The sequence below is a fragment of the Bactrocera dorsalis genome, chromosome 4, assembly GCF_023373825.1.
Source record: "Bactrocera dorsalis isolate Fly_Bdor chromosome 4, ASM2337382v1, whole genome shotgun sequence".
Classification (NCBI taxonomy): Eukaryota; Metazoa; Arthropoda; class Insecta; order Diptera; family Tephritidae; genus Bactrocera; species Bactrocera dorsalis.
In genome coordinates this window covers 33826611-34894650 of record NC_064306.1, presented here as the reverse complement: position 1 = coordinate 34894650, position 1068040 = coordinate 33826611, and the positions used below count along the sequence as shown (strand labels likewise).

General features: G+C 36.1%; 25 protein-coding genes and 1 pseudogene across 94 annotated transcripts in view; 14 read left to right on the top strand and 12 right to left on the bottom strand.

The window, feature by feature from the left end:
* Positions 1 to 249019: 249019 nt before the first annotated feature.
* Positions 249020 to 818824, bottom strand: LOC105223170 (neurobeachin). 15 transcript variants are annotated; one of them, XM_049455300.1, is made up of 33 exons: positions 818629 to 818824; positions 813294 to 814574; positions 394649 to 394753; positions 351394 to 351520; positions 340481 to 340677; positions 331441 to 331562; positions 330658 to 330784; positions 329174 to 329293; positions 328942 to 329088; positions 326455 to 326917; positions 326181 to 326275; positions 318181 to 318321; positions 315655 to 315794; positions 313755 to 313968; positions 313079 to 313111; positions 302537 to 302789; positions 301488 to 301630; positions 301202 to 301392; positions 299830 to 300020; positions 295041 to 297488; positions 293145 to 293500; positions 292683 to 292997; positions 291969 to 292076; positions 288851 to 288998; positions 285170 to 286423; positions 269366 to 269475; positions 265816 to 266058; positions 256065 to 258975; positions 255785 to 255955; positions 255417 to 255680; positions 255063 to 255259; positions 254761 to 254912; positions 249020 to 253081 (listed from the first exon to the last, which is right to left on the bottom strand). In XM_049455300.1, the coding sequence occupies exons 2-33, from the start codon at positions 813450 to 813452 to the stop codon at positions 252991 to 252993; spliced, it is 11736 nt and encodes a 3911-aa protein (XP_049311257.1). In that variant the 5' UTR covers positions 813453 to 814574; positions 818629 to 818824; the 3' UTR covers positions 249020 to 252990. The 15 variants fall into 15 exon arrangements, with proteins under 15 accessions (XP_049311257.1, XP_049311253.1, XP_049311252.1 ...); XM_049455296.1 differs by lacking the exons at positions 813294 to 814574; positions 818629 to 818824 and adding an exon at positions 452040 to 452496 and having other exon boundaries at positions 285170 to 286414; XM_049455295.1 differs by lacking the exons at positions 813294 to 814574; positions 818629 to 818824 and adding an exon at positions 452040 to 452495.
* LOC125778323 (uncharacterized) lies at positions 400629 to 402970 on the top strand. The gene is made up of 2 exons (XM_049455310.1): positions 400629 to 400866; positions 400927 to 402970. Exons 1-2 carry the CDS (start codon positions 400785 to 400787, stop codon positions 402015 to 402017), a joined length of 1173 nt encoding a protein of 390 aa, XP_049311267.1. The 5' UTR covers positions 400629 to 400784; the 3' UTR covers positions 402018 to 402970.
* On the bottom strand, positions 402488 to 403484 carry LOC125778324 (uncharacterized; annotated as a pseudogene).
* LOC105223168 (probable serine/threonine-protein kinase dyrk2) lies at positions 452843 to 465700 on the bottom strand. Its single transcript, XM_011200810.4, has 2 exons — positions 464188 to 465700; positions 452843 to 453032 (listed from the first exon to the last, which is right to left on the bottom strand). Exon 1 carries the CDS (start codon positions 465540 to 465542, stop codon positions 464271 to 464273), a length of 1272 nt encoding a protein of 423 aa, XP_011199112.2. The 5' UTR covers positions 465543 to 465700; the 3' UTR covers positions 452843 to 453032; positions 464188 to 464270.
* A 749-nt stretch (positions 818825 to 819573) lies between the features above and the next one.
* Positions 819574 to 831968, top strand: LOC105225814 (cytoplasmic dynein 1 intermediate chain). Of its 9 annotated transcripts, XM_029550879.2 has the most exons (11): positions 819574 to 819701; positions 820098 to 820318; positions 820389 to 820535; positions 820608 to 820735; positions 821549 to 821581; positions 821946 to 821966; positions 823155 to 823202; positions 828752 to 828907; positions 828972 to 829736; positions 830740 to 830900; positions 830964 to 831968. In XM_029550879.2, exons 2-11 carry the CDS (start codon positions 820164 to 820166, stop codon positions 831315 to 831317), a joined length of 1968 nt encoding a protein of 655 aa, XP_029406739.2. In that variant the 5' UTR covers positions 819574 to 819701; positions 820098 to 820163; the 3' UTR covers positions 831318 to 831968. The 9 variants fall into 9 exon arrangements, with proteins under 9 accessions (XP_029406739.2, XP_029406731.2, XP_029406729.2 ...); XM_029550871.2 differs by lacking the exon at positions 819574 to 819701 and having other exon boundaries at positions 828755 to 828907; XM_029550869.2 differs by lacking the exon at positions 819574 to 819701 and having other exon boundaries at positions 821519 to 821581; positions 828755 to 828907.
* A 9748-nt stretch (positions 831969 to 841716) lies between these two features.
* LOC105231925 (annexin B10) lies at positions 841717 to 846259 on the top strand. Its single transcript, XM_049456389.1, has 4 exons — positions 841717 to 841877; positions 841996 to 842704; positions 843071 to 843252; positions 846013 to 846259. Exons 1-4 carry the CDS (start codon positions 841866 to 841868, stop codon positions 846067 to 846069), a joined length of 960 nt encoding a protein of 319 aa, XP_049312346.1. The 5' UTR covers positions 841717 to 841865; the 3' UTR covers positions 846070 to 846259.
* A 697-nt stretch (positions 846260 to 846956) lies between these two features.
* LOC105231714 (annexin B10) lies at positions 846957 to 848574 on the top strand. The gene is made up of 4 exons (XM_011213145.4): positions 846957 to 847170; positions 847247 to 847955; positions 848065 to 848246; positions 848311 to 848574. The coding sequence occupies exons 1-4, from the start codon at positions 847159 to 847161 to the stop codon at positions 848365 to 848367; spliced, it is 960 nt and encodes a 319-aa protein (XP_011211447.1). The 5' UTR covers positions 846957 to 847158; the 3' UTR covers positions 848368 to 848574.
* On the bottom strand, positions 848565 to 849778 carry LOC105231706 (TIP41-like protein). The gene is made up of 4 exons (XM_011213132.4): positions 849621 to 849778; positions 849007 to 849564; positions 848791 to 848952; positions 848565 to 848728 (listed from the first exon to the last, which is right to left on the bottom strand). Exons 1-4 carry the CDS (start codon positions 849627 to 849629, stop codon positions 848639 to 848641), a joined length of 819 nt encoding a protein of 272 aa, XP_011211434.1. The 5' UTR covers positions 849630 to 849778; the 3' UTR covers positions 848565 to 848638.
* A 200-nt stretch (positions 849779 to 849978) lies between these two features.
* LOC105231730 (uncharacterized) lies at positions 849979 to 850986 on the top strand. The gene is made up of 2 exons (XM_011213171.4): positions 849979 to 850323; positions 850392 to 850986. Exons 1-2 carry the CDS (start codon positions 850134 to 850136, stop codon positions 850928 to 850930), a joined length of 729 nt encoding a protein of 242 aa, XP_011211473.3. The 5' UTR covers positions 849979 to 850133; the 3' UTR covers positions 850931 to 850986.
* On the bottom strand, positions 850915 to 852140 carry LOC105231723 (uncharacterized). Its single transcript, XM_011213158.4, has 3 exons — positions 851973 to 852140; positions 851815 to 851917; positions 850915 to 851762 (listed from the first exon to the last, which is right to left on the bottom strand). Exons 1-3 carry the CDS (start codon positions 852107 to 852109, stop codon positions 851013 to 851015), a joined length of 990 nt encoding a protein of 329 aa, XP_011211460.1. The 5' UTR covers positions 852110 to 852140; the 3' UTR covers positions 850915 to 851012.
* A 282-nt stretch (positions 852141 to 852422) lies between these two features.
* On the top strand, positions 852423 to 854313 carry LOC105231781 (RING finger protein 121). The gene is made up of 6 exons (XM_011213241.4): positions 852423 to 852621; positions 852674 to 852850; positions 852915 to 853069; positions 853130 to 853358; positions 853416 to 853651; positions 853709 to 854313. Exons 1-6 carry the CDS (start codon positions 852580 to 852582, stop codon positions 853827 to 853829), a joined length of 960 nt encoding a protein of 319 aa, XP_011211543.1. The 5' UTR covers positions 852423 to 852579; the 3' UTR covers positions 853830 to 854313.
* On the bottom strand, positions 854097 to 857614 carry LOC105231738 (mitochondrial uncoupling protein 4). 13 transcript variants are annotated; one of them, XR_852796.4, is made up of 7 exons: positions 857312 to 857556; positions 856205 to 856508; positions 855591 to 855694; positions 855026 to 855520; positions 854752 to 854909; positions 854587 to 854689; positions 854097 to 854464 (listed from the first exon to the last, which is right to left on the bottom strand). XR_852796.4 is itself a non-coding variant. In XM_029553181.2 (7 exons), the coding sequence occupies exons 3-7, from the start codon at positions 856469 to 856471 to the stop codon at positions 854646 to 854648; spliced, it is 1068 nt and encodes a 355-aa protein (XP_029409041.2). In that variant the 5' UTR covers positions 856472 to 856508; positions 857175 to 857245; positions 857312 to 857556; the 3' UTR covers positions 854097 to 854645. The 13 variants fall into 13 exon arrangements, 9 of the variants coding, with proteins under 9 accessions (XP_029409041.2, XP_011211495.2, XP_029409043.2 ...); XR_852797.4 differs by having other exon boundaries at positions 854097 to 854459; XM_029553181.2 differs by adding an exon at positions 857175 to 857245 and having other exon boundaries at positions 854097 to 854689.
* A 901-nt stretch (positions 857615 to 858515) lies between these two features.
* LOC105231791 (basic-leucine zipper transcription factor A) lies at positions 858516 to 860250 on the bottom strand. 4 transcript variants are annotated; one of them, XM_049456391.1, is made up of 5 exons: positions 860093 to 860188; positions 859981 to 860032; positions 859285 to 859804; positions 858923 to 859218; positions 858516 to 858824 (listed from the first exon to the last, which is right to left on the bottom strand). In XM_049456391.1, the coding sequence occupies exons 3-5, from the start codon at positions 859779 to 859781 to the stop codon at positions 858679 to 858681; spliced, it is 939 nt and encodes a 312-aa protein (XP_049312348.1). In that variant the 5' UTR covers positions 859782 to 859804; positions 859981 to 860032; positions 860093 to 860188; the 3' UTR covers positions 858516 to 858678. The 4 variants fall into 4 exon arrangements, with proteins under 4 accessions (XP_049312348.1, XP_011211555.2, XP_049312347.1 ...); XM_011213253.4 differs by lacking the exon at positions 859981 to 860032 and having other exon boundaries at positions 860093 to 860250; XM_049456390.1 differs by having other exon boundaries at positions 860025 to 860186.
* Positions 860251 to 860649: 399 nt separating this feature from the next.
* LOC105231817 (histone deacetylase 4) lies at positions 860650 to 904298 on the top strand. Of its 18 annotated transcripts, none has more exons than XM_049454262.1 (16): positions 860650 to 860747; positions 861757 to 862257; positions 862498 to 862541; positions 881317 to 881432; positions 890680 to 890787; positions 892487 to 892660; positions 892823 to 892893; positions 893011 to 893144; positions 896930 to 897070; positions 897754 to 898541; positions 899296 to 899601; positions 899680 to 900555; positions 900616 to 900735; positions 900797 to 901231; positions 902253 to 902386; positions 902446 to 904297. In XM_049454262.1, the coding sequence occupies exons 3-16, from the start codon at positions 862508 to 862510 to the stop codon at positions 902498 to 902500; spliced, it is 3492 nt and encodes a 1163-aa protein (XP_049310219.1). In that variant the 5' UTR covers positions 860650 to 860747; positions 861757 to 862257; positions 862498 to 862507; the 3' UTR covers positions 902501 to 904297. The 18 variants fall into 18 exon arrangements, with proteins under 18 accessions (XP_049310219.1, XP_049310230.1, XP_049310226.1 ...); XM_049454273.1 differs by having other exon boundaries at positions 860652 to 861019; positions 890689 to 890787; positions 892517 to 892660; positions 902446 to 904298; XM_049454269.1 differs by having other exon boundaries at positions 860653 to 861019; positions 890689 to 890787.
* LOC109579993 (uncharacterized) lies at positions 864642 to 870705 on the top strand. The gene is made up of 4 exons (XM_019992624.3): positions 864642 to 864816; positions 864888 to 865087; positions 865144 to 865270; positions 865351 to 870705. The coding sequence occupies exons 2-4, from the start codon at positions 864888 to 864890 to the stop codon at positions 865696 to 865698; spliced, it is 675 nt and encodes a 224-aa protein (XP_019848183.2). The 5' UTR covers positions 864642 to 864816; the 3' UTR covers positions 865699 to 870705.
* Positions 904299 to 909203: 4905 nt separating the features above from the next.
* Positions 909204 to 915583, bottom strand: LOC105231824 (exportin-6). The gene is made up of 13 exons (XM_011213303.4): positions 915323 to 915583; positions 914670 to 915184; positions 914319 to 914471; positions 913869 to 914251; positions 913598 to 913791; positions 912587 to 912999; positions 912362 to 912513; positions 912089 to 912300; positions 911796 to 911969; positions 910885 to 911054; positions 910610 to 910822; positions 910105 to 910528; positions 909204 to 910017 (listed from the first exon to the last, which is right to left on the bottom strand). The coding sequence occupies exons 1-13, from the start codon at positions 915323 to 915325 to the stop codon at positions 909943 to 909945; spliced, it is 3081 nt and encodes a 1026-aa protein (XP_011211605.3). The 5' UTR covers positions 915326 to 915583; the 3' UTR covers positions 909204 to 909942.
* A 274-nt stretch (positions 915584 to 915857) lies between these two features.
* Positions 915858 to 918553, top strand: LOC105231833 (ubiquitin carboxyl-terminal hydrolase 30 homolog). Of its 2 annotated transcripts, XM_011213327.4 has the most exons (7): positions 915858 to 916039; positions 916119 to 916879; positions 916937 to 917026; positions 917086 to 917409; positions 917474 to 917688; positions 917754 to 917876; positions 917941 to 918553. In XM_011213327.4, the coding sequence occupies exons 1-6, from the start codon at positions 915958 to 915960 to the stop codon at positions 917857 to 917859; spliced, it is 1578 nt and encodes a 525-aa protein (XP_011211629.2). In that variant the 5' UTR covers positions 915858 to 915957; the 3' UTR covers positions 917860 to 917876; positions 917941 to 918553. The 2 variants fall into 2 exon arrangements, with proteins under 2 accessions (XP_011211629.2, XP_011211617.2); XM_011213315.4 differs by having other exon boundaries at positions 917754 to 918553.
* Positions 918554 to 918644: 91 nt separating this feature from the next.
* On the bottom strand, positions 918645 to 920704 carry LOC105231848 (cell cycle checkpoint protein RAD17). 2 transcript variants are annotated; one of them, XM_011213338.4, is made up of 5 exons: positions 920557 to 920704; positions 919891 to 920492; positions 919510 to 919823; positions 919302 to 919445; positions 918645 to 919236 (listed from the first exon to the last, which is right to left on the bottom strand). In XM_011213338.4, the coding sequence occupies exons 1-5, from the start codon at positions 920575 to 920577 to the stop codon at positions 918833 to 918835; spliced, it is 1485 nt and encodes a 494-aa protein (XP_011211640.2). In that variant the 5' UTR covers positions 920578 to 920704; the 3' UTR covers positions 918645 to 918832. The 2 variants fall into 2 exon arrangements, with proteins under 2 accessions (XP_011211640.2, XP_049310159.1); XM_049454202.1 differs by having other exon boundaries at positions 920562 to 920664.
* A 593-nt stretch (positions 920705 to 921297) lies between these two features.
* LOC105231864 (mucin-5AC) lies at positions 921298 to 952081 on the top strand. Of its 9 annotated transcripts, none has more exons than XM_029553178.2 (15): positions 921298 to 921609; positions 922671 to 924283; positions 924349 to 925425; positions 925495 to 925680; positions 927846 to 927887; positions 927951 to 927971; positions 942738 to 943307; positions 943678 to 945464; positions 945527 to 945784; positions 945857 to 946356; positions 946500 to 946897; positions 947141 to 947236; positions 949433 to 949811; positions 949887 to 949968; positions 950045 to 952081. In XM_029553178.2, exons 2-15 carry the CDS (start codon positions 923360 to 923362, stop codon positions 951183 to 951185), a joined length of 7461 nt encoding a protein of 2486 aa, XP_029409038.2. In that variant the 5' UTR covers positions 921298 to 921609; positions 922671 to 923359; the 3' UTR covers positions 951186 to 952081. The 9 variants fall into 9 exon arrangements, with proteins under 9 accessions (XP_029409038.2, XP_019848146.2, XP_049311856.1 ...); XM_019992587.3 differs by having other exon boundaries at positions 921298 to 921792; XM_029553177.2 differs by having other exon boundaries at positions 921300 to 921456; positions 922375 to 924283.
* Positions 952082 to 953689: 1608 nt separating this feature from the next.
* On the top strand, positions 953690 to 955913 carry LOC105231899 (dynactin subunit 4). 2 transcript variants are annotated; one of them, XR_852806.3, is made up of 8 exons: positions 953690 to 953906; positions 953989 to 954134; positions 954190 to 954320; positions 954382 to 954536; positions 954601 to 954763; positions 954825 to 955425; positions 955488 to 955751; positions 955807 to 955913. XR_852806.3 is itself a non-coding variant. In XM_011213413.3 (7 exons), the coding sequence occupies exons 1-7, from the start codon at positions 953778 to 953780 to the stop codon at positions 955684 to 955686; spliced, it is 1524 nt and encodes a 507-aa protein (XP_011211715.2). In that variant the 5' UTR covers positions 953690 to 953777; the 3' UTR covers positions 955687 to 955913. The 2 variants fall into 2 exon arrangements, 1 of the variants encoding a protein (XP_011211715.2); XM_011213413.3 differs by having other exon boundaries at positions 955488 to 955913.
* A 70-nt stretch (positions 955914 to 955983) lies between these two features.
* LOC105231909 (IWS1-like protein) lies at positions 955984 to 959184 on the bottom strand. The gene is made up of 6 exons (XM_011213429.4): positions 959022 to 959184; positions 957595 to 958920; positions 957363 to 957534; positions 956927 to 957290; positions 956458 to 956868; positions 955984 to 956392 (listed from the first exon to the last, which is right to left on the bottom strand). The coding sequence occupies exons 1-6, from the start codon at positions 959038 to 959040 to the stop codon at positions 956270 to 956272; spliced, it is 2415 nt and encodes an 804-aa protein (XP_011211731.2). The 5' UTR covers positions 959041 to 959184; the 3' UTR covers positions 955984 to 956269.
* A 310-nt stretch (positions 959185 to 959494) lies between these two features.
* LOC105231916 (exonuclease mut-7 homolog) lies at positions 959495 to 963943 on the top strand. Its single transcript, XM_011213442.4, has 9 exons — positions 959495 to 959791; positions 959904 to 960041; positions 960104 to 960315; positions 960375 to 960580; positions 960653 to 961683; positions 961798 to 962023; positions 962112 to 962545; positions 962618 to 962733; positions 962795 to 963943. Exons 1-9 carry the CDS (start codon positions 959599 to 959601, stop codon positions 962897 to 962899), a joined length of 2661 nt encoding a protein of 886 aa, XP_011211744.2. The 5' UTR covers positions 959495 to 959598; the 3' UTR covers positions 962900 to 963943.
* A 6521-nt stretch (positions 963944 to 970464) lies between these two features.
* On the top strand, positions 970465 to 975846 carry LOC125778398 (serine-rich adhesin for platelets-like). The gene is made up of 3 exons (XM_049455753.1): positions 970465 to 970798; positions 970871 to 974198; positions 974352 to 975846. Exons 1-3 carry the CDS (start codon positions 970480 to 970482, stop codon positions 975580 to 975582), a joined length of 4878 nt encoding a protein of 1625 aa, XP_049311710.1. The 5' UTR covers positions 970465 to 970479; the 3' UTR covers positions 975583 to 975846.
* A 136-nt stretch (positions 975847 to 975982) lies between these two features.
* LOC105233037 (antigen 5 like allergen Cul n 1) lies at positions 975983 to 977288 on the bottom strand. The gene is made up of 3 exons (XM_011214978.4): positions 976883 to 977288; positions 976410 to 976813; positions 975983 to 976332 (listed from the first exon to the last, which is right to left on the bottom strand). The coding sequence occupies exons 1-3, from the start codon at positions 977027 to 977029 to the stop codon at positions 976077 to 976079; spliced, it is 807 nt and encodes a 268-aa protein (XP_011213280.2). The 5' UTR covers positions 977030 to 977288; the 3' UTR covers positions 975983 to 976076.
* Positions 977289 to 981532: 4244 nt separating this feature from the next.
* LOC105233036 (antigen 5 like allergen Cul n 1) lies at positions 981533 to 985107 on the bottom strand. Its single transcript, XM_011214977.3, has 2 exons — positions 984205 to 985107; positions 981533 to 982338 (listed from the first exon to the last, which is right to left on the bottom strand). The coding sequence occupies exons 1-2, from the start codon at positions 984996 to 984998 to the stop codon at positions 982029 to 982031; spliced, it is 1104 nt and encodes a 367-aa protein (XP_011213279.2). The 5' UTR covers positions 984999 to 985107; the 3' UTR covers positions 981533 to 982028.
* Positions 985108 to 1067891: 82784 nt separating this feature from the next.
* The window catches only part of LOC105227269 (zwei Ig domain protein zig-8), a 446139-nt gene continuing 445990 nt past the window's right edge, over positions 1067892 to 1068040 (top strand). For 4 of the 5 annotated variants that reach the window (XM_049456151.1, XM_049456149.1, XM_049456147.1 and 1 more), the window contains exon 1: positions 1067895 to 1068040. This exon is cut by the window's right edge and continues 3253 nt beyond it. The gene's annotated coding sequence lies outside the window, so the exon portion shown is untranslated. The other variant, XM_049456152.1, reaches the window with a different exon arrangement.

Below are 1068040 nucleotides of genomic sequence, written 5' to 3'. Positions count from 1 at the left end.
CCTTGGTAGGGCTCGAGGTCCATCTAAAACCTCTGCCGTACTTTGGGTCCGGCACCCGGTTGCAATGCAACTCCACATTTGAACTGTCGAAGTCAGTTCTACCCGCGATTTGGGTTTTAACCACAGCCACCACGAATCTCCACAAAGGGCCAAACCCAATGAGCAGATTGGAGTTTTACCTCCAAGGGCATTACTGCTCCCCGTGGTACCAGGTTTAAGTCTCTGGTAAGACCTCATAACCGAAGTTACTGCCAGTTGAGTCTCCACACAACTCTGGACTGGCGGCCAGGATCTTAGTCGCCTCTTACGACAGGCATGCCTTACCACGGGTATATTCGGTTCCCCCCCTGCACCAAGGTTACAAACATACAGTATGAACAAAGAAATTCCGAATTCTGACGGCGAAGGGCGCCGTCGCCCACGGCGCAACGTCTTGGGGGCGACAAAACGATCTTCGCTGGTTTTTAATACACAGAAAAATACTTCAAAAATTTTTTTTACAAAATTTATTATAAAAGGTAAAGAGTTGTACACTCACAGGGTAATAATATGAATAACAATGAAAAATATTAATTTTTACTCGAATACTCTTCTGTCTTTGAATTTGTCTTATATCTTTTGGCTTATATCTTTGTTAAAAATAGTGATAGAACTTAAAGATGCTCCTTTCTAGCTTTGATCGCTGCAAAATCACATATCATATCATTGTAATTTAAAGTTGAAGCAGTTTCACATTCTATTGAGAGAATCGCAAGATTGGACACTCTACTCTGACTCAAGGTCGATCTCAAATAAGATTTGATAAATGGGTTTTTTCTATGGCTTTTAATAAGATGTCATTAAATTTAAATTTACTATCAATTTCCTCAAAAACCATATTGTGAGAATTTTGGAACTTCAGAATTTGCGTGGCTTCTAGTTCCTAAAATGTATATACTTAATATCGAAGATATTTTGTAAAAATTCACTTTTGTTCGAACCACCTCATAAAACTTGTAGGTAGGTAGATAAAGGGGGGCGCCCGAAGCATCTTCCATTTCTACCTTAAATGTACTCACCAGTTGATTGCAAACTCTTCACAAACTTTACAATAAACTAAAGGTTGATTCTTTCTTGCCTTATGAGTTTACCTGACAATTATATACTAATATACTACTATTTAATCAAGAATTCTTTGAGTTGCAGGTAGCAATTATTGTAGTTCCAGCTTTCTATTTCCAGTGATTAACGCGCAAAAGCTTACTTTACTCTGAGCGTGGGACGTCGGGATGTGTATAGTATTGAGACGTTTGCTAAGCTAATTAGATTGAAGTTTGACTAAGCTTTCTTTATAAAAATCTCGAATAAGTATAACCACGGGCACTAAGAAGCCTACAGCATGTACTCTGAGCATATATATCAACTGATACTTTACTTAATCTTCTAATATTAGAATTATACCATATAACTAAACCCGTAAAGAAAATGCACGAAACAATTTACTATATAATGGGTTGTCAAAAAAGTCTTGCGGTATGTTTATTGAATTTTTTTTATTGAAATTGAAATGAATTTTTGATGACTCATGCCCACCTATTTACCGATGCTACGGCTGCTACTATGCCGGTCTCTTTCGACCAATTCAGCGATTTTATCGCAATTTTCGACGACAGGCTTCCGGAGCGTGGCGCATCTTCGACCACCTCTACACCAGAAGGAAAACGTTGGCGACTTGAGATGCATTTTTGCCTTTATCGTAGTAGTACTGTAAAATATGCCGTATTATCTCTTTATTTTGCTCCACTTTGCGACGCTATAACTCACGAACGACTTAAAAGAAACGACAATCAACACGTGTTAGCGCGTGAAATGAGCTTTCCAAAAACGTATAGCATGACCCGATGCGATGAATAAAACTAGAACTACGCGTTTTCAGCGCCAACTAGCGAAAATACCGCAAGACTTTTTTGACAACCAATATCTGTTCGCCAATTTTTGTTTCATAATACAATTTTAAGCGATAATATAAGTTTAGCTTCATTGTCAATGTAATATTAATAGACATAAATATGTCACTATTCAAGTGCGCATCACGCCTTGAGTCAACGCATGTCAGCTGTCAAATCACAGCTGATATGACATTTCAAAAGTCAAAGCAGACAATGCCAAAATGTCCACACATTTAACAGTTGGCAACAAACATACATACATAATTAAGCTAATTGGATATGTAACGAATCGGTGTATATATGTATATTGACGTATATTACGGTGGTTCATAAAAAGCAAATGCACTATTTTTATAGCTTCATAATCGAAATCACTTAAATTACAAAAAATTGTTTAATGGTATATAACAAATACTACTTTTTTCTGGATTTTGAGCCAAACCAATATTTTTAGAGTGATGTATGTATAGTTCACAGCATTCAAAAAATATTATTTTACCCTAAATATAATAATTAAGTTTGCCTCGCTCAGAAATTGTCGTAGAACCTTTGGTATAATATATATACATTGCACATACGGGGTTTTCCAATAGGGATGATATGATTTCTAAGTGTCGTTTCGGATTTTTTAAATATTTCTGTATATCTATATTATTTCTCATTGTATTCAGTAATGTTTACAATTTCATCATGGAAACTTAATCGGTAGAACAACTTTTATAATCGCTGTTCGTCGAATTCTTGAAAATTTCGATCGTACATTTTCCTGATATAGTGGTCAAATGTCAATAAAGCAAAGAACTGCTTGAAGTAATTAAAATATTGCTGCCGTTCTGGTAAATGTTGCTGAAGACCGCAATTTGTCGATTCAAAACGTTCTAGAATTAGAACTGCCTTAAACCACAACCTAGCGGATTTTAAGAAAGTTTTTGGCCTGGCAATTGTATAAAATGATTGCCAATCATGAACCGAAGCCAACAAACGTCGTGAATTTGCTGATTTTGGCTTGTAACAACTGGAAACTGATAACGATTTTTTTAAGAAAATCATCTTCTCTTATGAAGCTCACTTTCATATGAGTGGTGTGGTAACTAAACAAAACTGTCGATTCTGGTGCGAAAGAAATCTACAAGTTTTTTATGAGCAACCATTGCATTCATCTGAATAAACAGTTTGGTATGGTTTTTAGTCTGGTGGAATTCCTGTCAATTGTGAACTGTATAGATCGATGATAACCAACTTTTTATGACCACAATTGATATAAGTTGATCTTAACAACATCGGGTTCCAACAAGACGGCACTATGTCCCACACAGCACGTGCAACAACCAAATTATTGTAGGAAAAGTTGTGAGATTCAATTATTTCAAGAAATTGTGACATTGAATGGCAACCAAAAAGTTGTGATTTAATACCTTTAGACTACTTTTAGTGAGGTTATTTGAAGTTATTGCTCTTTAGAAATAAACCAGACTCTCCTCAAGCTTTAGCAGTTCTTATTGAACGTGCTATTCAAGACATATGACTCGATTTAGTGGAAAAAGTACACAAAACTGGGATTCATCGAATACTTTCCCGTAAAAGAAGTGGTGGAGGCCACTTGAATAATGTCTGAATTATCAATTACACTTCATATTAATAAAAAAAATACTTGAATTTTCGTAGCAATTCGTCTATTTTTTTTTCTGAAAGAAATCAATTCAACTAGCAATAACATTTTTGGCACATTTAAGTACCACCCGAATGCAAACACAATGGAATTTGCACGCTTACTTTGTTCTATGAAGACAATGCGTGCGGAAGAAAGCAAAAAGAAGAAAGAAGAACACGTTAAGTGACTGTTAATGAAGCCATGCGTGGTTACCCTTTGCCGGGTTAAACAGTTTTGTCATCCGCACTCAACGGTCCGTTATTGGTAGCATGCGTACGACAAGGCGATAAACCGAAGTGACAGCTCGCTGCGAAATGACAAATGTTGGCTGTGACGTTCCAATCATTTCTATTAGGCTCATTAAATGGCGACTGGGCCACATGCACACATACATAAATACAAGTGTGGGTTTGTTGCTAATTTCCGTTAATTTGAGTCGTGCCGCTGCCCAACGCCAGAACTGGCGGAACTCGACTCAGCTTGTTTTGGTTGACAATCGTGCTTCGTTGGTGATTTATTTGTGCTCGGAAGATAAGAATTTTAATTATTTGTAACAGACGGACGCGAGCGAGCAGCTGGTGGCCACTTATGTAGTTTGTATTTGTTTATGTTTTTGCTTTTGTTGCATAAGTGGATTAGGGTGCGCGCGTGCTTGTGACCCAAGCGCTTGTATAGATTTTGCAAATAAGCTTCGTGACCGGAGGATTAGCTAAAAGCTGATTAAATGCATAGGAAATAGAAGTGGTCCTCCAATTTGGAAATATTCCGTGGGCATATAGCCACATGTATGTATATGTGGGTACGTGTGAACTTGCGAAAGTACAAAAGTCCGTGCTTCTAAGGCCTTTTGCGTCAATTAGGGTCGTTGAACTAATATTTGTTTACATACATTTATGGTAAATCACAAATTATTTTTCAAGAAGGCACAAATTGCTCTAATTGTTATTGGGCTTATTGAGATTATGGTAATTAAAAAGGAGGCTCAAAAAGAGCTTATTGTTATGGCATTATATATTAGTTGCAACAAGTCCAAAGAATAAAAGTATTTCAGTAATAATTTTAAGTTTTTAAAAGATATTTGGTCATTAAGACGCACACCTCGTGTGAAAATCAAATAATTTTGAACTATTATTTTCATATTTCGATTTTTACCTTTAAAATTAATACAACATACTAAAATTTTTGATCAAAATCTCAGAATTTGAGCAATTACTCGGAGGTAAACGATCCGTCCAATATTACATTTCTGTATATTGTTGCATGTTCTGTTTGTATTCTATATAATGACCTATCAGTTTTTTGATTTGATCAAAATTTGAATTTTGGAAAGCCAAAAACGATAAAAGTTTTGTACAGAATTATACCTTTTATTGTAAACGCCGTCATTTAGTCAATTTTTAATTTTTTTTCACTGTGGTTCAATATACGGATAGTATTTTATGCGTCTTCTGCATCAGAGGAGGATCTCTTTTTTAGCACTGGCGGAAATCGCGTGTAATTCGAAATATAACTAATTTTTTTCTTCAAAAATCTTTTTTGTGATTTTTGTTTTTCAAAAATCTGATATGTGATGAACAATTAATTATTGTTTTTTTCTAAATACCGAAAATCCACTATAGGTGTGCTTTTGAAAAAGCCGAAAAATTTATATTACCAAGCAAAGACAACTTAATATAATGAAGGGGGTCTCGTAAAATTTAAACACAAACATAAAGTTTTCCATACAAGCACTTGATTCCGATCTTTCAGTTCATATGGCAGCTTTTGATAGTAGACCGAAATCGGCGGTTGTGACAAATGAGTTGAGGGTGAGGAGCATTATTGAGAGTTAAGCGTCATGTGATACAGATGTGTACTCTGTTTTTCTGGTTGTCGTTATGTACTATCAGCCTCTTCTACTTCATGTGGGGTTGATTTTAATCAAAAATTGTGAATATGTGGAAAAGAAGGTAGTCTCGTCCTACTTAAAGCATAGGAAGAGGGAAAATATAATGTCTACGATAATATAACATAGAGAAGAGATTAAGTCAATTCTGATGACCCACTGTTTGCCTCAATCTTCATTAGGTTTTGTAGTGCGATTTTAGAGAGAGGTTAATGCTATAGGATTTTTACAACTTTAGAAGATCTTGTATTTTGTTCTTTTATTTCATTGTAATATCTGTGTTTCAGTGGGAGCGCGGGTTGATCGAATACCGATGATAGGCAATGCCATTTTTATTAGTCAGACCTTTTGCCACAAAAGCCCTCTAAAGAATTGCAGGCTTCGGGAAACCACGAATATTTTTTATTTGTTCTAAGTATTTCAGTATCTTAAAAGCTTCATATGGTTTTATAAGGGGTTATAATTGTTTTCCTTTTCGACGCCACTATGTCCAACTTGGAACTGCTTATTATGCCGATAATTATCAATTAAGACATATGGTACTTCAGATCATCTTTTCTTATAAATCAAGGCCACATACCTTGGTTTGAAAATACTTAAACTCTGAGGTAATTAAAAAGCATTTCTCTACCTGTTTATTCTGCCGGTCGACGGGCTAATGTCTAAAACTTTTACGAACCAACCATGGAAGATACATATATATAATGATATACAGTTAATTATAAAAATAGAAAAAACTCTAAGTAAGATCGAAGTATGGAGTTGAGAACTTTTCGAAAAAAGGACGTGGCGCCACCTCCTAATAGGTTTCATATCTTACAAACCCTTTAATCTATTTCGACCAAACTTGCCAATAGTAAGTCTATCCAGTTCTTCCTCATTCGGCATCAAAATGGATAAGTATCAAAATCCGTGAGTTCCAAGAAGATCCTATGTTTTCAAGGCAAATTTTTTTCAGCGATGTGGTTCATTTCTGGCTCAATGGGTATGTATGTATGTATACAAGCAAAATTGGCGCAATTGGAATGAAGAGAAACCTGAAGAGATTCAGCAGCTGCCATTTCATACAGAAAAAAACAAACGGTTTGGTGTGGTTTGTACTATTTCTTCAAAAATGATACCAGTGAGAACGTAACCGTAAATGGCGACCGTTATCGTGCCATGATGACCGACTTTTGGTTTCAACAAGACAACGCCACTTCCCACACATCGCATCAATCAATGGATTTATTGAGAGAACACTTCGGTGAGCAGATAATTTCACGTTTTGGGCCGGTCGATTGACCATCAAGATCGTGTGGTATCACACCGTCAGACTTATTTTTGTGGTGATACATATGTATGTAAAGTCTAAAGTCTATGCGGACAATGCTGCTACGATTTTGGCCTTGGAGCACAACATCTCGCGTACCATTCGCCCGATAGCCGTCGAAACGTTCGGACGAGTCAGCAGATAGACCATTTGAGATAATAAATGGTAATATATATTCTCAATTAAATCTGAAGTTTTGTGGTCTCTTTAAAAAAGTAGGAAACCTCAAAATAGATCACCTTTTATTATTAAATTCGGAAGAGTTGCAAGAGTATGAAAGTTCGTTTTCAAAAAAAACTTAGCCCTTATCTTTATATATATAAATCTTCTGACCGTTTGTTTGCATTTGAACTGTTCCTAAACGGATGAACCGATTTTGAAGAAATTTTGTGTGTATGTTCAAGGAGATTCGAGAATGGTTTAGATTTACAATTTGGTCCACTGGAAAATGTTTTTTTACATTAATTTTTCATTAGTAATTAATTGCTAATTTGAAATGTTTGACCGATGGATGGCGCTCCATCGCAGTATTCAATATTAAAACCTTAAATTGGCGTCAACGTGCATTAAACAAAACGATGCCAAAGTAAAGGCGACATCTGTAGATCAAGTTTTCATATTGTGTACAGAGTTGTTCGTTCTTAAGTAATAAATTGGGTCATTCAATACATCTGTGGGTAGCTATAACATTTTCTTCATACCTGCTAACTATTGGAGGGGGTATCTTGACAGGCAATTTACAATTGCAAAAGGTCTGGCATAAAAAGATAGTGGCATAACTGAAGTGTTGATAAAAAGGTCTATTAAAATTTGAGATATACAGAAATCTTTTCGAAGCATTGCACAGAGCAATGCAATATTTAAACGGGAACGCTGAACACATATATGCGTACAATTTCAAACTGATCCTTCCAGAAAAATTATAAAACTGCTAAATATTAGGAATGGTAGAATATAACTGCAAACAAATACACAATGCAATGAATTAAAACTGGCTCATTTATCATTCGATGAATAATATACCACGGACATCCCAAAAGACTGATGCCATAACCTTGCCAGCCGATTTTTTTGTCTTTCCACGCTTGAGAACCGTTTCTTAATACATATGCAGTCCACTAGGCTGACAGTCGATTGGACTCGATTGATTTCACTGATGCACAGCCCAAATCCAATAGTATTTTTACCCCAAAAACCAATTCTTTCTTAACGAACGAAATGCTTTTTGATTAATTTTTGTTGCTTCACCAAAAATGCGATTATTTCTTAAATAATATTTATAATCTAACTAATAGAAACCATATAGATGGTATTAGTAGTACTACCTATGTAACAGCCACAGTAAAGCTTGGGCGGGTCCTGTAGTAGATTTATATTTTGATTGTCTAGAACAGTTGGTTTTTGTTTTACATTGTCTAAGTAACCTTTGACTTCAAATTCATTATCAGATAGGTAGAAATTTAAACATATTCTTCGATCTTCATATTCTATATATTTTCAGATACGTCCATTGTTAGTCCTCCCATACTCATTAATTCATGCGATATTAAACACAATACTTATTACTTGAATTTTACCACACACAGAATTATGCCCTTAAACCGTTATTATTATCATACAAAGATACATTTTAATAGCCAGCGAAAGTTATGACATCATTTAACTATTTAAGAGCACATTAACTGCTTTAATTACGGGCCGTTGACATTTAATTTCCCCCTTTGTTTGTGCAGAATGCCATAACCGACATTTGCCTTCAGTTTGCAAGCCGCGAAAAAAGAAACATAACAACACTCGCAACGCGAATTTACGCTTTTCCCAGCGATTTAATTGCAAATGTAGCAGAGCTGTAAGGGCGACAAGTGCAAATGCCTGAGTGTATGTGTTGGTGTTTGTGTAAGTGTGTGTGTGTGCTTGAGAGCGCATGCCAACATGCATCGGCAAGGATCATCAACGTCAACTTTGTGTGCGCGCTGCTGAAATGAATGACAACAGCGAATGAAAAATTGCAACAGAAATCGCATAAAGGATGACAAATGACGAAAGGAAGCGGAGCACACACACAGCGAAACAAAAACAAGAAAGGCAACGAGCGCAATCTCATCAAGCAGAGCAAATCGCACGGTTGGTGGTTAGCCAGATTTTGTTGCAGCAAGCAAGCATATCCGGTTGACATATATAGATGGGATGATGAGTATGTATGTATATGTGATTGGAAGGGTGTGAGTGTGTGCGACTGTCATAAAGCATTCGAAATTATTGCTGTTGCTACAAGCTCTGCGAATGATAATCAGCTTTGCCTGTCACACCAAACTGCACACGCTCCCACGCATCCACACATAGACGCTGGCACAAATGCACTCACACTAATGCAAATTTTCACCAGTGGCAGCGTTATGGCTGAATGAATTGGCGAAGTTGCATAATTTTAGGCGCTGTGGCAGCAGAGCAATTTTTGTGGGCGATCATATGCAACTTGCAAGTGGCAGCAACTTTCTGCAGCAACAATAACAACAACAAAAGTAGTCGGAATCACTGCGACGGGCATGATGATGACAACCGCAGCAGTGAAGGCGATTGTTCTGAACACGAGAGCACCGAAAGCACCAAATTGCACACAGTTGCCATTGTGGCAATAATATATCATTCGACTGTAGCGCATGCAACACGCCGGGTGGCACAATGCACTGGACATTAAACGAATTTCGCTGCGCGTCACTGCACAGTCATGCTGCCACGCACACTGCGGCACATGCAGATGTATAAATGTAAGCGCTGTTGTTGCTACTGTTGTTATATCTGTTATTTTTTTCGTCATCCTTCCGCCTTCCGCCTTCCTGAATTGCCACTATTCATGTCGCTATCGTTCTGTAATGCCACTAAAGCTGTAACTGTAACGCTGTTGTTGTTACATCACTGTTGCTTTGTTGTTGTTACTGCTGCTTTGTTGTCGCTGTTATTTGTGCTTCCTGCTTTGGCAGCTCAACCAGCGTCACAACGCCACCGTGGCCACATACAAATGAGCTTAGCTTTCACACTCGCCGCACTCGCGGAAGGATCTGCTTGAGTGGCGCGGGTGTGGCAAGCAAGTGTTGGCGGCCATGGCCTACTTATGAATAATAATTTTAGGTTAAATGTGCGGTGCTACATACATCCCCACCACACATGTAAATAGCCAACTCATAAGCACATAAATGAAATTCGTTTAGCGGTTGGGTTGGCGCATTTGCTTTCAATTGTGGCACTGTGTCACTGGTAAGCTCTGCGTTGTCTCTTGGTTGCAAGTTATTATGCGCCAACTTCCTTTCAAATATATGTATGTATATGTGTTGTATATTCATCAGACTTGTGATTGCATATGTGTTTGTATAAACGTCGCTAACTCGAGATTATATTTTCGTGGTTATGAAAGTTGTCATTTGAGGTGTTTAAGCAACTCGGAGTTTAATTTGTATTAAAAAGTGTGTTTTTATGTTAAACACCGAGTTTAACGAGGCGTTTACAAAATATCATACCAACTTGAGTTTAGTAATATACAATGGTATGTGCACATTGTATCACTCGAGAGTTGAAATGTGAAATTGGGAGATATGAATAATAAATAAAAAAAATAGATCTTCCCAAATTTCGCGATTCCTAATGAATTCTCGCTACGAGTTTAGTGAAATTTTTACAATGGCTTGGTTTTGAAGAGTTTATTTCGTCAAGAGCTCAAGTACGATCATGACGTATCTCTTATTTTCATTTTATTGCAAAAAATATGTACCGTTATTTATGGTATTCTTTATAACTACTTCGTCCTAATGTTATTTAGTATCCTTGTGCCGACGAAATAATCTTTGTACTAGGAGGTTAGAGGAGAGTACATCAATTTGAAAATGGAAGAGCAAATGGGTCTGGTGGTGAACGAGAGCAAAACGAAATATCTCCTATCAGCTAAAAAATAGTCGTCGAACTCACAACTAAACACCCACGTGACTATTGACAACGTCCGGTGTGTTTTACGTGGGTACCTGCTGACGACAGCCTTACTCCACGCCGCTCAAAAGTACAGCGGATCAAATCAATGCGTTGATCAGCGCCTTGAGAATGCTAAGCATTTTCAGTACCAATTGGCAGTGTGGAATGGATACACTAACCACCTTGGTCGTATTCGAGGCCTATCTAAAACCTCTGCCGTGCTTTGGGTCCGGCACCCGGTTGCAATGCAACTCCACATTCAACTGACAAAGTCAGTTCTTCCCGCATTTGGGTTTTAACCACAACCACCACGATACTCCCCGAGGGGCCAGTCCGCATGAGCAGGTTGGAGTTACCTCCAAGGGCTCCTGCTCCCCGTGGTACCAGAATTAAGTCTCCGGTCAGACCTCGTAGCCGAAACTACTACCAGTTGAGCTTCCATACGGCTCTGGACTGGTGGCCAGGGGTTGGACCCCATACATACATCACGTACACACACCAATCACACAAAAACTAACCCTAATTCCCAGCTAACCACCTTCGCCGCTTAAATAATTCACGCGCAAATGACCCTAACTGTTCGGTATTCCGACTAGTGGAGATCACACCACTAACATCTAATCGTCCATCAGTCCAGCTAATCCCCATACCACCCAGATCCCTAATGTCCGAGTACATCGGGCACTCCGCAATTAAATGCGACCAGTTTTCTGAAACCGTCCCACAAAAACACCCCGACGTATCCGATAGGTGCCTCTGATGCAAAAATGTATTCAGAAGCCCATGCCCCGTCAGCAGAAAACCCAGACTCAGACAAAATCTGAAGCCTGGGTTATCCTCAACGAACCCAACGCTCTTGCCACCTACACCTGACCCTATCATCTAGAAGCCTCTTGCTCCCTAGATATCCCTCCCTCTCCATATCATCGTCGGAAATCCAATCGTTCCGCAGCAATGACACACTCAAACCCCTTCTTAACCTGAATGGTGACTATTGACAGTCATAACTTTGAATTCGTAGATAATTTCGTCAATCTTGGAACCAGTATTAACACCAACAACAATGTCAGCTTCAAAATTCAACGCAGAATAACTCTTGCCAGAGGTGTTGCTTCGGACTGAATACGAAAGACAAAAAAAAGATCAAACTCAAGTCACTCCCGTCCCGTCCTACTATATGGTGCAGAGGGATGAAAAATGACAACATCTGATGAGTCAACGTTACGAGTTTTCGAAAGAAAGGTTCTGAAGCGGTGCATACGCCAATGAAAAAGAAGAAGATCTTCACATGATGTAAAAAAGTTAATGGATAAGGAGGAAATTTTTTTTATGAAATTGCATTAATAACTAGACGAAGTTATAGTAGAGGGAAAAAACTATTGATAATCAAAAAAAATTGGGTCAATTAGAAGATCAACCACGATTTTTACGAAAAGTGACATTATTCCACAAAAAAGTTCCATTAAATTTTTGTGTGGAATCAAAATTCTGGTGCTGAAACGTTCAGGATTGGAAAAGGCCTTCGGTGATAATTGTTTGTCGCGAGAAAGTGTTTTTAATCGGTACAAATTATTCAAAGAGGGTCGAAAATGCGTTTACGATGAACCACGGAAGCCATCAATATCATCAGATGATCAATACGTCAATAAAATAAAGGAATTGGTGCTTGAGAATCGACAGTTAACAGTCAGAGATCTTACTGGCATCGTTGGAATATCGGAAGGATCAGTGAAAACCATTATTTGGGCCTAAGACAAGTGAAAGCACGATTGCGTCCAAAATGAATAAGTTTTCTTGAGCCTCATGCTAACGTCTGCAGAAACAACGCTTTCCGATTACCAGGATGTCATGAAAAGTATTATTACTGGCGATAGTCTTGGGTCTATGCTGACGACTCGGAAACAGACGATCAATCGATCGAATATCGTGGCAAAGAGGAACCGAAGCCGAAACACCCACGCAAAAGCAGGTCAAATATTAAGGTTATGTTGACATTTTTCTTTGACTATCGAGGTGTGATGCACTCCGAACTCTTTCCGACCGACCAAACTGTTAACAAGGAATATTATTTCAGTGTTATGCATCGTTTGTGCAAAGTTATTCGAAAGAAAGAAAGGAATTATGGACCGATACCTTTTGATTTTTTCATAATTATGAACAAATTCTTAGTATATTTTGCTAATAGTTGTAAATGTACATAATATTCATTCATATTTTGTTTAAGGGTTCACAAATTTATATTAATAATCGAAATGAAATGAATGAAATATATTTTTATTGTATAACAACTGTGATCAATGGGCAGACAGCGGTATTGTTCATACTTCAGTATCATTAACATATAATGTAACATATTCCAATCTTCCGGCGAGAAATTCACACAGCATTATTGTTGCTTTCTTTGTTATTGTATTTATTGTTTTTGTTTCATAAATTAGTTATAAAAGAAAAAGAAATGAATAACAAATGTGAATGAACTTGTTGACTTTTAAATTTGATTGGCTTCTGCGTTGTTTACAACTGTGACTTGGCTAAGCGTGAACATCGCGGCTGAATGACACAACAAGCCAATAAGTGAACGAGTTCAAAAGAGGGTGCGCAAAAGCGTGCAAAGCAAATTATCTCTTCTACCGAAGCTAAATTAAATAATTTATTTATACACAAATACGTATTTACTTGTATGTATGTACCTGGGATATTTGCAAAAATTCTTCAATAAAATCGAAAGGAAAAAATAAAAAAATCTTTTTCAACAGCTTGCAGTGTGTTAAACAAATTAATTGTTTTCTCGTTTGATTTCGGTTATAATGCAGTTAATCATTAATCTTTTATTGCATTGTTATAAGCGCATTAAGGCGGCTGTTCAAACTCACAATTGTCGCCTCAACAAAGGAATTAATAATAATCATAAACGTAAACTGCTTCATTTTTCAAATATTACTGAGTTATGCGACATCAATGCAATTATTGCCATCAAATTTGATTGTTAAGCGATAATTGCGTGAACCGGCCACCGTGAATGTATGCATTGCTAGCTGATTAATATACGATTTAATTTTGATTAATGAACGCAGTTAAGCAGAATTAAGAAAACAGTAAACAATGTAAAGAAAATATAAGTGTCTGCGGCACTTCTTTCTTCTTTGTGTCCAAAAAATGTTTACATTTGGAAAACTTTCCATTTATTGGGGAAATTTGTTGGTACTGGAAAGCCCAGTTGTAATGTATTAATCAAGAAAACATTAGTCGACTACCTAATCCGGTGGTTCCGTGGCAAAGACATGAGTTGGGAGTAGGTTAGGCTTAGCGGATTAAAGTTCCGCATTTCGGCGTTTAATGCTTCTCTCTACTATAAAAAAAATCTGAGTCTGATAAACAAACTCTCCTGTAGGTATCTAAAACAGCTCAGCTACAGAAACAATTATCTGAAGAGCTACGATTTAAAGTTACATCTTAATGAGTTCTTGCTACTTTATTTATTAAGAGAACACAATATTGTCATGTCAATTTTAAAAAAGTGACATATGCTTCGAAACTGTTCCTTTAGTTTAAAATTTTATTCTAAGATTTTAATACTAAGAGTCTATTAGTTATTTCTGTCTGTTTTTGAAATTTTCAGAATGGGTGTGATCAATTAAAAGGTCTGCGTCCTGACACATAGATGGCGCTACTACAGTTAAATCCATATGATTTTTAGTTAGCTCTAACCTTCAAAAGGTGCTTGGATAAATTCGTCAGCTGTCGGATCATTAGTTTGTGAATTATACCATTTTGAGTGAAGCAACTTTTGTTAGGGTGAAAATAATCAAGCATTGGTATGTTAGGCTTAGACTTGGTGAAATCAGCACCGAAAACGGTGAACGCGCTAGACGTCTAAATGAAGTTGTTACCGACAAAAACATCAAAGAAATCCACAAAATAGTTTTCGATGAACGTAAATTGAAGCAGTTCGAGATAGCGACCACTTTAAAGATATCAACTAAACGTGTACATCATATTAATCACGAATGTTTGGATGTGAAAAACTCTGGGTAAAGTGGATTTCAGGCGAGCTGACTTTTGACCAAAAACCACGACGAGTTGATGATTTGGAACAGAGTTTTGGAAGATGTTCAAGCGTAAAAAACCCGAGTTTTTGCCTCGAAGTGTGTCAAAGAATGAAACATAGTTCCATTTCATTTTTCACAAGTTAGTGAAAACGATGGCACAAATCAATGAATTGGGCTTCGAATTGCCTTTGCATTCACCGCAAACTCTAGATTTGGCTTCCACCGAGTATTATCTGGTTTAAGTGCTCGCTGGGAAGAAATTTTTGTCGCATGAAGAGATGATCGCCGAAACTGATTCCTATTTTGAAGCAAAGAACATACCTGTATCATACTACAAAAATGGTATCGAAAAGTTGGAGGGTCTCCATAATCAGTGTATCACCCTTGAAGGGAACAATATTGAATAAAAAAATGAATTTTGCCAAAAAATGTGTTTTGTATGATAGCTCAGGGACTTTTGAATTGACTGTTGGAAGAAGAAAATATAAATGAAATCATACAATTTAACTGATCAGTCGTAAAAGCCTAAAAAGTTTAGGTATTTTAGCTATATTTGCTATTTCCCCATAATTTTAAAAGGATGACTGAGTTCAACTAGTGTAAGATTAGCCATAGGATGTGCATAAAAAATATTTCTCAATTATCTGTGGTTTGGTATCAAAATTGAATATTACATTAATTTCAGCAATTTGTTAAAATTCAAATTTTTAAACAGGTGGCAACCTTTAAAAAAATACCTTCGACAGAGACCTTTCCTACAAAAGTTTGTTGTAATATTTTATTAATTTACTTATTTAGTTAAATGAAAATTTTGATGCAGGTGGCAACTCTTTACAAAAATACTATAGAAAAAAGTGTTCTATTTACTTAATTCGATACCTTACTTTAATATTTCATATATTGTGAGAGATAATTGGCTCAAATTTCAAAACAGGTGGCAACTCCACTAAATTTTTTTAACATTAAATTAAATTTTTTAACATTTATCTTCTTGAAGTTAATTAGTTTTTTTTATCCATATTAATAACTCAAATATAAATGGGTACCGATTTTATTGAATAATAATTTTTAAATAAATGGCAACCTTTCTAAAAAATAAAATTTAACCAGGGCAGCTTATTTTTATAATTTTTTCTTTATGACTTTCAGTCACGCGGCAGCTCTTGTATACTACTATAATTATTACCGATCCAAACAGGGTTAGATGGTCTAAAAGCCAATATTGGTCGAGTTGGATTGAATGCTCTACAAATCATTATGGAGAACGATTCCTATCAAACAATTTTACTGTTGCGCCTAAAGAAGTTTAACTGCCAAAGGGGTTTCCTTTCAATCTGGCTATGTTAAAAAGTATCCAACGTAATGCCTTCATTTGGTCCATGAAATATATGGAAAACCTCTGCTAACTCTCTAATGGCAAAGTATCGTTTTTCGAGGTTTCGAAAAGTTTTACTAACTCTGAAAAAATTAAATATGCGATTCGATAATTTTTTCAGGAAAACACTGAAAAAGTTAATGCTACCTAAATCTACTGTCTAACCTTCGATTATTTATTTAAATTACATACATACGCAGCATGAAAAAGGCTTTCTTTATAAAATATCACTTAATTTACATTTAAACTCATCTGGCCATTACGATAATCTTCTGAAAGTAATATGAAAGTATTGTACACACATACATACCACACACACTCACACATTAAAACGCAATTCCTGCACGCGTAAAGTTTTCCTTTCGTGACCATATCAGTATAGCCGGTAGTCATAGTGCTTGGGGAAGTAAAAGATGTGCTGAACCTTCCTACAAAGTTTGCTGTGAAGGAAACGGAAAGTACCAGCGACTTTGCGGCAAGTAAGCAGAGTTTTCTGTAATATTTTTGCATATATTCCTTTGAAAGGAAAAGAAAGTTGCTCGCCATGTTGGCACTCTCGAAAATGCATATACATATACCCATATAAAAAGGTATATATGTACATATATGTATATGCATACATGTGACTTAAAAAAAGGTTGATCAATAAAAGGTTGAAGAACTGTAAATTGCATTCAATTTACATTTTGGGAAAATTTAGTTGCTAACAGGCAATCAAATTAAATTAAATCGTATAATCGTTAAGTGATTTTTAACCGAAATTTAAAATCTGCTCTTTCTAAATAAATTTTACTGGCAATTTGAACTGTTGGGTACATTTTTAGCATTGGAAGTAGATTCACCTGTCACTTGGTTTTTTACAGAAATTACAGAATATGAGTAATAATTTTGTGCGATAAAATTGTTTGAAGAAATAAATGGGTACAGGCGTTAGTCGAAATATTCAGGTTAAAGAGAGGAGATTGAATGAGATTAGTTTAAATTTTCCTTTATGCCCTCGTAATGAAGTTGTAAATTTCCATCCTTTGGTTAGTTTTATATCGGTATTCTGCTTGAGACGATTGTCTCATGTCTCTAATTGTCACAATCTTCATTAAGTGACTCTGTTAGTCAGGAGTCTCATTTTGGTATTCTAGCAGATACAGTAAAGTAGTATACAGAGTCACTAAATTACTATTGTGACAATTAGAGACATGAGACAATCGTCTCAAGCAGAATACCGATATTACTATAAAAACTACAAATAAAGCAAAATACGTGATTTCTACTGAAAATATGCGATGTATCCAGAATACATTGAGAAAAAAAGCACCCGGAAATTGTAAATAAAATCTTCCGCATAAATGATATGATATTTCAAAAAAATCTAGTTTTGCTAAGTTGGTAGGACTGTCCTTAATTACTATGCCAAATATGAGCGCGATCTGTCAAAACGTTTATTTACAGCAGCTGCTTAAGTCTGTGCACCTCATAATTGCTTTGCGATTTTTACGAGGGATAAAAATATCGAACAAAGAATTTGACTCAAGTTTTCTATTTGAAACCAAATTTTGTGTACGGAATTTTTGAAATACAAGCTGCGACGACGAGTGGTACAAAGCCTTCAAAAACGGTCGAGAGGTTGTTGAAGACCTGCCTCGATCTAGACGATCTTCGACCTCTTTAATTGATGAAAATATTAAAAAAGTAAAGGATATGGTGCTTGAAATACGACAGGCAAGTGTTACAGAGAATGCAAGAGAACTTGTCATCTCCGACGAGTCCGTTGGAATGATTTTGGCGGATATTTTGGGTAGGAAACGCGTTCTTGCTTGTTAAGTCATGATGAAGCTGATTTTTTTCGAAAAGAGTACCGTAAATAGGTCTTCTTGGAAATGCTTGATGTTGTGAATCCCAATCCCACATTCATGTAGCCACCGACAAGACATGGGTTTATAAGTTTGACATGCACACAAGTCAACAATCATCGGAATGGAGGGAAAACACGAGCCGAGACCAAAAAAACCACGACAAAGCCGCTCAAAAATCAATCTGATACTCATTGTTTTTTTTTCCAATTTTCGTATATGCATGATGAATTTGTTGTGGAGAGGCAGACGGTCTATAAGGAGTTCCATTTGGCCATTTTGAGGCGTTTGTGCAAGAACTCCCTAGAAAAATTCATGGCATCGAGTCACGATTGGTCCGGTCAACCACCGTATTCACTAGATTTGGCTTCGTGTACTCAACAAAGAAAGAGATAATTTTCAAAAACTAAAAGCCAGACTGAGATTGCCGGTCCGTGCAACCCGTTTTCAGTCGATCGATCAGGTAAAACAAAGATCGCTGAAGGAGCTAAAAGCCATCCCAAAAAGTGCTTATGAAAATTGATTTGAAGACAGCAAAAATCTTTGGCACAAGTGTATTAAATCTGGTCGAGATTACTTAGAAGGTGACAAAATAAATATTGATGAAAAACCAACAACGGAAAGCGAGAAAATTTGTTGACTAGCTTAGTAAAGAAAATTTCACTATAATTGATCCCTTTTATTAAATTATTAATTCTTTCAAACAAAATGCGCTCAGAAATTCAAATTTTTGGGTCGAAATTCAGAAGGTTTAAGGTATTTAATGTCTTGCAAACTCTGCTTATAATTCCTGAAGGTTCTAATTTGGGAGGATAGATTGTATTACATAACTCTGTCAATTTATTTTAACACGGTTGATAGTTGAACACATTTTTAAATATAATTGAAATCTGTTGCCTGCTTAATATTTAGTATTTTCAATCCAATTAAATATTTACAAAAAGTAATCGATAAAATTCAAGTTCCTAAAAGATTAGTGGCTAAAAATATAACCTGAGAGAACACGCATTGCACACATAATAGTTTCCTGGTCTTTCTTTTCATTTAATTAATTGTCACTTTCACTTTTATATGAGATATTCTATACACCAATAACGGTGAAAAGGTCAATCAAAGTAACATTTTTTGGAAGAATTTCTTTACACCTTTACGTGCGCTTTAAAAAAATGTTTGGAAAGCGAAAATTGTGATAAGTGTAAAACTACCTGACTTCAATATATTCGAATTTGAATTATTTGAATTGTACATTAAGCTTGAACAACTGCTATTGTGAACAGGTTTTTATTCTGTTTAAGCTTTTCTCTGAAAGTTTTGCTCTTACTTACCGAAATATGAAAAGCTTTTGAGAGCTTTTAGTTTGTTTGGAGATTTCGAAAAAGCAGATATGAGAGTGTATGCGTGAAACTTTTATAGTTAAGTTTGTAAATTCGAATTAAATATAAATTTTAAGCAGAGAACGTAAAAGCTCGATGATTTATAGTTGAGGTTTTATTTCATAAATGTCAATAATTATAATTAGATTAACTATAAAACGCTGTCAATTATGGACAAACATAATATGGTAAGGGATTTTATTAATTTCTAATTTCTAATATTTTATAATTATAATTTATACCATGAACAGGGGAGTATAATTTCGTATTTCTAATCAAACTTCAACGTATTATACTGTTCAGGGTACAGTTTGCCACGAAGTTTGTAACTCCCAGAATGAAGCGTCGGAAACCCTAGTATAAAGAATATCTTTAAATGATCAGTATGTTGAGCTGAGTCGATTTAGCGATGTCCGTCTGTCTGTATATATTCGAACTCGTCCCCCATTTTTAAGATATCGTTTTGACATTTTGCAAACGTCATTTTCTCTTCATGAAGCTGCTCCTTTGTCGGAACTGCCGATATCTACCCACCGCAACATATAACTGCCATACAAACTGAACGATCGGAATCAAGTCCTTGTATGGAAAACTTTAACAATGTATCTTCAAAAAAGTTGGTGTGGGTTATTGTCAAAGGCAGTGCTGGAATCTTCGAAGAAATTATTCAGATCGGATTGCTATGGCATATAGCTTCCATACAAACTGAACGATTTAAAAATAGATATCTAAAAACGTCTAAAAGATCCATTTTCTTTTTAAATATCCTTTATGTTTCTAGCAAACAACCTAGCTAAAAAGAATTAGTACAAAGTTTACTCTTGGGTGAAAATCACTGGCCGGTTACGTCTATAGATTTACTTAAACACATAGTTACTGAATGAAATGCACCTGTGAAGGGTATATTAGCTTTGGTGCAGCCGAAGTTAACGTTTCTTCATGTTTTTGTGCCATAAAACTTTCATCAGTGTAAATCGAAATTTAGAAATTTCCAGAACGGAAGCGAGCGAACCATTGTTGTGCTACACGAAATGATACAGCATTGTCTCCGTAAACTTCTCAAATTTCATTGGTGGCTTGCGTGGCATTCTTCCTGTTTTTATTCAAAAATTTCAAAATATAGCGAATTTCTTTATTATTTTCAATAGCTGTAACTTTTTTTCAACTTCCCCGAATTTAATTTTTTATTTATTAAATGAAGCTCAAGATCTCACCTTTCTAAAACGATATAGCATGGCACAATGTGATTGGTACTACTGCAGATATACGACGGCAATGACATCTTTTGACAAAATACGAAAAGACTTTTTCGACTACCTAATATATAATGTAGTTTATCAATGCTTCTTAAACAGCGATAACTCGCCCAAATTTACACTAGAAATAAAAGATGAGGGATGAGATAAGTATGATGTGTATGATAAATTTATCTTTGAGTGTGTACACATAAAAAAAATTGAAAAATGGCGAACCTCCTACATAGCAGTATTATTCCTCTTTAATGTACTCGTATATTCATATTTAATCTCATCAGCATTTTTAAATTAGCATGAAGATAATTGATGCATAAAAAAAGAGAAAACAGTCATTATATCATGTTTTAGATACAAAGATTTCATTAAAATCTCTATGCTATATATTTTTTTTATTAAATCGCTTACATATACAACATTGAAACAAAGCGTTGTACTGGCATGACCTTTTTGTCAGAATTTTAATTTTCTAAAACTTTTCCTTTGGAAGTTTTTCAATTAACTCATGTGTTCACTCAATTTTCTACGAAAATACTTGAAAACTGTGACAAATCAAGAAGGAGGTACTAAAAGGTGTAAGGGCTCAAATTTTCAAGATTTTTTTCATAAAAGACAAAATACAAGAAACAGAAAAGTTTCAAGTTATGGTATAACACACACATGGAATATTGTGGTTCAATAGATAACACGCAGAAAGCCAATAAAGTGTTCCACAAACATACGAGTATGCTAGCTATACTCAGACAAAAACGCCAGAAATTCCTGAAGGTAGATAGTAGGAGTGGCCTTGAAATATCTACATATTCTAAATAGTATACAAGAATATTTATGTATAATGCCGCATAAATAGCGGGTTTTTGTTTTGTGTATATTCAAAAGTCGCGTTTGCCGGAATTCTTTTGTATTTTTTGACCTATCTTTCAAATAAACTTTGCATCTACCTGCTCCCTTTGCACAAAAACCTGTGCAAATGCGGCGTTCGATGTCAGTCCTTCGACAAATGACAACAATGGAGAACTTGCTTTCTTATGAAAATTTATCATCTTCACAACATGTAAAATATATCAAGTTGTATCGCGAAGTTTATAAACAATAACGAGTCCAGCAATGCAAGGAAAACCTTCACACATTTTTAAACCCTCTTTCACTCGATCTCAACTAGGAAACCTTTGACAAGAACAATTCAATCTCAAAATGAACGGATGCGATACGACACAATACGACTGTAAAGGGTGGCAGCACACGATGTTCCGTTTACTCAGTAGTTTCTAAATTTAGCATAAGAACTCTGTACATAGATGGTGGTGTGAGCGCGCATCAATTCCGTAAAGATGTAAGGATGATAAATTGGTTGATTTTTAGCACCGGCACCACGAAGTGGAAATGGCTTCATTGTCTGAACAATAAGGCTGTTCCGGCTGCTTTCGCCCATTGCAAAGATATTTTAAATATCCCAAGCGAACTTAATCCAACAGTTGGGGCAGAGTTTCCTTGTTGCTAAGGCCTTGAAGTTTGGCCGGTGTTGGAAGCCAAGTAGATTATGCTATTTCTAAATTGTAAATTAAAATTTATGTTAGAAAAGCCTCACTCATAGCCTAAAAACAGCAAGTTAAGTAGCATATAGGATAATGTTCACTGAATGAATTACATTTTGTAATGAATTTATTTTTATAAATAATATTTTCTTGGAAATAAATGGTAAATATGCGCGAAGCGAACAAAAAATATATGTTATTGTTTTTGGAATAATATGAAGCTAAAATGTAATGTAAAAATTTAGGAAAATCTTGCAATCATAAATTTTTCAAATTGTTTGGAAGCTGAGTTTGGTGCCTTGGAAGACTTCATGTTTTTCGAACAATTATTGAAAACCAAATGGATGCATTACATAATTGAAAACATTTGATTGTGAAATTTTTAGCTAAGATATCATTATTGATTCGACCGAATAAACCGCGTCCGGCATATAGAGAAGAAAATATAGCAGCCGTAGCTGGGAAAGTCGATTCGGGCTGTCGTATGGAACTTGAGGCCCATTTCTGGCTCAAAGGATATATAAACAAACAAAATTATCAAACTCGAGACGAGGACCGCAACCAACAGAATAAATGACAATAAATGATAATAAACTTTCCACATTAAATTTGAAGTTTCAGTGTTTTTCTTTAAAAAAGGAGAGAACCTTGTAATGGGTAACGCTTTATAAAATTTATTGATCAGTACATTGAAGTACTGATATCAATAATTGAGCAATGACAAAAAAGTTCAACTTTCGATAATGTGCCTTGAAATATTGCCTTTGTCACTCAGCTTACTTGACCTATCTCGACCAAATATGATGACGTCAGGGCATTCTACTTACTATTCTGTAATACGAGTAAAGAATACAAATATCGGCTATACATACATAGTTCCTCCACATACATAAGGGTATTTTCCATCTCTGGCTATATTAAAATATTTGATGCAAACTATCGCACCAATTTTGTCTAAGTTTAGAAGGTACGAGTATATTTGTCCATATTTCCGGAAGAGCAGCCATAACCTCATTTTGCGCTTACGTAAGTTCGTCTACAGATATGTCCACAGGTGTTCAATAGGATCGAGGTATGGACGACAACGATTTCTTAACCACTAAAGCATAATGCTTCCAGTCGTCATCCTGAATAGAGCGGTAGCCACCATTTAAGTTGAGATTAGTTGCTGATGGAGCCGAATTATATTTTTGTATAATTTGTTTATCGACTCCACTTACACCCATTGTACTTTTTTTCTTTCCTTTGCACCACAAAATACAGTCACCTTCATGCTGACATTCTTTTTTAATTTCTTATAAAAATTAAGAATATAAGATTTTGTGTAATGTCTGGTTTGTCTGTGTTCGGTTAGTGGACCGCTATAGCTTAGACAACATAATGAAAATAAGTGTGTAAAGTACGTTGCCTTATCAAAAGATAAATTGATACCAAAACGGGGTACAGCCGAACAATTATACTATATAACTTTGTAACGAATACACAGCTGCGATACCAGCTTGCTGATTAAAAGGAACTGTTTATAAGTAACATTTTATACAAGACTTCCAAGGTTGTTTAATATTTCAGTGAAAAGCTTTTACCCAAAAATTAAAAGCTTAGATGATGATCCATCCCATAAATATAGTATATTTAAAGAATTAAAAGCAATATGAATAATTGTCGGTATAAACATCTGAAAAAGTCAGTACTACCTCGAGGAAGGCTCTAAAAGTTATTCCTAATAACTGATCCATAGATATTGAAGAAAATTATGAAGATACTGGGCTATTACGTCGAAAACTATCCTAAAGGATTTTTATTATACTTCAATTCTTAAAGATGAAATCTACCAATCGAAAGCTTTGTTGATTTTTATAAAGGGCAAACATTGTATTGAGATAATCTGATAACAAAACCTCGCAGTGTAAGATTATGCTAGATATCAACATCATTTAAGTCCCCCATATTAGTGGAGAGCATAAAAAATAATTTTCCTTATCAGACAATAGAGATGAGCTTTACAAGAAAGGCCCACAAGTCTCACCTCGCGATGGCATCACTGTTGTGGGTTAAGAGGTAGTACATTCCCGTAGGCGGCTACTGTCAAACCGAACCAGCCTTACAATTTTATTTTTACGGCTTTGAAAAGTGGGCGGAAAAAGGAAAAAATAAATAGAAAGAGAAGTGAAATCAAAAAAACGCTTAGATATTATAGACGATGGCTCTTTCCACGGTAACCGTCAAAAACTGGTTTAATTTGTGGGTGGGTCATAACCTTGTATGAAATATTGGACAAAACAAAGCTGTCAACCAGCGGCGACATATATTCAAATCTAACATTAAAAACAAAAATTCTAAACTTATAATTATGGTCAGGCAACCGCGGACTTCCCATTATAACCAAACATTCAATCACATATGTATTTTCATAAACAAATTGAAAAGTGGCATTATGTTGAAGAGCATAACTAGTAAATCATTAATATATAGACTATAACTTAAAAATATTGTTTCCAAGAATCAGAGCATCGCAAGTAAACATCAAAAGAGATTTAATCTGTATGCACTTTTGAAGATGTTCTAAGAACATATAAATAAAGGCTTACAATATAATATTCAAAACTTATTTCTCTGTCGTATACTTAAAATACATTTGAATCAACCAAATGTAGACAAAAACGTAAATAATATTTTAGTGAAATTGGCGGATTAGTACGAGTGGCCTTGAAGTTTATATGTCATATCTACATAAGTAGATAATGCCGTTGCAAATAACAGCCTTTTGTTTTCTTCAAAAAAGGTTTGGTTATCTCCGCGTAATTCGCGTTTCTTGGAATTATTTTGTCTTAATGTCTCAATCCTGTCCTTCAAATAACTGTTTCTGCTATTCATATCCGCATTGCATATACCTGATTTTTTCGCATATAAAGCTGCATAAATGCGGCGTTCGGCGTCAGTCTTTCGACAAATCACAACTATGGAGAACCTGTTCCTTTATCTTAAAATATACCTCGTAGAGTTTTATCATCTTCGTAAAGTAGTCCGCATATACATCAAATGTATCGACTACAGCCCAAATCGCATCGTGAAGTTTACAAATAAGAACGAGTACAACAACCCAATGAGAGCACTGGGCATATCTAAAGCTATATTCTGAACTCTTCAGTTTTCAACCACGATGTTTTTGGCAAGAATAAATTGACCTCGAAATGGACATCGCATACGACACAGCACAACGGCAAAGAGTGACAGCATACGATGTTCTGTTTACTCATTAGTTGGTAAATTTAGTATAAGGACAAATATGAAGCTGAAAGCACGCTCAATACCTCAAAGACGTGGATTCACAAAGTAGACCCACATTAGACATCGAGACCACGACGTGGAAATTTACTCATGGTTTGAACAAAAAGGCTGTTCCGACTGTTTCCGCCCATAGAAAAGGATATTCTAAATATCTCAAGCGAACTTTATCCAACGGTTTGGACACAGTTTTTTTTTGTTGCAAAGACCTGAATTCGATGTTCTGTTTATTCATTAGTGCGTAAACTTAGTATAAAGACTATCTGTATAGTAGATGGTGCTGTACGTGCACATCAATACCGTAAAGAAGTGAATTATCCGAAGTAAACTCATATTTAAGCACATGGAAATGGACTCATGGCTTGGACAACAAGATTGTTCCGTCTGTTTCGCTCATGCTAAAGTATATTTAAAATATCTAAAGCGAACTTAATCTAACAGTTTGGACACAGTTTCGTTGTTGCTAAGGCCTTGAAGTTGGCAGTTGTGGAAATGCATGCATTAAGTACTAAATATAAGTTATTTGTTTTAGTGTCTAGTTCTGAATTCATTTATTTCGTTAATATATTAGTTAAGAAGTTCTTTAATGTATGTGTGTATTGTAGAAGTTATTTTTTTTTATTTATACGTAATATTATTATTATTTTTGTTTAATAAATGGCACGAAAAGAATATATTTTATTTGATTTCTTGTATCTCATACACGTTTATAATCCTTTATAATTATATTAAAATTAAATTTTGCAAATTGTTTACTTGGTTCAAACGGCACCTGTATTACGAAGATTAGTTTGTGGGCAGTAAAAGTGATTGATTGAAATTCTTGGGTACCAATCCTGTTCAAAGTAGTAAGTTCTGTATTAGTACGCAGACTACCTTCAGCTTCGAAATCCAACGTAGAGTAACTCTTGCCGACAATTCAGAAGTAAAGCCTCTTAATGAACAAGGACCAAACACTATAAGTCACTCATTATTCCCGTCCTACCATGTGGTGCGGAGGCATTGTCGATGAGAAAATGTGAGGAGTCGGCCTTAAGAGTTTTCGAGAAAAAGGTTATGCGTTAGATTTATGGTGCTTTGCACATTGGCAACGGCGAATACCGCATTCGAGGGAATGATGAGCTGTAAGAGATATACGACGACATTGACATACATAATTCAGCGAATTAGGAAACAGAGGCTACGCTGGCTAGGCTATGTCCCGATGTTATGAAAGCACTTCAGTTCTGAGAGTATTCGACGCAGCACTCGCGGAGGGAAGCAGAGGAAAAGGGGAAGGTAAACTTGGCTATAACCCCGTAAGCGGTGTCAACGTCAATAATGAAGAAGAAAGATTGAATCAAGTTGTATTTATTCAAAATTGTCAAAATAGATGCTAAGAAAGAAAGAGCGAACATTATCTCTATTAATTTAATTATCAGTTAACAGATAAGTTATAGTTTCTTTAAGAAAAGAGTTTCACTAGAATTGATTTTTGAAGCTATCACAAAAAATGAAGTTTGCAGACAAGAATTTAATTTGATCGTTCAGCTTGTATGGCAGCTATATGTTATAGTCGTCCGATCTGAAAAATTTCCTCATATGTTTTAGCAAAGGAGCAGCTTCTGGGAGAGTAAAGAACGTGTGGAAAATTGCAGAGCGATATTATTTATATACAGATGAACGGACGGACGCACGGACAGACAAATGGACATGGCAAAATCACTCAGCTCGTCATGTCGATCATTTATATGTACATATATTTTATAAGGTGTTTAACATTTTCTTTTGGGTTTTACAAAACATAGTGACAAACTTAGTATTATCGAATTGTCGCTGGAATAAAATTATCGAAACTGATTGCTATTTTTACAACATAATGCTAAAAGATCACTATTATATTATACTACCATATAATTTTGCTTAATATCCGAAGTATTAAATTGAATTTAACTAAGTTAAATCACTGTATCTATAATACTATTGCTTGTATTGTGAGTGAATATAGGGTAACATGTCTTCTATTGAGATATATTTGACGCAGATTAATATTGTAAATATTAATAAAGTCAACCCGTTATTATAAAAGGGTTATGGGGTTAGACCTACCTAATTCATGATCAGCTTTAACAACTTACGGTCAAGAAAATATCTCCACTTAATTTTGTTAAAATACCGCACATGTTGATCAGTATAAGCAGTAATAAGTTAATCACAATGTCGGAAATCAATATAAAAAGGCTAGGAAAAGGTCTAAACTGATTAATTGACATTAAGTATGCTCGAGAAAATATTTCTAGAGAAGAGTATGATATTGGATCTGTTGAGTCAGCATTAAGTTTAATAACTGGCATCGAGAATAGGTATGAAATATTCACGAATATAGCTGGGATCCGACATTTTGAAGGAATATTTTTGTAAGAACTATCTATATGCATAGTTTAGAATTCATTTATTCTTACAATCAATACATAGATACAGTTTTCGAAAATTTTCATATAATTATTCCACATAAATATTCCTAAAAAATACAAAATTATATACAGTATTTGAATATAGTATAATAGCAAATAGAAAAGGGATCAAAGTAGTAAAATATTAGATATCTTCACTGTATTTAAGTTATATCGTAAAAAAATACCATCAAAACAAAGTTGAAAAAAATATCCTCCGCGGGTGTAGAATCTAGATTTTCCTGTATTAACTTAATAAGCCTTATATACGTGTGGACGGAAGCAGAAAATTAAGTCTACAACTTAGTACTTCAGATTAGTTTGTAGGCATATAACAGGGTTTTCAATAGGAACAAATGTAGACCGATAGGTACAGTAAACGACGTCAAATTTTTCTCCCGCTCTTTTGACATTTCTCTGCAGTAAGGTTTGCTATTTCATCATGGAAAGATATACGATTCAACAACGAGTCAAAATTATTGATTAAAATTTACTACCGAAATTCGTAGTTAATGGCCTCAACTTTAAGAGCGCTACGTCCAATTTATGATCTTCATAATCGTCCTGTCAGATTAACAATTAAGCGACTAGTGGAAAAATTGGAATCCACAGGCACAGTACAAAATGTTCATTTGTCAGTGATACAAAGAAGTGCCCGTAGTATCGAGAATATTGCTGCCGCTAGCGCATCAATTTATGAAGACCCCAGTCAGTTTCTCACATGTCGTTCTCAAGCGTTGGGTATCTCTGAAGCCGTTTGACCATCGGAATCGTCGCATGTTCGTGAATAGGACTGAGCAACAACTTGAAAATGATCCGGATTTTCATCGAAAAAATCATCTTCAGCACCAATCATCAACACTAGAAATCATAGCCAAAATACAGGATATGGTTTTGGAAGATCGTGCATTGACTGAGAGAGATTCAGTAGAGGCTCTACACATCTCATTAAGTAGTGTGAGCTATATTTTAGTGAAATTTTGGGTTTTAGAAAGCTGTGTGCACAATAGGTGCCGCATTCGCTAAGAATGGAACAAAAACACATTCGAATGCGACTTCCTCAGCAACATTTGGAACGTTTTAAAAAGAATCCACTCTGGATTTTATGCGTGGAGAAAAAATCGTTTTTCATCAGGACAATGCACCATGTCACAAGAGAATTTTGACATTAATTAAAGTTCGAATTGTTGGAGCATCCACCGTATTCAAAAAATTTAACGGCTGTTGAAGCGTATTTTGCAGACCTTCCGGATCCTCACTTCAGCGATGGAATCCACAAATTGAAGGAGGTTGAGGAGCAAGTGTACTAATGTTCAGGGAGATTATACTGAATAATAAAGTGTAGTTTGAATCATAAAAATATGTTTTTCTTATCAAATGACACACTTACTCGTATTGAACAACCTGGTACGTCAAGTTTATGGTCTATGCCAACAAGCCAGCGTCGATTGATGAACTTCGTACGAATATCGAACGTAAAATTGTAGCTGTATCGGTCGATTTATGTTTGAAAACCGTCGAAAATTGTGATGAAAAAAAAGTATTTTTGTATCACTTTTTCTGAATATTTCGAATTTTTTAAAAATAATAAAAATTTGGGGATGGGGCTAGTTCCAACCATAGACCAAGATTCTATAAAAATTTCAAGTAAATCGCTCCAGTAGAACCCGAGAAATCGTGGGTATCGCTCCAAAAAGTCAGTTTTGAGAAGCGTTTTAAGTAAGTTTCGCGTTCCGGCCGAACCAGTTTGGATCCCGGGTCAGAAAAATGCCTATATCTCCGAAAATAATTTGAATTTTGAAAAATCCTCTTGTACACATATTCATGAATAGTTAAACTTTGAAAATATAAAAAAAAAATTGATTTTTTTTTTTTAATTTCTAGACCAGAATACCCCCTTAATTTAAACCACTTTACTCGTTAGAGACCGGCTAACTTTCTAATGAACATTCAAGCGATGTCAAAGCATAAGTTTTGCATATGTATATTTAATGAACTCCATCATTTAAGTCTTCTGTTATATTTTTAAAATTATCTTGTTAATAAAATTTACATATACGAGTATGTATATATTAACTACTTATATATAATACATATACGATGCTTCAGTATTACTGTTTTGTATAATCAAAGTATTGTGAGGAAGCATGCACATATGGAGCTCATTAAAACAGATTTAGTCTGCATCTTCATTTGAAGGTCATGCGAAATTAAATAATATATAATAGGCGGATTATAATATATCCAGACAAAACATCTAGAATCTTCTGGAAGAATTCGCGGAATAGTACGAGTGGCCTTGATGCTCATATTTCATATCTACATAAGTAGATAATGCCGTTGCAAATAACAGCCTTTTGTTTTCTTCAAAAACAGTTTTGGTTATCTCCGCGTAATTCGCGTTTCTTGGAATTCATTGTCTTAATGTCTTAATCCTGTCCTTCAAATAACTGTTTCTGCTATTCATATCCGCATTGCATATACCTGCTTTTTCCGCATATAAATCTGCATAAATGTGGCATTCGGCGTCAGTCTTTTGACAAACCACAACTATGGAGAATCTGTTCCTTTATCTTAAAATATACCTCGTAGAGTTTTATCATCTTCGTAAAGTAGTCCGCATATATATCAAATGTATCGACTACAGCCCGAATCGGATCGTGAAGTTTACAAATAAGAACGATTACAACAACCCAATGAGGGCACTGGGCATATCTAAAGCTATATTCTGAATTCTTCAGTTTTCAACCACGACGTTTTTGGCAAGAACAACTTGATCTCGAAAAGGACATCGCATACGACACAACACAACGGCAGAGAGTGACAGCATACGTTGCTCTGTTTACTCATTAGTTGGTAAATTTAGCATAAGGACACATATGAAGCTGAAAGCACGCTCAATACCTCGAAGACGTGGATTCACCAAAGTAGGCCCAGCATCGGTACCACGACATGGATATGGACTCATAGTTCGAACGACAAGGCTGTTCCGACTGTTTCCGCCCATAGAAAATGATATTTTAAATATCTCAAGCGAACTTTATTCAACAGCTTGGGCACAGCTTCTTTGTTGCGAAGGACTTGAAGCAACATACGATTTGCTGTTTACTTCTTAGTTCGTAGACTCAGTATAAGGACCCTGTACATAGATGGTGCTTTGAGCACGCATCAATACCGCAAATAAGTAAATTCACCGAAGTAGACCACATTGAAGCACCGGTGCTACGAAGAGTAGACTCATCGTCTGAACAATAAGGCTGTTCCAGCTGTTTTCGCCTACAAATAGGATATTATAAATATCTCAGCGAAATTTCCCCCACAGTTTGGATGCAGTTCTTTTTTGCTAAGACATTGAAAGGTCGGTGTGGAAATCCATAAATTATATATTTAAGTTATTTATGTTAGAGTTTAATTAATTTATTTATTTATTTCGTTATTGTATAGTTTTGAAATTTAAGTTCTTTACATAAGTATTTCACAAAATTAAGATAACTCAGAACGAGAAGAACAACTTGATCACGAAATCGACAATGTCACTACGAAAAGGGTGACAGCATACGATGTTGTGTTTTCTCATTAGTTTCTATATTTAGCATAAGGACCCTGTACATAGATGGTGCTGTCAGCACGCATCAATACCGCAAAGATTGTTGAGACTGTTAATATGGTTAATTCTTAAGCGCCGATACCATGCCATGGAAATGGACTCTTGGCTTGAACAACAAGGCTGTTCCGGCTGTTTCGCCTGCGGGAACGATATTTTAAATATCTCAAGCGAACTTAATCCAACAGCTTGGACGAGTTTCCTTGTTGCTAAGGCCTTGCAGTTAGCAGGTGTGGAAAGCCGTTTAGTATATTCTAGATTTAAAACTGTATGTATATATTATATAAGGTATATTAATTTAAATAATTTGTAGTTAAAAGCATCACTGACAAAATTGTATACGTTTCCTTAAATAATAATAATGAATAAAAAGTAACTTTAAGTAGCGTAAAGCGCACAAAAAATATGCTTGTTTGGACTGATTTGGTAATTTGGCATTTGCAGTATAATTAGTGGAAGAAATTCGCGCTAATTAAGTCACCGAGTTTAGTGTACAGAAATACTTAATTCACTTTACTTGGTTGATAACGGCGATTGCTTTTTAAGAGAATTGTTGCTGGAAAGAAATTTAAATATAATAAAGAGGTATTCGTACTTAATGAAAATAATAAATTGAGTTTTCATTTTTTAACGCCACTAATTTTGCACACCGTTGGCCTGAACAGAGGCTAGAGAAAATTTCTGTGAGATTGATGGTGTTTTGGGGGATGGTACTCTATCACTTCGAACCGATACCGATCAAATCATGGAAAACATCGAGTTAGACCGGCATGTGGCACCTCGTGACAACGCCCAGAAGATGTGAGTTAGTCACCAAACCATTTTAAATCATCTGCAGAAGGCTGGATACACAAAAAAGCTGGATGTTTGGGTGCCGCATAATTTGACGCAAAAAAACCTTCTGGACCGAATCAACGCCTACGATATGCTGCTGAAACGAAACGAACTCGACCCATTTTTGAAGCGGATGGTGACTGGCGACGAAAAATGGATCGCATACGACAATATCAAGTGAAAACGGTCGTGGTCGAAAGCCGGTGAATCGTCTCAAACAGTGGCCAAGCCGGGATTGACGGCCAGGAAGGTTTTGCTGTGTGTTTGGTGGGATTGGAAGGGAATCATCCACTATAAGCTGCTCCCATATGGCCAGACGCTTAATTCTACCATCTACTGCGAACAACTGGACCGCTTGAAGCAGGCGATCGACCAGAAGCGTCCAGAATTGCCCAACAGGAAGGGTGTAGTGTTCCACCAGGACAACGCAAGACCACACACTTCGTTGATGACTCGTTAAAAGCTACGGGAGCTCGGATGGGAGTATTTATCGTATCCACCATCTAGCCCGGACATAGCACCAAGTGATTACTACTTGTTGAAAAGTGGATGTTCGAGTCCTTCGTATATAAGGAGGGGGCTTCTAAGAGGGGGGTATTCCGAAGTTGCCGTCTAAACAGGAAACAAATTAATGAACGAAACGGCGCATATTTGAACTAAGTCCGATCACTGTACCACTTTTTATAAAACATTGAATAAATAGCCAAAAAGCGGAAGGGAGATATTTGAAGCCCAATATATCAACGAGTATATATAAAGAGAGTTGTGTTAGTTACACCATTTATAACTCAAGAACGGCTGAACTGATTTGGCTGAAAATTTGGGTGGAGGTAGTTTAGAACCAGGGATGTCTTTTATCTCTTTATGTCAAAATTTAATACAAATCATAAATACAAAATTTGTATTTCGATCATAAGCGTTTGTTCAAAATTCATGTTTGTAGGAATCATTTGAATATATGCGTACAATTTTAATCAGATTCTCCCTCAAAAATAACACAATTGCTAATATTTGGAATAGTAGAAAAGAACTGCAACCAAATAGCTATGTTTCATTGTCACACACCGACGAAACAATTCGGTTTTATTACGGTTAAAGAGCACTCAAACACTTCTCAGAATCAGTTAAACTTTGCAGCTTTCGGCCCTTTAGAGCATCATTGTTCTCGGTGCTCATTTCGCCTGTTTCCAGTTTAGCAAATATCTTTTCGACGGTGGATTTCCCTGAGCCCAAATTCAATAGTATTTTCCCCCAAAAAGAAATGATTTACTAACACACGAAATGATTTTATGATCCATTTTTTTTTTTGTAAACTAACACAAGTTGCTTCACAGAAATGCTATATCTCATTAACTAATAGTTATAATCGCTGATAGATCTCATATAGATGGTAGTAGTAGTATTATCTATGTGTCAGCCACAGTGAAGCGTGGACGGGTCGTCTAGTTTTATATATATTTTTATTCTTAAGTAGCTAAATCACTGAAAGAAATATATTTTTGTAAAAAATGTGAAATTTTAGGCCAAAAAGGTAGAAAGCCTTGAAATTTATTAAATACAATTTTAAACGATCTAAGGTATACTATCATATTACAGAAATTGAAGTTTTAGTTATTAGAAGAGTTGAAAGAGAAGAGCTTCTTTCCGAATTTGTCAAGGCCTGGGAGGAAGGTTGGTGTAGGTGTTTACTGTCAGGCTCTTATCAAATCCTGACTATTGCAGTGATTTCCAAGCCGAGGTTGCGGCCATTAAAGTAGCAGCATGTTGACAGCTTCGGAGTGTAGCCTCCTTCAGAGAGTTGACCATCCACTCAGACACTTCGGCGATACTAGCCTTGAACTCATTAACAGTGCGGTCAGGGTTGATCAAGGAGTGCCTAGCCTCACTATCAATAGCATCGTTAAACTTCGTGATAAGACTGGTATGACAGGCCACAGCGGAATCGCAGGAAAATGTAAAGTTGATGAGGTAGCAAGGAAGGCACTTTAGAACCGCTATCAGTAGAATAGGAGGGGCTCGGTGCTCGCATATCCTCTTGATAGTTCGGCCTCGCGGAGGCTTGGCCAGCGCTGGGCCACTATCGGTATATGCGTTGTTGCAAAAGTCTTTTGGGTCAAGATCAATTGCAAGAGATCTAGTGATCTCTGTCCTCAGTAAGACAAGCCTTAAGTTGCTGTATGGAAGAAGATGAAGTGGAAACAACTTAATACTTCCTTCTTGACTGGGAGGTCAACCTTCCGGCATCCCACCGAACTGGCTTAGCTTCTAAGCCTTTTGCTAATTTATAAGTTCGACCACATGAGTTCTTCATTTCTATGATTTCTATGGAATCACAAAGGACTACATATAGCAATAGCGTGCGATTACTCTGGATCTGTCATCTTACCTAGCCTAACATACTAGAAATTTACAAATGTAAGTAAAAAATACTTTACAAATTCGTATATTAATAATACAGTAAATATATAGACAACTTGATAATGCGATCTCAGATATATGTAAGCACAGTTCACACATTCGAAATTGGTTTTCGCCAGTTTTAGTATAAATTAAATTAATAATTTCCATTAGAAAGCAATTTTTATGAGTATTTCAGAAATGTTTTCAACAAATTTGTTACCTTTTCATCATGTGATTTGACATGTTTCGGAAGTATAATAACCTCCATACCTTTTTCAACAAAACACCAGAGTTTCAATATTTTGAAGATGCTTGTGTTAATTGCTAAGAAAGGTGTTTCCATTGTTAGATCGATTCTACAAAGCAAACTATTACAGTTATTACCTGCTACACGAGTTTAGCGAAGATCTTGTAACGACCTTGAATACGCGAATCTTTAGTACATCTGTACAAAGAAACAAAACACACGGTGGATTTTACGCGCTTCGAAGAACTGCCTTCTTTCATTACAATAATACAATACAATACTTTAGTCGACCTTTAATGCTACCTTTTCCGCAAAATTTCCGTATGGATATAATCCGCTTAAATTTTTGTTTATCTTCGCGTATACTATTTGAATTCTTAGTGATGCCGTTTGACCTGTTTATCGGCCGATATATGAGAACATGTTGTATAAACACTTATTAGTTTGTTTGTGAAGTCGTGACTGTTAAGATGTTACTAACTCGTCTAGGTCTAACGTATTTTTGGCAGCTTCGCATGTTGATGCGAATGCTCAGTTTGTGTGCAAGTTCTTACACAAAGTGGCTGCAGAAGACGGAGGTGCTGAATCAAGAAATGTGTGACAACGGAGATGAACAACATGCATTCGAGACATTTGAACCGTCAGCTCTGCAGGCTTAGCAGCTTACAATTTACTCTTACTGCATAGTTATTAGAAAGACATTGTTGTATATTGTTTGAAGTCTGGTTTTTTCACTAATGGCAAGAAGAACGGTAAACGCTTACTCAAATATCCGAGGGGCTATGACCCCAGAGTTGCAGAATCTAATTGTGTTTACTCTTAGTTTATAGCATTAGCTTTAGTGGTATAGTTTAAGGTTTTGTACATGGATTATAATTCCATAATTTTAATGTATGTCTTATTCTTTTTTTAATTTAGTCTTTAAGTGATTTTAAGTTGTATATAGACTTGAAAGTTCTAGAAGGGACAGGTAACAAGTGACACCTGAATTATCAAGCATCGATTACTGATTAATACTTATATCCGTATAAAGATATAAGTATTATATTATTTGAATACGTAACAGCGTTTAGTAGATTGTAAGTAGATATAGTATTTGGTATGTATTAAATTATGTCTTCATACTTTATTATAATAAAAATGTACAAGGGACGGCGAATAATATTGTTTTCACTATTTTGAAACGAGAAATATTTACATATCGTTGATTTGGTTTGAAATTTAGGATTTCTTAGAGAGATACGAGTCAAAGTCACCTTGTGTGTTTGACAGTTAAGTAAAATGATACTTTAATCATTTACACTTAGTAACAGCTTTGAATGACCAGAAAGAGGCGAGTGTGCTGGAAAAAGTTAAAAACTTTATATCTTAAAAAACCACCCAAAGAATATATTGGATGTCAAAAAAAGCGGAGAAAGCTTCAAAGCAGACTGGAGATGACTGAATGTTTCATTAACAAGAAAAAATCTTAACATCGGTTGCACCGAGAAGAAGTTGAAGATGAGCTTAAGTGAGCAGGCGAAACATCTCTTCCGAGGATTGTCAGCTTGGTTGGGGAACCGCCACGTAAAAAAATACACCCTCAATGAAAAGAAGAAAACACCCTCGGATGAGAGGCCCCCTTTTTGCTGACAACCACTGTCAATGTATTAAGGATTATGCTCCTGGAATGTCCAGTTCCTTAACTGGAAAGGTGCCACTGCTCAGTTGGTTGATATCCCCGTAAGAGTAAAGACTGATGTCACCATCGAAGTGTGATGGATGGGACAAAGATTGAGACGAGTGAGTTTTGTGACTATACAGTTGACATATAAAGGAGCGCAAATTCGGTGTGGCAGGAGAGATACCACGTTGCCGAGTCCTGGAATTTACGTCTAGCCACAATCCGCATCAAAGCGAAGTTTTTAACATATGGAAGATGGAAGGGAATGACGACATATGTATGAGAGCTGGCTCCGCCAAATGGGTTGAAGCTGATCGACTTCGCCGGGCCCGAAATAGATTCCAGCATGGGAAAATTCATCAAGCTAACTGTCTGTCTCCCGATCGAAAAGCCACCAACTATATCGGTTATGTTGCGTACGCTCCAAGGTCTAAACATGGACTTGGACAACCATATGATGCAACCAATATACGCACCCGCCTTCGTACAGTAGGGAACGTGAATTGACTACAACACTTGTGGGATGGGATAGATACCGATAATTGAGGAGGGAACGATACGCATTAGCAAAAATGCTCGAAATTGTACGAAAGAATGCGGGGATTAACAGAAGCTCTCAAGACCGAAGCATACTTTTGTAGAACTCCCAGAGGTGATCTAATGAATGATGTTCACAGCATACTGAAATTATGAAGGGAACACTTCTCCAACCTGCTGAATGGCACCACCAGGAGATAAAGAAGCGATTCCCCAATCGATGACGATGGAGCGAACGTTCAATTGGCTGACTGTGAAGAAGGTCGAATAGCAATTACCCGTCTGAAAAACAATAAAGCTGAGGGGGCCGAAGGATTACCGGCCGACAATCCACAAAAAAGGGAGACCCCACAATCTGCACCAACTACCGTGAGATAAGCTTCCTCAATATCGCATATAAGGTTCTATCGAGTGTATTGTGTGAAAGATTAAAGCCCAACGTGAAAAAACTGATCGGATCTTATCAGTGTGCCTTTAAGCCTGGAAAATCAACAACCGGTCAGATAATCACCACGCGCCAAATCTTGGAAAAGCTTTGTGAAAAGAAAATCGACATACACCTTTTCGTCGATTTCAAAGCTGCTTTTGACAGTACGAGAAGGAAATTTGTCAGACTCTATGAGTCGTTTGATACCTAACTAGGTTTTAGGTAAGGCTGGGGGAAGCAGAGAAACAGGAAAACCTCCACTCCGTTGGAAAGGCCAGGTGGTGGCGCCAAAACAGCGAAAAGGAAGACCGACTGGAGCGCTGCTGTAAACTCGACTATAACCGCGAGGCAGTGTCTACGTCAATAAAGAAGAAGAATAACCTTTTTGAGCGAATACACCAGAGAACATTATTGGTTGGCTTATAGAGCCAAAACACTGGGTGGGGAGATTGCCCAGTTTTTAACTAAAGCTCCTCTACAACAATATAAGGCAATACCCGAAGGAACTGAGGCACCTTTCTTATCTTATGACCTCCTAAGCTAAAATAAAACTATTTCGGTTTTACATGGAATTCGGTAAATCTGCGACAGAGACGTTTGATATGATCAATCAGGCTTACTCAGATGTTGCTTTAGCAAGAAGTGGTGTGTTTCGGTGCCACCAGGCCTTTTTGGAGGGTCGGGAAGAGGTAGCTAATAAAGATCTTGCTTGGAGACCTGTGACTTCGACAAACACTGGCAATGTGACTCGTGTGGGCAAAGTTTTGAACTCTGACCGTTGACTAAGTATTCGTTTAACTGTCTAGATGTTAAACTAATCAAAATCTGTGGTTCATGACATTGTTGTGGAGCACTTGGACTAGCGCAAGGTGAGCGAGAAGATGGTCTCAAAAAAGTTCACTGACGACCAGAAATTGTGACGAATGGAAAAATGCCTAGAAAATTTGAATATGTATGAAAGTGAACCCCACTTTTTGAATAACGTAATCAATGGTGACGAGTCATGGATCTTTGAGTATGACCTCTGAAAAGGCCGATGAAAGGCAAGCATTTTGAGTCCACATAGGGAATCCAAGCAGCATGCACCTCGGCCTTCAAGGCTATTCCGGCGAATGCCTTCCATGACGCTTCAATGCCACGCTGGCAGCGCTGCATCGACGTAGAAGGAGCCTATTTTGGAAGTTTTTAAAGAAATGTAAAAATTGGTTCAATACATTTTTTTAAATCGACTCAGTCCTACTACTTTCCGTACAAACCCTGTATAATGGATTTGAGATTCTATTCCACTCCAAATTTTTCAGGGCTTTAGCCGTTGCCCCCGGCCGATGTAGAGAAAGGTGCATCATACAGAGAAAGTTAAACAAAAGCTCTAGTAATATTTTTAAATCAAGTTAACTTAGATATCTCTCAACAGCTATTCCATATCGTTTGCATTCAATATCCTTGCATTTATGTGACACTATTTTGCTTTAAAACCCATCAGTGATGGCTTTCCATTGCTTCAATAATAGCCTTAGCACATTTAAAGCCGCTGCAGCCTATTTGAGGGCAATAACGCGCTGCTACACTCCTTTTTCGCCGTTCAACTCAATAAATCCATGAGAAAGTACACAACTTGCGCCCCGGCCATGACCAATTGAGAAGGCCAAGAATGGAAATGGATTGAGCTCAATAGAGCATATAGATACACACACATACACACACTCACACCTATGTATAGCCTCTATTTCTGTAAGCGAGTGAGTGCGGCGCAAAGGTTTGTTTTCGGCACCGAGTGCCGCGCTGGCAATCGACACGTCTTGTTTCCTGTTTCTATTGACGTGATACAAAGCAATAAAGCGAAGCGCTGCCCGGGTCACCCGAACACAGGCGAAGGTAGAAGGAGAGAGGGTATAGGGGTAATAGCGGTGCCACTAAATGAAATAACAACCACTGCTGAGGACGGCGGCAACGCCGCTGTATCCACTGGTGGCCGGAAATGTAGGATATGCATACAGGATGTGTTGAAATACACACGCCAGATTGAGTGAATGAATGAGTGTGGTTTAGGCTCGGGCTCCCCAACTGCCACCACGCTTCGTTGCATGTGCATATGTGTGTGTGTTGGCAGTTGGTGCTGCCGCTGCCACATTCAATAGACCGTAGCATGGGTGCGGTTTTCAAAACAAATTTTCGCTCGCAAGGGTCAGTTAGTAGACTGGGGGGAAACAGCGAAGTGGGAGAAAAAATGATAGACAGCCACAAACACACACAAACTGGAGTGTGCGCGCATAAAAAAGCTGGCAAGCTTTCATTGGAGGCATTGGCGTATGGTCAGCGTTTTTGTGGCACGCTTTTAGGCGCATGCATGCTGCTTTGCATTAGCTAAAGGGATTACCGTTGTATATTCGTGAGTGTGTATTGGTGTTACATGCATAAATACGCACATATATCCACTTTTTGTTCGCTTAAAAGCTTTCCTGTGTCAAAAGCTTGTAAAAAAAACGTGTGATTTTTTTCGGTTTACACTTTTTTCCTTGTTACGCTTGGTCACCTTGGGCTTTTGGTTTGATAATTGGTTGCCTTTTGTACATTTTTATAGCTTGCAGGTACATTCGCATTCACCGAAATGTGTTTGTGGTTTACTGTTGTTGCTTGACACTCTAATTGGTTGCAAACATTGACAAAAATTGTCTAATGAATGGCATTCAGAGTTGTTGAAAAGCCTTGAATATAATAAAATACAAGCGAAACACGAAATTGGGATCCATTTCCCACGCGTAAAGAGGTTTGTTTTCATTGGTATCGCATGGAGAAAGAATGGAGTCCCCAACTCGGTTGCTCTAAGCTGCTAAGAAAGTTGAGACCGGCATAGTAGCAGCCGTAGAAAAAGACTGGGATGAGTCATCAAAATTTTCATTGCAAATAAAAAAAAAATTCAATAAAAATCATACTTTTTTTTGAAAACCCAATATTACACCTTCTAATATTATTCTTTCCAATATAAGCTATACAAGATCAGATCCGTCAGCCCAGCCTTTTCCAGCCTAGAAAAACGATCACGAATTCGGTTGGTTTTGTGGTGAACCTCAAAGTTCAAATGCAAAGATTCCTCGCGTCTTTTGTACTATGGCACTGTTGGTAGTTATGAATTTGAATAAGTTAAAGACTTTGTATATCACTAAACCGGCATAAATTTCATCAAAAATCGGAGCCTGGAATTCATGTGCAGAACAACTGTTGACAATAGTTCCATCTTTGCGATGGGTAGGAAATTGGGAGATCCCTCATTATTCCCGTATGGCACAGAAATATGAGCGTTGAGGAACCGAAATGAGAAAGCACATTAGAGTGAACTGTTTTCCGCAAGGTCTTTGGAGCCTTCCGCGTAAACGATGAATATCGAACAAAATGGCACCAAGAACTTTATGAGCTCTATACAGGTGTAGCGCATAAAAATCTAACGAATGCACTGGTTAGACTATGTCCTTGGCATGAAAGATGAAGCTGCAGCCAAAAACTCCTTTCTTTCGAATCGATGCGTATCCAAATGGAAGGACCGGAAGCGGATAGAGAAAACATGTAAGGTATTGTGTTCTCAACCCAGACTGAAATACGGTTGTCGTGCCAAAGAAAAAGAAGAATTTAAGTTACTCAAATAATAACGGTGATCCTCTTTTAAAGAACATTATTTGGCAGATCAAGCGTGAGTCGTATCTAGCTGTAATATTCTTTTCGTTTAACATTGTTTGGCATTTCATCATAGAAAGACTTACGCCTGAATAACGTTTACAAACCCTATAACTTTATTACGAAAATTCATTAAAGAATGTGTTTCGCGCACTTTGCTGAACTTATCGTCAACATAATCGGTCTATGAAGTATACTATTCGCAACACCATCATCAATACAGCAATCATTATTGGATAATATTCGACCGAATAGACCACGACCAGCACATAGTGATGAAAATATAGCAGCCGTAGCTGAGAGTGACACGAAGACCGTGGAGAATCGTTTCGGCGCCGTTCTCCGCCGTTGAGAACTTAAATTAAAAGCGACAAAATACAGCTTATCCAAGAACTGAAGCCGGTCGACCTTCCCAAGCGAAATCACTTCGCTCTTGAAAATTTCCAGAAGATCTGACTTTTTCAAACCAAATTTTCTTAAGCGATAATGCTCATTTCTGGCTCAATGAGTATGTAAACAAGCAAAATTGCACATGTGGGACGAAGCGCAAACTTAATGGATTCAGAGCTGCCATTTCATCCCGAAAAAGAACGGTTTGGTGTGGTTTGTTGTCCGGTGGAATCATCGGTCTATATATATTCAAAAATGATGACGGTGACAACGAAACCATCAATGGCGGCCATTATCGCAACATTATAACCGACTTTTTGATACCTAAAAGAGCCATACATCGCATCAATCAATCAATTGATAGAACACTTCGGTGAGCAGATAATTTCACGTTTTGGGACGGTTTTCCTATGGAGATATATGTATAAAGTCTAAAGTGTATGCGAACAATCCCGCTTTGCGTCAAAACATCACCCGAATAACACGGGCCAGTTACCACTCGAAATGCACGAACGAGTCATCGAAAATTGGAGTCAACGGATGGAACATTTGAGACGTAGACGCAGCCAACATTTGAAAGAGATAATCTTCAAAGCATAAATGCCAAAGAATGTTCTTTCGATTGATAATAAACATTCTTTATTAAATGTGAAGTGACTGTGTTTTTTCATAAAAACTAGGGAACCTCGAAGCTTGCTATTTTTGTAACAACGCCTAGTTGCCAAATCCGCTCAAAAATCATGGGGACACTCATTGTTTTTTTTCGATATTCGTGATTTGGTGTATCATGAATTTGTTTCGGAGGGATAAACGGTTAATAAGGAATTCTATTTGGCCGTATTCAGGCGTTTGCGTGAAAATATCCGTCGAAAACGGCCGGAATTGTGAATAACAATTCCAGGATTTTAAATTAAGATCGCACCGAGCTACGGTTGTGACCAAATTTAAAGCCAAAAACGCAATGAATACTATCGATCAACCACCGTATTCACCAGATTTTGCTCCGTGTGGCTTTTTCTTGTTCCCCAAACTGAAATTGCCGCTTCGTGGAACCCGTTTTTCAATCCACCGAAGAAATGAAACCAAATTCGCTGAAAGAGTGCTTATGAAAAGTGTTTCGAAGACTGGAAAAATCGGTGGCAAACGTGTATTACATCTTATGGCATTAGGCAAGTAGTCTGGCATGCAACTTGAAACTACATAACATATATCACAAATGATCGTTTTTCTTGGAATATGCTCTATATTTTCAGATGTTCTTAAATTCAAAACTTCACTTTTGTGTGTGACACAGATTTTAAAATAGCTCACTCGCTTGAATATGCTTTAAGACTTAGATACCCACAGTCATGTATTCCAAAAAACTTTTAGTAATATGCCTAGACAAGCTTTGCACTGAGTTGCTGGTAATGATTTCCCTGATTTAAATAAAAACTTAATTCTTAATATTCTCTTTTCAAAGTAACAGTTCTCAATGTACTTTCGTACACTGTTTCTCACATTCCGAATTTAATTTTCAGCATTTTCTTTCAAAGCATTGATTTTCGCTACAAAATTACCATCATTTAGGCCCTCATAATAAAGCTTTTAAATATTGGCTCATAAGCACATAGCCAATACCGCAATTCACACGCAACCTTTCCTAGCCTGACCCTTTCGCACACACCCTTCCCGCACCCAGTCACTCCATCAAACAAACATCCACACAAAGAAGAGCGCTGTGACCCTTTTCACTTTCAATGTGTATTGAGTTATTTTGAATTTGAAATGGACGACCACTATTTATCGAATGTACGGCTCAACACCTTCAACAATTTCTTTTCAACACACCCGCGGCGATTGTGCGAAGCTCAAACAATTCGATAAGTACAGCTATGCGTACTCACACTCGCACTCGTAAAAGACGTAAGGACAATGTGTACTGGAATTCGTGGGTCTGCTGAGTTGGCGTTGGGCAAATAGTAATGAATGGCAATAAATGACGATGCGAATGACGCGGCAACAGAAGCGCGAAAAAGGGTTAGGGTAAGGATGCGGGTGTTAGTTGGTAAAGTAAAGTAGTGCAGATGCTGTGAGTGGTAGGTGAAAGGCGTTGTTACTTAATAGGAAGTATGTTGGCATTAGCGAATGTCACGATGGTTCAATAAAATACACAAAGAAGAAAGAAATTAAAGCCTGGTAGGGCAGTTGTCCTATAAGTACACAATATAATACCAAGTAGTGCTTTTAAGTTAAGAGGCTCGTGAAACAAAACACAAACAACAACAAATTAAGTGAAATTTAGTTCATCCCTTCTACTATAAATATGTGGTTCCATAGGGAATACTTTCGGAGTTGAAAGATCTGTATCTATTTCGTCAAGAAGTTTGATCTTAAAATTGTACGAATTTCGAAAAATTTTTTTTACTGACCAATCCTGCTTATTTTTCTGCGAATACCAAATGATCCACCTCACACTTAATCGGATGTTATCATCATCCATTTTTCTGTTATGGATGACATGTGGTTGGTCGTTAGAGAAGAGGCGCAGTGAGATTTTTTGCGGATGTGTCGCAGCTTGGTTGGAAAGTTTTCTGTAAGAAGATCTTTGTCTACCTTAGCTTTAGGCTACCGGAACATAGTAAAGCTTACCCAATGCATTAAAGTATAGTCTCCTTCAGGAGCTGAGCATTCACCCCGACCCACCATCCGCTAGTATTGCCCGCGCTGAGTTCGCTAACTGTGCACTCAAAACTAGTTAAAGCGTGCCTGTCCTCGCCATCAATAGGTAGTTTATAAGTAGCTATTTCATCAGCAGACACGTTTGTGTGCTAGTTCACAGCGGAATTGTTAGCTGGAGCTAGCTAGACTCACACCGAAATGGGACCGAGTTGGATCTCGTCGTTGATCTTAATATTAGGTCCAGTAGGCATTCATGCGTTGAAGCTTAAAATATGTCGGACTCTAGTCGTATAAGTTGTATTGGGGATTGTGGAGTGGAAATATTCAGGTATTTTCTTTTCCTTTGTCCAACCTTTGCAAGACTGAAACATCACATTACCCGCCTCAACAAATTTGTGATAGGCTCCAAGCGATTGTCGATTTGTAAGAGTCTTAGGATCTAGTATGTAGGAGTTTTTAGGTACCACAACGGACCAGGGTCCTAAGCCGGTCAAGTGAGATCCCTGTTAGGCTCGATCTATTAACCAAGTCAAACCTGACCAATTTTTTGCGTCTTATATTTGGCACTATAAGGTCTTATCTATGGAGATGTGATTTAGTCTTGTAATTGCTATTCATCTAAATTTAAAGAAAGAAAAATCAACAAGTGGGTTGTCTAGATAAGCAGGAAATCTTATGAGGAATTAGATTGGCTGAATTTTAATGATAAAGTTGATTAGATCACCGGGTCTGAATCTGCAGGACTATCCTAATTTGTAGGACTATGCTCCCACTTTTCAGTCATCGGTTATTTAATCCCCGCTTGGATGCTGAGGTCCAAGTAGTTTGTTACGGTAGGAGTAAAAGTGCTGCTTCGATGAGGGGGGACCTTAGAGAGACGGTTGCCAGATGAGTGGGATTCATTTGGCATTTAAAGAGGTGGTTAGAGTATTGCGGGGACTCATTGAACACATGACATGTACAATATTTCGCGTGGTGGGGTCGATTCTGGTTAAGTAAGACTTCAAGTACCCCATACACTGGGATGGGCATCAATTTCGACCTGAACAAAGTTTTCTAGTTTGGTAATAAACTTTCTCCAAACTTATATTGATTGGGCAGCAAATTTGATATACAAATCGGTTTATAATTTCTGCTGTCGATGCAGTCCGAATTCATATTATTTGCCAATACTACGAACTTAATATCGTACCCTCGTATATAAGTATACCAACATTTAACTTTAAGATGGGCATGTCGGACTTTATAACGCTTTGTCTGCTTATTTATTTCAATTTTAATTTACGAGTACAATTGAATGGCTGCTTGCGCACCGGCCTTGCGGCACTCTTCACAGCAAATACCGATGCCCACCTTCGGACCGAGTGTGAAATGTAGGTCGCGCACACAATATAGCAATTCTGTTAAAGCGACTTGGCAATCGATGTCCACAATCCTTCGTATCCTTTCAATTGTAGCGCGAAAGGATGCGCAGGATAACGGTACACTTAAATATTTGAGCTATTAATAAAATGTTGTTTGCTTCGGGCGCGGGAGTTAAGGACTTCGCAGCATTCTTGGGAAATACAATAAACAAATAGACGAGTTCACAACGGCAAAGCCTCGGCGAAGTATTAAAATCGTGAATTGCTGATTAATTTTTAATCATAAATAATCACGCGCCGCTGCCAGCCTAAAGCATTTAAATAAATACGGATTTTTCTCGCGCTTGCTTTTCGGCGTGTTTCATGGCAAAATGGCGCGTACACAAATAATTCTCGCCCCAAACAAATTGATACAAATCTGCCTTTTGTTTTTCGCCGAATTTCGGTTGTCGTTCGGCACAAATGTTTGCATGTGATAAAAGGAAAAGAAGATATATTTCACTTGGATTCGAATGCGTATTTGCTTTTGTTGCTATTGTATTTGGTTTGTGCCGTTGGTGCTTTCACTTCCGCGGTTGTGGTGGGAGGCAACGCTTTCGGCGCCAATTTGATCGATGCGCTTTGTTAATTACATAATAATTTGGTGTGAATTCAATTGATGTTCGCCATTTATCACTGCATTATTGCCACATTGCCAAATTTTCAAGTGGAATTCGTGGGGGTGCTAGGATATTTCGGTGAAAATGTAGTTGGAGATATGCATATGTACGTAGTATGCGTACGATTGTAGTGTATCGAGGGGAATAATAAAATTTGTGTAACACAACTGTATTATGAATAGTGATGATTTCATACTAATAAGAAATTTTTTACTTTTTATATAAATTTGAGTTTAAATATTTAAGAAGTGATGTAGTAATACCGCTTCTGGCTAGTCACTTACTTAGTATGTGTTTTGGTGCCGCCTTGATGAACACAATTCCTATCCTATTAACCAAAGCTATCCGCTTCTCGAGTATTACGTACCAATAGTTGACAGTACATGACAGACACACAGCAAATTTCTCGTGAATGTCAGTCTTGGCTTGGCCACCTTTTCGCCGGCTCGCCGTGTTTAAACTAAGACCATTTGGAAGTTGACGTTGCCGTAGATGGCCCACCTTTTATCACCATTAATCCTCCGTTTCAGTAATGGATCGATCTTGCTTAGATTCAATAGCGATTCACATATTATTTTTTATTCAGTCTAATTTCAAAAGTAACGGGTGATTTTTTTGAGGTTAGGATTTTCATGCATTAGTATTTGACAGATCACGTGGGATTTCAGACATGGTGTCAAAGAGAAAGATGCTCAGTATGCTTTGACATTTCATCATGAATAGACTTACTAACGAGCAACGCTTGCAAATCATTGAATTTTATTACCAAAATCAGTGTTCGGTTCGAAATGTGTTTTATCGACAAATTTTGTTCAGCGATGAGGCTCATTTCTGGTTGAATGGCTACGTAAATAAGCAAAATTGCCGCATTTGGGGTGAAGAGCAACCAGAAGCCGTTCAAGAACTGCCCATGCATCCCGAAAAATGCACTGTTTGGTGTGGTTTGTACGCTGGTGGAATCATTGGACCGTATTTTTTCAAAGATGCTGTTGGACGCAACGTTACGGTGAATGGCGATCGCTATCGTTCGATGCTAACAAACTTTTTGTTGCCAAAAATGGAAGAACTGAACTTGGTTGACATGTGGTTTCAACAAGATGGCGCTACATGCCACACAGCTCGCGATTCTATGGCCATTTTGAGGGAAAACTTCGGACAACAATTCATCTCAAGAAATGGACCCGTAAGTTGGCCACCAAGATCATGCGATTTAACGCCTTTAGACTATTTTTTGTGGGGCTACGTCAAGTCTAAAGTCTACAGAAATAAGCCAGCAACTATTCCAGCTTTGGAAGACAACATTTCCGAAGAAATTCGGGCTATTCCGGCCGAAATGCTCGAAAAAGTTGCCCAAAATTGGACTTTCCGAATGGACCACCTAAGACGCAGCCGCGGTCAACATTTAAATGAAATTATCTTCAAAAAGTAAATGTCATGAACCAATCTAACGTTTCAAATAAAGAACCGATGAGATTTTGCAAATTTTATGCGTTTTTTTTTTTTTAAAAAAGTTATCAAGCTCTTAAAAAATCACCCTTTACAAACGTTGTTTTAGCGTCATCTTTAACTTTTGGGCAATCTTAACAGTGCACAGAACGTGGGGCCATAGTTACTATGGTTTTCCAACCGTTTGGCTTGTGTTTTCGTTTTAATATAAGATAAGGTATATTTTCTCTTGGTATTTCGGGTTTTCGCAATTGTTTAGAATTCAAATAAATTTGGTAGTTAATACAGCTTTCTCTTCCAGAGTGGGGTCAGATAGAGGTGAGGTGTACAAAGGCGTAGATATAAGTATTTATACGGATAGGTTTAAACTAGATAATCGAGTGGGACGTGGTCACTTTTCTGCAAAATTAGATACTAAAATCGTTTTCTGACTACCGAACAACTCCAGTATCTTTCAAGTAGATAGCGTAATAACTAAAGAAATCCCTCGTGTTTTGACAAAGCTTATAACAAGATAAATATAAATATTGATAGCCAAGCGGATTTGAAATCACTAAAGTCTTTTGCATTGAAGATAGTATCGTGGATCTAGCATACTATTTCACTATAAGCCTGGACCATGGACTGTCCTGGATAAACACAGTGATATTCCTGTTAATTGGGAATCAGATAAAATAGCTAAAGTATCTTACAATAAGATTCCGATGAAGAGGGAATATACAAGTATTTGCTTGTGGCTAATTTTAGATATATGACCCTGGACGGGGTTCGACGAATCGAATCGTCTAACAAAGGACGTCCAGAGTTAAAGGAATTTTACTATTATAGATACACCATAGTTATATATAGATATAGCTAAGTGTCGCTGAGGAAACTTGCACAATATGCAGCAAACGAGGCATGAAAGGATGGACAGCACTTGTGAACTTTCGAATGACTTAAGAACTCTGGTCTCTATTGCAGACGTGCCAACCAACTGGGATATCATACAACGAATATTATAGAAGAAGAGGTAGAAAAAGAAAATATTACAGTAAGTCTTCAATGTGACTGCAAGTCTTTGCATAGGAAAGTGTCGCAAATATCGCCCAAGAGTTTCTTGGCGATGTCTCGGAAGTAGCACATATAAATTTTTTGAATTGTTGAACTTCATTAAAAGAACAGGGTGGTTTAGAGAAGACATAATAGAGAGTGGGAGTTTTCGTCCCTATGGTTCACTGAGCCTCCTAAAAGCCTTGGTGCTTCAGCATAAATACACTTTACTTATCTACCTGCCTTCTTTTTGTTAGTGTCCATACTTAGATAATACTTATCAATGAATCAAAATTCTGTCTGAAAGAAGTTTTTAATATGAAATTTTACTTTGCCAATGGCATTTAGCGAAACTCGATCAATGTGAGATGCGGTATATTAAAACCATCTAATCGAAAATTAATATATTAATTTTTACTAAAATTTAGCATTCAGTTTTTGTTTCTATTTGAAGAAAAGTGCTACAGAGTCGCATCGAATGCTTGTCGAGGAATATGATGATCATGTTCCATCAGAAACAACATGCAAAAGATGGTTTCAACGGTTCAAATATAATGATTTTGATGTGAGAAATGAAGAACGTGGAAGACCGCCGAAAAAGTTTAAAGACGTTGAGTGAAAAGCAAATGAAAGCCATTTAAGACCGTTTGACAGCCATGGTAATGTTTCAAATTGAGGAAAATTGGTGCCACATGAATTGAATGAAAGACAAATAGAAAACTGAAAAAACACTTGTAGAATTTCGCTTCAAAAACAGGAGCCGAAGTTACTTTTGCATCGAAGTGTCACTGGCGATGAAAAATGGCTTTAATTCAAAATTTTAAACGGCGAAAATCATGGGTTAATCCGGCACAACCATCAACAGTGACTGGAAAAACATATCGTTTCGGTAGAAGGCAATGCTCTGTGTTGAAAGGGATCAGAAGAGTGTGGTATATCATGAGCTTCTAAAATCTGGTAAAACTGTTAATACTAATCGCTACAGACAACAAATGATCAATTTGAACGATCGAACGATTAATCGAAAAACGTCCAGAATGGGCCAGAAGATACGGAAAAATAATTTTGTTATATACCGTAAGCAAAATCGGTTCAGGATATAATCAAAGTACTTAACTTTGGACTTGGACGAAGGAAAAAAACTGAAAAATGGATATTTGGCAGACATTTTTACAAAAAAGCCAAAATTTCAGTGAAAATTTCGCTACATTTTTTTTTTCAAATAGAAATAAACCCTTCATCCAAGTCTTTAAGAATTATATCTCAAAGACCTGTGTAAAATGTCATGAAGATCGGTTGAGTAGTTCTGGAGAAATCTTATCAACCGACTTCAAAAACACCATTTCGACAAAAACGCGTTTAAAGACGACGCACTTAGTCTCGCTAGTTCTCTTGGCTGTATCTCCGAAACTATTATTCGGATCAACTTGAAATTTAAAACAATATTCTATAGGTGAATCGATGTTTGAAACCCGTTAACCCATATAACCCCTTACTTTCGAAAACTCTCATTTCTAACCTAAAAAAATTAATTGCAAATTTCATGAGTTCCTTGAAAACCCCTGTTTATTTTTCTCTGACTATAATATAATCTTGAAGAAAATTTCCATCTATGATCTCTATTAATATAAGCCATTCTAGGTTTGTTCTTCATATAATATATTACCGTTACCGTTATTGTAGGAATGTTATCAAAACATGACTCCTTTAAGTTGACATAACAGCATGTGAAACAAAATCTGCCTCTTAATTACTACTTTGCCAGTGGGACTTCAAAACTACAAGCGCTACGCTCTATTACCAACACATAGAGAAAGGACCAAACAAGAAGTGATCTACTAATTGCATTTAAATTAATCTGTAATTTATTTCACACTCCAAACGTGTATGATTAAATATAAAGACGAGAGAATGTGTACAGCTGTATCGGAGCACCGACGAGCTGGCAACACAATGGCGCCACGGAGACTGACATCAGCACCTCGATTTTATTTACAACTTCCGCGTGCACCTACTTATGAGCACCTGTGTATGCATGTGGGTGTGGGTGTGTATGTGTTTGACTGTGTTTATAACTTTTTCCGTGTTTGCCATTCTTCTCCGGCAGCTAAGTGGAAAAAAGTGTAAATATTTTAATTTTCTATGGAATATTTTTAATGAGTCCTCTCACGAGTATTCGCACTTACACCTGGGTGTGTGGTCGGAAAGGGAGTTGAGAGCTGATATGTGGCATGTAAGTCACAATGTGGCGACGGTGCAGCGTACGTGTGAGCACTTCAAAGTAATCTGCTTTGCCACCACAACAACAACAGCAATAACAACAACTCAACTGCAGTGAAGTGGAGTGAAAAGGCGATGCTGTGGCAAGCGCTCTTCCATTCTATTGGCATTACGAGTGCGGCAGGCGAAAACGTGACTAGGCAAAATGCACGAATATAAGCGCATATACTTATTTTTTGTTGTTTATGCACTTTAAGAAAGAAAGTTCGGCTGCACTGAAGTTGTAATATCCTTTACAAATAAAAAAAAGTTTTCAAACAGAAACTTGAATGTGATCCGCCAGTTTGTATGACAGCTATATGCTATAGTAGTCCGATCCAAAAAATTTCTTCGGAGCTTGTAAAGTTGTCTTAGATAACACTCGATGCCAAATTTCGTGACGATATCTTGTCAAATGAAAAAGTTTTCCATACAAGCACTTTATTCGGATCATTCAGCTTGTATGACGGCTGTATGCTATAGTTGTCCGATCTGAACAATTTGTTCGGTGATTGCAGCACTTCCTTACATAATAATCTATACCGAGTTTTGTGAAGATACCTCAAGAAATGGAAAAGTTTTCCATACAAGCAGTTGATTCTGATTGTTCAGTTTGTATGACAGCTATTAGCTATAGTAGTCCGATATCGGCCGTTTCGACAAATAATTGCCTTCTTGGACAGAAAATATTCTGTACAAAATTTCAAATCGATATTTCAAGAATTGAGGGACTATTTCGCGTATATACGTATAGACAGGCGATCATGACATCATCGTTTCAGCTCTCCACAGTGATTATTTATAAAGTCCCCGACGTTTTCTTCTGGTTCGCACAAACTTTCTTTCAAACTTAATAAACCCTGTTCAGGGTATAAAAATTTGAAGTTACAACAACACCAATAAATATGCGCGCACTGCGAAATCTTTGCCACCAGGAATTCCAGGTTACCTGCGGCAGGTGTGAAGCGAACCCCTACAACATACAAACACATTGTAGCGTGCATCGTTCCAAGCATGTGTGCTATGTTTATGTTAATCATACGCTGCTCACGAGTGTGTAAGTCTATGTGCGTGAGTTATTTAGTGCATTAGCAAAAGTTTGTTTGTGTGTGTGTTGTGTTTATGTTTATCGTTGTAAGTTTTGCCGGTTTCTGCTTCCAGCGCGCGCCATCTTACAGAGGCTTAAATGCATCGTTGTTGTTGTTGTTGTAGTTGTGTTTATTGTTGCAGCTACCGGTCTTTGAACGTTTCAGTGGCACTTGGCGGTTGGCGAGTGTGTGGCATGTTTGCATCGCGAGTGTTGCAAAGTTGCAAGCAACCGAATCTGCACAACATATCCAACAAGACAGCAAACATTCTGCGAGCCACGAGAAGAGGGACAAACACAACAGCAGCAACACTTAATATCAACAACACAGAGCGAACTCGTTACTCCACCCGTCCCCTGTTTGAAGCACGAAGTTCTCAAATACACAAACATACTTATTGAAATTAGTATTTACACAACGCACACACACGCTTCAAATAAACATATGTATATGTGGGATGATTGCTTTATTACCAGATCATTTTATAAAAATGAACTAAGAAAGAGTATGCTATATTTACATATATTATATAAATATGCTTAAATTCAAGAAAATGTAGGAATATATCATTCCTTGGCAGTATATAAAGAAATGGTACAACTTGAGTCCTCGGTAAACAAACACATTCAAAGAGCTTAGAACAGCCCGACCGATTACGACAAACATGCTATCCACAAATGGTAATAGATAGTGGCTATCCTTTCTACAATCGCAGTAAAACAAAAGTTCATTAATTAATCTCTGCCTATAGATCAATCAAAAACCAAATACTGTGATCTCAAAGTCAAGTCCGCCGTTTTGAGATATACTGCCCGGTAGTAGGAAAAACTAGTTTCAATGTCGAAATCGGACTGTCCGAAATGTTTCCAGCAAAATAATTAAGATCAGTTTCCCTAGCCTTTACTTTATGGCAAGGTTAGAGGTATAAGACGGGCTTGCATGATTATGGATATCTTATCAATCGTTTACTATATTTTTGAAAGATGTATGTATACGAAGCACCGATACTATAATACGCCTCATAGGTGGAGCGTGAAAGGCTGTAAAAAGGATGTTATCTGGATTTGGATCTGCCAGTTCACATGACATCTACATATATGCTATATGCTATACCAAAAGCGTTTTCAGAATCGGTAAGGACCTCGCTAAGCCGTTCGATACCAAACGAGGTTCAGGCAAAGCGACTCCCTTTTGTGCGACTTCTTCAACCTACTACTGGAGAAAATAAGGTGCAGAGCTTAATCGAGAAGATAAAATTTCCTATAATAGTGTACGTATACAGCTGCTGGCGTACGCCTTTATTACTGCTTACTCCAGACTGAATAAGGAATCTCTTGTCGAACAGTCGTCGCACTCGCGACTTGGGTTCCACGTCACTGTTGACAGTCAGTCGTCTATTTTGGAACTAGTATTAACACCAAAAACAATGCAGCTTCGGGATCCAACGCAGAATAACTTTTGCGAACAGGTAGTACTACGGACTGAGTAGGCAACTGAGAAGTAAAGTCCTCTCTTGACGAACAGAAACCAAACTCTAAAAGTCACTCATTACTACCGTCCTGCTATATGGGGCAGATGAGTTATGACAACATCTGATGAGTCAGATTTACGAGTTTTTGAGAGGAAGCTTCTGGGAAAGATGTATGGTCGTTTGCGCATTGGCAATGGCGAATACCGTCGATGGAATGATGAGCTATGCGAGATATACAACGCCTTTGATATAATTCAGCGAATTAAGGGACAGAGGTTACTCTGGCTAGATCATGTCGTCCGTATGGATGAAAATACTCCAGCTTTCAGAATGTTCGACGCTGTAGACGTCGCTGGAAGCTGCGGAACGGAAGACCTCTACTCCGTTGGAAAGAAGGTGAAGAAGGGTGCACTTCGAATCTACAATTGGCGCTTAACAGCGAAAAGGAAGAATGACGGTCGACTAGGCGCGCTGCATCCCTGCTAACGCCAAACGATGTTTGTGAGAACTCTTAACGGATCTTGAGCTCGGATTCGATGACTGATTGCGATATGAGAACTGATGCTATAATTTGGTTGAAATCTGGGGTGGTGGTCAAGGTACTCTCTCAACTGTGAGCATCTGGTAGTGACACCCTACCGCTTCCTCTTTCGTTCCGTTAAAACCTTGGAGGATGTTCCTCTCCCGTTATCATTAAGTTGATGAGGAGGATTAGGTGGAGAAGAAATCCTTTTTACGCTGGTCGGCTCTGAAGGCATTGACCCATAACGGCGTGAGTTAACCTTAACAGAGATAACCTAAGGAACCTTAGGACCTTTAAAATCAATTACCTCCCAGTAGTTGGATAGCGACTTTGAGTGTAGACACAATAAAAATGGATAGAAAAATTAAAAAAAACGACACAGGCAATGTTAAAAGCTGCCTTAGTAAGCAGGCGACGACAGCAAGAAGGTTGAAGTTGGACCGATTTGGCAGTAAAAATAGCTCACTATTGTGGTAGGCAGTCTTTTAAGGAATCTGAATTTGAACATTATGCCAACATACTTGAGTAGGCTAGAATGCTTAGCGGTGGCGAGGATAGCAGATCGTCGGGTTCGAATGGTTCCCAACATCGAAACGGTAGCAGTACCAACATTTAGCGAAATCGCTATACAGACTGACTCAAAAGAACTGAGGTTGTGTAGCCGCAACAGAGAAGAGGGTGGTTCTTTGGATCCTCGCTACCAATGCCAAGGCGGATGTCCAATAGCCTACAACAGAGACAGGCGAAAATTGAACTGAAGCCCAAACGGGCATGGAAGTGGAGCCGGCCCTTTCGGCCCTTCAATATCGGGCGATTATTCGGGGAGGATCATGTCAAGAATTTTGATAATGCGGAACACGTACTCTTCAGGGTATAAAAATCTTAATTTTACGTATAATGTCTTACTGATTTACGTACAACTATATACATATGTAACCATGTATAGGGTGATTTTTTAAGAGCTTGATAACTTTTTTTTTAAAAAAAACGCATAAAATTTGCAAAATCTCATCGGTTCTTTATTTGAAACGTTAGATTGGTTCATGACATTTACTTTTTGAAGATAATTTCATTTAAATGTTGACCGCGGCTGCGTCTTAGGTGGTCCATTCGGAAAGTCCAATTTTGGGCAACTTTTTCGAGCATTTCGGCCGGAATAGCCCGAATTTCTTCGGAAATGTTGTCTTCCAAAGCTGGAATAGTTGCTGGCTTATTTCTGTAGACTTTAGACTTGACGTAGCCCCACAAAAAATAGTCTAAAGGCGTTAAATCGCATGATCTTGGTGGCCAACTTACGGGTCCATTTCTTGAGATGAATTGTTGTCCGAAGTTTTCCCTCAAAATGGCCATAGAATCGCGAGCTGTGTGGCATGTAGCGCCATCTTGTTGAAACCACATGTCAACCAAGTTCAGTTCTTCCATTTTTGGCAACAAAAAGTTTGTTAGCATCGAACGATAGCGATCGCCATTCACCGTAACGTTGCGTCCAACAGCATCTTTGAAAAAATACGGTCCAATGATTCCACCAGCGTACAAACCACACCAAACAGTGCATTTTTCGGGATGCATGGGCAGTTCTTGAACGGCTTCTGGTTGCTCTTCACCCCAAATGCGGCAATTTTGCTTATTTACGTAGCCATTCAACCAGAAATGAGCCTCATCGCTGAACAAAATTTGTCGATAAACACATTTCGAACCGAACACTGATTTTGGTAATAAAATTCAATGATTTGCAAGCGTTGCTCGTTAGTAAGTCTATTCATGATGAAATGTCAAAGCATACTGAGCATCTTTCTCTTTGACACCATGTCTGAAATCCCACGTGATCTGTCAAATACTAATGCATGAAAATCCTAACCTCAAAAAAATCACCCGTTATAAGTAAATACATACACACACAGAAATATAAGAAAACACGCGTCTATAGCCGGTAATCATTTAAGCTTGGAGCATGCTTGCAATGTTGATGCTTGCTTTGAGGAAATGCATAATTTGCCAGGTGTCGTGCAGACATCAGCTGACGTGTCTCGCATTTCCATCATCCAACCTCTTACATTTCGCCTCTCGAAATCGCATTGTTGTACTTAACCACGCTAGACGCAAGAAAAACGAAAGCTCTGCTCAAATACATATGAACATATGTAAATAAACCGCAAGGGAAGTCTTTAAAGGCCTCGGGGCTCAAGCCATCAACATGCCTCACAATTATTGGGCGTTGTTGCACGTTTAATAATTATAATATAGCAGCATGGCGAAACGAGTATGATGTATTTGAAGGCGCGTTTCATTACCCACGAAGGGCATACTGGTATATAGTGGTGAAAAACCACCAAAGAAATGTGGAAGGTAACGAAGAGACCATTCCGCTGAATTCGGGAGCGTAGACATATTACGAACACGTTCGCAAGCTTCTTAGCTTTCGCTTTAATGCTTTTCGTGGCAGTTGAAGCAGCGGTTTGATACGAATGTGGCTGCCGTAATTTGTAATACCGGCGTCTGCGCCTCAAAGTATGCAAGCGTTGTTTTTAAATTTATGTTCGCGGCGTCTGAGTTATATTGGCTGCACATGCACATTTGCTTCCATTTACTTCTATTTGTATGAAAGTTTGTGAAAGCATGCACGTGGCTTCCATTATACATATGTATATAAATTTTGTCTGAGGAAACGGCGTTAAGAAGAAGAAAGATTATGTGTGCATATTTTTTATGAAATTCTAGGCACAACATGCTACATTTAAGATCATTTTCGGGAATAAATGCAATTAATTAAAAGGGGATTGATGATGGGTAGTCCGAAATTTGTTAGTATGAATTGTATTATTATATATTAACCCTTGACATTATTTTATGTCATACAAACTTATCGAACAAAATCAAGTTTTTGTATGGCAACTCTTTATATTTGATAAAAAGTCTTCAGAAAACTTAGAATATACATATATATAACAAAAATAAATATTAATCGTTAAAAGGCACTACTTTGTTTTTCCAATTATTTTCTATTAAGATCTTATCAATTGCATGCGATTGAACCAATTGTCGAAACATTTTTGCTACTCTATTTGAGGAAACTCTATCAACCGCCTCTTTAGATGTCAAGAAGTGTTGACTTTTAGTTTATTTTTTACGAACGGAAATAAAAGTAAGTCATTCGGTGCCAAGTCAGGACCATACGGTGGAAGACTCATCAAATCTATGGTTTGATTGTCCAAAAATGTAGTTATTTCAGTCTATGCGTGAGAGCTTGCATTGTCATAGTGAAGAGTGAGAACCACTAAGACTTTATTGCTCGGCTTAAAAGTGCTTTCAGTTCATGAAATATTGAATGTATGCTAGTCCAACCAATACCATTAGTTGTTTCAATCTCTCGATACATCACATGACGATCTTGTAATTTCAGTTTGCACACAGAATCCATAGTTTCCGGAACAGCAGGTGATTTATATTAGGTAAATCAACTATAAGTAGGGGGGTTTAAATATTCGGTACCCAGGGGCTTGAACATTTAATTTCTATCTCGATTAGGTTGAGGTGACATGTACAAAACAAATTATTTAAGTATAATTTTCAAAAAGAAACTATTATATCATATTAAACTGATATAACTGCTTACAATTATATCCGTATTGTATTATACCAGTCTATGTAGTTTATACCAGTTTATTATACCCTTCGCTACTCTGCGTATTCAAGCGAAGCGGATATAGGTAATATTAATTATAGTTTATGAGTAAATAAAAAGGTTACTAAATGTTAAAGTAACTGACTTACCCGAACATACTGAGATTCAAGTTTCTTTATTGGTACACAATAACCGTCAGTAACTCTGAAAATAAATGAATAAATAGCCTTAATATTTTTCTAATTATTCTTTTACAAGAAAATATTTTGCATTTAAATGATTTTTTTGGATGGTTATTTATGAAATGCTTTAAGCATAATGATGAAGCCAATAAGGAAAAAGGAGGGCGAATAAAGATAAACCACTGCCTCTATCGCAACATGTTGCGAGAGTATTAAAACAGAAGTAAATAGAACATTTGCCATTTGTCATCTATTACTATAAATAAAATATTCAGCAAAAGAAAAAATAAACATATCCGTAACGGGTTATTTGTGAATTACGTTATTCTAGCGTTGCTTGGGGGCACTAGTACTAGTCTTTCAGTTTTAGAAATATCGCGGGTGCACACTTTCTTTTCTCTCGAAAAAACTGCACGTTTGACGAAACCGTCGATATCAGACCACTACAGCATATAACTGCCATAAAAACTTCTTCTTTATTGGCGTAGACACCGTTTACTCGGTTATAGCCGAAAACTAAATGATCAAAATTCAGCCCTTGTATGGAAACCTTTGGTTTAAGTAAATAGTACAATCTTCGAGGAAAGAGTTTAGGTCGGATCCTTATACTGGTCGATCAAAATCCAATCTTTGTATAGAAAATTTAAAATACTACAATGACGGCCTCGCTGTTCTTTGTCTAGGGATGAATTTTAATCGCCTATCCCGTCGCATAGAGAGGGCAAAATTTTCATTCCCCAAGAGAGAACAATATGAGGTTTGACAATTAAGTAATGAGAATGATTTTATTGTCGCGCTTGTGGTAAACCTGTGACCTTGAAATTTCTTTCTGTTTCAACTTTCTGTTTTTCCGGCATCCCTCCCCTCTCCATTGATATATCTACCATCGCTCTAGCTTGTTTAGTTCGCCTGCTGCGTGAAGTTGAGTAGACGTGTGTTTGTAGTGCCCGTCACGAAAATGGAAAAAACGAAATCAAGAGCAACGCGTTGCGATAAAATTTTGCGCCAGATTGGGCATAACAGCTTCGGAAACGTACACTAAAATTGTAAGAGTGTATGGTGATAATGCTCTTCGTCATGCCCAGGTGTTTCGATGGCAAAAGAGTTTAAGGAGGCGCGTGAAAGCGTGGAAGCTCGCATGAGCAAGTCGAAGGTGAAAACGAGTCAACAGGGTGCGCCCAGACATCGCTCGTAACTGCATCCTTCATCACGACAACGCGCCGTGCCACACCGCCCTCAGCGTGTCCCAGTATTTGGCCTCTAAAGAGATCGCCGTGTTGCAACAGCCACCTTATTCGCCCGACATGTCACCCTGAGACTGTTTTTGTTTCATAAAACCAAATCTGTGGTCAAAGGAACCCATTTTGAGTCGATTACGGACATCCAGACGATCGTGACGTGGGTACTCGCGGACATCCCAGTCGAAGCGTTCCAGAAATGTTAAGAAGCATGGAAAACGCCCTGGAGTCGCTGTATAGCTGTCAAAGGGGAATTTGAAGAGGATGGCAGAGTTGTAGAATCATTTTCAAATATACGGTTTTTATGGAATCAGTCTCATCACATAATTGTCATACCTCGTAGACCAATAGTTCTATGATGAACAGTTCCAACTGCGAAGTTTACATATTCCCCAACGAATCAAGAGGTGAAATATGAACAGGTGCGGTCTTCTTCTGCTGTAATCTATACGCAGGAGTTAGCTTCTAACTAAATGACTATTCAGTCTTTCGCTTTGGCTAGACTGAAAGTATCAAATGGGCTTCTGCTCTAACCATCAAGTCAATAAACCCTTTTGGTGGATAGCCAAGCGGCAATATAAGCTAACCGTAGCGGTTTCACTAAGTCTCATTGCGTTAGGTTAAGCCAGAAGACCATAACAAGACTTGTTTCCGGAGGAACACATCAGGTCTTGGACCACTAGCAACACATGGCATTACTAATGGCATGTTAGCAGCACCATCTATATGTTAAGTTTTCCGTTGACCTGTTATTTAATTGCCAGAAATTATAATGCATCAATTTGAGCTAAGAGTAGTTGTTTTTGGGTTTGAAAAATATTTTAGTGGTGTTGGACTTTAACGCAAAGCCGTAATTATACCAAAAATTCAAAGAAATGAAAATATGCTGAGTTCAATTACCTTTATTTTGAAACTCGTGTGTGTCTGAGAATGTGACGTGTTATATCCGGTCTTAAATTATGAAAACCTGAATATTTCCCCAACTCTTTAGTACATATTTTTAAATAATTATGAAAAATTAAAGAATTTAAAATTTCAAATAAATTTAAAATCAGCGAAATTTATGTCGCAAATAGCAAAAAGGAATAATATTTTTTATCTCCAACAGATTGATTCGTATTTGCCAAAGTATCACTAGAACTGCATAAAAACTTCAGCCAAAAACTATTTTAGCGCGCCATTTGACTCGCAAATATATATATAAGTATATTTGAAAAACTGTGCGTGTGTACGTGTATGTTTGCATGTTAATTTGTACCGTTAAAAACAAGCATTTTTGTGCAAATTTACATTTTCGGGCTAAAATAATTACGCCAGCAATTCGACCAGCAAAATGTTGCAGCTAGCAGCGGAAGTAACTGCATTATGCAAAAAAAAATGCTGAAAAATGGAACAAAACGTTCTACAACAACATAATAGTTGTGTAAAATCCAAACGGAGCAGAAAATGTTTAACATATGCGAGCAAAGCGCAAAACGACAGCGCAAAAAAGCGACATGGACCAACAGTTGCAACGCAGATACAGCTACACAAAACAACAACAACAGAAGTTTGTGGCACTGGCAAAGCAACAGCAAACGCCTAAAATAATAACGAATGAAATGGCTGAAATAAGTGGAAAACGCGCTGCAGCCGTTTTTTTCCAAGCGCACTTTGTTGTTGTTGCTTTTGTTGCAGTATGCCAAATGCGTTGTTGTGTCTGCGCTGCCGCTGCGCGTATATTTTATTATTTTCCACATTGTTTTCCTCGCTGTTTGACCGAAATTGTTATTGTTGGCCGTTGGCGTTGAATGTTTGCCACACGCGCTTTTGCTGCTGCTGCTGCCGCTGCTGCTGCCATTTTATTTACATTTTGTTGTTGTTGTTTGTCTGTCTCTGTGTCTGTTTTCTGTTTTTCTGTGTTTTTGCGTTTTTATCTCCGCGCGACTGTTGGTTGCCGCCGCTTATTTTGTGTTTGTGGTTCATTTGTGTTGTTAAATCAACAGTGGCTAAAACAACAAAGCACCCACAAAAACAACAACATCAACAGAAAATTTTAGAATTGAACAGCGCACAAAAAACCAGCAAAGTACACATGTTTTTTGTGTGGCTAAAGCAACAAATTAACCAGCAACACAGCTTGTCCCTCCAACTGGTCAGAGCAGCTGCGGAGCGAGTGAGGCTTTCGTGCTCTCATTTACCAAACCACAAACAGAACTTTCTATTTTTCTAAGCGCATTCATAGTGTATAATGTTTTATCCCTTCACTGCAGGCGTTTCGGTCGCTCAGCCGCACATGTGCGCGCTGAAATTCATCATCATGAGTTTGGTCTGCGTGTCCGTTGTGTGCGATCAGCCGCAGACGCCACTGCGTATACGCAACTACTGACATGTGAATTGCTTCGCATACATTTGATGGTGATGCGAACAATTGGAGTGAATATATATGTATTTCAGACGTATATTAACAGATGGGCAGACATTGAATATATAGTAGATGTGTAGTATGATTATTTAAAATATATATTAATGTTAGACGAGGGATCATATATATATATATACTATATACTCTATGGCACTGAGAATATCACAACCCAAAGTAAGGCGCCCGATTTCAGCTTTATATGGTAAAGTTTTCCTTTACAAGAAAGAAACCCTGGCAGCACTTAGACCTCAGTGGATAAACAATTGGATTCTTCCAATCTCAGCCATCGAAGGCGTCTAGGTGCACACAATAGGCCTTGAGCCTTGAAGCATTTCTAACGTCGCTTAAATAAGAATTAACCATTTAAGCAGAATGAAAAAAATGAGAGGAAGAGACTCCAAGATTTCCGCTAATCCCCCAGTTTACCCTCGAAGAGCTGCAACAAGCCACTGGCAAACTCAAGGCCAAAAATTAACCCCGCCTGCATGAAATAGTGGTAGAAATCCTGAAAATAATCGCTCATCAGTGACCGGCAGTACAATTAAATTTGTACAAGGCCTTGTTTGAAGCCGGAATATTCCCTGAAAAAGCAACGGCTGGTGCTAAAGGGATAAAGGAGATTCCACCTTGCCGTCAGCTCTATGAAAGGCTACTTAAACCCAGACTCGAAACGGCTATTAACGAAGCTGGAGGACTCTCCCCTAGACAACACGGCTTTAGATCCGGCAGATCAACTCTAGAAGCTATACACTGAGTCACTGAAAGTGTAGAAGTCCCACAGCATAGATAGTATAAATACAATTGGCCACTTTAGATGTCTGAAACTCCTTCAACAGCGCTAGATGGATGTGATCGACGCTCTCAAAAAAAGCTTTAAAATCTTCGACTACCACAGAGCTACACAAACACAGTAAACTATCTAGGCGTAAAGCTGAACTAACCTTCGGAGTCCATATCCAGCACGCCGCAAGAAAGGGCGAAAATCACCTCCCAACTCAGCAAACTAATGGCCAACATAGAAGGCCTCAGCCAGGAAAAGAGAAAGCTCCAAATGTCGACGACGATCAGCGTCCCGTTATACGGAGATGAGATCTGGACAGATGTGCTAAAAAAGGAAAACTGACCTAAGGTAGTGGCCAAAGTGCAACGCACCAAAGCTCTCAGAGTTGCTTCAGCCTACCGAATAGTATTATAAGCGGTAATGCCACAATTGACTTTCTGGCACACGAAAGAATAAAGCGGTGGGGTCTAAAGAAAACATCCGAAAATAACAAGAGCGCCATAGAACAAATAAAGAAAGATGCAACAAAATCATGGCAATGAGAGTCGTCCAGCTGTTTCTGGTTACAAATACTGCAAAATGTACCTCCACAATATGAGAAAAATCGAGGAGCCATCATGCCTATCCAACGACGCGACAGAAGACGAGGCTGAACACACATTCTTTGAATTTGTGCAATGACAACAGCAACACACCGCCGTAAAAGACCTGGTAGTCCCAAAAAACGCGAACAATTTAATCAGCGTCATGCTGGAGAGTGAATCAAACCGAGTGATTATCCACAAATTCGCAGCATTCTGGCTACACGGCAAAAAGCGGGACCTGGACGCAGTGTACATCATGCTCAATGAGAAAAAAGTACTGGACAAATACCCAAAAACTTGGCTATGCATTTTTAACATAAAATTTGAGGTTATGTGAAAAATCCGAAAATCGAGATAAATCGTCGCATATCGAGTGTAACTCAAATATTCTTTAGTTTTTTTTCAAAATTATACTGTGTATCTAAAAATATCTATAAAAATAGTACCTTAAAAATTTTAACGTTGTTTGTTTGAATTCTCAAGGATTGCATTTTTTTGAGCTTTCACCATATAAATTGCTTGAAAATCGAGATTCATTAAGAAGCGAAACTGCTGGAACTTATTTCTGCGAATAAAGCTATCAAAATGACGAACTTTGCGACAAGGTTCGTAGCATCTCTGAACAGCGAAATGATTTTGGGTTGCGGCACTTTAAATCCGCATTCTGTAGGGTTAAAAACAATCGTTATTGGAAATCAGATTCTCATTGCGTATGGGTAACTTTCAGTGCATCTTGCAAGCCGAGACCTTAGTCATTGGTAGCAATGCGGAAATTTATTTCTCTATCATAAGGAACGCATCGCCTTTTTAGTTGAAAGTGAAGCAACACTTCTCGTAATACCATCGTACCAGATCTAAACATAACTACATAGTTCTGAAGTGTAAGTTGAAAGGTATTAAAGTAGTAGCTCTCAATTAGATGGTTATATCAAAGGAACATTTAGTAAAACGAGGTCGCGGACTAACTACTTAGCAAGCGGCAAACACTAAGTCAGTAAAACCGCCATATCTTTAACAACTTCATACAAGAGTTCGAAAACTAATTTTTGGAAACAAGTACCCAACCTTTGAAATTATTTTTAGATTTGCACACATTGAAGAGTAGCAAATAATTTAGCAACTCACCCATGCTTAAAGTAAGACATATTGGGCTTCATGCAGTTCAGGTTTTGGGTCGACAAAAACTGGCGGTTCCGCGAACCGGAGATATCAAAATATTGCTCATGAAATGTGGAGCATTTGTGAGAACTAGAGACAAATTCATGGGAAGGAAGTATCTGCAAACGAGAGCTCATTATTTACTTACGCTAAGAATGCTGTTATCCTTCCTTAATGCATTAGGGCGAATAAACTATTTTTGATGGAAAGAATACCTTGATATTGTATTTATGAGCTCCATTAAAAAATTTGAGTGTCCTCTGAGTCAAAAAAATGTTTACAAGTGGTGCCAGATCTTTAAAAAAGATCGAGCAGATATGAATGACTATCATCGGGATCACTATTAGCGAAGTTGCTGAAAGTGTCGGCATATCGTTTGGCTCATGTCATGCATTTTTTCGGAAATTTTGCGCATGAAGCGTGTGGCTGCGAAATTTGTTCCAAAAGTTCTGAATTTTCATCAAAAAAAAGCTTCGCATGAGCATCGCACTGGAATTGATGAATGACGTCAACGGCGCTCCAGATTTACTTGAAAGGTTATGACATCGAAGCCAAAGTGTAATCGTCCCAATGGAAGAGCCTAGGGGAGTCAAGACAAGAAAATAAATGTCACTTAGAGAGCTCATATCAAAATATACTTATCAGAACTGCTTCGAGGATTGGAAAAAAGTTCATTGTATTTGAAGGGTACAAAATAGAAATTGATCAAAACTAAATATTTTTTGAGTAAAATGAAAATTTACCATATGTTTTGAACAGACCTCGCATGTAGCTTAGCCTTTAACTATTGTCCTTAATAAGAAGAAGTCTCAGAAAGAAGAGAAAATATCATTTATTTTCAGACTGTTTTCATTTTGAATTATTTTTCTGACTTTAAGGTTAAGCTTTAATAATGTAAATGTATTTCGAAGCACAAAAACTATTATTTGGGTAATTTCCCGAAGTTTCAGTACCCAGATAAAAATAGGCAGAATTTTGAATAATAGAAAACTTTAATACACAAAATTTTTTGCAGTTTTGAGAACAAAAATAGTGAAGGCATGCAAAAATACTATAAAACTAATATGAAAATAAAGTTAGAAATATTTTGCAGAATAAATTTGCATACGTTAACAAATTTTATACGAAAATGTGTAGATAGGAAATATGAAAAAAAATCAAAGAAAATATTACAACATTTTTCTAACACAATTAAACTCTCGGTATGCAAAATTATCTGCACAAATATGTATGAATGTAAGTGTATGTGTGATGTAATGAAAGGGGACATGTGAAGCATGAAAAGGTCGTTTTAGTGAGATACAAGCTATGCAAGCTACAGAAGTAGTGGTTTGAACGCCTGAAAGTATGCAGCAATTCATGACAAGCAACGGAGTACTAGCAGCGCTAGCTCGCTGCTACTGCTGCCACTTGTGCCGGGACTGCCGGTTCGCCTGCTCCAGTCGACAGTGTCAACAACAGTTAAATAACAAAACTGTTCCACAATGTTTTAGCATGTGTATGTCTGCCTGTGTATGTATGTGTGTGCATATGCAGCATTGCTGTAGACGATTATTATTCTGTGCCACTGACCTATTTTCCCATATCGTCCTGTCGTCCTTTTTTCCATCCACTGTTATGTTTTTATTTAAGTTGAGCTATCCGTATGCAACTCAGCTGCCGCTTTTAAAAATATAAAACGTTTTTATTGTGTTGACATGTTTTTGTTTTTGCTCAAAACGCTTGAAGAGTAAATATATGGAGCATTATATTTTGATACAAGCACACCAAGCATGGAAATGGATATAAAGTGGGAGCATAATACATATACAAAGCGATTGAATATGAAATTAAACTATTTCATAAGTGGTTTTATGCGATTACAGTTATACAAATACATACGCACACACACAAACGGTAGGTAGTTAAAAATAAACCTTTTGATTTTCCACAATGCAAGTACTCGCACAGTATGAGTAATACAGTAACCATTACAAGAGCAGAGCGAGTATAAACTGAGCAGCACGAGCGTTTTCAACACAGCGTGCAATTCGGCGCTCTATGGTAACGCGAGTAGCAGCACACATTTAGGAGGCTGTGCCAGGTTAAGAGTGGAAATTTAATGCGTTGAGAGCGCACAACGAGAGAGAGAGAGAGAGAAATTTTATTGAGCTCTAATCACTCGTTCAGGTATAAGAGAAATCTATATGAGAAAGTGTAAATAAGTAAACTTTATTCACCATGATTTCAGTTCTTTAGCCTTTAGATGTCGCTTTAAGCAATTTCCTTCACATCAACTAACTATTTGTACTTGTGGATTTGGATATGCTTAACTAGAGTATTTCAAATTTGGTAAATATATCTTCTCAATCTCTCTGTTGGCGTGGCAGCTTTAAGTAAGCACGACCTACATTAAAACCCTATTATAAAATTTACTTCCACAAGTCTTCATTGATTTGAAAGTATTCTGAGAAATCATATTTATAGGTGACAAGATTCATATTCTTATAGAACCTCCAGAAGTGGTCTAGTGACTGCTGCCCAGAGTATACAAAAATTAAAAGGGGTACACCTCTTTAGTCTGCTGAATGGCAGTGAAAGCAGAACTCCAGGAGATGGGGAACCCGATTCCCCAGTCGGTGACGGTGGATCAGACTTTCCATGAAGAAGTTCGAATAGAAATTACCCATCTGAAGAACAACACAGTGGCAGGAGCCTACGGATTGCCGGTCGGACGAAAGCATGTCCACCGATTGGAATTTAAGTGTGCTCTGACCATTCCACAAAAAAGGAGACCCAACAATCTGTGCCAACTATCGTGGGATAAGTTTCCTAAATACAGCATATAAGGTTCTATCGACCATGTTGTGTGATACATTAAAGTCCACCGTTAACAAAATGATTGGAAATTACCAAAAAAAAAACCACCTCTTCGTCGATTTCAAAGCTGATTTTGACAGCACGAAAAGGCCTTTATACCGCTATAACTAAATTTGGTATCCCCGCAAAACTAATACGGCTGTGTAAACTAACGTTGAGCCGTTGAAGTCGTAGATAATTTCTTCTATCTTAGAATCAACTTTAACCCCGATAAGAACGTCAGTCTCGAAATCCAACGCAGAATAACTTTTACCAACAGGTGCTACTTTGGATTGAGTAGGCAATTGAGAAATAAAATTTTTATCTAGGAACAAAGACCAAATTCTACAAATCGCTCATCATCCTCGTCCTGCTATATGATGCAAAAGATTGGATGATGACAATAGCGGACGAGGCGGCGTTATGAGTCTTCGAGAAAAAGGTTCTTCGGAAGATTTATGATCCTTTGCGCATTGACAACGGCCAATACCGCAGTCGATGAAACGATGAACTGTTCGAGATACATATAAGACGATATTGACTTTAGTTCAGCGAATCAAGAAACAGCGGCTGCGCTGGCTAGGTCATGTCGTCCGAATGGAAGAAACCATTTCTAAGGATGTTAGACGCAGTACCCGTCGGGGGAAGCAGAGGAAGCGAAAGACCTTCACTCCTTTCGAAAGGCCTGGTAGAGACGGATAACCGCGTAAGCGTTGTCTACGCCAATAAAGAAAAAGACGAAGTAATGGTCTTCCAAAGTGAAGAGTGATAAAAACTGATATTTATTCTAATAAGGTGTGGATGGGAGAGTAAAATCAGATGCTCCAAATACTAAGAAGCCGAAGCATGGTTTCGAAGTAAGTCTTTGAGGTATTATACCTCAGTATAAGAGAGCAAATTAGTAAGGACATATTTAGTTAGAAGGTTGGAAGTCGTGTTTCATTTTACATTGCTGTTTATAAATCTCACTCCAATTACTCATAAATCTGGGCCTTAAATATTAAAGCTTATTGCAAAGAAGAGAGTAACCTTAAGGAACTGGAAGGGTTGTAGATTGGTTTTCTAACAAAGTTTCTCATATTATTATTATATTCGCATAATAATCTGAAACTAGTTTTTTATACATAAAATATATATAACTTCTATATTATAATCCTTTCTTTAGAAATATAAAGACTTTAATAGGTAAATTCATTTATCGTTTAATATAGTTAGAGGTTGCCGGACTTCACGCGTTGTATTTCTTTAAGTTGTATTCAGCATAGAAATCTCTCTTATACTTTTCTCTATAATGGAATACGGTTATAGGAAGAACTAAACTTTCTACTGTCTGTATATGATCTATGGACTGAACAAGAGGGCCTTCGTCTCGTTCGATGTTAAACTAAGTACATCGAAAAGTTTATAGGGAAAGCATTTAGAGAAAGTTAAGGCAGAAGTGATCTTACGAGCTTCTCAATTCAATTAATACAACATTTTCTAATCAGAATTTTAGTCGGATTTGACTTTTTAATCTAAAAATTAAACGATGCTTTCAGTAGAGTTTTCAAGAGGATACGAGTAAATGGCCACGTCTGACCCTTTTCTGTTTAGTTTGTTATGGCTTTCAAGCGCTTTCAAAAGATTTTCTTGGCCAGACAACTAAACATATGTATACCCAGCGCACCAAGGGTACCTCAGCGTGGAATCCAACTGGACGAAGTGGCTTAGTCGTCAATCCCAGACGTCCGTCTCACATTATTCGAAAGCCCACGTCTTTAATCAGTTGATAATGTAAAAATCCAGGAGCTTATCCTTTTTAGCAAGCTTTCATGCCAATAATGTTGTATAGTGTATTCGCTTGGTAGGGTGCGCTCTAAAAGGTTACACTCGCTAAGCAGTTTCAACTTGTTTCATCGGCATCTGCGAAGCGCTGAGGACCATTCTACACTTAGCACACCTGGCTGTTACCGACCGATACATTGTTGCGAAGATAGCTGTAAGGTTTTGTAGATGCATAGTACATGAAAGGTTTCAACATGATCACGCTGAAAATTGAAAACTTGCATCACTTCTTCGCTAAGGCTTTTCCTGGTGGCCGTTTCTCTTCTCACATACCGACTGGAGAAGAGACGAAGTGATCTTTTGCTTCAATCGATATGGAACACTAGGAGAAAAGGTAGTAGGGTTTGCAGGTCTTATGTAAGAACCTCTCCATGAAGCTTAACTAGCTACCGGAATAATGTAACCTTTCAGGAAGAAGTGATTGTCACCACTATTTCCTCTAAAAATGATTACAACCTAAAACTAAAAACTACTTGGCTTATTGATCACGTTACCGAAACCGATTTTTTAACAATTTAAGAGTCCTTGAAAGCCTCACCATAGTTAAACTGTTAAACCAATAGAAAAGAAAAGTGTTGCCGTTAGATAATGGTGAGACTAACCATGTTTCTATGAACTAATTACCTAAAGTAACATTTCACCTAGCTGTCAACACCTCAAGTAAGCAGAATATATGTATGTATATCTCGCTGATTACACAGCACTTACAATTATTACAAAAATGATATTTTGTCAAATATTTGCGCATATTAATTTCATTTCGCTTAAACAAATGGTGACACAGAGGCACAACCAGCTAACCTTTCGCGCAATTTGCTCACCCACACCACTTCTTTCCATTTCCATTCCGATGTTTTCATCTTTATTTGCAGGCCGACAGAGATAAACACACAAACACATGGCAGACACCTATACATATAGATATTTGTACAGCAACGCCACATTTGCCACTTCAATTATTGCGCGGGTTTGAGCCGTCTCTCTTATAGTCTAGGTGTGGGTGTGTGAGTGTTGATTTGTCGTCGGTGCGGCTGAGTGGGCGCGACTGGCTGTATTGTATTTCATTTAAATTTAAGCTAAAACTAAAGTCAACAACAACACCAACGACAACAATTGCTAACCCTTTGAGCGGAATAATGTGATAACCAAAGTCTGGCAAGGCGGGGAGTCAAAGTCGAGGTGGTGTAGTCTTTGAGCTGCAATGACGCGCGACATTTTGCCGCATCGCTGGCAATTGACTTTGGCAAATATTTGTAGCGCTTATTAAGCGCTCAATTTCGCTGGATTTGCGTTTCAATGCGCCGACTACGCCCAGCTGTCTAAATATTTGTATTGCATTTCAATATGGCACGCCAACCTTGAAAAATTGGTTTTCCCTCGGTGTTGTTGGGAAAGAAAGTCGTGATTTTTATGAAAGCAAATACGTTTTAGTGTAATATGAATATAAGTATGGACATGATTTTTAAGAAAAAGTAAAAAAGCGTTGCCAACTAACAGTGTTAAGCATTTCATTAACAAATCGACAAAAAAAGTCGGAAAATTTAATTTCTGTAGAGAATGTGTTTCTTGCCCTTTGCTTAACTTATGCTCAGCATAATCGGCCTACTAAGCGTACTATTCACAACATCATCACCCCTCATGATACCAAGCATTTCCTACTGGATCGAACGAATAGATCACTTTCAGCAAGCAGTGAAGAAAATACAACAGCCGTAGCTGAGAGTGCACACGAAGAACTTTGAAAGTCGATTCGGGTCCGTTCGCAGCAACTCGAACTAAAGTATGGAACGAGTTGGTGCAATTTAAGACGAGATCTTAAATTGAAATCATAGAGAATACAGCTTGTGCAAGAACTGAAGCCGCTCGACCTTTCCAGCGACATCACTTTGCTCTATGAGCTTTTGAAAAGATCCGAGAAAATCCGACTTTTTCGAGCCATTTCGGAGCTCTTTTTTGGCTCAATGCGTATGAAAACAAGCAAAATTGACGCATTTGAGATGAAGGCCAATCTAAAGAGATGCAAGAGCTGCCATTTCATCCGGAAAAATAATACTTCGATAGGGCTTGTAGGCCGATGGAATCATCGGTTCATATTTCTTGAAAAATTATGCCGGTGAGAATGCAAACGTCAATGGATATTACTAAATTTGAAGTTATTAGGGTTTTTGCTTCAAAAAAAGTAGGAAACCTCAAAATATATGTTCTTTTTTTCATACTTCAACCTATACATTCAATAAAGAATCAACCAAAAGGCCAGACGTCGGAGAGACCTGTATATAGTTTTCGAAAAAAGAATACAGAGTTTATTTCCATGGTCTTTATTAGTGTTTCAGATTAATCGGCTGGTTTGGAATATACGAAATCTTACAATAATAAACACTTTTTCAGGATGTTATCATAGCACGAATCGAACTCATTATAGCACTGTTCTGGTACAAATACTGGGAGAGAGGAAACATGTAAGGAAACGTTAGAGTCCATCACCTTTTTAATGTTTTGAGAAGCAGAAAACAATTCTTTTGATTCCACGTTAAATTAAGTTTCAACGAAGATTCAACATAAGAGAAAATTTAATGTATTAGAATAAAATGCTTCTCTTCGAAAAGGAATTCGGGTAGTTTTATGCTATAAAGAAAGAAGGGATCATAAAACCACAACTTAAAAATTTCAGTCAAATATTATAATCATAATTAATTTGTCCAAAAAAGCAAATTTACGGGTGACTGACTAGAAGAAGAGCGTCATCTGTTTAAATGCGTCTCGGACTGGTCCAATTAAACGATAAGCAATTTTTTTCTAGATAGAGAGATAGCAAGGAATCTTAAATCTTTTACAGCCCACTCAATACATTTAGTTAATGTTTTGTATAGAAAGTGTGAGTTAGATTCCTTCCAAAACATTTTAATTTAAAGCAAAAACGACATCGAGTAGAGAGAATCGAAAAAGCTACTTGACTATGTAGTTGAGGATACTGCATTCACCATGAAAAGAGAGCGGGACGTGGGTTTATAAATATGACGCCAAAACTGTCCAGCAATTCAGCGAATAACGCTTGAAAAATGTGTTGAAACCAATTTTATTGAATATCACTACAGCTGAGTCTTAAAAAGAGTGTAGAGAAAATTGAAGCTGAGATGTTTATTTTGAAGGCGATAATTAAAATTTGTATGGAAATACGTGAAAATATTGAATTTTTTTGTTAGTTCGGGTCTATTCGTTTACTCATAAAAAATGTATGAGTTATGAAATCCACAAATGCTCTTCAGGATCTGAAAAGAAACGGAATACTACGAAGTAGCGAAATCCGAAGAAACAGAGAAGAGTAGTCCAGAAAGATGCCCATGAAGAGCCAATCTTGGCTGAACTGGGTCCCGCGAAGAATGCTTAATGCTCTAAATGCACTCATCAAACTTCTCAAAATCATTTTATGTGAGGGTTCAAAGCCATACATATAAGCTAACGGACCATCCAAGAACCTGACCCGAGGCATCTGTTGCTTTAATTATTTGCTGGCATTTGCTTAGCGTAATTGTAGTACTTACTTATGCGTAACTGTAGGTTACCGCTATGTTATGGACGCATAAGCTTTACATTGTTACCGTGATTGTCAATTTGCCATTGGCGTTGTCAAGGCAAACCGAAACCGCTTAGGTTTCACATAGCAAACTATACCTTAGTTAAGTCAAACAACGAAGTGGTGACGCTATCGAACCGAAGTCAACACTTGTCATGTGTTCAACGCGATACTAATTTATCGCATCACAAGCAAACAGACAAACAACAACAAAGGTTAGCATAATTGTCATAGAACCCTTAATATGTCTGCATTGGTTTGCGGCGATGAGAGGCGAACTCGCTAACGCACTTGTCACAACCATGAAATATATGTGTATAAAATTTACTATATATTAGGGTGAGCCCAAAAAAAAATTAAATTTTTGATTTTACGAGAAAAACAATTTTAATTTTTCCTTGGATACCTTTAAATTATCGTCTGACATATACATGTGTATAAAATTTACTATACATTAGGGTAAGCCAAAACATTTTTTTTTAATTTTTAATTTTTCCTAAGATACAGTGAAAATATCGTCCGATATATACACATGTATAAAATTTAGTATACATTAGGGTGTGCCAAAAATTTTAATTTTTAATTTTACATATGTATATTAGAGTGAGCCAAAAAAAAATAATTTTTTTTTAATTTTTTCTAAGAAAAGCGAAAATATTGTGCGAATTGCGAATATTCTTAACAATAATTTTTCTGGACTTTTTCCTCGAATAACTTTTGGACCAGTCGACTTAGAAAAAAGGCACACTAAACATTTTTGACATTTCTTTTTCATTTGTAAATGTATCTTACTGAAATTTGGCGCGGCTTATTATCTTCAAAAGTGGTGCGATCTCCGAGGAAATTATTTATAATGGATCACTACAGCATATGGCTGCCATACAAACTGGTCGATCAAAGTTATATTTTTGTAACGAAATTTCTTTATTTGTGAATGGTATTTTGGCTTCGGTGCAGTCGAAGTTTTTTTACTTTTCGTCATTTTATACGATAATTCCATGGTATGGCTCATCCTAATATGCTTTTGCTTGTGTCAATGTTGTTGTTTTTCTTATTTTGCGTCAGTTCCGACTATATTTACATGGTATCTGAGGGAAATCATTAAACAAATTATTTTTGGCCTACCCTAATATGCTTTTTCTTGTGTCAATGTTGTTGATTTCCTTATTTTGCATAATTTCGGGCGATATTTACTAGCTATCATTAAAAAAAAGTTTTTTTTGTCCCACCCTAATACGCTTTTGCATAACAGTTGCTTGTGTCATTGTTGTTGTAATTATGATACATACCAGCGATTTGTCGCTAAGGTATACAGGCTTATATAAACTATAAACGCATGTAAGCAGTAAATCGCCGTTGTTTCACACACACACATACACACATAGAAGCACTAATATGATCCACACTCCACAACAGCCTATTAGTCGTTAAGTAAATACACTCTAATGCACGCAAACACACGCAACTACTTGCATATGCAGCAGGAGTACACTGTTCGCAACGAACCGTGGGTAAACACACACACATGCACACTCACGGACATACGCACTTTCCTGGCTTTGTTGCAAAGTGGTCGGCAAATTGTTAGACAGCCCAACAATTTTGCACAATTAATAGTATAACTTAATTAGTGATGGCGGCAGCCGCAAGCACACACTATGCACCTCCTCTACTCTTCTCTCCCACACTCTCTATCTCTTATTGGATTCCCGTTACCTTGCTTGTATTGGCAGCCGGTTTACCGTGAACGTTGGCCAGTCAAATACACACCTACGTTGCCAATTCGCAAATTTGTTGCTTTGTTGTCACAACAGCCACGCATACATCCACGCTTACATACAAATACGCACACACACATGCTTAGTGCACATATATTGAGCATTATGCACCGTTATAGATACAGCTTCATGTTGGCGCTGGCGGATAGTGTGTCTGTAGTTGGAGCGTATAAACACAAAGGACGAAAAGGAAACAACCCAAAATGGCTAAGCGGGTCAACAACTTGCCCAAAAACCAAGCCAAACCAAAGCAACGGCAAAAACAAGAAACTAACGGATTAAAAGGTCATCGGGACGTAAGCATTCGTGTGTCGTTTATTAAAATTTCAAATTACCCACTTAAAAGCTTAAGTAATTAATGAGTTGTCTGCGCAGCATTTGACTGACGTGTAGCAAACCAACTACACATACACATACATACAAACATGCCTCAGCCTCAGTTATGTTGCTAGGATGTAGATAGGTTTGTGTCGCTGTGTCTGGCAGACTTTAAAATGAGTTTTCAGTTTACTTTTAATTATCAACTGAGCCGGATTAACACACTTCGCTGGAAATGCCAGAAATATCACTAAATAATACTAAACACCTGGTGTTGGCGGAAAAGAAACGCTTCTTATTTCCCGACAGGTGGCTAAGCATATTTGTCTCCAAGGAATTGTTTTGAGTTTAATGGTCAAGTTAGCTGTTTTCTTAAGTTTAAATAAAACTGCGACAGACTGCCATTTAACATTTAGGACTACTACAACAACAGCGACCATGCTGACGTGGGATTTTGAAAGATTTAATTTAAGTGAGTGATAAAAAAGTTTCAGTTGCACCATGCAGCTTTAATATTTTTCGTAGTTTTGTTTATGAATATAAATTTTTAATTTTTCCAACCAGGTGGCAACGCCATAAAAAATATTTATTTGAATTACTTAAATTTTATTTCAAATTAAATTTCACAATGCTTTTTACAATATTATTTTTTCCAATCAGGTGGTAACGTTAACCATTTTTCTATGAATTACTCAGATTTTATTCCCAATAAAATTTTAATGTACTTAAAATGGGTACAATAAAAAGTTGTTAATTTGAAAAATATTAAAATTTTGTTTTCTCTTATCAGATGGCAACGTCACAAAACAAATAATTTCTCAAAAGCACCACTTTAATTCGACATACAATTTTTCAATACTTATTATAGGTACAATAGATTTTTGGCAATTTAAAAAAAAATAAAATTTTGTTTTCTCTAATCAGATGGCAACGACATAAAACAAAAATTTTTTCCAAAGCACACAATTCATTCTAACATTAAAGCTTTCAGTACATAAAATGGGAACAATAAATCTTGGGCAATTTATAAAAATATTTATGTAAATTTTGAAATTTCCAATCAGATGACAATGTTATGAGCCATAATTTCGTCAATTACATTGATTTATTCCAGCAATAAACTTTACATAATTCAATTTCGTTACAATATATTTTTGGTAATTTACAAACAAATTTAAAGTTTCATTTTATTTTTTTTTAATTAGGTGGCAACGTTAGAAAATCATTTTTTCATTCATAGCACACACTCCACTCCATTTAAACATTTTTGAGTTTTACGATATCTCCGCTGACGATAAAAAAGGTTCTACAGTTACGCCGATCTTCTCAGTGGATGAACCCTTAAAATGATTAAAGCCGAGTAAATTTTTTTTCGACAGGTTCACCGATATTTTCCGTCAGAAGCTCACAATAGACACTAGCATCTACATATTCAGTATCTGGCATGAAAGTTTTGGTCCCATAGACACAATTCATAAGTTTTTATCCGGAGCGTGGCAGATCAGATGGAATTTAATGTTCTATGGAAAGGAGTCGTGGTTGCTGTCCGATTTCGCCCATTTGCGCACTCTAACATGGGGAAGTCAAAATCGTACTATGAGCCAAATTCGGTCGAGTAGGTCCCAAGACTTAGGTTTTTACCTAAACGTAAGAGGTGTCACGCGCAGCGCTAAAATTTAACACTGTTTCTTATAAAGCTGTTTCTTTTGTATCATCTCGAGCGTAAAATCCGATTCTACCCATCTCAAGTACATACATCAAATTCCTCAAGATTTTGACTCAAGTTGTTGCTCGCATGGACGGAATCAACTAGTCTCATCATCATCTCAGAATTCAAATGGTTTCATCATCCTGAACATTTATAAAGGGCGATCCATTTCGAGGTCTTTAAAGAAAAAACACGGAAACTTCAAATTTAATGAGAAATGTTTATTATCATTCAAAAGAGTATTCTTTGACAATTAGTTTTTGAAGATTATCTTTTTCAATTTCCAATTTTCGACGACTCGTTCTATCATTTGGACTGGTAACTGACCAGACTTTAGACTTTACAAATCCCTCATTACTGAATAGAATTGTATTTTGTACGCTTTCAATTTAAAATATCGACGAAAATGCGCCAAGTCGTTCCATACGTTAGTCCGAGTTGCTGCGAACGGCGCCGTGTGCTGAGTGTGGTCTATTCGTTCGAATGTTAATGAATGCTGGATCTCAGGAAGCTTGAGCAAAGCGCGTGAAACACATTTTTTACAAGGAGTTGGAATAAAAGAAAAATAAAATATAAACAGAACAGACGGAAGGAAATTCCATGATGATCGGAAAGAAGAAAGAAATATTGTATTAACATTTATTTGGGTAAATTTCTCTATCCCATTCTTCATCGTTTTCTCTGCCAACAAATGCCACTCTTCAAAAAAAGAAAACTTGAAGATAAGGCATTGATATTTTTCAGCACACTTTGATAATTTCCCTTTCTCGACAGTTTGGTGAACATGTGGTAGCAAAAGTTTGGTAGCAGTATATCAACAGAAATCACTTTCATATTTCTCATACAAAGGAATAGCCGCCTAATGGGCAATTTGTCCACGGGAGATCGATTGTGAGTAACTGTATCAGCTTTGGGCGGGTCATGTTACACTTCACTTTTAATAGTCCCTCTTACAAAGGCAGAAGGTGAAGATGTCCATAATACCAAAGTCAATGCAAATGGTGAGTGACAAGTAAAATAGAAAAAGTGCAAAGTCAGATAGAAATAAAATGTCGCTGCATAACTGTAATGGTACAAAGACGAGTGAATAGAACACACATTGAAACAAGAACTGAATTGAGTTTTATAATAAGTGTCAGAAGCATTCGGCAGTACTACAGGGTATTTAAAGTTGACCCATTTGTTTCTAAAAAAAAGAACAAAAGAAAACAATGTTTTTTGTTCATTTCAAAAATAATTTATTTTGGTCCAAGAGGATTTGTTTCAGTTAATATTTAAAAATTAGATCGCGTAAATGGGCACCTTTAGCTTTGACAGCTAAATGCACTCTTTTTTCGACATTTTCCATGACTTTGGCCAATGTTTCGGATGATATGGCGGCTGTTTCACGTCGAATGTTGGCTTTCAGTTGAGCTAAGGTCTTTGGCTTATTAGCGTATACCTTGGATTTCAAATAACCCCACAAATAAAAGTCTGGTGGCGTCAAATCTGGTGATCTCGGTGGCCAGTCAACATCACCATTTTTCGATATCAATCGCCCGGGGAAAAATGGTCGCAATAAATTGATTGTTGGTCGAGCTGTATGGCATGTAGCCCCGTCCTGTTGAAACCAGAAGTTATCCATGTCATTTTCGCGAATAATGGGTATCACAAAATCCGTTATCATGGCTCGATAACGCTCACCATTGACTGTTGTCGTGGCTCCATCATCGTCTTCGAAAAAATACGGTCCAATGATCATATTCGCGCAAACACCGCACCAAACTGTTACTTTTTGGTCGTAAAGAGGCTGTTCTTCAATTAATTGAGGATTTTCGGTGGCATAATTTTGCTTGTTTACGCCTCCATTCAACGAGAAATGTGCCTCGTCTGACATGATGAGTTTTCGCCAAAAGTCAAGTTCGTTTTCAGCCATTTCGATGGCCCATTTGCCAAAATTAAGGCGTCGCGGATAATCAGCTGGGTTTAGTTTTTGTGCCATTTGAATTTTATATGGAAACATCTTCAAATCGTTATGAATTATGCGTCGGAGAGTGGTGCGAGAGATGTCTAATTCCTGAGAGCGGCGATAACTCGATGTCGATGGAGTCTCCTCAATACTGGCTCGTACAGCTTCGATATTTTCATCAGAACGTCTTGTGCGTTGTCTGGATGCATGACTGGCATTACTGAGATTACCGGTGTTCACAAATTTTGCGTATAAAGACTTAATTGTGTTCTTAACTGGAGCACTTTTCACTTTATTTTTTTTGCGAAACGCACGTTGAGTTAACACAATTGAAAAGTTATTTTGAATATAAAGCTGAACAATTTCAGCGCATTCTTTTGGAGTGTACTGTTCCATGGTATAAATTGTCTTCGAATGACGCTTCTAACGCGGTATGACATTAGCCGATTTGTCAGCGCTGTTAAAAGTTACAGCGTTGCCAGATGGGTCAACTTTAAATGGCCTACCTGTATTTATTTGGGGAATGATTTCTTTCGCAAATAAGCTCATCTCTGTACACAACGCAAAGATAATCTTTTTAATGTCTCGTCTATCTTACGTATTGGTCTTCAATATAAACAGAAAATAGTCGGATCAGAGTCTTTTTCTGTTTAAGTGAATATTTTTATAAAGTCATTAGTTAATCAACTCTTAGGACATTTATATGGTAACACAATGATTTTAGTCATTCGAAAGATCAATCACCTCGACCACCCTGGTAACGGGCAAAGATAAATATTAATAACAGAAGAAAGACTTCTTACATTTATATATCAGTTCACTCCGCTTATCTACTTCCGTGAAGAGACTATCCATTCTCACTCTCGCTCTGCGGCAGCGTCCAGGATGATAGAGCCAGAACAATGAATGCTGTGAGATCTCACATTATAAAGGAGATGCTTCGCATGTAGAAGAGATTGGGGCAACATGAGCATAATAAGCGCAAGGCCCTAGGTGTCATCAACGTGGACAGGGATCACACCACCTCAGTCGCGCCCAGCAGGTTCCTAGAATTGTTCAGAATGTTGGAGCTTTATGCCCATATGTGATATAGGGCTCACTAACAGTGCGCTTAAAGCTGGTTAAGGAAAGCCTAAATTTGTGATAAGGTTATTATGGGGAGCCGAAAGTAACTGCAATTTGACGAGCTGGCTAGAAACGGCTGTCAGTAGACTGGGAACGGGTCGATACTCTACTCTACTCTACTCATGTGTTCTACTACAGGCTGTCTGGGAGTCCGGGAAATTTGGTTAGCTCTGACGCTGTTGTAAGATCCTTTTGACCCAAGATCGATTGTGAGATACCCAGTAGGTAAGGCTAGTATCTCCGTAGCTGTGGGAGCTCTAACAGGGCATTGTCTTATTGGCATCCTCGCTGTAAGGTTGAGAATTCTACGGGCTGTCAGCCGCAGAAGCTTTACGGATGAAGACGACATGGAAACATATCAACACTTGCTTAATTATTGCCCCGAGCTTTGCGAGATCAAGGCTTAAACAGTTGCTTAAGCAAATTTGTATTGGCCACAAGGCAACGAGGCATAAGATTGAATACAAGAGTGATATTTTTATGACAAAAGGTCTACATATAGTAGTCCAAGTGCGATCTTCGCATCATCTATCGAACCTGACCCAACCAAATAGCAGAACATAACTGGTTTGGTAAATTGTGATTTTTAGTTTGAAAAAAATAGTCTTATTTTCACGACTATGTAATGTATAGTATTTCCAGTGTTTTCATTGTAATATTTGTCTGACTAAAGGTATGACTAAAGGTATGCAACATACCCATAAACCGATATATGAAATAGAAGTGGAGTAGATCGCCATGAGTCTAAGACACAATGGGTCACAAAACAGCATCGTAAATCATCAGAATGGAAAGCGGAGAGGCCCACTAGAGCCAGTGTCTATGTCTCATACTTATGAGGCCCTCCTAATTTGGAAAACAACCAATCATAAGTTCACAGAGTTTTAATTTCTATCCTAAGCTGACTATTAAACCACCAGCCGCGGTAACTACACCAGTCATCTGCTACTAGCCTGAAACTGGCTCATTTTTCAATCCAGCTTATTAAAAGCTACGATTTTAAAGAATTCGCCATATCCATTTTGTATAAAATAGTAATATCAACATCACTGTTATCTAAGACTCTGCAGGGAGCATAAAAATATGCAATTTTTTTGTGCCACAAAGACATGTGTCATTCCGTGTCAGTGCAGAAGAACAAAATGGTAGGGTCATTCCACCATTTGACGACATTTCACTCAAAGCCCGACAATGAAAATATGTTCATAATGGCAATAACAATAGCAAAGGCTACGCAGGAAAAATAGTACAAAGTGTACTCATGTCGCTGGTTACCTACGCATTGCAATGTCAACATCAGACAACCCTCACACACACACCCACGTACAGGCGAACACCAGTTTTACAACACAACATAAAGTAGCAACTGGAATAACAATGATTCACGGGCTGGATTTGCGGGGGAGCAACGCCTAGTATCGGAGTCATTGTTATGCGACATAAGCCATCGTGTCATCAATAGTGTTTGTGCCACCACCACCGCGCAACCACCGCTCATGCCACAGCACACAAAAGCCGGCGATGTCATGAGCACAATATAGTCAGCACATCAACCGCACCGTTGAAGAAATCACACAACAAATTTCACACTAACTTTGTCGAAGATGGGTTCGCTCGTTGGGGGTAAGGGCTAATTTCGGGTCGGCGGTTGGGTTCGGTGTGAAAGGGTGAGACCATATTTTAGTTGCTTATGCTTTATAGTCTGCATGAAAGTTTTCAACATTCATTCATTCATTCAGCACATCCGTTGTCAAACAGCTTTGCCACATTCTTCCTTTTTTATTGCTGCCTTCGGTTAGTTGGTGGCGCATCGCTCGTTTTCTTCGGTGTAGGCAACCTTTGACATTGTCTTATTTTCTCCCTTCCTTCCACTCTACATAATACGGCACAGCACTCTCCGGCACAACAATGTCAGGACAAAACATCTCTGTATACACACAATGGCGGCTCAAGTTCAGTGCGCTTTGTTTCTTCAGCCCCAAAGCCAGGCAGCCATTCATCAGGGCAACCAACCAGCCAGTCAGTCAGCCCTTTGCTTTGCCAACTGTGTACGTGTTACTGCAATTCAATGACTTCTGTGAATGCTTCAGTGGTAAGCTCAAAGATTGCAGTATTGACTAACTGACAGCTAGCTTTTTGCGCACACACATACACATCAAAATACCCAGATAGGTTTGTAGTCAAGTCTTGTGGCAGGTGATTGAAGTTGCGCGCAGTTGCCAACCCTTTTGTTGTTGAATGGAGCCAGTTAGTAGTAGAAGTGCACAAAATAAATCAACGAGGCAATCGTACTTCGGTCGCTAGTGAATATAGTGTAGCTCACTACTGTATTTTAGTACAGTACCGTTGAGGTAATGCGTCTTCAAGATTCTATTTGGATGATTTATTTCGTTTTGATGCTTGTGTTTTTTCTCATTTTGTAGTAAGGAGAACCTCTACCTAACTACATTGTATCAAACTGACGGAGTTGGAGAAATCTTGATATTGAAAAATTTGTGGAGTAGGGTTGCCACATGTTAATAAAAAATTTAAAAAAATTAGTATTAAAGAATAAGTACAGTATGGATACGAGGCTTAAGATTTTATACTTTATACAATTTTTTTAAAAGGGTTGCCACATGTTCAAAAATTTTCAACACCATCAAATTGAAAAGAAAAGCATATTTTTCAATAGTTATGCAATATAAATGTTTTGAATATGTAGGTAATTCGAGTTTATAAAGTTTACGTTTGAAAATACTTTTAATCAGAGCTGCCACCTTAAAAAATAATTGCAAAAAATTTTAAAATTAACTAATTAATACAAGGAAGATGGTTTAAGAGGTTCAAGGTTTTGTACTTGAAAATATTTTTAGGGGCGTTGCCACATGTTTAAAAAATTTCAGTTCAATTAAATTATAAAAGCATATTTCACAACATTTATATAATATATCGATGTTTTGAACATGTATGGTTTTATAAAGCTTACGTTTGAAGATATTTGTATCCAGAGTTGCCACCTTAATAAATAATAGAAACAAATTTTAAAATCAACAAATGTATATAATACCGACGACAAAATGAAGATGTTAAAGTTTAATAGTTGAAAATATTTTTAGGAGAGTTGCCACATGTTTAAAAATTGTCAGCTTAATCAAATTGGAAAGAAAATCATATTTGACAATATTTATATAATAGGTATGTTTTGAATATGTAGGAATTAGCTTTAATACTTTTGAAAATAGTTTCATCCATAGTTGCCACCTTAAGAAATAATTGAAACAAAAGCAAGGTAAATAATAATTAATAGTTGAAAATATTGTTAGGAGAGTTGCCACGTGTTTAAAAACTTTCAGCTTCAAAACTTTTTAATCTAGTTGAAAGAAGAATTAACGAATACCTCGAGGTCTGAAAATGACAGAGTATTTTAAAAACAGTAAAGGCCAGGGTACAACCCACATTAAGCAGACATTTTTCAAAGCCTTAGTGGAAGTAGAGTTTTCTAGTGAAAACATGAAATTTCAGGATAGTTGTATCATAATGCGCTCGCATTGAGAATGAAGATCTATTTGATATAATATATAATGGCCCTGAAGAGCCAGTAATACAATTTGCTTTGTCTTAACCTATTTATATCTGGACTTGGTAAACATTTAGTTAGATTTATGGGATTTATTAAACAGATTCAATAATATTGGTATTTTCAAGCGATGCTCTGGTCTTTGCCAACTAATCAGCTCTTTCATTACTATAAATGATTGTATAACCTGAAATCCTCGTAGTAGAGATACCGAGATATCCGGCCAGAGTCGGAGTACAAAATATTTCAATGTCTGACAGTTTAACTTGAAAAATGCTTGCTGGAGCTGAGAGAAAAAATATAGAAATGGAAGTGGAGTTAACGGAACTGGGGTTAGAACAATACCCAGTGTGTCGTTGGCATCCTTTTGAAGGCTATATTATATTAGGGTTAGCTTCATATAGGTTTTTTTAGACGTGCGATTTGCAGTAAGGCAACACTTTTTTCGGATTTTGGTCTTTTTGACAAATGTTACTTGATTTCTGCTCAGTTTGGTTTGTCATTTGATGAACGTGTCTCGGGTTGAAGGCTTATAGCGTGGCTTCGGAGATCGTGCGCTGGACTTTTTTTTGTGGGGTTATGTGAAGTCTAAGTGTTGTCTACGCAAATGTGAATAAACTCTCAATGTTTGGCATCAATGACGACAATTATGAACTATTTGATTATGTATGATCTTAAAGTGCCGGTATGTCATAGCTTTAAGCTTGCATAAGATCGGTACTCCGTATCTTATCAAATCGGAACTTGGTTCACATTTGGTTTAAATTATAGAGGACCACATGTTTATAGCTACTTTTAATTACTTCCTAACGATGCTCTGGTCTTGGCCAACTAAGAAGCTTTTTCGTATCCATAATTAATCACGTGAACTGAAACCTACGTTGTAGAGATGCCGAGTTCTTCGGCCAGAGACGGAATTCAGACCTCTTGGGAGAGAATTTTTGCTGGGTTTGAAAAAAATATAAAAGAGGGTGTTGAGTTCCTAGAAAAATAACTAGCAATCATGCCATTATATTTAATTATAGTTGAGGTTTATTTTCGAAGGTTCTTCTTTTATCCAACTTTATTTCTTTTTTGTAAAATTTCATAGGAAAATAGCACAAAATCTTTTAAGGAAATATTTCACAGAAAAATTTTGCAACAAAGCGGTAGTGACAATTAGAAATTGCAACCCTCCGCAGTATTATTATATTGTCTTAAATACCATTTAAATTATAATCGAACATTTTTCTCGAGCTTTATGCAGAAAATTAAACGTAATTACCCACTCACGTCACTTTGTCTGCCGGCATAAACAAAACATAAATCGAAATCAGCCAAGCTATTCTTCTAGCTGCCAGCGACACTTCATCTTCATTTGAGAATAGACGTCAGTGCAACCGACTACTTGTGGTCGCTCCAAGGTTGCAATGCGGAAGCGAATGCACCGACGCGCAGCGCACTGAGACGAAGCGGGGCGCCATGCTTGAAAAATGCTCGCAGCAATTTCGAACAAAGCCGCTGCAATGTGGTTGTGCGGCTACGCAAGATTAAAAAGGGAAATGAAGGCTGATAACCGTTGGTGGGTGGGGTTGGCCTGCATTTTGCATGTGAAGGAAGTCGAAAAATCGCTAAAAGTTGCCATGGTGAAAGCATGGTGGCACGGAGCATGCTGCAGGCGTTGCGGCTTTTGTTGTGGCAACCGTAGTTGGTGGCGACATCTTGCGGCTATGAATGGGATGGAAATTAATGATGGCAGAAAACAATTTATTGTCGCGCCTTTTAACCCCCAACCCCCGGGAGGTATCGTGTAACATGAGCTTGGGTGGCAGTTTACAAGTTTGAGCAACGCAAGCAGCAGTAGCGGCATACCTAGATGATGGATCAAGAGACTGCCGCTGAGAGGCCGTCTTAAGTACAACTATTATGTGGCATTGTGCGCAGTATAATTTGCGGCACAAATTTTGTGGCACTATGCTTGAGTTGAAAACGCGACACGATGTGAGGTGTGTGTGCGGTGTCGACCACAGCCACTGCAACGCGAGAGTGCGAAAGTGAATGACAGCCGATGGTGGTGTGAGCTTTCGCAGCTTCGGAAGTGTTGCTCGCTTAGCTGAGTTTCGCCAAGTCAGCATTTAATATGATTACTCATGATGACGAAAGAAAAAGTCTAGCGATAAATTGTAGTGCAACAAACACCGTTACTGGTCAATGCCATCAGTCAAATGTGCGGCAGTAGCCGGATGGGCTTCGCTGCTTGCTTATGGGCCACTTAACCGCAATTTATTGCGTAGCAATATGAGTGCTCGATGATATTAATTTCACTATTAAGTGTTAATAAAGTTAATATTAAGCAATGGATGTGACTTTGCTTTCGTTGCAATAAAAATTTATGATGTTTATGAGTCTCTTTATACAGTAGGCTGACATACAATACACTAGGGTGGTGAGGAAGATACGTTTCAGGCACAAAATACCAATCAGCAATATTGTGAATCTCACTTCCGGTATGTTCAAATGAAAAGTAAAGCTGAGCTAAAGTATGGTGAGTTCAAATGTGGTGAGTTTCATGTGGTGAATTTTGTGTGGTGAAATCATATTTTATAATTTCAAATTATGTGCACATGGTTGAAATAAAATAAAATTTTTGAGCTGAATTTAAATTTTGAATTGAAAAGTACACCAAATAATAATTGTAAATATCCATCGTACACCCGAGCTCTTGTAAGTTCAGATCAAGTGTAAAGAGAATTCTAGTATGGGAAGTTTCGTGTGGTGAGTTTTGTATGGTGAAATCATATTTCACAATTTCAGATTATGTGTGCAAAATAAAGTTTTTGAGCTGAGGTGAATTGAAACCAAGAAAAGGTTTGTTGATAGTAAGAAAATAAATTTAAACATCCAACTCCCGAACTCTTGTATGTTTCTAGCGTAAAGATAATTCTAGTTTGGTGAGTTTGGTGTGGGGAATTTTGTGTGGTGAAATCACATTTTATTTTCAGTGTGTGAACATGGTTAAAATAGAATAGTTTTTCTCAATGCAAGAAGAGAGTTTGGATGTGAATTGAAACATAGATGTGGTATGCTGACGCTAAGAAATACATATGAACCACATTACAAAGTCTTATGTACTCTGAACAAATTTACTTTTTCGAATAATTTACTTCCAATCAATACAAAATTATCTGTTTTTATAATATTAAATGCATTTTTAAACTTAAAAAATTCATTCATTTATTTGCTTCAATAAAACATATGGATTTACATGAAAAACATATTTACATTTACATACATACATATGTATTTACTATGAAGAGAAAAAATCTTGAATATTCTTTTGTTTTTTTTTCATTTGCAATATATTTTCTGACCATTTTTGTACGACAATTCAAAAAGTCTGACACCTGATTTGCATCGTTTTCATTTTTAAACCAGTGGATCAAGTTGTTTACGCTTTGAATTGCTTCCGCATATGTCACTTTGGGTTCCTGGCTGACTTCTTCTCCATCTGAAGTGTCTGACAAAATTTCTATTTCATCAGCAGTTTCTTTGTTTACTAAAAAGACGCGATAAACAAGAGAGTAAGTGTTTTTGCATCATCGTAAAAAACGCTGCTTGCTTCGTTTCGAATTTTTTATCACACTCTCTGAAAAGTAAATTAAAAAATTTACTTTTTCGAGGTGCATGTGTAATCTTAAAGGTGATTTACTTTTCCGCGATTATTTACTTATGAGAATTTACTTTTCGAGAGTATACTGTATGAACCACATTACAAAGTCTTATGTACTCTGAACAAAGTCAGTCTCTGCCTGGTTTTCTGCCGATCAATGACCAAGTGGGTAAACTGTCGTTATACTAAAGGGCTTTTCAAGATGTCAAGGTCAATATTTAAATTTTTGGCGAGACCAAGTCAAAATATTTTCGCCCTCACACCGTCTCTTAAACCTAACCGGCTGGGATGATACAATCATAGTTCATCTTCAGTGATTTTACTACAAAAAAAAATTTTTTTGGCTTCCCTTTATCACATATTATGAGTCCCTCTTCCAGTATGTTCAGATCAATGTAAAGTTGAAGTTGCTGTACGGGTAAATTATTAAATAAGATTTTCATTAGGTGTTGTTTTGTCACAAATAACTGGCAAGCATTTGTGAAGGCATACGACCAAAGAGTAAGAGCGGGTAGTAAGAGCATTCCATGATTGCTCACTATGTTGATTAACTCATTAATAAAAGTAATCAGTGTTAATGAATCGGTAATTGCCAATTAGGATGTAGTTTGTTGTAGGGTTACAAGGCTATTGTGGCTAGTACCCATATAAATATATTCGTCAACTTTGAGTAAAGAGTTTTATTAACATATATTTGAGTCTCATTTAAAAAAATAGTATTTAAATAATGTTTAGGTGGAAAATTTATAAAAAAAAAATTTAAATTTTATGGATTTGCACTCTTTGTGCTATCGCATATATGAGCTTAGACCTCTCATCTCACTTATTCTAAAAATTCTCAAATAAAATATTATTAATTATTAGTCCCAAGAAGCAAAAGTATTTAAAGATTTAGGTAGTACCAAATTAAGTGAAATCTCTAGACGGTAACAGATTAAAATTTTAAAACAAAAATATTGAAATAGTGGTTATTATAAAATAATATTTTTTCAACATAATTTTGTACGATTTTGGGCCAGGCTTCATACAAAACTATAATTTTTAGCAACTTCTGAACACCACGGATTTTTATTGGAAAGTCGCATAAGCAAAATATGAAGAAATTACACAACATAATTCAAAATAATTTATGTTAGGAAAAATTTCAAATTTATTTTAAGTAAACTTTTAAATTTTACTTTAATTTTTTCAGCAATTTTGAAATTAAAAATGAAACTATTGAAAATATGCAAATAATGAATTCTTAAAATACATTTAATTTACTTAGAAATATAAAAAGTAATTTGTATACAAACACCCTGTACTTACCTTAAAGTTTTAGAGCAAAAAATTTATTACTCTTCTGGACTGATATTATTTGTTTGTTTATACCAACGGCGTTGTTGGTTGTTGTTGTTGGTTAGACGAACAGCGAAAGAACGAACGCTTGGCTTCATATTTGACGAAAAATATTAAAAAAAGAAATTAATTCACTAATTTACAACAGCACTATTTATGAATGATACACAATATGCGATTTCCACTCACCATTAACAAACATAAACATATCATAGAAAACAACATTACCTTTGCACACTATTTTATTTCACTTTACACACATTTTTTGCTTTTACTAAAACACTTACAACACTTTTCACTTTTACTTTTAAGTTTGCACAACTCTGACTCAAGCTTTTAAAGGAAACAAAATAATTTAAAAAGCACTTTTACTAGAAATTTCTTACGCGTTTACTAATATTTTTCCCGCAACACGAACTGACGCGTAACTTGACCGTTGACCGATCGCGATTGAAAAATTCCATTCACTGACTCCGAGCCGATGTGTGTATTGTGAGTATGTAGAACTCCCCACGGCAGTGGTGAAGCTGTTGTTTGTGTTTGTTGTATGTGGGGGAGTCTGAGAGACCGAATGTGGAGAAGGTGTACGTTGTTTTTGTCTACCATCTTTTGCTATTGCACATCGCAGCATAGCGAAGGGGTAATGCACTCGCTACATGCCTACTACATTACGGTCGGTAGCTGTTGCTGCTCGCTTGAAATGTTGTTTGTGAATTAGAGCAGCAATTTGGCGATGGAGGTGTCGAATGAACAAAAGTCGCATGCAATTTTTTATATACTCTGAACATATTTTATAATGCTTATTAAATAAAAAAAGTAATAATATAATGAGGTTCTTCGAAAAAGGACTATATTAAACAATATTGATTGAATGAACATTTGGTTTTAAAAGTACTTTTACAAAGTAAGAAAAGAAAAATATTTATATTTTCACTTTCTACTTTTGTAAGTAATTTATCGATAACTTATTTCTTACTTATTTTGTATAAAATTAAAGTTAATATAAAAAAATTGTATTTTATAAATAACTACAACGATCATGTGAAGAAGTGTTTGCTGAGAACGAAGTCATATTATCTGCACCGAAAACTAACATATGGGACAAAAATCGCAGAAAGCAAATACTGTTAGTCGATCAAGGAAGATCATTTTTGAAAATCAAAAAATCAACTTCAAACTAAAAAGTGGAAAATAATTATTTATATAAACTGATAGCAGTACTGACCCAAAAAATATTTGTATTATTGTGGACCCGAAGCGGATAGTTCGATATGACAGTATTAGACCACTCAATATAGAGCATGTTTGTGGGGTTACATGGGTTAACGGTTTCAGAATCGATTTTTTTATTGCCCTACTAAATTCTACAACATCCCTTGAATATTGCCCTAAATTGTCAAGTTGATCCGAGAAATAGTCTCGGATATGCAGCCTTGAGAACTTGTATGCTCGAGCTAGCTAGGCTAAGTGCGCCGTCTTTAAATGCGTTTTTCTCGAAACTGTGTTTATTTTACCTCCGAGATGCTATGAAGGGCTTTATGCGAGACGTTGTGAAAATCGGACGATGGGCGTGGCTCCGCCCACTTTTTGATCTCATATCTCGAAAGCCGACCAACCGATTTCGACTAAATTTAGCATGTTGTTTGCTATGTTACAGTTCGAAAATCGTACAAGAACCTCCGTCTAAAAATTCACCTTTCAATTTGATCACACAATTTTCAATTCCACTTGATTCATTAACTTTCCAGTACACAAATCAAGAAGCAATTAATATAACGGAATACAACAACTAATGTCTTTAGTGTGTGCCACCTTATGATCAAAAATTGTTCAAATCCAACAAAAACTGTTCAAGCCCCTAGGTACCGAATATTTTGACCCCAGTAAAAAATATTAGTAATTCTTCAAATAAGGAAATATTGATTTAGGATACGCTTACTTAGACAGCGCACAACGCCGGCCCGTGTAGTACCTAGAACTCTTATGATATTGATCATAAAAACCCTTATGTATCGACGGAGCGCTTTAAGCCATTTACAAATTTCTTGAAGTGACACATGTCAGTTTCGGTAATGTCTCCTTTTACTGCCGAGACTATAAGAAAGAAACTTCCAGGATGATTTTACCTCACCCTCCTCCAACAGTTCGCGTCCGACTGAGTATTTACTCTTAAAGCAACAATGCTTATTGGATAATGTCCAGTCAGAACTGCTGCCATTGTGGAAAGATGAACTTTGCTAAGGACAAGCAGTTTAGGAGGTCTTTTCTACTCTAGGCCAGAATTATCTCGCAGTCGTGTCGAAGTTGATCGTCTACCAACACCTTCTAAACCCACGAGAGGTCGTCCAGTGCAAAATCGCAAGCTAATAAAGGAGATCCAAATCGGTCCCATTCCAAAGTGAGAAAGTCAAGAATGCCGCCTATGACTAGTTCGTCGGCTTTGCAGTTTCCAGCGATTTCTCTATGACTAGGCATCCAAACGAAGTCTGCTAATAAAGTAGCTTGATGTTATTTCTAGTGAGAATAGATATTCCTGAGTGCTCAGCGCACTGTTAGCAGGCTCAGCGCTGGTATTGCCACTCGGCTGTCGAAGTGAATACTCACTTCCTGAAAGGACTGCATTTTTTTGCAGTATTTACCTTGACACCAGCCATTTATGTCTGAAAAAACACTACAGTGTTCCGGTAGCCTACAGCTAAGATTGACGGAGAGCTCCCTTGCAGAAAAACTCCCGCCTCTTAACCTCGAACCACCCAGAAAAATCTACTTGTGGAGCACTCAGCTCAAACTAATACACTACTTTAGGTAGTAAACTTTTTCTAGTTGCTCTGATATGTACTTATCCTCTTCTCCCGATTGTGGCCTGACTCTTCAGGCTTCCGCGAAGCCCTCTTTCAGTCTCCACCCACCAGAGAGATAAATATTACCAATTCTAGGAAATGGATTCTGAATTCAAATAGCTCATGTGCATAAGGTATGTATATATTTTCTCCAAGTCTAAAGCCTCTACGCTAAATTTCTTGCACATTAGCGTAATGAGTCGTTTATTTTACCGATGAGTTGCTAACATTCGAATGATGTATGTGTGTGTACATAATTTATGAAATCTTAGATGAGAATTGGTGCAACACAACATAAATAATTCCATCAGTTGGTTAATTGCCAGAACATGTTCCACTTGGCGCTCGCTGAACGTGCAACACACGATGCAGATGGTGCGCACACATTGCCACAGCGACTAACTTGAGTGCTTACTTACAAGCACAAACATCTACTAATATAGTATGTACCTAGGATATACCACATAGGTATACATGCATGTGTCTGTGTGTGTGTGTGCTGCCATTTCGCAAGGTGCTACTCTCTAGTTTTATGGCGTGCTTGCGGCGAAATTTTATAACCTAACCGCAAAGCCGGCAGCCATTACTGTGTGCCGCACAAATGAGTGCTTACTAACACACACACACACTTGCAGAGGGGGGAAATAAATTTGCCACTGCGTTATATACTATATAGAGAGGCATTAATTACAACAAGAATAAATTAAAAGTCGCACACATGCCGACATGTTGATTTGCCAATTACAATGCGACACGTTTTTAATTTTGTTGCAAGGCAATTGTTATACCAACACCTTTGTGGTTGTTGTTGTTCTTGCTGTTGCTGCTTTGAGTTGTTGCAGCCGAGTGCTGGCAGTATAAATGAGTGATTTCTCCCCAAGTGCAGCCTGTAACAAATGAGTGGCACACACATAGACTAACAAACTGTTTGGGGTGCAAGGTGAATAGGCCGTGCAACGCCTTGAAGTATGCTGTAATTTTATTTTATTTGGCCATTAAAAGTGACAAACTACCTATACCATGCAAGTTAGTGCTGACTGCGGCACATGGAGTACATAAAATGTAGAAGAAAGTGGCGCTGGGGCACAAGCAACATATTGGTGTGAATGATGAAGCTGACGTAAGTGTACTTTTAACACCAAGTCTTGCTGCATGTGTTATTATTTTAGTTGTATTGACATTGTTATACCCTTAACAGGGGCAAGATCTCTAAGAAATAGAAGGAGATGCCAGAGACCCTATGAAGTGTATATGAAATATTAAAGTACGACGGGCTGAGTAACTATGCGTCTATCTGTCCGTTTGTTAGTCTGTATATACGCGAACTATTTCCTCATTTTTTGAGATATCGCTCTGAAGTTTTACTCAGGTTCTCTTCTCTCCAAAAGCCGCTTCATTTGTGGAAATCACCGATATTCGACTACTTTAACATGGGGCTAACATAAAAAGTTCACAATCAAAATTGAGTTCTTGTATGGAAAACTTTCTCATTTTACAAGATATTTTCACGGAATTTGGCAATCGCATTTGTTTCGAAGACACTACAGTGGCTGGATAACGGAACGTAGATACTACAGTATCCATCCCACTTTCCCTTCACAAAAAAAAAACAAGAACTACTAATAAACTTCTTTCCTGTGACCTAGGGACCACCCTCACCTAAATATGAGAAGGAATGCCCTCCGCATGCCGCTAAAATCCTTAAAGACGATAAAATCAATAGTATTCAAAATTTCCACGTATCAAAATTTTCTCAGAAATATCCGTTTCCTCTAACTTTGATAGTGATTCGACCAACCACATTTATCTCGGCAATAACACTATTAAGTTGGGATGTCCTAAAGTATCTGAACCTCCAATCTATGCATTTTTCTGCAAAACTTTAAAGCGGCAAGTTTAGTTATGGTTTCAGATGATCAGAATCTTGAAGCTTTCTATGACATAATCGGGATGCCGTTCAAGCTTTCCTTATTTTCTCCGCCGATTATTTGGTATTAGACAAGATTGAGATTTCACACAGGAGTAAGACCTAAATGGTGAACCTTTCAAAAGCTTTCAAAAACTCTAAGTATACGTACCGCGATTCTAAATTAAAATTCATTTTTCCCACGAATGTGCCGTCATAACTTCTTCAAATAAAGAAAGTTCTTACAAAAGCAAACTGTTTCATATAATATTTTTGCGGAGTAAACTTCCAATTTCAGGTTTGACGCCATCATAACATAGCATAAAACCCTTCAGAAATAAAAAGTGACGAAGACTGTAACATGAAGCTGCCATACAAACTGACCGCTGATATAATGATTCGATATCGCCGGTTCAAACAAATGAGCAACTTCTTGATGACAATTACTTGTTACACATTTCAGATATCTCAATCACTGAGGGGTTAGTTCACGTATATTTAGACAAACAGACGGTCACGGCTAAATCAACCCAGTTTCTCACGCTGATCTTATTTGTATATTTTTTAGAGTCACCGACGTTTCCTTCTAATTATATCAATACTCGTACGTGATGTTCAAGCGTAATAAATCCGTGTTTTTGCGTTGATAAGTGACAACGGATGAAATATGGCACCATCATTTTATTTCGAAGTCCATTCAGTCATGATCTCAAAGGAAAAGTAAAGAAATTACACTTACACTGACCGACATATTCGACATAAATCAAAACAAGAGACTAAAGAGTGGGTTGAACCTGGTTGTTCGGCTTCGAAATGAGTTCGTATCCGGAAATCAGCCAAGTAGGTTAAGGCCTTAGATTTTTGGGATGCGAGAGGAATTTTGTTTGTGAATTACTTGCAAATTGGTAAAGCCAATCATTCTGAATATTATTGCAAACTTTTGGACCTGTTGACGGAAAAACTTCGTGAAAAAAGACCCGGTGTGTAGAAGAAAAAAATCCTTTTGCATCAGGACAAGCACCGTGTCTATAAAAGCATTTTGACTATGGCTAAAATCTATGAATTAAAGTTCGAATTGTTGGAGCAATCAACGTATTCAGCAGATAAAGGTCATAATGGTTTGTTAAAGCGTATTTTGCAGACCTTCCGGATTCTCATTTCAGGGATGGGACCCACAGATTGAAGGATCGTTGGAGCAAGTGCATTAATGTTAAGGGAGATTATACTGAATAACAAAGTGTATTTTGAATCATAAAATTGTGTTTTTCTTACCAAACGACAAAGTTTATTGAACCACCTGGTATATCTCTCACATTGACCATAGTGGTTTGTGAGCCGATGGAATTATCGGTCCATCAAAACTGATGCCCGTGAGAACGTAACCAACAATGGCGACCATCATAGCGTCATGATAACCAACTACTTGATGCCAGAAATTGAAGCTTGTGATTTCGGCGACATTTGGTTTTAACAAGACGACGTCACTTTTCACACACATCGCATCAATCAATGGATTTATTGAGAGACTACTTCGGTGAGCATTTCACATTTTATGCCGGTCGATTGTCCATCAAAATCGTGTGATATCACACACACCGTTAGACTCTGTCCTGTGGGGATAAATAAATTCTAAAGTCTATGAGGGCAATCCCGCTGCGATTCAGACCTCGGAGGATAACATCTCTCATAATCTTCAATAAATAAATGCTAGAGAATGTTCTTTCGAATAATAGTAAGCATTCCCCATTAAATTTGAAATGTATGTGTATTTTTTTTTAAAAACTAGAGGGCCTCGAAATTAATCACACTTTATATAGTATATACATAGATATATAAAATTGCTTGGATTCCGATCCTCTGGTTGAAGTTTTACACACTATGATATTTCCCCGGCTTTGATTCCTGCAAGTTACAAGAGTGCACGGTTGCACCCGAACTTAGCCCTTCCTTTCTTGTTTCCTTAACGTTTATCTTAGAACTGACTTCCTCATATTGCTATTTTCTTAATTCCACAAGGCACAACCTATGAAGGATTACATAGCAAATATTTCTCTGTAAAGCAGTCTGCCTAGTGATGTCACATTTAATGACTGAGCTGTTGTGATAAAGTGCGACACCAGCAGAGTAACTGTGGTTCTTCATATGAAAGAGGCAATTAAGCATTCCATGCACAGACTCCACATATTAGAAAGTGAATGAAGCAGCTTCTGCGACAAAATAAAAGAAATATTTACCACACATAAATAGAAACAAGAAGTGGCATATATTAAATGGCGCGGCATATGTAACAAGCGCCTAAAAGTAGGCAACTTCACAACAACAAACTGAAAAAACAAAGAGACGCCAGCCCAAATTGGAGAAAGCGTGCACATTTTTACATTTGTATAAGCAATTACAAGCAATCCGCAAAGTAATGGAGGCATGTAAGTGCAGATGGTTGTTGTCACGCCTGTAAGTATGCTTCAAATATGTATGCATGCAAAGTAAGCGAATGAGTGCAGTGATTTTTTACAAGTGTCTATGTATTAGTACGGTTTTGCTGCGCACATTTTATCTCAGCACTTAGTGCTCGCCAACATTTTATATAACTTTTTCACTTTCTCCTTTGCCACCGCCAAGCTACGGCTACAGACTAATAAACGCCGCAATTTCGCAGGTGTACTTTGCATTGTTTATATAATATACATATATATTTAGACATGTGAGCAGACTTATCTACATACATACATACACATTTATTGCCATTTGCGCTGGCGTGTGTGTGTGTGCGTGTTTTTATGGCCATGTTTGCTAACGCGTGGTTTTCTGTGTTTCTTCGTTTTTGTTTTTTACTTTGTTTGTAGAGCTCTTTAAGTACTCGCACTGTAAAGTACTGCAGCTTAGCACATATGTTTTGTAGCATGCTGATGTGGCAGCTCAAGCGTGGCGTTGAAGCAAGCGCAGCAACACTTAAGTGCTTGGTGGCAACCATGCCCCATCATGTGGCATGCATATATTTAGCAGGTAGGTAGATGCTTGGTTATTTATATTTGTATGACTATATACGCTTGTGGCACCTTTGCACCGTTTTATTGCTCGGTGTGTGTGTTTAACTTTCTCAGCCGTTGAAGTTAAATAAACGTGAATTAATTTTAGTCAAAATACATGCGTAAATTTCGCTAATAGATAGATCGGAATAATGAAGCAAGTAACTGTAGAAAATGTGAAGCACATTCTATAAAAAGTTCTTAAGAATGGCACGTAGTTGATATTGCAAACGAGACTCGCTCTAGGTTCTTTACAGGTCGCTATTCTCAGTAACCAAAATAATATGGTGTGGTACTAATGAAGTGAAGTCTTAGAACTCTAAACAGTATACGAGTATGATCTAATATTAATGGTTACAAAACAAACTTCGAAACTCATAGATGATTTTCGATCCTTCTCATCTACAGTTTCATGAATACCAAGAAACTCATAGAATAACTTTAAGTCGAAATGCTCGAACGAGTCATCGTAAATTGGATTAAAGGGACTCCATCTGAGAGTATGAGATCGCATGAAAGTCGAAAAATTTAAAATTTTTTTCTTCAGAAATTTTGTTGTTCATCATAGTTCCTTTCATGGGTGATACACTGACTTACTTTAACTTTTCGTTACCATTTTCGTAAAACGATTTGTGCTTTGATTCAAAATAGGCCTCAGTCTCGGCGATGACCTCTTCATGCGACGAAAATTTGTTCTCAGCGAGCATTTTTTTCAGATCTGAGCACAGAAAATAGTCGCAATGTGGCCAGATCTACAAAATACGGTGGATGCAGAAGCATTTCAAAGCCCAATTCATAGATTTTTACCATCGTTTTCACTGACTTGTGACACGGTGCATTGCCTTGATGAAACTGCACTTTCTTTTTGTGCAAATGCGATAATTTTTCGGTTATTTCGTTCTTCAAGTGGTCTAATGAAGTTACGTAATAGTCACGTCCTTTTTCAAAGGAAAAAAATCTTCCATGTGCATCCCACAATACAGATGCCATAACCTTGCCCTTCGACGGTTAAACAGCTCCACGCTTTGGGGCGGGTTCAAAATGTGCAGTTCGCTCGGACAACTGTCGATTGGACTTCGAAGTGAAATAATGGAGCCATACTTCATCCATTGTTACATATCGATGCAAAAACACGAAGTTAATATGCTTGAACATCTTCAAACACTGCACCGACTGATCAAGTCCTCGTTGGTTGGAAGTGAGCTCGCGCGACATCCACTTTGCACAGACCTTTCTTATACCCAAATATTCGTGAATCATATGATGTACAGTTTATATCTTTAGAGTGCCGGCTAAATTCCCTTTTAACCATTTTTTTTTCACAATAACAAAAGTTGATTGACTCAAAATTTTAATTTTAATTTCAAAAATCTCCAGCCTTGGTCACAAAAGTTTTTATTAGGTTTATGTGACAATCATAGATCAGTTTTCATCTTTAGCCAAGTTCACAAGATATTTTTTGCTCTTGACATTTCCTGCACCCATCTCGATCAATCAGCCTCATTCTACAGGCGTGTGAATTTCAATCATATTCTTACAGGTTCTTCTATCAAAAGTGAGTAGGAACTGTGTGTATTTTTGATCTACTGATTTGCACATAACCTTTGCAGTTTTTCATTCTGATAGATCCCTCCATCGAATTTTAATCTTCCTTTTCATGCTCTGGTACTGATCATTGTAAAAATAATGCGCGTATTTATCCACGTCGCTCACGTTTTCAGATGACAGCCGTATACATCTCGGAATATCGTCCACTCCCTCATTTTCATCGAAGCCTTAGTGACCCCAGGCCGCCACCCGGTAGAAGTGAAGTCACTTGTTTCTGGCGATACTCTCCACTACTGACCTGATTTCCAATGTGAACCGAGGTTACTGCCTTGATTGCTATTTGATTATTTTAATGCGACATTTGGCGCAGTTATCACTGACAGTCATACCAATCTACAAAATAACGCCTGTCCCATTTTCTGTCCCCTATATAAACCAGACAATGGTTTTCGTATTTCCATTTGACACTTAGCGGTTAAAATTGGTCAAAATATGATATTTTAATGAAATTAAGTTGGCAAGCTTTCTAATTATGTGGTTTAGAATGGAATTGACCTTTACCTTAGTACAAGTATATCAGGTTTATATATACCATTTTACCCATTTGAAGATGTTCTTAATAAAATATTTGCTGACAAAAACTAAAATTCCTCGAACAATGAATTTTTTCGTAACGTTTTTTAATCTAAAATTTTTCTAGCAGCTGAAGAAATTTCACGGGTTTTGATTTTTGCAAGTTGCATGAGTACAAAATGTTCGGTTACGCCCTTAGCCCTTCCTTACTTGTTTACCTTCTTTCTTTATTATACGCTAGAGAAATCTTCACACAAATACACTGAAGTAATAGTACAAATATCAAGCAGTTTTAACCACAAATTCTCCCCATCAAAGACATTCCGATTAATTAGTGGAATTCAATGCCCACTCAGTGAACACTTTGAAATTAATCCGTGAAAGGAAATTTTGTGAAATGAAAATTTTTAGTCACCAAGAGGAGAGGGTAACTGTAACAGGTAGCACACGTTGCCCACTACCACAAATTATCTCTTTGCTACCAATCACTGTTGCATTTAATTTGCATTAGACTCTCTCCATGGTAGAACAATGAGTATATTAGAACTTCGACAACCTTGCAAGACTGCAACAACAACAATGTTTGTTAGCTTCCTTGGGCACTATTCTTTGACTTTCGACTCGTAGCCATGATAAGACTTCCATTTCATCAAACGAATGAGGAATGCAACTGATTCGAAATAGCCTTGTTGGCATTTCTCAATACCTGTCTCGGCATATACATACATATGTATGTGTGCATATTAACAAGCTATCAATTGCTCCACAAAATCAATTAAATTCTTGTATTCTGATTTTCTGAAATTTTCGTTGAAATTTCAATTTCGCATTTTTGCACTCAGCTGGCCTTCGGCTCATGTCTGTGGAAGGAGCTCTTGACTGTTGTAGCGCCTGCGGTTATAGTCTTGTTCTTATTCTACTCCTTACTCTTTATTTATTTGTAATTGGCTTAGTTGCTGGTATGAATTGCTACGGTTGTAAATATTTTCTAATAAATGACTGTAACTTTATCATACATAAAAGCGGTTAAAAGTGCTTAAGTTGACTTGAGACAATACAAATTATTTCTTCCTAGTAAAAGTCTGATCGTATAATTTTTTCCGCTTTTACTTAAATTTGTTGCTTCCGTTTCATGAATATTGTTTAATATAAAACACAATGTCGAGTTTGAAATATTTTAGTCAAAATCACTCGATTCGGTCCAATTAACTCAAATCGATTTGAAGTATTTTAATATATTTCCGCTGTTACAAAATATGTGCAAATGGACAAAACTTTTACCTCAAAGTATTCACAAATTGTCAAAAATATTTATACCTCTTCGAATATGTATACATATACAAACAAACAAAAGCGCAATTGTAAGAGATTACAAAAATATGGCCCTTGAAATAAGCGCGATTCTTAATGAAAAAGAGTCAAGGTAACACAAGGAGCGCTCCAAAGAATTATGTATTGAAGACAAAACATTTCAAAAGTTAAAATAAACCAGTAAGGAAGCACGAAGTTCGGGTGTAATCGAACATTTTATAGTCTTACAAAGCCGGCTACATGCATTCAAGTGTTGGTAATATGAAAAAGTTAAAGAAATTAAATGCTTTCTGGGTTCCAGTAAGCTCCTTACTATGGAACTTAATGTACGACAGGGTGTTAAGAATACATCAATCAAGACGTGAAAGGAATCGTATATACGGATGACCTCATAGTGGTAGCGGTGGCTAAACATCTGGATGACCTCTGGCACAAATGCAATGATAGCATAGAAGGTCTACGTCAATGTTTGCTACAATGAGTTTAGAGTTGGCTAAGCAGAAAACAGGGTCTTGCTAATAAGCACAGGAAAGTGGAAGAAAGTGTATCAACTGTCATGGGTGAATGCAACATTATTTCACAGTCACAGCTGAAGTATCTGGAAATAATATTGAATTCCAAATTAAAACATAAGGAACATGTGTCGTATACTTCGGGTAAAGCAAAAAACATATATAATGATCTATCAAGAATGATGACCAATAGGGGATGTGTGCGTTCCAGCCGGCGAGCTTTAACAGTAAAAACAATAAGTTCCGTAATATTGTATGCAGCACCAATATGGATACAAGCACTAGATAGAAAAACATATGCAAAACAAGTAAGCAATATGCATAGGTTCACTGCTATACGAGTAACAAGCGCTTTCCGAACGATATCAAGCGACGCTGCTAAAACTTTCAGCCGGTATGTCGACCAATGACATCCAGAGGGACGAATTCGCGCGAGCACCAAAAGTATCACAATGTGGCAGCAATGGTGGCAAACCTCAACTAACGGTGGACTCAGAGACTAATTCCGAACATCCATTCTTGGATAGAAAGACAACATGGGTCCTAGACTTCCACCAAACCCAAATACTGGGTAGACAGCTTTAGAAGCTGTATTTTCCGATCCCATCACGACCTTAATCCATAATGTTTGAAGTGTACAGAGGGCATAGAATACTCTGAGCACGTAGCTTTTCATTACCCACGTTTTTCAAATGTAAGGGAAAAGTTAAAACTTCACTTGGATCAGATTTTATCTATTTTTGCCAGTACCACAACTAGACATACATAACCACTTATTAAAAAAATTTTCCATGGGTTTCATAAAAGTATCTCACATATAACAACCAATCATATGGAGTATAGTCAGCCGGATGTTTGAAAATTCTGGCATTAGTTACATGGGGTATAGGTCAACATTTCACCCAATTTTATTTTCATTGCAATAATTTATATATTAACCACTATACACGGAAGCATACTATCAGCAAGGAATTTTCACCAAATTCCACTTAGATATTTCAGACACTGTCCGAAATTTTTCAGAAAAAAGTCTACTATAGGCACTGGCGTCCACATATTCGGTATCTAGGAGGTTTAATAGGTATCGGCTCGATTAGCATACTTCAAAGGGATTATTCATGCAAAGTTTTATTCCCTTATACCAATAAACCGGATGCTAACTCATCAAGTGATCCGGATCATTTATATACATATGTATATATAACCCTTTATCTATCTCTGACGTTTACGTCGTGAAGGAAGTCAACGCTTTTTGCGAAGTGGGATTGATATTTAAATGCTGATATTTCAGCCAGTCCCTTGAAATATGAACCCTCTAGATATCAAAGCCGAACTCAAGATCGGACCGGACACAAGCATACCAGGAGTTCAGCGTCTCTTTCATACTACTTCCCAGCACTTTTTTCTATGTTAACCCTGAATTAGTCTAAGTACGAAACACGTACGGGGTTAATATTGTCCATACGACTCGCATTTGATGCCAGTAAATTGTGACCTGTAACTAGCCAATAACCGTTCTGTAGTCTTTTCGCGACCGTATGAGTAAAAAAACTGCGAGTTTTTCTTTCGTTCCGCACAATATCCTAGCGATCCTGCACGCCTTTTAAGATATTTCATCTAACTCTGAATCGTCTTTAAGCCCTTGCGGAAATTTCGTTATGTCTCCTTTAGCATACTTCCTGAACTGGACAATTTCATCAGTTATTTCGATTGACAAAATACCTTTGTGACATAGAAACTAATATATATTATGACAAAAAGTATCCAGAAATTTTAATTTAAATTCCCCGGGTAAAGTTGGTATAGCAGCCTCGTTCTGGACGACTTTCGACCTCTTTAACTGATGAACATATAAAAAAGTGAAGGATATGGCGCTTGAAAATCTTTATGCAATTGTTAGAAAGAAAGCTCGACATCTCTCGCGAGTCCGTTCGAATGATTTTGGTAGATATTTGGGTAGGAAATCCGTCCTTCTTCGCCTCATCCCGATAAAGTTGAATTTTTGTTCAACAGGAGTACCGTGAACCTTTTTCATTGGACATGATTGATTGTGCGAACTCCAATTCTACATTCAAGGAGAGCATTATAGCTACCAATGAGACATGGGTTTATGATTTCGACATGCAAACAAGTCAGTATAGTCGAAATAGAAGGGAAAAAAAAAAAGCCGAAACCACGCCATGGCCTCTTAAAAAATCAAGGTGATGAAGGTGATGAGAAAAGAGTTTTTTCAATATTCATGGTTGGGTGCATCATAAATTTGTTCCCGAAGGACAAATTGTCAATGAAGAGTTCTATTTGGCCGTAATGAGACATTTGCGTGGAAACATCCTTCGAAAACTGACGGAATTATGGATGAACAATTCATGGATTTTACACGATGATAATGCACCATTGCATCGAGCCACAATTGTGACCGAATTTAATGGCAAAAAAACCAATTAGTAACATCGATCAACCATCGTATTCACCAGATTTTGGCAGTGTATGATTTTGTTTTGTGTGTCCCCAAACTGAAATTGCTGCTCGTTTTCAGTCGATTAAAATTCACTAAAGGAGCTCAAGGCCATTCCAAAAAGTTCTTATGAAAAGTATTTGGAGGACTGGAAAAATCGTTGGCATAAGTGTAAAACATCTGATGGGGATTACTTTGAAGACGAAAAAGTAAATATTGATAAATAATCAAATATCTTGCGTTTTATTTACAATATCTGGGTCCTTTTTTGTTGCTTCTGGCGGTACTTATTTATTGCTTTCCTTACTTGTTTTCATATATCGTAACATGCAGTTACCCTAGTCCTTCCTTCACAGTTAAAATACTTTCACATACTGTACATAGTTTTCAGCCGTTTCTCATACAATTCTTCCTGCTTTTTCAAATTTGAGGTTATATTGCTCTAACGGACTTGTTTACTTCTTTACGTTGTAATTAAGCCAACGGAGCACAGATGCTAGTGAATTCATAACGTTTGTTGTAAATAATGATGAGAAATTAAAAGCCACTGCCTGCCGCTACCCAGCGAGTATGCTTATTACATAACATTTTGAAATATACCACAATAACTGTACTCTAGTGTATAGTCAGCAGACATTACAATGAAAAATTCACACAATTTCTTGCAAATGCCTTGCGCTTTATTTCGCACACAGCGCGGGCCGTAAACTCGGCACGACCGCCACGCGAAAGCTTGTTGCGAAAGTGTGAGTGTAAGCGCGATTTGCCATTGCCGCTGGCAATTTCGCCAAACAAAAGCATGTAAAGCATAATGTTCAGCATTTCTTTGCTACTTATAATTGCATAAACATGTCGGCTCTTATTTGCCAGCGTGGCGGTAGCAGCTTAAACAACACTAACAAAACGCGATTAAATTAAGAAAGGAGTGGGAGAGGGGGGAGAGAGAGAGTGGGATGGTGAGAAAACAAACAAACAGCGTCGATGTGAAGGTGTTGCGGTGTGGAAACGGCTTAGCTAAGCTTAAATAATACAGAGAAAGAGAGAGAGAGAGTGGTAAGACAGCGGCCGCGAGCAACATGAAGGCTACAAATAAAGGCTTAGAAGGGGCCAAAAGGGGCAGCCTTCGTGTCGAGTGTTAATGAAAGTGTATTGTGTGAGGTAAAGGCGCTGAAACGCTGAAGGTCTAACAAAAAGAAAAGTGTATGTGATAATAACAGAGGAACCAAAACCAAAACAAGTCAAATGCCGCGTCACAAAGGAGCGCCATGTGGTCGAGTGCGCCAAAGGAGTGCAGCTCGGTATGAAGGCCCGGCTCAGCAAATAAGAAAGCCAAAGAGCTATAATTTTTCTGTTTACATCGGCCACAATAACCAACTAACGGCAACAGCAGCAGCGACCACCAGCTAAATAGCGAAAATACTCCTTTGTCGTCGTTGTTGTTGCGTGCATGTGCGCCGTGCAATACGCAGCTGGTACACTTCCATTTCTCTATAGCTGCCATTACCGTTAGAACAGGTTTTTGTGTGTTTCTTTTATCCTTTTTCGGGTTTCTGTTGTCCATTTGCGGTTATGACTGTTATTGTGGCATCGACTTTTGTATCTGGTAATGGTCGTAATGGCAAGCAGCTACAACACATAGCTAAATACAAATTCGGAGTAACGGTACATGACTGCAGTGCATTGTAGAAGTATGCGAACGTGGTTTGGTGCATCAAATCGGAGTGTTGGAAAGACACTGGCAAAAATAAGGACGTGATGTCGCTAGCTGCAAGTTCTGAACCGCCTTGGTCAGCTGATGGAGTTTTTTGAGGAGATTTTCATTACAAAATATATATTCAGGTTTGCAACCGTACTTTTTTGGAAGTATATGATCTTGAGTTAAAGTGGTCATTATATAAGTACAATACTTTATATAAATTTCAAAGAAAACAAAATTATATTGACTTTAATACTATCTGTGGGCTAAGAATTTAAAAAACGGTACGTGACCCGGTTCCCGGTTGGTCAATGTTCATATCTGCTAAACCGCATAAGCTACTTTGGGTATTGTAGCTTGAGACAAATCCTGGAAGCACTCCAACCGTGTCTATAAGAAAGAATGAAATAGAAAGATAGCCCCGCCCACTATAATGGTCCAATAAAAACTACTAAAAGTGCGAAAAATTAATGAGTAAATTATGCCAGAGACATGGATGGACCGCCCACTTTTAGGGAAAACCACAAAACTAGAGGCACGTCCGACTGATTTCAACGAAATTTGTTACAATGTGAAAATGAGCGAAATCGGGCTACAACCACGCCTATATAACACAGTTTTTCAATGACTGGATTCTTTCATATTCTGGTATACAAATAGAGAATCAATTAATATAACGAGTTGAAACTTCCTACAAAAAGTGCATTGGAATTATGTCACCTTATGATCAAAAGTTGTCCAAATTGACCAAAAACTTTTCAATCCTATAATTGATATTCTATCGAAAATACGGTAAATTTGTGTGATGTGTAATTGAAATTTGAGAGAGGTAGTAGTAGTATGTCTGTGTGTAAACAAATGGGTGAAACAGGTCAATACCATAGCCCCATACATTTAATATAAAGGTTTTTCTAACTTCCAGACTTATACTGCACATACCGGCCAAAATGTGAGTTATCTTGATAAAATTGAGAGAGCGCGTTTTTCTAATAAACGGTACATATATAGGCATGGAAGGAATAAAATCGGATGAAAACTTGCCCTAAACCCAAAATAACTAACAAGTCTTATGTACCTAAAGGTATTAGCCCGGTTTTATTTCTTGCAAGTTGCAAGAGTATGAAAGTTTGGGTATATCCCAACTTAGCCCTCCTAAACATATTAGGCACTGATAATATGGGAGCTATCGTCGTCAAACGTCATCTTATTGTTTATCAGGCTCGATTCGATGAAGGGTCCTTCCTTCTCCGTACTGAGCCCCTGCAAACTTTCATAATAAGAATTTGAACAGCAGAAGAAATTCACTAAACCCTCGAAATATAGACTTTTTGAGTGTCAGTTAATTCTCTGACTTTATAAATTTAGTAAGATCAGTAGCCAGCCATGACTTCACCAACTCTATGCTAAAATAAATTTTTATGAACTCATGCCAACTAAGAGAAATTTCAAATTGTGATATTAAGGTAAGGAAGATACAGGTGGATTCTTGGCACACTTCTAAAACTAACTTAATCCTTTTCACCTTCCACATTACTGTAATTTACCGTAATTTAAAAATATTAATATTAAGTATCAACAATTAAGATCTAATTTAGTTGCCGTTTCGTACGCAAATTCATGTTCAACAACCCTTCCTTGCTTGCTTCCTTAACCCTGCCTACAACTGCAGGTGAGTAAATTTAAATTACAAACTAAAGGCTGCGTTGGGAGAAATTAAAGTATTTAAAGAATTATTTTAATTACTGGCGAGAGAGTGGGATGAAATAGCGGAAGAAGGAAAATTAAAAGAGCGCTTGACTGTTGACTGCGCGGTCAGTTCGCCTGTTGCCTACAAATGTCGAAGGATATTACTTTCGACGCTCGCTGAAATAGGCGAAAGAGATTTGGACTTTCAAAACATTTTGTTGTTGTTTACAATGTGCATACAGAAGTTGCTTTATATTTATTGTTGTACTTCGGACAGGTCTCCACGGCTAGTTTATACACTAACACAAAGAGGCGGAAAACCGTTCGTCGTTTCTTTCTACAATTTGCTTCAGCAATCGTGTTTTTAACGGTACAATACCTTATTTCACTTTAATGTTGCGGCGTTGAAGCGAAGGCTTGTTCATTTGCGCCTCATATTTTGTGCAGCATAAATTAATAAGTGCAGACTTCATAATTTTCCGACTTGCTTTCTATGCTACGGCATTGAGTTTTACCTGGGATTTGCTGTGTTTTCATATTTGAAATTTTCAAGGGTATCTTTTTCTTTTTTGTTTTTATTTTAGAAAGGCGGTTTGGCTGCTTTGGTTGACTGTAAGCAGCTGCTAATGATTTGTGGCAAGGTGCGGAACTTGAAACTCTGGCGTCTAAGTGAACCTCATTTCACAGCTGACTTATGCTTGTTGTGGTTATAATTTGTTTTCCGTGGTCTTTGTTGTTGCAGATATTGATTTTAGCTGGCAGGCAGCAAAGTACGTTTTTCCTTGCTTGTTATATCTTATTCAATTGTTTTAAAATTTAGAAGTAATGGAGGGAAATCTTTTAAAATTTCCTAAATTGAGTTTGATAATAACTCTATAAGTGCGTATTCAGTGATTAAAAAACTCATTAGAGTAAACTTTTAAATTCAGACTAATTAAAACGACCATATTAGTAAAATAATCCTTCTCCAGTTACAACTGTCAAAAGCGAACGAGTTATTTTATGATCGTTATAATCGTCCACCTGTGCTCGCTTTGGTGGAATCGGAGAAAATTTCGAGCGCACATTTTTTTTACATAATAAGCAAGTGCCAATAAGACAAGGCACCATTCGAGGTAATGAAAATATTGCTGCCGTTCAGACAAGTGTTGCCGAAGGCCTCAATTTGGCGATTTCAAGGCGTTCTCAAGAATTGAGACTATCTCAAACCGCAACCTGATGGATTTTGAAAAAAGATTTGGGCTTAGATCCATATAAATTCTTCTCACTTAAGAAAATGAAGCCATTAGACAACCGTAAACTTCGTGAATTTGTTGACTTTGGCTCAGAACAACTTGAAAACGATAAAGAGCGTTTTAAGAAAATCATCTTCTCCGATGAGGCTGAATTTCTTCTGATTGGTGTGGTAAATAAACAAAACTGTCTATTTTTCGAAGAATATCTTAAATTATTCACCAACAACCATTACATTCACCTAAATTGATAGTTTGGTGGGGTGTTTGGCCTGGCGGTATAGGTCGATTACAATCAACTTTTTTACGCCTTCAATTAAAAGAAAGCATCCAACAACACGGGCTTACGTGCTACCACAGCACGTGTAGCTACCGAATTATCGCGAGAAAAGTTTGGAGATTCGATTATTTGAAGAATTTTATGACTTTGAATGGCTTCCAAGAAGTAGCGATTTAACATGATTAGAATACTTCTTGTGGGGTTATTTGAAGTCCTCGGTCTTAGCAATAAACCAGATTCTCTTCAAGCTTTAGAAGTCAATATTGAATGATGTGCGGAATGATGTTGTATTCAGAAATTTACTGTATCGATTATACTTCACAATAAATGAAAACAATTTAAATTTACTTAGCAATGAGTTTTTTTTTGTAAAAAGAAATCATAACACCTATAATATTATGGCTTAGTACTCAACAAACACTTCTTATTATGATCGTTATATTTATAAATACAATTGTTTCAATGTATCTTATTTTATTGGGTAGTCGAAAAAGTCTTTTCGTATTTTTAATCAAATTTCAACGTATTTTTTGTTATATTTATACTAATAAATAAATAAGCAAATATATATCATTTTGGTCGACCACTTTTTGCCATTTTTCCGCTAGAGACATTATTACATCAGTGTATATCGAAATTTCGAAATTTAGTGAGGAAGTGAGCGAACTATTGTTGTGCTATACGAACTAATACAGCGTCGGCTCCATAAATTTCACAAATTTCTTCCTTTTTTACAAAAAAAATTTCTAAATATACCGAATTTCTTCATTATTTTCACAAATTTTTGAACAGCTGTAACTTTTTTTCTACTACCTCGAATTTAATTTATTTTTGTTAAATGAAGCTTAAAACCTTCCTCCTCCAACACTATATGTTATGACAAAATGGGGTTGGTAGCACTGGAGATATTCGGCTGCAACGACATCTATTGACTTTTCCGACTACCCAATATACATATGTAAGTACTTGTACAAAAGTTGTAAGAAATGAGTTTTCGATAATATACTTACAAAAGTAGAAAGTGAAAATTAAAGGTCATCATAAAGATTTGTTCTCTTTTTACTTTGTAAAAGTACTTTTGAAACCAAATGCCCATTTAATCAATATAGTTTGATATACCCATTTTCAAAGCATATTATTATAATTGTTATATTTAATATTCAATAAGTATTTTAAATATTTTCAGAATACATAAAAAATTGCATGCGATTTCTTTCATTTGACACCTCAATCGCCAAATTTCTGCTCTTATACACAAACAATATTTCAAGGAGAAGCAACAGCTACCGTAATGTGGTAGGCATACAGCGAGTGCATTACCCCTTCGCTATGCTGCGATGTGCAAAGGCAAAGAAAGGTGGACAAAAACAACGAACACCTTCTTCACATTCAGACTCTCAGACTCCCCCACAACACTATACAACAAACACAACAGCATCACCGCTGTCGTGGCGAGCTCTACACACATTTGCTCAGCGACAGTCAACTGGAATTTTTCAATCGCGATCGGCCATCGGTCAAAGTGCGCGTCGGTTCGTGTGTGCGGGAAAAATAGTAATAAACGCGTAAGAAATTTCTAGTAAAAGTGCTTTTTAAATTGTTTTGTTTAATCTAAATGGTTGAGTCAAGTCAGTGTTGTGCAAATTGAATGAAAACTTAAAAGTAAAAGTGAAAAGTGTTGTAAGTGTTTTAGCAAAAGCAAAAAATGTGTGTAAAGTGAAATAAAATAGTGTGCAAAGGTAATTTTGTTTTCTATGATATGTTTATGCTTGTTAACGGTGCGAAGTGAGTGGAAATAGCATTTTGTATATCATTCATAAAAAATGCTGCAGTGGATAAATGAATTAATTTCTTTTTAAATATATTTCGTCAAATATGAAGTCAAGCGTTCGTTCGTTCGCTGTTCGTCTATCGTCGTTCGCTAATTAACAAACAACGTCGTTCGAATAAACAAACAAATAATACATATCAGTCCAAGGAGAGTAATAAATTGTTTTCTCTAAAACTTAAAGGTAAGTACAGGGTGTTTATATACAAATTACCTTGTATTTTTTAAGTCAATTAATTATTTGCATATTTTCAATAATTTCATTTTCGTGACATAGAAATATGAGAAGAATGCCCCGTACCAAATTTTGTTAAAATAGGTCGGTCGGGTCCTGAAATATGGGATTTCACTAAAAAGTGGGCGGTTCCACAAAAAAATAAAAGGAAATATTAGAAAAAAAAATTGTAAATAAAAAAAAAATGAAAATAAAGATAGAAAATAGAAAAAATTAAGATACAAATGTGATTTAAATACAAGTACGCGTCGCGGAAGCCAAGCCAGGGTTTAGAAACTTGAGTTAAGATAAGTTATTTGAGTTAAGAACCGCACATTGTTAGCCGCATTTGACAACTGAAATGGGAGACCAGCCAGCATGATATGCATTAATTGGACAAATATACATGCATACACAAATGCAAAGACGCAAATGTGCACATATATGCAAATATGTATACATATGTAGTACATATGTATGTAGACATTAAGCTTGACGCCATTTGAAATGAAAAAGTCTGGTAGGTTAGTTTTTTCAAAAAACCTAGTGACAAAAACTGAAAACTAACTACAAACTCCTTAAGTTTTTTTTTGCTGTTGTTGACAGCTTAGTGTGCATAAACATAATAGTAAGCAAGTTGGTGCTTATACACATGTCAATCGTATAGCCGCTGACTATGCGCATTCTGATAACAACAGCACAAATCGCGGCAATAAAACACCTAAGGATTAGAAAATCATGATTTCAATAAACTCTTTTAAATACATACATATGTATAAGCATATTCCAGAGTTCTGGCATCAAGGTCGCTAAAAATGACGGAAAATATTTAAAACAAGAAGAAACGTTAACTTATGCTGCACCAAACCTAAAATAATCAAACATACTTTTTTTCCATACAAAAAGTAAAATTAAATTAGCTAATTTCTATGGCGAATATATATATTAATATTATTATATTGGCTTTGTCTAGAATATATGCAGATTAAAGCGATAACGCATGCCAAATTTCATTAAAATATCTCATCAATTAGAAAAGTTTTCCATAAAAGCTCTTGCTTAAGATTATTCAGTTTGTATAGCAACTATTTGCCATAATAGTCTGATATCGGCAGTTCTCAGAATTGAGCAGCTTCTGGGATCAATTACTTAAAAACTGAGGGGCTAGTTCGTGTATATGCAGAAGAACAAGATTTCATTTCACACATTTATGAAAACATACTAATTATTAGGTTAATAAATCATACTTCAACAAATAAGTTCTCAAATTGGTATTAAAAAAGTAGAAATCAATTTTCAATCACTTAAAATTAATAAATTATGCAAAGGAATACTTACAAAAGCAATAAAATCTTAAATCGCTGCATATGCTCTCAAACTGTCAGTAACACAACGAAGTTTCACATTTCATTATGATCGCCTAAAATTATGCAGCAGCATCCAAACAGTATCGAATGTCATCAGTTTGGTTGGCACTGTACACTGGCTCCAGCTGTCTGCTAGTATGTGGAACATAATTACACAATAAGCAGGGATAATGAGAATGTGTTCCACAAAAGCACAACAGGTAACCTTAAAATTAAGAAGAATGCGCAGACAGCGTAATTAGAATCAAATAAAAGCTCCGGACGTCTTGATCATGTGTGAAGAAGAATATTCGTAATTTTCCATTTATTAGAAAGTCTCAAGTAAGTATTAAAATGATAATGCACTTACCAAATATTAGCATTTAATGACCTATCGCTTCTTTAAAATGCGTTTATTACAACAATATCTTAAGTTGTCTACATCTTCGGAAACATTAGCGAACTTGTGTTCGCAGGAAGTTCGCAGCAGCCACGCACTGCAGTTGAACACTTGGCAAGTAAGTTAATGCCTAACAGCAGATTCATATTTACTTCACTTATTTGCACATTAGCACAAGCATTATTTCAATGTTTTAACTAAAAATATACAATTTATCACTATTTTTATATTATTTACACTTCTCTTAAAATTCAACACTCGCGTCGCGGAAACGAATTCGAAACTAAGTAAATGGCGGTGGAGCTTTTCGAAGCGCACGGTTGCACTTTATTTGGTAAGTATTAATTTGGTCGCACTGTCACAGACAGATTAGTGCTTACCATCGACCTGATTGGTTAAAAAAGTGGTTAACAAACCAGTTATTTTTACCGTGAATATAACAAAATGACAAAAAAGTAGCTTACTTCGTAAGCACTAGTTTAGTTTATTTATAAATATATTAATGTAACTTCAAATTATAGATGGAAGAAAATTCAAAAATCGATATTATGCACATAATTCAGGTCAAGTTTTTTTTGGTTAAAAAAAAAATGGTGAGTAAAATTAATTGCGTAAAACATAAAAAAATGTTAATTAAAGAGTGCAAAAAGGATATATTATATTAGTTCAAAATAATTGAGCAATAAATCTTGCTAGTTCTACCTGGGGCTCTGGTCGTTAATAGTTTATGAGTTTTCGTCCTCAAACGCCAATTGACGATTTGCTCTTATTGCTGGCTAGGTCTGGTCGGACCAAGTCTATCAACGTTAGGCGTAACACGAAGCATCTGGCGGAAATTAAAATGATGACTTCCTTTTTTAGTACCGAATAGTTCATATGACTTTGTAAATACTGGTTGTTGCGAAATAACATTGAGGTCTTTATGTACCCAAAAATGAGTGGTATCGTTATTAAGAACTTATTTAAACTAATTATAGTTCAGTATGTTTTCAACAAAAACTGCCTTGCAAGCCACGTATCGGTTAAATTACGCGTTAACTACCCGATAGCAACCGGTGCTTTGGTTAAAGTTTCTGGGAGTTTATTAAGGTTCAATAAACAATTATAACAGAAACTCTTGTGCAAGTGTTATACTGTAGTCCATCCCTGGCAAAAGTCTAAGAGGTGCACTATTTTTTTCATTACATGGAGTTTCGGTAGCGGGGACTTACAGGGTAGTGTGATTATCATCACTGCGTAGTCCATAATATAGTGTATGTATAAGTAAAAAATCTTAATTATATTTATTATTGGCGCCATGTTTTTTATGTGAACTGTACAAAAGTTGTAATAAATTCCGACAATTAAAATATACATTTGGTTAACGGATGGTAGCATCACGCCATGTGATACATATATACATACATATGTATGTATGTCTATAGTTTACATATTGTAAATTTACATTTATATTCACTAAGCTAGAGTGAAACTACTAGTCTACGAATACGAGGCTAAGAGGAGAACACATTATATTGATCATTCAGCATTCGGCAATCAATTGACTGGTATTGGTTTGTGTCCTTGCTAATTATGCACAGGACTGCATGCATAAAGAACTTAAATGTTGAACTAAAATGAGTATTTTGGTTATTAATATTGAATAATTCATAAAATAAGGTATGCGTTATTTAACTTTAAGTAGTTATCATGAAAAGTTTGTTTTGAGTCAAGAGTATAATATTTATTTTTTTTTTATTTTCTTCCGTCGATCATTTTAAGTTACAATAATATATGCATAAATTAACTCAGCTGATGCCTTCGAAGTAAGTTACTTGTCTGTCATTTTCTTTCATACACAATAAAAATAACTGGTTTGTTAACCACTTTTTTAAACAATCAGGTCGATGGTAAGCACTAATCTGACCGTGACAGTGCGACCAAATTACTACTTACCAAAACAAAGTGCAACCGTGCGCTTCGAAAAGCTCCGCCGCCATTTACTTAGTTTCGAATTCGTTTCCTCGACGCGAGTGTTGAAATTGAAAAGAAGTGTAAATAATGTGAATAATAAGTGAAAATTTATCTGCTTTTAGTTAAAACATGAAAAGATGTTCGCGCTAATGTGCAATTAAGTGAAATAAACACGAATGTGTTGTTACTCGTAGGCATTAACTTACTTGCCAAATATCCAATTGTGGTGCGTAGTCCCTATGAGTTTCCTTTGTATACGGGTGCGCAAACATTTTCGAAGAAATGGACAACGTAAGATGTTGTTGTAATAAGCGCATTTTAAAGAAGCGATAAATCATTAAATACTAATATTTGGTAAGTGCATTATCATTTTAATATAATACTTATTTGAGGCTCTCTACTAATTGAAATCAGCAAGACGTCCGGAGCTTTTATTTGATTCTAGTTAAGCTTTCTGCGCATTCTTCTTACTTCTAAACTTACCTGTTGAGCTTTTGTGGAACGAATTCTCATTATCCCTGCTTATTGTATAATTATGTTCCACATACTAGCAGACAGCTGGAGTCATTGTACAGTGACAATCAAACTGATGACATTTGGTATTGTTTAGATGATGTTGCATAATTTTAGGCGATCATTATTCAATGAAAGTGAAATTTTCACGATGTTACTCTCAGTTTGAGAGCTTACGTAGGGATTTAAGATGTTATTGCTTGTTTTAAACCTACTTTGAATAATTTATTAATTTTAAGTGATTTAATAATTTTTATTCACTTTCTTAATACCAAATTGAGAACTTATTTGCTGAAGCATGATTTATTTGTCTAATAATTAGTATATTTTCATAAATGTGTGTAATGAAATCCTTTTGATCTTAATACAATTTTTACTCTATATGTCTTGAATTTAAATTCTATCAACCTGTAACTCCTTGAGTGTATCGTGAATTATTCATTATTTCTAATTTCTTTTATACCCTGAATAGGGTATATTCATTTACCGAGAGGATTGTAACACTCAGAAGGCGACGTCAGTGATCTGATCAGTATGACGAGCGGAGTCGGTTTACCAATGTCCGTCTGTCCTGTATATACGCGAACTAGTATCTCAGTTTTTGAGATATCGATCTAAAATTGTGCACACATAATTCTCTCCCGAAGAAGCTGCTCATTTGTGGAAACTGGCGATGTGGGACCATTATAGCAAATAGCTGTCACACAAACTGAATGATCTGAAGCAAACGCTTATAGGGAAAACTTTGTTGAGATATTTTAAAGAAATTCGGCATGCGTTATTTTCAAAAGCATCGCTATAATCTGCATTTTTTCTAGATCGAGCCAAAATATCATATAACTGCCATAGAAACTGGCTGATTTAACTTGACGTTTTTGTATGGTAACAATTAAGGTTGGATATTTTAGCTTTGATGCATCCAATGTTGAAGTTTCTTCTTGTTTTAAATGTTAAAATTTGTTGAAATGCTTGATGCTTCTAATATCATTTGAGTGTTTTTAGGCCTTAAATTACACATGCATTAAAAAAAAAAAACGTTGGTTCGAAAATGAGATTAAGAGCCGTCGGAGTCAATAAATTTTTCATCCATGTAGGGATCGCATCGCCTCACTAGCACCCGGTAGTCTATTGGACTTCACCAATGCGCTGGGGCTAAGTGAGTGTATGTAATTTAGGAGAGGCCACAATAGCCCTAAGGTCGCGGTGCATTCCTTATCTTTCAATCTAATCTAATCGAATGGCTTTTTATGACTATGGACACAATTTTCTTGAAAAACATTATCGAGAAAACCGGGGATCACAGTTAATGCAGATGATCTGTTTGTTTTAAAATTGCTAAAACTTTTACCGAAAAGTTTCAATTGATGAAACAAGTTTATGGTGATGTTTGGTTTCAACGTTTTCAAAGAGGTCGTGAGGACGTACAGTATCGGACAAAACATTTGCAACTAAACCGACGTTCTACATTTTTTTGTCTTACAATGCTACTTTTTCTTTCGAATTCCTTTTTGTTTCTTCTTTTTAAATTTACAGCATTATAGTGACATATTTGGCAACGTTTATCGCAATCTTTTTTTTTTATTTTGTCGGTTATATTTGAAAACAATTTCAAATGTACGCCAATCCACCGCGACAAACAATTGCAACTCTGTATTGTTCATTTCTTTTCTCCTTTGTTTGTTTCTTTTTCTAACGGTATTGAGTTTCAATTAATTAGAACATTTACTGAAAATACTTTCCGCTCTGAATTTTTGCGAAAATATGTTTTTATTTTAAATTTTTTTACAAAAAAAGTATTGGCTCTAAATAAATTCGGTGAAGCACTCCGATCACGTATTATTGGTGATTATAATAACGGAACTTCTCAAAAAGAAATTTCTGTAAAGTACACAATTCACAAGTCATAAATCTCACGAATAATTTCGAACTTTATTAGGAACAAAACTGTCGAAGTAGTGCATCGTGGTCGCCGACCAAGAAAAACTGATGAAAAAACTGACGGCTCAATTGTAAGGGAGATAAAAAAAAATCCATTTTAAAGCGCTCCGCAATTGGTGAAGGAGCTTGGGTTACCAATCTACTCAAGAACGGTCGCTCATCGCCTAAATAACGCTGATTTACACAGTTACCGACCAGTGAAGAAACCGCTTATTAGCAAACGTAACCAGCTAAAACGATAGTGTTCGCTAAATATCATCTAGAATGGCCAACAAGCAAGAGGAAAACTGTTCTTTTTAGTGATTAGTCCAAATTTAATTTGGTAGTAAGTGATGGTGTGAGTTTCGTTCGACGCCCACGAAATAAGCGTCTTAAAAATTTCTATTGCCTACAAACAGTCAAGCATAGTTGCTATGTTATGGTCTGGCAATGCTTTTCTGCTTCTGGTTTGGGGCCGCTTCATCGTATTAATGGTACCATGGATCGGTTCGTTTACAAAGACATTCTGGAAACCGTAATGTTGCCACATGGTGAATGGGAAATGCCACTTAAGTGAGTCTTCCTCCAGAACAACGACCCGAAGCATATGACATAGGCCCTAAAATCGTGATTACAGAGGAATAAAGTGGATGTAATGCAGTGGCCTCCACAGTCCCCAGGCCTTAATCTCAAAGAAAATTTAAGGAAAATTGTAAAAAAAAAAAATTGATCGCAGTAATGTGTCAAATACTGATCAGTTTTTCCAAAGGGCCCTGGAGGCATGGAGAAATATACCCCAAACCTTAGTGGATGACCTTACAGCTTCAATGCCGCTGCGATGCAAAGCAGTTATTGAGAGTAATGAGTTTGCTACAAAATACTAAGTTTTTCTTTTATTTCATTAAAAATAGTGAACCCTTTTCTTTGAGTTGCAATTGTTTTGTCTTATTGAATATAGATGTTATATCGTTTTTTTATATACATTAAACAAATGAACTGAAAAATATTATTAAACTTGCGTTGTTTACCTTAATTAAGATCCAATATTTCAAATAAAATTAAAAGAATAGGTTTCCGGCAATTATTTTCTGAGTAATCGACATTATTTTGAATACCATATTTCAGTTGCAAATGTTTTGTCCGATACTGTAAAATGACATGCGGGCCAATCAAAATCCGTGATCAACGGAAATTCCATCGAAACTGTACGTGAATTCATCAAAAATCAGTCGAAATCATCATTGAAATTCATGGAAATGGAAAGGAACGTCTCTAAACATCGATTTATCGCATTTTGACCGAACATCTGGGCTTACGAAAGGTTTGTGCACGGTTTGTTCCGCACAAATTGACTGACGACAAAAATTGCTTAAAATCCAACATTTGATGGACGATTATTTGACCAAAAATCGCATTTTAACCATTAACTACTCGCCGTATTCACCCGATATGGCATCGTGGGACTTCTCCCTTTGCATTTGCCCATGAAAGGAAAGCGTTATGCAGAACGCTTACTTTCCAATCGATTCCGAATTTCGTATGAAAACAACTCTGAACAAAGATTGCAGGAAATGTGTTGTAACACAAATCGACATGCATACATACATACATATGTATGTACTTACATTCATTGTGCATATGCTCATGTTACAAATTACGTATACGCAGTGTTGTCTCTTCTAATTAGCCATTCTAATGAACACTACATATGCAATTACCTAACAGGAGTAACATGTAAATTTAAGGAGTGTATACTATGAAGCAAAATTGCTACGCACATACACATACACACGCACAAACTCATTTCAGGGAGCATATGCTGTTCTGGGAGCGCAAAATAGCTCCTTATCAACTCCTTTGCAGAACTCAAATGGAGCCTTTGCATGCAATAAACATCTCTACACCATCTCAATGACACGAAATGTTTTAACAAAAACATATTTTTATCTACACACACATACGCACTCATGCGCTTATGCATATATTCACTTGTATGTATATATACATATATATATATATTTATATGTGTGCTGGTACAAAGGTACTAGCGCTCATTCAGACATCTGCTGCCGTGTCGGTAATAAAAATGTAAAATTAAGCTTTGTTCTTAGTCGCAGTCTTTGTTATACTTACTCCTCGTTTGCATTTGTATGTGTATTAACTGTACTTGTACTGTACTGTAATTCCAAATTTGCTTCACTTTTAACTCTCTACAATGTACAAATTACAAATTAGAACAAAGCAGCAGACTTTAAAATCCACAACTAAAATTTTAATGACTTGTATGAATGTTGCTAGAAGATAGCACAAACTGTATGTGGCAAGTGCCCTCTAGGACATCAAAGGTAGTTGTTGTACTCAACGCTAAGTTTCTCCCATTTCATTAAAGTTTCTCTGTAAGGTTTACGGACGAATAATTATTTACCGCAACAACAACTCTGAACTAGGCATATGAACACCTTTCTCTGGTGTACAAATGCGGCATTAAGTTTGCGAAAATGTTGGTTGGTAATGTTTGCTCTCTTCCATAGGGATTTAGTGTCCTCGAAATCATCCACATTTAAATCTTCATATTCACAAAAGCACATGTGTGTGCACACATCACAAAAAGCTAACAGCGAAATTAATGTTTCAAGGTGGTTAGGCTTAAAAAAATGACAAACTTGACGTGGAAAAGCTAGATTAAAGTGCTGCTGCTGTCACGACTCTCTAAGGACGAAGGAGCACTAAACTGAGTGTTTGTGGGTTCACTGGCTGTGCATTTGCATAACTGTACGACACAGGCATACTTATTTAATTTCATGTTTTTTATGTCTCCACTGTGCCACGATATGTTTATACGTACATATTTTAATGCTATGAATATGTGGTTGTCAGAAGTTGTTTTTGTAGATTTTTAACTGTTGCTTTTGTGTTGTCATGTTGGGCAAACATTGTTAAGCCTTGTCTCTGTTTATTTTTTTTCTTTTTTTTGACTTTTGCGGCTTTTATCTAAATGTTCCTTAATTTCTGTTCGTTGTTGTATGAAGGGATTACTCTGATTCCACCAGCGTGGTTAAGGTAGAAATCTACGAAACTGAAATTTGTTGAAGACGCAAGAATATGCTATTCATAAATAGTGTTTTTATGTTAAATAACATTATACAATTTGGTTTAGACCCGATCTTTTCTTTTTCATACTCAAGTCCCAGTAAAGAATTCTTTTTTTATTTCAGGAGATATCTTCACTACATTCGGCATAGAATATTTTTCAAAGAACTTATACAATCTATGAAGAAGTTCTGCAAATCTGAGCACTTTAGCTCTCATACAAACTGGTGGATCGAAAGCGAATTTTTATAAAGAAAACTTAATCCTTTTAAACAGGTTCGGTTAGATGGCTGATCTAGAAAGGTCGCATATACCAAGGGAGGCCCAGTAGTGGCCAAGCTTCCGCGATGCTCAGCTACCTAGTAGTACCTGCTTCTATTCCACTGATAGTGGTTCTAGGGTGCCTTTGCTTGATTGCTCTTCAGCTTTACAATTGCCTGCGATTCCCTTCACAAAGTGATTCGATGATATTGATAACGAGCTTAGGCTTTCCTTGACCAACCGTGAACCCACTTCTAATGAGTTCAATGCTAGTATCGCCGTCCTGCTATATGAATGGATGGTCATTTTTCTGAAGTAGGCTGCACTTCGGAACAGTAAATCAACTGCTACCTTAATGAAGGTAACCTCGGCTTGGAAAATACTGCAATAGTCAGGAAGTGTGAAACTGGAGTTGATAGAAAGCTCCTGACAGTGAACCCATTCACCAATCCTCCCCCCCAAGTTTTGACCCATCCGTAAAAACGCTCACTGTCCCTTTTCTCCAACGGCTTCTTCCCACCCATAACTCCCTCGTTGGTATATGGGCAGAGAATGATTCGCCAGAGTTCAGTTTGGCCAGACCATGATTCAAGTGATCCGGTATGAATTCGGAGTGTCTGAGGATTTCCGAGTGTTCCGAGTGTTTGTGCTGGAATCCAGCTTCTCTTGGTCCGAAAATAATGGCTACGATCCTGAAGTTTTGTTAAGCAGGTCGTTAACGACTAGGATCCTTAGAAGCGGAGAGAAAACTCCACCTTGTGGGACTCCCCTATTCTCATTTCGGCGAGGTTGTGCTTAGCCCCATTTCGTTTCATACACTCTGTCGCACAGAAGACTGAAAATGGGGTACTTGCGGTTTGATTCAACCCCAAGACCGTCCAGAATAGTTTCGACTGTTTCGATAGGACAATATTGAAAGCTTCATCAATATCAAGGTAGGTCCGAACAGCGAGTTCTTTAATACTAATGACTTCCTAAGGCCATGATCTGCCTTTACATTTAGCATGTTGCGATCCTGATAAGTGGTCCTTCGGGATGCCCTTTTTTATGCACCAGTCCATCATTCTTTTCAAGTCTTTGGCCGTAACGTGGGAGGCTTTACCAGCCTTCGGGGTGAACGTAAGTCTGACTCGTCTTCAGGTCATTGGGATGTATCACAGTCTTATGCAGTTCGCTTAGATAAGTGCCAACCAGTGTCATGACAGCATAATAGCCTGCTGCAGCTGTGCTGGTATGATGTCATCCGGTCCTAGGGACTTGAAAGGTTTAAATGAATTGATCGTACAAATCAAGTGTCGTTCATCCAGAAGGTCGACAAAGGCTACGCAATTCTCTTGCAGCACTCCGAGAGATATACCCCAAGAGGGTGTATTGCTTGGGAAGTGACCATTAAGTTAATCAATCATTTAAACAGGTCAACCAAACAAAATAATAAAAAAATACACATTTCTTCTATCCACTTTTATTTAACATTCTAATTAAAGTGAACTTTGCCATAAAAACTTAACTTGGATTATGCAAACATTGCAAAAATGATATGTAATTACTTGCAAATTTATTTGATTCCAATAAAACTAAAATGCTTTTTGTTGTTTTGCAAATTTAGTTGCTTAAAATATTTGCGGCGCACATTAAGCGGCTTATCTCGCTGTTGAATAATGGAATTTTTCATTTTGTTCATTTGTAGCAGCATACATATGTATGTATATCGTACATGCCACATATTCAAAATATTCAATTAAATGTAATCCTTTGCAAATTTAATCTGACTACATGATTTACTAAGCTCGACTGGTCGGCATGTTATTGAAAATTAAATTTAAATTAGAAACAAAGCGATCGACCACAACCAAATACCAGGGCATTGCGAGCAAAACAAATACCTAAACGAACTGCATTTAGGTGTGTGGGCAAATATATATAAATATTTGCTTCAAAGGGTAATATTTGATTTGTGGAATGAGCGCAGAAATGACATTATTAAAATTGATGCAATATATAGTATTGTGGCAAGTTAGTTTTCACTATTTTATTTAATCAATTTTTGGTTTTGGTAATCTAAACTCAAGTAACACTCTCAGTAGTTGTTTAAAACAAAATGATGAATAGACTTAAAAATTATTTAAATAAATGTAATTTGTTCAAAATTCTTAAAATTTAATATAAGTTTTCAAGCCGGTTTGGTAGAGTTGACTAAAAAAAATCAAAAAGATTTGTACTGTGAGTTTCCAAAATGTTTACAGAACAGAAATTTAGTTTGACATACAATTGTCAGTATTCAAGCGTATTTTAGGTAGTCTAAATCTCTGAAATCGCCAATGAAGTTCAATATTTTAAGGTGAATGTCTGATCAATTGTTGATTTTTCAGGCCTAAAGTCGCACCGATAAGGTCCTATCAGTTTGTTGACGGTGTGCTTTAATCTGTCACACAGTACGCTCGATAGAACTTTCTGTGCGATGTTGAGGAGGCTTATCCTATATAGAGTAGATTGTGTGGTTTCCCTTTTTGTGGATTGGGTAGTACACACTTAAACTCCAATCGTCGGAGTTGCTTTCGTGCGACTATATGAGGTATGAAAATTAAATAATGAGACTGATTCCATAAAAACCATATATTTGAAAATTATTCTACAACTCTGCCATCCCCTTCAAAGCATTCCCCTTGGGCAGCTATACAGCGATTCCAGGGCGTTTTCCATGCTTCGTAACATTTCTGGAACGCTTCGACTGGGATGTGCGCGAGTACCCTCGTCACGGCCGCCTGGATGTCCGTAATCGACTCAAAATGGGTTCCTTTGACCACCGATTTTGTTTTAGGAAACAAAAAAAGTCACAGCGTGACTTGTCGGGCGAATAAGGTGGCTGTTGCAACACGGCGATCGCTTTAGAGGCCAAATATTGAGACACGCTGAGTCGTGATGCAGTTGTCGTGATGAAGGATCCAGTTACGAGCGATGTCTAGGCGCAGCCTGTTGACTAGTTTTCGCAATCTTTCGAGTACTTGGCAATAGTAGACTTGATTCACAGTTTTCCCCGGTGGAACGAATTCTTTGTGGACGATTCCACGGCTATCAAAAAAGGCAATAATCATCGTTTTCACCTTCGACTTGCTCATGCGAGCTTTTTTTGGGCGGGGGGCGCGGGGAGACAACCATGTGCCATCGAAACACTTGGGTACGACTAAGAGCACTATTACCATACACTCCTACAATTTTAGCGCACGTTTCCGAAGTTGTTTCGCCCAATCTGGCGCAAAATTTTATCGCGACGCGTTGCTCTTGATTTCGTTTTTCCATTTTCGTGACGAGCACTACAAACACACGTCTACTCAACTTGACGCAGCAGGCGAACTAAATAAGCTAGAGCGATGGTACATATATCAATGGAGAGGGGAGGGATGCCGGAAAAAGAGAAAGGGAATTTCAAGGTCACAGGTTTACCACAAGCGCGGCAATAAAATCAGTCTCATTACTTAATTGTCAAACCTCGTATGTTACAAAGAAGCTGATCCAAGCTCTTCATCAGTTCATCGCCGCCGTATTTTATTAGCTCGGTCGGCAATCTATCGGTCCAAGCCGTTTTGTTGTTTCTCAGGCGGGTAATTGCTATTCGAACTTCTTCATAGTTTGTAAATGGGAAGTCTGATCCATCACCGTCGATTGGGGAATCGGGATCACCATCTCCTGGCTAATTTCATTGCTATTCTCTAGGCCGGAGAAGTGTTCCTTCCATAATTTTAGTATGTTCTGGGCATCAGTCCATACATCACCTCTGGGGGTTTTAAAAGAGTATGCTTTAGTCTTGAAACCTTCTGTTAGCCGCCGCATCGTTGCGAGCCTTACCCCTGTCGTCCATCTTGCAAATCTTTTCGTACTCTTCCATTTCGCCTCTCTCTTTTTTGTCTGCAAATACGTCGCGCTTCCCTCTTCAACCCTCGTTGTGTATTCCATCCCGCACGTGTTGTGGTCACTTTAAACGTTCCGATGTAGGTAGGCTGTTTTATTTTTGCGACACGAAAAGTCCGAATCGATGTTAGAATCTCGGAGTGTACGCACGTTCAAAATACTGGAGACGTGTCTTTCGTCTATCACAACATGATCGATCTGGTTGGTGGCTTTCTGATCCGGAGACAGCATATATGTATGTAGCTTGATGAGTTTTCCTATGATGGAATGTAATACTACAGGTAAGCATATTTCGGGCCGCGGATCAGTATCAACCCATTTGGGAATGCTTCATTATGTAGGCTGAATTTACCGACCATTGTGCCAAAGATTCCCACACTAGCGTTAAAGTCGCCAAGCACGATTTTTACAACATTGCGTGCATCTCCATGCGTTCACAGACGATATCTTTAGTTACATCGTCATTTTCTTCTGGATCTAAAAGGTTATTAAGTGCTCAGTTCAAAACCTTTTAGAAATCAGTCTATACACTCACTTGTTCCCGTATACAGATTTTAATTATTTTAGCAATTTTTGGACCCTTATGAACTGTATGCTACAGGTATGGCTATTGGTATGGCCTGCTAAGGGGTAAAGCATTCTAAAGTGTTTTCTCAAAGAAAGGATCAATTATCTAATCATTTACCCAATTAAAAAAAAACAAAAACAATTATAATTAAAGTTATTATTTATTATTATTTGCTAGACATAATTTTCCCAGCAGGATCCTTTAGCGTCAATGATATAATATATTTAATCCATTCTAAATCCACATGACTTTTATTAAAAACACAAATTCAAATGAATTTGAAAATGCAAAATTGTATAAATTCAGAGAAGAATTTCGCACACAACACAAAGGCAAATGCAAATGTCATTATATGTATGTGGTGGACACAATGCAGCGGCGGGAAAGCATTTTACAACAACCACACTGAAGTGAGAATGTGAGTGAAAGGAGAGGTCATTTGGCTGTGGGTTGTCAACGTTTCAAGCATTCCGTATGCGCATATGTTTGTATATCTGTGTATTTGTGTGTGTGTGTGTAATTGTTGACTTCATTAGATGGGGACATTTTATTGCTAATGCATTTGTACGTAAGTATAAATACCAAAGCGTGCAATTCTATTTACATGTGGATATATATGTATGTGTGCGTATATATATGCGTGTGTGCTTGCTGTTGAGGCTGATTACATTCTCGCTTGTTTATTTGCATTTCGATTTAATGTTGCAGCTGTGTAACGATTCAATGGCAAAAACCAGCAGGCAAATGCTATTTAATATAACTCTTATGTGTGTGTGTCACTTCAGAGTTGTAAATTTATAAGGATTGTTTGATAAGTCAAAGGTTTTCGAATTTATTGAACTAATTAACAAAAATTCACGACTTCAGATCACCAAGAACATAAGAAGAAAAGACGGATGATATGAGTTCAGAGAAACTCAATTCGGTAGATTTGTGTGAAGTTATTCGGCAAAAAAGTTACATTAAATTTTGTGCGCGGTATCAAATTTCTAGTGCCGAAACATTCAGAATGTTGTAAAAGGTCTTCAATGGTAATTGGATGTTGCAAGCAAGTCTGTTTGATTCGTGCAAATTATTTAAAGTGGGTCGAGAACACGTTGGCCGCGAATAACGCCCAGGCCGGCCATCAACATCAACTGATTATCAACACGTCAACAAAATAAAGAAACTGCTGCTTGAAAATTGATGATTAGCAGTCAGAGATCTTACTGGCATCATTGGCAAATCGGAACGATCAGAGAAAACCATTTTGAAAGATCATTTCGGCTTAAGAGAAGTGAAAGCATGATTGGTTCCAAAATCCATTAAATTTTTTCGAAATACAACGTAAAATAATGCTTTCCGACTACCAGGATATCACGAAACATGTTATTACTGGCGATGAAAAGGTGAGCCGAAGCCGAAAAACTACAAAAAAGTACGTCATGTTGACAGTTTTCTTCGATTATCGAGGTCTGGTGAATTCTGAATTCCTTTCGACCGGCCAAACCGGCCAAGGAGGAAACCGTTTTGAGTCAATCGAAGACGTCTTGTGCTACTCAGCATCCGCTTCAATCTTTGAGCTTTGAGGTTATGAATTGCATTTTACGGAACTAGTATTTCTCGGGCCTCTTCCGTCATGTATTCCTTATATATAGTATGCATATCGGTACAAAAAAGCAAAACAACAAATTTGTTTACATGCCTTATGTACGCGAGTATATATGTAGGTATGTATGCGTGTCCTGTGACCATAATTACGCCGCCATATGTTGGCGCATTCGTCGCATTCATGTCAACATGTACTATATAGTACATCTATATATGCATGTTTGTGTTGTGTGTACATTTCTTATGCGTTTGTAATTAGAGTCGGCATGTGGTAGCAATTACGCTGAGATTACATAACTGCTTTATTCATTATTTTTGCATTATATCGCATTGTAATGCAGGCGAATAAATGTTTTGTAATTTCATTCTTGTTGTGTTTGTTTAATTTTTCTGGTAAAAAATGGCAAATTTGTATTTAAATAGCGATTGTTTAATTAAATAGGTCGCACTACCTGGTTTCAATTCTTATCTTGATATGTGAGTAACAGTATTCGATAACAGATTGTGCCATGCTTTCTCCGTTCTCGGATATTACATACATATATGGAATTGAATTGACGGCACTTTCTTCCAAAATATTTCAAATTATTTTTAAGGTTCAATACTAAAGGATCATAAATCTTCCGCAGAACTATGCTCTCGAAAACTCGACTTCTTTAATGTTAATATCGACTTATACAATTTGATCTTTGTTCGTTGAGAGCGGACTTTACTTCTCAATTGCACACTCAATCCGAAGTAGCATCTGTTGGAAAGAGCTTTTCTGCGTTCGATTTCAAGGCTGATATGGTTGTTTGTGTTAATGCTGGTTCCACGATAAACGAAATTATATAGGACTTTGATGTTATGAATGTCAACAGTGACGTGGGAGCCAATTGCGAATGCGACCTCTGTTTGTTTGATGATAAGAGATATTTCGTCTTGTCCTCGTTCACCACCAGACCCATTTGCTTCGCTTCTTTTTCCAATCTGGGAAAAACAAAACTAACGGAACAGTTATTATGGCCAATGATATCAATATCGTCAGCATACTCCAGCAGTTGTAAACTCTTGTAGAACATATTACCTTTTCTGTTCAGCTCTGCAGCCCAAATTATTTTCTCCAGCAGTAAATTACAGGAGTCGCATTATAGGGAGTCACCTTGTTTGAAACCTCGCATGATATCAAATAGCTCGGAGAGATCCTTCCCGATATTGACGGAGCTTTTGGTAGTCAATGTCACTTTACGCAGCTGTATTAGTTTTTCGATGGTATCCAATTCAGACTTAGCGGCATAAAGGTAGCTCCTTTTCTTACTCTCAAAAGCAGCCTTGAAATCGGCGAAGAGGTGGTGTGTGTCGATCTTCCTTTCACGCGTTGTTTTCCAAGATTTGGCGCTTGGTGAAAATCTGGTCAGTTGTTGATTTTCTAGTTTTCAGTTTGTTGACGGTGGGCTTCAGTATTTCACAAAGTACGCTCAATAGAACCTAATATGCGACCGGCAATCCATCGGCTCCCATCGCTTTTTTGTTCTTCAAACGGGTAATTGGTACACGAAATTCTTCGGGCAATAGAACGTCAGCCCCATCGTCATCGATTAGGGAATCGGGTTTACCATATTCTGGTCTTATGCTTTTACTGCCATTCAGCAGGCTGGAAAAGTGTTCCCACCATAATTCCAGTATGTTCTGGGCATCTGCCACTAGATCACCTCTGGGGATTCTACGAGAGTATGCTCCGGTCTTGAAACCCTTTGTTAATCGCCGCACATTTCCGTAAAATTTTTTAGCGTTACTCCTGTAGGCCACTTTGCTCTTCGTACTCACGTATTTCTGGCCTTTCTCTTTTTTGTCTGCAAATGCGTCTCACTTCCCTCTTCAACTCTCGGTATATCTCCCATCCCGAACGCGTTGTGGTTGATTGTAACGTTGCGAATGAGGCAGTCGGTTTTCTCTCCACTACGACACGGCACTCCTCATCGTACCAGCTATTGTTTTGAGCTTGAAATGGGACGACAGTTCCCTTATGCCGAGTTGCTGATGAGTGCTCTCAGAGAGCAGGAGTGCTGGTCGCGCAGAAATTCGTTCGGCTATCTGTTGTGATAGCTGCTTCTCGACGCTGAACCTTCTTTGTGTTTTTTTACGACACAGAGGCGGATGTGTAATGTTAAGAACTCATAGCGTACGCAGGTCTAAAACACGGAGACGTGTCAGGTCAAATTTGTCACTCAAAAAAGGCAATGTTGCTAGGTGAGAAAATCTATAGCTGCATTACTTATAAGCAACTTCCGTGAAATATTGTATTTTGGAGGAATCTTAACAATCTATGTTCTACCCATGTGATGATTCAATGATATCGAATATGAAAAATGCATACACTTTGGAAAATATGTATATCTTTACGATTTTAATGGTGGCATGAGCTTATGTAGTTACTTGTGAAGCGAGCTCTGTTTTACATCATGTTTGCCCAACTTAGTACAAATCCAGTTTGGTTCGACTTCGTTTTTGGAACGAATTTAAAAGAACATAGTTTTTGATTTGCTTTAGCTCTACGAATCGTAATTGACCTCTTCCTATACATTTCTGTATATTGCATTTTATTGAGTACAACATTTTTCTGCTTCATCCATTCACTCACTCCAAAGGAATTTACTGACGTAAAATATTTTAAAAATATTTAAATAAAATAAATGTCAAAAATCACAGTAGGACTGTTCTGAATAAAATATTGATGTTGAAGTGCGAGTACTCAGCGGTTAATATTTTCCCCTCGCCTCATGTGTCTGTATGTATTTGTGTGCTTCTACTGAACTTGAAACCCCGTTGCTTTTCTCCCTTTATTATATTAGCTTTCAAAGGTTTTTTTGTAATTTTTTAATAGGTGCTTGCTAAAAATAAAAACAGGTCTATTGCTTTGTCATCTGACATTCCACATCAAGAATTCAACTGAAAGTATGTTAGGTATGTGTAAATAACATGTGTCCTTACAGCAAATTGCGATTGTGTTCCAGCTCTGTTTCAACAAAGGTATTGTACAGTAGGTAGACAGGAAAATAGAAATGGGTTAGGCATGTTGTTGTTCTAAAAAAATTGTTCAATTAAACAATTTTGAAATCATATTCTAGTATTATTTTTTATATATGTGTGTCTGCTGACCCGAGCTCCTTGTTTCACAAATGGGGTTTCGTTATGTGCTTCAGCAGCAGCGTAGATTAAGCGTAATAAACATCTATACTAAGAGTAGCCATTTAAAGCTCTTCATGTGAGTTATACGCATAAGGTCTAAGTCTTTTACCTCAGAGGATTACTTTTAGAGATCCCAGTTTGTGTTTCGTGGATTTTACATAACCTGTCTGACTTTTGCTTCAGATCTAGTGAAAAATGTACCTATGGCCAGAAAATGATGGTGTGCTTAGCACTTCCAGTTCTCTTTCAATGCATCTCTACTGGAATGGAACATTTTGTTTAGGGCTGTTTTGAAGATGGGTCCTAAATAGGTAGGCTCCTCACTTCAATTGCACACTACTAGACTTCTTTGTAAAATTACTAGAGACTGACTATTTTTATTGAAGTCGGAGCTACCCCCACAACCAACGTTTGCTTCTTTCTGCTGGATATAGCCGACATCCTTTGGAGCTCCGCCGTTAGTGCCTCTTTACTGCCACAACCGTCAAATCATCTGTGAAAAGACTAAGGTCACCACGGAAATATACATTTTTGTTCATCTTCGCCGCTCTTACCTTGTTAATCACGCTTGGCTTATATACAGCATAATTTAATGTCTTCAGCTACTCTATGCTTACCATGGTTCCTTGACTAAAGCCACGTCGTAGCCGCGCTTCTCTACGTTGAGAAGAAGTTCGGAGAATTCGTTCTTATTTTTGTGAAGGTTTACCAGAAGCACAATCAATCCCCGGTTTCGGATCCTCAGAATGCTGAGGTAATTTGTTAACCTTCTGTAGAGCAAGTGAAGGTGCCCTGATCTCTTTCTTACCGTGGTCATTTTTCATTTCACTCTTCTGCAGCGTGATTTTGTTGTCGTGAGGGGTGGCGTTCCTAGAGGTGAAGAAATAACATACGCTTCCATGCCATTTTCCCAAACCTTACGTAAAGAATGCCATCTGCCTCCTTTTTGATCTGAAGGATGTACATAGCTTTGCCATCCATCTTCATTTACAGATTTCGCCAGGCTCCAGTCACTAGCCGGCACGTCCGGATTCTGAAGTTGTAGTTCCCTTAGCGCATGCTCCGAGAGTTATAAAAACCTTTGTCTTAAGTGAAGATGAAATATTGGTTCGTTCCACCACCTCCAGTTTTGAGTTTTTCCTCAGGGTCTGACAGCTCCCTCATCAATATCAGCGACTGGTCAATTTTGCATTTAATTATTTTGACACCGCTAAACCATTCTGCTCCATCAAAAAACGGCATATGTTTTCATCTCCAGGTTCCTGCAGTTGATAAGTGTCACGATGAGATGCCGTTACATAATCCTACTGACTGCGTTCGTTCCTTTGGATATTGCCGGTTTGCCGTCCGATTGCTCGTCCTTTAGGATCTTCGCTACATTCCTGGACTTTCTCTCTTTTGAGCGTGCCCTTTGTTCGCTCTTTGTTGAACGCTGTATCGCCCTTTTGCCTTAAATCCTTCTTGCATGGTTCCTTAAGGGGTCCATTCTTGTTGCCAGAGTTGGTACCCACGGTCAGCTGCTCGGGTGAGCCCCCGTTCAGCTCTTCTTATTTTTCTTCGTCTAAGCCCACAGCGCTTTCTTGATCCGAGTCTTCATAAACAATGGTAACCGTGCACTGTAGAGATGGCTTGGCCTGCTCCTGTTGCAGTGGAGGTCTGGCCGCTGACGACACAGTTTTAGGAATTACTGTAACCGCCGGAGGCAACAGCTTCGTCTCCCGCCGGCGTTTGGGCTGATATCCCAGCCTGCTTCGTCTCTTCGTTAGTTTGTTTTTTCCCTCAGTCTCCTCCTGCAGTCCTCCGTAAAGGGACGGAGGGGGAAAAAGCTTCATTGATATCTTCGTCCGAATATTATATGCTTGTATGTAGTTGTGTAGAAGTTCACGCAAGTGAATAAAGTTCCATTCACTTAGGAGTGACCAAAAACGATTCTTCTACATATGGCTCCAGTAGCTCACGACCTCCGGACTTAGACCAAATACCCTTTGGGTAGCCTAAGAACATCCGTTTGAAGGCGAGCTAAATTGAGAAGGCGAAACATCCCCTACATAGGGTTGTGCGCTGGGTTTGGGAACAGCCACGTAAAAAAACACCCCCAATGAAAGGAAACAACAAGCCTTGGATGAGGGACCTCCCTTTTGATGACGCCCATGGTAAACAAATTAAGGACTTGAGGGCATGCACCTGGAATGTCCGGTCCCTTAATTGGGAAGGTGCCGCTGCCCAGCATGTTGATGTCCTCGTGAAAATAAAGGCTGACATCACCGCCGTACAAGAAATGCGATGGAATGGCAAGGACAGAGACAAGTAGGTCCTTGTGACAATTACTACAGTGGCCATATATAGGAGCGCAAGTTTGGTGTTGGATTCGTGGTGGGAGAGAGACTCCGTCGCCGAGTACTATCATTCACTCCGGTGAATGAACGTCTAGCCACAATCCGTATCAAAGCGAGGTTCTTCAACATATCGCTGATTTCGGCCCACGCCCCGACGGAAGAGAAGGACGATGTGACCAAAGATGCAATTTATGAATGCTTGCACCGCACTTATGAGAGATTCCCCCGCCACTATGTCAAAATCGTGCTTGGCCACTTTAACGCCAGGGTGGGAAAAGAAGTTATCTTTGGCACTACGGTCGGTAAATTCAGCCTCCATGAGGAAACATCCCTAAATGGGTTGAGGCTGATCGACTTCGCCGGGGCCCGAAATATGGTTATCTGTAGTACTAGATTCCAGCATAAGAAGATACATCAAGCCACCTTGCTCTCTCCGGATCGAAAGACCACCAACCAGATCGATAATGTTGTGTTAGACGGAAGACACGTCTCCAGTGTTTTAGATGTGCGTGCGCTCCGAGGTCCTAACATCGACTCGGACCACTATATTGTTGCAGCCAAAATTCGCACCCGCCTCTGTGCAGCAAAAACCCTCGTCAACAAACACAAGGAAGGTTCGACGTCGAGGAGCTGCCATCACAATAGATAGTCAAAAGATTTTCTGCTCGACTTGCACTCCTGCTTTCTGAGAGCACTCATCAGCAAATTGGTATAAGGGGACTGTGGGACGGAATTTCAAACTCCTTACGTACAGCTGCAAGTGAAACCATTGCTTTTTGGAAAAAGAAAAACAACAGCTGGTACGACGAGGAGTGCCGTGTCGCAGAGGAGAGAAAACAGGCTGCCTACCTCGCAACCTTACGACCGACCACAACACGTGAGGGATGGGATAGATACCGAGAGTTGAAGAGGGAAACGAGACGCATTTGCAGACAGAAGAAGAAAGAGGCCGAAATGCGTGAGTACGAACAGCTCGATAAGCTGGCCGACAGGGGTAATGCTCGAAAATTCTACGAAAAGATGCGGCGGCTGGCAGAAGGTTTCAAGACCGGAGCATACTCTTGTAGAACCCCCAAAGGTGATCTAGTTACCGATGCCCAGAGCATACTTAAATTATGGAGGGAACACTTCTCCAGCCTGCTGAATGGCAGTGAAAGCACAACACCGGGAGAAGGCGAACCCGATTCCCCAATCGATGACGATGGAGCAGACGTTCCATTACCCGACCATGAAGAAGTTCGAATAGCAATCACCCGCCTGAAGAACAACAAAGCGGCAGGGGCCGATGGATTGCCGGCCGAGCTATTCAAACACGGCGGCGAAGAACTGATAAGGAGCATGCATCAGCTTCTTTGTAAAATATGGTCGGACGAAAGCATGCCCAACGACTGGAATTTAAGAGTGCGATGCCAAATCCATAAAAATGGAGACCATACAATCTGCGTCTACTACCGTGGGACAAGCCTCCTCAACTTCGCATATAAGGTTCCATCGAGCGTATTGTGTGAAAGATTAAAGCCCATCTTCAACAAACTGTTTGGATGTTATCAGTGTGGCTTTAGGCCTGGAAAACCAACAACTGACCAGATATTCACCATGCGCCAAATCTTGGAAAAGACCCGTGAAAGGAGAATCGACACACACCACCTCTTCGTCGATTTCAAAGCTGCTTTCGACAGCACGAAAAGGAGCTGCCTTTATGCCGCGATGTCTGAATTTGGTATCCCCGCAAAACTGATACGGCTGTGTAAACTGACGTTGAGCGGCACCAAAAGCTCCGTCAGGATCGGGAAGAACCTTTCCGAGCCGTTCGATACCAAACGAGGTTTCAGACAAGGCGACTCTCTATCGTGCGACTTTTTCAATCTGCTGCTGGAGAAAATAGTTCGAGCTGCAGAACTTAATCGAGCAGGTACAATCTTCTATAAGAGTGTACAGCTTCTGGCGTATGCCGATGATATTGATATCTGAGTACTGAGGACTGAATAGGCAATTGAGAAGCAAAGTCCTCTCTCGACAGACAAAAACCAAACTCTATAAGTCTCTCATAATTCCCGTCCTGCTATATGGTGCAGAGGCTTGAACGATGTCAACAGCGGATGGGTCGACGTTGCGAGTTTTCGAGAGAAAAATTCTGCGAAAGATTTATGGTCCTTTGCGCGTTGGCCACGGCGAATATCGCATTCGATGGAACGATGAGCTGTACGAGATATACGACGACATTGACATAGTTCAGCGAATTAAAAGACAGCGGCTACGCTGGCTAGGTCATGTTGTCCGAATGGACGAAAACACTCCAGCTCTGAGAGTATTCAACGCAGTACCTGCCGAGGAAAGCAGAGGAAGAGGAAGACCTCCACTCCATTAGAAAGACCAGGTGGAGAAGGACCTGGCTTCGCTTGGAATATCCAATTGGCACCACGTCGCGAAAAGAAGAAACGACTGGCGCGCTGTTGTTAACTCGGCTATAATCGCGTAAGCGGTGTCTACGCCAGTAAAGAAGAAGATGTATAATATATGTACATTGTATATAATACTTTGTATTATTAAAAAATATAGATTTGAGTTCGTTCGTTCTCATTTATATGCCCGTTACTGTATATACATATAAAAATACTATAACATTTATCTTTCCTGACGACCATGTCAGTAGTAGTAATTTAACATTTGTTTGAGTACATTCAAGCGCTGGTACACACACAATAGAACGCCTGAGCCAACAACTTTTTAAGAGGTCAGAGATCGTCGCTGTTTCACCTTCGCTTCGCCGAATTCAAGCCGTGTACTCGCAACTACATATTTGTATGTGTGTTTGTTGCCTATATATGGCTAAAAGTGTGTCGCCCCAAAAGTGCATTGTAAAGATAAAAAGTAAGGAAGGCTAAGTTCGGCTATAACCGAACATTTCATACTCTTTGAACTTGCAAGGATTAAAGCTGGGGTAATGCTTTTAGGTTCATAAGGCTTAGTTAGTTATATGGGACCTAAGTTAATTCACATAGTTACCGATATATGTGTTATAAACTTACCTGGAAGTTCGAAAATCCTTATATTAGGTATATAGGGGCTTAGGGATGTACGAACCGGATTCAACCCATTTTTAATACTACACATACTACTATCAGGATGAGATTCTCTCTGAATTTCATTTAAATATCTCACGGATTGATCGATATTTTCGGTGAAAAATCAACTATGGGGTCTGGGGTTCACATATTCGGTACTCAGGGGCTTGAATAGGTTTGGTTTCATATATACGATTTTTGGGCTGCCAATAGTTTTTAATGTAATATCTTTATTATAGCAATTTTATATGGTTTCGATTAATGACGTTTTCAAGGCTTGGAAGTCCCATTACGCCCATCTGAGAACTAGTATTTTTTTGGTGCTAAGAAACCCGCGTGTCAAGTTATATCAAAATATCTATATTTTTACTCGAGTTACAGGATGGACGGACGAATGGACGGACAGACAATCATCCGGATTTCAACTCGTCTTGTATTTCGTTTAGTTTCAGGTGATACGTACAACCGTTAGGTGAACAAATCTATAATACTCTGTAGCAACATGTTGCATGCGTATAAAAATTACACTGTTTTTTTGGGCCAAAGTGTGTTTGTTCTCAAACTCACACACATACATACATACATACACACACTAATATACACTGGCATATGTCACATACACGCATTTCGCGCGCGTGAATTTAACTCAGTGTGTCAATGTGTCGAGTATCTCATTGTCAAAAGATAAATGCGGGACATGTCCAATTGCGAAATATAACTGTACATTGCGAATACAAATAGGTAAATGAAAGCGAAATGTACGTGTGAATTTTTAAAATGCCAAAATGGTGAAAGCGTGCTAGCGAAGGGTGCAAGTTGATTGCGGAAAAAAGAGGGGGAAAGGGCTACGCGTGTATGATAAAATATATAAAAAGAGAAAGATTATACCTAACCATGAGTAGTCGCCACGTTTGTAGTCACGTGAGCGCCGAAAAAAGGTGAACTTTCTGTTTTTGAGCGCAGAAGCTGTCAGTAACGGTAATGTGAGTGGATAAAATTTATAGTTCCATATGTATTTTAATTTTAATTTTCAACTTCCTTTTATCTATCATTTGAGATTATTAAGAAGTTTTTTGCCATTAAGGTATTAGGGTGGGTAACGCAAAAGTTCTATTGGTTGAAGCACAGATATCGATGCTATACTGATACAAAGTGACCGATCGAACCTTTTATGTAAAGCTTTTTTCCTTTACAAAATTTGGCATGGACTATTATCCAAAACATTGCTATAATCTCCAAATTATTAAAACGGAACCAATATACCACATAGCTCGTATATTAAATAACGGATCAGACTTAAGTGCTTGTACGGACACTTTTAGAAGCTGTTACCGATCAAAACGTCCAAAAAGTACACAAACTAATGTTCGATGACTATGAGTGAACTTGTTCGAGATAGCAGGCACTCCAAAGATATCAACTGGACATTTACATATGTCATATTATTCATGAGTGTTTGGGTAAGTGCAAAGTAGGTGCCGCGCGAGTTCACCTTTGACCGAAATCAACGAAGAGTTGATGATTCGAAGCAGTGTTAGGAGATTTTCAGGCATAATAAACCCGAGTTTTTGCATCGATATGTGACCATGAATGAAACTTGGCTCCATAATTTCACTTCGAGTTCGAAGTGGACTGACAATGAACCCGTTCCATATTGTGGAAAAACGCAATAGTCGGCTGGCAAGGTTGTCGCGTCTGTATTTTGGGATGCAGAAAGGAAGGACCATAAACTGCGACTATTGTATAGCGTTATTGGACCACTCGAAGGACGAAATAGCCGGAAAATAGAATTTGAAGAAAAAGAAATTGCTGTTTCAACAAGACAATGCACCACGTTACAAATCAGCGAAAACATTGAAAATATTAGGCTTTGAATTGCGACTGCATCCACCGTATTCTCCTGATCTAGCCCTCAGCGACTATTTTCTGTTTTCAGATATCAGAAGAATGCCTGCTGAGAAGAAATTTTCGTCGGATGAAGACTTGATTGCCAAAACTGAGGCCTATTTTGCAACAAAAGACAAATCGTACTACAAAAATGGTTTCGAAAAGGTCGCTGTAATCAGTGTATTGTATACCCTTGAAGAGAAAAATATTTAACAATAAATGAATTTTGCCAATAAAATTTTATTTTACTATGATAGGTCGGGTACTTTTCAATTGACCTGCTATTGTTTATATCGAACCACTACAAAATAAAGCTGCCATAAAAACTCACCGATCAAAATCAAAATAAAGATCCTTTTATACAATTTTATGCTACAAAAAATGCTGTGATGGGCATTATAACTTCAGTGCAGCTGAAGTTAGTGTTTTCTCTTGCTTAAGGGATTAAATGGATTTAGGGGTTTCAAAAAATCGATTTATTTATTGTCTTATTAAATTCACACCTCTAGAGTATTGTCCTACATTTTAGTAGTTTTGAAGTTACAGCCTTGAGAACTTGTGCGCTCGAGGCTAGCTAAGCTAAGTGCGCCGTCTTTAAACTCATTTTTCTCGAAATTGTGTTTTTGAAGTCGGTTGGCGAGATTTATTGAGAACTACTCAACTGATTTTCATGAAATTTTTCACATATCTTTGAGATACAATTCTTAAAGACTTGGGCGAAGGTTTTTTTTTTCATTACAACTATTTAAAAAAAAAATGTCGCGTAATTTTCACAGAATTTTTAATTTTTTTGTTAAAATGTCTGTTAAAAATCCAATTTTCAGTTTTTCCTTCGTCCAAGTTCTAAGCTAAGGTTTTAACTAAAACATGTATTTTTTTTCACTTTTGAAGATCTTCATGTTCTTTCCGATGGGTCACTGGAAATGTCGTCTCAAAGGCCGAGTTAAACTTTTTTTTTTCAAAACAATAAAAATGTCTAATAAATTTTTTCATTTTCTATATGAAATTGTTGAAAAAAGGCTGTTCTTTATCCGAGGAAACCCATGTGACCCCTTAATATACTCTTTAGACATCCGAAAAGTAGGAACATTTGCTATAAGAAAAAAGTTCAGCCTTTTTACTTTGAAATACAGTGGTGCTCCAGTATAACGAGCGCCGATATAGCGAATGTTCAATATAACGAACGCTGTTTTTCAATACATTGATGACTCTATATAACGAAAGCTGGAAAGTGGATGAACTCGATATTATGAATGTATGGCATTTGTATTTGGTTTTGGTTGTATTACAACAAAAAACAATGCAGGCAGTTGGGAGTTCAAAGTGGTAAAGTGAGGATATCGCATAAATTATTTAAAAATGCCTTTAATTCGGAAACGGCTTTGCTTGGGTGACAAATTAAAAATAATTGACGACAATAAAAAGGGGAAAACCCTGAAAGAAATCTCTTTGATATATGGTATTCTAAAATCGAGTGTTTGCACAATTTTAAAAAATTGCCGGAAAGTGAAGTGAAGTGTGAAAGGTACACATGCTGGCACATCGAGACGACAATCGTTAAATATATGCGAATATCAAACTTCAGCACAGATGATTTGGAAGCATGGAACAGTGTAGACAATGTACTTGTAGAAGAGAACCCGAGTGCTGAAAAAGAACTAAAAATAGAAATTTCGGAAGAGGAGGAAGGTGATACCGCTGCAGTTGTAGCTGTGCCGCCAATAAAGCATCCTGATGCCATCGACTGCTTTGAGAAGTGTATCAAATGGTCTGAAGAAAACAACGTGGAACAGGAAAAAATATTTGTATTGAAAAGCCTACATCAAAAGGCACAGGATCTCAAAATTTCTCGCCCACAAAAGCAAATGAGCATAACAAATTTCTTTTCAGTTGAATAATGCTCATATTTTTGTTATAAAATTCAACTTTTATTAATTTTATTGTATGCATTTTCCATTGTAAAGGGTGATTTTTTAAGAGCTTGATAACTTTTTAAAAAAAAAAAACGCATAAAATTTGCAAAATCTCATCGGTTCTTTATTTGAAACGTTAGATTGGTTCATGACATTTACTTTTTGAAGATAATTTCATTTAAATGTTGACCGCGGCTGCGTCTTAGGTGGTCCATTCGGAAAGTCCAATTTTGGGCAACTTTTTCGAGCATTTCGGCCGGAATAGCCCGAATTTCTTCGGAAATGTTGTCTTCCAAAGCTGGAATAGTTGCTGGCTTATTTCTGTAGACTTTAGACTTGACGTAGCCCCACAAAAAATAGTCTAAAGGCGTTAAATCGCATGATCTTGGTGGCCAACTTACGGGTCCATTTCTTGAGATGAATTGTTGTCCGAAGTTTTCCCTCAAAATGGCCATAGAATCGCGAGCTGTGTGGCATGTAGCGCCATCTTGTTGAAACCACATGTCAACCAAGTTCAGTTCTTCCATTTTTGGCAACAAAAAGTTTGTTAGCATCGAACGATAGCGATCGCCATTCACCGTAACGTTGCGTCCAACAGCATCTTTGAAAAAATACGGTCCAATGATTCCACCAGCGTACAAACCACACCAAACAGTGCATTTTTCGGGATGCATGGGCAGTTCTTGAACGGCTTCTGGTTGCTCTTCACCCCAAATGCGGCAATTTTGCTTATTTACGTAGCCATTCAACCAGAAATGAGCCTCATCGCTGAACAAAACACGCGCGCGAAACACATTTCGAACCGAACACTGATTTTGGTAATAAAATTCAATGATTTGCAAGCGTTGCTCGTTAGTAAGTCTATTCATGATGAAATGTCAAAGCATACTGAGCATCTTTCTCTTTGACACCATGTCTGAAATCCCACGTGATCTGTCAAATACTAATGCATGAAAATCCTAACCTCAAAAAAATCACCCGTTATATGTATTTATTTCAACCAATGCTAATGAATTCATGAATAAATAGTTATTTTTAAACATACATATATGGCATCAGGATGCTATTACTAATTTAGTTTTCGTTTCCGATATAACGAATATTTCAGTTTAACGAACGGTCCCAACATTATATCATTCGTTTTATTGGAGTACCACTGTAATAGTATTTTTCCTGAAGTCGGACATCAAAAAAATTTGCTGCAATATCTTTGATCAATTTGACTTCCTTATTACATATATCCAATAGCACGTAAACCTTAAATTTTGAGAAAATGGTATTCAAATTCAAAATTTTTTATTCTACAAAAAATCGTCTTAATTTATTCTATAGAAACATTCCTTCAACAGTTATACCTAGTTAAAGTTATTCATCGCACCTGAGCTTTCATATAAGTAAATTATGAATTATGTGTTGATCATACGTCATGGTGTACTGTATAAATACATTACATTTGACTGATATTTTAACTGTGTATAAATTACTTTGAAAGGAATTCTTAATGGAAAAAATAAATAATACCATTTTGAATTCCGTATTGCAAAATTCTGTTTCAAGGTTAACGGTGCTTATTTGCTTTGGAGATAAACAATTTTATTCAAAAGATAAAAAAATACCTTGTTAAATGCATGGGAAAAGTAAAAGTCGTTGGCACAGTGAATTGGAAATAAAGAGGCGTTATATTATTTTTATCGAGCGAAAACGGAAAGATTAAAGTCTGTTGTTATTGTTGCCCTTTAACAAAATTATTACTTTGTGGATTTGCGATATTGTTTTCAATATAATTTGTGGAATATGTTGAATGAATCTATAAATTAAAAAACACTTGACATAAAAAAATATATCGTCACCTAAAATGAAAAACAACGCATCACCAAAAAATCGAAATAGAGTTTCTTTGTCTTACGATTCTCTTCATAATGTTGTGATCAAATTAAAAGGTGAACTTTTTCCATTCCATTTCCTTCGAAGTAATCCCTTCCCACTGCAATACATTCATGCCAACATATTTTCCAGTCATCATAGCACTTGAAATATGTTATCATGTATATATAACTAATATATAACCTGTACATAACCATTGTATAACCAATATATAACCATTTCATAACCAAAACTCAAATTTTGTTTCAATATGAGTGTTTTCTTTTATATCGTTTTAATCGCCTGTAAACTTATGAAAAGTGGTCTTACGTTATTTTACATTTTAAATGACGGTATGTTATTGGTGACACATTTCTTCACAAAAATTTTAACTTCTCGCATTGTCAACTATTTTTTGCTTTTTTTTTAAACAATAATTTTCATGTAATTTCACATTTTCACGGCAAATTTCAAGCGTGTTGCTTTCGAATTACTCGCTCAAGAGCTATTTACACCAATCGGCACTGCTGGCAGCAATAATAAAAATATGTCATAAATTGCTCATAATAAAACTCGTGAAATTATTCGATTTTTTCCTTTGTGCTCCTATTATTTTTTACTTTCCTAGTTATAGTTACGTGTTTATGACGTGAATTTATGTGAAATATTTAAATAAAAATTTAATTCGCACGATTTTATTGTTATTGAAAAAGCGTGAACTGCTTTTATATGGCCGGTCCACGCAGCCACGCTGATAATGGCAGAGTTCATGCATTTATGTCCACACACTTATTTTATTATTTGCAAAGGAGCGCACTTGAAAGAGCGCGTGTGTCACACGCACGCACTCATACATACATACGCTAGCGTACGCACAATGATTTGTAGTATATTTTACTTACGATTAATTTCGATAATTTATGCTGTAGAGTTAAATTATTCGTAAAAAATGTGCATATTAAATAATGTGTTGGCAGAAGCACTTAAACGCGCACTCACTCACTGCCACCAACAAACATACAGTTATCTGCAAGTATGTAGAGTACACGTGCACTTTGATGAGCATTGGTATATATTTCGGTCTAGCGATATTTGCCCAGTAGGAATGAAAACTGGGTTAAAGCATGTGAGTGATTCCAGTGAAGATAATGCCCATGTTTCATGTTTTTCAAGGTTTGTTGATCCACACGAATTTCGTTAGGTCTATACATCGGTATTTGCTACTTAAAAGGTTACATGAGTTTCCTCGGTATTTTATCAACAATTTTTCTCTCTTAAAAAAAATTAAATATTCTAGTAGATTTTTTTTTTGTTTTAAACGTACACTATTAACAAAGAAATTTTTAAATTTTTAGAAAAAAAAATCTTAACCGCGGCCATTGCGACGCCATTTTCGGGGAATTGGATTTTTGGTAGACATTTTTACCAAAAAAAAATTTAAAAATTTTCAGGAAAAAACCTTCGATGATGTCCTTTATAATTGTATCTCAAAGATTTGTGAAAAATTTCATGAAGATCGGTTGAGTTGTTCTCGAGAAATCTTGAAGACTTCAAAAACACAGTTTCGAGGAAAACGCTTTTAAAGACGGCACACTTAGCCGAGCTAACCTCGAGCGTACAAGTTCTCAACGCTGTATCTCCGAAATTAATACTCGGTATAATTTAAAATTTAGGAGGATATTTTAGAGGTGTTATAGAATTTAACAAGATTAGCAAAAAATCGATTATTTGAAACCCGTAAGCCCATGAAACACTTTAAGTCAAACTAAAGTTCAAGTTAAGTTAGGTTGGATTAGATTAGATTAGATGGTTGATCCCTCAGAAAGGCAGGGGCTCACATTTAAATAGTTAAGAACAGGTTTTTTTGAAGCCATATATGGAAAAACTCATATAATTGGATATTAGCTCACTGCAGAAACGCCCTAAACCTATCACAACTCAGCTTGACCACTTACGATTTACCCTGATCCAGAAAGACCTTCCGACTGCACAGCTGCTGGTTGTGGACCACCACAGTTCAGTAGTGAACCACAAGAAGCCAGCGGAGCTCCTACCCGTCATCATTTCTCAATTATTGTGATTAAAGTAGTGGAACTGCAAGTTCATCAGGCTTGAATAAATAAATGAGGATTGCACCGTAACTGTCTATTATGGCCTCTCCTAAGTCACAATGACTCACCTAGCCCCAGCATATTGATAAATTCCAACATACATGATAAGAATGCGAGTGATCCCAAATTAGGAGACATGTCGACAACAGATTCGTATATGAGATAAAAAGTAATTGACTTCACAATAGGTGTTTGCAATCTCCGGCACATTCTTTTCGATTAAGTTTCTAGGTCTAACCAAAAATAATGTGGAGGCAAACAGGCGATAGTAAATCCCTCCGTATGGTATGTTCGTTGAAACGTTCAGCTTTACGAACTCTGCGGCTATTTAGATAAAATCCAGGGTATTGGAAAGCTTGCAGCTTCTTTGTCGCGATCATTTGACTAGATTATTATTTAGTTCGTAACCTCATACCTTTCAGTGTGGATTTCATACATTTTTGAGAAGGTTTTTGCGCTTTGAAAGAGTCAGATTTGGAACTTGACTTTTTCTTTCGGATTATCGTTCATTTTATAATTTGACTACCGCTGTTTTCAAAGACTCGACCTGAATCACATGTCTGCCGACATTTCCAGCAGTTTTAACCAGAAAAGCAATTTCTTCACACGAAATTTCTCTGCCGGACAGTTCCAAGTTGCATTTGACGTGTGCCGGCGCATAAATGGGCACTTGTGTCGGCTGTTGCATGCAGCTGCAGACGCACACTGAGCGGATCCACTTGAAAATGCCTTTGCATGTGGCAGCATTGCTGTTGAAGAAGAAGCGAGCGTTTGAGAGGCTTGCAACTATGATGAATGCATGCGTATGTATGCATATGTCAGTGTATGCGACGTGTATGTGTGTGCGTTTATATAAACCAACTCAACCGCAGGCATTGTCATACTCATAAGGACACACACATATACACACATCCATGTAAATGTGGCGCTTATGTGCGTTTGTAAACGTGTGCGTAGTGATCGCTTGCGACCGAATTGTGGCAGCGTTTTTTTTGCGTTCTTTTACCCCACTTAATTCGGAAGAATGGATGCAAGCGTGACGTGCGTGACATGACGCAACGAAGTGACGGGCTACCACAGTAACCACCGATGTCCTGATTGTGGTGAACTGGAGACTGCGCGTAAAACGTGTGGTTCAGCGCTGAAATGTAGGTGGATAGATTTGACAGAGCTTAAGTTTTACAATTTACCTTAAATTATGTTTTATAGCAAAATATGGCTTTAAGAATCATATCTAGTGTTAAAGTAAAAAAAAGTAGATTTTTTCACGGTAGCTACAAAGCACATTGTATTGAGCTTCTAAATTAGGTTAGGTCAATATGTAGATTTTATGTAGACCACCGATAATCCCACTTGTAGAGTTAGAGACTCTTATGAACTCCCAGGTTTGGATCAAAAATACTATCATATATCGATAAAGCGCCTAGAGCGAAACTGTTCTCCAGATTCGTAGAAAGTAGTGCAACCCAGATGCTTCAACCTTGGTCTGACGCAAGCTGAACAGTAAAGGAGAATGTGTCTGTATGTTTCCATCTCATTCCTGATACTGTGACAAGTTGTGTCATCCAAAATCTTTATCCTCACAGCGTCAAAGCCAATGGGACAGTGTCGCATTAAGCCACCCATCATTACAGCCATGAGAACCTTGCCAGTTTACACTCCGGGCTAGAAGCCTTCTGCAACCCCACAAGTGCTGGTTACTGACCAACGCTTATTGAGCTTGCGCGAGGCCCATAGATCCAGCGCCCGAGTGCTCGATGACAGGAGTACAACTGCTCATTCCCATCCTGATGAAATTTTAACAGTTTCCGCCGATTCCGCTGTGGCTAGGCATCCGGACAAGATTAATGTGGGAGTAGCTTGATACTAACGCTTGTGAAGTCATGCACTCGTTGACTAGCTCTCAGCGATCTCAAGGGTTGTGCAACAGCTTTGTTACTGGAGTGGAAGCATACCACCCTATAAGAAACTGCACTTCGGAAAAGAACGTCTGCTGCTGCCTTAATGGCTGCGACTTCTGCTTGAAAGACACTATAGAAAATAGAGTTGATTGAGAGCTACCGACACATGGCTCACCCCAACTAATTTTCCCCTTAAGCTTCGATCCAACAATTGTCCTGAAGCAGCCCACTATGGTCATGAGAGGAATTGTGTTCCATAAGGACAAGGCCAGGCCACGAACATCGATAGTGACTCACCAGCAACGCCAGGAGTTTTATAGTCTAGACTTGACAACATTTGATGATTTTGCTGGGTCGATTGTCCCAGACAAGGACAGGGCTTTCTAATCGGATCAGTCTAATCACGATAAATTCTCTTGATAGTTAATGATCAATCGTCCTCCTCTAAGTATATTAATGTCGACGTATATCTCGTACAGCCCATCGTTCCATCGATGGCGGTATTCGCCGTTGCCAATGAACTAAGGACTAAAAATCTTCCGCAGAACCTTTATTTCGAAAATTCATAACGTCGACTCATCAGATGCTGTGTTCGTCAATGCCTCTGCACCATATACAGGACTGGAATGATGAGTGACTTGTAGAAGGTGGTCTTCGTTTGTCGAGAGGGACTTTACTTCTCAATTGCTTACTCAGTCGCAGGAAGCATTTGTTGGCAAGGGTTATTCTGCGTTTGATTTCGAGGAAGACGTTGTTCTGTTAATGGTGGATCCAAAACACACGGAATTATCTACAACTTCGCATGGTGAATATCTTGTCAGTTGTTTATTTCCCAGGTCTTAGGCCACACTGCTAAGGTCTAATCAGTTGGTTGACGATGGGCTTTAATATTTCGCACAGTACACTCAATAGAGGATGTAGTTGGCGCAGTATGTGGTTTCTCTTTTTTGTGGATTGGACAGAGCCCAATTAATTTCCAATCGTTAGACTTGCTTTTGTCCGACCATATTCTACAAAGAGGCTGATGCAGTCTTTATCAGTTCTTCGCCGCCGTATTTGGATAGCTCGGCCGGCAATCCTTCGGCTCTCCCGTCGCTTTGTTGTTTTTCAGACGGGTAATTGCTATTCGAAGCTCTTCATGGTCGCACAATGGAACGTCCGCTCCATCGTCATCGATTGTAGAATTGGCTTCATCATCCCCTGGTGTTATGCTTGCTCTGGGCATTAGTCACTAGATCACTTCTGGGGGTTCAACAAGAGTATGCTCTGGTCTTGAAACCTTCTATTAGCAGCCGCATCTTTTCGTAGAGTTTTCGAGCATTACCTTGTCGGCAAACTTGCATTTTATGTACTAATGAATTATTGTACCTTGTGCCACATGTTGCAAAAGTATAAAAATGCTAAATCAAACTGTCAATACTTTATTTCTAATTAGCGGTTGTTTTGCTTAGCAATAGTTGTTGTTGCTACTTCTAATTGTCCGTTCAAAGTGACTTTTCAATATTCAAACAGCAAATGGCAACTAGCTATTTCCTCGTCTAATAGTCGTTTCCGCTAATATAAACACTCGCACACACAAACATACATACACGTAATTGCGGTAGTTAGAGTTGAAAATGTAATCGACAATCGTTGACCGAAAATTATTCGATCAGCAACCACACACAATTCAATTGCTGTGCAACATACCGAAGCGGCAACAAATGACTAGCAGCTGAAAGTGAAAAATATTGTTAAGTGACGGTGGACACACACACACACCCACACGCGCGCCGCATAACGGTAGTGCGGCAGTTGAGGCGCCGGCGAAGGGGTTGAGAGAAGAAATGAAAAATGACTGCAATCGTTTAGTTTGTAAGCGCTGATGGCAACGGAACGATTGAGTTAAATGCAATTACATCGTCATATCCTTACGTGTTGGCAATGACAACACGAACCCCAGCCGCACGAATGCAACGTTGAGTCAGCGAGTCAAACCGTCAGCAAAGCACAGCTAAATACACACAACAACAACTCAACCAGCAGCGGAATCTCTTCAACTCTCCTTTAGGTAGTGTGTGTGTGTAGGTGATGTTGTTGTTGTTGCAGCAATATTTGTTATGTCGGTGTGTGTATGTGTGGGGGCGATAGCTATGCTATAACATCATCAACGTCGTCATCAAGCACGCCATTCGTGGCGGTAATGGCAAATGGATCCGGATCCCTTGTAATGTCATTTTCATCATTATCAACGCCTTCAGCCATTGGAGAAAGAAGCAGAAGCAGCAGCGCCACTGTACTGTGATGTGGGTGTATGTACGTAGATGCAGCTGTATGTGTAGTAGATGGCAGGCATGTGTGGGTGGCAAAGTACATGTTGACAAAGCCAAAGCCAGTGACTTTCACTGCAATGGGTGGCCTAGAAAGCTAAAGCTGCTATGGAAACCTCGAATTCGAGGAAATCTATTTCAAGGAAAAAAAAAAGAAACAGTGTACGCGCAAAACTGTTAAGCGCTTTTTCAATTAAGGGTTACCAGATTACAAGAAAATATAAATAATTAACTTCTTTAAGCGTCTCTGGCTTGAAAAGTGCTCAGTAGGAGGGAATAGTTGGAAGTTATGTGCCGGAAAAATCTTTAGAGGGTATAGTTCGTCTAGAGTCAAAACCATCGAAGCCTAGGAAACCACGACTCAAACGAGTTTTATCCTTTTTCCCGGAAATTGCTAGTTTTCGTAGGCTTTTTATTAAATATTACAACTCGTATGGCATTAGAATTCTTATGTATTTGTTCCTGGAAACATCAGATATTCTTAGATTCTTACTAAAGCATTTAAGTTGGGAGTTTGTTCATAATTTCACCTGCGTTTAAATAGATCACCTGGGTTAGGTTACCTATACTATTCACGAAGACTTGGATCCACTAATTGCATGTGATTTCAGAAATCCTCATCTAAGTGATTATAATAGATTGCCCTCCATGTGGATAAAAATCTGAAATTTTAAGGAAAACTGCACTAATCGGTCTCTAAAGAAAAGCCTTCACTTCACACTTTATCACATGTGATATCCAATATTCTGAGTTCACAATATACAACAGAAGATTTCAGATCTGAAGCTTTCTCAATACAGTACAGCTGAAATATTGTGTCTATACTAATTATATACTCGTTCTCATGGTGATTTTGGCTTGTGAGACTAACAACGTCCTGCGCCCATTGAAGATGAGGAACTGGAAGCATTATTCGCTGAAGATTGTTGCCAGAAACAAGGAAAGCTCGCAGTGGTCCTGGAAGAACCTCCCAACAGCCATTGCAAAGCGTCTAAATGCAACCGGATACCTTCAAGGAGCCATATGAATTGTAGTTAAGAGACGCAGAAAGAGGATTTTGTAAATCGAAAATACCACTTGAATGCTACAAAAATAAGTCGTGACTGGGTTTAAGAAAATAGATCTCTAAATGTAAAAAAACATATGTGAAACCTGGCCAAATAGCCAAATCAACGGTAGAGCTGGATATCAATGATACTGTGTAATTGGTACATTGAAAGAGACTGCTGCATTATGAGCTTCTAAAATCGAGTGAAACAATACATGGAGTATGCTCCCGACAAAAATTCAACAAATTTGATTGATCGATTACCGAAAAACGCCCGAAATTGGCGACTGGACATGAGGTAACAATTTTCCATCATGACAACGCTCGGTCTTATGTTACAAGACTGGTTAAAAACTATTTGGAAAACAGCAACTAGGAAGTTTTGCTTCAGTCGAGACATACCCATCTACCATACCATTTGTTCGGGTCTTTACAGAGTGGCCAGAATGGAACACGGTTCCCATCAGAACAGGTTTTCAAAAATTGGCTTGATCCATTTTTGGTCTCTAAGCCGGCGAAGTTTTATGGGATGGAATCCACAAATTGCCAACTAGTTAGGAAAATGAAAAAAAATCGACGTTTTTGAGAAAAATTTTGTGCAGCGATGGGGCCATTTCTGACATAATGGGTATGTAAACAAGCAAAATTGCCACATTATAGACGAAGAGCAACCTGAATAGATTCAAGATCTGCCATTTCATCCAGTATCAACGGTTTGGTGTAGTTTATGGGCCAGTGGAATCATCGGTTCATATTTCTTCAGAAATGATATCGATAAGAACGTAATCGTCAATGGCGACCATTATAACGCAATAATAACCGATTATTCGAAGTCGGAAATTGATGCTCGTGATCTTGGCGACATTTTGTTTCAACAAGACGGCACTATTACCCACACATCGCATCAATCTATGGATTTATTGAGAGAAAATTTCGGTGAATAGATAATTTCACATTTTGGGCCGGTCGATTGGCCACCAAGATCGGTTGATATCACACCGTTAGACTTTTTTCTGTTGGGATATGTAAGATCTAAAGTCTATGCGGACAATCCCATTTCGATTCAGTGGAAATGATCGAGCGAGTTAACGAAAATTGGACCTACAGGTGGACCATTCGAAGGACGGCGCGTCCAACATTTGAAAGAGATAATCCTCGAAAAATAAAGCCAAAGAATGTACTTTTGAATGGTAATAAACATTCCCTATTAAATTTGAAATTTCTGTGTTCTTTCCTTAAGAAAGAACGGAATTTCGAAATGGATCACCTTTAACTAAGCAATAATTATTTTGAATTTTTGGATTATAGCTTCTATATTTCACCCGATATTTCGACTCTTTCGACCATATTTCTTCTATTAGATGTCTCAAAATAAATTTCAATACTGTTTCTTCTATAAAAATTGGGCTAATTTTGGCCAACTTCAACTTCTTATTTATCATAAGCTCACATAACCTCACTTAACCTTAATTTAACCTACCCTAACCTATCGAATTTTTTCGATTTCGACCCTTCATCTGCGCAATATTTCGTACCAACTATTGAAAAAGCTGTTCAAAAGTGAAAGAAAGAACTTATTTAAACTACAAAATATTCGAAACTACCGACTTTTACAAATACGAGCTAATCCGAGCTGAGCTGAGTTGCTCAAAACTTGCCATTTTCATTTACCGCACACTCGGGTTCGGTATAAAAGCGCGCAGTGTATTTGCCTCAGACACATAAAGCGCAATATACACAAACAACACGTGTAAATGCATCAATGTATGCGTGTGTGTTTGTTTGTCTGCACAAAGATATGGGCCAAATTTAGCCAAAGCCACACGTTCGTTTCGAAACGCTCGGAGCATAACTCGGGCCATGCAGAGTTGCTCAGCCCTTTACTTGCTCAGCCATTAATCCAATGGGATTGCATGAGGCAGTGGCTGTAAAGCGCATTGAACTGTGCAATGAATAATTTCCGCTTTAATAAATTTTATAGGAGATCATGTGATTTTATGCAGTTTTCAGTGAACAGGAAGCAGCCAGCAGCAATGGCAACCAGCAAGCACAAAGAGTAACACACGTCGTCAGATATATATTGGATGAGCGAGCGAGCACCACACGTTGGCTTTTGCATAACTTTGCAGTAAAAGTTTGCAATTTTCAAAAGCCGAAATTTTGGTACGTTTCGCCACTCACCTGGTTTGAGTTTTATACAAATTATTAGTTAACTATAGCGTTTTTGGTATTCTTCAGGGTTTTGTTTTGCTTTGAAATCTGGTATTATGTCTTACTCTGTGCTTAAACGTTGAATCGCCTCTCGAAAGACATATGTAAATAGGGCGGACCACTATTCGACACTTCAACTATCGTGCGTGGTTTTCGGTTTCGCGTTTGTTAAGTTCCAATTACACTACGAGTTTTGAACAAGCTGAGCTAGTTTTTTGAATCTTTGTAAAGTTTCTGCTTCTATGCGCTTTATTTTTGAATTAACCATACGAAAGAACTCAGACAATTGCCGTATTCGAATCGTTATTTCAATGCGAGCTAACTTGTTGAAGTTTCACACAATTCCTCTCCTCCTCCAAAGTTATCCGCTTCTGAGCGATTGCTTATTTTAAGCAGACACAGTACAGATCGGAGTTATTGGTTTGATCATAGAAGAGCAGCTCATAATAGATGATTGCCTGCCAATTGCACTAAACACATAGGAAAATCTTTCCGACCCGATACCGGCTTGGCTGTCATTTGCGTCGGCTCACAACGATTTGCCCATTTACGTTTTCACTTGGCATTGTTGCCCATTAGTGACCCAATAACCATCCGCTCGTTCGATTAAATAGCGCTTCGCGGATGGAAATTCGGTACAAGAATGCTGATGAAAAGGAAATTCTTAACGCAAAGCATGTGAACCCAAGGCCGAAATCGATCAAAAGGATTTTTTGTGTAATATTCAACTCGACAATTTCATTCTTACTTTGACAAATGGTTTCGCATTCATCTTTGACGTCAGAATTTTCTAAACGGAATCAACGTATCCACAATTGCGCACGATGGGCTATTACAGTATCGGGACTTCAAACACTACTCACTTTTTCAGCCACCTGTCTTGAGTTGCCATCTTTGTCGAAGTAAAACTGTAAAATCACTTCGGTCGGTTATTAAATGTTTTTTTTTTTTTCAGAAAGAGAATTTTTCTGTCAAAGAACGCAATACAAATAAGAGAAGATAACTTTACTTGTAGAGTTGAATTTCTCTGGTTAGATTTTGGTTAGAAAAGTTTTTTTTAGAAACCGTCAAAAATATTTAAGGATCCGGACCGGACTATCTACCTAAATTGTCTAAAACTTAATGGTTTATGTTTATTAACACTCGAAGGAACTTTCTTTAGCATTTATTTTTTGAGGATTATCTTTTTTAAATGTTGGCCGTGGCTACGTTTCAGATGGTCCATCCGTTGACTGCGATTTTCGATGACTCGTTCCAGCATTTCGACTAGTAAAAGGCGAATAACACGCGGGAGTGCTTGCGCCAAGGCGGGATTGTCCCCACAGACTTCAGACTTTGCATATCCCCTCAGGAAAAAATCTAACAATGTGATCACAATAGCTAGGGGCCAATCGCTCGCCCCAAGATGTGAAATTATCTGCTCACTGAAGTTTTTTCTCAATAAATCCATTGATTGATGCGATGTGTGGGTAATAGTGCCGTCTTGTTGAAACAAATGTCGCCGAGATCAAGAGTTCCAATTTCATGCATCACTTGGTTTTCATGGCGCGATGACAGTCGCCATTGAAGTTTCGTTTTCTCCGGCATATTTTTGAAGAAATCTGTACCGATGATTCCACCGGCCCACAAACCACACCAAACCGTGTTTTTTTCCGGATGAAATGGCAGTTTTTGGATATCTTCAGGTTGCTCTTAGTCTCAAATGTGACAATTTTGCTTGTTTACATACCCATTGAGACAGAAAAGGGCCTCATCGCTGAACAAAATTTGACTTAAAAACATCGAATCTTCTTGGAACTTTTGCAAAGCACATAGAGCGAAGCGACGTCGAATGGGAAGGTCGAGCGGCTTCAGTTCTTGCTCAAGTTGTATTATGTACGTTTTCAATTTAAGATCTGGACGTAAAATGCGTCAAGTCCTAGTTGCTGCAAACGGCGCCGATTTGACTTTCCATGGTCTTCGTGTACACACTCAGCTACGGGTACTATATTTTCTTCACTGCGTGCTGGACGTGGTATATTCTGTCAAATATTATCCAATAATGATTGCTGGGTCTCAAGATGGGTGATGGTGTTGCGAACAGTACACTCAATATGTCGATTATGTTGGCCATAAGTTGACCGAAACGAAACACATTCATTACAGAACGTGAATTTTTCTAATAAAGTTGAATGTTTTTTTAACGTTGCTCAGACGTAAGTCTTTCCACGAGGAAAAAAGGCTGTTGAAAAAAGTACCTTTACTTGCATCACGCATTTGTACTGAATATTTGAAGAACCCTCTCCTTCGGGTCGGTGCGATATGGTAGATTAAGAAACACTCCGTATTAGTAAACAGTTTGGTTTGGAATTACTTACCTAGCTTACGAAAATGGTATAAAAATTGCTCGGTTAGTTAAATGCGCTTCGAACATTGCTTTCGAAATCCAATTCCAGACTAAGACCGCAATGTATTATATACCTCCATAATTATAAAGTTATATATACGAAAGATATGCGCTTTCAGCTGTTGAACTAAGATTGTGGAACTGTTGAAGACTGTTGAACATAGATCTTTTCTCTTTGCCGAAAGCATATCCAGTCACTTCCTAGCTTCTACTGGGTGAAAATTCAATGCGTCCGTACGCATAGCTGAAAATTTTAACAGAAATAAAGCAAATTATGTTCTGCTGCATATCTGTTTACACACACATATGTATGTATGTATGTACATGAATTATAATGACATAAACCACCGATCTGTGTATTCGCACTTGTACATATGCGTGTGGGTATATGTCTCTGCTAGTGCACTCGCTTTCGCATGGGTTTGCGTCAAAGCTGCCCGTTGGCACTAACCAAATGAAATTGTTGCTTGCATCGCGTGGTCGTATGTGTGTGTGTGTGTGATTGCGGCGAAATGTCAAAGTATGCCTAGATACACGTAGTTAGAATTCAATTTCGTCAGGTGGTGGCCGTTAATATCAGCTAAATACTCGTCTATCATTCGGTTGAAACGTTTGTATGTTTGTGTTAATGTTCATGCCTGTTTGGCTGCGTAATTTTCGCAACGCTTCTGGGCCAATAAATAAAAATTCAATTTCAATGATCCCTTTCGATTTTTGGCTTACGCCTCATAGCGCCTAATGAGCTTTTATATACATACCAACGAGTGGATAAATAATTATTTTATAACGGTCTACTTTGCTGCATCAGTTAACCTGATGGCAGTGCACAATTTTGCTGCTTAGTTAAGTGGAAAACACTGATGACGAGTTTGTTGTTATATTTGAGCGAGAAATAAGAAAAAAATTGCTTTTCCCATTGAGCGGGTCTATATTAAGATAAGATATGTTTATATTTGAAATATCTTATTTGCATATGTATACAGTACTATATGAATAGTATATAAATACTGGTTGAATTTGTGGCTGGAGTACAGGGACCAACGGTTTAGTTGGCATGTAAAGTTAAAACAAGAAGATACGTTATCCAATGCTACAACAATCTTCATATGTAGATACAATATATTCTTTACAAGCGCTTTATTCTGTTCGTTCAGTTTGTTTGGCAGCTATATGCTAAAGTGGTCCAATATCGGTCGTTTTGACAAATGAGCAGCCTCTAGGTGAAGGAAGTACCGATCGTTATCTCAAAAACTGAGAGACTAGTTCGCGTATATCCAGACAGAGAGGCGGACTTTTTCTAAATTGACTTAGCTCGTCACGCTGATAATTTATACGTAGTACTTATATGGACTTTATAGGGTCTCTGACGTTTCCTTTTGAATGTTGAACATCGTGCCAAATCTATTCCGGGTGTAAATATTTATATCATATGGGATCTGAGGTAATTCGTGGTCCAATTTTATATTTTCAGTATTAAACTAAAGTACCATATATTATCATTTAATTATGCATTTATTACATATTGACCGATAACGAATACGAAGTAAGTTTGAAATTCGTTATTTAGGTATATCGGGGCAACCCGTCCCAATAATATTAATTTTTGGCATCACAACATATCATTTTTCCTGAGAAAATATTTTATGAGTTTAATTAAAATATCAATATTTTTCGGTAAAAAGGTACTGGTTAGTATTTCTCTCAGTTTATATAAATAATTAATATAATTATTGGTTTTCAAAAATGATCTACTTTGGTCTAGCATTTACTTTCTGCGATTTTTGTTCCATATTTTAGTTTTCAGTGCAAATAATATGGCTCAGTGCTCAACAAACACTTCCTCCTATGATCGTTGTGTTTATTTATAAAATAAAATTGTTTGTTATCTTTTATTTTATACAAAAGAAGTAAGAAATAAATTATTGAGAAAATACTTACAAAAGTAGAAAGTGAAAATTAAAGGTTATCACAAAGATTTTTGCTTTTCTTACTTTGTAAAAGTATTTATAAAACCAAATGTTCATTTAACCAATATTGTCTTATAAAGTCATCTTTCAAAACAACTTATTATAATTTTTACATTTGATATTCAGTAAGCATTTTAATATATTTTCAGGTTATATAAAAAATCGCATGCGAGTTCTTTCATTTGACACCTCAATCACCGAATTGCTGCTCTAATACACAAACAACATTTCAAGGAGAAGCAACAGCTACCGTAATGTAGTAGGCATGTAGCGAGTGCATTACCCCTTCGCTATGCTGCGATGTGCAAATGCAAAGGAAGGTGGACAAAAACAACGCACGGCTTCTCCACATTCAGACTCTCAGACTCCCCCACTACAACAAACACAACAGCATCACCGCTGTCGTGGCGAACTCTACACACGCACTACACATTATTGCGCAGATCCAGTCAATGGATTTTTTTAATCGCGATCGGTCATCGGTCAAACTGCGCGTCAGTTCGTGTGTGCGGGAAAAATAGTAATAAACGCGTAAGAAATTTCTAGTAAAAGTGCTTTTTAAATTGTTTTGTTTAATCTAAATGGTTGAGTCAAGTCAGTGTTGTGCAAATTGAATGAAAATTTAATTTAGTGAAAAGTGTTGTAAGTGTTTTAGTAAAAGCAAAAAATGTATGTAAAGTGAAATAAAATAGTGTGCAAATGTAATTTTGTTTGCTGTGATATGTTAATGTTTGTTAATGGTGTTTATGCTGTTAATAGCGAAGTGAGTGGAAATCGCATATAGTATATCATTCATAAAAAGTGCTGTAGTGAATAAGTGAATTAATTTCTTTTTAAATATATTTCGTCAAATATAAAGTCAAGCGTTCATTCTATCGATGTTCGTCTATCGTCGTTCGCTAATTCACCAACAAATAATACATATCAGTCCAGGAGAGTGGGAAATTGTTTGCTCTAGAACTTAAAGGTAAGTACAGGGTGTTTGTATAAAAATTTGTTTTTTATATTTTAAAGTGAATCAAATATATTATTAGAATAAATTATTTAAATATTTTCAATAGTTTTATTTTCAAATTCGAAATTGAAAATGAAATGAAAAAATTGTAATAAAATTTAAATGTTTGCTTAAAATAAATTTGAAATTTTTACTTTTACTTAAAATAAATTTGAAATTTTTCAGACTTAATTTACTTTAAATTTTCCTTTAAATAAATGATTTGGAAAATGTAGTAAAATTTTTTTTTTTCACTGAAAAAAAATTTACTTATGCTTTAGGGGTTAAATCCAATTGAAAGCAAACCAAGTATACTTTATACTATTTTCAGTGAATGGGCCCTAGAAAAGTTGGCAGAAAATCCGCTTTTTTATCGACAAATTTTGTTCAGCGATGAGGCTCATTTCTGGTTGAATGGCTACGTAAATAAGCAAAATTGCCGCATTTGGGGTGAAGAGCAACCAGAAGCCGTTCAAGAACTGCCCATGCATCCCGAAAAATGCACTGTTTGGTGTGGTTTGTACGCTGGTGGAATCATTGGACCGTATTTTTTCAAAGATGCTGTTGGACGCAACGTTACGGTGAATGGCGATCGCTATCGTTCGATGCTAACAAACTTTTTGTTGCCAAAAATGGAAGAACTGAACTTGGTTGACATGTGGTTTCAACAAGATGGCGCTACATGCCACACAGCTCGCGATTCTATGGCCATTTTGAGGGAAAACTTCGGACAACAATTCATCTCAAGAAATGGACCCGTAAGTTGGCCACCAAGATCATGCGATTTAACGCCTTTAGACTATTTTTTGTGGGGCTACGTCAAGTCTAAAGTCTACAGAAATAAGCCAGCAACTATTCCAGCTTTGGAAGACAACATTTCCGAAGAAATTCGGGCTATTCCGGCCGAAATGCTCGAAAAAGTTGCCCAAAATTGGACTTTCCGAATGGACCACCTAAGACGCAGCCGCGGTTAACATTTAAATGAAATTATCTTCAAAAAGTAAATGTCATGAACCAATCTAACGTTTCAAATAAAGAACCGATGAGATTTTGCAAATTTTATGCGTTTTTTTTAAAAAAAAGTTATCAAGCTCTTAAAAAATCACCCTTTATGAGGATAATAGTTTCTAACAAGAGCTTTTTATTTTCCTCTATTATATTTTATAGTTAGACTATCAACTTAAATTTTGACATTCTTTTTGTTTAACCTTGGTTGGTTTGATTGTGGCTAGAATTTGAGTAGGTCGCACCTGAAGTAAGTAGAGTAAAAAACGTTTTTATTCTTCTCGATTGATATTCTTGAGTTATGTAGTTCTAAATATTAAAATTTACTTTTTGACTATTTTCCATAAGATCACTTGGTATTATCTCTAAATTATTGTGTCATGCGATAATTTAAATATCATGTGACAATTTTGAGTATTTATTCAAGAAGAGGGGGGATTTATACCAATTTATGTTTTCTGAAATTTCATACAACCAACCTTCAAGTATATCCTGTCGCCCTTAAACTGTATTGACCTTTAAAGAATTCTTTATGCCTCCTTCTACATACGAGGCAGACTGTGAGTGCACATATTTCACCTTAACCAATTGCCGCCATTTACCAACTTTGAAAGTCTGATTACTTAAAAGCTACCTATCAATATTCATACCGCTCCCTGGGGCACCAGACGCAGCCCATTTCAATTAAACGAAAGCTGGCAGAAATGATGAGCGAAATGGTGAAATACTTTGCAGCAAGCAGATGGAAAGCTTTTAGCAGCATTTAAGCGGTCCGCATTCACGGCAAACGGCGACCGAGCAGGTGAAGGGTAGGGGGAAGTATATGTGGAGATGAAAGTGTTGGCAATTGCCTTGCATGCCAGTCATTTTACGCACTTTTTGGCTGCGTGTGTCAAGGTGTGTGTATATGTGAATATATGCGTAGGTGTGTTGATGTATTGGCATGCAAGGCAATCGATTGCGCCACTTGAACTGTCATTGAAAGATGCAAAAGAACTTTTAACTTTTGGAGCAACTTTTTTGAGAAGTCACTTAAGTATGTGTGTATATACGCAGACATGGCGAACTCGAAGAAAGTTATAGGCTTGCTTATAACTTAAAATAAAAGTTAAAGGTTTTCTTCTTAAATTTACTCCCGGGTGACTAAATTCAATAAATTTCTCCTTCTCCGTTTCTGAACTTTAAAAATATATACTTAAAGTGACACATTTCCCATAAATTTGTTAGCCCTTTAACCTTGTTTGGTTACTTTTGTGTGTCAGGTGGAAGAGAAGGTCACTTTTATGTCACAGAAATGTCGATTCGTGTAAACAGATAAGCTGGAAAGACATATTTCGTACGTATGAAAATTAGTGGGACCGTGTTTCTTAGAATGTTTACAGAACTTTGAAAGACTTGTCACAAATGGAAGTCTATTTTTAATCATTTCTAAGCGATTGATGAAGTTTGGTAGTAAGAAAGAAGGCAGAATCTGCTTTTTTAATATTCCATATTGTAGATTCCCAGAATTTGATGGTAGGAGCGATTTTAATTGGAGATCCAAATGGAGGTAGTTTTTACAGTAGACAGATCAAAAGTGAGTCGTGTCAAGCTTTCTTATTATTTTTGTTCAGTATTGTTTGGCATTTTATTATGGAAGGACTTACGCCTGAATAACTTTAACGAATCGTGAGTTAGGAGAAATTAGCATTAGATACGGATTTCAACTCGTTTCGTCATACTGATCACTTATTTATATATAACGCTATATCTTTCCCGATTAGTTTCAGGTGATACGTACAACCATTAGGTGAACAAAACCAATATACTCTGTAGCAACATGTTGACAGAGTATAATAACAAAGCAATCACTCTTTATTAGCATTAATGTTAACAAACTAATATTTATTTGGAATTGCTGTTATAATACCGAGCAAACAACTAAGCAATGTAATTTGTTCGTTTTATGCTACTACTGCAAGCCCACCGAGTGATCTCCTGTAATTTCATTACAGCATGCACAACAGTGTAGGAATGAACCATATTTGCGCATACAACAAAGCAGTTGTTGTCTCGACCGTACGAAGCAGGGGAGCAGCACTGCAATTATCAATGCAACTGAATGACCAAATGTTAATATAATCTCGTTCATGTTCGTTAACATTCTCTGTTTGATAGTCGTTTGTTGGTAAGTGCGCGTCGGTATGTGATCGCGATCAAAGTTGGGGAAAAAGTAATAAATTAATCATTTAGTGTAGGTTTTTGAGTATTATTTTAAAAATATTTGAAATTATGAATGTAAAATGTTAAGTGTGTGTCAATTAATTGAAGCGAAAGTTTGCAAATGCAAGTTAGCAGAGTAGTGCACAATGTGTTGGTTTGGCAAACATGTTTGAGCATGTTCGTGGGAATAATGTGCTTTTACTCGAAGATTACGAGATGCGATTTTTTAAAGAAATTTTAAGTTCTTTTGCCGTTTTAAAAGGATATTTTGCGACTTCCTTTACTATAGAATGCTCTTCTCGCACGGATAATATCTTGCCTTGACCTTCTCTGCTTCTATTAGCCAATCTGAACTCATGATGGAACCTCCTGATCACATCATGAACCGTGGATTTGCTTCTTCCTACCAATTCAGCTATTTCTCGAACGGTTTTACCTTCACCATCCAATTTCACTATTAGATAAACTTCTGTCCGATTATGCGATGTTTGTATAAGTGTATGAACAAATGCATATAATTAGGCATAAGTATATTATAAGGAAGGGCTAAGTGGTCCGATCCAACTCCTTTTTGACATCGAGACAACGTCAGGGAAGGATTATGCCTGAACTTCACTTATGCATATGTAAGTATATCGCGAACATTGACCGATATTTTCTATCAAAAGTCAACTATAGGTACCTGGGTCGAAATATTCGGAACTAAGGGGTTTAAACAATTTTTTTGGATTGATTCGTGCAAAGTCTTTAATATTTACGACTCTGTAGTAATACAGTTCCGGCAGAAAATATACTCGTATGTTTATATTTGGCCTAGCATAAACATGTTTTGCTTGTCTGTCCTCTCGGAACGCTTGTCATTGCCGGAAATATGTAAGCTTAAATTTCTAACTTCTTTACATTAACCTTAAATTGCTATATACACTGCAAAGATGCGAATGAATGGCAAGTGTTCGGCTTGCTGCGTGAAGAGTATCTCTTTCCATCGGCTTTTCTGTCCACCCCTCAACGTCGGTTGCTTGCCAACTGACGCAGTTCCGTTGGGAGCTGTTAAAAGCGGATATTTCATTGCGCAAAGCGTTGTGGCGATAGCTTGATGCTGGTATACGCCAATAACGGTATATGTATAGTGCACATATTGTTACATACTAGCACTAGCTTTTCTCTATATATGATATTTGTACATATACATATGTATATCAACTTGCTTATGTGGCAGCTTCATCAGAACATGCCACCTTTGGTTTTGCTTTGTTGGCCTTCTTCGACTTCTGTCGATATTTCACTTTTACTTTAACTTATTACAAATTGAAGGAAACATCAGAGATCCTATTTTATTTTTTAGCCATTTTCCTATGTCCGTCTAGCTGTATATACGCGAATTTGTCTTTCAGTTTTTGAAATATCGATTTAAAATTTTTCATATGTCCTTTTCTCTTCAAAAGGCTGCTCACTTATCGGAACCGCCCACATCGGATCACTATAACATACAACTGCCATATAAACTGAACATTTCAGAATCATGTGTTTGCATGAAAACCTTTTTCAATTGACGTGACATCTTCACCAAATTTAGCATCAGTTATTTTCCGAGTCAAAACTGCAATCTACGAATAAATTGTTCAGATCGGGTCTCTAAAGCATATAGCTGTCATACAAACTTTTTTATTTGAGGAGATAGTTTCATACTGACATATTAAAATCAAGTTATTTATGGAAATTTTTTATATTTGTGAAGGGTATTCTAGCTGCGCTACAACCGTGGTTGATGTTTTTGTTTTTTTGCTTTCACTTTTTCTTGTTTTTTTTTAGCTTTTTCTTTTTCGTCTTTAACATTTCTATCTCTCCGCAACTTGCTACTGCTTTGTAGTCTTTCGCAATTCTTCAAATTTCAATTGATTTTAGTTGTTCCTCAATTTAATATAACCATGGCATGCTTAAGCTCCACCACACACACACACACACACAAACACACACATTTGTTGTTGTTGTCATTTCATCTATTTACACCAACTTTGTGCACGGTCTTCGTATATTTTTTATGGCACGTAAAAGCCTGGGAAATTGATTTCGCAGTAATTTATAAATTCTCTTCGCTCTGTGAACTCGCCAATCTGTTCGTCATAGTGTGCTTTTAGGCGTATAATGTCATAAGTCGTAGCCGTCGTGTTCTTGTTCATGTCTTTGTCGTAAAATCTTACAAAGTGTCCTATTCCATGATGGTGACGTGTGTGTCATGACCGTGTGTGTTCACTTTATTGCCGCAAGCCTTCCGTACAATGTTTTAGTGTTGCCCCCCGCGACCACTCCGCTCGTTGCCCTTGACATTGTTGGCAACTTTAGCAACTGGACCATCTGTTTTATGTGTGTCTACTCGCTCTATGCACTGCTTTGTCTTTGTGACTGGTGTCACATTGTGCTATAATTCAATTCTTCGATTGTCGCTTTGTCATTTTGGCTTCTTAAGTGAACTGCCAAACAAAAACAACAACTGTACTTTTTTTTTTTATTCATTACGTCACTTTGCCAGGCAAACCTGCCTGTAAGCTTATTGTTTTTCTTGACTTTTCTTTGCCTTCACTTTGACTTATCCGCATGCCACAGTGTAACGGTGTATGCTCTTATCTCTCGACGTCTTTTGATTTATTATTGATATTAGCGTCGCAATATCCCCATATTTGTGGTGTCTTGTTGTTGTCTCTGGGCGCTGCGTTTATTGACGAAATTAATTTCATTGCCGTTTGATTGGCGCACGTAGCGCGTAATTGAAGCGATTCGATTGTGGCACATTTATTGCCTAGAAATTGCGGAGGCCAAAAGCGCAAATGGCAAAAAACTCACATTTACTCCTGCGTGTGCCCTCTCCCTTGCGTCTACATGTCACCGGGTAGATTCGATTATTTGCGTAGTTGTGTGTGTGTATGCCCTGCACCTGCAGCCATGAAATTGCATTACAAATTCAATTTGCCATTGAGGCGTTTAATTGAATCAACGTATTGGCTGATTCAGTGAAAATTTGAAATTATAATTTATGTTCATGTGAATTTAATTAAATTTAGCTGCACGAAATTAAATGACAACTTTGTTGCAAGTGTACGTGCTGGGAAATTGGCAAAACTCTTGAAGGCGTTGAGAATTGAAAAATGAAGGTTGGGGTTAATTTTACATTTTTCCACATTTTAAATATAATCCTATATTTTGCAATGTAGCATTCAAAGACTTAAGACTTAATCTAGAGACCTTACTTTGTCAATACTGAGGGAGGAATAATGAACCGAATATCACTCCTTCAAACCTCTTGAAATATGTATTTGCGCATATAAAAAGTTTTTTGGAAACATTTTTAGGATCCGAGGTATGCTGAGCACTGCAACCATACTATTTCCTCCAAAAGAAAAGCCAAATTCCGCTCGAAAATGTTTACTTGGATTTTATGCAAAAACTTGCTTAGTTTCAGACAAAACGAATATAAAGATCATGTATCCCTTTTTTAAGAAAAAAATACAGAAACTTTCATTTTAATAGGAAATGTTAATTATCAGTTGAAAGAAAGAAGATCAGTTGTTTGCTGAGATTATGAGCTTCAATTTCACGTACCAAATAGTCGGTTATCATTGACGATTACGTTCTTCTCGGCATCATTTTTGAAGAAATGTGGACCGATGATTCCACGGACTGTATGAAATGACAGCTCCTGAATCTTTTCATGTTGCTCTTCGTCCCAAATGCGACAATCTTGCTTGTTTACATACCCATTGAGACAGAAATGGGCCTCATCACTGAATAAAAATTGGCTTGAAAACGTCGAATGTTCTTGAAACTTTTCAAGAGCCCATAGAACAAAGCGATGTCGCTTGGGAAATTCGTCTGTCTATATATGGGCTAACAAGTCCTCTTTCCCAAAAAACTGCTCATTTGTCATAGAGTAGTAAGCACCACTGTAGCCGGTCTTTTCCTGAATCGAGTGAAATTAGCCTATAGAAAGTCACATATGTTGAATTATTGATTATTTTCGATTGACGTTAACGGTGAAAATGTATAATATAGCATAATATGAATTGATAACAAAAATATATTTTATACCTTCTTATAAATCCCAATATTTAGGATTTTGACTCTTTCAACCGAAATACGTAAGAATGTTTGGAAACCTGAAGAGACGCGACTATTGCAGAACATGCTTGTGTATATTATATACACATAAACATAATTTTAAATCATGAGTTTAATATATAGCTCTTTGCGTGTTAGTAGTGCACACAAAAATAAGGCTTATCTACCATAAATCAGTTAAGCATCCAAATCAAAAAGTAGCTAGGTCCCAGATTCTCCAGCCGCGTAGAATTCGAGCTAATAGAAGGAGGACCAAATAGCTTGGTGCTGGCTACAAAATTATAGGCATCTATTGATGCAGAAAGAATGTAAAAGGTCCATCTTGGAAACGTCAAGTAATGCAAGCGCGCTCCCTGGGCAAAAGTCCATAATACAAGGGGAGAGAGAGTTGTTTTTTTTTATTGGCAGTGGTACACCACTCATATAAGATGACGATCCTTATATGATGCGAAGGCTTTTTAAATCCTCATTACGTCCTAAAAAAGGATCCAAATAATTTAAGTCTAGGCGTTTTCAGTTTCCGGTAACACGTTTCAAGTCTAGACTTGTAGGGTTTTCCTCCAACCGAATTGTCAAATTATGTCAGATTTTCAAAATTGAAACTAAACTATCAAATGGGAATTTTCGTCAATCAAGTGCTTATTAACATAGCTCTTAGAATAAAAATGAGATTAATAAGAAGGGGTTTTACCTTTTTTTTCTTTTCAATTGTAGAAGGAAGCTTCGAAAGCCGGAGTGCGGGATTTTAAGCTACTAAATCGAACTTACTTCCATTTTATGTCTCTCCCACAGGGCCATTGGACTAATTATTACTTCATGGGAGCAGGCATTTAAGTATCCTCTATTTTATGGACTGATTGTCGCCAAATCTGTTGTAAATGTCTCAATCTTATCATATTTGGAGCATTCAAATTTTAAACTGTGAGACCACCTCCAAGTGTGGTTTTCAGATTTTCCCTTATACTTGAAAACCGAGGGCAATGATAGAGTACGTGTTCAGAGTCGTCTATACACTCTGTACACGTCGGACAATGTGGACCAAAGTCATGACGATGTTTGTATAGACAGCTTCTAAAGCATCCATGACCACTGAGTATTTGGTTCAGGTGGAACACTAAGTCCCTATGTTGTCTGTCCATCCACAAATGTATGTCCGGAATTAGTCTGTCTGTCCACTGTCCTTTGGATGAAGTTTTCCACCGTTGCTGCCACATTGTGATGTTTTTGATTCTCTCCTCTCTTTTTTATGATGTCGTCTCTGATAAGTTGTATATTTCCACGAAATTGTTTCCCTAGATATTATTTGGTGTATTACTAGCTAATGCATTAACAGGAGAAAGCCTATGCACTGCGTTAATTGGTCTAGCATATGATTTTATATCTGTATCCATATTGGAGCCGCATACAGTATAACTAATCTCATTACCTTAGCTACTAAAAATTGTCGGCTGGAACGCACACAGTCTTTATTTGCCATCATTCTAATAAACCATTATCTCTCCTTGAATTTGAGTCTTGAGTCCACTATTAAACCAAGGTAAATCAACTGTGGCTGTTCACATTCTCCTAAGGTGAGCGATATCTTTTCTTCAATTTTCCTGAAGCTTATGAGCAAGACTTCTGTTTTCTGCTCAGCCAGCTCGGAACTCATGGTAGCAAACATTATTATACAGTCATTGATTTGATCTGGAAATCATCCAGATGTTTAGCTATTTCTACTACTATGAAATCATTTGCATATGCGATTGTTTTTATAATTTTTTGTCTCGTCGTCTATCAGGTTCTACAATAGTGAGCCACTCCATTGGAGATAGTGTAGCTCTAAGTGCCCTCAATCGTGTCGAATAACAATCTCCTATTTTGAAAGAACGAGAACGTATTTCTTATAGAGCTTTTATTATATTTTCCCACCTTAATCTTCGCATTAATTTCCAATAGCGCAGATATTTAAGAACTTACAATTCACATGCTTTTCTTTTGATAAGCTATAATGGAAATTGCAATTTAACAGTCTTTGATCCTTTTGCAGAACTTTTGCTTCCAGCCGATTTCACCTAGTAGCGCATCTAAAGACACGTATGAGTGTGAGTATTTGTGTAGTTGAAATCTTAAGCCTACTTGTGCACAGCACTACATACTATACTATAGATATGTATGTATATAAAGACATAGAGATGCATCAACATATATGCTATTACATCTGTAGCGTTGCTTCTGAGAAAGTTTAATCAAGCTCACTGAGGTAGAAGCTGCGGCTCACTCGGCGCCACACGAGAAATAATTTTCAACCGGAAGTTGCAGTGCAGCGTAGTTGAAATACCTCAGTGGAATTTGCGAAAATTTGGCCAAAGTGAGGTTGTTTACATATGTATGTATTTATATGTGGTGTGAGTGTGTGTGCGTGTGGTGGTGCAAAATGCAATCAGCGCGTCAAGCACTCACAGGTAAACTTGCGCTGAGCCGTAAGCAGCAGCCGCCGCCGCCGCCTCCCAGTTCTTAGCGCAATTTCACTCATACGCCACGCTGCCACTAAAGACGGCTGCTGCAATACAGACGCACTCACACACCCACAATACATCACATTCTTAAGGTAAGTCGTCTATAGGCAATCTGATGAGCTTGCAGTTTGCACAAAGCACATATGCATGCATGTACACATACACTGGCAAATATCTACTTCTCTAAGTTTCCTATACCCTGTTTCCTCGCCGTGTTCGACACATGACGCTCGGAGGCGCTGCAAGTTGCTCTTATTCTTTGGCGTACTCTACTCTCCCGCTACAATATGCTCAGCCATAAGTAGGTATACACCGACGCGCCCAAACTTTTGTAAGACTTTCCCAACTTATAGTACATAAGCTAAAGATAGCGAGTGGAAAAGTTGATCGCGCGTATATTTCACTGTGTCTGTGCTCAAAGCCGAGTTTTATTGTCTTGTGGAAGTTATAATTGTTGTTGGTGTAGTTAGTTGTTTTTGCTGTTGTTATTATTGTTTCTAAATGTGAAGCCGCTTGTTATCTCACTCGAAAAGTATTGCAGGCGTGCCACCATAGATTACGAAGTGAATACAATAGACGTTGATAAGACGCTTGTGTGAGATACACCCATACATATGTGCAGACATATTACGTTACTAATATTTTCTACAAATCCACATCATACGTACAACTGTCCTTAAAACTTTAAGAAAAACTAAAATTTTAAGAAAATTTAATTTTACCACTTGATGATGTGAGGATTAGATAAACAACTCGTTGTTGTTCTTGTGGTGACAAAAACATTACCAAGTCATTAATATTATTATCTCCTAATTGACCCGAATATTTTTTCTTGTTTTCATGGGGAATATTTTCCACTTGACCGGTCTCAAATCCAGCGCAAAACTCTGGGGAGGGATGCTCCGCCTTCTCATTTCAGCTCGCTTTCAAATGGATGTTTTTTGAATAATCAGAGGATACTTAGTCAAAGACCGGAAGTCGAGAGTTGCTTGAGCAATGTGTAAAAGAGTCGTTTCTGGCCACTCCCAAGTGAATGGCGCACATACATAGAACTTTCCCCATTTGCGTTACTTCTACATATGGCTACATCCTTCTTATATAAATCCGGAATTGTAAAATTATGGTTAACTCTCTAAACAATGTTACCGGAAATTAGGTAATGAAAATATATTGGGAGTTCTTAATTCTGAAATAGTAATCATGATCAATATACCGCCAGTTTTTAGGGAGAATTAGACATCACATAACAGCCATATGATTTCTTTTCTTTTTGATCTATTAATGAAGGCTTCAAAAATGGGACTATCGGTTTATATCTTAACTGTCGTCCCATGTACAAGCCACTCAATATTTGGTGCCAGAAGGATACATCTCGAATCAAAAAAAAAAAAGGTAACTCTGGTTGTACCGAATCTGTAATACACTTTACAGATATAAAAGTTTCTATGCAAAATGTCATCAATCGTTCAGTTTTTATGACAGCTAAATATATACTATAGCGATCACGAATGTGACTAAAACCGCTTCGTCACTTTCACTATTCACTATTAGGTTAAGTTAGGTTAGGTTAGGTTAAAAAGCCGTACTCAACATATTATATATTCCACTTATAGCAGGTCTGTTGCGGTACTAAAAACTCTTATAAAATTGATCATAAAGATCAAAAATCTCATAAATTGACCAAGCGCTTTGAATCGATCACAAGTTTGTTAAGGCGGCTAATGTATGGTTTGCCGAACGTATAACTGTCAAGATGTTTCAACCTCAGACTTACAAAAGATTGAATATAAAGGAGAAAGTGCGTTGATGTTTTCATCTCACCTTCATCCATACAATTTTGACAGTTTTCGTCCATCTGAGCTTTTAGTTATACAACATGAAGTCCTTAAAAAAAATGTCTAAGAGCAAATGCTTTATTAACTCTCCTTCGCTTAAAATACATTCGAGGCCCATAATTTCATGATAAAACGCTAGATGACAGAGGGGATCCAAACTCGTTCCCATCCTGATGTGAACGGAGTAAGGATGTCCCCTCTTGCTAGCTCATCGCCTATGCAGAACACGTTAAGCTTGTTTGCAAGTGTAGCCTGTTCGAGCGCCATCCACCAGACGAATACACCATACAACATTTTTGGCTTGTCTATGGTTTTGTACCTAAAACACAAAAAACTTCTATACGCCACCTTTGGTGAGACTCCCCATCTCTTCCCTATACTTCCTCTGCAGCAGTGTAAGGAAACCAATGCATTCTTTACCCTTTCACCAACATGTGACTTCCTTTAAATTTTTATATACCACCAGAAAACGGAGATTTCAACGACTAAACATCCTTCCTGCAAAAGACCGTAAAATAGTTCAGTGAAAGAAAAATATTATATTCACCATATAATTTGTTCGATATCTCTCTAAAATTTTATTAATATATGTACAATATTTTCGGATTTCAAAAGTTATTAGCTACCTACCTCGCAGAAACAAAAAGTTAGCATGAGCACGTCAGTGAGTTGAAGATTTTAAACTATAAAGATAGTTTAGTCGTAAAAACTTATGTTGATGTTCATTATGGACGAGGAGGTCTCGATAATAGAAATGTTCTCTTATAAACATTGACGATATCCCTGTGGGTATGGATGCAACATTCTAACGGAGGAATAATTTTATCTCACTATTATTGTATTTCAAATATTTAGCCTAAGGACCTGTCCATGGATCGCTTTCTGAGCGCGCATCAACTGAAAAACTTGTTCATTTTGATCATGGTGTGGGCACGCCGGTGCCGCAAGAGTTCAGATTCACAGTTCGCTCCCATGGTATCCGTTTTATCGTTAATGCGATAAAAATATGTGGACAATACTTGAGTCGGCGTTTTTGGAGAAAATATGAATAAAGCTGTCGTGAAAACACAATAATAATATTTAAAATTGGATCAAGTTACTTCAATCAATTTCTGAAACAAAATTATTAAGAAAATACTCTCTCCGAATTGCAATAATATCTCGTGTCTCTTACAGCTACGCCGATATTTTCGATAGAAAGTTCGCAAATGGACCTTTGATCCACATATTCGGTATATGGGTACTTGAACAGTTTTGGGCCGATATGCACGAATTTCGGTCATGATGTGGTCCATTTTAGGCGTAATATTTAGGCAAACTTTTTTCGAATATGTGACACCTGTGGCTGGCTTTTTACTCAAAATATCGGTCTATATGTCAGATATATAATTGAAATTTGGAGAGAATTATATAGTGATAATAGTATGTTCGCATGTCAAAAATAGTCAAAAATAGGTAGAACTGGGTCAATACTTGCCTTAGCCCCCATATATCAATGTTATCCCGCCTACCATATATGAACATGACATAAGATTTTTAAATATCCAGTTGTCTTTTTTTTTGTATATATGGCACCAGGAATAAAATGAAGCATCTCTTCTGCACTTGTCCGCATTGCGTTTGGGGCTCCACAGTATGAAACACTGTAATAGTAATCTACAGTCAGGTCACAGAGGCTATTGAAATTCGCATCAAGCGCAGGCAACTTAAAAGATATAATGGTCCTCTTTACTGAACTTCATCTGGTATCGCAAATGGTAAATGCGTGACTCATTTGCCTACCAGACTAACCTAAGATATATCTACTTACTCATATACCATATATAATAATTTTCATTATGACGAATGAGTGTAAACATATTCTCAAGTATACCTGAGAAATATCAAAAGTTAATGCAATTAGTGCCTACTTTTCTCTGCACTTACTATACACTATCTAGGTATTTCCGATTTAACCTGACTTTAAACCATTTACCATTTCATAGGTCGGTCAAAATGTTTGATATTTTAATTAAACTATATGGCCAAGTTTTGATTCCTCTCTAGTTTGATTCCTCTCTAGATCCGAATTTACTTTCACCTTATAGTACTTTAGACTCTCTAGAAACGAAATTAATTTATTTCGAATAAAAAACATTAATTTTATAGGTTATTACATTCAAACTCAAATTGGAGAAACTGAAGTACAGAGATTTTGATCTAAATGTCCTCACATACTATGTAACAAATTATGTAATTTTAATCTAAAATTTTCGGACTTACAATAGAACAATTATATTCGAGTTATTTGCTAATTATATCTTATAGTAGAAACCTTTTAAAAAATTTAAAATAACTAATTTTATTGTTGGCATGAGAATTTAGAATTGTTTAATATATCAAACGGACTATGTTAACGTCATTAGACTGTCTGATTATAGAACATATGTTCAACTTCTTTGTATATTTATCTGTTCAAACATTATTCAGGCCATTTGCATAGCTGTATCGCTTCTTTACATGCAAAATGGTATAACAATAGAATATAAAATTATGGAAAAGCGCACACTAATACTTTAATATATTGATATTGTTAAAGAAGTTATAAAATGAATGGACTGCTCAGAAACAAATATATAAAATATACTGTTAGGTTGCTTTTGTAAACAGTTAATCATACAAATAGACTTGCTGCTGCATACAAGTTTCTAAATATTTCACATTTCGAGTTATGGCATTCTGCAAATAAATGTGAAATATGCATTTCCTTGTACACATGTGTGCAGTGAGTACACAAAAACCCATTAACGGTCATTAATATTAAATGCTATATCGCACTCTTTTGTGCGCCGTTTTCGTGCGCTATTTTCTTTTGTGCTCCGCTCGCGTTTATAATATAAATGCATAATGAAATTCATAAGTTTGGCAAATGAAACTAAAACGAAATGAAAATTTTATTGTGCAATAAAATTGTTGACTCTGTGCACACACACTTGTACAGCCATGTGCATGTGCTAATAGTGCAGTGCACTTTGCAATTTCTGTCGGATGTGCCGGTTGCCAATTTCACGTTGCACATCCGTTATGGCGCTGCCACGTGGAAGCGAGATAGCGGTGTTGCAACCACCCGAGTCCTTTGCCTGCTGCTACTTGAATAATGCACGAGTTTTCATGTGACTGTATGTGTGCATGCTTGTATATCTGTATATATATCTGTGTGTGTGTGTGTGTGTGTATGTAGGAGCGCTTTTATCATATCCCCTGGAATTTTCTGGCATTTCCAACCATCAAATCAGAGATTAAAAGAGGTTAAAAGCCCAATTTTCATTACAATTAGTATGACCAACTGACCGGACATGTTGCCATAGCCAAAATTACTGTTAACCGTTGTGCTTTATTTTCGAATATTTAAAGTTGCACGGACGGGCGGTTGAGTGTAGAGACTGTTGTTGGTCGCACGAGTGCTTATTAAAAAGTAGTGTATGTCATCGGGTGGATGAACAGTTACAATCCTACTTCCTTACATCTGCTTGTAATATGTATGAAAATATTCATCATTCATTGTTAATTAAAATTTGCTTTTTGAAATTATGAAGGAAATATTAATATGTGAATAAAACATTATGGTTGCATCACTTTCTTGATTTGTTAATTTTAAGAATCTTAAAGGAGTTAAATGGGTTTCCTCTGGTAAAAACAGCACTTTTTCAACAATTTTTTTTTTTTATGATATAAAAAATGAAATATTTAATTAGAATTTTTTATTGTTGCAAACATACACTATTTACAAAGAAATTCTGAATTTTTTGGAAAAAAATATTTTAAACTCGGCCATGGTGCGACGACATTTTCGGTGACCCCTCGGAAAAAAGATGCGCCCGTGTTGGCAAGATAACTTCTTATAGGATCATCAACTAAAGAAACCTTAACTTAGAAATTGGACTAAGGTAAAAGAAACCGAAAATTGAAGTTTAAGCAGAAATTTTTACAAAAAAAAATGAAATGAATAGTTCTAATCGAAAAAAGTCCTTCGTTCAAGTCTTTAGGAATTGTATCTCAAAGACCTGTGCAAAATTTAATGAAGATCAGCTGAGTAGTTCTCGAGTAATCTTGTCAACCGTTTTCGAAACACAGTTTCAAGAAAAACGGCGCACTTAGCCTACATAGCTGGCCTCAAGCGCGCAAGTTCTTAAGGCTGTATCTCCGAAACTATTACTTGGATCAACTTGAAAGGTTAGGTTAATATTATAGAGGTGTTTATTTAATAAGACAATAAAAAATAATATTTTTTTTGAAACCCGTAAACCCATGTCATTTTCTGTCAAGGGAGAATTTTTTTTTAAGTCTTAGGACAGGAACAAGTTGTTTCCATGTCCATTTCATTTAATTTTGTCACCGTCTTCATTGAAAAAAGATTTCATATATTCAGTATTATTCTTCAACAAAACAAGTAAGGAAGGGCTAAGTTCGGGTGTCAACGAACATTTTATACTCTCGCATGATAAAGTGATAATCGAGATTTCATTATCCGTCATTTACATATTTTTTTATTTTGCTGTAAAATTAATTAGAATTAAATTCTGAGAGATTTACCGATATTTTCGGTAAAAAATTAGGTTAGGTTAGGTTAGGCACTGAGTTCTTCGTGTTCGATATCAGGGACCTTGAAAAGTTATAGTCCGATCACGACAATTTTTCCACAAGGGATACCTCAGCTCAAATACCGTATTTGTGTAAAGTTTTATTCCGCTATCATCATTGGTTCCTAATGTACATACATATATATTATACAGAGAAGGCATCAGATGGAATTCAAAATAGCGTTATATTGGAAGAAGGCGTGGTTGTGAACCGATTTCATCCATATTTCGTACATGCCATCAGAGTGTTCAGAAAATATTATATACCGAATTTCATTGAAATCGGTAGAGTAGTTCCTGAGATATGGTTTTTGGTCCATAAGTGGGCGACGCCACCCCCTTTTTCAATTTAAAAAAAAGCTTGGGTGCAGCTTCCTTCTGCCATTTCTTCTGTAAAATTTAGTGATTCTGACGTTTTTTGTTAGTCGGTTAACGCACTTTTAGTGATTTTCAACATTACCTTTGTATGGGAGGTGGGCGTGGTTATTATTCGATTTCTTCCATTTTTGAACTGTATAAGGAAATGCCTGAAGGAAACGATTCTGTAGAGTTTGGTTGACATAGCTAAAGAAGTTTTTGAGATAGTTATGTACAAAAGCTTAGTAGGTGGCGGGGCCACGCCCACTTTTCCAAAAAAATTACGTCCAAATATGCCCCTGCCTAATGCGATCCTTTGTGGCAAATTCCACTTTAATATCTTTATTTATGGCTTAGTTATGACACTTTATAGGTTTTCGGTTTCCGCCATTTTGTGGGCGTGGCAGTGGGCCGATTTTGCCCATCTTCGAACTTAACTGATATCTCAATTTTTACTGAAGTTACAGCTTGCACGGACAGACGGACGGACGAACAGACAGACATCCGGATTTCAACTCTACTCATCACCCTGATCACTTTGGTATATATAACCCTATGTCTGACTCTTTTAGTTTTAGGACTTACAAACAACCGTTATATGAACAAAACTATAATACTCTCCTTAGCAACTTTGTTGCGAGAGTATAATAAGCATAACAAATCTAGTCTATCCAATGATTAATTTTCAACACTTTTGAGAACCACTTCTGAGATATTAAATTTTTAGGCTACACCATCTCAATTCCATAGCGGTAAGGGTTTAGTCATAACCAGTTATGTTAAATATATATAAAGACATTTAATCTTATAACCCTTGGCATCCTATTTACAGTGGTGTCGTCCCGAAATGATAATTTGTCGCCCTTCTCTGTAATCTGGTTCGATATATTTTGATTTGAACTGCGTTACTGCAGATTTCAGAGTTTTGCACAAATCTACTTGTATATGCCTTTTTATTTTTTTTTGGGTCGTAAGAAGGGTTTAAAATGTATTCGTATTACAAGTATATAGGGATCCTCATCCTGCGTCTGGTTTTGCATTGCTGCTTCAGAGGTATTTTCCAAGATAAACCTATTGCACGTCCTTTTCTTAGTGCCTGCCTCACATACGATGCTATTTGCTGTCAATATTTGTCACTGATTATAAAATTTTCAAATATATTTTTTTGCATTGAGCTGCCCAAGCTTGTTTTCTAATGTTCTCCATGCATCTCTCCATCGGTGACACTAAAAATGTTTAAAAAAGTTATGGTTTGCATCATCAAGTGGTTTGGTCTTTGTAAATACATGGAGTATTTTCGATGTTTCCCATGTTGTATAGGAATTTTCGACCGGAGAGCATTTGTTTTAAGTAGTAATTTAATTCACAGTGTCCTCAACAGTGCCGCATCTCAATATTTTTCATTAGTCAGGCGGTTCGCCTTTCTAGGTAGGGGCAGCAGTCGTCTGGCATTTCGACGTTCCAAATTTCATCATAGCTGGCTTTCCATAAGTCTGGTTCAAGTATGGATTCCTGCGATGCTCCAGAGATGATTTCCTTTCTTTGGTGGCCGTCACTTTTATCGTGCAGTAGTTCACTGTCTTTCAGATAGCTTCGTATCATTTCTAGTGTGCTATTGAATGCGTTTCTTATACCTATTGTTGTGAGGAGGACTATTGGCCTTGAGAAGTTATTTTTTTCGACGAGCTTCCAACACGCTACGCACGACGTCTTCAACGGCTTCGATGGTAGCTCTGTCTGTTTTGATACCATGTTGTAATCCTCCTGTGTTATTTATGGCGGCTATGATGCGAGGTTTCAATAATCTTTCTACCAGCTTTCTTGCCGTATCGAGCGTGCTCAGAGGTCTGTAAGCTTTTTGGGTCTCCTTTACCCTTGCTTATCAGTGTTAGATGCTGACTCTTCCACACTTCAAGGAATCTACAGAAGTCTATAGTAGGAATATTTTAAAGTGTAGTACAAAGCTCATTCGTTCGCTGTCTATAAGTCGCGAATACTTATTTAGACTCTCATTTACCCATTAGGGGGGGATTTATGGAGGTTTAAAATAAAGATAACGACATGAATGGCTAGAGCCTGCTGTTACTTTGCGTCTGTGGTTTTTTAATAGAAGTATTGTTATTGGACTTAGTGAAGAACTTGAGATCTTAATAGATAATCGTTTAACCCTAACTGTAGACGAACGAGTTGAGTGCGATAGATTGTGGTTTACAATCTCCTTCGAGTCGAATTATAAACTCGCGGGAATTATGCGCTATTTAAGAGAGAATTTTGTATTGCACTACTAGTTTCCATTAGCAACTCGGAGACGGTTTCTACCTCGTAGACTCTTACATTTGGCAGAAAAAAATATAAAAAAGATGCAGTAACGATACATTTATGTAACCAGCATTTTTTAAAGTAACATTTCCATGAGAGAAGACATATTTTAAACATGCACACACACTTATACCATATATCAACTAATAGAGTGCAGTACAATAAATTATTCAAATGGTGAAACATCTGGCAATGCTTAGCCTCACATGTAAGCATAAATATATCTCTATGTTAGCCCTGCTGCATCCTGCATCGTAATGAATATTTTGCTGTGACATTCGATGGACCAACCAAATTTGCAACAAATCCGCAAATAAAATATGCAGCGTACACTCCGTCCAATATGTGACAAGATGTAGAACAAGCATTTTTGGAAATTATTAAGCAACATTTTGCGGTTGGAATGAAGACAAAGTGCAAGGCAGAGACATGCCGCTGCAACAGGAGTTCACACTCCAGGCTTAATACTGGCGTATATGTATGTATGTATATATATATGGTATATGTATAAAGTTATATAGTGGAGCGGAGTGGCATGATGCAAGTTGTAAAACTGAAAGCTGCTGGGGCCTTGAGAAGAATGGCGTGAGGCAGTTGGGAAGTATGTGTGTTTGTATGATGGCAATGTTTTCCAAAACAGGTGTGAGGCTTGGACACAGCATACCATAGACCACAACTTTGACATAGTTAGTCACCTGCAGATAGTTTATGCTTTTGTGTTAACAGCCGAGCTCGGAATCACACAAAGGAAGCGAAAAGAAGATGCAAGAATGGAAGTATGCTAAAGTAAATTTTAATCTCCAATTAAAATGCTGTACATGACGTGCGGTTAAGCCTCCAAGCGTTCCTGTGTATGTGTGTGTATTTGAGAACAAAGTAAGAATGTTTGTTGTTTATTTCCACAGATAGGCAAAGCACAAGGTAAATCAGAATGTTGCTTGAATTATTAAAAATAACAAAATTATAAAATTAATCCTTAACCCTTAGTATACCAAAAAGAACTTTCTTTTCAACTTATGTAACTGTTGAAGAAGTTTTCAACTACAAAACTCTTAAAGCGTTCTTAGTGAGAATGAGTAAACAAACTCTTAGTTCGTGCGGTCCCTGACGGACCGCACTTTTTTGCAACTCTCTCCTCGAACACGAAGAACCTAAAGCTATTTGTGCGGCAAGTGTTTCTACTCTCTTAATGTTGTATGAAAAAATGTAGAAAAGAGAGCGTACCATTTCCCAACACTCAGGTATTCCTGCTGCCTGCTGCCTGCTGCCAGTGCCGCTCTTCCCACTCTCACCTCTCTGTGGTGCAACCCCTTTGTGACTAACGTACAAAGTACTACATAACACCGAGATTTCCTTGTTAAGGTATCAACTTTTGATGAGTGTTATGTGGGGGTAGAACGACTCCGAAATTTACAATGCTCTAAAGAAAAGACTGGGCTCTAAGGAATCAACTTTAATACACTTAGAAATTTTACAGATCTCGGTTGGGTCGACAAGTTTTCGCTAGTCCATATATAACTACATTTTGTTCTAGGAAAATCGCATAGAACAAAAGAAAACCTTTCAGTAGCGCGAAAAGGTTAATGTTATGGTCACATATTTGTACGATTCGAAGTGCTCTTTTTAGGAGACTATGGTTTTTATACATAACAGCTGTGCTTTCTTTTATCCTTGTCCTACATTCTGTATATTTTGCATGCTTTCCAGCAAAAAGCTCATTTAAAATGCCAACTGCTAGAGCAGCCTTGGCACTTACTAAGTGGTCATCAATAAAATTGGTTGCCTTTATCACTACTCACCGTTCATCGTTTATGCAAATTCACTTTATGACTTGTCACACCTGTCGCCGCTACAACAGCGAATTCGCCTAATCACAGTCAATAAGGAAGGAGCTTTGACTTTTACGACATTTTTGAAGCTTTACTGCAACAGATTTTATTACCTATTCTTGGCACTTCAACTTTATGGCACTCATTAGGGTTACATACTTACGTATTTACTTGATGGATAGTTAAGTTACAGGAGTGATGTCATGTTTGAAAACTACATAACGTAAGTGCTTAGTAAAGCTAATAATAGTAAAAGGGTGCTTCGATTGGATAATTACACCGATTCATGGTGCATAAATAGCGACGTAAAAAGGTAATTGTGATTAAACGGAAACAGCTAAAATATGATTTATTTGATGCTTATTGATAGTTTCTCCGATATGGCAACGTTGAAACATGAAACATGCTCTACCACTGCTCAGTTTGACTTTGGAAATAGTAAAATCGATTAGAAAATTGCCTTAATCTTTTATATAATGTGTTTGTGGAAAGCAAAACTTCGCTTTCCGAGCACAAGTAGCGATCGTTCTCTCTTTCTATTGAGTAACACCATTTTTTCTTCTTAGCCAGCTCTTAGCTCTCCAGCTCAACGGCAGCCAAGGAGATTCTCTAATTTTTTAAGAGAAACTGAAATTGTGTTGGCATCTTTTAAAGATGTTTCAAAAGCATTGCTCCATCTACCGGAGCCTTGTTTTGAAGCGGAGAAGCATTCACTCAATCAACATTTTTGTGGAGAACCAATAAGGGGTTTCTGCTAAAGCTGCTTAAAAAAAAATCGGGTTATGCAGAGGCTCTAAGATGTGACAGCTATTTATACCGGAAATTTTGATTGGTGGAAATGAGCCTTAGAACATCTTTCATCATTCGAATCTCTCAAACGTTGTTAAGATGTATTCTGTGAGCAAAATATTAAATACTTACTTATTGAAGCGCTCAACACTACCACTCCTCATGGACCTCATACTGAACTCCGTCTAGCATCGCAAATGATCAAAATTGGTCTATGAGACTAACCCAAAAACTATACTAACTTAGCTTAATCGATTAAAGCCGTAAAAACAATCACGTTTTAAATACCTACAGATTTGAGTTTATATTATTCGTTTCTAAAAATCTTTTGCTTTAAAATACTCATCTATCTCGTACATTCTATTTGAGATCTAAAAGCAGGAAAAGTGCCGCGGCTATATTGATTTAGGGAAACGGTCGATTGTGAGCTCGCTGCCGGCACTCTTCACTTCCCCAAATATTCAATAATGATATATGGTAACAATATGTATCATTGATATCTCCAGAGCACCAGCTTTATATAACTTAATTTTAGGGTCAACCAATGAGGTTTTATGGACTTTTTGTAAGTTTACGTCCAAATCGTTTTCGATGCTATTTGACCTCTTAGGTATTTATAACTCACTGAGAATATAATCGTATAATCGTTGCTTCGCCTAGCGTAAAGCGTGGTTAACACTCAGCAAGCCACATTGTGGTGTCAGTAGCATTTTTATACCCTGAACAACAAATATTAAGTTTATTACGAAGTTTTTAACACCCAGAAAGAAACGTAGGAAACCATATAAATAGTATACATATGGGTGATCCATTTCGAGGTTGCCTAATTTTTTAAAGAAAAGACATTGAAACTTCGAATTTGATGGAGTATGTTTGTTAAAATTCGGAAGAATATTCTTTTGCATTTATTTTGTGAAGATTATCTCCTTTAAATGCTGGACGTGGCTACCTCTCAGATGGTTCATCCGTTGAGTACAATTTTCGATGGTCCGTTCGATGATTTCGACTGGTAACTGGCGAATGACATGCGTGATGTTTTTCTCAAAGGCCTAAATCGAAGCGGCATTGTTCGAAAAGACTTTAGATTTTACATATTCTCACAAGAAAGAATCTAAGAGTGTGATATCACACGGTCACCGTCTTCTTGAAACCAGTCTCTCAGCTTTTAACATATTGATCGAGAATTTTGCATGCATCCTCTTTTCCTTAAGAAGCTGTTCAGTTGGTGTCTGAATTATCGTTATCGGATCACTACTGCATATAAGCTAGCAATCATACAAACAGAATGGTATGTATGGAATGCTTATAAGGAAGTCTTTTTATTTGAACTTTGGAGATATCTTCAAAAATTTGGACAGATTATTTCCCAAGGTATCCGTATAATCTCCGAAGAAATTCGAATAACTATAGTATATAGTGGCTATCATACAAACTGGTGGAACAAAATCAAGTTCTGTAAGAAATTCTTAGCATTTGTGAAAAGTTTTATAGCTTATGGGTAACCGAAGTTAACGTTTTTTCTACTTGTCATACAATATCTTCTCCATACCTAAAAAATTTGTGGATATAATTTTTTGCGCTCCCTCAAAGAACCCAGAAAATTATTTTTTTACTTTACTTCATTTTTCAAACACTCTTTACACATCTAATTAGATTTTAATAGAAATTTTATAAAAATAAACCAAGTCGCTAAATTAGTTGATCAAACATTTGTTACTTTTCAAATATTTAATTGTATTCTACACCACAGATACTAACAGTTTTGACATCACTTCAAAGGATGAACTAAAAAAAGCAAGAGCAACTTTTAATTCAGCACTTTTGTCGTCGCATTATTGAACATAAATTTTTCCTTTGACAATAACCATCTTTTATATATACACATAGTGCTGGAATATATCCATATTTCATAACCTCGTATCACGCGCTTTCGTCCGATCCCTTGCCACGTCACCAGCTCTTCATAACAGCATCAACTTCGTCCCAACGGCACTTTCGACTGCCGCAACATTCAGCCAACAACATTTAACCCCGTTTTGCAACTTCACCACACCGTTTCAATCAAACCAGCGCTTCCTCCTCTTTGCGGTTGAACTGTTAAGTGTTGACGGCATTTTATGCTGTCAGTCGCTCTCCAACGATTGCGATTTCATCGAGCCTTTGCGGAAGTACTGTAAACTCCACTAAACGTCAACGAGTGGCGCGCAGAAGTTGCAATCAAAGTGGAAGTTTTACGCAGCATTTCTTTGCACCATACATACATATATATGTACATATAATAAATATATATGTATGTATTTGCTCTTGACGTTTGCACTGTTGCATTCTTTACTTTTTTCGATTTGATTAATTTGTAATGCCGCCTGGGCTGAGGGATTATCTCGTGTTGCATGGAAATGGGCGTTGGTGAAGGCATTGCTGAGATTCTGTGTGTATGAGCGAAAATAACTGTTGTCGGGTGTGTGTTGTTGTATTGCGAAAGTTTGCAAGCATTCGTTTGAGTAACTCTTTGACATTGCGCTGCAATTTAACTTTTGTTGCGGCAAATACCGTAAATACTTTAAGGCTGTGTCTTGCTTTTGAGTAATTTTAAGTGAGGTTATTGATTTCTGGCATTGAAGCAACAATTCCATGGTGGTTCAATGATTAAAGGATCGCGTAGTTGTAGGAATATAACGATACACTGTTGTCCTGCATTACAAAACTATTGGGAAATTTAGTGAGTAATATAGTACAATACCAGGGTGGGCAAAAAGAAAGCATTTTTGGTACAATAGTTTGAAAATTCAGCCTCGATGGCGTAACCTTTTCAAATGTTTTGAGGCTGATCGACTTCGAAGGGTCCCGAAATCTGGTTATTTGTAGTACTAGAATCCAGCACGGCTTCTACTCTCTCAGAGCAGTCATCAGCAGACCGGTATAAGTGAACTGTGGGAAACCATTTCAAGTCTTTTATGAACAGCTGCACCGTTGGTTTTCGGAAGGATTGAAAGTACAGTTGGTACGATGAGCACTGTCGTGACGCAGTTGAGAGAAAGCCTACCTCGCAGTGTTGTGCTCGACCACAATACGAGCGGGATGAGATAGATACCGTGAGAAGAGGGAGGCGCATTTGCAGACAAAACACGAAAGATCCCGAAATGCGTTAATGTGAAGAGGTTCGAAAGTTAGCCGACAAGGGTAATGCTCGAAAATTCTAGCAAAGTTGCGGCGACTAAAGAAGGCCGGAGCATACTCTTGTACGACCCAAAGAGTTGATCTAGTAACTAATATTCAGAGCATACTAAAGATATGGAAGGAAAACTTGTACAGCTTGTTGAACGGCAGTGAAAGTGTAACATTTGGGAGATGGCGAACCCGGCTGTCCATTCGATGACGATGAAATCATCCAAGTCCTTCATCATTCCCGTCCTTCATGCGGAGGCATGGACAATGACAACATCTGATGAGTCGGCGTCAGGAGTATTCAAGAGAAAAGTTTTGTGGAACAGTTATGGTCGAATGTGACGATGAATACCGGATGGACCATTGACATAGTTTAGCGAATGAAGATACATCGGCTGCGCTGGCTAGGTTGTTTTTGATTCAATACCCGTCGGTGGAAGCAGACCAATAGCAACATCGAAGAAGACACGACTGAGTCCATGTGTTAGAGCTGTATCCATCCTTTTTATAGAATATGTGGTGAAAGAAGAATGTTTCTAAATCAATTTGGTGGTAAACTTTGCACCCGCTTCGAGACGTAAATGGATCATTTAGTTATATGGAGAGTGGAACCATATCGTTTGAGATATCTTAGGGCAAGCCTTTTAGTAGAAATCAGGAATGCATCGTCTTTTCTTTTGCTTAATAAGCAGTTCGAACCAAAAATAATAGCCTATCATCACCACTTGTAGTTTACTGGGTTTAAAGTTTGGAATTTATGTCCCACAACAGCATCCCTCCATGCCATTAAAGTCGTCAACGGTCTCTAAATTCCGGACAAAGCGGTCGATGCGCTGCTATAACTTCTCCTGTTTTTATTGTAATTTTCCATAAACACGCAAGTGTGCTTGTGCGTAAAGCGGTACCGCCGCTAATTGTTATTGTTGTTTCCATTGTGGCAACTGCAACTGTGGCAAATACAATTGCAGTCACATGCAATATAATTCATTGCAGCCGCCATTGCTCGCATTTGTTGCAAGATGGTGCTTGTTGTGGCATGCCAGCAAGGCACTAGTGGCATGACAGTGGCAGTGACTGCCAATTGCAAGTGCGGCAACAACTGCAGTAAACATTGCAAGCAATGCATGCAGCCATGATGCATATTTCATTGTATGCCCGTGCATGTTTATGCGGCAACTTGCAGCAAATGCACACATACACACATATGTACGTGTGTGAGTGTGTGTTTATGTGGCTGAGTGCCACTACGTTGCTCTTGAATGCCAAATAACGTATTTTGTGGGTTAATTGTTTGTCAGCACTGTCGCATCATTGCCCCCGAGCTAGAAAGAGAGGGTGCGCAGACACAGCTGGTAAAGAAGCAGCACTCGAAAGAAACCAGGTCAAGTTGCCTTGCCACATGCGACAGCCGCCCGAGTGCATAATCGCTTGAACATTTGATGAGGCAGTCAGTTGGTGCAATTTTTTTCTATTTTCCGCTTCTTTGTTCTGTGCAACAACACTGCGCTGTGCAACCGCCAACGCCATAGCGACAAAGAGTATGCCACAGAGCTGCACCCGCCGGCTCAAGTACAGCACGAAATCGTCAAAAATTAAATAAAACTCAGCCAGATAATATAGTCAAACGTTGCGACTTGTCATGGACAAACTAACAAACAGGCAGACAAAAGTTGGCATACATAAATTTTCCCTATGTACTTGTCCATATGAGGATGGGTTCAATAATATTATGGTGTGCCGTTTATACAAGAGTATATCGAACTTTTAAAGCATTCGAATGACTTTCGCTAAAAGTAACAGGTCTATATAAATATAAAGCTTACACAGTTCAAGATTCAATCAATGGCAGTAGTCACGGTTGTTAAAATATTCATAATGATCTCAAGATTCTAAGTCAAGTACTCTGTTTTCACTTTCAACAGACCAACCGAACATCTAGCCATTGTTAAGCTGAACCTCCACTTCTGAAAAAGCTATCTGTAGAACTTTCGTTCAAGACTGGTCGAAGGATCGTGTTATAAATTGCTCCACTGCTTTATCAACCAGCTAAAAATGAGGTATTGTATGGAGATTTGGGTGTTTCTTGATGAACTGGACTGGCTTATCGCATTTCGTTTAACAAACTTACTCTGTGCCTCATACTTGTATGGCAAAGAATTGATTGCTTATTAACGGGTCGTTGTAGAACTTGTTGGACTAAGGAAAAAAATATAATAAAATTAGGGAGAGTAAGTATGACCTTATTTTTGACTCATTGAGCAAGGTTGGAATCTTTCTTGATGAATCAAGAGCAGGACTATGACTATGGCTTCCGTTTTAATTAACAATTCCTTTTCCAAACTTTAAGAATCGCATTGTTACAAAGTAAGCAGGACTTAAAAAAAAGAACAAATGGTTTTTTCAGCAAAATCAATTTATTTTATTCGAAATAGTCTCCTTTTGTTTCAATACAGCTTTTTGCACGGTTCAAAAGCATGTCAAACGAGTGTTTCAGCTCGTTGGCCAGTATGCCGGTGCAAGCCTTTTGAATACAGGTAGTGGTTAATGGTTAAAATGCGATTTTAGGTCAAATAATCATCCTTTGAATGTTGGATTCTGAGAAATTTTTGGTCGTCAGTCAATTTGTGCAGAACAAACTGTGCACAAACCTATCGTAAGCCCAAATGTTCGGTCAAAATGCGATAAATCGAAGTTTTGGAAATGTTCAGTTCCATTTCCACAAATTTCAATGATGATTTCGGTTGATTTTTGATGAATTGTCGCACAGTTTCGATGGAATTTCCGTTGATCACGGATTTTGATTGGCCAATATGTTGATCGTCATTTATGTCCTCATGACCACTTTGAAAACGTTGAAACCACTCGCGCACCTGCTACGGAATAGACAATCATCGCCATAAACTTGTTTCGTCAATTGGAACGTTCCAGTAAAAGTTTTACCAATTTGAAAACAAAATTTAATGATGGCTCTTTGTTCGAAGCTCATTTTCGCACCGATAACACAAACATACTGACACTTAAAACGCAATAACTTCACTTTCAATCAATGAAATGTCATGAAATTCTCACTGGACAATCGATGAAGACAGCAGATTCTAACGCACTAGTCGACATAGAAATGGCGCCACCAGGGTTCGCTAGATTGAAGAAAGAAAAAGATTCCTGTTTTCTTTGGAACGCTCCTTGTACATATATTGTGTATAGATTTAGAGACTGATTAAATTAATCTAGTAAGAAATATGTTTGATATTGATATTAAAAATCATATTTATTGAGTTAACTTACTTTTGAATATTAAGCCAATTATTTTATATATCCTTAACAGAATTTTTAAAAGGAGCAACCCATCGACCAATAAAAAATTTAAGTTGATCATGTGACAGACTTAAATAACGTTGATTTTTGGGAATTAAAAAAAAATACTGTATTGTTTTGATACTTTCAAGGTATAGTTATATAAGTTTCAAGAATACACAATGAAATTTTTAAAATAAACAAAATACCTTTATTAATGAGACCCGCACGTCCACAAAGTTATAAATTTTCTACCAAACTTTTTGCTGAGTTGGGTTTTCGTTGACATGATCGAAAATTCGACTTTAAAAAAGCCTTTTAATCATCACTATTCGATCTTGGTCAACATTAATAAGTCTTGCAAAATAGTTTTATGTTTTTTATACCCAGAACAGGGTATATTGATCAAAATTTTTTTAAGAAATCTTTTGTATTCGCATATACTTAGTACAATACAATTGTATTGTTGTACTTGTCTTCTCCCCAATTTGTTTGACAACCATTTCGCCCTTCAAACGTTTGCCTCCGATGGAGCATCGCAAATGTTGCCATCTCTACTCGATAAACGTATGCGTGTGAATTTGTAAATATATTGTATATATACATATATACATGTACTTGTGCGCGCTGTCGAACGCCTGTTACGCGGTTTTATTCATGGTCGGCGTTATTTGTTGCCAATGGCAATGGTGTTGCAAGTGCAGTTACATGCAGAAGCGTATAAAAAACACCGCAGCAGCTCGTACGTTGTGCAACAAGAATGTGTGGAGCAACCAGTTACTCTTCACAACAACAAAAACAAAATCCAGGGAATGCCAATTTAATTACCAAATATGTTCACCAATTGCATTGCCATAAGTTTGCTCCTCCCAAATCCCCCTAACGCCGCGAAAAATCTATAATTGCCTTTGTTGCAATAGAATTTTGAAATTTGCAATTCACAAATTTGGCATTTGCTTTTGTTGTGCTGCGCGTTTTTAGCATTTGGCGGGCATTAAAACAAACACAATTTCGCAACAATTCACTTTTCATTGTTGTTGGCGGCTGTGCGGAGCGATGAGAGGGGATTAGCGCGAATTGGCAGTGAGGCAAACTGCTGCACGGAGGATTGGCGTAATATGCAAACGAAATGCTTGCGCTGAAAATCGATGAAATTCTAAATTGAAGCAAAACTGTCAATGGAAGAATGGAGAATTGAGTATGAAATTACGGGCGAATCTGCTGTCACAGGTGAAAGTAGAAGAATTGCAATGCCAGCGCCAGTAACCGCAATGTCATTTGTTGTCATGTCAATGTGATGTGATTGTTGTGGTGTTGCATGCAACAGACGGTGCTAAATTAATATTATGCACCTCGATTCGACATAAAAATTGACTTATGTCTGTGAATGTGTGGCACGGGTAGTAGATATATGTATGTACATGTATATGTTATGTATTTGATGGATTTATGTATACATGTGTATGTGTGTTCGAGCAGAAACAGAGGCATGCAAATGCATTTTAAATGACCACAAAAAATATAAGAGCTGGAAATTACAATAAAAACGATTAAAAGTAAGAGCAAAATTAAACAAATTTATTTGTTTTCAGTGATAACAAACACATATAACAAGAGAAAGCGTTGACTTCGACTGCTTTAAATCTATAATATCTTTCACAAATACAAAAGAATTCATACAAAATGTTAATTTCGATCGGTCAGATTGTATGGCACTTATTTGACATAGTCGTTCGATCTGAATAATGAATATAATGTAGCGTTTGGCTAATAATTCATGCCAAATTTCGTGAATATATCTTGTCAACTAAAAAATACACTTATGCCACCGATTTTTCCAATCCTCAAAACCACTTTTTATTAGCACTTTATGGGATGGTTTTCAGCCTCCTCATTGAATTTTGTTTTATCTCCTCGATCGACTTCGCTGTTGGGACCTTCCTTGATATCGAGGGAGCTTTCAACAATGTCCTGCCTGAGGCAGTAGTAACTGCTCTTGACGGTCTTGAGGTTGAATCTAACCTCAAGTGCCTCATTCTTAGTCTTCTGTGCGACAGAGTGATCGAAACAGAATTGGGCAGCGCGCGTGCGAGGCGAAGTGTGAGTTGGGGAACACCACAGGGTGGAGTTCTCTCTCCTCTTCTATGGATCCTAGTCGTTGACGAATTGCTCAAAGAACTAGAGGATCGCGGCTGTCGGGTGATTGCCTATCCAGACGATGTAGCTCTTGTGGTCAAAGGCAAGTTTTTGACTACCGTGTTCGAGTTGACGCAGGGAAATCTCAGCGTCGTAACAAATTGGGTAGTCGGAAGTGGTCTCGCCATTAATTCAAACAAAACAGAAATGGTTTTATTCAGCCGAAAATATAAAATCCCTGTGGCACCGTTGCCTCAGATAATAGGTATTCGCCTGCAACCGGCGGATACAGTGAAATATTTAGGGCTCATCCTGGATAAGAAGCTTTCATGGAAGCCGAATATCGAGGAGAGAGCAAAAAAGGCATATATTGCCTTATACTGCTGTAGAGGAGCCATTGGCAACCTCACTTTCTCACCGAAAGTGGTCCTCTGGCTCTATGACACCATAGTGTAGCCCATCTTGTTCTATGGTGTCTTCATGTGGTGGAGGGCTTTAGGAAAGACCACACTGGCCAAGAAACTCGAAAGCTTTCAACGGGCTGCGGTAATTGGCATATGTGGTGCATTAAGATCTACCCTAATCATGGCACTTAATGCAATTTTGAATATAACGCCGGTGGACATTGCCGGTAGATGCATAGCCGCGAAGGTGGCTATCAGACTCAGAGAATCTGGTTTCTTAAAGGAACGTGCATATGGTCATTCGGATATCCTTACAAACTTTGACTGCATACCGGATCATCTGGATCATGGAGTCGCCATACCGAACTCTGGCGGCTCCTTCTCTGCCCATATACCGACGAGGGAGATGTGGGTGGGAGGTAGCCGTTGGAGGAGGGGGGCAGCAAGCTTCTTCACGGACGGGTCAAAGCTTGGGGGGAAGGTTGGTGGGGGGTGTACTGTCTGGAGCTCTCCATAAACTCCTGTTTCAGACTTTCCGACTACTGTAGTGTATTCCAGGCTGAGGTCACAGACATCAAGGTAGCAGCTGGTTTGCTGCTACGGAGTGCATCCACCTTCAGAGAAGTGGCTATTCACTCAGATAGTAGAGCGGCTATATTAGCCTTGAACTCATTCGCAGTGCGTTCGGGTTGATTAAAGAATGTCTAACGTCGTTATCTCTAGCAGCTAGAGTTTTTGTGATTAGACTGGTGTGGGTACCGGGCCATAGCGGAATTGCAGGCAATTGCAAAGCTGATGAGTTAGCAAGGAAAGGTACCCTAGAATCATTATCGGTAGAATGGGAACGGATCGGTGCTCCTGTTTCTTCTTGTGGTCTACTACTAGATTTTTTATTTGCCATTTGGGTAATTTTCAAAAGGTGCTGTCGAAAACCCCTAACTTTGAAGATAGAAAACCATTACGATTTAGTTATAAATTTTTCTCAACGTTAGCCACGAATTTCGTTAATTCAGGAGAAACGATTTTGGTTTGCAATCAAAAATAGTTTTTCATTACAAATCAAATATGGCATCGTATTCGAATCGTTTGGCTTGGACGTGTGGTTCTACAAAATAATTTAGAACAAATACAGAAGAGACAGTTCACTGTTCAAATTCACCACGAACATTATATCATCAAAAAAAAAATATAATATGTATTCAAAGTGTCAAAATTAATCTACGATATTCACTTTGAAATGTGGGATGAAATCGACGTAATCATGTAAGATAAAGATTATATTACCAAAAGCTAAACTGAATCGTAAATTTCTGTACCTATTTTATCAGCGATTCTGTATTCTTTCATCATTTAGGAACAAATATGTATGTCGTGTAGTCAAAGTTTTTCAGATTGGACATAAATAATTAGTGAATTATTTGCGTTTGATCGATACCTCAAACTCCGGCAAAAGGTTTCGTGACGGAAATTTCAATTAAATTGATTATACCCAAGGTTTTTCGTCTACATTCATTATTATTCAGGAACATTATTTCAAATATTCTCTAAGATTATCTCTGTCTCTGTTTAGTTTTATTCAATTTGCTTATTGTTTCGAAACTTAAACTACTCAGATATAAATTAAATCAAATGCAACCAGTCTCAATGTCATTCATGTATGTATCTTTAAGCCGCTAGTTTTGACATTTGAATTGCTACGCAGATTATTTCTTTTATTTCACTTCTCCCTCTTTTATAATCCTACGGCATTTGACATCGATTTTTAGATATTTATATCAGATGTTAAGGGAATGAACCGGTTGATCTATAGTACTTGTTAAATGAGAAAATTAGGGTTGTTATCGCTTATTTTACTTCATAGTGTATGCGTACTTTATGGCGATCATTGTTAAGGATTTTTGTTCTTATAGGGGTTAAATCGGCAAACTAAGAGTATGTTCAGACAAGTATTCTTATTGTCAGCCAAACCGGTTTTTGTAGGTTAGAGGACCACGAGGAAAGATGAAACTCTGCTGCTCGTGCTCCGACGACACTCTTTGTGTTATTGTTCGTTCCTAAACAATTCGTAATTCCTTTACTTTTTGAAGGTTTTTTCATTGTTTCAATAGCGCTTCGCTTCAAATGAATATTTCCGCCATTGTCGGAAACTTTAATGTTGCCATGAGCGACATCAAGAGGGAATTTTCCGATTATGAGCGACAAAAAGAGTCCTCGTCTGAACGTAGTCTAGTTTCAGCTGTTTTAAGTATATCAATTGCTGGTAGAAGGTTTTTAAAAAGATGAAAGAATAATTGTAGACTTGCGTATTTGGAAATTGGAGCTCCGAAGGGCTCTAGTAATCATATGAATTTGATTAAATAAAATTTATTATATGTGCGGTATTCTGTTATATTCCAACTTCTACGAGGACTGCTATATATATTTCTGGCCTAACAATGAAAATAGGAATATTTATCAACGAAAATGGTTTTTATTTATTTTTTTTTTCGTTGGATTTGGCTCGTCTTGGAAGACCCACACGGTCGATTGCTGTTTTGTTTCGGGCTCATACGCATAGATCCATGATTCGTCACCTGTGACGATCTTATAAACGTCTTTTGAAGCACCGCGATCGTATTTTTTCAGCATTTCTTTACACCAATCCACACGAACCTTTTTTTGAGCGATTGTCAAATTGTGCGGGATCCAACGAGAACAAACCTTTTTTACGGCCAGGTGTTCATGCAATATCGAATGTATGCTGGTGGGAGAAATGCATAGGCATGCCTCTATCTGAAGGTATGTTACATGACGGTCTTGCATTATCAGTTCACGTACGGCATCGATGTTTTCTGGCACAACGGCTGTTTTTGGACGACCTTCACGGAATTCGTCTTTGAGCGAGCGTCGACCACGATTGAATTCGTTGTAACAGTTTTTCACAGTGCTATAAGACAGTGCTTCATAGCCATACAAAGATTTTAGTTCATCGATGCACTCTTGTCGTGATAATCCACGTCGAAAGTTGTGAAAAACGATCGCACGAAAATGTTCACGAGTTAATTCCATTTCTTGGCCGAGATGAATTTTTTAATTCCCTGTAAATAAAACAATTCACGATTAAATGACAAAACGTTCTGAGTGATGTTATGCTAAAAAATGTCAAACTTTCCAATGGAAATGTCAGATTGCACCTGGCAACACTTAGTGTTGCCTAGTCCAGAAATAAAGGGTGATTTTTTAAGAGCTTGATAACTTTTTTTTAAAAAAAAACGCATAAAATTTGCAAAATCTCATCGGTTCTTTATTTGAAACGTTAGATTGGTTCATGACATTTACTTTTTGAAGATAATTTCATTTAAATGTTGACCGCGGCTGCGTCTTAGGTGGTCCATTCGGAAAGTCCAATTTTGGGCAACTTTTTCGAGCATTTCGGCCGGAATAGCCCGAATTTCTTCGGAAATGTTGTCTTCCAAAGCTGGAATAGTTGCTGGCTTATTTCTGTAGACTTTAGACTTGACGTAGCCCCACAAAAAATAGTCTAAAGGCGTTAAATCGCATGATCTTGGTGGCCAACTTACGGGTCCATTTCTTGAGATGAATTGTTGTCCGAAGTTTTCCCTCAAAATGGCCATAGAATCGCGAGCTGTGTGGCATGTAGCGCCATCTTGTTGAAACCACATGTCAACCAAGTTCAGTTCTTCCATTTTTGGCAACAAAAAGTTTGTTAGCATCGAACGATAGCGATCGCCATTCACCGTAACGTTGCGTCCAACAGCATCTTTGAAAAAATACGGTCCAATGATTCCACCAGCGTACAAACCACACCAAACAGTGCATTTTTCGGGATGCATGGGCAGTTCTTGAACGGCTTCTGGTTGCTCTTCACCCCAAATGCGGCAATTTTGCTTATTTACGTAGCCATTCAACCAGAAATGAGCCTCATCGCTGAACAAAATTTGTCGATAAAACACATTTCGAACCGAACACTGATTTTGGTAATAAAATTCAATGATTTGCAAGCGTTGCTCGTTAGTAAGTCTATTCATGATGAAATGTCAAAGCATACTGAGCATCCTTCTCTTTGACACCATGTCTGAAATCCCACGTGATCTGTCAAATACTAATGCATGAAAATCCTAACCTCAAAAAAATCACCCGTTATATATAGCAGCCTATGTAAACTTAATTTTATTTTTTAATTTTTAATTTTTATTTTTGTATTTTTTATATTTTTACATTTTTGTATTTTTGTATTTTTGTATTTTTTTATTCTTATTTTTTACTTTTTTTCTTATTTTTTACTTTTTTTATATTTTCAACTAGCTGAAAATCTTTGAGTATAGCTGGTTCCTCCTTTATACTAGATGTAAAATAAATTAAAAAAACTTTTAAAAAAATTTTAAAACAAAATATCACACAATGGCGCCCAAATTATGTCGTACGTACTCTGCAGTTGCTGGTAAACATAGCAACATTTTGAGTACAAAAAATATATTTCAAATTCAAACTTTTTTCATTTTTCATTCCTGAAATTTCCTGCTCAGCAATTCACCGTAGCATTTTATCGGCACGAATAATATAAAGCGAGAGCTACAAAATGAGCTAATTGGCGATCCCAGCACTCCAAGTTGAAAGGGTTGCCTGCAACATCCCCCAATTGCAGTGAATTTACTATATATATGAAGTAAAATAATATTAAATGTTTAAGGTCTGCGTAATTAACGACAGCTCCGAAAAGGTGCGTCGCATTAATACCAGCATATATTTCGAAAATAAAATTTGTAAGGAGAGAAAATACTTATGTGTCCACCCACCACACATGGGTTAGGTTGGAATTTGGACACGCTTTTCTATTTCATTAAGAATTGTTGCGTATGCGCGTTGAGACAGCACACAACAATTCTCCAAAAATAGGTCACCTGTTACGAACCCGACAGGTTTGACGCTTCGGTGTTAGAAGAATTTAAATGGCAGGTTCATTGTGGAGTGCGATCGTGATCGCCATATTTTGCTGTAAGACGATAGAGAATTCAATTTCTTGCTCTCTGCATTGTAATACTGTGATATTTGTTGTTTTTAATTAACCAGTATTGCTACATTGACCTCTCCTTTATTGTGTATTTTTCCAGTAACTTCCGTTCGATATGTTTGGCTATTTGAAACCTTGCTTTCAAAAGCCGTAAACGTCTCGCAGGTAAATATCTCTCCCATGTTATTTCGATTTCTCTTAAGGACAGAAAGGCTATAAATACCAAAAAAGTAAGAAAGGGCTAAACGTGAATTATTCGAAGAAACTGAAACCAAATAAAATTGAACTGGTTTTATAATTAGACATCCCCTCGTCTTATTGAATGGCTCTCGACTTCACGTTGTCGAAAAAGTAAAGTACGTGGACTTCATGCTGATAACGGAAGAGAGGCTACGGGAGACATTGTTTGCTTTATATGGTTGTAAAGGAGCTATTGGACTTTATTTGACTTTACGAAACCGTGGTTAAGTCAATACTGTTCTGTGGTATATTAATCTGGTGGAGGGTGCTCGGTAAAGCCACACAAGCTCAAGGGGACCTATTATACTGGTCTTGAGCTCGCTGACAGTGAGCTTAAAGCCAATTAAGTAGTGCATCACCTCACTAGCAGTAGAAGCAAGCACTTCCATATTAAACTGACCTGGATGGAACGATCGATTCATCTGTCTTCATGCACGTCAGCACTTTTGGGGTGAAAACTTTATGGCCCAGAGTGGAACATAAAATGTTCATAGTACTACTTGCTCTTAGCAAAGTCCACATGGCCGCTATGATAGATGTCCTAACTGGCCACTGTTCAATTGGCACCCACGAGGTGAGGTTAAATATTTTGGAGCACTCAACTTGTCAAAGTTAAAAGGGAAGAATATGGGGTGGAAACATACATCAGTCCATCTCCTCCTATGTTTATCTCGGCCCCACTAAGATTAAAGCAATTCGGTTGCCATACTTTCTACGAACTCGCGAATAGACTAGAGTAAATATTAGCCGGATCAATAAATTTGTAGCCAGCTCTAGACGCTTTGTCGATATGCAAAGACCTCTTTGATCATTACTTAACATACGAATGTCAAAATAATATCGTTCACTTTTAACCTATTGAAATAATTAGTTTATTGATAATTTATTTTTCTTAAAAGTGTGGGAACTTTAGTTAAATTCTTTATTATCTATTAGTTCTTCAACATATTTCTCCAAAATCTCCAGAGTCATATGATTTTTTTAGTTCCCTCCCCTGTCTTGGCCAAAGCCTTCTTAAAAATTTCTCGCACAACGTCGACGAACCACGTCCAGGACGGCCATCAACATCAACTGATGATCCGCACGTTAATAAAATAGAAAAAAAAATTGTGCTTGAGAATCGGCGATTGACAGTAGGAGATATAACTGACATCGGTGGAATATTGAAAGGATCAATGAAAACTATTTTGAAAGATCCATTTGTCCGTAAGAAAAGTAAAATCACGATTGGTTACCAGGATGCCATAAAACGTATTATTACTTGTGATGAGTCTTGGATCTATGTTTACAACCCGAAAAGAGACGATCAGTTGGCCGAATATCGTGGCAAAGGTGGGTCGAGGACGAAAAAGCCACGTGAAAGCAGGTCCAAATCATTGTTATGTTTACCGTTTTTTTCGATTATCGAGGTATGGTGCACTCCGAATCCCTTCCGAATGGCTAAACTGTTAGCAAGGAAAGGTATTTGAATTTTATGCGCTTTTCAGCAAATTCATACCACTGCTCCGGGTAAACCGTTCTAATTCAATTGAAAATATTATATTAAACGTGAATCGCCACACTCATTGCAGGCTGTCTCGGAAAGTGACTTTAATAGCTGTTTCGGGGACTGGAAAAAACGTTGTAGCAAGTGCGTTAGAGCTAGAAGGATTACTTTGAGAGAAATATATAAATTTTGAATAATAAATTAAGAATTTTAAAATTATGAACAAAGTCTTACTATTTTTTGCTCAAAGTAGTCGTACACTTACTTCTGTATCTCCATTTTCATATAATATATGCATATACTTTTGTATATGGTTCTATTTGCTTCCACTATAGCGTATCTACTATATATGTATGCTTGTGTGTATTAAGGTGTTTCAAGCATTTAAAATGCTGTAAATCCTGTTGCCACTTGAACAGTTAAATGCTAAAAATACAAAATGTCGAAGAAGCTGAGAAGTAAATCTGCAAGTGAGCAGTTAAAGCCGAAAGCGAGCGATAAAACCGCGAAAGTAGCACGTATGCAGACGTGGTATTTATACATACAAATACTTACATATTTTGTATATGTTACAGATATAACACGTATACTTGCATCTGTAGTTGAGTATCGATGAGGCTTCTAGGTAAATACTTGTATGAAAGCATGCTTGAGCATACATTTATAGTATAAAGTGGAGTTGAAAATATATTTTTACAGCATTGTGAAAAACACATTGCTTCTTTAAGACAGTGATAATTCTTAGTTGTAAACAGAAAAGTAGTTTGAAGTTTCAATTCTTTAGTCAAGACTTTATTTCACGGTCGACCATACTACTTTTCAACACATTTATAGAATACCAATATTTTGGAGTGGAAATTCTTACTGGCATACATTCGTTTGCATGTAATCTACATTTCATATTTTATACATATTTACGAAAAGCAAGTATTTGTGGTTTACGCGGTGTAACTGTAAATTTGATTTGCAACTCTTAGACTTTTCGATAAGAGAAAATAAATGAAGCAGTTGGAAAAGTATGTATTGCCGAGGAGGGGGTAAAACGGAAAGTGCAACCTTAGGGCAAATAAAGCTATGTTTAATGTTAAAGTTTTTGTTGTAAAAATCTTAAAACACATTAACGAGGGTAAATTCAAAAGTTAAAGTTTATAAAATAATTCTTTTTGTTTGGCCTTGAGTAAAAATATTTATTTAAAATATATGTAAGTATTCGAATACAAAGCTTAAGTTTCATCGCCACTGTATCCTTCTGTTGGATGTTGTAATAATGGTTGCCAGCTTAATTTTTTATACTTTTGACTTGTTCAAAAGTTGATCTATCTAGCTTTGCGACTTGCCAATTTTACCAACAAACATACTTTGGTTCCGTTCGGTTCATCATTGATGATATTCACTTCTACAGTCTCCTATGAGTGAGAATTCAATAAGAGAACAAACTTTAAAAACTAATCTTGTTCGGAGTAAACTCGTCATGCCTAAGGGTGCTGTAATGTCATCCTTGGAATTTTTCTGTAAAAATCCATATGTTCCATGGATGGATATAACTGAGATTTTGTCATAAAATATATAGCTCTTCTTCTTTGTTTTTTTTTTAGCTAGATCTTTTATTTAATTTTCTTTATAGCTGATCTGAATATAGCCGAGTTAACAATAACGTGACAGTTGTTTCTTATTTTCAATACTTGGCCCCAGTGCGAGATAACAAGTGCCTGATCTTTATAATGGAGTGGAGGCCTTTCTCGTCCTCTGCTTTCACCAGCGTTTCACCTTCAAAGCTGGAGTTTTCTCTTCCATCCGTAGAGCATGACCTTGGCAGTGCAACCGCCGCAAATTTCGTACAGCTCATCGTTGCATCAGACTTCGGTACTTGCCGTTGTCAATAAATCTTCCGCAAAACTTTTCTCTTGAACACTCCTAAAGCCGACTCATCACACAAGGACATTGGCTATGCCCCCGCGCCTTATAACAGGACGCAAATGACGAGGGACTTGTAAGGTTTGGTCTTTGTTCTTCGAGAGAGGACTTTACTTTTCAATAGCTTACTCAGTCAGGCATACCTTCGCCCGAACATATTCTAAAAAGAAGCGTGAGCATGCTCCTTATCAGTTCTTTGCCGTCGTATTTAAATAGTTCCGGCAATCCAGCAGCCCCTGCCGCTTTGTTGTTCTTCAGACGGGTAATTGCTATTCGAACCTGATCATAGTCGGGCAGTGGGACGACTGCTCCATTGTCATCGAGTGAAGAATGTCATTCTGCAGGCTGAAGAAGTGTTTCCTGTGTGTTGTGGTCGATTGTCATGTTTTGAGGTAGTCAAATTGTTTTTAATTTGAATTTAGGTATCTGGTTTGCCATTTCCAGATGTTACACTGTCACTGCCGTTCTGCAGACTAGAGAAGTGTTCTCTCTTTGATTTTAGTATGCTCTGAACGAGCCACTAAACCACAACTTTAAGTTCTACAAGGGTATATTCTGGTCTTGAAATTTTCTGTTAGTCGCCGCATCTTTTTTGTGGACTTTCCGAGCATTGCCCCTATCGGCCAGCTTTTCAAGCTTTTAATACTCACGCATTTCGGCCTACATGCGTCTACATATACATACGTCTAGCTTCCATTTTGAATCCTCGGAACGCAACATTTCGAGGGAGGCTGTCTGCTTTCTCTTCGATGCGACACGATAATCCTCATCGTACCAACTGTTCTTTCGACCTTTACGATAAATAATGGTGTCGAATGAAGCTATATGTAAGGAACTTGAAATGCGGTCCTACAGTTCCCTTATGCCAAGTTGCTGATGTCTGCGGTCAAAAAGTGGTAGTGAAAGTCTAGAAGAAACCCGTTTCGCTGTTGGTTGTGATTTTATGGCGGCTTCGGCTTTTAAAAAGAAACAATTTAAGCATCAGAGTGGCTTAGAAAATCAAAATTATGGTTAAAGCATTATTCTTTCGATCTTCAATTGACACATATATCTATTAAAGTGAAATTTTCAGGCTGGTCGGTCCAGCTGTTTCATTGAAATTTTACTCATCGAGTTCAGAGACATCGTTTTATGAAAAATGCGTCTAAAGTTATGGAAGCTGAGTATACTAAGATCAAAAATTCTTCCAAACATACATATATATATTTTATGTATATGACAATAAACCGATTTTTTGAAATTAACAATTGGATATAACCCCTTAACTAGAAAAGGGAACAAAGTTCAGTTGAGCGAGAAGAGTTTTTCGGGTAAATTATAATATGTATTTAATTTCTGGAGATTATTTTTCACTAAAATGTATAAAAAATTAAGAGAAGTAAGTTTGTTTAGAACTAAGAATAATTTTGTCCCATAATGTCAACCTTTCTTATCATTTGGACATTTGCGATTATAGACCCATTATTATGAGAGTCAACATCATCAGGCGAGAAGACGAACGGTATACGTGCAGCATGCGGGGACTTTTAAAATCAATTCAATAAATTTCCATTTCTTAATTTGTTTTGCTGCATTTAACCAGCTCGAGTATCGCCTCCGCCTTATCACTTCCATTTGCCATGCGCTTTTGTGCCGATTGTGGTTGGCAACGCAGCTTTGTGGTTTTGCGGTTTATTTAACAAGTTGCATTTGTATGCAGATCAGCATTTAATTTGTACGCTCCGCACCCGCCCACGCGCTGTGGTGACACGCACACACACACCACCGCCAGCACTGGCAAATGAACGCACACCCACACACATACACTGACGCACACATGGAAGCATAGAGGCGAAATAGCAATTCGTGTTGCCAACATTGGCTTACTTACTTCATTTACTGGCTGCAGCAGCTGCTGGCGTATTTGTTTGCCTTGGCAACGGACCAAATCAAAATTCGAAAGGTCGAAATCGACGCAGGATTACGGAAGGATGATGGAGCAGCAGCAGCAGCAGCAGCAGCTAAGCAATTAATTTGCAATTTTCTCACAATGCAAACAAGAGCAATCAGTTACAGTTGCCGACAGCTGTGTTCAAATGCAAATTATAGCTAACATTGTTGTTGTTTTTTTATAATTTATGCATGCTCAAATACACACACACACACCCACAAACTTATTGTAGTGACTTATTTGCTTGCCCTAATAATCGATGACTCGACCTGCTTGGCCTGCATAAGCTATTGAAGGAGTCTAGAATGCAAGATTTGAGCGAATTTGATTTGTGTTGCATATCTGCAGGCGTTTTGTCCCTTGCAAATGCTTGTTATCGCTCGAACTGCTTTACGGCTGGCTGCGTGGAGTCAATAGCCGTTGCACAGCTCCCTGCTGCACACGCTCTCTCTCTCTCACCCCACAGCTTATAATGAAAATGTAATTGTTATTTTTCATTCGTATTTCTTCAACATTTTCACAATTACTCTTTATTGTCTGCGCGCTGAAAGGAAAACGGGAAAATGGCACACAACTGCATTAAAGTGCATGGGAATAAGAATTGTGCGAGAAAAGTGCGCAAACAAAGCGCATAATAAAATACATTTACTCTTTTTCTCTTGCTTCGCAAAGAAATAAGTCAAATACACACTCTTGCGTACACATACAAGCGCATTATGCCAACTGCTGCCAGTTGGAGCCAGTGACAATCAGTGCAGAGCGTTGCGCCATGGCGTATGAGTTATGTGCATTCACAGTTTGATGGGCAGCGAAGTCAGTCAAGTCAGCCATTTCGCACAAAGCGTTTAAAGTGAGTCATGCAAATAGGTAATGGGTTCGAACATTCGCATTATACCAGCTTTTAATGATTTTTGTGCTCATTTGCTTGCAGTGAATTATGGCGGGTATGAGGAGTGAGCAGCGTTAACGAGAAGAATCACTCAAGTAGATTTCACAGCCATTGCAAAAAGCTGATGTTTATATAAGTTTTATTCTTAAACAAATTCTACTTAAAATATAAACAGACGTTTTTACACTTATAAGAGAAACAAGCTTCTATGAGCTAACATATCAAAAGCATAGATCGTCTATATGAAGTTTAGATCCATGAAGACTGCACTTCACTCGCTAACCCCTAATATAGAAAGATCTAGAGTTTATATATCTTTCTTGTCATAAGTGAAGCATTCAAAAATGTCCTCAATAACATAATAGTCTGAAATAGACTGGATAGAGGCTGTCAGCATATCATGGATAAAAGCTCTACTGACCAGCAGGAGAATTAATCTGTAATGGAGTGAACCCAGATTGTTCAGAAGCAAGCAGGAACTCTTCAGGTGTACTGTCACCACTCCTATGGTCACTTGTAGCCTATTACCTTTTGGAAAAAGTCCATGAAAACGAGATAGCTATACTAGTGACGGGAAACAATAAATAAAATAATGGATTACGGTCTAGGAGTTATGCAACAATGGACGATATCAGCTAACTTATTAATAAATGCCGATAAGACGGATGTGATACTCTTTATGATACTCTGTAGAGGAGGCAGTGAAAAAGTCCAGTGGTGCTTAATACGCATGCAAGAAATCATGTGGACCGGTCTCAAGCATTGGTATTACATAGTGATAGTTGCAGCGACTCGTTGTTCTCTGCATAACGGGAGCGCTAAGAATCACTCCATCGCATAAACTAGTAAGGCTCCTCCAATTACTACCAATCGACATTGCAGTGAAAAAATCTGCAGCACTTACCATATAATTTTTTTTGAGAGAGACGGTTTCAAGTCACACTAAAAGAGCGTGGATGGCGCAGGTGCACGCGAGCCCTTAGTGGAACTATCTCTACGATGAAATTTCCGAAAGAGCTGTCAGACGGACCAACCTGTGATAGAATGCCTCAATGAAATGCAAGACTTCCGAAGTGTTTTCACGCAAGTGCTTTTCATTCATACTCGAAAGCACCGCAGAACGGTTGTTGGGCTAATCGGATATAAAAACTTACTGGCATCATATGCGAGCCGGATGCACATAAATAACGACGGTATATGAATGTATTAAGGAAGTGCAGAAACATGAAAGAACGGGGAAAAACACCTCTTATGCTTCTGTCCAGCCTTATCTGGAACTCGTATTATATGTACAAAAAGAATAAACTGTCAACTGGAAGAAAGAAAAGTAATTACCCTTGGCCCTAATACACTTGTGCCAACGATTCTCGCAATTTTCAAAACAGTTGTTAAAGCCAATTTCAATGGACTTAAAACGGTTTCCCGGAATGGTCGTATTCACCTAATTTAGCCCGCTGAAACTCAGCAAATTCAACTGAATACCACCACTCCGGGAAACCGCTTTGAGTCCATTGAAATTGACTTTAACGGTGGTTTCGGCGTGGTATTGGTCAAAGATTTGGCGAAAAACTCACGAAGAATCAATGCAGTATGCGACGGTGCATTATCGTGGTGCAAACTCCAAGAGTTGCCTCTCTTCAGCTCACCTTAGCCACGATATTCGGTCGATTGATTCCGGCATATATCCAAGACTCATCGCCAGTAATAATACGTTTCATGACATGTTGGTAATCAGAAAGCATTGTTTCATAGACGTTAACGCAACGCTGTTATTATCTTTTAAAATGGTTCTCATCGATTCTTACAATATTCCAACGATCCCAATAAGATTTCGAGGATTAACTGTCTATTCTCAATCACCGATTCCTTTGTTTTCTTGACGTGTTGATAAAGAGCCGGCCGTCCTCAACGCGTTTTCGGTCCTTTTCGTATAATTTGTTTCAATCAAAAACACTTGCTAGCGAGAAGCAATTACCATCGACGACCAAATATACATAAGTCCAGGATGTAACAAGTCCCGCATGACTCTCACCACCCCTTTCCATGCCCAGCTAACCTTACACATCTGATTTCCCTCTTTTTAAGGTCGACCTCGACGAAACTGCACGGTACAGGGCCTACCGTTGGATGAGCACGATGGCAACTTATCTGATCCTTACCACCCTAACGGGGACTAGATAACCGTTACAACAAGAACAGTCGAAATCATGCTTTTGTAAAAGGTACTACTAATTTCAACTTTCACTGCTCGGAGTGTCAGCCTTCAAAAAAGCAGTAGTAAAGTACCGTCAGTAGTTTTAAACTATTAAATTTTCTAACTCTAATATATTCGTATGGAATACTTATTTTTCCATGGGATTTAAATAAAATTGGAATTTTCAGGGTTTATTTATACATGTTTCAAGGATACAGAGTAAAATATTTTAAAAGAAATTTAAAATTTTTGAGTTATACTAGATCTCCGACGTTGCTAAAAAAAGGTCCTCCACGAATAAGATATTCCTCCTACAAATCAATCCTGATCAAAAACAAATCAAAAGTTGAAAAAATTGCGTCGTTTATAAAAAAAAGTTGACTTTCCTCCAAATTTTGGTAATTTTGGACTGCCAATATTCAACTTTTTATCCTACAAAAAACCGATAGGTCACTGGTTGTATAATTATATACAGAACCGGGAGATCATGGTGATATGATCTTTTGCCTCCGAGTTATTACTTCAGCAAATTCGAAAAAGCTGTTTGGAGAAGGTAAAAGGCAAACTTGTGAAGTTGTTTGCACTTAGAGACTAAAGGTATAAAAGTGTGTTTTTTTTTAATTTTGATAGGTCGGTTTGTATGTCAGCTATATGCACGGCACAAGCTTCTTATGATAAAAGGACGTGTGCGAATCGATGTCTGAAAAACTGAGATACTAGTCCACCTTTATATTCTGATCATTATTTATATTGTTTATAGAATCCCCCAACTTTTTTTCTTTGCTTTATAATCATCGTGGCAAACTTAATACACCCTGTTCAGGGTCTCAAAATACTAATCACCTAACAAATTAGTGAAACAATGCTATCAGCACTTGAGAATTCCACGAAATTTCGAAAACTTCGTAAATTGTTTCGAAACTTCAAATCAGAGACAGCGAATATCTGGAGAAATATTAGGTTCGTGGAATCGTTATTAGACACTGTGGACGTCTAATTATGTAGTGTTAGAACTAAACTTCAAAAAAAACTGATTGAACTAAATCCGTTATACGGTTTGCTGAAGATTCTTCAGTTCTTGTGTTAAATCTTAACTAAATCCTTAAAAAATATTTTTATTTTGGCTCAAATATCATTTTTATTATTTTTCTGTTCATAAATTCTCTTCATGCATTTTCTACATTAGAACTACTACTACACTCACATCTTTCATCCATTTAGTTCTTCTTATCTACACTACTAATTTCTTTGTTATGTTCTAAATGCTTTCTCCTAACCTCCAGTTGATGCTCATTTGCAACATAATATCATTGTTGGGAGGGATAAAAACTGAAAATTTACACAAATGCATGTGCGTATGTATTTGAGGCATAAGAAGCAGTAGGCAACAATTTTATTTACCTAGATATAGCTAAAGAGAGTTTTTATTATGCTGGACCTATTGACTATACCTAAATATACATACACTTATATGTATGTGTTTTCATACTTCTATATACCTTCATGATGCTATCTACGTACACATAAGACACACGAAAACCCCACACACACTTTCACAATGCTCATTTTACGCTTCTTTAGCATTGTCCTTTATACTGTATAGAGCGCAGGACAATGAAAGAAATTAATTTTAGGAAATGCGCACTCACACACACGGCTCAACTTCTCGCTTTCTCGCTTTGTCGCCACCCTACACCCCACCATCAACCACCCATTTGTGCTGTTTGAGGCAGGTTTCAACTCTAAAGCGCTCGGTTCTCAGTTTTAAGCCGGCGCTCAAGTCACGCGGCGTAAGGGCGGGGTTTAGTATGTCATGCTAATGGCTGGGATTTGTTTAACAATAGTCACAGTCGACATGTTTGCCTTTGTTGCTGAGGTTCGTTTAATGGATTTTAGAATTGTTTTTCTCGTAATGCATTCCTAGTTGGTGCAAAAGTGCGGGGGAGTGTAATGCTTATGAGCGATAACAGCTTAGCGTGCAACATGTGTACGAGTACATTAGGGCGGTTAATATCACAACAGGATATGCAGTTTTTTCTAGGATGCTCACCCACCCGCCCGCATTAGGACCCCATTATGTTCTGAATTTTCAATTTTAACTGCCTTTTGACTTAAATCGCAGCCACCACGAATTTCCCCAAAAGACTAAATCTAATGAGCAGATTCGAGCAAACCTCAAGGACTAACTGCTCCCCGTGGTACCAGATTTAAGTCTTCAGTTAGACCTTGTAGCTTTTGCTACTACCAGATGGGCACCCATCAAACTCAAGGACTGGTGACAATCTATAATATCAGTTTAAACCGCTAGGGGAGTCACTGTTGAGAGTCATAACTGTGAGGTCGTCCAAAACTTTATCTGCCTTGGAACCAGTATTAATAATAACATCAGTCTCAAAGCTCAACTCAAAATCACTCCTGCCAACAGGTGCTAGTTTGGACAGAGTAGTCAATTTAAAAGTAAAGTTCTTGCTTGACGAACAAAGACCTAATTCTAAAAGTCCCGCATTATTCCCGACGTGCTATATGCTACGGAGGCATGTACAATGGCAGCATATGATGAGTCCGCGTTAGAAGTGTACGAGAGAAAGGTTTTACGGAAGATTCATTGTCTTTACGTATTAGCAACGACCCGCAGTGAGTTGAGTTGAGTTGAATGAGACATGTGGCCACTTTGACTTGAGTTTGAGTTCAGCGAATCAAGAGACAGCGGCTGCGCAGGCCTGGTCATGTTGTCTGGATGGAAAAGAATACTCCAGCTTTGAAGGTTTTCGATTCAATACTCGCCGATAGAAGTCGAGGATGAGAAATACCTCCACTCCCTTGGAGAGATCAGGCCGAGAAGGACCTGGCTGCATTTGGTATCTCGAATTGGTGCTAATCCAAAAGAAGAGAAGAAACCACTGGATCGATAGTTAAAAGTATGTTTAGACTTGTTTGGTGAAATTGGCATGGAATCATTAGCTATGATCTCCTCCTCTACAGCCAAACTCTTAATTCGATTCGGTACTGTTAGCGAGTTGTATTCCATTACGATAACGCCAGACCATTCACAACGATAGAGATTCGCCCAAAGCTTTGGCTTGTTTGGGAGATCTTATGCATTCATCTTAAAATCCGAACCTAACACCAATTTACGATTACCTTTTTCTATCAATGACGAATGATTTTGCTGAAAAGTTCGCTTCAAGAGAAGTTTGTGAAAATTGATCGTCCTGGTTTTTTGACGGCAGGCTTTGAGATTAATCATATGTACTATAGGGAATAATTCGCATCCACAGAGATACCGTACAATGCGCAGCGAAGATGTCATTGCTGTTGTGGACAGGTTACCGAAGAAGACCCGAAGTAGTCCATCCGCCAGCGCGCATAACAATTGGATCTGTGCCGATTCATCTCATGGAAAATTTTGTGGAAGAATCTTGGTTTCCGGTCTTACAAAATTCAGTTCGTGCAAGAACTGAAGCCGAACGACCATTCAACGTATCGCACGTTCGGTGAAAGCAGTGAAAATGAGATGCGCCACCGATTTCGATTTTTACAAGAAAAGTTTGTACAGCGATAAAGCTCACTTTTGGTTGAATGGAGGATGCTAATGTGGACGACCTTTAGCTACAACAAAGTTATCTTTATAATAGACCTAAATTCTTGGCCTTAACATTTCTTCTTGAAAACCACATGTCTAAAAAACACCCTTTACATTATTATTTTTTGTGACACAGTAAATTGACCTTCAGTAATAGTGATTTTCTTAAGTTCTTACGATTTCTTCTAACTACACCAGTTTAGTCTGGGAGAATATTCCTAAGATTACTGCCACTTTACATAATACTCTTTTATTTTGAAATTATTTACACATATTCATCATCATGACTATCATTGCTTGCTTTTTGTTTATGTTTTAATATTTTAATTCTCTGCTTATAAAAGATTACTTAGTTCTTTGTTAAGATTACACTTCCACTTTCAGCAATTTCAACTGATTTTTATTTTATAGTGTTTGTTTTTGCTTTGTTTATAATCACTTACTAATACAACACATGCTTTTACACCTGTGTGCTTAACAGCACGTTTTCATGCATAATTTTTATTTCGAAAGACTTGAGTTTTATTCTCTAAGCAACTTTTCCATAGCCAGTGATCAAGAGGGTCAAACATTTGCATTTTGCTTTCAGATTTAATGCAGCAAACATTGTTTTAATTTATTGTTTTAAGTGCTTAGCTTTTTAATAAATTAATGTTGACTAAAAGCTTTCATTTTCTTCTTTTTTAGACTATCTGCATATGAATATGTGTGAAAAGTGCTTCAATGCGTGTGGAGGGAAATAAATTTGTTTTGGTAAGTTAGTAATAATATTTATATTTTCCTCTTAATCTAGTAGACAGACAGTAATCCGGATTTCATATCGTCTCGTCATTCTGATCATTTATATATATGTAAACCCCCTAGATTAGCTTTAGGTTAGACATACAGCCGTTAGGTGAATAAAACTAATATACTCTGTAGGAACGTGTTACAAGAGTATAAAAAATCAATTATATGCTTTACTTTCGGCGATGGAAGCCAAGTTTTTGTTTGAACCTTTCCCTTTAAATGGCAGTGTTTTATCAACAAGCGAAATTTATTTTTATTAATTTTTTTCACAATAACAAAATTTCCTTCATGCAAAATGATCATCAGATAATGATCTGAAAGCTGTCAAATTGATACACGCGCTTTTTGAAGGCTAGGACTAACTAAAAATCATACCGATCTAATTTTATGTCCCCTGATTCTTATTTGACCTTTTATGAACCTTCTTTTGTAATATCCAGATGTAGGTGTGGTTGGTGTGGCGAAATACAATAGAAATAAATTATCTTAGATGGCTAATTATGCTTATAGTTTTGTATATCAAAATCGATTAATTATACTCTGATAGTCAAAAAAAAAAGACAAGACCAAATTCGACGGTTTCCCCCTATTTCGGGTCCTACGAATCGAACTGCATCATTGCTTGCTGATTTGTGTTGGACATTGATAGATGAGTCTTATTAAATTAATTTTAAATATTGTGTACAAATTTATGATACTTATTGATAACACTTCTGAGATACAAAAAAAAATAAAACAGCACACAAACATAGTTAGTGTAGCTTTTTTAAAAAATACAAATTTTGTTAAGTTTTTTTTCTAATGGTGAGTTTGCTCAGAACGTTGTCTTTGCTTAAGTTTCTTACTATTACAAGATGTCACTTAATGTATAAGTATAAAAGGGTAAATTAAATTATTGACGAAACGTGAGGGAAAAAACATTAAAAAAAATGGATTAAATTTCAGTTTTTTCGACATATTGGCTATAAGGACACAAAAAACATTGATTTTGGGGTTTATAATCATCTAAGAACTTAAAGACGGACTTATTCTTTGCCAAAGAAAGTTTACCAAAAAAGTCAACATTAAAAAAGTTAGAGACCGAAGAAAAATGTGCCTTTCTCTTACAATGGGCCACTTTGATGAAAAACTTCAACAAAAATTTTTGTATGAAACCATGATTGTAACTCAAAAAAGCAATGATGCAGTTCGATTCGTAGGACCCGAAATAGGGGGAAACCGTCGAATTTGGTCTTGTCTTTTTTTTTTTTGAAAAAAGCTATCACAGTGTTATAGTCTAGTTTGAAGTCAAGTGTCAATTTTTATACCCTGAACAGGGTATATTAATTTTGCCATGAAGTTTGTGGCAAAACTATAAACCGTTTGAAAGCTCTTGAAATAACCTACAAAATAACGCTACGCATGCTAGTTTGGATATTGCGTCCAACATTTATAGACGTGTAAACATGGAGTTCACTAACGCCGAAATTCGCGCTATTTTAAAGTTTTCCTTCGTTAAAGGCAAATAAAAGAAAGGCTAAAGAAACGTTCCGCGAGATTAATGGTGATTTGGGGGATGGGTATTCTATCACTTCTCACTGTGGACGAATGGTTTCGACGATTTAGAGCGCGTAAAAACGACATCATGGATAAGCCAACCGGCGGAAGACCTGTGACGACGACCACCGATCAAATCATGGAAAACAACGTGTTAGACCGGCATGTGGCATCTCGTGACATCGCCCAGAAGATAGAAGTTAGTCACCAAACCATTTTAAACCATCCGCAGAAGGCTGGATACACAGAAAAGGTTTTGCTGTTTGGGTGCCGCATGATTTGACGCAAAAAAACCTTCTGGACCGAATCGACGCCTGCGATATGTTGCTGAAACGGAACAAACTCGGCCCATTTTTAAAGCGAATGGTGACTGGCGATGAAAAATTGATCACATACGATAATATCAAGCGAAAACGGTCATGGTCGAAGGCCGGTGGATCGTCCCAAACAGTAGGCAAGCCGATATTGACGGCCAGGAAGGTGTGTGTGTTTGGTGGGATTGGAAGGGAATCATCCACTATGAGCTGTACCCATTTGGCCAGATGCTTAATTCTGCCATCTACTGCGAACAACTGGACCGCTTAAAGCAAGCGATCGACCAGAAGCGTCCAGAATTAGCCAACTGGAAGGGTGTAGTGTTCCACCAAGACAACGCCAGACTACACACTTCGTTGATGGCTCGTCAGAAGTTGCGGGAGCTCGGATGGGAGGTTTTATCGCATCCACCATATAGCCCGGATATAGCGTCAAGTGACTACCACCTGTTCCTGTCCATAGCGAACGCCCTTGTTGGTGTAAAGTTGAATTCAAAGGAGGCTTGTGAAAAGTGGCTATCCCAAATAAGGAGGGGGCTTCTACGAGAGGGGTATTCTGAAGCTGCCGTCTGGATGTAAACAGATTATCGAACGAAACGGCGCACATTTGAACTAAATCCGATTACTGTAACATTTTTTATAAAACATTGAATAAAGAGCAAAAATATATAATATATGAACTTGTCCCTCAGTTTTTAAGATATCGTTTTGAAATTTTGCAAACGTGATTTTATCTTCAAGAAGCTGCTCATTTGTCGGAACTGCCGATATCGGACAACTATAACATATATCTGCTATACGAACTGAACGATCGAAATCTAGTGCTGCTATGGAAAACTTTTGCATTTGACAAGATATATTCACGAAATTTGGTATAGATTATTTTCTAAGGCAACAATGTCATCTCCGAAAAAATTTATCAAATCGAATTACTATAGAATATAGGTTCCATACACACTGAACTAAAAGAAATGCACCTGTGAATGGTATATTAGCTTCGGTGTAGCTGAAGTTAACGGTTTTTATATATTATAATTTCTCAATTCATTTAATTAAATTGTTAATATGGTAAAAGTTAATTAGACCCCAACGGACTAGCTCCGTCACAACTAGTTTCGAACTAGTTACCATGAGACTCATAGCAATTTCAAACTAAATTTTAATTCACTTTAATAAATTTCAAACTCATATTTAACTGAATTTGTACTTACCGATAATTTCCGCAAATTCAATTTATCCTACCGGGTGCTCAAATAAGCATCAATCACATTAACACCCAGCGCAACATGCTGCGGCGGCGCTTCGCCACATCACCAGCAGTTTGCACACCCGCAGTACCGTTGCGCTTACGCCTATGTTATTAAAGCTAGTTGCTTTAATGAAAAACTAACCAAATTAGATGGGAATAATTAATGGACTTGTCAACAGGACAGTAGCAAGGCGCCCTCAACATTAGCATTTCAGCAGAGGTATTATATACTCGTATTATATACTCGTATGTATGTGTGTGTACCTTTATAGCCATATATAACTCAATGCTCGCATGGTGAAGAGCAGTTGCAGCCGCTGCATAATGGCAACGACAAGTGCTGCAATGGTGACATCAGTGGCATCATTAAGTATGTATGCGACGCTGAGATATTTGCAACATATTCAGGCGTAAATGTGCCACTTGCACAGGCTCATATGTCAACCAAATTTGCACTTGTGGAAGCGCAGGTGCATTTAAATGCATTTGTATGTTTGTATGTATACGCTCAGGTTTGTTTGCCTCCTGCGTTCAGCTGGGCGAGCCTCACTGTATCAACTATCAACTGTCGCACATATATACACGCATGTGTGAAAGTAACCCTTTATTGTATACTTGTATATGTATGCATGTATGTACCAGATATATGCACCCTAGTATCGTGCGGCGTTTGCTCTGCGCAAATATTAGCTTGGCCGCTACCACTCGTTGGTTGACTACTGACCCGGTCGGCTGCATAGTTGATTGTGTGCGGCAAGTTAGCCCTAATTATAACTGCAGGTCAGAAATGTAACTGCCACTGACACACACGTTTTTGCTATTAAAGATATAAGCTCTGGTAACTCTGCTCAAATCAACTATTCATCAAGTCAGGCGTGTTGCAATTGAAACCGAACAAAAAACTTTTTTCTCAACTTTCGCCTGCAGCAGCGAAATTATATTACAAGGTAGATGTGGAAATGTTGTTGGAGTGTCTAATCCACGGTACTCTCCTATATTTATTTTTTTGCATATATATAGTTCTACTGGTATATCTCTAAAAGTTTCAAGACCTTCAAGTTCCGAAGCCACTGATGATACTTCGTATTTTTTCCAAAATGTTTCTGCAATGTATGCTCCAGCTGGAGCTAAGAATCTAACCAGAAGTTTGTACTGTTAAACGTAAGAAATCGATTGTAGAGTCAAAATCAGTAAACGAAGCTTTCTATATAGGTTAGGTTAGGTTGATCAAAGATCGCACGTGGATTGCTATTTTTAGTTTTTTGTGAAGCCATAAAAAAGAAGAACTCCTGTGTTCGAACTTTTAAATTAGTAAAACGCTCAGTAGTCAATACAAATTTCCATTCCCACCAGTGCGGTGGGATGTCTGAAGGTATGCGCTCCCAAGTGTTTAAATCTTGATCTCCCAAAAGTGGAAGAAGAAGGAAGGGTTGAGTTGTTTCCATATCATCTTCTTCCATAAACCTTCTGCCTATGGCGTCTGGGAGGATTCCCAGCCTTACTGCAAGGACTTCAATAGGACAATGGCCCGTTAAAAGTCCCACAATTAGGAAGAGGCCAGTCTTACTGAGGGCGAAAAGATCACTAGATCTCTTGCGATCGACATTGGACACCCTTTCCCTATGGTCCGACCCCGTCGAAACAGCACGTTTTATGGGCCTACCTTACCATCCTAACAGAGACTAGATCACCATTACAACAACAACATGGTAGTCTAGCGCCGGCCAAGCTTCCATGAGACCAGCTATCTAGCAGTAAAACACAAAAGAATATGGGAGCACCGACCCGTTCCGACTCTTCCGATATCGCTTCTAAGGTGTCTCTTCTTGCTAGCTCATTAGATTTACAATTTCCTGCTATTTCCTGGCTATCCTGGAACCCTACCAGTCTTATCACAAAGACACTCAATGCTATTGATAGCAAGGTTAGACACTCCTTGACCAATCCAGAATGCACTGTTAATGAGTTCAAGGCTAGTATCGCCGCGTCTATACACTGAGGACTGTGAGTGTTTTAAGGGGACAAGATTTGTTGCGACATTAGCCCGTCAATCATTTCTGGTGAGTGTCACCCCATCATACTCAGATGTCAGAATGTCGCTACCCCCAGCCCAGGCTTTTTCCAAAACCTTATAGAGCTAATCCTACTCACAAGAGTTGAAAGGCCGTAAGGGCCGCAGATCATTTAGTGCTACGCAGGATGCACCAATTTAGAAACGACTTTCACTACATTCCAATATAAAAATAATTATTTTTTTCGGGGATCATAGTCTAGTTTTGGATAATAATTGCAGTTCGAAATATCAAAAACTGAGGGACTAGTTCCCATACATTCATATTTTTTTACTATTATAATAATTTTATTTTTTTAACATTAAATTTATTAAAAAATCATTTTATTTTTTTTTCGAAACTCTAAACCCTCATATAAAGCTTCCGAATACTCGAACTCAAATTAAATTTCCTCGTCGCTAATATTCCACTCTAAAATCTACCTACCGAACTCATTTAGCTTGATCTCAATCGCAGTCACTGACGTCCTTTTATATCTTTCTCTCATTCTTCTTTGTTATAACTAGTGAAAAGTTGTAATGAACACCCCCTGGAGATACGTGCGAATACCAGGCGGTGAGTTTATTTCTGCTGAGTGATTACCTTTGTGGCAATCCCGTAATGCAACGCTGTGGTTGTGGGAGGTAGGCAACAAAGTTTCTCATTTCTCATATTTATTTCAAATGTAGTAATCGGTTTGCGGCAAATGGGAAAGTTTTTCAATTCCCCCTAGTATACAATGTTTTTCAATGAAGCCAGCTAAAATTTGAATGTAGTCACAGCTGGTTTTGAAAAATACGTACACGTCTAGTAGGTGTGTAGGGGTTGTAGTGGAAGATAAATGTTGGATTTTTCTGTAATTTTGAGCAGGAAGGCAATATATTTAGTTAACAATTAACAAAGTAACCACATTCTACCGTAAAACTGATAATTGGGATGATGTATTTTGACTCAATATATTTTAATGGGAAATTGGAAAACGGTGTACTTTTAAGTACATATGTAGTGGATTGACGATTCAAGGAAATTTTAAGACATATTATTCATTTGACTAATTTGCGAAGAACTCCTTATTTGCGAGGAACTCGGACAGCCACTTTTCACAAGCCTCTTTAGAGTTCAATTTTACACCAATAAGGGCGTTCGCCATGGACAAGAACAGGAGGTAATCACTTTGCGCTATGTACGGGCTATATGGTGAATGCGATAAAGCCTCCCATCCGAGCACCCGTAGCTTCTGACAAGTCATCAATGGAGTGTGTGATCCGGCGTTGTTTTGGTGGAACACTACACCCTTCCTGTTGGGCAATTCTGGACGCTTCTGGTCGATCGCCCGCTTCAAGCGGTCCAGTTGTATGGGAGCAGCTTATAGTGGATGATTCCCTTCCAATCCCACCAAACACACAGTAAAACATTCCTGGCCATCAATCCCGGCTTGGCCACTGTTTGAGACGATTCACCGGCCTTCGACCACAAAAGTTTTCTCTTAAAATTGTTGTATGTGATCTATTTTTAGTTGCCAGTCACAATCCGCTTAAAAAATGGGTCTATTACGTTCCGTTTCAGAAGCATATCGCAGGCGTTTATTTGATCCATAAAGTTTTTTTGCGTCAAATCATGCGGCACCCATGATTTGATCGGTATTCGTCGTCACAGGTCTTCCGCCGGCTGGCTTATCCATGGTGTCGTTTTCACCCGCTCTGAATCCTCGAAAGCGTTCCTCCGCAGTTCGAAGTGATAGAGTACCATCCATCAAAACAACATTAATCACACGGAACTCCATATTTATACGTCTATAACTGTTGAACGCAATATCCAAACTAGACATGCATAGCGTCGTTTTGTAGGTTATGTCAAGGTCTTTCAAAGATGTATAGTATTGCTAGATACGAGCCCTGCAACACTTTATACGTAGCCAAGAAATTCAAAAGGCAAAATGCGTAAGGGAGATATTTGACAACCTAATATTTCAAAATTTACAGTAAGCGCTTGTCGCCTCGCACTAGTCTATACGAGTATGCGACTATAATAAACGACTACTAGTGATGACAAGGGGAGCAGAGAGAAGGAATTGATAATAGTTTTAGTTAGGAATTGATGTCAGAGCTTGAATTACGTCAACGAGGAATATTTACGAAGGAACTTTTGTACTACAATACTAAACACGTATTAATGTATGTATGTATTATATACACAATGAGTGCACGCAGACCATTGCCACATACGGACCAACTTAGGTATGCATTTCAATTGTCCACTGAATTTCAAATCGCGAAACTTTTACGAATTGAGATAACTGCAGCAAAAACAAATACAGATATACATATGTACACATGTAGATTAGAGTAAATTATAGCGGGCAAAACCGTTATAACTCATTTGTGTAAGTTGGGTTAAATTGCGGTCGAACAACTTTAGACTATAGTCTGCGTGTGGTTTTCGGTATGACGCGTTTTGACTTATTAGCTGCAAATATAAACGTTAAGCTAACGAATTCGCTGCGAAAAGTTCAACCAATCTCCCACTCGCCCCCGCACGAAGGCAACGACTCAGACGAAAACTGAAAAGTTCACCACTGTGCGTCGCTGAAGTTGGTCTACCTCAGAGCGACAGAACTGGTAACACTATTATTAAAATCAGCAACATTTTGGAAAAGTTCTAACCCACAATTTATGTAGCGAATTATGTTGCAGTCTTGTTGTTGTCCACCAGTCCGTCAACGCAGTGAGGCGCAATGTCGTCAAGCTATATATTTATTATGAACATGTGGAACAGCGCAGAGTACTCGGCGGCTCATGAATGTTGAATAATGAATTTTGTAATCAAGGTATCTCATCAGCTTACAGACACGCGACAGCAGAACGCGAAGTTCATTTTGTCGTCAGTTGTCGGCAAAATTTGAGCTTTTCTTGCTGCGGCCTGAGTATAAAGTTTATTCCTCAATCTTCACCGCGTTATGACGGAGCTTAACAGCTAGAAGTATCAGCGATCATGTATTATTTATGACTCAATGTTTTCTTGTTAAGAGTTTAAATAACTTTGGCAAATCCACTTGCTGCAAATGGGATGCAATGGGGCATAGTCATGCTTCTGAATAAGCAGTTACAGTCATAGGGCTATATTCAATTCCTACAGTTACGTCCTTGCCGACCCTGGAAATATGAGTAACTCTTGTGTAATATGATGTAGCCAAATGGTGTAGAGCCTAGGATCGGTCACGGCTAAAAGTGAGGAGGCTTCAGCGGCGCCAGACAGATCAGAGAGAGAGAGAAAGCCACAAAGATATACAGGATCGCCAAGATCATTTACAAGGTAAAGGAAATTTACTGGCGCGGCCTCGAAATGACTGCAGAACGGTTGTTGGTCTAGTCACCAGTCACAAGTCACAACTTACTAGCATCACTCCACACAGCATCATATGCGATGACATGATCAAACGGCCTCATATAAGAGAAATTTTTGGAATCACATGCCTAGAGACATCTCCGAACGGTTCTTATAGTGTAGTTAGTTAATATGTTGGAAGACTATTTGTCGGAAATATCAAAAAATAAAGGAAATCGTGTAATCCGACCGTCTTCTAAGCACTGGTTGAATTTCCAAAAAGCTAGGCGCCTCAAAAAAAACTATGAAACCGTTTAAATATAATACATGATCCAAAAACTAATCTCGTTGTATGGCCACCCCATGATTTAACGCAAAGAGAACCACATGGATAAAATTTCCATCTGCGAATGGATAAATTTCTGAAATGGATCGTTACGGGTGTTGGAAAATGGATTAATTAACGGCAATGATAAATAAATAGGGACATGGTCGAATAGCAGTTAGCCCGCGCAAGCGGCTGTCGGGAAGGGTTTGCTGTGTGTTTGGTTGTTGGCACGGAATCGTCTACTATGAGCTCCTCCACTGTACTGCCAACAAATAGATCTCCTGGCCAGCCACCTAGTTAGCTTTGGCCATTAGCAGAGGAACTGTCTTCCATCAAGTTAATGTCACGTCACATACATAAGAGGTGAATCGCCAGAAGCTCAGGGAACTATATTGATGGGGAGTGATTGGTACCTGTTTCTGCTTATGGAAAATTCCTGCTGAAAAATTGCCTCAAGAGATGCTTATAAAAATCGACAGTCTTAGTTTTTTCGCAATAAGGACGAGGTTTTCTATGAGAATGGTATTCTGATAATATAGCCGTCGTAGCTGACAGTGTACACGAAGACCGTGGAGAGTGGATTCGGCGCCGCAACTTGGGCTTACGTACAGACATGGAATGGCTTGACACATTTTACGTCGATCTCTTAAATTGAAAGCACACAAAATACAGCTTGCGCTAAAACTGAAGCCACTCGACCTTCCTTCCTTCTATAGGTTGCCAAAGAATGTTCTTTCGAATGGTAAGGCGGTATAAATATACAATATTTTGAAATAGAATTGCAAGCTATAGAAGAAAATATTAGAAATGATGTGTAAAATATTAGTACTCCATTAGAAACACCTCTGCTAAGGTAGACGAAGCTTTGTGAAAGTTTCTTTAATGGCGACTGCTCTAAATATTAATATTTAATATCCATTCTCTGTCGAAGGAAATTAGCATTATTTACTATTTTTTTATTATTTTCCACAATAAACTAAGTGAGTTCACATGGTTGGCTTACAGTTATCAGAGCTTTAATTTAATCAGTCAAGCGCTAAAATACACTGTTGCACTAATTAAAAAAGTGTTGATTTGTAAAATAAGCGCTTAACCGAAGTTTTTACCCAACCAAACGGAATTCCTATAATCTACTTAATGCAATCAACAATTTTTTTTAACAAATTTTTTATTTCCACCATACTTGTATATTAGTACACAAATATGTATGTAGGCAACTATGTGCAAAAACATATGTACGGATTTATCAAACAAAGAAAAAACAAAAATGGCTTGTATACAGAATATAAATGAAAGTGTAAAATAATTGCTGGAAAAACGCAGAAAAGTTTAATTTTTTATGGAAAAAATCTGCTAAGGGAATTACATACCTATTACACATACATATGCTTATGTTAAGTGTAAATTAAAAAGAGTAGGTAATTACATAACCTCAAACAAATCGGTAGGGAAATGACTTACACTACACACAGAAATTATATGATTGTTTTTCTGTGGCAAAATATTGAATTACGAACGTTTTAAATACACCCAATATAGAATGAGAGCATTTATGATGTTATATTTATATATGTAAAACCTTTAAATTATAGGGATAGAAAATTCGTATATTTTTCAGAAGATTCTTTAATGTACGCTTTGTATGAAACAAACCTGTGCCGTTTTCCATTTTTGAAACCGAAATCCGCTTTAGACACCTTTTAAGCGGTTATATCCGAGTTAACAACAGCGCGTCGTTTCTTCTTTTAGCAATTTGGCGCCAATTCCAGATATCAAGTGCGTCATAAGTCCACTAACCTAATATACGTACTGAGTATACTCTTCCAAAGCGTCATTCGTAGTGGCCTCAACTGCATAAAAAATCGACTTCACATAACCCCACAGTAAATGATACAATAGTATTAAACCGCACGTCGGGACCCAGGCCCACGACAGATAATACTCCCACCGAAAATTTTCTTAAATAATTTGTTTTTTGCGGTGGTTGTATGTCATGTAGCATCGTCTTGATGAAATCAAAGGTCGTCCATATTAACATCCTTCAATCCAAGCATGAAAAAGTCAATAAGAGTCATGGCGCTTTAGCGTTCGCTGTTGACCGTAATATTATGGTCGTCTTAATTTGTATAGAAATATAGATCAGTGATTCTCACTGCTCATAGAACACATCCAGCGTTGACTATTTGAGGATATAACGGCGTTGAAACAATGGCTTGTGAATTATCATCACATATGTTTATTAACTTACCCATTCAACCAAAAGTGAGCTTCATCTGCTGAACCTCGTTTTGTACGACGCTCTTGATGGTCGTTCGGCTTCAACTCTGGCACAATATAAATTTTTTATGCGCTTAGATCAAGGTCCTTCACAAAATCATTCATATAGTGGATGGCTCCAGTTCCAATTGTTGCATACAATGGCGCATGGGCTTAATTGGTTTTTTTTCGATACTCTGCTCGACAGCAGCAATAGCGTATTCAGTGCGCACTCTACGGCGTCTGTGAACGCGGTTGCCCAAATTATCGACTCTTCTGGGCGATTATCTCGACCGAATATAGGACAAAGCGCGGGAAACGAACCAATATTTTGGTAAAAAATTTGCACGATTTGCAACCGTTGTTCCAGATTAAATCTGTTCATAATAAAATAGTAAACCAAACTGAGTAAAAATAATGTAACAGTTTTCAAAAAGACCAATTTTAAAAGAAGTATTGCCCCATTGAAAATCACATATCTAAAACAAACACCCATTATAAATAGAAAAACAAACTATTGACATCGTAAACAAACATGTTCCATGACCAAGTAATTGTCTTATGGAGATTAAAATTAATTCGATCAAAAAATATTGTTTTGTAATTTGGAGTGCAAAGAATTCTGTGGACAACACTCCAAGTTCCGTCACGTCCATATCGCTTTATACCCCGTTTAGATTGCCGCAACGTTTATTACTCTCAGAACAATACGTGATCAGCTATATGAACTGAGTCGGCTAAGCCATGTTTGTTTGAACCCTGCGGACTTCCAGAAGCCCTAGTCCCAATATAGGCATGGTCTCCTGTGCAACTGCGGTTTTGCGACATGGAATTCGCAAACTTCTGAGCACCTGATTATAAATTGCGCAACAATCTGTAGACACAAACTCAAAGTCCTTGGACTCCGCATTCACGAATATAAATATGTATTATTGTTCAGGCAGCTTTATATCGCTGAAGGAAGGAAGGAAGATCATATGAAAAATTGTAGCGACTAGCAAGACGTTTTCTCATTACAATAAGTTTTTCGCCAATATCGTTACCGCAACTACTGTATTTGCCTGATTTTGCTCTGTGTGATTTCTGGTGTTTCAGCAAACTCACACGAGGCTTTGGGAAAACCGTTTTGAGTCGATTGAAGACATTAAACGTGAATCGCTTTACGCATTGAAGGCAATTCCGGAAAATGACTTTAACAACTGTTTTCGAGGATTAGGAAACACGTTTGGCACAAGTGTATTGCGACAAAGGGGATTACTTTGAAGTAGACGACTAAGAATTTTAAGACTCAATATATAATTTTAAAATTATGAACAAAGAGTTTTTACCATATTTCGCTCATAGTAGTATGTCACCTACTTTTGGGAGCTGGAGTTGCGATAGACCGTTCAGGCGCTGAAAAAAACTACAAAGAGGCGGTAAAAATGTATACCAAGAGAGAGTCTCGGCGACATTTTACTGAATATAAAAAAATGTCTGAACTAATGTAGACATTTCCCTTTTCGGTAATTTTGTTTGTGCGTTTATTTATTGATTTCTTTTCTCATACTTCAAAGCTGGGTACTATATATGCACTTAACCAAACTGATGGAGAGAAGAAATTGTCATCTGGCTTTTCCACAACTATCGTATATACTGAAAGCAATTTGATTTAATTATGCTTATCAAAAAATAATTCTAAGCCACATCGATTACCGCCATTTGCATAATTAATGTTATCCAAATATCATTTCCTATTTGGTTATATCGCATGCGATTAATTTTATTTCTGCGTTCATTGGTTCAAAAAAGCTGAGGGTCAATTCCTGTTGACCACATCATTTTGTGGACGGCGCTCTATAAATTATTTAATTTTAATTATTCGCTCTGTTTGACTCATGTACGAGCATATGTGGTATTAAAACATACTAACTGTACATACACACACACACATACATTTGGGTACAAACAGCAGATTGCAACCGCAGTGTGTCAAGGTTTCAAAAACTGCATTCGAATTCGTTTATTTCATTTTGTTAGTTGCTGTTAAGTTTCGCGCCTGCGGGTGGGTGGGTGTAAAAATGCAAACATTTCAAATATTCACAAAGGTTTTTATTTGCCTTGCAATTCAAATAACGTAAAACTACTTTGCGGCGCTTGAAACAACATTTGCAATTTTTATTTAGTCCATATTGGGGTGATCACGTGAGTTAGAGTACTGAAAGGAGTGCACAAAATATACAATATTGGCTTAAAAATTTTACTTTTGTATATCAATTTATTGTATGTAATTATTTTTAGTATTTATGAGTGTCCATTGTTCCGTTAGGCTACTAAAAAATTGTTTTAGTTGTAGATCAAGTAAATGGTGGTTCAGGATCTTCCAAAATATTTCATTTTAAAAGCAATGCTCTCAGATTTTTGGCCTTAAAAGTCAAGCAATGAGTCGGCAGTAAAACTTATTGCACTATAGAAACGAGTAAACTGAAATACATGTTTTTATATCCAAATATTTGAAAAGGTACGCCTTTCGGAATGGTTTCCTTTTTCTATTCAAAACGCTTAAAGATAAAGAACTCGCTCGCTACAAAAATTTCAGGCTTTTAAAAGTAGACTATTAGTCCCCTCATTTCTGCCAATACTTCACATACCTGTGCAGTAGGCAATTTTTAATTCGCTGATGTTTCTATAAGAATCTAACAAAAGTTTATGTAGTAGACTCTATTAGATTTTTGGCACTGGCAAATTAATTTAGTACAATAAGATTATAATTGAGAAACCAGTTTTTGTGTTTCGATCAACCGGCTAGTCCATCAACGATGGGTTCAATTCACGATCAGCTGTTATACTTTTGTTCTTCATTATGTTCTTCATTATGTTCTTCATTATGTTAATAAACTAAAACTCGTCAGCTGATTGCAATTTTATCAATGCACACAAACCACATTTTTCATATAAAAGTGCTTTCGATGCTAGCTCTTGGTGAGAAAAGAACGATATCTTCAAACCTCTAGACAATTCCCATCGAATTTTTAATTTCTTAATATTTTTCAAAATTTTTGCACATTGTAATTTACTAAAGATCTATTAATATTTCCACATTTCATATATTTCAATTAAACATGAACAAAATTTTATATCGCATCTATTAAAAAAAAAACTAGTTCCACAAAAAATAGGATTTTTGTTTTATGTAATACATGACTACTCTAAAATTTTAACTTATTCACAGAATAAATGAAAACTTTGATTCTGCTTGTGGATTATTTTTATTTTTTTAAAAATTTTTTTACATTAAGTCGAGAATATGATAATGGAATGACCGCCGCCACAGTTGATTGTCATTTGAGCCCTTTTTATGGCATTTTCTATCACTTGGCCAGAACTTCCAGCGATTGGTCCTCACATTTTTGACGGATATTGTCTTTAAGAGCTGCAAGGGTCTGAGGCTTGTTGACATAAACCAGCTACTTCAAAAAGCCCACAAAAAGAAGTCAGGAGCGGTCAAATCAGGCGATCTTATGGCCAGTGCAAATCGCCAAAACGGGAGAGATGGGCGCCCGGGAAATGCATCCTTCAGCATAGCGGTTGTGGCACGTGCAGTGTGTGCCGTTGCACCGTCCTATTGGAACCACATGGTTTCCAATATCAATTAATCAAGTTGCGGCAAAAAGAACTGGTTGATCACAGTAACAGTTGGGCCCGCGTAGTCTTCGAAGAAAAAAGGTCCGATCTCCAGCGAAAACAGCACACCATACAGTGACTTTGAGCGGGTTGTAATGGCTCTTCGTGGGTTACGAGCGGATTTTCAGTGCGCCAAACGTAAATTTTGCACCTCTATGTGAAAACAAACCATACTCAGTGTTTCTTTTTGAGTAGCGGTCCTCTCAGTTTCAGTATTAACTGACAAATTCAGTTCGTCACGGATACTCTTGGCAGTGGATTTTTTGCGCTTTCGTCCACGATTTTCATTTTTATTTCTAATTTTTGCTACCATTTGGGAACAGTATTTTGTGATTTCTTGGATATCTTTAAAAGTTTTTCCTAGTTTTCTCATTTTTTTTATCGTTTCTCGCTTTTCCTCTACACACTGGAGAAAAAGCCCGTTAATTAATAAATAATAAAATAATAAACTAATTAAATTGCTCCCAGATTATGGAGGAACTACACTTATTTTTTGATTTTGTGAATATTTTTTATGTTAAAAATAATTTGAAAACGAAATATCTAACACCCCTATAATTTTGTGGAAAGCAATAAAAGTGTTTCCAAGAACTAGCAAAGCAAAAGTAGAATATAATAAAAATGTTTTCATATGTTAATGCTAGTATCGCGTTATGTGTACTATTATTGTACCGCGTCTTTGGCATTCCTATTATTTTGTAGTCATACTGCATATCTATACTTTTTTGGGTCTCCGACGTTTTTTTTCTGTGTTACAAAAGATCATGACAAGCGCCAATGTTGAATATTTATTGATTTTTGGCCCTACCGAAAACTGTACATATTATTAATGAAAACACTGCATTCTTTTATTTCCAACTTTGTGCATCCATCATATTTGAATACGTTTCCTGTTCTCAGAATCAATAGAATACTCGCTGAAACTTGGAATAGGGAGCTCTATATTTGAAAAGTATGAAACGAAAATTCTCTTGAAGACTTCGGAAAAAATGCTTTTAAACCTTACCGAGTATTGAGATTTACAAACTTTATAACACAATGAATAAATTCAGCTACCTACATATATAATATCGAATGATTGAATTGGTCCGACAGTCTGAAAAATGCAATATGGTAACTTTTAGTGGGGAGTGATAGGAAGAGCATCAACGGAACAGCACTCAAGATTAGCGTAAATCTTTATGAAATCTTAAATAAAATGAAAAACATTGCATTCCCAAAGTATTAACAGTTTAAATGTCATGCGGGGAGAATTTATAAGGAGAGATCAGAAGTTTTGATATTTTATTATATAGAGTCCACCAAGGAAAGCAAAATGATATTAAAATGAAATAAATGCATAAATTTGGTCAAAATATGTTCTACATTTTTCTTTTTTTTTCTTTTTGTTATGCCCGATAATTTTTATGCCATTTATAATTTGAAGAAAATTGTCTGCCAAATGTCCAACTCAATACTTGCTCCGCAAATCCAGCTCCGTTTGCAGATCCCTTTACGCCAATTTTTGATGACACAGTTGCGTGTTTCGGCTATATGATTGATTGGCGTTAACCCTTTGATTTAACATACGCCCAGACAAAATAATCTAGGACTCGTTAAATCGCATAATCCGGCGGCCATTTCTCGAAATTAATGAGCTGCCTAGCTTCGCACGCAATGGCTCCATGTTTAGACGTGAAACATGAGGCGGAGCACCATCTTATTGTAAATAGAGATCGTTTGCGTGATCTCATCGAATTTTGGGACAAAAAAAAAAAATAGTCAACATCGTGTTTTATGATGGATATTGATAATAATGAATTTTCTTCCTCACCTGGTAAGATATTAGGACCGTTGAAGCACCACCATGCCTCAATCCGCAGCTAACGGTCACTTTTTGTGGATGCAATTGCGTTTCCATTCGGCTAGGGGCCTCAGGGGAGTTTTAGCCAATCACCAAGAAAGGTATTACACATGTGTAGGTAAATATAGTTCGCAAAGTTAGAAAATTTTCGTGTAAAATTATACCCTCATTTAGCAACCATTTAGGGTACATTCGATAAACTTAATAAAAAATTGTATACTTCAATTTAAAAGTGCGACAATTCAAAAATATTCTAATCTAACTTAGGTTGTTTTTTTAAACAAAAAAGTCTGAAACTTTATCTCCTTACCTGCTTCATACTTCTTGTCCCAAATTAAATATTCATGATGAGCATCCGTGATGAAAAATATATATATACATGTACACGTAATATGCAAACCATTTAACTATTTCATCAGCACAAAATATGTGTGTAAGTGTGTGCGTGTGTATGTAAGCATAGCACACCAATTTTTATTATGTCATGAATATCTCAAAATATGATAAAATATTATGTAGCAAGGCATATGACAAGCAGGAAGGTTTCTACTTCTAGCCGTGTTGTTGCTGTTGTTTTTGTGTCATAAGTCAGCATTGATGCATAAGGTAAGAAAAATGTGCAGCGTCAGCGTTTTTGCGATATGCTCACTTTGGCTGCGGCAGCAAGCAGCCAAATCGCGACTTGGCAATTCGGCGGCGAATTTTCATCGAGAGGAGAGCGGCGCGGCGAGAAGGAGTCGAAATAAGTCGAGTGGAAAATATTTTATATTGCAAAGAATTCGCAGCTGGATGCGTGTCGTTGCTATGTAAGAAGAAGAGACGAGAAAAAGTACAGTGGAAGCATATTAGATTGCAGGCGGCAGCTAGATGCGGCAAAGATTGGATGCAGAGCTAGATGAATTGCATTTTTTGTAAGAGCGAATATGACTTACTAGCCGACAAATATACGCACAAGCAAAATATGGAGTGTAAAGCACATGTAAAATATTTTACAAATATGTGGCATGCAATTTGAGAGTGAGTGTTGCGTAATAGCTGATGGCGTGCATACATATACACATCAAATAATATAAATTTATACATATGTGCAGTAGAACGCAAAAAATGTCTGGCATAAACATATATAAATACATATGAATGTGTATTGTTACATCTTTCTTGGCAACGATTTCTATACCATTGCCTCCGGCTGAATTCATCGACTTCTAAAGCACACAGAGCCGAGTTTGCCAATTCGTATGCGTCCAGATTGAAATTAACTTCATTGGAAATTTCCGCATATTTTCTGAAATGAAATGGAAATGCCTATAAAGTATAATGAAAGTTGTATTTGACAAACTTTTCGAAAGCGCTGCAGCGCACAGTGGACAAGTGATGGTGAAAATATCAACATTTGTATGCAGTATAAATACTTTGGTTTCAAGGGCGCATTCTATGTAGATGCCTGAATATAGCATCTTAAATTCGGCTGTACCGAAGCTATAATACCCTTTACAGGTGTTATATTTATAGTAAAAAAGGGTATAATGATCTTTTTTGCAATTTCGATTCGCCAGTTTGTTTCCGATCTGAATAATTTCGTCGAATATTATAGCGTTGCCTTGGAAAATAATCTATGCCAAATTTCATGAAGATACCTTCTCAAAGAAAAAAGTTTTCCATACATGGCCGGTTCCGACAAATGTGTAAAGTATACATCGGAAATATTAAGCTTTCAACCAAATCGACTTGATATATTCGGAAACTAATTATCTAGTAGCCATGTCTCTAAAATGGCCATATCTTTGAAAATAATTCGAAATATCGTTTAAATGAATATATAAGCTATCGAAGTTTGAAAAAATATATAAATATTTTCTTCCATATTCTAGGCGACAATATTCATTAAATTAAAAAATAAAATATTATGAACATAATTCTCGTTATTCTAATATACTATATCTATATAGCACAATTTTTCGCAACATATAGTAATGTATACATACATACATACATACATACACACATACATACATACATACATACATACATACATACATACATACATACACACATACATACATACATACATACATACAAATTATGTATGATGCTACAACAACATTAAATATAAGAGTATTAAGAGAACTTATCGTAACAGCATAATATTGAGTAATAAGAGAAATTAGAATAAGCTCTATGTTATTTATGCTTAGTGATAATATAAGAAAATAAAGAAAATCAGTTCTGAATGTGACACTGAAGATTGTGTTTCACTAAAGAATATTAATGGCGACGAGGATTAAAACTTGAACAAAATTTAAGAAGATTTAAATATTGTTCACTCTGTGCACCTAAAAATTTAAAAATTGCTGAATTATACCAACTTCAAAGGCTTAAAAGTTATTAGGAAATACGGAACAATAAATGTGAAAAACGTCAAGTTAAATATAATATATAAATGTAATCAAATTATAAATTTGGTGAAATTTGTGAAAAGTGCGTTTGTAATAACGGCCTTTAATCAGGTCAATGAACTTGAATAAGGTGTTTAAAACTGTATAACAAATCAGTTAAAAATAACTGAGTTTGAACATGACCTCTATGAAGGTTAAATACTGTCTGCTTAAAACAGCAACATATTAGTGATTTTTCTTAGTGCAAATTCAATTGTGACCTCTACGAAGGTTAGAGACTTAGTTCTTACAAAAACAAAAACTCAGAAGTGCAAAAACGATTTCGACCTCTACGAAGGTTAGAGACTAGTTTAATATAAAAACAAAAAAATTCAGTGATTCCTCTGAAATACAATAACAATTGCGACCTCTACGAAGGTTAGAGAAAAACTTCTTGCAAAAACAAAAATTCTGTGATTACTCTGAAGTGCAAAAACAATCGGCAACTCTTCGAAAGTTAAAGCATACCGATTTATAAAACAAAAACTACTTACAAGTATTTGGAATACATATGTAAATACACAAGCAATTAAATAATACCAACAACAAATTACGGATTCTCTCAAATAAAAATGCAATTGTGACCTCCACAAAGGACATCGAATTCAACAACAAAGCACTTGTAACAACGCAACGAACGAGAGCGAGAAGTAAATTCAAAGAACATTAGAAGAAACAACAATTTCAATAATAACAATAAGTACACCGGCACAAATAGTAGAGTCGACAATCAAATTGCAACGGGAGCAACAAGCTTAGCAGTTACAACACAAAACAACAAGAAGAAACGTACATAGGTAATTGTACGCCAAAAAATTACATATGAACGTTTTGTGCTAACCTACTGAGTACATATGTATGTTATCACTGCGCTATTATATATTGTTTGACTAGCCATTTATCTACATACTTATATATATTTATTGCTTATTCTTACATTTACTTTTAATAATAGTACATAACCTTTTCTTTACGTTATTATTTTAAAACAAATACACTTTTAATAATGGACGCCTTAGAAGTGAGCAAATTTAACCTTATTTTAAGTTGTATTAAAAATATTGAAAGCTTTGATGGCAATGATCAGAATCAACTGCCAGATTTTATAAGTCAAGTTGAAAACATCATACCATCAATTTTGGAATTTGACAATACTAACCGATGTATACTTTTTGGATATGTTAAAAACAAATGCGTTGGCAAAACCAGAGAAGCAATTCATAGATACACTAACGTAACAACTTGGGACATTTTAAAAGACATACTTACAAAGAACTTCGGTGAAAAACTTAGTAGTAATGATTTAATGGACAATCTTAAAACCTGTAGACTACAAGGAACTATAGAAAATTATTATTTTCAAATTAACAAACTTGCAAATAGAATCCATAACAGAAATTTGACTCATGGCGATAACACTTACACAACAAGTGAGATAAACCGAATTTCACTTAAAACATTTAGGGACCATTTACCAGAACCCACTCGCACGATGATATTCGCTAGAAACCCTACGACCTTAGAAGATGCATTTCAAATAATATTAGATGCCAGACACCAAAGTTACACTCAATTTGGACCAGCAAAACAAGGCTATTTGAGTACAAATACTACAAGAACTGACTTTAGTAATAACTATAGAAATCCTAATAAACCTATAAAAATATTAGCTCCAAGCTATAACAGACAGTACGATAATAAATATGATGAAAGCCATAATACAGATAATGACAACAATTACAATAATCACAACTTTGTGAACAATTATACACCTTTACGCCAAAACCAACGATTTCCCACTGATAATTTGAATCAGTATTATGATAATAACCCTGGTAGCTCAAGATTCACAGGACAAACAAGGCGATCAAATTACTCACAAGCCCCAAATACAAACATACCAAAATATACTCCAAACAATAATCTGTATCAAACTAGACAGTCTAATTTAATAAATCATAATAAAAGTTTGAACAGTTCTAATCAACAAGTGGTACCAATGGAAATTGGAAATTCCAATGTAAATTTTCCTATCGTGGGCGAGGAAACCTTCCTTACATAATAATTAATAACCCCATAAAAAAACTAAAATTCATAATCGATACTGGCGCAGAGTTCAGTATAATTAACCCTGATATTTGCCATCCAAGATTGAAGCGAAATGTAAATGTAATAGCAAAAGCTTTAGGTACAAAAATATTGATAACAAAACTTTGTTCATTTCCGATATTTAAAGAATTCAATTTCAACAATTATTTCTGTGAGTTTTTAGAATACGCTTTTAACAAAAATTTCGATGGATTAATAGGAAATAATATTTTGAAAGACTTAAATTGCGTCATTGATTTGAATAACAGACAATTAATAACAAAAAATGCTGTTATGACTTTATATTTATCTGAAGAAGAAGAATCTTATAACGAAATGTCTTATAAGGAAAACTACTTTGAATTCTTTAATTCCGAAATCGAAAATTATAATATTACAAAAGTTATTAAATTAAACCATCTGGCAGATTATGAAAAAGAGAAGTTAGTGAAAATATTAAGAAAATATAAACATGTTTTTTATGACAAAAATACTAAATTAACATTTACAAATGAAATAAAGCATAGAATTATAACAAAACATGATATGCCAATATATTCGAAATTGTATAGATACCCTGAGATACATAAGGAAGAGATAAATAATCAAATTGAAAACATGTTAGAGCAAAATATTATTAGACATTCTCATAGTCCATATAATAGTCCTATATGGATCGTACCAAAAAAACTAGACTCGTCGAATAAACAAAAATGGCGCATTGTAATTGATTATAGGAAGTTAAATGATGTCACTGTCGAAGATAGATTCCCTATACCAAATATTGACGATATATTCGATAAGCTAGGTAAATGCCAATATTTCACGACTCTGGACTTGGCCAAGGGTTTTCACCAAATAGAATTGCATCCAGATGACATTCCAAAGACTGCATTTTCAACAACTACTGGGCATTACGAATTTTTACGTATGCCGTTTTGGGCTTCGTAATGCACCAGCTACGTTTCAACGACTGATTAACAATGTATTGAAAGAATACATTGGTTCAATCTGTTTAGTGTACTTAGACGACATTCTAATTTTTTCGACAAGTATTGAAGAGCATTTAGAAGCGATTAATAAAGTATTAAAGCGTTTGAGTGAAGCCAATCTAAAACTTCAAGTTGATAAATGCACATTCCTTGTAAAAGAAACTGAGTTTTTTAGGTCACGTTATCACTCCCAATGGCATCAAACCCAATCCGGAAAAGATAAAAGCTATTCAAAAGATTTTATTACCTAAAACTCAAAAAGAAATTAAATCATTTTTGGGCATAACAGGCTACTATAGGCGCTTTATTAATGATTATTCTAGAATAGCGCACCATTTGATTAAATATCTGAAAAAAGGCGCAAAAATTAACATACATGATAAAGACTATAAAGCGGCATTTGAAAAATTAAAGGTACTGATACAAAATGACCCTATACTGGTGCATCCAGATTTTAATAAAACGTTTACGCTTGTTACCGATGCAAGCAATTTTGCATTAGGAGCAGTACTGACGCAAGGAAATAAAGTTATTTCTTTTGCCAGTCGAACTCTAAATGGACACGAAAAAAACTACAGCACAATAGAAAAGGAGTTGCTGGCCATCGTGTGGGCCACGAAATATTTCCGACCATACATTTTTGGCCGTAGATTTATTATTAAGACAGATCATCGTCCCCTTGTTTGGCTCAACAGTATAAAAGAACCGAATGCGAAAATCCAAAGATGGAAAATTAAGCTAAACGAGTTCGATTTTGAAGTTAACTATATAAAAGGAAAAGAAAACGTAGTAGCTGATGGACTTAGTAGATTAAGTTATGAGCCAGCTGATAGTGAAATAGAGCTGAACCTAAATGAAATTTTTGAGGAAGATGCCAATACAGTACATAGCGCAGAAAGCGATGATACTGATTACATTAAAATAACTGAAAAACCAATTAATATGTTTAAAATTCAAATAGTCATCCAAAAGTCCAATGTCGATTCTGTAAAAACTCAAATATTATTCAAAAACAAAGTTCGTTATAACGTAAAGGTAGCAGATAAAAATAGTATTTTAAATTTCATGAGAGAGAAACTACCTGTAAAAGGACTTGCAGTAGTTTTTTGTCCAAATATTGAGTTATACCTCGAGTTTCAATCTAACTTCATTAAATATTTTGTGAAAAATAAAAATCTTAAAATATTAAAATCAAACATGCTTATACAGGATATAACCGACAGAGAACAGCTTTTGCAATTAATAGAGAAAATTCATTATAAAAATAATCACAGAGGGATAAATGAGGTTTTTGAGGAGTTAAAAAATGATTATTTTTACCCAAAATTACAAAAGGAGATACAAAATTACATTAACAATTGCAATATTTGCAAACTTGCAAAATTTGATAGAAATCCAATAAAACACAATATATCAATAACACCTACCCCAAATAAACACAATGAAATCGTTCATGTAGATATATGGTTTCCACAGCGTGGCATGATGTATCTGACAAGCATAGACAAGCTAACGAAATATGCAACTGCCCACTATCTGGAAGATAGGACGTGGGTATCGATACTCAAAGCTCTTAAGCAAAGGATTCAATATTTAGGAAAACCAAATCTGCTTATATTTGATAACGAAATTGACACTGCTACAATTAGAGAATTTTTAAAGAATCAAGACATACAATTTCACACAACAACAGCTTATTTAAAAACAGGAAATGCAGATGTGGAAAGACTGCATGGTACTCTCAACGAGCATATTAGACTCTTTAATGCTGATCCAGATAATAAAGACGATATTTCCGAAAAGGTTTATAAAGCTATAATATCATACAATAATACTATTCATTCTACTACTAAAACACGACCGATCGATCTTATAAATAACTTAGTTTCACACGAAGAATTAGCTAAACTTTCCCAAATAATACACACAAGAAAGTCTGAAAGAATACGTATGTTAAATCAGAAAACCAATAGAGTTGCAACGGAAGGTTTTGCCAATGACGTTGTAAAAAATAATAGAGTAAGTAAATCAATGCCTAAGTATAAAAAAATTACAAATTATACACAGAAGGGAAACTATTTATTGTCTAAGGATAATAAATTTAAAAAAATATATAAAACTCAAGTTAAAAGAAAGAATAATTGTTAACATAAAATTTTATTTACATTTTGAATTACCAGGTACTGTTAATTCTAGTGGTGGAGGAGTAATGTATACATACATACATACATACATACATACACACATACACACATACATACATACATACATACATACATACATACAAATTATGTATGATGCTACAACAACATTAAATATAAGAGTATTAAGAGAACTTATCGTAACAGCATAATATTGAGTAATAAGAGAAATTAGAATAAGCTCTATGTTATTTATGCTTAGTGATAATATAAGAAAATAAAGAAAATCAGTTCTGAATGTGACACTGAAGATTGTGTTTCACTAAAGAATATTAATATATACAGAAATAATCGACGCATATAAGATTTCCTGAATAAGTATTTGAGCTTCGCTAAAGGAGAATAGTTACGAAGTGTCAAATCTGTTAAATAAAATCGCGTAGTAATAGTTTTTTTGATTTGTATAAAGAGTCAGCATTTTATTTTCTACCCGTGTCTACTCACTATTTTTTTCCAAAAATTTCAGTAAGATCTCTAGAAGTCTGGCGTTGAACTGCTTCATAACTGATCCTGTGTGGTGCTATACACTATACATAGCTGCTAAAAATGGTTCAAATGGTTATTCGGTTCGCTTAGCTTTGAAATCCAAGGCAAAATCACTTTTGCCACAAGGTAAAGTCCTCTCCCGACGAACTAATACCAAACTAACGGTGTGATTTTTTTGAGGTTAGGATTTTCATGCATTAGTATTTGACAGATCACGTGGGATTTCAGACATGGTGTCAAAGAGAAAGATGCTCAGTATGCTTTGACATTTCATCATGAATAGACTTACTAACGAGCAACGCTTGCAAATCATTGAATTTTATTACCAAAATCAGTGTTCGGTTTTTTTTTTTTCGGACAAATTTTGTTCAGCGATGAGGCTCATTTCTGGTTGAATGGCTACGTAAATAAGCAAAATTGCCGCATTTGGGGTGAAGAGTAAACCAGAAGCCGTTCAAGAACTGCCCATGCATCCCGAAAAATGCACTGTTTGGTGTGGTTTGTACGCTGGTGGAATCATTGGACCGTATTTTTTCAAAGATGCTGTTGGACGCAACGTTACGGTGAATGGCGATCGCTATCGTTCGATGCTAAACAAACTTTTTGTTGCCAAAAAATGGAAAGAACTGAACTTGGTTGACATGTGGTTTCAACAAGATGGCGCTACCATGCCACACAGCTCGCGATTCTATGGCCATTTTGAGGGAAAACTTCGGACATACAATTCATCTCAAGAAATGGACCCGTAAGTTGGCCACCAAGATCATGCGATTTAACGCCTTTAGACTATTTTTTGTGGGGCTACGTCAAGTCTAAAGTCTACAGAAATAAGCCAGCAACTATTCCAGCTTTGGAAGACAACATTTCCGAAGAAATTCGGGCTATTCCGGCCGAAATGCTCGAAAAAGTTGACCCAAAATTGGACTTTCCGAATGGACCACCTAAGGACGCAGCCGCGGTCAACATTTAAATGAAAATTATCTTCAAAAAGTAAATGTCATGAACCAATCTAACGTTTCAAATAAAGAACCGATGAGATTTTGCAAATTTTATGCGTTTTTTTTTTAAAAAAGTTATCAAGCTCTTAAAAAAATCACCCTTTATATCAGTCCCTCATCGTTCTGCTATATGGTGCAGAGGCAATGACAAACATCTGATGAGCCAGTCTTAAGAGTGTTCGAGAGAAATATTTTGAGGAAGATTTATGGTCATTCGGATGAGCTGTACGAGTTATATGGCTACATTGTTCTGGCTAGATCATGTTTTCCGGATAGAAGAGAGACCTTTGAAGGTTTTCGTTTCAGGATCCGCCGATAGAAGCAGAAGAAGAATAAAACTTCCACTCCGTTGAAGAACATCAGGTGCAGAAGGACGATTCAAAAATGTCCTTAAATTTTTCTATCAATCAATCAGGCCAATGATAATTGAATAGAAATTATAATCTGTCATAGCCTTTTCGCAAAGCTAAATTTATTTGGTAGATTAATATTATAAATAGAAAATCAGTTCTGGCCTTTTGCACATCAGGCTACTCTATCAACGATAGACTCGATTAACGACCAGCTCCTGTGCGAAAAAGCTATTGGCTTGAAAGTGGTTATAAGAGTTATGACTGGACACTGCGCGATTAAGATACACGCAGTAAGATTGAATATCTTACGAGATGCCAACTACATCAGATTTTTCCTTCCCAAATGTCCCGCTGTTGCTAAATGAAAGGAAAAATTCCTCGAATCTAATACTTGGAGACAACCAGGTGAACTGGCGGAAATACAAATAAAACACCTAAGCAGATTTGTGATACGTTCAGAGCGCTTTCTAAGATAGCTGATAGTCAACTTAAGGAGTTTTTGTTTGATGTGATTCACAGTTACTGATCAAGTTACTGATGCTCAGAGCATACTAAAATTAGGAGGACCATGGCTTCGAAAGCATAACAACAAAAGATGGTGAGCCTCATTCCCCAGTCGATGACGATGGAGCAGACGTTCTATTGCCAGAGCAGTAAGCTAAGTTCAAAATAGCAATTACCCGTCTGAAGAACCACAAAGGGATCATCCTACCTTACCTAACCTAACTTAGCTTGCAGCAATTTGGCTGTCAGAAAATTCCATATACCGTATATTTGCTTGTCAACAACAAAATAAATAAGATCATTTATTTACTATCCCAAATATTTTATATAATGCTCCTTAGTACTCCGAAAAAGGCTTAGAAGCTTCGTCGTAGTCCTGCTTATTGAAAATATTTCTTAAATGAATAATAGAAAGGAAATCGCTTTAATATTATTTACAGTTATTTCGCCTGAAAATATGCAGCCCTGCAATTAATGAAATACAAAATGCAGCCTGCATTTCAGCTCGGAGATAAAGAGCCTTGATTGTTCTTTTTTAATTTGGTGGAATAATTTCTTACCGTAAAATATAATTTATCTTTTTACTGATATCAGAATTTCACAAAAAAGTTTATATGATTATATTCCTACAAAAAAATATTGAAGAACGTTAGCATATATATTTTTGATTTGTAAAAAGTAAAATTTTTAATTTCAAAAGTATATATTTTTGACTATAATTTTACTACTACCAACCCACTGTGCGCAAAATCACATTTAATTTCAAATCAATGTTGATCCAACAATTTTTCGAGGTTAGATGAATATAAACGTCAACTTACACATATACATACATATGTGTATGATGATGGTTTCACATGACTTTCTTACAATGGAATACATAGCTGGGAGCGCATTATTAGCAGAATTTTTCTCGGAAACAACTTTTTGCTTTACGAATTTCACTGGAAAATCGATGCATTTTAAATTTTTAATTTATGTTCCTTTGGTAGTGAAACCAAATAATAGATTTTGCATTCAGATATTTGCATTTTGTGGAAATTTGACCGGAATAAATGATAAAATTTTCTTTATTTTTTGTTTCAAAAAATTTCCTTTGGTTGGGAATTATGAAGCAGCCTTTTAGGAGATTAATTGGAAATAACTATAGATCGGGGTAAATAATTTTTGAAATGAAAAAATATTATAGTAGGATGAAACACATCGGCGACTAAACATAAAATAACTAACAGTAAAGAATAAAATGTACGGTGATTTGCGGTCGGCAAAAGGAAGAGCGGGAGCGTAGTTGAACTTGTAATAGTAAAAAAATGGTTTAATTCGCTTTTTGGCAAAACTACTAGTCCTCCCTTTCCCTTTCCCTCCGGATCCATTTGCTTCGCTTCTTTGTTCAACCTGGAGAAAACAAAACTAATGGCGCGGATGTTGAGGCCAATGATATCAAAAGTTTATCATCGGCCAGCAGCTGTACACTTTTATAAAAGATTGTACCTGCTCAAATAAGTTCTGCAGCTCGAATAATTTTCTCCAACGGTAGATTGAAGAAGTCGCACGATATCGAACGGCTCGGAAAGGTTTTTCCCGATCTTGACGGAGCTTTTGGTATTGCTCCATCTTTCCTTTTTGTGCTGTGAAAAGCAGTTTAAAAAAAAAACTAAAAAAGAGGTAAAGTATGTCGGTCCTCTTTCACGGGTATTTTTCAAGATTTGTCGCATGGTGAATATCTGGTCAGTTGTTGATTTTCCTGACCTAAATTTAAATTCATTATGAAAAAGAATTTTATTCAACTAAGCGGGGAGAAAATATTGACACTTTCAAGGCTTCAGAAATATCTCATTATATAATATTTACGGACTCTTTGAGTTGCTACAATAAATTCATCAACAACCCATGATATCGAGGCTTCACAGTGGTTGTTAGAATAGTTTGAAATATATAACTTCTTTTAGTGCTAATCTTTATTGCAATCATGAATGAAGATAAGATAAGTGAAATTCATAAGACAAGCTAAAAATAACTTATACATACATATAACGGGTGATTTTTTTGAGGTTAGGATTTTCATGCATTAGTATTTGACAGATCACGTGGGATTTCAGACATGGTGTCAAAGAGAAAGAAGCTCAGTATGCTTTGACATTTCATCATGAATAGACTTACTAACGAGCAACGCTTTGCAAATCATTGAAATTTTATTTACCAAAAATCAGTGTTCGGTTCGAAATGTGTTTATCGACAAATTTTGTTCAGCGATGAGGCTCATTTCTGGTTGAATGGCTACGTAAATAAGCAAAATTGCCGCATTTTGTGTGAAGAGCAACCAGAAGCCGTTCAAGAACTGCCCATGCATCCCGAAAAATGCACTGTTTGGTGTGGTTTGTACGCTGGTGGAATCATTGGACCGTATTTTTTCAAAGATGCTGTTGGACGCAACGTTACGGTGAATGGCGATCGCTATCGTTCGATGCTAACAAACTTTTTGTTGCCAAAAATGGAAGAACTGAACTTGGTTGACATGTGGTTTCAACAAGATGGCGCTACATGCCACACAGCTCGCGATTCTATGGCCATTTTGAGGGAAAAACTTCGGACAACAATTCATCTCAAGAAAATGGACCCGTAAGTTGGCCACCAAGATCATGCCGATTTAACGCCTTTAGACTATTTTTTGTGGGGCTACGTCAAGTCTAAAGTCTACAGAAATAAGCCAGCAACTATTCCAGCTTTGGAAGACAACATTTCCGAAGAAATTCGGGCTATTCCGGCCGAAATGCTCGAAAAAGTTGCCCAAAATTGGACTTCCGAATGGACCACCTAAGACGCAGCCGCGGTCAACATTTTAAATGAAATTATCTTCAAAAGTAAATGTCATGAACCAATCTAACGTTTCAAATAAAGAACCGATGAGATTTTGCAAATTTTATGCGTTTTTTTTTTTTTTAAAAAAGTTATCAAGCTCTAAAAAATCACCCTTTACATACATATGTATGTGTCTTTATTATATGCATTAACACCTTTGTTCTCATTCTGATAAGAAATGCTTTTATTTAATTTATTTTACAAAGTCTTCTTTGATTTCAAATACGCTTATCGCGCAGAAGGGTAAATATAGCGTCACTTATCTAACACCAGCACCTACAAACAACAACACAAATACGCATATACATTTAAACAGTACATTTCCCTTACCCCTGGCGGTCTGATTGCCCTTCACGCATAACCAAATATGATTTTTAAATATTTTGCAAATATTTTCTATGCAATTACATTTGTAAGAATGATGTAAGAGGGCTAAGCAAATATGTAACTTCAAAAAACTGGCAAGAAGTGCAAGCAAAGAGATAAAAGCGAACGAAAATTCTCAATGCTTATGCTTGTACATATGTATGTGTGTACCTCTCTACTTGTATTTACTTAGAAATTTGAATGTAGTATTTATTTTAGACTACAAAGAGCTGAAAAATGAGTGTGCGTATAGTATGTGGCGGAAGCTGGGTAAACACGAAAGTGAGAAATGCTAAATTGAGAACATGAGCGCAAAAGGAAGGCGCAAAAAGTGTGCACACATGCCGTTTAAGAAGCGCAAACACAGAAATTTTCAAAGGCGCCAACACGTCCATTCAAGAGAGATGTCACTTCCTCACGCGCCACTGACGACCTGCGAAGGGGCAGGCAGCAAGAGGTCGAGCAGATGCGCTTTGAAGTGGTAAAGATGTGAAAACAAAGTTCGCGGTTCTCTTTGAGCAGTTTTTTGCCTCTTCAAATTGAATGAATGGGCGAAGAAAGTGCCACAAAAGCCTGGACGCGCTGTTGCGGGGTATGAGTACATAGCGGTACTTGCACTTAGTTGGTACTTAGTGTTGTTAAGTAAATATGAGTACATGCTATTTAAGTTTTTGAGAGGGATTCATGTAGTTGATGATTCCAAAAGATAAAAAAGAGGTATAATTATATTAAGAATTTAATATATGGCACCCACAGGTGGATAGCTGGTAATTAGTGGGCGGTCCTTTTGTAGGTAGCAGCAAATGCAAGGTATTAAACGAATTGTTTCCACCTTTCCATCTTTTGTCTTTTGACAAACACAGTGTTCCATAGTAATTGGGATTGAAGCATAGATATTTTTATCTCCGAGAGTGAGATCAAGGGCTGGTGAGTTCTTTCTTCCGAGCACCTGGAGAGTCAGGACAAACATTTTCGAGTGAAGTGTTAAATTCTGCGACAGAGACGTTAAATGTGATCAAGAAGGCGTAAACATATGTTGCTTTGGCAAGAGGTGTTGTGTTTCGGTGGCACCAGGCCTGCTTGGGAGGGTCGGGAAGAGATCGCTGATGAATAAGCAAATCCGAAGTGAAAACGATGATCATTGTCTTTTTTTTGTCATTGTCATTTGTTCTTCCTGGGCAAACGGACAACGCCAAATTTTACGTGGAATCACTCAAGAGACTCAAACGAAAGGTCAGTTTGGGCCCGACATCGCAGCCGATTGGTGAAAGGCAAACATTTTGAGATGACAGGGAGATCCAAGCAGCATGCAACTTGGCTCTCAAGGCTATTCCTGGAAATGTCTTCCGAGACGTCTTCAATGCTTGGAAATCGCACTGGCAGCGGTACTTCGACGCAGAAGGAACATATTTTGAAAGTTTTAAAGGAATTGTAACGATTAGTGCAATAATATTTTTTATACTCTCGCAACAAAGTTGCTAAAGAGAGTATTATAGTTTTGTTCACATAACGGTTGTTTGTAAGTCCTAAAACTAAAAGAGTCAGATATAGGGTTATATATACCAAAGTGATCAGGGTGACGAGTAGAGTTGAAATCTGGATGTCTGTCTGTCCGTCCGTCCGTGCAAGCTGTAACTTGAGTAAAATTGAGATATCGTGATGAAACTTGGTACACGTATTTCTTGGCTCCATAAGAAGGTTAAGTTCGAAGATGGCCAAAATCGGCATACTGCCACACCCACAAAATGGCGGAAACCGAAAACCTGTAAAGTGTCATAACTAAGCCATAAATAAAGCTATTAAAGTAAAATTTGGCACAAAGGATCGCATTACGGAGGGGCATATTTGGACGTAATTTTTTTGGAAAGTGAGCGTGGCCCCGCTCCCTAAAAAGTTTTTTGTACATATCTCGGAAAATACTATAGTTATGTCAACCAAACTCTATATAGTCGTTTCCTTCAGGCATTTCCATATACAGTTCAAAAATGGAAGAAATCGGATAATAACCACGCCCACCTCCCATACAAAGGTTATGTTGAAAATCACTAAAAGTGCGTTAACCGACTAACAAAAAACGTCAGAAACACTAAATTTTACGTAAGAAATGGCAGAAGGAAGTTGCACCCAAGATTTTTTTAAAAATTGAAAATAGGCGTGGCGTCGCCCACTTATGGACCAAAAACCATATCTCAGGAACTACTCTACCGATTTCAATGAAATTCGGTATATAATTTTTTCTTAACACCCTGATGACTTGTACATGTACGGTGAAATCGGTTCACAACCACGCCTTCTTCCAATATAACGCTATTTTGAATTCCATCTGATGCCTTCTCTTTATAATATACACATTAGGAACAAATGATGATAGCGGAATAAAACTTTACTCAAATACGGTATGTGAGCTGAGGTATCCCTTGTGGAAAAATTGTTGTGATCGGACCATAACTTTTCAAGGTCCCTGATATCGAACACGAAGAACTCAGTGCCCAACCTAACCTAACCTAATTTTTCACCGAAATATTGGTAATTCTAATTAATTTTACAGCAAAATAAAAAAATATGTAAATGACGGATAATGAAATCTCGATTATCACTTTATCATGCGGGAGTATAAAATGTTCGGTGACACCCGAACTTAGCCCTTCCTTACCTGTTTTTAAATAACGAACAGATTCTTCAAATTTAGTAGGGAATGTTTATCATCATTCGAAAGGACATTCTGTGGCACATATTTTTGGAAGATTAGTTTTTTTGATTGCTGGCCGCGGCTCCGTCTCAGTTGGTTCATTCCTTCAGTACAATTTTCGATGACTTGTTCGAGTAGTTCGACTGGTAACTGGCGAATGACACGCGCTATGTTTCGCTCTAAGGCCTGAACCGAAGCGGGATTGTCCGCATAGACTCTACCCGAACATATCCCCACAGGAAAAAGTCTAACGGTGGCCAAATGAACGGCTTAAAACGTGAAATTATCTGCTCACTAATAGTGCCCTCAATAAATCCATTGACTGATGCGATGTGCGGAAATGTATTGATTTCCTTACTCTAGCAAGCCGGCTTGGATGCTTGGAAGTTGCAAGACTATGAAGTTTTCGGTTACACCCGAACTTTAGCTCTTGCCAACTTGTTTGAAATACTTCCTCTCCAAGGGTAACTGAAAGTAAACTTCTTAGAAGAGTATAAGCATTCTTCTTAGAGAGGTATTTTCCCAACGCTACAAATTGCCATGCTAAGAGTTCTATGTTATTAATTTCTATGATTTCCAAATAGTTTTTACATAAACTATGATATTTAATATTTTTCTATTTTCTAATGTTCCTTGAAAGTATTATTTTACACTTATGTATATACTAATCATGCACTGACCAAAGCACAAGCACTATGAATAACTGAAAATAAATACTCAAAATTCATTACACGTTACAAAAATGAAGACCTCTGTTTGTGAATATGTAAATATGTATATGTGTATATACATTTGAGTGTATTGCTGCTATCGCCTGAATTATTAAAACCACAAACTCAAAAATGATAGCATTTGAATTATGCAATTAACTTGTTGGCGAAGTGGTCACGGAAATTGCGGCCAACGAGAGGAAATGTACGAAATGATTGTAGAGACGAAACCCCAAAACGGATGAAATTGACATGAAAATCGAAAGGGCTGACGGTGATCACATTACAAATATGCTAGTCGATATGTTTGTATGGATGTGTGCGCTTAGTTATTTGCACGGGAGCATCAATATTAATGAGTTGTTCATAATGTGTGTGGGAACGGTAAATTTAACTGTGCAAATGTGGCATTGTATTATATGTAAATACAAATAACTAAGGGCTATTGTTAATGTAATATATATATGTGTCTGTGTTCATATATCTGTTTGTAGTGAATCATAGCTGCCGGCATGCCGTTATACATATATCCTTCGGAACAGTTGCACTTGAAATTGCTGACTATAAATAAATAAATTGGCAAATATTTGCAATGTTCACCCACACAAATGCTCGCATATATGTATGTGAGTGTGTGTGGGTGCTTGCATTGTGCCCTGGCATTATATTCATCAGATATTTTATTCATTATTTACCAACAACACAATTCGTTTTAATTGTCAGCCGCAAATATTGTAGGGAAATCAGGCAAATATGTTAGAGCGCGTGTATTGGTGTGTGGGTGTGTGTGTGCGCGTCATGGCAACACATGCATAATAAATAGCTCGCAAATATTGTGTTCTTGCAAATGTGCTTTGTTTGCATAATTCGAATAATATTTTGCTGCAAAACCTGCAAATTGCAGCGAATTAAAAACAATGACGCGTAAATTGTGCAAAGTAATTAATTTGATATCATCAATTTATTGTGTTTTTATTGACTTTTTATTTATTTACGAATTTTGTTAAAAAATTATAAAGTAGATTTATTATGCTTGGCATAAATTGCTTTTAGCATTATTTGCAATATCTAATTTAATTATTGTGTGCCCTGGAATGGAGTATTTGTAAGTAGAAAATTCGCAAAAAAATTGCAATCAGACAGAAAAGCAACAAACTTATACCATTTATAACGGGTGATTTTTTTGAGGTTAGGATTTTCATTAGTATTTGACAGATCACGTGGGATTTCAGACATGGTGTCAAAGAGAAAGATGCTCAGTATGCTTTGACATTTCATCATGAATAGACTTACTAACGAGCAACGCTTGCAAATCATTGAATTTTTATTACCAAAATCAGTGTTCGGTTCGAAATGTGAAAATCCGCTTTTTTATCGACAAATTTTGTTCAGCGATGAGGCTCATTTCTGGTTGAATGGCTACGTAAATAAGCAAAATTGCCGCATTTGGGGTGAAGAGCAACCAGAAGCCGTTCAAGAACTGCCCATGCATCCCGAAAAATGCACTGTTTGGTGTGGTTTGTACGCTGGTGGAATCATTGGACCGTATTTTTTCAAAGATGCTGTTGGACGCAACGTTACGGTGAATGGCGATCGCTATCGTTCGATGCTAACAAACTTTTTGTTGCCAAAAATGGAAGAACTGAACTTGGTTGACATGTGGTTTCAACAAGATGGCGCTACATGCCACACAGCTCGCGATTCTATGGCCATTTTGAGGGAAAACTTCGGACAACAATTCATCTCAAGAAATGGACCCGTAAGTTGGCCACCAAGATCGTGCGATTTAACGCCTTTAGACTATTTTTTGTGGGGCTACGTCAAGTCTAAAGTCTACAGAAATAAGCCAGCAACTATTCCAGCTTTGGAAGACAACATTTCCGAAGAAATTCGGGCTATTCCGGCCGAAATGCTCGAAAAAGTTGCCCAAAATTGGACTTTCCGAATGGACCACCTAAGACGCAGCCGCGGTCAACATTTAAATGAAATTATCTTCAAAAGTAAATGTCATGAACCAATCTAACGTTTCAAATAAAGAACCGATGAGATTTTGCAAATTTATCCGTTTTTTTTTTTAAAAAAGTTATCAAGCTCTTAAAAAATCACCCTTTAGAACGATTCACTTATGCGTTATTTTATTAAACCAGTTATTTTGCTATAAAGTCTAACTAGAAGCTTGGTTTTGTTATTCTTACCTTGAACAAAGTATTTTAAGTTTGCCGTAAAGTTTTCAAAATCAAGAAAACAACTTTTGGATACCCTATAAAGCACATATGGACATAGGTTGCCTTTTATATTTCGGAATGAGAAACAAAAAGAAATTTTAATAAACGAAAATATTTTTATTATTTTTCTAAATATTCTCAATCCAGACCTATCTACTTTTGCATGCGCTTAAACCAATTTTCGAAGCGTTTTTGTGACTCTGATTGATATATCTCCAAAACATGCCTTTTGAACGCATCAACCGCCTCTTCAAGTGTCGAAAACTGTTGACCTATGTAAGTATTAGTTATTTTATTGCGTAATAAAATAAAAAGAAGTCACTCGGTACTAAGTCACGACTTTACGGTGGACTACTCATCAAATTGATATTTTGAGCACTCAAATTTCAGTTGTTCCAGTCAATGTTTGAGAGCTCGCATTTTCGTGGTGAAGACTGATGCATTTTTGATGGTTAGTTTTCGTAATTTCTTCATAGACCACTGGCACACGTTGTTCTGGTGGTATGGTTGCGATATATTCAGTTTTTCCCAAAAAACAGACCATCATTTGCTTGAAAGTACTTCGCGAACAACTTTTGTTGGATTTGGCTCACATTGAAATATACCAAACAGTCTTTGTTTACTTCGGACTCAAATGTTTAAATCCACGATTCAATAACTGTCCTCTTTTCAGAGACATGTTTCGAAGCACTGTTATCGTATTTTTTATATTTTTCTTCCACCAATCGACACGAGTTATTTTTGAGCGATCGACGAATTGTGTGAGATCCCATGTGGAAAAAGTTCTATAAAATCAAATGTTCATAGCACAATATTTAATGTATGCAGATCCCACTAATGCCTACAGCTATCTCAATCTCACGATAGGCCACAAGACGACGCAACATTATTAGTTTGTGCACAACATCAATAGTTTCCGGAACAAAAACTAATTTGGATCACCAAATTCATTTGGGAGTGACCTCAATTGGATTCACCATATCATCGATAAACACTGGGCCTTGATGGCATTGCATCGCCAAAAATTTAATATTTTTTAACGAGATGAATATTTTAAGTAACTATAAATAACACAAATTGTGCTTGTATATGCAATAACGTTCTGAGTATATATAACATCAAAAATGCCAAAGTTCAGAATAAAGATGTGAGTTTCCAATTAGTAACACTATTGTTTTTCAAATCCCGAAATGTAAAAGGCAACCTGCGTATATAATCAGCGCGTGGACCATCTGCGGATCTTCCAATTACAAGTATAATTATGAGTTCACACTTGGAGAAGCTTTTTTAAAGGTCCACGAACCAACTTTCAGAGTGACAAGCGAGAATAAACTTTCGTTTTGCCTTACTCACCCTAATATACATATTTATATACATATGAAAGTATACATCAAAGGTGGAAGGGTGAATAAATGAATATTTGAAATGTGTATTATATTTATCGCATGCATAATATAATTAGCAATGTTTCATGTCAAATAAAAATAATGATTTCACGGAATTTTAGTCATTGTAAACAATGAATATGGTACAATTAGCTGTCTGTATACGATGCTGTAAGCAATTTTATGTTTTTATTTATGTACCAGAAAATTTATTTTAAATATTTTTTCCAATGAATAGAAATGCTTTGACTCCCGCACAATATTCACCATCGGTTCGCCATAACTTTTACGGTCCGAAGGCTTTTGAGTTTCTGGATGCTATTAAATATTTTATTTTTTATTTTTTCTGTGGTGTATTTGTCTGGTGGAAGGAGCTCAAAAAGGGCCAACATTTCTAAGAAGCTTCAACGTTTCCAAAGAGTGGCTTTCAGCTGCATCTCCGGTACACTGCGCAGGCTACACCAACAATTTTACTTAATGCCATTTTATCTATAGCACTCGTGAACATTAGTGAATTGCGCTCTAAGGCTCAAGTAAGCTGGCGACAATGACACGACGAAATCCTCTACACCTTCTGGTTACTGGTGGTAACTGTATCGCTGTTCACATACCTACGAGTGTTTTGAGGATGGGAAGAGTTCCTGGCGCATTGAGCTTTTTCACGGTTGGGTCAAAGCTAAGACGGAAGCCTGGAGGTCCAGGCAATTTTTCGTTCAATTTCCAGCCTTTATATAACTGAAGTTGAAATATCTTTATAGTCGTGCCTTTTGGCGAATTTGGTGACATAGCCGAAACTGACATTAGCCATCTCAACAAATTTGTGAGCGGGTCAAAGGTATATGTCGATATGTGAAGGTCTTATTTTCGTATATACTGACAAACGGACAGACGAACATAGCTAAATGCACTCAGCTAATAACGCTGACACTTTATATGTTATATAGTGTTAACGTAGTGAATCTAAAAGCGAGAAAATGTTTGTTCGAAGATTTTTTGAAAGCGTAAGAAATTGTTATCAAAAAGTTATGTATATATATCCGACGAAACGTTGTCACAATATTTTAAATCCTAACAGTATGCAAGACTGCGACACACCTTCCCTTTGTACAGTGGCTTCAAAAAATCATGTATGGTGGTAATGGTTATTTTTTCCTTAACCAATTGATAAATATAATATAAGGGCAAAATATATAAATTTTATGGAATATTTATAATTTATAAGGCATATATACATACATGTGTTTTCTCATACGAAAGTACGAGTTTAAATTGAAAAGCATGAAAGACTGTGAAGTCTTGATGAAATTCATTCATGTTTCTCTATTCAAATTTTATTAAGAGGGAAAAAACTATGGGATAAAGATTATTATTATTATTTTTAGTTTTAAAAAATTTTTAATTTTACCGAGGGCGTCGTAAAACACCCTAAAAAAATATTTTTTTTATTTTTTAATTTTTAAAATTTTATCGAGAACGCTGTGTAAGTTTGGAAAACTCATATGAAACTCCTTATAAAATTAAAACTGCTGATAAATCTGTGACAATACAGTAAAATTTTTTTGAAAGTTGCAGGAAAATTAAAAAAAAAATATCTCGAGAAAGCATAAAAAAAGTAAATTATTTTTAATTATTTAAAATAGGTTGTCATCGTGAATCACTGTCACCGTCAGTGTACATATGCTTATTTTAAATTCTGTTGCCTACTTTTAGGCAAATTTTCATTGGTGTTGAAATTAATGCTTTTTTTATGCGAAATGTCAGAGCTCAATGCCTATTATCATAAATTTTTCTTAAAATTTTTATTTTTTTAATGTATTTTTACTAAAAATTGTATTTTGATTAAAAAAAAATATTTTCGTTTATACTTTCAGGCTATACATCGAAGCTGCTAAAGTAAGACAACATTTTTTAAATTGGTGAGTACAAAAATAAAGCTTTTCATTAATAATCAAATGCCACACGCTGAAGATTAGAAAGATTTCCTACCCACCCAACCCGAAAAAATCGTTTTTCACGCTCTTGATGCAACCTTGAATTTCTTATTCAGTGCATGAAAAGGCAAAAGTTTGGTAATATAGCAAAAAGTTGCATGCAACATGATGCTAAAAATGTAAATTTCAATTTTTATCACGCAGATGTGGCAAATCAAATGGGCTTCATTGAATCTCTCTTAGCACATTCGTTGCATGTGCACCACTTTTGTTGTTACTTTTTGTTATTGTTGTTGGCTTATTGCATTGTTGGCGCAGCAGCAGCATAACAATGACAGTAATCGAGCGAAGGCTGCCACGACAGTGAACTTCGCAGCAGAAAAAGAAACGCAAATCTGCGCTTTTCAACACACACACACATGCCATGTATGGTACACACACACATACATACATGCATGCATGCCTTTGCGCGTATGCCTCAGTGACTACATTTGTAAGCCATCAAACAACAACTGCAACTGCAACTACAACAACGAGAATACAAAGAAGATTTTCGCTCGCTTCAAGGCTCTTGCTGCCTGTGCACCGCTCGCTCGGTGACAATCCAGCGGAAGGACGAACGGAAGGACACAACTGGCTGCCAATATTGTACACTTCGCTAAGCAACAACAATTACAACAGCAACAACGAAAAGTCCCTAGCACCCAGTGCCACGAATCTGTCACAATGCCAGCAGATTTAGTGGCATCACCCGCACAATTTCTGCTCTTGTTTGCTTGTAGTGGTGTATTTGTGTGTGTAAATGTCGCTTAGTATTTGCATTGTGCATAAATATAACAGTGTATTCATAACTTCGGTGATTACCAACATATGAAGGCGCTGTTTAACTCAACCTCCTTTACTACAGCACAACGCATTTATTTAAGCATGCTCGTCACACTATTTCTAAATACACATTTAGTAGAGTATTTGAGGGAGAGCGCAACTTAAAAATTTTTTCCGATTTAGCTCCTCCTTTGTTGATAGCAGCGGATTTGCTTCACGTAACCTGCGTAAAAAATAGTACGAGGGTTGCTTTTTATAATTATAATTTGGCGGTTCCTGATTCTGTCAGGCACTATCTGTGGGTTCTTTTCGAAAATTTGATATATGTTACATAAATAGTCATATTTTTGCCTTTTGACTGAGCTACCAAAAGTGAAGTTTTTAATAAGATGTATTACCGCCATTGTTAGTAATAACCTCTTCCTGGCGTCGTGGCATAGAATTAATTACAAACTTGATAAAGGTATGAACAAACGTTTCCAAAAGATTTCAGATCGATAGTAATTGAAGCCCGAACAGAATCTTTATATTCCGAGTCAACAAGAAATCAACTGTTTCCTTCGAACGTTGAATCGCTGCATTGTCTTGCTAGAAAATTATTCATTACTAATAAATTCCCTTCCGAAATCACGTCATGCAGTAATTGAATGTAACATTACGAGTCCAAAATTTCGTCGTTTACAGTTTTCGCTTTTAGTGACCGCTTTGTGCGTTCATTATTTTTTTGGAGGACCATCTGGACTATCCAAATTGATTTTCTTCCCCTTAAGGTTACAAACAACTTTTTTTCCACTCGTCATCCCTAAAGCGATATTTTTCGACGAAGCGAAGCCTAGCCGCGTTTGTTTCTGTCGGTTAATGATGGTTTATTATAAATACTATCTAATTTGCATCTAAGTATTTGTTGCTCTAGTGCATAATAATTCAGTACTGGGGTTTTGCCATTCGTTTACTTTTGGTTGCATACCACTTCTCTCATTTTTTTCATAATAGCTTCCTACTTGTAATAAATTGCTTTTTTTAATAGTTCTTGTTAAATGCCAATAATTTGAATGCCATGACGAATATTTAAAATACAGGAATTGTGGATGATTACACCATTTTTTTCAAGAAAAACATGAAATTAGACGGTGTCTTTATAAATATTTCGCTGGATGTATACGATAACTTTTCCGAACAAGACGTCTTGAAGAAAATGTTGTTGTAATAATACAGTTATATAAAGTTGTGTTACTTGAGAGTGTGTTTCATCCTACGTAAATATTTTGCTCATAAGTTTTATGATCTATTCGCATTGAATTGTGCTTTTTGTTTAAAAACTTTCTAAAGTTTTTCTCTCTGTTGAGAATCTTTATCATTTGAATTCTGCTTGCTCTTAATTATATCATACTAGGTTTTGCCTTAGTTCGTTCGGTTGTCGCTTATTTTCTCTCGATGTGCTTAAGGGGTTACATATGTCCAGAATTTTCAAAAAATAGATTTTTTATAAGTTATTATTCTTTATAGTTTTAGGCGTATTTCTGTGAAAGTCGATTGTAAAAATTCCCCATAGATACAAATTGTTATGGTAGAAAATCCGACCAGCACGACGAGAGTTTTTAATTGCACACAGGTGAGCTGTCGCTTCGTTTGAGGCACATGAAAGTTTTTAAACGCGTTGTTTTCTCGAATACTACTTTTCCCGGCGCGGTCTGCAAGATAACTCATACAGTTTTTAAACATTGTTTTGAGGCGATTTTTTTTTAAATTTTCAAAAATGTTTTTCTCTATTAGTCTGTCGAGCCGGATTTTCGATATTTTTATTACAAAATTGTATAAACATAATTAAAGTGTGACATTTATGACGTAAAACGTAAACTTTTTTCTAAATTCCGTAAATTGGAACATTTTTCGATATAGTGTTTCAGTGTTATCAAAAATACAAGCTTATGAATGGTACAAAGCCTTCAAAACCGGTCGCGAGATCGTTGAAGACATGCTCCGTTCTGGACGATCTTCGACCTCTTCAAATTATGAAAATATTAAAAAGTGAAGGATATGGTTCTTGGTCAGGCAAGTGTTAGAGATATAGCAAGAGAACTCGGCATTTCTCGTGCGTTCGTCTAAATCATTTTGGTGGATATTTTGGGTATGAAAATCGTTCTTCCTTTACACGTCACGATAAAGCTGAACTTGCTTCAAAAAGAATACCGTAAACAGATCTCTTTGGACATGCTTGATCGTGCGAATTCCGATCCCACATTCATAGAGAGTATTATAAACTTCCCCGAATTAGACATGAGTTTTCTAAGTTTGAGATGCAAAAAATTTAAACAGTCGCGTCAGAAATGGAGGAAAAAAACGAATTCCAAACGCAAAAATAATAACGATGCCAAAGCCACTCAAAAATAAAGGTGATCCACTGTTTTTCGATATCCGTGGTTTGGCGCATCATGAATCATGATGAAGGACAGATGGTCAATAAGGAGATCAATTTGACCGTATTGAAGCATATGCGTGAGAATATCCGTCGAAAACGGACAGAATTGTGGAAGAACAATTCAAAGATTTTACAGGATGATAATGTACCATCGCATCGAGCCACGAGTGTGACCGAATTAAAAGCCAAAAACGCAATGAATACCATGGATCAACCACCATATCACCAGATTTGGCTCCGTGTGATTTTTTCTTGTTCCCTAAACTGAAATTGCCCTCCGTGGAACCCGTCAGTCGATCGAAGAGATAAAAAAAATCCCCTGAAGAGCCTGCGACTGAATTGATTACTAATTACTTACTTTGAAGGCGACAAAATAAATATTAGTGAATAATTAAATATTTTGCGTTTTATTTACAATTTGCGGGTACTTTTTGACACAATGTATGTTGAGAGGGGTTTACTCTGAGATCGCTTGTGACAAGTTTTTTATGATCTCACTGAGATCTGACTAAATGCCACTAAAAACTGTTTTTTAAATTCGCCTGAAACTATGTCAATCTTTTTTTTCGTCGTATATCTCATGACAATCTCATCGTTCCATCGACTGCGATTATTCTACGCCTTGGGCCAACGCGCAAAAGGACCATAATTCTCTTTCGCAAGAGACCTTTCTCTCGAAAACTCGCTACGGCGAACGTCATCAGTTTGTTGTCATGCCCCATGCCTTCCTGCAGCATATAGCAGGACAGGAATAATGAGTGAACTATATAGAGTTTTTTTGTTCTTCGAGAGAGGACTTTACTTTTCAATTGCCTACTTAGTCCGAAGGTAAGTACTTATACTCGAATTTTAGTGAAGTAAGCTCTCCCTCAAAAGCAACCTTGTGTGCATTATCCATCGGTAAAAGAAAACGCTTCGTTAATATTTTTTAAATCAATTTATTTCTGTTTTCCTTTTATTGAACATAATAGCAATAATAATGATCATCGTCTTAATAATGATAATAATAATTTTAATAATAATGTGTTTTTTGTTTTTTTTTTTCTTTCTTTTTAATTTGAGTTTAATGATATAATTAATGCTAATTAATTATGTTCATCTTTCATTACGCATGTTAAATTGCATTTACTCACATTTCTCTTTATTAATTGTGTTTTTGTTATTTGCTGCGTATTTTTTTGTTGAATTTTCTGTTGCGTTCTGTTTGCTTGCAGGCATGTATGTGTGTGAGTGGGTGTGTGCTTAGGTATAAGTTTTTTCTTGCGGTTAAGTGTATGTTTGGTTGTGTGTGTTTAAGCCTAATGAAGCTGACGTTGACGTACTCGTTTATATGCTAAACTTTTTCTCATTAACTTTACGCAATAAATTTAATATATGCTTAGTTTTTTCAGCTGTCATGTATGTATGTATATTTATATATATATGTAGTTCTGCGTTTTATTTTATTTAAAATTTTTTATTTATTTTTCATGTATTTTTTTGTGAAAATCTCGGGGCTTCATGTGTGCTTGCTTAAACAATAAATGTTAGCAGAAATATGAATTTGTATAATTTTATATTTTTTTTAGAAATATTTTTTTTTGCAAATTTTTATGTTTTTCATTAATTATATACTAATGCATGGCTTTAATTTTATTTTAATTTATTTTATTTTTATATTTTTTTTTTAATTTTTTTGCTGAGGTTTTTCTCTATATAATATTTGCTCGAATCTCATATCTGTTGTTGCTGCTCTTTGCAAATGTGGCAAGCAGCGCGTTTCCATGCATTCGCTTTCAGCTATTGAATTACTGTAGCTTACAATATACATGTGTATGTGTTATAATTTTATTTTTTATATTTTTTTGTCAATAACTTTTGCTATTTCTACTGCTTTGCATTAATTAATTTGCAAATTAGCGTTTTGCAATTAGGCTGATCGGTGTCGCTCTGCTTGTGTGTATGTACCGTTGTGTTAAAAATAGCTTTTAGGCATGTCATATGTGTGGTTGTGTATGTGTGTGTGCATTTGTATAATTTGCGAAATATTTTACTCTAATTAACTTGATTAAGAAACTGGTTTATATTACATGCGCGATTCTTTTTTTAATTTAGCGCGTTTTATCTGCCTCATTGCATGCTGTTAAGCGTAGTATTTGATATTTGTTGATGATTTTATTGAAAAAATTAAAAAAAAAAAAATGGTTCAATATATGGCTTTGAAGTATTTGCAACTTTATGAAATTCTTTACTAATAAGCAGCAAAACAAAATTAGTTTTTGAAGAATTGCGGCACATTTTGTGAGGAGAATTTTTCTATTAATATTTTATTGAACTTCCGGAAAAAAGGTATTTAAAAATTAAAAACTTTCAAAACTTTTTGAATTTTTTTTAAATTTTGCAAATAAAAAAAATATTTTTTTTTTTAAATAAAATAAATTTATAAATTATTTGAAAATTATGAATTTTTAAATTTATAAACTTTTTGAAAATTTTGAACAAAATAATGACAATTTTATTTTATTAAATTTTGAATTTTTAATTTCTTTTCTTAAAATTTTTTTCAAAAAATTTGTAATTTTTTTTTTTTCAAAATTTGTTTGTTTCAAAAAACGTATAAATTATTTTTTAATTTTAAAATAATTTCAAAATTTTTTTTCAAAATTTTAAAAAAATTTCTAAATTTCTTTTTTTGAATTTTCAAAAAATTTTGTTTTTTTTAATTAAAAAAAATTTAAAATTGTTACTTTAAAAATAAAATGTTTGAAAAATATAAAATAAAATCATAATGTATCGAAAAAATCGCAAATTTAAATTTCATCAGCTGGCAATAAATTAATTATAAAACATTACATTTCTAACTGTATGCCAGTTACCCAAACCTTTGGCATCTAATATACCCTCTTCTATATTGAAATACCCTTAGAACGGTTATACCAAAATACTTTGAGTGTGTTGATACCTACTAGCTGCAACTACTGTCACTTCTTGCATGATTTAAAGTGTTAGGGTCAATTTCTGGTTAGAAAGCACTTGTCATTTAAGTTTTGATCAACTCAACCAAGACTTCTCCTTCCGGCAGTGTTAACTTTATCTTAACTGACAGATGCTTGTTAACCAGATCAGTTCCTAAGAAATGCTGTTTCGATGATCGAATTTTGAGTCAAAAAAGCACTTTTCGATTGGCTTCCTATTCGACGTCTGTCAAGCTTCTTATACATAAATTATTTTCTACTCTTGTAGCCACAAGAAATGACAGCTTAACTCAACTTTGAGAAGTTTCGATTTTTTTTTTATTTCTCTTTTCGCACCATATTGCAACTGCTTCGATGCGCTCATTTTACACGAATTAAGCACGAGTAATGCTGAATACTTTCAAGCTGTTTCGCTCAACTCCAAGCGATCTAATGTTGAGCGAAAATCATTTCCAATTTGAATTCTATTCATTTTGAGCTTAAAATAAAGTTTTGAGTTAAGTTCGGGATGAGAAAATTTTAATTTATTTAAAATTTTTAGAAATTTTTTTTATTAATATTTTTCAGAAAACGGTGTCCTTTAGTATTCATGAAATGTTAGCAGTTTCTACTCGAACTAGCTACATGAAGTTATTAAAATCTATTGTAACAATAGCTTATAAATTCAGCCTCTTTAGGTTGGTGATATGAAATGGAAGTTCAAGTGTTTCACAAAACATTTGCTGCTCTTCGAGAACATTGCTTTGTTGGCAGATTTCAGTTGGCTTTATATTAAGCATAGGTATTATATGGGACAGCTTGTCTATACACTTCTTCTACACAACTGGGTTGCATGTGCAAGATTATTCTTCGCAAATTAAAGGGTACTAGACACAGACAAGTCTATAAAGAAGTCTCTCTGGAAATTTCAATTATGTAAATCGGTCTGGTAGAACGTGAAAACAACGGGTTAAAAATTCGAATATCGTCTTTTGTTCCCCTAGTCTCGATAGAACCAGTTTGCATGCCGGGTCAGCAAAATACCTATATCTCCGAAAATAATTAATATTTAAAAATCCTCTTGTAAACATATTCTTGAAGAGTTAAACTTGAAAACAGTATTTTCTTTTCGAGACTAAAATTCCCCTTAAACGGCACAAAATTGTCTAAACGAGTTTTTAAACAGAAAACAAGTTTAGTAACAAAAAATTAATTATTAAAAGGATAAAAAAAATTTAAACAACAAAATTCTGGAAAAATTAAAAAAAATTAATTAAAAAAATAAAGTAATCTTTAATCAAGAATATTCTGGAAAAATTTCGCTGGATTATTATTATAAAATGAAAATACATACATACACTTCTAAAAAAATGTTTAAAGCCACTGCAATGAAGTTATGAGACAAATTTTTTTAATTATTCTACCATTATTTTGTTTATTAAGTCCATGAAAAACACAAATTTTGTAAAATTTTCGCAAACTTTTTTAACTTACTTACCAGTTTCCGTAATTATGCGCCTATATTATTTTCGAAATAAATTTTAGTTGGCAGAACAGTAGAACTAAACTGTTATTTAATGCATAATTTTAGGCATTACTAGTTTGATGCGTCTTTTTTGGGGTAAATGGAGGGAAGAATGTCAAAAAACCAACAAAATTTACTTTTTAAATATATTTCAATAGTTCTTGTGGATTTTAAATTTAATATTTTTCATATGCCTTCATTTCATTTAAATTTTTATTTATTTTGTTATTTTTTTTTTGCTTTAGCAACTATAATTTTTAATTATGCAAATATTTGTATATCTACTGTTGTGTATACATATATATATATTTATAATGTATTTTTTTGTTGCATTTTTTATTTTTTTTTTTTTTAGTTAGTTTACTCATTTAATATTCTGTCACGCTCTGCAAGTAGTTCATAATTTATGTATATTTGTATTGGCTTTTAAAATTTTAAGCTTTATTTACAAATCGCCATCAACAGAATGCTTAGCAAATATTTATCTGCTTCTCCGCGCTACTGAATGCTTATGTAACCATAATTTATTTTGTGTGTTTGTTGTGTTAAGATTAAAACCAATCCCGCCACCACCTAGCACTTAAGCTTAATATTAATTTACTGCAATTATCAATTATTTAACCTTAATTTAAGCACTTTGGCTTTAATATTAAAAAGAAACGCTTTACTTTTTTCTTGGTTTAGCACTATTTTTGTCTCAATAATTTTATGTATGTTTTTATGCATAATAATTTTTGTGTATAATTATTTTTATTTGTAACTAATTATTTATTTAAATTTTTTTTATTTATTTTTTATCATTATTTTTAATTTTCTTTTTTGTTCTTTTTTTATTACTATTATTTTTTTGTTCTTATATTTTTCTTTGAAAGCATTGAAGTAGTTTTATTTACAAAAAAGAAATGCCACAGTACGTTTGTGTGCTCTTGCAAATTCTTGTTGAGCCTTAAGCTAAATATGTATGTGCTTAAAACATACAACTACTTATAAATATATTTTTTGCATTAAATAAATAAAATTATGTAATTGAAACTGTTGGACAGATTCCATTGAATGGCGAATGCTTTTAAAATTTAATATTATTTTTAATAATAAAAAATAGTTTACTTACGACAGAAATTTTTTTTATGCAAAATTAATTATGTGAAAAAGAATTGATTAATTAAAAAAAAAATTGAAAATAATTAATTTGAAAAATAAAATTTAAAAAATAATTAATAAAAAAAATAAAATTAATTTGAAAAAATCAATTTCTCTTAGCATTCATGGCATTTAACCACTTCTGTAGACAACAGTAATTGCTATAACAGAAACAGCTACTATAGTGTTAACAGCTTTTCACACATAACATTTTCTTAGCAACCATAGTAAAAGTAGAAACACATATGTACTGTAAGGAAAACAGTAACTTTATGAATAATAGAATTCACCTTGCATCGCATTAAACCACTTCTGTGAACAACAGCAAGTGCTTTAACAGAAACTGCCACTGTAGTGTTAACAATAATTGATTAACCGCCACTTGCATGTATCCTTACACCCACATATATACCATATATATTACAGTTTCTTAGCATATTATGTACTGTAACAGAAACAGTAACTGTAGGACTAACATAATTTACCTTGCAATTGCTATAACCGAACAGCTAGTATTGTGTTTACACTAATGGCTTTTCCGCCATATTAACAGCAGAAACAGTAACTGTAGGAATAACAGAATTTACATTGCATGTGCCTTTCCAACCTATAGGCTGAGGCTGTTTGATTTCCATAGCAAGTATAATCTGTTTTTTGTTTCGGTTCGCAATCACTACAAATATTTAGTTATCTCAATACATACTTTAACAGAAATATTGAATTGTTGGAGCACAGTAAAGCTTATATTCTGTGAAACTTTCTGTTATAAGCAGTTTCTGCTGTATATTTACGCTGTATATTTACGTTTCTGTTTTCGTTGCTCAATATTACTCTCTTGCGGTTATTTACTGTTTCTGTTTCCATTGCTACATTTTTTAATGCTTCCTCATTTGGTAAGATTCCTAGTAACTGCTATTTTCTGTTTCTGTTAACAACATTCGCTCTCTTATATTCTGTTAGCAACAGCACTTCATCTTACAATGCTAGAATGCTAATATCTGAGCTCAATTTTTTATATTAATAAAAAATTATGGAAAAAAATTAAAAACTAAATTTTCTAAAATTCTTGAATTATTTTCCAAAAGTAAAATTTTTCTTTAAGCACAAAAATTATGGTAAAAATTAAAAACTAAATTTGATAAAATTATTCAATTATGTTTTAAAAGTCAAAATTTAATATTATATAATTTTTCTTTTACCACAAACTTGCTTTAGTACATTCTAAAAACTAGTTTAATTGGATGGATTCAGGAAACCTAGCAAACAGCCAATGTCAATTTAAGCGAAAAAATAAATTTAAAAAAAAAAATACTCTCACACGTCCTCGGGACCAACTGATTCGCTAAAATCAAACTTTTGCTACACAAAACATTTCCAACTAGTAAAATATGCCGTGTTGCATAGCGTAGTATTCAAATGAGCTTAGAGTTTTGGACGAAATTATTTTTGCTGCTGATATTTAATGCAAATATACTTGCTGCGGTTGTGTGTGTGTGTGTCTGTAATTTATGCAAATACAAACATTTTTATTCATACGTTTTTTTTTTGTTTTATTTTTTATATATATTTCTTTTAATTGGACGCAATAAAATTTTTAAACCACCTTTTGTTTAATTTCTTCCTTACACATACACATATACATAAATCTATACAGAGACAACATACACATAATACAACTGTACACAATGAGTTGGCTTTACATATACACATACACTTAGCTGCTGCGTATAAATAATAATAATCATAATTTACACATTTTCTTTTCACACACACATACATATACACAAATGTAATCATAATATGCGTAAGTACGTCAACTTAAGTGCCGTTTAACTTATGAATGGTGCGACTTATGCTCACATATATATTACATATACATATGTCAGTTATGCTATGTTACGTTATGTCATGTTATGTAAGTGAACTTAATGCTTTGTTGTTGCGAATGCGCTGCTTAAAGCACTTTTCTACTATTTTTGCGCGCTTTTTAGTGATTTTCATTTATTTTCGCTCTTCTTTAGTCTATGCGCTAACATTTACAACGCTCTCTTTTGGCTAAGCTTTTATTGTGTTTCGCTCTTTTAATTCAAACAAATACAAATTTTGCTTTAAAAATTAATGCCTGGCATGTTGCTTGTGCTTTAGCGGTCTTACCTACAAATGTTTGCTAAGTTTGCTTTAAGTAAAATTGTGTTTCTTCAGAAATATTTTTTTATTTTTAGTTTTTTTGCAATTTTTGTAACGCGCTACTAATGCTTCGTAATGCTTCTATGCGATGCTGCTATTCTATATCTGCTTTTTACGTTCAACTTTGCTAGTCGTACTGTTAAGTTTTGGAAATACCTTCGTTTGTGTTGGTTAAGTACAATGCTTTTGCTTTAAGAAAAAATTACTAATTTAAGTACGTTTCACTGGTTGTTTGGCCGCTTGGTTACGTCTTTGTTTGGTTTTTACGAAAGAACTGCTATTTCTATATTTTTTCTGTGTCACTAAAACTATTTAACTATTTAACTTTTTCTTTTAATTTTTATTATTTTTTTCAAAATTTTATTTATCGACTTTAATTTAAAAAAATCCACTTTAACCCTATTAAGTACTAAGTTAAGTTAAGAAATTTCAGCGCAACTTTAATTTTAATTTAATTTATTTTTATTTTTAAATTTTCCTTTAAACTATTCGTAGCAATGTATTGGTCTAACCCGTTATTACGCTATATGTATGTATGTGTTTATCGGCTGTGTAATCCTATGTAAAAAATTTGCACAACGAAAACTCATAATTTTCTCCTAGCCTATGAAAAATCTACTAAGAACCGAGAGTAGCCATCTACACGACGGCACGCTTGAAAACTCAAAGCAATTGCTACATTTGTTAAATTTATTTTTTATTCTTTTACTTGCATTTTGTCACTACAATTTTTGTATTAATTTTTAATTTTTATTTTGCTTTAACTAATTGTTTAACATTTTAAGTCCTGCTTATTTGCAATTTGGCCTTATTTTATCCACAATTGTTGTTGTTGTTGTTGTCGTAACTTCATTATCATGTTGTCTTTAGTAACAGCGAGATCTTGACGCTCCGCTGCCTTTTCTTATAATGTCAGTGTTGTATTTTTAAGTACGTAATAGCCGGGTTTAACTGTACTTTTACCGTTTTTTGGGCGCCTAGTACCGTTGTTGGTACTCGTGGTGCCAACGATTGAAGTCTATGTGAAAGACAATAATCGAACCGGTAGACAGACCAGCAAGGAGGTATCTGAAAAGAGAGAGAGAAAGAGAGGAAGAAAAAAGTATGGAATTAATATCAACGTTATATAGTAATGATAACCTCAACAGATTTGCGGATTTATATGCGGATTAAATACTATGCTGATCTTTTTAATCCTAATTTACAAAGCAAAAATGCTTTCAAAGGCGAAGAAATTAAGTAGAAGATTCTTACGCGTTGACTTTGATAGTTTATATGCCTTTTAGTGATCACTAAGTTTGTTCGATTTGCATCGATCCACAAATCCCTATAAATGGAGACAGATTCGATAGTGAACTGCTTAGGAAGCAGAAGAAGGCTTAGAACCATTGGGACGCGATTTGCATTTGCTATCTGAAAATACTCTTCAATTCCAATAACTCTAATGATAATGATTTTGCTTTGACTATACGTATTTACGAGTATTTCTTATGTTCGTTTCACGAGTAGTACATCCCTACTTGCGCTATGTTTGTAAAAAATTTAATCTTCATAAATCTTTTACTTTTAAAATTATCTTTATGGCTTCCTTGCTTATTATAGGGCCCCAAAGCATGATTCTGATATTTTTTTTTTTTCAAATCATAACTGGTCATATGAAAAATCCGCGGTCTACCACATTACATTTTTTTTGGCAAAATTCCTTCCATCAATTGTAATATTCTAATTGTAGCGCCTCTCCAACTTTTGGATACCATTTGTGTAGTACGATTTGTTCGTTTCAAAATAGGCATTGGCTTCGTAGGTCACCTCTTCATTTGACGAAAATTTCTTCTTAGCGAGCATTCTTTTGAGATCTGAGGACAGAAAATAGTCGGTGAGGCCAGATATGGGAATATGGTGGATTCGTAAGCAATTCAATATCCAATTCAAGAATTTTAGTTATTATTTTCCCTGACTTGGCACGGTGCGCTGTCTTGGTGAAACAATACTTTCTTTTGCTTCAAATGGTCTAATAACGCAAGTTAATCATCCGACAGCTGTGAAGTTTATATACGTGCCTTTTGAAGGTTAGGGCTAACAAAAAGCATATGCATTTAATTCAACTAGCGCCATCTAGCTATGCAGACCCGGGACTTATCAGTTGACTTGTTAAAGTATGACTCTTTAAGCATTGGAACTTGAACCAGCGTTTATGCACTTTGCAGCATGGTGGAAAAAGACAGTCTCTTCGAATATTATTTACTTCTAAAACTATGTGTAGAAGTAAGGGAAGAAGACGGTTCATTAGTGTGCTACTATTTTTAAAAAAATTCTAATTTATTTATGACATATCTAAAATATTGTCCTAAATTCTTAAGTCGAGCCGAGTAATAGTTTTGGATGTACAGTCTCGAAAACTTGCGCGATGGAAGTTAGATAGTATATAGAGCCTTAAAACACGTTTTTTCGCGAAACTGTGAACCGACTTTGAAAGTCGCTTGTCAAAATAACTCGGGAACTGCTCAACCGATCTTAATGAAATTTTACAAATGCCTTCGAGGTGTAATTCTTAAAATTTTGAACCCAGGATTCTTTGTTTAATTACAATTATTTAAAGAAACGCAGATAAGGGTTTTATATATATTTTTAAATCATTAAAGAATTGAAAATATCTTAACCATATCATAGTTACATATATGCGACATTTTGCAATGAAATGTTGTAATAGATAAACGATAAAATAATTAATTATTGTCAATACTTACTTTTGATCGTGCGTCAACGCCAACGAACGTATTGCAGCATTGCAAGCCGGGAAGGCATATAAGGGCGCCAAGTTGAAGGTTCGCCAGACCTCCACGATGCCGCGATCGCCGGCAGTCATCAGATATTCACCATCGCGTGAGAGCAACATGCACTGAAAACGCAGTTAAAAAAGAGAAAAAGAAATAATTTAAAAGAAGCGTTAGATAAATTTATGAACGAATTTTGAAAAATTTATATATGGATTTTGAAAAAAATCTTCAAAGTAATTGTGTCAAAATACCAAACTAATTCCTTTACTAACCTGCAAGTTGTCATTGTGCGTTTCGTGGCGCAATTTTTTGCCATTGATGGTGTAGGCGGCCACATTGCCCTTATCATAATTGACAACAATGAAACCCTCGCGAGACATGGCAATCAATTCGGGCGAATAGAAATCCATAGGCGGATCAAGCGAACGCAAGAGATCACCAAAGGTGGTATGTATCAGAACAGGACCGTCTACAAATAAAGGCAGATAAAGGCGCAACAAGCATTAATGTGTTGTAATGAGAATATTTTAATCTAGACTCGATAATGTACAGGACATAATTTTTTTTTTATATTTTTAAAAAAATTTTGTTGTTAACCCTATCAAATAAAGAAAGTTAACACTCACTTGTCGATCCTGAGACGACTAGACCCAGCTCAGCACTAATCACAACCGAAGTTACAGCTTGTTCATGTCCCGTTAGAGTGGCACGCGGCGTTGGTACATCACCCTCACCGACAATACTCTGCGTACGCGCATTCCAATGCCACAGCAGGACCGTACAGTCTGCTGAACCCGATGCGATGTAACAGTCCGATGTTATATTGCACTCTGAGCGTGCCAAACAGGTGACCACACCGAAATGGCCGAACACAATTTGCACAATTTTAGCTAGAAAGAGCGAAAAAGTGGGAAAGGAGCGCATAAGTAAAGATATTGAGACCATTTAAAAGCTGCGGAGAGCGACTGCAATGATATGGATTGGAGATACTTACCAGTTTCGGTGGCGAACACACGGAAACTGTTATCCCAGAAGCCGCAAGCGATGAGGAAACGGCTGTCCACAGTTGTGACAAAACAGTTGGAACGGATCTTCAGCATTTGACTGAAGTTGTCGCCCAGATGTCGACGATTCATGGGGTTATTGTGGCCTGTATTTTGTGCAGCTGAAGGTACGAAAGGGATTAAAAAAGAAAGATAAAAAAATTAGAGTTAAAATTTAAACAAATATTTAGTACGAGGAGGAAATAGAAGTTTCTTAAAACCGCAACTTACACAAGACAGGATCGATGGTCAGCGGCAGATTTGAGCCGGGCGATTGTGGCGACTCAGCGTAGCTGGGGCTCTGGACGGATGCGGTATAGTTGCAATTCCAGCGATTCACGGCGAACTGATGGCCTGCAGTCACGGTCACTACCGATGGCAACGACAATTGCGGATAGGTATTGGCAGAGATGTGTATAATTGGTGAGTTCTGATAGAATTTAAGCGACATACAGAGATCATCGGGCATGGCGCTGAACATCATCGGCGACAAATGCATGGCCGAACTGCGTGGTGGATGCGGTTCCATCAGCAGTTGGCTTGGTGTCTGGCCGAAATTACGGATTTGATTCTCCACTGCCTCACGCATAACCGGATCGCTAATAGCATCCAAATCTACGCTACCCTCATAGGTTAAGTAGTAAAAGACATTAGTGGCGCGTATAGCTTCGGGCCCACGTTGTTTGTAGCCAAAAATCAGATCGATCCATTGATGTAATTGGCATGAGACGAACTCCGACTCCAAAGCCATGCGGTTGATGCGCACGAATTCTTCGGGACTTTTAGACCATGGCGGCAGCTCCACATCGTTGACGAGTGTGCCATCTTCGCGATGGCCCAGACGATAACTGGACGAGTTGTAGAACATTTCTGGCAGGAAATACCATTCGGGTATGAGTTCTTTAACGTCGGATGTGTCACGTTGGCAGTTTTTCCACGAAAGCGATATGGAGGAGAACAAGCGGTCGGGATAATCGAATTTTCCACCTTGCAGCGCTAAGAACATGGTGGTGAAGGGCTCAACACGTACCAACCAATTTAGTGTGAAACTCGATGTCGAATAATGAGTGCCATAGTGGAATGGTGGTATCGTGTCGCTTTCCCAGCTCTCATAGCGCTCTTCGAAATAGGCGCGTCGTGACGGATTTAATGCACCTATCGGTTTCGAGAGATCGCGATAGTTCGAAGGCAGACTGAGGTCTAGTTCTTTTGTGTCATAATTGGTAAGCACCCATGGAAAGACTGGGTACTGATTGAGGTCATTGTAAGTGCGTCCTGCTATTGTATTGAGGAACATTAAGTACTCGAAATTTGAGATTTCGCGTCGTTGCCACTTCTGTGTCATATTAGAGTTGCGCATTAGCTGACGTGGCGACATCATCGAAGCGCGTCGTGTTTGTGGTATGCCATATTTGATGCCGACGCCAACACGCGGCAAAGCTTTAATGACCTTCTTCACAGTATGTTGATCGGGGAAAGCGAAAAGTATGGAGGTGCGACTAGCTAAGAAAATCTCTAGTGCGACATTTTGCAACAAGTAACGACGCGAGAAGATCGCGCGCACTTCTGAGAAGTACCACTTGCCATGCAGGTGATCGCAGTACTTGAGCACTTCGGGATCGATCTTCTGAAATTCTGGATGATCTTCATCCACTTCGAAGAACATTTCAGTGCTGGTGATAGACACTGTACCGGGTGCCACGACTCCGGGTGCAATTAGTTTCGCTTTAGTGCTTATATTGACCGGTCCTGTCAAATCCAAATCCAATTCACGGTCTTCAATCAACAGCTCGGCATCATCCAACAGGTCGGCTGTATGCTGGGATGACTGATGGCCGCGTGACACAGCAATCTGTGTATGGAATTCATCACGTGTCTGCAAGATGGCATCTTCAGGTGCACCATTTTCAATGGCCGCCTTGAGCGTGGCCTGTGGATGTGACGAGCCGCGTGGATTTTGTACCATACGCTTGCGACGGCGCGCATCATCCTCCCAGGCATCCAATTTCCAAAATATTTGCTTCTGCACAGTACCGCTGGCATCGCCCCAAGCACCATGCCTATTGCACATAATATTACGCACCTTTTCTAAGAGGCGACTAGCAATCACGTTGTCACGTCGCCGCGCCGCTGTGATGAGATGGTCACACATGCGCTCTTCCTCGCGCCGCTCCAACAGCGTTTGTGCGCATTGTGACTCGAAATCGGCATGCTTGAGCACATCATCGGCACGCATACGATTCAATATGAATTCAGCTTCATTAGCAACGCGCACAATGTGATCCTTCATGGCATGCGACAACAGGCGACCCTCATTAATCAATTCAATAAACGCCAGACCGGCATGCTTCTGCAGACTGTTCTGCCACTCTTGCGAACACAGCAACATCACTAACTCGACCACAGAGTGTGAATTCTTGAATGTCGTTAGACCTTTACCCTCCATCAGCAGCTCTTGACCGTGCGAGCCGACAAGCGTTTTTGACAGGAACGGCGCAAAGTCGACCATTATTTCACGTAACAGTGGACACACCGGGCCCAGCGCTACTTCCAGCTTCTGCGTAAGGCTCGCCTCACGCGAGGGCGTTGTCATCGGCAGCTGGCCAACGAGTGGTGGTTTCATTTGTAGCTCATCGGAGCGTGTGCCACGCTGACCCACATTGCCGGCAGCCGTGCCAACGCCCGCGCCTGACGCGCCAGATGCTGTTGTATAACTGTCCGGTACGCGCACAACCGATATTTCCGAATCGGGTTTGTCGCCGCGTTCGCCGCCAGCACCCACCAACTGATGTCCGTGGTGTACTTGCATTTGTTGAGCACCCTGCGGTTGGCCGTGTCCTGTCGTTGTTGACTGCTGTTGTTGCCGCTGCTGCTGCTGTTGTTGTTGTTGTTGGTGTGCATGATGTTGCAGGCCGTCGATGTCACGCATTTTCCCATCCACTGCCGACATGCCGCCCGACAATAAACCACTTGCGGTGGCCTGTACACCGGCATCCTCATTCAAATTGACATCTGTCCAGCTTTCGTCGTTCGAGTTGGTCGGTTTGTTGTCATCGGCCAGAATTTCACTCGACGATTCCACTTCAGGAACTTCGTTCTCCGTTGAATTCATGTTCAACGAACCGACATCCGAGTCGACACTCTGCGTTGGCCGGACGTGAGTTTTAATGATTCATGCGGTTGTTGTTGTTATTGTTGTTGTTGTTTTCGGTTATGTGGCGGTATGGTGGAATTAAAATGTTACGTTGTTGGCCATTAAGCGCCGTCGTTGTTGTTGGTTTTGCACGAAATTTGTCATTGCCGTGCGTTGCGTTGGCATTTTTGGTGTGGCAAGCGAAAATAAATCAGCGTGCGTGGACGTGAAATGCAGTAGTGGTTGGAGAAAGAACGAGAGAGAAATTAAAGTATAAATTAATTTCATCATGTTAACAGCTAGTTATGTGTGTGTGTGTGTGATTGTTTATGATTGATTACTTGCTGACGAGATTGGCAATTGCGCGGTGAACTTAGTGACACGAAAATGACAAATGAACAATGAGGTCACATCCGATTGGGTGCATTGCGAAAAGGACACATGTACGAGTAAGAAGCTTAGATTGAATTGTGTTGAAGGCATGTGATGTATTAAGAACAAATTAAAAAAACAATTTGGATTTTTTTTTTTGCGAAAACAAATGTATGGTATTATCGACTGGTAAGATACGAAAAAGTTGTGAATGAAAAAATTTTGTCATCTGAGTATGCTTTTAGAAAGTGCTTTTTCAAAATACAAAAATTGTGCATTAAAAGTTCTACAAAGTGGAAGAGCTTCCAGCAGGTGCATAGAAAGGGTTACACCGCGACCGAAGATAGATTGTGACCTCTCCGAAGTCACAGCGACTCGCCTGGCCCCAGCATGCTGATAAATTCCAATATACTGCTAGGTGCTAGCGAGGCGATGTGATCTCTATTTGGAAACATGGATCGAAGCGCCTTTGTTCTGCGTTTGCAAGCTTTTGTGTAGTCAATTAGCAGGTGTTCTGGAGTTTCAGGCTCCCTGCCGCAGAACCGGCAATTTACACAAGAAGCTAGGCCATATTATATATGTCCTTCTTGAGCTTACAGTGGCCAGTTAGAATTTGACAACTAGCCTGAGTTTATCTCTAGGGAGGCTAATTACATATTTAAACGTGCTGAGGTTGTGACCCAATGTTACCATTAGCAACTTGCCATGGCGTATGCCTGGAAGTTGTTGCCAATACCTCTCTCTGTCTACTCCCTCTTCCTTGCGGACTAGCTTAACTATGGTCTAAAGACCCAGCATGCTGAAGGGATTAGGTCCTACCATATCAGTTGATGCTGCGGAGCGGGCGAGCTCATCAGCAAGTTCATTCCAGATTCTAAAAAATTTCTTACTTAATAATTTCTGTGTTTTTGACAAAGAAATTTATGAACGGAAGTCTCTTGAGAGAAGAAAATTTCAAGAAAAAGTTCGAGCCGTCGCCACTATATAATTCATTAAGTCTATAAGGTTTTCGTATAACGCTTAAGGCTACTAGATCCTTCAAGTTAAACAGACAATTTAGACGATCGCCGTAAATTGATGTTTTTGTTGCAACAGATGTTCCGAAAATGATTCACAGAATGCCCAAAATGACCTCCAATTCATTCAAATTGAACAATGGATGGATGGATACATCAAATGGCTAGATACATTCAGTTAACTTCGTAAAGACGCAGTTCTACAACTAGCATCCTCAATCGACCGAGGCTACTGCACGCATTCCGATGGCCCAATATAAGAGAGTCTGAAGTTCACGTTGCACGTAAAAAGAGCAGACGTTATTGATATGAAAGAATATGCAATTTGTAGTTTTTGTTTCAAGGACTCACAATAGAAAAGTTCAAGCTGGTCTTATTTGCTTTAAGAGTGGAGTAAGTATTATATTATAGCTCCGAAAAGCACTAAACTTGGAAAGGAAGGGCGTCAAAATAAGTTATACTTCCAAGACGAAATTTTAAACTTTAAAGAAATAAAAGTTCTTTCATCGCGTTGAGAAGTCTAAAGGTATTTACAAACACAAAGGACTCAGCAGCCATCTGTTAGCGCCATCTAGCGAATCTATTTTTCACATAAAAGAGCCTTTATTCTTAAACAAGGCGGAAATGTACTCACTTTTCCAAAACTATATGGTATGACACAATGTAATTGGTAACACTGGAGATACATGTACGGCTACAATGACATCTATGGACTAAATACGAAAAGACTGTTTCGACTGCCCAATATATTAAGGTCGGATAAAAGAAAGTAAAAAGGTAAAAACGATGAGTTTTTCGATTCAATATTTCCTTTTCTGAAGGTTCTTTACTCAATATTGTATTTTTGTTCTTGCGCCTATGATGACAACTGTCCCAGAAGTCATTAATTATTTAGCAATCGAAAATCAGAAACCAAATCACAAATCAATGGCGGCAATTTGAATTTACTTAAAGCTGGATTTCCGTCGACGTTATTGTTGTTGTTGACTTTAGCCAAGTCAGTGCGTATTAGCCGACCGCAACTCAGATAAAACAGTCAACAAGATTGCTAAACATATAAACTAATACATACACATATTGACATTTACAGTTATGCGCATATATTACAGCGTTGGACAAATATGTATGCATATAATGGTTAGTGACTGTCACGCGCTGCATTTAACAAATGGCAGCCAGTACGAATATTTGACAAATGTGAACTGTCATACGCATGTCAGATGGCCAGCACTTGGGTATAAAGTACATGTGTCAATACCTATAAATATATATGTGTGTGTTATACTGTATATGGAATAGTTGTTTATGTATGTGTTGGTGTACTGGGTTGAAACAGCAATCTCGGCAGCAAGAATGTTTGTTATGTATATATAAATATGTAAATAAAAGTAATATATAAAGACAACCACATACTCGTATGTGTATGTTTAGGCATAAATTGTGGATATTTAACTACGGTGAATTGATACGTCAAAATCAGGTGAAATGTGGTGAAAAGGTGTAGTGTTTGTGTGTCTATATTGAAACTCGGTGATTGTGAGATTTAATCAAAGCGTATATGTTGCTCTGTTGTTGCTCTGTTACACTAAATGCTTACACATATTTACTTAAACCTAACTAAATACATATACATATACGTTTACAATAACAACTACATACAAATATCTTAGCTATAGTTGTGCAAATAACTTTAGATATGCACAAATAAACAGGTAAATAGTCAAACCACAGTGGTCGACAGTGCGTATGAGTTATGCGTTCAAAGTAATGCTTTTGTATTGGCAACAACAAATGTCGCACAGGCCACAGTCTAACGCAGTTATGTAACCGAAAATTAGCAGACATTTCAGCATGTAATTCCAGGAATGCGAGGTTGTGTGTGCGGCCCTGGATTTTTCATGGAACCAAGTATTTTTAGCCTATTGTGGTCGGTCGTGCTTTATGCGGAAGTGAATGAAGTGCGCAACGGCATGGAAACGAAGAATTTACATAATTACATACAGATTTAAATGTAGATGGGGGTATCTAGGTATTGTTGGTTGGCTTTAAGTTCGTGAGTTTTATTTTTGGTTGGGTTCTCTTTGGACATACCTTCTAGTGTTATTCAAATGTTCTTGGTCATTTGCATGTAAACGGACATAGTAGATATTTTTAGATACATACATATGTGCATAAGTAATATATATTGAGGTAGTTTTATAGAAAAGATGTTATACAATCGTTTCCTTTCCTTTGAGGTTTATAGAATATTGCTAAAATTGACTATTATTGGAAACTTGAAAAGGTATTCAGACTTGTGCACTTCAAAGTGAAATTTTATTTTATTTTCAACTATTCCTTTTCTATTTTGAGCTAAATAGAATCAACACTGTATTTTCGAATGATTTTAGTGCTTAGTCCTTTTTATTATAGATTTATTTATATTCCGATAACTCTGGGGAGAGATGTTTCGCCTTTTCGCCTCAGCTCACCTTCAAAGGTATATTTCTAGATAACCAGCAGATACTTGATTTAAGACCGGAAGTCGCGAGTTGCTTGAGCTACATGAAAAAGGAGCCAACTCCCAAGTAAATGGAGCTCAGACAACTTCCCTCACTCGCTTGAACTTCTACAAATGGCACCATCCTCAAATCATTACATTTTTTAATTTACACTACATATTACCCTGAGTGTTTCGAATCGCTTTCCATTTGTTTATTTTGTTTTAAATTTTTTTCCACCATTTTCGCATGAAAAGTTGAGTAATAAAGCTTGTAGCATTTTTAGCAGCAAAGTATAAACCTTCGAGTTTGTATGGTTCCTCAAAGTGAGCAGTGTATTGGTGATAAAAGAATTGCGCAAAATTTAGTATTGATATCTCAATATAATGATGGACTAGTTCAGTTTGTAAAAATGATTTAAATGTATTCACATGTGCTACTGAATATGATATTAATGAAAAGGGAGTAAATTATAGCCTTTTCTCATAGTCAAAGTAATTTAGTATATTATGATTACAATTAAGAAGCCAGTTTTTGCTTTTCGCACAGCCGTTTACTCGATCAATGATAAACTCAATTGCTTTAGTTCTTAATTTTGTATTTTTGCTGACGATTAAAATTCATCAACTGATTGCTACTTTATCTATACAAACAACCAAATTTACAGCTTGGACAACAACCCGCAGAGTTGCGTTCCAGTTGGAACTCGATTTTAATTCGATAAAGTTAAAGTAAATGGCCTTAAATTAGTGCTTTAATCGAGCAAAGGCCGATTAATTGATTTAACTAACTATCTGTAGTTATATTAATGAAAAGAGAGTACACTAAGTATTTTGTTAGGTAATAAATAACGAAAAAATTTACTTGAAATTCCATAGTCTCTAGACTAAACGGACCACTGTTTATTGCAATTACCCCCTTTTTAAGAACAAACAATAGTGAAATTCCTTCACATTTGGAAGGAAAATGATTTCTCTAAGATTATTAGTACTAATTTCAGACTTGATTATCAGAAAATGGCTACTAATAAACTTTGTGAGTATCATTTTCACAACAAAATTGTCATTTTATGTGACAGTTGGAACTAAACTTCATTGCGAAGAAACCTCGCTAAGAGCTCGTAAGCCCAAGCTGGCTAAAATACACATATTGCATAGTTATCGATTCGTCTCTGTTTTCTTCGCTATATTCGTTATATGTAAGTTAGGCATTTTTCCAAAAAAAAATTGCTTGTGAAAGCAAAAAAAGTTATCTTGTAGACTTCAACACTAATGAAAATGACTAATGAAAGCGCTTTAATATTCTAACTCTGCTTCTTTATGCTAGTGATTTGGACTTATACTAGTCGTTTGTTCTATTCGCCTATGTTTAGTGTTTAGTGCAATAACTTCTAAGCCAAACCAATTGAAAGATCTGAAGTATTTTTTTGCCTGTCGTGTTTTTTCTCGACATCCAGCAGTTTAAAATTTTTATTTTTGTGGACGACATCTATGGCAAATCCACGGAGAATGATAGTTAGGTTATAATAAATGATTAACCATAATTTTTGCTTATAGGAATAGTTTCGAAGTTGTTAATTGATCGAATCATAGAGTCTGCTACTATCATAAAGTCATATATTTCTTCTGTAAAACCCCACAGAAAGAAATTCTCAATCCGCCAATGGTTGAGAAAAACAGGGTAAGAAGTCTCTAGACAAATCTATCCCTGCAAGACTAAAATGTCTACTGTTTGCATGTTTATCTTCTTTTTGTTGTCTTGGAAAATTATTATTAAAATTATATCTACTTCTTGGTTGGTAAGGAATAGATCGGTTTACGTCCATGGTTTTGGGCCCCATATGATGGAAATTGTAGATTATTTAGAAGATTGTTGTGATCGTTATTATTTTGATGGTTTATATTACTTGTACTATTTTCTCTTCGATTCCTAGTGAATTGTAGAGCGAAATCAGAAGGGTGTTAGAGTCCATTTTTTAAGGCTTCGCTATTGCATTTCTCAAATCTGGTGGAGCCGGTGAAAAGATAATATTAGACAGAGATGCATTGAGACCAGTTATAAATACTCTCAATGCATTTTGTCTATTTTTGTTGTTTAGTTCCTTTGTAAGGGGGGTCTGGGAACCATAAGTTCCCAATTAACATATATAATAGGATTCCCTGTGAATTCTGGCAGACATTTCATTATCTCTAAAGACTTATAGCAATTAATTTCCAGATTTATAGTTCCGAGGTTCGTATTCAGTAACCCCATTCGTCTGTATTAAATTATTCAAAGTTTGTTTGAGAGTATTTATTTCTGCTCTCCAGTTAGCTGTATGGAGCTATAAGCTTAGTTATCAATTCTACACTATTTTGGTTTCTTACTGCCATTTATTCAATGGAATTGTTGTTTGTCAGCTAAAATGTGTATATTTTAAAGTCTTGCAGCGATATTTCCTTCATCAGATTATATATCAATTTTGAGTCATAAATTTGATATTGTTCTTTTGGCCCACTTTAATGTATATCTCAACACTGTAGGTATACCAAGGTGATTTGCTTGTGTGTGGTATGTGATTGTGATTTTACATTACAGAAAACTTCTTTGGTACTTCTGAGGTACAATAAACTGTAAATTAATATGTGGGTATACAAGTACAAAATATACATTTACACTGTTACACGTACGCACTCACATACATATGTATGAGTATAGTATATACTTTCACTAATATGTACATACATACAAATATATGTATGAGTAACTAATTCTTAGATATACTCGTAAAACAAAAAAATGAAGATTTTTACATAAAGAGTGACAAATTACATATGTACATTTTATAAATACGTGGGTGTTCGCTTAATGTGTGGACAACAACAACAATTATTGCTTAAACGTGACTATTCAAATATGACTTTCCATATTTTACTGCTATTTTCGAATTGTATTTGAAGTGAATTTTCTTTTCTAACGAAAAAAATGCGTAATTTTGTTACCTTTGGCAATTTTTTAGGCAACACAGGTTTCGGTGGTGACAATGGTTGTTGTTGCAATTTGCTTGTGTGTTTCAACACTTTGGCATTTGGCGACGTTAAACCTAGTGTTGTTGTTATAGTTGTTGCCAGATTTGTCACAGTGTTTGCTTTTACCCTCTGTTCCGTTTTAGTGTTGGACATATTTGGTGTTGTTGTTGTTGTTATTGTTGTAGTATTGGTATTGGTAGTGGTAGCCTTATTACTCTAATCATGTAAATTAGTAATTGATTTAATATACATATGAATACATAAGCGTACATACTTTGATTATATAAATATATATATATGTATATAAGTATGTATTTATATAGTATATTTATAGGTATACATACACAAAACTTTGTGTTTATAAAATAGTATACTAGTGATGGGTAAATTTTCCAGTTATGTTTTTTTTAAATTTTTCATAAATGTTCCATGACAGCAGTTAGCTACATAAGTATATACGCGTATATCGTGGACAATATAGTGATATTTATGTATAATATACCATCACAGCTAATAATACATACGAATATGTGAAACAAATTCACTGTATATACATATATATAAAATGCTTGATTTTATGGCAATGTTAGTAGTGAGTGTTAGTTGTTTTTAAAGTTTTTAAATTCACAAGTGGATTAGCATCTCAAGTAAAGCCTCTATTTATGGTAATACCACTATTTTGTTAGAGTATGGCATTAGTGAATTTGAAGGATATACTTATGACATTTTCCTTTCCTTTCCTTTGCTTTCCCTCCTACAAGTTTTCCTTCTTTTTTCCCTTTCTTACTTTTCCTTTCTTATTTTTCCTTTCTTATTTTTCCTTTCTTATCTTTTCCCTTCCCTTCCACTACCTTTCCTTTAATTTCCTCTTCTCTTCAATACTTTCCTTTTCTGTTCTTTATTTTCCTTTGGTTTTCTTTACTTTCATTTCCTCTCTTTTCCTTTTATTTCCTTTCATTTATTTCCTCTTTTTCTTCTTTTCCTGTATCTTTTTTTCCCCTAAATTTGTTTTCCTTTTCTTTTATTTCTTCATATTTCCTTTCCTTTTTCTTTGATATACGATCGTTTCGAAGAGCTAGGGTTTTCAATTCAATAACATCCCTACCTAAGAGCAAGGAATCCTGGGCTAAACACCCATCTATCTGAAAATACTTGATGACTGAAACTAATTTTTAGCACTTCGCTCTAAACATAGTTAAAGGAAGTTTATGTTAAACTGATAGGCCAATAAGCCACGCATAGACCAGAGAAGTAGTCATCCTTTAGGCTGCTTGCACTTGATGCGAATTTTAACTGACTCTGCGTCTCGATACATCAATGTATCATACCGTGGGGATCCAAGACGCTTACAGCATAGTCTTACCAATGCGGGACAAGTGCACAAGAGATGCTCCATTATTCCCCTGGTGCCCTGTTCTAAACATTTCGTACAGTATTCTCGATCTGACAGCCCTATTCTGCGGGCGTGTGTCACCACCATACAGTGACCAGTTATTAGTAATGGAAATAATATTTATATATACTATATACGTATATAATATATTTATATAGTACTATAGGAGCTCCAAATCAGTGAAATCATACGACACCCCAAACAGATAATATAATTCGATAATGTTTATAATAAGCTACCACCGAATTCCCAAGGATTTCGAAGGCATATTTAAAATGATTGAACGTGCTTTTGGAGCAAATTTTCTACTTACAAGGTGGGCTATCATTTCCTATATCAAATGTACGAAAAGTAAAGAAAGGATTTGTGTGTTGTCGGGAACGACTGTAAACAATAGCTATAAGGAATTTCACGCTAACAAGGTTCTAATATCCAAAAGGTTAGCAAGTGTTCAATTTCAATATAAATATCAAAGAATCTACCAAGAGATTTATTTTTATTTTTCTCCTCTTCAAACCATTTCAGTAAGACGGCAAATCATTGGGTCTATATTATATGTGTATGGTATAATATTAAAGCCATAAAAATTCTAGCAAGGATTCGTGAACATTAATGAAAAAGTATACCGAATAGTGAACCTTATGGCCTCATTTATTTATCTAATCTATATATACGGAGTATACATATCTAAAGTCTACATGGGAAGAAAAACAATATAATCATAGCTCTGTAGGGGTAACAAGCCGATATTTTAGTTCCTTATTTAATATTACTTTTAATTACAATATTTGTATGTCTATTTTTATCCGCTACTAAGTATATATATTTTAAAATTAACAGGTACCCATATTTATGTAAAAAAATGTGATGTATTTTTTCGATTTACTAAGGCTTAAATATACATTTCCACTATATAAGCTGCTTTGACACAAAAACTGGAAGTATTTTGCTTAAATTACATATTTTCTTTATCTATATGCTATTTTATCTTTACTTGCATTTCTTCTTGCCTTCCTTTATGCTTCTGGACAATGAAACTTGCAGTATTATACAATATTATGCTTTGTACGAGAATAGAATATATTGCAAAAAGGAATGCTTTCAGCAAGGTAACTGCAAAATATGTATGTATTTAATCAAATGCATACAAACAGTACAAAGGAAGGAAAAGGGAATTTATTAGAGCTAATATCAAAGCCTTACAATGAAATTCTCTGAAGCTTCAAAGTATTCAAGGCATTGAAAGGATTGCAGTTGATCAAATGCAAATATTTAACACATATAGTATACATATACATGTATATTACATATTCAATGTATATATATTATATATAAGAAATGGAAATATGTATATGAAATTTATCAAGTATAGAAATCCCATAGGACTAGTGATAGTTGAGCGATTCTGAAATTTTTTGAACGTATAAAAAAATGCACTGTGAATCTGAAAGCATTATAGGCTAGTGAAATGCATATTTAATCAAGAGCTTTTCATTTTCCTTGTTATTCAGATTTCCTAGAAAACGAGTGACATAAGATCTCTTAAAGTCATTATTTCGATGTTTATTGAAATAAGGCGCCTAAGTATATGCTACAATTTTTTTTGGGAAAGAAAATATGAAATTTTATATTAGGCTAAAAAAGATGTCGATAGTAGTATAATAGTTTAAAATTAAATAAAATTCTTTGTTCTTTAAGGACCACCCTAGCCCAGAAAATTTCTTCAATAATATTTTTTTTTTTCATAGAAGTTTTAAATAATTTTGCGTTAAATGTCAATCGATTTATATATAATATAATTCTTAGTATGTTATATATTTATAATGCCACATATATTGATATGAGTCAGGATTATATATATACATTTATATAAGTGTGTTTACTCGCTATGGAAACGTGTAATATACATGCTATATTTCATAGTTATAACGGGTGTAAAAATGTATACATATATGTTTATTATGTGTGTATAATTTTTTTCAATTAACTAAGGGAAACAGCACATTTCTGCGTGCTCACATACACCTATGCCGATTATGGTAGGTATGGAATATGAGTATTTATGTAACGCATATATTATATACATATATAGAAATAAATATGTATTATCACATGATTTTAGCCACTCACCTTAATCGAAGGCGGTCCACTAGAATGTGAGTCATTGTCCGCCAACACCGATGGATTATTCTCATCCACGACAATTATCTCATAGTCGCCATCTTGTATTGTGCGAGCGCCTGCGGTGCAGCGTAGTCATACGAAAATTATTTTTGTTGTTGCGCATTACAGCAAATGTAGAAATGTTTCATTGTCATTGCCGTTGAGAATTATGAATACCGTGAAACGATTACAAGTATGGTCGTGGTTGTCCGGGAGAGTAAGAAGAAATTGCAAATAAAATACATATTTATATGAGTTTATTTCGAGTTATATGTGTCTTACTACGTATTACGGTAGTTATTTAAAGTACAACAACAACAAGGAAAAACTTCAACAATAAAATAGAACAGAACAGAGTTAGAATTAGATAGTAAATTGATAGTTGGATAGATAGATTATAGATATGTATGGTAAATGTAGACAAGGAAACGCATATAAAGCAGCTTAAAATTAATTAGTTATTAATGTATATATAATTTATCTTTTTTTTAACAACTGAGTAAGATATACGTGCTTCTTTATGTGATTGCTCAGTGATTATAGCAAATCAAATATACACACTTGAGTGGGCTAAAGTAGTTTAATATTCGTGTCCATACACATTTTAATAGTAGAGAAGAGCAACAAATTACTAAGAGGTTGACTAGTACTCAAGTTTACAGTTAGCTTTAAGAGAATATGAGAGACAAGATATTCATTAAAATAGTTTACTACTTTAATATTACTATATATACACATATTGACTATTTAAATTTATTTTATCAATATTAAAAATTAAAATTATATTTTGTTTTAATTTATGAAATTTGTATCTAAATTTAAAAAATGTTTGTTTTATTTAAATATTTTTTTAACTTTTTTTTATTTATTTTTGTTCTCTTAATTTTTTTTTGTTAATATGTTTATTTTTTCTTTTATTTAAATTTCAAATGTAAATAATTTTTATTTAATTTTAAAATGCCAAATAAAAAATATAAATATATAAAAATTATAATGAAAAAATAAAAAATATATATATAAAAGCAAATAATTTGCTTTTTTATATTTTTTTTATTTTTTTATTACAATTTTTATATATTTATTTTTTTTTATTTAGCATTTTTTTTTTAATTACTTAAATTTAAAAGTAAAGTAATTTTATTTAAGTATTTTAATATATTTTTTTCAATTATTTAATATTTTTTTTAAGTTTTCTGGTCAAATTTTTTTATTAATTGAAAAAATGTAAAAATTCTCAATTAATTTCAATAACTGTTTTTTTTTTATTTCACTCGTGTTTATAAGTTTTAGTGCCATATGGTGTATATCAGATTGAAACATCAAGAACTTATAATTTTTTATAAAATGTTTTTTTTTTTATTATATTCAAATTTAAAATTTGAATAATTTTTCTGTTAATTCATGTAATTTTTGTTTAATTTTTTTCAATATTTTTTTTAATTACTATACTTCTGTTAAATAAGAATTAACATTTTTCTTTAAATTTTTTGCCTTTAAAGTTTTTGTTTTTAATTTTTCTTATTAATTTCTTTAATTAATTTTTTTTATCTAAATTTATTTCATTTAATTATTAATTTTTCTTTTAATTTTTTAAATTACATATTCTCTTTATTAAATTAATATTATAATTTTTGTTTTAATTATTTAAATTTTTCTTTTGATTTTTGCTTTTAAATTTTTTGTTTTTAATTTTATTTTTTTATTTTTTCTTTAATTATTTTATTTTAATAATTTTATATTTTATTTAAATTAATTTTTTTTTTATTATATGAAATTTTTATTTAATTTTTTAATAATTATTATTTTCTTTAATTATGATTATTTTTTTTTAATTAACGCGATTTTTGTCTTTTATTTTTTTAACTTTATATTAAAATTTATTTCATTAATTTTTTCGTTTATTTATTGTAATTTATAAATGTTATCTATTTTTTTAATTTTTTAGTGTTATTGCAATTAAAGTGTTTTTCACTTTAAATATTTGAATTTATGTAATTATATTTTTGCTAATTTTTTAATATTTGTTTATTTTGTTCAACCTAAAAACTGAATTAAGCTTTCCTTTTAATTTATGAGTTTTGATTTTAATTTTTTTATTTTTAATTAAGTTTTTTCGTTAAGTTTTTTTTATTGTAATTTGACATATTAATTTTATTTATATTTTTTTTAATTTTTTCGTATTATAAATTTTTATAAAAGTAATATTTGAAATGTGATTAGTTACTAATATTTAATCCATTTATTGTTATATTTTTATTCTAGTTATTAACTTCATAATTGAACACCTACATTTAAGTACCCAAAAACATATTTCTGAGCAGATATCTTAATGACAAAATTACTAGAAAAAATTTTATATTTTGATGCTATATAGAGAGTATGGAGCACAGTAGATATTTATTTATTGTTTTCTATTTTTTTTTCCACTACCAAAATATTGGTTTAAATTGTTTTTTAAACATATAAAAATATACGTAGTTGAAAGAGTAACGAACAGCAATGCCAAAAGATTAGAAAAAACATAAATATTATGAAAAAATCATTTCAAAAAACAATTTATTTTCTTTTCTACATTTTTCCAAAGTTTAAACATTTTTTTGAACTCAATATCTTATAATATATTAGATATTTTCAAAATATTTAGCTGCTTTCAATTTTTTTGGCTGCAAATATATTTTCTAAAATATAATATGTAAAAGAAACGAGTTAAGATGCTGGCAAATAACTTTTTAAAATAAGTACAAATTTAAAATATATAAATAAAAAAGAATATAGTAAATAAAATAATAGTAATAATAATAATAATTTGTGCACTGAAGCGTTTGGCAAATCATAATTAAGAATGCTATTTCGGCTACTATAAAGTCTCTAGCAAATACATTAATATCTACAACATTTTCTTACTATTTATAATTTATAATAAGGGTAAAATATAAAACCAATTTTATGCATGACTTAGCTTAGCGCTCGCGCCACCTTTCTTTCATATTAGCTTTCTCCCACAAATGGCAACTTTATTCTAAAATATGTCTAAATTTATGACTTTACGATAACTTTTCCAAAAACATGAACAGCTCTCCAAACATCTTTTTAAATATTAATTGAGAACCTTTTTTAAAATAATTCTAAATTGAAAAATTTCTTAAATGATTTTGGTTAATTTACAGTTTTTTTAAAAGGTGGCAGCTCTTATAAAAAATATATTGAAAATGTAAACTTTTGAAAAACTCTCATTTTAACGACCAGATGCATCGCTTTGAAGCAGTTATTAATATAAGTTCTTTTGGACAGGTGGTAACCCTTTCAGTAATATGTAGAACCGATTTTTTTCTTCTTCGACTGTCCGTATATATGCCTACATGGAACGCTTGCGGAATACTTTTCTAAGCAACTTTTCAATTTTCCTGCAATGATAAGTGGCAGCACTATTTTCAAATATATGCAAACTTTTAAGACTTTTTGAAAACTATTCTAAAATCTTTCTTCGAAGTTTTTAATTTCCCAGAAACAAATTTTCACTTTTCCTTTTTCGATATGTGGCAAAATTATTTCAAAATATGTTCAATTTAACGATTCTCAAAATATATTTTGAAATATGTTAATGTTTAAGTATTTTAGAAATCTTTGCTAAAAGCTTTTTCAAAATCTTTTATTTTCACAGCAAACATTTTCAGTTTTCCTTATTCGTTATGTGGCAACTCTATTCTAAAATATGTCCTATTTAACGATTTTCAAATATATTAAAATTTGAACTTTTTGAAAACTTTTCTAAAAGCTTTCTTAAAAACCTTTCATTTCTCAGTAGTTTCAGTTTTCAGTGTTTCTTTTTCGATTTGTGGCAACTTTATTGCAAAATATGTTCAAGTTAACGAGTTTAAGTGTCTACACTGTGCAATTGTTTTTTCGAAAATTATTATTTCATTTTTTCAGAAACCATTTTTGGGCATATGTAGGGTATATATTGTGAATATATTGCGGTTGAAGTGTTGCCGTATATTTTTCTTATTATTGAACTAAAGTGTACAGGTGATAGTAAGTAAGATCTAACTTATTCGGCACTGAGAGTTAGTTTTGGAATCAACGACAATTATTCTAACCTCAAAATTAAGTAGTACAATGTAGAAAAGCTTGAATCATTCAAAGCACATAAAAAAGTGCACTTTTAAATCCAGAATAATTCACTGTAGTTCCTAACGTGATCTCTAAGCATTTAGCCTATTTTCCATAATTTCTATTAAGTTTTCAAAAGCGATGGAATGAAACACACAAAAAAGCTTTCAAGAGCTTTTGGTGTGCTTCTAAGCTAAGATGGAAAAATTTAGCTTTTTTAATTAAGGTAGGTACTAATTGAATATTCTAGTTGCTTGAACATATTTTTACAAAGCGTTTCGGAGACTTTGTTGTAGTCTTATTTGAACAAAAAGCTCAATAGGGTTCATAGCTCTTATTAAGGCAACAGTGAGTCATAAAATGTTCTCAGTTTTCAAAAATGTAAAAAGGGTTTCATTTTCCGAAGTTAGACTTTTAAACAACTGCTTCCAGAGTTTCAACCTAAAAGCTTATTGAGGAGAGCAGGATTATGTCAAACGATATTTCACCCTTAACAGCGGAAACCCTCCACAAATCTACCTCCTATCACCGCATGAACCAGGTGTGAATTACAAACGTGTACACCTCACTCAAAATAATTCAAATTGCTGGATAAAAAATGCAACTCTGTGGCGCCTCGCTAACAATTTTGATGGCAATGCTCAAACTGTGGTAATTCAGGCACATTTGCACACCAACAAAATACGATTGTTTGAGTGTGTGTGTGTATGTGTCTAGTTGGAATTTATGTTTAATATTTTAACACCGTAAGCGAGGCGGCCAACCGTAGCAGCAACAATGTGCAGCGGTGCCAACAACATGACAGCGCTGACGAGGGTACATGCCAACGAGCCTGATGACGACAAAAACAATAGCAAAGTGACACTTGCAGGACAAGTGTATGTGCTTGCCGCTGACACTCGAACAAATTGCACACAACAACAACAAGACACACATACCTACACTTTTATATGTATATTTGTATATATAAATGATTGCTTGCAGTTTGGCGCTGCAGAACTTACACTTGCCGGGCTTGATGTCAGCGATGATTGCGAATGAGTGAGCGAATTATGGCAAGTGCAAAGAGAAATTGTTTTGTGTTGCACTCACCTCCCGCTTTTTAGGGGAGGAGGTGGCGTGCGGGCAGCGCATGCTTGTGGCAACCGCAGCGCCTACAACGGCAAACATACAGAAACAACAATGACTGAAGACAACAGCAGACAATGAAATTGCAGTTGACATTTTCGTGTCAATTTCAGGTCCATGCATATTCATAAATGGAAAATATGCTCATTGCGCCCAGGCGCACTCGCATTCCATGCTTGTATGTGTGTATGGGTGTGTGTGGTTATTTGCATGTTCGCCCGGCATATCCTTATTGTTTGCGCAAATTGTTTGTACAATATATTTATGAGGGGTGTAGCTTACAGATTCATATACAAACACATAAACATACATATGAACGCTTATTAAAAGCTCGTCTGAGCGCTGAATAAACACATTTGCCACTGCGACCGGCACAAACAAACATGTAAGCTCACACATACATACATACACAGTTGCAAGCGTGTGCATAATATATTTGCATGACAGCAGGGCACCAAATGTAATAAAACGGCCGAAAGTAATTTATATGTTTGCACTGTCGAGTAAAAGGAAATAATTTTTGGCATTAATTAAGCCGAAGAAGGGAAAACATTATCTCATTCGTTGGAGTAATTAATTTTACTTGACAGTTGTCAACGAAACGTGTCGCGCCTGCCAGCGTGCGACTTATGAGCGCTTCTTGCGCTCATCACTTCAGCGCATTCACCCATTCGTACACTCATATATACTTGCATGTATGTGAAAATGCATAATTTCGAGACGATAAACGCTTGAGTGGAGCTTATTATATTTTTAATGAGCCGTGCAATTTACTCAAATGCCATATATGATTTTCTGTTTAACGCGGCAACATTATCGGTTGCATGATGCCACGTTTAAAAAGGCGATAATTAATACGACGTTAGGCAGGTATGGTAATATAGCTTCCTTCAGCTGATGGTAAAGTTCGAGTGTTGAGTGAAAACCAACGGGGATTATCTTGCCTTTACGCAAGCCATCAATGCAATTTGTGTAATTTACGGAGACGATGTAATAATGGTTCGCTTGCTTCCGCTCTGGAAATTTCGATGTGAAAGATGTAACTCGCTCTGGTCGACCTAACGTTGAAAAAGTCGATGAAATTATGGAAAATATTTACCAGGACCGTCACATAAACAGCCATGATATCGCTAAGGAACTTAACACTCATCATCAAATGGTTTTGAACCATTGAAAAAAGGCTGGCTGCAAAAAGAATCTCGCTGTTTGGGTACCACATGAATTATCTGTGCAAAATTTAAAGGACCGAATTAACAACTGCGATTCTTTGCTGAAACAAAATGAAATCGAACCATTTCTGATGCGAATGGTAACAGGACACGAAAAGTGCACCAAATACGACAATAATGTGCGAAAAAGATCATAATCTAAGCGTGGTGTGAAGCTCAACAAATGGTCGTAAAACCAGGATTGACGCCCCAAAAGGTTGTGCTGAGTATTTGGTGGGATTGGAAAGCAAACATCCACTATAAGCTGATCTAGCCTGGTCTAACGATTGATTCTACATTTTGCTGTCAACAACTGATGAGATTGAAAGAAGCAATCGAAAAAAAAACGACCAGAACTGATCAACAGAAACGGCTTTGTCTTCCATCAGGACGCGTTAGACCTCGGCAAAAACTGGGAACCACCATATAGTTCTGACCTTGCACCATCAGACTAACATTTGTTTCGGTCAATGCGAACTTCCTTAACGGAGTAATGTTGGCTTTAAGAGGAGCCTGTGAAAATTACTTGTCGCCGTTTTTCGCCGATAAACCAGAAACATTTTACACTGGTGGAATAATATCTCTTGTGGTAAAATGTCAAAAAGTGGTCAACCAAAATTATACATATTTGGTTAATTACAAATATAGCTTCTTGGTTCAAAAAGAACGTAAAATTTCAGATCACCTGGTTTGAAATTAGCAAACATACATTTTTAAAATTATGAATTTTATAATTCGCATTTTATAATGTATTGTCGTCGAAACTACACATTGGCAACTCCAATACTATTGAGTACGCACAAAATGTCATTGAAACTAATCTTTGCAAACGTTTGTATCCTAGGCTATAGACAATTTATTAAAAAAAACTTAGCTGGCAACCCTATAATATACTTTAAGCAACATTTTCAAAAATATTTTCTATTTTTTTTTATAAAAAAAAATCATCTGGCAACATTCGTTTCTTCTAATTTTTTTTTCCAACTTAGTATCACTTAGGCTGCATAATAGCAACCTTTTTTCCATATATTCCAAGTTATTTAAAAAAATTAAAAAAAAAATTATATCGCCATCTCTCGAATCTTTAACATTTATTTTATTTCTACTACTGGAAAATTTGCATCAAGCATATGGTCAGAGTAAGCTTGTAATATCTTGGTGGATACATTTTTGGAGAAGCTAGCGAAGTAATTTGAATTTATATTAACCGTCTTAATGAATTTGTTGTGTGCTTCGGCGATTTATGACCGCAAGCAATATCCTGGCAGTAAGGATTTTCTAATTGTAATCGTAGCCTTCTGTAAAGTAGTCAAAAATAGTTTGAGGTTAATCGACTGGCAGAAAAACAGAAAAGTATAAGAGTGCCAAAAATAAATTATTGCAGAGATTTGGAAGTGTAAAAAGACAAACCATGACTCTGTCAAACTTTTGTTGGCGCTTGGTGGTTGGTTTTAAATGACAGCAACCAACGATGACGCTCTTTTTAACTAAATAAATGCCACGTTCTATCATCAGCTGCACCTATTCTACTTAAGTTAGCTATTCGCAGCACAAAAACTACTTTTCCTTTGTTGTTTATGAGGATTTTGATAGGAAAATAAATAGGTACCTAATTGAAGGCAACCAAATTTTCAATGAATCGGTAATAAATCCATCTCATATATGTATATATTTGTGGGTGATTTTCACTTCTTTTTTGTTGGCATGTATCGTAACAGAATACCAATCATTATTTTTAATTTGTAGCACAACAACCAAAAAAGAAAGTTATAAGTATGCTTGTAAATAATATATTTGATATACATAAGTACTAAATATATATCAGTTTTTGTTTTTGTTGCGTATTTCGTTTTTCTTTTTTCATTTTTTGGGGTATACAGAATATATAATTTATGCAAAGCTCTCCTTTATGAGCCCAAGCACTATTTTGTGGCTTGCTAATGACCACGAAAATCTTCAAAAATGCCATTTTTAACGACTTTCCGTTAGGCGTTGGCACCACCGCCGGTCGCACCGGCAACGACCACAAGTGGATATGAGTATATTACCATAGAATTTATTGTGGCTGTGCAAATTTGTCTGCGAAATTTATTTAACAAGCGCAATAAAAGCGAGTTTTTCGTTGTGTTTTTGTAATTTTTGTACTTTTGTGATTTATTCAAATGAGGACTTATTGTATTATTGCGCTTGTTGTTGTTGGCTAGCATTTTTATTCGGTTGCCAAGCAGTTGGGCGTGGGGGTTATGCTTGCGGGTGTACGACTATGTATAGTATATACCATAGCAATGTATCCAAAAGGCGAAAATTTTCATAAAATAAATTATGACACTTTTTTTTCGTTTTTTTCCTGTTCAAGAAAACAAAACAAGCAATAAAAGCACTCCAAGTTGGGGAGGGTGAAACTTTAAGCAGATTTGAGTTGGCGCCGAGAAAGTTTTGTTGCCATTATTTTATTTACTCTAGGCAAATATGTCATAAACAGATGTATTAAGCACCATAATACTAAACTAGGCACTAAATTATAGTTGCTGAACATGTGCTTGGACTAAATTTGTAATTGTTGTTGTTACAATACAGGGTTGCTAGACCAATTAATGAAGTTTGCCGTTGCCATTTCTTGCATTTGCAAGATGTGTTCAAAAGGTTGAGTTATAAAAAAGTGCTCACTGTTCGATTTGGTTCGTAATTAGTATAAGTTTGCCATAATAAATTGTTTTGGCAATCATTAAAAGTGATTTAGCTCAATAGTTTTCTATTTAGTAATTTTTTTGAAATTTTTAGTGAAAAGTACTATTAACTAAGCTCCTCCTGACTACCACTTTTGCATACTCTTTTTAATTTACTAAAATCTTATTCTTTAATTTTAAGGTGATGCCGAATACGTGTTATCGATGCTATCGTTATCGATATGCATTTATGTTGCTATATAAATTTAGTCACCTCTTCTGCGATTTCATAAGAAACATCATCATTTAAGCGTTTTCGCATAAGTGTTATCGATATAATTGATATCGATAAAAATATTATTTCTTTCAGAAGTTACTTTGCCATTTTCGTGATTTCAGAAAGAGCTCGCGTTTTCGTGTTTAAATGCACTCGAGTTCATGTTATCGATAATACTAATATCGATAAAAAAAATTTTATAGCGTAAATTAGGCTGGCTTTAGCGATTTCATAAGAACCATCTACTTAGGGTTAAGATGTTTCCGAATACGTGTTATCGATAATATTGATATCGATAAAAGATATAGTAATTATGTATAGTAGGCTGTCAGTTTAGTAGTTTTACAAAACAAAATTCTATTTTCATCTTTAGATACTCTCGAGTTTCTGTTATCGATAATATTAATATCGATAAAAAATACTTTTATAACGTTTTCTACGCCTACCACATTTGTAATTTTATAAAAACCTTACATTTTCGTATTCATGTTATCGATAATATTGATATCGATAAAAGAAATATTTATTACGTTAATTAAGTTGTCGCTTAACAATTTCAAATCAACCTTCCATTTTCATGTTGAGATGCCCTCGAGTTTGTGTTATCGATAATATTTTTTATCGATATAAATATTTTTTGTTATAAAACTACTTTTGCAATTTCTAAAATTCATTCCAGTTTATCGAGTATGTGTTATCGATAATTTCAATATCGATATACATTTTTGTATTTATTTAAATTGAACTTAAGTATTGTATTTTCGAAAATTTGTTAGTAAATTAGTAATTTTATTACAAGTAAAATGTTTTCTTACTTTTATTAGGAGGTCCATTTATATTGTATTCGCAAATTCTTAAGTAATCTGCATCTAATATTTTTGTATGTATATATTATAAATTTGACTCCTTGTCTTTGGTGTCCACCATACCATTTATGTATGAATGTACCCTAAAAGTTTCACTTGTCCGCTGCATACCTTCAGTAGTTGCAAAGAACGTGCAAACACCCGACCAATTTCAATTTCGAGTTTATGAGGTCTGCCACATGGCGTCCCAATGTGACATTACCAAACCATATACATGTATATACAAAAACACACAAACATATTTTTACATATGCGTTTGCAGCTTTCGGGTAGTAAATTAGAATTTGCATCTTTAATACTTGCAGCAACAAATATTGTTAAAATGCTTGCACATGTTGCATGCAGCACTCACTTACACTCACACACACACACTCGAGGTGCACCACAAACTCTTGTAAAGCGCTGCTGTCATCAGCACTTTCAAGTCAATGCGTTTATGTACTCAACTAAATTTCAACACTCAGCAAATTGCGCGCAGTGTTGCATTTGACACTTCAATGTGAAAGCACACACACACACGCGCACACATGCATTTGTAAATAATATCGCTGGGTGTTAGATATTTCATGGCTTATATAATAAAACTATACGCGTACGCACTCGTGTGGCACGCTCGCCAGCCGGTGGCTGTGTGCAACTCTTAAACGTTTGACCACCCAGGAGCTCCCTTTGAAAGACTGCTTAAGGGTAGAGCAAATATTGTTGTAAAATTATGAATATAATTGGGAGCGCAAGCTTACACAATGTAATTATTTCAGAAATTTATGGCTTTTAATTAAAATTTATATTCATTATTAATAATATTAATATTTTGTGGGACACAGCTGGGCAGCTGCTTGATCGAATTTTTTTGGACTAAAACAAAGTAGTTGATAATTTTCGAGCTTTATACGTCTTCCTTTGAGATCCATAAACTTTCTTTAGATTAAAAAAGAAAGATTGACTAGAGATGGTAAAAGGGAAAGCGATATATTGCCAATGCAATGAAACTAAGGTCATCATCAACGGCGCTTTGAACTTCTACAGATTTGGTCCCCTGTTCATCTGTCCCTGAAACCCAAAAATCTGCTTCGTGTAATACCCTTTTAGTTACAAATAATTACGTTACATATACAAAGCATCATTCCGGATGAATAAAAACAACTTAAAGCAAGCGTATGATTTGTTCTTGGTCCATTCGGTGCTGTTCCTCTAAACTAAGTTTATTTTAGAAGCCATAATAACCTCAATCTCAAATTACTCTCAACATATACATTATTTTTTAGAATAGAAGTCAAGCCACGACATCTTGGTGGAATTTTTACTTGAAAATGGTCTCAAAAAATCCCATCTGTTCCTCGGAGTAGGTTAAAACTTGTATGTCCCTCTATTTTTTGGCGCTCAACTATAAGCGGAAATTATATTTATCTTTATAACAGGGTTCGGGCCAGATTTCACCTTGAACTATCCACCAAAACCTCCTAAACCTCTTATTTGGTCAAATATCGATTCAAACTTTTTTTAAAAATACCGCTTTTCAAAGAAAAGAGGTTTATTATAATGTCGAAAAGGCAAAAAATCAACTAAAAGAATATGATCAGAACAGGTTCTCGAGCACATACTTCCTTCTATTTTTTTCTAGAAAGTCTATGGGTGATAAGTTAACTTTCATTATGCTTTTTAATTATTCACGCCTCTTAGATATGCGTTGATTTGTGAACAGCTACCTAACTAAGGCCATCATCTCAACGTTTCCGCAGCCGCCCTACATCCCAGATGTGATCCGCCTGGACTTTTTTGTTTCCTTGCCTGAAAAGGGCGATGAAAAGCAAGCATTTTGAGACGACAGAAGGGTTCAAAGCAGGTGCACCTCGACTCTCAAAGCTATTCCGGAGAATGCCTTCCGTGACATCTCAATGCTTGGAAATCGTCCTGGCAGCGCTGCATCGACGCAGAAGGAGCCTATTTTGAAAGTTTTTGAAGAATTATAACGATTGCTTCAATAATTTTTTTTCAATCGCCTCAGTCCTATTACTTTCCTGACAAACCCTGTATATGAGCTGTGTTTAGAAAATAACGGGAATTTTAAATTTTTGCAAGTTTGTCGTGAGTTCTTGGTAAAAAACCATTCCATATTCGCCAGACATTACTCTGTATTACTTTTTCCTATTTCCAAAAATTAAGAGAACTTTAAGGGGTCTTCACTTTACAAGAAAGATGAAAATCGCTGAAAGAGCTAAAGGCTATCCCAAACATCGAGTTGGAGAAATGTTTCGACGATTGCAAGAAGCGCTGGCATAAGTGTATAGTATCCAGTTTGGACTATTTCGAAGGCAACAACATTAATGTGGACGAATATTTTTTTTTCGAAAAAGAATATTCTCGCTATTTTTTAAACATATGTCTTATGAACGTGAATTATAGTAATTATCACCTTTTACGAAATTTTTTTCTTCATTTAAATTTATTATTATTACTTAGCAATAAAAGCAGGCGAATACGACCCACTAAAATAGTTTTCAATGCTTTGCTAGAAACTTTTTTCAATAAAATTAATTGTCGTTCACGATATCGCAACGAAAAATAAGAAGAACTCAAGTGAAATATAATTCGTAACGAAATTTAATGAACAGTCGTGCATAAAAGTAAATTGACATGCAATGCAATTAGTTTTTTATTTTTTTTATATTTTTGCTTTTGTTGCCCAAAAACGCAGCGTTGTTGTGCTCGAGCTTGTGGTTTGTGCGGAAAATAGAAAAATGCAATTGGCTAAAATGCAGTGACGTGACGGTGCCGATGATAATGGAGGCAAGAAGGTAGCTTTCTCGAAACGCAAAAGAGAAATCGAACTCAAATGCGAAAAGAAACGGAAAAACGAATTGAGAAACGTAGGCAAATAGTAACAAAAAAATATTGAGACGCAGAAAGTAGTGAAAACGAACAAGAAAACGAAATGAAACAAAACCGAAACTGACTGGATGGAAAATTAATGGCTTTCAACCACCAATTCTAACGGAAAACGGTCATTTCGTTAGCACCAAATGAAAAAAAGAACACAAGAAAAAACAGGGAAATAGCACGTTAAAACAAATTAATTTAGAGACTTCGGGCATTTTAAGTTGGCGTTGAAATAAATTGATTAAAATGCCACCACACACAAGCCGCAATCGACAACACGAAACAACATTTGATTGAGTGGCAAGTACAACGCTTAACAACGCTATCACGCAAACGAAGAGTATGAAATGAACAAACAACAAAAATACACTAAAGTAAAACACAAATTCGAAAACAAAGCGAATTTGAAAAACAAAACGAAAAAAACTATTACCAAACAGCGCACAAAACGAATGTATGAGTAACGGTAAACGACTTATTCAATGTAGTTACAAATCAATACAACATACACTTACATACACTAATACACACACATGTACATGTATATGTGTCTATAAAGTTTTATATGCTAGTTTTATATTATGTAGAAGGATTAAACGGCTAGAAAGTACTGTCATTCATGAGGAGATGACGCTACAGCTATTCGTTTCAATAAGTTACATACAGACAAATGTTTGTATATATTATAATATGCTATATGCGCTTGGAATCGGCTCAGTAACGGTTTGGTATTTGATTAATGGTTAACCGCTTGCTATTAGTTACATATAAATTTTTGGCTTCGAAATTTATTTATTAGTCGCAGATTTCCGAAAACAATTCTTTTTAATTTAATGAAATTTTATTGTTGATCCAATTTGTGGAACAATCCGCAGTTTCCAAGTTAACAAATTCTTCAATAGGTTAAATTCTGGTAGGCAATTGAGCCACGTATAGACCAGTTTTGATCCTTTGCGATACCAGATGGACTAGTTACTAGGCCTATGAGGAGTAGTCCTGCACTTGGCGCGAATTTTAACAGACTCTGTGGCTTCACTATTGATACCTCCTTCAGTGTAATATATCGTGGAGACCCCAGATGCTTACAGCGTAGGTTTGCGGGACAAGTGCACAAGAGATGCTCTTTTGTTGCCCTGGTGCCCTACTCTAGACATTTCTTGCGGTCTTCTCGATCTGTCAACGTCATTTTGTGGGGGTCTGTCGCCTTTAGACAGTGACCAATTTGTATTTCTATCTTCAATAACTTTTGGACTTGTTCAGTTACCTTTGAAATCAAGATTTAATTTTGTTGCATTACAAGAAGTTGAAGATACATTTCAAATGAATAATCTTTTTTAGATTATAGTTTGTTTACGGAAACAGAGCGAGGCTGGTCTAAAAATTCCAAGTTATTATTATAAGATGACTCGTAAGAACTGAAATTAAACGTTGTCTGAGCAGCACCTCTTTTGAGGGAGTTTCGCAAATAAAATTTCTGGAGATGAGTTTTCGGTACAAGTTGATTGCAGCTATAGGGAAAGAAATTTGGTATGAGTAGGTTTGAGTGAACACGCTGGCGTCAGCTCTCGACTTCATATACTCATTTTATGCTGCCCAAGACTAATGAATGCGAGGAATGTACGACAACTCGAAAGTCGGGTCCGGATTTTTTATCCGGTCAAGGTATTTCATCTCGGCAGAGTTCTTCAACAACAGGAATGTCCGAAAGAATACGGAAAGCGATAGTATTTCTCGTATTTAGGTCCTAGCCCATGATTCTATAGTACTTGGACTGCTAAGGGCCTTTCTGCAACAAAACAACTCTCTGTATTTGGAACTCATGTTTTGACAAAGCGTCTTCAAAGCATCAGCCTCTATTAACTTTAGTTCACATGGATATCTGAAGTTGTGAGGCACAAAATCTTTTTAGACTCTATCGCAAGAACAAAATGAGTTCATGGCAAGAAATTTTAATCTGTCTTGAGACAGTAAAAAAGTAGAATAGAAGCAAATGTTAAACGATGAATATCAAGAGAATATAAAAATGCACCGAGAAGATATTTTAGAAGTCCTGATGAAACAGCTAAGCAATACTCTATTCGATAGAGAGCATTGGATCATTCAGCAATAGTCTGCGTACACAAGGCAAAAACAGAGCAGCAGTGGTTTGAGAGCAATAATTCTATAAAAGCTGTAGATAATTGGCCGTCTGGAAGCCCAGATTTGTATGTTATCAGAATTGGACCACATGGACTATCCAATACCATACTGAAATGGGAAGAGTCTCAAAATATCTTTGATTCGAGTAGCTTCGGCAATACCAATAGTAGCTATGAATCTGAATTTGTAACAGAACTTATGGCCGGATTTAGCTTATACAAACGTAAGTTATGAGCTCCTATATACTAAATTGTAGACAAGAATTCCCTACAGAATCCAAAATGAATCCAACAATATTCAAAAAAATTATTTTTAAAAATTAATCAAGCCGGTTCATACCAATAAATATGAAAACCCGATACTGAGCCTTTCACAGCGTTCTAACACAAAAAAGAGACTAAAGAAAAAACTAAGGCTTCTAAACAACTTTGTGAGAACGAAATGCAAGTTATGTAGACACTGGCTCTTGGCTATTGAATTGTTTGGTTGTTAGGTAGTACCTGTTCCCATATTGGCGCGTCCATTGTAACGGTAATTGTTATTCAAACCATTATTCTTGTATGGCAATGTTGCCGCGCCGCCAACAACACCACTGCCTGCGCCAGTTGAAACACCCACACCACCAACTCCAACACTAACACCAATACCAACACCAGCGCCGCCCAACATATGGCCACCGCTGCCTGTGCTCGCATCGCGCAACGTATTGCCGCGCATGCCGTTGTTGTTGCAATTGTTGTTATTGCTTAGTAGAAGACTACCATTATTATTGGCGGCACCATTCACTGGCCCACCAACACCGGTGGCATGTGCATGTGTGTGATAATCGACGTTGATGCCGTTCGGATGCGGCACACCACTGCCACCACCGACGCCACCGCCATTCATCATGGCGCCACTTGGACGCATATATTGGTGGTAGGCACTGCCGTTCATATCGCCAGCATTGCCAACGTAATGCTGTTGCTGATGGCTGTTGGCCGGCATTGTGGCATTTTGTTGCGCTGTCTTGCTGCCACCAACGCCACCACCACCAACACCGTTTACCATTTGATTACCAATGCCATTCATCATGCCGTAATGTTGCTGAAATTGTTGCTGTGGCATTTGTTGTTGTTGCTGCTGTTGTTGTTGCTGTTGCTGCTGGTGGTGGTAGTGGTGTTTCGGTGCATGCCGCTGGTGCTGGTGTGCGACAGTGTGCACGTGATGTGCGGCATGCTGATGTTGTTGTTGTTGTTGCTGGTGATGACGCGTTACCGCCGCCGCACCCGGCTGCGAGGCCAAGCTCGACAATGACGACGAGGAGGCCGGCTGTGAGGTGGCCGACGATGAGGCCGAGGAACTTGTTGACTGTGTGGCCAACGGCGGTGATATATTGCCGGCGTAATTGCTGCTGCTGTTGCTGCTGCCGCCGCTCATTGCGTGATTGTGCAGCTGTTGTTGTTGCTGCTGCTGCTGCTGTTCGCTGTAGTATGCTGTGTGTTGGTGTTGTTGTTGTTGCTGTTGCAATGCGGCATAATGATGGCTGTAATTGTGCTGTTGCTGTTGTTGCGGCTGATGTGGTGGTGATGTCATTTGTTGTTGCTGATAGTAATGTTGATGCGATGTTTGTGCTTGTTGTTGCTGCTGCTGTTGCATATTATTCGATGTCGTCGATGTAGCCGTGGGCATATGATTTTGATGAGAATTGTTGGGCAGGAATTGTGGGTAGACATGGTGCGACCACTGAGGGAAGAGCGGGCGGCCTGAGGGTTCTAATTACCACGGCGCAAGGTGGGGACAGTAAAGGAGCGACGAGAGTGTGTAGATTAAATGTGCCGCCGAAAACAAGCGACCAAATGTCACACGAATATATATTTTTTTAATTTGAAAATATGGTAATTAAAAAATCGTGAAGATTTTTTGGTAACGGTAGTAATGCATTCGGCGGTTAACAATTTATTTGAGTTTTGACGCGTGTTGAACGAAGTAATTGACAATAGTAATTGTAATAGTAATGGAAATTGTAATGGGAATGGTAAAGATAATTTTAGATTTAATGATAATGTTGATAATAGTAATGGTAATGGTAATGAGAATTATAAATGTAATGGTAATGTTGGTAATTGTAATGTAATGGAAGTGGTAATGATAATTTTAAATTTAATGGTAATGTTAGTAATTGTAATGATAACGGAAATGGCAATAATAATTATAAATTTAATGGTAATGATTATCAACATAATAAGTAATGGTAATGATAATGAGAAAGAGAATTATAATTGAATTGTAATGTTGGCAATTGTAATAATAATGGTAGTGGTAATGATAGTTATAAATGTAATGGTAATTTTGGTAATAGTAATGGTATTGGTAATGGTGGTAATTTTATTGATAATGGTAATGGTAATGATAGTTATAAATTTAATGACAATGTTGGTAATTGTAATTATAATTGTATTGGTAATGATAATTACAAATTTTATGAAAATGTTGGTAATGGTAATGGGAATTGTAAATTTAATGGTAAATTTTATAATGTTCGTTATGTAATTGGTTGTAATCAAAATAATGGTAATGGTTTTAGTAATGCATGTGACAATTTTTGAGGTAATGTGAGTAAAATTTGGTAATGTAATGGTAGTGATTGTAGTATTCGTAGTGAGAGTGGCAATGAATATGGTTATGATATAAAATCGCGACATTAATTTAAAAATTTAACGGTAATGGTGAGGTTATAATAACAAATTGCAGTATTTGACATAAATGGTAGTTTGATTACACAAAATGCGTATTTTTTGTGAGCAAATAATTGAAGTATATTAAATACACATAAATTTGCGAGAATACAATTACAAACCGACACAATTGACAATATTTGTGAAATGGACAGACAAATGTGATACACAATGAAAATAATAACGACCACAGTACAATAAATATTTATCAGTAAATATACATATAATGTTTTCATACACATTTATTGAAAAAAAAGAGGATTTTACGAATAATTATTCATAAAATCGATTAAATGCTCATCGCATAATAAATTATTTTTATGTTTTTGGTATTAGTTGAGATGCGGTGGCACATTATTCAAATTAATTTCGAAAATCATCGCACCAAATATGACATTGTTATTATTTGAATGCATCGTTTGTTTTAAAATTACAAAAATCCGAACAAAGCAGCGTGAAATAAATTACAAAGAAAAAGAGAAAGAGAGAAAAAACATTTGGGATATAACGATTAGCAATACTGGCTGTCAAATATTGAAAACAATATGGAATGCTTGGAGGAAATAATAACAAAAATATAAAAAAATCAAGGAAAAATTATAATAATTAAAAAATTTTAAAATAAAAAATTATAAAAATTTAAAATAAAAAAATTAAAAAAAAAATTAAAAAAATTAAAATTATATTAAATTGATACAATTTAACTGAGCATAAAAATATACAATTTCTGGCACGAGCTTTGAGTAATGGAAACAACGATCAGCCTGGGTGGTTAAAAAAATAGGTTTCGGTCAATACAAATAGAAACTAAAATTGACGACCAATACATTAAAGAGGGTAACACTTTTTACAAAATTTTTAAAATGCTTACAATAAAAATTTAGTAAATTAAATAAAACCTAAAATAAATAACATAATAAAACTAACCTAAAAAATACCTAAAATATAACAAATAAATAATATGTTCAAATATATGCTTTTAAATAACGCTGTTTACTTATGTATGTACAGTAAATGAAATGTACTAACTCACAACTTAAAATACGTTCTATAGCTACCCCCTCGAAATAAAATCGTAAATAAGGTTTCGAAATCGTGTGTGTAGTTGTTGCTTTGGATTAGTAGAAAAAAATCACTACCAACAATTTTTAATTTTTTCACTTTTTTTTTCTTTTTTTTGTTTTGTTTGTTAGTTGTAGAACAATCGAGTTACGAAAACTTTCAATTCAGCACAATAAATAATTCATTTCGAGTAATTGAAAAAATATATACTAAGTATGTTTATAAAATGTGATTGAAATTTCGGTGCATTCGTATAAGAAAGTAAACGAACAAAACAAACTCAAACTCAAACTCAAACGAAACGAACTAACCGCAAAGTGAAAGTAAACGTAAATAATGAAATAACTGTAAAAATTAAAGTAGTACAAAGCAGTTATAAACAAATTAGCTGGCAACACTTACCGGCTGCAGTGCGTTGCATCACGGGCGATTGCCGTTGTATTTGCGGTTCCGCGGGCGGCTCGAGTATATCACGATACTTGGACACCATTAGCACGGAGATGAAATAGACGATGGCGAGCGAGAGGAACTGCGCTTGCTTCGTTTCCTCCTAGAAAAATTTGAGTTTTTGTTAGATTAAAAATCATAATAACATGATAATGGGGGCATTGATTGTTTTAAGTGTCATAGCAACATTGTAATAATAAACTTATTTTATTAAAAATTTTATTTCAATTTACTAGAGGTGGTAGCTCAACTTCAATATAGAACCGATCTAAATATTGTAAAACGGGTGTAGTTAAGCTCGAGCTCTTCGTTTGCAATGGGTGGTGGTTTGACTCCAAGTACGCCATTAAAGTGCCCTGGAGACGATCAAATAATTGCGTCAAACAGTGCATATGTGTTAGTGATGTTCAATCGTGTGTTGCCCGCAAACGTTCAAATTAACACGTCAAACATCAGTTTATTTTTGATCTTGTAGCGAACGGTCGTCATGTCATCGTCGGATGATGATTATCTTTTATTGGCATGTGCTGCAATTCTTATGAAAAAAAAAATGAAAAATTTTATTATTTTAATTTATTTGATTTGTTTTGATTTTATTTTATTTTAGTTTATTTATTTTATTTTATTTTATTTTATTTATTTTATTTTATTTATTTTATTTTATTTTATTTATTTTATTTTATTTGATTTTACTTTAATTATTTTATTATTTTAATTTATTTGATTTGATTTTATTTATTTTAAAATTTTACGCTTATTTCACTTAACTTTTTTCTTCTTCACTTCACTCTTTTTCGCTTCACTTCACTTTTCCGCAAGTATGTATGTCCTCTTCGCTTGAAGTCTTCACTGCAAATGAGTCATGCTTGTCAAACATGAGTGGAGACGATCAAATTATCGTCCGTCAAATAGAAATATCAAAAATTTTTGATTTTCATCAAACAGAGCCGACAACAAGTCGGTGTAGCGTACGTGTAGCCGACGAGAGCCGACGACACCAACACAATTAAAGTGTTTGACGCAATTATTTGATCGTCTCCAGGGCACTTTACAGAAAGGTAGTCGGTGAATGTGTTAATGGCGTCACTTTGAATGGCCGTCAGTCCATGTCTGAACTTAGTTACGTCCAAAGTCTGGTAGGCGTATTGTTCTATGTCGTCGACGTAGTTGAGGGAGGACCTCTTGATGTTTCTAGGAGGCGGTTTTGCTACAAACAGGGATGATTTCTGCGAAAGCAGCGCAGCAGAACTGCATAAAGAGAAGTTCATTATGCTCCTTAACTGGGAGCATATGGACCTCACTATGCAGGTGTTCAATGCGAGACATCAAGAGGCAATCTGCTGTAGTCTGGAGTACAGTATTCTGACATGTCTGTATCTTCCTTGTGTGAGTTTCATGAGACCATATTTGTGCGGCGTAGTTAAGGATTGACCGGAAATTGTACAAAACTGGAGACACATTTGAGCAATATCACCTCACATAACGTTTATGAGATTTTGAGTTCAAGTACAAAGTCAACCGGGTAACTTTGGAAAGTACTCCAAATGTCAAGATCTACATGTTTTTACTCGATTACCAAGACTGCAAAATGTAATCTGTCTTAATTAGATACATTTTTCAGGGATTTCAAAAATATTAATCTAACGAGAGTGGTAAATATATGTCATGTATAGCATCTAACGAAAAGTTAGAGAAATGGGGCTTCTAAACAGGTTGTTGGCTGAATAGATTGAGTTTAAACACATTTACTCCATATTTCAACTGCAGATACTCATTTACGCTGGCTAGGAATACTAACTGTGCATTGTGTGAAAGAACAGTTGATAATTTTGTTCGCAAAAAAAGATAGATAGTGTTCACGGCTAATCTATGGAACATTCCTTTGTGAAGCCAGAAAACTAATACAGTTGGATCTAATGGAAAAGCACCTGGAAGTCATTACAAATCTGGTGGTATTTTTATTTCTTTTTCGGCCAGTTCACCTGAATACCTGAAACAATAAGATACAAGGGCGTTTTAGGCTTGACCTTAAAGACAAAATAAGTTTTTCTGTAGCTATAGACTTCGAGTGAGCTTAGTAGGTCTTGTTTGATGGTCAGTTCCTGTGTGACTGTGAGATACTTCTGACCTAGGGTAGGCTAATAGAGATATACTAAACTACTCACTCTTAAGAAGGTTCATATTGCAGGGAGAGTTTGATTGGCTATCACGTAGGATGACTAAAATCTTATTGAATTCAAATTTTCAAATTTGTTTGGTGGGAATTGAGGTAGAACAGATATTTTCTGTTTCAGGACAAGAGTTTGAAACATCACGGCAGTCATACTTTCGACGAACTAGGAGAGGAAGCAGAAGCTGATATTAGCCGCCTCAACAAATTTGTGACAGGCTCAAAACGTTTTGTCGATTTATGAGGAATATATAGGAGTTTAAACTTAAACGGACCGGAGTTTTAAGCTCTTCAAGTGAGACCCCTACTGGTGATTATAACAAGAACCGGCATTCTAAGCACTCCAAGTGAGATCCCTGCTGGGGTTTGTAATGGGGACCAGCGTTCTAAGCTCTCCAAGTGAGATTCCTACTGGGGCTTGTAACAAGGGCGAGCGTTCTTGCTCTCCAAGTAAGATCCCTGCTGGAATTTGTAACAGAGAGCGGTGTTCACAGCTCTCCAAGTAAGATCCTTAATGGGGTTTGTAACATGGGCGCGCGTTCTGGCCTTCCAAGTGAGATTTTTGTTGTGATTTGTAACAAAGACCGGCGTTCTAAGCTCTCCTAGTGAGATTCCTACAGGGGCTTGTAACAGGTACTGGCGTTCTGAATCTCCAAGTGAGTTCCCTGATGGGGCTTGTAATAGGGACCGGCGTTCTAAGCTCTCAAACTGAGTTCCCTGCTTGGATTTGGGTAATCTAGTTGTTATTATATAATTTTTAAGACTAAATTTTAATTCTCTGGGATATTTTAAATATATAATATTTGCCTCAGTTTTCTAATTTACTGCGTTTAAACCATCAAGAAATCCATTGCATTTTATTAAAGTAAACCAAAAAAAAATTAAAAACCATCTCTTGCTTACCACATCACGATAGATAACGGCACGCAAGCGATTAACATCCATATCCTGCAGCAGCTTCTCAGGATCCTTGACTGGGGATAATTGACCTGTTATTGACTCAACAATATTCTGAAAATAAAAACAAAGCCATCAAATAAAGCGAGAATGACACAAGCGAACAAAGCAGGGGCAAAATGCCAAACGGCAAGTCATTGAGAAAAGGAAGGAACTGTGAAGAGCTTAACTGCAGCAACGGTAAAGGCAGCAGTGGCAGCTGCAATAGCATTTGACAGCAGTCATTGACAGGCATACGCTGCAACGAAGGCTAAGACATTGGGTACATACATATACATATATATGTAGTTATGGACTATGACTATAGGATATATATGGATACACATGGTATATATGTACGTGCGTGTATGTGTAGCAGCGTAGTGCCCATAGCAACGACTGTGAAAGTGAGTAAACCACAGCGAAGTGCACCATAAGTGTGCCACTTGAAGGCCATAAAGGCAAGACAAGGATTGCTGTGAGACCGAGTGCTGGCGTTGAGAGGACACACACTCATATATGACGACGCCAGCTGCTGCCAATAGTGCAGCTTATGAAGCTATTACTCTGCTTCTTGCTTTTATGACGCATCTGTAGCGCTGTCATATTTGTCATTTTACCGCTATTTATGGAATTTTCATTTATGTTTGAGAGCTAAGCGTTGAATTCCTTTTGACTCACCTTGGGCGACGCTTGTGCGCCACGTATGAGCGCCTGCAGGTGTGCTGCGCCGGGTACATCGCGCGCCATAGCGCCCATATTGTAGCGCGTACGCTCCTTACACTCCAGGCAATTGCGCACGGCACAGGTGCACACCAGACGCAAACATTGACGCAATATGCCGCCGCTGGACATGTTCTTCTCCGCCTCCAGTTCGCCGAAGTTCAATGAGGTGGCGAAGATTAGCACGTCCGCCATGTTGACGAGACGCTGCAGAAAGGAGACGGCCACCTCGAGCGGCATGCCCTGTGTGGGCTCCAGCACATCCAATTCGGACTGTGGGCGGGAAAAGAAAAGAAAATTTTGAGGTTATATTAAATTTAAATTCAAACGTAAGATTTCATGCAATCAACTATAAAAGCAAGCAACTAAAATATTGGCATCGCCATGCTTTAATGTTTCATTCTCAACCTCCACACTCACATTGGGCGATGTGGCACTTGCCAGTAGTGGCAGCAGACCGCCACAAGCGATGATCAAATTGTCCGCTAACTGCGATATCAAATGCACCGTATTCACCACGAATATGGCATTCTCGCTTGAATTTACAAAATCCAAAACACTTTTAGTTGAGTGGCTGCGCCACACTTGTATGTCCGTCTCGAGGGAGAAGAGCACGTCGGAGAGCAGGCGCTGATGTATGTACGACCATTTGAATTCCGGTATGCGAAAGGGTGGACGTGTCGGTCCGGGACTGAACATTGGACGTGTGGAGCCAGCTTTTGTACGTTGTTGCTGCTGCTGCTGCGCTTGCTGCTGCTGGTGTGGATGTTTGTTGTCTGTGGGAGGAAATAGGAGAGTAGTTAATGTAGAGAATAATTTGTTAGAAAGTGAAATATGCTTAAAAATAGGTTTATGGCGTTGAATTAAGTGACTGTCTATGGAAATCTTCAAAGAATTGGCTAATATTACTTTCTGAAGCCTAAGTAATGTCAACTGAAACTGTGGTTATAACTTTCCTCGAACAAAAATTTTAGATTAGGCTCTAAGGTTGGTCTATGGCTCTATGATTTTAGGACTGCTAAGATCCTTAACTTAGCATTCCTATTTAGAGTAGAGCGGACTTTCTAAAATGAGCCGGCTATTATGGCAAAGAAAGCGAAATTCAGTTCCTTGCTTGATTAACAAAGAATCCTTTCCAATACTGAGGGCCTTCGATGAAAAAAATTCAACTTCTGCGTGACTATAGATAAAAGTTATCACCTTCATTTCATCAGTTCAGTTAAGTCTGAACCCTTCATATCTACTCGAGAACGACTCTTGTTGCTCAGGGTTTCGTAAAAATTACGGGCTTAGATGAAACAGCGGCGACCAATATTCCGAAATGTCTTTCTCTTTTACACTTAAGGAGCCTCTCATGTGAGCTTTAGCCACAGACTGTCCAGAATTCCCTTCTCTCGAAGTGAAAAAGTTTGGGGATACCGTCCTTCTCAGAGTTTTCCAAAAATTTAGCGTTTTCGGGAATAAAGAAGTGATGATGAGGCCATACGCATTTTAATCGAGAACCTCTCTTTCGTCTTAGTCAGAAAAAAATTGGCGACCTGCGTAAGATAGTAGTGTTGATGAGACGCGGCAATCAATCTTTAGCTCTAACAAATCCCATTAAAGTTGAGTTTCCTACTCCAGCGCCAGCTTAATTCATTCAACAATTGCCAACACAAGACTTCCACAGACTACTTTTGGTTGCAAATCATTTCTCAATTTTAATATGGCAAACTAAGCTTTCGCCTAATCTCCCTCGTCTCTCCAATACAAACTCTACGCGACCCAATTGCCAAAACGCAATGACAGCTGTAATCAAAGCAGACACAGATGCTGTTGACCAAGTCATGGGAAATACGAAATTTCGTTGGAGATGAAGAAGCACCCAATGTCGTAATAAAAAAAGTAACATCGACAGCTGCTGCTGTCGTGCAACCCCTGACACTTATTTGTCTGCATGAGTGCCGTTAAATCCCAGCTAAGTTTATGTGCGTGCCATTTAATTTTGTGGAAATCATTTGCCGCCCCGAATGTCCGTTCGTGCGCTTCAGGCATGAGTGGAGCGCGTGCTAGTGACTCAGATTTTATTACATTGCAATTGGGGCGAGCGTCAAATTGACAGCTCGGATTTATCTAATTTCTCAGCAAGTTGCGAAAGATTTAGTAGCATTCACCCCAACTCCCAACACTGTACCATTTGATTATCGCTTAGACTTAAATACATTTCTTTTATACACATTTTTTGTGCATACCGGACCATTTACTTCATTTGACTTAACTCCTGTAAGAGAAGACTAACCTCACAAAGCACTAGGGGTGCTGGTGGTTGGTACTTACCGAAATGATTATTCTCTACTTGTGTGCTGGCAGTCGTGTGTTTTGTTTGCCGTTCATCCACTTGCGCCATATCGTCCTGCAATTCTTCATGTGCAGCGTGTGTCTCCTCTTCGGTCTGCTCGGCCAGCTCTTCCACTGTTTCGACATCCAAATGTCCAACAACACCATCATTGGGCTCGTTCTTTGGCGTGGTTTGTGTGGTGGAGTCGACTTCTTTCACCACTGCATGTGTTATGGGTGCTAATGGCTGCTCCGCTGGCACTTCCACTGCTGCCGGTAATGCAAGTGGCTCTGTCGTTTCCGCTTTTAGCTCAACTGTGGACTCTAAAGTTGCCACTGCAGGCTCAAGGGTTTCCTCTACTGCATTTACTGTTTGCTCCAACAAATCATTCACCACTGTTTGCACAATGTCTGTGACATTTTCCTTTGTGGCAGTCACTTGTGCTTCACTAGCTTCTTCAGTATGTGTGTCTACCTGTGCCGCCGTTATCACCATATCAGCTTTGTCTAAGGCGGTTGTGAGCACATCTTCTACGATTTCCTTGGCAGCCTCCGAGACCGCTGCTTCACTAACATCATTTTTCGCTTCTTCTACAATCTCATTGTTGTTGGTCTCTTTGCGCGCCTCATCTTCGGCAACACTCGCATCGACCACTTTGTCTATCAATTTATCGACTATGTCCTTCACCATTGCCTCGACAATGATGTTTTCATTGTCTACCGCAGATGGCTCGGTTAGTCCGAGCAAATTTTCTTCTGTCATGGATGCGCTGGACACCGTTGTTTCAGGGCTAAGCGATGAGATCTCCTCGGTGGTCTCTACTGTGGTCGAAAGCGATGAACTTACATCCATTAGTTCGTGTTCATGCTCTTTGGCTACAACGATTGCCAACTTCGAGGTTTTGTGCTCGTCGTTGCTGGGCTCGGCAGTATTTGTGTTGTTGTTATTTATGGTATTTTCATCGGTTTTGTTGTCTTCAGTCTTTTGTTGCGTCTCAATAACGTCAGACGCTTGAGTGAGTAAATCCGTTACAGCATTGTTGGCATTTTCGTTGGTCTCACTGTTCGCATTTGTTTCATTGATATCGGCCGTATTGTTATTGTTGCTGTTTGTTGTAGTTTTGAGCTCGTCAGCATTGTTGTTCAGCAAGTTCTTTGTGTTCAACAAAGACACATTGTCCTCATCGGTTGCAGTTTGCTCTGTGGACGGTTCTTTCGCCGCTTGTTTCTTCTCATTTTTGAGCACGCCTTGCACTACCTCATTGACTGCTAACTCAATTTCTTCATCTTTCAAAACGGAGGATGCTTCTTGCATTTCATCGGCAACTATTTTGCAGTTTTGCAGCGCCTTTTCAGAGTTTTGTAGCACTTGTTGTACAAGTTCATCATCGGCAGTAGTACCGGCCGCCAACTTGGCGGTGGCCAGCTCGATTTCTTCGAGATCCTCTGCCTTGAGGTTTAGGGTTTGTGACAATGCTTCTTGACCGCCGCTAGTGGTTGACTTCGCGGGTGTGCTACTTGCGCTTGCGCCCGTCGAAGAGCAGGAGGCGCTGCCATTGCAAGTCACTGCAACGGCCGGTGACTCAACGATGCTGGTGACTATCACTTCCGATTTAATGTGTTCATTGTAAACATCGGATATGTTGGAAATTTTCGATTTGGTCAAGTCTTCGCTTGGCACCGTCTCTTTCGTTAATTCTTCGTCGGCCGCTTTTTCGTCCGACGTGCAGACACAGTTCGCGGGCTCATTGACATCGGCAGTTGTGTTCAACTCTTGTGTGGTCGACTCAACATCTTCGCTCTCTTCTACTTCCTCCTCTACGGGTGGCACATCTTCGAGTGAACCCACCGATTCTTCATCCTTAACTGGCAGCTCTTGTATTGTAGCTGCTGGCAACGCCGCGTGTCTTTGCTGCTGATGATGCATATGTGTATGCTCCAACTGCTGTTGTTGTTGATGTTGGTGGTGCTGATGATGTTGCTGCTGCTGTTGTTCTTCACGCTCCCAACCACTGATCGTGCTGATCGGACGCGCTTGTCGCAATGCGGGATCGGTTATGTTGTCTGTGCGTTGTCGTTCATAGTGTTCGTACATTTGCGCGAACTGCAGTTTAAATTCTTCGTATGAGACCTTCGAGTGCACAATGGCCAGTGTGTCGACCCACACACGCCAACCGCCGTACTCATGCTTGATCGCATGATGCAACAACATACGGAAGAGTGAGTATACCATATCGGAGATTTTCTGCTCTTCGGTATTCTTCGGATGTATGTAGGCCATGGCTATCAGCCATTCTTGCCACACGGACATCTGAAGTACGGTGCGTCGGTTTTCGCGATTGCTATTGCAGAGCAGTGTCATGTCGGAGAGGAAGAGCTTCTTCACCTCGATCAGCGATTCGGTTTGTTTGGATTGACGTATGAGCGTAGCGACGACCTTGAGGATCACTGAAAGCAAGAAAATGAAGTCATGTATGAGTTGGAACAAAATAGTTAGGAATATATCATTATCAAAGCTTTCTAATATTAACTACTGCCTTAAAATATTTTTATTTAGAATAAAGATTATATTTGTGAATTTAAGTCGTCCTTAATAAAAACTGTTGCAAAGCAGTCTGTTATAAATAAAACAGCAAATGAGAACTAGTTTTGGTTCTTAGTAGGTAGGTTCAGATAAAGCCTTCAGAGTATCTAGAGCCTGGATCTGAATTTTTATGTATTAATATTTTTGAAGTGGAGCGGATCTAAAGTCCTTAGTTGGTGGGTTAAGATATAGGCTTCAGAGAATGTGGAGCCCATACCATCCAGGTCTCCAAGCTATTAAAATAATAATACCCCGTTTCCTGGGGTATCCGATATATAAGGGAGCTTGAACTAAGTTTGCCGATTGTTCTTTGTTAAAAAAAATATTTTCGTTATTTGAAGTTCCGACGTGTATCTTTTCTAATGTTTCTTATTAGCTTATAGGTAGCCAATTAGTTGGTCACAGTGCAGTTTTGCTTAAAAAGAAGACGATCTACTTAAGCTAGCATACTAAAGTGATTTTTGAACAAACAGTCTTTTTGACCTTGAAATTACTCGTCTCTTTCCGCTTCCTACTTTATTCCACATAACTATGAGAGTAAAGATTTCATCACCTAGTTTTAGAAAGTCCTATACACAGTTCTCTACTTCCATGTACGATATCTAAGTAGTATTTCCCTGATTTATATGTGTTCATTTCGAAACTGCTTTAGACTATCTATAATTTTATTCTCCACGAAGTTAAGTTATGTTGTTCTTGTAGCAGGTACCTATTCCAAGTTAGAATGGTAAGGATTAGATAAGTTGTTATCGACGTCATCCAACGATAGGCCCAGAAACATGATGTTTCGACGTGGTCGGACAAAAAGGAGAAGGTTGACAGAGTAGGGTTAGCTAGGGCTAGAGTCGGCGAAGGTTTTAAAATCTTTAATGTAAATGGCGGTCAGTATCAGTCGGATGTTAGTTGGTTCGATTGCAGCAACTGCAAGGATGATTTCTGTAAAAGCTCTCCAAGCAGTTACTGCTTAACTCCTTAACTCATTATGAGAAGTGTTCGATGGGACACATCAAAAGGTATCCTGTTGTAGTCTGGAATGCAGTGTTCTGACAAGTTTTCAGCTTCCTCGTCTGGGTTTCACCGGCCGGCCGATTGCCTTGTATGTGGCTGACAACGTTTCTTTGTCCTTTCCTCATGTGCTGCCGACAAGCAACTTGAAGATTTTATTGCGGCTCTGTATTTTGGCGCCCGGTCATATAAGAAGCGAAGAAGTCGATAGGTCATAGCAGATATCTGTGTAATTCTCAATCAACAGCATGCCATCAACGGTCTAGTTCATTTCTCCCTTTAAGGATCTTACACACTACGTCCCGCTTGGTTTCTTGCGAATTTTTTCAGCCAACCCATTTTTAATCTAGCTAAAATGTTCACCGATTTATTGCAGCTTAACTGTAATAATATCCCTCTTAATTTTCATTTATGCGCAGATACACTCGTATGCGCATAATTCTGCTCTACAATCTTTATATCATCATCACATAGTTTTTCTTGTCCTGCATGAAACATTCATTTCGCTAATCCTAAATAAAGGTTTTAGTGTACTATTTTTTACTTATGTAAGTTTAATATAGTGGTGTACATGTGTGGCAAAGTATCTTTATATATACGCCTTACATTCCATGTAAGAAATACTAGAATATATTATATTTCGATTGCTTAAGTGGGTTGGAAAGTCAGAACATAAACGTAGTATTAGGAGGTCCAGTCCATTTTCTTGAAGATTTTCAAACCACTGGTACCTCACTGTAAATCTCTACACGAAATTACAGCTTAGTATCTTAATTTGTAGATTATTTATAGTTTCATAACGTTTATCTGCAATACCTTTGCTCCAAAAATACGATGGAAGACTGATCCAATGCACTTTACATTTAAAGTTTTGGAAAAGATAAGAGGGTTTCTAAATTATAACATACAACTACAACTCTGAGTAATTTAGAAATTCTTAGCGTCAATATTGGAACACTTTTAGGTCCAAATATTGGCTATGTTTCTTAGAAAACCCTACACTAACTAACCAAAAATATATTCCAGATTATTTTTAATAAAGAGTTCGTAACAATAAGTCCAGAACCAGTTTAGAGCTTGATTACTACATCGAGCTACAAGCAAATTTTCCTACAGGACTTGCAACGCTTTCCATTCCCAATTATATACTAAATTTTATATACTTTAATAAATATGTATTACATTGTTTTATATACTCACTTGGATTCTCCAAACGATAGTGACTCTCCGGCTCTGGATGTCTGGTATATAGAATTTGTTGTGATATATGTTCGGTCATAATTTCGTAGAGGACATTATACGTTGGCAGGGAAAGCGACTCCTCGTAGAGTAATAAACGTTCCGCTAATAGTGTGTATAAGTTGTGCGGCGACATAACGTCATATTTTCGTCTATTAGTGGCAGCAACAGCAGATGGCAAACACGTTAGTGGCAGCAGTTGGTGAAATGAAGACAAAGTTTGTTGCCGCACAGCGATGCGAAATAGAAACGCAGTAAGAAAGAAAGAAGAAGAAAGAAAAGTTTAAGTTTGAGACGGTAAATAAGTCGTTTAATAAATTGCATTGCAAAGTAATGTTTTATATGCCACCAGCCAGATGGCTGGTTGAGAAAGCAGAGCACAGATATGTTATGTACTGGTGTATTTGTGAAGAAAGTGTATTGTGCGCATATTAGGGGTATGCTGTTAAATTTTTTTGTTAAATAAATTTATATTATTTTAATAAATGAACAAAAATAAATTATATATAATACAAAAGAGTTAATATTAAAAAAAAATATATACTTTTTAGAAATATTTTTTTTAATATTAATTTTTTTAAATAGTATTTATTTTTCAAAGCTTTTTTTTTAGAAAAACAATATTACTATTTTTTTCAAACCACTTTTTTCAAAAAAATATTTTTTAGACTTACAAATAAAATAATTTTGTTTTTAGATTTTTTATTTTCAAAAAATACAAAAGGCATAATTTAGGACACCGTTGTGTTTTATGTGCGGATATTTTTTTTTGCAATAAAAATAAATAATATTTTATAAAAAATAATTAATACTAAATACATAAAATTATTTTTTAGAAATAAAATATATTTTAGAAATAGAAACAAAATATTTTTTTATAAATTAAATATTTTTTTAATATTAATTATTTAAAAAAATACCTCCTTTTTTTAGAAAAAAGATATATTTTTTATTATTTTTATATACAAACTGCATAATTTATGACACCCCTTATATTCAATGTGTGATCTTTTCTTTTGCAATAAAAATAAATAATATTTTATAAAAAATAGTTATTTATTATTAAAAAAAAAAAATATTTTTTTTTTAATATTTTTTTTTAATAAAATATATTTTTCAAATAGAAACAAAATATTTTATTAAATTAATTTCTTTTTAATATTAGTAATTTTTTTTAAATAATATTTTTTTATCAAACCATTTTTTTTTAGAAAAAAATTTCGACTTAGAAATAAAATTTTTTTTCGAATTTCTTTTTTTTTAAATAAACAAAATGCATAATTTATAACACCCCTAACGTACCATACGCTGGTCATTTTGCGCATTTACTTACTTGTGTGTGCTGCGTGATAAAAAGAATCCAAGCAATTTCAATGCTTGTAAGCGTATCAATTGACTTTCAGCAGCCAATAATTTGAAAATGCTACGAACGCCATGTTTCACATCGAAAGCAGGTACCATGGAGCTGGGATGCTCGGACATAAGCGAAATTAACATTTGCAGAACGTCATGAAGATTCTCATCCTGCGAAGGAGGCGAAACAAAAATTTAATATGTGGCAAGAAATTCAAGTTTTTGTTTTAAATGTGTGGGTTTGAGATGTTTCGATGTCGACTTACCTCATGCATGGTCGTCAAATAATTCAATATGCTTTGCAATTCATCCTCTTTGACGCCATTGCCGATCATAATCAATTGTTTCAAAAACAATAGAATGTAAGCGCGTATCGCTAGTATATCTTTTTGTGCTGGACGTGGACCATCTGGTGAAAAATACAAAATATAAAATTTATTTAAATATTTGGATTAAATGTGAGAAATTCGTTTGGGGACTGAAACGCATGCTAAACTGGATTATTCAATATCTCAAGTTTTCCGAAGATACCAAAAAATATATGGAAAAATATTTGAAGAATGGCCCCAATACCCAAGAATCTACATATTAGGTGGAAATGATTATAGTACTACTTGAGAACTTTCCTGAATATTAAGTGATCTGAATACTAAAGTGGACTAGGAGAAATGACTCAGAAATCTCAAGTTTCTTAAGCGAACAATATAATTTATTGTAGAACGCCACTAGAAGTATGGATATCTGGGAATCGAATGAGGAATTCGAAATGATTATAGAACTAATTGAAGACTCCTCTAAGAACCAATATGGACGGATATCCAAATAATATGTAATATGAAATGATTTTGGAACTTGGAGACTCTTATGAATTCTTTTGAATTCTTATGTGGTCCTTGTGATACTTAAAAATAGCATATTTCAACCTTTTCGGCTATAAAAAATGAGTCTTTGAAGGGCAAAATTATAATTTTGTTGTCTTCAAACGAATTTCAATTTAATCAAAGTTAATATTCGTTACTAAATGTAACTACTGACGCGTGACAATTGACCAAAATTTTACGTAAACCATAAATATTTCTCGGACTGGTGACAAATGATAAGTTTCTAACTTAAAGTTGAAGTAGACACCTTAAGTTAACATTTCAAACATCTTAATATGAACTACGGACTTGTGACTCGAGATTAATGACAAATATATGACAAGACAATTCTAGACGCGTATTCCACATCTCTGTATGGAAAATTATTTTTTATCACATTCTTTTACAACCAACTCATATTTCTACTACTCTCCTCCATCACACTTCCCACTCACCCAATCCTTTTGGTATGATGCCACTCTTCGTACGCGGATTCACAACCCAATAGTAGTATTTCAGTGTGTGCACTGTCTGCAGTACGGTGCTAACACGTCGCACATTGCTGTAGATTTGCGTATCGCTGAGGAATTCCGTTGCCAAGTAAGAGTACAAGCGCGCCTGCACATTGGCTGGCGTGTAGATCCACAGCGCCGGATTAAAGAGCACATGATCGAGCAGCTGCCACGTCAGAAATGAGAAACAGAACAGCTGCAACACATCGAGAGAACGCAAATTATAATACTGTTAGACACAATTACAACTACTGAAACTGAAGCTCAGTAATAAGAACACTCAAACGGTGTATGCTCCAAACAATACAAATACAATTTTAAATATATATAATAGTAGTTGTATGATTATAAATTATTTATACAAAAATTGATTAGAAAATTGAGTTATACATACATGTAAAGGATGTTTTGTTTTTGGTTTGGTTGTTGTTTATTATTATTGGTTTGATGCACAAAACAACGTACGAACGCAACGACATTACGATTGAGTAGTATAGTTAAGTTTTTGTTATTGTTTTTACATATTGGTTGGGAAACGAAATATCACAAGGCAGGGTAACGTAACGCAAACGGCATTCCAGAATTTGTTTTTTTTTTTAGTTTTTTTAAGTTTTCAATTTAAATATAAATCGTTTTCAACGCATGCAGCAAACAGCATTCACAAATGAAAATTCATTTTAAAATATGAAAAAGAAAAATATAAAAAATATTTGTGTAAATATATCGTTTGATGTATGATTACTGTTACAATGTTCATTAAATTATGACTAATTAGGACGAAATCGTATATAATGAGGTTATGTTGAACATAATTATGAGACTTCTAATTTAATACGTTCTACTTATGTACATTTAGATATATTGATAATGCAATGATCCAACTATGTACATATATAGAAATAATATATTTCTAAACCTTTTTTGATAACTTTTACTAATGCTTAGCATCTACATTAAAATATCTATATAATCTATTTATTATAATTATTAAGAGTAAATGAACTAGAACGAGTTGAATTTGATCAGATGTACATATATACTACTGTGGGCAAAAACCATTCGATGAACTTTTTTGTTTTTATGTTGGTATGAATGTCATTGACATCGGTGTCAAATGTCACATCACCATAATCATTGGTGTTTATTATGCGTTTGTCTTTCTAAAGTACATATAGCGCATTCGCCAATTTTTACGATGAGTAAAATTACACTGGGCTACAAAATTTTTTTTTGGTTTGGTGCAGCTCTGTGCGCATCAGTAGTCGGTATAGTAGATAGGATGAACCACATTCCCGCTACTAGATGTTTTTTTCTTCTTTCTTATGAACAAGAGCTGATATGGAAAATGTGACTTGTTTTCTCGTATGAACTCACAAAATACATCCAAAATCAGGTATAAAATCTTAGGCACCAAAATGAGTGTAGGCCAGTGTTATTTAACAAAGAAGTTCCTTTATAGTTTGAGTGCAGAAACAAATTTCTGGTGCAGATACGTTCAGAATGTTGGAAAAGGCCTTCAATGATAATTGTTTGTAGTGAGCAAGTTTCTTTGATTGGCATAAATTATTTAAAAAAAAGTCGAGGAAGCGTTCACCGCGAACTACGTTCAGAACGGCCATCAACTTCAACTATTGCTCTACACGTCATTAAAAGAAAATGCTGTGAGGACTGTGGAAGAAGCTCTCAGAGCATGAAATGACTTTAGACGAGTTGACTATTTTCATCCTGAACGTACGGTGATGACCAGAGCACAAATGTGGCTTCACACGAAAGGCTTTAAACTTGCCACTGAAAAATTCGAGCTGGTATTGCTTACAAAAAAGCATTATCCGATTATAATAGATAGGAGGGCAAACACAGGGACTCTAAGGGAAGAAAAGGCTGATAACTAAGGTTAGATTGGCATCTAATGCTTATCTACTGAGAAGAAATTCAAGATGCGACGGAAAAGACGTCTAAAATAATTTTTCAACTTGGCAACTGAAGGACAACATTAGAGAAACCAACACAGTAGAAAAAGGTAGCTACTATTGTCGACGAAATTGAATGTCTTGCTCAACTGAATTGAATTATGGACGGGCTTATTAAGGAACAGTAGCAAAAGTACAGTCCTAGGAAAAGTGTATCACACAATTGCTAGCTTAGCTACTATAGTCGTTGGGATTTTATCAGATCGCAGATATTTTAGCAAATATTTATATACGAAGGGAAAAATCGAAAAGCCATTTTGTATAAACAACGGAGGGATCGAGGATGCTGAATACACATTTTTCATATGCACACGCTGGGAAAAACAGCTTCACTTTGGTTGGCCCCTGAACACGGGCAACATCATAATTTTCCTGCTTCAAAATTGGCAGAACGTGGGAAATTACATTGATAAAGTACTAGAGATAAAAACAAGGGATCTGGATGCAGGTTATGACAAGTAAGTCTTAGGACGAGGAATATGGAATGTCACCCTGAAGAAATGCCAAAGCGGTGGTTGGGTGCACGACGGTTCGTTAGAGGAGAGTTTTTTACTGACTACCTTAGCCAAAGTATCGGTAAAGACCAAGGTTTCTTTACATGACGGCGCAACTGTTTGGATTCGAAGACGAAAGTTATTTGTAAACACCAAATTGATCGTAAAAACGATTGAAGTAGAAGTGGCTAGTTGCAAGCTACTAGAAAGATATTTCATAAAAGTTAGAGGGGATCTTTAACCAGCAAATTTGTTGCTCAGCTGGAAAAAGGCCAAAGCAATTGGCGAGCAGAGAACTAGAAAATACGCGGTCAAAGAAGATTGCGTTAGTGAGTGAAATCACTTACAGAGACCCAGATATTCCAAATATTGTTTGTATGCATATTAGGGTGAGCCAGGTAAAAAGTAAAGAATTTATGTGTAGAATGTTTTCTACTGAAATTTTCTACAGGGATATTTTTTTCTCTGCATAAAAGAAACATTTAAACCATAAATTCGATATCATTTTTTTGGTCACCCTAATGTACATATATGTATGCACGAGTGTGTATATATGAAAGTATATTTAAAAATTACGAATTTTGAATTTTTCGCAACTATTTAAACATCAAAATATATATTTAGCATTGCACTTGCACCCACAATCGCGCGTCGCACAGCTGCAGGACATGCGAATGTCCTTCGCAAATCTGCCAATATAATGGTTTTGCTGCCAGTTATGAGAATATTGTGGAAAAGTGTAATTTTTGCGAGTACCATTGTTGTTGCTGTTGTATGCTTAATTGTGTCTGCTGGCAGTGATCGCTGTCGGTAGTCATTAAATATTTCTGTGTGTGTGTGTGCGAGCGGTTATGTTTTTTTATTTCCTTTTCGTGAAGGAAGCATAAATTTTGAGCAGTAAATGCATAAATCCGAAGAATTCATGAGCGAAATGCAGAGCATGCTATTTTCAAGTACAAGTGTATATGTGTGAGTGTTTGCATCAACATGAAATTGCAAATAAAGCTGTTTGTGTGTAAATTTGCGCTTGTGTGAGTGCATATAATGGCGGCAGCAGATAAAATTCGAATGAGCTGCAGTGGTCAATGGATTGCACGAGCGCACGAAGCGGGAAAAGTTTCGCAATTAAAAACGCGTTAAGCGTTACACAACCGAAATATATAATATTGATATACACACATACATATATATTTACACCAATACATCTAAAGGCAAGTAATAATAAAGCACTGAAAAGAGAATAAAATGAAAAGAAGCACACAAAAATATTAATATGCGCAAATCTGCAAGCGCGCAGCAACAGAAACAACAACAGCAGTAGCAACAATAACAAATTGCTACCAGTGCTGCCATAATTCAGCACTTTACGCGCCACTTTCCCGTTCAGCGCCGCCAAAAGCTGAGTTGTGTTGACACAAATGAAATTTATGAAACTTCGCCAGCGAGCAAAATGCGCCAACGACGCGTAACAACGCTGTAACAGTGCTCATGCTGGCGTGCTGCACTGATGTAGCAAGGCGTCGGAGCGCGCAAGCGGCGAAGTTTCAGCGCATATTGAGTTGTGCTTCCATAATTACTAACCGACATAATACTAAAGAAGGAGCAGTAGCAACAGCAGAAAATAAAGCGCGCCGAAAAACGGTGAACTTAATGCCGCAATGGGAATTGATAAAATAACAACAACTACAGCAAATGCGATCGTTTTTGCAATAACAACTGTGTACGATTGTATGCGCCGTCGGTGGACAGTGATGTGGCATGGCAGTTTCGCTTCTTGCAACATTGTCGATATTAACGTCAAAGTCGGCAGATAACTCATTAAACGACCGATAGTCGCCGTGATAAGTTGAAGGGTTGTGGAAGAAGTAGTGGCGGGTACGAAAGATACGCGGTTGCATTGAAAAATTATCACTATAATTGTAACGGACATTGGCCGCGCGCTTATAGGTGACAGCCGTGGCAAGAACTTCGTGATTACGCGCGCATGAATGAGGGATAAATGTGCGGCGAAAATAATTATTGGTTTGCATAATTTGTTGCGCGCTTGATTTGAGTGTATTTATCGATTAATGAAGGGGTTGGAAAGAAGAAGAAAAGTTCAGATTTCTCACTGGAAGAACAAAACGTTAGGAAATTTAAGTTTTGAGGTTTTTAAAGGTTTTAAAATTTTTCCAATTTTTTGTAGATTCTGAAAGACAGATTTAGTTATAGCCACAAACACTGAGAATGAAACACTTAAAGCCAGAGAATGGCACGTTTAATACCTTATAGCTACATTTGAGTTCCCCGATTGGATAAAAATACTGGCACTTTCCAGTTTTATTGTCTAAAAACTGACCTTACTACAGATCTGAAAACACTTGTTTAAACTAGTGAAAATCTGGGCCTAAAATGTTCTTGTGAGAAATTTGGCAACAGTGCAGACGTGTCTTATAGGAGATGGTTTTTAATATCACTTAGAAGTTTAGGTACCTGATAATGCTGTACTCTATTTCACCGTAAATTTCAATTTATTGCATATATGGTTCGAAGTTGAATGGGAAAGTGATTCGAATTGTGAACGATGAACTTTCCATAACTTCTACTGCAAGTTCATTACAAAGTACCTAATTTATACGCTAAGCCTGATTTGTGTTAAACTTCCGGGGAACAAATTATTTGATTTGACCTCTGTTTCGGCTTCTTCTTTTGACTTCTTTTTTCGATTTCTCCTTTGGACTTTTTTCTTTCGACTTCTCCTTTCGACTTCTTTCTTTCGACTTCTTCTTACGATTTCACGTTCCGACTTCTTCTTTCGACTTATCGTTTCGACTTCTCCTTCCGATTTCTCTTTTCGACTTCTCCTTCCGACTTCTCTTTTCGACTTCTTCTTTCGCCTCTTTGTTTCGACTTCTCCATTATAATTATTTTGGATATAACTATCAAACTCAGAACTCTAAGTTGCTGATTTTGCTTTGGATATGCAAACCGACGGTGTAGAACTTGGAGATCAGCTTTGTTCGGATTTTTTACTGGTGAGTTTGCCATGTTTTAGGCTCAGCAGTTCCTCTGATTCGCAAAACCACAACCGATTTTTGATTGCGATTCTAACTTAGTAAAGTCTGCTTAGTTCAAATACTGTTAGGGAGTATGTTATTTATGAATTTCATCATTTGAATTCCGATTATGAATATGAAGCAGATGAGAGAGTTCACCAGCAGACTTGTATGATTATTATTGCCTTCGGGCTTGCCTTACTCTTATTACCAAATCAGTGTTCTTCTTTTTTTTGAAACTGATGAACACTGCCTTCGACTTAACTTTTTTACCAAAAATGGAAGAAACCGGGGCTACGTCAAGTCTAAAGTCTACAGAAATAAGCCAGCATCTTAAAAAATCACCCTTTAGTTATAAGGGGTAATGTCCCAATTGACTTCTGACATACGGAAGGAAAAATTCGCCTGTTTACACCACTCAGCTGTTATCCGATCACGGATACTTCAAAAAGTACCTTCGCAGAATGGAAAAAAGTCGAAGAGCCGTCATGCCTATACAACGTTACTTTCCTGTGAGAAATTTGCCAAAAATCCATGCAAATTCATATTTCACTTAAAATTCTTTACCTCAAATAAAAGCTGAAATCTTCTACCTTGCACCACAACTAACCACTCCAACTCTTAACGACTTATGTATGAGTAAATATTTTTAAAGCAATGCACAGTAACAAGAGTAAAAGATTTTTGATTTAAAAAGCTTTCACATGTAAGCTCGTGCTTGCATTTATGTACTCGCATTATGTACTCAGCCATTAGCGGCGGCATTAACGTTGCCCAGCAGCAAAGGACAATTCGGGAAATGCACACGTGCCACACGCAGAGTTGCGCGCGAGTTTCGGCGGATTCACGTGCTGCTGCGCAAATATGCTGACGCACACATACACACACATAAATGTCCACTTACAATTGTAAGTGTATGAGTGTGTGAGCTTAAAGTGTAAACACATCACTGCTCGCCAGCCACTTTTGCTGGCAAATATTGACGCAACGAAGATATGATTAAGGGAAGATATTAACGCATTAAAAAATATGCATAAAATTACGCGCTTTTAAGACCATAAATGATACATACTATTTAATAAGTAATTTACAAGTTATATAAATATATATTGGTTAATTTTTGTATGAAAATACTTTGCTTATAATTACACAAATTTCCAATGAGCTACTGCTGAACTTCAAAGCGCTACTTTTGCGTAAAATCCAACGAGATTTGCGACAAGAAAACTGCAAAAATTTCAAATCTACTTACTAAATACGTATTTAAACCAAATTTTACACGAACTACGATTAATTACGACTTCAACACTAGTTTTACTTATAAAACGCATAATTTGGAAGAACGAACAACTTTATATATTTAATTTTTTTGCTGTTAGAGCGAGCTCTCAAACTGTTTAGGGGGACTAATTTATGTGTTGCGCAATGCATGTTACAATTTTATTTACAATTTAGAAGTACTTTAAATATTTTTTAATAAATGCTATCAAATTTAAATTAATGAATTATCGAAATAAATTAAAAGGTTAAATACTGTTAAAAGAAATGGAAATAATAATTATTCTTATTTTAATATAAAAATTTTCAAATAAGAATTTATAAAATTTTTTGATGATTTTCAAAAATATTGGGAATAATCTTTACTTTGATGCGAAATAGTTATATTGAAAATTTTCAAATAAGAATTTTTCTGTTTTATTTTTTTCATAAATTAAAATTTTTAATATTTTGTTCATAAAAATATGAAAAATATTTTTAAAAAAAATTGGAAGTAATAATTATTTCAATTATATTTTTATTTAATTTCATCATTAAACGAATAAGAAGTTGATAAAAAAAAATAATTTTAGAATTGTCATAATTTAGTTTAAATTTAATTTATATTAGAATTAATATATTATATTTTCACTCAACAAAAAAAATTTGAACAAAATTTAATTAAAAAAAGTTTTTGAAAAATTTTAATTAAAATAAAAGAAAACAAAATAAAAACTATAAATACAATAACAAAAAAGTATACTAAATTTTCTAATAAACAAATTAATTAAAAACAAGATATATTTTAAAAATAATTTCATTTGTAAAGAAAAAGAGATATTCTTATTGACATTTAAAAAAAAATTTAATTAATAATTTTAAAATTAAATATAAATATTTTTATGAAATAATTATTATTCTTTTTATTTCTGAATTATAGAACTGATATTTTGAGGAGGGTTTAGTAAATATTGTTTATAAAAAAATATAAAAATTAAATTAAATTAAAAATATTTATGTATATAAATTTCAAAATCTATGTACATACATAAGTATATGTTTTCTAATTATAGTTTTTTAAATTTTTGTAATTTAAAACCGACTCTGCAGCTTTCGAGAACCAGCAAATCTACTTATTGGTTTTATTGATTATAAAAAGTACAGAAACAGAAGAATTGAGAAGCATGTAAAAAATATTTCTTTAGTTTACTAATATAGATTCTGTGTACGAGTTATATTTTATATATAAAAAAATAATTAAATCAAAAATTAAAATAAAAAAATGTTCACAAAAAGAGATTTTTTTTCATTCAATATAAATTTTGTAAACCCCTGCAGTTCGAAAGCTCGCTCTCACATATGTTTAAATTTCGGAACAAAGAACTCGTAGGGAATTGTTGTATTTCTTCACCTGATAGAACTGTAGTTGTTTTGTTTGCGGTGTTTGGACGATTAGGAGTTGTTGTTTTTATATCATACACATACGAGATTTTTAATATTTTTTAGACATAGTTTTTTAATTTAAGTAATACATTTCATTGTTTGCGTGTTGAAGAGCAGCGAAAGAGATGTATTTCAATGCAATTTTTTTATTTTCAAGTTTAGCCAATTTTTTTATTCAAATAAAAGATGGCGATGAAAAGTGAAAGCGATAGGCAATTGAGGTTAGCAAGTTTCGAGTTAAAAAAAAAATAATAAAAATTTATGGAAAAAGAAAGAGACATTCAAAAAAGTGAAAAGTTTCATTAGTTTTCGGTACAAGCATTGCTATATAGAAAAAAGATTTAAAAGGTTGTTGTAATACAGTTTTAGAGGAAATATTGTAAAATAACAATATGAGGAAAATTTTTTAATTTGTATTTGAAATTTTCGATTAATTTTGTGAAATTTTCGTAACATTTCTGAAATACTTTCATTATTTTTTTTCAAGCAAGAAAGTTAATATATTTGGAGCATTTTTGCTTGAAAAGTTTTTTCGAAAACATTTTTTAAAAAATTTTGAAACGCATTCGTAATTTTTTGAGTATTTTTAAAAAAATTTCGAAATGTTTACGGAAACATTTTATATAAATTGTTTGACAAGTTTTCAAAAATAGTTTTGAAAACTTTTGTAAAAATTTCGTAGTTTTTTGGACTATTTAAAAAAAAATGCCAAATATTTTTAGAATAATTTGTTTGACGCGTTTTCGAAAATATTTTTAAAAATATTTTGAAACATTTTCGTGACTTTTTTATACATTTTTAAAAAAATTTGAAAGGATTTTTAAAATAATTTTTAATAAAAATGTTTGACAAGTTTTTGATATTTTTTCGCAAATACTTTTAAAAAGTTTTGAAAAATGTTCGTAGTTTTAGGGTATTTCAAAAAAAAATTTCGAAATATTTTTCTATTTTTCGTAATATTTCTCAAACATTTTCAACATAAAAGAGTTACGATTTTCGGAGCACCGTCGAAAATTTGTTTCAGAAGTTTTGAAAATTTTTGGAAGAAATTTTTAAACATTATTTTTATCAATTTCGCAATTTTTTTTTTTAAGAATAACATGTTTTACAAGTTTTCGAAAATATTTTGAAACATTTTCGTAACTTTTTTGATATTTTTAAAAAATTTCGAAATGTTAAAATAATTTTGATTAAAAACGATTGACAAGTTTTTGATATTTTTTCGCAAATACTTTTAAAAAGTTTTGAATGATTTTCGTAATTTTAGGGTATTTCAAAAAGAAATTTCGAAATATTTTTCTATTTTGAAGAAGTTTTGAAAATTTTTCGAATAAATTTTATAAACATTACTTTTATCAATTTCGCAATTTTTTTTTTTAAGAATAACATGTTTTACAAGTTTTCAAAAATATTTGAAAAAACATTTTTGTAGTTTTTTTGGATAAATTTCAAAGAATTTCGGCAAACTTTCGAAATTTTCCAAAATTTTCGTAAAATTTTTGAAGCATTTTCATAACTTTTTTGAAAAATTTTAGTAACTTTTTTGGATCTCCTTCGAAAATATTTTGAAAATTTGTTTCACAAGTTTTTGAAAATTTTCGAAAATATTACAAAAAATTGTAAAAGCTTTGGTAATTTCTTAGATACTTTAAAATAAAATTCGAAATGTTTTTAGAATAATTTTTAATAATTTGTTTGATAAGTTTTCAAAATATTTTTTAAAATTTTGGTTGAAATATTTTCGTAAATTTTTGGATACAAACTTTTTTTGGTTTATATAAATTTCAAAATATTTTCAGAAAAATTTCGAACAATTTGTTTGACAAGTTTTCGAAAATATTTAAAAAAAAATCGAAATGTTTTCGAAATAATTTCGAAAAATGTTCGTATAATTTCTAAGATATTTTGGTAATTTTTTGTAGACATTTTCAAAACATTCTATGAACATTTTCGATATTATTTTGAAATTTTTTTTTTTAAGGAACTTTTTTTTAAACACACTTTTCAAACAAATAGCTGGTAATGAGGGCATGCAAACAACAACATAAAGAAATATGTTGTAAAAATGATAGACATTCAAAGGCGGCACTAGCGGAGGTTTTAGCTGGTATTTGGAGAATTTCATGACAGGTTAAAGCAGTTCAATTATCTTAAATTAATTTTTCAAGCATAATCTTTGCAAAAAGAAAATATGTATAAAATTATTATTTTTTTTTAATTTAGCCACTAATTTTTAACTAGAAATGCATTAAAATAAATTAATTACATAAGCTAAATTATGTTTACTTTTTTATATGGAAATCGCAAGGCCACGCTTAACTGTAGACATTTATAAAACAAGAATTTAAATAAAAGAAAGAAAGAAGAATTATGAAAGAAATATTTTTCTGCTCTCGAGTGTACAGCAAAGATTTACAATTTAAGAATTCATAAAATAAACACTTCATGCATTTGTAAAAGTACGCAATTTGGAGACCTACTTAAAGCTATAAAATAAATTTATTTGTTTTTTTTCAATCATACTTAGATTTACAGCAAAATCGTAACAGCCAATTTTATATTTTTTACGTCAAATTTATCGACACTTGAACAAGGCAATTTATATTTATATAATATACATAAAATACATACATACATACATACATGCCAGCTATGCGCAAGACCGTTATGCCATAGCAAATACATAAATTCGCACTTAGAAAACTTAAGTTAATCGACTTACAAATACATACATATATATGCATGTACATAGGTAATAACTTACAATATGCGCAAAATAAGGAATCGGAAATTTCAACAACTCTAAGCTTTCAACACTTTTGTACACACAAATGTACATACATATATTAATAAGCATTTAATACATATACATATATACATACTGGTACTGTTAATAAAAGGCCATAAATAACGGCAGATTTTCGTCTTATTTGCATACGATTGGAGAAATCGCAAAACTCACCTGCTTCAGCAATAAATCACTATTCGCCGACAGACATGTCACCAAATATTTGGTTAAATTCAGAAATGAACCCAAAACTTCCAGCGTCAAGTGTTCGCGCGACGAACGCTGCAACATAAACGAGATGACTAGGAATCCACGATTCTGTATCATATGTTGTTGTACGGTTTGTGATGTTTCGACTAATTCACAAATGAAACCCAAAAGTTTAGAACTGCAAGAAGAAGTGTGGAAGCGTTGACAGGGGATGCATTAGAAAAGTTCTGATTTGGGGTTACAGGTATAATAAAGTAAATTTATGAGTTCTTATAATTTCTTGTTCATTAAAATTTCCAAATAAATTATTAAATTATTTTTGATTTGATAAATAAGACAATATTTAAAGAGGTCTGGTGCTTAAATCTGGTACAATTAGGTATGCGTGGGTCGAACTTAAAAGTAGTTTATGCTGATAAAATGGACACAAATGCTTTTGCAGAAGAAGTAGCTCTTCTTAAAAACCTGGTCTCACCTTAAACATCTAGGTTTGTTCAACAATTTTGAAATATTATATGTATTTACAATATATTATCTAATGAAGACTGGTTTACCTTTGTCTAACTAAAAGAGCTTCATGCAATAATGATGCTTTGATTCACCTCAATATTAAACTTTTGCCGACGAAAAGTACTGAGACAATTATTTTGTAATAACTTCAGTTAAACAAAGAAGGTTTTGCAAAATTTCTGACTAACTTCTTCTTCCAAATATTTAAATATTTCTGCCTCTTTAAATGCATTTTTGGAAAATGGTCGAACTGATCCAACTCCGTTTTAGAGTTTTTAGGAATTCAACTTAGATATTTTTCAAGAAGTTTCTGTGCAGTTTTCAGATCACAAGATCAGCAGTAGATTAGTATGACGTATTCTAACATTACCTAAGAATAACCAATAGACAGATTAACCGTTAGAAAGGTTCAAAGGCTTAATATTTTATAAGTTTAAGTGGATTTTGGGCAAATCAATTGAAAATCAAAGCATACATTAGGGATACGCCAGAGAAATATACGGTTCAGATATTTGCTATTTATTTGAAGTTGGTTTAGCAGTTCTATGTGAAAATTTTTATACCGAGTGTATAAAATATTTAATATTTTTGAACCGCATAATCTAAAAATTTATCAGACATCGACATACTATTAACCAGAGAGAACAATTCGGGCAACACGGACACAAAATAATGGATATTTTAGAAAACCATTATTAACTAAGTATTCTCAGTAAAAGTGGGTAGGTTTTAGATAATTTTTTTGCAATGCGGAGATCATTGAAATAATTGTTATGAAGGTAATATCCCATATTCCATTCATATGTCAAATGAAAGCCCTAAATGCGCTCTAGATGATCGATGTGGTTTCACCCATTCAGCTTACATACTTCGGACGCTAGATGCCGCGGTATGGCGGAAGAACATCAAAAATAGGCTTTATGCATTCTAGTGGATTCACATGCACCTAGACATGGTAGGCGGATGGTTGATGGTGATAACGAAAGTCCTGACATGCCTCCATACGATCCATGTGGTTTCTATTAATCAATTTAATCGGTGGTTTGACTGAGAAAGCCGACAGCCTTGTTATTTTCAATACTATTTCGAGCCATCTGACAATATTTATAAGATTATTTTTCTGGTTTAATGAACCGTTAGCTTCTGCTTTGCTGTACATAATTCGAAAGGGCTAGAAATACGATTTATCGTATATATAAATTTGTAAAGTCTAGCTGAGCGATTGCAACCTCTGTTACCCTTATAAGTTTATTAAAAATACACATGACAAACCATATCATATGTAAGTCGAATTTTGATTTTTAAAATGATAATCTATATAATAATTTTAATTTTATGTTTGTAGCTTACTCACCATAGCGTCGGATCGCGTTTTATATCGCTTATGCCCTCATGCGCCATATCCAGTTGCGAGAATAACGGAAATAGCACTTGAATGCCACCAATGGAATTTAATGTACAGTGTATTGAGTGTGTAACGACAGCCTTAACGTCCTGCAGATGGGAATATAAGAAGAAAGGAGTATACAAATTTCGGTAAGTACAAGTTGATAAAAATTTGTATATATACTCGTATACATACTCATATATACATATATTTGGGATAAACATACTAAAATAAATTCTATATAAAGAAAAAATTTATATATAAAGAATGAAAATGCATTAAGCGCTAAAATTATTAAAATAGCAGATTAATATTTGAGAAATCAGTTTTATTTTCTTGCCAACATTCAAAAATTTTTCAAATTTCTTATATGCATGCTATACTTCCAACTTCATCCTGTAGCACATATGCGTACTAAGCAGGGATATATGTACTTGTATATAATTACGAGTATATTGGATATCGTCTTTATGTGGACATGGGTATGCATATACATACAAACTTGTATGTATTTACGTAAATTTATTTTATTTTTTATTTATATAAACGATCTGTTGAAAGTAAGCTTTTGATAAGTCTCGATTTCTTTCTCATCAAAAATTAATAATTTAATACAAAATTTGTGCTAAGAAACGCCTAGGGCTATATAATATCGAATTCCTACACATATCCATGTGGACAGGCTCTTCCAATATCTAAAGAATTGAAACACATGTATATATACATACGTACATTATAAGTATATATGTACATTGTTATCTAAGCATTTCGTTATAATTATGCCAGAAACCGCCGTCGGCTTTTATAAAGTATGAAATGTCAAAATGGAAATCGCAGCTTAAATTTCATTTATTATCCAAAGATTTGAGAAAATTGTTAGAGCCACTGATATTTTATATTTCCTTTCATCTTTCATCTTGCACATTTTTTATCTTACATGCCTTTCAACACATATCAGATTTACACATATGTAGCTTTAGACCAAACGCAGAGTTAAATTCCATTGAAAGCAACTGCTTACAAAGCTTTTAAAGCTCTTTGGCATTTAATCGCTAACTAAGCTGCTACTCTCTTAAGCTGAATATTTGTTGAATATGTGCTGATAAAATGTTGACAAAATTTATTTGAAGGCTGGCCTTGCTTTCCAACCGCTTCTGCATACAGCTCTTTATTCAGCTAACAATTTTTTAAACTGACAAAGTTTCTAAAGCCTCGTAATTCTTTTCTGGCGTTATCATTTAGTGCTTTATTTATTTGTAATTTGCTCAAGCTCGATTAGAGACGAAAGCCAAAAGGTCTGAAAGCCTTCGTATGAAGAAGCAGGAAGAATCGAATGTTGGTTTTGAATCTTCTAAAGATGGACCACCAAGGCGACTCAAACGCCTCAAGCCTGGTTATGTTGTTTTAGTTGAAGCGGCAAGAAAACATTTCAAAACTATTTCTGAAGGAACTTACTGAGTTTCTAGCTTCTTCTTATAAGATTTAGGATTTGAATCGTAGTGTGAATGGGTTAGTTGGGCAGAGTTATACTAAAAAATTATATCTATTATCATGTGCTCTGTGGTATGCTGTAAGGTTTCATACTAAGCTTAGTCTCATATTAGTTCCAAAATACAATAGAACACGTTAGTGTTGCTTGACTTTAAGAGCTGTTAAAATATTATGAATACGAGTATATAGTAAAACCAATCAAAATTATTCTTACAATAAAGAGAGAGAGCTGAATAGCATTGGGTTAACGTTTTTACATAAAATCTCCCAATGAACGAAAAAATAAAAGGAAACATCGGAGACTTTATAAAGTCTGTGAGTCGATTTAGCCATGTTCCTCTGTCCGGAGGCAAACTAGTCCCTCAGTGTTTGAGATTTTGTACTGAAATTTTGTACACTGATTTCTCATTCCTAGAAACTGCTCATTCGTCACGAAATTTGACACAAATATAAGTCAAAGTTAACATTGTAATCTTCGAACAGATCGGCCCCACTATATTATATCGCTGCAATAGAAACTGATGATCGAAATCACGTCCTTGTATTGAAAACTTTTGATGAGATATGTTCAAAATTATAATATAATATAATAATAATATAATCTAACGCAAAACTACCATATTCCAATAAAGCTTTCAATCGGACCTCCAAATATCGTCCTTGTATGGAAAACTTTTTTATTTGTTAAGATATCTTCACGAAATTTTACATGAATATTTGTCAAAATCTCCGAATATATTTTCCAGATCGGCACACTATATCATATCACTGGCATACAAACTGATTATCGAAATAAATATTTTTTTATTAAAACTTCTTTTTTTTGTGAAGGGAATTTAGATTCGGTGAAGCCGAAGTTAGCGTTACTTCTAGTTTTCTTTTCGTTTTCTTACTACTTATTATATAGAATAGTCTTATATACCTTGATATATAATATAGGTATAATAATTAATAAATAAATTACATAAAAATAGAATTTTTTTAGCATTTCGCTCGACTTACCTGTAACATAAGTGCATGCGGTGTATGTACAAAGTATGAAACATTCCCTTTGGGTGCGGATTGTAGACACAGCTGGCCATCGGTTGCCACTGGATTGTACATGAAGACGATGGCATTTGACAATTTGCCATCGTAGAGTACCTGCAGCGCCAATATATGCATGTAGACGTGTGTATGTGTGTGTTTCGTTGAGTTGTACACATAAGCGCATAAGAGGGTTGCCATAGCGTTGCGAAAAATAATTGAAAATAATTAGAGAAAGGAACAAATTAGTAAAAAATATGATAGAAACATGTGTGCTTTTGTTGCATGTTTGTATATACATAAATGTTTTTACACATGTACATATGTATGTATGTAAGTAAGTAATAATGCTTTAAAGCAGTTGAAGGACACAAATCGTTGGACGTTTAGGCGGTAAAATGACGGTGCGCTTGCGAAATGGTGCGGCTCAGCTCGATTTGCTGCTCAATTTTGTTTTTCTGTTTTGTTTTCTTACTTTACTGTTATTATTATTATTAGTTTTTGTTTTTGTTGTTTTGACACTGCTGTACAGTTGCATTGATTATGTGTGTTGTCACTTAACATTTACTTTGCTGAGGGAAAAACACTTGATTTCGTTTGGTAATTAAAAAAAGACAAAAATAACAAAAACAAAGACGAAGAGTTATAAAAGAATTAAATGAAATAACGGTATACACATAATAAATTAAAGCTGCTGGCGTGGTGTAAAGCTTATTATTTGCGAAAAAAGTAAACAAATTGCAAAAACAAAATTCATTTTATTACAAGTGCGCGTGTAACGGTAAATAATTCAAATTTACACTACATAAAAAACTTGAATGTCAAATTATGAAAAGCGCTATCATAACTTTCACGCAGTTATAATAAAATATACAACAAAAAAGTTAAGAAAAAATTTGATTGACTCTTGCGTTGGCCGTACAATAACAATAATAATAAAATTTTACACATTCACGCCACCTACAGCGAGCGAGTGGCTTTTATGAATACATTTTGCATGGAAAAAATTTGGCAGTAAATATGTCATTAATGTCAGCAGGCGTTGCCGTATGTTAAAACAAAATTATTTTAACATTTTTAACGCTTTTTTGTCAATGCGTTGTGTACACTGGCTCTCAATTGAAGACAATTATTTGTCAGCTGAAAAATAAATTCTTCACATTCATATATAAATCATAACTGTTTTTGCGGACTTCATAAAAATAATGAAAGAGAAACTGAAATAAAAAAAATAAGAAAAAAAATTTTAATAAAAAAATAATAATACAAATGAAAGTTGGGTGGATTTTTCTGCTAAACGTAAACTATTTGGGGAATTTGAGAAAATTTCTTGCTGTGAATTACAACTGAAATTATTTCGCTATTTGCACCAACTTTATACAATATAATAAAATATTTTCGAATCACAAGTGCTCTAACTTGGCTAAAAACGAAAATGTCATCCGAATTTGTCCGTGGATTAAGCCTTTGTCAAGAAGACATTATCAAACCACTGGTCGAAAAAAAATTCAAAAATATTACCTAAAATTTGGTCGTTTTAGGTCTATCATAGAGCATAATATTGAGAATATACAGAAAAAATTTGATGGCGACTTGATTATTTATTGCCGAGTAATCATAAAGCATATTAAAAATAATAAAAAACTGTTTCGAGAAAATGCGTTTATGGATATACTCGTACTGTAAGCTCTGTTGGTATGAATTGTATGACATTTTGAAAAATATAAATTCACGAAATATTCAGGAATGCAGACATTTTTCTTTAAATCTTACACTAAGTGTGCTTCAAAACCATCGAAACGAGATCACATAAGCACCAGTCTAAAAACGCAAGTTTTTAAAGCAAATTTGCTATTTAGCATATGTCATTATAAAGTTCCTTCATCAAACTAAACATTTCAGTTAACCTATCTAAACGGTAGTATTGGTCTTCACGATGTCCAACCCAATTTGCGATTTATTTTTTGTACTACTGAGGATATAATGTTCAAAAAAATATTAGTAATCAAAATTAAAGTTTCATAAAAATCCTAATATTTGACATTTACTAATAAATAAAAGTTAAGAGAGTGTTGCCCGAAAAATATTAAACAAATTTACGCTGCGATAGGTGTTAATCTGCCACAATTATGTCGCGTAATTTAGCCCAAATTATAAACACAATCGTGTCTCTCCAGCGAATCGAACAAACTATAAGTACTTTTGGTGTAACACTAGTAAAGAGACCAAAAATGACCTAAACCACAAACGAGGCTATTACCCACAAAATATCAAAAAAGGCCATAAAATAATTTTTGATGACCCTGAAGTGAAGCTGTTCGTGATAGCGTGAAATCTGAGTGCCACTTTTGTTCAAAAACAACGACGAGTTGGTTCAATGGATGAAACAGGGCTCAATCATTTCACTTCGAAGATCAATCGACAGTCTTCGGAGTGGACTGCACACGAATGCCCCTTTCCAAAGCGTGGAAAACGCAGCAGTCCGCTGGCAAGATTATGGCATCTATATTTTAAGAAGCATATTGACTTTTTTTTGTTGAATACCTTGAAAAAGGAAGGACCACCAAGAGCGACTATTGCATAGCATTAATAAACCGTTTGAAGGATGAAATCGTCGAAAAATGACCGCATGTGAAGAAAAAAAAGTGGTTGTTTCACCAAGACAATGCATTGTGTTACAAGTTGGTGAAAATGATAGCAAAATTATGGAATTGAGCTTCGGATTACTTCCGTATACACCGTATTCTCCAAATCAGGCCCACAGCGACTATTTCCTTTTCTCAAATCTCAAGAGAATGCTCGCTGAGTAAAAATTTTCGTGGAATAAAGATTTGACCGCCAAAACAGAGGCATATTTTGAAGCAAAGTACAAATAGTTCTACAAAAATGGTATCCAAAAGTTGGAGGGTCGCCATAATCACCCTTGAAGGGAATTACAGATATGTTGAATGAGAAAAACGAATTTGGCCAAGAAAATGAATTTTACTGTGGTAGGTAAGAACCTACCACAGTAAAATACATTTCTATTCAATTGACTTTTTACATCCATTCTAATATAATAACTTTGCCTCTAAAAATATTTAAACTTTTGGGGTTGCTTTTTAGTAGTTTGCGGCTGTAGTTGGCCAGCAAATTTTTGAATTTTCTCACAAATTCTGCAACGATTTTATACTAGCAATAATTGTATATACATACATATGTATATATGCACACAAGAATATTACTTCACCCAGCTGATATAATGCACGTTATAAGCCGTCAATAAAGCTGACTGCTTGTTGTGCTCTCCATTTTGTTTTGAAACACTCGAAAATGCAGGCAGCAGCCACTTGCACTGCAAGCATATATATACATAAGGACACATACATATGTTTATGGTGTGTACATGGGTAATCGATAAGCCGCTTTCTTCAAATTCTGCTGCTGCTATTTGCCGCTCCTCAACATTTCACGCTGGACTAAGTATAATGCTTGCAGTAAGCCCCCAGCTAGCATTATTAGACCAGAAATAGCTGCAGCCGGAACAAAGCATGGCAAATTATGAGACAAAACAACGGTACAGAGCGCGGCTTGTAGGTGGCAGGAAGAGTGTGTGGCAATGTGCTAAAAGTGGAAAAGCTGCAAAGCACTCAAGTGCTTAATTGCTTTCGAGTGCATAATCGATGCAAGAGCATGTTAATTGTATTCATATTTATACACAAATCCCTAAAGGGTAGTGTGAACACATATACATTTGTTTTTATACACATATGTGTTTGTGCATGTACATGTATTGTATATATATTACAAATACAAAATACACATTAATAATTGCCAGCTTAACTGCTTAATATAAATTGTTGAGCTGAAAAATGTTTGGAATTCTGAAGAGCAAATGTAGGGAGTATTAAAAAATAATTGCAAATACAATGAAATTGCACAAAAACAACTGGAAAGCGCTGCTGAAATGAAAATAAAGCTGTACTACCTTCGTATTAAATTAATTTCACCCCGAAAGTTAGTAAAATCTCCACCAATCACTAAAGTTTCGCACTCACGGCGCACAGTGCGCCTATGCGCCCTGAAGTATGCTAACAATTTCCGCTGCAATGCCACTGAATGCAGCTGTGCAGACACAGTGGCACGCCTACAAGACGCTCTCGGTAGGCGTGTAGGTCTCAAAGGCCAAGTGAAGGACGTAACTTTTTGCTGCTGTTGTTGTTGCAGGCAAAGCTTGCTTCGCGTGGCGCATTCAACTGGTAGCACAACACACGCGGGAGTTAAGGCCGCAGCGCTTGTGTCAGTATAATACAAATACATTTACAACACTCAAGTGAATTACTCAACATTTCTGCTACATACATACATGTATGTGAGTGTGTGTGTATGTGTTTGCGATTGAGCGGCATGATGATGTGGAAAAGCGGCAGCACGCTGCGCTGCGCCGCCTTGCAACTCAATTAATTGCGAGCGCGTGAATTTCATGCTCTAATAATTTCAATAATTGAAAAAAGTGTGAGTGGAATATCGCATCCTTGTGCTTGTATTTGCGCTTGCAGACACATGCAGCAGGCACACGTGTGCGCTTGTAGGCGCCCATTTGCACTTGAGCTGCTGCAAAGCATTGAAAAAGTCGATTTCTCGCATTGAAAGTTATTTGTTGCAATAAGCGTTTGCTTAGAGTTTTGCACACGCTTTTGCTTTTACACAACATTTGCGCATATTCTCTCTCTATCCGCTTGCCTTCTTTCTATGTATCTGTTCATTCATGTTGCTTTAGGGATACGGTTATGTTAAACTTTTAATTGCTTCGCCTCGTGAGGTGCATGCATGATTTTTGTAAAGTTTTTCGTTTGCCTTGCAACTGCAATAACAATGTGGTGGGTGTAAAGAAATTTTCTATGAAAATTAAATTCAGTAGCGGCGTTTGCATTTCAAAACATTTTGCTTGGAACCGTAGTTCTAGCTTTTAAAGTTTGATTTTAAAAATAATAAATTTTCTTCTAGAACATGTTTAGTATTATTTTGAAGTTAACTTTTCGTATTTGAGCCGTAAAACATATTAAAATTTGTTTTTTGTTTCAATGTAAAGCATAATTTTGAGTTTTGGATTTCTTAAAGTAAGGAACAATTTTCGAATTAATTTCATTTTAAAACTTGAAATTTAGATTTGCTTAATTTCCATTCTACTTTCCTTAACATATATGTTTAAAACGTGCTTTTATAAATACAAAATAAGTACAATATTAAATAAAACCCTGTCAATATCAAAGCGATAGAACCTAGAAGTGCGCTATTGCCGCTATGAAGCAGAGTATCGAATAAGTTTTAAATAAGTCCATTCGCCATTGCTCGTAACTATTCGAGCTGTACCCTTCCACTTTATGCAGATTTTATAATAGGATCTGGGGTTTCGGGCTGTCAAAGTCCATCCCGTATATGAATTTAAGCCAAACGTCCGTCAAGCGCGTATACCGTTCAGTAAAAGGGCTCAAAACGAGAGGGTCTCCAAATCCAATTTTCACAACAGAACTATGTTCAGCGATGAAACTCACTTTTGGTGGAATGGGTACGTTAACCACTTCGGTAAGGCACCAATCGGCCAAAAAACGTTGCCCACGGCCGGCATTCACCGTCCGCGCGCTGCCTCGTTTGTCGAAAGATGTGTGATAAGAAAAGCCTTGAAACACTGAAAGCTTGTTTTACATTACAGGCGGTATGTAAGAGATAAGAAATAAGATAAAATTCTTGGCTGCCAACTATAGTCGACGCTCGTACCGAAATGGTTAATAAACAAACTTGTCGCATTTGGAGTTAGACGCCATTACATTCTTAAAAAACTGGTGTGCTTTATGGACAGAAGGAAATATTGGTCCATATTTCTTCAAAAATGTAGCCGATCATTATAGTCAAGGGTTAATGTTATAGAGAAATCATTCCTTCTTGTCTTAATTTAATTGGTTGATCTGCACGAGCCTTAGTTCCATAAAGACGGCCATACAGCAAACGAAACAATCATTTTATTGAAGGAAAATTTTGGTGAATGCTTGAAGGTGCCCTCCAAGAACGTTAGATTTAACACCGCGATACTTTTTTTGTGTGGTTATGTGAAGTTGCTTTTCTAAGTAGAAGAACCAGAGGCGATTAACAGCTTGAAAGAGAATATTCGGCACGTTATTGCTGGAATACGAGGTGTGTTCAAAAAGTATCGCGAAAGATTTGCTGACAGTTTTCTTCGATTGCAGAGGCGTGGTGCATCATAAGTTCTTGCCACAGGGAAGAACGGTCAATAAGGAATATTACCTGCAAGTTATGCGCAATTTGCGCGAAGCAATCCGCCAGAAACGCCCGATAACGCCCCTGCTCACACACAGCGTTGCTTGTTTTTTTTGGCCAAAAATAGCACACTAATGATGCCGCAGCCACCGTATTTCCCAGATCTAGCCCCCTGTGACTTTTTCTTGTTCCCTAAACTGAAGAGGCCGATGAAAGGACGACGTTACGCTTCTCTTGACGAGATAAAAACGGCATCGAAGGAGGAGCTGAAGAATATAAAAAAAAAAATGATTTTTGAAGTGCTTTGAAGATTGGAAAAACCGTTGGCACAAGTATATATACATATAACATGGGGATTACTTTTAAGGGGACAATATAGATATTCATGAATAAATAAATAATTTTTGAAAAAACACAAAATTCGCGATACTTTTTGAACACACCTCGTATGTATATTGGTTATGGTGTGTGAGCTAAATAAAATAAAAAAAATAAAACTTAGAGAGCATCTATTTTTGTTAGTGATATATAATATTGGCAAAAACTAGAATACTCGCATTATGTCTATCTCACTTATACATATGTACCTAAAAGAGAAATTTCAGGATTTCACAGTGAATGTTAAATTCATTCGGAGCAATGTTTTCCTACACCTGAAGATATTTCACTGGCTTGGTTCATTGAAAGTTGCAAGAACATGAAATTTTCGGTTACACCCTAATAATGATATCTTTAACGCTTCTTCGTTAAATTAATGGAAAACAGATCCTAAGCTCAAAACTTATGCGAAGGAAATATTTTTTTCTTATAAAAACTTACACAAAGATAGATAATATTGGTAGCACTGCTCATCAGCCAACTGTTTCCTGTACCAAAAATTTAAAAAATTTTCTGAAAAAATATTTGAGGCCCTTAAATTTATTATGATCTTCCTTTCTAAGGGTGAAATCTTAAACTCTTCGTATAGGCATATACAAAAGATGTGTTGGAAAAGTGAAATAAGACGAGTTTAGACTGGTATAGCTAGCAAGGAACATAATTGAATTAAGTAATTAAGATTGATTTAAATTAATTCATATATATAAACTTTTATAAAAATGTTGAGGGACTCCAAATCAAAATTTAAAATAAATTTTTAAATAAATTTAAAATAAATTTATCATTCGAAAATAAGAGTATATTTGAAGCTTCTCAACACGGTTTGTTAGTTGAAAGCTTTGATCCAGACAGTTGCTTGCACTTTATACACCTCAGTGAAGCTTGAGCTATTAAAAAATGGAATAAAATATTTTTTATTTACAAAGCGTTGGAGAAGTGTTAACAAAAAACAAATATTGAAACTAACAAATCAATACATTCACTATTTTTATACTTTAAGCGAAAGCAGTGAGTTGAATTCGAGTCAAAAAAATAAAAAAATATTATTTACAAACTGAAAACCCTGCACAAAGAACTCATTATCGACTATTAAATTCTAAAAATATTGTTTAAAGCTTTACTACAGGCAAAAAATCGGAAATTTAAGTGAAAACTCAATAAAATGTATTTGAAAGCCACACAAACACACCAGACTGTGCTTTACACGTCGAAAGTTTGCTAATAAGCGTTTGCGAAAAATAAAAAAAAGTGATTTTTTTTTGGCGAAGGAGAACTCACATATACACAGAACATAAGAAATGAATATGCAAGAAAAGAAGAATGTAAAAATATAAAATGCTTACAGCTTTAAGCTGAGTAATTTCTTCGGTCTGACTGGTGTATCCTCTCAAAAGCTCCAAACCGGAGGCGGAAGTCGACGAAATGCGACGCAATTGCTCTACAAAAAAGAAAAAGATCACATGCAATAAAGAAAAACAAAAACAAATTAAGTAAATAAAAATAAATAACAAAGAATAAAATGTCATAAAATTAAGTAGAAAACACTACGCACAAACAAAGAATGGGTAAGAAAGCAACAATAAAAGTATAAACAAATAAATTGAAACAAATAAATACCAAAGGATGTATTTCCGGTTGGCAAATGACACAAAGGATCTGTGATGATTTTGTTGTTGTCACTAGCGCCCGCAGCGCCACCAAATTGATTGTTGTTTGCATTCGTCGCTGTATTATTTCCGCCAGCGCTGTTGGCGTTCGCCGCCGCTGTCGGCTGTGTGGCGCCTGTGCCGGCCGTGGCCGCAGCGCCACCGGACGTCTGATCGACGACCACGACACCGCCCAGCGCATTGAGCACCGCATTGGCCGAGGCGTTACGTGCTGAGAGCACAGCACGTACTTTCGCAAAGGCCGCACTCAAATCGAGCTTCTCATCGGCCCAGTCGATGGCTTGCGCCTCTTGTTCAGCGAGCAGCACCGTCGTCGATATAGTGTTGTTGCTGTTGTTGTTGTTGTTCTGACTCACCCGTTTGTGATTGTCCGGCAGGTTCAGATAGCACTCGTTGTCGAAGCGGAATTGTGACTGTGTGTGCGTTGCGTTGTTGATGGAATTTCGAATTGCGAAATAGAAATTTCGAAGATGAGAAATTTTGAAATTTAATTAGCATTATATTAGCAATTAGTGTAATTTTTTTTGTGCGGTTTATAGTTCGTAAAATTTAAAAATTAAAATATTTTTGTGGAAAAATTAATTTTATAATTTTTTTAACAATTTGTACAGTTAGCGGTAAACATTTTAGCGTTGTTATAGTATTTGCGTTTTTTTGTTTTTTTTTTGTTGGCATGTGCGGTAGAAGCATGTTGAGCGAGTAGGAGTTGCGCGTAAAGAGAAGAAGAAAAAGAACAAAGTGACAATGGTGAGTTTATTTTGCTTTGTAGTTGTGCTGTCGTTTCTATAGCTTTACAATAAAACAGAGGATAATAAAGCTTACATCGGTTTTAGCCTATATACTAAACGTAAACGCCCAGTGTGGTGAAAAATATATTAGTTCATATTTTTATGAATTTATTTTGTTCAGTTTTTATTTAAATAATTTAATTTTTTTTTATTCTTGATTCTACACTTATTATTTAAATTTTTTTAATTTATCTGTTTATTTTTTTAATTTTTTTTTGTATATTTTTTTGTTTTTCAGAAAAAAAATCTAAAAAAAAAACAAAATATTGAAAAAAAAGATAAAATAGGTACTAAATTTTAAGTTTTTTCGAAACAATTGTATTAATTTAAATTTAATTATTTTATATTTTAAAATACATTATTTTTTTTTTTGTTAATTTTAAAAGATTTGGTTTTAAACATTTTATCAAAATAATTTATCTGTTTATTTTTTTTTTTTTGATATTTTTTAGTATAATTTTTTCCTTATTTTTCAGAAAGCAAAATCAAATTTTAAGCCAATGAAACTTTTTTTTTTCTTTTTTTTTAAATAGATATTAATATTTATACCAAAAACTTTCTTGAAACTATTTGATTAATTCAAATTTTTTATTTTATATTTTAAATTAATTTTTTTTGCTATTTTTCAATGTATAAAAAAAATTATTTTTATAAAAATATTATTAAAATTTATTTATGTGTTATAATTTTATAAATTTATATTTTTTTTTATTTTAAGTATTTGATATTTATAACAAATACACTTTCAAAGGATTTTTACTTTTAATTTGGTGCAGCTATTTTGTTATATTTATAATTTTACCATTAAACTTTTATTTAAACGAAAAAAAAAATTTATATTGATTATATTTTGATTTCTGTTTTATATTTAAAAATATTTTTTATTATAATTCTTTAGTTTCGTGTATTTTATTTATTAGAATTTAAAATTTGTTCATGGTATTAACTACAAAAAAAAATAAAAAATTATTATTTTTTAATACATATACTTTTTTTTATTTTTTTTTTCAAATTTTAAATTTTTAACTTCAGTTATATATATTTTGATATTTTTTATATTTTATTTAATTTTTTACATATTTTTTTAAGTATATTTTATTTTCTGAAATGTTAATTTTTTTTTTATTGTGTTATGCTACATTTTTAAAATCAATATTTCTTATTACTTATATTTTCTGTATTTTATTTTATTTCTCATCCAATTCTACATTTTTTATTTGAAAATTATATATTTTTATATTTTTTATATTTTATTAATTCATTTTTATATATTTTTTAGTATATTATAGTATAGTTTTTAGTATATTTTATTTCATTTACTGACATTGAAATATTTATTATTGTACAAATTATCCAACATTTAAAATTTATTATATTTTTAATACATATATTTTTCGTATTTTTTATTTAATTTTATAATTTGTATTTGAAATTTATATTTGGTATATTTTGTTTACTTTTTTATATACATTTTTTAAGGTTTTTCTTTACTGACTGTGTTTAATAAATATATTTCGCTTAATTAATTTATTCATTTAAGATCTATATTTTTAATTAAAATTTTTGTAATTTTTTTATATTTTATAATTTGTATATTATTTTTATATAATTTTTTTGTATATATTTTTTATAAATTTAATTTCACTCACCTTATAACCGGGCCCCAAGCGATGCATCGCGCAAATCTGCTGCGTTGTCAGCGCTTCGCTGAAAAGATAAATCGCCGACATTTGCCCGCAAAAGACACGCTCCTCATCCAGTTCGGGCGTTGCGCCGATGTAACACTTGTCAAATGGCTGCAAGTAAAGCGCGTTGACGCACATTTTGTTAAAATAATAATAAAATAAAAGTTTATTAACAAAGTTGTCTGCTGGTACTCACATCGTTTGTGGAAACGAACCACGCCATTTCGGTACTGGACGCCAATTGTCCATTAACGAGGCACTTTATTTCGCTTTTCGTCCAACGATTATATATGTACACTATGGCAATCATGTACCACTGCAATAAAAACAGAAGAACAAAACAAGGTGATAACAATACAATATTGTAAAAAGAGATTAGAGTTGGGGACTAGTTTGAAAGCTTTTAAAAATGTTTCTTAAATAGCTTAAAACCCACTAAAAACTCATCTTTAGTAATTCTTCGCGGATAGAATTCGACATGAAAGTAACTAAACATAAAACTATCCTTATACAATTTTTTATACAAAAACAATAAGACTAGGCCTTTAGAAGATTCAATGTGAAACCACCGCGATTTAAATCCCTCCACTTAATTATGTTTTGTCTGAACCACCCCGTGATTCTGATGAAGTTCATCAGTACATTAAGTTTTATCTTTGCAACATTCGTTCATCACTTAGGATACCTCGAACGATAGTTGCTATAATTTTCCAATACAAAGCTTTTTCCACATCTTGACTGCTGCAACAAGAGGTTATTGTATGGATTTCTCAGTCTGCCGGCATGTCTGTCAATTAGACAGTTATGTAGTTAGGGATTGACGCCACCGAGTCTCAGCTCTATTTGTAACCTTAGCCAAAGGCATATAAATTCCCTCTTTTCGGAAATTCAACTTTAAGGGCTAATCTGGCTAGTTTATTTGCTCACAGTTACCAGGCTTCACAGTTCGGGAATCCGTTGCAGATTTACATCCATCAAAGGAGCAAGGCATTCTTACACTATCTTCGTTGAACTCGTAAGAGACTTTAATAATTTCAAAGCTGCTTGGCAATCTGCATATTTAAATATATTCCTTGTTGTGAGCACATTCTGAGTTAGAAAAAAAGGCTGACTTGGAAAATACTGCAGCGGTTTGGTAGATAGGAGGCGATACTGGTATATAATTGTACCGAAAAGACCACCTCTCATCACTCGATTATCTAGTTCGGATCCATCCATATAGAGGCATTCCTCTGTGTCCCTATTCACCTCACCCGCTTACTACTCACCTCTGGAAGGGACGGCAATAGTGGAAACCGAATTTAAGTTCAGCTATTAATTTTCTTTAACTCATTGAATAGTTATTTGGGTTGCAGTGCCCAGAACCCTTTTTGCGCGTAACTCGAGGGGTTAATATCATAATGAAATTTGCATGAAAGAGCTATTAAGTATATCTCGGAAATGGTGGTAACTAAGCGAAAACTCTGAAATTTCACACCATGAAAATTTCGAATGTCAAAGCACTATCCATAATTGCACCAATTACACCGAGTGAGCGTGACTTCATGTCAAAACTCACACCTACTAACTAACATTACAACTAAAGCACTCATAAAAGACGAAATATTGTAAGCACTAAAATTAGAAAAAAAAATGGAAACACCCCCACCCAGTGCTTATAACCAATGTGGTAGTACTCACCTTTCTCGGTTGAAATTCATACTTCACACAATGCTGGAAACCTTTGCCTTTGACTTTCATCGATGTAAGCACCAGACAATTGCCAACAAAATGTGCTGTATAGCCGACGCCTTTCGATGTTTTAAAACTGGAATGAGAATGAGAATAAGCAAAATTGAAACAAAAATTTTCACAAATTCGCAAATGATAGAGAGATGTGAGAGTATGTGTGTGTGTGTTGCTAGGAAATCAGGGCGACAATAGCCATGAAGCCAAAGCAGAAATTTGAGCAAAGTGAATGAAGCGAAGAAGAAAATGAGGCAAATTAGTTGCGAATGCTTGAAAGTAGTAGCCGAAGCCGAAGCAGCAGCAGCAGGACTTTGGCACACTCATAAATGAAATGAACGGTGTGAGTACCGTTACAATGAGTATCGCTGCCCAGCTGACCGGGGCGGAATTAATGAATTGCAAATTGCAGCAATATTTCAAATTAATTAAATCAAATGGTATACCATTAAGATGAAATAACGGAACAGCGAACAAAAGCAAGAAATGAAACGTAAATGAAAATGAAAATGAAAATGGTGGGCAAAGCGAATGCATAAAAGAGCATGAAAGTAATAAAGACGACATTGAGAAAAATGTATGTATAGCTTTAAGAGTTGCCGCTGGAAATGTACTAAGTGAAAACCTGCCCGAGAGCGTTTACAGTACAGTTATTATCGTGTTTGAAGATTTGTTACAGATTCGGTATGTGTGTATGTGTATGTGTATGTTTGTGTGTTTGCGTCTTTGTGTACTCACCAATAGAGGTAGGGCTTCTCGCGCTCGATATTCACCGAATTAATAGGATCCAAACGAAACCACGTTGTAAATGTAAAGCCATTTTCGTATGGCCATTTCGCCAGCGGCGGCAGCACCATGGCCTGTAAGCAGGGAAATGAAAAAGAGAAGAAAAGCATATCAATAAATGTTCGGGATTTAGAGTGCCTGTGGAATTTATGACTATTTTAATTAGCTTCATTTGCAATTTTTTAAGCTAAGAAGAGAACCAGCATGTTAACTGAGGTTGATCAATTATTTTTGGGCGGGTAATTAGTATATTGAAAAACGTTTAAGGATTTCTACGCATCGTGAGGTTATGTTAAAGCAAAGCTTGTGGAGATTATTTTATTGTAATTTTTTTCTATATACATATTGGCTTATGCTTCTACTTCTAAATCGAAAACTGAGGAATAGAGCTCATATAGTAGTGTTATTTGAGAAACTATTAGCTGAAAACGTGTCAAAAATGCACTCTCTTTCTCTTTCTCTTGCACTCAAGAAAAGCTTCAAAAGCTCTTGTACTTGAAAATTTCTTTGGAGCAAATTCTGTTACTCCAATTTGGCTTACCACCGAAATCCTTCCATTCCAATCTTCCAGCACTTGATTCCGATCGCTCAGCTATATGCTATAGTGACCCAATCTAAGCAATTTCTTCAAAAATTGTGCCTTTGCCTTAATTAATTACCCATCTTCAATTTCTTGAAGATATTTCGTCAAAAAAAAGCATTCCGTAAAAGCACTTCATACCGATCTTTTAGTTTGTAAGGCAACTATATGCTATAGTGAAGCGATCTGATCAAGTTTTTCGAAGAATATAGCAATACCTTGGATAATAATCTGTGAAAACTTTCATCAAGATAACTTGACAAATAAAAGGGCTTTCCATAAACCCCGGAAAAAAAGCTTCCATGCAAGCACTTGATTCCGATCTTTCAGTTTGTATGACAGCTATATGCTTTAATGGTTCGATACCGACGGTTTCGGCAAACGAGCAACATATTGGAGAGTTTTTGTGCAAAATTTCAGATCGAAATCTCAAAAACTGAACGACTAGTTAGCATATCTACAGGCTGACAGACGAATATACAAGGGTACCTGTCTAAATCGACTCAGCTAGTCACGCTGAACATCTATATATTAAATTTTATTGTTATTTGAAGGGTCTCCGATATTTTCTACTGTGTATTACAAACATCGTGGCAAATTTGATGTGCTCTGTTCAGGGCATAAAAAGGGTAATTTCTTCATAAAATCCTCATGTGAAAAAGTGGTGTTAAGGGCGGATTAGAGGAAAGAGTTTGATGACTTGGAGAAGGGTTGGAGTGTGGCAAGCCCCGTCTCTGTAAATGCCACTTCATGTTATACAGCAAAATGGTTTCAAAATTCGGGTTTATGGTTCATCTTCAATATATACTAATCGTCTCTCACTGCAGGGACTCCATAAAGAGGTCTTGGACCAAAAAGTTATGCCTAGATACCAAAAACTTAATACGAAAAGTGATGTTTATTAAACATTTTGACAGATGTATGTTAAGGAACTACGTTCTATACACAATAGTCATCATTTAAAACCGAAATCTGCAATACTAAAATCTTTCAAAAGCTATTTTTAGCATATTGAACATGGTAAGGCTTTGCAATGTATGCAAGGAAGAAAAATATCAGTCGCTTTTAACTAAAACTGCAAATCACTAACAACCAAGAAATACTAAACACATTTTGTAAGACTTATAACTTAATAAAACCGATTATCACCGACCACCAACGCTTTCGCCACACCTTTCCGGGCAAATAGCAGCTCAAAACTGGAAAGTCATTTCCTCTGTGGCGACGCAGGCAACAGCAACTGCTTTGAAAGGCAAATAAAATAGTCAGAAGGCCTCAGTGCAACCAAGTATGTCAGGCATGATAATGTTCAAAGTTCAATGCCGGCATTTGACTGCGTTTTTGTGTCTATGCGCCTGTGGGTATGCAAGAACCACATTGTCAGTGATGCTTATTTGCAAGCATTTCATGCGAAAGTATGCGGCATATGGCATTACAACTTGCAATATTCGCAATGCGAATGAACTAAACAAGTGGTGCAAGCAAGTGCTGGAAATGGCAACTAGGTATAAAGGCCAATGCTTGCTAACTAATGTAAAAAGTCGAAAGCATGTGCTGCACAAATGATACTATTTCTTCATACTAGCTCATATATATGAGTGTCTGTGTGTGTGTGTATGCGAGGCGTGACTCTTCTTTGTTTTTGCCCATGTGTTGGCTGCAGATCATAAATCAATATCTACTTCTTACTTGCTGCAGAAAAATCGAGAGGAAATGAAGTTTATGATTTATGACACAATCTGTGTGCGCGTAACGGAGGACTGGTGTAGTTGTTAGTGGTTGTTGTTGCAGACGCACTGCTGTAGTCACTTAGTGACTTTTGTAACCTCAGTGTGGCCTTAGGTTGCCAATTCTTTTGTGTTTAGTTGCTTGTGACACGGATGTGCGACCGAAATTGCACTGGGACTGCAGTGTCATCTGACCCTAGGGATGATTTATGCCGATAATGTTTGCAACAATTGTACTTATTTTGCTTCAAATTTAAAACGATAGACAATTTTAAGTACTTTTTAAAGTTAAGTTTTTAAGGAAGTTCGATCCGGGCATAACGGGAGATGCATTATTGCGTAGGCTGCTATCGGATTCTGGAAAACTGTATACATTAAAGATCCCATAGTAACATTTCCGATATCCAGCGAGGTAGCAGTAACTGTTGAGTTCGCGGACAGTGAGTTGTAGCATCAAGCTACTACTTTGCTAAACTTGTCTGGATATCTGATCTCAGCAGCATCGTTAGAACTCCAGTATACATCGTAGATTCGGGTGCATATGGCGTTCACGCGTTGGTTATTGTTGTAGCAGCAGAATTCTGCCGAGTTGACAGTCTTGGCCGGGTAAAAATTCGGGTCCGTTCCGATTACGTAGATCCGACTGTGGTGGGAACGGGCGACCAGCACTTGTGCAGTTTCGAAAGACCTCTGGCCCAGAATGAAACTTGAAAGGTCCATTAAACTGCTAGCTCTTAGCCGCAATGATAGGTTTCCTAACTGGACTATACCATTAGCGCTCACGCGGTGAGGTTAAATATTTTGGAGAACGGAACTTGTTAAAGTTACATAGTTAAAGTTGAGGTGGAAACATATAGAAAAGATAGACAGTTTTCGCTAGATTGTGGCTGTCACAGTTTCTACCAACCCAGCGATCCATACTTAGAAGCTTTACGCATTACGACGGACAGTTGTCAATAGCTTTCCAAGTCGTAAACTTTCGACGTTCAAAAGCTTTAAAAATGAATGTATATAACTTCTTATGAATATGTCCGTTCTCAAAAGTTGAATTTTGAATAAAAATTTATCGGAGCTTTTCTAGCCAACCCCCAGAGCTTTTTGATAAAGCTTGGTACTTCGGTTTCAATACAAATTTAATCTGGCTTAATTCTTATACAATACTTTTAAGTAGCTACCATTAACTATAGGGTGATCCACAATATGATCCACATAACCAAAGTTCCGTAAAGCCTGGTACCTATTCAAAACCTTAAGAGCTTTTATTACTTTTATAGCTGTCGGCTGCCCTGAACACCAAAGTAATATCTTAATATCGCACAACTCAAAAACGAACAACATATTTCCAAAACAACAACAAAATTACGACACGCATTACACATTTCACATTTGCCAACAACAAAGACTGTCCAACTGTCAACACGCATACTCATCTCCAGGAGATTCACAATCAATTCTCGCTTCGTAAACTATTTTTGGCGCGTTTGTGACGCTAAGTATGCCCTGAAGGTTCGCATAACCGGCGCAAGAGGAATTTTCCAAGCTGAAAATGCAAAAATCCAAAACAAATGTTGGAGAGAGCGAACAATAAAAAGAAAACAGAACAAAGCGAGCTGCCGCAGCGCACAAAAAGTGGTGAATGAAATGATCGAATTGGCGTTGTTTGTGTGGTGCGTTGCTAGAGTAGTTGGCAACGCTGTTTTCGAATGCTTGTTGTTGTTGTTACTGTTGTTGTTTTCTATTGCGGCGCTCATTGTCGTTACTGAGGCAACGTGCTGAGGTTGCTGTTGTTGGTCTTCATTTTGTTGTTGTTGTTGTTGTTGTTGCTGCTGTTTTTGCTGCTGCTATTGCTGTTGTTGTTGTTGCTGTCATCCATAATAGAGTTGGGAATAATTTTGACCAATTTATTAGTGAAATGCGTTACCAGGGAATTTCGTCAAGCTTCCCAACTCATTTCGGGCAAAAAACCGCAAGCCCAGCCCTTTTTGTGGCTGCTGCTTTTTTGTTGTTGTTGCTAAAACAATTTCTGTTTTTCGGCATTGTTTCACAGTGTTTTGTTTTTGTTTTTCTTGTTTTTTTGCTCTCACTGCTGTCATCATTGTTGCCGGGCATTCGCAATTTTGTCATTCATTCCTTTTCGCCGCAGGAGAGTTCCAGGAGCGCCGGTGCTTTGCTAACAAAACTTTGCCAATATTTTGGATATTTCAATGGAAAAGTTATGCAAACTATCACACACACATACATACAACAAAATATAATGTCGAGGAGTCTACGCTGAAATGCTGCACTACACACACACACACAAAAGCTGTTGAAATGCCAAGGCGCCCAAAAAGTACTAAAAAGAGCATTGAAAAAAAGTTGTGACAGCGCCGCATGCGCCAGCCAAATTGAAATATGAAGCAATGAAATTTGAAATTGGCAACGCAGTTATTCTCTCCGCTAGCCAGACGTAATGCTGTTGTTGTAGTTGTCGTCGTCGTCGTGTAAAAAAGTTGTGACTACAAAGGCATTTGATAAGGGTTGCCGCCGCCGCCGCCGCCGCCTTTTGATGTCGCAATCACTAAGCGAAATTGGAAAATGAAAAAAACGCAGAAATAAAATTAAAAACAAAAACAACACGAAAGTATTAGAAGTGAAAAAATGTGCGCTCAAATTTATAAAGTTTCGTCAGTTTGATGTAACATCAACGAAAGTTCGAAAGTTATTTGCATTTTTTCCACAGCAGCGTTGAAGTTGCTTAACGACCTTTTTTCTCGCTCACGCTCTCTTGCCTCTGATACCCTCATCAGCATTTTAATGTCATGCGTAATTTTTGGAAACCAATTCGTCATCATTCCGTCATACTAGCTACTGTATCTAACTCTTCTCCTCCGTCTTCTGTTTGTGGACTGAGAGCCAAGCGGGTATTATAGCATTTCATATTCATGAAATGTATCATGAAAGTAATTAACTGGGGGCCCTTTCAGTAAACAGCACTTTATATTCAATAGTTTGCAGGCAGCTAGTGGTTTTAAAACGCATTTCTGCAAAATTATGATATGCTTAGCACTATAGACGGACATCAGAGTGAGATTGTGTATTCATTTCTTGGAAAACTAAATTTCCCGTATAAATGATATTTCCAACAAATATCAAATATGTTTGATTAGTTGCTAGGATTGTCTTTAATTACCATGTCAAATATGAGCGGGATCCGTCAACCAGTTTGTTTACAGCAGCTGCTTAAGTCGGTACACCTCAGTAGTGCGTTGCGATTTTTACAATGGATAAAAATATCGAACAAAGAATTTGTCTCAAATTTTCTATTTCTAACCATACTCAGAGTCAGTTTTATCAAAAAACTGGTACAAAGGCCTTAAAGTTAAGAGATTTTTGAAGATCTTCGACCTCTTCAAGTGATAAAAATATTGAAAATCTGCAGGCAAGTGTTAGAGAGAATGTGTTAGAATGATTTTGGTAGACATTTGGGTATAAAGCGCGTTCTTGCTAGTCTCATACCAATAAAGCTGTTTTTTTTGTCTAAAAGAGTACAGTAAACAGGTCTCTTTGGACATGCTTGATCGTGCGAATTCCGAACTCATATTCATGGGTAGCCTATAACTGCCGATGAGACATGGATTTATAAGTTCGACATGCAAACAAACGAAATCGTCTCGAAAAACGAGACGAAACCAAAATACCATGGCAAAGGCGCTCAAAAATCAAGGTGCTCCTCATCGTTTCTTTCGAGATTCGTGGTTTGGTGCATCATTAATTTATTCTGAACAGACATGTGGTCAATAATGAGTTGTATTTAGACGTATAGAGGCGTTTGCGTAAAAGCATCCGCCGAAAACGGCCGAAACTGTGGAAGAACAATTCATGGATTTTACACAATGTTAATGCACCATCGCATCGAACCACGATTGTGTCCGAATTTAAAGCCAAAAACCATTGATCAACCACCGTAATCACCACATTTGGTTCGGTGTGATTTTTTCTTTTTCCCCAAATTAAAATTACCGATCCGTGGAACCCGTCCGTGTCTTAAACAGTCTATCGAAGAGATAAAACAAAATTCGCTGATGGAACTGATGGTCATCCCAAAGAGTGTTTATGAAAAGTGTTTCGAGGATGTAAAGTCGTTGACATAAGTTACTTGGAAGGCGACAAATAAATATTAATGAATGAAGGTATTAATTTTCACAAAAATGTTTCTATGTCAGAAAGGTTTGCTCTATATTCTGAAAAGGATCTGTTAATTTTTCTCTTTTTTTTTTGACTTGTTTCTCATTTTGGCCTTTATTGGCCTTCACTGCAGATCGACTTTGTTCAAGTCTCCACTAAATACAGCGTCTACCAATAGAGATGAGGGGATTTAAAAGTTCGTGGTGCCTTGGTGGTCCAGTCAAATTACCGCCAAGATCATGCGACTTAACGCCTTTACATTATTTTCGCTGGCGGTATGTTAAGTCAAAGATTTACGCCAATCAACCGACAACGCGCGAGTAGCTCGAAGATACTATTCCGCTCATTATAGCCGAAATACTGCACCGGGTCATCGAAAATTTGCGTAGACGGGTGAAAAAAAAGCAAATCGCAAATGGCATAAAGTTATTTGCATGGCTAAGTTTATAAAGGGTGCCCTAAAAGCAACGCATGATTTAAAGTTTGGCGGCCGCATTTGGGAAATTTCATACAAAATATGGTCCATAGTTTTTTGAGTTTGTCAACCTAGAGATTACGAGATTAATTAGAATGGCAACAAATTTAAATATTGCGTTAATAAGGAACATCATCCAAAAATAAAAATTTCTTGAGAGTTCTGCCATAGCCGAATGATTTCTGCTATGACCGCTATATGAGAGCTATGACAGATTTAGAGTTGCATGGCTATTTAGTTGCCTAAACATTAAATTTCCTTCGAATTACATTGTGACATATCATATAGTGTTGGAAAGTTTACGATTCAAGCTTCATTTATCCAAGAAAAAAATTAAATTCGGGGAGGTTGAAATAAAGTGGCAGCTGTTCAAAATGAGTGAAAACAATGAAGAAATTCGCTATATTTTGAAATTTTTCTATAAAAAAGGAAAAATGCCACACAAGCTATTAAAGGAATATGTAAAGTTTTCGGAGACAATGCTGCATCAGTTCGTTTAGCATAACAATGCTTCGCTCGCTTCCGTTCTGGAAATTTCGAAATTTCGATTTACACTGATGAAAGTTTTACACTGATGGAATAATGTCTCTAGCGGAAAAATGGCAAAAGGTGGTCGACCAAAATGGTACATATTTGTTTATTTATTTATTATTATAAATATAAAGACAAGTTAAATTTTGATTAGAAACACGAAAGAACTTTTCCGACTAACCAATATATTAGTTGAACAAAACGTTCTTGTCTGGGACCAAAAAAACTTGAAATGTTTTCCTGCATTATCTAAATTTTTTAAATCTTATAGAACTTTCAACAACAATATATCTAAATATACATAGAGAAATTTTACATAATTTTTGCGGGATTTATTGCCTTTGAAAAACGAGCTGTAGTAATAAAATTGATGCCAATATAAAAAGATGTACCCCCAAACAACTACTGATCGTAGACATAAAAAATTGACTATAGGCCGCTCAAATCAAATGACTCTGCATGAAATTCCACTCCAGTAAGTATTAAATTACGAAGAAAATGCCGTTAGTGAATTTTTTCTCACACATTTGCGCAGCCTGGCGCGTCCATTTTTATGCATGCAATTAAGCAGAAACAAAGTACCAACGCCTACACGGCCCGTTGCACACGTTTTATGGTCACCCTTTATTGACTCGAGCAATCAACACACATACACATGCACTTACACACATTCATGCATAACAAACGATTGTCTAACTTGCATATAAAAATACGAAAAATACAAAAATTCAGGCACACAACACTCGCGGCGCATTTGGAATTCGATTTGTGCGCGAATCTTCGCCCATAAAGTGGCGAATAAAAATGAAATGGCAATGGCAAAGTAAACATTTCGCCACATGATGATGTAATAAAAAGGCGACGCAGCAAATGGACGAAAGCAAAAACAAAAGCAAAAATTTTCTGTTTGTTATTTTGTTGTAGCAAATAGAAAAATCTGTGTAGCAGTTGCCACAAGCTTCGAGTTTAGTGTGAGTGTGAGCACAGAGTTGCTTAGGCGGCGGCCAATGGTGGCACAACAACCTGCAGTCGTTAGAAGTGTACATTAAAGGCAAGACACTGCCACACCAACACACATTCGCATTAATAATGCAACATGGCATTACGTGGCATAACGGGAAATTGCGCCACAGCAGCATAAAGCGGCGAAGCCTTGAGCTTCTTCAAAGCGAAACGCAGTGAATTTGTAGAATTGTAAACATTCCTGTGAGTTATTCGCTAGTAAATAAAAGATTAGGCTGCAGTAAGAGCGTTAGCGCTGGACCAGAGCGCCACTGCGGCTGCTACGTGCTTAGAGGCAGTGTTGCTGGTTGGAGGGGAAAATAATTGACAATGGCATTTTATTTGGTGTAGTCAGTGATTAACCTACGCTTTGTCCTGCAGCATTGCTGAGGATTACACGACACTTCCACGGATTTAATATTTTATGCGAAGTTTCTTTTTTACAACAACACTTGTACAATTTAAATAGATTGATGAGATTTTGTGCTCATTTTCTTTGGATTAACTCACCGATCCTTTGCGACCTGGAAAACTGAAAAACACATCGGGTCCATTGCGATGTGGCATTTGACGCAACACGTTCAACAATTTGGCGGAGTGACGTGGCCATTTGGCATTCACCGCTTTCATGGTGCCGAAGAGTAGTTTGAGCTCTTTCACTGTGATGCTGTAGCTGGCCAATACGCCCAGCATTTCGATGAGCAAATCTGTAAAGATAAGAAATTGCGTAAAAATTAATCAAATTTAGCAAAACTTAATAATATTGGGGAAAAGTTTGGAGTTTATCTTAGTTTGGGTTAGGTGAGGTTAGGGGCTGATCGCTTGATGTGGCGGTGGGATCACATTTAGACCCTGGGAAGCCATATTAAAAACTGCTGTACTTTGATACTAGCTGAGCCAATTACAAATTTGGTTAGGTGCTTAATTTCTAGTTCCGCTATTATGCTGAAGCATGTCCAAAAGCATAAGAACCGAGGTGTTTTTACCTTGATCTAGCAAAAACGTAACATTCGAGGAGGAAGTGTTGAGGTGATTCTTATCTTTTTCCAAGCAGGTGGTGCAGTGACATTCTGTAAAATGTTCGAATCCAATCGAAAAGTGTTCAGTTAGACCACCATCACTAGACCTTATCCGATTTACCCTGGTCAGAAGGACCCTGTTACTGTATAGCTGTAAATAGTTGGCCAATGCGTGCTGAGCTGCTTTGAGACCCAAGAGTTCAGTGGTGAACCACAATGAAGCTCCTATCATCTATCAACCTTACAGTTTTCTGCAATAAAAATCTTTCCAGGCACTCAAACTAATATAACACTGTAGTAGCCAGTTACTGGGTAATATCGCTTTGGAGTTTACTACATTATCAATCAAACCAAAAGCCATTTTTCATTTGAAATTCCATATCAAAAAAGCATTAAAAATTTCATAAAACAGTCCATAACAAGATAGACCGAAAAAGGGGTATAATACTAGTGGGCTTAATGCTACACTCTTCAAAAGAAAGTCAGAGTCCAAAATCAAGAGTCTCTCAGAATGTGTACCAAGTTATACACAGATGCATACAGGGTTTGTTCGGAAAGTAATATAACTGATTTTCTATCGCCCCGACTGTACTTTGGAGCGCGCGTGTACCGACTGGATTCGGTAGAGGGCCTTCCTAGCTAACGAAAGAGCGGCTGTTCAGTTGTTTCCGAGCACCTGGACAGTCAGGACATCCAGTTTCGTGCGACGGGTTTATGTGGTGCAAGCCGCAAATGCAGCGTTCGTTAGAGCAGACCTACGCGATTAAATTCTGTGTGAAACTTGGTAAATCTGCGACTAAGATGTTTGATATGATCATATAAAAGTGACCCCCAATTTTTAGCAAGAGGTGGTGTTTTTCCGTGGCACACGCCGACGTCTTCTCGCCTAAAAAAGGGAAGAATGCGCAAATCCAAAGTGAAAACGATGCTCATTGTCTTTTTTGACATCAAAGGCATCGTCCACTACGTATTTTTTTCCTTCTGGACAAACCGTCAACTCTAATTTTTATGTGGAATTACTCAAGAAACTCAAACGAAGGATCAATCCGGTCCGACAAGACATCGCAGCCCATTGGAAGTTGCACCACGACAACGCCCCGGCAGACACCACCTTTCCTGTGAAAAACTACCTAACCAAGACCGGCATCAGAACGCTTCCGCAGCCGCCCTATAGCGCAAATCTGGCCCTCTGCCTGAAAAGGCCGATGAAAAGCAATAATTTTGAGACGACAGAGGGGACCCAAGCAGAATGTACCTCGGCGCTCAAGGCTATTCAATGCTTGGATATCATGCTGACAGCGCTGCATTGACGCAGAAGGAACCTATTTTGAAAGCTGTTAAAGAATTATAACGATTGGTTCAATAAAATTTTTTAAATCGACTAAGACCTGAGTACTTTCCGGACAAACCCAGTATGTGTACTTAATACCTTAGAATTAGAATTATTAATTGAGGTAATGCACCGCGACCTAGAGTCTATTGTGCCCTTAATACCTTGTATCATTTTTATATTTAATAGAAGTAAACCGCTTAACTCCAAAATGATAGATAAAACTTTTTCATGGAAAAAAATATTTTCAAGAAGTATGGTTTGATCTTTGGCAGTCGTAATAGTATGAAATGTTCGGTTAAACTTTAACTTTGGTTGAAGATTGCTTAGTTATGTATATCAATGGCCCATCAAATGAACCATTGGTCGATTATGTTTTCAGATTTATTTATAATAAGAAATGTTCAAGTGAAAGGTATTATAGCCCGGGAACAGCCAAAGTTAACGTTTAGCATGTTTTGGTTTTCATTGATGACATTTAATAATGAGATGGAGGTATGTTTTGGAAGAAAACTTTGACACAGCTGAGAGAGGAGAAGTGTTTATTTTATACTCTTTCTATACAAAAAGTACAATTTTAAAGTTCCGCATTCAGCCACGACTTTGGCAACTTCCTACGAAGTTAAAAATAACAGCAGATATCTCCAAAAAAAAATACAAAACTAAATGTAGTTAGGTGACTGTTAGACAAAGTTGGTTTTTATTATTATAACGTATACTTGAGGACAGAGACAAGTACTGCTATTTTCAATTCACTTGATTTGCTCGTCGTCCCAAGTGTCCGCCAGAATGAGCAGCTAAACTTGAAAGTTTTAATGGCCAGCGTCTTGCATAACAACTTCTTAACTGCACATTTAGGCATACGAACAAACCTACATACATAAGAAGTACATATTTTTTGTACGAGTGTGTGTAGGAGATTGTTATCAGCCATGTTTTAGCTGCGAAAAGATAATCATTTTAATGCCACGAATGCGCTGAGTGACAATTGTCATGGCGCGTTGTTGTTTGTGGCAATAAGGCAAAGTGTTTTGGCAAATTGTTGTTATGACCATGACAGCAGCTGCTATAGACGAAACTTCAGTATTGCATGGAAGCGCAAGTGGACGACGAGCTTCAAGACGACTCTTTTGCTCTTAATGAATTGTTGGTGCGAGGTGAATGAGAACCGCTGAAGCCAGATAGGAATAAGAAGTTGGGCAATAATAATAAAGCTAAATGAATATGAGCTGTTAAAAGAACATGTTAGTGCTTATTGTAGATAATATACATACTATATACATATGTATGTTTTTTTTATTTTAATTATTACTGTTATTAGAGTTTATTTACAAACTTTCTTTGGTCAAAGTCCGAGTATTTACAACAGGTTTATTTACTATTTTGTATTAGTTGAATTCGCCATATACACAACTAAGGAGTTATAAAATTCCGGGTCCGTTCCGGTTACGTAGACCCTTATATGTATATAGAATACCCGGCTATACAAAGCGGTTGAAAGTAGTTTTATTTAATTTTCGATTCTCTACCTCCTCTGCCGCATACAACTCAATGAAACACTTCCTGTCAATACCCCGTTTTGAAAGCATTAAGGGTTGAGGTTATTGTCAAGTCAATGACATGTAAGCTTTCATAAAGCCAAACCGTTTGTGCATGACACCAACTCCGACAACTTAATTTAATAGCCAAATGTGTTGGCGCCAGCTGCCTGCAACGTAAGGGCGGGGTGTGGCAAAGGAGACAATGTCAAGTTAGAGCATCAAGTGAGTTTATAACGTTGCAACTGTCGCAATCGGCAAATGTTCCGGGCACGGCAGGCGCTGCAGACACACGTACGCCCGCAGTGGGCAACCCGTGCGACCGGGGCGTATACGTGACATGAACTGTAAAGGCAAGAAGTTTGTCGCACATCAAACGTGTGAAATCAACCAATTTGACGCAACCAAAGGTTGAGTGAGCGCACAAACAAAACCAAAGCAGCAATGCCAAAGATAGAGATAAAGGCGGCACACAAGCGTTTTGTGACGCTTGCCACTCGAACAGTTGAACTTTGACAGCGTCAACAAGGGTGCAGTGGAGTGGTGTGACGCGATGGTGTCGTGTATCACCGCATCCGCATCATTGCTACACAAAATCAGCGTCAAAGAACAAAAGTGTAATTAACTTCTGAGGTGGCTCCTAGCCATATAGGCGTGAAAAATTATGTATACTCAGGATCTTTTAGGAAGTTAGACACAAAGGATGTGCTTGGTTGGCTGTGTGTGTGCAGAAAAAACTAGATATGCGGAAATTTAGACATTCTAGACACATGAATCCCTCTATTGGTGGCATGTGTGTGTCAAACACATGTATATTTCATTCCACAGAAACACTGTTATCCCCACATACAAATGTAAATGAGGTGTTTGTAGCTCATATACACCATTGTGTGGGGTACGTGTATCTACAATGCTTGCTTGCTATACAAGATTATGCTAATTTGTTACAGTTTGTCAATTTGTGCGCGACGGAACACAATAGCGGGTGGCAAATCGGTGACTCTGTCATCCCTGAGGCAAATGTGGTTGTCATTAATTTATGCAATTAGCATGCTTGAATGCCCATTGTCGCAAGCACGTGCATATATTTTTTAATTTAAGGCTTTGGAATTGATAAATATATAATTAGAGGACTAAATAGAGAGGTAAAGATAGGCAAATCGAGCTTTGGAACTTGTGAGAGCTTACTGGAGCAGCAGTGCTTTGCCTAAAAATATATTTACACTGTTAAAGGGCACAATAAGAAGAATAACTGTTTCTGACTGCTATCGACTAAATATCGACAAACCACAATAAAAAATTAGATAAAAAAAAATTGAAAAGACAAAATAATATAAAAAATCCAATAAGTAGCGCTTATCAGTGAATATAGAAGAATATGTGAGAAAATTTGAGTAAGTTCCAAAAATATATTTATATAGAGTGAGTAACGAAGAAGGCCATGAATGAATGAGTCCATCCACCAACGCGCGCAACAACTCAAGCTGTACACATACATTTTATGAAAGATTTTTCGGAGGAACGTAAGACAATTACGGGTTTATAAAATCAAACTCGTGCAAGAATTTAAATCGAATGACCATCAAACAAGTCGTACGTTCAGTGAATGAGTTTAAATCGAGATGGGTGCGGATCCCGATTTTCACAACAAAATTTTGTTTACCGAAGAAGCTGACTTTCGGTTAAATAGTCATGATAATCCACAAGACATGGTTGAGACGATGTTACACCCTCAAATAGTCACTGTTTGGTGTGTTCTATAGGCAGAGGAATGGGTCATGAACCATTATAGACCACTTTATAAAATAATGCGGCAATAATGTCATAGTCCATGAGGCATGCTATAGCGCCCTGACTGATGACTTTTTCGTGCCTGATTTGGACGTTATATAGATTGAAGAACGTCCAACAAGATGACGCTACATGCAATACAGCCAATGAAACAATCAATTTATTACAGGAATCATTTGATAAGCGCATTTTTTGCTTCGTATGCTCGCTAGCATCCACGGACGAATTCGATGAATCCAATTTTCGAGTCTTTTTCCAATAATCCAAGTCATTTGACATGAATAGCACGTTCAATATTTACTTCCACAGCTTGAAGAAAGTTTTGTTTACTGCTAAAGCCCAAAACCTTCGAAAAGTAGTCTAACGGTGTTAAATCACAACTTCTTGCAAGCCATTCAATTTCACAAGCGAGCCTCATCGGAGACAACGATTTTCTTTAAAAAATCGTTATCTTTTACAAGTTATTCAAGACAAAGTCAGCAAATTCGTTTGCGGTGGTCAAATGGTTTCAGTTCATAAGTGAAGATAATTTTATATGGCCTTAAACCTTGACAACGTTTTGGAACTGAAATATGGTATTCGGAAACCCTTGCCTGAATGGAAGCAATATTTTCATTACTTCGTGCGGTTTTTTGTCTTTTTGGCAGTTGAACATTATGTAAGGAAAATATGCGCTCGAAATTCTCACCAATTCAATGAATAGCGGGGACAGGTATATCATTGCATCGCCCATCAAATGGCAAAAGCTCACGAAAAGTTGTAATGAGAGAACAATTGTTTTAATAATAAAATTCAATAATTTGTAAAGGTTGTTCTTGTGTCTAGCTTTCCATGATAAAATTGTAAAGATTACTCGACGCAATGAAGAAAAAATTACAGATCATGACATATTAAAAATGGATAAAATGACACTTACAAATCATACCATGCCTATTAGAAAATCAGGTATTTTCAGATAAACTAAAATTAGTATACAAACTGAAACTGAACTATTCATTCTTAAATACTGAATTCAAACACTTTATCGTCAAAGAATAATCTTTTGATTATCCGATCCAAAAAAGAAAACTACTCATTGAGGTGTGGGTTTATGAATAACAGTATGTAGAGCCAACGCCATCTAGTAGGTAATTCAAAATTTTACGAACTACTGCGAAAGCCGCTACAAATAATAATTCTATATATTCTGAAAACGACAGAACTGGACCAAAAATACAATAACTTACAACCACTAACATACTACTCGTATAGCCTTTTCTTTCCTTGTAATTTGGTAGTTATAAAAAATAATAATTCTCAAACAAATGTATTTCGTATTAGCAATAATGTTGCATACAAATGTCTTACAATAATGCAATAAAGCTAGCTTTAATGCCACAAAGTATGCCATAAAAATACTAAATTAATTACCACTACAAACAAGCATACCAAGTGATTTTATCGGCAACGGCTTGGCATGCCTACATAATAGGCCACTTTCGGTTAACACCTTATGTGACAGCATACGAAGCAAATTCACAGCATATTTTAGGAAGTTCATTAGCCACACACAATCTTGGCTATAGTTTGCATAGATACTGAGATTTCTCCGCTATATTGGCTTCAGCTACCCGCATCTCACTACACGCTTTTACTAACGAGCACTTTAATCAATTACAAAATGAGCGCAGATTTGCTGGTTTCATGTGGTGGCATTTTAGTAAGAATTTGTAGATAATTATACATATACATATACATATACATATATGTAAATTATATACATACGCATAGCAGAAAAGCATGGGTTTCTTGTGTGCGAGAGTGTCTAATTTAATGTACGTCACGCGCAAGGAATGCGTGTCTGCTCGCTTGTAATTTAACATATGCGCTTTAATGCGCTGCGACAGATTTAGTGACACAAGCGCACACAATCGAAGACTCCTTTATGTGGGTACATTTAAACACATATGTGTAAGTATATATTTTATATATACACTTCCTTTTTGCTTGAATTCAGCTTCACGCTTGAGTCTTCTGCTGTCGCTCAGTGTTGCTGTTTTTTGCATGTTTTTACTGAGTTCACCAGCGTGTCACTTCCTCCGCCCACTCGCTCCGACAACCAGCCACACATTTCGCCTCAGATTTAAGCATTGAATTAATTGCTAACGTGCTCGCAGCAAACGCAAATGAGCGCACTAAAAATGTCTTCGTTAGCATTGATGGCGTGACACAGGAATCTGTGTGTGCGTGAAACTCTTTCAGTTGCTCAGATCCCTATATATAGTATGTATCTATGAACTGTGAGCAGTTAAATTTATATCGATGTTCTTTGTGCTTATTGTTGCTTTTTATGGGAGTCTACTGTGTAAGTAAATAAAATCAAGTGGTATTATTTTCCTATTTTTTACAATTACTTTTTCCAAATTACTTTTGGTTTATTTGGATATCTTTAAAGACGGTATAAATGTGGTTAGGGTTTAATTTACCCATTAGCCGTAGAATTTTTGGTATGATTAGGCGTTCAGTGCTTAAACCAAGGCAATTGAAAATGTGATGAGAAACATGAAAGCGATTAGATACAGTCAAAGTAGTTAACAAGAATCCTGAGAAAAATAGAGTCTGATTATGCTTTAGAAAAAAGAAAATACAAGCAGGCTTAAAAACCACTCCTAAGGATTAATATTAATTAAAGGGACTTTACTTCACTGAAAAGCTATTCAAAGCATATAGAACACATTATGTTTTAAAAAAGTTCGAATATCCATCTAAATAGTAAGCTAGGGACGAAGAGGAATTTGAAAAACCAAAAAATATAAATACTTGAAAGACAACATTGTTTATATATTAATGACTAATCATTGCTTAATATTAGGTTAGGTAAACTTAGGTTATACTCTCCGGCTGTCACGCCATACACAGACCTACGAACAAGACCTTAATGCTTTTGCCAAACTTTAAGAATGACTTGATATCTGGTTTTGATACTTTTTCTAGGCCCTTGAACTGCTTGAAAAGCACCTAATGCTCGACAGAAGCACGCTAGAAGTTGAAGCGTCTCTCTCTTGCCTACTTTCCAGCACTTTCGGAAGATGTCTTCGTTATTTAAGCCTGTGACCGGTCATTAGGCCAACAACCGTTCCGCAGATTTTCCGAGACGGTGTAAGTTAAGAGCATGCGTTTTTTCTTCTGGAACTCTTGAAATTGATCTTGACGTTCGGCATTCCATCTCGGCCTGATAAGTCTGGCAGAGTTTTCGAAAATTTTATTGTATATACCCATTTCCTGGACTGCTTCTGTTGCCAGATGTATGCCACTTCTGGTAATTTTATCAGCTATTTCCTTTACAGGAATTCTTTTCCGGCCTGGAATCCAGCATAAAGAATGAATTAACTTTTATGGGCTCTTGAAAAATTCCAAAAAGATTCGAAGTTTTCAAGCCAAATTTTGTTCAGCGATGAGGCTTACTTCTGGTTAAATGGGCATATATACACGCAAAATTGCCGCATTTGGGACGAAGAGTAATCTGAAAAGATCCAAAAGCTGGCATTTCATCCTGAAAAAAAAAACAACGGTATGGTGTGGTTCTTGAGCTGGAATCATGGGTCCATATTTCTTCAAAAAATTAAGCTGGTGAGAACGTAACTGTCAATGGCGACCGTTATCATGCCATGATAACCGACTATTTGATGCCTGAAATTCAAGCTCGTGATCTCGACAACATTTGGTTTCAACACAACGGCTGCACTTCCCACACATCGCATCAAACATTAGATTTATTGAAAAAACCACTTCGGTAAGCAGATAATTTCGCGTTTTAGGTCGGTAGTTTGGCCACCGCGATTGTGGGATATTATACCGTTAGACTTTTTTCTGTAGGGATATGTAAAGTCTAAAGTCTATGCGGACAATCCCGCTTCGATTCAGGTCTTGGAGCAAAAGATGACGCGTGTCATTCGCCTGTTACGAGTCGAAATGCTCGAACGAGTCATCAAAAATTGGAGGCAACGGATGGACCATCTGAGATGTAGTCATGGCTACCATTTAGAAGAGATAATCTTCAAAAAAATAAATGTCTGAGAATGTTTGTTCGAATGATAGTAAAAATTCTCCTTAAATTTGAAGTTTCTGTGGTTTTTTATTAAGTAGGGAACCTAGGAACAGATTACCATACATAATCCATTGGAAGAACCACCATGTATACAAATAGTGATGAATATGTGCTTGAACATTTTAAATGTGTAGCCACATAGCAGCAAAACCGGAGATGAAACATATTGGAGTAGACAAGCATTCAATGAAATATCCAGTGATTTAGCACACAAAAGTTATTCATTTCCCTGTCCATGAATAGCATTACCACCACCTCCGCTATTTTGCATTCATATTTGCTTTAATACAACAAGTATTTGTTACTACGCCCTACTTGCCAGCATTTACTCACTTGCTAAATGTGAATCTCTTACTTCTAATTCAATAATCTTATTCTCGCATTTCAATCACTGTGCAAACAAACAAATGCTGGCTGAAGGATATGGTCACACCCAGACCACCAGTGCGGCACACAAATCGATTTGCAGAATGGAATCCAACGCACATACGTGACATGCATGGTATGTGTGTGTGTGCTGGCGCATGTAACACCAAAACAAACACGTTGTGAGCTAGGGCGCCTAGTGAAAGCACACGTACCAAAGTCCAAAGAGCAAACAAAGCCACGACAACTGACGCATACTGACGACGACGCCAAGGCAACCAGCTCTGAGTAGACGGAGGCGGCGACGTTAACGACGAACCAAGCGTCGATGACAAAGCTGATGCGGCATGGCAAAAACTGAGTGAAAGCTGCCGTAGGCATCCGACCAATTCCGCCGTGTGTGGGGAAAAAATTTGCCAAAAAATAATGGGGGAAATATGTGGCAGCGCACATACACGCACGCAAATGAAAAAGTAAAGACGTGAATTGAATCGGATTCGTTTCAAATGATTGAAAGCAAAGAAGTGTTGCCTAGTTGCTGTTGCTTTTTGTTTTTTTTTTCGATTTTCGGTAGGCTAGGAGATCTGTGTATGTCAGCTAGAGTACATGTACACATTTGAACTGGAATAGATGTATGTATGTGAATACTGACACCCTATAGACAATAGCTGAGTGGATCAAACCTCCACTGGTTTCTTAGGGTGTAATGAAAGTAAGACAAAGCCTAGTCGGAGATTTATAACTCTTGGTATGGAAATTGAGGTATCTGCCTGATGATTGCATTCCCTAGTAGACTGAGAGTGATCCCAAGTAGACGGAGAGTGAGTCACACGATCACATCTTAAATTATGTATTGAAAGGTCTATTTTAACTGCAGTCATCTCCCAGGAGATAATGTGACATTACTGTGACTTCACCAAGAGAGTCCGAAAGACAAAGCTTCTTCAAATCCATCAGACTATCTGATATAGCTTCAAATATAAATACAACTGAGAAATAGAAACACTAACAAAAATCACGTCCACTTTTCCTATAGCACTAATTTATCGAAATAAGAAAACGATTGGCTCATCAAAAATATTTTTGTTTCCAAATTTTCCTCCGATTCATCGCTTTTGCTACGAATTTTCAACGCCGCACGGATTTCAGTATGTAAACCCTCTCACTCCCATTAATTAAAATTATTTCTACACATGCCAAAGATTTAAAAACATATTGACATATGAGCACCTACACACAAACATTTTCGCCTTAAATTTACTTATTACTTATTTTTGTTATTGTATACATACCTGCCACAACCGTTTCGGAGCGCTGTAGTCGCACCAATACGTGCTCGATTAGACCGACGTCTGTGCATGCCTGCAAATTGCGCACACTCTTGCGTAGAATAGCAATGAACACACTCCAGATCTCGGCCTGTAAGAAATCGAAGAAGAAGAAGAATAAGAAAAAATAAGAGAATGGTTAAGCAAACATAGCGCAGCAATCAAGCATTGCATAAGCAAGTAGGGAGATGCAAAGAAATACAGAAATGTCGTAGGCAGCAACCAGCTGGATGCTGGCAAGTTTTTTTTTTTGGAACATATAACGGTATTTTCAAATGCCTCAGCCAGTAAAGGGTGTGCTGTAATTAAATTGCGCTTTGAAAGTGCAGATTTACCGTTGTTAGGCACTTGACATTCATAGAACGTTTACAGTTTTTGATTTAGAAATGGCTTAAGTCTCAATTTAAATTAGCAAAAATGTAGATTTGGAGAGTTAACACAAACTAATAGTTGTTCAAATTGATATTTGTTGTCATAGTTGGTGCTGTCAGTAAGTTTCTAATTTTAAACAAGAAAAAAATATTAACTTCGGCTGCACCGAAGCTAGCATACGCTACACAGGTGCATTTTTTGTAACAAAAAATGGTATAAAAAGATCTTTTTCATGATTTTGAACGGTCAAGTGGTAGCTGTATGCTATAGTGATCTGATCTGAATAATTTTTTCGAATATTAAAACGATGTCTGAGATAATAATCCGTGTCGAATTTCGTAAAGATACTTTCTCAAATATAAAAGTTTTCCTTACAAGGGCTTGAGTTGGCCCAATCAGGTTGTATAGCAACTACATGTTATAGTTGTTTAATATCTAAGGGCTTCTTAGGGAAAAAAAACGAGTGCAAAATTTCAGATCGATATCATAAAAGCTTCGCGTATAGATGAACACAGAAGGAAAGCTAAATTTTCAAGAGGACAGCGGAACAAATCAAAGTGCCAGGATTTTCAGTCCCATTGACAGTGTGAATTGGGCACACTAACAACCTTGGTAGAATTCGAGGCCCATCTAAAACCTTTACCGTACTTTATGTCCGGCACCCAGCTACAATGCAATTGCACATTCAACCGACAAAGTGTCAATTCATCCCCCATTCGGGTTTTAACCACTACCATCACGATAGTCCCCAACGAAGGGCCAGTATGCATGAGCAGGTTGGAGTGAACTTCAAGTGCTTCTGCTCCACGTGGTACTACAATTAATTCTCCGGTCAGACCTCGTAGCTGAACTACTACCAGTTGAGCTTCCATACTGCTCTATACTGGTGACCAGGGGTTGGATCCCAGTTAAACGCCTTCGCCGCCTAAAAATTCACGCGCAAGCGACCCTAATTCGGCATTCCGATTAGTGGATATCAAACCGCTAACACCCTCCGTAAAATGCGTCGTATTTCCTATCGATATGTCAACCCCTATATCTAAACCCCAAGTATTTACTACTTGTAAACATTTTTCACCATTTAACTCAGACCGGAAGTCATCTTCACTCAAGACGACAGATGAAAATTAAAAATAAAACTGAACAAATGCTTGAAATGAGCAACAAGAAATGTGGTGAAGCAATCCGAAATTTTTCCAACAGAAAAAAAATTCGATTTAAATTTTTCCCAGCAAGCAGTGAAATATTTTTAAATTTCGTTTAAATTATTAACGGTAAGGCAGTGACCCACAGAATGTCAACAAACCTTTAATGCTACAAATTATGAGTTCTCAGAATTTCATAAAGCCCTTTGAAACCAATTTGCTTGCTGACGTCATATTTTACCAAAGGCGAGTATTCGTTGGAAAGTTGATGGGAGTTTCTGGTATTTCCTCCCGCCCACTGCCTCTTCCGCATATTATTCCGAGAAGGAATTTAATTAAAAGTCGCGTTTTGCACAACAGCACACAGCTGCTTATTGCGCTTGCTGCGAGTATGAATATTTACATAAGAAGGTATGTAGATATGTATGTGTACTTGTACATTAGGGTGCGAAGTTGATTGTGAGTGTTCACAAAACAAGTCTAAATGATTTTCGACATAAAATGTTCCTTTTAAAGTTATACGTAGTTAAAATTATACATCAAATGTACGGAGCATTCCATGTTACGCATACGCCATGGTGTATTGTATGGATACAGTGCATGTGATGCTCAACTTTCATTGCGTATAACTTTTAAAGGAAAGGTTTTATGAAAAAAATTATTAATACCTTTTTGGTAGATCGGAAAATTTTGTTTTAGAATATCACTATCTTAAAGTTCTAGATTTATTTACTTTAAAGATAAACAATATATGCCAATATATCACAAAATCCCTTGTAGAATGTATAACAAACATAGGAAAATTAAGGCGTGATTTAAATGTAAAATAAATTTTTTCCCCATTTTAGGCCCTAAACTGAATTATAAGCGTGCTTTTGCTACCAAAAAATCAAAGCACACCCTATTGTACATACATACATATATATATTCCTTAGTGCACTAAGCTTAGTTCCTCTAGCGCAAAGGGTTATTGAATAAGTTGTCTGTATTGTAATTATCAATTTCTCTGAATCACTGCATTAGCAGCTTATTAATGAATTTATGTTGTTGTTATTGTTGTTTTGTCTAACGCTTTGTAGTGCTATTCCGGTTGGCGAAAACTGTTGAAAGTGAATTCACAATTAGGTTATTCAACTTAAGACTTTCATTAAGCTGATTTGCTTTACTAATGATTGTGCCACAGTTGAGTGATTATAAAGTTGGCTTTTAGGTTTAGTAAATCAAAGCATTTAGTGTTGCTTCTTATAATAAATATTTCTGAATATAGTGCAGCTTCTGTTCTGCGTGTGAGCAAAAGTAGCGCCACTTCAATGCGGCAGCAGCAATCCTTTTTTTTTTTTTTTGATTATTAATAATAGAATAATTATTAGCTTTCATTGGAGTTCTTTGTGCAAAGCTGAAATAATGCTTCTGAAACCTTTAATATCAACAGTGAGGTACTAGTTACCTCTTAATACAAGTTTGAATATTCTCGGCACTTTTGGAACAATTTTTGGTGGTTAGTGTGTAGCAATTCCACTAAAAAATAATTTCTTTGCACTGACACTCCAGGTTAACTGCATAAATATGTGTATCTAAAAAATGTTCCTCAAAAATTCCAGCCGAAATCCGCAGTACAAATCGTTCTCCCCACGACAAGGCAATCAAAGCATATTCATGCCTCCCACCAGCAAGCGCTGCCCTGCGCGACGAGGCGTTTTCGACGCTGAAGTGGAAACACTTTAAGTTGTAATGCAGTGCATATAATTTAATTTGTCAGCTCATAACTGCCACCAAATGGGGAGGTAGAATGGCGCATAAAGGTTTCATTAATGTATTTGGTTTGGCCTGCCACTGCATGGCGCGCGCCCCTCCTACGCCCACGCCACTGCCAGCATAATTTCGCAATAACAAGTGTAAACTTTATTTCCCATTTTCCGCGCTCACGGCGCTGATATGCGGATATGCTTGCTACAAATAGGCATTTCGCTGCCAAAAAGAGAAATCAGCGCAAGGAAAAAATTAACAACAACAATAAGGCATGTAGCCACGAGCAAAAACACTTTATCGGCAGCCGGGGAAAATTTTTGGTGTAGCAAGCGGGCGGTGCACACACACTTCACCCCAACCCCTGCCCATGCCAACGAGCGTATATTTTTCTACTTTCAGTTTTTATTGTTTGCGTTTTGCTGTTGCAGCGAGCTACGCTTTGCCGGGAGCATTGTGCGGTGTTCTTGTTTCACATTTTTTTCTTCTTGTTTTTATGTTTCTTTTTCGTACTTTTTCAACTTTTGCGCGTTAAATTTTTATGTAAAAATTAACTTAATTTTGGCCACTTGCTTTTTGTTTTCGAGGCATTACTTTTTAATAAGCGTCAGAGCGGTGCTCAGCCACGGCGCCGGCGACGAGTGGCAGGCGAGCGTGTGTGACAGCGTTGAAGTCTTGCGGAGCGGCGTCATAAGTACATGCATATAAACAAACACATAAATATGTATTGTTATATACATTCATATACATACACATAAGCAAATATACAATTATATACATACACGCACACACAAAAGCAAATTTAAGGAGCCTTTCGTGCCGCAGTCCTTAAAGCGCCCCAATAAATTTAAGCATTTTTTTGCTTTGTTGTTGTTGCTTCACAAAATACTCTGTTCTGCTGTGCTCTTGTTCGGTGTAGGGAAATTCATGTTATGCTGTGTTTAAATTAATTTAATTAAATGAAGTCGAAAGTAGCTGTCAAGCAGGTGACTACGCAGTCCAAAATAAATTGTTTAAATGAAGTGACGGCTTTAGTGTTCTTCTTAAAGCGTTTGTGTTGTTTGAAAGCAACATAAGCAGAAATATTTGAAGATTTAGCAGCAGTGATTTGAAGTGTTCAAGTTTATTTTATTTTAATAATAATATTTTGTTTCAATTTGTAAGGTTAGGTTGAAGTATTTGCCGCCTTTGCCTTCCAGTTATGCCATAATTGAGGCAATAATGGAGTTCAACGAGTAAATTATATATTTTTTGAAACTTTTGTGGGATGAATGCTGCAAATTATAAGGGGAAAAGCCTTAATGACAGACATTTATAGCTGAATCACGATAAACCCAATTAGCCATCGCCTATTCAAATACTCGACTCGGACGAGTAATGCTTTCAAATCTAGTTAGATGAAAGTCGGTTAATTCCTCTTGCTTAATCTAGCTTTGTGCCTTAAAAAAATAACTAGACACTCAATATATTGTCTCATTTAAGTAATTTCCACGAGCATGTCACTTTCATAGCTAGTCCTACCCTTACTTAATCTTATAAGATAGCACAGTCCTACAAACAGACTTATAAGACAGTCTAACCAAATTTATACTTTTTTACTTGTTTGAGAATGTAAATGAAATCTTTCGATAGATTTTTTAAATAATTTTGATTGATAAAGAGGAATTTCGCCTGCTGGTAAAATATTGCTTTTTGAAGCGAAAAAATACAGTTGAGTCCAAAAATTAGCTTGATTACGAGTTTCCGGACCCTTCCACAGGAAAATCAACCATCAATGATTGGTATGCTAAATTTAGACAATGTGACACGAGCACCGAAGGCGGTGAACGCAATGGGCGGTCAAAGACGATAGCTACCGAAGAAGGAATTAAAATAAAAATCCACAACATAATTATAAATGATAGCAAAATGAAATAGCAAAACTAGTTCGAAAATACTCTAAAGATATCAACTGAACGTGTAAATAATAATTCACGAAAATTGGAGTCTAAGAACGTTCTATGCAAACTGGGTGCCAAAAATAACTACGAGTTGATGATAAAGAGCAGGGTTTGGAGATGATCAAGCGAAATATACTCGAGGTTTTGCGTCGATATGTGACAACGGATAAAACATGGTTCCGTCATTTTACTCCGAAGTTCATCATCATTCATCAGTCATCCGAATAGACTTCTCACAATAAACCCGCTTCAAAGGGTGAAAAAGCGTAAAGTTGGCTGGAAAGGTTATGGCGTCTGCATTTTGGGAAACACATATAATATTTTTTTGTTGACTATCTGAAAAAGGAAGCATGAGCAGCGATATTACACCGTTATTGGAGCATTTGAATGAAGAAATCGTCGAACAACGGTCGCTGTTTCAACAAGGCAATGAATCTTGCCACAAGTCAGTGAAAACGATGGCAAAAATCCACGAATTGTGTTTCGGAATGCTTCTGCATCTACCGTATTCTGGAGATCTGGCCTCAAGCGACTATTTCACAGTGATCTCAAATCATAAAAAAATATGTTGGAAGAAACCATCCCTCAAGAAAGAAATTCTGGATCCATTGCTGGGACCAATAGTTTATGCATCACACTGCGACTTTCGTAATAGGATTAAAACATGTTTTTAATGCCTAAAAAAGTTGCTTAAAAATACCCCCAGTTTTTACTCATAGTATTAAGCTTCGCAACACGATTGCAAAAAATCCCAGCAATTTGGTCACTAAACTTCGAACTAATAGAACAGTAAAACAGTTGTTCAAGTAATCACCACCCCTTACATCTAACTTCTCATTCAATGAAGAAATACTAGTCAATCTTAAAAGAAACATTTCTCAACACTGCTATCAGTAATGGCGTCATCTCGTCAGACAAATGTGTTGACATCTTTTTTGTCGCCAAATCCAGCTGAACGACTATAAAAGGTTTAAGTTGTCTTTGACTGCACTTACGGGAGTGCTATTTGCCAACATTTTTCAGATTTCTCCATTTCTTTCGTCTTTATGCAACTTTTGTATTTGTAACTCTGTCTTTGCTGTTTTTCTTTTCGCTTTATGACACAATGCAAAAAACATCAGGAAAGCAGGGTTAACGGTAGCCAACTGAAACATATTGACGTGGCCGAAGAGCGAGTGGTTTTAGCATTTTTCTGCTGTAGCGGGCGGAGCTTTTATGTTTTCCTACTTTTTGTTATCTTCACTTCAAGTGCATTCAGGTATTTATCGAATTTTAATTTTATTTCATACTTTTTTACTATTTTTGATTGTGTAGGTATGCTGGCGATTTGCTGAATCCGATTTGCAATTTTATTGCACATTCTTTGCTGCTTAGAGTTTACATTTTCATTTTTTTTTTCCTTCTACTTTTTACAATATTCTTGCATTATCATTTTATGCTGTCCGCAACGGCAACACTTTCATGTAGACTGAAGAGTTTACAATGGAAAAGGTCAAAAACTGTAAGGTTGCCTTTTGTGTTCATACAGTTGAGTGGACCTTGCTTTTATACCCTAAGTGAGCAGATAATTGTAGTAAAAATTTAGTGCAAAGTACGATTTAGTTCCGAAAACCACTAAACATACCAGAAATTATTAGAAAAATTAACTAAGTTGCGCTAACCAAGCTCATGTGCCAATTTGAATATAGTTTCGCACTTAGTTTTCGATATACTTAACTGATATTTACCAGTTAACTTAACTGATATTTACCTGTTAACTTAACTGATATTAACCAGGTAATCGCTTTTTTGCTATGTATTTATAACATATTCGAAAACTTGAGGTTTCGGGGAGCTTTAAAATCATTTCTGTGCACGTTAGTACTTCAGAACAATTTTTTATATGCAGGGTTTTACAGTTCCAGTGAACATGCTTTGGTCCGATACCTCAAGGTTATTACATAAATATGAATATTTAAAAAATATTCCTTAACAATTCTAGCTGGTACAAGCAGAACAAATCGCTTTTTCCTTAACATTGCAATTAAAAAAGATTTCGGAGTGCTTGAAGCACTCGCTTTTGGTTTCAAAAATATGATTACGTACATTTACTCGAAATTTTGAAAAGATACATATGTAACGGAAATTTTATATTATATGTTTCTTTTCAAAAACAAACACTGTTTAGTAAAGCTATTAAGAACAGATGACGATACAACATAGTTTTCATAGAAAAAAATTTTCAAAAATGAAATTTTGTGCTATAACTTCACTATTTACAAAGCTATGAAGACGAAATTTTGTGCTGCCCTTTTCTGATTGGAAAACTAAGAATAGCGTGAAAATCGTTTCGATTGAACAACTATTTAATATAGCTTGCCTAGAAAAACTTGTTCGAAAATGATAAAAGCTGTAGTAACTTCTTTAATTAAAGCGCTATGAGTATGAAATTTAGTAGAAAGTAGATATTTGGTATGAAAAACTTATATAACTTAAAATATCAAAATCGGTTAACGATTACTTATAGTTCTCATATAACTGATTTTTCGAAAATGAGTTTTAGTGCAACAACTTCCATAATAATGGCACCATGTTAACGAAAATTTGTAGTCATGTTTGTGGTTAGAAATAAAATGTGGAAAGTGAAAATCGGCGCGATCGCGTGATCCTTTAAGATCTAGCTCACGTAGAACCGATTGTTCGGAAATAACATTGAGTTGCAATACCACTTCGACAAAGTAACTAACAACATGAAATTTTTCAATTTGTTTTCAGTTTGTATACTTTTATATCGAAAATGTATAAAAATTCCACAAAAACTTCATATTTCTTCATAGAGGGTATAAGCTAACAATTTTTTGCTCTTTTCTCTTCACTTTTCCGCCGAGTGTTTTCGTACTCCTGCCGCTGACGTTTTGCTACTCACGGACACTCTATTCAAATACCATTTACTCCACTTCCTTCCGGTTGTGTTATTTCAACTTCCATTTTAGATTTCGCTCGACTGCGCTGCCAATACTTAGGGCAAGGTAAAAGACGCAGCAAATAGTTTTCGTCCAAAAAAAAGTAAGCAATACCGCACAGCAACGTACCAAACTACGGAGTAGGAAATTTGCTTTGATTGAACAGGAAATTTACTATCTGAAATCATGGATTGCGCGCTGACAGTTGAATGCAGCGCATAAAAGTAAAGCGAAGTACGGGCAGACAGTAAACGTCTCTTGCCGCACAGCCAGCCAGCAGCTGGCGAGCACCTGCAATTGAGACTTGCTAAAATCAGCGAAATCTGCCAAGTATTTGCTTTGTGTGCGCAGAATGGCAACGATAATTGAAATTGAAATTCTTCGTCCTTCTAACAAAACCAAAGCGGATTTGGTGAATAATTTCCAATTTAATTGAAAAATAAAAATATTTTTCCAACGCATTGCTGTAATTTTCCGCATACTTGACGGTAATTTCACAGAATCCACAACTTTTTGCCGGCACAGTAACACACTACAGGCAAGTGGGAGCATTTAAATACTTAAAGGCGGAGGGCAAAAATACAGAGAAATTAAAACCCAACTTGTGCTTCAAACGCTACACTAAAGCGCACCGGTGACAACACAACCCACAAATCGTTGCCGGCCGTTGGGCGTGTCGTAGGGAGCGCAGTATCTATTATGTCTGCTCTATATACCTTTGGGCAGAGCTGAGTGCCTACTTAGCGTTGCAGGGCACAACATCCGGCGACCATTTCGCTTTGCTGCAGCGGTTTCCTGTTCCACATTTGCCAAGCAGGCCATATGCGGGCCAAACTGTGGTTTCCCCCAATCATCCAGGCCGCCAGGCTTGTTGTGACTTTTGTAGGCAGCAAAATGAAATGGGGCTGTTGTGAGTATTGCGGTTAGCTGGTTGGTAATGTTGTGCGAGTGAAGTGGAAAAACTGTCCATATTTTGAGTGCTCTTCGCTTTCATTTCATAAACATTTAAATGCACAATTAGATCAAGTGGATGACGAGCAGCTGGAGTGTAGTACTCGACGCATTAGAAGATAATAACACAGCGCAGCATAGTGGAGGGATAATAGCAGGCTGCGTGAGTGGCTTACTGACATGTGGATTTTTTGCTTGGATATATGTATGTATATTACTATAACGAATGTGTATCTTATAGATATAAAGCAAAAATGTCATGTTTAAGTATTTTTTATGTTTTAAAAAAGAATATAAAATTTTTTGGTTGAGAATAGTTTAAAATCCGTAATTTTTCAGCGATATTTTGAAATGTCATTATATTAAATAAAACAAAAATCCTGAAAGTTCTCGAATTTTCTGGCAGAACACAATTGTGTAAATAGTAAAAGTAGACTCTTCTAAGCCTTAAGCCACCACAAACAGGATTAGCAGTTCTAAACAATTTAATTTAAAAAAAACTTCAAATTTTAATCAAGTATTTCAGTTATTTTTATGTGCAGGATTTTATTTGTCTTATAGAAAAATATATATGAAACTAGCTGACCCGGCGAACTTCGCCCCGCCCAATTTTTATTTTTTTTTGGAAGTCATAGACTCGTATAACTTTACCACAAATAATATAAACTTCAAACAACGCATTTTCATTTAATGTTTTTAATGTTTGTAGCGCCATCTACTGTAACATACCGCACTCAATACCGCTCTTAGCGCCACCAACTGGTGGATAGCTCTTTGCTAATAATAAACAAATAATTTGCAATAAATAAATAATGCGACTATAAGGAGAGTTATAAACTATCCTATCTTTCAAGTTGGACCAAACTGCACACAGTGTTAAAAATTTCATTAAAATCGGTTCAGTAGTTTAAGAGTCCATCGCAAACAAACAATGTGACATGTGATTTTTATATATTAAGGTAGGGACATAGATAGAGGGATATTTGTGACGGCTAAAAGCTTTTTATGAATTACAAGAGTCTTTCTAAGTAAACTACAATACGGATTTTCTTTATAAATATTCTTAAAAAAATTCATATTAATTTCACTGAATATTAAAGCACATTCTAATTATATTTCCCAACTTTCTCTGCAGTTAATTTCAATAGAAAACACAAACAGAAATTGTTTTGTGTGAATATTCTTTGAATTATATCGCATATTTGGTATTTTTTTAGATTCTTATTTTGTAATTGCTTGCCGAGTACAATCTACATTACAAATAATCCCACGCGCGCCTTCGCTGACATAATCTGTACAACAACAACTGTATACCGGACGTTGTTATACGAAAATTTACACAGGTGGGCGTTGTGCTGACAGCAAATCCCAGATAACGTTGCATATTACCAGGCGCCAAGTCAACAGTGCACACATACATTCATATAGATGTATTTTATATACATATATATATATATATATGCGTGTGTGTGTGTGAGTACATCCGGCTTACAAACTACTGAATGGCATTGCTGACATTAATAAGCTTAGTCGAAATAACAGAAGTAATTTGAGAAAACACTTTACTTTTGCTTGAAATATGCAAAATGCAGGAAAAAAGCAAGCGAATAGCTGCATAAATAAATAGATGAATGTAAACAATGACAAGGTGTGAATTAATGTAGACAGGCAAGAAGAGATGGTTTCCAATTTAATGTATTCAACTCAATTATTTTATCTTTTTGAGGAAAAATATTGGATGGAAAGCATTATTTTTTATCAAAAATAATTAATATTATTTTTATAAAAGAATGTTAGAACGATAGAACTTTTTTCAAGATTAATAACAATTTTTAACAAACAAAATAAAAAAAAATTAAATTGACGTATAATTAATAGCAAAAACCAAAAGATTTCATAGTAGAACTAGATTCCTATCGTTGAGTTTGTATGACAGCTATATGATATAGTGGGCCGATCTGAACAATTTATTCGAAAATGATAGCGCTACATTAGAAAATAACCCATGTCAAATTTCATGAGGATACCTCTACAAATAAAAAAGGTTGTTATACAAGCACTGGATTTCTATAATTCAGTTTGTATGACAGTTATACGCTATAGTAGCTCTATATCGGCGGTTTCGACAAATGCACAGATTCTTGAGGAGAAAAGAGCGTGTGCAAAATTTCGGAACGATATCTAACTAAATACTAATACGTGTATATACAGACAGACGGACAAAGCTAAATCGGTTCAGCTCATCATGCTGATCATTTATGTATGGTATACAGACCGTATAGGGTCCCCTACGTTTGCTCCTGGGTGTTGCAAACTTCGTAGCAAACTTAATATACCCTGTTCAGAATATAATGTTGACCTTATATTTATACCAGTTTATACCAAAACCACCTTTTTTTATTTTCATTTGATTCTGCCAGTATTTTTACACGATATACCAGTTTACACAAAACCGATTATTTCTGTATATGACGCAACCATTTTTATTTTATACCAGTTTTTATTAAAGCGTTGCTTTTTCTCAGCCTCTATCTCAAATTTTAAAAATATTGGGGCAAACTTGCCATATACCCTGTTCAGTATATATGATAGCTATTAAATTTGTATCAAAATCCCCCTTCTGTCAGTTTTGTTTCTACCAGTTTTCATCAAAATATTATATTTATACCAAAATCTCCCTTCTGTCAGTTTCTTTTTATACCAGTTTTCACCAAAACCAATGGCTGTGCTATCCAAAAATGGCTCTATCAGTTCCTTTGTTCCGTTCGTACCACACCGCTGGTTTTTCTAAGTCTTTATACCAATTTAGAACATACCGAACCTTGAAATCTTGGAAATTGACGTAACATATTTCAAGGTTTGAATCTAGGGTATTCAATATGTTAGGAAGCACTTATAAACCTAAAAATCTGTTAATATAAAAGTTGTCCAAAAAAAGTGAAAGAATTCTTAAGAGACAAGCAAAAGCTGTCTTTCTCGGCAAGTCTTCGAGGGGGAATAAAGTTTAACAATAAAAGACATCTCTTCTCAACTAACCTATTAATTTATAACGATATGATGACTTATATCAATTGCTTTTTCGAAACACTTCTTATCCCAACCTCTTAAATTTGGAAAAACAGAAGAAAACCGTACATTTTTTCATTCGCAAATCAACTGCAAACTCTTTTATAAACTTGACTCAACTCCCCTTTACATTTATAACAGCGTAATAACAATAAAGCCCATTTGTTCTACCAACTTCAATTATATTCACGGTAGCCTTATTTTTACCGCCTGAATGAAAAGTTTACACATTGAACCAGTTTTAAATTTACAATTTTTGTTATTAATTCTTTATTGTTAAAATCTGTCTCTATTTATTCATCACTCTAATTTGAAATAAATAAAAAAACTATTTAAAAACATGTATTCATTAAAATTCATGAACTGCAATTTTCACAAAATTGTGCAATAGCTGCCAGCAAACTATTATTTTTTTTTTGTTTTTTCACATGACAGCATCACAAAAGTAAAACGAGCATATAACATATAACACACACTTAAATATGGAAATTTTCGAATTTCCTGAATGCGTCAACTTTGCAGTTGCTGCTTGACAAATTTTGCATAAAATTGTGGCGCATTTTCACAAAATGCTGTGGTTATAATTACAATAGATACAATTTTCAATGCGGATAGAATTTCGAGCAAAAATTGTGTGGTGTTATGCAATTTTTTAATATTAAATAATTGTTGCAATATTTTGCTCACGTAAAATATTAAATTGATGTTCGATATTGGCAAATACAAAAAAAAAAAACACCTTAAAAGTTAAATGACACAAATGGATATTCGAAAAATAGTGTTGAAAATATTGTGTTTATATATTATATATATTTTTTAGACAAACATATGGTAAACTTAACTTTTAAAAGGTGCCATATATCGAAAACTATCACAAATATTTGTAGAGAAGTGCATATTACCAGAGAATTTAATTTAGATTTACATAAATAATATGTTCTAACAATACATAATTCGCGTTCGTTACGCCAGCACTCTGTTTAGTAGTTACAAGCATAGCTATCTTTTAAGAAAAATTAAGGTGAGGAAGAAACAGGAAAAAAGAATGTTCATCTCTCTTAAAAATAGTTAAGTTGTTAAAGAAAAAGCAAATTTACAGAGTTGGTACTTGGTGGCCATATTAAAGTAGTATATCTGTTTGCTATTCTCTCTTTATTGCATATCGTCAAATATTTCATTTAAGCTAGTTGTTTGCTCGATTCGCCTACGCGAAATTTCGGCATATGAAAGGTGTCTTTCACTACTTTTCTTACTGAATGAAAAATATTGTGTGATAAATCTCGTCATTTCGCTATAATTCGATTTCAATGATAGGAAAGGGAGAGCTTTCTATAAATATTAAATAGCTTGCTTCAAGACTGGACTTAAACAATATCCTTGTTTGATATACATACATACATAGGCACTGCATTTTTTTTTTCAAATCTTAAAAGGATTCATTAAGGAAACCATTAACTTAATGCCAATTGTTGGATTCATAACTAACAAACAGTATTCGAAAGTCAGATATGGAACAGCTATACTATTGAGGAACATTGTTGATCTCGAGAGAAGTAAAAAGAAATAGATATAGAAATACATACGAGATGTGTGCCAAGAAAATATGAAATTTTAAAACTAATATTTTGCGGGTTTGGACAGTTCAATTGTCAAAATTTTTATTTATTACGTCCATACAATATATAATACACGCCCTTGAAGTACAGTAGAATTTTCGGCAGTATTTACTACTTTCTATTTCTATTGCAGCCGCTAAGGTTAGACGTATTTTTATGAGCTTGACTATATTAGTTTGTTAGGGGACAAGTAGCAGAGGATTTGTCTAAAAGCAAACGATGCCCCGACCGTCATATCGGCCACTGTGACTTTTTTCCTCTTTTCAAAAATAAAAAGCTGCTCTTTTAAAAGCTAGATAGAGGCTGTCCTGAAAATCGAGTTTGAGAGGTATTTCGACGATTAGAAGAAGCGATGGCATAAATGCATAATGTCGAATGAAGACTATTTTGAAGGCGACAACATTAATTTAAACTAAAAAATACATAATTAAAAAAAAAAAAACGAAAATTTCTGCAATTTTTGAACACACCTAGTACGTTCTTTCAGCCTTGAAATCCAACGCCGTATCACTTCTGCCAACAGTGGCTACTTTGGACTGAGTAGGCAACTGAAAAGTAAAGCATTCTCTCAATGAACAAAGGCCAAAGTCTGCAAATCCCTCATCGTTCACGTTCTGCATATAGCATGGCATTCATGCAAAATCATGGAAAATGACATCTGATTTGTCGGCCTTAGGAGTGTTCGAGTCAAAGGATTTGCAAAAGTACCGCAGTCGATAGAACGATGAGTTTCACGAAATATACGGCGACATTGACATATTTTAGCGAATAAAGAGGCAGCGGCTGCGCTGGCTAGGTCATGTTGTGCGGATGGAAGCAAACACTTCAGTTTTGAAGGTTTTCGATTAAGTGCCCGCCTGTGGCATCAGAGGAACAGAAATATCTCCACTCTGTAGGGGAGATCAGATGGAGAAAGTCCTAGCTGCATTTGGTATCTCAAATTGGGGCCAAATAGGGGAAACGAGAAATGACTGGCACGCTATTGTGAACTCAGCTATAACCGCATAAGCGGTATTACGACGGTAAAGAAGAAGAAGTAATATGTTCTAGAAAACTTAAGATATTGGTTTCTGTTAAAAGTTTAGCGATATATAAAACTCGACCGCATAAAATATGAAAAAGCCATTTTAAATACGAAATTAGCTACGATAAATATCCAAATTTAGTTAATTATAAGCATTTTCGTACATATTAATATTTCTCTTTGGAAAACTGTGTACCGTAAAGTGAGTTATGAATTTCGACATTTTAGTTAGCTCGATATATTTTTGAGACATTTGTTTCCTAATTTTTTTAAGTTGGTAAAAAATTGATGATGTATGTTCAGGAATATTTTTTGTTGCGAAACAATTTAGCTGAACGGGACACTGGCTTCCATAGGTGAATCATAATTTGCTATTGGTCCCAAAAAGCGTTCGAATGGAACATTCCCTGTAGATATTATAGCGAAAAGAGTAGATGAAAATTCCGCTTCTGAAACCACGCTTTGTTCATTGAGGTTTCCCTTCGAAATTTTTGGAAGAATATGCAAGAAAATACTAAAAAGAAATTACTTCCGCAAACTGACTGAAGTTTTGTGATAAAATATGTATATATTTGACATTGCTCTGGTCAAGAATGTAGAAGCCTTACTCTGCCAACTCGTTTTAAACATCAATATTAGGCATTGAAGTTACACTATGAAGTTTCATGGACATGAAAATTGTTTCCCAATCTATTTTTGTAATTGGAAAGAAAAACGATGGCTGCTGTATTCCTGTGATTAATAAAAATATTCATTATATATTCAACCGAAAGATCTAAAATATATTGTAAATGCAAATATATAATATAATCTTCATCTTCATGTTTCAGCGAATAATTTACTCCATAACAAATTAACAAGAAAATCATCATTTCACATATTAATTCCAAATCAAAGCTTTCAAAGTTCCATTAATTTCACGTTTGATAATTTTTCGGCACTGTCCAATTAGCAATTTCACAATCATCTTGGCTTTCACTTTGTCAGAATTAATTGCTTCTTAATAAGCACGCTTTTGTGTCCAACGAAATCATACAGCCACTCTGCAATGGCTTCCACATAGCGCTACAGAGAAGCGTGCGGCGTGTGATAAGAAATTGTAGGCTTCAGCACACCACCAGCCTTTTGCATAATAAAAGAATAATAAGTTTTATGAAAATTCAGCAGAAACTAATTTGAATATTCAACGGCTGAAAGTGTGTGAGTTCGAAAACCGGTGCGCTGGCCACTGACAGGCGAACAGGGGCTGTGGCGTGTCGTTGAGCAGGTAGCTAAAGTCAAGGATAAAGCTGTGCTGTGCGTGCCATTGTGATGACCTCCACCAGTGTTGGCAATTCATGTCACGCCGAAAGTTTTTCACTTTGTTTTCATAATTCAATTTTTGCTGTTTTTGACAATCGAAGGCGAGCACTGAGTGACTGTCTTTAATTCACATTGTTGTTGTACATGTGAAAACATAAAACAAGCGCAAGAAGCGTTTTTATTTGTGCTTTTAATTGGTGTTAAAAAGTTTTTAGAGAAAACGATATTCTAATTCTGAGAATGAAATTTACACGAAGTCCGCTTCCTTTCTCTGTGCAGAAAGCGGATGGTGGGTTCTTGTAATTTCTGTTTCGATTACCATGACAATAGCGCGAGTTAGAATAACGCTGCTACTGCTAAAGCTTTTGTTCTTTCATTTTTCTCATGCTGCCAGATGTCTAATTAACAACTGTGTGATTTTAGAAAACTAAGTTTTTTTAATTTTATGAAATATGCAGGTTATCTTAAGATTTCAGAATGTATTGTTATGCTTAGTGAGTGCTGAAACGAACAAGCATTTGTCATTAATTACCAATACCGATAGAAAAGCATCTGCAGTAAAATTTGTGAGCACTAATTTTAAGAGACTTCAGAAACCACTCTTTTATTTTTATAAATTAAAAAGATTCCATACAAGAACTTGACTTTGATCGATCAGTTTACATGACAATTGTATGCTTAAAGTCTATTGTGTCTATTGTTGCCATCGCGGTACAATCCTCATTTAATTATCTAATCTATTTGCTATTGTAGTTCAATCTAAAAAAGTTTCGAGGATTGAAGAAGTGTCCAAAATTTCAGATCAGTATAACAAAAACTAGTGCGTCAGTGATTCGCGTATATATAGACAGACACACATGGCTAAATTAGTCGTCATGATAATCAGGTATACATACCGACGCTTGCTTCTGAATGTTAAAAACTTCGTGGCAAACCTAATATACCCCGTTCAGAGTCAAGTTCTTTAAAATTGGGCTTAAATTCGTCACATTGGTGTGGTTCCGAGAAAACAAAACATATCCTCAAACAAGTCGTTAAAATATTATTAGATTTTATCTTTTTCGGAACCAATTTCTTTAACAAAGAGATGTTTAGACTTAGGAATACGTGGAAGAATGGAAGAAACATTGTTCTTAATAGATCCACCGTGAAATGCATAGTCACTTGAAGACTTCGTCCTCCACACTTGATGAACAAAATCTTATTTCTAGTTTGGACAACTTATTTTTTAAATGAAGTAGTTCCAAATCTGATATAACTTGAAAACATTTTTATGACCCCTTCCTTTCCTGCATAAGAATCGTACACTATTTTGATGCCGTTAATTAGTATTTCATCTGTTAAAACTACAATAGCTTGGAACTTTCTGAACTGTATGACTACTTTTCCAATACTTTTGAGATTAGAGATTCTGAACAAACGCTGCCCCTATATCTTGGTTGGCATAATTTCCTGGTGAACTTTGTTTTCCCTTCCAGAGACGAGTGAAAAAGAATCGAGGTGGAAGGCAACGGTATAGATGGAATGGATCCAAATGAGATAATCGAGTGGTGTCTTTTCAGCAAACTTACATATCGAAATCGCCTTCCGTCTGCCAGTCCACCGTAGCGTCTACTAAGTGGAGCTTACAACAAATAAAGATAGCCTTCTTGTTCTGACACAAATTGTGTGGCACAAATTGTCGACTCGTTGTTGTTGTTATCTATGCCTGATGAAATGGCAATCCTTACTGCAGAGAAATGTCAAAATAACGGAAAAAATATGGCGTTGTTTGCTGTTCCTATCAATCTACTTTTGTAGCGTCCTTATTGAAAACCCCTTTATGTATACATATATGTATATAGCCCAGCGGCTTTCAAATCTCTTAAAGTTTCCTCAAGAATAGTGAACCTAACGTCCAAGATCACGATAAATATACAATGGGTTTCAGGACATGGTGATATCCATAGTAGCTGCGAAGCAGATGAGGTAGACAGAGCAGGCACCACCCTTGAATTTGAATGCGGTATAAAGGGAGTATATATGCTTCAGGTTTCTTGAAGATATTTAATCGACTGGCTCAAAAGCGGCGTGAATGAAATATGGCTCCACATGCTCACTATTAAAACTCAAAAATAATGATATAACAACGTCTCCTACTAACGTTAACAGTTAACTGCCTAATTGGCAGATAATCTAGCACACTAGGAACACCACACAATAACTATTGTAAAAGGCCCCAGGATGTAGAAGAGGAGACTATAACTCAACTTCTATAGGAATGCAAGGGTTTGTATATGAAAAGAATCGCAACTATTGGTAGATGATATCTTGACAACGTTTCAGTGATTGCAGAGATAAAAGCTTGTGTACTGACGAACTTCACCAGAAGCACGGGGTGGTTCAGGGCAGAGGCAATAGAGTTTAGGAATTTTAGTCCCGATGGTTTCGCATTAGGCCTCTTAAAGAACTAAGTGCGTTGTCAAACAGACGCTTTACCTACCTAGCTATAAATAAAATCACGGGAATAAACTGCCTGTCAAAATTGTTTTTATAATTAACTGTTTCAAGTTGACAATGGTTTCGGTGCTCTTGCTGCCTTCCGCAGGGTTAATAATTTGTGTGAGCAGAATTTTCATGACTAAAATCTTCTCTGTAGTTTAAAATGTTCATTGTTCCATAAATGACATACTGATACACCGTATAATAGTCCCGCACCCGGCTAAGAAAGCAAGTTTTCAGATATTACATAATTTTTAATATAAGTGAAGAATAATTATATTATTAATAATTCTGATGGACATCGAACAACGCAAATCTTAGTTACACCAACGACCACATTATTATAACGATAAATGATTTTAACTAGTGGAAAACTATTATACTCGTATTGGGTAGTCGAAAAAGTCTACCAGTATTTTGTCAATAGATGTCGTTGCAGTCGTATATCTCCAGTGTTAACAATCACACTGCGTCATACCATGTAGTGTTGGAAATTGAGATCTTAAGCTACATTAAACAAAAAAAATTAAATTCGGTGAGTTCTGAAAAAAATTACAGCGGTTCAAAAATGAGTGAAAATAATGAAGAAATTCGTTATGTTTTGAAATTTTTGTATAAAAATGGGGAGAAGGAGGCTGTGTATATATAGAGTATATCAATTCGTGTAGCACAACAATGATGGAATAAATTTTCTAACGGAAAATGGCAAAAAACGGTCGACAAATACAAGTTTTTTTTATTTATTTATTAGTATAAATATAAAAAAATTAGTTGCAGTTTTATTAGAAATACAAAAATACTTTTTCGACTACCCAATATTAGTAAATTACTGAGTTGATGGCACACTAAACAAGTAAAATCAAAATAGTTTTAGATATAATGTAGAGCTAAATTCCGAATTAAATAATAAATTCGAGCCTTTTCAAATTTAATTTACGAAAATAATTTGAATAAAATATTTTACTTATTTATCGATAAAACTGAATAGGCAGACCCAAACGGACGCTTCATTTACAAAATGTAACGCAAATGATGCTGATAAAAAAGGTTGACTTGTTTTGTGGCCGTTTCTATTTTTGTTATTATTTTGCTCTATACTCTGGAGCTCATGCAACGCTGTTCCTTTCTCGATTAACTACTCGCATGCGACGGCTGCTTTTTAAGCAACTACACCACTAACTATTTTGTATTCAATTTGTATGTAAATTTTGGGCAACGCACACAGGCGCAATGCAATTTGCGGGCACGGGTAACCGTTTGTGAGAAAAGTACGTGGACAAATGGCGAAAAAAGTAGAGAAAAATCGCCAAAAAAGCACACAACCCGAAAAAGGGTGCACCAAAGTGACGAGAAAATTAACATTTAAAACGAATTTCGACGATTTACCTCTTTTGCAACAACATAACTGTGGCATGGCAAGCGAAGACTACAGTCAATTGAAGGAGGAATACAAATAACGGCATTAAAAAATTGTAGAAAACATTTCGCAGGCAGCAGATTTGTGTAATATTGGAATTGATTTAAAGCAACAACGTTTGGAAAAAATTAAATTCAATTTTCCGCCTGCCACATGCCACATTACGGTGTAACCGAATACTGCGCGTGTAGCACTGTCACACTTAATTGCCGGCAAAAACAATTACGCTCTCACGCCCGCATTCTGTGTTGCGCCGACTGAGTGCTCCATCAATTTGCCTTTTGTTGTTGCAGCATGCTGTCGCAATTTCGTCGCATTTGCTGTTGGTTGTTGGCTGTATGTGTATCGCTCGTTTGCCGCTCCTTCCGTTTGAGGCGTCACACTTTTTTGTGCGACAATTTGTTTGCGCAGACACAATTTGTTTGAGTGGCAAGCATTTAACCCTAATTTGTTGGAAATGAGCGCAACGAGCGCGCATCACACGAACCCTTAGCCATAAAGCCTAGGCAGCTGCTCCGGGTACTGAAGCTGGCGATGGCGCTTGCGAAAGTGTGCCATAAATTATCTGGTACATCACAGCAGCTTTAAATTGTCATTCATGCATTAACAGCGAAAACAGAAACCAAAACAAAAAAGGCATATAAAGCAATGACAACAATAACAACAATAAAAATGGCGCTAAAGCGAGTAAACAAGCAAGCTGCTTGCCTCATGACGCTGCTCTGACAAATTTATTAAGAAAAAGCAAGCCTGCAGCTTTCAGAGCTTGATTTAATAAAAGGATTATGAAATGGAAGTGATTTAAAGTCTTTTGTAATGCACGCTCTCTCCACTACTCACACCCCGAAGAGACACATCAAATGGTGTGGACTAAAGTAATAAATGGTTATTTGGTTTTTATCCCTTTGTGCAAGGATTAAGGTTTCAGCTGAATGGTGTCTTAAGCTTTGAAAAATTAAGTTGCTAGTAAAAGGCAACACTCCCATGAACTTTTGTGCTTTTATAGTGAATTTTTTAGCTGAGTTTATAGATAGCAGATATTGGAAGTGTTTAAGCTTTGCTTTAACTATAAACAAGAAATAATGTAATGGTTGCACCGATGCTATACTACTTTACATAAATAAAAAAGAAGAGAATAACTTGATTTTTTTCATTTTGAAAGACTTACGCCTAAACAACGTTTCCAAATCGTTCAACTTCATTACGCAAATTGACGGTCTATAATGAATGTGTTTCGCGTGCTTCGCTCAATATACTGGCAACTCGGTCTACTGAGCCTTCTATTCGCGACACCATCACCCACTCATGGGACCCAGCAATCATTATTGAACAACATTCGACCGAATGGACCACATCCATCACGCAATGAAGAAAATATGGCAGCCGTAGCTAAGAGTGTGCACGAAGACCGTGTAGGGTTGATTCGGCGCCGTTCGCAGCAACTCAAACTGACGAATGGAACGACTTGACGCATTTAACGTCGATATCTTAAATTGAAAGCATGCAGTAACTGAAATCGCGCAACCTTCCCAAGCGGCATCGCTTCGCTTTGGGCTCTTGAAAAGTTCCAAGATTATCCGACCAAATTTTGTTCAGCGATGAGGCCCATTTTTGGCTCATTGGGTATGTAAACAAGCAAGTTTGCTTCGGTGAGCAGATAATTTCACGTTTAGCGCCGGTCGATTAACTTCAAAATCGTATAATATTACAGGACTTGTTTCTGTGGTGATGGGAAGTCTAACATTTATGCGGACAATCCCGCTTCGATTCTCAGTCGATTTTCACAAATTTTTATTAAAGCAAATTTTACACAAATAAAAACCATTGGCCGTAGACAGGAGCAGGTAGCACTCGCTTGGTGTCAGGTCCAGACTATAATATTATATATACCTCCAATCAAATTCTCGGAGCTGCTGGCGAGACATGAATTCCTCTCCTACTGTCCAAAACTGTCCGCTTTTGAGCGATTGCTTCCTAAAGCCGCTCCAATTGTTCACAGCCTTGGTTTTAATTAAAAGCTTAGCCGTAGGAATGAAGCTTATAGCAGTTGGTTTCCTATCAATCCACCAAACACATAAAAAAAACCTTTCTCTGCGTCAGTCCTGACTTTGTTAGTGAACCACTTTTATCAACTTTTTATCAGCAATAGCCATCCACTTCAGGAATGGATCGATTTTGTTGGAAATTCAAAAAATACGAAATGCGAAATACAGATTATTAAAGTCATATTTTGGAAAAATAATTGCATAATTTAATGCCCATATAATAATGCTTTCATCGATTTCATTCAATTTAAACAGGTGGCAATGCTCCGTAAAAAAGTTAGTATAAAGAAATGTATTTGCTACATGTTAAGAATAAACGCACCAAACTTATGTAGAAAATCTACCAAATTTTTTTAGATAATAGAATAGTATTAACAGGTGGCAACTCTTTCTAAATAGGTATAAATAAAACTGGGTAATAATTTGTTGCTTATAAAAATGTTTTTTCGTCGATTTTATTCAATTTAAACGGGTGGCAACTCTCCTAAAAAAAATTTATAGATAATAGAATTTTTTAACAGGTGGCAACCTTATTTTTCATACGCGTATTATAAAATTTAGAAATTTGGTACTCATATAATAATTTTTTAAAACAGGTGGCAACTCTCCTGAAAAATATTACCAGTTAGTAGCGTGAAAAATAATTTTTCAACATATTAAAACTTTTTTATTAAACATTTTCAAAAAAGTGGCAACCTTCAGTGTACTTTATAGCAACATAATGTGTTATTAAGTTCAATCTTGTGAATTTTTTCAACCATAGTATTTCTCGCACACCTCACCACCATGCTCTGCTATGAAGAAAAACCATATTAAAAGTCAAGTAATCACAGTCAATTCCCAAATATATTGCGCATACGCTACGTTTACTTGCTGCCCTCAAGATATCTTTGCTGCCGCATGCGTGTGCGCTAAATTGAATTTATAAGGAAAAGCTTTAAATTTACGCCTTACTGGATTATCGCCCGAAACCAAAACCGAGTCGTGCAAAAGACACACACATACAGACGAACTCATATATGCAAATAAACGTTCAACGATTTTTCCAATATCGCCCTTCGCATCAATAACCAGCAACAACAACACTATAGTAAGGCGCTGCGTATGGCAACAACATTGTGTTTGAGCGCGAAAGGTTTAGCTACTTTGCTTGCAATTTGCATAGAGTTGAAGGATACGTCCGGCCACTTTGCCGCACATCCGTAAGGGAGCGTAACGCAACCTTTCGGTATGTATGTATGTATGTGTGCGCTTTTTCAACTCTTAGTTTTGCCATGTGGCTATTGAAATGCGTGACATGTCGTTGGAAATGAGCAGGCGAACGCGTGTGAGTGTGTTCGTGCGAAATCGACAAACCCGCGAACTTACAAGCCACCACGGCGCCATCAAACCGGATAGCCGTGCGGAAGTTTGCGCTAAGCAAAAATTGAGCTCTGAACGGCAGTGCAAAGGAGCGAGCAAAAGAAATCGAAGTAAAAATTGGAAACATAAGCAAATAGCGCAGCGTTGGCAGCAAAAATGTCCACACGACTGACTGGCATGAAAGCCGCACAGTTGTTGCTGCTGAGGCGTCACACGCTGCTGCTGCTTTGCATATGTTTTCCACACGCATTTACCTATGTAGTATATGCATGTGTATTTGTATAAGAAAGTGCTTATGCATATTTAAGTGTGTGTGTGTGTGTGTGTGTGTCACTTTGTCTTACATAACCTCACATGCTGTTATTGGCAAATGTTCGAAAGTGAATTTCTTGTTATTGTTGCCCTTTGACGCAAGTGATTGCCAACTGAAGTGCCAGCTAACAGCTTCCACACGCACACACACACACCTACATGTATATGCAGCTTATTACAAAATTGTGGCACGCAATTCAAAAAATTCAATATGAATAAATTTTCTCATTTCCATCAAATCAGCACGCACACCATAACAGCTGCTTTCAAGTGCTGATGCTCTCCTCATCACCCTCCCTTCACTACTCATATGGTCGTTTTTTATTGCCAACAGCTTGTAGCATGTACATGCTAATTTGTTGTTGCTATTGTTGCGGCTGAGAAAGCCAACACCCACATCTTCTCATAATAAAAATATGGCTTGTTATTATTATGATATCGTAGGAAAAGGACGTGTTGGCAATGCCGTCGGTTATAACCAGATTTTTACATATAACAACACTTATACATGCATATTTAAATAAGAGTACCAGGGTGATCCAAAAAGTATTTAATTTGACCGTCCGATGATACTTTCGTGTACTTGTAGTATATTCTCCGTTCGGACTTGTGGTTTTATTGAGAACTTGATTGGTAAATACCATTAGAAGGAATAATGGGCACGGAGGACTTTTCTCAGCGAATTTGCACTGAGAAAGACAAAGACTGTGCTGTAGGTTGGAAATATGGTGGCAGCTATTGAAAAGGTATTAACCAGTTCCTACGCAGTCGAGTCTAAGTAACCGGAACGGACTTTCATCTGGCCAGGAACTGTCAACTCGGTGCCTCGAAATTACTTCAGAAATTTTTTCTGCAGCTACGACAACAAGGTCTTACTGTCATTGACTACTTGAAGAAACGGTCTGAGATCTCTATTATACCAAATTATCGTGCCTATTTGTCATCGAATTATAAAAAAGACAACCTCATTTGACGAAGAAATAATTGTTTTACATTATGGCAACGCAACAGCTTACAACTTCGCTAACGTCCAAATAGTTCGAATCAGACTATTAACTTTTGCCCAGTGCAACGTAGTAACTCAATTAGGTCATGGAAAACTTATTTTTGTTTTCAAAATTCAAAAAACCATTTTCAGTACAAACATTTTAAACGAATGAAAAACTTATCGCCACTATGAAACCTACTTTGCATTTTTCCAGAAAATGCATTTTTAGCAGCCAGATTAAAGAAGTTGCTGCGTCACTGGGTTAGGAGTATCGAGTGACGAACTATGTAGAGAAAAATCTTCCATTTTTATTCTTGTAGGCTAAGTACTTATTCGACCACCCTTATGGTACATATTTCCGCATAACCTCAAACGTTCACTTGGTTACGCAACTACTTTTAGTGTTTAGGGATGACGGTTGTTGGTTGGAAACAAAAACTTAAAAATACTAAAATCAGCTATTTCCCTCCATAAAAATTTCAGTACTTCAAAAATCACTAGAACTAACAGCACTTTTTATGTGTCGATCTTGAGTTTATTTAAATTTTGTGTCCATTTATATGCATAAGGACAAAGAGTATGTGTTCAATGTTGTAAATTGCGTGAAATCACTAATTTATGCGAATAAAGCTTTTAACATTTACGAAAAACTATTACCAGTTTAGTACCATTACGAGTATAAAGAAAGCGATATACAGTGACACATATACGTATAAACGCACTCTTAGTTTTAATTTTGCTAACTTCTCTCTTTCTTTGCATTGCACTAATTACAACAAAATCTCTCTCATATTGTTTGTTAAACTAACGGAAATTCGTATTGAGTGCAAACCCCCACTTTTGTTGTTGTTGTTATATTTAAATCGTTGTATTTTAAATCAAATAGCAAAAACAGGCACATATTCGTTTAAACGCATCAACTTAATTTTTAATAAGGCTACATTTATTTAATTTTTAATAATTTATTGGTCCTCCATTTTTATTTATAACTTCAAAAATACGGTTTGGCATCGAGTCCACTAAATTTTGCAGCAGCGTCCGGTCCAAATCTTCCCAAGCCTCCTTAATAGCCAATTTGAGCTCAAGTGTTGTTTTAAAGAGATGTCCTTGAACTTTTTGCGCGTAGATTTTTCGCGACATGTGCCCCCAAAGGTTCTCCACTGGATTCAAATCGGGACTGCATGCAGGCCATTTCATAAGAGAGATGTTGTGCTCTTCAAACCATTTCAGAGACTCCTTAGAGACGTGGATGGCAGCGTTATCTTGTTGAAAAATGCTATCTTCATCCATTTTATCTTCCAAAAATGAAATGAGAGCGTCGTCCAACAATTCTGTGTATATTTTTGAGTTCATTTTGGGCGGCACAAAGCAAATTTTTGCTTTTCCTCTCGATGAGAAAGCAGCCCACACCATAACGCTGCCACCACCAAAGTTTCGCTTTGACATACGGACGTCATTGTTACGCAAGTCATGCCAGTAACAACTGTACGAGTCTGGACCATCCAGGTTGAACTTTTTTTCATCGGAAAACACAACATTGTCCCACTCTATTGACCACTGCATGTGCTCTTTAGCGAAGTCTAACCGAGCTTGTTTGTGGTGCGGCTTCAATACAGGCTTGCACACCGGTTTTTTCCATTTTACGTTAGGTGACATGCGTAAAATGTGTGCAATGTGCCTTGTTGTCACCGGTAAATCCAACTTCTCCTTTATTTGAGTGGAGTTCAAAAAATGTTTTGTGGCTTCCGTTTTAATTTGGTTTATTTGGCGTGAATTTAGTTTTTTATTGCCTTTCGTGGGCTTTTTTACGCCATAATTCTCACCTTTTTTTAAAAAGGAGCGCACAACTGCCTCTGATCTTCCGATTCTTCGCGCAATCTCTCGATTTGAGTAACCTTCTTTGTGGTACAGGTTGATTTGGACCTTTTCACTGTCGTTTAAGTAACTTCCTTTTGGCATTTTAATAAAACCTTAAAAAAAAATATTATAACAACTTTTTTGCACTTTAATAAACGAAAACTTACCAATCTTCAATTTAATTGAAAAAACTTTTTTTTATTTTTAATCACAAACACGTTGTCGGCTTCTCTAATCAGATGCGTTTAAACGAATATGTGCCTGTTTTTGCTATTTGATTTAAAATGCAACGATTTAAATATAACAACAACAACAAAAGTGGGGGTTTGCACTCAATACGAATTTCCGTTAGTTTAACAAACAATATGAGATATATTTTGTTGTAATTAGTGCAATGCAAAGAAAGAGAGAAGTTAGCAAAATTAAAACTAAGAGTGCGTTTATACGTATATGTGTCACTGTACATTTTAGGCAAATTTGGCAAACGAAAATAGTAAAACGAACTTTTTTAGTTTTATGATTTATTTAAAATTGGATCTTTATAATAACTATAATAGACTCCTTGGTGCTTTAGCTTTTTAGCTCAGGGAATTGATACCTGAATAAATTTACCTGCTGAATGCCAAGAAACATATATGGTATTTGGTCCTAAATTCTGAGATATAATATGTGAAGTATTTTCCACTAATACTGCAACTCATATGCAACTTTTTTGACCGCTTTTTGCATTAAATGCTTTATTTAACCGTCATTCTCTTAAAAAGTAATGATGGTTGCTTATCTACGAACATCGAGTTCGGCCCGACTACAATTTATTTTTGTCAAGCGCCCAGCATGCATTGAAATACTTCTTTCTTCGACACAGCAAGAGGAGGTGACCTCATCTATACCAACATTTATTTTGATTCTTCGGACACCAGATTTTTTTACATTTCAATTTTACAGGAATTTGAAATAATTTCTCATAGTGTTAGACATGAATCAGGTAAAAAGGAAATATGTATAATAATAATTATTATTATAGTCGTAGAGCTTCTTCATATTCGGTTTATTTACAATGCGAGAGTTATTTGTACGATTCGCCACTCAAAAACGGTCAAACTAATAAACCTTTATTTTATTGCAAAATAATTAAAGTTATTAAATATATATATATATTATAAAATATTGTTATGTATATGTATCTTCATTAAAATTTTTTTATAAAGCACTTAGGGGGTTCGGAAAGTTAGAGGTTTAAATGGAGAAAACTAGCAAATATATTTGAGATTTTTATTTAATTTATTTACAGTAGAGCCGCAAAATCTCAATTACGCATTTAAAAGTCCTCTATAGAAGATTAAAATTTATATCCATATACATATGTATGTAAATATGTATGTATATGTACATATATCGTACAAATGTTATGGCATATAAGCAAAGGGTGTTGTTTTGGTATAAGGATTTAATTTGAAAAAAAAACCAACTGAATAAAATTTAATATTCGAGCTTCATTGGTTATATGTACAACTTATTGAAATTTAGTGTTTCAGCAAAATTTTCGGCCAGTGTTCACATCATTGCCATAATGAAAACTACACGTCTAGTTTTACATCAATTCTGCCAGAATAGCTGATTTCATCCTAGCAGTAACTCACTAAATATTGGTTTAAATGCGATCATTGGTAATAATTCTCGCTTATTGAGACCTGGGCTTCAGTGGACCATGGGACCACATGTCCCTTTGAGGAGTTTGTTTTTTGTATTTGTAGCAATAAAGCGCAGATTTCAGGTCCTTGTATGGCCGGTTACAACTTTCTGCTGAGTCTATAGAGCACTTAAATGATTGACCTTGTGTTGGAGAATCAAAAAATTTTAACTATTTTGTCTGTAGCGCACACCACTGCAGTGCACTGATGGGAAAGTTCACACCATTTTCTGTTTTATAAGAGCTGAAACTCAGTGCTATGAAGTATATAGCAAATAGTATTTGTTTAGGGCTGCAGAGAAGTCTAAATACTTTGCAAAAGATTAGCGGCACTCTAATTACTAATAGCTACCGATGACGTACGTTAGTACGGGTCGATTTTTTATTTATAAAATCGGGAAATTCCTGAGAGACTATGGGTCTTTGAAAAATGTCCGGAGAAGTTTGAAAATCCTGAATAATTGGTTACATGTGAGATAATATGAGTGATAAAGTTATCTAAACTGACCGATTACGGCATCAAATTGAAAGGTGAATTTTTAATGTATACTTCGCGTGGGTTTTGAATCGGTAAATTTTAGTAGTAATGTTAGTGACATCTATGCTAAATTTTACGTAAAAATATTTTTTATTATCTGAGAAACACGTCATTTTGTGATGCTCTGAAAGTGAATTCTTAGATTTTTACTATGTACTACATATGTACTGAATTTATTGAACCAGGAAGTGCGATAATGCACTATCTCATACTGCATTGGTAATTTTTGATCATTTCGCTACATTTTTAACTAATATCCTGCCGCAACCACCGCATTTGCCAGATTTACCTTCGTGTAACTTCTGGCTATTCAGCAATTCACATGACCACTCTGAGGACACCGTTTTGACTCATCTGAGTATATAAAAGCTGAATGGAAGAAGGCTCTGATGGCCATCATGACAAAGGATTTTTCCAAGTTCTATGATGATTGGAAAACTTGTTGGCATAAGTGTATTGCAGCGGGAGGGGATTACTTTAAAGGAAATGAAATGGGTAAAGATCACCTTTCAATTTGTTCACAGTTTATCGAAATGAATTCATTCGAATAATTCAAAAACTGATGAACAAATTTATATCTAAAAACTTAAAACTCGCTGGCTCCAAACCGGCTTTTGACAGCTTATTTTTTAGATGATTCAACAGCTGATTTCACCACTAGTTTGACAGTTGGTCGGACAACTGTTTTGACGATGGTCATGCTAAGAAAGCTCAATACCTCTAAAAAAACACCCACTATAAGTGTCATTGCCATGTCATTTACTTCAACATTTCAAAATGTCAATGTCTCTCGATAAGCAAGCACTTAGCCGAACAAATGTGACTCGCTTTTAAATACGCATTTGCGTTATCTGGTTTTAATTTTTGTTTTTGTAGCGAATTTGTTGCTATTACAAGCTACAGTGAGTGCGATAAAATCACTGACAAATATAGAGTATAGCTAAAAGTTCTAACGATGGAATCTGCGAACTATAAATCCACATGGATACACGGCTGAGTGCCTGCCGACTTTGCTCTGCTTCAATAATTAAGCGCTCCGAGGAAACTTCGACTGCAAAGCTGTGGCTAATGAAAACCGAAAAACAACAAAACACTACTTGGTGATATTAAGAACAAATGATTGCGTGTGTTAGTACGAGGTTATATACATACATATATGCATGTATTTGTGTGTAGCTGTGTGTGCGGCTTGTTTGCTTTCAGTTCGTTAGCGAAATATATTGCCATGTCTTCAATATTAAGGGGACTTGCTTGAGTAGAGCATGCTGTTGGCGTAGCATACAAACACACATATACATATATGCAACGATATATATTTATACAGTTATAAGCAACTCTCTGGTAGTATTGTTGACTTTAAGCGCTACTTGCGCCGCAAAGCAACTGTGACAGTTTTCTTGTTGTACTGCCGTACAAATGCAAAATAGTAAAATATCCGCACACACACACACACATTTATACACAATTTTAGCGTTGCGGACAGCAAGTGTAAGATCAACTTCGGTATGTGTCAATATTTGCACAATTTAGCGACTTTCAAGTAGCTGCCTGCCACCACCACTGACACCAACAGCACTATTACTACTACTACGACTGCACACACACACACATATACTTACTTGTAAGCAAACTAAGTGTACCCGTGTACTTGGCAAGTTTACTCAAGAGTGCAGTGTATTTTGAAAGGGAAGTTTGCATTAAGCAGTTTTGATAGTTTGCATTGCCAAACAAACGCTTTGAGCGCGATGAGCGCTATGTAACGGTAACTTGTAGTGGATATTTAAACAAAATTTGCGTTGTTAGTTTGAAGTGTTCCTTTTTGTGTGTGTGTAAATAAGAAACTTAATAAACGCAAAAGTTTTGCATAAGCTTAAGCATAAATGCGCTTAAGCTCGCTAAATTTCGGGAAATAAGTAACAACCAACATAAACAAGGCGCTTATTGGGCAAAGGGAGCATATAAAAAGTGGGAGAGAGAAGCACATGCACACTTCCTTTGAATAATGGCATGCAGCAATATCTTTCACTGAAACGTAGAACTCCGTTTCTGCTTTGTAGTGAAAAATATTTTGTAATTTAAATGTTATTCGATGAATTGAATAGTTCAGAAGACAAATAATAACAACATAACAGCCACACCGTTGACTATTTCTGAAATTTCTATAGCAAAATCTCAATTTTTTAGTATTTTGTCAGTAGAGAAGGTAGGCTTACGATCCTAAATTTAATGGTGCTTGTTTTAAAAAGGGAGGCCCAGCGGCCTAGGCAGCCACACTTAGCCAATATTAGGTTTATCCTCAATTGATTTCTTTTTTCAACCCCAGCTGCGAATGTCTTTTAAAGTGCCGCATTGGAAGCCGTGGAATTTATTCGGCTGAAGCCTGGGCAAACGCAAACATAATGCTTCAACGTCTAATAAGCCTTCGCGCATGTTCTGCATTCCGCCTAATGCACTTCTCCAATAGTCTGAAGTTGGGTTCGACCTAAAAAATAGTAGGTACTTAGTTTCCTTTTGCCTAGACGTAGAAGCTTTTCTTATCTGTACACTATCAACAGGACTCCAAGCAACTTTTTGGTTTGACCTTTGTTGCCATGTTCAAAGATCTAAGGTTTCCCTATAGAGTCCATTGCTTCAAATAATCCTTGAAGTAGTTGAATGGTTTGGGACAGATTAGAAGAAATGTATTCAGAGATGTCTTCGAGCCTTCCAACTCGTCTGCCTTTTCATTTCCTTCTATTCTTATATGACTGGGTATACAGATGATATTATAGGAATTTCCTACTGAGAACATTACTATTGTCTGCTTGCATAACCTAACCCGGTTAGTTTTAGTATTATCGCTACTTATAGTTTTAATTGCCACTTGGTCCACTAAAATATTTATTTACTGGTTTCTTAGAGAAGAAGCTCACTTGCCACCTTCTGATATGCCAACAATTTCTGCCTGAAAGACTTAATTGTTGTCAATTAGAAGTTACTTTCTGTATATGGATTACTACCAAAGATGCCCGTTCTTATTTTACACTTTGAGTCGTTATTGAATATGTAGATTTCGCCACAGGAACTATTGATCATAGCATCATTGATCTATTCTTCCCTGTTGAAGAATAAAGACGTTGAGTTAATTCCTCATGGATCTCCTTTTCTCAATATTATTGTCAATTGAGCTTGATTTCGTTAACAAGGTCAAGTATAATACCACATCCATAGTGACGATAACTCTGGTTCTAATGTCCTAACATCAGATGTCAGCTTGGCGTAAGCTTTGCCTCATACTTCACTTGAATATGTATCTCGAATACAAATGCCGTTCTTGACACTCGGAACATGCTAATAAAAAATGCAGCCATTACAGCAATGTTTAAGGCAAAACCTGGTCTCTTCAATCAGCAGCAGGGCCGAATATCTATGTCTCCAAGGTAGAACTCTGTGTTTCGTGAGATTAAAAGGACGTATTATGCGCTTCTAAAACCGGGTGAAGACCGTATTAGGAAACTTTATGAACAACAATTTATCAAATTGAATTGAACGATTGTCGAAAAATGTCGCAAATTTGCGACTAGATACGAAATAATAAGTTTCAATGATGACAATGCTCGCATTCATGTTGTAAGACCAGTTAAAAATCATTTGAAAACAGCGGCAGGACCTTATAGCCCAAACGTTGCCATTTCTGCCTTTCATTTCAGGCGGTCGATGCAAAATTCCCCATCTTGACATCAGTACAGGGTATAAAAAAATTGGCCATTATCCTTAAATAAATAAAAGTTGAAATTTGAAAAGTCTAAGAGCGAAATATAAAGACTTTGTCAAGCCACAGACTTATGGAGGATTATTGTTTGAATTCTGCAGTTAAACATCAAGTCTAAAGACACAACTTTTAACAAGTGCGAATATAGGGCAAGCATAATTCAAAAACGATTCGTTTGAGAAAAACAATCAGCTTAATGTTAATGCCGCACTAAAGGGTTGTGGTGTACTGTCATTCGCCACGTTTGACCTTTCTTATGCTTAAACCATAATGCAAAAGATTAAAAAAAAAAATAATATAAAAAAACTCGTCTAAACTTGCGCTGCAAAACAAACTTGTAGCTTCAAAGACTCATCAAGCAAGAAAAAAAAAACAAGAAAAAAACTCTGCCCAACTTATTAAAAACTTACCGCTCAGCTGCAATATGCCGTTACTTTTAATGAAAAATGTTTAAAAAGGGAGGCCCAGCGGCCTAGGCAGCCACACTTAGCCAATATTAGGTTTATCCTCAATTGATTTCTTTTTCAACCCCAGCTGCGAATGTCTTTTAAAGTGCCGCATTGGAAGCCGTGGAATTTATTCGGCTGAAGCCTGGGCAAACGCAAACATAATGCTTCAACGTCTAATAAGCCTTCGCGCATGTTCTGCATTCCGCCTAATGCACTTCTCCAATAGTCTGAAGTTGGGTTCGACCTAAAAAATAGTAGGTACTAAACTCCCTTTTGCCTAGAAGTAGAAGCTTTTCTAATCTGTCCACTATCAACAGGACTCCAAGCAACTTTTTGGTTTGACCTTTGTTGCCATGTTCAAAGATCTAAGGTTTCCCTATAGAATCCATTGCTTCAAATAATCCTTGAAATAATTGAATGGTTTGGGACAGATTAGAAGAAATGTATTGAGAGATGCCTTCGAGCCTTCCAACTGGTCTGTCTTTTCATTTCCTTCTATTCCTATATGACTGGGTATACAATTGATATTATCGGAATTGCCTACTGAGAGCATGACTATTGTCTGCTTACATAACCTAACACAGTTAGTTTTAGTATTATCGCTACTTATAGTCTTCATTGCCGCTTGGTTGTCTACTAAATATTTATTTACTGGTTTCTTAGAGCAGAAGCCTACTTGGCACCTTCTGTTATGCCAACGATTTCAGCCTGAAACACTTAGTTGTTATCAATTAGAAGCTACCTTCTGTATATGGATTACTACCAAAGATGCCCGTTCTTATTTTACACTTTGAGTCGTTATTGAATATGTAGATTTCGCCACAGGAACTATTGATCATAGCATCATTGATCTATTCTTCCCTGTTGAAGAATAAAGACGTTGAGTTAATTCCTCATGGATCTCCTTTTCTCAATATTATTGTCAATTGAGCTTGATTTCGTTAACAAGGTCAAGTATAATACCACATCCATAGTGACGATAACTCTGGTTCTAATGTCCTAACATCAGATGTCAGCTTGGCGTAAGCTTTGCCTCATACTTCACTTGAATATGTATCTCGAATATATATGCTGTCCTTGACACTCGAAAACATTGCTAATAAAAAATGCCACCATTACAGCAACCTTTAAAGCAAAAAATGAAAGGCAAAACCTGGTCTCTTCAATCAGCAGCAGGGCCGAATATCTATGTCTCCAAGGTAGAACTCTGTGTTTAGTGAGATTAAAAGGGCGTATTATGCGCTTCTAAAACCGGGTGAAGACAGCATTGGGAAACTTTACGAACAACAATTTATCAAAGTGAGGTGAACGATTGTCGAAAAATGTTGGAAATTTGCGACTAGATACGAAGTAATAAGTTTCAATCATGACAATGCTCGCCTTCATGTTGTAAGCGGTGGGGCCTTATAGCCCAAACGTTGCCATTTCTGCCTTTCATTTCTGGCGGTCGATGCAAAATTCCCCATCTTGACATCAGTACAGGGTATCCAAAAATTGGTCATTATCCTTAAATAAATAAAAGTTGAAATTTGAAAAGTCTAAGAGCGAAATATAAAATCTTTGTGAAGCCACAGACTTATGGAGGATTATTGTTTGAACTTTGCAGTTAAACATCAAGTCTAAGGACGGAACTTTTACTTAATTCAAAAACGATCCGTTTGAGAAAAATAATCAGCTTAATGTTAATGCCGCACTAAAGAGTTGTGGTGTACTGTCATTCGCACTGTTTGACCTTTCTTATGCTTAAACCATAATGCAAACAATTAAAAAAATGAAAAACTCGTCTAAACCTGCGCTGCAAAACAAACTTGTAGCTTCAGGGACTCTTCAAGCAAAAAAAAACAAACAAGAAAAAACCTGCCTAACTTATAAAAACTTACCGCTCAGCTGCAATATGCCGTTACTTTTAATGAAAATCAAATTCACTTTAACACCTCGCCCTACCAGCGACGCCTAACACTTTGAATAATGCACAAAAACCTGACCCTGACCAGAGAGAGAGAGTAGGAAACATTTTTCTACATAAAAGTTAATCATACGCCATGGCGGACAACTGAAGCAGCTGTCGGCATACAATTCCAGCAAACAAAGTACAGCACAAAACACACAGCAGAAAAACTAATAAAAAACGAAGCCAACAGCAGCCGTCCGGTTGTTGAATGAAAAATGCAACAAAATGGCATAAATAAAGCAGCTGGACAAAGTATGAAAGCAGAAATTGTTATTACATGGCTAATGTTATGACCTTCACCGGTGGCGTGTGGCGTGTGGCGTGGCCGAGCAGAGTTGGGCAGCAGTGTTGCGAGCAGAAGCTGCAGCACAAAGAGGAAAAACGAGCGGCTGAAAACGTGTTGTGGTACCAGTTGAATGCAGCAAGCAACAACAATTGCAACAATATGTGGCATTTTTAATGCAACGACATAGCGCACATATTAAAAATGCAAGGAATGAGAAAAATTAAATAAAAAGAAGAGCAAATTTTTATATAAAGTATGCGAGTGCATAACTGCAGCCATAACAAATGCCAGCGGTGCTCCATTTCGAAATAAAAAATTAAAAACGGACACAAAATAAAATGCGCATTATGATGAGAAATTCGAAACGGTAATGGCGGGGAAAGCACTTCAGCGCGGAGTAGCGATTATTCAGCAACAGCGCGCCGTCAGTACGATAAACGCAATGCGCGCATTAGCACTGCTCATCATCAGGCAAAAGTCTGAGTAATGACTGCCAGGGTTTGTAAATGGAAACAGTATAGTGCTGGGTATATACATAAATGTATAGATATGTATTTAAATAAAAATTTTGAAAAACAAACGCACAAGGGTGCATATTAGAGCTAGGCAAGTAGTCTCGAAGTAGTTTGCAATTGGAATTTGTTGGAGCGAAGAGTCCACAATATCAACACTGAAAATCTGTGTAGAAGTTTGTAAAATTTGAACAGCCCAATTCATTGAAAAAGATCTATAAAGTTGGGAAATTATGTATTGCAAAGTTTCATATTACTGAGTACTGATTATTATCAAAAAAGATAGAATTTCCCAATTCAGATTACTTTTAAGCAAGTTCCAAAAGCCTTGATTATAGAAAATTATAAAAACAAGAAAACCGTTAACTTTGGCTGCACTGAAACTATAATACCCTCACAATTGCATTTCTGACAGCATAAAATGGTGTAAAAATTGTTTTTATGAAAAATTCCTTGAAATTTTGACTGGAGTTCGATCGCTGTTTATATGACAGCTATATGTTATAGCGATCCGATCTGGACAATAAGTTCGGGGATTGTAGCGATGCCTACAATAGCTTGCTACGAAGCTACAAAATTATGAAAAATTGTCGATATCTTGTCAAATTAAAAAATTTTCCATACAAAGACTGGAGTTCGATCGGCCGGTTTGTATGGCAGCTATATGCCATTGTGGTTCGATCTGAACAATTTTCTTGAAGATTGTAGTGATAGCTCAAATATTGAACTGTACCAAATTTCATAAAAATATCTGGCCAATGTAAAAGTTTCCCATACAAGGACTGGAGTTTGATCGATGCTTCCGACAAATGGGCAACACCTTAATAAGAAAAGAACGTGTGCAAAATTATAAATCGATATCTCAATTTCTCGTTAGTTTATAACAAGGATCTTATGAAAACCAGGTCAAAATAAACTGGATTCCGAAACAATTTCATCTTATTAATGGAGGATGAAGGCATTCTGAAACATTATCTTTGCAAATGTACAACTTTCAGTTGATTGAGACGATCGAAACTTCATGCATGCTTCTTCTTTTTCCAAAAACTTAAACTCATAAAAATTCCATACACACATTTAAATACAAAGTTAAAAACAAAAACAGCTTTGAATTAAGTTCTAAGCACAAGCGCATAAGATTTTCTAACACTTATTCATTGAAACTCTTAAACAAAACAAAAGGTTTCCAAACACAACTTAAATCTCCAGCTCGCTCTTGCCGCCTAACCGACTAAGAAAAATCCGACTTATTTAAGATTTGCGCCAGAAAGGCTTGCGGTAATTGGCGGCGCGTGGCAAAAGGGTTTCAGCACTCGCTGTTGGTGCCAGAAAGCAAATGAAAAATTAAAAAAAAAAAACTTATAAAAATTAAAATAATAACAATAAATTCACAGGGAATTTGAGTGAATCCCTTACAACACCCAAGACTACTTCCTGCAGCCGCGGCGCTGTCATTGCTGACACTTAAATTTGCATACAAACTGCCAAACTGCTGGAAGTCTGAAGTCGTGAGGTCTGTTGTGGACAGCAGTTGACAACCACAAAGCCAAGTTGGCTAAAAGCATACACACAAAGCAAACGATTAAAGACCGAGAAGCAAACGGGTGTTCACGGTAGCATGGTGGGGACCGCTTGTCACTCGCCAAAATACTTAGTCGCATTGTTTGTGTACTTGTTTCGGTTCGCATGAAATTGTATTGAAAGCACTCGCTAAATTTGACACCCTACAATACACACACACAGCGCACAGTGCGCTTTGATTCAGCTTCAGCGACGCAGCAAGTTGTATAATGCCACGGCATAATGGAATCAGTAAGTCAGTACTTTAGTTAAGTAGTTGATTAGGTATGGATCTCTTGGTTGGTGGGTTATACGCAGCGGTCAGTCATGACTAATGGGTTAACCACTTAATTATGTATACGCCGGCATGTATGCATGTGTATGTATCGCCTAATTAATTGAGTACATCTACACGCATTTGTGTTTTGAGAGAACTCTTTTCGGACAAAATACTGGCAGTGCAAAATTCGTGGAATTTAAAAGAAGAAAAATTAGAAAACTATGTTTTTAGCACATAAAATAAATAGTAAGAAATATATAAATTTTAATAAAAAATAGGGTTTAATAGAAAGGTGGGCTAAATAATTTTCTTTTATTCTATTTATTTGGCATGTAGTCTCTCTGAAATTAATGTTGCCTTCTTCAAGTTAAAGTAAGATCTATTGCTCTCAAGTGCAGCTTCATTCAGAGCTATAAGCTTTCACTCCGAACGGTAATACTGGCATGGAGCACACTGACTATGCGCTCTAGATTATTCAAGGACCATCTACCTTCACTGCTTCGACATAAAAATTTTGTAGGAATCGTTGAAATCTGCAAAGCTGATGAGTTTTAGGACATCCTGCTATAAATTTCATCTGAGCACGATAGGGTTCTAGCATTGGATTTAGGATGCTCATGTGAACTCGGAAGTTGTTCGTTAATAAACAGGGTGGAATATGGTTGATCTCGACAAGCATTTCTCATAACCTTACTCGTGAAAATTGCTAACTGGAGGTAGGCGAGCTCATACTTTCGGTGAACTAGATGTGTCTTTCATAGATGAAGGTTTTTTTAGGAATTAATGGTATCCCAAAGGAAGGATTCGTTCTCAACTGAGCAATAGGGATAATTCAAGAATTTTGTGAGGAGGATTAGCCCCGTAACCTATGCTAAACCAACTCTTCAATGTTCCAATAACTTGATTGCGTGGGGTTACGTCTTTAACAAAATCTTGAAGTAACATACATTATTAAGATATTAAAAAGAAAATGTCGGAAACCCCATGAAGTATACTCGAGTACACAAAATCATTAATATGATAAGCTGTGTCGATTTGTCCATATACCACTGCGTATGCACCGTCTTCATGTATGCGGATTAGTCCCACAGTTTTTAAGACATCGTTCTGAAACTTTGCGTCCGTTCTTTTCTCACATAGAAGTTTCTCATTTGTCGGAACCACTGATATCGGATAACTACAGCATATAGCTTTCATACAAACTGATCAATCAAAATCTAGAATTTGAACTTTTTTTTTATATGTAAAAAAGCTTACCCACGTTCACGCTCAAAAAAATTATTTAATTTTATAACGAAAATCCAAATTGGACTATCAGTACTTTGTCGCGTGTTGTTAAAACGTTCAGCAAAGACTTGACTTTCAAGCAGGAAGCAATGAAGTGGTAAACGACGAAAAGTTTTATGAACTCTAACAGAAGAAGGAGTTAATAGTAAGTAATAGTGTAAAGCTTCAGACAGGTATTAAAAGAAGAACAGCACAGCAAATTATCGCGCCAAAAGGCTTCACCTTGATTTCTTCAAACATTTTGACTGCTTCGATATGGATGATGAGACGTATTTACTTAGGCACTTTTCATACAGATCATAGAAAGAATGTCCTAGAGGCGTTTAAAATACAAAAAAGACAAAGTTTCCAAAGAAAATTTTGGGTTTGGCAAGCCATTAGAGGCTGTGGTAATAGAAGCAGCTCTTTTGTTACAACTGGAACTATCAACAGTAATTTATACATCCAGGAGTGTTTGCAAAAACGGCTTAAGTTATTCACAAAACAGCGGATGTGTCAACATTTTTTGGCCTGAATTGGATTCATGCCATTATATTAAATCGGCTGTTGAGTGGCATGAAAAGGACAATATAGCTTTCGTGTCAGGATTTGCAAATCCACTGTACGGAGATCAGACCCTTCGAAAAATATTGGGCACTGGTAAAAAGGGTTAATAAGAAGACAAAACATTGTTGCTGACACTACTAACAATTTTCAAAAGAGTAGTTTTCAATCAAAAGAATTTTGGAAGATACTATTAAGAGACTAATGGGAGGTATAGAGGAAAACATTAAATAATTTATAAAAGATAATTAATCTGCAAGGTATTTTTAATAAATTTAAACACCAAATGAATTACTGTTAAAAAAAATGTTTTACTTTTAATGCATGAAATATTTCAAAAGCTACTTAAATTATTTTCTGTACTAATTTCATGGTGCGCAAGCCTTATTTGCGCTTGCTAAAACCAAATAAAATGGTGAGATTGTAAGAATGTAGTAGTCGACTTTCAAGGACTACCTTAATATGCAAACATATATACACATTTTGGTTTCCCAAAAATATCTTTGGATTCCGTTGCCTTCAGTTGAGTAACTTAATTGGCTAAACTATTGAAAACACGAGCTAACCAAATGCCTGCATAACGGTTATTTGTTACAATAAAGGATTACAAAATCATAAACTATGGCTGTGCGAGTGTTTGTCAATTTATAGACATGTAAATTTTTGTCGGCCACAATGTTTGCTACGCTTTACAGCAGCAATAACAACAACAAAACGACAACAGCTTCCGCTGGGCATTTGCGCTTGCACGTTTGTTAAACTTCAAGTTCAGACAGGCGACACCCACACCACGGCACAAGATAACAAGCAACAACAACAAAAGCGACAAAGAAATTTCAAAGGTAGCAAGTTTTTGAAGCGGAAATGGGCCAAGGACAAGAGCAAAAAGGTTGTATTACCACTTTAACTGTAACCGTTAGTGTTACGGCCAACATAACTGTTGTTGGCAGGTGAACAAGTGTAAGGCAAACAAATGAAAGCATAAAAGGAAGCAGCACAGGCAAAAAGTGTAAATTTTTCAGCGTTGGTGGTAGGGTGGAGGGGTTGTTGTTGTAGGCAGGCAATTTGTGACTTTTGAACATTTTGTTCAAGGCGATAGGCAACATGCTGCCTAACTAACGGTAAGTCAAGGTGCAGTAACAACGGCCGGGCTTGTTAAAAGTAATAACGGCAAAAACAATAAAACATGGTCGACAACAACAACAACAGGAACAACAAACATTGTAAACGTGGCACGAATGGCAAGTGTGGCAAGTGTGTTAAAACAATGCTTGCAACGCTTGCAAATCGAGAGCGCTAACAAATCCAGCAGCGGGGGTTACAGCCGGGGCAACAAGCAGCAGCGTCGGTGACAATAAATCCTTTTTACGGCCAACGAATGCACAAGAAAGTAGTAAATTATATTTGCTCATACCACCGAGAGCGCAACTTAGCTGCCCCTTGACCAAAGTAACACCACAAACACATATAAATACATACATATGTACATACAACTATACATATACACGTATACACATACACACACAGTGCTTTTTAGCACACTTGCGCTTGCCGCTCACGTTTGCGTCAATGTGTCGTGTTTGGCATAACAAATTAGCGTCACAGGTGAACAACAACAAAAACAATGAATATGAAAAAAGTGTGTGTAACAAATAAATAACTTTTACTTTTATGTTGCATAAATGTGATTTAAGTTTTTCCAGCCGCGCAGTTGTGCGTGAGCGCTTTATTGCCGGAAATACAGTTATGCTGCGTGCTCACCACTTTGCCGCTTCCGCTGGAGAAGAAGAAAAACACGCACTTTTTACGGTGAGCTTTACACCTTTTTACAATGACGTCGCTGGTGACATGTCGAAAATTTTGATGTGCTCATGTAACTTTGACTTTTTTCGAGGTAACATACTTTCCTGCATGTATGTGGGACTGTGTACGTGAGAGGTGTGCCTGCGTATTGTACTGCCGGCGCAGTAATTTTAATATTTTTTCAAAGTCGTGATTCTGACATTTTTACCTACTGGAAAACTGGTTTTGCATATTTTTTCCCCTTTGACTTCAACATGTGCATACATTGTATGTATGTATTTATATATGAATACATATGTATGTACATATATGCCTTATGTATACAGAAATAATACAAAATGTTACTGTGTTGATAACTAACATTCGCTCCTTGAAATGCCTTTATGTCCAAAGTAATATGTAGTTAAGTTCCAACAGTTTTGAATTCTAGATTTAAAGTTTGCAAGAACCTCAGAAAAATTAAATAGAGTTGCCAAATGTACCCAAATAAAAGTTGTAAGTATATACATATGTATATAATAATATAGTTAGTGAAAACTTTCATAATTTTCAATCAATTTGCTTGAAACAGTGTCAATGACAAATAAATTTTTCGCAGAGTTGCCAACTAAATTAAAAAAAAAAATAACAAAAAATTAGTATTACAAAAAGTTTCTGCCACAGTAAGATACATTTCAGGCAACGCAATGTGAGCTGTTTTAATAATATGGCATATAAAATATAGAGTTGCCATCTGTTTTAAAAAAATTGTATTTCTAAAAAATATTAATATAACTTATGTATACATTTTAAGCAACATAATGTGAACTTTTCCTAATAATATGGCATTTAAAAAATAGAGTTGCCACCTGTTATAAAAAATAATAATTCTAAAATATATCAATACTACTTATACATTTTAAGCAACATAATGTAAGCATCTTTATAATAATATGGAATATCAAAACCAGAGTTGCCACTTTTTTGAAAAAAAAAAATTGCAAATATGTTAATATTACTTGCAATTTAAAGAATGGATGAGGTATTGTAAGCCTTATATAACATAAATATCTAAAACGGGTTGCCAACTATCTTAGATTTTTTATATTAAATAAGTATAATATTGGAAAAACCGGAAAATCACTTTCCTTATATGGAATGAATCTGCTGGAAATATATACATACATATGTATATGCATGTTATCCACTTACGGTTTCTTTAATAATGTGGAATATAAAAAAGTAGAGTTGCCATTAGTGTAAAAAAATAACAATTTAAATATTTAATAGTATTTGAAAATAAAAGTCAATTCGAAACAGTTACTTTAAGTTATTCATTGCAGTAATTTTTTGAAATAGTTGCCACCTGTTTATAATTTTTTTATATTAAACAGAGAATTGGAAACGGCCAAACACTTTTTTATATGAAACGAATATACAGAAAATATACATATGTATTTGCATTCGAATAAAAATAAAGGAAAGTATGACAAATTTTTTTGCAGAGTTGCCACTTAGATTAAAAAAAAGTGAGGAATTAGTATTACAAAAACTGCATGTCACAATAAAATGTATTTCAATGTAATGTTATTTTTTTTAATAATGTAGCATATCAAAAAGTAGAGTTGCCATCTGTTATAAATTACATTTCTAGTAAAAAGTAATATTACTTGAAAATAAAAAGGCTATGTAGAAAATGCATTTTAAGTTGTTTGTTGTTATGGCAGCAATATCTAGATAGGGTTGCCACCTAGTTTAAATTTTTTACGATATGCAGAAAATTGGAAAAAAACAGAAAAAGGAAAAAAGTATGTACCAACATATATTGTAACAAATTTTATCATTTTATGAACTTTCTTTGAAAATCATTCTATAAGATTTCCAAATGTTTATGAACTTGGATGTATCAGAGCATTTAAAGTTTAGCATTTTTATAGGCTTTAGAGTGGTTTAGATTGGCAAGCTGTTTTTCACACATAGTACTCATGTTTATACTCAAAAAAACCATAATGTGTAGCACTTACCTGTAGATTTGGCGGACAATGATCCAGCAGCTCTAGCATGTGTTTAATATTTTGTGCATCTTGTATCACAAAATTTAATTCCATATCAAATTCGCCACCGACGAGCTGCAAAATACAGAAAAAGAAGTCAAAATTAATAACAAAACTCGGTATAATTTCGTAAATTTATATAAAATTGTAAGCATGAAGTGTAAAAACCATGTAAATGTGAAAAACGAAAAAATGCGCCTTGAAGTATGCAACAGCTTACACTTTTTACCATTTAAGTGGCTGTAAATAAATATTTTACTGCGTGTAAAATCAAACGAGCCGAGAAAACATATAAGCAAATTTATTTACGTACATACATACACACATAGGCGAGCACACACATACACGCACGCACGCAACTATTGATGAAGCGGCAAATGAAATTAAATGTTACAAGCAGAGTGTATGTTCTGTGCCAGAGCTGGTGAAAAGAGTGCGTAGGCGGCTTATTTGAGAGCCTATAAAATAGGCGCGTCCTTATATAAACTATAGGCTACCGACTGCGGTGGTGGCGGTGGGCGTGATAGTGCGCTCACACGCTCAGAAAAACTTTGTAGACTTAATGAAGCGCACAGAAAAACACGGCCAAAAGCGAACAAAGTCCACAATACTTCGTAAACACTACTACACCAGCATATTTATAAATTTTTTGTGTGTGCTTGTGTGTGCGCATGCGGAAGTTGTTGATTATGGCTTATATATGCACTTATGTGTATTATATAGAATTTTATGAATAACCACAAATTGAATTGGATTAAAATTTGCTTGCCGCTCAGTGGATTTCGCATATTATTTATTCCCTGATTTAATACTCTGTTTTCCTGTAAGCGCCGCAATACCACCCAGCAGCCAGCTGCTCGGCCGTTGCTACACATATAATGCGAGCAAATTGCAAACAAGCCGAGAAAAAATAGTAAACAAGTGAAATAAGCAGAGCGGAATATAACCGTGTTGGTAAGGGATACCGAGTAAATCGATACATACATACATATACTGGTATTACAAGGCGATGGCAGCGAAAAAATATTATTCACAAACAATTTGCCCACACACTCATTATGTATGCATGCTGGGAGACCACAAGCGGTCGCGGCCGCATGTAAACTCGTGGCAAACAGAAGCGTACGTAACTACAAACAAACATATATTTATGCTTGTATATGTATAGTTGAAATATGAAGCAGTGGCGCCTGCTTGTATGTAAAAAGCAAAAAAGCACACATTATCATATTTTTGTGTTACGTATACGCACTGTTGCTCAGCCAACATTAAGTGAATGTGTTTCAACACACACAGAAAAGCGCAACATAAAATTACAAGAAGATGAACTTCTAGCAGCTTCATTTGTTTATAAATATTTAATAACTGTTATGGTGGTTTGCGCGGTTTTTTGTTGCAACAAAATATTTTCAAAGCGATTTCATGTAGATATAAGAAAAGAGTAAATATTTTATTAGCTTGTGGTATATAGTGAAATATTTATTAAAAATAATGAAATACTCTTGCGCGTCAAGTAAAATAAATTTTTAGACATAATAAGCACTCTTCAACAAGATATTTGCTAGGATTACTTGTGGCTGTTCATTTCTTAAGTTACTTTCTGCAATATTCTATCGCAGTATTGTAATAAAGCTGCAAGGCAAACATAAGCTATGTGTATTACATTTAAGAATAATAGCGTATATTATAGAAATATATTTTGCAGTAGGAACATTTGATGGGAAGCACAATATAGCATATCTTAGGGGCAGGTAAAGGGCTCGGCTGTGCTTTTTCTATTATTTTTTGACATTGTTCATGTATACTCGAGAACGTACTTTCGTATAATTTTATTAATACCAGTTTTTCCAATAGGGTTGTTATGATTTCTGAGTGTCGTTTCAGCCTTTTATTAATATATCAGGATCTGTACATTTTTTCTATTGTATACAGCAATGTTTACAATTTCATCATAGAAAGATATACGCAAGAACAATTTTTACATATAATTTTTTTCAAAATAATCGTTCCCCATTTGCTACTTTTCGTGCGCTTTTGCTTTTCACGGTCGCAATAATGGTTCACCTGTACTCGCTATTCCTCGAATTATTGAAAATTTTGAGAGTATATATTTTTAACATATTGTTCAAGTACCTTCAAATAATGAAAATATTGCTGCCCTTTAAGCAAATTGGTCCGAAGACCGAAATTTGTGGATTTAAAGACATTCTTCAGAGCTTGGGCCTTCTCAAACCATAACTTGGCAGATATTGAGACAGGATTTGGGATTGCAAACGTATAAATTGTTCTTATTCAAGATTGAAACCATTGCACCATCGTAGATGCCGTGGATGCTCTAATTTTGCTTTGGGACAACTTGAAAACGATAACGATTGTTTTAAGAAAACCATCTCTGATGTGCCTCACTTTCATCTGAATGCTGCGGTAAATAAACAAAACTTTCGATTTTGGTGCGATGAAAATCCATAAATTATTCATATTATTCATGAAAAACCACTGCATACAATGAAGTTGATAGTTAGGTGTGGTTATTTATAGTTTTGACGTATATAAATACATTAAAAAAGGATTCTGTCAGTAAAGAGTAAGCTATAGGCATCGTATGCGCCATTTTCGGTTTCTGGGGCTTCAACAGTAACCATTTTTAAATATCTCAGGAGGTTACATAGAATTTTTCGGGTAAAAACAGTCTTTTATCAACAATTTTTTCTCATTTAAAAATTGAAATATTTTATTAGAAATGTATACTGTTGCCAACATACACTACTTGCAAAGAAATTCTGAAATTTTTGGACAAAAAATATTTTACGCCATTTCTGGTGACCCATCGGAGAAAAGCAGCACCCGCGCTGGCAGTTTAACTCCATAGAAGAACGTCTTAGTGAAAAAAAACATCTGTTTTAATTAACACCTCAACATAGAACTTGGACATAGAAAAAAACCTGAAAATTGGATTTTTGGCAGAGTTCGTGGACTTGTTGCTTCGGCCCAGTTTTTAGTTTGAGTTATTTTTATGATTGAAAAATAAAATATATTTCAGCTTTCATGGTTTAATGTTTTCAAATTACTAAAAATATCTTAATTGCTCTTCATACATTTCTAGGAGGAAGTTATCCTGTCATCTAGGCGAAATAGAAATAAATCATCTAAGAAGGTTTTGATAGGTTCAGGGCGTTTTTGCCGATAGCTGATATCCAACTATAGGACTTTTGCGTATGGCTTCACAAAAGACTGTACACAACATGATCGCCCACCACGCTTAGATATTAGACATTTAACTTAAGCTAACCTAACTTAGTCTCTTGTCAAAAATATCTCGTCTGTTACATAGCAAAATACATACAGTTACGCAAATTCAGCTAGAGTGACTTTGTGCCCCTTGAATACACTTTTTGAGCTTGAAATTCTGCTCACCTTTCATTACCAAACAAAATGATATTAAAACGTCGGATCACTATTCGTACGTTATTTATTTAAAATTGTTGTTACATAAGTTCATAATTATTTACGTATTCAAACAAATATCAAATATTATGTAATACGAACAGTAATTGAAAACAGAAGGCTTAATCCATATAGATTAATTATAAAATGAGCAAATTAATGAGTATGAACGTATGATATATCATCGTGTTAATGTTAGGTTAGCGGGTTAAATGCGTAATATTCACTGTAATAAAGGTATATTAAATGCGCATAAATACAGAGATATCGACAGAGAATACGCTTGAATAAATAATTTCTGTAATATTTATATTAAATATTGTAATTATGCCGCGCACGTCAATGACAGTTGAATTATTATTGACGTATATATGTGTAATTTCCACTGATTACAACGGTATTTCAACAAATTTTAAATACTCGCGGATTTAATGTGATTATTTTCTGTATGACGCTTGTTAAGTAGTGGGCGCTGCAATTAAGCGCATTTATAAATATATGCAGCGTAAATATATCGTATACATATATACATATACAAAAAAATATTCCACAGAGCACTTATAAATGCTGCATATATACAGTTATACGCTTGCTTGCTGCAACATTGCTCATTAAAATTGTGCGCAACGCCTTGTGTATATGCCAGGCAAATAACGCTGATATGTGACAAGCATGTAATGCTTTAAGCCATGATTATTGAGTGTGTTAACACACACACACATACACACATACATAAAAGCACAAAAAATGGTATTAATGCGGCTTTACGCGCAAATAATAACTCATAACAGGCGTTTCAATGGCAGTGCACGTGGCGTATACGCAACCTTTAGTACGGGCTGCAGCTGCAGCACCGACAGCAGCCAGCAAGTAACCTTCGACATCGCACTTCAGCAACAATAAAACTGATTTAAAAAATTCAATAATTTTTCTTTAGCAGTTTAAAGCATAGTTTTCACATTTTCACGCCGGATTTGCACATTTTTTCAACTTTTTTTAAATTTTTTTTTTCAAATTTTTGTTTCATTTTTTTTTTCAACTTTTTATCTTTATAATTCTTTTTGACACTTTTTTTAAACTCGCGCACGTCAAACTGGAACTGCTTTGTTCGCTGACCGCCACAAGCACCGCAAAAACTTTATTTGCGTTAATCAAAATGAGATCACAACTAAGCGACAACAAAAAACTCGCGTCGAAAGACAAATAACACGCCGCAAATGTGGCATAAGCAAATATAGAAAAATTTAACGAAAACATATTGTAATTTAATGGTGAGGTTTAAAAGGCTCTACTGTCTGCTGGCAAGGCTTGTGGGTGTGTTCACGCGTTTTTATACTCTTGCAACATGTTGCTACAGAGTATAATAATTTTGGTCACCTAAAGGTTGTATAAATCCCTAAAACTAAGCGACATATGTAGATATAAGGTTATACAGACAATATAGAATATAAAGGATTTCGAACTCCTGTGTGACTTTATACCGCATATATCGCCCAATATGTACATATGTGAGTGAGAATGAATAAAATCTGTTAAAAACTCGCCCTGGACCCCAAATAACCAACAAGCCTTTTGTACCTGAAGCCACTTCCTTGGCTTTACTCCTTTTCATCTGCAAGATTATAAAACAAAATTCGGTTATACCCGCACCTATTGCTGCCTTACTTCTTCTAACTACTTTTATCACGCTTATTTTTCGGCTATACATCATCAACTAGCGCTTAGCGGTGACACGCAGGCAACAACCAAGCGGTGTGTGTGTGTGTGGTGTAGCAAGGCGCTGTGTATGTGGCAAGTCGCCAAGGCGTGTGCGATGCCCGCACATTTGCTAGGTAGCGCTTTAGACGCTGCGTTTTCCATTTTGTAGCGCAACTTTTTTGCATTGCTTTTGCTACTTCACCGCTGCTGTTGAGTGGCTGCTGGCTGCCATGGCGTTGTTGCCCTGCTTCGTGGTGCGTCGCACTTTGCTGGCGTCCGTCTGACTGGCGTCGGCGGTGTTTTCAAGTGTGTATCCTTTCAGCGCTTTTACAACTATGAGTGCTGCGGCGCCCAGTCGCGTCGGCTGCTAAGAATTTTTTGGTTTTTGTTTTTGGTCTACCATTCTGCGAGCGCATAAACCTTTCAGGCTTCTTCACCGCGGTTTTATTTGCATGAAAATTCGTTACTTCACAACAGACACTATGTAAATGGGTTCACTTTATGGAATGGGGATATTATATTCATATTATATACGAGGGTAATAAAATGGCTATATGCTTTGATGAGGTGCTATATAACTATAATGTGATGTAGCATTTTAAAAGGGGATTTCGTTCCTCTATTGTAATTTGTGTAATAAAAAATCTTGTTTGTTAGAATTCAAACTATTTGGCTTGTCGTTAAGCTTAAAGGATCTTGATTTTATAAAGATGAAACGTAAATTATAATTTGCTTTCTGATTAAAGGTCTTTCTATCCTTTGTTATATAAGTATGTATATATAGATACATATATATAATATTTGAGAGATATTTAGGCAATTCACAAGCTTTGTTGTATGTCTTATGTCATATTTAATATTCTTAAAAAATACGACACTTGTGAGCACCCTTAACTGTTGTATGTCATATTTTGTCATATTTCTACACTTAATCAGCTGATAGTGAAAAATTAAGAAGACAGAAATGCCACAAGAAAGTCAGAAAAATAAAATTATAGCTTCTTTATGTGAAAATCATGCATTGGCTCTATTAGGAGTTGAATCAAGTGAGTATTTGCATACATTTCTTCATTAAATACAAATATTTATTTACTTTACTTTGCCAGGTGACGAAGAAGACGAAGCTATTGAAAGTTTTTTGATCAGCATGAGCTGTTTGCTGAACAACAGAAGAAGCGTTCATTTCGGCTTACCAAAATGTTCCAGTTGGCAGCGAAATGTGCTAAGGAATCTTGACGAAAGCAGATTCAATCAGATGCTTCGTGTTCGCCCGGAGGAATGCGAACGTATCTTAGAATTAATTAAAAATGACGCTGTTTTTAAGACAAGTTCAAGTGCTTCACAACTTCCAATCGAACTGCAACTCAAAATAGTGCTGTATCGGTTGGGATCTTCCGGCGATGGACAATCTGTTCGCAAAGTGGCTTCCTTATTTGGTGTGGGTGATGGAGGCACTATTAAAAATGTAACGCAACGAATTTTTAAAGCCATACTGCGATTAAAAAATGAGTTTTTATACTGGCCCAATGAAAGAGAAAGACTGGAAATTGTGTCCGCAACTGGGAAAGAAATGCCAGGGTGTGTGGGTTACATCGATGGTTCCGAAATAAAATTAGCTGAAGCACCAGTTATGCAGCATGAAATTTACTATTCGCGCAAACGTCAATATTCTGTAAAACTACAAGCGATTTGTGACTATAAATTGCGCATAAGACAGGTGACGATTGGTTTCCCAGGCAGTGTACATGACGCGAAAATATTTTCAAATTGTTCACTAGCAAAGCATCCGGAACGATTCTTGTCGACATCACAGTGGGTCGCGGGAGATAGTGCCTATCCACTGAAACCATATTTAATAACGCCCTTCCGACAAAACAGTGTTGAACATAGAAAAGAAGAAAGGGATTTATTCAACGCGTATTTTTCCAAATACCGTGTACGAATTGAGAATTGTTTTGGTCTTTTGAAAGAGAAATTCGGTAGTTTAAAGGAGCTTAAATTTAGAATGCTTTCAACGTCAAATAAGAAGGAATGCAATGACTGGATTATGGTGTGTTGTATTCTTCACAACATGTTAATCAGTTTCGATATAGATAATGAAAACAGCAATGAAGTTTTGATGCCTCAATTCCCTTTATCATCAGAAAATAATATGAGGAATTGTTTGCTTCGTTATATACAAAATCAAAATATTTAATACTTATACACATATGTATATGCATTTGTTCTTTAATCATACAAGTTAATAAAAATGCATGATTAATTTTGCTTAATTATAATCCAACTATATTTTTCATTTTGGTTCTTTTATTTTGGGTTAGGTACATTTACATCGTAGTCTTCAAAAGGCACTAACTGTTAATATCACAAAAAAACTTATAACATAAAAACTTCATTTAAAACATAAAAAAACACATAATAATAAAAATAAATTCATATCAAAAGTGAACTAAAAATGTAGTACATTGTAAAATTATTTATATTTGAGCCTAAGCTCTTCCATTGCCAACCTCTCCTGCATTTGTAATTTCATTTTTTCAATTTCTAGTTTGTCATTAATTTCTCTTTTTTTTAATTCTATTTCTTTTTCTTTTATTTCTAATTCTTTTTCTTTGATTAACATTTCCCTTTCCCTTGCTGCAACATCCATCTTAAGCTTTTGCTTTCTTATTTCTGCGATCTCGCCATGAACCTGCAAAATATCTGACAAGGCAGTTTTGGAATATATTCCTTTCTGCCTTCGAGTGCATACATTGTCGTTCAACGCAGGACTTTGTATTTCTTCAGCTTCAACTGAACTGCCCGCTTCAACCACACATTCTGCTCCCGATGGACTTGTAGAATCGCTTTCTAACACCAAACTGTCTTCCACTACTGCAGAACAATTTAATCTGCTGCCGAAAATATCATCCAGCTGTTCATAGAAAAAACACATTTTTCTTAAAGTATCTATAGAAAAAAATAATGGTCACAATTAAAAAAAAGAGATTTCCTTAAAAGAATTTACTTTTTATGGTGTCGCCTTCCATACTTCCTGCGCCTGTCGACCCTTCCCACTCCTTTGCTTTATTATAATTAGTGCGCATATTGCGTACTTTTGCGCGCACTGCTTTCCACTCTACCGTCAGCTGCGTGTCTTGGATGAAACGACCATAAAAACTTTGAGCCGTTGGTTTCTTAAAAAAAAAAACATATTTGAATTTTTTTATTTTTTTTTAATTAAAATGACAAACCTCGAAACTTCTATTTTCCATCAGGAACTCCACAAGCGCTTTCTCTTCTGCCGCATTCCACTTATGCACCGGGTTGAAACGGCGGCGTTTTGGTTTACACTGCAATAAAATCATTTGCAACCACATAAACATCAAAATATTTTCATATTTCATTTATATTCAATTTAATTTACCTGAATATCGTGGTTTCCTTCCATATTAAAACGAAATTTATTCAATTTTTTTATTTCAAACACTTACGAGTAAACGCCAATAATAAGAATGTAAACAAATACAGCTGATCGAATAGCGAACTCAAGAAACATACCACGCAGTGTTGTATCAGTCATATTTTAATTTTGCATGTGAAACAACAACAGTGTTGTTATGACAGTCATAAAAAAATATGACAATATGACGATATGACACCTTACGACACCTTGTGAATTGCCTAATTGATGAATAGATAGAAAAGCAATCCTACTCAATCGGAAATTTGTAAGTGTCCATTAAATTAAAAATAAATACTTCGTAGACAAACTCGATACATAAATAGTTTTTCAGGCATACAGTGCCAGCCATCGACATGAGCGGACACCTCTCAGAAAGTCGGGTTTAAAAAAAAAAAACGACTTTAGATGATGTTTTTAGGACTTCTATGGTTTTACTTCTGGAAGGTTTTTACAGCTGATTGGTTTTGTGGCTTATTAACGGCGAAAATTTTTAGAGACAAGTTGACTCTATCGAAAAAATAAATAGCTAAGATTGCTTGGGTGCCATTGTAAATGTGTGCACTTTTTAATCTCACTGTTCATCTCCATTTCTCTTTCTCTTTCTTGCTCTGTACCTCTGTACCTATCACTATTTCTCTTTCTAGCGCAGGCTTTCTCTCTACCCCCTTCGGTATATCCCTCTTCTTTAACTTTTAATTACGGTGAGGTTTCATTCATTTCCAGGATCACTGCAGCAGTAAGATTTTAAAATCTAAAATCTACGTCACCTTTAATGCGAGGGTCAGATCCATATAGACGTGTCTAATATTTTCAAATGCCCTAAATGTAAGCAATGTGCATCATTTTCAGCTCTAAGTATCATAACATTTTACTTAAGGCCGTAAGGTTCAGAGTTAAGGGCCTTACTCTCATTGCTATTCCATCAAGATAATTTTCATAAAGCCATTGTCTTCTGGCATAATTCTAGATTTTTAAAAGAGTGGTAGACAGTTATCAGGCTTAGTTTATTTAAATTTCATTTAAAAGGTTACATGCATTTACGGGTTTCAAAAAGTCGAATTTTTTTTTATTAAATTATTCGAAGAAACTCATGTAACCCTTTAAGTTATCAAGTTTCTACAGCAAATAGCCTTGCTTTTAACTAATTTATTGAAAAATATAAGATATTGATATTTTTTGCGGCATACCAATATCTAAATTCTCCTAAATGGGCTATTTTTTAATTTTATTGGAAAGTTACTTCACTACAAAATCACATACGCAACAAAAAATGATTTAAAAATTCTTTATTATTACTTTTTTTCTACTCCCCTTGGCTTCAACATAACCCTATTTGTATAAAGAACCGCAACAGCATTAATTCCAAATGACCAACCATAAGCTGGTGAATAATTTCAGATTTGCATCCATATTTGTTCATACATACACACATATATTAGTATATATCTACACATATAATATATGCCTGCCATTTATTTCCGCCAGTTTTGATTTGTTTCACCCTTCTTCGTCATCAGCAGCCTTATGCCTTACAACGCCTCAAACGAATTTTATGCTACTTATGTAGGTACTTCCCGAAAGCCTTGACTCTTTTATGCCCGCTTTTTGCTTTTTATCTGTTTCTCGCCGCTTTAAGGTACTCCATGCTATTCATAACACTACCATGAAAGCTTAAATTTAAATATGCTGCCGGTACAATTTGGGATTTTTCTACAATTTTCTGCTGTCACTTTTCGTAAAAGGCCTTGTCTTCTCTATTTATATGCAAGTCGTCTGAAGCGTTACTTGGCTGTTTGCTTGTAGTTGTGCGGACCAAGGGTCGCTACTTGTAGTTGTTTTTGTGCGTGCTTTAACGAATTAAATTAAAATTTGTTCAAGCAGACTAATGCGAAAATGTCAGTTGCGACCGACTAGCTGGAAAGGACAGCCGGGCGGTCTGGGTACAACACGCTTAGTATTATTGGATATTTAATCTGCTTTACGGCTATGATATGGGCAAGTGGCGCGGCTCTTTTCCGAAAATATATTATATTAATATGTGGGGATAGACGGTAGGGATGACTTATTTATATACATAGATGACAGTAAGGATTTAAAGTGAGTCTGAAAAGGTATGTGTCTTACCAGTTACAAATACTCTCTCTTTAAAATTATTTTTTTTAGGCTATGCAAAGATTGTATCAAAATCACGCACGTGTAATTTAAATAAACAAACATGAATTTATGACTAGAGGATGAACTAGTCATAAGTAGAGCTGGTAGTGAAAAGCGTATTGGCTGGAAGGCTTACGGTGATTCAGTTTTATCCGAATTTGATATGGTTCTTGAAAATCGTTAGGCAGGTGTTGAAGATATGGCTAAAGCTCGGCACAGGTATATACATATATAATGGAGAATTAATGACTATTTGTTGTAATCAGTTATAACACAAGAGAAAAATTACGTTCAAATACGATCAAAATAAGTAATGGGTGTGTGACTCAGCTAAATATAATTAGTCAAGTTGCAAAAATATTGTTCTACATATTTCCGATACAAATAACATACGTTTTTATTGAAATAACCTCAGACTCTCATTCATAATTTTTTACGATGAAGTTGATAGGCTCTATGGATGTCTAAAAGCTATTGTCGGAGACGAATAGCTTCACAAAAAATCTCTTTTTTGATAGCCGTAGATTGCAGTTGACCCAAATAGCAATCACCTTAACATATACACTGACTAGGGACAATTTTCATCGAAGAAATGTTGTAAGAGGAACAAATAAAATTTTTAAATATAATAAATATTTTAGCGGTGAACATGAAGTTAGTACATATAAATATAGAATTTTCTTCAGGGTGGCTTCGATGTAGCTAATTTTAAATCAAAAACTCTTGAATTTTACTCAAAAATTACAGACTCGCTTTTGCCTTTCTTACTTCGTCTTTTATCAATTAAAGTCAGTGAATTGCGTGTAGAGAAATAAACTTAAATGTGTACGAGTACTTATATAAATAATTTATCAACTAATTCTTTTGTGCGTATTATATCGATAAGTTCGAATGTCTGTGGTTTCTTCGACTCAATCAATAGCCACGCAAAGCTCTGCCAAATGTCTTTTGTAATTTGTCGCATCAGATTAAAGTCAGTCAGTCTGCCTTATCGTACCCTCACTGTCTGGCTGCCTTATCAGTATTGTTGGCATTGTAATTATTTTTGTTTGATGCACTTTCAATTCACTTTGTGTGATTTCGTTTATTTGTTCTCGATAAATAAATGTGTTTACTTAATTTTTTCTTTACTCCTCTTTACGTCTCAAGCTTTCTTATAGTCTGCGCCTTTATTCTTCTACATATACGACTTTATTTGTTTTATGATATGGTCTGCACAGTTCAATGAGCACACTTGGCTGGTTGACGTCAGCTGGCTACCGACGTTTTGCCGCGAAGGAATTGCGGTTTATCGAAATTTAAGATAAGCTTGTGTATCGATTGACAGGAGGGAAGATTAAAACAGACCAGTTGTTTAATGAGAATCGTACGCTAAATGTTAATATAAATTATCATTATATAATTCAGGTGGCAACTTCTTAAATTAATATTTTTTAAACAAACTTTTTTCAAACACATTAGGCATTGAACTTTTAGAAATATATAACTCTGTTAGGTATGGTAACGCCATTTCTTATATGTATTTCAATTCGTCTGGCAACTTCATAAATTAATATTTGTTAAACAGTAATTTCACATTCTTTTACATTTTACCAATATGCGAGAATTTATTTTTATTAAGTGTGGCAACACATGATTCATACTTTTCCGTGCAGGTGGCAACTTTAAAAATTATTATTTTCGAAACAATCTTCTTTCAAGCACATAAAGCTTTTATTGAACTTTTAGAGATATATGTACATATAACTATGTGAAGTATGGTAATACCATTTCATATAATTGAAATCATCTGGCAACTTTATAAATTCATATTTTTTAAACACAGACTTTTAATATTATTTTTGATTTTACCAGTTGCGAGTTACATTATTTTTTAAGTATGGCAACACATGAATTTTACTTTTGCATGTAGGTGGCAACTTTAAAAATAAATATTTTTGAAAAATAAAAATTAATATTTCAATCATATAAAGCTTTCGCTGAAGTTTTAGAGAAATATAACTATATTAAGTGTGGCAACGCCATTGCACTTATTTCAAATCAGGTGGCAACGTCATAAAATAACTTTATTTTAATAATAAATATGCATGTTGTATAGTGAAACCGGTTTTTTATTTAAAAAAATTATATTGTTTTATAGAGTGGCAACACTCTTGAAATTATTATTTAACTCGACATTAAAAAGTTAACGTTTAAATTCAATTTAGGTAATAAGATGGCAACTTTAAAATTATTTATTAAAAAAAACAATAATTAAGGTGGCAACCTCATCAAGTATATTTTTTTCGTTAATACGCTTTCCTAATCTAAAGTTTTAAATATATATATTTTTAAATAAAAATATATGGCAATACTCTCTAATTTTTGTTTGTCTTAAAAGCTTTTAAGAAAATCAGCATTTAAGCAAAAACAGCAATTAAATATGCGCTCGCTGTCTTCAATTCTTGGCAGTTATAGTAAACGCTATCACTTGCAGAAATAAAGAAAGTTTGATTAGAAAATTGCAATTAAAACTTTCGGAACTGAAAAACTATACTAAAACGCGTGTACGGCCAAGTACTTTTTATTTTCGCCCAAAAAGTTTGATCATAATTTTCTGCTCAGTATAATTGTTTAGCTGTCCTTGAAGGAAACTTTGCTTCCAAGTTTATGACTGCTGTGAGAGATTAATTTCTTTTGCATATCAATGGAAAGTCGAATTAATATTCTGCGCTGTTTTTGTTTTAGTTTAGCTTTTAAGATCGCGATTTTATTAAAATTTCCCCCGAGTTTATTTTGCAGGCAAACTTTTGCGCAAAATAAGTTTTTAGGACAGATTGCTGGACTACTTGTTTTGAGGAAAACAAAATTTGTCAGTAATTAGAAATAAAAAATAAGATTATGGAAATTAATTTATAATCTCTAATGTGCAAGTTGGAGTTTTTCGTCGAATTGAGCCTAAGCTGTGACATCTGTCCTTGTTTGGTGTTTTTATGTGCTTGTTGTTCTTCCAAAGTAAATATTTACGGTTTGTTAGGCTATTGTGAATTTATGAGAGTGTTATGCTCCTTTTATAGTGTGAAGGCTTTAAGGTTATCCGTAAAATGGTCGTAGAATGTCTCAGCTGACTAACGAAATTCGGCAGACTACCTTCTCTCGCACACTCTTAGCCGTAGAAAGCAAAAGCTTAGCTTATGCCAAATCAAAAATGTGTACATCCAATTAATTCGACTAACAGTTGCCATTAAACGCCATAAAAACCATTTTTGAGAGGGGCTCGATGATTTTTTAAGCTCGAAAAACGCCATAGTTCCTTCCTTGGTTCACAAAAATCGCGTTTTTCCGACAGCCACTTAAATCGACATATAATTTAATTTTTAAATACTCCAAAGCATTGTTATCTGACACCAGAATCTTTAGTGAAACCCCAAAATCAGTCAATACCCAACATTCCACTTTGCTACATTTGGAATCAAGAATTTCTTCATCAAAATTGGTCTTGGAATCAAGTCTCCTAAACAAGTTTTTTTCTCATTCATAGTTATGGTGGGTGATCCTGCGCAAAAATTTATTGACTCAATCAAATAAGGAACTCTTCCTGGATGTTTATTAGATACTACTGTTTCTTAGGTCAACGATTTCATATTTGAAGTTTCTTATTTTAAAGCTTCCGCTAGATAGCGCGCTGTTGAAATTTGTGTCAGTTTAAAGATTTAGCATAAAAATATAAACAAATTATTTTTAAACACTGGCTTTGACAGTAACCGATAGACAAGTTATCGATTGACCTTCTATGCACCCCAATAAGTGATACTTTTGTTTCAAAGAAAATAAAAAGAAGTTAAATAAAAAATATAATCGTTACTCAAAGGCCAAAATTTAATTCAACGCAGCGCGGTCAAGCGTTGTAGCGGGCAATAAACGCACAAAAAGTGCGAAAATGCCGTTGTTTGTAAAAAATGAAGAAAATAAAAGAAGAAAGGATGACACTTAACGGACTCCGGGCTGCTAAGCAGACACAATCAAACAGCTTTCGATGGCATTGACGGTTGGTGGTGAAAAATGCTACGCTTGTGCTTCAAGCAAAAGCATATCCTTCGGCTAAAGTGCTAACAAATACTCCTGTACGCTTCTTTCTCCCCGGGTTGCTAAATTCCCTTCACTTTATATATAAAATATGCATTCAGTCAACGTTTGTCAACCACTTAAAAGTTACGAAAGTGGAAAGACTCCCTAATGACAAGAGTAAATAATTACGAAATAACAAATAAGGCGAGAAAATTTTAGAAAAGTGTTTGCCATACAACAAAATAAAAATAAAAATAAAAATAAAAGTCATAATAAAGCGACTGTATTCATTTGCGCGTATTTACGCAAGTGCACGAAGCTAAGTGGGAAAATTAATAAACGCAGAGCAAAAGCAAAGAAAACAACAAGAGTCAATTGAAAGTAGCGAACTTGAAAAAGTTTTGTGTTAAATTGTGCATGAGACGTTTTTTAAGTTGTTAGCTGTAAAGTTTGATTGTCGCATAGCAACATTTGTACAAACGCACAAATATATGTACACATTAATTTTTTTCATATTTCTATGCAAAATATTTATTGAAATTAGTTTGAAATGTTTACTTTTCTGCAAATATTTGAGAAATAAACACTTTTATTGGAAGAACAAGATTTTAGAGATTTTGAATAGGAGAAGGGAGGTGGGCGAATCGAATAATCAACTGGCATAATTAGTTCAGTAATAAAATCGCAAGCGCTTATTTTACGTTTATGAACCATTGACCTAGGCATGTTTGTATCTCGATATACACCAAGGTAGATAATTTTTGAAAACAGAAAAAACACGATGTAAGGGTGATTTTTTAAGAGCTTGATAACTTTTTTAAAAAAAAAAACGCATAAAATTTGCAAAATCTCATCGGTTCTTTATTTGAAACGTTAGATTGGTTCATGACATTTACTTTTTGAAGATAATTTCATTTAAATGTTGACCGCGGCTGCGTCTTAGGTGGTCCATTCGGAAAGTCCAATTTTGGGCAACTTTTTCGAGCATTTCGGCCGGAATAGCCCGAATTTCTTCGGAAATGTTGTCTTCCAAAGCTGGAATAGTTGCTGGCTTATTTCTGTAGACTTTAGACTTGACGTAGCCCCACAAAAAATAGTCTAAAGGCGTTAAATCGCATGATCTTGGTGGCCAACTTACGGGTCCATTTCTTGAGATGAATTGTTGTCCGAAGTTTTCCTCAAAATGGCCATAGAATCGCGAGCTGTGTGGCATGTAGCGCCATCTTGTTGAAACCACATGTCAACCAAGTTCAGTTCTTCCATTTTTGGCAACAAAAAGTTTGTTAGCATCGAACGATAGCGATCGCCATTCACCGTAACGTTGCGTCCAACAGCATCTTTGAAAAAATACGGTCCAATGATTCCACCAGCGTACAAACCACACCAAACAGTGCATTTTTCGGGATGCATGGGCAGTTCTTGAACGGCTTCTGGTTGCTCTTCACCCCAAATGCGGCAATTTTGCTTATTTACGTAGCCATTCAACCAGAAATGAGCCTCATCGCTGAACAAAATTTGTCGATAAACACATTTCGAACCGAACACTGATTTTGGTAATAAAATTCAATGATTTGCAAGCGTTGCTCGTTAGTAAGTCTATTCATGATGAAATGTCAAAGCATACTGAGCATCTTTCTCTTTGACACCATGTCTGAAATCCCACGTGATCTGTCAAATACTAATGCATGAAAATCCTAACCTCAAAAAAATCACCCGTTAGTGTAAAATTTCTTAGAAACGTTGTTGAAAAGACCTGAAATTTTGACTTCAGAATATTTTATTCAAAACAAGGGTTTATTCTTGATTCTTGGTCAAAATAAGATTTCCTACTTAACACCTTTAATAAAAATACAATAAGTTTGGGGCATAAGAAGGTAATCTTACACAAAACTTAATGAATGATTTTTTATTAAGATAAAAATAAAAAAAAACGATGTTATTTGAGTTTTTCACATAAATTCTGAAATTATGTGAAGAAGTTGTAAATACAAAAGTTGTTAGGGAAAAGGTTACATTTTTATTTTGTCAATAGATGCCGTTGCGATTGGCTTACCCTTGAAAAAGTCGATGAAATTATGGAACAGATTGACCAGGACCGTCACATAAGCAACCACGATATCGCACAGGAACTTAACATTCATCATCAAATGGTTTTGAACCATATAAAAAAGGCTGGCTACAAAAAGAAACTCGATGTTTGGGTACCATATGAATTGTCTGTGAAAAATTTAATGGACCGAATTAACATCTGCGATTCTTTGCTGAAACGAAATGAAATCGAACCATTTCTGAAGCGAATGGTAACAGGAGACGAAAAGTGGATCAAATACAACAATAATGTGCGAAAAAGATCATGGTCCAAGCGTGGTGAAGCTCAACAAATGGTCGCAAAGCCAGGATTGACGCCTCGAAAGGTTATGCTGAGTGTTTGGTGGGATTGGAAAGGAATCATCCACTATAAGCTGCTCCAGCCTGGTCGAACGATTGATTCTACGAGTACATTTTACTGTCAATAACTGATAAAATTGAAGAAAATAATCGAAAAAAACGGCCAGATTAACAAAAAGGGCTCCGCCTTCGATGTGGGCAACACTAGAGCAAACAAATTTTTGATGACTCGGCCATATAGCCCTTACCGTGCACCATTGGACTACCATTTGTTTCGGTCAATGCAGAACTCTCTTAATCACTTTCAGTGATTAAAATTTTTACATAAAAAACGTATTATTTTGAAATTTGTACTTTTATAGAGAGTTCCAAACTCAAAAATATATTTTTACTGATAAATTTATATAGTTACACTACGAATGCTGTTTACTTGTTTTCTTCACTCTGTGCTCTCTTACCTTGAATTTGCCTCTTAATATTATATAAGCGCCTGTTTTATAACTTCATCCTTAGCTTTCATGCTGTAAACATTATGCCGGCTAACGACTATGACTATTTTGGCAAAATTTTATAAATTGCAACAACAATAACAAACAAATAAATGTCTATATCACTAAGAAACACATACTCCACAAGGAAAATGATCTCCTTGTGACAAATTCAAATAAAAGCTATTGCATATGCTACATATGAGTTGCCATTTGCAAATATTCCTGTATGTATTTGTCGTTGTAGTCGATAAAATCAATATACACAGCAATCGCTGCAAGTGAACCTCACTTCAACCAAAGCAAACACAAGCGGAGGACATTAAGCGCAATCATGAATACACAGTAATGAAGTAATATCCTTGCAAATGCACGTTTGTGGTCGAGACATGAATGGACCGAGGGAGCCATATACAAACACACACATGCATACTTATTTACAAAAGTATGTTTATACACTGTGTATGTACATAGCTTAAGGTTTAGATGGCAAACAAAGGCAAATATTGCAAAATGCATGGCGAAGCACTTAGCCATACTAAAATGCATGTGTATGTGTGTGTGTCTAGGTAAGAACATACACTTACAAAGATGTATGTGGCATGAGTATAGTAATAAATTCATTTTTACATACTCAAAGCGCATAAAAATCGGACCGCCCACTAAGCGGTCAGGCAGCCAACACAGGTTTGAGGCAGCCAAATTGAATTGACGTAAATCAAAGCTGAGCGACACGGTCAAAGAACGTGCGACGAAGCAAATAACAACAAGAAAAAAGTCGCTTTCGGCTACACAGAAGCTTTAATACCCTACACAGGTTCAAGTTTGCTTAGAATAACTTGATTTTGTTCAGTCAGTTTGTATGGCAGCTATATGCTATAGTGGTCCGATCTGAACAATTTCTGCTGAGATTGCACCATAGCTTTAGAACATAATCCATGATAAGTTTGTTGAAGTTAGCTTTTCATATAAAAAAGTTTTCCGTACAAGCATTGGATTTCGATCGTTCGGTTTGTATGGTAGCTATATGCTGTAGTGATCCGATATCGGCGGTTCCAATAGATGAGCAGCAGTTTGAGGAAAAAAGAAATTTCTTATCGATATTTCAAAAACTGTGGGATTAGTAGGCGTTTATACTATATATTATATAGGGCCTTCAATGCTTCCTTCTGACTGCTAAAAACTTCTTGTCACACTTAATATACACTGTTCAGGGTATAACAAGTATCTACACATATACTTTATGTAATCATAGACATATAACAAAGAAGCGGACCAGCCAGACGGGCGGCTCGAGATAATTTATGTGCCTTGCATGAGGTTGAAACACACACGGGTAGCAAGCATGTAAGTGTGTATGTTTGTGAAAATCTGGAACTCATATTTACATAGCGTCAACGATATTTGAATTACCGTTAGGACGTCGCTGGCAATAAATAGACAGCAAAATACTGGTATTTCGAAATATGATTAACTGCTACCAGACACATAGCGGTAAAAACATGCAATAAACGCGGCAAGAGACCAGACGCCATGTAAAGGGCGTAGGCAAATTTGAGCGTCTGACATAGTACGTGCAGGCGCCTAGAAGTAGACAGTAATAAATGTAAAACGTAGATGAATATTAAGTGCTGCGCTGATACAGGGGAGCGCGCAGGAAAAGGTTGGGCGTGATAAACAAGCAGATATTTTGGACAGCGCGAGTTCAATATGCTTTCAAAGAGCAAGTGATTGAGGGTGGGTTGGATGAATTTACGATACTATTGAACATATGTATGTGACTGATATTGAGCTTACTTATCGGTAGTGTTTACAATGTAAGGATTTATAACGTCATTTTAGTGCACTTTTTCCAAAAGCAAGCTTTTTCAGTTTTTTTTATTCAAAAGAGAAATGATTCAGAATATTCCTGAAGTCATTTCGAGGAAAGGTGCCGAGCTCAAAATATTTGGCCGGGTAAAAATCCAGGTCCGTTCCGGTTACCCCGACTGTCGTAGGACGGTTCAGATTTAGACATACCGCTTGAGATCATCGCGATTAAGTACGTGAACAGTTAGTCACAACTAGCATATTTAGAACTATGTTTGGTTATTCGGAACTCTTTCAATTTGCAGGCTACGTCTTAGATATTTGATCTGAGCACAAAAGTTGATGACTAAAGCTCAAAAAACTGTTGGAATTTCTTTCAATTTCTAACATATATCAAATTTGTGGGAAAAAAGTTCTATATCTGGTCCAAGTCGAATATTAGAGAATCGTAATAGACTTATATATATTTTTTTCAGCGAGAGCGAAGCATTGGGTCGAGCAATCTTCCAATTTTTCGATATAATTGCTGCTATTTGATTTGTGCTTTACTTTGAAATATGCTTCAGCCGCGAACGTTTCTTTCTAGTGACCATTTTCTTAAGGCCAGAGCATAGAAAAAATATTTTTTCAGGCGCCAGATCCGGCAAGTACTTTGGATGCATAAGTAATTCAAGGGAACGCGGCAATCAGTTTTACCAATGTTGAGGTCGCACCAACTTAGACCAGAGCTTTTAAAACCCCGAATTTTTAATGAAATATATCCTGAACGATATACTTTTATATCTTTAGAGCATGGGCTGTGTAGACCAAAAAGAGCCTATTTTCATCTTAAAAGTAGAATTTTTTGCATTTTTTCGTCACAAAATGGGTACTATTGGAAGGTCTACTGGTTTCTTACTCTTCTATGAACATACTTATACATGTTTCTCATATGGACTCCACCACAGTTGTAGTTTGACACAAAACCCGAGCAACACTCACCAAAACATTTGTGGCTTGCAATATTCCCCTCTTTACCGGCACACAAACCACAAAACATCTACTTAACATAAAGTCCTCAAACAACTACTCATTCCTTTCTTCCCTTACCATTTTATACCAAAGATACACATATTTTACACAAAGGCCAAGTCTGCCACCCGCCAGCGTATTTTATTAGTTTGCTAACCCAGCTAAATATCGATAAACGTTCGGTTCAGCCGCCTGTTTCGGTTCAATGGTGGCCTAGACGTAAGCCTAGGACTGCCTGCTGGCTGCACAGCCATCACATAAATTCAACGAAAATGCTATGATTTGTGTTTATTGCACACTACGCATTGCTCATTGTTGTTTTTGGCTAGCGAAATGTTGCCGTTAATGCGTAATATGTAAGTGATGTTGCGGACTATACTTTTTTTGCATTAATCGGTTTGCTATTGTTGGTGTTGCTAGTTGGTTTTCTTTGGGCCGCAGCGCATAAATTAGAGACTTTGCAGTCAGCGAACGCTTTGTTTATGTAAACACAATTTATTTAAGTGAAAACATAATCACCGATCTGCAAACAACTGATTTATGCGCGCGCTTAATCACTTTATTATTGAATTTTCAAGCGATAGCATGAAGCTGAAGGGAGTCTTAATGGAATTTTATATGAAAGCGATGAGAAAATTAATAAATTATATATTTACACTACGAACAGGGTATATATTGTCACGATGCTATCACCGTAAGTAACGTCGATCGATGAGCCATGTCTGTGTGTCTATATATACACGAATTAGCTGCCATACAAACTGCACGATCATAATTAAGGTCTTGTATGGAAGAATTTTTTATTTGGAAAGTGATCCGCACGAAATTTGGCACAGACTATTTTTAGAAGCATCGCTACAAAATCTGAGGAAACATTTGAGATCGGTTCACTATATCATATAGCTGCCATACAACTTAAATGAACGAAATCAAGGGCTTGTATGGAAAACTTTTTTATTTATAACGGGAATCCACACGAAATTTGGCACAGACCATTTTTAGAACCATCGCTACAAAATCTGAGGAAATTTTTGAGATCGGTTCACTATATCATATAGCTGCCATACAAACTAAATGATCAAAATCAACTTTTTGTATGGGAAACTTTTTTATTTATAACGGGATCCACACGAAATTTGGCACAGATTATTCTTCAGAACAGCGCTACAAAATCTGTAAAAAATCTTTCAGATTGAACTATTATAGCATATAGCTGCCATACAAACTAACGATCAAAATCAAATTCTTGTTTGGCAACTTATTTATATGTAAAGGATATTCTAACTTTGATGCAACCGAAATTAACGGTTTTTCTTGTTTTCGTTACAGTAAAATATTGAGTATCATCTATTCCTTTTTTTTACTTTTAGCCTTGTTTTCCTCTATCTTTAAATATTTTCTCGCCTTACGACCGGCATGGCATAACCTCTTTAATTGCTCATTATCATGGTCAAGTATCAACATTATTTGCTATATGCACACACCACATAAACCACTTGACCGAGATCTAAGGATAAACAAGCACTTGCCAACCCCAGATACAACACTTGAGTGCATAAAAGGCTCATTAAGCACAGAAATTGAGCAGCTGACACCGAAAGGTATACGAACGAAAGTCATCACTCATGGCATAACATAAATGACATGCAAAACAAGCATTGAAATGTGAGCAGCTAAAAATGACAGTCATTAAACCGGAGGGTGTGCGCACACAAAGCAATATAAGCATGTGTAAGTGTTTGTCTGTATTGCAGATTAGCAAATATTACTCATACGACGTGTAGCACCAGCAACGCTAAGCATGTGGTTAACTGCCGTTCATGCAGAAGCGCATGTTTGCTTGTTTACAAAAGTGTTGCAACACACACAAACATAACTACAAACAAGTATGCCAGCTGCTGTAAATAAGCAAGCAAGCAGCCGCATTCGACTTGCCGGCTGCCGAATATAAAGGATGAATGTGGTGGCTGGGCGTTGCCAAAAAAATGATTGACGATATGATTAGATGGTAACCTAAGATATTAATAATAACGCAAGTAAACAGGAAAATAGTAACAAAAGCGAATAGTGTCTTGTTGTTGTGTGTCAATAGCAGCAGCGACCGAAACTTTTGAGTTGATATATGAGCTAAGAAAATGGCAAGCAATAAAGCAATAGCAAGTTATGTGTATGATACATTGGCAGCCGAGTGTGTTATATGTAAACGTGCCTGTAGTTTTCGAAAAATGTGCAGTTTATAACAGCTTAAGGGAGCTAGTTCATACTTCATTCACTGGCGGCTCGATTTTGCAGCTATAAGTGCGCTCTTATGGAGCATAAGCTGCTAGATGTTCCTAAAAATGTGCTGTATGGACATATAAAGTGTCAATTTACACAACAAACTAGAATGAAGTGTATTTATTTTAGTGTATTTGTGCTGAAAATCACTATTTTACTTCTAAAAATAAAATAGTTTCATGATAAATGACCCGGTCTTGCTTGTGTTGATGCCGCAAGTAACTTGCCTTGCATTTCTTCTGAAGAGTTAAGTTTTCATAGTAATAAATAATGTTTTTCTGCATTGAGATTTAGGAAAAACTTATGTATACAAGTATATAGGATTGTATATATAGCTCTGTATATAATATTCGATGACATTTAAAGTTATGAAGTTAAACTGAGTATCAGTAATATGATTAAATATAATAATCTCAAAATGTCTTTCTTTCTTAAGTTCAATGTTGATTTCATACCATCGCCAGGTCTTTCCGCTCGTTTGAACTTTATGGATCGCTTTTAAGAAAAAATATATAATTTATCATTTTTTACACACAAGTAGTATTTTTGCTGCAATTTAAACTCAGTCCGGATAATATTTGATCTTCACTTTATACAACTTTCATAAATACTTATTTTGTTGAGTTGTTCAGAGCGAAAGAGAGTTGCTACTTCAAAGGCTTTTTGGTCAAACACGAGATGAGAGTCTTCGCTAAGCGAACGCATTAACCAAATTTGGCTCCCTGTAACATATTCTGAAAAAACCGCTTCATGAAAACTTCGAGGACTTAGTGTTCTGTTATAAGTATGTTGGTATAATAGTAGAGTTTGGATGTGAAATATTGCCATTGTTGTCCTAACAAGCAAACTCCATCTCTTCAGCCATTGTATGCTCGCAAAATTCAATTAAAAATGCTGTTTCCATCTTCGAGCTAATCCCGTGCTGCTTTTCTAACTTCAAAGCATAGTTAAGGCATTATAAAATAGCTGCATCAAAGAGTCTCTAATCATATTTAAAGTAAAAGTTGGCGCTAAGCCCGCAAAGGCGCTAAGATACCCTCATTAAATGCGTTTAGCAGCAACTAAACTTACTTGCAACATAGTTCAGATACAGCGCCAACGGACAGCCATGCAACCAGATAACCAAGCAGCAATCAAGCGATGTTGCAAGGTGCGATTGCGTAACTAACTTTTTAACAAGTGCAAGGTAAGTAGCTGCAAAAAGTATTACGCAAGTTTGCTGGCGAAAGATTCAGTGTGAAAAATAGCAACAACAAAAAAATAGTGTAAGCGCTGTTATTGTTTCAAAGCGGCAGTAGTCTTACCTTGACGACAGCAAGTGGCAAGTGGTGAGGTGGCCAATATAGTTACGCTTCGAACGTTCATACGCCCAAAGGCAGCTAAGCCAAACGGTGTAGCGCAAAGAATTGATGCGAAGAATCAAGTTGCAGAGTTGTGCAAAAGTGCTTCAGGTAAACGGCATAAGTATGCAACTTATGGCAATGATATTAGGCAAGTGTGCGCCAAGTTGCAAGAAGAGGCTCAATTTATTGTGATATGCTGTTGTTAGTGTTGTTGTTTTTATTGTGATAGTCGAATATACACAAGTTAAGCTTTCGAACAGACACATATACATGGAAAGTTTCAACGCCTGAGCTAACGGTCCGCATGTCCTTGCACCTCATTTGGCTTGAGCGCTTCATTTGGCAGTCGCTCAGTGGAGTTGCGTGTTGCCACACCGTCAGCATGTGGCACCTTTCTAAGTCACTTATTTTTTTGGCATCTCTTCTTCCATAGAAACACACACAGCGGCACGAAATGAAACTTGCCTCACAGCGAAACTCTCATTTGAGTGTGTTGCAAGTTTATAAACGAATTTGAGTGAAACTTTTGTTGTGCTGTCACGAACTCAGACACGTGTCGCATCAACGCTTGTGCTTTGGACATTCACTCGCATACGTAAAGCAGCACACATACAGGCACACTGACACAAATGTGGCGCCACAAACTTAGTTGAATCTGCCACATGTGTAGAAACGCACGTAAGCAGCACGGAAAACAAATGGCGAGATAATAATGGAATTATAAACTGTTATCGATATTAACCGTTAAGTGCTTGAAGGAGAAAATGTTCGATATAAAGTTGAAGATAGACTTTTCGAAGTTGTTAGTATAATATTAGAAATGCAATTAACTCGCATTTAGCAGGCAGTTTAACTCATGAAAAATGTTAAAAACATTAATTTTTTTTGGTGTGGCAACGCCATACAGTTGGCCACTTAATGCTTTGCATTTCGCTGAAATTTATGGCCCTTAACTGCCCTTTTATTACCCTTTCGAGGCAAATAAATTATTCAATGCAATGATAAAATGCTGAGTTGTGGTGAAACGCAGGGTTGTATTTTCGTATAATTTATTATGAACGCAATAATAAGCGCAGAGCGCCGGATGAACGGAGATTGTGTTAACATACAAAAGTTTTTTGGCTTTTATATACAAAGGATACAAGAGAATTAACAACTATGAAGGCAGGATGGATAAATTTACTGTAGAGGAGAAGAGAGATAAGCTTTCATAAATCCGAAACAAAATAAAGTACGACAAATCTCTGTTGTTTTATATTCTGAACCAGCTCGAAACTAATCCGAACAAATCAAGCTATATCCTCCTATGCTTGTACTTCAATAGTGACTTTCAGATGAGTATATGTTTGATAGTTAAGGAAAATACTACCTCAATCTATAATGACGGGTCCAAAATGAACTGCGGAGTAAGGGCGCAGGTATACTAATATGATCACGACTATTTCGATCTGTCTACCAAACTCAGCCCGCATTTTCCAAGCGGAAGTACTACGTTTGGAGAATCCCTGTGAAGTTGTACCAAATAACTACGGGAGGATACAAAAGCTACCATTTACACAGACAGCCATGCGGCCATGCTTTGTTGTCAACAAAGATACTTTCCAGCTTAGTAAATAAATGAAGAAAAGCTTTAAGCTTATTGTCAGGTCAAATCAATTTGTGCATAGCTTGGGTTCCCGGTCATAGAAACATTTTCGACAACGATGAGATGAGAAGAAATGAGACGAGTTGGTTAAGTCAAAAGCCTTTCTAGATGTATTCGAGGCGGACATAGTACCGTGACTGCTAGAAATGATCAGGAGGCAACTCAATACACTATTCGAAGAAATATTTCAAAATATATGGAAATCTGCAACCAAATGCAGGATACCAAAATAAACATGATCAAATCGTGGCAAGAAAAAACTAAGGGCTTATTACATAAATCCAGGAAAAGTACATACATACATATATACAGACTCACAGCTACCATAATGGAACATTATTCATGTGGAGAATATGCGCTAAAAATGATAATGTCGTTTAATGACATTTGATGCTGTAGCTGAAAATTCAAAGGGAGGAAGAAACCGGTTCTATACTTCCTCAGAGAGTGCCCAGCTCTAACACAAATTAGAAATTGAACACCTATAGTTCTTCAGATATCAAACTTTGAGTGCCTACCTACAAACAGCATGACAGAGAAAAGTAGTTTATTTGATTGTTTTGACTTACTAAATACCTATAAGCTAACATATTGATTGGATAGATGACGCTGTTGCTGGAAAAAAATTTGAAATGCAGTTCTGTCGATATCTGACAATGGCCTTAGAGCTATTCGATATCATTCGGAAAAATTGGAATCTTTTACTTCTCATAAAAAGAGGCTAGAGTCGAGTTTGCAATACTCTCTATAGGAAAGAACTACCTTTTCATCCTTTCTTATTGATTACATGCGAAAAATTTTAATATTTCCAGAAGGGAAAGCTCTAAGTTAAAGAATCCGAATTAAATGGATGAAACTGGAATTGTTTTCTTTAGTGACCTCGTCTTGGTTCGAAAATCCTCATATTTCACTTTTGATATTTGTAGCAAATTGACTTTCATATTGCTTTTACTTTGAAATTCACTGTTGAAATTGCTTAATATGAAGACTGTTTTATTTCGTAGAACATAAGGGTTATTTCGTGAACATATAAACTTTTTTTTTCTAAAAATAACCTAAAAGAACGAGACTAACAACCACCATCAGAATTTGGGAAAAACTAAAGGAAAAATATTATGTAAAAAAAAAATCGTATTTTTTTGAACTCTTGAGCTATCGTCCATGTATTACCCTGTATTGACATTGCACGCCTGGCTTTTCATGTACATATGTATTTCCGAATGTGCTTGTGTGTTTATTTGGAAAAGCAAGATTTGAAACATTTACCCGACATTCGATAAACAAGTGCTCAAGGGCTATTGGCAAATAAATTACAGAGCGGATAAGTCAAATACAGAAAACAACCGAATGTAAAGCAAAAGAAAAATAAATAAGTAAATAAAAGCGAACTCCGGTCAATTGAGAATAACAATGAAAAAATAAACCGAACTAAAATAAAATAAAAATCAAAGCAAAAATTCAATGAATAAATAAATCACTGCACAAAAGTACACATACGAAAGAGAAAACAAACAGGCAGAGACAGGCAAATACACTCTGAGCAATCACGTGCCACTGCCACTACACACACACACACACACCCACACACATTCGTACATATTTGCACAAACAAAATCTACTAAAAGCACAGCAAAAATGCAGCAGTGAGGCCGCGGGTGGCAGGCAAGAGGTCAAGCAATCAGTGAGCGCCATTTAGTGGGTAGGTAGGCGGTTGCCATATTACTATTATATGCATGCATACATACATATGCATTCATGCAAATGGAGCAGCAGCAGCAAGAAAGACAAGTGAGCTGCAGTTGTGGTAGCAATTACAGCACCGTTGTGCAATGCAAAAGCGCAATGCAAATAAACACAGACAATGGACAGTGAGTGTGGCACATGTGGCTGCCAGGTTATGCAATTAAATGGAATAACAAAAGAAAAAATGTTAATATTGATTGTAGCGAGGCTGGAATACACTTCACAAATACAAGATATTACTTACAAAAACTTTATTTTGATCGATAATTTTGTATAGCAGCTATATGCTATAAGTTCTTTCAAATTTTGCCTTATCTCTCTCAAATGTACCTTATCAAACAAAACCGTATGCCATTAAAGCCCTTCATACCGATCACAGTTTGTGTGTCAGATATCGAACCACTGGGACATATTTGTGGTGCAATATCGACGCAATCTGTTGGGTAGAAAAGAACTTCTGTATTTCAAATCGATATCTCAAAAACTAAGGGACTATACAGAGAATTACTTGAGAACAGAGAGACGGGCGGGCAGACTCAGCTTGCCATCCTGATCTCTCATACACATGTACTACAATTTATACTGTTTGTACTCTTGTTCAGGGTATAAAAATTAACAATATGAAACCCCCAAACAATATCACGAAGCAACAGCAAAATTAAAAAAATCATAATCTATGGATAGAGTTGCCACCTAATAAAATATTAAAACTATTTATTATCACTAAGTTATGCCAGAGATTATGTAAAAAAAAACTTAAACATGACAGCGTTTACTAAAACATCTCTGGATACAGTTCCCACCAGAATACACAATTAAACATTCTAACTTTCTGTCAAAAATTAATTTGGTCTGAAATTATATGAAAAATTTTAATCACGGCAGTGCTTACTAAAAAAAAGTTTGGAAAGAGTTGCCACCTAATTACATAATTAATTATTTAAACTTTTGGTTATAAATTAGCTATGTCTGAAATTATGTGAAAAATCATAATTACAAGAGAGTTTTAAAAATTATTTTTGAATAGAGTTGCCACCTATTAAATTTTTAAGAAGTCAAACTTTTTATTATGAAATGAATTGTGTCTGAAATTATGTAAAAAATCATAATCACATAAGAGTTTACTAAAAAATATATGGATAGAGTTGCCACCTAGTTACACAATTAAATATTCAAACTTTCGGTTACAGATTAGTTGTGTCTGAAATTATGTGAAAAATCATAATCACGTAAGAGTTTACTAAATTTTGGATAGAGTTGCCACCTAATTAAACAGTTAAATATTTAAACTTTTTACTACAAATTAATTTTGTCTGAAATTAAATGAGAAATCGTAACCACGAGACTGCTGACTACAAAATTTTCGTATAGAGTTGCCAATTATGGTCTTAAATAATTAAGTATTCAAATGTTTTATTACAAATTGCTTGTGTCAAAAATTATATGAAAAATCATAATCACGTGAGAGTTTACTAAAATATTTATGGCTGGAGTTGCCACCTAATTAAACAGTTAAATATTCAAACTTTACACTACAAATTAATAGTGTCTGAAATTATATGAAAAATCATAATCACGAGAGTGTTTGCTATAAATTTTTTTGGATAGAGTTGCCACCTAATTAGTTAAGTCAAATTTCAAACGTTTTAAGAAAGTATATTGTCCGAAATTAAATGAAAAATAGTAAGCACAGCAGTGTTTACTACAAAAGCTAATTTTATAAAATATTGTTCTATGGTTGCCATATTACTATAATAAAAGAAGAAACGTAGAAATATGAATACCCTTAGCGGAGTTTGCAAACCCCATTAAATTCTATGATTAGCGTAGCCATTTATTCTGCCGATTAAAATCCACACTCGCTTGCCAGTCACATGAAGACGAAGACAAATTGCGCTGTCATATTGCTGCATTGCATTATTTCATTTTTCATAAATAAGCGCGACACTTTAGCGCGCCTAAAATAACGCAACAGTAAATGCGGTGACGCAAAGCATTGATTAATGTCACAGCTGCCATTTGCAAACACTTGATGTCACTACGCTTAATATACTGGCATACAATTTATTATGCGACATGGAAGTATGAAGCAGTGAACTTGCGCTACAACGCCTAGAAATATACTACAAATTTAGGCTATGCGTCACACATCCGCTTTATGCAGACGCTTAAGTGGCAGGGCAAAACTGAACCATTTTTAAGCCTTCCATTGTGCTGTTGTTGCTTTTTCGCTAATGCAGAGTTTGAAGCTATTTCGGCAGCCTTTTGAATTGGGGGCGCCTTTGTGAAGTATTAGGTAAGCTATTGTGCGTTGATTAGGTCATTGTTGGCAATACTAAACAATTCAATTGCGAGTGGTAATCAATCAAAAAATATATTGTCGTAGAGCATATTTGTCACGCGGCGGTGGAAATTTATACATTTTTATATATATTTGCTGGGGTGACATTATGAAGTGTTATTAATTTTCAATAGCCAAAAAATATATCCACCGAAAAGTGCTGCAAAAAAATGTATAGCTGCCTAATTGAATGTGAAACATATGGGAATTGGAAATAAGAAAAATTTGTCAACGCCTAAAAGCATGCTATACATATTTATTATACACAATTTTTCCACATAAAGGTAGTTAATGCGAAGCTGGAGAATAGTTAGGGTAAGGGCTTGGAAAGAAAAGGTAGACTATTGCAGCACAGCATACCGACAACCAAGGTAAGTGTGCAGCCTTGGCATTTTTAATAATAAATCGCTTTGACAATAAACGCTTAGGTAAATGAAGATTTATTGTTTCATATTGAAAACAACCGACGAGGCAGAAAATTTTACAAAAATGGCAAACAAATGACAATAACAAATCATAGGTTACAAAATTCAAATGCCAATAAGCAGCACAAAATGTAGCCTATTTTTAGGGGAGCAAGCATATGTGCGCACAAGCCGTTCACCGTTTGTAAAATGCCGTAAAAATGTGACACTTAATATTTCCAGCGTGAAAAATCACATGGGCTCTGCATATAAAATGTGTCAAGCATACATTTAAGCGCAAGCTAATACACACACACAATGTTGTATTTGTAAAATGTATGAATATAAATGCGCGCATATAAAAATGGGTCAGCCTGTGCTGCGGATGCTCGTAAATTTTTCAATTATCGCTAAAACACGCGCGTACGCTCGCAAGTGTCAGCGCAAATATGGACGTATAAAAGTATGCAATGTCACATGCTTGATTTCTACTTGCAATTTTTTCTCTCTTTGCTTGCTCGTTATCAATTGTTGTTTACTCATATTTTGCGCGTTACGCCGCCGAGTAAATTAGTGTGTGCTCGCGGCCATAAAAATGTCAGCGTTTGCAAAATTTATATTTCATTTTGCTTAAATTTTTTTTCTGCGTACTTTCCGCGAAAGCCTTGGCAGCAACAATGAAGTGGAAAGCGTGCGGCGTTTGGCATTGTAAATCTCCGGAAGTGGTGTGTTCAAGCTGGTTGAGCGTGCGAATTTTATGCGAATATGAATTTATGATTTATGGCGGATTTTATGTGTTAAAATGTCAATTATTGCAGCGTTTGAATATTTAAAAAATAATAAAATATATACATTTTTAAACGAAATGTGCCATTACGGGATTAGATAAAATATTTATAATTTTTTTTTTTTAGTATGGCAATATGGCAAGTGAAATATTTTTGAAATTGACATGCCTTATTGCTACGTAAATTATTAATGCTAGGAGAGCAATTTTGCAATATTTTACTAAAACTGTTTTATTTAAAATTTTCAAATATGAAAGAAGATAAAATGGAACATTAATATAAGCGAGCAAAAAGTGACAGGGTTGCCAACTATTTCAACATTAAATGTGTTATATTGCGGTTAACAATTTAGTCTATTTTTTAATTTCATTATTTTTTGAATAGGGTTTTCACCTTCCAGATTTTCTTCATTTTTATTATTTTAATAGGGTTGCCACCTTTTTGTAATTTTTATATTTACTAAAAGTAAAAAGCCAAACCAAAATAAACAAACCAACTACATATAACTATTACTTGACATAGTTGCCACCTGTTTTAAATTTGTTTTTTTTTTTTTGAAGGTTAGGCAATACTTTATTAATTTTTTTATTTACAAATTTTCAAACGAGAAAGAAGGTAAAAAGAAACATTAATATAAGCAAAAAAAGTACAGAGTTGTCAAGTATTGTAATATTAATATATAGAGTTTTGCTGGGCGTTGCACAGCGGGAGCTTTAAGAACAACTCCAACTGCGGCTCTTGAACTAGTATTAAACCTGCCAACTATAGACCTCTTCGCTGAAAACTGCGTATCAGAATTGGCGGGACGACTCCTGACTGCAGGAGAATTTTCTTGTAGGTCTTTCAGGCATAGCTCGGTGGGTATTGACGGTTTGGTCAACACTGACTACATGATCCCACTTTTTAACTGGAAAAGAAGATTCAAAGTGAACATAGAAAAGGGATGTTAGCTACTCGCAAAACTCTAAATATTTATGCGGATGGCTCGAAAACGGACTATGGAGTTGGTGCCGGAATATACTGTCCAGAATTAGACATAAAACAACCTTTTAAGTTGCGAAAGCCGGGGAATTGGTCTCAAATACACCTGCAGGCAATTCCAGAATCAACATCTAGGTAGACAGCTAAACAGCAATCAAGGCAGTAACTTTGTATCGTATATCGGCCAGAAGTGTCTTGGGAAGCGGTCAGCAATGGAAAGTGTAGCCAGAAGTAAGCAAATTCACTTCTACTGAATATTAAGCCACAGAACTAACACCTGAAAACGTGATCAAAGATGGGAAACCCATGTATTGTCTATACGACGATCTGGACAAACACATGGTAGAGAGAATCAAAACCCAATGGAACGAACTACCAGTGAACTACGATAGTGAAGCTGCAGAGTCTACTCCGCATGAACCTAATAACTAAACTCCACCTGATATAGCAAAGGACCAAGACTGGTCTATGCATAAATATTTTAAGAACTTGCAAAAAAAAAGAATATTATTCGTATATCTAAATAAGCTGCGGCTAATATCATCTTGTTATTAATAGTTATCTTTCACATCACAATCTGGAGTCAGGGAACGCAAACAAGTAGTAGTACTTTTGATGAGCGTAGCTAGATATGTTAAATTTTCCTGAAAGTCACATATTACCGTTGGGTTTTATGCTTGTTCACGCCTTAGCACGTCTGTCTCCGCGTTTACAGCGCATAAGTGCCATCGTTATTATGTGCTTATTTAAGTTTTGTCCATGCTTTCTAAAGCGGTTTTATGTCTTAAGTAAAGTGTGTAAATTTATGTTTCTGATATTTGTGTGAATAAAAGGTATTAAAAATTACCATAAAGTGGCGAATTGCTTATTAAAGTCGCAGTTAAGTTTGACTACCGATTCCAAAATAATAACATTTCTACATTTTTTAGTGCTTTATCTATAAAGAAAACAATTTCTGTGTATATAACAAATATTTTAGTTCTAAAAAGTACACAAACTGATTTCATAAATATGACCGGAGCCATTTCAGTAATAATGAATAGTACACTTGGTGGGCTGACTTAGAATCAGCTTCTGGGATTCTCTGTCAATATCTTTAGAAATTAATATACTATAATCCTGATATTTTCATATTCAATAACCAAAAAGGTAAACTTCCGAAAATGAGTCCAGCACTTCATAAAATACTAACAATTCTCACAGTTAACTTTCTGTAATACTTGTGAAAGAAGTGAGTACCCCACAGTTTTCGAACCCATTTGACACCCACTTACTTTAAAAATGAAGCCAGCCCACTCCAAAATATGGTATACTTGCGATAAGTTCGACTCAAAAGTTTTTTTCAAAATTGATAAAAAATCGCTTTGTTCGAAAAGAAACTACTCAAAATATATTGACGCAATGAAGTTGGCAGCTTTGCGGAAAATCACTTCAAAATCAGCACTACAAAATGGCATACTTTCCTCAAAACCAAAAATGCTGAAAAAAGCGATACTAAAAATGCAACCTCCACAGCTCGAAAAAGTAAGAAAGAGGCTGCTGCACATAGCTTTATGTGCCGTTAGAAAAATAGAGTGAGTGGCAGAACGTCACTCCAAATTTCGAGCAAAAAGCAATCAGCGTTGCAAATCTGTGCTGAACGAGCAGCGCAGCTACTTAAATGCAGATCGTAGATATGGCAAGGAGGGCTGCGGTGGCATATTGCAGCGCAAGGAAAGTGAATAAGGAAAATAACATTATTTGGCGCCAACACTGGCTTTAGTAAATACTACATCTATATAAGTATATATAGAATTTTATATGTGCAGCGAAGTAAAGCGGCAGCTATTTAATATTGAAAATGGAGCGGAAGTGATTGAGTGCGGCGAAGATAAAACTCAAATTGTTATTTCCCTGTCAATCTCCGCGACAAGCGCAGTAAATTGAGTTGCATTGGCATATTCGCAATTGAATTGTGTGGTTGCAGCTGTAAGTGGCAGCTGTTATAAAGATTGCGAAGAGGAAGACATACCATACATGCACTTTGTAATTCTTGGGAAGTGCTTTTTTATTTTATAAAGCTCAAGATTAGTTGACACGAAACGGAAAAAGTATTAAATTGAAAAATAAGTTTTAAGCAGAGTTTCTTGAGTTGGAATTTTACTGCTTGCAAGCTGTTGATTTTTTACTTTTTTTATATCACAATGCAGGTGGCAACCACGGAATAGCCGTATAGTAGTCTTACGTACCTTTTTATTATATATTTTTTATACCAATACTCGATATTTTCAAAGAAAATATGTATTTTTATTTCATAAGGGTGGCAACACTGTTTAAAAAAATTGTAATCAAATTTTCTTGACATGGAATATTGCTGCTAAAATAAAATGCTTTGCAGAATGTTTTTAAACACTATGCAGGTGGCAACATCACCGTAGAGACTTATAATAATTATGATATTTGTTGCTTATATATATTATATTTTATACCAATACACAATATTTTAAAATAAAAAAAATATCTTTTTATTAAAAAAAAATTATGTAGGTGGCAACTCTGTTATAGTTTTTACTTCAAATAAATTCGCAAAGAAAAAAATTTTAAATTATAAAACTAAAATTTAATAAAAATTGCTTGCGGTGGAATTTTATTACTTGTAAGTAATTTTCTTTAATTTTTTTTATATCGAAATGCAGGTGGCAACCTCCTACAATCATAACGCAGTATTATACCTTTTCTTTACAATTATTTCATTCATTATTTTAAAATAAAAGTTATATTTTTATTTAAAAAGTCCAATAAACATGGCAACTCTGTTCCAGATTTTTTCATAAATAAACTCTTTAAGCAATTTAAGCTTTTATATTTATTTTATATTAATAATAATATTCAAATTTTAGCTTCTCACCCCCTGGTAACTCTGGCGAAATTCAATATAGGTGGCAATCCTGTTCCAGATTTTTTAAAAATTAAAGCCTTTAAGCATTCAAAAATGTAAACTGTTTTTTATTGATAATATGATTCAAATGTTAACTTCTAATACCCCCTGACAACTCTACTATGTAAAAAATGTTTCATAGAGAAATGTATGTAGTGATAAGCGTTTCGATAAATATATAAAAATAATAAAATATAATACGTGAAATACATGTATACCGTCAATATGTCCATATTGAGTATTTTATATTAAAAATTTTAATTAAAAAAAATGCATACGCTTTTAATAAATGTGGCAACACTGTTTCAGCTTTTACTTTAATTTAAATTTGTAAGTTTTTAAGCCGTTTTATGTATTGAAAATTGTCACTTATTAATATATATGTACATTTAATTAGTATATCAAATATAAACTTAAAACCATCTGGCAATGCTTACAAATAAAAATTTATTAAAACAATGTTTATATGAAAAGTATGTATGCTTGTAATAACACTCTAAAATTAGTATACAACATTTATGCAATTTAAACTTTTTTTAAATTAATTATATTAATTATGTCTGGCAACCCTCATAATTAATTTTTTTAGATTTATGTGCTGATAAGTGATTTTAATGCGAAATGATTTTTAAATTTTTATCAATTTTTAACCGTATTTCAGTTTTTTTTATTAAATATATATCTGGCAATCCTTTTTTAATTTTTTTTTATTTATTTATTTATTTTATATTTACTTCTTATTTAAAATTTGTTTTGAATAAATTCAACGCATACGAGTATTATTAATTGTGAGTTTAAAGTGCAATATATGAAATTACATCACTAACCGCTCCTCTCAACTCAACCACACCACTCATTAGACTAGATATCTTATAACACATACAAATTACTTAACCACTTCATGGAAATATCGAAAAATTAATTTCAATTAAGAAAAAGTTGGTAAAACCCACTTATCCATGGCAAATTAATCAACTGAAACTTTTGCGCTTTGTTGTTTTATCATTAAGAGCAAGAGAGAATGAGAGTGCATGGGAGTGAGTGCAAGAAAAACGAAGCGCAGCACGCACTTAAATAAGTTGCAAATTACTACGAAGCCTAATCAGCCTGCCACATGCGCCAATACCAAAGTGAAGTCACTCATACGCCATGGCGCACATTGCTCGTTAACGACAGTCAATAAATACATACCATTGTGTATGCGTTGTCTATGCCAATGAGGAAGAAGAAGAAGACATATCTACCGGATAGAACTTTTTTCAAGTGCATACATTATTTCTAATTTCTTATTACTTCGGTTTATTTGCATTTCACTCCTCCACCACACAGCAGGTAACGACAATCAAAGAAGCATTTACGGCTTACAAATAATCCGCACACTCAATTAACTCGCTACGGCGTGGAGAAAGGTGTAGGTAAACACATACATACTGGGCTCCAACAAGTTTTTGCATGTTTCTTGTATAATTTGTTCAGCTGTTTTCTTGTTGCTTTTTTGTAGACTTTTTGCTTTCGATTACTTGGCATTGATTTGTTATCGAAATTCGCAGACGATAAGCTACAAAACTGTTGACAAATGAATTTAACGAGCATTACGCGACGCCCACTGAGTCTGAAGGCTATTAGAAAATAACAGCAAATATTTTTTAATTTTTTATTTAATTTTTTTTATTTTTATTTTTCTATAATTTTTTGTGTAAATATTTGTTAGCTCCTTCACTTTTTTCTTTTATCATATTCCACCCCATTTGAACAGCATAATTCAGGTATTTAATTAATGAATTGTTTTCCATTTCCATTTTACACCTATCGTGCTCTGATTTTGACAGTTCACTCAGTGTCGTGTCAGAACTCGCGGCATTTTTGTTGAAGCTTATGCTTGACGTATTTGTTTTAGCTGAAAATTAGCGTTTATTTTCACAATACATTTTGTAATTCGTGATTGATTGACAAATGTATTCGTTTCGCACACAAAATAAGTGGCAAAAACGCCTTTGGGTATCGATGTTGTCATTCGAAAGCGATCAATCATGATTTTAGTGTCAAGTTCAAGCATTTTTGCTGTTGTTTCAAGAGGATTTCAAAAAATAAAAATTACGTTTTTTTTGTGGCATCCCCACAAATTACGAAAAAATTTATTTACAATTTAAGTTCTTCACGAATTAATTATGTTTTGTTTATTTAAGATAAAATGCAAGTTTTTTGTTAACAGTTATTTGAATAAAGATATTAAAGCTCAATGATTTTTTTGAGATTTGAAAGTTATTTTTTACAGATGAATTTCTCACACTAAGCCGCTTACAACTGGCGAAACTTCAATTGGTCCCTTTCAGGCTGAGATATCATTGCCATCAAATTTGTTCAAAATATTCAAAAATATACAGTTTTGAAAGACAAGCTAATCACAACACGAGCACGATTCCGAACTCAAAAAAAAAAAAATTGTAAAGTTGCTACCTACTAAAGAATATTCAGCAAAAGCGTTTGACTTTTGTTTAAGTAAATAAAGGGTATGGTAATGAGTTGGGTTCTCTGTTCCTCTGAAAAAAAAATATAAATAAATTATAAAATTTCTCCGAAAAGAAATCTAGTACGGCCTCTATTCAAAATAACTCAAAATAATTTTTCGAGCTTATAATATTATTTATTATTGTTTATAACCATTAGAAACGACGTACTGAAATAATTCATTCCCACGGCTCTAAGTAACCTGAACGGACTTTGATTTTTATCCAGTCAAGGACTATAAATTCGGCACCATTCCTTGAAAATACTTCAAAAATGTTTGCTGCCAACAAAAACAACGTTCTGAAAATATTTTTAAGCAAAGGTACCAGAGTAGGTTGCCACGTTTTTATAAAAGTCATTCAAGAAAAATTTTTTGACTGTATATCGAAAATACAGTTAAACTTCCATAAATCGAACTTCTATAATTTGAAGTTCTCCATAGCTCGAACTCTTGAATTGGCAATAGAAATAAAATTTCATAAAAATTTCTGTACATAACTCGAAATCTCACTAAATTGAAAGTTTTTTGTGGATTACGGTGATTGGCGTTGGGGAAGTTTAACTGTATTTCTTATGAGGGTTGCCACATCTCCAAAAATAGAAAAAGAGTAACAGGGTTTGCACCTTTTAAAATTTTCAGAACAGAATGATCATATAAATATACTATATCTATAAGGCTTAAGAAAGTTACATGAGATTATCGTAAAAAGAAAACAGCGTTGCCACCTCTTTTAGATTTTCAATATAGAGTGATCATATCTATATACTATATCTATAAATCTAAAAAGATTGCATAAAATTATCGTAAAAACATCAGCAGGGTTGCTACCTTTTTAGAATTTTAAAATATAGTGATTATATTAATTTGCTATATTCGTTTATATAAAATTTAAGGGGGAAACAAAAATTATCGTAAAAAATATTAACAGGGTTGCCACCTTTTTATATATTCGAAATAAAGTGATAATATAAAGGCGGCTACATAAGATTATCTTAAAAAAAAATCAACAGGGTTGCCACCTTTTTAGCATTTCATAATTGTGTGATTACATAAATATGCTAAACACGTTTATATAAAGTTTAAGAGGGTTACATAAGATTATCGTAAAAAAAATCAGCAGGGTTGCCACCTTTTTAAAATTCCGAAATAAAGTGATCATATTAATTTGCTATATTCGTTTATATAAAGCTTAAAAGAGATACAAAATTTATCGTAAAAAACATTACCAGGGTTGCCACCTTTTTACATATTCGAAATAAAGTGATGATATAAATATGCCATATCTATAAAACTTAAAGCGGCTATATAAGATTATCTTAAAAAAAATTCAACAGGGTTGCCACCTTTTTGGCATTTAAAAATAGTGTGATTATATAAATATGCTACATACGTTTATATAAAGTTTAAGAGGGTTACATAAGATTATCGTAAAAAAAATCAGCAAGGTTGCCACCTTTTTAAATGTACAAACAAATTTAAAATACCAAATCTCATTAAAAAAAAATGTTTTTAAACAAAAATAATATTTAATCCACTGATCAGTATCAAATATCTTATACATATTCAGAAAGGATTTTTTACACTTACGACTAAATATGTATGTATGTATGTATAAACAAAGTGTAACTTCACTTCCTTTACCCCGGCACAATTGAACTATAACAGCCTCCAGATGATAACAAGTCGCTGAAAAGTGGCCCACATATTTGAGTCATTTATAATCAGAAAACGTGCTTGGCATTTCAGAATCTTATATTTTCTAGACTGAAATTGTTTTATTTTCCATTTTATTTATTTCCATTTTTTACGCAAACTTTATTACGTTTTCCAACTTTCCGCCGCTTTTTATAATACGTTTCTTACTAAGCGAAAGAAAAAGTTTGCTCAAAGTATTCGAAATTTTCCATTCACTCGAACAACAGCAACAGAAAGCGCCACACAAACACAAATGCACACATTTATACATACATATGTATATAAACAAGGTCCACATACATGCTATGCAGACTTTCGCTAGTCCAGAAAAAATCTATATAACGGTCATAAGACAAGTCATAACAGCAATAACAATAACCACTTTAATAGCACAACAATAAAAACTAACGAAGCTCTTTGTCATCTCTTTGACTACTTCGATAATGATAAAATACTTTAGCCAACGCGAAGTATAGTTCAAGGCGCAACGCAGCCATAACTTGGGAGATGTGCTGTGCAGCCCCAGCGACCATCAGCGACTACCAGTGGACACCGAAAAGAGCAGAGACACGTATACAAGCTGAGCAATGTGAGTGAGTTGGAAAATTTGTGCCACACAAAGGATAGAGATAGGCATGTGTTTGATTGCTTTTTGTTGTTGTGCCTAGGGCAAAAGAATTTGTCTTTTCTTGCTGGTCGCAAAATATTCCACGAAAACGTGTGGCGCATTATTTTCGCAGCGACATGCGAGAGCAAAACGAAAAAATAGAACATAAATGAAGAATAAGCTCGCACAGGCAAACATAGGCTCGAAAAACTCGCTTGCTCACGCTTGGACCGTTTCCAAGATGATGTCCATTCGAACTTCTTGCTACACCTTTCGCATTTCTTTTAACTCTAGCATGTGGTGTGTGTATTTGTTGGTTACTATGTTCATGGCAAAGTTTCAGCATCTTTTGATGACACTTTTGCAAGAGATGCCTATGCCTTATGGCATCTTAGGTCTATTTAAAGTTCATTAGCTGCAAGTTTCAACAAAGTTTTCGGCTACCCGCTTTCTTATTTTTTTTTTATTATTTTAGCTTTTATTTTTGTTTGCTTATTTGCTTTGCATTGTTTTCAGCGTCTTTTTGTGGCCCTTTGTCATTAGAGACACATTGAATTTCAAGTGGATGGCTAAGATTCTTAGAAAATTCGCCAATCTCTGGGCTTAGAAGCTTATTGTTTGATGCCTGCGCTTTGGTTATAAAGGGTGATTTTTTAAGAGCTTGATAACTTTTTTTTAAAAAAAAACGTTAGATTGGTTCATGACATTTACTTTTTGAAGATAATTTCATTTAAATGTTGACCGCGGCTGCGTCTTAGGTGGTCCATTCGGAAAGTCCAATTTTGGGCAACTTTTTCGAGCATTTCGGCCGGAATATCCCGAATTTCTTCGGAAATGTTGTCTTCCAAAGCTGGAATAGTTGCTGGCTTATTTCTGTAGACTTTAGACTTGACGTAGCCCCACAAAAAATAGTCTAAAGGCGTTAAATCGCATGATCTTGGTGGCCAACTTACGGGTCCATTTCTTGAGATGAATTGTTGTCCGAAGTTTTCCCTCAAAATGGCCATAGAATCGCGAGCTGTGTGGCATGTAGCGCCATCTTGTTGAAACCACATGTCAACCAAGTTCAGTTCTTCCATTTTTGGCAACAAAAAGTTTGTTAGCATCGAACGATAGCGATCGCCATTCACCGTAACGTTGCGTCCAACAGCATCTTTGAAAAAATACGGTCCAATGATTCCACCAGCGTACAAACCACACCAAACAGTGCATTTTTCGGGATGCATGGGCAGTTCTTGAACGGCTTCTGGTTGCTCTTCACCCCAAATGCGGCAATTTTGCTTATTTACGTAGCCATTCAACCAGAAATGAGCCTCATCGCTGAACAAAATTTGTCGATAAAAAATTTTCGAACCGAACTCTGATTTTGGTAATAAAATTCAATGATTTGCAAGCGTTGCTCGTTAGTAAGTCTATTCATGATGAAATGTCAAAGCATACTGAGCATCTTTCTCTTTGACACCATGTCTGAAATCCCACGTGATCTGTCAAATACTAATGCATGAAAATCCTAACCTCAAAAAAATCACCCGTTACTATTAATAACGAGCCAATTATGCAAAGAGATATGAGGATAATTTTCAAAAGCAAGGAAATATTTAAATTTATCAACAAGGAAGAGATGAAAAGAGTCTGAGCTGAGTATAATCAACTAAAGGATTGGCTCTTAAACATTTGGAGAGCCTTGCACCTTATTTTCTTAAAATATTATAAAAAATACGAAGAAAGTGCCAAAATCAACAAACCTGAATCTCAGAAACAGCAAGCCGTACATTTACTGAAGGAAAATATATTTTAGTTATTATTTTATAAAACAAATCAGTTGCAGACAACTGATAGAAGAGTTGCTAGCAGACTCAGAGGATCTTGATTTCTAAAGGAATATATGTCTGACTATTTACGGCTTGACTTCTTACTCGATATTTTGGATCACAGATTCGTGAAATCAAACCATGACGGGTTTTTCCCAGTCAATCTATCTACGAGAAGTTGTGGGTGCGTGGAAGCAATTGGCAGAGAGAGGTAATTAGCTTCTTCAAGGATGCTCTAACTTTCCATCAACTTCAGTTTCAGACTTTCTAAACATTGTAGAGTTTTTCAAGCTGAGGTTGCTGCCATTAATTTAGTGGTAGCTTTACTGCCCTGAAGCGGAGTCTTTTTCAGATAACTGACTATCCACCTTGGTAGAAGAGTGACGATATTAGCTCACCAACCGTGCATTTGAGACAAGTCAAAGAATGCATAACCGCGCTATCAATCACAACGAATAAGTTTGGCATACCAGGTTTGACAATTAAATAATGAGACTGAGTTTATTGCCGCGCTTGTGGTAAACCTGTGACCTTGAAACGTATGTACGCTAAAATTGTAAGAGTGTATGGTGATAGTGCTCTTTGACCCGGAAACCAAACGCCAACAAACGCCCTCAGCGTGTCCCAGTATTTGGCCTCTTAAGGGATCGCCGTGTTGCAACAGCCACCTTATTCGCCCGGCATGTCACCCTGTGACTTTTTTTGTTTCCTAAAACAAAAGCGGCGGTCAAAGGAACCCATTTTAGTCGATTACGGACATCGCAGTCGAAGTGTTCCAGAAATGTTACGAAGCATGGATAACGCGCTGGAATCGCTGTATAGCTGCCCAAGGGGACTAATTTAAAGGGGATGGCAGAGTTGTAGAATAATTTTCAAATATACGGTTTTTATGGAATCAGTCTCATTACTTAATTGTCATAGCTCGTAAGTTTAGTTTGGGTGTCAGGCTATAGTGGAATCACAGGCAACTATAAGGCTGACGAGCTGTCAAGGAAGGCATCGTATCCACGGTATCAATGGGGTGAGAACGGATCGATACTCCTCTCTCCTCGTGTGTTCTACTACTATAGCTGGGCTTCGCAGGCGCTTGCAGGCGGTGCATGAGTTGTCATAATTTCAAAATATCCTGAAATTCGTTTTCGCATGAAGCAAACAGGTTTTTGAAAAAAAAAACAATCCACTCGAAAATTAAAGGTCTAAAGGAAAGTGAAGTCGAAACTTGCGCTCGAAAAACGTTTACAAATCGTTCAACTTTATTACGAAAATTCACGTTCTTACGGTCAACATAATCGAACTACCATTTCATCCCGAAAAAACAACGGTTTGTGAGCCGGTGTAATTATTGATCCATATTTATGCAAAAATTATGCGGATGTGAACGTAGCCATCAATGACAATCGTTATTGCGTCATGATGATCGACTAATTGCCTGAAACTGAAGCTCGTGATCTCGGCGGCATTCGGTTACAACAAAACGACACCACTTCGCAGGTTATGTAAATTTAAAGTCTATGCGAACAATTCCGCTTCGAATACCCGAAAAAGTCATAGAAAATTGGACTCAAGGGATGAACCATACGAAACGTAGCTGCGACCAACATTTGAAGGAAATAATCTTGAAAAAATAAATACGAAAGAGTATTCTGTAGAACGATAATAAGCATTCGCCATTAAAATAAAAGTTCCTGTGTTTTTTCTTTAAAAGTGTAGGGAAAATCGAAATGGATCACACTTTAGTTATAAAGTATGGGAAATAATATAAAATAGCAGTAAAGTTGGAAAGTATTTTCAAGTTTGTTTATAGTAAAAAAAATATACATCCTTTCAATACCAATCTAGCAAGTCAAACAGCTTTAAGGTATAACAGCGAGTCTTAAGCTACAAATACTTGGCATAAAGTGTATAAATTTGCATAACGAATTGAGCGCTTTAAATGAAATTAACTTTAATAATTATATGAAGAACGCAGCTTAGTTTCTTCATACATACAAATTAAGTTTATGCTAACGAGCATAGACGTACAACTGCAACACAGCCGCCAGAAGCGAACAACTGCCTACCTATGGTACTCGTACATAGTACAAAGCGCGCCTGGCCTGACAGTGCGACTACAAATTCGACGCTGAATAATTTCAACATTTTATGTGAATTTGTTATGATGCCGACGCCAGGGCTTGCCAGCGGCACGACAACAACGACACGAGCTACATACAAATCGGTATGAATGTGTGAGTGGAAGTAAACACATGCGATTGAATGTTTGTACAACCCCAAAGCGCCAAAGGGCTTTTCACGACTCGTTAACCACGCGACACAGCGGCACAACAGAAATGTGGCTGCTAGCTGCTTACACGCTTGTGTGCGTGTCTGTGCACGGACTCTAATGATGGCTGTGTGGCTGCAATGCTGGTGTATAACCTTCGGCGCTGCGCCTAAAACGCTGCTATACACACATTACACGCCGCTGCGCCTTGGCCGCCTCGCATTTTAGACAGTGCATTGATTTTGACGTCTTCGTTGTTGTTGTTGCTGCTGGTTGCTTTTGTTGTTGGCATTAGTGTTTGTTCAATGTTTGAATTCGCATTCCGCTTGCGGCAAATACGCTCAGTGCCGGCGTATACGAGACATTACAGCGCGCAAAATGTGATAATGATGTGTTTTTTCAGCACTATTTTGTTGTTGCTGGTTTTTGTGTTTACTGTTTGTTTCTTTTCTTGCTTTACTTCATATTTTCGTGCGTGTTGCGAAGCAAGCGAAGTCGCAAGTGTGCCGTTGGAGGCACGAAACAGCAAAAATACAAACACACATGGAAATGTAAACACACATACAGAGACATGTTGACAAACACACGCTCACAAGTACACACATACAGCTGCGCGTCAGTCACGGCGCTCATAAATTGTAGAGGCAGTGATTTTCATTACGCGGCAGCGTAAAAAATTAAATCCCTACAAACGCGCTTACTCAAACCTGTCTGCTTGCGCAAATAAAAATAAATAAATATACATTTATGTGTGTGTGTGTATGTAAGGGACTCGTTTGTTTGTGCTCATAGCGAAATTCATACCTAACGCCTTTCATAGCACCAATGTTTTTGTAAAGCTGCGGCACACAGCTCCCTACTTGCACTTGCCACAACCTAATGCAACGCGCAAACAACGCCAAGTATGACGCTGTGTGTGTATGTGTGTGAAGGCACGGTCACAAAGCTTTCAATAGCTGCCAGTTGGCGGGGTGAAGGTGCTAAGGCGCGCAAGCAGCAAAGCGCAATTTGCATAAATATCCGCTGCTTGGCGTCAAAATGAGCTACAACAACAACAGCAACCTGCAACGCAGCTACTATTAACGGCTAGTCGCATGCACGCACATACACGTTGGCAAAAAGCGGAAATGTAACCACATGCATAGACAAATACGGCGCATACATATGTGTTAGTTGACACAAATACAACGACAAATTGCCAACATATTAATATATTTGATGACTTCAAGTGACGCTGTGAAGTCGGTGACTGTGGCTTTGCCACACTCAGTAGTTGTTGTTGTTGCAGTGTGTGCTTAGCTGTGGTCTCAATTGAATTGCTGACGTTGCCTTTTGGGGCACCGCAAAAGCTTTCTACTAGTTACTAGTCGTCACTTCATCTTGCCACAAGCAACCCTCCTCCACACTTGCCACATTTCTGCTTGACATTGCTGCAGCAGCGGCGAGTTCAACATCCTGTGCAATAATGACAAATTGCTCTGTTTGCTGAGTTGGAGAATTTGCTTTGCCTAGTTTACGGCGTCAGCGCTTTGCTTGGATGAAAGCTTTCTTACTCCCCGCCGCCTAATGATATGCTCGAGTGTGTTCCCCTGCAAACTTATCGATATAAAAATAGTCTTATACGCCTACGTCACATGCCGCCTACGCAGTTTGTCTTCGGTGACTGATTTGCGTGGTAATTGACGATGTGCCGAAATTGATTTGTAGCCACGCTGGTGGAGACGTGCCCGCCCACTCGTTTGTCACTCATTGGAGCGCATTTTAGGTGCGAGGAAGTGAAAAAAATATGCTCGACAAATGAAATCTTCAACTTTCGTGCAAATAGAGACATAATGATGGAGGAACTGCCGGCAAATTGGAGAAAAGAAATTCTGCTAATGCAAGGTGACACCTCTAGGGAAGGCCCATTTTTTTCTGATATTTCTCATCAATGAAGTATGACTAAAATGGTATAAAAATAAAAAGTGCTGATTGCAAATTCTAGTCTACATTTCAGCGCCAAACAAAGAAATATATATTTTTTTAAATTTTTACAATAACTTAAAATATTCATATTGGCCAAAAAGTAAAATAAAATCACGAACATTTACGCAAGATTATTTTTGACTGCTTTCGACGTGGATTAACTCAGCAAGAATGCTTCGATTAATGAACCTAATTTAATTTTTGGCGATGAAGCTTTATGTGGTGTATTCACTCAAAGTCGTAGATCATTTCAAGAGAAATTTCGTGAAGTTCGCACAAAATCAGTTTTTGTTCTGGAAACTATTGATGCTGTACGCAAAGTGATATTGCCAGATCATCTGTGACCAATCGTGTGATTGATACAACTATAGACGTCTGTGGAACCACCATACATTTCATATTGCATAAACATTTGACTGTAAAAAAATTTGTTCACAATTTGTTAATCGCTCAAGGAAGACCCTTGTCGATGGGCCTAGAGAAATATTAAAAAATACAATAGAGGCATTTCGAAACGCGTCTATGAAATCACGCCGAAAGTAAATAGCAGTACACTGTAGGGGTGTTTCAAGATGAGCCAAATCCAACAATAGCACTTCCAAACAAAAGGTTGCCTGTTTTTTGGAACAGCTGGATATATCGCAAACATGCCACGAGAACAGTAAACTCAGCGTCACATACAACAAATTTTTTACTCGTTGTCTTTCAGAATATTAGGCAAACCAATCGCTTAAGACGGATCACTTTTCTTTATGACTGAAACAACTACATTTTTCAGTACTTACAACCTCGATTTAATGAGTCATACACCGTATAGTTCCGACTTGACATTGAATGACTTATTGCTGTTCCCATATAAAATACGTGCCATTGGTGCCTTAGATACGAATTATGTCGCTGTTAGTTGCAAGTGAGCTTCTAACCTTCCCAAAAGCTACCGAGTCAGTTTTCAAATGAACCTAAACTCCACTTCAATGATTTAAAAGGAAAGACTCTATGGATAATACATTCAAAATACATATATAAACTAGAATATAATATTGTATATACGTTTTGTTACTCTCTTTTATGAAGTCGTCATATGAAATCATATAAAATGACACTGATGAGTCTGCGGATAATTACAGTGATATTGGGCCTATTTGGACTAGTTCGGTCTTTCCGACCTTTGTTTAGTCAAAAATTTGTAGTTCTAATAGTATTTGGTGATCTAGTTTGATTTAACAGCAAGGACAAGACTAAGTTGAGGTAGCTCAATAGTTCCAGTGTTACGTTCGCGTTTCACATTCTAAAGGGGCACGCTTTGTGTGATAGCCTAACAAAGCAGAATTTTTTTGTATTAAAAAAACAACTGTGTTAATTGCTTTAAACTTTTAAGAGTATAATATTTAAGAATCTTGTTGTTCTTTTCAAGAATACACAGTAAAAATTTTGTAGAAAAAAAATGAAAGATTTTTGGATTAAACGCAATCTCCGACGGCGCTAAAAATATTTACCACAGCTATCGAGGGTCGAAAAAAACATAAATTGACAAAATGGCCGCGTTTAAAAAAGTCGAATTTGAACTAAAGTTTTGGTCATTTTTGGTCTCACGAAATTCGATTTTTGAACAGATCAAAAAATTGCTCAGTTGTTGTATGGGGAGCTATACAAAAATCATACAGCAAATTTGATAGTGGTTAGGTCCTCGGCCCTGGAGTAGTCACACAAGCAAATTTAATGAATGAAGTTTTGAGAAATATGCTTTTAAATACAGTGAATTGGTATAGTGAACGTAACGCCTGCATTTCAGAAGGCCGTGATCCATAACCTATTCGAGATATCGATTTAGAATTTTAGTATGTTATTTTGAAGGGTGTAACCTACAAAAAAAAATATTTCTTTTTATTAATTTATTCTTAAATCTTTCAATGTGATTTTTATTGAACAGAATGGGGCTGATAGAACGAAAAGACTGCAGGAAATTTCTTGGGCACTTTTACCGCATTGACAAGGCTGCACTTGAGGAGACAACGATAGTGAGGGGCAGAGTCAGTTAAAATTCGTGTTAGGTACAGGCATCCTTTCTGGTATAGCAAGGAATCAAACTGGTCTATGCGTGGCTTATTGGCCTACCAGATTAGCCTAACCTAACCTATGCAACAGAATTCGACTTTTGAAGCTACATATGGCAACCTTGAATTGAAACTTAACTCACTGGGTACACCCAGGCCAATATAGAGCACATAAACTAAGCTCATATGTATATATGTAACATTCTTTGAAAACACATATGTATATGCACATAATACCAGTTTCCTGTTTTCGGTAGCTTCCGTTCTTAGCGCAACTTTTATGCTGCTCTATTTACCGCCAGCCATTTTCACTTGGTGCTGAGCAACAACGTCGCCGTGGTAGCCTTCAGCGGCTTATCCTTGAACTCGCTTTCAGACAACACAAGCGCTTATGTGTGTGTGTTAGAGTGTTAATGTATATGTATGTGTGTGTGAGTGCGTGTTTGTTGTTTGCACTTTGTTTCGCTTTGCAAACTCACTCTTGTCTATTTTATTGTTACATGCTTTTGCAATTGCTGTTATTGTGAACTCAAGCTTAAGCTGTTGCCGCAAACACACACACACACAATCACAATTACACTGAAGCACTGTTTGCTTTGCCATTTTTTGCCTGCGCAAGCCTACCGTGCTATTATTGTTGTATGAATCATTAATAATGCTCTGATTTTGAACAAAATAAGCGGGTGGAGCGGCAGGCGTGTTGTACCGTCGGCGAAGGGAGGATATGCTGCTGAGGTGGAAAAATAGGAAAAAGTATGAACTTCTGGAAAGCGGAACGGCAGGTAGCTAAGTAAATATGCATATATGTATATGAAGCACAACAACAACAGCAAACACGCACACATATAAGCGCAAATGTGTGCGCGCTCATATCCGTTTGCGCATAAATAATTTATTTGACATACTTAGATGTATGTGTGTGCCGGCAGAATTTTACCGTTAGCTTACGACAAGCACAAGCTTTGTCTTAAGCAACACAGACATCACAATAACCTACACACATACATACACTCGAAGAGTTTTAGCTCGTCAACTAGAGTTTCAACTTAGTAAGGCTATATGTATGTGTGCGCGTGTGTGTGCGGAGTAAATGGATTGAAATAATTTGCTGCTGCCACTTGCGGTAAAAAAGCAGAAATATTCCTTCGCTTGACAGCGACTCCTTAGTGGAGTAGATGACAATAAGCATATACAAACATATAAATGTATTGATGCGTGTGTGTGAGTGCCCTCAATACTGCTGCATGAAAAGGGCAGAGCAGGTTAGTATTTGTTATCATTTTTTGTGATGTAATGAAGCGGAAATGAAATGAGAACTGTCACTTGTTTTGTTGCCATTTCTTTTCCAGAAAATTTCTGTGCATATGAAATGAAGACCTTGAGCAAGCACACACATATAAACATTATTAAATATATTTGTCTATTGCGGATTTGTTTCAGAAAATATTAAATCTAAAGCTGTGTAATGCATAAAACCTTCAAAGCTCATTTAACACGCTTTCTGTTGGGGAATAGACAAACTTCACTCATAATAACCTCGTGTACACATTTCCAAATTACACTTACTTAAGCACATACCCAGCAGGAAAAAGCGAGCTAGTAGCAAAAACATTTAATAGCCTAATAAAACACTTCCATTGAAACATAAAACTAGTTAAAAGAATTACTGTAATATTTGCTAATGGCAACTGGTAACGAACTAATTAAAAGAAGACTTGAGACTGATAATGAATTAGACCTTAAAGCCTAACAATTAACAAAAACTTGTTAATAATGATAGTATGACTTTTTTCAGTAATTGACTTCACTCATGTAATACAATTTACTTAAAAATAAAGGATCTTATAAATATGTTATCATTTTTCCAATTTTTTAGAGCTGTGAAACTATTTACCGCTTAATATTCATATGTAAATCCCAAGCTAATGATAACTCATTAAATTACAAGAAAATGTGGAGCAGTGTAGAGTGAACCCATGAACTCAATGCAAAATTTGAGAAATTTGAGACGAATATATGTTTAGCAGTCGTGAAAAAATAATTAGGTCGGCACTCCTAACACTCAATATATTTCAGACACACGAAGGGAAAAATTGAGTATGCATATATTTAATATAATATTGAAATAACGAACAACTTGCTATTTTACAGCATAGATTTTTAGAAAAATTATTATTTTTCATCGAAAAAATGTCCCTTATCAAGCGAAAGGCACCAAAATTGTTTTTCTAAGCAGAAGAACAGAACAGAAAATTTTATTTAGATGTTGACCGAGATGCGAATTCCAATCACAGAACTGAAAACTTTAAAAGGTCAAACTAAACTATAAACAATTTGTCTCGATTTTTGGCAAAATTACGGCTCCAAACATACAAGCAGCTTGGCAAAAATTTGGTTTGCTCTAAATGGAGTTGAGGTTATGGGTTGGCCGGCTCAGTCGCCGGACCTTAATCCAATTGAGAATCTTTGGCAGAGGTCAAAGAAGCTATAAGGAGAATCTGTCAAGTACGAAGCAATTATGGACTGCTGTAAAGAAGGCGAGGAGGGCCATTCCTCTCGAGATATGCAAGCGTTTGGTGGACTCAATACCTAGGAGATGGGCAGCTGTGTTATCCAACAACGATATACTAATTGTTTAAACTTGATTTTATTTTATTATAATGAATTAATTGGTTTTTGATGTAAAATTCTCAATACTGCTATTTTCATTTACAAACTTTTTTATTTATTCAAAGAAAAACTTTATCTTATTCTTAAAAGAAATCATATTTCTTTTGAGCTTGAATATAAGCGAATTATATACAATAATAATAACCCACTATAAAAATCAATACAAGATTTTTTTGCTTCATTTGATTTCTGAGTTATGCCATTGCTATTATTTCGAACACAGTTGTACATAGCAGTCATTCAAACTGAACAGTCCTAATAGAGTTCTCGTATGGAAACGTTTTCATTTGAATATCTTCACGAAATTTGGCATGAGTTATGTACCTCCTGAGGCAATGATGCAATATTCGAATAACTATACCATAAAGCTGCCATATAAACTGACTTCATTACAATTGAAGTTAACGTTTTTGCTTGTTTTTATTTAAAATATTATGGAAGAAACCGTATTTTTAACTTATAATTTTAAAAAAGTTTCAAAACTTTCATTAAAAGTTCTTACATAAAAATATAAAATTTTCTCATAAAAGTCAAAACGGACCCCACTAAACAGCTGCTCCAATGAAATAGTAGGAAGATGAAATTGAATCTCTTGGTGAATTTCTGGAATCGCCTTGCTGCGTATTCGAAAAAATTTTATTAAAGAAGTAACGACTGAGATTAAGAACGTAAAACTTAAAATACCGCTTGGATAAAATTGATGAACTTACTGTTACACAATTGTATCATACTGCTCATTTATATCTTCAAATCTATTATTCCACTCGACCACTACCCAAGTCAATGAAAACGTGCTAAGCTATCAATGATTCCGAAACCCAATAAACCTGAGAACAGTCCCTCTTCATTTTGTCCAATTAGTTTACTGGTGACCTTCTCTGAGGTATTTAAAAAAATACTTTTAAATAGAATGTTGCCTGTTTTAGAGGAAATGTATTAAGCAAACACCAGTTTGGATTTAGAAGGGGACATGGAACACAAGCGCAATGCTATCCAATTGCTAAAACTATTACCAACGCTTTCGAATACAAGCAATACTTTACAGGAGTCTTTTTAGATGTTAAGCAAGCATTTGATATCATACCCAGTGTTACTTTATAAAAATAGTTAGATAGCGCCTTACTATTTACTTGTGAAGTAATTTTTCAGTGACGGTTGTTGTTGTATTCGATTGATGTTAGAGTTCCGCTAGGAAGCATCTTGAATCCAGTGTTACGTACAATATTTACAGCTGATTATACGGCATTTATTGCCACAAGTTTTAACCATAATGACACCTCACATCATTTACAAAAACAATGTAAATGTTGTCGAAGAATAGCTAAATCATTGGAGGATAGAAATAAATACACAGTAGTCCGTTCAAATTACAATAAGATTAAGAACCGAAATGTACCTCCGTATCATTAAATGACTCTTCAATTCCTGAAAGTCAACCTGTCAAATATCTGGGTTTCTATTTGGACTTAAGATACACTGAAGGATCCACATAAGAGAGAAATTGAAACTAAAAACAAAAAAAAATTTATTGGCTTTTAGGACCGCGATCACAACTTAGTCTTGAAAATAAAGTCTTCAAATAGAATGCAAATAGAATTTATAAAAAATACACAAAATTTTAAATACGTATTTTTAAATACTATTTTTGAAATTTTAAGATTTAGCAGAAAAATCTTCTTCACTGCCATACACTTTTTTCGGAGGCCATCCTAGAGATTGGCTGCGGGATCAAGGGAATCCAAAATGCTTCAAAATGAAACATCCATTATTATAGTACATTAAATTTTAAATTTGTAAATTATTTTTATTTATTTATTAAATAAAATTAAAAAATAAAAAAAAAACAACGAAAAACCGCGTTATCCTGAGTTGCATGTGTATATCACCTCATAATACATACATATGTACTTTATATGGCTAACGCCAGTTTGGCGCAACTTTTAGCCACCATTAAAGCAAGCTGCTGTTAATGTAAGCAGATACCTGGCTTTTAATGTGCGGCTGCAACATTTTAGTACAACATTGTGTACAGAAATATGTGCCTCAATGCAAACAAAGGTTTCAGGAAGAATTAAAAATCATATACACGCACATTTTTTCGCTCCTTGTTTGTATATAAGTGTACAAGTTTATATGTTTATGTGTACATATACGTATGTAAGTGTGTATGTATGTATGTATATATACAGCAAACACTCCTGCCTATAAATGTTAAAGCGCATTGTTGCCACCTACTACAAATTTGCATTTTTTATATAAAATTTTTTTATTTTCCCTCTTCACTTTCGCTTAACGGGAGTAGGGCAACAGCTTGTTGAAAAGAATTCAGTCTGAGTGCGGCTGTAAAAGCGTTTAAAATTTCGCTTTTAAAAACTTCAACAATATTTTGTTGTTGTGCTATTTTTGTTATGTTGTTGTTTTTGTTGCAGCAGCATAACTTAAAAGTTTGCGGCGCAAAAGAAGTGCGCGACAAATGCTGAATGCAAAAGAAGCATTACTTAGAAACCAGAAACATTTGCGAAAGCGAAAGTTGGCAATTGTTGTAAATACAATAACAAATAATGTTTGTATGTTAGTATGGTATGTACGTATATAGGTGAGTCGAGCGGAAAATAGAGCATAAGCAGTTGCTGAATTTGGTGAAATTGCGTGCATTCAAATAACGGTATAATTTAATTTCACTGGAATTATATTGTGGTATATTTTTAGGTTGCACTAACACACACATACACGCTTACAAATTTAAGTGATAACTGTATATATTTCCTGCTTCTTTTTCAGACTTCCTTCAAACTTCTCGCAACATCACCCACACTACTGCAGTGCACAGTTGCCCGATTTGCGTTGTCCAATGAACAATTCCGGCTGGTAGTGCTTGAGGTACTCGTATTGCGCGTCGCTGAAGGCGCCTCTGCGCCTGCTCCGTATGGCCGCGACCGCAATGTCAAACCTCATGCCCAATTCAATGAGGGCGATGGCCACCAGCAGCGCCGGACGCCCCAAACCACTTTTACAGTGCACAGCCACACACGTGTCGGGATGTACCGTTATGTTTTCGTGTAGCAGGCGGAACCATTGCTTCTTCAAGCGCTCATTAGGGAAGGTGCCATTGTCGAAATGCAAAATCTTCACATCAATGCCGGCGTCGGCAAACGGCCTTAAATCGTAATCGACATCGCAAACACCGACCAGCAACGACACTTCGTGATTCTGTAAATTGCGTATATACCGTCGTAGGGTGACATTGTGCGGGGTATCGGCGATGAGAAAACGCATGCCAGCGAATTCGATGACCTCCGACGGCGAGGAGAGCCGTACTGGTGTGCCCGGCATTTTTACGCCAAAAGAAGTGGCCCTGCTCAGCCTGTGGCCCACGTTTCTTTTTTAGGCAATCACAGTTGCGTGTTCTTTATATATGTATGTATGGAGTCTTTTTTTGTATTTTGTTAATATTTACGAAATTAAATTGAAATGCAGCAGAAATTGAATACTTCAAAACATATTTGTCAAAAATCGAAAACTCGAGAAGAAATCAAAAACACTCACTTTGACAGGACAAGTAGTTGTAAACTCAATGTTCTTGAGACACTCAGTGTTTAACAAAAAATGTAGCATAGCTTTAGGAGCGCAATAGTAGTGCCATAAACAAACTCACCTGTAAAGAGAAAAGCAAAAAAAAAAATAATTACATACATTGAAATATTATATATTTTGTATATTATACATATTGTATATTATATTATTGCTTAAAATGCTTTAAACTCTTCTTGATTAGTCTCCGAAGTACAATCAAAGTTCGTGTAAGCACTTAGGCGTTTAAACGTTTAATCATGCGAACCTTTATCATGAATAATTTGTTTTTGTTGAACTCATTGTTTTATATAAAATAAAAAGGTTTCGACTATACACGCACATAAATGTTTATTTACATTTCGAGTCAATCAAGTTTATGCAGATATTATTACTCTTCAATATTTGCTCTCAAAAATGCTGTCTGACCCTAAAGGTATGCTTGAATTGCTTTCGCAAACAGTAAATTCGAATTTTTCCTTACTCCAATAAATAAAAATGTCAGTAAACAAATAAACGGCTTAACAACGAATAAGTGGTCGGTCGTCACACTCGATTGGTTTGAAGGGTTTAAAAATAGACGAGAAGGCAACAGAGTTGTCAATAAAAGAAGAAAAAACGTTAACTTCGGTTGCACTGAAGCTCTCTTCATACTCTTCACAGGTGCATTTCTGTTAGTAACTATCTGTTCAGTTTGTATGGCAGCTATATGCTATAGTAATCCGATCTGAACAATTTCTTCGGAGATTACATAGTTGTCTTAGAAAATAATCTGTACCAAATTTCGTGAATATATCTTGTCAAATGTCAAAGTTTTCCATACAAGAACTTGATTCCGATCGTTCAGTTTATATGGCAGCTATATGTTATAGTGGTCCGATATCGGCCGTTCCGACAAATGAGCAGCTTCTTGAAGAGAAAATGACGTTTGCAAAATTTAAAAAGGATATCTTAAAAACTGAGGGACTAGTTCGTATATATACAGACAGACGGAGAGACGGACGGACAGACAGACGGACATGGCTAAATCGACTCAGCTCAACATACTGATCATTTATATATATACTTTATAGGGTCTCCGATGCTTCCTTCTGGGTGTTACAAACATCGTGACAAACTTAATATACCCTGTTCAGGGTATAAAAAGCTGGTCTTCAATAAAATTAAAAAACATATGGTATTAAAATAAAAAATAAAAAAAAAACTAAATTCTCTCATTTACATATGAAATTAAATAAAACAGATAAGGAAGAGCTAAGTTTGGGTATAACCCAACATTTCATACTCTTGCAACTTGCAGGGTTGAAATCCAGGGTAATACCTTCAGGCACAAAAAACTTGTGATTTATGGTAGACTTTTCGTATTTCGTCAATAGATGACGTTGCAGTCATATATCTCCAATGCTACCAATCACATTGTGTCATACCTTACAGTGGGTGCAGGGTGAGATTTTAAGCTACATTTAAAAATTAAATTCCGGAAAGTTGAAAAAAAAATTACAACTGTTCAAAAATGAGCGAAAATAATGAAGAAATTCGCTTTATTTTGAAATTTTTGTTTAAAAAAGGGAAGAATGCCACGCAAGCCACCAATGAAGAGACTTTTAAGACTACCCAATATATGGGATGTAGGACGTGTTTTCACACGATTTTATTCATTCTAAGCACAAATAGTCACCGATATAAGAAAAATACGCTCTCTCAATTTAGGTATGTATGTAACTCAAATAGTGGTCGATATAAACGGTATAAGGTCACCCGGAGAATCTTTATATTAGATCGTATATGGGGAAGTACTAATCCGCTTAAACAGACATACTACTATCAAGAAACGATTATCTCTGAATTTCAATTATAAGTCTGATACATTGATCAATATTTTTAGTAAAAAGTCCAAATATTCGGTACATAGGGGCTTGGAAGAGTTTTTTGGATTTCGACAATTTTAGGTCATAAGATGGCATAGGCATTATAGCTAGAGGAAAGCTAGGGAGCAATTTGCGTGTCATCATTTAGAAAGGACACTCATCAGCAAAAAAAAAAATTATGCGCAAATGGCCATCTTTCCTTTCACATGAAGCAGAACTTTTCCATCCCTGAGAGCACTAACGCTCAATGGGGTTGAAGTAGCAAGGTTTGATTAAATAAAATATTTGTGACTAATTTTTTATTCAAGACACAGGTAGAAAAAACGCGTGGACTCGTGAAGCGTTAGTGTGTATCATTGATGAGATGTGCTCGTGCCTAAACGCTGCAATAGGGGAGAATCTGGATCTCTCTCCGCTCCAAATCGTTATGCAGATGACAGCAAAGAGGTCTATATTTTCCTGCTGTCATCAGAATATGTTAAGAACAGGGTAATATGGCTCAAAAACAGGGTGTTTTTAAAGAGCGTCAGCTACAGATGGAATTAAGGCTATAATAGTAGGATCACGACCAAACTGTCAACACTATTGGACAGGTTTTCAAAATGTACCAGATCTGTAGAGATTATTCTAAAGAAAAACTTTCAAGGGAAGTGAATTGTCATTTTCAGTGATAGTCAAGCGTCACTTCAGGCAATCTCGACCATTGAAAACAATTCAACAATGATAATGGTATGCACAAAAATGTTTCAAGCGATTGCCACCGTAAAAAACATCTTAACTGCATGGATTACTGGACAGAGGGACATCACTTTAAATTAACTAGCCGATTTCGTGGCGAAAAAAGCTGCAGTAAACAGTCGAATGAAACCGGAACCGTTCTTCGCTTTGCACGCTCACACTTTACGAGAAGAGCTACACAAAGAGGAAACGGCCAGTGGAAAACCACACTAGCAACAAGTGTATGGACTTTAATAGGCGAGGCTATTTTGGGTGAATTCGATACAAAACGGTTCAAAAAAGTAATCGCTCTTCCCAGAAACAAATTCCGACAGCCTGTAGGATTTTATAGAGATCACTGAAGGTTACAGTGTCATCAGCTATGATTAGCATAGACAACAAATGGATTGCCACGCAATCGCAGAAGGAATACCGAAAATCGACAAAAGAAAATAAAAGTTTATAAACGGTACAAATAACTTATTATCTTAAAAGAGTACGAACCAAACAGCATGAACAGTTTCTTAGAAATATTTAATAAATTTGGAGAAATTTTTAATTGATTAATTCAAAATCAAAACATATTAAAGTAGTGTAGTGTAGTCTTATTGCACAACTTATTGATTAAAGAAATTATATGCCATAATTGGAATACAATCAGCCTTTAGCAGCCATGATGCTACCACCTTTCCAACCGGCTGTTACTCACCGAAAACGCTTTCAGGAAGACCAAACACTGTATAATGCCCTCCATGGTGTCACCAGTGAGGCAAAATGTGCCCGTCAAGTGGCGTCCCTTACGGCCGACGGTGGCTGCCGCCAAAGAGGCGTGCACCAAGGCGCGTTGTTGTCCCTTAGCGACGGCGCCATTGACGCTGGTCAGCGTGCGCGGCAGTGGCGCAGCGCGCAACAGACGCTCCAAAGAATCCATTTTTTTTTCAACTACACCACTAATGAGTGTGTGTTAATTTGATTTGTTTTTGGCGTGTTTTCCTTAGGTTTTAGGTTGACTAAATAGATTTTGCGTTTTAAAATTTTCAGCTCTAGGATTTTACGTTTAATGCTTAGTTATTTGTTTTCATTTTCATTGTAAGTGCACCATGGTGTTTATGTTGTTCGCTAAGTTATTTCACTACTGTAATTATTGTATCGTGGTTTGACATTATTTGTGATTGTTGTTGCTACAAATTTATGCACAATTGCTTTGGCAATTATTTTGCTATATTTTTATTGTTTTTTTTTTACTGATTTTTTGTAGTTGAATTTGATTTTTATTTTACTGTTTATTAAAATCTATTTTCCATGCTTTTTTTGCGAATCGTTGTTGTTGGTAAGCATTTAGCCTACTTAGCAGGCAGTTTACTTGTCTACAGACCTTTACACATTCTTTTTAAACACGTCCTTGTGCTTTAATTAAAGTTTCTTGTCTTAGTTTCAAACTGTCGCTTTCAATACAATTTTTACCAACTCTAAGCACTCGCTTACTGGAAAACGATTTCATTATTATATTCTGAAGTTTTTAGTCACACTTCTATCTTTTCCATAGTTTTTAACATATTATTCATCCACAAACATTTCTTATTAAAATTATTATATGTTTCCCTTTGTACATACGTATTTATTTTGATTTCATTGATGTCTTTTTTCAGTAATGTTTCGTTTTTATAATTTTTCGAAAAATTTTGAGGTTATAGTTTCTTTTCTATAACGAAGTAGAGAAGTTGTTAAATAACGAGCATAAAGTTACAGTACCGAATAGTAAAGGAATATACGCGGTTTCCCAACTGATTCACAATAATAAGTATAATAAAAGAAATAAAGAAAAAATCATAGGCGAAAATAGAAAAGTTGTCTGCACACAACTCCGAATACAATATAGCAAGGACCAGAAATTTAATATTATTACAACGTATCTCATTACTTTGCCTGATTTTCAAAATTTTTGATTTTGTGAGCAGGTGGCAGCATTTGCCAAAAATATTTAAGCCGATTCGAACTTTTTATGGTTTGCCAAATGATTTTTCATATAAATCTTATTATATTTAAATATGTAACGGGTGATTTTTTTGAGGTTAGGATTTTCATGCATTAGTATTTGACAGATCACGTGGGATTTCAGACATGGTGTCAAAGAGAAAGATGCTCAGTATGCTTTGACATTTCATCATGAATAGACTTACTAACGAGCAACGCTTGCAAATCATTGAATTTTATTACCAAAATCAGTGTTCGGTTCGAAATGTGTTTATCGACAAATTTTGTTCAGCGATGAGGCTCATTTCTGGTTGAATGGCTACGTAAATAAGCAAAATTGCCGCATTTGGGGTGAAGAGCAACCAGAAGCCGTTCAAGAACTGCCCATGCATCCCGAAAAATGCACTGTTTGGTGTGGTTTGTACGCTGGTGGAATCATTGGACCGTATTTTTTCAAAGATGCTGTTGGACGCAACGTTACGGTGAATGGCGATCGCTATCGTTCGATGCTAACAAACTTTTTGTTGCCAAAAATGGAAGAACTGAACTTGGTTGACATGTCGTTTCAACAAATGCGCTACATGCCACACAGCTCGCGATTCTATGGCCATTTTGAGGGAAAACTTCGGACAACAATTCATCTCAAGAAATGGACCCGTAAGTTGGCCACCGAGATCATGCGATTTAACGCCTTTAGACTATTTTTTGTGGGGCTACGTCAAGTCTAAAGTCTACAGAAATAAGCCAGCAACTATTCCAGCTTTGGAAGACAACATTTCCGAAGAAATTCGGGCTATTCCGGCCGAAATGCTCGAAAAAGTTGCCCAAAATTGGACTTTCCGAATGGACCACCTAAGACGCAGCCGCGGTCAACATTTAAATGAAATTATCTTCAAAAAGTAAATGTCATGAACCAATCTAACGTTTCAAATAAAGAACCGATGAGATTTTGCAAATTTTATGCGTTTTTTTTTTTTAAAAAGTTATCAAGCTTTTAAAAAATCACCCTATAGATATATAACCTAGTGGCAACTCTGTCTAAAATTATTCTCCTAACTGCAAGCATACGTCGCCGTTTAATTTGTATTACATTTCGTGTGGCAATTGGTACCTTTTATTCGTTAAATTAAAAATTGAAATTAGGTGGCAACTCTCTAAAAAATAATTTTGACTACAATTGACGCGAAACTCTTTAGTTCATTTCATTACGAACTTTGTTGGGTTAAAACTTTTATACAGGTGGCAACTCTGTAAAAAAATATTTTCTCAACTGCATCCGTGCTGTTTGCTTCGCATTACATTTCGAGAGGTAACTGGATTTTTTTTTTATTTAAAATTTATATCAGGTGGCAACTCTGTTAAAAAATAATTTTAACTACAAGTTACTCAAAACTCTTTGGCTCGTTTTACGAATTTTGTTGGGTTAAAAATTTCACACAGATGGCAAGCTTATAAGCAACCACCTCTATAATTGATGCACAAAAACCACTTGAATTCTAACTATTTTCCTTTGAAAAAAATTTAATTTCTATTTCTAGCTATCAGCTTCTAATCACATCGCCAAAATTATAAAATACATATTAACTATGAAACATTGTGTATTAAAGGTATAAAAAGCATAATTCTGAAAAAAAATCCATGAAGTATTCTACGAAACAGTTTTATAGATATTAAATTGTAATATTTGAATCAGTTGAGAAATATCGCATGTGTTTTTTTTTGTTTTTGAGATACTGTAACCTCTCATGTGGTAAAAGTAGCAATTGTAGCACAAATATTAAAAATTATTTGAATATTAAATTTATTTTTACAAAAATCAGTCTTCAGCTCAAAAATTGTCATGACATAAAACTTTTTTATTATGCTATAAAAAATATTGTCTTACTATAATTATAAGTATATGTATTTGCGCTTTTAGCCACTGAAACCCACCACATATTAAAAATGGCAAGCAAATTCCGCAGTGAATAGATGAGATCAGATTTATGGTAGGGAAAATTAAATATTGAAATTAAAAATATAAAAAAAATGAGTTTTCAAATTTGAATTTGTAGAAAGTATGATAATTTTCATATTAGAATGTCCAAATAATATTTTATTATTTCAAGCATATATTTTTTTGCAAAAAGTCCACAAAATTCCCCAAAAAAAAATAATTTTTTAATACTTTGTATTCACAGCAAAAACTTTTTGCCATAAACTGTCATAATTAAAAAACAGTATTTTTTTCCCAAACTTTTGACGAATTTCCCCGAATATCCGTTTTAAAATTTACTGCGCATTTTCAAATTATTCATATTTTGCACGTCGGCATGACTAACGGCGCGAAATATTAGTAATAATTATGACATCCGCCCGGCCGCCCGCCCACACAGACTAATATACCGCAAATTTCCTGTAATCTCACTAAAATTCTAAAGGGCGTAAATAATGTGCGGTAAACGACGGCGCTCAAAACAGCCGCGGGAATGACTGTACAAAAACAAAATACTTGCGCGCGCGCTTACTTATGGGACAGCAGGGACACATAATATTTGGGAATTTTTTATTTCCTGTTAAGTAAATTTTTCACGTCAGCGGAAATGTGTTTAAAATTATGATTTAATTTAAAATGATTATCACGCAGTTGAAAAGGATGTGCGAGTCGGTGATGATGGCACTGCGGCTGCTTTGTGTTTATTATTGCATACACATATGTATGTGTGTGTAAGTGTTGGCGGTTGGCAATAACGGCGCATATTTATGGGTATATGATAGAAAGGACCGTACATTTTTTCCAACGCGCACACACAGTTTTGCGTACAATAGACACTTCTATATACATATACATATGTAGGCGAGGTCTTAAGAGGGCTCAAGCCAAAGCCAAAAGGCAATGTTTCAAAGTGGCGATAACATTACAAACACATACACAAGCACACGGATGTGGCTTAATGTGCTTATGCAATAGGTTATGTGATGTGCTAATGCCATGAAATAAATATAAGTGTATATGTATCTGATATATGTACGCTAACGGCTTAGATGAGCCGCTGTTTGGCCTATAGTTAATGCCGCTTTTTTGCAATAAAGTACCGTTAAATCTACGGAAATAGCATGACATAAAGATATATTAGCGCATACACTAAGGCAATGCAAGAAGCTCATTTCATGTGTGCTCAAGGTTTGTTGTACGACAAAATTATGCAGGAAATTTCGGGATCCCGAAAAAGAAAGACTTGAAATGGAAAAATAATTTATGAATAGCAGAAGTTTTGGAGTTTAGAAAAAGTTGAAAAACTCAAAATGCAAAAATTCTCAATATTGAAATTTCGGGATCCCGAAAAAGAAAATTTTTAAATGGAAAATTAATTTATTATTAATTTATGAATACCAAACTGTTTAGAATTTAGGGAAAGCTGAAAAATTCAAGATGCAAAAATTTCGAAATTTCAATACCAAGATTTCGGGATTCCGAAAAGGAAAATCTTAAAATGGAACATTAATTTGTGAATTGCAAAAATTTTATAGTTGAGAGAAATTTGAAAAGCATAAGCATACTAAACATTTTAATATTATATCTGGATCCCGAAAGACAAAAATATTCAAGAGAAAACTACATATTTAAAAAAAGCAAAAATTGTAAAATTTTGCGAATAAAATCCGAAATATCGGTATCCCGAAAAATAAATATAGAAAATTTTGGAAAAAAATTTTCAATAATTGTATTTTGCTATAAAATGTAAATAAAAAATATATTAAAACATTAAAAAGGACATACATAGTTTCACCACATTATAAAGGCTATGTTGGTCATGCGACTCTAAATGCCGAGTTACAAAGCGTCAGTAACATAACCTACACATTCTCCAACACATATGCACACATTTGTAGGGAAGTCAGCCTCTTTGCGACTGTATCAGAATGAAATTGATGTTAAACGGATGTTAAACATTCACGACAATGGCAACTTCCGCTTTAGCGATTGCGCATACGAAAGCAGCATCACCAGTCACCCGCTTTTAGTAAACACCTACCTATCTATGTATAAACAAAAGTGTAAAGGCAGCGTAGGCGAGAGAGCGTGTGCAAAATGCTGTGTGGCATAAAGACTTTCATTTTGTTGCAAACACACCGGCCCAAACGGCGAACGACGTGCGATATAACAATGACAAAAATGCGCCAGAAAACACAAACACAAAAGTAATTTATCTTCCACGCCAAAACCGCCGCCACCCGCGCACCACGCGAACAAGCATCGACGAGCTTAGAAAAAGTAACAACAAACAAGCAAGGACAACTTTTACGCCAGACTTAACGATCAGCCGAGATGATAAGGAAATACGATTTGAAGAATGTGGAGAGATACCAAAAGGCCAGAGTGCCAAGGAAAATAAATGAAATGAAGTGAGTAGTAAACTAGAACAACAGCAGCAAATACGCGAGGTAGCGGTACTTTAGGCGGTTTGTGGATGGGGGATATATACAACGCTTTGTCATGATTGCTTACGCCGCTGTGTGTGAGTTGGCAGAAATGAGAAAGAATTACCTTTGTGCCACGCAGTGCAAACTGCGAACTTTAGCAAACACACAGATATCACAGCGCGCACATATACAGATGCATAAATGTATGTTTTATTTGCGTTTCACTGTACAACTTAACTTTAGCCGCACTTTAGCTCTGTAACACCTTTATCAGCGCTACAAACTCGTTTTTCATTCTCTTTTTTGCTCCTCCTTTCCCGTGTCATTTAATCAAACAAAAAATTTATTTAAAAATTTTGCAAAGAAACGCGCGGACATAAAACGTAAAATGTGTACTATCATTTCCCGTTGCTTATTGGTGATTAAGTGCTTTTCGCCTATCTTCTGCCATCGAGGTCACTAAATTACCTTTCATATTGTATTTAGTTACTTATTTTGCATAGAAATGTAAACTCTTAAAATAGAGTAATTTATAACCGATATAGCATATTCGCTTTGCTATGAATGGCAAAAGTTTGGTAAGATATTTGAAAAGAGTTATGGTTAAACTTTTTTAAACAATCTTTCTAATCTTGATTTCTGTGTCTATCCCTATCTCAATAATTATCTTTATCATTATCTTTATCCCTATCCCTATCCCTATCCCTATCCCTATCCCTATCCCTATCCCTATCCCTATCCCTATCCCTATCCCTATCCCTATCCCTATCCCTATCCCTATATCCCTATCCCTTATCCTATATCCTATCCCTATCCTATCCCTATCCCTATCCCTATCCCTATATTTATCTATCTATCTTAATCTTCATTTGTATATTTCTATTCTTATCCCTGTCTCTGTCTCTGTCTTTGTCTTTATCTCAATCTCAACTTACTTTAACTTTAACTTTAACTTACTACTAGACCAAAATTTTCACTTTTCAAGCAAAAAACTTTTGCTTTCATATTTTCTCTGCACACGCCTCCCATTTATATGCAATGTGTGGTCATGCAATTTATTAATGTGGCTTGTGCATATTCTCTAGGGTATACACACTGATTGCTTTAAAAAAAAGTATAAAAAATGGAGAATAAAAAGTAATAATATCCGCACAACCTGAAATCTCCAACAGCTGCTAACCGGTGTGCGTAAACACCGTTAAATCAAATATTATTAGCAATTGAGGTTGATGCCGTGTGACGTTAATGTGATCTCACATTTGTTATCGCCAATATTTGCGGTCAATACGATTCAGTGACTACAAGCGGCGCAAAGTGAAAGTTTCCCCAAGCAGTTTCAGATAAAAAATTTAATTTACACAAACGCAAACAACACACCCGACCGCTGAGGCGCTTTTGTAATAACTTTTCGGAAACATATGGGGCGAGTAATTTCCTTGCTGAAAAGTAAACAATTCAGTAAAAAATGAGGTAAAGAATGGAAAGAATAGACGCCTGTTGCTGACAGTGGTGGCGGAAAATTGTGGAGAAGCATGCTGTGCAGAGGTATACCTAACTCTAGTTGCTTGAGTTGGCTGAAAATGGTATATGATTATTGAAAAAAATATTATGTTTTTCAAGGTAATGTTTGTGAAAATCTAATGCCAAACAAGTTGAATAACTATGAATAATATTCTGAAGTCATGATGAAGATAGGTCATGACTATCTGTATCAAGATATCGAAGCTTTTACTAAAGAAAATCGGATAGTGAGTAGAAAAGGAGAAGTGCTGGAGGGTACAAATCTGGCGTAAATAGTTTTTAGATAATTTTTCTTTTATACGTAGGCTTTCAAAAACAAAATTTCTTTAAAATTTTGAGATTCAGATAGCGCAAATAGCATTTTTGTTGCCAATATTAGTAAACTTACAGTGGTAGAACTTTTCTGGGTTAAGAACGGACTGTATTTAGACCTAAAAGGTTGACTGAGGCATTTTTTGAAGAATTTAAGAGCATATACAAAATGTCCTGGAATCAATAAGGAAAGTATTACATTTGCACTTGTCTTGTTTTAAAGGCAACCTGACATTCGCCTAAGCAGACTTCGCCAATAAAGAAACAACCATGGGCATCTGCATATATGCGAACTAGTCCCTCAATTTTTGATGTATCGTTCTGACACTGTGCACACGTCATTTTCTCCATAAAAGGCTGCTAATTTATCAAAACCGTCGAAATCAAACTGTCATACAAACTGAACGATCGGAATCCAGTTCTTGTATGAAAAAGTTTTTTATTTGATGAGATATCTGAGCGATATTCACTATTCGTTACTAAAATAAATATTTTAGTAATCTCCGAAGAAATGCTTCAAATTGGCAACTATAGCATATAGCTGTCAAACAAACTGAACGATCGGAAACAAGTTGCTCTAAGAAAGACTTGAACCAGGAGGCTATTATAGCTTCAGTACAGCCGAAATTAACATTTTTACTTGTTGTTTTAAGAATTCGGTTTTTCTCGTCTTATGCTGTCACGTGCAAGACTTGAGTATTAATTTGGCTGACAAGATTGTGTTGAATACGCATTGCCGTATCATTTTGCAAATTAAGCGCATGAATTAAGAAGATTTAGAGAAACTATAACTTCAAACGTTATGGGTGTAGAAGTATTATATACATATATATACCTAATATATGTACATATACTATACATACATAACACATGCATATAATACATGCATTTGACTAAGCCTCTAAGGCTAAGCCGCTTGGTTACGTATACGCAGTGGATGCTGTCAATTAAATAAGGCGCTTACACAACAGCTATCAATAGTGAAGGAAGGATAAAAACGGAAAGAATATGTGGAGAATAATAGGCAAAGTAAGTAGTAAAAGAGCATAATTAGTAAGAAAACACGCGTTTGTCTATATATATATAAGTACATGTCTACATACAAAGGTACAGTATGAATATATAAACTCAGACAAGCATGTAAGTGCAAAGGATTGAAAGATTAGCACTAACGGCGCTTAGCACTAAGCATAGCTGGATGTGAAAAACAAAAATTAAAATAAATTACACACAGTCTGTCACAGGCGGGCCAACAAAGCAAGGCTATACGCAAAAGGGATGGATGTGACCGTCGAGACCACTGGCCGCGCAGGCAAAGCACATAGGCGGACAATAGCACTTGATGAGCGCTTTTTTTCTTGCCTTTCAGCATTAGTCCCTTTTGCTAGTTTCCTTCTTTTTTTCTACGCAATTACCATATTGATTGCTATCGGCTTTGAATCAAGACATAATGAGAAGTTAGCTAAAATGCAGAAAGCGGGAGAGAGCGCATTCGTAGAGATTACATGAAAGATGCGGGCGATGAGTATATAAAACATTGCGAAACTAACAACGTGATTGTTTTTTTTTTAAGCCTAGAGCTGGCAGAAGGACGGAAAAAACTGAGCAGACATTGAGCAGCTTTTACATTTCCAATCAGTTCGTTGAAAAATATAGCCTTCATTATGTAATAGAGGGAGAGAGGATGCGCAGTAACAGCTGGGCAGCTGCTCGGCGGGCAGATTACGGTAAAAACAAAAAAGAGATTTACTATTTTTTTTATTCTTTATGTTCTTTTCTAGTTTTAATGATATTTTCTTTTTGTATATTTTTCTAATGCTGAGATTTCTTTTATAGAAATATTTTTTTTTTTTGAGATTTTCTTTCATAGAAAAATAATTTTGTGATATTTTTTTCTATTTTATTTTTGCTCTTTTCTTTTGTTTTTGCGTTCTTTCTTTCTTTCACAAATCGGATTGCTGCGCCCTGACAGCTTAGCTGGTCGGCAGTTCATTTTATTTGATTTGAAATGAAAAGACTGACTTATCAGTCGGCAGCTTGTGACACAAAGAGCGCAACAACACTAACATATACAAAAGAACATTTCGAAAAAAAAAATTTAAAAAAACCACCAATTTTGGTCACTTTTACGAAAATTTATTGGTAAAAAGGTTGAAATTGTGTATTCCAACTAGTAACGGCTTATAAATAATGCACTAAATTTAAGTCTAACGAAAATATGGCATCTGTAACTTTATTCTATGCAACGTTGCTGGCTCATAAGCTAATTTTCTTAACCTTTAATGGTATTTCTCTATTTTGGCTGGCATTTATACCAAATATTTAATAGCGCTTTAATAATTTATAAAAGTATTAATGAAAACTAGTTTCTGCTAAATATACACTCCCTCTTTTGCCTGCTTGCCTTTCAGCTTTTCTCCCTCTCGACACTTTTACTATTTTCCCCCAGCGTTATTCTTTATTCCCCATCGTTCTGGTTGCGCGCTGTGACAGCCATCAGAATTTTTTACCGAACTGCCGTTAGTTTTGCAGCGGTTTTCCACGTAATCAGCGCTGCTATTGTTTACGCGCGCGCCACACTCACACACACATACACCCACATATAAAAATAGCCCGCCATTTTCCCAATCAAGGCAACGCCACCATTCCGCGCTATGTATTTTTGCTGCCGTCACTGTTTGCGCATCAAACTAGAAAATTGCATTTTTTCCAACAGCCAGCAAAAACCACCGCGCCCCCCAGTGCTCGCTCGCTAAACACAAAGGCGGTGGCAGGCAGCGTTGCTGGCAGCGTCACCAACGACTACCGAATAGTGCGACAGCAACTAACTATTATGTTGGCTGGCAATAAAAATAAAATGAAAGTGGCAAAAATAAGCAACAACAACGAAAAAGTAATACATCGATTGCTGTTGTTGTGTTTGTTGTGGCAATGCGCGTGGAAAAAATGGCGTCGGCGTCGGCGTCGACGTCGCTGCCGTTTGTTCATTTCACCGACATTCAGCTTTAGCCTCGGTGTATGCGGTGATTTTGTTGCTTCTACGTCATTTTTTGTTATTGTTGTTGTGACTGTTTGTTACTGTCACCATTTGACACCGCATGCTGGCGCCATAATGACCCCAGACAAAAGCTGTAACACCACAGGAGCAACTCTAGCAATAAGTGAACCTATGTAACACCATGTTGTTGCTGTTGTAAGTGTGTTTATGTGTTGGTGTAGAAGTAAAACGAAAGCCACGCAAAATACCCAGCTTAACAAACAGATACAAAATTGTAACGACGCAGCTAAAGCTTTGTTGCCATTCAATTGGTTTATGAAAGTATGGATATAAGGCTTACATGTCTATGGCTTTTAGGACTTACAGTTACAGTTTCATTTTCTGCTTTTATTTTGACCAAAAATAACAACAATGTATTTGTACACTTGAAATGCTAACATATTCTATACAAAATGTTAAATTTTGCGGCTAAAAACTGACAACAGCGAATTTGGAAATATGCGATGTTAATTAACAGCTCACTGTAAAGTTATATGGAGGGACCACAATTTTGGGTACAATGAACAGTTTTAAGGGTGTGAAATATTTTTATTTTTTTTTCTTAAAGAAATAGATAATATCTCAAGAATGAAACAACAAAACTCTTCTAGCGAAATCTACAAAGCTATAACTATTTTTATACCGGCCGAATGAACTTTTATATGTAATTTTTTAAATAAAAATTATCCTTTTTTACACAAATTAACTCTATTCTCAGATTAATGTAAATTCTGTTGCTTAAAGATCGCGGAAATGTGCTTCTGTTAACAGAAATATTAACTGTTAGTCTACACTGTTATTACAGTGTTGCTGTTAAGAGGGTTTGAAGAGATTAAAATGTTAAATGGCATGAAAACAGAGTCACATAAAATTATCTGTTATTAACATCACTTATGTTAAGTCTTATTTTATGCAAATAAATTATGTTAGATATTTCATATAAAGGGACATATCTGTTGTTATAACTTCAAAAGCAACATATAGCAATTTTAAATCATTATGTCAAAAAAATATTAAGTTACTACCTTATAAAATGTAATTGTGCAGTTTATTTAGCTTAATCATGTTATCTTTTCTGTAAATGGTTTTTCAGTTATGCACAATGACCTACCAGATTTTAATATCAAATTTGAAAATGTTTTTTAAAAGTTGCCATTTTACCAACAATTGAGTTTTTTCGACCCTATGTCATTGCAAGGACAATATCTTCTAGAGAGAATATTCTTTAAGCTTCTCCTACGGAGAAGGCTGTAATTAAAGTAGTAGATGAAGGTATTTTTCAAATTTATATTTTATACATACAATTTTAAACCAATGTTAAACTCTTCTACTATATGTATAATAATATATAAAAAAGAAACAAGTGAAAGCGGACATTATGAAACAAAGAAATATTTATTGATAAAAGTGAGTGTGAAAATGAGTGAATAACCAGAACTCGGTAACGAACTTAGTAATGTGAGCTGAAGCATATACTATAGGTAAAATGTGAAATGAAGTTGTAATATAACTGTAAAGCGCAAATATACGTTATATATATATTTCTTATAAATTTTTTGAAGAAATCGACAATTGCTACTTTTACTACCAAAGCAAAGGCGATTCAAACCTGTTTTCCAAAATTTGTTTTTTCAACACTTCAAAGTAATCAACTTTTGTTTTGCACTACGAATTTCGCTTGTTTTTAAGTTTTCAAAACTTTTCCGATATACTATAGATGCGTTTCACACTCACACACTTGCGTCTTAGGCGCTCACATTCGATTTCCCGAAAGTCCGCATGCGACGACGAACACGAATTAGACAAACCGAACTCGCGCTCCTCACCCAAACCGGGATCACTGTCCTCACCGCACGAGGCCAGCGACGCGGAACCGGCCGAAGCGGACGCCGACGAATCGGACGAATCACCGCTCGTATCCGATTCACAATCCGATGTACTGCCGTCACTGTCGTGCGCAGTCGTATGTGTAGCCGAGGCGTTGGCGTTACGATTTCGTTGATTTGCACGTTTAACCGAAGTGGTTGTTGTTGTTGCAGTAGGATTTGGCGGATCACGCGACGGACTGGCAATCACCGCTACACCGTGCACCAGCACACTTTCCACCGCACACGCTGCGCGTCTACGTTCGTTGTACGTTTTGTTGTTGTTATTGCTGTTTCTATTCTTATTATTGTTACTCAATATGGCGCGCTTCAAGTCCACAGCCAATGGCGACGCAGGCACCGTCGCCGGCGGCAAGCACTCAAAATGATTCACCACACTCGCCGCTGGCTGCTGCGTAATGACGCCCGCAGGCACGCCCAGCACCGCTGTGGTCTCGGGAAAGATGCGATTATCCGAATTGGAAGCGCCGAACTTTGAGAACAACGAGCGCGCCGAATGCTTATTCTTTTGCTGTTGCTGCTGCAGGAAGTAGTAGTCGCGCGGCAGTGACGAGGTCGCGTACAATTCTTGCGACTCGTAAGCGCTACGATAGGCGGGACGAAAGGCGGCGCCGCTGCTATTACCGCTGGCCACACTCAAGCTCCCGCTACCGGCGGCCGAGCCGAAAGTGCTGCCCAAACCGCTGCTATGCAAGGCTGGCGTACTCAACGAATTGTCGCCGACGTTGCTGGGTACACCGCTGCAGCTGCTGCTGCGTATGCTGCCCTCTAGCTGTTGTTCGAGTTGTTCGCGTTGTAGTTGGGCGCGTACCTGTTCACTTATGATGCTGGCGGTGGAATCGCTGGGCGTCAGCGATACGCTGGAGGTGGCGGCCAACAGCTGAGCGCCCAAGAGCGGCGTCAAATTCGCTATGAATTGCTCTTGCTGCAGCTGTTGTCGCTGCTCGTCCAATTGGCGGCGATAGGCCTCGATTTGATCGGTCGAATTCGGTGACGTACTATGCAGGCATCCTTGAAAGAAATCCAGCGCTTCGTATATTATGAAACATAACCCAAGGACAAGGAATGTCTCCATCATAAAAAAGTGGTGGCCCACAGCGGCATTTTACGCCACAAGCCACAGCTAAGCGACACGACGCACACACACAGACACACACAGTCAGAAATATCAATATACGAGCTCAGTATGTATGCGAGCACGACGCGTAATCGTTTGCCGAACACAACACTGAAATTCACTTTATAGTTGCTTGTGTTTGTTGCAGGAGCTTTCAATTGTATGTTAGTTTATTTAAAAACGTTTGTTTTGCTCTTTAAATTAAAGCTTGTTGTGCGATTATGCTCTTAATATGTTTTTTTTAATACTGCTGCTGAAAATTCAAGCCTAAAATTATACAACAAATAGCATTGACGGTCATTGCACTGTGTGCTCGTGCAGCGCATTGCGAAAATTTGTGAAAATTTGCCAACAATTTGCGAAATTAATACTACAAAGGCAACAATCAAACAAAAAATAATTTATAAAATTGAAATAAGTTGTGATGTTGCGAGAAAATTGAAGAAGCTTGAGCATACTTACATTTGTTGAGAACTGTTGCCTATATTTAGGAGTCTTACAGAATTTTTTTTTGAATTTTTACTATTTTTTGTTCTTAAAATGTAATAAATTTTCAGTATTTAACACCATCTCTTAATTAAAAATTTTCTATAGTAAAAATTCCGTAATTAGTGTAGCATACTTTTAGGCGCATTTTTTTTAAATCTGGTAACTAAGGCAAAGTATTCAGTAATTTTGCTCTTTGCATTAATAGCAATTATTTATTTTAAAATAGTTTGCATTTGTCAGCAAAAATAACAGAGTTATAAGCAGCCAGCAGCAGCGAAGCGCAGAGAGCCAGATAGTTGTAGCATAAGCGAACATTTTCACTGAATTTTCAACCGAATTTGCTAAATTAAATTAATAAATATTTTATTTGCAAATCTGTGCTCATTGCAATATTGGTTTTGCAGTTGTTTTGAAATAACTGCGCATTATTATGCAGATAATTTTGTAAATATTTAGGCAAAGCAAAGCAATTAAGTTTTTAAAAACCCAAAATAACTATTTATATTGCATTTTTGGCATTAAAAAGTGTTGGCATTCAACTTATATACAACGCAATGTATATTCCTGATTTATTATATTTAAATTGCAAATATTTGTGTAAAGTTAAATTATGTGGTTTTAATGAAAAAATGTGCAAATTAAGCTATGACTGCAAATACGAAGGAAATAAATGAGTGGATAATGCAAATATTCACTGTTTTTTTAACCGAAAGCATATTAACATTTCCACGGTAACATTGAAGCAATAGGTTACTATAAACCTATAAAGATTTTGCGTATATTGTATGTACTAAGCTAAGTTCTTTGTGGTATCAAGAAAAGGACAAAGTTACTATGGAAACAGAAAGTGTAAAAAGGGTGATAAAAGAACTCAGTCTAGTGCCAACAATATAAGTACTCAAAATACAGAAAATACGCAACAGATTCCAATTCAAGACTTACGAACCCCTATATGATAATGGAATATGTTTTCATTAAACTCAGTAGCCTTCAAAATTCTTAGTATTAAAATCGAAATATATTTCTATTCAACTTATCGGCCTTCAAATATACAATGATGACGCAAATCTCCTATAAAATTTAGGCCGAATAGGACACTTTGTCCTGACCACCCGCGATAGTTTTAGTAAATATTCCTAACCCTTAAAGATATCTGCGGACATGCTGGTTTATTCAAGGCTTCGAAGTTTCCCTTGAAGATATCTGTGGACATGGTTGCTTGGTCAAGGCTTTTTTCTTGCTTGGAAAGGTTTCGAGGTTTCCCTCAAAGGTATCTGTGGACATGCTTGCTTGGTCAAGGCATTTTTCTTACTTTGAAAGGCTTCGAAGTTTCCCTCAAAGATATCTGGAAACATGCTTGCTTTTTTCTTGCTTGGAAAGATTTCGAAATTTATGGTTATGGTTTATGCCCCGGCTAAGCTTTGAATTGTGACTTAGTTCAAACACACAAGTAAACAGAAGCTACACAGATTAAATGGAAGAAACTGAAACAATTTTCAGATAGTACAGACAATTGGATTTTGCAAATAATCCTCCGTTAGCATGCCATCGAACCAGCGAAGAAACGAACCGCTTTATGGGCTATGATTTTACTAGTATTGGTCAAATAAGAAAGAATCCCATACGTTATGAAGAAAATTCTATATAAATACTATTTGAATTAGTTTAGAGTAATGTGAAGATCTAAATCTGTTAACGCATTTAGTGAATTCTAAATATTATTATGTTAATTTAAAGAATAATTTGAGAAACATTCCACTGCAGCCATCAACTAATGGAACTCAAGCAACAAATTCAAGCGGCATAGCTCCGAACTGAGTACAGAAGACATTCTTACCATTTGAATTACGAAGCAACAGTGGTCACAGAGACACAGATTATGCAATAAGTTAGGTATTTATAAACTTTCCTTAAGTAAACTTCTGTTTTGACTACTTTCCTCCTTACCCATAAGTCTCAAGCAATCAGCAAACGTTTCACAAGTTCATATTTTCATAAATTCATTTTTTCACAAGTTCATGTTTTCTGAAACTCGTATAGGCGAGTTCCAACCACCTTAATTCAAGGAAATTGAATTTTTATTAGACATAACTTCGTCGAACTGCTGAAATGGAAAGTGGCAATCAACCACTAATTAAGGGAAATTTGAAATTTCGCAAGAGCAGAGCGCGTTCGCGAAGCTTTGTATTTAGTCTACAGCAAAAGTAGAAGCGACACAACAGCAAAGCGCTAAGCGCAACCTGAAATAAGTTTAGAACCGGGAATTGCTCAGCCAGCGATAATTCATAGAAAATTACAAGGTTGCTTTTGGGCGTCTAACAGTGAAATTACAATTTGATCAGAGAAAAGTGAAGCTGAAGATAATTTGTCGCAACGAATAACAAGTGGTGAAACAAACGAGCACATGCAAGCTTGAATAATTATATAAAGCATGAACTTTGAAGCATAACTTAAGGCGTTTAATACAAACCGGATATTTTGAGAAAAAGTGGCGGCTTCACAGGAATTCATTTGTCACACAAGAAGTGCACAGTCGACAACTTAATTCACTTTCAATTAAAGACTCACCACAAGTGTTAAACCAATTACTGGTGATTCAACAAATTGAATTTTGAAGACAGACGACAAAGCAGCGATGGCTGTCAAAAATCTAACAGTTAACGGGCGAGTGACATACGAAACTTTTGGCGATTGCGGTGAAGTATTGAAAAGATGTTTAAAGTATACATATATACAGTAGTTATTCCATAAGACATACGAAGCAATAAAACTTTGAAGCATACTTTTAAGCGCACATTTTTTAGTTACTAAGCTCTATAAACTAGTTTATCGCATTACTACTGTCTTTGGCAATGCTTTCAAATGACCACGCATGTGTGTAATGCATAACAAATTGAGGTGCAAATGCGGCTACAGCAATTTACTACAACTTCAAGCAAACTCGATTACCGAAGAAACTTTTGCTGCTTGCCAGTGTTGCCAAAATGCGAAAAGTGGTAAAGTTTTCGGTTGAAATTGGAAGGCTAAACTCACAAAGTGTTACTACTAGCTAGTAAACGAAATAATATTCTTCTTTATACATAATACAGTAGTTCAGAGGAACAACTCCTTACGCCAAAAACTATGCTACGAAAATTGTCAAAATTTTTAGTTATGCTAACTACAAGGTTCAATTTATGTTATATGCTTGAAAACTAGTTTGTTTTGTGGTTTCCAAGACTTATTTTTACTGTTCCGTATAAGGTTTCGCTCACTTAGAGTTAAAAGTACATTAAACGCCTAAAAATATGCTATTGTGGTGACTATTTGTTTTTTCTCGAATTTTTAGCAACAAAAAGTTGAGTGGAATATCAGAAGCTGCGCAGACATGAAAATTATACAGACAGCGTCGATTTGACTCATGTACGCCTAAATGTACGCTACGCTGTTTATTGGTTGTCGTTCATTTCTACATTTTACGAACTTAAGTAATTTTTCTGTCATCGTCCGCTAAGTTCTACAGCATAAAAGCAGTTTAATAAATATATAATTAACCGGGTTCATTTATTATTTTTCTATTTTTTTGTATAACTGACCGAATCGACCTCAAGCTAAGCAGCTGTAGGCATGAAAAAATAAGTTAATCTCCAAACCACCCACCTATTATTTTGCAGCAAAACGAGTTGCCAGTTTTCAATGATTTGAAGGCAAAAATTTTTACCTTTTTTATATTTGTGTGCGTTTGTGTTTTTCCTGTCCCAAAAAGCCTTTTAAAGAAAATTTGTTTTCAAAAGGTTACTAAATACCATTACTGTCGTGATTGCGCAGAAAATTGGATCACAACATTCTTCACGTTAGTGCAATGATTGCCTTCAAAGGATTCTTAAAGTGACTTGCGCCTGTTAGATTTGGGTAAATGCAAGTCATTCGGTATAATTTTAAGAAAATCAACAATTTTTTATTTTTTGAATTTTGAAAGCACCAAAAATAATGTACATACATATACGCAAGATACATACTCGCAAGGTTAGATATACATAGACTTAAAGTACTCGTAGTTCTCATGTACTTCTGGTGAAAGATATTTAACGGCTGCAACTCTACATTTTAAGACAAGGTCACTTAAGTGGTTACATCAACATGCAAGTCATGAAAAAACTTTTTTTTTGGAAATTTTAATTGAAGAGGTATTTTATTTATTATCTTTATATATAAAAATTATGTGTCACGTTGTTTGTCCGCGATGGGCTTCTAAACTACTGAACCGATTTTAGCAAAATTTAGCACACTGTGTCCAGTTTGAACCATAAGATAGGATAGTAAAAACAATTCATAAATAATAAAACACAGTGAAAGCTCATTTAAATGTATGCTCTATTAAGCGGGCATCTCCATTAATCATGCACGTTGGCCGATTTATTTGTATGAACATATTCAAAATTAAACCTCAAATATAATCCCTTGGTTTCTTATACCGACAAAAACGTGTTCGCTGTTATTGGTTAATAAAATTTTCATTGTGTTGAATAGTTTATTATATAAATAATAGTACAAAATGTATACCACAGCAATGCGTGGCCGGATCTACTATGTAGTATATTATTCAATTATACAATATGGTTAGCTTGAATAACACTACCCAACAAATGTGAAGGAAACCTTTTCGGCTGATATGCCAAGAGGTCTAGGGGTACTTGAGGTGCCCTGACTACGAATTTGCATTAAAAATTGTTCCATCAAGTACAGCTAGTTTTTGTCATTTTAGTAAACGATGGTGGTTCACTTCGTTACAATAAAAATAAAACCTACGTTTTAAGAGATTTTACTATAATTTTCGGATTTAGCAATTCAAAATTAGCAAGAGACAAAATATGGTTGAAATTAGTGTAGTCGGCTACTCATTTTGAAAAATTTTAGAATCCCCTGATCCATAGCAGAACTCCCCAAAGAAAGTTGTCTGGCGGTGAGGAAAACTTTTCTCCTTAAAATTACTCAAATCCAAAATCGAAATAAAGAGTTTGCTATAGATGGTACCACACATACAGTCACCAATCATATGGAGTACGAGTTTCAGATGTTTTCGGAAAATTTAATTTTTTTAGGCAAAAGGTCAGGTTTTCGCACAATTTTAACTTTTTTCACAAAGATACACTGTAAAACATATGATTATCATTATTCAATATTTGCCAATATACATACAGCATAGAGTTACCTGGAAGTTCGAAAATTGTATATTAAGTATATGGGAGCACAGGGAAATTTTGATCCGATTCAATCCATTTTTGAAACACAGAATTTTTGTTGTCAGGAAAGGATTATGTCTGAATTTCATTTGTATATCTCAGACGTTGACCAATATTTTCGATGAAAAGTCAGCTTTAGGTACTGAAATCCACATTTCCAGTATTTGTACTGAACAGTTTTGGTTGCATTTTGACAATTTTTGGTCACAAGATGGTCTAAAGACATTATTTATGCAAAGTTTTACCCCTTTATATTAATTTTTTTTTAATTTTTTCAGTGGAAACGAAAGAGAGAGATATGTTATGTGTTATACGGGAAGTAGGCGCCTTTGCTGTCCGATTTCGCCCATTTTCGCACTGAGACATAAGAATGTAAGAAGAATGTCACGAACCAACTTTAATTGAAATCGGCGGGTCGGCTCCCGGGGTATATGATTTTACATAAAAGTGGGCGATGCCATGATTTTGTTATTATTAAGTTTCGTAATGAAAATTAGACATTTTTAATGTTGTAAATATTTTCAATTTTTGAAGTATACCTTTATCAGCTATAAATTATATTCTATCTTCTTTACATTCGATATATCACATATAAAGCAGAAAAATTGAGAGGCCCATGAGCATATGAAAGAATTTTCTGTCAGTTAACCAGCGGAATTCGGAATTTCGGAAACCTACCAAAATTGCTTTTAAAAAGATAGTCTCAAACTGGGGATCGCAAAGGTTGAAAGAAATAATTATAAACTCAAGTGAACTATTGTGTGCATTTACTAAAATTTAACAAAAATCCATTTCACTTAAATTTGCGACAGGCCTGCAAGATACGTCAACACTTTAGCAATGACTTTAATACTTTTCAACTGCTGTGACTAGAATTAGGACACGGCCGAATTTTCAACACAAAATGGCGTCTGATTATAACAAAGTTTTAGCTGATTGCTGCAAGCCAGATAATTTGTGTGCTTTCACTTTCACTTTGACAAACATAACAGCATTTCAGTATTTGCGAAAATAGACTACGCAGCCAGCCAACAACAACACCGAAGTACTAAAGTATATTTTAGAAAGTGCTTAGATTACAAGCGGCAGCAAGTATTATGCAAAAGCGGATATTTAATTTTACACTGTTGGGCCTAAGGCTGGACAAAAGTTTAATGAAAAGTACGTATATGAGGGCAACCAAACTATATAATCAAACTGGCAACTCTTTCCACAGTAAACTGCCGTACTTGCGTAGCTACATTTAAGGATGCTCGACAAATTTGCGCACAACTTTTTCTATGTAATTCTATGCTTTGCTTAATTCCATTAGATGCTACGGAAATGGCAGCAATCAGCAAAGGCCGCAGTCCCAGCAGCAGTGCATGCACACATACATACATATAAGGAGGTGAAAGAGAGATACTACATATGAAAATAGATAGCTGTGTAAGTGTGTATATATTAAGGTTAGGTGGTCGTTCCTCTCGTTTCACTTTCGATTTGCGGAAATTTTTGCTTCTTTACGCTTTTCGTTCGTTTGAAATTTGAGTCAGCATAAAAATATCATTGCCTACTTTTAGGGCTGCAGCCACGAAAACTAAACATTCACTTATCTGTGCTAAACGAACATTTGCTGCGAACGAGCGACTGAATAAACAACTTTTTGGCAGTTAGTTGTTTGGCTCTTGGCCATATCAAAGCAATACTTGGGGATATACACACACACATATAAAGTTCTATAAATACATAGAAAGGTCTACAAGTACATAAAAGTCTACACACATATTTGTCTACATGTTATATGAGTGACGACTGATTGACAGCAACCGACAAGCAAGTAAGGCTAACATATGTGCATACACTTCGTAGCACCATATTTTTCTGCAAAAGTGTTCGCGAAGCAGACTCGCTTAACGCAAATCGCATGTGGTTCGTCGAAGCTGCTATAACGGGATATACATGATGCCGAATATATTATATGGCAGCAGAAATACATTGGCTACAGTCATATGAATTTATTTCTTGTATATATACAGAAGTGTAGCATACATTTAGGCACTCTAACGCAAAGCTTGATAAATACGTACATAACTTGACAAAGTTACACTTATGTACTTTTTGGATATATTTAAGAGAAATTTTGTATTTATTTGCGGCGGTCGAGCTCATTTGGCTATTGGCTTTAGGCGCCATGGACTGAAAAGTGAGTTCAACTTATATATAAATAAATGATTATTTAAAAAGCCAGTTCTTGTATTGAAAACCTTTTTAATTGAAAAGGTACGATCACAAAATTTGGCATGAATTATTATATAAGCAAATGCTATAATCTGCGAAGGAATTGCTCAGATTCATCGACTATAGCTATATGCTGCCATACAAACTGAACGATCAAAATCAACTGCTTGTATAGAAAATTTTTTAATTTGGCGAGATATCTTTATGAAATTTGTCATGGATTATCATATGAAGCAATGCTACAAATCTCTGAAGAAATTTTTCAGATCTCACGACTATATGATATAGCTATCATACAAACTGAACTATCAAAATCAATTTATTGTAAGGAAGCGTTTATATTTTTGAAGTATTATTGTTGTTGTTGTAGCGGCAGAATTATTTTTGAAGGCTATATAACTTTAGTACTACCGTGGTCAACATTTTTTCTTGTTTTTTCATTTTTTCAACTTTTGCAAATTTGTTAGCTAGGCTATCGTTGGCTTAAGGCTATAGCGCTATATGCTCCTTTTTTATAAAAAAGGAAATAGCGAGCTTTTCTCCACAACAGCTGGTGACCACGCGCTGACCTCAACTTGTCTCTAAAAGTTTATGCTACAAATATATGTATACATATAAACAGTTGTATGTATTTAACCAACTCAGTCAACAAGCCAAGCAGCAGCCGCATTGTGTTGTGGACATTTGTCTGCATAATTTTTAACTACTTCAACTTTTTATTATTCCAGCGTGCTTTATTGTTGTTGTTTTTGTTTGTTTTTTAACTTTTTATTGCGATCTCTTGCTCGCATCCAGTGGACGTCGCGCTCGTTGTTGTCATAATTTCATAGTTTTTGCTTGGCGCCTATTGTTATGCAGCGAAATTTCGCGCACGTTTTGACGCAGTTTAGTTATGCAAGTCATATATAAACATATTTAGAAACTCGCTGGCTGAAATTGTGCATAACCTTCAACACAAATTAAAAAAAAAATAAAATAAAAAAGTAAATTTAAAGCCGTAAAGAAGCAGAGCATAAAAAATAGCAGCATTTTAGGCGCACTGCAACTGAATCAACCAGTTATCTATGTATTTATATAGGGCACTGCAGCTAGTTTTGAATTTGCAATTTAACGTATTTTTTTCATTAACACGACCTGACCTCACTGAGTAAACTAGTTTCGTAAGTGCCAATCGATTTACTATAATTTTTTATGGTTTTGCATAAAATCTTCTCTCACTGATTTCGCCTATAACCGCTAGATGGCTGTGTAAAGTATTTACTGCACCAATTTCGTTGTTGGTGTAAGCAATTTATGCTCGAGTCTGGTAAATGTTATGGTGAAGACATAATATTTTATGACTGTGTTGAAATAAGAACAGGGTCATGGCAACTGAGGAAGCATATATTTACTCATATGTGAATATGGGTGTGTAAAGAGGCAAGTTGGATCGTTTCTGTATAATTTTCTTCATATAACTATGAGGAGATATACAAGTAGGTAGTTGGCGGTCTTACTGGAATATATTCTTTAACCATTTCATTCAGTAAAATCCGTTGGAAGTTGAAAGGAACTGTGAACTTCTTTACGGATGGGTCAAAATTAGGGGGGACGATTGGTAGAGGGGTTTACTTTAGGAGCTCTCTTTCAACTCCAACTTCATACTTCCTGATTATTGCAGACTTTTCCAAGCCAAGGTTGCAGTCATTAAGGTAGCAGTAGATTTACTGCTTCGGACTGTAGCTTCCTTCAGAGAAACCATCTACTCATATAGCAAGGCGGCGATACTAGCCTTCAACTCATTAACAGTGCGATCAGGATTGCTTAAGGAGTACCTAACCTCGTTATCAATAGAATCGAGTCTGTTTGTGATAAGACTGGTATGCATGTCAAGCCCCTCTAAGCGGTTATAACATATCAACTTGTGAATATCAAAGCTAAATTAGTTTTGCTCATATATCGAATGCATCTTTTTTTGAAAATATTTTCCGTAAATTTGAAGTTTATCCGGCAAATATTTGCTTTGAGAGTTTCTAACTTAATGGTAATTGGCGCCCAAAACCTTAAACACATTGAACTCAAAATAGTCGACAGAGAGTTTCAGAGTCGATGAACAAATTTTTTCACAACCGCACCGATCGGATGGAAATTTAGATATATGTATTAGTAAGGTAATGATCGAAAAGATAATAGTTTTGACAAGAGTTTAGAGCCAATCTTAGATGTAAATTTGTTCACAAAGAACGATTTTCTTGTTTGTCAAAAAATTGAACTTGACCGGTACTTTTATAATTACCTGTTTTCATCTATTGTGATATAAATGTCTTTGGTTTTTAGATTTGAGATTATTTTAATAACATCTCACAGCCAATCAGTTTCTTGTTTGAGGTCCAATCTGCTAGGGGATCTACGAAGTCAAGTTTTTCGAAATTAATCACCTATTATTGAAGTGCAATACTAAAGATACTGTAAATCGTCACTTAAAATGCAAAACAACGCTACTAGCTAGCTAGGGGATTCACCAGTTTACAGACGAAGGAAAAACGGCATAATAGAAACCATTCATTTTTGAACAAAATTTGGATTTGGGTTATAAAATGGTTATATATTAGTTATGCCTTGAGTATACATCAGTTATATATTGGTTATATCTGAGAGCGATACATACTTTTTGGCTTGCAAGTGGCTCGATAAGCACACACAGATCTCCCCAAATCGACTATAGACGAAGTCTTAATATGGAACCTTTTGTTAAAATGTCTCTACTCCAAAGGTAGATATTTATCTAACACAAAAAAAGAACAAGAAACAGGAACAAAGGTTTGTTGGGTCCTCCGTATAGTCCTGAGTTGGCACCGAATGACATTTTTATTCCCGTACATAAAAGATAAACTAGGAACTCAGCGTTTTTTGGCACTTGGAGAGGTGGTTTAAGCATTCAAAAGGCATGTTTTGGAGATACCTCAATCCGAGTGACAAAAATGCCTTCGATAATTGAACCAAAAAAAGTGAAACCTACCAAAAAAGCCAATAGCATGTGAAATATAACTTTACTTGAAAATTTTTGTTTAAAATTTGTGACTCTTAGTTTGTGGTTACATTCTTCATATGAATATCGATACTCAAAAAACAAGAGCACAAAATATTGTAGAGAAATAGTACTCCTACATGCAGTAGTTCTAAAAATATTTACAAAAATACGCTATAACGCTTGTGTCCATGTAAAAAATATTTCTTTATTTGTCAGCCTCTCGTTTCATGCGCTTTTTGTTCTTTTCACTTGCAACAATAATCAAAAGAATTTGGGCAAATATTTTTCGACTAATACAATCATTGTGCGGCCGCCGGCACTACAAAGCAAATAATGCAAATTCTCTTAAAATCAAAGCAAAATAACAAAAATTTATTTACACACACATACACGGACAACTGCACACAAACTCATACACCGTCAGCAAAATTGAGAACAAAAGTCGACAGCATAAAGCACTGCTTCGGATTTCATTTATTTCATTACTAATTAATAAATAGCCAACAGGCAAATGTCTGCGCACGGAAGGGAGTGTCCAATAGAAAGCCACAACAACAATAACAAATTGTAAATTCATGTAAAACCAAATAAAAGCGCTTTCAAGCGAAAACTGCTGAATATGTTTATTTTAATTGATGGAGAAAATGGAGAAATAACTGTATTTTTGTGTTCTTTTTTTTTTCAAAGTGAAAGCTACGGCAAAAATACTAAACTGAGTGGCAATCGGACATTTATGCAATATATAAAAATAAAATATTCAAGGAATTATAACGGGTGATTTTTTAAGAGCTTGATAACTTTTTTTTTAAAAAAAAACGCATAAAATTTGCAAAATCTCATCGGTTCTTTATTTGAAACGTTAGATTGGTTCATGACATTTACTTTTTGAAGATAATTTCATTTAAATGTTGACCGCGGCTGCGTCTTAGGTGGTCCATTCGGAAAGTCCAATTTTGGGCAACTTTTTCGAGCATTTCGGCCGGAATAGCCCGAATTTCTTCGGAAATGTTGTCTTCCAAAGCTGGAATAGTTGCTGGCTTATTTCTGTAGACTTTAGACTTGACGTAGCCCCACAAAAAATAGTCTAAAGGCGTTAAATCGCATGATCTTGGTGGCCAACTTACGGGTCCATTTCTTGAGATGAATTGTTGTCCGAAGTTTTCCCTCAAAATGGCCATAGAATCGCGAGCTGTGTGGCATGTAGCGCCATCTTGTTGAAACCACATGTCAACCAAGTTCAGTTCTTCCATTTTTGGCAACAAAAAGTTTGTTAGCATCGAACGATAGCGATCGCCATTCACCGTAACGTTGCGTCCAACAGCATCTTTGAAAAAAATACGGTCCAATGATTCCACCAGCGTACAAACCACACCAAACAGTGCATTTTTCGGGATGCATGGGCAGTTCTTGAACGGCTTCTGGTTGCTCTTCACCCCAAATGCGGCAATTTTGCTTATTTACGTAGCCATTCAACCAGAAATGAGCCTCATTTGTCGATAAAAACATTTTCGAACCGAACACTGATTTTGGTAATAAAATTCAATGATTTGCAAGCGTTGCTCGTTAGTAAGTCTATTCATGATGAAATGTCAAAGCATACTGAGCATCTTTCTCTTTGACACCATGTCTGAAATCCCACGTGATCTGTCAAATACTAATGCATGAAAATCCTAACCTCAAAAAAATCACCCGTTATTACAAGCATGAAAGACGGAGCTTGAAAGGAAGAATTTCGAAATACTTATATAAAATATAGAATGATTTCTTAGAGTTTGTGTGTTTGCTTTGGTGTATGAAGAACAAAAAAATTTATATGAAATCGAGATTTTAAAATCTAAGTCATCTCATAAATATGGAAAAATGTAACTTTTGGCTACCCCGAAGCTATAATACGCTTCAGAGGAGCATTTATTGTAGCTTAAAAGAGTATGAAAATCGATGATCGATCAGTTTGTATGGCAGCTATTTGCTATAGTGGTCCGATCTGGACCATTTTTCCGAAGATTGTAGTGTTGTCTTTCATAAAAAGACCTTGTGAAATTATTTAAATTTAGTTTGACTTGATTTACTAACACCTCATGTTATATAACAAGGTTTAATCCAAAATTCAGTAATATCATAAAACTACTTATAACGATGAACTTCATCAGAAGCACAGAATGGTTCAGAAAGTTCACGGAGGCTCTAATGGAGTGAGGGGATTAAAGTCCCTGTGGATGCATAATGGGCCTCCTAAAGGACGAGGTGTGTCATCAGTCATCCACTCTACCTTCTTACTTACCAAGTAGGTAATAAAAATTATCTGAAACGAATATCAATAGCGCTTTAGCAGTTCAAGAGTTCACTTAACAAATGTTAGTGCAGAGCGTCTTCTGTTTAATAATATTGAAAGTGGTTTTGTGGCTATGATAAAATCATGGTAAACTGTTCAAATTATTTGCAAAGCAATTTCCCGAAGAAATTTAGTGAAACAATCTTGTATCAATATGTTATTGAAGGAAAATGTGGTGTGTTTGGTAATAGCTTCAGCCTGTTTAGTAGTTTACTTAAAAATGTTAATGCAGAGCGCCATCTGTTTAATAATATTGAAATTGGTTTTTGACCATGCTAAACCTAGGGTAAACTCTTTAAACTATTTTCAAAACACTTTTCCCTTAAAATTTAGTAAAAAAAATCTTGAATCAATAAAAGTAAATTGAAATAAAATGTGGTTTTGCTATTGCCTCAGCTAATTTATTACCTTTTTATAAACAAATTATTTAATGAGAATATCTAGTTAGGAGCCTAAGCTTGTATAGTTCTATATTTATTCAGAAAAGTGGGGCTAGCAACATATTATAATAAAATATTTAACTGAAATCATATTCGAAAATGTAGCAGAAGACAAATAGAGGGTAACAAAGAGTAATTTTAACACTAGTCATTAATAAGAAATGTAGCTAAAAATGCGTTGGCTGTTGACATAAACAAGGCACAATAAAAAGGTTCATTGTACGAACGCAGCTATTTTGGTATGGGAAAAATCAGATCGGTTTATTTCACACGAGACATGTTTCTTATGTTTTTATTTTTTTGTTGATCCTAAGTATTGAAGAGCTTCCTAACTAACAGAAGTTTCTATAAAAGCTTTCGTAGATTAATTATTCAAATATTTAATACCTAAATTCGAGTAAATACTAATTAATATTTCACATATTTCACATTTTTCTATTATTTTTTATTTTGCAATTCATAATTTTATTTCAAAGCAACTCTTGAGCAGTTAATCGTGTTCAATAACTATGTCGAACCAAAAGTATTGTGACCATACATAGGTGTATGGATTTTTTAAGCAATTTTGAGTCCTACGCAAGTATCGATCTTATCAATGTCTTTCTGGTTCAATTAAAGTAGTTCTCAGTAGAACCTAAACATTTTTGTAGACGTTTAAGTGAACTCATAAAAGTTACTTAATAAATGAAATAAATTAAAAATGCTAAGAATGGTTTAGTACCCAACTATAATGCATACATTTACCAATTGCAAAGTATTTGCCAATCCATATTAATTTTGAACATATTTAGCCTTCCAGAACTTACTTACTATACAATTTTGTTCTACGACTTATTGACTTAAAAGTTCAAAAAAATATTACTGACTTGCTTTTGCTAAATACCATTCATACATTTATTTACACAAATCCGCTGTCTACCCTTGTGACCACAAAATCCAGCTTAACTCTGCTTACGTCACTCACATGACTGTGTTGTGCTGCAAGCATAAATAACTTACACACACAGCACACGATACATAAATCAAATATATTTACGTATAGAAAATATGTGAGCTAAAATACAACAAATGTAGAGCAATGCTGTCGGATTTAATAAAAGCTGGATGTTTAAGCCAGAAATTCATTTTTTTACAACGAAGCTAGACAAACTTTTACAAAACCGCGTAACTCAAACAGTCGCACGTTCAATGGATTAATATTAAAGTCTTAAAAAAAAGGTTATTTTTTAATAAAAAGCTTGAAAAAATAGCTCTACTGACGTATAATGTGCCAGTCTAAACATTTTTATGAAATAGTCTATGTAAAGTGTGTATTACGCAAAGCCAAAACCAAAATTTGGCAGCAACAAATTATTTTTTGGCTTTATTTTTTAATTTGCTTTCTCTTTTTTCTTTATTTAATGCCAGCAAAATCTTATATTCACCAAAAAGCTGTCACACATGACATATTGAACACATCAAATCGATTTATAATCCATCAAAGCTGGCAACATGCGGCACATCAAAGCAACGCCAACGGAAAACAAAACCAACAAACGGCAAACAAGAAATAACAACAAACAAAGCGTGTTGTTACAACAAGCATATAAGCAAATAGACGCACAAATATTCCAATATCTTTTGTACACACCGCCTCCAATAGGTTTTCATGCTTTGGAGGCATGAGGCAACCTTTCATTCTACTTTGCATACGATTCAGACATACACACAGACATGCAGCTCTCTTTCTGTGTGGCACTTTTCAGTATATTGCCCTTGCTGCTTCGCTGCTTACGAATTGGGCTTGCAAAAAGCCAAGCGGCTATCAGTTCGAATGATATTGAAAAGCCGTGTATGCGAATTGGATTAAAATGTTACGTATACGCCATGGCACACGCTGCAAAGCAGCAAGTCCGTTTGTGTGTGAAGGCCAAATATTGCATGGAATTGAAAGAGTTGCATATGTGAAACAACAACAACAACAGCAGCAACAAAAATTAACAATAACAACACCAACAAGCAGAGTGGAGAATGACAACAACAAAAATCGGCAGCACAAACAGAAGAGTAACAGCAAAAGTGCATTGCGACCTGCAAGTGAAGGTGAATGGCGTGAAGTAAAATGACGAAATAGAAAAGTAGAGACAAAGGGATTATGAGTAATGCAAAAAACATGCTATGTGCTAACCTGAAGAGTACGGTAAAAGGCAAAGATATTTTGATTAGTATCAAGAATTTAAGTGAAAACTTCTTATTGACTTAGGTGGCAATTTTTAAAAAAAATTTTAAAACCCGACCAAGCGATGGACCATTAGTAGTATCTGAATATTCAAAAAGTTCCTCAGTTTTCAAGATATCAATCTCACACTTAGCACGCGCCTTTCTTGCTCACGTGCCTGAACCACTGTAGCATATACCTACATAGCTGCCATGCAAGCTAACCAATCAAAATCTAGTTCTTGTATTGAAAACTTGTTTCTTAGACAAGGTATCTTCACGATATTTGGTATGAACTATTTTTCAAGGCAATGTTACCTTCTCCAAAGAAATTGTTTAGATAGAACCACTATAGCATATAGCTGCCATACTAACCAACCAATCAAAGTCCTTTTATAAAAACTTTTTATTTGACAAGATAAGAATGCAGAATGATATTATCAAACAGGGAGCTAACCAGAATCAATTCATAGAACGAATGATGCTGTGGTTCACTTAAACATTACATACTTTCAATAAACTGAACTCTACATTGAGTAAAGCACTTCCTCTCCTGCTAAAATGTAATCACAAACTGAAATGAGGAAAAAGATCTCAGGCGCGTGAAGAAAAAGCACAAAAATGCATATAAAAGCTTCTGTTATATAATGAAACCAAAATTTTGCAATATTTTTCAAAAAATTCTACAAAAAATATTTCTACTAATTCCCAATCCATTCGCACAAATGAGAAAATGCCAATGGGCATGCAATATTTACAGCTGTCCAAAGTCGAGTCAGCAAATTGCAGCATTTCGCAGAAACAAACTAATTGCATTTAATGTGGAACAGCAGCACAGCTTACAACAACAACGCAACACTAGTATCCTATATGGCCGACACGCCCATTATTCACACAGCATATAAACACACACACAAAAGCAGACGTGCAGACAGAACTCGATAAACTCACTCCTGCCACAACACTTTCAGCACACACACTACTGTAGTGCGCTGTTATGCATTAACTGTACTTCCACTTCAAGAGTCAACACAACAAGAAAAAAAATCAACCAGCAACAAAATAATGATAACAGATTTATATTGCCGCAATACTTGGCAGCTGAGCCGCAGAGGCATCAACAAACATTGCGCAAAACTTCATATGGTACGTGCCTTTTCATTTGGCAGGCTACTTTGTGGCGCAACAACAACAAATGAAGCACAAACTGTTCACAATTGCAAGCGAAATAAAGTAATCAAACTCATCGCAAGTATATTTCAACTGAAAAGTATGCGGTGTGTGGCGGCCCAACAGCTCCGTGGCACGAGGGACGCTGAGTGTGTGTAGAGCTACCTTGCGGCAGACCATAGAGAAATCAATAGCAAAAGCTTAAGAGAAATGAAGTATTGAAGAAGTAAATAAGCTTTTCATTGGTAATACGAACTAACAGCACTGACTTGCAACAAGCTTCCCGCAAGTTGTATGCCACAAGTACGTATACTAAGCAAGTAGCAAGAGGGCTTAATTGTTGGAAAAAGGTAGAAAATTGGATTTCATAGAATTTCGCAGACAAATTACGAAAAATATGTATATAACGGTATTGAATTTATGCTTCATGTGAAAACTCTATAAAAAGCGGTAATGTGGACATTTATTGATCAGTACTTGATAGTTAATTTTATTTAAAAAAAGAAGAAAAAATGTTAACCGTGACTGTACCGTAGGTGTAATACCCTTTACAGGGGCATTTTTATAGTATATAGTGACATAAAAATATATTTGTTCTGATTGTAATCGGTTAGTTTTTATGTCAGCTATATACTATAGTGGTCCTATCTGAAAATTTTTTTCGAAAATTGTAGCGTTGCTCTGGGAAGTAATCCATGCCAAATTTCATGAAAATATCTACTCAAATGAAAAAGTTTTTCATCCAAAAAGTTGATTTTTATAGGTCATTTGTATGTCGGCTATGTGGTCTAGTATCTTAATTAGTCCGATTTAAACAATTCTCTTGGACATTGTAGTAATGCCTTGGATAGTAATCTATGCCAGTTTTAACGAAGATACTTTGACATATAAAAAAGTTTTCCATACAAAGACTTAAGTTTTTCGGTCAGTTGTCATGCCAAAAATCATGAAAATACTTTGACAAATATGTTTTTTAAGACTTTTATTAATTAATTTTCAAATTGAATGGCAGCTGTAGTGATCCGATCTGAAGAATTTATTTGATGATTGTAGCGTTTCCTTGCAAAAAAAATCCATACCAAATATTCTGAAGATACCTTGTCAAATAAAATAGTTTTCCTTACAAGAACTTGATTTATATTGGTCAGTTTCTATGAGAGCCACTCATATATTCTATTAAAGTATAATTATTCTTGCTATAAATTGAATGGAAATCTTCGAATAATAAAGATTGCTGAAGAAAGGGCATAACTAAAACCATCAATGTGATATGTGTATTGAGAGAGTATACGCCGAGTCTTCTTTAATAATGTTCAAGATGTCCTTAATGCAATTAAAACTAATGATTCTTCTATATGACGATCTCGGCTTTATTACCTGTTCTCTACTACTAAGAATGAAAAAGAGGATTTGCACTTATTTCGCTCACCGTCCTTTCCATTATTATTATGGCGTAGTATGAGAGCAAAAACAGCCAACATCACTTTATAGAAAATTAATAAAAATGTGACAAGGATTTTTTCAGAACCTCAGAAGCCATTTGAAGTATTTTTTCTAAACTGACTTATGAATGGTTCAGGTCGAAGACAATGTTAATTACCGGACAGACAAGAAATGTGAAATCAGTATGAAGGTGAAAAGCTAGAATGTAACAGAAAACAACGTTGAATACTTTGAGAGCTAAACATTACTTTTAACCGATTATTCGAACAAATGCTTTAGAATATGTTAGTTAACAAGAAGCTCACTGAAAAGTATATAAAGCCGAAAAAATTTAGCAATCAGAACGCTATTAGACAATAGAACTAACAAGATGCATTGAAACAAAGTTAGGATAAAGCAACAATGGAAGCAGCAAACTCTTTGATTTCTTCAAAGACTTTGTCGCCGTTGTTGCAGTATCAAATAAGGCCTTTAAACAAATCACATAGGAAATAATAAAATTTTTTGACATCAATTAATATTCCTACAAAAACAGTATTAGAAATACTTTAAAAATACATATTTTAGACATAGCTTAGGTTAGGTCAATCAGAGAACTATTAGAGAATAATATAAAAGTAATACTATTCAATACAACAATGTTAGGGTCCAGCTATAGTAAAGCATCAAATATGCTGGTTTTTCAAAGACCTCGGCCGCAATGAAAGAAATCTTCGAATTATCAAATAAGGTTTTTGCACAGAGACTAGATGCTATTCGATGGATCTCACTTAGACAGATATTTATCATGTTTTTTAGACATAAACTCCAAAAAGTGAATCACTAGGCCTTAATAAATAAACAATGCGTTTTAAGCCTGCCACAAATTTTTTAAGTATGATTCCCAGATATTTCAATCTTAGTCTGCAAATGCAATGTGTTTACCGAGATAGTAACAAGATGATTCCTTCGCCTTCCTACTTCCTCCATACAGATTTTACAAAGAGCGTTTGCAAAAATATTCAGCCGCACCTCATATGAACCTATATGACAGTTTCCAGACAGAACACTTACAATTGCGGCGAGATGAACTCGCTAAGTAGCCTTCTGTCATACACATTTAGCAAAGTGTACCGCACTTGAATGAAAATATGAACTTCGAGGATTCCCAGTCGTTCAAGTTCTGTTTGTTAAACAGCACTTGCTGAGATCACTGGAGGTCCAAAGTTTCAACGCTAAAACACAAAAAGACATCAAGAAGCCAACTAGCTTCGAATCGGATGAAATTGGAGAAAGAGCGATTCCGCTGTGACACAGTCATAGTAAGGACTTTCTTTTCATTTAATTTGATTTGAGTTCTTTGCGGGTCTTTAGAAATGATGATAATGAAATATAGATATAGAAATATAAGTTATATACTTTCAACATTAAAAAAAATTTCAAAATATAGGCATAAATGATCAACGTAACGAGCTGTGTCGATGTAGCCATATGAATCGGCCTGTACGCCTGTATATATACGAACTAGTATCTTCGTTTTTGAGATATCGATCTTTTTTTTGTACACGTTCTTTTTCTTTAAGAATCTGCTTATTTGTCGGAATCAAACCAACATAACAAATACTGCCATCAATATAAAGTTCTTTTTTAACCTTTCAATATTTTAAGAATTTTTTTTTTCTAAAAACTTTTAATAGATTTGTCAGACAAAGTATATGTAAATGTGCCTTTTCACTATATTCAGCGATTCAGCAAGTAAAGATCCCTACCTAAAACCCAACTTAAATGAAAAACTACACATTTTTTAAACAAATAGTTGATTGCTTAAAGAAATAATAAAATATATAACAAAAATTGAAGAAAATCCCATAAAAACCACTTCGAAACTTTTAAATGTCTCGTAAAGTTACTGCCAGCGCGCTTCGAGAGCGCTTTATATCTATTCATATGTAAATATGTATGTTTGTGATAGAAGAAAACTAATCTTGACGAATTCACGGAAATGTGATGATGGACAAATATCCAAACGACTTGGCTGGAATATAATTCATTTCATTGTAAATAAAAATTAACGACACACAAAAGCGTGACAACGAAAATCGAAATGGAGGAATTACATTTTATTGCCTGACATCAATTGAGAATGCCGAGCACAGCGTTGTAGCAAATAGCAAATGGAAAGGGGCGCTTGGAAGAGCAAAGAAGTAGAAAAACAGACAAAAACATAGGTATGAGTGTGCATAATAGAGCTGCGTTAGTGTGCGTGCACTATGGTTAGGACGCATAAAAAGAGCTAAGGGCTAGTTGTTCTGTGGTGAGGGAAGGCCCGCTCGTGCGCTGCTCGTGCAAATTATGCTGATGAGCAAATAATACACAAGTAATAATCATAAATTATAATGGATAGAGTAGGATGTGTATGCATAAAAAAGCGAATGTCGAAAATCGGAATTTTGTGCACGCCTACTCCCCAAACCGGACTACCACTTCAGCGGCGCGTGCGAGGAATGTAGCGTGTGGAGAAAATGGAAGAAATACAGCAGAAGAGGCAAAAACGTTATTTGACGTGCTCATGTCAGTCAGACAGCTGAACACGGCGGATGACAGTCAGTCGAGTCATCAGTAGCAATTCCCGACTATGCTAGCAGCAACAACTAAGCATGAGCCAAGTGTGGTCCATCACGCACATCAGACGCCTCTTGAAAGTCTCTCGCCCTCGTTGTTATCAAAAATCATTGAATCTGCTTTTTGCTGTTGTTTTTGGCGTTCATGTGCTTGGCATTTTGAATATTTTCGCCAAATCGATGCTTGTCAGCGCTGAAGTGGAGCGGCTGTCAGTGGCGTTGCTGAAGAGGCGTCTCTGATTTTTTCAGTTTTTTGTGTTTTTGTCGCACAAAAAATGATCATCAATAAAGTAATGATTATTTCGGCCATAATTATTATCGCAATGCTAAACACTACCGAGTGCGAGACTCTGCGTTGCGTCACTTCGTCGCTGAGCTGTCAATGGCTGTCTTCATCGTCGTTCTTTCGTCGTTAATGTCACGGCGGAGTGGCACTCAAGGCGAAAATGCCTGCACTCGACGGCAATAAATATACAAATTTCTTTCATTTTCCTTTTAATAAAGATAGCGTTTCTCACTTTTTAACAGCTCAATTCTCGGTTATGATATTTCGCCGTTACTAAACGTAGTACTTTTTCGCTTTCTCTGCTTATTGCACTTCCTTTTTCATATAATTCGATTTTTTCACGCTTTGTTTTGTCTGCTCGCAATCGTCACGCTTTGAACGGGTGCTTCAATGGCTCAATCGTGTACTCAAATGATTCATTTGCGTTTGCTCGACTGACTGGCTGTTATGTCTTCACGTTTTTTATCGCCTTTTTTCACGATAAGCACAAAATTAAAATGCCACAGCACGTCAGTGATTTTTGTCAGTCGCAATTTCCATTGCCACGCCCAACCCTTCCTCTTCGCTTTATTACTACCCCACACATTTTTTCAAGGACATTCTTTCTGTGTCTTTGTGTATGCTATTACTCCACTGTTGTTGCTGCTTTTCATGTGATTTATATCTGTGTGTATTATGCGATTTAACGTCGCTTGGTTTCGAACGTGGCAACGCTGCGTAATTCATTTTTCGCTTGACGGCCGAATTGCTGGTCACTTTTTTGTATTTAACATTTTTTCACGCCAATTTTAACACTGATTTTCTATTTGATTTGATTTTTCTAGGTGAACTGCGTTTTTTATTTTACTTTCTATACCCGCGAGATAGAAATACTTGCATTGCGGGTGTTGAAGTTCGGTGGTTAAATTCTGCTTATGAAGGAAGTGGGTATGTTGCAGATAAGAAAAAGTTAATCCAGTGAAAAGTAGTTATCCTGAAAAGATCGACTTTCCCAAGCATCATCGCTTCGCTCTATTAGCTTTTAAAAAGTTCCAAGAAGATCCGAAATACCAAAATACCGCATTTGGGACGAAAACCAACCTAAAGATATTCAAGAGCTGCCATTTTATCCACACAAAAAAAAACAACTTTTGGTGTGGTTTGGTTGATGACCGATGGAATCATCGGTCCATATTCTTTCAAAAATGATGTCGGTGAAAGCATAACCGTCAATGGCAACCGTTATCGAAATTTGGTTTCAGCAAGATGGCGCAACATATCGCATGAATCAATAGATTTATTGAAAGAACATTTACTTTTACTTTATTTACTTATTTTACGTATTGGGCCAGTCGATTGGCCATGAAGATCGTGTGATATGATATCGTTAGACTTTTTTCTGTGGGGATATGTAAAGTCTAAAGTCTATGTGGACAGTCCCGTTTCGATTCAGGCTTTGGGGCAAAATAACGTACATCAACCGCCAGTTACCAGTCGAAATGCTTAAACGAGTCATCGAAAGTTGTACTCAACGGATGGACTATCTGAGCAGCGACCAACGTTTGAAAGAAATAATCGCCAAGAAATAAATGCCAAAGAATTTTGTTTCGAATGTAGGGAACCTCGAAATAGATTATATTTCAGACAATCCTAGAATCAGGGTCAATGATATCTTAAACATTATTAAAAAATCTCTTGATTTATGCAAAATTAAAAAAGTTTTATCTATAAGGGGTAGCTTGAGAAAGTTCCCTTTGCATGGTAGCCATTAGCGACGATTTCGACAAATGAGCAGCTGCTTGAGAAGAAAGGCAAATGAGCAAAATGTTAAATTAATATTTCAAAAACTGAGATACTGATTTCTGATTTCAATAGCATGTTTATAATTTGCAATATTTAAAAAGAGAGAACAAGTTGTGATATAAGATCTAAGTAAGCAGTGGTTAGTTATGGTCTAAATAATCATAGGGTGTCCTTATGACTTATAGTAAAATCTGGAAATAAATTTTCATGTTATAACCGAAATTAGCCATGTTCACTACTTTGGTTTCACCTGCAAACAAGCCACTGAATTTTAAAAAATTTTATCGCAAAGAGCAAATATTTTACACTAGCCGTAGAAAAAATTCAAAAGTTCAATATTGAATTGCGATTTCGTTAAAATTTAATGACTGTTGTGTCATTAAATAAAAGTCTAAATTTTTTTTTGTTAAGTCATATAAAATATATTTTCATACGATACTCATGTGATAAATTTAGTACAGATTTGCAAAAAAAATTGTTATAGTGTAGAAATATGAAAAAAATATAATAAATGTTTGCGTTTTATTTTTAAAGCTAAACCTTTCAAGAATATGAACTTAAAAAAGTCATGTCTTTTTCTGAATATACAAGTACTTTCATAGCTATTTAAGAAACATGACATTTAGACCGACTGGGACGCTTTACACTGGGGGAGTTTTATTTGAATTTGGTTTCGAAACTATCTTATGAAAGAGAAATTTTGTTTTACTCAAATAATGTGTTATATTTAAACAAAAAATTTAAAAATAGAAAAACATGTTTAAAAATGTTTCCGAAAAAGCATATATAAAATTTCATAAATAAAAATATTTGGCTTGCATACCAAATATCTATGAATAATAAATAAAAAAGAAAAAAACAAATTATCGGCAAAATTCCACAAATTTTCGCAAATATACAAATGTCAAAAATATTGGTTTTCATATTCCATTTTTCGTTGGTTTTTTTTCACTTCCACTTAAAATCAGCATATTTTCCAAATTTTTTATTTGAGCGCCAATTTTTGGTGGACCCACATGCACACTTTAAAGCACGCATATGTTTAAGACACTGTATATATCAAAGAGTGTGTGAACTTATTTTTATATATGTAAGTACAGTATTTTAGGTTCATTCATAACAATGTGGCATGTAAGAGAACCACAAAGCTTCCACTCCGCTGTGGTGTAAAATAACTTAGTTGAAAAGTGTTTTGCATTTATTCGAAGAAAATGCAGTTTTTTCTATTATTTTTGTTTTTATTTATTTATTTATTATTTTTGTTTGAGATTTATTTTTATTCTTTAATTTTTGTTGCAATTTGAGTTCAGTTTTCTATACTTTGTAGTTGCGTTTAAACGAATTCTTAGTCAACAGCTTCGAAATTGTGTATGGTAACCGGCATTTCTCTTTGTTATATTTGCATACATTTTTAATAATTATTAATAACACTTTTTTTAATAAGCTGTAGTTTATTATTTATTTTGCACCAGAACAAAAAACATTTGTTCTTAATTAATATTGGGAAAAAAGCAAAAAAAAAATAGTTTTTAATTAAAAATTATATTTATTAATTATTTTTTTTAATATAATAAAAAAAATAAAAATAACTTTTGAAATATATTTATATTTTTACAGGATTTTTTTTTTAATTGGTTGGCTAAAAAAAAAATAATTAATATTTTTCTTTTGCCGCGAATAATTTTTGTAGTGTTTCTTTAACTTCTAATCACTCAACTTTCAAATTAATATTTTCGTAGGTCCTTTATCTCAGTTTCAATTTATAGGCGCTCACATTTTGATTTGAAAATTCATTACTACTACAATTTTTAATTTTTGTTTGTAATTTTTTTCCTATTTATTTTTTAATTGTTTTGTATCACGTTTGCTATTTTTTATTTTAATTTTTAAATGTACTGAATATTTCATATTATTTATTTTTATTCTTTTATTCAAATTTTTTATATTTTATTGTCTTTTTAATATCTTTTTTGTTATTTTTATTTTTTTTTCCTTTTTTAAATTTTTAATATTTTTTGTTTTGTATTTTTATGCTTTTCATTATATTTTTTTTATTTATTTTATAATTTTATATATTTTTATATCTCTTTTATTATTTCGTATTTATTTTTAATTTTCTAAAGAATTGAATTAGAATTGGTTAAGATTTTCTATTATTTTTTTTTTTGTATTTTTTTTTAGTTTTTATATTAAATTTTGTTTAGAAATTTTATTAATAAGGATTAATAATAAAATTTAGAAGTCGTTTAAAAGTTTGAAATCAATTGAATCGAAATTGGCGGTCTGATGGATGCCAACTTTGAGTTCTTCTACGTTGTTGAATATTTTCCAGCAGCCCTACTCGCAAGTAAAAAAACTACACAAAAAACAATAAATTATAATTTAATATTGTATATCTAAGGATATAATGATATTTAGTATTTGCAAAATTTGGAACTGAAAATTACAGTGTAATGTGTTTTATATTTTTAACCCCAATTTTTTGAAATTTTGAAATGTAAAAAAAATGTAAACATTATAAGTTATTGTTGGGTTTGACTTCTGCACGTTAAGTTTCATTTTCTGCTACAAAATTTAATTTTTCACATTTTCGGCCAAAATAATTGATTTAATTTTTATAACTTTTACTTTAAATAATGCTACAACAGTCTTTGCTGAATATTGGAGTTTTTATTTAATATTTTATCTGTTTGCTTCTCAGCAATGTAAAATCACAAGAACTTGGTTTTAAAAGAGAATCGCATCGGCAAGTCAGGCCTATCCATTTAGGTCAGGCCTATCATAAAAATTTGGTCATTTTTCAATATCTCACATCAAAATTTTAGCAATCAGAACAGAAACCCAAACAAAAAAACAATGTTTACTAAGGTCGGTAGGTTTATACAAATAGAATACTCAAATTTTTCTGCAAATAATTAAATATTTATTGTCGTTTGAAAATATCTAATAAATTATAATAATTATAATATTTAAAATGAAATTGATTTTTGAGTTTTTCTTTTATTTAATTTTTTTATTTAATTATTATTTGTATTTTTTTTTGTTTTATAACCTTTGGTTAAATTCCAATATTTCTATTTATCTTTATATATTTTTGACGTTTAAAAATTAGCTGTTCTTAGGTATTGTTACTAATTTAATAACTTTTTTATTTAAGTAGATTTCTTTCAACTTAGAACTTGAAACTGTGCTTAAAATTTACAATTTTTGAAGTTTCTGTGTTTTTGCTTTAAAAAAGTTCGGAACCTCGAAGTGGATCACCATTTACATTAAATAGTATTTTAGCTTTCGCTTTTACACCACTTCAAATCATATTAAATATTTATATTATTTTTCTTTCTTTGTACTTCAGTTTTATGCTTTTTGCAACATTCGTTTTACTTGACCCTTTCTGTTTACCTTTTTGCTTAACTGTTATTTTATTTTTATTATAATTTCTCTCTGTTGTGTTTTAGTGCACTTAAGATAACAACAGCTGCGCCTTTGATTTCCCAAAAGCATTGTTGTTGTCGCTTGCAATTTCTTTAGTTCCACTGAGTTAACACACATACACACATATTTATTGGTGCTTACTTATGTAGTTGTTGTTACTACATTAAACTAAAGCTTCACATACACGCACACACACAAAGCTTCACATTCGCAAGCACATCACAACTTTTGCGATTTCCTTTTACTTCGGTCTCCGAAAGTGCTCACTTTCAATTTCCTTTAAATATTCTTTAACTCATTTATTTTTAGGTTTCTTTCCGTTTGTTATTTTTGTATTTTCGCACGCATTCTCGTATTGCGCCTAATCAAGTTGTTCGGCTATTTATTGTTGCGGCGCTGGCGTCTATTTCATTTTCACTTTGCCGCGCCGCGCAATAAAACTTCAAAGGATATGAGATTCTTATCTTTATAGCGGAACGACCTAACCAAGGCACCGTGGCGCAAATCGGCAGCCACAGGCAGTTGCTTGAGTAAAGCCAGCTAGTTGCTAGATGCTTAGTAGCGTGGCTAGTGTGGGGGGTGGAGCACCAGTTCCGCTAAAGTATGTTGTCTTTATCGACTTGCGCACATTTATCTATTTTATTAGCAACCTTTTCTTGCTTGCTGGCGCCCAACTGAGGGGAGTGTGCACTTTTAATTTAGACTTTCTGCAAATGTGTTTTCTTTGCAACGTTTTGTCTACACACCACTTTCTCACTGTGTACGTACATACAAATACAATTGATATTTTCTTTTTTCATTTTTCTTTTTTTCGTTGTTGAAATTTACAGCAATTACCGACCGTAGCACTTTGGATTTGCTCTGCAAAACAAATTCACTTGTAAATTGCCAACAAAAATAAAGTAGAAAGAAACCAGCCGACGCACTTCCGCCGCTCAACGACCATTTAACGCCCGTATACAAAAACAGACTGAGCAATTTCGGGATTTATCCCTTGATGTTAAATAGAAGACGTTGTCATTGCCAGTCGGCAATTTCACCAATTCGTCTGGCACACACAGCACGGACGGATGCTTTGCTCTCCGGCACCAGAGCAACGAGTAATTGACGAACGATGCCAGGCATAGCACACCTAGCCTTTAAGCGGGACGTAATGTGAGAGCTGAAGTGTACGCACGAATTGCTATGCTGGACACGCTCACGCAGAACTACTCACGAAAAACACGAGTTTGCGGGAAAGTGAGCGCCAGCATCCGGCATGAAGGATATTGCTATTGGCAACGTGAAAGTTATTCAACCCAGCCGTGGTGAAAATGGCTGACAGCAAGAGCGCAGCTGGTAATAAGAGCGCAATATTGCCGGAAATAAGAACAAGAAATGAACAAGAGATTACGCTGGCGGCAAAAGATACTGAACTACCGTGTGCTTGGGGTTATTGTGTGCGAAAAGTAAACACAGGACCATCGTCTATTTTATGCCACCATATTGTTTTTATTCTCTTCTCCATTTACCTTTTCGCCTTTTTCGGCAATTCATTGTGTGGCGTGTGTACTCTCTTTCTCATAATAGTTTTCAACAGTTTTCTAAGTCTCTTAAAATCAGGAGTATAAGAGTTTGTATCCAAGAAATCGTTATCCTTTTTACATCACTCTCTTTTTTTGAGGTAAAGTTTAGACGCCCTCTGCCGGCTAATTCCAAAGCTTTCTTATCACCAAATAAAAGTTTTGTATAATATTATATTTCTAGTGAGAGATATTTTTGGAATATATGTATGTGAGTACAAAGGTATGTATTATTGATAAGACTATTCATATGAATTTCTAAAAAAAAAAATTAGTGCAAAGTATTATAAAAAACCGGAAGGATTTTAAAAATTATGAAATTTAGATGTCGAAGGTACTATATTTTAGTTAATTTTCTCGATTTACCAGAGGAACATTGGTGGCATAGGTATGTTACAGGAAGGGTTTTTAGGTGCTTCTAAGTCTTTGGAATCTCTGCGAATGGCAGGCACCTTGTAGTGGTCAGGTAGCCAAACACAAACTGCTCCAAACGATAGCAGAAGGGTGTGGCAGAGGTAAGGTAATCTTATCGCAGCTGATGAAAGAGTTAAGTGGGTTAATACCATTGATTCCACTCTTGAGCTACTGCTTAGAGAAAGGACAATCAAGTGGTGCAACAACGGCTGGAATACGTTGAAGGGAATTGGTGAAAGAGTCGCAGGACTACGTATCAACATATCTATGGGAAGTTTTCCCAGATTTTTTCAAGGAAATGTCTTTGCCATAAGGCGTAGCATAGAGATAAACCTCCAACACAACTATCGCAATGAACGTATAACCATACTTAGCGATAGCCAAGCGGCACTTAAAGCAATATCTGCCTATGACATCAAATAATTGTTACTGGTGCAGGAGTGTAGAGAACGGCTGAATAGACTAGCTGAATGTAATCAAGTACCGCAAGAAAGATGGAGCAGGCAGAGAGAGGTATTGGCAACAACTCCAAGGAGTGCGTAGTGCTAAGTTGTTAATGGAGGGTTATGACCTCAGTAGGTTTAAATATGTAATCAACCTCTCTAGGGACAGGGTTCAAGCTACTTGTCGTCTTCTACACTGGCCACTGCTATTGAAGAAGCACTCACACAGCTTCTTGCGCATATTTCCGATTCTGCGACAGGGTGCCTAAAACTACAGAGCACTTGCTAATTGACTGCACAGAGGTCTGCAGACACAGGATAAAGGCCCTGGTATTCATGTTTAAAAATAGGGATCACAACGCCTCACCAGTACCTAGCAAATAAATTGGACTTTATCAATATGCCGGGGCTAGATGAGTCTTTGTGATTTAGGAGAGGGCACAATAGACCTGAAATCACTTGTTTGGGCTTAATAGACACATAATTCCTCTAATATTTTAGACTGGGTTAGAATAGTTTAAATTTAGTTTTAAACCAGACAAACAAATATTTAATAAGCGAAAAAAGTTGGACAAAACTATTTTCGATACAAGAGCTACTACTAAAACAATGAGACGCCAAGGAAGGACGAAAAAACAAATGATATTCCATTAAATTCTTGTTTTACTTATTTAAGTGGAATATTTATCAAGCTTAAACACACTGACTAATTTAATAAATGCATTTGATCCTAGATAAATTTGGCTTTTTATTGACCCACCTAATCAATTTACACCTAATAGCCGCAACCGCCGAACTGTGGATATCAGTTACATAGCTGAACTTTAGCAATACCTATTAGCTAAGTAGATATTAGTGACAAACAAAAGATGTCGCCAGTGGGCGGCATGTACAAGTACGAGTATGTATGTATGTAGGTATGTCTATGCAAAGAGACCGCAAGACGCAACTAGTGAATAGGTAAAGAAGTCGCCACAAGCGGCTTAAGTGTCACAAACATGCATACAAAGAAGACAAGAAGCAACCCAGTTAGCCATATTTGCAGATATTTTTATAATGCTGATGTCTCAGGAGGTAGAATAAAAATTAAAAATATTTTTTATTAAAAGCATACCTGCATATAAACACAGCTCTCATCTTTCAATAATATTTTCTGTTTCCTTTGTTTTACAAAATAATTCACTTGAAAATACTAGTCCATCAAGCTTTTCGTGACATTTAATTTAAAATATTCAAACAGCTGGCAACCTCTTTTTGAATATTTTTATCTTCAAACATCGCTGCGCACCTTCAAATCTTTATTCGCTTCAAAATACTAGTTCATCAAGCATTTCGTGGCATACAATTTTAAATTTTCAAACAGGTGGCAGCCCTTTCTGAATATTTTTTACTTAAAACAACTTTGTATACCTTTAAAATCTTAATTTATAATTACGAATTTTAATATATCAATTTTTCTCACCAAGTGGCAACACTGCTCATATAAAATTTGTGTGGCAACCCTTTCTGAATATTTTTTACTTTAAACAGCGTTGCTCACCTTTATATTTTCAATTTATTATTATGAATTTTATTAAATTAATTTTTCCAACCAAGTGGCAACGCTGCTCAGCAAAAATTTGTACTATATATTCCCTAGAATCACATATTTCGCTCTATAAAAATTTCTTAGTGTTTAATGAAGTGTATTTATTCGAATTTCACTCTAAATTACTCAATCGCACATTATAAAAATTTTTTGACTGCCCGAAACTACCCAAAACTCGTTATTCAGCACTGCGGCCGAACTATCAAATGCCACTTAGGCAAATTTTTCTATAAATATTTAGCTTAGAAAAATGTTTGCTGGGTGTTTGTAATGCGAATTCTTGCAAAACACATCACACGCATACCGTTAGCAAATGCCAACAACACGCTAATAGCACTACTATCATGCCCTCTCGGCCATTATTTGTGGGCTTATGAATTTGTTGTAATTTGCTGCAATTTGTTAGCTTTGGCGGCAAAGACAATATGGTCAAACCAATCGGGTCACGAATGATAAAATCAGTTAATGAGATTTTCAAAGTAAAACAATCAGCCACTCCGTTATTAATTAGCAACAGTGTCATAATTACGCTTTGTGTCACATTCTACCTGTTTATAGCTATATAGAGTATATCGGATCAATGCCTACAAATTATGTTATGAAGTATATTATTTGGTTTGAAAGACAGCATAATGAGTTTGACTGCAAATAATTAGTTAATTAATTTATGTGTTTATAGATTTATCGAAATTTATTAAATGCACAGAGCATTCGGAGAATTTTAGACAAGGATGGGAGAAATATTGATACGATTCTGTGGATATACAAGTTAAGGTTAAGTAAAAAAGCGGAATAAAAGGCACCGGGCTGTGATACTACAATGAGTTTTAAAAGTCTTCATATGTAGATATGTAAATGATACCTTGCGCTTATCCGCTAAATTTACTTAATAATTCACTGTGATCATGAAAACTTCGAGAAGAAGAGAATTATAGACCAACATGCTCTGGAAGGCCAATTGTCAATAATATCCACAACGTATTGAAAATCGTCGAGTCCAGCCAGCATTAAGAGTACTAATTCTGATTGCCAAGAATTAAATATTGCACAGAAAACTATTTGGCCCTATTTAAATAAGGTAGGAAATAAAGCTCGATAAATGGATACAAAACGAGCTAACGCAAAACAAAAACTCATGGACCATTTCTGACACGAATGATTAGTGGTGATGAAAAGTGGATCACTTAAGGCAATGTCAAGCGAAAACGGTTCTGGTCGAATAGCTATGAGCCGATTCAAACGGTTGCTAAACTATGATTAGCAGTCAAGAAGATTTTGCTATGTGTTTGTTGGTATTAATCTGCTATAAGCTGCTTACCTACAGCCAAATTCTTCATTCGGACCTGTATTGTCGGCAATTGGACTGTCTGAAGTCAGCAATCGGTCATCAGGCAACACATGTCGATAGGGACGCGTCAGAAGCTTCGAGTTTTCGTGCATTCATCTTCTGGTCCGGCCTGGCACCAAGTAATTACTTCCTCTTCCTGTCTAGGGCATATGATTTTTCTGGTGAAAAATTCACCTCAAAAATGCTTTTGTTAGGATCGACAATCTCTTTTATCACAAGGGACGTTCTTACGCTGTCCAATAGGTTGACACGTGGTGCGTCTAAATATTTTGTTGGATGCTCTTCGCCAAAACTGTACGGAGGAAAGCGAGATGGAATTATCCATCTTGTAACTTCTTCTTTTATTGCCAGGTTTTTTATAAACTGAGATTGCAATATATTAGTAGACACACCCTTGGCAAACTTAGAGAAGTTGCTGGGATTGATATTAAGCGCCTTTCTGGTAAGCTAAACACGTTTCGGCAATCTATGTGGATCTGATGTTCCTTTTTTAGGAGTTTTTGGAATATCTATTCAAGTGAGATCGATCGATTTTGGATCAGCTCTACAACCTAACCTAACCTAACTCACTCAAAACATCGCCTAAATAGATGCTTATATGAATTTTATTTAACGTGTAGGCGATTATAGCGGCCGATATCTGGAACTCTGTGAAGTGAAGAAATTATCCCCGTGTCCATTTCGAAGTATTACGAACTAAAAAGAATATCCGAGAAATAATAACAGACAACACTAATTTAAACAGTCATCTTAAGATACTTCTTGGTCGGGCTAAAAGTTTTTTTGGAAGTAGAAGAGAGCTCAACATAAGCTCAGATCGTAATTAAGTCTTATTGTTTAACACTTTTCTTATCATTTCTGGTGCTAGAGAATTTAGAGTTGAACAATAAAGGTATGCTTCAGCAATTTCCACAATCCATTTATAGCTCATATAAAGCAGTTCGTATGTATATATGTATGTATAAATAAATTCTCCGAAACTTCTTGCTCAAGTGCAATGAAGTGTCGCACAACCTTGACATTCATTGCCTTTCAATCAAACTGCTAATAACCATACCAGAACACATAGCGAGTTTAACTTCACATGCAGTAGTATAACTGTCATAAACTGGTAAGCTAAACATCACACATCCACATATGTACATAGAGAGATATATAATGGCACATGTAAGTTGAAGTAGTTTTGCATTTGAGTGCACGCTCGTGTCACTTGCATTACTCGCTCAATACGGAATACGAAAAGTTTGCTTACAACAAACTTTTAATTGCTACTACGATCCGACACTCAAGCGAGAAAGCGCTGAGTAAGCGAGTGGCCCGCACCTACTGCCGAGTTACTCCGACGAGTCGGGGCGCCGCGCCGTTGGTTAACTGTCTGTTGGCTCCTCAATCCAGCTGTCTATTTGGCAGTCGGCAGGCAAGTATCAAATAAAGTGCAGCGAGCAATTATTTTTATGCTCCAATTGCGTGCAACATCGCACACACACTCACACAGCACACAGCGGGGCGAGCGGAGTGGAGCACCAAAAGTAGTGTGAAAGTTTAAAAAGAAGGATTTTTTTAAATTGTTCCAAGCGAAAAGTGCGAGCAACTTCGCTTACGTTGCATTACAAGGCAAACTGGTTGGTGTAGAAAATGTGGCATAGTTTCGACTGACAAAGCAAATATTTACAAACAAGCAAAGTTCCGTTGCTCTGCTTACCTGCAAATGTTATTTAATTGAAAAACTTTACACGCAATGATGATGTTTCATTCGCATTTTAGCTCAGAGAGACGCACGATTCAGCTAAATAGTAATAACAAAATTGTATGGAGAGAAAATATTGCTTTAACATAACCTCACATATCAGTTTTTTCAAGAATAAACTCAATTTGTGTCATTTATTTGCGTATTCTAGGTAACTTCAAAGTTACAGGGCAGCTTCGAACAGTAGGAACCCCGAAAAATTGGTGCCAATTAAAGCGCTCGAACTATATGGAACATTTGGTCGAAATGTATGCCATATTTCTTGAACAAGGTAGATTCAATTGACATAAATCGAGACAGTTTGATCTAGGTTATGTTAGGTTATGGCTGGCTATCACACCATACATAGACCTACTGGTCCTTAGTTATGCCAGATGGAGGCTCAGTTTAATTTAAGGTGAAGAATTCGTCACACAGGTTGTCAATGTTTTTTGAGAACTTTAAGAGCGACTTGACACGTTTGATACTTTGTGCTGCCGCCAATATTACAGCTGATTTTGTTGCAGAGCTTTCTACTGCAATGTAAATTGGTGGTAGGTTGATTAACTTTTCTCTTGCCGACTTTGGAGTAGCAGAGAATAGCGAGTTCCTTTAGCCGCTCCATCGGTATCCTGTATGATAGGATTTTTTCATAGCGGTCCACCACACCGGAGCAACATTAAATATTCTTCGTATTTAATAATCAAGCAAGGCATCACCGCTCAAAGTATTTTGAATTTCGTTCGATTGAGTTCGATCTAACCTTATTGGCCCCAAAATTGGAGATCCGTTGAAAGACGATGTTGAAAGACGATGTTTACATTTTACTGGGCTGGTAAAAAAAAATCGATCAGTGGTAATATAAGCAACTAGATTGAAATTTAGAACCACTTTGGACAAAATATTTTACTAACGGTATTCAAAGACTTGGCCTTAGCCAAATATGTGACCCAGAACGAATATGTGGAAGACGAAATCTTGGTGTGTCTTCCTAACGTATAAGGTTTGGCTCAAGTCTAGCTCGGTGGGCTTAAAATACGAAGTCTCCACGACTGCTCCAGTTCATTCGATGACTTCAAATAAATGCAGTAAAAGAACGAAATCAGCCTAATGAACCGAAAAAAATGCTGGAACTACTAAGTCGACATAAGTACTCCTTGAAGGTGGGCGTTATAATAGGAATTTTCTAACACGGTTTTGCTACCTAAAAGCTAGGTAGAATATAATTTAAAAATGGATGAAATAAAATGCAACATGTGTTTAGGGTCGCTGGACTCAGTAAATCGCTAAAAAGCGGTGGGTTGAAATTTCTGGGGAATCAAAAAAAAAAGGAAATCGATGGTTTCGGTGAACTACTTTGAGGTTAAGTACCTTCAGTCTTTCTACACAACCAACCTACAAATGAAATCATGAGTTTAAAAATTCTGCCTCGCTTCTGAGCTTGTTATATTATTATAATTTTCCAGTGAGTCTCTCAGAAACATTGTCATCTCTGTGGAGGCACGACACCTGCGAACATTACGTGCCTCTGGCAGGAGCTCTTTTGTACCTTGTCTATTTTTTATTAAAATCTGCACCTCAGAAACAGAAAAACATAAAGCGCTAATGCCAGCTTCGGAGAGAACTTTTATTAAAAGCATAAATTTAACAGTATGCTCATAACATTAGTTTTTTGGATAGGGCTTAGATTTAGGGTGGGAATCTATAATTAAAACGTGGGTTGGGACGACGGTTGGGAAATCGGGTTTCACAAAATACTTAGTGTCATCGGCAAAAGCTTTTTAGTAACTTATCTTTTTTTGATTAAAATTTAAAGGAGACCGATTTGTCAACTTCGAACAATGAAAGTTGAAATTATAAAGTTCCCTTTAATTAAGGTGGGCCATCGAAGCACAGAACTAAACAATATGTTGAGGACAACAGACTATAGAAACGGAATCTATTTATATATTACATGTTCAAATCAGAACTTCGAGCACTGGAAAACTGTACGCAGAAAAAATAGATTTGCCAAAACTCTAAGTATTGAGTAAAAAGAGTTTATAAATTCATGATTTCAAAGGCACTCCAAAAGGCTTAACATTCAGTAAGATGCAACGATATAGTGTAAAACAGTTTTTAACTTGTACCTTACCATAAAATTCCATCATAAAATTCAATCACATAAAATTTTTACCTGCCAACTTTGCAGAAATCTGGCAACTCTCATATATAGCTAAGCAAAAATTAATTACAGTTGCATGGCCAAGTAATAGCCGGGGATTAAATGAGCGCACACACATTTTGTTAATCTGTGTAATTTGTTGCAGGCCTGAACTAAGGCCACAAGGATGTTATTGAATTAATTAATTTGACTCTCGATACTGTTTGGTAGGCAAACGAGTACACACATGCATTCGTACACGCATATGTGAATACTTAAACACTTACCAAAGTAGGCGATGGTAAGTAATTGGATTTTACGCTTAACGATCACAGCGGCAAAGGCCGCTTACTAAGCGCAAGCTGTGAGTTTATACCAGATTGAATAAATTATTAAACAGCAACAATTAAAAATTTGTAAGGAATTACTTAAACAAGTCAACTGGAGAGTTGTATGGAAGTAAAAGGAATATGTTTTGTTGCCTTTCAAAATTTCTGATAATCATTTTTAAGCACGGATCTCAAAAAGATCCGTAAAGATTATAAAATTTCTATATCCGACATTTTTAGTGTCACTTTCGTTCATTTTGTTTGTGTGAAGCCAAAAGAGTTGTGTACATGTTAAGGAGAATTTTCTATCGAAATCGTTTGGAATTTTCATGTCTTATTAATCTGTAATAAGCTACATAACCTCAATAGAGTTTTGGTAAAGACATTTGATTTGCAAATCGCTAGTCATCGATTAAAACTCCAACATAGGCCATATACAGTTGAGTTCATTTAATATCAGAAAAACTGCGAAAATTGTGCTAGGTTAGGTTAAATTCGGTGAGATGGCTGATCCTTCAGTAAGGCGGGGATCACACCTAGACTCTCATGTAGACCACTGAAAAAGCTCCTTAATTATTACTCAACGAAACATTCAATGAAGAAGTGTTGGGATGATTCTATCTTAAATTTTTATATACAGCTGATGAAGGTAGCATCTGGTAAGATATTCGATCATACTACATGTATTCTGATAGAACTGTTAGAACTTTTATAACCATCGCAAGGTGGACCTTGCTGAAAGCGGAACGGTCCCCAGATCTCTTACCATTTACCCTAGACCAACAGGACTTACGACTGCACAGCTGCTGGTATTTCACCAATGCTTGCTAAGCTGGCTTGAGGGCCAACAGTCCCGTAATGAACCATAAGAAATCAACGGAGCCCGTCCTCACTCCGTAGTTATTGAGACTGAAGAATCTATCCCATTAAGCTCATCAGCCTTATAGTCAACTGTAAAACAATTATGGCCAGCCAACCAAGACAGTCTAAGCGTAAAATAACACGATAATCTTTGATGCGGCCTCTCTTTAAGCACACGTTCATTCCTCTATTCTTCTCTATTTTATAAAATATTTGACTGGAGGTATATGGAGAGATGAGTAATGAGTAAGAAAAAACAAAAAAAAAATTTAATATCGGTTGCATTGAACCTAATATCCTTCATAAATACAAAATATTAAAAAATTTGTTTTTTATCGGTCAGTTTGTAGTGCAGTTATATGTTATAGTAGATCCATCTGAACAAATTCAAATAAAAGCTTCCCATATAACGACTTGATTCAGGTCATTCATTAATCCGTTTAAATATATGCTAGAATGATCTCATATCTGTGATTCTGACAAATGAGCATCTTTTTGGAGGGAAAAGAGAGAGTTGGGGTGTCAAATTTCTGATCGAAATCTCAAAAACTGCGGTACTAGTTCGCGTATATACAAACGGACAGACGGACGGACGAACATGCAATTGACTCAGTTAGTCATGGTGATTCAATTCGTCTTGCTTTAAGTATACTTATTTTCCTTTCAAGTGGATATAATCCCTTAAACCATAAATAAAACAGCTTTTCCTAAATTGATAAAGGCAGTAAATAAATTTTGGAAAAATTGTTTTATTTATCGTTCCACCATTTTTCATTTTCTTATGACACTTTGTAAATAATTTGTCTTAAAAAAATTTCAAATTTATTTTAGGTAAGCTTTTAAATTTTATTGCATTCTTTGCGCCAATTTTTTATTATTATTAAAATATTTTTATGATATCAATGTTAAAACGGAAATAAATAATAAATTAATAAAAATAAAAAATAAATAATTCTTAAAACATGTTTTACTTACTTTAAAAATAATGAAGTCATGTCTATAGAAACACCCTGTACTCACCTTTACGACTTAGAGCACAAACATTACTACTGTCCTGCTATTCTTTGTTTGTTCATACGAACGACGTTGTTGGTTAATTAGCGAACGACGATAGACGAAAATCAGTAAGAACGAACACGAACACTTGACTTCATATTTTACGAAATATACATACATATTTAAATCGAAATTAATTCACTACAGCACTATTTATGAATGATATACAATATGCGATTTCCACACACTTCGCTATTAACACCATGAACAAGCACAAACATGAACATATCATAGAAAACAACAATGACCTAAGCACATTATTTTATTTCACTTTAATGTATTTTGCTTTCACTAGAACACTTACAACACTTATTTCACTTTTTCACTTTAACTTTTAATTAATTTAACTTGCACAACTCTGGCTCAAGCTTTTAGATTAAACATAAAATTTATGAAGCACTTTTACTAGAAATTTCTTATGCATTTATTACTATTTTTCCCGCACACACGAACTTACGCGTAATTTGACCGATGACCGATCGCGACTGAAAAATTCCAATTGACTGTCGCTGAGCAGATGTGTGTAGTGAGTGTGTAGAGTTCGCCATGACACGAGGTGATGCTGTTGTGTTTGTTGTATGTGGTGCAGTTTGAGAGTCTGAATGTGGCGAAGGTGTGCATTGTTGTGTTCGTTCTCCTTTGAGGCAGCACATCACAGCAAAGCGAAGGAGCAATGCACTCACTATATGCCGACTACATGACGGTAGTTGTTGCTCGTTGTTTGTGAATTAGCAGTAATTTGGCGATTGAGATGTCAGTTGAAAAAACTCGCATGCGATTTTTCTTATACTCTCATAATATTTTAATAATTTTGTTGTATATGAAATGTAATACTTATATTGTTACATATGCGTATGAAAATGCTTTGAAAAAGCGCTATATTAAACAATATTGATTAAAGGAATATTATGTTTTAAAAGTATGACAATGAAAAAAATTAAAGGTCATAATTTTCAGTTACTACTTTTTTAAGTACTTTATCGACAACTTCTATCTTACGTGGGTGCTACAAACTTCGTGGCAAACTTCATATACCCGGTTCAGGGTATAAACTTATTTAAAATTTCGTTATGTTCAACATAACCTCAAATTCTCCAGAACCACACTCACAGTAAAAGTTATTACAAATACAGGAGAAAAATTATTTTTTAAATATTCAAATATTCAAATGCTTTCGAAATACCTTCGCTTAATGGAAATTTTATTTAAAGCTGAATTTCATTTGCTCTGTTTATGACAGCAATTTCAATTAAATACAACTTAGAAATCGAGGCAACTTTTTGACGGCCCATCACACCTGTCTGCTGCGCGCTGTTATTCAAATCAAAAAACAAACTTTACAGACACTTGCACAAACAGTGCTGGCTGACAGCTGGCGCATCCATTAAACCCTACTTAGAATTCTCAATGCGATTTCTTCAAAATGTAACACACTTTCCAATTTGGCGCAGGCGGCCGAAGCGGCAACTTCCAACCGGCTGAAACAGAGAGTTTCCAACAAAAAGAGGCCACAACAAGCATAACTGCTTACCGTTACATATCTTCGTATTTATTGTTAACGTTTTTGTTGTTGTTATCGGGACTGTTTGTTGGACATTTACACGTCATTAGCGCAGAGTGTGACGATGCTGAGCACACCTTTTGCACTCAATTACTTTAAAGGACAGGCGCGACGTAGCAGAGAAATTACAATAACAATAACAAATACAATAATAAAAGCAACAACAAGCATTTGTTTTAATTACACTTATATAATCCAATGAATTTTAATTAGGAAACGCAGCAGCCGAATTGTGCTGTATTTCCGTTTTGAATAAACGGCGGCCATTAGGGTTGTTAATATGTATGGATGTACATAAATGTATGTGTTTGTAGCTTGTTTGAAGCGTAGTTGGTTGAAACTAGGAACTGACAAAGTATTAGCAAATGCTGCAGTTCCAAATATATATTTGAGTGACTTTTGCTAAGGGCAAGGAAGTGATATGTAAAAGTGAAGGTGAAGCGCAAAATATGAGACCCTGTAGGAAATGCCAACATAAATACCTCTAAAGCTGAACTAGTGAAATATCGTGTAAATATTTACCAGTTAGAGACTCCAGAACGAATTTCGATAACATGCGCACTCACTTCGAATGAATCTTTTTTTAAATTAAACAATAAAATCTATCGATTCAAAACAAGAAAAAGTTATAATATCTTCGTGCTGCCGGACTTAACGCTCTTTCTCTTGTTTTTCTTTTTTAATTTTTCAAAAATATTATTACTTAGACTTTGTTAAGAATTTCCCAACAGGGTAGCTAACCATCACTCACACATATATCATTTTTTAACATACCAAATAACAGTTTGATGGACTCACACTCAAAAACGGCTTTTGCTTACCGACTTCGATTGTATGGAGTTAAATAAAGGCAACAAGTCACTCACCTGTAATGAAAAGAAAGTGAAGAGCACATTAATAAGAGATATTCGCTGTTATGGCATACAAAAGGATGTGTAATACATACATATGTATATTCGATACAGAAAGCAATAAAGGGGCTTATAATAAAATTTCTGTAAAGGAAACAATATTATAAATTTTGCTTCTGCACCTTTATACAGTTATTTTGGTTGCCTAAAAACGGTTATAAACCAGTTAACAAGCATAATGATGGAAGTAAATAACCGCAAATGTTATCTTTTGTAAGCACGCACCAATGCACTTAGGCACGCACACACACATGCAGCTGTATATGAATGTATGTGCTTCAGTGGAGGCGTGAGGCAAGCAAGAAGGTTAACCAACACATGCTCAACAAACCGCAAGCACACAATAAAAGCAATAACATTAGCAATAATAGCTAAAGAAACTTTACAATAAAGCACAACAACAACAACCACAAAAGAGTGTACGGCATACTTGCACACGTGAGTAAATTATTGGTTCAATAAAAGTCTATGCGCGTACTTTTGGGTAACTTTTGGCATTTGCCGACTTCATCACAACAACAACGCGGCATTCTAAAGTTTTTGTATTTTTTCACTATTTTCCATTTTTATTTTCATTTGTTGCTCCTTCGGCACTTCGCCCGTCTTTATGGCGTTGCTCAATGAAATAAAGTGGAATCCTTTAAGCTGCACGAAATGCAAACGATTTGCGCCTGCCGCGACACACACGAACTCAATCGCCGCAGTCTAAATTTTCAAAATGTTTTTTTTTTTTACTTTTTCTAAATGTTTCATTTTTCTTTGTGGAGTTGAGTTTAGCAGGGACAGGCAATCATCACTATCGCTTTGGAGTCGCTTAGCTTTCTGCATACACATGGGATGCCTTACTTGCCACATACTGGCATATAACGCTATGCAGATTTGCGTTTAGTGCAGTCATTTTCAGACTCTAAGGTATCACCACCAGTACTTGGCTGCGCGCAAATCAGCTTAAGGATAATGCCGAAAGGGATCAATTGCCGCTGAGCTGTGGTACATTTGCTGCTCTCATAAATGTGGTATGTGGCGAAAAGAGTTGCCTGCAGCATTCGGTATTAAATATGGGTAATAATTGCAAGAATTTTGCGAGTGTCTGTATCTGTGTTGATCCGCTCAACTAGCTGATATGGTTTGAATTGGAAATAGAATCTGTAAAAATGAATCGACCTCCCGTCATGTAAACACTGTGATTATCCTGGAGTTAAACTTTGCACAAAAAACCTTTGAAACCTTTTAAATAACGTCGGATACACAAAAAAAACCCGGTATCACATGAGCTAACGCAATAAAAACCCATAAACAGAATTTCCATCTGCTAATCTCGGCTGAATCGCAACGAAATCGATCTATTTCTGAAGCAGTTGGTTAATGGTGATGAATAGTGGGTCCCTCATAATAACAGCAAGCGTAAACGACCAAGCTATGGGTAAGCCATTCTGCTTTAGATAATACCTGTAGGAGAGGAATTGTGTTCCATCAACACAACCCCAGGCCAAACATATCACTAGCTACTATTCAGAAGGCCAGATTTAATTTCACTAGATCTTAGACTTAGCATAGATATGAGTACTAAGTGAAGATATAATGGATATAGCATTCATTTTCGTTGCAAGTCGGAGTTTGTCTATCGTTATACTAGCTATATTCTATTCGCCAAACGTTGGAGAGTAATGAATCGAAGAAACTATACCCGATGCTCAACAAGCGATGCAACTCTGCGCCAACAGAAATTCTGAGGCATGCGCAATAGTGTTATATTTCTTTCTTCAGGAGAATATATTTTTTCACCTTTAAGAAACGTTGCAGTAACCCTTTATTATTCTTTTCTAAATATTACTTCAATTTACTTAAAGTGTAAAGTTTTAAAAATTCAGGAAAGAAAGAAATTTATGTTTTAATTTGCCATTTGAATCATTCACAATAGTAAAACTGAACTAAAAAATGCCAAACCATGCCTGGTGGCACTGAGAATAGTGCATATTCTCTTGTACAAATACAACTCGATAAATTTATTGTTGCATAGAATTTTTTAAGAAGAGAGCAGAGAAAAGTCGAATCGAAGACAGCTACTGCTCGTCTAGAGCCATACTCTTAACTTAACCGTTTTAAAATAACGTTCAAAAGGGCCGAAATACGGTATAAATTTAAGCAAAGGGATGGATATACCTTTATTAGGTAATAAGGAACTTAGCGAAGACATGAACCAATTTATTTTTCTTTCACACCAGTTCAGAATATATAAGTATATTTTTTATTTATTTATAGGCACATACATATATTACATTACTACAAAGTGTATATAAATATATTTAATTGAGCTCTGGAGATGAAATTTGAATTGTTTATGAAGAGAGGACTCGACGTAATCTCGTCATATGTTACAAAGCGTACAGCACAACGGTTTAATATGTGTTCTGTAGAATTTGTTGAACCGTTGCATAGCCGGCAGCCAGGCGTTATTTTAGGTTCAAGAATATGTTGGTGTGTTATAATACAGTGTCCTAAGCGAAGTCGTGTAAAAATTTTCCGGTACGCTGCATGAGGAAGGATATACTGCTTTTCTATGTACGGAATTTATGAGGTGGTAGCGGTCGGCATAAGATCAACATATAACTTTCGCTTTTAACTTTGAGAGGTTTTTAACGATTAGTAAAATGTCGTTGCTTTCTATTCGCGAAGACCACTGCGTAAGCAGTGTTGTGAAGGTTTTTTGATCTGTGTAAACGAATTTCTATCCTTATGAATTTCGGTCCTAATTTCTAATTTACTACATGTTTTAGAACTTTGCGTTGACGTCTGAAGCGACCATAAATTTTTCTAAGCTCAAGCATGTAACGTGTCCCTTGTTGGAAATAACTTTGTGTAAAGGGTCGTCTATTGTACTTTGTTTTTTCTGAAAGCGACTAAGTTTTGAGTGAGTATGTATAAAGTGCTATAGAGCTCGTATCTGGCAATACTATACATTTTTTAAAGGTCTTGACATAACCTACAAAACGACGATATACATAATTATTTTGGATATTGCGTTCAACAGTTGTAGACGTGTAAGCATGGTCACTAACGCCGAAATTCGCGCTAAGTTTTCCTTCGTTGAAGGCAAATCCGGTAGAGAAACGTTCCGTGAGATTAATGGTGTTTTAGGGGATGGCACTCTATCACTTCGAACTACGGACGAATGGTTTCGATGTTTCAGAGCGGGTGAAAACGACACCATGGATAAGCCACCCGGCGGAAGATCTATGATGACGAATACCGATCAAATTATGTAAAACATCGAGTTAGACCGGCATGTGGCATCTCGTGACATCGCCTAGAAGTCACCAAACCTTTTTAAACCTTCTACAGAAGGCTGGATACACAAAAAAGCTTGATGTTTGGGTGCCGCATGATTGGACGCAAAAAAATCTTTTGGACCGAATCAACGCCTGCGATATGCTGCTGAAACGGAACGAACTCGACCCATTTTTGAAGCGGAAGGGTGACTGGCGACAAAAAATTGAATACTACAATATCAAGCGAGAGCGGTCGTGGTCGAAGGCTGGTGAATCGTCCCAAACAATGGCAAAACCGGGATTGACGGCCAGGAAGACTTTTGTTGTGTGTTTGGTGGGAATGGAAGGGAACCATCCACTATGAGCTGCTCCCATATGGCCAGATGTTTAATTCTACTATCTACTGCGAAAAACTGACCCGCTTGAAGCAGGCGATCGGCTAGAAGCGTCCAGAATTTGCCAACAGGGTGGGTATAGTGTTCCACCAGGACAACGCCAGACCACACATTTCGTTGATGACTCGTCAGAAATAGCGCCAAGTGATTACCACCTGTTCCTGTCCATGGCGAACTCCCTTGTGGGTGTAAAGTTGAACTCAAAAGAGGCTTGTAAAAAGTGGGTGTCCAAGTTCTTCACAAATAAGGAGCGGGGCTTCTACGAGGGGGGTACTATGAAGTTCTCGTCTAGATGGAAACAGATTATCGAACGAAACGGCGCTTATTTGAATTTAGTCCAAGCAATGTAATACTTTTTATAAAGCATTGTATAAAGAGCAAAAAAGCGGAAGGGAGATATTTGACAACCTTATATTCAGGTCGTATACGAGTACTATTCCAAATTTGGTGTTTAAATACAATTAAAATTGATTGTATTAGTTTTTTGTCAGACTGGAGTCTTATATCTCGCCAGACTGATGAGGAGATCTCGGAGTTGATAATTTCAGTAAATTCTTCCAAACAAATTTTTTTGCTTTTCTAATTATTATTATAAGTAAACCCACTATTATTATTATTATCTAGAGCATTTTAAGTTAATGGGTTATAAATATTTTGTCATATCTAAACAGTTAACATACTCAGTAGTAAACTACATGTACAATAAATGAGAAGTGTTTTCGCTGAGCTTGGCTGAAGAAGCTGATTTCAATCATATTTTACTCAAGTTGGAGGCAACTCTTGATTCAATCACGCCCGTAAACTTAATTAAAAGGTGCTAAATGAGCCTCTATTGATTAAAATTAAATGAAAATAAATAAATGCGATGAACTAAATTAAATGTTTCTCACATTTAATCTTCAAAAATTGCCAATTCTAATTTAGTTACTTTCCAGACGGCAGACAAATTGATTAAATAAATTAAAGGAATAGAAAAAAATGGCAGCTATCAGATACTGCAACAATATACATACTATATGCATATATACATACATATATTGTATATATAACATGTAGCATTTTCATTTCACCTTTTATCTATTAGCCCATCTAGCAATCATCCATTTCACCGCATATCAAGCCGATCTTAACCGTTATATGGACATATATATGTATATAGTATGCAGACCTAATTCGTATGCAAAATGTAAAAAGGATAACAATTTCTGTATGGCACATTGTGATGTCTTCATGTGTCAGGATATCCACAAAAGCTTATTTTTATACCGTTAGATGCACGGCATTTGCCACATTAGAAGTTCTAAATTCTACATTTCTGTCTTTTTTAGTTCAAGTATCCTCTTTGCGAACCGCATTGACAATGAACGCATTTCAGTTTTTTTTCTACTCTATTTGCCAGACAGGTAAATGCGACAATCGAATTTGTGGCAAATGCCGCAGCAAGAGTGAGCGTGTGTGTGTGGCAAACAAGCATGTGTGGGTGTATTTGCATAAGTAACTCTAGTGGGTGTTGAATATATATGTGTATATGTCTGCATGACAAAAGTATTAGGTATATGCAACTAAAAAGCAACAAAAACGAGTTGAAAAGAGTAACGGAAACGGAACTAGTGATTTCGTAGAGCATTTATGCGCCAGCATCCGGAGCTTATGCCAGCAGCTCGTGCCTCAGCTAGCAAAAAGGACGCGCCAGCATAACGAAGGAAACTTACGCAAACATACACACACGCACACATGCTACGTGCAACATGCAACATGCGCTACAAATAAGCACGAAATTGTTATTCAAATGAGTGGCAATGTCTGTTTGTTTGCAGTTTTGCTTGCTTTTGCATACTTTCTCACGATTTTTCACATTTCCAACTTGCACCCGCAACAAATAGAATTTTTATTCTTCGATTTTTTTTTCTATTCTTTTTTTTTTTTTGTTTTTTTCTATTATTTTTTTGTTTTTTTTTTTGCTTTCCTTGCATGCGGTGCAATTGTGCAGCGCTGACGGCAGGCAAGGGGATTAGCACTCTTTTTTCTTGCGCTCTCTCTTTCTCTCTCCATCTCTTCCAATTTGTATTCAAATTGCGGTTTGGCAGCTGAAAGCAGCAACGCAGCGACATTTCTCGACAAATTCCGGTATTTTTCCGAAATTTCAAACAGACAAAAGTTAATTGGTGGTTTTGGTGAGCCAACGGTTTGCCAGCACCTGGGGCAAGGTAACATATGTAAGCCTTAAATGGGTTTGAATTTTCAGCAACAACTGTCTGCCAGCCCATTAACGAATGCTAGGTAGACCCTTCTGTTTGAAATCTCTGCGTTTTACTCCGTACTTAACCTCAACAAATAACTGTCGGCCGTTAAGCAGCCGTCATCTCGCTTCGGCACCGCAAAGCGAGTGAGCTTACGGCTGAATTGACTATCTGTAACCCTTCACTTGCTAACTAGCAAATAATTTAGTTGTAGCTTACAGTCGAAACATAACGGTAAAGAGCGCTACAACAACAGTCGAGAAAACAGTAGTACAGACAGACAGTAGTACAGTTAGCTCCTTTCACAAACACACATACACTCCTAGTTCGCATTACGAACCCAACAACAGTTGAGTAAATCCTTTCTTTTGTTAGTTCAGTTAATTTGTTCGTTTATGTTTGCTTTACCAACTTTCCTCGGCTGCACCACTGCTGGCTCTCCCTTCGTCCTTACGTTGCGCTCGCTATGGTCTAATTATCCTTATTTATTTTTAAATACTAGATACCACAGCAAATGCCAAACATTTCTAAATGTCAAAAGGGAGAAAAAATCGGACAGTCTCGCCCTCTTTTCGCCGCACCGTTAAGCCACCGATCCGTGATTTGCTTTTCACTTTGGCATTCTTAGTATTTGGACCGTAAAAATGCGGTTAATGATACAGTTACAATTATATGTACAAATACACACACACTCATATATGTAATATCTATGTATATAGGTATACGGACACATGTAACTCTTTTGCTTCGTTGTCTGTCGTTGCCATGTGGCAAGCGCCTGTGTGCAGCTGTGCCCTCAAATGATATTCTAGCTGAATAATTAGTTGGCATTGAGCTGACAAAAAGTTAAGTTGTTCGGAAATAAGCTGATTTTAAAAGCGGTTTAATTGGAGAGCGGAAGGTTGGTAGTATATAATTAGTAAATACATACATATACTTATGCATTAAGGCGATTAAGGAGAGGAAATGCTATAGGCAATGCAATTTCTGTTAGCATGGTGGCTTGTTCTATAGTTCGATGTAGTACGATCCTTATACTATATGCATAACAACCTGCAATATTCAAGTTTACAACTCCTTATTTAATACTTATAAGCACAGTCAACAGCCCAGTGTGTTTTAAATGGCCATTGAATTAAAAAAAAAAACATTGCTTTCTAGACTTTGCCTTGGATCAGCTTTAACACAGTAAAAGATTCAGGACCCAGATTTATCTTGTCTCTTATGGGTATTATAGCAAACAAGTAAAGCTTTTTACAATTCATCGTTCACAAGAGCAGTAATAAATATGAACAAAGTCCTACGATTGCCGTAAAATACGTTTCACTACAACCTTCGGCGGGCATTTTTGCGAATTCTAAATTGCTGGGAACGCCTTCCTATCGAAAATCATATTATATTAATCAAGGCAAACAAATTATTAGAATTAACAATTTTTAAATGGCGGCTCATAAAAACATAATTTAAGAAAGTGATTCAACATTAATAAATACGAACACCTTACAAAACCGTTCTCGGTTAACTCGTCCCGATAAAGTTGATTTTTTTTTCAAAAAGAGTACCTTAAACAGGTCCCTTTGGACATACTTGATCGTGCGAATTCCTATCCCACATTCATGGAGAGCAATAAAACTGCCGACGAGACATGGGTTTATGAGTTTGACATGCAACCAAGTCAATAATTAACGGAATGGAGGGAAAAAGCGAGCCGAGAGCAAAGAACACGCCAAAGCCGCTCAAAAATCAAGGCGATGGTCCTTGTTAGTTTTTAGATATTCGTGATTTGGAGTATTATGAATTTGTTTTGAAGGAACAATAAGGAGTTCTTTTGGCTATTTGGCCGTACTGAGGCGTTTGTCTGAAAATATTCGTCGAAAACGGCCGGAATTGTGGAAGAACAATTAATGGATTTTACACGATGATAATGCACCATCGCATTGAGCCACGATTGTGACCGAATTTAAAGCCAACAAGTAAGGAAGGGCTAAGTTCGGGTGTCACCGAACATCTTATACTCTCGCATGATAAAGTGATAATCGAGATTTCATTATCCGCCATTTACATATTTTTTTTTATTTTGCTGTAAAATTAATTAGAATTAAATTCTGAGAGATTTACAGATATTTTCGATGAAAAAATTAGGTTAGGTTAGGTTAGGCACTGAGTTCTTCGTGTTCGATATCAGGGACCTTGAAAAGTTATAGTCCGATCACGACAATTTTTCCACAAGGGATACCTCAGCTCAAATACCGTATTTGTGTAAAGTTTTATTCCGCTATAATCATTGGTTCCTAATGTATATATTATACAGAGAAAACATCAGATGGAATTCAAAATAGCGTTATATTGGAAGAAGGCGTGGTTGTGAAGCGATTTCACCCATATTTGGTACATGTCATCAGGGTGTTAAGAAAATATTATATACCGAATTTCATTGAAATCAGTCGAGTAGTTCCTGAGATATGGTTTTTGGTCCATAAGTGGGCGACGCCACGCCCATTTTAAATTAAAAAAAAGCCTGGGTGCAGCTTCCTTCTGCCATTTCTTCCGTAAAATTTAGTGTTTCTGACGTTTTTTTGTTAGTCGGTTAACGCACTTTTAGTGATTTTCAACATAACCTTTGTATGGGAGGTGGGCGTGGTTATTATCCGATTTCTTCCATTTTTGAACTGTATATGGAAATGCCTTAATAAAACGACTCTATAGAGTTTGGTTTACATTGCTATAGTATTTTCCGAGATATGTACAAAAAACTTAGTAGGGGACGGGGCCATGCCCTTTTTCCAAAAAAATACTTCTAAATATGCTCCTCCCTAATGCGATTCTTTGTGCCAAATTTCACTTTAATATCTTTATTTGTGGCTTAGTTATGACACTTTATAGGTTTTCGCATTCCGCCATTTTGTAGGCGTGGCAGTTGGCCGATTTTGCCCATCTTCGAACTTAACCTTCTTATGGAGCCAAGAAATACGTGTACCAAGTTTCATCATGATATCTCAATTTTTACTCAAGTTACAGCTTGCACGGACGGACGGACAGACAGACATCCGGATTTCACCTCTACTCGTCACCCTGATCACTTTGGTATATATAACCCTATATCTTACTCTTTTAGTTTTAGGACTTACACACAACCGTTATGTGAACAAAACTATAATACTCTCTTTAGCAACTTTGTTGCGAGAGTATAAAAAACGCTATATTCACCACATTTAGCTCGGTGTCATTTTCTCCTGTTCTCCAAACTGAGATTGCCGCTCCGTGGAACCTGTTTTCAGTCGATTGAAGAGATAAAACAAAATTCGCTGAAGGAGCTGAAGGCGATCCCAAAAAGTGCTTGTGAAAAGTGTGTCCAGGACTGGTAAAATTGGTGGCAAAAGTGCATTACATCTGGTGGAGATCACTTTGAATGCGACAAATTAATATTGGTGAATTATTAATTTTTTTGCGTTTTAGTTACAATTTTCGGAATTTTTTTGTCACAATGTATAAACATATGATATATGGAATTTATATAAACATTTTTAATTTAAAATTACGAGTCATAATTACAAGGGAATTGCTTTAACCGGAAAGTTATAAAAAGCAACTAGAGCATATGGAAATGAGGAGGCATGAATCGTTTAGGGGAACAAACTCAAACGAGCGCTCTGGGGAAACAGTTTTGAACCAGTTTAAGAGGTTAAACGTGAATCACTTGAATCGGATTGGAGGCTATTCCGGAAATTGACTTTAACAACTGTTCCGGATGTTGAATAAAACGTTGGAACAGGTGTATTGTGGCCAAGAGGACTACTTTGAGGGAACTATATCGATTTTGAAGTATATATTAAGAATTTTAAGAATTGATGATCAGAAAATAAAGATTTCAACAATCATGAATCCAACTGACATTTAAAAAAAATCTAATGTTCTGACGGGAGAATTTTCGATTGAAAAGTAGGGTTTTTTCGATTTTATATTAAAAAACTTTATTTAATATTAGAAAAACATACATTGTGGTTGCGAAATAAAAATATAAGTTTATACCAAGTTCCATGAAGGAAGTGTTTTTTTCGTACCAGAAAAAAACAAAAAAAAAAAACCTTATACTTGGATTTTCAAATTCTTCACATAAATTTTGAGATTTAGACAGAAAATATTTAGATCTCTTCACTACCTACAATTTTGCCATATAAATTTATTACAGTTGCAGCTTTTGCCAAATTTCAGATTTAACTTTTTTAACCCTCAATAATACAACCACGCCCCTCTCTTTCTTCTTCCAGACCGCAGTTCATCGCTACATTATTTTTCCTTTCATTTTCAATATTTCATCCTTCGTGAGTTCCAACCCACTACGATTTTTTTTATTGCAAAATTATCTACCCCGTTCTGTAAATTCTATATTTACTTGACATTTTTTAATTGCGCGAAAATTAGTTACAAATTTGTCATGCACAGATAAAATGTTTCACTTCGAAAGCCGCCCGCGGACAGTTTCAGCCGTCAAAAACAAAACAGAAAACTGAAAAAAAGCGCGAGTTTTCCACAAATTATTATTAATTGGTATTTTATAGCTAATTTGCAACTTTTCTTTATAAAAACAAAAACCACCAACACACACATATGTACGAGTATATTTACATTTTACTCGCACTGCTGGCAGCAGTTGCATTTAGCACGAAAAAAATGTTGCTCATACGCCCCCGCGAAAGCGAACGCAACAAATTACTTTGCCATAGCAAACAAGAGCAGTGATGCGGAAAAACTGCAAAGTTCAAAACAAATTTGTCACGCAAAAGTAATTAATTAAATTTAATTGTCATGCAAACTATGCTTACTTTGTTGCTTGGCATTTGGTGGCGTTTTTTTTGCGTGCCTTTTTCGCTCATTGCTGCAAAGTGACTACCACTCATTGGCCCCGCTCGCCTGCTACCCAGCGTTGGCTGATAATTGCTGGCGCAACAGAAGCGTAGAATGCCATAAACAGATGTGCAAATAGCCAACTAAGGAATGCTGCAACAATAGCGTGGCAATAATAACAAAAACACGAGCACACAAAGATAACAAATGCGAACAATAAGGCGGCAAGAAACATGCAAGCAGGTCTTTTTCGGGGAACAAAAGACAGCATGGCAGGCAGAAATGGGAAATTCGTTGCATTGTGGCCACATTGAGACCGTGTCAAAAGCAAATATTACGGCGTATTTGTTGCAGCGCTGTGTGGCAAGCAATTGCTGGCAAATAAGTGGAACAATAATAATAGCAGCAGCGTAGAGTGAATGAGAGTGTGTTTGAGTGTGTGTGTGTGAAAGTGAGTGCCGCCACAAAATTGAAATGTAAAAGTATTTATTTGCCACATTGCAACAGACACCAATGCGTTTTTGTGGCAACTTTGTACAAATGAAGAAGAGCCGTTAAAAATAAAGATAAATATTTTTGCGAAGCAACTGAAGCCAAGAAAACTAAACCAGCACACAGCGCCAGCTTTGGCCATGCAACAGACGCATTTTTAAGGCATCTCTAAAATAGTCCACACGCCACACTCCGCAAACACACATACACACATATACATTTCGACGGCTATGTGCTTGGTTATTTAAAGCGACATGGCACAGTTACACATTTCAGCGTCAGCCATGCAATCAACGAGCTGCCGGCCAACTAAAGAGTCAACATGGCGCACTCAACATGACTTGACAGCGGATCCTTAAAGAAAAATGCCAGTTAACTTTTGCGCTGTTGGAATGAATTGAAAGTGTTGCTTTTTCATGTCTTACAAAGTGACTCAAGTGGCTTGCTGGTAGGTCGCTACTGCCGGTGACGTCATCAACGAGGTCTCAGGCACTTATGTATGTGTCATCGTCAATGTTATGCGCGGTAGTTAGGACTATTTAAATATTTGATGAATAATAATGTTAACCTTTTCTTATTTATATGAAAATTAAAACTGTTAGGTCGAGATTTTTTATTCAACTTTTTTTGCTTAGCGAACAATTTTGACCAAATCAGTGTCACTCTTAAGAAAATAAAAAATATCAGGCATTTTAAGTACCAATTGGCAGTGTAAAATGTACACACTAACCACCTTGATAGGGTTCGAGGCCCAACTAAAACCTCTATCGTACTTTGGGTACGGAACCCGGTTGCAAAGTAACTCCAGATTCAACTGACAAAGTGACATATCCTCCCGCTTTTGGGTTTTAACCACAACCACCACGATACTCCCCGAGGGGTCAGTCCGCATGAGCTGGTTGGGGTAAACTCCAAGGGCTCCTGCTCCCCTCGTTACCATAATTAAGTCTCCGGTCAGACCTCTAAGCCGAAACTATTACCAATTGAGCTTCCATACAGTTCTGGATTAGTGATCAGATGTTGGACCCTATACAAAACATTACATACTCCCACCACTCATACAAAAACTAACCCAAATTCCCAGTTAAACTCCTTCGTCGCTTAATCAACTCACGGGCAAACGACGATCACACCGCTAACATCTAAACGACTATCAGTCCAGGTAATCCCCACACCACCCACATTTCTAATGTCCGAGTACATCGGGAATGCTCTTACGTGAATCCAGTCCTCTACCCCCGCCCCACAAAACCAGTCCGACCTATCAGATAGGTGCCTCTGATGCAAATATATATTCAGAAGTCCATGCCTCGTAAGTAGAAAACCCAGACCCAGACTAAACCAGAAATCTGGATTACCCTCAACAAACCCAACATCCGGAATGTACCCATAAGTCACTCGACCGCTAGAACTATTGCCACAACAGTCTTGCCACCTACACCTGACTTTTTCAACCAGAAGCCTCCTGCTTCCTATATATCCCTCCCTCTCAGAAAATCAGGCAAGTATCATACAGCGCTGAATTGAGAAGAGATTTTGGGACCCCAAGACTGTCGTATCTGCTTCCCACCATATAGCGACCCCATAAGTGGCACAGGCCACAAATAAACTACGATTTCTGGTGCGAACAGCACGACCTCCGAACTCCCAATTACTCCTCAAAATGCATTATATTGTATTTTTCCTATAGGAACACATTCACATTCCATGAATTCTATGAATTCACATACTTGATGCTGACCAATCGGTGAACGACTTGGACATAATCTGCCCTTAAGCAGTAGTTTTTTTCCATCGATATGCCCACTCCCACACCTAAATCTCAAGTATTTACAATCTTTAAGTGATGTCCTCCCGGCCGCTACAGCTCAGACCGCGAGCGACCTTCGACCACATGAAGAAAGTCGTCCGAACAACATTTACAGAGTGGCGCGTACAGCCCAAGCAAAGGGTCCCATAAGGTTCCAAATATATGGGCCACAGTTGGCAGCCACGAACCACTCCAATATCCATACTCCCAATCATGCCGACTAGAGACGTCACTGTTGATATTCATAATTACGAAGTCTTAGATAATTTAGCCTATCTTTGAACCAGTATTAACACCAACAACAATGTCAGACTCGAAATCCAACGCAGAAAAACTCTTGGGGCCCAAAAGGTGCTATTTCGGACAGAGTCATGTGGAAGGGAAACCCTTCAACCGGATATCGAACTAATTATAATTATCCAAACTGAAGATTGCCTTACCAACAGCATACAATATCTGATAATTCTCTTTGGCTTCGCTAAAAGGCTTATGTAAATAGCGTAGAATTTAATTAGACTCAAGAGTTTACCAACTTTCTATCTACTTGATTATTTTGAAATTAAATATTAGCTTCTCCAAACTAAGTCAACATGCACCTGCATTCTAAATAAGTTTTCGTACACTTGGAAAATTAATTTCCCTGCACTGCCAGCACCAACAACAGCGCCGCCGCCACCGACAAGGTAGAAACCGCACAGTCACAGCAATTCCATCAACGAGGCATTAGAGCGTGAGCAATGCGCCTTTAATGCCGTGAAATACAAAAATTAACAAATTAGCAAGTTATTGATGCAGAAAAATACTTTGGTGAATCTTTAATTAAGTGCATCCGCACTACAGCCCCGTCGCGCCCCGCACGAAACCACTTCAACCGCTACTTAACTTAAAAGCTAAGCGATCATTTCATTTATGCAGTTTTTTGGCTTTGCTTTCGCTTTGCATTCGCTTCATCTCGTTTTTTGCTCTTTAGTGCGCACTTAGTTTCGTGAAAATTGCAACATTTTGTTTTAATTTTAACTTTTTTCTATTATCCCTAAGTACTGGCGCTAGTTTTGTTGAAGAAGACGGTCGCTTCATCATTACCATCATTGCGATGAGCCAAGCCACAGAAATATGGCATATAAAAATGTGCAGTGATAAATGGAAAGAGCAGGGAGAACGTGGAGTGAGGTAGTGAGAAAGCGGGATAATGAGGAGGGTGAGCAAGGAGTAGCGCTGCATTTGCATTGTGGCATAATGTTTATGTGTAAGTATTCAATTTCTGGCTTCTTTCTCGACTCTTTCGTGGGTAATTAACTGATTCGAAACTTTTCGTTTCTTCATGCGGTTTTACATTACTCAGCGCTTGGCTAAGCCACTTGGGTATTATGCGATAATTTAGTAAAAACGTGGCCTAGTATTCGCTCTGTAGATATCTAATAGTTACAATGCCCACAGGATTTTAGGACTCCAAAGGCTTTGGACTTATAATTTTAGTGTTTTTAGACCTGCTCCGAAGTTCTGAAGCATACTTCGGAAACTTCTTAAAATCAGAAACATTCCCGGAGGCTTCATAATGTCTATCGAGTGGCAATTTTGCTGTATTCTGTCCAAACGTCGAAAAGGGAGACTCGAAAATCTGCGCCAACTACCGTGGAATAAGCCTCATCCTTCAAAATCGCATATAAGAATCTATCAAGATTGCTGTGTGAAAGACTGAATCGACCAGATTTTCACTATGCGCCGAAACTCGGGGAAGATCCGTGAAAGGGAGATCGACACACATCACCTCTTCGTCGATTTTAAGGACACCTTCGATAGCACGAAAAGAAACTGGCTTTATGCCACTATGTCTGAACTTAGTATCCTCGCAAACCTAATACGGCTGTGTAAGCTGACGTTGAGTAACACCAAAAACTCTATCAGGATCGGGAAGGATATCTCCGAGCCGTCCGATAACAAGCGATGTTTCAGGCAAAGAGACACCATATCACGCGACTTCTTCTATCTACAACTGGAGAATCTGCAGAGCGGCAGAGCCGAATAGGGAAGGTACAATCTTCTACAAGGACGTACTACTGCTGGCGTACGCCGCTGAGATCGATACCATAAGCCATGACAATCGCGACGTTAGCTCTGCTGTCTGCAGGTTGGACAAAGAAGCGAAGTAAATGGGTCTGGTGGTGAACGAGGGCAAAACGATATATCTCCTGTCATCAAACAAAGAGTCATTGCTTTCGCGCCATGGTTCCCACGACTACTTCGAAGTCGTAGTTAAGTCCGTCTATCCCAACCCCAACATCTATGAGAGACCCAACCACAACGTCAGCCTCAAAATCTAGCGCAGAATAACTCTTACCAACAGGTGCTACATCGGACCGAATAGGCAAACTAAAGAACTAAAGTCCTCTCTCGACGAACAAAGATCAAATTCTACAAGTCATGCATCTTCGCCGAACTTCTATATGGGGCAAAAGCATGGACGATGACAATATCTGATGAGTCTGAATTACGAGTTTTCAAGCGAAAGGTAACAAGCGTTGGGTATAACTTGACAACCGCCACTCGCAATTACACCGCTCGCTTCAAGTTTGCTGATTATCATTTCACTTTGTTAAGCTCAATGAGGTCTGCACGAATTTCATGCTCAACTCGCAGCGCTCAGCAACAGCTGCATTTCGCCAACGCCGTTAACCACAGACTCGAGGAGCTGCGGAAAAATTCTTTCATAAAGCAGATATTGGAAATTTCTTCAGAGAAAACGCCATAAACTTTTACAATCTCCAAAGAATTCAGCCTTTTTATTGCAAAGCAAAACCTAGCAACCAGTAGATGAAATAAATAGTTTTCCAACGGCATATTCTGTGTTAATAAAACGAGCGCAAACGAATGACAACAACTACAAAAATTAAAGCTAAAAAGAAAGGAACAAAATGTGGTCATTTTGTTTTACGCCAAATCAGCTAGCGGTCACTGGCAAGTCAACAAGGCTGAGCATAACTTCCTTCGTAGCACATCAAAAAAGAAGTGTAGAGAGAGTTCTTTAGTCAATTGCCGGCAGCGAATTTTGCAAAACAATTTACAACATTTTTAAGCCAAAGTACAAGTAACTATGCATCCGCTGCGGACAGCTGTGGTGGTTGTCTTTGCAAACTTACTTATGTTCATTTGGTCACAGCACCAGCAGCAAGCGCCTCTCTCTCTCTTTCACTGTAGGTCTGAACCTGAAGATTTCTGTACTTCGCAACTTCTGACTTCTGGTAGATGCTTGGCAACGCCTTTTTAGCATTTAGTGCGAATTTATAGCCCGCAGCTAGAAATCTTATTTCAATAAGTCTCTTTGTACGCTGGACAGGCTTTCTACAGCTGAAGTTGTTATATATGTATATTATATACATTACGGTGGTCATTAAAGGATACACGTTTTTGTTTCAAACTCAAACCTTTCAAAAGCTAATAGCAACATTTTGAGTTCGATAACCTAATCTCAGAAACGCTATGTGATTTGGCTCTCTGTCTGAAATCGTGGTTCCGAATACATACTGATACAATGTTGAATTTATGCTTAATCGTGGTCCCGATTATGTGTGGGTACGCTTGTGAGAGCTACGTTCTTAGCGCTATCAAGTACGGTAACAATCCCACTTTTAAGGATCACCCTAAGTTAGTGTTTGGTGTGGTTTGTACGCTGGTGGAATCATTGGACCGTATTTTTTCAAAGATGCTGTTGGACGCAACGTTACGGTGAATGGCGATCGCTATCGTTCGATGCTAACAAACTTTTTGTTGCCAAAAATGGAAGAACTGAACTTGGTTGACATGTGGTTTCAACAAGATGGCGCTACATGCCACACAGCTCGCGATTCTATGTACTACATTAAATGTACTACATCCGTCAATTTCTTTAGTTTCCATGAAACTTCTAATCATGCTCAAAGAAATTCAACATTTTTATACCTCCTTTTTTATAACGGGTGATTTTTTTGAGGTTAGGATTTTCATGCATTAGTATTTGACAGATCACGTGGGATTTCAGACATGGTGTCAAAGAGAAAGATGCTCAGTATGCTTTGACATTTCATCATGAATAGACTTACTAACGAGCAACGCTTGCAAATCATTGAATTTTATTACCAAAATCAGTGTTCGGTTTTTTTTTTTTCGGACAAATTTTGTTCAGCGATGAGGCTCATTTCTGGTTGAATGGCTACGTAAATAAGCAAAATTGCCGCATTTGGGGTGAAGAGCAACCAGAAGCCGTTCAAGAACTGCCCATGCATCCCGAAAAATGCACTGTTTGGTGTGGTTCGTACGCTGGTGGAATCATTGGACCGTATTTTTTCAAAGATGCTGTTGGACGCAACGTTACGGTGAATGGCGATCGCTATCGTTCGATGCTAACAAACTTTTTGTTGCCAAAAATGTAAGAACTGAACTTGGTTGACATGTGGTTTCAACAAGATGGCGCTACATGCCACACAGCTCGCGATTCTATGGCCATTTTGAGGGAAAACTTCGGACAACAATTCATCTCAAGAAATGGACCCGTAAGTTGGCCACCAAGATCATGCGATTTAACGCCTTTAGACTATTTTTTGTGGGGCTACGTCAAGTCTAAAGTCTACAGAAATAAGCCAGCAACTATTCCAGCTTTGGAAGACAACATTTCCGAAGAAATTCGGGCTATTCCGGCCGAAATGCTCGAAAAAGTTGCCCAAAATTGGACTTTCCGAATGGACCACCTAAGACGCAGCCGCGGTCAACATTTAAATGAAATTATCTTCAAAAAGTAAATGTCATGAACCAATCTAACGTTTCAAATAAAGAACCGATGAGATTTTGCAAATTTTATGCGTTTTTTTTTATCAAGCTCTTAAAAAATCACCCTTTAGTTATAATAGGAAGTTTTAAAAGAAATTTTCCAAGGCTACTTACTCGCCCTCAGCTGACACGTGTCATTGGAATTTTAATACCCTGACTAGGGTACTTAAATTTGCCACAAACTTTGCAAAAGCCACAGATATATGTATACATATGTTGTTATATGAAGAAGTTCCGGCAAGTGTGAAAAGTTCTCTGAGCGCCATTCCCTTGAGAGTTCAGAAACCCATTCTTTTAACTATAAAGAGCTCAATCAGCTGATGACTTCCGATCTTAGACCAAATATCCTCTGGGTAGCTAAAGAACATCGGTTGATGACAAGCTAAAGTGAGAGAGCAAACCATCCCTTTTCCAGGAGTTTGGGATACAATTGATCGATATCCGTAAACTTTTCATGACAATTGTAGCGAAAACAGAAGTGGCGATTCGAAGGCGAGTAATAATAAACTCAATAGAGTGGCAGTGAGAGAAAAGACGATGGTAAATTGGACAAATTACGTGAGAGTAACGACGTAATTACAGAAACGCTTTACACAATTTAAAATATAATCGGTTTTATTGCAAGAAAAGCGTAGACTCAATGAATCGCACCATAGTCACCATTAAGCCACACGCTACTATCCAGAAAAAGAATACTCCATGCCGCACAGTTTGCGAGAACCATTCATTATTTCATATGAAATCGATGTATTTATTTTTGCAAGCACGACAATAAAGTACGTTGATGTCTGCTCTTGGCGACCCGTTCGCCTTTTGTCTTCATTTCATTACACTTAGAGAAAAGCAGGCGTTCACAACTGACAATTAAAGGCACTTGGCGCAGCAACTTTCTCTTGCATATGTCAGCACATGCACTACACATATGGCTTCTATAATCATGTGATCCACAAGCGACGCCCACACACTCCTCGCTTTCGCACATCGTTGTCTTCCGCCAAGCATTTGGGAAATATCGAATTTAAGAATTTTTCAAAGGATAATTAAAAATCAATTATGCCAAATTGAGCTGGTGGCATGAAGTAGACGGACACAATGGAGAAACGAAAAAAAAAACACATGGCAAAAGCGCCAAGCCATTGATCGTTTGCGAAAATGCATCTACGAAGCCGGCAAGCGAACAAAGAGAAGTGGCAACTGTTGCTGCTGCCGCGGCTCCCGGCTCCCTCGGCAGAGTTCAGAGTTCACGCAAGTGTGTGCTTATTGGCCGACAATTACCCGCGTGTGTGCCAACTGGACAGAGTGTAATTGAGAGACAGGATTGGATATCATGTGTACAAAAGGCGGGCAGGAGGGAGTGGAGGAGGCGAAAATTAAACAAACTAAGGATTGAATGACGTTTAAAAATGGGAGAAACGTGTTGGGATTTAAGTTTTGTACTTGACTACTTAAAAAAGGCAACATTTAATTTGATTTTCGGAGTTTTTATTTTTGATTTTTGAATTGTAAATTTTCAATTTTGAGTTACTAGTTCGAGATATTGAAAAATTTTAAACACTTAATTTATATTTTAAATTTTTAACGGTAAATTTTCTGAATTTTAGTTTTGAATTCAAAATTTGAATGGTTTTCGAGTATGGGATTTTAATTTTTAAATTATTGAATATTGAGTTTTGAAAGGCCCTGTACCTTTCGATTGTTTTCGATTTCAAATTTTGTAAAAGCTAAATTTTTGATTTTTGATTCAAAGTTTAAAATTTTGAATTAAGTCGAATTAGTTTCGAATTCGGGTTTTTAAATTTCAATTGTCATTTTGAATTAAAATGAATAGTTTTCGAATATGAAATTTTGAATTTTCATTTCGAATTAAATGTTCTGAATTTTGAATTTTGGGTTTCAATTTAATTTAGAAAATTATGAATTTTTAGGTTCAAATATTAAATTTTGATTTTCAAATAATTATTTTTGAATTTCAAAATTGGAATTATGATGAACTGACGCGAATTCAGGATTATGAATTTCTCATTTTCGATTGCGTATTTTTCAATTCAAGTTTTTAAATATTGAATTTTGATTTTTGAGCTTAAAAATTTTGATGTTGAGCTTTTGATTTCTATAATTTTGAATTTTGAATTAAAATTTCTAATAATTTAAGTAATAATTGCACTTGTAACTGTTAATTTTATGAGTTTAGGTTTATAAATTTTTCGGGTTTGGTTTTGAATTTGAGATTTCATTAAAAATTTTCCACTTTAAACTTTTGATTTTTAATATTTCAAGATTAAATTTACAATACAATATTTCGAGTTTTGGGCTTTGAGTTTTAAAAAATTAATTAGAATTCTTAAATCTTGAATATTTCATTTTAAAAATTTAAATATTATTTTCAATTGTAACTGTTAATATCCTGACTTTTGGTTTATGAATTTTTAATTTTTTTATTTTGAATTTGAGTTTCCGAAATTTTTGCGTATGCCTTTTTTATTTTTTGTTTTTGAGTTTTGCTTTAAAATTTTTCCATTTTGAACTTTTGATTTTTTAATTTTAAAATTTTAAAATTTAAGTTTAGAATTTTGGGCTTTCGGTTTTAAAAATTTAATTTGAATTACGTATTTTAAATACTCAAATTTCAAGTTTGTAATTTCTATTTTTCAATTTTTAAAACTAAATACTAAATTTTCACTTTTGACTGAAATATATTGAATTTACAGTTTTAAATTTTAAATTCTTTGCTTCACATTTTTGTTCTGCAATATGAGTTTAAATTTTCAAACTCACTCAAAAGTAAAATTTCAAAACCTTTTTTTTGTTTTAGTTTTAAATTCTGAGTTTTCATTTTCTTAGGAAATCTTGAACTTTTTATTTTGAAATTTAAATTTTTAATATTTTTTTTTTAATTTTTGAATTTTGAGTTTTCGAAAATTGATTTTTTATTTTGAGTGTGAATACATAAATAATACAGAAATATTTTTTATAAACGATCTTTCATGTAAGAAACAGCTTTCTGAATTTTTTCGCATAAAAAAAATTATTTTCCTAAATATTTTGGCTCAGAAGACGGCAAAAAAACGATTTGAACGGTTTGCATTTCAACAACACAATTTACAAGCTGTCAGGTAAGCAGTCAGAATTTTGAATGGCAATGTCGCAATTACCAGCTAATAAAAAATTGTCAGAAAGTAAATGCAAAGGGATAAATTCGAGGGAAAAATGAAAATTGAAATATGGAAAAGGCAAGGAGACACATAAAATTGGCTGCTAAAGAGTGAATGAATGTGTCCGAATATGTGCGAAAAACGGAATTCGAACAAAGAAATATGACAGCAGTGAACAGAAAGTCATTTACAACAACAAACAACTTGATAGGAGCGCATTGTTTGCCAGTGAAAGGAAAATGCCAACGAACAATCAGCCGAGCAAGGAGGTAATCAGTCTGCGGCGCCTGCACTTAGTACTTATTAACACATACATTCATATACAAGTATATTCGAAAATACTTGAGGGATATATGTAAATATAAAAGTATATACATGTGAGCAACCGCAAAGTTTCATGTAGCAGAGCGTGTACTTGTGTGTGTGTGTGTTGACATGTGCTTCATTGCTGCAAATTTGCGGCTTTTATGAGCATGTGTGCGTGTGTGCTTGCTGTTGTTGTTGTTATTGGAAAGAGTGCAATCAAGCACATAAAATATATGTGTGTATGTGTATACGCATGTGCGTATGTGTGTGTGTTTGCTTTTGCAATTAAGGTTGTAAAATATCCACTCTGGCGTCCAACCTACTTGATGTTGCCAGCGAGTTGGGACGAACCGTTAGCTCATTTACGGATTTTTTGTACACTTTTTTTGTGTGTTCGTATCCTTGCCATTAACTTGTGTGCACAAAAATCAGCTTCCAGAGACCGCATTCAATTCCGAACATGTGGAAAATGGCGCAAGGGACCTGTGTGGCTCAGCTGATGGATTGACAGTTTTTACTTTCATTGTTCACAATTTTCCTTTTTGTTAATGTTGTTGTAGTTGTGTTTTTGTTACTCTGCGGCCAGCAGCCATTAGTCGTGCGATTTACGGGAAAAACCCTCTTGATAATTTCTTACCTCAATTTGCAGTTGACAGAAAAAGCATGTTGAGCAGAACTTAGTGCGGCAAAGGGATGTGGGCAGACCTTACTTATTATGTGCAGGGTATGGTTGAAATTACGGTAATAACTAACTGTTTGGTAAGTTAAAGGATGAAAATATGTTCGGTTGAAAAATTAATGATTATTGCTACGAGTAGCACTTAGTGGTGTATACCGAACCGATTGATAGTGAATTTTGTAAATACGATGTAGTCTTGATGACAAATACGGCTAATATAGAGCGGATATTTGTAAAGAATGTATGTTTTTGTGAATAAAAAATGAAATCCGACTGTTTTCGATATTTAAATAGCAATTTTTCAATACGGCCTTTTTTATTATTAACTCCTAACAGCCTGTAAAAGTATGACCTTGAATGGCCTACACATTGAATTACTCTCGAACCCATCACATTTATTATTTTCATAGTTTTTATTTCTATTAAAACTTATGAAAATCGACTGGCCCAGTTGTTTCCCAATAGAAACGAGGATTTCTATGACAAAACTTAACCTAAAACCACCGTAAACCATAAACTATCGGGGCGGTCGATAATCATCTCTACTGTTTCGAAGACAAAACTGTAATTTTAGAAGAGTCAAAAATGGCAGAATGGTGTCCTCTCCCTGTTACAGTTCAACTACCATATTTCGAAAATCCCTAAATCACGATTTCTCATACGCAGATTATTGTTCGACATTGATGCCAGGCAATGGAATCCATGGCATGTGTTCGAAAGTAAACAGATAGCTGGTCCGATCTTTCTCGCCTTATTTCTGCAAGGAGCTTAACACTCTTTTCCACTAAATCTACAGCGACTATATTCACTAATTGGTCAAAGGAGTACAGACTGGATTTTAATATCATAGCCGATGGCGTTAAAATTCCGACTGTCAGCAATCCTAAGGTTTTAAGTCTTATATTCGAAGACCACTCCTCAAACAGCCGTAATTACTGCTAAAGTAAAGAGCCGCAACAGGATCCTCAAGTAGCTCGCGGGCGGATACAATGGATACCTGGATGTAGTGCAACTGAGACAAAGAAGCTTATGATGTGTCAAAATACTGTACTTCGAACGACTACAGAATACCTCTTGAGGTCTTCTGTTGAAGCTTTATATAGTATTCATGGCCAAGGCACAAAATAAACTTCTCTCCAGACAATTCCTGCGTGGATCTTTTTGCAGAAAACATTCCGCCTGCAATGAACAACCTTTCCTAGATTATGTCGACGACATCGACCAGACTTCGGACGCAAACAACTTTAGACACAGTGAAGCCATCAACAGCTTCATCGACTTCCTCTTAGTAAATAGTGCACTTAGAGTCAAACCACCGCTCATTGCAAACGAAGGCCTCGAGTTGGCAGGAGAATCTAGAGTGACCCTTGCGCAGCTTCGTTCTGGACACTGTAGCACTTTAAATTTCTGTTTATCCACAATTAGTACGAAATATAAAGATATGTCCAGAGTGTAATGAGTTTCCGCTTGACTCTAACCATCTCTTTGCATGCCAAGAGAATCCCATTCATCTAGCACGTGATGTTTCAAAGAGGTCGGAAATGGGAAGACAAAGTTAAATTATGATATCTCCTTCAAAATGTTATCAAACAAAATGTTTCATATTTCAACTAGATTGGATTTAGGAGAAGCATTTTATAGCCAATTTTTAAATCGCTTTCAGGATTTTAAATGGAAGATTGATTATGACGAGTGATCAAAGTAGAGGTATTTTTTTTCCTTTAATAATATAATGACATAAATATTGGTTAAGATCAAGATTTTATACTTCTTACCAATTTTGTTCCTAATTTTACCTTCCATAAATGCGAATCTCGTCAACGAAGTGCTTACTATTTTCATTATGAAAGCTACTCATATAAAGTCTATAAAGATTAGTGGAGAACGCCAACATACTTAAAACTAAAACCGACAACTTTATTTTTATTGAATCAACAGAACACACAAGAAATTAACGGGAAATGTTGAAAACAAAAAACGAAAACAAGCGCCACCACCAACACAACAGGCGCAATACACAAAGTAAGCTGAAAGCAAAGCATTAAACCCACTGCATGGCCGCCGAAGTAAACAATATAAATAACAATCTTGTGGCAATAGGATGCAATGCTGATGTGGCAAACTGCGATATAAAGTCATAGCAACGCAACTAATGATCAGCAGAAGACATCAACAACAGCAGGTAGCCACTGGGGAGCGTAGGCGGCATGCATGTTACGCGGAAAAACAGCCACATACAAACACATGCTTATGTTTGTGTGTATAAGCCTTAGCTGCTTGTTGCAAGTCTATTTTTAGTGCGTTCAGCTATAAAGCGCACTATCTCACTGTCGCAAATTGCGTTCGGCATTATACGCCTGCATCATCGTCCAATGTGACGAAGCAGATAAATCACAAAATTAATTAAAACGCCCGCGCCGCCGAAAGGCTAGCAACCCCTACCCGCAAAACTGACTAGTTCAGCACTCGCTAGTTGGCTGCTTCATCATCCTTTTAACGTTTATTTCTGAAAACTTCCGCTCTTCCGTATAAATGACCCCTATTATTTACTTTACGTACGCTTTTAATTTAAAAACTTGCCAACCACTGTAGGTAAAATCAAGAAGAAGAGCCACAACCAAAGCAGAGGAGAACAGACGAATATAGTGATAGAGGAGCACAAATAAAATAGTAAAAATTAATTAAATTGACAGCGATGCCAAGGTGATGTGTCTTTACACTTTACTTCTGCGAAAAAGGTCGCTTTGTTGTCGCTGCTGTGCTGCAGCAAGTTTCTCGCTTCTAGTCGCTCGCATACTCAGCGCGCGTTTCTAGTTCAGTTACTGCGCTTTGCTCAAGTTTTTCTAAGCTTACAAAGGGTGCTGAGTGCATTGTGCACTCAATTTCGCAAACAATTACAGCGACGTACATACGCAAATACACATACATATAAAAAATTGCAGCCGTCTCAGACGCGGAGTAAATACTACAAGTGGCAATTGTCATTTCTCCTTGTCACTCAGCATTACTAAGGACAATCGCAATTCTTGAAGGATGTGTAAAGGCAAAGTGAAGTAAATGCAAGAATCGTTAAATTGATTTCTTCTTTCTTTTCGAAAAAAGTACTAATAAAATGAAAAGGCTTTGTATATCGCCTAAATGTAGGCAACATTTAATTTGCTTTTCAAAATAAATAAAAAGATCGTAGTATATAATTATTTAAGAGTTGTTTCTATGAAGTTAAAGAAAAGGAAAGAGGTTGTACCAAAGCTTTAACACCCTTAACAAATAAAAAGTCTATATAAGTACATGAACTTGATTTAAATCGCTCAGTTTATATGCCAGCTATATGCTATAGTGAACCGATTTAAATAATTTCTTCAAAGATTACATTATTTCTTTAGGCAATAACTCTTGCCAAACTTCATAAAGATATCTTCACAAATAACAAATTTTTCTATACAAAAACTTAACTTTGATCGTTCATTTGGCATGAGAGCTATATGCTATAGTGGTCCGAAATCGATGTTTCTGAAAAATGAGTAGCTTCTCTGAGAGAAAATGAAGTAAGCAAATTTCAGATCGAGATCTCGAAAACTGAGAAACTCGTTCTCGTATATGCAGTCCATCTGGGACATGAATAAATCGACTCCGGCATGCTGATCATTTATGTATATACTACATATACATTTTATAGAGTCTTAGAAATTTTCTTCTGCGTATTGCAAATTACGTGGCAAATATAGTGTACCCTGTTTAGAGTATAAAAATTTTTCCGTTTTTTAATAAAATTAGGTGGCAACGTGAAAAATTTGTTTTTTCTGAATTTTTAGCAATTTCTAAATAGCATTATTTCATATCGAAACCTTAATATTTTAACCAAAAATCTTTCAAAAATGTAGTACATAAATATGGCAACCCTTTTCAAACATGAATAAATTTAAAATTTTCAAAACATACATATAAAGTCTTTAGATTCTCTGCAATATGGAAAAATTATGCAATTAATTTTTTTAGCTTTAAGCAATAAGGTGGCAACTACATTAAATAGTATTTTTCTTCAATAGCTTCAATAAATATTTCACACATCATACTGTTTAGGGTATAAATTTTCACACATATTTAAAATCCAACTTTTTTATTAAACATATTCAGTTTTTTAAATAAAATCAGGTGGCAACGTTCAATTTTTTTTTTTAATTTTTTACAATTCCAAAATAACATTATTTTATATTGAAACCTTAATATATTAACCAAAAATCTTTCAAAAATGAAGTAAATATGGCAACACTTTTTAAATATGACTAAATTTAAAATTTTTAAAATACATGAGGATTTAGATTCTCTGTAATGTGGAAAAATGATACAATTACTTTTTTTATACTTTAAGCAATAAGGTGGCAACTCCATTAAATACGGTTTTCTTCATTCGTAGCAATAAGTATTTCACATATTGTACTGTTTAGGGTATAAATATTTTCACGTATGCAAAATCCAGGTTTTTTATTAAACATTTTCAGTTCTTTTTAATAAAAACAGGTGGCAACGCTAAAAAATTTAATTTTTAAAATTATAACAATTTCTAAATAACACTGTTTCATATTAAAACGTTAATATATTAACCAAAAATCTTTTTAAAAATTTAGTAAATATGGCAACCCCTTCTTTAAATCTAAAATTTTGAAAACAAATAAAGACTTTAAATTCTCTGAATTGTGCAAACAGTGAAATAATATTTTATTTTTTAACTTTTAAGCAAAAACGTGGCAACTTTATGAAATAGTATTTTCGTCGTCCGCTATAAAAATTTTACACTTTATACTATTTCATCTCTAAGTTTAACTCAGTATTGCTTGGAGTTATACCTTCAATTTCCCTGAGCGCATAAAAAGTGTTAATATTTTAGTTAAGTAAAGTATTTACAAATATTCTTGTTTTAAATTCCATTTTAATTAATTAATAGTACATTACCAAAAAAATATAAAAATTGGCTAAATCAGGGTTTTTCCTGCAAACATATTAAAAATTATGCTTAGCAAAGAATTCTAGCAAATTTGTTTATAGCAAAGTATTTCTTGGCACTATAAACAACTAAGGTATCCTAAATGTCCCATAAACGACACGCCATCAAATTCTACGATGACAATATCGTAATATCGTAACGCGAGTAGTAAGCTTTACGCATTATAGCACTTTTGTCTTTCATCATGTGCACAAATTGACCGAGCTTTTTATAGTTAATATCTAGTAGACTTTTATACCAGCTTTTCCATCTGGTCGCAAAGGCGCAGAAATCACCTACTTGCATATAAGTATATGAAAGAAAGCTTTATAGTAAAATACGTATTTGGCATTATAACTGAATCAAAATATTTTATTTCACAATACCATAAAACGAGCTCTGTAGCTTATGAAAGCTATAAAGGGACGTAAAGTATTGCCATAAAGCTTTTTCGAACATTTGCTTACTGTTTGCCATCGCGTTTGTGCCAGTCTTATTTGAGGAGAATTTGAACTTTTGCCTAAAAATGCAGTGGAAGGTAAAAGCTTTGACAATTGTTACTATTCTCAATAGATTTAGCGGCCAATATAATGACGAAATAACGGACATTTGGCAGTTGAGTACTTTTTAATAAAATATAAAAAAATGTGTACGACTAAGAAATATAAATTTCAAATATTTCATATTAATGCTTTATTAACAATACTGCGCTAGAAATACCTTAAGGCCTTTCCCCGTTTGTTTTTCTGAGTATTGGTATGAACTAGGATGGTTTGCCACGAACACGATAGTAGTCTTCTTAACCACACTTGCAATCAAATTCTGTCATACCTTATCAATATACTGAAATGTCGCCTACCATATATGAAAGAGTGATAAAAGTGGAGTTTAGAAATATGTAAAAGATCATAATGAAACCGCAGCATCAAGCCGTTGAACAGTTTTCGATTAGGGAGATGCTTTTATAATGAGGATTTATGGATTTATGTTATATTATAAGGAAGCATCAACCAAATTATCCCTTATTATATCATGAACTGTAGTTTCTTAATTTCGAAATCCTATTGAATTAAACTTAAATTCGGTCTTCAAAATTGAGTTCCCGTACAGAGAAAAATGGGAAAAAGGTAAAGTGGAAGTCGACAGAGACGCAGGGATAAGCGACTAAAAGGATGGGTCTAAAGTAAATAATCGAGTAGGAGGTGGTGTCTTTTTAGCAAAATTAGTAACCAAAATCGCATTTCGTCTACCAGACCACTGCACGGTCTCCAAGCGGACATTACAGCAATCAAAAAACCTTCTTATTCTGACAAGGTGTGACAAGGAATAACAAGGAAGCAGCTTTGTTTTAGAACTGCAACAAAGATAGTGAAAGGATAGCTTGATCTCTTTGTGGATCTAACATCCTATTTCAAAATAAATATGCCATCAGCTCCAGGACATAGCGATATTTCTAGAAACTCTGAAGCAGATCAAGTAGACAGAGCAGACACCACCCTACTACACTGCAGTAAACATAGTTCCCTTGAGAGTCGGGTCTATGTAACCGAAACGAACCCGGATTTTTATCAACAACCACAGTAAAGAAGAAGTATATATGCCTATAGCTTCTTGTAGATATTTAATCGACAAACATGTTATGAGACTAGCTGAGTATCGATTGGAGTCACACCGTAACGTGCTCAATAAGCAAGCAAATGTGGCATGAATGGATTATGGAACGCACACGCCGTTGAGGAAAGACATAAGAGCTCGAGTAGGACTGCAGACGTGTCAGCAGACTAGGAACATCGTATAAAGAATATTGTAGAAGATGTCAGGATATAGAAGAAAAAAGATGAGACCACAAAATATCATCTATGCGAAAGCAAAGCTTTGAGTAGGAAAACTATCGCTATCACTATCGGTTGAGGATTTCTTGGCGACGTTTCGGAGGTCTCACGTATAAAAATTTTCATATTGATGAACTTCATCAAAAGCACGGGATGTGGGGATTTTTGTTGACCGAAGATAGTTGTCTAAATATAGTGCTGTTTAAACTGACTTTAGTTATCTTATCTTTCGTTGGAACAATTCTACGAATTTAAACCGCTCATTGTCAATCCTAAATGCCGAAAGACTGAAATATTGAAATACTCGTATTTCCTGTTCAACAGGTTTACATTCATATTGATATTATTTATGTTTTTTATATATACAACTTTGGTAGAAGTAAATACTTGTAATATCTTACACAGTTTTTTGGCCGCTTTGAAAGAATGATACTCTCATTCAAATGTAGTATGACATGGCGTATGAGCAATACAGAATTTATAAGGTACTTGTATGAATAGCTAGCCTCGAGCGCACAAGTTCTCAAAACTGTATCCGCGAAACTATTATTCGGATCAACTTGAAATTTGGAAAAATATTCTAGAAGTGTTGTAGAATTTAATAAGACAATAAAAAAAATTTATTTTTTTTTAAATCCGTAAACCCAAGGGGTTACCTTAATCAAAATATCCCTGTTACATACATTGGAAAAGTGGGTGAAAATCAAACAAATCGAGACAATGCCTCCATATTCATATTAACAAGTCAGTAGAGTCTTAAAGGACAGTGGTGTTCGTTCAGCAGCCTAAAGAGTGCGCTTCAGAGAGATTATCTGTAATGCTAACAATAACAAATAAAGAAAAAATAAATTAAATTTATGTAGAACATCAGAGTTGCTTTGTTTTTATTTCAGGAATCTTTGCGCATTTTGAAAATATTCTTTTTTGTAAACATAACAAGACAATCGGTGTTTGTTGGTCAGAACACTGAATATTTATAGCATATCTTTAACTAAAAGAACACAAAAATATAAGGAAAGGAAATTAGAATTGAATTTCTGCATATTTAGGTATGTATGTATGTGCTTATTAAGGGTGATCTTTGTAAAGGGTGATTTTTGGGATTTCAGACATGGTGTCAAAGAGAAAGATGCTCAGTATGCTTTGACATTTCATCATGAATAGACTTACTAACGAGCAACGCTTGCAAATCATTGAATTTTATTATCGACAAATTTTGTTCAGCGATGAGGCTCATTTCTGGTTGAATGGCTACGTAAATAAGCAAAATTGCCGCATTTGGGGTGAAGAGCAACCAGAAGCCGTTCAAGAACTGCCCATGCATCCCGAAAAATGCACTGTTTGGTGTGGTTTGTACGCTGGTGGAATCATTGGACCGTATTTTTTCAAAGATGCTGTTGGACGCAACGTTACGGTGAATGGCGATCGCTATCGTTCGATGCTAACAAACTTTTTGTTGCCAAAAATGGAAGAACTGAACTTGGTTGACATGTGGTTTCAACATAAAATTATCAAGCTCTTAAAAAATCACCCTTTAGTTCCATTTGCTCAGACAAAGCGATGACAACAGCTGTCAATACTGGTTATATAAATGTATGTATATATCTAAGTTAGTAGATATGTTCCACTGAAAGTATGTGACCGCCAGAACTTTTATTAAATCTATACCTACAATACACACACATGAATATATTTATGCAAAAACAACAACATGCATTTTGAGGTCACATAAAAACACACATATACACACTTACATCACAGTCACACACTCAACGACAACAAATTGTATTTTCACATCAACGCAGTTCTACAGTCTACCCCGCACATAGAAGAACATACACACAAACATATTACATAACCAAAAACTCCGAAATCAGCACATATGCACGTATGTGCATTAGCAATTTGCCACAGGAGCTTTGCTTCTAACAGTAAAGCTCGTTACCGTTAAGGGATACAAAAGTTTCTATTTTGTTTTTGTTTTTATTTTCACCTTATTGTCATTAAAGTTAGGTAATTTATGCATAACTACAGGTGTTCAAGCGCAGCGCAACAAAAAAGTGTCGTGGCAGTAGCCGAAACTTTGTTGGTGCTTCTAAGCGGCTAATATGACCGCAAGCCTATAAATAAAGTTCATGGTGAAGTGGCTCGAGGAATTTCATGTTAACTTCAGCTTATTACCTGAAATGAGGGTTACATATAGTAATAGCACACATTTCCACATACTTATATATTAGTATATGCATACCTAGATATGTACAGATATTCAGTTTGAGATACAAGCGCAAGCCACCAAGTTTAGCCATGTGTATGTCCTAGAGGGTCAGTTGTCACGAAAAACTATTTAATGGTGTCCATTTATTAAGCAGTTAACCCATCATTACTAAATTAAGTCTTAGTTCAGTCACATTTTTCCCAAAGGGCCTGGTGTTGCCATTTGTTTTTGGTGTACTCGCTTATGCGAGGAGTTCATGGCACTTAGATTAGCTCTTCTAAAGGTGAGAGTTCAATTAGTTATGTATGTTAAGCATTTTAAAACCTGTGAGGGTTGTTTTTGGCAATTATATAGTCCTTTAATAGCCTGTGTGAATCCATGTAAATGTAACTATGGCTTAAAGCTAACGGAAATCTTCACCTCAATATTTCAATTTAAGGGTACAATGATACTTCTCGTATTATCTTGTCTGTTAAAACAAGAAAACACGTTAACTTCGGTTGCACCGAAGCTAATATACCTTTCACAGGTGCATTTCTTTTAGTAACTATGTGCTCAGTTTGTATGGCAGCTATATACTATGTTATAGTGGTCCGATGAGTAGCTTTTTGAAGAGGAAACGCTATTTTAAAAACTGAGGGACTAGTTCGTATATATACAGACAGATGGACATGTCTAAACACAAGACATACAGTCTTCAGTTCTTCAACTTGGAAACGAGGCATGGAAAGGAGTCTCTCAACTTTCGACAACCAAAATGTTTTCAAGAAAAGGTGATTGGGTATCTAGATTAGATTGTTGGTTGTTTGAAGCACCAATGAAAAACAGGCCTACATGCAAGCGACTCTACTTAGTTCATCATTACACTTATTATGCTTCATAGTGAAACTTAACTAACCACAATTTCACGACTCGATTTGTTTGATTTGATTATGGAATTATTTTCACCACTTCTTTAGATCGCTGCACTTGGGCCCGAGAAATATACATATATATATTGTTTCAGTAGCCTAGGAGGCGAGTATTTACAGAAATCGGTTGTAACGTTTAATCAAACACCGAGCTTGTCTTGCGTTGATTCTACGCTATATGATTTCCAGAAGTCAGATCTGAGAGTTCTATGCCCCACGAGCTCTACCATAATATCCAGATCTGTTCCATTTGGAAACGGAGCAAGAAAGACTCGGTCGCTTCGATATATTTTGAAAGATTTGAGGTCACCAAATCAAGAATAAGCATGAGGTCAACATACTCTTTAAGACGTCTGACCTGATGTGTATTCTGCGTAAGAATACAGTAGGTCACAATCGACTTTATACTGATTAAATATGGTTTCCGGAGATCAGATATGAAGATTCGATGCCCAAAAAACTCTAAATTGATAACGCTATCTGCTTCTTTTGGAAACTATGCAAGGAAACTCCGTCTATGTGTGGTGATTTGACGAATTCGAGATCAGGAAATGAAGTATAAACACGAGGTCAACATCCTAACAAAGACGTCTGATTGGATATGGAATCGTGGAATCTTCAGTAGGTGTCACAAAGTTAAGGAGGCGCTCTAAGCACAAGTCAGAGCCTTAATTTAGTAGTAGGAAAGAAACGGTTATGAGAGCAGGTCGATTTTTCACCATAAAATAGCAATTTCGCATATGTTCTACGGATATTTTGGACAACTAGGCTTAAAGAAGTACGGTATGCGATTATTTGGATAGCTTTAGAAATCACATGCACTGAGTCTTTGAAATCGTTAATCGAAACCAATCGACTTTCATAGAACAGAGTTCTAGATTATCAAAGATCTCGAAAATTTAAATATGTACCTAAAAAATGTTTGAGGTCACATTACCGAACAGCAAAAATCTACGAAGAACTGTTCTTTGCTTTCAAGTCCGAATAACCCTTCTTGCCTAACCTTCACCTATGAGCAATTAAGCAATCGGGCTAATCTGATATAACCACACATGTATATTTATAGGCAAGAGCCTATTTTATGTGCCACACCCGACAAATGCACACACACATATATATGTATATATGTATACATATACATATAGGCACATAATTGTGTAGCTGCGCCACAGTCATTATCCTTGAAACAATAAAACACTTGCCACTTTTGTCTACTTGCTGGCTGCTCTGTGTGTTTAACTATTGTATTTTTGTTGTTGTTTTTCCTGGTTTTTTGCATCCTTTTATCAGACACTGCAATCTGCAATTTCTTTTTTACTATCAGTCGTTTGCAATGCCATTCGTCTGCCCATCTGATTGTGTCTCTATTTTGCAAGTCAATGTCAACTGGCAATTTAAAGAAGAAATCTACGGCTCACACGTCGCCTGCCAACCCGGCCCATTCGCATAGAAGAAGACAAGCAGAGACAAATAATTGTCGTCATTTACGGTGAGATTGTTGCATTGTTATCACGAATGGAACTTTGTTTTTGCAGTAAACGAGCTGTGGCTCACAAACACACACACATGCATATCTACTCCCACCAACCGTGGCTTGATTGCAAATGGTGAATATATCTATTTGTGTATACATATATAAAGGGTTTCTGTTTACCGCTAGCATATCTATGACACGTGCCTTTGTTGTTGTTGCTGCTGCTGTTGTTTTGTTATAGTTAGCAGCCAGACGTGCCGAGGTGCGATTGCATAAATGCATAGCAATTAAGCGCAGTTGGCAGTCAACTTCCTTCGTTGTTCTTGAAAAGCCGTGACGCCTTTGTAGCTTTGCGGCTTTGAAAATATTTATTTGAGCTTCTTGTCTTCATTTAAATTTAACCTGACAGCGATTAAATGCTGCAGCAAGCGGTTGCTGCTTTGGTCATGTTGGATTGCAGGAAATGCCTACTTAGCTGGTAATTAAATAAATGGACGCATGCGGCATACAATTTTAATTAATTAATGCAGTTGACTTAAGCTAATGACATTTCACCTCTAATCGAACTCGATTAAGTCTTAATGAACGGTATGGGAATTGAGAATATCGTAAATATTTGTATATTGAATCTTTAATTAAAGGGCCTAGAAGGAGAAATACTTAATATCATCCATGACTATATTAGATTGACTCTAGGGTTCCAAGCAAGACAAAATCAAAATTCTATCAAGAGCTTAACTTCACTTAAAATCCTTTAAATTTTTTATATAAAAATTCTTTTTTTAAATGAAGAAACAAGCATTGTAGGCTCAATTTCATATTTTACCCTTACGCGGTTAAAGCCGAGCTTCCAAAAGCGCGCCAGTCATTCTTCCGTTTTTACTGTTTGGCGCAAATTGGAAACTCAAAGTATAGCCAGGTCCTTATCCACCTGATCTTTCCAACGGAGAGGAGATCTTCCTCTTCCTCTGCTACCCCTGGCGGGTACTGCATCGAATACTTTCAGAGTTGGAGTGTTTTCGTCCATCCGGACGACATGACCTAGCCAACGTAGCCGGTGTCTCTTAATTTTCTGAACTATATCAATGTCGTTGTATATCTCGTACAGCTGATCGTTCCATCGACTACACTTTTCTCTCGAGAACTCTCGAAAACTCTCGAAAACTGAGTCATCAGATGTTATCATTGCCCATGCCTCTAAACCATATATTTAGTAGGACGGGGATGATGGGTGGCTTGTAGGATTTTGTCTTTGCCTCGTCGAGAGAGATCCCTACTTCTCAATTGCCTAACTGGAGGGTGGTGTCATGTGTAGAAGTTCACGGAACTTAGGAAGTACTTTGAGCGCTATTCACTTGGGAATGTCCAGAAATAATTATCTTACGTATGGCTCAAGCAGCTCACGACTTCCGGTCTTAGACCAAATATCTTCTGCGTAGCAAAAAAAACATCCACTTGAAGGCGAGCTAAAGTGAGAAGGCGAAACATCTATCACCAGGGCTGCGAGCTGGGTTTGGGACCCGCCACGTAAAAAAAATCACCCAATGAAAAATAACAACCAGCCTAGGAGAAGATACCCTCCCTTTTGATGACAACCATGGCAAAAGAATTAAAAATTACGATTTGAGGGCATGAACCTGGAATGTCCACTCCTTTATTTGGGAAGTTTCCGCCGCCCAGCTGGTTGATGTCCTCGTTAGAGTGAAGGCTGACATCACCGCCGTCCAAGAAATGCGATGGACGGGACAAGGACTGAGGCGAGTAGGTCCTTGTGGCATTTACTACAGTGGCCATATAAAGGAGCGCAAATTCGGTATGGGATTCGTGGCGGGAGAGAGACTCCGTGGCCAAGTACTGTCATTCACCTCGGTAGGTGATCGTCGTACAGCCACAATTCGCATCAAAGCATATATTATCTATATTATGCAGTTTTCTATGTATGGACAAAAATAACGTTTTGAGGTTCTCCATTAAGCCTGTCTTAATAGAGAGAAACACAGCTATTGACAAAATCTGTTCAAGTATAATCCGTGATCTTAACTTAGGATCTAAATACGGCAGATCATTATAAAATATATAATGATTTCTTTCAAAAAATAAGACCTCTACAGTTTCCACTACAAAAGCTAAGTCAGTTTGACGGAAAGGAAACAAACCGGAAAGACAGATACTGGACAGAGTATCCAAAGGTCGCTCAAAAGGAGGAGCAATTTGAAAGATTTATTTCACTCGTAGCTTTTGAAATGGAAATGTCTTAGCTTTTTCATTTTATCGCCGACTGTTGTGTTTTCACTAAACTGGGACTGAAGGAACTGGTACGCCATTCTTTTGGTAAACCTAATTCGTCCAGCTAAGTTTACTATATATTTGTGTTCGACTTAAGGAGCTTCATCGATGTTCGAGGGTCTTGTAATACACACATAGAGTTTAGGACGACGCAAAGAACCTGTGTTTGATCTTGCAAGCAGGATCCACTGACCTCCGTCGCAAGGAGGGAGTGTTATTTCAAGTGGTCTAATTCATACCACCCAACTAGAAAGAGAGGAATATCTTTTTAACTCAGTTACACCTAATGGAAATACATCAATTGTTCACCAGTGCTCTTGCCAAAATACAACAAATATAAGAACAAAGAAGGGTAAATCTATATCAAAGCTATCAAGTGTATTTTTCTAACAATGTAGAGTTTCAAAAGACATGTACTTTATAGCTATCCCAGTGACACAAAGCCACACATAGTTCAAAGCGCTTTCGAGCAATTCAAACGGGCTAACAGGCTGTCAGTTTGATTTCACCTGCTTCGTGATGTGCCTGCGACACACTTGTTTGCTCGTTTTCAGTTGTCTACAAAACGGAAACGGAAATGTGAAAATCTACTGCGTAGAAGAGCCTCAATTGCGTGACGCAACGGTAACCAAATCAGCATTGCATGGCTGCTATTGCACTGCACATGGCTTTGTTGGCACCCAGTAAGACCCGCCCACCCGCTCACCCACTCTTGAATTGCTCGCACACCAATTCCGTCTTGCTTTGGCTTTCCATAAACTTTCTAAGCAACATGCTCAGCAGCAATGATGGAAGAAAAAACCGTTAGCTGCGCAATAATTCCAACAACAACAACAATGGTAACAAAGCAAATGTAAACAAAGTGGCAACTACAATACTAACAACAGATGACAGTGTGCAACAATAGAGTAAAGAGACAAGGCAAACAAGCTGACAGGCATACATACAGACAAACAATCACATGCATCCATCGAATCAGCAGCAACGACATCGTGCAAGCAACATAAACTGACAACTCCACAAAAAGCCACATGAATTGTGGCCTCATATTGTGCCCGACAAGCGAAGGTGATGGAGAGCGGCAGTGGAGGCAGCGGTACAGAGAGCGGCGAAGAGCTGCAATGTGCGGCGTTTTGACGTAGCGTGCGCTAGGACGTGATGAGTTGGAGCGCTGGTGAGCTATGTAGGCCTCATGTTTTCAGTACGTGTTCCCTGGTGTGCGTCTGGTCGCTCATAAAGTTCACACATACACATTGCGTTCTGTATGTTTGCTCTTTATGCGTGTTCGTGTACGTGTGCCTTTGTTTGATATGCAAACAACAATAAATCGAAGAAGATTTATTGGCTGGCGTTAGCGTTGCGCGTGCTGAATGGATTAGAGCAACGAAATTTATTAACAAATCCCGCGCAAACATACACACACACAAACTCTGTACATTGCTGGCCGCAAACAAGCTTTTGTTAGCGGTCTGTTATCTTTTCTCTATTTCCCGTTTTGTGCACCTCTTTGCAGTTTCCATTATCTGATTTTTTTCATACAACACTTCTCAGTTGAGTTAAAATGATTAACAATTGTGAAACATCATAACTTGGATATACATTAGGTCGGGTCGATTTCTTTTCTATAAAATCACGTTAGCGGAAAATGTTCTATGGGTCCTTCTGACCAACTTTTACTACAAGATTATGGGTTTAAAATCGGTTAAGAGCCCGCGCTTTCAAGACAAAGTTTTTTCGTTTTTGACTCTCTTTAAATTGATCCACTCTAATATACATATACTAGAGAGATTCAAGTACTGTTTCGTAAATGCAGAAAGTAGTCCATCATGTCTCCCTCTGTTGCTATATTTGAAACTCTCATGAGCATATTCTTCTCGACTTAATCGTTAAATAAACCTCACATCTGATCCTACCATCGTTCTGACCATTCAGTGAAATTATAGCAACATCATACTTTGCTCATTATAAGCAGAACAATGATAGCTAGGTTAGGTTTAATCATCGATCCTAAAAAGGGAATCTCATTTAGACAGCTTGTGGTGCGTTGTGGTACCTAAAACTCCTGACTCCTATAAAAATGTATCATAAATTCCCTCGTAAATTGAGAAAGCGATTTGAGCCGACTATAAATTTGTAAAGGCGGCCAATGTCGGTTTCACTATATCAGATGGCTCGCTGAAGATATGACTACCGAGGTGTTTCAGCCCCAGCTTTTCAAAAGCTAGGAAATGGAGGAGAGAGTGCATGAATGTTTCACCTCACCTTCTTCCATCAACTCCGATAGCTTGCGTCTGACTACAGCTATTAGCTTGAATGTCTATGGGACAACATCCAGTAAGAACTTTTACGATTTCTGCAAGATGAACTTAGCAAAAGGCAAGCAGTTCAGTAGATCTTTCACTTTCTACTGTAAGTCAGAGAGATCTCGAAGTCACATAGGTTCATAGATCTAGTGGTACAGTGCAATATGACAACGGTGATCCGACTCTTTCCTACTCCGATGTCAGCGGGGTATACGTGCCATGTTTTGCTAGATTATCGGGTTCATAGTTTCCAACGATGCCACTGTGACCAGGCACCCAAACGAGTCTGTTGATAAGGTAGCATGATGCTTTTTCAAGTGAGCTCAAACGCCTCTTGACGCACTTTGAGCGTACAGTTTGCGTACAGTTGTACAATACCAATATCGTCGCTCTGTTGTCAGAATGAATGCTCTATAAAAGAAGCTGGTCACTGGAGCAATAGATCTAATGCTACCTTAATTTCAGGCCTTCTGGCTTAGCTTGAGGAAAAGTTCTTTGCAGAAGGCTCCCACTTCAACTTCCCCGCCTAGATTTGATGTATTCTTGAACTTCTTCCAATCCACATATCCCTCGTGGGTATGTAAGCGGAGAAACAGTCCATAGGAGTAGCATTTTTAACGCAGTAGACCATGTATGGCTTCATATACCCAGCTTCCCCGAGGCTTAGAGCGGTATTCACAGCAAAGCAAAACAATTTGTCAATTCCAAGAATTGGGACTGTTTTAAGCCAGAACCAGGTAGAAGATTTGAGAAAGGATTTGGGATTTAAATTTTACTCTTTCAAGAACTGATTCTATGGCACCACCGTAAATGTCGTGAATTTGCACGATTATTTAAAGAAAAATATCTTCTTCTATGAGGCTCACTTTCATCTAAGTGTTATGGTGAAGAAAAAAAACTGTCGATTCTGGTGCGATGAAAATCCACATATTGTTCAAGAACATTCACCTAAATTGACAGTTGGGTGTGGTTTTTGGTCTAATGGGATCATCAATCCGTATTTATTTCGAGACAATACTGGTAACACCGTTACTGTCGATGGAGAGCGGTGTAGATCGATGATAATCAGCTTTAAATGGCCGCAATTATAAGAAGTTGATCTTGAGAACATCTGGTTCAAACAACACAAAGCTAAGTGCCACACAGCTTGTGCAACAGCCGATTTATTGCGAGACAAGTTTGGAAATTCGATTAATTTAAGAAATTGTGCCATTGAAAGACCTCCAAGAAGTTATGATTTAACATCTTTGGACTAGTTCAAATGGGATTATTTGAAAACGTTGGTGTTTAGGAGTTAACCAGACTCTCTTCAAGCTTTAGAAGCCAATTTTGAACATGGTATGAGATACGACTTGATTTAGTAAAAAAAATCACATTAGATTAAAAGAAATCGGTTGAAGAATGAATTGAGTATTTAACAAAAATATGACCCAGGTCTACATAATCCCTTCTCATTAATAAGGCTTGGCTTCCTCATCCAACTCAAATAATTCATTATGTAACAACACTACTGCTACTACAACAAAACTACTGCAACAGAACAAAAAACTGTTCTAGAACTTGTCAAATCTCCCCTACTCCACACAGTGTTGCCATTTCGCAGCACTTTTGAATTTTCGGCGCAAAAATATAACTTTTTCGCATACATTTTCATAACTTATATTTTTCCATACAGAATTTATGGCGTGGCTGTGCATTCATCTCCCTTGTGATGACTTTGGTTTTGTAGAAGTGTTCACTGGAACAACTGAAGTGTCGTCGTATAATTTTCGCGGCTTTTGCTTTCGCTCAAATTTATTTAGTTTTCATGCTCGCTGTTTTGACACCTGAAATTATGCAGTGGCATGTACAAGTACTTATGCAACACATGCCCGTTATGTAGTGCACAATATGTGAATGTGGGTGTGGGTGCAGACTTTTAATCTCCTGGTGATATTCAAATTGATTATTCAACGACAGCCTCAGCACAAGAAACAGCGACAGCGAACAGCCTTATGAATTTTCAATGGGCGCGTTGTGGGAGAAAAAGTTTTGACACAGTATGTAAATTAAACTTTGTATGGCAAAGGCTGGACTAGAAATGCGAAAAGGAGATTGCGAAAAGAAGGTCTGGTTCATGTGACACAAAAATGAGAATCCAATGGATGAAATGTAAATCTTATTATGTTATTTTTTTCTGTTTTTAATTGAGAAGCATATTTCATTGGTTCAGATGCTGACATAAATTTAGAAGTTATGTTTCTGAGAGCTCTTTCAGGTATTCCAAGTTTTACTAAACCAATTAAGAGCTCTTTGCATTCTAATATAATATTATCAATGAAGTCGCAACCTTTCGTTGCCTGTTTCAAATATTAAGCTTAAATTAAGGACTTCTCTAAATTTTATATCTTTTAAGCAGATATTCTTAGCAACATTATGATTTTGATATTTTATGTTTGCAATACCCGGTTAATTAGTTAAGAGAGGTGCCATCTGTTTAATATATTAAGTATAATGTAGTTTCTAAATTGAAACAAATATCGCATTATGGGTGTCAAATTAAAGAAACTTCAGGAACGTTACTATAGAAAATATTCTTGAGCAGAGTTGCCACCTGTGTAACGCTATGCAACGAAATAGAGCAAATAAACTTAGTTTAAGAAATGAATACCAATTTAACAATATTTTGAACATTTAACCGTTGAAAAAAGTATTGAGTGTTGCCACCTAATTGAAAAATGTACATAATTCAGTTACAATAGAGGAGATAAATTTGGAAAACATAAGTAATACAGAATGAAAAAAATTTTGGTAAGGTGGCAAATACATATGTATTTAGTTTTTTATTACGAGTTGCCACCAGATTGAGAAAAAAATTCAATAAAATTTAAAAATAAAAAGCAGTACAGATTTGTTACTTAAGTAATAATCAATATTACATTATGAGTATTAAATAAAAGAGGCTTAAAGAACGTTACTATAGAAAATATGCTTGTGCAGAGTTGCCACTTGTTTCACGCAATTCAACGAAATTTATTACATCACTTTATTTCACAAAATGAATACCAATTTAAGGCCATCTGAGAGTTGCTGTTGGATAAAAATTATAGTGTTGCCACCTAATTGAGAAATGAACATAATGCAGTTCTAATAGATAAGATAAATATGGAAGACGTAAATAGTACAAAATTAAAAAGTTTTACTAAAGGAGGCAAATATTAAGTTTTTTGTTACGAGTTGCCACCTGATTTAGAAGCTTAATTCAAGAAAATTTCAGCAGAAATTTTTAGTACAGTATTGTGACATAAGTACAAAGATTTAATAGCTTTTAGATAGCAAAACTTTTTTAGAGTTGCCACCTGTTTGTGTAATGCATGTGAGAAAAAAATTAAAAATCCTTTATTTGCGCAAATAAATCTTGAATTTCGACAAAATTTTTGCGAGTTGCCACCTGTTTTTATAATACACGAAATTAGAAACTTTAATGACGCCATTAAACCTTGAATTTAAAAAAATTTACGATTTTTTTTTATTATTTTATAAGCAATACTCACCCTTGAAGAAAGTTTATAAAGAAATAATTGAAGCTAAGCACTACAAAGATGCAAATCACATAATGTCTTGAGAAGTCTTAGTAGAACTACTTTTGCCAATGATGCCAACTCTACGCAAATAACCGAAAATAAATTGATTTTATTTAAATTAGTCACCAGACTGATTAGACTGCCGAATCGGCGAAAACTCAAACCCATCCGCTGCATAATACAATAAGCAATCATACTGTAATTTGTATAACTGACAAAAAATGGTGGCAACCACCGCATGGAAAAAACAACACGACTGTAACAACAGGAGAATACTAAGTTAATTACTCAGCGCACATAGCGCTCATTCGCCTAAAGCAAAAATTATTACAAATTTCCAGCATATTCTGAAAGACAATTCCGTTGTGAAAATACTGCAAAACAGAAGGAGCTAAAGAATTGCGCAAGTAAACGCACAAGAAACATACACAAACAGCTTAGTTTTCTTGGGTAGAAGCGCCACTACCGCGAGATACCAATTCAAAATCCATTAACGGTGCAGAGCTAACTAAGTTAAAGAAGTTACGCCAACTTGCCGACGTGAGAGTCTGCATACTCTTCGCATGGCAAATATGCCTGCATACGCTTCGCTACGCCGATGAACGCCCGCGGCAGCACAGACGAAGCGATGCGTAAAATGAAGTGAAGTGTCGAGTTGGAGCGGCGAAAGTCAGCGCGGCGGTCATGGGCGGCAGCAGCTAACTGCGCGCATAACGACATAGCATAGCACAGGGCGCACATACCCAGAGTTGCACGGCAAAGCCCAGCGCACAGTTATGTTTTGTCGGTTTGGTGCATGCGAAATGGCTAAAACTCGAGAGATAAATTGCAATTTTCTAGTTGGCAACACCGCTGCAGCGAACCAACGCGAGTAACGAGCATTTCAGCCAACACAAGACGGTACAGCGACGCGGGTGGCTGTAAACAGAGTCAGGCATGTGTGGAGGGTAGCTTGGGGCGCCGCCGGGCACAACAACTCCAGTTAAATATGAAAATTCCCGCTAATTTATATTGCACGGCGGGCGAAAGTAAAGTTTTTAAAGTCTTATTAGCGCGCGCAGCTCAGCTCATAAATTGACGGAAGGCAAGCTGTTCTTGGCGAGTGCGAGGCAGCGTGAGAGCGTGTGCGAGTGCTGGAGATAGGGAGAAAGTATATTGTTTTCTTACTTCCGTAGGAATGCATAAATTATGCGTTTGCCTCATTTTCGAAATCATAAAGAAAACTTTTGAATTTATTTCAATTTATTAATAAGCGCAAGTTAGCAGCTTTTAATTGCCACAGTTGCAACAATTTACCATTGTTGATAATTCAAAAGCGCTGTGGCGTGTAGAAACATAGTTGCTGTGAGAATTATTAGCCTTAAAGTTTAAAAGATTATAAAAGACATTTCAGTGAGATTCAAATAGGTCCAAAACAAGATAACCAAGGATCCCGGCATTCACAAAAAAAATATTGTTCAGCGATAAGGCTCACTTTTGGTTAAATGGGTACACTTATAAACAAGATTACTGCTTTTGTGTTGATCCAGAATCACAAGGCATTGCTGAGACGTCAATACATCCCCAAAGAGTATAAGTAGTAGCCATACGGCACAGCAGTGGATATCATTGGCCTATATTTCTTTAAAAATGAAGCCAACCATAATATTACATATAATAAAATTGGGAAAGAGGCATTTTTAAAAACTCGCAATTTTTCCGCGCTTGAATCAGAGATTGGTGATTTGGAAAACCCTAAGTTTCACCAAGCCGATTACACATTACATTCAGCCAACGAAAAAGTAAACTTATTGAAGGTACGCACTATCACGCGTTATGGGTCTAAGGTATGGCCTTCAAGATCGTGCGATTTATGCTGAAAAGTGGGTGAGAAATTATTCGATCCACAGTGGTGACTTGCCGGAAATCATGTTTAAACCTTTACTTTGTTATGTTGCAAATGGGTGCTCTTAAGCAGAACTATAATTTACTATTATTTATTTTGTTAGTGAAAGCAAGACTCACAAGGACTTGCTATAATTCAAAGAGAATAGCAGAACAGCACTTTCAACCTTATTTTGAGGGATCTTGATTTTTAACTTATTTCGAATTTTCTTTAAATGACTTTTAGTATATTTGAAAACTAACTTTTTATAATAATTACACCCTATATAGAAACCGTCTGTATTTGGCGAGATAATTTAAGAAATGTGGCATGGTTTATTATGTAAGACAATGGTTCAATCACTGAAGAATTTTTTTCAGATCCGATCTCCTTATCATATAGCTGCAAATTGAAGGAACAACCATCAAGATCTTATATGGAGAACTTTTTTATTTGGCGAGGTGTCCTCACCAAACTTGGCACGGATTTTTCTTGAAAGCAATGGTACATTATTCGCAGAAATTTTTCAGATCGAATCACTATAGCATATAGCTGACAAACAAAATTACCGATCAAAAACAAACTTTTGTAAGTTATATCTATTATTTAAAATTTACTGCATCACAAACTCACATTCACTTTCAGTTTAGATGGACATAGCCCTTTTTGGAATTAACACTCACCTGCAAAAGAGAGAAAAATTAATTAATTAATTTTTTGTTTCAATGTAAAAAAACTAAATTTATTGCAAAGATATGAAAATACTATGATTTTAGTTTACAGAAATATTGATCCAATATTCAAGACTTTATAATACGAGTATTATTTTAGAACAAAATGACAAATATTCTATATTTATCCAGCTCTGCGGTTGTTCATTTCTATCCGTCCAACCGTCCATATTGGCATAGAGTATTCCAGTATTAAAGGTTACTTGTGGTCTATTAATTATGAGTAGCTAATGTTGACTTTTTGCCGTAAAATCGGTCAATGTACAAGATATGTAATTCATATTCAGGAATAGTCTTTCTGTGGCAAAGTTTTGTCCGCATATCAAAAATGGGTTGAATTGTGCCAATACTTCCCTTAGCTCCCATGTACCTAATACAATGATTTTCGAACTTCCAGTGGACTTTATACCGCATATATCGGCTAACATGTGAGTTATCTCTGTGAAAACGAGAGTGCATTTTTTATTGATAACAGTGTATCTTGTGAATAAAATTGGTCGAAAACTTGATCTAGTACCCATAAACCAAGTGGAAGTGGTGGTACCTTAATAAACCACAGGGAACATTTTATTACTACTTATTATGGCATATTGATAGAAGGTCGTATGAGCAAAAATAGATGAAATCGGGTCGATACTACCCTCAACACCCATATGCTACATGATAATAATATAAGGTTTATGCCGAATATGTCGGTCAGTGCATAATCACATATTTGTATACCTGCAAAAAAGTTTCAGAATTAAATTGTAAAAGGGTCACCACTACGTATACGTGACTTGTTCTTCATGTCCAACTCATAAGTAAAGTTTATGTCGTTCTGAATAATACAATGGATCAGATTTAACAAACAATATATGAAAACATTTAAAATTCCATAACTCTAACTTCAATTAGTCGAACTCTTAAATTGACAATGAAAGCCAAATTTCATACAAATTTTCTTGCATAACTCGAAGTTTATTTAAAACGGGTGATTTTTTTGAGGTTAGGATTTTCATGCATTAGTATTTGACAGATCACGTGGGATTTCAGACATGGTGTCAAAGAGAAAGATGCTCAGTATGCTTTGACATTTCATCATGAATAGACTTACTAACGAGCAACGCTTGCAAATCATTGAATTTTATTACCAAAATCAGTGTTCGGTTCGAAATGTTTTTTATCGACAAATTTTGTTCAGCGATGAGGCTCATTTCTGGTTGAATGGCTACGTAAATAAGCAAAATTGCCGCATTTGGGGTGAAGAGCAACCAGAAGCCGTTCAAGAACTGCCCATGCATCCCGAAAAAATGCACTGTTTGGTGTGGTTTGTACGCTGGTGGAATCATTGGACCGTATTTTTTCAAAGATGCTGTTGGACGCAACGTTACGGTGAATGGCGATCGCTATCGTTCGATGCTAACAAACTTTTTGTTGCCAAAAATGGAAGAACTGAACTTGGTTGACATGTGGTTTCAACAAGATGGCGCTACATGCCACACAGCTCGCGATTCTATGGCCATTTTGAGGGAAAACTTCGGACAACAATTCATCTCAAGAAATGGACCCGTAAGTTGGCCACCAAGATCATGCGATTTAACGCCTTTAGACTATTTTTTGTGGGGCTACGTCAAGTCTAAAGTCTAACAGAAATAAGCCAGCAACTATTCCAGCTTTGGTAAGACAACATTTCCGAAGAAATTCGGGCTATTCCGGCCGAAATGCTCGAAAAAGTTGCCCAAAATTGGACTTTCCGAATGGGACCACCTAAGACGCAGCCGCGGTCAACATTTAAATGAAATTATCTTCAAAAAGTAAATGTCATGAACCAATCTAACGTTTCAAATAAAGAACCGATGAGATTTTGCAAATTTTATGCGTTTTTTTTTTAAAAAAGTTATCAAGCTCTTAAAAAATCACCCTTTACTACTATATTATGGTGATTCAAGTTAGGGAAGTTCAACTGTATATATATATGTATATATATGCTTATATTCTGATTCTATGGTTCACCTTTTACATCTTGAGGTATTTCGTTGGCTTTGATTCTTACAATTTGCAAGAGTATAAAACGTTTGTTTGCACCCATACTTAGTCCTTCATTACTTGTTTTTTATTGTTTTATTGTTTTGAAACTTTCTATGAGGATGAATAAAAATCTTGTATCAACTAGTGAGTAAAACACAAAAACTCCTAAAAAAAAAACTGATCTGCAGTATTTCTTCATTCAGCAGCCACACGTATTAACATAAGAAGAGTTGGACTAAATAGTATTCTTAAAATATAACATCTTTTACTTAAGACTCTAAAAAAGCAAATTTATGCCAACATCTTTCTTCCGCATTTGCTTACTTCATTCGCCATTTGGCTTAGTTTCACGCTTTAATTTGCCGGCAAAATGACTTCATCGCACCCGGCTTAACGGTGTCAGCTGCAGCAGCTATTTGTATTTTAAATTTATTTGTAAATTTTTGCAATTAGTGGCAGCAATGAAGAAAGCGCTGCAACTGAAGGAAAGGTCTTACTTTTTATGCTATTTTACGTCGACAAAATCCCAGCTGTATGTAGAAATATATAAACTAAATATATGTATATGCAGTTATACTTATATACATATATAAAACCGTTTGACTCTTCATTGCGCACCATGCTTCGCACGCTTTAATTAAAACCCATTTTTATATTTTAATAAAAGAAATGAGCATTGGCAGGCGAAACTTTTTTTAACCGGACGAGCAGCGCTAATTGTGTATGTAAATGCATGTAAAACGTAGTATATAAATATATATAAAGTTATATATAACAACTCTTCATATATTTTCTTATATCTGTATATACATAGCTGGCCGCCATTTGCATTTCTCTCCGGCCGGTCCAAGGCAATTATATTGTCGGCATGATTTTGCTGTGCGTTGCACTCTTTAGCCTTATTGTTTTTTGTGTTTTTGTATAATTTTTTGCTATTATTTATACATTTTACTTGCGGCTTTATTGTTAACCTATTCTGTAGAGTCCTTTATTTCCCAGTTTGCTGCCAATTTATTTTATCGTTGCCTTAATTAATTGGTCATGCTAGGCTACTGTCGCTGCCGCCATCGCTTCAATGCAATTAGGAAATTTTATTTTTGTAATTTACATTAACTTTACGGTTGCAGCATCGCTATTTGATTGTATGCACTGATTTTGCTTACTTATGCTAGTATATACAGTGGTGGGCATGTTGATGGAATTGTTAACATTAAAAAAAAATTTTTTTTAGTAAATGTTTGTGATCATTTTATGCAGCTCAATTGTGGTGATAATTTCTTAGTTCAATAACTTCAACAATAATTTTTTCTTAGTATCCAATTTTTTGTGAAAAACTATGCCAAACTACACGCTGAAATACTTGTATGTTTCATAGCTCGTTTAAAGGAAACATTTTTAAGACTTACAGCAGTCTAAATTCTTAGCCTAGAGTACTCAATATATTATACAGGGACCAATACGTAGAGGATAGTGAAGAAGTGGGTTGAATATAATACATTGAAAAACATTTTACATAAATTGATTAAATATAGTTTTGAAATTGCTTTTCTCAAATACCGTACAAAAATTGTTTAATCTAAAAAATCAGCTTGAAATATAAAAGAATCTTAATACGATATTATTAAAGATATTTCAAAAAAAAATTTCATTTATTTTATTATTTAGTTCTACAATACCTCTAGAATATTGTCCCTAATTTTCAAGTTGATCCGGATAACAGTTTCGGAGATACCGCTTTGTCTGTAAAAGAGTTTTTCTCGAAACTGTGTTTTTGAAGTCGGTTGGAAAGATTTCTCGGGAACTACTCAACCGATCCTCATGAAACTTTTTGAAGGATTTTTTATTGACTAACTTTAACTATTTGTTTAATCTCAAAACCGTGATTTTTTCAGGGGCTTGATAACTTTTTTTTTTCCGAAAAAAAACGCCTAAACCGATCGGTTTGCAAATTTCACACGGTTCTTTATTAGAAACGTTAGATTGGTTTCATGACATAAGGTTTTGGACAGATAATTTCATTTAATGTTTGAAGCCACTTTGCGTCTTAGGTGGTCCATTCAAGAAAGTCCAATTTTGGGCAACTTTTTCGAGCATTTCGGCCGGAAAAATAGCCCGAATTTCTTCGGAAATGTGTCTTCCAAAGCTTCGAATAGTTGCTGGCTTATTCTGTAGACTTTATTTGACGTCGTAGCCCCAAAACTAAAAAATATTTTGGGTCTAAAGGCGTTTTCGCATGATAATTGGTGGCCAACTATCTGGGTCCATTTCTTTTTTTTTGGGAAGTCTCTCCTCAAAATGGCCATAGAATCGCGAGCTGTGTGGATGTAGCCAATATTTTTAATAAACCACATGATTTAACCAGTTCAGTTCTTCCATTTTTGGCAACAAAAAGTTTGTTAGCATCGAATGTATAGCGATCGCCATTCACCGTAACGTTGCGTCCAACAGCATCTTTGACAAAAATACGGTCCAATGATTCCACCAGCGTACAAACCCACGCAAACAGTGCAATATAACCCCTTAAGAACTATGAACGGCTTTCTGTTGCTCTTCACCCAAATGATCGTACAATTTTGCTTATTACGTAGCTATCTTCAACCAGAAATTGAGCCTCATCGCTGAACCAAGACAACGCTGTAAAAACACATTTCGAAACCGACCACTATAGCATAAGCTGCCATACAATAAAATTCAATGATTTGCAGCGTTGTATCGTTAGACTCCTTGAAGTCTTGAAATAAACTGAGCATCTTTCTCTTTGACACCATGTCTGCAAAAGCCACGTGATCCGTTCAAATTGACAAACTATTGCATGAAAATCCTAACCTCAAAAAAATCACCCGATTAGAAAAAAAATGTCGCGATATTGAAATTTTTCATTTTTTTTGTGTTATAAAAATGTCAGCAAAAATCCAATTTTTTAGCTTTTTTTTTTCTTTCAGCCGAGTTCTAAGCTTTTTTTCATTTTTGAATTTTACATATAATCGAATATTATTCTCTGAAAATTTTCAACCGATCCGACAATTAGTTTCAGAGATGTGAGCGTATTACTAAGAACGTTTCTGAGATCAAAAAGTAGCGGAATTTGTTAAACTCGTTCCCGAATTACTTTACAAATGCAATTATTTACAAAACTACGTGTTTTCAACGTTGCAATATAAAAAAAAATAACACCGATTACGGTTTGAAATTTTAATTAACGACTTACTCAGATAGTTTTCAGTGCTTAAAGATCTGAAGGCCCCCACTGTAAGGTTTGGACAATAATAATGCATTTTTTAAGCACACTTTTGTTGACAAAAAAAAACTGAATTTTTTTTTTGTCGCCATTTTGTCAAAATCAAAATTTTTGACTGGACAGTTCACTTACACTGTATGTTTGAATTATCACAAAACTAAATATTTTGGGTTCATTGGTTTTCAGATAATATGGACCAGATATATCTATGCTCACCGCCAAGCCCTTTTTTTTTTGGACGTCTCTCCGCAGGATCATCTACAGGATTCGGGGATCCAATAATTTTTTTTAAATAAACCGCTTGAATTGTTAAAGTACATTCAATTAATATTTTAAGTACAGTTTTTCCAAATAAGGAACCTGTATAAAATAAACATGCGCTCTTTGGAAAAAATGCACAAACATATAACGGGTGATTTTTTTCTGCCTCGCAAGTGGATATAACCCCTTTGACAGAACTATAACGTGTATATGTCAGACTCAACTGTGTACAAATTTTGAAATCCTGAGCTATCTTCACGAAATTGACATTTACATCATGAATAGACAACGGTGTAATAGCCGAAGAAGTCTTTAGAAACACCACTATAGCATAAGCTGAATACAATTGAAGCATTTAAAAATCAAGTGTTCGGTTCGTAAATGTAGACTTCCCTGAAGTTTTGAAATAATGAGGCTTTTTTCTTTGACTTGAATGGCAAAAATAAGCAAAATTGTCGCATTTGGGGTGACAGAGCCCGAGTAAGCTGTTCAGAACTGACAACTATTGCATCCTGCCATTCAAAAATGCAAACTGAAAGTGGTCAAAATCACGATGGTGGAATCATTGGACCGTTTTTTTCAAAGATGCGGGAATTACAGCGTTCAGTGCATGCCGAAGTAACGTTTTCCTTTGGCTTTCGATGCTAACAAATTTTATTTTGCCAATTAATCTGGCAAGAACACTGAAACTTGGCTATTACATTTCTGTTACAGTTTTTATGGCGCTACATGCTTTCACACAGCTCGCGATTCTATGGCCATTTGAGGGAAAACTGCAATTAATTTACACTACCTTAAATAGTAACGTTGCATTATATTAAAAAAATAACAAATTACGGTTTACTTTAATTAATAATTAACCAGTTTTTATTGTGCTTACTCTCATGACTCCTACTGTAAATAAAGAATACTACATAAACACATTTTTGTTACAAATAAATTTCGAAGATATTCGGGCTTTATTCCGGCCGAAATGCTCGAAATAAAATTATTTGCCCAAATTGCTGTTTGAATTTAAAATCAGTTCATTACCTAAACGCAGCGCGGTCAACATATTATGTATGGAAACATTTATCTTATATACATGTCAATTAAATAACTAACGTTTCAAATTTAAAGAACCGATGAATTTTGCAATATTTTAAACAAGTTAGCGTCAAATAAGGGAACCTTTTTTTTTAAATAGCGCTCAGAACATACCTGCATACATATACATACATGTATGTACATATGTATGTACGTATGTACATCAACCAAGTTATAAAAAAGACTGTGTGTGAGCGACTATTTGTAATTTAACGCGACAACCAACATTAAATTTTAACTTTTCCCACTTCTACTGTATACCATAATACCTCCGCTAGCTGGCGCTTTTCTCCACTCAAATGCGTTTACTTCGCTTATGAATACAGTTGTTGGCGTTTAACCTACGCATTTAAACTTTTGCACTACAAGCAAACGCATTAAAACTTTGCAAGCCAGCACAGATATGTGTTATACGCACAAATATTCTGATTACTGAGAATATTTTACTTACGCGGGATCCCGAAAACTTTCGGGATTATACGGGATTTCATTGCAATGAACTTTTAGAACATGTAGAAAGAGATTTAAAGATATAATAACTCTGAAAAAAGTTATAGCAATGAAATAATATAAATAAAAATAAACTGACAGATCTTTGTTTACGAAGTATTGCTCAAAACGGGATCCCGAAAATTTTCGGGACGATTCGGGATTTCAATACAATGCATTTTCTAATGACGTGAAAAGAGACTTAAAGCTTTAATAGCATACCGCGAAAATTTTACTTACGCGGAGTCCCGAAAAATTTCGGGATAATTCACGATTTCATTGCAATGTTCTTTTAAAACATGTAGAAAGAGATTTAAGGCAATAAAAGCTATACAAATAATTATATTAATGAGAATAGAAATTTCGGGACTTCAGTAAACCCAAAAACCATGGGATTACAGAAATCTCGAAATTTATATTAAGTCGTCAAAATCCCGAACGGACATTAGAAACTGACAGATCTTTGTTTGCAAAGTTTTGCTAAAAACGGGATCCCGAAAATTTTCGGGACGGTTAGGGATTTCAATACAACGCATTTTCTATTGATGTGGAAAGAGATTTAAAGCAATAATATAAAAAAACCGTTACGGATGTAATACAGCTGACGGGATTATAGTTATCCTGAAATTTCTAAAATCGAAAATCCCGAAGCATCATTAGAAACCTTAGCATAGCTTTTAAAGCACATGCACCCATAATCTTTTCTGCTTTACTTTACAAATACAACAAACGGACTATTTCATTTTCATTATGCGTTCGCCAATGCGTATGATTAACTTTTGATACCTGCTCTGCATTTCAGAGTAAAAAAAAATTAGCATTTCAGTTTAAAACGACATCACGCACGCTTTTGTGCAATCTTTCGCCCTTCCATTTAGACACTGTCCTTGTTTATGGTAAATTGTGCCGAAAGCTTAAGCTAAACGACACACACAGCTTTGAGCGTTGACTTTTTTTAGCTCGAAACCAGCCGCTATCGCGCCAATGAGCGGTCAGTTTAAGTAATTTTTCGGTTGAATAAACAAACGCTGTGCCGTCTCGCGTACGCTTTTCACTTTCGCTAATAAACAAATAAATAAATCATCAAGTGGTGAGCTTGGCGGCCGACTACCCGAGCTGTCTAGACAGATGCGATGCGCACAAACACACGGACTCGCGAACAAACGAAAAGCGACCAAAAACACAATGAGTATAATTAAAAATGAAGTACGCGTCAAGTGCATCATCAAATGCGCATTAAACGCTCAAAAGCGCGAGCGTGTGTACTTGAAAAAGCTTTTGTTTTATTTGCCACATTTCTATGCTGTAGTTGTTGTAATTACTTTTCAACTTTGCTGCTTAACAGCCTTTTTATTTCGTATATTTTCATGGGTTATTAAAGTCACACATTAATTTGGCAGCGCCGTTATGCAGTTGTGAGTTCTTTGTGATTGTGAATAAATTATTAAATGTGTATGTGTGCTTCTTCTTCCTAAACTTTAAAAATGCTTTGCCGATTTAGTTAGAATTTTACGGTAGCTTTATCGAAATTAGTTGTGTGCGTTTGTGAAGGTAGGAGACATTTGGTAGAGTTGCCATAAATGGAAAAATTAAATTGTCTTTTAACAGCAAACTTAATGTTGTCACCCAAGGCGTTGAGAATACTTTATACTGAAAAAAATTTTGAAAAGAGATGCCACCCATTTCAACAATTTAAGTGTGGAAAAATAATGAGAAAATTTTAGACAAAAAAAATTTTGAACGCAGTTGCCACCCAGAACGTTGAGAAAATTTTAGATTGAAAAAAAAAGTTGAACAGAGTTGCCACCCATTTGAAAACTTTAAATATGGAAAACTAATTTCGTCACCTAGTGAGTTGATGAAATTTCAGACTGAATAAAATTTTCACAGGGTTGCCACCCATTTCAACAATTCAAATATAGAAAAGTAATGTCGTCACCCAGGGTGTTGAGTAAAAGGTTGCACTAGCTGCAACAAATTGTGAACAGAGTTGCCACGCATTTCAACAATTTAAAAATGGACAAATAAAGCCGTTACCCATAAGTTGAGAGTACTATTTATCGAATCAAGCTTTATCGAATCAATAATCTTTCTTGGTTAAAAGGCTATTTTTGGAGAGATTTAGATTTGCCATGCTTGAGAAAAGAGGTGATAATTTCGATCGTAGAGCTTCATAATAGTACAGTGACGATGTGTAATCCCTTTAAAAATTCAGAAAGCCAACGTAGCCATGCTTTGATTTTCGCTCCTAAGAAATTCTATCGGTTTCACTTTACTAATGAAAATTAATTAGAAATATATCCATACACTTAAGCTCCAGATTTGAAATATTTTTAGCCACTTTTTAATACAATGAATTCTCCACATTTTTAGTATGCTTAAAGCAGATAAAGCAGTCTGGAACATTATTTTCAACATTTGCTACAATACAACAACAAATGCCACAGAAAAAAAAACTAAGGCAGAAAGAGAAAAATGTCAAAAAACGCAAACGAAAAAAACACAAAATGTCAAATGCGACAATCAACTGCGATAACAGCAACAAATGCAATGCAAAAAAAACAAAACGAGGAAAAAAAGTAAAAATAAATATGCCACATTTTCGACAACTGCGACATGCCCTTGTCATGTTGACACTGCACAGCACTCCGGCTTTTTCATGTCCGCGTCTATTGCCAACAATTTTATTGGCCTCTCCAAGCATGCCGCCAGTGCAATGCCAAATCAAATTGCGACGGCACACACTTAAATACCAGCACAGAAATGTGAGTGCGCGTGTGTGAGTGTGACCATCAGTGGATGTCTGCACAAAGCTGCGATGGTCATTTGGACATTATTGATTTGATTGAATGTTTCTGAATATTGAAACATATGCGAGACATGTCACTGCCGTGCCGCGCACGTTCTATGTATGCATATAGGAATATGGGAGTGTGTGTGTGTGCTCCAGCAAAATTGCATAAAAAGGGTCTGCCTTGGCTGTGGGTGTGCCGCTATAACTGTTTGCGCCGCCGCTTTTCCGCCTCTAATGGCTGCAGCGTCCGGTTTGTCAGCTCAAGGGCTGGTGTGTGTGTGTGTGTGTGTGATCACTTTGAAATTAATTATATGCCACTTTTTGCGGTTGTGTTTTTGCGTGCAACGGCACACAGTGCCACTGACTGCCTATCTGCGTTTGTGGTGCTCGTGTTGTCTGTGGTCCTTTGAAGGACAATGACTGCCACCGCAAGTGGGTGGTTTTATTTGATTTAGTTGCGGCTTTTTTTATTTACCAAGTGCTTTTATTATATTTTTAGCAAATGCTGTTTGGAGTGTCTGCCTGAGTGCTGCACTGTTTCAGCGATATTTTATTCAATTCAAATATATTTCGTGTGTATGTGAATTTGTAATTGCTTTAATCGAAAAAGGTAAAGGAGATTGCATAAATTAAGTGCTGAATAAAGGTGATTTTGAAAAATGCAAATTTAAGCTGTAGAGAGGATGCAATGGAAAAATATATTGTGAATATATATGTATGTATATATTGTGAAATAAAAAAATATAAAAAAAAATATAAATAAATAATCATAAAATAAAAAATTCGTTTTTTAATTTTTTTAAAACAGTTACAACTAAAAAATCATTATAATTTTATAAAATTTTCAAAAAGTATAAAAATAAAATATTTTTATATGTCAATAAAAAATAAAATAAAACGCAAAAAAAAATTTTAAAAAATTATATGAAAAAAGCAAAAAAAAAAAACAAAATTTTATAAAAAAACAAAAAACACCAAAATTTCTCTTTTTTTCAATAAAAATAAATTATTATATTTTTTATATTGATCAATAAGAATTGAAATTACTCACATTTAGTACAAAAAATTCAAATATATTTATTCTAAAAGATTAGAAAAATTAAATATCTCGTTTTCTTTGTTTTTATAAAGCTGCTAATGAGTTTTAAGTACTACATTTTCCATTTCTTGGACCCAATAGCCAAACTATTGTGATAATTTGAAACCAAAGCATAGTTTTAGGGGCCAAATGGTGCGAATATTATAGCTTCATACACACTTGATGCTTTCACTTTACTTTTTTAACTATTATTTAAACAAAAATAACGTGTTCTTTTTCCTGTCGCACTCCTTTCCATTTTCAACCGTCGCATTCTGTATAACTCCAGCCAATAATTAATCCAACACGTTTATTACCGGTTAAAATTTCGTATATCCATAACTCATATTGTCTTGACAGCAGAAACGAACCCGAATCATTGAATCTATAAACTTCGGACTACGATGCAATTGCCTTTGCCGAACATCTTGCGAGAGAGCAGAGCAAACTCACTGCTTCTCTCATATCTGAAAAGTCTCATATGTAGAGAATTGTAGTTAGAAATGATGAATCTTATTAGACAGATATTTATACTTTTTGTTTCACATAAACTCCTAAACAACTAATAACCACTTCCTCATGAGATAGACGACAGTTGCTTACCATAAATTCATTAAAGCGGTTAATATGAATCACAGTCAAATTCTTAGTTCCTCCAAGGGTGTGTCTATCAAGATATTTCAATATCAATCTGGCAAAAGTCGGACAATAGATGAGATGAGATGCGAAAGTGATAAGATGATTCCAACTCGCCTTCCTCCATACATCTTTGGCAAAGTCTTCTCGCAAGTCGTGTTTACCTATTGGAAATTATCCAGTCAGACCACCTCTAAATGCGGTGAAATTTTTTATGCTAAGTGCAAGTAGTTCAGAGGACCTATAATGACGAACAGGATTGCCTAAGTCAAACCAGTTGTGTTTGCTGAGAAGTGCCTGCTAAGCTTACTCGAGGTCCCTAGGTCCAGCGCTGGAACGCAGTAGGACATCAGGAAAACGACTCGATTCCAATTGGATGAAATTGGAGCAAGATTGCCCTATCAAGCTCATCGACTTTGCTGTTTGCTAATGAGTTCATGACCTCATTACTAGTTTTGATTACTCAGTCAACGAGGTCAAAGTCCGTTTAGCCATTCGGTTATCGAAGTGAATGCACACCTTCCTGAAGAAGGCTACACTTCGAAGAACTATTCAATCTACCACTGTCTTGCTGATAGCCACGTCCAGTTGAAAGATCCTACAGTGGTCCGGTTCCTATTAACTTCGATCCATCCGTGAAAAAACGAAGTAACGAATTTCTTATATTATTGGTAATAAAATGGACCTAGTCTCAGAACCAAATTAAATACGTTGAAAACGTTCAGTCTGGTTTTTCCCAAATTTTCACTTGAAAAATAAAGCACATAAAGTATAAAAGACACCTGTAAGCAAGTACAACCAATTCCTATATATATTTTCCATATAATCCTTTAATTAATATGACTTCTCGAATTTTCTACCAAAAAATCCAAAATGCTTTAAACTAACTTTATTTTTATTTTTAATGCTCGAGCGCTTCGAAGTCTATGGATTTTCTAAGCGCCAAAGCACAGACACACACAGAGACACGAATAACTAAAAATAAATTCCACAGTTGATTTGCTCCGTTTTCCCTAAAACTTTTTACCGCAACCACATTTTTGCTTAACTTAGACGAGTATTTCTTTATCTATTTTATTTTTACTCTATTTTTGCAGTATTTTTGTTTTTATTTTCTTGCATATCGTCCTTGTTTTGTCTCACTCTTGTGCTGGGCAATATGGCCGCCTGGCAACGTACAGAAACCGCACGTTTGAAAAAGCAGCAACAAAAAGCCGATTGCCAAGCAGCAATACCAAGAAGAACCAAGAACCATGTAATAAATAGAAAAGCAACACCAACAACAGCAATGAGATAACTAACAACTACAACGACAACTATTTGCTTGCATAAATGGCCGGCTTATTTGCATGTTTAACATGACAAAGGATCGTTCGGCCATAACCGTAAATGTAAGCAGCAGTTACAGCAGTGGCCGCAGCAGAGTGCCGAGACGGCAGTGGCGACGAGTGCGACAGCAATTGCCAAGGTGAGTGCATCTTTTGGCTTCACTGCCCTGCTGTGGCCGTCTGTAAGCGCCTCTTAATAAATGTTTGTTTAGTGTTCGTTTTTTGGCAAACCGCAAACTTGGACTTGGCTTAGAGTACCACACATTTCAGACGTTTTTTAATTTCCTTTTTAAATTTAGATAAATAGTTCGCAAAATTTAGCCGAACTAATTTGGGAGGAAATAAATTCGGAAAATTGAAATTATTTTATTTTTAAAAAGAATGAAAATTTAAATGCATGTAATGTTAAAGTAGCTTAGGTCGACTTAAGTTTATGTTACTTTGCTCAATTATAATGTGGATAATTTCTTCTTCACATTTTAACTACTAAGGCTATCAATCAGGCTTAACATAATCTAAAACACTTACATATGTACATATGGGCCATTCATCAATTGGCGACATGGTTTTGTACCCGCATTCCGCTCAAACAAAAAAATTACTATTTCTTTTATTTTTTAACGACCTCAAAATTGAGTGCAAAAAATTTTAAAGTTATATAATTTTATGTAAAAAACTTGCAGCTTTCTGATAAAAATATTTTCCGCCAAAGTAATCGGAATGCCTATTTATATACTTGTATAACCCTATGTCTATCTCTATTACTTTGAGGTGATACGTAGTATAAGCGTTAGGTGAACAAAACTATTATACTCTGTAACAACATTTTGCAAGAGTATAAAAACAAAACAGTCACTCATTTATTCGCATTGATGTTAACTAACTATTTGGAATTGCTGTTATAATCGCGGGTAAACAACAAAGTAATGTAATTTGTTCGTTTTATGTTACTGCAAACCCACAGAGTGACCCCCTGTCATTATTCGTTACAGCATGCACAACAATGTAGGTAGTGTAGGAATGTTACATACTGTATGCGCAAACAACAAAGCAGTTGTTGCTTCGTTTTACATCGTAGCTTATTTCCTAGCGCTTCCTTACTAGTTTTTTATTATTTTACACAACATACACAACAACCTTTGGAATATAATGTCGCGACTAAATATTGGATAAGTAGTATTCCAATGTAGTTATCAATATGGACATAAATATAACGATGAATATTAAATATGTAGCAAGCCCCTATAGCTTTACCAGCATCAAATTTAAATATTTACAAATATTTAGTTTTTAAATCATTAGCAATTATACTTAATTAAAATCATACAAAATTATAAACCTTTGAATGTAAACGTTTATATTTCTTATATAATTATATGCATTCGTTCATAAAAAGATACAAACATAAACATGTATTTACATATTTATATATAATATACATACATACTCGTACATACAAACGTGCTCACTCTTACCTTTTATTGTCTGTACAGATGCACATATTTAAGGTTTTTCGATTAAACGCACGCATGGTTATTTGTAACGCTACGATCGAACAATTAAATCAATTTAATTTCACCAATAATCACAAATTTCTCACCAAACCTCGATTCACTACTTTATAAGTATTTGCTACGATCATAACGCGCAGTTAGGAACCTTCGGGAAAACGCAAATTCTTTACACGTGCACGCTGAAACACATTTGCCAAGCCAACACATTTTGCTCTGCTTTGAAAAATTGCGTTTGCACACTTTCACTTCATTTAATTACAACACACTTATTACTTTATATTCACAGCTTCACTTAATTATTGAATATTACTAAAAAAAACTCCACTAAATAATTTATTTCTAACTTTTTCACAAACTTTGATCGCGATCACGAACCGACGCGCACTTACCGACACACGACCATCAAACAGAAAATGTTACGAATATGAATGAAATTTTATTAACATTCGGTCATTCAGCTACACTTATAATTTTCTGCAGTGCTGCTCACCTGCTTCGTGATGACGAGACAGCAACTGCTTTGTTGTTTACGCATGCAATATGTAACATTTCTATCCTATTCCATGTTAACGAACATAAACGAAATTGTATTGACATTCGGTCATTCAGCTACACTTATAATTTTCTGCAGTGCTGCTCACCTGCTTCGTGATGACGAGACAGCAACTGCTTTGTTGTTCGCGCATACAATATGTAACATTCCTACACAGATGTGCATGCTGTAAACAAATTACAGAGGATCACTCGGAGGGTTTGCAGTAACATGAAACGAACAAATTACATTGCTTTGTTGTTTGCGGACGATTATAACAGCAATTACAAATAGTTTGTTAACATCAATGCTAATAAAGAGTGACTGTTTTTTTATACTCTTGTAAAATGATGCTACAGAGTGTAACAGCTTTGTTCACCTAAAGGTAGGATGGACATATCACCTAAAAATTTAGTTTTTCATATAAATAAATTATTAAGATTACGCGACGAGTTGAAATCCGAGTGTTTGTCCGTCCATCCGTGCAAGTTTTAACTTGAGCAAAAATTTAAACATTTTGATAAAACGTGGTATGCGCAAAACTAGGTACGAATTCGTTGTAATTTGAGGATCACAGTAGCAAGGGGCATCTGTGGCCAAAAATTTTTAAAAATTCAGAGATGGTATGAAAATGTTTTACGGTTATATGCCATAAAAAAGTACGAAAATGGAAAAATTCGGACAACAACCACGGCTACTGCCTGCAACTGCTAAATATTTTAATATCAAGCAAGCTGAAAGAACAAGCAAGTTTTAAAATAGGTATGGAATCAAAGGGGTATACGAAAGCATAGATTGAAATACTTATTAATGAAATATTCGAAGTGAAGAAAGCATTTTTTTTTAAGTTAGCTACTGGAGATATTTTTGAGAAGAGTTGTCAAATTTTCGAACATTTAAGATAGTTAAATAATGCAATTATATCATCAAACAGTTTGATATATGTTATATTTTGCTCTCTATCTAGCTAAATTTAATATTAAAACCATTCAAGTTGTGTGAAATTTAAAAAAGAATCCAAATACATCTAGCCAGGTCTTTTTGCACGTAAAAAATCTGAAATCATTACTAATCATGTGCACGTCACTCAAAATTGTTAGTTCTACAAAATACTTCAAAACTCCGAGGACAGGCAACTATTTTCGAAAACTGTTTTCCAAAACTTTACCTTCCTCAAACAACCTTTGAACTTTGCAATTTTGCCAACAACAAGCGTGTCGTGCGTTGTGCAAACACCAAAATCAAGGAAGACGAAAACTTTGCGCTAACTGACCAGCTGACAAAGAAAATCAACACAGCAACGAAATCACAAAACACGTCATTCACTAACTACAAAACAAATGTGCAACGTACAAAACTAACTTTCATGAGTGTGTACTTCCAACGGCAATCGCGCCAAGAGCCAAGCGCCAAGCGCCACGAAGCACAGGCGAGCGCTACGAGGCGGAACGTGTTGTCCAATGCACACGTCGCCTGCTTAGTCAGCCAAAAAATTCTGCACTGCATTTGTGAGTGCTTGAGCATTGCGCGACGACAGCCAGTAGATGACGCTGCTGCAGCGTTGCAATTTTTGCTGATGGTTGTTTACAGTATGTTTTGTTGGCATGTTTTTTGTAGTGTTGTTGTTTGCTTCTTTTAACTAGCAATGTTTGCTTTCGTTCACTACCTTTTTGCTCGCCAAAACTTTGCGGATAGTTGAATAAATAGCATAGAGGGCAATGCAGCATAATGCTGGCGGTCAGCCGAGGCAGGAACAAAATGCCATTGAACTTGCAACAACAAGCGCAGTGAAATAAAAAGCCGAATTAAAAAAAAATGTAAAAAGGTATAAAAAACAACAATAAGAGTATAGTAGTTAAGTATAACCCAGTAAGTTAGAGAGGCTAATGAATATTTGAAAACATGTTCGAAAACATAAAGATGAAGATCACATGCTAGTTGCTTCTGTAGACTTACAAGGTTGCAACAAATATTTTTACTTTCGGGATAATTTTTGATTTTATTTTGATAATTTGATTTTTTTATTCAAGATGAGCGAGCCGAAATTTTTGAATCCAAATATTGAAGGCTGAACTGATCAAACAATAGCTTAAATAAATATAATCCGCAGATTATGGCCTATTGCGCCATCTTCTACGAGTATATCATATATGGTCACAAAGGTCCAGCACTCTGAACAAATCCAGGAGCTTGCTGTGCGCGACTGAGGTGATGTGATCCCTGTCCACGCAGATGGAACCTAGGGCCTTGAGCCTGTTTCTACAAATTGCTGGGCAATCTAAAATCAATTGTCTTGGAGTTTTTTGTTTCATGCCGTAAAACCGGCAGTTTACGCAAGAGACTATGCCCATGTTGGACAATCTTTCCTGAGCCTGCAGTGCCCTGTATAGAGCGCGAATCTCGGGGAATCACATCTTGAAACCTTGCAAGTTTGTACACTGTCAATAGTAGCTTGGCATGGCGCTTTCCTGCCGCCTGCTGCTAGCATAGTTCTGGCCCTCTCATCCTGGATGCTGCCGCAGAGCGGAGTAGTTCATCTGCCGGCTCATTGCCAGCTACCCCTTTATACCACGGCAGCCAAATCTGGTTTACACGGTTGTAAACTGCTAGGCGGTGAAGCCTTCCTATACACTGCTTTACTAAAAGCGACTTGACTTGAGCTGACAACGCTTTTAATGTCGCTTGACTATCGCTGAGTATAGCGATACGCTGATTGCGATAGTTGCGATGCAGATTGATTTCTGCACACTGATTTATAGCAAGGACTTTTGTTTGAAAGATGCCCGGAAAAGGTCTTGGAAGAAGGGCCAGTGGTGTGTCTTCCAATAGTTCCTTCATTTGTTGAGTCTACATTATCTTCCCTTTGGCAAAATCCTCTGTTGCAAGCTGTTTGAGCATGACTTCAAGTGCTTCGGTTAAGCAAGTGCGCTTTTGCCCTGAAGCGAACACGCAGGCGAGCCTTTGTAAGGACACGTTCCCACGACGGTCGGGTCTACGTAACCGGAACGGGCCCGGATTTTTATCCGGCCTGGGACTGTCAACTCAGCAGAGTTCTGCCGCTACAATAACAACAGCAACGAGCCTTTGTTATTTCGATTTTTGAAGGCCAACCGCAGCCTTAGATGCCCAAGCAACCGTTCCATAAGTGACAATAGGCCTTACGGTCCTGTAATACAGCTTGCGGCCCCAGGATCTTCTGGCTAGACCTTTACATAGCATGAGTGAGATTTATGTATGACATTGTCTAAATAAATCGATTAAAATATCGAGTTTTCTGATGTGGTACTAGAGATGGGCCAAAGACGTGTTGCTGAGCGCATAAGAGATTGTACGGCTCGAGATGGGCTCGTTTGCTTACTGGTTTTGACATTAAAGAGAAGTTGGAATAAATTATTGACAAAATTGTTGCTGTGGGCAGTAGCGGACTCAGAATTTCTTTCCGAGGAAAGCTTTTCCTTCAAACATGTTTTTAATATTAATGTGAATTTGAATTAAAATTACCGATTTTGGGGGCGTTTGGGTGTCAAAACCGCCAAGATCCGCCAATGTCTAAAGGTAAGTTAAGAATAAAAATGAAATAGTACGCAATTTTTTATAATTTTTTAAGATACCTCATGAGGATAAGGCAACTTTTTAAACTTAGTTTAATCTCGAAGCAATAATCACCTATTTCCGTAGGTTCAACTCTCAAAGTATCTTCATTTGCTTGGGAATAACAACGATATCCACGGAGTACATTTCCTTGTAGTTCTTTGCTGGGTTATAATAAAAGTGTAGATGTATGTGTAGATTAATAAACATATATGTGTGATTCTACTATTGTTGACGGCCTTCGTCGCTGCGGCCCTTGTTGCCGTTATTTATAGTTACAACTAAGCTTTCTATGCTGTGTGTTTTCCGGCGCTGTATTTACTTATATGTATGCACATACACATAAACACTTTTGTTCTGTGCAATTTTTTGTTTGAAGTGTGGTAAGTACTATGTATGTATGTACATATATATGGAGCTCGCTTTCAATGTGAAGTTGAAGTTTTGAAGTTATACAAAATTCACTGCCATCAAACGCGCCTGGCATTTGAGTTGGCTGTTAAAGTATCCTCTAGGAAATATTGAAGGGATTTTTTATGCTGAACTGAGGAAAAGGGTAGAATAGGTAGGAAAATCGATTTACTGTTATTCCTAAAAGAAATATGAAGAATACTTTAATATCGAAGAGCCCTCATATTCCAATAAATGAAGCTATTGTAAAGTTAATATATTCAAATACCGAGAGAAAGAAAGGGTGCAGAAGTCATTTCTGATATGTGAGTGTAATTAATTTTTTTAAATAAACATTTGTTCATTCGATTTATGCAAATAGACTTTCGTGGAGCCCACCATCAATTTCCTAACGGATACATTATGCCAATATTCACCCTACTCTTCATAAGTGTTCTTAGACCCGTTTAATTGCGCTTGCATACTCTACGAGGCTATTTGGCGCAAGGCTAACTGCAATTTATTTCTAAAAAAAAAAATTAAATTCAAGCTGAAATAGAGTATTGTATTTACAATATAGAGTATACATATAAGGAAATTTTCAAAACCCTGCGATCACCCCAGTGCATGAGGACAGGCACCTGCCACTCTAGTAACTAAACCATGTGTATTTACATACAAATATTATATGCCCGTTCCATGTTTATGCATATCTAAGCACTTGCGGCTCATGTTAAGGCTGCTTAACGTAGCCTGTCTTGCAGCTGTCTGCCACCACAATTCCCCGGCGTACAATCAGTCATTCTAAACTTATTGCTGCTAAAAATTGCTGAGCAACACTGACATTCGGCAGAGTGACGCGAGCATGAGGTTGGCTTTGCAGAAATGGAAATAGTCTGTCTGTAACCGCAACCGCAACAGTTACAGCAGTTATTATAAAACTATTATAATAAAAACAAAAAAATTTCAACAATTGCTAGGGAAATAGTGTGGTATGCAATAAAAAGTACATGGGGAGTTTATGTATGTATGTACAATTTTAATGCCAGATCTATTGCTACATAAATATTGCTGAACAGCGTTGCCAACTAAGTGTTAGAATAAATGTAAATTATTTCTAAGAAATATTCATTTAAAATAATAATATTCATTTCGTATAAAGCAAAGTCCAGATTTCTGCTTAAGCGCTGGTATATGTCAGTTAAAGGCTAAGTTTATCTAAATCTAAGTCTAAATGTAAGTATAAGTATAAGTATAAGTATAAGTATAAGTATAAGTATAAGCATAAGTATAAGTATAATACACACGTCTTTGAGATATAATTCTTAAAAAATATTAACCAAATAATTTTCTTTCGAATAATATAAACAGCCCCATAATATTTAAATATTTAAAATATATTTTAGGAAAAGCTGTTAATTTCTTCTGATTTTTTTTCTTTATTCACCTAACCAAGTGTATCATATGTATGTATGTACATTAATGTATATGTATATATACATATTTAAGAGTATATATGTATATATCAATATTACATACTCATATATTACTCCACCTCTTACTTTCACTCCACACACTAGTATTTTCATTGTATTAAACTTTCTAGCCATTGCCGAAGGGCTTCGAATTGGCGCACAGCATTGGTAATTAGTAAAAGTTTTTCCTTTTCCTTTCCGTTGCAATAACGGTCGACAGGCAGCAATTACTCTGGCAGCTTTATGTTTTTCTGTGCACTTTATTTCCGTTTTAATCCCTTACAACTGACAGTTGTTCGAGCAATTGACTCACTTTTTATTTATTTAAGGCTTTACTTTAGACGTAAAGTAAAACAACGGTAATGAGCAGGAGTTGGGGATGAAGGGATCAATAATTAGAAAAATTGTTGTATTTTTTCCACTTTTATAAGAGCAAAGACGATTCTTTGCAGTACTTTGTATCAAAACTCACTGAAGAATACACCTTCAACTCTAAAACAGAACTGCGAGATAACAAGATTGAAAGTAATAGAGTATATAATCAAGAGTAGATATAAAATATTATTTATTTATACTATGATAACTGCAAATGATATAATAAGCTCTGAACATTTGTCTTTTAGAAGTCTTTGAGATATTCCAACTAATCTTCAGAATAATTTTTTCGAACAAGGGGCGGATCCACCCAAAAGTTAAAAGTAATAAAGTATTTTCGTCATAAGTGACACTCCGCGAAGAAAGAGACTTTGAGTTGAGTACAAAACTATAAAGTTTCCCTCCCAAAATTCTACTCTGGATCCCCCTCTGTTTCGAACTAATTGTTTAAGATTTTTTTTTCAACAAACTTTACTATCTCTTTTTCTTACAGCAAAAGCACACAAATATGGAAAATCCTTTACATTAAATAAATATTTTCATTTCGCTTTACCATAATTCCTTTTCTGGAATGAAAGTTCCGTGAAAGCACTATTGTATTCATATATTTAATTATTCCTAATTCGCAAGCAATTAAAAATGAATCTGACAAAACACAAAACCTGAGCTCTACACATACCATTAACTGAGCACGAAAAGAATTCTCTAAAGCAAACATAATGAATGCAAAATGCAATGAAAGTAAAGCAAAAGCTTTCGTATGGTTGAAAGCTGGAACCAAAAGAGTGCAAAAAAGTGTGGGCAGTCAATTGTAGGTGGCCACTTTGGGGTAAGAGAGCCTTGGTTAGACTAAAAGTGTTTAAACAACCCTGTGCGAATTCAATGTTACTGGATAATTAAAAAAATACAGATCTAAATATAGTACATTTTAGATCATGAACTTTTAAGATTTATTTTAAAGCTTTTTTCATGAAAGTGTATGTTTGAAAGCTAGGGATATTGAGAGAGCTGACTTCGGTAGAAAAAAATGTATAATTTGTTTTTTTGACTAAAGCTAATGTGCAACCTAGCTTACATAATTGCAAAGTTTGTTATTCGCCATATTGTGAATTGTAGAAGCTTTCCTCATTTGGATAAATCGAAGATATTTTTAATAATCTATTCTAATAATACCAAGTTTTCACACAAAATAGTTTTCTGTGATCTCGAAGAGATTTATTCGAGCTACTGATTCGAAAATGAGTTAAAATTTACGTATACTAAGCTTTTCAATGATTACTGGGAATTCGGCGGTTTGAAGAGAAAAATATTCGAAAAAAGTCTGAAAAAAAATTCAGATCAAAATAATCGACAAAATATCAGTAAAAAATATTCAAGATCTTAATATCTGCCACCTAATTTCAAAAGAAATGAAAACTAAACTCATTACTTAAAATCTCATCAGGGCGATATATCTACAAAAAGAGTTTGACTGGTTTGACGACCTCAACAATGCGCTGCTAAACTCATAAAGCAAATTAAAACAGAGAAAATAGAACAGAGAAACAGTAAAATAATAACAAACAAGAGCAATGAAAAGGCAAAACTTCATTTCATAAACTCAAGCACTTCGCTTGGCTTTGGACTTACAAGGGTTTATAGACGCTTCGGACAAGCTTTGCCCATAAACGGGATTGCTTGCGAAACAAGTAAGGAAACAAAGAAAAAAATCAACAACAAGAAAAAACTGAAAATGCAAAGTAGCAACAGGAAGAGTGCAAGCATTGAGAGAATTTCAGAGGGCTAGAGGAACGGCAAGCACAAAATGCAAAAACAAAAGAATAAAGAGTACATAAAGCAGGACATTGCTTTGAAGTGACCAGCACCAGCACCAGCAGGTCAGGTACAGCGCCATTCCGCTTGCCAAACAACAGCAACAATGAGAATGAAGACGAGAGAGCATATAAAAGCAAGAACTTCAAAGTGCAATGGCTGCTCCTATTTATTAAGCATTGGCTTTTGCTATGCAAACAGAGCCCTAGCGCTTGTTAGTGTATGCCTGTTTTTTTGGCAGGAACTCTAGCATAACGGCAGGAGTTGAGTGCATGCACCTACTTGGTTGTACACCGAAAAAAGTGGAAAAGTATGTAGATAAGGCTGTCGTCATAATTATATTAACGTTTCTTTTGTTCATCCGAAAAGTATGCAAACGAAGCAGCAATGCTGCGCTTAAAAAGCTAAAAGAAGTAAGAGAAACGAAAATGGAAGCAGAAAAATGGAGTTCATAAATAATACAAAGAAACGAAAAGCATGCAACACAAGTTTTTTGAAGTAAAAGAACTTCAGTAACGCCGTGAGTGAAAATTGCTGGATGTTATTACTCTCGACCTACAGTATAGGGTGCCTGAAAAGGTGTTCGCAATGCATTTTAAGATTTTTTCTTTATTAATGCAATAAGAACTGAAGAGTTCTAGAAGGTTACATCTACATCCGCTAACCGTCTCAGTTCAATAGATACTCGTTGTAAGGCCGCTTCGGTTGGGTTGAAAGAGCATGCTGAAGCTCATCATGTTCTACACAGTAGCGACAGTAAGGTCAAAAATATTATTTAACTTAACCCACAGTAAACCAAACAGATTCTTACTCGAGAAGTGATTGACAGTTGCGGTTTGTTAGACTGAAGGATCAGCGTAATTGCTTGCAACGCTAGAGGTAACTTTTGAAATCCATGATTTCAACAACATTTCAGCCGTCCTCTAAAAATCAGTAAAGAGAAAATAATAAATAAAACTACTAATTAACTTTACACACCCATCAAGAGTATTATTTCTTAAGCATTTAGTTACTAGGAAAACAGTCGAAGTTATAACCAACAAATAAATATAAAATCGATAATCGATAATCGATACATTTTAAAAAATATCGAAAACTAATAAATTTCACAAGAAACAAAAAAATTAAAGGTATGACAAAATGTTATCGAAAGAAACTAATCGAATAATATTTATTATTGTAAACTCTACAGAAAATTCATAGTAATCAATACTTTTTTTGGTATATAAATTATAAATCAAATAAATATAAAAGCGATAAACGATACATTCTAAAAAATATCGAAGACAAACAAATTTAAACAAAAACTTATGCTTAAAGCTATTATTGCTAAATTAATCGCATATTGTTATAGATATATAATAATCGAATAATATCGATAAAAAATATTGATTATTGTAAATTGTATAGTAAATACAAAATAATCAATTTTTTTTTAATGTTACGAATATAATAAAGTTTACCTAAATATTTTGACTATATCACGTGAAGTTAATCTGGTAGACTAATAACCCATAGACTAGTTTGGTCTTCTGCGATTCCAGTTCAGTTGTTACGTTATGTTGCACCGAATAATATCGATTTGATTTTAATTCAATATATTAGTTATATATTATCGAAAAATTTTAATCAGACAATATCGATAAAATATTCGATTATTTTTAATCCTATAATAGATTATAATGAAAACAGACTATCTATCATGCAACGCCACAATCGACCAAAACACGGTGGGATGGAATAGATACCAAGAGTTGAAGAGGAAAGCGAGACGCACTTGCGGACAAAAAAAGAGAGAGGCTGAAATGAGTGAGTACGAAGAGCTTGACAAACTGGCCGATAGGGGTAATTCTGCGAAAAGATGCGGGGACTTATAGAAGATTTCAAAACCGGAGCATACTCTTGATGGCGTGACTGATCCCTCCATGCGCCAAATCTTGAAAAAGATCCGTAAAAAGGGGATCGACACACAACACATCTTCGTAGATTTCAAAGGAGCTTTTGATTGTGTTTACATTCATAAAAAATAAAAAGGATTGTGTTAGATAAACTGAAGTAGATTGACGATATGCTAGTGTTCACCACGGACTTCCACCAAAATGCGATAACTTTCGCGGTTTCCTTCATATCAAAGTAATAAAAAAGTAGACGACGCTAAACTATTTTTCCAGAGGAATAGAGGAACAATGGAATAATTATCAAGAACATAGTTATAAATATTGAAGTCAATTTCAAGCTGAAAGTATGTGGTTGCTATATGTATTTTTTTTTTGTTGTATTAAGTGTGTGTGTAAGTATAAAAGACAATAAACTTACTGTTACAGTTATATGTATAATTTGAATTGTTAATAATAATACAATATTATTGCACTTTTCAGCGAATTAAAATCGAAAAAAGGACATCGAAAATTAACGTCAATTAAAGCAGAAAGTAATTTCATGTAATTGCATGCGAACTGTATCACATTTTTGCATTTTCACGCAATGATATTATCCCCACTTTAATAGCATTGTAACGCCGCAGATACTTAACGCAGTGTTGTTGTATGGCGGCGTGTGTGCGCAGTTGTAATTTTCATATTAAAGATGGCATTTTAATGGCTAATAAATATTAATTGCAAAAATAAATTCACGCAAACGCATACACATGCATATATGTATTTATGTGAATGTGTGTGTGTGTGCTTGTGTGAAAAGCGCATTACACTAGCGGTAAATAGATTGCGTTGACTTTAAATTAACCCGGGAGCCATAAAGGTCGGCACATTTGCAATCACATTTATGCATATTTAAGTGAGTAGTCGAAAAGCATTTCACTTGTCCATGAAAACATGAAAACATGGAAGTCAACGCTAGGCGGCAATGGGCAAAGGTATGTCGTTGGCGGAAATGTCGTTGCGAAACAAAAACCACAGCTCTACATACAGGTACAGGAATAATGGCGAGTGAGGATGGAAGGTGGAGGCTAGCAGAGAGCGACGAATGCTAGGCTTTGTGCGACGGTTGTAAGCGAAAAAACGAACCGTACGACGGGTGCTAAGGCACTAGGTGCATACAGTTCGAAGGAAACATGGCTTGGTGCTATTTCAATTAAACTAAAAAAAAAATTGAAAATTTTTTCAAGAAAATTTAAAAAAATATGCAGAAAAGAGAATTTTAAACAAAAAAAAATTAACGAATTTTAATAATTAAAAAAAAAAAATTTTTCCGTAATACAGTTGAATTCAAAAATTTTTGAAGCAATTAAAAAAAAAAATTGAAAAAAAATTATTTTAAGGCAATTTTCAAATTCAAAAACATTTTAGCAATTTAAAAAAAAAAATTAAAACGTTTTTTATTTAAGAAAAAAAATAATGTGGAATAAATGATTTTTTTGATACAGCTCACGTCAAAAATATTTTTAGAAATTAAAAAAAAAAATTAGGAAAAATTTCCGCAATTCAAAAGAAAATTTTAGGGCAAAAATTTAATTTTACTCAGTTTTTCTAACGACAAAATAAATTCAAAAAAATTTTAAGGAATTTTTAAAAATTGTGCAAAAAAATTTTAAGCAATTTTTAAAAATTATGCAAAAAAATTATTTATAATTTTTTAACAATTTCCCAAAACAAAATTTATTTTTTTGCATGCAGTTGAATTCAAAATTTTTTAAAGCAATTAAAAAATATCTTAAAAATATTTTTTTTTTTTCAAAAACAAAATTCAAAAACATTTGAGCAATTTTTAAAAATTGTCTAAAAAACAAAAAAACATAAGCCGGTTTATATTTTGAAACAACAAAATATTTTTAAAAAAAATTTAAAAGCAATTTTTAAAAATTTTGCAGAAAAATTTAAAAAAATAGTTTTTGAAGACAAAAAAATTAATTCAAAAACATGATTTTGTTACCATTTTCTGAATACAGCGTAATATATAAATGAAAAATTTGTTTAACCAATTTTTAAAAATTAAAAAAAAATTAAATTTGTATTTTTTACAATTTTTTTTTTGATAAAAGAGATTAATAAAAAAAACTTGCTAAGCAATTATTAATAAAAGTGCACAAAAAATATTTTTTTTTTAGATATTTTGGTGTCGTTTCCATTTAATTAAAAAAATTAAAAACTTTTTACGCCTTTTTTAACAATTTTGCACAAAACAGGGATTTATAATAAATTAAAATCTATCTTATAATTATTTTAATTTAATTTAAAAAAATAATGCAAAAGAAGAAATTTTTAAAAAATTTTACTACAAAATAAATTAAACAAATATTTTCAAAAAAAAAAAATATTTTACTTTTTTTTTTAACAATTAATTAAAAAGAAGTTGTCTACGAATTTTGTAACATTTTTCTCAAAAAAGTATTTTTATAAATTTCCATAAAAAGAGGAATTTCGAATCCGACCGCTACTGCCCGAAAGCCACGTTGAAACAAACCAGCGTTTACAGTCCCTTTCCAACCGACCACGATGTATCGTCATAATAATTTCGCTTTTAATTACATTTCAAATGCCAAAACGCAAACATAAACACCATCAACGCACACACACTTGAACAACGTTGTTGCACACATACAACAAACATTTACAGTTATGGCAGTACTAATACACACACCAATTCATGCATACCGGAGCGAGTTCATGTGAATTTGGCAAATATGCGCAGGCACGAGCTCACACTGTCATTGTACATTTAGTTATTCTTATAACAAGTTTCTGTCTACACACACACACCTACGTAGATGTTTGTGTAATTACATGTATTTGTAGGTAAGTAATTATATGTCACGTCATGTAGCGGCACTTCAGCACACATACTTTCACATCAGGCGGCGACAAGTGGAACTCGACCATCTACTCGAAAGTGGCAGTGTTATTCAGATTTGCAGCCGCATGGACGCACAGGTGAAAGAGAAATGAAACGAGAACAAGCACAAGCGGTATAAAGTAAATTGTATATGCACACACATACCTACACTCATTTTGTGGACAGACAAGTAGGCAGCAGGCGAAATGCTCGCATGCCAAGTTGACACGGCTGAAGGTTAAGATGCTTTGTATTTTACATACAGTGACATATACATATATAGATATGTATATGGGTATATGTAGGCTCCACGTTTATATTTCTTCCTTAATTAAGCGAAGAGCTTGCGCGCTAGAAAGTCAAAGTGAGGAAAATTGCCAAGGCGATATTTAAATTATATTTTGTTGCGAATAAATACTTAAATAATTGGAGGATAAATTATTAATATCTTTGTTGTAGTGCTACAACCAAATCAGCTCTATATCTCACGTGTACCACAGTCCAAGAAGACTCGAACCAAGAAAGCGCTGCAAACATAAACACAGAAAAGGAAGAAGAACTTTTTCGCTATCCTGAGCAGTTAAACGAGGATTCCAACTTTGGCAACAAGAGAGGGCCCTGGAAGAAGCCAAGCCAGGAGAAATTGAAGGCAAAAGCGAGGTTAAAGGCGGCGGTCGAAATATACAACCGCCTTGAAGAGAAGTACAGCCTGAAGAAAGAAGACTTGAAACACTTCGCTACTCATAAGTGGTTTAACGTCTCGAATTAATCGTATGCTAATCACATTGAGGAGCATATTACTGGAAAGTGGAACCGTTCGACGGAGAGCGAGCCAAAGGTGTCCTTGAAAAAAAGGAAATGCAGAGAGGTGGCGGGAAGCCAGATGTCAGGCGCACGGACGCCAAACCGACAAAATCCAAGGCAGCTGCGGAACCCAATGAAATTGTGAAATGACATTTCACCACCGCGTTCATAGACCGTAGTAACCCGCTACGACAAAAGTTACAGTAGCTGCGGAAAATAGTGGAAATGAAGCTATTGAAAGCCCCCTTCTCGGGAATGGGCGCCGAACCAAGCTCCCCCATGCCGTCATTTGATGGAACAGGATGGCTTAGCGGAGTCAAAATCTTGAAATATATTGACGATCTGACGCTAACATGGGGTCTGAACGCTTCCGAACCTGTCGAAAAAAGCGAAACTGGACAGGGTAGACCGCAGCAATATTTCATCGGTACCTCGCGTGGTGAACCGACTAGCGAATGGATGGTGTTAAGCGTAGCAAAATTGGTCAACGAAGGCTGAAGCTACATCGTCAAGATCAATAAGGCGGCAGAGGATATTTTGTACACAAGGTTCGATAAGATGGCGTTGGAAGCGTGTTTCTTTGCTTCAACCGGCGCCTTCCCGCGGACGACAATAAAAATAGTTTGATGAAGGGTCAAGTGGCGTCAGAATTCCGATAGTTCAAAGCCAAGAGCTGAGAGTGCTTCAAGTGAACATCAACAAAGATAAGATCGCCCCTGTCGAGCTTCCTATCCTTCCGATAAAGTTACAAAACTACATTCACCTCGAGCGCAGTTAACAAAGTAAGAACAGCGATATTAGTGAATGAAAGTATATTTCTCCATATTGAATTCAGCCTTTCCACAGATGACCTGACGGTTGTGGAAGTAAAATGTGCCAATGATGAGCCATTATTCCTTACATAGTGAAATATGCCACACGATTGTGAGGCGACAACAGCAAAAGGAAGCAGGCGTTGGTGGTGGGCATCGATGCTAACGCCCATCATACGATTTTAGGCAGCCCCTACATCAATCAGCGAGGTGAGTACCCACTCAATTATATTTTACAAAGTAGTCTAGTGGTAGCTAATCGAGGTGAGGAACCTACCTACATAGGACTCACTTCCACAAACGTTCCAAGTAACAAGCATCACACCATATATTTGAATATAACTGAAAACTATTATTTAACCAACTGCTCATACAAATAATAACAACAACTCGACTATTAAAGTAAGTCCAAAAGTTGACTTCAGATCCCAAAATCTTAAACTAACTCGGGTAGTTGGTCACTAAATATTCAAGTGCTGAACGTGAAAAGCACAAAACAGCTTTCGTCGTACACAGTGAAGATGTAGTATCAATATCGTTCAATTTCGAAACTATTAAAAGCAACCGGCGAGTCCTCAGTGACCACCTCATTGGTTACACTAATTGGCGCCAAGCAGATGCATGCCGGTAATAACTTCCATTACACTCAAAAAAACAAAAGGACAAAATGCACAGTTTCACCACATGCAAGACTAAACGAAATGTAGCTACCAACGCAGCGCGAACGCACGCAATATTTATTACTGCTATAGAAAGCGAGTGAACCAAACGAGGCCACCAGGTGGTATGAGTAACGCGAACAAGCCGCTGCAGCCAGTTGCCAGGCAGCCGGACTGTACTGCTTGCCTGTTAGCGCGCTACATCGCATACAAAATTACTAACAACAAAAGGGAAAAGAGAAGACAACAAAAACAACCACGACAGACGAAACAAAGCAGAGCATCTCTTGAATACGAGCTCACAACTGACCGCATAGAATGTTCTCAATGGCGACCGCAGCGGCCAACAGGCAATGCCAGGCAACCGACTGGCGAGCGAACCATGAATGCGAAAGCAACGGCAACGAATTGAGTAAATTATAGATATACATAGGTGTATGTATAGATGTGTGTATACGCGCTTATATAACTGTATGTACAACAGCAGTTAAATCAGTTTCGAAATGAAAACAACGAACAATGAGAGCAAAACATTCAGTTGGAGGATACTACGTCAATGCAAATACGAATCACGGCAGTGCAACAAACGTGCAGATCGTTATGCAAGGAAAATAGCTAAACAAGAAAAAGCACAAAAATACAAACGTTTGAAGCATACTCGACGGAGGCGCGTTTGTTGCGGTTTCAGAGTTCAATGGTTGTGTCAAACAAAGGCGGGGAGAGTGGGTAGTGACTGGATAAACAGTTGATAGGGTATGAAGGAGAATGGTGGCTACAGGAGCTGTATGTGCAAAAACAAAAGCTCCACATGTAAAGACTGCCTTTCAATGTGTGAAATGAGTGTTGAGATTATATTTTTTTGACTGGATTCTACTTTGGTAGCAAAAGTGTTTCGACAGGTCACAAAATTCATAGCATACTGTACCTTCCGTACATTCGGTACTCAGTAGCCATTGGTATAACAATTTAGACGTGAAAGCAGCAGCAATATACATCAGTTCTCATTATAAATTTTATTGAACATATATGTAAGAAAAAACTTTTCCTAAGTAACTCGAGCGAAGTTGAGCGCTGACCCTACAAGTTCTTCACACGGTAAGTAGTTTTATGCGGTAGTCGATTTTAATCAGGTCAAGAGCTATCTTCACAACAATTTGGGCAGTCTAGGTTTTCAATACACCAATAAAGAAAAATAAGGCTTCTAAAGTTGACTTAACACCCCTTTTACGCATTCATATCGACATCAGTATACTAGAGTTTACATTACAAATGAATACCGATTACTATAGCAGGCAGTGGAGTTGTCATTCGCCATTTTTTATGTTACGAGTATCTACCACTATCAAAGCTTGTTATAGTATGTATACCCTATTATATCCGAAATAGAGTATATTAAGTGTGCCACGATATTTGTCAGAACCGGAATGAATTATTGGATACGCTTTAAAATATACGTACAAATGATTGGAGCGACGAGATAAATCGATTTAGCCACGTCAGTCAGGCTGTCGCTCCGTCTGTCGGTACATACGCGAGATAGAACTTCAGATTTTGAGACATTAATCTCATTTCATGAGGAAGATGTTTTCCAAGATTTCTGGCCAAAAAATTTGAGCGTCATTGAGCATTATATAGAATATTGCCAGTTCGAAACTATCTGCGTTATTCGAAGTAATTTTATTAGGTGGATTGTGTAGAAGTTCACGGAAGTGAGGAAAGTTCTCTGAGCGCCATTCACTTGGGTGTGACCAGTCTTTTATAGCTCAAGCAGCTCCCGACTTCCTGTCTTAGACAATTTTTCTTTGGGTAGCCCAAAACCATCGGTTTGACGGCAAACTAAAGCGAACCATTGCTCCCCAGGGTAGTGCGTTGGGTTTGGGACCCACCAAGTAAACACCTCCAACGAAAAAAGAAAACAGCACCGCCGCAAAACGAATACGGTTGTGTAAACTGACGTTGAGCAATAACAAAAGATCCGTCAGGATCGGGAATGACCTCTCCGAGCCGTATGATACCAAACGATGTTTCCGACAATACGACTCTCTATTGATGACTTCTTAAATCTACTGTTGGAGAGAATAATTCGTATTGCAAATCTGAATAGAAAAGGCAAAATCTTCTATAAGAGCTGGCGTACGCCAATGACACAAATGGGTCTGGTAGTGAACGAGGGCAAGACGAAATATCTCCTGTCGTCAAACAAACAGTCGTTGAATGCACTCTTGACATTGACATAGTTCAGCGAATTAAGAGAAAGTGGCTACGTTGGCTAGATCATGTCGTTCGAATGGATGAAAACACTCCAGAAATAAGAGTATTCGACGCAGTACCCGGCAGGTGAAGCAGAGGAAGAGGAAGACCTCCACTCTGTTGGAAAGGCCAGGTGGAGAAGGACCCTTGAAGAACACTTGGTATCTTGAATTGGTGACAAACAGCGAAAAGAAAGAACAAATGGCGCGCTGTTGTAAACTCGGCTATAACTGCATGAGCATTAGTTCTGCTTATTATTAGAAAATCTGCCTTAAAGCGGTGAAAACTGGGGTAGACTCTGTTTTCTGACCAAATGGGTACCAAAAATGATTATTGATTTTTTTTTTTTGCTAACTACCCAGATATATGCAAATTCGTTCCACTCTATAGACAGCTCACTTCATGCAGGACTACGTTAGGTTAGCTAAAGTAATCCCACTTCGACAGCTGGTGACGTCTGTCCGTTGTGAGACCCAAAATTCCAGGTATGGATTAACTAGACCGTCGCATATCTTCAAAGCGCCTAGAGCTAGCCACAAATTTATTGAAGGGATTTGAGTAAGGATGTTCTTTCTTCAAAGCTCATCGGCCTTACAGATTCCGACGATTCTGCTGTGACATTCAGCCTACGATTTATTGTTATATTCTGGCAATTAATTAGTGAAAACCATAGTTGTAAAGGGTGATTTTTAAGAGCTTGATAACTTTTTTTAAAAAAAAAACGCATAAAATTTGCAAAATCTCATCGGTTCTTTATTTGAAACGTTAGATTGGTTCATGACATTTACTTTTTGAAGATAATTTCATTTAAATGTTGACCGCGGCTGCGTCTTAGGTGGTCCATTCGGAAAGTCCAATTTTGGGCAACTTTTTCGAGCATTTCGGCCGGAATAGCCCGAATTTCTTCGGAAATGTTGTCTTCCAAAGCTGGAATAGTTGCTGGCTTATTTCTGTAGACTTTAGACTTGACGTAGCCCCACAAAAAATAGTCTAAAGGCGTTAAATCGCATGATCTTGGTGGCCAACTTACGGGTCCATTTCTTGAGATGAATTGTTGTCCGAAGTTTTCCCTCAAAATGGCCATAGAATCGCGAGCTGTGTGGCATGTAGCGCCATCTTGTTGAAACCACATGTCAACCAAGTTCAGTTCTTCCATTTTTGGCAACAAAAAGTTTGTTAGCATCGAACGATAGCGATCGCCATTCACCGTAACGTTGCGTCCAACAGCATCTTTGAAAAAATACGGTCCAATGATTCCACCAGCGTACAAACCACACCAAACAGTGCATTTTTCGGGATGCATGGGCAGTTCTTGAACGGCTTCTGGTTGCTCTTCACCCCAAATGCGGCAATTTTGCTTATTTACGTATCCATTCAACCAGAAATGAGCCTCATCGCTGAACAAAACACGCGCGCGAAACACATTTCGAACCGAACACTGATTTTGGTAATAAAATTCAATGATTTGCAAGCGTTGCTCGTTAGTAAGTCTATTCATGATGAAATGTCAAAGCATACTGACTTTCTCTTTGACATGCTGAATCCCACGTGATCTGTCAAATACTAATGCATGAAAATCCTAACCTCAAAAAAATCACCCGTTATTTTAAAAACATTTCTATGAAATGCAACCATTTTAGCGAGGCACTTTAATGAAGTCCTTCTTCTAAAAAGTGATGTAATTAACTAAGAGAAAGTTCATCAAATACTTCTTAAAGCTTAAAGTATTTTCTTAATCCTGCATATTTTATAAAATATATAAGTCGAAGTATGTAGTACATAATAAGCAAACATCTCAACGATGATTCACGCCCCTAAGCGGCCTTTTCTCTACTACAAGAGTCAAATGGAATAGAATCAGGAGCTCACCACAATTCCATTTGATTATAAAGCTACACTGTACCACATACACAGCCTCTTCATGCCACACAATTCCGTTGAGTCCGCTGTTATCCTTTGGTCATAATAATTGCACTCGAAAAGTATCCCTCCATATTTTGATTTCGCTAGCAAACAGCGCTGCCGCACTTCAAAAATGAGTTATAGTTGTTGATTTTTCAGGTGCGCACATACAACAAAAATTCAGCTAACAACAACATTAAAGCGAAAAAGAAATGTTATTTATATGGAGTCGAAGGAAAAAAGTGAAGAGAAATGTATTTTTCCCCTAACAAAACGACCGACAGTCAACCAGCCACCCACTAATACAAAGGCGGTAAAGCCAACTAACTTGCAAATAAGTAAGCATCGGTTTTTTATACAGATTTATCCAGCAATTCAGTGGTGGATTTGTTTACTTTCCTCTTCTAAGGGGCCGCAGGAATTATGAAAATGCATTTCCACTTGTCGTGTTGCTGTGGCTTTGGCGAATGCAGTTGTATGGGTAAGCCTGTGCATGTATGTGTGTGTGTTTATGCGTGCAGTGGTGCATGTGTGCGTGGCGGATTGCTCAGCGCCAAGCACACTTCAATATTGAGTGCGAAAATATTGGGTTTGCAATTGCAAAAGTGGAAACAGTCGAGCTTTGGTAAAATAAACAAGCAAAAGCAGCAGCAGCAACAACAACGAAGTGGCGAGGGATACAGCGGAGTGAATGCAATCTGGATTTAGTCAACGTTAAGTGGTTAAATATTTAATATGCATTGCTGCTGGAAGCTGCATGAAGTCACAGCACAGAATGCCTCGGAGGAGAATTTGAAATTTTATATAATTGAAGCTTTGGGCTGAATATTTTAAATTTAAGTATAAAATGATTTTCGAGGAGCCTTATAGTAAGTTTAAAGCATGTCTTATGAAATTTTATAATTATTTCATATAATAAAGTTCTTTATTTTGATAATTTGCTTCTAGAGATCGCCTCGGAAATAGCGACGGGTACTTCATTTGAAGAAAATTTGAATGCGAACGAAATTTAATATGGGATTTAATCAGTTTTTGAGCGGCTTACTGACCAGGAGGTATCATCCATGTCTATTGCCAGAGCCAAAAGATTTGTTGTATTACGATTACAAGAACCGAAATTGAAAAAAAATTGCTCAAATACATATTTATTGAAAGGAGCACAATGCAATGGTATACAGTTGGCTCAAGAGTGATAGAGATGGAACTGACTCTCAATTATAGGTAAGAGGCCTATCAAATAATCTCGATTGTTGAAATCAAATCAACAATGGCACAGGAGTGAAGTTGCCACTGAAATCAATCTCCTACTAGCATGAATCCTCAGGCATAAAGGTTTTAATGGAAATTAGCTAGTCTAACTCCTAACGAAGAAAGCTGCGGCCACCAGTCCGATAGCACCGGAACCATTTTACATGTATGCCCTAAGACTTTACGAAACCAGCTACGGAAAGTGTCAATTGAAAACGCCACAGGTAATAAGTGCCTGGCCTTCGACTGGTGCGGCTGTTTCTAAAAGAGTTCGATACAAACGGTTCAAGAAACTAAACGCTCGTCCCAGAAACAAATTAGACAGCTTGTGGGATAAAATGCAGGTCACTGTTGATTGCGTTGTCGTACGCACAGATTAGAGTACTACTCCACGAATCTGTATCGTTTCTGTTACAATAGACCAATGACATCGTTCCTACGACAGTCGGGTCTATGTAGGCGAAACGAACCCGGACTTTTATCCGACCAAGAACTGTCAACTGGGCACCATTCCTCGAACTTATTTCAAGAGTGTTTTTGCCGCTACAACAACAACATCATAGCACATATGTATATTTAGTTTGCCACGCAATCGCAAAAAGAAGAAGTAATTTTTACTAAGCCACTTTGATTTGACTGTGTTAAGCGAAGTAATAACAGGAGCTGGGTCAGTAGTCCACAGATTGCAGTGCATTCCTAAAATTTCAATCGATCTGTCCACGCCACTCCATGAAGCTCAAATCATTTTGAAGCGACTTGCAGCGATATTCTAACAGAGATGAAGATTGGAGTCCCTTATACTAAAAAAGGGTCATAAAACGATGAATCTACTTAAAGACTTTTATATATAAGGAATATCCAAGCTTTAGATTCAGCGCTTATTGAACTCAACCATTGAAAGTTTCGAGAATTTAGTATGACCTTAAGTTATATTTCGTTAAGAGTTCGTAGCTGCTAATTGCGCCCAATTTGATATTTAGCTTCATCTATGTGGGCTTTAAAAAAGAGTATAAAATCCTTAGCTCTGATAAACAGGTAAAAATCTACCAGTGTGAGCTGTAACAAATACTGACCTATCGAAGTAATGAGGCAAAAAATTATAGTCCACAAGTATTGAAACCGTTTCGTAGATTGTGACTTTTAAAAAATCTATTATTTTGCTTATAACGGCGTTTTCAATAGAGTCGCTACAAAAGTAGACCGATAGGAACAGCAAACGACGCCATATTTTTTCCCGCTTTTTTGATATTTCTCTTCAGTTGGGTTAGCCATTTCATAATGGAAAGGTATATGATCCAACAACGAGTCGAAATTATAAAAATTTACTACCGAATTTCGGAGCCAGTGGCCTCAACTTTAAGACCGCTTTGCCCAATTTATTGTCGTCACAGTCGTCCTGTCAGATCAACAATTGAGCGCCTAGTGGAAACAATTAAATCCTCAGGCACAGCACCAAATGTTCCCGTGTCATACAAAGAAATGACCGTAGTGTCGAGAATATTGCTGCCACTAGCGCACCATTTGAGGAAAACCCAAATCAGTCTCTCACACGTCGTTCTCAACCATCTCTATGACGTGATCTTAGCCAGCATCCATACAAGATGAAATCGACGCAAGAACTGTAACCGTTTGTTCGTGAATTGGGAGGAGCAACAACTTGAAAATGATCCGGATTTTCATTGAAAAATCATTCTCAGCGATGAGGCTCATTTCTGGTTGAATGGCTTCGTCAATAAGCAAATGCGTTATTTGCCAGATAGCAATCCACACGTACTCCATGAGTCACCATTGCAAACCGAAAAAACTACGGTTTGGTGGAGTTTATGGTCCGGCGGCGTCATGCGGCCGTATATACTACTATTTAGTCGGACTTGTCAGGTAAAGTTGGAAGGACTAAGATTTTTAATTCAATAAGCATAAAAATCTTCCTCACTGCCAGACATCGTTTTTCGTTGGTTCTCCTACAGGTTGGCTACAAGTTCAATAGAATCAAAAACAGATACTGCGAGATGTCCTCGCCAAATTCGGTACAGATTTTTGTTGAAGACAATAGTACATTATTCGAAGTATTTGTTCAGATCGTGTCACTCTAGCATATAGCTGCCATACAAAATTATTGATCAAAATGAAGTCCTTGTAAGGCATTCTTTGTGCTTGTGAAGGGTATTGCACCTTCGTTGCAACCGAAATTATCGTGTTTTCTTATTATATCAATTATTTATAATTCATTAAATCACAAACTCACATTCACTTTCAGTTAAGATTGTCATAAGCCCATTTTGGAATTAACACTCACCTGCAAAAAAAAGGAGAGAAAAATACATTCATTACTTTTTTTGTTCCAATGATTAGAAACTAAATTTATTGTAAAGATATTTATGTACATACTATACTGTATGTAAAAGAATTACAGAATTTTAGTTCACATAAATATTCAATATTCAAGGCTTTATAAATGGGCAAAAAATAGTAAAACTTTTTAAATTATTCTGGAATTATCTATCAGTGGTATCTGTGCCGAATATCGCATCAAAGTAATCATTAGTGTTTAGTAAACGCATGTTTTCTCAAGTCATAAAGTGCAATCGCCGATTTTATGATGAGTGAAGTTATTCAACAAATGAAGTTCCATTAAACTTTGTGTGCGGAATCAAATTCCTGATGCAGGAAAGTTCCGAAGGTTGGGAAGGGCCTTTGGTGATAATTGTATTTCGCAAGCAAGTGCTTTTATAGGTACAAATTATTTAAAGACGGTCCAGAACGCGTTGAAGACGCCCAGGACTGCCATCAACATCAACTGTTGATCATCACGTCAATAAAATAAAGGAATTGGTGCTAGATAATGTACAGTAAACAGTCAGAGATTTTAGTGGCATCGTTAGAATATCGGCAGGGGACAGATGATCAATCGGTAGAATATTGTGAGCCAAATGTTGAGCCAAAGCCGAAAAACCACGTCATAGCAGGTCAAAAGTGAAGGCTATGTTGCCAGTTTTCTCTACCGAGATTCGCTGCACACCAAATTCCCTCTGATCGGCTAAACTGTTATCGAGATATATTATATTATTTTAACAACACTTGGTTTTTGCACTACAATAAGGCATCGTCGCATACTGCGTTAATTTTTCGAGAGTTTTTCGCCAAATTTTCAGCCAATACCATGCCGCAACCACCATTTTGGCATAATTTAGCTTTGTGTGACTATTGGCTGTTCAGCAAACTCAAAACAACAGCTCCGGGGAAACCGTATTGAGTGAATCGCTACGCGCATTGAAGACCATTTCGGAAATTTACTCTAACAAGTGTTTCGGGGAATGGAAAAAATACTGGCTTAAGTGTATTAGAGCCAAGGCGGATTACTTTGAGTGGAGATGATATAGATTTTGAAGAAATAATTAAGAATATTTAAATTATGGGTAAAATCTTACTATTTGTCGCCCGTAGTGGTACATTAATTGCTAAAAAATTCATTTCAATGGAACTGTCATTTGAAAGCTCAGACCCATTTTCCGGTTCCCTACCAGCGTGAAATTGCGTTTCACTTTCAGTGCACCAAATTTATATTCATTAAATACCAAAATCTCCCGTTTCAAACGCATTATGAACTAAATCATTTTGGAAATCATGTTTGGCATTCATAAAGCACCCGCAAGCCTGCGCGCTACAAATCCTGATGTAATAACATTTATGCATTAATGTGCGTATAAGCAAATAATTCTTAATGCAAACAATATCATGATAAATTCATGAAGACACCAGTGAAAGCGAAAATAAAAAAACGAAAGCGAAAAAAACACAGTTAATGGAAATTATTATTACACACTTTCGGCAGACATTAAATCTAAGTCAGCAACAACAACGAGAACACGCACAATAATGACAGCAACAAAATATATGACAAAACATGCGAGCAAAGCACGGGAAAGTGAATGCAACAAAATTTAAATTATAGTCAACAATAAAAGGAACTGTCAACGCGGCGAACTGGTGGCAACGCCAACCACCGAACTCCAACAAAAGGTGTTATTGCCATTAGAAGCACAAGGCTACAGGCGTAAACAAGGCACACATGCGTGTTTGCGTCTGCTTCGGTGAGGCTGTGTTTGGAGATTACCCCGGCGACATGAGCAACAACAAAACTTACGACATTGAGTGAGAGAGAGAAAGATGGTCGGGCTGGTGGCTTACAATTTTTATTTTCGGCAATTTGCGCCGTGGATTTTGGAATAAATTTACAGGCACACACACACATACACACGATAAATGATTTGCGCGGTAATGGTTTTTCGCCAGCTCACACCAACGGAAAAGGTCGGAGGCTCAGCGCAGCCATTTTCAGCGCTCGCGCGACAGTTAGACAGACAGTCACCCCTCGCCGGCGTCGCTTGCGAGACACTTTCGCATAATAAATACGCAAAATTACACGCACACGCTTCAGCGGTTACACACACATAGCCACACACACACTTACATCAATAGTATACTTGCATTGCATATATTTAGGCGCTGTAACGCATTTATTATTAAGTATATAACATTTTATTCGCCTCAGTGCCAAAATCTTCGTGGATACCACGCCACAGTTGACTGCCATTACAAAGCTGACACATGCGAAATTCATATGAGCATACTGCCGTCGCGAGAAAACACATAAGTGCCGTTAAATTTGGCGCATCCACATGCATAGTATATGAGTAGTTATGTTCCGCGTAGACAAGTGGCCTGTTAGGTGGGAATGTACAAAAATCATATGCATAAACAAAAACACGTTGCACATATAAAAGAAGAAATAAAGATATTAAAATTTCTTGTAAACAAGCAGACACGTGCCAGTCCGGATTTTGTCGGTAAGGCAAGGATCAAAGCACCGGGCAAGTAATAATTTCGTAATCAAAACACGGCAGTATCCAAAAATAGCCCATATTCCTGTGAGTAGTAACTTTTTGCCTCTAATGTCATACGCACAGCATGTGTCTGTAATTCTTAGTAGTCTAATAAATATATGGTATGAAAAAGAAGCATACATTCAAGCGCGCACCGAAAGGCTTATAATCGACACGTAAACTCAGAAGCTTGCAGTGGGATGTAATATTGTTGCCACAAGCGAGCTTGAACTTATTTCAGTGAGAATTGTTTCATGATTGTTCTTGGCAAAAAATATTGCATACCTTATTTGTTTACAAAAAACTGAAAAATACTACTCTGCCCAAAAAAGGTGACATTTGAATAAAAACTGTGCGTGTCGGAGGATTTGGAGAATTATTTTTTTTTTAGGTTGGTAGTACTGTCAGTCACATTTATGTCAAATTTCATGTCAAAATATTCATTAGTGTTTGAGATACGTGTCGTTTTGTGAGCTGCTAAAAGTGAGTTTTTCAAGTGGTCCAGGGCGACCATCAACCTCAACCGACGAAGCTCACGTTCAACGAATCAAAGATTTTGAAGGATGTTTTGGGTCTCAAGTGCGTCAAATCTCGACTGGTGCCGAAGAAGTGTGTGTGAATCGAGCGAATATCGTGCCAAAAGAGAGCCGAGACCAAAAAAATCGCGCCAAAGTCGCTCAAAAATCAAGGCCATGTTGACAGTTTTCTTCGATTATCGTGGTGTTGTACAGTCAATAAGGAATATTATTTGAACGTTATGCATCGTTTGCGTAACGCTATCCGCCTAAAAAGGCCGGAATTGTGGAAAGACAATTTTTGGTTTTTACACCACGATTATGCAGCATCCCATACTGCCCTCGTAATTCGTGATCATTTCGCCAAAAACTCAACCCATATCGTTCCGCAACCATCGTATTCACCTGATCTGCCGCGGTGCGACTTCTGGCTGTTCACCAAGCTCAAAAGGCCGCTCCGGGGACGAGGTTACGTCGACTTTTCAATTAATTTATTAATATTTTTATTGTCTTATTAATCTCTAGAATATTGTCCTGAATTTTCAAGTTGATTCGAGTATTGGATTCGGAGATACGATTTTGAGAACTTTTGCGCTCGAGGCTTAGTCTTTACACGCGTTTTTCTCGAAACTGTGTTTTTGAAGTCTAGTGGCAAGATTTCTCGAGAACTACTCGACTGATCTTCATGAAATTTTACACAGGTCTTTGAGATACAATTCTTAAAGACTTGCACGAAGGACTTTTTTCGGTTACACCTATTCAAAAAAATCGCTAAAATTTCACTGACATATTATGTTTTGTAAAAATGTCTGCCAAAAATCAATTTTTGTGTTTTTTTTCCTTCGTCCAAGTTCAATGTTAAGGTAAGGAGTTATCCTGCCAATGTGGGCGCATCTTTTTCCTAATAATACATTTAATTATTTATATGAGAAAGAAATCTTTGAAAAATAGCTGTTTTTTAACCGAGGCATGTAACCCCTTAATTCAATTTTTGATGATTAAGCTTTACCAAGAACTAATGTTTCTTTTTGTTATAGTAAATTCAATCGAGGTCATAGAACACTTCAAGACGAATTTTGAGTAGTCCAAAATCAGTTTTTTTCTAGAAACTATTGACAGATCATGAACATTTAATTGTAGAATTATTTTTTTCACTTTTGATCTCGCACAATTTTTCGATCGCTCTAAAAAGGCACGTATCGGTTGGTCGAGAGAAATATTAAAAATGCTTCTAAGACATTGTGACAGGTGTAGATTCATGTATTTACCCGTATGACCTCGAAAGTAAACAGCAGTGGACTGTATGGTGATTATATTGTAGTTTCGGAGATGAGGCGAATGTAACAAAACTTTTCGACTATGAAGCACTTCCAAGCAAATGGTCGCTTTGTTCTTTACATACTGGAGAACGCAGTAAAATAAATGTCAGTTGTCTTTAATAAATTAGGAAAACCAACCACCGAAGACGGATCACTCTACACCAACGCAAGCTCCCTGAATTTTTGAGCACTTAAAACATCGATTTATCGAGTAAGCCATCGGAGAGTTCAGGCATTAATCACCGAATCAACCTTTTTTTTTTTTGATACCACTTCCTTTTATTCAAGTCAATTTTCGGTCTTATTTTTAACTTGTTAGCAATAGGAGAGTTGCCGGATTTTACACTAGAAATCTACACATATGAAAATAACAAAGATTTTATTGAATTTCAGAAAGGAAATTGGTGCTTGCTTAAAGTTGGTATAAAGTAAACTTTTTGGATTTGTCGAAGCTTCGAAAGATCCTTTAAATACTGGTGTTAAGCAAAAAAAATTGAACTGTTTGTATTATAATGGTGAGAGATAGTAATGGTTCATATATGTATCTTGGTTGGAAAAAGACAAATGAAAAAGTTGATATCTGTGATCGAAACCATTTAGTAATCTTATAGAGAATATATCGAAGGGAGCAATATGTGGGTATATCTCCTAAAATTGTGCGACATAAAATTATTGCGATGTATCGATATTGAGCAACAGCAATATAAAAATTTTTTATTTCTGATTCCAATATCGTAAACTGTGCAGTTCCTTTACAAGTAAAAAGCCGAACGCAGATTTCAGACAAATTAGCAAGCAGGTCTACTATACAAACAAACACACGCTTCGCAAGCCGGAAGCAATGTGCCGAAGATAATGCAAATTTCCGCTAAACACAATAAGAAGCAAAAATTTCCATAGGATGAGAGCAAAGCATATATATACGAGTACATACACTCCAACACACTCTCAAGTATTTATAGCTATACAAACATACTAAATGAAGTCGCGTAATGACACAACGCCGATAATGGCGGTGATAAGCCAACAACAAAAGTGGGGTGAAACGATTATAGGGGGTCGCATACTACAGGGGTACGATATACATATATGTCATTACATACCTACTTACATATATAGGGCTTATGTATTCATACGTAAATGTGTATGTGTTTGTGACTGCTCATTTCGCCGTGCATGTCATGCTGCATTAACGGAAATATTAATACGCAAACTGCGCGTAAATTGGGAAACAGTCACCGATTGCTCATTTAATCCCCTAAAGCTGCCGAAATTCAGCGCCTGCTACGATTTTATGACCATTACATAATCATGTCTTTATTTGGCGCCTGCTAAGAGCGCAACAATTTATGGGTGTGTGCGCCAAAATAATAAAGTCACGCTTCCGTTGAGTATATAAATTTATATATTTTATATTTTTTCTGGAGCTGTAAAAATGTTTTACGATGAAATGGACGCAGGAGAGATTTTTTTTTATTTTATAACTCCATTTTCGACTTCCATAAAAAAAAATAAATGTAGAAATAGAATGCTTAGATTTTCAGTACCACACTCAGATTTGTTGATTTTTTAAAACATAAAAGCTTGAGGGTTGCCACCAGTTGAAAATTTTGGGTCAAAGAGAGTTGCCACATACTTTTAATTTTAAAATTTAATTTTAGCAATTTTCTCAAATGTTAAGTATCATACTCAGATTTTTTTAATTTTATAAAAATTTAAGGGTTGCCACCAGTTGGCAATTTTTGGGTCAAAATAGCAGATGAAATAAAAAAGCAGCGCAAATTGAGGAACTCATAAGTACACTTTTTGAAAAGAGTGAAACAGTTCTCAGCTAAAACTGAAGAGAGTTGCCACCTATTTTTAATTTAAAAATTTAATTTTAGCACTTTCAAAGGTAAGGAATATACACATTTTTAAATGATTTGCCATCTATATCTTTTAATTTGGGGAAAAAGTAATAAGTATAAATTAATCTGGCTACCTTGAGATACCAAAATTTTTTAATAGGTTTGTCATATGTATATGTATTTTAGTATTTTAGTTAAGACAACCCCTGAGATATCACACCGTTTAAAATATTATATTTTTGTGAAAGGTTGCCAGCTGATACTTTTTTTTTTAATTTATTTCAATATTCACATTTTTACTAAAGCCATAATATGATAAAAAATGAAAATGGCGTAATAAGGAAATTAACTAAAAATGTTTAGAGCAAATTTTTGTGCTGATATTTATTGGAGGATGCCACCTTTAATTTTTTATCTTGTAAAGTATCGGTGTTACAGTATATGTAAATAATAAACTAAGCATGTTAAAGAAAATATTTTTGGTAATTATAATTTAGAAAAATGTTGCCAACTGTTTACGAAAAAAGAAAAAACATAAAATTATTATGATATTGCTTTACTAGAAACGACTTACAATTTGGTATTTGCAAAAAAAAAATATTCCTTATTTGTGAAAAGGGTTGCCACTTGTTTAAAAACTTTAAGTGAAAAAAATGATGAAAGCAACATAATATTACTCTGCTAGATACGCTATACAGAAAATATTTTTACTAGAGATAGTTAAGAAAAATGCTGCCACCTGTTTAAAAAAAAAAATTGAATACAATTATTATAAAATAGCTTTACTAGAGACGTTAATCAGTTCGGTATTTGCGAACAAAAATGTAGTAATTATTTTTTAAAGGGGTTGTCACCTGTTTCAAAATTGTAAGAGAAACAAATTTTTAAATAAAATTAATATTGCTCTACTAGATACACTATATTTTTGGTACAGATAATTTTGAGAAATGTTGCCACCTGTTTAAAAAAAATATACAATTATTATAATATATCTTAACTAAACGCGTTATACTGTTCGGTATTTGCAAAAAATTATTTTTGAATAGGGTTACCACTGGTTTAAAAAATTTAAGTTAAAAAAATAACGAAATCAGCATAACAACATCAACAACATGTTAAAGAAAATATTTTTGGTTGAGATAGTTTAGTTAAAAAAATTTAAATGAAAGAAATTATGAAGTACACATAATATTGCTCTACCAGATACGCTATACAGTTTGGGTTTAGGGAAAAAAACAATTAAAATATTTTCTTTCATACTACCTTATATGATAAATATGTATGAATATGCCACCACCTTAAACCTTGCTATTGAACCGGAAACTTTTGTTTATAAAAGTTTCAAACATTTACACTTACATACACCACATATACTCAAATCTCTTAAAATACAACTGTTTACACCAAATCTCATCTTGAACAAACATTTTTTTTATTCCTGCCTTCAACATATTCTCATAACCGCATTAAAGTTTTCGCTCCTCAAAAGTGCAAACTTAACTTTCTCGCTATTCTATGTTAATAAAGAAACTGCACAATCCATCTTCCCTGTCTTTAATGAGAAAATTCTGCACACCGTTATTGAAAAGCAGAAAAAACGCAAACTTTTTACTCCTACACATGCACATTTTCACGTGCGTTTCGCTGGCAACACCAGCCAATTTGTAAATAATACAAGGCAATTCATCATCCTCATACGCCGTATTGTTGGCGAATTTCATGCAGCATATGAGCATACTTGCCACGCACGCATACATGCTTGCATGTGTGCGGAAAGCGCAGTCGTCGCTATCACCAGCGGCTAGGCTTTTGTTCAACGCACAATAAAGCGCTGAAGCGGCAAAAAAATCATATAAAAATATTAACAGCAAGAAAGCCGAGCATATCAACATTTGTATAAGTATATGCAATGTAGATATGTATGATGTATTTTATTTAAAAAAATTTCTATAGACATACTTATAATAGTATATATGTATGTGTGTTATATACACAAGCGAGCCCATTAGCTTGTAGAGAAGTTAAGGAAAGAGAAAATTAAGGATGCAAGGCAAATACTCGTACATCCTTATGCATGCATGTACGTATGTATTTATGAATTTTTACCAGCTGCAGCAACATCATCACCGCATAAGTATACATATATAAATATATGCGATTTACAAGGTGTGGGTATTTAAGTATGTTAAGTATTTAAGATTTTAAAGGCAGTTATACTTAAAGGACTCACATGAAATATTTTTCCCGAAATTTTTCCAAAAGACAATGAGATCTCAAGTACTTTTACATCAAAAAATTTTTACATGTATTTATTTTATAGCTTTTCGCTTTAAAACCACAAGTTAGACTAAAATCTGTGTAAATAATTGAAAAATGTTTAGAGAGGTTTAGAGATCTTTCATTAGATCAGCGCTGCTTTAGTGCTATATCAGCTTCTGTGGTCAATACTTTTTTCTTGTATACTCGTATATAACAGATAAATGATTTGTAGTCAAAAGAAATTCAATCATTCATAATGGTCAGCGAGATATGCTCTTGTCTAAATCGTGGCTCGATTTTGGGATTCGAAAGATGTTGAAGTGAAAGTCTCTGAGAGAGAGAGAGAGGGAAAAATAATCTAAGCCGAGAACCAGATATCTTTCAATAGATCTACACCGCTTCGGCCGTGTTTCAGCTTCAAGTATGTTCAAAATTGGTTCACTCTTTCATCACTTCGTAAAAATCCAAAACAAACGAGATTTTGTAATATTCCGACTTGGCTACTAACCCGCTGTCTAGCTACAAACCGTGTTTGGTGATTTCAATGAAATCCAAGAATGGATCTTAACTTCATGGTCACATAATTCATTAACAAACTAAATACCCCGGTTATGATTTCATCCGAAACGTGTTTGAATATAGCAGTTTCTTCAATCTCTGAGAGAGAGAGGGACTATACACCGAACGAGTTATAATAGATAACCCAAAATAGATTAGGATAAAAAAACTTGTAGACAAATCGACATTAAAAACTGCTAAAGCAGTAGATATTCAAATTATTATTTAGAGATTCTTATATTCCGCGATACCACTGGGTTAGACGCGAACTAAAAAGGAACGATCTTCAAAGTTAAAGACCAAGGAAGCATATTTTTCGAACAAATCTGAGATCCCCTAGACTTTAATGCGATTAACATGGAATGCTGAGTATAAAAATGTGTACAGATAACGAAATTTTCCTCAGAGTGCGAATCTAGACGGAACGTTTCAAGCAGGCTTTAATGATGCAGAAACTGTTTCTTCAATCAGCTAAAAATCAGACGCAGTGATGATGAAAGCGGAGAAATTCATGAACGTATCACATCTTATATTGTGGAAATCTTTTCTATTAGTCGTCTATAAAATTGGTAATCTAAGATAACGAATGGTGTCAGAAACAGAACAGATTGCTGTCCAAACGGCCTAGGTGCGTGGTCACATTCACTCTCCCGATGTGAGCAATGTGTTCCGATATTCTAGCAATAGATTAGACAATATCTTTGATAATTTTTCCAGTTAGAAACCGCTTTCCTACAAGGACTTTCTTTTAGTCGATCAGTTGGTATGGTAGTCAAATTTTATAGTGGTCCGGAGAACAGTACAATTTTGAAAAAAAAAATCAGTTTGGTATCTTAAAAATGGCAGACTAATTCGTGCATATTATAGGACTAACAGGTGGATCGGTAAACACATGGCAAAATCGACCCAGCTCGCCACGCTTATCATTTATGGACATATGTATTCGACATCATTGGCCAAAACAATCGCGCCATTAGTTCTGTTTTCTCCAGGTTTGACAAAGAAGCGAATCAAATGGGACTGGCAAGACTGTCGTCAAACACACAGTCGTCGTGGCTCCCACGTCACTGTTGACAGTAATATTTTCCGAGTCGTAGATAATTTCGCCTATCTTCGAACCAACCTTAACACCAACAACAACGTCAGCCTCGAAATCCAATGCAGAATAACTCTTTCCAACGAGTGCTACTTCGAACTGAGTAGATAATTAAGAAGTAAAGCCCTCTAACATAGACCAAACTCTATAAGTCACTCATCATTCCCGGTGTGCTTTGTGGTGAAGAGGCACGGACGATGACAATATGTGATGAGTCGGCATTACGAGTTTTCAAGAGAATGGTCCCGAGGAAGATGTATGGTCCTTTGCGCTTTGGCCACAGCGAATATTCGATGGAACGATGAGCTGTTCGAGATATACTACGATATTAACATAGTTCAGCGAATTAAGCGGCTGCGCAGGCTAGGTCATATTGTCCGAATGGATGAAAACACGCCAGCTCAGATAGTATTCGACTCAGTACCCGCAGAGTTAAGCAAAGAAGAGAGAGACTTCCATTCCGTTGGAGACCAGGTGGAGAAGGACCTGGCTACATTGGGAATCTGCAATTGGCGCCAAACAGTGAAAGGGAAGAACGACTGGCGCGGTATTATAAACTCCACTATAACCGCGTAAACGCTTTCTACGCCAAAAAAAGAAGAAGAAGATAGCAAATACGACTATATAAGAAGATAAGATATCACAAGCCATGAAGAGCTGATCTCTTTTGTTTGACATCAAACGATCTATCCGACACGCAGGCAACACTGAGCCATGGCAGAACAATGAACAATTCATGAATTCTCTTTTATAAAGTGTTGCTTGCATTAATATGCAACACTGAGAAATCGTCTCGCTCAACACTTTAATTTCTGCCAAGTGCTAACAATATAAGAAACACTTTCATTTACGTGTTAGAGTGTGTGTGTGTGTGTATGGAAGCGTGTCTTGAGAATTTATTTCCGTCTAGCGCTTTTAATTCCACACATATTTACTACACTTACTGGCAAACTGCACGCATTTATCAACTCAAAATATCATCTCATGCATAACGTGCCCAAGTAAAGGTCTTACAGTTCCATTGCTTGCACATTGTCCAAGCGCAAACGTGTGTAAGTAATGCAGCGACGTGAACGCAGCGACAAAGGCGGAATGCAGCTTGCAATTTATTGCTGCCAAGCAACCAGCCGGCACAGAGACCAGGATCGTGCTGGCGCTCGCATGTGAGAGACGACAGTGAAGTCAGTCACACACGCTGCGGGTATTCGGACATTACGGCAAGACAAAACAAGCCAAAGATGGCAGGCAGAGCTTAACTTTTGCGACATGCGAAGCGTGTGGAGAGTGTGGAGGGGGAGATATTTAAGAAGTGGAAGTAGAACGGCGAGTGTGATAGCGAAAACGGGTATGCGTAAGAACTAGAGTTGAGGAAATGCTGAAGTGCGTACGCGCCCGAGCAAAACTGAGAATTTGGAAACAGATAAGGCAGTAAGCACGCAAGTAGAGGAGCGGCGTTCACAGTCTGTTGATGACGTTCCCAACTATGTAAAATATATTTGAAATGTGTTAAGCAAGCGCTAAATTATTATTTTTTCTTTGTATACCCTGAACAGGGTATATTAAGTTGTTAGTATAATAATACCAGATGAAAATGTCGGAGACCCTATATTTTTCTTTTTTATTGGCGTAGAAATTGCTTACGCGGTTAGAACCAAGTTTAAAACAGCGCGGCAGTCGTTCTTCCCTTTCACTGTTTGGGGCCAATTGGAGATTCCCAATGTAGCCAGGTCCTTCCCCACCTGGACTCCAACGGAATAGAAGTCTTTCTCTTGTCTGCTTAACCCAGTGTGTACTGAGTCGAGCTGGCGTGTTTCGGACGACATGACCTAGCCTGCGCAACCGCTGTCTCTTAATTCGCTGAACTAGGTTAATATCGTCGTATATCTCGAACAGCTCATCGTTCCATAGAATGAGATATTCGCCGTGACCAAAGCGCAAAGGACCATAAATCTTCCGCGGGACCTTTCTCTTAAAAACTCGTAACGTCGACTCATCAAATGTTGTCATCGTCCGTGCATCTTCATCACATAGCAGGACGGGGATGATGAGTGATTTCTAGAGTTAGGTTTTTGTTCGTCGGAAGAGGACTTTTCTCAATAGCCTCCAGAGTCCTAAGTAGTACCTGTTGGCCAGAGTTAATATGCGTTGGATTTCAAAGCTGGAGCTGTTGTTGGTGCTAATGCTGGTGCCAAGATAAATGAAATTATCAACAACTTCGAAGTTATGACTGTCAACAGTGACGTGGGGGCCAAGTGCGACAAATTTTTGGTTGATGAAGGGAGGTATTTCGTCTAGGCCCTCGGTTTTTGAGATATCTAAGTGAAATTTTGCAGGCGTCCTTTTCTCTCCAAGAAGCTGCTCATTTGTCGGAACCGGCGAACTGGATCACTATAGCATATAACTGCCATACAAACTGACTGATCGAAATCAAGTTCGTATAAAGAAAATTGAACCTGGGAAAGGTATAATGGCATTCGGTGCAGCCGAAATTAACGTTTTCTCTTGATTTTTTCTGTGGGATTTTCTATTTTTTGCTCTTTCATTTCTGTAGCATCTGTCCATTTCACTCACACGACAGTGACAGTGCCATTTAGTTTCGCTGAATATCTGCGTTTAACAATGGCATCAAATTAAGCTGGATTATTGTTGTATATTTATTGTCCAACAAAGCGTTTGCTGCCAGCGTTTTGATTAAAATGGATTTTCAATTGGTACAAGATTTTTTCTGGCATTGCCAAATGCTGCGGATTAAATTGCGCAGGTTTTTCTGCGCTTAAAAATAAATAACAGAAATTCCATTTTCTCTTCGCTTTTCTCTTTTTTTAAAGCGGCTAACACTATAGGCCACATAATTACAATTTGCCTGTGCATTAATCAATTTGTGGGAAATTTAATATTCATATTTCGCTTTGGCATTTGTCCGAAGGCAAAGCAGAAAAACATGGCCTAACACGCATTCCAAACAAAAACTGTGACTGAAATTCAATTTGCATTTGTGGCAAAAAAGTGCAAAAAGAGAATTAAATGCATAAAAGACATAAATAATAAATTTGATATTGTCAAAAATAGAAATAAAATGGAATGCGAAATCGCAAAATGGACATTGAACGCGTTCAGTGACATTTTTTGCTGCGTTTCTATGATAAAAATTTAATGCTAAAACAATAGCAAAATAGGAGAGTAGAAAAATTTAATGCACAAGTAGATGGAGAGTGAAAAAAGCAAAAAGGCAAAAAATATGTATATAATAGGTATAAAAGCTAAATGAAATCATTCAATTATCGATATGAGAAATTGAGGCAGCTTTTGCTGAATACTCATTGCGGATTATACCATCTATAAGAGTTCTCGCAAAATTAATTCTAAATAAGTCAGAAATTACATAAAGCGGATCATGTAGACCATCCAGATCAGCGAAATCTCTATCCACATGCTTTTAAGAAATCATAGTTTCATATAAATTCGTATTTAAAAAAAGAAAGAACTTCTTCTGTAGATATTCCTCGCTGAATTGCTTTACTTTAGTGTTCAGCGACACAGTCACTCTCATAACAACCACTATGCATATACCGCACACCTAAGGCCTTCAGTCATTGATTAGAGAAATATGCTTCTTCTTTTGAAGTTGCATTCAGATGCCATTAGCAATATCTGCTGTTTATCGAAAATTTATTCACACAGTTAGCTTTTGAAAATATAAGATATTTAAAAATTTCATCTCAAAAGGCGGATTCTCAGAACTACTTATAGTCCAGTCATTTAAGCTTAAATTAGGTAAGAATCTCGGAATTCGATATACCCATTTATATGTCTGTAAATACTTGTATATTGACACCCTAAAGTTGTCTCAAAACCTACATATGGTAGGGTATACCTACTCGAATTCCGAGGTGAACTTACTATAATGACTGGACTATTAGCTGAAAGGTAGGTGGCAGCGAACGTTACTTTCAGACTCAGAGAAGCTAGGTACATAGATAACTGTGAGTCTACGCACCTTGGAGTCTTCCTACAATTTGAATTTCATTCCAAGATATTTGGATTACCAGACCGCTGGTGGAGTGGTACGGTGAGCTTTTTTAGTATTTGATCAAGTCTTGCGGTAAATTTGATAGAATTCTCCACTACTGTCTATCTGCCAACTCCATGTTCTGACTTTCTGACAGCATTTCGCAAGCTAAAGTGACTTCCGTTAAGGTAGCTATAGATCCAGCCTGGAACTCAGCCGGCTTCAGAGTGGAGACTATACGGCGGTGTTAGCCTTAAGCTCAAAGGATTACTCGACTCGTTTCCTCTGGCATCAAGTTACTACCTAATTAGACTGACTTGGTGTCTGGACACAGTGGTACGGCTGGAACCTGTAGAGCTGATGAGCCTGGTAGTTCAGGTACTTCAGTATCACCAGCAGAATGGGAACAGTGGAGCTGCTTGCTTTCTTCGATTTACTGTAAGACGGTTGGGACTCTGTCGAGTGGCAAGCGCTAATGGTACTAACATAGCAAGCGTAGAGTTAACGGTTGCTTCTAAAACTCTAAACAGGTAAAAGATCCCCTTTAATTATTTATGGGACTACGTACGCCCCGATCAGGATTTATGTGGTAGGATTCATAATTTCGCCGAATATCAGTTGCATTAGCGGCTTCGAAGAGGATGAGATAAAATATTCCCAACACTTTCTCCTCAAATGTCCCGGCTTTGACAGATCGAGGTTAAAAACTTCATAATTAGACATCCTAGTGAAATAGACGAAATAACTTATCTAGGCTGATTAGTGACAACCTCAAGCCGTTCGATAGTTAACACCCAACGACAGAAGCTCCTACCTGGCTTCAACAAGGACTGTATTTAAGAGTCTACGTGTGATCCCCGCCATCTTGGGAGATCAGCCAACTAACCTTGACTAATCTAACTTTGTCATTAGGGATACTGAAGATACTAGAAGTAGCTCACAAATGAAGTCTCAGACAAATTTGTTTTCATATCGATTTCCGATTTAGTTTTTAAACGTTTTCGACTAATCGAAATAGAAAATCTTTAGAAAAATGATATTACTATTTTTCATATAATTTATTTTGACAAAACACAAAGCTTTCTGCAAAGAATTCACTTCATACGTGCAATATTTCACATACTATACCCTAGATTAGTCCGGCCTACCATGTAAAGCCGTACACTCTGACAGTGCAAAACTAATTTACCGACACAACTTCCAAGCTGAGCGTTTTCTATTCCAACACGTACATGAAATGCCAAGCCTATGCTTCATTTCCCAAGAGATTTCAAGTCAAGATTATTGACAATAGAAGAAGTAAAGACAAATTAAAAAGAAAACAACAACAAAGACTTTACTGAACTCAATTAAGCATAAGGCATAATGTCGGTAACGATAAGAAAAGTTCACAAATAATCTCGGCAGGCGAAAAGAATTCGCGCTTAAGCAACTATGTACAGTAATAACAACAACAATAGCAACAACTTAACATGCGAACCTAATTGTTGACTAAAGGACTAATAGGACGGGGCGAGAGTACACAAATTATTTAAGACAATGTAGCGAAAGGCGCTGCGAATGCGAAGAGAAATAGTAAGAAAAATGCTGGATTCAAAGGCGTGAAGGTAAAGCGTGGCAACGCAGCGGTGTGAGAAACATAGAAGTGGTGCGCGTGTGAAAAGGACCTTCAGGACGTCATGTTAATTAATGTCTGCGCTTCGCAGTTTTTCTTACTTTTCTTACAAGTCTGTTTACTTTTTTCTTTTTCTTACTCTTCGTGTTGTTGCCACATTTTTTGAGATTACAACGACAAATGGCGCGGATTGCTTTGTAAACTTGAAGCAATGAATGAATGTATGGCTTAGTACATATGTATGTATGAAATATAGGTTTATATAAATCGTTTTGTATATATATACACATATACATAGTATCGAAATATTTATGTTGATTATATGTATGTATTTATATATATTTTTGTTTCGACTTTACACATTTTTTCTCCTTTCTATCGCACGCGTGTTCACTGTTGACTTTTACAAGTTGTACGGCAAACGAACGTCAAAAGCTCCAAGGCAGGGTGCGGTAGGTGCAGCTTTTTTTGATGTACGCACTGACAAGTGTTTATCTGTTAGATTTGTGTACTTGTGTGCGCAATTAAGCGAATTTAAGTTGAAATAAGCAACAAAAATAAAGCAAAAAGCAACAAAAATAAAGCAAAAAGCAGCAACAAAGTTTTAGGTAGGCAATTAAGCGACACTTTTTTCTGCGTGTTTTTGGAAATAAATTTAATTCACTTTTGTTGCACGCGCTTCGTAACTTTGCCATTGTAATGATTAACTATTTATGCGGCTGAAGTAATCGGAACTCATTACAAATTTACATTACAAATTCATAAGGGTTAAGTGTGCTCGAGTGATTTAAAAGGGATTAGCAATGGTTAGAAATTTAAATAAATAAACATTAACATATAATTATATAAGTGATGTTTTTACCGAAAAATTCAACGGTTAGAAACCACAATTAGATATCCATTCTCGGAAGACTTATAATTTTGCTCTTTAATAATTAACTAAAAATTCTCCAGAGGTTAACTCAACAAATTCAAATTAGAGACTTTAAAATGTTTTAAGTGTTATAGTATTTCGTTCGTTGATCCGGTTCGTTTTCTCACTTTATAATAAAATCAATGGCGCCTAATTGATTGCAGGCAAAACGATATGGTGCGAGAGCACGTGTACTACTTTATTATAATATCTTCAAATATGAAATAATTGCGATATATTAATACTCTCCAGAATGACTATTATGAGTTCTAATATCTCCGCAATATACGTGGCTGCTATATATATTTCTGGTGTTGCCAGGTGCAATCTGACATTTCCATTGGAAAGTTTGACATTTTCTAGCATAACATAACTCTGAACCTTTTGTCATTTAATACTGAATTGTTTTATTAACAGGGAATTAAAAAATTCAACTCGGCTAAAAAATGGAATTAACTCGTGAACATTTTCGTGCGATCATTTTTCACAAATTTCGACGTGGATTATCACGACAAGAGTGTATCGATGAACTAAAATCTTTGTATGGCTATGAAGCACCATCCTATAGCACTGTGAAAAACTGGTACAACGAATTCAATCGTGGTTGACGCTCGCTCATAGACGAATTCCGTGAAGGTCGTCCAAAAACAGCCGTTGTGCCAGAAAACATCGATGCCGTACGTGAACTGATAATGCAAGACTGTCATGTAACATACCTTCAGATAGAGGCATGCCTATGCATTTCTCCCACCAGCATACATTCGATATTGCATGAACACCTGGCCGTAAAAAGGTTTGTTCTCGTTGGATCCCGCACAATTTGACAATCGCTCAAAAAAAGGCTCGTGTGGATTGGTGTAAAGAAATGCTGAAAAAATACGATCGCGGTGCTTCAAAAGACGTTTATAAGATCGTCACAGGTGACGAATCATGGATCTATGCGTATGAGCCCGAAACAAAACTGCAATCGACCGTGTGGGTCTTCCAAGACGAGCCAAATCCAACGAAAGTTGTTCGAGGAAGAAGCACTTCGAAGCAAATGGTCGCCTGTTTCTTCGGCAAAACTGGTCATGTGGCGACTGTTCCGCTTGAGCAACGTAGGACTGTCAATTCTGAGTGGTACACCACCATTTGTTTGCCTGAAGTCTTCGGAGAAATTCGAAAAACGAACAAGAGAAGACGAATCATTGTGCACCATGACAATGCGAGCTCTCACACATCGGCTCAAACCAGCGCCTTTTTGACCGGCCAAAACGTCGAATTGATGGGTCATCCGACGTACAGCTCTGACTTGGCACCCAATGACTTCTTTTTATTCCCACAAATCAAGAAAATAATGCGTGGTCAACGATTTTCGTCGCCAGAAGATGCTGTGGAAGCATTCAAAAACCATGTTTTGGAGGTGTTTCAATCGGAGTGGAAAAAGTGCTTCGAAAATTGGTTTGAGCGCATGCAAAAGTGTATAAATCTTGATGGAGAATATTTTGAAAAACAATAAAACCATTTTCGTTGATAAATATTCCTATTTTCATTATTAGGGCAGAAATATATATATCAGCCCTCGTATACTTTCTGATATACATGCATATATCATATCCACTTACGCACATAAGGTTCTATCGAGCGTATTGCGTTAACAAAGTGATTGGGCCTTATCAGTGCGGCTTTAGGCCTAGAAAATCAACAATTAAATAGATATTCATCATGCGTCAAATCTTGGAAAAGACCCGTGAAAAGAGAATTGAGAAACACCACTTCTTCGTCTATTTCAAAGTTGCTTTTGACAGCACGAAACGGAGCTGCCTTTATACCGCGTTGTCCGAACTTGGTATCCCCGCAAAACTACGGCTGTGTAAAACGACGTTGAGCAATATGCAAAGCTCCGTCAGGCTCGGGAAGAACCTCTCCCATCCGTTCGATACCAAACGAGTTTTCAGACAAGGCAACTCCCTGTCGTGCGAGTTCTTCAATCAATTGGTGGAGAAAATAATTCGGGCAGTAGAGCTTAATAGATAGGAGGCATGGACGATAACAACATCTAATGAGTCGGCGTTACGAGTTTTCGCCAGAAAGGTTCTGCGGAAGATTTATGGTCATTTGCGCTTGGCAACGGCGAATACCGCATTCGGCATTCGACGGAACGATGAGCTATACGACTACTACAACTACATTGACTTAGTTCAGGGAATAAAGAGACAGCGGCTACACTGGCTAGGCTGTCGTCCGAATAGATGAAAATAATCCTTTTCTGAGAGTATTCGACGCAGTGAAGCAGAGGAAGAGAAATAATTCCATTCCATTGCTAAGACCAGATGGAGCAGGACCTGAATACACTTGGAATCACAAATTGGAGAGAAAAGGGAAAACGACTGGCGTACTGCTGTAAGCGCAGCTATAACCACTTAATTTGTGTGCGCCAATAAAGAAGAAGAAGAAAACTTCTCAATTATCAGATTTCATATTTGAAAGCTTATCAGTCGCCTAAAACAACCGTCTTAAGTTCAAATCTACAAAAGTATGAGGTTAATGAGCTTTTCATAGCAACAAACCTAATAAATCATTATAAGTCGTTAGACGAAGTCTAAAATATACAGAGAGTGGCAAAAAGTAAGCACTCTCACACCCAACATATATCCAACACATGCTCTTAAAGCGACATTAAGCTTATCACTTTTAAGCTTCACTAGTTCTCTACATATTTTTAAGCTGACTTCATGCTCCCTATGAATGAGCGAGCAAGTGCGTTGGCAGCATTATGCTTTTGCGAATTATCTGTTCATCAAGCGCGCGAAATCGCGAACGAACAACAGCAATATAAATATAAGAATACAATTACGTGCCGATTTATGCGCATGTGTGCTTTTAAATCGTTTGGTGAGCATGTAATATAATGGATATTTTGAAATTCACATACATCTGACGGATATACAGACCACTATTGGCTTTATAAAGGTTTTGCGAATACGAACAAGGATCTTTTGAAAAATGTGCGTTAAAGCTATGTGAGACAGTTGATGAGCGAAATCCAGCGCGTTTCATTAAATAATTGCTAAAGCGCAACAGTGAAAGCTCGCAGAAGTGAAAGCTTACAGATGTGAAAGCTCGTAATGAATAACTAAGCCAGATAAGTGCTGAAAGTACGTCACTATTCAATTAGTTATGTTTAATGGGACTTCCGGTCTTAGACCAAGTATCCTCTTTGTAGCCAAAAAACGTCCGTTTGAAGATGAGCTAAGGTGAGAAAACGAATCATCGCTTCCAATGAAAAGCATAAAACAACCTCGAATGAGAGACCCTCCTTTTGAGGACGACCCTTTCAAACGTATTAAGGATTACGATTTAAGGAAATGCACCTGGAATGGGTCCCTTTAGTTTGGAAAGTGCCGCTGCCCAGCTGGTTGATGCCTCGCGAGAGTAAAGGCTGCCATCACCGCCGTCCAAGAAAGTGTTGATGGACAAGGACTGAGACGGTTAGGTTCTTGTGGCATTTACTACAGTGACCCTAAAAGGAGCGCAAATTTGGTGTGGCACTCGTTCTGGAAGAGTGACTCCGGCACCGAGTCCTGGCATTCACTTTGGGAGAACAACGTCGACCCACAATCCGTACGAGTCATATCGCTGATTTGCACCCACGCCCTGACGGAAAAGAAGTACGATGTGACCAATGATTTCTTCTATGAGCGTTTCGAGCGACGATCGCAAAATCATGCTTGGCGACATTAAGGCCAGAGTAGGCAAAAAGGGTGTCTTTGGCACTACCGTCGGTAAATTCGGCCGCCATGATGAAACATTCCCAAATGGATTGAGGCTGGTCGACCTCGCCACGGCCCGAAATATGGTTATCTGTAGTACTAGATTCTAGCATAGGAATATTCATCAAGGCACATGGCTGTCTCCGGAACGAAAAGCCACCAACTAGATCATTTATGTTGTAATAGACGAAAGACACATCTCCGGTGTTTCGGACGTGTGTACCCTCCAATGCCCTAGCATTGACTCGGACCACTTTCTTCTACGTGCAATACAACACCTGATGAGTCAGCGTTATGAGTTTTCGAGAAAAAGGTTCTGCGAAAGATTTATGGTTCTTTGCGCATTGGCAGTTGTCTTATATCGAACCACCATAACATATAGCTGTTAGAAAAAATAATTGCTCTAGCTTTTATAAAATGTTACAATATAAAATTATTGTCAATGATCATAATCAGCAAAAAATATTTAAAAAATTGGAAATAGTGTCATCTGGCATCAAATTCTGGGGCTGGTACACATCCGAGTATCGTGAGGGCGACAAATGGAGGCAATGTTTTAATTAAAAAAACTAAAATTTTGAGAGCTTTAAAATTAATTCTGATTGATTAGTTATTATTTGTTATCACTGAAACACTAGTTGAAAGAAACAAGGCCTCACGATATCCATAAATTGTCGGCAGAAGATGCATTCTATTAGGCGAGAAATGCTGAAAGTTGATCTTATCCATCTCCCAAGTTAGAACTATTAAGAAGATATTATGGAACTGGTGTACGTAAGTCAATATGTAGATAAGGCTTAAAAAATGGCACTTCGAAAAGACTTGGGAGCTCGATGCAGGATAATAAGAGTCATATTTCTTTCCCTTTGGGTTTTTATGTCTTTGGTGATTGAAACTTAAGCTATCTTCGAAGAATTTTTAAGTAAGTAGCAAAGCAAGACACTTCTAAAAGCGCACAGCAGCTACATAACTACTTACTAACTGTTTCAAAACTGTTTTTATAGCTAGACTATATGGCAACTTATAGCGACTAACGACTCTGAATTGTTACCAACATAAGGTACAATTGTACTACTCTCTATTTTACAACTACTTACGATTTTTGATTGTTAGACTGCTCTTAAACCATAGTTCACATCAAATCACATACATTGTTCCCATCATTACTGCCACCAAAAATATAATAACCGCTAAGCTAGTAAGCTACTATTTCCTACAAGCTACTTTTGTGCTGCCATCGAATAGCGCTCAGAATTCAAAAATAAGCAGCCACAAGTCAGTTTTCATCATTCAACTACGTGGTTATTAACGTAATCTGCAGCAAGATGAAATGTGACGGAGGAGAAATCTAATTTCCTTACAACCGGCATGTACGCACCACTCTTCATACATAGATACATCTCATCACACATTCAAACATATGCGCACTACCTGTTTCCACAAATGCAACGCTGGCTGATTACTATTGCTAACTGAAATGACATGTTGCTGGCTGTCAGTGATGTTGCCTGCGTTGTCGATATGCAAGAAATTATCCACAAACCTCTGGTGTATAAGGTGCTGGCAGAAAAAATATACGACTATGACTAGTTAAGATGCTGCAGCAACAAACGCAACAACAAACGTATTATGCAATTTGCATAGAACTTCCTTTACTTCCTTTTGGCTTGGCAGCAACGAAAAACAAGCGCATAAATTTACATACAAATAACTGCATAATGGCAAATGTATGTATGTATGAGTGAAACTATGTACATGCGTTATTATATATGTGTATATTTGTAAGATATGTTTGTTTGCTTGTTGATATGCAGGAATTGCTGTAATAAAATTCACCTGCAAATTCCAGCACTATGTTGCGTATACGCCACGTACGCCACGGCTAACTACAGAAAGAAGCGAATTTATTACACTGCGCATATGTGTGTGTGTGTACGTGTGAGTTTATGAAAGCGTGCGTGCATACGCAGACATATTGCCTGTCAATTTATGGCATGTGAAATATTTCAAGCGCAGACATATGCAACTAAGCAACAACACATGTGTGTGTGTGTGTGTTAACGTGTAAATACATTCAAATGTTTAGCATTTGCATACGTGCAGGTGTCAATTGTTGCACCTATCAAAGCAAAACAATAATAACAATAAAGTGAAAAAGATGATAAACATATGTCTGTTTGTATGGATGAATTTTGTATGACGGAATGTGGCTTACAAACTGGAGAAGGGCGAACATTTTGCGCTAAGGCGCTTAAAGAGAGTTATATTGAAATCTCTAAGAGCATTATTGTGCGTATGTAGTATCCACTTTAATATTTTATTGAAAAATCATGTTATTTTTTCATATAAAATTGAGTTCTGGTTTTTGATCCGATTATAGTTTAAAGAGCTGAGATATTGCTTTATGAGAGCTCTACTGCTGTAAAGCTCAAAAGAGCCCAGCACTTGTGAAATTTTGCTCAAAAGACAAGAATGGAAACCAGTTTTGCATCGAATTGTCACTGGCATTGAAAAATTGATTTATTTTAAGAATTCTAAACGGAGAAAATCATGGGTTAATTCGGAGCAACCATCAACAGCGACTGCAAAAACGATCGACTCGGTAGAAGGCAATGAATGCTCTGTGTTTGGTGAGATCAGACGGGTGTTGTACAACATGAGCTTCTAAAATCTCTTAATACTAATCGCTACAGACAACCAGTGATCAATTTGAACCATGCATTGATCGGAAAATTACAATCACGGGCCAGATGACACGCCAAAGTAATTTTGTTGTACGGCAAAGCACCTGCACACAAAGCAAAATCGGTTCAAGATACGATCAAAGTACTTGGCTGGGAGCTGCTATTATTTTACATATGGCTCAAGAAGCCCACGACCGGTCTTATAGCCCCTGGATAGCCAAAAAACATCCGAAGGCGAGCTAAAGTGAAAAGGCGATTCATCCCTCCCCAGGGTTGTGCGCTGGGCTCGAGACCTGCCACGTAAAAAAACGCAACAGAATAACAGCCACGGATGAGAGATCTCCGCAAAATTAATAAAATAAACAAGATTATGTGTAGACTGACGTTGAGCAGTACCAAAAGCTACGTCAGGTTCGGAAAGAACCTCTATGAGCCGCCAACAAAATATTGATACCTCTTACCTGATAGTATAAAATATATAAATACTTTCGTCTATCTTGAAACCAGGTTTAACACCAACCATAACGTCACCGTCGAAATCCAACGCAAAATTACTCTTGCCAACAGTTGTTACTTCGAACTGAGAAGGCAATTGCGAAGTAAAGTCCTCTTTCGGCGCATAAAGACCAAATTCTACAAGTTACTCATCAGCCCCGTCCTGCTATATGGTGCAGGCCCATGGACGATGACAAGATATGATGAATCGCCTTTAAGAGTTTTCGAGAGAAAGGTTATGTGGAAGCTTTATGGTGCTTTGCGCATTGGTAACGGCGAATACGACTGTCGACGCAACGATGAGACGAGATATACGACAACATTGACATAGTTCAGCGAATTAAGAGACAGCGGTTACGCTGGCTAGGTCATGTCGTCCGAATGGATGAAAACACTCCAGCTCTGAGAGCGTTTTAAGATGGCCGTGAAGACGTTGAAGATAACGAGCGCACATCAACATCGCTTAAAACGTGGAAAAAATTAAAGTAACGGATAGGAAGAATCGCCAAATCACAATCAGAAGAGTCGAAGTTGGTAATATCCAAATGGCTCATGCCATGAATTATTTTCCTTTGTTTTGGATAAAATTGTTGAATTTTGAACACAAACGGCGACGAATTGAAGTTGCTCAGGCATCCCTAAAAGAAGTGAAGGACAATGTAGAATTACTAAAACGTTTTAAAACAAGTGACGAAGAATATGACGTCGAAATGAAGGCGCATTTGGCTCAGTGGAAGCGGCCTCGGCCTCACCAGGATGAACTTCGACAAGTGCTTTCAGATGTGTTCTTCGACTTTAATGGCATAGTGCATCATGAATTCTTGCTTAAGATCGAACATTCAGTAAGGAGTATTACCTACAAGTTCAAGCTGTTTGCGTAAAGCAATTCGAAAGGAGCGCACGGATTTGTAGAAGAACAATTCTTGGCTTTTTTCGACACGATAATACAACTGCTCACATTTCGTTGCTTTTTCGTGAATTCTTGGCCAAAAGCAATAAAATTCGCCAGACATGGCACCGTTTTGACTTTTTCCTATTTCCATAAATAACGGAAAACTTAAAGGACCGTCATTTTATTAGCATAGAGGAAGATCGTTGAAAGAGCTCAAAGCTATTCCGAAAATCAAGTTTGAGTATTGTTTCGTAGATTGGAAAAAGCACTGATATAAGTGCCTGATATGAAATGGGGACTATTTTAAAGGCGATAAGATTATCTTATGCGAGATTGAGATCCAAAAACCTTTAATAACTTGAAAAATACCAAATTGTGTTCAGGCACTGAGAAGTATTAATGGCAAAAATTACATAAATATGAACTTAGTGTATGAATACAGCATTGTAGCGACTTGATTTTCGAGTTGTAATTTAACCTCATTAAACTTTCATATTTCAAAACCCCAAATTGACTTATTGGAATAATAAACAAATTGGAATAATAAATAAATAATATAATACCTATACATTTCAACAGCATTGCAAAAGTATTGCCCTGTTGCAGACACTTCGGCCTAAACATTTTCTGTCGTCATTTTCCATCTGGCTTTCGCCCGTGGAAAGTTCTCGTAAAAGCATTTTATGTAAACAAGACTTTATGATTCTATTAAATGCGCAAATACACACATATTTACATATGTCGGGATATGTGTCTATGGAGAAATAAACATATGAGCCTATAAATACACCCACACAAACGTAAAAAAAAATACGAACACAGAAGCAAATATTGCTGCGGAGCTCTCAACGCCTCATAAAAGTCCGACTAGGCGGACAGTTGCTCGTGCTGGCAAACTCATATGTGAACATATCAATATATATAAATACATATACATATACATATATTAGTGCATATGTGTGGTGGCTGAGCGTGGCACGTAAAATTGTGCAGGCGTCCAATTCCAGTATTGACCCGCAACCCCTTCTGTTGCACTCCACACATTCAAAGCATCAAATGTGTCAGTATGTATGTATGTAGATGTGTTACTCGTTCGCAGGCCTCGGCATTTCAGCTACTCTCCAATTTACCGAAACAACAAATATTTGGTCTATTATTTTATGTGGCAATTTGTTGTTGTTGTTTATTGTTATATTCATCTAACGAAATTTACCAGCTGCTATAAACATGTTACCAGTCAATTTCTATTGTACGCTCCGTTGCCGCATGCAGAAGGAATACAAAGCGATGCTGGAGGATGCCCAGTGGGAAATGAAATAAGGACGAAGTGGTGAACTTTTAGTGAGAGTAAAGAGAGTGTATATTTACGGTAAGAATTTGAGTAGATATAGCGAAATGAAGCTTCACAAAGAGGACCTAGAACTTACGGTAATCGGAAATACACAAGGACCTGCAAGGTCACCAAAAATTACAAGTAGATATCTTACCGCCCGAAACTCTGTGCATACTCCATACTTTGCCGACAACTTGAACATATTTCTCAAAAACAAAAATGTGTATTTCAATAATCTTATAACTGTGAATAGTTTTCTCGCCAATTCTTACATTTCCAATAAGGTGTTATCTTTCTGACTACCTAATAAGCATGCTGTCAGCTGCGCTGTAGCTAACAGAAATTCCGGGAACTTAGAATGTAAGAGTTGCTCATAAAATGGCGAGAGTGTTGAAGGCAGCCGGAAATCTTAATAGATTTAGCTACAGCTACTCCGAACATGTACACGTGGCCAAACATTTAATTTAAGTGAAACTAACTATTTAAGCTAATTTACGTACATTTACGAGAAGCAAGAGGTCAGGTGACTAAGAAAGGTATGTCTAAATATTTTCTGATGCAAACTAAAGAGTTAGTCAATAAGGAAGATACAAAAATCACAAACTTTAAAGAGTGGATCAGTTTACTCCAAGAAATAATGTCAAGTTCTTTGCGATATGGACTGAAGAGAACAAGACAATTTTGAACTCATAGAGTGTGCAGTAACTGTAAAATGAATGTAATGGAATGGAAGGAAGCCACAGAATCAACAACCCTTTAGATGGGTTTGGATCAACAGCAACATATTGGTCGTTGCAGATTCCATTACACTAATAAGCATAAGCTCTGTGGCTGGAAAGAGTAGAATTATTTCTCTTTTTACCACCTGAGTAAACCATCATCTTGATTTCTCTAGGTAAGCCTTATTGAAAGTCACATTGGTGTTTCATTTTGTTCTGAAAATAGATTAATCAGCTTAAGTTTGTCGTTTCAAAATAGTTCCTATCAACGAATGTGGGCTTGTCTCAGTGCATTTGCCATTCCTTATTCAACCATGAAAATAAAACTTTCCTGATTAATATTTTGTACCTTTGCGCTTTAAGTGTTGCTATTTAAGTGTCTACTCACTCTTGGATCTTCTGAACGTTTTCAGTAAGTTAATTTGACCTTCGATCTTGCTCTTTGGTTATGCTAGAGCAAGCCAATTTATCTCCCACAATTATTCAAAATATTAAGTAATTTAGGTAACGACTTTTCAATGGGTTCACGAATATTCAATATATTTGTATTGCAAGAGTAGAGCTCTATACCACTAGAACTCTGAGAAAAAGATCCTAATTCTGTTGCTATATCGTGAAGCTTATCTAAATGGATTTCTTCAAAAGGACCACAAACTCCGATTGAAGAAGGTAAATTTGTGGTTATCTTTCTATTCAACGCAAGATTTCGACAGAACCTAGAAGAAGATTCATTCATTGAATAACTTTTGAATTATATGTAATTCGGAACTTTCCAGCGAGCCTTGAGCTCGGTAAGGATACGACGATAGCAGAACATTACTCTTAAAATAACACCACAAAAAGATGTTCGAGGGAAATTTGCAGATCTAAAGACATTGTCTAGGAATCGGCGTGATATTCGAAAGAATTTTCTACCCTTCATTTAGAAAATCATTGGACTAGTAAATGTCAAAGTTGTTAAAAATGGACCAAATAAAATTTAAAATGGACATTCACTTAGCTCACTGGAAAAACAGTGGGAGAGCATGAAATGTAATATTTAAAAAATATATATTCCTGGGTAATATATAGAATATGTTTGCAGAGCTTTGTCACTGTTTCACTGTTTCAATAGTCTGGAAGCAACTGGGATAGGGCCCGCCATAATAGCATGGATAAAAGCTCTACTAAGATGGAAGAAGATTAAAGCAGAAAGGATTATCGCGAACAGGAACTCATAAGGAGAGTCTACTAACACCTTTCCTGTGCTCATTAATGCAAATGAGCTTTTGGGAAAATTGAAAGAAAAGTAACCAAACATATACTAGTGACGGACAAGTTCCTAGACAATTAGTAGAGTAATGAACAGCGTTTTAAAAGTCACGCACCAATGGGCAATATCGGCTGACCTAGAGGTAAATGCCGGCAAGACGGATATGTTACCACTTACAAGTAGGTACAATATCCTATCATGAAAAGAGGCTCAAGAGAGTAGACTTAATTACTAAGAATCATACAAGTACCTGAAAGTAATTTTGAACATCATTGTGACGAGGAAACTCAATCTAGAAAAGAGTGTGAAAAAGACAAGTGGTGCGATCTATGCTTGTGAGAAGATCCTAGTGTCAAGATGGGGCCTATCACCTAATCCAGTGCATTGGTGTAATACGGAGATAGTCAATCTTATCTTACGGTGGTTTGGTGCAGTGGGCGGCTCTTTAAAGGTTACTTAACCTGTCATCCAATTGCTATTGCAGTGGAAAACTCGGCAGCGAAGTCAGCTGCAAGATTGGCGGGGCTGAGAAAATTTTGCACAAGAACCTTCGGACATAGCTGGATATGCAGAGAATATGCATCATAGGTTTGCGCTTTATTTGGAGTAAAAAATTTCTGGTCACGCAAATAACTAGATGATGGAGGGTACAGGGGCACGCGACTCAGTAGTCTTTACGGTCAGGAAAGCTCCTTAGCCAAAAATGCAGGAAACGAAATAAAGAATATCAATATATACGTCAATAGCTAAGCGTCCTTAGAAGCAGGGAGGCCGTATATATAGCGGCTTCTGATGTATCTATAGGATTCCAGCCCAAAAGAGCATTCCGGCAAACGAAATAGCTGATAAGATTGCCAAAAGTGTCATCCACCTGACTACCGTACAAGTTCAGGAAATACGTTAGTCACCAAAAACGATACACAATGGAATTTACAAACGGGCTGGATCAAGCTGTGATGAATTCGCTAGGAATCGTTACCTCATGACGAGTTTTCGAGAGAAAGCTGCGAAAGACCCGCATGGAGGCGAATATCGCATTCGATGAACGATGAGCTGTACGAGATAGACGACATTGACATAGTTCAGCGAATTAAAAGAAGCGGCTACTCTGGCTAGGTCATGCCGGATGGATGAAAACACTCCAGCTCTGGTATTCGACCGCGGGAAGCAGAGGAAAAGACTTCCACTTCGTTGGAAGGACCAAGTGAGAAGGACGGTTCGCTTGGAATATCCAATTTAGAAAATGTCTAGTAAAGAGAAGTAGGTATAAGAGAGACGTTGGAACAACTCATTTGCTTGTGTCTAGCCGTATGTAAAACTCAGCCTAGATATCTAGGAGCTTTGCAGATCAAAGGACTGGATGAAGTAGCAGAACTACATAACAAGTTTCTATTACGCTTTGCAAAAATCGTTGACGTCCTGAGCTCGAATTTATAAGAACCTTCATCTGGCATAATAAAAACCTTTAGGTCTATGTAGGGCGTGACAGCCAGCCGGCGTAGCTCTTTCAATAATTTATTGTCTCAAAGAGTTGCACGCACTCATATGTGATGTAGATAACGCTTTTCACATTTCGCTTAATGCATTTGCCTCATATGTAACTGAAGCATTTAATAGCTGTAAGTGCATCAAAGATTCCCCACTTCATTATGAGCACATATTTCTTACAGCGCACTACTAAGCGCCAGCCTACTATGAAGAAATGCATTAGGAATCCCTTGTGGTAGCCGAAAATGCACACAAGTGTGGCAACCTTCAAGTTCGCTGTCTGTTATAATAAATTAAATTGCATGAGAACTTTTTTGTTTGCTTTCATGAAACTTAATTTCTAATCTAATGAACAGAAGAGAAGGCCAGTAGGAAAATTTAAATGTGATGAAATGAAAAAAAACGCATAAGTAGAAATTTTAATATTTTGTGAAAAAAGTATCTTTTTTAATGAAATTATTTTCTGTTAAAAGCCAAAAAAAAATTCTAAAAAAAAAACTCCAAAAAAATTATATTTCCATAAAGAATGATTTCCTTAAAAAATATTTTTTTATGAAATTATTAAAAAAAAATGTAAATAATATTCTTAAAATATTATAATTTCATAAAATATAATTTCATAAAAAATTAAAAAAAAAAATAAATAAGTTTTAATTATTTTCTGTTAAAGGCTAAAAAAGATTTCTAAAAAAAACCCAAAAAAATATATTTCCATAAAAAATGATATTCTTAAAACATTATAATTCCATAAAAAAATAATTTCATAAAAGATTTAAAAAAATAAATTATTTTTAATTATTTTCTGTTAAAGGCTAAAAAAATTCTAGAAAAAATCCTTAAGAAATAATATTTCCATAAAAAAATATTTTCTTTTACCAAATTAAAAAAAAAATCTTATTTCTTAAAAAAGTATAGTTCCATAAAAAAATTATAATTCCATAAAAATTTATTTTAAATAATTTATTTATTAATTTATAAAAAAAATAATTTAAAATTTATAAAAAAATAATTTAAATTATTTAAAATAAATTTATTTATGGAATTACAATTTTTACGTTTTTTTTAAGAAATAACATTTTTTTTAATTATTTCATAGTAAAATTTCTTTAAAAAATTATATTTTTATGGAAATATAACTTTAAGGATTTTTTAAGAAATGATTTTTAGCTTTTAACAGAAAATAATTGAAATTAATATAACTTGTTTTCATATATTAGCAAACAGTCTTGCCAAAATAATATAATTTTCTTAAAAAAAATTTCCTTGTCAATTGCAATGCATAAGCACGTTAGCATGTCCTAGAAAATTGTAGCGTTTCCATCCTAATTCGCGACAATGCTTTCAAGCGCAGCAGGAAAATAGGCAAAGGCTTTTTTACTCAACGCGCTCTACTTAAACGAAAAGCACAAAAAAGGCAATAAAAGTAAACGAAATGTGCGCCTAGTTGCATGCTACATTTAAATGCACGAATACACGTACACACATACGCACTCATAGCCACACATACATACATACACGACGTGCTAACTCACATGAAAGTTTTTCATATGCAAAAAGTATTAATGTTGAATTATGAGATTGCAAATGGCTGCACATTAGATGCAGTCATGTATGTGTGTATGTGTGTGTGTGTGTGATGCTTCCTGCAGCAATGAGGAAAAATGTGCGAGACAACAGCAATTGTCATAAGTGCCAACTTAACTGGTGTGAAGCAAAACAAACAGGGAGAATAAAATAAAATGGAAAATAGCAAAAGCAAATGCAAAATCACTCAAGCATTTAAACATGTGAGTGGTTATGTATACGTGTGTGTGTGTGTGTGTGTGTGTGTGTGTACAATTGCCCCTCCAGTTAGCTGAGCGCATTTTTAATGTAAGTACATGTCCGTGAGGAATTCTAAATAATTGTAATGGAACAAGTAAAGTGAATGCATTTTAAGTGATGCGCGAGAGCGCGAGTATAAAATGCACAAATACACACACACAGACACTGTATATGCATGTGATTATGAGGAATATCATTTGAATGAAGCTGGTAATGAGAAATTAAAATATTTTAGACTGGAATGGTGGTAATAGGAATGTGAGTTGGGAATTTTTAACTCTCGTTATATTCGAAGCCTTAAGAAATTAAGAAATGAATAATGCAACGATATTGCGTTACGCAAAATATGGTCACGATCAAAGTATACTAGATTGAACGATCCAAAGTGAAAACTGATCCATTTTCAATAAATTTTTAAACAAACTGATATCACACATGCATAAATTAAAGCAACTAAATTGTAAGGTTGCCACTTGTTTCAAAGTATTAAAACCAAAAAAAAATACGCGGTAAAGAAGTATAAAAAAAATCGAAGAAATGGGTGTTCAGGATTTCAACAGTTGAAAAAGTACGAAAAGTAGAAGAGTTGCCAGATTTTTAAAAATTTGTATTAGTTGTTCTATTGAGAATATGCTCGCATTATTTAGCTTTTTTTAACTCACTGGTAACACACATTAACAAGTTAAAGCAATTAAATTATAAGGTTGCCACCTCTTTAAAATATTAATGCAAAATTATGCGGAAAAGAAATTAAAATGAGGATCGAACTAATGATTATTAATGAAAGCAGCAGTTGAAAAAACGCGCTTATAAGAGTTGCCAGATGTTTGATATTTTTAATTATTTTTTTTAGTGGGTATTTCGCATTTTTTAACTTTTTTAACTCACTGTTACCACACATGCCTAAATCAAAGTATTTAAATTATAAGGTTGCCACTTGTTTAAAAATATGAATACAAAAAATTATGCGGTAAAGAAACTTAAAAAAAGTATTGAACTGTATTAATTATATTAGCGGTTACAAAAGTACGACTAACAGAGTGGCCAGATGTTTAATAATTTCTATTTATTTGTTATTTTGTTGAAAGTTGGCATTATTAAATATAGTATGCATTTTGAAGTCAAGAGGATTAAAAGATCCAGCAGCTGAAAAAATTTAAAAGAGTTGCCAACTGTTTGAAAGGTTTACGTCTATCTAAAATTCTTTTATTGAGCAGATAATCACATTATTATAATGAAGATATTGAACTCAAGAGGTTTAAAAAAGCTGGCAATTGAAAAGAAATGGAAAGAGTTGCCAACCTGATTGAAAATTGTAATTTGTAAAACATTGATTATTTTTTCTAAATTATTATTAATTTATTTTAATTCCTCAAAAATATCAACCAAAGCAGAATTATAATAGAGGGGACTTACAGTTGAATTTTTTTAGCAGAGTTGCCAACTTATTATTATTAATTATTAATGCTATCTTAATTAATTTTTGTTGAGCAGATAATCGCATTATTATAATACGGACATTGAAATCAAGAAGTTTATAAAATATAATAACTGAAAAACATGGAAAGAGTTGCCAACTATTCAAATTTTTATTTCTAAAAAAATATTGATTAATATTAAATAATTATTATTTCATTTCAATTCCGCAAAAATATCAACCAATGCAAAATGAACCAAATCTTAAAAATTTTTTTGAGTAGAGTTGCCATTTTCCTGACTGTCAGGAATGTCTGATTGTTGAAAAAATTTTAAAGAGTTACCAAACGTTTCAAATTATTAGTTACCAAAATTTAACAAATAAAAAAAACTGCAACAAAGGTATCAAACTGCAGAGATGCTGCAGTGAAAAACTTTTGCAAACAGAGTTGCCAACGATTTCAAAATTTTAAAACCAAAATATTTACAAAAGAGTTCATACAACAAAGAAACACTACAATCTTGGTATCAAGCTTCATTGCTGTAAGAAGGTTAACAGTATTTGAAATATTTTTTTAAGACATGTTGCCACTTGTGGAAATAAATACTTTTGTAATAACGAAAAAATTAAAGGATAAAACTAAATATTGTTAACATCGGCATCAAACTGCAGCTATGAAACAAATTTTTAGTAGAGTTGCCATTTGTTTGAAATTAATAAGTTCAAATATTATTTTATATAGGAAAACAACACAATTCGGATACCGAATTGGAAAAATTACAGCTTAAAATATCACCTGAAAAGTACTGCTACTTGTTTATTAATAATTTACCACGTCAAATATCGCCTTAAGGGCGTTGCCACCTGTTTCTTAATAATTAAATATTTACACACATTATTCAAATACAGGTATCAACCTGTAGAGGTTTAACAAGAGATATTTTAAGCAGAGTTGCCAACATATTAGACATTTTGGAAAACATAATTGAGGCTATAGATTAGATTTTACAAAATAAATAAAGGAAATAGGTAAAATGAAAAGTCAAGAAAATTAATTTGAATATTATTTTAATAAAGGTTACCAGATGCTTTTAATTGTGGTGTCAAATACACAATTCATTGTTATGTAAGCAATAGTCAAACAAATCTGTTCTCAAAAGATCAAAGGAAGCCTAATATCAGAATAGTATATAAGACAAATTTTGACAAGGTTTGCCACCAGTTTAGTATTTTTATACAACAAACAGGGTGTTTTAAGTTCGTCACCAAGTTTTTAAAAGAGAAACATCGGAGTCTTTAAAAATATATATATATAAATGATCAGCATGACGAACTGAGTCGATTTTGAGAATTTAATCCGTCCGTCTGTCTATATAAAATAGTCCCTCAGTTTTTGAGATATCAATCTGAAATTTTGCATACACCCTTTTCTCCGCTTAAAGCTGCTCATGTGTCGGAATGATCGATATTGGACTACTAGAGCATATAGCTGCCATATATGTAAATTGAAAGATCGGAAAAAGGTTCTTGTAAGGAAAACTTTCTTATTTGAAGAGTTCTAGCTTCAAAATTCAGCATGGATTAATGTCCAAAGAAACAGTGCAATCACTGAAGAAATGATTCAGATCGAGTCACTAAAGCATATGTCATACAAACTGAATGATCGATGTAAGAAAAACTTTTTCATTTAAGGAGATTTCTTTACGAAATTTGGGGGTGGGTTATTGACTAAAGTCATAGTGCAATCTCCGAAGAAATTTTTATGATGGAACACCATTGCAGCCAGCTACCATACAAGCGTAACGAGCAACATTCACTTCTCGTAAGGAATTTTCCGTATTTATGAAGGGGTTTAGTTTGTTGGGGTTAAAAAATGAGTCTCGACCTAAAATATATTTTTAATACATTATTAAAAAAAATTTCATAAATAATTGTCCCCCAAAATATGCAAATGGTGCAGAAAATTCAAATCTATTAATAGCACTGCGAACCTTTATAAATTTGATAACGATAGAGGCTATTACCCAAATTTTCTAGCAAATTTTAAACACTTTAACAGCTAGTACATTTAGCTAGCTATACTCTTATACAAAAAAAAAAAATATTATTTGCAAAGCAAAGAAAAAATTTGTTGCCTTAAAATGGCTTCACGCTAAATATTCAATTTGTAGCCAACCAAGCCAATTAAAGAACAACAAACGAATGGATGAAGCACAAAGGCAATGATACCAAACGCTGGCGAAGCTTAGCGCCAAATGACATGAGCGGGTCCCACGAAAGCGCGCACCCGCAGCGCCAAATTGCACTTAATCCGCGTATAAGCCACGGGTGCATATTGTTGTTGTTGTCGTTGTAGCATTTATATGATTTTATTTTTTTGTTTTGTTGCTGTGACATACCTGCAATGAAAGGGAAACAAAAGCGTATATTATTACATTGTTGTTATTGTTTGTATTAGTGTTTGTAGCGGAAAATTAAATTTGTGGAAAAATTTGCAAAACCGAAAAAGACACAAAAAATTTGCGAAATTATTATGCAACAAAAAGAATAGAAAGTGTTATTCAAATTTAAGCAATTATGAGCACAAAAGCGCAGCAATTGCAGCGTGGCATTTGCATTTAAATTGAAATCGAGCGAGTGTTTTTAATGATTTTTAAGCCAAAATGCATTTGGTGTGTGTGCAAATTGCTGCTACAATTGTGGGAAAAAACCTTTTGGGGCAAATTGCCATTACACACATGAATGTGCAGACACATGTAAGCGGCGTGGCAACTATTCCAATATTTTGGTGTGCGATTTTTTTCTATCGTGCTACAAAAATTTTCCATTGCAAATTTAAAGTAATGTCAAAAGCAGGCATGCAAATTGGCAGTTTCACTTTATTTATATAAAAATATCTATAAATTTTATTTTAAAAAATATATGGTTGCCATATTTTGGCAGTTTCTATGAAAATTTCAATTATATTTGCATTCTGATTCGAATAATTCACAAAGAAACATTTTTTTCTATAGCCAAGTGAGTGGCAAAATAGAATAGAATATGGAAAATGCTAATGCACACGCACAGTCGCTAGTAAATTAGCTGCAGAATGATTTTTAAAACAAATAATAGTTTTTTACCACCACTATATTTCTAATTATTTTGTGGAAAAAATTTTAAACTGTAATTTAATGTATTTTCTCTGAATGCAATGAAAGATAGACATGAAAGAAAATAAAAAGAAGCAATCACTTATGATATAGAGCAAATTGAGCCAGATGTTCGCAAATCCTCCTAATGGTTATATGGGGACTAGGTCAAGTTTGTGTTTATTTAAAGTACAAAAATATACCGTTATGAGTAAAACATGATTTGTATTGAGATAACTTAAATATAGGCCGATATATCAAGCATAAACTCACGAGGAAGTTCAAAAATCTTTATATTAGGTATATGGGGGCTAAGGGTAATATTGACACGTTTCAACTCATTTTTGTTACACAGAACTACTATTTCCAGAAAAGTATTCTCTCTGAATTTCTATTGTATATCTCACACATTTACCGATATTTTTGGCCAAAAGTTAACTATTAATGCTGAGGTCCACATATTCGGTACCAAGGGGCTTAAACAGTTTTGGTTGGATTTTGACAATTTTTAGTCATAAGGTGACATACAAGAGTTATTTGTGCAAAATGTATCCCGTTATTTTAATTACTTCTTCATTTGTGTACTGGAAACTGAAAGAATCAAATGGAATTTAAAACCGTGTTATATGGGAAGTAGTCTGATTTCGACGATTTTCGCACTGTAATATAGGAATATGGAAAGAATGCTAACTACCAAATTTAGTCGAAATCGGTTGATCGGGTCGCGAGATATGTGATTTCACCAAAAAATGGACGGTGCCACACATCCAATTTTTACCTATATCCATCTCGATTAGCTTTAGGTGATACGTTAGGTGAACTAAACTACAATACTCTGTAGCAACAGGTTGCAAGAATATAAAAAAAAAAATAAAAATAAAACAACTCACGTGTACTCAGTCATGCTTCAAAAGTTTGCAACAAAAAATATCAAAATTAGCTGTAATTTTGATTTCTTTAAGACCCAAATAATACATTAAGCTGATATTGTGCTTTACTCGTATTACAGCTGGTAAGAACTTTTTGGTAAATACAAAAATATATTTTTTAAGAGATAATATTAATATCATAGCTCTTCAAAATAATAAAAAAAAACTATCAGCACATATTAAGGGAAGTATTATGAGTATTATCGTCATTTTAAGAAAAGGCCTTCTCATGCTAAAATATACGAAAAGGGACACGCACTTAAAGCCCAAGGGCACTGCGCGACAAAAAAAAAACAAAAAAACCTGCATTGTTAGAGAAAATGTTAAGAGACGGTTGAGAGCGCCGAAATTGAACAGCAGCTGACTGGAAAACTCACTAGGAAGACCATTCCAAGGAACCATGTTACACAAAGAGTGAAATATGGTAGAGGAGCCGTCATGGTATAGAGTTCCACTGGCCTCAAAAACTTTAGTCAAAACAGCGACTTTTGTCGCATTTTATCACTTTTGATAGCAAAAAAAAACGCTGAGTGGAAAAGGAACAAAGCAAAATCGCTACAAAAATATCTAAATTTTTTTATAGTTTTTTCTGATTTTCTTTTTTTCTTTTTTTTGTGACTTTTCGACATTCATCAAAGAAAAACTGGTTCAAACATCATTGTCAAAAGCACGGCCCCGTCACCAGCAACACGATGCACGAATTACCGTTATTTAAGAGTTTTTAATACTATAATAAACTTTTCATGCAAAAAAGGCACAAACGTGCAAGCACACAAACACACAAACACATAAAAACGTAATTTGCCGCTAGTGGCTTATGCTCTTGAAACCGCACCACTGCTGCTGGCAGCTGCTAACGCTTTGCATTGTTTATAAGCAACAATAAATAGCAGCTAGCCAATCCATTGTGCATTTCACGCTCAAGCCAAGCGCTTGAGAATAAAATATAACGGCATAATAAAAGAGAATGATCGAGAAATAAAATATATCAAAATATAAACACACACAAACTAGACTATGTGTATGTATATGTATGTGTGTGTGAGCTCAAGTGTGACTGCTGATGACGCGCGGGCATTTTGTATGCATTTAGTACAACAACAAGTGTGCACAAAATGCACTTGAGTGAGCAATCAATTTTTATACGTTCGAACAAGAGCATGAGCAAAGCGTTTAGAACGGCTAGAGGCTAGCGAATAGAGTGGCATACATATAATATGTACATAGATGCAAGTGTGAGTATGTGTGTGTGTGTGGTGTATAGTGTAGGGCATGGTTTTGCTGCTGGCAAGCGCATGGAGGCAGTTAAGCGCGCTGAGCCAAATGGCATTTAAAATGCTTGTTGCACTGGCTGGTGTGGCAACGAAGGGGCACACATATATGTATAACAACTACAGTTGCAACAGCACAATATTGCATGTACTTGCACTTTCGCTTAACAATGACAATGGCACTTGGCATTTTCCTTCATGCAATTTTTATTTAATTTTATTTTTGTGCAACGAAAGCAACACAATGGCGGCTGATTGCAACTGCAACAGTAGCAAATGGCGCGCTGACCACTGCAGAGCCACTTGGAGGCACAAATAAAAAAGCATACAATTGCATGTGTGTTTACTTCAATGTATGTGTATGTGTGTGTTGTGTGCCATAAAAATAGCAATAAATGTCATGCCAGTGTGCGCCATATACAAGCCCCTGCAAATAAATTACTCATACGCCCGCGTGTGCCAAGTCAACTAGTCAGTTGCGCCACTCGCCACTCGCTGGTAGGTACATGCATGTGTTTCTTAATATTGCCCGCATATTTATGGGTCAATTGATAGATATATTGCAACTGCTGGCTCGTGCGCGCTCATTGATTGCTGCTGAGTCGATAAATTCGCAAAAGCACAAATGCTGCAGTGCACCTATGAAGTTCACCTATCGCTCTACTGCTGCGCTAAACACGAATCGCTCGCCTTGTATTACAACGATGCCGGGAGTATCGGCAATTGCTGCGTTTCTATTTGTAGGTAAGTGGGCCAATAGTCCCGATGGTGCTTTTAGCGTAGCATATTTACCGTTTATAAAGCGCAATTGCCAACTGTGCTAGGCAGCACACATGGCGTATGAGTAACAAAAGTAAATGAAGGGACCCTTTTCTCGTCCAATATGCGGTTTTTCTGTTTGTTTTTGCTATTTAGTTGCATTATTGTGATACTAGACGCTGCAGTAATTAAATTTTCGAAACGATATTGAGTGCGTTCATTATTAAATTTCACAATTTAGTTCCAAAGATTGTATAACGTGATTGAGTCGGCTTCAAAATCTTTGAAATTAAAATACTCAAATGCTTTATTAAATCTTAAACTTGTTTTTAACTTAAAGAGTAGAGTGTCGAAAAAAATTGTTTTCGGCAAAAAATTGTTTAAACTACTTTACAGAAAACATTTTTGTTGAGAAATTAAAGTTCTATCTATCAGATGACCTCAAATAAATCACAAAAAAAAAAATATGTAATGCATTATCGTCGATAGATCAGGTGAAACTATACTGTAAAAAAAATAAGTTGAAGTTTGATTAGAATAACCAATATAAACCACCATTCGTACAATCAATGTATCATATACTTCCTTTTGTTGGTGACTCAACAGGGGTACATTCCTTCGAACTATTTAACTAACTTCTTGGTGTTCATATTCACTTTCACATTCACATTCTCCATTCATTCTTAATCGGACTAATAAATTACCGGACATGAGGTAACACATGTCTTTGATTAAGATTAAACCCCGTTAATGTATCTCCTCATTCATTGGAGTTGCAGAGATAATTGTTTCAATGATTGTCGTTTCACTAATGGGTATCGTTTTCTAGTAACTTTTGTTCTTTACATGCAGCATGATATATTCGGAATACTGTAGCGTTAAAAGTCCGTGGTGACTCAAATGACGTTGACCCTCGCACATTTACCACCAGCAACTGCAAATAGTAACATTCATCATTTTTTGGATGAAATGTATACACAAAACCAAGAGCATCAGTAGAACTCACATATGGATAAGTAAGCGTGAGGCATGAACAGACACAAAAAAATGTCTCGACAAAAAAAATAATAGTATTTCATTACTTCTCAGATTGTGATTGTGTTATCCTCGTGAATATTCACGATCATCAATATTATTTTCCTTAACGGAAGTCAATAGGCATGAATTTCCGGAAATTTTTGAGGTGTCTTAAAAAAATGCTATTAATCTGTTTAGTAGATGAGATTAGTATGAATTTCTTATTAGATATTTAGGAACATTACAAATATACAGGAAATTATCAAAAAATATATGTAAAAGAAGGTAAGTAGGAGCGCAGCCCTGTTGTCTTTCGGCCTCAATTAGCACTGGCTATGCCATTTTGCTGCACTAAATATTCATAGACCTTTTATATTTGCTATCACGTTTGACCTTCTGTTTCAAACCGTTTTGAGGTTTCGTTGAAGCTATGTACTTATGTTCGATATACTTTTTGTAGACATCCATTCAAGGTTTGGTGCTTAGTCCAAGTGTTCACAGAGAAAGTGGAAACCAACCTCGGCAGATGTTGTTGTAGGGCATACCCATTTTAGACGCCTGTTCTCCTAATGACTAGTGCCCTGTTATGGTAGATGTTACTCTGTAGTTACTTTTCCGGACCTATTTAATAAGTCGTTAGTTCAGCTAAAGGAGACACCATATGTAGAAATAAAAAAAATGTTAATTTTATTAATTAATAGCTCATAAAGTGACTGGTTAAAACTAAATTGGCACGTGACCATACACACGATTTCCAATATCCTATAGTAATCTGAAACCAAAAATATTATAATTAACATCTAATAATGTGGCAATGTCTGGTAGTACAGAAAATTTGGAAATTTTCTTTCACGAAATGGCGACCGCTTGAAAAAAAAAAAAAAAAAACAATTTTTATAACAATTTTTGCGACAGTTTCGAATATTTTAAAAATAGTAAAAATATTTAATTTAAGGATATGGCTAGTCTAGACGTAGACAAGTCTACAAAAGGAAAAAGTCATTATGGAAACAATACCAGAAGCCAATAGAGAAGAATTGAAACTTCTCTCATCGCACCGGTATCAAAATATTGGTGGACCATTATAACAAATTCATTGCCCTGGATTAAGATTAAATAAAAAATAAAACCATACGTTTGTTAAGAAAAATACTCCTGAGTTCACATAATTGCTACTCGAACTTCTTCATGATCGAGCAATGGAACGTCCGCTCTATTGTCATCGATTGGAGAATTGGGTTCACCACATACTGCTTGTTTATAGGTAGCATATGTTCTTTTAAATAAAACAACAGAAATAGGAGTTTGAAGGTTTCTCGAATAAAAATAGCCTATTCATTTATTTTCGTTACTTAAGAAGGCAGTCGTTGAGAGTAAAAATCTCCGTTGACATATATGAAATTATATAAAAAAAAATAAATGTTAAAAAAATACTACAATTAATTTTGAATATCAAAATAGTGAATCACCGAGAGCTGTGACTCTAAATGTCCCAGAAATTATCTAACAATCCTTCATTTGTTGTACGTACCTTCACCATAAATTAAATAAATCCATCTACTATATACATATGCACAATAATACCAGATTTGAAATAGCTAATCCTTACTGCATTAAATAACAAACAGTAAAATGAAAAAAAACAAAAAAACACAATCGTGAAAAAACGCGAACGCAAATATTTATTGCTGGCATTAATCGCTTAATTTATTGCCTACAATGGATTTATCGCGTTTCCCAGCAAATAACCTGCGAATTTGATTTTATTTTTTTCTGATTTTTTTTTCTGTATTTTGCAGCATCTTTTTTCTGCAGCGAATTGCAACTGTTTCGAGCGATAGGAAGCATTGCATGTACATATGTACATATAAGCATTAAATGAAAAAATTAAGCTAAACACTGCAGTAAATATGGCAATGATAGCTAACGGAAATAGGAAACAGGAAACTGAACGCCATTTATCTGTGTCAGCATGAATTCCCATTGTGTGTATTTATTGAGTAACAATTGACTAATTGTGTTTCATGTGTGAGCGGAGAAATAAATTCCATATAAATAAATAAAACAAATAACAGTGTATTTCTAATTTAATGTTAAAACCATGGAGGGGATATAAAAAAAAAATAAATTATATAAAATTCTATGCAGATGAAAAATATTTTTTTTGAAATTCGCAGAAAATTGATTCTTCGTGCGTTTTTCGTCAAATTTTTAACCAATATCGTGCCGTAACCATACGCCTGATTTAGCTCCGTGTGACTTCTGGCTATTCAACAAACTCAAACGATCGCTTCGGAGAAACCGTTTTGCGTCATTTAAAGACATTAAACGTGGATCACTACGCAAATTGAATGCTGACTTCAACAACTGTTTCCGAGATTGGTAAAAACATTGGAACAGGCATTGAGTATTGGAGTTAAAGGGGATTATACATAAATTTTGAAGAATAAAGTAAGAATTTTAATATTTTGAAGAAAGTCTTACTATTTTTTGCTCAACTATAACCCACCGGAATATAAGAGTGGAAATTTTGGCAAGACAATTCGAACTCAAAAAAAAAAAAGATGAATGCGTTATGAAACGAAGGCGAAAAGTAACAGCAAATTCGATAACTAGTGATTGGATCAATACATTCAACTGACCATATATCGCTTGTATTGATCAATATTTAAAATATCTTAATAAAAATAAACGATTTACTCTATTTTGGTGCCCAAATGGTTGAAATCGTCTACAAAGTCTAATATTTTTGATATTCTAGTATAAAGTTAACTATTCTATAATGTGATTCGGTCTGGAATTGTCTGACTACATTTGGGTAAAGCACCTAATACCAACACTCTCACAAGATACGGCGATATAAAAATGAATATTTGCGCGTTTTTTTTGGAAAATTTTCATTGTAAAGGTCAAAAAGGTTCAAGCGAACGATATGGGTGTTATGCTTTTTCCGAAGAAACATTGCCACCTTTTTAAATTTTTATAAATTAAATGCAATACTACAATATGGGTATCAAACTGAAGAGATTTAAGAGAAGAGAGTTTACATACAGCCACGAATATAGTTACAAAAATATTACCAGCTGTTGTGTAATATGTTTTTTTCTGTCAGATTTTTTCTGAGAACAGTTGCCACCTGCTTGACACTGTTTAATCGAAAAAATTAAACAAAATAGTATAATTGAAATACGGTTACCAAATTAAAGAGCTGCAAGAGAGCTTTAAACTAAAAGTATTTTTTGGAAGTGTTGCCACCTATTTAAATATTTTATTTAGTTGTTATGACAAAATAAGCTTATAATGTAAGTATAGGTATGCGTAGAACTGACATTTTTTCTGGCGCACTTATTGCTAAATTCAAGGGCTTGCCACCTGTTTGATATATTTTAAAACAAAAAGTTACTAAAAATAACTCAATATTACCAAATAAGGACCAGTTGTTATTTACTTTGGGAATCTTATTTTTCTGTTGGATTTTTTTTTTTTGTAAGCAACGTTGCCAATTTCCACTTAAATAAATTGAAAAAATAAACGCAATCTTATAATTGTAATATGGATATCAAATTAAAGAGGTGCAAGAGAGCTTTAAACTAAAAATATTGTTTGTAAGTGTTGCCAACTGTTTGAAATATTTTATAATAAAAAACAAACTTAATATTACAAGTTTAGGACCAGTTGTTATTTACATTGGGAATCTTATTTTTTTGTTGTATTTTTTTTCTGAGCAGCGTTGCCACTTTTCACTCGAATAAATTAATCAAATAAACTTAATATTATAATGGATTTCAATATATGGATGGATACGAAATTAAGGAACTTGAAGTTAAAAATATTGTTTGGAGGTGTTACCAGCTATTGAGATTTGTTTAGCTTTTATATTTTTAGTTCTAGACAATATATACAATATATATCAATATGCTTTGGTTATGACCACTACTGCATTAAAATATACTTTTATAAAGGATATGTTAAACAAAGGGAACTCACAAGTTTTAATTTTCTGTCAGACTTTTTCTGAGCAACGTTGCCAATTTTCACTCGAATAATTTAATAAAATGAACTCAATATTATAATTGAAATACGGATACCGAATAAAAGAGCTTAAAGTTAAAAATATTGTCTGGAGGTGTTGCCAACTAATGAAATTTTTTAACTTTTGTATTTTTGGTTCTTCAGTCTTTTAGAAATTTTCTGGACAATATACCTCAATATGCTTTACTTGTGACCACTACTGTACTAAAATATACTATTATAAATGATTTATTAAACAAAGAGAATTCACAAGTCTAGAGGTTAATTAAATTTTGCGACTGCAAACTACTAGAAATGTAGGAATTTCAATTTTATTGCGCAATTTTTGCTATAACAAAACAGAGTCAGCAATTTATAGCAGAAATTGGCAAGTCAAAAATAAATGTAATAGTATGCCTATATATATATGTATGTATGTGTGTGTAAAGGTATTTGGGTCGAATGACACCTGCGCCTATCGACCGCCTACACTGAAACAATATGCTAGCTGGGCCACCGGGAAGTGCCAACGTAATGAAATTTATGCATATTTCATAACCTGAACAAACAGTTCACACCGATTGCCGCCGCCCACACGAGCGCAAAGTCGAACTTTTACGTGACCCGGCAGCAGTGTCAACGTCGCTTGTACGTCCACAGCACAGCCGAAGCATGCGAAATGAGCGCAAACGAAGAGCGTTAGAGCGAGGCAGCTTTATGTCGACGCCGAAAGTGTGTGTGGCAAAAGTGCAACAATATTTTCGGTATTTGCCACTTGATGTTTTTTCGCAGCAAACAATTTCGGTGCGCTTTCTGATTTTCGTGTGCTCAATGCCCAAAACCGCCTGCCACTTCATCTTGGCAGCCCTAATACACCGGAAAGTATTTAAATATTCAAAGGCCCCAGCATTTGTTGTTGCTACGCTGCTGCTAGCTGTATGTGTGTGTGTGTGGTGCACACACAGGAAGCGCTTGCGGTTTGCTCGGCACATTCGAAACTGTGATTTATGTGCGCCTGCGGCGACAAGGACACTCAGCAGGACACACACAGGCGGCAGAGTGTAGGGTAGATGGGGGAGAATGGCGGCAGAGGCGGAAAGCAGTGTGCTAACAGCCGTTATATCATACACATTTTACAGCAATTTTACTTGCTTTCCAAGTTGCTACCAGTTGTTGTTGTTATTGTACATTTTTATATATTTTTTGGTTGGGTAAGTAGTTAATTTACAATGCAACTTTTGGCGACAATTTACAGCATAACATTGCATCTAGTCGTCGGCAAATGTGGCAATTTTAAGTTGCAGCAAATTCGAAAAGTACAGTAATGCGGAAAATTTCTGCACAGCGCGCGTAGTTTGTGAACGCGGCAGTTAATATGCCAGTACTGGCAAGTTTGTTTGAAAATATGCCGCTAATTGCGCGCACAAACACCTGCATCTGTTTGTATTATGATAACCATATTTTGGCAAAATTTATATTACTCACGGTGGCATCGCTCGTAGGCAGCAATTTTTTGCGTAAGTATGAGTAATGACATACTTATGGCAAAGCAAGTTCTTCTCTACTCTGTAGAAGAAATTTTCGGACAGATTAAATGTTTTTTAGGCCGAAGTAAATGTTTTTTTGGAAACTATTTCTAAGAAGTGGTCAGTTGAAATTTTTTCTTTTACTGGTCTAACAGTCAAAAAATATGTTTTATTTAAAAATCGATATTCAAAAAAGCAACGATTAGAATCAATCACATTAACCGGTGTGGAAAATATTGGCACTATATAGCTGTCTTCAAAATACCCGACATTTTGGGGCTCCTATTTTATTTCAATTTCAATTCAAGGAGATAACAATGATTTCAAAAGTCATGAAAAAATCTCGAGATTGTTAGTTTCAACGTTACAGAGCCTACTCATGGCGGCTGTTTCTCCGTTTATGTACCCATGAGTGATATATGGACTGGGAGAAGTAGCACAGTGAGCTTTTTTGGAGATGCTAGGATGGAAGATGAAAGCTCGGTAAGGAGCTCACGCTCAAGCTTGCCTTTGGCTACCGGACTACTGTAATGTAATGCTCTTAAGGTATCAGTAGACTGTTACTGTTACTTACTGTTCTGAAGAGCAGCTTCTTTCAAAGAAGTAAGCATTCACTTCCACAGCAAACTGGCGACATTAGCGTTGAGCTCACATACCGAGCGCTCAAAGTTAGTCAGTGAGTGTCTGACCTCCCTTGAAATGGCAGCAAGCTACTTTATTATTAGCTTCTTTTGGGTGCCTGGTCACAGCGGAATCGCTGGCAACTGCAAAGCCGATGAGCTACCCGGTGTCCGCCTCACATCGTAATGGGCCCAAGTTGGATCGCCTTTGGCATCTTGCAGTTTAGCTCTGGATTAATAGACCTAGCGCACTTAGCAGGCGTTGGTTGACGATCAGCTCCTGTGAAACTGCGAGATCTTTATGTCCTAGAGTTCAACGTAAGAGATATATTGAACTAGTCTTCCGTAGTCAAGTTCATCTTGCAGTAAACGTAACAGTTCTTACCGGTTATTGTCTAATAGGTATTCATAAAATTCAGTTGGATTCAAATTGTCAAAGTCGGATGGAAGATGGTGAGGTGGAAACATTCTCCCACTTTCTCATCCATTAAACATTCTTTATAATACTAAGGCTGAAACATCTCGGCAATTACACTTTCAGCGAACCAGGTTAGGTTAGGTTAAGTTAGATGGCTGACAAAAGATCGAACGTGAACTGCTATATGTGGTCCTTTGTGATGTCATAGAATGGAAGAAATCCTGTTTTGAAACCATAAATTAGCAATACAAATTTGCATAGGCGTTTAATTTCCATTCCCACCAGCTCGGTGGATATCTGAAGGTATGCGGAACCAGGAAGCATAGCCGAAACTGAGTTTGGCCGCCTCTACAAATTTGTGATCGGTTGAAATCATTTTAACAATTTATAAGGGCTTAATGTTTAATTTGTATAAATTTGTATAGTAGTTCTAGGTCCCACAACAGAACGACATTACAAGCTGTCAAAGTTGGACCCCTTATAGATTGGACCATATCACCTAACCTAACGTAACCTAGTTCCAGAAACCGAAACTTTTAGATCTCAAAAAAAATTGGAAAGGAAAGGCTTTAGTATTATAAAAATATGGCAGTCTGAAGGGGCTATGAGCAGTGAAGGGGATTATGAGCGGTTTTTCTTCATAAAAGATGCCGATGACAATATAACCGTCACTGGCGACCGTTATCGGGCCATGATAACTGAAATTAAAGATCGTGATCACGGCGTTATTTGATTTCTTTGGTTTCAACTATAGATTTATTAAAAGAACACATCGGTGAGCAGATAATTTCACGTTTTGGACCGGTTGATTGGCCACCAATATCGTGTGATATTACACCGTTAGACTTTTCCCGTGGGAATATGTAAAGTCTAAAGTCTATGCCGACAATCCCGCTTTGATTCAGGCCTTGGAGCATAACATTACGCGTGTCATTCGAAATGTGCGCACGAGTCAACGAATGGACCATCTGAGACATAGCTAATCTCCAAAAAAAAAAATCAAATTCCTCATTCAATTTGAAATTTCTGTGTTTTTTTTTTAAAGAAGTAGGGAACCTCGAAATGGCTCACCCTTTAGAAGCTTCTTCCTAAAAAGCGAAGTAGAATCTTGAATGCAACGCCTTCAGACAGCCAAGAGATATAGCGGGTGTAGAAGTAAAATGCCCTTGAAGGTTAAGATCCAACCACGGACTACTGCTATAAGTTTATTCTGAGCTGGCCTTCAATCACGTGTTTGGTTTTCTTGATTTCGCCTTATTCCTGTAGCACCATTTGCTATATTGTTTGACAGTTATAACGTCAACATCGAGAGACGGTTAGATCATCTGCCATCTCTCTGACGCCAACAGATTTATTTTACGAGCGGTTTCATTTGCTTTTCGATGTTATCATCATTAACAGAAGTAGATGGACAACTCGTATGAGACAAGTATTCGATAACTTCACGACTTTCACTTAATACTTTGTGGCATTTAAGTGCTTGTGTTCGTGATAAACTAGGCTCCACATAACAGTTTTTTTATCAAAGATTCCGTAGCGACGATTCCATTATAAACTCAAAATTTCAAACTAACTAGCTGTATACAAAATAAGAGTACAAATCAACAGTGTTGCTATAATGTAGTAAAAAATGAGCTGGTAATAGACATTTAGTTGGCAAATTCGAAGCTTTAAAATGTTATGTGCAACTTATGAGCCTAATAGTACCGAAACGCTCGTCGCAATTAGAAATAAGAGTAAAACAAACGAAACACCTAAAGATTGGTATCATAGTATTGTAACATATTTCTTTAATACCTTTACTAACAAAAGACCTTCATATATATTCAACAAAAAAGCACTTTCCACAAATTTTAATTAGCGCAAAGTGCTTCGATCGCACCGAAACCAACTACAACCGACCAATAAACAAACTCCGCCTTGACAAAAGAACCGCACGCTGAAAGCACACACCGAAATTAACTACACAAAAAACGCCCACAAAACCTGCCATGGCACGAGGATTCACAGCTAAAGTAGTACTAAATGGGAGCGTGTATTTAGACCGTAAAACCACATCGACATGTGTTGACATCCGCCGGCTCCAATAGACGACATGCGAAAATGAACTCTTTTCCGGGCTTTCAATGCTGTATCGACCGACCAACCGACCGACCGGCCGTTTTTAATAATACACTCTACAGCTGCTGTAGTGCTATAAACACATGCATATCTATATACATATGAACATATACATATATAGATGTATATGTGTCTGTGCATAGTTTCGACCGCAAGAGCCGCCCTTGCCACGTTTCAACTAAATAAACCTATTCATGCTCACTCGATATGCCGCCGCACTCTTTGCATTTGCACTGCTAACCTTTCGTGACACGTGAAATTAAAATCACACACACACACACAAATACACGCGCTTTCAAGCCCGCACTTACGCAATTTGTGCTTCTCAAAATAAATTCCACTCACAGCTGATTAACGCTCACGCGCCGTCAGCCGCTCAGGTTGGACGGCATCCCTTTTGGTGAGTGTCCGATAAACTCGTATTAATACCGTTACCTAACCGATTTCAACAGTTGCCCAAAAATGACTCCGTGTATGTGTGTGTGTGGTTGTGGGTGTCACTTTGTTAACCGCAGCACAACCCTTGGCAGCTCAAATTTTGTGCTGGAAAATTAAAAAAACACCTACAACTACTTCATCTAACTGTACAAATTTAAGTATGTATGTATGTGAACACACACAGTTGTTGCACGGCATACTGTCAGGAAGGTAATAAGCGGTAAATGGATGTCAAATATCAGCCAGCCTGTGCATTAGCACAGCTGTTGTAAAGTGCTTGTAAGGAGCTAAATTTAAAGTAGCCGATGGTAAAATTTTCCAACAACAACAAAAATCATTATTATATTATATTTTATTTAATTTATTATTTGGCTTTATTTTGGCCATGAATTGAGCTTTATTATAAAGGTTATAAAGGCAAGAATTTTCTATTTTAAAAATAAAGTATACGCCGCGGCTGACTCGACAAATTTCAGCAGAGAGCACAAATTTTCGACTACTTTTTGTAGCAATTGGCGCCGTATGTCAAGAACGCGCCGTATAGTCTCTTCGCTTGTGCCTTATCTTCGTAGACAAGCGACTTTACATAACCACACTTCAAATGGTCCATCGGTGTTAAATCACACGGTCTTGAAGTCAACACTACAAGCCCACGAACCAAGATAATGCGCTTACCAAAAGTTTCCTTCAAGAAATTGATTGGTTCATTTGTTGTTGATATGTAATCGTCGATCGATTGTTGAAACCAAAGTTCATCTACATCAACATCCTCCAATTCAGACACGAAAAAGTGATCCAAGTAGAGGTACTTTTTCAATAACCTTTTTTTGACAGATCACAGGTGAGTCGTGTCAAGCTATCATGTAATTTTTGTTCAGTATTGTTTGGCATTTCATCATAGAAAGACTTACGCCTGAAGTACTTTAAAAAATCAATTTTATTACGAAAATTCGCTTTCTGTGAAGAGTCGCGGGCTTCGTTCAACTTATAATCAATCGACCTACTGAGCGTACTAGTCGCAAGACCATCACCCATCTTGAGACCCCGCAGTCATTATTGGATAATATTCGACCGAATAGAACACTATATTTCTTTGAAGAAAATATAGCAGCCGTAACTGAGAGTGTACACGAAGACCGTGAAGAGTCGATTCGGCACCGTTCGACTCGAACTGACGTATGAAACGACTTCCCGCATTTTACGTCGAGATCTTTAATTGAAAGCATACAAAATACAGCTTATGCAAGAACTGAAGCCGTTCAACCTTCCCAAGCGACATTACTTCGCTCTAAGTTGCAACAAAATTGACATACATTTGTGATGTTTACAGTAACTTAAATATTCTTCTCTGCCGAAAAAGGGAATTAAACCGCGAATATTTTTGAGCGATTATTTTTTACATCTTTCGACGTGGATTAACTCAGCAACAGTATATAGATGAACTTAATTCAATTTTGGACGATAAAGCTCTATCAAAAACCGGTATTTATGGAGTATACGGTGAATTCAATCAAGGTTGCAGATCACTACAAGACGAATTTCGCGAAATTCCTGCAGAAATCGTTGTTGCTCCGAAAGCTATTGATACTGTGCGCAAACTGATATTGAATGATCGTCAACTGAGCTATCATGAGATGGAGAAAACTATAGGCATTAATGGGATCAGCAAACATGTCAAAAATACGCTATAACAGCATTTGGAAACATGTCTATGACACCTTCCCGGAACTTATATATAATGAAAATTTATCTTTTCCATAAATTCTATCCATTTATGAACCATCTTACTTTACTTAGCGCTTGTAATGGTCTTTTGTTTTTGAGGTAACATACTAACTATAAGGTAACCTGGCACCGTATATTTTATATTATTTCTTCAACTCTGTACATTAAAAACGAAATTGCTTTAATTAAATTTTATTTAACTTTTTTTTCAAAAGCATCATTACATTGTGACTACTAAGATGAAATGCTTTGTCAAATTTATAAATTCATAAGCAAGCATTTAATTGAACTTAAAGACCTGCACAAGACATTTGAACATAATAATAGGCCTTTATTTGTAGCGACATGAAAAATGATTCTTCATTAAGAAAATAAATTGCAAACACACCCTGAATGATGGCAAGACATTAGCAAATTGGCAAGGAGCAACACTAATCTTCGGAGCCAAATGATATGTCAGCAGCAGCAGCAGGCAAGACAATTAATTGGCGATTAACAGAAAATGCCGAAACAAAAACGGTGGCAAATAACAGTATATTAAAGTACGATTACATACAAATTTCTACATATGCTGTTAAAAGAAAATTATAAGTACATATGTATGTATATACAATACATAACATACTTTAAGTGGAATCAAGGTAAGACATATGTAAAATTAAAAAAGGGTGGCAATATGTTTTCAGAATTTTAAATTTTTTACATATTAAATTGTATTACGACTACTACTAATATTATACAATACATTAATTTTGCAAGATAACACAACACTTAAAAAAAGGTGGCAACCCTTTCCAAAAAACTATTTCAGTGTTAATCTGCTTTAAGCTGTTTCGGTGGTTAACTCGCTAGTTATATATTGATTTTTTTTATTATATTCAATAAGAAATACAAACAGGTGGCAATCTTATGAAAAATATTTTCAACTCGGAACTTTCTCATACTTTTTCAGCTCGAAACACGTTTTGTAATAACTGCTAATTTCTATCAATGAATATAGTGATGAAATTTGTTAATAAATGGCAACTATATTACATTTTTAAATAAGTGGCAGCTCTATTAAATTCTTAAAATTTTTTAAAAAATTTACTTTTGTTTTCATTTCTTTTTTAATATGATAGTAAAACAAATTTTATTAAAATGGGGTTTTCCCAGGTGGCAACCCTCCACAAAAATATTTTCATTTCATTTCAATGTAATATACATAGATTACTATTACTTGATGTTTTCAATTATTCGCTGTATGGCGAAATTTTTTAATAATTGGCAACTACATATATTAAATTTTATGTGGCAACTCTATTTAAATTTCATATTTTTTGCAACAATTTAGTTTTGTTTTCTATTGAATTGTTTGAATGTGATAGTGAGAAAAATTTTATTAAATAAGTGGCAACCCTCCACAAAAATATTTTCATTTCATTTCAAAGTAATATACATATATAGATTACTATTACTTGATGTTTTCAATTATTCGCTAATAAGTGACAACTATAATAAGTTTATAAATAGATGGCAACTTTGCACAAAAATATTTTCATTTTATTTCAATGTAATGGCCGTAGTAACTTTATGTTTTTAATTATTCGCTTTATGATACAAATTTTAAATATGTGGCAACTCTATTCAATTTTTTTTTGTAATAATTTAGTTTTGTTTTCTACTTTTTTTTGAATATGATAGTGATACAAATTTCATTAAAATGAATTTCTCCAAAGTGGCAACCCTCCAAATCAGCTAAACCTAAATTGGGAGCGAGATGAGTGTTTTCGTTGCGCAATATATTTTCGTTTAATTGTTCGCTTTTACAACCAAGCTTAAGGAGATTAAACGCTTTTATATGCAGCAAGCACCTTTCTCCATCAGATCCATATACATATGTTTGTGTATTAAGGGGTCAAATGCATATGTCTTAAACCCTCAAAATTGTTATCAATAAAAATATTAAACCATCCCACAAACAAAAAAAATCCAATATTAAAAAAAGAACCTCATGAGCTTAACGCTCGACCTTCTGCTTGACTATCCAATATCAATATTCTCTTGCTACAAAATAGCTCTCTCACAGTCTCCCTTCGTACCTACTCCAAGGAAGACAATAAATTTTAGCCTGATGACATTCTTGCCTTACCAATAAATTCTAATAAAGCACATTTATCAACAACACTGCGACAGTGGCAGGCGAAAAATTTTGCCATAAGCAAATTACGAAATTTTGCAAACGAATACCTAAGCCGAGAGAAAGGCCCGCATTTTTTGTTGTAGCATATTTTCGTACAAAACGAGGACTGTGCGGCACATAGCACTTGGCTTTTGTGGTCAAAGGACTCACTAAGGATTTTCATTAGTTCAAGTACAGTACACCCCAATTGTGAACTTTCATACACCAATGCGGACACAATTACATAAAGGATAACGGTATTCCAATATGCGATACATACATATGTGGCAACTTGAACATATAGAACTTGTATGGCCGAATATGTATGTATTTCCAGGACATTTTATTTGCTACTACCTAGTTGTGCTCGTAATAAAATGGCAATTTCATACTCCAACTGAGTACCGTTGCACGAAAATTCAACTATTGACCTGCAGTGTAAATGCGAAAGGGACAGACTTGCCGAGCCAAATTGTTGCCGTAGAGCTACCTTTTTGTGTGGCTAACTAACTAACTAGTGGGCTTAAATAGCATAACGGAGCATATGTGCGAGTATATGTGGATTTTTCTTGCATTTGCGCCTAAAAGTATGCAAGCTGAGGCTACAAAATACCACAAAGCTCAAATATTACAACCTTAGAGACAATAATAACTGCACTTGCAAAAGTGTACGAATGTATGGGTGGGTGAGTGTGTGCGCAGCTGTGGCATTATAGTGTTATAAAATGTTCTTACATTGATATATATGTAAATATGCTTGTATGCATTTTCACTGACACTTGCGGGCAGTTAGATGCTTTTACTCGAGTACTCACTGCTTCCTGCCACGGCATTTTGCGTGTAGTTGTGTTGGTTGGCGTATATATACATGCTAATGTATAGAAATTCAGATGAGCTTGAAATTCACACTTAGCCTAAAATTATGCTATACTTTCTGTCATGCATGGTTTGGAATTTTAATTGCCAAGGCAGTGAAAGCCGAAAAGAAGTTGTCAAAAATAGCAAATTCTTTTCTTAATTAACCACAATTGCAGCAGTGATAAAAATAGACAGAATTTGTAGAAGAATATATATGTACATATACATACATATATATTAGAATCTGTTTAGTTATAGAAAACAATAACTAAATTTCATGAAAACACAGTGAGAATGAATTGTAGTACTACGCATGAAAAAAAAGAACAAATAAAATTAAATTGAATAAAAAAATTTAAAAAAAAAATAAGTGGCAACTCTATAAATTTTTTATACATTTTTTTTTTTTTTTAACAATTTAGTTTGTTTTCAATATCGTTTTTTCATGAGACAGTGAAAAAAAAATATTATAATTAGTTTTTCCCAAGTGGCAACCCTGCACAAAAACATTTTTATTTTGTTTCAATGATATATGCGTATATTACTGTTACTTTTTATTTTCAACTATTCGCTTTATGTAAACTTTTTTAATAGGTGGCAACTATATTAAAAATTCATATAAGTGGCAACACTAAATTTTTTTTATATTTTTGGTAACAATTTAGTTTTGTTTTCAATTCTGTTTTCTCATAAGATAGCGAGAAAAAATGGTTTTAAATGAATTTCTTCGAAGTGGCAACTCTCCACAAAAATATTTTTGTTTTATTTTAATAAAATATGCCTGGATTATTATTATTTTTTGTTTTCCATTATTCGCTTTTTAATAAGTGGCAACTCTAATCAATTTTTATATTTTTTGTAATAAATTAGTTTTGTTTTAAATTTTTTTCTCATAAGACATTTTTTATTAATATGAGTTTTTCTCAAGTGGCAACCCTCCACGAAAATATTTTTTAAATTTAAATTAAATTGAAAAACTAATTTAATTTGGAGATCATTGGAAAGGAAATTTCAATTTCGAAGAGCTTGTATTCTGGAACTAGTTGGTCTCCTTCACAATTTTCAGAAAAGTTTCCTTTTAAAAGCACACCACAAGCTTGTACAGTCAGATAGTTTTATTTTAGGACGCTAGTCAGAAGATGGTCCGTAAGACAATCAAAAAACCAATAAAAATTGATAACATCATCTTAAGAACGTGGCCCAATTCAAATCGAAGAAAACAACTTTAAAAAACGATAACATTGATCTAAGGCGATAATACTTAACAGTAAAATTCGGACTTTCTCCACAGCTAAAGCTCGGAACGGAAATTCCGTTACTTAAAGATTTTGAATTGATATATCAGTCACAGGCAGACAAAATTTTAAAGTTCTCAAAGCATTTATCATATTGCCAGACAATGTAATCATTACCAAAAAAGTTAAAGATATACCCCCTATATATCCATAAAACAAATTTTGAACCTATACCAACTGATCTATAACAAATAAATCCTAAAATTAAAATACCAGCTCATACATTCACCCTAAATGTATGCATCTCAACCCCAAACTGTCTCTCTACTATAAATGTATGTTTCTCGACCCTAATTGTATGCTTCTTTTTATAAACATAGCTATCTCTTCGGAATGTTTTCGCCAGTTATCAAAAATATTAATTGGAGATTTGCAAATGTGATCAAAAACCAATTTCGTCACTAATTTCTTGTAAAATTAGTAGATGAAGAAAGACCAAAATAACAAAACTTTCACGATCCAAAAAGCATACAGCCAGAAGTTTCAGTCATTTTCTGTTATTTTTTTTTTTTTTTTGATAAGCCCATCTCATATTGTTGTACGAGTTTCTAATCTCCTTCCAAAACTGTTTCTACATTAGAGCTAAAAGTATTAAAAACTCCGTCAAAAACTAAATAATTTTTTTCAAAAAATTTATATACCCTCTGCACCAACCATCGGATCTTTTATACGCATTGCCACTCATTAGCAAATATTTTCATGTGTATAAATGTATACACACCTTACTGAGACCCATATAGTAACCTTTTGCTTCCGCTTTATTAAGCTTTAAGCTTTCAAAGGCGGAAATACATAAAAAGGGCTATGTTCATTTCTGTTTGGGCAGTGGCCTTTCAAACTAGAGAGACCATTCATAAAGCAAAAGCCACTAACTGAAGTGGCTCTTAGAAATTCAGGCTTTTATGCAGACCGAATTTCAAATGCATAAAGAGATGGAGATAGCAGCAGCAATTAGGCAAGCTGGCACACACGCATGTTACAGAAAACGAGTTTGGTTTGGTAAGCCAGTAACTTTTTGAATGGAAAATGGTTTTTAAATGGTCAAGAGGTAGATATCTCTAAACAACTAAAAACAATTATGCATAATACAAAAATTTTTCTGAAACTATCGTGGCCTCTTAGTGACATAAAAAATTCAGATCACTATTCCCACGAATCAACTCGTTACCAAAAATATCAATCAAATTTACCCATAAAAAGGATCTCTTCTGGTAGAGTTTAGTTCTATTGCCGTATAACATTTACAGAGAGAATAAGTTTCCACCGGAATTGTGAAAAGAAACAATTTTCAAGAAACTGAAATTGCCGCTCTGTGAAACCCATCCGTTTCTTCATCAGTCTATCGAGCAAAAAGTGCAATGAAAAGTGCTTGGAAGACTGGAAAAATCCTTGGCATAAGTTTATTACATCTGGTGGGGACTACTTGGAAGGCGACAAAATTATTATTATTTACAATTTCCGGATACTTTTTTGTTGCAAATTTATGAAATGAAATCTCAATACGATCGTCCTTTATAATATTCCTGAACTTCTTCTCTTTTTTTTATTATATATTCTAAACGTTTTTTCTCTCAAACTAAAAGATTCAGTTTCTCTTTAGTGGGTTAAATGGCACCAGAAAGTTATTCGTCGCGAAATTTCTGAGTATTAGCATTCATAAAAAGACTCAAAAGTCCAGACACTAGACCAAGAACTTCAAATAAAGACTTAGAACAGAGTAGGCAGTTCACGGAAGTGCTGAAGGTTCCAACGACTATCAGTGATATAAATTTACAAGTGGTCTTTTAGCGCTAAATATTCAAATAAAACATTCAAAAGACACTCCTTGCATAAGTATGCAACAAATTTGTTCGAAAATTTGTTTATATAATATATGGAAATGTAACTTGACTTTTGCAGTTTGAATAAAAAACTCACGCAAAATTGTTGGTTAACCCTAGTAAGAGCAACGTCACTTAATATGAAGCATATATAACCGCAAAACATATACTAAGGCACTACATTAGACCCCAGCCGCCACTCAAGCTACCACAGGAAGTACCTAATGTTGATCGAGATTAAAAATTTGCTTCCTGCTTTTTGCAGTTTTGTGCTCTTCAAGAAAGATAAAACCTTAAAACTAATGGACTGCAAGGATGATGAATGCAGCATGCTGGCATAAAACGATAAGCAACAAAAGCAATAACAAATTGCAGTGACCCGAAAGCGCCAGCAACAACAAGGTAATCCGCAAGTCAATTCAAAAAGCCGTTACAACGTTTGAAAGAATTGCCAACACAATCAACAGCAACAAACGCATACATAACCACATATATATGTGTGTACTTCACGCACATTCAGTACTGTTAAGTACAGCAACCGCAAGCTGAAAGCTGCACATGGCAAATGTCAGTCAATAATAATTGAAAGGTGTTGAATTTTGAATGATCGTCATGTAGGCACTTATGCGCCATACGCTTGTGAGTGTAGGTACGCACAAAAACACTTAGTCACGCACACCGGACTGGGCACCGCAGTCGACAAGTGTAAAAGTGACCACAAAAGCGTTGGGCAACGCTTAAGCGCCTAGATGTATGCAATAATAAGCAAACGCTTGCTGACTGCAAAAACCAGAAATCCAATGCGGAATACCGGAGACAGGCTATGACAGGTGGACAATGATTATGCAATTGTGTTGTTGTTGTTGTGGTGGTTGCAGCAATAACATAAGCAAACGTTAGGCCAAGCACAGAAGTTCATTAACCACACGAGTACTTTAAAGGGCGTGCGTGTTTGTATGTTTAAGTGAATATATACTTATATCACTGTATGTGTGTGCATTATATATTGTGGCGCTCCTTCAACGCTATTGCTTTGAAATATGAAAATTAATTGCATGTACTCGGTTGGCAGTTTAAGTGTTCTAATATGAAAAGAAGAGAAGATTGTGTGAAGAATATTTTAAAGCGATGTAGAAAGCTATGAAATGGCTTGTAACGGATGTTTATATATTTCAGTTTACATATCATTATATTTTTCTACCGCCAACTTTCCGAAAATTTTTTTAACATTCCTAGAGGAAATCTATATTTGCATAAAAACCAAATAAATTTAGCTCCGTTGAGCAGTTAGTGATCGGTAGGAAATCGTGCCTAGTATTTCCAGCACAAAAACAAGAAAAACATTAACTGATACTGCAGCGAAGCTAAAATATACTTCGCAACCGCATTTTTTATAGCATAAAATGGTTTGAAATGCACTTTATTCGGATGTTGGATATCAGTCAGTTTGAATGACAGCTAAATGCAATAGGAGTCCGATCTGCACAATTTTACGGCAACGCCTTGTATAATAATACATATATGCCAAATTCCGTGAGGAAACCTTATCAAATAAAAAAGTTTTCCATACACGAACGTGATTTTGATCGAGCAGCCTATGCAGCTATATGCTATAGTAGTCCGATCTGAACAATTTTGTAAAATATTAGAAATGCCTTGGATAATAAGCTATCCAAAACTTCATAAAGATAAAATTTTTCTATACAAATAAACAAGTTTTCCATTGAAGGGTTTCAGATGGAACGGTCAGTTTGTATGGCAGCTATACTTGTAGTCTACAGTCATCCGATATTGCAAGTTCAGACAAATTTGTAGCTTCTTGGCGAGTGAAGGACGTATGCAAAATTCCAGATCGAAATCGCAAAAAATTAGGGACAATTTTACTCATCCACAGACGATGGTCAGAATGGCTAAATCGTCAGCCTGATCAATTAAACATATACTTTATGGGATACCAAACTTAGTATACCATGTTCTGTTCAGTGTATATAAAAATCCGACTTAAATATGATATTTATGTGCAACTCGATATTTTTGGTACTATGGTATATATGCGATCGAAAGAACTGTATTATTTCATATGTATGTATTATATCCTGTACCTTCACCACCTAGTTCATGTTACTTACAGTCAGTCAAGTAAGAGCGTGGTCGAATTTACCGACAGTTAATGACAGATTTCGCTCTAATTCCTTCGCGAGCCGATAGAGGGAAGCTTTGTCCTTGATGCATTGCATGAGTGCTAAGTACGCGTCGCGCTACGAAGCTGTGTTCCTTTGCATCCACCCGAAAGGTCCCAAAATGTCGCAATCAGCGGCTGCTAAATATATGAGAAAGTCGAAGGCATTTGTACAGAAGTGGATACAGCGATATAAAGTGGTTAAAAATGTCGATGATTTACCAGAACGTGGTTCGATAGAAAAGTGAACAAAAAAGATGAAAAAAGAATAGTGAATCTGTTTTCGCGGAATCCTGCTTTAACACTGCGGCAAGGACAAGCAAAATTAATGGCAAAAGGTTTAGATATATCCTACGAAACTATCCGAACCCTTCTTCATACTCATGATCTGAAATGGCGCAACACAATGAAGAAGCTTCTGTTGACTGAAAAACTTGTGACAAAGCAACTCGCTTGGGCGCATGAGAATATTGATAGAGATTTTGAAAATGTCATTTTTACTGATGAATGTTCTATATAGGCACGTTCTGTCCTCACGCGAGCCTGGTCAACTTCCACCAATAGGCTTGTTCAGCGGACCGTAAAACATGGAATAAAGGTGCATCTTTGGGGCTGCTTCTCAAAGCAGGGATTCGGCACTTTGTACCTCTTTACTGACAACCTAAATGCCGAGAAAATGATAAAAATCTACAAAAAGGCTTTACTGCTATCTGCCAAACGATGGTTCATCAGAAAAAATGAAGATTGGATTCTGCAGGAGGACAACGATCCTAAACACCGCAGCAAGCTCTGTACTCAGTGGAAAACTCAATCTGGCATCGTTACATTGGATTGACCGTCGCAGTCGCCCGATGCAAACCCTATTGAAAATGTGTGGGCATATATTAAACAGAAGCTTCGTGGAAGACGCACATACACTTTGAAGCAGTTGTCTTACGAAATTCGTCGGATCTGGAGATCCTTGCCACTAGAATACGCGTCAAATTAGTAGAAAGCATGCCTCGGAGATGCCAGGCAATTATCGACGCCGGTGGTGACTGGACATATTATTGACCAAATTGCATCATTGTTTGTAATATGTACATACAATGTACTCGTATATATAAATATGAAGGTTTCATAAAATATTTTTTTTTCTAAATTAACCCGATTACGCTCTTACTTGACAGACTGTAATCTAGTGAAGATAAAAAAAACATAGAGTCTTAGAATTTTATTCAAGCTATGTTGAATGCTTTTGGGTTTATTTTTCCGATTTATCAATTTTTTATAGAAAATACCATTTTCGACCATATTTAGTGAAAGAATTCTCTACAAGAGAGGGTTAGCCTTAGGGCAGCATGAAATGATTTTTTTGGCTTTGGTCGATGGATTAAAAAACAGTTGCTAGGTTCGGTGACTCCCCACGTATTTTGACTAGTTTTCTAATTGAACCTCTCCTCGTTATCGTATACACCCATCTATGAGAAACCGGGTATACTCTATATAACAGGCGATTCAAGTAAAAGTCATTTTTTCAATAGCCTTCTTTTTCACATACTCGTATCATGGGAGAGTCGTGTCACGCAGTTATGTTATTTCGTTCAGTATTTTTCTGGCACTTAATCATGGAAAGACTTAAGCCCGAACAACTTTTACAAATCGTTCAACTTTAAATTCACTAAATATCTGTAAAGAATGTGTCACAGTCGCCTCGCTCTACTTATGGTCAACATAATGCGCCTACTGAGCATACTATTCGCAACGCCTATCACTCATCCTGAGATCCAGGATTCATAACCGGATAATATTCGGCCGAATAGCAACTCGGACTAACGTGTGAAACGGAGCATTTTACGTAGAGATCTTCAATTAAAAGCGACCAAAATACAGCTTGTGCAAGAACTGAAGCCGCTCGATCTTCGCAAGGGACAACGCTTCACTGTCTAATCTCTTGAAAAGTTCCAAGAAGATCCGACATTTTCGAGCCAAATTTTGTTCGGCGAAGAAGCTCACTTCTGGCTCAATGGGTTTGTGAGCAACCAAATTGCCGCATTCGGTTCGAAGAGCAACCTGAAGAGACTCAAAGCTGCATCCAAAAAGAACAACGGTTTGGTGTGGTTTGTGGACCGGTGGAATCATCGGTCAATAGACATTGAAAAACGATCTTAGTGTCAGAAAAGAAATTTGAGGAGCACTACAAAAAGAAGTCAATGATGAAACATAGATTCATTACGAAAACCCGACTCATCTTGAAAAAACGCTTGAAAGCTATTGAGAAGGTTTGCCTGTTTCTGACTGCCATTTAAATGCTTTTTCCTTAAAACAGAGTATCAAAAAATGGTTTGATTTATCTTTGGCCGCCAAGTCGGCGCAGTTCTTTTGGGGTTGACGTTCACAAACCGCCGGAAAGATGAAAAAATTTTATAGCTTGGGATGAGCAATACATTGAGTAATACTCATGTGCATATTTCTCTAAAAAACATGTAATGTAAAATGCACAGTAAATTGGAACTTCGATATCTATGACTTTCAAACTTCATTATAACTGGATTGTGTGCCTGATCCAAACAAAATCGCAGAGACCGCTAACTGGGTTAATATATTCAAAGATGAACAATAAATTCCAATATCTTTTTCTATCACGTTACGAACAAACATTTCAATTGAGATAAAAAGGTTTATTTTTTTTCTATTTCATAACTGAACTTCCTCTTCGCTACTGCAAAGCCATACGAAGAACAATAAATAGTAAGAATAGAGAAGAACTACAAGGCTTAGCTTTCATTCAAAACCACAAATAATAGAAATCGAGTATAAAACTCAGCGCAACGACGGCGGCAACAAGTGCCTGCTTATGAACATAAAAGGTGAAAATCATTAAAACGCATTGCTGCTTCCTGGAAAGGCCGGACAATAACAATTGAGCTTTCAGAAAATGCAAATAATAAAACATTACGAATGAGAAAAAAAGTACTAATAGCCAAGCTACAGAGCAGAGCAAAGCAGATTTTGCCGAGCAACACTAACACCCACATAACCACTTTAGCGGCAACCAAGCAGAAGGCTGAGCAAGAAGCCTGCCCCGTCTCTTCGCACGGTTCAAGTTGGTCTTATTGCGTCCACAGTGTGACACAATACAATGCAATGAAGTCGAACAGCATTTCAACAGCAGTCATGCATACCCAATTACAAGACATTACCGCGCGCCAAGCACTTGCTCTCGGCCGCCGCGGTTCCTTGACACCACGAAGCACAATGCCTTGCTGGATGCCTTGCTGCCAACTAAGGAAGCCTTACATTTTATTGCCACGCAGTATTTAAGTGCAGCCGTGCAACAGGCAACTTCCGCCGAGGCAAGAATTTAAGAAAATTTCAAACGAGTGTTTATCAACTCAATGGCTGGGCGAAAGCGAAAGAGCGAGAAAGTTGGCGTAGAAGAAGGCAAAAAAGAGTGGTGAGCGTGAGAGTGTGTCGTATGGCAGGCAAGGCGGTAAAGGTATTGTGCCAATGTCATAAAAAATGCTGCATGAATGGAATGATTGCAATAATAAAACCGGAATATTTGTGTAAATGTGCGATGCTTATTTTCATTTCCACGCCATTGTTTTCATACTTTACGAGCATAAACGAAGGCGGACGGGCGGCGAAGGGTTGAGCTGAAGTGATTTTAATTAGTAAAACCGGTGAAAGAAATTCGAGACAGAATGCGTTGAGTGCAATGGTGAAGATCATCTTAATTAGGAGGGCTAAGGTAAAGAAAACAAGCTTGGAAAGGTCTATAAATAAGGAAGAGAAAGGGAGCAATCAAAGCATTTAAAGGGATAAAACTACACAGCTCTTGCTAGAAAAGATTGAGAATGGAAGAAATAGCACACTCTTACATGTCAAATAATATATAGGCTAGGGAACAGCTGTGGGAAGCACCACATTTTTGGTCAGACCTGCGAAAATTTATTGTCCAAATGGTATGTAGTTCTTACATGATATATTCAACCCAAAGCGAGTACAAAGCTACTCCATATGATAAAGGTACCTCGCGTCTTGTAGTTCTCAAGTGTTCTCACTGTTACCAACTATACATTTGAAATAGTTGAGAACTTCCCAGACTAGCATAATTTCCAGCAATAATCCAAGAATGGAGATTAAACTCAGAGTAAATCTTGCAAAAATGCTACTTTGATGTTGGCAGACATGTGAGAAAAAGATCCTTTCCCCTACGCTATATAAGTCTGTCAGTATTCGAAAAAATATCACACACAAGAGTTTTAGATCGCACATCTCTGTTGACAGTCATAACTTTGTCAGCTTTGAAATCCAATGCAGAAACACTCTTGCCAACAGATCCTTCTTCGTACTGAGTAGACAATTGAAGAGTAAAACCCTCACTCGACGAACAAAGACCAAACTCTACAAGTCCCTCATCATTCCCGTCCTGCTAAATGATGCAGAGGCATGGACCATGACAGCATCTGATGCGTCGGCCTTAGGAGTGTTCGGGAGAAAGGTTTTGTGGAAGTCTATTACGCATTGGCAACGGCGAATTCAGCAGCTATGCAGGCTATATCATTTTGTCCGGGTGGAACAGAACCCTCCAGCTTTGAAGATTTTCGATTCAGAGCCCACCGATGGAAGCAAACGAAGAAGAACACCACTCCTCGATTGGAGAGATCAGGCGGAGAAGGATTTGGCTCATTTATTATCTCGAATTTGTTATTGTAAAGAAGAAGAAGAAAAAGAACATATTTGGATTCGTTCGCGTAAGCGATGAATATCGAAGAAGATGGATGCACCAAGAACTATATGAGCTTTACAACGACGTGAATTAGTTAAGGACACCAAAAACCTTAGATTCTAAACCCATTGGAAAGCAAGAGCCCTCACGCTTACAATGGATGGCAAAGGGTAGAGGTAAATGACGAAGTTTTTGTCGTTGGCGCAGACTGATTCCCCTTTATTTTTTATGAACTTCAATATGGATCGACCAGAAAAAACTAGAAGGCAGCTCATTTCAAAAGTATTCGATTCTATTGGACCAAAATTTAAATATTCGTTAGAAAGATTATAACATAGTGTATCATATCGACAAACAAAAAACGTAAAGCATATTGAAAGAATGTAAGTATTTCTTGGAGAATAATATACATATAATAAAAAATTCCCAATTAGCTTTGGGAAATATAGTCGAGATCATTCGTCGGCTAAAACCCCATAACCTTTTTTAGTGGCGAAGGTTTAAACTAATAGCCGTAATGGATCCACTCTGTGTCTGTCCTTTTCAGATGTTTCTTTATGTTAATCGCATAGAAAGTTCCCAAATAATCTTGCCAAATATTACCGATATACTTGTAGCTATCTTTTGGCCTGGGTAAAAACCCGAATATTTTCTACCCTCACTCTAGAACTGACTGTGCCAGCGGTTTCGGACAGCTATATCACAACTCTTCTCTTGATAGGGTTAAGTTAAAGACATATTGTAAATTACTCTCCTCTACACTTAAAATCCTTGTGGTACTTCACACACACAGATCACATCTTACGGTCATGGGATGGAGATACAGAGGTAGACTTATCTAATACTAGTCATTCAGACGTACACTGTATGAGAAGAGAAAAACCAGTTTTAGTAAAATATGTGTGAAGTTGCATATATATATTTTATACTTTCAAAGCTTTTATGGTGTTATAATACAATATTATAGTTTGCTTGATATTACATTTGGGCATATTTAAGCGAAGACGCACACCGGTATCACAAATGATATACTGAAATACATTTTTAGGTCGGTACGTATTTTTATTTGAAAATTAAGGAAATAATGTCTACAACTTTGCTTCCGCCGTTTCCAATAGATATCTCTAGGGGCAAGCACTAGTCGATTAAATCGATTAAACATTAACCGAAACAAAATATTTGTAGAGATCTGTTTTGCATACACAAGCTTATTCTCCAACTGAAAATGTCACTTTTTGAGCCGAAAGTCTCGACATTGCATTTGTGTTTTCTTTTTTAATTCCAAGAAAAACTACCTGCGCCGAGGGCTTCATCGAATGCTTTAATGATACGTACGATAGAGATGTTCTAAGTGAAAAGAACATGGTCTGCGAATGGTTTCAACGTTAAGCATGGTGATATATGAAGTCGAAGACCGGCTTGGTGTTGTGGAAGGGAGAACATTTTTGAAAGATTCTGAATTGGAAGGCATTAACCAGACAAAGAAAGCGTTTTCAAACCGCAAGAGGAATTAGCCGTATCAAAACGCCTCAAAGCCATGAGGGATGATTCAGAAACAAGGAAACTGGGTACCTTGCGACTTGACACACAAGGAGATGTCGACACTGTCTTCAAAGGGACAGACAAACCGAAGGGATTTTTACATATCGCATTTGTAACTTGGCGACGGAAAACTAGGTCCACTACAATAATTGTAAAGGGAAGAAGTTCATGGGGAAAGCCTGGACAGCCTGCCTCCACGTCCGACCGTGGCAACACCGAACATTCACGGCGCCAAGGTCATGATCTGCAATTTGGTGGGACCAGATCTTGTGGGGTGATATTTATGAGTCTGGCTAAGTGAAACTATCACAGGAAATACGGCCACAGTACCAGGAAAGATACGTGACAAAGTCATTCTCCAGCATGACGAATGCTACGGCCTCACGTCGCAAAAGGTGGTCCAAAAATAATATTTGGGGTAGCGCTGAAGATGGGAGCATCTTTCACCCCCACCCGCCGTATTTCCTCCTTGCTCCATTCTGACTACCCACTTGTGTTCAATCGATTGGCACCACTGTTTACGTAAACGATGCACTTCAGTTCTTATGAAGAAGTCAACCAATTGGGATTGATAACTTGGATCCGGACTCGGAAGATGAGGAGTTTCTTTTCGTCACGGAAATACGCATGCTGCCAGAAAGATTGTCAAAAGTAGTAGAGCGACAGACCAATAGTTTGAATAAACATTCTGTAAACCCGTTATTATACACAAAAGCCTGTAATTTTACAAAAGACAAAACGGCAGAAGCCAAAGTTGTAGGATTCTAATACGATTGTTCTCTTTACTTAAAAGAAGATATACAATATAATATCCCAAGAATATGCAATTTTGGTTTCGTAGATCTTAATTCGAAATAGTACTGTCAACAGTGGGACTATCTGACTATCTGAAACGATTGCCCACTAGCGGCCTGATTTGGCCAGATCATAGATCATAAATTATAAATCATAAATCAACAATAATTAGTCAAACATTAATCATTAACAATTAATCATAAACCATAAGTTGATAGAAAAGGATTTCTGTTCCATCAGGACACACAAATCTATAGTTAATCGCCAGAAACTTTGGAAGCTTAGTTGGGAGTGTTGTTTATAAACGGGTGATTTTTTTGAGGTTAGGATTTTCATTGGCATTAGTATTTGACAGAATCACGTGGGATTTCAGACATGGTGGTCAAAGAGAAAGATGCTCAGATATGCCTTTGACATTTCATCATGATAGATAGACTTACTAACGAGCACACGCGTGCAAATCATTGAATTTTATTACCAACATCAGTGTTCGGTTCAGAAATGTGTTTCGGCGCCGCGTGTTTGTGTTCAGCGATGAAAGGCATCCGTTCTCTGGTTGAATTGGCGACCGTAAATAAGCAAAATTGCCGCATTTGGGGTGAAGAGCAACCAGAAGGCCGTTCCGAAAAGAAACTGGCGTGTGGCCAATGCCTCCCGAAAAAAATGCCACTGTTTGGGTGTGGATTTTGTACGCTGTGGAATCATATTAACCGTATTTTTCAAAGGATGCCTGTTGGACGTCAGCAACGTTACGGTGCATGGCGAATCAGCTATCGTTCGATGATAACAAGCTTTTTGTTGCCAAAAATGGAAGAAACTGAACTTGGTTGACATGTGGTTTTCAACAAGGATGGCGCTACATGCCACACAGCTCAGTGCATTCTATGGCCATTATTGAGGGAAAAACCCTTCGGAAAAACCAATCATCTCAAGAAATGGACCGGAAGTGGCCACCAAGATCATGGATTTAAACGCCTTTATACTATTTTTGTGCGGGCTACGTCAAGGTCTAAAGTCTACAGAAAATAAGCCAGCAACTATTCTAGCTTTGTGAAGAACAACATTTCCGAAGAAATTCGGGCTATTCCGGCCGAAATGCTCGAAAAAAAGTTGCCCAAAAATTAGGACTTGTTCCCGAATGGACCACCACCTAAGACGCAGCCGCGGTCAACATTTAAGTGAAATTATCTTCAAAAAATTTAAATGTCAGACCCAATCTAACGTTTCAAATAAAGAGAACCGATGAGATTTTGCAAATGATTTATGCGTTTTTTTTTAAAAAAAAAGTTATCAAGCTCTTAAAAAATCACTCCTTTACATCCGCTTATAGTCCGACACCTAACATATGTAAATGAAAAACTTTTTTAAACTCAACTAGCAGAAAACTTTCCTACAGGGTCTCTACAATTACACCAAAGTGGACAAACTAAGCATGTGCTTGTTTAAAGTTTCGTACGAGCAACTGTTGTTTCAATGTAAATTCATAACTGGCAACAACTTGCGCTTGACGCTTCGTCACCTACATTGCTGTGCGCTTGTGTGAATTATAACAGTTACAGCGTAGAAAATTTTATGAAAGTTAGCATAGGTAAAGGCGTTTCAGAAATCAAGTAGTTTGTTGCAAAATGCTGAAACGGAATTCCAATACAACTTTCGCAATAACATGCAGTTCAGATTTTATTCAAAAATAATAAAATTAAAAAAAAAAAAAACAAATAAAAGCATAAAGTTTTTCGAAGTAAAAACAGTTGTTGCGAGCATTTAATTGAAAAAGGTTTGTAATTTAATGCAGCAAAGCAACTTTTCAAATGCACAACAATGCTGGCATCAACAATTAGTGCCTGCTGCATGATAAGCATGGTAAACGAATACACACACACACATGAAAACACATGTTCGTCGTGCAATTAAAAATTTGTTCGATTTTGCTCTTTGACTGCTTTGAGTTGCTTGCGAAATGCCAACAGCAAATGTTAGCAGCAACGTGTGCAACGGAAGTATGCACTAATTACTTCAACACCAAGTGGCGGCACACATACACACATATACACACACTCTTATACATGTGAGTAAACACGCTACTTTATGCGAACTCAAACAAAACTACTTAAATATGTGCGGCCATGTTTACAGCAGCGGATGTGTGGCAATGGCGCTGGCAGCTACATTTGAATTAACAGAGCATTTCACACACACACACACTTACGCATTAGCAGCAGTGCACTTATCCACCTGTTTAAACACAAGCATACGAGCGCGCTCGTGTAAAAGTTTATGCAGCAAATTTTAAGCGTTAATGTAAATGTAGCATACTAACAGGCGCTCAAATGCTGGAAAAACGGTTAATTGCAAGGAATGTGCACAAGGAATTTAGTAGATGGAAGAAAGCCACCAGAGTCTCAAAAAAGTTATAGAAAATTGTATTGTTTATTACTAAGTTGAGTTAGTAGAACTAAAATAGTGAAGTTAAATCATTAATCGTTAGTCGTTAGTCGTGAATTATAAATCTTAAATCTTAAATCTTAAATCTTAAATCTTAAATCTTAAATCTAAAATCTTAAATCTTAAATCTTAAATCTTAAATCTTAAATCTAAAATCTTAAATCTTAAATCTTAAATCTTAAATCTTAAATCTTAAATCTTAAATCTTAAATCTTAAATCTTAAATCTTAAATCTTAAATCTTAAATCTTAAATCTTAAATCTAAAATCTTAAATCATAAATCATAAATCATAAATCATAAATCATAAATCATAAATCATAAATCATAAATCATAAATCATAAATCATAAATCATAAATCATAAATCATAAATCATAAATCATAAATCATAAATCATAAATCATAAATCATAAATCATAAATCATAAATCATAAATCATAAATCATAAATCATGAATCTTGAATCTTGAATCTTAAATCTTAAATCTTAAATTTTAAATATTAAATCTTTAAACCTTTAATCTTAAATCTTAAATCTTAAATCTTAAATCTTAAATCATGAATCTTAAACCATAAATTTTTAATCTTGAATCTTCAATCTTTAATGTTTAATCTTGAATCTTGAATCTTGAATCTTAAATCTTAAATCTTAAGTCTTAAATCTTTAATCTTTAATCATTAATCTTTAATCTTTAATCTTTAATCTTTAATCTTAAATCTTTAATCTTAAATCTTAAATTTTTAATCTTAAACCTTAAATTTTAAATTTTAAATATTAAATCTTAAATTTTAAATATTAAATCTTAAATCTTAATCTTAAATCTTAAATCTTAAATCTTAAATCTTAAATCTTAAATCATAAATCATAAATCATAAATCTTAAATCTTAAATCTTAAATCTTAAATCTTAAATCTTAAATCTTAAATCTTAAATCTTAAATCATAAATCATAAATCATAAGTCATAAATCTTAAATCTTAAATCTTAAAACTTAAATTTTAAATTTTAAATTTTAAATCTTAAATCTTAAATCTTAAATCTTAAATCTTAAATCTTAAATCTTAAATCTTAAATTTTAAATCTTAATCTTAAATCTTAAATCTTAAATCTTAAATCTTAAATCTTAAATCTTAAATCTTAAATCTCAAATCTTAAACTTAAATCTTAAATCTTAAATCTTAAATCTTAAATCTTAAATCTTAAATCTTAAAATCTTAAATCTTAAATCTTAAATCTTAAATCTTAAATCTTAAATCTTAAATCTTAAATCTTAATCATAAATCATAAATCATAAATCATAAATCATAAATCATAAATCATAAATCATAAATCATAAATCATAAATCATAAATCATAAATCATAAATCATAAATCATAAATCATAAATCATAAATCATAAATCATAAATCATAAATCATAAATCATAAATCATAAATCTGAAATCAGAAATCATAAATCATAAATTATAAATCATATATCATAAATTATAAATCATAAATCATAAATCATTAATTATAAATCATAAATTAATAATCATTAATCATAAATCATAGAGCATAAATCATAAATCATAAACCGTAAATCATAAATCATAAATCATAAATCATAAATCATAAATCATAAATCATAAATCATAAATCATAAATCATAAATCATAAGTCATAAATCTTAAATCATAAATCATAAATCATAAATCATAAATCATAAATCATAAATCATAAATCATAAATCATAAATCATAAATCATAAATCATAAATCATAAATCATGAATCATAAATCATAAATCTGAAATCAGAAATCATAAATCTTCAATCTTAAATCTTAAATCTTAAATCTTAAATCGTGAATCTAAAATCTTAAATCATAAATCATAAATCCTAATAATCATAAATCTTAAATCTTAAATCATAAATCATAAATCATAAATCTTAAATCTTAAATCTTAAATCTTAAATCTTAAATCTTAAATCTTAAATCTTAAATCATAAATCATAAATCATAAATCATAAATCATAAATCATAAATCATAAATCATAAATCATAAATCATAAATCATAAATCATAAATCATAAATCATAAATCATAAATCATAAATCATAAATCATAAATCATAAATCATAAATCATAGATCATAAATCATTAAATCATAAATCTTAAATCTTAAATCTTAAATCTTAAATCTTTACTCTTAATCTTGAATCTAAAATCATAAATCATAAATCATAAATCAAAAATCTTTAATCTTAAATCATAAATCAAAAATCATAAATCATAAATTATAAATCATAAACCATAAATCATCTTAAATCTTAAATTATAAATCATAAATCTTAAATCTTAAATCTTAAGTCTTAAACCTTAAATCTTAATCTTAAATCTTAAATCTTTAATCTTAAATTATAAATCATAAATCTTAAATCTTAAATCTTAAGTCTTAAACCTTAAATCTTAATCTTAAATCTTAAATCTTTAATCTTTATCCTTTAATCGTTAATCTTTAATCTTAAATCTTAAATCTTTAATCTCAAATCTTAAATCTTAAATCTTAAATCTTAAATCTTAAATCTTAAATCTTAAATCTTAAATTTTAAATCTTAAATCTTAAATCTTAAATCTTAAATCTTAAATCTTAAATCTTAAATCTTAAATCTTAAATCTTAAATCTTAAATCTTAAATCTTAAATCTTAAATCTTAAATCTTAAATCTTAAATCTTAAATCTTAAATCTTAAATCTTAAATCTTAAATCTTAAATCTTAAATCTTAAATCTTAAATCTTAAATCTTAAATCTTAAATCTTAAATCTTAAATCTTAAATCTTAAATATTAAATCTTAAATCTTAAATCTTAAATATTAAATCTTAAATCTTAAATCTTAAATCTTAAATCTTAAATCTTAAATCTTAAATCTTAAATCTTAAATCTTAAATCTTAAATCTTAAATCTTAAATCTTAAATCTTAAATCTTAAATCTTAAATCTTAAATCTTAAATCTTAAATCTTAAATCTTAAATCTTAAGTCTTAAATCTTAAATCTTAAATCTTAAATCTTAAATCTTAAATCTTAAATCTTAAATCTTATATCGTAAATCTTAAATCTTAAATCTTAAATCTAAAACCTTAAATCGTAAATCATAAACCAAAAGTCATCAATTCACGAATTACAAATCACGAATCATGAGTCATTAATCATAAATCACAAATTAGAACTCGCCACTCATAAAGCATAACTCATCAATTTCAAGTTATCATATTTTCGACATTATGCCATGCAGCCTCACACTCAAACACACATAAAGTTAGATCTACAAAAGTCACAAGCTGTCTGATTGGCGACCACGCGACCGTCATTTGCGCTCTTTCGACGCTTCTTTATGCATTTTCATGTGCGCATGCCGCTTCATTACGACGCGTACATGCTTGGCATAGTAAAACGAAGATTTGTGTATTCCACAGCATTGCTGCCAAGTTTTCCTTTTCCGAATATTGTACCGTATTATTTGGAATGGCAAAAACAATTTTAGTGCGCACTTCAAGTCGTCATAAAGTTTCCAGTTCGCATTGCCAACGCAGCGTCGCACAGTGCGTTACGCAAATACGCAGCTTCGCCAAAATCTTTCATTCCATATTAGTTTCGTTTGTCTACTGCGTCGTGGTGTCTTTACTTGCTTCACTACCCCCCCCTTTTTGGATATTGGTTTCGCCATTACCCGGTTAGTGTTGCTGTGTTCTCGTGCCTTCGAGCATTTCGGCGCCCGTGCACGTTTATCGCCAATGCGAAAGTGCTGGCTGACGCGCATAAATGTGCACGTAAATTCGTGGAGCTGTGTGTATCCCCATATATTTCATCTATGTCATTAACCCAGTTGGCACGGAAAGTATTTAGCTGCTCACAAGCGAGGCGAAGTAAGAGTGCATGCGTGTATCTATGTTCATATATAACGGGCCTTAACACTATTGCTATTTAATCGCATACAAGATTCTCATTACAAATACTCGGGTTCGCATGCTTCGCTTTTGCCTAAACTTTGCTTTTCTGATTTGTCTCAGCCATTCTCATTTAAATACCATCTGCCTCAGCTACTCTGCTTTTTGCACTGTCATTCCTCTCATTACCGCTAGTAATCTCCTGTTTTTGTTATTCCATTATATTTAATGGAGCCTCTCAAATATTAGCGTGATAAATATGTGATTAGTTTGGATGATGATTTTCAGAACATGGCAGAGATGTTAGCGAAGTAATAGTAATAGTCGGCGGTTGGTTTCCTGATTTCTTGCGAGACAACTGGCAAAAAATTTGTTGTGCATGAAACAGAATTTATTGTTCTACTTTGGTCCAATGGTGTGGTGGCGATATGTCTAGTTTCTCCACAAAGAAAACAAAAGAAAAACAAAAAAAACACACCGGCAACCATTTGCTTTGAAGTTCTTCGTAAGCGAACACCTTTTGCTGGATTCGGCTCATCTGAAAACACCTATGCAGTCGACAGCTGTTCACTTTTGGACTCATACGCATAAATCCACGATTCATCGCCAGTCGCGATGTCATATTTTTCGTGCGATTGACAAAATGTGTTAGATCAAATGTCAAAAAAATGTCTAAAACCACATGCTCATTCAACTTTAAATCCAAGCTGATCCCACTAATACCTATAGTTATCTCAATCTCTTGATAGGCCACATCTCGGTATGGCAATATCAGTTTGCAAACAGCATCAATAGTTTCCGGAACAATAACTGATTTTGGACGACCTTCACGAAATTCGTCTCTGTGTGATCTATGTATGACCTCGATTGAAATCAATTTACCAGCGATAAATACTGTTCCTTGATGTGCTTCAGCGACGCCAAAAATTTAGTTAAGTTCATCGATGCACTGTTGCCGGATTTGAGATTATTGTTCGAGATTCAGTTTCATTTTTTGGTCGAGAAGAATATTTCAAGTTACTGTACTCTCACTCGGATGTCAAACCTTATGAGTATATACACCGCTCAATGATAACCGAATATTTTTGGCACGAATTGGAGGATATGGACATGGATATTGGATCGGGCAATATGTGGTTCCAAGAGGATAGCGCCACAAGTCACACAGCAATCGATTTGTTGAAAGCCAAGTTTGGTGAAAATGTTATCTCACGAAATGGAAAAGGTCAATTGGCCGCCTCGGTCGTGCGATTTGACGCCATTGCAACTCATTGCAACGTTTCACCTTCACAAAGCAAAAAATTAGCTCAAGTGTCATTGCGCCATAGTGATGAATTATACGTTGCTTTTCGAGTCAAATTTCTCTCGCTTTTATTTAACTAACTTTTCAATTAGTAGCCATACAGCAAGTCTAAATTAATTCAATTGAAACCTATCTGACGCCTGAGTTACACCCACTGTATTCTACATAAAGAAAATCTGGTTCGAGACTGTCGTGAAACCAAGGCACCTACGAAAAACGATCTATAGCAATGGTCGTTTAAGCTTTTTGCAATGCCATCTATTTTTTCAAAGCCGCTCAGTAGTAAGTGTGGCAATTTAAAGACACGTGTGATCCATCCGAAAACAATGAATTTTTATTCCTTCTTCTTCATTTTCTTTGATAAAAATAATAAACGCCTTACGAACCACCCTTTGGCTCGTAACATCCACTTCATTTCCAAAGAATTCCCAAAGGCACAGCTGCCAGCGAAGGCAGATAATGAAGCGTTGCGTGCAATGAGTTGGAATAAACAATTTTCGCTGACAGAAGACAAGCTTTCTAGAGAAAGTGACGGGTTTAATAATTATAGAAATGGAGGTAAGGACACTGAGTGAAGGGGAAGGTATGCATGCAGAACACTGATTGATTACGTATAAAGTTTAGTGCAAGCACAGCGAAATATTCTTGATTCAGAAAGCTAAAATTGTTTAAAATGGCCTAAAGCTGAAGCAAAATTTTGATAGAACGCTAAGTGGACCAAAAAATTTCGAAATTTGTTTCACTGAAAAGAAAATATTTCGAAAATTCTGGCTGCAGCGCAGACTTTTATGGCCTCCATTGGCAATAGCATAAAGTCAACATGCATATTTTGCGCCAATTCCACTAGCGCCTATAAATATGCTACTATTTCGAAGAAAAACGAGAAAAGTACACATACGTAGGCAATTTTTTTCATTTTTCGTTCACGCGCTCGCATATCTCACTGTCGCATGGCCGCACGGCACATATTGCATTGGCGCTAGGCCAGAAGTGAACGCCGAGCAACAACAACAAAATTGTGTGAGTGAAAACTAAAAATGAAACTAAGCGCAAGAAAATAGAGAGCGAGTGCATACACAGTTATGCAAACGCGCGCAGGCAAAGCATAACAAACAACAACAACACCGATTTCGACAAGCGCGTGACAAACGTGGTTGCATACTTTTCGGCGGAATTCTTTTCGGAATGTTCCCCGAATAGCGCTGCTATGGGACTGAGTGCTGTCGCACGTGAACGCTGCATATTTATTGGTTTTCTAAAGCGCTTTCGGTGAAAAATAATACATAAAAAAATAGTTGCGAAATTTCAGAAAGAAAAATAAGCCGACTTTAAGGTATACTTTTCGGCGTAAAGCACGCTGCGCTCGGTTGGGCGCCGCAAAATAGCGCAAACTACGCGCCAACACTTTTAATGTGCACACACTTTTTCATTTCACGCGGCATTAAACCGCAACATAAAACAGCAACAAAAGTAGCTTAATTGCAAATTGTGACATCCACATTTCGACATGCGCGCCCACACATGCGCATCAGCTGCTGCCGTTGCCGCAGCGCCATATAACCTATATAAATTTAACAATTAGTTGCATAAGCGAAAGTTGCAACGCGGTTGGTGGCATGCAACATGCATGCTGCTTCGTGTGCGCCACTATTTAGCATGTGTGGGTATTTGTTGCAAGCCTGACAGGAATTTGTTGGCAGTAAAACCGATACATATGCATTTACAATGTGGTAGTGGAAAAAAGTTCCCTGACTCAATTTTCTCCGTACTTAAGTCATGTTTGTATAAGTTTAAATTTAGTTGAGGGCACAACTAGTGTAAATTTTAAAAAATCATACTTCGATAGAAACAACATAAACACACTTTTCTATATCTGAAATAGTTTTTGAGTTGCAGCATTCCTTCAAAAACCAGTGAACTCCATCGATTTACCTTTACACGTGTTTTTTTTTCAAAACTACATCTTTCATACCGGCTTTTTCAATAGGGACGCTTTACAAAAGAGCGCCAATCGTTTCTTCAACTTTTCGCTGTTTTGGCACACGATTGGAGATTCGAAGTGTAGCCCGTGTCCTTTCCACCTGGTCTTTCCAACGGAGTGGAGGTCTTCCTCTTTCCTCTGCTTTCCCCTTCGAGTAGTCTCAGAGCTGCAGTGTTTTCATCCATTGGAACGACATGACATAACCTGAACTATGTCAATGTCATTGTATAACTCGCACAATTCATCGTTCCATCGACTGCGGTTTTTGCCGTTGCCAATGCGCAAATGATCACAATATTCTGCAGAACCTTTCTCTTAAAAACTCGTAAAGCCAACTCATCAGATGTTGTCATCGTCCATGCCTCTGCACATACAGCAGGACGGGATGATGAGTGACTTGTAGAGTTTGGTCTTTGTTCAATTTTACTTTTTACACGTTTTTTTTTTTTTTTCGAAAAAGTCAATACGTATTTGCTTCAGTGATTACTCAGAGACAAATGACGAGATCATTACCAAATTTGTCTGCTTGTTCTGCTTCTCCATAGAATGACATACCAGTATTTTGATCTGATCGAAAGTCGATTTGGCAGGCTAGAAACGATCAGGGTTTGAGATTCAACAAAAACGCCGCAATCGTTACAGTCGTTTTTAATCCTAATTTTTTTGATCCTAATTATCATTTTTTATATATGAAAAATTAAGTCCAGGTCGGGTTTTGAAGTAAGATATTGTCTCCAGAACTTGATAGTCGACGAAATTGTAGTATTTTCCACAGTAAAAGAAGCTTAAATTTTAAGTACAGATATATTCGAAACGAGCTTATTATTTGTCGTCTGATAAGAGAGAGATGTTTTTTTTTTAATAAAAAGAAAAAAGATGTAGAAAAACGTGAACGCGAAGAGTTTGAGTTGCTGGCTAATAGAAGTTCGGCCCGCAAAATTTAATCAGAAGTTAAAACAATGGAAACCTTATAACGGACAACCAGAGTGCACTCTACATTTGGAGAGAACACTTCGCGCAAGCAGTGCTGAGCCGGTTGAAGAAGAACCCGCACCAACAATCTACCACGCCAACATTGTCGCCCCTACTAGAGCAAGACGAGCCAAAAACAGTTTTAGGGCGGGCCCCAAAGGGTCTCAACGGGAAAAAAAAGTCATTCATTATTTCCGTCCTGTTATACGTCGCAAAAAACATGGACGATAACCAGCCGAGATGAGAAAGCACTTGAAGCAATCGAGGGAACTGTACTCCGCAAGATTTTTGCAGTCGTCCGCCTCAGCTTTGAATATCTGAGAAGATGGAACCACGAACTGTATGAGCTCTACGGCGAGGTGGATATAGTTAAGCGCAAGAAAAATCAACGATTTTGCTGGTTACACACTTTCACATGGAAGATGATGCTTTAGCCAAAAGCTCTTTCAATTCGAAAGCCATGGGTGGATAATGAAAGCAAGGGCCCCACGCATCTAATGGATGGAGCAATCTAACTGAACTTGCGATGTACAACTGAAGTGAGCTCGCAAAAGATAAAGGCAACTGACGAAATTTTATGTTTTCGGACCAGACCAACCCACGGTTGTAGGCCTACAGAATAAGAAAAAGATACTCTGCGTATTTCAAGAAAAATGCCAGAAATCTCATTTGTTGAAACAATGAGTTGCCAAAAATAGAAATTCCACACGGCAGAGAGAAAGTGATTTGGCCAAAATAGTGTATTATATTATTAATACAACGTTTCTAGTTATCTTTACTGTTGCTGCCTTAGCTTCACAATTAGTTTCGGTAAAAACAGATGAGAATAAAACCTGGGACCGTATATAGATATCTACATCCACTTTCACACCGACAATTATTATACCACGAGTGTCCGCCAGGGATGTTAAAAGTCAAATTCCAGCACTAAACTCAACTCAAGAGCACACAGACAAATACACATAAGTGAATATTTTACACATTGTAACACACATATAAATACATGCATCTAGTATTAAAAATAACATTAGCCACCACTTCAATGTAGTTGTGGGGGATTTAAAATTAATTTCGTAAATTTCATTGCATATGCACAGGCGCACAACAGCGTCGATGCCACAAACTACAGGAAAAATTCAGCTGCGCTTCCAAGCGCTGACTTTTATAAAATATTATGCAACTATTGTTGTTGTTGTTGGCTTTCTAACTTATAATTTATTGTATTTGTTGTTTCAGGTTTTTGTCGTGTATATTGGGTTTCCCCAATTGACTTGTTGATGCATGAACATTACACGGTTCTCTTGAATAATTCGGGATAACAGCGAAATTTGGCCGCAAATGTTAATATTTTGAAATTAGTTGTGGTTGCTGTTGTTGTTGTTGTTGTGGTCGAAACAATGTAAAATTTAATGAAGTGCGGCTGTGCAAATGAAAATATTAGTTTCGGCCACAAAGCGTGTTGCAACATGTTGCAAATAATTGCGGTGAGCATTATGCTTATGCATTGAAGCGTGGAATATATGTATGTGTGCCGGGGTGGGGAAGATTAAGCGGTCGGATATACTAAAAAGTTACAGCATACTTGTATGGAAAGAGTTATTACACTTTTTGCATATTTATATTAATTTTAGAAGAATTTTAATCAAAAATTAAGGAAAATTGCATATGCAAAATAAAAGTCGTTTGAGATAGAGTTGCCAACAGATCGAAGTTTTGCTAAAAATCTAGAGAAATCATTTTTATATTTATAAACTTATTCTTTTTTACCCCCCTTACTATTCCTCGCCGTAAATTCGATATCCTTTAATGTTCCTTTCTTCTAATCCTCCTGTTCCACTGAGTTTCACTCCTCTTTGATTTATGCTTTCAAAAGCTGTGGACCTTGGTCTATATGCTGGTTGACGTTACTAATTCAAAGTCGAACAATGCAGAGACAGAGTTTGGGTATTTTTTCAAAAATAAGTAATAATTCTCCCATAAATATATTTGGTACCAGCAGCATCTGCATTGTAACCCTTTCGGTCTCCATGCCAGATTCGCGGCTAATGAATTTCCACCACTGCGTAGGCAGATTTGTATTACAAGCTCTAATTAGCTGACCCAGCTGCGATGGTGTATCCGGTATCCAGACCGTTGTCCTTGGCGTAGACGGGTTGTCTTTCTTATCCGCCAACTTTGACTATAGCGGCTTTCCAAAGCTCGACCGATCTTTCATCGTCGCACGAAATCATTTTGGTTTGGCCTTGGTAACAGCCAGCAATTGTGCTTGGTTAAAACGTAGCACTTTCAGAACCAGGTTTGTCAACGCAGCTTGCACCCACTTCCATTGGGCTCTGGGAATTTTTCTGCGGGATCGCCCTCTCCTAGCATGCCAACGACTTAGCGGGTGTCAGAACCTTCGTTTTTGGCCTTTTGGCTGGCGGCTTAGCCTCTTCAGCTGATCTCTGTCTCTTGGCAGCATCTAGTGAGGGTTCAGCCTCAAATCAATTGATTATTGTAGCTCCGTGTAAGCTCCTCATTGGTTGGCGGTTGAAGCTCTACTTTTTTGAGTAGGTAAGTAGCACGTGGCTTCTTCTGGTACTTTACTTTCGCTGGGTCAACGAAAATAAAAATAGGACAATCCTTGGCAGCTGCACTACTAACAGCTACTATTTGGGCATCTGCTTCTCCTCCCTTCTTTAAAGTTATACTTTGGCTATTGCGTTTACTTCCGGCTGCCGCTGGTGTTGTTGCCTCCCTAAAGCTAGTCTTATCTTCAGCTTCAGGATCAGAGCTAGGCTTAGCTTCAGCTCCGCTGTTATTTCTAGCCATTGCACCTGAACCAAGGTTAGCTCTTGTCTTTATGCCGGCTATATTCGAGCTCGTAACCAACGCTACGCAAGTAGGGCTATCTCATTACGGAGAACGCCAAGTTTCCGTAAGCTCCGTTCGAGACTGGGCTATTTGAAGGCCTGCAGTCAGGTTGATGCACGGCACGGTCCGCATGACACCTTACTCCGATCCTTTTTTGTACCCCCCTATCGTAGTAAGACTTCCAATTTTAGTGATTTGCTATGTATGTATTCTCATCCGAGACTGTTGTGTCCTTTTCGGCTATAATCACGTAAGCGGTGTCTGCGCCGATAAAGAAGCTATGTATTAGGAGCAACGAACACTCAACTAAGAAGACAGACCTTAGCAGATAGCTTGCAATCGCAACGGGGACGGACTAGTAAAAGTTCGCGATACTGCAGTATCTATTACTAGTCGGCACCTTCGGGAAACGTTCAACGTGGGATTTTTGACGACTGGAGGTTGGCTGTTCTTTTGTTGAATAATTAAGAAACTTAAGCCCATAAAATCAAAAAATTTCGATTTATATAATTTCGCACCCGTCCTTCAATAATTAGTCTCAATAGCAATTTCTTAAATTTAATTGTAAATTAATTTCCAACACATAAATATTTATTTGCATGATATGCAGATCCCCTTCATGTCAGCAAATTGCTGCCTGACATGAGTTTCCATCAAATGACCACACATTTCAGCTTAAATGCCGGCCACACTCATTTTCTAGCTATCAGTAATATCGATGGTAATATCAGCATCTCCTCGGACACACTCAAATTATCCACATTTATCAAAATCAAATTCCACTTAAACTATTCGACTTATCACCGCTGCGTCGGTTGCAATCTACATTACGTTCACTGCTCAATCACAACTTTCTTGCGGCAGCTAACCCGCACTTTCGCTCTCCCGCTCACTCTCACACGCTCTCACGCTGATTCCATCTTTATGCATAGTCGTTCACATGGAAGATTCTATCTAGCTTTCGCCAGTCATGGAATGTCAGATTTTGCACATTTGGGTTTTTTAATCGAATTTCACTCAATATGGCAGCGCCACACGCAGCTATTTTCGACACAAACGAACACACTCACTTATTTGCAAATGTAGATGTTGCTCTAAGCTTTCAAGAATGGGACTAAATTCCTTTGCGTCAAACAAAAAAAGAGTAAACTTGCGTCTGAAAAAAAAGCTCATCACTTTGCTTTCACATTTCAGTATTTGCTTGCTTTTACCACAGTCACCGCTTCGCCACCGCTCACCGCATTTCAAATTCGCTCATAGACTATGCTATCCAACTTAACTGACATTTAAGAAGATTCGCTTGAGCTTAGCGCAAGCTTGACATTTTATCAACACACACACACACAGACACGCATAATACTAGTATACATGTATGAGTTTGTGTATGTATGTGCTTGTGTGCGTGAGACATCAATTTTAGTTCGATTACACCTCAATGACGCGTTCGGTTGACTCGGGCAACCTGCCTGCCAACGAGCGCGACAGCCAAGCTGCAGTCAACAGTTACGTAAAGGCACGACAGCGCAGCCAATCTGATAGACAAACAGACAGACAGCCAGGCAGCCAGGCAGCCAAGTAGGTAGAGCGAGTCACCTCAGCGTGACGCAGCTTAGCCATGTTGTAAAGGTGCTTAAACTATCGTCGCTGCATTTTTACTTTTACGTTTTCGCTCCAATTTTGGCGAATTTTCAAAATGCTTCTTTTTTTGCAACACTGTGATGTGATTTGAATTTTAATGAGTGAAAATTGCGCAACAGCAACAGTCGGTCGGTGCAAAAGTTTTGCAAGTGCATATAGCAGCCCACAAATGGTGTGTGTGAGCCAGGCGGGTAAAGGCAAATGGCGCAGGTAGGTGAGAGTTACTATAAAAAGCTCAAGTAGTGCGGTGAGTTGATGGTCTCCATCCTTTGCTTAATTTAAAAGCATTTTTTAACTATATGCAAATATTTAGTTCAATGAATTGGGAGCATAAAAATTTATCAAGTTTTTTTGCATATTCTTATAAAGAAACAAATAGGTGACAAAAATACAAAAAATTGGCTGTAAATTGGAGAGGAGGTAGCTTATATAGAAATATTTCAAATCTTAAGCATGTGCAAAGTCAAAATCATTTGAAAATTTTATTACTTCAAAAAAAGAAAATAATAAGTAAAAAATCACAAAGCTAAAAAACACAATAACTATATGGGTTATACTGATTTTTTCTCCTGAACAAGTCAGTTTTTCTGGACAAACCGTTCAGATATTTTTAATATCATAACAAAAAATGGCATTGACATTTTCGTCATCAAAGCATTTCAGCTACTTTGATAAATCTGGGGCGAAGAACGCAAAGGCGACATCTAACATAAAAAATAGCGGAATAACTCCAGTGTTGATAATAAGATCTATTATAATTTCAGATACACAGGAATGTTTACGAAGCATTCCACAGAGCAGTGCAATATCTATGATGAAGTATATGCATACAATTTCAAACCGATCCCTCCTCAAAAATAATACAATTGCTATATTTCGGGAATTGTATAATAGAACTCCAACCAAACATATAGTGCAATGGATCTTAACTGGTTTAAGAATGAGTCGATGAATATTGTACCACATGCATCCCAAAAGGATAATGCCATAACCTCGTAAGCCGACATTTTCGTCTTTCCACGCTTTAAGACTGGTTCATAATGTACAGTTCACTCGGCTGATTTTCAATTGGTCTCCAGTGTGAAATGATGGAGCCATATTTTTACTGTTACACACCGATGCAAAAATTAAGTTATTTTACGATTAAAGATCATTCAAACACTCCTCAAAATCATCAACTCTCTAGAGCGTTTACTGCCTATATTGTCCTCAGTGCTCATTTAGCTTTTTTCCAACTAAACGAATATATTTTCAGTGGTTGATTTCTCTGGTGCAGCGCAAGTTCAACAGTATTTTCCCACAAAAAGCATTGCTTTATTAACACACGAAATGCTTTTTCACCCTTTTTTGTAAACTAACAAAAGTTGTTTCACCTAAAATGCTATACCTTATTAGCTAATAGTTTCTCAGTTGCCAAATTTTTATACGTATTTTTAAAGGTAAAGGCTGACTGGAAATCATATAGATGGTATTAGTACAAGTAGTACCATTTCTGTATCAGCCACAGTAAAGCGTGGACAATTCTCAATTCTTGTCGATACGCATATCTGGTATGAATCTAAATTCTCACCTCAATTGACAATCCCAACACTTTTCCTGATACTGTCTCAACTTCACTTGTTATTAAATTTGTTATTGTTCTTGATACTTTTCATACGTTGGCTGAATGGTTGAAAAAGCAAACGCTGGAGTGCCGGACCACAGGGCGAGGGGAGGAAACTAATTAAGTATTTTCCAACAACTTAGAAGATTTCGTAAAATATCTGAATTTTTTTCTCCCAGTTGCTTAGTGTTTATTAAGTCGCTTAAAAACAGAAGCTTTCTGGTCTGTCCACCAGCAACTCTACCATAAAGTACCTTTATGTTGTGCGCTATATCGCTAATAACCCTAGAAGTCGGTTTGCAAGATTTCTCGAGAACTACTTAACCAATACGAGTATAGTTCTTAAAGACTTGGACGAAAGATTTTTATTTTCGATTACAACTATTTGAAAAAAAAAATGTCGCGTTTGTAAAAATGTCTGCGGAAAATCCAATTTTCAGTTTTTTTCATTCGTCCAAGTTCTAAGTTAAGGTTTTAACTAAAACACATATTTTTTCACTTTAGATGATCCAGTAAGCAGTTATCCTGCCAACGCGTGCCCATTTTTTTCCGAAGGGTCAGCGGAAATAGCGTCGCAATAGACGATTTTAAAATATTTTTTTACAAAAAGTTCAGAAATTCTTTCTTATTAGTATATCGCTCATTTGCTGCAAGACCGGCATAAATCAAAAAACGTGATTTTTGAGTTAATGATGCAGAATTGTTCGTTATATCATACTTCATGTTGAGTCAAAAATTCATATGAATATCTCTTGTATGCTCCGCTTGAGAAGAGAATATATTTCCTGTTTTCCGTGTAAGTTGGAGTAAGTTGAAAACTTTAAACGCGTTTTCTGGCGAATCGATTTTTTTGACTTATGCCGGTCTTGCAGCAAATGAGCGATATGTTCTTAACATAGAAAATCATAATAAAATATTTCACTTTTCATATGAGAACAACGTTGTTGAAAAAATGTTGTTTTTACCCGAGGAAACGTAACCCCTTAATGGACTTGCTGCCTTCTTCTCACCTGCTGTTATGTCAAGTTCAGTCTGAAAGACTGAAATATAGTTAGATTACTAAAGAAGGAGCTCGTTCTTTTCCCGAATTCAACCTTTAATCCATCGGTGAATACATAAATTTCGTAGTGAATTGTTTTTCGTTACTTGTCAAACTTATGCCAATAGCTTATATGAATATCAGTAGAGCTCAAGAGTCACCTTAGCGCTTCTAAACTCTAAAAATGTATTCAAAACTTGCCGAAAAGTGATTTGAGCTCGCAAACAAGCATCAAAAGTTTAAAGATATCGGGTGTTAAATCAGTTGTATTTGTATAAACAACCTTTAAGTCGATTTAAGGTTAGAAAGAAAGGAAAACAGATTTTTAATATAGATATTTAATTTGATCGGTGAACTTAACAGGCAGATAAATATACATTATATACTCGTAGTAACCATATATCGGATTTCAACCAATGAGCACTTTCTTGGCGAAAAAGATATGTGCATTCGATAAAAGTCTCTAGTTAGTGATAATTAAAAAAATAAATAAAAGAAGCCAATCCTCCGAGATACTGAGAAAAATTAAACTATCAAAGTATGGTTGAAAATCTACCAGAGCAACTTCGGTGGAGAAAGATACCAGCAAAACAGTAAAGGCAGACGAGTGATATTAAGGAGAAGGAAATCTAACCTTTAGCCAAATCATCTGGGCTTTGAATAACTAAAGCGCTTACGTGACTTTCTACTTGAAATTAAATCGATCGTATAACATTAAATGCAAATTTTTTACACTTTATTTTATTGCACTTTAATTACCAACGCTCACCTGTCCTGTACATTCTTCTACATCATTCACATCTTTTTGGTACAAAAATCCCATTTAACACAACGTACACTTTTCGTACATCCTTCCAGGCAATAAAAAAAATAAGATCCATGGGACAAGCTCATACATGAGCAGCGAGAAGCTTCCAGACAGCTTTTTGTCGCTGTCATTTTTGCCCTTCGACTGCTTAACACGGTCGCATTAAACATATTTACAATAACTCAACTGTCTACCTGCCGTTCGGCGAGCGCATCTGACTTATCCATAGTCCGCAACATTTATCCGTTCCAATTTTCTCGCTCCTCCGCTTATTTCACAATGAATTTTTCGCATTTTTACCCAACACTTTCAACTTTTTGCCACTTTGACGACCCTTTTTGGAGCAAAGCGCCGGCGAGTGCCGCTTATATCGTGCGTGAAAATCGCACGCAATCAAAAGTCACCGGACCATACCACTTCGATTTCCGTTGATGCCACAAAGAAATATGCTTTCTACTTATTTGCGTAACTGTACTTATTCATTTTCGTGCCTACACTCGACAGTCGTAGATCATTTACGCTTCACCTGCGGCTCACGCGGCCTAGCGAAACGTTGAGAGGTCGTCGCAAGCTATGGCATACAAAAGAATTACAGTTACTTGTATGGATGCATGCAGCAAAGGTGTGGAAAACGAATTAAATTTATTAACGACAGCTCCAGCATCCGCCACCTTCGACGGAAAATGAAAGGTATTGAAAGGCATTAAATTTATTGTTTAGTATTTTCGTTTGTGGCATGAAAGTGCGTGCCAAGCGGTTGTGTGTCATGTACACAAAGTGGAGGGAAGGAGTGGCAGTGATGCGGGGAGCTCTGTGTTGTTCACTAGTCAGAACGTGACTCGCCTTAAGAAGCACAAATTTGCTCAGTTCGTTTGTGGCAGTTTTCTACGAAACCAGATGTGACGCAAGGTACGCACAATTTGCTGCAACTGTTGCAAGAATGTGCTTGAAATTCCAGAAAAGAACAACTTCTCGACTGTCTTCAAGTGAAAGTTATGAGAAAAAGGCTTCGAATATAACGCAACAGTAAAAAGAGACGGAGAGGTCAAAGAGTGTGCAAGCTAAGAAATGGGGATTTTCAAGATGTCATGCCAAAATTTGTATTCTAAAAGAATTGGTTTGTTTTTTCTCAAATCGCTGTTTCATAACGTCTTAAAATGGATATTGAATAGTAAATATAACCTCCTTACAAATTCTCATGGTGTATGTCTTGGATTAACCCAAGTTTCGCACCCATTTTTTTTTTTTTTGCTTTGAGTGCTGGTCGAGTGAGTGTTCAACTCACAATAGGACAATGTTATCGAATTTTTAAATTGAGATGAGTTGGGGAATACGGTTCAACGGCGTTCTACGCACAGACAGGAGTATTTTCTCTCTCAATCAAGTACACAGCTCTCTTTTTTAACTAAATAAACTAATCTGCCAAATTTCCACTAAACTTAGTCCTTAAAAATGATGAAAATGAACACTATTGTTTGTTCCATGTACCAAAAGTATCTTCAGAGATATCTTTCAGATACACTGTCACTTCGCGAGACTATATCGGTGCTTACGAAATTATTGACAATAATAAATATATGCGAATTTCCGAATTTAAACCGAAAATTAAGATTTCAAGTGTTTTTTAATTTCAGTTCCAAAAAAGGAAAAGAGAAAACAGATAAGAAAAACTCAATTAAGCATATTACACTCAGAAGCAAAGCACCAGTCAATCTCGCAATCCAAATGAGTCGCAAAAATCGACCAGCAAACATGTTGATTGCTGGCCAACAAGTTCCAAGAACAACACAAGCTGGCAAAATAAAGTAAAAGCCGTTTTTCTCGTATATAAGAGGCACCAAATGTATGGAGGCAATAATCGACCAACGACGGTGGCCTTACAACCACAGTCAAGTTGACACTTTACGCTCAATAAGCTGGGAGATAAACATGTGGAGCACGGAAAGCTTTTAAAAGGCACTGCAACATGGCCAAGCCAAATTAAAGATAAGAATTGTTGCTGCAGCAACGGCTGATACTCGTTTTTTTGGCATCATAAAACAGAATGCAACAGCAGGTTTCATAAATTTCAACAGGATAGACGATCGGGTACTTTCATAAATCAAGAGAATTGTAGCACTTTTCGAGATAACACAATGAAGTCAGGGAAAGCTGCCTATGTACATACAAAATTGGTGAAAAGCTCGAAATCACCAATAATGCAATCCCTAAATCTTCCGAATTAGAGATTTCAAACCTAACCCACAAAGTGTTAAATATCCAAGCATTTTAATAAAGCAAGTGATACTACCATAATCCTATAGACGACTCTTCAAGTCTTGAATTTAACCAAGTTCCGCATCAATTTGGCTTTGACCGTTTGTCAAGCCAGTATAAAACCCTCAATAGAGCGATGCTACTGAATTTTTAAAGAAAGAACTAACGCGGAATTTACGGCAATCATTGTCGTCGATGCCTGGCGACCTCAGTCCAACTATTTGTTTGATATCTTCTAAGATTCAAATGCAACGCCTTTCCAGGGAAACGCAACAAAAATAAATAATTGTGAGCGAATCTACAGTAGCTTGTTAATCGCGTTTTCTAACGAACTCCAACATCTAGACTCACTCCCCGACACACTTCGCATTAAGAGACTACTGTGACATTTGTGTATCCCCTGCGCGACAACAAAAGTCCGCGTAAAGAAAAATCTGCGAACGAGAGTACATAAGAAGGTTCAAGTCGGGCACTTTGAATGCTCACTACAAGCAGCACGCAATTTTTCATCTACGCACCAGCAGCAAACGACAGCGTATACGGCTAGCAATTGAAAAGCAGAGCGCTTGGTCAGGGTGATAGTCATTCATCTATTTTAGCACTCGCAATTAGCTATAAATCACACTTTTTACAGGCACACAACGAACGGGACTAACAATGTAACATGCTGCGAGAGTGTGAAATTGCACGGAAGGCGAGACAATCAACTGCCATTGTCGAAGGGATACTTTTTTAATCGCCTGCTTTTTGACATAACACAGCACAAAAACCATTAATGTCGATTGGAAACATTTGCTCAGCTGGGAGTAAGCCAAAAGAGAGTGACAATTCTGGTGAAATTGGCAAAGCACGAAGTTGCAGCACTACAGTGGTGCTAAACTTTAACAAAAAAAAAGTTACTCTAAAGAATAGCAGTAAAAAAAGAGATTTATTTCAAAATGTTCGGATGGGGTCAAAAACCTACGAGTGTTATTTAACTGGCGAAATTGAGCCTTGATGTAACAAAAATGTATGAGATTTTGTAAGAATAATATTTTGGTAGCTTTTTCTTAATTTTTTTAAAGATTTTTCGATAATATATTTCATATTAAAATATTATGGAATTAACTGGCATTATAACCTAAACTAAGCTCTAACTAACTGTAATCCACAAAATTTCCCACATAAAAAATAAATGCTTCTTTATAATGCGCTCAAAACTAAATGTAATTTGTTTAACGAAAAATTAAATGTTTCGAAAGCTGGCAACTCTATGATTTTTTTTTCCTTTCATCAATTTTCAAAATTTTTCTCATTCGAGACGTACATAGTATATGGAAATATATTTTTTTTCTATAATTTCTGATCATCACATTCAGTGGCAACCCTATTCAAAATATAAACTTATAATTCAACTTCACTAACTAACAAATTTTATAGAGTCCATAAATGGTTATAAGGATGCCAGCACTTTTTGTTTATAATATTATTAAGTTACTTATGTACATTGTCTTGAATGGCAACCCTATCAGAAAATATAAGAAAAAAAGACAGTTTCAGCAAAATATTCGCTGCTAGATTTGGTAGGGATATTATTAGACTCTGAACATATTAATATTTTTTATAAAATTTTTTAGTTTTCGGAACTAATTTTCCAAATTACCCACAATTTTCAGCTAGGTGGCAACCTTGTTCGAAAAATAAGTTTTATTTCTGTTTGTGTGAACTTTTTTCATTAATCTCGCTTAAAATTTTTAACATTAAATTTATATTTATGTGATGGGTGGATGGCAACCCTACTCGGTAAATATATCTGAAGCAACAAATTGTATATCTGATTAAAAGTAGAACATATAATTTTATAATGTAATTCAAAAACCCTTTGTTTGATTTATATAAAGTATTTTTTTTTTCTTATATGTTAACGATATGGCAACCCTCTTTGAAACAGTATATATAAATAAGGGTATATACACAGTTTTTTATATTATATACTTATCTAACTATATTTTTAATTTATATAATTTTTTTTGTTATATGATAGTGATATGGCAACCCTTTTCGAAACAATAAATATGAATAAATGTATGTACACAGTACCTTAAAGAAATAAATTGTCTCAGAAAAGAGTTTTAGATACAAGAGCACGGTAATTTAATACAATTCATGTATACTAGCATCTCAAAGAAAGAAGTTGCCATCAGGTTTTATACTGCCTCAAATTTAATATTTTCGATGAAAACTGTTGCTGACAATCAAAAAAAAAAATAATAAAAAAATAAACATTATAATATAGAATATTATCTTAATAATAATTATAATATAATATAGTTTTTTTTTTTCAAAAAATATGGCAACCTCCCACAGAGAAAAAAATAAATCTTAACTTCGGTTGCATTAGAATACACTTCGCAGATAATAAATTCAATACAAAAACTTGAATTTAATTTGTTCATTTGTATGGCAGCTACACGCTACAGTGGTTCGATCTGAACTATTTCTTCGAAGATTATGCGGCTGTCTTAGGCAGTAATTCCTACCAAATTTGGTAAAGATATCTTTTCGAATAAAAAAGTTTTCCATACAAGCACTTGATTTCGATCGCGCAGTTTGTATGGCAGCTATATGCTATAGTTGTCCGATCTGAACAAACTCTTTGAAGATTACACTGTTTCTTTAGACAATAACCCATGTCAAATTTCGTGAAGATATTAAGGAAAAACGGACTTATGCAAAATTCCAGAACGATGTTTCACAGATTAAGTTCAGAGCTTCCTTCATGTTTCAGTAGAAGATCTCTTTAAGTATAGAGCGCAAAGCATGTGAGTAAGCTCTTTTAATACATTTTTATGACCTATAAATTACTGAGATGTCTCCACTTCTCTGAAATTTTTAAGAAACTCCCACACATTAACATTGCACAATTAATTTTTGAAAATTTTGAAGTTCTCCATTTCTCATTTATATCACTAACTCCTCCACATGCCCCTAATATGTCACCGTTTGCTCTTCAAATGACCCCCAACTGTGTTTGTGTATGCGCGCAAGACAATAGCGAAGGCAGAATACCAACTGCTGATAGGTCCAGCTGAGCGAAATCAAGTGGAAAATCATTTTGAAATCACCGAACAAAATCTTTACGACATTTCTTGCAATAGAAAACTATACAAAAAACACACGCAAAAATAGCAGACAACAACAATAAATGTTGTATAAAAACGAAATGAGTGGAAAAACTCCAGCTGTGCTCAAATGACAAACGATAACTGAGAAATGCTACAAAATGGAATTAACAAAACTCACTTTGACGCCAATACAAAGCATACTTCAAGGCGCTACAAGCATGTAGCTATATAGAGAAAGACATTTGAAATCTACAATAACACAAAAAACATACACGCACACAAAAAAACAGAGCAGCCGCGCGTGTGTAGAGGAGCTTAGCGAAATGACAAAGAAAGACAAGAAGACAAATGCGCAGAAATCCAATAGAAGTTAGAAACAAATTGCAAGGAAAACTAAACTTAAAAATACAAATACAAAAACAAAGCGAGTTTTAAAGCAGAAAAAGTATAACTGAAATGTTCAAAAAACTTCAAATTCAAAGTGAAACCAGCCCGGCGGGGCACCCAGCACTTGAGCTCGGCACAGTAGAAGACACAACTCCACAGATAACTCGAAGTTAGACGACGTTGACGAATACGTTGTGCGATAACGAGCTTAACACACAAAAAATGTTGAAAAAAAATTTAGAAAAAAGGTTTATTTTGTCTCAGACATGCTACGCGCTCCCCTCAACGACGTCAACTAAAGCAGCTGAAGATAAATGATGACATCTAGGCAGCTGCGACAAAATTGTAAAACTCACCAGAGCAAGATTGCAAGATTGAGCGCACAAAGCGTTGTAAAAGCTTAATAAATTTGAGTAAAAAAATTGCACACTCGTAAAAACCAGGCAAATGTCGTTGCGTTGCATACTTGCCGGAGCAGTGTCAATATAGAATATCTGATTTCAACTGTGTGCAGCTGCACCACGCCTGCACACATACAAAGCAACGCATGGCGCACATTTTTGTGAAGTGAAATTTGTTAAATGAAAACGCAATTGGTCACTCGTTGCCAAGTGCGCCAGACAAGTTTCCAAAAACAAGACAAATAGCCAAAAAGTATGCAATAAAAATACATTTTTGTGTAACGAAAAGAAATATACATGCATAGAGTAGAAGTATGCATCAATAAATAAGTTGTTTCAATTTCGTAAGGAACAGAGTATAATGACAATTTATAAAAGCTTCCAAAATCGTATGGATCGACTTGGCATATTTTACGTCGAGATCTTAAATTGAAAGCGTATAAAATGCAGCTTGTGTAAGAACTGAAGCCGCTCAACCTTCCAAGCGACAGCAAAGTTTCAAGGAGATCCGACGAGCCAAATTTTGTTCAGCGTGAGGTCCAGTATGTAAACAAGCAAAATTGCCGCATTTGAGACAAAGAGTAACCTGATGAGATTCAGGAGATGCCATTTCACCAAAAAAGTCAACTGTTTTATATGGTTTATAGACCGGTGGAATTATTGGTCCATATTTCTTCAAAAATGATGCCAGTGAGAACGTAACCATAAATAGCGGCCATTCTCGCACCAATATAACCGACTATTTGATGCTTGAAATTGAAGCTCTTGATCTCGGCGATATTTGGTTTGAACAAAACGGCGCCACTTCCTACTTATCGAAGCAATCATTGGATTTATTGAGAGATCACTTCGGTGAGCAGATAATTTCGCGTTTTGGCCCAGATCATATGATATTACACCGTTAAACCTTTTCCTGTGGCAATATGTAAAGTCTAAAGTCTTTGCGGACAATCCCTCTTCGACTCAGGTCTTGGAGCAAAACATCACGCGTGTCATTCGTCATTTACCGCTGGAAATGTTCGAACGAGTCATCGAAAATTTTACTCAACGGATGGATCATCTGAGGCATAGCCGTGGCGAGCATTTGAAAAAGATACTCTTTGAAAAATTAAACCCAAAGAATGTTCTTTCGAATGAGAATGAACATTCCCCATTAAATTTAAATTTTCTGTGTTTTTTCTTAAAAAATGTAAGGAAGCTCGAAATTTATCGCCCTTAATGTATATTTTATAAGATATCCGAAATTTTCTTGTGTGGGTTACAAACTTCGCAGCAGAAAGGTGGGAAACACCAGTCCGAAGCTCTGTACTCCAGATTCAAGCTGTCACACCACTGCAGTAATTTTTAAGCAGTGATAGAGGCCATCAACGTAGCAATATACGTACTGCTTCGAAGGGCAGCTTCAGAAAATTGTGCATTCACTCTGGTTGCAGAACAGCAATACTGACCTTAAGTTCGTTCACAGCGCGTTCAATACTAGCCCTTTGTCTGACCTCTGTTACATCTTCAACCATCATCATCATCAGATTGGCAACGCGACCGCAGTCCACTGACCTCTTGTACTCTAGCTTTGAATATAAAGACTTCCCTTGAGATTTAGTGAAAAACCAAAACTTGTGCGATTGCAAGATCCTTCTGGCCCAAAATGCAACACAACAGGTACCTTGACCTAATTGACCTCAGCAAGGTTCATCTCGCCGTCTCCCTAGGAGTTATGGCAGCAAACTGTTCAACAGATTTACTTTCAGTAAGTCACATATTTTATCGGATGCAAATTGCCAAAGCTGTAGGGAAGAAAGCGAGATGAAACAGTTTATTCCGATTCAGCTTTTGCCAGACTGAAATTGAAACATTTCGATAGACAAACTAATGACATGACTTTACAAGTATATGAACAAAGAACCAGGCTTCACAGCTGTCCAAATGGAACTCTGCCATAACTTTGGTTCAAACAGTAGCTGTAAAGCCTAATCTAATGACAGTACTTTCTATGATTTGTTCTCTGTCAGTTTAATTTAATTTCTTTAATTTTCTTCTACTTTAGTACTTCAGTTTAATAACGACAGATTTTACCTTCGTTTCTTCCTCTTCATTCATAATTCCCTAGAGGAATTCTGATTTTCATTTCATTACCTCACTTTCATTATTATAAATTATATTTTTTATGCCTCACATGCAAAAACTAGTGCGCATCATTGACATTGCCAGAAAAAACATCTTTCTTTCGCCAGAATCGCACTAGGAGCTCCAGTCAACTATCCCTGTACTCCTGCTATCTAGTCCCAGGCATCTGGATCGCAGAGCCTCACAAGACGGCTAGTTCATTGTAGCGCTAAGTGATTAATGGTCAGGCTAGAGCAGTAACTATTGCCAGATGGATGAAAGATGCATAAAAGATGACTGCTGTCAACTGGACAATAGATGGATAACAGATGACAGCTAACATATGGTCGCTGTCAATGGATGTCAGCTTGATGGATGAATATCCAATTGACAGCCAGACTTATTCAAAATTCATAAACAATTATCGAAGTAAATATTTGTAAATTCAATCTCAATTTCTTAAATTTGATATGCATTCGCGGACATGGAAATTTCACTCGTCACTTTGACTTGTCTTGAGGTCAGGCAATTGCAGCTAATTAACTGTAAATATTGTATTAGCAGCACAAACACCCACCGACACATACACAAACACACCTATTGAACTGGATCATGCATAAATTGTTGCAAATCAGCAAATGCAAATCTTCAACTGTGCCGATTGACTGCGCAGCAATCGCATCTGCAGCAGGAAGTCGCTGTTTACTTTGCCCTCAAAGACAAGAGGAAGTGGCGGCGCCGGCGGTGTACAGACGGCTGATCAAATTAATTTCTAAATGCAAATCGGTGTATGTGTGTGTACAGCAAATAAGTAGAGTAAATCAGGCTTAAGCCGCGTCTCACTCACCCACTCACTGCGGCTAAGTAGCCATCAAAGCGTTATTTAAGCGTGTGCGATGAGCAAATCAAGCTGTCCGCCGACACTAATGCAAATTACTGACATGACACTGTTGTGACACTTGTAATTGTCAGTCAAATACATAGGTAAATGATGACATATAAATTCGAACATATGTAGTATGAAAGAATATACATATGTATGTTAAAGAGAAATTAGGGTGAGCTCATAATGTTTCGATAATTTTTGTTCGGCGTTTTATTAGTAAAAATGTATTAAATTGATCACATTGACTGATACATACTCATTTTGTGAATTGTGCGTAATATAGCAATGAGTCGAATTGTGCATTAGGGTGTGACTTATAAAAAAAATCTATAAAATACAATGTGAGCCATATGGAATTCTTATATAAAAAAACAACAGAAAAGAGCTGCCTCTAGTAATAGAAAAAACCCAGTAAGGACGGACTAAGTTTGGGTGTAACGGAATATTTTACTATCTGCAACTTCTAAAGACCTTTAATCTATTAGTTCTGCAAAGTTTTACGGAATGCGAAAGAGTCAGATAGAATTTAAAAATGTTAGTAAGTAGCCAGGGTTTTCGTATGACTTCGTCCATTTTCACACAGTGATATAGGAATGTCAGGATAATATTACCGAATTTGGTTGAAATCGGTCCAGCAGGTTCGAGTTATGGTTTTTCACCTAAATGTGGGCGGTGTCAAACCCAACGTCCAAATTTAACCCCGGCTCCTTTACAGCCCTTCCGTACCATTCCAGGTGTAAAATTTTGTTCCTGCGGAGTTATAATCCGAATTATTCTGGCGGATGCCAAATTCCTGTGCCCTGAGCGGTTACTCTTGCTGGAATAGTTTAGAAGATATCTATATCTTACTTATTAGATGGTGGGACAGGTCACTTTTTTAATCATACATGACTCTAGAGGCCACGCTTTGTTCGGAAAAGAAGTAGGAGTGTCCTACACAGCAGCGCCGCTGACCATATCTACATGAAGGGATCAAAACTGGCGGATGGAGTGAACGCCGGGATCGATTATGAAAATCTTTGCGGTTACGGAAGCTACTGCGTAATAATAGAGTATAATAGCAAACGGACAGGGGCTACATACATACTGAATTCGAGGCCACAAGGGTATTCTAGAAAATGAAACAGCTGAGATTGCCTAAAGTTCCATCCGTCTGGCTACCGAACCAGTAGAGAAAATACGCAAGTCGCTTCAGGACAGGCAGAACCGCCAAGATCATATGCAAGGTCACCAAAGAAGAACAGGCGCACACTTTTCTCACACGTTCTCGTGGATTTTCGAAGGACTGCAGGACGGTTTTTTGACCTAGTGACAGGTCACAACTTCACATGCAAGCCAAATGGGCATTAGTAAAGGTGATAGTATAAGAAAGTAGGCATGGGAGAGTCGCTGGAACATCACCTATTCTACTGTCTGGCTACAGCTAGAACTCAACTTAGATATCTGGGATTGGATCTCAAGTTTCCAATAAACTTTTCTAAAGGCACGGTGGACGGTGATCGATAAAGTGATTGTGCTTTGGCCTGTTGAACTTTGATCGTCTTAATAATATATCATTGCTTTAACGAATCTGAATGTTCCTCACTTATCATAACTAGGATTTGTTCTATGCTAATAAGCCAACTGCTACTGGAGTTCTCGAACACAACAGGCGCAATTAAATTCATCACTAAACAGGTGTTTAGCAGTTATAACAAAACTTGAAAACTTTTACACACCAACAGTAACTCTTACAGTGCAGTTGAGTCACATACATTGTGCCAAAAAAGCACCCGGAAATTGTAATTCATTTCTGTTGCGAGGACTGGGTACTTTTTTGTCACAATGTATAATTGAAAGGAGCTCGATTTGAGACATAAGGCTAATATTTTTTCTTAATATTACAAAATTTTTATCGGTATAAGGTGAATCATATTAAGATTAATTGACTATTTATTAAAATTGGCAATTTAAAAATCTCTTTAACTTCCTAATAGTAAGCTTTTAAGCCATTTATCAGCTTAGATAAATTTAGAGTAATTTAGATAACTCAAATAGTATTGTTTTAAATCGCATAAACCGCAAACAGTTTTCTTTATCTCTTCTAATGAAATCGCCACTTTAAATTTGTTTAGTTACTCATACGCCACGTTGGACCCATCATATCATTTCCCGTCTACTTGACCTACGCTGCGCTGACGCCACGGAAAACAAACAGATGCGTTCCAACACATACAAGCACATGGATTTGTGTGGGAGTATTTACCTTGGTTTGTATGGGTAGGTGTATGTGTGGGAGTGTACATGTGGATGTGTGCATGTGTCTGTGTTGGCCTGTAATCCATACAAATAACTAAATATTTGCACAACTCTTTAGCAGCAGTTTGCACACCTTCAATGTTTGTGCGCGCATACACACTGTCTTCCTCTCCCTCCTCTCTGTTTTATCATCGGACTTCGCAATCATTCATCCAAAGTGTCCCTATTCATTTATCATTGTTGCGTATTTGTTGTGCAACACACACAGCGGATACGACCGTCTAACGAACTACAAATGAACTTCATAAATAATAAATTGGAGAGCAATGTAGAAAATATAAGCCGACTGCTGGTTGACGAGCAAAAGCGGGTGGGCGAATGAAATGCAGAATTAAAGCAAGCGCACACAAAGAGGTGAGGGAATTTGTCAAATGTAGTGTGACTACTGCAACGGCATTATAAATTTCTAATGACTTGTAACAACTAAATGTGGTATATGCTCTCAGAAGTGGAACTCTATTGTCTCAGTGTCTGCTCACTCACATACTTCTGCGTTGAAGATGAATAACAGTAATTATCGAAATACATCTGAAGGCAGACTGACCATGATATGGTAGAAATAATATTGCATATAATACTTGAGTGTGCCACGCCTACAATTCGACCACATGACAGTTAAGTCCAGCTATTTAGAGCACACATAATATATGCAGTTATGCTGTTTACCAACCGTTGCTTGTATAACGGCATGCATTTGCATTTGCCTGCGACAAGCGTTCATTATCTGTGAAAACATAATTTCAAAGACACACACATAAAAGTTAGGGTACCCTGTAGGGAAATCAACCAGTTATACATTACTTTACAACTAGTGCAAACCGAAACAGTAAGTGGACTGATTTTTATACGCTGAATATACCCAAACTGTGCAGATACCCAGTAATACTTATATAAATCATCAGCGAGACGACCCGTGTAGACTTAGCCGTCTCCATATCTCTGAGTTTATGTGACCCTCTATACATACGCCAGCTATTCCCTCTATGTTTGAGACATCGATCTGAAATTTTGCACACGTTCTCTTCTGCTTATGTAGCTTCTGATTTGTCAAAACCGCCGATATCGGATCACAATAGGTTACAACTCTTATACTAACCGACCAATTAAAATCCAGTTATTGTACAGACAACTTTTTTATTTGACAAGATATCTTCTCGAAGTTTACCATGGAATAAAACAGCGCTAATTGAGCCATAAGGGTCCGGCCCTCTTACCTAACCTATCTTCATAGTGAAAATTTTCCTGCCGGCATTCATTATCCCTTCAACAAAAACACATAATTCCACACACAACTATTTACATACATACATACATATATATAAATAACTGCATGCATGCCGTATGTACTTTTGGCTATAATTCTTCGTTACAATTCTCTCTGATAATTTCGGCTTATATCATTAGCTCATTTACATTGCCGCATTTGCATTTTACTCGCAATAATTCTAATAATGAGGCAACGCCACAGCGCAATTAGTGCAGAATACCGTATTTACTGTTACATGATCCTTCGCAAAATTTTACATTTTATAATTAAAGCTGCAGAGAACATTTAATGGCGCTGTTCCAATAAGTGTGTGCATAACAGATATTTTTTAATATTAAAACACTTTATTAAACGAATTAGTTAACTATTGCATGAGATATTTTTCTGGCTATTTTTAGGTATAAAATCTAAACAGTTGAGGATCTGCAAATTTTTTCATTTTTGTCTAAAAAAAATCTAAAAATTTTAAAAAAATTTTCAAAGTCTCGACTAAACTCTCGACAAGGAATCGATTTGTTAACGAGTCGGGAAATCGTCGTACCTCACAAAATTGTTGTTATTATTATTGAGAGTAAATGAAAGAGAGAGAGTGTACTAAGGACGGTATAAAAGTTAAAAAAATAATAAAAAGAAAGAAAAGAAAACGAGAGATGAAGCATAGGAGAAGACAAAAATCAAAATAAAGCATTACTGACATTGTAGAAGAACCAAAATCTCTCACAATAGAGATCATTATTTAAAATATTACTTCCTTCAAAATTACTCTGGCCAGTTTTTATCTAAGAAACTTTTGATGTTCCAGAGATTCCACGGATTTTTGCCTATCTAGAGAACCATTTATTTAAAATTTTGCTCCCTTAAAAACCACTCAGGTCTGTTTTAAGGGATCGCTCAGATTTTCGTCTATCTAGAAACTACTGGAAAAAAAGTTCTAAAATATCTCTCAAACCGCCCTAACTTGCCGGTTTTCAGACTCGAGTATTTTCTGGACTAGGAATCAATTTGTTAACGAGTCAGCAACGAAATTCTTGATATTCCGGTTGAAAGTGTAAAGAAAGGTGGTTAGTGTGAGAAGTAAGAATAAAAAGAGAGAGAAATTAATTGTGAAATTGAGAGAAAGAATGTGTGAAAGATAAAGGAGAAAACAAAATACAATTAAAATAGAAAGACTCTGCACAAGATCCGCAGTCCTTCATATATGAGAATATTAATCCCTTACGCATGAGGACATTATTTATTTTTTTTCGCTTTCTTTCTATAGTCAGCTCAATTTAAAAAAAATTTGCTGATCCCGAAATCCCTCCGTTTTCATCTATCTAGAAAATACTGCTAAAACGGCATTTCCTAAGATTCTTAGAACGGCCTCAACTTAAAGATCTTCTGAGTCGGTCATCGTGAATTATTCATTGCTGCTGTTTAGATCGGTATATAAACAAACCTAAAACGAACCCGATTGAAGATCATACTAATAGAAAATAATAGTTTTAAATGTTAGTCGAATTATTGGATCGAGATTCTGTTGAGAACTTTTATGAAACTGCACATTTGTAGCAGACAAGAAAGTTGGTCAGGGGAGAATAATGTATAGAGGTTAGGTTAGGTAAGGTTAGATGGTAGGGTTGATCAAAACTCGATGGAGCTTACTTGGAAACATATTCGTACTCAGCACTTGCTGAGCTTACTGGAAGTCAAAAGATCCAATTTCAGAACGCAATAATACAACAGAAAACCGACTTGCTTCCACTCATACAAGTCGAAAATGGAAGAAGCTTTACTAGTTTTTTAGTACACTGTCAGCGTGCTCAAAGCCAGTACAGCCTTCAAAATGAGCTTCTGATCCATTAAAAAGAAGTCAACGCTTATAAGCCTCATAAGTCCCGGCTGGGATGGTCTTCAATGCCTTCAGCGAGTTTTGTTTTTTTCGGTTTCGCCTCACTTTTGGAGCGTCATTCGTTAGATTTTTGGACAGTTTCGATGTCATATTCATAAGCTCACGTCTTGTCATCAGTAATGACGAGTTTGGTGAATGTAACACCTCAGCTACATAGTCAAGCATCTCTTTTTTGACCTCTACTCGACGCCATCTTGAAACATTAACCAAAAAGTGTTGAGTCGATCCATAAGAGATCCTAAGATTTTCAGTTATCTCTCTGTTATCAACAGGATGATTTGCAGGCATTGTTTCATACAAGTCGAAAATGGAAGCAGCTTATAGTAATTGCTAATAACATAATGCAATCCTTGGCTAGTTCTTACGCGTGCCAGTACAGCCACTTAGCTATCGCAGTGAATGCACACCTCTCTAAAGGAAGCTGAACTTCGGGATAATACGTCTACTATTTACTACCTTGATGGCCCTTAAAAGACGCTACAGTGGTCTGCAACTAGAGTCGATGGAAAGTTCCTGATAGAAGGCATGAAGAATGCTTGAAGCTTAAGAAATATTATCATACCTACAATAATAAATCCTTTTTTCTATATTGTGTTTAGGACAAAGTGAAATCGGTTTCACTGAAGTTTTTGAAGTGATTTTTGCTCATAGACTGACCTTTTCAGCTTATGTTATTAAAAAACGAAAACTTAAGCAAATCCCGGACTACTCAGCACCTGATATCATCTTTTGGTGAACAGAAACAAAGGTGAAAAAGAAAACCGAACTCCATTTCATCATGAATGCAACCACAAAATAAAAATCCAAACTGCGTAAACCGCAAATTAAAAGCGTTTATCAAATGATATTTACCTATTAGCTTTGATGAATTTTATATGCAACCAAATTGAGATATATTCCAGCATTTATTCAATATTATTTTTTTTGGTTTGCTTTAAAAAGTAAATTCCATTAATTTTGCGGCAGCATCGATTTAAGAAGTCTAATTGCTTTCATTGAAATAAAAATTGCCGTAAACAAACACCGTTATGTGCGAGTACAGAGTGGAGAGAGCAAATCGAAACAATTTAATTCAATACTGGCTATTAATTGCCACTTCCGCGAAGGAGTAGGAGGAGCGCGAGCACGTAAGGTCCGTTCAAAAGCACTTGCGTAATGACAATTTAAGCGTGCGTTAGTACATACATGAGTGTATATATACCTCTATACATAATATACGCGTACATGCCATTCGTTAAATGGCTTTAGAAAGCACATGGCCGTACATACCACCGAAATATGTTGCAAACAACACGCGTGTGTAAAAAATTGGTCGAATTCACCAACAAACATGAAAATAAATCACACCAAATGAAAAGAAGAAGTTTTAATGAAAATTTTTGAAGAATGTGAAAATAAGCGGAGAAGAACGAAGTGTATAGCTTTATCGAGAGCGGGAGGGATTATTTGAAGCTGCAAAGAGGTGAGCAAAGCAAATAAGTAGTGCTCTATAGGCAATAAAATAAAGCCGGAAATAAAAGTATTTGGTATGCGTTAACATGTACGTTAGCTCCACGAAACAATAGTGGTACGGGAGAGTAAAGCCGCTGGACTGGGGCGCGATAAAAATTGTAAGAAAAATCGTTAAATTTACAATGAAATTTTTAAGGTAACACCATATGTAGGTGTAAATAAGTCTTTGTGAATATTAGGGTGTGTACAAAATGAAAGTAGAATTGCGAGTGCTTCGAGGCAAATATCGTTTTTAAGCAACACTTTCGAAGAAAAGCCTTTAAAGTGTTCCAACTGATTAAGTTTTAGAAGGAATGACCGGTATAAGCCAATATAAGAAGTTTACTTTCTCTCTCTAAAACAGGTATAAGAGAACATAGGAATTAATATTTATGGAACTAAAGACTCAATCGACCGAAGAATATAAAAAGTGAGAACATAGCAATCAATATGTATGGAACTAAAGATCAGACCGACCGAAGACTATAAAAAGTGAGAAGGAAGGAATCAATATTTATGGAACTAAAGACCAAACCGACCTAAGTCTAAACAAAATGAGAACGTAGAAATTAATATTTATGAAACTAAAACCCAAAATGACCGCAGATTGAAATCGTAAGAACATAGAAATCAAAATTTATGGAACTAAAGACCCAACCGACCGAAGACTGAAAAAGTGAGAACATTGGAATCAATAATTATGGAACTAAAGATCAGACCGACCGAAGTCTATAAAAAGTGTATCCCAAGTCATCTGATTTGACCCGGACTAAGCCACATTTTATTTTAATATAAATAGTTGTCAAAATAACCTTTTCAACTATTCGGAGGTGTATATATTTGGAATACTTTAACTGAACAACAATACGAGAACAAATTTTGAGCTTGAGAGAATGCTTACCCTTAACTTCAGAACATTCAACATTACTTTAGAACATATTGACGAAGAATTATAAGTTTAACCCGGAAACATACTTAGCTTGAACCAAAAAGAAGACTATATTCTTCTCTAGTTTCATCGTAGTCTAATAATAAATCAGTGAATGGTATTTCAAGGATTTGGACGAGAGATAAAAGAAGTTGCAACCCAAAAAACTAAATCGAAACCAAGGGATATCAAAAAATCTAAATAATTCTTAGACGCTGACTTATCAGCGATCACTAAGACACTTTCAAGACACGTAACTATGTAAAAAATGGTAGTCTCGAAACCCGTTTTTAATATTAAACAAAATCACTCCAATATCCCGAACAACGAAACAGAATCTATAACTTATCTGAGGATAACCTCAGCATGTACGTTAACGGTCACCAGCTTCCTCTTGCGATACAAGTTATAACACCAAATATAAAATAGACATCCGCTCGGAAAGCCAGCTGCTGGTCACCGTCAACAGCAACTACTACCGACTCTCCATCAGCGCGTAGCAACACATTGTGAATGTAATTGCAATTAAAGTGTTGTATTTAATTTGGTATTTGAGCGACACGGGAGACCCCAAAGAGCGGCCACACACACTCACACACACACGGACACACGCGCTGGAAGTGGCGTATTCTCCTGGGCCGACATGTGTTTTTATCCGGCTATTGGTTTCCGGTTTTTATGACTTAAGCCAACATGTTGTTCAACAACAATAAAGGTAGCGCCATAAAACAAACAACAACAGCAGACATGTGTGCGAATAAAGACGCAGAGGGACGGAGTGAGGAGAGAGAGAGAAAAAGCGGGAAAAGCAATTCACCAACTTTGATAGTCAACGAAATTGAACCGTGTGGCAAATTCAACAACAATAAGTGTAAAATTAAGTCCATCAGCAGAAGGTGAAATCATAAAAGAAGGCAAGCGCATATAAAATGTAGGTATGTACCTTTGTACATGTGTACTAAGTGGAAGCAGAGGTGAAGAAAAGTAAAGAATGTGTGCGATAAATACGTAAACTAAAAAAGGTGAAAGTCATTAAAGCGGCGTACAGCAGCAGACGGCAGCACATGCATGTTCAAATGCATTCAAGGATGAGGTGACCAACATTAGGGACGTTCTTAGTGTGACGATTTAAAGTTTTGTTAATAAAATTAGATTTGTTAAGATTCTAATTCTAAGAAAAATGTTGGCTTTTAAAATCCTTTCAATTACTTTTTTTATTATTAATTTTTTATCAGGTGGCAACTCTATTGCCTTTCACCCCAAACTTTTGCATTTTAAATTAACTGTCATTTTGTTGCTATGATTTAACACAAGGTTTCTAAGAAACATTTTGTTTATATAATTTGCTTCAGGTGGCAACATCAGTGCAAAGTTTTTATGGCACTTATTCATTCTTAAGTAAAAAATCTTATAGCATTTTCATACTTTGTACAAAACACTTATTAAAACATTAAGAAATATTTAGTTTATTTAATTTCGTTCAGGTGGCAACATCTTGCATATTTTTTGTAGTACGAATTATTATTGTTTAAAAATGAACAATAATCCTATAGCATTTTCATACATTTTAGAAAATAGTTATTAAAAAATTAATAAATCTGGCAACGCTAATAGAAATTAAATTTTGTTCAAGGATTTTCAAAAGATTAAAGTTTTGTATACATACTGTATATTAAATTTTGAACTTATTTTTTCGTTTAAGTAAATTTAAAATTTTAATAACAGGTGGCAACTCCATAAAAATTATTCTTAAGTAAAGCTTGACAAAATATCGTTACTTGGGCACCCATATTGCAAAATTTAAATAGCTTCTTCAAAAAATTTAAAGGTCTCCCTATTTATGAACCCTTTGTAGCTTAAAAGCTCACAAATGACACCAGAAGAGTTAGAAACTGGGTCCACAAATATTTAATATACTTCGAAATTCTAACGAAAAAGTTTTATACAAATTTGCACTACCTTAATGATATAAATATGCTTTTACGCCCCTCTCCCTCTCTCTCTCTCTTACACTCTCTCCGAACACCCTCCCCTACCAAATTTGATGGAAACTACATTAAAGCCGTATATTTACACATTTATTTTTGCGCTTATGCCTTAAAGCTTTCAGTAGAGCACGACACAGTGAACGATCGTAAAAGCTGGTCCATATAACGGTGACAGCAAGAAGGAAAGCACTCAGCTTCTGAGAAGCTTACACCAACACACACAAGTTAAGGCATGTATTGACATATGCACTTTCAATGCATTTACGAGCATTCAGGTGGATGTAGTATAATTTTATGTCTTTCTATTTTTCCCCACTTTTCCGAAGAGTGAATACCGGCAAATTCCGAAAAGGATAACAAAATGCAATAACAACAGCGATAAAAGTACTATTAGCATTGTGCTCGTACAGATTTCGTTTTATAGTCTTAATATATAAAATGCGGAAATAAGGAGCTTGATGGGGCGTGACTTTGGTGAGGATGAAGAAATGGCAACGATATCAGCAGGATTTTAATTTTTCGAAAAAAAATCGTTTTTGTGGACAAATAGTGCTTAAGCTTGCGAGGTCAAGCAGACATCACTGAGGACGAGGGTTTGACGAGGTCGAAGACGAAGACGGAAAACTGTTCCTATTCGGAGAAAGATTGAATACGAGAGATAAAGACAGATAAGGACAGCCCTATCAGCTTAGCAAAATAAATTTTTTTGAAATTTAAATTTCCCCGGGTATTTAAATACAATTTCTGTTTGATTTTTCGTAAGAATGCCCAATCCAAAAAGAGGTCTAAAGACAGCCTATCTATAAAATTGTCAGAATATAATGCTTATAACAGTAATAATAGAAGTCAATTACAAAAAAATTAATTAAAAAAATAAACGAAAAAGTGTAAGTGGCAACAAAAACACCTTTTCAAAAATGTACTCCTCCGAAACGCCTCAAAGTATGCATCACTTTTGCAAGCGCTCCGCCTACACTTTTCGCTTTAACACAATATTTGGCGATTTCTTAATATTTTATTGTAAATAATTTTAAATATTGGCATGCAACAATTTATTTGCATTTACCGTTAATTTAATATACAGGCGCCGCGGCAGACAAACAAAAGCGCACAAAACACATTTAATTATCAAAATGTGGAAAAATCAACAAGCGCTGATTGCGCCGCCAACACGCTGATGCACACAAATACGTGTACAAATGATGTGAGCGTGTATGTGTGTGTGTAAGCTGTCGGAAAAATTAATATTTGCACATGCTCGGTACCCACAGCAACTGCGATTGGCAACAGCGGCAGTAATCATTAAATGAAATTAATTACGGTTTATTCAATTTTTTTTTGGGAATATAAAAAAAACGGTAATAATAACTAAAAAGTTTAATATTTTTATATCACTACGCTTGGTAGCATATGTCGCTCATTATTATTATTTTTCAATTTGTTCTTAATGACCGGCAATTATAAATGCTAATGAAGTGCTTTGTGGATATTAACGAAAAAATATATTTCGCAACACTGTTTACTTGCGTTACATAATCATTTTCATTGTATTCTGTCCACGTTGTTGCAATTAGTAGTGAACTACTGCATTTTTTTAGAGGAAAAATGTGACGGCTGCAAATTTAATTTTCTGAACATCGCTGTAATGTTTAAGTGGTTAGGACCATATGACGTGGAAATACTTGTAATATTGTTTACGGTAAAATACTATTGTATTAAACTTCAAAGTAACATTCAAAAAAAGTTATATACAAACCGGGTTTTCCGAAAGGGATTAAATGATTTCTAAGTGTCGTTTCTGTTGAAGACAAAAAATCACAGGAAATTGTAACTAAAATCCCCGGGTAAATGATATTACAAAAAAAAATTATTTTGCTGAGTTAGTAGGACTGTCCTAAATTACTATATCAAATATAAGTGCAACTTGCCAACCAGTTTGTTTACAGCAGCTGCTTAAGTCGGTACACCTCAGTAGTGCGTTGCTGAATCTTTTTCAAAAAGAGTTTAAAAAGAATTTAAAGCCAAAAACGCAATGAATACCATCGATCAACCAGCGATTTGGCTCTCTGTGGTTTTTTCTTGTTCCCCAAACTGAAATTGCTGTTGAGAGCGCAATTTTTCGAATCCAAAACTTTCTTAAGAATTTGGACTGTCTCAAACTAGAACCTGACGAATTTTGAGAAAGAATTAGGATTTTGAATCGTATAAAATTGTTCGCACTTAAAAACGGAAGTCATTGGACCACCGCAAACTTCGTGAATTTGCGGAGTTTGCTTTGGAACAACTTGAAAACGACAAATGTTTTTAAGAAAGTTATCTTTTCTGATGAGGCACACTTTGAACGGCGCGGTAAGTAAACAAAATAATCGATTCTGGTGCGAAGAAAATCAACAAATCATTCACAGACAACCATTACATTCACCTGAATTGACAGTTTGTTGTGGTTTTTGGTCTAGTGGTATCATCGGTCTGACACTTCTTTCAAAATCTTTTTATGGCCACATTTGAAAGAAATTGATCTTCACAATATCTGGTTCAAACAAGACGGGCTACATACCACACAACATGCGTAACAACTAAATTATTGCGAGAAAAGGCTGGAGATTCGATTATTTAAAAAACATTGGATGTTGTTGTTTAACACCATTAGACTACTTATTTTAAGAATAGTTGAAGTGATTGATCTTTAACAATAAACCTGACTCTCTTTTAGCTTAAGAAGTCAATATTGAACTTACTATTCACGACATACGACTTGATTTAGTGGAGAAAATACTCGAAAATTGGGTTCATCGAATTCTTTCCTGCAAAAGAAGTCGTCGAGGTCATTTGAATGACATTATATACATTTCAATTCAACTTTTCAAGAAGCTGGCAACCCTCCTTACCTCTATCTTTTAGAGAAACATCTCAAACACCTTTCCCCGACAACAAAAAAGTAATGAAGATTTCATAGAATGGGACCTTGAAATCTCCGCAAAATGGATGGATATGCACTAACTGTCAATCCGGTGAAAACAGAAATCACAAGAAGGGCAAACATTTCACTTTCTTCTTTAAGAGATACTTGTAGAACTATTGTACTTTCGAGCTCTGTCAAATATCTCGGAGTAATCGTAGATAAAAAATTTAGCTGCAGAAAACATACTGAGAACAAATTTTCTAAAGTCCTTCGAGTCTGGAACTCAAACAGAAGAGGTATTGCCCCAAAGTAAGGTTTACATAAGACTAAACAAGTGGCATTATCGAAAAAATTCATATTAAACCGTTAAAATAGGTGCAACGAGCCTGTTTGTTAAAGATTACGGGCGGAAGGAAAACTACTTCAACTAAGGCTCTGGATGTTATTCTTGACATCCACCATATACTATACAAGTGAAGTATGAGCCAATGCTTAGGACCAGCTGGCTCAATCCATTCCCATGGCAGTCGGATCTACGTAACTAGCACGAACCGAATTTTTATTCGGCCAAGGACTGTCAAATGACAAATTTCTGCCGCTACAGCAACAACTAGCTGACTCAAGGCTTCAGGCCATGGGAGCCAGTGGCTAACGTTACTATGGGCATGGTATCTTACTCGAGTGTGTTAATAATAATAAAGTTTTAATTTTTTTAACATATGGCAACTCTCTTCAAAAAATATTTTTCACTGAAAACTTTCTTAATCTCTCTGAAGCATGACATGTAAAGGGTGATTTTTTAAGAGCTTGATAACTTTTTTTTAAAAAAAAACGCATAAAATTTGCAAAATCTCATCGGTTCTTTATTTGAAACGTTAGATTGGTTCATGACATTTACTTTTTGAAGATAATTTCATTTAAATGTTGACCGCGGCTGCGTCTTAGGTGGTCCATTCGGAAAGTCCAATTTTGGGCAACTTTTTCGAGCATTTCGGCCGGAATAGCCCGAATTTCTTCGGAAATGTTGTCTTCCAAAGCTGGAATAGTTGCTGGCTTATTTCTGTAGACTTTAGACTTGACGTAGCCCCACAAAAAATAGTCTAAAGGCGTTAAATCGCATGATCTTGGTGGCCAACTTACGGGTCCATTTCTTGAGATGAATTGTTGTCCGAAGTTTTCCCTCAAAATGGCCATAGAATCGCGAGCTGTGTGGCATGTAGCGCCATCTTGTTGAAACCACATGTCAACCAAGTTCAGTTCTTCCATTTTTGGCAACAAAAAGTTTGTTAGCATCGAACGATAGCGATCGCCATTCACCGTAACGTTGCGTCCAACAGCATCTTTGAAAAAATACGGTCCAATGATTCCACCAGCGTACAAACCACACCAAACAGTGCATTTTTCGGGATGCATGGGCAGTTCTTGAACGGCTTCTGGTTGCTCTTCACCCCAAAATGCGGCAATTTTGCTTATTTACGTAGCCATTCAACCAGAAATGAGCCTCATCGCTGAAAAATTTGTCGATAAAAAAGAAAAGAACCGAACACTGATTTTGGTAATAAAATTCAATGATTTGCAAGCGTTGCTCGTTAGTAAGTCTATTCATGATGAAATGTCAAAGCATACTGAGCATCTTTCTCTTTGACACCATGTCTGAAATCCCACGTGATCTGTCAAATACTAATGCATGAAAATCCTAACCTCAAAAAAATCACCCGTTAGTATTCCGATTTTTTATTTCACTTCAAACTTCAAGCAGCTGGCAACTTTCTAACTTTTATTTTGTCTGACTTCAACAAACTTATTAAATTTATTGCTTATCGCTTCTGTCTAGCCAAACATTACTTGCGTTTGTTTGCAATTTATAAAGTAAATAATAAATGAATTTATGGCAATTCTAATAATGTGCAATATAATGTTGTTGTTGGAAAGTGTTAGAAATGAAAATATCCAAAAATATGCGCACAATAAGCCTTTGAAATTTATAGTTTCATCATATTTATGCTCACATATACATGCATATTATCATTACGTATCATAAACAAAAGTTAAAGTTTTGTTGTTTATTAGAGGTCAAAATGTTAAAATGTATTTTGAAGTTGAAAAGTTAACTTTTAATTTATGCGGAGAGCATAAAAATCAATAAATGACAATATTGGGATGTTTTTCCTAAAATATTTGTAGTCTTTTTTCGGGTATTTTGCTTTCAATAATTTTGTTGTTGTAGTTTTTGGAGTACAAGAAACATATTTTATATTTAAAAATGCATTTATATCTTTCGAAATCACACTGAGAGGATTTTTCCTACTTTGGAATAAACTTGATTACCATAAAACTCCACACAAAAGTCTGTCCTACATCCTCACAAGATCAAATTGACGCAAGAACTGAAACCTTTCGACCACCAAAATCGTCGCATGTACGTGAATTGGGCTGAGCAATAACTTGAAAATGATTTGGATTTTTATCGAAAAATCATCCTCAACAATGATGCTCATTTCTGGCTGAAGAACGGCTTCGCCAATAAGCCAAATTTGGTGTTATTGCTCAGGCAGCAACGCACACATACACCATGAGTCACCACTGCGAAATGACCCAGTCGATTGGCCGCCTCGGTCGTGTGATTTGGCGCTGTTAGATTACTCGTATTTCCTGTGGGGTTACGTCAAGTCTGTGGTCTATACAAAGAAGACAGCGACGATTGATGAACCTCGTATGAATACCGAACGTGCCACTGCAGCTGTTGACCGATTTATGCTTGAAAGATGTCGAAACCGTTGTGGCCATGCAAAAGAAATCGTGTTCCACACATAATCGCATCGAATGTACTTTCACAGGAATAAAGAATTGTATTTAGATCCCAAACTTTTGTAGCGCTCTCATTAAAAAACCCGTTATGTGCCGAAAGATTTTTTATATACTGTTGAACACATGGTTCCTTACATATATTTCTATTGAATTACAGTGTCAACTTAGTTGTCACCTTAATAAAACTCTAATTGTACTGAACTTTGCTGCCTCTTAACTAACACTCAGCGCTTGAGACAGAAGGTGAGCAAGCACTTGACTTGCTGTGACCCTGACAAAGAAACTAGTAACCTCAACAAATTTGAGAGTACATAAAAAAACACACGAACAAGAGTTATGGCTTAAAATTTTACTCAAAGTAAACATGCTTACACTGTCATTAGATGTCTTCTTTTATGGGCGTCAGAATACCTGTAGCCCAACAAAACAAAAAACACTGACAGAAGAAATTCCACACGAAAATTCCATTTACAACAATTTTAGCGTACAATTCGCGTTCCACTCGCTCGGTCTGACGTCGTTAACACTCGCGTATATAAGCTTCCATAGTGCGCAAGCACAAAGACGCGTCGGCCTTTCTAAAACAATGCAACAACACCCTAGCGGGTATTGACAGCCGAAGCAATGGCAGATTTTCGTTAATATCCCCAAACCAGCGGAGTTGTGATGGCATAATTTGAATATTTCGCGCGCTTTTCTCAAGCCAAAACACCGACAGACGGCATGTCAAAATGACAGCGCTTTGAATGGATGGTTGGATGGATGGGTAGGTCTGCGACTATGTTTTTCGGTGTGCGGGTGACGTGCTGCCGCTTAGGACACTGACAAAGACGCATTCAAGTGGTTGGAATATTTGCGGTCGTTTGCGCTTTGATTTTTCCCCTTTTTTGCTCTAAGCACATACATACATACAAGCATTCCAGCGTTAGTTGCTTCGTACGCCGCTTGCCGTGGCGTTTTCTTTTTTTGTAAGTAGCTCCTCGCTAGTTGTACATACATTTGTAAGGAAGGCGGCCACAGCGCCGGTTAAAGGATTGCGCAGTGGAATGCCAAAGTCTTTTGACAAGCAAAAAAGGGCAATATTATCTCGGCTGTCAGGTGTACGCTGTGCGTCGAGCTGATTTGTGCTAACGAAACGACAGGTGGTTGCTTTGGTGGTCGTGTGCCTTTCGACCCCATCATTTTGAGTGGTTCAGCGATTTCTTGACTTCAGACTACATTGAAGTGGGTTAAGCAAATAAATTTTGCTGCTTTATTGGATTTCTCACTGTCGTGACTGTCAGCATGTTTTGCTGACACCTCTCTGATTTACATTTTAGTTTTAGTTAGTATGAAAGATCACATATATTTAACTAAATAATGAGCATACAATTATATTTTTGGCTTGGGGAATAAAATTTTTTTGGAAAGTTTGTAAGATATTAATAATACTTAAAGGCAAATCCCAATGTAGAATTCACTGAGGCGCATTTAGACCTCTAAATACATCCGATCTCTCACAACCCTCATCAACGGATAAAATAGTCGATTATAAATGAAATTGAATGCAGTTAAATAATCCTTCTTAGGGAGTATGAATATGGCTTCCAGGCAATGGAAAGGCTGAGAGGTAGCTACTAGGCTTTACATCACCCGTCAGCCACTTTTGGGCAAGTTTAAACCAAAATATTACCAACTGACTTTCAAAATGTATCGGCGCCTTTGAATGGGATATATAATTGACATTAGCTTCACTTCGTCATTAGTTAATATGGTAGAAGCTTCGAGGTAGTGTTGAGATGAGAGGATTAAACCTTTGAATAACCTTTCATCCACTTTTGAAGAAGCTTGCTAATTCGCAGCTATACATAATCAAGTTAGTGTGAAACAACATTACGATCCGTAGCTTTAGATACAAGTTATGAAATGAAAGTTACGACAATGTAGTACCTCACTATATTATACGGATATACTTTGTTACTCCTCGACGTCAAAATAATCTAGCAATAAACTTTTATTGCTCCATATCCGACTGTCGAGAATGTCTGCCGTAAGTAGGAAACCCCAAATGGTGACACGTTAGAAGACTTACTTACAGTATTCTGAATCGTTAACACTATCGTAGGTTACCCGATTTTTATATAAAAATTACTCTCTTTTAAAAGGCATTTATTTTCTAGCGACAGGATGGTGTCATGTGCAGAAATGCCCGCAAGTGAGGTAAGTTCTCTGAGCGCCATTCACTTGGGAGTGGCCAGAAACGATTTTTTTACATATGGCTCACGCAGCTCACGACTTCCGGTCTTAGACCAAGTATGCTCTGGGTACCCAAAGAACTGAAGGCGAGCCAAAGTAAGAAGGGTTGTGGGTTGGGTTTGGGACCCAATGAAAAAGAAGCGAAGTAAATGGGTCTGGTAGTAAATGAGAGCAAAAAGAAATATCTTTTGTCATCAAACAAACAGACGTCGGCACTCGCGACTTGTCTCCCGCGTCACTGTCGTACATAATTTTGACTAACTTGGAATCAATATTAACACCAACCACAATGTCAGCCGACATCTGATGAGTCGACGTTACGAGTATTCGAGAGAAAGGTTCTACGGAAGATATATGGTCTTTTGCGCATTGGCAACGGCGAATACCGCATCCGACGGAACGATCATACGAGATATACGACGAAAGCGGCTACGCTGACTAGGTCATGTCATACGTATGGAGAAAAGTACTACAGCTCTGAAAGTGTTCGACGCAGTCCCCGCCAGAGGAAGCAGACGGAGAGGAAGACCTGCCCTCCGTTGAATAGATCCAGTGGAGACGACCTGGCTGCGCATGGTATCTCGAATTGGTACCAAATTGCAAAAAGAAGAATCGACTGACGCACTGCTGTTAACTATAAGAAGGAGAACCGATTTCGAGAATTTCAACTAGAAATGGGAACCCCTAAAGGATGGGACGGTAGAAAATTACTTTTAGTGGGTAGGCTGGGATTGTTTTCAGCAAGTGCACAGTACAGTTAGATATAAATTAAAGTCGACACAGAAAGAAGATATTGGAAATTTAAGACTAAATTTCCTATTTAAACTAACTAAATGAGTTCCCTTCTGTTCAAAATTGAACATGTTCGTTGCTGTCAAAGGACGGACGGCGGCATTATATTTACAAACTTTTATATATTATGTTAAATAAGATAAGAAATAATCTTACTATTGATACAGTCCACTAATATTAGATATTTATGTTCAAATATATTGAACATACATATACATAAAATACTTAAAATGCATTGTCATGCAAAACAATAGCATTCAATAGACAATAACACAAACATTACTAAGAATAAGATGTTTGCATATGATAACCCATGGGTTCTTAGAATACATTTTAGCAACTGCTTGTAAATGTACTCACATTAAAACAACCCAAGGTCACACAACATGTGCACTTGAAAGCAATACCATACCATGTAGCATAAACAATATGCTACATACATATGAACATACACACATACACATATATTTAGTTATTTAGGATATTTTGAAAAATAGTATATAAGGTTTCCAAATTACTAAATAAAACCAGAATGAAATATTCTCAGCTCGACTAAAGACGTTTTTTAATTCCCCCCACCAGTGGTAAGGATTACTAAAATCTTTGTTGAGTTTAAGTTTGATCTTACAAATCAAACAGTTTGATATATAATTTCAAACATTTGGTCCTTCGAGCCGGATAAGTAGCTCGAGCCAAAATTGTAAGACCTGTATGGATAAAATACAGGCAACATGTGTAAAAGTCCTATTATATACGTATATATAGGCAATATAAAAGCCCTGTTATTTACACAGGCAAATTAATACAGAAATTGTAAGACGGGTTCATATTCCCGCATATTTATATGATCACATAAGCCGTTTAGTACGAAACTAAACGCTGTGTAAAACTGTTTATTTAAAAAAAAATTATATATTCAGCGGCTGTGAATCGAGGCACAGCAAGGTCAACCAGGCGACCAAAACAAACTCCTCCAACGATTTTTTTAAAAAATAAGAACAGTTTAGTAAAAAATATTAATTAAAAATGTCGAACACTGCGGACATGATAAAAAGGAAAGGCGATCTACGAATAGAAGACGCAGATACAATGATAGGCGTTATAGAGCAGGCAATTGAAAGAAGATCGGAAAAAATTCGATCTACAATTGCAGAGGCAAAGCTAAAAATAAGAGACGAAATTGACTTCGAATATTACGAACACCGTCTCAAGAACTATTGGAGCTGCATGGAAGGGGATATCACCAAATTGGCGATGAAGTACAACAAGCCACGTAATGTTTTAGGATTAGAAGAACTTTTTTTTGAAGTCACCAATAATTTGCGTGTATTGGAGGAGCAAAAGGGAATCAACTTAATAAAAATGAAAAAATTGGAATTACCAAAAATAGAATTGCAAAAATTCTCAGGCCAATTCCGAGAATGGCAATCATTCAAAGAGCTCTTCGAGGAGTATGTCCATAATAATAAGGGCAGTAGTAACTCCAAAAAGATGAGTTATTTAAAATCTTGTCTTCAAGGAGATGCTAGACTAATGGTTAGTCACCTGATAACGGGATCAGGTGCAAATAACAACACTGCTTGGGAATTACTGGCAAGCAGATATGATAACGTACGCGAACAATTTAATGACAATATCGAAAAGCAATGCGTTGATGATATTCGCAAGCCGCGCGTAGAAGACATTACCTTTGGCAAGCTGCGCGTGGAAGATATAACCTTCGAGAAACTTCGCGTAGATAATATATCTAAAGAAGACATGATGCGCGTAGATGAAATTACTTTTGAGGAGCAAGGCATATTTAACGATGTGAACAATAAAATGTCTCCTTTGGGAATTGAGGAGAATGCAAAAGATGAAATAAAATATCTTGCAGAAGGAGATGTTGAAGTCGATGAGACAACAGAAGAGCACGACTTAATGGTAGCTAACAACAAGTTGACAACTAATCAAAAACCATGGATCCGGGCAGAAACGAAGAAAACTAAAGAGGGGGTTAAAGCAAGCACCTCCTCAATGAACGAAAGTAAAATCAATGACAAAACAAAAGAGCAAAAGGAATCTTGGAGAGCTACCACGGGAAGAGAAGACGTTAACAGGTATTTTATTCCCCGGGAGAGTCCTCTCTTCGGAGGAAGTAGAGAGGCTGGTTATCTTTTTACAGATGAAAGAATGGATCTGGAACCGCCTGATGAAGAGCCAAATAAAGACAAGACAATTAAAGTCGTTGAAGATGGTCCAGAGGGGGAAGAGGATAATGCAGGCGAATCGAATGAGGAATCGGTAAATATAACTATTGGTGAAGACGAACAAAAACTTTTGCATGATAAGGCACCTGATGAAAAGGAAAAATGCACCGATGTAGGAGGTGATACTACCGGCAAGAATTCAGCGCAAAAGAGTACAAAAACGGTTGCAGCTTTGGATGACACAGGAACATCCAAGGGTGGATCCAGAAGCAGTAAATGCAGCAAATCTGATGACGATAAAACAAAAAAAGATGAAGACAAGAAGATACGAGACACAACTTCTAAGACGAGAGACGACAAACGTAAAACTATTGATACAAGGAACGATGCATCAAAGAAACCTGAAGTGGAGAAGGATAAGCAACGCGATAAAGAAAAGGAGAAGGACCATAATAAAAGAGACATAAAAGTAAATGAAACTATTGAAATAGCCGAAATAGATCCAGTTGGAAAAGCGGATGTAGTAACAACCATTTGGGAGTTACTAATACCATGGCAGCTTGCGTTAAAACAAACGGACAAGCTAAAAACCAAACGACGACTACAAGCTGCAATCATTTTCCCAGCAGTCACTTTTGCCGCCCGGGAGAATGTTCAAAATTGAACATGTTCGTTGCTGTCAAAGGACGGACGGCGGCATTATATTTACAAACTTTTATATATTATGTTAAATAAGATAAGAAATAATCTTACTATTGATACAGTCCACTAATATTAGATATTTATGTTCAAATATATTGAACATACACACATATACATAAAATACTTAAAATGCATTGTCATGCAAAACAATAGCATTCAATAGACAATAACACAAACATTACTAAGAATAAGATGTTTGCATATGATAACCCATGGGTTCTTAGAATACATTTTAGCAACTGCTTGTAAATGTACTCACATTAAAACAACCCAAGGTCACACAACATGTGCACTTGAAAGCAATACCATACCATGTAGCATAAACAATATGCTACATACATATGAACATACACAGATACACATATATTTAGTTATTTAGGATATTTTGAAAAATAGTATATAAGGTTTCCAAATTACTAAATAAAACCAGAATGAAATATTCTCAGCTCGACTAAGGTCTTTATTTTTCCCCCACCCGCGGTAAGAATTTAAAGATTCTTTGTTGAGTTTAAAAAGTTTGATCTTACAAATCAAACAGTTTGATATATAATTTCAAACACCTTCAGATATAGGTATGTGGTTTAGCATTTAGATCGCCAGTGCCAGTAGTATGTGAAAATCTTTGTTCGAACGTTTTTAGTGGATTAAGATGCGGCTATAAAACTGTTATGTGAATAGAGCCACTTGAACGTATTTCAAAACCTCCATATATTCAACGAATACGTCGAGTCTTTTAATAAAAGAATAGTCTTTTAACTGATCTTATTGCAAATTTTATTGCCAATTTATTAATAAGACCTTCACTAACGAGACCGAAAGCACTGTAAAAATTTGTATCAGATAAGAAATATAGTCGTTACTTGTTTCCTCTATATATACCCTTTACAAATACTTACACCGCAATATATTTCCAAAATGTAATAAAGTAAGTGCAAACGAAAAATGTGGCATCGTAAAATCGCGCCAAAGCAGAGCGAGAACATCCCACAAATACGCAACAAGCATGCAAGCATTGATTGCAGAAATTACGAAGAAGCGCGCCAACAAAATAGAAGAAATAAAAGATTTTAATGTGCAGCGGAGGGCTGTGGCACTAATGATTGTTGTTGTTGCAACCGCGCAGGTTTCAAGCATTTTAACAGCAGTGCAATAAGAAACCCAGAAACGCGCAATGGAATGCGATTTCTTGATGGCACTTGCAGCAAGCAGTGTTGGCGTGATGAGGCATCCACTAATAGCGGCAACAAAAGCTTTCAATTAAAGGCGGAAAGTCGTTGAAACCATTAAATTGTTTTGTTTAGGTGCCGCAAGCGCATATGTATAGCACCCACAACAGACCGCCTGCCCAAATTAACTTTGCTAGACGCGCAGAGAAGCCCGCCGAAACCGACGGGCCTTGCAAGCTTGACGAAATTGTGAGCAGCAGATGCTAAGGCAAGTCGTCCCAGTCAAATGATGGGAAGGACAGCAAGTTATAATAAGACATAGTGTATAGTAACGAGCTAGGAATGAAAGAGAGAGAGGGGTTTCTGGGTAGGTCGCCACTTATGATAAAGACTTGTTGGATTTTCCTATCGGTATGTATGTGGTTCTGTTTCGGACTTGAGTTTTGTTTTATTAAATTTCTTAATGTAGATTGCCAGCTGCCGCTCTGTATTTACAACCTTAGCCTTTATGTACTGCTCTCTTTATTATTTCACCACTTTCTTGAATTCTCAGCCTCTTCATCTGCGACCAACTTTAATTGCCTATCCTTTTCTCTAGAATTTTAACCTTATTCATATACGACCAGCCTTTATTGCTTACATTCAAATCCTCCACACTCACTCTCTCTCTCTCTCTCTCTCTCTCCTAGTCTCGAAAATTCTATAGCGGCACATGAATGAGCGGCGAAATGAATGAATGAATGCAGGAAGTTTTATGGAGTTTTAATTAATTTCCTTCTTTGCAAAGCTAAAAGAAAACAGTAAGATGAGGCAACTTGGTGTTGGCAAAACGTACTAAGTAAATGAAATAAGCGCTCACACTCGCGTAAGGCAGTAATTTTCATGCCCTTCGTGTTGCGGCACGCTCTCTATCTCTCTTTGCGCTTCGCTCCTCTCTGCTCTTCACAATCTGTGCGCTAATTCGCGCAGTTAAGCAGCAAAAACTGTGTGCGTGGGTGCGTCTGGAAGAAGGTCAAAGGAAATTGCTGGCAACTTCTGTTAATAGAAAACTTAAAAGTGAGGTGTATATGAAAGGGAGAGCGCACTTGTTGTTTGTATTTATCATGCGAGCAGCAGAGTCATTCGTTACCATAGTGCAGCGATTAAATATTTAACGAGTTTGTACATATAAAATGTTGCTTCTTGTTGGAAGTAAAGGATGGCAACTTGGGGAAGACTTTTTGTTAAGTGGAAGGAGTTTAATTGGCATGAGACTTCACCACCATACAATAAAGTCTTGTCTACAATTACTTGAATGGAATGCGAACGCCTGATGAACTCAACAATAGAAATGACGATAAAAACTGAGGTCTCGAATTCATTTAAAAGAAACAGGGCCGACATGGGTAACGCTCGAAAATTCTACGAAAAGTAAGTTTAAGTTTACTCTGCCCAATTGACAAAACAGAAGACCCCACAATTTGCGCCAACTACCGTGGGATAAGCCTCCTCAACATCGCATATAAGGTGCTTTCGAACGTACTGTGTGAAAGACTGAAACCCACCGTCAGCAAACTGATTGAATCTTATCAGTGTGGCCTTAGACCTGGAAAATCAACAACCGACCAGATACTTGCCATGCGCCAAATCTTGGAAAAAATCCGTGAAAAGTGGATCGACACACACTACCTTTTCGTCGCTTTTAAATCTGCTTTTGACAGCACGAAAAGGAGCTGCTTTACGATGTCTGAATTTGGTATCCCCGCAAAACTAATACGGCTGAGTAAACTATCGTTTAGCAATACCAAAAGCGTCGACAGGATCGGAAGGACCACTCGAAGCCGTTCGAAACCAAACGAGGTTTCAGACAAGGCGGCTTCATATGATGCTACTTCTTAAATATACTGCTGGAAAAAATAATACGAGCTGCAGAGCTAAGTAAAGAAGGTACAATCTTCTACAAGAGGCGAACGCCGATGACATCGATATCATTGGCCATTCTGCTTTCTTCAGGCTGGGCAAAAAAGCGAAGCGGTTGGATCTGGTAGAGAGCACGGTAAGACGAAATATCTCCTATCATCAAACAAACAATCGTCGCACTCGCAACTTGGCTCCCATGTAATATTGAAGTCGTAGATAATTTCGTCTATCTTGGAACCAGTATTAACACCAACAAAAACGTCCGCCCCGAAATCTAACGCAGAATAACTCTTGCCAACAGGTACTACTTCAAACAGAGTAGGTAGGTACTTGAGAAGTAAAGTGGAGGACTTTACGAAGAAAGACCAAATTCTACAAGCCATTTATTATCCCCTTTCTGCTATATAGTGCAGAGACATTTACGATGACAAAATCTGATGAGTCGGCTTTAGGAGTTTTCAAGAGAAAGGTTCCGCGGAAGATTTATGCGAGTTATACGACGATATTTACATAGATCAGGTAATTAAGAGACAGCGGCTGCGATAGCTACGCCATGTCATCCGAGTGGAAGAAAACACTTCAGCTCTGAGGGTATTCGACGCTGTATCCGCCGAGCGAAGCAAAGTAAAGACCAGATGAAGAAGAAACTGGCTACACTTGTAATCTTTAAGTGGCGCCAAACAGCGAAAAGAAAGAACGACTGGCCGAGTTTAAACTCGGCTTTAACCGCATCGGTATCTACGTCAATAAATCAAAAAGAAGAAGTAGTAAAAAGACAAGCCGAGATTGAGATTTCGAGCATCAATATCAGTCAATAGTTCGTTTAACAGGCACTTCGTGAATAACGTAACAGAGTACCAATAATAAAAATATTTAACGAAAATATATCATCCACTGAAATCACTGACATCTCCTTTGATATATTCCAAGTTATTTGTCACTTTACGCTAAAATTACGACGTTCTCAGGTTCGGTTATATAACGAATAATTTATTACAACGCAATTAATTTATTCTGAAGTAGTGTTCTATTCAACACTTAGTATTAGCATGCAAAGAAATCTCAAAAGACTTTCATTTTATTTGAAAGGTACCCGAAGAGTGTAGTGTTTGCATTTATTTCAATTAAAATTTGCTCGACGAAATGGCATAGCAACTGCATTGTCGGTGGTAAGAGAAGAGGTTTCAATTTGCGTGAGCGTAGAAAATTAATTATATCGATTTACCTTCGCGACAACGCGCAATAATTTACCACACTTAACTCTGGGTCGTGAGTCTAGGCTAATTAAATGGTATTAAGTTAGTGGTGTGTGTGTGGAAATTAGTTTGTATACTACATAAGTAAGTACTATGTTCTTTGTATATGGCATATAACAAATATAAGATTAAATAACTAATTAATATTATATTTTATATAAATAAATTTAAATAATTTTTTTCGTTATTTCTCTAATTTAAAATGAGCAGAATTACAACAAACAAACTGAGATCGGCTACAAACCTTTTAAACAACATAGTGTGTATTTCAACTACGAAACCTTCGTCAAGAACAACTTAACCTCGAAATAGACGAATGCGATACGACCGAGGGTGAGATCACAGATGTTTAATGAACTAATACATTGAATTGACATTTGAATTTAAACTGCGCGCGTCGAAGGATTTGGAGAATAATTTTTTGAACAATAAAGCGATTACAATTTTGTCAAAATTTGAAAGATTTACGAGTTTTTTTATATTGACTGTTTTCTTCGATTATCGTGGTGCTGTGAATTATGAACTCCTCGAACCCTTAACAAGAATATTATTTGAACGTTATGTTTTCTATTAAAGCAAATGGTTGGGCCGTAAATCCAGTCAGTTTGTTTGAACCGCTCCTCTAAAACGCTTTGCGAAGTGAGCTCCACAAAAGGTTTAACCCTGAAGATCAAGCGGAGAGTAACTCTAGCCAACAGATGCTACTTTGAGATCTGTCAGAAATTGAGGGGCAGATCTCTCTTTCCACGAACAAAAATTACGCTCTCCAAGTGTCTCATTATTGCCGTCCTATTATACAGCGCAGAAACAGGGGCGATGACCAACCGAGATGAGAAAACACTTAGAGCATTATCCGCAAGATCTTTAAATCCGTGGAAGACAATGTCGGAAAGCTTCTCCCATTCTAGACCCGTAAGTGGACAACGGAAGCAATGGTATCCCCGCTTGCAATGGAAGGACCTGGTGCATAGCGATCTATCTGCACTTGAGGTATAAAACTGACACGACTTCGCAAAGAAGAGAAGAGATGAAACTTGCGAAGTTTGTGTTCTCGGCTCACATCGACCCACAGTTAGGGGCCAAAGAAGAGGAAGTGCTACTTCGAACTGAATAGGCAATTGAGAAGCAAAGTCCTCTCTCGACAAACAAAGAACAAATCCTACAAGTCACTCATCACTTCTGTCCTGCTAAATGGTGCAAATCTATGGATGACGACATCTTATAAGTCGGCGTTACGAGTTTTCGAGAAAAAGGTTCTGCAGAAGATTAATGTTCCTTTGCGCATTGGCAACGACGAATATCGCAGTGGATAGAACGATACACTGTTTGGGATATCAGACGATATTGACATATTTCAGCGGTTTTCGTGTCATCCGAATGGTTGAAAACAGACCAAATCTGAGAGTAATCGACGAGGAAGAAAGAGTAAGACCTCCACTCCATGGTAAAGACCAGGTGGAGAAGGACCTGCCTATACTTAGAATCTCCAATTAGCGCCAAATAGCGAAAAGCAAAAAGGAAGAACGAGTGGCAGGCTTTGGTAAACTCGGTTATAACCTTAAAAGCTTGTTCTACGACAATAAAGAAGAAGAAGACCTTTACTAAAAAAATATATTTAATTATTTCAATACTTTTAAGAAGGTGATTGGATTAGTTTTATAAATAGATTGGAAACCTTTAGTAGAACATCTCAAGCTCCTACTTTTAGATCTTCTACTGTAATTTCTTGACCAGCAGAGAGTTGGAAATTATCTAGCGGTGAGGTGGGCTATAAATTCACACGCTAGGGTAAAAGAATCTCGAAAAATACAACTTTTAGACCTACCAATTGTTCAAAACCTTCTTTTTGCTCACTTTAAGAAATAGTAAAGGCTCACAAAGGCAAAATTCAAGCCGCCATGCCTCACTTTTTGCTACTGCTGCAAACACTTAAAGCTGGTCTAACGGTTTCCAATTGATTAATTTTATGTTACTCACTTTCGTGACCACTGGTCACACCAAGATCATTTATTTTTCCTTGTCACGTTTTTTTTCTTTGTTTTTTTTTTGTACTCCACCTTTTTCTCTGACGCACACAGGCGAAGTAACCACCAAACCTCAACAATAATTTGGCAATAAAAAGTGAACACTCAACCCAAAGTGCTTACATAAGTGTGTATATAAGTACACATACACACACAGACACTCAAGCCTGTTGGTGTTGGTAAATACTTGCAAACAGCCGATGTAAGTAGTGGTCATTTGTGTGTGGAATTTCTATTAGCTCCTCCTTTATTACATGGCAAATGATTATTCGAGTGGCTGAATGGCTCGCTGGCATACAAAGTGTGCGTATTGTGCAAAACAAAGGCAACAACAGCAACAATGATCAATGAGGAGTGTATTAAATGGGCGCTGTCACGTGGTCACGAAGAATGCGCCTCTCTCCGCCGCTCTCTGCTTTTAGTCGATAATTTTTGTTAATGTAGCAGAAAATAGTAGCTGGCACCCTCTCTACGGACTTGCGGCTCACGCCTACAACCGCCGGCATATTTTCGCAACTGCTTGCTTCAATTACAACATTATATGTATATTTAGAGGTGTTTGTATGTGTTTGTGTGCGTTTTTTGAGACAAACCGAATCCTTAACGTCCTACGACCTGTCAACCGTCTGTCAGCTGACCCATGCTTCGCTTGCAACAGCATTGAGCGCGGTCAAATGAGTTGATTTATTTTGAGGTTATTTTGCAAATAACGGTAACTGCTGTTATAAATAGTGAATGACGTAGGTTTCTGCTGCTTAGTTATCGCAGCTGGTCTCACACATACTCCTTACATGGATCGGTGTATCAGGGAAAACATTAAGCGCACTTTGTTTCAATATTTGTCGCAGACGCCTTTCGGAAGAAGTGGTAGTATTTCTAAGAGTTTACATCTCCTTGACATATGTCGGAAGGTGATGATCAAAATAATGTAAAGGATAGCACTTGATGCTTCAAACCCTAATTCTAACCCGGTTGCAGATACAATTTAAATATATTATTATTTATTAACCACAATATTATACGCAATGCCCACTGTTATAAGCACTACATTAAATCTAAACGCTATTTTTACTAATTATTGTTTTTAGCCTAGATATGATTATTATAATAGCAGCATAATTCGAAATTTTGAGCTTCATTTACAACTTAAGGGTTATCTGTCTTAATAAACCGGTCTTCTAAGGTAAGAAATCAGAACTACTAATCGATAATGGATGCAGGAAATGGTTAGGAAGAGTAAGAAGTATAGAATATTCAAAGAAGCTTAGTAAATCGAGGTCTTCGTCTACATTAGGTGTTAAGTGAGTCCCTCAACCTAAAGTCAATCAACCGGGAATAGATTTGGTCAACTCTATTACCGAATCTATCACCGATTGGATATCTGTAAATGATGTCAAGTATTGGAAAGATGCGGATTACAAAGAAAATTGTAGAATACTGGAAAAGATCCCCTTTCTTCATTTGGTTGGTAGAAGTAAAGAAGAAGCTCATATCACGATATAGCTGTACATAAAAGAGGTTGTGAAATATTAAGGAGAGTTTGGAATCTCAAGTTTGAGACCGTTTGAGACTAGCAGTTGTAGAAGACGTCACGATTCCAGCTGGTTCTTCATTACCGCAATTTAAATGGATTTATCCAGCCAACGGCTGTTATTTCGGAGACCTAACTCCGTTTAGATCGGTAGTCTTATGTCACAATCGAAAAAAACCATTCTTTATGAGATGATACTACATACGTATCTTTATTAAGTATTTCATCAACACTAGATAGGAAGATTAAACTATATTTCCGAACACAGAAACTAATCGACGGAAATATAAAACTAAGCGATTATAAACTAGATATGAAGATTTCAGGCGAGATTGCAAAAGGAAACAAACTTTTACAAAAAGAAAAAGTTGGGACTTATATTTGTGAACTTCTGATTTGAAGCGAATTTTCCAAAGAATATCCACCAATTCAATAGTTATAGCAGGACATAGAAAACGACCGTATACACAGACAACCAAGTGGTACGGCCCATCGCGTAATCAACAATTACAGGAAGGCTTTAAGGGGTTGCATGGATTTTCAGGTTTCAAAAAATCAAATCTATAACATCTTTAGAACTTCTAAACTTTCAAGTTGATCCGAGTAATCGTTTCGGAGGTACAGCCTTGAGAACTTGTGCGCTCGAGGCTAGTTAGGCTAAGTGCGCCGTCCTAAACTTGTTTTTCTCGAAACTGTGTTTTTTAAGTCGGTTGGCAAGATTTCTCAAGAACTACTGAAACGATCTTCATGAAATTTTAAACAGGTCTTTGAGATACAATTCTTAAGAATTTGGACGAGGGGTTTCTTCTTCCGATTATTATTGGAAAAAAATTTTAATTTTTTTGTAAAAAATTTCTACTAAATTTGCGATTTTTTCTTTGTCCAAGTTCTTAATTAAGGTTTTAGTTAAAACACGTATTTTTTAACTTTAGATGATCCTGTAAGGAGTTATACTGCCACGCGGGCGCATCTTTTTCCGAGGAGTCGACGGAAATGGCTTCGCAATGGCCGAGTTTAAAATATATTTTCCAAATGTTTTTGTTTTTTTTTTTTTTGTTAATAGTATATGTTTGAACAACAAAAAATTCTAATAAAATATTTAATTTTTATATGAGAAAAAAAATTGTTGAAAAAGGCTGTTTTTTACCTGAAGAAACCCATGCAATCCCTTAAACTCACTGATGGACCAACTCTACTTCTCCATACGTTAATTTAGATTAGCCGTCTCAGGAACTTTGTCGACAACAAAAAGGCAACCGAGTTGGAACGGCGCAATCTGAGACGAAGCTCGAGAATGATAAAAAGAGAGATTTACGTATATGCATTTTGGACAAATAGCTCAGAGCAGATCGCAATCTATAACAAGCTGCAAGATAACAAAGCAGTTATGACGCAAGTATGACTAGGACAGAGCCTAGAGCTCATGAAATGAGTTCAGAAATAGTATATACAGACTTACAGCTACTACAAGTATAACAAGATACTAGCCTTTTGGAGAGCTTGCCCTATAGCAATATTTGCCGCAGCTGCAAGCTGGAAAAGAATACGGAAACTTTTTTCCACTGTGAATGCTCAGAACTATCACAAACCCGTCACAGAATACTTGGAACATATCAAACACCAAACCTTGAATGGATCTCCATAAAAATCGTAATGGGCATAAGTATGTATGTTCATTCACCAAATGGTTTGAACGCAACTATGAAACGGGATAGAAGGCTTATAAAGTCCTATGATAGTGCTTCAAACTGACGCATTCAGCGCTAACTAAGTCCGTGGTGACAGCATTCCTACCTACTTAAATAGGTACATTGAGTTCAATAATAATAAATGCATTTTTATTGTTCGGAAGTTTTTTTATCCCGCGACCTACTTCCAAATCGGGCCTTAACATCAGATAGCTCTGTTAATTAATTAATCTCAACGAAGTCGAAGTGCCTTTGAGTCTGAGTTTTCCTCTTCGGCGTCGTATTTATCTTGTCTCTAGAGGCCAAATTGGCTAAATCATAGTAAAACTGGAGATTACTGTCTTAAGATCTCATGACTCAGGTTTCATGAAGCTCTCTTAATTACTTCATCTCCACGAAGTCGAAGTGTATTTGGGTCTGAGTTTTTCTCTTCGATGTCCTCTCTCTAAGGTCGAAATCGGTTAAATCCTAGTAAAATAGGAGAATATTAGGTTAGGAGCTCAACATGCGCCAGAAAGAAGTAAGGAGTTAGTTCCAGTTAAGGAGCTTTAATTCTCCACAATTCCGAAACAATACAAAAAATAGGATTAAAAGCTGGGTAACTTCAGAATTTATTTCTTCGCTATTTCTCTACCGTTAACCACCTCAAGTGAAATGAGTAAGAAATATCGCTGCGTAGGCATGCTTATCGAGATGGTTCGGCACGGAAATTAAATGTAAGAAAATGCAATAATAACAGTAATAAAAATGTCAATGCCAACAATAAATATGAATAACGGTAATGACCAGCTGTAAAAGGCAAATCGATAAGAATCATGCCATTCATATATGAAATCACCATATAAATGTACATATGTATAAATATATATATTCTTATACCGATATGTGCTTACAAAGCGACAGTATAAGAAAACCACAGCAACAACAAATTTATCACGATTGAGTGTGTGTGTGTTCTTAAGACCCCAGTGCCGTGGCTTAACCGTGTCACAATGCCACAACGGCTGACTAACATTCATTTACCCTTCAGGCGAAGCGAAAAATGCTAAATCCTTACACAATCCTGTTGCTAATGCCCGCCGTAAACACACGTAAAGGCAAGTGGACCCACGCCCACGTGACACGCGATGGCAGAGAAATTGCCAACTGTGCTGTTTGTGGCACAGAAGAATACAAATAAAATGTGGCACTGTACAAATACACACAAAAATACATATAAATATATACATACACATATAAACACACATACAGTTGTAGACGTGAGCCTCTTGCGTTTGTGGAACTTCAAAGATTTGTTAATGATTTGGGCAGGATTTTCTTTTATTGTTGTTGCTGTTATTGCACTTTGTAGATTGTCCCAAAAGCGGCAAATAAAAATGAAAGCTAAGCTGTCAAATTGTCGCTGTATTTAGGCTTACACATGGGTGAAGATTTACCCGCCCAACAACCAAGATGTCGAGAAAACAAATAAAAGAAAACGCATGGAAGCCAAAAGAAAGCCAGAATAAACGCTTGCAACAAATGTCCTAAGCCGCAAAACACGCTGACCGTACAATTATAACAGGATAAGAGATAACCCATTTATGGGGATAAATACAATTGCAGTAAAACTTTTTTTGACAAACAGAAAAAGGTTGGAAAACAAAATCAGACACATCTTACTGTTGTATTCGAAAGTAAGAAGAAAGCAGATAACTGATAAGACAAGGTCTTGCTTTGTGGCTTCTTTTCGGTAAAGCAAAGCTCTTCCGCACTGTGCACTTCAAAGCTACAAGATTTATTACGGTGTCTACTCACTCTGCTGAGATTCACATTTTATTAACTCTAATGCGGCGTTGACACTTACCTGAAAGGAGAGAGAAGAAGAGAAGTTAGTAAATTATATTTTAATATGGGTGTATGTGAGGAAACATATTTAGTATACATATATAAAATTAATTCATGATTATTCTATAATCCAGTTGCAGTCTAGAAATATTCCAAATGAAGTAAAAAGACTTATGACCAGTTCTTAAAATGTAGTACCCTGGTTTGAGCGGGTCGATTTTTTTTTTCTATATAACATCGTGTATGCGGAAAATGTGCCACGGACCACTCTAAACAAATTTCCCCAAGTTTTAAGGCGAAGTTTAGCTTTTAAGTATTCTACAATTTTCTTCGTCTGTTTATGTGATATATATACATATATAGTTTCATTTCTCAAATAAAAAAGAAAAAACCCATTTAAAATTATCGAAAATCAACAATTATAATCATTTTTTGTTTCTTTAATCCTTAGGTGTGCGTATTTGTTCGATCACGCCTGAATGTAGGCAAGAACTACTTTATCAGTTATTTCTTAGTAAAGTCGCACACCTAAAAAAAAAAACAGATTTTAAATTATATGATTTATTTCTTTATTAATACTCTTAATTATAATATAGTTGAACTTCCTTAACTCGATTAACCGTGATTCAAAATAAAATTTCGACTTACAGAGACTTCGAGTTATGAAAAGAAATTTATATGAAACTAGAGGACCCGCTCAAGTTTTACTGTGGCTGTTACATAGGTGGTACTACTAATACCATCTATATGATTTCTATTAGTTAGATTACAAATATTATTTAAGGAATAATCGCATTTTTGGTGAAGCAACTTGTGTTAGTTTACAAAAAAATGAATCATAAAGAATTTCGTGCGTTAAGAAAGAATTAGTTTTTGGGGTAAAAATACTATTGAATTTGGGCTGTGCATCAGTGAAATCAATCGAGTCCAATCGATTGTCAGCTTAGTGGACTGCATATTAAGAAACGGTTCTCAAGCGTGAAAAGACAAAAAAAATCGGCTGGCAAGCTTATGGCATCAGACTTTTGGGGTGACCGTGGTATATTATTCATCGAATGATAAATGAGCCAGTTTTAATTCATTGCATTGTGTCTTTGATTGCAGTTCTATTCTACCATTCCTAATATTCAGCAATTTTAATATTTTTCAGGAAGGATCAGTTTGAAATTGTGCGCATGTACATATGTATTCATCGTTCCCGCTTAAATATTGCATTGCTCTGTGCAATGCTTCGAAAAGATTTCTGCATATCTCAAATTTTAATAGACCTTTTTACCAACACTTCAGTTATGCCACTATTTTTTATGCCAGACCTTTTGCAATTGTAAATTGCCTGTCAAGATACCCCCTCCAATAGTTAGCAGGTATGCAAAAAATATTATAGCTACCCATAGATGTATTGAATGACCCAATTTATTACTTAAGAACGAACAACTCTGTCCACAATATGAAAACTTGATCTACAGATGTCGCCTTTTACTTTGGCATCGTTTTGTTTAATGCACGTTTACGCCAATTTAAGGTTTGAATATTGGACACACCGATGGTACCGCCATCCATCGGTCAAACATTTAAAGTTAGCAATTAATTACAAAGGAAAAATTAATTTAAAAAAACATTGTCCGGTGGACCAAATTGTAAATCTAAACCATTATCGAATCTCCTTGAACATACACACAAAATTTCATCAAAATCGGTCCATCCGTTTAGGAGCAGTTCAAATGCAAACACACGGTCAGAAGATTTATATATATAAAGATTTGACTTCTATTGCCAATTCAAGAGTTCGAGTTATGGAGAACTTCGAATTTTAGAAGTTTGAGTTATGAAAGCTGACCTGATTTGCAAATAAGTTTCAACAATTTAATAAATTCGGTTTATTTTCATATATCTAAATAACTGAAATACTTATTTTTGTTTTACTATTTATTGGTTCTAAACTTTATGTTTTCCTTTTACCATTTCTTTCGCTATCCACAAAAAACGTAAATTCTTGCCTACATATAGGCGTAACTTTTCAAAGGCACATACCTAACCAAATGACGCAGTATTTCGTATTTAAAATAATTCAAAAATTAGATGAAACGTTTTTTAAAATAGTGTTAGATATTTTTATGGATAACTAAGAATTTTGAAGAAAATAATAATAATTTTCGAAGAAATGCATTGCAGACTTAGCAAGAGCTAAACCCACTCGACCTTCCCAAGCGACATCGATGGGCTCTTGAAAAGTTCCAGGAAGAAGTTTTCGAGCCAAATTTTGTTCAGCGATGACGCCCATTTCTGGCTCAATGGATATGTCAACAAGCAAAATTACCGCATTTGGGGCAAATTGAAACCTAAAAGGCTTCAAGAGCAGCCATTTCATCCAGAAAAAACAATGGTTTGGTGTGGTTTGTGGGCCGAGCGATTTTTGATTTCAACAAGACGGCGCCCCTTTCCCCACATCGCATCAGTCAATTGATTTATTGAAGGAAAACTTTGATGAGCTGATAATTTCACGGTTTAGGCCGGTCGTTTGGCCACCAAAATCGTGTGATAGCACACTATTAGACTTTTTTTTGGAAGATACGTAAAGTCTGAAATCTATGCGGATAACGCTTCGATTCAGGCCTTGGATTAAAACATCACGCGTATCATTCGCCAGTTACCAGTCGAAATTGTACACAACGGATGGACCATGGGGCACAAAGCTGCGGGCAACATTTGAAAGAGATAATCTTCAAAAGAAATGCCAAAGAATCTTCTTTGGAATGATAATAAATAATCCCTATTAAATTAGAAGTTTCTGCGTTTTTCCCTTAAAAAAAAGTAGAGAACCTCGAATCTAGATCACCCATTAATATAATGTGCATTTGGTTCTTTATCGAAAAGTTTTAAGTTCTTTTAAGTTTTAGTTATAAAAGTGAAGTTTGCCAAATTAATTTTATTTAAATAAAGATAAGACCCGTTAGCATAGTAATAAATCCTTGTTGTTCCATACTGACGATTACAGCAAGTAAGTATTCTGTTCCAAAGCTAACAGATCTTAAGTTACTATTTTTCTGCAGTGCTGTACTTGGGTGTACATCTTGAAAACAGAGTATTCTATAATATACAGAAGAAGCACTGATAGAACTACCTGTATTTATATGCCCAAGCACTTTCAGTACGCAAACTGACCTATGTCGAATACTATTGCTGCAACACAATGCGAAGATCGATCTGTAGAACAAACATGCAACATCAATAATTAAACGATAATTAATTTGTATGTGTGTGTGTGAGTGTGGGGGGAACCACACTGTAGTAAAAATGGACTCAAGGACATTTCTCTTGAGCACGGCTCGGCAATTAAATGTTGACTAATGTGGAATGGCGGCGCACATATGCCAAACCAGCGCACACCCACACAAGCACACACATGCACTTAAGCACACAACGACGAAGTAACTAATGAGCGCAGTGACTAATTGAATTAAACTACACGTAATTATTTCCATTTCAATGCCTCTGTCAACCAGGCAGCCAGCCAGCACTACAATGAGCGGTTGAGTGAACAAACGAGCAAATGAGTAAACGGGCGGACGTCGGGCGACAAACGGTGAACTGAACACCGACGACAAGCGTTCGAGCAATTCCGGCGCAATTGCAATATGAAGCAAAAAAACAACAACACATATATACACATACATAAACGTATATATATAAGGTGAGTGAGTGTGTGTCTGATTGCTAAAAAATCCTCGCTTTCTAAAGAAACACGCTCGGTGGCAGCGCAGTTGCACGGGGCACGGCCTTTGGCAATGACTGTGGCAAGCGCTTGTGTGCGGCGGTAGATGTTGCACTGACACCCGGCGTTGCCACACACGTGAGACCAGCCAGCTATTCGATATTGATGATAATGATGAAGGCGCTACGCCTGATTATGCTGCCGACGACGACTGCGACTGTGTGGCTGAGGGTGTGTGCTGAGCTTCGTAGAAATTCTATTATGCTCATGTGGCAGCGACAAGTATTTATAAATGTTGCGCATAAAAGCACACATTCACACTCATTTGTGCAAGCATGTGTGTGTGTGTATGACAACTAGAACTGTTGTAATGCATAAAATGACTGAGAGACAGCCTCAATTCTCCATGTAATTCACCTGTTATTGACCTCATTTATATCGGCAGAGCTGTGAATGTGTATATATACCATATCAATGCAAATATAAACATACATACATTCACGTACATATCATTGTATAGAATTTGCCTACCAAGTGTGCTGCGTATTTGCCAGTGTTGCATCCTTTATTTAAATGCCTCTAAGTATGTGTGTATGTGTGCTGGTGTCAAAGGGTAGCTGCATATTGATCGCTGACAAATTGCGTTCATTTATGTTTGAGGGCAAAAATGGCATGAAAAATGTGGCACGCTCTTTCAAACTTTTGTAAATTATAGTTTATTTCTTAATTTTAGCGTCTACTCAGGCTTTTCGACCATTTTTTAAGCAATTGAGATCACATGTCAGCGACAACCTGCCGGATATTCTCTTTCACGGCGTCAATCGTCTCTGAAACTCACCAAACAGTAACTTTTTGAGGATGTAACGGCGTCTTAACAATGGCTTGTGGATTATTATTACTCCAAATGCGACAATTTTTAACGTTTTCATTCAACCAAAAGTCAGTTTCAGCCCTGATCAAAATTTTCTTGTGAAAATCGGGATCGGTGGCCACTTCGTTTTGGGCTCATTGGCTAAATTTGCACCGCGCTGAATGGTCGCGCCTTCAATGTTTGGAGGAGTTGGATTGTGTAAGCCCGCAAATTAAGATCCTTCTGTAAAGTGAATGGATGCAGTTCGTACTGTTGCGCATGGTGGCGGATGGACTCATCGGGTCTTCCCCGATACTCTACTCCACAGTAGCAGTAGCCTCTTCGGTGTGCACTCTCTGAGGATGCGAATTAGTCACCAGAGGAAGAGTTGTCCGAAACCGATCCATTGTTATTTGTATTCTGATCGTTCTGAGCAGCCAATATTAGCAGGTGGGGACCTGGAAACATATTTGATGATGATTGTTGTCAAACACAAGAAAAAAAACGTAGAATTTTTGGAAATAACTTAAGCAGACATGCCAAGACTTTCAAAATCAGCCGTATACATTCAAGGACAAAGAAATCTTGGGACCATACGAATTGCAGCCAAGAGACGTTAAAATACGATTTTGCACGTCAGAAATTCTGCTTGAACGCTACAAACTGAAGTCGATTTTACATCAGATTGTGACTGGAGATGAAAGATAAATCCATTACGACAATCCTAAAATCACATGTGCGACCTCGCCAACAACAAAATCAACGGTAAGACCGAATATCAATGGCGCCAAGATAATTATATGTAATTTCAGGGATCAATAGGACGTCTGTCAAATTAAAGCGAGAGGTTGGCGAACGATGAACGGAATTCGCGACTAGACATAAGACAATAACTTTCAATTATGATAACACTAGGCTTCCTGTTGTAAGACCAGTTAAAAACTTTTAGCAAAACAATGGCTGGGAAATTTTGTCTCACACGATTTATTGCCCAGAACTTGTCCCAACTGACTACGATTTAATCCAGACGAAGAAGACCGCTCTGACTAGAATGATTAACATTACAATAGAGTATCAAACATTGAAAATCCCAAAACAACTTTCGATAAAGCAGTATTCCGAATAAGCTCTTAATGTTAAGATAAGCAATTTCAAATGATGCTTCTAGTCTAAGATCTCACAAGCTCTGAAGATATCAAAATCGTATTACTGAAATCTATACTGATGGGTCACAAAATGAACAACGATGTAAGAGAAAGTTCTTCAAGCTCTTTGAAAAGTCGCTCTTTCTTACCGGTTCCAGCTAGGCCGAACTACTCGTTATCTCTCACCTGAAAGATTCAAAGACATACACTGAAAAGAACGGTTAGAGAATTCGACATAAAAGTGAAGTAGGAATTTCATACAAAAATGTCGGGTTCGGATAATATCCTTACAAAACCCACCAGATCTTCCTAGAATTTTTCAAATATTGAGTGGTATTTTCAGAGTTTTCCATCCACCAAACTTTACAAAACTAATTGAAGAAGTAATTAGGACCAAGACAACATATTGCAAACTTTCAAAAATCATTGATCTGCTTAACACTTCAAAGCATTACTTATTTCTTTCATCTCTATGAGATTATAAATTCCAAATCGCTTTGTGCTGCTCAAATACATTTTTATCTCGTATAAATGCTTACTTTGCTCATACGTACATAATCTTCATTGAATAGCTGAATTCATCAATCTTCCTCAGCACGCTCCCCTTGCTCTCCCACTCTTGACGCGATTTCACCAAAAGTGAATAGCACATTTTTGTAAATTGACGCAGCTGATTGAAATTCGATTTGCAAGTATTTATGCCTCCAAGCCCTGTGCCAGCCACACACAGAATGTCAAGCGCTGCTTTTGTGTTGTGCGGAAAAAAAGTTGTTTGTGTGAAATATGGCGAATTCAACACAAATATTGCAGCGAAAGTCAGAATTCGAGCGAGGAAATGCAAGAACATAGAATATATGGATGTATAGTATCTATGTGTATGTGCGTATGTATGAGTTAAGCCGCAGCTGTCAGTTACAAAAAAAACCAACATGCAAGGAAGCAGCGAAAGCAAGAGAAAGTAAATAAAGCAAAGAAGGGCCTGTTAGGAGCAGTGGAGAAAAGATTTCCAAACAAAATCTGGAAAAGCGCATCTTCAGCTAGACTCAAATAAGCAGAGCTCACTCTGAAAGGGTGGTCCGTAAGGCATTTATTTCAGAATAATTCATTATTTTCTTTTTGATAGTTCTTTTTTCTAGACATCTGAAATGAAAGTCAATAACATGACTTTGTGGAACGAAATTCTGCATCAAAAAATGCCTAGGATTGGCATTCTAGTGAACAAAACTCACAGTACTGCCGTTATTTGAAGGGTTTCGACTAAAATGTACATGTCAAAACTGAAAGTTCGTCATTTTCGAAATATGGACTCAACATCCGATACCAAGAAATCAATATTCTGCAAAAGAGACTAAAGAGTTATGAGGTCTACTGGTACAAGGACCAATTGAAGGTTTGAGACCGTTCTTTTTATTATTATCGGGATGACCGGACCTCACATGAACGTTCTTTAGGAAACTAGAACCTTTTCTGAGTGGCTCCTTGAATCAGTCTGTCTAGAACCACCTACCAGACTGAGCTTGGTGCTCAGTTTATACCAAGCAGTGTTATCAACTGGACTTCGATTTTGCTCAGCTTCGCTTGTGATAGGCAAATTATTCTCAGAGAGCTACCCTTTTGTCTGAGCACTCGGAAATCCTCACACATTTTGATTACATACCCAAATCACTTGGATCATGGAATCGAAACAAATCGAACTCTGGCGTCTCCGTCTCTGCCCATATATCGGCGAGGGAATTGTTGCCGGGAAGAAGCCGTTGGTGGAGAAGAGCTGTGAGTTTCTTTATGGATGGGTCAAAGCTTTGCAGGAAGGTTTGTGGAGGGGTTTACTATCAGGAGCTCCCTATCAACTACAGCTTCAGACGTTCTGACTATTGCAGTGTTTTCCAAGGCTAAGTTGCAGACATTATGGTAGCAGTAGATTTACTACTCCGAAGTGCGCTTCATTCAGAGAAGTGACTATCGACTCAGATAACAGAGTTTCGACACTAGCCTTGAACTCATTAACAGTGCGTTCAAGGTTGGTCAAGGAGTCTCTAACCTCGTTATCAATAGCATGGAATCTCTTTGCTATAAATCGGAATCGCAGACAATTACAAAGCTCATGAGCTAGTAAGGAAAGGTACCCCTGAACCGCCACTATCAAGTAGAATGAGAGCGGATGCTCCCGTATCTTCTCTTCTTATTTCGTATCCTCTTGATCTACTACTAGATCGCTGGTCTTCGCGAGAGCTTAGCCAGCGCTGGGGCACCATCGGTACATGCGCTAGTGATCTAGTGATCTCTTTGCCCTCAGTAAGGCTAGCCACTCCCAAGTTATGGGGATTTTAACAGACCATTTTCCAATTGGCGTCCATGCTGCAAGGCTAGAAGTCTTACCATTCGGCATCTGCAAAGAAGACGAGGTATAAAAGAAGACCAGGTGGAAACATATCAAGGTCAACATCAAGCAAACCATTCGAGAATTAAAGCCAGCAACTTGTGTTGTCAATAACTTGTTTTCTTAAAAACTCTGTGTTTCTAAAGAACACTCCATATGAACTACCCTTTGTGTGCAATTCTGCACACTTTTACGTCTATGAGCATGTAACTGTAAATACATTTGTAAACACACATGTCAAAATGTACAAATGACATGGCAAAGGACAAAAGCGCAATTCATATTGACTGTGGAAGTTTTCATTCATGTTCTGCTCACTCTCCTTCTTTTTCTTTTTTTGGTTTTTTTGTATTTAGCATTTCCTTTAAAGTCTAAACTGCAATTCTCCATTCATATCCTGTCTTTGGGCTGACTTGATGCCAAAAGGGCACGCCAGTTGTACGGCAAAGACTGCCTGCCTTGCTTGCAACATGAGCACGTTTGCACGAACGTGAGCCTAAGTTTTGACTGTGTATGTGTGTATATGTGAGCCTAAGTTTTGGCTGTGTATGTGTGTATATACATTTGTATATGTGTGCGTGACTTTCTTTTCTAAGCACATTTCAACGCTTGACGCGACGTTTTTCATGTCTGCCCGCCTACAAACTCGAGTATATTTACTCATATGCGGAGTTATAACTGTAAGTGTAAATGTGTTTGTTTATATTCGTTTAAGTGTATATCTGTTGGCTATATATATATATATGTATAATTCAAGAAAAAATGTTAACTTTGGTTGCGCCGTAGCTATAACACCCTTCACAAAGAAAAAGTTTTCATACAAGACATGATTTCCATCGTTCAGTTTATATGGCAATTATATGCTAAAGTAGTCCGATTTAAACACTTTCTTGTGAGATTACACCTTTACTTTAAGCAAAAATCTGTGCTGAAATTCATGATGATATCTTGCCAAATTAAAAAGTTTTCCATAAAAAGACATGATTTTCATCCTTCAGTTTGTATGGCAAGTATATGCTACAGTAGTCCGATTTGAACAATTTCTTGGCAGATTACATATTTGCTTAAAACAATAATTTGTGCCAAATTTCATGATGATAGCTTGTCAAATAAAAAAGTTTTCCATACAAAAACTTGCTTTTCAGCATTCAGTTTGTATGACAGCTATATGCTACAGTGGTCCGATTTAAACAATTTCTTACAAGATTACACCTTTACTTTAAGCAAAAATCTGTGCCAAATTTATTCATGATGTAGCTTTGTCATGGATAACTTAATATAGTTTCCATATAACAATATATATAGTTCACCTTCGTTTGGCCTTATGCTACACAACTACAGGGTAGGCCATTTAAAGTTGACCCATCTGGCAACGCTGTAACTTTTAACAGCGCTGACAAATCGGCTAATGTCATACCGCGTTACTTCGAAGACAATTTATACCATGGACAGAACGCGCTGAAATTGTTCAGCTTTATATTCAAATAACTTTTCAATTGTGTTAACTTTTGGCGAAAACTCATCATGTAATTTCTCGTTGAATGGAGGCGTAAACAAGCAAAATTGCCGATTTTATGCCACCGAAAATTCAATTAATTGAAGACAGCTATACGACCAAAAAGTATAGTTTGGTTCGCGAATTTAACCAATTTCTTGGCAGATTATTTGCTTCAAACAATAATCCGTGCCAAATTTCATGATGATATCTCATCAACTAAAAAAAAATTTCCATACAAAGACATAATTTCCATAGGTTCAATTTGTATGACAGCTATATGCTACAGTGGTCCAATTTGGGCAATTTTAATAACAATAAAAATATGTATAGTTCCCACTCCGTTTGGCCTTAAATACTACAAACAGCAAACCTTTAACTATTATTATTGTTGTTATTGTGGGCATTGCTTTTTTAGCACTTTCTTTTCTCTTCTTTCGACTTTGATTTTACACTACAAGCGTCTCAAAGTTTCCCTTGTTATGCTTCCCTTTAGCGCAGCGATAACTGCAAGGTCCTTGTGGCAGGAAGCGCAGCGCTCAGCGGTTACACACACACACACACACACATGCAAATGTTATACATATGTGCTTTGCAAACAGCACCCAACTGCCTTGAATGATTGTTGTTGGTGTATGTCAAGTGGTTAATGTCTGCTGTATGCTCTTGTTGTTGTTGTCGTAGTCATTCATATTGTTGCTGATGCTGCTGGTGGCGCTGTGCGCCTGGCTGCACTGACTTCACTGACTTCTTGCCACTGTATGTGTGTGGTTGTTTTTCTGCCTTCCTTTGCTTTGTTACATAATAGAAAATCCTTAATGATATTTTCTTTACAATTGTAAATCGTGAAAAGGATAAGTAATGGCTGATGCACAAACACCCTTAGACTCATATGTACACACACACCCACCTATGTACATCATCATTTGGCAGTTATACTCGAGTGCTTGCACAAATATTCACAGCAGCTTTGGCAAGCTCACGAAGTGGCGGCAAAGCGGAAACGCTGCTGCTCTTTAGCTTTTTCTTTTGCTGCTGTTGCTGGTTCACAGCTTAACGAGCTAAATGAATTGAGTGTTCCTGCTTTTGGCAACATTATCCATCCACGCTCCTGTGTCCCCTCACTGAATGTCTTTTTCTTCGCTGCATATTGCTTTGTTGTAGCGTGAATGATAGCTATATTGTTATATATACACACACATATATATAATTTCTATATTATTTTTATGCTTAAGTGTGGCAGCATTGTGCCAAGTGTTTGCAGTTGCTTGCTCAGATCGCTGCCGGCCTTAGGAAGCGCTGCAATTCCGTGAAATTTCATTGCATTCGGTTCTCTTTTCTGCGTTTTCCGTATTTTATTATATACTATAAGGATATATAGATATAAAAACGATTTGTTTAATATCTATATATACATATGAATAATCGAAACAATGCAAAGGCAGTTTTATTGTCAATCGTTATGCTAAATTTCAAAGAACTTCTACGATTCAGAGCACTTAACAATAAAACATTAAAAAATATAAGTTAGTACCTACAGATATGTATGTGTGTCATCACCTAAAAAGCAAAACAACGTAACATCACTTTTCATAAGTTTACAGACGAAAGAAGAAAGCAATATAAATAAAATTTGAGTTTTGGTTATAAAAAACTTATATATTGGTTATATATATTTGAGTTTTGGTTATATATTGGTTATATATGTGGTTATAAAATGGTTATCATACGCTTATATTGTGGTTATATATTGGTTATTATATCTAACTGCGATTTTCGATTTGTTTTTGATGATACGCTGTTTAGCATTTTGGGTGACGATATGTTGTAGTATATACATATGTATATGTAAATTATTTTATTGAGTAAGTAAAACAAAAATATCGTTGCATATATTTAAAATATAGAATTGCCATCTTACGAATTTTCGTCTGCATATTCGCAACACATTCGACAGTTTAGATAAGATTCTTGACCAGAAACGGACAAAAAAGGGAGTTGTTCTCGTATATACAGATCGATAGACAGATAGGCAGACAGGCATGGCCAAATCGATATTGGTACATTGGAAGCCATAGAATTACCCGGTCTTATCACCGCAGAAGTTTGGGCATTGGCAAGGTTAATGTTCCAGCATATCATCATATTTTTACAATATTACTAAGTTCCCTTTTGCTTAGAAGTAAAAGCATTTCAGACTGTTCACCATCACCACTACCTCAAAATAACCTGTAAGCTCTGTGTTGCCAATGTTCAAAAACCTCAGGTGTTCCACTAGGTTCCATTGCTTCAAAAAAAGCCTTTAAGGATCTAGATTCTCTGGGATAGCTTAAGGGAAATATGTTCCTGGCTCCTATCGAGCTGGCCAACTCGGCTGCCTTTTCGTTTCCTTCTATGTTCCTTTACGAGTATGACTGGGTACCCAAATGATATTAACTGAGATATAATACTATATAGTATACTCAGCGTCTAGTTACAGGTATTACCGACTTAACCTAAAGCAGTAAGATGTAGTATTGGCGCTGCGGATAGCCTTAAATTCCAAATAACTGCGCACTAGAGGGTTTAAGGACTTGCTGACTACAACACCGGAAATGAATTGTAAACATTTAGTTTGAAGCTATCTTCTGCTTATGAGTTACTACTGAAGAAGTCCGCTCCTATTTCTATTCCGGTTCCTATTTCACCCTTTGATCCGTCGGTGAATATTCAGATTTCGTCGTTGGAAGGGTCGGTCACACAACCATTGCACTATGGTTCCTAGGACCACATTTTCTGGCCAAAATCAATTTTTAAATGTTCCGATTTTTCGTCTGTTTTTTTTACCATCACTAAGCTGATACTTCGCATGAATTAATTGCATATTTTGTTTTATCTTTAATCGGTTTACCGTTATGTGGTCAGCAGTTAAATTGTTACTTTGCCTATTTGCTTATACAATTGGTGAAATTTGGCTGAAACTCAAAACTGAATATTTTATAAACAAATTAAAATTAACTAAAAGAAAAAAATGGAAACTAACGGTAAAGGTAATTATATTTTGTTTCTCGAATATTAATACATTCAACAGTTGTTAAGTTTGAAAAAAATGTATTTAAATATTAATTTTGGCTTAAGTAATATTTTTCAACTTTACGTAGAGCTTAAAAAAATTGGTAGCAGTTGGTAGTCTTGGTACTTTGTGATTGTAAAGGGTGATTTTTAAGAGCTTGATAACTTTTTTTTAAAAAAAAAACGCATAAAATTTGCAAAATCTCATCGGTTCTTTATTTGAAACGTTAGATTGGTTCATGACATTTACTTTTTGAAGATAATTTCATTTAAATGTTGACCGCGGCTGCGTCTTAGGTGGTCCATTCGGAAAGTCCAATTTTGGGCAACTTTTTCGAGCATTTCGGCCGGAATAGCCCGAATTTCTTCGGAAATGTTGTCTTCCAAAGCTGGAATAGTTGCTGGCTTATTTCTGTAGACTTTAGACTTGACGTAGCCCCACAAAAAATAGTCTAAAGGCGTTAAATCGCATGATCTTGGTGGCCAACTTACGGGTCCATTTCTTGAGATGAATTGTTGTCCGAAGTTTTCCCTCAAAATGGCCATAGAATCGCGAGCTGTGTGGCATGTAGCGCCATCTTGTTGAAACCACATGTCAACCAAGTTCAGTTCTTCCATTTTTGGCAACAAAAAGTTTGTTAGCATCGAACGATAGCGATCGCCATTCACCGTAACGTTGCGTCCAACAGCATCTTTGAAAAAATACGGTCCAATGATTCCACCAGCGTACAAACCACACCAAACAGTGCATTTTTCGGGATGCATGGGCAGTTCTTGAACGGCTTCTGGTTGCTCTTCACCCCAAATGCGGCAATTTTGCTTATTTACGTAGCCATTCAACCAGAAATGAGCCTCATCGCTGAACAAAATTTGTCGATAAAACACATTTCGAACCGAACACTGATTTTGGTAATAAAATTCAATGATTTGCAAGCGTTGCTCGTTAGTAAGTCTATTCATGATGAAATGTCAAAGCATACTGAGCATCTTTCTCTTTGACACCATGTCTGAAATCCCACGTGATCTGTCAAATACTAATGCATGAAAATCCTAACCTCAAAAAAATCACCCGTTATAAATAATTCAATTTGGAGTTTGTGTGCAAAAAATTATTTTGCTCTTTTTTGCGATTTTTGAATAATTCACATTTTTCTTAGACCACTACTCCGTGCGATTTGCTGATTTATTTGAAGTATGGAAGGAGGAGGCAAACACGTACCTTAGACAGACAGCAGTTTTTGATTTTATGTTAGAAAACGTTATTGCAATTGACGTTTCCGAGGAATACACTGTCCATTTAAAGGAAAAAAAATTGAATTGTATGTAAATATATTAATGACAGATGGGGAAAAAGTCATCGGCGTGTAGATGTATTTTTGAAACAAAATGCAAACTGGCTTTTAACAAAAACCGAAATTGCTTTATTAAGCTCTGCGGATGGAGATGCTGATACGTTTTCTGCAAACGACGTTGATAAAAATGATGAGAACGACGAAGATAATTTGGGCCTTAACTGTGGATACGAAGAGCTATTAAATAATTTAGAATTAGAAAATGATTCAATTTAATATTTATGTACATATGTTACTACGCTGGTGTTAGCTTCTTATATGTTAACTAAAAATATTTTATTAATTACTACTAACGGTAATAAGTTTAAACATACATACAAATATTATAAAAATATCACCCAATAAAAATCAGAAATTATTTAAATTTCAAACATATTTTGTAAAATTTTTCACAGATTTAGAGAATATTTTTCTATAACGAAAATTGTTTTTGTAGTTGAAAGTTTCCAAGAGAGTATACGATAATTATTACAAATCAACGAAAATTTAAAAAAATTTATACGCTATACGAAAAAAGTTTTCAAAAATATTGTTAAAATCATTGCGCAGTCTGAGCCGACGAAAACGTGTACTTCCTTATACCAAAATTCATTGGGCTGCGTACTCGCAATTTGTTTTAAAGCTCTAAATACAAGGTTCAAAATTTTGGGAAAACTCATCGAATTTTTTGAAATTTTGTGCAGAATGTTTAACGTTGATTTGCGCTATTTGTGTTGAATTATATTTTAATGAAAAACTTAAAAAAAAATTCGAAAGGAAAGTATTCTTGATATGGCAAAATATTCCCCACGGGGTCATTTGTTTGAGTCACTGTATATTAGATAGATGCGCGTGGCGGCTTTTTAAACACTCCCATTCTTTCTATAAACCCTATTTACTATATATATGCAAAATTTCAAAACTATATTACAGTTATTTGAATTTTGGCCAGAAAATGTGGTCCTAGGAACCATAGTGCATTGGTGCCTTTCTTTCTACCGAGGAATGAAAACGTTGTGTTCATGGTTTTTCTTTTTGGTCGTATTGCCAATGTACTTTAAGTTCATTAGCAAGATCAAGTATGATACCGTGCCCATAGGGACGTCGAGTGTGGCTCTAATGGCCTAAGGTCCAGAGTCATAGTACTATATCTTCCCATAATTGAATTCACCTGTTTGTCTTGAATTTTGTGACATCCAGAAGGAAACTTCGGAGATCCCAAAAAAATATATACTACTAATCCAAAAATAGTGAGAAGAAAACTGTCAACATAACTTTAACTTTTGATCTACTTTGACGTGCTTTTTTCGGCTTCGGCTCATCTTTGCCACGATATTCGGCCGGTTGATCATCTATTTCGGAGCTATAAGTATAGATCAAAGACTAATCGCCACTAATAATGATCTTTCAAAACTGGTTTTCGCTGATTCTTTTGATATTCCAACGATGTCAGTAAGATCTTTGACTTTTAGACGTCCATTCTCAAGCACCGATGCCTTTATTTCATTGACGTATTGATCATCCGTTAATGTTGATGGCCGTCCGGGACTTGTTTTGTTTCTTCTTTGTTGAATAATTTCGCTCTTAGTAAAAATCGCCGAATGCAGTTTAAGTACTTCAGAAAGACAAGCGTATCCTAACAGTAAGTATTTGCAACATATCAGAGTTGTTATACAAAAGCACTTAGTATAAAAGATGAAGTTCGGCTTAATTAAAACAATATAAAGACAATTACCAGAGATTCACTAATAATACGATAAAAACCAGAATTTTTTATTCTCTATGCAGCAGGAATACATGTTGTTCATATTTTTGTAAAACTACACCATTCATTATGCAAAAGAAAAACTTGTTGATAATAAATTTCAAATTTTTGTTTTATAATTGTTCTAGTTTTGTTAGGAATGCGACGTAGAAAAAGCTACCTTTGAATAGAGCAGTTAATTAAGCTCACAAGTGTATTTTAACATGCCACAATGAACAGGAAACCGAAAATATTCCCGGAATTGCATCGATACTTGCAAACACAATTTTACACACAATTGAGCTAAAAATAGAAACATAATCTATATCCACATATACATACATATATAGTATGTGCAGTATGTGTAACATATCCTTGCAAAACAATGTATCGAATACAGCTTACAAAACCAGCAACAAAAAAATAACTAGAAACTAGTGTAAAAGAGCAAAATCATATTTTGGTTTGAAATAGAAATTCGGTAAATTGAAAAGCGAAAACTACAAGCATTTTTAGACAAAAACGTTTTCATAAACCTAAATATATATATACAGTTATATATACCTGTGTATATGTATGTAAGCACGTTTGCATGTTCCGTGCAAAAGGAGCAGTAAAATAATGAAAATGCAGGTAATTGAAATGCGAGTATAAATCCATAAAACAAATAAACCAACTATAACAAAAACAAGTGGGCCACTTAGCAAATAGTAAAAGTAAATTACAACAAGAAAAGCAAAAACTTGTTAAAAGCACGAAAGTTGGCTGGAAGCGACCAATTGCTGGTTGTGTTATTGAATAACTGAAAACAACTGTAAACTGGTGTTTCCGGTTGCCGATTTCACGTGATATGCGAAATAGTAAAAAACTGAAACTGAAACTGAAAATATTTCTGCTTTGGAAATATCAACAACAGACAGTGTTGTTGTTCCAAGTTGAAGTTGAACTAACTTACTAATGAAATTGTAAAGTTATTAGAAGAAAAATAGTTTATTAAACTTTCAACGATGCCAGAGAACACACAGAGCATAGAACATCGAAGCGTGCTTTTCACTAAATCAGGAAGTCAATAAGAAAGAGTGAGAGTATATAGTAAATAGATTATACATGATCATGAACTTACGCTCCGACGATAGCTACCCCTGCATAAACGGAACTGAACTGTATTTCCGTGGAACCAAGATCCATCACCTCAACAACTTTCCTAAAATATATTTGGATTATGTAATGCCAATGGATGGAGAATGGAGTCATGAGTAAAAGTTCACGCAAGTGAAGGAAGTTCTCTGAGCGCCATTCACTTGGCAGGGGCCAGAAACAATTATCTTACATGTGGCTTAAGCAGCTCACGACTTCCAGTATTAGACCAAGAACCTCTGGTTTGCAAAAGACATCCCTTTGAAGACGACTCAACTCCCCAGGGTTGTGCGCTGGGCTCGGGACCCGCCTCCAATGAAAAGGACACCACAGCCCCCGATTAGAGACTCGACTCCCTTTGGTGCGATCTACTTCTGGAGAAAATAATTCAAACTTCGAAGTCGTTGATAATTTCGTCTATCTTTTCGATGAACAAAGACCAAATTCTACAAGTCACTTATCCTTTGCAACGGCCAATACGCCAGTCGATGGAACGATGAGCTGTACGAAATGTAAAACGACATTGTCATAGTTCAGCGAAGTAAGAGACACCGGCTCCGCTGGTTAGGTCATGTCATCCGAATGGATGAAAACACTCCAGCTCTGAAAGTTTTCGACGCAGTACCCGCCGGGGGAAGCAGAGGAAGAGGAAGACCCCCTCCGTTGGAAAGAAAGGTGGAGAAGGACCTGGCTACGCTTGAATTCTCCGATTGGCGCCGATCTGTGAAAAGGAAAAACAACTGAAACGCTGTTATAAACTCGGCTATAACGACGTAAGCAGTTTTCTAGGCCGATAAAGAAAGAAGAACATAGTTTTTTGTGCAAACTGGCGGTTCTACCTAATAGAGTCGGAAATTTCGAAGCACCTACTTCTAGATTATGTAGCAATCTGCAGTCTCAGGCATACGGCTCTGGTATTCATATATCCGCACAGAGAGTGCATAACCCAATGTCGCCCAGAAAGATCAAACAGAAAGAAAGATCAAAGAGACAGTTGCTAGTTTTTAATATTCAATGATGATAATCGGATCTAGGTAACCGATACGAACTCGAATTTATGACTCTCAAAAGACACATACATACTATAATAACAAAAACATAGTAGTTTTCATGTTAGTTTCTATAATTTGTTGTACCTCTGATTATGCCTAGACGGATGAAGCATGCAGATAGCTCGGTAAACGAGGTTGATATTGACTACTTGGACATATGGAGCTAAATTTTATAGAAAAGACATTATGGAAACTTTCAAAATTAACTAAGAACTAACTGCCCACATTAATCAAAGTTAAATTGGTAAAATTTTAAATACAAAATCGGTCGAATATCACTAAAAACAAATCCTGTGTAAAGTGCATGAAGATATATACTATTAAATCGCATTTTTTGGATTGACTATACCATGCGAGACTAAATGTATCTGTCAATTGTTGAAGTTATTTTCATCGCCACGTTGTAGATTCGCCATTCCGCGGAGCTTTTTCCACCACCCTCACTGATTACTTGGAATCATATCGCAATGGACATTCAAGTTTAAGCTGCCGAAAATTCACAGCCTACGGCGATCACAGGCAATAAAAACACCAACAATAAAAAAGTAAAATAAAATAAATTAGAAAGAAAATAATGCAATGCGAAAAGTTTCTCGAAACACTTGAAGCGTAAATGAAAAAGTAATAAAATTGCTAAACACTCTACGTGGGAGTTATTTTATGCTGACCACACACAGTGGCTGGGCAAATTTCTTCGTCGCTTTTATGGAATTTCCTGTCTAAATCTCTCGCCACCACACTCTCGCAGTTTGCGCGTCTTATTGAGAGCATTAGGCAGCTTTATAATACATTTGAGCGGCTGGTTGACCAATATGAGGATATTTTTAAACGATGGGTAGTCACATAGGCGTAAGAAAAGGAAATTAAATGTTGGTGTAAAGGGAAAAAACATTAGTTGTAGGTTTTTTTAAAGCGAACAAAGTGCTGACGACACAAAAATGTCACGAGAATGATAAAAGAGATTTATGTGTATGAAAGAGTATAATACAAAAAAAAAAAAATAAGTCAAATATAGCTGTAACTGTAAAATGCATGAGACGCATATTTCTCTGTACAGACATAACTCTAGTTGATTAACTGTTCTCGTATCCTTGTCAATTTTTAGTTTGTTGCTTAGTTAGCGGTGGCATAACGATTTCCAATATTTGTTCACTTAAGATACCCTGGGGAGGGCGGAAAGGTATATCAGTTACTGAAATATAAACAAGTTATAAGGCTGTAGCCATAGGAAATCGTGGAATTTATAAAACTTAAAATTGAACTTAAGCTGTACTTGAACTAACTATATCTCTATGGCAGTGGCCGATTCAGAGAGGGAAATTTCTTCAGAAAAAATCCATCGATCTAGCAAATGCATTAAATATGATAGATACGTTGCTTGTAATGTTCCGAAATCGACAAAAAGCTGAGGAACATTTTCGATCCATTTATTCATATACGAAAAAATGGCGCTAGAACTGAAGAAAATCCAAAAATCTGCGGCCGACAAACAAAACGCGAAAATTTCTGTGTGAGAACTTGCAAAGAATACTACAGGGTCTCGGTGTACATTCCTCTGTTGTGTACAATCAGCGAAGATTTGAAAACGCGCTTTTCTGGAGAAGTGTTGGATGGATTTCAACCGACTTTGCTGTTTCCAGAAAAAGTAGTGCTTTAAAAATGGAACATCTTATTAACTGGCCTTTTGGATAATTACAACGTCGTGCAACGTTTTAAGCTCTAAGGTGAACTTGATCACTGGCAGAGCAGCCATTGACCTATACCCCGTAATTCATAGTTTTCTTCGCATATTCTGCACACTTCTTGTGACGAATGTGAGCTTCGAACGCTCTTTTTCGACACTTCGCCCCATGAAAACGTGGCTGAGGACGAACATACTTCAAGATAGATTGATCGCAGCTGCCCACGCATTATGACATTGAAGTCCCTGCAGGAGAAATTCTCGAAAGGGGAGAAAAGGACGGCTAAATTTACTGAGCTCGACATAATAATCATGTAAACATTTTATGGGGTATCCGGCATCTGGATGTTGCCAAACTTCGTGGTAAACTGAATATACTCTGTGAAGGGTATAAGAATTGATTTAAAAAAAATTTCGTCGTGGAATGATGTTTGTTTTTGTACCGGCAGAGAAAATGTACCAAACTATAAATGTGAACAGTCTTTGGCCAGGTATAAATCAGCATCTGTTCCAGTTATACAAGCCTACCTTCGAAGAAAATATTTTCTGGAGACATCGTAACATAGCATTGATCTGTTATATTAAATTGTGGCTGCCCTGTTTCCGATAAAACAAAACTAAAACAAAACTATGAATATCGTAGTAACAGGAGAACAGTTTTCTATAGATCGTAACGAAAAGTTCAGTGAATTATTATTAGTGAATTATTCAGCGAATTATTCACGCACAATACAATTAGTTCCCGTATTTCGTTAAGGAGGAAAGGGTGCAATATACCCAGGGTGATAGAACATATCTTTATTTTCGTCTAATCTAATCTAGATCGAGATCTGCTAAATCTCCTCTACATTTTACTTACATCGAACTGAACAACAGAAATTTTATCACATTAAGCATTACAGGAAATTTTCTGATTCTGGGGTTATACTAATTAGAAACAACTGCCAGGAACTTTAAATAGACAGCACAACAGATCTGTATTAAATTTGATAGAGACTACACTGGAGACGCCGAAATTCAGAACAAGGACTTATTTTACCAATTCCGGTATGCACACCCAACTGCTCATACTACCTTTTTCTTTTCTGTAAAGAATATGACTTTCTGAGTCAACACCAGGCTAAACGCCGACCTTTAACTAACCAACCAGCCATTTACTTATACTCGTATGCTTAAACATGATATACATATATTGTAGGTATATACATACAGACATATACGTTCAGCTGCGTTGCTGTTGCTGTTGCGGTTAAGTTTGCTATTTGCCAGGGTGGATTATACGGCAACTGTGGCGATTAGTTGTGTTTACGTTATTGCGCGTTCGCTTTGTTGCCCAGCTTGTTGGCTTGCACACACATATACGCGCATACATTTTCTAAATTTCTCCGCTATATTCCTTTTACTTTTGTAGTTTACTGTTATTTCTTTATTTATTTTTTGCAGTTTGCAAAGTCTTGCGGTTAAGCTGTGTGTTGTGGCAGTAGCGCAAAAGATTGCGGGTGGTTTTAATAAAATTCCTTTGTGTTCATATTTTATTCAAACGGTATACATTTTTTAATATGCCGGTGTATTTTTTACACACATAAGAGATAGTAAGATAGCCTCGGTTGTCCTTTGAGTTGCAGATTATGCCTTACGGCGCTAGTAAAGCGATTGAAATATGGCCACCGCTTTAAAATTATTAAAGATTTTAATTAATTTATATTTTTATGGACGATGTTGATAACATCTGTATATTATCAGCTATGTAAGTTCCGTTGAAAGAGACGCTTCTTCTCCACCAGCTATGGTAGAGGTGTTTTAGTTACAATTTTCTGCTGTTTTTAAACAGAAAAGAATCATTAAACAGAAAGTATCATTATTTATAGGCACTCCGTTTTCTAATAGCTTTAGCTGATATAACGTCATTAGAAGTTGACTTACTCTATGGGTGCTTGATTAAAGCACCGAAGATCTGAAAAGCTCACGACTTCCGGTCTTAGAGACCCGGTTTGGGACCCACTACGTAAAAAACGCCCCCAATGAAAACGAAACAACAGGTTCGGACAAGAGACCACTCTTTTGATGACGAGCATGGCAAACTCATTAAAGACTACAATTTAAGGGCATGCACCGGGAATGTTCGGTCCTTAATTGGGAAGGTGTCGCTGCAAACTGATTAATGTCCTCGCAAAAGTAAAGGCTGCCATCACCGCCGTCCAAGAAGTGCGATGGATGGGACAATGACTGAAACGAGTTGGTCCTTAAGGCATTTACTATAGTGGCCATATAAAGGAGCGCAAATTCGGTGGGGGATTCGTGATGGGAGAGAGACTCCGTCGCCGAGTTCTGGCATTCACCCCGGTGGATGAACGTCTAGCCACAATCTGCCTCAAAATGAAGCTCTTCGACATATCGCTGATTTCTGCCTACGCCACGACGAAAGAAAAGGACGATGTGACCATATATGTTTTCTATAAGCGCTTGGAGTGCACCTATGAGAGCTGCCCCCACCATGATGTCAACATTGTGCTTGGCGATTTTAATGCCAGGGTGGACAATGACGTAGTTGATGAGTCGGCTTTACGAGTTTTCGGGAGAACGATTCACTCATTGGCAACGGCGAACACCGCTGTCGATGAAACAATGAAATGTACAAGATATACGGCGACATCGACATAGACAGCGGCTGTACTGACTAAGTCATATCGTTCGGTTGGAAAGAACACTGCAGCTTTGAAAGTTTTCGATTCAGTACTCGCCGATAGAAGCAGAGGAAGAGGAAGACCTCCACTTCGATGAAGAGATCAGGTGTAGAAGGATCTGGCTGGTATCTCGAATTGGCGCCAAATAGCGAAAAGAAGAAACGACTGGTGTGCTGTTGTTAGCTTTGCTATAACCGCGTAAGTGGTGTCTAAGGCAATAATGAAGAAGAAGAAGAGTGAAAGGAGATCAAAAAACCTTTTCGATGTCGATTATGATTTAGAACCAAGAACATCCCGAATGGTTCTGTCACATCCCTTATTACTAATATAATTTTTAATAACAATTAAATTAAAAAAAAACTTAAGAAAACACCCCATCAAAAAAGCGTTGCCTACATTTGGTAGCACTAAGAACACCCTACATGAAGTACCAAAAATACACTAAATCAATATTTTATAAAAAAAAAAAATACATTTTATAAATCTTGTTTTCACAACGAAAACAGGACTTGGACAATACTTTACCAAATAAGGCTGCTATCACAACAAAAACCTTTAAGCCGCCTTTCGCAACCGGCCTACCGCTAGGCGAAGCCATTAACTTTTGCGAATTGCGTTGCTCTGACGTAATATTTTATTTGAAAAAAAAAAAATTGCTTTCCTTTTATGCTTACGAGGCAACGGGTATAAATTCCGCAACCCCCTGCCAGCGCTTAAATTCACCACATGTGAGTTGGTTGCAAAGCAGCAACGTTTACTTACCACTTTGCCACACTTAAGTTGGTGTTTGTGTTGCGCGATTGCTCTTTAAATATTTTATGTAACTACCGCATATATTTTCGCATAACGGTATACGGCAGAAACGTGTGTACTTGCATAGTTATGTTGTGTAGTGAAGAAATTGAAGTTCTTCTCAAATAGCGAACTTGCACAAGCATTTTGCCGCTTTTGATGTCTGATTTGTGTATCTAAGCAATATGCATAAGGCAGTATATGTGGATACCTATGTAATAGTAGAACCGACTTCTTTGGCAGTTCCGTTTACGGTCTCGCAAATAAATATTGAATATTTTTCGCTCTCCCTTACACGACCATTCTCTTTCATTACGACTGCACATTTCATATATGCTTATATAACAGCTTTATTATGACGTTGGGATATTTTTCGGCACATTCATAAAATAAAATAACCTATTGCCAGCAAGTACACAAAATAATTTTGGTGAAATAACTTCACTCAGCCATAACAATTGTATATTTTCTTTGCAATTTTATTATCTTGTTTATATTTCACTTTCCGTAAACCCTTATTACGAGGACAGCTTGTTAAATCAAGGGCTTATTCCAATTGGAAACCCAAGAAACCAGCAAACAAGCTTTCGCTTCATAAGATCATCATAAGTCTTTGATTTCGAGCCACCTTATACTTTAACAATCCAGTTCTAGTTAAGAAAAAAGCAACAAGCTTTCGCTTTGATGAAGCTCAACTCAAAAGTTTTTGGTTTCGAGCCACTTTAACAATCCAGTTGTAAGAAAAGAAAACCCAAGGCTCTTCCTCAGAGAATAAATCAAGATCAAACAAATTCATGAAATATCCTGTGTTCAAAATTACGTGTGCTTTCGACATCGGGTACTTCATAGAAGGTATAAAATTTTAAACTAAAATCAAAGTAAGATATATTATAAGCGCTCGACGCTGAGTTCGCCTACCCAATTCAATTCTTGAGACTAAAATCCCACAATTGATCCCCACTACGATCTTAATAGTGTTTCTCGGTAATCGTCGGCAAGTATGACAAAAAAAATTCGACGCAGTACCCGCCGGGAGAAGCAGAAGAAGAAGTAGAAGACCTCCACTCTGTTGGAACAATCAGGTTGAGAAGGACCTGGCTACACTTTACCTGGCTACACGGACGCCGATAGGGCAATGGCCTGTTAGAAACACTACAACTACAGAGATACTAGTCGATACAGATTCTGAATGTTCCACTCATTACTCATTCCAGCTTAAGAAACCACTTCAAAGATCGTTCTGACGAATCTCAACCGCGTTCGTTAAAAATCAAGTCCCCTTGTATTACCATGGACAGAATGTATTACCAAATGTACACTTAAAATAAGGATTTATCAAAAAAATTAAAATTTTAAGCACAAGATCTAAGATCGCAAGGGGACCCAAGAGTCGTTCCCACAGTTCTGTCAAGTACTTATACCAATACCATATTGAATTGAAACCACCTAGATTAGCACTGTCGCCAAGATACAATGTCTTCTTTAAATATTTACTCTTGGTACTTGTTTTTACAATTTTTTTCTTAAAGAGCTGTTCTAATTTGATTTGAAAATTTCGATCTAACGAATGCCGAGTTCGAAGATATGAATTCTCGAGCTAAAACCAGAATCCATCGGCAAGTAGTTGGAATTATTCCAGCGGGCTTGAATGATGAAAGAAACCTTCGTAAAAATGTTAGTAATTGTTCGAAGACAGCCTAAGGCTTATAAATCTTATCAATTTCCAGATAAAATGCAGTCGCGGACGGCAAACTGAAAGAGAAACTCGCCCGAATATTTGAAAAGGCAGTCTTAACTGTAGCCTCGAGAATTTCAGCCCACGTCCAACGATTTATTGCAACTAAACCCACCTTTTGTAACAAATATCTCAATTCTACGAAAACATATGCATAATACTGCCTGCCCTCGTAATCACAAATATCTTGCGCTGAAAATAAGTTACACTGTGTTCCACAGAAACTCATATCTTGGCTTCCGTTATAACGCCTTAAGAACTCTTGCTCTGAAAGCGCCATACATTTTGAGTCAATTTTGTGCTACTTGCAAGCACTTGCAAACACATACATGCCATACATGTTCGCTTTGTACCGTTATATGGCACTCAGACATTTCATTTTGCTACAGCCGGAGTCATCTCATTTCGATTTCGGTCTTATTGTCCACATTTTGCCTTTACAGTATCCTCAATTGGCTTTAAATAAAGTCGTCGTCGGCAAAGCATTTGGCCAGTGCTGTGAATCAACAGGAGGCACCTTTATTTCATATATATTCACACACACACACACACACACATCGATCTCCCTGCAGGTATAGCCTTTACAGTTACTATCAAATTGAAATTCAATGGATATTTTATACCCTTTGTCTCCATTCATGGCGCTGGTGGCAACGGTAGCTGGAACTTGCTGCCTGTCTGCCGGTACAAAGCCACCCCCCGCCCAAGGCGCCACACCAAGGTGGAGTCATGCTATATTTGCCATGCTTGTAGTCCGACATTTCTATGGATTATGGCACTATCTGCTCGTATTGTGCTCCGGCTGTTGCTATTCAATGCTATTTTACGGTTTATTAGTTTCCTTGCAACACGTCTCACTTTGTCGTCTATGTGCTTGCAAAAACCAAACTATAGTTGTTGTTGTTCTATTATATATGCATATGAGTACATTAGAGCTAGTGTCTTTCTACTCATCTTATGGCACATTGTGTGGATACAGCTATTCCAGGGTTGTTGCACGTTTGTAGTGTGGTCTCTTGTGAGTGCATGTGTTTCGGTCTATTTGTCTATCTTACTACGGGCAACAAGAGTTCCGTACATGCGAGCAAATTTCCCTAGAGTACTCAATAGTGCAGGAATGATTTGAATATAAGAACTTCGTTGGATTGGTGCAACAAGGTATTCAATCAAACGCCTGTTGGGAGGTTAAGAATTGGCATTTTGATGTCTGTCAAGTTTTACTGTATTAAAGAATTACATTTTCCCAATTTATTCTTGAGTAGGTGCGAGCATAAGCCAATGTGATGGATAACACATAAGTGTAGTGCCAATTAGCCAGCGCCAAGAGAAGTCAATATGCTGAAGTTAAGGATTTTATTGAAGCAAGGAATATTCATCAAGTTAAAGGCGCAGATATTTATTTGAATCGGATGGATGAAAAACAATTCTTGCCAACAGGTGCTGCATAATTCGGACTGAGTAGGCAACTTAGAATTTAAGTCATCTCCCGACGAACAAAGACCAAAGTCTCTCAAAATCCCCGTCGTATCAAGAGAAAGGTTGTACAGAAGATTTATGGTGCTTTGTGCATCGCCAAAGGCGAATACCACATTCGATGGAACGATGAGCTGTACGAGATATCTGACAAAATTGACATACATAGTTCAGCGAATTAAGAGACAGCGGCTACGATGGCTAGGTCATGTCGTCCGAATGATAATCAACTCCAGCTATGATCATCAACTCAACCTAACTCTAACCTCCCAATAAAACTCCGGGACCTTCTGCAGAGTCACTGGCCAGGGGTCTGGCGTTATACGTAAGGAACACAATTCCTCTCCTATTGGCCTCTTTCGGGCGATTGCTTCCTTCAGACGTTCTAATTGTTAACAGTACAGGTCCGAACTAATGGATAGGCCATAGAAGAGCCGCTCTTCGTAAATAATTCCCTAATAATCTCACCTAACACATACAAAACGTTCCTGACCGTCAATCTTGACATGACCTACTTTACATCACCAGTAACCGGTCCATAAAGCTACGTGGTGGCAGGTGGAGTACCGCAGGGCACCGTATTGGGTCCGTTACTATGGAATATACTACACGACGGGGTTACGCCCAGCGCTGCCAAAAGAGGTTCAAATAATTGGTTATGCGGACGACATTGCTGTGACGATCGTTGTGAAAGGACTCTCCCAAATTCAAAACTTCTTCAATGCGACCCCAAAAGAAATGAAAGATTGGCTCGCCGAAACTAAGCTACAGCTAGCCGTAGAAAAGATGGAAACGATTCTTATCACAAGCGGGAAAAACGAGAAACGGTCACCTTAAATATCGATGGTTATAACATTACAATGCCAAACTTCCTGAGATACCTTAGAGTTATGATTGAAACGAGACTGAATTTCAAAGCGCATGTTGAAAAAGCCCGTGGCAAGGTAGCTAGAGTGACAAATGCCAATAAGGCAAAGGCAATGTCGAGGCTATGCGCCATCAGACTGGTCTTATGCCGCCGGATTTAATAGCCTCAGAGTTAAGTAGAGCATACCAAAAATCTAAAGCTATGAATGAGACAGGTAAGCTTCGAATAGTGGCAAAAGCGATGGGACGCGTCAGAAAAAGGAAGATAGACGTACCAACCTGGATTGAGAGACAGCACGGGGAGACAAACTTTTATCTGACGCAATTCTTGACCGGCCATAGCTGTTTTAGGGGTACCTCCACAGATTCGACCACAATGATGACACAAAATGTTCATTACGCAGCAGTGCCGATGAAAACGCCGAATATATCTTTTTTTCTGTTTGAGATACGTAGTGCAGAGAACTACCATCGAAGGAATAATAAACCAAAGGATGACGCCTAAAGACATCATAATCCACACGCTGCAATCAAGGCTGGTATGGGCAAAAATGAAAGAGTGGGCCGCAATAGCGAATCAAGAACACCGGATAAGAGAACGAAAAACTTAATACCAGCTGAATAATCCTACAGGGTGTTTGTGAAGAGATATTCTTGCCCAGCTTGGTCCTGGGAAGTAAGTTATACCTAACGGCGGTCCCCCAGGGCCAAATAAAAGCTAAATCAGGCGGGTTAAGTACGTAAGCGTACTGCTCCGCAAGTTCAGTAAAGTTAGATAATGCTAATTGGGGGTGATCCCGAAAGAGGTGTATGTTTAGCGGGCAATATGAATCATGCATGTAGCCTTTGGTACAGCGGCAGTATCTCTGGAAGACTGCCCATCCGAAAAAACTCACCAGTAATGAAGAGCTTTCGAAATTTATCAATTCTTTTGCGGTTCAGCAACGATTTCCAGAGAAATAACTTGTGTGTATCGCCTTCTTGTATCTAGCCTCATTTAAATGATTTCGAACAGGGTTTTTTAAAATGCTTAGCTCCTGGGATATCAAAACAGTTTATTTGACATATTTGACAATTGGCTTTCCATAACATGATTCAGCTTTGACATCAAAATTATCGGATCGGAATCGACGATGCCAAAGTGATTTTAGCTGTTACAGTAAGTTATAATGATATTCGAGTTTATTGCTTATATTCTAGTCGTTTCTTTACTGGTAATCAAGGATTTATTGACAATGCAACCCTTAAGAGCTCCGTGTGCTTATAATCGATATGTCTTTTAAACAGACGAAACCGATTTTTTATACGTTTATCAACCTTCTGTGAACTCTTCGACGATCTGTGACTTGCACGAACAAACCAAATGGCACCCCGATTACAAAAACGATCTATTTAAAAAATTTTAAAGTTAGAGTACCAAAAGTTAATCGAATCAATAAAACTAATCGATATTCTCGACGATTTATGCACATTGAGCCTTGTTGTGGTTACAAAATTGTCTTACACTGAACAGTCCGAAGAAAAACGTGACGTTTGAAGTAAGAAATTAGATTTGTGCAAAAAATATCGGAATTTGCCATAAATCGATTGATTTTCTTTAAAGCTTGTATGCCCACCTTTAATAAATATCATTAGAACAATAAAATTTAATTGCCTGCTTTTTGTAAATGTGTCTGTAAATAACTCAATAGTCTTCGGCAAACTCTAAGACTCACTTAGCCTGGCGTCGCGGATACTTCATATCTGGCAGTAGCTTAGCTAAGTCTTCTTGCTTTGCGCTGGCATCCAAGCATGTATAGACGCTGGAGAATTGAAACACAAGCGACGATAGAGTATAAATTTCTGGCTCATTCCACATAAGTGACCGCACTATACACTCCGACACCCACAAACGCACACACAAACACACACACACACAAAGACATACGATTGTTTTTCTTAAATACAAGTTCAAGCAAAATATTTAACAAGAAGCTTCAATTACGCTTTCAACCAAACCATGAACGCACACACAGGCACATGCGTGTGTGGCATAACTATCCTCCAAGGACTCCATATGGACAGAGCCATTAAATCTCTTCAGTTTCCATTCTTATTTTATATCCACCGAAATACGTGTGTAACACAAGTAAATATGACTTTATTTTTCAACACCTACGGACCAGACAGCCCGGGATTTTGTCATTTGCTTTTGTTGTGGGCGGCACACAGCACACACGCCCGTTGTTTGGTGTTGTCTGTTGCCACAGTAACACAACACCATGGAGCGGAGCAGCTCGTGCGTTGCAACCGAGCAAGCGGTGTGCGTCGGTGAGTTGTCAGTGTGTGAGTGAGTGAAGGCGAAGGATATTCTCTTGAGTCTACTTTGTCTAAATTGCTTGGGTTATATGTTGTTATTATTATTGCTATACTTCAGTGTTTTCATTTTTCGTTGTTGTCGCTGTAGTTGTTGTTTGTTAAACGAGCAATGAGTGGGGAATGCGCAGCAGCAGCAAAAGTAAAACCGAAGATGTGCAACAACAAGAGCAAGCAGCACTATCGGCAACATGCAACATGATAAGCAAGCCAAATGTTAGAAGTAAACAAGACACAAAACAATAACTACAACATAACAGCAACAACAATAATGTGAAAACAACAAGACTTTAATACAACAACATAAGATGTTATAGCCGCCACCAGGAAGTGAGCGAATCAGTGAGTGATTGGCTGTGTTGCTGAGCGCTGGCTAGTTGCAAGTGTGTGGTTGAGTATATGTGTTTGTGTGTGTTTGATTGCTTAAGATGGCTTGTGTGCTTGCTAGTCCGCGCTGAGCTGCAATATCTCATTTTTCAAGCCATCAAGGCAAACTTTATGCTCGGCAATATCGCTTACTTTGTTCGGTTTAATTAATAAATTTTGTGATTTACTAATTAATTGGCAACTACATACATGAAGCGGCTCATATGACGCATATGAGTGGAGGGAAATATGAATCTAGTGCGTTATTAAATTTCAGTGGGTTGATTTAATGAGTTATTTAAATAAAAAAAGTTCATTATTAGCAAAGAGAGTCATTCATCCAAAGGATTTAGTGGCTAAGCATTATACTCTGGGGTGTGTGGCATGAAGTTATTATATAAATACAATCCTCTTTGAAGTTCCGGTCTTAGACCAAGTATCCTCTGCGTTGCCAAAAACCAACCGTTTGAAGCTAAACTGAGAAGGCGAATCATCCCAACTCAGAATTGTGCACTGTGGTTGGGATCCGCCACGTAAAAAACGCCCTTAATGAAAAGGAAACAACAGCCTCGGACGAAGGACCTCCCAATTGATGACGACCACGGCAAACGCATTAAGGGTAACGATTTAAGGGTAGGTACCTGGATGTCCGCTCCCTAAATTCGGAAGGTGCCACAGCCCAGCTGGTTGATGTCCTCGTAAGAGTAAAGGCTAAAACCACCAACGTCCAAGGTGTGCGATGGACAGGACAAGAACTGAGACGAGTACGTCCCTGTGGCATTTACTACAGTGGCCAGATAAAAGAGCGCAAATTCGATGTGGAATTAATGGTGGGGGAGAGACTCCGTCACCGAGTTCTGGCACTCACCTGCTGGATGAACGTCAAGCCGCAATCTGCCTCAAAGTGAAGTTCTTCAACAATCACTGTCTTACGTTCAAGATCCGACGGAAGAAAAGGACTATGTGACCAAAGATATCTTCTCTCAGCGCTGGAGATAACCCATGCGAAGGTATATTTGGCACAACAGTCGGAAAATTCCGCCTCCATGATGAAACATCACCCTGATTGACTTCGCTGGGCCCGAAATATGGTTATCTGTAGTACTAGATTCCAGCATAGGAAAATGTATCAAGCTACTTGGCTATATCCGGATCGAAAAGCCACCAACCAGATCGATCATATTCTGATAGACGGAAGACACGTCTCCAGTGTTTTAGACATGCGTACGCTCCGAGGTCTTAGCATTGACTCGGACCACTATCTTACTGCAACGAAGATACGCACCCGCCTCTGTGCAGTAGAGAAACGCATGTCAACAAACACAATAAAGGTTAGACGTCGTGAAGCTGCAATCACAACAGACAGCCGAATGATTTTCTACTTGACTTGCTCTCCTACTCTCTAAGAGAACTCACCAGCAACTAGATATAAGAGAGCGGTGGGACGGTATTACCAGCTCCTTGCGTACAGCTGCAAACGAAACTATAGGTTTTCGGAAAAAGCAAAATAACCGCTGGGACGATGAGGAGTACCGTATCGCAGTGAAGAAAAAACAGACTGCCTACCTCGCAAGGTTACAATTGATCCGAATTGATAACTGACCGGATATTCACCATGCGCCAAATCTTGAAAAAGACCCATGAAAAGAGGATCTACACCTCACCTCTTCGTCGATTTTAAAGTTGCTTTCGACAGCATGAGAACAAACTGCTTTTATGTCGCGATGTCTGAATTTGGTATCCATCCAGCTCCATCAGGATTAGAACTAAACGCTATTAGTCAGTCATCATCGCCGTCCTGCTATATGGCGCAGAGGCATGGACGATGACAACATCGCAGTCGATGGAACGATGAGCTGAACGAAATACGGGAAGACATTGACATAGTTCAGGGAACTAAGAGACAGCGGCTACTCCGGCAAGGACATGTCGTCCGAGAATGTCCTGGCTTCACTTGGGCAAAACAGAGAAAAGGAAGAAGGACTTGCACTCTGTTTTAAACTAAGCTATAACATCGTAAGCGGTGTCTAATAAAGAATAAGAAGATTCTTTAAAAAATAATATTCCACTCCTACTTAAGGAGCAATACATAATTTTTAGAAAACAGCATTTTTGGGGTTCTCCGTTTTCAGTAACGTCGGCCAAACATCTGATTCGGATAAATTCGACTTCGATACGATACGAGTTCGTTATGACCTATGAAAGAAAAGCTCTATCTAAAAAAAATAATTGACTGACTTTGAAAAGAGAGAAAGCTCTTGGAAATGCAGTAGAAATAAGGAAAAACTGCGAACTAGTTTATTTGAATTAAAATTTAACAATAGCAATCAAGCTTCTACGTACACATTACTGAGATACTAAATTGGAAACGTCACTCAAACTATGATTTTTACATAAAAAAACAAAAATTAATGAAAAAAATCTGTGAGCAATAGCGCTAAATTACGTCAACCACAGCGATTAAACATAAAAAAATAAATCAATTTTTTTCCACATAATCAATCAAACCACCGAAACAGGGAGTCAAGTGATTTTCTAAGAAAATGAATGAATTTACTACATACATACATGTATATACCTACATACATACATATGTATGTATATAAGTAAATGTATGGGTGTGTATACTAACAATGTCAGTGTTAAGTTGGGGAAACTGAAGTGTAACCAATTTATTGAGCAAACACTGTAGTTCAGCTGTAGGAAGCGGGTCAACCTCATCCATTATCGATATGACAATGTGTAATCTATCGCTGGGAATAGTGAAATATGTGTAACGGAAGTTGAAACACACGCATGTATGCGTATATAAATATATGCTTGTGTGTGTATTTAGTGTAAGTGAAAACATTTAATCAATATGAAACATTGTTATTTGATAGCAATCACAGATTTCGCTTTCACATTCAAGGACGCACAGCATTTGGCAGTTTTCGAAATGCGAAAAAAAGCAAAAAAAAAGAAAAAATGTGGCAATATTACTGAACGTGAACGAAAACTTTGTTGACACACAATATTTTAATTTCATTTTTCTCCCACACAGTACAACACGTGATGCATCATCATCAATCAAACGCTCCGCGAGAGCACAAATGGTGTAAAGTTGTGCAAAGTGGCCACTTTGTGATGCAATGAGAATAACAGTGTAAACTTTGTTTTGGTAGTTCCGCTTTGATGAAAAAAGACAGAAAGAAAAGATGTTGGAAGAGTAAGGTACTCAGAGTTTTGAGTTTGCGGAAATATAATAATCAAGATTGGAGCGCAAAGAAAAAAGGATCAAGTTGACTATAAAGGAGTAGCTACGTGGCATTATACAAAATGTTACTAAATTTAAAGATGGGTTGTAGATTTACAGAAAGGCATTTTTAAACCCCTTAATTTTGGTGTTTCATTTATTTCGAATAGATGGCAATTCTATTTTTCCAATTATATTGAAACCTATTCGAAAAGCTTTCTCTCACAACCAACAACATGTCTGAAAATATTTTCTTCTTCTTTTATTTTATTTTATAAAATTATGCCGAACAGGTGGCAACTCTAAAGAACATGTATAATCAAAATGAAAATTTGTGCAAACTAATGCAAAGGCTTGCTTTTGCATAAATTTTTTATTATTAAAAAAAATTACTTTTCCAAATAGGTGGCAACTCTACTCAGATACAGAATTCAAGGATATTTTCCATTTCATATACCCCTTAAAAATATTAATAATATTTTCTTGTTCAATTAAGAGGGGCAATACATACATATAAGGGATGCCATCAGATTTTGAGTTCAGTTATTTTGTGTAGATGGCAACGCTTTTTTTAGATATTCGAAAAGCTTTCTTTAACAACGAAGTCATGTCCGAAAGGCATTTGCTGAACGTTTTTAAAAATTTCCAAATATATTTTTGAACAGGTGGCAACTCTAAAAAATATATTCGAATTGAAAATTAGTGGAAATTATTTCAAAAACTTCATTTTAGATTAATTTTGTATAATTTAAAAATTTCACTCTTGCAAAAATTTCACTCTCTACTAAAAATTAGAGTTCGTGATTAGTTTCCTTTTGAGATACATTTTTTACCTTATTAATAACATTTTTTTGTTCAAAGAGAGACAGTACATATAAAAGATACCATCAGATTTTGATTTATTTATACATATGTACATATATGGCTAATGATATACTATTTTCTCTCTCGAAATATATATTCTTTCTTAATCATCTCAGTCTACAATATTTTATTATGCAATATATCAACTTGAATGTCGTACAAAGTGAAAAAATTATACTAATAATGCAATTAAAAAGCAATTTCTTCATAAATAAGACCGCCCACATGTTGTGCGCCTAAATGCATGCTACGCATAAATGATGAACACAACACAACACAACACAAGCGCTACTCAATAAAACTTAATACCGAAAGTAAGCGAAAAAATATCCATCTCCCAACAGACCTGTTCATCTTTCCTATTTAACGCTGCAAATACGACGAACATTTCTTGCGAAAAAACACTTCGAACCAGAAACAAAATTATGTAGGCGCCATGGCGTCCATGCTGACACGGATTAAGCTTGGCTACATTCCCGCCAATACAATTGCCGCAATCTGTTCTAGTTGCCGCTACATATACATTTTCCTGCTTTCTCTTCCTCTCTGCTTTGTTTTATCTCACACATTATCTCTCTTTTACGCCTCTCGCTCTCACTTTCTAGGAGAGTGCTTTTCACTTAAAGCCTCATTAACGTAATTTATTATAATTTACTTAAAATAAAAAGAAAACTGGAAAAAAAATTAAAAGACTGTGCACGCAAACAGCCTGATTACATAACATTGCCGCACTCGTGCTGTAGAAATGTCCGCAGAGTCGTGCAACGGTATTGCCGAGCTCCGCTTGTCCAGGTGATAAATGAGCTTGTAACAGCTTCGACTTTTCTGCCATCGTTTGCAGCACCATTAGTCTGCGTAGTAGCTACTTTCGTGCAACCTTCCTCATTCACAGTTTTTGCTTCTAGTGATTACGGTAAATGATAATGTATTAAGCGCGACCGAGTAATTATTGGGTATTTACACGCCGAATGGCAGCCTTCGTCTTTTACGTATAAACTTATAAGGTCTGCGTCTGCTGACAGAGAGTACATAATTTTCGCAATCATTCTCGAAAATACACTGCCTAATTGTGAGCTTAACTTTTACTGGGTTAGAGTTATCGATCGATTATCGACTTTGATTATTTGGTTTTAATCTTCTGTAAATGCCTTCATATTTTTTGCAAAAGCCTGATGGAACTCTTAACAAATTGAAAAAGATTCGAGACTTAAAGTAGTTCTAGCAAATAAACGCTGACACTATCGGAGACCTCACAGCCATTTTATTAATAAAACCAAGACCCGTTGGTTCTAGACTATCTTTGGTAATTGAGTACCGCTGCGAACAACACAACACCTTTTAATCCTGCTGTTTTTTTTTTTTTTAATTCAGTTACTCTATCGATAGAAAAAAAGAAAACCCTTCATCAACGATATTATTGTCTCAGATTTAGCTAAGTACTAGAACTTAGCTCACTATATGCTTAAATAAAATATTTATAAACCGGCTGAGAATTGGAGAGCAGAAATTACATATTAGGTTGTCAAATGTCCCCTTCCGCCTTTTTGTCGAACTGCTGAGGAATGGTTTCGACGATTCAGAGCGGGTGAAAACGACACCATAGATAAGCCAGCCGGCGGAAGACCTGTGACGACGAATACCGATCAAATCATGGAAAACATCGAGTTAGACCGGCATGTGGCATCTCGTGACATCGCCCAGAAGATGGGAGTTAGTCACCAAACCATTTTAAACCATCTGCAGAAGGCTGGATACACAAAAAAGCTTGACGTTTGACTGCCGCATGATTTGACGCAAAAAAACCTTCTGAACCGAATCAATGCCTGCGATATGCTGCTGAAACTGAACGAACTCGAGCATTTTTGAAGCGGATGGTGACTGGCGACGAAAAATGGATCACATACGACAATATCAAGCGAAAACGGTCGTGGTCGAAGGCCGGTGAATCGTCCCAAACAGTGGCCAAGCCGGGATTGACGGCCAGGAAGGTTTTGCTGTGTGTTTGGTGGGATTGGAAGGGAATCATCCACCATGAGCTGCTGCCAACTGGACCGCTTGAAGCAGGCAATCGACCAGAAGCGTCCAGAATTGGCCAACAGGAAGGGTGTAGTGTTCCACCAGGACCACGCCAGACCACACACTTCGTTGATGACTCGTCAGAAGCTACGGGAGCTCGGATAGGAGGTTTTATCGCATTCACCATATAGCCCGGATATAGCGCCAAGTGATTACCACCTGTTCCTGTCCATGGCGAACACTCTTGTTGGTGTTAGGTTGAACTCAAAAGAAGCTTGTGAAAAGTAGCTCTCCATGTTCTTCGCAAATAAGGAGAGGGGCTTCTACGAGGGGGGTATTATGAAGTTGTCGTCTAGATGGAAACAGATTATCGAACGAAACGGTGCATATTTGAACTAAATCCGATAACTCTAACACTTTTTTATAAAGCATTGAATAAAGAGCAACATTGATATTGAGAGAATACTTCGATGAGCAGATTTCAATCCGGTCGATTTCACACCAAGATCGTGTGATATCACACCATTATACTTTTTTCTGTGGAGATACGTAAAGTCTGAAGTCTATGCGGACAATCCCGCTTCGAATCAGGCCTTGAAGCAACACAGCATGCATGTCATTCGGCAGTCGAAATGTTCGAATGACTCATCGAAAATTGGACTAAACGGATAGACCATCTGAAACGTTCCCCGTTAAATTTCAAGTGTCTGTATTTATTTTTTAAAGAGGGAACCTCGAATTGGATCATCATTGTAGGAATAAGTTTCTAGAAATGTGAGATCGGAAGAAAGACTGGCTTAAGTTGTTATTCAAAAGCAAAAACGTTAAGCGTTTGCTTCCAATCGACCATTTATTAGCAAAAGACTAATATATTAAACTTTAGAATTAAATATTGTACGCAATTACCATATCAAATCAGCAACAACAATGTTCGAAGAGAACGAATAAAAATCGCATGCGAGAAATTTAGTTTGGCCAAATAAAAATCAACATTTGAATGCAGATAATACTGAGAAATCACATTTAAAATCAATATGATCTATTGACTTTTGAAGCAAATATTTATGCAAATAAACGCCGTTGAGCCTTAAAGCTACAAAGCAAAAAAGGCACACACACATGCACACGCGCATACACATACACTCATAAGTTAGCTGCAGCGAAAGTGTCAAAAATTGCGCTCACACGCATGCAAATGTAGATGGGTGTTAAGATATTTGCAAATATTTGAGTAAACTAAAAGCGAGACAAACGAGCTCACACAAATACACACACAGTCACACACATACATATGTACGTTGAAAGGCAAACAAACGAACGGTCATAGTAAAAGCGACAGCCAACAAATGGCAAAGCTACGGCGGCCAGGCAGCTCGTAAATAAATGATAGCACAAAGTAGGGAAAGGACATAAAACAACAACAATGACAACAAAGCAAGCATAAAAATACGAATAATTGTAAAACAGTGGAATGAATGAATAGACGAAATCTACGAATGTACGAATGAACCATACTGCACAAATATGCGTGAATCAGCAGAAAAAAAGGTGGCAAGCATGTGCGCAGGCGAAGTAAGCACGAGATTTGGGTGGACCGTTTACACACAGCAAGGCGCCAAGGGCATATAATGGAGCAATAGGGTATGAATGTATATGCATGTATGTATGTATAATATAGAAAGATGAGTGTATGCACATACATACATATGTACTTTTCTATGTGTGCTACGGTGATATAAATAAGATTTCAAAAATGATTGGCGCAAAATAACCAAAAAAGCGATTTCCATATAAATGACAAAGAAAACGGAAATAAGACAGCGACTGCTAGTTGAATCGGATGTCCTTCGAAGGAAGGATGTAAATTTCGCATGAATTGAGCGGGAAATCAACAGATATGAGTGAAAAAATTTTAAGTTAAAGAAAAAATACTAGTGCATGTTTGTATTATGTGCTAAAAGAGGCATGGTATATATTACAGTACATACATATGTATATAGTGTATACGAGTAAGTGTTCGAAAGTCAACTAATATTGAAGCAAAACTTCGAAAAGCGCTGAAGTGGCAATGCCAAAGTTATTTATAGCTCCAGCTTATGGTTTTAAATGGTTTTTAGTTATAGGTGTGCAAATATACGGCTACATAAAGCTAGTTAGATATAATCCTTGGAATCAACACACTTATAAATAGCGCTAATAAATTCTACTGAGAGTTCTCTTTATAGCAAAATATTATTCTTTTTGATTGATAAGTTTTATAAGTCTCAAGAAACAAAAAACATGAAATAGAAAAATTTTAAACTTTTTTCAAAACGTGAAAATCAATTTTCTCCCTTTTTTCACAATAACAAAAGTTGCTTCACTCAAAATGATTTATATAACTCACAAACTAATCACCCGACAGCTGCCAAATTTATACGATGGCTTTTTTTAGTATGATCTATGCATCAAGCCCAGGACATTCCCATTGACCTGTAGTAAACATTAATGTTTAGCTTAACTTGACGTAATTTCACTTAACGTAGTGATGACTCCATTTCGATTAAATTTACGTTGTATAACATAAACTAACTGTTTTCCTACACATTACGTAACATAGCTTAACTTAACTTAATTGACCTTAACTTAACTTAACTTAACTTAACTTAACTTAGCTTGACTTAACTTGACTTAACTTAACTTAACTTAACTTAACTTAACTTAACTTAACTTAACTTAACTTAACTTAACTTAACTTAACTTAACTTAACTTAACTTTACTTTACTTTACTTTACTTTACTTTACTTTACTTTACTTAACTTGACTTGACTTGACTTGACTTGACTTGACTTAACTTAATTTAAATCAACTTAACTTTAACATAATTTAACATGACGTAACCTAAAACCTAACGTAATGTAAACATAACTTAACTCAATGAAAAAATTATTGTCACATTTTTGAATAAATTAATATTACTTCACATTCTTTTTATTTACATATATCATTACATTATACATACCCATACATTTTCATTTAAAGTAAAAAAAAACACTCAATATTCGATTTAAGCCTGTTGAAATAATGGCTCACAACCGGATATAAATTTGTATAATTTTCGTTAAAAAAAATGCATTGGAAAAATTTACCGCTGTCAACATGAAATTGTCAAATAAATTGCTGCGAAATCTCAGCATAAATCCGTCAACGTCACAGAATAAATTTTGCACGCAAAAAATATAAAATTTACATAAGCCGCTACAAAATCCCTGCCCACCCACTTGAACGCAGTGACACTTGCTACAATGTGAAAGCATAAGCCTTGATACACTAGCACTACCAACTTTGCTACCTTGCAGATTCATTGATTAATGGCTGAGATAAAACTGCTAGTGCTGTGAGTACATAGCGACCTTCGACCAGCTCTTTGGATATTTTAAGGCACAAACTCGCATAAAAAATACATGCATACATATTTATGTATGTGTGCGAGCTTTTTTAAGCTAATTTTTTCGCTATGTTTAATATGCTGACTTTGGAAGAACTTCTGCACTTTTGAAAAATACTCTGCTTCCTCTTACTGTTATTTTATATTGGCTGCTTTAAGAGTCTCTACGAAAAGTTTGCTTTGCGCTTTGGCTGACGGCGCCTGCTTCCTGCTCTGGTCGCACAGTTTGGTGTGTGGCTGTACTTGCAGTTTTGGTTTTGTTGCTGTTTTGCTTGTCAGGATTTCGCTCAACTTTGCCCGAGTTGTTAAGGAAATCGCAGAGCATCGCAGATTATGAATGCTAAAAAGGAGGTTAATGCGATAGTGTCAAAATTACCGCTAAATAATAGAAGTATGGTACGGTAGTGCTGTAGAGAGATGAAGTTCTTAGTAATTTTTGTTTCTTAATTGAAGTGGAGAAAATGGATCGTAGAAAACTTAAATTTAAAAATAACAGAAAAATATACTATAGCTAAGAGAAACTTTTGAAGCGCTTGAGGCGCTGCTGTCGGTTCCTTACATCGATTCCTTGTAAACAGTGATCTGGGATTGGCAAAGAGTGAAATGCTATGAGCAGCTCCTCTCTTAATTCGGATCTGTAGTGTCCACAATAATGAAGTAAGTAATCGCTCACAAATAGAAAATCGGAAAGGAATTGGTTTCCAGGAGGACAACAGCAGTCCACACAAACATCGGTTATGACTAGCCAGAACTTTCGGGTAGTATATGCTCTGAGATACCCAAAAAACGAGTATAAATATGGATGAATGTTTTACTTTTGAGAAAAATCTGAACTCACCTTTGCTTGTTGCTGTTATATGTGATATTTAATGAATTGCAAATATTAAATAAATATTAAGACCGAGTTAAAATTAAATTAAGTGATTTAAATAACATCTTTCTCGCATAAATTAAATACGCACACAACAACAACACAAAGTTTATATGTATTCTGCATTCATATTTAAATATATAATGATGCCTATATTATCATTTAAACCGCAAGCGTACACAATCCGCACTGCACACCTCCACTAGTGGTGAGTGAACGCCATAAAACGCGTAAAATAAAAAATAAAATGTATAAATGCGTATATGTGTGTGTTTGTGGAAAAAAATGATGCAAACAATCGACATCATTAGTACCGCATTTAAATTGCAATGTGTTTGTGGTAAATACTTCGAACGCAGGAAAAAATAAATGCCTCACGCCAGCTGATTGTGGTGAAGTTGAGAGGTGGCAACTCGGTCTCAGAAGTGCAAATAATTTAATCCCGTATAAAAATACATCTGATTGTAATTGGTTAATTCGAAATGATGGCTGCAGGTTATACGTTTCGTATCAGTTCGATAAATATTTTCTGGATATATGTATATATGAATATGCCTCTCTTTCACTCTCTTATAGCCCACAGTTGACTTAAAATTTTAATGGAACATCTTTCTTCTTACTACCACTTTTGAAAAAGTAATGTATAAAAAATGAGCTCAGATATTTACATCGTTCCATTTATAGGTCTGGGAGTCAGTGGCCTCAACTTTTTTCGTCCTGTCTGATCAACAACTGAGCGTCTAGTAGAAAAATTTAAATCTATAATCACAGTACAAAATATTTCCGTGCCAGTGAGACAAAGAAGTGCCCTATTGTCCAGAATATTGCTGCCACAAGCTCAACAATAGAGGAATGCCCAAATCATTCTCTCACGCGTCGTTCTCAAGCATTGGGCATCTCTGTGACTTCGTTTTGGCGAACTTTGCGAAAAGATCTTGGCCTACGTCCTTACAAGATCAAATTGGCGCAAGAACTGAAGCCGCTTGACCACTACATAGAATCGAAAGTATGTTCGTAACTTGGGTTGAGCAACAATTGAAAAATCATCTTCAGCTATAAGGTTCATTTCTGGCTGAATGGTTTCGTTAATAAACAAAATATGCGCTATTGGTCAAGCAGCAATCCATGAGTCATCATTGCATCCTGAAAAAATTACGGATTGGTGCGGTTTGTGGGCCGAACTTCTTTCGTTATGATCAAGACCGGCATGTTATTGAGAATGAGAATCACTAATCGCTCTCAATGATAACCGAATATTTTTGGCCCGAATTGGAGGATAAGGACATGGACAATATGTGGTTCCAACAGAACGACGGCACAAGCCACACAGCGAATGTCACAATCGATTTATTGAAAACCAAGTTTGGAGAACGTGTTATCTCACGAAATGGCTCAGTTAATTGACCGACTCGTTAGACTATTTCCTGTGGGGCTACATCAAGTCTTTGGTCTATGTCAACAAGTTAGCGACGATTGATGAACTTCGTATGAATATCGAACGTGATATTGCAGCAGTATCGGCCGATTTATACCCAATTTTCGGGTTCAGCGTCTGGACTTCTGCAAGCGTTCCCGTGGTGACCAGGCAAAAGAAATCGAATTTTATACATAAGGAATTTCACTGATATCCCAAACTTTTGTAGCGTTCTTATGGAAAACCCCGTTATATATTTCGTAGGCCCTCCAACGTCTTCTTCTGGGTATTACAAACTTCGTACCTGCTCAGGGTATAAAAATGGAGCGAGCCAAAAATTTTGACATTTTCTTTGAAAGTCAATATAGAGAGAATTTGTGAATTTCAATCTTCAGGCTTTATCCCCCGCTTTGCGTGACTTGAATTTTTGAATTAATTGTTATTTATTGTCAGCATCAATTTCGATACTGTGCTATTCATTATATAGTAATTTTCTCCGACTTTTACGTCAAATGCGCAGATTTGAAAAGAAAGTTACAACGTCTACCCTTAAGCTTTAAATCCAACTCAACATTTTGCGTATATTAAATTTCATACATTTTTTTATTATTATTTCTTGCTAATCTAAAAAACTTGAAAATTCAAATGAAATTCATAAAATTTCTCCGCTTCATTGAAATCTATTCGTTTCTTCTTCCATTGTAGTTATTTTGCGCTTTTTGATAGTTGAGCAACGCTCGCATTTCACATTGTGTTGCATAGCCACAGGCGTGCGGGCAGAAGTGTGCTGCTGTTCATTTGCATGCAACACAATTTATGATTTTTACAGCTGCTGTTGCAATATGCATACTCGTAATTTTTACTCCGCTTTTCTTTTCATTTTCTTCCTCATATCATTTACCTTGTCCATTTTATAGCAGCGATGATAAGTAGTGCCATGAAATTTGTTGTAACTCTTGTAGCGAGAGCAAATTTGCAACACAAAGTGCTGCATTGAACATTTAGTTGCAAGAATAATTTATTTTATTTTTGTTGTTTTATCATATATGAGAATAAATGGGAGAAGAAAAGAAAGGTCATTTGGTCTTACTTCCTACCTCAGGTCGTTCAAAATCTCTACTCAGCTAGTGTCAAGCGCTAATTGCTTCTGAAATCGCCTTATTGTAGTTCTCATTCTTTATTCAGTTATAATGAACAGGTGTTGAGACTCAGGGTACCGTGTCAAGCAATATTTTTATTTTTTTTCATTTTCCTATCTCCTTCCATTATTCGCCAAAACGTTACTACTACTAAGGAAGTGACATTCTGTAATTATATCCGACGTTATAAAAAAAACACAGCGTAAAAACACAATAAAAAAGCACAAAACTGTGTGAACTCGCCACTGACAACGTCAACTTTAACAAACCAAAAAAAGTTCGCTACAATAAAATTAACCTAAATGAGAAATAACAAAAGCTTCGGCGCATGACAGGCAAATACTAATGGCAAACAAAGTCAACAACACAATAAACATTAATTAAGTCGCTCAAGCGTCACATCAATGTCGACGTCCGAGCCGACAAGATCCAAATGCGGGCATGACAAGCAAGTTATTGTCAACGGCGCCTAAATATAGGCAAGCATAGTAGCAGTTACGCGAAGAGCGCCAAGTTGAGTGGGGTGGAAGGCAGCGACACAAAAGTTGTGTGTGAACTGAGAACCCATAGCTGTATACATATTCAGAGTAAATTTATTAATACATTGCGCCTAAATGTATGCTATGTCTATAGCAGCTAGCTCAAAATATAGACTGCTGTTACAACATAAGAACTACATAATTGTAGATGCTGAAGAGACTCCAGTATGGTTTTAATGGTTATCTAACCTCAAAAATTAGTAGTGCCCACCATAACCAACAACTGCTTATAGCACAGACCACTCCAAAACCAATCAATAGGCGCCCGTTATGTGACCATTCTGTTTCGTTGCTGCTCTATAATTCCTACAAGGATGACATAACTGTAGCTATGCGCTCAAGTTCGTTTGCCGGTGTTTTTATTAAGTTAAAGTTTTCGTAGGATATTTAGTCAAGGTAATATCGTGTAATTACTCGTATCGGCAGTCAATTTAATGAAAATAGCAAACAGTGTTAGTGTTATTGATTTATTGTTGTTAAAATTTGTTGTATTCTATTTGCTGCATGCTGCAAACTGCATAACCTTTGCTATAATTGAATTTGTTTTGTCGCCAAAATCTGGACAATTTACATTGTGTGTGATGCCATATACAATATATGAGTATACAGTCATGGGCGGATAATTGGCATACAAATAGTTGAAGGTAAAAAGCAAATTTATTTTAACTTTAGTAATGAAACTCGGCTATAGCTAAGCCAATAAAGGAAAAGAAAAATTATGGTATAATAGTAAAGTCGCGCAGTTAGAAATATTGTAGAAAGTTACATGAAATTGGCATGACGGAAGGCTTGACTGCTAAATTTTTCCTTTCGAGTGCTTAGGCTCATTATCTTCGTTTGTTTGTAGTTAATCGAATTTTTACTTCACAAAAAGTGTGTAAGCGACTATTATAAGTGCAAAAATTTTAACTATTTTCCAATCGGGATAGTCAAATGTCAATTAAGAGGCTTAAAAGATCTATGGACCAAGGTGAATAAATTTTAAAAGCTAAAATATCATAACCGGATGAAGCCCATTTGGAACGAGGGATACAATAAAAAAAATTAAAGGCAAAATAATTTACTGTCGATGGAGAAGAAGAAGACGAGGGTTGCATTTTTAGGGAACCAAAACGGTTTAACTTGATTTCCGACAAAAGAAATGGGCCTTTCAAAAAAAGTTATATCTTAAAGTTGTAGGTAATGAGAAGATCTATATTTTTTGCTTTAACACCTTTTTCACATAACCTCAAAACTTATTTAAAAAGGTCAAATATATAAGTATTTGGTGTTTTGTTTTATCTTCTATAAAAAAGTCTTTCACGAAATCCGAAACTTATCTCCTTATGTTAAAAAGGAAACCATATTAAAACCAACTTAAAAACGAAAAATCGCTCATTTTTAATCAAAAGTTCTCCCATCAAAATATTAGATTTTAGTGAGTCAGTAAGCTTGATGTTTCTCAACAGCTCTACTTTCTGAAGATATACAAAATATTTACATTTCTATAGCAAACTTTCTCAGTAAATGCAAACAAGTCCATTCGAGCTGTTATCGAACTTTTCCGAATCATATTGGAGGCTCTCAACTAATGAAGACGAAGCTTTAAGCTTTTAGAAAAAAAAAAAAAAAAAAACATTTTTAATCACATAAATAAAAAACCTACAAAGGCAATATAAATACAGAAAGTGTGTGACAATCTACAATTCATTGAATAACTGGCTCTGATTAAGTCTCATGGCTTAGTCGAAAAAGTATTTTCGTATTTCTAATCAAACTACAACTTATTCTTTTATATTTATAATGAACTTTAATGAACCAAATATGTACCATTTTGGTCGACCACTTTTGTTTTGCCATTTTTCCGCTAGAGACATTAATAAAGCGGTGTAAAACTTCTCTTAAAAGAATTCTGCATTGTCCGAAACAAATGGTAGTCCAATGATGCAAGGTCAGGGCTATAAGGTGGATGCATTAAAACTTCCCAGCCAAGCTCTCACAGTTTTTGCCGAGCCATCAAAGATGTGTGTGGTCTAGCGTTGTCCTGATGGAAGACGTGACCATTTCTGTTGATCAGTTCTGGCCATTTTTTTCGATTGCTTCCTTCAATCTCATCAGTCGTTGACAGTAAGATGAAGAATCAATCGTTCGACGAGGCTGGAGCAGCTCATAATGAATGATTCCTTTCCAATCCCACCAAACACTAGCACAACCTTTCGAGATGACAATCCTGGCTTTGCGACTACTTGTTGAGCTTTACTACGCTTGAACCATGATCTTTTTCGCACATTATTGTTGTGTAATTAACTTTTCGTCGCCTGTTACCATTCGCTTCAGAAATGGTTCGATTTCATTTCGTTTCAGCAAATAAGCGCAGATGTTAATTCGGTCGATTAAATTTTTCACAGACAATTCATGTGGTACCCAAACATCGAGCTTCTTTTCGTAGCCAGCCCTTTTTAAATCGTTCTAAACTTTTTCGTGATGAATATTAAGTTCCTTAGCAATGCCATGGCTACTTATGTGACGGTCCTGGTCAATATTTTCCATAATTATATCGACTTTTTCAACCATAACGGAAGCGAGCGAACCATTGTTGTGTTAAACGAACAGATGCAGCATCGTCTCTGTAAACTTTACAAATTTCATTGGTGGCTTGCGTGGCATTCTTCCCTTTTTTATAAAAAAATTTCGATATGTAACGAATTTCTTCATTATTTTCACTCATTTTTGAACAGCTGTAACTTTTTCAAATTTAATTTTTTTTTTTTTGGTTTAATGAAGCTTAAAATCTCACCTTTCAAACACTATATGGTGTGACACAATGTGATTGGTAGCGCTGGAGATATACGACTGCAACGACATCTACATATTGACAAAATACGAAAAGACTTTTTCGACTTCCCAATATTAATTTAAGATATTTTTGATTTTTGTAAGAAGCTTTTTGATTTAAAAATTAATATATGCGATTTTTTTGTGAAATCGAAAATTCTACAAATTTCGCGAAATTTAATGCGAAGGCATACAATATATATGCCCACCACTGTACCAGCTTTTGCTTATGCCTAAGGCGCAAATAGCTGGAAGGCAAGTTATAACGAAATTAATATGCACACAAGTAACAGACTAAACAATATCTGCATAAAGCATAAAGCAGTTATTTACTTGAACTATGTACATGAACAATTAGTGTGCAATTTCAGGATATTGAACGGATATATACGAGCAGAGTAGCCGATATAAAATGTAATTAAGTATTATTTTGCCTATACAGTTACCTTTAGTTAAGTGTTTCATATATCTGTTCTAACTATAATTCAAAAATTCTTACAAATACTACTTGTCGATATGTCCTGGTAGGTCCTGGTAGGTCCTACAAATATCCTTTCTCTGCAAACATATGTTTGTGCGTAATTTTTCTTTTTGTGTATCTCACTCTTATGCTTTTGCTCTGCCATATCTTGTCCTGCTTCAGCTACCAGCTTGTCAGCTAATATTCTCGTCGGCTACACTTAAAGCTATAAATATATTTTGCTTTACCGATTTTCTGTAAGAAGTGCAGACACGTGTCAGCGGCAAAGCTGCGCATGTGAGAATATTTACTTATTTTGCTCGTGCGAGTACTTTTTATGTCTATATACGTATATTTCTATAAACATCAGGGGGCATTTATGTATATTTATGTATATTTAAGTATAAATATGCTCGTATATAAATACTTGTATACATATATATGTATGTATATAGCTATAGCTATTTACCAGCAACCCACGACTAAACAATAAATGTCATGCCCAAACACACGCTCACATGCAATTTGATAAAATCTGTCATTTCACCGAATATTTCTTATATTTTATTATATTTATTTATTTTATATTATTGTCCACCTTCCTTAACACACACAAATATACACATGTGCATTAGCTTTTATCAGCAATTTGACCATTTTGTTTGGTTGCCTCGGTTTTGGTGAGCTTAATTCACCCACAAGACATTGTTGCTTTATCTCGAAAAAGTAAAGATTTGAATTGATTTTTTTTCTGTTTTATAATTTAAGGTATGCCTGTAAAGCATTTTACTAGTTATTATCTACCATATATATTTCTTTATGGTTTCATTTGAATTGCATATTTGTTGTTTGATACTGCCTTGGAACTGAGAAATTTTAATTTCACAGGGTACTAAGATTTGGTAATGCTTTGATAGCATCATTGGTTTGTAAATTATATCACACGAAGGTTAGTTCATGATTCAGAGCAGTATTTGGCGTCGTTCAAATTTAAAAAAAGCTGGGCTTCTGCGTCGATATGTGCCACTGGATGAAACATGGCTCAAACATTTCACTTCAAAGTCCAATCGCCAGTTATCCGAGAGTGCTGCACACGATTAACCAAATCCAAAATGTGGAAAAAGATGGGTTATCAGCCAGTTATCAAGTTTATGACGTCTGTATTTCTTTATGGTTTCATTTGAATTGCATATTTGTTGTTTGATACTGCCTTGGAACTGAGAAATTTTAATTTCACAGGGTACTTCAAGATTAGACAATGCTTTGAAAAGAGATTTGCAAATACATTAGTTAAAAAGATTAACATTTAAATAGACTTTTATTGGTTTTAGCTAGATTGGTATGAGATCAATTGGAAATTCCTCTGCCTGACACATAGATCTGACCCCAGCGACTATTTCCTGTTTTAATATCTCAAACAACTGCTCACTAGGAAGAAGCTGTCTTCGAATAAAGATCTGATCGCCGAAAATGATATCCGTTTTGAAGCAAAAGACAAATCGTACAAACATGGTAACGAAAAGATAAAGGGTCGCTATAATCAGTGTACCACCTCTTAAAAGAACTATGTTGAATAAAAAACAAACAATTTTGGCAAAAAAATGTATTTTACTAGGTATTGTCAGTGTGCAAAAGCAATCTCCAATGCAACTATCGCAACCGTCAAGCACCAAAAGCGAGCTCAGCTTATGAAGTCAAATCGATATTGGAAGAGTGTAAAGGAAGGCGGAACCGCCTATGTGTTTGCAACCGTGTACAGCTGATCTGGGTGCCGGGCATAAAGGGGTAGCCGGCAACTAGCTGGCCAACAAACGAGCTCGCTCTGCCCCGGCTTCCACGATGATGGGGTCAGAACCATGCCTTGCGGTTTCACAAGGAGTTGCGCCGAGAGAGAGAGAGAGTGGTGAAAGAGCGAACCGATCAGCAGGCTACAGGAATGAGCCACGCCAAGCTACTACGTAGGTTGCTACATATATTTCGGGACAAGGCAACACTAACAGTTGCCAGGTGCAAACTGACACTTCCATTCGAAAGATTGACATATTTTAGCATAACATCACTCAGAACGTTTTTTCATTTAATCGTGAATTGTTTTATTTACAGGGAATTAAAAAATTCATCTCGGCCAAAAAATGGAATTAACTCGTGAACATTTTCGTGCGATCATTTTTCACAACTTTCGACGTGAATTATCACGACAAAAGTGCATCGATGAACTAAAATCTTTGTATGGCTATGTGCAAAATTCTATAGCACTGTGAAAAACTGATACAACGAATTCAATCGTGGCCGACGCTCGCCCAAAGACGAATTCCGTGAAGGTCGTCCAAAAACAGCCGTTCTGCCAGAAAACATCGATGCCGTACGTGAACTGATAATGCAAGACCGTCATGTAACATACCTTCAGATAGAGGCATGCCTATGCATTTCTCCCACCAGCATACATTCGATATTGCATGAACACCTGGCCGTAAAAAAGGTTTGTTCTCGTTGGATCCCGCACAATTTGACAATCGCTCAAAAAAAGGCTCGTGTGGATTGGTGTAAAGAAATGCTGAAAAAATACGATCACGGTGCTTCAAAAGACGCGTATAAGATCGTCATAGGTGACAAATCATGGATCTAGGCGTATGTGTCCTAAACAAAACCGCAATCGACCGTGTGTGTCTTCCAAGACGAGCCAAATCCAACGGAAAAAAAACAAAAAGAAACATTTTCGTTGATAAATATGCCTATTTTCATTATTATTAAATATATATAACAGCCCTCGGCTTGAGAAGTTACAACCTAGCAAATATATGATCAATCTCCCCCGAAACAAATTACATCTCCTTACCGCACTTTATACTGGCCACTGCAGGCTCAACGTGCAAACTGCCGGTTTTGCGAGATGGACCCGGAAACTCAAGAACACCTGATTCTATATTGCACAGCTGTTTGTGGAAGCAGGCTCAAGGCTCTTGGATCCATCTACTTGGACAGGGATCACATCACGTCCATCGCGTTTTGGAAGCTCCTGGAATTATTCAGAGTGCTGGACCTTTGTGACCATAAATAGGCACAACAGACCATAGGTCGCAGGTCAAAACCCTCATTGCTTGCTATTTATCTATCCTTAGCTGCCATACAAACTGAGCAATCGGAATCAAGTGCTTGTGTGGAAAACTTTTTAATTTGACAAGATATCTTTACGAAATTCAGCATGGATTATGATCCATATAATCTCAGAAAAAAAAAATTATAATCGCACTACTATATCATAGAGCTGTCATAAAAATTTTACGTTCAAAATCAAGTTTTTGTATGGAAACTTTGATAACTGTAAAGAATATTCTAGATGCGGTGCCAACGAAGTTCAAGTTTTTTCAGTTTTTGTTATTTTTTTAATAAATTATTATATCACTGACTTGAAAAAGTAGTTTAAACTAATATTTACCGTTTTCCGTTTTTGCCTGAAATTTATTTTCAAATTTTCCTACTGACCCTGTATATTGTATATACTGTATTTATCAGTTAACTTACCTGAAAAGAGAAAGAGAGAAAATACAATAATATTAGTTTCAATCGAAAAACTTGCAAAGCATCAAGTTAGTAAACAATTTAGCACTAAATTGAACCACAAGAAAGTGAACCGAAAACTTTGTCGAATATTTGGTTATTCCATTTAAATATTTTTAATAAAAATTTTAGCTTCATGCGCGAGCACGAGCAAATATTTATAGCATTTCGCTGCGCAAATTTTTTTGCAATGCCACAAAACAAAGCTGCCAACGCGGAGCGGAATTCGGTGAAAGCTGGGAGCGAAGTGTTAGGGAAGAGCGCGAAAACACACTAGTAAATGTGTGTGTGCGTGCATGTGTCAGGCTTAAAACGCAGTAGCGATAACGGTGAAAATGTTGCCCTTCTGACAGCAATGCGGACAATGTTGTGCGCTTGCAAGCATACTTTTCGGCGCATAGCAGCACGATGTACCGAAAATGGCACAAGGGAGGGTGGTGAATTGCGCCAGCGAAGATATCAGCAATGGACTATGGCCAAAATGCAAATAAGCAAATATTACTATTTATTTTGTTTGTTGTTGTTGCAATTGTGTTATTCTTTTTTTGGACTTTTGCTTCATTGTTGCTGCTGCTGCTGGACACAGCCAGCGGTTGGTTGCACGGTGTTTGTTTGCGCTGCTGTCTCGCGGTTCGTTGTTATCGCGCGGCTTGCAACTGTTATTGTTTTTGTGGTTGTTGCTTGTTGGCTGTTGCAGTTTTCATTAAGGCCAGCGAAGAATGGAAGGCAACTTTTGCAGGACAGTTTATGAATGCAAGCATTGTAAGCCGTGTATATACATAACTATGTGTGTATATGTGTGTGTAAGCATTTAAGTGTGCGTGTATGCGTGTTTGCCGCGCATGTTGCATGCTCTTTTGTCCATTTCGCCGCGCTTGTACACTCATATCTGACCACTCAGCTTGGCCCATTTATCATGCAGCATAATACCCATGAATAATTCATACAAATTGCAATGGCAGTGAAAGCCTGAGCACACGTACAAACGCCGCATGCAAACACAACAGCGAATCACGCGCATTACATACAGCAGCGAGCATATTAATAAACACACACGCACACATACAAACAAGTGGCGGAGGGGGAAAAAGACAAAACTAAAGCCGCAAACACCAGTGTGACACAAATGAGGCGCCACAGAACCTTACGTAAGGCGATCAGGTCGCACAGAAAGTTGTCACATGAAGTTTCGCTTCGTGTTGGCAGCACTGGCGCGGCGTGCGGGGAAAGCCGCGCAAATAAGTTGTGAAAAATGTGTGTGTGTCTCGAAAAAAGCAAATGAAAATAAATTTTCTGACAACAAACCACAGCAGTGTCACAGATTTTGTTGGCAGCGGCGCGAGAGTGCACAGCAACAAAATATATTAATTTTTTTGCATTTAAAAGAAATCTCGACGCTCCAGCACACGCTGATGTCATTTAATTTTAAACTTGCGACAGTTATTGATATTTCGTATTTTTTCTACTTGTTCTACACTTTTTTTTTGTATTTTTCCGTGCAGTTTTAATAATTTATTGCCAGCCATCATTACTTTATGTCGCCTCACATAGAGCCATCCTATGCAAATATACGCATAAAGCAGCCCATTGCCTTTGCTATAAACCAAAATATAAATCATTTGCTGTGTTTGAGTTTCAGAAATCCGTGACGGTGAAATATTCAAAAATTATTCATGAAACTCTGTGCGTTGACGCATAAATACAAGGATACATAGTCAAATCCTCATAAAGCAAACCTACTCTGGTTTTGTGATTAGCTTTATCTTCAGCCTCTGTGCTCGTGGAAATTTAGAAAATAAAAATTTTATAATACACATATTCCAAAGTAGACAAAATTAACATAAAATTTGAGATGAATTATTATTTTTTTATTTTAATTGGAAAGGGTGGCAACACTATTTCATATCATAATAAATATTCATATCATAAAATAAATAATTAACAATTTTTAAAATTTATATAATTACTAGGAAACCAGTAACGAAAAATAAAATCAGGTGGCAACGCCATTCCTTATTTTAGAAACTACCATTTTTAAACAGCTCTTTATATAAAAGTACACACATTTTTAAAGTTTTTATCCCATAAATATGTATTAAATAATTGAAAAGGGTGGCAACACTATTTCATATCATAATAAATATTCATATCATAAAATAAATAATTAACAATTTTAACAATTTATAAAATTACTAGGAAACCAGTAACAAAAAATCAAATCAGGTGGCAACGCCAAGCCTTATTTTAGCAACCATCATTCTTAAATAGCTCTTCATATAAAAGTACACACATTTTTAAAGTTTTTATCCCATAAATATGTATTAAATAATTGAAAAGGGTGGCAACACTATTTCATATCATAAAGAAAATAATTAACAATTTTAACAATTTATAAAATTACTAGGAAACCAGTAACAAAAAATCAAATCAGGTGGCAACGCCATGCCTTATTTTAGAAACCATCATTCTTAAGCAGCTCTTTACATAAAAGTACAGACATTTTTAAATTTTTTATTACATAAATATGTATTAAATAATTGAAAATGGTGACAACACTATTTCACATCATAATAAATATTTATATCGTTAAAAAAATAATAAACAATTGCAATAACTTATATAATTACTGAGAAACCAGTAACAAAAACTGGATACGCGTTTTATTCAGCACGCGCCCCAAAAAGTATGCAACGTTTATTAACAAGTGTTTAGCCAGCGTAAATATCAAATAATGTATTCGCTTATTACAGCTGACAAAACTAAGACAAGTTTTATTGCAAGTCTCTTTTTTTGTTTCGAAGCGGGAATCTTTCATAGATACTGATACTTGAGAGGCACTTACTTTCTGAATTTCTATTCTAACACAACATTTTTCAACAAATTGTTTACAAAATCCAAAGCCTTTATCGATCTATAAGGACTTATGATTCAATATTTTGTTATAAGTACCACAACGCAGCGGCGTTCTAAACTGTCCAGGTGAGATCCTTCTTACGATCGACCTTCTTACCTAACCTAATCATTTATGTATGTAGATTCGCGCTTTATATTTCAGTATTTGGCAACTCAAGAGTTGCAATGTGGTAACTCACCACTGTTTCGTAAAATTTGACAATTTTGATGTTGTACATTCTCAAAGCACTTTAAGGTAAGAGCGCTTTTTCTGCTGTTTACAGTAACTTATAACATTCATCTCAGCAAAAAAATAGAATTAAATAAATCGCGAAAATTGTGACGCAATTATTTTTTAGAACTTTCAATGTGGATTAACTCAGCAACAGTTTATCGATGAATGAATTTAATTCAATTTTTGCCGATGAAAATCTATCAATAACCAGTTTTTATCGATGGTTGATCATCCCAAGACGACGGAAACTCTTGATGCTGTGCGCAATGTGATATTAAATCCAGTAAGAAAATGTTAAGTTCGGGTGCAACCGAACATTTTATACTCTTGTAACTTGCATTAATCAAAGCAAGGCAAATACCTTACGGTGTAAAACTTTTAACTTACTGACCTACATATATATTCGGCATAAGATTTGTTCGAAAAACCAAAATCATGATACGTAATCATTATACAAAATCAGCCGGATATTCGGGCACAAATAATATACTGCTATGCGTAAAATACGTTCTGAAATTCTCATTGAGATAACTCAAATATTGGCCGACATATCCAGCATAAAGTCAACAGGAAGTTCTAGAATCTTTATATTAGGTATATGGGTGCTCTGGGAAGTATTGACCCGATTCCCCCCATTTTGGATACACAGAATTATTACTGCACTACTACTAGCTGCTTAGTTATGGCACTTTATATGTTTTCGATTAATGACGATTTGTGGGCGTGGCAGTGATTCGATTACGCCCATCTACGAACTCGATTTTTTTTATTGTACTAAGGAAACTGTATATGTAGTTTCACCAAGATATCTCACTTTTACTTAAGTTACAGCTTGCATGGACAGACGGACTGAAGGCCAGACAGACTGTCACCCGGATTTCAACTTTCCTTAATAGTTTTAGATGACACACAAGGTGGTTGCAAGAGTACAAAAACTGTAGACATTGAGTGAGACCAGCATACATTCAGCGTATATTCTATGAACATTTTACTGTAAAGAAAAAATCGCTCAAAAAAGGCTCGTGTCGATTGATCGAGCGAAATGTTAGAAAAATACGATGGAGTTGCTTCGAAACTCGTAGTAACGTCGTAACAGCTAGTGAATCCTGTATTTACAAGTATGAGCCCGAAATTAAGCAGCAGTTGACTATAAGGGGGTTTCCAGATGTGCCGAATACAAAAACAGTTATGCGCTCGCGAAGAACCTTCTAAGCAAATAGATGCCTATTTTTTGGAAAACTGGACTACTGCAACCATACCTTTAGATTAACGTAGAACAGTTTTCTGAGTGGTACACAACCATTTCGTTAGAAGCTGTTTTTCAGGAAATCAGAAAAACTAACCGCAGAAGATGAGCCACTCTTCACCACGATAAGGCTAAACAACTGCATTTTTGAGCACTCAAAATATCTGTTTGATGAATCATCCCCTCTATAGTCCTGATTTGGCTTTTGCCCAAATATTTCTATTATACTAAAAGCCAGACTTCAAATTAACCGCTAGGCAACCGAATGTAAAAAATCCAAATTAAAAATTTGCCTTTCAATTGAGCGCAAACACCAAGAGTTCACAGCGTCGTCAGCGCTCATTGCAGATTTTCAAATATGCTACACACGTCATTACACATCATATGCACACATTTATTTATGTACCGTTACTTTTGATTCCCGTTACGTGCTTGTTAATATGTGCGCAGTTCACTACCGCTACTTCTGCATCACTACACCACAATTGCATAGCCGTTTGAGCGCAACACTTCTCATTTCACATGTGCGTAAGTAAGTGTGGGTTGTGTCTGTCTGTGTTGCGCCAAGCTCATGCCATATTTAATCACTGTCAAACACTTAACGCAAAGCACAATTAGCATTTATTTTGAAGACTCCCTTCGCGTTAGCACCGGCCTCCGCCAGCGCGCGCCAACGTTTTCATACGGAAAGCGGCGCCATTGAAACATTTCCCACAGGCGTACACACACACACACTCACGTATGCAGGGTATTTGCAGCGCGCACAAGCGTGTATGTTGCCAGGCGCTCGGTGACATGACGCGAATATGTGCGCGCGATGTAGCGCATTGTGCGTTATTCCCACTTTAGTTACCGTTTTGTCACTCATACGCCCCGCGGTGTGCGCGCGCGCCAGCCGTAGCGACGTAGCGCGTCGCTTTTGCGACTTTTTGTCGCGCCATTGCGTCTGCAGCAGTGCCATCATTATGATGCGGCATAACATTTTTGCTGCCACAACGCATTCAATTGCTGTTTTCCTTTCCATTTTTATTTTTCAGCTTTCATTTCTTTATGTGATGTTGTTGTTGTTGTTGCACAACAGCTATTCGAACAGTCCAATGTATTGGTGTTTATGTGTGTGTGCCTCGGGCGAATTTATATGTTGGCTTGCGCGGTATTTCGCAACAAACACACACACGCCTGTAGCCTTTTCACTTCCCGTGTGCGCTGCCACACACATACATAGATCCGTGGATTTGCCGTCGTGTCGCCGCGCAGGCTTGCCTGTCTGCTGCTGGCTGAGTTGGTTGTTGTACGGGCCGTATCGGTTGTGCCACCAGTGGCAGCACACGCAATTACACTTTTGCCGCCACTGCATTTTGCCGTGATTTTTTCCATGTTCCCCGCACACCCCCAGCCTGCTACTTTCATTTCATCCTTATTGTGCGCATTTTTTGCAATTTTGTTGTTGTTGCCTAGCTATTTTCACATTTTCGGTTGTGGTTCAGTAGTTTTCCGCTGATAATTTGCCGTTATTTTTCGCAAAATTCTGCTCGTGGAAAATTGTTTAGTTTTCATTTCGCTTTATCTGTATCTTTTCCGCCTCATTCCATGCCAGATTAGCGCGAAATGGCGCATATGAAATGGAAATTAGCACATTATATACAAGTATTTATGTGTGTGATTTTCATTTTTCTACGCATTTTGTTGACTTTTGTTGCTCCCTTTGACTGCCGTTCGCCTCTAAATTGACATAATGACAGTGAAGCCGGAAAATTGTGCGACGAAATTGCATATTCTCTAAACGAAAATTAATGTGCGCTTATAAAACAGTTGAATGGTTGGTAATGTATATATTTATCTAGGCCCTATATATGTATAATGTTCATATAATGTCTGCTTTAGCTTCTAAATTTCTCATTTGGCATATTTTACTGTTCACATTGCATTTTGGAAACACTGAATATATGTATGTACATATCTATCCTTGTCACTCGCTTCATTATTTTCTCTTTCATCGTTCTTATAGTATATCTTTCTCTCCCTTTTGACTTCTGCATTAATCACGTGCTATCCCTTTATCTCTGTATTTTCCTGTCTTTGTCAAAACAACGTATGAAGTACGATTTGCAACTTTGGTCAAAATATTGGTTAACTTAAATATTATTTTAAAGCAAACCATGCTCAGATACTGCAATACCTAGTGCTTTAGTTTGAGAGATACTGACAATATCAGTAGAGCAAAAAAGTGGAATGCTACAGATGTTTAGAGACTACTTTAGTCCCACACACTTCTCAAGTTCCAAATTCATCTAGGGCCCGTCTATGTGGATATTGTGTTTCATTACTTATATTTTTAAGTTATCTCCAGTCACTTATACAAAGAAGAAGGCATTATCTGAATAGATTCAATATAAGCTCACATAAAATATGAGGTTGTTCAGGATCTCTCTATGAAATCATTGATTGAAACACTACACCTCTTTTAACCTGAATGCATGTCGCTTAGTATATAGTGAACACACTTTCCCTTTCCCAGTCATAATTATCTAACTCTTCTTATAAAAAATCAATTAGTGCTTAAATTAAATGTCAATTTCACAACATGCCTGGAGCCCTTTAATTAGGTAACCTAAAATTGAAAGCAGCAACTTGGAATTTCAGAAGTTAAAAGTACATAGTGGGGTTCCTTGGTGCCTCTTCTGGGAGAGTTTACCATGGTAAATTGTGTATTTTTAATTTCATCAGAAAACTGAGATTTCAATAAATATAAAACCTACTGACTTTAAAAAAATAGGATTTTTTTCGATCTTATGTCGTAATAAGGTCCTTAACATTTTAAATAAAAAATACAGTGTTTTTGAGATACAATGGGATAAATATACACTAAATTGCATGAAAAAAGCTTTCAAAAAAAGTCGTTCAAAATCAGTTGTTGCTCCGGAAGCTATTTATGCTGTGTGCAAATTGATATTGCAAGATATTCATTTGACCTATCATGAGATTTAGACAATTATTGGCATGAATATTTCACTGTAGAAACAGCTTTTTGTTAGATCCCATATAATTTATCAGTAGCTCGTATTGATTGGTCGAAAAAAATGTTAAAGAATACGATAACGGTGCTTCAAAACACGTCTATGGCAACATGGCAGCTAATGACTCGTAAATTTATACTTGAGAGCCCGAAAGCAAACAACAGTCGATTCTATGGTTGTTTCAAAATGGGCCGAATCCAAAAAAAGCTTTTTGCTGTTATAAAAATTGAACTTTTCGCAACCATAGCTATAGAATAATACAGAGCAGTAAATTATGAGTGGTACACAATTACCTGCCAATTGTCTTTCGAAAAATCAGAAAAACCAACTACCGAAGACGTATCTTTCTTCACCACGGCAATACGGGCGCTCATACATCGCCTAAGTGAACTCCATTTTGATAACTTATACTGCAATTTAAAATTAATGCAAACCTACTTACTTAAACCCACTTACAGTGACCCTAAATGACCAAATTTAATTAAATTTCATAATTTGAAATATGTGGCAATATTTTTTCTTAATTTATAAGAAATCGCCTTACTACATACCAAAGCGCAATCGCCGCTTATCAAGTGGCGTTTAGTAAGCTTAAGCATGGCGAAAAGGCGATAAGATGTGCGCTGATTTAATGGACAACAACAAGAATGGCTAAAAAACGCATAAATTTATTTAACGCTATAATTCTTTAAAATGTAAAGCAAAGCAAGTGGATGGCGGCGAAAGGCAAGACGAGCGAAGTGAGCACCCAAATTTGCTTAAAATGGAAAATGAAGTGAATGAAAATTGTGAAGCGTGTCAAATGGTAAGTAATACAATTTATCATTCACACTTCACGGCAGGAACAACAAATCAACTTAAGCGATGATGGCAGCGAAAAGCAATAAAGACAAGCGAGACAAAAAGCGCTAAGGACAAGTTTTGTGTAAGAAAATTATGGGAAGGAAGAATGATGAAAAATGACTAAAGTAGCATCTAATTAAGAGCAAGTGAAGTTGCATGTCGGAGAGACCGAGACCGTCATACACACATACAAGCTGATGAGCATACAATGGATACATGCGAAGCTACAACGGTGCAGATGCAGTTGCAGGCACATCTAGGCGGGTTTGGGAGCTAGCGGAGTTTATTATATGACTTGCAGTTATTTTATGGAGCGCATATGAAGCATGAAACTGTGTATGCTTGTACGGTGAGTAGATGCTATGCTTTGGTTATCGCAGCTGTGGCATGCAACATGTCATGAATGCTCCCTTCAGTGATGCACAACTATAATAAAAATCCTGTAAATTTATCAAGCTAAAGTCCACATTTGTTTAGCTGGTACATTATTAATTTTGTACAGAGCAAAATATAACTACTAGGTGGCAACACTGGTTGGACTTGAGATTATTTTAAACAAGTGCATAAAATAATGTAGTTGTAAATGTAGGGAAGGAGACAACTTATTCACACAAATAGATTATACATTACTAGTTGATCACCCTAATGGTATTATAAATATAAAAATAAGCTAAAATAAAAATATGAAAAAAAAATAAAAATTAAAAAAGTAACTAAATTATATGGCAACCCTAAATTGAGATGTAGCTAATATTTTTAAAGCAATACTTAAAATTACTCATTATCATAATAATTTATTAACACTAATTGAAAAATATGTAAGAATTATTTTTAAAACAGTTGGCAACCCCATTTCGATTAAGTCGCAAAGTGCATAAATTCTTAAATAAAAACAAAAAAAGTAGAGAAAGAGTCAAAATAAGCAAAGAAATACATTTTATTTTATTTTTGACAGCACAAAATCAAAAAAGTATATAACAATGCAGTTAAATTATATGGCGACCCTAATCATATTATTGCTTCCGATAAAATAAAATCCCAAAAACACAACGCGTATTGTTCTTTATAAAAATATTAAAAAATAAAATTAAAAATATAAAAAAAAAATATTTAATTATATGGCAACCCCAAATCAAGGTGTAGTTGAAATTTTTTAAAGCAATAGGTAAAATTACACGTTACCACAATGATTTATTAACACTAACTGAAAAATTTTTAAGAAATATTTTTGAAACAGCTGGCAGCCCTATTCTTATTTAAGTCGCAAAGTGCATACATTCTTAAATTAAAACAATAATCGAGAAAGTTTCAAAATAATCAAAAAATAAATTTCGAAAAAACATATTAAAATGTCTTAAATAAAATAAAAAATGCAATTAAATTATATGGCAACCCTAAATCAAGCTGAAATTGTTATTTTTTTTTGCAGAAGAATACTTAAATTTATACATAATGATAATAATTACATAATACATTACATAATTAATATAAATAAATGTAAGAAATATCTTTGACATAGTTGGCAACCCTTTTTCCACTAAATTGGAAAAATCTTTACTAACCACATTTATTTTGATAATACATATACATATATATAGTAACATTTTTCGAAGCATTTATTTTGGCAAGTCTTAGTCCACGAATATCTATTTTAATTCTAGAACTCAAATTTAGAAAAAAAAATCTATGGCCGCTCCCTCCATAAATAAAAAAATATTATATTTTTCTTAAAAATGTTTGAGTGCATTCTTATTTTACAAAATCATATGCTTTTATACGCATTTCAGGGTGGATTGAAAAATTTAATATAAATATATGGCAACTCTGAGATTTTTTTTTAATTTTCATTCGATACTTTACAAAAATTGAATAGTAAAATGTCTAAAAGAAGATAACTACATCAATTAAATTAAAAAAACATTGTAAATATATGGCAACGCTGTTGATATTCGTTTTTTGAAAAATTGTAAACAGTTCCTATATCTTTATATTTTTATGACAGCAAATTCAATTAACAAAAAAAATGTAAAATTCAAATGATATGGCAACTCTATACCAGGAAATATTGCTATTAATAAAGTATTTTTGTCAAAATAAAAACTAACTTTATATAAATTGCATCAAATTAAGTAACCAAGTAAATAATCTGCTAGTTATTTTTCCTACAGTGAACAGGGAACATGCATTGGCTCCTGTCAGTGTTGCTGACAGCTAGACTGCCGGTAACTCTCCAATTATTTCCCTTGAAGTTCATACATAAATGTACACATAAACTTACGACTGTCACTACATCTATCAAAATATTTCAACATTAATCAAAACTCTATAGACGAATATATACATTCAGTTCTTCAAAATCATATAATATGTAGATATATGGTGTATGTATTCTTATTTACTGAAATATGCATAACGTATGCTTGGCAATAATATTCCTGTTGATGATGTTGATAACGTCTATGGATGATGTGTGATGAGTGAAAATCGGTGTATTCACAGAAGCTTTAAATCATGCAACATTAGGGTGGGTCAAATCAGCTGATATTAGTTTTTATATCAAAAGAGGTATTAAATTTAAAAGTAATAATAATTTAAACGATTAAAAGAGTTCGACACTGCCAGTCTTTTGATGGCAATCGAAACCCATGTCCTTAATATGTTGCCATGTTCATTATATGTCCATAACAACTTTTCTTTTAGAGCAGCTTCGGAACTTAATAGCAGATCAAGGCAATAAACGATATTCTGTTCCAACGTAGACTTCTGCCACGTTCCCTGACTTACAACCGAATATTGAAATAAAACACTACTTCATAACGACAGATCCAAGCAGAAGTACTTTTTTCAATAGCCTTTTTTTGACAGATCACGATTAATTCGTGTCAAGCTGTCATGTTAGTTTTGTTCAGTATTGTTTGGTATTTCATCATCGAAAGACTTACTCCTGAACAACGTTTACAAATCGTTCAACTTTATTACGAAAATTCGAGTTATGTAAAGAATGTGTTTCGATGCTTCGCTCAACTTATGGTCACATAATCAACCTATTAAGCATACTATCGCAACACCATCACCCATCTTTGGACCCAGCATTCGTTATAGGCTAATATTCGACAGAATAGACCATGTCTTGCACGCAGTGAAGAAACCATAGCAGCCGTAGGTAGCTGAGAGTGTATACGAAGACCGAGATGAGTCGATTCGGCGCCGATAATGCATGGAACGAACTGGTGCATTTTACGTCGAGATCATAAAATACAGTTTTCGCAAGATCTTAAGCCGAGCCTGAGCTCCCAAGCTTTATGGACTCTTGAAAAGTTCCAAGAAGATTGAACGTTCTCGAGCCGAGCCAAATTTTGTTTAGCGATGAGGCCCAATGCTGGCTCGATGGGTATGTAAACAAGGAAAATTACTGCATTTGAGACAAAGAGCAAGTTGAAGAGATTCGGGAGCTGCCATTTCATCCAGAAAAACGGTTTCATGTGGTTTGTGGGTCGATGGAATCATCGGTCCATATTTCTTCAAAAATGATGCTAGTGAGAACGTAACTGTCAATTGCGCCATAATAACCGACTATTAGATGCCTGAAATTGAAGCTCATGATCACGGCGACATTTGATTTCGACAAGACGGCGCCAGTTGCCACACATCGCATCAATCAACACTTCGGTGTGGAGATAATTCCACATTTTGGTTCGGTCGATTGGTCGCTAAGATCCTGTGATATCACATCATTAGACTTTATCCAGAGAGAATATGTAAAGTCTTAAGTTTATGCGGACGATTCCGCTTCGATTCAGACCTTGGAACAAAACATCAGGCGGAAACAACTCATAAATATTTATGATTCCCAGTATAGGAAAACAATATTCTGTTTGAAAAACCTTACGCCTCAGCTGCAGCGAAACTAAATTTTTAGAAACTCTGATAAAAATGATTATCGCTACTTAACTAAGTATGTGCTATAAAAAGAACTTCAACTACTATTAATGCTTAGAGTGAATATTTAAATTTCTTAGCTGTTTCTCCCCTTGCGCTTAAAACTTAGATAATGTCATCAATAAAAATATCAAATTTGAGCAAGTAAATCACACAAACACATATATATATATTTATACTCGTATATATTCAATATATAAAAATATACTTGAGTAAGTGGATGAGTGGAGCGGAAACATTGAAGAGCATCGCAAAAGTTGACGAGAAAAAAACTCAATTTCTTCTCATTGAATTTATTTGCTGTAAACTTCAAATCAATATTTGAATGCGTTTGTATGTATGTGTGTTGTAACAGATGCCCGCAAGTTGCTTCGTGCAACCGTATATATGTTTGTATATGTGTATACATTTTCTTAGATTTCCAACATCCTTAGAATTGCTTTTCGCCGTTAGCCAGGTCAGTGGGGCGCCACCAGACAGGCAGCCAGCCCGACCGACCGACAACCGACAGCTCAACTCGCCCAGCATTCGGCATTGATTTATTTACAGCCGCGGGCTGGTCGACAGACTTCCTGCGGAAGCTTCATACAATTTTTATTACTTTGTTTGGTGAAAGTTTTCTGTCGCAAACTCTCCAGCTCCGGTAGTCATGTTTGAATGCAGAGGATTATATATGTGTATAAATCTATAAATATATTTCAGGACTACAGTACACAAAGTATGTGTGTATATATTTGTGTACCTAAGTCACATATTAATGACAACTTTATTTTTGTTGCAGTTCTTTTTGTTTCACCGTTACTTGCTTTTGAAATTAAAGAATAATTATATGTAATAGCTTTATAAATGCTTGTCGCATCTCTCAGTGCTTGCTCTCCTGCTTTTACTACTGCAAATTATTTACCGTTAAGCATAAATTTCAGCGTTGTGTTTCCAAAATCGCTTAACCTTAAATTTTATGCAAATTGCCTACATTTTTCATTTTGGTGACAACCGCAATAAGTTACGCCCTCTCTCACTCTTTCTGCCGTTCTCTCTCTCTCTCTCTTACTCTCTATCACATAAGCTCCAGCTAAGAAATTGCGTCGACAGATGTGGCCTATGAATTCGTAATTAGTGCATTAAGTGTTCAGAGTCATTTTTGTGGTGTACTCACGTAGAGAGAGCGAAATGCATAAATTTCATGGTAAATATTACTTTGTTAATTTATCCGAGTTGTAGCATACGGTTTGCGGTAAGTTAAGACGGTAGAAGTTTCCACTTTTATCCATAAAGTCAGCGAGTTGTAAAAGATTTACTGAATGAATGTTAAAAAAGTTTTATCCTACTTAGAATATTCTTAAGAATTAAGTAAAGTCATCTCTTTTTAATTCTGCTTTCTTATCAAGGTTTACCTCCAAAAGCCTCTGCTTAAAAAAAAACATAATTTGAAACATTTACCAAAGGAAATGTCTAAAAAGTTTGGAATATCTTGAATCTCAATTTATTTCAAGTTCGCTGATGTGTGACCGATGAAGAATTATTATATAAATTTTTTGGCCCATAAGAGAATCAACGGAACTTTGTATACTCTATATCTCTATTTTCGCATTTACTTTTAATTTTCTTAACTCGGATATTTGTTTCGACTTCTTGAGCTTGGCAAAAAGCGTTAACTTGATAGATAGAGGTGGTTTTTTCAATAGTCTTTTTTTAGCAGACCATTCGTGAGACGTGTCAAGCTGTCATGTTATTTTTGTTCAATATTGTCATTTCATCATGAAAAGATTTACATACGCCTGGACAACGATTACAAAGCGACACAGCTTATGGTCAACATAACCGACCTACTGAGCGTACTATTCGCAACACCATAACTCATCTTGAGATCCAACATTCATTATTACATAATAGTCCTGACAAGTACACACAAGTAGCTGGGAGTAAACACGAAGACCGTGAAGAGTCGATTCGTCGCCGATGGCAGTAACTCGGACTGACGTATGGAACGACTTGGAGCATTTTACGCCGAGATCTTAAATTGAAAGCATACAAAATATAGCTTATGCTGGAACTGAAGCCACTCAAGCTTCCCAGCGATAGCGCCTCGCTATATGGGCTCTTGAAAAGTTCCAAGAAAATCCGTCGTTTTTGAACCAACCCATTTCTGTCCGATGTACCGCATTCGAGACAGGAGAGACCTGAAGAGATTCAAGAGCTGCCATTTCCGCCTTAAAACAACAGTTTGGTGTAGATTGTGGAATCATCGGTCCATATTTCTTTAAAAACGAGGCCTGTGGGAATGTAATCGTCAACGGTGTCCGTTATCGCGCTATGATAACCGACTATTTGATGCCTGAAATTGAAACTGGTGATCTCGATGACATCTCGATGATCACGCATCAGTCAATAGATTTATTGAGAGAATACTTCGACGAACAGGTAAATTCATGTTTTCGGCCGTTAGGCTTTTGAAATTGATCGTCTTTTTAACTAATTTACAGAGCATAAATTGAAACCGGAGATGCCAACAACAGATATTCGATAAAACTTTGTAATCGGCTAGAGAGAAGTCAAACAGGGTTTGACACACATTCTTGGTCTATGGAACCCAACAAAGTCGAAGTCCTTTAAATCTTCTGTGAGATAGTACAAGTTTCCTCATCGCCATACATAATTTTTGAAGATCGTCCTAGAGATCAACACATGATCAAGGGAATTAAATTAATTGATTATTAAAGTATATAAATTTCTTACAAATTTTCTTACGAAAAACCGCGTCTTCTTCTGACTTGCAAGCGTATATAACCGCTTAAAGCCTTCCCTAACTGAAAACAGCTACTAAAACCAACTAATTGTTATGTTAATAATATATTTTCGTCGAAAAAGTGTGCAACAAATTAAAGCAATTTCCATCAGAACATTTTGCCGCAACTTCGAGAAACTTAACCTATTCTCGTCGCCATTTCGCCGAACACATCATTATATTTGCGATAAGCTCGCCACCACATTACGAAAACAACTTTACAATCGCAACTTTGGAAAACTTCAGCGCAGCGCGGTTGTTGTGTTAAGCGTTACCGCAATGTAACCAATCAGCCAGCCAAGACACACACCGCCGACACTCTGCACATAACCTCAAAGATGAGAAAGAACAAAGAAAGTGTACGAGGAGTATAACAAACAATGCGCAAATGGAAGTAATGTCGTCTCTGTGGACGCTTGTGCGCTCTTAATTGATTTTCAAGTCAAGTCGAGTTTAATTCATCACTGTCAACTATTTAAGCAAATATAAATGAGTGTAACAATTGGCAAGAACTTGCCACTCGCTGGTTGTATGGATGGGAGAAGAAAAATAAAATTGGCAAAACCTACAAGAACAATTGCTAAACAAATAAAACCGTAAGAGAAGTAGTGGCACCGTAAGTGCGCCAGAGAGTGGTGAAGAGTGAAGAGTGGCGTAGTTGGTAAGTACTTGCAGCGCAAAGTACGAACACTTGAGGGAGTAACTTCGACAACTTGGACCGCAACTGTCAACACAACACAATGGGCATGGGCGAATGCAAACGGAAATGGGAAAAAGGCAATAAATAAAATCGGTGAAACAAAATTGCGACAACAAGCGGCAGAAACTTTTACTCTGGTAGCTATTTTTGTAATAGTTGTTGTTGTCGCTATTCTTGTAACTTGGTGGCTTTTGTTGAATTAAACTGCAAATAAAGTAGAAAAGTGAAGAAGCAAGTAGGCGAGGCAAATTATGTAATGAGTCGGCAGGTAACTAAGTGGCATGCTAAAGCCTTAGGTGCAAGAGTCAAAGTTAAGTTAAGACAAAGGGCTCAGGAGTTTTCATACTGTTGCTTCATTTACAAGAAAGTAGATTCTGATAATAGTATTAATATACATATGTAAGGAAGAGAGCTTAAAGAGAGAGAATTAAAAAACTATATTAAATAATACAATCCAATTTCCGAAAAATACATATATGCACCTCTATACAAGTCCTACTACCTCTCTATTTTAGCAGACTTTTTCAACCGCAGAAGCTAAACCATTAATCAAATTCATTCCTTAGGTGAGAAATTATGGCCATGAAGAGAATTGACGTCTTTGGTAAATTTCACGTTAGTATTAGTCTGCGACATTAAGTAACTGCCCACATTTTGATATTAATCGTGAGGATTCATCGTCCAGAACAGGGACGAATATTATTTCGAAAGGTATAAGCCTAACTGGTCCAAATTTCAACCAGGTATTATCCGGAACAGCTATACTACGGCCAATGCGAAATGATCGAAACAAAATTTTGAAATTTATCAACAAAATATAAAAAAGGCATGTTGTGTATGAAGTTTTCTCATAAAATTTTATCTGTTTGTTACCTTGTATATTTTTTAAGCTTTAAGATAATGTCTGGTCTGGATTTTGATAACAAATTATGAACAGTGCATAGGTTTTTTTTTTTTGAATAATTTTGGACAATTTAGAATAAGTTAATGGTGGATATCTCTACTAAGTGCTTTAAGGTTGCTTAAGGGTTGGTAAAGGATTTTATGTAGTTTAATAATGGGTGTTTCACCTATTCCACTGGGAATACCTTGAACCCTTAGCTGGTCTCCAGGAGAACTTACAAAAAAGGCGTGTGGAAGTGAGGAAGATTAAACTCAAACTCAAATTAAACAAGTAAGGAAGGGTTAAGTTCGGGTGTCACCGAACATTTTATACTCTCGCACGATAAAGTGATAATCGAGATTTCATTATCCGTCATTTACATATTTTTTTATTTTGCTGTAAAATTAATTATAATTAAAATCTGAGAGATTTACCGATATTTTCGGTGAAAAATTAGGTTAGGTTAGGTTGGGCACTGAGTTCTTCGTGTTCGATATCAGGGACCTTGAAAAGTTATGGTCCGATCACAACAATTTTTCCACAAGGGATACCTCAGCTCACATCCGTATTTGAGTAAAGTCTTATTCCGCTATGATCATTGGTTTCTAATGTATATATTATACAGAGAAGTCATCAGATGGAATTCAAAATAGCGCTATATTGGAAGAAGGCGTGGTTGAGAACCGCCCATATTTAGTATATGTCATCAGGGTGTTAAGGAAATATTATAAACCGAATTTCATTGAAATCGGTCGAGAAGTTCCTGAGATATGGTTTTTGGTCCATAAGTGGGCGACGCCACGCCCATTTTCAATTTTTAAAAATAGGCTGGGTGCAGCTTCCTTCTGCCATTTCTTCCGTAAAATTTTGTGTTTCTGACGTTTTTTGTTAGTCGGTTAACGCACTTTTAGTGATTTTCAACATAACCTTTGTATGGGAGGTGGGCGTGGTTATTATCCGATTTCTTCCATTTTTGAACTGTATATGAAAATGCCTGAAGGAAACGATTCTGTAGAGTTTGGTTGACATAGCTATAGTAGTTTCCGAGATATGTACAAAAAACTTAGTAGGGGGCGGGGCCACGCCCACTTTTCCAAAAAAATTACGACCAAATATGCCCCTCCCTAATGTGATCCTTTGTGCCAAATTTCACTTTAATATCTTTATTTATGGCTTAGTTATGACACTTTATAGGTTTTCGGTTTCCGCCATTTTGTGGGCGTGGCAGTGGGCCGATTTTGCCCATCTTCGAACTTAACCTTCTTATGGAGCCAAGAAATACGTGTACCAAGTTTCATCAAGTTACAGCTTGCACGGACGGACAGACAGACGGACGGACGGCCAGACAGACATCCGGATTTCAACTCTACTCGTCACCCTGATCACTTTGGTATATATAACCCTATATCTAACTCTTTTAGTTTTAGGACTTACAAACAACCGTTATGTGAACAAAACTATAATACTCTCTTTAGCAACTTTGTTGCGAGAGTATAAAAACCCAAAATAATAAACTATCTAAGAAGATCGTGTGGAAATTTCTTCAAAATGGTAAAAACTGTGTGAAAATTTTTGCGGAAAAATTTTTCTGGCCGAGTCTGAAAACACCATTTCGAAAAAAACTCCTAGCCGATTAAATTATTTATCACAAACAGGCTCATATCTCCGAAACTATTAACCTAATCAACTTTGAATAGGATAATAACTAATATTTTTACCATCTATTATTCTTTTGGAAAGACCAAAAAGTTAAAATTTTCAAACAAAAAGCAGCTGATTAAGTGGGGGTCCCAAAAATTGACACGTGTCCGTGTTCACGATTATAAACTCTTCTAGAAACCACAAAAAGTTATTAATCCAGAATTATGTCGACAAAGTCTGAACACTTTTTTCATGAAATGGCGACCGCCTGAAAAAAACAAAATTTGTACCATTTTTCGAATTTTTTTATTAGTTGCAATGGAAACTTGGGAATATGACTAATTCCAGCCCTAGAAAAGTCTATAAACAATAAAATGAGTAAGGGATTATATGGGTTTACGGGTTTCAAAAATCGATTTTTTTTATTGCCTTATTAAATTCTACAACACCTCAGAATATTTTCCTAAAATTTTCAAGTTGATCCGAGTAATAGTTTCGGAAATATAACCTTGAGAACTTGTGGGCTTGATGCGGGGTCTTTAAACACGTTTTCTCGAAACCGATTTTTTTAAATTCAATTGGCAAGATTTCTCGAAAACTACTCAACCGATCTTAATGAAATTTTAAACAGACCTTTGAGACACAATTCTTAAAGACTTAAACGAAGGGTTTTTATCCCTTACAACCATTTGAAAAAAAATATCCTGTTATTTTCAGTAAAATTTTATTTTTTTTTTTGTAAAAATATCTGACCAAAATGCATATTTCAGTTTTCTCCTTCGTTTCAAGTTCTAAATGTAAATTTGTATGTTTGTAACAAAAAACAATTGTAATAAAATATTTCATTTTTTATATGAGAAAAAAATTGTTGAAACAACCCAATGTAACCCGTTAAGTAATTCGGTCCAATAGAACCTGGATCAATAATAGAACCTAAGGTATCGGAGGTGTCGTTTTGAAAAAGATAGTTTCGATAAAAACGCATTTAAATTTTCACTTCTGGCCCAACCAGTTTTGATGCCGTGTCAGTAAAAGACTTATATCTCCGAACTTAATTTGAATTTTGGAAAATCCTTTTGTACACATATTCTTGAATAGTTAAACTTTGGAGATAAAACATTATTGTTTTATTTCTAGACATGAATACCCTCTTAAGAAACTAATATAAAAATTGTTCTCAATAGTAAGATATTTTACCAGGTCGATCGAAAGGTAGTATATTTTTTTAACTATCATGACAACCACGTATTTTAATTCAGCTTTCGCTCGGTTACTTAAAAACGACTAATGATGAAATTACAATTGAAAGTGACTGTCTCCAGCCCAAACTGTATGTAGATGTGTAGGTAGTATGAGGGGGTAAAAGTTCAACAGAGGTCAGCCGGCGATGGTGGTCATCGCTGAGGAAAGAATGAATTATAGAAACATGAAAACGCAAAAAACTCATTAGTTTATGTATGTATATAAATTTATTGTAGTATATTTATTGTAGTAAAAGCGCAGCCTTCCAAAACCCACCAGCTGACCGCCACATTTCGAAATTTACGCTTGACTTCAACTAACAAAATTCAAACTAAAACAATGAGTTCTTTGCCATTGAAGTGTCTATATTTAGAAGGACTCTATTTCAACACTATTGTTGATGATGGGCTCTTAGCAAAATTTATGGCATTTTAATTAAGTAAACTAACTTTTGACACATGCGGAGTAGAGAAGGAAAGGATATTTATATTTTTAATCACAAAAAATCATGAAATAATAGGAAAACCTTTCGAGGAGAAAAACCCAAAAATTTTCAGCCACAAAAATGTTTCGCTTTAACCATAACAGGCACACATACAACAACAAACATGAACCCAAATTTGCATGCTTAAGTATACGGGCAGCTGACGCACGCAACAACAACAACAAACGTGCATATGCGTCGATTTAGGAAAATAATAATGCCACACAATAAAAGCGGGACAAGACGAAAAGGGGTTGCACGGAAAACGAAAAACGAGGACCGAAAGGGAAAACATTTGCTCAAAGCGGCATTTAACATATCCGTCTGACACATCCGCAAGCTGGCAACCCTTGAGGATGAGACAAATAGCGAGTAGAGCGAAATAAGGCTCGTCAAGCGGTCGTGTGCGGCGGCAATGAGTGGCCGACAATTGTGTTTGTATGTAGATATGTATTATTTGTAGCCACAGGCATAGATATGCTAATGTGCATGAAAAAACCAACACACTTGCGGGTCTATATTTTGAGAGTGTGTACGTTTTTGGTGCCAAGGGTAATTGTAGAAACGAGGGAAGCGCGTAGGCGACTGGCAGACCTCGGCACAAACACATTCGTACGTATAACGCTTGACGTGGTGGTAAATTAATAGCGTTGATTACTGCAGATATGTACGAATATATAACTATATCCTAGCGCTGACCCTACAGCCACAGATGTACATATGCATGTATAAATTATAGCACGCTTTTAGGCGCTCCAACTATTATTTCGCTTTTAATGGCTTTGGTTTGCGTTTTTCTTGCAGTTATTACGCCGAAAACATGTTGTAGGCGGTCAAGGGGCGTGATCATGCTCTTGCGCTAGTCTTTTTTACATTCACTTTCGTGCCACATTAGTGGCTACACTCTTATATAATTTAGCTGCAAGCGTTCCACAGCGAAATGTCATACATATGCTTATCTGTTTGAAAGGTTTTGGTAACAAAAACAACAAACAAAGCAGATATAAAAAAAATAGTTCTTTTATATAAATACATATTATTGGCTTGAGCTTTCTTGGGTCAACGCCTTGGCGGCAGTGAAAACTATACAATTTTTATGGCGCTACAAAGAATCAGTAATGCTCATTGGCGCCGCCCTTTTCACGTCATAAGACTTCATAAATAAAGTGTTTATGATTTGTAAAATGTTCCAATATTACACATACGTTTTTGCCTTTATTATTGGCACTTTAGGCTTTTAGCTTGAACTTGAATTCATCTGAATCCATCAAGGAGTACAAGTGTGAACGAATTCAATCCGTGCAGAATATATTTCAAGTGTTCTGAGCAATAGATTAGGTTAGGTTAGGTCAAACTGGTAGGCCAAAGAGCCAGGCAGAGACCAGTTTGGGTCCTTTTCAATACCAGATGGAGTTCAGTTACTAGGTCCATGAGGAATAGTCATCTTTTAGGATGCATGCGCTTGACGCGAATTTTAACAGACTCTGTGGTCTCACTATCGATAGCTCCTCCAGCGTATCATACCATCGGGGCCCCAGATGTTTACAGCATAGTCTTGATATGCGGGACACGTGCACAAGAGATGCTTCATTGTTTCTCTGGTACCTTGCTCTGGACATTTCCTGCGGCATTACTATGACTGAGACTGAAACTGGACCGATTTAGCGACGTCCGCTTGTCTTTATTTTCCGTCAGTTTTTGCGATACTTATCTGAAATTTTCACCCACCGTCAACAAACTGATCGGACGTTATCAGCGTGGCTTTAGGACTGAAAAATCACCAAAGAAGCAGATATTCATAATGTGCCAAATCTTGGAAAAACCCGTGAAAAGATGACACAGCCCACCATTTCGTCGATTTCAAAGCTGCTCTTGACAACACGAAAAGAGCTACCTTTATGCTAAATTGTCTGAATTTAGTATATCCGCAAAACTAATACGGCTTGGCAAACTGGCGTTGAGTAATACCAAAAACTCTGTCAGGATAGGGAAAGACCTTTTCGAGACATTCGATATCAAACGAGGTAATTCAACAAGGCAACTCTTTATCGTGCGACTTCTTCAATCTACTGCCGAAGAATCTACTGCTGGAGAAAATAATTCGAACCGCAGAACTTATTCGAGCAGGTACAATCTTTTATAAGAGTGCAACTGATGGCGTACGCCGACAATATTGATATCATCGGCCTCAACCATCGCGCCGTTAGTTTTGCTTTCTCCAGAATACTCAAAGAAGCGAAGCAAATGCGCTTGGCAGTGAACAAGGGCAAGACGAAATATCTCCTGTCATCAAACAAATAGTCGTCGCGACTTAGTCCCTTGCTGACAGGTGCTACTTCGGACTGAGTAAGCAATTGAGAAATAAAGTCCTCTCTCAGCGAACAAAGACAAAAATCTAAATGTCACTCATCATCCTCGTCCTGCAATATGGTGCAGGATAATGACAACATCTGATGAATCGGCGCTACGAGTTTTCGAGAGAAAGGTTATGCGGAAGATTTATGGTACTTTGCGCATTGGCAACAACGAATACCGCAGTCGAAGGAACGATAAGCTGTTCGAGATTTACGACGACATTGACATAGTTCAGCGAGTTATGAGACGGCGACTACGTTGTCTGAATGGATGAAGACACTCCAGCTCTGAGAGTATTCGACACAGTACCCGCCGGGGAAAGCAGAGGAAGAGAAAGTCCTCCACTCCGTTGTAAAGACAGGTGGAGAACAGTGAAAAGGGAAATCGACTGGTGCGCTGTTGTAACTCGGCCGGGTAAGCGGTGTTTATGGCAATAAAGACGAAAGAGATCTAAAATTTTCCAGGAAATCATGAGCTAGATAATCATCAATGTTTTTAAGTCCTGAGGGATCTAAAAGCGGACATTTAAAGGTTCTATAACATCTGTTGATAAGAATGAATCCTCCAACAGGTTTTAAAGTGATCGAACTTTAAAGCTTAGATTATGATTCCAAAATAAAAATATGGTTAGGAAAATTTGGGAAAGGTATCTAAGGCAAGGAATCTAAAATCTGGTTTCAATCGAATTATAAGCTAAATCAACTTTATGCCAACATCCACGTTGTTCGGTGAACGAAAAAGCAGGGGCTACGTTCTATGTATGACTGGATGCAAAACTCGCTAGCTTCAAGTTTCAGATTAAAAAGAAAGCTCATAGGATCTACGATTTAGAATCTAAAAATTAGACAGCACTTAAACTTGAAACGGGCACCAAATAAGGAATAGATCGCACGCTATGATGAAGTCTATGAAAATTTAGATAAGATGGTAACAGAGCCAATCAAGAAAGAGAAGAAGAAAATGAGCGCAAAATAATTTTAATTATACAAATAAAGAGAAAAAATAGCTTAACTTGGCATAGCTATAAAGAAAGTATAGACAACCATCGGTGAATTGATAACTTAACTTCAGAAATTATTTATTACAAAACAAAAAATACAAATTTTCTAAAAAACAAAAATTTGAGATCCTCTATACCAGTGGGAGATTCAGGAAATGATAATGAAAACAACTAACTTCTGGCCCTTTTAATACAAACATACATACATCTACACCGTCGTCAAATTATATACACATGGCCATAATATAACATATGTACAGTTAATCGGCTCATTAGCTTTATGGCTTTTTCATATACCATAACATCTGGTAAGTAATACTTTTCAGTATTTTCTAACAGTCTCAATGAATGCCACAGCTGACCAAATACGCGACGAAGCCTACATACATACATAGACATACTATATACATATGTAGAAACATGTGTGTGCATTACAGCGACTAAACTGATGAATGAATGCGAGTAACGAGCAACCGTTGGCTCGGTTTAGTATTTCAAAACTCAATTACCGCCAGCAAAAAAGGAAGGAAAATAAACCAAACGGCAAAACAAATGTGGCAATAAACTGTAAAGAAACCACAACACTGCGACTGATAGCAGTCAACAGCCGAGAGCCGGTAGACGGCAGCAGGCGTGCGAGTGAAACCTATTAGTGACGTGGTCGAAACGGCCAGCTGCGTGGCGTTCAAGCAAATGCCAATGTAAACGTTTAATTCAACTTTTATCGAATCGTATTTTGTATTTGTTTTTGCATTTGCTGTTTTTCATTGATTTTTTTTTTTTTTTGCGCTGCAGCGTTAAAATAATTAAAAGCATTTGTTGCTAATCCATTTAAACTGATAGTTTTTTACTTGTATTGCATTCTTATTTCTGCACTCGGCTCTTCATAGCGAACGTGCTTGTTTATGTAGCAGCAGCGAATGAGTAGAAGTTTTAGTGAGAACATCTAGCAACTGTCTGATGCAGCGGTTCTCAAATGTGTGCTTTGAAGAGAAGCAGGTTTTTATTCTTATAAATGTGAACTGGTTAGGTTAGGAAGGTTAGAATGCACTCTGGGCAGCGGCTGGTTGATGTTCTCGTGAAAGTAAAGGCAGACGTCACCACCGTCCAAGAAGTACAACGAATGATACAAGGACTGAGACGAGTCGGTCCTGGTGGCATTTACTACATGGGCCATATAAAGGAGCGCAAGTTCGGTGTGGGATACGTGGTGGGAGAAAACCTCTGTTGACGAGTACTGGCATTCACTCCGGAGGATGAACGTCTAGTCACAATCCGCGTCAAAGCGCTTCAACATATCGGTGATCTGCGCCCACTCCCCGAAGAAAGAGAAGGACGATGTGACCAAGGATACCTTCTATGAGCGCTTGGAGAACACCTATGAGAGCTACCCCCGCCACGATGTCAAAATCGGCCTTGGCCACTTTAATGCCAGGATGGACAAAGAAGGCATCTTTGGCACTACGGTCAGTAAATTGAACCTCCATGATGAAATATCTCCAAATGGTTTGAGACTAATCTTTTTCGTAGGGGGCCGAAATACGGTTATATGTATTACTAGATTACACCATAGAAAAATTCACCAAGCTACCTGGCTGTCTCCAGATCGAAAAACCACCAACCAGATCGTTCATGTTATGATAGAAGGGAAGACGCATCTCCAGTGTTTTAGACGTTCATATGCTCTGAGGTCCTAGCATCAACTTGGAGCCGCCAAGATACGCACCCGTCACTGTGCAGCAAAAAACCCACGTCAACAAACACAAGGAAGGTTCGACGTCGAGAAGTTGCAATCACAACAGACAGCCGAACGATTTTCTGCCCGACTTGCACTCCTGCTCTCTGAGACCTCAGCAACTCGTTAAAACCGAACTGTGGGACCTCATTTCAAGCTCCTTACGTACAACTGCAAACGAAACCTTTGGTTTTCAGAAGAGGCAAAAAAACAGCTGATACGATGAGAAGTACCCTCTCGCAGCGAAGAAAAAACAGACTGCCTACCTCGCAAAGTACGATAACCCACAACACGTGCGGAATGGTATAGATGCCGAGAGTTGAGGAGTGAAGCAAGACGCATTTGCAAAGAAAGAAAGAGAGAGGCCGAAATGCATGAGTATGAAGACCTTGACAAGCTGGCTGACATGGGTAATGCTGGAAAATTCTACTAAAATATACGGCGACTAACAGGAGTCTATCAAATATATAACTACCATATAAAAGTTCACCTTCCGTTCTAATTTTTAACAAAATATTCGTTGATTGAGCTTGGTAGCCGAGTATTATTAACGAAGGGATGGAAGATTATGGATATAGGATCTTTCATCTACCATAACCACCTCATCATGAAGATGAAAGATCATATAACCGTCATCTTGTACACGAATTTCAAGTAACACTGTAAATTTGTTCCTATAAACGATATAATATATTTCAAGACAGCTTGGTATTTAGATTGAATGCTTATTAGCTTAAATGGTTTAGCGCAGAAAAAGAGTCATGCCAACGTGTTACTTAGCAACTATATGGACTTCCATACATCCTAAATTCAAAATAACATATATCTTCTACTTGCTTAAGTCCCCCTTTCTGCCTACCTTTCATTCTATTTAAAACCATATTAATCCGAGTAATAAATAGTAAACCTAAGCACACATATAAACCACAAAAAGTAGTTTGGGAAACACTGCTCAACGGGGTATGCATACACATGTATCTTTTATAATATCATGTCGTTGTGTAAAACGTGTTGTTCTCAACAGACATTAAATGTGATCACATAAACAGATTAACGTTTTTATTTGCATGACTTTTATACGAGAGTACACAGACGTGCTCGCTCCGTATATGTTAAATTTAGCAGACAGGTGGTAATAGACCAGTTACCAGAGTAGACAAACAGCAGAGCTTAAAGTGAGTAAAGCGCAAAAACACATACATATAAATATATATGCATATATGTAAATAAGTAAATAAGTATACAAATAGTTTTAAGTGTATGATAGACACTTATTATATTATATATGTAAGTATATAAAGAGACAGTAGCGCGCACTTGTACAGCTACGAAACACTCAACCCAATGTTGCCATATCTGATATTTAAACTTGCCTTATCGATTTTTATTATTACATATTTACTTGTAGTAAGTGCGCTAGTGTGTGTGTTTGTTTTTCTCGCGTGTTTATACCCAATTCGCAGCGCCACGCAACACTTTACTCTCAGCTGCCGCTGGACTCACCTCGCGGGCCGATAAAAACACACACAGACGCAATTTCATGAACTTAAATATGAATGTGTGTGTGTGTCTATATATGTATATTTTGGCCAATTTACGAGTACATAGGCCGGCTACAACTACATACATACATATAAATTTACCTAAGCGCAATGCAAATATTTATTTGCAATTTAGCTCTTTGTGCGAATGTATGTGTGTGTGCGTGCGTGTTAGGGAAAGGGCAAATTTTCAACGCGTCACGCTCCAAGCTATTAGTGCGACTACAACAAAAAAGTAGCAAGAGAAAAATACTCACAATGTCAAGTTGTTTTTAAATAAATATTGCGACTTTTGATGAGACTTCAGGTGAATTTCCACAATTTTCATTGCACAATAGGCAAATTTAAAAACTGTGTAGGGATAAGGAAACATTTTCAAACACGAAACTAAATGAGCCATCGGAATGTTAATGTATGTGGAAGAAAAAAATATTTTTGATGCGAAGTTAATAGTTGTTTTGATATTTTTTAGAATAGATATTCATTTTAGCAAGTCATCGCCGCTACTGGAACGAATAAATTCGAGACGAGAGGCTCAATTCTCAACCACTCAAGCTTTTCTGCGTAGACAAGCAATTTCCCATAACCGTAAAAAAATAGTTCAGCAGTCGCACGATCTTGAGGCCACGCCACAGGCCAACGACGCGAGTTAATGAGCTCTCCAAAAGTTACCGTCAATATAGCGCCGTCTCTTGGAATCAATAGTCCACATTGGAGGATGTTGATGTGGACAGATTTTAATTCCACGAAAATGTCATTAACTATGGCTATATGGCATTCCACATTGATTTTAACATAGTGGACGGCTTCTACTTGAAAAAAAATGGTCCATTGATTCCCTATCCCATAGAGCACACCAAACAGTGAATTGTAGTGGCTGTAATCGGAGGATGGAGTCATGTGTAAAAGTTCAGTGAGGTCTCTGAGCGTTATTCATTTGGGAATCGGCTGAAACGAAACTTTTACATATTTCTCAAGCACTTCACGACTTCCGGCCTTAGACCAAATATCCTCTGAGTGCACCAAAAATCCGTTTCATAGTGGGCTAAAGAAAAAATTCAAAATTGTGCGCTGAATTTGGGACCCGCCTCCAACAACCCCAATGATGAGAAGAAAACATTCTCGGAAAAGAGGATGAGGAGAAGAATTGCGTCTTAACAATGTTGTGAATCACTCCAAATGCGACAATTTTGTTTATTGACGTACACATTCAACCAAAAGTCAGCTGCAACGCTGAACAACATTTTTTTGTGAAAATTTACATATATACATAGATAGATGATAAATGAAGTTTGCACAGCGACGTAAGGACTATTGTGCTCTTTCCTCAGTCACAACGACTCACATAGTTCCAGTACGTTGACAAATTCCAATATACTGCTAGGTACTACTAAGGCGATGTGATTCATATTTGATAACATGGATGCAAAAGCTATAATCCTGCGTCCGCTGACAATGTTCGGGTGTTCGGGAGTTTCCGCCTGTATGTCGTAGAACCGGCAATTTGCACAAGAGGCTAGGCCCATGTGAAATAAATGTTTTTTGAGCTTCCAATGTCCAGTGTAGAATGTGACAAGTAGCTGCAATTTCTTCTTCGGAAGATTGATTATATTTTTAAACCTAGTGAGGTTGTAACCACCCATTAGCAACGTAGCTTCTCATATGCCTTGGAGTTGTTGCCAATACATCTCTCTGCTTACTCATTCTTTCTTGCGGAGCATCTCTTATATGGTATGAGGATCAACGGGTTCTGGTCCTATCTTTTGGTACCTAAGGTGCGCTTGGTTATGATCTAATTGGACTCATTCACTGAACGATGTTCCAGTGTAGGTCTGTCTGTTCATTACGAATTGACAAACCAAACTGAGTATGAATCAAGTAACAGCTGTCAAAAGGACCAACTTTAACAAAATAGTACTTCATTATAGAAAATCTAAATAACATTTGAGTTTCATTTATAGATTATACTATATAAGAGAATAGAGCTATGTGTAGAAGTTCATACAAGCCAGAAAAAGTCTTTGAGCGCCATTGACTTGGGAGTAGTCAGAAACGATTCTATTACATATGGCTCAAGCAGCTCACGAGTTATGATATTAGACCAAATATCCTCTGGATACCTCCTCAAGGTTTTGCGCTGGGTTTGGGACCCACCACTTAAAAAAACACCTCCAATGAAAAGAAGAAAATAGTATTCGATGTTGTAAACTCGGCTATAACCACATAAGCAGTGTATACGCCAATAAAGAAGAAGTTATAAGAGACCTCCTGTCATAATTTCTCTTGACAACACCGAAGGATACCACACAGAAGATGGAGAATATTTCACCGAGCTTCTCTACAAATTTGTTATGTTATAGCGTAGTCTACAAACTTTTTCCATATTTCGTTCCATTATCCTGCTAGTATCGAGTTTATTACCCTCACAAAGATAAATTTGACTCTGTCAATCACACCGCATTCATCTCATACAAATTTATATATAAGCACTTGTACTTTCGTTATGGATACTAAAAACGTAAGTATGTCTGTCATATCGATAACTTTTCAAGTGCTGTGGATTCAATGCTTTCGCGCTTTTTCCACGCGAAAACTTTGGAGTTTGCGCGCTGCTAGTTTCAAACATTTTATTGTAGTAATAATAATGAGTGCAGACAAACGTGCGATTACCAAAACATGTGCATGTGTGTGTCGTAAATGTACATGTTTGTACATGTTAACTTTTGACTGTGTCAATAATTTTCGTACCGTTAAACAGGTATACAACACAAGTCAATTAACACTTATCACTTTACGAGATGTTGCTCGGCTTATCGAGAAGGCAATAAAACAAAACACACGAGTGACAAACAAAGTCAACACGATTATACGAGTGTGTGTATTACATAGATACGTACATACATACATATGTATTTATATATTTAAGATATATGAATTGATTTAGTCAGATACCGCGTTTTTTGACAGGAAAATACTAATTATGCCAGAATAGTTGGATAATGGTTTTGGTTTTTGAAATTACCCTAGAAGAAGCTAAAGATTAAAGCATAAATTTTCTCTTCACAATTACGAGCACTTTTTTTCAAATGTAGAAATTTCTGCTTTGCCGATCAACAATTTTAACTTGAACTCATAGGAGAGCTCCAGGTCTAAATTTGACATTTGAAACGGCATTTGTTGCCTTAGCGGATAAAATATCGCAGATTTCTAGTTGCATGATTCTCGTTTTCAAAACTAGATCTAAATGATAGCTCCCTTTACACTGAAATTTAGAAAGTCTCCCTTAAAAAAACAAACAAACAAAAAATGGTTATCTTTACATGGCTTATGAAAGTATATTTGTTTTTTTTTTACCACATTTCTAGCATAGATACTGAGAATACTAAATTTTAAAACCACCATTGTTAAATACAAAATATTTATAAACGATTTAGTTATTCCCAAGCAATGCAATCAATTCTTCACAGCTGTGAAGGAATTTCACATTACCCAAAAAATTAGCGAAGTAATGAACCATCCAACTAGCTAACCATCGAACCATTCAACTATGCAATCATCTAATTTTTCAAAAGGCGGCACACTAACTTAAATAATTTTGTTTTACCTCTTGATGCGCCTCTTTACCTTTGTTCAATCTTACCCCACTCATTCCCATCTCCCTCTCTGTGTTACCCTTTAAAGGTGTTAATAAATCGTTAGGTGTTAACTGACTTGAGAAACACTTTCGAACAATTCACACATTTGCTATTTTTAGAAAAAAAAATGTTTTAGTCGGCAGTCAGTACAATTAGGGGCACACTTAGTGTGTCAGCCTAAAAAAGCAACTGTATGGAATTAAAAAAACAACTACTGTGTCAATTGCTATAGAATTTTAAGTTATTTATATATGTATGTATGTATATTTTAGGAATATGCAATAAAATTTTTGAAGAATAAGTTACACACGATAATTAAAAGAACGAAAACAGATAGTGGAACAAATATGGATCTAGAGCTATTTTGTTTCCAATCTAGCCCGTAGTAACGAGTAGTTAACTAAAAGCTTATACTCAACTCAAGTTGAGGCAACTACATTAGATCAACAATTCTCTCAGAACTTCAGTTTTCCACAAAGTGGTAAAAACATTTGTTGTGGTGGAGTGGAAAGCTGAGTGACGTATGGAACGACGCGGCGCATTTTATGTCGAGTTGTCAAATTGAAAGCGTACAAAATACAGCTTGTGCAGGAACAGAAGCTGCTCAACCTTTCCAAGCGATATCGCTTCGCTTTATGGCCTCTTGAAAAGTTCCAAGAGGATCCGAAGTTTTCTCGCTCTGGGTATGTAAATAAGCAAAATTGCCGCATTTAGGACGAAGAACAACCTGATGAGTTTTTAGAGCAGTTTCGTGAGGTTTGTGGCCGATTGAATCATTGGCCGTTATTTTTTCAAAAATGATGCCTGGAGAACGTACTTGAACGAACTCTTGATCTCGACAACACTTGGTTTCAACAAGACGACGCCATTTCCCACACATCGCATCAATCAAAGGATTTATTGAGAGAACACTACGGTGAGCAGATACTTTCACGTTTTGGGCCGGTCGATTGGCCACCAAATCATGTGATATCACACTTTTAAACTTTGTCCTGTAGGGATATCTAAAGTCTGAAGCCTGTGCGGACAATCTCGTTTCGATTCAGACCTTAAAGTAAAACGTCACGCGTGTCATTCTTCAGTTACCAGTCGAAATGCTCGAACGAGTCATCGAAAATTGAACTCAACGAATGGACCATCTGAAACGTGGCCGCAGGCAACATTTGAAAGAAATAAACATCAAAGAATGTTCTTTGGAAAAATAATAAACATTTCCTATTAAATTTGAGGTTTCTGTGTTTTTTCTTTTAAATATTAGGGAAGTAGCTTCAGAGTCCATTCGATTCAAACAAACAATTAAATAATTGCACATTTTGATATTCAGGTGGATATTTCACAAATTTTCTCAAGCTCAGAGTTAATATAAACTTAAAAAATACAAATAAAGTAAAAAAAAATATTTTATTTATTTCAACATGAACACGAGTATATATTAATCATTATAATAGAGCTTCTATCTCTAAATAAATAAAAAAAAATGGTATTCGTTTGCAAACATTACATAATATTCTAACATTGGAATTTCATTTATTGGTAGAATATTCGACAAGGGAAATAAGGGAAATTTAAACCGAAAGCAATTTCGAGAATGACCTAGTCTAAAAAGGCCAGTGACATCATTGTTGCGCAGACAATAGAATCTCACTCATGAGAACAAGAAAATAGAAATACAGGAAAACTTTGCACTGCAAAAGGTCAAAACAAACGCACAAAATATATGCACACACATACAAATATGCTCAAAAAGCACATTTGCATTTCTAGATGTGTGTTCGAATAGGAATTCAATAATTGAAAACATAAATGTAGAACGCAGACGGATCGAAAGGATATACGAAAGACTGAAAAATAACTGCAAGTTTATTTTACATGTGCATGTGTATGTGTGTATGAATAACCTACATATTGCCAAGCAAATATAAAAATATATATACACATGTATTACACAGTTATGAGCGCTGAGGCGAAAGAACGAACGAAACTAAGGCACCTCGCAATGAGCTTTCTTTGTGCGTAAGACCCAATCAGTGGCGCAACGCCGCTGCAAAAACAATTCAAGTGCAGAGATTGACTAACATGCATACAAACATACATGTGTATGCACATACAAATACAGAGGACTAAAGCTACCCCTCACTTACAGGCAACTGAATTTCACTCCCATTAGGGCAACCGTTCACCTACTTTTTGTTGTAGTTCTAGTATATGCATAAATGTATATAACGGTATCGGTGTGCATACATAAATTTAGTGATTTTTGTTCTTGCTGTCTTCATGGTCAAAACAAATTAACACGCCCACGTTGCACGCGCCTTCGACCCTCACCACACTTCTTAATCTGTCTGGCCTAATGCCATGCCCCATGCGTAACTTTGTGCGTCCGTTGATGGCATCGATTACAGCTTGCAATATGAGCCCTTAAGTAGCGTGAGTGGGTTTTCACTTCTGGCGCTTTCAGCGAAACTACGTCATACATTTACTTACGCCATGCAGGCGACTTTCCTTTTCGGTCGCTCTCTGCTTACATATATTTTTTGTGGTTAGGTTGACTGCGTTTTTCGCGGACTACATGCATGTGTATGTATGTATGAGGGAAAATTATGGATATAATACCATATAAACTGCGATTGCTGCGTGGGAACAGTTTTAAAATTTTACATCGGTGGACTTTTTATAATGAGCTACAAACCTATAATGTTAGGTTAGGTTGTGCCAAAGAAAATTAATATACAAAATTTTAATGTAAAATATGTATAAAAATCAGTGGATTACTCGCGAGTTTATGATACTAGCGAAATCCGAAAAATATCCAAAAATCAACAGAGGTCGCTGTTGGTCAAATATTCGTCATTATCAGCTGTAGATAAAGTAGGAATTTAAGAAATACGACCGGAGCTGCATGTTGAGGACGAATGTTTATTAATAAAGTTTTATTCACCCAACGGTTGTTTGTAATATCTTAAAATAATCGAGACGAGTGGAATTCGGATGACCGCCCGTGTAAGATATAAGATATCTTGCCGAAACTTATGGTGTCAATTTCGATATTACAAGATGACCGTCCGTGCAAGATATAAGCTATCTTGCTCAAACTTATGGTGTCAATTTCGATATTGTACAATGCCTTTAATCGAAAACCTATATTTTAACTATAAATAATCCGAGACTCTTGCTCTCTGCAAGCACTCTTCAGCTACTCGGTATAGGGGAACTATGGAACGGAATGTCAAGCCTTTACTTAAAGCTGCAAACGAAACCAATGAGGATTGCTCGACCAAGAAGAAGTTTGAATAGCAATTGTCCGTCTGAAGAAAAACAAAGCGGTGGGCCGGTATGCTGCCGGCCGAGCTATTTAAATGCGGCGACAAAGATCTGATAAGGAATCTTGAAAACTGCTAAACTACTTAAAATGTGAGAATTCACTAAATAATTTCAGATTCATTATGCCATCGAGGGCTTTATTGGATCCGATATCAAAATCGGACAATCGAGGGGCTTTATGGGAGCCGAATGTTTCAGAAACTATTTGAGCGAGCTTAACCAAATTTAGTGCCTTATATGATCCAGAGCTCACCTTGTGAAAACTAGTGAAATTGGATCACAACCACGCCTACTTCCCATATAACACAATTTTAAATTCAGACTGAATCATTCATTTCACAGCTTATTATTCGAGAATCAATGTGGTCGTTGAAATAAAACTTTGGGAAAATAATGCTTTTAAGGTATTAATCTCTCGTCTAGAAATCGGATCACAACTTTTCAAAGCCTCATATACCGAATATGTGGACCCCTAGTGATTACAGTTGACTTTTTAAAGAAAATATTAATCAATCTGTGAGGTTTAGTTTGGAAATCGAGAGAGAATATTTTTATGATAACAGCGGTTGCATCAATTTAAAGCTTTCAACCTTTGCTTCCGGTTTCCGATAAAAGGTTTGAACTTCGAAAAATTGGTGATTTATAAAAATTTTGTGATTATCGTAATCGCGCTTGTTCTAAAATCCTATAAAAGGTTTATAAGTATTAAAGTTGTTATGTTGTTGCTGTAACGTTTACCTAATCTCCGTTAAGATGGTAAGGATTAGATAAATTCTCATCGAGGTTATCCAATGGTAGGCAAAGGAAATGAGCTGTTTCGACGGGGTCGGACCAAAGAGAGAAGGGTGTTAGATATGTAGGGCTAGTAGGTGGCTAGTGTCATGCGAAGACTCGATGTACGCTGGACATATGGTTGATATGTCATGGTCAATTTTGGATAAGTTGGATCTAGAATGAAGCTGCGCAAGAGTCACTCTCGATTCTCCCGCCAACTCGAGCTCTTCGTCTGCAATGGGTGGTGGGTTGACTCCAAGTTCAATTTTCATTCACTGTGAGAGAGTCGGTGAAGGTGTTAATGACTTCACTGTGCATGACGGTCAGTGCATGTGTATGTCTAGTGGACTTTCCTTTAAAAAAAGAGACCATATTTGTTTAGTTATAAAATTCGAATTATGTTTTCGAATATTCAATTTTGATCTCTTATAGACCCTTGAGACAACCACAATAAAGTCATATCCTATAAGAGGTTTTTAGGTATGAATGTTGTGTTTGTCTAATGAACTTTTCTACGGTCTCAAATTTTCGAAAATTTGAATCTTGAAATGTTCTTTTATTTCGAATATGCAATATTAACCCTTATATTCATACAATCTGGACCGAAAAATGGTATACAGTCTTGATATAAGCGGAAAGCTTAATTATACATAATTCCCACCAACATTTCATTTTTGGAGACTAATAACGAAAAATACAAACATTATTTTTTTTACTTCTGAACCAATCTCTCGCACAAATTGGTTTTAGTACCATCTATTCATATCACATAATCGGATTCCACAAAGTGCATTATAAATGGTAAAACTTAGAACACAGTAAACGTGCAGCGTTCTAAATTTCAAAGTGGCTGCTGTTAGTGGGAAACCCATTATTATTAAATAATAAGCATTTTAGCTAAATTGCACATCAAATTTCCCGTGTGCATGTTAACACGTTTGCCGTTGCAGGACGCCGCCGCTGCAACCTTCAGCGGCGCACGAGTACGGCGCCTCCTCGCTCATCCCCTGCACAACTTGAGCGCATTTTTTCCACTAGCTGTGTTAGCCTGCAATCCATTCACCAGATGTTGAACTACAGAACTTTTTTGTTTTTGTTGCATTTTTTTCCTTTTTGTTGCTTTTTCCCTTTTTCTTTAGTTAAAACACGTTTCTCTGGTTTCTATTAATGACATTTAGCAATTCGCTGCCAGCAACCTAACTATGTAAACCACCCCGCTACTGTAGCTACCCCACTATACCGGGCGCACCTACCCCTAATAAGTGCCACTTACAAATGTATAGGGATGTATGTGCGTGTGTGTGTTTCTATGCTCCGGCGTCTTTGTTCTCATTTCGCTTTTGTGTTTGTGCGCGTTATCCTTCGTGTTCTAGTTTCTCGCAGATTTGTATTTCCAACGTCATCATCATCATCAAGCTAACGCACATTCATACATACATACATGCATATATCCGCACATACATACACACGTACGTGCATACGCGTCGAATACTTGTAATATAGTAATAATAATGGAAATGCTCCTCATCCATACAACAACGTCGCTGGCATATCATAGCCATTGGCATTTTTCTTTTCCATAGTATATTTTATTGATTTCTTTTTATGCCTGGAGTTCAGTTGCTGGGTACTCAATTCCAACATACACGCACACACTCGCGCCGCTCGTACGGCCCACCGTAACATGCCACTTTTTCCGCTTCCGCTTTTCCGCCACATTTTCCCCGTTTCGATTTTCCTTTACTGCTGCATTATTTTATTACAAGCAAACGCGTACACACATACATGCATAAATACAAATGTACGTGCATACAAGCATAAATGGAAAATATTTTGTTCGCGTTCTATTTTGATCTCATACTTTATTCATCTGTTCTTTCAACCTTGCCTTTTTCTGTTACTATTTCGGTTCGTATCAAATTCGTGCTTGTTTTTTTCTTGTTCGCCGAGAAGTTGAAATAAAATGTCATCAAAGTATGAAACAGACACGCGCCAAGTATTATGGCGAGAATGAAAAATAAATTTTAGTTTCAAGTGTTGACCGTAACCAAGTGGTTGGTAGTTAGAGAGATGTATGTATGCTCATAGTAAGGGTAGTTTCGATTCAGCCTTTGCTATGAGGAAACGTTTAGTTGATTTCTACCGGATTTCGTTGAATTTTTTAGCCATATCATGTCATTTCCTTAATGTTTTGTTCGATATTGGCCTTAGGAGTTTGAAATGATAACAAATTGTTCGTAAAAGATTTATGATTAATGATCGTAGAGGGTCGTACTTATCCAGAATAGACCCTGACATATCTAATGCCCAGCGTGCAGTGAGTCTCCGCATGACACTGACCGCTTCTTTGCATGCCCTGACACTCTTCTCCTCTTAGTCCGCCTACAACGTCCCTCTAACTGGTGAGTGTCAAAATATCGATATTTTCTCTTGCATACTTAACGAATGTGCCTATACATATGTACATATGTATTAAAAAATATTCTCCGAAATTTTCAAGTTTATCCAGGAAATATCTTCGGAGATATGAGCGTATTTGTAAGAATTTTTTAACTTAGGTAGTGTTTGACTATTACAAAGCTGATGAGCTTTCAAGGAAAGGCATGCTAGAATCGCTATCTGTAGAATGCGAACTGGTCAGTGGTCCCGTATCTTGTTGTTGTTTTTGTAGCGGCAGAGTTCTGCTGCAGACCCGACTGTCGTGGAAACGGGTACTACCGTATCCTCTTCGCGGAAACTTGGTCAGCGCTGGGTCACCGCCGGTACATGCGCTGTCACAAAAGCCTTTGGCCCAAGATCGATCGCAAGAGATCGAGTGATTTCTTTGCCCTCAGTAAGCCTAGCCCCTCGCTAGTTGTTGGGCTTTTAACAGGTCATTGCCTTATTGGCGTCCAAGCTGTAAGGTTGAATTTCTTACCAGACGCAATCTGCAGACACTGAATGGATGAAGATGAAGTGGATACAGCTCAACACTTACTTCTTGACTGTCCCGAGTTTGGGAAGTCAAGTCTTAAATACTTAGGAGCGCATATCTTCATATGTCCCACCGAACTTACGGAAGTGAAAATTAAACGCCTGTGCAAATTTATATTGGTTACTAAGTCGGTTCGAACACAGAGTTCTTCGTTTCTATGGCTTCACGAAGAACTATTAAACTTATAGCAGTCCACGTGCGATCTTTGACCAGCCATTTAACCTAACCTAACCTAATATTTAACTCCCAGAACTTTAAACCAGTTTTTCTCGAAACGCTGTTTTTAGGATGAATGAAGAAAATTTCCCCGAAACACCTGAAATTTTTCACAAGACCTTTTAAGGTATATTTTTTGTGTAATGATCCAAAGAATAAAATTTTTAAAAATAATTGAAATATTTTAAAACACTCTGAAGTGTAAATTGTTTTATAAAAACAATTTTTTTTGGTATGTTGTCAAAACTTAAAATTTCGACTCTCTCTCGTAAAGATTAAATGCTCACATGCCGACGAGGGAAATGTGCATTGGGGGAAATCGTTGGAGAAGAGGCGCAGTGAGCTTTTTCACGGGTGGGTCGAAGCTAGGAGAGAAGGTTGGAGGAGGAGTTTTCTGTAAGGAGGTCTCCGTCAATCTTAGACTTTACGGTTCACCGCAATGGTTTTCACATAAAAGTGGCTAGAAGGTAAGCATTCACTCCGACAGCAGAGTGCTGAGCTTAATAACTATGCGTAAGCAATGCCTGTCCTCGCTAGAATTAACATGAAGCTACTCCAGCATCAGACTCATTTGGGTATCAGAGAGCACCCTTCCCCCTATTGACGACCAGCTCTAATGCGACTGCGAGATTTTTCTGGCCTAAAGTGGAACGCAAGAGATCTGCTGAACTAGGTATTTACTTACCAAACAAATTTCACCTTGCCACAACCTTGGACAATGTCCAACACGCATTCATGCGGTAAAGCATAAACTCTTGCCGAACACTAGTTGTATGAAGAAGGGTTAGGTGAAAACATCTAAGCACTTTCTGCTCCATTATCTTTGCAAGACTGAGACTGAAACATCTCGGTAATCTTATCTTCGGCAAAGCAGACGACAAACTCGAATTGATATTACTTCCACAACAGATCGGCGTTCAGAGCTGTCCAAGTGAAATCCTTTCTAGCCTCAACCTCTTAACTTACCCTAACATAACCTAAGCTAACACAGTGAGCTTAAAAGAGTCAGCGCACTTTTTAGACCGCCTTAACTTTTTTCGATTGCTTCGAAGGTTTTTTACATATATTATGGAAGATATTTATTTATATATATTTTATGTCTTATGGAAAATCTTAATTGTAACTTTTACTATGACTGTCACTATCAGGTGAATCTCTTAATTAGCAGCTTTCGACAGTCTTTTTTCGGTAAAAAAAAGCTTTTGGAAACGCATTGAGCTCAGTGCATTTACTTATCTTTATCTATCTTGCGATTGTCTGATGAAATAAACTTACAATTTTAAAGACCTTTTGATTTTGTATTTGTAACGATATAACATTTCCCCCAACCCATACCACTTACAATAAAGAAACCTAACCTACAATCACCGAATATTTATTCGAAATAAAAAAACTGGAGAATATTCTGTCGGAACAATTTTTCATGTTTATATAAAGTCTTAACATCACTTCCGTTCATTCGAAGAAACTGACGCCCATACATTGCTACTTCTCTTACTGCGAATTTCTTTTTCTCTTATCTGTTGCTGTTCAGATAACTTTCCACCTTTACTTTTCCACTTCAGCGTCATGTTTACCCTATTTACTTGTGATGGTGAAGAGTGAGCTTAATTGAAAATTGTACTTTTGTGTTTCACGTCAACCGCAGCTAAAAGCAACGAAGCAGCCGAAACACGCCCCTCGAGAACGGAGAACGGAGGGTTCGGATTGTGCAAATATACTATAAACGATTGTACATAAATATGTATCAATGTGGGTATGTTTGGGAGTATGAACAAGTATATTATTATATTCTTTTGAAGTCAATTCTTTTAAATATTTATAAAACATAACAATGGTGTTATGGGTGTTCTACAATATGGGTGAGTTGAAAAAATCCAAGCGGCTTAATTTGAAGAGGGAAAAATATCAGAGAAAAGTAAATTTTTAGCTAAATGCGGAATATAAATCATTCTTGGTTGGAATTTATTATTAGACATTGATATGCAGTAGTACTAGTACAAATTGTAGACAAGGTTATGAACCTTAAAACCGTACTAAGCGTATTTGAAATTCTTCTTATTTATTTTCGTAGACCGTGCTGATAAATGAAATTTCTGAATCCACATACCAAAAAATCAAGTTCAGTATGTGGACCTCTTAATCAAACTAAACTTGTATTAAAAATCCGATTGACTAAAAGATATGACCCTCTTAATCATGCTAAGCTGGTATCTGAACTTCGTCTGACAAAAATCGAGTTCAAAAATTCTGGATATGAGCCTCTGTACGAAGATAAGCTAGTATCTGCACTCCACACCAAAAGTTAGGGTTCAGTATATGGGCCCTCTTAATCAAGCTAAGCTGATATCGGAGCTCCGTTTGACAAAAATTCAGTATGAGAACTTCTTAAACTGATATGTAAGCTCCACTTGACAATAACTCAAGTTCAGAATATGCATTAAGAGTCATCAAGTTAGCCATCTAAGCGATATGAAATCCAAGTTCAGATTTCACGAATTCAGAATATGGTTCTTCTAATCACGCTACGATGGTATCTAAGTTCTGAGCCGTTAATTTTTTTTTCTCCAAGGAGAGAGGCGCATAGGCCTAGGAAAGCGCCAAGATTTCGTTGTTTGTTATGACAAAACTTGTAGACTTTAAAACTTATCTGGTACAAAGTAAATCACGCTTGTCAAGAATTTTTGCTGTAAACTAAAAAAAATTACTTTGGTAGATTATAAAAATGTCATAAAAGGATTATGTGGAAGTATAATACAATGTACAAAGATATTGTAGAATATGGTATTTATAGGTCTCGAGTTATATGAACTCAAGTAGTTTTATTTAAAACAGTAAATCTCTAAGTTTACCCTGGGTACTCCACAACTCTTGGAAGGAACCCAGTAGAGATACTTTTTTTATTTGGCCATGGAGAGTCGATTCGACGTTTACGGCAACTCAAACTGACGTATGGAGTGCTTGGTATGTTTGACGCCTAGATCTTAAATTAAAAGTTTACAAAATACAGCTTATGGAAGACCTGAAGTCCTCGACCTTCTGAAGCCACATCGCTTCGTTCCATGGACTCTTGAAAAGTTCGAAGAAGATCCGACTTTTTCGAGCCAAATTTTGTTCAACAATGATCAACGTTGATAACGCTCGTGATCTCGGCGACATTTGTTTTTAACAAGACGGCGCCACTTTCCACACATTTGAACCAGTCAATGGATTTATTGAGAAAAGACTTCGGAGGACGTGACTTCACGTTTTGGACAAGTCGATTAGTCACTAAGATCGTGTGATATCACACCGTCATACTAAAGACTATGCGGACAAAGCAAAGCATCACTTGTGTCATTCGCCAGTTACCAGTCTTAATGCTCGAACAATTCATCGAAAATTGGACTCAACAAGTAGACCATCTAAGACATATCGGGGCCAACACTCTACACGTTACCTTCGGATCTTGGAACCATTAGACTGAGTTTTGGTAAGCATCTAATAATGATTTGTATGATGAGAGGAATTTAAAAGAGGATTGTGATATATCTACTGTTACTGTTATCTACTATTGCTTATATATTTTTTATCTACAATGAGCGTTTCAAAAGCTTAGTTAAGACACATGAAGAATACTACCCGTTTATACTACCTCTTCGCGCCGTTTTGGACAACATATGTTTCGTTCCAAAACTAACTTAATACCTTTATGAACTTCTATGACTTCATTAGCACCTGACAACACTGTCGAATATAAGTACAAAAACGCGCTTTTTCCAAAGAAATGTTTAAGCAAATAATGCGCTATATAGCAACGTAAGCGATTACGTATACGAATATGGATATGCCGCCAAAATGAATATGCAGAGAATTATCGAAGAATACGAGCATAGGAGAACCATACAAAAACAAGAAAAAAAAACGCGGTGGTGACCGATCACGCTACAATAAACAAGCAAGGCGCTGCGGCAAAATGCTGAGCGTGCGAAGGCACAAAAGAAGAGTAGAAGGTAAGGGAAATAGCTAAAGCACACGCACACAGAGATATATAAAAACCGGCCGGTTGTGGTTGTTGTTTTATGACGCGGTATACATACATACATATATGTATATCTATAGATGTGTGGAATGCTGATAACAAGCATGTGGGGAGAATATCCAAATCAAAGCGTAATGTCGAAGAATGATAAGATAAACGAGTGCTGATGATGGAAGCGGCCAACAAAGAATTCAACTGCGTATTCCACTTGGGTAGGCAAACACACCAAAGTGATTTTTCCAACATTTTTTGCTTTCATATGTGTCAAATTGAATATACATATATTTACACAGACAAGTGCAAGCAGATGGATTAAAAATATATATAATAATAACCTTGCATTTTTTGCACTCAACACAGAGAGCCATAAAGACCTATGAATGTATAGAGAATAATATTTGACGGAGATAATGCACAAAATTCATAGAACGATGGAATTTATAAACAATAAATATTTATGAAATGTGTGACATTTTAGAGTCGCTGGCATTCGAGTATCTTCCAAGTTCAAGTTCTTACAGCTTTTTGCATACGAAATAAAATTTTTAAACAAAATAATATAAAGATACTCGTTATATGAATATAACTACATATACGTATACCATATATACGAGCACATATGTATAGTAAACGGGTGACAATAGAACACACGCTAAAGTGGCGACATGTGTGCCATCGAGTTCTGTAATGTTAATAAAGGATTAGGCCTCTCAAGAGCTCAAAAAATTTGTATTTGTTATTTTGATACAAAATAGCAGCCAAGGTCAATCTACAGTAACCCATTTTTCAAAGTGGTTAAACCAATTCATGCTATCTAAAATCCTAAATTTTCAAGTTGATCCGAGTCATAATTTCGGATACACCCTTGAGAACTTGTGCGCTCGTGGCTAGCTAGGCTAAGTGCGCCCCCTTTAAACACGTTTTTTCTCGAAACTGTGTTTTTGAAGTCGGTTGGCAAAATTTCTCGAGAACTACTCAACCGATTTTCATGAAAATTTACACAGATCTTTGAGATACAATTATTCCTTGGACGAAGGATTTTTTTCGACTACAACTATTTGAAAAAAAAATGTTACGAAATTTTCACTGAAATTTTTTTGTGTCTGCCAAAAATTCAATTTTCAATTTCTTTTTCCTTTGTCCAAGTTCTAAGTTAAAATTTTAACTAAAACACGATTTTTTCACTTTAGATGATCCTGTCAGGATTTTTTGAGGGGTTGCAATGGCCGAATTTAAAATATTTTTTCCAAAAAAAAACAGAATTTCTTTCTTAATAATGTATGTTTGTAACAATAAAAAATTCTAATAAAATATTTAATTTTTTATATGAGAAAAAAATTTTGGAAAAAGGCTGTTTTTTAGCCGAGGAAACCTATGTAACCCTTTAAAATGATAATGAAGATTTACAAAATTATATGTATTTTAATAAACGCCATTTCATTTGGAAAAATTTTGAATTCACTCGAACCCATAGCCTATGTCCAGATCCAGGAGGTTCCCCTAAAAACGGTGTCAAGTGGTGAGCAGGATTTTTCTGCAAAAAGTTATCTCAAACAACACCAAAAATAAAATTATTATTACAAAAGATTCAATCAGGTAATGATAGAAGCAAAATGGCGACTTCATTGTGAAAATATTTACACTTACGATTGACTTAAAAAATTGAAATTATTAACAAAAGTCTTATTTCTTTGATCTATACTTGACAATTAAATATATCTAGAAGGTCACATGAAATTTTAAAGTCTAGCCGTTTCAGGGAAATGTCTGCACCGACTCTAAAAAACACAGCACTTCGAGAAAAAATTTCTTAGAAATGCGCACATATCTCCGAAAATATTTACCGAATTAACTTAAATTTTTCAAAAAATATTCTCAAACCCATGTACTTTTAATATATAGGCTAAACAAATTCACAAGAAGATAAAACCCATTAAAGTACCTTGGTTATCTAAAAGTATAGACATCCTCTGTGAGTTATATATAAAAAAAAAATCACACACCTGTCAACTTATTTATTCATTAAACATTTTTTTAATTAAGTATTTATGAAAAAATTTCTCTAATCCGATGAAACTATTCGAGAAGAATTTGTTGGATAAAACACGTTCGGTGTTGTGAAACATAATCAGAAAAAGTTTAATTGAGTTTGACATTCTTACCGCACTCGCTTACAAAAGAACGCGCTTTCTGCTAAGCACTCATAAAAAGTTACAAAAACGAAGAAATATTTTCCTAACTGATTTCGTGGAAATTGTAAATTGAGGTCGTGACCACAACAGCTTGGGTGATGTGTTTAAATTAGTATGAAATAATGTTGAAAAACTATTTCATTTTAACGCTTGCTAGCCGATAAGAAATTCTCAACTTGAAAATGGCATGAAAACCGTCTATGATTTTTAAATGCCATTAAGAGACAACTTTGTAGATTTGAACAATATTTAAGCTCTAACTTGACTGTTAGACATCAAGTCTCAATTAAGCATACTTAGTTGCCCTTGAAAGGTGTCACTTAACAATTTGGGGCGACACTTGTGGTGGTCAACTTGAATATGAATATATCGATTTTGACATTTCTCAACAAACATTCAAGTATACCAAAGATCATAGATTCACTTAGCATACACGAGGTAGCGGTACGCCATTAACTCAGTGGTATATGTCGGTAGTGCTAAAGAAAATATTTAAGAATTTTTTCCTTTAACTTCGTAAATGAATTAAAAAAATAATATTTAAACTTGTGGAGAAAACAAATGCTTGAACTCGGAAATATCTGAATATTCGATTCACTCGTATAAATCCAAAAAAAAACTAGATCAAATAGAAATAAAATAGTGAGAGCATATACGACTTTAATTAGATATACACATGAAGCAAATTCAATCGCAAGCATTGCAGGTATCAGGTATAAGAGTAGAAAGATGTCGAATCGAAGACGGCTAATGTATGATTTTCAATGTTTTAATATGGGCAAAAAATGGTAAGACGTTTTAATTTAAATTTCCACGAAAACCCATTCGTCGAAATTGTGTTCTAGGGTGGTGACATCGGTGACATCTGTACCGAATCTCATATCAAAATAATCGTTATTGTTTAGTATACGCGTATCTTTACAAAGTACATAAAGTGCATTCGTTGATTTTTCGATTATTCAACAAAGAAGTTCCATTAAATTTTGTGTGCGGAAACAAATTTCTACTGCCGAAACATTCAGAATGTTGGAAAAGATCTTCGGTGATAATTGCTTGTCGCGAACAAGTGTTTTTGATTGGTATAAATTATTCAAAGAGGGTCGAAAACGCTAGCTATGGAGATTAGTTGGATGTGGACGAATAATTGAAGAATAAATTAAGAATTTTGAAATTTCGAACAAAGTTTTTTTTGCTCATAGTACTTGTATATGTAAAGCGATATTATACAGTAAAAATTGTTAAATAAGGAAACGGCGGAAACCCAGTAAAATAGCGTTCCCAGGACAATCGGGTCTCAACACACGGAACGGAACCGGATTTTTATCCGGCCAAGGGCTGTCAACTTGGGTACATTCCTCGAAATTACTTCAGGAATGTTTTTTGCTGCTACAACAACAACAACAACAACCCAATAAAATAGATATATAAATGATCAGTATGGCAGACTGAATGGGTTTAGCCATGTCCGTTAGAGCGGGTTGATTTTCAGGGAGCCAAAAAACGAAAAATTGGGATATATTCTACAGATCATTCTGAAAAACTTTGCCAAAAAGACTATAGGTCTGAAACTGGTTTCGAGCCAGCGATTTTTAGGGTGAAGTTTTTTAAGGATCAAAAAAATGTTGTACATCAATTTTTGAGATGTCGTTTTTGCCGCTCATTTGTCAGAACCACCAATATCGGATATCACTGTAGCATATAGTTACTATACAAACGGATCGATCGGAATCAACTTTTTCATTTAACGTGATATTTTCAAGAAATTTAGCATGTATTATTGCCTAAGGCAATGATATGATCGCCAAAGCAATTATTATGATCGGCATATAGCCCATAGATCAAAGTTTTATATGAAATTTTGTTTATTTTTGATGGGTATTCTTACTTTGATGCCGCCGAAGTTAAGGTTTTTACTTGATATACTTCGAAATACTATTTTAAAATTATAAATTACAGCATATTTTCCCCCTTCAAGGTTTTGCATATTTATTTAATCGAAATGTTTTTCATTTATATTTGGAGCTTATGTATATTGCAAATTTTTGCGCTCAGTTATGGGCTAATATGCAAACGGATATAAAAATAGAAATTCTATAAATGTCAAACAATCCAGTACACTGCTGAATGTATGGTACATACATACATGCCGATTATAATATATTTGCTGTATGAAATGTTCACGTGCTTTTAAAACCATATATGTATGTATGTAAATACGCTAGTTTCATGATAATGAGGGAAATATTCAAAGAATGCAATATTTGTTCACTTATTCTGCGGAAAAAGAATTTTTATTGAGTATTGTAATTTTTGCGTGTTTATTAATTATAGCAGTACAAATTTGTAGAGACATCTGACTGTGTTTACATGTTTTGACAACTGATATAGATTTAAAAACACTTGCAAAAATACCGAATGGTTCGAATGGCCGGTTTTTTATGCCTATAAATAAGTATTTATAACAAAATGTTGAAAAATTTAAACTTTTTCGAAGTCTTTTCTTTAGCAAAGAATTTATATTTGAAAGCAGCAAAAAAATTAGTTAGTTAAAATCAATGGCAGAGAGTTGGAAGCCGCATAAAAATGCTATAACCGCTAACTCATTTTGTTTATGCCAGTCTATTGCAATTATACCAGTTTGTTCGAAACGCCACTATTTAAAATTTGGCAAATTCAAAACAGGCATTTGGCAAAATGTTCCTTTGAAAGTAAAAAAGTAAATATTTTTAAACGCCCTTCATATTGATACAATATAATATATACTCTTTTATTTCAGCAAGTAAGTACGTATATGCTTGAGAACATTAAAATATGCAAGTGCATTTCAACCACATTTTCTATTCGTACTTAGTGCATGTGATGCATGCATGCATCTGTATGTAACTGGTTCCCTCAGGTTGTGCAAGTACTTGTTTGTCTGGCTGCCTCTGGAATTTCGTTGTTAAACTTGTTTGCCGATCGAGTTTTTCAGTTTAATTGAAAGTGAAACTGGCATATGCACAAGTACATCCCTTTTGACTGCGTAAATATCCAATGTAAATACACACATTCATACTTGTGATAAAACAAATAATGAATTTTTGGCTCGAACGAATGGCAAATGGCAAAAGTACACTTGTCCACAAAAACTAGTTTAGCAGCAAGACGCGTCGCGCACATTTATCATATATTTTAGTTTCAGTCACTATGGAATATAATTGACATTTCTGTTTAACTAAATGCGGTTTCAAATAGTGGAAGATTATAAAATATATATTTTACATTTATATTTTGCAGATGCCTTATTTACCAAAATGGCAATGTGGCGTATCGAGCAAGCAATATGCTTAAGGCGTTATATTCACTTGTAAATTTCAAAAAAAAAAAATATTTTATTTTTACGTGTACCAATACCTAGTTTGGTATCTTAATCAAAAGATGATTTTTTGATGGGACGTTTTTAACTCGAGGAAAGCCATTTAACTCCTTAAGGTACTAACCAGTGTGACACTTTTAAATTTTTTTTTTGTTTTTTCGATAGTTTATATTTACAAAAATATCCAGTGAAATCAACAAGGTCGTATCTTGTTTAGTTTTTGAATGACAGCGTTCTAAAGAGCGACCGCACACAGTTTGGGCACTTTTTTATGGCACCTCCGGAGACAGCACTTAACTCCGTTATTTTTCTATATTTTTGTAAAAAAAATCTTAAAATATAGCTGAAAATATACCTTATTACGTCCAAAGTTGGAAACGTTCAATCGAGTACTTTCTTTTAAAAAAAATCACGAAAATCGCCTAGTTTTTCATGCGTTACACTGGTATAGCCCCTTAAGTCAAATAGAGACTCGACAACGTACGAAAAAACGGGAGAACATTTTCAATCGGACGTTATATGTATTTAAAAAATTATGTAGGAGTTTTCTTCGGTTTCTCAAATTACATTTATCGATATTTTTTGAAAATATATATTAATTTTACATAATTGAATTCCATTCGTTGGATAAATTCACCATAATAATATCAATAACTTCAAGATCTTAGAGGAAAAAGTATTTTATCGGGCGTAAACTTTTTGCGAAGAAAGAGATCAAATTTCCTTCTTCTTCTTTATTGGCGTAAACTTCGCTTAAGCATTTAAAGCCGAGATCAAGTATAGCGAGAGACATATAAGAGACGTAGAAATTTCGAACGAAGAAAAAATGGGTTAATGGTCTCAATGCTACTCAGACTGTATTTTGATTTCCGAAAAACAACAAGAAAAAAATATATATTAAATTCAATAAAAAACCTCCAGTAACCGCTTCAATAGCTACTAAGCTAATAATAAGATTAAAAATTATTCCTTAATTGAAAAAAAAAATAAAATTTTATGCACAGCCTTTCAGCCAATATAAAGTATATATAGTATATAATTGGGTAGCGTGAAGAGTTGAGTCGATTTAGTCATATCATTATGTCTGTATATATGCGAATAAGCCCCTCAGTTTTTAAGATAACAATCTGATATTGTGCTCACTTCCTTGTCTCTCCGTAAGCATTCATTTGTTGGAAACATCGATATCAGACCATTATAGCATATAGCTGTCATACAAACTGTGGGATCAAAATCAAGTCCTTGTATAGAAAATTGTATTATTTGACAAGATATATTCAGGAAATCTGGCATAGCTTATGGTCCAAGGCAGCGATATAATCTTTGAATATTTTGTACAGATCGGATCACTAAAGCATATAGCTGCCACACAAACTGAACGATCAGTAAAAAATTTTTGTAAGGAACTTTTTTAGTTGATGAGGTATCTTCAAGTAATTTGACAGAAATTATCATCTAAGATATCGCTAAAATTTTTGAACATATTCTTCTGTATCTATACATCTATATCTTCTATTCTTTACTATAGCTTATAGCTGTCTTTCAAACTGACCGCTCAAAATCAAGCTCTTGTAAGGAATATTTTGTATCTGTGAAGTGTATTATAGCATCGTATCAGCCGAAGTTTAGGTATCTTCTGCTTTCTAGTTAAAAATAAAATCTAGTTCGTTGCTTAAGTCTTTTGTGAGCTGCGATCGCTTTCAGAACAATAAATATCTTAAAATCAACGAGTAATATACGCTTAGTTACATTTTTCAACGAAATATATCACACATAAACTTTAAAAAAGAAAAATTATTTAGGAAACAACAGTGAGACATGATTCAAATAGTTTTTGGCACTACTTTGCAAAATTTTTTACAATTCTCACGTTATTTTTTTCAAAAAATCACTGAATACTAATACAACAACAAAAAATATAGCATAGACTTACCAAATGTAAAACAGTGTTGACGACCTCCCGATTGGTCACCTGACCAACCTCGATTAGTCCGATGAGTACGGCGAACTTCAAATTGTCGGCGGTGGTCATCCTGACGATCTCGTCTGGCCGCTTAATATCACTAAACGGCGGACGTATTATGTCCGCCATTTTGTAAGTTTTATTATTTATTTAGTATTTAGAACAGTTTGATTTTGTTTACACGACACACACACGCACAATTTTTGTTTCAGTATTTTAAGCACACAAATAGGGATAATGCACAAATCCAAATATGTCGAATATTTGAATTAAATGATTTTTTATTGATTTAAACTTTTTTCTAATTTTTTTTTGTGACACACTAAATAATGAAATCGGAATTAGGTTACACTTTTCAATTTGATTTTATTTGGGGCACACATAATGCACAACATATGTTACATATTATTACGTAAATACATTTGAAATGCAAGGGGTATTGATAGCTGGATGGATGGATGCAAGGACGTACAACAGAGCTTTGATTTTGATAGACACTTGAGACGAAAATTAGGTTTGAGGTGTTTTTTCGTGATTTTTTTTTCTACCGAACTTTACACAAATTATGTAATATGTATGTATGTAACCTACTTAAGCTGTCAGCGTTAGTTAATTACACATTGATTGATTCATTAAGTGATTTGTTATTAAGTGGAGAGAGCGTTTTTAGAACGCTTATGTTGGACTAATTTACTTGCAAACACTAATAACACATTTAAATGTTGCGATTAAGTAATTGCGTTTACTATTATATAAAGATTGTATTTAGTATTAATTATGCAGGTTGTTGTGCAAAGATATATCGATTTTCATATATTTTTACAATTTAAACCTTTTATTTATATTTATTATATTAAAATTTAGTAATTTTATTTAATACTTGAATTTTTTGACACAAGCACATTGGATTTGTTTCAAGCAGCAAGCTATTTACTAATTGGTTGCTTATGTAATGGGAGGGAATAACGGTAAGTACCTTTGATTTAAATAGGTAAGTATGTTTATGTAAGAATTTAAAATATTTTAAAGATATATATACAAGATTCTTCAATATATTTATGTATGATTTAAATATTTATTGCTGCGTTTTAAAACACGTTTCGAAATTTTTAGTTTGGTTTACGTTTTACTTTATATTAGCACAATATTTTAAACATTAAATATGTAATTTTTTTCATTCAAAAGATTTTTTGAAGCGCACAAATTAAGTGATTATAAGGACAGCCGGTCAAAGACATATCACACAAGGTGCTGAAAAGAAAAATAAAGAAATATAAAATTATTAGGGAACACGTGGTAGTTAAATAAACATTAAATATACAGTGAGGAAAGAAATTTTTCCAATGTACAGTTACATTGCAAAATATTTTTGTATTTATTTGTGCATATTTTTTTACAAATTTTTTGGAATATTTTTTATCTATTTATTTTTTAAAAAAATTTTTTTTGAATATTTTTTATTTATTTATTTATATAATTTTTTTATTTTTTATATTATTTTTGTTTTTTTGTTTATTTATTTTTTTTTGTAAATTTTTAGTAATAATTTTAGTTTTCTTCATAATTGTTTTTGAATATTTTTTTTATTTTTTTTTTTTAAATATTTTTGTTAATATTTGTCATTTATTTTCTTTTTCAGTAGATTTTTTTCTATGTATTTCTTTTGTAATCAATTTTTATTATTATTATGTATTTATTTTTTTTATACATTTTTTAATATTTTTTATTTATTTTTTGGTAAAATTTTTATTTTTTTCAATAAATTTGTTCAGTATTTTTTATAAATTTATGTATTTATTTTTTAATATATTTTTACTTATTTAGTCTACTACACTTTTATGAATATTAATTTTTTATACCTTTTAATATTTTTATTACATTATTTTAATTTTTTCATTATTATTTTTATGATTAAACTTGGATTTGTAATTTTATATTAATATGTGTTATTTATTTTTTTAATTATTTTTTTATAATAATAATATCTTATTTTTATTAATATTTTGTATTTATTTATTTTTTTATGCTTCTTAATATTTTTGCCTTTTATTTTAATTTTTTTTATAATTTTAACTTATATCATGAAAATTTTGGATTCTTATATTTATTTTAATATATTTTACATTTAATTATTTCTTTTTTATAATTTTTGTATTTTTTTAAATAAATTTGTTTAGTATTTTTAATTAATTTATTTATTTTTTATACATTTTTACTAATATTTTTATTTATTTATTTTATTACACCTTTATTAATATTTATTTTTTATCCTTTTAATAATTTTATATATTTATTTTAATATTCTTTACTCATTTATTTTAGTTTTAGTTATTTATTTATACTAATTATTTCTATAAATATGTATGTGTTTGCTTCCGGAATGAGAGCTCCACCATATGGCTTCTACAAAATCTCCAATGCATTTATTTACACTTATGTCGATATATAAAGGGTGTGTATTACAAATGTGTTACTAATTGGTATTTACAATATGTTCTAGAATTTCACAACAACAATAGGCTATGAAATGTAGGCCAAATATCTCAAATTTTATGTTCGCTTATTTAAAGCCATTACAGAATATCAATAAATAAACAGAAAACAATGTAAGGCACATCAGTATATGATATGTAAGTACACAAACAAGCACGCGTGCGTTTTTATACATATATTTTATTATTATTATAATATTTATTATTATTATTATCATTATTACTTAATCTTATTTTTTTATTTTATTTTTTTCCAAAAAATGGTTCTTGGGGGATTGATTTTTTAATAATTTTGAATGTTTTTATTTATGGAATATTTTCTATAAATTTTGATAAAAAAAATATTTTCAAATTTTAATTTTTTTTTTTTTAATTTTTACCAGAAACGACACTAGGAAACTTTTACCTTTTTTATCATATGAAGAATCTCTGTTTTTTATAAAAACAAATATGGTTAAAAATTTAAATTTAAACTAGTTTTAAATTCTTATAAACACTTTAATCTCACAAAACATTTCTTAAAAACTAAAAAGAGAACTTTATCACTTTCGCAAATAATTATTTCCGATTTCGAACAAGAAAAGCAGAAGCGAAAATTTTAGAATACTATAAAAAATTATATTTAATTAATTAAAAAATAATGAAAATTGTTCATCAAAAAAATGGTATGATATTTCTATAAATATTTATAATTATAATGCAGGTAATACATATACAGTGAAATTTCCCATCCTTTTTGTTCGGTTAATAAAATTGTCAGCTTAATATATTTAATAAACATAAAAACAAAATTTTGGGACCAGCCAGTGTGCACGGTTAATGGAGATATTCCCTTAATTAAGCGTCCCTTTAATAGAGCTTTCATAGTATATATTTTTAAGTTGTAAAACACATGTATTCAATAATTAGCTAAAATAAAACGTTGAAGGCGAGTTATTTTAAATGCATGGTGTACTGTGCGTATTGTTCTTTTTTAAATTTTTTTTTAACGTTTACTTGTTCTTTTATTTAGCCACGTGTAGTATTGTATATATAATATTTTAACTTTTCAAATAAGCACTTTCACTCATTTTTTTAGTTTTACACATTTACTCAAAAATTTATATAATTTCATAATATGTAGAATATTCATATGTAATTATTATGCACATATTCTACATTTACATTCACTTGTAAGTATGTATTTAACGAAATGCCGGTTAACACAAAAGATTTTACTTGCATTTATAAAAAACTCAGTTTATTGCATTCTTTTTCAATACCGCACTGTTATAAACGTTTGTATTATAATCGCTAGAGCGTCAGTGCTTCAATGCTTGATAAAATATCATTTATTGCTATAAAATATAATATTTCACTAACATATACATATTTGCAATAAAAATTCCACGTATGTATGTTCATACATTTAATTCAACGGAATAAGAGGGCGAGCAACTGCTGACAGAGTTATTCTCTGACTTAAGTATATTATCTACTTTTTACCTGTACAAATAAATTAACTAAAATTACACACATACATATAAACACAGGTATGAACGAGTATAAGTATATATGTACATATTTAATATCAGTTGTCAAATATATGGACGTGTGTGCACAGATAAATACGTATCTTTTTACTCTTGAACATGTGTACCGACGCAAGCGAAAACTATAGGCGAGGAAGAGTGCACACGTTTAATGCAAGTTGAAATAAAAAGCGTTAAAAATTATTATTTGCGATTTGTAATAGTTTTTTGGTTAGTCACACTGGTTATAATTTTGCGACATTTAAGCACGGATTTTTGTCATTTCATAAATTTTTATCATTCATCACTAATTTTTCACAAAATATATGCGAAATCATTCAATGGAACAAAACTCAAAATAAATATGAATGAATTTTTCGAATAAAAAAACACAATTTCCCGGCACACAAACACACCACCGTTACGTAGTCGCACACACCTGCATTTTAGCAAAGGCACAGTTCATGTCATTGGAATAGCAGGAGATTTTTAACAATTCAACTCTTCCATTGCATTTCTCCAATTGGAATTTTCGCTTTGCCGTTTTCAACATCAAGTTTACATTGTGCATTCATTAATATTTTTAAATATTAAATTGTTTTTAATGCGTAGCGTGTTGCTAAAGTGTGCCTTCACACGGCAAAGTACGTTGAAAAATCAATGAATGGCAACAACAACAATAATGTGTTAACATAAGTGGCAGTCACTGCAGCAGAGGCGGCGACTGCGCAAGCAAAAGCAGTAGAAACGTCGAGTTGAGCACATTAAGAATAGAAAAATCATCAAAAGCAGGAAAGTCCAAGCATGACTTGAGATTTCGTTTAATCTTCACGATAAATTTTGTATCTGGCTCTTAACTTGGCTAATAAAAATAAAATTTTTATTTTTAACCAATAAGTTATCCATATGTTTAAATCTCGTTTAATATATTGTTTTGTACTTTTCTAAATTTCAATAAACGTGTTCACTATCTTCTCGCTGGAAGTTATGAATCCTACCCCCCGCATTATATACAAATATAGTAAAAACACCCGTACATTAGCGGCAGCGACGCAACGCTGCACGTCAAGGTACGACGTCGACGATGGCGACAGTGGTTGCTACTGCTACTGCTTTTCCTGTTGTTGCCGTGGTGTAACACACACTTTTTTATCCAATTAAAAATTCTTATTTTGTTCTTATTGTGCTTTTGCATTTGCAGACCAACACCATGCATTCGAAATAACTTTAATCTAATATTTGTGGAAGTATGTATGTATATACGTTAAATTTTAAATTTACTAATTTGGATTTGTGAATTACATTTTATGTGTTGTAAGCTTTGCCCGCAACCGTTGTTTATATAGTACTTTTTGTTCTTTATACACTTATTTTTTATTTAATTCTGCTCTCTAACCACTTTTTTTTGCTATTTTCTTAATAACCAGTAACACCGCGTCGACTAAACGTTTTTTCACGACGGCGTCAACATAACTAATACGACCAAATCCGTTCGGTATGAACGTTATCCACTTAACTGGGCGTTCCACATTCCATGAAAGTCCAATAAGCATGAAGTTGGCTTTGATTGCAGTAAGACTAATAATACTCCAATTGGAAAATGCCTCAAAATCTTTTGTTTTTCACCGTTTTTATTTTGCGCTGACGTTCGCTTTTGTTGTCTACATTGATTTGCAGCTGTAAATAGAGGGTATTCACCGAATGTGCGAGAAAATACGATTCATTTATGAACGGAAAAATAAACTTTTTTATATTTTTCCTATGAATTTTTTGTTTACATTTTGATAACAATGAGAGTTTTTTCACTTATGAAACAATATTTTATTGACTGGAATTTTGAAATGTGTTTATATAATTTTGAATCATAAAACAAAGCTGATTTTGACAAATTGTTGCTTTTGGGTTATTCAACTATATAAAATTAATCATTATTTTAATATTTTATACATTATTAAAACAAAAAAAAATATGTTAATATTATTTGCAGCTAAGTTTATGGTAAATAGAAAAATTTTCACGGTACATAAATATTATTAGTGCATAATATTTTATAGCTGGTACTAACAATTACGGTTACCTGTAAACTACGGAGCTATTCGCCGTTTCAACTGGAATCGTAAAGTAATACTTAAACAATAATAGATTTCTAAAAGTGGAATTAGCGATGGATGAGGACATTTTTTGTTGGGCGCTTCTAAACACTGAGTTATTTTGCACTCTCTACTTCTTACATTTTATTTCTATGCTGGCAGCACCGCAAAAGTGAGTAATTTTCAGATGGAGAAAATCGGACAAATATTTTAGTGGAAAATGTTAATTTAAGTACACAAATTACTAAAATATTTATTAAAACCCATAACAAGTGTTGAAAAAAGGTATTTAGTTGTTGGAATAATTCAAATGCTTAAATGTGATGAACATAGAAATCAGAATTTGCAAAGGGGAAAAAATAATATTGATTTTCTGAGGCTCGTAGAAATTCGTTGGTTTATCTAACCTTGTCCGAAGTGAAAATACGTATTAAACATATGTAAATGTTTAAATTTAATAACCATATCTCTTGTTTACGTGTAAAATTATTTAAAAAACCGTTCGCCTATTCAAGGTTTAGGTAAAATGAATAAATTTTGTCTATTAGTCTAATATGGAGAAAACGATTTGCATTTTAAATGACATCATCAAACCAGTAACTTATTGGCATTCTCTACAACCACTTATTTTCGTAAATTTATGTACTCCTTGCTAACGATACTCTGTCTAAAATTATTTAGTTTAAACCGAAAAAACATACACAACATTGGAGTTAAACTCAAACAATAAAAGCAACCACTGGCAGCATGGATCGCAAAGCTGAGCTGGAACGTAAAAAGGCCAAATTGGCCGCCCTACGCGAGGAGAAGGATCGTCGTAGGCGTGAAAAAGAGATGAAGGATATGGAAGAAGCGGCTGGCCGCATAGGTGGTGGTGTCGGCATTGACAAGGATCAGCGAAAGTAAGTTTAACGCCTACAATATTTTATTTTTATTTTTTTTTAATACAAATATTGTATTTATTTTTCTCAGAGATTTGGATGAAATGCTGTCCTCACTGGGAGTAGCGCCCGTATCAGAAGTCTTGTCCTCTTTGTCATCCGTGAACTCTCTCACATCGGACAACTCCAACACTCAAACGCCGGACGCAAGTCTACAAGCAAATATGAATGGTGTTGGGTTAGTACTTTTACATTATAACTGACAATAATTAACAATATTGTATGTAACACGATAATTTTTGTAATGCAGCGGTGGCAAAAAGCAGCCTTTGAATTTGAGTGTTTACAACGTGCAGGCCACCAACATTCCACCTAAAGAAACACTGGTCTACTCAAAGCAAACCCAAACCACTAGCACCGGTGGACACGAACGTGATGGTGGGTACTACAAATATCTAAATGCTATTGTTTCTTTTTGTTGTTTAATGTTACTATTTATGCGAAAAAGTTGATATATTTTATATATTGCTTAAACTTTTAGTATAAAATATGCAAATTTTTATAAAAATTTGTAATCTTAACTACCATACATGATGAAAGCTTAAACTCAGTAGTGTTCATTCGTGTCTGCTCAAATATGTTGAATGCCTTAAAGTTCTCTAAAGGCCCGTTGTGGTGGTATAACACATATTTTGGTGGAAGCGATAGTATCATGAGAATTTTCCGAATTTCATAACATTTAAAAAGTTATTATTTTGCCATAGCAACCTCTAAAATATGATCCTAACCTTAAATTTGTCACTTCTATTACTATAATGCTTTTTTATTCATAAATCACAGCATATTTTGCTAATGAAATTCGTACTACATGCGCTATCAAAAATATATATTTAAACTTTCTTATATAATTTACACAAATATATATTACATATGCATATATGTATACTAGTTGTAAATGTTTATGCGTGCATGTTTTGCATACTCAAGTAATAATATATATTTTTTACGCATGTAATTTGTTATGAAACTCATTATTAAGCACATGTAGCGAGCACAATATGCGCTTCAATTATCACGCATTGCAGTGCTATATACTCAATATATATAAACACATGCATTTTCATTCGGCTATATAACCCGTAAACATTGAGTTACCCCTACAAATTACTTGTATGCAGAACTTAAACAGAAAATCATAATGAAATAAAATAACAAATACAGTTCTTTCTTGCCACTCCTCACCTCTATCAGGATACATGGAGGATTGGTGGAGACCACGCAAAGGTACTGGTATTTATTATTTCAGCAAACTCCAAATTGAAAAGAAAATCACATTATTTTTTAAAACCAAAATACATTTTCGAAATTGCTTTGTAACTTTATTTGTCACACGCATTTGGCTATTCACTACAAATTATGTGCACTTGCCCAGCCATTTAGCACTTTTTTGTATTTACAAGTTTTTCTTTAACCTTCTTGTTTAGTTGTTATGTCAGTATACTTTGCCATTCTACTACATTATTTCAACTGCTTTATATTATTTATTTATAACTGTTTTTTATTCTTTAATTACATAAAATCTGTCGCATTTTGAAAACACTTATCTAATAATGTGACGTTTCTTATTTTTTATTCATTTCGATTCTAGCTCATGCTACGGATTATTACGGTAAGTTTTGTTTACTTGCTTTCTACTAATTTAATTAAATTTTATAAAGAAATATTTATTGCATATGTCATGTATATATATATAATATCTACAAGTGTGCACGAACTCTGAATGTGTCTCTGCGCGTGTATAGTCATGATTATAATTTTGTATTTTACTCCGTTACATATCTATCTATAATTATAAACTTTTATGGAGTTATATATACTTTCTTCCATATAAACGATTTTTAACCCTTTCAAGTGAATAATTAAGCCGTAGTTGTAGCTAAATATTTTTTGTTTCGTTTTTTTACTCTTTTTTGTGCAAAAATTGATAGTTCACGTGGGTCATCTTAACCCATTAAAACGTACGTATTTTTAAGTTTTCGCTGTATAATCGATTCACATTATACTTTGTTTTCTCCACCCATTTTATAATTTCGATTTGGTAAATCGACAAAATATTCGTTGTTTATAAGTTTGAAAAAAAAGTAGCTTAGTAAATATTGAATTGAATTTTGTAAGAAACTTTTCAGTTTTAGTAAACGAAAAAAGAATGCATTAAGTTTTAAACATAATTTTTTAATATACATTAATACTATTGGTATAAAAATTGTAATATTATTTTGGCATACAATTGTGCGTCAAGCCTAGTTTTTAGTTCATTTATATTATTAGATGCTCCCCTCGAATAAACCCAGTCATACAAATATGTTCATTATAAACAAAATTGTTAACATTTGCCGAAAGGGCGTTGATTACTCATTGTTTTTGTGTGCATTAATTCACAAGTGTACATAATGATAAATTTAAAAACAAAAAATCTCTTGCATGCTAATATCGTAAATATATTTATATAGCGTATGAGTTAAATAATTACAACGCTCTAAAACTGTAAAAGTTAGTTATAATTTTTTTTTTTAGTTAGCCGACGATCAACACGTTCTGTTTGCTTCAAACAATCTAATTCAGTGTTCTATGCCTTTATATAAAATATAAATACTTATATTTAAATAACTATTTTTCATAATTGAAATATTGTATCAGTTGTGTCTCCTAAGAATTTGGGGATTTCATAATTTACTTAATTTGCATCCCGACATAATGATTTTTTTTTAACCTAAAAAACAAAAATTGTAAACAAAAAAATCTAGCGAAAAATATCAAAAATTTACTTCAATCATCTTTATTCTGTATATTTTTCAAGACGAATACAATCTAAATCCGGGTTTAGAGTGGGAGGATGAATTCACAGGTAGGTAACATCTGCTCCAATATTTTATAACAGTAGCGGATCGACATGAAGCAAAATAGGAACGTGACAAATTCTCTACGAAGAACTAAAATGCAATTTTAAAAAACTTAAAAAACCTAATGAAGCAAATTAAAGCAAAGTACAGTTTGAGCATAATGCAAACTCTGCATTCAAATGGCAAAAGTTAAATGAGTCCGTTTTTATTAAATTAGCAATAAGTTTTGTTTTATATGATTTAAGTGTTGGCTTTAGGCAGCTGCTGTATGGCCAGTTGAAGCAAGATTATATAATTGAAAACGCAATTAACACAATTAACTGCTTCTGAGAAAAAATTATGTGTAAATGTGCAAACTAAAATTCCTTTTACGTCTCGCTCCTACCCCGTTTTGTCCCAAACCACCAACTGCATCCTGTAAATGAATCATTAACGCCGAAAATACTCTTTGTCATTAATATGTATATTGTTCATGCAGTCACTATACACACACATTTTAACATTAATACTTATACGAATATACTTAACAAAGTAATTGAAAATTTAATATAAAGTTCTAGAGAAGATCAGTAAATGAGGATTGCACCGCGACCTTGTGTCTATTGCGCCCTAGTTCTAAGAAAAATATATAGGCATTCAATTCTTTTGTTGTCAAAAAAAATTTTAAAAACTTTTTTGAGAACTTGATAGCTTACCAAATTGTTATATAACGCGCATGCATGCATAATTTTGTATAAAAAAAGTTGGTATATAGAGGAAAAAATTAACTCGAGTTTAGAATTTATAGAATGAGATTCATAACTAATATTAACATATAGTTTTTTGGCTATAATTTTTGAACATTTTTAAGAAATATCAGTTTTTTCATAAAGAATTATATTTTTTTTAGAGAAATATGAAGTCTTAAAAAATAAAAGAAAGTAATGATTTGTTTAATAAAATATTAGAGAAATCTAATTTTTTTTTTATAAAATAAAAAAAAAATGTTTTTTATTTTTATTTAATTTTTTAATTTTAATTAATACAAAATTTTTTAATTATATTTATTAAAAAAAATTCAATTATACTTTTTAAGTAATTAAAAAAAATATAATTCGTTGTTTCTTAATAAAAGTATAATTAATATAATATTTTTTTTTAATTAAACTATTTATAATTATTTTTTAACCAATAAATTCAATCAGGTTCGGTTATTAAGTCTTTTGTTTTTTTTTTTTTTTGCATTCCGCAAGCACACTATTGGTCTACTATGTGCAAATATATTTGTAGCAAGCAAATTGCTGACGTAAATAGAAAAAAATGTCTCGTTATCTTTTTTACTTATTATTCCATTATTTTTTCACATTTCTGACAATAATTGCGCAAAATATATGAAAATAAATGTCAATATTTATTGCCGAAATACTTTTTTTTAATTTTTTATGAACAAATTTTTTATTTTGAAATTTTTTTTTAATATAATTTTTATAAAAATATTTTTTAAACAAGTTTTTATGTATAGATCCAGGAACATAAGGAAAAAAATTTCTCTTTTTATACATACATACATATATATTATTTAAAAATAGTTAAAAATTAGAATAGATGAAAAAATAGTTCTGCAAAAGAACGTTGGAAATTTAGCCAGTTTCGCTCAGATATTGATGACAATAAACTCCACAAAAAAAAAAAAATATACTTAAAATAATCTAAAAAAAAAACTGCTTTCATCTGGTGCTTTGTCTATACAAACGCAATCACGCTCACGCTTTTAACAGACATAATTAAATAAGTATCCACAATCTCTATCTTTAGCCACTCATCGTGCTTTTCACACCCACTTGCCTCAAATGTTGTAAAGCAAACTGAATTCCAAAACAAAAACAAATATACATACATTGTCCTTCATCAGACGCTTTATTTGGTCTCTCTTCCACTTTAAATGTCCCGTTTTAGGTAATGCACTGCATTATTTGAATATATACACCATGTATACATATTACATATATTTAAAAGCAAAAAATGGCATTTCGAAATCTTCTTTTTAGGTTATATACAGATATTTGAAATATAAATTGGGTGGAGAAACGTGAATATGATAAGAAAAATAATAATATAGTTTAAATATTATAATGAAAAAATATTTCTTTAATTTATACACGCTATTACAATTACATATGTTTAATTGGCTCTTGTGTACATTATTTTTAGCAACAAACACTTACACATACATATAAACAGCAAAGTTTTGCTGTGCAGAGTTTTTTCTTTACATTTTCACAGCAAAAGTTTGAAATATAAACAACTGATATTTTTAAATATATTTTTATGTATGTATTAAGTAAAAATTGTTATGTAAAATTTACAACAACAAAATCATAATAATATTATTCTGTACAGTGTATCTAATCTCAATGCATTTTTGCGCAGACTTACTACAACTTACACCCCAGCACACAGTGGTAACACCTAACACTTGTTATAAAATAACACAATAATTTGAAAGAATACGGTTTTTATTAGCAAAAAGTTTGAATAATAGTTTTTACTAAATTTAATTATTTAAAAGAGAGGTGTTTTAGTAGTATCTTCTGAGTAAAGTTTTAGCTCAATGAAAAAGTTGACAAAAAATTATTTTTTTTTATATTGAAGAGAATTTTTTTATTGAAGAATTTTATTTTTTTTTATTAAAAAAAATTATTTATTTTTATTTAAGATTTTTTTAATTTTTTTTTTTTAATTGAAGAAAACGCAAATATAATAAAATAAACAATTATGGAAGAATAATTATTTTTTATATAATTTTAGAGAAGATTTCTTTTTATTAAAATTTTTTTTATTCAACAATTAAAAATTTCAATTATTTTTAATTGAAAATCATTGAAAATTTTTCATTGAATTTTTTTTTTTTATCAAAAATTAAAATAATAATTTTTTTATATAATTTTCATAGAAGTTTTTTATTTATTGAAGAATTTTTTAAAAATATATTTTTTAATTGAAGAAAAACCATTAATATAATAAAACAAGAAATTTAGGAGAAATAGTTATTTTTTTATACAATTTTCATCGGGAAATTTAATTGAAATTAATGCTATCTATATTCACTATACATGAAAGTGTAAATTTTTTTGGTTCTGTGATGTTTACCATTCATTGACCTCACTTATAACATACATATGTATTACCTTTAACAAGCTTTATATATTTTTTGTGTTTATATTTTTCACTCACCTTGCACGCTGAGTCGTTTACCCGCCATCAACATCATTTTTATGCTCACAAAGGAAGTTTGACTACAATAAAAGGAAATATTGTTGCTTCATATTTTAGAAAACAAATTCAGATTGAAGAAATATTTGTTAGTTGACTTAAAATATATAAACTTATGTTTGAGAATTTTTTTATGACATTTACTATCATATAACTTCATATAAATTTAAAGAGTTCCGAATCGAACAAACAAATATACCGCTATAATGAAATTGTGATAACAAACGGTGAAAAGTACCTAAATTCTATTGTGCAATTCACAAGTCTCATAAAGTTGTAAGTTATAACGATTCGAAAACATAGCATTGAAAATTGTAAATGTGTAAACTCATTTTTGTATGAAATCCAACAACAATTTTTTTAAACAAGTGTAAAAATTTATAATTTTACGATTTTACGATGCTTTACGACAGGTTGTGAGTACCCCATATATTAAATGGTTAAATAGTTTTGTCCCAAATCTATTATTTCAAGTGAAAGTAATTTATTTTCGCTGAAATATTAATTAATTTATTATAATAATTTTTTATGACTCAAAAAAAATTCCCAACCCAATATTAATGTTTTAAACAACCTTTTTTCAAAATACCTTTGTGGTACCTTTATTTTCATCAATATTTTTTTAATTTATTTGATTTAGACAAATGATTTTGAGGTTATGTTCTCTTAAATTCAATAAGCTACTTTTAAATTATCATATTTCGAATAAAAATATAATTTCGCGGAAATATTGAGAATTTTAATAATTTTTTATGTTCCTTTTAAACTCGTTTTATAGAAAAGAAGCGAACGTTTTCTTAACAAATAATAATGGATTTGCTTCATATTTTAAGAGAGTACGAAGCATATAATTAAATTCGAGCCCCTGCCACCTGACACCTAGCACCTCTGCTACTAGTTTTCTTTAGGTGGTAGTTGTTTGGGACCGTGTAGATTAGGTGTAGCTTCTGAATCCACGCATTATAGAAAAGTATTGTTTTTAATAGTTCCTAATCACTCTACCGTTGCTCATTAGCATTATCACACGTTTGATATTTACCTACCGTACATAACCTAACATGCATTTTCACTTTTTTTTGCTCCTCTCTGTATACCTAGCTCAGTTAAAAAATTGTTATAACAATATTGCATAAAATTAAATCAAACAAATTGGCATAATTATCAGCTTTCGCTTAAAACTTTAGCTTTTTCCGCCAGAAACACCATCACTTCATTTTGCTACGTCAATTAATTTTTGTTATCCATATTCACTCTCTGAAGATCAGTTACAAAAGCTTCTGCGCATAGCTAGTGATCGACAAATTTATAGAAGTCAATGAAGTATTTTTTAATTCGTTATATTTTCCTAAAATTAAGTTAATTTTTATTAAAACATTTTCATTTCTGTTTCACAAAACCTCAATTTAAATAATTTTGAAAAGTTTATGCATACCGTTAGAAGCCATAAATCATACTTTAGGTACATAAAATATGAAAAACGAATTCTTCAAATCTTAAAGGTATACAAAAATGAATATCCATCAGTACAATAAAAAAAATTTGCAAAATAAAAATAATTCAATATATATTCATAAAAAACTTATTTACTTAGCGAGGCATAAATTTTGTTACTTCTCGCTGCTTTACAATGTAACAATTAAAATATCTGTACTTTTTACACAACATTTTAAAGACAATTTTAATTTAATTTTTTTTTTTTTAATTTTTATGATCTCCTTTTTGGGAGCAAGCACTTTTCTTGCTAAATTTTCAAAATATATATCTTTTTTCCCAACTTTCCGTTCTTCATTATGGCATCATCCATTCATCGAATTCTATCTGCATCTAACTCATTCGAAAGAAATATGTTGAGGTTAAGTCAATACTCCAAATAAAGCAATGTTTCGCTATTACTAGTAAAATAAGATTAAAGAATAAATGTAAATACACCACTTATGTAATATGTATGTACGTCTATAACACCAACTCACAATACGCACCAAATTGCTATTTCCCACATACATTCAAGCAAAATCACCCAAAATTACTTGCAAATTGCAAAATTCTAAAATTCATGCTGTGCAGAAAAGCCAATTGTATACATATTCTCAATTTGAATGTAAGAAAACTCAAATACACTAAATCTTTTTGCATATAACAAACAAAGGCGCGTCTAAAAAAGAAATGAAAACGAAACAAAGCCAATTATGAATTGTGCTACAAATAAGCAAGAAAGTAGAATTGTTCCTGTTCTGTCGATTGTCATGTTCCTCTAGCTGTGTTAGTTTTGTACATTAAACAGTGCTTGCATTTGATGCCCAAGGAGATGACGAAGAGAGTTCTCTGCCACATCTGGAGCATGGTTTCACTTCGAAGTTGCCACCCGGCTACTTGACACACGGTCTGCCAACGGTGAAGGATGTAGCACCAGCCATAACACCGCTGGAGCAGAAGAAGGAGCAGGAGGAGAAAAAGGAGAGTGAGTAAACACACACACATATACACAATATAAAGTTATTCCATTTATTATATATGCTTTACAGTTAAGGAACTTTCGGAGGAGCAGAAGCAGATGATCATACTTACTGATGAATTTCAACATTTCATGCTACGCGCCGGACGCATCGTTGAGCGCGCACTCTCCGAGAGTGTGGACATTTACACGGATTACATTGGCGCCGGCGACAATGAAGATACGAACGATGAAAAAACACACGCACGTTTGTCGCTGAATCGGGTTTTCTATGATGAACGTTGGTCGAAGAATCGTTGCATCACCTGCATGGATTGGTCGACACATTTCCCTGAATTGGTAGCCGCCTCGTATCACAATAACGAGGAGAGCCCCAACGAACCGGACGGTGTTGTTATGGTTTGGAATACGAAATACAAGAAGCATACACCGGAAGATATTTTCCACTGTCAAAGCGCTGTGATGTCAACATGTTTTGCTAAATTTAATCCTAATTTAATATTGGGCGGCACTTACTCGGGTCAGATTGTACTATGGGATAATCGTGTGCAAAAACGCACACCAATGCAACGAACGCCCCTAAGCGCCGCCGCACATACACATCCAGTCTATTGTCTACAAGTTGTTGGCACACAAAATGCTCACAATATCATCTCCATCTCTTCGGATGGCAAGCTATGCTCTTGGAGTTTGGATATGTTATCGCATCCACAGGACACTTTGGAGTTGCAACAGCAACGTCCGTCGAAATCGATTGCAGTCACATGTATGGCATTCCCGGCGAATGAGATTAACAATTTGGTGATGGGCAGTGAGGATGGTTATGTGTACTCAGGTGAGAAAGACGGTATATTTAGTTTTGGCTCTAATCTTACAGATTTTAAGGATTTGAGTTTTTTGTCCTTAACCATCTATAGAGAATTTCCCACGTTGTAGGTCGCCGGAAAATGGCTGACGAATGTAATTTATGAAAACTTGGTCCTCTCTGAAAATTCTCGTAGAATTTTAGTTGTAGGGATTAGGAGAAGATCGGGACCCAGATCTGATTAAAGTGAAATCGGGTACAGTACCAATTCGCTTTAATCAGATCTGAGACCCGGTCATCGCTAGGTATCGTATCAAGCATCATTTTAACTGTCATCGAAGTGACGAACGAAACGGACATTTTTCGACGAATTGGACCGTTTACGCATTTTGATGAGACGTTCTAAGATAGGGTTTAGTATAGTGCGAAGACTCTGTTCATGCAATTCCCACGTAACCGAAATTTTCCCGAATTTTATCTAACCAAAGACGGACATCTAATCAAGTTTAGTGGATATGAACTTATTGAACACGCTTGCAGTGCCGTTTTACACACGAGAGCTCGACGAGAAATATGAATACACCGTGTCGCTCCTGCTGTTGTTATTGTTGTTGTAGCGGCTGAAAACATTCCTGAAGTAATTTAGAGGCATGGTGCTGACTTGATCGTCCTTAGTCGGATAAAAATCCGGGTCCATTTCACTTAATTAGACCCGACTGTCGTGTCGCTCCTGCTCTCGCGAGACACTTTTCCGGAACAGTTAACTGCTAAGCAATTCGACATTAATTTTCATTTCGATATTCCTTCTATGGTTTTGTATGGTTATGTAATCTGTTGGTAAAATGGAGTTGAATCTAGTTGCGGACACCTTAATGTTATGAAACGATTTCCCAATTAGTTTTTGATAATGCTATCCTCGTGTTTAACAATATTCACAGAAATTTTTAAGATTGGCGATTCGTCCGATTGATAATTTTAATACATATATTTTTGTTTTATTTTAAATGTTATTAAACTTTTTCTTCCCCAACAGCTTGTCGCCATGGTTCGCGCACTGGTGTAAATGAAGTCTTCGAAAAACACTTGGGACCGGTAACAGGAATCTCCACGCACTACAACCAATCGTCGCCTGACTTTGGACATCTCTTCCTAACTTCCTCGATCGATTGGACTATTAAACTCTGGTCTATGAAGGTCCGTTGCAATATTCTGACTTTCTTTATAAAAATAATAGCGTGAACTTTTTTGACTTTTCAGGACACTAAACCCTTATACTCATTTGAGGATAATTCAGACTATGTCATGGATGTCGCATGGTCGCCCATTCATCCGGCACTGTTTGCTGCTGTCGATGGTAGCGGTCGTCTTGATTTATGGAATCTAAATCAAGATACCGAAGTACCCACAGCATCTGTTATGGTTGCTGGTGCGCCAGCGCTTAATCGCGTTTCGTGGACACCGTCTGGGCTGCATGTGACCATCGGCGATGATACAGGCAAACTGTACGTTTACGATGTCACTGATCACTTGGCGCAGCCGTCACGTGATGAATGGTCGCGCTTCAATGCGACACTCAATGAGCTCAAAATGAATCAAAGCGATGATGTTTAAATCAAAACAAAGCAAAACAAAACAAAAAATGCATTCACAATTGCGTGGAATTATGCTAAATATATTGATTAAAAAAGACTTAATTGATACCCTACTACTATGGCGACTTAATATGTATGTGAAGCAACAGAAATATTAGCTGTGTTGTCAAAGGAAAGGTCTTGAAAAATTCATTTAATGAATTATGCACATATAATTTGTATCTATTCCTCTGTATCTATATACAACACTAAGTTAAAAGATTTTTACAACAAAAAAATAATTAAAATCATTTAATGCTTTTTTTTTAATTGTAAAATGCTCGCGCTTGTTTTTAAGTAATAAGTGCTTGAGTACTAAGTATTAATTAATTTAAATTTTCTTATTTTTTCAATAAAATTGTGCTTTAGTAGTATTATCCACTTTTAAATGTTTACTAAATTTTATTCAGCGTTTTATATGTATTTATTTATTTGAAATTTCTTCGTTTTCAAAACAATACTGATACTAAAGCAGGAAAGAGAGAACGTTTTATAGGCAGCTTAAAGAAGTGAGCGCAAATAAATACTAAAGTAAAACTAATATGAATATTTACGTATATTTAAAGTATAAAGATTTATTGAGAAACGATACATATAAATATAAATCAACAAAATTTATGCCGAAAATGAATACCGTTATTTTTACTTTCTTTCTATTTGTTGTTACTGCGAATATTTAGAACAAATTGCTTTCATTACGTCTTTTGGCGTCGGAATCGCACTCAAAGGAGTTATAAATATTGTCGAAGCTTTGAATGAAGGAAAAAACAAGAAAAAAGGTTTCCCTGCTCAGGTGCATTTTTTATACATAGCTTGAAAGGGTATATAACCGATTGACCGATTCCGACAAATGACAAATAGAATATCAGAATGCACATATATTTTAAAACTCGTTCGGATGTCTCAAAAACTGAAATCCCTAATAGATAAACTTCGCTTTAAAAATCGCTGACGCAAAAGCTGTTCAGAATCATCCGTAGAGAATGACCCACATATCGTCCCCTCAATATAACAATAGCGTATGTGCTCATACGTTTTATTTTCAATACAAATTCGAAAGTCTCATCATGATCAGTCTGGTCAAAATTCGTAAATTCTTTTCACAAAGTGTTTTGACAATGTCGTTGAATGCCAAGGAAATATTGTAGCTCATTGAAATTTCAGCTTGCAAATAAGTGTATAAGCCCAGAGATGCGCTATTTGCATTAAATTGCCACTATGCAAAGTTGTTAAACATCTGAGTGAGTATCGTCTTTTTATATTAGTAAGTGAAGTAAAGTAAGGTAAATAAATTCAATAGCTGTAAAATATACCACCGTCGTTGTGGAGTTGAATACGTTTATTCCGAAACCCATTTCTGTAACAATAAGCTGTTTTAATTGCATACAAACTTCTCGAAAGTTTTTATCAGAAGAGCGCACAGAGATCAATGCAGAATATTACGTTGTTTTGACTACATGAATGCCAAGGAAAATATTGTAGTCATTTGAAATTTCAGGCCAATTGCGTGAAATTCATTGAGAAGTTTGTTCATTAAAAATTGACAGATTTTAAACATCACGGTGGGCGAACACATTTTTTATCTCTCAAAGCAAAACAGGTATGCAAGAAGTTTTTTTAAAATACTGTGACACGAAACCAGACGGCGCAATATCTGTGTTAGTTGAAGACATGTTCCGAAAATAAATTTAACTGATAAGAGGGTTCAAACATGGCACAGAAAAATTCTCAGAAGAGAGCGCACAGTTGCGCTTATCAATGCAGAATATCGAGTCATTTTCAGCCGTCGAAGGCAGTCCATTACACTCGAGCCCAAAAACTCAACGACTTTATCTTGCCAAAAGACGTTGACAATATCAAAAATGTACATTTAATTAAAAGATACTCTCATGCCCGGACGCAAAATTAGACGAAGAGACAGTTTGCGCCGATATCATGAACAGCACATCGAAGTCTTTTCAGCCGTCCAAAAAAGGACACCTGCATTAACATGCTCGAGAGTACAAACAGCTGAGGACAACGACTTTATCTTGCCTCCGAAATCCTATGAGAACACATATCTTAAATAAGTACAAGGCAAGAACTAAGAAACTCCAACTGACAAGCTATCATAAAGAACAAATTTAAAAGTGTTTACTTTTGCCTCCAGTCAGTGAATTTAACGACTCCTTGTAGAAACGTAAGCACGATGTAACAGTGCGAAAGTTCGCCACTTATAATAATACTTTTACTGACATTGCCAGTGGAGAAGGTTACTGTTTTCTATGGGATGAAAATCAGGGTCAACGAGGATCGGACGAAATTGGGACCACAATATGGAAAATGATGAACTCGTTAGACGAATCGGTAACCGATGTTATTCTCTACTCAGACGGCTACGGGGGACAAAACAGAAACAGGTTCATTGCTACACTATTGATTTATATCAACAATACCTTGAAGCTTAATTCGATAACAATTAAGTACCTCCAAAGCGGACACACACAAATGGAGGCAGATTCGATGCACTCTGCAATAGAACGTGCTATATGCGTTTATTCGCCGGAAGAATGGCCAACTATAATGAGACTGGCAAGACGGAAAAACCCATATGCTGCAGAGAGGCTTCAATACAGTGATATGATTGATCTCAAAGCTATGTTTTCGAGTTTAGGCCATAGCCTTAAGAAAAATATAAAAAATGACTCGGTAAATTGGCTTAATGTTAAATTACTCCAAGTGAACAAAATTCAACGAAAACAATTATTATACAAGGAGGAATGAGATGGAGACTTGAAAGTGATTGATATTGGGTGAACGCGAAAAACAAAAGAGGTGTTCAACTTTTCGTTTACTGGCAAATACAATAAAGAGCTGCCAATTTGTAATCGAAAGCTGCATGATCTTCAAAATTTGTGCAAAAAGAGTGTAATTCCTTGTGGCTCGCAGTCATTTTTTTTAACTTACGAGGTGGAAACAAGCGAAATTGTTTAGATGAGCCAGATGTAGCAGAGGAAGAGAATGAAGACGAATGAATTTCTAGTTATTTTTGATTTACGCAATGTATACCTTCATTTGTCATAATTTTTTGTTTATAATAACCCAAATTGGAAAGTAATGAATAAATGCCACTGAATTAACAAAACTATGAATTAATTACAGTTTTATAATGTTACAAATTGATATTTTTGAGATCAAATATTTTAATAAAAATACCGTAAAATTATTGAATAAAACAGCGTATACCATACAAAATAAAATAGTGTATCAGATACATCATACGAACTCCTTAAAAAATAAAATGGCCTATATGGAGGACTTGCGCTTTGAATAACATAATTATGATCTTAAAGGATGCGTAAAATAAAAAAACTTAGTAAATTTAAAGACAGGAAACGGTATAATGTACTCATCGAAAAATCCACTATGAAGAATTTTTATTTACCGCGATATTGAGGTTTTAATAGACATCTGATTTGACAAAAACTTTAAACTCGATTTTCTCAAAACCCAAAAAAATTATACGGTATTGTTATATTGAGGGGACGATATGTGATTTTGTAGAAAAAATATCGAGCCGTTATAATATACAGCTTCAACCAAGAGGAATGCCGGAATTTTTACTTCATCTAAAACGAAGTTAGATCTCCGAAAAAAACAGCTTTTAGTTGGATAAAATCCGGGTCAATTTCGGTAATGTAGAACCGGCTGCCGTGGGAATTGTACCAGCATACAACGAGTCCATGCATGACTCTAACCCCTTCTTTACATGTCCAGCTATCTCTATATATCACCTCTCACCCTATGGTCCGACCGCGTCGGCCATGTTTGTTCACGTATTTGTGTCAAAATTTGTCAGTGTCTTCAGTCAATGAAATGACATCATTATACATTTCACTTTGGTACAACGCCATTTTGCCAAATTGTACAAGATTATTATGCAAAAATCACGTTTTCCAGTGGCTCAAGTTTTTTTTTTCATCGAAAAATCATATTTTCAAAATGAGGCATATTTCTGGCTTAAAGGCTTCGTCAACAAACAAAGTTGTCTATTGGATTGAGTCAAGAAACGCAATTGCATCCACAAAAATTGATCGTTTGCACGGATTGTGGTATGAGACAGATAATGGCAATACTATCAATAGGGATGTTGGCGATAAAAAGAAGCTTTTTCCTGGGGTTTGGTGAAATCGACACGGACGATCTTTATTTCAAATAAAACAGTACGCTGCCTGAACATGGACACATTGTTGTAGTTAGTCAATTTAACTTGAAAGTAGTTTTGTAGTTCAGCCCATACAAAACCTGACGTTCTTTTCTACGAATTACTGCTTTAAGTAGATTAAAAGGTACCGTGTGACAGTCATCAGTTATGTTTACATCTAATGACCATGGTTACACTTTAGTGTTCTTCTAAGATAGAGAGAGAGAGGGAGAAAGATCTGTCAAATTTGGAATTGGCGCACCTGATCTATCTTGATCTACATACATATGCGGTAAAACTGAAGCGTTTAATAGAAAATATGACCATAAGAATATTCGCAAAAAACCTTCCTAAGCCTACTGTACATTTCAGCCCAACGGTGTTGTTTTCAAAATTTCTAACATTGCAAAATATATGTAGAACCTTATTTGGCTAAATATTCTCTGTCCTTCTCTTTCTTTATTTCTTAAGTTGGAAAATTGAAAAATAACAGCATGCGGGCTTCAAAATCAAAGGATATTAGTCAGTTTTAGCAAAAAAATCAAGTCCTTAGTTCGGAACGTCAAAATATTCATAGTAGATATTTAATCTTATACAGTATACAGATTTTCTGGACATCGATGTCCAAACCTAAACTTCACATTCGCAAAAATTGAGTTGATGGCAGTGCTTCTCTATCACTTTTGCCAAATGGCTGTTTACAGGCTATTGCGTCTGCTGTCATGAGTCATAATTTATGTTACTTATAGTTTTTTAGATGACTAGATGCAGATAAAACAAAAGCTAGAACATCTGGCGAAGGTAAAGGAATTACTTTCAAAAAGCGTACTACCTCTGCTCGATATTAGCTTTAACTTTCAAAGCAAAGAACCATCTGATCCGTTGTGGAAATTTTGGGGAATTTTGGCACAAATTGCTGAAGCGAAATGCCATTTATTTAATAAACCGTTACTTATACTTATTAGAACATCTCCTCTCATTGGAGTCCTGCAAGTCTCAAGCCTAATATGAGCGTCTAATGTATGGCAAACAACTACACTTGATCTCTTTTTTGCACGGTCAACCGCATGCAAAAAAATCAGATTTTCATATAAAGCTCACTATTTGAACAAAATATCCGTGCGAAAAATGAAAAACGTGTGAGAACTGGCAGTTGGCGCTATAAAAGAAACGCAGGCACCGTGCCTGGCCAGTACTTCGCTGACTGTCGCGCCGCGATGTCATGTAGCCTAGCAGTCACATGGTGATTTCGCGGGAAGCTGGCTGCCAGTTGGCGCTATAAAAGAAACGCAGGCACCGTGCCTGGCCAGTGCTTCGCTGACTGTCGCGCCGCGATGTCATGTAGCCTAGCAGTCACATGGTGATTTCGCGGGAAGCTGGCTGCCAGTTGGCGCTATAAAAGAAACGCAGGCACCGTGCCTGGCCAGTACTTCGCTGACTGTCGCGCCGCGGTGTCATGTAGTTTAGCAGTCACATGGTGATTTCGCGGGAAGCTGGCTGGCAGTTGGCGCTATAAAAGAAACGCAGGCACCGTGCCTGGCCAGTGCTTCGCTGACTGTCGCGCCGCGATGTCATGTAGCCTAGCAGTCACATGGTGATTTCGCGGGAAGCTGGCTGCCAGTTGGCGCTATAAAAGAAACGCAGGCACCGTGCCTGGCCAGTGCTTCGCTGAAGGTCGCGCCGCGGTGTCATGTAGCCTAGCAGTCACATGGTGATTTCGCGAGAAGCTGGCTGCCAGTTGGCGCTATAAAAGAAACGCAGGCACCGTGCCTGGCCAGTGCTTCGCTGACTGTCGCGCCGCGATGTCATGTAGCCTAGCAGTCACATGGTGATTTCGCGAGAAGCTGGCTGGCAGTTGGCGCTATAAAAGAAACGCAGGCACCGTGCCTGGCCAGTACTTCGCTGACTGTCGCGCCGCGATGTCATGTAGCCTAGCAGTCACATGGTGATTTCGCGGGAAGCTGGCTGCCAGTTGGCGCTATAAAAGAAACGCAGGCACCGTGCCTGGCCAGTGCTTCGCTGACTGTCGCGCCGCGATGTCATGTAGCCTAGCAGTCACATGGTGATTTCGCGGGAAGCTGGCTGCCAGTTGGCGCTATAAAAGAAACGCAGGCACCGTGCCTGGCCAGTGCTTCGCTGACTGTCGCGCCGCGATGTCATGTAGCCTAGCAGTCACATGGTTATTTCGCGAGAAGCTGGCTGGCAGTTGGCGCTATAAAAGAAACGCAGGCACCGTGCCTGGCCAGTGCTTCGCTGACTGTCGCGCCGCGATGTCATGTAGCCTAGCAGTCACATGGTGATTTCGCGGGAAGCTGGCTGCCAGTTGGCGCTATAAAAGAAACGCAGGCACCGTGCCTGGCCAGTGCTTCGCTGACTGTCGCGCCGCGATGTCATGTAGCCTAGCAGTCACACGGTGATTTCGCGGGAAGCTGGCTGGCAGTTGGCGCTATAAAAGAAACGCAGGCACCGTGCCTGGCCAGTACTTCGCTGACTGTCGCGCCGCGATGTCATGTAGTTTAGCAGTCACATGGTGATTTCGCAAGAAGCTGGCTGGCAGTTGGCGCTATAAAAGAAACGCAGACACCGTGCCTGGCCAGTACTTCGCTGACTGTCGCGCCGCGACTTTTTTTATGCAAATCTATCTATTCTTACAGTGAGAATTTAAACAATTAAAACACTGTACTCATAGTAGTATATTCTGCATACAGCTCATGGTAGCATTTTATTGCTTAATTCTCTCCTTCTCACCCTCGAGTCCACACCTCAAGCGATCAAGCGATGATCAATATATAGTATATTTTATAGATTCTTAAGTTTAAGACCACACTCCACTGTGGTTTATTAAGCAATGCTGATTTTAATTGCAGATGGCTACGGGATTATAGTTACCGGTAAATTTGCATTGGATATTATAACAGAAATTTGCTTTACAGATGGCTACTAGAGCCAGTCTTTTTTAACACTGAGTTTACATTTTTGGTAAACACTATTTACAGTATTTGGTCGCATTACTCAAATTTATGGCAGAAATCGAAAAATGAAACATAAAGATATGAGAAACATTGACGTGCATTGAATTTGGTTAATTTAGAATAGCTATACATTCGAAAGAAAAGGCACCCAGAAATTTTGATTAAATTCCGCGGGTAATATTAAAAAAAAGTAGTTTGTTATGTTGGTAGGACTGTCCTTAATTACTATGGCAAATCTGAACGCGATCTTTTAACCCGTTGTTTTGTCGGTACACCTCAGTAGTGAGTTGCGAATTTTACAAAGGATAAAAATACCGATCAAAGAATTTGATTCTCAAATTTTGTATTTCTAACCAAATTTTTTGTGCGGATCATTGCTTATGTTGGAAAAGGCATACGGTGATTCAAAAACACAAGCCTATGATTGGTACAAAGCTTTCAAAGACAGTCGAGAGACCGTTGAAGACATGTCTCGTTCTGGACGACTTTCGACCTCTTCAATGAATGAAAATATTAAGAAAGTGAAGGACATGGTGATTGAAAAACATCAGGCAAGTGTTAGAGATAATTGGTAGTAATTTTGGTGGATATTTTGGGTATGAAACGCGTTCTTGATCTCGTCCCAATAAAGATGAATTTTGTTCAAAAGAAGTACCGTAAACCATGCTTGATCGTGCGAATTCCGATCCCATATTCATGGAGAGCATTGTAATTGCCGATGAGACATGGGTTTATGATATTGGCATACAAACAAGTCAACAATCATCGGAATGGAAGGGAAATAGCGAGCCGAAACTAAAAAAAAAACACTTCAACGGCGTTCAAAAATCAATGCTCAGTTTTTTTTTTGAGATGGTCAAAAAGGAGTTATATTTGGCACAAATACACAATGTTAATGCATCGAGCCACGATTGTAATCAAATTTAAAGCCGAAAATGCAATGAATAACATCGATCATTGGCGATTACTTTGAAGGCGAAAAAATAAATATTGATGAATAATTAAATATTTATTTACAGATTTCCGATACTTTTTTGTCACAATTTATGTTTAGTAGATTAATTTGTACGTTCGTAGTGAAATTACTAATTTTCTAGGCATTGATTCTGATTTCATTTTGACGAATATTGGATTTTATTTTTTTTTTATAATTATTTACGAAATACCAATTTAAAAGAATGAAAAACAGTCCTGAAAATTATGAATTGTAATACAATACAAATTCATGAAAAATACATAAAAGGCAACCATTTCTTGAAGATCAACGTCGGTAAATTGTTCAGTTAAAAGCCTTCCTAAATAAATATTTTAAAATTTTATTTTAAGTTTCCCGCTTTTTGACATTTCTGTGCACTACAGCAAGGTTTGATATTGATCGATAATATACACAAAATGCGGACTATGTTTTGATATTCGCTTCGCGACATTATAGATACGCGATAGATATGTTATTTTATACTAAATCTTACTTTCATAACTTTGTTTGAAAAATATTAATATATATGCATATGGTTTCCACTTTCTGCCGCTTTAATTTAAATTGGTATTTAACATTATCTATAAAAAATCAGAATCAGTCACTCTTATGTAAATGTGAACCTCGTTGAAGAACTTTTGTTGCATATTAATTTCGCGAACAATTTGATAAATTCAGAAACCAAGTTTGAAAGGTGGTCAAGTTTGTAAAGCAGAAATATTTTCTTGTCTCCTTACTAGAAGTTAAAAATTATGTTTAACGCTTGGCGTAATCTTAAATCTAACCTAAAGATATCACGATATTATATGGAGCGGATTCCTCTTAAGGGGTTACATGGGCTTACGGGTTTCCATAAATTAATTTTTTATTCTCTTATTAAATTCTACAACATCTCTAGAATATTGTCCTTAATTTTTAAGTTGATCCGAGTAATAGTTTGGGAGATACAGCCTTGAGAACTTGTGCACTCGAAGCTACATAGCTAGGCTAAGTACAGCGTCTATAAACGCGTTTTTCTCGAAGCTGTGTTGTTGAAGTCCATTGCCAAGATTTCTCGAGTACTACTCAACCGATCTTCATGAAATTTTACACACGTCTTTAAGATAAAATTGACAAAGGATTTTTTTTTTCGATTACAACTATTTGTAAAAAAAAATTTCGCGAAATTTTTACTAAAATTTTAATTTTTTTGTAAAAATATTTGCCATCACTCCATTTTCAGTTTTTTTACTTCGCTTAGGTGATAAGTTAAGGTTTTAACTAAAACACGTATTTTTTCACTTTGTATGATCTTTTAAGGAGTTATCCTGACCGGGCCCATCTTTTTTCAGAGGAGTCACCGGAAATGGCGTCGCAATGCCCGAGCTTAAAATATTTTTTTCCAAAAATTTCAGAATTTCTTTGTTAATACGAGTAGTGATGTTTGTAACAATAGAAAACTCTAATAAAATATTTAACTTTTATATGAGAAAAAAATTATTGAAAAAATTTACCCGAGGAAACCCATGTAACCCTTTAAGTACAGACCATTTTATGTTGTAAGTCAGTTGATTTAGTTCCATAATTATTCCATAGTAGTATTCCCATCATTATGTATGAGACTATGTGGCTTGATAGAGGACCCGAAACTCGTTCATAATATAAGGTTTTACATATACATATATAATAGATCCATCGGTATCAAATATAGACCATTTTGTTGCAACCTTCGGTTCATTTGATACAAAACGCCAAAATTTTTGAAAAATGGTTTTCTGAAGAGATTCGTACATTATGTAAGAATATCATTATCAGGCTTGATAGCGGACCGTATATACCGTATATATATATAACAATAGAAGTTGAGATCCAGCTTTGAGTATATTTGGATACAGAAAGCTTTGTCCATTTACAGTTATTTGAATTGAAATTACAATATTATATTATCTAACTTAAAGTCATTGGTATTCTACGTTGCGTGCCAACGGCGATTAAATATGGAAAATGTACATATAGTATATACGTATGACTATGATACAGGCGCTCAACCCAAATTATTACAAAAACTTTAGTACAAACATATTTCATTGGGGGCCAAAGACAAAACTAGCGCGATGAGTCGACTATCTTAGAGGCGAGCGTAATTTTTGCATTCCTAACAAATGTATATACATAAATACATATATATGTATATACAGTAAAGTGCATACATACATACATACGTGTATATGTCACTGAGCGCGAGCTTCCATTCAACGTAAGACCAGTTAAATGAGTGTAGCTGGTATTCAGTCGTTTAATGGCTTTTGAGAAGTAAACAAGTGACAAGAGCTTAAAGAAAATATAATTCTATTAAAACCATATATTATTCAAATTTGATATAAATTAGAGCAATTTAGAGACCATCCCAGCAATAAAATGGATTACAAAGTGAGTAAATATGAAAATATTTGTAGATACCAATCGTTTAGCATATTGATTTTATACCCAATTCTATTCGTTCACATTCCTTGCGATGCGTCATCAAATATTACAACGCTCACATTAGCCAACTCCCACTGTAGTGCCCGCCGCCCCATTTGACGCCTCCGCGGATGCACAGGCACTGCGCGCCGCCATGAAAGGTTTCGGCACGGACGAGGAGGAAATCATCAACTTACTCACTGCGCGCTCCAATGCACAACGCCAACAAATTAAAGCGCAATTCGAAACGGAATTCGGGCGTGACTTAGTCGATGACTTAAAGAGCGAATTGGGTGGTAAATTTGAAGATGTGATTGTGGCTTTAATGACACCGCCCGTGGAGTATTTATGCAAGCAGTTGCATGAAGCTATGGCCGGCATGGGCACCGATGAGGAGACACTCGTCGAAATACTATGTACCAAAACGAATGAGGAAATGCAAGAAATAGTCGGAGCTTATGAGGCGAAATATGATCGGCCGCTGGCAGAGCAAATGTGTAGTGAAACTTCGGGACATTTTCGTCGTCTCTTGACCTTAATTGTAACGGGCGTACGCGATCCCATTGGTACTGTTGATGCGGGAAAAGCGCACGAAGATGCTGAAGCTTTATATGCGGCTGGTGAAGCCAAGCTCGGCACCGACGAAGAAGTGTTCAATCGCATTATGTCGCACAGCAGTTTCGCGCAGTTGCGGCTCATCTTCGATCAATACAAAGAATTATCCGGACAGACTATTGAGCAAGCGATCAAGCATGAGATGGATGGCGCGTTACATGATGCAATGATTGCTATTGGTAAGTGGCAGCATTTTGCTTGCAGTTTCCTTTAATGATTCACGACTTTATTGCTAACTATATGCAGTATGTATGTACGTATAGTAGGGTGGTTCTTAAATAAGTATAAATATGTTAATAATATGAAAGGCGAGAGATTGCATATAAATTTTGGTCGCAATTAGTAGTGATTAATCACTTCAGAGAAGAAAAAGAAAACTCAAACGAGTCCAAAACGTAAGCAGTTGTAGTAATATAAAAAAATTTCGGGGAAAAAATTAAAAAACGTATTTATGCACCACCCTAATGTATTTTGTATACATACATATATGTACCTATTATTTTCTTGACTTCCGGTTTAATTTTATTACATTTTTTCTAATGCAGTCGAATGCGTTCAATCACCGGCCGCCTTTTTCGCCAATCGCCTCTACAAGGCAATGGATGGTGCCGGTACAAATGATGCTGCGCTCATACGTTTAATTGTGAGTCGTTCGGAAATCGATTTGGGTACTATTAAAGATGAATTCGAACGCATTTACGATCGTACTTTATACAGTGCTATTGTGGTAAGTGAACTGCACAAATCGAATACGACACCATTATACTTGTCTAGTTTCAGAAGATATAGATTCAAAAGCTTTAGAACACAAAGCGCGTACGCGAATGTAAATTTTGTAAGTAGAAAAAATTACATTCAAATTTTGAGTTCATCTATAGCCAGCACTTCCGCTTGAAAGAAGCTGACTGAGTTAGGTAGACAGTAAGATAGAGAATTATCAAACTCCTCGGAGTATACCCCTGTCCATTTTGTACCCATCGGTATAGATAAGTGGTATTCTTTTCCCCTACTAAACATCTTTCCCGTTCGCGTGTAAAAGATATTCTCACCTGCAAGTCCCTTTTGAAGTCCAACCTTGGGAGGATATATTCATAAGTATTCTACATAATAATTTTTTCTTTATAAATAACATACCTCAATTTTACTTGTGACTTTCCTTTGCCATTTCTTTCGCAGCATAAACGCAGCCAATTCATATTTTTCTCAAAGAAATCACTTTGGCACACTCTTCTTTCTACACGCACACACTTCACTCAGTTATTTACAATTGAAAACTACTGCCGCGACTTGTTTTTCACTTAAATGCATATTAGAAGTAACACTAGTCGAAAATTTTGTAAAAAAAATATAATTTTTCACCAAAATTTTAAACAATATTCACAAATTTACCGAATTGCAACTAACGTGACACGAGTAAATGTTCTAAACTCACCAACGCCGAACTTTTAGCGCCGGAACTTTTGAAGGCGCAGGGTTGCATTTTTTGCGGATAAATGTTAATAAATAATTTTTAAATAATATTTTTTTTTATAAATAATGAAATTACTCTTAATCATAGTAAGTTTACAATATTTTAAGGTATAATATTTTTAATTCAATATTAAAAAAAATACAATAATACTTGAATAATTTTTAATATAAGTTTTCGATAATTACAATGCAGTCCACAACATCCACTTACATGAAAAAGTGCAACCCTGTGTTTCCGGCGCCATTTAATCAGTTCCGAATATGCTTTCGCGGCGCTTGTGTTCTAGTTGAAAAAAAAATTGTAAATATTGCGAAAAAAAATTAAAAAATGGTTTTCAACATAAATATAGTAATTATATGTGTGCGAATAAGTGAAATCGATATAAATGCAGTGTTAAGCATTGGTTTATTTGCCAAGTGTTCAAGTGTAGTGTACGAGCAGCCTTCGAAGGCGAGTATGCAAAGGTTTGCCTGCCTTAGCAAACGAAGGAAACGGACCTGCCATTGCATTAAACGCACCGCATTTAGAGCAAACCGGAGTTCAATAATCACTAATATTTCAATACTCACTAAACCAGATTTTAATAATCACTAATATTCATTAAGTGACTCTGAATCAAAAATTATGCAAATTCTAATTTAATGACTTACGAATTATATGAGACTTCTTGATCATATGTAAGCAAAAATTCTATAGCCGCTTTGTACTCTAAACTTTCTGCGACTCTTCCTCAAATTGTAAGGTAAATCTTTCAAGGTTCTGCAGACATCATGTTCATAATATGTGCTTTTATATTTGGCTTAACAAACGCAACAAATAGAAAAATAGAACTGTTTAAATTACTAAAATGCGTCCAACATTTTTAAATGATCTAAATAGCTGATAGAGATTAATGTCGTTTAATTGTATATTTAACCCTTTTGTGTGAAATTCAATCTTTTTTGATAAAAAAAAAATTAAGTGAAAGGAAAAAAATTAAATTGCTTTAAAGTAGTTTGGGATTAATCAAATTTGCAGTTATAGAAATCAGAAAAAAGTATATGCACATACATACATATGTATGTATATCGAATTAGCAAAAACACAAAAAAAAATTTCTATGAAAATGGCTCGATTTTAATAACACTTATGTATATTTGAAGATTGTTATTGAAGAAAATTCATAAATTAAATACTGAAATGGTAAGTGTTTGAAGGATGAATTCTATTCACCTAAGTTCTTCCTAATTATTATTATATGCCTCCGCAGCTTATCTGTTTACATACGCCAAAATTTGTATCTTGATTTTTGAAGTATCTTGAAGATACGCTATAAAAGAATGGCCTAAAAGCTTTATGCTTCAAGGTTTTGATATTTGCTGCAGAGAATCAACGATTAATAGAAAAACAAAGGTTTCTCCGAAAAGAGGATCGAGTTGTTGCTAGATTTAGGTATTAGTAGTTTATATTTGTAACCGTTAAACCTATTAGCACTCTTCTGAAACTAGATGAATATAATGGTCTACCTTATGAATATAATTAGTTTTAGTAACAAAAATACATAAATATGTTTCCTTTCCTTTCGTTTTTTCATATTTTAATTGTTGTGTTGTTTGATGAATGTACCGTCATGTAGGAAGTAAGTATTCGAATTGCACAAATTATTAATTAATTGTATATTGACTTTAATTTCTACATATGTGAATTAACAAAAATCATAATAATTAAACTATAATAAGGAAATTATACATTTTAATCTCATTCATATTTTTCCATATCAAATAAAATTGTTTTCAATACAAAAATTCAAAAATAATTAAAGCATTAAAAATATACAGTTATGAATATAATGCTTAACCCTTGAATGCATCAAATATTTATAAAATATTGCTAACATATCTATACGAATATCATTTTTCACAGTGTTTAACAAAATCATTAAATGTTTTTGTTAAAATATGTTTTGAATGTGCACATATTTATGTATTACATATTATTTTGAAATATTTGCTATGTAAAATTTTATTTTTTTATTAGGCGGAAACATCGGGTGACTACAAAAATGCCTTGGTTGGCCTGCTAGGTGGAGCATAAGCTGCAATAATACTCTTCTAGATCAGTCCAGAATATATATTTGAAATATTTAACAATATAATTACTTGACATTAGAAACATCAAAGATTTTAACGTTTTAACAATTTTATGTTGTCTTTAGCGCAATAAATAAATACATTTTAGCGCTTGAAATGAAACAAGTTTCAAGCAAATAGACAAATATTTAAAATTTAATATATAATTTATATATAAAATTTATATTTATAAACAAGCAAGGAAAAGCTAAGCGGATGTAACCGAACGTTTTATACCCTCGCAACTTGAAAGAATCAAAGCGGAAGGAAATGACTTAAGGTGCAAAACATCAAACTGAGGATCGGAATTTAAAGTTATATACACATACATATATGAAACTCATACACTGACCGACATATTCGAACATCACAAATCATATGGAGTAAAGTCACGCGGATGTTAAATGTTTGTTATATGGGGCCTAGGTCAGTTTCGCCCAAGTTTTATTTTACATGCTCTGCCATTTTCATTGAGATATCTTAATGTTATGTTCGATATAAATGTTGTATAAAATCAGCCGGAAGTCCAAATTTCTTTATATCAGGTTTATGGGAGCTAAAAGAAGTATTGAAGCGATTCAGCCCATTTTTTGGTTTCTCTCTGAATTTCAATCATATAGTATATCTCTCACTCCGACCGAGATTTTCGGTAAAAAATCAATGATTTATTATCTTAAAATATTTATTTGGAAATTTGTTGACTGGTGTATTTGAATTTCCACATAGAAAAGAGAAAAAATAAAAAGCTCAAAGAGTCGATTATCATTTCATATGCAATGCACTTTAACAACAATACATATGCATTTAGTTGCCTACACAGATACGAGTATAGTCGTCACACAATATTTTTAATACGCGGGAGCTTCCATTCACCGTGCGAGTAGTTAAGTGAAAGTAGCAGGTTTTTAGTCTGCTAATGAATTTTCAGAAGTAAACAAGAAACGAAAGAAGCATTTTATATACATAAATACATATTTTACTGAAACGTCAGAATATTTCAATCGTGATAAAATTGCTATAATTTGAGTTAATCAAAGCAATTAAAAGTATTAAAATGGATTACACAGTGAGTAAATAAACTTAGAATGTGATGACTGAAATAACAAGGCATGTACATTACATGTAATTATTGCTTTAATTAGCCAACGCCCACAGTTGTTCCCGCAGCCCCTTTTGACGCCTCAGCAGACGCACAGGCATTACGCGCCGCAATGAAAGGTTTTGGTACGGACGAGGACGAAATCATCAACATTCTTACCGCTCGTACAAATGCCCAGAGGCAACAAATCAAGGCACAATTCGAAACAGAGTTAGGCCGTGACTTAATCAAAGACTTGAAAAGTGAATTGGGTGGCAAATTTGAAGATGTTATTTTGGCTTTAATGACACCACCAGTTGAATATTTATGCAAGCAGTTGCATAATGCCATGGCTGGCATGGGCACCGATGAGGAGACACTCGTCGAAATACTATGTACCAAAACGAATGAAGAAATGCATGAAATTGTTGCTGCTTATGAAGCAATATATGATCGCCCGCTGGCCGAACAGATGTGCAGTGAAACCTCTGGTTTTTTCCGTCGTTTGCTGACACTCATTGTCACAGGAGTACGCGATCCCGCGGGCACCGTTGATGCGATTAAAGCGCACGAAGATGCCGAGGCTTTATATGCGGCCGGGGAAGCCAAGTTGGGCACAGATGAAGCCGTCTTCAATCGTATTATGTCGCACAGCAGTTTCGCACAATTGCGGCTCATCTTCGATGAATACAAAGAGCTCTCCGGACAGACTATTGAGCAAGCAATCAAGCATGAGATGAGTGGTGCGTTACATGATGCAATGATGGCGATTGGTAAGTGTGAAATTTCGCAAATAATTCAAACATATGACTCATTATTTTTTTTATTTAATTATGTTATAATTCATTATAACAATACACATTTGAATATACTGGTGTGCAGTTGAATGCGTACAGTCGCAAGCTGCCTTTTTCGCCAATCGACTTTACAATGCCATGAAAGGCATGGGAACAAATGATGACACTCTAATTCGAATAATTGTGAGTCGTTCTGAAATAGATTTGGCAAATATAAAAGATGAATTCGAACGTATTTACAATCGTACATTGTACAGTGCTGTTGTGGTAAGTAAACAAAAACGCTGCAAATGATAATCAAACTTCTTTAATCGAATCAAATTCTTTTCAGTCGGAGACGTCTGGAGACTACAAAAAAGCCTTGACGGCTCTTCTTGGTGGAGCTTAAAAGTCGATAACATTACACTGCTATTGATATCACTGAATGGGTTTCAATTACTTTTCATAAATGAAAACATGTCATTTTCGTTTCCAAGCAAAATATCAGTTATTAATGAAGTAATCTGTAGTTTTTAACATGTATCAATGTGAAATTTTGTTAGATTTCGTTTTGAGTCTCAAATATTAATTGAATAAAAAATGGAGTTACTTTAAACTGGGTGGTTTTGTATCTTTATTTTTAAAAATGCTTATCATATTATTGTTAATTTTTAAACTCTTTACTTGAAATACAATTTATAAGCTTTCTTTTCCTTAATCGGTAGGTAGTTCTCAATTTCATTGGGTACTGTGAAAAATGGCGGTGGTACCTGAAAAATAATAAAATTAGTATTTGTAGACATATTTTATATACATTTATTAAAGCGCTAACATTTTTCAGCTCACTGTATGTAGCTTCACGCTTCGTATACTCCTTAAATATATAGTTATTTTCGATCTCGTAATGAAATCGCGTATCGTGCATTTTAAGCAACACATTATCGACGCGTAGGAAATGTCTAAGTAATATGAAGAAACCCGACGGCATAACGCGCTGAAAAAAATATCAATTAATATAGTTGCCTATCAAACCAAACTGAGAACTTACAATTTTCACTGAACATGACGAAATCCCATTGTCATGCAGTTCGTCTTCGAACAAAGTGAGATCATGATAAAAGAGTATTTTCTCACGTTGCATCAGTTTGAATTTATTCAATGACATATCGGAATTTTCTACACGAAATTTTTCATTTAAGGTACCTTGGTAGTCGGTAGTAAAAGTCCAATCAAACGGTTTGAATTTTTCTTCCATATGACAATCAGGTCTGCTCTCCTTCCATTCTTGAGCGCAGGCAACTTGCAGTGGCTGTTTTCCATTTTCAACCAAACGTAATGAGTCCATCGGAAGGAATTCTAAAAGTGCACCATCTTTGTGTTTTAGTGACAACTTATTTTTATGGAACACCATATCGGGCAGGTGTGGCAGTTCAAGTGCATAACGATAAGTACATAATTCACAGCAGTCATCTTCATGTTGTGTGCAATTGTTATCTTGACCTTTTTTGCAGATACTTTTAAGTATATGTGATTTGAGGTAGCTTATGTGCCAATTCTGAAAGTCAATTGTCTCGCTGTCAACTGGTAAGCGGGGTACCAATTCGTCCTATAGACACAAAATATTAGTATTAATATATGTTCCACTTTTGCGAAGCCACTTACCTCCATCATACTTATAATTTAATACGGATACTTTATACAATTTATGCGTTTTTATAGTTTATAATTTGTTATTTCTGCACATTAATTATATTTTCGCCAAAGAAAGGCAGTTCATATATGTAATTTACAAATTTTGTTTTTGTGCTATTTTATTTTGCGTTGACATTCGCTTGCAGTCGGCAAAGCCGCTTTTTCAGAGTGTCCAGCGCTTACCAGTTGTTTTAGTTAGAAATACTGCTCAATTTGTATTTTGAAAATAAATCCATAATTATTTAAAGTAACATTTTAGATTTTGATGACATATAGTTCCTAAATGTATATATATTTATATACATACATATGTACTTTATGAATTATTTATTTTAACAAGTTCGGAACATATCAGAAACAGCTGACTAGGTGCAATCAATTGTGAATTTTTATACTTTGTTGTGATCGTGCTAATCATCACCTTGTACCATGGTGGTAATAAACATTATATTGCAGTAAAAATAATTGAGAAAATAAATAAAAATGGTATCAAAAACTATTGAAATGGACTCGAGCGATTCTGACGATGGAGATGATGAACAAATGCGTCAGTTCATGGAAGCGGCGGACACCACTTTGTTAACTAATACTATGTTTCAGCAGACCGGAAAACAAAATCTCATGGAAGAGAATACTCCTGAAAAATCGGATCAAGGCGCTTTAGAACAAAAAGGTTACTTACATTACTTACTACTTAAATTAACATGTATGGGTATATTTTAAAGACTTTTGTAATTATAGGTCCAAAGTCAAACCGCTATTTGCTAGAAGAGCACTTGGAAGCTAATGTAGACTTCATCGCGACAGAGTCAACACAGAAATTTCTCGGAAAGAAGCTTTCTGAGCTAATTGCGAAAAATTTTGAATTTTGTAATATTGACACTCCGTCAAAAGTTCAAAAAACGAGAAGAAACCGTGTTACCCTGCTTGCAGGAGCAGATTGTTATGTTAACCCCTATGAAGACTTTGAATTCGAAACGCAAGGCCCAACACAGCGGCCTGTAATAAAGAGAAGAAAAGTGGACAGTGAAGAAAAGGAACAGCCGCTAGAAGAACTCTTTAACTTGGCATCAGTAACTGCTGAAGACATCACCAGCGGAAAGCTAATTTCCGGTTGGGCGTCAAAACCCGAACGAGAAGAAAAACATTTTCACTACAAAAGTGATAGCGTTGGTACTCTCCATTTCAAACCAGTTGGAAATGAGTTCACAAAGCTGCGCAATAAAAATAAGTGGAATGAAGCAAAGATAAAACAAAAAATAAATTTAAGATTAGCATAATTTATATCTATCTTGTTTAATTAGGAGAAATAAACTTTAAACGACTAATTACTAAACGTCTTAGTATATTATTAACGGCTATTTACAAATCCATTGTGCTACCAGTATATCCTGTGTGCTGTACAGACATATGTGACTGACCCTCGAGCATGCTTAGCACTCCAACGCCACTTTGTGCACTAACACCTCCTGAATTGGGTATGTCCTGCATACCGCTACTCAACACACCGACATTTGGATCATTAGATGCCGGCATTTCAAGTATATTAAGGAAATCGCCTTCTTGAAATTCCTCCTTTTGCATACTTTGACTCTCCTTCATTAGTTTATCATACTCTTGAAGTACACCATTGAATTCTGCAATTTCACTACGATTTCGTGCGACCAATTGATGTTTAAAATAGTTATGCACATTTGTTAACGACGCATTTGTTAAAGAATAGTACGCCTTTTCCAGGCTCTTCACTTCAACTTCATTCTCCATTTCAAGCTGTGGATTGTTGGCGTGTACTTCGCGAATCCGTTGCATAAAGTTACGCATAAATTCCTGCGCTGCATCGGCGAATAACACTAAGGCGGATTCGGAAATATCTGTGAAGCCACATACACGAAGTTGACCACAAACTGCCTTTCGCAAAGCAGCACGGCATATTTTCGGGTTGATTTGAGGATAGGCTTGTGGTACACCGCGCGCAAAATTGCTTTCAATTGGCGGTATAAACCATATTGGCTTAGCAAATTTATCATCATTTATAAAATCTGCAGCATTTTCAGGTGGGAAGTCCACCTCAGGTATCATTTGACAAGGATTTAGCAAGTAATTCGATGTGCCCTGTAAATGCAAATTAAAATCCATAATACAAGGTATACATGTATGATATTACCGATTTGTTCGAATAGGTGTCAATAAGCGATTGCAACATTTCAGTTTGTTTCATAACTTCTATTGTTTGTGTCACCAAGGGATTTTTCACCTGCAGTTCCACACTGAAAACAAAAAACAATATTTACATTAAGGAAAAATGAAAGCAATGAGTTTTACCTTTTGTTTGTGCTGGACGGCAGTTTCTCCTGCATTTCTTCGAGTTTTGTGCGTTTTGCTGCTACAGGCACCATTTTCTCGGTTTCATTTTCCTTCACCGATGTTTCTTTCAGTTTTCCCCAAAGTTGTCGCGGCATAATTAAATAAATTTTTGTTGTGTGTTGATGGTCTTCCCCTTTCTGTAAAGATGTCGTTCACAATAGTTTCTTTCATAATTTGTTCATTACTCCGAATAATTTTTTAACAGTTTTGAATATTTTTATGGGAATTATTACTTTTCGATTTTGTATTCAAGAACATTTTATATATAGATATTTTTTCACTATCGGTTAATTTTTTATTATAAGTTTTCATATAATAAATACAAAAATATTCAAAAAATGAATACGTGGTTGCAGGCATGCAATAAAAACCTTTGTAAATAATGAACACTATTGTGAACTTTTTAATTTTTTTCCAAGTCGTGAATGACAGACCTTATCCACTTTGTACTCCGTGACACAATAAAAATTAGTTTATAATAAAAAGTATTATAAATGTATAGAAATTAACATTAAAGTAAGCAGATAATTAATTTTTTTGGAAGTAGTAAAATAGTTTAGTTAAAATGGATGTGTCGGCATTGCATGCACCTGTGGACTTTAATAAGGTAAATAAAGTTCGTTGCTAGCGGTACCTTTATTTAACATAAATATTTATAGTCTTTGGAGGAAATGTCGCCAGAGGAAAGGATGCGTGCCGAACACCAATTGATGCATGAAAAGCATAAAGGGCATGAGGCTATGCATTCAGAGATGGTGCTTATTCTTTTCATAACCCTAATTGTGGCACAGGTTATTTTGGTGGAATGGAAAAAACGTCACTACAAATCCTATTCGGTATTTTTTATATTTGCTATGCACTTAAGTATAGATATGAAAAAGATCCTTCATTCCATTATAGGCCGTTACACTGCTTGCCATGTGGATTATACCACTAGTGATATCGATCTGTTACAATTTCATACGATTTGTTATCATTTGGACATTGTTTTCACTGTTAACGGCATTTGTTATCAAAAAAGCAGTTAGCAAACCAATACAGCGCACCACTCCGAGGTAATACAATTCTGAACCTTGACAGTTTGGCATTTAATACATTATTTTAAATTTTTGCAGATTAGTGTACAAATGGTTTTTACTAATATATCAGATTAGCTATTTTTTGGGTATTGGAGGCTATATTGTGATGATGGCTACATTTGTAGGCTTCAATTTTATATTTAATCAAGGTCCTAATGTTTGGATGGACGCAGGATTGATGCTTGTTTTCTACGGTCTTTATATTGGTGTACTAGGTCGCGACATATCGGAAATTTGTTCTGAGAAAATGGCGGTACACATAGGGGTAAACTCGTGATTTTTTCATTTATTTATATAAAATTGATAATATGCATATTTTTAGTATTACACACCGCAAGGCATACCGACCCGCCACCTAGACAACAACGTCTGCGCTATTTGCGGGAATCAACTGTTGGTTGGCGTGAAGGAAGAGGGTATCTTTGAAAATACATATAAGTTATCGTGCAATCACATATTTCACGAATTCTGTATTCGTGGCTGGTGCATTGTGGGTAAAAAACAGACCTGCCCTTATTGTAAGGAAAAGGTTGATCTGAAAAAGATGTTTTGTAATCCGTAAGTCTATTTCATATAAAAATATTTTATTGATGTTAATTTGTAATTTAATTGCAGTTGGGAAAGACCGCATGTACTCTATGGGCGTTTATTAGATTGGATTAGATGGCTGGTGGCTTGGCAACCACTTATTTTCTTTATTGTACAAGGCATCAATTGGGCATTGGGCTTAGAATAATACACTTCTAGTCATAACTTGAAACAAAGTAAATCACAGCAAAATAAATAAATAATACAACATAAAAAAAACGTTACTGTATTGTGGTAATGAAAGCTTGGAGTAGTAGCATGTAGTTCCATTACGTTCGTATTGTCATATAGTACCAGAACCTAAATAACGAATTATGTTCAGTGCTACGGTACGCGTATAAAAACTGAACTGCCTAGAAAAAATTAATTTTTTTAGGGAAATACTTCAGTGGATTATTAAGTAAAACATAGTTAATTTAGTATTAATATGTATGTAAAAAACTTATTTATTCTTTATTTACATTGTACAATATTATATTGTCACCTTAATTACTTAAAGATATTCTGCAGTGCAGCATATAAGGCTTTAAATAATTTATTACAATCTTTCTATATTTAAGTGTGTATGTATGTATGTTTAGTAAATAATAAATATTGAAATTTCTTACGACATTAATACATACATATGTATATTGAAACGCATTTTTACCGATACGCGCACATTAATAGATCAGCATAAACCGTAAAAATATGTGTTAAATTAATCACTCCCGCTGCCTGACCGGGTTTATCTGTCGCTACTCTTGACCACCATTTGCAATGATTTTTTCACGTTTTTCTGTTCTTTAAAAAACATAATTTTCCAGTTGATAGCATGCACATAAGACAAAATAGATGTAATATTGTTAGCAGTCGTATAATGCATAATATTCAATGTGAAATAAATCAAAAATATTTTTTCGTACTTATGTATTGTATGTTTTGAAAACGTGCTGAACTTTGTAAGAACGTTCTAATATTCCGATCACTTGAGAAACTCATGTATACTTGCAACAACAGCGGCGACGCCTATAAAACACTTAATATGAGTACACTAAGGTTCCACAAAACAAACTAATAACCAGAAGCACCGATCATGCTACGAATTTGTTCAAAAGACAGCCAGAAAGTTAATGACCATGGTGCCATACGTATCCAGCAAGGTAAGAAGCCTTTATAAAGTGCAGCGAAACCTTCCTTATTCACTGTCTGACGAAGACAATCGATGGAGCCTTTATAGAGTAGACCCCTAAAAATATACATGCATACATACATACATACATATATATATAGTATAAATAGTGGTAAGAGTAATTGAGTGAACCTTTGTTTTTAGTTCCACTATAATTTCAAAGCGACTCTTACCTGCCCTTATCATCTGTCGGTTGATTCATTATACGTGTCTTCACCACATCTGCCGGCGTGCCCATAATGGCAGCTACAAATCCAGCACATATGGAGGAAAGTACATGCACAGTATGACAATCGGGCATATTCAATTTGATCATAATCATATGCTTGATGGTGTCGTATGTTGTGAGATCTCCAAGATTGACAAGTGCCGCACGCTGTACATTCGGCACGCTGCCTTTCCACAGACCCGCTACACCACCGCGGCGAACAATTTCTTTGAAAGCATGTGCTGCGCCATGGACACGTGCCGGTTCACCCATTAAACGACGTTTGCCCTCCATTTGAATTTGCACCTTAACTAAGTCGGCTGGTGAAGCCAACCATTGTGCAACCGCACCTGCCGATACACCACAAAGCGCCGATTTCCACAGTGGCAATGTAATTATGCCGTTTTCATCGTTACCCAATTTACGGCGCAGAAAATCATAGCTGCATATACGCACACCACTGTAATATACAAAATGTTAAAAGAGGTTAATGTTAGCAATTTCTCCGAATGGAATCATATTATGTTTACCTGTAAACGACATGGCGATAAAGCGCTGGCGTGACACCTTGCCACAACTTCATTGTGCCCTCTTCCCTGACAATGCCGAACGCTGTCGCCAACATGCCACGATACTACTTGACCCAATGACATCACCATAGAATCAGGGAGAGAGAAGGAGAGTAAGAGGAGTAGAATGAATGCACTACGCCCCAGTCGGCAATTAGAGGTAACGAACAGACTAATGAATAAAACATTGACTTACTTATGGTTATGGATGAATAATGGAAAAAAAGGTATGGAATGGACGAATTATTAGGATGCAGGATTTATTGAAACTAAATCACAAATACTTCCCTGAAGATATACTTATGCAAATCGTATACTGATATAATTATAAACATAACACATATGTATAAATAATAATTTTTACCGTTAAAACTTTCAAGTATAGAAATTTTGTGGACATTTTGAATAAATAATTTATGCATTCTTATAAATCGGAACTGACGCTGTCAAGAGGATATTTATGCACTTGTTTTGATTATAAAATAAAACAATAATTGCTTAACACTTGAGATAAAAAATATGTATATAGTACATGCATGTTGATAAACTTTTTGTAGTCACTTTTTTATGGTTACCTTTGGTTGAACGCCTAGGTCGGTTTTTAAGCTGTTAGCAGCTGCTTCGCCTTGTATTTGTAAACGAGTTTTGGTGAGATCCAGTGGATACGTGGTTAGTTCTGCTACGGAAGCAGCAACAACGGATACTACATAAGTACAAGCAAATGAATCTGCATAATCATATTTGACGGGACGTAACTGATTTCTTGTTGCAGAACCTGCTGGAGGTGCCGGTGGAGGCGACGGTGGTTCGCCTGCCGAAGTACTTTGTGTTTGACTTTGCATTATAAGGCTTTTGCTATTACTTTTTTAGTCTCGATTTCTGTAAGAAAATAGTAATAATCTACTCGTTATGTCGTTACACATGTTTTTTTTTTACAATTTTCAATAGCACAGAACATTTTCTAATCGTTTGATGAAAACTGTTTCTGAAATTAAGTTATATAATTTGTTATAACTAGTAATATTTTGTATTAGGTATTATATGAATATAATATGTATGTATGTATATATATATGTCTATAACTGGGATATTTAACTTCTTATTAAAAAATTAAAATACATTTTTTCAGAAATTCAAATGAACTGAATATATACAAATATTAAATGCCATTCATACTGAAATATTTATAATAATAATAAACAATATTTGACAAGTTCAAAGTACACTTCATTTTCATATACAACTAATAAAGGCAAAGATATTTATCTAATTGCTTTTCCACATCAATAACATGCCTTTCACAATCAATTTGAACAGGCCCCTTTATTCCAATTTGAATTTTTTTCATTCTTATCACAGGTTGTTTGCTTCGCTTAACGGTTTAAATATAGCAAATTATATACAAAGAGGGTATAATAAATTGGCACTGATTGTGTGATATTTTGCATGTGACCCGATCTGATCAAATATTTTGATTACGATTACGTCTTGTTGTACATGTACTCATAATGAATATGTACATATGTAATTGAATATTGAACGTACTACATACAAACTGTCCTTTTTTAAGAGTTTTTGGTATTCAGGTTAAGTTTAAATTTGTATCGTTATCATACCTGGTGGATAAGTATGCTATTTCATTAATCATTTTTTTTTAGTTATATTTAGCAACTTTCACTTACAATTTATCACAATTCCACTTTACATAATGAATCCCCTAAAGCAATCGAATCACAATCAGACACTTTAACTGGGTAGCCCCACTTTCCTGCAGACACTCGAATACCTTTCCACAGCCCAATGTAGTTGATAATAAATGATTTGATAATAGATTTGATTCTTATCAATATTTCACTAACCTCTGTCAGGAAAGAAAAAAAAAAAATAAGTTATAAAACAAAACTAAAAACAAGAGTTTGTTCGTCGCTACTCATGGCACAATACAATATGCCGATACCTAGCAAACACATGAAAACTACTTTTTAGACGAAACGTCAAAGGTAATGAAAATAAAGGTGCAAACCCAAAAGCAACTGCAAAACGGATGGCAAAGTTATCCGTCACAACACAACGCGTATAATCATGCGCCAAGAAATAAAATGACGTATAACACAAACATTTTGTTAATTATGTCTAGTATGTATCAAATTTTTATTTTGAATTTTAATATTACATTTTTTACCATTAACTTTGTAATGTAATAAGAACACCTTTTGTTTTATGCATCTGTATTTTGAAATACATGTGCTGAACACATAAGGACACAGTTATTTAGACAGCTGCACGACTACATAACTGTGTCCATAAGAATGTGTGTATTTTAATATTTGACAGATGTCGCTTGAAGCCTGTCGCTCTCTTTGTGTTCAGCACATCAATGGATTTAGTTAACCCCTACAACAAGTGGGTCTACGTGAACGCAATGGACCAGTCTCAGTTTAGCGAACTGGGCATAAATTTCTTACATCTTTCCGTGAACAGTTTAGGCCGCTAAAACCAAAATTACCTTTAATTTGAAATCAAATACTTTTTCTTAGCTCCATGAACTTCACTTTTTATTATATTTCAAACTAAATAAGCATACTTATACCTATTGAGCGTGTAAAATAATTTGTTTGCATTTACTTATGTAGGTACTCGTACAATTGCATATACATAAGCAAAAAAAACATATTTTTACATATATATACAGACGTAAATAGATGAACGCCAATATATGCATATATGTATAAAATATACTTGTTTGTAAATATATATGTTTAAACAGTACAATATTATTCTTACTCTTCTATGGTATAATAAAATTTTTAAACCATTTCTAAATTTATTAGTACCAATGAATTTTTTTTAGATTTTTTGAAATACAAATAGTAAAAGAAATGTAAGTATACGCATTTATATGTATGTATATGTATAAGAATGGGGAAAAAAGCAAAAATTAACGATCATTGCAAAGAACATCGTTTAAAAATGTAAAACAAACAAATTGTATAGATATTATTTAAATAAACACTCTCCCGCACGCTGCATTCGCTCAATATCCGCCTTTTCATTCCATATTTACTGATATCACAACATTCACTTGTGGACAACTTTCACTATTGGACGCATCTGTCGACATCAATAACTGTGACATGCGGTCACTAAGTTCAGCCTGTGAATCTGCCATGCCTGGCGGAACCATCCAAATGGGTTCTGTGCGCAGAATATGAACATAAACGTTAGAATTAATATATATAAACAATATTAAATAGTTGTAGACTTAAATATATAAATTAGTATAATTTGATTACCTCCTACATTCCAACCATTAGGTGTGCATAGTCTCCACATAATCGCCGGTTGAGTTGGAGGAATATCAGCTAAAATATCACAAGTTTCTCCTGGCTTTAAAGCTGGCACTTCAATGCGCCGCTTTTGACTAGGTGCTGTTAAGTAGCATCCGTTTGGCCAGTCGATGGTACCATCGTTTTGTAGTCTAAACGCCTGTTGATGTTCACTTGGTCGAGATTGGTTAAGTATTTTCATCGAAGGCAGCGTTTGAAAAGTATGAATATCCAAATAGCAACCGACAGCTGTCTGTAAATTCCTTCAAAATAGCAAAACATATGAAACCAATGACTTTATTTTGAATTTATTTTTATTTAATTCTTACCAATTGCTCATTTCCAAATAGAATTTAGCCGCATCTTGATCTACTTGATTATTCATAAGGCTTTGGAATTGTCTAACCAAATCCTCATGATCAGTTGTACCTAAACAGCTAAATTGTTGGAGTAGTAATGAGTCAATATCGACTTCATTACCTAAACGTTGCTGTTGCTGTAATAAGAAATGTTGTTGTTCTAAACCTTGCGGTTGTTGTTGCAGTTGTGGTATTAGAGGTGATTTCATTTGCGGTGGTGGTGGTAAAGGAATGGCTTGACCAGAAGACAAGAAAGGAGGCGAAGATGATGGATTTATCGTTGTTGGTTCAAATCCATTTGTAGCTGGTGCAGCAAATGGCACCGGCATGGGCGTGGCTGCAGGATTGATCATTTGTGCTTGAAAAGTAGGTTCACATTGCATTTGTAGCTGTTGATGTTGCTGTTGTAGATTATCGGATTGTTGCGGTTGTTGCTGTTGATGATCAAAGCTGTCGCTTATATCCATCTTTTTGACGTGCTATTCTCGAGCTGTAAAAAGGTGAAGTAACAATCTTATCTATATAATTATTTAATGACATTTTATATTGAGGTATGTTTATTGTGAGTCGTGACTGGTGAAATAGCATAAAAATATAGCAACTGATCAACCTACTACATATAACACCTTTGTCCTCTGTCCATCTCTTTGTCTGTCATTTACCTACCTTAAATGTATATATAGATACGTATATTGTGTGTTGTTTATTACCTCCTGAACTGTAGGATTCTAATTACAAAACGGCGTTCTAATTAGACTTTCAAAAGACCAATACTCACTTTGTCAACGTAAGTTTTCGTTTATCACCGATAATTTTGTTAAATAATACAAAATATTTTCAAAGTAAATCTCGGAATTCTACTACAGATGCTGATAAACGCAATTAGTGCAACAACAAAATAAACATAAAGAAGAGGAGACAAGAATCACTCCAATGTCAAATCCCCAAAAGCACAAATATACAGAGTTGCATTTTCTATTCTAAGATAAAAATAATGTGTTAAACTTATTAGGATTTTCTTTAGAAAACTATTTCACACTTTTTATGTTTCATAAAAAATTAAAGAACAAGAGACATAATACTAGTTAATTGTACATCTATTGTTGGAAAGCAAATTTTTAGATAAAAATATGTATATGCAACAATTTATAATGTATATGTTTCAGATAAAATAACTCGAAATATTGCTTTGTATTTTTTATAAATAAGTATATGTATAGAAAGTATTTTCTTATATGTATGAATAATATAAGTGATTGTACAACCTTACGAATTTAAGTAGAATTTCGTTATAAAACATTTTATCTGGTAACACCAATGGAACGTGTGACACATAGAGAAATTAAATGTGGAAGGATATTAAGTGGAAAAAGAGATTGAAATCGAAAATCAAATCAGTCCAAGTGAAAAAATTCCATAAGGCGAAAGCAAAAGTTGGTAAATAAGTTCTGATTGGATTAAAATGTGGCAGTGAAAACATTGACCGTGAAATTAAACCACTTGGATTGTTCCGAAACAAATATATATGAAAATATCTAGGCAAATCAAAGGTCGTGATTAATAAGTGTGCAAATGCAAAGTGACAACAACAAAATTAAGGTTACAATTGGTGCTTAATTAGGTTTCGAGAGATTCCCGAGACTTCGTTTCCAATTAAAAAAGTGACGAACTAGTGAGCAACCGAGCGCAAAGCTACATAGAGAAGGTGGGGATAGACATATCAGACGTGTATTTAAATACATAAATATGTCGATATGTATTTAACATTGTCAGTATTTCAGAAGTTATTACAAAGGAGTTAAAATAAAATCATAACTCTAATAGAAATGTATGTATATGTTATAAAAATCTGTGGCATGGCATAAGAAGCTAATTTTATTAAATTTTTAATACATGGGTTTTTTCTCTATGCCAGTTTGATCTCGGTATTTTGCGAGTATTTTACATTCTTCATTTATGTATGTATGTATATCCACACATATACCATGTTTTTGAAACATTACCAAACTGGTAATCCAAATATTATATGTGGAGACTGACACCCTCAAACAAGTGTCCTTAAAAATTTATACTAAACAATTTGCTTTATACATCATTTCGTATGTAATAGAAATAAAGCGCTCAGCGCTACCTCACTCCAGTTCTAACTAACTATGTACATATGTATATAAAAACCCTTCTTGCCACTTCCGCCTCTCGCGTTTTGTACTATAATAACGCTGTATCAACATTCGGCTGCCGCCATAGTAGTTGCTAATGATACATCAATCTTGCGCTCTTTACAAGTTCTGCACCCATCTGGGATACATCTCTTTGTGGTCTGCTGTTCAACTCCATTATTTTGCGCGATTGATTGTTGTTCGGTCGTTTGTCGCTTTATGTAACAAGTGTGTTGTTTTGTTATATTGTTATTGCAATGTGTATTAAATCTTCTGTATTTAGTTAAATAATTAAAATTAAGTGCATATACTTACATATATGCCGATACATCGTAAAACAACAATAAATATACAGCAAAAATATATGTGTACATACATATGTAGAATAAAATAAATATAAAACGAATAAAGTGGAAATTAAGACATACGAAAAGCCGATAAACCCAAACAAATCTAACAAATTTTAATATTAAATAATTAAAAACAAATAATTTTTAATACGAATGTATGAAATTTGACCAAATAACCTATTGTCGGATGTTTTGCGCAAGTGCTTATCGGTAATTTGAAAATTGTCGCAGCAATTTGAAAATTTTAAATAACAGTTAATAAAAGTGCTTACACTTATGCACATTTCCATTCCCTCGATAAAAAAAAAAATGCGAATAACTCACGAGTTTATCTTAAAAAATTTATTTTTATAAGAAAACAAAATAAACAATCAGTTTTTGAAAACGATAATGTAATATCAAAACTTGGAAATTTTTAAGGAATGTGTGCAAAGGTATGTATGTATGTACATCAATATATATACATATATATATTTATTACAATAAAGGCTCCCTAAATTGTGTTCTGAGTGTCTTATCATAATTATAAAAAATTAATTATAAAAAATACTGTTATATAATTTAATAAATATATGTATACAGTTATTGTCAAAACAATAGAATATTATTTTACATAAAAAAATACATACATATAATATGCATATCGTATTAAGCCAAAATATTTTCTTCCACAGACTCATCACGATGACTAGTCCAGAGAATAGAATAATAAACCATGGTATGTTAATGTATAACTATTAATGTGTTTTGTGAACATAAGACCTATGATACATTTATTTGCACTTATGTATATTGTTTATATTTATTTCTACGAGATTGTCAACTCTGCAACTTTCTACCAACAAAATATCAATTCAACTACTGTTGATTTTTATTCTTTCCTTGATAAGCTTTTCTCACCATTCTGTTTATGCTCATCGATATGCCCAATTACCGTTAAATGTCTTCAACTGTTTAAAGGATATTTTTATAGTAAAAATGTTCCAATTTCTTAAAGTGAATATATTCCCTTTTCATTCCGCCACAAATCCTAATTCTCTATACCCTAATCAAGTAAAGACAAAATAGGCTATGGTTGTCGTAATAATAATATACAATACAGAGATACATACATATGTACGAGTATGCTTCCTATCAATATCGGTGAACTTTCCTTCAAGAAACATATGAATTTGAACAGTTTTATAAATTTTATATTAAGAGTAATCTTAGCATATTCATATCCTGAATACTGTAGAAAGTTAAATTTCTGTATAGCCAGATTGAATCCGAGCAAACCACTCTAACAATTCCTTTGTATGATCCATCGAAACGAAGCGTCGGATATGAAAAAAATATTTTACCAAGTGATAACAACGGGGTTGATATACATATATGTATGTAGATGATTATATGTAACTATATAATTATAAGTAAATATGTGCAGGAGTTCAAATGCATATACATGTGTACATACATATATAAAAAAGAATATACAAAAATTTTGGTGTTTTTGGAAACCAAATAGTTATCCAGTAAACACACCAATTGTCAACAGTCCCTCCAGCATTGCTGTGTAAATATGTGATACCGTATAAGCCTATTTACCAATATAGGTATCGACATATGTACATACATATATAATACATAGGTATACTATATATCTCTATATATATATATGTATGTGTACATAAATAAGTTATGTATATGTAAATCCGCGCACAAAAGGAGAAAAATAAATTTTATTGAATATAAAGCTGAAAGGGAATCAGAGAAATACTGAAGAAAACCCACGTTTATTGATTTTAGTTATTTTTAGAAATTACTTGCCTTCACAGCAGTTAATCACGAAATAAATATTCTGCAACTTTACGAAACAAGAAATGAAAAATGAAAGGCAAGTCCTTTTCCACGCGCCGGCTAACTCCAACAGTTTCTATATACATATATATATAATAAGTATGTACATACATATGTATATCTATTTATGTATGTATAATATTTATGTATATGTGAATAAATATGTGTGGCAAAGCTAATAGGTCCTACCACCGTCTCGTAGGCTTACGGCTCGTTGCTGCACACTAGCACACCTGTTTAGGTGCGATGTCACTGCTTTTACCTTCTCATTGAAGGCTCCACTGTTAAAATATTCAATACGAAAAGGAGGAGTAAATACGTAGTATGTGCATACATATGTAAGTGTACAAGAAAAGGCCTCGACATTAGGTAAAATATTAGGATATTATAACAAGTAAACTGGAGGAAGGCACCAATACAGCGCAGCAAGGTTAAATGAATTAAGGCAGGACAAGGTAATGTCTATGTGGAAACATATACATATGTATGTACGTGCATACATATATACATATAGATTTATAGTAAATAAGGAAAGTCAAAGTTCGAACGGAATAATGTAAGAAATTTGATTAATATCAATATATATTATATTATAATATATTAATATTAATATATAATATATTATATTAATAGATGCATTTTTGATTTCCCATATGATTAAAACACGAATGTTTTCATATTTTCTTTGGACTTTCTACAATTTTTCTAAATCGACTAATTGAAAAGTTATTCCCGGTCAAAGGCCAACCGTAAATTGTGAAAAGATAATTTTTACAATTTTATGAACTATTTTATATGTATATGTACACAAAACAGCGCCCAAAAACAATAAATATCTTATTTTCGAATATTATCTGTAAGTTAATTAATAATTTACAAAAGTACCGTTCCCAAAAGATTTTTGATCACCTTTGAAGACATTCGAAAGGCGTCTTTCTGTGACCCAGATTTTTCTTTCAATTAAAAATTATAAACAAAATTTGCATTAACTTGCGCATTTGATCCATGTTAATGCAAATTAGTAATGCAGAAAAGTTTCGTGCATTTAACTGAATTTACCAAATTTGAGTAGACGATTTTTGCTATTGTGAATGATGATTGATTAAAAGAAGAAGATAAAAACGTAAATAGTAGATTTAAGGAAAGCATCAGAGGTAAGTTGTTTTTATATTGCTAAATATATTACGTGCCAGTATATTAACAAAAAAAAATTTAATATTTTTAGATGGCAGGAAATAAACAACGCAAAGCTTGGATGAACAGCGACGAAAGTGTTTTGATTGATTTGTGGCGTGAACGAGCCAGAGATTTGCGACGTGTTAAGCGCAATTCGCATATCTATGCTGATATATCTGTGCAAATGGCACATAAATTTACACCAAAAGAAGTGCATGTTAAAATACGGAATCTTAGACAAAAATATAGGTATACTATCTATCCACATAACCTTGTTAACATTATTAACTTTTGTGAAATTGCAGAGAGGAAAGGAAAAAAGTTGGGCCCTCGGGGGGCGGCCCATCGGGGTGGAAACTTTTTGATGCCGTCCATCAAATAATCGAACTGGAGGCAGCCAATGTTACAGAAACCTATGAATCGTTTACTGTGGTAAGCTGAATTTTACGCGTTTATTATTAAAATTATTTTTTCTTTTAAACATATCGTATTCAACATTGCTGCCATTCCAGTCATCTATACCTACAGCATCACCAGTAGCAATATCATCTGCAGTACCGGTATCTGAACTGCTGTGTGTACCAGAAATAGCATCGATCAGCTCGCCATCACTGTCGCCACTGGATAGCTCAATATCAGCAGCTGGTACATCTAGAAAGAGGAACTATAAGGGTGAAATACTAAAAGTGGCAAAAGAGCAAAATGAATTACTGAAAACGGTGGTAGAGGATGGCAAAAAATTAACTGAAAGAGTTGTTAATGCCATCGAACTACAAAGTAACAACACCAAAGAGTTCATGGACATTATGAAAAGTCTTTTACAAAAAATGTTAAAAAATAAAATAAAATTAAAAAATTAAAAATAAATGTTATGTTCTCAAATATTGTATATGAATCATTATTTCTTGCTGTGGTTCCTATGTTTATGAACATAAACTTTGATCTGAAAGTAATAAAAAAAATATAAACACATGTATATAAAAATCAATGTAGTCACAAGTTTACCTGTGATCACAGCTTGCCAACAAAATAATCGAATACCATCCTTTATAATTGTAGTAATCTATGGCTTCGTCTTTTTTGAGCTGCACTTCGATGTGGCAACCCTCTAATGCACCGAAGCAATGCAATGCAATCCGCAAGACTATCACAAACTGCATGGCAAAAATCCATCACATTTTCGCCAACTGTGCTGCGCCCAACTCCATACAAGCTAGCAACGGTCCTATATACTCGGCTGACGAACCCAATGCAAATAGTGCTTTAGCTACACTTTTATCAAGTGGGATACAGCGCCTAATGTTGCTATACATGTTTCCCAATATTCTTAACTTGTTCGGACTCTTTTTTGAAAGCCTTCTATACAGGCGAAAGTTTTCCTTGGACTTTGATTCATCCATTGCAGGGATATCGTGCGCCCAAAATTTACCACTTCCGTCCTTAAAAAACACCTTAAAAACCTTACAATCAAGTATTGCTTTTAATTTTACTCCATTATCTTTTATTGCATTTTTATTTCATTTAAAAAAATAAACGAATTTCAGAATCAGCTGTTTAAAAGCACAAGTCTACCGTCTGTCACCATAAAATTTTAATGTGCATTAGCATTTCTTAATGCGAATTATTTTTACTCGTCTGTCAAGGCTATAAGAAGTTGCGCTAGGGCATAATCAATCAATTGCATACACTTGTACTTTTTTATAAATATTGCAGCATTTTATAGATAATAATTTAGTCTTGACCGTTAGTACCAAAATTTGTAACAATAATAATCACCGTTACTTGCAATTAGAGTGAATGATCCATAAAATACACTAAGGATATTTAAGTACAATATGTACACATGTAAATGTTATTGTTTGTACATACATATGTATATGTATAATGAAGTGTATTTTGAATGTGATTTGAGCGTTCCTCTTTCCTTAGCGTTTTTCGTATTTTGTTTTTGTTTCTATTTTCGTCTGTTGTAGTTTGTTTTTATTTTGCAAATAGCTTGGATACCCTGAGGAGCCGAGCTGCGGAGTGAGTGCATCTCCACTGAAATATTAACCCCCCCACAAATACGCTGATAAACCCATATATCTCACTTGTTTACATACATATTACATGTGTATGTATATACGATACTATAGATATGTATATACATAGGTACATATGGCTTTTGTCATTCTGTTATTTTGTTGATATATCGGCTTGACGTTAAGTTGGCACGCCACCCACTCTTTATCTGCTCTCTTTCACCCAGTTTGTTTTGCAATAAAAATGTGTGTGCCTCTCGGAAATTCTCCACATTTTTGCTCTCTTCATATTTTTGCGCTCCGAGTAAATGCTGTAATATAAAATACTTTGTATATAGATTTGTATGGTTATAGCTAAGTAAATACTTACTATATCTCTACATAAGTTATCGCGTATATGACTTTGTATATACTTTTGAATGTATGTATGTATGTATGTATGTGAATATACGACAGGGGTAGTGTTTTGCTTTTTGTTGTTTTAAATACTTGTTTCTGTTTCTAAATATACAATCCGCAGCTATGCACGATTTATAAACGAATCTAAAAATAGAACGGCAGGTCACGGCCTATTCAAACACCCAACGAGCTATGTACTTGCACATACATACACACTTACATATGTACATGCATAAGTACGCAGATAAATACAAATATACTTACATGGTATATCGAATACTGCTTTTTTACATTTATTTGCTCTTCGACTTAATTCAATTTCACTTTGCACAGCCACAGACTGTAATGCTGATAAGTAAAATAGAAATAAATATTTATAATGTGAGAGCTAAAATTGTTCACTTAAATCGCAGATGTTTTCTTGTAGAGCCGACCAATGGCACAAGGAAATAAATAAGTTCAGAGGCCTCAGAGGTATTTTCATTTTTACAAACTACGTGTATACATATACATACATACATATGTATGTACATATACATATCTATGTATGTGTATATGAATTATACATCATTAATGAGCCAATATTCCAAGAATCTGTCAATTAATGTGAAATAACTACACACATCCCTACAAACTGATATCTATAAATGTAAATAATTAATTAATCTTCGTATATACACTTTATCTACATACATATAAACATAGTTTGAACCTACATACATACATCAATATACATATGTACATATGTACTTCTTATGGTAGATAGCCCCTGTTATCCTTTACGTATTTGAATCAGCAAAGTGTTTTTAATGGAACATTTTTTAACACTTTGTCATCCTTAAAATATAAGAGAAGAAAGATAAAGATTCCACAGAGTTTTATCAAACAGTATATATGTATGTACAGATGTACATATGTAAAGAGTTTTTCAATAAGAGTGCTTCACAAGTTTTTTTATTAATAAAACAAAAATGGTTCTTTATGCCTGTGGAAGTATATTCGATGTCATTATGTGTGGAACTCGAATTATTTTGCATGACCAACATGGGCACGCTTGGAGAAGTCCAGGCGCTGAACACAATTTTCGACGGGTTTGAAGCATAAATATGCCGATACTGTTGCAATTTCACGTCTGATATTCGTTCGAAATTCATCAATCGTCGCTGGCTTGTTGGCATAGACCATAGACTTGACGTAGCCCCACAGGAAATAGTCTAACGGCGTCAAATCGCACGACCGAGGCGGCCAATTGATTGGGCCATTTCGTGAGATAACACATTCACCAAACTTGGTTTTCAATAAATCGATTGTGACATTCGCTGTGTGGCTTGTGGCACAGTCTGTTGGAACCACATATTGTCCAAATCCATATCATCCAATTAGAGCCAAAAATATTCGGTTATCATTGAGCGGTAGCAATTCCCCTTCATAGTAACGTGACAGTCTTGATCATCGCGGAAGAAGTACGGCCCAATGACGCCGCCGGCCCGTTAATCACACCAAACCGTAGTTCTTTTGGGATACAATATTGACTCTTAGAGTACGTACGAATGTACTTTCACATGAATAAATAATTTCATTGATATCGCAAACAGTTTTTGTTTTATAAAAAAAAAAACAAAAAAAAAAAACTTTTGTATCACTCTTCTTGAAAAAGCCGTTCTTAAAGTTGAGGCCTTTGACTCCGAATTCCGGTCAAGAGCGAGAAAAAATATGGCATCGTTTGCTGTCCCTACCGGTCTACTTTTGTAGCGTCCCTATTGAAAAATACGTTATAAACTATGTAGTATAAACCTGAAGTAGTCCCTTAGTTTTTGAGATATCGATCTGAAGTATTTGCACACGCTCTTTCCCTCCAAGAAGCTGCTCATTTGTCGAAATCACAGATATCGGACATTATGGCATCAGTAGGTCACCTTCGAGTGTATGGTAAAAGCTTCTCTAGAAAATCATTCGACGATCTTCATCTTCTTAAACTTATTGGTCCCTCCAAAGAATAGATGCTTGACCACAATAAATTTGTATATGCAAATAAAGAAATTACGCAAAATTTACTGGAGGGATTTCTGCCAGAGTGAAAACAAATCATCTGGAGTTGTTAGTTCTGTTTTTTCTTGCAGTTGTTATTTCATTAAAACTACAAACTCTTTTAAAAATCTCTAATTATTTGCTAAGGCTCGATACTCTGGCAAATTCTTCTCTTCGTCAGCAAAAGTTTATTTTTTCTACTTATTCATTTCCATAGCAGTTTCTTTCCTGAGTCCGCTGAAAATAAGATTTTTTAAATAAAAACAAAAAATTAACGCGTTTTATTTACACTTTCTACCAAACAATTAATTTATTCTTAAATACAAATTGAAACAGCTGATCGCCGCTTTAACAACTAACAGAAAATTTCTCAAAATATTACAAACCGTTATTTTGTTTCAAATATCGTTACCTGTATAAATGGGAAACAACGAAATAAACGTGACCTCTGTCGACCAAAAACCCGATTTCAATACCGGTTTAATAGCCTCAATTCGAAATGACTGTCTATTTCGCCGAAGTTTTTATGACACAGAAGTTTATTTCTGAATCGAATTCTAAATTTAAATTAATACACATTTCTGTTAAAAGTACATATAGACATATGTACATATGTATATACATATATGAACATTACATATGTATATGATATAGATACATGTTTCATATAAGATCTATGACAATTTAATAGACAGGGAAGCACTGTGAGGTTCATAAAGCCTGTTAGTTATATGGGGCCTAGGACGAGTATTCACCCGATTTTATCTATGTTAGCACAAACATGCACTTTTATAAGGAAAACATGGTCTCTCAATTTTATTAAGACATCTCACGTATTGGCCGATATATGCGTTATAAAGTCACTCGGAAGTTCGAAGATCTTTATATTAGGTATATGGGGGCTAAGAAAAGTATTGCCCCGGTTCAACCCATTTATACCCACAAAGATATTTTTATCAGGAGAGAATTTTTTCTAAAATTGAATAGTGTTTCCCATGGATAAAAGTCAGCTATTGGTACCGGGGCTCGCATATTCGTTAGCTAGGTTTTAATTTGGTCATAAGGTAGCATACTTTAAAGGAATTATTAGTGTAAAGTTTTATCCAGCAATATCAATTGCTTCTTGATTTGTGTACTGGAAAGTGAAAGAATCAAGTGAAATTTAGAACTGTGTTATATGAGAAGTTGGCTGTAGTCCGATTTCGCTCATTTTTAGACTGTAACATAAAAGGTGAGAATAATGTCAGATACCGAATTCAGTCGAAATCGTTCTGTCGGGTCCCGAGATATTCGAATTTACCTAAAAGAGGGTGGTGCTACGTCGTCCAATTTTTACCCCGGCTCCGATAAAGCTTTCTCATACCTCGAGTGTAAAATTTAATGTTTCTGGCGTATTTAGTTATTAATTTATCGCAATTTTAGTAGTTTCTATCAGTACCCGCACTAGCCATACTATTTTCCGATTTCATTCATTTTTAGAGTGTCGATAGGGGTGCCAAAGTGATTTGTCCTGAATGGATTTGGTTATTGTAGTTTAAGTGGTTTAGAAGATATGTACATTTAACTAAATAGAAGGCGGGGTCAGGCCCATTTTTCCATAATTTTTAGCCCACATGTGTCCATTGCTACTGCGATCCCCTGTGCCAAATTAAAGTTTTATATCTTAATGTAGTGCTCAGTTTTGGCCTTTCATACGGATCGATTATTGGCATTTTGTGAGCGTGGAATTGGTCGATTATGCCCATCTTCAAACTCCCTCTTACTTTTTTTGACAAGGAAAACGTGTACCAAGTTTCGTCAAGAATCTTAATTTTTACTGACAGACAGGCAGTCACCCGGATTTCAACTCGTCTCGTCATCCTGCAACCGTTAGGTGAACAAAACCATTATACTCTGTAGCAACATGTTGCAAGAGTATAAAAATAGTTTTTTATTTCACTTAAAAAAATATACGGCATTATACATACATAAAGACTATATTGACAATTAGGATTTCCAATTTGTACTATACATATATACTGTTAGTTAAGTCGAAGTTTGTGGCGCAGGTTGGAAAATTTGATTTGGCAATGGAATTCAAACATACATACTTACAGATGAAATAGAATGGGCGGCACAGGCGAAAAGGTGAAATGCAGAATGGTCAGAAAAAGTGCGATTGAAAATGAATGTCAGGCCAAAGTTTGTATACATATGTATGTATGCATGTATGCGGGTACTCACGAGCGACTCCTTCCGATTCGCGCACAAAAACACGCACATGCGCCAGATAGTCGGTGAGAGTCAAATGTGAACGCGTGTGGCCAATAACGACCGCAACAAACGAGGCACTTACGCGAATATTTTGTTTTTATATTATACTACACAACTTTTGAATCCTAGTATTTACATAGCATATACATATGTACGTACACAAATAAGTATATATGTATGTATGTATGTACGCGGATGCATATACGAGCGTCGGGCGAACTGGGTGTTCTCGCTGTCCAAAGAGATTGATAAAGCACACTGCTTTTATTCATCTTTTAGCTCGCGTTCGGAACAGTCGATTGTATTTAGTTGGCGGCCAAGCTTGTCGCTTGTCGGTCATTCGGAATTTATATACGGCAAATAGAAAATACAAAAGCAAAACAATAATAAAGCATATATTTCGAAGAGTGCTGTGAAATAAACCAGAAATAAATAAGCAAAAACAATTTTAATAAAATTATAGAAGCTAAAAACATACATACATTTATGTAAATTCAAATACTACACCAAAAACGGGTGTTCGCCGAGCTCAAAATACTTACAATATTATCAGTAAACAAGCTTAGTGAAGAATTGAAAAAATATTCCATAACATAAAACGTCAAATAAAAAAAAAATAATCGTACTAGAAAAGCGAGGCTTCTACTATTCTATTTTTATGTGCTCGTTTGCCTTTGTGATTATCAGTGAATTAAATGACACATGTTCAATTTTGTTGTTTCCTTGAGAATAGTGAAAAATCGTCTAAGTAAAATTTACATAAAAACCAAAAAAAAAAATTACAAAAGTGTAATAATTCAGTGCAAATATTCGTAAATTATTATCAAATAGGGTGCTCAAGCGCCTCCATATTACATACCTACATAACGGTGAAGTTATACTAAAGACATATGTTGATATATTCCCCTTGAGAATGTGTCTAAACAATGTTTACATTTAATTAAAATCTTGTTGAGGTGCTAATGGCGGCATTACCATGTTATACAGGTACATACCAACACACATACACATACATATATGCATATATATTGATTTACGTTGATTTTGATTGAATGAGACCCTTATCGTATATAACTATGCGCCGTAAGTATGACATGACGCTTATTCTGATTGTGTATACACGTGCGTATTTACGTATGTATATGGGAATATATGTATAGCAACTCCGTGTATAAATGCGTAAGAAAACCTCGAAAATACAATAAATATTAGGTATGTGTTTGCGTGTGTACAATCAGTGCTATTTTTAGAAAACAATTACCGTGTTCTAAGCTTTTGAAAGTAAATTGGAGAAAAAGTGGAAATTGTAATGTGATTTTATTTATTTAATGCATATAAGGAGTGTAAATACGTGCACATGTATGTATCAACAAAAGTGACAGTATAAACAAACAAGAAAATATAATTATAAGAGTGTGTATGTGTCTGTAAACAATTGAATTTATATTAATAACTCATTATATACATATGTACATCTATCAAGTGCATATAAACATATGTATATAAAATAGACCATAGCATATATTATAGTGAATATAAATATTATTATTATATTATAATTTTACTATATATTCAGAGCCTTGTTCACAGACAGGTGCTCTAGTCAATTTTGCATTATTATTCAAAATGTAACTTAGGTAGGCACGTAGAATGGATGTCTGACGACGCATCTAGGCCTTTCGTAAGTGCATTGTAAAACCACCGGAACTAAATTTCACTCTCTCTATTACATCGTCTCTAAACCTCGCCGTGCTTCTGATTAAGTCCTTCATTACAAAAAGAAATACCGTCAAGAAACCTGTGTTCCTTAGTTACAATAACAATAAAACCCACTCAAGCACGGAACCTGCTTAAGTAACCAACATTTTTGGGCGCAATACTCGCATTGGAAAATTTAAGGGGTTACAAGTGTTTGCGGGTTTCAAAAAATCGATTTTACAACACCTCTAGAATATTGTCCTTAATTTTTAAGTTGATCCGAGTAATAATTTTGGAGATACAGCCTTGAGAACTTGTGCGGTCGAGGCTAGCTAGACTAAGTGCGCCGTCTTTAAAAGCGTTTTTCTCGAAACTATGTTTTTGAAGACGGTTGGCGAGATTTCTCGAGGACTACTCAAAACGATTTTAAACTTTACACAGGTCTTTGAAACACATTTTTTTTTATTTTTATGAATTTTAATAGTCGACATGTGCGGCCCATATTCCATTCATGCCACGTTTGTCTGCTAGTTGAACAAGCTTAGATTGATTGAACCAAAGTTCTCAGTGTAAGCATAGCACTATAAAAAAAGTAAATAGAGTATCCTATACTTAGAGAGCAAAAGCTGGGAAACATTGCCGCGACGTTTGGTCCTCCTCCTTAAAGAAACTATGTATTTATCACATTTTATTCATACTACATTCTTTCTTTCCATATATGTACATACCTAAATATGTATGCATGTCTAAATTTTCCGGCACTCGACTTTTACATTTGACAATTTCCTATACCTTAAATTTCGAGATTCAACACTAAATATAATTGTCCAGTCTGAAATACAGGCTGCTTACCTCGCAACGCTACGATCGACCTCAACACGTGCGGGATGGGATAGATACCGAGAGTTGAAGAGGGAAGCGAGACGCATTTGTAGACAGAAAAAGAAAGAGGCCGAAATGCGTGAGTACGAAGAGCTTGATAAGCTGGCCGACAGGGGTAATGCTCGAAAATTCTACGAAAAGATGCGGCGACTTACAGAAGGTTTCAAGACCGGAGCATACTCTTGTAGAACCCCTCAAGGTGATCTAGCCACCGATGCCCAGAGCATACTTAAATTATGGAGGGAACACTTCTCCAGCCTGCTGAATGGCAGTGAACCCACAACACCAGGAGAAGGCGAACCCGATACCCCAATCATTGACATAGTTCAGCGAATTAAAAGACAGCGGCTACGCTGGCTAGGTCATGTTGTCCGGATGGATGAAAACACTTCAGCTCTGAAAGTATTCGACGCAGTATCCACCGCGGGAAGCAGAGGAAGAGGAAGACCTCCACTCCGTTGGAAGAACCAAGTGGAGAAGGACCTAGCTTCGCTTGGAATATCCAATTGGCGCCACGTAGCGAAGAGAAGAAACGACTGGCGGGCTGTTGTTGACTCGGCTATAATCGCGTAAGCGGTGTCTACGCCAGTAAAGAAAAAGAAGAAGAAGAAGTCTGAAATACAAATACCATATGATACTTTCTATTGCTATTCTGTTGCTATTCTAATTATATTTGAATATGTCAGCTTATTTACTTTAAGCCAGTTGTTTATTCGATTTGTCACCTTCTAACTTTTGACGTATTAAAGAAAGTTTGCAAATAACTGTACAAATACGTATGCATATGAACTAACTTGATATTGAGACAACAGACGTAATTCTAAATAAATATTTTAGAGAAGAATTTGCACAAATAAAAAATAATTCAGTTTATTGTACTTTTAATAATAATGCCTTGAACAGGACACATACATATGTATGTACATATGTATATACCCACGATGTTTGTATTTTAATATTTTCATCAGTTGAAGAAGGTCGTCCAGAACGAGGCATGTCTTCCACGATCTCTCGACCGTCTTTGAAGGATTTTTACCACTCGTAGGCTTGCATTTTTGATCAAATTGAACCACCGTAAGCTTTCTTCAACTTTCGCAAAAATTTCGCACACGAAATTTTGTTGAAAATACACAACTTAAGACAAATTCTTTTTTCGATATTTTTATCCATTGTAAAAACAGCAACGTACTACTGAGGTCTATCGACGTAAGCAGCTGCTGTAAACAAACAGGTTGACTCATCGGACTCATATTTGGCAGAGTAATTAAGGATATTATTTACCCTGGAAATTTAATTACAACTCCGAGTGCTTTTTTATCACAATGTACGAAATTAATGATTTTTCTTTTAACAGTCCTTTAAGGAAATTATTTTAAACAATTCATACAAAAAAATAATATTTGAATTTCTATTTTCGTGACACGTGAAAATTCAAATGAGATACTGTGGCCACCAAATTGTAAACACAATTTAAATAACTATCAAAAACAAATATCGCCAAAGTCGATTAGTAATAGTTGTTTAAAAATCAATATTTTGCGTCTCACATAGCAAAAAAAAAAACCTTAGAACCTAATAGAACCTGTGTTTGTTGTTGTCATTGACAAACCAGCCGAGTCACCGAATTATTTTTATGAGTATTTTCAGTTAGGCAGTTTATTAATAAAGCTAACTCATTCCACACATACATACACATGTTTTTAATGGTTAATACAGTTAATTAGTAAAGCTAACTAATTACACACATACGGTTCATACATATACAATATGTACACATACATTCATACAAGTATATCAGTGATTTGAAACTTTGAAATACTTTCTGGCAGTCTGGATTTCATTGCTATTGTTGACGTCGTCTTTGCTAACTTATCGTTGTTTTTACATATTTTTTGTAGTTTTATTTGTGATTTTTTTCATTTTGTTGTATTTGTCAACGCTTCATTCATTTTTACTAATAAACCAAACTAGACACGTGTTGATGCCTTGCTCGTGTAATAAAAATAGAATTTGTTACGTCTGTGCACACACACACATACAAAAGTACATACTTATGTTTAGTATAACAAACATGCTTTATTTATTTTAGAGTTATCAATTGACAAGTAATTGAGTTTTAAATTCATTATTGCCTAATTTTCTTATACATATGTATGTACCTATTGATAGTTAAGCAAGCGAATTATAACTTGTTTGTTTTATTTATAATTTATTAATATGTATGTATATACATATACATATACATATATTTACGCAAATACCATCTTCGACTATAAACCATAAAATAAAGGGTGAGCTATTTTGTGGTTCTATACTTTTTTTTAAAGAAAAAACATAGAAACTTCAAATTTAATGGGGAATGTTTATTATCATCTGAAAGAACATTCTTTATTTATTTTTTGAAGATTATCTCTTTCAAATGTTGGCCGTGGCTATGTCTCAGACGATCCATTCGTTTCGATGACTCTTTCGAGCATTTCGTAATCGTCATTAGTGACTGGCGAATGACACGCGTGATGTTTTGCTCCAAAGCATAAATTGAAGAGCGATTGCCCACATAGACTTTAGACATATCCCCACAGGAAAAAGTTTAATGGAGTCATATTACCTGCTCACTGTAGTATTCTCTCAATAAATCCATTGCTTGAAGCGATGTATGGAAAGTGGCACTGTCTTGTTGAAACTAAGAGTCGCCGAGATGATGAGCTTCAACGGTCGCCATTGACGGTTAAGGTCACACCGACATCATTTGTGAAGAAATATGGACCGATGTTTCCACCGGCCCACAAACCACATCAAACCGTTTTTGTTGAAAAAAGTACCTCTACTTGAATCACCCGTTATTTGTGTACAGATTATTTTTTTATTTTGCCATACACTTTTTGCGGGTTTGAAACTTAAACATACTTACATTTGAGTTATTTATAAATTTTATCCTCACATTTCGGTGGTTAATATAAGGTATATATATACATATATACATATATACATATATACACACGCGCATATATTATGTTCTAATTTATTCAAAATATTTAATTAAAAGATATAAATTTATATATATAAGTGGCTATGTGAAATGCGTGCTCCATAAATTCTGAAAAATTTCATAAAATAACGGCATTTATATGCCCAGCATGCATGAAAGTTATTTATAGTAATTCACTTAAATAATTATATACACAAAATGTTATATTGTATAGTGTTTGTTTTTGTACGAACTGTTTGAGTAAATCGGAAAGAGTATTTATTTTAAATATAAATTTCTTAATTCCCGGCAGTCGCGAATTTTCCACCGAACGTTATGCCTACAAAATTTTAAACTGAATCCAAGAAATTCGCTTAATTTTTACTTTGATGAAGTGAAATTTGTTTTTAAATCTAGTTTTGTTAGAAAAAAGGCCGTGCGACTATGTACATACATAAGTGAGCAAGGCAGAAGTTAAATGATTTGCTATATCCGTAAGACTAAGAGATTGATAAGGCACCGCACTACCCACAAGAATCGCCATTTAAACTTAAGCTTGTATATTTTTTCCCGAAAAATTTAAAAGTAATCAGTTGTAACAAATTCACTGGAAGTAACAAAAGCTATGGGTCTTCCATTTCCCTATAACAATTACTGTGATTATGAGACAATATTCTGTTTCAATTGCAAGGCACTGTAATGTTTTAGCATTTCATATTTCTCACTTTTTGCATTAGATTTTGCCAATTCTATTTAACCTAGCCTCTGGAGGTGAACTCCAAGGTATACATGGCTTATGCTAACTTCTCCCATAGTACTAACAGGAATTCGATTCAATGAATAAATGTAAATAAAACGTAAGATATTTAATTATTCATCAATATTTATTTTGTCGCCTTCAAAGTAATCCAAACCAGATGCAAAAATGTCGAAACACTTTTCATAAGCACTTTTTAGGATGGCCTTCAGTTCCTCCAACGAATTTTGTTTTATTTCTTCGATCGACTGAAAACGTGTTTTCAGATTTGGGGAACAAGAAAAATCACACGGAGCCAAATTTGGTGTATACGGTTTTTGATCGATGGTATTCTATGCGTTTTTGGCTTTAAATTCCATCACAAACGTACTCTTTTTGAAAAAAATTCAGCTTTATCACGACGAGCCGAGGAAGAACGGGTTTCATACCCAAAATGTCAACCAAAAACATTCAAACTCTCTTGTCATCTCTCTCAAACTTTTCTGACGATTTTTAAGCACCATATCTTTAACTTTTTTAATATTTTTATTAGTTGACGAGTTCGAAGGTCGTCCATAACGAGCAAGTCTTCAACGATCTCTCGACCGTTTTTGCTTTTTCCAACACTCGCAACGGTTCGCTCCCGAAATTTGGTTAAAAAGAAAAATTTGATACACATTTTTTGTTTAATATTTTTATCAGTTGTAAAAATCGCAACTCTCTACTTAGGTGTACCGACTTAAGCAACTGCTGTATACAAACTGATTGACAGATCCCGCTCATATTTGGCATAGTAATTAAGGACAGTTCTACCAACTTAGCAAAATAATTTCTTTTTCTGAAATATCATTTACCCGGGGAATTTACTTACAGTTTCTGGGTGCTTCTTTGCTACAATGTATGTTAAATATCAGCGTGACGAAGACGACTTAACATATCCGTTCGTCTGTCTGTATATATGTATGCGAACTAGTCCCTCAGTTTTTGAATTTTCGATCCGAAATTTTGCATTCTTCTCAGGAAACTGCACATTTGTCATAATCGCCGATATCGGACCACTATAGCATATAGCTTTATATGGAAAACTTTTTTATTTCCGAAGAAATTTGGAGTACATTTTCTACAATCTTCGAACATTTTATTCTGATCGCAATACTATAGCATATAGCTGCTATACAAACCGACTTATCAAATTCAAAATATAGATATTTTATGCTATAATAAATGCATCTGTGAAGGCTGTTATAGGATCGAACTATCTTTTTTTCTTGTTTTATTTTGCATGTGCACTTCGAGTTCAGTTCGTCATGCTGTCTGGTGCCTGATTTTACTTTCATAAGGTTATCGCCCTGCTAAAAGCAACAGATTCATACGAGTCGTCTTCTTCCCAGCGAATTGAATAAACAATTTGCTTAAATATAATAGACTGCTCTAAACTCTAATAAGGTAACTACTTTCTTGCATGTATTCAACTGAGAACTATGTATGTTGTGATTAACAGTGGAATATAACTAGTCAGCAGAGAAATTGCGAATCGAATCGACCAATATTTATTAGGAAAAATAGTGGAACTAAAAGGCGTAAAATAACTGACTAGTGTGTGGTTTAATGACCTCCAAAATGCAATTGTATATTAGAGGAGGAAGGGAATTTTATTCAAAGCTGCTGGCAGAATTTTAAATACACATAAGATTTTAGCTTTTGCAAAGAGATAACTTAAGTTTGCTGATGAAAGTTTTCTTTTCATTTTCTAGACCAAGGGTACATATTAGATAGTCGAAAAAGTCCTTTCGTGTTTCTAATCTAATTTCAACTTATTTTTTTATATGTATACTAATAAATAAATAAAATATATATACCATTTTCGTCGACCACTTTTTGACATTATTCCATCTGTGTAAAAGATATAGAATCGTCTCCGCAAACTTCACAAATTTCATTGGTGGCTTGCGCTGTATTCTTTCCCTTTTTTATACACAAATTTCAAAATCTAGCGAATTTCTTCAATATTTTCACTAATTTTGAGCAGATGTAACTTTTTTTCAACTTCCTCGAATTTGAATTGGTTAAAAGAAGCTTAAAATCTCACATTTCCATATGGTATAACACAATGTGATTGTTAGCACCGGAGATATACGACTGCACCGACATCTACATATTGACAAAATACGAAAAGACTTTTTCGACTACCCAATAGTATATATTTTAAAATTTCTATGATACAATTGTATAATGAATTCTAATTTGTTAGATCCTTAGTAAAGTACTAAGTCTTCAATAAATACTTTACAGAATAAAATAAAAAAAAGCACCAAATATATTCAAAATCTCATAATTTTTCCATAATGACAAGGCAAGTTACCTTTGTATATACTTGTAATACATATTCATGATTTTGTAGAAACTAAATCAATGATTTATTGTAAATATGTAGTAAAGTTAACGTCATCTTTTTGACATTCCCATTTACAAGAGTATGTCGTGGAAGCAAACTAATCTTAAAACTGCTACATCATAATGAATAGATATACTAATTTTTAACGAAAACTGCGTATATTTATTACTATTTTATTTTTTTTCTATTTACTATTTTTAGTCGCAGTTTTTATGTGGCTATCTGTGCGCCACACGAAACCTCTCAAAAATTTTTAAGTCGTAGATGGCAGCTACGCAATTTATTGTTTCAATTTCTAAGTAAATTTATTTTATTTCTATAAACAAATATATCTATGCATCTGTGTATATACTTAAGTATATTTAAATATATAAGTCTTTGTATACAAATATAATGAGCTTTTCAATAGGTGCCATAAATCTTTACTATTATAGGGAGTCAAAGTTATTCTGGATACAAATGTACATACATAAATTATTTATATGTATAAATTATGCTTACTGAATTTAAAAATTATAATTCGCTAACGCTCCAGCAAAACTGAAGAGCATATTTCCAGAGTTATTTTATTTCACCCAATTCCAAATCCGATTTCACTCTGAGAATATACTAATAACGTAATGTACGTATAATATGTATATATGTATGACTGTTTGTAGGTGTCTGTACGAAGTTCAATAATTTCGTAATGAAATTGCCGAATATATGGTAAATAAAGATTAGGGAAATAAATATGAAAAAAACATTTTCCTTTGAAATTGTGCTTTGTATAAGTCTAATTAGCTAAATATACATATTCATAGTTTAGTTTTTAGCTTTTAAAACACAAACACAAGCAAAGAAAAGATACTTCTGCATATGTACTCATATGTATATGCATATAAGTATATACATACATCTATACTATATGTATATGTGCAGAAATTATTAATTCGCTACGTTCAACTCATTCATCCATTCGTCTGTTTATATTGTAAATCATAAACATTTATTTCACTACTGTTGTTGTTCTTGTTGTTGTTGGCAATAATATGATTCACATTTAGCTCTCTGAAGTCGGTGATTTTATTGTACATATTTTTGCCATTTTCATTGCAGATATTGCGCGTGAAGCCGGAAATGATGAACATTTGCATATAACATCGGGAACAATTTCACTGGACTACAAGCCAATGCAACCAAACGCAACCGATTTAGATCAACAGATATTGGAGGTGTGTATTTAACAGTTATTTACGGTATAAACGATAAAAAAAGAAAAACAAAAACAAAAACAAAACATTTCATACATACATGTGTAGGAAATTCTTCAGTGCTTATTGAAACTAATCTGGAATGATCACATTTGATAATACGCCCAGTTTTGAAAGCGATAACCTAATTTACAACGGTTTTAATTGTCGTTGTAAGTTCGCGAGATGTTTTTTATGGAATTTTCGGGGTTACATGGATTGCCTCGAACAAAAAACGGCTTATTTTCAATATTTTTTTCGTGTAAAAAAGGAAGTATAATATATTATTCAAACTTTTTTTTATTCCAAACATGCATAGTATTTTACAAAGATTTTTCGAAAATTTTAATGAGAAATATTCAAAACTGGGACATTATGACGTCATATCCGGCAGTCATTCAGAGCTTCTCTGCGTTGACAGCCGAACTTCTTACACGGTGATCAAAAGTAAAAATTAAAAAAAAAATACCTATTTTAATTAAGACCATGAACCAGGTATTGGACGAAGAAAAAAGCGAAAAGTTTTTTTTTTGGCAGATGTTTAAAAATATGAAAATTTTGTTCAAAATTTCTCTACGTCTCTTAACTGCCCTTGAAAATGGCATATATTTGACAATTTATTTGGGGAATAAGTAAAAAGAATAATATTGAGAATATAGTCGAATAAAGAGACGATGCCTTCCCCACAGTCCAATAATATTGATGGATTTCGATATATTAAATCGGTATCTTCCTCGATTATTTTACAATGATACATAGAACTGTTATGTGAATAAAAAACTATTATTGTACGTGTGACATGTTACGAGATAACAAGCATTATGAAACTGGTTTGTAGCGGAATTTTGTCTTCTGTAACTAAAATGAAACAAATTATGTTTTTAGAATAACTTATCCTGAAGAATAAATTGCGTAGAAGGTGTAATGTACGGGTTCGGTACGGGCACTTTGACAATATGTCTTCGAAAAAATCCCTAAAAAACTTTCGGATGAAATATAAAGCGCATATTCTTCTTCTTCTTTTTTATTAGCGTAGACACCTATTTGGCGCCAGTTGGAGATTTCAAGTGCAGCCAGGTTCTTTTCCACCTAGTCTTTCCAACGGATTGGAGGTCTTCCTCTTCCCCTGTTTCCGACAGCGGGTACGGCGTTCTCAGAGCTGAAGTATTTTCATCCATTCGGAAACGATTCTTTTACATATGGCGCAAGCAGCTCACGACTTCCGGTCTTAGACTAAGTATTCTCTGGGTAGCCAAAACACATCCGTTTGAAGTTGTTCAAAAGTGAGAAGGCGAAAAAGCCCCAGGGTTGTGCGTTGAGTTTGGGACCCGCCACTTAAAAAACACCCCCAATAAAAAGAAGAAAACAGCTTCGAATGAGAAACCCTACTTTTGATAAAGGGTGCATTACCATGTTAATATTCATTAGTAAATTTCATCAAGTGTCAGCAAAAATAAAACACTTACTGTAGAGAGATACATTTGCTTCCTCCAAATTGTGGGTCAATGTTCGAACTGTCCTATCGTTGCTTTTAATAGATTCTTATGAGAGCATATTTTACTCTGATATGTGCATTGAGTTCTGAAATCACCTCTGACCCGCATTATATTATAACTTTTTCTCTAAAACATATAATTTATTTGCTCAGAGGGTCGAATCCACAAGTTCAACTGGTCGCTCCAAATCATGATGCTTTCAGAAGGCATCCATCGTTGCCCTTATCTTCGAATATTAAAAATAGTTGTTAGCACAGATATTTATATATCTGTTTAAAAATATATATTGCCGGTGTGGTTGATCTAATCCAATACGAATACACCTTCTTAACAAATGTAATTTCCATTAGGCGACTAAATTGAAATTGGTTTATTTAAAGAAAGAAAACCTTTCTAATTCCAAGAAATATTTTCATGTTAGCTAAAATTAAACTTTGATAAAAATAGTCCATACACCGACTGACAGGGCTACAAACTCTATTATGAATTCAATTCCATTACATGTGAACCAGCGTGCGAAATACAAAGTGTTAGGGAAATGCGTTGGTGTTGAGCTATAGCTGAGCCATTTACATTAGCCGGAGCCACAGCCTCCAAGGCAATTGCATCAGCACCAGCACCGGCACCAGTACCAACAATAAATAGCATCAACATCGACAACGCCATCAACAGCAGTACGGGCTCAGGCACAGGCACAGGCACAGGCAATAGCAATGTTAAAAGCAAAGCAAAGGCTTCGTCGACAACGGTTGTATTATTTTTGGCTCAGAAACCAGCTCTCCACCAACCTATCTCTCTCGCAGAGAATCTAAATATAAATATGTACAACTTAATGAGTCTATTTATTGTCTCTACGAAAATGTGTATTTTGCGCATTTCTAAATAAAACGGCGAATGGGCTAAAAATAAAGTTCGGTCGGATGCTATATATGCGCGCCAGTATCGGTGCACGGTCAGAACAAGATGCTGCCTGCTGCCTGCCGCCTGGCGAACAAACAGGCGAATATAGTAAGTTAGGGCTCGGCACGGATACGGGACTGATTTGTATTAATACACCATCTATATATACCTATATATACATATATCTTGTGTGTTTTTTGTATTTGTGTAATATTGCACATGTTTTACAACGTTGATGTGCTTCCAAGAATACACACATCATCAGTGAGCCAGTGTGAGCGCTATAAATTGAATTTTGTGGCTTCTGCACTGCACGCTTTGCTTCGTTACTATCACATTATGGTATATTGCATGTACCTGTTGACGTCCTTCGGTTAGTGCAGTGATTAGCCCGACTACAATCGCATAAATAGCATGGACTTAATGAGCGTGCTCATTACCTATTAGCCGAAGGGTCTGGCACCAAAAATATATTTACTCAAACAATCTTACATCTAATAAGATATACATAATAGAAACAGCCATATGATTGACACTTGCTACATGTTTATGATATTCGAACTGCTTTTGCTGTTGCTCTTTGGTGAGAACTCTTCTGTTATCAAACAGATGAATGGTTTCAAGCCATCTCCGCACGAGGCACAGTCATGAAGGATTGACATTGCTTCTCTGTAGACTCATCTGTTCAAACTTTTTCTCCAAACTTGAAATATTTTCTAGACTATTATATGAAATTTACATTACGAAAGGCTATTGACTACTTATCGCAAAGTACCGAGTTGACAGTTGCCATTTTGTATATATTATCGATTACTATCCCGAATGCACATATGCAAATGTCGGAATCAGAAAACTAATCTTAGAAGCTGCCCCCACTATTTTCCCAATTTCGAAGTTTAAATACTAATATGTTTGCTCTCCTCAGTTGTAAAGTCAGAGTTGTTTTCAAATATATTGAATTCATTAGCTTTCAAAAATCACAATTCTGTTATAGGATCCTACTAGCAGTTACATTTAAGCAAGCAGCCTTACTACATAGGGGTGTTATTCGCACTATCTAATTCCCCAACTAAAGTGCCACACACTCACTCTCACCTTTTATAGTGCTCGGATATGCATTATCCGCGGCCTGCGGACAACATTAACCGGGGGGTTGCAGCAGTTCCAAGCTTCCGAGCGGTTGCTAGATTTTATTTGCCGGATATTATGGATAGGTTTGCAATCTGTAAATGTGTTCTTCCCTATTCTAATAGAGGTTGTATTGTTAATAAGTGTTTGGTCTTGCCGAAAACTCCCTAAAAATTGCTACATTACGTTTCCAAATTGGAGGTTTTTACTTACAAAACCACGTTGAGTTTTTTAATTACTACACAACGTGTTGACGGCGAACCACGTCCAGGATGGCCATCAACTGGTTCCAAAATCACTAATTTTTTTCGAAAAGCAGGGTCGCGTTAACGTCTGTGAAACAATACTTTCCGAGTACCAGGATGTCATGAAACGTATTATTACTGACAATGAGTCTTGCATCTATGCTTAAGACGCGGAAACAGATGATCAAACGATCGAATGTCTTATCAAACGTCTGCTGAAGCCGTAAAAGCCACGTCAAATCAGGTCAAGGTCATTATCGTTGCCAAGGGGCCTGCTTTGTTGATCTACAAAAAATTTATTATATATATTCAGGAGTTTGAGCATCGCTGTTGTGAAATACACACAATTTTCCCAAAATCTTCGAATTTCTTTTCTAGGCTAAGTATGTATTTATTGAGCCTGAATTAAATGTAGGTTTGTAAATATGAATGTTCAAAGGTCTTTCTAAGCACCCACTGTAAAAAAAAAGTATAGCACTATGCGAATTTTGAAGCATCCGGGTTTAGTTTCAAATAAATTTTTGGAAACGATAGTAATACATGATTCATTGGTAAAAGCTGTGCACTGTTGGACTGACTCATATGTATGTGTTCACATGTTATGTTTATATCATAAAACACCCACTCGTTTGACTTTTGGACCGTATACATGCGCTCAAACACGCATCGGTATAAAAATACATATACTTTTTTCTCAATTAAACACGGGGAACTGAATGTTTAAAACCACAAATATATTAGATATTATTTTAAATAAAAAGGAACCCATTTAGTACATGGGCTTACGAAAAACTGAGATTAAAAATGCCAGTATTCTAATTTGTATGTGATTTCAGTCACTTAGTGGATAGTGAAAATGGGTGGATCATCCAAAAACTCTAAGCAGCTTCAGCTTGAAAACCTGTCCTTCCTTATTCAAATGTATTTATAGATATAATTGGCTGCTTTAATCCATTTAATTTTTATTTCGAAAATCTTATGTACATACGTCCCTACCACCGCTTTCGATATAATCGCTTATCAGTAATTGAGATATAATGAGAAAATTAAGTTCACTCAACAAAAACCTTTGTTATTATTTGATATTACTATTAATTATTTAATAAATTCTATTGAAATGTGTTAATGAAAATTCTTTGAAATCGGATTGTGCAAGGCGTCACAAAAGGGGCTTTTTCAATATTTTGATTCTGATTTATCCTACGTTTGTGGTACATATGTATGTAGGAAAGTTCGGAAAACAGAAATAAATCTGCTGACATAAAGTAATTCGACCGCCTATATATCTATATACATACATATGTGTAGTTATATACATACTTATATATCATATGTATGTTCGTGTATCAATCACTTTCTTCTTCATTCACTCCCTGGGAAAACACTTTGGACTAATAGTCGGCCAAAAATATGAACCAAAATAAACAGAGAAATATAATATATATTTATGTAGTCGAATACATATGTATATACAGAAGCATGTATGTATATAATGAATACGAATTTATATATAATATACTCTCTTGCCATTCATACTATTCTAGCGGCAAATAAGTAAGAATATAGGGTGTTTACTTCGAGGCATAGATTTTCCTAGCGGCTTAGCTGACAAAGAAGCTATCAAAGAAATATACGATCTGTTTGATATTAATATTCATTTTACATTGGTAAATTACTAGATAAATACTTTTGGTGCACCGATACAAAGTCCAAAAGTCGTTGAAATTTTTTTCGAAAGTCGCAATTCATTTTCGAACCACCAAGGACGGAACAGTTTTCTCTTTTAACGAATGCGAAAAATCCAAAAACCAACAAAAAACATATAATTTTTTACAAACTGACGGATTTCCACTAAAAAGAGTATTTCGAAAAAAACGCGTTTCAGGCCTTGGGACTCGTTTATATACATATGTACGTACGAAGTTAAAAATCTCTTACAAATACGCTCATAACTCCGAAACTATTTTTCGGATCAACTTCAACTTTGGAGAATAATCTCTAACATCTATAGTGCATTCAATATACTATACAATATACATATGTATGTATAAATGCAAAACGAAAAACAGTATTTTTTCTAAAATATTTTTCTAATATAAAATATTATTGTTACAAATAATATTAACAAAGGAATTCTGAAATTTTTGGAAAAAAATATTTTATACTCAGCCATTGCGACGCCATTTCCGGTGACTCTTTGGAAAAAGATGCGCCCGCGTTGGCAGGATAACTTCTTACAAGATCATCATGTTTTAGGTAAAACCATAATTTAGAACTTGGACGAAGTAAAAACAACTGAAAATTGGATTTTTGGCGGACATTTACAAAGAAAAAATTTAATTTCAGTGAAAATTTTGCAACATTTTTTTCAAATAGCTGTATTCGAAAAAAAAATCCTTCATTCAAGTCTTTAAGAATTGTATCTCAAGGACCTCTTCAAAATTTCATGAAGATCGGGTTTAAAGTTCTCGAGGCTGTATCTTCGAAACTATGACTCGGATTAACTTTCAAAAAATTAAGGACAGTATTCTAGAGGTGTAGAATTTAATAAGAAAACAAAAAAATCGATTTTTTTAAACCCGTAACCATAGCCCGTGTCATAAATTTGTCTATGCCTCATTTGAAATAAATTTTCAGTAAATCAAAGTAAAACACCCTTTATAAAAATTTGAATATTGTACACATACTTAATATTTCTCTTCGTTATTATTAATTTAAAGAAATGGCAACCGATGAGTGAAATAATAAAGAATTTCTTGTGCCAAATGTGATAACGCTAAAAGCGAAATATTCACGCATACGTACATACATACATACAGATTTCATTACTCAAAGTAATGCTTCAATATCTTACATTCGTATATAGTATATACATATGTATACATATACATATACATTCATATATTAAATATTTTCGCGCTCATTCTTACTTAAGTACATTTGGACGTATAACATACGTATTTATGGATTTTCTTTCGCGCCCACCCTAATGTGAAAATCTTTGGGAGTCTAAAGCAAGTAAACAAGCCAAAAATATATTTTTTTCTGATTAAAAACTTCAAATACTAACTTAAAATAAATAATTTCGGAGTCACATGGAAGGTCAGCCAAATTTTCTACGTGTAAGTAGCTCCACATAAAGTCAACTGGTGATTCCCCCATTGTGTGAACAACACAATTCAACAACTAGTACATACGTGTAAACATTTCTATTTCGGGATCTTTTTTCGCTTTATTTAATCAGCCGAAGCTGCTGAAGCGGACTGTAATTCTAAGAAGACAATCGGTCTCAGTCAAAAACCGCACGAAGAGTTTCTGCAAACATGATTAACAACATAACTGACGTATGTACATACATGTGTGTATTCACTTACATACATACATGAATAAGCATATCCAAATATTCTGCAAGACATTCATGCGGACAACTCGAATCAGAGTTAATATTCGTACAACTCGCATGTAATATGTATGTATATACATACATAAGAGATAAAGTGCTGAACTGCCCCACAGTGAATTGAACTAGTTATTAACTACTTTACAACTAGTATACACCGCTAATCCAATTAGTCAACCGACTATATTCTGCTATACAAATATACATATTTACGTACAAGACTCATGCGTCGCTGTTAGATACTTTCGCCGACTCTAATCAATTTAGCCAATGGATATTTTTATACTTAGCGTTGTACTGATGAGTTGTATACGTATATGTCAAAGCCAAAGTGTAAGATTTTTGAAAAAAAACAGGCATAAAAATTATTACTAATTCATAATTTAATTATGTTCACAGGCTTGATCTCATTTGAACTAGTGAAAAATGTAGATAAAATGAGCACATTAAGTCATTAGGTTTTTCCTGCAAGGTGATCATAGTGAAATCATTTCGAAAGTATTTGAGCGAACATAAACATATATTTTTTAAAAAATAAGCAAGAGATTTGACCTAAACTGGAGAAATTAATTTAGTGTAAATTAAATTTTAGTTTAATTATTCTTGTTTATTTTCTCCGTGGCGCGTTTCCCAAGCCCCTCGATTAACTAAAGTACATAAGTATAACATATATTCTGTTTTGTTTTTTTTTTTCGAGTAAGTTAATCGATACATGGTGTATATGTTACGGTATATGGTGCAAGTCTTGTATAAAGCAGAGCTTTTTATGTAACAAGGCTCAAGTAACTAGTTACAATGACCTATTGGACCGTTTCGTCATATACATAGAATAAGGGACGACTTTCAGAGATGCTGTAAGCTCTGAAAAGAGATAATTATTAAATTAAATATTAACAAAAGATCATACATATCATCGTATAAGGAGATTATTTAGTTGGACAGTTAGAAAAATTCTAGCCTTCTAATATTTCGAGAAACACTGGATCTTGTAGCAAATGGTTTCACATTAAAAATTGTATCTAAAAAATCTGTGTAAAATTTCATTAAGATCGGTTGAGTAGTTCTCGAGAAATCTTGCCAACTGCCTTCAAAAACACAGTTTCGAGAAAAAGGCTTTTAAAGACGGCGCACCTACCCTAACTAGCCTCGAGCGCACGAGTTCTCAAGGCTGTATCTCCGAAACTATTACTCGGATTAACTTGAAATGAATTAAGGACAATATACTAGACAATATACTAGAGGTGTTGTAGAATTTAATAAGAAAATACAAAATCGATATTTTGAAACCCGTAAACCCATGTATCACCCTTATATAATGCACATTTCCGAACAATATTTTTAATATTTGCTTCCCATTTCTTTGTGTTTCATTTTTCGATTTTTGTCAAAAATGCGAACAATGCTGCCAAATACGTTCCAAAAATGTAAATACCGGGTTGTTATCTGCGTTTTCAAGGAGACTAGCCTCTGTAGTGTTCCTCAAGTAACAATCCTGTGTCAGCATCCAACGCAAGCAGAACGACAACTTTAATCCACTAGCCTTCCATAATGGTGGTGTTATTTCCTATCTCCACTCATACCTACATTTTGTGGCTATAAAAAAATACCCGACAAACCAAAAATAGTTTTGCGGCTTTGCCACGCGCTAACCGTGAAACAGACACACATCTCATGTACACATGAAAACATCTTTACTCGTCTTTCTACGAGTATAGATTTAAGGTCATGGAAACATAGTAGTGCGATGAAAGAATGTGTTGCCAATTTATTTTTAGATTTTGATAAAATGAAATGATTAAATTGTACGCACAAAGAGATGAAGAAATCAAAGTATACATGTGTGAGTGAAATATTTTAGGTATAATCCATATTTTGTAAACATATATATTCTATTAATAGTGATAGGATACATATAATGTATATACATATATTTATTTATATGTACTCATATAAATATTTTCTAAAAATACTTGTGTTTATTTGTATACCATTTAGACAAGAAATATGTAGGCAATATTTAAAATTCTTTATGTTTCATTTATAATTTATTTGCATGTTAGCTGAAAAAGAAGCAGGAATTACAAAAACAGATGCTTCTCCATACATTTCATGAACAGACGAAAGAGCTGGAATTGCGACACAAAATGCAGCTGGAGCAGAAGTACCAGGTGAGTTGCTAGAAACATTTATTTTTATTCTTTAAACTAATTAAAAAATTAGCATAAATCTGTTCACATACATACATGTACGCAGATAAATAGAAATAATTTTTCTATCAAAATACATTAGCGAACCATTTCAACTACGCCCTTAAAAAGCGCTCCCAGGCGTAGCACCTAAAAGTAGGCTTGGTTGGCGTCAATAAAATTAACTGATCGTGTATTGCTTGTAGTTGGCTGCTATCAGCTGGAAAATTTAAATAAGTGTACGTTGTTGATAAAACTTTGTTGTCAATTACAATGTGATATGGATTTTTATATAGGTCAATAAAAAAATTTAAATTATGTAGTTAAAGAAAATTTTTTTTTTCGATAAAAGCAGTTATAAAGCTAAATTATATTACTTGATTTGATTATTTATTTTTGAATTTATTAACCATTTTCACTCACGGTACTTGAAAATACGGTTTTTTTTATTGAAAACAGAGATTTTTTATTTTTAATGAGCACATAACGATAAGAATCTTTGTTTTTGAACGGTATAAAAAAAATATTTGTTCGGAAAACTATTTTGTCCTCCTTCGTAGTTTTTCCTCCATTCAAGCAACTTCTGGGAAGCAATTGGTTGTCTACTTAGGACCTGTGACAAAAAAGTACCCGGAAGTTTAAATTAAACGCAAAATATGTGATTAATATTTATTCTGTCGTCTACAATCACCACCAGATGTAATACACTTATTCCAACGATTTTTCCAGTCATCAAAACACTTTTCATAAGCAGTTTTTGGGATGGTCTTCAGCTCCTTCAGCGAACTCTCACGCAAATGCCTCAATGATCATGCATATCCAAAGATACCTGTTTACAATACTCTTTTTGAAAAAAAAATCCTTTTTATCTGGACGAGTCGATCAAGAAATCGTTTTATTCCCAAAATATCCACCAAACTCATTCGAAAAGACTCTTGCCATCTCTCTAACACTTGCCTGACGATTTTCAAGCATCATATCCTTCACTTTTTTAATATTTTCATCAGTTGAGAAGGTCGAAGTTCGTCCAGAACGAGGCATGTCTTCATCGTTCTCTCGATCGTCTTTGAAGGCTTTGTACCACAGGCTTTTGTTTTTGATAAAACCGAGTCCCCGTAAATCTTTCGCAATGATTCCGCACACGAAATTTGGTTACAAATACAAAATTTGAGACAAAATCTTTGTTGGATATTTTTATCCATTGTAAAAATCGAACTACTGACGTGTACCGACTTAAGCAGCTACCGTAAAGAAACTGGTGGACAGATTGCACTCATATTTAGCGTAGTAATTAAGGACAGTTTTACCAACTTAGCAAAATATTTTTTTTTTTTGAAATATCATTTACTGGGAGAATTTAATTACTATTTCCGGGTGCTTGTTGTCACAATGTATTTGATCTTTATTCTAACTTCATTCTTTAAGACAAACGAGCCTTATACCCGTTCAATATGTAGTTCGAAATGTGTGTATGTACATACATACATAAATGCAAATGTATTATGTGAATAGAATTATGAACAATTTGTGCTAACAACAACCAAAACATAAAATACCGAATCTTTGATATTAAGACATTTGATTGAATTTTCCCATACAATGTAAACGCATGTTTGAAATTCAAAAACTACAAAATCAAAACGAAAACCAAAACTGTTTCGAACTTATTGTAATCATTTAGTATGCGGTGCATTCACATGGCGCTTTCCAGGAACTACGAGAACAAAGACTTTCCGCCGCCGCCGCCGCCGCCGCAGAGGAGCAGCAGCAACGCGAGCGGCGTGAGCGTGAGGTAATTAAGCGAAAGGAAAACTGCAGTGCCAATGCCAGCCCCGAAGTCAAGCAAATTTTAAATGTAAGTAAGCCAAACTATTCGAACATTTGCATTTTATGTACTCCACACACATACACACATGCAGTGCTTTTGTGTGTGTGTGTGTGTGCACATGTATAAATAGCGGTGACAAAAATGATTCGATGACTTTATTTATTTTGTGTTTTTTTTTCCGTTTTGCAGAACTTTCTAATTAACCGCAAACAGGCGGCCTCCTCCAATGGCATAACGACGACGTCACCTTACCGAAATAGGTACATTGTTTATAAACAAACATTACGCTATTAAGCCGAATGTGTCACTAATACGCCTATGTTATAATGAGAACTTTTTTCTTCCTTTTTTTTCGGTATTTACTTTGTGGGCGCCAGTAGAGGTGTAGTGAAAAGCTCGTCCGGCGAATCTTTGCCAGCCGGTTCGTTGACAAGTGCACATCCATATAAAATACCGCAACCGCCATCATCGTTTCTGAAATATGAATCTGATTTTCCACTTCGAAAAACAGGCAAGTCATTGTTAATTTTGAATTTCGCAACAGCTCGCTTATACACAATACTACAATATTGTTGTATGTATTTTTATAGTTATAGAACAGTTCTTTAAGAACAATATTAAAATTTAACAAAACGATTAAAACAAGAACTACCACGCATGGAATTTCGAATGTTTTTTTTGTTGGATTTAAGTACCCGAATTTTATTTTATTTTGTTTTTAAATGAGTTAACTATTTTTCTGTTGTTTTTAAATATTATAATAACAAAAATAATGCTAAAATAACGAAAACCGGCACAGCGTTTTTATACATATATTAGTATACATACATACATACTCACTGGTGATGCCAGCAACTTTATTCAACAAATTTAAAAAAAAATATGAAGATGTAATTCTTAGGTTTCCTAAGTTACATGTGTGATCGAAGTAAAACAAATAATGTAGATTTATTTCCTCTTAAGAAAAGCAAAGATATATAATATTTAGTTTTTTAAGGCGTTGCATTGGTTTCCTCGTGTAAAAAATAATATTTTTTTCAACAATTTTTTCTCATATAAAAATGAAATATTTTGTTGGAATTTTTTTTACAAACATACGCTATTAACAAAGAAATTCTGAAAAAAATATTTTAAACTCAACCATTGCGTGGCCGGTGACCCTTCGAAAAAAGACGCGCCTGGATTGGCAGAATAATTCCTTACAGCATCATCTAAAGTGAAAAAATACGTATTTTAGTTAAAGCCATAACTTAGAACTTGGACGAAGGAGAAAAAAAAATAAAAATTGGATTTTTGGCAGACATGTTTACAAAAAAAAATGAAAATTTCGCGAAATTTTTTTCAAATAGAATGTTGAATATTCTTTCTGTTAATCTGCTAATTAAAAAAATGGATTTTTTTTTCATATTTCGTATTGAAATCAAGGCTTCGTTTTGTTTAGTACGCATATTCCTTGCTAAACTACATTTACACTTTTCACGTGAGTTTGTATGTATGTATGTTTATGTATAAAAATACCGGTGCATCCATGTTACCTAATAAAACTAAAATATGCGTTGTTGTTGTTTTGTTATATACTCTTAATATTTATTTTTTTAAGTCTAGAGGTTTGGAAGGGTTGAGACATGACTTTAAGTAAACATCTTATAGGCTAATCCTCATTCTTACGCTGTAAGATTATTAAAATCATTAAAACGACCATAATTTCTGATTTGAGCTCAGATCAATATATGAGTATACACGGCGGGTGCTTTCAAAGCATCGTGGTTGTCCGTTGCTTTTATAGAGATGGATTATTATTTTGCTTGTTAATTGTTACAGTAGTGGTGCTATCTTGCTATCATATTTTTTGATAATCAAGTACTAGATGGGCTAAACTATTTTTTACTGTAAATAAACCAACAACCACTAGAATACTGTCAAAGTTTGATGACATTTCATGCAATCGTCCTCAAGCTATTGATCTCAAAGTGACGCTATATTTATTTGCAATGAAAGAGAGAGTTAATTTTGTTATTTGAGAGCAAAAACACCGATGATGCAAAGCAATGTTTTGATAAGTCCTAACGAAAATCTTCCCTAGCATATTCGAGGGGCAATCGTATATTTCATGAAGCAAATAATGCTCGTCGCTCATGTAACTCCCAAGCGGAACGCCAGAATTAAATTTTTTTCGGTGACCGTAAAATTGAATGATTGCTTTCATTCAGGAAATATGACGAATGAAAAAGCTTTGCGTGCGATCACTACTTAATTTTTTGAACATCGTTCAAAAAGGCAAATGGTGACCAAAGTGCTCGAAAACATAACAGTCGGTCGACAATATTCTAGCCAGCATCTTTGGTTTTCACATGGAACTATTTTCATCGACTTCCTCGAACATGTTAAAATAATCAATTAGCTATGTTTTTATCGTTTTAACATCGAGTTCAAAGTTGGGACTAATGGTTAAACCAATCTGTCCATGTAGTGGTTTGTGGCATTACACAATCAAAAATATTAATAAATTTGTAAATGGAAACATTCAGAGTCTACTCTCTATAAGTCAGGCGGTATTAGAAAAGTTTGCATTAATAGAAAATATCTATGGGGAATATTGACGCACCGTGGCGTATGAGTGACATAGCATACATTTTAAAAAGTAATAATTTGCACAAGTATGTATGTATGTACATATACATATGTATATTAGCAGATCCTAAATGATCAGGTCGCCAAAGAAAAAGAAAATAAATGAACGTTCACTATTTTATAGGTTAGTTACAATATGAGTCAAATGAGAAAGCATATGCTACAAAATCAGAGTTGTTATGCTAATAGAGAAAATACATAATATATGAGAACGCAAATGAAGGCATACTTGAAAATTATGTTTAATTTAATTTTTAGATACTTTTAATCTAAGGGATTTTTAAAAACCCTTAAAACGTTTTAAAATAAAAGTATAACGAATATTAATCCGTATAAATTTTCAAATTCATTTTGTGATAGTATAGGAATTTATGTTATACATACATACAATACCATATTTATGATATTTGAAATATCTTCAACTCAGCTTACAAAAATTAAAGAGAAATTGAATATATACATAAATCTGCAAATATTTTGCGTACTACTGTGGGTAAAAAATAGTAAAACTTTTCAATTTAAATTTCGCGCGAAAACCCATTCGACGAAATATTTTTCTCGAAGTTGGTACGACTGTCAGCGACATCTCAGCCAAATGTCACATCAAAATAACCATTAGTATTTACTAAACGCTTGGCTTTCTGAAGTACATAAAGTGCATTCGGCGATTTTTACGATGAGTGAAATTATTCAACAAAGAAATTTCTTTAAATTTTGTGTGCGGAACTAAATTTCTAGTGTCGAAACGTTCAGAATATTGGAAAAGATCTTCGGTGATATTTGTTTGTCGCGATCAAGTGTTTTTGAGAGGTACAAGTAATTCAAAGAGTTCCTAGAACGCGTTGACGATGAATCACGTCCAGGACGGTTATCAACATCAACTGATGATCAACACGTCAAAAAAATAAAGGATTTGCTGCTTGATAATCGACGACTAACAGTCAGGGATCTTGGGTTTTTTGCCAAATTTTCAATTAATATCGTGTCGCAACCACTGCAATCGCCAGATTTAGCTCTGTGTAACTTTTGGCAATTCAGCAAACTCAAACAACCGCTCCGGAGAAACCGTTTTGAGTCAATTGAAGACTTAATAGCTAAGAGCGTTGAAAACTATTCCGCAAATTGATTTTAAGAACTGTTTCGAGGATAGGAAAATACATTGGCACAAGTGTATTGGGGCCAATAGGGAGTACTTTAAGGGGGATGACATGGGTTTTGAAGAATAAATCAAGAATTTTAACACGTTGGTTGCTGTATCACCTGTGAGCACGACAAAAATCTATTCCTAGGTGCCAAGTAATGAAATAGATGTTGAACTTAGGCCTAGGCGTGTATCGCCGTTGAAATATTGACGCCTGGGAGTAGTTTTTTGTCGTGGTCACCTCCAAAAAAAAACTACACTGGCACCCAACGTGTTAAAATTTTATTAAAGTTTTACTATTTTTTGCTCATAGTAGTATATACCATATATGACTATATTTTTTCGTTAATCACATGAAATAATGTTAGGTTTAGCAGCACTAGCCACTTTACATGCAACACATGTTATTTTTTTGAATATAATTATGGTATATGGAAATTTATATAGCATAAAGAAGTAAATAGTAAATTACACACAAGTTTCGAAACTAAAAATAACCACTGGCAAATAATATTCACATACAGCATCCGAACCAAATTTGCTGAAGCTACGTCTAAAGCAAAGCGTCATTGAGCGCAAGCAGCGAATCAGCGGTCCAGCTGTGCTACGTCGGCATGAGCGCATACTGCAGCGAAGACAGCAGAAGCAAAATTCCGCTTTAACAAGTACGTATAACGCCAAGCTTTAACACTATTTGTTATGTTATGTAATGTATGTAAGTGTCCATGTTTGTATGTATGTATATAAAGACGAAAAGCAAAGCAGAACAAAACAAGCGGAGTTACAAAGAATAATTGCAAATGTAAATCAAGAAATTACACATAAATTGCTTTTCAATAAAAATAATAAGTTATGTGGAAAAGTAAGTACAAAGAATCATTACAATGTTAACAAGTAGTAATTTCAAACTACTGCTACTTTTCTCCAATGTTTATAAATAGCTGTGCTGTACAGTTATAAAATTTCAACTGTAATTGCACACGGCAAATAAATTACAGTTTTTACGACGCTGTGCATTCTGGTTTCTGACTTCTATTATGTAAATATGTGTGTGCATAAGTCTGTATGTGCATACGATTTGCGGAAAAGGCTTACATGTTTCGTCCTTAAAACATAACACAAATGCTTGCCAAGTTGTTTTGTAATGCTTTGAATGTCTTTAATGCTTCAATTAAGATGACTGTTTGACTTTCGTATTACTAATTGAATTAATAACCCATTAAAGAACATATTATATAAAAATAAGTGGAATTACTTTTAATTAATTTAATTATAAATATAAGTACTGCTTCCATATCATTACCAACACATGCGATCGAGCATTAATTAATTATTTTGTAATCAACAGATTGCAGCAGCACACCAGATTCGGGGCCTAACTCACCGCCCTCATCCACTCTCTCCACCGGTGTGGTGGGCAGTCGTGGTTCACCTACAAGTGCACCGATCCAAGAGGAGAACGAAGAGAGCGGACCATATCAGCCGGGCCAACGTAGCAATATAAATGATCTCTCGCTCTTCAGTTCACCATCCATGCCGAATATACCGCTTGGCGGTCCACATTTGGCCAGTCATGCACATGCTCAAGCCAATGTCAGCAACTATAATATGCTTGCTGCACTGCGGCAACATGTACCCACATTGGCGGCACCCACATACTATAGTCCGTTGGCGATACCATTTGCACGCCATCAACCGCACCCGCCACCACAGCCGCCATCGCATGCCGCATCGATAGCGGCCGCTGCAGCTGGTGTTATGCCGCCTACGCCATCGCCAGTTGTACGCTCGGCGTCAGCAACGTCCACCTCATCGTCGCAAGCCTCCTTGGCCAGTGATGTGTTACCACCTATTGCGCATGCTGCTTCAACACTGTTACCAGCCGGCAGCGCTGGCGCACACAATCACAACGTGTTGGGTTCTGGTACGTTGCATCCCGTCACACCAATGGTTGGTGTTTCGCCTTCGATGTATGGTCAGCCCATAACCGATGCCCAAGTGGCTCATGCCCACCTCAATAAGCAGGGACACCGTCCACTGGGACGTACTCAGTCAGCTCCGCTACCGTTGGGTCATCCAATGTTAACCGGCACCGGTCAGATTGGCGTAGGGCAGACGCATTATGAGAACAGTGATGTGAGTGCTTAGTTTAAATAATTATAGTGGTTACAATTTCAAATTTTCATTTACGAAAAATTCATTTTCGAAAAAACTGTGTTTAAAAAAATTTTAAAACATTAATGTTCGTGTATTCCTTTTATTTTTAATAAATACCATTTCAATTTCGAAAAAAAAAATTCGAAAATGCAGTTGGGTAAAAAATCATATGAGAACAGTGATGTGCGTGCCTTTCTTAAATTTATACAATTTCGAAGTTTCGATTTCGAAAAATTACAATTTCGGCAACATTAAATTTAGAAGTTTTAATTACGAAAAAATTCGATTTCGAAAAAAGCCTTTTAAAAAAATTTGAAAACACTTATGTTCGTGTCTTATTTTTTTTGTAAATACCATTAAAATTTCGAAAAAAAATTTAAAAACTTCAGTTTTGATTATGAGGATAGTGATGTGAGTGCGTTTCTTGAATTTACAAATTTTCGAAGTTTCGATTTCGAAAAGCTACAATTTCGATAACATTAAATTTAGGAGGCAAAAAACCAATTTTTTAATTTAAAGATCAAATACACAACAGACTTTGTAGAAATTGAAATGGGAGTGTCTTAAATTTATAAAATTTCGAAGTTTAGAATTCGAAAAATTTCAATTAGACAATAATCCTTATATAATTTATGTTCCAAACTACTTCGTTGTGCACCTTTATCGTTTGCTCTCTATATTTTTGACAAAAGATACACATTGAAAATGCCCAACCTCTCTTCATCTCTTCTAGGCGGAACAGCAGGCGCATATGTTGGTTACACAAAAGATACGGCAAACACTGATCAATCGCAGTAGTGCCAATCGTGAACCACAACTCAAAGAGGAAGATGATGCGGCTGAAGTGATCGATTTGACGGACAAAAAGAAGCCACCAAAGACCATCATTACAAGTATTGTACCCACGAGTACTTCACAAAATCTGCCAGAGACCACCAATGTACCACTGGGCGCCTGCATGCCCAATACACCGAGTAAGTTGCGCGATCAGGAGTACCTGCAACAACAAAGGGAGCTGCTATATAGACAAGCATTGCAGGTAATTGTTCGCTTTACATAATCAATCTTTCAGCGTAAAGTCGATATGTATGCATATTGAAATTTGTCCTTTCCTTAGATGGATGATTCAATCGCACGAGGCTTAATACGCCCACTGTCGCGTACCTTATCCAGTCCATTGGTGCATATGGGTCCGAATGGTATTAGTCAGCTGCCAGATACCGGGCAATATGCTCCACCTATCATAACTTCCTCATCAGCAGATCATATACCGCCAGTAAATCTCACAGTCCCTCATCGGCGTCGAGTGCTCGAACTTGCGCCAACTGGGATGGCCGCATCGAGTGCATTCTCATCCTTACCTGCCATACAGCCGGCCGTTGCTGTTGCTGGTGCAGCCGGTGGCAAACTGATAAATGAGTTTCCTACGCACAAAACTACCACTGGTCTCGCTTATGATAATCTGATGCAGAAGCATGCCTGCACTTGTGGTGATAATTCCGTACATCCGGAGCATAGTGGTCGTTTGCAGAGCATATGGGCGCGCCTGATTGAAACTGATCTGGCCAAACGCTGCGATCGTCTGCGTTCACGTAAAGCCACGCTGGAGGAGTTACAAACGGTACACACGGAAGCACACACAATGCTCTTCGCTTCGAGTTCGTGTCAATTGAATCGGCAAAAGTTGGATAGTCCGCCGGCGTTGGGCTTTGTGCGCCTCTCCTGTGGTGGTTACGGTGTGGACTTGGATACCACTTGGAATAAGGATCACACTGCCGCCGCTGCACGCATGGCTGCGGGTTGTGTTATTGATTTGGCTTTTAAAACAGCCAAAGGCGACATTAAGAATGGTTTTGCGGTTGTGCGTCCACCGGGCCACCATGCAGAAGCCAATTTGGCCATGGGTTTTTGCTTCTTTAATTCTATTGCGATTGCCGCCAAATTGCTGCGACAACGTGTGCCCGAAATGAAACGTGTGCTGATCGTAGATTGGGTGAGTTCATGCCGAGACCTGCTTTTAAACATGATTTAAGGCAATTTTTCGATTATATAGGACGTGCATCATGGCAATGGTACACAGCAGGCATTCTACGATAGCCCCGATGTGCTGTACCTGTCCATACACAGGCACGACGATGGTAACTTTTTCCCCGGCACTGGTGGCTCCACTGAGGTAGACACGTTTTTACTATTTGTTACATTTTTTCTAATTCTCTTTTTCTTTGCTTTTGTAGTGCGGTATTGGCGCCGGCGCTGGTTTCAATGTAAACATTTCCTGGTCGGGTTCGCTGGATCCACCACTGGGCGATGCCGAATATATTGCTGCATTCCGTACAATTGTGATGCCGATCGCAAAATGTTTTAATCCAGATATTATTTTGGTGTCGGCTGGTTTCGACGCAGCTGCAGGTCATCCTCCACCTTTAGGCGGTTACTTAGTATCACCGGCTTGTTTTGGGTTCATGACGCGTGAACTAATGCAATTGGCCGATGGCAAAGTGGTGTTGGCGCTAGAGGGTGGCTACGACCTACCCGCTATTTGTGATTCTGCGCAGGAGTGCGTACGCGCGCTGCTTGGCGATCCGTTATCTGCGATCACAGAAAGTGAGCTGAATAGGCCGCCTTGTCAGAATGCGATAGACACCCTGCAGAAAACGATTGCCATACAGGTGAGAGACAACGAAATAATGAAAAACCAGATAAAATCCATACTACCATTCACAGTGGTATTACTTTTAGCAACTATACCTAAAATATGAAAACTTAACCGTCGAACGGTTCAACGGAAAATGCATTGCTAGTGGTTTATTTATAAAAACCGAATTAAGGTTACTTTATACATATCCTCGTTGCGTATACGCAGCGTTTTCTTTTCATAAAATTTTATTTGCCGTGCACATTTTTACCGTTTTTCGGAAAACAAAATTTATTTGAGTGTAATCAATAGAGAGGCTATTAGTTGGTGTTAAAAATATTAAACTATTTCATATTTGTCGGGCTTCTAGGAATGCCGTGGCGTTATGTTTCGTGTACGTATTTCTGGCGCACGTCTTGTAAATAGAATTGTTCAAGACGAATTTAACGGAAAAAAACTTTTTGTAATTTTTCCTTGCCTTTTTGTGAATGTGAATGTGAACACGTTTATATTGTTTTGAAAAGTAACGTTGCGTATACGCAATGGTGGAAGGAATGTGTTAAGAAGGAAAGCAAGGAAAAATGATGTTGTCTTCAGTTTGAATGACAGCAATACGTTATAGTGGTCCGATATAAACAATTTTTCTTTAGATAGTATAATACTAAATTTCGTGAATATATCTTGTCAAATGAAATGAAATTTTTCCATACAATGGCCGGATTTTAATCGTTCAGTTTGTATGGCAGGTATATTATACAGTGGCTCGATATCGGTGGTTCGGACAAATAAGCTGCTTTTTGGGAAAAAAAGAACATGTGCAAAATTTCAGAGCGATAACTTAAAAATTGAGGGATTTGTTCGCGTATATAGAGACGGTCATGACATTTATATATTATATAAGTATGTATATAAAATAGGAAAGGAGTTACAAACTTCGTAGAAAACATAATATACCCTGTTCAGGGACTATTGTAATGTAAAATGTTTTTAAAAATCCTCTTATATGCTGATATCTTAAATCATATTTCAATATTATCTACATATCGTTATTACAGTCACAACATTGGCCATGTGTACGCCGTTTAGCCCATACCGTCGGTTTATCTGCCCTTGATGCATTGAAAATTGAACATGACGAATCGGAAACAATTACGGCTATGGCGGGACTCTCGATGCAATCGATGAACCGGTATGCTTTATTAATACGAAAATTGTGCAACATGTATTAACGTTTGTTATTTCGTTCAGAACTTTATCACGTGATGACTCAGAGGAGCCAATGGATCAAGATGAAGCCAAATAATTTTAAACCGTGGAGCTCGAACGATTTTTGACTTGATTGACTTGCACAGATGCACTTAATGTTGCTATTGTTGCAATTTTTTTATCACATAATCCGCCGTTAAACGATATACACATGTATCAGCCAAGCGGACATCGGATTTGTGTACACAAACGTCTGTGTATTGACTATGGGAAGTGTAAGATGCTGTTTCGGTTTCATGATTTTATTATCTATTCCCACTTGACTCATGAGCTGAGGTTATGTTGAAACAAAAACACAAGCCAACGCGCTGGAGGGAAGTCAGTCCGTTACAGCATTTAGTGTAACCGTTGTATTTTTGGGCGTTTTGATATTAAGTGGAGGAAACAACTCCCGCCCAAGTAATTCGTTCATTGCTAAGCCCATGAAAGGGGAAAAACCGAAAAAAACTAAAAACAAAAGCTTTTCTGGCATATATGTAGTAGTAAAATTGAAAACGCGTATATGTATATTAGATATACGTTTAAATATATTTTAAATATAAACACATATGTATGTAGCAGCATATGTACAACATGTAACACTTTACAAAGTATTTGTATATATACATATATTTATATTAAATTAATTTATGTGTGAAAGTACATATATGACATATGTATGTATGCTTTTTGATATTCAATACTAATATGATGTAAGATCAGAGAAGAATTTCTTAAATGTTGATTTAATGTTATAAGCTAAAGTTAGAAAAAGAATTTTTAATGTTAATTGTATGTAAGGTATATTGTAGTAGTTCATTTTCATTTAGCAACAATTTTTATTTCTTTTTTATCACACTTTAAGGGCATCAACAAAGAAAAAAATAATATACAACATATATATATTTTTCTAAAGAAAACATCTATGTGATAAAGAAAGAACGAATGAAACGAGAGCCAAATTCTTAATGAATCTAATAAATTAAAACAATGAGTCCAAGCGCAAATGTCATTGACTAACCACCGCCTATCACAGCAGACGATAAAATAACGCGCATTTACAATACATAAATCACTGCAATTGGTCAAACCCACAGATTTACCTAAAAACTCACTTTTAATTTTAAACATTTCAAATGTGAAATAAAAAACTATTTTTTTATTTTTATTTTATGTATGTTAATTATTACTACCAAAACTGAATAAAATAACTATACACTATATATAAATATATATATATATATATTAATGTTAACTATGTTGTTGCACGTTCAATGCAATTGGATGTGTTCGCATGCGCTAATTGTATGTTATTATTATTATTATAATTACTATTATTATATGTATATGTATTTAAATGTAATTAGAGAAGATTTTTAATATACACATACATATACGTGTGCTTATGCGTGTATGTATACAATATGGAATATTGTATACATGTATATATACGTATATACATAATTGAACATTGTTTTATTGCCACCCATGCTATTTTTCACGCTTCAGAGGAGAAAAACTACTGCAACTTCTTGTGCGCACATAAATTAGTTTGAACGAAAGTAAAATGCGGTTTATTACAAATGAAAGTAGTAGATGTTTCGTAAAAGGAAAAGGAAATTAAAGCTATAACAGTTTTGGAGATAACAGCAAATTTATACATAATAAACATTACAAACTAACAAACAAGAAAATGTAAACCGAATTGTAATTGGTTACAAATTATTCAAAATATGCTGGTATATTTTTTATCAAACTCAAATATTGTGGGACGGAGCTGAATTTAAAAAAATACAGGAAAAAAAGTTATTAAAAAATAAATAAAAAAATTTTTCGTAATATTTTTTATGAATTAATTTAGAGTTTTTTTTCTTATTTTTTTAAATTATTTTTTATAAATTGTTTTTTATAATTTTTTATTTATATTTCGTTTTTTAAATTTTTTTCCAGAATTTATTTATTATTTTTTTTTTTTAATTTTTTTGAACTTTATTTTTGAAAATTGAAAAGAGTTTATATCCTTTGATACTGACTGTGTTGAGAATTTTTTTATTTTATTTATTTAATTAAACAATTTTTGGACAAAAATTAAAAAATTAAAGTTTTAATCCCCAAATCAGAATTAAAAATGTATATATGTATATTTTTTATTTAAAAAATTTTAATAAAAAAATACATAAAATTTTTATCAATATTTTATATGATTTATACTTTATAAATGTATATTCTTCTTTTTATAATTTTTTTTTATATTTTTCCTGATTTTTTTATTGTTTTCGAGCAATTTTTTTTGTTTTTTTTTATAAATTTCAAATTTATATTTGTGAAAATTGAAAAGAATTTATAACCTTTGATACTGCTTGAGTTGAGAATTTTAAATTAAAAAATTTTGAAACAAAAATTGAAAAAAAAATTTTAGTCCTCAAATCAGAATTAAATTTATAAAATATTTTAAAATTCAAAAATTTTGTTAAAAGATAATACCAAGATTTCTCATTTTATATGAAAAAATAAAACCATTATTTTTCATATTAAACGCTGGACCGAAAAGGGATTAAAAAAGAAAAAAAATTAAATTTTTGTCGACAATTTTTTGGATTTTTTTTCTTTTTAATTTTTTTTCAATTTTTTATGATTTATATTTTATAACTTATTTTTTTTTTTATTTTTTTATAATTTTTTTCGTGTTTTTTTAATTTTTTCGAGCATTTTTTTGGTTTTTTTTATAATTTTTAAAATTATATTTGTGAAAATTTAAAGAATTTATAACCTTTGATATTGAGTTGAGAATTTTTAAATTTAAAAAATTTAACTACAAAAATTTAAAATTAAATTTTTAGTCCCAAATCAGAATAAAAAATTTATAAAATATTTTCTAATTCAAAAATTATTTAAAAATAAAACCATTATTTTTCATACCAAAAGCTGGAAAGAAAAAGGACTAAAAAAGGAAAAAAAATTACATCTTTCCAAATGAAAACCTATAATTAGCAGTAATGCTGATAAACTTAATTCAGTTTCCACGCTTATTATTTCCAAACTAAAATTACCAGAACCTGCAATTTTTCCGTTTTTAACAACCCAATTACTTTTTTCATTGCTAAGCTAACTATTATTAGCGTTTTTTATACTTTCCAAATCGATTTGTATCACTTAAAATAACCGAAGAGATAATCATTCATGCTGATTTATTGAAATGGATACTTGAATATTTTCTCATTTCATTATACACAAATATTTCTTTTGCGTCTAAATTTTCATTTGTAATGATCGAGCATTTTCCTCTCCAAATTTTATGTGCATATACATACAAACACAATGGTAAATGTTAGTAATATTGAAAGTGACGTGCGCGACGTTTGCTTGTTGACTTGGTGCATACTTTGTATACGCTTCAAATAGTAGTAAAATATATAAAATGAAAATGCAAAAACAAAACAAGCAACAAATGTACAAAATTACTGTAATAAATACAGTAAACCACAAGAAAATAACGTGACATGTCTTTTGTTATGAAAACAATCTAAAAACAGAAAAATAAAAATTAAAAATGTTTTTAATGAAGCGTTGAAATTGAAACAATTAAAAAACGTAAAAAGTAAACAAATGCAAAAATCCTGGCCAGATTTATTGTTAACATGTTAAATGTATAAGTAATGGAAAATAAAGAAAGAAATGGATATAAACAAACTTAAGTTTGATTGGTATTATTACAACAAATCGTGTGATTTGAGGCACTCAATGTAGCACAAAACAACAAGTAAGAAGTAAATTTGTATGCAAGTAGATATAAATGCTCTTGCAATGTCTGGCAACTCAAAATTAAAAAAAAGACGACATATTTAAACTAGTGGTGATTACAAAATAAAAGTATTGTAATTGAAAAACATTCTTTGTCAAAAGTATTTAACATACGTGCGTAGCCTAACCTAAAATTTGACCAAATTATTTTGTCAATGCTGTAGAAAACTTGTTTTTTTTTTATCCTAAGAGATAAATTGCCAAATTTTGGAAAGAGCGAATGGAACAGGCAACTGGCATAAGTCACACATACTGGCATAATGAAAGAGACACAGTTTACACATCCTATTGTGTTGATTTGAATTGGAAAACTTTATTGCTGATTTCGTAAGCAGATTTTTTTGACAAGAGAGTATAAAACACAATTATAGAGAGTAAAAAAGAGGGCTAATGATTGAACATTTAGTACTGATCAGAACTATAACCCATGAGTTGGACTCATGGACTTTTCGAAAGTACATCTAAAAATAATATAAAAAGCGGTTACGAAATTGTAATACGCACACAAATTGAAAAAAGATTTACTGTTATGCAAATACGACAGTTGATTTAATTTGAAAAAGTTGTCTTCTAACAAAATTGAAACTTATTTAAACAGTACAAAGTACAATGTGAATGAAAAAGTGTTATTGAAAAAATTTATAAAGCAAAGCGGATTTTAGAAAAAAATCATTTCAGAACTGTTAAGTGTTAATCGAAAAGATTTTAAAGGTAAAGGTAGCTGTAAAGTTCATAAAAAGAGTACAAAATTTTTAGTAACCCTGCGACCTCTTTAAGTTGACTATAACCAGTTGAGTGACAGATTTATGGTATGCTAGGTTTTTTATGCGGAGCCACATATGGTAATTTTGCGCCAGAGTTGATGTCAGAAATTTTGCAGAAATAATAAGAAGATAAGAAGAAGAGTGTGATATCCTGTTAGCTCTCACTTTTTGTCAGCTATGTTGCAGCAGCAAATATGATTTTAGAAAGATGTGAGAAAATGTAATCTGAGCATTGTCGCAGACTACAGTGATATCTATTGAGTGAACTATAGGCAAAAATGTTAATAACAGACATTCGAATTTAGCATTAGCTATTATCTTTAAAAGGTAATTTTGGTATACATCTGGCTATATAGGAACTTCTAGATCGCTATCGCAGAAATCAACACAGGAAATTTGATTGTGTTCACAAAAATTAACATAAACATACATATATTTTAAAACAAGCCACTAAATTAAATGTTCTAAAAAATAAAAATAATAAACACAAAATTTGAACATGACTGTCCAAAGTTGTAGTAAAGTAAAGTTCATTAAAATTTTGAGTTAATTTTTCCCGTTAAAAGGAAGTTTTGTAGAATTGAACGAATTGCTCAGCAACTTAAGCTACTCCGTCATTAGACTACAGATATAAATAGACACTTTTGCGAAATTATGAGACAGATGAGTATGAGTCGGAATGCCAATGGCAGAAATACATAATAAAACGATTTATAGACTGTCTTAGAATGCTCTTTTAAAAGGAAAAAAGTCGATAAGACTATTGAATATGACTTTTCTTATCCAGAACTTAGGGGAACATTGGAAAATTTCTAAGTTAGTGGAATTGGTAACCAAATTTATACTGCCTTTTATACGCCATGTTTGTTGTTCCTTTCCAATCGATGGTCACTAAAAAAACCACGAAAAAAACTAACTCACAGACAAAATGTGAATATTTTGTAAACAGAAATATAAAAATTTGTTCCTGCATGAGAACACGTTCAAGGTTAAAAAAATTAATTGAATTTATGAAAAACTGCTGGTCAAAATTTCGAATTATCTCTATGCATTTGGCTTAGAAAGTCCATTTTGATAACAAATTAAGCTGGACTTAACCTACCGTTAGATAAAATAAAAAAAATATTTATATTATGTTACAATTCTTAAAATCAAAACACCTCATTTCCGTATTCCTTGAAGTATATTACCTATTTATTTGTAGTTTTAATATTTCGTACCAAGAAACGGCTATAACCCCGAAAGCGGTGTCTACGAAGAAACAAGAAACGTCAAACTAACGGTTAAGGTTTACTTCAAGCTGCTCTAACGTGGTTTTGAAAGACCTATATTCTCATTTAAATATCTAAATGTGTTTTAACATTAACTTTCTTAAAGAAAAGTATTGAGAATTTAACAAAAATTACCATAAACCAATTCGAAAGAAGAAAGAAAGATATATTATATAACTGTATAATCAGGGTGGCAAATAATGCATTAAAAATAATTTAGTTGACATTTGAAATGATTTTTTTTTAATTCCGTATTTTGGTTTATACATAACGGATTCAAAAATAAAAATTAAGAATTTTAATACAGAGTATATCATAAAAAATTAAAAGAAAAAAACATTTTTTTTAATAATTTTTTTTTTTGTTTTTGTGTACTTCATTCAAATTCAAAAATTTTAATTTTCCAAAATTCCAAATGTTGTGGATTTCAAATTCGGGAATAAAAAATAAAATTAAAATCTAATTAAAATTTAAATTTAATTAAAATTTAATTTCAATTTAATTTCTTATAAAAAAAATTTAAATAAAATAAATCGCAACACTGGCTATAATTTTAATTCATCAGTTTGGTTTTAACTGTTGAAAACAAAAATGATTTACTTGAAAAGGCTTTATTGCGGTAAACGATAAAAAAAAAATCGTAAAAAAAAATTTTGGAAATTAAAATGAATCAAAGAATAAATAAATGGAATGTTTAGAGCGCTTATAAAAAATGGAAAATGTTTGCGAATTTGTCAACAACAAAATACTAATTTTTACGTTTAAACGAATCTCTCTACTCATTATTTATAACCCGTCCCAAAACGCATTTCGCGGCTTTTAGAAATGTGATTTAAGGCATTTTCGTATAATTTGACACATACATATTTTTACAACCTTTTTAATATTTGACTTTGCACAACCTTCATTAATTAAAATATACAAATTTATTTATTTTTGATATTTAATTTTATTAATTATATAAACTATCATAATCAAGTGTTTTGTCTTAATGTAAGGATGTACTAAGATACGAAACAAAATTAACTGCGCTGAGAAAGTACCACGAGTCAGGTATGTAGTATGCAGAACTTTGCAAAAAATACAAAGAAAAAAGACAAATTGAACAAAATATAAGAAGCACACAAAAATTTATAACATAATATATGTATGTATGTATGACATGGTAAATGGTAAATGGCAAATGGTAATAAATTTGTAATAAAGTGTAATAGGCAAAAAGTGTAAACACAAAATATGAATAATTTACAAAAGAGACACACAACTAAACTTAGATGTGAAGGCAACAAGAATAAAAAAAAAAAATTAATTAATGTTAATAAAAAATATATATAACGTACGATGTACCTTAATGTCAGCTGTGCAAATTATAATAAATGAGAGTAGTTAAACGTAATTGTAATAATATACACTAATTATGTATGTATGATTGATTTCGTTAAATACTCTTAAATACGTTACACATACAATACAAATACAAATTGTTATAAAGCAGTCATTTATAAACTGTGAATTTCTTGTCTTACATGAAATGCATACATATACATAAATTTATTACATATACATACATATATACTTATACATAAATATAATTTTTGTTCTATACACGCTGAGTGTTGTCGTATGAAAATGTCACGAGAAAAATACCTAATAAAAAGTATCTTTTATGTCTGCGTTAAATGTACACTATGCGCATCCTGTATCAGTTGGGATAACTTTTGTGAAAATGTCGGAATGTCCTGTTGAAAATAAAGATGAAAAATCAATACATATGTTCAAAAACACAATAGCAGCATGTTTGTTTATTTTTGATTATAAGAACTCACAGTTGATAAGCAGATCACATCCAAGTATTTCGGATTGACTGGAAATCCAGCCGTTACGAAACTCTCACGCAACTTCAAATTATCGACTTGACCCATGGCGTACAGCACGTTCGCCAACTGGTCGAAATGCAGCGAACCCTCACCCGACAACAGCCGATTGATGAGCGCACGCTGAAATGAGATGAGCAAACTGTCCTGAAACAGTGCACGCTGAAACAAACGCCAACGCTCGTTCACGGTTTGCATCGATAGCAACACCTTGCGTACGAGGTTCGGATCATTGCCGGACACTAGCACCTGTCCGTAAGCATTCAATATGGCCATAAAGTGCTCGGGATGCAAATTATCACTGCTCGTGTGCAAGAGTGAGCCATTGTACTGCACGTGCGGTTTGTAGAAATACTGCCATTTATGTAGCAAAATGCTGCAACAACAACAACTAATTGTATAATTTATGCCAAGAATAATAAAAATCGCATAATATAAGTATGTGGTGGCTACGCACCTATCAAAAAGCGCGTACACCGTGCTGCTCAAATCAGTGCCGTCAACCAAACTAGAGTCGTGTTGTTGTAGTAGCGGCAGCACTTGCTCGATTGTGAAATTTAGTATGGAAGGCAGCATAGTGGTCCAAGTGTTACCCGGCTGTTGCACGACTAACTGAAACATTTGCAATATTTTCTCCAACACTGTCAGCTGATTGAGACTCAACTGTTCTCTGCAAACGAGCATAATAGTAAGTTAAGATTAAACCGCTACGAGGAAAAAATAAGCACCAACCTGCTGCTGACCGTTATGTAGAGCGTTATCATGTCTTTGATGAATTGCGCACCGAATTGGTTCAATAAGCTGCGCAATATGCTTAGGCTTAAATCTGCTGTGGAAATCGAAATCGCATTATTGCTTATGCCGAAATCGTTGAAAAGCATTAAAGCTTTCGTAATGATGGGCTAAGTATGAAGAAAATTAAAAATAGATTATTTTATTTTTGCGAATTTGTTTATAAAGTTGCATTTGAATTATTTTGTTTATAATAATAAAAAAAAATATTTGAAAAATACGACATAAAATATGTAATTAAATAAATCTTATAATAAATATACATATAAAAAATTTTAAATAAAAAGTAGAATAAAAAAAGAAATTAAACAAAAAATTATAATAAAGAACAAAACAAAAATAAAAATTAAAAAAAATTAGAAATTAAAAAAAACATAAAAAAAATAAAAATTAAAAAAAAAAATTAAAAAATTAGTTTCAAAAACTTTTTTTTGCGTTTTGGAAAAATTTTCAAAATTTTAATTTAAAATATTTTCAAAAACCAAAAAAATTTAAAAGTAAAAATTAAAAAAGTTTAATTTTAATTAAAAAAAAATATTTTTGAAACAGTTTCAAAATTTAAAAATATCAAAAAAAAAATTAAAAAAATAAAATTAAATTAAAGAATATTAAATAAATAAAAAACACAAAATTATTTAAGAATTTTTAAATTTAACAAATTTAAAATATAAAATATAAAAATGTGCTCCGATATGGAAAGTTTCTTCATATCTTTTAGCGTTTTTGTTCTATTGACGTGGTTGTTATAACAAATAGAAGGAAGTAGCATCTCAAAGGCGCAAATATACACACACGTATGTACAGTATACATACATATGTACAAGTTCTTAAAAAAATGTAACTCCTCTTACCCTGAATGCCAAAGCTAGCATGTCTTTTGTCGTGTTGCAAGAATCCTTGAAGTATTCAATGACTTCACTAAAAATACCCAAACTATTGGGCATCACTGAGGAAATTTTCGAAACGGATGCTTGTGAATCCAATTCTAGGAAATTTTGTGCTTGGCATTTCACATATTCACAGAGCTGCAAGATAAATGAATAGAATTTTAGAATAAATTTGAGGTTAAAAGTTGTAAAAAATTTCAGCATAATGACTTAGTTAGCTAGTTAGGGTGGATGTCTGACGACGCATAATGACATACCTGATTGCAGCGGCTTGTGTAATCCTGCTGCTGCTCTTCCATAATTTTCCACGGCAATACCAAGTAGCCTATAAGGCTGATATAAATATTGGTAATGGCTTGACGTGGTAAATGCGTCAATTTTAGGCCAGCTTGCATCAGCTGCATAACGAATAATGTCTCCAGTAAACGTTTCGGTCTTATCACAGTCGAAATGCACAACAGCAGTTGGCCTGAAAATGCAAACAAAAAATTGTGAAATTGATTTTTTTTTTTATTAAAAATTATACTTACTTGCGGATATTGAAACAATGGGCGCTACCGTTACATTATTCGGCAATAAAATAGCGCCAAGTGCATCAAAGAGGCTTTGTATAACTTCATCGTATTTGAGGTTAATCGACATCGGTAATATGCTTCGTATCGCCATTAGTATTTGAGCATATCTGCAAAAAATTTTAAGAGTACAAAATTTAATTACAAGTAAAACTCTTTGGTTAACCATTGGCAAGTACTCACAAGTAATCAAAATCAGTCTGGAACGTCGATTTGTCTAGATTGAGTGTTGCTATTTTGTTGCTAGTGAAAAATTTGAGCAATGTCAATAGATTTTCGGTAAGCAATTTTAATTGACTGGTTACTTCTGCACCAACTTCGGGCGAATTGATATCCAACAGTGGTGATAAACGCACCACCGCCTGGCACACAGTTGATAAATCACGCAGATGCTCGTTGAAACTTTGCGATTTTAGTTTTCTGCCTAGTTCATATAGTTTGCCACTATCGAGATCGCTTTCTAGAGACAGTAGGTAGACATGAGGACGCGACCAATGCGCTGATACTTGTGCGAAAACAGCATTCGGTCGAGATTCGCCAACCAAAGCTATACATTCAATGCACTGCGACAAGAATTGCTGCCACTCGGTTTGCGTCTGGGATAAAAGAAATATATTCAAATCACAAGCACGAGTATATTAAAAAAAATAAATTATTATTATTAAATATTATAATAAATATAAATAATGTAAATTATAGTTAGATAAGATATAGTTAAATTTTATAATCGAGCGTGAGTTTCAAAACCGACTATGCAAGTTTCGGTTTAGACAAGTTTTTAAACCCTTTAGCACAAGTTAGACTGAATTTTATTCACATTTTTGTTTAAAGAAAAACTTAAACCTGGATAAACAATTTATTTATATTAAGAACAGTTCAAAACAGACATAAAAATTTCGACCAGTTTTTCGACCAGTCTCAAAAAATATTTGTTTTCCTCTATGATTTTAAAAATGCCTATGCTATATTTCTAGTATCTGCTAAATGTAGTAACCACCGATAAAAAAAACTTTTCACTCTCGAAATACGTACGTAAAGTATTATACATTCAATAAAATAATACAAATCAACTGCTAGGTATTATATTGTGGAAAAATTAGTTTTTAATGAAAAACAGTCGACTAAACATAAACATACATAAACCTGATATTTTATGGTTCTACTTTCTTTACTTTTAAATATTGTGATACTTACGTTTTCTTCAATCAACTCATTGTCTAAAAGCTCCAACTCGGATTTATTAAACTCAAACAATATACGACGCATAATCTCTACGACTAGTTGATATAGAACATCATTGTAACGGTTTTGTTTTGAGCTCAACATAAGTCCCTTTATAATTGGAGTCCATATTTCCAGCTTCTCCATAAAATCTAACGCACCATTTTCTAAAAAAAGAAAATAAATTTTTGTATGAAAACTTATATTATAGCTGCTGCTATAAATCACATTTGGCATTTCTTACTTGAAATTGTACAACAATAAAGCGATTTAAGGAATGACTCTAATAACTCATTCTGTTGAACCATTTTCGACCAATATCGATCGGTATATAACCGCAGTAGTTCCCTAAATTTATCAGCGTACATTTCACTTTGATGTTTTGTAGTGTTATGCTGCTCCAAAAGACCATTCACCCCCGACATAATGGTTAACGCGTGGGGCAGTGGCTTCTGCAGATACAACAGCTCATTCAGCACGGATAGTGCCGCCAAAGAGATGTCAGGCTGGGTGGCACGCCATTGTGCCAAGTCTAAAATGCTCATAAGAAAATATTCTGAGATCAATTCAGTTCGTGTCCATGAAACGAGGTGTTGCACACATGTTAGAAGCTCCAATACAGCGGAACTACACAAATAACAAATAATTGAAATTGATTTAATGCGAAAATATTAATAGTTTAGGAGATTGTTACCTGAGTTGATTGTCATTTGGCAGCGACGTGGTTAGGGCATAGTCCACTAAGTTATTGGGTAAGGAATGGATGTCTTTATCGTTGATATGGTATACCGTTATTATTAAATACTTAGTCAGTAAGTCCAGTATTTCGGGTATACACATGGATATGCTGAACACAAAACACAAATGAATTAGGAAAATACAATGAACCGGGATATTGCATTTTATAAAAGAACTTTTTTCAAGAAATTAAACAAAGGAAAACACTAAAATTTGAGCCACTAAACAATACATATACAAGGTTGACTTTAAAAAAACATTTTACCCTAATCGAGAAAAGAAGTTAATTGACCTAAAGTTTTCTTACCAAGAATTAAAATAGTTTTGACGCTCTGTTGTTACGCAGTCACGATTATTTAAGACTTCTTCCGATGTGATGCGCAGCAGAGTAACACCAAGTACGAATTTATCCGAACGTATTAATTCTAAACAGTGTATTATATAGCTAGGATGGTCGTCGGGGAACTCACGCTTCCCAATGAGCGCAATCAATTGTGCGAAGGTGTCCCGTTGTCGTCGCTGTACACTCACGACAGATAAATTTGCGTAGGTATTCCATAATGTTTCTCGCAATAAAGTTCTTTCGTTTGCAGTCAAATGTGTCCAACGACGTGAAATCCAGTGCTCTAGCGTTGATGTACTGAAAAACCAAAGATACTGATTTGTCTCAATAGAAGCAGCCACCTGCAAGCTTATTTGCCAAGCACTTGCTTGTCCCCTGAAGGCGATTAGTTCAGTTTCTATTTCACGTTTACGTATATTAGGCGTGGCTGGTTGGTGGAATTCTTGAAGTAGTGCCTCTACCACAGCCAAAGAGGAAGACTGTAAGGAAACCATTTTATAGATATAGATAGAATTTAATGCGTTTCCGATATAATTTAGACATAGCTGGACTGAATTTGTAGGAATCGCAATCCCTTTTACTACGGAACTGCGCTGCTGATAACGCCTGTTACTCACCATTTTCTGGTATGTCACGGTGGCAGTCAATCACACTATTAAGACGTATCAAGTTGTGCAAATTTCTTCTGATTCTTATAATAAAACAGTCTTTTAATTCAAATTGCCCATAACAGTTTTCCGTTGTTTTTACTCTGTAAAAAATATTTGTCGTTTTCCGAAAAACATTGAAACAACGAAATCGACGAAATCATAAAATACGAATACTGCGGCAGAGGAGGCAATTTGACGTTTATTTATCTATTTTAAGTAGGGATAGACGTTGAGCAAATGCGCATGCCGAATATCTAAAAGTTTGCGCAAACTTGACGTTTTAAAGTTCAGGTGTTTGGGAAAACCAGTCCACCTACTTGAATTAATCTAACTGCCTATGAGTTTAATTGTTAAATAATAGCTGATTATTATTTATTTTATTCAAATAAGTGTAGTAATAATAATCCAAAAATTGTGTTATCTATTTTGAAATTCGTTGATCAGCTGATTTTTTAAGATGCCAGATTTTTTCCTATGAAATGTCTAATATTTTTTCTAATTGGGCAAGTCTGTGTAAATCGAAACACAGCCAGATATCGAGAAGAAATAATGTGAAAAGTCGGAAAATATAAATAAACCAGAATATTTATTCAAAATTTACCATGGAAGGCGAGAAAATTTTGATGGCCGCAGGTGTAACCGTTGCAGCAGTTGTCGGTGCATTTGTTTTCTGGGGTCCTTCGGGTAAAATTTATTCTATACAGCGTCAAATATGCTGATATATAATATCATTCCACCTCCCTTGATGCAAAACTAAATATAGGTTCGTCACGTTTACGACAACGGCGAGGGCAAATCGCTGGACTGCATAACTTTGGTCAAACATGCTTCCTTAATACGTTGCTGCAGGCATTGGCGGCCTGCCCTCAATTTATAGCATGGCTTCAATTATATAATAACGCCAACTCCGATCGCAAGAGCCTGATATCATCACTTTTGAACACACTTGAAGTAATAAATGGCACACATTCTACTTTGCGGGGTGACCCTTACTCGCCGGGAGCGGTTATGCGTGCACTTCATGCTTTAGGTTGGGTAATACCACAGGAGGAACATGATGCCCACGAGTTGTTCCATGTATTATTGGCGTCTCTGGAAGAAGAGGCTTTGAGGCCAAAGAAAGTTGGTTGTCTTTCAGATGCATTACCAATAACAGTTTCGGGTGGTGAAGGAGATCAACCAGATAGACCATCCAGTGCTATGTTAACCGACTTTTTAAATTCCGATTACGATGAATCAACAAATTTAATGCGCATGGTACGTTCTGAGGCTCATACACCAGATTCGCCATCATCAGTGTGCGAACGTGAAATGTGCCCTGGTGAAGGAGGTGCAGCTGGTACATCGCCAACGGAAATAATGGACTTTGATCCATTAGCTTCGCCAATATTGGGTGGCGAACGAGCCAGTCGTGCACGAAAACCCCAATTAACGAAACATGGGTGGCCAGAAGGTCTAAATAAACGAGTTTCTACATCTTGTCGATCATTAGAGCGTCTTAGTCGTGGTCCCGGGAGAGTATCTGTAAGCATAAATTGCCTTTTCAAAATAATTTAATCCTTTTAAAATAAAACCTCTTAGATATGGTCCGATCAAATGCCAGCTCAAGTAGCTATACCCTTTCAAGGCGCTATGGGTACACAAATCGTTTGTAACGGTTGCGGTTTCAAAGTATGTAGAAATTTAAAAACATAACGGTAACATCTATACTTGATTTTTTTCGTCTTTAGTCCACTGTTCGTTATGACAAATTTGATAGCATCACGTTAAATTTACCATCACAACGTCGTTCTGGTCTTAGTTTGGGACATTTGCTGAGCGAATATATAACATCTGAGGAACTAAACGATGTAAAATGTGAATCATGCAACGAAACATCCAACCATACAAAATCTTTGACATTTGCCAAATTGCCCGGTTGTCTTTGCATACATATTGCTCGAACAGTATGGCTGCCCACTGGACAAATTTGCAAACGTCAAGACTATGTGCATTTTCCTGAGAGTTTGTCAATGGCACCATATAGCTTCGTTCAGCCTCATTTGAACAGCCAAGTGCGTATGACATAAGTTAATTGTAGAATACTCGCATATAATATTTAATATATGAATAAAATAGGCGGGCACACCATGGGGTTCCACCATGTCTCTCTTCTCCTCAAGTCTACCCATGAACAGTTTGGGCGGCAGTGCTCACGACTCATATGGAACAGCGTTTGGTACAATGTTTCCCAAAAACCTCTACCGACTTTTAGCTGTGGTGGTTCACTCGGGTGAAGCAAGTAGTGGTCATTTCGTTACTTATCGTCGCGGTGCTTTAAGGAATGCTCATCGGTAAGTACTCTTTGTTGAATAAATAGTACTACCTTTTGTAATGTGTGGGTTTTACAATCTTTCAGTTGGTTTTACACCTCAGATACCGTTGTGCGTGAAGTCTCTATAGAGGAAGTGCTTAGTGTACCAGCTTATTTACTATTTTATGACCGCGGTCCCCAGCGACGCTAAGTGGTGGTACTGATTGGGTGGGTACATACTTATTTTAATATCATTGATGTGAAGGTTATAGTTTCTAATTGTTTTTATTAGTTTAAGTTTATTATCCACTAGTGTAGAAGCTTAGGAAATGCAAACAAAAACAAATTTAACAGATAACTCCAGTTGCCTGTGGCATTAAATGTTAACCTATTCGATGTAATGGTGCAAAAGGCTATTTCATTGTAGCAATTTTGGGATCTCTGCTAAATATATGTATGTATTTATTTATGTGTATAAGTTACCTTCACCTTCATTCATTTGGCGTTTTATATTTTTTATATAATTATAATCTAAGTGTTATGTAAAACATATTCTCTGCTCAATAATTTCAAGTGCCATTTGGACTAGTCGATCTTATTATGGCTTGTGCTAGATTTTCATACGGATATCGATAGTATATAATTATTTGATATTACAAGTATAGAGCGCTTAAATTTTCTAGGAATTATGAAATTTGAAAATTATAAAAAAAATGCATTTACCGACTGTGAATTGCGCTTAGTTACATTTAATTTTAAATATAGTATTTTCATCAGAAGAAGCATTTGTTGTTCAACTACTTAATTTATCTTTATGTAAGTATTTAAACCATTTTCGAAATCAATTTTTGGCGTTCATATAAATATATGCGTTTTATAAATAATAAAAACGGAAATGTATTATATTTAATGTTGTTTCAATAGCCCATTCATACATATGTACATACATACAGATACATATGTGTGTATATATTAAGGAAATGTAATTTACATGTGTATATGTACGAGTAAAGTTTATTCAAGAATTTCGATCAATCATAACACAAACTAATAACAAATAGTAAAGCATTCAGCATACATTGATACATTATTTAGAAGAAACGTAATACCCCACGATATAAATAAATAAGATTCTTACCAAATTAAATAAACTAAAATTTCGTTTGCTTTTTCGATGATGGAATTCACTTTTCAATTTTCTTGCAGGCATTAATCATTTGCACATAGCTACCATAATCTGTTGCATATAAGCTATTAGATATGCCGGAGATTTTTTGCAATTTACTCAGGTCTTGGTGGTTATGTCTTGCTGCCCGTATGGGCATCCAAGCCGTCACTGGGCTCTCATTTGTTTGCATTATGCTGCGCACAGCTAAATTGAGTGCTGTCAGTGCTAGGGCTTCTTCACGATATTCGGTGATAATGTTGTCGGCGATGCTCAAGGCATTGGCTGCCTCCACTACATGTTCGATTTCTCTAAAATGTGGCAAATAATTAGCGTGTATTAGATCAATAAATCGTTTTGGTTCGGAGGCAAAGCTGTCGGTTATATCTTCCGGTTTGTGGGTGAAGTTACCGTTGGGCAAGCCTATGAAATAATAAAAGGTAATAATAAGAAATTGTCTAAAATCTACATATGAACTTTTAAATTACGTTTAGGATTAAACACTCTTCCCAGGGCGTGCAGCATTGTAACAGACTCATCGCGGCGAATTGTTTTTAATGTGGATAATTTCTTTTTAGATTTTCCTTTAATTTCACAGGATTCTACACGCTCAGTAGGCAAAGCTCCTGCTCCTAAATAAAATAGAATTCATGAATGGTTATTACATTGATTTGCTTGCTTTTTTTATTGGTTTACCTTTCAAGGAAGCAAAGTGTAGATTTATGAGTGCGTTGCGTATATCGCCTTGCGCCGCAAATACAATTGAGTCTATTATGGTCTCTGAAGGCACTTTATAAGTATCAGAGAACTGTTGCTCTCTCATTAACGCACAAAATCTTTTCATCGCCTTTTGTAACAAAGTGACCGCAATCGGATTGAAACTAATATGATGAATGTGGTACCTATTTTTTAACTCTTCGGTAAAAAGAGTATAACTTATATTTAAGGAACGACTTTTTGAATCAGCTACGATGAATAAAAGTGGGGCTTTTCCATACTTTGAAAATTCTCTGCAATATTCATGTTTAGATAGATTGAAATATGATTAATTCATATTATACATAACTGGCAACTTACTCTAAAATATCTTCAAAGATGTCGACACTGGAAAGTATCATGTTTGGGAAATCCTCCACTAGCACCAGTCGTTTTTGACTGCCTAATAAGGATTTATAACGAGACGAACGAAATAGGAACGATTTAAAAAAATCTATCTGTGAACCAGTATAGTTACTCGTCTGATCACCCAACGTGTTAATCATGTCACGGTCTACCGGGTTAATCCATTCTTGTAGTTCATAGTTTTGCGCACGCGCTAATGCACGTACAGCAGCAGTTTTACCCGAACCTGATGGCCCGGTAAGGAGGCAAATTTGTGCAGGATGTTGTTTGTGCACGGCTGCACAATGCAATAGCCAGTCTTTCAATTCGGCCAATTTTTTAGGATGCACTGCAACTTCTTCACATGTTTTCGGTTCAAACTTATCAATCCAATTGGAATTACTTTTGAACGATGGAGGGGTTGGTTTTGATGTCTCTGGACTTTCATTTAACGTTTTATTGATTTCAATTGTTTTTTCATCATCAGCAACATTACTTTCCTTCATCTGAGTAGTATTCTCTGTTTGCACCGAGTCAAATTTGGATTGATAAGCAAATGCTGAATTATTCCAAGCTCGCTATGAGTATTATTAGTAAAACAATATATCAATATTTTAGTTAAAAGTTCAAAACACCATTTACTTTACGTGTAGCCGGTTTCATTGCAGCTAAACATTTTATATTTACTTATTAGATTTTTTATTTAGCGCGGAATCGGCACTAAATTTCAAGTTTGAATGTTTCTAATCTATTTAAACGATAGGGATGAAACATATAGGTTGATAATGATATTTCACATCACTCATATATCGATTTTACTTTTAATATCAAAGGTATATCGATATATTTTTTTATCAATTTTAACTCGTAATTACCAATTGATAGGTGCAGAGAATTAATTTATTCACCGATCTCTTAATCATTTATTTAGAAGGTTGATAAAATGAGAATTAAAACCATCTTTTAATTGAAAGACTCTTCATTTCATAAATTTGAAAACGGCAGCAGTAATTTTGACATTTGGATATGCGTCAAAGAATTTATTCCTTTCAAATCAATAAATTTCAATAATAATAATAATCACATACGACTTCAGCGAATCTAATGAAATAATAAAAAATACCGACTATAAATTTTATATACATAATTATATTGCTTTTGGTTGCGGTTGTGATAAGTGATCGTAGTAATTCCTTTGTTGTCGAAACCAATTGCAATCTAATAGTATATTTAATCGAAACTTGTTGAGATTTTTTGTTAACAATTGTTATGTTAACATAAACGAAATTTGCGAATTTAAAAACAATAATTTTCACATATGCTTTGTGGAGACCGTTTCTGGAGACTAATTTGCTGAGAAAAATATAATGTGGCAACGTTTTATGGAAGTATATCGGGAGTTTGCTCTGTGGAAATAAATTCAATAGGAGAAGTTAAAATTGGTCAAATATTTAATTAAAACTATTTTCAATACATTTAAAGATACTTAAAATGTAAAGTAATTGTTTCTACATGATTTCGATATGAAGATCGGTGAAAAATGTATGTTTATGAAGAGTAAATGAATATTGAAAATTCTAAATTTCATGTAGTTCGCGTTTACTTTTATATGCAGTCGTTCTTTAAATTTTCCGTCTGTGCGTGTGGTGGGTGTGAGCGGGATAGCAAAAATGTGCGTGCGTGCGTGCGTAAAAGGTGCCAAAGTGGAATTGAAATACACAAAATGGATGAATAATAAAATTAACAAAATAATCTTTGAAAAAAGTGATGCAAAAGTGCTTATAATCACAAGCAATTAATTGAATTTCGTGACAAATTTAAATTCGTTGTCACTGATACCAGCAACATATAAAGGCTTGTCCTCTGCCACCTTTTCTTGTAATTACTTAAACTTTGTTTTATCAAGTAGTTTGCTTGGTCGTTTCATTCTTAAATACATACAAGCGGACGGTAGATAATGCAAAATGTAGGAATGTGTGGAAAGAAAATTGCAAAAATAAAAGATGCCTAAAAAATATCTGAAATGCTGGATTATCAGAACTATTATTGTTAGTAAAAACCACTCCAATCTTACTTGACTTGTGTCATGATAATGGTTAAATAATTGTTATATAAGTATTAGTTGTTTAAATTTAACTAATATACTTTCAACATAGATCGAATCAAGTATTGATAAAGGAAAACCCAAATTGTGTTATAACATTTCTTTCCAATACAAATTAGAAATTTTCGATAAAAGTTTTAAAGTAGAGATCAAATCAGATAAATCGTAAATATTGGTAGTAGTAAGGATGGCAACCTTATAAGTCTGCAGTTGTCGCATTTTCCAAATCTGTACTTTCCACCGGCTTCGCTGTTTTTGTCTATGCACTATTTCTCCAATGTATGTTATGAAGTGAAATATACGACAGGGACAAATAGTGCAACTAAAGAATAATTTTGCAAACGTGTGAATTGAAGTTGTCCAAGAGCGTAAATGAAACAGGGGTCAAGTAAGAAAGGGAGATCCGATAACTACGAGACAGGAAAAAATATGTGCGAGTTGAAGGAAAAATTAAGAGAATATTAACAAAGATGAACCAAGTGCAAAGAAAAGGAAACCAAAAAACCAACAAGAAAGATAAAATAAAAGGAGACAATGAAACGAATGAACCTCCGAGTTTTGTATGTATTTTCATATATATTTGAACAAATGTCTTTTGTAGTGATATTGAAGCTAAAATAACACAATTTTGTTAAATTCTTGTATATACTAGGTATGATTCGAAGTGTTTAAGATAAAAGATCATTGTGTTTTATTAAATGTGAAGATATGAGAAAATTTAAAGCTAATTGTAATAAACTAAACGAAGTAACAGAACATTTTGACAATTTGGTCACAAGCGATTCGAGGAGGTTACTCGTCGTGTTCGGCCCAAATGTGTGTAGAAAGTGTAGCAAGGTGCGCGGTGGTGTAGAGCAGGACAGGGCAGAGAAAAGCAAATAAATGAAGGCACATCAAAATGTGAATAAGAGTACGGAGTAAAGTGTGAAAAGTGGAAAATTTGCACAATAAAATTTCTTAAAAAATCAATAAAAAAATACAAGAAGCAGAAAGTCCAGTTAAAATATTTGTGAAAATAAAAAATTATCATGCGCATCTAAAGAATAATCGATTCTACAACGGGCGCTACAAGCAACACAAGTTGTAAAAAAGAAGAAAGAGTTTTTGGTGTCATCGATTTTGCCAACCAAAGGATTTTGAACAGCTTTTTCATTTTTCCAATACGATTACATAGTCCAATAAAAGTTTGCGTTGGACCCGCCGCCAATAATGAATTTGGAGCGTGTACGTAAATGGTCTTGGATCCAATAAAGGGTCTTAAGTACCATAACACAATCCAAAGCTTTAGTCTTTGCGTTGGCGTAGGCGGGTACTGCGCTTAGCCTTCATTCAAAGCACAATATGGACCCGCATGAATTAAAGCCTCCAGGGCCGGGTTTATTATCAAATAGCACAACTAATGCAGCGACCAGCGGTCAGCAGCAACAATTAGGAGGAAGTGGGGAACAACTAAATCTACCTCCACCATCACCCCAAGCAAGTGGAACTAGTGGAATCAATGGTGCAATTGGATCACTAACATCTGTGTCCTCTGCAAGTGGATCTGTTGGTAGTTGTGGTAACAATGTTAACATCTTCTATAGCAATGTTGCTGCATCACATCAACAACGGCCATCTCCAAATAATACTAATCTTGATGGTGATTCCGATACAGAATCTTTAGCCACCATGTCAGCAAAAGCTAAGGCTGCAGCTGCAGCTGAACAAAATCACAATGTCTCGGCAACTAATGGGCACAATAGTGGGGCAAACACAGCAGTTAACAACCTAAGTGTGAATGCCAAACAACAAAGACAACAAAAACGACGGCGCGAAAGAGCACAAAGATTACAGGCGGAACGTGAAAATCGTTTTGCTAACACTGTCAATAATATCCCAAACAGCGGTCTATTGTACCACGCCAGTAGCGCAGGCAGCATGGGCGAGGACAGCAATAACTCTAACGGGAACTTTACGAGCAGTAGTAACGGCAGTAATAACGTAATGCCTCCAACTGATAGTATTGCGTCGTTACTACTCAATCCTCCGCACTCACCTGAATGTAATTCTGGTTTAATGGCTACTCCAAGCGATAGTGAAGGAGAATCACTAGACGAAGATTTACTCTCAACTTCATCTTCTTCCACTTTACTATTACCCCGCGATAAGCCTCCACCGCGGCCGCCACCTCCTGTTCGACGAAAATTGCCTCGATCACCTGTCCTGGAAGAAGAAATAATTGACGGTTTCGCAATACTGGAATTCAAGTCTTATGAAGATTTAGAGGTAAACATATTTGAATAAACACGTTTTTATTATTGAGTGTAATTCTAATACTTTTGAAATTTTAGTTCGCGATAAAGTTGGGGCAAAAACGAAAGGAGAAACGGTTATCAGCGTTGGAGGAACTAACTTGCACATATAGCATTGAGGAGACCAAAATGCCAAAGATTATTGATACAGGTCAGCCTCATCCAATACGCGGAAGTGGTGCCCTTAACCTGCCCATAAATAATATAAAGGATGGTAGTAATAATATTCGCCTACATAGCGGCAATGGCAACAGCACCAATTGTCATCCAGCACAAACCGTTACATCAGCTACAACTGTGACAGTGCAAGATCCTCCGTTAGATGTTATTGCGCCCCCATGGAAAAGCCAATATCAAAATTCTAATAATAATAACGTTGGAAGTCACATAAGTAATATAAATCAAAACACTATTAACTGTAGTAGTGTGAGTGGTAATATTATTAACAACACTCAAATCAATACTGCTTCAACAACAACAATGATATTAAACCACAATGGCAACAATAATAGTAATAGCAATAATAACAGTGATGGAGCCGGAAGTAGTAGTAGTAGTAGTAGTAGTGGTATTGCTGAAACAACCTCTAGTAACATTAATAATACGGATGAGGATGCTGTTATGACATCGGTTGATGCCACAGATGATTGTCGAAGTGTTTTGACTGCAATGGATAGTGGAGCGTCATCTGGTAGCTCTACAATGACCGTGAATCCTACAATCGACAATGCTTCCAAACCTAAAGAAAACAATACAAATAATTCCAGAACAAGTACTGTAACTACCGATGCCTCGAATGTCACATCAGCATCGTCGCCAAGTTCTACATTCTCAGTGCCACCACCAGCATCGCTGGTGACAGCCAGTGCTTCTACTTCGTTAATAGAGAAGTGCAGCAGCAGCAGTAGTGCGTTGGCGAGCAGTACAACACAAGTAATTCCAGCGCAACCGCCAGCACCAATAAGTGACGGCTATCGCAATGCAATGCATTTAGAAAATGTTAAAATTGGTTCAAACACATCATCGGCAAATAAATCACCCATGGACGTAGCTTTTGGTAGTAATAGTGGATCCAATTCAAAACCTACAAGTCATTTTATAAGTATGACATCCAATGTAAGTGATATTAATAGTAATATATTTGGGCTATAACATTTAATTAAATATTTCTAAAACTCCTTAAAGGTATCAAACGCCACACAGTTAGGGAACAGTAACAACAGCAGCAGCGGCGAATTGGCAACAGATATGCGAGGATCAGGCTCAACGGCGACGACAGCTGCGACGGTAGCGGCAGCATCACAGCAGTCTGCGCCGAAAATTGCTCAGCCAACACCAACTAAAGATGAAGTGTTTGATCGCATACGCGACGTAAGTACTGCTGTATGTTATGTAGATAAGCTTCTAAAAGGTGTAAATATTTTATTGTAACTTTAATCGAGCTCGTCTTGGCAATGTAACACTTAGCTAGTCAAGTTTATGCTGAAAAATCGTTTCCTTAACCAAAAATCTAGCAGAAAACCGAACAAGTTCAGAGCGTAAGATGCAAAAAAAGCTGCTTGTTTCTGCTAGCAACAAATAGCAGCTATTACATGTTAACACATGTGTAAACAAGTGATAATTGGCGCGTGTGGATTGATTTTGTTTATTTTAATAGTTTCGAATTGTGAAATTAAAAGTTCTAGATTAATTTTATGTTTTCTATGTTGTGATTATTTATATTTAGATGTTTACTGGCTAGTTTGCCTTTTTTACTTTCGACTCTTTTCGCTCTTTGTGAGAATAACCTGCCAATTTTCGTATTCTCTCTGATAGCTCAACTTCTTTTTGTTTTTTCAGGTAAAAATTTTATTTCTGTGGAAGCATAATCAGTAAAAGCTTAGGGTACTAATATTTACTTGTACAAGTTAAAATTTTTAGGAAATATTTACTAAAATTACAAACCAGTAATTTTTTAGAGAAACTGTTGCAATAACAAAAACTATGGATAGAATAGAACCGAAATTATTTTGAGGTTTGCACCCCGACCTATGTAAGTAAGTTGTTGTTATTTACTGAAATAATTTGGAGGAATGGTACCGAGTTGACACTCCTTGGCCGGATAAAAATCCGGTTTGTTCCGTTTACTTAGACCTGACTATCGTGGGAACGGTCTAAGTTCTATTGTTACTTATAATCACAAGGCCCAGCGCTCTGATGTATACCCAGAATCTTGTGATCCCTGTCCACATAAATGGATTTAAAGGTCTTGAGTTTTCGTATACAGATTTATTTATAGTTTATGTTTCTGCGTCACAAAACAGGCACAATAAGCCATGCCCAAGTTGGAAAGGTGTTTATAACTAAGGATAGTGTTATATTGTTTCATGACTTAATGTTAACTCGGTTGTTGTTGTAAAGGTTATCTACTTCCAGTTAAGATGGTAAGGTTCAGATGGGTGTATAACGTAATACCGACAGTCAAAATCTCGAAATTTAGAATCCCGACAGTCAAAGTACGGACAAATCAAAACACCAGCAAATCAAAACACCAACAAATCAAAATGCCGACAAATCAAAACACTAACAAATCAAAACACCAACAAATCAAAATGCCGACAAATCAAGAAAAGGTGGCGTTGTTCGTTCGAGGTCCTACGGCCTCCGGCCACGAACACGCTCAGGATGATAGCCCTTAGTCAGTAGAATTCTCTTTCTGTGTTTCGATAGAAATCAAGGCGGACAAGGTAAAATATTTTTCACATGTCGGCACTTTGGTTTGTCGGTATTTTGATTTCTCGGTATTTTGATTTAGCTGCATATTTAAATTTTGTCCGTATTTTGATGTGTCGGCATTTTGAACTTCGGTATTTTAAGTGTATCCCGGTTCAGATAAGTTGTCATCGAGGTCATCAAACGGTAGGCCCAGGAAACGTGCTGTTTCGTAGTTAAACTATAGGGAAATGGTTGACAGATATGTAGGATTAGCGGGGCATACAAAGAGATGGTTAGTGTCATGCGGGTACTCATTGCATTCAGCGTGCATATATTTTATATGTCAGGGTTGATTCTGGATAAGTAAGAGTTTAACCTGCTATAGTATCCAGAACGAAGCTCGGTCGCTGCTTTTCATTATTACATCGTCTTATTACTTCTTATAATTTTACTCTGAAAAGGAAATATTATAAAATATTCATAAAAATGATCAGAGTGACGAACTGCTTCAATTTAGTGACATCTGTCTGTCTGTATATATGCCAACCAGTTCCTCAGTATTGGAGATATAGATCTGAGATTTTGCACACCTCCTTTTCTCCCGAAGATGTTGCTTCCTTGTCGAAAGCGCCAATATCGGATCATTATAGCATATAGCTGTCATACAAACTGTGCGATCAAAATCCGGTCCTAGTATGAAAAACATTTTTATTTAACTAAGTAACTTTGTGTTATATACATACATATGTATTGTCCTAACCAATGTTTTTTTCATAAAATGTAATGTTAAATTTTACGCTTTTATTATAATATTTCAAATATGTACGATTTTCTTATTTTAGGCGGGCGTCACATGCAAAAGAATTGGGATGGGGCTTAATATCGTAAGTATTTGCTTAAATCAGTTAATAACATAATTACTTACATGATTTTTCTTTTTATTGCAGTGTGATAATGATGAAAACAAGGTAAGTGACATAATCTGTATTCCTATACATATTATAAACTCTTTTCACATACACAGAAGGTAGATTGCTAACTTCAAAGCCTAGATTTGCGAGGTACTCTTTATGCATTCTTAGTAAAATCGGGGTATTAGTACACATATTTGTACAGTATGATATTTGATATCTGATTCAAATCTCGAAACCACATTTTTTTTATTATTTTGGAGTTATTATTTTTTCATTGTAGAGTTATTTTTTTCTTCGTTTTACTACGGGTAGGAAATATTCTCTAAGCTTTTTACTATCTACAAGGGAAATAAAACCGAGTAACACGTTTTATGACGTGATATTTATTTTTTTTTTATTTGTAAAGACAAGCTAAGGCTGCTATAGTCAATAATTGTAACTACATACGTCAGTGAAGTAAACATAAGTGAATCGGTTCCGAATAATATCCGATAAATGAATTCAGCTCAAAAATTTGTTCCACACAATAACTGAAAATTTTGTACTACTACAACAACAATAATTTACATTAATTTATTTTACAACTATAATCGGCTATTTTTTCCCTATCGGAAGTAAAGGTAAATCGAACTGCTTGCATGCTGCTTTAATATAGTCAAAATATAGGTTATAATGCGAATTTCCCACACATTTTCTGCCATTATGAATACAAGCTGTTAGTTAATAAACCAATGAAGAAAATTTTAATATAATGATTTAAAGACAAGGCACCTTTGGAATATAAAAACTGTCCGTATTCTCTTTATGCTTTTCATAATTTTCACATTTACTTTTTATTTTTATTTATTATCAAAATCAGTTAACATGAAATATTCAGAATAATATACATGGTTTTTACGTTGTTGTTGTAACGTAACGGCAGAATTCTGCAGAGTTGACAGTCCTTAGCCGGGTCCGTACCGGTTGCGTAGACCCGACTGTCGTGGGAATAGTTGGTTTTTACGCCATCTGCGGTCATTAGATACATTTGTTATCCGAATCTAAAATTGAATAGAACTCTATGTTTTAAAAATTATTTAGATTTTTTACATCTTATATGTAATATACATATACATATATACTTATAAAGTTTTTTTAGGAGAACATTTTAAAATTAAAAAAATATTTAAAAAAAAACGTGTTTCAAAATAGCAAACGTAACTTTCTAAGAATTGAGCGGCTACAATTTTATTTAATACTTAAGTATAATATGTTATTTTTAAAAGTAAAGGCTCTTGAAATAGCAAAATAATTATTTTCGGCATTCAGCTTAATTGTTTTGATTGAGAGTTATTTCAATAGTTAAAATTAGAAAATTACGTATTTGAAATACCTTTATAGTAATCCTTGTTTTACCCCCTCAAAAAAAAATAGTTAGATACTAGTTTTCTAACATTTGTGTACTTTTAAAATACAGTATTTTCGCGGGTGCCGTAACTGAGAGGTTCGAAAGTCGCGAAAATATGAAAGACTCAAATTCATCGCTAATTCAAAAGAAAAAAAGCTTCATTGAAAAACATATTGATTGCATAAAGAATTGAAAACTAAACAATAAGAACTCTTGCTATCAAGAAACTGATCTTAGATTTGAACAACTGCAATATTCCCAATACAGAAACGGTATTTGAACATCCGAATGAGTGATTTTGTTGTTGTTCTCCACAATTTTATCGAAACACTGTCAAGTTGACAGTTCTTGTTCTGGTAAATAACCAGGTCCCTTCCGATTGGAAAAAACAAGTTTTTTTTTAGAAAAGTACCTTTGAACCATTTCTAGGACCCACACTCATTTTTTTGTTCTTGAGTATACATATATTGTACATATGTACATATAATATTGTAAAGACGCTTACGCGGGTATAGCCAAGTGAAAAACAGCGCCCTAGTCGTTCTTCTTTTTTGTAATGTGGCGCCAATTGGAGATTCCAAGCGAACCCAGGTCCTTCTCCACCTGGTCTTTCCAACGAATTGGAGGTCTTTCTCTGCTTCCCCCCGGCGGGTACCATTATATTATTATTTTTTTATTTTGTGTTAAGCTGATTAGCCTATTCATAATGTTTGCCACAATTTTTTTGTCATTTTATTTTTCCGAAATGTTCAGAGTTTAAATGCGAAAATGTATCAATCAGTAGCCTTTTTCCTAGTCAGGACGACCCTTATACTTGTACATATTTACAAATTCGCCTGCATATTTAAACCACCACCGTTTCAATACTGCTCTCGCCGTCGCATATCCCACTGTTGACTCCGATTTTATTGGAGTCAGTACGACAACACTGAGAATAATTACAACATATTGTTGGTACCTGTGAACATAACCGCAGCAACATCGTCGTCGTCGGCCATCCGCAGCGTTGCAGCATGCTCTTGGTGGATACGTGTATTCGCTCATTTAAGCTTTCGGCAAATCGTCGGTCTGTTTGTTAGTTAGTCGGCAGAGTTGGTTGTTATGTACCGTTTAACTGTTATATATCAGTTAGGCATGCAGGTAGGCGGGTGGTCGCTTAGTCGCCGAGCCATTTGATTATATCGACGCTCGTCGTTTGGCTTCGTATATGAATGTTGTTATTCGCCTCCTTGCTGTGCGCGCACAGCCGCAATAATGCCAACCCCAGCAGCAATACCAACAACAATATATGGGCAACAATAACGACAACAAGCGATAGCACAATACATACCAATATTCCATTGGCATATCATAAATCGTAATCATGTTTCATTCAAGTAGCGTTTACGATTTATCGAATTACGCGCATTATTACTATTACAACAGCGGCAGCTATTAGCAGCTTTGCTAACCGCTATGAGCACTCAATCGAATGATTACAAATTGAGCACTCAGGACCAGACCCCGTCAACGGTGGCACAGTGTGTTTCAATGTATAAAAAAATAAATTAATTAAATTAAAAGAAATTATATATATTTTATAAATGCTGTAGATAAATTAAAAGTAATTAAAAAAATCTGTATCAATAAAATTTTGTCAGAACTTCGGGGAACTGCATACTTTTTTAAAGAACAAGGGTTTTAGAAAACGAAATGATATTTAAATATATCAAGAGGCAAATAATTGTTGTTGTTTTTATAACGGCAGAAAATAATCTTCACATAAATTTGAGGAATTATGCCGAATTGACTGTCTTTGGTCGGTTAAATTTCCGAGAGCCCCTCTCGTGCGAGCGGAAGAATCGATAGTGCTGTTTTCTGACAGGTACGAAGTTTCTAACACATTTGTCGAATAAGTCGTCAATATTTTTCGACTAGTACTGATCGAGAAAAGCTTGGTCAGAAATATCTAGGTCTGGTTCAGTTACTTAAAAACGACGTTTGGGGTTATTGACTTGAGGACTTGTTTATATTGTATATAGAAGCACCGCAGACTATGTATATAATTATACTGTTATTTTTGGCGGGGTAGGATTGATTAATTATTGGTAAATTTTTTTTTGAAATATTTTCAAAATTGATTTTTCTATTTGGAGTACTAATTTTTTATAAGAAGTCACTTTACTCAGTTTTTAGCTTCTAGTTTAACCTCAAAATATTTGCTTATATATAAAACATTAAGGGGTTACATGGGTTTAATAACCTTTTTTCAACAGTTTTTTCTCTTATAAAACTACTAACAAAAAAATTTTGAAATTTGTGGAAAAATATTTTAAACTCGGCCACTGCGGCGCTATTTACGGTAACCCTTCGGAAAAAATATGCGCTCGCTCCTTACAGGATTATCCAAAGCGAAAAATACGTGTTTTAGTTAAAACCTTAATTTAGAACTTGGACGAAGGATTAAAAAAGAAATTTAAAAAAAAAAAAAAAAAAATTAAAACTTGGCGACATTTTTTTTCACATAGTTGTAATCGAAAAAAAAAATAATTTTTTGAAGGAAAAAAAAGACATTTTTTTACAAAAAAAATTAAAACTTCGCGACATTTTTTTCAAATAGTTGTAATCGAAACAAAAAATACTGCGTCCAAGTCTTCAAGAACTGTATCTCAAAGACCTGTGTAAAATTTCATGAAGATCGGTAGAGTAATTCTTGAAAAATCTTGCCAACGGACTTCAAAAACACAGTTTCGAAAAAAACCCGTTTAAAGACGGCGCACTTAGCCTTAGCACAAGTTCTCAATACTATATCTCCGAAACTATTACTCGGATCAACTTAAAAATTTAGGACAATATTCTAGAGGTTTTGTAGAATTCAATAATACAATAAACAAAAACCGATTTTTGAAACCAATAGACCCATGTAACCCCTCAAGATACGATCTATTATAGATTTTTTTATATTTGTTCCAAATACTTGAATGATTATTTGAAAATAGCTACCAGCTCTAACCTAAATGGCCCATTGTACCTATACCTATATGCCAAATTTGCTCAATACGTTTCAGTTGCGAATTTTTTCACTACTTTTATTTGCCTTAAGTTGTGTATTGCTATGGCATGGCTTGCCGTTTGGTTGTTGGACATGTTTGGATTGAGTTGGCTTGGTTAAGCTTAGCTAGATTTCAGTTCAATTGCCACAAAAAGGAAGTACACACTCACGTACCGACTTGCCTATTTACAAGTGTACACACCACGAGTATTTACATTCATAGACACAGGCACACTGTATAGTATGTGATTATGTGTATATAGGTATGTGCATATGCTCGTGTTAAGTTGGTATCGGGGCTGGGTGTTCTCGTAAGTACTTGTCAATTCACAACTTTGTGTGTACAACTGGTAAGTGATTTGATAGACACGATTAGTCTTATTCCCATGTCGAGGGGGTCGTACGGCCATAGCCGAGGATGATGTTTTGACTGTGGCATGCGAAGTGGTTGATGAACATAAACTCACGTAACTACTTGTGTCGAATGCTTACATACAGTGAACGTGATACGCGTTGCTATGAGCATCATAAATTCTGTGAAGGTATGGCCTGTCCGGCGGGCATACGTACATACTGCATATGCTTGGGCCCGTCGTTGTTGGTGGTGTTCATATACGAATAGCAAAGCCATGTGACGAGCGGCAGTAAGGGACATTCAACGAGGTAATAAAACCAAAGTGGTTGCTTCTTACTTATCGTGTATGGCTGAATATACTGCTGCATACATATGCATACATGTATGTATGTATGTATGTATGTATGCTTGATTGCTGCTGGTCGCTTATTGTTCCTTTCTCGCTTAACTTGCCTTTGTGCTTTGTACAAGTATAATTCACTTCGAATGGGTACCGAACAATTCAATTGAACGCCAATTTGCAAATTGCAAGTTGCAAATCTATTTTAGTCTGCTTGTCTGTCTGTCTGTCCTCCGCCTGCCCATTTCGTAGCTTTGCATCCACCAACAAACGGCCATTAAAAATCTCTGCGTCGTACTCTCTGTTTGTCAACACAGAACACAGATATGCCTCCGGAGAGTTGACTATAGCTACATAGCACATGCATGCATGTACATATTTATGTATGGCTGAATGAGTACATGTGCTGAACGTGTGGCGCGTAGTGTGTGCATAACCTGTAGTGAAAATTGACAGTATTGTTCGTTGATTTTGCCCGAATCGGTGCACTACTGATGCATATTGAGCCAAAAGTGACAGTCGCTCGCAGTAGGTGGTAGAATAACGTGAGCTGTGTATTTATGTTTGGACGAAAATTGGGTAAATGTAACCGGTACGGATACTTATTTATTTGTATCCCATCACGAAATATTAAAAAAAAAATATTTTTATACTCTTGCAACATGTTGCTACAGAGTATAATAGCTTTGTTCACCTAACGGTTGTACATATCACGTAAAGCTAATTGAGTTAGATATAGGGTTGTATATATAAATGATTAAGATGACGAGACGAATTGAAAGGCGGGTGACTGTGTGTCTGTCCATCCGTCCGTCAGTCCGTGCAAGCTAAAACTTGAGTAAAAATTGAGTGTGGCAAAAAAGTAAGGCAGAGTTTGTAGATGGGTGTAATCAGACCACTGCCACGCCCACATTAAAGAAAAACCTATAAAGTTCCATAATCAAAAGCGCTCAATAAGATAGGTGGTACAGAGATCGGAGTAGCAGAGGACCAAATTTTTGATAAAATTGGCGTGGTCCGCCCTTTAACAGATTTAATGTACATGTCACTCAAACCGTTCAATCAAAAATAATGAAGTTCTCTTAATTTTATAAGAACTCCTACCGACAGTGTGAAAATTAATGAAATCCGATCAAAACTCCGCCCACTCCCCAATAACGGTACTGTTCAAAACTACTAAAAGTGCAATAAATCGATAACTAAATGCGCCAGAGACATTAAATTTTACACTCGAGATGGTATAAGTGGGCTTTATCGGAGCTGGGATATATGTATCTACCTAATATATATATTTCGAACTTTCGGCTGACTTTCTACGGCATATATCGGCCATTATGTGAATTAAATAAATGAAAATGAGAGAGCGTGTTTTACTCATAACACTGTATACAATACTATATATAATGATTATCGTTTTTCTAACAAACCTTATGTCGAATATGTCGGTCAGTGTATCGTTGGCTTTGATTCTTGCAAGTAACCAAAGTATAAAATGTTCGGTTGCACCTGAACTTAACTCTTCCTTACTTTTTTTTTTGTAAATATATCCGTTTATGTCGAATGATTAGTGAGTACTACTACTTACGAGTCCAAACAAAAATAGATCGCCGAACGGATAGTTCTAGGCGGGATAAAACCCGAGTCAATTGTGGTAAGGTGCAAACGACTGTTATATGTAGGAACTGATACAATCTCTTGCAAACAGTCGCCGTACGACTAAAGAAATCTAATACGGTGGATTTCGTTCGTTGAAAAAGCGTTTTTAGACCTGCCCTTAGATGACTTCAGTAGCAAACAGGGACGTTTTAAGAAAAAAAAAAGACTAATTTTAGCCACTTTATAGGTATTTATTTGGGTCAAATATTTTGGAAGATGAGTTGAATAAATACTTTTACAGACTTTTAGAAATGGCCTAGGGAAAAGTAAATTGTGGCAGCGGTTTCGAAGAATTTCTAAAAGTTGGAATTAAGGCCCAGTGTCTGCTATCAGAGTATATACATACATGTACCAATGTTTAATTTTCCAAAATTAAAATAAACTCTTAATTAATTTACTTTCTTATCTTAAATCCACCGTTCCGGTTACGTAGACCACAGGCGGGGAAACGGTTCAGTTCGCCAACGGTAGCAAACAGAGAGTAATAACGTGTTATGGATGTCGGCAAACTCACTGCTGTGTTTGAAGTAATCTTTACACTCTTTCTGTTTGAGTTGAGTAACTCACAATCTGTTCGAAAAGTTTCCAAAATTGCTGATATAAGGTGTGAAAGACATTATATTAAACTTTTTGAAAATCATAATGGTTTTGATACAAAACATTTGCAAGTATTAAATTTCCTTTCTAAGACCACCTTAGTTTTTTTGGGGATCTTTCTCGTTTTCACCGTAATAAAAGCCTTACTGAATCGTTTTCACATCAGTAAAGGACTGGAGTCTGACTTGGCTTGAGAGTTAAGTGTCATTACTTCCTGTATCCGATGTCATCGATCATCATATTTGTGGTAGGACCCAAAGTTCCCATGAATACTTAAGGCCACAAAAAATTATAATTCAGTTCTCTCAAACAGTCAGCAAGAGTGTGGCAAGTTTATACTCTGTTCAAAGCTTTAATGTTACTCGAGTTCCTTGTAAACTGATTTTCCTGACGATTTCCGGAAACTTTTTTAACACAATTTACACGCACACATGCATAAAGTCATACATACAATAAAACGGCTAGTAGCGCTGTTGCTGATTTGGTTGTGATTTGAAACCCCCCATTGATAGTAGCGCTAGGAGCAGCCGAGTTTCGTATGTACTCACAAAGAGACGACGACACGCCATGCAAAGAGGCAAACGATGCTATGCAACTACAATTGCGCTGGTTGTTGTTGAAAAGCACAACAAAAGTTGGTAGCTCGCCATGGGTAGAGTTGGTAGCACGGCATGTCTACATGTAAACAAATGTGCAAGAGCAGCCCAGTGGCGCAGACCATAGTAGTATATAATCGGTCGTTGTGTGTTCGGTAGAAAGCGGCAGCAACATTTCTCAACCACACCATACTCCAACGTCGGTCGGTACACAAAGGTAAACGAGGCAGTGGTACTCTGTTGAGCATAAGAGGAACTGGGAACTAACTGAACTGAACTGAACGACCAAGCGTCCGACCGGCTTTATGCGCTTTGCTTACGCTATGTACATTCGCTCATTGATTGCTCTCCTCAATCAGTATCTTCTCAGTTTCGCTTCCGCTTTAGTGCACTCTGTTGGCGTGCTAGACTGGACGCGGCGGCACTGTGTGCGAGCGTATATACATATGTATATGCATTAGTGTATATGTGTCTGTGTGTTTTAAATGCTTTGAGTGGCACAACGTTGATGTTGGCGCACTGTGCACTGCCTTGTTAAGTTGTCGAGTGTCGAGTGCCTCTTCGTCGCGCATAGGTCAGTCAGTCAAACGCGGAGTCGGAGCGCTTTAAGACGTTGCAAATCGTAGCGTTGCAACCACATTGCCACGCATCGTCATCGTAGCTTTCGTCAGCGCCGTCAGTGGTGACGGTGTCGTCGCGTCAGTGCCGCTACATACTCCGGTTCGTACGTAGTGTCGTTTAAGCAAACTCGCGTTTCGTCGGTTGGGCAGTCGGTAATATCGTCGAAATAGTGTGTTTAGTTGTTTTCGTTTTGTGTCTAGGCTTTCCCCACATCCGTGAAGTGTTTTCATCCGCTTTTTTATTTTATTTGCCGATGCTTTCTTTCATCTTCTTTGTAGTTTCTGCTACCGCTGAACTCACACACACACGCACATACAAACATTTGGATACATTTATACATATATAATTGTTGCTGTTATTACTTTACTTTTTAATGTGTTTCGGTGCAAATCTGCCTCTGTGGCTGGCTTGCTCGTTGGCTGACTAGCTGGCTGGTTGGCTGGCTGACTGGTTGGTTAATGCATTCCGTATTCGATATGTTGCTGCCGTTGCAATTTTCCTTGTTATCGGTTCGTGAATATCATTGGCTGCACTGTTGGTGTTACAGCAATATCTGACCAACCAGTATATGTTTGTGTAAAAGTGATATTACATATGTACAACAAATGCATGTATGTGCTGCATATATGGATATCTATAGCAAACTAGCAACAAAAGGAGAATCAAATCGAGTGGTACAAGTAGCGGAAACTATGGCCACTACACTACATCAGTATTCGCAACGGCTAACAATAATAACAACAACAATAAGTGAATTAAATGATAGCAGAAACGGCCTGTCTGTCTTTTCATCGGCGACGGAATCATTTTGCGAATTTGCATAAATACACGTTTTGAATACCGAAACAGCGAAATGAAGCAGGAATTCAATACTAAAAATGCATGCTAACGGTGGACCAAGGCGTTGACTGGAACGCCCAAAAAGGCATAACTATTTTGTTTCAAAATCCTAACTCGGAGATGAGTGATTTTTTGTTGATTCAATGTTTTATCTTAAATTTTAGAGTCTTGCTGGACTAAACTAAGGTGTCTGAGTTGAACTTAAAATAAAACACTAAAAATATGAGTTTTGAACAACAAAAGTTAATTCCTCCTCCGATATTTCTTGTCAATCTTGATATTATCAGCAAATTAACCATATCGAAATTGAAAGCGCGTCACAGAAATATCAAAACTTGTTCGCAGCTTGAATTTGTCATAGTAACAGTGGGGGATCAAACCGGATAGGAAGTGCCTAATAACTTTTGTTTCTTATCAAAGAGAATTTGTCAGTTGTCATTTAAAAAAAATAACCGTTAGAAAACGTTGATCCTGTGCTGCTCAACTAACTACAAGCGCGATATGTTTCTGAAATCTCCATGCGTTTATGGTTTCCTGCATTTTCCTGAAAGGTATACAAAAATCTGTCTACTGTCAAATGCTCCCACTTCATTGTCTCACCCCATCCCCCATGGACGCCTATCAGACTTTTAACATGGCGTTTTACTATGGCTCTTGTGAGTAGCTCTGAAATTGTGCGGCTGGTTATCCGTCCCACCCGTTTCTCAGTTCGTGGCATCGTCGTTTTCGTCGTCTTCGTGCCCGTAGTCATACCTACAGATACATATATACACACATACATATATGCACATTTATTTGTTAGCGATTGTATTCGCGAAATTTTATTATTTATTTTTGATTTTTTGTTATTTTTTTCTGTTTTTATTGCTGTCGTTTTTGTATCTCTTTGCTCCCCATTCGCATTCATTCTGCACATCTAGCCATTGAATGTAGTGCTGGCAGTTTTTTGTTTTGTGCATTTATTTTTATAGCCGCTGGTGTTTTTGCTATTTCGTTTTCGTCCTCTCTTTTCATATGCGTAGCTATATGCGGTCGCGAAATGCGGGGTTGACCGAAAAATCTTCATTAATGAAATAAATATTGTATGAGAAAGTTGTGGCTATGGAGTGATCCGAGATTGACATGACTGTGTTTGACTTTTTTGGTTTAACTCCGTTTTTAAGGGTAGAATACTAAATTTGTGTGTGATCTAGCTACTAGGTCCGTGTATGAGTTTACGGAGAGCTGCGTACCTAAAATATACTGTAATCAGTGTAAAAATTATAGAGAGTACTTAAAATAGACTGTTCTTAGTGTAAAAATGATAGAGACAGACAACCTAATGTTGTTGTTGTTGTAGCGGCAGAATTATGCAGAGTTGACAGTCCTTGTTCGGATTACTTATACCCGACTGTCATGGAGCGGCAAACGACCTAATCGATATCCTCGGTTTAAAATAGTTAATTCGTCGACTCATACCAGAGCGCGCGGATTAGATCTAAGGGTAGAATCTTTCGAAAGGTCTAGTTTTGCAGATATCCTAACTTTACACTTATCCAAATCCGATTGATGCCAGTATTTGGCGACCCAGGGACAGCTTAAATAATATTTAGACAGTGACCTTGTGAAGGCATAAACAAATTTCGGCCTTTAGTTTGAAACTCTTCAATAACAGGCAGAGGACATTGAAATGAAAGACACCGTAGTTGTTGTTGAAGCGAAATAAAAACAAAATTATTCGAGGAAAGTCTTCGAGTTGACAACTCCTTATAACAATATGTCCATTCCTGTTATATAAACTTGGTTGACATCGGAACCGCAAATATACCCGGTCGAAACTAGACGTTTTCTCCAACTTTTGTTCATTACAACTTGAAACATATACGAATTAGACTATCCCTACTTGACAATGTATACATTTGTAGTCTAAAATACCCCAGCGGCAAAGCATGGTGATGAAAAGTTCTTTTTTGCCGAATAAATTTTATTTATTCTTTTGTTTTGTTCTCTAAGTTTTTCGTATTTCGTTTTATTATTTTCATTTTCTTTCGTTCTACGAATACTATAAGTTTGCATGGGTTTATTGTAGTATGTTCATTTGTCGGCGGGGTGTCAGTGGCCGTCAGAAAAGCTGCCGTCGTCAACACATTCACACAATTGTTTCGCGAGTTGTTGCTCTTAGCTATCGTCGTTGACATAGCTTCAACGTGTTTTCGTACTTTCGGTTACTATGGCTAGAGCATACGCCAAAGCTACCCACCAACCATCCCCTCGCTGTCTCCTTGGCTTACTCGGTTCGCCATTGTGGGCACTGCATGCACTCAATGGCCGAGTCGTTGGATCTCGACGGGTTGCTGCCAAAATGTAAATGCCGCTACGGCACTCAATCAATTAGACTTAATTTATAATCGCGCGGATTACGGTGTTAATTATCGACATACCGACGACAGCCGCAATGACTGAGCTGACTCTTTGGCAGCATTAAATATATGTGTTTACAGTGGCAGCGAGAACATAACCGCCTGCGGTCGGTCCCACTAGACACCACCAGTGCGATTTGTTGTACGCCGTGCGTTGGCTGGCGAAAATTATTAATAAATTCAATAAAATTTGTGCGAAAATGTTCTTCATGCCGCGTTAACACTAAACAATTTGAAAAAAAGACGCCAAAGAAATTAGCTACAGCTCCCTTCGTCGCTGTCATTAGCATAAACGTCAGGTAGCACGTCAGCTAAGAATGTGGTGGTGGCCAACAGTCGCTTTAGTCCTCTGGGCCAAAAGCGCACACCAGTTGTATATACTCGTGTAGTTGCTTTTAATTAAGCACACCGTGGTTGTGTGGTTATGGTTGCGCCAAACTAACGTAATTGACTAAGTATTTTCAAAGCTTCAAGACAGACGCACAGCAGTCGACGTTTAGCGTTCGGCGTCAAACCAAGCAAATTGTTGAAGTAAAGCAAAGTGGTTAAGTGGTGTACATTGATGTAGTGGCAAACATAGTGAATGAGTGCGGTGTGCGGTTGATGGTGGTGGTGATGGTGTGGTGGTGTGATGGTGTTGACGGTTGGCGGCGAAGCATAGTGTATGTGTAGGTATTAAAGTGAAGGTGGTCGTCGACACCAAACCATAACTTGTGGCCGCACCCAATCGTAGTCTCTGTAGTCGTTGTCGTTGCCTTTGCCTTTGTCGTTGCCGATTCGCATAGTTTTATATTCGTTCCTCAAAACAACAGCAACAACAACAAAAAATGTAAACAGCAAACAACAGCAGCAGCAAACCGTGCTAAAGCAAACCCGTCAAATAGCCAAAGAGCCAACTAGCCAGTTTTCTAGCACTCGTATGAGCAAGCAAAGGAGCAGTATCCGAGTGAACAGCGGTAGCATATCGTGTCGCAGCTCGCAACAGTGCATGCCATTGCATATGCTCAGCGTAGCGAGCGCATTGTGGCTTCCTCCCAGCCACCCAACAAATTGGTTACTCACTATCAAATCAACTAGCTGCTCACTGCGTCAACGTCGCTGGTGGCACGGATATGCGATGCTCTTAGCTGCAATATGTGCTACAGTGTAGTGTTTACTACTTTTTTTTTGTTAAGTTGCGGAGAACCTGAGTTTAACTGTGAAATACCAGTGAGCTCAAATGACGAATGTAGAGAGCGGTCCAAATTCTGCCAAACTCGATATTTTAGAGAATGTTCGTTTTTATAATAGTTTTTTACTTAAATGAAATTTTTTTGTAATGTATTTCCATACTCGGCTCGACTGTATGATGAAAATTATTGTATAATTTTTCTAAGCAAAACTAAAACGAGTCGCAGAGTTTTGCACCAGGGCACCAGAGAAACTTTGTTCTGCATTTGTCCGGCATTCCCGAGACTACGTTGTAAGCATCTGGGGTCCCCATAGTATGATAGACTGGAAATTGTATCGATAGTGAGGCCTCGGAGTCTGTTAAAACCTAAACGATGACTACTCCTCTTGGACTTTAGCAAGTGAACTCCATCTGATATCGCAAAGGACCAAACTGGTCTATGCGTGGCTTATTGGCCTACCAGATTAACCTAACCTAACCTATACACTGACCTCAATGCTATTGAGACTATACAGATCTTCAACTACTCAGCATAGTTTTCAATTTATTTTGTACTTCCTCTATATAATATTTCTCCCTGATTGAATTAGCTTTATTTGGTTTGGAGATTTCGGTAAACTTCGTATATTGTGCGATTACTTTCGGAACTTAAAATAAAACATACCATACGTAAATGTTAATAAAATATTAAAAAAAAATTAAAAAAGAAATTTATGCCTAAAAGTATAACCTCTTCGTCTTGTCATGTTAAATTCCACGAACGTCTCACTCGTGTCATTGTTTACGTTTATCGAAAAATGTGCAATAATGATCCGTGAATCTGCATTAACTATGATATCATACTTACATAAATAAGCTGCAATATTTTGTCTAATTAGAAAATTGACAATGGATGTGCTTGGTTATTTACGGTGTTACAAGCTATTGTCTACATTATACCTCGATCTACGTAGAAGAAATGTGAAAATTCGTGCTATGAACTGATGTGTTCGTTAATCAAACAATTTTAGGTAAATCGCTACGATTTACGTTGTTTTACATCGATCATTTGGTGGTGTAATTGTAGTTGCTGTCGTGTTTGTATTCCGTGTTTTCGATTTCGCTACCGATTCGAAAACTAACGGAACATCATACGCATCGTACAAAATAGCAATTATAGTACGTGTAGAGTCTTCCGGAGGCAACGCGCAGGATGGCACTGCTGCGGAGCCGATCAGCCCTGGAAAAACTTCGACAACAACAACAGTTACCGCAAGCACATCAACAACAACAGCGATACCAACGCCACCTAATGCTAATACCACAACCAGTCAACTACAGCCATGTGCATCGATATGTTCTACAGAACAAAATTTCTCACCATTGGAACAAAATATTTCACCAAAGGTGAGTTCGCTCAAAAGAGACAAAAGATCGCGATCCATTCGGAACTTACAATTTGTTTCGCTTATATCGGAAATGTATAAAGAAGAAGAAGTTGTATATTATGTGAAGCTGTTGGATATACTTTTCCACGGAACGCACAAGGATTTGTTACCTGTCATGGACTTTCATCGCAGTAACATTTTCCAATGAGAATTTTGAGAATGTTTTACCTATATTTCTACAACAACTATTAGAGTATGAATATAAGATTTATTTTTTGTTAGAGAGTGAGGTTATATAGCAATTAACTCATTTGAATATTTCTCGGTGTACCAAATTTTCGTGGCAAGTATTATGCCTAGCAATCTACCGTTATTTTACATGTCAAATACTTAAATTACTTTTCTGCACTTTAAATATAACACACTCATTATGTAATTTTTGCCATCTTTTTTCTTACAGGGCTCTGAAAGGTTGGGACCTATAGTTTTTCCATCAACTCCTACTCAGCACATCGCAAATGCGACACCGAGTCCAACTACTCCACGTAAATCATCAGATTATCCACAGCAAGCGACAGGTGTCAGCATCAAAAGTGAAAACAATGAGAGTTTTCCGGCGCCAATGGTCTCTGCGGTGGCTGGGGTGGGCCCGGCAGTTGGCGGTGTGGGTAGTGGTGTCGGGAGCGGAGTACCAGGCATGTCCCCAGTTGCGATGGCGCAACAGAATAAAGAAAGTGTTCCGTTGGGAAAGAATAGTAGTCAAACTACTGCTCATTCAGTCGATGGAATGCCACCTGGATCGGGTGTTCATTCACCGATGGTTCAGGCAGCAAGTTCAAGCGGGCCTCCAACACCTGTACACACGGTTACAATTACTAATGAAAAGCTACCGTCTGGTTCAAGTGCGCAACAACAAATGCAACAACAACAACAACATCAACAATTGCACTCACCACAACAGCAACCAACGGTGGCAGGCGTACAGCTTCAACCTAATCTGCCACCACCTTTCTCCACTCCATCGCACCAGGTAAGGAAATGCGAATAAAGAATACTCAAATAGGCTGGAAGAAATCTTTTTAAAAAATTAAATTAGTTTGATTGAAATTCACCACTACCGGACTAGTAACGTTTTTATAAGTATAGGTTAGCATAGAGCTAATTCGTAATCAGGTGTATCATGTAAGGGCTACACAATTATTTCAACGAAAATTTAATGAGCTCACATTAGCAGAATTCAGAATTCTGCCTAAATTTTAATGGCGTTCGCTTTCAAAGCCGTTCATATGCTAACATGAGTACCGCTCTTGTTTACTCAACTGCAAAAATACAAAAAAAAATATTTAATTTTACTGATGAAATGCTTCACTCAATCAATTTATTTTCTGCTTATATTTTAGGTATCTGCGGAAACCAGAAATTTGGTCCAGTCCTCGCCTGCATCCCAACATATTGACAGCCCGTTTGTTCCGAAGCTAGCATCAAATCCAGTTGGCGCACATCTGGTTACGTCGCCAATCAATGCCTCAATTCACGGCAAGAATTTACCACCCACACAAGGTAACGGTGCACAATCTTCGGTAGCACCGATTTCAATGATGCCTGCACCAATTACTACTACGGTGTCATCGGCGTCGGCAATCGGTAGTTTTGGAGTTAACAGCAGACTAGGTCCTGCACCACCTATGCACCATTTACAAAGTGGATTTTCTTCCGTACAACCAGCAAATGCTAGTGTGGGTGTAAAACCGATAGAAGTGACCGGTACCACGGATGTGCCAATACCAAAAAGTATTGCCGCACCACCACCTGCGATGAATGGCTTTCTTCCCGCTTTCATGCCAGGTAGTGCATCGACGCAACAAAATAGTGTTCGTATTTCACCACACATGGGTCATATGGTACCAGTAACTAGCGGTATGCCGCCTATCTCTGTTGTACCCATAACATCGACTACGACGGCACCTATAACGGGTATTCCAGGATCTGTTACAAATTCGAATGTGACAATGTCTATGCCAGTTACAGTGGCGGCCTCGTCAGCATCACTGACACCTGTAACCATGTCGAGTATGCCGAAGGGTCCTTACGTGGTTAGCGCAACACCGGCAAGCACAATGTCAAGTAGTGCGTCAGCACCCAATCATGGAATGTTTGTGCAAGCCAATCCAGCAATTGCTTTACCCGGTGCACCGCCAATGTTGGGCGGTGTACCTAACGGTATGGCGCCAATGCTGATACATTCACCGTATCGTACGCCGTACCCGGGTTATCCATTATATGCGCCATACAGCGGTCTGCCACACAGTCCCTATCTGCCACCGGCCGTGCCATCACCCAATGCTTCTCCTCGCACAATTGATACGCGTACGGGCAGAGAAATACAAGCGGTAGCACCTTCGCCTAAAGTGATTTCAACCGGCATGCGTCCGGTGACTCCAGTGAGTAGCTCAACTGCGGCCTCAGCGGCGCCAGTTAGCTGTAGTGGTGGCACAACAATTGCCGCACCGCCGCCGCCAGCGACTTTATCGTCGGTTCAGATACCAATGTCGGGTTTACCTCCAGGTTCGGTTCCAGGTCCAGGTCCAGGCCAGCAGACTACGCATCTACTGCATCATTTACCTTATGGAGCAAATCCACATGGACCGCCACAATCAGTGCCAAGTAGTGCAGGATTCCCAATGAGTATCGGAGCGCCAAATAATAGTCATGTTTACAGTAGTGGTGCCAATAGTAGCGCCAATAACACGAATACCACAACAACAGCATCAGTGGCAAATGCAACGGCTTTAAGCAGTAATAGTAATAACAGTGGTAACAATAGTAATGGTGGTCACACTAGTGCTAGTGGTGTGTCTATAGGCGGAGGAAATACAACAATTCAATTGCAACGTGGCGACAATTCCCATTTACTACCACCTCCGCCGCCACATATGATTTCTCATCCAAACCTGCCGCCGCCGCCCAGCCATGTGTCGGGAGGTCCGCACATGCCCCCCATACCCCATATGCTAATGCATCCACAACATGGAATGCTGCGCGGCATTTCTCCCAGTACTGCCAACACAAACAGCAGTAATAATTCTGCACTACCGTTAATTGGTGGTCCTAGTTCTTCATCTGTGATTCAGAGAGTTATCTCCCCCAAAAGTGAAAATCCCAGCAGAGAGCGTGATATTGCGTACAGGTATGACAAGATTTCTTACATTTTTTACGCATTCGTTTACAATATCTCAATGGTATTTGCAGTATACCGCGCTCAGCGCCATCGATCAATACTCACAGCAGCGCCAGCAACAGTACACCAACAGGTGCTCCACCATACATGACAACTGCAGTTAGCAGCAGTAGTGTAGGGACAGCCATGCCGGTACCCTATAGTAGTAACACGGTTTCCGCTTTGCATACAATGCATTCGCATCCAACAACCACCATGGCATCTCCACATCAACATATTGCCACACCGCCTAGTCTACCCTATCCACCAAAAAACACATTATGGCCCAGGTAAGTCAAAATGAAGGAATGTGTGCATTATTGTTGGTCGCTTTTTTGATTTTAATAACAATAAAACTTTAGTTCATCGCTGCAATTAACACCATCAACGACGGCGACGATCAGCACGTCATCAACATCGAGTTTGGTAACGCGGCCAACACCGCCGCCGGCGCAACCGCAATCGTCATTGAATGTAGTTAGTGCGTCGGCGTCTTCAAATGCTGCGGCAGCTGCTGCTGCTTCAATGCCTTCTAATTCAGCTTCGCCCCAAACAACGCATTCTGCCTCTGGAGCCGCTTCTACATTTCAGCCATCATTTTTCATTACTCCATTGCCACCTCCTCCACCCACAGTGTCTGCATCAGCGATGAGCAGTAGCGCAACAACACCATCTGCAACAATGGCGGTCTCTTCGGGAGCTGGCACGATAGCTGCACCTGGCGCGGCGCCTATTGGGGCTGTAATATCTTCATCATCGGTTTCCGTTTCGCAAACGACTGTGACAACGGCAACCAGTACGCCAGTAACAACATCGGCACCGCATCCCTTCTCAGCTGAATCTCTATTTCAAACTAGCAAAAGTAATTAAACACACACAATTTAGCATTTATATTTTATAAATATTATTACACAAACACTTTTTATTAAATTTTTACTCCCCTACTACCCCCCAAAAAAAAAAACATTGGAATCATATTATACGCACTTGTGAAACGTACACTAGATGATCAAGCCGATCTGTTGAGGCGTGAATTGGACAGCAGGTTTCTCGATCGTTCTGGTTTGGCTGTACAACCGCCGGCACAACCACCACCCTCCACGTACTTGCGTCAGGAGCTGCACCATCATCAGCACCAACATACACACCTACATCAGCATCAACAGCTTATCCCAGCCGCTTTGCCGGCCGCACTACCAGCAGCACCGCCCCCAGCACCGGCACCCATCTTCCCGCAATTATTCAAAGACATTCCAAAAATTGCGACAGTGGATACGCCGTTTTATCGCACCGGTATTGGTTTACCTGGCTATCCGGGATATAATTCAGGATTGCTACATCCAGGGCTAGGCGGAGCAACGCCTTTTATGCCGCCTGGTCACTTAACTTCATTCGCTCCAAAGGTAAAATTCTACATATTAGTCAAAGTATGTTAAAAAAACTGCATAAATAGTTAATATTTATCACGCAATTTTGTCATGTGCATGCAATAACACATATACAAATATACACAAGCTATCAATTGCCCTCTAATCAACTATCCACCAATCAACATGCATTCCTCTAACACTATTTCTCGTTTTCATGTTAATAATCATCATCATGTTACGTTTCGTATCCCACCACCAAACAATCCAAAAATTTAGCCGCCACCGCCATCGTCGCCCTCCGCTAACACCAATGCCACGAACTCAAACAATCCACCAACAAATCTTGATTCCTCTAAGTCCGCGAGGTTTACGGTATGTTTTTTTTTCTCTGAAGACCATACGTAGTAGCTTGAAAATGTAGAAAGTATTGTGTAAAAAGTATTTGTGTAGCGTTGAAAAATGATCCGCAATTATAACTAATTAGAGTAAGGTTAAATAGAAAAGCTAAACAGCATTTTCCCCAACAAAATAATATAACCTGAATAATGTAGTAAAACTTGGAGTGAAAAGCAGTTAGTAAAAATCAATTATTTATATTTACAAGATAGCAATCTAGATTTGGATATTCGTTACTGTTGCTCTACCATTACCTCTGATAACCGTTTTTTTGTGTGAGATTTTGCATTGGAAATCGAATCAGAAATTTATAATCGCATATTGAAAAGGAAAACTTAAATCTTAAATTAAATAGCTTAACTAATATTGCAAGTTTACCATCACACTGTAAAATTTTCGAATTCAACAGTATCCTGTTGACAAAACTCAAGCTGCAGCTGTTTTATTTATCATAAATGGTTTAGTAATAACATTAGTTTAGCCTTTATTATAGCAATTTTTAAGCATATATAGCATATATGCCATCTTTGAATCCCTTAGAGTCATTCATATATATATTATATACAAAATGATTTAATTGAAAATAATTTTTTAATAAATATTCTTCAGTATATAATACAATAATTAACCCCAAACAAAATTTAATACTTCAACTTCAAAATTTGGTTTATATGTTTTATCTCAGACTTAATGAATTTCCAAAGAAGTCACAAAATTTTTAATAAAGCCATAGAAATTATATTATTTAAACTACTGCTAATTAAATTATTCAAAATTTTAAAAATATGATTATTATATCTTTATTCAATAATCTAGACTACTCGAAATACTAATAATTTTAGTCAACAGAAATAACGGGGTTTTCAATAAGAGCGCTACAAAAGTTTTTCTTTTAATAAAAAAACGGTTTTTTCCTGTGAAAGTACATTCGATGTCATTACGTATGTAACTCGATTTCTTTTGGCCACCACGGACACGCTTGCAGAAGTCCAGACACTGAATACAACTTTCGACGGGTTTCAAGCATAAATCGGCAGATACTGCTGCAATACCACGTTCGATATTCGTACGAAGTTCATCAATCGTAGTTGGTTTGTTGGCATAGACCAAAGACTTGTCATAGCCTCACAGGTGGCCAAAACGATTGTGGACTCATGGAGTACGTGTTTATTGCTGCCGGACCAATAACGCATGTTTTGCTTATTGACGAAGCCATTCAGCTAGAAAGAAGCCTCATCGCTGAAGATGATTTTTCGATGAAAATCCGAATCATTTTCAAGTTGTTGCTCAGCCCAATGCACGAACATACGACGATCCTAGTGATTAAGGGGCTTCAGTTCTTACGTTCATTTGATCTTGTAAGGATGTACATAGATCAAGATCTTTTCGCAAAATTCGACCACAATGACGTCACAGGGATGATCAACGCTCGAGGACGACGTGTAAGAGACTGATTTGACTCCTCTTCAATTGATGCGCTAGCGGCAGCAATATTTTTGACAATACGGGCACTTCTTTTTCCCACTGGCACGGGAATATTTTTTACTGTTCCTGTGCATTCAAATTTTTCCACTAACCGCTCAGAACGATTTTGAGGACCAAAAATTGCACGTTACGCTCTTAAAATTGAGGCTACGGACTCCGAATTTCGGCAGTAAGTTTTAATAATTTCGACCCGTTGATGGATCGTATATATCTCCATGATGAAATAGCAAACCTTACTGAAGAGAAATGTCAAAAGACCACTTTTTGAAGCGTCTCTATTGAAAAACTCGTTATATATACTTGACGGTTCTTTATGTTTAAGGTTACGATACTTCATCATAAATATTTAGTTTAGTTGTAAGCTAATTAATATTTGCAATGCAGATTTTAACGTTGACCCCTATTTAAGAGATTTCTTATAGTTTTATGCTGTTCAGACTCTCTCAAACAGTGCTGCATATTTAGAGAGTGGTAAGAAATGGCTAAGGACTTCATTTTTATCAAACGATCGCCATATCGCCGCATTAAACTGCCACTAATTTGTGTTCCCAATAACTTCCATGCTACAATTTTCATTTCCACACATGCAATTACATAGATAAAACACAAAAAAAAAAATCAAATTAATTTTAAAATTGCCAACAATGACATAATTCGCTTATAACCTCACTTAATATTGTTAAACAGAAAACTGGTCGTTGGAATGCCATGCATGTGCGTATCGCGTGGGAAATTTACTATAATCAAAACAAGCAAAATCCTGATAAGTTGGCCAATACGCAGCTTGGTGGGGGAAATCCAGTGGGTGTAGCACCAGGTGGTGCTACTTCTTCTTTAAGCGCGGCCGGCGCTGTGGGACCATCGCCTTCATCGGCCGTCACGTTAAGCGGCCTTAAAACATCGCCAGCGCTGTCGCTGAGTTCCGCCTCGCCACATTTGCTACATCGTCCCGGTGAGCTGCCACCCGGTGCAATGGCGGCCTATGCGGGCGCTTTGCCTGGACGTTCGCCATTCGAAACATCGCCATTATCGACGAGTTTCATAGGAGCACCACCCAGTCATATTGGTAATTTGTTTAAACGAAGCACATTTTATGAGCAACCAATTAATTATGTGATTATTTTTATTTCTTTTTTAATAGGCACTGCAGTTTCACCATACGGACGTTATGGTGCACCTTTCGGTTTCGGTTTATCACACTTCGGTTGTGAAACGTGGCGACCGTAAGTAAACTTTTGGACAACTATCTAATTGTAATGCTTCCAGAAAAGGAAATTAATATATTTACATTTATTAAAGGCTACAACGTACTGTGTCGTATCATCCTGGCGCTACCAGTGGTCCTATGTGGCCGCTCAAACCAGATCCAGCATTGGACAATGCGCGACGGGAGGCGGAGGAACGTGAACGTGAGCGTGAAATGCGTGATCGCGAACAACGCGAACGAGAACGACAACGTCGTGAACGAGAAGAGCGCGAGCGTAAAGAAAAAGAAGAGAAATTGAAACGTGAACAACAAGAACGTGAGCGCGAACGAGAGCGTGAACGTGAGCGTAAAGAACGTGAACGCCGTGAATTGGAGCGGCGTGAGTTGGAACGTGAACGCATGTTGCAGCAACAACGCATAAATGAGAGCAACAAACTATCGCAAGCGGCAGCTGCTGCTGCTGCTATGAACACAACGCAACGTGATCGTTCGCCACATCGCAATATCAACGATCCGCTGGGCGGGCCCAGCGTTGGCGAGATACGTATCAAAGAGGAACACCCGCGCACCAAAGAAGAACAAGACGCAATACTCATGCGTGCTTCAGTAGCCGCAGCCGCGGCGGGCGACGCACGTTATCATCAATCCATAGTGGTGGCACAAGCTAGTGCGGCGGCTGCCGCTCATCACGCATCATTTATGGCCGGACGACATGGACCACATGCCGTAGGACCACCACCACCGCATTTGGCGCGTTCAATGATGCCACAAGCATTAGGCGGACCACCAATGACACATTTCGGCCCACCCGGGCCTGGCTGGGCAATGGATCCCTACCGTGATCCATATGCACCAATGCTACGTTATAATATAATGGAGGCGTTGCGTCATGAAGAGGAACGACAAAAAGTCGCGCTAAGTATGTATGCAGCGCAGTCAGCTGCCCATCTACGCGGTAAAGAGCCCAGTCCCATACCGCCGCCGACAGTGGGTGGTCCTTTAGGTCCACCGCCGCCACCACCACATCATCGTATTCAACAGTCTTCACATCTTCAACAAGCAGGTAGTGTGCCACCGCCACCTACGATCATCGGCAAGCCTCCAACGCTTGGCGGCATGCCGCATCCGATTGCCGTCGATGGGCATCACCCCACAAAGAAGGAAGACGGTGGTCCGAATGTGGGCGTTAGTGGTATGCAAACAGCGCCGTCGCCATCGGCACCGGGTCGATGATAAATAACAACTTATACATAAAATGTAAAGTTGACAAACGGTGGTTGAAAGTTGCAAAAATTTTGCTAATATTTTTGTAAATGTGTTTTTATTTTGTGCAGAAACTTGATTGCTTTAGCTACAGTTACTTTTGATTGTTGGATATAGTTTAATGTGTAGCTGCTTGTATAAAGCCGAACCTCGTGTATATGTATATATATACGCAATATTTATTCAAAAGTAATATATATGTATGTATATGTATTAAAGATGTAAAGTTATTATCACGCAAGTGACGTATATGCAGCAGAGGGATGTAACAATTATAAAGACTTTTGAATATCTTTCTTAAAAATAGCGATATTCTACGAAGCAATTCGTAGACTTTTGCAACTGTATAATATTTAATTTTATTGTATAAAATATTTAAAAACAAATATAATATTAGCAGATGATATGTATATGAGAGGGAAAAGTATGAAAAAGCATACATAAAATTTGTCAAAATACATACATAAATAATATCAAATCGCAGACTCGAACTTATGCATACTCGATATAACTTAGTGGTAAATAAAAACTTAAAGTAAAAATCCAAATTGACAAGTTGGCGGACATATGATACAGATACAGACAGCATGTAAGATATTATAGGCGACCTGTCGAATTGCGGCGATAACAATTAGACGGACTTTATATATATGAAAACATACACAAACACACACACACATATACACATATTTACATTTGTACGTACGGACACTTAACATGTGCAAGGAAAACTTTCAGAAAACAAAAACGGGAAACCAGTTAGTTTGTAATTGTATTAAAATTGCTAGTACATACGTAGGTTTATATACATTCATATATAATAAAATGCATAATAAAATTTAATTAGTACGTAAATCGTGAGCACACATCCCCGTGTATCCTTTCCACATCCGCTAATCCAAAAATTTCCACCATCTACCTAATGTATGTCCATAACTGCACCTAAAACAAAGTATATATACACATAAATATTTAGAGCATTTGTATTATTTGTATAATGATGGTATAAAGCAACAAATTATATATTAAATTTATAATTACAAAATTATTAAACTTAAGTAGCTTTACATTATTTATAAAAAATCCAAAATAAACTAAAAATTAAGAGGAAAGTGAATGAGTAAGATACATACACGCAGCACGAGAAATATAACAAATAAAAAAAGTAGAAAGGAACTAATTTGCATATTATGTAATGTAATAAACGGATATAAATTAAAGATAGAAACAATGCTAAAATATTATAAAAAAATCTAGTTTTATTTCGTTTTCATTTCTCACCTCCTAACTCCTATGTAATGGCTTAAATCAAAGGGCACCTTGTGAGGGGACGATCCCCGTAGCGTTGGACTTGTCAAAAGCATTTGTCTCTTTGTCATACAACCTGAGGACATCGAACTATTCCGCTCTTACCTGAGTGGTCGGAAATTCTCCGCAATGTTTCTAATTATAAGAAGAAGAAAACAGGGGGTACTGCAGAGTTATGTCCGCTTCCCGCGACTGCTTAAATATTATACTTCGAAACTCCCTGAACTACCAGAGAGAATTTCCATCACATCTTTCACGAAATTGAGACAGGCAATGGAATCGATGGCATATGTATGAATGTAAAGTGCTATTTTTCAAACCTTGATGAAGGATGAAGTAGTGCATACTGGATCATTACATTACAGTTCATGGCGTTAAAATTCCGACTGTCAACAACCCTAACATTTTGGATGTTATATTCGACAGCTTGTACTCCTTCACATACGACCGAGTACAGAGCCACAACCAAATATTCAAGTCGCTAGCTGGCTTCTGGGGAAATATAAGAGAAAAACGTTGTTGGCAACATAGAAAGCAATTGGCCAGACAGTCTTAAACTACGCCGCATCAACATGGTCGCATGGATGTAGTGAAACGCAGACGAAGAAACTTCAGACGTGTCAAAATATTGCCGTCCGGACTATTACAGGATGTGTCTTGATGCCCCGATTGATCATTTGGAGCCTTTCCTTGATTGCGTCGACGATATCGAACAGTACTCCGAACAGACTTCGGACACAACTAACTAAATACATACACGCCCAACCACCTATTGCAAACGTAGAGCACGAGTTGACACGAGAATTTAGGGAGACCCTTGTTCTACTTCGGTTTGAAAATTATAGCAACCGAAACTAACCGCCAAACGGGGATTAGAACTTTACAACAACAACAACTGATTCTCAATGCGAAAGCATTTCCCTTCCGGTAGAGTCCTGTAGGTACATGATGTCTTTCTTAAATTTATCTCAGCTCTGTTCAATAACAGTTCGTCTCAACAACATAAGTCCCGAATATCTAATAATGTCAAGCTGTATTAAATTTTCTTTATTAATACCTTTAAGCGAGGTTTAATGTTTCATATTGAAATAGGTACAAAATATTTTCGGTATCAACTTTTCAACTTATCGGTACACAGAAGTAAATAAAATAAAGTTGGCAACTCTACAGCAGTGCAGTCATCGCCACATAATCGTCTCTTGAAGAAGATTTGCTTTTCTAGCACAGTCAAAATCGTAAACATTTTGTAAAACTATGGCGAATTTCATGCAAAATAGTGTAGTGAGCTATGCCTGCACCTGTGGCCTTGTAAATCCAATAACGAAACTATTTTTCTGTCGTCACTGCTTGAAGCTGAGGTGTGGTTTCTGTGTATGCCATGAAGTGAGTAATTTGTTGCCCAATTGGGCAGACTGGTTGCCTACAATTGACATACATACATATATCATATGATTGTGTTCAATAGGTGGACTCGCATTTCTGTTCCAATTGTTTGGAAAACATACCGTCATCGGAGGCAAAGCACAAAAAGAATTGCTGTACCAATTGTTTCAATTGTCCTTGCTGTCAACATACTTTATCTGCGCGAGCCACCATGGTTGTAGTACCGAAGTAAGTTAGAGTATATCAGTAATTGTTGAAAGACTTGATGTTGTGTTTGTTACAGAAAAACGGATGACTCTCCAAAGGAGGGAGAAGGTGATGGCGTTAAGGCCGTAACGAAGAAAATGTACTATCTCTCTTGTTTGGGTTGCCGTTGGACATCGCGCGACGTCGGCATACCTGATCAGAATGTTGGTAAGTGGGAATAATAAGCTGATGTATTTATGCCAGTACATATGTGCACTCCTTACAACAGCTACTGGTGCATGGCCAGAAAACGAATGCTCATACCAGACGCGTTTTAATGCATTGTTGGAATATTATCAGGCGGTCGTTTTGCAAGACAAACAAGAGAAGCAGGAGTATTTAAGACGTAAAACGCCAAAAGCACACAAATTCCCATCCCTGACGGTATGTAAAAAAAAACTGTAAAACCCAAAACAAATAATTGCAATACTAAACGTTTTCTTTGTAGGATCGCACCGGTTTGACCGTTTCGATGATACGTCGCCAAATCGGTTGGCCTGACAAAAACACTCAAAAGGCCAAGCCCGTGAATATCACTCCGTCTGTTGCTACAGATGAGCTTGAAGATCTACCCGCAGATGTTTTCACGCAGCCAATAAATTTGCGCAACGGTAAATAACTATAATTCAAAGCATACATGTAATAATTTTATAAACTCATGCATTTTCACAGTAAGCAATATTCAGCAACGCCATGGCCAACCATCCGATCAGCCATTCACTGTGAATAAGTTGTATCCACAACGTAGAATTTTATGGATTAAACGTTCCTTGCGCTGCCGTCAATGTGAGCATAATGTGATTAAACCGGAATACCATCCCACCTCGGTGAAGTATCGCATACAGCTGTTCGCAAATTATCACGTTCCAGACGTTTTACTCGTGCGCAGTGAAGAAGTTTTGCATGCTGGAAAATCGGGTTCGATTATACTGAAACTCACTAATCCAACAATGCACGACATGTCCATAAAAATAAAGGAATTACCAACGCTTTCTGAAGAATTGGAAATGATTGAAGAGTTTAAACTCGCTTGCAAAATTAAGGAAAACACAGCAACAAGCGCAGCTGCCGAATCGCTAAAATCAATAACAAGTTCGCCATCGTTGACGAGCACCACACTTTCAAGACAAACATCACTTATAGAGGATCCACGAATTGTTCAGCAAAAGGCAAATGTAAAATTAAATAATAGTGAGTTAAACTTTGTGCTCAATCAACGCGACGATTCTACTGAATTCGATGAAGATGTTCAAACGCCGCGTGAGGAACCAGAGTAATTTATATATTCAAATGAAATATACGAACAAATGCTGATTTTTTTACATTTATTTAAAGATTTATTATCTGGCGTAAATCGAATAAGGTCTCAATACGTCTCCCGTTCACAACCGATGAATCATTGAAAGTTGGCGATTTGGTGAAAGTGGGTTTCACAATGGAGTATACATATGTAAATACGGTGACTAACACACCAACTTCTCATACGTTGAGTGCACGTGTGTTTATCGATGCTGGACAAATATTAGGAGAATAAGTTAATTGTGAAATATTTATGTTTTTAGAGCTAATTATTACGCTACAAAAAGAATAACCCCAGTTGTGAGCTTAATGTCATTTTATGATTTGCTTTGCAAATAACTTTGCTTTCTTGCAGTATTTTCAAAAGAATAACGGATTCTTCAATATTTATTATGTATGCATTGTGCACCAGGAGATGCATTGCAATCGATTATTTATGCTAAATAAATTGGCTGCTAAGTACTTTAGATTTTTATTTAACTCGTTGACCTTAGCACATAAAATTTATGTAGTTATTTGAAAGATGTTGAGGTAATTTTAATAGATTTATATTTATTTAAATTTCATTAACCACGATGGGTACACATATTCATAAATACTCCAAAACGCTGTGATATATGTATTTCAACATACATATTTGTTCTAATGCCTCTTGATGGGTTCTTCAGTAAGCAATATCCAGCAGTTAGCTTTAGGCATATAAAGAGTAGTAGAACAATTACAATAGTACATGGGACAGATAATACATTCATGTTATTGTAGTAGATTTTCTATCACTTTAGAAACGTTGATTACGACCACACGACGCGGTACACATCTTATAGTGCCATTTTCCTTCCTTCAATGGAGATCTCAACAGCACGTCTTGACGATTTCAACCGTTTAGCGTCCAAAAACTTTTTCATGTGCTTTTCGAAACGATTTGGTTTACGTTTCGTCGACTGTAAATAACAATTGTAATTAAATTTAGCAAATTATTGCAATAGTATTTATCTTTTACACATACCGATGAAATTTCTCCTTCGACAGTTGATTTCGGTCGTACGACGTAGTCTTTATTTGACGGTAGGGGTACACGTGCACGGGCTACCCAACCAGGATCACCTGGACGTAGTGGCTTTTCGTCAGAATTTGCAAAAGCAGAGTTTAAACCCTTCTTCTTGTTCGATGATGTTGTTGGCTGCGGTTCTGGCGATTTCTGTCGACGTGGCATTTGTGCTAAATCGCGCTCTTGTCGTTCTTCCTTTGACATCGCCTTAAAATCGCAACTCAAATTGAAAATCGGTCGTGCCCATTCTGATATTAGACGGCCAGCACGTTCGCGATTTGGTTTCGTCTCTTGTGGATGCTTATATAAATACATGACAGCTTTTCCAATTCCCGATTGTTTCAAATAACTTCTATCAATGGTGGGAAACTAAAAGAGAAACCAATACTTTAGCGTTATAATACATATTAGAAAAAAAGTAGCTTACATCTGCTAGTAATCTTAAAATGCTGTCACGTATTTGGACACAAGGTAAACTTCTGTTTGGTAGTGGTGCCAACCAATCCGTTAACACGTTTAATATGTTGTGTTCCAGAAAGGCCAATTGTAAGTCTTTCTTAATAAGCTGTGACATAACCATCTTAAGCATTGAAATCTTTTTCGTTGCGGGTCTGCCTTCCATGTTCAATTGACGGTCTTCATCTGCTGCATTTTTCATGCCGACTATCAACTGATCGATTAGGTCGTCGTTATCATTTATCAAGCTAATATCACGCTTTCGACGACGTACCCGCTTTTCTTCCTTTTTACGTAGTAACATGGCATCAAAGTCCGAGACGAAGTTGTCATTCCTTAAAATACAAATTATTTATAGTATAAATATATAAAGTTTAGAAGTAAATTATTACAACTCTGATACATACTCTCGGCTATCGTCAATTGGTATATTTTCATCATCAGAACTTTCATCGGCTTTTTTCTGTGCAGACTCGCCTTCAGTACCCTCAGTAACCGCTTTATCTTTCTCCTCATCTTCGTCCTCATTGTCTGTGTCTGTTATTTTTGCGCGCTTTTGTGTAGTCGAAGGGCCTTCATCTTTAATATAAATAATTGAATTAAAAATCGTATAATTTCAGTTTCTCGAAGTAGACTTACCCTCAGAATCGCTTAGTATGTTTCTTTTTTTACTCTTCTTGACAACGGAGGGCGATCGTGAATGACTCCTCGAACGCGATCTAGATACTGATCTGGAGTGACTACGTGATCTCGATCTGGAGCGTGCAACTGAGACAGATCGTGATCTAGATCTAGACTTAGAATGGCTGCGACTCCTACTTCGGCTACTACGACTACCAGATCTGCTGCGAGATCTTGCTGAACGACTACGCGAACGACGTGATCCACTACGTGAGCGAGTACCACTCCTAGACCGACGAGAACCACTGCGCGAACGTCTGGACCCACTACGAGATCGGGCAGAGCCACTTCGCGACCTCCTAGAACCACTGCGTGATCGTCTTGAGCCACTGCGTGATCGTCTTGAACCACTGCGCGATCGTCTTGAACCACTGCGTGAGCGATATGAACCACTGCGCGATCGTCTTGAACCACTTCGGGATCTTCTCGAACCGCTGCGTGAACGTCTGGAACCACTACGTGATCGAATTGAACCACTTCGAGAACGTCTGGATCCACTGCGCGATCGCACGGATCCACTACGAGAGCGTCTAGATCCACTCCGTGATCGCCCGGATCCACTATGAGAACGGCGTGAACCACTGCGAGAACGTACAGATCCACTGCGCGAACGCTGAGAACCCGTTCGTGAACGACGTGATGCACTTCGTGATTTTCTTGAGCGGCTGCGAGAACGAATCGATCCACTATGCGAACGGCGTGATCCACTGCGGGAACGTCTTGATCCACTTCGGCTTCGTCTTTTTGAACCACTTCGAGATCGAATCGAGCCACTCCGCGATCGGGAACGTTCTATGGAACCTCCATTTCTATCGTTATTCTTTGATTTGCTTCCTGCGTCTTTTATGGAACCATCTTTAGATGCAGCACTTACACTTCTACTACGGCTACGGCTAATTCTATTGCTTTCTGTGCTATTTTCAGCTGGCACATTATTTGTGTTTGGGCTGCCACTTCGACTACGACTTTTTGTTCTTGGGCTATTTTTATTTATACTTTCAGTTTCTACTTTTTCGTTAATAGCATCTGATTTAGTGGGAGACGCTGGTGTCTGAGGGCTTGGTGAGCGTGACTTCGTTGAGTTCTCTGCAGTCTTATCAATAACACTGGGGCTGTGGGTAATTTCTTGATTCTCCAGATTTTCTTTATTTGTTGTTTTTATGGCTGCGTCATCTACATTATTTTCAGGATTTGGGAGACAATCTTCGGATTCTATAACCTTTTCAGGAAGCGTTAATGTGCTGGCGCCATTAACAATGGGTTCAACAGTTCCATTTGAAACTTCTATAAAAGATATTAGAAATGCGTAAAACTTTTGTGAAAAGAAACTTAACCTCACTTATAGCTTACACGTCTAAATATGTTCGTTTATTCGATTCTCTTACCGTTTTCAGTAGTTTCCATTGTTCTAATAATATATTTACTGGCTACACCGAATAAAACGGTTCAAGCCTCTATTTTTATCACGTTCCCAGCAAATTCACGTTATTCTTGGTTTATATCGCGAGGTGAAAATTGACGCTTTCTGACACAAACAATTATAAAATATTATTAGGAATGATTAAGGCGACATTTAAATAATCGATAACAATTCGTATTAATTTCAAATACGTCAAACAAGGGGTGTTCACGCACTTTTTCGCCATTAATACAAATGTTTTTTAAGTAAATTAAATATTTTTTATTACATATGTTTACTTTAAAACTTAAATTATTATATTATGTTAAGAAATATTACGAAATATTGTTATTATATGAATTTTAAATTGTTATATTTGTAATATTTTTCTGATTGTTAAAAAATAATAAAAGATTTCGAACATCGTGCGATAGCTCGATAATGTACTTAATTGCAAAGAATGGCAGCTCTGTGAGATGCACCTCAACATTAGCGACATTTGGAATTACTTACTTTATCATTAAAAAAATAATACAAAATTACGTTGCAAAATATTGTTAAGGATGAGCTATCGTGGTATTCCAGCTGGATATGAAGACGACCCGGACTTTAGTTGTATCTCCGATATGGTGCAGAAAATAACCGTTGTACCAGATATAACTATTGCTGCTGGGCTGAATAACGAAAACTTCGATCGCACCCTCAGCGCCGACGTCGACAACTGGTTTCAGAACTACAAAGAGCAATGGAATTCATGTGAGTATATTTTTATAAAAAATTAAAAGTTTCACAATAATATTATTTAAAACCCAGACGAAAATCAGATATAAATATACAATAACAAAAACTACATATATAATTTGTCTAGACAAACGCACCCCTTCTGCTCAACACAATCTCAAAGTGATGCTCCACAGAGATCCAGATCCTCTCTTGCTTGCCTTAAAGTTGTTTGCGAATTGTCCAGGATGTAATAATTTAAAAAACAAAAACTTGGCGTTATTTAGTAAGACTTGCCTTTAACACATTTTAGCTGTGTCTTAATCAAACTCTATAATATGTATGTAGTACTGGAAACCATTTGTGACCTCCATACACAATATCCAGAGATATCAGCTAAATGTTCTGACAACACGCGCATGGTTGCTTTCAACTTTGTGAAGACTTGCGGTATAGTATCGCTATATAAATCTGTGATGATCACGTATCAATTGAATAAAATATGTGAAATGTTGGTGCCTAAAATAAAGGAATTAATAACACAAGGGCACTTCAAAGATGTATATTATTAAATATGATTAAAATATTTACCCAAATAGTTAATTGCAACTTTTTACAGGCTGCGTATTGGACGATGAACTTGCAAATTACTCACCTTTTTGGCATTTTCGATATTATATTCCCATTAATTTTACAAGATAAAGTGCCATTGGCAGAGATGTATCTTAATGCTGCTAAAGATTTGGCGTTGCCCACTGTACAATTCCTTGATTCCTTACTGGATAAACAAAAGACTGTATTTGAACATTGTGATGAAATATTAACGTAAGTTCAAAGCTCTTAAAATGTGCTATTGCTTTATTCCAAACATTACTTACTAACTGTTTTGTCTAATAGAAAATATGAGTACAAAGACGTTAAACATACTGTTTTAACGTATCGCCCAATGTCCAAGCTAGTCACACGCTTGGCGAAGACATACAAAATTGACAGCCATTTTACACCCAATCTCAATTTCACAAAGGCTTGTTCTTATATGCATTTCTTATGGCACAAATATCGTGATGGCGGCATGAGTTGTGATGCATATCGTGAATTGGCACGTGATGCCGCCAGTACCAAGCCATTACAAATGGACTTGATAACTAATGTCGCCTCATATGGCGAATTTGACGAGGTGAAATATTGGATAAATTATTTTAACATACCACTGGAGGAAATAGCAGAGGATATACGCGAGGACTTGAAACGGCTTCAACCTTCAGAAAACACCGATGAAATTCAGATGCTAAATACCAGCAGCAATGAAACTACAAGTGCCGTAAATAACGGAGGCGCCACTAACAAATCAAAACGTGCAAATGCAACTATACCTAATAATTATTTAACGTTAGCATTACCCATTGACTGTGTTATATTAATCGATGATCGTGTGAAATTTCATGAAATGTTAGAATACTTACAAGGACAATTACTTATCGCATTCGATTCTGAGTGGAAACCCTCTGTTTGTAATGAAAACGTTATATCACTTTTACAAATAGCTACCCCGTATCGCGTTTACCTATTGGATTGCCTTTCTTCACAACTTAGCGATGAGTTATGGCAACAGCTCGGACAACGAGTTTTCAACAATTTGGAGATTTTGAAAGTTGGTTTCTCTTTACATCAAGATTTGCGTATGCTACACAAATCATTGCCGCTACAACTAAATTTGAATGCGAAAACCTGCTACTTGGACTTGCGTGAATTATGGCGACGACTCAAGTATTTACAAATTGTAAAATTTCCATTTGGTTGTGGCTCAAACTCCGGCGGCAGTTTGTGTGCATTAACCGAATTGTGTTTGGGCAAAAAATTGGACAAATCAAATCAGTGTTCCAATTGGGCCAATCGACCACTGCGTCACGACCAAATTGTTTATGCGGGTAAATAATTAAAATATTTGCTTGAAAAATGTTCAAAACACACGCTAAATCAAGTGTTTTAAATTAAATTTAATTAAAATTATACCAATTTGATTTATGCTTACTCCATTGCAGCTTTGGATGCGCATTGTTTGCTGCAGGTGTACCAAGTAATTGTGGATATTCTTTTAGGCATAGGCCTGGATTTTGACGAAGTAGTCAACGAGGTGACAACTGGAAAAACCGGTTACTTATTCCGCATGAAACGCGCTTTCACGGAACACAACAATGAATGCAGCACATCTGTGCCCGACAAAGGCAATATAGCCAAAGTTCCTGCTGTCAGCGCAAACTTTGCTGGGTAAACACAAGCATATTGTACAAATGTACATTTGTCTATAAGTGTATTAATAATAAATTTTCTTTCTATATTTAATTAAACAATTTAGCACAATTAGCACAAAATTTATCTGCGATAGAATGTTGTATGGCCTCTCGAAGGAGCTACGCAAATTGGGCATTGACTGTATGGAAATAATCAAAGATAATCTGAGCCATTATGTGAATATAGCCAAAAGAGAGAATCGCTATGTACTCACAAGAGACACGCGTTATGACTTATTCCTCAAAATATTGCCACAAACACAATGCCTCCTAATACCGAATGATACCAGCGTAGAGCAAGTGTTGAATATACTACGACTATTGGATATAAAAATCTACGAAAACAATCTATTTACACGCTGCCTACATTGTAATAGTAATGAATTTATTTTGGCATTGAGACATGAATTGCAGGTTATGCGCTATGGTCAGGCTTTAGATGATGTCAAGGAGTTGAGTGCCGGCAATGTATCGCCATTTGAGCGCACATTTAACTTGTGTACGTACATATACATTTATATAAAGCTACTGTTTACATTTTTTAAACACACATTTTCATACCGTATTTTAGTAAATGTGAACCAAGACGTTTTGAAATCAAAAACCACCTATCGTGGCAAGCCGATCAAGCTGAACCGCATTAACTCCCATATATTGCGTTCTAAAGAACACTTTTATATATGTGATGTGAGTATTGCTAAATATATAAATTAACTGGAAATTTGTTTTACAGTAAAAGCATTTTCAGAATTGCGGTATTTGTACTTGGGATGGTGCGCATTCAATACATGGCAGCGTAATGGATTTGATTCTTTACAATAACTGCGAAACTGATACTGCTGCTGGATTTTAAGCGCGGATATCTTGTGACTGAAATTTGCATTGAGTGGTATTAAGTTAACACTATAAACATTATTATTATTGCTATTTTTTATTATTTTTTATTTGTCGAATATATCGAGCTTTAACCGTCAAAATAACGGGCACAACAAAATATTGTCATTACACTTCACGCTGCATTTGCAGTTTGGCAACGACGAACATAATCATTGTGAAATTGTGAGGTTATGTTCGTAAATAATTTTGCAAATTTGTTAAATTTTTGCGAACCATCAAAGGCTCTTAGGCAAATGTTCTCGTACGAGACATCTACATTTACCATTGGCATTGCGTATTTTTTAATTAACAAAAAAATGGAATTAAAAAATTGAACTCTGTTTACGGTTATCATTAACATCACTGAGCTTCGCTTCCTATACATTTTTACTTATGTTGAGTTCGAGCTTTTTTTTAGTAATCCTCAAGTGGAGGAAGCTATCAGTAGTAAGTCGAAGTGTTTTTTTTTGCTCAAGGTTTTGCCATTAGTATGAAAAAATAGACTTGTTCGCTGCGACTTTCCTACATCAAAATCAAAATTATGTTTAAGTAATAAATATAAAATTATAGAATTTAGATAGAAGAAGAAGTGGCATCTGCATCTGATTGAGTTTAGTTATTTAGCCGGTCAAAGTTCAATATAAATATCATTATATATACACATACCTATGTTACTCCTACATTTCACCCTGTACGTATATCTTTGTATTTTTAGACTTGGAAAAGTGTCATTTATTTTTATCGTCCAATTAAAATTATATACCTAATCATATTCTTAAATTAGTACAAAATCAACAATATTACAAATAATTCAAAGTACATTGAAATGAATTGAGAGTACATGAAAGAAACGAAATACAAATTAAATAATATACATTTGTATGTGTGTATGTTAGTCTGTATGTTCAATATAGCCGTAACAATTTATTAGAATGCAATAAGCTAGTGTGAAAATCTCAAAACCCTTAAGACGTATGTGTCTGTAATAAATGAATTTAATAAAAATATATGTTAAAATTGACATTTTAGTTTATTTCGTATTGGTTTGTTCGCTCTCGTAAGTAAAAAGAATTTCTAAGTGAATGAAGTGCACAAAGAAGTTATAGTATGTATGTATATTATACTTATGCACTTACTTATGCCGATTTTCTCGAGTCTAGACTTTAAAATCTCTTCTCCACTCTTCGGGTCAACAACCGTAACATAAATAGCAGCAAAACGTGCTTCAAGTCGTTCATTAAACAATTCTAAGCTCATTTAAACGCTGTTCAGAAATCTGAGCAATGTAAAAACAAAGCTACATTTGTAGAAACATATGTAAATACATATGTATGTAGATAACCATTATGAATTCAGTTGTGCATATACTCGCATACATATATCATATACATATTTATGAAAGTAAACCCAAACAAGCAAAGACTAAGTTCGGGTGTATCCAACTTACATATTGGCCGATATATGGGTTATATAGGAAGTTCGATTTGTAGCTTTTAACAAAACCGTTACATGGGGTGTGGGAGGGTTATAATCCGAATTTAGAGATTGGGCAGGGACGGACGGATTTGTTTTGAGCGAGTTCGGTTATTATTGCTTGAATGGTTTTAAACAAATTTTCGACCGCAGATGTTCCTACCTAATTCAATTCGTTTCATTAAAAGACACGTTGTACTATCTTATTGTGGAGCGCAGTTATGGCATTTTATAGATTTTCGAATAATGGCGTTTTATACGTTATGCGTGGCAATGGACTGATTCCGCCTATGTATAGAAAATCTCAATTTTTACTCAAGTTATTGCATCATTTTTGCCTAAAACAACGATGTGTTTGCTGATTCGGAGCTGTGTTGTTCGAGCGTAATAAACCCGAGCTTTTGCGTCGACAATGGATGAAACATGGCGTCAACATTTCACTCCGAAGTACAACCGATAGTTATCCGAGAGGATTGCAGACGATTTACTACCTTTAAAAAGGAAGAACCGTCAGAAGCGACAGTTACATACCGTTATTGGACCGTTGTGAAGAAAAAGAAAGTGCTGTTTTACCACAAAAATGGACCGTGTCACAAATCAGTGAAAACGACAAGAAAAATCCATGAATTGGGCTTCGAATTGCTTTAGCCTTTATTTATGATCTGACCCCTAGCGAGTATTTCTTATTCTCAGATCTCAAAAGAATGCTCGCTGAGAAGATTTTTTTTCGAATGAAGAGGGGAAGGCCGAAACTAGGATCTATTGTGAAGCAAAGATAATTTGTACTACAATAAATAAGGAAGGTATACGTTCGGATGTAAACGATCATTTCAACACTGACTACTTGCCAGGATCAAAGTCAAGGGAATACGTTCAGGCACATACGGTTTGTGCGTTATTTAGTGTCTGCATAACTTTATGAGACTGTGTGAAACCCATAATTATATAGTGAATTTTTCGTTTTCGTTTTTCATCTTTTTCGTACGACCCTTGGCTCAACGAGGTGAGCTGTCGGGTTTATGTGCGTTGAGGGGGAACTCAAAGGTCCGCCGCGTCAGAGCCTCATGACGCGGTAAGGCCACTGTTACTTCTCAATCCGGTCCGGTGTTAGGAAGGCTCCGTTAGAATATAGCCGAATTTACCTCCTGGCTGCAAATCATCCAATGGGCACGGGAGTCGCATAACACCCTGGATTAGGAGGTGGTATTAGGTGGCCCGCATGCGGCACCCGACATCCTGCCTGGGTAGTACCAGCCAACACCACCCACACCGGTTGAGGGGTGCCGAGTATGCCTTGCGACTTAAGCCTCTGCACCACGGCAAGGTGCTTGCCATTCGCAGAGGAAATTTGAATTTGATTGAAATTGGTCAGTAAATCCCGAGATATGAATTCTCACCTAAATATGAGCGATGCCACTCCCATCTCCCAATCTTATTAGTAGTCGGGGCCACGCCCATTTTTTAAAACTTTTTAAACCGCAGGAGCCCCTTTTGGCATTTGTGCGCGTAGCAGTGGTCCGACTAGGCACATCTACGAAATCGTCCTTACTTTTTTGTAAAGAAATATATACTATATGTACATACATATACCAAGATCCATTAAGATATCCCAATTTTTACTCATGGTGTACGGACAGACAATCACTCAGAATTTAACTCGTCTCGGCATCCTTCACATTATATAATATATAGAGGTAACTGAGCAAAATCCATGCATAAAACCTAAAAAAACTTTTTCTCCTCATTCGAAAAGAAGGTGCTTAGGTGATACTCTCTCATCTTCTTCCAAGCAGCTTATACAACTGGCATACAGAAAAATTTTCAATCTTACCGCATAAATTCTGATTAGGAAGTGCTCAATTGGAACTTCTGTAACGGTTGAAAGGTGAATTTTGCTGAGCGATAGAAGCTCATAGACATCTAACGATTTACTTTTGACCAGAAGGACGAAGTTGCTAGTATCTGACCAACGCTTGTCGAGCTGGTATTGCACTGCAAGTGGCCAGTGTTTTCATTCTGCAAATAAAGAGGCAAAAGTGCCTGGCTTAGCAAGCTCATGTGCCTTGCAGTTTCCTGTTATTCCACTACAGCCAGGCATCAATAAAGTAAGTTATCATTGATAATGGTTTCCTTTCTAATTAATGGAACTATTTTTTACCGAGCACGGCGTGACAGGCGAGTTCTAAGAAGCGTTTAACTCGTTTGCGGGCAGATAATGAGTTTTTTCCACTTCATTTTGGATTTCCGCTTTCATTATTACTGTTAACTTGAGTCTCGTTTTAAATGCATTACTTGCTGCAGCACACCTATGCTTAGATATTAACGTGTCTATGGCTTCAATGGGCCACATCCCGGATGTTTAAGAGGGTCGATAGCATTTTCATGAAATTTTCCATTTCAAGCGTTTGAAATATACATTGGTTAACTCAACAGGAAATATTGTGTGTGTTTCCGATTGAACTGAAATTCTTTTCCAACTTTTTTCCGTTGAGAGAATGAACAATGAAACTATAAATACTTAAACGAAAAAAAAAATTCCAATAATGTTATTTTATTGTTTTTCGTTCATAGACTCGTTACAGTTTTGTAGCAACATATTGGTAGTCTCACCGCTTGGCGCACAAACAAGCTAACCTAGGTTAGCTTACTTCAGAACTGTTAGACAGAGTGGAAGCAAGAATGACGCCCAATCACGTTCCGAAACAAAGTATTGAAAATGTCTCGAAATACGTCGCGTGATTTGATTAAATGTGAGCTAAACTATGTGTGCAAAATTATTTTCATATGATTATTGCGCAACAAAAAAACTCAATAAAATAGTGAAACATTAAAATTCGATTGCAGTTGTTCGAAACGGGTCGACACGAAAACGTGAACTATTAGTGGATAATAAGTAATTAATAATAAAATAAATAATAATGTGCATTGTGCTTGGTGTCCTTGTGAAAAGATTAGTGTAACAGGATTTAGTCCTGAAATCAGGATAAAATAATCCGCAAGTTGTGAAAAAGTTTTCCGTGTATAAAAAGTGTAAGAAAATATGACTTCTTATATTTGTTACATTTAAAAAAATATTAAGTAAATATTAAAAAATTGTTTTAAAGAAGTTTTATGGATATTTCATTTTTACTCAAAAAAATATAATAAAAATGATATTTTTCAGTGATTTAAAAAGGATTAATCCAAAAAATTTTCTAGGATTTTAAAGAGATGAGAGATAAAATTAAAAAAAAAATTAAAAAATAATTGATAAATAAAATTAGACACAATTTTTAATTTCAAATATGTGGTTAAAAATTGTTGGTATTTAAAATACTGTTTTTGTTTTCAGAGTCCTGTGTAATAATCACAAATATTTTATAATTGTTAAGTGAACATAATATAAATGGAATAAAAATATTTTTCCAGATAATATTGTGCGTTAAATGAAAAAGTATGATAGTTATTTTTCTTAGTGATTCGAAAAAAGGATTTTTGAAAGTAACAAAAAAAATTGTTTATCTATAATAAAATAAATGTTTGGTGTTTTGAAAAAAAAAACATAAACTGTGTAGAAAAATGTGTTAGTTTGAAATAAATACAGCCAAGCTTCTTGAAAGTGAAGGGTAGTGTGTGTGACTGTAATCATTGGAGAAGAGCATTTCACATTTCTAATTAGCTGAATTCAGATGAGTAAATAATAAAGTTAATAAAAAAAAAAATAATAATAATAAAAAATGAATACCAAAGGTGATCAAAAATGTTTTAAAATGTTAAAAATGTTTTTGAAGTGACACAAATGCACAAGAAAATTCTATGCATTTTCATTTTTTATATTATGAAGTGAAATAAATATGACTTTTGAATTTAAAAAAGGATGTTTATACATATTGGATACTATAAATTTATATGCGTTTATTGTACTGTTATTTTTATAGTGCGAATTCTAAGTGAGTGTTAAATTTCTTCGTTCAATCCAACCAAGAAACAAGAATATAATTAACTACTTTATGGAAATATCTATTAAAAAGTGTTGTAAATAACCTGAAACTAATAACATTAAAAAAAAAATCTATACTCCCCTTTGCAAATAAAATAATCCAAAAAATAACTTTTAATCGGTCAGTATGTATATTGTGACAAAATAGTATCCGGAAATTGTGAATAAAACGCAAAATATTTAATTACTCATCAATGTTCATTCTGTCGTTATCCTCACCAAAAGTGATTCACTTATGTTAACATTTTACAGAAGCGTTCGATCGTCTAAAAACGGGTTCCGTTTCGATGATTGTTGACTTGTTTGCATATCCAACTCATCAACTCATGTCTCATCGCAGTTATAATGCTCTCCATGAATGTGAAATCGGAATTTCCACGACCAAGCTTGTCCTAAGAGACCTTTTTACAGTACTTTTTCCTAAAAAATTTTGTCCAGCGTGCAACGAGTCCCCACATGACACTAGCCACATCTTTGTATGTCCTGCTAACCCAAAACATCTGATACCACTCTCTCAATGGTCCAACTCCGTCAAAACAGCACGTTTTCTGGGCCTACAGTTGGTTCACCTCGATGACAACTCATCTAATCCTTATCATCACAATGGGATTATGTACCCCTTACAACCAACAATAGTACTCTTTTCGAAAAAAAATCAGCTTGATCGGGAGGAGTCGAGCGAGAACAGTTTTTGGAGCTAAAATATACACCAAAATCATTCGAACGGAATCGCGAGAGATGTCGAGCTCTATTGCCATCTCTCTAATACTTCCCTGACGATTTTCAAGCACCATCTCCTTCCCTGTTTTCATATTTTCATCAGTTGAAGAGGTGGAAAGTTGTCCAGAACGAGGCATGTCTTCAACGATCTCTCGGCCGGCTTTGAAGGCTTTGTACCACTCGTAGACTTATGTTTCTGATAAAACTGAATCATGGGAAGCCTTTACCAAAATTCGCAACCATTCCGCAAACGAAATTTGGTTAGATATACAAAAATTTGAGACAAACTCTTTGTTCAATATTTTTATCCATTGTAATAGTAACGCACTACTGAGGTGTTGCGACTTAAGCAAATGCTATAAACAAACGGGTAGACAGATTCGGATCATATTTGACATAGTTATTAAGGACAGTCCTACCAACGGAGAAAAATTATTTTTTTTTATGAAGTATCATTTACCGAAGGAATTTAATTACAAATCTCGGATGCTTTTTTGTCACAGTCTATGTTAGCTCTATGCCATTGTGGTAAGATCACATACAGCTATTTTTGTAATTTTAGCAAAAGGTGGTATGATTAAATCCTTCGCCCATTGACTACAGAGAATTGGATTTTAATCAATCAGTTTGTATGAGAACTATACGCTATAGAATACTAGTCCGATATGGGCAGTTCCGACAAATGAGCAGCCTCTAGGAGAAAAGGACACATGTTCAGATAAAACTAAGAGACTAGTTAGTGTATATACATATATATAGAACATATCCTGCGCGGAGTAATGTTTATGGAGTATATATGAATGTTGTACATAACTTAAGCTAATAAAAAAAGAAAAAGGAAGGGCTAAGCTCGGGTGCAAACGAACAATTTATACTCTTGCAAATTGCAAGACTCAAAGCCAGGAAACTACTTTAGGGTTTAAAATTTCAACCGATCAATGTTATATATACTATATATATACCACACTCACCGAAATATTCGACAAAAGGTTTGTTAAAAAACGAAAATAATACATTTAGAATTAAAGACACCTTTTGGGCAAAGTATTATCAAAGATCTTCATCGCAACTTGATTTATCAATTTAAAGTGGCACTGATGGAATTTTAAACTGGGAAATTTATTTATGGGAAATAAGTGTGATAGTAGACCGATTTTCTTCCTTTAAAACAGTTATGTATGGATGCCATATTATTTTCTATAATCCCTGCAACTTATTGTACAAAACATCTTTTATTTTCAGTAACGCGAAAAACGGTCGGTTAAAGAAGTGCCTGACAACAGTCCTAGAATCTTAAAACCTTAAAAAATATACCACTTAAAAGACAACACTTGGATGTACTATACAGATGTCAATAACAAAACCGAATATTTATAAAAACAAAAATGCTAAAACATATATTCATGCTTTGTCTTTTGATCGTTCTTGGAAACGATATGCCAATAAACAAAACCGTCGTTTTACATAGTGGCTTTGGGGCCTTAAAGTTTATTATACAGTTTCGCACTATTTGTAAAAACAAAACCAACACAACTAGCGAGGCGACTATGACTGACCAGATCACAGCTTCAACTACTTCTTACCCTATATATAGTACTCCTCTATGGAGTACAATTTCGGAAGAACTGTTCAATATTTATAATGAGCCAAAACCCGAAAGTGGCTCATTGATTCTAGACAATAAAATCCAGGCTGGTCTTCTATGTAAGTATGAATGGAAACCAAAAGAGCTCTATTAAGCAAAACCAATTTGAGTTAATAACACAAAACTTACAGATCGTTCCACAGATGTAACAACACCTAATCCAAACACCGAAAGTGACAGTTTAACATCAATAACTACAGCGGAGTCACCCGTAACGCTTAGATTAACAACCACAAAAAGACAACAATCGTCATTAACAACTGATAAGAGCACAACAGTCGACGAATCTTCCAGCGTTTCAGATGCTACGATATCCCCATCAACTGAAGGAAGCGGATCTTCTAGCAATTCAGATGTTACAACACTATCATCATCAACTGAAGAGAGCACAACAGTCGACGAAGCTTCCAGCACTTCAGATGCTACAACATCCCTATCAACTGAAGGAAGCACAACAGATGACGGATCTTCTAGCACTTCAGATGTTACAACACCATCATCATCAACTGAAGAGAGCACAACAGTCGACGAAGCTTCCAGCACTTCAGATGCTACAACATCCCTATCAACTGAAGGAAGCGGATCTTCTAGCACTTCAGAAGTTACAATACCATCATCATCAACTGAAGAGAGCACAACAGTCGACGAAGCTTCCAGCACTTCAGATGCTACAACATCCCTATCAACTGAAGGAAGCACAACAGTTGACGGATCTTCTAGCTCTTCAGATGTTACAACACTATCATCATCAACTGAAGAGAGAACAACAGTCGACGAAGCTTCCAGCACTTCAGATGCTACAACATCCCTATCAACTGAAGAGAGCACAACAGTCGACGAAGCTTCTAGCACTTCAGATGCTACAACATACCTATCAACTGAGGGAAGCACAACAGTTGACGGATCTTCTAGCTCTTCAGATGTTACAACACTATCATCATCAACTGAAGAGAGAACAACAGTCGACGAAGCTTCCAGCACTTCAGATGTTATAACACCATCATCATCAACTGAAAAGAGTACAACAGTTGACGGATCTTCTAGCACTTCAGATGTTACAACACCATCATCATCAACTGAAGAGAGCACAATAGTCGACGAAGCTTCCAGCACTTCAGATGCTACAACATCCCTAACAACTGAAGAAAGCACAACGGATGACGGATCTTCTAGCACTTCAGATGTTACAATACTATCATCATCAACTGAAGAGAGCACAACAGTCGACGAAGCTTCTAGCACTTCAGATGTTACAACACCATCATCATCAACTGAAGAGAGCACAACAGTCGACGAAGCTTCCAGCACTTCAGATGCTACAACATCCCTATCAACTGAAGAGAGCACAACAGATGACGGATCTTCTAGCACTTCAGATGTTACAACAGCATCATCATCAACTGAAGAGAACACAACAGATGACGGATCTTCTAGCACTTCAGATGTAACAACACCATCATCATCAACTGAAGAGAGCACAACAGTCGACGAAGCTTCCAGCACTTCAGATGTTACAACACCATCATCATCAACTGAAGAGAGCACAACAGTCGACGAAGCTTCCAGCACTTCAGATGCTACAACATCCCTATCAACTGAAGGAAGCACAACAGATGACGGATCTTCTAGCACTTCAGATGTTACAACACCATCATCATCAACTGAAGAGAGCACAACAGTCGACGAAGCTTCCAGCACTTCAGATGCTACAACATCCCTATCAACTGAAGAGAGCACAACAGATGACGGATCTTCTAGCACTTCAGATGTTACAACACCATCATCATCAACTGAAGAGAGCACAAGAGATGACGGATCTTCTAGCACTTCAGATGTTACAACACTATCATCATCAACTGAAGAGAGCACAACAGATGACGGATCTTCTAGCACTTCAGATGATACAACACCATCATCATCAACTGAAGAGAGCACAACAGTCGACGAAGCTTCCAGCACTTCAGATGTTACAACACCATCATCATCAACTGAAGAGAGCACAACAGATGACGGATCTTCTAGTACTTCAGATGTTACAACACCATCATCATCAACTGAAGAGAGCACAACAGTCGACGAAGCTTCCAGCACTTCAGATGCTACAACATCCCTATCAACTGAAGGAAGCACAACAGATGACGGATCTTCTAGCACTTCAGATGTTACAACACCATCATCATCAACTGAAGAGAGCACAATAGTCGACGAAGCTTCCAGCACTTCAGATGCTACAACATCCGTATCAACTGAAGGAAGCACAACAGATGACGGATCTTCTAGCACTTCAGATGTTACAACACCATCATCATCAACTGAAGAGAGCACAACAGTCGATGAAGCGTCCAGCACTTCAGATGCCACAACATCCCTATCAACTGAAGGAAGCACAACTGTAGATGGATCTTCCAGCACTTCAGATGTTACAACACCATCATCATCAACTGAAGAGAGCACAACAGTCGATGAAGCGTCCAGCACTTCAGATGCTACAACATCGCTATCAACTGAAGGAAGCACAACAGATGACGGATCTTCTAGCACTTCAGATGTTACAACACCATCATCATCAACTGAAGAGAGCACAACATTCGAAGAAGCTTCCAGCACTTCAGATGCCACAACATCCCAATCAACTGAAGGAAGCACAACTGTAGATGGATCTTCCAGCACTTCAGATGTTACAACACCATCATCATCAACTGAAGAGAGCACAACAGTCGATGAAGCGTCCAGCACTTCAGATGCTACAACATCGCTATCAACTGAAGGAAGCACAACAGATGACGGATCTTCTAGCACTTCAGATGTTACAACACCATCATCATCAACTGAAGAGAGCACAACATTCGAAGAAGCTTCCAGCACTTCAGATGCCACAACATCCCAATCAACTGAAGGAAGCACAACAGGTGATGGATCTTCTAGCACTTCAGATGTTACAACACCATCATCATCAACTGAAGAGAGCACAACAGTCGATGAAGCGTCCAGCACTTCAGATGCCACAACATCCCTATCAACTGAAGGAAGCACAACAGGTGATGGATCTTCTAGCACTTCAGATGTTACAACACTAACATCATCAACTGAAGAGAGCACAACAGATGACGGATCTTCTAGTACTTCAGATGTTACAACACCATCATCATCAACTGAAGAGAGCACAATAGTCGACGAAGCTTCCAGCACTTCAGATGCTACAACATCCCTAACAACTGAAGAAAGCACAACGGATGACGGATCTTCTAGCACTTCAGATGTTACAACACTATCATCATCAACTGAAGAGAGCACAACAGTCGACGAAGCTTCCAGCACTTCAGATGCTACAACATCCCTATCAACTGAAGGAAGCACAACAGATGACGGATCTTCTAGCACTTCAGATGCCACAACATCCCTATCAACTGAAGGAAGCACAACAGGTGATGGATCTTCCAGCACTTCAGATGTTACAACGCCATCATCATCAACTGAAGGAAGCACAACAGGTGATGGATCTTCCAGCACTTCAGATGTTACAACACCATCATCATCAACTGAAGAGAGCACAACAGTCGACGAAGCTTCCAGCACTTCAGATGCTACAACATCCCTATCAACTGAAGGAAGCACAACAGATGACGGATCTTCTAGCACTTCAGATGTTACAACACCATCATCATCAACTGAAGAGAGCACAACAGTCGACGAAGCTTCCAGCACTTCAGATGCTACAACATCCCTATCAACTGAAGGAAGCACAACAGATGACGGATCTTCTAGCACTTCAGATGTTACAACACCATCATCATCAACTGAAGAGAGCACAACAGTCGATGAAGCGTCCAGCACTTCAGATGCTACAACATCGCTATCAACTGAAGGAAGCACAACAGATGACGGATCTTCTAGCACTTCAGATGTTACAACACCATCATCATCAACTGAAGAGAGCACAAGAGATGACGGATCTTCTAGCACTTCAGATGTTACAACACCATCATCATCAACTGAAGAGAGCACAACAGATGACGGATCTTCTAGCACTTCAGATGTTACAACACCATCATCATCAACTGAAGAGAGCACAACAGTCGACGAAGCTTCCAGCACTTCAGATGCTACAACATCCCTATCAACTGAAGGAAGCACAACAGATGACGGATCTTCTAGCACTTCAGATGTTACAACACCATCATCATCAACTGAAGAGAGCACAACAGTCGACGAAGCTTCCAGCACTTCAGATGCTACAACATCCCTATCAACTGAAGGAAGCACAACAGATGACGGATCTTCTAGCACTTCAGATGTTACAACACCATCATCATCAACTGAAGGAAGCACAACAGGTGATGGATCTTCCAGCACTTCAGATGTTACAACACCATCATCATCAACTGAAGAGAGCACAACAGATGACGGATCTTCTAGCACTTCAGATGTTACAACACCATCATCATCAACTGAAGAGAGCACAAGAGATGACGGATCTTCTAGCACTTCAGATGTTACAACACTATCATCATCAACTGAAGAGAGCACAACAGTCGATGAAGCGTCCAGCACTTCAGATGCTACAACATCGCTATCAACCGAAGGAAGCACAAGAGTCGATGGATCTTTTAGGACTTCAGATGGTACAACACCGTCGTCTGTAATTGAAGAGAGCACAACAGTCGACGAAGCCTCCAACAGTTCAAAGGGTATTACTGCATTATCAAGGGTAGAAGGAACAACCGAGGATCTTGATGCTATGGAATCTACAACTCCGGCACTTTCATCTAGCGCCACTTATAAATCTGTGTTGCATGGCACAAATTGTGATATATTAGTTCATTTGACGGTGCTTGGTAAATAGTACCATGTACAGATGAAGATATAGGTAGCCTTACTTCCGCTATGATCTTCGTGTTTCGAAGTTATCACTTTTTTTTTTAACAGCAGTCAATTTTTTATTTTTTAATTTGTTAGTTTTTATTTAATTTAATTTGTTTAATTATTTTAGTTAAGTATACAATATAAATCTCCTTTTTTTCTGACGTCATCGGTTTAATTGACGTCTTCTATAAAGTACCGTAACCTGCTTAATCTTATACTTAGCTCCGAAAGCACTTATGGATATATTTCATACAAATTTCGTAAACATTCACGACCATCGATAAATTGCGGTATCTACAAGTATACAAAATGGATATAGGAATTCCGCGCAGATTAACTGAAATTAACTAAATACGGAGTATATTTTTTGAAGTTCGTAGTATATTTTTCGGAATTTTTATTTTTTATCCGGTATATTTATTTATTTTAGTTTAGTTTGATTCCAGAATTTAGTTAGCTCCATTTACTAAGTAATTAAACCTTATAATCATTTGGATTGAACTCCTCTTTCGTGGAGCACAAAAATGGATAAATTGGATTCATGCCAGTTCTACAGTGAGAACCTGGATAAGCGCCGGAACGGTATATGGGTTTGTAGCAGAATAGGCGACGGGCGTAATTACAAGTGAATAGCACATTGATGCCATATGCGGTTTCGTAGAGAGAAGCAGCACAGCCAACTCGATTATTGCGATCCATAACCATTTTGCCAAAATGTAAAATTAATTTACTGAAGAGAACAGAGATGAAATAGTCAGTAATAAGAATAAATATTAATACAAAATATATATTATTAATTTTACTTACAATTGTGGGGGGTGATACGAGTCGATTTCGGCTTGTGTACAATCGTGATACTGCTCATACCAATTAACCCTTATATGCTCCTTAATTTCATTGAAAATATTCGAACGATTGAATTTCGATTTGGTATTGAACAGCCAACCGATATTTTGATCGAGCGTATTGTAGCGTGCAGTGGTAAAGCATTTCTGATCCTCATAAATGATACCACATTGCTTTACATTGAATTCGGCAAAGTACGCAAGCTCGTCGTCCCATTCCAAGGTGGCCATGGCTGCAGCCGGCTCGAAAGTTAAACCCTTCGCTATCTCGTTGCGATATTTATTGTGTTCACCTAAGAAGAGTTTTTTAAATTCTTCAGTCATAGGCAGTATTTCGGCATTTGGCGGACAGCGCGCATCAAAAGTCTGTGGAAAAAAATGGTTTGATTATATTTAATATAATAATCTTAAATGAAAAAGTACTTTCATACTCACTCCGGTATGATTGCAAGCCAAAACATGCTTTTCTCTGCGTCCACTGCACATATAGGCCGGACTACAGTAGTCCACATCACTGAGGCCGGCGTCGACAACTGCTGCCGCGCCTAGTAGCGCCAAAACTCCCAAGTATTTTAATAGCATTTTACTTCCAGGTCAACACAAACTCTTTGCTTCACACGCGAACTGATTTTGTCGATGCTAAATCTAGTTGGCGCTTTATATATTCGCAACCCTACTAGCTGTTTCGGAGGAAAATCCCCGACACCTGCTTATTCGTACTTAATATTTCGTTAGTAGATAGATAACAGCGACTTTTTCACTTTATTTTATTGGCACTTATCTTTAAACAACACAATATTTTACTTTGTTTACAAAACACACTCTGACGCATAGAGGAGTGAGAGATTTAAACAGATGTTTCCTTCTAAGAAAGTAACTAACAACTGATAACACAAATATTTTCTTTAGCGCTTTGCTGCATTCGTGAATATATTCTATCTATGATATACTCGTACATAGGTGTTCGAATTGGATCACTTTTAATAACGGGTGATCCAAGTAAAGCCTAGTTTTGACAGATCATCCGTAACACGACGTCCAGCTGTTATGTTATTTTAGTTCGGCATTGTTTGGCATTTCATCATGGAAAGACTAACGCCTGAACAACGTTTACAAATCGTTCAACTTTATTACGAAAATTCACGTTCTGTAAAAAATGTGTTTCGCGTGCTTCGCTCAACAAATGGTCAACATAATCGGCCTGAGCATACTATTTGCAACTCCATCATCCATTTAGACACCCAGCATTAATTATTGGATAATACTCGACCGAACAGACCAAGTCCAGCAGGCAGTGAAGAAAAAATAGCAGCCATAGCCGAGAGTGTATACAAAGACCTTGAAAGTCGATTTTGCGCCGTTCGCAACAACTCGGACTGACATATGAAACGACTTCGAGCATTTTACGTCGAGATCTTAAATTGAAATCGTACAAAATATAGGTTGTACTGAACCCGCTCGACCTTCTCTCGCTTCGCTCTGTGGGCTCTTGAAAAGTTTCAAGAAGATCAGACGTTTTCGAGTCAAATTTTGTTCAGCGATGAGGTCAATTGGCTTTGTAAACAAGCAAAATTGGAACGAAGAGCAATTTCTGAAGAGATTCAAGAGATTTCATTCAGAAAAAGCAACAGTTTGTGGGCCGGTGGGATTATCGGTCCATATTTCTTCAAAAGTGATAGCTGTGAGAACGGAAATGTCAATGGCGACCGTGATTTTGGTGAGATTTGGTTTGAACAACATCACATCAATCAATCAATGGATTTAATGAAACAACACTTTAGTGAGCAGATAGTTTAACGTTTGGCTACCAAGATCCTTTGATATCACACCGTTAGACTTTTTCCTGTGGGGATATGTAAAGTCTAAAGTTAATGCGGACATCCCCGCTTCGATTCGAATCTAACGCACAGATAGCCGTAAGCTTTCAAGCCAGCGTTTTTGCTACAAATTGAACATATTCTAATGAGATTGTATACCAACTTTTTAATGTTGTAGGATTCTCTATGTTAGAAAAAAAATATCAAATCGGTCACTCGATTATACATTGTATAAGCTCTTTCGAGCTGCGGACAGTTCGATGATCTCGCCGAGCGCATGGAAAATTGTGTTGTAAACTGATACCTGCCAAACAAAATAAACTTCAGAGACTTGAATTTTGACTTAATGAGAATATAATCATTCGTAAACTATGTCGAAATCGGACATAAGTGAAATTAATATGATAATACTTATCCAGAGTGAGAATTTTTAGAATCCCTTTATTCAAACCAGGATTCAGTTTCTATAGTTTGTCAATATATTTTTAGGATTAAAGTAACAGTTGTTTGAAACTAAAGAAACGCATTGATCTGATCGTCAAAAAAAAACAGCTGTGTTTAATTTTTGTTTGGGATAGCGATCTCTTGTATTTCTGTTCCCTACTTAGGATTTTGTAAGTTGGACAAGAGTGATCTGTTTGTTCAAATTTTACCATGTTATACGACTGTAAAATGATCATGTTGTCAAAATGGACACACTCCTATTTGCCAGCTGGTCATAACAAGTGGAGGAGACTCTATTACAGTTACTTACAAAGACGTTTGGAATATATAGTTGAACACAGATAAAGCCAGTATTAGGTGTACTCTTTATAAGTTTATTAAAACCACCAGGCTCAAATTGGTATCTTATCTGCAGCAATTATTTTAGTATTCGTTTGTGTAGTAACATTTTATACTCGCACTTCCCAGAATTTTAGGTTAGTCACAACTGTCTCTTGCTTCACTGATCTATCTTTATCGGTTGGTACAAGAGACTTGAACAATTTATTAATTAATAAATCTTAATTATCTTGAAATATAATTATAAACCTATATTATCAGATTAATATAACAAAATACTAATTAATTGTTTTATAACTGTTTATGTGAAATAAATAAGGTGTATGACCCTTGTAGCATGAGTACCTCAATGTGTGAAAGGCTAAAGTGTGCAAAAGTAAACAATTTCATATTTTTGAGTAAATGCTTAAAAAAACTGGTGCTTGTGCGTTTATTTATAATCATTTTCATAAAATTCGCGATGCATTGGGCTTCTTAAGGTTACAAGTGCTTGGGGGTTATCACTTCCAATAGAATTAGAATGATTAGTAATTCAATTGTGTTGATTGATTGTGGCACTCTTCATCGATGAATTAGTCTGACTGCATTTGGTTTTATTAGTCAAGTTACACAAGCTTTCTAATTAATATAAATATTATTGCTATTACAATATAAATATTATTCCTTGCATACCGTTGTTTTTGCTTGAGGTAGCATTACTAAGCGACAGTTGTTTTATCTTTTTACAGACTTGAATTAATCAACTGGAGAAATTACGATTGGTATTTATGCAATCTCTAAAAGCTTTACACAACCTTTTAACAGTCAAAGGTCAAAAAAAATTAATCAATTTCGAAATAGCCCCGAAACAGACTGTATGCTGTTGTCGTAACATATCACAAGGAAAATCATATTCGAGCCTTCTGATATCAGTTAAGGGGATTAAAGGGTTATATTCACTTGTCAGTTAGAAAACGTGTTTTATGTGAATTTTTTAAGGGTCGTTAATAGACCCGGACTCTTTTTGAAAAAAAAAAATGTATTTTCTTGGTCATATAGCCGATCTTCAGAAGATTCTTCAAAAAAAAGGTAATTGGCGGTGATAAAATATTTCTGCCAAAAAATATCTGAACTCCAAAAACTAAAAAAAGTTATTCACTTATTTTTTTCTTCTCTTTATTTTCTTCTGCCCAAATAACATATCTAATTAGTTGAAATTTTCGAGCTGATCGGCCCAGCCGTTTTGAAGAAAATTTCCTCATCGACTCTACAAACAGTGTTTCGAGAAAAATGGGTTTTAAGTTTGAGATACACCCATACCTCCAAAACTATTTTGCGGATTGAAAGTTTTTTTGGGATATGTTCTCAAATATACATTGTGACAAAAAAGCACCCAGAAATTGTATTTAAAGTCCGTGGGTAAATGATGCCGAACTGTTAACTAGCTTTTTAATAGCTGCTGATTAAGTCAGTACACCTTAGTAGTGTGTGTGCGATTTTTACAATGGATAAAAATATCGAACAAAGAATTTGTCTCAAATCTTGTACTTCTAACCAAATTTTGCGTGCAGAATCTTCCCAAATGCTGAAAAGGGCTTACGATGATTCATTTTATCAAACACACAAGCCTACAAGAGGTACAAAGACTTAAAATGCGGTCAAGAGCTCGTTGAAGAATGCCTCGTTCTGGATGACCTTCGACCTCTTTAACTGAAGAAAACATTAAAAAATGAAGGATTTGGTGTTTGAAAATCGTCAGGTAAGAGGGCTCGACATCTCTTGCGAGTCCGTTCGAATGATTTTGGTAGATATTTTGAGTATAAAACGCGTGCTTGCTCGACTCGCCGCGAGTTTGATCGTGCGCAATGCCGATCCCACATTCATAGAGAGCATTATAACTGCCGATCAGACATGAGATTATGAGTTTGATATGCAAAAAACTCAACAATCATTGGGAAGGAACTCATTCTCAGTCGAGCGAAGAGATAAAACAAAATAAGCTGAAGGAGCTAAGACCATTGCTTATGAAAAGTGTTTCGAGGACTCAAATACCTAAATACATTTAGATTACATCCACTTATTAGATTACTGCAGAGTGATCGAAGGCAAATCCAGGTTAACTTCGGCAACATATGTTTATTAGAGCGGGTCGATTTTTTCTATAAAATCGCTTATGCAGGAAATGTTTTACGGATCATTTTGTAACACTTTGATTAAGAGACCATGAGTCTAACACCTGCTTCAAATCAGCAATTTTAAAGGCGATCTAATATACATAGAACCCACTGCTTGTATGCCTATCGTAACACAATGTTATATTAAGTATATATCTGTAATGTTATTCTAAGGAAATATACTTCTTTCAAATCGTATAATCGGAGTGATATTCTTGGAAATCCAAAAGTGGAGAACAGGAACTTCACTTGGTTTTACACTGTAAGCATTGCGCACTCTGTGTTAGGAAGTGGAGATATGTACATGGCGCTTGTCAATATACACTATCGTCTTATTGGTCTACATAAGTAAATCTATATTCACAATATTTCTCGGGATGGAATACAGGAGCTACAAAATTATACTTACAAAATCTCAATATTTTTGGTAAGTCGACGAAAACCTTACTCACAACTTTCAAGACAAGACATTATTATTAAAATACATATAACTAATCTTCACTGTATGAGATGGTGGTGAGAGTCGAGAAGTCTTCGCATAATTGAATCCTCGACGTTAGTTGTCCAACTTACTTCTGATATACATATAACAAACGCATGAATTCAGGATGATAGGATACTTTAAAGGTGGATAAGATTGATGGCAACACTCAAATGCATTTCGAAACAACTTTTGCATATTGCATAGACTACTATTTACAACAAAAGTAAGCAAACAAAAGTGAAGCTAATTCATTATAACATTATATTTAAAACTATAAATTCAATTAATTATAACTTAAAGATGATTGTATGTACAAAATAAGTAAAAATAATAAATACTTAAATTTAATTTATGAAATTGCTATCTAGCTCATTTCCATTATCCTCCTCCACACTCTCCTCACTGCTATAATCGTAAACCGCATCCTTCCAGTCACACAGCGAAGGATATTTCTCGCTTATCTTATAAATGCACTTGCTCGCCGCAAGACCACTTTGATAGACGGGTTCTCCTAGTATATTTGTATAGTCATAGTTGCATGTCATCAGCAATTTCATAAAGTTAATATCACTGGGATCGCGATAACGTATAGCGGCACAGCCCACGCGATGAGCACGATCAGCTACCAGCATGGTGAAATGACCGATTTTTTTGCTGAAAAATAAGTTATTAGAAATTAAATGCTATTTTAGAAATATGTTATAGCTAAAGTACGATAGATGTAAACAGTAAAAATATGTTTTTTGTGTTTTTGAATGAAAATAAAATGATTTTAACGAGACCTCTGAGGTAAAAATACGGCAACTGTGAAAATTAAGAGATAAGGTCAGACTTCTGCCGTTTCATATAAGTATGTCTTACTTATGGTATATTGTTTGAATATATCCTAATAAAATTATGAAGTATCTCACTTAGATTTTGAATGCGAATCGTTATATGTATGCAAGGCGCAATCTGTTTGAGTATCTAAGTCTAACGAATAATTAAAATAAATAAATGCTATAAGTTTTCGCAAAAACCCATAGTGTCTTAGCGCAAGTTAATCATCATCTATAGCAAATATTTGCATTGAATTTTGAAAGGGTTAGCAGATAGACAGACATCGCAAGATCCACTTCTGATATGTTCGCATGCAGCTCTGAGTGAGCAACAGCGCCAAACAAAAGAAGTTATATTCTTGTCGTAGAGTGCGAACCTTAACTGGAATTTTGGCACAGTTTCATGACTTTTTGTCCGATCGATTTCAAGTTTATAGTCTCAAAGTAACTACATATATCTCTGCTATTTTTGCTATAGTGGAGAAGCAATGAATTTAATGCTTTGATAAAACATTGTTTCCAGATGAGGAAAAATATTGACCTAAAATTTCAAGTTCAACCGAGTAATAATTTCGGAGATACAGCCTTGAGAACTTGTGCGCTCGAGGCTAGCTAGGCTAAGTGCGCCGTCTTCAAACGCGTTTTTCTCGAAACTGGGTTTTTAAAGTTGGTTGGCAAGATTTCTCGAGAACTACTCCACCTATCTTCATAAAAGAAGATTTTACGCAGGACTTAAAGATTTGGACGAATAATATTTTTCCCGATTACAACTAGTTGAAAAAAAGTCCCGAAATTTTCACTGAAATTTTTTTTTTAAATGTCTGCCAAAAATTAAATTTCAGTTTTTTTCCTCGTCCAAGTTATTAGTTAAGGTTTTAACTAAAACACCCATTTTTCACTTTAGATGATCCTTTGTAAGGAGTTAGCCTGCCAACGCGGGCGCATATTTTTTTCGAGGGGGCACCGGAAATGGGCGTTGCATTGGCCGAGCTTAAAATATTTTTTTTTTTTCAAAAGTTTCAATAATATGTTGTATAGTGTATGTTACGTTGAGGATGCCGGGGGGTTTTCGCGTTGCATCTTCCAATCGGCTGCGATATCTTGTCGGATCCGAGTGATCTTCCACGTAAGGTCAGGAGGAACAAATTAATGGCCTGAGTTCAAAGCTTGGCACACTCAAGACAGATTGTCGGTGTTTCTCGAAGTCACAGGTCTCCCAGCACGGCCTTCATCAGCGACCTTCTCCCGGTCCTCTAAAAAGGTCTGGTGCCACCGAAACACACCACTTCTTGCTAAAGCAACATCTGGTTAAGCCTGCTTGATCATATCAAACATTTCTGTCGCAGATTTATCGAGTTTCACACAGAATTTAATCGTGTGCCTCTGCTCTAACGAACGCTACATTTTCGGCTTGTACCATCACAGAAACACGTCGCGCGAAAATGACTCTCCAGGTGCTCGGAGATAATACCCGCTCCGAATTCAGTCGGTGCGCGCAAGCGGCGGAAGAAAATTCGGACAAAACCCTGTACGATAAAATTTACAAAAACGCAGCTCGAAACTTAACATGAGACTAATATTTGACTTTTAATTAGAAGCTTAAAGTATCTTTTCAAAAGTAACGCTATAAAGTTCTCTTTTTTTTAGTCCACTTTCCAAGTTCCTAACTCTAATCGGTAACTCAACGCACAATGATACTCACCCTTCCGGATGTGGTCTGTACTGATCAATGAAAGATTGATTGGCAAGTCGATACTCCCGAAACCAATCCAAAATAAACGATTTAAAACGCTTCGCATGCGATTTAAATTCACGGCCGATCCAAAAGTAACCAATATTCTGACCGCTAAACTGATAACGCGGCGTATTGCGACACTGATCGTGTGCAAATTGACAGCGTTTCACATGCAACGAGGCCATATATTCAAGTTCATCGTCCCACTTGAGCATTGGCATGTGCGCGGCGGCGCGATAGCCCTCCAGCTGGCCAGAGGCAATACGCTCACGGGCGAGATTATGCATATCCAAAATAAACTGGCGCCGCCGTTGGCTCATATACAACAAATGCGGTTCGGCGCCACAAGCGGGCGCAAAAGCGCCATCGTTATTGCAACCAATGTGCGGCACTTGCAACACATGGCTGCCATTGTAGAGCTCACAAAGTGTTGGCATGCAATAGACGTCGCTGGATATGTCGTCAGCTGTGGCTGTGGCGTTTATAGGCGCATTTGGCGTATTGTTGTTGGTTGTGTAAGTGCTGCTGGCGCTTGTGGTATTACTGTCAACGCTGGATTGGCTTGTGGCAGTGTTGGGATTTGTAGGTGATTCGGTTGTAAGGCCACTATGCAACTCTACAGTAGCAATTGTTGTCGCTGGTACGGGTATAGCTCTTGTTGTTGCAGCTGCTACCGCTGTGTCCGTCTTTGCTATCTTAACCAGCGATAGCTCCGCGATTAGTAGCGTTAAGCACACGCGCAACAAAAGTTTATGAAACATTTTCGTCAAAAAATGTTTTAAACTTTTCCTAAAAATATTTTCTTTACTATTCTAAATTTCGTACCGTTCTAAGCCGTAAATGAAACGCGACTGATGGAGATTCATTGATTTCATAGTATTTTTAGTAAGATTAAATCGCCAACAGCTGACGGATGGCAGCGGTGAGTGAGTGTGGTCAGCAGCATTTGAATAAAGCAAAGATGCTGTTAATACTATTAACCGTTTGCTGTTGTTGTTTCTGTTTCATTCGCAACGGTCTCATCATTGTTGTTCAACAGACGTTTGATTGCGGCTGCGATTGGCAGCGGGCGCGTATCATATAGCTCATTAAAGTTATTTTGTTTGCAATTATGGCGCTAAGTATATGTTTATATAACACAAACATACACACATACTAAGAAGTGAGAATTTTTTTCATGCTTATTACCACGTGTATATCGATATGATTGCTTTTAATGAAAAAACATACCAGAACTCATACAATAATAACAATTGTGGTTTTTTAAATTTTTCTTGGCTTTACTTGAGCATGCTCTTAGAACTGAATAATTATTCATTGATTCGATCGTGCTGCAAAATTATTGATTCCTCTTAGATAAAAATGTGAAAAATAAGGAAGTATTTCATGGCGTCAAAATAGTTCAATTTGCTTCGCTTAAAGCGAACTGTGTGTGCTGATCAATCAATTTTCAACACATATTTAACTCTGATTGCTGCGCCTTCATCACATAAAATACTTCGAAGTTAAGTTTTTTATGCACTGAATATTGTCAATTGCCACGAAATTTGTATCATAGAGAAAGAAACGTTGAAGAGCCTATAAAGTATATATGTACATAACTACATATACAGTTGAACTTCCTTAACTCGAATCACCATAACCCACAAAGAAACTACGAGCTAGATAGAATTCGAGTTATGGAAGAAATTTGTATGAAATTTGACTTCTGTTGACAATTATAAAGAACTTCAAGTTATAGAAGTTCAACTGTATTTATATAATTGATCAGCATGAAGAGCTGAGTCGATTTAGCCATGTCTGTCTGTCTGTTTGCATGCAAGCCAACTAGTTTCTGAGATATCGATTTGAAATTTTCTACTCGTCCTTTTCTCCCCAAAAGCTGATCATTTATTGGAACCACTTACAACAGATCCCCTTGAGATTTGGCTATCCTATAAAGAAATACAAGTAAGAAGGCTAAGTTCGGGAGCAACCGAACAGTATATACTCTTGCAACTTGCAAGGCTTAAAGGTGGGGTAACACCACCAGTTACATAAAGCTAGTTAGTTATTTAATTTTTATTCATTGTAAGCACAAAGATACATCGTAATTAGAAAAGCACGCTCTCTCAATTTTAAAGATTATCCTTAAATTTCAATTATATATTCACACATTGACCGAAATTTTCCACAAAAGGCCTACTATAGGCTCTGGGGTTCACATATTCTTTGCCCAAGGGCTTGAACAGTTTTGGCTCCATTTACATAATTTTTGGTCATAAAGTGGCATACTTTAAAGGCACTATTCGTGCAAAGTTTGAAAAAATGAAATTTAAAATTGTGTTGAAGTAGGCATGGTTGTAGACCGATTTCGCACTGTAACATGGGAATGTCAGAAGAATGTTATGTACCGATTTCGGTTGAAATCGGTCGGGAATGACCCGAGATATATGATTTCACCTAAAGGAGAGCGATGTCACTTTCATAGTTCAATTTTGACCGCGGTTACTTTTAAGCCCTCTCATTAATCTCGGGGATAAAATTTAATGCCTCTAGCGTTATTGATTTAACCCGATTTTAGTAGTTTTTAACAGTACCGTTATACGAGGAGTGGACGGGGTTATCATCCGATTTTTAAAATTTATTAGAGGACGGGGCCATTTCTATATCTTAATTTAGTGCTTAGTTAGTTAGTCTTTATAGGTTGTAATTTAATGGCGTTTTGTGGATGTGACTGTGTTCCGATTACGAATCTACTAATTCGTTCCTGATTTGTTCGCCAAAGAGCATGTGAATCAAATTTCACTACAATGGCCTCGGCGCCATATATCATACAAACACGTCAAAATCAAAATGGTCAATTTATATACGCCTACGAATTGGACACACGAAACTTACACACGAACATTTGATCACCAACAAAACACCGAAAAGATGCGACTGCGGCAATACTCTAACAACCGAACATATCTTAGATCACTGTCCCAACTTCGGGAGAAACAGAGCAATTTTCTTTAATCAAACCAACCCTACAGACTGTTTAAATCATATTAACTTAAAAAATATCAATCAAATTTACTTATTCATAGAACAACTTAGATTAATCAACCGATTGTAATAATATTAAACTTATTTATAAGATAGGCGTCAAAGGCCGCTGCAGCTAGTACGTCATACTATGTTAGATATAATATTTTATAATGTGTCTAATAAATAATAATAATAATAATAATAAATTTCACTACGATATCTCCATTTTTGCTTAAGTTACAGCTTGTTCAGACGGACGGACGGAAGAACAGACATACATCCTAATTTCAATTCATCTCGTCATACTGATCATTTATATCTTAATATATAAAAATCACGTGTCACATTGTTTGTTTGCGATGGACTCCTAAACTACTGAACCGATTTTAATGAAATTTTTAACACTGTGTGCAGTTTGGTCCAACTTGAAAGATAGGATAGTTTATAATTCTCCTTATAGTCGCATTATTTATTTATTGCAAATTATTTGTTTATTATTAGCAAAGAGCTATCCACCAGTTGGTGGCGCTAACAGCGGTATTGAGTGCGCTATGTTACAGTAGATGGCGCTACAAACATTAAAAACATTAAATGAAAATGCGTTGTTTGAAGTTTATATTATTTGTGGTAAAGTTATACGAGTCTATGACTTCCAAAAAAAATAAAAATTGGGCGGGGCGAAGTTCGCCGGGTCAGCTAGTAAGGTATATAATCCTATATCCAACTTGATTAAATTTTGGTGATACAAACAACAGTTAGGTAAACAAAACTTTTATACTCAGTAGCATCATGTTGCAATAGTATAAAAAATGATAGATAGCGGCGAAAACTGGCAACAAATTTCCTCGTATGTAGAACATGCACTACACACTGAAAAATAAGATATGGACGTGAACCCTCCGGCGATGGAGAATTAGATTCAATAGAACGTAATGCTGGCTAGAAAATCGCAGGCATCCCTGGACGCAGGGAAGGAAGAAACTAAACTGGGAAGGGTCCATCTTAGAGAATTCGCCCTGAAGTAATGCGAAAGCGGGGGAAGGAACAAATCCATGATAGAAGAGGGAATGTTTTAGTGGGTACACCACTTACGTAGGATGCTGATCGCTAAATAGTGCGAAGGCATTCAACCTTAACAACAAATGTCGGCAATATCAGAAGGGACCGTGGGTGAATATTCCGGCTTTTCGTCTTTCTTAAATGAACCAAAAACTTTATTCGCTTCTAATATATGTAGGAAAGTCAAAAGTTCGAGTTGTGCCGTTTACTAACTTCGACTTCATTGGCAGATACTTACAATAGTAGCTTTCAGCAGAAAATGAAAACAATATTATTAATATCTTACTAAGAAATAGTTCGGCAACTTTTAATCCCATTTTGAATTGCTGATTGATTTTGTGTGAAAAATTTTCTTGAAGATATTAAAAAAAATAGATTTTGTAATCTATGCTTGTTGAGGGGCGAAAAATTCCTAAACATGCTATTCTATAAATTCTAATATTTATGACGACCGTGATCTTAATCCTGCATCAAATGAATGGTAGTACTTACTCAGAACCCTCAATTTAAAGATTCTCACATTTAGCTAAGGAAAAATTGCTCTGTATATTGAAAATATTGGCTTAGCCCAGTAGATCTAATAAAGTTTTACGAATATATTATGGATTCTCTTTGAAAGATAATTCTCACCTTCAAAAGGGTAGCATTTATTCTAGGTCACTGAAATACTTAAGCTTAAACTGATTTTCATTAAACCCACGTTTTGAGAACAACACATATTATTTGAAACTTATTTGATTTACCGGCGAAAATAGCACCACACTTAACCTAGATTAAGTTTGTGTGTTTACAGATAGAGGGGATATACACATGTATGTGATATCTAAATTAGTTCTTCAAAAAAGGTAGAATCCATGAAATTTCATCTCACAGCAAGGAATTTCGTGACGTAAATACGATGACTAAACGGAATGGAAAAGAAGCTTAAGAACCGCATCTTTGTGAAAGCTGATTAAGTTATATAATGGTGACCGCGAATTATTCTTTAAAAGAAAGTTCAAAATACGGCCTTTCTATGAGTGACAACCAAGCTTATGCAAACTATTCTAGGTAATTTTTTGTTCCATAAAAACTTAATGGTTATGTAAATTTAAACTGCTAGGTGTGGCTTCTCATTTGCATTAATTAATTCAAATAATAGGAAATAGCGGTTAATTTGTTCAAGAAATATGTTTTGCTTATGCTTCTTAAAAGGCTTACAAATAGTATTTGCATAAATATATAAATATGTGTTTCAATACACATATGTATATGCCAAGCACTGCAATTTGCAGCTAAATACACATGTTGTTCCTAAAGTTGCACAATCGTGTATGAATATTTATAAGCGAAGAAGATTTATTAAGTTACAACCAGAAATTGACAGTCACTGCATTTTTGCATACATATTTACATGTACTATACTCGTATATACATACACACATATATTTTAATTAAAAGGCAACGTATTTACACATTTCCTTTGTTTCGCATGCATTCTACTCCTATTTCATTCGTTACAAGCATTAAGGGCTTGCCACATAATATCAATAAACATATTTTTTACATCGTCGGTCGTAAACGTGATGTAATAAGAAATAATGTGCACAAATTAACATAATACTTAAGTTTGTTTATATGTACTAAATGTTCGAATGAAGTGAGAATTGAAATGTCAAAACACTGCATAAAAACGCAGAGAAAAATGTTTGCTTTAATTACACTGCGCGACGTTACAATAGTGATAAGTATGGAAAGTTATATTAAGTGAAGTTCGTTACATACTAGCAATAGTTATTATGATACCTTAAGGAAACTAGTGACAATCGTAATATTTTCAAGTCAACATGAACTTGGTTCCAAGAAGATTCGACGTTTTCGATTCAAATTGTGTTCGGCGATGAAGCCCATTTCTGGCTCAATGAGTATTAAAACAACTAAAATTTACGCATTTGGAATGAAGAGCAGCATGAAAGGATTCAAGAGCTGTCATTTCATCCAGAAAAAAACAAGGGTTTGGTGTGGTTTGTGAGCCGGTGGAATCATCGGTCCATATTTCTTCAAAAATGATCCCGTTGAGGACGTAACCGTCAAGGACGAGCATTATCGCGCCATGATAACCGAATATTTGATGCCTGAAATTGAAGTTCGTCACCATTTGGTTTCAACAAGACGGCGCAGTCCTTGGAGTTTGTTTTCTACAGTCGATAAAAGAATTTTAATAAAATGTACTTATTTGATTATTTCAACTATAAGAATGTGTTACCAGTTAGATTTCTCAAAAGTATAATAAAAGAAAGATGAGGCTAGTAATGTCATAAATGAAACGAACTGTAAAATTTTCCCTTCCTTACCTTAATATCTTGGACTAATGTATGTATTTGGTGTAAAAAGCATCCCAAACCTATAAATGAAAATAAAATATAAGAAATGCATTGAGTTTTTTAATCATTATACATAACTTTTAGTTGTTAATAATTTTATCTCATTGAGTATAGCGGAATCAAATACAACCGCAGCAATTTTTAACGCAGAGTGCAATCTGACCTACAACTGGCTTAGTTACATTTTCGTAGGTTTTCTACTACATGCTTCCATAAAGCTCAATAAATATCGAAGACTGTAAACAAATGTATTTTTATTTCGTAAGAATTCAATTTATTTTGTGAGATCGGTTCTGAGTTGACTTTTTTGAGGTACTGGATGGTATTATAATATATTATACATACATACTTATGTGGAAAAGTTCTTACTATCCTTATTAGATGTGATCCATAATATCTAATAATAAAAATTTTAACTTCTGTTTCCTTTCACAAATATAAAAAATTCCTAAAAGTACTAGGTTTTTATAGGTCAGTTTGGATGGTAGCTATATGTTATGTTATATGAATTTCTATACCGTTGCCTTAGACAATACTTCAAGCCAAATATCTCGTCAAATATAAAGGTTTTCCATACTAGGACTTGATTTTTATCGAGCAGTTTGTATGTCTGTATATTCTTTAGTGGCCCGAGAAGGATGTGTGTAAAATTTCAGATCAATATTTGAAAAATTAAGATGCTAGTTCACGTATACATATGTATACATATATATATTATCACGTATTTACTACTATGTCACATTAAAATAATCATTATCATTGTCTTTCTGACGTACATGCATTCAGCGATTTTTGCGATGAATGGAATTATTCAGCAAAGAATTTCCATTAAATTTTGAATGCGGACTCAAATTTCTGGTGTCGAAATGTTCAGATGTTCGAAAAAGTTTTCGGTGATAATTCTTTGTCGCGAGCGAGTTTTTTTTAATGGAACAAATTATTCAAAGAGAATCGCGAACGCGTTTACGATGAACCACTTCAACGACGGCCATCAACATCAACTGATGTTCAAATAAAAAAAAAATATAGTGCTTGAGAATGGACGATTAATAGTCAGAGATCTTCCTGTCATCGTTGGAATATCGAAAGGATCAGTAAAAACCATTTTGAAAGCTCATTTGAGTCTGAGAAAAGTGAAAGTACGATTGATTCAAAGTCCCTCAATTTTTTCGAAAAACAGCTTCATGTTAACTTCTGTGGAAAATTGCTTTACAACTTATAGGATGGCATGAAACGTATTATTACTGGCGATGAGTTTTGGATCTATGCTTAGGACCTGGAAACAGAAGATCAGTCGGCCGAATATCATGACAAAGGTAGGCCAAAGCCGAAAAAACTATGTCAAAGCAGGTAAAAAATTAAAGTTATGTTGACAATTTTCTCCAACTATCGAGGCGTGGGGCATTCTGAATTCCTTCCCATCGGCCAAACTGCAAACAAGGAATGCTATTTGAGTGTTTTCATGGTTTGCGCGAAGATATTTCTAAAAAGATGCCGGAATATGGGCCGATAACTCTTTGCTTTTGCACCATGATAATGCACCGTCACATACTAAAGATATTTAAGGTGAATCGCTGCGGAAATCGACTATAACAACTGTTTCAAGGATTGAAAAATCGTTTGCACATATTATCGAATATATTACCGAACTCAGAGGGTGATTAAACAATGAGTGTTCATGACAACCCATCATCCTATCCTTTTGTTGTTATCTATATTGCCATATTTGTTCGTACTTCATAATGAGAATCATATAAATAATTGAATTTTGGTGGCTGGAGGGCTATCGAAATTGGAGTTAAGGAGCTTTATGTTATTTTAGCAGTATGATGTATAAAAAACCATAATATTTTATATCCTTATTGCCTCTGATTAGATCAAGCCCAAAGCTTACAAAACTTGATATTTAGTAACTATGGCCCAATAAGTGGAACTCTAAAAAAAGTTTGACAGAATCTATTCTATTTTAATTTTCAATTAAGCATTTAAAACATTTTAATTTCTTCATTTATCTAAAAGTTAACTGATTCAACCACAAATGATATGTATACGAGTATGTAGTATGTTAGTATGTCAAAATGTGGTCAGTGGTCCACAATATTTCAAGCACTGTCATTTGCGGATTATATGTCCACACTTGTCATGTTAAATAAAACTAACAATAATTTTGATTGCAAATGAACAACATAAAATAAAACTTGTATATTAATATAGATATCCGACGTTTTCCATGTGTTCATAGATATGTATGTCTGTTAATATATTTGAATAGATATTTAGTGTTTGTTGACTTTTGTGCTTTGATCGAGCGATGAAATGAATATTTATTTTGTCAACGATGACGAACAGATACAGCAGTAGCTATTACAAAAAAGACATACATATGTACGTGTGTTGGTAACCATACGTATGTAAGTATATGCAAGCAGGTGTATGGCAGGTGTCGGTTTTAATTTGGTTTTGTGTTTTTAACTTTTTTGAATCAAGTGAGTTTTTTAGGTTTTAAAAATGATGAGGTCACTCATTCTTGTTAAAGATTAACTTAGTCACAGAATAACTTGATAGCGATGAACACTTCAGAGGTTTTGCTAATTGTTGGCTTGTGATACTGTTATTTTTGTTAGGGGGTTGCATGGGTTTCCTCTGGTAAAATCAACCTATTTTCAACAATTTTTTTCTCATATAAAATATGAATATTAGAATTTTGTATTGTTACAAACATACACTATTAAAAGAGAAATTTTGAAATTTTTGTAAAAAAACTTAAAATATGTGTATTAGTTAAAGCTTTAACTTAGAACTTAGACGAAGGAAAAAAAAAATTAAAATTAGATTTTTGGCAGGCATTTTTCCAAAAAAATAAAGAATTCGCGGCATTTTTTTTTTTTCAAATGGTTGTAATCGAAAAAAATCCTTAGTCCGGGATTTAAGAATTGTATCTCAAAGACCTATATAAAATTTCATGAAGATCGGTTGAGTAGTTCTCGAGGAATCTTGCCAACCGACTTCCAAAACACAGTTTCGAGAAAAACGCGTTTAAAAACGGCGCACTTAGCCTAGTTAGCCTCGAGCGCACTAGTTCTCAAGGCTGTATCTCCCAAACTATTACTCGGATCCGCTTGAACATTTAGGACAGCAGATTGGTATTTCTTAAATAATTATATATTCTTCTTCGTATTCCTTGAGATATTTTCAAGTTTGGTTCAGTTACTTAACTGATTTAAAAGGCTTACCCCGACTACAAAAGTCGCCTCTAGTTAACATAATTTTAATATGAAAATTTAAATCGTTAATGAATGAATGTCGTCACTATTTTCTTCCAAACAGGGTTTCAGCAATTAACAATAATCGTGTGAAAAAACCAAACCGGTTGTCGTCAGCCAGTCTGTCAGTCTACGATTCAGCGTATTCATGCTAATACGAGTACGAGTCAGCGTCGAATTAAAGGCGTTGCGGTTCTGCAGCTATTTGCATGTAAGTGATTAATCGCTAAACAATTAAGTATTCAGTAAACAGACATAATGTTAAACCTGACACAGCTTATTATTTAATTTAAGTTTTTTCTTAATAAATTTATATAAAACTTCGCGTATTATTTTTTCAAATTTTCTTATAAATTTTTTAAAACAGTTTGCGTTTCAATAAAGTAATTTGTCAGCTATCAAACTAATCATAATTAATAATTGATTACCATTGGCCACATGCACATGTAATGCTTCTATATTTAACTACAGCAGCATATAATCATACCTAGAGGAATATATGTATGTGTGATTAAGTATACACCTAGAGAAGCAAGCTTTGTCTGCAGTTCGTTTCATCGATAATGTTGAAATTAAAAGTAAAGACTTGCTTGCTGATTTGCGAATTGTTTGCATGCGCTTTGTTACTGGATTTTCTGCAACATAATGACGCGTAATTGAAAGTCTAATTGGAATTGGTTGCACGAATTGGCAATAATTGATATTAATTATATGGTTTAACTGGTGGCTGTTCATTTCACTTTAGGGGGGTTTTAAGCTATTAAAATAGTAACTACTTGATCACTAACATTACTGGTTATCTATGAACACAACATTTTTTTTGCTAAGAATTGTTTAAAAGCTCAATTAAACCCTGAAATAAAAGTGTATGTACTTGATGTAAGTCTACTATTGGCTTAAAAGTTTCACCTAGTAGGTAGCTTAAGAATAATTTTTTAGAAACAGGCTCTATCATGTATGGTATACCAACTCTTGTTCGAAAATAATATTAGCCCTATTTACTTCACCAAATCTCCGCTACCTAGGTTAGCTTAATCTGGTAGACCAATAAGTCACGCGTAGACCAGTTTTTTTCTTTGTGATACCAGATGGAGTCCAAGAGGACTAGTCATCGTTTAGCAATTTTAACAGACTCTGTTATCGATAGCTCTTCCACTGTATCACACTGTGGGGATCCCAAATGCTTACAGCGTAGAGTTGCCAATGCGGGACAAGTGCACAAGAGATGCTCCTGGTGCCTTGCTCTAGTCAGCCCCATTCTGCGAGTGTGAGTGACAGTGACCACTTAGTATTTCCATCATGTTCCTACAGTCTCTTCTATCGAGTGCCAATAGGAATTTTGTGTACTTCCCATCTACCGTTTTTTGCACCCATATAGCTTGTCTCATCGGGTTTTGATTTTCCTTACCATGCTTCTGTAAAGATCGTCGTATAGACAATGCATGGGGTTTCCAATGTTGATCACGTTTTGGGATATTAACTGCACACTATTCTTGGTAAAATCGCTCACTATTTCATTGCCTTCAATGCTTTAGTGGCCTTCTAGAAACCCTTTCCAAGACCTTTCTGACGAAGTGTGCAATACGAGGTTACTGCCTTGATTGCTGCTTGGCTGCCTAAGTAGATGTTGACTCTGGATTTGCCTGCAGGTGCATTAGAGGTCAGCTCCGCGGCTTTTGCAATAGCAAAGACGTCAGCTTGAAATATATTGCAGTGGTTCGACAACTTAAAAGGTTGTCTTATGTAAATATAACTCTGGACAGTATATTCCCCCATCAACTTCAATGTCCAATTTCGAGCCATCCGTATAGATGTTTAGAGTGTTGCGCATAGCTAACATACAACGCCGCTACTTAAGTCTGACTAATTTTCATTTGAATCAACCCACAATGTCAACGAATTGAATTTAATTAAGAGAATATATGAATTAAATTGCTATATTTTCTTTCTATTCTAGGTTAGGTTAGGGTATATGGCTGATCCCAAGAAATGAACTTACTTGGATTGATTGTAATTGTCCTTTATAAAGCCATAAAAATAATTCAAGCAAATACTTGTTCTTGTGAGTTCTTGACTGGAGGCATTTCTACCAATCAAGATGTCTATTTGATTCGTTGCGGTTCGAGTCGTCACTTATTAAAATTTGGCGATTCGAATTATTTAAACTCCAAATAACTTGAAATAGACCTTTATTTTATCTTTAATATTTTTTGTTCTAAAGTCATATAGTTCTTCAAGTCGGGACACATATGAATGTCCACCATCTTTCGAAATATTATTGTTCACTGGGGTGACGGGACAGATAATCCCACTATCTCATATCTATTTTGCTAATGTCATTTTGTCTTTAAAATTGTTCACTCCTGTCGCTTATTGCTTTACTTATTTTTATAAATCTCAATAAAGTTTGGGGTCCTCGGGAGTCATCAAATTTGATTTTGAGATCCAATCGACTGCAGAACATTGTAATCGGATTTTGGTATAGATATTTGGATATATATGATCAATTTATCTATAAGGATTTAATATTTTTGTAGTACACATAATTTTTTTAATGGATATACCTAACCAAAATAGGTGAACGTCTATTAAAAACATTATTGTTCGGAGAGAGTGCAACTATTTCAATTTTAATATCGAAATTTCATACAAGTTCCAGTTTCAAGAATTAAAACTTAAATTTGTTTAATGCTCAATTCATTAAGTCTACAAGGCTTAGTCTCTAGTATATGGTTATAAAACTACAATAATAAACATCTGAACCATGTTTTACCTACTCACTTTTAATTTGCTTGCCGTATATTGTAGAATACCATACAGTTAGCATCACTAACACTGCGGCAATGCCACAGAGTGTTGTGTTTTGCATTTTGGGTTTATGCATGCGAGCAACAACAAAAATTTGGAGCTAATTAAATTCATGCAGAAAAATTTTTCTAATTAAAAGTTTCAAATGAAATAAGAATCGTGCTGGTCGGTGAGAGAAAGCCGAGAAACCCCGATAATTATTTGAGCAAAAATTGAAATAAAATTATAGTATGAAAAGTGAAAATAAAGAGTAAAGAGTTTTTCAAAGAAATATACGTACAAGAAAATAAAAACTAAATGTTATACTTAAATGTGCGTGTGTGTGTGTGTAAAATTGCAAAAATATTGCCAAATTGCAAATGAGGAGAGAATTTCTGTTGGTTCTGAAATGTCTGTGGTGCGGAAGCACAAAAACTGAACGAAATTAAAAGAGTCAAAATAACAGCAATATACTTTATACAGGAATGTACCATAGTACGTATAGCATTTAATTCCTTGTCGAACATTTTATGTGTATTCTTGGATTAGCCTTAAAATGCGTCAGAGAGTAACGATACCTAAAGTTGACTAAAGTAGGCGTATGTGTAGTAGTAAAGGGACTACCAACAATAACGAGATCGGTTGCGTCGATTTTATTGCAGTAACGGCATTTGGTGCCTCATTTCGAAAGAAAAAAGGCCCGATGATGGGCTTGACTCACCCCAATAGAGATAATTCGGTTTGTTGACGAAGTACTGTTAAGGGGTTACATGGGTTTCCTCGGGTAAAAAACAGCCTTTTCTCAACTTTTTTTTTCAAACATACACTATCCAAAGAAATTCTAAAACTTTAGGAAAAAAAATATTTTAAACTCCGCCATTCTGATGCCATTTCCGGTATCCCCTTGGAAAAAAGATGTGCCCGCGTTGGCAGGATAACTCTTTACAGGATCATCTAAAGTGAAAAAACGTGTTTTAGTTAAAACCTTAACTTAGAACTTTGACGAGGAAAAAAAAAACTGAAAATTGGACTTTTGGCGGACATTGTGTCTCAAAGGTCTGTATAAAATTTCATAAAGATACTAAGCCGTTCTCGAGAAATCTTGTTAAAGTTACCCTCGACGCACAAGTTCTCAAGGTCGTATCTCCGAAACTCAACTTTAAAATTTAGGACAATTTTCTAGAGGTTTTGTAGAATTCAATAAGACAATAAAAAAATTGATTTTTTGGAACCCATAAACCCATGTAACCTCTTAAGCCAGAAATGGACCACATCTGAGAAAATGAGTTCTTGGTTCTCACATTCGATACACTTTTTTCGGGTAAGGCAGCTAAATTTCAAAAATAAGTATTTTAATGGGTTGTATAAACGATTCTTAAGAACACATGTCAACTTCGGATTAAGTTATTAAACTCTTGATAGAAATTATCTGTGCATGGTAATTATACCTACAATAAGCGTAAACGGTTCATAGACCGTTAATTTGCCATACAGCGTTTGTCCGGAAAGTAATAAGACTGAGTCGATTTACAAAAATTTATTGAACCAATCGTTACAATTATATAAAAACTTTCAAAATAGGCTTCTTATGCGTCGATGCAGCGCTGCCAGCGCGATTTCCAAGCATTGAAGGCGTCACGGAAGCCATTCTCCGAAATATCCTTGAGAGCTGAGGTGCACTATGCCGTCTTAAAAGAAAAGGAAGATTGGCTCCTTGTTTTGAGATCATACTCAAAAATCCATGATTCGTCATCTGTGATTACGTTATTCAAAAATTGGGTGTAATTTTCAAACATGTTCAAATTTTCTTGGTACACTTCCACTCGCCGCAATTTTTGCAGTCAGCACTTTTGCTCCGTCACAATATCTTCAACCAAAGATTTTGTTAAATTTAACGTCCTTGCAATTAAACGAATACTTAGCCGACGATCTGAGTTCAAAACTTTTGCGCACCCAGTCACATTGTCGGTGTTTGTCGAAGTCGCAGGTCTCCCTGCACGGTTTCCATTAGCGACCTCTTCCCGGCCCGAGTTTCACACAAAATTTAATCGCGTACCTCTGCTCTAATGAACGCTGCATTTTCGGCTTGCAGCACTCACAGAAACACATCGCGCGAAAATGTTTGTCCTAACTCTCCAGGTGCTCGGAGACAATTGACCAACCGCTCGTTCGTTTGCGAGGAACACCCTTTAAATAACTCAGTCGGTGCACACACGGTTCGAAATACAGTCGCGGCGGAAGAAAATCAGTCCTATTACCTTCCAGACAAATCCTGTATTATTAAATAGTTCGCTATATCGTCATTCGAATGGATTGAGTATAGCGTGGGCGACTAGTGAACATTTAAGATAAATTTTAACTATTTTTACATTGGGTTTCATTAGAAATCATTCTTGTATAAGACCTTGTAATTAACTTTTTATTCGAAAAACCTGGGTGCGCAACTGCAAAAGTCATGTGCAAAACGGTAGGTCGAAAGTACATAAAATTCTTGTTGGCATTCGATAGAGGAGACTATGGGAACATGATCGTAATATTAACTGGTCACTAGCTGGTGGTGACACACGCCCATAGAATGGGGCTGTCTGATAGAGAAGACTGCAGGAAATGTCCAAGCGCTCGTCCCGCATTGGCAAGACTATGCTTTAAACATCTGGGATCCCCAAGGTATGATACACTGGAGGCGGTATTGATAGTGAGGCCACAGAGTCTGTTAAAATTCTCTGATGACTACTCCTCATGGACCTGCTAACTGAACTCCACCTGGCATCGCTAAGGAGCAGATACACCTAACCTAACCTACTGTTGTCTAAGACAATAAATCAAAATTTTGTGGATATATCTCAACAAATAAAAAAGTAAATAAGGTCATTTGCAAACAACTACGAGGTTTGACAATTAAGTAATGAGACTGATTTTATTACCACGTGGTAAACCTGCGACATTGAAGTTCCCTTTTTCTTTTTTCGGCATCCCTCTCCTCTCCATTGAGATGTGTACCATCGCTCTAGCTTGCTTCAAGTTGAGTAGACGTGTGTTTGTAGTTCGTCACGAAAATGGAAAAACGGAATCATGAGCAACGCGTCGCGATAAAATTTTGCGCCAGATTGGGCGAAACAGCTTCGGAAACGTGCGCTAAAATTGTAAGAGCACTATCACCATGCAGTGCTCAGTCGTACCAAAGCTCACAATGGTTGTCTCCGCGCGCCCTCCGCCCGAAAAAAGCTCGCATGAGCAAGTCGAAGGTGAAAACGATGATTATTGCTTTTTTTGATAGCCGTAGAATCGTCCACAAATAATTCGTTCCACCGGGGAAAACTGTGAATCAAGTCTACCTTTGCCAAGTACTCGAAAGATTGCGAAAACGACATGTCACCCTGTGACTTTTTTTTGTTTCCTAAAACAAAATCGGTGGTCAAAGGAACCCATTTTGGGTCGATTACGGACATCCAGGTGGCCGTGACAAGGGTACTCGCCGACATCCCAGTCGAAGCGTTCCAGAAATGTTGGGAAGCATGAAAAATGCGCTGGAATCGCTGGGGATGACAGAGTTGTAGAATAATTTTTAAATATACGGTTTTTATGGAATCAGTCTCATTACTTAATTGTCATACCTCGTAAATCGACTCAGCTCATTATGCTGATCTCCGACATCGAGGTCGTATGCCATGTTCAGGATATAAAAATTTAACAATTTTATAAAAGGAAACTTAAATATATAATGTCCAGCAGCAATACATTTTTGCATAGAGAGAATAATAATTAAACAATGAGAAAGAGCAATAAAAAAAGCAATTTAAAGCTCAATAAAGCGCACTTCATTAACGCATGCCAAAAGGCAATTTCTGAAGCGGCAAATTGCGAGAGGCAAAAGAGAAAACAAACTATAGCTGGAATAATAACAAAATATTTGCATTTGAGTCAGAATCCAAAGCAGCAAAAGCGAAAGAAAATGCGATGCGAATTGCAAAGCTAAATTAGGTGCGAATTTATGCATTTCAATTTAAAGCAGCCAGCAAATATGATTACAACTAGATGCAGGGCATGATATATACAATCGTACATACATATATACAAACACCTATATGGTATATGCACGCAGTGTATACATACATATGTATGCGTGTATTCGGTATTCAGTTTCACAGCTGAACATGAGAATCGCATTAAATAAGGACGCAATAAATTTCGGCATTTGCTACAAAAACACGCCCGAAAAATGCTAATGAAAATGCAATACACATACACACATGCACGCATACTTACACATACTTAGATGTGTGGATGTTATCATAGACGCGAGCCCTTGCTGCGAATGCGCGTGTTTTCTGCACTTAAATTTTGGCGAACTTAACGTTTCAATTGGCAAATCCTACAGCTCAGCTGCTGCTGCAAATGCGCCACATCGCCAACTCAGATAATTTTGGATTATTCGAGTTCGAGTTAAACTCAATTCGGAATCTAATGTGCCTTGTATGGGAGAATAAAGTTAATACTAAACTAGCAGCTATGCTCAAATCAATGCTAACAACTATCGCAAACCGACAATCAGCATTTTCAACACTGACACAAATATCCAAACACACGTATTCTATGAGAGAGTGGATACAGCTACGTACATGTAATCAGATATTAATTTTGTTACAAGGTTGGTATACAAATTGGATGTCTGGCGAGACACCTAGATCTTTAGGAGGCACATTGGGAAACCTTTCTGAACCACGTTGTGCTCTTGTTCATCAGTACAAGAAGTTTTATTAATGTAACCTTCGAGACATCGTCAAGAAACTCTCAGCCAATTGTTGCGCATCTATTCGTGTACAAAGCCTTAAACCTGTTCTATGGTCTTTTTTTGTTCTACCACCTAACAGCTTCTACAATAGTCATTGTATGATCCTGGTCTGCTCGCATGCTTCCCTTTTAGACGGTGACCTGTAAGCACTCCTACTAGATAGACTTCTTATGTCATTACTTTCGAATATTAACAGTCAGCCTGTACGGCCCATATTCCATTTATGCTACGTTTGTCTGCTTGTTGAGAAGGTTTAGGATAAACTCCAGCAAGAATCAGTTTGTCGATTAAATATCTACAAGTAGCCAGACGCTTATAAATTCCCTATTTTTCGGATTCTACTTGTAGTTCTAGGGTGGTTTACTTGCTTCACGGTTATCATGGATATCACTACATCCTGGTATCCATTGCAGGTTTATCGTCTAATAGGATGTTAGATCCCCAAAAAGATCGAGGTTTTCTTTCACTATCTATATATCGTTGACATTGAGAAACACCACAATCTCCGTCAGGATTGGGAAGGATCTCTCCGAGCCGTTCGATAAAAAACGAGATTTCAGACAAGCCGACTCCCTTTTGTTTGATTTAATTTGATATGCAGAACTAAATAGGGAAGGTACTATTTTCTATAAGAATGTACAGCTGCTGGCGAAGGCCCATGATATTGATATTACTGGCCTCAACGTCTGCGCCATTAGTTTTGCTTTCTGGAGCCTGTATATAGAAATAAAGGAAATTTCGCTACTTAGCTCTCACATCGCTGTTGACAGTCAAAACATCGAAGTTGTAGATAATTTCGTCTATCTTGGAACCAGTATTAACAGGTAACAGGTGGTAACACAATGTTAGCCTCGAAATCAACCCAATATGCCAACAGATGGTCTCTCGACGTACAAAAACCAAACTGTATAAGTCACTCATCATTCCCGTCCTGATATGTGTAGTAGAGGCATGGACGTTGACCACATCTGATAAGTCTGTGTTACGTGTTTTCGAGAGAAAGGTTCGGCGGAAGATTGGCAACTGCAAATACCACAGTCGACATAGTTCAGCGAATAAACAGACAGTGGCTACACTGGTTAGCTCATGTCGTTTAAATGGATGAAAACACTCTAGCTCTGAAAGCATTCGACGCAGTATCCGCCAGGGGAAGCAGAGAAAGAGGAAGATATCCACTTCGTTGGAAAGACCAGGTAGAGAAAGGCCTGGCTAAACTTGGAATATCCAATTGGCGCCAAACAGCGAAAAGGAAAAACGACTGGCGCGCTATAACCATCTACTCCAATAACCTCATTAAAGATGAAGATGTATGGCCCATATTTTTTTATGCCACGTTTGCATGTTTGTTGAGCAAAAAGCAGCATCTTTCTGGGAAATGAGCACTCACTTCGATAGCAGAGTTGCAATACTGGCCCTGAGCTTGCTGATTAGAAGCTCAATGCAAGGTTTATTGACTTCTTTGACCTATGGATCTCGCGTGAGCTCAGTAAGTTCTGGTCAATAACCAGTACTAGTTTGGCTGCGCGTTCTTTTGAATGATGGTGGAACGTTGGATATATACTGAACTACTTAGTAAGGTTAATAATTCTGCAATTGAATGAGTTTCTGGACATTGTTCAAAAGGCTCCGGTAGTCCCACTAACGGCGATCCAAGTAAGTTGGTTGGACTTAGAGGTTTAACAGCTTCAGCAAGTCAGGAACCAACTCAAAGCCCTTTGTGATAAATGAGGACTTTAAGGATAATTATTTTGAAGGATCACAAAGGACCAATGTTTTCAGCTGTCCAAGTGTGATTTTTCTTTACTCTTTTTGCAGGGTTCAGCCCCTTAAGCCAACCGAAATTAAAATATAATTAAGGATTTTTTAATATAATTGGGGTTGGGTAGAATCCACACCGTACACTTTTGATAGGAAACAATTAGGCTTGATACTGGGTAGCGTGTGCTTATTAGGCATAGTTTTATTTTGTATTTACCAATAGATCCACAAGCGACGTAACTGTCTAATTACACCAACTTATAAGTAACCTCTTAGCAACTCATAAGTCACCTCTGAACAATTTTGATAAAATTTTAAATAAGATAACTATATCTCATAATTTTTTTATTCTTCCAATAATTGAGCACAAACTGTATGTAACTTATATTTGTTCACACATTTTATGCACACACTGTTTCAAATAGTGCATACATGTACTTGCATTATTTTCTCACACAAAGTCTCACGTTTGAAATTTGCAGCAGCAACAAAATATTTGATTTTCGAGCGCGAAGCGTTTATGCGGAAATTTATTCGCTTTCATGTTGCATTTGCTTGTTCATCCTTATCTGTTTCTTTGTGGTTTCAATGGTTGTGCAGATTTCGTTTTCGCTTTAAGTTCAAAAATTCAAGTTCTGAAGAATTTTGTATGGAAACAAGTACATTGTAGTGAATTTGTCTCACTGAAGAGCCAATGATCATCATCAGATGTTGGTTTTCTGTGGAAACTTACAGCAACTATTGAATTCAAGGACACACAGAAGCATACAGGTATACTACAAGTATATGGTTGAAATTTTCCTATGCTATGCTTCCATATTTTCTGTGGTGTTTAGTGTGTCAGATATTTCCTATAATGATATAGTCCCATCTTTCTCGGTACTAATTACCATAATTAATGTTTCTGGAGAACATTTGGTAAGATGAGAGCTGTCAGTGAGATGGTGATTGTGGCACAAAAATTTCAAGAAGACCAAATTGAGATGTTTCCAAGAACACTTTAGGCAATTAAATCACAGAAAATCGAAACAGCAGTAGTAGTGCAGTTCATAGAAAACTTTTAAAGCAGAGGAATGAGTAAGCGTGTTAATTTTGTATTACATTGAGAACCATTGCAGGCTGAAGTTTCATTCACTTCGCTGGCAGAGTTGCAATAGTTTCACTGCGAAAAAAGAAGGAAACACGGGAACATACACTTCTAGAAACTCCAGCGATTCCAAGAAGCAGTAGTAAAGGAGCATGTGACTTCCATGAGCACAAGCGCGTTTTTAAGCTTCCTTAAAGCGCTGGAGAAGGTGACGTGTGGGAGGGTAGAGCAAAATAGATCAGAGGTAGCGATGTTCAGAACAATTTATATATTATATATATATATATTTTGGGAATATATATATATAGAACTTGCTCTTGTAGAACCCCCAGAGGTGATCTAGTCTAGACCCCAGAGTTTACTCTATCACTTTGAACTGCGGAGGAATAGTTTCGACGATTCAGAGCGGGTGAAGACGATACCATGGATAAGCCTGCCAGCGAAAGACCTGTGACGACGAATACCGATCAAATCATGCAAAACATCGTGTTAGACCGGCATGTGGCATCTCGTGACATCGCCCAGAATATGGGGTTAGTCACCAAACCATTTTAAACCATCTGTAGAGGGCTGGATACACAACAAAGCTTGATATTTGGGTGCTGCGTGATTTGACGCAAAAAAACCTTCTCGACCGAATCAACGCCTGCGATATGCTGTTGAAACGGAACAAACTTGAAGCGTATGGTGACTGACGCGAAAAATGGATCACATACGACAATATTAAGAAAAAACGGTCGTGGTCGAAGACTGGTGAATCGTCCCAAACAGTGGCCAAGCCGGAATTGACGGCCAGGAAGGTTTTGCTGGGTGTTTGGTGGGATTGGAAGGGAATCATCTACTATGAGCTGCTCCCATATGGCCAGACGCTTAATTCTACCATCTACTGGGAACAACTAGACGTTTGAAGCAGGCGATCGACCAGAAGAGTCCAGAATTGGCCAACAGGAAGGGTGTAGTGTTCCACCAGGACAACGCCAAACCACATATTTCGTTGATGACTCGTCAGAAGCTACGGGAGCTCACCATATAGCCCGGACATAGCGCCAACTGATTACCACCTATTTTTGTCCATGGCGAACGCCCTCGTTGGTGTAAAGTAGAACTCAAAAGAGACTTGTGAAAAGTGGCTATCCGAGTTCTTCGCAAATAAGGATGGGGCTTCCACGAGGGAGGTAGGATGGAGTTTTCGTCTAGATGGAAATAGATTATCGAACGGAACGGTGCATATTTGAACTAAATCCGATCACTGTAACACTTTTTATAAAGCATTGAATAAAGAGCAAAAAATCGGAAGGAAGAAATGTATTTGTGTATACATATATACAGTACATGCTCTTGTAGAACCCCCAGGGGTTATCCAGTAACCGATGCCAAGAGTATACTAAAATAATGAAGGGAACACTTTTCCAGCCTCCTAAATGGCAGTGAAAGCATTACACCAGAAGAAGGCGCGTGCCGGACCATGAAGAAGTTCAAATAGCAATTACCCGTCTGAAGAAAAATAAAGCGGTGGGGGTCGGTGGATTGCCGGTCGAGCTATTCAAACACGGCGGCGAAGAACTGATAAGGAGCATGCATAAGCTTTTTTGTAAAATATGGTCCGACGAAAGCATGCCCAACGATTGGAATTTAAGTGTACTCTGCTAAATCCACAAAAATTGAGACCCCACAATCTGCGCTAACTACCGTTTGATAAGTCTCCTAAACATCGCATATAAGGTTATATCGAGCGTATTGTGTGAAAGATTAAAGCCCACCGTCAACAAACTGATTGGATCTTATCAACAACAACAGACCAAACATTTACCTCTGTCGATTTCAAAGCTGCTTTCGACAGCACGAAAAGGAGCTGCCTTAATGCCGTGATGTCTTAATTTTGTATCTCCGCAAAACTAATACGGCTGTGTAAACTAACGTTGAGCAACATCAAAAGCTCCATCAGCATCGGGAAGAACCTCTCCGAGCCGTTCCCTACAAAACAAGGTTTCAGACAAGGAGACTCGCCATCGTGCGACTTTTTCAATCTGCTGCTGGAGAAAATAAATCGAGCTGCAGACCTTAATCGAGCAGGTACAATCTTCTATAAGAGTGTGCAGCTGCTGGTGTATGCCGATGAGTGTCGCGTTGGCCATGGCGAATATCGCATTCGATGGAACGATGAGCTGTATGAGATATAAGACGACATTGATATAGTTCAGAGAATTAAAAGACAGCGGCTACGCTGGCGAGGTCTTGTTGGACGGAAACACTCTAGCTCTGAAAGAATTCGACGCTGTACTCGCCGGGGGAAGCAGATGAAGAGGAAGACCACCAGTCCGTTGGAAGGACTAGGTGGAGAAGAACCTGGCTACGCTTGGAATATCCAATTGGCGCCGCGTAGCGAAAAGAACGACTGGCGCGCTGTTGTTAACTCGGCTATAATGAGAAGAAGGTGGTTTGGCCCCTACATTGCTTGACTAGAACATAAAAAACCTACATGTTAGAAAATTTGTACTATCATTTTCGGTTTTAGCTTTCCAAAGTTAGTAAGAAACAACCTCTAAACTAGTGTAATTATTACTACTATAATACTCACTAAAGTTCATTCTAATATTATGGGTACATTATCAATTGAAATAGGCGAGTGAGGCCATTACTGAAGCTCCCAGCCATCAGACATAAATTATGAAATTGGGTCACCAATATAAAAAAAAACTGCAAATTACTATATAATAACACTGATTTAAACAGACTCGATCTTCACAGTACATACGAACGAAGCAACTTGCTTGAGTGACCTTTTTGTGACCTTTTCGTGACAGATGTGCTTTTGTCCTTACACTATTTCGCCGCCGTCGCCGTCCTCCTTGTAATTTGAGGTGATATAAATCGAATTTCTTCCATTTTGGTGAAATGTAAATATTTCTATGCAAGTTGTCGGTGTCGGGCAATTTTTCTGGCTGCTGATAAGATAATTGTGCGAAAAAAATCTACATCAACACACTATGCTATATATTCTATTGGATTCGATTGCTCTTTTGTCTTGGGTATGGAGCATTCGGTAGGTATTGACGGCTGCTGTGTGCGGTCGATTTGGAATTTGAAACGATTTCTGCGGCCTTGGGTGGTGATGGATACTAACAAATCGAGGGCAGTGTCGAGCTCTCGTTGCTATCCTTTGTTTGGTCTTTAAGTGGAAATTCAAATACTGGCCATGTGGTTTGGATATTGTTGCTTCTCTTATGTTCGTGTCAAAGATAAGTACGTGCAGTGAGGTGCGGATTGCAGAAGTTTTAAAATTGCTGTTGAACTTATATGCATTTTGTCTGTTTTTCATTTCTTTTTTTTTATGTGTTTCATACTCCGCATTTCTACACTTTTTCTTTGTTTTTGTAAAAAACCTTTTATTTTGACGCTTCTGCTCATAAATTACGTTACTTGTACTAAGAGTACTGGCCTATAACGAATCAACTTTATCTGAAAACTGTATCTTATCGAATCTTTGATGTGATTCTATCAAGTGTTTCTCGGTACAACATTAATTTACCCCATAAATGCGATATTTTTCTGAATATAAAACTTCTTAACTTATTAGTTCTTTGGGAAATATAGTGATTGGTCTAAACAAGAAGGATTTATAAAAAGCTTATCAAGAATGAAAATCTATCCCCTAAAGCTAAATAGCCCACTATCACAATTTTATACAGAGGAATAGCATTACAGGGGCTAATGCGGACTGAATAGGCAATTGAGAAGTGAAGTCCTCTTTCGATGAACAAAGACTAAGCTCTACAAGTCATTTAACATCCCAGTCCGGATGATGATGAGTTTGTCTTACGAGTTTTCAAGAGAAAAGTTCTGTGGAAGAATTATGGTCCTTTGCGCATTGGCAACGCCGAATACCGCAGTCAATGGAACGATGAGCTCTCCGAGATATACGATGACATTTATACAAGTAGTTCAGCGAACTAAGAGACGGCGGCTACTCTGGCTAGGTCATGTAGTCCAAATTGATAATAACATACCAGTTTCGAGAGTATTCGACGCAGTAATCGCCGGGGAAAGCAGAGGAAGAGGAAGATTTCCACTTCGTTGAAAAGACTAGGTGAAGAAGGACCTGACTCTCCTTGAAATCAGCAATTGACTCCAAACAGCGAAGAAGAAGATCGACTGGAGCGCTCATGTAGACTTGGCTATATCCGCGTTGAATTAGATCGGTAGAGTTGAGTCTGTGTAGATTATGTGTACAAAATAAGCAATACTTAATTCATTCACGTGTACGCTTCAGTAAATTTATTGATGATCATCACTAAACAAAACTTGTTGATACAAATTCCTACAAAAATGCGTTATTCATGACTTCAAGCAACTCTGGAAGCGTCTTTAAAACCAACGACGTCATAATTAAGTATAATTTAAAGCCATGCACGATCTCCCTTAGATTCAGTTGTTAAATCGTTCTATTACTTACTTCTTTGACACAATAACAGGGGGTCTGTCTGGCCAGAGAACACACACTGCAAAAGTTGGCTCTATCTTTTGCGAAGTCACTTTCCAAGTGTAGACAGGTTCTTATGCATTTGTTGATGGCATTATATGGATGCTACCGTTGTCCACTTATGGGTCTCGTATCGAAAAAGTCTTTCGCTGGACCACCGTTTTCTGTGCTTTCGACTTGCAACCGTTGGATTTTTATACGCTGAGCTCTTACAGTTCGTGGTTTCATCGTCTTCTGTATTCATCGCTCAAGCAGACGGCTACCGAGACCTTTTGACGAACAGTTCTCTCAAATGCACCAAGTACTTTTTGATCTTTCTTTGTTATCATCCATTATTCTACGTTGTATAATAGAACGAGGATGGAGTCATGTGTAGAAGTTCACGCAAGTGAGGAAAGTTCTCTGATCGCCATTCACTTGGGAGTGGCCAGAAACGATTCTTTTACATATGACTCAAGCAGCTCACGACTTCCGGTCTTTGACCAAGTATCCTCTGGGTAGCCTAAGAACATCCGTTTGAAGGCGAGCTAACGTGAGAAGGCGAAAAATCCCCTGCATAGGGTTGTGCGCTGGGTTTGGGACCCGCCACGTAAAAACCTCCCCCAATGAAAAACAACACACAGCCTCGGATGAGAGACCCCCCTTTTGATGACGACCATGGCAAACGAAATAAGGACTATGATTTGAGGGCATGCACCTGGAATGTCCGGTCCCTTAATTGGGAAGGTGCCGCTGCCCAGCTGGTAGATGTCCTCGGAAAGATAAAGGCTGACATCACCGCCGTCCAAGAAATGCGATGGACGGGACAAGGACAGAAACGAGTAGGTCCTTGTGACATTTACTACAGTGGCCATATAAAGGAGCGCAAGTTTGGTGTTGGATTCGTGGTGGGAGAGAGACTCCGTCGCCGAGTACTATCATTCACTCCGGAGAATGAACGTCTAGCCACAATCCGCATCAAAGCGAGGTTCTTCAACATATCGCTGATTTGCGCCCACTCCCCGACGGAAGAGAAGGACGATGTGACCAAAGATGCTTTTTATGAGTGCTTGGAGCGCACTTATGAGAGATGCCCCCGCCACGATGTCAAAATCGTGCTTGGCGACTTCAACGCCAGGGTGGGCAAAGAAGGTATCTTTGGCACTACGGTCGGTAGATTCAGCCTCCACGAGGAAACATCCCCAAATGGGTTGAGGCTGATCGACTTCGCCGGGGCCCGAAATATGGTTATCTGTAGTACTAGATTCCAGCATAAGAAGATACATCAAGCTACCTGGCTGTCTCCGGATCGAAAAACCACCAACCAGATCGATCATGTTGTGATAGACGGAAGACACGTCTCCAGTGTTTTAGATGTGCGTGCGCTCCGAGGACCTAACATTGACTCGGACCACTATATTGTTGCAGCCAAAATTCGCACCCGCCTCTGTGCAGCAAAAAACGCACGCCAACAAACACAAGGAAGGTTCGACGTCGAGAAGCTGCAATCACAACAGACAGCCGAACGATTTTCTACTCGGCTTGCACTCCTGCTCTCTGAGAGCACTCGTCAACAACTTGGTATAAGGGAACTGTGGGATGGCATTTCAAACTCCTTACGTACAGCTGCAACCGAAACCATTGGTTTTCGGAAAGTGCAAAAGAACAGCTGGTACGACGAGGAGTGCCGTGTCGCAGCGGAGAGAAAACAGGCTGCCTACCTCGCAACGTTACGATCGACCACAACACGTGCGGGATGGGACAGATACCGAGAGTTGAAGAGGGAAGCGAGACGCATTTGCAGACAGAAGAAAAAAGAGGCCGAAATGCGTGAGTACGAACAGCTTGATAAGCTGGCCGACAGGGTAATGCTCGAAAATTCTACGAGAAAATGCGGCGGCTTACAGAAGGTTTCAAGACCGGAGCATACTCCTGTAGAACCCCCAAAGGTGATCTAGCCACCGATGCCCAGAGCATACTTAGATTATGGAGGGAACACTTCTCCAGCCTGCTGAATGGCAGTGAAAGCACAACACCAGGAGAAGACGAACCCGATTCCCCAATCGATGACGATGGAGCAGACGTTCCATTACCCGGCCATGAAGAAGTTCGAATAGCAATTGCCCGCCTGAAAAACAACAAAGCGGCAGGGGCCGACGGATTGCCGGCCGAGCTATTCAAACACGGCGGCGAAGAACTGATAAGGAGCATGCATCAGCTTCTTTGCAAAATATGGTCGGATGAAAGCATGCCCAACGATTGGAATTTAAGTGTGCTATGCCCAATCCATAAAAAAGGAGACCCCACAATCTGCGCCAACTACCGTGGGATAAGCCTCCTCAACATCGCGTACAAGGTTCTATCGAGCGTATTGTGTGAAAGATTAAAGCCCACCGTCAACAAACTGATTGGACCTTATCAGTGTGGCTTCAGACCTGGTAAATCAACAACCGACCAGATATTCACCATGCGCCAAATCTTGGAAAAGACCCGTGAAAGGAGAATCGACACACATCACCTCTTCGTCGATTTTAAAGCTGCTTTCGACAGTACGAAAAGGAGCTGCCTTTATGCCGCAATGTCTGAATTTGGTATCCCCGCAAAACTAATACGGCTGTGTAAACTGACATTGAGCGGGACCAAAAGCTCCGTCAGGATCGGGAAGGACCTCTCCGAGCCGTTCGATACCAAACGAGGTTTCAGACAAGGCGACTCCCTATCGTGCGACTTTTTCAATCTGCTGCTGGAGAAAATTATTAGAGCTGCAGAACTGAACCGAGCAGGTACAATCTTTTATAAGAGTGTACAGCTGCTGGCGTATGCCGATGATATTGATATCATCGGTCTCAACACCCGCGCCGTTAGTTCTGCTTTCTCCAGACTGAACAAGGAAGCAACGCAAATGGGTCTGGCAGTGAACGAGGGCAAGACGAAATATCTCCTGTCATCAAACAAACAGTCGTCGCACTCGCGACTTGGCCCCCACGTCACTGTTGACAGTCATAACTTTGAAGTTGTAGATAATTTCGTCTATTTAGGAACCAGCGTTAACACCACCAACAATGTCAGCCTTGAAATCCAACGCAGGATTACTCTTGCCAACAGGTGCTACTTCGGACTGAGTAGGCAATTGAAAAGTAAAGTCCTCTCTCGACGAACAAAAACCAAACTCTATAAGACGCTCATAATTCCCGTCCTGCTATATGGTGCAGAGGCTTGGACGATGACAACAACCGATGAGTCGACGTTGCGAGTTTTCGAGTTCTGCGAAACATTTATGGTCCTTTGCGCGTTGGCCACGGCGAATATCGCATTCGATGGAACGATGAGCTGTACGAGATATACGACGACATTGACATAGTTCAGCGAATTAAAAGACAGCGGCTACGCTGGCTAGGTCATGTTGTCCGGATGGATGAAAACACTCCAGCTCTGAAAGTATTCGACGCAGTACCCGCCGCGGGAAGCAGAGGAAGAGGAAGACCTCCACTCCGGTGGAAGGACCAAGTGGAGAAGGACCTGGCCTCGCTTGGAATATCCAATTGGCGCCACGTAGCGAAGAGAAGAAACGACTGGCGCGCTGTTGTTGACTCGGCTATAATCGCGTAAGCGGTGTCTACGCCAGTAAAGAAGAAGATAATAGAACGAAAATAATAAGATTATAGAGGGTATTTTTTGATCGTCGAGAGTACTATAAGATTTGCTTCTTAATTGCCTACCGATTCCTCAATAGCGCTTTTTGATTTGATTTGATTTATTCTGCGCTTGATCTCCAGTATTAGATTATTGGTGCTCCTTAAACGAGTTTGTAAAATTCATAGCTAATAGAACGATTATTCAGAACCAATCGTTGAGGTCTTATATCTTTGCTGAATATTAAGCATACGCAGAGGTAATCCCTTATTATTAAGAATGGAATAAAATACACTTCAGATGTCTACTGAAATAATTTAATAGAAGAATCTAGTCTTTATTTTTTTGTATTAAGTACTTATAATACAGCTAACCTCGACAATATTTATTATTATTTTTATTATTTTTTCATTGCTAACGAAACACTGTGCATCGTAAGCATTTATTTTTTAGTGTACCTCAACTTGCAAATGACCACAACTCGTTAGACTCGTTGGCCTCTAAGTGGATTTGCATGTGAGTGAAAATACATAGTTGGCACTTAATTTGGTTCATAGCTCCCTTATCAATGACAACTACACGCATACAACACACATACAAACGCATCTATGCCATTTGACTACTTTTTGCTTACGCAGATGGTACTAGCTATCATCGAGCTGAAATTGGAGTTTGAATTCCAGCTTTAAGCTAAATTATTGTCCAGTCCAATCAGGGTGGGACCCTAATAGCTAACTTACGCTGCAAGCCTTTGATGAAATTCAACTTCATGCTAACTAATATGCGAAAAGTCATTAACTTTAACACAATCTACTTCAACTTCACTGCGTCTAATTCAAATGTATGTGGTCATCAAGAAGTTGAGTTTAATTTTTGGTATTTCTAATCTGATTTGCCGAAAATGGGAAATTTATGGCCACAGAGTAGTTAAAGTGAAGCCATGGCGTATGAGTGCTATTGATGACGATATGTGTCTGCTTGTGGGGATAAGTGTGTGGATCAGTGCGTATGTTTGTTAACAGGTGTCAATAAACTCATTGAGCTTAGTATATTACAAATACATTAAGGTGGTTCATAAAAAGTAAATGAAAACTATTTTTCATTTTGATTATAAATTTGATATTAATAAAGTAGAGGTTATCACTTATAAAATATAATTTATATTTGAGCAATTTGGTCCAAGAGCTAGGTTTTATTTGTGCTACGAAAGCCGTAAAAAATAAAAATTTTATGTTCCTAAATTTATATAATTATAACACAGTTTTTCACCCCACTGAATTCACTGAAACCTATTGACTGGTTAAAACCTCACCTTAGAAACGGTAATCCCAAGTTTTCTTCAAACATTTAAGTCCCATCCCACCTTACATATAATGCTATGTTTGACATCAACATAAAAGTTAAAGTTTAGAAACTTGAAATTATCATTTATGCATTTAAGAATCACCCTAGTGCACATATATTTGTATGTTTAACTAAGAACGAACATTTAATATGAATTTGGCTTTGTCAATATGCTCTAAAATTGCCAACATATTTGCATTCATAATATAAATAACCACCAGTAATTTGCTTGCTGTTATGTAGACTGACATAGCGGTAAATATGATCCATTGCAAAAATACGCAGACACTCAATAACAGCCTGACAATTCTATTATTTGTCACATGTGCGACTTTTGCCGCTGGTATTTTATGTCTGCGAAAACAAAGGCACAAGCAAATAAGTAAATATTTGTCCGCGCATTATAGGAGTGAATGTGATATGAATTAATATGAGAGGAATTTGATAGCTCAGTGACTTTTTGTTCGGAAAAAATGTTAACCGAGCAGCGCAGTTTTTTCCCTTCCCTTTTGACATAAAATTATGATTTCTATTTCTGTCAATTCTTTTAATGTATGATCTCAAGAAAATGCTTTAAAAATTTCCAATTTATCTAGCTTGGATGCTTTCGCTATGCTGGGAGCTGTCAACCAATATGAGAGATAACACTATGGAAGCATCGACTACGAAGATCTTCTGTTTTATTGAATGAAAATTGTGCAGTTAAACTCACTGTAACCCAATAGTTTTATTACTCAATATTTGACTGATTCCACCGACGAATCGTAGAAATTATTTTATTTGGATTGCGAAAAGAACTACATATTTCAGATCACTTTAACCAGTACCTGTGCTATTAAGTTCTTCTTATTTGACAATGTCTTTCTAACGAAGTTGGTTACTGCTTCGTGATCTCACCACCACCTTGATAGATGGTTGTATGCATGAAGTATTGAACAGTGATGACACGCAAATAAAATATTTTTTTTGTTCGTACCAAATACTACCAACTTTTTTTGAAGAATTCAAGCTACTTTACTCGATATGACCTGGTTAGTTCATTTTCCCAATAAATTTCCACTCTCATCTTCCCCTGAACCATAGAGGTTTTTCAGTTCGACCTCAAGCAGATTTAATCTGAGTTTATTCTGATGCCATAATGAAGTAGTATAGAGGTGATCTCATAAAAAGCCAGCAATCTTGACTATGAACGATGACAAATTCCAGTACTTTTTTATTTATTTATTTTGCAAAGTTCTCGCAACAAAGAGAATAAACAGTTGATCGCTTTAGTCTATTTTGACCGCTTTCCCAAGCGGTATTAACAACCTTATTCGATCTGACTTCGCTTTTGTTATTTGGTTATGTTTGACGGATCTCTTCTGGCGCTGGTCGAGTCAGTAATTATGCTGCATTAGTTTATGGTTCAGTAATCTTTCAAACTAGGCACGAAGGGCCACGTAATTTCATAAAACCATTCTCAAGGCAACTCCCGTCCTTATTAACGAAAAGCTGGGACAATCGATTTTCACAAGCTTCAATTGAGGTGAATTTTAACCAGAACAATTTAGGAAGAGCTAAGTTCGGGTGCAATGGAACATTTTATACTCTTGCAACTTGCAGGAATCCAGGAGGTACTTTAAGGTAAAAAACTAGAGGTTCAGAATCCAAGAAATTTTATATTTACTATATATACATATATAATATAACTCATACATTGACCGACATATTCGGCTTAAAGTTTGTTACAAAAACGAAAATCATTATAAATAGTATATGGGAGTTGGGATAGTATCGACCTGATTTTATCCATTAACTATTATCATGCCACATACTAAAAATATGTTCCCTGGTTTTTACTAAGGTCACCATGAAGTGAAATCAGTCGGATATTCCAAAACCCTGATAATAGTTATTTGGGCTCTAGGCCAAGTTTTCGCTCAATTTTATCTATTTTAGGCACAAATGACATTTTTACTGAGAAGTCAACTATAGATACTGGGGTTCAGATATTCGGTACCTAGGGGCTTGAACAGTTTTGGTGAGATTTGGACAATTTTTGGTCACAACGTGGCATACTTCAAAGGTATTATTAGCGCAAATTCCGTTTATTCCGTTGTACAAATTTCCTGAAAAGGAAAGTGAAAGAATCCAATGGAACATGTCGGGTCCAGAGATACGTGATTTCACCGTAAAGTGGGCGGTGCAACACCCGTCGTCCAATTTTCACCCCGGCTACTTAATTTCAATTATTTTGGTCACCACAAAATACATACATACGTATGGAATTCGCAAATAAAGTCTTCTCTTAAATATTACATTAAATTAATCAATAACGTATTCATGAAATATGTTTGCTTGCTTTTTAAGATCTCTCTTTGTTTAAATAACAAATTCAAGTAAATCTAAGTTTCAGTATTTTCCTTTGGCACAAGTAAGAGCAAAAAAAAAAAACAAAAGTCACAACTGTCCAAATCAAAGGCAATAAAAACATGAGAGCAGGAGAGTGATTATCAGCGCAACCCTAGGCAATGCATGTAAATGCACTGAGTGCGTGCCGTTACTTCTACTCTGCAGGTGTAAAGAAGTTTCATTCTGAAAGAAGTGCGCGTCAGAGTTGAACATAAAAATTCATGAATAACTTAAAGAAATTACCGATTATAGTGTGATTAAAATGTGAAAAAATGTGCAAATAATTGGAGTGAATATATGGAAATATTTGATTACTCAATGTGGAAAAAAATTGAAGTGAAAATTAGGTTTGTGAAAATGTGAAAAGCCACATTTTTTAATTTTCGTATGAAATAGTGATAAGAAAGTGCAAAATGTGTAGTGGTTGGAAAAGTGTTAAATTGTGGAACAATATTGAAATTTCTATGAATTTTTGTTTATGTGCGTGTTAGGAAATGTGTTGTGATATATAAATATTAATAGTGCATGGAATTCATACCAGAAAGGATTAACGATTACCGGGAAAATACTGTTGACTATAAGGAATAACTATGTGAGGTGAGTCATTTACATGTTCAGTTTTTCATAAGTTATAAATTCAACGGAATCCAGGCATGAGTAGTAGAAAATACTAGCATAATAATTTATTTGTGCTTTTGGCCTCTATAGCGCTAAAATGGCACACCGAGCACAATATGTTGGCATTTAAGAAATCAAATAAAAGAAAAAATTTAATATTGGGTTGTCAAAAAAGTCTTTTATTGAATTTTTATTTTTTTTTTGAAATTAAAATGAATTTTTGATGACTCATGCCCAGCTCTTGACCGATGCTACGGCTGCTACTATGCTGGTCTCTTTCGACCAATTCAGCGATTTTATCGCAATTTTCGAAAATATTGAAACCATCGTTGTGCGGTGGAAATGGAAACTGTATCGGGTCCATAAACTGCACACATTTTACTGGCGGCTTGAGATGCATTTTCGCCTTTATCGTAGTAGTACAGTAAAATATGCCGTATTTTCTCTTTATTTTGCTCCATGTTTGCGACGCTATAACTCACGAACGACGTAAAAGAAACGACAATCAATCAAACACGTGTTAGCGCGTGAAATGAGCTTTCCAGAAAGGTATACCCTGACCCGATGCGACGAATAAAACTAGAACTACGCGCTTTCAGCGCCAACTAGCGAAAATACCGCAAGACTATTTTGACAACCCAATACAATTATTTAGTAATGTCTCAATTTTTATTAACAGAAACTAATTAATTCAAGGTGAAAACATATTTTTCTGCACCGACAGAAAGAGATCTAGGCCGACTTCAAAAAAAAAAAATAATTAAAATGAAATTGTGAACCGACTTTCTACATTTTTAGTACCTAATCAAATTCAGAAACACATATCTCGAAACTTGACTGACCGATTTAAACCAAATTTGATATTCTCTTGTTATACTTAAAAATGCCTACCTCACATTCAACACAATTTTAATTTTCATTTGATTCTTTACTTTCGAGTGTATAAATTAAGAAGCGATTAATATAAAAATATACAACTTTCCACGAATAGAATAGCCGCCCTACGGCCTAAAACTGTCCAAATTAAATAAAAACTTTTCAAGCCCCTGCTCACCGATTATATGGTACCTATAGTTGATTTTTTTACCTAAAATATTGGTCAATGTATCAGATTTATAATTGAAATTCACAGAGAATTCTTTCCTGATAGTAGCAAATCTTTGTGCTACCAATGGGTTGAATAAATAATTCCCTGAGCCCCATAAACCCAATACAATGATTACCGAACTTCCGGGTGATCTTATAGCGCATATATCGGCCGATATGGGAGTTATCACAATGAAAATGACAGAGCGTATTTTACTGAACAGTGCATCGTTGAACTTAAAATGAATAAAATCGAGTGAAAACTTGCGATTTATACTATCAAAGCCTTCTATTTGAAGAATATTGCCCTAAATGAGATCACTCGTAAGTCCTTTCAAGCTGTCATGTTATTTTTGTTTAGCATTGTTTGGCATTTCATCGTGGAAAGACTTACACCTAAACAACGTTTACAAATCGTTTAACTTTATTACGAAAATTCACGTTTAAAGAATGTGTTTCACGCATTTCGCTCAACTTAAGGTCAACATTATGGGCCTAATGAGCATACTTTTCGCAACACCATCACCCATCTTGAGACCCAGGACTTATTACTGGATAATATTTGACCAAATATGCCACGTTCAGTACGCAGTGAAGAAAATATACATAGCTACCGTAGTTGAGAGTGTACACGAAGACCGCGGAAAGTCGACTCGGCTCCGTGCGCAACAACTGGGATTAACGTATGGAACGACTTGTTTCATTTTACGTCTAGATCGTAAATTAAAAGCGTACAACAACAGCTTGTGTAAGATCTGAAGCCACTCGGGCTTCCCTAGCGACGTCACTTCACTTTATTGGCTCTTGAAAAGTTCCAAGAAGATCCGACGTTTTCGAGCCAAATTTTCTTCAGTGATGAGACTTATTTCTGGCTCAGTGGATATGTAAGCAAGCAAAATTATCACAAGAACTACCATTTGATCCAGAAAAACACCGGTTTAGTGTGGTTTGTGGCCAGGTGGAATCATCGGACCATATTTCTTCAAAAATGATGCCGATGAAAGCTTAACCGTCAATGCCGACCGTTATCGTGCTATGAAAACCAACTATTAGATGCCAGAAATTGAAGCTCGTGATCTCACCGAAATTTGGTTTCAACAAGACGGCGCCACTTCCACCCTTAATAAATAGAATACTTGCTTGCAAATTTTTTAATTGTTCTTCTTTTCTCAGATCTCTTTAAATGGTCTCAAAGAGCCTTAAAAATAACTCAGATTTTGTCTCGCCAAAATGGGGTTTCATATATCATAAGTTCCACATATGCACAGTTGGCTTGTTCAAATTCATATTTTATTTTATACCAATTGATTGCGTTCTCCGAAATACATAATTGTAACGGAGCCTTCAACAACAGTTTAGCGCCGTCATCAATCATTGACGACTAATCACGCTTGACACTTCGGAAAGCGGGCGTGAATTTAGCTAAGTAAATTTTCTCCAAAAAATCCAATGCTAATGTGTTTGTCAATTACAGGCAGGTGCGTAGCGTTGCCAAATATTTAAAACTATGCGCTTGCAACAACACAAATACATGGTTGCTGCATTTGCCTAAGCCAAGCCAAGTTAAGTTAAGCATGCGAGATAAAAATATATAAACGTATATTTACTGTGTCAACACCTTGTTGCAGCCATCTTAGTTAAAGACTTTGAGTTATGCGCCGATTTTTGCAATTCACACCCAACGTATTGGCTTGCAGGGCGACCTTGTGCGCTGCCTTGCTGCCACTTAACCTTAAAAAGAATAAATTTTACTTTTTCGCAACTCACTCACTGCGTTGGTTTTGTATTTCCTTGCAGCTTGCCATAGCTGTGACATTACAAATGCCTTTCGCATTTCACTTTCGACAGCAATGCAGTGGTGATTTGTTGTTGCAAACCGAATGCATCAACGAAGGAAGACATTTCCATTTCACTTTCTGCATAGTTAATATCCTGGCAGGTAGGTGAAGCACATATTTACACGCATACACTTCAAACGCACACTAACACATATACTACTGCATACTTTCATATTTATATGCATACATTAAATCGACCGGCCTTTAGATTACTGCGACTCCTTCGGTTTGATGGTTTTAAATATTCCTGTTTTTTATAGTCCTTTATCTTGCCTTACTTGAGGCTGTTGCATGCAACATGCATGCCTTTGCGCATCTTCTTATGTCAATCTTATGTAGATTCTCCCATGGATATATTGATGTTCACTGCAATGAAAATTTCCCTCCCATAATGCATATGTATACATATGCATACAGGTAGTTACATGGAAAATAATGCAGAAGAATCGCAGTGCGAAATACCACCGATAAGGTAAAATTATGTTATGTTGTTAAGCTATGAGGAGTTATGTAGAAAAATAAAAGTGAGCACAAATATAGCCATTCACACAGCCTAGCGCATTCCTGTGTTTATACATGCCCCGTACGAAAAACGGAAATTAGCAAAAAAAGAGATTTGAAGCAGAAAGATTTATATTTCTTATGAAATGGTATGCATTTTGTTGTAATTTACCTTTTTTGTTTATCTGGGCGCTTACTTTGTATGAACTCTATTTCCACAATTCGCTGTTTCTTGGCTTCACTTTTCTTTTTATTCTTCTCTGAAATGAGTATTTACACTAATGGAGAGTTGACTAAACAACTTATGACTTTTCAAAGGAGATAAATGTATCGTTTTGATATCTTAGCAGCAGTTTTCTGAAATTGTTGACATAGTTTAAGGGGTTAAATGGGTTTACGGTTTTCAAAAAATCGATTTTTTATTAAATCTTATTAAATCTTACAACACCTCTAGAATATTGTCATAAGTTTTTAAATTGATCCGAGTAATAGCTTCGGAGAAACAGCCTTGAGAACTTGTGGGCTCGAGGTTAGCTACAGGGTTTGTCCGGAAAGTAATAGAACTGATTTTCTTCCGCTGGTACTGTACTTTGGAGTGTAGATACAGACTCGATTCGGTAAAGGGCGTTCCTAGGTAACGAACGAGAGGTGGGTCAGTTGTCTTCGAGCACCTGGAGAGTCAGGACAAACATTTTCGCGTGACGAGTTTCTGTGAGTGGTGCGAGCCGAAAATGCAGCGTTCGTTAGAGCAGAGGTTCACAATTAAATTCTGTGTGAAACTCGGTAAATCTGCGACAGAGACGTTTGATATGATCAAGCAGGCGTACCAGATTTTGAAGTGGTGGGTTTCGGTGAGTATGGTCCCGAGATAAAGAGGCAATCTCCTCGCCCAAAAAAGGGAAAAATTAGCAAATCCAAAATGAAAACGATCATTGTCTGTTTTGATATCAAATGCATCGTCCACCATGAATTTTTTCCTCTTAGACAAATTGTCAAGGCAAAGTTTCACGTGGAAGTCCTCAAGAGAATCAAACGAAGGGTCTATCGGGTACGCCAAGTCATCGCAGCCGATTGGAAGTTGCACCACGACAACGCACCGGCTCACACCGCCTTTCTTGTGAACAACTATCTAATCAAGGCCGGCATCCCAACGCTTCCGTAGCCACCCTATAGCCCAGGACTGTTTTATGGCTGTGTTGTGCTTGACTGAAAATGCCGATGAAGGCAAGAATTTTGAGATGATGACAGAGGTGAAAGCAACATGCATCTCGGCCCTCAAGATTTTTCCGGAGAATGCTCTCCATGACGCTTTGAATGCTTGGAAATTGCGCTGGTATCGACGCAGAAGGACCCTATTTTGAGAGTTTTTAAAGAATTCACTCAGTCCTATAACTTTGAGGATAAACCCTGTACATAGCACCTGGTAACAAAGCCGATGAGCCTGCTCGAAAGGGTATCCTTAATCAAATCGGTGGTCAAAAACCAGCACTTGTGGGGCTGCGAAACCCTTTGGCTCGCAAAAGATCCAAGGAAGTACTCATTTTTAGCAAGGTTTACATGGCCAAAATGATAGGAATCCTAAGTGGACACTGTCCCATTGGCATTCAAGCCAATTAGGTAAACGTTTTTTATGCTATGGAAACATCTATACAATTTCGTTTACTAATCGTGGATATCAGGGTATTTACCTAATTTAACTCAACCTCTTCGAACAAATACGAGTAAGTTCAATTTCCGTATTTCTGCGCGGAGTTAGTAAGAAGTTTCTCCCATATGTATGATCCACCGCGGATTTCAGTTTAGACTTTAATCATATCAAGGAACACAAAATAGTAGAAAGTCTCTAATATAAGCTTGTTTTATATTCCATTTAGAAGCAGAGAGATAGTACTAGTGGGTTTATATTTCCTGCAGGGTATTTACTTGAGCATGTTATTAGGTGTATTTGTAATCTTTATGCAGTTTTGATAAAAAATTGTTGATCATATCGGCATTGTCACATAAACACGAGTTTATTGTATGTATAGAATAAACATATAGTATATATTAAGGTGTAGTATATATACATATATGTACTATGGGCATGAATATTCTGTTATTTGAATGCAGTGATATAAATTCAACTCAAAAGCTTTATCATAATATTCTACATGCCATTTATGTTTACCTATGCGGAAATAGCCAAACAATATTCATAAAACTTAATTGCTTAGTGAAAACTAAAATATTTATGACTCCTAGAACTTTTAGAAAGTTAAATTTATTAAATATAACTTACGATATGTGTGTGGCTATTAGGTAAGAACAAGAGAGAGAAGGGAGCTGAATGGTGATGCGATTGAGACGTTTATAATTTCACGAAAATTCTGTTGTCGGAAAAAAATTTAACATGAAAGCTCAACATCTCAAACCAATGCCATTTCTACTAATTTTATACCAATTAGAATTATGTAAAACTGAAATTTAGAGATATTCTCTTCCTGACAATGGTAATTCTGTGCATCAAAAATGGGTTGAATCGGGTCAATATGTCAATGTCACAATGCACTACAGGTTTGGAAGCTAACCCATTTTTAGTAGGAAAAATGATATTTGGAATAGCAAACAATGTTTTCCGGAGAATATGCAACCAATACCTATTACAGTAATACTTAATTAATAATATTCGTAAATACAAACAAAAATTGCATTAATGTGACTTCAGAAAACTCGTTTTGCGGTTGCAAACCCATAGAACATGAGCATTTATGTAATAGCTATGCATATTTGATTTTGTCAACAAATCGTTAGCAATTTTAATTACTCGCTAATGTAGGCTAATTCATTTGTTTACATATTGTATGTTAATTAATATTAAATTTGCCAGAGGTCAACTAATATTTATTTAATTACTCTAATTTAGTTGCTGATTTGCAAAGCTGGCTAAGAGAAAAAATATGTTTGAAGGTTGTCCTCTAAATACTGAAAATATTAGTTGGAATTTCAGGAAAAAAATAAAATAATAATAATACAAGCATATTTAATTGGTAGTCAAGGTAGTTTAAGTTTCGAGTGCAATTAAATTGCGTTAACACAAAGCCTAATTGAGCAGAAATAAAGTAGTGTTTGGTTTCAGTAATTTGTAATTTTGACGTTGATGACTGAAAATATTGAAAATACGTCCATTACGACCAATGAGGCAGTCCTTTGAAAACAACGGTATCTAACAAAATAAATAGAAAATATATTTTTGTTTTAATTAGGACCATAAATTAGGTATTGGACGATGAAAAAGCAAAAAAAAAATGGAAAATTTTATTTTTTAATAATAATAATAATATTTTGCTAGATGCTTTTACAAAAAAATACAAATTTTGGTAACCATTTATCGACTTCTTTGTTTTAAATAGTTGTAATTAAAAAAAAATTAAAAAAAGAGTTAAATCCTTCGTTTCAGATGTTTTAAATTATAACTCGCAGGCCTGTGTTAAATTTCATTAAAATCGGTTGAGAAGTTCGCGAGTTATCTTGACAATAAAGGAAAACGCATTTAAAACTTTACGTGGTTACAGTGTCTACCAATAGGGATGATGTGATTTTGATACCTCGTGGCGGCTATGTTTGCTCACGGATTTTTTTTTATTTTTGTCCTTTTGTACTCGGTAAGCCATTTCATCATTCCATTTTGGTATATCCATTGAATATTGTCCAAAACTATTACGTTCTCGAAAAGAACGTTCAAAAATCGTTCACCATCTCAGATGAGTTGTATTTCTGGCTTAATGGCTTCGTTAACAAACAAAACAAAATTATCGTTATCGGTGTAAACCAATACCTCGTGTGATTCAGGAAATTGCATCCCCAAAAAATGACTGTTTCTTTGATTAGAAAGCAGGAAATGCCATTATATGCCCAGCGTTATAACACGTTGTGTAATGGAATTTGATGAAGCCGAAGACAGTATATCGCCTCATGTTTCACGTCTAAATACGGACTGATTGAAAAGTTTGGCGACTTGTTAATTTCGAGAAATGACGACCGAAATGGTCTCGAAGATCATGCGATTTATAGTTTCTAGAGTTTTTTCTTTAGGGCTATATTAAATCAAAGCTTTACGCCCAATCAACCAGCATGGGTCGAAGACATTCAGCGCAATATAGTCACTGCAGTTGGTCGCAGAAAATTGGCATAAATGGGTAAAGATATGCGAAGTATTACTCGAAATCAACTTCAACATTTAGGACAATATTCCAGAGATATTATAGGATAACAATAAAATATTGATTTTTTCAATCCCTTAAGGTTAAATTATTGTGGCAAAATCAAGACTCAAAAAGTCATCTTATTTTTCATGAAAGTTTTTAAAGATATACCTGTGATGAAATTGAAAGGTGAATTTGGTTCATTTCATATTTTTCAAAGTGATCACGTCCCGCTGCAATACACACATGCCAACGAACTTTCCAGTCATCATAGCACTTGGAAAAATCCTCCGTCGTGATGACCATCAGAGCATTCTTCGATTCAGATTTTATATCCTCAATTGAGTCAAAACGGTGTCCTCGGAGAGGTCATGTGAATTTACAGAATAGCCAAAAGATAAACGTTGTTAAATCAGACGAATGCGGCGGTTGCGGTACGATATTTGCTGAAAATGATCACGAATAACCAATGCAGTATGAGATGATGCATTAGAACGTCTCAGTAATGTGGGTTATCATATAAAACGATAATTACCCAATCGACTATTTAAAAAAGTAATTTGCCTGTAAAAAATATCAAAGGGTGATACGAAACATTTACTTTTCTAAAATAAAACTTTTTTACTGCACCTGAGATTGTTCTGTACGAACCTTTACGAAAAGGTCCAAAACATCTCATGTTGGAATCCATTGAAGACGTAAGAAGTACTGTAACTAATACGACTTTCTTTTATATGTACATATGTAAGTATAGAGGACTGAGTTCGTTTGAGATCGAACATTTTAGAGTTTCTCAATTTTCAAAAAAGAAAAATTTCATATGTATATTAATCGATATTTGCATACACTATAAAGTCAACCGGAAGTTTGAATTTTTCATATTATATTAAGAATACTGGGCTTGGGTGGTGATTGAAAAATTGTCATCCGATTTCAATAACTTTTTGACGTAAAATGTCATGGATAAGTATCGTGAGAGCACTCTTTGCACAAAGTTCTATTCCGTTATATTCGTCGAATGATATTATAAGTATATTGTTAAATTAAAGAATCAGATGGAAGTAGGTATTGTTGTGTTCCGTTATATGCAGTTTATGGCTGTACGGCTAACAATAAATCACATATGTGCAGCAAACTCCCCCCGGGTATAAAAATTTATTATATGTTCGAATTAATGTAAACAGTGGCATTTTCTTCTAGCAATACATAATTGAATTGAAGTTCGCAACCAAATTCACATACATAGACATGTCTGTGTGTAAAGTTGTGGTCAAGCAAAAGCAAAAAATATCATGAAATTATTGTAAGCCCTAAATGCTGCGCTGCTCTGCTAGCGTGCTCATCGCCGGCAGCAATTAATTGGCGCTAACGAGTCCAGCGCTAACCGTAGCTGACCTTGGGGTGGGCAGTTGTGGATGTGTGAGTTTATTTGTTTGCCTGCAAGTCATTTTAGTTGTGCAACGTGTATTCGTCCTGGCGTTGATTGCCCGACCACGCTTAAATCAAACTTGCTGGTAGTGTTTGCTTGCGTTTTCCTACCCCTCTATCATTCCCTACGGCTCGCTGCTGTATGGCCACATTGCATTGGTATGTTAAATGTCAATGAAATGTTGCTCTTTGCCATAATGTAGCCATTCACTTTCAATTTGGCATGTAAATTGTAAATTACTTCATTGCATTGCGAATTTGAAATGGCTACCAGACATACATGAGCACATACTTATAACTACATTTGAGAACACACGAACCCATCAACTCAAGCTCTGACTATGTGCTGTGTGGACGATTTGAGTTGTTAGTTTTGCTGTTGTTGTTGTCGCATTTGAAATTGTAGTATTCAAGTCGAAGGCGTAGTCCTGATTAGCACAGCAGAAATCGAAAAATCTACCTAGACGAACATTCCAACAAGTAAGAAATGAAAAACTAAAATGAATTAAGTTCTTGTGAGGAGCTTTAGAGAAACATTTGTTGAAACCTGAAGTTCGATAGCATTGATTCGATTTTTTAATCCTGTAGTGATACATCCATTTTTCTATCTCTCCAGACTTCGTTTAGTTTCTATGTTTCTGTACACTACTGTAGACAGTGAAAATTGGAGTAGACGTAAATTTTCCCTTCGGCATTCGGTGGATGTTTATAATACTAGATTTTTGAATTTAATGCGTGTTCTTGTTTGTTAACTATATCTCAAATCATTCTTGAGTTCCTTCCATCACAAGATTAACAGGTTAATTAACCTTGCTGTAGAAGATAAGTGTCTCTCATTGAAATCTTATAATTTAGTCAAGTGAAGTTCGGAACACGCGTGAGTCGATCTAAAATTGAAAGAACTGAACCCACTCGACCGTTTCAAGCGACATCGCTTTTTTCTATCGACTCTTGGAAAGTTCCAAGAAGATCCGACGTTTTCGAGCTAAATTTTGTTCAGTGATGAGTCCCATTTCTTGCTCAATGGGTATGTAAACAAGCAAAATTGCTACACTTGGGGCGAAGAGCAAGCTGAAGAGATTCAAGAGCTGTCATTTCATCCAGAAAAAATAACGGTTTGGTGTGGTTTGTGCAACGATGGATTTATCAGTTTATATTTCTTAAAATCTATTTGATGATCTCGGCGACATTTCAACAAGACGGCGCCATTTCTCACACATCGCATCAATCACTCAAGAAAACACTTCGGTGAGCAGATAATTTCACGATTTGGGCCGGTCGATTGGCCACCAAGATCATGTATGTCACCGTTACTATCCTGTTCCGATTCAGGCCTTGGAGCAAACTATCAAGCGTGTCATTCGCTAGTTACCAGTCAAAATGCTCGAGGGAGTCATCGGAACTTGGACTCAACGGATAAACCATATGAAACGTAAGCACGGCCAACATTTTAAAGAGATAATCTTCAAAAAATGAGTTTCAAAGAACGTTCTTTCGAATGATAATAAACATTGCTAGAGTTACAAACGTTCAGTTTTGTCTTTAAGTTAACATTAGATAACATCTTAAAAGTATGTATCTATTTAGACATATTAATACACCTGGGAACCTGTAGTCGAAGTTTGTGTGGTGTTTTACACTAAGATGTATTTTTTTATTCGGGTTTGCTTGAGAACTGCTGGGGTTCCAATTTTAGAGGTTACTTATGGCAGTTCATGAAGGGTTTTCTCTTATTTGGAACATAATGAGTAGAAAGATTATGAATAGACATGGGATTAGATCATCTTCTAAGCTAGTAGATCATAAGAAGGCTTAGCTTAACAGCTTATTTCTGTACAATCAAAGAAACTCTCTAATTAAGTCACGGAATTAGTGATGATGGTGTAAGGCGGGGACGATACATTTGCTCAATTTTACCAGAGTTAAAATTAACGTATGTACGTAAGTTTGTATATATTCTTGCACTATTGCGGACAGCTAAACCTGCATTTTCGCTGTTGTGGCGAATTTTGCTTCTTCCCCTTTTCGACCTTTTAGCCGTACTTAATTGGCAATTATGTATGCGATTTTTGTACGATGCAGTAGCCAAGATGGTGACTGCGCTTACATTGATTAAAGCAAGTTGCTTGTGAACATGCAAACATGCGACCGAGAGGAAACTCTGCGCAAATACAAGCACGAAACATCTGTAACTTGAAGAGGGTTGCCATGTGATGCCTCTAAACTAATTTTGTTGAGATTTATTTTAAGATTTTCAGTTTTTGGGAAAATATTTGCACTGGAAAATTGTACTTTTTTGGTTATAGTCGAGCTTAAACAGCGCGCCAGTCGTTCTTCCTTTTCGCTGTTTGGCACCAATTGGAGATTCCAAGTATAGCCAAGTCCTTCTCCACTTGTACTTTCCAAAAGAGTGGAGGTCTTCCCTTTCCTCTGATTGTCCCCGCGGGACTACGTCGAATACTTTCAGAGCTGGAGTGTTTTCATCAATTTGGACGACATGACCTAGCCGCCGTAGCCGCTGTCTTTTAATTCGCTGAACTATGTCAATGTCGTTGTATATCTCGTAGAGCTCACCGTTCCATTGATATTCGAGGTTGCCAATGCGTAAAGGACCATAAATCTTTCGCAGAATCTTTCTCTTGAAAAGTCGTAACATCGACTCATCAGATGTTGTCATCGTTCATTGTAGAATTTGGTATTTGTTCGTCGAGACAGGACTTTATTTCTCAATTGCCTACTCAGTCCGAAGTAGGACCTGTTGTTAATTCTGCGTTGGAATTTGAGGCTGACGTTGTTCTTGATGTTAATGATTCCAAGATAGACGAAATTATCTACGACTTTGAATTTATGACTGTCAACAGTGACGTGGAAGACAAGTCGCGACTGTCTGTTTGATGGCAGGATATATTTTGAGACACCAGACTCATTTGCTTTGTAGCCTTATCCAGTCTGGAGAAAGCAGAACTAACAGCGCGGTTGTTAAGGCAAGTGATATCAATATCATTGGCATACGCCAGCACCTGTACCCTCTTATAGAAGATTGTACCTGCTTAATTAAGCTCTGCAGATCGAATTATTTGTTCCAAAGCAGATTGAAAAAATTCGCAGCATAGGGAGTCGCCTTGTCTGAAAGGTCGTTTGGTATCGAACGGCTCGGAGAGATCTTTCACGATCCTAACGGAGCTTTTGGTATTGCTCAGCGTAAGTTTACACAGCCATATTAGTTTTGCGGGGATACCAAATTCAGACATAGCGCCATAAAGACAGCTTGTTTTTTGCTAATGTCAAAGGTAGCTTTAAAATCGACGAAGAGGTGGTGTATGTCGGTCCTTTATTCACGAGTTTTTTCAAGTTTTGGCGCATGGTGAATATCTGGTTGGTTGTTGATTTGCCAGGTCTAAAGTCACATTGGTAAGGTCCAATAAGTTTGTTGACGGTGGGCTTTAATCTTTCACACAAAGCGCTCAATGGAACCTTATATGCGATATTATGGAAAATTATTATGGGAGATTATTGGGTCTCCCTTTTCATGGATTGGGCAGAGCACACTTAAATTCTAATCGTCGGGCATGTTTTCATCCGATCATATTTTACAAAGAAGCTGATGTAAGATCCTTAGCAGTTCTAAGCCGTCTTATTTGAATATATCGGCGGGAAATCCATCAGCCCCCGCCGCTTTTTTGTTCTTCAGATGGGTAATTGATATTCGAACTTCTTGATGTTCGGGCAAAGGAAAGTCTGCTTTATCGTCATTGATTGGAGAATCGGGTTCACAATCTCCTTTCTCTACCATTCAGGAGCCTGGAGATGTGTTCCCGCCATAATTTCAGTTTGTCGCACTTCAGTTGCAATATAATACCATTGAATTCACTCTTCCTTCAGTCAGAAGTATAATGCCATCGAAATCACTCAATTGTCTTGATTTTACAACTCCCGAAATGCTTCTTCATTAGAGCTAGCGGTAGCCTAACTGCCCAGTTGACGATGCTCTCCGGCAATTTACAATTTGTATATTTTTTCATTCGAACAGTACTTCAGAAACTCATTTTAAAGACTAGTGACGTTCGTGCTTTCGTAAGTTCATTAAAAAATGGTAAAGACCCTAAATTTGTATATAAAGTCTACAGATTTTTTAAGCCTTTGTCGTGTAAACTGAATAACTACTTTTTATATTATTTTCAAATATATGAAAATTTCGAAACATTATTTACCTACATTCCGTTGGCAACTCTGCTCTTTTCAAACACTACCAAAGCAAATGAGCGGTAAGTAAAGTTAGTTAAGTGAATGCTTCGTATTACCCAGTAAATGCGTCAAATCGAGTTGAACTGTGTGCTCTGAGAAACTAGCAGGTGAAAGCAGATGTATGGAATTATGGTGGTAATATTTGTACAAAATTTACATACTCTATTCTACTCGGTAATTTTATGCATTTCAACCGAGGTAAATGTTTCGCTTGCTTTTCTTTTTTTTGGTTTTTATTATTGCTGCATGTTTTTTGAAGTTGAAGTCTAATCAAGCAGTTCCTTTGATAATTCCGTTCCAATTAAAAATTCAACAAAAAAGTCATGGCTGCAGATAGTGAATGCAAATTTCTTATTCGCGGTTGTGCAAAATCACAAATGACCTTTTCGCTATTCTTGCATATGTTTACCTAATCTGTACAGATGATTGATGTAGGAGAAACATTGTTTACTATAATGTACAGTGGTTAAGAGAGTAGACAAAACTGTTGCAAAATTTAGTGACTACATAGAGATTTGGAGAAATCTGTTGTTGTTAATATCTGTTTAGTCCCTTTCAAAATATATGTAAAATTATATTTGAATTTTTGGACATTTTGTTATTTATGAAAAATCTTGAGAACCCACCATTGGGTTTGGCCTGAAGTAAAAATGTATCTTAATTTTTCTTCCAAACAGCTGAGGAACAATGGTGCGCTGCACCAATGTGATGACTTTCTATAGTTTTTAAGGCATTAGTTTCATATTGGATAGCAAATTCGTCTTCATACCCGTTTCGGCTCGTAGTTTACGAAGTGGGAAACAATTATCTTGTTTCTTTATTGTTTTTGTTTCTATATTGTCCGATTATTTGCTTTAAAGACAGGTAATCAGAAGTTTCTTTTTTTTTTGGGACGTTTATGTACTTTCGATGCACTTATGTATAGTACCAAAAGAAGTCTATCTGCTGATGTTAGAGTTGGTTGACTCGTGAATGAGTCCATATCCTAAAAACAAAACCAAAACAAAGATTTCCTCTCGACAGGTAATGTCAACACTTCAATATTCCTTTGTGAGAAAACACATGAAAAATCGGAATAAACTAAATATATCAACATTCTTCGGTATTGTCGTTGAGTTTTTCGATGAAATGGAGTTCGGCACACTTGCTGTGGTTCTCATGTATTGAGCTTTGAGGTGGAAGTAGACTTAAGAACCAACAATTACTTGACCTTATCATCAGGGATGACGGCTCAGAATGGGAACCAATTTAGCTATGAAAGTTAAAAAAAACAAAGAAGGAAAAGTTGAAGTCGAGTGGTGAAATGAGGTGAAAGGAGGTCGGAACCGATACCTAGATCTATTACTGGGTGCGTAGGACCCAAGGTAACGGAACTGTCTGTCGATAAGACTACTAGAGGGGCCAGTATAGATGCTATCTTTGACATACTTAGTCTAGGTGAAATAAGATTAGAAAAAACGTGACAACTCGGTAGAAATCTACTGACTGGGTACACGACTAAGGCAACCGTACCCGGTGGAATCGCCAGTACCAGGAGGGTAATCTCTATTAGAATCATAGGTATTACTATGGGCATAAAATGTGCTAATAGAGAGGTTGATCAGCTATCTGTTCAGCATACCATTACCCTAGTGTGGGACAGAAAGTTGATGGTGGGGCAGCTAAACAGGGCGTGCCTCATACATCAGTCCAGCAGCAAAGAACACTTGAAGAAGAAACCTTCCTCAGTAAGAGGCCGCGTACTAAACTAGGCGTTTGCGACTTGAAGAGTGAAAGCGAGTAGCTGCGACCTCAATGAGGGTGGTCAGGTGGAACCCTGATCCAACTCCAATGTGTGAAAGTTCTGGGTGGCACGATGGGCTTCAGAGGCTTATAAGATATGCCGATCAGCAACCCTATACAAAGGGAAGGTGTCACTTGTGGAATAGATTTAGAAAGGGGGGAACAAGTTTTGGACACGGTGGACAAAGTGGATCTTCCACTGCGCCCTCGAGTCTGGTCTGGTTTCCGCCCGAAATTTCCTCCTCAGGAGAAATCTAGGAGATTATTGGATACTGTAATCCCTTACTGCCGGGATTTACGACTCCAGAGAACTGAGGAACCTCATCGGTGCTGATTTTTAATTTGGTTTGTTTAAATATGATTTGAAAGTGAAAGCCAGAAAAACGAGCTGGTTGATCAAACTTTTCGCCGATCTACAAGTTCTAATAAATCGTTCAGTATATCTAAATGTCTCCACGCTTGAAGCACAAGGCATGAGTAAGATAGAACGCTGATGTTAACCGAACTTACGAGTATTTATTAAATTTATTTGAAGAGTTAAGACCCACTGTTTTTCGTGCAATATTATGCAATACTATTTCACCTTCGGCCAGGTTTGTCGTACAATTTCATAGTCTCACGTTCGCCATCACCTTGATTGTAGTAACTATATACACACCTAGACAAACATACAGCCACACACAAGCCAGTTGCTATTGAATTCGCCGTTCGACAATATGACAGTCAATTTGTCAGTTTGCTGGACGAGATGGATATGGAACTGGACACAATCATGTTATTGCATCTACTGCCATCATTTCGTTCATTTGGCAGCGACTTGCTGGCGATCGCAGAAATTTGCATAAACCAATAAAATCAGTCAATCGAGTTGCAGCTAGTGAAGCTGGCTATGTCTACGTGTGGATGAGTGTGTGTGAGTGTGCGGGTGGGGGTGCCAGTGGTTGATGTTGCTGTAACAAGCGAATAGGCGATGTATTCTCACTATTACTTTTGCGCTGCGTTGGAGGCTATTGTTGTTGTCATTATAACCAGTGTTGTTGCTATTGCCATTATTGGTGCTACTATACCGACGGCTGCGTTGACCGTTCGACTAAACAATGATGCTTTGCTAATGTAAGCCGAAAATGTTTTTGTTGCTACTACATGCATATACGTTTACACAATACATATAGACCATAGACCGTTGTTTAGCGTATGGAAAATTGTCAGCGTTCGCCTTGAGAGACCGCGTTGACATGGTGAACAACCATAAATTTGGTATTGCTACAGGTGTATGCACAGTAGGATGGGACGAATTTTTTTTCGATTTAAAAAAAATAATTGAACCAATTGTTATAGTTCTTTAAAAACTTTCAAAATAGGCTCCTTATGAGTCGCTGCAGCGCTGCCAGCGCAATTTCTAAGCATTGAAGGCGTCACGGAAGGCATTCTTCGGAATAGCGTTAAGAGCCGAGGTGCAAGCAACTTGGATCCCCTCTGTCGTCTAAAAATGCTTGCACAAGATTGCCTCTTTATCTCGGGATCATGTTCAAAGATTCATGACTCGTCACCTGTTATTACGTTATTCAAAAATTGGGGGTCACTTTCACTTACGTTCAAATTTTCTTGGCACACTTCCACTCGCCACAATTTCTGGTCGCCAGTGAGCACTTTTGGAACCATCTTCGCACACATCTTGCGCATGTTCAAGTGCTCTGGTACAATGTCTTGAACCACCGATTTTGATAAATTTAATATCTGGGCATCCGTCTTAGTCGACGGTCTGAGCTCAAAACTTTGCGCACCCAAGTCACATTGTCGGTGTTTGCCGAAGTCGCAGGTCTTCCAGCACGGTCTTCATCAGGGACCTCTTCCAGGCCCTCCAAAAGGCGTGGTGCCACCGAAACACACCACTTCTGGCTAAGGCAATATCTAAGTAAGCCTGTTTGATCATATCAAACGTCTCTGTCGTAGATTTACCGATTTTCACACATATTTTAATTGCGTATTTCTGCTCTAACCAACGTTGCATTTTCGGCTAGCACCACTCGCAGAAACACGTCGCCGCTCGTTCGTTAGCTAGGACCGCCCTCTACATAATCCAGTCGGTGGGCGCACGTTCCGTACTACACTCACGGCGGAAAAAAATCAGTTCTATTACTTTCCGGACAATTACCGTATTCTTTGTTTGGTTGCATGATCGATTTATAATATATTTGTTCGATCTGGCTTGAAACCAGCTTTAGACTTGTCTAGTCTTTTGGCCAAAGTTCTTTTAAATAATCCGTAGAACATTTCCCACCTACGCGATTTATCGTTTTTTTGGCTCACTGTAAATCAATCCGCTCTAATGCACATACATAAAATTTTCAGAATTGCCGATTTGAAATTCGGTACGGAATATTTAAAATTGGATGGCTAGTATCCTTTAACCCTAAAATATTTGTATTTAAATTGTAGAGTTTTTAAACCAAATATTTTAGCCTGTTGAGATTTTTACAACAAGAGATGTCTCAGCCGTCTTTTTTTTTATTTCTGGGACAGACAGACATTTTGAATTATCAGAAAAACGCTCAAATATGTGGGGTATTCTAGACATTAATTCAGCTAAAGTTTCCCTAGAAAAACAAACAATTGACTGGTAAAGATGCTATCGGCTATTTAACAATCACTTTCTATTCCAAAACTTTCTTTAATCCACTCTTTAATATTTGAATTTTGATGAAATTTTTGAAAAGCAACTAGTCTTCAAACTCAAATGAGCCATTGAGCTTAAAACATTCAATTCCTATTATTATTCTGTTCTCAAGGTTGATGACAAAGATTGTTTAATCTTAAGTAAAACTACAGCGGCATGTTTTCCGTGCACATCCCTCCGAAAGTGTGTGACTGGGGCGAGTCCGTTGGTAAACAGGCCTCAAGAGCATTTTCATGGATGGATCGAAGGAGAAGGTTGGAAAAGGGAGTCTTCTATCGGGAGCACCTAATAAGTAAATTCTTGTTTCAGAATAATGAATTTATAGCTCTCGCGAGAGCTCAGCAAGCGTTGGTTAGCAACAAGCATTTAAGGGTTGCGAAAGCTTTCTGGTCCAGATGCAACTTATTAAAGTTGTAATGAGAAAGATGAGGTAGAAGCATCTAGACACTTTCTCTTTGCCATCTCTGTAACACTTGCCTGAAGCCCCATATCCTTCACTTTTTTAATATTTTCATTAGTCGAAGAGGTCGAAGGTCGTCCAGGAGGCATGTTTTCAACGATCTCTCGAACGTTTTTGAATCATCGTAAGACTTTTCCAACATTCGCAACGTTTCCGCAAACGAAATTTGGTTAGACAGACAAAATTCGAGGCAAATTCTTTTTTCGATATTTTTATTCATTGTAAAAATGGCAAGGCACTACTGAGGTGTACCGACTTAAGCAGCTGCTGTAAATAAACTAGTAGCCAGAACGCGCTCATAAAACTTAGCAAAATAAATTTTTTTTTCAAAGTATAATTTCTCCTTTTCATGGTCGTGAAGCATCTCGGCTGCCATACTTTTTGCGAACTTGGTGAAATGGCTGAAATTGATATTAGCCGCTCAAATAAATTTGTCACAGGCTCTAAGCGTTTTGTCGATATGTGATGGTCTTTTTGATTCTTACCTAAGAGTTCTGTTCATCACAACTTATTTAAAATAGGGAGATCAGCTGGGATTAAGCACGCGATGAGCTCATAGTTTCTAATGCAGTAAAATCAACCATTATAGTATATTAAGAAATCTAATGAAAAATTCTTGTGAAAACTCTATTAACATGAACGCACCCATAAGTGGGCACATCTGAAAGAGTTGATGAAACATTTTGCAAACAAAAATATATTGCTATTTCAACGGAAATTTTAGACTGCCTGGCTACGTAAGAGTCAGTGAGTGGGGAGGAATCAGCAATATGCATCTTTATATGTACATTCCATTTATCGTCCGGCGTTTTCAAGTTCTTATTGACCCCCTGCTTGCTATATACTCACTCGTATTCGCTTATGCTGCTGGCTACCGTTAGTGGCTCCGCCGACGTAATTAAGCGCCACGTGGTATTTCAATTTTCCATCACATCGAGTTTGAACACATTATGCGCCCTGCATGTTGCATATCCGCACCACATTTATCCGCTCAGCTGACCTTACTTCCAGTTTAACCAACACAAGTGCGGCGCCGTTTTGGGGGCAAATGGCTACTCATATGGAATTTGCGTTTTTCTCTTTCATCTCACGCCTCGCGCTCTGCTGTCTGTGCTCCAACGTTGTTGTACTTGCTGGCATGCGTTGTTGACGTGACTCTTGGCTGGACTAGATCAAGTCGGAGTTATTGATGAGATGGCGCAAGTGAGTGAAAAGACCGCAGGCCCGATTAAAGAGATTGCAACCGTGCATGGCTGCACCGTAGTGCTGGTACAAAGGTGTTGAACATATGATTATTTTATAGTTATAAGCCTGGATTCTTGGGAATACCCTTCTACATTAATTTTATATTGTTGGGGGGCTAGGTGTACTAGTGAGGGGATATATTCTTCTTCTTATAGCTTCTGCAGCTGACCTCCGGTTGGATTTATTACAACATTCACACCGATAGGGCAGTGATCTGTTTTCACCTAAAAAAACTAAAGACAGGTTAGCCATACTTCGCTCCCACCAAGCTTAGTTATCCAGTAAGAGAACATATCTGAATGAGCTGATGATGCATATGAGTCAAAAGACTTAACGGGGCTCCGACTCGTTTCCATTCTACTAATAGCAGGGTTAGGTCACCCTTCCTTGACATCTCAGCAGATTTACAATTACCATTGATTCCGCTCTGAGTTGGCACCCATACTAATTTTATCACAAAGTGATTCGAAGTCATTCATAATGTGAGTCTGAAACCGAGGTTGATAAAAAGTTCCTGAAAATTTCGTTAATCTTTCCTTCTGCTTTGACCCAATCGTAAATAAAATCACTGCTTACGTCTTCTATCCACCCAAAACAAAAGGAATTTTTAACTTGTTTTGAATTTAATCTCTCTCCATGAAAGCTTTAAGAGAACGAACGAAAACTTTCCGTATAACAATGTAAATACATATTTAAACTGGTGATTCCTTTCGACAGCACGAAAAGAGCTGCCTTTATGCCGCGATGTCTGAATTTGTTAACCCCGCAAAACTAATATGGCTGTGTAAGCTGACGTTGAGCAACACCAAAAGCTCCGTGAGAATCGGGAAGAACCTCTAAGAGCCGTTCGATACCAAACGAGGTTTTAGACAAGGCAATTCCCTATCATGCGACTTCTTTAACCTGCTTCTGAAGAAAATAGTTCGAGCTGAAGAACTAAATAGAGAAGGTACCATCTTCTATAAGAGTGTACAACTGCTGGCTATCTGCTTTCTCCAGACTGGACAAGGAAGCAAAACAAATGGGTCTGGCAGTGAACGAGGGCAAGACGAAATATCTCCTGTCATCAAACAAACAGTCGTCGCACTCGTGACTAGGATTCCACGTCACTATTGACAGTCATAACTTTGATGTTGTAGACAATTTCGTCTATCTTGGAACCAGCGTAAATACCACCAACAATGTCAGCCTGGAAATCCAAGGCAGGATAACTCTTGCTAATAGGTTCTACTTCGGACTGAGTAGGCAATCGACGAACGAAAACCAAACTCTATAAATCACTTAAAATTCCCGTCCTGCTATATGGTGCAGAGGCTTGGACGATGACAACAACTGACGTTGCGAGTATTCGAAAGAAAGGTTCTGCGAAAGATTTGTGGTTCTTTGCGCGTTGGCCACGGCGAATATCGCATTCGATGGAACGATGAGCTGTACGAGAAATACGACGACATTGACATAGTTCAGCGAATTAAAAGACAGCGACTGCTCTGGTTAGGTTATGTTGTCCGGATGGGCGAAAACACTTCAGCTTTGAAAGTATTCGACGCAGTACCCGCCGGGGGAATCTGAGGAAGGAAGAGTGGAGGTCACTCCGTTAGAAAGACCAAGTGGAGAAGGACTTGAAATATCCAATTGGCGCCACGTAGCGAAAAGAAGAAACGACTGGCGCACGGTTGTTAACTCGGCTATAATCGCGGAAGCGGTGTCTACGCCAATTAAGAAGAAGAAGATTCCTTACCTGGATGAAAGAACATATTTTAGTTGAGTATGAAGCTTATAAAATTTGTAAAATCTCAGCTTTGTCGTCAATTAGATGAATTCACAGTTCGGTGAAAAAACTCAGAACCTTTTTGTCGATGAAAAGTGTATTAGATTTTTAAGAATTTTATGTGAGACGGTGATTGTTATTTTGTCGCTTGGACATTTTCTGATATATTGAGGATTGTGAGGTCTATTTTTCCTCTTAAAGCCATTGTCCAAGGATCGAAAATATTGGAATTGACTGGTGGAGTTGGAAAAACATATCCAAAAAATTCATTTTTACTTTGGCGACAAAGAATGTATTCTAGAAGGGGCTTGAATACTTTTTCAGTGGACAGGCGGTATTTTAAGTGTCCTGAAGTATCTCACTGGGAGACTAAGATTTTTGGTATGTGCGGAATGAAATGAAAAAAAGATAGAGATTAGATTAGTTTGCTATTTGGGTAATTTACTTATAGGAAATTCACATTCGGAACTGGCAAAGAAGAAAATCAATCAATACTGGGAGCTGTTAGTTATCATATGACCGAAATAGTCATAGTTTCGAAGTCTACACTGGGGATGTATCAAAATTTAATACCTAAAAGTAGGCTGAAATTAAAGGAAAAGAAACTCAGCAGGTACAGTTTCATGCTATTTCCTTGGATATATATGCTAAAGTATGCTTAAATCTCTCCTTAGCTGTCTGAAAACTCAAAAGAAAATCTGTTTTTAAAATCGTATCAAATCTTTAATAAAAACCAAAACTGAAACGTCCGCATTTAGCAACAATCAAAAGCCAGATATTTTGCTGCAATTAAGCTAGCTATTAAGGCCAATTAAAGTGCTCCAAGATTAAGTTGCAAGCGAAGAATGGCTTCCAAGTCAGCAGTGAGCTCTTTTACATTATTAATTTAATGCAATAATTTGTAGCATAGTTTGTGGCGCAGCCTACAAAATTCACATTCTTCAATATGTTGTGGCTTCTTAGCAGAAATATTCAGGTTATTTACAATTATATATCGATATTTATGTTTGCGCTAAGAGGCAGCAAGGTGTTAATGTATTAGTGTTGGTGTTAATTTTTGCTCTTCACATAAAATATGCAAAATTTAATTCAAACTTTGTATATACAATTTTAATGCTCAACTAATATGTGCGTATGCATCTGTGTGTATATGTTTGCTTAGTAAGCTAACTTTTTGTGCCTATAAAGGAAATTTAATATGTGACTCTGTAAATAAATAATCTCATATATATTAATACCATACATACAGTATCCACTATCCAGTGTTGCTCATTTAAATCAAAAGCATTCTTGTTGCTTCTGTAACGGTTTCTATTTTATTGAAAATTTACTAATTCATCTCAATAGTTAGCAGCAATCAATATTATAATTACACATATACATATTTAACTAAAATATTTATATTTGCCAAACACAAAAGTACAAACTTGTAGAGCTGCCAGCTATGCACATTTATGCATACATACATATGTATATCTGCATATGGATGAGCTCAATATGCCTGCACAAAAGTTAAATATGAATTTGCTAGTTTCATGCATTTGCAATTCATTACAAATGTGACGAATGACCACATCATGAAGAAAAGTCACTCCACAATGTGGTGTGTGGGTGGTTCGAAAAGTGGTGAATTACATCAAAAAGAGTATGAAATACAGGGAGAGTGGGAAAAAAGAGTGCGATTTATGACCTAACCTGAAACTTACTTCAGTTAACTTTGGTTGCACCGAATCATTTCACAGTTGCATTTCTGGTGGCATGAAAGGTTATAAAAAATATGTACCTTTGATATTGACCGATATATGCTGATATACGCTATAATGGTTTGATCTGAATAATTTTAGTAAAATTTATATATTTTATTCAACATAGTTCCCTTCAAGCGTGATTTATTGATTATAGCGGCACTTCAACTTTTCGATACCATTGTGTAGTACGATTTGGCTTTGATTCAAAATAGGCTACAATTTCAGTAATCACCTCTTCATTGAAAAAAAAATCTTCCCAGCAAATATTATTTTCATCTGAAAACAGATTTTGGTCGCTGGGGCAGATCTGGAGAATATAATGATTGTGAAAGCAATTTGAAGCCCGATTCATCGATTTTTTACTATCGTTTTCAATGACTTTTGATACGGTGCTTTAACTTGTTGAAAGCGCAATTTCTTTTTTTCAAATACCGCAATTTTTTGACAATTTCGCCCTTCAAATGGTCCAATAATGCTATGTAGTAGTCACTGATCCTTCCATTTCCACGATAGTCAATATTTTTTCATAATCTTGCCAGCCGATTGTTGAAATTTTCCACGCTTTGGTGTGGGTTCATCGTGTGCAGTCCACTCGGCTGACTGTCGAGTGAACTTCGAAGTCAAATGATGGTGCCATGTTTCGTATATTGTCACATATCGACGAAAAAACTCTGGTTTTTATGCTTGAACATCTCTAAACACTGCTCTGATTCAACAACTCGTCGTTGCTTTTTGTCAAATGTGAGCTCGCACGGCACCCACTTATCACGGGAACTTTTCATGCCCATATGATGTACACGTTCAGTTTATATCTTTATATGTAGTATAGGGTAGGCCATATAAAATTTTAAATTTCGAAGATAGGGCTTAAAATATTGAGTGTAGCGCTTGCTGTATGGCACGTAGCGCCGTCCTGCTGGAACCAAATGTTGTCCAAGTCTTCCTCTTCAATTTGCTTGAAGAAAAATTCGGTTAACATTGCGCGATATCGCTCACCATTGATGGTTATGGTTCCTTCTTCATTTTCGAAGAAAAATGGGCCGATGATTCCACCAGACCAAAATCTGCACCATACAGTGATTCGTGCTGGGTGCATTGGCTTCTCGACGATTACGTGCGGGTTTTCTGTGCCCCAAATGCGACAATTCTGCTTGTTAACGTAACCATCGAGATGGAAATGAGCCTCCTCTGGAAAGATGATTTTTCGTTAAAATTTACCATCCTCGGTAAACGATCTTCTGCTCAATCTGCGAACTGTAGAATAGTGAATAGCGACCCATTTCGTAAATTTTAGACTTTTTACTGAATATCTGTCACTTTCCGAATGGTATTTGACGTTTCCAATGTCGAAATATAGATAATTCAAATTTAAAACGTTAGATGGCCCACCCGATATTTACTATCTCGAACAACTTTACTTTACGGTCATCCAAAATTATTTTGGTTTTTTTTTGATGTTTTCGTCGGTAACAAGCTTTTCTTAATATTTCCACTGCGTGTCCGCCTTCGGTGCTAATTTCACCACGTTTTAACTTAGCATCAAAAGATGGTTGATTTTCCTGTGGTAGTGTCTTGAAATTCGTTCTTAAGCCAAATTTTTTCTTTAACTGTACTTTTTTTTTTGTTCAAGAAGCATTATTTCATCAATAAGTGAAATTTCTAAGGTGGCGGTGCATTCTTCGTTTATCAATCAATCATTAAATCATATAATATTTATGTGGATGTTGTTTTTCCTAACTTTCTTTGGTTTGGAATACCGCTTCAGTATTTGGACTTACCCCCAAGACCAAACAAGGGCGTAAACCGATATCCTTTAAGCTCCATATGTCCATATGTCAATTAGTGTGTGCGTGGCAGCTCTTTGTTTATGACGCAAGCGGTTAGTCGGGCGATTTTTATAGACTGGGTCAAAGGACTTTCCGTCCATAAAAAGTGTGATTTAATATTTTTTTTTTTATTTTTTATTGATGAAAATAAGTGTTGACTAGCAACTTATCAAGCGTGCTTCTGTTGGAAGTGAAAAAACTTGGCTGTCATCAACAGCTTCTTTATATAATTACGATGAGCAGTATATTATTATTTATTACTTGAAAATTAGAAACGTAAATCCTACATTGGTTGTGCTTATTGCTTGTATAAAGATTCGGTAATCGCAAGCAGTAGATCCACGACTAACAGGTAAATAAATTGTTATTATAGCTTTCAAGGATCCATTGAGAGTAGCTTGAGGAAACTTTTTAATCTCAATTGCTAACTTTAAACTGTTATAGTTCCAGACAACATAAAATTCAAAACTTGTTTTATTTATTTTGTCACAAATTTAGTTTGCGCTATTGAACCATTTAACCAGTGAGTGGTATGTGGAGCATATGTCAGCCTCTTTATAAATAACTAAATATGCTTACCAGTGCAGCAGTTAAATCTCAGCTAAGCCATAAGCTGCTCCAGGTTTCAGCAGCTGTTTGCTGCAGAGCATTTGAATATTTACAAGCAGCTCAAAATAATCTGTAAGCACATGCATACATATATATATGCATACATACATACATATATGCATACGAACACATGCACATAGCTGCAACTCGGTTTGAATGGGTATTATGTGCGAATAACATAACCTCAAGCGTGAGTTCGATGCTGATTTGTATTGAACACGTGTATTTTCATTTGTAATGATTTGATTAAATTTACATTCATCAGCTACACCAGAAATACAAATACACACACACACCGATAAGCGCATAGACAAATATCGAAAACCTGTGGATGGATGTGCGCTTGCGTTTAACGCTCGCTCAACGCACTGTTGCTGTTGTTGTTTGCAGTGTCGTTTTTGGCAACACTTAGGGCCATTTTGGTTTTAATCAATAATTAAGTCGATCTGCCACACAAATGTATATATGTATATGTCTATGTAAATATTGTATATCGTAGTTGTAATATATTAATGCGCTTACTTTTCATATATTCATATGACCGAAGGCTGATACTTGGTTATTGAGGGTGACTATTTGGGATTTTGGGTTTGGTTTGGTGATGTTTAAATTTCATTGCAACTTAGATGCCAGATTCTGTCCAAGTGAGATCCCTGTTAGTAACGACTTCTTAATCTATATGTTAGAATAGATGTTTATTCCTTTAACGTTAGAAGCAATTTTCTCGATCATTTGATTTAACTCCTCCATAATTTACTTTTTTTTCTGCTTGTAATACGTTTTATTGACTTGAAGTCATGTTGGAGCTTACAGCACTGCATATAGTGATCAACCAGGCATACCATGCTGCTCACGGCAGCAGAGAGTTTTGGTAAACCGAAGATAATGTCGTCTTAACAATTGAAGGCGTTAGGGAAAGGCACCCCACTGGCTCTTTTTCCAAGAGACAGCATTACGAAGAGGGTAAACTTCACAAAGAACTTTAGAGTTACTCTCGGCAGTAAGGCGGAGTTATTCCACGTTCGAACTACTACTCAGGGGCAGCACTATTAATTGGTACGCTGCAGCGCTGATCGGAAGGCATTGGAGCAGGCATTGTGGGATCACATACCGAACTATCCATATATAAGAGAGGTTACATTACACAACCTCAATTATTTTCTATCTTTCCAAATAATTCCATAGAACTTGTAGGAACCCCAGGAATCACAGTGTAGATGTCTTACAAATACGTTTTCTTAAGGACTGGAAACTAGGTCTCGGTGGCTGAGTGTGAGCTTTTATGCCAGCGAGTGACTTTTTCACATTTGGAAGTCAAACCTAATCGTACGAAGCCAATTCTGAAAAATACGGTGAGTTGAACTGCAGTTCGCAGCTTCGCCAAATGTGTTTATTCTTTCTACAATTCTGCGTTTATTCAGCCAAATAATTCTGTATAGTTCGGTCCTATGACCACTTCGCTCTTCTTCAGATGGTACTTTAGATCACATCTTGTCAACCCTAGAGAACAGGTTCACCTCATTTTCGGCCTATAGGGAAGTCTAATGATTCGATTGTTCTTTGGTCTCTCGTATTTGTTTTGAATTCATGTTTCCCCGACGGTAACAGCGTTAAATACGACTGTGAAATGACTTTCTCATGTCTTCTCTATTTAATGCGGAATATGTTCAAAGAAGTCTTTCGGAAAATTTTTCGAAATATCTGCGCATGGCTTATCAAAATTTGACGTGAGAATACGTTGCCCTATTTGTGACCGTCGCCCTTGTCCTTTATCCTTTTTGTTTCCTATTTTAATGGAATAGTGTTTACCCTCTGAAATAAGTTTCGGCTTCCGCCAGAGCGAAATTGTGTTACTAATGCGAACAGTGTAAATGCTTGCATATTCCTTATACATTTATTATACGTACATACATACATACATACATATATGGATATATCCCTCAGCGTTCTACTTACTCCTACACATTAATTGTTTACTGTAGCATAAATGTATTACGCTGCAATTCATAAAATATTTATATTATTGTATGTGTGCACTAATACATGTGAATTTACATACATATAGAGGTACTCAATCCATAAATGCATTACTTCGAATTTGTTGCTACAAATTGAAAATTCATGTCCAAGCTGTCATTTAATTAAATAATAAACATTATGATTGTTTTACAAATATGTCTCTAAGCACACCGCAAGTGATGAAACGGCAGCTTGAGACACAGCTGAAATGCTTTTACATAGGTAACTGTCGTTGAGTGACCGATTGATTTGTGCAATAACTTCCGACGAAGTGATCTTCGATAAATATGCTTGTAAGTAGTAAAGTGATATTGATAGGACTATAAATGTAAATATGTACATATCTATGTTTGAACAGAGTACAAGTTTGTTGAGAGTTTAGAACTTTTGAAGGTTTGGAAGTTCAATGTCGAGAGATATATGATTGATTTTGTACTCTTTAAAATTTATAGCATCTAAAATATATCGATATTGTGTGAAAGAGGTAACTGCCTACAGATTTTCTCGGTAACAAATTTCATTAAGACATCTTCTTTATTATTTCAGTATTGTGGAATTGTAGAATATAGCATCATTCGCTTTGTTTTGAATGGTTCTTAACTTATAGCAGGAGTATCAGGAATATGTATCAGTTTTCAAAATCTTTCTAATTACTTTAACGGTCAGAAGGCGCGGTTATTTTACCAAATTTTCTATTTTGATATTAAGTTAAAGGGATTTTAGTAAATAGAAGACTCTGTACGTGGTCAATAAGTGAAGCGAAAAGTACGAGAATATAAGAATCACTCGGTGAAGGGCGAACAAAAACTAAAAACCATATTTTTTGAATAATATAAAGTATCAGAGCACGATGTCAGCGTTGATTTTCCTGGTGCGAATTCAACCAGTCGGCCAAGATGGGTTAAAATGGTGTGTGTGGTGCATAAAGTGTTTGTTCTCAATGAGAAAAAGCATTTGTCAACCTGATTGTTAGCCTCTAAACATGGGACCTCGTTATATAAAACAAGAAATCCTTTTTTATAGCAAAAAAGTGCTAAGATGCACCTTTATTTCGATTCAACGATTTCTTAATCGAACTGTTTTTATGACATCTGTTCCGTTTTTCTTGAAGAAAAATGTGAATTGTGAAATAAAACATTTTTTTATACAAGGACTTGAGTTTTATCGATGACTTGTAAGGGAGCTGTATCCTATAGTCGTCCGATATCATGCGTAGAACAGGGCGTCTGCAGAGTTTCAGCTCAATATTGTTTAGGAGTGATGGTGAGTGTAGGGGATCTATCCTACTACTTCTACGGTGGTCCCGTATTCTTCGTCTTGGCCAACTTTATTTTGTTGTTCCTTCTGTTGGGGTTTTTGTTGTTGTTGTGGCTCTCCGCTTCAAGTCGTTATTTCCGCACGTTGTGGCAAGCAGGAAGGCCACGCGAGGTCAAGTCCTTATGGGAGCTTATGATCAGAGGCAAGTTCGCGCACGAATCAGGAGCTCGTCTCAACTGAACCTGTATTGCCAAAAACTATGGCGACAAGCGGTGAACGTATTTTAAGATACGCCAGGGTTGTAAAAAGACGGAGGTGATAACAGTATCAGCCTGCCATCCATTTCGGTAAAATGTCACTCTTATCTACTGAGGCGATAAAATACTGCCAAAACCAGCCCTTTGTCAAACTAATTCATTCCGGGTTTCCAGTAGTCCGTAATCAGAATTTTACTGGCCTCGATTCTGATGAGCGCTTGCCCAGGGTTTTCGTCGACGTCTGTGAACTTTTGGTGCTGCTCGCTGAATTGTTCCCTCGTCGCTTTGTTGCTCTCCCTCTCGTAGGTAGGTTCTCCTTCGGTATAATCCCGGTGGGGGTTATGAACGTTTTGTTAAAGGTGGCATCTTTTCGCCTCATCGCCGGAGGTTCGTTGGAGCTCTTTCTCGGGGCTGCGTATTACTATTCGTAGCTAACTTTCTTAGTATAGGCCGTCCACTATTCGCCAGCTGTGGCGCCGGTAGTAGCCTGAGCTCAGTTGAGGTTGATTTTACAGTAGTACGATATCAAATGCAGAATCATTATATTTTGCAACTGCGGTGATACTTAAAGAGTTTATTCCATGTAAACATTGAATAATTAGCGTGGATCCTTCCCCTTTTAAGTGAAATTTCTAATACCAACCCAATTTAGTGCATGATATTACATTAACACTTTTATGTTGGGATGTGGAATCGGACCACAACTACGCCTATTTTCTAAATAACTTTTAATTCCTTTTAATTCTTTCACTATCCTTTATATATGTAAATCAAGCACCAAGAACGGCATTTGAAGAAAACATTGCAGGAAAGTGTCTTCAAGATATTGCGTCCAACAGCTATAGACGTGTAAACAAAGAGTTCGCTAACGCCGAAATTCGTGCTATTTTGAAGATTTCCTTCGTTAAATACAAATCCGCTAGAGAAACGTTCGTGAGATTCATGTTGTTTTCGGAGATGATACTCTATAACTTCGAACTGCGGAGGAATGGTTTCGATGATTCAGAGTGGGTGAAAAAGACACCATGGATTTGCCAGCCGGCGGAAGACCTGTGACGACGAATACCGATCAAATCATGGAAAACATCGAGTTAGACCAGCATGTGGCAGCTCGTCACATCGAATCATGCACTATGAGCTGTTCCCAAATGGCCAGAGGCTTAATTCTACCATCTACTGCGAACAACTGGAGCGCTTGAAGCAGGCGATCGACCAGAAGCGTCCAGAATTAGCCAACAGGAAGGGAGTAGTGTTCCACCAGGACAAGGCCAGACTACACACTTTGTTGATGACTCGTCAGAAGCTACGGGAGCTCGGATTGGAGGTTTTATCGCATCCGCGCCAAGTGATTACCACCTGTTTCTGTCCATGGCGAACGCCTTTGTTGGTGTAAAGTTGAACTCAAAAGGGCTTGTGAAATGTAGCTGTACGAGTTCTTCGCAAATAAGGAGAGAGGCTTCTACGACGGAGGTATTATGAAGTTACCGTCTAGATGGAAACAGATTATCGAAAGAAACGGCACATATTTGAAATCCGATCATTGTAACACTTTTTATAAAGCATTCAATAAAGAGCAAAAAGGCGGAAGGGAGATATTTGACAAGCTAATACATAATATGAAAATATGCCCCGAATTTGATCTTTGAAAATTGTGACAATGTAAAATGTTCAGTTACACCGGAATTTAGTACCACCTTGCTTGTTATTGATAAATTTGTATTGACGCAGAAACAAATTTCGACTTCTTTTTGGTTCCTGGCATCTTCGGGGTGAAGAAAGCAGCTACCGAAATCACAGTAGTAAATTCTCAACGTGTTAGTTTGTTTTATACGTTACGGAAATGATACACATTTAGAATTAATCAGCCGAAATTGTTTGAGGTGTAAATGAAAAATTGGCGTGCGCGTAACAACGACTTACAAGCTGCTACCGAAATTCAGGGTAAATTTAAACCAGACACCGTTAGCTGAGCACTCTTACAGTTATTCAGCTTTAATAGTGTGCCATTAGTTAGGTTTTAGTCCGCGTGCTCTCGCCACCCTCGACATGCCCAAATTGTGAAGCTAACAAAAGTATAGTAATTTTCCTTTCGGCGCTGCATTCAGCGTTTTAAGTGCCGAGGTTCGAACTTACAAATGCAAATTGAAATGTAATAAATGCATGCAAATGCGTTTATCGGCGAATGTTGTTGCTTTTATTGGTGTAAAGAATTTTCTATTTTCTATGTTGTGTTAGCAACGGGGACGAATTGCACTTCAACACCGTCAATGCATCGATAAACATATCTACAAAAGTTGTGCCTAAGCGCCGATGAAATATCTACAGTGAGAATTTTCGAAGAGTCGAAGCGTTTTTGATTCTTTTCTAGAAATTGGTTTTAAGGAGAAATCTGATTTTTTTAGTTACTTATGTTGTATGACTACATTTAGTAACGTTTTGTTCGAAGGTATAATCAGTTGAACCATTATGAGACTTTGGTATGTCTGGAGAGGAAACTTTAGTGGAGTCGTTCGCTTGAATCACTGGGCCGAGCAGTAAACTGGGAAGCAAGTTTTAACTCGACAAACAAAACATTATAAATCTGTACAAAAACAGTATCTGATGAGGCGGCCCTTGCAGTGGTCCAGAAAATATTCAGCAAAAGGTTTCTGGAATTCTACATGTTGAAAAATTAAACCCTAGATAGGTTGGTTGGTTAGAAAAGTGAAGAAGGCTCTAAAGCACTATAAAAAGTTATTATCATGACACGCCCGGACCAATTATAATCACGTGCGTTTAGCATGTTCTGGTCCAGTGCGACTGGAAGATCCTTTTGGCTTAGAGTTGATAGAATTAGATCTTCTGAGCTTCTTGTCCTTAGTAAGTTTCATCTTGCTGCAATAGCATGGGCTCTTACTGAACATTGTTCAATAGACATTTATGCGGCAAGGATAAAAATCTCGACGAACACAAGTTGTCAAAGTAGTATGTTTCTGTGGAAGGTAAGGTGTTTCGAGACTTTCTTGCCCGCTTTCCAGCTTTCCCAAGGCTGAGGATGAATCTACTCGACAGTCTTATCTTGAATGAACCAGGAGACGTAGCCGAAACTAATATCTGCAAATTTTTGAAACCCTCTGTTGGTTTGTAAAGGTCGTATGTGAGCTATCCAAGTGAGATCCCTGTTAGGATCCACCAATTAACATAATCTAACCTAATTAACCTGGTGACTGAGGCTTGGGTTTGTGAATATCGCGAATGTCAAAGAGTCTAGCGAAAGGCGCTCTAAAAACAACAAACAAACAGAAAAAAAGCAATATATTCGCTTAAAGCACTAGAAGATCGGCTCATAGAGTATAAGAAGAGCTAATTTGTAGTGTAATGATTAGCGTTAGCGTCTGTTGGGAGACCTGCGACTTCGACAAAAACCGACAATGTAACTCGTGTGCGTAAAGTTTTGAACTCAGACCGGCGACTGAGTATTCGTTTAATTGCTCAGATGTTGCATTTATCAAAATATGTGGTTCATGACATTGTGGCGGAGCACTTGAACATGTGCAAGGTGTGCGCGAAGATGGTCCCAAAAGTGCACTTACGACCAGACATTGCGGCGACTGGAAGTGTACCAAGAAAATTGTGTGAAAGTGACCTCCAATTTTTGAATAACGTTAGTACAGGTGACGAGTCATGGATCTGTGAGTACGATCCGAGATTTTTTTGTTTCCTTGCCTGAAATGGCCGATGATACGCAAGCATTTTGACACGACAGAGGGGACCACAGCATGCACCTTGGCTCTCAAAGTTATTCCGAAGACTGCTTTCCGTGACGTCTTCAATGTTTGGAAATCGCGCTGCAGGGCTGCATCGACGCAAAATGAACCTATTTTAAGGAATTGTAACGAATAGTTCAATGAATTTGTTTAAATTGACTCAATGTTATTACTTTCCGGACAAACCCTGTAGTTCTGTCGAGGGCCTCAAAACTCAATTGAATTCATCTAAACCACTTTAGGGATCGTTCTTCTGAAAAATATGCAAAGAAGGTTACTTTTAACATATATTTTCCTAGCTTAGTTTAATTTATTCCGATTTCGGTCTTCACACTTGCCAAATGTACTACTATTATACATACATAAATACATATGTATATTCATCTACATTGAAATACCTATATATGTATGTATAACTGCATTACCTCATCTCAAGTTCGCAATTTAAATACCCAATATCCACAATCGATACCCAACAGGATTAAGCGTCATGATTAGCAGCCGCTACACAATGCCACCTGAAGTGAATGCAGTTACATGGAAACGAATGCAATTAAATGAGAGCAATGGCATAAGCGTCGAGAATTGCTAATGTCGGTTATTGGGGAGTGACTGCGACTGCGACTGCCACTGTGACGTACAGCATAATTACGGGCGCAGTTGCAGTAATGTACACGTAAATACATGTATGGTAAGTGTTTAACTTGTATGCCAGTGTATGCGTGATATCTTCACAGCTACGCCTTCATGCAAGTATATACATATACATGTGTGTGTGTGTGAATTGTTGCAGCAATTTCGGTATGCCCAACTGATTTAGTAGGCGCAATATCGCGTGCGTACCAGCGCAATTGAAATTTGAAGCTCTATTGAAATTCGCAATTGGGATTCACCGCCACTGCATCGGTGTGAAATGGTGCGCAGTGTATTCCTGTCTAAGCCTGTGCGCCTGTGTGTATGTGTTTAGCTGGTAATTTGGTTGAGGGCGGTATGACAGTGTGGTAGGACGGCCGAGGTGGTTTGAGACGTGCCCAAAATGGTCGCTACTTGGCTGTCGATAATTGCCGGTTGGTTGACTTTCAATGTTGGGCGTGTGGCAGCAGCAGCAGCAGCGCTGTTTGTTGAGTGGAAATCAATTGAAGACTCGCAAGTAATTCTATGTTGCGCGTAGTTAGTCGCTTTATTTGGCAAACTGTAGGCGTGTTTTATGGTATTATTGTAAGTTTCGGATCAACACTTAAGTAGCATCACAGTTTGCTGTTAAAGTGGGTGGCATACAAATGTAAATAATAGTTTTGTGTTTGCGCCAAGAGGCATGTTTAGTGCACTAATAGTACAAGTGTAAAGTTTAATTGTAATAAATTCGGTTTTTCAGTTTTTCTAAAGATTTTTGGTATGCACATTTAGGGTCGTACTAAAGAAGTTAAGGTCTGGTAATACAGGATATACCCCAAAAAGTATTTTAGGTAGTGCTGATAGTGGATAGACCAAAAGGCTTTAAGGAAAAGCCAAGAAAAAAACTGTAGCGTTTTCTTTTCTCACAAAAATGCTTTATTCTGACCTTTGCTCGGGTTGTCAACATTTTTTTTAGATTAAATTGCTGTTTTCTCTAAATGTTGCCTTTAATCTACGAAAAAGAGCTATTTTAATTCCCTACAACGACGTTAGAGCGGTGGCTAACGTTTGAGAATGACGTGTGAGAGACTGATTTGGGTTTTCCTCAATTTTGACAGGGACGATTATTACGACCAAAAATTGAACGTAGTGCTGTGAAAGTTAAGGCCAGTGACTCCGAATTTCGGTATTAAATTTTAATAATTTCAACTCTTTGTTGGATCGTATATCTTTCCATGATGAAATGGCAAACCTTATTGAAGGAAAATATCAAAAGAGTAGCAAAAAATATGGTGTCGCCATATCAGGTGAATACGGGGAGTGGTTAATGGTTAAAATGTGATTTTTGGTCAAATAAACCTTTTTAATGATGTCCTTCGAATGTTCGATTCTGAGATATTTTTGGTCGTCAGTCAATTTGTGCGGAACAAAGCGTGCACACACCTTTCGTAAGCCCAAATGTTCGGTCAAAATGCGATAAATCGATGTTTTTGAGATGTTCAATTCCATTTCCATGAATTTCAATCATGATTTCGGCTGATTTTTGATGAATTCACGCACAGTTTCGATGGATTTTCGGGTGATCACGGATTTTTGAATGGCCCACATGTGATCGTCATTTTATGCCCTACGACCACTTTGAAAACAAGAAAACCACTCGCACACTCTGCTACGGGATCTTTCAATCAATGAAATGTCATGGAATTTTCACTGGACAATCGATAAAAATAGCAGATTCTAACGCACCTGTCGACATATAGAAGGCGCCACCAGGGGGCGCTAGATTCAAAAAGTCCTGTTTACTTTGGAACGCGCCTTGTACATATAGTTTCTATAACAAATGCGTTATACCTCGGCGTAGACGAAGGTGATGTTTTTTTTGTTTTTATATCAAAATTGATTTTAATTTACGGTCAAAATTTTACTTCATACATTTGAATGGCATTTTTCATATTTGTCACATTTTACTTACTCAATCTCACAACCCGATTTTACAGGTAACGCAAAAAAAAATCCGAATCCGAGCGACGTTTTTAATTTTCGTTTTATTCCTGTAATATTTATCGGATTATCAACCATATTTACATAACTATCCAGTATATCAATTAGATGAGTTATAAATAAGTGTGTGTTTATGTACCATCTGCTGAACGTAAATTGTATTAAGTTCGTCTTTTAACGCTAGACTTTACTGTAGCAATTTATGTTAACATGTTGTAAAGTATAATGTAAGTAAATTGTATTAAATTTTATTTCTTGTAATTAGAAATGTGACATATTTATTTTTGCTATTACCGATTCTATAAAACATGAGTAGCATTTTTTTAAATATAATATAGATTGTTTGTTATTTATTTGTTTATTTGTGTGAATAATATATATGTATGTATATAGCAGCTAAGAGTCTCGATTTTATAACTATGGCATCTCATATTTTATACAATACTTGTAGTATGCCGTATTATAATCAATTACACAGCAAAAAAATATTGCTGTCTACTCTCTTCATAGAATTATACTCTTTGCTTCAATAATACATAAAAACGGTGCTACTTGATTTAGCACTTTTACCATCCAAAACCACAAAAACAAAAGAACACAACTGTTGGTAATAAAATGCAAGCAAACACTCAAGAGAAGGAGAATTACTCTCATTGACCGCCTCATGTAATGCAAGCAAACGCATTGAGTGGACGCCGTTATTTGTGTTGTGCATGCATAAACGAGTTTCATAATGAAGAAAAATACACATCAGCATCGTAATAAGTAAATTGCAGAATTAACTAATATTGCCAAAAATATTTTTATTGTATATAAAAAGTATAAAATATTGTAAAAGTTGGTGTAAAAGTAGTGTAAAGTATTGAAGTTACATATTTTTGTTGTATTTAAAGGTGTCGAAAAGCAAAAACTTCATTGAATGAGTGAATGTTGCTGATGAATACAAATTTAGTGTTGAAAAAGCTGTCGGGTAAAGTGGTAAAAAGTGTATTGCATATACATATGTATGTAAATTTTTTGTGAAAATTAAAAATGTGCATGGAAAAAATTGTGGTGCGTGTAAACCAATATGTTGTGAATTAATACATGGAAAAGATCACCGAGAAAAAATGTACAGGTAAGTTGAGGGAAATTTTAATTTTATAATATTATTTTTTTTAAGAAAAAGTTAGTTATAAACAATTTAATTAAAAATAAAAGCCCGAGGTAATTATAATGAGTCAATTTAATAAATTTAATGTTTTAATACAGTTTTGGTATCACCTTGTTTGATACCTGCTTTGTTATTTTAATTGCTTATTGAATTATATATTATTTTATATGGCCAATTAAATAATTTTTTGCCAAATTTATTACTGTTCTCGACTCACAGGATGTCAATGGGAAATATCGGATGATCGAAAAGGGCAAAAAATTTATTTCATTCCGTAAGGGAATGTGCAGTGACTTAATAGGACAATAATTTTTTAGACTCTGCAAAGTATAACTGTTTTTTTCAACGTATGGCAGGGCTTTAGTGGCCCACTTTTAGGTGAAAACACATATATTGAGATCCGCCCTACCGATTTTCACAAAATATGATATTCTACTATCATTCCCATACCACAGTGTGAAAATGAGTGAAATCGATCTACAACCACGCCCAGCAACCATTTGATTATTTCACTTTCCAGTGTTCAAGTCAAGAACCAATCACCTTATGACCAAAAATTGTCCATTTACTGAAAATATAGGTCAAAGTATGGGATATATAATTGGTATTCAAAGAGAATGCTTTCCTGGCTATAGTAACTCTGTGTTTCAAAAATGGTTTGAATTGGGTCAATACTTCCATTAGCCTCCTATACCTAGTATAAAGATTTTCGAACTTTCTGGTGTCTTTATATCGCATTAAACAGTGTATCTTTGTGTCAAAATATATAAAATTGGGCAAAAACTTCACCTAGTCCCCATATAACTAATATCTGGATTTTCTAACATCCGGGTGACTTTACTCCATGTGATTGGTGATTGTATGTATGATACCTTAATGATGCAGTATTTGGGAGCTAGGGTAGCATCATTTAATCTGTTTGTGCCAATACCAAATATTATTAATATACAACACAGAAAATGTTCCTTCCTTGAGTTCCATAAATATGTATGTAATTAATGGTACTGATTTAATTCTTAAAGATTTTAATAGCAAAATGAACTTAAGTACACAGAATTAAATAATACTAAGTAGTATGCCCTTTCTTGGCTATAACTGCGGCCTATCGCCGATTTATTAAAGCAATGAGTTTTTCACATCGATTTCTATGCACGCTCAACAGTTTTCCAAAGTCCAATTTGTTGGATAAGCATTGACAACTGCCCCCTTACGTCGCACCACAAACTTTCTATAGCGTTGAGGTCTGGAGACTATGCAGGCCAATCCATGTCTTTAATCCTAGTTTTCTGAAACCACTGCTAAACTAACTTGCTTGTGTGCTTTGGTTCATTATCTTGGAAAGTCCACAGTAGTGGCATTCCACCGCGGGCGTAGTGTAACATTACTTCCTGCATTATTCGAACATACACAGTACCACCCATGGTTTCCTTAATCCAACTAAATGAAATGAAAAACGTGCCCAAAGCATATTACTTGACTGCCCTTGTTTAACTATTTTGTTGGTGCAGTTTTGAATGTACTCTGAGTTGGTTGGGCGTTTTACGTATTGACGAAATTCCCTTGCATCGTAGTCCAGATTAAACGGCTCAAACATAAAAATCTCCCTACCAAGTTCCCGGAGATTCTGGTGAATGACTGTCAATGGTTACTTTGGCCACAGAGGATCAGCTCGAGAATACATCCAGTTTGTTTTGTATCCAGCCTTGTTTAAAAGCTTTTAAATGGCTAGAAGTGCAACTTTAAAGGCGTTTTTCTCGAAAATGCCTTTTTCAAACGATTCCCAGGAATAAGGTTCTACTGGTCCGGTTCACCTGGAATTTTGTCTGGAACTAGCCATATCCGTAAATTTTAATTTTTATACTCTCGTAACAAAGTTGGTAAGGAGAGTAATATAGTTTTGTTCACATAACGGTTGTTTGTAAGTCCTAAAACTAAAAGAGTCAGATATAGGGTTATATATACCAAAGTGATCAGGGTGACGAATAGAGTTGAAATCAGGATGTCTGTCTGTCCGTCCGTCCGTGCAAGCTGTAACTTGAGTAAAAATTGAGATATCATGATGATACTTGGTAAACGTATTTCTTGGCTCCATAAGAAGGTTAATTTCGAAGATGGGTAAAATCGACCTATTGCCACGCCCACAAAATGACGAAAACCAAAAACCTATAAAGTGATATAACTAATCCATAAATAAAGATATTAAAGTGAAATTTGGAACAAAGGATCGCATTAGGGAGGGGCATATTTGGATGTAATTTTTTTGGAAAAATGGGCGTGGCCCCGCCCCCTACTAAGTTTTTTGTACATATCTCGGAAACTACTATAGCTATGTCAACCAAACTCTATAGAGTCGTTCAGGCATTTCCATATACAGTTCAAAAATGGAAGAAATCGGATAATAACCACGCCCACCTCCCATACAAAGGTTATGTTGAAAATCACTAAAAGTGCGTTAACCGACTAACAAAAAACGTCATCCAGGTTTTTTTTTTAATTAAAAATGGGCGTGGCATCGCCCACTTATGGACCAAAAACCATATCTCAGGAACTACTAATCTAATTAATTTTACAGCAAAATAAAAAAATATGTAAATGACGGATAATGAAATCTCGATTATCACTTTATCACGCGAGAGTATAAAATGTTCGGTGACACCCGAACCTAGCCCTTCCTTACTTGTTACTAATAAAAATGTTCAGCTACCATACAACCTGAGTAACAAAATATCTTTATGAAGTACAAATTATCTTTTAAGACATCGCTTTAATATCTGAAGAAATTTTTCATATCAGACCACTATATCATATAGCTATCATATACATAAACTGAATTATCAAAATCAAGTATTTGTTTGAAAAATTCGTTATTTGTGATGGGTATTCTAGCTTTGAAGTAAACGTAGTTAGCGTTTTTCTTATAAAGGGTGATTTTTTTAATAGCTTTATAACTTTAAAAAAAAAAAAAAAACGCATAAAATTTGCAAAATCTCATCGGTTCTTTATTTGAAACGTTAGATTGGTTCATGACATTTACTTTTTGAAGATAATTTCATTTAAATGTTGACCGCGGGTGCGTCTTAGGTGGTCCATTCGGAAAGTCCAATTTTGGGCAACTTTTTCGAGCATTTCGGCCGGAATAGCCCGAATTTCTTCGGAAATGTTGTCTTCCAAAGCTGGAATAGTTGGCTGGCTTATTTCTGTAGACTTTAGACTTGACGTAAGCCCCACAAAAAAATAGTCTAAAGGCGTTAAATCGCATGATCTTGGTGGCCAACTTACGGGTCCATTTCTTGAGATGAATTGTTGTCCGAAGTTTTCCCTCAAAATGGCCATAGAATCGCGAGCTGTGTGGCATGTAGCGCCATCTTGTTGAAACCACATGTCAACCAAGTTCAGTTCTTCCATTTTTGGCAACAAAAAGTTTGTTAGCATCGAACGATAGCGATCGCCATTCACCGTAACGTTGCGTCCAACAGCATCTTTGAAAAAATACGGTCCAATGATTCCACCAGCGTACAAACCACACCAAACAGTGCATTTTCCGGATGCATGGGCAGTTCTTGAACGGCTTCTGGTTGCTCTCTTCACCCCAATGCGGCAATTTTGGCTTATTTACGTAGCCATTCAACCAGAATTGAGCCTCATCGCTGAACAAAATTTGTCGATAAACACATTTCGAACCGAACACTGATTTTGGTAATAAAATTCAATGATTTGCAAGCGTTGCTCGTTAGTAAGTCTATTCATGATGAAATGTCAAAGCATACTGAGCATCTTTCTCTTGACACCATGTCTGAAATCCCACGTGATCTGTCAATACTAATGCATGAAAATCCTAACCTCAAAAAAATCACCCGTTTTTACGACACTTCTAAAACTACCTGAAATTCGTGCCTCTATACTAGAAAACTCCTAAACTAATGACATTATAACAATTTCTTTGAATAACCACATTATTCTTAGTTCTATGAAATTTAACGATAAACTTAAATTATTCCGCTACTATTGCCTTATGCCAATGTAATCTCCGAAGAAATTGTTAAGATCGGTTAACTATAGCATATGGCTTCCATACAATCTGAATACACAGTTACTAACAGAAATGCGCCTGTGAAGGGTATTTAGCTTCGGTGCAACCGAAGTTAACGTTTTTTTTAGTTTTTTAGTCAATTTAACTTTTTTGATTATAATTTTTCCAATTAATTAAGCATATATTTAATTACTTCTCTTAAATTCTCAATTATCTTAAATTTTCCGAGAAGTAAATATTCCGCAAATATATAAATAACAAATTTATATACATATGTCAACTTTAAATGTATGTGTGTGAGAATTTCGTATTCATATCATAAGAATAATTACAACTAACAATGACATCTGTGACCTTCAACATCTAAACGTTTACAGGATATATAAGTGACTGTATATACATATCTATCTATGTAGACATATCTACATAGATAGATATGTATGTGCACACATTTGAGCAGATACGTTTGCTGAATGTTCTACTAACTATTAACTGCGTCGTTGAACGAAATTGGAATAACGAGAAACAAAAATGCGGGAGCAAAATAGCGAGACAGCGCGATAGCAGCAGCTATTGCTAAGCGATAAGCTGCGTCGATGCATTAAAATCAGTTCGCTTAGCAGGGGAGCCGCAATGCATTCAGCACAAAGGTGGATATCCTGTAAGGAAAATGCATACACACACATATGATATATGAATGAGATATTTTAAAAATGTTTGCTTAACCGTAAGCTGTACAGCAATACATATATACACTTACACATAGGTATATGATGCATGCATGTACGTATATTTATACTTCTGCCGCTTGCGAGCACGACTACGCTTATTTGCTGCCCTTTTTTTGTTATTATTTCAGCGACGACGACGATTCTGCTGATGTTGCACGCATTGCATTCCGGAAGATTGCATGCTGCTCCACTAACCTTGTGCGTCAAACGCTGTGCAATAGTTGTCTGCGGTTGCCGCACTTTCTGTCTGTCTGTCGGTGTGTTTGTTTTTATTTAAATGTATGTATGTGTATGTCTTAACAGTGAACATTTATGTGTATGCGTGCGCGCGTTTGTCTTTCTGTCTATCTTTGCTTTGCTGCACAATAGATTGCACTACTATCTGCTCCATTGCAAATCACTCATACGCCCGAGTGGCTTTAACGAGCAAATGTGCCATTGACATGCAAAACAACGGAGAAACCTTATGCCCTATTTTGTGCGTTTAGACAAGTTTATTTTGTCGACAAATTGGAACGTTTAAGAACAAAAATGTTGCAAAAGGAAATAATAACAAAACAAAAAGCGCAAAAATTGCTGTGAATAATAAATAGCTTATACTGGTAATTGGACATTAATTCTTTTAGTGTGGTTGTTTACGTGACAGTGCAACCGAAAAATAGTGACAAAATTTTAATTATTTTGCTATTACAAATGAGTTCTGTAAAAATCATGTCTGCATAGCCAAAAAGATAATTCTATGGTGAATGGGCCCTTCTCTTTTAAAATCAATCATGTGAGTTGGGGAATGCAGTATCGTAAACTCCGTTGTCAGCATCTTCGTACCTTCTTAGGTCAATATAATGATGGAAATTGTAAGCCAGTTCAACATTTTTTACTTGTTTCCAAAGAACAATATCCCCTAAGTTAAATATGATACAAATTGTCTCGCGTTGACTGACAATAACCTTGTCAAAATGCTTGCTGATTGTGAGCTTGCACAAAGATTTCACATACTTAAATGTTAACGTAGCCAAATGTCCAACAAATGTCTTCCATATTTTACAGGAAAAAACTGTAATGGTGTGATATCACACGATCTTGGTTGGCAATCGACCAGCCTAAAAAATGAAATTATCTGCTTACATAAGTGTTCTCTCAATAAATCTATTGATTGTTGAAACAAAATGTCGCCGAAGCGATGCAGCTTGAGAAGGACGAGCGGCTTCAGTTCTTGTACAAGCTGTTTTTGTACGCTTTCATTTTAAGATCTCTAGTCGTTCCATACGTTAGTCCGAGTTGCTGCGAACGGCGCCTAATCGATTTTCCATTGGCCATAAGTTGAGTGAAGCGCGATGATCAAATGCCAAACAGTACTGAACAAAAACAATTGCTTGACGGGAGTCGTGCATGATCTCTAAAAAAAGAGGCTCTTGGAAAAAGTACCTCTACTTGGATGACCCGTTAATTAAGTTTAATTTGCTCATAACGTTCCTTTGTATAAGTTTTTTCTTAAATTGTCCGAAAGCTATTATACACATTTTTGAAGGTTAGGTTTAACTATAAATATTTTATTATCATATAACTGCCATTTTGGTGGCGCCACTTATATTAGGAATTACGTCCCGTCTATTGTGTATATACACTGAGAGTTAACAGATTAGTGCCTCGAAAGCATGCTTAGTTGATGTAAAATATCGTCTATTATTTTTGATATACAACATTGTTACGAAAGAAAAAAAAGTTAAAAACAAAACTTTACATTATTTTTTTGTCTGTTAGTTGCATATAAAGATGTTAACTTAACATTTTTAATTAGAAAAACTAATTTAATTTTGGAATGTTTTTTTATTATTGTTGACAAAAAACTCCATTTGGGATCGCATATTTTTTCCTATAAAATATCATGTAGTCGTTGATCAAGCGAGTCTTATGCCATCGATTAATTCCTGTTTGGTGGTATATATTGGGTAGTCGAAAAAGTCTTTTGTCAATAGATGTCGTTACAGTCGTATATCTTCAGTGCTACCAATCACATTGTGTCATACCATATAGTGTTAGAATGGTGAGATTTTAAGCTTCATTTAAATAAAAAAAATTAAATTCAGGGAAGTTGAAAAAAAGTTACAACTTTTCAAAAATAAGTGAAAATACTGGAGAAATTTGCTATTTGACATTTTGAAATTTTTGTATTAAAAAGAGAAGAGAAAAGTATTACAAATTAAGGTTATGTTGAGTGTTTAGTGGGATTGGAAAGGAATCATGCACTATGAGCTGCTACAGCTTAGTCGAACGATTGACTCTACATTTTACTGTTAACAACTGACGAGATTGAAGCAAGCAATCGAAAGAAACGGCCAGTACTGATCAACAGAAAGGGATTCGTCTTCCATTAGGACAACCACACACATTTTTCGTGACTCGGCAAAAACTCGGAGAGCTTGGCTGGGAAGTTTTGATGCCTCCATCATATAGCCCTGATTTTGCACCATCGGATTACTATTTGTTTCGGTCAATGCAGAATTACCTTAATGGAGTAAAGTTGGCTTCAAGGGAAGCCTATGAAAATTACTTGGCGCAATTTTTCGACGAAAACCAGAAAAGTTTTACACTGATGGAATAATGTCTCTAACGGAAAAATGACAAAACGTGGTCGACCAAAATTTAATTTGAGCTAAATTAAAGTTCATATTAATTAAAAAAAATATTTAAGTTGAAGTTTGATTAGAAATACGAAAAGACTTTTTATATTGCTCACTATCTTCGTCACTATTATTACCAACCATCACCTGACATTTTTTATAATATTTAGATCGGTTGAGTATGATGGCCACTCTAAAATGTTAACGTCATCAACATTTTAGTTTTGTATTCATGTTTTTAGAGACCGTTTGGTATGAATTCACGCATTGTTGTGTTGGAAATGCCATTCCAACTGAAAATGTAGTTTCTAGGACGCAGTTTTACTTGGTGTTATAAATTGCAATTTGCAGTGGCACAATGGGATATACTCAAAACACCATTACACCTCCAACACGACTATCTAAGTGATCCAAAGCGTTCTCCTCTTTATGGAAGTCGTGGAAATTAATATAATATTATATTCTTCTGGCCCTTCGATTCGATTTAAATTTCTTCTCATAACAAAAAATCACAAGTTATGTGTGTTTCGGCAAATTTAAGCCACATTTTTTTGTAATTTGTTAAGTGTTGGTGTTTTTGGTTGTATTTTCTTCCCTCTATATTCAGCTTTCCTAATTTATTTATGACAACATTTGTTTTCTTTGATTTTGGCAGAAAAATTGTGAAATTTAAGCGATTGTCTACTTTCAAACCCTTTGTTCTTCAATTATAAAACTGGTGTTGGTTTTTCGATGGGTTCTAGTTTTTACCGTCTTCACCCAGGAAACACTTCGATATTGCAATTTTTTTCTACAAATAAAACATTACCTCTTCGCATATTGTTCAAAAATTTGAAAAGAACTATTTACATAACTATACTAACAAAAACAAAAAAAAACACCACAACACGAAAATAAAACAACCCAAAAATAATTATAAATAGAGAGTCTGTCAATTTAAAAGCAAAAATATTAAGTCCTTTCTCGACGAACAAAGACCAAATTCGACAAGGCACTCATCATCTCCGTCCTGCTATATAGCTCAGAAGCATGGACGACGACAACAACTGATGAGTATGGACAACGGCGAATACCGCAATCGGTGGAACGCTGAACTGTACGAGATACATGACAAAGTTCTGTGAAATAAAAGACAGCGGCTACGCTGGCTAGATCATGTCGCCCGCAAGAATGAAAATACCCCACCTGTGGGAGACGCAGTAACCGCCGAGGGAAATAGAGGAAGACTTCCACTGCGTTGGAAAGACCAGCTGAGGAAGGATCCAGCTACACTTGGAAACTTCAATAAGCGCCAAACAGTGAAAAGCAAGAACGACTGGCGCGCTGTTGTAAACTCGACTATAACCACGTAAGCGGTTTCTACGCCAATAAAGAAGAAGAAGAAAAATCTGATGAACCATAGTGTATCTGTAGTTAAAATAATTTACCAAAGCAATAAATTTAATGTTACTTTGCATTTTCTTAACTATAATACTTGCATATTAATACATTATTCATGCACTTATGTATATGTAATCACCGACAAATACATACATATCTAAGGACATATGTGAAAAGCTTGCGGTTTTGATATCATTTACAATGTTAAGTGCTGTATTTCCGCATATTGATGGAAAATGCAACAGCAAATTTGAAGATTTCATCCGCTTAGCACCGAATACACTTTCAAGCAGTGGGATTATTAAATAAATGGAATGTACAAATGTACACAATGCGAATGGCAAGCGAGTTAAAGACATGAGCAGCGATGAAATTGTATATTTTATGCCAACAAAGATGACAAAAAGTACGTGAAAAAGCAGAATAATGTTTGAGGATTTTAAATTTGGTGTAAAATTTTATTTTTGTTTTTGTTTTTAGCGTGCAAAAATTGCAATTGCGAGAAGCATTGATGTGGGTGCCAAAATGTTGCAAGCGTTGAGGAAAAGAGGTGAAGTTAAAGGGGGCACAGGGGTTTATATAAACGCCAAAGGCAGCGAGTAAAGAAAGCAGCTCAGAAAGTGAGGTAGAGGGAGCTTGTAAAGCTTGCTGCAAATGAAATGCAAGGAAATCCTAAAAATATAATGTACGCAGCAGAAATGCAGGAAAGCTGCAGACAGATGTCAAACAGACACAGCCAAGCGGAGAAGAGTGGACGGAATGGCAAAAAGCGGTGGAAAGGAGTATAAAGAGAAAGTTAGATTGCAGAAAGTGCAGAGAAAGCTAAGCGCTATCACATGAAAACGCTAGTCATGCAAGACACACATACACAAACATGTATTTATTCACACATATAAAATATATATATGACCACACTCATACATGTATACAAATGTAAGTTGAGTAAAGCCACATTCTACGTATGTGTCAATGTGTGTGTGCAAAATAAATGCTTACACTCATATTTGTCGGCATAAACGTGTAAACGTCTGCAACGACATTCACTCAAAAAGTCTGTGGCATATAAAATCAGCAACATGAAGAAGAAGAGGAAGCAGCAGTAGAAATCTCGCCCACACCGCAACATTGCTGTGAGACAATCGTCCTTTGGTGTGCAATTGCAGCCAGCAGATTTTCAAAGATTTTCCCTTCACTGTCATGTTACTTACAAAGTTGTTTAGTTGCTCCGCATTGTTGTTGTAGTTGTAGTTGTAGTTAGTTGCAGTGTTTATGTCTTGTGTATTCTTCAGGTTTCTTTGCGTAACTAAATTGTGTGATTCTTTCAATTGCAACCGCAGGACATATTAAGCCAGCTTCTGTGTAGACGTTCCGGTTTGTGGTGGAGGAGTAAAGTGCATACTTTTCTCACTTTTGAAATATACATACATATATTCATAAGTTTCGAGACATTTTTAAATTTTTATAATAGTTTTCTACATTTTAAGTAGGGCTGTATCTTTCTTCAGATCTCTTCTTGCTTATATCGAAAATAAGCGCGTCTTGTTGCTTTTTTGCTTGGGCCTTCATCTAGCTATTTGGCTCACCTTCTACTAACTCGAATTCTCAGATGCAGAAAAGTCTTCTTCAATGTCTTTTTTTTTTAGTAAGTAGCACATTTTCCATAAACGAGTTTCTGCTAGTTATTGTCGCTGCGCTGTACAAGCTTGGTTTCTAATGTTCTCCGTTGCGCTTTCCATCGGTGGAACATAAAAATGGTATGGATTTTCTTCCATGACCAGAGCTGTCTTCTCTTATTTGCGACAAGATTTATTGAAATGATGCCACTTATCACTAGCACTACATTTTCGGATACAATACGGTACGCCAAGGCGACTCTCTGGGCATAAGCTCTTTCTGCCTATGTTTCAATATGTCCCCCCATTTTTCGCTTTTATATAATAGTATTGACTGTGTTGTATCCGTGATCAGTTTCCTACTACATAGTTGTATTGGGACCTGTGGTATTTATGATAAGTTTTGATAGCGTTATGGATGGCGGTGTTCACATCTGCATAACTAGATGGCATTTCTACGTTTATAACTCCGTTGTAGCAGGCATTCCATAGATATGGTCATTGGATGGATCCCTGTGCTGCTTCAGAAGTTATTTCATTTCATTGAGGTCAGTCTTTTGTACCGTCGAGTAGTTTTCTCTCTTTAAGATAGCTTCGTGTTAATTATCAAGTAGCCGGGCTTTCTGAAATGACTTTTAGGTGCGTCGTCGACGACTCTTGGCGAAAGCCTTGAATGCGCTGTCAAATTCTAAGTATTGATCTTTTGTCTCAAAACGAAACTGGAGACATCGCTCAGCTATCGAATTCGACAGATTTGGGTTCCTGTGATTTCTTTCGTGAGAAATGTGGTTGTGCGCGTAGTTTATCGCAAATGAACCAGTTCGGATTATTTTTAATCTTGAAAGTATATCACAAATTTCGGGGTAATTAAACTGCAATCTAATTAAAACGAAAATATTAGCTCTTTTTCCATTGCATGGACAAAATAATTAGAAATTTATAAGCTTTTCGCGAAATGTTTTTGAAACTTACTGCTGCTCCACGTTTTATTTCCGCACAAATGATAACCTCACATTTCGCTATAACTGCCAATGCAACGGAAAAGTTGAATACTCTTAGCACGCGCCACAACAAAAAGTGAAATCAGCAGCGCGTGTTTGTGAGATAATCAGTTCAACGCGGCATCCAAACTGGGAACTTTATTGTGATTACAATTTGCTTGTGTGTGTGTATGTGGCAAACTCAGGTGGTTACTGACTGATGAAATGTATAGCGAAAGTTGCAACTTGCTACTACAAACTTTTGTTGTATAGCCGGTTTATTGTTTTTTGGTTATGAACATAATTGTGTGAATGTATGCATATAATAATGAGAACTTAATTTTTCGACTAGAAATATTGGGTTGCCAAAAAAGTCTATAAAGCGGTATTTTCGCTAGTTAGCGCTGAAATCGCGTACTTCTAGTTTTATTCGTCGCATAGGGTCATGCTATCCTTTTTGGAAAGCTCATTTCACGTGCTAACACGTGTTTTGATTGATTGCCGTTTCTTTTACGTCGTTCGTGAGTTATAGCGTCGCAAACATGGAGCAAAATAAAGAGAAAATACAATATGCCGTTACAGTACTACTACGATAAAGGCAAAAATGCATCTCAAGCCGCCAATAAAATTTGTTTATGGACCCGATACAGTTTCCATTTCCACCGCACAACGTGTAGAGATGGCCGAAGATGCGCCACGCTCCGGAAGGCCTGTCGTCGAAAATTGCGATAAAATTGGTCGAAAGAGTCTGGCATAGTAGTCATCAAACCGTTATAAATCATTTGAAGGAGCTTAGAGTCTCTAAGAAGTTCGATATGTGGTGCCACACGAATTGATTCAATAAAAATACCGCAAGACTTTTTTGACAAACCAATATTAGTCTCTATTAGACCACAAGATGTGTTTCGAAATTTAACCTAAGATTATACTCGTGGAAGGCTTCAATCAAAAATTTTATTGATTATAGTATGGTGTAAATGTTACCAGATGTATTTGAATGAATATTATAACAACACCGTTTTTAGAACCAAAGAAATTTTTTGCCATTTATTGTCAATGGCAATCAATTGAGCCGAGTTGAGTCAAACCAGAAAAAAGATTGATATAACTGTCCAATATCCATCAGTGGAGGCGTATTGCTCTGAAGGTTGATCTAAAGGTCAGATAAACTGCGTGTATAAAACAGTTACGATGAAATTCTATCCTCTTTCAATTGCATCCCTGAAAAATTAGATCACATCATCTCAGAGGCTACTCTTTATGACTATTTTTCTGCACACAACCCCATGAAGGATATGCGGATCAGCTGAAGTCACTGGAGAACTGGGGAAGTGAACTTTTTTCATGCATGGGTCAAAGCTAGAAGGAAAGTTTGGAGGCGTAATCTGCTGTAAGGAGCTCTTATAGGGGACCGTACTACTTTGGTGTTTTTCCGATCGAAGTAACTGCTATTAAAGTAGCAGTAGACTTACTGCTCCGAAGTGCTGAGTGTCAGGCGGGTAAACATTCATTCCGACGGCAAAGCGGCGATAGTAGTATTGAGAATTAAAGTGAGTCTGTCCGCCCTAGAAATAGCGTAAAGGTACTTCATTATCAGACTATTTGGGTGTCTAGTTAGAGCAGAATCGCTGAAAACTGCAAGGCCGATGAGTTAGCAAGAGATTTTCATTGTCAGTTTGCGTTCAAGCACTGGACATATGGACTTCGTTTCTGTGCGTTTGCGAGCTTCTTCTGATTTAGGGTATTGTCAAAGACATATGAAGAAAGGTGAGGTTGAAATCGGTACTTTCTCCTCCATTGTACAGCCTTTGCAAAGTTGAGGTTGAGACATCTTGGCAGTCATTCCTTGGGCGAATCAGAAGACATTTTTCTGGTTAAAACGCTTTGTCGATTTATAAATATCCTTAGGATCAATTTTATAGGAGTTCAAAGTAACAAAACCGTTGTCTGTTATATGTATACCTTTATGATAGAAAGTAAGAACTCCTGTCTTCGAACCCAATAAAAATTTTTATTCCCACCAGTTCTATGGGATGTCTGAAGGTATGCGTTCCTAAGTATTTAAGTATTGACTTCCCAAACGCGGGACAGTCAAGAAAGAGATTTTACAACAGCGCATGTATCGGTGGTTGCTCAGCGCTGGTCAATCTATCACGAAGCCCAGCTATCTAGTAGTAGAACACAAGAAGATACGACCCGCCTTGACCTGCTTCCATTCTACTGATAGAGGTTCTTGGGTGGCTTTCCTTGCTAGCACATCAGGTTTCCAATTTTCTGCGATTCCGCTGAGGTCTGACACCCCTACCAGTCTTATCACAAAGATACTCGATACTATTGATAGCGTGGTTAGACACTTCTTGACCATCCTTGAAAGCGCTGCTACACTATGTGCAAGACGCTGTTAAGTGCCATGGTGGATGGAGTGAAACTTAGTGAAGTAGAACATAATGGGCTTGTCTATGGTGTCGTTGAGTCAGAAGACCACTTCGGTGGGAGACCCTACCTTTTGTCAATGGCTCCTTTACAGAACTATATGACTTATGATGCTTTTTATGCTCTCTCTTCGATATTCGGCTTCTATAGAAGCTTCCTATCCACGATGAGCCCTAGATATTTCACTGTATCCGTCGATTGCAGACGTATGTCTATTATAATCAATAGAATAATCACACTTTTTGTAAATGACAACAGATGTCAGTAAATGAATGAATTAGTTTAGGAATTGGAAAGGGTCCAAATTGGTTTAAATTGGCAGTAAAAAACGTAGTAAAATTGAGCGCAATACACCCTGAAGGGACAATATGAAATCAGAACATCAACAGCTGCACATTCACGGCATAACTTTCATTCATAAAAGGCGTGAGGCTTTCCTTGAACTTGCGCTGCGGTGCAGTGTGCTTAAATTGTCCATATTTCAGCTTGAACAGCAGCGTCGATGCATCAAATAATGTTTCAATTCCAAAAGTGTAATATGTTTCAAAACCACACCGTTGCGCACTGAGTTGTATTGAAAAGCACTTGTGTGCCACTTACGTTCCACAAGAGCGCAACTGTTGCGAGAGCGCGAGCAAAATTACAGCCAACTTATGCTCTCGGTTGAGCATAGCTGCGAGCTGACGCATGCGCACGCAACACCTGAAGCGCACCTACACTCGCGCGCTCACGTACTTCGCTCTCACAGTGCGTATTGTCCTTTTAACCGTTAGAGACAAAAGCAATTACTGTCACAATTTTGTCATTTCCACAGCCGTGTGCTTGATACGCAGGCAAATTGTGGCGGGTGGATTTCGCTACACGAACGCAGTAGGAGGTGTGTATGCCAGGCAAGCTGCTAGCCGTGCAACGCTCGTGTTTGGCTTCGTTCCACAGTCGTGAGTCGCTTATTCGGCGCGGCAGCGTAGACAAGTAGGAAAGTATTGGCCGAGTTTTTGTAAGGATGC

What these genes read in the sequence shown, in the direction of transcription:
- LOC125778323 (XM_049455310.1), top strand. Translation starts at nt 400,785, where the DNA reads ATGCCACAAGAAAGTCAGAAAAATAAAATTATAGCTTCTTTATGTGAA. An exon ending in TCTATTAGGAGTTGAATCAA is followed by an intron (nt 400,867 to 400,926) that starts GTGAGTATTTGC and finishes TTACTTTGCCAG; the next exon opens with GTGACGAAGAAGACGAAGCT.
- LOC105223170 (XM_049455295.1), bottom strand. Translation starts at nt 452,261, where the DNA reads ATGGATTCTTTGGAGCGTCTGTTGCGCGCTGCGCCACTGCCGCGCACG. An exon ending in CTATCGTTTGGAGAATCCAA is followed by an intron (nt 297,489 to 299,829) that starts GTGAGTATATAA and finishes TCTTGCTTTCAG; the next exon opens with TGATCCTCAAGGTCGTCGCT. An exon ending in GACCATCGATCCTGTCTTGT is followed by an intron (nt 255,956 to 256,064) that starts GTAAGTTGCGGT and finishes TCGTACCTTCAG; the next exon opens with CTGCACAAAATACAGGCCAC.
- LOC105223168 (XM_011200810.4), bottom strand. Translation starts at nt 465,542, where the DNA reads ATGATGGAGACATTCCTTGTCCTTGGGTTATGTTTCATAATATACGAA.
- LOC105225814 (XM_029550868.2), top strand. Translation starts at nt 820,164, where the DNA reads ATGGATCGCAAAGCTGAGCTGGAACGTAAAAAGGCCAAATTGGCCGCC. An exon ending in CGGTGGACACGAACGTGATG is followed by an intron (nt 820,736 to 821,518) that starts GTGGGTACTACA and finishes TAACAAATACAG; the next exon opens with TTCTTTCTTGCCACTCCTCA. An exon ending in GTGGGAGGATGAATTCACAG is followed by an intron (nt 823,203 to 828,751) that starts GTAGGTAACATC and finishes TTGATGCCCAAG; the next exon opens with GAGATGACGAAGAGAGTTCT.
- LOC105231925 (XM_049456389.1), top strand. An exon ending in TGATGCAATGATTGCTATTG is followed by an intron (nt 842,705 to 843,070) that starts GTAAGTGGCAGC and finishes TTTCTAATGCAG; the next exon opens with TCGAATGCGTTCAATCACCG. An exon ending in CTTTATACAGTGCTATTGTG is followed by an intron (nt 843,253 to 846,012) that starts GTAAGTGAACTG and finishes TTTTTTTATTAG; the next exon opens with GCGGAAACATCGGGTGACTA.
- LOC105231714 (XM_011213145.4), top strand. An exon ending in TGATGCAATGATGGCGATTG is followed by an intron (nt 847,956 to 848,064) that starts GTAAGTGTGAAA and finishes ACTGGTGTGCAG; the next exon opens with TTGAATGCGTACAGTCGCAA. An exon ending in CATTGTACAGTGCTGTTGTG is followed by an intron (nt 848,247 to 848,310) that starts GTAAGTAAACAA and finishes AATTCTTTTCAG; the next exon opens with TCGGAGACGTCTGGAGACTA.
- LOC105231706 (XM_011213132.4), bottom strand. An exon ending in CGTCATGTTCAGTGAAAATT is followed by an intron (nt 848,953 to 849,006) that starts GTAAGTTCTCAG and finishes TATTTTTTTCAG; the next exon opens with CGCGTTATGCCGTCGGGTTT. An exon ending in CATACAGTGAGCTGAAAAAT is followed by an intron (nt 848,729 to 848,790) that starts GTTAGCGCTTTA and finishes ATTATTTTTCAG; the next exon opens with GTACCACCGCCATTTTTCAC.
- LOC105231730 (XM_011213171.4), top strand. Translation starts at nt 850,134, where the DNA reads ATGGTATCAAAAACTATTGAAATGGACTCGAGCGATTCTGACGATGGA. An exon ending in AGGCGCTTTAGAACAAAAAG is followed by an intron (nt 850,324 to 850,391) that starts GTTACTTACATT and finishes TTGTAATTATAG; the next exon opens with GTCCAAAGTCAAACCGCTAT.
- LOC105231723 (XM_011213158.4), bottom strand. Translation starts at nt 852,109, where the DNA reads ATGCCGCGACAACTTTGGGGAAAACTGAAAGAAACATCGGTGAAGGAA. An exon ending in CCGTCCAGCACAAACAAAAG is followed by an intron (nt 851,918 to 851,972) that starts GTAAAACTCATT and finishes TTTTGTTTTCAG; the next exon opens with TGTGGAACTGCAGGTGAAAA. An exon ending in ACACCTATTCGAACAAATCG is followed by an intron (nt 851,763 to 851,814) that starts GTAATATCATAC and finishes TTGCATTTACAG; the next exon opens with GGCACATCGAATTACTTGCT.
- LOC105231781 (XM_011213241.4), top strand. Translation starts at nt 852,580, where the DNA reads ATGGATGTGTCGGCATTGCATGCACCTGTGGACTTTAATAAG. An exon ending in ATACAGCGCACCACTCCGAG is followed by an intron (nt 853,070 to 853,129) that starts GTAATACAATTC and finishes AAATTTTTGCAG; the next exon opens with ATTAGTGTACAAATGGTTTT. An exon ending in AAATGGCGGTACACATAGGG is followed by an intron (nt 853,359 to 853,415) that starts GTAAACTCGTGA and finishes GCATATTTTTAG; the next exon opens with TATTACACACCGCAAGGCAT.
- LOC105231738 (XM_011213193.4), bottom strand. Translation starts at nt 856,471, where the DNA reads ATGCAAAGTCAAACACAAAGTACTTCGGCAGGCGAACCACCGTCGCCT. An exon ending in CCGACAGATGATAAGGGCAG is followed by an intron (nt 854,910 to 855,025) that starts GTAAGAGTCGCT and finishes GTATATTTTTAG; the next exon opens with GGGTCTACTCTATAAAGGCT. An exon ending in ACAAATTCGTAGCATGATCG is followed by an intron (nt 854,690 to 854,751) that starts GTGCTTCTGGTT and finishes AGTGTTTTATAG; the next exon opens with GCGTCGCCGCTGTTGTTGCA.
- LOC105231791 (XM_011213253.4), bottom strand. Translation starts at nt 859,781, where the DNA reads ATGGATATAAGCGACAGCTTTGATCATCAACAGCAACAACCGCAACAA. An exon ending in TATTTGGAAATGAGCAATTG is followed by an intron (nt 859,219 to 859,284) that starts GTAAGAATTAAA and finishes GCTATTTTGAAG; the next exon opens with GAATTTACAGACAGCTGTCG. An exon ending in TAATGGTTGGAATGTAGGAG is followed by an intron (nt 858,825 to 858,922) that starts GTAATCAAATTA and finishes TTCTGCGCACAG; the next exon opens with AACCCATTTGGATGGTTCCG.
- LOC105231817 (XM_049454262.1), top strand. Translation starts at nt 862,508, where the DNA reads ATGACTAGTCCAGAGAATAGAATAATAAACCATG. An exon ending in ACGTCACCTTACCGAAATAG is followed by an intron (nt 892,894 to 893,010) that starts GTACATTGTTTA and finishes TGTGGGCGCCAG; the next exon opens with TAGAGGTGTAGTGAAAAGCT. An exon ending in GCAAAATTCCGCTTTAACAA is followed by an intron (nt 897,071 to 897,753) that starts GTACGTATAACG and finishes TGTAATCAACAG; the next exon opens with ATTGCAGCAGCACACCAGAT.
- LOC109579993 (XM_019992624.3), top strand. Translation starts at nt 864,888, where the DNA reads ATGGCAGGAAATAAACAACGCAAAGCTTGGATGAACAGCGACGAAAGT. An exon ending in AATCTTAGACAAAAATATAG is followed by an intron (nt 865,088 to 865,143) that starts GTATACTATCTA and finishes GTGAAATTGCAG; the next exon opens with AGAGGAAAGGAAAAAAGTTG. An exon ending in CCTATGAATCGTTTACTGTG is followed by an intron (nt 865,271 to 865,350) that starts GTAAGCTGAATT and finishes CTGCCATTCCAG; the next exon opens with TCATCTATACCTACAGCATC.
- LOC105231824 (XM_011213303.4), bottom strand. An exon ending in TTATTGTTGTACAATTTCAA is followed by an intron (nt 913,792 to 913,868) that starts GTAAGAAATGCC and finishes TTCTTTTTTTAG; the next exon opens with AAAATGGTGCGTTAGATTTT. An exon ending in ATGAGTTGATTGAAGAAAAC is followed by an intron (nt 913,000 to 913,597) that starts GTAAGTATCACA and finishes CTTTTATCCCAG; the next exon opens with ACGCAAACCGAGTGGCAGCA.
- LOC105231833 (XM_011213327.4), top strand. Translation starts at nt 915,958, where the DNA reads ATGGAAGGCGAGAAAATTTTGATGGCCGCAGGTGTAACCGTTGCAGCA. An exon ending in GTGGTCCCGGGAGAGTATCT is followed by an intron (nt 916,880 to 916,936) that starts GTAAGCATAAAT and finishes AAAACCTCTTAG; the next exon opens with ATATGGTCCGATCAAATGCC. An exon ending in AGCCTCATTTGAACAGCCAA is followed by an intron (nt 917,410 to 917,473) that starts GTGCGTATGACA and finishes TGAATAAAATAG; the next exon opens with GCGGGCACACCATGGGGTTC.
- LOC105231848 (XM_011213338.4), bottom strand. Translation starts at nt 920,577, where the DNA reads ATGAAACCGGCTACACGTAAA. An exon ending in ATCTTTGAAGATATTTTAGA is followed by an intron (nt 919,824 to 919,890) that starts GTAAGTTGCCAG and finishes TGAATATTGCAG; the next exon opens with AGAATTTTCAAAGTATGGAA. An exon ending in AAGAGTGTTTAATCCTAAAC is followed by an intron (nt 919,237 to 919,301) that starts GTAATTTAAAAG and finishes ATTATTTCATAG; the next exon opens with GCTTGCCCAACGGTAACTTC.
- LOC105231864 (XM_029553178.2), top strand. Translation starts at nt 923,360, where the DNA reads ATGGACCCGCATGAATTAAAGCCTCCAGGGCCGGGTTTATTATCAAAT. An exon ending in AGTCTTATGAAGATTTAGAG is followed by an intron (nt 924,284 to 924,348) that starts GTAAACATATTT and finishes TTGAAATTTTAG; the next exon opens with TTCGCGATAAAGTTGGGGCA. An exon ending in GTGATAATGATGAAAACAAG is followed by an intron (nt 927,972 to 942,737) that starts GTAAGTGACATA and finishes TTTTTCTTACAG; the next exon opens with GGCTCTGAAAGGTTGGGACC.
- LOC105231899 (XM_011213413.3), top strand. Translation starts at nt 953,778, where the DNA reads ATGGCGAATTTCATGCAAAATAGTGTAGTGAGCTATGCCTGCACCTGT. An exon ending in GTTTCTGTGTATGCCATGAA is followed by an intron (nt 953,907 to 953,988) that starts GTGAGTAATTTG and finishes TGTGTTCAATAG; the next exon opens with GTGGACTCGCATTTCTGTTC. An exon ending in GCCAATAAATTTGCGCAACG is followed by an intron (nt 954,764 to 954,824) that starts GTAAATAACTAT and finishes GCATTTTCACAG; the next exon opens with TAAGCAATATTCAGCAACGC.
- LOC105231909 (XM_011213429.4), bottom strand. An exon ending in CATACTAAGCGATTCTGAGG is followed by an intron (nt 957,535 to 957,594) that starts GTAAGTCTACTT and finishes TTTATATTAAAG; the next exon opens with ATGAAGGCCCTTCGACTACA. An exon ending in TTTTAAGATTACTAGCAGAT is followed by an intron (nt 956,869 to 956,926) that starts GTAAGCTACTTT and finishes TTTCTCTTTTAG; the next exon opens with TTTCCCACCATTGATAGAAG.
- LOC105231916 (XM_011213442.4), top strand. Translation starts at nt 959,599, where the DNA reads ATGAGCTATCGTGGTATTCCAGCTGGATATGAAGACGACCCGGACTTT. An exon ending in GTCAGCGCAAACTTTGCTGG is followed by an intron (nt 962,024 to 962,111) that starts GTAAACACAAGC and finishes TAAACAATTTAG; the next exon opens with CACAATTAGCACAAAATTTA. An exon ending in AACACTTTTATATATGTGAT is followed by an intron (nt 962,734 to 962,794) that starts GTGAGTATTGCT and finishes AAGCATTTTCAG; the next exon opens with AATTGCGGTATTTGTACTTG.
- LOC125778398 (XM_049455753.1), top strand. Translation starts at nt 970,480, where the DNA reads ATGCTAAAACATATATTCATGCTTTGTCTTTTGATCGTTCTTGGAAAC. An exon ending in AATCCAGGCTGGTCTTCTAT is followed by an intron (nt 970,799 to 970,870) that starts GTAAGTATGAAT and finishes CAAAACTTACAG; the next exon opens with ATCGTTCCACAGATGTAACA. An exon ending in AGCACTTCAGATGTTACAAC is followed by an intron (nt 974,199 to 974,351) that starts GCCATCATCATC and finishes AACTGAAGGAAG; the next exon opens with CACAACAGATGACGGATCTT.
- LOC105233037 (XM_011214978.4), bottom strand. Translation starts at nt 977,029, where the DNA reads ATGCTATTAAAATACTTGGGAGTTTTGGCGCTACTAGGCGCGGCAGCA. An exon ending in TGGCTTGCAATCATACCGGA is followed by an intron (nt 976,814 to 976,882) that starts GTGAGTATGAAA and finishes TTTTTTCCACAG; the next exon opens with ACTTTTGATGCGCGCTGTCC. An exon ending in TCGTATCACCCCCCACAATT is followed by an intron (nt 976,333 to 976,409) that starts GTAAGTAAAATT and finishes TGTTCTCTTCAG; the next exon opens with TAAATTAATTTTACATTTTG.
- LOC105233036 (XM_011214977.3), bottom strand. Translation starts at nt 984,998, where the DNA reads ATGTTTCATAAACTTTTGTTGCGCGTGTGCTTAACGCTACTAATCGCG. An exon ending in TACAGACCACATCCGGAAGG is followed by an intron (nt 982,339 to 984,204) that starts GTGAGTATCATT and finishes CTTATTTTTCAG; the next exon opens with CAAAAAAATCGGTCATTTCA.